The sequence below is a fragment of the Nomia melanderi genome, chromosome 4 (genome assembly GCF_051020985.1).
Source record: "Nomia melanderi isolate GNS246 chromosome 4, iyNomMela1, whole genome shotgun sequence".
In the NCBI taxonomy this organism is placed as follows: Eukaryota; Metazoa; Arthropoda; class Insecta; order Hymenoptera; family Halictidae; genus Nomia; species Nomia melanderi.
In genome coordinates, this window is record NC_135002.1 from 11,705,310 (window position 1) to 12,750,709 (window position 1,045,400).

The 1,045,400-nt window shown below is 35.1% G+C and overlaps 35 protein-coding genes, 5 long non-coding RNA genes and 1 other non-coding gene across 122 annotated transcripts in view; 23 read left to right on the top strand and 18 right to left on the bottom strand.

The window, feature by feature from the left end:
* Positions 1 to 34,662, top strand: part of pot (zona pellucida domain protein papillote) — a 42,701-nt gene extending 8,039 nt beyond the window's left edge. The window contains exons 2-6 of the mRNA XM_031973029.2: positions 12,739 to 12,818; positions 21,951 to 22,287; positions 25,670 to 25,826; positions 28,094 to 28,451; positions 28,948 to 34,662. Coding sequence (XP_031828889.1) covers positions 21,951 to 22,287; positions 25,670 to 25,826; positions 28,094 to 28,451; positions 28,948 to 31,098 — 3,003 coding nt within the window. The 5' untranslated portion in view covers positions 12,739 to 12,818 and the 3' untranslated portion in view covers positions 31,099 to 34,662. The remainder of the gene's footprint in view (positions 1 to 12,738; positions 12,819 to 21,950; positions 22,288 to 25,669; positions 25,827 to 28,093; positions 28,452 to 28,947) is intronic.
* Positions 20,742 to 21,955, bottom strand: LOC143174413 (uncharacterized). Its single transcript, XR_012998315.1, has 3 exons — positions 21,576 to 21,955; positions 21,047 to 21,188; positions 20,742 to 20,962 (listed from the first exon to the last, which is right to left on the bottom strand). It is a non-coding gene; the product is annotated as an uncharacterized LOC143174413 (long non-coding RNA).
* Positions 34,663 to 37,866: 3,204 nt separating the features above from the next.
* Positions 37,867 to 96,951, top strand: LOC116425506 (GTPase-activating Rap/Ran-GAP domain-like protein 3). Of its 15 annotated transcripts, none has more exons than XM_031973342.2 (18): positions 37,867 to 38,461; positions 45,427 to 45,632; positions 71,664 to 71,730; positions 79,235 to 79,318; positions 80,134 to 80,215; positions 80,878 to 80,996; positions 81,078 to 81,142; positions 82,766 to 82,832; positions 82,908 to 83,010; positions 83,087 to 83,185; positions 84,580 to 84,792; positions 84,856 to 85,127; positions 87,964 to 88,249; positions 91,127 to 91,572; positions 91,960 to 92,296; positions 92,364 to 92,450; positions 93,012 to 93,281; positions 94,777 to 96,949. In XM_031973342.2, exons 1-18 carry the CDS (start codon positions 38,399 to 38,401, stop codon positions 95,028 to 95,030), a joined length of 3,120 nt encoding a protein of 1,039 aa, XP_031829202.1. In that variant the 5' UTR covers positions 37,867 to 38,398; the 3' UTR covers positions 95,031 to 96,949. The 15 variants fall into 15 exon arrangements, with proteins under 15 accessions (XP_031829202.1, XP_031829203.1, XP_076223513.1 ...); XM_031973343.2 differs by having other exon boundaries at positions 44,737 to 45,632; positions 94,777 to 96,948; XM_076367398.1 differs by lacking the exons at positions 37,867 to 38,461; positions 45,427 to 45,632 and adding exons at positions 60,846 to 61,356; positions 67,234 to 67,574 and having other exon boundaries at positions 88,003 to 88,249; positions 94,777 to 96,951.
* Positions 96,952 to 97,586: 635 nt separating this feature from the next.
* On the top strand, positions 97,587 to 129,588 carry Hr39 (nuclear hormone receptor FTZ-F1 beta). Its single transcript, XM_031973344.2, has 8 exons — positions 97,587 to 98,027; positions 120,094 to 120,616; positions 120,966 to 121,393; positions 121,477 to 121,839; positions 122,052 to 122,733; positions 122,974 to 123,851; positions 124,063 to 124,356; positions 124,525 to 129,588. Exons 2-7 carry the CDS (start codon positions 120,277 to 120,279, stop codon positions 124,327 to 124,329), a joined length of 2,958 nt encoding a protein of 985 aa, XP_031829204.2. The 5' UTR covers positions 97,587 to 98,027; positions 120,094 to 120,276; the 3' UTR covers positions 124,330 to 124,356; positions 124,525 to 129,588.
* A 1,473-nt stretch (positions 129,589 to 131,061) lies between these two features.
* On the bottom strand, positions 131,062 to 140,660 carry LOC116425492 (uncharacterized). Its single transcript, XM_031973292.2, has 9 exons — positions 140,249 to 140,660; positions 138,954 to 139,308; positions 137,807 to 138,124; positions 135,236 to 135,880; positions 133,596 to 134,686; positions 133,423 to 133,496; positions 132,787 to 132,994; positions 132,476 to 132,718; positions 131,062 to 132,081 (listed from the first exon to the last, which is right to left on the bottom strand). The coding sequence occupies exons 2-9, from the start codon at positions 139,084 to 139,086 to the stop codon at positions 131,062 to 131,064; spliced, it is 3,732 nt and encodes a 1,243-aa protein (XP_031829152.2). The 5' UTR covers positions 139,087 to 139,308; positions 140,249 to 140,660.
* A 22-nt stretch (positions 140,661 to 140,682) lies between these two features.
* Positions 140,683 to 143,343, top strand: LOC143174424 (uncharacterized). The gene is made up of 3 exons (XR_012998365.1): positions 140,683 to 141,091; positions 141,568 to 141,738; positions 143,102 to 143,343. It is a non-coding gene; the product is annotated as an uncharacterized LOC143174424 (long non-coding RNA).
* Positions 143,344 to 144,628: 1,285 nt separating this feature from the next.
* On the top strand, positions 144,629 to 147,307 carry LOC116425491 (cilia- and flagella-associated protein 45). The gene is made up of 6 exons (XM_031973291.2): positions 144,629 to 144,963; positions 145,616 to 146,020; positions 146,100 to 146,485; positions 146,543 to 146,675; positions 146,742 to 147,035; positions 147,110 to 147,307. The coding sequence occupies exons 1-6, from the start codon at positions 144,784 to 144,786 to the stop codon at positions 147,305 to 147,307; spliced, it is 1,596 nt and encodes a 531-aa protein (XP_031829151.2). The 5' UTR covers positions 144,629 to 144,783.
* On the bottom strand, positions 146,004 to 149,786 carry Nprl2 (Nitrogen permease regulator-like 2). Of its 3 annotated transcripts, none has more exons than XM_031973071.2 (9): positions 149,696 to 149,786; positions 149,180 to 149,326; positions 149,011 to 149,102; positions 148,786 to 148,942; positions 148,403 to 148,520; positions 148,099 to 148,333; positions 147,898 to 148,028; positions 147,656 to 147,825; positions 146,004 to 147,576 (listed from the first exon to the last, which is right to left on the bottom strand). In XM_031973071.2, exons 1-9 carry the CDS (start codon positions 149,696 to 149,698, stop codon positions 147,400 to 147,402), a joined length of 1,230 nt encoding a protein of 409 aa, XP_031828931.1. In that variant the 5' UTR covers positions 149,699 to 149,786; the 3' UTR covers positions 146,004 to 147,399. The 3 variants fall into 3 exon arrangements, with proteins under 3 accessions (XP_031828931.1, XP_031828933.1, XP_031828932.1); XM_031973073.2 differs by lacking the exon at positions 149,696 to 149,786 and adding an exon at positions 149,398 to 149,459; XM_031973072.2 differs by lacking the exon at positions 149,696 to 149,786 and adding an exon at positions 149,510 to 149,689 and having other exon boundaries at positions 147,087 to 147,576.
* Positions 149,787 to 150,101: 315 nt separating this feature from the next.
* Ir68a (Ionotropic receptor 68a) lies at positions 150,102 to 154,572 on the bottom strand. Of its 4 annotated transcripts, none has more exons than XM_031973058.2 (10): positions 153,319 to 154,572; positions 152,758 to 152,935; positions 152,550 to 152,698; positions 152,089 to 152,397; positions 151,911 to 152,013; positions 151,698 to 151,851; positions 151,565 to 151,598; positions 151,166 to 151,504; positions 150,709 to 151,090; positions 150,102 to 150,640 (listed from the first exon to the last, which is right to left on the bottom strand). In XM_031973058.2, the coding sequence occupies exons 1-10, from the start codon at positions 153,363 to 153,365 to the stop codon at positions 150,356 to 150,358; spliced, it is 1,980 nt and encodes a 659-aa protein (XP_031828918.2). In that variant the 5' UTR covers positions 153,366 to 154,572; the 3' UTR covers positions 150,102 to 150,355. The 4 variants fall into 4 exon arrangements, 3 of the variants coding, with proteins under 3 accessions (XP_031828918.2, XP_031828916.2, XP_031828920.1); XR_004234680.2 differs by having other exon boundaries at positions 150,498 to 150,640; positions 150,709 to 150,838; positions 150,975 to 151,090; positions 151,565 to 151,851; XM_031973056.2 differs by having other exon boundaries at positions 151,565 to 151,851.
* Positions 154,573 to 156,814: 2,242 nt separating this feature from the next.
* On the top strand, positions 156,815 to 160,852 carry LOC116425411 (Acyl-CoA oxidase 3). The gene is made up of 11 exons (XM_031973061.2): positions 156,815 to 156,955; positions 157,173 to 157,295; positions 157,382 to 157,540; positions 158,272 to 158,419; positions 158,488 to 158,778; positions 158,838 to 159,001; positions 159,095 to 159,338; positions 159,413 to 159,646; positions 159,719 to 159,873; positions 159,941 to 160,234; positions 160,303 to 160,852. Exons 1-11 carry the CDS (start codon positions 156,821 to 156,823, stop codon positions 160,393 to 160,395), a joined length of 2,040 nt encoding a protein of 679 aa, XP_031828921.2. The 5' UTR covers positions 156,815 to 156,820; the 3' UTR covers positions 160,396 to 160,852.
* LOC116425412 (beta-1,3-glucosyltransferase) lies at positions 159,183 to 170,234 on the bottom strand. Of its 3 annotated transcripts, XM_031973067.2 has the most exons (12): positions 170,022 to 170,234; positions 169,876 to 169,939; positions 163,135 to 163,208; positions 162,956 to 163,065; positions 162,702 to 162,875; positions 162,497 to 162,627; positions 162,222 to 162,402; positions 161,996 to 162,131; positions 161,461 to 161,608; positions 161,114 to 161,390; positions 160,850 to 161,010; positions 159,183 to 159,331 (listed from the first exon to the last, which is right to left on the bottom strand). In XM_031973067.2, coding segments are annotated over exons 2-11 (1,389 nt in total). In that variant the 5' UTR covers positions 169,878 to 169,939; positions 170,022 to 170,234; the 3' UTR covers positions 159,183 to 159,331; positions 160,850 to 160,854. The 3 variants fall into 3 exon arrangements, with proteins under 3 accessions (XP_031828927.1, XP_076222725.1, XP_031828929.1); XM_076366610.1 differs by lacking the exons at positions 169,876 to 169,939; positions 170,022 to 170,234 and adding an exon at positions 163,569 to 163,587; XM_031973069.2 differs by lacking the exons at positions 169,876 to 169,939; positions 170,022 to 170,234 and adding an exon at positions 163,340 to 163,542.
* Positions 163,781 to 169,561, top strand: Klp3A (kinesin-like protein 3A). Of its 3 annotated transcripts, none has more exons than XM_076366608.1 (12): positions 163,781 to 164,195; positions 164,413 to 164,638; positions 164,974 to 166,119; positions 166,253 to 166,649; positions 166,721 to 167,087; positions 167,150 to 167,447; positions 167,515 to 167,651; positions 167,733 to 167,921; positions 167,995 to 168,186; positions 168,937 to 169,119; positions 169,186 to 169,250; positions 169,328 to 169,561. In XM_076366608.1, the coding sequence occupies exons 2-12, from the start codon at positions 164,413 to 164,415 to the stop codon at positions 169,350 to 169,352; spliced, it is 3,225 nt and encodes a 1,074-aa protein (XP_076222723.1). In that variant the 5' UTR covers positions 163,781 to 164,195; the 3' UTR covers positions 169,353 to 169,561. The 3 variants fall into 3 exon arrangements, with proteins under 3 accessions (XP_076222723.1, XP_031828912.1, XP_031828913.1); XM_031973052.2 differs by lacking the exon at positions 163,781 to 164,195 and having other exon boundaries at positions 164,417 to 164,526; positions 164,582 to 164,638; XM_031973053.2 differs by lacking the exon at positions 163,781 to 164,195 and having other exon boundaries at positions 164,451 to 164,526; positions 165,187 to 166,119.
* An 11-nt stretch (positions 170,235 to 170,245) lies between the features above and the next one.
* Positions 170,246 to 171,307, top strand: RpS23 (ribosomal protein S23). The gene is made up of 3 exons (XM_031973091.2): positions 170,246 to 170,407; positions 170,752 to 170,911; positions 170,991 to 171,307. Exons 1-3 carry the CDS (start codon positions 170,404 to 170,406, stop codon positions 171,256 to 171,258), a joined length of 432 nt encoding a protein of 143 aa, XP_031828951.1. The 5' UTR covers positions 170,246 to 170,403; the 3' UTR covers positions 171,259 to 171,307.
* Positions 171,308 to 171,420: 113 nt separating this feature from the next.
* LOC116425417 (uncharacterized) lies at positions 171,421 to 173,209 on the bottom strand. 2 transcript variants are annotated; one of them, XM_031973089.2, is made up of 7 exons: positions 173,025 to 173,209; positions 172,507 to 172,602; positions 172,367 to 172,425; positions 172,169 to 172,297; positions 171,923 to 172,096; positions 171,668 to 171,853; positions 171,421 to 171,589 (listed from the first exon to the last, which is right to left on the bottom strand). In XM_031973089.2, exons 1-7 carry the CDS (start codon positions 173,044 to 173,046, stop codon positions 171,449 to 171,451), a joined length of 807 nt encoding a protein of 268 aa, XP_031828949.1. In that variant the 5' UTR covers positions 173,047 to 173,209; the 3' UTR covers positions 171,421 to 171,448. The 2 variants fall into 2 exon arrangements, with proteins under 2 accessions (XP_031828949.1, XP_031828948.1); XM_031973088.2 differs by lacking the exon at positions 173,025 to 173,209 and having other exon boundaries at positions 172,507 to 172,965.
* On the top strand, positions 172,969 to 179,045 carry rho-7 (rhomboid family intramembrane serine protease rho-7). Of its 12 annotated transcripts, none has more exons than XM_031973078.2 (10): positions 176,032 to 176,267; positions 176,479 to 176,611; positions 176,735 to 176,894; positions 176,980 to 177,163; positions 177,292 to 177,390; positions 177,460 to 177,625; positions 178,213 to 178,433; positions 178,504 to 178,605; positions 178,691 to 178,788; positions 178,853 to 179,045. In XM_031973078.2, the coding sequence occupies exons 3-10, from the start codon at positions 176,851 to 176,853 to the stop codon at positions 178,947 to 178,949; spliced, it is 1,011 nt and encodes a 336-aa protein (XP_031828938.1). In that variant the 5' UTR covers positions 176,032 to 176,267; positions 176,479 to 176,611; positions 176,735 to 176,850; the 3' UTR covers positions 178,950 to 179,045. The 12 variants fall into 12 exon arrangements, with proteins under 12 accessions (XP_031828945.1, XP_031828943.1, XP_031828941.1 ...); XM_031973079.2 differs by having other exon boundaries at positions 176,479 to 176,559; XM_031973085.2 differs by lacking the exons at positions 176,032 to 176,267; positions 176,479 to 176,611 and adding an exon at positions 172,969 to 173,087.
* LOC143174423 (S-formylglutathione hydrolase-like) lies at positions 179,042 to 180,712 on the bottom strand. Of its 2 annotated transcripts, none has more exons than XM_076366612.1 (5): positions 180,517 to 180,712; positions 180,164 to 180,234; positions 179,725 to 180,102; positions 179,424 to 179,649; positions 179,042 to 179,359 (listed from the first exon to the last, which is right to left on the bottom strand). In XM_076366612.1, the coding sequence occupies exons 2-5, from the start codon at positions 180,232 to 180,234 to the stop codon at positions 179,177 to 179,179; spliced, it is 858 nt and encodes a 285-aa protein (XP_076222727.1). In that variant the 5' UTR covers positions 180,517 to 180,712; the 3' UTR covers positions 179,042 to 179,176. The 2 variants fall into 2 exon arrangements, with proteins under 2 accessions (XP_076222727.1, XP_076222728.1); XM_076366613.1 differs by lacking the exon at positions 180,517 to 180,712 and adding an exon at positions 180,343 to 180,510.
* A 155-nt stretch (positions 180,713 to 180,867) lies between these two features.
* Positions 180,868 to 185,530, bottom strand: LOC116425408 (coiled-coil domain-containing protein 39-like). Of its 2 annotated transcripts, XM_076366609.1 has the most exons (12): positions 184,821 to 185,530; positions 183,936 to 184,361; positions 183,630 to 183,851; positions 183,360 to 183,551; positions 183,073 to 183,288; positions 182,615 to 182,998; positions 182,296 to 182,550; positions 181,966 to 182,215; positions 181,733 to 181,851; positions 181,443 to 181,655; positions 181,074 to 181,365; positions 180,868 to 181,005 (listed from the first exon to the last, which is right to left on the bottom strand). In XM_076366609.1, the coding sequence occupies exons 1-12, from the start codon at positions 185,052 to 185,054 to the stop codon at positions 180,911 to 180,913; spliced, it is 2,898 nt and encodes a 965-aa protein (XP_076222724.1). In that variant the 5' UTR covers positions 185,055 to 185,530; the 3' UTR covers positions 180,868 to 180,910. The 2 variants fall into 2 exon arrangements, with proteins under 2 accessions (XP_076222724.1, XP_031828914.1); XM_031973054.2 differs by having other exon boundaries at positions 181,733 to 182,215.
* Positions 185,494 to 187,930, top strand: LOC116425418 (putative peptidyl-prolyl cis-trans isomerase dodo). Its single transcript, XM_031973090.2, has 3 exons — positions 185,494 to 185,650; positions 185,980 to 186,192; positions 186,297 to 187,930. The coding sequence occupies exons 1-3, from the start codon at positions 185,596 to 185,598 to the stop codon at positions 186,515 to 186,517; spliced, it is 489 nt and encodes a 162-aa protein (XP_031828950.1). The 5' UTR covers positions 185,494 to 185,595; the 3' UTR covers positions 186,518 to 187,930.
* A 9,469-nt stretch (positions 187,931 to 197,399) lies between these two features.
* On the top strand, positions 197,400 to 236,346 carry Gs2 (glutamine synthetase 2). 5 transcript variants are annotated; one of them, XM_031973376.2, is made up of 4 exons: positions 197,462 to 197,613; positions 199,407 to 199,424; positions 229,367 to 229,557; positions 233,115 to 236,346. In XM_031973376.2, exons 3-4 carry the CDS (start codon positions 229,374 to 229,376, stop codon positions 234,038 to 234,040), a joined length of 1,110 nt encoding a protein of 369 aa, XP_031829236.1. In that variant the 5' UTR covers positions 197,462 to 197,613; positions 199,407 to 199,424; positions 229,367 to 229,373; the 3' UTR covers positions 234,041 to 236,346. The 5 variants fall into 5 exon arrangements, with proteins under 5 accessions (XP_031829237.1, XP_031829235.1, XP_031829236.1 ...); XM_031973375.2 differs by lacking the exon at positions 199,407 to 199,424 and having other exon boundaries at positions 197,406 to 197,613; XM_031973374.2 differs by lacking the exons at positions 197,462 to 197,613; positions 199,407 to 199,424 and adding an exon at positions 222,146 to 222,576.
* On the bottom strand, positions 235,665 to 243,664 carry IntS2 (integrator complex subunit 2). The gene is made up of 5 exons (XM_031973182.2): positions 242,940 to 243,664; positions 240,784 to 242,870; positions 240,370 to 240,574; positions 239,994 to 240,300; positions 235,665 to 239,607 (listed from the first exon to the last, which is right to left on the bottom strand). The coding sequence occupies exons 1-5, from the start codon at positions 243,221 to 243,223 to the stop codon at positions 239,155 to 239,157; spliced, it is 3,336 nt and encodes a 1,111-aa protein (XP_031829042.1). The 5' UTR covers positions 243,224 to 243,664; the 3' UTR covers positions 235,665 to 239,154.
* Positions 243,665 to 244,537: 873 nt separating this feature from the next.
* TRNAR-UCU (transfer RNA arginine (anticodon UCU)) lies at positions 244,538 to 244,610 on the bottom strand. Its single transcript has one exon. It is a non-coding gene; the product is annotated as a tRNA-Arg (tRNA).
* Positions 244,611 to 245,156: 546 nt separating this feature from the next.
* On the top strand, positions 245,157 to 260,467 carry LOC116425362 (calpain-D). Of its 2 annotated transcripts, none has more exons than XM_076367180.1 (11): positions 245,157 to 246,021; positions 247,376 to 247,743; positions 247,824 to 249,187; positions 249,333 to 249,566; positions 250,098 to 250,490; positions 250,580 to 250,881; positions 250,957 to 250,993; positions 251,376 to 251,701; positions 251,801 to 252,143; positions 252,223 to 252,401; positions 252,480 to 260,467. In XM_076367180.1, the coding sequence occupies exons 1-11, from the start codon at positions 245,699 to 245,701 to the stop codon at positions 252,658 to 252,660; spliced, it is 4,050 nt and encodes a 1,349-aa protein (XP_076223295.1). In that variant the 5' UTR covers positions 245,157 to 245,698; the 3' UTR covers positions 252,661 to 260,467. The 2 variants fall into 2 exon arrangements, with proteins under 2 accessions (XP_076223295.1, XP_076223296.1); XM_076367181.1 differs by having other exon boundaries at positions 247,376 to 247,737.
* Positions 260,468 to 261,188: 721 nt separating this feature from the next.
* On the top strand, positions 261,189 to 272,794 carry LOC116425513 (uncharacterized). Of its 5 annotated transcripts, XM_076367177.1 has the most exons (37): positions 261,190 to 261,690; positions 261,788 to 261,970; positions 262,041 to 262,237; positions 262,307 to 262,322; positions 262,680 to 262,759; positions 262,868 to 263,051; positions 264,394 to 264,444; positions 264,521 to 264,643; positions 265,088 to 265,186; positions 265,275 to 265,325; positions 265,395 to 265,532; positions 265,603 to 265,698; positions 265,765 to 265,896; positions 265,975 to 266,085; positions 266,164 to 266,259; positions 266,374 to 266,508; positions 266,611 to 266,652; positions 266,725 to 266,808; positions 266,878 to 266,967; positions 267,040 to 267,198; positions 267,269 to 267,364; positions 267,441 to 267,509; positions 267,587 to 267,676; positions 267,762 to 267,908; positions 268,007 to 268,102; positions 268,888 to 268,950; positions 269,054 to 269,149; positions 269,862 to 269,945; positions 270,024 to 270,167; positions 270,349 to 270,396; positions 270,482 to 270,579; positions 270,654 to 271,146; positions 271,219 to 271,464; positions 271,547 to 271,627; positions 271,697 to 271,834; positions 271,903 to 272,091; positions 272,172 to 272,794. In XM_076367177.1, the coding sequence occupies exons 1-37, from the start codon at positions 261,481 to 261,483 to the stop codon at positions 272,652 to 272,654; spliced, it is 4,938 nt and encodes a 1,645-aa protein (XP_076223292.1). In that variant the 5' UTR covers positions 261,190 to 261,480; the 3' UTR covers positions 272,655 to 272,794. The 5 variants fall into 5 exon arrangements, with proteins under 5 accessions (XP_076223290.1, XP_076223291.1, XP_076223294.1 ...); XM_076367175.1 differs by having other exon boundaries at positions 261,189 to 261,690; positions 269,862 to 270,167; XM_076367176.1 differs by having other exon boundaries at positions 261,189 to 261,690; positions 269,862 to 270,167; positions 271,547 to 271,624.
* On the top strand, positions 272,664 to 276,583 carry LOC143174477 (uncharacterized; the record flags this gene model as incomplete). Its single annotated transcript, XM_076367186.1, has 2 exons — positions 272,664 to 272,861; positions 272,922 to 276,583. Coding segments are annotated over 2 exons (396 nt in total), but the record flags the coding sequence as incomplete, so codon positions are not given.
* Rab5 (RAS oncogene family member Rab5) lies at positions 273,404 to 281,989 on the bottom strand. Of its 14 annotated transcripts, none has more exons than XM_031973370.2 (6): positions 281,899 to 281,989; positions 279,182 to 279,350; positions 278,386 to 278,537; positions 277,917 to 278,133; positions 277,549 to 277,673; positions 273,404 to 275,358 (listed from the first exon to the last, which is right to left on the bottom strand). In XM_031973370.2, exons 2-5 carry the CDS (start codon positions 279,342 to 279,344, stop codon positions 277,561 to 277,563), a joined length of 645 nt encoding a protein of 214 aa, XP_031829230.1. In that variant the 5' UTR covers positions 279,345 to 279,350; positions 281,899 to 281,989; the 3' UTR covers positions 273,404 to 275,358; positions 277,549 to 277,560. The 14 variants fall into 14 exon arrangements, with proteins under 14 accessions (XP_031829230.1, XP_031829225.1, XP_031829223.1 ...); XM_031973365.2 differs by having other exon boundaries at positions 281,829 to 281,967; XM_031973363.2 differs by having other exon boundaries at positions 281,796 to 281,944.
* Positions 281,990 to 282,077: 88 nt separating this feature from the next.
* Positions 282,078 to 286,569, top strand: LOC116425514 (uncharacterized). Of its 2 annotated transcripts, XM_031973357.2 has the most exons (11): positions 282,078 to 282,427; positions 282,509 to 282,714; positions 282,923 to 283,144; positions 283,217 to 283,713; positions 283,784 to 283,958; positions 284,032 to 284,367; positions 284,436 to 284,641; positions 284,934 to 285,180; positions 285,262 to 285,492; positions 285,561 to 285,812; positions 285,885 to 286,569. In XM_031973357.2, the coding sequence occupies exons 2-11, from the start codon at positions 282,613 to 282,615 to the stop codon at positions 286,110 to 286,112; spliced, it is 2,496 nt and encodes an 831-aa protein (XP_031829217.1). In that variant the 5' UTR covers positions 282,078 to 282,427; positions 282,509 to 282,612; the 3' UTR covers positions 286,113 to 286,569. The 2 variants fall into 2 exon arrangements, with proteins under 2 accessions (XP_031829217.1, XP_031829218.1); XM_031973358.2 differs by having other exon boundaries at positions 282,078 to 282,714; positions 282,970 to 283,144.
* Positions 286,570 to 286,582: 13 nt separating this feature from the next.
* Positions 286,583 to 290,696, bottom strand: MFS10 (major facilitator superfamily transporter 10). Its single transcript, XM_031972970.2, has 7 exons — positions 290,374 to 290,696; positions 289,363 to 289,586; positions 288,703 to 288,939; positions 288,547 to 288,634; positions 288,258 to 288,475; positions 287,646 to 288,176; positions 286,583 to 287,568 (listed from the first exon to the last, which is right to left on the bottom strand). Exons 1-7 carry the CDS (start codon positions 290,441 to 290,443, stop codon positions 287,446 to 287,448), a joined length of 1,491 nt encoding a protein of 496 aa, XP_031828830.1. The 5' UTR covers positions 290,444 to 290,696; the 3' UTR covers positions 286,583 to 287,445.
* Positions 290,697 to 290,944: 248 nt separating this feature from the next.
* Positions 290,945 to 295,027, bottom strand: rogdi (rogdi atypical leucine zipper). Of its 2 annotated transcripts, none has more exons than XM_031973142.2 (6): positions 294,800 to 294,949; positions 294,496 to 294,567; positions 294,275 to 294,409; positions 293,933 to 294,211; positions 293,647 to 293,856; positions 290,945 to 293,590 (listed from the first exon to the last, which is right to left on the bottom strand). In XM_031973142.2, the coding sequence occupies exons 1-6, from the start codon at positions 294,809 to 294,811 to the stop codon at positions 293,525 to 293,527; spliced, it is 774 nt and encodes a 257-aa protein (XP_031829002.1). In that variant the 5' UTR covers positions 294,812 to 294,949; the 3' UTR covers positions 290,945 to 293,524. The 2 variants fall into 2 exon arrangements, with proteins under 2 accessions (XP_031829002.1, XP_031829001.1); XM_031973141.2 differs by lacking the exon at positions 294,800 to 294,949 and adding an exon at positions 294,956 to 295,027 and having other exon boundaries at positions 290,949 to 293,590.
* Positions 295,028 to 295,772: 745 nt separating this feature from the next.
* Positions 295,773 to 297,356, top strand: LOC116425444 (glutathione S-transferase theta-1). The gene is made up of 4 exons (XM_031973145.2): positions 295,773 to 295,987; positions 296,053 to 296,203; positions 296,300 to 296,480; positions 296,825 to 297,356. Exons 1-4 carry the CDS (start codon positions 295,788 to 295,790, stop codon positions 296,980 to 296,982), a joined length of 690 nt encoding a protein of 229 aa, XP_031829005.2. The 5' UTR covers positions 295,773 to 295,787; the 3' UTR covers positions 296,983 to 297,356.
* Positions 296,906 to 301,026, bottom strand: LOC116425445 (RAB6A-GEF complex partner protein 2). Of its 5 annotated transcripts, XM_076367149.1 has the most exons (8): positions 299,917 to 300,363; positions 299,709 to 299,793; positions 299,131 to 299,348; positions 298,942 to 299,063; positions 298,741 to 298,848; positions 298,279 to 298,428; positions 298,094 to 298,206; positions 296,906 to 298,016 (listed from the first exon to the last, which is right to left on the bottom strand). In XM_076367149.1, exons 3-8 carry the CDS (start codon positions 299,250 to 299,252, stop codon positions 297,486 to 297,488), a joined length of 1,146 nt encoding a protein of 381 aa, XP_076223264.1. In that variant the 5' UTR covers positions 299,253 to 299,348; positions 299,709 to 299,793; positions 299,917 to 300,363; the 3' UTR covers positions 296,906 to 297,485. The 5 variants fall into 5 exon arrangements, with proteins under 5 accessions (XP_076223264.1, XP_076223265.1, XP_076223266.1 ...); XM_076367150.1 differs by lacking the exons at positions 299,709 to 299,793; positions 299,917 to 300,363 and adding an exon at positions 300,919 to 301,026; XM_076367151.1 differs by lacking the exon at positions 299,709 to 299,793 and having other exon boundaries at positions 298,282 to 298,428; positions 299,917 to 300,357.
* Positions 301,027 to 301,723: 697 nt separating this feature from the next.
* LOC116425437 (thioester-containing protein 1 allele R1) lies at positions 301,724 to 311,315 on the top strand. 4 transcript variants are annotated; one of them, XM_031973131.2, is made up of 29 exons: positions 301,724 to 301,976; positions 302,465 to 302,732; positions 302,855 to 302,927; positions 303,059 to 303,251; positions 303,326 to 303,550; positions 303,632 to 303,882; positions 304,063 to 304,221; positions 304,300 to 304,471; positions 304,544 to 304,735; positions 304,819 to 304,920; positions 304,991 to 305,124; positions 305,215 to 305,335; positions 305,416 to 305,559; positions 305,634 to 305,753; positions 305,837 to 305,891; positions 306,719 to 306,941; positions 307,321 to 307,438; positions 307,519 to 307,705; positions 307,794 to 307,954; positions 308,035 to 308,173; positions 308,272 to 308,390; positions 308,722 to 308,861; positions 308,945 to 309,164; positions 309,238 to 309,615; positions 309,698 to 309,850; positions 309,913 to 310,088; positions 310,161 to 310,332; positions 310,396 to 310,498; positions 310,822 to 311,315. In XM_031973131.2, exons 2-29 carry the CDS (start codon positions 302,723 to 302,725, stop codon positions 311,022 to 311,024), a joined length of 4,443 nt encoding a protein of 1,480 aa, XP_031828991.1. In that variant the 5' UTR covers positions 301,724 to 301,976; positions 302,465 to 302,722; the 3' UTR covers positions 311,025 to 311,315. The 4 variants fall into 4 exon arrangements, with proteins under 4 accessions (XP_031828991.1, XP_031828993.1, XP_031828990.1 ...); XM_031973133.2 differs by having other exon boundaries at positions 301,725 to 301,976; positions 302,465 to 302,736; XM_031973130.2 differs by lacking the exon at positions 302,465 to 302,732 and having other exon boundaries at positions 301,726 to 301,976.
* A 142-nt stretch (positions 311,316 to 311,457) lies between these two features.
* On the top strand, positions 311,458 to 312,856 carry LOC116425442 (NFU1 iron-sulfur cluster scaffold homolog, mitochondrial). The gene is made up of 4 exons (XM_031973139.2): positions 311,458 to 311,788; positions 311,870 to 312,297; positions 312,377 to 312,480; positions 312,564 to 312,856. Exons 1-4 carry the CDS (start codon positions 311,709 to 311,711, stop codon positions 312,786 to 312,788), a joined length of 837 nt encoding a protein of 278 aa, XP_031828999.2. The 5' UTR covers positions 311,458 to 311,708; the 3' UTR covers positions 312,789 to 312,856.
* On the bottom strand, positions 312,846 to 315,351 carry Rack1 (Receptor of activated protein kinase C 1). Its single transcript, XM_031973137.2, has 5 exons — positions 315,104 to 315,351; positions 314,096 to 314,304; positions 313,609 to 313,815; positions 313,281 to 313,391; positions 312,846 to 313,216 (listed from the first exon to the last, which is right to left on the bottom strand). Exons 1-5 carry the CDS (start codon positions 315,210 to 315,212, stop codon positions 312,899 to 312,901), a joined length of 954 nt encoding a protein of 317 aa, XP_031828997.1. The 5' UTR covers positions 315,213 to 315,351; the 3' UTR covers positions 312,846 to 312,898.
* Positions 315,334 to 318,020, top strand: mRpL15 (mitochondrial ribosomal protein L15). The gene is made up of 5 exons (XM_031973138.2): positions 315,334 to 315,861; positions 315,932 to 316,086; positions 316,413 to 316,578; positions 316,670 to 316,829; positions 316,913 to 318,020. The coding sequence occupies exons 1-5, from the start codon at positions 315,760 to 315,762 to the stop codon at positions 317,212 to 317,214; spliced, it is 885 nt and encodes a 294-aa protein (XP_031828998.1). The 5' UTR covers positions 315,334 to 315,759; the 3' UTR covers positions 317,215 to 318,020.
* A 189-nt stretch (positions 318,021 to 318,209) lies between these two features.
* tank (EI24 domain-containing protein tank) lies at positions 318,210 to 320,514 on the top strand. Of its 2 annotated transcripts, XM_031973136.2 has the most exons (8): positions 318,210 to 318,372; positions 318,461 to 318,704; positions 318,797 to 318,872; positions 319,118 to 319,296; positions 319,379 to 319,634; positions 319,725 to 320,068; positions 320,135 to 320,209; positions 320,288 to 320,514. In XM_031973136.2, the coding sequence occupies exons 3-8, from the start codon at positions 318,858 to 318,860 to the stop codon at positions 320,373 to 320,375; spliced, it is 957 nt and encodes a 318-aa protein (XP_031828996.1). In that variant the 5' UTR covers positions 318,210 to 318,372; positions 318,461 to 318,704; positions 318,797 to 318,857; the 3' UTR covers positions 320,376 to 320,514. The 2 variants fall into 2 exon arrangements, with proteins under 2 accessions (XP_031828996.1, XP_076223268.1); XM_076367153.1 differs by lacking the exons at positions 318,210 to 318,372; positions 318,461 to 318,704 and having other exon boundaries at positions 318,711 to 318,872.
* A 210-nt stretch (positions 320,515 to 320,724) lies between these two features.
* Positions 320,725 to 322,860, bottom strand: LOC116425438 (transforming growth factor beta regulator 1). Its single transcript, XM_031973135.2, has 5 exons — positions 322,650 to 322,860; positions 322,336 to 322,564; positions 321,987 to 322,263; positions 321,697 to 321,916; positions 320,725 to 321,627 (listed from the first exon to the last, which is right to left on the bottom strand). Exons 1-5 carry the CDS (start codon positions 322,767 to 322,769, stop codon positions 321,454 to 321,456), a joined length of 1,020 nt encoding a protein of 339 aa, XP_031828995.1. The 5' UTR covers positions 322,770 to 322,860; the 3' UTR covers positions 320,725 to 321,453.
* A 6,459-nt stretch (positions 322,861 to 329,319) lies between these two features.
* Positions 329,320 to 824,685, bottom strand: LOC116425485 (CUGBP Elav-like family member 1-A). Of its 12 annotated transcripts, none has more exons than XM_076367228.1 (16): positions 824,235 to 824,685; positions 754,431 to 755,118; positions 749,998 to 750,608; positions 529,204 to 529,373; positions 457,785 to 457,867; positions 425,761 to 425,809; positions 350,184 to 350,389; positions 347,309 to 347,437; positions 346,025 to 346,298; positions 343,820 to 343,912; positions 342,425 to 342,466; positions 341,236 to 341,265; positions 340,241 to 340,363; positions 338,797 to 339,027; positions 337,973 to 338,123; positions 329,320 to 335,321 (listed from the first exon to the last, which is right to left on the bottom strand). In XM_076367228.1, exons 3-15 carry the CDS (start codon positions 750,201 to 750,203, stop codon positions 337,996 to 337,998), a joined length of 1,764 nt encoding a protein of 587 aa, XP_076223343.1. In that variant the 5' UTR covers positions 750,204 to 750,608; positions 754,431 to 755,118; positions 824,235 to 824,685; the 3' UTR covers positions 329,320 to 335,321; positions 337,973 to 337,995. The 12 variants fall into 12 exon arrangements, with proteins under 12 accessions (XP_076223343.1, XP_076223344.1, XP_031829132.1 ...); XM_076367229.1 differs by having other exon boundaries at positions 346,034 to 346,298; positions 824,189 to 824,685; XM_031973272.2 differs by having other exon boundaries at positions 329,320 to 335,318; positions 824,189 to 824,685.
* Positions 344,745 to 347,707, top strand: LOC143174481 (uncharacterized). Its single transcript, XR_012998475.1, has 4 exons — positions 344,745 to 345,108; positions 345,892 to 346,323; positions 346,408 to 346,618; positions 347,485 to 347,707. It is a non-coding gene; the product is annotated as an uncharacterized LOC143174481 (long non-coding RNA).
* Positions 395,670 to 400,544, bottom strand: LOC143174480 (uncharacterized). Its single transcript, XR_012998474.1, has 2 exons — positions 397,748 to 400,544; positions 395,670 to 396,236 (listed from the first exon to the last, which is right to left on the bottom strand). It is a non-coding gene; the product is annotated as an uncharacterized LOC143174480 (long non-coding RNA).
* On the top strand, positions 725,120 to 727,418 carry LOC116425486 (uncharacterized). 2 transcript variants are annotated; one of them, XR_004234690.2, is made up of 3 exons: positions 725,120 to 725,389; positions 726,213 to 726,407; positions 726,607 to 727,418. It is a non-coding gene; the product is annotated as an uncharacterized LOC116425486 (long non-coding RNA). The 2 variants fall into 2 exon arrangements; XR_012998473.1 differs by having other exon boundaries at positions 726,213 to 726,321.
* Positions 824,686 to 1,025,023: 200,338 nt separating the features above from the next.
* On the top strand, positions 1,025,024 to 1,027,654 carry LOC143174456 (uncharacterized). Its single transcript, XM_076366914.1, has 2 exons — positions 1,025,024 to 1,026,535; positions 1,026,806 to 1,027,654. Exons 1-2 carry the CDS (start codon positions 1,025,024 to 1,025,026, stop codon positions 1,027,652 to 1,027,654), a joined length of 2,361 nt encoding a protein of 786 aa, XP_076223029.1.
* Positions 1,027,655 to 1,045,400: the final 17,746 nt, after the last annotated feature.

The following is a 1,045,400-nucleotide window of genomic DNA, read 5'->3' on the forward strand; positions in this document are numbered from 1 at the left end:
CATCTGATGGTTAAATAATTGATCGTTGAAAGAAGTAGTATTATTTTGATTTTAAGATGGCGCGCTTACTCGCCAAATACAGTTAACTGGTTAAATAACACTATTTAAGCGGTACTGTTCTCACGCGATCTAAATTTAGTGACACCGAATATAATTTATTTTTGTTCTCTGAAATATTATTCCTTTTTTTTGATAAACTATATGAAATTAATACGTATTTCTAATGTGTATTTCTTATGTCAGCTTTGTTTCCAATATTCTTCTTCTGCACTTATAGACCCTATTTACGCGATTCTCGTTCGCCTAAAACGAATCACGTAGAGCGGTCACTCCGCGCAAATGGAAGGATGGGTGTATTTTAAAAATACGAAATGGACCTTAAGAAAATAATTTCGAATCTTCTTTTTAACGTTTGTTGGCAATTTTCTGCAAACGGGGGCCTCAATTTTGGAAAATTTTGAATGTGTTGTAGGAAGAAATATTCTGAGTAATGTGCACTTTTTTATGGCAAAGAAAAAGTTGCATTTCTTGTATTAGATTTATTCGAATATAAGAATTTGGAAACGAAATTGTATATCGTTTTTGCACGGATGGGAAATTGTTCTACCAGTGCATTTTATATTTTATGTATAAATAATTATTATCAATAAATCTACTAAGAGATAGTGAACAGTTATTGGACAAGTGAGCAACGAGTGGTTCAATGAACTTTAATCTGATGAAGTAAATTTATTCATAAGTTTCCCTAGAACTAAGTATGACAAGATTTTTTGTCTAACTTGTATGTCCTTAATTAGAAGGTGATTATGTGTTAACTTTTTTGAAGTGACTGCGGTGTAACTTCTGTTTTGGAAAAAAGATTGGCAATAATGGTACATCGTCCTGTTTTTATGAATTGTTAAATCCTCTTCAAGTGCTGGGTATTTCATTTATTCGTTACACTTTGTTTTCACGCTTTCTGCATTTGGTACGGGGATTTCAGTGAGTTGTGTAGGCCTTTTTTAGATAAGGTTGTGATATCTAAATAATTAAATATTATTACTTTACCTGTAATTATATCCCAGTTCCAACATAATTTCGTACTCATCTTCTAGGATGTTTAACTAGTTTACACATTCATTAGTGTACACATTCATTGTATTAAACATAAAATCTGAATAATGTTTCTGCTATTTTGAATTATTGAAATTCATCGAGTAAATTTCAAAATTCAGTGCACCTAGTCTGAAATATACAGAAAAAAATAAAAAAGAATAATAAAAAAGTCCATGAATTATTACTGATTTTAGACATATTTATGTTTTATTTGTATTACTTGAGAAATCAAAATATGATATCCTTCATCACAAGATGCAAGAATTAAAATGATATATTTTTTGTATTTGTGAAGAAATTATTATTATCTTTGTTCTGTACTTCATATAAAATGATACAGGTAATTACGTTTTATAATATTCTATGATGTGTATAATATTATGTACGTTATATTTTAGTGCGTCATTTAAATTTTTATTAATATACTTTTGTAGAATTTTTAATCATTAAACTTAAACGTTTACAATGGATTAATGTCATTTAACTTTTTATAATACACTTTCATAAATTTCATTATTTGATGTTACATTTTGGAATAATTAAAGTTTAAATACTAATTCATTATGAATCACCTTTTTCACGAATTATTATATTTAGAAATAATAAAGATTTAGAAAGATTACAAATTGAAATGTTGCTACTCTTAGTTCAATATTAAAAAAAATGCAAAATGAAAATAATAAGAATACAAGTGTCTATGATCTGAAACAGATTGAATAACCTTATTAACATAAGGAAACATGTTTGAAAAAGAAGACAATGCAAAATATTCAGAATCCTGGAACAAGAGAAAGTAGACTCATATCACTTTCAAATAACACGGCTCATATGATCCTGCAACGAGTGTAACAGTGTTATATGGAGGAAGAGATTCTTTACTCACGAGATTGGAGCTATAATAATGCGCAACACTATGGAGAAATGCATCAAGAAATTTTGCAACATAGTGATTAAAGGCGTCTAAGTTGATAATGCTACAAATCAAAATACGAAAGGAATAATAAACAAAAAAAATGAGGAAGTAAACTAAGAAAAATAGAAATGCCAGTGTTAATTCATATTTGTAAACATTTTTCTGTTTTGTAAATACATATTTACTAAGGGGGTCGTTTAAAAAAACGAAGCGGGTAAAACAAATGGAAAGTTACCGCAAACGAACTTTGAACATACTCGTCGAGATTATTTGTTTTAAATTTTGACCGAACAATTTAAAAATAAACTACCATAAGTTTATTTTTAATTGTTCAGCTAACCGATTAAATTCTCCAGTTGATAGCCATTGATCCGGAACGTGAACAGGGGATACTTTAAAAGTGAACCAACATGCGATACCTGACAGTATCGGTATGTTATTTGTGCGACCCTCTCGTGAAGTTAGCTTCAATGTTAGCAAAATGTTGGGACACAATGCATTAGGAATATTTTATTTAATATCTTCAACGTACTTTTACGATTTGTCCAGAATGGACATTGGATAAATTTTTAGGAGCATCGATATTGCAATTAGTCCTGAGTATTTATTGAACGACAGAATAAGTTTTCGAACATATTTCTGTAAAAATGATTTGCAAACAATGTTAGAACGTAGTGGTTATTTTCAAAGAATAACTTTAATATTCCTTTTGAAATGTATTTTCCTTTTTATATTACACGAACTAATTGAGCAGTTAACTCTTAAAAATTTGAGTACGCGAATGAGTACTAACGCTTCCTCTGTTACGTCACTCATTTACGTACCTCGAAGAGAGTTTATACTTCTCGTAAGTTTATACTTGGTAAACGTCGTTTGTAAATATTTGTGTATTGTTAAAAACACACATAATAGCGTTCAAAACTAAGTTGCTTTAGATAAGCAATCACATCAAATTAAATGATTTTTTTCTTAACAAAAGAAAATAGTACATTATTTATCATACTGTTTGTTTACAATAATTAAATTAACAGTAAATATTTGATTATTTTCGACGGAAAACATTCAAAAGTGAAGTCTAAACATGATATATTTGTAAATATATTTTAAATTTGATATAATTATTGCAATTGCAAGAGTATAAAACATAAAGTATTTATTTTGATGAAAATTAACAAAACTTCTCTTCCAGTGTTAATGCGACAGGAGTTTTATTAAATGAAAGTTAACGAAAAACATCTACTAAATAAAAGTTTTATCAACTTATGTTATAAGGCCATAATTACACACTGACGCGCGAATGAGACTGTTTTAAATTATTTCCCACATAAAAAAACAAAACACCGTATATTCCAAAAATAACCCCCAAAACAACAACAGCTCAAGAAATTGATCGTACACTAAAATTCTTGATCAATACAATTTTCATTTATTATATCGAATGAATCAGATTATTAGGTATTTCATTAATTCTATATCAAATGCGGAGTCCTCAATTCATCTGACCATTAGATAATACTGACACACTTGATGAGCATCATGGCCATACAACGTCCTACATTCATATGCAGCGAAAAGAAAACGAAAAACGAACAAAGGGACATTTTGAATTCTGCTTGTATTGCCATCACATCGAAGGCAAGTAGAATGCAAAATCACGGATGCAAAATCGCGCAAAAAGATGTAAATACCATTATAAAGTCTTATATAGGGATTATATTCATCCAGCAATTTGCACGTTTAAAAGGAGGCAAAAAGAGTATATGAACACAAAATCATAAAGAATTTTGAGAATCCCGGTTAAATTTATTATCGCGTCAGAGATCGAAAATTGTTAAGCATATTTTAAAGCGTTCCCCGTGCAAGGGCATTGGCGCATACACAGGCCGGGTCTGGCGTGTGCGTGCCCAGTGAAAGTCGGGGGTTTGCGCAATGAGACGACGACGTTGTCTCCTTCGAATACTGGTTCGACTTTAAAGGCTCGATGCCTGTCTCTTAGACTTTCAAGCAGGCCGGGTGTTAACGTCACTCTTGTTACGCTCGCCACATTCGTTTTTCCATCGATTCGATATTTCCCCGAGATTCATTTTCTCTCTTATCGATTACCTCGCGATTAGTGTACCTATTTATGACGTTGTACACCCGATCGTATCACTGAAAAATACTGGTCACATTAACAACGATTTACGTATTTTTGATGAAACGAATATCATTTTTTATAACAGCCTTTTACAACATAGGAGTGAATATGTTAATTCCGGGAAGATGATCGCATGGGGGATGGCCAGTTCAATTATTTTGCATAAACAATTGCTATAATTACAGTTATAATCGATTGTTTTATGTGTAATTCTGATTCTTTTTGTTATGTTAATATTCTATTACATAATTTTTTGGAATTTTGATTAGTTTGTAAAGTAATTTAAAGTTTATATGGAAGTCAAGTAAACTTTGCTTTAGCTAATAAAATATTTATTAAAACTGGTGTTCTAATTTCTTTTAGTCTTCATGTGAATGCGTTGAAAATATGGTTATCGCCTCTGGAATTAGCCTTACATAAATGTGCCATGGATGAATTATTCTACGCTGAAAACGATGAAATGAATCTTATTTTAGTATTGAAACTGATTTATCAGTTTTCGATGAAATGAATTTTTCGAGTTGGTCAGAAAGTCTTGTTCTATTTATCAGTTTAGCATTTATGTTGATCATCTATAAATAAATATCTAGAAATACTTACGAATAAATAATTTACAAATCACAATATTAATTATCCGATTGCAAATAGTAATTTATGATTACCAATTAAAGCTCATTTTAATTATCGCGATTTCCATTTAAGTCGATAATAATTAACGATTGTAAAAGATGGTTTGTAGTCGAATCAATTATTACATTTGAATTGTCAATCGAATATATCGAATAATCGAAAGGTACTTCAATTATTAATTACATATTCTTAAAGGAACTTATTAGTATAACAGTACCATTTTAAAATAATCTTCAAAATTACTAAAATTGTAAATTGCTAATTTAAAAAAAATACAAGATTAAAGGGTTATGAAAAATTAGAAATTACAGCATGCGAATCTACCTACGCAATAACGCAAGGATATCAACTTATATTTAAAAGCAAATGATACTCCATACGTCTGCACACCATACATCACAGTCGAAACTGTGACAGTGCCATTCATAAACACAAAATCATCCTATGCAACAGAGCGAATATAACAGAGATGACACAAAGGATACGTGAAATGTCAAATTGCATTTTCATAGAACAAAGGACTAATTTTATTGTACACAGCTATAACTTACAAACAATGAAACATAAATACAAAGCACAAAATTAAATTCTTATGGCATAACCATAGGACTTGTCCTTTTCTACGAGATTGAACAGAAACAGATTTCCTCATATTTTAATACATAGAAATAGAAAAAATAATTCCTATACGCAAAGTTAAAAAGATAAAGCTAACTTAACATCACAAGCTTGCGTTTAAGACTATTTTCAATGAAGATTAAATTTATCAACGAAAATATATTTTCGTATTTCAGCAATCATATTTTATACTACAATATCAAGTAAAAAATAACATTTTCCCATGTTTAGAAACAGACAATTCTACAACTAACTATTTCTATATTAACTTCTATATTAATTTCTATATTACTATAACTATTTCTTCGAAACACAGAAATTAATTTTCATGGTAATACCTTGAGCGAAGCAAATTAGTTTAAAATTCGTGGTATACAAGAATATTTGTAAAGTAGGTAGTCCTTATGATAATTGCCAGTTTTAATACAAAACCAGATTATATTTTGCGAACTCTGAAATTGTATACAAGATAATGACAATCGGAAAAGAAATTTATTATTAAATTAATATGAATGTATTATTAAATTATTCTATATATAGAACGAAGTAGAGAATATAAAATAACATTTTTTCGTATAATGCTTCGTGTTTGAGATAATCACGTTTGAAGATTCGTCGCGTGTGTATAATATTGAACAGGAATAAATGTGTCTGTTCATAACTTGCAACTTCCACTTCCTGTCAATAGCAATTCATGCGTGTCAAACATTCAGAGTCAATTATCTTAGGAATGAGGTCTCTCGTAAGAAAATTTTATTCTCTTTTTTCGACTTATTTTTCCATGTTAATCGACTTTCTTCTTGATTATGCACTGCTTCACGAAAATACTTGTACATGTCATCTTAACACTCAGTCAACCGATTGGAGAGATCTTCCACTTTTCCTTTATCAGTGAATTACCATTTATTTTGTTCATTTTTTTGTTATTTTATTATTTAGTAAGTCTCGAGCTGGGAACAATTGTAATTCAATAAATATCTTCCTTACCTTCGTAAAATACAATTCATTCTCGGATTACTGGGAATAGGAGTAATTCATTCGGGCCGCAAAAGATTAACACCCCGTTCGATTCGTCTGCTACAATTTGCCACAGCTCGTCATTGTATAATTGAAATGGTTTCGATGAGACGGTTAAAACACTTTATCTATTTCTTTTTCCACGTCACTTTATTTGATGAGGTCCGATTAGAATCGTGATATCCATCGACGGCATTCGTACCAAGGCCAAGATGCACCGACCTCCTCGGGTACCAAGAAGGAACAATCGTGTGGGAGCCAACTCGCAACGCAACATTCCTCGGTGAATCGCAAATTACAGACACGTACACGGCACCTACACGAAATGTACGTGTACGATCGACGGATTAGGCTGGTTTGGCGACTTAGAACGTGATTGACAAGACAATTCAACTGGACTGCTTTCTTCTGAACCGTTTATCGACGAGTCGTCGCGTCGCCGTATTGCCAGCGATGGGGCAAAGTTAAGCTCGTGCTAAACTGTTCGAGTTGATAGGAGTTGCTGTAGTATTTTTACTACTTCCTATGTTTCGTTTTTTCAGATAGTTGAAAAGTTCCGACAAGTGGTAGTAATTTTTATTTGACTGAGAATACGAGTGCACTGCTTTAGTTAATGGCTTTGTTTCATTAGAGCTGCGATATTAACTGAAAGCACTGGCCCTAATTTTCCCATTTCGCAATTATTGATATAAACTTATTGAGTATACTCAACTATCTCAATAATTAATAGTTTCATTTGCATAATGTAATAAATGTTAGCAGAAACTTGATATAACCTTTTCGGTACAATATATTTTTGATAATATATTTCTGCGTTGTAATTTTTATAAGAAATACTTGTCTATCGTATTAAATAATCGATATTTCTTATTAAGAAAATATAAGTTTGCCATTTTATCCTCACTTTGCATAAGAAATCGGGTTTCTTTTAAACTGTTTTTCACTTTTAGGAGAAATAAAAAAGTTTAAATGTGTTTACTGTACTCGACTCTTTATCCTTTAATTTGAGGATATCATTTCTTAAATGATTACACTTTTTTAATACACTCAGTGCCACAATCATCGTACATGAATAATAAAATACATTGATGAGACTTAATTTTTTGTGTATTGTATTTAATGAATCAAATTTTGTTGACATCTTAAATGTAAGAAGTTGCTATGCTGAATTTTAATTTTCCAGTTTTTCTTTCGTGCAATAAATTTCTCTGATTTTGTGGAGTTATTATGGATACCTAGTGGTTCGACAGTCAACGTGTTATATAATAAACTGCATTCGTTACACGAATCCGGTTATTTCACCAGAATGGTACATGTTTATGGACTGACTTATAGAAAGGAAAATTTAATAGAATCTCATTTCTTCCATTGACACGTCGAACATCAAACGATTACACAGGAAATTAACCGTATACTTTGTAGAAAGTGAAAATTGTCGGCAATATGTAGCTGTCTATAATAAACACAAACATAAATATCTGGGAATAAAAACGCAACGTGCATTTCAGTTATGTTTTCTAATAAATCATGGAGTTCCAAACTAAAAAATGATACAGAGTATTTACTTAAATATGTAAATAAATGAAAATGTAAAAGAATAACCATTTCACTCACATAAAATGTACCATATGTGTACATAGTAATGCTTTAAGAAAAGTAAAAAAATGGAACGACACTATTATGATTAAGAAGAGTTCGATTAAATATGTGTCACTGTAGAGTTGCAGAAAAATTAAAAACAAAACATTGGGCTGTTCGTAAACTAAGTTTTAATAACGAATTGGACGATAAATGCAAACAAATATTTCAACGTGAAAACTAAATGTTACAAAACAGTTTTCGGAAAGTAAATCTTTCTACACAGTAAAAAAAATGGTGAGTCAAATAGATTTTACAATAGAAGAATTAATAGGAATTTATAAAAGCTAATATTAAAAACTTTTTCATGACTGAACGAGTTTGTCTATAATTATATAAAAATCAGAAGAAGCCTCACATATCAAAATTAAATAGTCAGAAACGTCTAGAATCGATTAAAACACATAAATTATGCCAGGACAAATTCAATGACATCATTTTATGTATGACTTTATAGAAAGTTTTTTCAAATAAGATAACAAAATTTCCTCCAATTTCCAAATTTTCATGCAGCTGGCGTTAAGTCAAGTATCAGACATCGTTGACTTTTGAAACAACGGATACGATAAATATATTATTATTTTCGGGATTAAATAAAATTTTAGGTTAACAATATCAAAAGTCTGATTGGATCATCTTTTATACATTCACATTTACCGTAAGCTGCATAATACGTGTCGTCTAATTAGTGCAGACTAATTTGTAATTAGCTTCCTTATGTACCTTTCACTAAATCCGGTAACAAAGAACCGGGAAAGAAATGTTTTGTACCTTGATTTTTTCTTAAGACACAGCTGTTCTTCACAATTACATAATTATCACTTGTCATTTTACGTACTCAGGCAGTATGTCAAAATATTTGATTTAAAACGAAAGAATTGGAAAGTATTAATTGGAGAAATAAATTTCTGATTATCACCTTTACAAATGAATATGTAAACATGTGAATCTGCCTAAATATTCGTGAACCAGTTGGCACATTAAATATACAGTTTCATTGGTATTTATTTTCAGGCCAGAGAACCAAACAACCTTATTAAAAATGCGTTCTCTTGTTACGTAAGTAATAATTCGAAAGTAAACAGAAAAAAGAGGGCGCGGAAGAGTGGGAGGGATTCGATACCTTCGCTCATTTTATTCGAAAGTATGTCTACTGTTCCGTTGAAACCTTGGAAGCTCCAAAAACGGAACATCCGCTGACATTTTAAGAACCATAAAAGTATGGAGGTTCCTCGAAAACTTTTATTCTTAGTTTCAACATGAATTTCACTTTAAACCTTTCCTACTCCATTTTAGCAAAACCCTTCCAGCAACTTTCGTTGCTTAATGCGTTCAATTTCTCTACGTTTCCTTCGCAAAAGGTCTCTTCAAAGTGCATTAGCATATATTGAATAATACAATTGCATCACGATTATTATATAATAATAAGCAGACAATTTAATACAATGGTAATAATTAATCCTTTGTACTCGAGAAACGACTCTCAGTTATCACTTAGATTCGTGCAACAAAATTATGTTTAATATTCAATATTAAGTTTCATATAATGTATTAATACGAGAAATATTAAATCAAAGTAGGTACATGGTTCTGTTCCTTAATTTATGTTCGATCGGCGTTATGGTAGTTGTAAACAATTTCATCGATATTTCATCAGAAAATGATAAATATTTCTAATGAAAAAATTTTGGAACACGGAGTTATAGATCACCAAACGACGAATGATTTCTATTAAAATTCATTAATGATGTTTCCTGATTGAGAAACACTTTTTCGGAATAATCTTAGTAATTTTTATAATAAAATTAATGAACGTACACGTTTATCATTTTTATGGACGCTTTTATGTAACTTCAGTGTAAGAAAACTATTTCTATAATGGAATTCGTTGTTGTCTATTATAACAGTCGCGAAGTTTCTCACTGTTTGAAATGTGTTGGAAACTTGTTCCAGACTTTATGACTCTTCTATTCACTAAAAATCAATGAATCAATATTCTGTTTATTCCCTATAAATGTGTCTGTGGTAGATCCCAGAACCATTTTTTCATTTTACTATTTTTGTCGTATGGAAATTAATGTCCTAGTTTTAGCCTCTCTATAGTCAGACGTACTTTCAACAATAGTTACAAATGGATAAATCAGACTAAATAAAATATTGCACGCCGTTTTAGTTGACTTCTGTAAAACAAATAGCGATTTCACTTTGTTTAAATTCGTTTAAATTAAATGGATCATCTTTTGTGGTATATGACATTTGCAATAGGAACTTTACACTTACTGAGAGAGCAAAGCAGACCCTATTTTATAAAAATGTGAATTATTAATATTTTATTTAATATTAGAAATATCGTATAAATAAGAAATAACTGATTTTAATATTCTCATTTTATAAAGACTAATATCATGAAAATGTTAATTAGTCATCATTATATTAAAAATTAATACTTTTATTTACATAACGCAATGAATATTAGCAAAAATTTAAACAAATTTATAGTACCTTATAATTGTGTTAAAAAGTACACGTCACATCTTATTAAATACTCGATAATTCTATTATTAATCGCACAATACTTATTGAACTGAATAACATGTACTTAAAATATTTTTTCATTCTATAAACTGAAAAATTGAGTTTATTTTTTATTATTTACAAAGATGAGTATACATATAAAACTATTTTAAATCTGTAAAAGATTCGAATTCATCGCAGTAGTGTCCTGACGCACTTTACGTAGGATATTAGGAATGAAATGAAAAAAAAATGCATTAAGCGTAATGGCACCGTTTTGTGGCCACCTTGATCATGATGTGCAACCTAGATTTCTTTTATGGTATTACATAAAATGTGAAGTGATAGCTGCTATTCGTACAACGAAGGTTTTGAACATAAGAATACGCATTATTTGTACATAAATTCTTTTCTAATTTGAGTTTTCTCATTTTTCATTTTTCATTTTTCATTTTTCATTTTTCATTTTTCATTAAGTGTTGCTAATAATACTCGGAAAGTATTATAAAAACAATAGTTAAATAATATATTAAGCTAATTCACTATTCCAAAGGACTCCTCTGTTTATGTATACTTGATAAAAAAACTGCATGTACTAAACCCTATTCTTTGTACATAAGAATTCCATTGAACATCATTTTTTGACGACTACAAGCAAACAAACCTAATAGCAACTTTCCTCACGTGTGATCGCATTTGTCAATAAACATTTCGATCTACGATTTTTTACAAAATTTTAGAATATAGTAAACCTTGGATAATTGCAATTTATTGTCCACAACTAGCAGAATTACTTTATTTTTTTATGTAACCGACTAAATAAAATAAAGTTATCTGTGAATTTTTAAAATACACACATGAAGTACAAGACGTAAATGAGAAAAAAGTAATTATCGTTAGATATAACCGTAGAAAATGCAAGTTTACTGCAACTGACGTTAAATGTAAGTGTTAAATTTTAGGTGAAAACGTCTTTCCGTTTCTGCATATTGAGCTTTTAACCTTTTAGCTACTAATACATGGTATCACTTTATTAAGTATAAATATGCACTCTTATAACGTCGGAGTAAAGTACATACTGTACTGTGCAAAACGAGCAGAAGTAAAGTATGGCATGTTTAGTTGAGTCATCTAATGATTGCCACATTTCTTGCATTTACATATTCTGTAACTAGACTGCGAACTATTATGAATCCACAACTTGGAATAAGCTTTAGAAAAATAAAAATAATATAACATAGAATTAAGTTCTGTACAATCTTTTATTTCATATCTTCCAATCTTTCATTTCACATTCAAATAAATTAAAAATAAAATCAAATATAGTGAAATTTTATACAATCTTCTGTTTCAATTTATTAGAATTATCAATATAGGAAATAATATTCTTAACTACGAAAATATGAAGCTAGATGGAAATTCGTCTAATTATAACAGTTTCGATTTATAATAAGTACAATGTATTTCATGCAAATGCTTCAATTAATATCCCATAATATTTAAAGTGGTAACATGCGATCGCTAAAGGTACCAGGAAACTTCCTTTTACTCTCAAACGCTTCGTTGTCATCATCGAACCGAAAGAATCGGTCGAGGTCTCCGCAAGAAGAGAGCGTGCGCGCGCGCGAGACCGGAAACGACCGAGGTCGATGCAACGTCATTCTTCATCTCGCTAAATCATCGTCCGATTCGTTTATATCCCCTGTATAATAATTAGAGAGGCCAAAATAAAGCTTCGTAGTACACACCTCACAATGACACTAACCTAATCGTTTTTTATTAAGCATTATTGATTTATCTCCAAGGTTGATCGCATTATGTAAAGAAAGATAATGAGCCTCGTGTGCGAATCAACATGAATGAAAACACATAAAGAGGAATGAAGTACAAATTGTTCGAACATGTACCACAAAAATTGATTAAAGAAGAAAAATCCATTAATTGAGAATAATCTGTTGATTACCATTTTAATCTGCAATTTTTATTTAATCAATAAATGGAATAAAGTGTTGATGATGGTATTATGTTTGCTACGTAATGTACAATATAGTTGATTGTTACATTAAGAATTCCAGTAAATTATGTCAAATACTTTGAAAGAATATTTTAAATCATAAAATTACGAATTATATTATATGGAAACATAAAATTCAGAAACATAACTTATTGTTTACAGATCACCGGCATGCGATTGTTATAGCGAGGATCGAGGGACAAGGGGAAGATTCGAATCATCTGTGCGGCTAAACGATAAAGGTAAGTGAAATAACCATTTTTATGAGACTTTCAGAAAGTTACATCATTTTTTACTTGTATTTTAACATTATAACTACCGAGCATTTAATACGATTGATATGTAATCTATTTAAAAATTATAAGAATAGATTATTTTCAGTTTCTTCAGACACTATAGTATTTAAGTGAAACTTTTAAAGCATCAATAATTGCAGAATAAGTAAACTAAAACCCGTGATTTTGTCGGGTACCGTAGTTCTAGTGTTAATGATAACTCACCGTTTTACTAGTTGAATTCTTTTCGTTCATTAACTGGTTCCTGAATTGCATCTATAAAGATGTTCACGTAAACTATAGATCAGCAGACCGATAAAATAAAATATGTACCTAAGTAATTATAAGATTTTAAATCCTATTGTTACAGATCATTTTCATTAAAATTCCTCACTTCCGCCATAAGAGTCAGTAGCTTATTTCATATATCTTTATTTTCATTAGAACTCATCTTTCTTATCGCTTTCATTTATCATTGTTATTATAAGAGCCCAAAGCGTATTTCCACAGGTTCTCATTTTTATTAAAAATCCACTTCGACGGTTTCGTTTATAAAACATCCGTGGTCAAATCGAATCGTGCCCGAGCAATGACATCTTCGAAGCGAAGCCCATCCGAGTGGAATCGCAAGTGGAGAAGGGAGGAGCGAACAGGCGAAACGCGCATACTGGCTCGTTACTGGTTCTGTATAAAGGGAACATTACCTTCTAGCGGCGTCTAACGGTGCAAGTGCATCGAAGCGTGCCACAACTTTCCTTCGGGGTCCTGGATCGCGCTGTACGCAAACAGCACAGGGTTTCGGATAGGCCAGGAAGTATCCAGATACCGTATATTGCGCAACTATTTCATCACAAGGCACGATGTCGCCTGACCTCTGCTGGAACGCGACGCGGAACAAGACATTCGATCCCTCGACGATCCTTTAACCCCCTGTCCGTTGATTTCTTTCGCAACTGTGCTCGATCAAACTATTTTATCGTGAATTATTTATTAGAAAAAGAACAAAATCTCATGCTTCTTTTTATATCTACGCTATGATATGATCTAACGGTTAACGACTGATAATAGGAAAACAATTTTTAACTCTTTACGGTTGAATGTCGTAATGACAACTTCGAGCAGTCGTATCTAAAATCGAAAGCTGTGAATGAGTGATTTAATTATTCTAATGATAATGAGAAATTGATAGGAGGTTTTCTTTTCTTCTAATATTTAAGATTTCGAAGTATCTTTCAATCTTTTATGGAAACAGTTTTTACGAGTTTAAAATATTCTCGTCCGCGAAGGGTTAATCTATATTCAAAAAAGGCAAATAACGTGCAGCCCCTAATGAAAAATTAGGACCACTGTTGATGTTACCTTTGAGAAGATTGACGATGAATCAACAATCTGATTATTTTATGGTCAAGTTACTGGTATTACATTTTTGTAATTCACGCTTAATTTCTTTGTTTAACTTTCGTTCTTAGCCCTCTTCTCTGCAGTGGAGCATCTCAGTAGCCAACTGATTTGACGTAACCCTTCTTATGTTATTAAAGCTTTGTCTTATAATATCAGTGCAGACTAATTCTGAAAATTTTTAATTAACATGAAGGAATATTTATATTGTTTGTTTCTTTTAAGTCGAAAATAATACTTCTTTTCTGTTACCAATATTAATTTAATCTTTATAGTAAAACTAGACTTATAATTAGCGTAGAATTTCCTTTCCTCTAAACTAATCACGCTAAAATAGCTGTTGTGAACGTAATTGGCAAAGAAATCCCACGAAAGAAACGGTTACTTTGCACGTGCATATGCAAATTCATATACAGTAAGTTATAAATTGATTTTAGAAGTTAAAGGTGATTTCAAGGTGCATTTCACTATGCATGTTTTAATGCACGTTGATGTTAAGTACAGTCTGAATAAAAGAACGCACACTTTTATATGTAAGAAAATATCGATGACCTTGAAAATTATTTATACTAAAATATTTTTTACACTGTATTTTGGAAAGTATGGTTAAATAGCTCATCTCAAATAAAACACTTTTATCAAGAAACTAAAAATTATTTTAAATTAATACATCTTTCTAGTATTGTGCTTAATAAATGTAACGTATGATATTGAAAAATGATGCAGATAATTCAGAAACCATTAATATTTTATTTGCTTAACAAGAAATATTGAATGTTTGAATAATTAATAAATTGCATATTGATATGTCCCCTATTGATAATAATTAAAATTTACTTTGAAATCATTCGAAGTCGATCAAAAAACATATTCCAATGTTCTTCTGTATTTAATAAACATATCTCGTTAAATTATTTTAATTATCCAAATTTGGAGTGCTTATACAAATTTGTATTATTGTACACAAACTCTGTTGAAGGGGAAGCATCTGTTGAAGCTTTAATTGATTTACAATTCAGTTTGCGTATTGCTAAATCAATTTCTTTAACCGTTTCTCAGAAAAACATCTGTTATCTTTTTAATCATTTCAAAGAGAGGAAATCAGCACGAGTCATTTTGACTGGTTTGATAGTTTGGTGTTAAAGTTCTGTTTAACTTTGGTAAAGTTTCCATTTTACTATTGTTTTCCTTCGCGGGAATCTGTTTAAACCGTAAAAGCATAAAAATCCTCAGCTTGCACATAAGAATCCCGTCAACAGGATGATCCCGTCGCACACAGGAAGCGGTGACTGCATGTGTTCAAGCGAATTTAGATTGAATGACGACGACGCTGAATCACGCAGCTACGCACTCGCCAGGAAGATCGGTTAATTAATACAGCGACTATTTCTGTTAGCCATTACCGTATCCTTAAATCCTTTTTCCGTAAGTGGAAACGATTTACGACGAGAGAAAAAAGTATCGGTGTACGCAATCGATACAATTGCAAGCATTTACTTATACCAACTAACGATTAACCTATTAACTGTGGAATTTAGTTGAAAAAATCTCTTGTTTTGCACGCAATAAAATGAAATCTGTGCTCGTCAAACGCAGAACGAATGCACCTAGCGTATATTTCAATAAAAAGCCAAGACAAAGCAAAGAAGAATTACATGTTTATCTGAAAAAGTAAAGAATTTGTCGTTGATGGAATTAGTATCATTCACAGCTTTAAGATGACGTGTTTACCCGTCAAACGCAATTAACTGGTTAATACGAATTCGACGAACAATGATGTGTCACGCTTAAATCCTGCACTAAAGAACAAAGGAACAGAAATTCTTTTTCAAAAGCACTTTCAATAATATTTGTTTGATTTATTTTTATTAAATACGATATTCACAGTTTCCACAAATGTTAAGTTAATAAACATATTCATTTTTCTCTATTTATTCCGAATTGTTTGCATTACATGAGAAGTGGAAATCGATATTTTGATTAATTTCCTTCTCTTACAAATATTATACTTACGTATTATACGAACCACCTTTGTTTCCTAACTGAAGGTCGCGCTGATCAGTCATTTGAATTATCATTATATCAGTTATTCGTGGGCAATACCTTTCCTCTTACAAATATTAACACGCATGGGTAAGATTCAATTGTATCAACAGTTTTTTTCATTATCTCGGAAACTAAAAAAGTCGAACATTTTTATAAAAATGTAGCTCAAAATATTGATTTGATATTTAAAAATCACGAAAATCACTGAAGAATCTGTTATTCTACAAATTGAGCAAACAATTTAATAAAATCTGATTCGTGATGAGTCAGTAACAAAGAATTCGTATACAAAAGTTGAGACTGCGGAATCTTGAAAGTGAAAACCTGTAACTTGCGCCGTTCCGCCTTGTAACCTCACAGACAATCAAATATATACTGTCGATCAAAAGTTTGGGACCATTCCATATGTAACATACATATGTCCATGTTCCTTTATCACACGCAAAAATTCTATAATAAAAGTTGTTTACAATAAATGGAATCTTTTCTTTTAACCAGTTAACTGTGTTTCATGAGTATACACGCCATCTTAAAGCTTGAAATGGTACTAATTCTTTCAACGATGAATTCTTTATTTTTTCACATAAACATGTAATTGGTCTTTATCTTGCTTTGGTTTTCCATTAAAATATACCCTAGCTGCATTCGCCCTGCGTTTGACGCGTACACATTTTTTAACTTTATTGCGCATAAAACGAGAAATTTCTTAAATTAAATTCTACAGTTAAAAGGTTAACTGATGTATCGGTCCCAAAACTTTTGACCGACAGTGTATCTACAAAGCGAACAGAAGCTGATTCTAGCGTGGTCTTGTGCAAATTGCATTTCGACTAATTGACTCGTCGACACTACTCAAAGACAATGCTCCAGGATCAGCATTTCAAAATGAGATCCCGCAAAAACGATTGTCCTTCCGCTGGAATCGCGTAAATTCGTTGTTACAACACTGATTTTGCAATTGAACGCCATTCGTTGTTTCGACTGGACCGAGTCTACTGGTTCAATGATACCATTTGTTTTTTCGCCGAACGCTGTGCCGGTGTAGCAGCGGCAGTAACAAAAATTCTTGGTAGCGAGCTGGGCTGGGTGTAGCTCGGAGCCCTGAACGGTGAATGTCGACTTAGAATTCCACCCGCGAACGTAACAATCCGAGCCGACATTGGAGTTTGCAATTCGCAGCGGCTGCTTACGTCGCGAAGGGAGATATCACGTCGGAGAATGGTCCCCGTCGTTCCAGTTATTGCTCTAGGTCCGGTTGCGTTCTTATCTTGTACGTCAATTTCGATCTGGCAATGAAAAAAACGACGCACAGTGGGGAATTTTCACGATCTAGGCGGCCAAAGGTTAATTTTACCAATTTCATCCAAAACCATACATTTTCTTCTTCTTTTTTATTTTGGTTTATTTTAACACATTGTTGACAAAATGATGAAAATTTTTCACTAAGAAATTATTAAAGAAATCGATTTAGCAATACGCAAACTCAATTATAAATCAATTAAAGTCCTGATAGACGCACTCTTGAAGTTTCTATACAGGAATTTCAAACAGACAATTTAACTGCTCGATAGGTTTAATGTTAATACTGTGAAACAAATTCCTTCAGTGTGAAAATCGTTCAGATAACTATATTCTATGTTTTGTAAAGTTCATCACCTATTTACCGCGTATTTTCATAAAGCTATTTATAGTTGAACATAATTAATGCTTTATCGATATTTCATACAGTTGTACAACTTCACCAATGATTTTGTCATAGATCCAAATGCGTCCCGGCTTTTTTCCAAGCACAGTTGTATTCTGTAAGGTTTTGAGATTGTTATCAAACAATAAAATTATCCGCCTACGTCCGCGTTTTTGTTCTAGAGCAGTCTGTTTACCGCGATGCGCCGCGAGTCAGGCCTCCGCGGGCCGTACGTCGCGATCTGCAGCGTTTCGTACAGCCACTTTTTGAAGTCATTAAGATTAATACCTCCAAACAAATTTTTGTCTTATAAAGTCATATCATTTTCAACTTCAACAATTTTACAACGAAAATTTCGTGACCCTTCAATTTTTCTCACTAGTATAGAAAGTTTACCGAAAATCAACAAGTTAAACAATTATGAGTTATATTATTGTATATTATATCATGTAATATGTCATATATAAATATATAATTTATATTAATAAATTTATTCCTATATGCCATATAATTGCATATTGTTGTGTTATTTATCCATATTTTGTTGTAAAAATTCGTTATATTTATTCGTTATATATGAGGAGAATTATTTTTACACGAAGAATCACCACGTGACTGTTCAAGAACAATAAAAACATACATATGTGCATTTAATTTCTTTGACATTAGGAAAGATAAAAGTACATTTTAATTATGTATACCTACTGTTGTTGGTTAGAAAATAGAAATAAAATAAAATAAAAGGGATCGGAAAATCGCTCATTTATCATCTGCAGAAATGTATCGCTTCTAACAGACATCGTTCCGCGCATTTATTACAGTAAAGCTTTTCCGTTCTTATTCCGATTGTAAATACATCATCTATTGAGCTCGTTGTCATACATTCAAAGCAATCTGAAGATCAGCATATCATACATAATTCAAAGCATGTTTCATTCAGCAATAACAGTATGGTAACAAAAATACATTGTCCCGTTTGGAAGAGACTGAGAGTTCGAGGTCTAAATATGATCCTCGAGAAATTATTTCTTCGTAATTATATTCTTCTATTCACGAGGAACAATACACTCTTCTAATATTTTGTTAAACAATTTTGATTAAAATGAATAAAAAGTATCAAATTGACTCAAACTATAACTATGGAATATGGAAAACCGAACAAGGCATTTTACACAAATGTCATATATGTATGACGTTTTAATATAGCCAAAACGACAATAAGGTATACGTTACATATATGTTAATATCATAATAGCAACGATACTCAACAGCATTACACGTACGTAACGTTAGTGTAAAGAAATCTAAGCGATGGGAAATTCGAATGCGATCATTTGCATTTCGTCAATCGGCGTCTTCTTAAGGGAAAACGTTCTCCAGTCTCGGGGTGCAATAAATAGAGAGAGAGCCACGCTAACAAGGGTAATCATCCGACTAAGCAGTGCCCTTCTCAGGTCATTCGTTCTGTAGCCTTCGTCGTGACAACGTCGAAATAAAAAGTTCTACCTACACAATTTCCCAACATTATTTAAGCCCACAAATGCCTATCCTACACTAGGTTCTCTGAACGAATCGCCAGATATATGTGACACGTGGTCACAGACGCGTTCAAATTTCTTAATCTTTTTATGCATCATACAATCAACTAGCATAAATGTTTGATGTTAAAACTTTCTTTCGCGTACTTTAAGACGGAAACGTCACGGTGGTCGTCTGGAAGTTATAATAATTATTTCAATAAGATTCACTTTCCACATCGACAAAGTATACTCTCGATGACTACAGGCTTTTCCACTTGCCTAGCTACTCTTTTATAGGAATGGTCAACAGCGGGAGGCCTTTTCGTAGTTAACAACCGAACTTGAAATTTACGATTGCTTCCATTATTGGCCAGTCTTGCATATGGACACATGGATGATTGATCGAGCTGCCTGGCCATAATCGCGTAATGCTCGCACTCATAACCTGACAATTACTTTCAATGCTTCCCAGTCCTACAAGGAAACACACCGAAATGACGTCAATCGAGTTTTATGCAACTTTGATGGAAAGTAATTAGTAGACTGTTGATGTTCATGCAAATTTATAAATTTAACACTTATAACTTTACAGTTATAACTTCAAAGTTGAAAAATAAATAGTTTCACTTCAATACTGTAACTAGTATACGAAAACACTGAAAAAAGATCTGTTATTATAATTTTTATAAGGATTATATATTAATCTACTTTAACACTATTTATTTTTCAAGCTATGTTATATAATAGTGAAACTATTTATTTTTCAAATCATTTCGAATAGTTAACGTTTTTACGATATCAAGAATTACGAAATAAGAAAACTGAAATTCGTCATTCTGCCGGGTGCGGTTGTTTTAATATTAAATAATATCTATTGAATTAATTTGATTTTCTTTATGTAATGTGACAGTTACAAATATATGACTTTGGTAGCTAACATGTTACGAATAAAATTAGGAAAATGGAATTGAGATAGAAAATGATCCTTTCTAACGAATATCATTCTGTTCAATTGTACATTTCCAAGTTTTCCATAAATGTTTAAAAACAGAATTTAAATATAGATACTTCAATTTACAGAAGTATCTTTTGTGAATATATTTCATACATGTTCTGATCTTGATAATTATTTGTATTGAACGCATGATGATACTTTAATTAAAAGGACATATAAAAGTAATAACAAACAATTATAAAAAACAATTTAAATACATTTATTATCGTATAAAATGTTGAAATGTTACAACGATATAATTTACCTATAACGTAGAAAATACGAATTAAAATTGTTTCAGTTAATTTATCGGATATAATTAAAAATATGTTGAAATTACAACTTGACCACGTCAAGATTGCGGTTTTCTTCGAACGGTCAAAGTTTATGACAGTATTGTTCCGAGAGTTAGCAATAAAAACCAGCGGGACCTCGAGTTTTCCTCGCACATTGGCTGCGGACCGATATTCTAGAATACCGTTAACCATTATCAAACATTGACAGGTGTCGACAAATATTGAGGGCAAGAAAGTTTGAGATGATAGAAACGCACCAGATAAAGGAATATTTTTCAGACGAAACGATAGTATTTTAGTGGTAATAAAATGGATGATGATTCTACAACAAAACACACGCGTTCAACTTAAAAGACTTTGACCATAGGCTTCTCTGCATCAGACAATCACTTTTTTCATCTGAAATAAAAGAATCTCGTGTCAACACTAGAAGTCTAATAAAAATTTATATTTAATTTACATCTGATACAAGTTAGTACACTTATAAAGCATTCGAAAATCAGCGACTCACTGAAATTCTATTGTTCTTAATTATTTTCGTGATTTGATCTCTCAACGTATAATAGAAGTCCTATGCAGGGTGAGTTATTTAATCCTATCACCTGAATCTAATTGCAAACCATTTATCACATAAAAAAATTGTTTTAAACAAAAGTTACTTGGAATCAATCATACCAATCGTATTTTCGTCAACCCTGGTTGCAATTCTTGATGCCAAACAACTTTTGCGTCGAACATATTTTTTAAATAACAAATCAATTTTAATAGTACGATCAAACGACTCACCCTGTATGATGAGTTTTACTGCACGGTTAAAACATTCAAATATTTGGGAGTTGGTATCATTTCGTAACGAGAGATAACAAAATTCTCTATAGCTCCGTCTCACTTCGTCGGATTCGGTCTCGCTTCCGCCCTATATGATTACTGTGCACTAATGATGACGCGTTGAAAATCAAGGCAGTCCGAGCATCGTGAGTGGAAGAGTTTCCCTGCCTTCGTGCACTTTTAAACCTAAGGTCGCCTTGGCTATCGTGAGAGCAGGACTATACCAACCGCGAGAATATTGTAACTGAAAAACGTGTCAACTCGCCCCGAATCCCTCACACACACAGTATCCCAATAAATACTCGAATCTCAAACTCCCCTTTTGCTTTTCAGATGCTGCCAAGGTTATTGGCGGTGCTCTGCACAGCACTTCCCGTGGTGCTGTCGCAGAGCAACTACGCCTCGCAGGGTAACAGCATCGAGTACCAGCCCGGCCTGCCACCGAGCACGGTCCTGAACGGCAAGGTAACCAAACTGGACGACATCTCGTCGATGATATTTCTGAATCGCACCAAGGCGTACCTGAATTGCAGCCAGGGTAGCATGCAAGTCGAGCTGAAGTTCGAGGAACCGTTTTACGGGGTCGCCTACGCCGACTTCGATCGTAATAGCGCGTGCATATTCAAAGGCCGTGGATCGACCAGCGCCAAGTTGGAGCTACCTTTAAAAGGTGCGCGATCTCTTCTATGTTGACAGCGTACCCATCATCCTCGACTCCCGCTTTTACGATCTTAAACCGTGCCGAGTTGTCCACGCGGCGAATAACGCCGAGCGTGGGCTACGCGACATTTTTACGCGATTTAGAAAGAAGATCCCTTTCTTCTTCTCCTGCTACGGTGCGGCGTGCACCGCGCGCAAGCAACGACGACGCGAATACAGCTGGCTGCAAAAATAGCTGGCTCGTTCGACATGTAACTAAAATGGAAATGAAACTGTTGTTGATCTTGTAATATGCTTCTTATTGGTACTTGGACAGGTCTGTTGACGCGTTATGCAAATGCTTCAGGAAGATTTTCTTAGAGTTCTTTTGTGTTTCGATACTGATCGCCTTGTTTTGAACACTTTCATTGGTTGGGTATAAATGGAGGAGTAATGGCTTTTATGCCAGCTTTTTTTGAATACATATATATGAGAAATTTAAATAGGTTCACAGATTAAAGGTATCTTTGATACTGTTCTTTTTTAACATTTAAAACTTGAGTGATGAAATAAGATCGGTAAAGTGATTTAGAGAAAAATCGTCACTTGACATTTTTTAATTATTTCTGTACTACTTATTAATGAATATAAGTTTAACCCACGACAAGAGCAGAGTAAAAAGAAGTTGTTAGATTTCTGAAATGTTGTCGTCGAAAATTCATTTGGTAAATATTTAAAAATATTTATTAATTAACAATTAGAATGTGTCTTCATTGTTATACACTGTTTGTACACGCATGTGTCGATTCCCCTTGCCCCTGTGCATTTTTTGCTCGGTCAAGACGTGAGAGCTACACTGTACCATAAAACCTTTCCTCGTGCAAAGGATATCTGTACCTCTTCTGTTATGGGTGCAAAGTTAAAAAAAAATGACACTAAATGTCAGAACCACGCGGAAGACATATTCGAAGGAATTACGGCTGAAGACACATTCCTTGAGAAGAGAAAAATCTTTTTATGAGGCGCGTTTAGAGGCACTCCCTATTAAAAGAGTTAATAGTGTTTATAGTGATTTGAATGACCAAAAAGTTACTCAGTTAACAGGCTAAAAGAAATTAAGTTATTGGAAAAATTCTAAAAGTGCCATGACTCTAATCACCAGCTTACAAATCTTGTGACTATTCTTTTTCATAAGATTTTTAAATGTTAGAATTTTTTCCTGGGTAAGAAGTTTTATTTCAACTAGGATAATGTTTTTCGAATTAAATGTGTTTGATATCTTTCCTTAGTTCACGGAGTTTCTTAAGACAATAGATGATAGTTCGATGCTTTCTGGTTTACTCAAAAATGTAATTCGAGCTAAGAGAATGATAGTCATTAATTTCTAAAGTAAATGAGACCTTTGTAGATTGGAAATAAGATGTATGAATTAGTTCCTCTTCACTACATGTCACATGCAGACATGCAACACACATCATTGATTTAAGGTTTGAGACTAAAGAGGCCAATTTTCGTTTCTAGAAAGTCAGTTGTGTAACCGTCGCAGATGACAACTCCATCAGGTTCATTAAGGAAACGTTTATACAATGGAGATTGTATTTTATTATGTTGGAGACGTTGTATGTGACAAATATTGTGCTAGTAGGAAACGCAGAAATTAAATAAAGACCTCCATCAGTGATCAAATCTAATTGACGTTATAATCGTTGTATCCTGTACAATATTTGTATCAATATTAACAACAAAATAATCATTTTCTTCCAAACACAAGAAGAAATATGTGCATCAAAGTTACTCATTAGAATAAAAGGTTCTGATATAATCTTGTTATCAACTAAGAGTATTTCTACAAGAACTTCTCAAAGCAAGAAGATCCTTTTCACGAAGATTGCTTCATCTTCTCTTCAATCGTAGTCTTTCCTAATTGCTTTGGATCCTAGAAAGTAGAAAAGTTCATCCTTATTATAAGACAGGAGATTTTTCAACTGCTATTGTCATTGGAAAACAAAATTTATTTACAAAATATCAATTAGAGTTAAAGTGTAATTAGTTATTACTAATTACTAATGTTTTGAAAGTATTCAATATCTTAAATCATTTTGGAAATAAATAGTTTCATTTGGATACTGTAACAAATGTCTGAAGAAATCGAAGAAATATGTATTCTTACCATTTTTATAAACATTGCGTATCACCCCCAATAAATGCTTGGCATATAAATATATGTTAATTTTAATATATTATATTTTATTATATTATATTATGTTAATTTTAATATATATTGTCATGGAGGAAATACCACAGGACGCGTAAATCTCGCGTTAATTCCTTGCCCTATGATTTATTTTCCAACCGTGATCAACACAACTTTGTTAGTAATAATTTATCGAAAAAAGAAAAAAATTCAATGTATATTCTATGTCTGCATTTGCTCTACAATATAATAATTGATGACAGAAGAATAATATTTAATCTGGAGTCGAAGGAATTGAGTAAAGTTTGTGTTTGTTAAATTTTATTTGAAATACTCATTATGAGTCTTACACATAATTATAAGACAAAGGATTAAATGCAACTAATGAAACACGCACTGTATTTAGTTATAGCTTGAACTTGACTCTTTCAACCCTGATACGACTATTCCGATCTTTCTAGCCAACTTCACAATTTTTTTAAATCCATTCCTTCCAAATATCAACTTTATCACACGTCCTTTTGTTAATCGACATAGTATCTAAATATCAACAAATTCGCCCTCGGCACGCACTCTCGCACCCCACTTCCTTCTCGAAAAGCCCCAACGCTTCCTTGGGCCTTGTGTAACTCAACGAACTTTCTCGAAGTCTCGCACCTTCCTCCAACTTTCTCTTTTATGACCCTCGCAATGAGAAATATCTTAACGTAAATTTAAAACTGCTCTTGAAAACCATGCGATACTATATGATACAGGCAGTAGGCACTAATTCAACGCTGTTCCGACCATTAGAGTGTAACGTATAAATTCTTACACAGCGAGAGGTGCTACAGTTTCGATGAAGTTTTCAATTCCTTGTCGATTCTAACACGTTCAGCTTTTCTGCGGAACTCAGAATAAATTTGTTGACAGTGGATTTAATTTTAAAAGTGTAAAGTTGATTTTAGTCGAGACTATGATGCATGCTTTGTATTTGGTCCTCCGTGGAAACGATCAGGAGGAAATCATTTGGTCTCGCCTTTAACCCCGTGTTTTATAAAGTATAATTATTGATGGCAGACAAATAATATTTTATTTAAATTTAGAAGTGTTAATTCTTCGTAAAACACTCTATATAGTTCAGCTTCCTCTGCTGAAGTTTTCGAATACTTCAAAAAATCCTCGTCCGCCGAAGGTTAAAAATTATGGCATGGAAATTGAAAATATTGAATGCTCGCAGGATGCGGCACAAGGCAGGATCCACAACGTGTGTTCACCAACAACGTCGTAGTTCGTTTTCATCCCGGCCTCGAAATGGACGGCGACGAAGTTATTACAATAGTCTGCAGATATCCTCCGCCTGTGGCGCCTGCACCACCCAAGCCACCTGAAAGCATGTAAGTAATTTACTTAAAGCTCTATTCCTGAAGTACGTAAAAAGAATGAATCACCTTATTGTAATAGAATTAGAAATGTTTTGTTGTAATAACATAAAAAATGTAAGGTGGTCTATAGTATGACTATTATAGGACTGGGATAGGTACAAGGTCAATTAACCTATCAACTGCGAAATCTTATTTAAAAAATCTCTGATAACGCTCGCGATGAAATCGAATAATAATGTGTATACTCGTCAAACGCAGACAAAATGCACCTATAACATATTCTAATGAGAAATTAAAGCGAAACGAAGAAGAATTACACGTTTATCTGAAACAATAAGTAATTGATCGTTGAAGGAATTAGTATCGTTTTGTCTTTAAGGTGACGTGTATAATATATAGAAGATATTTTCAATAATTAGAATAAAATTCTTGAAATAAAAAAATCTTCAGAAAGCATGGGTGAAATAATTTGGGGCATAAAATAAAGACAATGAGTTAGATAAAGTGTTGTTGCAGTAAAGTAAATGGTTTTCAGTCTATACATAAATTAGTTTAAAAAATCTAATCGATTGTTAACACATTGTATGCGAGAGACACTATTTCATATACCTTCGAGTAGTAGTAAATGAATATTAAATAGTAGTTAATTTATTAATACATTATAAATTAATATATTATAATATTAAATAGTAATCAAATTATTAAATAGCAGTAATGAATAAATCTGTGTTTATTTCATTAACAGTTTATGTTAAATACAAAAGTTTGATTTATTTTACTGTATGATTGAAAGTATTGAGTTAATGCAAAAGATTTTACTTTTTTCAGAAGAAATAAAAATAAGAGTTCTCAATTTTTTTCTGAGTGAAAAATTTTAAAATCTAAGTAAAAACGAAGAAAGAACTGTCCCTTATACACGCTGTAATGGTTTAAAAATAGATGTTATTTGTTTTGTAGAAAAAGAGGTTTTCGTTAACCACGTACAAAAAATGTCAACACTTCTGCATCAATCAGATATTTCTGTTTTCAATGAACGCTCACAAAAACGTATTGAATAATAAATAAATGTGTTGAATGGAATTGATGTAATGTGTTAAAGCTTAATTCATTATCTAAGAATGACGATTACACTCGCCGTTTGCGTTCAATGTTGTCTTCACCTAGTTTCTAATCTTCTTATTCATTCACTTTGAGAAGGTTACATTACAATATATTTTAATATTGAAAGTAGAGATACAAATTAAATTATAATTATATTCATTATCCAATTAATCGTTTCAGTCCATTATCATTTCGTTTCATGTCACTATTCCATCCACTATGTAGTTCATATCACTATTCGTGGCCGAGATATTATCCGGTTAACAGGTTGATGATTCAACGAAACTTGCTCATTGTTTACAAATTTTTTCCACCAAAGTAACGGTACACACATAATATACAGGCTGCTTGGAAACGGATGAGAAAAAATTGAAAACGTGACAATACAAAATTGTTAGTAATTAAAAATCTATATACGCTGTTTCGGTGCACCTAATAATGGTGTGCATGGGCAGGTATTAACGTACCGTACGAGAGATAAAGACAATGATGTGGTTCGTGCATCGTTGTTGGCTTAATTCTTAGAATTTAGAGATAGAACTATAATTTTAGTTTTTTCCTTTCGTAATTATTGGAAATTATTTACTATTATTAGAAATATTTGATGTTTCCAGCGTTAATAACTTGAAAGCGGAACAAATTATTGTAATTTAATTACTCTTGATTTTGGTCTCAGGTTAATGTAAAGAATTGTCGTTTCAAAATTTACTCCCACTTGTTGCTAAATATCCTCCATATTAGAACTTTTTGAAACAGTATAAATATATCTTCTTAAAAGTTTATTCATTTTATTATTTTTCTCAAATAATACCGTCGCAATCAGATTTCTGTATTATTTCTATCTAATATAGTGAATAGTCAGTGTTTCATTATAAAGTGATGAATATATGTAACAAACAAACTTTCGAGTACAAACTATCATATTGATCAGATTTTTGTACAAAATTATGTTCATATTCAATGCACCATCAGTAACGAGATTATTTCGAATAAAAGTATACTACTTTTCTGATAGAAACAGACTCAAAGTAAAAATGCATTATAATTGTCTGTCACAGTTTTAACGTTTTACCAGATATTGAAGTAGTAAAACAGTCTACATTATAATGCGCGCCGGATTTGAAGGGATTAACTAGATACTTGAATAATTGGAAAACTCGTTTCTCGTTTGCCGACAGTATGGCCACCGCGACTGCATCTCCGTTGCCCGAGCCTCCACTGAAAGGATTCCAAATTCTGTTAATCATCTGCGCGATCCTGTTCCTCTCGTTGCTCCTGTTGGGCCTAGGCTGTTCGTACATGTGTCTGAAGCGCAGAAATGTTCGCGTGATCCACCGTCATCCATTCGGAAGTGGCTCAGGCTCCGAGATAACGAAACTTTCCACGTCTTCGCTGAGCAACATCACGATGTTCGAGGGTCTGAAGATTCCTCGGGCTCACGCGCTTCTACACGCACCTCCATCTACTACCGGAAGCGACGCAAATCTTATGATCGATCACTCGTTGCCCAGCGATTACCCAAGTGAAAGCTCCGAGGTAAGTCTACCGATAAAGTTCACTACTATTTTTATTTGTTTAGCGAAGGGTAAACATTACAGAGCAGCTTCAGTTCACATCCTTCAGCAAACCCCTTAGCGAAATTTTCTGTACACTGGAACTTCGATTACTTGATATAATTGCACGATTATCAGTTGTATATCGTAAATGGAGATTTAAAAAGAAATCTTTGAAAATAGTTCGTATTCAGCAAAATTATAATATAGAACTTATATGTTTTGTGCAAATAATATACTTCTTGTATAGTATAATAATATTGACAAATATGATAAATAATCATCTAAATAAGTTACTTAAAATATCAGTGTTACCAGTTGTTATAATTACTTTTAACAACAAAATTCATAATCCGATCATAATTGAAATGAAATTATTCATATATCTGTAACTCAGTTTCAAACGTTGAGATTTCAGTTATAAGAATACCCTAATTTTCACGATTCCCTTGCTGACCATATTGAATCTTCGTTTGCAGGTTGACGAAGAACCTTCGTTACCAGTTTCCTCTGCAGGCTCCTACGACAACAAGGCATTCGTCCATCACGAAACTCACCAGCGACAAGAAATGCGCACCACTAGTTCTCTATATTCAGAAACCGTTGCTGCCGAGATGGAATCATCTTCCATGATGGCAGCGAATGCTTCGAGGACCAGCATACCTCGTCATATGGTCGCAGTGCCGATAGAACCGAAGTTCGATGTGCAAATGAGAGTGAAGAGAGCCCCGCCACCTCCGCCAAGCCCTCTGCCCTCTGAATCGGACGTAGCGAGCGTCGCTCTAGAAAGAAACCTCACCACGATCTTAGAAAAAGAAGAGTCCAGCCTGACGCGAAGCCTCGAAAGTCCTCCAGCCAGAATGACCACCTTCTCCTACGTTCCCGAACTACACGGGCCTCCAGGAGGAGCATCGTCTCCATCAACGATCTCCCGCCAGCAAACGCCTCCAGTGTACTCCAGGATCCTCAGAAAACAAGCTGAAAGAGAGACAACCACTAGCACCAGTCTAATTCAGGAACGAATCCCGTCGCCATCGCCCGTGGAACAACCTCCCCTTCAGCACCACGAGATCCGCAGACCAAGGTCCCTGACTTCGTTAAATACGGAACTAACCGAGACTCGTTCCCTCACGGAAGTGACCGATCACACCCACGCCAAGTACCGAGTGGCCAGCATTCTGGCGCCAACTCCGCCACCTCCTCCGCCCATTGTTCCAACTGCCACTGCTACTCACACGGCGATACAGCACCGCGAGCACCGTCTGTTCCGCGAAGAAGTAACGGAACCTCTAGTGGAGCCACAAGTGGTTGCCCCAAGACGCCCAGAGATTACCACCCACGAAGTGGACGACGTGTTCCTAAAGACGGTTACAGAGAAGAAGACGATCGAGGACGTAGAGCGACACCGCCGCCAAGTGACCGAGTACATGTCCAGACCTCAGCCCCCACCTGACCCCAAGTGGGACGTGACTATCAGGAACTATCCAACAGAAAACCTGCCACCCCCTCCACCTGAATGGGAGAACTTCTCCGATGTCAGTTCCACGTCGAACCTAACCATCACCAACGAACCAACTGGCATCCAATGCGACGCACCAATAGACGAGGAGCCGGACATCCATATTGAACCAACTTACACGGCCAGAGCCGAGATACCCTGCAGACCACCGTTGTCAGCTCGCCGATCCATGGACGAGACAGATGCAGACTGGTTCGGCAGACTGTCCCGCGTCCTAGATCCCAGATACGCCTCCGAGTTCACTGAGGAAGAACGCATCAGATGGCGGGAGATCATCACCACGGACAGCACCCTGAGGACTCTGCTGACGGAAGCCGTGGTTAAAGAGGACTATGAGTTGATCCGCAAGGACACCAGATATACCAACCTCTTCCCTCCAGCCAAATGGGACGTGATCATCCGAATCCTAGGTCCCCCCTCTAACCACGCAGGATCCACATCCTCGTCTAACCTAGGAAAAAATCACCGGTATAAGAGGTCCAAATCATCCGAGTGGGACACAAGATCCAGAAGGTCGTCGCTGCCGACGTTGTATGAGTACGAAAGCGACGGAGGTAGCTCGGCTAGAACCCAGGGCCACCGCATCCAAGTGTCTCATTCAGCCTCGACGATGGGACAGCCCAACCGGCTCCGCAGATTAGGGTCTAGCCACAGGGGTGCTGGTGGTAGCAGCGAAGCGGACGTCAGGTCGATGTCCGAGATGACGGTCCGAGACTTCGCCAGGGTGGATCGCGACGATCTGACGAGTCTGAGCTCGTTCGAGGGCGCGGACTCGTTGGTCCGGTCCCTCAGTCAGCCTAGCTTAGCTAGAAGCGGTTCCGAGTTCACCGAACACTGGGGCATACCCTCGGGGATGATGGATCTCCCTCCGTGGGCAGCTGAAGACGCGGAAGAGGGGACCAGCTCCGTCGAAACGACGCCTCGTGTCGTCAGAAGGAACGACCGTTTGGAGGTTCTTGCCTCGTTGGACGACCACAGACAAGGTCTGGTTGCTTCCGCTGGTAGATCGAGTCGGTATATAGAAAGGGAACTGAGCAGCGTGCGCGTCACCGAAAGCCAGAGGACCTCAAACTGGTTCCACGACGACTCTGAACCCGAGATGCAGATCTGAGCGAATCTTACTCGATTTTCGAATTTCTATTGATTGTGTCCTACCACTGCTCTTGTTTCGTCAAAGAGTAGCGTAGATTCTGATCGAGCATTTTTTTCTACGGCAATGTTCATGGTCCAGTTTTCAACGACCGATTTATTACGATTTCTATGGAGTCCACGGGTGGGACGCTTGGATAGTTTATTCCCTGCACTGCTCATCGCTCAGAAGGGATTAGGATAATAGCGGACAATAATCCTAAGACGCGGACAATTAACGCTGAACTACCAAGCAAATCGACTGTTTCGTATTTTTTTAAAGAAATTATAGATATACGTTTATTGAAAACTCCGTTCAGATGTATTTTTGTTTGCCTACTGTTAAATTGATTCAGTGATTCTTCAGAAAAGCGTTTGTACCTTTTCACTGACTGCGAAAGAAGAATTTTGACCTGTTTGGTGGTTTCGGTATTAACACAACGTCTTTCATGTTCTTTCTCTTTTTAACGATGAAGACAGAGTAGGGGAAGTCCAGTTCGCTCTGGAACATGGTATTGTCCGGGAAAATCCGGTCGCCTGTACCGTTCACTGCCTATTCTTTCGCCAGATCGGAAAGCCAATATTTTTGACTAATCGCTCGCGCACGACTCGACGTGTCGACTGTCACGGGAGATCAATTGGAGACCCGTACACTTTAAACTGACTAACAAATGATATTAATGAGACAGTCCACACGTCGAAGGACAATGGCCATTCTCTCCACTTGCCACTCGAATGAAACTAGAAAAAAGTCAAACGAAGTACGAGGGATCTCGACCGCGGACCATCGAGTGGGACTGTAGATTTTGGCGAATTCGAATTAACCATTAACGAAAGACATTAACTCGAGGCAAGTAAGGGTAAGTTTTCTAATTAACCACGCAATGAAATTTTGCTTTTCTAACGATCGATCAGACGACGCGTTCCAAAGATCTCCGTGATCGTTAGAAGCCACCGGGACGTTATTACATTCCTTTCTTTTTTGTTTTTTTTTTGGTATCTTTTTGTTTTTCGAAACGATGTTTAACGCGTTCGCTATGAGCCTTCGAGGTGTATAGAATCCTCGAGCGTTGTACGTAATAGAAGTTTAATTCGCCTTTGCGTGTGACGCGGAAGCTCTCTTGCCGTTCCGACCGGAAGACAATGGGAGTAACGGGGATCGAGTTAGCGAAAGTGTTAAATATTCGGTCGGTGGTACCGCTGCGATAGTAGTCTGTTTAAGTAGGTAACGAAACATACGGTGCTGGGTTATACGCTTCAAACAATAGCTAGGACTTCCTTCTTCAAGACGTACTTAATCCTCTCAGTGTTAAATGTATCCCACACGTGCGGTGTGCGTTGGTTCGGAGTAGATATCGACCGCCAGCAACACGTACACTACCATTCATAAATCGCCGGCCGTGTGTACTGCGTATTTCTCGATTCTGAATTGTTGATGATTATTGAAAATGGTTATTAACCTTTTGCCTCGTGATAATGATTTATTTGTATTTTATTCGATGAATATAGCTATTATTCGGCTCGTACGCATTGGAAGAAAACGTTGTGTCTCGGTTATGAAGATTTAACGTTTATATTAAATTTTCTTTTACGGTGAATATGTAATGAATAATAATGAAATAATTTCTTATTCTTCACAATAGTTTATCTTAATGGATAATATGATTTTAATGTCAAGCAATTGATAATAAAATGAGTTTTCTGAGTCTAATCAAAGAAACGATCATGAGGTAAAGAGTTAATGGAACTCACGAAAAGAAAAGAAGTTCTCTATCTTTTTTGAATCGTTGAAATGATCGTCTTAAGGATATTACATCTTGTTTCTCCTTGAACTTCATTATTTTCATACGTGTAAACTCAAGGCATCATTTTCAAAAACCTTAAAGTTATGATCTCACGATGCTTAATGATTGTTTGCAGGCTTTTATGTAAATTTGAATTTTTATGAACTAATTTATTAAAATTGAAAACAATAAAATATTTCTTGACTCTATTAACGGTTTTAAGATATAGGTAAGATGGAAATCTTATTGATTCTTATAAAATTTTGTGCTATTCTGCTACGAATGCATCATATTCACAGTTTACTTTAGGATACGTACATATAAATTAAAAATATATATTACAAACAAATGCATATCTCGAAAGCGATATCCTTTTTCCATCGAATTCTGTCTTTTAATTAAGTATATTATATGCGAGTATAAATCATATTGTATTTTGTGAATAATATCAGTCCTCTGCGTTCATCGACAAGCTTATTTTTTTCAAAAGTAATTATATGATCCACAAGTAACGATAAATCACGACATTTATAAATCACTTGATTCTCACGTAGTCCCTACCATAATTTCCGTTCTAATTCACGAGACATCTGCCTTTTATGTAAGTATTAGAAAGGTTTCTACTTCTGCAATGGAACTAATATAGACACACTACGAGAAATGTTGTGTAATTTATAGCCGATTATTGCTTTCTTAGTCTTTTACATAGTTTTTAAAAGAGTTCGTTCCTTATATGCATATATAATGTAACGATCTTACGTAAAAACAGGTAACACAACAACTTAAGTCTTTGCTTACTGGCTGGAGTATATTTAGCAAGCACTCCGATGTCAATGTGTATTAATTAAAAATTTGGTACTGTAGAACGTTCATTACCCGAATATCAATCATCCGACTTTCAATTATTCTGAATCACTTAATGTAAAAGTATAACCCAACCGGTTAAGACTATAAAAACAGCATACTTATATTATAAATATTAAATATTAAATATCAAATATCAAATATCAAATATCAAATATCAATTATGTAACCTTAATTGGTTAATGATCGCAATTGACATGGATTTGTTCAGAAAATACAGGTGCTACACACCCCCAAACATTTCTTTATGAACCGCAGCGTACATATTAGGAAAAATATCAGATAAGCAAAAAGATAAGGCTTCGTATCAAATTTCTAGCATCAGAAAACAATTAAACTGTGGAATTCATGCATCTATAGCAGAAACATACACATATATAAAATCCAATAGAAGGAAATATGAAAGAAAATATGAATTATTTATTTAACACCTGCCCTTCCGAGAAAACCTGAAAAAATACAACTTTCCTTTTTATACCCACAATACAAACATAATCTAAAAAGCATCTACAATTGTCGCGAAAATCTGCCGTTTACCGGTGACTTACGAACGGCAGTGTACACGTAAATAGCTAGTTTATTTGCAACTATATTATACATCTACACAGGGTATCTCGCGAGGTGTGCTCGTCAGTAGTTCCTGAGGTACAAGTGAGGCAACTTCAGAAAAGGATGCGCGCGAAAGGGCCTGGGTCTCTTGGCGATCGTGTTTCAAGTGGAATGACGGAAACCACACGGAACTCATTTAATTTTGATTCAGGACTTGTCAAGCAGAGGATATTCTATTTCAAACTTTCAACACAGTGTCATTCGTGCGAATTAATCTTGATCTCGAACCTTTTCCTTCGCCGTCTTTTTTCTTCCATTTTTTTATCTTGGAACAACCGAGAAATTGTTACTCAATCGCGCTGAAAGTTTTAAATTAGAGATCCCATGTATTTATTCGGTCGATGCAAACATTTTTAAAGTAAAAATATGACTCGATTTATTTTCCTTTTCGAAATTACAACAGTTTTACAATGATTGTATAAATAAGCTTATAACAAATTGGAAAGGCTAATAGCTATCAAAGGAAATTGTATAATAAAAAACTCTCCCGTTTTCTTTTATAAAAAAATGTTGAGACTGTTGCATCAACTTAATACATACGTGCCGTGTACCTAATTATTAGGTCTACCAGATAGTTCTGTCCATATTTGAATGAAAAGAAAGTAATACGTTTCCAATACATTTGTTAACACTAAGTTTACGGACTGAGTAAAAAAGTGATGTTCGTTATATCTTGGAAATTAGGGATTTAAAGATAAATTACTAGAATACATATGCATCAATGAAAACCGACATAAATGTTTATCAAGTAATATTTATAAAATTCAATATGCGTAAAATCGACGCGTTTTGTAAACGTAGTGTTAATAATTTATTGAACAATATAATTTCCATCGTTATTAACACTAACACTACCGCACCCGTCAAAATGGCGGACTTCAGTTTTCTTATTTCACAATCATTGACATCTCAAAAGTGTTAAATATCTGAAATGATTAAAAAAATAAATAGTTTCACTCCAACACTATAATCAATATATGAAGAAACTGACAAAAATCTATTGTTACAATTCTTATAAAGATTACGTATTAATCATGTTAAATGATCAGTAGATTTGCTGTTAATGAGGCATTTTCAGCATAGTGGTAATTTATGGATTCTGTTTCTGTAGAATGGTTGATTTTTGAAAACTTGAGATGACATCGGAAAGAACTTCCCGGTAAACTTAATACATATGTGCGTTAACACAATGTAATCGATCCCACGAAATGCTTTTTCCGTCCGAACAACGTTCCCGTGCCAAGAACTCTTTGTATGCTTTTCCCTTGTAACAGAGACAGAGGAAAGTGGTTACATTTGAACATTTCGGCGAGGTCTTTCGAACGATGTACAGAATTTCTCAGCAGAAAGCGACTGTTCTCAAAAGCTGTATCGATGTATTAAATTTGTCAAACCAACGACCAACGTGTTTATTTTTCTCTCCTTTAATCGTAAAAAGTTTAATAAATTTATATCTAATGGTAAAATTACAATGTAGTGAAAACTAAATGATAAAATGAAGATTCAAAATCGTTAATCTTCGAATTTGAAAAAGCATTCTATTGGTCTAGATGCATTTCCGGTAATGGTGTCAGTATTTCATAGTTTATGCAGGAAAATATAGACGAAGGGAGTCACTAAAATATTACATATTAAAAAATGATATCACACAACGTATGGAAAGAATGGAATTTTTTAACAATGTCAAATTGTATTGAAGATAACCCAAGTTGTACTTTCTGTGTAGCAAAGAGTGGGGGAAGTAGGGTAAAACCGAACGGTCAGTTAAAACGGGACAGTAACGTTTTTCATAGATAAAGTGCCCGTATCGAGTTGATATCGCATGACATGGTTCTAATGAGTCCTCGGTGTAGTTTGAGATCGACTGCAGATCACTACACGATTTATTTTTCTATTGAAAGCATTGGAAAGACATTCAGTGGCAAAGTTTTGATGTTACATAGATGTTTAAAGCATTTCTTTTTATCATTCGATTGCAAAATTGAACAAGATAACTACAGTATTGGATTCTACATTCCTTTAGCTGTGTCTCTGACGCGTAAGTTTTTCTTTATCTCATGTCAAACTGTAAATTTTACATGCTTTTCTAACTTATGATGTGCGGAGCTAAATAGAACATTTTAGCATGGGGTAAAATGGAACGCTGTACGTACAGTTGGGAGATAAACTTGATGTCTAACGGAATGGTACAGGGGCAAGGCGTCTTCTTCTAATTTACCCCTATAGAACCGCTGGTCACGTGCTTTTGTTTACAAGTACTAATTCGACTCTTTGAATAGACTATGCATATTGTGAGGGTAAGATTTGAATGGTTAGAATGACCAAAACACACATTTTAGGCCATTAAATTTGTCTCCAAATTATACTTTGTTTTATGAAAGAAGAGCCCTTGAGGAGATAGTAGGCTACCTGCGAACGATCAGGACCGAGAGGCAAGATGACCCTTCCATTCACAATATTTAGGCCGCTTCGGTCTTCTATTAGTTATGTCAAAATGTGAATATTTACATAAAAATTCATGGTAAAAAGGTAATGAACTATTAACACGTTGACCGCCACGGTGGTCATATGTGACCGCAAATTGTTTCTTCTGTAGCGCCATGGTGGTCATCGGTGATCGGAGCTTCAAAATTACGAAAAAAGAATTATAGCTTGTAAGACAACTGATGTCAAATACAAACGTTCAGTACCATGTATAACTAGATACTTGTGTAACGTAAGAATTGTGATATTAAATAATTAATAATGCTTCCTTTTTATCTTTGACGCGGAAAGAATAAGTGATATATAAAACGTTGATGTTTTGAGCGACGTCCTGAGCAAAACATGTGATTTCGGCGTGACAGTCAATGTGTTAAAGACAGAATATATACTTATCTGAAATTCTCCAATGCAAAACATATGGAAAATGTTGCGAAAAATTTCAAGAGTAAAACGCGTAATCGAATCGAAAAATGTCTAACTTTCGGGATATCTCGGTACTTTACAAGCGCTCCAAGGAAAACAAAATTTGTAGGACATTGTTCCTTACATATTCAGCTATCTCAAGCGGCACAAATTTTTCGGTTTAGGTAAACTTTTTAAAATTGACTTCTGGTCGCCCAGATCAGGCGAATACCCCACTGTCCGACGTATTTGTCAAATCATATCACGGTAAATTCGAATTAAATTCTTAATAGTATTTATTAAATTTTGTTCCTTTACGAGTTCCCCGGCATATTATAACGCAAGGGGTTAACAGCGAATGGATCCGCAGCTTCCGGGATCACCGCGAGAAACAGTAGACCGTCGATCACCTCGCAGCGCGAGTAGTTTCTATGATCGATCCCTCGCTGAAAAAGGACACGCCTCCCCCGAGGACGGACCGTGTTGTTTTTCGAAAAACAAGTCCTCTCGATATGCCGCGTTTCCGTCGACGAGGCGACGCATGCGTTTTTCCACGCGGCGCTTTCACCCTTCGCGGAATAATCTTGGCCCTGAATCGAGCAGTCTTCAACGAACGACACGGTGCTCGTTCGCGTCGCGACCATCGTCTCGACCGATTCACCGTTTCCGCACAGCGCCCGACAGAAAAATCACTCGGAAACAATCCACGCCGACGATACCGCTGACCAAAACACAAAGTTCGAACAAACGATAACATTCGATTATAAACAAGTGCCGATAATTAAATGTACACTATAACTTGAAAATTCGAATTCGTAATTTCAATCGAACACGAAACTTTTGTAGATGCCGGAAATTAATGGAACACGAAACTAACCGACCGGTATTAAATTCACAGTGATCGTTAAACGATAATAAATAAGTTACCAAATAATAAAATCGCAAAATAGAGATCAAAGTTGTTGTTGACAATTCGTACGTTACATGTTGTCGAATTGTTGACGAGCGTCGGGAACAAGCAGCGCAACGGAAGAGGCACGTCGTCGTTAAAGAGGAGAACGATAAAACTGCAACGAGCCTCCGATGAATTAACGAGCTTGCGCGACGTGTAGAACGCACGTGGTCAATGGAATTCGTTCGATGGGAAGGCTCTTTGACGGCGCCGTTAACTGGCGATCTCGAAGTGGCGGACTATGTAACGAGGTACGCGTTACGAATACACGATCTTCGCGTCCAACATGCACGCCGCGCGTTTATTTCTCTCGGATGATTAACAATTGGAAAAAAGACGCTGAAAAAAAGACAGACGCCACGTTTAAATTAACTTACGCGGAAGAAGCTTTTCGTCAAATTAAATTACTCGACGAGGAACGCGAAACGTTTCCCCCTTCCGCGTTATGAAGCTCTTTTTCACTTGGAATAGTTTATTTCGGTCTCGACTCTCTCCCTTCGTTCTTTCAACAGAAAAAATTACGCTTAGGGGACTTCAAAACTGTCTGGGTTAGGTGGTTGAAATTATGTCCTCGGAAACGTGAAAATTATTAAACTCGTCACAATCATTTGGAATTAAAAATGTTATTTCTGTTTAGGAATTCGTAATTTTTTCATTGTTGCATGTTTTATTAGTGTTACTCGTTAACCCTTTGCACTAGAGAGCTGACTCTGAGTCACCAATTTATTTGATATAGCAAAATTAGAAGGTTTGTTTGTAATATTGAAATAAAATTATTTTGTTTTTTAATTCATGAATGTTTTCTTATTAGGTAGTTTCAAGAAATGTCGTCTATATCTCAAGTTAGAATGTTGACTATTTCTGGTGAAAATCTGCATTTGAGTGCAAAGGTTTAATATTAATCGTTGAAATATGTTTGTTAAAGATATGATAAAACTATTCTGAGTATGAATGCAATCGAAAACTTTCGAGCCATCGTTGAAAAATACTAATAAAAATATGAATATTAAGACGGAAATTTACTTTATAGACTATGCAATTCGTCACGCAAAAGCATTACGCGTTATGATATATTTCCAAGGAGAAAGTAGATAATTTCTAATCTTCTCCCTTGCTGTAGAAGCTCTCCTGATTTTATTTACAAACCAATATTCTTTTTTTCTTCTAATTTGAAGTTAGTTTCTTCATGTAATTGGAAAGAATGTGCAAATAATCTACTGGAAAAGTTTATTTGCAATAGAGAAATTACTATACGTGAAAAATAAATACAAAAAACTCCTCTTCTTTTCCTAAATTAGTATATATTCTTTGAATGAAGTATAAAATATGTGATTCGTAAACCTATTGCTTTTTCAAATGAGATTTCAACGTTCTAATTTAAGAAATTAAAATGCAAAAATTATATTTCCACCCTATCATAAAAGAACACTGAAGTATATAATGGGATTTGTAAATCAAGTTTTTATTTCCGACAATAATCCTTGTATAAATCAATATAATGTAGGAAATAAAGCATAAAACATCTTAAATGGTACATATCCATCGATTTCATATAAACACAAAATTCTTTCATTATCTTGACGTCATCGGTCCTAAAAAAATGTCCCACATTTCTGCATCATTTATATATCACTTCGATAATTCCTGTCTATTCTTTTATTAATAATTTATTAATAATTTTATAAAGTATTAAATATGTATCATCAATTACGTACGTTTGGTATCAAACAAGTTTGGGTAGCTTCGTAAACTACTAAACAAGTAGTAATTCGATATGTCAATTATTGTAGAACCTCCTACACAGCAAATATTTAGCTTGGTACACAATTGTTTAAATAGGTATCGGTAATACTGATATCGATTCGAAATATTAAACAGCAATAAAAAATTATATATTTACAAACAAATAGATATGACTATTATCAAATAATTTTGTTATAAATGATTATCTATTTTGTTCCGTATTTACAAAATTATTTTATAATGATTTATCCTGTTTTCACTGAAGTTACTATTAAGTGCAGTTCTTGTTATTATTAAAAAACAAAAAATTAAATATTAAAGCATGAACATACATTGAAAATATTGTAAATGTAGATAATTAGTATTTGATTAAAATTCGGAATAATGAATATTTCACTTTTCATATTAAGAATATGGATAGATAAATTAACTGAATTACCGATAACGAAATAATTTACATATTAATGAGTCCACTTAATAATTAATACGTTATATCGCAATATTAATCTTCGTTTTTACAATCAATATACCACTACAACTATTAAATATCTGAATTGATGTAATAAAACTAAGCAATTAAAACGGTACAATTTAATGATACCTGTATTCAAAATATGTTTCACTCGTATATAGGGTGTTCGGCAACAGGTGGGAGAAAATATGAAAGGTTATTTTCCTTAGCAAAATATATAAAATGAAAAACATTAATAAAAAATGGAGATACCAATTTTATTTTCAAGTTATTAATAGCTAAGGATGTCTCAGAATTATGATAATTTGTCCATAGTAATAAACTTAAGGCAAGCGATACTTGCGAAAGGCAAGAACAAAATATTTAACTCATGCATATTAACAATAGTTAATGAATTTGAATCGTTGATAACTTAAAAACGAAGACATTATCGCATTGTTTTCATTCTTGACTGTCGAATCATCAAAGTGCGATATCTAGGAAACAATTTTCTTAATGAAACAGAAACTGGAACAACAAAATTCGCCATTGCCTAATCTTTTTGAAATTCATAGATTCAAAAAAATTCGATTTGTTCAACATATTACTGATAAAACTAATTTTTAAATGTATAGGATGTTCAAAATTCATAGGTACTCCTATGTCAGATGTCACTCGATATTGTTAAATCGCCAATTATATTAAAAGTGTCACTTCCTCCAATAAAAAATATTTAGAAATACTACAAATATAACATCTCAGCCAAGTTGCAATGCTATTGTCATTATAGCATACAAATTTTACAACCCTTTATTCGAATACTCTGTATGCAATCAATTACATGGTTCGAATTCAAGTGAGATGGCAAAGTTATTAATCATCGTCAGTGTAATGTGTCAGATGTGAATATCAAAATCCTTTATTTGAGTACCCTGTATGCAGAGAATCACATGATTCGAATGTAGGTGACATGACGTTCAAAATGATAAATTTTTCTTATCTGTTGCCGAATACGCTGTATGTACGCCATTATATATACGCGTTTTCCCCATTCAGAGCAGTGTTGGAGATAATATTCTCTCGAGACGTTCAGCAAAGCCACTGTATTTTTCTTCAGCTCCAATAGAAACCGAGAATGGGCTTTCTTCGACGTGTTTCTCACTTCTGGGAACAGGAGAAAGTTCCAAACAGCCCTTTGTTCACTAAATTTCGCATTCTGTGATTGTTTCGTTTGTCTAAAAGTAAAGAAAGATTTTCATAGAAAACTGGTTTCAGGAGTGCTTTGGAAAATGAAAATATATATACGGTAGCACAATTAAATTGGTATACCGTTTTAATAAACCACCTTTATTGCACCATTCGAATTATTCAATTAACTAAGGCAATATACTGTTTTAGCATGTGGTTAAACTTTGATATTAATCATTTGAATTCTAATTATCAAGTGGTGATACGTTAATGTAGAAATGTACAAAATTAATTACTTTATTTTTATCAATTAAATTGGTATCAAAATTTGATGCTGCAATAATATTCGGAGACCTACAATAAGAGATGAAGGCAGATGAAACCTCGCCTTATATAATAGTATTGAGTAAGACTCATATATGACGAATATTTCGCATTGAATTTAAAATATGAACATTATTCGATTCACAGCAATTAACGAAAAGAATATATATCGATTTCAATTTTCATCCAGAAAAATTGAGAAACAAAATATTTCAATGAAAATTATATAAACGTATTTTCTTTTATCATTCGTGTAAGAACTTGTTCAAATAAAATTTAAGACATGCATACTATTTACTATGCAAAGCTAGATAGAAAAACGCAAAATCAATTGGCATTAACTATGGGCAAGTATCAGCAATAAATATATTGTTTGTTAAAATTGTTTTGTTTTTTAACTTCTATTTATAAAAAAATTCATACACTTGAAAAGCATACAGGTTGATAAAGAAAAGGAATTTAAAAATTTTGGAAGTACACTAGTACTCATCAAATAGAGGGAATAAAGGAAATTGATAAACATTGTTCGAAATTCTAATATTTTCAAGATTATTAGTAATTTTTCCTTTCAATTGAAGCGTGTGGCCTGTTCACTTCTGATGCTGTAGCATAATAGAATAGCGAAGGATTATCTGCCCTCTTCACATTTTATACACACATATCGCAATACGGTATTAAATAGTACAAAATAATGCAAAATATATTAGTATTTTGTTTTAAACAATGGATTGAATCAAGTAAACTGGTATCATAGTTCCCACTAGACATATGTCTATATGTATAAAATATATATATATATATATAATTATAAAATATAAAAAATAAATAAAATTATAAAATAAAATATTATTACCATATATTTATTCACATTGAAGAATATGTAAAAGTTTTCTTACGTCTTATTTATATATTATAAGATAGATTTTAGTATTTATATAAAACCTTCAATAGTCTTACATAAACAATTTATACAATTACAATTACAATTGATGTTTTTTCATTTATAATTTTAATTCTTATTCATTATTTTTTAGGAAAGTAATCAAAGTTCACTTAGAAATCGAATTTGAATCAAATGTAAAATTTACAATACAAATTTCAATTTTCAATTTGTATTACAAATGTTTATATTGTCTGTCATCGATGATTGTACTTAACGCATTAATAAAGTACTTAGAGTATAACGTGTTAATGAAGGTATTTATTATAAATATACTGTGAACTAACCATTTCTGTGATCATATTGTACAATCACTAAAATTTATTATTTACTACATTATATTTGCATATTCACTTATCCCCACTTTGCATTAATACTTTCCACACAAAATTGTTGCCAAAACTTCATCTACGTACAAAAATATACATTTTCAATGAAAAAAATAATTTAATCGTTACACACGCATATAAAGCATACTCCAAATAATTTACCTTTCCCTTCTAACACTATTTTCTAATTACTCCAGAAAAAGAGCCATAATTCACAACACTCGCGCGAACAATCCCGCACAGCGAAAAAACATGTGTCGTCACATATCTTTCACGTCCTCAAAATTAGGTCTAATTTCACGTGTGGTTTGCCACGTCCACAGCAAACAAAAGGAAACAGAAAGCGAAAAAAAGGAGACTAAAGCGACCAACGAATTTCACATTTTCCTAAACCAGAATATACACCTTAACCTGTCGGAAAATGGAACGGCGAATTCGATAATCGCGTTACGTACAAGTTATTTGCCTTTTTATAGTACCAAGTCTAATCATTTTCACACCTCCGTAAGTATCGCGAGACGCGCAAAAGAACGTGTTCTCTGTCTCGCTTAATTGGACGAACCTGCGTGGTGTATATATACATACACGTATATACAGTCAGCAACGAAAGTATTCGAACAGCATAGTTAGAAGTAAATTATCATTAAAAAATTATTCATGGTATACCGTATGTTCTGTTACCAAATATACAATATATTGTCACAAACCTCAACTCATATACTTTCGGTTAGAATGCATTCAAATAAAAAATTAAGTACTACAGTTTAGTCACAGACAACATTTAATTTAATTTGGTAAAACATATTATTCATTTGGATGATCACTTTTGTGAATAACTGTACGTTCTATTTTACCTTGTTTCAAAGTTACAGTCACGTTTGTGTTTCAACAATTTGTAACAATTGTTTACGAACATAGGAAAAGCTAAAAATGGTTAATTTAAGATTTAAAAGTATTTAGGAATACTTTACCTTATAACGCGGTTAAAAAAAATTCAAGATTACACGGATTTCACGTTTACAAATTTTTCTTTAAATTCTATCGATGTCAGATTTTGGATACTGGTTCATTTTTGTTCCTGTGCTTGTATTATTTCTTCACGTTCATAATTATTTTTCAATAGCTGTTTAACCGTGTTATAGGGGAGCCTACTAAAATTTATTTGTATATTGATCAATATTTTAAAATTTTAAATTGACCATTTTAAGCATTTTCTGTGATAGTGAATACTTGCTACAAATTATTGCAACACAAAAGTGACGGCAACTTCGAAACAAGGTAACACAGAACATACAGTTACTCACAAAAGCGTCCCACCAAATGAATGATACGTTCCATCAAATTAAATTAAACGTTTTATCTCAATAAACTGTAGTACTTAATTTCCAAATTGTTTCCATTCTAATTTAAAGTATACAAATCAAGGTGTGTGACGATATAATTTATATTTGGTTAGCAACACATACAGTTTTGCTAAATACTTTTCAATTTTATTGCGCGTATGCGCCATAAATGCAACTCATTTCAATAACATTCGAACACTTTTGCTAGTGACTGTACATACTTCGACATACACGTACACGTTGACGTCGTTGGATCGCGCGCGGATCGATCCCCGAATCATCGAAGCACGTAGTTGAAAAGGGGGTATCGGCCGGGGAGAAAGTCCGATGATCAGAGGATGGATCGGCGGCACAGAGGATGGTGGGGTTGCCGTTGCGACGCTCGCTCGCTCGCCCGCGTTGTGGTGGCGAACAACGCTGGATGGTGGGGTTGAAAGGTGGCGCAGTCATTTATGGTTGCCGGTTCATCCGACGGGTTCAGTTCTCTGTCCGACCAACAACGACAAAAACCTCGGGAACCGAACGAGGCGGCTTGGCTACACGCCGGCACGGCACACGCCATCGATCGTCACGACTTGGATTCAGAAATGGCGGAAGAGATTATTCGAGGATCCTCCACGGGGAGAGTGGCTCGATCGATGAGTAACGCGGCCGGGTCCGATGTTCGCGCGATCTTCGACACCAGACCACTCTTAGTTTGAGCAATAAACGAAACAAGTAACTCTTTGAAATTTCTCGTGATCCCGGTGATCTTCGAAACGACACTTGTTCTGTGCGGAATGTTTTCACGGTCGATAATATTAGTGGCGTCGAGCTTAACATATTCGAGAGACTGAATCGTTAAAAAGGATGTAATTGTTGCTAGTCGAGGAAGAAAGTCTTTTTTTTGCGTTCCAAGATGACTTCGCTGAGGAGATCGGCGAACCAGTCGACCAGGGAGGGCACTTCCGGCAGACGCCACGCGCTAGCCGGAATCAGCTCGAAGAGCATGAGGAGCGTTCTCCACGCACCCACCGCGCCAGGCTCACCGCTTCGGCACAGGTCCAAGTACGAACTGAGGAGCATCAGCTTGGAAGGAACCAAAGTCCTGCCGTGGACTGCACGGTGAGTCCAAGCATCGATTTCTACTTAATGTTGTTCATGAGAAGAGCCTGGAAAGAACGCGGATCTATACAATTGGTTATCTTTCCTCATCTCAGTTTCGAAGTTAACCGTTTGCACTCAAGAAGCACTGTTAACACATTGTTGACCGGTAATTTGACGCGGAAGCTATCACATTTCACCGGTTGTTATTCCATAATTAAATATAAAAGTGAAACAATTTAAACAAATTCCAATATACTTTATTTATACATAAGGAATTGAAATGAAACTTTGGACGTATCTTTTATAGAACTTTGAATATTTTGCAATATTCTATATTGCCCTGCGTTTGAAGAGTTTCAATGGCTAATACAAATGCAAACACGAGTTAATTCGTGACCGGTCAACAATGTACTAAGACACGAGAGCAGGATATCATTTTATTGCTAGAGACCTCAGGTCAACTGGTTGCCAAACATTCAGATAACAGGGGTAATCGAATCGACAATACGTTGAGGGCCGTTGTCGCAGATAGCTATGGGGAGTGTGTCGACTGCCCCACTACCAGCATTTTCTTAACACTAAAACTACCGAGCTATTAGAATGACTTATTTCCAATTAGCGACAGTTTTAAAATTACGTGGGGCTACATTGCCTGTACTCATCTAAAGACTCAAATACGACATATAAATGCATCTCCCGTCACGGAAGTGTCAATTTGTTATTCGTAAATGCGGTTATATGCAACCAATCAAATAAACGATGGACAAAACATATAACGAGAAACTCTCTTGCCACTGTGCTCTTCTCGTGAGTAACACAGAGTACCCGCAACAGGTAACGCTTTGCGTGACGTTCGATTCATGTGTCGTCCGTCCACGACTTGATGGCTAAATTGAGAAATGTGGGTTTAACTAGTTAACTGCGTTAGACAAGTATACACGTGATCTTAAAAGAGAAAGTGGTACTAATATTTCCAACGATAAATTATTTTTTTTTTTTAGATAAATGTGTAATTCTTCGTTTTTCTTTAGTTTTTCGTTAGAATATATTACAGATGCATTTGCTCTGCGTTTGAAGAGCATTTCAATTTCACTTTATTATTCGATTTTACCCTAACTTGCTACTCATCGATGTAGTTACAGGTAATCAATGAAAATTATATACAAATATCGTAGTGAGAGAACTCTCTTGCCCCTGTGCTGTCCCGCAACCAATTAACCAGTTAACTGTGTTTTATTATATTTATATTTATATTTCTTATATTTATTTTTAGAATTTTCTCTAATTTTCAATAAATTATTAATAACAATGTAGTTAGATCGATCGTTGTTGAGAAAGAAATCATAAGGCAAGGGGTTAAAAAAGTTTTGAAATATTATAACGAGACGTAATAAATATGTATTTATACAATTTGTATTCATTTTATGCCTTAAGATAATAATGGGGATTTCCTCGCATAATTAAAGCGAGTTTACAAATTGAAATCACATTGTAAATACGAGAAATAGTAGAAAATTGATGTGTTTGCACGCTACAAATACTTCGTCAAAAAGGGTTAAGTCGTGGATGGACAATAATTGATTTGGGATTTGCCTTTGCGTGTTGCAACGACTGTTTGATCTTTCTGTGAACCACAAAATGATCAGCCAGTTAGTGAAGCTGACGAAAATGAGAAGTTTAAGTAGATGCTGACAGTAGATGAACTCCGACACGCGATTTTGTCGTTTAGGTGAAATCTTGCGGGATCCTGTAGAATGGACAAGAAAAAATCTTTTCAACGAAAATTTATAGAATATATATTTAGAAAATAAATTTTTCGTTTTCTACTTAATATAACCGTTTTTCATTTTTATCGTGTTTCGAACTTAACTTTCGAATTTTATAATATATTTGGGATTGGAAAAGATTTAACTGTTTTTTTTTCTTTCGGATAAATAAATAGAACGAAAGAAAATGTAAATTAAATTTCATGTAATGTTTTCTGTAAATTATGTACCATTGATGATTCAAACTTGTTGAGATTATATCACTGATAGACTGCTTATATTTTAGACTAATTTCTATGTTTTACTATTTGTACACGGTTAAGTATAACAAGCGAGGATTTAAAAATGTATTATTCGTAACGTTTTAGTATAAAGTTGAGAAGCGAACTTAACAATAAACATATCAAGAGGCATTTGCTGTGTTTGCAGATAGGTTTTGCAAATGGACAACGAAAAACCAGGTCAAACCATTTGAATGAAACGGCCGTCTGTAATCAGAGATAACAAATTGCGAGGATACATATCATTGGGTATACAGAGTGTATCGTGACATGTTGAATCCATCTGGGAAAAAAAGTATAAATAAACATATTTACAGATAAAAGTGTCCGCCTCTCTATTTACATAATAGATTCATTTTGTATATGTAACGAAAGCTGCAGTTACTGGTTACTAGTATTTTTTAATTCAAAAATTGAATTCTACGGTTTATCAAGAAAAAAACATTTTTCTGTATCATCTATTTTACCTTGTTTCAAAGTTACAGTCATTTTTGTGTTTCAATAACTTATAGTCACCCTAGATCTGTATGCAAAATTGCAGTCGTATCAAAGAATTTTGCAAACGCGGTTTCTTGGAATTCTTTATTTTTTATTGATTCAATTTAACGCGGTTTTGCAAACCATTATGCTCGCATAATACATATTATAAAATAAAATAAATACTTTCCTTATTCACTGTAGAAACAAATAAAATAATATTTTTTTATTCACTATCCTGTTTCATCTATTCCTATTATTTACGCGTTAAGATGATTTCGTTTAATTTAATTTAATTTTTTCTTTTATATCTCAATAAAATTTAAATTTAGACTTTATCGAGTCATTTCGATACGAACGATTTCAAACGATTTTCGCTAATTACTTTGGAACGTTATTAGCTTGATAAACCGATTATAACATCATTTTTCTTACGGTAAATAATAAAGAAATATTTTAAGCAATGTTCAAAAAAAGAAAACGATCCATTGTTCCCTGAACACAATGACTGAAATCAATATTATTAATACTCGTACAACTCCAAATAATCATCAGTTCACTACCCTTCGTTTGCAGCTAGTTTAATGCATTTTGTATTATATTCTCATCGACATACATATTCTGTCAACCAATCCAGAAAGACATTGTTGGTAAATATAACTTTACAACAGTGTTTTTCGATCCTGTTAAAATGGTCTTCCGCAAGTTGAAATTTAGTAAATTGATTCTCTTGAAATATTAGCAGCTTGGATGGTGTAATTCCATCTATTAACACGTTGAATGCTATGGCAGTCACTAATGACAACCAAATCGAATTACTTTAATTCACTTAATTAAACAATGTTCATTTCAAAACATATTTTTTTATTACTTCCTCTGTTAGTTACATTTCGTCCCTAGACAAAAATATTATAAAGACATTTCTATATTACAAGTAATGCTACCTAATGCAGTGACATTCAGCAAGATAAATGTACAATAATAATAACGCGATGCAATGAAATAGTTTGGTATTATGTTTTCTTCGTTTTGTGTATTTTGCTCCGTAAAATCGTACAGCATGCAACGTATTAAATTATATTTTTAAAATGATGTTGAACAGTTTCGGTGGAAGTGGCTGCGGTCAAAAATAAAAATAAAACTTAAAATTTAATTATTATAACCACTAATTTGATTTTTTTCAAGAATTAACTGAAGTTACTTTCAAAATAAACAGCTTATATTTTGGTAGGAATATAACCGCTATTATAAATTATAATCTACTTAAAAGAAATGCTGATGCAGCTTCACGATACAAATGCAACTCCGCAATAAGAAAACAACTTTATTTGTCCGGTTCTCGTAAGAAGTCAAATAAATGAGTACATTACAACATCGTTTGACGGAGGAGAATAAACACACGACCCACGGTCTATAGTTGCTTTGCTCACATGTCGAAGAAGTAAAGGACATGGAGTAAAATGTTTGACTATATCTTTGTTGTTCTGGGAATCTGATCTGAAATAAATTTTAATATCAAGGGATTTTAAAAGTTTGTGCATAGAATGTTGGGAAAGAATTATAGAAATAAATAAAGATTAAGTACCAATTAAGTAGATTAAGTACATTTTAAGTACAAATATTAAGTAAAATGTTTTTAATACTCCAAAATATCCTCATCCAGGAATAGCCAAATTCAAACAATTCTAAAGAGGTTTATCCTTTCAAAACGAATGATTCAATATGACAAAAGCTTTCAAAGTTACTACTAATAAATTTATATATGTAGGGTAATTCCGGGTGAGACCTGATCATATTTAAATCGTCAAATATCTATTGGGTTGATGCATATATTTCGATGTTTTGTGTATGTGTAACGTGGTTAACAAAAAATGTTTTTTCCTGAAACAAATAACATCCGTTTTCAAACTATTATAACATGCATGCAAAAATTAAAAAACTGATAGTCAAGCAATATAGGAATTCGTATAAAGTTAAATGAATGAAAGAAAACACAGAATTACTGACCCTTTCACTACAATGCACAAGACATCTCGGTTCCATGATGTCGAAGAAATGATGCTATGAATGAAGATATCTCGTCAGCATGATATCGTACATACGATGCAATAGACGAGATATCTTGTGTATCTTTATTATTGATACGAAATATTTTATTTGAATGCGACCAAGGGAAAGGAAATAATACATAACAGCTATAATAATAGTTACCAACGAATGTATTCGGACAGCATTGCAAGAAGTACATAAATTATCGTTCAAAAATCGTACACCGTATATTACTATTTATTGAAACAATTCCCATTAATAGCATACACACGCAATAAAATTTAAAAAATATTTAACAATACCCAAACAAATTATAGAATATTTATTGTGTATAATCTTGTATAACATTCGAATACTTTCGTTGCCGACTGCACGTCATATTTACCGATCCACGTGAAACGGGCCGAAGATCGAACAGATTCAGTCGAAGATAGGAAAAGCCCGTCTACCACTTGAGAATGAAAATAATTCTGCCGAAGTACTCGGGACAGCATCGATTCGCGATATAATGCGCGGGGCAATGAGAACGGACCGACTAGATCGGTTTCTATTTTAATAGGAAATCCTCGCATCTGTCCGGGCACTCCGGTCGGTCGGTCGGTCGATCGGCCGGTTCGATCTTTCTCGCTCGATAATCGGTGACTATTCGCGATCCAGCGAACGCATAAGGCTTCGCTGACTCGCCATCGCGCCGTTACCCGTCGACGATGAGACGACGACGACGACGTATCGGATTTTGACGCTCGCCTCGTTATAATTAACTCTTTTGCTATCGGTCCGTGTTGGTAGTCTCGGCCGGCGGCTCCCTTTTGTACCGCGTGGATCAATTTCGATCACGCTCGACCAAGTGGAAGTCGACCGTGCCGCATCTCGGCCTGAGGATAGAGAAACCGAGGCGAACGGGACACGGCGCGCGCGCCCGCGCCCCGAAGAAACGGGGAGAAAAGGGGCACGAGAGAGGAATAACAATAAGCTCCGGATTAGGTATATATCGTGGAAAATCGCCATGTCGGCTTGGCCCAGGGGATGGACGGTGTTTAGAACGAATTGACAATCTAGCTGCACAAATGTTACGTATGAGAACAATATGAATCGAGCGGAAATGTACTTAGCTGGCGTTACTGCTTACTTCACTGTAATAACTATTTTTGTATTGATACAGACAATTCATTTTATTCTTCATCCTCTTTCCTAATTTTTTTCATCTGCTTCGTCTTCTTCTTCCCCTTTTTCTTCTTCTCACATCTTTTCTTCTTCTCGTCATATCCTCTGGATGGACGGTTTATTCCCTATGAAACAGGTTAAACCAAATCGAGTGAAAATGTGGCTGATGTTACAGCCTATCCCAGTACAATAACTATTTGCATATTATCATAGACAATTCATCTTCGTGTTCATCTTATTATTATTTCACTGTTTTGTCACATCCTTTCGATAAAGGGTTTATTTTATTCCTTCTGAAACAGGTTAAACCAAACTTCAGTGTACTCTCTTTTATTGTTATTATTATTTTGTGACTCTTAGATACTCTCTAGTTATCTTTCCCTTCAACCTTTGAGAGGGCTGGGTCCATTCCATGAAATTTATAATATGTCAAAAGAAAAGATCAAACGAACAAGAATGTTTCCCAATAATGAAACGAATTTAAAGTATCCGTTAAAGAACCCCTTTTTTCGAGAAATCGCTTAAATCTTGGCGCCCTCCTCTTTATTTAGTGTATGTATACGCTAAAAATTAGATATTTGAATATATTAAATTACAAGTAAAATTAATCTAATATGAAATCAATGAAAGGAGAGAATTTAAGTCGCCAGTTTCTACTTCTACAATATTTTGTACAGAGAACTGCCGAAGTTTCGAATACGCGTGTGAACAAACGATATCAGCAAGATGCACTTTACACTGTAAACGGCAACATTGGATAATATCCCGACGATAACCGTAATGGGATATTTTGCTTAGTCAACGTGCCATGTGTGTTTATATGAACAAGCATCAGGTGTGTCCAGTAATTTTTATCCTTATTAAAATAGGCAATTTTAATTTGTATAAAGTTCTGTGACAAATTAGAGAAAACCTTTATAGAAACATTTAAGATGTTGGAAACAGCAAAGTAAAATTAACACGTTTGCTACCAATATCACGTTGCCATTTGAAATTATAAGACAGGATTCAATGATTCTTTTTAATCACTTTTTTCAATACTTTGTTCTCAAAATATATGTTTAATTTAATAAAATATTATTCCTGAAATTCAGTTAATATTCTAATAAACAACGTACAGCGATGATCTTCATTTTAACCCGTTAATAAAAAATTTAGTTCTAATCATTGTTTCACTGTTTACTAGATAGTTGAAGAGTTAAACACTATAAATGCTATTCATCAAATAACCTTACATAAGTGTTTAAAGTATCAATTAATATTAATGTATCTTAATAAGCTTCATATTAACACACAATAGATCTTTCTTGTATCTCGAATTCCAAATAATATTAACCCCTTACCTTACGATTTATTTCATTTCGAACGTTTCTGTTTATGCTATTTAACTCTGTCGTAATACTGTACACGCAACTGTTCCAGAAAAACTCTGGAACACTGAAGCTTCATTTAAATTTATTTATGAAATTAAGCAAATTATTTAGGCTACGATACGACAGATTTATAAAATAATTTACTCGTCTACAGAAACTCGTCATTTTCACGCAAAGGGGTTAAAATTTACTCGATTAAAGGAAATTAATTAGCAGAACTAAGTATCCGTTATTATGTATGTACTTTGTTTTATAAATATATATGCATTACAACTTCGTGGGAAAACGATTGAAGATATTTCCGATAATCAAGACGAGTCATGACGATAAGTGTAAAAGATCGAACAGATTTAAGAAGAAAAGGGTTGAGCGTACACGTGTACTGTGTGCACACGCGTGAACACATACCTAAATAAACGTGGTGTGAAGCGTTGGAAAGAAAGGAGATTCCAAACTTAGAAGCTCGATAGTATTCAATAAACTGAATAAGAGACCTAACCAAGACCCTTAGTAAAGATAAAAGATCAACCCTTCGAAATTAGAAACAGTTTTTCATTTTTATAATGGGTGAGCGTTCGTAATGTCTTTCATTCTTTGCACAACTGTAATCGTTCGTTTCACATACTGATCAAATTTGGTGACATTAGAAAAACGAAGATGAAAATTACGTACAAATCAAATTTTCGTACATTCGTAAGATATCGTATTATATTATAACATGTTTTAATATTTTGTAACAGTTATCACTTTACGTTCTTGCAACACATTAAATTGTATAGACAACATAAAACTATCGATATGCACGGAATTGTGTAATAATTGTTTCATTAAGTTTTATTAAATAAATTTTGAATACTTATTTAATACAATGGTAATGGTTGGCCGTGTTTAAAAATGTTTGACGTTTGTCATTGGTTTTTGTTAATGATTGTAGTAGTATGCTATTTGGAAAATACAATGACTTTATCCTTAGTTTTTGAGAAAATTAATTTTGAAAATAAATAAAAATTTGCAAATGAAGAACATTTTTTTCTGTTTTAATTATATAAGTTAGTCAGTCTTTTTTTGCAAAATATTATTTGATGGACTTTTCTAAACATAATGATGAACATTCTTTTTTTAGTATGGTTTTTAGATTTCTACGCCTAATTGTAGATTCTTAGAAAAATGTATTTAAACGTCAGCAGTTTCACGTTCATTAATTTTCGTGACATAGGCACAAAGCTCTCTTTAACATAACATGTATTAGGTAGATCAGAAAGTTACGTTCTTAAACTTTACCCGTACTTTTATAGCCTTACTAGGGGATTTCCTTCTTCAAACACCCATACAGATATACTCGACAATTATGCTTAATACCACTGGCTATTTTTTATGAAGGTACTGAAAGAACAAAATGTATTCCCACCTTTTTTAAATTTGTAGACTGTACAATCGCGCAATTTGTTCGAAACATTATAAATTATACTATTATAAACTATACTAATAATTATATTAATTTTTACTATGAAACAGTGATCACTGTGGAATGAAGGATCATTAAAATGATGAAATGAAGAGCATTTGCGATAGAATAAATATTCAATAGTATTTGTTGTTACATAGAACTAATAAATTAAATATAAAAAAGATGCAAGTTAAAAGACACTGTTACATACTACTTATTATTATTATTATTATTATTATTATTATCGGTATCACGATTATTCCTACTACTATCACTTTCGTTCATTCTATCTTCAACGTTTCCATCATGATAGCATACCATGCCTGCGCCCATCTGAAAACGTGTTCATCATCACCGCTATCTAAAAACAACATTATGCATACCGACATGCCCCGTTAGCATTATAACTGCGTCTACTTGTAAACCTAACCACTCTGTGAACACCTTGTACATCTGACGAAGTGTAAACGTAACTAGCAGTCCGACGTCCAGATTTTTAGTCATTCCAACCCCCAACGTGAATCATTAAGTCCCAAATGTTTCCCCCTCTCTACTACCAAATTCTCCCTTTCCCGAGTTTTCTTAAATTCCATCAACTGAGATGCAGAGCACAATTATCCTAACCACGCAACCGTCAACATCAAATTACAATAAAACCTCTACCACATTTTTCCAACTCACTGTGACTTAATAAAACACAAAACCTAAGCAACTTTGGTTTTCCTCTGGATCCGAACAAGATCCCACCCCCTCATTTTCGAGAATATTCTCCTCGCGTGTTGTGGCAACATAACGGACACATTTATTAGAATACTGGATACTACATTAAAAAGCGATTAATAAACTATTGCTCATTTTATATTAACAATAGGAGTTATAGAATTGTGTAATGTTTTAAATTTACTTTTAATCAAAGATAGAAAGTCTAAATAGGTTTTGTTATATACTTACAGTTTAAGTGTTAAGCATAAAATTCGACAAACTTAAATTGTTTATAGAAGAAAGCTTATATTAACCATATACCTCGATAAAATACACTAAATATAAATCAGGCATGTTTATAATCGCTATATCAACATTCTAACTTTACCATACAAATATCGCATAAAAATATAAAACTTCACGGAGTAATAATCAAAGAAGAAACGCTGCCAAGGCAAAAATTACTGTCACTCGTATGTAGGAGTGACACTATACCTATCTACAGAAATATTTACTTATATATTTTCAACAATTATATACATCAACAATTTTTTACCTGGTTCAGTGAATACTGTTATCAGATTCTCATTTTCTTTTCCTTTTTGTTTTTTTGACTGCACTGTATAATCTACATTCGCGAAGGAAAAACAAAACGGAAGAGAACTAGACCGTTTCCGATTACTTTGTCCTACGAACATATCGAGAATTGCGTCATCTTGATGGCCCGCATCCTACAGCCACGTTACAACACGAGTATCGACCTTGCCGATGCATAACGAAACTTTTGTAGGCACGTGGTTAAATAACGACTCAGTATTTCTGCGACCCTATTGCTGTTTGCGAATTTCCTGAAACGAACAATTTTGAGGATTCGTTTATAAATTTTATAGTGCTGAATGCTGCACGATTTTATAGAACAAAATACAGAAAACAAAAAATATAATATTAAATCATTTAATCGAATTGCATTATTATTATTGCACGTTCATCTAGCTGAACGTCACCGCATCAGGTAACATTATTTATGATATAGTAATGTTTTCAAATAATCGTCGTTTCATTAAATGGACTATAGTAATTCGATTTGGTTGGAGGTCACCAGTGACCCCCGTGGCATTCAACGTATTAATAACAATGTATAATAATTTTAGTTTTTGTTATATATTTTAATATATAATTTCTTGTGTACATACTAAATACGAATCTGCAAATCGCTTTCCTTCATTACTGTGAATTTTTAAAAGAAAAGACACTTTTTCAATTCAGATACTTCTTGTGCGTTGATTATTGATACTATGCAATCGTTCAGGTTTTCGTCTGGACGGAAAAAGTAAATTAATTTTAATTAAAAAACGTTTATATAGTTTTTATAGTTAACGTGCAAATAATTTTTTAAAGTGAAGATTTGATTTTATTTTCAAGATTAGATTTCTCGAAAATTGAAGATGACGAAAATAAACTGCCAGATTCGTATTCAGAGCACGACAATCTACAAGGATAACATGTTATTATTGAAATATAAGAAATGGGTTAAACTGTGCCATACTTCATACTTCGCGTGTATGTATGTAGATAAAGTAGCTGAATATATCTGACGCGTACTTTTTCATTGGAGAAAACTCATATGCAGAAGATAAAGTCGCTGTTTAAAACCGAGGTACAGAAGACTGTTACATGACTCGGTCAAAAATAAGGACAACGTACAATTTTTTAAAATAAACATTCCTTTTGTTTATTAATTTTATTTAGTTTTACATTGTATTTAATTTTATTTATTATTATATTAATTAGTGAAATCTGTAGGAAGATCATCCCATGTTATACATATCTAACAGTAAGTAAATACATGTTTATTTATAATATTATACATCTATTATGTTATTTATTATTAACTATTACACTAAAGTCAGTAGTACAATCGTGAAATATTAATATAAAAATTAAATTAACAATGAAGACTAGAAAACAGTATAAAATCTAAATTAATGCAGCATATTCTACTCTTCTCGATAAAATCCAGCAGCCCATAAAATTATGAAACTGTTCTTTGTACACTCTTCATAAAGATCTTAGTTATTTTTAAAAATTCCATAAACCTTAGATGCTAATAGTAATTTCTCAATAGAGGAAAAATTATATTGTACATACAAAAATTGTTGAAAAGAATATTCTTTTAATATATATAGTTTAATTATAATATATATATTTGGTTTAATATATATAGAATAACATTACTGCCTCTTATTTTAATGCGCACGTTAAATAGTTTTGAATGCTTAATGGCAAACCTGTTTTCGAGAATTTTGGCATTACATCATTTCCATTTGGTTACAACAATTACCTTCACTAGTGAGTTATTAATATCATCTATCAGAATTTTTAAGCTCCCCGAATTGTATTGTATAAGAGGTAAAATCTACAATAGCGTTCTGAAAATGTTTCTGAAAAAATATTGTCTTAATAGAATCAGGTTTGGGCTTATTATGTTCAGTAAGCAAATTTTCTATATTTACTAATAATATTCTCATAATGTTGCATTGGAACAGTAACAATGCACTTTATTATTTGGAAATATTATTTTTAATAGCTGACAATCAACAATTCTACCATGAGCTCCGATACATATGCTACGTGCATGTATGCGTCTTTTTAACTCGCAATGCAATTTTTAAACTTACCACTTTTGATCGTAGAAGACATGTCAAAACGCCTGTTCTATTTACACAATCGGTATTTCAGACTACCGGACACGAAATCTCATAAGATGTCTAGCCCATCCCGTTTCTCGTCGGTAGTTTAATAGCTCCCTTTATCAACTGAGAAGAGCAGTTAAGGGTCGGTAACTCCTGTCTGACTTACCGACTATAGGTTCATAAATGATCTCCGAGTTGCTTTATTGATCAACAGCAAGTATTCAAAGTTTTCCAAATTTATTATAGAGTAGTTTACAAACAAGAAACCAATGTACCAACATATTTAAACACCAAGTATTATGAATCCTTTTGTATAATTTAAAGAAGAAAATGAAGTTACAATTATGAACAAAGTAAAGAAAAATGTTGCACTAATACAAAGGGCGGCTAAACTAGGATCAAACCAGCAGGAAATAGAACAACCGAGTGACCAGGAATGAACAATCAATACGGTAAACAAAATGAGGACATCGAACTGGCGGATTTGAAAAGCGCCAACGGTTGGGTCGCATCGCCTAAAAACGCGGTTTAATCTTCTCGGTCAGAAACAGAAGAAGACATGGAGCCTTGATGGCGGAAGTTAGCTTCGATTCGAAGGGAACGGGGATCTCGGTAGGGGTCTCGGTGTTCACGAGGGAACAAATTAAGAGAATCAAGTGGAAGAGACACGGCAAAGAAAGAAGCGGCGTAGATAGAGAGAAGGAACAACAGTGCCTAAAACGCAGAATCCGAAAAGAATTGGACAGAGAAGACGAACCGTCTGGTCCGTGGCCTGGTTAGAGAGGGATAGCGATCGAGTCTAAGTTAAGCTGCGTACACACTAAAATTCATATTGCAGGACTTATCGTGCAACTTGTTTTGCAATTATCTCACAAGTCCCTCTCGCATGTTCCACGACAAATCCTTATCCTTGTTTGCTATAAATCGATAGCGTTATCTATTTCTTTTCGGCAAAGCTAATATAGCTCTGTCTATAAGCATACCCGGCAAAACAGACCTATACCGGTCACGTTTATAGACAGAGTATACTGTACTGCAAAGAATGTACTGATTTATACAGTTTTATCATCTTTTGAGCTGCTAATTAAGTGATTTCTTCATCACAAGTAAAGAAAAATTTTAGAGATCTGAAGCAATTTATAAAAAAATTAATAAAAAATATAATTTAATTTATATTTTTACACACATTGTGATATGGTTTAATATTTGCATCTGTTGATAATTAAACAAAAAAAATAGAAATCAATTAAAGATGAATAGTCTTCGTTGGCAGATTGAACATCGTAATTCATCTATTAAATCACTGACAATATGATAATACTGATGTTTTATTTATACAAAAAAATGCAGTAAGATGTATTACAAAGTTTTATTGAACAGACCAATTACGATGTTTTAAGCGACGAGTATGTGTGTGGATGAATTTGGATTTACATTTTCAGGGGCTTCGTTTAATTTCAATTAGCTATCAATTTAAGTGGACTCTGTCAGTAATTATTACATAAACATTAAAAATCTCAATTTTTCCAGAATTAAAAATAAACTATAAAATTATATAAACTAGACAATTTATTGTGTTATTAAAAAAATTGTAATTACAAACATAGAAGCTTAGCAAGTAGTATAAGTAAAGATTAAATACACAAAGCAAAAGCTTAATTTTAATGAGAAAAAAAGTATGTCTATTGAAATTTGCAACTGCTATACCAGGCTGCGTTATTTTGAGAGGCTGCAACGATTTTCGAAATGGAAAGCTTTCATTATAATGTATCGTGTGGTACCATTTCTAATTAAAAATATGAAACTTTGAACCATTTCCGTACGCAATCTCATTTTGATAGAAAACGTACAAATCGAAAATGTTGAATAAATGAATACATTGTATATACTTAAGTTATAAATTTGCTCTTGATAAACTATTAATAAGGTATAATATTATTCCTGGGCATTCAAAAGCAAATCATCCCCATTTCAAGTAGCTTATTATTAATTTCTCATTATTGTTTCCTCCTCTTCTCTTCTGTTTCCGTTTATTAATTATTCCCTTTTATGGATTATATTTGTTCTACATTCGTCTGTTTCACCCAACTCGAATTATCTTCTAACTTTACACTTCTGTAACACTAACACGTTTCCCGTTATACAGATAAATAAAAAATAGATAAATTAAGCTATCTGTTACGTGGTACCGGTCAATTCCAGAAGTAGTGCAAATGTAACCACATTGTAAAGAACGAGTTCCTATAGGCACAGTATATAAAAATCGTCTGACACTCTTAAGGCCAAGAGTGAGAACTTTCATCTATCGCTAAATCGCGTTCAGTAATTAATATTTCATATATTTATACTGCGCTTAATTATCAAATATTCCAAATATTAATTAAAGATTAATTTATCTCGTTTGAAATTTGATTATTGCTTTAAACCGATTTACTTTTCGATCAATCACAATCTCATGAACACCTGAAATCAATTTATCATGAAGCCCATTAATTGGTCAAAGTGGCTAACACCAGGAAATGAACAATAGAATAGTTTGAATTAAAAGAGCAATTAGATGTTGTAGTATTAAAATTTGATAATATTGAAAAAGTGCATTTAGTCCTCTTGATCTGTCGACATCTCGTATGCAAAGGAACAATCAGGTGTTTCGTAGTTAAAATTAAACAACATTGAAAAAGTGAAATTAATCACTTTGACCCACGATCGGTTCATACATCAAAAACCAATTAATCAGTTTGTTATTAAAATACGATAACATTGAAAAACTGCAGTTAGTCCTCTTGACCTGTCTCATATGCAAAGAATGAGTCAGGTGTTCCCGAGTTAAAACCGAGTAACATCAAAAACTGAAGTTAATCAGTTCGACCACTGAACTCCTCGCACTCGCACTCGAAACTAGTTCACTAGAAATATCCCACATTTTCTAATGAAACATAGACAACAATTTCTAAAGCCAACTTACCAAGAAATCAAACACGAAATAAGAGACACCACTACTTTATCTAAACATTTCTTACATCGACGCACCACATAAAGCTCTATATTAAACAACAAGCTCTCCAATTTTGACATATCGAGTCATGTGGAAACTCTCGGTCGCCTTCCTCGGGCAAAGGGCTAATATACACCCCGGACTTGTTGCGAGACTATCGCTAAACAAGTCAAAGCGGGCGGGATGGTCCGATGTGCAGGTACCTTTAGAGAGGCGAAGTTGCGGTAAGACAGAAAGCTAGAGAGAAACGCGAGCCATCGGGGGCGAGAGGGGTGGGAAAGAGAGCCAATGAGCTCGACGACGCGGCGCCAGTCGTCGAGTCGCCGTGTTACTACGAGTACTTGCTCTCTCACCGTGACTCGCTGCGTCCTCGTTCGGAAAGGGTCGTGTCCTGCCTCTGTCAGTAGGGGTTGCAGACCCGAGGCGAACCCGTCGTGTTCCGTTCTTTGCTCGTCGTTCTTTCCCCTCGTTAATCGATCGGCTTATACTCTCGATCCTCGTCATCGAACACGTGTAACACCGAGCCCTGTGCTTCCCCAGTCTCTTCCCTGTATTTTTCGTTCCTGTTTTTCTCTTTTTTTTTGTCAGTTACTTCGTCGTCGTTTCGAATAAAATGTTTGATCGTCGGTTACGATCGGGGTCGTGAACTCGTCCGAAACCAAGGTGGCAGAAGTTCTGTGTCCACACGAATTGGGAACTTGGAGGCTTGGATCAGGTTGTTGATCGACGATGGACACTTGATTCCTGTCCGTAAGAACGAACGTTCTCCCTCGCATTCGAACCTCATGCGGAATGGTAAATCGTTTACGGTGGATCCCGGTGGCTGTAAGAGGGTTCCTTTTTCTGTTTTTTAAATTTGACGTTTGGAATTGTTTGAATTCCGGCCTGGTTAATTTTAAAGTTTGTTTTTCTCGTTGTTTTCGAACGGTTTTCGTGGAAAGTTTTCGCGCCAACTCGGCGACTTAATTAAGAAATGCGTTGTTCGCGCGTCGACGAAAACAGCTCGATATCGATGTTCTCCGTTTCTCGTGGCATTATGGGCTTGTATTTTATGAATTGAAGTCTTTACTCCCTTTGGACGGTTTATGATTAAGGGCGATTGAAGTATGAATAGGAAAATTGTTTCAACGTCAATTTTAATTGAATGAGATTATTTTAAACGACAATTGAGTTATTGAATATTCGCAGAAAGAGTTTCTATTTGGTGATACGGGTATTGTAATTGTGTTTTAATTGTCTTTTAATTGCGTTTCACGTTTTGGAAAATCTTTGACGAAAATATTTGCAAAATGTGAATGTTTAATATTAGAAAGAAGCATCATTATTCAGTAAGTAGTTTCTACAAAAAAGAAACTTCTTCGTGTAAGTCTTGATAAGACTAAAATTAACTTGTTTTATTAAAAAAAATTTCTAACATGGTTACATGTATAATAGCTCGAAAATTCTGATGAAACTGGTGATTTTGTCAAGTAAAAAGCCCTTGTTCAATATAATAAGAATATTAAACAAAATATTTTTACTGTATTCATTTAGTATTCGAATAACAACAAAGCCTTTCAATCAAATTTTATTATTAAAAATATAAAAATTTCATTTCCTTTTATCGATCATTAATAAGGTGATATCGATTATCAAGTGAAATAAAATCACCTAACTTTTTTCGTTGTTAATATTATTACCTTTTTACTATTAAGTGTCATTGATTCAGAGAATATTAGAGTAAAAGGCTGCGTATTCGTCTGCGTTTTAGTGAATTTTCGCTTTTGTGCGCAATCGCGGCAAACAAAGGGTATTGTATTTTACCTTCTTTTTTTTAACTTGTTCTGCAAAAGACAAAAAGCAGTATTGAGAACGTCGTTGAAAGGAAAGCCACGAGTGGTTTGCGGGAGTAAGGAGATACAAAGAAATCGGAGGGCAGCGGTGGCAGTTCAAACAGGGAGATTCGCGTTCTTTTATGCCTCGCGTACCTTCTTATCTTCGAAATAACAGCGGAAATTATACGATGGGTGGGAGAGACTCATTCTTTTATTCAAAATTTCTCTTCGATCATCAATGTGTACACTGAAATAAAGGTTTTCTGTATTGCGAGATCGTGCAGAAAAGGTAACTCTCGGAAATAATATGTCCAGCAGCCGTGTACATCTTATGGAAAGTCGAAAATCAATTTTTTAATATGAAAAAAATGTATTGATTCGAATAGCATTCTCAGAATAGTACGGACCTTCGCGCGAATGAAAATTAAAAACAAAGCAATTATACTGGAACGTAGCAATATACTTCCATTTACCATTTTTTTATGTATTTCAATAAAACTCGGCAAATTTATTAACGTATGCATTGTCAATTATTACGACATTGATGGACGGTTGTATATAGGGAAATCATTCTTTCCTCATTTTTGTTAATAACTATAGTAGACTGGTATGGAAATTTCTTTTATGCGGGTACTTTTAAGATATCGATGACCCAAAAGTTTCGAAACGTTCTCAAAGAATACTAGAAACAAAATTGTAATATAGAAATGGGCTGATCTATTTTCTTGTTTGTAATTCGTGATTTTTTTTTAATTCCCTAAATTTCTGTTAGAAATTCAAAATCTTGTATCATAGTAATAATATATCATTACTCATTTATTACTCACAAGTGAAGTCAATACAAAAATGATTGTCTTTTAAACACCATACTATAAATCATACTATAATAATATAATATTTTACAATAAATGTAGTTGTAATGTAAACTATATTATTCATATTGCAATTATTAATGAAGCTGTTGATGTTCTGCGCCCGCAACGATCTTGATGATTTTTACATATGTAGTCGAAGGCATGTTCGCTCACGGAGTGCTTTAGTTTCCCAGATAATCGCGGAAAAACATATCAATACAAATAAGTTAAATGTATTTATTATGGAATTCACGTGAACATAGTTTAATTTAATTTATTATTAATATTTGTATAAAATTTGTTTTTAAAATTTTTGAGAAAATCAGGAAAATCTTAAATTATCAAAAAATACAAATCACTACGAATAACAAACTCTAGCTTCTACATACAATATGGAACAGATTAAATGTTATTATTTATTTATGGACCGAAATTATATCATATAGCGCACATATATTGCATGGTTATTGTCCGTACATGAAACACAGTATAATATAAAAAGTTAACGTGAACATATTTTTATCTGATCCTTTATTCGGTCAAATTGTAACCCTTTTATGCTCCAATAGTATGCAGTTGCTTGCCGCCATTGGAATTGCTCCAACTGACCACCCATTTCAAAATGGCTACCACTCAGAAACAAAGTCAAGTACCTCGCAATACACTTAACTTTGATCTAAAAAAGAATTTCTTTTCTTGGTTTTATAGTCGCTAAAAAGTAATACCTAAAACTTCGAAGCAATGTTCGGTAACTTGAAAAATCTCTTTTTTTAAATTATACAAAAATTTTAAAGGAAACCACATATAGATATACCAGGCAATTATTTTTTACTATTTTTTAATTCTTTACACTACTTACAAGTTAATGTGTGTCTCTCTCTTTCCTATATATCTACGAAACTGTAATAAACATAATAAAATTATTAGGATATAAAAAGTTATATGAAAAGCTGCTAATATATTATATATACCTGCTAAAGAGCAGCTATAGACATTTTTAGGGTCAAATTATTAAAAGTTTGTTAAAGTGGGCAATTCTTCCCAGTACTTTTGTATCAAAAATTGTTTAGATATATACTGTATATATACTCTATATATATGGAGTAATAAAAAGCATTATGATAGTGTCATTGTAATCATTATTATCATCAATGTCGAAACACAAAACAAACCGAAAAATGCACATTGATCTCTAAGTAGTGTTTTGATCTCGGAGAACCAATACCAGCAAAGAAATAATTGCTTGATACTACCATTGATGTACCCCACAGAGTATTCGCAATTTGTAAAAGTGTAAAATTTTGTATTTTTCGAGTTATTAAGATTCTAAATAATCAAACATCTGTTGTTTATAAAGTACAGGTTCCAAAGTCGGTAAATAAATAAACAAATATGTTCTATCGTTAATAAATTGAAAATTCAGTAAATTTAAAGCTGTGAAATGTAAGTAATAATCAAATATCGAACGATCAATGATTACTGAACGTTGCTCACAATAGTAGTTTCAAATCAAAAGATTTATTATATAATTATAAAAGATTGTAATAAAAATGTATATAGGAATATAATGAATGAATAATGAAATCCGTATTGAAAAAAAAGAAATGAAATGATTGTGATCTTTACGAATTACTTTTGAACAGTATGAATTTATATGGAAATCGATAATATAGGGATCAAAATTGGCAAGTGGTTCAAAATTTGTTATTGGCTTAAGGGTACTTACAGTTCTCCTTACAATTTTCGAAAATGGAAGGAAAAGAAGGGATTCCCTAGTTAATCAACACTAGGATAATTAAGACGACTGCTCTGAAATCTACCCACCGGCCGAGTGATGCGATGTCAAGAAATAGTATCCTCGAGGATCATTAAATTGCACGAGCAAACATCCACGACTCTTCATTTCAAGTGGCCGGTCGCGATGTCAGTAGCGTTCCATATTCATCCGAAAGAAACTTCCTCGCGTGTTTAACCCTTTCGCTTTTACATACGCATACAATGTCGCCTGTAGTCGCCCCTCGTTGAACAAACTGTGACTGATTACGGTTGTTGTGCGGTAATTAGGTTTTAGTAGAGTTGACAATAGCCCGAACAAATAAGCGAAAAATCTATATAAAACTTACATTAGAAAATTACTGACAATATACGTTTAACCCTTTGCACTCGTGTGCCATGCTGGAGATGACAATAGAAATTTGTTATAGAACGCGTATGTCATGCTACAGCTAACAACACTAACTTACTCCAAAACACGTACCTCGCGTTGGAAATTGTTTGAAAAAGTACCATACTTGAAAAGATTATAAAAATTGAATCTTATTATTTGAAAAGAGTGTAAGTTCTGAATATAAATTTAACATGTATATTTTTATTGTTCAATGTTTCAATGACGGATATATAAATATTTTCGTCATCCAGTGTATGTTTTTAATAAATGATTGTTAGTTACATAAAGACCTAAAATTCACTTTCAAAGGATAAAATTAAAAGAATAAAACTGAAAGAATTTTCCTCACAAAAGATCGAATAAAAAGACAAAGAAGTGTGTTCAGGATCAGAATGCTACATGCAGCAGTTAAAACTCTTGTTATTGTTCTGCGTATTGGATCACTCGTATCTCTATAATAGATCAGTCGATGTCAAATCGAAATAAATCGGTTTCAGAATCGATTCGTGTTTCCGTCTGTCAACCTTGACAATGCATAATAGAAATATATTTAAAGGGAGGCAGTAGCAGTCGAATTCTATTTTGTAAGGTAACCTGCTCCTCCCACATTTAAAGAATTGTAATAAGCAAAATATTTTTCATTTCACTAATAAAATTTAAGTGTTCCTTCTTAAAGCTTCATACTTTTGAAACGTTGAAGAAGAAATCAAATTCTTTTGAACCATTTGGTCAGAATGATTTTTTAAATGAAAATCTGGCTGAAAAGAAATTAGTACGTTTTTTTTTTAAAAGTGAGATTAAATAGAAGGATTAAGTATCTTCATGAAAGACTGTATGAAATTTACCAGTGCATTTCAGTCCAATATATCTTCCTAAGCTATGAAATTTATGAAGATCTCCCAAGAGAGAGAAAACAAGCAAAAACGACGGATTTCGTGAAAACAAACAGAGCATAGGAATAAAGAGGCTGTAGAATAAAGCTGAAAAAAGCTTTACTAGTAAGAAAACAGGTTCATTATTCTGGACTCAACAATGATGAAGAAGAGAAAGAAATAAGCGTGCACTTTAATGGGCTTAAATACGTTTCGGCAATTATTGCTTGGTTTTCATATATATTTTTATCAAATATAAACTTTGAAACATAAACATATTTTCCAAATTTTTGAAAGCAATCAAAATTAATTTTAGTAGACTTTCAGATCGAGCTGTGTTATTTGTGCTAGCTGTTAATGTATAAAAACATACAGTAGAACCCCCAATGACACGGTTAAAAATGTATTGAGATTTCATAAGAAAGTAATAGAAACAGAGAAAGAAGTTGGATCAGTATCCGAAAAGGGAAGTTAACACGGTGGTCAACTGCTAACTAACATATGGTCAATTACTAGTTTCCTCGTTTTAAAGAATATTCAAAAATGTCTATACAATTTAGATAATACAACTATTTCAAAAACGTTCATTTTGTTACATAATGTAAGAAGTTCAAACAGCATTTCCACGTATAGAGTCTCCCTATTTAATAAAGGAGCAAATGTTTACTTTTCACGCAGAACATTTTTCTTAACTGGTTAACTATTGGTGCTTTTACCTTACACACTTCATTTTTTGATTTTATTGCGTGCAAAATGCAAGATTTTTCAATCTTAATTCCACAGTTAACAGATTAATCGCGTTATAGGAGGTCCTACTGTATTTCCGAAAGCGTTTGCATCCTTGTCGCCAAGCCTCCTATAAACATTCACACCACTCTGTAGCCTTACGCCATTTGAAGTCGATCATTTCTCGGTCAGTCCGGGTCGAGTGAAGGGGTTAATGTGTTAATGAGCGACGGGGGCAGCGAAAACACCCTTGCGACAGTGACACCGGGAAGATGTTGTGCTTGGACATAAAGCTGGTCTCCCGGTTGCGAGGAGTGTCGTTGACGAGCGGCTCGTCTGCAAGCGCGTCACCGGTTTCCTCGTCGGTGACCTCGACCTCATCGACGGCGGCCTCCCTGGAGAAGTGCAAACGAAGCAAGGGTAGAAGGCAGAACGGCTCCGTGACGGAAAGCGATAGCGAAGAAGAAACGTTGCCGGTCGCGCACGAGATGATCCGCAGAAACAGATCCAGATCGGTTTGCGTATCCGCGCTGCCATCCACGCAGCTCAGGCATTTGCATCGACGGGCCAGTCACCATGTGTATGTTGCTCAACTTTAGATTACATCAGAGGTCGTCAAACCTTTTTTGATCATCTATCCCCTAAACCTTTTCGAAACCTTTTATCGACTCCAACAAAATTAATTTTGGTATATGTGCTATAAACAAAAGAAGCTTTTATTATTTTTATGTCCGTGTTTTGTAATTCTTAATTTTCCATTTATTCATATCATACTATACGTGATAACAATTTTGTAACAATCGTTTTAATAATTTTTCTGACTGGCAAGCAGTGATGGTGGGATTGATGATCCTTAACAAGATTAGCAATATTTAAATCTCATAGGTACTAACCAAGACCTTAGGTACCTATCTAACCTACCTAACCTACCTAACCTACCTACTAAACCTACCTATTACACCTACCTACTAAACCTACCTAACCTACCTAACCTACCTAACCTACCTAACCTACCTAACCTACATTTTGTTATTTAACCTACGTTACATTTGGTAAGCTATGTTTGGAATTTTCATCGTGAATCTGACACGATATTATCTCCTAACGGTCGATAATTCTCTATTAGGTCTTTGCCGACAAGACGGTCTTAAATTTCTAACATTTCTTTTCACAAAAAGACTGAATTATGCGTCGAAGTCTTAAATACTAAAAGAAATACATATCAGTCTCTCGTTAGTAGAATAATAATTAAATGATTTACTTGCAGTTTTCGATTTTAGATGGCAAAGCTCGATGTCGCCCTTATGGCGACATTCTACCGCAAAGGGTTATAAGACAGGAAATTAAAGGAATTTGAAAACAATTATGACATCGATTCCGATTGTTAAAATAGTTATGGGGAACTGGAGTAGAGTCGTAACTGCTATTAGATTCTGTTTGTCGATTCTGAGCTGTATTGACTTCGATCTTAGTTTTTCCGGTGTACTATCGGTTCTGTAACTGTTATTTTTCGGTTTTGCATTTCTTTCGATACAATGTTCTAAAATACTGACGAGATTCTAGAAATTCCTTATAATTTCTTAAACTTCTACAATTTCTTGATATCTGTTACAATTCCTTGCAATTTCTATAATTTCTTGATATAGAAAATCGAAATGCAGAACCAATGTACCTAATAACAGTTATAACTGTATTTCGATTCTCGATAATTGTTTCAATCAGATCCCATATTACAGTTTCAAACAGTTACTTTCAGAACATTTTTAATCCCTGGCTTTAACTCCCGAAATTCAAATTGTTCAGCAATCCTGCTGAATCCCGTGACGAATCATGTTTGACCGTATACCCATCCTTCTATCATTATCTTGTCATATATGTGATCCATTTGCTCATAATAATTTACATTTTAAATTCTAACATGTTTTTGAAAGAACATAAAAGAGCAAAGGGATACGAGCAAATTAAATAAAATATTAATGAAAAGCATTTATTTTAAGTACTGCATGCATGATATAGTAAAAGTCGATATAATATGTAATTTATGTATAATTTGAAAATTGATAATTGTTACATTTGAATTTACGTTCATTGGAAAACGGAATTCTCGAAAGTATGAATCTAAAATGATCTGACAGGGTCTTGAGGGTTAATTAGCAAAATTTCGAAGCCAGCAGTAACATTCTCGCAAGCAGGGTTGCGTTCTTCTTTCAGGAACTCGAGCACCGTTTGACAAAGTAAGAGAATAGATGCGCGAGCGGAAATGAGATAGAAGTAGTACGTCGAATATCGACGGTAGACAGTCGACACTTTAACACTTCCGGGACGGATGGAAAATGTAATTCTGAAGAGAGAATTCCCGCTTCGGGAGTACAGTGTCGCCTTAAGGCTATAGTCTCTACCTGAAAATTGTAGCATTTATTTGGGAATTACAGTATTTACTCGAGAATAGTAGTATTTCATTAGGAATTATAGTAATTATTTGGGAACCATAGTATTTATTCAGAAACTGTAGCATCTATTTGAGAACTATAGCACTTAATTGAGAATTATAGTAATCACTTGGGAATTAAAGTGTTTAGGTACTTAGTGACTATACTATCTACTTAAAAAATATAGCGTTTAGTTGGAAACTACAAGATTTTAGAAACTATGGTATCTGCTTAGAAAATGGGGCATTTAGTTGAAAACTATAATATTTATTTGGAAACTACAACATCATTTTAGAAACTGTAGTATCTACTTCATAACTGCAGTTGAAAACGACAAAGAAACTTAGAATTCTACGCTGGATCGATTGATAAGTTTAATATGGAATGGTGACATACGTGTGAAGTCAACTTGGTGCGTCTGCAAGAAAACAGTACGTCGATTATATTGTTGTCTAACCAAAAAGAAGAATAATTCGACCAGAAATTGGTTAACACATAATGCTTCCACAGTACAAGCAACAGGAAGACAATTCCACATAAAAAAATTAATGGAAAGAAACGAATAAATTTTGTCACGTAAGACTTCGTTTTCGTATACTATTTATTATACTCGAATGTTGCTATTTCTGGACTGGACAAGGTTGAAAATGAAAAGTGACGTTTTGTCGTAGGTGGCATTATTTCCGAATATATGAATATTGCTTATATTGACGCCTACACATTGTTTTAATTATTATTGTTATTTTTATTATAAACATATAATTTATTTTTTCATATTACACCCTTCCCATGTATACTACCAAATCGGAAATACTTCGTACGTTTCACTTCTTTACAATCATATGTGTACAACTCGAGGGTTATTACAATAAGAAAAAGCAGAAAAAATGTCACAACCTATCGTGACCACAATGCTAAGTAAATTGTTATACCTAACGATAACAATTAGTTTTGCTATTCACCAACAAATTATTTGTTATACGAATTCGAGAGCTGCGCCCTTCTCAGTTGTCTGATTTCCTCTTATTGGCCTTGTTATTGGAAAAAGTGCTAGTTAGTAAGTTCGAGTGGTTCTTCGATCTATATTTCTGCGGCTATAATGCTAGGTACTGTAAGCCGGACTTCTGCAGACTTTTAATCTGGGTCTTGATATGGTACTACACGACGACCAGTACGTTACAGGATAAAGATATAAAAATTTAGAGAATTTATCTGGGAAGAAAAAAGCTGCATATTTGCAACTCAAAGGGAATTTTCTAAATTCGCAATTACACTGTAACTGTTTTCAGCTGACCTCATATACCGTGGTTTAGTTCCTCGTTTTGTATCTCCAACTGCTCCGTACTCTCCAAACTTGGCAGTCGACTTACGAATTGCTGAGGTGTATTTTTTAAATGAAACATTTTAAAAGATTGTCCTTTCAAACTGCAAATTACTTTCCGGCTAATAACCATGTAAATTGTCGTAGTTTATACGTGCTGATCAAGGGTGTGATGTTATACTAAATTCTCCAGGGAGAATTCTATTATTTTCAACCACATGTCACACCAGATTTGGGGAACATACTATCTGATTAATCAACAGTCCAAATTATGGCAATTACAGTTTTACAGAATGAAAGGTTCTGTCGAATGAAACGTAGCCCCATTTTATTTTCATTTTACTGAAACCATTCACGAAGGAAATAGAATTTCATTTAATTGCAATTTGTTTGAATTTTTAGTGTCCATTAACCGGATTACAATTTTCCCAATAAATTGTATCAAATTATTGTATTATAAATTCTATTATACCAATTTTTCTTAGCAAACGGAAAAAAAATCTTCAACTCTTGTAAGTTAAACCTGACGCGGTTATCTGTGGATTATACATTATACTTCTCAGTAGAATATGGTACGACGAAATTGACACAGTCTTCTATCAAATTATCTGAAGTAATTTGATACAAGAATAGAATGCTCGAAGACTGAGATTTTTATCAAAGTTTCGATAGAGCATCTCTTGAATTTAGCTAAGCAACGGGTTAATTGATGCGATCCAGGGTCATACTCGGGGCAGACTGGTCTCATTAACCTAGATACCCGGTAGCGAAAGGGGCAAGAAATATTCGGGGATACCGGAACGAAGGGCTGTGTGCTTTTCTCTTTTTCTTCAACGTGGTTGCCTTTGTCAGTATGAAACGCGGCGTGAAATTCAAGAGTAGCTCGGTAACCAATCCACGGACTTCTGCCATGTTACAGGTCCACCACAGACGCGATCTCCAGGCGGGGTGTCCTCTCCAGGCGGTACTATGGCAGCGTGGAAATGGTGAGGCCTTTGGTAACTACCTTGGAAAATTCGGAGTAGCTCCAAAGAAAAATCCGTATCACGAAATGTAAAGGTGCCTGTACACTTTGAAACTTGCGTCGATGGATGTATCGCTATTAGAACCTACGCACACAAGCGACGCGATTCCGCTGCGGTACCGCAGCGATCGTTTTCAAGTAACAGAGAAACAAAGTTCTTCTGTCTCACAAAAAAAGGGATAAGAGAACTTTATGTCTTTGTTCTTCTTAAATCGCACAGCGTCACCACTGCAGCACAACAGAAGGATCGCGCCGGTCGTGTGCATAGACCCTTAATGGTTGAATCTCTTCATTCTTCGATGGTGTTGAACATGTATCATGAAATCTCAGAAGACTCAAATCTATCACGGTACTTTGTTTCGTAACTGATGGTCGAGCTGGTCAGTAATTTCGGTTAGATCTGGGTTAGTATTTATTTAAACTTGTGATATATTATTAATATTTTATTATTATTATTATCATTATCACTATTGTCACTGTTATTTTTAACACTGAAACCACTGTGCGATTAAGATGACTTATTTTCAGTTTTCTTATACAAATTAGGGCAATACGTTTTTTAAGATTCGATAGGTATCTTAGTTCTGTATCTGTATAAATACACAAATCTGACCTGTCGAACAATTTTAGTATTAACACTATTTTTACCAAGGGTGACAATAGGCACCTTTTTGAAATTTTAATTTAAAAGTATTTTTTCGGTTTAATCATTTTTCCTCAATTGAATTTTGAAGATCAATCGAAAAGTCATTTCAGAATTTTCAACTAAGCTTGCAAAATAATTTTAAGTTAAAATTACAAAAATATATAAGTTTGCAAACAAAGTATACGTGACAAAGGAAAATAATATCCAGCAGTTTATGTACAACAGAAACGTTGATAAAATTCTGTAATCCAATTCATGCATTCTTTAGCCTTTTTCATTCGATGAAATATGAATATTCTCCGACAAAGTACTTGATTTATGCTTATCTTTTTGTATGAAATAAATTTGTTTAATAATTGTTTTAACGCCGCGAAACGACAGAAACATTTTTGAGTGCGGAATGATGCCAAATTTATTTGAAAAGCTCCATAACTTAACGCGATGAGCATAAGCCGAGGGGAAACAGTGCCCCGTTGTTTTTATCGATTATGTCGTATTATTGTTTATGATCATGCTACAATTTATCCAACGATTCGAATCAAAGGTTGAGGAGACGAAGACATATGATTTACTTCACTAGTTTATCTGCTTCCTTTTTCACAGGCTTAATCGATTTGTACATAAACGGCTGAAATGCTGACGTTCACAGCACGTTTAATCCGTTTTTGATCAATTTAACACGTTCGCGACCAAGCGTCACATGTGTGACGTGTGACGTGTGATTACCGTTTACTATGATGATATTAATATATATTTGGTATATCGTATACCCCATTGTCTCTTTGGAAACATCAAAATATCACAAATTCGACTGTGGTCGTGAACGTATTAAGTTTGAAAGAGAACTACAATTTTCAAATTTAAGTATTTACCTTCGCTATAAAAGTTGTACGAACATTTCGTACAAAAATTTGTTTTTAAGCTTTCCCAAATAAAATGATGTGTATTTTTATAATATTATAAACACTGAAATATATTTCACTCGTCAATTTTTTCGGATATTTAACAGATTTTTTGGAAAAATAAGAATTTGAGATGAAATCTAACTACATCACACGTTACAATAGACCGTTTCCCTACAGAATCCGTCAAAGAAAACTGTACGTGTATTTACTTTGTTTTCCGTAGAGAAAATAAATTGGTTCTGCAAAATCAGAAGTATTGCCAGTGTTCCTCAACGATTGCTTAACGTTTCCTTCTTGCATTTATCGTTTTCAAATTATTTTTCCACAAAAATATAAATTAAAAAATAATAATGCGTTATTGTCATTTTAAAAAGTAAGCTGTCACTGATATCTACATACGTTTCATTCATTGCAAGACAATTTAATTTTTATTGAGATATTAAAGTTATGGACAAATGTTATTTTGGTATAAACTGTATTACTTGTAAACTGTACTAAGTAGCATTCAATAATTCAATTTGGTTGAGGGTCACCGCTGGTCCCTATGGAATTCAACGTATTGTGATCAATCGGTAAAGTATTAACTACAATACATGCATGAAACAACTACTATTATTATTTAGGTAAAGGAAACGTAACACAGTCTCTGACTCGAGTTGAGAACCACTGGCTATACCTCGTGTTCCTTGAAACTGTTTTCCTTTCTTGATCGAAAACAAAATCTAAAACGTGCTTTAGTGTGCTTTGATGGTTTCCATACAGAACGCTCTACTGTATTGCATGGTGAACTCAGATTTTATCTCAGACGCCTCATTTTCAATATACACGAAAAATATGCAGAAAATCGGAATATAATGGATATCTCAGTCATTTTACAGACTTTTTGAATATATTTCAATGTTTATAGTGTTATACAAATATATATAAGTTCGTGGTATATAATAAACTTTTTAGTAATTAAATAAATTACGATAAAGTAATATCTTCGAAAACAAAACATTGAAAGTTCTAAACATAATTAAATACCTATGTCACAATTCTTCAGTAAACAATTTAGGTACATTTGAACACAAGGTAAAAAATGTAGATAAAAGCATAACAATAAAGTTGCAGGGAAATAAAAAAGCACATAAAAGCTTGAAGAAACTGTTACTTGTAAGAATGCAGCTACGATATTTTATTATTCTTTTGTTCGCTAAGAATATCGCGCGAAACGTACTTGAAAAGTTAGTCGGTTCCATTCAGAAACATTCTGTTCCACTTAATATTCATACAAATTTTACTCTGACACACATTGTTGCGCAGGAATCTGCCATTTTTTATGATGTTAATCGTTTTAAAAAACATTTTATATCCATTCCATAAGAATACTCGGAATTTTTTGGTTAAAGTTCGACAGGAAAAATAAATATTGATAAATGTTATATCTGCAATGAAATTACTACGCATATCTCAAAACAAATAATTATTGAAAACATGTATATTATTAATACATATATATATATTTTTAGATGTCCGTAGTAATTTCATTGCAGATATAACATTTGTCAATAATTTCTTTTTCCTCTTTCTTTAACACATTCTGTTTCACGGCAATCGTGCCAATTAAAACTTCACTTCCTCTATTTTTTCATTGCCAATATTTTCCTGCATTTCTCCATCCAGCTGTTCATTCACACTACATAGATGAATATGAGTTGGCTGTTTAAAGTTTAATATATTCGGTGGAAGTTAACGTTACTTTTGAGCCTTCATGTAAACTAACTTTTTCCGTGGTATATGTTTCATTTAATTTAACTTTGACAATACGGTCCTGCCATTAATATTTGTCCACGAACGTTCCTAGGTAAATTCTGACACACTTTAAGCAACAAAGTTACTTTATATGTTCTGGTAGCATCGAAACATATTTGACACATATTTGTTCAACTTGGTTCAATGCATGCAATACAATGTAAACATTAAAATTCAAAATATAGAGAGAAAAGAAGAAAGTTTTGTACGTTTTTTAAATATTTCTATTTCGTTTTATGCGTATTCGTTGCCTCAAATGTTTAATTAATAAATTAAAGACTCAGAAAACCGTAATCTATAAACTGGTAAAAAGCCAAATGGAATATCTAAAAATTGGTATTGTTCTTCTTACATGACAAATGGAGTACACCTTTTATTGTTATTTTCGCTTCTCTCGCGGAGAAGGCTATTCTTTAAATACACGAAATTAAAGACAAGAACTTTGTAATATATATAATAATTTTTCAGTTGATGACAATGAATATCTTTGATGACAAAGAATTATCTTTCAATGCATGGTAATTTGTGCAAACTCAAGGACTTTCGTCATGTTTCTTACTAACGAAAGATATTTTATACTCAGATGCACGTTATTCTACAATTCCATCCTTCAGCCGTACTTTTAGTGCTATACGAATAATTTCTCCCTGTGGAGCTAGTGTGTACACGGATTCTGACTAATTGATTTTTTATTTTTAACTATTGTATACATTTCTGTATTAGTTGACTTACATTTATCCGATACATACGATTGAAGCATATTCATTTTAATAGCTTCTATTGTAGCTTTTTTTCTGATTAATCTCGCAAGAGCTACTTTAGCATTATTAATCTCTTAGAAGAAACAAGAATTTATTGTAGATATAAATTTACCATAAGAATTAAATATTTATGAACGAAAAATAAATTTAGTAATGTAAAAATTAAGTAATTAACAATTAAAGTGAAATGAATAAAAGTCATATTAATCAGAGTTGAACACTTTACTCAAACTGAAAATCGAAATTTGAAAATATGAACACACACGAATAGTTTTTAAAATTTTATTCTATTATGAATAAAATGAATTTTTTCCATCTAAAAAAAATAATTTATTTGATAAACATTAAATTATTTCAAATACTAATAAAATAGAAATTAACATGCATAAAGTTTTGTAAATTGCTCCTTTATAATTGTTATATCATTTCGGGTGTCTATTAGAGCTTTATGGCATTAAATGACATACCATCAGAAACTAGTAGATACCCAAAATGATATTACAATTATTGAACATGTTTTGTACCTTTTCCGGTTAAAGAGTTCTGACATACAAGTAATGTTCGGATGTATTTGAACAGCTGAGGACTTATCGTCTGCTTCCCCATTACATTCTATTGCGACATGCTTGAATTTACGATGCTTGAAATATTTCTTTCTAAATTCTTTTGGTAAGACATACGAGTAGATACATCCGCTGTAAGCGTAACGTAAATCATTAGGATTCTGTTTTTATTAGTTTCATATTCGTCTTTTTTAACGAATCTTTCTTAAATTTCTTCTTTCCATATTTTCTATTTTTCTCATTTCTATCCTTTCCTTGATTTTGTTTGTAATCTTTTAATCGTTATTTTAAATCTCCTTTAAAATTGTATAGTACTAAATAATGTAAACTTAATATTAATATCATCTTCTGCATGTTCAATTATATATTGTATTTCATGAATACATTATCTTTAGTTTTTCACTTTTAAGCTAATTCGTCCACATTTATTTGTGAAACACAAAAACAATCCTTTAAGTATATATTTTTATAAATAAAATGAATACTAGTTATGGTTGACTTAAAAAAATATCGTGTCTTTAATGTCTAAAAAATCTACTACGGATCAAAAACAGTACCATAAGAATACTAAATAAATATAACATTCATAGGCAGTAAATTAATTCATTAATCGAATAATTAGTGAATACTTTTTCGAGATAAACGTGTTCAAAGGTTTATATAAAATTAATATTTTTTTGTAAAATCGGTTCTTTGGCTGGCTACCTATGTAGGTATATATAATCTCTTAAATTCCATTCTTAAAAATAAATAAGTAAAATAAAATTATATTTAACGCTTAAGATAGTTATGTCAGTTGTTGCCTCGATGTTATGCTGAATATTTCAATTTGGAATAGATACAACTATAGTTTCTCACTTTTATAACGCCAGGAAGGAAAACTCTTTGTTTTTTACATCTTCAGCGCTACGTTCTTCACATCTTCTCTGCCTTCCCTACATTCCCTACGTTTTCTACATAACTCTTCATGACCCTTTCGTTAAACTACTTCAGAAACTGACACGAGCCTGAAAAGTCATAAGAATTCAACGAGAAACTATCAATTAACAAATATCAGAATACAATAAAGCAATTACACAGACCTTAAAACATGTTTCGTATCAGTTTAACCTATCGATCAGATGTTCCAGCTCACGAACTTCAGTTCTCCAACTTTTTTTTACAAACAAATACTTCCCATTAGAAAAAAAAACAAAAGACATTTCATTACCAACAGCAAATTCGTATAACTTTCGTTTCAACTTTTTTCATTAAAAAGTTCGACTTTATTTTTGGCGTGATAAGAGGTCCAAAGCTTTCGAGCGGAAAGGGGAAATTTGTACAGGGTAGAAAGTAATGTTTGGTCTTCAATATTATACGACGTGATTCTACACACTTGGTTTCAGGATTGAGATAAAGAAGTTATTATAAAATTTCCTTTCACCTTAAAAAGAGGGATTAAAATTTCTGATTGCGCCATCGTATTCAGTCAACAATCGATATCGCGTTCCTTTACACTCCTAAGCGAAATTTAGCAGCAATTTACAAGAAAACTATTAATTTCCGACCCATGGTTCCTTTGAGAAATTTGTCTCTACGACTAATAGAATAGAATGTTGCAATAACAAACTGTAACCCATTTTTCAAGGTCAGAGGGAAATTTGCAAACTTTATGAGATTGCAACTAAGAAACCCATTAAGTGAAACTTGCAGTGATACAAGCATTGCTACGAGTGATGGGTTTGAGTCTTCCAAAGTTTCATGATACATGTCGCACTCAAATAAAAACTGAAAAAGACAAATCCATCGCTTGCCGCGATGCCTCTATCGCCGCATATTTCAGCGTATATGCGGGCCTTTAGAATCTGGACGTCGGACTGCCAGTTATGTTTAGACTTCGTCAGATGTACAAGATGTTTACAGAGTGGTTAGGTTTACAAGTACACGCAGTTAGAATACTAACGGAGCATTTCGGTATACGTAATTGTTGTTTTTATACAGGGCTGACGATGAACATGTTTTCAAATAGACACAAGCATGATACAATGTCATGATGAATGTGATATCAATAATAATAGTAATGATAATAGTAATAGTAATAATAATACAAATAATAGTTATTATGAATGTATAGGGTCTTTAGTGGCGTAGGATGTAGCAACATATTGTTCGCCTCTCACGTTAGTTTTATCAACCACCAAACTAAAAGTGCACAGTGCACTTTTAACTTTTTAGCTACGGCGGGATTGGCTGCAAAGCTATACTTCTGTACGGCAACGTTTGACACGGTCTGCATATCATAAATGTAGCACTACGATTTGAGACTGATAGAAGTTTCCACTGTGCAATTACGTTCGGTTAGACTATAATGTGCACAGCTATTGATGGCAAAGAAAGAATTGTGCCGCTATAGTAGCGTACCATTCAAAAAGATGATATACACGACAGCCACTATAGTGGCGCATAGTAGCTAAAAGGTTAAGTCTACAGCCGATAGAACTAACGTGAAAAGCGAATAATAGAACGTTCAACAACTGCTTTTAGCGGGGGTAACAGCGCGACAGCGCGAGGTGCTCGATTGTTTCCGTTCGCAAGAAACCAAGTTCGAACAAATTGTAACGTGCACGCGGATAAAGAGGGAGACAGGCTGCGGCACAATAAAAGTTAATTACAGAAGAGCGAGGAAAACGGGTCGCAGCGCGCTGTCCGTTTTTCCGGCTCTCGACGCGTAACGGAGCCACTCCGAAACTGGAACACGATCTCTTGTTAGACGCGCTTCGCACAGTTTCTAATGTGGCCCTTTGATATCGCCTTTTAGCTGCCGCAGATCGAGCAAGACGGCTCCGACAATGGCAGAAGATTTCGGGTCGAGAACGGCGATTCTCCCGGCGAAAAGGAAGAAGTAAGAACAGCGTAGTAATTACGTCTCTTTGCGGGTCGCCCGTCTGTCCGTCGGCCATCTTCCCCACGGACTTCTCGGAGAAACACGGTTCACGGCTATAGAGATCATGTAAAATTTCCTAACGTCGCTTCACTGAAAGTTCGAGACCGACACCCTTGGTTCTCGCGTAATTCCATTAGCGGTTTTCGACGATTTGAATATAATTATTGCTACGAGAAGTTCTTTCGTAACCGGACTGCGGATCTTTAGACGGTTTTACAGTTTACTGTATCAGTTTAATTGGGAAATATCGGAGGGAAGCTTTTTCTCGTAAAGGATTGGATGTGTTGAAAGTAATACGGAAGTTTTATTATTTTTGTTCTATTACGTTTTTTGAAGTCGCTATAAACGTACGTGAAATCTGTTTTTGATTCTTTGTTACTTTAGACTATTTTTGTTAGCGTATACCCTTATGTTGTGTTATTTGATATGCTTCCAACAACTTTTGTGTCTGTTTTATTTATTTAACATTCCCAACAGTTAGATATTACGTTAGCATACGACCATTAACATTTATAGTTACACCTATCTTGTTTCTGACAGGACAGATCGCGTTGGATCGCTTCTATTTGCTCTGAATTCTGTTTAAGATTAATAAAAACATACAAACATTTCTGTAATTAATATTGGAAATATTAAAAATATCTGAATGAAAAGCTTGACACATATCACAAGAGCCAATCAATCAAAAGTATTTTTCATTTGCTTTAAACTAGTTTTCTTTTTTCTTTCTCTGCATTTCGTTATTGATAAAGCCAGATTATATGATTATGCAGATGTTCGGCTCACCCAGTACGCCGATATTGGAAAATCCTGAATACCAAACGCGCTGGTATTTCAAGTACTTCCTCGGAAAATGTAAGTAAAGTGTCTCTCTGTGATTTAAAAAATTTTAGATAAGTATCACATTAGATAGCGAGACTGATGAGTCAGCTGTTCCTCTTTTTATTCAATATCTCCCCTTCGAATCGGGTATACGTATAGAGCGCATCGTAGTAAGCGATGCGAGGAGAAGATGACTTCACGTACAGAAACAAGTTGAAAAGCTTAAAACTGAATAATCCTTTTTTGGAACTCCATGTGTGGTAACGATAATATGATATTATTAAATTAATATAATGATTTGACATTCTATCAAATATAAACTGTAAATATTTGTTGCAAATTTCAGTACTCAAAAACATAGTAAGATGAAAACAGCAGCATAATAGTTTTATTGTAAATATAACAGTAACATACTAATATTAAATAGTTTTCACGTTGAAATCGAGTAAACTTCCTACTATAAAAAATAATTTTGTTTTCTCTTTACTAGAGAAGATACTATTTACTAGAAAGAGATATGATCAGAAATATATACATTTTTATTATATACTTTTCAATTTGTTTTTACACGTCGAGTCGCGTTCACTTGAATAATTTCACTTATTACGGCATACGTTTGTATAATTTTGCAACAACAGAAAATATCCTTGGTCAGAAAAACTATCGTTACTAATCACTTTGTTATGTATTCTCAGTGCATCAGAATTACATTGCTGTCGATCAAGAAAGGAATCCTTTGTTTCTGTCGGTTGTAACGAGCGAAGTCAGCGATCAAAGCGTCCCACATTACAGAGTCATTTTATGGAGAAAAACCGTAAGCAAAATATTAAAAACTAAAAAAATATTACTATCAAGCTTCATAGAATTTAATAATGGATGAAATAATAAATTTTAGGGCGCTCAGAAAATATCGCTACCATACTCTGCGAACAAAACGATGACGATTAGACAAATACTCAGGTAAATATTAATATCATTATCATAATAATCCAATAATCTAACGTCGATGCAATATTATGCTTTATAACAAATTAATTTAAATACAATAGAAAATAAAAATATGTGTATATGAATAAGATGTCGTATACTGTCAATAGGAAAAAAGGAGATTTTAAGATCACTTTTATTGTTTTCAACAAAAGATTGTCAGAAATCTTAAGATCAATTTACTTTTTCAAGAATTCTCACTTTCATCTCTTATAAAGTGTAGAATATTGGACTTTCAGATGATTTCAACAATCTATCTTACAAGATCGTTCGACATTAAATACAAGAGTAAAACATTAATTTCGATGCCATAAGAACTGCTTGAAGTGGTGTCCGCTTCCATTGACGCAATACTGCAATCGTTGAACTACTGAAGCCCTCTTGTGATGTAAGAACCGTTGTTTTACTCCTTTATTTAACTACAGATGACCTTGCATTAGAAGTTATTGAAATCATTGAAACATCCGTTATTCTACCAGGAACAAAATAGAATAACATACTACTTGGAGAAATAGAGATATACTATACTTTACAGAGATTTACAAAGATAATTTAGTTAATTTTTTGTTATTAATAAGTCAATATTTTAAAAAGTATCAAAATATTAATATTAAAACTTTTTTTTAATTTAAACATTTCTAATTATAACTTTCAATTGTTATTAAAACATTTTCCATTATAACGTTTGTTTCTACATTGAAAGAATAATAAAATTTCATTAACAAAGAAAGTGTTCTTGGTCACGAAGAGTTAATAACATTTCAAATGTATAGATAAATTGAGGACCCAGCAGAGATAATTAAGGTAATCAAAGGTACTTCATCCTATTCATATACAAGAAGAAAGGTATATGTCGATAAGAAACAGCTTGTAACACAGATTTATTAAGCACAATAGAATCTCAATTATTTAAAGACGATTTAATCTCGCAAATAGTTATCTAAACAATGTCATCTAACGAGGATACATTTCGAAATGATAATCAGCGATTTCATTAAAATATTTCATACAACTAGAACATTAAAAAATGTTTGACACTGAGCCCTTTCGTCAACGTGCATACACGAAAATAACTTCACTGTCGGAACTTTCGAAAGTCACAATATAATTAATTCTTTTAAAAACCTGAAATACTTACGATTAAAACTGTATATTTATCTTACATTTTAAATTATACTTGACTAAAACCTGTTCATTAATGTGAACAATTCACTTTTTAACCAAATTGTTATTCTGTACGGCGAAAGATCATAATATAGAAACATTGATTGTCTTTAAATCGATCAAGAAATCTATACCACGAGTCTATGTCGTCATTATATGGCAAGGGATTAATTTCTCGATATTTTATATCTCCTTTTCTTTCTACTATTATTTAAGTGTTTCTGTAAAAGATTTTCAATTAAATTTGTATATTTGCACAGATTCAAGACTAGGAAACCCTTCGAATCTCAAGAAACCTATTGTTCTAATTTTTATAAAAAATTGGATTTAAGTCACTCTAATTGCTTGATAGTTTTAGTGTTAAAGTTAATGGAAAAGGTTATAGTTACAATCTTTATTAGGCGGTTGCCTAAGTGTTAATTCAAATTTCAGCAACTTCTTTGGACTGGACAAGCTCGATAAAGTGCCGCGCGAAATATTCTCACCAGAGATACAAAAGGTGAGTTCCCTTGCTCTCCTTAGTCAACGTAAAAATCCGACTGGATGAGTATATAAACTAAGTTTCGCGTCACAGGACCTGCTCCTGTTGGAAGAGCAAGAGGGCTCGGTGAACTTCAAGTTCGGCGTGATATACGCGAAAAAAGGGCAAACTACCGACGATGAGATGCTGTCTAATGGTAAATTGATTAGAAGCGTAACTTTAACGACTAAATAGGTCAGCTATTGGCTCCCTACACATCGTCTCGTTTATAGAGGAGGGCAGCCCGGAGTTCGAGAACTTCCTGGAGATTCTGGGCGAGAGAATATGGTTGAAGAACTGGGACAAATACAGAGGTGGCCTGGACGTGAAAGGTGTCGTGTATTTTCTATGATACAGTATTCCTTTCCCCTTCGTGCGAAACTATCCACCCCCTTGTTTTGGAGTTTTTATACCCGACATAGTCAAATGCTCCTCGGAACGAGAGATCTATCAACCATGACAGAAGCAACAGAAAAGATTTCATGCTATGAAATAGTCCAATATTTTGCTTTACTTTTATAAAAGTATTCTCTACATGTTGTTGCACACCAGGATTATTCGGAGATAATTAAGACCAAGTATGTCTTTGTCTAGGCAATTCTTAATAATGTTTTAATCAGAATTATTTTCAATGTAACCGTTTTTTATCTGTTTTGGAGAATAATTTGAAATTCAATTTAAGCAATGAGAATGATCGTATTAATAGTTGGCATGTGGATAGTATTCCAAACTGTCGTCAAAACAGAAGAGGCATCCGATAGATACAGACAAATTTCTGTAACTTTCCCAAGTTCAACAATTCTTAAGAATCGCGAATATCTTAAAATAATTTATTAAATCTTTTTTATTTTAAAGTTTTCTTTTCTTATACTGTTTAATCTTCCTTAAATTGTAATATATAATTCTATGAACTTTTGCAAATAAATACTTGAAAATTAAATACATAATTGAACACCAATTAACAATGAACATACAATTGAAAGAAATTAGTAGCGATGATAAATGGTTAAAACCATTCTTAAATTGGTAATTAATATATTAAAAATTTGTTCTGGTCGATTTTGTAATTAGGAACTAAAATTAAAGTCAAAATCTTCAACTGATCGGTAATCGTTTAGAACTTTAATAACCCATTATTAACCCACTACTTGACTAGTCAAATAAAATCGTAAACTCTACTTTTACAAATATTTATTTACTTTTTTATTCTAAGGAAAAGTAGAATTTGCTTTCTACAATTTAACTGTCAGAACTTTATAAAGATTTGGAAAGAATCAATTCAAAAAATTAAATTTCGTATTTAAAATAACGATTTAATGAACATAACAAGTCAATTGTTTTATTAAATGCATTAGATCAGTTAAAAATGATGAACGAGATCAGTTAAAAATAAACGAGCACCGCTCGCTCAACTGCCAACTAGCTCATGATAGAAAAAGAACGTCTTTCTATCGTTTTTATTTTAAGAAATATTAAAAAAGAAACTAATTCGTATTTTAAATTATACTGATCATCGGTGACATTATTGTCATGAATGATTATAATCTTAATTTCCTTAACCAATTATTAATCTGTCATTTCATCCAGTCTAACCCGTAGCCATAAACATGAATGTTAATATTCAAATGTACGTCAAACATGGTTCCAGCCGAAGATAGATAGCACAGCGGTCAGAGTGTTGCATCAATCTTGCTCGTCTTTCATAACACACAGCAAAAACTTCCAGGTGACATGACTGGCAAAGAAAGTTACTACACGGTGTACGCGGGCCACGAAGTGATGTATCACGTGAGCACGATGCTCCCTTACTCAAAGGACAACCCACAGCAGCTGGAGCGGAAGCGGCACATCGGCAACGATATCGTTAATATTGTTTACACAGACGACCCCGACGCCATAGACACGTTCAACCCAAACTGCATCAGGAGCCAATTTACGCGTAAGTCGTCTATCCTTGCGGAACTCAAGGCCAACGAAGGTTGAGCTCTATCTTTTGACGCAGACGTGTTTGCGGTCGTGTCCGCCGAGGAGAACGGCAAAGGCTGGCGCGTGGCTATCTATTGCGACGAGAGCGTCCCTTTGTTTGGACCCAGCCTGCCCTGTCCTCCTGTTTTCGAGGACCCTTTCACCCTGAGAGAATTCTTGCTCGTGAAGCTGATCAACGGCGAGAAGGCCACCTTCAACACACCCACGTTCTCGCGGAAGAGAGAGAGAACGCTGGACGCATTGCTGAGAGACATGTACCAAGAACACACGCAAGAGAGCAAGAGCAACGTAAGTTTGAACGGATAAAGCCTGCCACCAGGGGTTGAACACGTTCACGCCGGCATGTGGCACCTGTGGCGCACAGCTAATTTATAATATTAACCTGTTAATCGTGGAATTTATTTTCAAAAATCTCTCGTTTTGCGTGATAAAATCAAATAATGAAGTGGGTACTCTTGTATATGTATGAAACTTTCTAATAGTTACTTTCGGAATCTCTTCAATTCCTGGCTGTTAGCCACTTTAATAGCACCACGCATGAACGGCCACAGACAAATGTCAATGCGTTGCATCAGTATATGTATATGTAGTTCAAATGTGATGATATTACTACCTATTCCTTGGCGTAGGATTTTCTTCGCGATTATGCTTAGATATATTTTACTATTAACTCTCTGCAAGAACGCAAAGAAGTTTTGTTCTCGTTGAAAGTATACTTTCAGTTTAAAAGTAAAGCATTCATGACAATGAAACAATCTTTCATTTCGGTCCATATATAATAAGGAACATTGATATTCATTAAATTGATCGAGAAATCTGTACTACGAGTCTCTCTCGTCATTATACGATAAGGGGCTAATTTCCTAATATTTTATATCTTTTCTTTCTGTTATTATTTTCATCTTCGTGAAACAGTAGTATTATTACAGCCAACTCTTCAATATTAACACTGAACCTACCGGACGTGTCAAATTAACTCAGTTGAGAATTTTTATTTTGCAAGTACTTAAATTATGAAGGTGTTTTTACAGAATATTTTTAATTAAATTTGTGAATCTATACAGATACAAAACTAGGAGATCTTCGAATCTCAAGAAACCTATTGTTCTAATTTTTATAAAAAATTGAAAATAAATTACTCTAACTACTGAGTAGTTTTAGTGTTAACACTCCGATTTATCTGCTATTTTTTATGGACAATGCCATGAATCTGTGCTAAACAAATATAGTGCTGGTGTGGCACTCATATTCTATTGATGTCAATACATAAAGTATTAAACTGTAATAAATGGTGAACTGTACCAATGGGAGGATACCTGAACACGTAATTGGTCTGATGGTGTTGTGATAAGTATGCGACAGCCTTTAAGATCGTCGTCATTCTAACAGTATAACGCCGATTCGACGTCAAACCAAGATTGACGTATATTCACATTATTTACATGTATTTTAATAGATGTGCTTTCATCTAATGACATCAGCACAGTATTGCTACTCTTCTTTGTCGATTCGATAACAACTGGAATGTATTACCTGTGATTAATTTAACATATTCGAAATGGATGAGAACTGTTGTTCCTAAGATGAGAGAATCCTAATTTTTATTATAATTCTCATGTGTAGTTCTTAAGACAATCCTAAGACAGTACTGCAGTTTTTCAAGATGATTCTCCAATTTCTAAGTAATGCCGTAGTTTCCGAGATGATATTAAAGTTTCCAAGTGATACTGTACTTTTCAAAGCGGCACTATATACTTTACCATAGTTTTTCAAGGTAGTACTGCAGTTTCCAAGGTGATAATGCAGTTTCTGAGATGATGCTCTACTTTTCAAAATGATACTATATATTTCACCATACTTTTTCAAAGTTATGCTGCACTTTCCAAGATAATACTGCAATTTGTGAGATGATAATGTACCTTCAAAAACGATACTATATACTTTTTAAGATGACACTGTAGTTTCCAAACCGACACTTATTTCCCATCCATCTCGAATGTGTTAATTTCAAACTTCTATGTACAGAATACATTTTTAACTTTTTTTATTATCTTCCTCTTTATCTGCTACTACAGATAATTTCTTTAATAGTGGATTTCAACCAAATTTGTATAAAATAGCTGATACTTGAGTAGTCTCATATGTACTCAACGCGTTAACAGCTGAATGTTGTTGCGCTACTATATACTGTACTATTGAATAGACGATTGTGTATATGTCGATGATGGTTCGATACCCGATTGGTGTTATGCTGTTAATTGAGCAACGACCTTGAATCGAACTGCCCTGATATACAGAATATTAAGAAGAAATAGTTTCATGATATCAAGAGTAAATAATATTTGCCAAATACATGAAAAAATTGTAATAATCATGAGTAGAAAATGAATATTTTGAAAATTATAAAGAATTTTTTGTTTCGATTGAAGCGACTGATTATCTCATCTAGGAAGATGACACACCTTTAGATACTTACAGTTGGGAGATGATTTGTCTTGTGAAATGGCATAGGGGCACGAGATGTCTCTCTAGTTTCATCATTTTAATTGGTTACACATAGCCGTATTACCGACTAGCAAATTAGTAATCGGAAGTATCAGAAATTGGGAAATAAAACCAACAAAAAATTAGTTGAGAAAAAATGAAGACTGATTAATTTAATTGAATTCCTCGGCTTAGTCTTTTAGCTATAATTATTTATATTTACTGGCTTTAGTATATATCAACTTTTCGAATAGTATGTCACTTTAACAGTACAATTCTTTCTCTGTCATCGATACCTGTGCACATTATAGTGTAATCGAACGTAATTGCCCAATGGAATATTCTATCAGTCTCAAATCGCAGTGCTACATTTATAATACGCAGATCGCGTCAAATCTTGCCGTACACAGGTACAGCTTCGCGGCTAATCTCACCATGACTAAAAGGTTAAACGTCAAGTCATCTACTAACTGTATATACTTATGCACAGTAGTGTAGGTTTTTCCGTTTGAAAATGCATCCACCTGCGTTGCGAACTGCGAGAACAGAAGCGAACTGATAGCGAGAAGCAAAGGTTCGTCCGTGTATTGGCTGTAGCCCCTCTCCCTCCTAGAAAAGAAAACCGAACGAATTTTCGCAGAGCATGTTAAACCGACGAGCTTTGTCGGATGTGGTGGAGGCTCCAGGTCGACGTCGCGAGGAGACGCGCGCTGTCGAGATGGTACGCGTCGGCCAGGCCTTGAAATTGGAGGCCATCGTGCGAGGACTGGCGCCCACTTCATTGGCCACGGCTGGTCCCTTGAAGCCCAGACCATGGGAGCCGAGGTGTATTTACCCGGACTTCCCTCACGAGGTCATATGCGGAGACGTTTGGCTGGACAGTAAAGTGGTTCTCGCTACGGAGAATGGTACCTTTTTAATAGAAGGTAATGCCTGCATTTTTTTCGTTATCCTTACTGCCACCCCTTCTCCTACAATATACAGTGATGCTCGCTTAAATTCCACAGGAATCTGCTCGGTTTAATTTCACTGCACCATTCCTACTCTTCTCTGTCTCTTATGTCTCGATCTCAGTGTAACGTGACCCCAATAGACAGAAACAGAAAATGAATACAATGAACGGAAGGGAAACAGACACACTTCAATAAAGGGACGCAAACATAAACAGTAATCGTGCAGTGATGAAAATTTCAGTTTCAGTAATATCAGTCTTACCTTTTCAAATGTCGTACCACTGGTTTATTGAGATTCTTCTGATTAAAATGAATTCAAACATGACGTAAATCGGTTTTATGGATTTGGAGGAAATGAATTTTTAATTTTGTTAATTAGATTAAGTCGATGAAACCAGTCTGATTTACGCCGTGTTGGAACTCATTTTAATCAGAAAAATGTCAACAACCTATTGATGCTATATTTGAAGGTAAGGTTAAAATTACTGCAATTGAAATTTTCTTCATTGCATGTTTACATTTGACGCATGCGGTATTGTTTTGAAGTACTGTATCCCGACCCTGGATTTTCGGCGGAATGTTTCTATCCCGTTCTGCTCACTATATCGATTATCTGCCTTTGTCAGGCTGTGCTTGAGTCAATTTCTAGAAGCAGATAGCTTCCTCCTGTTTTTTCTGCTTAAGTTAGCATTCCAAAAATGTAAGCATAAATAATTTTACTTGCAACCCTAAAATACAAACTCACCGTAAAAGGTCCTCAATCTTTTTTTCTATATCTTTCTTCTTCTTATACTTAATCATTAAGGAAAAAGTGTAAGATATTTATACCACTGTATTGTTACGTGGAAGAATATTGCAAAATGTTTCTCATAGGATAGTAATGATTAGGGTCAATTCACACTATCGGTCCGCTTGCGCTCCATTCAATTTTCATGCATTGTTTATTGTTTTCGATGAACGAAGATGAACCGAGATAGGACCGAGATTCTTAGTGCGAACACATACATTATAAATAATTTGATCGAACCGAGAGCGGACGGAGAACAGCTTGAAATATGACTGATAGTGTGGATCGAACTTTATGTGTCGGGTGTCAATGATTCTAACATCTATCAGTGTTCTTTAAAAATGAAAAATTCATACATATCATTCAAAAGCACCGTCCAAAGAAAAAATATATTACTGCCATTTATCCGAAAAAATGTGAAAAATTAATTCATATATGAAAACGTGATCGATATATATATATTCGATTACTAATATATACTAATATATACATATTCTTAATTTTGAAATTAATTATATACAATTAAATATATATAATATTAGAAACTCTTTGGTAACTTTCAAACCGAAACAGATGAACAGCAAATCGTTTACCTGTTGGAATCCATGTATGTGTGCAATAATAGCTTGAAATCGTATTTTACAATTGTCCATTAGCTCACATAAGATTCTTTGAAGTGTTTCGGTACAGAAAATGTAATTTCATTTGAAATAAAATGCTATTGTTTGCATTCATTTCAATCTAATTTAATAACCAATAGAACGTTATACCATTACAATTGAAATTTACAATCCCCATTTTCAATGCTATGATCTGTATAATACCTAAGTGACTGCTTCTTATGTCCGCGCACATACACACAGAGAAGTTTTCATCGCTTAGCTTTTGAAAAAATTTCAATTACACAATTTCTATTCGTTCTAATTGTACCCCTTTTATACTTGGGTTTTTGTCTCCTGCCAGTTGAGATAGGTGATTAACTTGATTTAAATACTGCAGCATCCTGTCTGTAATAAGCTGATTGAGATGAGATGTAAACAGTGACTTAAATATTGCATTTAATGCGGCACAAGCTATTTCGAAATACCTGCACTGCTTGACGGTACGATTGAAACTAACGCAGCATGCCTATTTCTATGCTTCATTTAATCGACGTTCGAAAAAAAAGGAATCCTCATCTTTCCATACAGACTGTAACGTAAGATTCGTAACATAAACACTCGCCACGCTGTAGAGAAAGTGGACTTATTTTATAATAAAAATAATTATACCTTTCGAGTAATGATATTTTTCTTTGCTATTATTTTTTTTAAAATTTATTATAGCTAATCAAACGATTACTAAACTCAGCATATATGAATAAAATCACGGAGATTATGTTAATAATTATTCTTCTCATATGACAAAAATCTTAACATTAGAACCATCGCACCTGTCGAACTGGCGGGTTTCAATTTTCTTATTTCACAATTATCAATATTTTGAAAATGTTACATATCCGGGATGATTTTAGAATAGCTATTTTAGTATATATATAAAGCTATTTTAAACTGTTTTATTTACGTGCGTAAATATTGTGAAATATATGAAGTGATATTTCAAATTTCAAATTGCCCCCCTTAAAAATCAAATTGCCTCCCTGTGAGGCGACGGCGCCACATTGGAAGACACTGCTATAGAGAGACCAATTAGCTGATTCCCCTATTAGATTTACTATTACGTTTCATTTTGCATTAAAGCATACAAGAATTGATACTAAATAAAGTGTGTCATAGAAATCTGACAAAAACAGACTGTTAGGCTGATAGAGTCAAACAGCTACGTGGAGGGTTGTTTTTCTACTTCCCGGTAAAATAAGGAAATAGAGAAAGAAGGAAGACATGTGATCTTTACATAACTCCACGCTTTCTTCAGCCGAAACAAGTATTACAATCCTGCTTGCAGGAAGCGTATATCTTCGATTTACTTATAAGTAACCGTTTAATTAGTTATAACACAGCGTATTACTCATCGGCATTGGCGGTATAGGCGAATGGAAGATAACCATCAATTCGATATTTCAGACTGCCTGTCCCACAGAATGATCTTCGACGAATCTGTGCAAATTAAACAGCTGGACGTAGTGGAACAGCACGGTATACTGTTATTCCGCACCGGGGACAAAGGGAAAGAGAGCAACGTTTACGTGTTTCGTCTGAGAGAGTTCGACAGCGCCACTGCCAGCAGATCGACAGAGGTGTTGAACGAACGCGAGGACGAACACGACTGCGAGGACAACGGTGACGAAGATGACATTGACGACGACGCCGATGAAAGCGAAGATAATGACTTAGAAAACTTCGCGCGAGCCACCGCGAAATTCAAACCCGTGATCCGTACTCGTGGACGCGTTCGGGTGCGACCTTTGGCGGTCAGAGGACGAGCTCATATAAAAGATAGAAGGCTACCAAGGACGAGAGGCTGCCATTTGTACACCACCACCATGCCCGGTGGTTCTCATCTGCGCATGGTATTCTTCCTACTCGTCGCAAGCCTTTTTTCTTCCATTTTTCCATTGAATAACTGAACAGGAAGTTTTGAGTCACATTTCAGCAATCATAAGAAACACAGACATCTCGATCAAATTTGATCGTTTCCCCTTTGACAATAGAGGAACGAAAGTACTGAAATATTATTAATAAAATGTGAAAAAAATGTTTAGATCTTCCTTTTGTATAATCTGCGATGTAAAAAATGTGGACTAGATTCTTATTTCGATCCTATTAATCCTCTGATCCGAATCGCCTCGGTCTACCCTACCTCTACACTCGCACAACCCGTCACACACTTTCTAAAATTTGATTGTTTCATTCGCATATGCATCCAAAATAACCACACCCTAATCCGATCATTTCAGTGTGTAGCGGTTGGCAAACGTCTCACGGTGCTTCAATGGAAGCACAGTGCAGCGTGGACTGCGTGGTGCTCCACAGCGGACACAGACACCGTGGATGGTTTCATGGTGCTGAAAGAGTTCAACGCAAGCGAAACACCGTCCCTGGTGACGATGATCGAGAACACAGACTCGACCAACGAGTGGACGCTCTGCTGTGGTATTCGACACCACTTCGAACTGATCTCCGCGAATGGAAGTACGAGGATTCTTCACATTGACGGTGCGTCGAAGCCGCATCTAGTCGCGGCTTTGGATCTCTGCGAGGACGAGGAGCCAGAATTGTTACTCTGTTACAATAGTACGTAAACGCAGCACAAAAACTTCCACTTATAGTATGGTTTTTAATAAGAGTTTCGTATTTTCAGACACATGCCATTTCCAGAAACTCGTGGAGGAGAACACTGCACAATCCGAGTTCGATTTCAGCTGGAATTCCGTGCCAGCAGCTATAGGTAAAGCAACCATTTGATTTTCTTACGGTATTTTCTAACCCCTTACACTATCATTTAGCCGAGTAACATCCGGGCTATGATTATACTGACTGACATCTCTCTAGTGTTATGCACTCGAGTCTCAGTAGTGACATTCATGTCTGAAATTGTTTGGTCTGAAATTGTGATCATCACAGAGACCTGTCAGAGTAGCGCAAGGGATTAACTCTTTGCACTCGCAGAATTTAATCTTTTAGTTACGGCGGGACTAGCATCAAAAATCTTTGTACAGCAAGGTTTAACGCGGTCTACGTATCACAAATGTAACACTGCGATTTGAGACTAATAAAAGTTTCCACTGTGCAATTACGTTTGATTAGGCCATAATGTACACAGCTTTCGATGGTAAAGAAAGAATTGAGTCGCTATAGTGGCGTACCGTTCAAAAAGATGACATATATAAAAGCCACTATAGTGGCAAATAGTAGCTAAAAATTGCGTTCAGAATGTCCCATCAGAAGGGACTTCCAAGTGCCAAGGGTTCATCTTCGAAAACACTTTTCAACGAAGAACTATTTGCAGCTTGTGCCTTTCCCTACGTGATCGCGTTCACCAAAGACACCATGGAAATTCGGCTGATCATCAACGGAAATCTGGTGCACACAATGGCGATGCCCAACTTGAATTTGATCACATCGAAGCAGGACATCTTCTTCGCGACGACGGCCCCGGAGTTTCTGCCGGGGAAGTGCGAAAGAATTCGGCTGGACGCGAAGCCTTCGGACAAAGAAGAACCGGTTTCTAGTCCGCCTCCTTTCGCACAGTCTTCGTCCTCCCGATCTAACTCGCAAAGTATGTACGCTCGTCCGAGAGAAATCATAATTTTCCTTCTATTTCTGTAACTCGCACGGTTTCGCAATTCACGCAACGTTCAGGATGAAACGCAACGGAATTCTTCAAAGCTATCAGCTCGTTTCATAAGCATCCGCGGGTTTCGTAAACGCAGTCACACCTTTTTTCGACCGGCGGCCGACGTCGATCGTTCTTTGTTGGATTGGCGCGCAAAAACTGCTGTTTCGAATAAGAAATTTGGAAGAGACATGCTGAACCATAAACTTTGACCAATTGTATGAAAACATTTATCGCTCACTTGTTTCATATGATTCTCAACGAGAATTTAGCGATTTAAATGTAAATATTAATGTTATATGGTTTTATGTGTTGCATTTTTTAGAAACTACTGATTTTCGAAGAATTATTTAAGTTTTAAAGCAGCAGAAAATTTCAAGCACTTAACCGTGACAGTCGAAACAAATCTCCAAGTATCCGTTTAAATTGTTTCCGCTAAGTCATTTGCTCGACGCAAGATCTAGCATGATCAAGCAAAAGAACCTCTCATTTCCGCTTTATTAACAATGATACCATGTTTTTCTACATTGGTCATTTTTTGTCCTATTCAAGACTCATAAACTTTTACCTCTTGACACCTTTGAATGTTCATTTCAATTTTTTATCTATATGACTGTCAAGAATGATGCGTATTTGAAATCAATTGTGTGATACATTCATTCGATAATCAAAACATACATAAGAATTAATCGCGTGATATTACATTACTAGTTTAAAAAGGACACACTTCGTAAATACGTAACGTTCCAACAAACAGGACAACACGAAAGAAGAAACTAATCAACTGACTTTTACTAAACGAAATACTGATAGAACTTCATGATAAAAATTCACTCATAGCGTAAGTTGGGTAGAAATGGCCCACTTTTTTTAAAAGAACTATTACATCATAAATATCATTGGTACCTAACAAAAAAGCAATATATTTATAAAAATAAATACATGTAAGAACAGTGAAGAAAATAATGCAATGTTCAATTAAACCTCACTTCATTTTTAAATGCGAGAAATTCCTTCATTTTATTACATATCGCGTTGTGTGAGGAATCTCGTTATATGAAAACAGTAGTCGCAAAATCTTCAACGCGTTGTAAGAGTTCGCATTGTGAGAACTCGCGTTATACTATTGTATACAGTAGAATCCCCTATAACGCGATTTAATTATTCCGTGTTAGAGCGTTTCACGTTTACAAATTTTGCATGAAATTCTCCTTTTGGATACCGGTCCAAGTTGTATTAAGTTGGTTCTCTGCTTGTATCAGTTTCTTATAGAAAATATCACTTTCAGAGTTATTTTTCAACGATTTTTTAATCGTGTTATAAGGAGTCCTGCTGTATATATTCGATAATCTAGATAAAATCGGGTCATCTTAGCCAGCGCTACCCTATCAGAAAGTAAGCTCCGCGAAAAATGCTGATCGTTACTTTTTTTTCACAGACAGCCAAAACGATTGGAAGCCGATAAGGATCTATCAGATACCATTGCAAACGTTATCCAGAAGCACCCTGTCGACCTGCAACCAAAGGCGATGTCCCAGCCCTATAGAACCAGAGATCACTTCTGCACCCCCAACCACCGATAGAACGTTCCTGACCGTGGAGCCCCACAGGGCATTAAGCCGATCTTGCAGCAGCAGTCCGACCCCGACGCCGACGAACCTGATGCCACCGCATTCCCCGTTAAGAAAATAGACCAAGTCGCGAACGTTTCAAACACATTTGAAAGCGGTTCAACGTATATTGCGACAGATTTGCAGGTACCTGATGCTTGTGCCTCGGTAGGATCGACGAAAGAGACGGGACGGCGGCGGCCAACCGCGCACGGTACATCGGCCGCGCGCGGCGATACTATGCGTTTATTGTAGTTAGATTTACTGCCGTTGCGACGCGTTCTGCTATAGGTGTAACACCGTACGCGCAAGAAGTGCCCTTGTCGCTAATGTGGAAAGACTGTCGGGTTAATACCCGTCGACGACGTTAATATAAAGATTAACAATGTTTGGGAAGCCGGAACATTGGTACGGCGAGATTAATGAAATTGATGAGATTTATGAAATTTTTGGATGTATTGTTGAGGCGACTCGAACGTTCAACGGCAAGCGACGAAAAAGAGGAAATCAATTCAGTTTTTCGAAATTTCGTCCAGCCCCGCTGGTGTCGCGCATGTTATTTTTAAAAGGATTCCGACTGTAGTGGTTTCGTCTATTTACATTACTCGCATAACCGCCTTACGTGCATATACACAATATGTCCACATGTACATACAAGGATAATTAATAAAATGTACGCCAATGAATTTACCATATTCTTGCTGTTAAAAGCGTCGTTCGACTGCTCGCAGAGTTACCCTCGTTGATTACAAATTGTTCGGTTTCTACGTTTGTGTACTTACTGGAAATAAAGGATGAACACTCCAAACGGAAGTACTCGTTAATCGTCGCAAAACGAGAAAGTCGAAATGCGAAAATGATACCCCTGTTCGTTTGAACCTTGCGTAACGCACCGGAACCATGTGCGATGTCTGTACTCTTGCTTTTTATGCGACTCGCAACTTTCAGCGATTCCCTGACTTAAAAATTCGACGATACTTCGAGCATAATGGAATGTTAATGTCGACGATTTTTTCGTCGATTTCCCACGGCATCCGTTTGAAAAAAATACAATCGCAATGGTTTGAATCACTCAGCAAGAACAATCTAATCGATATGATCGTCACGGTGGAAAGGACTAACTCACGTTTCCTGAAACGCGTTCAAACAGGTTCGAATCAAACGCATTCCGCGACTTTTTTGCTACATTGCCGAGAATTATAGATGCCAATCGCTGTCAAGCGGAGCTAAAGTAAAATGCTTTAGCGACCCCGGTCAGTCTCGAGCATTGAACCATGATGATTTACGTGTACCCGACTTATGCCATTATCAGCAAAACGTTGTAACACGATTGTTTTACCGTAGTTTCCCTGTCTATTCCACGGAAAAGCTCATTACTATCTGCTTGTCCGTGCGAAAACGAATTACCATAGAATTCGGTATCAGTACACTTAATTATCTATAATTTAAAATATCATCCTCCCACGTCTTTGAATAATCTTTTCCTACTACGAATACATTTTAAAAGCGAATAATGTTTCAGCGCGTAAAATAACATGTTTACATAACATTTGATCCAGGAACAATGAAATATTCACTTATTTTATAGTGATGTAACGCTTAATTTCAAATCAATTTCGTTCAATTTTTTAGTATCGGATAAACTGTTGCTCAGTAGCTTAAATCAATCTTAATCTTTTTACAAAAATTAAATTTTTGTTAAATGCGTCACATGCTGAGAAGAAAGTACAGCGTCACGAAAAAGTATCGGGCTATTTACCATATCTATGATTTATCAGAGAAAGTAATAGTTAAAGTTATGTAAATTAGCGTTGCGTATCTTTAATTTGCCATTTTTCCTATCAATGACAATTTCAAATAGTAGAAATATTGCCTACTCATTTATATTTTTTCTGTTAGGAATTTCAAATTCATGAACAGTGATATTCTTGGCAACAATTTTAACACATTCAGCAGGAACTTTACCGATATTCTAAATATTTTCTGGAAAAAAATATCTTTTGTGTCTGTTCAGAAAAGATTTATAACGTGTACGATTCATAAAGCGTACTAATATAAAATTTAATATAATCGTAATTTCCTGCCTGTTATTACCATTTCCCTTAGACCCAGTCGTCGGTTTAAAATGTAAATAAAACTTATTGTCAGACTCTTTTATTTTATCCGTTAAAAAAATGTAAGGTTCAAAGCACTGGTGTATTTGAATAACCGTTTAACCATTACTGAAATGTCGTAAATATTCTTCAGGCCGGAAGTCTTTTGAACCTGTTCAAAAATTAGAATTCATTCATAGTATGCAGGATTTACGAGAGGACTAACGATCACATGATACGAAATGTCTCATGCCTACATTATTTAGCTTCTTCCTCTATGATCACTCGAGCCCTTTGGAACCTTTAAAAATAATTTTCAGCGTGCTTATTAATAAAAGAAAATTCGATCCCCCGAACACTGGTGTTCACGAGTACCGGCGCAACATGAAAATTCTGTACGTTCTCTAGAAAGGAGGCTTTTTAAAGAGCGAAGGGTGCGCGAAACTTTTGAGTGGCAATGTATATAGACGGTGGAGCCGCGACAGAACAGACCATCTGGTGGCGATGCACTGTACTATCGGCAGTGGCTCCGTGCACGAGCGTAGAAAGAGAAAAAGAGAGAAAGAGAGACACAGGTACGAGACGAGGTTGTGGTGTGAGGTAGCCACCAGTCAACAGCGGAGACGGAGACGGAGACGGAGACAGAAAGTCCGAGGTAGCCCGTGCCTGTAGCTGCTCGTGGCTTGTTGTAACTCGTTGTAACGTGACGCGAAGGTGTGCCATGCTCTTTCGGGTGCCTGTTACTTCGTCCGAAGACGCCCGATCACGAGTCTGCCCAAGTGTCGCGTATTGAGTGTCGATAGTGTTGTGATCTATCGGCCAATCTGGCTAGCTTCGGTGTGCCAATGAAAAAACTATCGCCGACGTACATCATCGTGGAAAACTGTCAAGAGTGTCGTCGTGTCTCGGACGCTGCGTTCCAACGCGAAACGATTGGATAAGTGTTGGCCGTGAACCGTCCACAATCCTCGGACAGGGAACATAAGGTAAGGATCGAGCCGCACGCGGAAGTATAGTCGCGGAAACGAAGCGAACGGCGAAAACTCCTTGGCTAGAGTATAGTCGAACGTCGAGCATTCAGAGGTTATGTTTCCCGATGACCCCTCGACGCGCTCGCTCCTCCTTTTCCTCGTTGTCCCCTTTCCTTTCCTCTCCTCTCCTCTCCTCTCCTCTCCTCTCCTCTCCTCTCCTCTCCTCTCCTCTCCTCTCCTCTCCTCTCCTCTCCTCTCCTTTCCTCTCCTCTCCTCTCCTCTCCTCTCCTCTCCTCTCCTCTCCTCTCCTCTCCTTTCCTCTCCTTTCCTTTCCCCGTTCCGTTCCATTCCTATCCTTTCCTTTCCTTTCCTTTCCTTTCCTTTCCTTTCCTTTCCTTTCCTTTCCTTTCCATTCCATTCCGTCCCTATCCTTTCCTTTCCTTTCCTTTCCTTTCCTTTCCTTTCCTTTCCTTTCCTTTCCTTTCCTTTCCTTTCCTTTCCTTTCCATTCCATTCCGTCCCTATCCTTTCCTTTCCTTTCCTTTCCTTTCCTTTCCATTCCATTTCATTCCATCCCTATCCTTTCCTTTCCTTTCCTTTCCTTTCCTTTCCTTTCCTTTCCTTTCCTTTCCTTTCTTTTCCATTCCATTTCATTCCATCCCTATCCTTTCCTTTCCTTTCCTTTCCTTTTCTTTCCTTTCCTTTCCTTTCCTTTCCTTTCCTTTCCTTTCCTTTCCTTTCCATTCCTTTCCTTTCCTTTCATTTCATCCTTTCACCCTTCTCTTCCTCTCTCTCCTCTTCTTCCTCCACTTCTCCCTCGCGATCCCTTCTCCATCATATATTTTTTTCCACAAACAAATTTCTCGTCCGTGGAGAACCGTTTTCCGTTTTATCAACCTTCCACAGTTCCCGACGCCGCGATAACTAGATCCGTCCGAGAATTTTGCGGCGTTCGGTGAACTCGGCCGATCCAACGATCGGCCGAATCTTTCTCCGCTTTCGGCGTCTCACCCTTTTGTCTCTCCGTGTCCTTCTTCCTCTCTTTCTCTTTCTCCTTCTCGGCCTCGAGCCGCGGAGGCACTCGCACACGCACGTTCTCTCGCACACCGACGACGAGTATTCCGCTCCTTTCCTGCAAGACCGTGTCGTAGCCTTTCTCGCGGTAACGAGTTTCGTAACCTCCCTCGATAGCCAGAGTCGCCGACTATCAGCTGTCACCCTCTACTAGTTCTACCACCTGTCCGAAACTTTACCATCTTCTCTCCGCTCTGTCTTCATCTCCCCTCCCCTAACCTCAGCTTCAATCCCTATCGTGCGTTTTCCTTTTCGAATTCTTTTACGACCCCGAGACCACTTCGTTGTTGTCTACGAATGAAGAATGTTGCTCTGGTGTTTCTCGTGGTTTTACGAATTTCAACGTGGATGCGAAACAAACGGACGGATAGACAGACAGGAGATAGACGCGTACGTCGAAGAACGTGGAGAGGTAATCGGAGCAGCAAGCAGAGGCTAACCGAGTTGGACAGTCATGTTGATATTTCGGCGCGCAGGCTTTCTGGCTTGACAGCGTGACCGGCCTTGAGCCCCTCCGCGTCTCCCTCTTACACCCTTTACCACCATCCCCACCATCGCGGCTAATACACGATATACACTGCAGATCAGTGCTCCTCAACACGAGAGATTCTTGCGTCCGGGAATTTTCTTCGATCCAGTGCGCACCTCGCGACTTCTTTCTCTCCTAACAAGCTGCATATGGACGTTTCGCGTTCTAAGTGAACCGTTAAGTCGCGGGCCGAGTTATCTTCTTGTTCAAATAACCACCGCCTTCGTCTACCTTCTACCTTTACTCGGTAATCGTCTACCGTTCGATCTGTGCTATCATGTTTGGGTTTACGAGGATTTGAAAATTCGCTGCAATTAAACGCACAGGGACGCATGTAATTTTCCCGTGCAACGTTCCGAGTAGAAGTCATTTTAAGGTTAGGCGATTGGGAATTATTCCGATACTGTAGATCGACGATGTCTAGTTTTCCCGATGGCCGTGCGAAATTTCAGCCGACTCAGTTTAATCGCCGCCGCGATAAATGCATTCCCGTCCGGAACGTTATCCTAACGTTATCAAATCGAAGGTCGAACGCGGAATATATCTAGCGCGTAGACTTGTTATCTTCGATCAAGGAACTTCAAACCGACGAACGAAAGTCTGGCGTATTTTACCTAGGAAACGTGTCGGTTAAATCCGTTGAAAGTCGCGACACCGACGCTTCCAGCGTAACCGTTTTATAATCGAGGAAAGAAAGCGCGAAAACTGCTCGCAACAGTGAGAGGGAGAAAGAGAGATAGACAGACGCAGGGGCAAGGAGAGAAAAGGAGAGCGGGATAGATAGATAGACAGAAAGAAAGAGAGGACGGTTGCTCGAGAAAAAGAAATAAAAAGCACGCGTAACGGAGAGAGAGAAAAATAGAGTGAAGAGGTGGAGGGGCACGAGAAAATCGCTCGCTCGAGGCTGACTGTTACAGAAAAAAGGAAACGGGATCGAATGGATGGGGCGTTAGCCTATAGCGGTATATACGTGTGCACAACGAGTAATGACGTAATTAACGCGACATTGAGGCCTGACACTCTTTGCGATATGCACCCGCGGTGAAGTAATTAACGAAAACGTGGCCCGGTGCTTCCGACATGCTAAAATTCGTTACCTTCGGTTGATACGAGCGGCCATTATCGCCGATAGTTTTTCTACTTTATTGGTCGATACTCCGGTAAATTCACTTATTCAGTTAATAAACCATCAGTACTAAAAATATTTGAACGTGAAATGATAAGTGTATGTGGTGTGTTTTTATTCTAACGGGGATTTATGAAGAGAGTATTAAAGTAGGGTAATCACTTTTGTCGTGATACTGATACATGTGATCGTAATGGATCAAAATAGACCTTCGTTTTTGAGAAATTTGTGGTTAAACTTTTACGTGCATCCAATAATTTGATTAGAAAACATGTTACATGGTAAAGTCAGATTACTATTCCGTAGGTTTCAGGTTCGAAATCCTATTCCATTCGACATACTCTTTTTTTTGGTTTTAATGCATTAAAAATTTGCTCCCAATTAGACATCTCCAAGACACAACTATTCTGTCATGAATACAGAAAAGAATGTTAATAAAATGCTAATTGTTGATAATATTCATTTTCGTGTACCATTGCGACAAAAAAAAAATAAATGATTTCACAAGAATACGTATTCGGAGAGGAAAACGAAGAAGTTATTTCCACTAGAATTAATTGGACTCGAATTCCAACGTCCAGCATCTTGCTGAGACACTTTGCCACCGAGGTTACAATCACTTTCTGTTGTCATTCGTCTTGCTGGCGAGTTACTAAAAACGTGTCAGAGTTCGAACTGAAATTCCTCGAAAACGAAGTCCCATTCTGACGAGCTTGACGATGGTTTTGCAACGCTAGATATACGCTACAACTTGTACCTACTGTCATTCCAAAAGCGATCTCCACACCTTGGCACTCCCCTTGTTAGTTGCACTCGGAGCAACACGTAGGTAAAAGCCGTCGGCAGTGGCGGCGACGGGTCTGTCCGTCTGTTCGCGACACTGCCTCTCGTGGTAATCGCTACTCGAGATTGCGCAAGCTTCTTCTCGATCTTATCACGACCGCAGAATGTATACATTACACGTGCATGCACGAGCCCGATCGCGCGTACATGCAATGCAAACGCGTTCTTCGTCCCTGGCTACGTAGACGAATGAATAAACGTTGTTTAACCTATACAGGGTGTATACAGAAATTGGCGCGAAGTTTGAAAGAGCGATGGCGTACTGCCTGTTCATCGTAAAACGTTTCCAAATTATTCTAAGCGTTTTCCGCGTAATCTGCGGGTTTTATGTATTACGTTACCAACAAATGTGCAATACTGAATAAAGTAAAAAATATAACTGAATATAATGAAACTTCTAACTGATTTGTAATGGAAACTCATGTTTTATTCCTACATATGTAATTGCCTTATGAAAAATACAATTTATAGAACTATGCACAGTTTATTCTAAGGTTATCATGGAACTAAATTTTGCTTTTGATAGAAAATTCCTGGAGTCGTAAATATAGAGAATGAATTTACGAGGTTCTTCTGAAAGAAATTTGTAATTTCATTAATTGTTTCTCCATCAAATTTGTTTGTATTCTTAATTCGTCGATTGCAGTTGTAACCACGTGACGTAGTAAGGGCTACATTCATAGGCTACTGCTATCATTCACGTGACTTCTCGCGCATGCACGTTGAGGCAACCGTTTCGCTCGGTCAAACATTGTTTAGAGATAGAATATGAAAGCTATCCAATCAATAAAACAAATAAAAATAATTAATACCGTTTGTTAGTTCCTTCTTGCTCCGATACACAGTATAATTTTCCCATCGAGTACATAGGATTGAATATATTAACACTAGAACCGGTGAGCAGTTAAATTAACCTTTCTTAATTATTTTATAGAAACTATAAGACTGGATTTGTTAAGGTTTCAATTGGCTTGTCTCCTACTTTACGAATTACCTAATCAATTGTTTTAACTACTGGTCGTTTAATACGATTAATAATCTAATCCTTATAAAAATGGTAATAACAGACTTTTTCGGTTTCTTCGTGTACTTATTACAATATTCAACCAATTATTTTTCAAATTGTTTCGGTTATTTCACTCTTTCAAGATTTCAATAACCAGCAAATAAGAGACGTGACATCCATTATACGGACAGGTGTGTTAATAGTCAATAATTCCTCAAACAGGCATTTGCGTATTTTTAATAATTATAAAAGAAGAAATCTAGAATTTCGATCAATCCGGTACTCCTAATATCAACACGTTAACCATCACGAAAAGCATCACCATTTTAAATATCACCCATTCTTTTCCCAGCAAAGATAAAAGGAAAGAATAATACATTATTTAGTGTTACAAATCTCACGTTACACTATTATCTAGTTATTCACGCTACCAAACATTTACTTTCGACACCAGACATCCTACAAGTTACAATTATTTCCTTATAATATGAAAGATACGGTCATCGGTGACCCCCGTGGTAGTCGAAACGTGTTAACAGGAAAAAGCTCTCAGCGGATTTGACCGTTGCTCCGATAGAGTCGAGACCCAAGCTACATTGTCTATGTGCCGCCTGCAATGTTTCACGGGTGTGTCGGGCTCGACAGAACAAGTTGCAACGAATACAGTCGAACCTAATGTTGCATCGGTGCACCGCGCGTCGAATACTCAGTAAGAGGAAAACAGTAATGCGATATGACAATGTGCACGTAGAATGCAACGTAAATAACTAGGCGAGCACATGTGCACATTACGCGAGGAATTGCATGTCGCGCGAATGCCTCTGACCGTGTATATGCAATCCCACACCCTGCACGTAAAAACAGAAAAAAGAAAGCTAGGGAGCGGGACGTGGAAGAGGGGAGAGGGAATAAGGCGGGGAGAAGGAGCGCGCACTGGAAACTCTTTGAATCCTTGAGACGCGGATAGGTCTAGTGCGACTTATGAATATTGATGAACCTTTCTCGACGCACTGGCCCGGCCGTGCCTCGATCCTTCATTACTACTCAACGCCGATCTTCCTCTTGTCCTCCCCCACCTTTCCTTCGACCTCGCTAAACTTGACTTTTACACAAATTCGTCCATTATTGCGACGAATTCTTTGGTCCACAGGATTGTTAACCTTTCGAAGATCGGTGAAATCGATTTTTTTCATTCTACGCGTATGTGCATTGCATGTACAGGGTGACCCAAGTTTTAACGATCAAACGTTGTTGGGGTATAATGTCGGTTTAAATAAGAGAAAATGTTGCGAGCATAGGTCGTTTAAAGGTTGATTGAAAAGTTATGATGAAAATGTGAAACTGAAGTGGTATGGGTTCGTGGTTATTGGAATTTAATTTTTTATGATTTGACTGTTAGATTTCCTGGAAATGGGTCTTATTTACTCTAATAGACACCATTTCTGTATACTTTTCTTATATAAGTTCATTTTTTATGTATACAATCCACTGTTGTTATAAAAAATACTTGTGTTCGAATGAATTGTGAAGATTCTTTTTTATTATATAATATTTATAAGCACGATTAAATATTTTTTCGCGCGATGAATGCAAAAACAATGTTGTTTATATTAGAATGACATGATGCAACAAAATACAAGAACATTAGTCTTTTTCCTTGGTTCACGAATTAAATCTGCTTAACCCCTTGCCGTACAATGACGAGTCAGACTCCTGATGAAGATTTCGGGATTAGTTCAATAAACATCAATATTGTTCAGTGCGCATGAATCGAAGCAAAAAACTATTTTGTTATTACCAATATATTATCTTGGAAGTAAATTTGTATATAAAGTGCAGTGGACAACTTCTTTGCGTCTTTTCTAAACTGCTGATAGAAACATTTTGCACGAGCTTAGTAGCAAAAGTAAATAATACGGAAAGGGGTTAAACTTGACCAGTACTGTACAGTTGTTCACGCAAATATATATTTTTATTAGTTAAAACATGGAAACTGGAAGCAAATCGAGATTTCTCAGCGCTACTAAAAGTTTTATTCCAACATAGAAATCTCATTGCACGCTATTAAACGTTTAATTACATCGACGTTTATGTCGTAAACATAGGGAATTCGCAATGGACTGATTAGTGTAACCATAGATTTTTACGCGAACAACACGGTTCCATTACTTAATTGTAATTGCATAAAATCGGTGGTATCACTTATAAGAATATGAATTACGCCGAAGTGAACTCATCCACGTTCAATTTAATACAGTTGCATAAGTAATATTGTGATACTTGTTGTAATGTAATTAAAAGAATTGTTCGGAAACGGTTGTTTCTATACCAACGGTCTATTTGAAGCAAAAGAACCAACTGGGCCTCTCATGCGGAATTCAAGGTATCGTTAAGTCCCTAGAATATTGTCAGTGGTCGCGTAAGAAAATCCATGCACGTTCATATTGGCTCCCCGCGCTTGTATGGAACTCTGTACTCGCTTCAAAAGAAAAATCTCGCGGACGCATTCTAACGTATCGTTGGAAAACGGTTTAATTCAAGGCTACGCCAATTCAGAATATGTGAACGAGGCGTGCTAAATATTGTCGTGTGGAAACGGTTCAAGATAAATTGGAAGACAAATGATATCAACCAGAGTTAGACAGTTTTCACTTCAAATGAAAATAATTCTTTCGCATTTAGATTAAAAAATCCCTTTTGCGCGCAATAAAATAAAAAAATTAAGTGTATACTTGTCAAACGCAGGGCGAAAGTATCTAGGATACATTTGAATGAAAACCCAAAGCAAAACAAAGAAGAATTACATGCTTATCTGACAGAATCGAGAATTCATCGTTGAAAGAATTAGTATTATTTCAAGCTGTAAGATGACGTGTATACTCGTCAAACGCAGTTAACTGGTTAAATGAATGATTACAAAAATGACATATCTACAAACGAAAGATAAAAACCACAAACTCTGCGAGACACAGACTTATAAGATACCTTTTTTACGAAATACTAACAATCTCAACAACCAGCAGAATATATAAACATTTTATGTTTAAGCTATTGCTTAACATGATCAACGACGAACAAGATGAATGTGAAAGACACGCAAGGACAAATAATAATAGACGCAGAATAATGCATCAGGAACGAGTAAAAAAAATTTCACACACATTGCTCATAAGAACGACATAGAAAATAGACAATAAAATAGTCACCTTCCAACGATATATCATGAACAAATGCAACATACCGCACAACATAAAAATGTCACAAACCATACAATAAACAGCAGGCGTAAGTATACATTAAAAGAAAAATCTTTGAAAGAGACTCGCTAAGTATATTATAGTTTTGCATGGCCATCAACTCGCTATCACAAACGTTTTACAGCGCACAATAGGGGCACAGTTTAACAACGCGAAAAAACAAGTACAGAATAAATCATCTATTATACGTGGGCGATCGGAAAATATACACAACAATAGCATCAGAACAATCTGGCACAAGGATAGAGCAAATATTGAAAAGTGAATTGTTCGTGAAAAATAAAGAAAACGAATGGTACTTACGTATTATACGCACTACCTTTGTTTTTAAAAAATAAAATATTAGTAATAATAATGATGATAATAATAAAATATTAATGATGTGTTACGATATTAAATAAATATTAATCCAGCTCTAACCCAAATGACTGATCAGCGAAACCTTTGGTTAGGAAACAAAGGTGATCCCTATAATTCGTAAGTATCAAAAGTATTATTAAAAAATAATGCGTATTATTAAAAATAATAATAATTCATATATACTATTTAAAAAATTTGAAATTTGCTTCTATTGATGTTTACATTATATTTCTATTTTTATCGTGTAAAACAGCATATTTGTAATTCAATGTATATATAATATAAGGAAACAGATGCATACTCCAAAATGAATGTATTTATGATATCAATACACATCGAAACAATAGACTCGAAAAGACATCAAAAATAAAATTGAACAATAAATAAATGATACAAATGTTATTTACCTATGATAAATATAAAATATATAACATAATAATAGGTGCCATAAACGCTGAAAAAGCCATAAGCTTTGTAATAAGAGGATGCCTGGTAAAGGTATAAACAAGTTGCATAATACGGTCAAATACAATAACATACCTAAATAGACACATCTGCATCTTGAATTTATACATACACTAATTAAGACGCATAAATAAATGTCCTGGAACATAATAAAAGAGAGACATACGAAATTATACTGGAACCGGAATATAATGAAGGTCAAACCTGGTACCACGTAATCGTGTAGATATTATAATAATTCATAAAAAAAACTATACATAACTGTGTAGTAGAAATATCCGGAATAAATAGTGAGAATATAGAAACAGAATATAATAGAAGATTCAAAAATACATATCATTCGCAAGAGAATAAACATTATAAATTCACGTAAATAATAAACCATAAAACTTCATTAAAATTTATACATGTTAGTCTGAAACACAATTATGAACTCGTTCAATGACAAACAAATCAAAAGTGAAATTCGGCATGAAATAAAATTGTAATATATTATTTTCATATGTGAAATACCTCTTTAATCTCTTGTCTGATAATAACATGTCACGGCTCATGGCGAAGGTTTCGAATAAAATTTAATAAATACAGATACTATTCAATTCTTTGAATTTGAATTAAGTATTATTCTTCTGTTATCAATTATTATACTTTAGAGCAAATGTAGATATAGAATACACTTAGAATTTTTCTTTTTTTTTTCAATAAATTATTAATGACAAAGTAATTGTATCGATTATGACTGAGAAAGAAATCATATTTTATTTTATTTTATTTTATTTTATTTTATTTTATTTTATTTTACTTTATTTTATTTTATTTTATTTTATATTTATCCTTTGAAGATATCGAAAAGATACACACTGTGGCTGAAAACTTGCAATGCGGTTTCTTTAGTATAATATAATGGGCGGTGTCATGTCCACCTATTTTCCCTCTCTCGCGTACGCATGCCTTCGACAGGCCCAAAGTTCATTCGGTCCTGTTACAGCAAATAGTGACAAACTTCGAATTGATTAAATTAAACAAATGCGTCCGTTTCTCTTTTCATTAATTATCAAAATCTTTAAATTAATATAGAAAGGCTAGAGTAATTCTTTTCTCACACATTCCACTGGCTTAACTCATAAGAACCCAATAGTGTCTGACAAATTTTCAAATTGATTTATTTGTCTGAGCAGATAACAGTGTTTATGCACTGTACAACATAACGACACTATATTATTTACTCTATATTAATATAATATGGAGAAATTTCATTAGCACACCGCATGACCGGCTAATTTTTAGAAAACTGAATTGTGCGGATGGCGATTTTCAGTTTTAATATAATGTTTGTAATCAAATTTAATATTTTTTTAAATGCTGTGGTAATTAGCAAAGTTGCATAGCTAAGTGTCTTTATACAAAAACGAGATCTCTCGTTACCAGTATACAATGTGTACAGGCATCTACAAGATACTACAGTTACGGCACAAAAGCATACTAATTCGTTGAACCATAAAGAAGAAGAAATAATTCGTTAAGTGTAATTAAAATGCAAATAACCTTTCTTATCTATAAAAAAAATGGACATCGAGATCTACAATAAATTCAGCAAATCTATCAGCGCCAACTATTTTTCTCGACGATAGTCCAAAGGATATTTAACCGTTTTTCGACTGATCGAAAGCCACGAGGACGAATGGTATGCGATATCGATCGGATTTCGCTCCATTCATCTCGAAGATTGCGCGAGGCATTCGGGATTCGTGGATCGAAGCCGAATAGCAGCAGACTGCTGGCCGATTGACTGTTTTCTATCGTGAATGTTACTTTTATCCGAGCGGCGAGCCAATCCAACGTGATCGCGTTGGGGCAGGCGAAAACAAAATGCGGCAGTGTGTATACGAGACGGTAGCTGGCTATTGCAGCCGGTCCAGAACCGAACCGGTTCTCGATGCTGCTCAAAAATGCCCCTCGACCGGCTATAATAATTTTAATTGACACCCAGACCAGACCGCTGAGTATCCAAGATCAGCGCGTACGTAGCCGGGACTGCCTCCTGTACGCTGTCCGTATCCAACCAATGAAAAATGGACATTCCTGAACATTTTTACGTAATCATTAATAAATGCATGCCCGGTCGCCTACTTCGTCTAGATGTCGTTCCCATTCTTCGAATCGCTGGATCGTGTACTAACCGCATGAGAAAACATTTTCATGGCGAGATGGAAATCGGTCGGGAAGAATCAGATGGAAGGAAGCTTTATCGAGCGATATCGGGTAGCTCGAAGCGGTTTAGAAGGAGCATCTTTCGAGGTTGCATTACGCGCGTCCGGAGAGGTATTAAACGAACTCGCCGTTTCGGTCCGCTCGAGCCTGCCTGGCTCGGGTGAAAGGAAAACCCGCGCCTCTACTTTCCAGGTGGAACAGAGATGGAAAGATTCCACGTCGAACCCGGTACTTTTCGCGTGTGCACACGCGACGTCGAAACTAGAAGAGCAGCAGACATGCCATTATGCACCGTCATCGGTTGTGGAAATTACTGGATACGGGTTTCTGTTTTTCGTTTATTCGTGTCTTCTTCTTTTCCTGTTTCTGGTTTTTTGTGAAAGCATTATCATGGTTGCTTGAGCTAGTTACTTAGCAATTGGTTCTTCTGTCAAATGATTTTTAAGTGGTAGTATGTTGTTGAATAGTTATTTTTTAAGGATTATAACCTGCAGATATTACTTTAAGAATGTAATTAGGAACTTGAAAAAGCATTTTGAATTGTGTTGTGTTGTGTTGTTTTGTTTTGTTTTGAGGTTTTATGTTGTTTTATTTTTTGTAAACCAATACAGTTTTCAGTAATACCGTGAAATATAATTTTGAGTGGCTTTTCTTTTTGTTTTTAGAATTTCCATAAGACGAGCCTGTTTGTCATGAATACTTTTCAAGTATTCAAGTGTTCAAAGAATGGTATTAATACTTAAATAAATTAATATTACAGAAATATTATCAAACGGTCGCATTATTTGGCATTGTCCACCTTCGTGCTTTAACTAATAAAAGATGTAATTGTTATTACATTAAGATAACTTTAGTTTCAAGTATTTCGTGTATCTTAAAGAAGTCATTTCTTTTTTTGTGAAGAATTTGAAGATATACATCAGGTATTTACGACGTTTGTCCTAATTCGTTACATCAGGAATAAAGAGGATCTTTTTCGTAAAATAAATCACAAATATTTTTGTCTTATTTATAGGAAATTTTTGCCTTTTCACAGTGCCATGTCATTGATGTTCAGAATGGTTAAAACACTCGTAATCTATATAGTAGGAAATTTCTTTACATCATGTTCCAATCTTTCTTCCACCAAATGCAGTAGTTTAATTATTAAAGTAAACCTTTCCATAAATATTGGTACTACTAAATACATTACAATACCATGAATTTGTTTTCATGAATGTTTCGAAGAAAATGTCCATGTTAATAAATTGCAATTTGCCTCATAATACTATTAGTCTTATAAAAACATTTCGTGCGAAATTTGATAAATTTGAATATCACGTAATTCCTTCAAATTTAAATTAAATATTATTTTCTATTTCTAATTGTTATCCTTCGGAATAAACAGAAACATAATAAGAGCATGAAATTCCGTCTTTTTACAGTAAATTATTAACGATAGAATAGTTGTAATGAGTATAGTTATGAAAGAAGTCAGAGGGCAACAGGTTAAGGATTCATTTTCATTTTATGCGAATGTACCAAGTCATTATTTCAATAATTTGTCGGATATCAGCTCTTCGTAAATTGGTTTAATGACTTGTATCACCTTGCCATTTACCTGGGATTTTCTATGCGCGAAGATGGTATCGATATATAGTATCTACTACATACCGATTACCTTAAAGGTTCGTTTTGTAACTTCTCTTGCATGTGTATACATTTCTATGCCACTTGAATACATGATTTCTCACACAATTTAAAAATATTCGTGACGGTTTGATACAAATAAACGTTAATACATAATTTAATAAATAAACGACCTATTAACGTTGATTAATTTTAATATTATAAATTAGCTGTGTACCACCGGTGGTACATATCGGCGTGAACCTGGTAAAATCGACAAATTCCGAATAGGAATACCCATTTAAAGCCTGAAATGTTCTGATACTCTAGTTTCAACCTCAGAATCTCCCGAGGCACGTGACTCGACAATTTCTTGCCGACCAAGGGGGAAAAAAGAATTCTATAGTAACGAGGCTATTCGTGGCTGATAAGAGAATAATCAGTGCAATAAAAAAAGAGCGAATCGCGCGACTACTGACAACTCCATTCATCTGATCGGAATTTTCATAAGTACACAATTGAATGAACTATGGTTGAGCTGTTATTATTCGAGCATCATTCCACTTATATGAACATTTTATATATTACACTATAAACACATAGATTCATTCACCAGACTTTGCTGAATCAGTGTTCTCGCAAGTCATTTTCGAATTCGTAATATTTAACATGTTAACTGTGGAATTTAGTTTAAAAAATCTCTTGCTCTGTGCACAATAAAACTAAAAAATGGAGTGTATGATCGTCAAACGCAGGACAAATTCAACTATGGTATATTTTAATGAAAAACCAAAGCAAAACAATGAGGAATTACATGCTTATCTGAAAAACAATAATTTATTGTTGAAACAATAATTATCATTTCAAGCTTTAAGATGATGTACATACTCGTCAAACACAGTTAACTAGTTAACACTAGAACAACCGAACGTTTAACACGATTAATTTGTAATTTCAATAAACATTGTAACAATGGATTTTTTTCAGTTTCTTCCTATACTGATCATAGCACTGAAGTGAAATTATTTATTTTTCAAATCATTTCGAATATTTAACGCTTTTAAGATATCAATAGTTGCGAAATGAGAAAGCTGAAACCCGCCATTTTTACGGGTGCGGTTGTTCTAGTATTAAAATCGCTGTAATCCGAAGAATGAGTTAAACGTGAACTCCGGTTATTTGAATGAAAAGTCATAAACAGTGGGGGAAATTAGTGAACTCCCGTTATATGAACAGCTCGGTTGTATGAAAATTTTGTCTGTCAATGAATTCATGCAAACGAAGTTTTACCGTAGTAAAGTCAAACGCCGGTCTATGCATTTTATCCTTCGATAATATAGCTTTAGAAAGTGTACAACCGTCGCCGATCAAAAGAACCTTTCCTAGTTCCCGATACGTGACTCTACGTGAAATGCATTTCATTTGATAATTAAAAAGCAACTAGCTCCGCTGATCAACGTTGACTCGTGAAAACGGAGATAGTTCACGATCAACCAAGTCGCATCGACGTTCCTCGTTTTACGTCATCGAATTGTTAAGGAAAAAGTAATTTTGTTAAAAGTAATTTACAAAATAAAATTCAGCATTTTATCAGCTAATAAAGTGTGGTATGTAACATTTTTTTGTGACACTCTGTATTACTCATTTACTGTACTAATTTTTGTACATGGTTGTATACTAATAGTCATTTGCAAATATTCGTTATAACAGGAAAACAATTTATATATAACGGTCGTCCTGAATTTTCGTTCTTACTTTCAATAATATGTTAGGGTTGCTACCAAGTATTCATTGAGAACTTCTTTGCCTCCACTTTAAAATACTTTATACTAATTAATTACTGGCTGTCGATTCATCATTTTATCCCTGCTCAAATATCAATTTTTTGTGAGTTTCAAATCGGATATAATTTTTTGTTCATAAATATTATGTAACAGCGCACATTTCAAATTTGGACACACTTTTTTGCAATGTTTCATAATTGCCGTAATGTAGAATATGAATGACTAGCACAAATGACTTGGAACTTAATATTCATTAATAGTAATCTGACGTAAGTGTTACTGCCAATGGCAATTAAAAATTTCGTTTGAGACAGCAATTAATAGGGAATATAGATAATTTACTTATTGACCAATCCTTGTACATATAAAAGAAGTCATACATTATACTATTATACCTTCCAGTATAGTGTAATGAAATCGTTAGGAATTAATTGGCAAAGCTTACTTGAAGAATCTCATTTAGATTATTTTCAACCTTTTGTTAACTTTTCTAAAAAAAATCGTTCAATTTCCTATAAATAGAAAGGTAGTTTTGCTTTCAAGTGATTAAGTCTGTGAGGTCCTGTAGAGGCAGAGTCGATATTTGACTTTATTCCAATTATTACGTATTTTACAAAATTTCGTTATATTTATTCATAAAATTATAATCATTTCATATGTAAACATAATTTTGCGGATTCTCAAATATTTTCAAACAAATTAAAAAAGCATCTTTTAAAACTATCATTGTATTCAACGTTAATAGTTACTTTTAATTTAAGGTTTGAATATCCAAATATCGAAGATTTTTTAAATTAAATTTCACAGTTAACAGGCTAAACAAGTTTACTATTAATTCCAAAATTTAATTGAGTATTAAGAAATTGCACATTCGTTTTTCTATGTTTCGGTCTACAGAGCGCGGAACACATTGCACATACGCTATCATTAAGTGAAAATTGCAACTAATTGAACTAAAAAAACTTGCAACTAAAACTAAAATTAAAAGTACAACCATTGTAAAAATTCAAACTTCAACTATATTAGAAAGCTAGCACTGTTTCTAATGAAACAAATATTTTCTTCTAAGTAGTAGTAGTTGTTTCTTACATTTGCTTCTTTCTTTTCAATTCCATTTATTTGAAAAACAAATAAATAACAACAACAGGAGTGCAAACATTTACGAGTAAGAAAAATCCAACATTTCATATGCGCCAACTTAATGTACATCGAAGTATATATCAGAGATGTGTGCCTTTGTTCAGACTTGTTTAATTTGCATTCTCGGCAAGGTAATGCTGCCATGCAGATGGCATATAAGGTTCGAAAATGGACCGTACAGAATACAGCATAGGTTTTCAAGACACTTCTCTAATGCCTGCATTTTGATCCAATTGAGATTACATGATATCAATTGGAAAAAATCATTATAAAACATCATATCTCAAGTAAATTGCAACTGAAACGAGCACGTAAAATGGACTGAAATCAGTAGTAAATAACAAGTTGTTTCATTTAATAACAAATAGTTTGTAAGATGATAAATTATAAATATAATGTAAATATGATATAGAACACTTATGAAATAAAATATAGAATATTTAATATTAGTAATACTGTTAAATGTTCGAAGGGTCATCAACATCGTACTAATCGTGTCACATATTGTTATGCTTATTCTCAAAAAATCAAAATACATTGTTAAAACCAAAAATCTTTCGGAATAATGATTGAATTAGTTTTTATGCGATATGTAAGAATCTGTTCAGTGTGATTTTAAATTAATAAAATAGTAAATGATTTTAATGGAGCGAAATTTACTAATTGCATGTGTGTTACTTGGATTTGCTTTTATGTAATATTATGTAATAGTCTTGTGAGATAATATAATAATTCACGTAACTGACATGATAGCTTAAAAGCTACATAATATCAACCGTGTATTTTATAGTTGCTGTATTTATATTTAAACGTTTTAATAAATTAAAGAACAAAATATGTATAAGTACTTAAACACTTACCCTTTAAAAGACGATATTGACAATAATACTTTTTAAATTAAAAAATTAAATTAGATTACTCCTTTTTTCTTTTAAATTAATATTGTAAGAAAAAACTTAATATTATAAGAAACTATGTCTTCTTGTATTGTGAAACTTTCATGTAAATATTGTTTTAATGGCCAAAATACTTCAAGAAATGATTCATTACTTTTATACGCAGACGTATTATATATGTCTTTCATAATTAAAGAATTAAAAATTGGACTTAAGATTTTTAAGATTTTAAGATTTTTAAAGTAGGATCTTTAAAATGAATTTAACAATTAATCTTTTTCCCATAACATTTCTCTTTAATTGCAATCAGAAAAGGAATATGATCTGTCCCCGTTGTATAAATCACCCTATAATGAATTCTGTGCGAAATAGAAGGGTGGTCAATTCTCAGCTACTTTCACGGAAATAGATTTTAACATTAGAAATACCAGAACGGTCAAACTGATTAAACTCAGGTATCTCACTTTACGTTTACTAAAATCGTAAAGATACTTCTAGGCAGTACTTAATTTAAAATCAATATATTCATGAGCCACACGATGCGCTGTTATAATCCTCATGAAAAATCCTAGATTAGTTAATTTATATGGTTGATAGTTTTAATGTTGCGTCAATTTTCCTCCCCTTTTCTCCAATTTTTCCAGTTATTAATTGTTTAGAATTTCTTTCTTCCCGTTGTAATCGACAAACTTAAATGAATTTCGTTTGAAAAAGAAACATTGTGCATATTCTTGTCAGCGTCTACATTATTACATACTTTGCATTGCTTGCGCATAGATTAACAAACGATTGCGTGCATAAAAATGGAACACAATTTATATTCTGATATTTTATAATCAATAATTGAATCAAATAATTTCACTTTTGACTATATGACTTTTTTCTTCAAAATTATCTATAAAATGTAATGTATTTGAATCTCAAAGATCTAAAAGGTGCTTTAAACAAAATCTTTTTATTTGAAATATTAGAATTGTAAAATTTTTAGTTTTAACGAAATGCTGCATTACGAATCATTATGCGCGCGTCGCAAGGAGAATACACAAAAATATCTTGATTTCTCATTCTGTTTCACAACAATGCATAAAATACAGCGAACAAATTTTCTAGCGTTTGTTTATAATATTAACTTGTACAGTTTGTATAGAGTTTCATTGAAAATGTTCTCATCTTAATTGCTGTATTCCCTTTTTAATGAATTCATATTATACATTTTATTGTTTCCCCGTGTCTCCTTTAGTCTATCAAAGACTCTTGTTTCCAAAATATTAACGTTCATATATTTAAATGGGTCACTCCATATGACGTTCATAATCTGCTTGTTCCTTTATGTTTCCTTTTTTCTTTTATATTTTGCAAGAAAAAGAAGATCAAATTATCAAATTTATATACTATACTATATTATTTATTACTATCCTGTCTAAATAAGCTCTGCGCATACAACCACTTAATTGCTGCTATTTAGTCAGAATGGACTGTAAATTAACCGTTATTATTTACATTTATGATCTTCGGTATATCTACTACTCTTAGCAAAGTACCATTCAATCGAATAATTTAATTCGATTGTCTTCCTTCTCTAAATGACAGTATGATATAAGTCTTCTTTCTACAAAATGTTAACAAAAGAATCTGGTAATTTCAAAATAGTTTTAGTAAAACTAATTTACCTGAAAATGAATCAATGTGTAGTTAATAAGATAATTATTAATTTCGAATACTGTACTTAAACTTTGCATATGTTTATAATATACCTTTATTAAATTGTATGAACTTTTTCAGTTGGTTTTATTTAGAAATACAATTTCTACAGCCTATAGATCAAAATACTACTAAAGCTAAATTCTCCCCTCTGTAATGTATGAGAAAAATTCATAAAAGTACATAACATTTAATATAGCCTATTAAAATTTATAAAAATTACCAGGAAGGCTATACTACTTTTATGCAATTTTGATGTTTCGATTTTATAAAATCTTTCTAGAACAAACTCTTCCTTCTCTGTAACTATGAAGCTGGTTTTATATGCTATTGAAGGAATTAAACAGAGGATATGAGGTATTTAAAGAAAGTACATAAAAATATTATAAAAACCATTCGATATTGATGTGGCTGCTTTCAAAGTAATAGTTGCATGGATTTTCCATTTTTGAAAGGTCTTTTTGAGGTATTTTTAGAAAGCTACTGTATTACAATATTTCTGACGTAAATATAATTGGCGGAGGAATTATTTGTATACGTATTAAAAATAGAACACAATTTTTTGGTATTACATATTTGAACAAAATATAGTATTAAAAAAATTGACGATATTTGAATTGAATAGTGACAAAATAATACTCTTACCTTTGCAATAATTAAAAAATAATATAATCTTCATTTGTATGGGAGAATGATGAAAATATTAAATGGCATAAGAAAATGTCGAAACACTTTTAATATAGTAAACGAAGAAGATGATGACGGAGATTGCCGAGTCTCATAATGTCGAGTTAGGCTCACGATGAAGATTTCAAACTAAATTTAGTAAATGTAAATATTATTCATTTCGCAACATTGATTGAAGGCAAATAATATTTCACAGTTATGAATGATTAAATACTATATTAAATGTACATTTGCAATGAAAATAGAAATTGTTTTCCAGCCGAAAAACGATTAAAAGTAGAGTAATTCTTGCAACCGTAATTAACAAATACATCGGAAAGAAAAGAGTTAAACATTTAAATTGCTTCATTTTTAGGGATATTTGAATTCTTTAATTTTCATATTCTGCCTTCTGTAACAAAAAACATGGATATTAACTTTTATATCAATATTTCATTCATACATGATAACAATTATTGGTGTATTTGCATTGTATTTACATTCTACAGTTAATACAAATATTTTTTACAACTAGAAAGAGAATAAGTGTTATTGTTCAAGATTTTATTTTTGATTAAATGTTGATTAATCCTTCAGTTAGTTTGATCTAAAAGATTAATGCTTTAAAAGTAATAGATACACAGCGAACCCTACCATTCTTTGAAAAAAATTATCTATACATAGCTGTAAATTGAAATTGTCAATTGTGAACATAAGAGCATGTTATTGCTATTTCTTCCGTGACTTACTAAACACTCAAATGTGTTTGCAATACGTTTTTGAAACATCATTTCAATGAAATAATAATAGTAATGTTGTGTTTATTGCATGCTACATGATACAGCTCATATTAACATAAAGTAAGAGACGATGTGGGTAATGAAGCAAAAACGAGGTAAAAATAAAATGAACTGGAGGTAACAGTATTCTATAAAATGGATTAACCTAAAAAACAATAAAATAAAATACGACTAGCTACAGTGGAACATACACGAATGCAGTTATTAAACCAAAACTTAAATAACGGATGTCTATATCTAAATACTATATCTCAGTTTACCAAATATAGACTAACGTTCAGTAAAATGTGAAAATTTTGGTTAATTGTAAATGTAACAGTGGATCAAAATATTTTTAATTTGTTGTGCAAATAAAATGACAATAGGGACTGCTAAAAATTTTCATTAACCTTTAGTAGACCCTGAACATTTACTATATAGAACATCTTCAAAATGATCCAATTCAAACAAAACTCGACATCATTTCAACACGTTGTTGCCAAGGGAATCTTAAGCTTTTACATATACCCATATCACTCCTTTTTCCATAACAAAAATGAATAATATGAAACAACGATTTCTAATTATTTGCTATTATATTTATTACGTTATTATTTAATTATTCACGTTATGAAACATTTTTATTCAACCTCAATCGTTTCATTATAATAGTTCCAAGCAATTTTAAAATTCCGATCATCAGTGGTGTAGCAGCTAACGTATCAACACCATCAAAACCAACATCACATATTACTGACTCTCGGTATTTGTATCTTGTGTAAAAAAATCAAGTACTGTCACGTGTGTTTTTATGTACAACCATAACTCATGGTGGAATGTGTAAGAAATTAACGAGACTTTTTCATGACTTTCATGTCTATTATATAAAGACGATTCGTTGCATTTAACAAAATATTATAACTATGAAGATTGCTACTGAAACAAACACGTGGTAACCCTTTATGCCACATAATTATCTATTCAAAAGTGTTTAAAGAAACTTTGAAATATCGCAGTAAAATACAAATTCAAGGTACAATAGAAACATTAGGTATTTGCAAATCGCAAACGCTTCGTTGAAAAGGGTTAATCGAAACTCTTCTCCGTTTGGCGCACATTTCTTTCCGATATTGAAAATCGTTCGCACGGCCGTAGTCAGTCCGTGGTCCCTGGGTCACCCTGTATACGACCCGCTGAAAATAGAGCCGGCGTGTACTCTAAGGTCATCGATCCCTCTTCCGCGTCACCTGCCATGCCTACACCTTCTATCAAGGCGCGAGCGTGTAGCATCGCGCGACAGACCGCTAGAAAATCCGTCCTAACGGTCGTAGAATCGGTAACTCTCGTCGACAATGGCCGGCCGTTCGGGACCAATTCGAAAAAGAGTGCTCGGTGGAGCGCGCGCGCGCGCGCCTCGCTGAATTCCGATCGGGTGGTGGAGACGAGCGAAAGACTCCGCGAGGGAACCGATGATTCGGCCGACTTTACGGTGCCTATCTCTGCCGGCAGAGGTTCACACGTCGCGTAATGAGAGCGGAATGTCTACCGAGATATCGATACGCTTCCCACGCTATTGGCGAGCGAAGCGGTAGCGTATCACGGACTTCTTTTCCCTCGATTCAAGAAATCTTTCGAGAAACAATTTCGATCATCCTCATTGGGCTTGTCTTTAAAGGTCCGGCCGCTCTGGGTGTCATTGACCCGGGACTATTCGCCGCGTGCGTGATTCATTCCGATCTACCCGATGCCCGGCAATGAATCATACGTGAGAAATTTGTACGCGAAAATGCGTATCAGGAAGTCTTCGGGATGAGAGTGGACTAACCGTCCGTTGCCTCACCTCGTGCGTACGCGAAAAAGACCGATATCCGCGTGCACGAGACTGCGGAACGCTCGACGAGACGACGTGCATGGCGTGGTGTGGCCGCGTCGTGGCGTGGCGTGGTCGCTCGGTCAGGGTAGGGAGAAAAGACCTTGAGCCGCGTCACGTGACCGCGAAGGTACACCGTAGTTGGGTAGGGCGGTTGCAGAGGGCCTTGACCTTACCGTCGGCGTCGCTGCCATAGTTATAGCCAGCATCGTCGTGGCCTCTGCGAACCTCAACAAGAGGAGAGCCAATATACAGTCTCGCGACGCTCGATCTTCCTATAATTATGGTCATCCGTGACAGTCCTAGCTGTCGCGACTCCTCGACCGATTTGCTCGAATAAAGGTTTCCAGTGATTTCTAATGTGGCTCCGACTGAACACTGTTCCCGTTAGGAGAACCCATTGCCTCTCCTATAGAGCCTCGGCTGGGGCTGCGTCTGCCTTTGGACGCGATTAATGCCATTAACGTGTCCAGTCGGTATGACAGAAACACTGCCCGCCGTCATTCGGCGATGTTCCCGTTTTGCTCTCGTTTTTCCCGGTTGTAAACGCGGAATACGGAAACTTCCGTCTTTCCACGGGAAGATCGTTTGGTTCCAGGGGGCCGGAAGTGGACCGGCCTTGCTGAACAACCGTTGACAGACGCGTTTACGTAGTTCCTCCATTCACGATAACGATCTTGTTTCCAGTCCTTTATGTTTTCGATTATCACCGTTTCGTTGTCGTTCTGATCGTTGAGTGATCATCCCCTTTGATTCTCTGATTGCAGACGCGGCCGTGTTCTTCCATGTTCGAAGGGGAGCGAGAGTAAACCGAGCCAGGAGTTGACGTCAAAGTCGCTGGGACCGAGTGCCGCAACTAGATAGATTCCGCCCAGGATGCCGCAGGGTTTCGCGACCATCCAGAGGGTCCGAGTCGCGTCACGAGCGTGCTGCAGCGTAACCAGCTGAGGATGTCGGAGCAAAACGGGCCCAACGAGGGCCCCAGGCCAGGTCCAGGACCGGGTCCTGGATGGTGGCCTACCTCACAGTCTTGGAAGACGAGCTCCGTCGCGTCCGCTTCCTCGTCCACTGGATCCACTGCTCCAGACAGCTCCGCCTCCGTCTCTGCGTCCTGCACCGCCTCTACCTCCTCCCTGGCAACTACCACTTCGGTTACTCCCTCATCCAGCTGTTGTTCCTCGACTCCCGGCGGACATTCGTGCACCATCACCCCGGCCCGCACCTCCGAGACGGGCAAAAACGTTTCCGTCACAACGATCAACGTGCCGCCCAATCAAAACTTACACGATGGTAATTGCCTTTGTAGGTCTCAGCCGACGATTAACCCCTTGTGCCCTGAATCGTTCTTATTTTTCGCTGAGTTCTTGCGACGGCTTAAGTAACACGTGCCCACTCGTTGTGTACGCACGGTGATACTTGGTAGGAAATTAAACTTTTTTCATTTGACCTTACTCGGTTTGTAGTTTCATTTCAGTAAGAATACCTTAAAGCACCTTCAAGGCATAAAGGGATATAAAACGATAAGCAATGAAAAAAGTATAACTATTTGTAAAGCTGTCTAATATATATATTAGATAGATAGATAGATAGATAGATAGATATATGTTCTAGCCACTTACAGAAATCATTGTTATTTTAGGAAAAGGTATTTGCAAGTACCTTACCGGCCAAAATGGCGTGACAGTGTCGGTAGTTTCGAGCTGCGGATCCGTTCTTGGATGCGGGAACACGAACGTGGTGTCCACATCAGGTATCGGGACTAGCACAGGCACCCATAGCATTGGCATTGGGATTGGGGTCGGCGTATTGGGCCAGAACGCCGCAGAGAATGACGCCGAAGATAGCGACGGCGAAATAAGCAAGATTGATTTTCGAGGAGTCAATTTACGGACGAAGAAGAAACGAGATGTATCTGGAAGTGGCGAGAAAATTGGCGATGGGGACGTCGAGGATGGAAACGGCTGCTACGACGGGAACGATGTCTCCCAGCAGCAACCGGAGAGGCCCATGTCCTGGGAAGGAGAACTGTCCGATCAAGAAATGTCTTCCAACACGATTACAAACCAGGTGAAGATCGTATGCATGATTGTTGATCAGTAGTAAAATGTGCAAGTTCTGTATCTTGAACTAAATTAATTTTTCCTTTGCAGGACACCCACGAGGAAACATCGATGGAAGGTGTTCAGGTTTGCGGCTCGAGCCCAGGGCCTATGGAACAAAAGTTTCCTATAAAACCGGAACCAGATTTCCGATCCAGCCCGGGATTTACGTTAAGTTCCTTCCACGATGCAGGAGTATCTTTGACCCATGGTCAACAGATGCAACAGCAGCAGCAACAGCAACAACAACAGCAACAACAGCGGAACATAGAGAATATTGAACAGTCACAACAAAGTGATTTACCTCTTCTCGTAGGGAAACTGCTCGGCGGTTACAATAGCTCCACCCCTAATCACAGTCCCGTGTTGAATCCGAGACATCACTTGACTAAGCACAGTCACACGAGATCTCAGGTACAGCAAGTGAACTTACAGACAACTGCTGATATCAATAAAGCGTCGATCTTCTTAATAAATCTCACATAGTTGACTGATAATTTAAATGGATTGTAAGAAAATGTCAAATTAAATGAAATTTTCAAAACTTTGGGCTAGAATAGACATAGGCACTGCTGTCGAAATATTAAAATTCATTGTACAAATTCTTCTATTACGGTGTTATACAGGTGCCGTCTCCGGATTCCGCGATCCACTCCGCGTACAGTGTGTTCAGCTCTCCAACACAAAGTCCCCATGCAGCTCGGCACTCCGCTTTAGGATCGGGCAGTCCAGTTCCATCTTCATCGTTGTCACTCTCCAGGCATAGCTTCAACAACTCAACTTCCTCGTTGTCATTATCACTGTCGCATTCGCTCTCGAGAAACAACTCGGACGCCTCCAGCAGTTGCTACAGCTACGGCTCTCTCAGTCCGCCCACGCATTCTCCCGTCCAACAACCGAGGCATCCGCAGCATCACCAACATCAGGTAGCCCAAGGAAGTCCGCTTCATCTACCGGCTACGGCCTCATCCAGCGTTCCCCATCATTACTCCTCCTCCGTGCCCGGCTCCGAACTTTCTCCCGAAGCACATCCCACCGGAGACGACCAGGAAGATTGTCGAATACCGTCGGCTCCTTCTGGTATTTCTACCAGACAGCAGTTAATCAATAGTCCCTGTCCAATCTGCGGAGACAAGATCAGTGGATTCCATTACGGAATCTTTTCTTGCGAGTCGTGCAAAGGATTCTTTAAACGCACCGTCCAGAACCGGAAAAATTATGTGTGCCTTAGAGGCGCCGGTTGTCCGGTCACCGTCGCCACCAGAAAAAAGTGTCCAGCATGTCGGTTTGACAAATGTCTAAACATGGGTACGTTATAATTTGTATTGTTCAGAACACAATAAGAACCCATTCCATGTTCGTAAAATGCATTTTATGTAAACTATTCCCGGTAATAATACTGAATAATTGGTTTGCTACCGTTTCTTCTTGCTATACAAGACTATAAATTATTGTAGCATCCAAAGATTAGTATCTCGCGAGCAAATGATAGGTTCTTAGTTCTAACAAATGTATCACGAACATAGTTCAATTTATCATCTTCTACAGGTATGAAACTCGAGGCTATCAGAGAGGATCGAACTAGAGGTGGAAGAAGCACTTATCAGTGTACCTACACTCTTCCAGCGAGTCTGGTCGGTAGTCCTGCCAGTGGTATGGCCGGCGACAAACTAGGAGCTGGTGGAAATTGTAGTCCAGCTCCAGCTGGTAGCGAGCATCATTACTCCGTTAGGCATCACTCAAATCATTCGCACAAGATGCAAGTAGTGCCGCAACTTTTGCAGGATATCATGGATGTGGAACACTTGTGGCACTACAATGATAACGATCGAATGTCTGGTGTACAACCAGGAGGGGGGAACGTTTCCAGAAACAACGAAGCTATGTTGTTAGGAGGAGTAGGATCTGGAACAGGAAATGAAGCTGGGTCAGGGGTCGAATGTTCTTCCCGTGGAACTGCGGCGAATGGGAATTTAAATAACAGAAGAGATGACAGGTCGTGTTCCAATGTATCTGGTGTTAATAATGACCAACGAGCTGCGCCTATCAACAGCAATTCTCAAATAGGGAATAACGCAAATGGCAATCCTACACAACATCCCGATTTCCTTTCAAATCTCTGCAACATCGCAGACCACCGACTCTACAAGATAGTGAAATGGTGTAAAAGTCTACCATTATTCAAAAATATCTCCATCGATGATCAAATTTGCCTCTTAATCAATTCCTGGTGCGAGCTGCTGCTCTTCTCATGCTGCTTTCGGAGCATGAGCACTCCCGGTGAAATCAGAGTGTCTCTCGGCAAGTCGATTACTTTGGAACAAGCTAGACAGCTTGGTTTGGCGACCTGTATTGAGAGGATGCTCGCGTTTACCAATAACCTGAGAAGACTCAGAGTGGATCAATACGAATACGTTGCGATGAAGGTAGCTGTCTTAGTAAATACAGTAATGGATGGTGAAAAGATTAAATTATGAGGAAAAAGCAACACATCTTTTAAATAATACTTTGAATGCTGATCTTAATAATTAATGATTAATAATGTCACAAATCATTGAAAATCTTTTTAACTTCCATAAAAAAATATATAAATAATTTCTTTAACTGAGTAATTAATGTATAATTGTATTTAAATAGGTAATTGTACTGTTAACCTCTGACACAAGTGAACTAAAAGAACCAGAAAAAGTAAGAGCATCTCAGGAGAAAGCTCTCCAGGCATTGCAGCAATATACCATAGCAAGGTACCCTGAGATGCCTGCCAAATTTGGCGAATTATTACTGAGAATTCCAGACTTACAAAGGACGTGTCAGGCAGGGAAAGAATTGTTAAGCGCCAAACGTGCGGAAGGAGAAGGCAGCTCGTTCAACTTGTTAATGGAATTGTTAAGAGGAGATCATTGAATCTTCGCCACAAAAAAGAACATAGCCGTAAGTTCAGACATTGCTAAAAGTATTAATCTGTGAATAATTATGACGCAATCGGCAAATTCTATGTCATTTATCCGCCGTTGTGCTTTAAAAAGTGATCAGACATTCGTTGGATACAGGTTAGGCAATATTAATTAACAGAATTTAGAATTTGTTTTCTCTTTGCAGATTCCACGCTTATAGGGTCCATAAGCTTAGGGAATCGGATACGTTAGATAACCAAGAAGCGGACAGAATTAGAAAAAAAAATTCATAAACATTACGGTCCAAGATACATTAGTGGTGGGTGAAGGGACTACATTCATATAGGACTAATTAGAAGGCAAACTGCTTGACGCGTCAAGCAAAAACGAAAAACGACGTTTTTCTTTCTTATTTTGTTTTTTATTATTATTATATATATATTTTTTTTTTATTAAAATGCTTCCATGCGGGTGTCGCATGACGCGAGCCTGCTCAACAAACACACGAATTTCGAAGCGGCCTATGGTATGCTCGAAATGTCCAGCATGCATATATTTCTATGCGAAAGAGACTGAAAGTATAATCGACGGAGAGATGCAGAGCATTTTACTTTACGATAATAGCAATGTACAGAGATCGACGGATTGACAGAAAGGGAGGAAGGGAATGAAAGGAATAGAGAGAGCGAGAGAGAGAGAGTGAGGGAAAAAGACAGAATGAATGTGAGAGAGTGAAAGTGAGAGAAAAAGAGAGAGAAAAAGTCGATATCATGTAGCATAAAAATGCTAAATTTTATTAGATAGGTTTGGTCTGTTTGACCAATGAACGACGAATAACAGAGTTTTACCCTTAATGATTATTCTAATGATAAAACAACCAGTATTTTGTATCGTTCTGCGCTTACTTAAGAATGAGACACAGAATGATGTCTTGTATCCCGGTAATGAAGTGTACTTAAAAACATGAGTCGACCAATTGTTTACTTATAGTGCAGTTAATCATGTAATAATTAGTAGTTATTAACGTCTAGCTACCATAGTGTTCACGGAACATTATGGGTTTTTATCTGTCACGTAAATACATCTCTTTTTTTTTTATTTTCCGTATGTTTTAACGCCGCGCCAACGACGGATGGAAGATTTTTCTACGTCGACGACAACGTATGTTGTCTGTTGTTTTAATCGCATGAGGAACATTCGCTTACGGATTTCCTTATTTTGTAAATAAATTTTATCTTGAAACATTCGTTTTTCGTATCGAGCGCCGATCGGGGAGACACTTTCGGATAATTTCTATCGAGGCGATAATTGTTTGTTGTAAAATTGTACAATTATTCTGTCGTTTAGAGACTAAGATCGTTTATTCTTTGACATGTTAAAATTACAATGTTTTAACCAGTGATGTATGAATTTTTTCTTTTTTTTTTTATTTTGTTAAATGCTTAAGGGGCAAGGTGTAAACACCTGCTGCCTCGGCAATGGTGCAATTTCAGAATTTAATTGAATGTAAAACCTGTTCGAGGATCATTGGTTTGTAGAAAGGAGCTGGAGTCTCCCACTTAGAAATAAGAATACTCACTTTTGTGTCATTGGTATTTTAATGAAACTCATATTGACTCATTATCCTTGTTAAGGCAATAATCAAATTTGTTTCGACTCGTTGAAAGAAACGTTACAACATACAACATCAATAGTGTAACCCTAAAGAATTGTCTTCCCGTTTGTACTAGGTTCATTTTAACATCGAAATTTGTCCATCATTTTATCATTGTGTGCTGGGTGTTTATTGCAAACAATGAGAAAAGGGTCATGTCAAATTTGTTTTAAACATCTCAAAATTCAAATAGAATTCTTTGCAAGCTCAAATAAATTCTACACCCATTGTTATTTGCTAATAAGAAAGCTCTCTTGTTAACTGTGTTTAACAGAACACTTTGTGCAAGGGTACATACTGTATGCATAGCGAAGCATATTAACCCTTTGCATTCGAAAGTTTTTCACACGAAATATTCAATATTTTCTAACGAGATATAAACAACATTTTATGAAACTAACTAATGAGAAAGCATACATAAATTAAGAAACAAAGACATTTTATTCCAATATTTCACATATGCAATGTTGCATTATACAAAGCTTAATATTATATATAAGGCTTTATAATTTTGCTACATGAAACGAGGTGGAAACTGAGAGACACCTCTCGAGTGTAAAGGGTTGAAATATAGGATTCTATTTGGTAAATCCAGTTTCTCTGTTAGCAATCAAGCTACTACTCTATTCTTGAACAAGAGACAGGTTAACAGATTGAAATGAAGCAACTATTCTTAAAGAATGAACAGGATCTATGTGAAATGTCCAGTTATGGAGGTAGCTTTGATAATTGAGCTTATTTCAACTTAAAACTGTTTAATATTCTTGTAAAATAGCCTGCAAATATCCCCGAAACAAGTTTTTTTTCGATACTGCCATTGTAATCATCATCAAACACAAAACGAAAAATATGTTATATCGAACAAGAGAACAGTCGAGGCGAAAGAGAAATTTTGTATGAGCGATCTGTGGTGAAATTCTTCTATTGATAGAAGTATTACTAGTACGGTAATTAGCCGAGTATTAGAGAAATGCAAGAAAACTGAAACATTTGTGCCTTCAATAAAATTTAGTATTTTAAACCTTTCACAAGAAAAACAAAACCCCTTTATAAAATTTGTGATGGGACGTAGTGAAGCAAAAAGGTCTAAATAAAGTGGATAAGAAACGATAGAAATATTGTAAATATTTTATATAGAGTTAACGATCGACAGTCTGATTAAGATTAATTATCGACGAGGACCTTTACGAACAGTTGTCGAGTCTTCGATAAGCTTCGAGTATTCTTAACGCTGTTATCCTGCGGCGAAGAAACAAAGTTTCTCTATTTAAATTGAATCTTATCAAAAACTCGGAGAAAACTGACAAAATTTGGTTAATCAACAGCAAACCTCGCAAATCTGATCACAGACAATATTTCAAACACTTCTATAACAATTAAGTTCAAGTAACCCATTCAGAACTTCTTTTTCTTATTTTTTTTACTTTAGAGAGGAAGCAATATTTAACACATTCGCTACTACGTATTGTATATTCATGACAATCATGTTAAATTTTAACACATGAGAAACAATGATAACACATTGACACTACAGTGGAGCATCAATTATTCAAACTAATTGAGATCAACGTCATTTGAAAAACTGAATTGTTCGCATAATTAAATTTACTTATATTTGCACCTTACATCTTATGTAATTTATATTACGCAAAATATTAAATTAATTTTTGAAGAAATTTTTTGCAGTAACAATACACATTTGTTATATGCACTGAAATTAGAAGGACTTATTTCAAAGATTTGGTAGTTTGGATAACTGACCCTTTACTGTACAGTACAATCTGTGAAAACAGTTTTCAAAATAATCAGTGGCGGTGAACGTGTTAATTTAATATTAAGTATACTAGATCAAAAGTTGCACATATCAATGTATTTATTAAATTCGTGACGTGCAAAATCATTTTTCTTATTATCATTAATATTATGAAGTTGAATGGGTTAAATGAAAATTGAACTACAACGACTCATAACTTAAATAGCGACAGAGACCAGATCTAGCCAGTATTTACAACAAAAAAGGATTCTGCGGGCGAGCTTCGATCTTTCTTTTTAATTCGTGCCGTGTTATTTGTGTTTGATCGAGTTTCAATGCTTATCTGCATAATTATGACGACGAGTTGAACAATAAATTGAAACGGCACCGATTAAAATTAAGAGATTCGCGAAGTAAATAATACTGTAAATAAACGAGAAATACAGAATAATATTTTGTTGCGACGAGTGTATAAGAAACGAGGGAAAAAGAGTTATAGGTGGGACGATCGTCAGATCGAAAGTGCTAGACTGTGAATTCGTAGTACCGACTTAAACGGAAGATCATCAAATAAATATATAAAACTATTAATTATACATCTTGTTAAAACGTAATTAATTTACAATTCGATTAAGAAGACAAATAATATTTATAAAGTATTTGAAACTTAATCAACGCACGCTGTCTTCCGTTTGCTAGAATAAGGTAATCGATCGTAAAACAGAGGAAATGATTTATTAATATTTGTTTGAAAATCATGGCAATATTTGAACAATACTATAGAAAGGGGGAGAAGGAGGTAGCATTGCAATGATAGAATTCAGGATACAATAACAAAAACTCAAGTAAACAATTATATCCATCCCATATGATTTCACGTTAGAGTTCTAGCTCATTGATATTGATTTATTGTTTATTTAACACTAAACGTATCGGCACTTTATAATAACCTATTTCTACCGTAATTAGTCAAATAATTGATTACAAAATAAGGGTAAACGAGTTAGGCGATAAATTTTTCTTATTGAAAACATACACAAAAGGAGAAACAAAAATTGAAAAACCGATTAATTGGGCAATTCGGTCGCTGCACGTTTAGTGTTAAAGAATTCGGGAATTATGAAATTCTACTGATTCGTGAATACCATTATGCGCTGCGTGTATTTCAAACGATGTCGCTGAATTAATTGTAAAGACATATTTTATTTCTGATTGCGTAATATATCATATTTTTGCCTGAATACGTCATTGCGATATTTACTTCCAATATATTGGAAAACAGTTTGTACATCAATTAAAGAGCTCAAACGGGATAGAACTATTGGTTTTGACTCATAAATAACTTTGGCTAATAAAAATTTAAAATTAACTGATTACTAATTAAATGCCAATAATGATAAGGAAAATCCTTTTCAATTGGAATACCGAATCATATAATGATAATAAATGTGTAACGCATTAGTCAATTGCGAAATATTTTGAACCGATTTAAATTGAAGAACCAAACCAGAAGATATTTATGACTCAACTTAATAATTAATTATAAATTGTCGAACAGAAAATTTTTAACGAATAGATCCAGGCGGAATAGGTTAATTTATCTCACCGAAAATATTGTTCTGTATGTGTCTGTAGCATTCTTACTTTAGATTGTTGTTTTTTAAGAGACAGGCGATCTACGAAATTGTTATTTTTATAAGTATTCAATCGTAGAGCCGATTGATCGATAGAAAGACAAGTTGCGCGACTGTAATCACAAGGACATTTCATATTCCCGATACAGACAGATGGCTATTTAAACGCTATTAGAGGGTAGTTTTATACGTACATGATCATTCAGAAATAAACAAATTTTTACAAAACACTGTGTTCTTTCCTCCAATTCTTTGCAGTTTCCATTATGAGAATTGAAACATGGACCAACGTACAAATTTTGACTATAAAAGTATTATGACCCTCTTTATTTTTAATTACAGGAAAAAATGTTTAACATATAAGTTGTTTAATTTCAAAGTAGAAGTACGATTTAGTACATTCGCTTCCTAATATCATATCTTCGATTTCTTTAATGTTATATTTTTACTTTTAAAATGGTACGAATGTTTTTGATTTATGTTTTTTACAAAAAGAATTAAAAACGTAGTGAATATATCCCATAATTTCGTGTTAATATTTTAAATTATTCACGCTAATAGTTTTTCTGTGCAAAATATGTAAACACAATTTTCTTTACTTTCTAGTGAAAATTTCTTCTAAAGGCATTACATAATGTCTGAAAAATGGTTCTAGATATTTACAAGTTTGTAATTTGATAAATGAAAATCAGTTAGGGGCACCTGATAGATCGCAGGAAAATATTAGAGAACAGAGATCTGAGAACTATATTTCCGTATTTTGAAATGAAAAAACCGAATTATTTTTCTCCCAAATGATAAACAGTGATACCATCAAAAGTACACAAATAAACGCAAGTTCACCTTTGTGCTTTATTGACTAATATTTAACATCGTTACATTTTATGAATGATATACAACAGTATATAAAACGTACAATATATCACTTGTTCAAGTCTTACAAAAATATATACAGCAGTCTTTCAATGAACATTGAAAAATAATAAGACTACAATAAATAAAATAAGGCACAGGTTATCACATCATCGTAGTTTAGTGCGTTTCAACTGAATCAACGAACAAACAGGCATTTGAGAAATATTGTTTGCGGCATGTTTTCAGTTACAATAAGCAGAACAATATGTTCCTTCATCATAGAACCAAATACTTTTTCAGAATTGGTCATGATACAAAAGTACAGATTGCATTCAAGTTTGTATATACGTTTAAATTACACGGACATCGATAAGTACACATATAAAAAACACCAACATTTGTATTGTCTTTTGCATTGAAATATGTTTACTCTTAAAGTCGGTATTATATAAAAATCGTTTACACTTTACTGGCACTGTGAATTCAAAATACGACAGTATCAAAATATTTGTATCTTAACTATCTAAACAAACTGCAAAGTAAGACAGTATGCACTGTCGATCGCAAAATGATCAACCAAATTTTGACCTGCCAGAAAGTCATTTTACTTTTATTCGTTTAGTCTGCCAGAAAGTTGTCTATCGCGTAAACGCTTGCATTTGATTCGATAAACTGTGTCATTGCAATCACCGTTAACTCGATGGTCGCAGCGACCAAGTGCGCAAGAGTTCGTATATTGTCGCGAACTCTGAATCTAGTGATCGCTGGCGACCCAGTGTTCAGCATAACGGCTCATAAGTAGAATAACAATCGTCAATACGAATCGTGTATATACAATAAACAATTTCAAGTAACCTTCTTCAATTTTGGCATTTTTTTCGGACACCATTGGACATGGAGATTCCAGTGTTTCTCTTGGCACCGTACGTCACAATAGAAAACCAATTCGCAACCGAGACACTTGAATTTCGGCGCGATAAGTCCGCAATTTGAGCAAGTCAAATTATGCAAACTGTTAGGACTATGACTTAGTTTGCCCAAGTGCGGTGTATCACAGTTTCGAACTTCATTTTCAGGATTGCTCTTAGTAATTTGTGGAACTAAAAGCTTATGCTGTGGCGAAGGGACAGCAGTAGCCATTTGTAATTGACTGTCGCTCGTAGTGTTTGACTGAATGAAATTGTTGGACGTTGAAATGAGTCCGAGTTGATCGAACAGGAAATTCTGCATCTGCCGATACTTAGTGCTATTCTTATGGACGTTTCCAGAGAATCCAGAGTCTCGCGATTGACTTGTTGAGCGAGGAATATCTGATTTGCTAGAGCTCGCCACGTTAGGTGTCTCTGGATCCATAATGTTTGGTATAGCCGTGTTTGATTCATCATTATTGCACGGCAACGGGTCGCGTTGCCTATCCAAGGAGGCTGCTGCGACAACCGCAGCCGCTGCTGCAGCAGCTACTACATTGGGAATCATTCTGTTTCGAGAAAATTGATTTTTCTTCGAGTATCCAGGCAAAGGAAGTCTGGATAAAGCTTGCTGCGACGAGGACAAAGATGAAGGTGGCAAAAAGAGGGATGGCAAGCTAGCTACACCAACGTTGCTGCCACTAATACTCCCTCGAAGGCGATCAGGAGGTAGAGCGGTCGAGTGTTGCAGATTGTTCATTATAGGTGAAGAATACTTCATTACAGATTCTTCTGGAGGAAGGAAACATTTATCTACATGTTGCAACGGTCGAAGGCCTTCTTGCATGGGAAAATGGTACCCTGACAGTGCTGCTGGATGTAGCCGAGAATGGTATGAGTAAGGACTGTAGGGACAAATTGTTGGATAATTGAAGGCTGCACTGTTGTAGGAGTCAATCTAAAAATTAAGGATTATTATATTCTAGCATATTGTATCATATAAAAAAGATATAATAATTATACTACGAGTATTCACATTACATTGAATATCATAAACATTAACCACTTTCCTATTTTAGGACAATGTACATTTAATATCAGTTCCTTATGAATTTTCTGTTCTTATTTATAAATATTTGTTAATAGATTTAAAGTTTGTGACAAAGGCATTTTTGGTAAAACACATTTTCTCTGGTGTAAGAGGATGTTATTTAAGTTGCAACTTAATATTTTAGTAAAATTTTATGGAATTCTTATTTTAAAAATTATTTAGTTATAATTTTTAGTAAAATCATCAATAGAGAAAATGAATTTCACTGTTCAATAACTGTATGTAGATTTTCTCTACTTACAGCATAGTTGTTTCGATAATATTGATTCGTTGGAATAGGTGGATAGATGCCAGGTCGGAAAGGAGGAACCATTGGAACTGGTTGCGGAAGTGTTACAGATGCAACATGTTGCAACAACTGTTGTTGTCGCTGTTGCTGGTGATGATAGAACTGCCATCCCTCAGGACTATATTCAAGTTTTGTATCCATAATATCATTAGATGCATTGGGGGCAATTATTTTCTGTCTTTCAGTCTCGGGTACCTGTTAAATTTTTCGATTATTCAATATGTATGACACACAAATGCGGCTTCGTAAAATATTTAAATTACTCTTTCTTGGATACGATTTTCAGTTGTTCCATTAACTGAAACAGTTCCCATATTCTGTAACTTGGACTTGGATTTCGAAGATTGTTTCTTAGACATTCGAGCTACCCAGTTACCCAAAGTTGGGAATTGTTCAGTAATGGTATAGCTACTGGTGTTCTCCTGAGCAGCATCAATAGCTGGCTTTTCTGCTTTGTAATGTTGTTGTACTCTGTTAATCAAACATAAATATTAATAATATGATTATTCAATTACAATATTATATGAATGAAGTTCTAAGAGAATTAGCATTTCACATCGCTTTTAATATAGCTATTAAGACCTAGGTTAGACCTAGGTTATTCATGTATATTCAATGTTATTTAAAGATTCAGTGAACTTATAATTACCTAACCCGGATCTAACCTTTATGAAAAGAACGGATTCGCTCCTACAGTTACCATGTATCAAATTCAAAGCACATTACATATATTCATTAAAGACCTTAATAAACGATTTTAGAGTTTTTAACCATATTATTCAATATCTTTTTACCCTGATCACTAGATTCTAAAACACATATATTTAGAACTTTGTGTAAAATTATTTGAGTGTATAGAAAAATCTCATTTAGAACATATTAACAATTTTGTCTCTTACGTAATGGATTCCTGTCTTGAAGGAACTTCTTTCATAAATTGAATTTGAATGGATTGACTAGAACTCGAAGTGACCTATTGAAAAAATAATCCATTACTATACTTTTTTTTTTGTGCTGGAAAGAAATGTTTTTAGTTTTCTACATTGTATGATCTTCAATCGATCCCACTAACTTTTGTAAATGGTTCCTTCTGACTATATTCATAAGAATCGGATTTCAAAACTTGTTTGCCACTGGTAGAATCAAATACTTTATCGCCGGAAACATTAGCTGCTGCTTCCTGACCACTTATTACTGAGCTGATAATTGGCCCAGAATCAGGGAATTTAATGTTATTAATCTTCTCTTCTTCGTGGATCACTAATCGACCCGGCGAAAGCTCCTCCTCCATTTCATGTTTCTCTTTCTCCTTTTTTTCTTCCAAATGATTATTATCAAGAAGTTGTACGACATTGTTTGAAAAATTCAAATACCTTTTGTCAACATTAAAATCATCCACTAGTACGTTCAGACTATTATTTGTCGTTTGTCTAGATTCTTCTAAACTAATTGAAGTTTTTGCTAGAGAACTATTTCTAACGGGATCAGTGGAAACATCGTTCATAGGCCAGATTTTACTTTCAGAAACTTGGAACTCTTCATCCTGACCGGACAAAAGGTTCAGGCAAACGCGGGGTAAGAGAGGAGGACTGTCCCTAATCTCTTCGGGTGGTATATCTTCGTAGCTTACCGAAGATCGGGGAGACAATTTCGGTGGTTCAGGAGAAGGAACTAGAGATACATTTTTCATAGATACATTATCAGTTTCATTTAATCCAGCAGAAAGATATTCGACTTCCGACGGACATCCAAGATCGCTGTTAGCATTAATATTAACCCCTTTTTCAGGGGTTGAAAGTGTCGCAGACAGTTTGCTGTGCAATTTCGATAGATTTTCAATCTGTTTCTGATACCGGTTCATTATCTGCCTCAATCTAGTATTTTGCTGGGAGCTGGTGTCATTCGCCATTTGTTTAGCTAAATCGGACGCTTTACCCCTTAGTTCTCGGAGCTTCTGTTTCAATCTATTGCGCCGATATTTCACTTTGTAGTTATCGTTTTTTAGGGAATTCAGGTTTGCCTCTTTTTCATGAAGTGAGCTGATACAAAAAGTCGTAGAATTTGGATTTGACCGCGAATGAGACGTCTTGTCTCTGATGACCTTGTAATTTGATTCGTGTTTGGTTCTTGTCGTGATCTGAGAATTATTGTACCTTTCTGTTTCTGCAAAATATAGAAAAACGAGTTATGATTATAACAAAAAATTAATATTTTGTACTGGTAATTAGATTTTCAGCAATATTCCATCATGTAAATATTCTTTAATGAAATTTATTCCGATTAAAAATATGTTCTTTTCGGACACAGTTTATTAATTTATTACCACCCCAGTTATAAATACGTATTAATTATGTAATGTTTATTTAAAAGAAACTTCATTTTACCACACATTAATGTTACAAATTGTGGCATTGGAAGTTTATGATAATTATTACATCTTTTGAAATTGTTATATCAGAGAAACTTTATTGTTTCTTAAAAAAACACCTAAGTATCTCCGTTATGTAAAGCGTTATAAAAAACCTTCTAAACAACAAAGTTACACTATTCAAGAGGGTAAATTTAATGGTAGAGAAAAACGTTTTTTCCAAGGTCAATATCAAGTTCAAATTCTCAACCCCTTTAAATTTTTTAATTCAGAACGTCTGATTGAAATCAGATTGAAACCTCTTATCGCGATTTTGACATAAAGTTAATTCCGTTTATTCTTACCCATACGTATAATTTTTTTCAACCTCAACGGAGGCACCACCTTCCCACAGCTTTCCTTCCTAGTAGTCGAAACTGCTTTGGTACATTTATCGCCGCACCGATTACGGGTCTCGTTGCTATCGGTCGAGCTGCCGAATGTCTTTATGAATTTTTTAACTGAACTCTTCAAGCCATCCTCTTTGGCCTGGTTCGAATTCGTCCCCTGCGACTTTTTCTTTCTCTTGTTCTCCTTGCTACCGGCTTTTCCCTGATCGCCATCGTCGTTGATCTTCCTCTTCGTTCCGCCGAAACTTGCCACGTTCGTAATCCGCGGAGCTACGTAGTCCTTGGTACACAAGGAAGTCCTTAACGATGACTCCACCGTGTCTTCATTCACGTTGTTTCGATTGTGAATTGTCTTATTCGCGATCGGTTCCCCCGACTCCAGCTCGACCACGTCCAGGTTGGCTGACTTCGATAGAAACACTAGCGATGGACCATTCTTGCGGAACGATCGCGAGGGCAACGGAGCAGGGAGAATGGGCAAGGAACGATTCGGTTGCACTGGAATTAAGTATGGCCCACGATCCCGCAGTGCTGTCGCCAGACTTCCGGTCCTCGCGTTCTGCGATTTGCTCGAGCTGTCTGCTATCATGATCCGGGGCTCTGAAATCATTTGTTAATCCTTAACCACTTTAACACTTCGATTGTCGTGTCATCCGACATTCTTTGTGATACCATCTTTTACATCAACTTAAACATTGATTTTCTTGGTAACATATCGAACGAATTAAATTTTGTTGAATATATGAAGTATAAGAAAGATAATAGAGTAATTGTTATGAAGAATCTTGACTTCTTAGCTTCTGCTTTATTAAGAAATCTGTTTCAACTGCGTAAGAGTTTTGACGAGTGTACATTTAGCAGTCAAAATGTTCATGGGTGCCATTTTCTCCTAGTGGTACCTGTTTCCCACCTGGTGAAGGTTTTTGATCCGACGATAGAAATGGTTGATTCTTGGTAGAATATCATGTAATTGACGTGCAAGTTAAATTTTTAAAAGAGAAACATTTTAATTTACACCCGAAATTATTTAAACAACCTCTTTTTAGCGACAATAAGCTAATTTCATACCTTTTTTCACGATTACTTTCTTAAAAAATGGTCAAGAAAAATTCAAATTACAAACGAGAAAACATCAATTGTAATAATAATTGTATTCATTATTTATACAAGATAATCGAAGTGGCCATTTTTCTTTTAATCAACCTACTACGCTTCCATCCATATTTAACCGATTAATAGGTTGACGATAGATAAAGTGTTAAGTATACGAGCTGGTCATTACATGTATCTAATGTAATCGTAGCCTAAGTGTTAAGAGTAGATAGCCCCATATCGATTTTTCGAAGGGAAAATATGGCATACAGTTATTCCTGAGAAGTTCGATTATAGTTGCGAAACTTTGCAGACTTCATAATAGTGACTCATGTATACGTTGTACCTTAAATAGACGGTCTGTAAGATAAATTAACTAAAGAAGCTGTTAACACTGACGTTTTATATAAATTAGGAACAGGCAAAGAAGCGAATATTTCAAGTCCAATAAAATGCAATCAAACTTTTATTTTAATAGAAAATTATGAATAATGGAAAATGTATTTCAATAGAAAATTATGAATAATATATAGCGAGAAGACCTCGGAGTGCAAAGGGATAATTTTAACGGCAGGAAATGGGGGTCGGTGAAACAATGCGGTCATGAAAATATAATAACTATAACTATTATGAAAATGCTCAGAAAGAAAAGTAATTTTCTAAAAAACGAAACAAGAAAGATTCTCAAGTAATGAATTAGAAAATTCGATTACATCAAAAAATTGTATCGAAAAAAGCGTAAATGAAAAGAGCACACGTAGTGAAAAGTGTAGTGTAAAATACGCACAGTCCATAACCCATGCATATACGTGTTGTAGAATTATGAAGCAAAGGTGTGGGTGGCTGCATCCCCTCACTGTAAAAATGCTAACCCCACTTATACCAATCTTTATCATATAAGTAAGTAAAATTCTTCTGTATACGGTAGCAGCAGCCTTCAATACTTGTTATATTATATTATTATATTATTATTATATTACATTATCATTACTAGATAAACTGTTATATTTAACCCCCTGTCATATTATTTCCTTTGCTATTAAACTCATGTATGTAACTTTATACTATCAATAATTTGGAAAAAGCGCAAAACAAAGTTCCATTCCGCTATTAGTATAAATCTACTTTGAAGAAAATAAATTAGTAACAGCAAAATAGTTTTTTGCTTTGATCTGTGGACAATGGACAACATTGATTTTTATTAAATTAATCTAGAAATCTACAATCACGAGTCTCACTCGTCGTACGGCATTGAGGTTAAGAAAAATTTAAATTCGCAGAAAATAATTTGTTTAACAATAAGTATTCTTCTACAATAATTCAATAAATATTTTGCATTTCTTGTATCTACGGGTTATGCACTTTGCATATTTTATATTGCGCACTTTTTTCCTGTCCCCTTTGTTCTGGCTATGAAAAAATTCATTTTCTTACCTATCACAACGCTGGTGGAGCGATTATCGATTCCCTTTTCTTCTTCGTTGATTTCAACCAAAGGTTTTACATCACAGAAACGCTTCGGGATGGTTTGCTTCCGTATAATCTTCTCGTCGGTCGTTAAATCAACGAAAATAGGTTTTTCACCATCAGCCGATTTGGAAATCGTATTTTCCACCACCGATCGGTCATCTTTCCTTTTTATCAGTTCATCGATCTTTTTCAACCCGTTTTTCTTCACGCCCGTAGCTTTCCTGATTCCTGGATCCCCCTGGATCTCGCTAGAACTGGTGATCAGGCAGACTCCTTGCTCCTCTTCAAAATTTAATTTTGATAAAGTAAACACTACATAAATGGATACTAATTAATACGCTGACTAGGATGGTGGTCATCGGTGACCGGCCCTTCAGAATTGTTTGAAAACAATCACAATATATGTTCATATAAGATGATTAATTAATTTTGAAGAGAAGTGTTTAACCCCTTGCCCTATGCTTTATTTGTTAACTATGATAGATACAACTACTTTATCGTTAATAATTTCTCAGAAAAAGAAGAAACTTTGTTAGGTAGCTAACAAGTTTTATTAGGAGTTTTCAATTGATGGAAATGCAAATACTTTGCCAAATACGTGGAAACAAAAGAAAATGTACTTACATTACTTTTAAGCAACCGCCTAAAACTGACTTTTATTGAACTCACTTGACTGATTTTGTTAAAAAACGTTGTTTTATAAAAGCAAGGGAAGCATTCGATGAATTGCAAGTAACCCTACTTCAAGACTTACTAAATAAGAAAAGAAAGAACATACAAAATAAAAAACAACGTGTTGCTAAGGCAAAAGTGGGAGTCTTTTAACCAAGTGTTAACCCTTTGCGATTATATCAATTTTATATACAAATGAACGTCATCATTTGTCTAGAAATTTTAGACAAATTTAATACAATAATAGATCTCCATTTCACATAGATCTTTTTAAAAATAAGTATTATAATTCTGTAATTTGTATTTATAATTTATACTTTCATACTCAAATTATTTTCATTTTATACGACCAGAACGATGAAAGTGTTCTGTCAGAGATAGTTCACGTTACGACCACAAAAGGTTGATACGAACAGTCCAATTATATAACAATTTCTACCGTTTTCTCTGCAGCACAGGTGTTCCACGTCACAATCACCTTCTTCGCCCTTCTCTTCGTCTTTCGTTTGTTGTCCACTCGACGATCCTCTTTGATAAAACGACGGTGTAGTAATTTCTGTGAATACTTCCATCTTCTTGCCGATTATATCGTCATCGAATGTCGATCCCGAATAATTCGAAACGTGGTTCACACTTCCTCTAACTTCTTTTATCCTTCTTCGAAGGGTCACTCAACTGACAAACACGAGATTCTTTCATTTTCTTTTTCCTTCAACGAATCCAGGTATTTATTCCAAGGTGAATTCGAATGGAATTTAGCGTCGGATCAGATAACCGCGTCGTCAGTCCGCGGTCTGTCCATGTTGAAATAAATATTTTCAGGAAATTGTAGATATTACAGTACAGTTACTGCGCGGGACAAACTTGCGACTACAGTTAGAAACATCGGAGCACAATAAAGTATAGAGAAAACGCTCAGAGAGGAAAACCGAAGGGGAAAGCCGCAGATCGATGGAAAATTGTCCCTGTCGCGGAACCCATTCGCGTTTCCAATGTACAATTTGTTCTTCGAAGATTCGTTAACATTTTCGTTTACCGGCTCGGGCTCTTTGTATGAACACATACACGTTGAGACATGTTTCTAAATGTTTATCATAGATCGTAATAATAACGACATCTGTAAAAGTGATGCTGGAGTGCATTCTTTCGTTACGTGTCTACTTTTCTGACTTCGGTCGCCAATCATCGGTAAACATTAATAAACAATTTAACCCTTAACGATCCGGAAATATTTTAAGTTCGCCGACCACTTTTCGTAGAATAAACAGATAACGAAAATAAATGAACTACAAGGAATCGATATGGCACTTAACCAGTTAACTGCGTTTGACGAGTATACACGTCGTATTAAAGATTGAAATAATACTAATTCTTTCAACGATGAATTATCTATTTTTCCAGATAAACAGGTAATTCTTCTTTGTTCCGCTTTGGTTTCTCAATAAAATATACTCTAGATACATTTGTCCCGCGTTTAACGTATACACATTTCATTTTTTTTATTTTACTGCGCGCAAAACGAGAGATTTTTCCAACTGAATTCCACAGGGAACAGGTTAACGTGTTAAATGAGAATATACTTGTTAGCAATATTAACGATGGAAATAATCAATTGACTTTTTGTCACAATATACACGTCGTTTGACTTAATAAGTACATTAATTTAAATAGAATAACTTAAATTAAAATAAAAAATAACGGCATTAGACCGTTAAAGGTTAACAAATAATTTACTTATGAACGTTGATTTATTTTGGTGCTATAAATCAGCTGCGTACCACCGGTGGTACACACCGGTGTAAACGTGTTTTAAACAAGTTTCTCCGGGAACGTAACTCGTGTTTGCTACACAGTTGTCACTTCGTTCGAGCGCATAAATACACTTCAAGAAACATCCCTTTGTTTTTCAGAGGTACTTATCGAAAATCACGAGAACAATTTGTACGAAAATTGAAGTAGAGACACTCGATGAGGAATGAGGCGAGAGGATGAAAACATTTTATAACTGTGGAAATTCATGGGAATCGAATTGTCGCGGCGAACACATGACATAAAGTGTATCGAGACGCTATCGTGCGAAAAGTGAAGCCAGATAGCAAGGAATCTCGCACGCCGTGTATGTACAGTTGCGTTTGTTCCCTCTTCTAGAAAAGTTCTTATTAGAGAAACCCCTCGCAATTGGCCGACTAGAACGCACTCGTTTGGCGCAGACCGTGGGTACAATATTTACCAGCTAGACAACCAGGGAAACGAATAATTTTTTTCTTTCTTGGTATCGTTTTTACTTCAGTTGCTTTTGGATTGCAACCCCTCTTGTTCTTAACCGGTATTCACTAGTATGGTAAGAATGTGAACGGTTAACGAATTCGTGACCGGCAAATTTTTCGCTTTTCAACTCCTCATTGCTGATGGAAATGAAGAAAAACTTAAGTTAATTAGAAGTCTAATTATAGTTCTGACCTTGACACAGAGACAACATTTAGAAAATTTGTTTTGAAATATCAGCCTCGTAACGATCTGTTGTTCGAAAGGGAGAACTTTTCATTAAAGAAGTCGCAAATGGAAAAGAGCAAAAGAGTAAGATATTTTGCATAAAAATGTTTGGAAGGACGTGAATTCACGTCAACAGTTGTGAATGTGTTAAAATCTTACTTCGCAGGATAACAACTAAGAATACCTTTCTATAAGCAGCTCATTCGTCAAATTGGTTAACTCTACTTTAGAAATTTTTCAAAATTTTATCGTCGAAGCTAAACTAAAGATTCTAAAGAGTCTAAACTAGACTCTTAACTGAAAAGTTATCTCATGTTATTAAATATAAATATAATTTATACTATAGAATATACAGATATTTAATACAGAGATAATTATATATATTGTTTTTTGGCCATGAAAAAAAATAGTTTCTCATCACTTGCTATGAAAATATATTTGTTTATGTACCAATGAAGTGATATTTTTATACATTAGTCTTGCATGTATAATCAAAATTACAATAAGAATTACTTACTCTTAAAAATGTTTTTTCTTACAAATGTCCTACCCAAATGAAGATTAAAATGATTGCGTGAGAGATATATTCAATCAGTCAGCTACTTACGAATGATTTAACCTGTTCACCCTATACCTGCATTCAACTATACCAACAAAGCTATAGAAAACTGTCTTATTAAGCAGAATTACCCACAGATGCGTTATATTGAATAATCTATCATTTTGAAGAGGTAAGTTTATATGACAAAAAATAATTAATTAACTGTAACTTCTAACAGGTTTAAAGTAAAATGAATACTTCATTAATATTTTCAATATCCAATCATTTAAACTTATATTTACTAAGAAACCATGAGTTTGTTATAAACAATATAAAGTCACGTATGTTTAATGTACTATGTTTAATTTACTTTGTTTAAAATCATTCTGATCCACAAAAGGATTACAGTGAATATATTTTTAGCTTAATAAGATATTTAGATAATAATTAATAATATTAAAATAATAATAGTCCAACAATCCTTATAATAAAAGATTTAATAATCTTAATATATTAATTATTACCTAAATATTTAATGTCGTTTTTATTACGTTTACATTTTTCTTCATTAAATGATACTTGGCATTGAAAGCAAAGTCAAGAGAGAAGTTATTTTCACTATCACAACATAAATAATTAATAAAAGCACAATAAATACAAGTTAGGGTTAGTTGTCGTGATAATAAAAACTCAATTTAATCTTCAAAGATTTAGATATATAGATATATTCTTATATATAAAAAGATAGATATATTTTTTCCAAAAGAAATATTTATTTTTTAGTAATTCTATTTATTGCATAAGTTTTCAAATCAAATTTACACTGCAATATACTTACAAACTAATTTTTGATTGAATTATTACGTGCTACATGAACAAAACATGATATAAAAATTAGTAAGTAATTTTACAGTACTATATTTAATTAATTAATTATCTAAAATGTCAATATATAAAATTAATAAATTAATAGAATCAAAGTAATATTAAAATTTCTTATGTTCGTTAAAATCCTGATTATAATTATTATATACCCATTTGTTTAGAAGTTGTTCATGTCAATGTAGTAGCCAAGTTAAGTAAATATAACTCTGCCATATAAAATATATATGCAATATTGATCGACTTTTATATACTTCGATCGCTATTCATTGGTTAAATGCAAAAGTTCTCCCTCATATTCTCCCAAGTAATTGCTACCTTCTGTGTCCGATCACTCGTTACATAACAATTATTACCCGATGCTTCGATTTGATCATTTCCACCCTTCTTACAATTCCTTTGAAACAAATTTATAATCTGATAATTTCTTATTTATATAGATTGTCTTAGTTAAATAAATAATAGCTTTTAAACGAAAATATAACTGAAGGTCAAAACTAAATGTAATTACTGGACAATCAAAAATATTTATCGAAAAGATTTAATCTCGACGTTACCTTTATAAACTTTTACAAGATGCATGAAAGGAAATACTCAAAAAGACTTCTACTTAAACATCGTTATTTTACAATAAACATAATAAACTCTTTTAACCAATGAAATTATTTAAGGTAGATCCGTTTAAGAAGAACGATGCTTGACAATAATTGTTTCTACGACAACATGTGACCTGCATGTCACGCAAGTAATGTACCAACATCTTGTTAATTTATTTAATATTTTACTACAAGGTGTCAGATGAAATTAAGTAATTAATTAATTTCAGCTTTTATACACATATAAGTGTAAACGTATATACGCTATCATAACTCCAAAATATAAAAAAAGATCAATACTATAGCATTGCTACTTTGCTACTTTATACTTAGAAGTCGATATTTATTAATTTTACATACATTTTCTAATGCCACAAAAAAGATTCGGATTATATATTATTAAAGCGGAGTTCGATTTTTCATTTTGCTTCGACTGTCGGATCCAAGAATCAGGTATTCTGCAACACTCGGTCATTTATATTTTGCTTGAAACATAAATATTTAGTAAAGAGATGACGTGCAGCCACATGTGCATTTTCCCACCTGAGGAAAGCTAACGTGGCAGGGAAACTTGGCGACGATACGTATCCACGGACAGAAGGGGTGAATCACCCCATCAATGCGTTGCACGGTTATTCGTTGTCCGTCGAATGAAATAAAATGTTTCGGGCATCAGCTTTACCTGCGCCAAAACGCGCTGGAAGTAATAAAAACCGTTATATAAATATCTATGGAAAATAAATGAAACATAATAAATAGATATAAATATAATAAATAAAGAAATAGCGACAATTTTGTGGTCATTTCACCATTTTCATTTCCCGACAGCCTTTGTCCACGAAAGTTAGTCTAATAATGGTAAACTGCAATTTATTTTCAAAAAAATATAAACAATTTTATGTATAAATTTATTTAACTCCTTAATTATTGAAATTATATTTTTTTATGAATAACTAATATTATCTACTCTTCTTGCTGAATACGATTTTATTACATTCTTTAATTTTACAGTAACTCTCACATTTGTTCATATACTTTTTACACAACAGTTACGTTCAATACTTGATTATCTAACGCACATTTATTTATCTTCGTTATTTTTTTCCTTTCGTGTCCTTCTGTAATATATTTCCCTTAATTTCAATGGAAAATTTGAAACTTTGTACGCAATTGTGAAAAATAAATATAATATTCTTCCGTGAACAAATTTGTGAGTCACTGTATATGAAAGTAATACTAACTGAATATTAGTATTAAATATAAAATAACCTTTAGGTATTCATGTTAAATATTCAAATGATGAAATAAATATATTTTGATGTATTAACAAATTAATACTACAGATATAGATGCGTCTTTTACAGTAAAGGATACGTTTACACGTACGAAGTGATCGGAACGTATCTCAGTTTATTATCGAACAAACAAACGAAACGATTGCTGTTTACCGTTTCGAAACAATTAGCGAACCTCTCAGTCGTTGACATCACTTTCTGCTGGCGGATACAACTATTCAGTTTTTTTATCCAATATTTTACAGACGTTCATATTGAAATATAATTTAATATATAAATCTACAGAACGTAAATTCGAATATAAATTCATTAATTCTATGAATATTTTTATTAAGTACAAAATGAAATAAAAACTTCACTAAACTTTATTAAACTCTTTACCCAGTTATAGAGAATTAATGATGACTATCCTTATTCTTTGTTTACAGATTTATCGTGTAACGAAACAGTGCTTTTTAAATAATGGTGCATAAAGTGAGCAAAGATGTCTCGAAAACGACTGCCGTGTGCAACGCATCCCTTGCGAGGAATCAAAAGAATTTAAAATTCAAAGAACAGGTTTGCACGAATCAGTCAAAAAAAGCCTGCAATCATGAATCGAGAGACTTGAATTATTGTTGCGTCCGTTGTAATGGGAAGGAGGTAGGATATACTGTTCGTTCGTTTTATTATTGCGAACATTTTTACTTATTCGTATATTTAGAGTAATGCATAATATTACGCTGCAGTTACAGAAAAACATGTAAAAGATAAGAATATTTTCTATAAGTAATGTTTTATTTAATATATCTGCATTTTATATAAATTTAACTTTGATCTTATATTTCTTTGCATTTATTCAAGACATGAAAATCATTACTTGTATTTATAATTGAAGCATAAATATAATATCATGTACAAATTAAGCTTTTAGAATAGGTATCATAGTACAAACATTTTATAAAATTAAAATTAATTTACAGAAACCACAAATTTCTGAAATTAATAGTTTCTCTAAATGCTTCTCAAAAAAAGAAGAAATAATATTTGTTATACTTTTTTGCTACCGTCATCCATCTTAACATTTTCGTAAGAAACTAAAAAATGGAAGAAGGATTCTGTAATGTTTAATAATTTCCGTGTATCTATATAGATCGATAAAAAATAAAATAAATATTCAACTAATAAGTTTTATTTTAGTACTGTAATATCAGTAGTAGATGACCAGTAGCTCTATAATTCAGACATTATTGTATCTGCGAAACCTGATGAAAGAAAATAATATTTTACTGTGTTACTCTTTTTATGCGCCCAGTTAAACAAAGAAAGAGTTAAAAACAAAAGAGTAAGCATGAAAACAACTCCAAAGAAAAAACCTCTTTCCACAAAAGTCTTGACAAAAGAAGAATATGAACAATTTCGGAAATGTAGTGGTTCCACAACAAAAGAGGACCACGTAACAGACCTCAAAGCAGAAGCAGAAGAGAGAGAAAGGCTTATAAAAGAGAGTATGGAGAGGAAAGAGGAATTTCGTAAATTAGACAAGAACAGGCCTCGTGAGAAAAGTGCAGAATTAATCGAAATCGAGGAAGAGGTCAGAAAAAGAACTCAACACGTGCTCGACAGAGCGCAGAACATGAAACTGGAACAAGAGGAAGAAATACAGAAATGTAATAGGATTATTTTGGAAACTAAATGCCGTGCCATTCGTGATGCGCAGGTGATTCAACAACTTAAGATAAAAACTTAAGATATAAACGTAAAACGTATTTAACGCGTTGCTCCTGTCCATCACGCAGTTAGCAGAGAAAAAACTCATTGAGATTGAGTTGGAAGAAGAGGACAAGCGTTTAAATGATATGATGGAAAATGAAAGAAGGTGGGCGATCAAAGAGGAACTTAAGAAAGAGCAAACGGAGGCAGCCAGAAAGCTAGAATTTGCTAACAGTTTGAAAGGTCAAATACGCGAAAATGAAGAACAAAGACTGTTGGAGTTTGCAAGGAAGCAGGAAGAAAGTCGACTGATTAACTTAAGCAATATTGCTTGGCAACAAACAGAAATTGCCAAGATGCGCGATAAGGAGGCTGAATTCGCTCGAATTCGACAGGAAATTGCTGAAGGAAATGAGCAATTAAAACACCTGAAAGCCATGGAAGAACAGGAAAATAAAATCATTGATCTTAGGTATAAATTTAATAATTTTTTTAAGAGCGATCCACAAGTTAATGCATTGATTCGTAGGATTCGACAATATCAAAGAGAAAAGCAGAACAGAGAAGAAAAACTAGCTGAAGAAAGAAGACAAGAAAAATTGAGAAAAGAGCAAGAGAAAGCGAAAGTGGCATCTCAGACGTTACGGCACCAGGACGCACAAGTATACTATTGTTTACATGAAATCATTTTATTCAAATCTAAAATTTAATTGTTTTTTATTTCTTAGGCACGAATAGATGAATTGAACGCTGTCCGGATTCAAGAAGAAGTAGAACGTGAATGGAGGCAAAAAGAAAAAGAAGAAGCTCTTAGACGAACGATAGCTCAGAAATTGCTGAAAGAGGAACGAGAGAAACAAATAAACAATAAACGAATAATGCAGGCGATTGAGATTGAACGAGAGCGAAGAGAATTTGAGAAAATTGTACGCGTTCAGAAAGAAGCTTTCTGTCGAGAGCAGAAAGAACTTGAGAAGAAACAGCGACAAGCTTTAAATCATAGAAGTGAAATACTAAAACAGGTTCTTTGTCTTCTAAATTAAAATTATTATAAAAGTTAAATTACAAAATAATATGATCGAATCTTTTTCATCAGGTGAACGAGAAGGAAAGAGAACGCATAGAGACTAGACAAAAAATGTTCGAGGAAGGCTTGGCACTTCGCACGGAGGCTGAAATACGCAAAAAAAAATTAAGAGAAGCAATGGAAAATAAATGCAATGAAATGAGGAATAATAAAGTACCTGACGTGTACATAAACGAAGTGAAACGAATGATGGAGAACATCTATTGAAAATAAGAAATTTACAGTTGCGATTAATTCGCTTATCATACACGTATATTTATAATTATCATATAAAAGTTGTAGACTACTATTTTCTTATATTACTTCCATAACATGACAACGTTCGGATCACGTTCAACAATATCTTCAATCTGTGCTGCCGATTGACCTGTACTGCAACAAATTTCGTCGAGACTATATGTTCCCGTGAAGTATTTGTACACCGGATTGCTTTTCATTTCGTCGTTACAAGGAGATCCTGGCAGACATATTGGATACTGTAAAAGATGAAAGTGGATGAATTTATATGAAAATAAAATTATAATAATCTTTTTATTAAAAAATTAACAAATATACCTTATACACTCTACGAATAAGACCTTCAATGAGACCAAATTGTACCAGTCGTCTTTCATTGATTCTCAAATTCTGAGGATTAAGTCTTTGGCATAAGTCCCTCATACTACTACCATGTGTCATACTTGCATACATTCTATATATGTCCCTAAGATACGCGGGTTGTCTAGCTGTAAGGAAAATAATCTTATAAAATGTATTCTTGCTTTTGTAGATCTTTACACTGGAAATATAAAGCTTACGAAATTTTGAAGCATATGCTATACATCGTTCCTGTAATTTAACATTTTCTGCTAATTCTTTTAATTTGGAGGTCGCTGCATAAACATTGCTATATTGGAATATTGGAATTAATGTTACCACACCATAATACCTGAATAAGAAAAAATATTGTTTAAATTAAGTAAATTATTTGGATGAAATTGTTATGTTTAAATATTTACACAAGGTTCTGCACACAGCTTTTAACCAGATTGTTCTCTACGTCTGCTTCTGCTGCAATTCGTGCTACATGATTAAATCCATCAATATAAGGCAACACTTGCTGTGTAGTTAAATCCCACTGATCGCTCTGAAATGCTTCACGGCCTTCCAAGAATATTGGTACCTGATGATCAAGAACTGGTTTCGGCTCAGGTGCTAACTTTATGACTTTCAAGTGGGACGTCATTGTCCCCTCTATTAAAATATTCTATTTCATGTCTTTGACATATTTGAAGAAAGATACTAATTTCAAGTTTGCCTTACCTGTTAATGTACACATCTTGTGCATATTTAAATCTTGTATCACCTGTTGAAGCATTTCTGCTAATCTTGTCTTGTCATCAGAAGATGATAAGAAACAATTTTCATCTTCAAGAGCCATCTGAAAAATTAAATTAAAAGTTTCCATCATATTCTCTATGAAAAATGTTACTCTGTACTCTTAAAATATAAGTAAACAAGTATACAAAATTCTGAATTTCTAACTTTATTATTTTTTAATTTAATCATGATTTAAAAGCTGTTGAAAAACAACCTCTTCAAATGAGAACACCCCCTTAAATAAAGAGATATAAATACAGTATCTTTTGGGGCTGCCTAATATGAAACAATAGAATTTTTGCATAGATCTAATTACAGATGCTTACCAAAAAGTCAGACATTTTCTTAACAACGGGTTCGTAATGCACAGTACGAGCCCCTGCATCACACACAAAACATAAATTAAAATAAAATGCATTTCTAGCATATTTCTTATCATCAATTTTTACAGGGAACCCTAAAATTTTATAGTCCTTCAGTGTTCTAGAAAGAAATAAAAATTTTGATTAATTTGATTAATCTCAATAGTCTAAATCAAAAACAATATTTACACTGTTATAGTGCTACGTTGTAATTGTGCCTTTGGTATAATATACACACTGACATTATCAAAAATGTCCTTTGAAATAAAATTATCTGGTACCTAAAGAAAATTCGGTAACATTAATATTCTATTACTTACAATATCACTGAAATCAATAATATTTGAAAGTTACTAACTTGACAAGTAATTTTTGGACCTACAATATGATGAAATTCGGAAAAAAATATACATCTAATAGGATCTTCTTGACTCTTATCATCTATGTCATTTATTATTGTGATTGATGTCATTTTCTTCTTTATATTTTTATCTAATCTCATAATCTGTAATTAGGAAAATGGATTAAACAATGTTAAAATGTAAGTACTTACATTTTCGTATACGAGTCACAAACTATTATTTAAATACAAATTTAAGCTGTTCTTGTTTCCATTCTCAACAATTTTAGTCTACGTTTTATATTGAATGATAAAATTCATAAAATTTTAATTCCAACCTCAACATACATTTAAATAAAAAAATTTTTGTTGAAGTAATTTAAAAAATTACAACTGTTACATCTGTTTACAAACATTGAAAGCATTTCATTGGCACTATTATGAAATATATATGTAAATCGTAGATTTATTATATGTGTACATATCATATATATCCATATACGTCTGGTCTGTATGAGAATATACAATACTTACCATGCGCGTGAAAATTCTAAGAGAGGGAACATTACATGACAAAAAAAAACAAAAACCAATGAATGAGTGTAAGAGAGAGAAAGAGAGAGAGTGTTGCGCGTGCGCGCGCGCGCGTGTGTAAATTATGCTAAAGTAAGAGACATAAAGTATGAATAGGCATAAAAAAATAGATTAATGATGTTAAAGAACAAGAAAAAACTATTGCTAAAATCGCTGTATGTAAACGGACATGAATGAAAAATAGATAAATATTTAATGAGGAAATAGAAATAGATGCCGAGTATGAATCCAGAATAATATTGAAAGAAAGAGAGAGAAAGTGATTAAATGAATAGGAACTAGTGACTGACCGATTGAGTGTGAAAAACAGAGAAAGAATATACTTGATCTTACTCACTGTATTTACGGTATGTAATTTTTTTTATTATATTCTATACAATTTATTAATTCTTACATACTTATATACATATTCGTAATGTATTAACTATATTATATTAACTACTGGATACACACATTATATTTACAACCTGTAACCAAACGTCATTTAAACATGCATGTGTTACAGAGGTACGTACATGTAACAGATGCGCGGTAAATAATAAGTTATTACTTCTTTCTTTTACATTTTAATGCAATAATTTACATAATAAAATCGTTAACTTATATTTTAGTAATATTAGATATATTATAAAAAGTATCTAAGTGGTACTTGTCAAATTTTGGATCCTTCAACACGATATATCTCCAATGTAAAATTTCTCCTACTAATATCAGGAAAGCTAACAAATAACCAGTCACAATAGCAATAAAAGCACCTTGTAATTTGTGAAGATTAACCAATGCCTTTTCAGATTCAGTTTCTTGTCGTATCTCCATAATTTTCGACCATTCCATAACATCGCTCAACCACTTTTCAACTAATCCTATTTCTATTATACGTCTTATCTACAAATATTACTGTTAATATTTTTTATAAAATACTATGGATATTTCATGTTAAAAATAAAATGTACCAAAGCATCAACATGTGGTTTTAATGGTGAATTCTTCTCCATACCAAGTGCTATGGGCATATTTACAACACATTCTTCCATAATATGCAAATTATGCTTTAATAACTCATTTCTTGTGGTTCCATTATCTCTTTGTTGTTTTTCATGTATTTGTTTTTTGACGCGTGCATTGCGAAGAAAGTAATAATTTTCATAGTAACAGAAAGATCCGTTTGCTACCTTTTCAATAGCTTCTTTTTCATTTACAATTAATTGAAATTTCTTACCAATCTTTTGACTATTAAAGTCTGATGATATTAAAAAAAAATCTTTATCTTCTTTATTCCACCCACCAGCTTGTATAGAACTTTTAGCCAATTGTCCTAATGTATCAATAGTAACTCTGTGTTCAAGTTGCGATATCAATTATATAATATCTATCAAGTATATTAAATTTTGAAAAAACATTAATATTTACCTGGCAACTGGATTTGCAAGAGTTGCAGTCATGCTACCTCGATAAGCAACTGCAACTAGTATGCTATAAACCCACCACCATCCAATAAATACTCGCACAGCCCATGGATTTGGCAAGTTAGGTAATGAAACTTGAAGCAACATGCCATATGTATATAATATACTGTTTTGTATTTCAGTAAACAAATACAAACTCTTTATTTCCTTCTCCATAAATGTAGTCTGAATATGCATTTTATTCTTGTACAAACTTATATATTTCTTGTAGGACAATGATAAGAAATGAAATGCAATACCTCCCAAGACTAAAGTAAAAAGTAATGCAATCCAAGTGTAAAGCCTAAAATTTGAAACGAAAATATTTTCTATATCCTGTTTATCTTTTTCTATTTGCACTTACTTAAATGGAAGTATTAAAAGCATCCATGAATTTTCTGTCAAAGATTCTGGCGTTAGAAAAGTGAGGCACTCTGTATTATATGGAATAGTTAAATCAAAATATTTTAAATGATGCAATGTATAATGTAAATCACCCAAATAAAATGCAGCTTTTCCTTGCATGGCTTCATTTGTAAGACCTGTGTATGTTTGATTACCTCCTCTTGTTCCCCACCTCTCAAATGCTATATTCTTTGGCATATAATACTTTGGTTTGAAATTCATAGCTTTCGATATAATCTGTATTAACTGAAATATAACATTCATATAATTATAAATCAGCAAATCATTTTTCTAATACTACATACTTCAAATTCTATTCCCAAAGCCTCTGAATTATTATTTGATGTCTTGTTGTAATAAGCTCTTGATTTTTCTGTTACTGATGGAATATGTTCGAAAACAGCAACTCTAAAATTCAAATGAAGACAGCATTATTTGATCTTACAACATAATAAAATTATGCCTGTTCTCATCTATACTAACCTTAGATGTTTCTTTCGTAGATTCGAAGTCTTTTTTATGAAATGATTTATGCTATAACGCAATTTATTATGATACCAAGTATCTATATATTTAGTAAAAGTAATTCTTTTGCCTTGAGAAGGAAAGTAAACAGAGTAGAGATCAATTCTTTTCTTGAATACTTTTTCTCCAGACCGGTGTCTGTATGCATTGTATTGACGTATGAAAAGTACATTGATTATTCTATTCCAAAGGTAGTGTAAGTTTGGTTGAAATAAACGATGATCATATAAAAGCAAAAATAGTCCCCGAGTGTTAATTAGACGTTCACTAAAAAGGAGAAAAGCAGAATAAATTCAACATGAAAAGTGTTATTATTGGAACTTCTTAATAAAACAAACCAATGTTTTTAATTAATTATCTTATAATATTATTAACGTTTTTATGAAATGTTGGATTCAATATCAACATTATTTACTCACTTTTCTGCATATTGTAGAAATTTAGATGTTAAAAGACCGTTAGCGATCAGGATTACGTATACATTGCAACCAATTGCCTTACTATCGACTAACATCCTTTGAATTTGTTTCCTTGGTCGGGAAAACTGTTCCTTATCACGTAACGCAATCTGTGGTATTAGATTTATAAATATAAAATTTCACTAAAAATAAATAAATATTATTTTACCTCATATTTTGAAGTTGGTGAACTCTGAACGTGCACGATATCCGCAAATGTCCGATAGACAGAATCAGTAACAAATACAATACAATTCTCTTGCTCGATAATTTCGCCAACAATCTTCTTAACAAGCAATTTCAGATTCTCATCACTTTTCTCACATTCGTAGTCTTTATAAAATCCACTACAGAATTTTTTGGAAAATTTGATTGTATATAGAAAAAAATTATAAAGAAACAAGTTGCTTGGTTCAAAAAAGTTTCAACTCTTTGTTGAACTTTTTTGTGATCAGAACTTCTACAGAAAGTACAATGATGATTCTAAACTATATTTTCTTTGTTAATAAAATTTATATACCTTCTTACATAATGAAATTTTTCTAATATTTTTATAACAAGTTTTTTAATACAAATAAAAAATTTTATTAATAACATCTTCTAACTAATCAATTCGAATTTGTTTATATTTCCATGCATTTGTAATATTATTGGCAATTGTATTTTGGAAATGCATCATTGCACGATTGGTACATAATATTGATGTATACAAAATGTATACAATTATTACTTTCTGCCAACTGCAAGGGTGATTTGGAGGAGCAAAATGAAGAACATGGCTCTTAGATTCTAACAAGTTTTCAATTAAAGTAACCAGCATGCCAATTCCGAATCGATTGAACAGCGTTGGAATTGAATATTTAGAGATCTCATTTGCAAGGAAAATTAAGTTAAATGAGTAATGTGTTCAATAATGGAAATATCAATTAACGATAATGAGTTAAGGGCATAGATCAGCCTGAGATGTGTAAAAATAGGTAAACTTTGGAAATTTTTTTGTTGATAACTATTAAAAGAAAAAATCTAATATTTTCTAGATACAAATGTGATCTTCAGCTTTATATTTATATATTTTTTTTAACTAAAATGTTACAAAATGGCGGAATTATTTGCTAGCTTCGAGATCTCGTTTCAAAATACATCTATTGATGGACATGAGAACAAACAACTGAAACATCCGACGACAAAAATTTGTATGAATTTATAAATAGAAATAGCAAGACTTATAAGTGTCAAAACATATGTTTATTTCAAAATGTTTATAAAAAATTGAATAGATATCATATAGAAAATAGCATATCCTGCGTTGTAAAGTATTGTATATAGAATAGTTTCTGCAAACTGGAAGACAGTCGGACCTAAAGTTTCGAAAATCTCACATCCGTCGGTACGAAAAACATGGTTTCGAAAAAATCGCGAAAAATTCGAAGTATTAACAGCTCTTGTGGCTCAAGAAAATTATCTGTAGCTATTTTGTATTTTTTTTTATAATAATTTTTGAATCTTTTTCCGATTTTTATCAGATTTTGTTGCAGGGCTCTTTAGTCGTCGCTCGTTCATATAGATTGCTGTAACTTCTCTAGATATTTAAATTTTGAAAAATCCTTTTACCAAAATGTTCTACATACTACTTGATACTGCAAGAAAATTAAAACCAAAAAATCAACTTTTTTTATCTATCGGAGTAGTCTTCCCCCATAAATTAAGAATACGTTTTGTTGATAATATTACAGAATTCTCGCTATAACCCTAATTTTCATATAATTGATAATTCTAGAAATGCACATTTTGAACAACTTTTTCGGTAATTATTTAGTGTAGCGTTTTCCTCGCCAATTTCAATGATTTTTGGATATGTTGCAAAGGACGTGATTTTAAGCAATTTTTTCTTATACACGTAACTTCCGCTCGGTCTTAGTTTCCGAAATAATCCACTACCACTACATTAAATTCTATATACATCAGCGTGTTTTTTTTTAGACTGCCACAAGCATGGGGGCGTATCTGTAAAACGACACAAGCAGAACCAGCAATTTTCTCGGGTTTCACGTACTCCCCTCGACAAAAGTTCCACTAATTTCAGTCAATCGTAGTAGTTTCGCACCTTGTTTCGTACATACAGAAACGAGTTTCACTTACGTAATAAAAATTAGAATTGTAGTACGGTATGGCTCAACTGACATAAAGCAACGAAATTTGGAATAATTGTAGGAAAGGGAAAGATACTAAATTTCAAATTTCAACATCCTAGAAAATCCTTTAAAAAAATTAAAAGAGTTTAAGACCTTTGTAAGTTATTTTGGTAATTATTTAGTTTGGGGTGTTCCCCGTCGATTTCGATGATTTTTAGATATGTTGTCGGGAATATAATTCTAAACAATATTTTTCTATATATATTATTATATTCCTATATTAATGTATATTTTCTTTTTTAAATGCCGCTGTTTCTTAGATTCTGAGATGATCGCAAAAAATGTTTTGGTACTATTACATTAAACTGTATTTATACGTGTACTGTAGAGGTCCCACGTTAGCCAAATCGGCCTATGGCATAAAAGTGAAGAGGGGCAAGGGGAGACATCCACTCACAGCGCTCGGCTTGATCGTCATGGGGGCTCGGTTTCGACACGTCCTAGTTATTGGATGAGCCGCGAACTCAGGTGGAGCGTGCGGTCGAATCCCCTTGCCCCTCTTGACTTTTGACAGGTCGACCTGGCTAACGTGGGACACTTACAGTACCTCTGAACTAGCGTGACCATTGGCATAAAGTGACTGCTTATCTGCCGCTTCTATGAACACATTGTAGTAAACGAGAATTCCTAGATATAAAAGATAAACTGATTGAAACAGAAACCATGACGATAAGGCCAATTTTCGCAAAATCGGTGTATATTGTAAAAATCGATATTTTCATCAACTTTTTCCTGTGATAAGAATAATAGCAATTGGTATTGATTTTGGTTTGGGTAGTTTAAAAGGACTGTTAACAATTATAAAGTAAAAGAGTACCTCCCTAAAAAAACTACCCCAACTAATACCAATACCAATACCGATTACTATTATTTTTGTCAAAAAAGAAAGTTATCCAAAGCAACCATTTTTACAAGATACGTTAGTTTTATGAACTTATAAATAATCAGACGGTAATAAACATTTTGGTGTTGGTATAGTGTTTAAAATAACGACACTTCTTTATATAGGAAAAAGTTGCTTAGAATTACGTTCCCGACAATATACCTAAAAATCATCGAAATCGATGGGGAACACCCCAAACTAAATAATTACCGTTATTTTTTACAATTTAAGATTAAATGGGCTTTATGAGTTGATATAAGATTTTTAGGAATTATAAAGTAAAACGTAAGTGAGGAATGACAGAGTTCCTGCATCCCTACCCTGTGAAAAACAAGGCCCATTTATACGAATCTTTACTACATTAGTAAAATTAATTTCTATATGTATGAAATAACGTACGAAGCCAAGACAATTAATTGAAACTTTGATAGAGGAGAGTACCTGTGTGAAATCCGAGAAAATCAAGGGGTACTCGATGTAAGTTATCATTAAACCGATAAACGTGTGACTAATCATGCAACCGTTGCATAGCATGCTCATGTACATAAATAGAATTCAATGTAGTAATAGCGAATATTTTTATCTCTGAAACTAAAACAGCGCAGACATTTTTTGTCGAAGAAAAAAGTCATTCGTAACACCAATTTCTACATCATATATTAACGTTATGAAAATCGGCGACGGCGTCCACACAGTATATCTAACGTTATCTAAAAAATTAATAAAGAAATTTTATTAACGTAATTAAATTAATAACATTAATTTCTACTGCACATTAATTTCAATAGCTTACAATAAAGGAGTACTGATATCATACTGAATTAATATTTTTCAAATGTGACTACATTGTTCACACATCGAAATAGCAAGTCACGGTACCAACATTGTTGCATTAGGCGTTCATTGTCAGAACTGATTAAAATGTAATAAATGTAGAACGTTCTTATAATGAATCTTTAATGAATTACTTGTCATTCATGTTAACAAAGTCCAGTCGTCACCCGACAAGGTGAACCATCTTATCTAAAATCTATTCTATTAATACTCGTATAAAGTAATAATAAATAAAGGCTCAACGGTAGTGTTATCAATCGTGCAGCGCAGTTTAGCTTGCATCACTTAGGAATCATTTATTGAACGCATAGGTACCCAGACTCATGAAATTGACAAAAATAAAGAAAATGATTGCTGATCTACCGAAAGGACCATTGGACTCTTACAGAAAACGTGCAACATTCGACTGGAAACTATTAAAATTAAATTTGGAAGGAGAGGATTATATAAACTTTCAGGTAAAAAAAAGCCAATCTGATTATTTTATAATTTGATACTTAATCCTTAAGTGCGACAATCTGTCTATCAGACCGCTTACGATCTTAATTTATATACATTTTTTGGTGTATAATTTACTACCTATACATTAATATTAATGTATGACACGTCAGTCGTGTAAAAAACCGGCTGTATCACTTAAGAATTAAGTAAAACATAATTTATATTATCTTTTAGAATACCGTATGGAACTTCATACGAAAAACGCCTGTGTTTCAAAGACTTATCTCTCCAACATTGGATGAGGAACGAAGAATTTGTAACGCTCGTATTAAAGCATTAATCGATAATGATATTGCGGTAAATATTGTATTGCTTGCGTCTGTTAATAATACAGAAAGGAGAGAAAGCAACAACTACATAATTAATATTCCATTTTTCTACAGAATCCAGTGAACCATAGAGACTGGTTCAATGTGATCTTTCAGTATGATGCCTCAATTCCCATAAAAATGGGTGTAATGCAGGGCATGGTACCTGTTGCAATTCTTACTTTAGGTACAAAAGATCATTCTGAAATTGCAGAAAAGCTTCAAGAAGGTCAAGTAAGCATATAATAGATATAACTTTAGTAAGAAGTGTTTTACATTTTACTTAACCTAGGAATTACATTCTGGAGCCTTTGTAATCACATAAAAAGTAAATTTCATAGAAAACATTTTGCTTGGAATTTATAAGCAAATGCATTTCAATGTATTTTGAGGTAGATATACATTATTTTATCATACTTCCTTCTTGCATTTCTTCTATACATCCTTATCAACATCAGTAACTGTACATATTGTTGAATTTATAATAAGAATTCTTGTTACACTGTGATTCACCAGATTCCAGATTATCAAATAGGTAAAAAAAAACGGTAGGTAATTATTCGGAATCATGTTCATCTCAGCGATTTTAATGGCCTTGAAATATGTTGTCAAGATTGCCATTCTAAACAACTTTTCCTTGTACATGTTACCATCACTCGGCCTTAATTTTTTAGATATTCACAAAAAAACTTTAACAATTATTTAGAAGTTTCACCTCCTCGCAAATTTAAACGATTTTAAAATATATTGTCGAGAATATCACTTTGAACAATTTGTATGTAACATATATATGGAGAAGCTGTTCAAAATCATGCCCCAACACGTTTCAAGTTCATTGAAATTAATGAGATGACCATAATTCCGAATAATTATTAAATGATGTGTCTGTTTAAGAATATATTTGATATATACATATATTTCATAAGTGGTAGTTGAATTCGTATTAAAAATATCATTTTTAACAGTATGCAAGCTGTTTTGCACTAACAGAAATATCTCATGGGACAAATGCAAAGGGAATTAGAACTACAGCAACATATGATGTGCAATCAAAAAGCTTCATCATACATACTCCTGACTTTGAGGCTGCAAAGTGTTGGGCTGGTGGTTTAGGTGAACAGCAGAAAGAAACCAGATAATGCTTTCTAGCAAATCATGAATAAAAAAACGTGTACTTTTAGGAAAGACTGCGACACATGCTATTATATTTGCTCAGTTAATTACACCTGATAGATCGAATCATGGTCTCCATACATTTATTGTACCTATAAGGGACCCAAATACTCATCTTCCTCTACCGGGTGTGATTGTTGGTGACATGGGTGAAAAGATTGCACTAAATGGACTGGACAATGGGTTTGTGATGTTCGATAATTACCGAGTTGCTCGGCAGTGTTTGTTGAATCGAACAGCAAGCGTTACAGAGGATGGAACATACAAAACGAAAGTAAAAAATGAGAGCAAAAGATTTGGTAAGCGGTTCGCTCACATTACAGTTTTAGAGAGAAAGTCTTCATCAGAATATACACAGGTGCGTCGTTGGGTGCATTGTCATCGGGTCGTGCCACGATCACATCTATAACTGTAAACATAGCATCCTTAGCAATGGTGATTGCGGTTCGATATTGTGCTGTAAGGAAACAATTTGGACCGTCGGAATCAGAGGAATGGCCAGTTATAGAATATCAAGCACAGGTATTTAGATTGACGGAATAAAAATTCGTTAAAGAAATATAATAATATTTCGCAATATATATAGTGTAATTAAAACTTATCGTAAATGCGTAGCAATGGCGACTGTTCCCCCACTTGGCATCAATATACGCAATAAAAGTCTTTTCCTCTGCATTTGTGACTCAGATGTCTGAATTTCAACTTAAACTATCAAATGCAAAAAATGACGATAATATTGATCACGAAGGTATGGAGATTCACGCATTATCCTCTGCAGCCAAACCACTCTGTTCATGGACTAGCCGAGATATCATTCAAGACTGCAGAGAATCCTGTGGAGGACATGGGTACCTAAAAAGTATGTAAATCGTGAACCAGGTCTATGTAAAAAATATATTTTGTTTGTTTTACTTAAGTTTTATTTATTAATAGTGTCACGTTTGGGCGACTTAAGAGCCGAAAATGACGCGAATTGTACCTATGAAGGGGAGAATAATGTATTAATTCAACAAGCTAGTAATTGGTTATTGAACCAATGGTCGAATATGCTTAATGGAAAGTCCATTAATTCTCCTCTTGGAACAGCACATTTCATAAAAGATGCCAACAATATTTTAATGCAAAAGTTTTGTCATTCGACAATTGAGGATACAATAAAAATAGAAAGTATAAAAATAATTTTATGGAATATTTGTAGAGGTGTCTCTGTTTAGATAACTTATGGTTTACCACTTGCAGACTTACTCTTATCTTTTCAATGGTTAATTTGTTACTACTTGAAAAGAACTTATGAGAAAACAAAATATTTAAAAAACAATGGCTATGATGATTTCGAAACTAGAAATAATATACAAGTATTTTTTGCACAGACATTGTCGCTGTTATATGGACAGGTAATAATTTATGTTTGATGTTAAAAGTATTTCCTTATATTAATATTAATTATATGTTTTTCTGTAGCATGCCTTAATGAAATACTTTATAGAACGCATACAGAATCCTATATGGAGACCTGAAGAACGTAATGTATTAACAAAGTTGTGTTCACTTTATGGAGCTGTTACTCTAGAAAAAAAATTGGGAGATTTTTATGCTGGTGGTTACGCAACGCCTATGAGTAATATGGAAAACTTTTTACGAAGTGGCATCATAATGTTATGTAAAGAATTAGTTAATGATGCTGTAGCTCTAGTCGATGTTCTAGCACCACCAGATTTTATTATAAATTCACCATTAGGAATGGCAGATGGCGAGGTATTAGAAGATACCTATCTTTTTCTTTCGTAATTTGCTTCTTTTTTATAATGTTGTTTTAATCACAGGTATACAAACATATTAAAGAATGGATGTTTGAGAAGAAAGAAAATTTTGATCGACCTACATGGTGGAAAGAAATAACACGATCTAAATTGTGATATATATATATACATAACTAACTTCGTTTATTATATTTTTTTATATTATTATACATACACAAAGATATATATATATATATATATAGGACAATAAAGACGTTTTACGTGATATTCATACAAAATATGAAATCTATATAGAGCTATACAAAGTCCTATTTATTTAAAAACGTGAAACATGAAATTTTTATAATATTAATATAAAACATATAACAATTTTTTTTCGAAGTTTGTATGATTTTCCTTTACTTCTATAGCTAATACACTTCCATAGTATATTGTGAACAAACGTGTAAAAAAGTATTGAGAAACAGAACAAAAAAGAGTAACGAAGTAGAATATATAGATTATTAGGGGCGAGGAAGAAAAGAAAGAATGTATCGAGTAAAAATAAGAGAAAGTATAAAAAAGATGTAATACACTACTATTAGATGGTAATAAAATATTTTATACATACTGATATTATAGTTCGGTGTGTCTCTTCATTGTAATTAAAGACTTATCTGCTTCGGCAAACCATTCATTATAAACTACTTGTGGTTCAATCATCCAAAACTTGTGAAAAGATACAGGTTCCTGAGACGCAAGATAGGAAGTTGCGTAATCGGATGGACGTGCCTGAAATAAATGTATTCCTTAATTAATGTATGAAGCTGTAAACACAAATGGATAACAATGAAAATTACAATGATTGTGTTATTTACTAATACATATTGCATACTTGATGAAACAGTTGTGAATGAACAGGTTGTACTCCAATTCGTGTTAAACATATACCAAACAGGTACATGTCATCTGGAGTTGTGGCGGATGGACAATCACATCTGCCTGCCTGTACCATTTCATGAACTAAGGGTTTAGATAAAACAAGTCCAGCACCGCCTGTTAAATACTCATATCCATGAGAACGGTCCCATACACGGAAACCATATCTTTCTCCAATTGCAAGAGGAGTATTGGGGTTATAGCATGTTAACAAACGCATCAAACGCGCTATGCTAATGTAACATAAGTTATGTTATGTTAATATTAACAGAAATATGTGTACGCACAAAAGAAGTAGCTTACCTAAACATTGTATCATCATCACAGATTATTAACCAATTTAAATTATTTTTCTGTAGTATCTTGTTTGCTTGTACTAAAATATTATAAGTCTTAGCACAGTGTCCATGTGTAGTATTTGGCACAATAAAAGCCTCTGGTAAATTTTTATCTACACTGAAGAAAGGTATATTACTTAAACAATAATCGATATACACATAGTATTGTTTAACCTTTTTGTTACTAGCAGTGACTACAGTTACCCGGTGCCTGAGGCTCACTATGTACTAACAGTGATTTTAATTACCCAACGCCTGACGCCTTCTTTCATGTATTAAATATTATTGTATTATATTTTATAATTATATGTATCACAACTAGAATAAGGGATTAATAAATTACAATAAGCCAATAGTTATTAAAATTATGTTCGTAAAGTTAGTTAGGTCGCGGTAAAACAAGTGTCTCCATATTAAGATTGCCTCGTACCGTGATAGCATATTCGCGAGTAAAGCTGTAACGAAAAGGTTAATTACATATATTGTGTAATTGATCATACCAGCTCCATCGCTATAGTAACCAATATTTTTAACATGTTTTGCCCATGTCCTCTTGACTACAGGAATTCTATCAATGTGATACTTGGTGCATGTTTTTACAGCAAAATATGCGTTCTCAGTAGATACAGATGAATCCTTTATTTAAAATATCAATGTATCATAAAGTGTCATAACTAATATAAATATACATTAACTACATTAATGGATAAAAAAATATTAACTTACACATGGATGAAAAAATCTTGGATAAGTGGCACAGTCAGGACTAGATACAATACATATTTCAGATGCATGTGTTAATCGTATTCCTTTATCAACATTTAAAACAAATAATGCAAATTCGTATGATACATCAATTGAAAAGTCATCTTTAGGTTTATCTCCTGTAATGATTTTTTGTACTAAACTAAAAAAGAGAAATGTATTTCATGTACATTATTGCAGCAAATGTATGTAATTAGAAACTTGCAAACTATGGAAACTAATTTTGTAAGGAGTACCTATTCATCAAAGCTGATGTTATAGCAAAACCTGAAGCTATATGCGGATATTTAAATTTTATATTATGCTCTGCAAAATGATGTATGATTGTTGGTTCGTGATCATATAATGCATGACCGATCCATAATTTCTAAAATGAAAAATTAATAAAATAATATTAATTTTTCACGCAAATAGCATATTTCTTTTTATAGAGAAACATACCTTATTCTCTTTATACTTAGACAAAGTATTTAATAGTTTAATTAATCTGATTACTGTATTTTCCAAACAAAAGAAAAACCACTTCGAAGTTGGATGGGTATGTTCCAATAGTGGTATTATTGTCCACGATCCATTAATGTTCAACTCATGGGACAAAATTATTTGAGGAGGATCCTAATTAAATAAAGAAATCATAATTCTCAATAAACTAATTGTATAAATTGCTGTATATACATAAAGGTACAAATACATACCTTATCAAGAGTGTTAGCCTGTTCAATAATACTTTTCTTTAAAACATCGGCATGTGCTGCATGATAACCCTCTTTTTGACTCAACACAATAAATGTTACGTCACTAGGATCTACAGAAAAAAATAAAATGTTTATATTGTATTTACGCAATAATTAAAAAATAATGTAATAAAGCTTACTTAAAATGCTTGTATCAATTGTCCCAATGCAAAGAAAAAAGAGTAATATATACACAGCACAAACAGAAGACATCCTTAAATTAAAAACAAACTAATAATTCCACAATATTCAATAATAATTTTAAGTACAAAGAAATAATATTAAAACACTTTTATATGTTTGTATATGACAGAAATTTTTTTTAATTCCACATGTTCTACTAACAATTTTTTACTAAAATATAAGAAAATTTAAATAATATTAGAAATATACAGTTGTAAATTAGAATAAACTTTTTGTAACAAGATTGTTATACACAAATAACTGATAAATATTTCATTTGAATATGATCAACTAAGCTTCAATCATAAAGCTTGAATTATAAGAAGAGCAAGCTGGTTTCAAGTCTATACTACATAACAGAGGTGTCTAACTTATCTAGGTAGTTATTTACCAGTTATCTGCTCTCCTCACGCTAGTAACTTTATTCCCCCTCTACCTCTACTTTAGTAGCTGCCCGAGACTGGTATGTAGCAATTCTATGAGTGTTCAATTCACTGGTAAAAATAAGTATGGTGGAATAACTTTTCGTGAGGGGAGTGTCACTAGAGTACTCGTGGCACCGATTTAACACCTTTGGCATAAGGGCAAGAGGGGTATTTGTTGCGTATTTTGCTTATAGTTTTGATTGGTTACACATAACTATATCGATAAATAATAAATTAACATTGTAAATGAAATGAGAACTGATCAATCAACCCCCATTCCTCAGCCTAGTCACCAAGTGATCTCTTAATAGTAAATATGTTATGAAAATTAATTCTTGAAAATCAGTGGAGTTTCATTTCTATAGTTATCTCTGCTGTGGCAATGTCAGGAAGGAAATCGTATTCACTTTGAGGTGGGGGAAACATGTACATGTGTCCCACACATCAAGCAGTTTTAAATGCATTTCAAACCGTTATTACAAGTTTACTCTGTTATATCAGGAAATAGTTTTAAAAGTTATTTATTCTTGTTTTAATTTTCCATAGGAAAGCACTAGTAGTGTAAATATTATTTTATACTAAACAAATCAAATGTAAGTAATACCATTACTTTCATAATATATAGTTTACTATGTATATAAATATAATAGTTTTATCATTTATGAATTAATAACTTCATCCTTTTTTTTAAGATATCGATAATAAATTTCAATTATATATAAAAAATTATTTCTTTGCTCATAATGATTATATAGTTCATTTTACATATACACAAATTTATGAATTTTAAGTGAAACGTAATGTTTATAGATGACTGATGATACAGTTCGTGTTGCTGTACGTATCCGTCCATTAGTAAAAACTGAAATAGAAAAAGGCTGTCAAACATGCTTAGAAGTTGTTCCTGGTGAACCACAAATAATTGTACGTAATACAGATAAAGCATTCACATTTAATTATGTCTTTCCCCCTGATATAGCTCAAGAAGAATTTTATGAGACAGCTATCAAAGGGATGGTAGGAAATATTTTTGAAGGTAAAAGTATAAACATGTACTAATGCATTGTATGTAGGAATATATTGTATGAATAGTAGGTTTTTCTTATAAGATCAAATAGTATTAAATATATGTTTGTGTTTATTTCATTAACATTTTATGATAAAAGTAAAAGTTGATTCCTTTTATATATGGTTGAAAGTATTTTCACTTGTAATCAAAGCTGTTAAAAATATTTTGAATAAGAAATAAATGAGGTGAATGTAATTAATATAAGCTGTAATGAGCAAAGTAGTCCACATACAATGTGTTAATAATTATAAATATACACAAACATATAAAATTATGTAAAATAATTTTATGTTGTATTATAGGGTATAACGTAACTATATTAGCTTACGGCCAAACAGGAAGTGGTAAAACCCATTCAATGGGCACAAATTATGTTGAAACAGGAGATACAGGTGTAATACCAAGAGCATTGCATGATATATTTAATATAATTCATTTGAAAAAGGATTGGAGTTTTAAAGTTGCAGTCTCATTTATGGAACTTTACCAAGAACAATTATATGATCTTTTGGCAGATAAACAACGTAATCAATCTATCGTTGATATTAGAGATGATGGTAAAAATATTAAAGTGTCTGGAGTTGTTGAAAAAGAAGTTGTAAATGCAGCAGAAGCATTACAGTGCTTAACTCAGGGATCAATAGGTCGTGTAACTGGTGCCACAGCTATGAATGCCCAAAGTAGCCGTAGTCATGCTATATTTACGATATGTGTACATCAACAAAAACAAGATGATCCTCATACAGCAACAACAGCTAAATTTCATCTAGTAGATCTAGCTGGATCTGAACGAAGTAAAAAAACACAAGCAACAGGAGAAAGATTCAAAGAAGGTGTTAACATAAATAAGGGCTTGTTAGCATTAGGAAATGTTATATCTCAATTAGGAGAAGGAGGTTCTTCTGCTTCCTATGTTGGTTATCGGGATAGCAAGCTCACAAGATTGTTGCAAGATTCCTTAGGTGGTAATTCAATGACACTCATGATAGCATGTGTGAGTCCAGCAGATTATAATCTGGATGAAACTCTCAGTACATTAAGATATGCAGATAGAGCACGTAAAATAAAGAACAAACCTGTAATAAATCAAGATCCACAACTTTTAGAAATAAACAGATTAAATAAAATAATACAAGAGTTAAAGCTTGCTTTAGTTGATCAAGAAATTAGAATTTCTGATCCACTAGAACATACAGAACTCAAAGAGAAGAATCAGTTCTTACAACAGAAGATCAGAGACTTAACTGAAAAACTAAATGAAAATTTAATTGAGATTGTAGTTATGCATGAAAGAGCAGAATTGGCTGAACAAAGTAGGGAAAAGATTCAAGCTGACATGTTGAAGATATTAGAAGACTGTAAAGAGATTTTGGATAACTTTGATAAAAATCCCGATTCACACATTGAACATCGTGCAAAAATAGAAGCTTTATACTTAAAAATTCTTGGTAAGTAACTCTTTTCATCAATTTATCATTATCATCATCACTGTCGTCGTCGTCATCATTGACACCATTATTATAATAATTATTATTATTATTTAAATAATTGTAATTAGTAAAAAGTATTTTTCTTAAACAGATATAGAGAAAGATCAGAAAAAGACATCAGAAAAGCTTATAAACTGTGAAATAACACCTTTTTATTCAAATACATTTACAATGAATGTGGATGATGAGGAACAGACGTCTATAGATAAAATAAACTCTGAAAATCACGATAGTTTTGACGATATCGATGAAAAACAAGAAGAGCATACTTTACTTCAAGTAAAAAGGAATGACAAAGTACAAGATATTAATAAAGAACTCGCCATTAAGGAAGGTCTTATGTGTCAACTCTTAAAGAATTCTTCTCAATTAATTGATTATTCTAAAGAAATACATGATATGGAACAAGAGATAAAAACGCTTCAAACAGAAAAGGAAGAACTTGTGCAAGCACTACAAAATGTTCAGACAAACAACGCTAGTTCAAAGTAAGAAATTGAATTATTTTACGATTTTCAGTTATCCAATCATTATATTAATTTATCCTTAATGCTTGTAGATTAGCAAAATCTCGACGTATAAAAGTCCAAGAATTAGAGAAAAAAATATCAGAATTAAAGCGCAAGGTCACAGAGCAAGATAGAATAGTCAAAATGAAAGAAAAGCAGGATCAACAAATAAAACAGCTGTCGAATGAAATGAAATCATTGAAACAGACTAGAGTAAAGTTAATTAGACAAATGCGTAACGAATCCGAGAGGTTTTCAAAGTGGAAGGAATGTAAGGAGAAAGAACTGAACAGATTGAAAAGTCAGAATAAAAAACAAGTCAATGAAGTGACACGTTTGAAAATGTGGCACAGTAAACAAGAGACAGTATTCAAAAGAAAAATGGAAGAAGCTTTTGCCGTTAATAAGAGATTAAAGGTACGCGTTTAAACGAAAAATTTACGTAATCCTTTGAATGAATGATTTATTCCCTCTTTTAGGACGCACTCGATCTGCAAAAGAAAGCAGCAGCAATGAAGAAGGAAAAGCTAAATAACAATGTAGAGAAAATAAAAAATTGGCTAACTCAAGAAATACAAATATTGGTGAGCACTGTAGATGCAGAATATTCTCTTGAAAGATTAATGCAAGATAGAGCATCGCTGGCAGCTACATTGAAACAGTTTCGCAATAGTAGTGATCCAGACGAACAGAAGATGTCTGAGCTTACTGAATTCCTAGACTTACGTAATACACAAATTACTGATCTTCAACAAAAAATTGTTGAATCAGATCAAGGTGAATGTTTTTTACATAAAATGTTCAATTTAAATTTAACAAGTTCACTAAAAATAAATTTGTATAGAGAATAGAACAAATACAAGGTTGCAAAAAATCCACACAATGGAGGAAGCAAAACTTGCACTTAAAATGTTATTTAAGCAAACTGCAGAGAGTAGAAAAGAACATTGTGCAAAGGAGTCTGAGTACAATAATCTTCTGGTTTGTTATATGATACTATATATGACATTTTTTTGTATATGATACTATATATAATATTATATGATATTTCTATGAACGTAGGAAAAGTATGAAACGTTGCAAACAAAGATGGAAGAATACAAACAAAAAGAGAAGGAAAGACGTGTTTCAAGGCAGCTTGAATTAAATAAAGCTATAAACCACATTTCGGAATCTGAAGAGAAAGAGAATTTAAAATTGAAACAAGAATTACAGCTTTATAAAGAAAAGTGCCAACACCTAGAACAATCAGTTAATACAGATTTTTAATTTCATTGATGATACATGTAATACACATTTTATAAATTTCTGTTTGATTTTGCAGGTTTTAACTGAGGTGAAAAATAGAAATGAAATAAACAAAACAAAACAAAAAAATAAAAGACAAACGACAATTACAGAAGAAATTGATGAAAATATATATCCTGAGTCAGATGATAGTAACATTGAAGATGATGTTGAAAGAGATCCAGATTGGACACAAACACCACTGTACAATCGGATACAAAAACTTTTGGTATTTCATTTGTGTTATCGAACGCTATTAAATATGGTATTCCCTTTGTATAATCGCGACTTGTACCAACAACTTTGTTTAGTACGTTTTATCCACAAATATAGTTTCCGCTTTTAATAGGTTGTTTATAGATAGAAATATGGTAAATTTTATTAGTTAATAGTTCGCTTCAATAACATCGATGGAAAGAAAATCATGAAAAATTGATGAGAATAAATAGATAAGTAGGACTTGAATCTGGATATGTCGTTAGCACATCATATTCTTATGATATGCGATTAATTGAGAATTATTATTGTTTTGTTGAACAACTCGTATCTATAGCCCCCAAATAAAATACAAAGTTATTAGCCTCTACTTTTACATGTTAAGATATAATTCAATACATCATCTAGTTAATTAATTCTCGTAGAAGGAACAGAATTTTAAAGAGTGAAAACTTGACTTCTTTAGTTTCAAGAAATTTTGCTTTTGGACATTTCTTAACTCATTTGCATTATATAATTGTGATATGTGAATGAATGGATAACTAGCGGGCTTTGTTTTTACTTGATCAATGACAAGAAAGCGAAATAATGATAGCAAGTAAAAAATGAATAAAATTGAGCTGTCATAAAAAAACTATCTCGTAATCTTCTTATTTGTCTCTAAATCATCATGTAGTTCTAAGTGGCGCGGCTATAGAAGGGGAGTACTAAATATTGTTTATCATTGGGAATGTTATTTTAAATTTACTTGATCCATTTTTAGAACACAACAAAAAATACATCCTCTGAGCAATTATCTAATTTCAAACGATCATCAGACGGAGAAATAAAATGTCGCTGTAAAACAAAGTGTGCAACTCGAGTTTGTTCATGTCGCAAGAATAAAGAATTATGTGTTAACTGCAGTTGTAACCCAGAACTTTGTCAAAATAGAGATCTGAAGAATGTAAGTTATCTTAATTACTAAAAATGTTATGCATTGCCATCTTATTATATAATTATATTTTTTTAGCTGCGTAAAACTTTATTTGACTTTAAAGACACCCAAGACGAAGAAGAACTAATAAAAAAACAACGGTATATTTCAAGAATATTTTCAACGTTTTCTATTATCTTTTGTGATAAATACTAACTACTCTCTTATTCTCTTTTAGACTAGTGGACGAAGAACATGAGTAATGTAGCAATACAAGTACAATTAATTAAAACAAACTTAGTGCCTGCTAAGTAATGTTTAAATATTTTACTCGTTTAACTTTAACTGCTTTCTTTTTGCATTATTTTATTAAACTGAAGAATTTCTCATCTGTAATCACGGATTATAATTGTACATCAGTACAGATATTAAGATTAAAATGGAATATTAAATAAATTTTTATAGTAACTTATATTACTATTTTATTTCATTGCATTCCCAAGTGTAACTCTGATAAGATCTATATATACTGCATCTCAAACGTGTTTTCTTTACGTGGAGAAAATCTAACAAAGATATCCCTGATTCTTAGAGGCGCTGCATATTATCAAAAAGAGGATATTTCATATTCGGACATTTAATATTTTATTTAACTATGTTTTTTTCATCGACATATAATTTGTATTATTTATACATAAAGTAAACAATTAGTATTTAATTATCTAGTACACAAATGTTAAGCGAATAAAACATTTGGTATTGCATTTTGTACTTACATATACTTACATTGCATTTGTTTATATATCACTTTTGGTTGTGTTTATTACATGTTTACTACACGTTTGTGTTCCTATATGCGGAGAAAAGATAAATATAGTAGACTTTTTATACAAGAATACTGAATAATTTTTTTAAATTAAAAAATTCCGTACATTATAATTCTAATATTATAGTATATTACATATATTATTATATAAAACATTTTAATTATAGTAAGATCACGCTTAACACTGCTCCGTTTAACATTGTTTTATTTAGCGTTTTATTTCTTTTAAACGTATCTTCTACGATAAACAGAATCTTACTCTATTAAGTAAAATAAATGTATATATAATATAATGTAGAATCGACAAGTAATTATGACTAAACAAATTCCATTTCATCAACGTTACCATAGAACATTAAAAAAAAATATAGTAACTTATTACGTATTTAATGTATTTCTATTTTAAATCAAGCGCCAAAACTTGAGTGAATTTAGATTTCCGTTTATGGTGGTCAGATCTCTTCCGGTCGTATAGTACACCGAGCAAGATGGGTATGTAATCAATCTCAAAATTATATTATTTTTACAGTTATTAAATATAAATTTTAAAACATGTGAAGTTCATGCAATTGTCTGTAATGTATTCTACCATAATTTTCTTAAAAAACAGTAACAAACATATTTGTGATGTATTTTAAATTGCATTGAAAATAACGTGGTTGCTTGTGGACAATGAATTTATTCTTAATATCTTATTTACCATTTCACAGTTATCAATATCTTTAAGATATAATACAACCTTTAAATATATACAATATATTAGGATTAAGTAAAAACTTAAGGAAATAATTAGACAAAATTCAAATATAATCTAACCATTTAAAAACTTATTGCAGGTAAACCTCGTGGTCTTCGTACAGCACGTAAACACGTTAACCATAGGCGTGATCAACGGTGGAATGACAAAGATTACAAGAAAGCTCACTTGGGAACTAGATGGAAGGCTAATCCGTTTGGTGGTGCTTCTCATGCCAAAGGCATTGTTTTAGAAAAAGTGTATGTTTACTATTTTTTTTTATTGTATATATTCTTCAATGATACATAAATACTAATTCCAACTGATTTTATCTCATAGCGGTGTAGAGGCCAAGCAGCCAAACTCTGCCATTCGCAAATGTGTTAGGGTACAACTTATCAAAAATGGTAAAAAAATCACAGCTTTCGTACCCAGAGATGGTTGTCTGAACAATATTGAAGAGAACGATGAAGTTTTGGTGGCAGGATTTGGTCGTAAAGGTCATGCAGTTGGTGACATTCCAGGAGTTAGATTTAAAGTTGTAAAAGTTGCTAATGTTTCTTTACTCGCACTTTACAAAGAAAAGAAAGAACGACCCAGATCTTAAAACTACTGTCATGTATTTCTAATTACATCTATAAAGACTTTTAAAGAAATATTAAGAATTTATTAATACCTTTACCAACAATCCAAGAAAAATAAAGTTCCTTTTAATTAGTCAAATAAAAATCAGTATAATTTACAAAGGTATAAAAAATACAAATATAAATTCAATATACAATATTTTATAATTAATATCAAAAACTATCTACATGTACATCCATAATTATTTCTGTTGAAATAAGAGTATTTTCAATAATTTCATTCAATGGTGTAACTACTTTTTCTATTCCTTCTGGTATGACGGTATTAGAAATTTCATCCACAGTTCCTAAAAACTAAAAGTAAAACTAATTTAATACAAAAAAATATATCAAAGAATTTATACTAAATATACAAAAACATAAATATCAAACCTGTGTCAAAGACGAGAAGTTTGAATATATGTCTTTAATCTCTGAATCCATACAATAAAGAGTATTTATACTTTTCTCTTTCGATATTGGCCAAGAGTTAATAGTTGAAAAAGCCTCCAAAAATTTTTCATATTCTGAATTAAACAATGAATCTTTATCATTCTCAGAATTCATTTTTTTCTTTTCCTGTAGTTATATAAAAATCGATATTCCATTTCATTATCTAAATTAGTGAAAATAATATAATACCAATACCTCTGATTTATTTTCTTTCACATTGTCTTCTTTCTCGCATTCAGAATTTAAACTCAGACTTTCAAATTCTTTCACAAATTTTTGTATGTTATTCAAGTACTCCAGAGATTCAAAATAATTTAGTTTTGGTTGAATAATAGACATCACTGAATCTGAACTTCCATTATTAAAGACCTAATATGTATTCAAAATAATGTTGTTTTTCTAAATATATAAAAATCAAGTCTTATAAATTGACTTATATACCTGTACTATGTCAGTAGTGGATTTTGTTGTTTTAATATGTTCATCATTGGCTGATTCAATATACATAAGCTTCATGAAATCTAATAATAACTTCAAAGTAGGAAGCTGTTCTTGAAATGTACAATGTCCCTATAGAAAAATATGTATCAATATTTTTCAATCTTAAAAATATAAAAGAATATAAACATATATACATACCAATAAAATATTCTTATTACCGCAAATCCCAATCTTAGAATAATATTCTAATAATTTTTCTACAAAAAAGAAATATCATTTTTAATATTTAAAATACTACAAACATGCTTTGTTTATTTAGTGATATCATAATTAAAAACCTTCTAAATCAGATCCCTTTAATTTTTGCAACACTGTTGCTATTTCTTGACTTTTTTCAATTAAAAGCCAAGATAATAAAGAGACACGATTTCCTCCTTCAAGAATTGTTATTTCAATATTTTCAACTGCTGCTGTTGTAATATTGGGATATCTTATTTGTACTAAAGTGTTATATATATCGCATAAAATTTCTTTCTTATCATTCATCATTAATATTGAAAGATTATTTAAAAATCACAATTTCTAATATTCTGTCAAATTTACCACAATTGATCACAGTTAAATTTTCAAATACCGACGCTAACTATGTAATTACAAGATACCACAAACGAAGTATAGGATAGACATTACAAGCTTATAGAACTTGGTGTTACATGTTCTGAATTATCGACTTTGTAAAAAATTAGAGGTTTTGTTCTGCCCTTTACACTTAGAAAACGATCAATAGGAAACCTACATCAAGCAAAATGATCAAAGTTGACTAAGTAGTAAATATGGTAAACCAGTATTTACATACGTATCCGTTGCAATGTTGTCATGTTTTCAAACTCTCAACGTTAGTACAACGAAGGTACTTCCTGTAAGTAGTTCAGTAGTTAACCGTGAGTCATTTTTGAGGGTGTCGATATTTCAGAACAGTAGACAGAAAAATACATTATATGCACAGTCTGTACGTATTTTAAGTCTGTGTTCAATATTTTTTTATTGTAATTCCTATCGCTTATAACTTTACCATGCAAAACTAGTCGAAGTCAATATGACAAGGCGTGACGCGAAAATGGTAAGAGGGTTCTAGGACGCCCGAGAGCATGTAACAAAATTTTAGATTGTATATTTTGTACATTAATCAGAAATGTCGAACTTCTCCTTAAGCTAGTGATTATCGATCAACAGTTCCCCTAGTAGGTATAAAAAGGGTAACTTTTCGTGAGGGGAGTTACTAGAAGCTCACAAGCATCGATTTAGACACCTTTGAATTAGAAACCACTGTTTTAGATAAATAAAGAGATAGTGCCGGGCAAATAAAAAAATACTACTTACAACATAAAAACAAAAATATAGAACTGCTTATACGCCTATATGCAATACATATTAGTAATTTATTTTTACAGTTTTCGTATGAAAGATGTGATCATATATTATCATCAATACTTTGTTGTAAGATTATAAGGTATATCGAAATATTTTTCAATTTTTATTTAAAAAAACTATACAAGATTCAGTTGTTATCATCTTTTTGTCAGTGTCAATGTAAAAATTACTATATGATCATAATTTTGTAAGATTATGATTACAAATTTTATTTGTAATATATATTTAGAAGTGTATGATAGGAAATGATACAAAATTGTGTAGTTATAAATAATAACTTACATTATATAAATTAAATTAATTTATATTTTAAGTTATTATTTATAACTACATAATTCAAATAAAATGTACAAACTTATTAGAATAATTATGTTTTTGTTCAACAATGCAATTAGATCCATAGACTGTCTTTATATTCTTTGATTTCATTTGCACATTCTCGGTAATAAATTACTTCATTACTTAATAATGGTTCAAGTAATTCATTATAGATTACATATCTTTACAATCAGTATTTACAATTTGTAATGGCTTTCTTAACATTGGTTATAACAGACTTACTTGAATTCTTATAAAAATATCTTGATAATTAAGTTTTTCCATTGGAGGTTTCAAGTTTCCATCTTGACCTTAACATAAATAGCTTCTGCAACAAAGAGTAAATGTATAAACTCAATGGAGAATTATTAACTGAGACTGACAAACATTAGTAAATAAATAAATTCAAAACAATAACTTGGACCTTTTTCAATATTGTTTTCAGCCATCTATGGTTTCATTGAAAACACCTGAATTACCCAATTTCCTCTGTAAATTGTACTTATGAAAAATATTAATTATTATAAAATAATAATTAGAAAAAAAACTTACCTGATACATTCTATATAGAGGTATCTGAATTATTTGCCTAGGTGTCTTTACTCATAAATACCTCTCTCAGTCCCAACAACAATGTTCTTACATAAGGTGGTTTGGTTTCTGCACGTCTATTTAAAATTTCAAAAGCTTCAAAAGCTTCTCTTTTTTGTTGTTCTTCTTCCTCTTCTTCTTTTATTTGTTTTGATTCTTCAATGTACAGATATAGATCCTCTTCTTCTTCTTCAATTTTTTTATCTATACATTCTTTTTCATCCAAAGCATCTAGCAGAGATATATTATGCCGATTTTTAAATTTCCATAACCAACCACGACTCGCTTTAAATGTGGATGAACTTCCAGCATTCTGACTTATTTCAAGTGCTTTTTCTTGCAACAGAAGATTTGTAATCGGTATTCCCAGGGTTTTTGCTTCATAAATACAATTTTGTGTCTAAATCGTCGTATAGCGGCTTTCGAATCCTCTTCCGCTTTTGCATATCAATTTCTTGGCATACGGGGAGTCCCCTTTTTCGAATTTTTCGGACGGTACTGGGATGAATATTATACTCCCTAGCCAAATTACTTACAGAAACGCTACACTCTAGCTTTTCCAGAACCTCTACTCTCTGTTGTATCGAAAGTTGTGTTGACATAGTATTCTTCAAATTTTACACCGCGCTCAATTAACGAAACGTTCCCTATCGAAATTACCAGTTCACTACTAAAAATTCTCTCGGCATCATTTGTATTTCGTTTTATAAATGCGTGCAACACTTCAGTGATAAACATTTCTGCGGGAACGATTAGTACCGACAATGGTACAGCACACGCAATTCTATGAAATTAGTATTACATATGCACAATGCTTAAAAGAAAAGATCCTCGATGTGTCTGCTACTGATTTCTTGATTGACGGGCAAGACTCCCGCGAAACTTGTAATTGATTAGCACGATTCATAACATAGGACTTACAGGACAAAAAATTTTTACAAAAGCGAAATTTCAACACTTTTCCAAAACTATAGTTTCCAGTGCATTATAGAAATAAGCTTCGGTGTTTTTCAAGAACAAATTTCCAATACGCATGCGTATGGAAATTGTATTCTACAAATGTAAAGGTACACTTACATGTGACAGTAAATCATGACATTTGTTATCAGAATACTAGATACCATGACTTTTGCTATCATGAAAATTAAATTTCACATTGTCATTAAATTAGATCAGAAGTAACTGACTCCCCTCACGCTAGTAACTTGCAAACAATGTCCTCCCACTACCTCTACACTAGGAGCTGCCCGAGACTGCGTACGTATGCAGTTCTTTGCAGTTTCAATATGAACAGGTAGATACTTAGGTATGGAGAAGGTAACAATTTTCTATGAGGGGAAAAGCCCTAGAAAGCTCTAAAGCACCCAATTCGACACTCCTGTTATAGAAGGTTCATTTATTTCTGTCCTTGTCGTCTAATAACGTATTTACTGTCCGTTGTGCAATAAATTTTGGAAGGGAATACAAATCTAATTGGTCAGTTTTCATCTTTTATTTATCTCATTTTCAATACTACTTTGCAATTCGTCAATAGTTATTTACACGTAATCAATCAAAATTACAAACAGAACACATAATAAGAAACCCCTCTTGTCACTGTGTCATCACGGAATTCTTTTCATGTACAATGTACCGTAACTTAAAACTATTTAGTATTTACTTACTTGGTAATCTTAAAAGAAAGAATAGCGATGAGTGTTAACCAATGAGGACGAAGAATAAATAGCCTCCACGATTTCGTAGTTACCGGAGCAAAAGTGTATATTTTATTTATTTTATTTTGTACATTAAATAACATTTACATGAGTATACAGTATTACATGTTTACGTAAATGGAAATGTATTTTATATTTTTAATAATTAATTGTTAATAAGAAAACAATGTATTTTAATTATCTGTAATTAATTTACGATGTAAGTAGGTATTTATTAAATTGAAAGTATATACAGTATTTCTTTTATAAATATAGTTGAAAGGAGTTGTATTAAAAATATTGCCAAATAATTTCGTGTATTGAATGCATATTGGAATAAAAATTCAAGATTGGATTGTATGTGACTTGAGGAATAAATTACCAGTTCATAATAATTAACAAGGAATGAGTTAATGTTTTAATTTTTTTGATTATATGCAAATATTCGTAAAAAAAATTGACATGTTATTTATGTTCTCCATTTAAAAATTCATTCTTTAATAATGTATTACTATCTGTTTGTATATATTAGGATTTCTATTTCATCAGTATCAATTCCACTTATAATATAAAGTAATTTTGTGAAATCAACGATCGTCTTTTTTTGTGGTTTTCATCATCAAATGATATCATCAAATTATCAGTGATATGGCTGTCAAACCGTTATTACATTTAGGTGATGCATGTAAATGGTAGGCATGTTTTTGTGCTACAAAATAAAATCTCATAAAACAATGTATCAGATTAAATAATTACAATTCTGTTAAATATTTCTAGCATTTTCACGACAGTGCAACTTAAACCTAAGTTGCATGCAACAACAATTTATAAACAAATTAGACATTTTAGACGATTTAGAGACAAAGAGGAAGGATTAGAAATATCTTTATTAAATAAACATGTCAAAAAGAACAATGTCCCTCTTTCAAAAATGTGGAAACCCTTTGTCTTTACAATTATGGTGAGTAGTGAAGAAGTTAATTTCATTATGTAAAAATAAATAGAAGTATTAATTTCACGAATATTGAAATAATATGAATGTATGTTATTTTTCTTGTGTTGTAAGTTTTACCGTTTTCATCATGTCAGTTTAGTGGAACAACGTTCATTGCTGCTACTATTTGGAACCATGAGAATCAAAGAAAAACCTACAGTATACAGGAATATTATACACAACTCAGACAGCAAGTTTGTATAATAAAAGATATACACATGATAATATTTATTATGCATTATTAAAGTATTAGTTATGTTTAGAAAACAAGATGGAGGCGTGATATGGAAGATTGGTGGAAAGACTTAACAGAAGGCGAGAGAATATTTGCTCCTATATGTTTTTTAAACGGCATAGTATTTCTTGCATGGCGCATCCCAAAATTTCAGAAAACAATGATGCAATATTTTTCTTCCAATCCTACATCTGGTAAGTGGCTCATGTACTTGTAGGGTAATGGCACCTAATATGAAACACCTGATTTGCAAAGCTTGTCAAAACAAGAGATATGCATTTTTTTCAATGAAATCTGCATCAGAACACAAAGGAATTAATAAACATTCATACACTATTTGCTAACAATGCAAAAATTTATATGCCTTCAAACCATGGTGAGAAATCTAAGCCAAGTTAAAAACAGCGATCTAAAAACATGGATCCTAATATGGAACACCTACATAATTTGTAAACAAAACTCATTTTCATCATGAGAAATGAAAAAGGATAAATAAAGAATTTAGAATTAGAGGAAGAAGAATTTAGAATCTAGAATAGAGAAGAAGTATTACCAAATACAATAACGTTTTGCATTCAATGACAAATTCTTAATTGATATCCAGCTACTAATATGATTGTTTTCCATTACTGATGAAGTATTTCCCATGGTAACTGACACATCAAGCTATTTATTTTCCAAAATATTATGGTGTTCCATATTAGGTGCCTTTATCCTATATTACAAACATGGTGTACAACATAGTTAAAGAAATATATTAAATTTCCACATTTTGATAAAGGTGCAATATGTTGGTCGATGTTGCTGTCTTCATTTTCCCATCACTCTTTTTTGCATTTAGCTGTTAATATGTATGTATTACATAGCTTTATTTCTTTGGCTGTATCATCATTGGGTAAAGAACAGTTTACAGCACTTTATTTAACTAGTGCAGTTGTGTCCAGTTTTATGAGTAACTTGTGCAAAACAGCATTTGGTGTATGTAGTCCTTCCTTGGGAGCTGTGAGTATATGTTTTATAGTTAACATAAATCAACATTTCTTTTTATAATGTTTTCTTATTTATAATACAGTCTGGAGCAATAATGGGTATTCTTGGATTTACATGTACAGAGTTTCCAAATATTTATATCTCTATTATATTTCTTCCAATGTACACATTTGCAGCTGGCACGGTATGATAATATTTTTAATTTTATGGCATAAAATTGAATGTATTATTAATTATTATCCTTTTCAAATGCAAATATCTTTAAATAGGCAATTAAATTTTTAATGGGAGTGGATCTCTTGGGAATTCTGTGTCGTTGGCAAATTTTCGACCATGCAGCTCATTTGGGTGGAGTGTTATTTGGCATGTAAGTGTATTTGTAAAAGAATTTTGTTTATTTTTATTTACATATATTTCTACATTTATTATAGATTCTGGCAAGCATGGGGTTATGAAAATATATGGCAAAAACGTGAGCCAATATTTAAAATTTGGCATGAGATTCGTGATTCATTTAAGTCACGTTGATATCTTTTTGTAAAAAAAATATATATATATATATATATAGTGTGTTATTAAGAAGAACTGCACAGAGGGAAAAAATAAAATTGGAGAAATAATGTTTTTATATCTAAATTTTCTTATACTATTGTGAAAGATAAATTAGGAAATCTTGCATCCTTATTACCACACTTTTTTTTTGTAATTATGTAAAAATACAGTAATAAAAAATTACACGCGCATGGTTAATAAAATTAAGCTTTAAGAAACTTTACATGATGCTTAATATGATCTTCAATAAATGTTGTTATAAAAAAGTAACTATGATCATAACCTTCATGAAACCTAAGAACTAATGATATGGCAACATCTTTCACATCTGCTAGTAAATTGTTCGGCAGTAATTGTCCATTCTTTAAAAATGCATCTTCCTTTCCCTGAAATTACAAGGTATTATATTATATTTATTGTAATATTTACATCATTATCACTCAATAGTACCTGATCAATTAAAATCTCCAAAGGAGGTCCATTATACTTTTTGGCCAATTCTGTAGCATCCCAATCTTTCCATACAGGATTGTTTTCTGGTCCACCAAAATATCCGGAGAAAGCTTTTTTACCCCATGGACATAAAATTGGATTACTTATGGGTGCGAAAGCAGAAACTGCTTTGTATAACCCAGGATTTTTTAAAGCACATATTAAAGCTCCATGTCCTCCCATACTATCAACAAAACAGTTGAATTTCCAATTTCTTCCAATAAAAAGATTCTACATAAATAGTTTTATTGTTTGTTACCTGTGGCCCATTATTGATTGCTTATTTGGTAAAACTGGGAATTTTTCATTAATTAATGCTGGTAATTCCTTTGTAATGTAGCTATACATTCTATAATTTTTATTCCAAGGTTCTTTAGTTGCATCAACATAGAAACCAGCACCAGTTCCAAAATCCCAATCATCATTCTCACCTGGTATATTAAGCTCACGGGGACTTGTATCAGGGGCAACCAAAATAACTCCATGTTCAGAAGCATATTTTTGTGCACCAGCTTTTTGTATAAAATTGCTTTCGGTACAAGTTAAACCAGATAACCAATAGATAACTGATACAGGTCCCTCCTCAGTTTGAGGAGGAAGAAAAATTCCAAAATTCATTTTACATCCCAGTTCGGAACTGTATTATAAAAACTTACTTTAATAATCTTTCCTTTTTTTTAATAACTGTATAAATATACCTTTCATGACAGTAGACTTTTTGGTATCCTCCAAATATCTTATTACTTGTAATTTCAGTTATGTCAGGCATCTAAAAAAAAATGTTTTGTACATTTGATAATTTACACAATAATTATTTGTATAAATCATTTTAGCGACTATTACAGTATTGATTTTGTTAGATAGTAAGGTTAATTACCGGTATCAAGGGTAAAATCGTGGTTAATACTAGATTATCTTGACAATAAGCAACGAAGTAAAATAAAAAATATTTAGAAGAATTTTATAGTTTCTATTAATTACCGTTTTGCTTTAAAATTAATTTAGTAATACATTAAAAAGTTAAATGAAAAAGTTGTTTTTAATAACATACCGTGTATCGAATAGAATTATGTATCCGAATCGTAACACGTATTGTAGATACAGATTACTAAGGATTGATAGTGCGTTACACAACAAAATGAAAATAGTTGCTATGTGTTATCAATTAAATTGATAACAGTTATAAGAAAAAAATTGTTATTTATGCAAGTTCTGTATTAGTAAATTACTCATTGAGACCTTTGATCAGAGGAGTGATTCATAACCTTAAAACAAATAAAAAAAATTGTAATAAGAATTGAATTAGTATTGTTTGAATTGATTAAATAATAAAAGTAATTCTGTTAAATTCTAAATGATTTTCTTGATACAGGTTTTCTGTCCTCTTTTATATTTTTGATAAAGATATAACAGTAAAAACATATAAATACATAATGGTATGAAAATTATGTTGATTTTTTTGTAAAATCTATGTGTGAAGATTTCATAGGTTGTTGCTTATGCTTTGTATTCCTTTTAGATGATGTCTTTGTTGAAATTGCTGAAATAATTTTCTTATTAATAAATCATGTAATTAAATAATGATAAATTGTTTATTTTTTAACATACTTTGAAATTCAGGCACAATATTGACAATTGTTCCGATACTTTCTCTAGATGATGAAATAATGCTTCCACGATTTGTATTCTTCTGTACATATTCTACTGAATTTGTAGAATTATGTGAGTGACTAGACATTGGCGATTGTATAGTTAATGGAACAGATGGTAATTCTATATTTTTAGCAGCCAGAAGTTTTTTAATATATGCTTCAGCTTCTACATGATGAATTGTAAATTCTGCAATATCTTGCAAAATAATAGAATTTTGTTCTTGTAGCTCACGTAGTTCCACTTCTTTCTGTATGAAAAGAAAGGCATTATTTTTAAATAAACTTATTGATAATGAATACCTGTTATAATTTTTATAGTATGTACCTCTTGTATAAGCACTGTTTTATCCCCAGTAATAATACTCTTTTGTAGAATAGCTTTTTGTGCATTCCTTAAACTTTTGTCAGCTCTTAATATTTTTTCTTCTTGGTCATGAATCTGTTGTCTTAATTCGATCAAATATTGATTTTTATTTTCTTTCTGTTCTTGAATTTCATCGATATGTTTTAAGTCTTGAACATACTCATTTTGCATTTTCTGTTGAAATCATTTTAGTGTAAAAATTTAGTTAATTTGTTATTTAGAATAGTATAGTATATAATACTATAAGATACCTGTAAATTGTCAGTTAAGCATTGTAGTTCCATTTTTTTTTGCTTTAAGTTTTGTTCTGTAGTTTGCAATTCTGCATCTAATTTTCTATGCTCCTCTAGTTCACGTGTATTTCTTTCATCTGTCAAAGTTGTCAATTTATACTTATCATTACAAACATTTATTACTCGTAATGTATTTTCCATGGCCTGTATTTCAAGTTCAGTTTTTGTTATAGTTTCATCTAATTGATCACCTTGCTCTTGTAAAAGATATTTTTCTTGTGCATTCTGAATTTTCAATTGAGTAGTATTTACTGGAGTACCATCAGGATTAGTTCCTAACATAGCTATGCCATTATCGTACCTTGATTGTAATTGTTTTATTCGTATTTTTCGTTCAGCTATAGCATTTCTTAGTTCTGAACATTCACCAGTAACAACCCTCTTTTGAATAATAAGTGATTCTTTTTGTACAGCTATTTCTGCCTTGCGTTCTTTTACTGCCTAAATAATTACAATTACTTTTATAGTAGATTGTCTGTTATTTATGTAAGTATTATTATTACATTATACTAAAAACTTACTGCTTCTAATTCTAGCTGATATCTTTCCAAGTCATAAACATTATTTCCAATAGTAGATATCATCTTTTCCACTTGTGATACTTTAAGTTGTAAAACACTTTCTTCTACTTGTTTCTCTTCATAAGAATTTTGAGCAGCTTTCAATCGTTTTTCTCCTGCATCCATCAGAAGAATTAGATCTTGCCGTTTATTTCGCAAATAATCTAATTCTTTATTGTCACTTGTGAGACTATTGGACATTTTTCTCATATCATGCTACATAATGAAACATCATTTAAGTTTACCGCATTACTGAATAAATTACTTAAAATCAATATACCTCCAAGCTTGAGATTTGACTTTGTAATAGTTTTGATATTTTTATCTTTTCATTTAATGTGCTCTGCAATTCCTCAATTTTCTTTTGTTTCCTTTCTGCTTCAGACTTATCCAATTCATGGCCCCTTAGTCTATCTAACTTCATTTCAGACTTTTGCAATTCAAATTCTACTTGATATAATGTTTCCTTCTGTTCTTCCAAAATTTTTTCATCTTTAGTATATAATTTATTCAAATATTCAAACTTCTTACATTCATTCTGATATTGCATACTAGTGATTTTATTTTCATCTTCTAGTTTTTTGATTTGATTTGTAACACGCAAATTGGCGTTTTGTAGGCGATTCACTTCTTTAATCATTGTAACTTTCTTTTTTTCTTGTTCCTATATCATTTTAATTTATTATGTACATGTATTAATTTCTTAGTATAAACTTTTAACTTCACTCGAATAAATACCTGAATCATATTTTCTAGTTCTTTTGCTTTTTCTTTAATATTTAATTGTTCATTGTCAATATTTTGCAGCTTTGTAGACAATTCAACAACTTGTTCATTTAATTTCTCTATTTTGGCATATTTATTTTGAATCTCTGCTTCTTTGCGTTTTATATTAGCCTGCACTTGTTCTACACGGTGGGTGCATTCTTTTATAATATTCTTTTCTATAATAAGCTAAAATTTAAAAGAAAAAAGCTTCAAAGATTTTGCTGCAAAGATAATATTCTTTCCATTTACTCCCTTACTTGGTTGTCGTATGTATTGAGCATTTCCTTTGCTCTTTGTTGTTCTTCCCTTATATTGCAAAGATTTTTCTCCAGTTTTTTAATTGACTCTTCAACCTGTCTATTATTCTCACTTTGTTCTTTCAAAAATTTTTCTGATTCCATAAGTGTATTTCTCTTATTCTCCATGATCTCGTGGAACGTTTCAGTGTCCTGTTTAAAATAACATGCAATTATTTAAATATTGTTTAACTGAATACATATTTTTCAAAATTATTTATTTAATTGTACTTTAAGAACACGTTGAATATCGTTGTTTCGTTGTTGTAACATGATTACACTTTCTTTCCATTGATTGAACATTTGTCGATAGTCTGTTAACGCTTGGTTGTATAATTTGCTTGTTCGATCAAGAACAATTTCGGTCTCTTGTTCTTCATTAGTTATTTTAATAATTGCCTCGTGATACGATTGCAAATCTTTACTCAGTTTTTGCCTTTTCAATTCCAATTCCTGTTCAATAAGAAATGAAGCATTAAATATTTTACAGAGTATGGAATTTGATTATTCTACATTGTTATTCATATAGATAGGTACCTTGTATTCTTTTAAATCTTCTTTTAGGTATTGTTCTATCAATTGATTATTATCCTCGTTCTGATTTAACGCATCTTCCCATTCTCTCAGACTTTCCTCATCGTATTTTACCGTGTTCTTCGACGTTTCAATTTTCTTCGTCATTTTTTCAACTTCCCTTTTAAGGTTTCCTACTGTTCCATTTATTTTGTTCCATTCCTTTTCAAAATTTCGCGCTTCTTGTCGCAAACTTGATTCGGTGCTACAGCTCAATCGGTAATGGTGATTTTCGGTTTCAAGTTGTACTGAGTGTGTATTCAAAAGCTTCTGATTCATATCTTGCTCTACTTTTAAATTGCTTAGGCGATTTTTCATCATTTTAAGTTTTTCCTCAGCAGATTCAAGTTTCACATTTAAATTCTCTTTCAATTTCATTTTTTTTTCGATCTTCCCGCATAAACAAATTTAATAAATTAATTTGCGTAATCATTTTTTTAAAGAGTAATACTACTGAGCATTTAATTGAACAGAGCATATTATATAATTTTAATACAATTTTTTTATTACTTTACGCGTACTACTGTGTAACAATCAAATTGTAAGAATCTAAAAATTTCCATTTTAATAAATTATGTAACAAAAATAAAAATGAATGTTATATTTATTTTATGCATTGAAAGATTTAATTATATTAAATACAAAACAGAATTTTCGTTCAAGTGTATGAAAATATTTGTTTTGTATAAATTTCATACTTTTATGTATATTGGGAGTACATATGAGCCACAGTCTAATAATAATGCGTAACAAGAAGAAAGAAACAAAAGCGTGCGAACAAATTGTGAAGGAACAAAACTAATCTACACTAAATAAATGGAAGCGATATAATGTAATCAAACCGCATACTTCTTCTTCTAATTGTTTGTTCTCCGCGTTTGCAACTGGAATTCGAAATCCATCTTTCCAACCTAAAATGCTCAGAACTGAATCTATATTATTATTTATCGCCATCTCCATCTCTTGTTTATCTGTTAAACAACTTTGAGAGATAAAATCGGCATGTAGAGCCAAAGATTTAACATTTAGAGGAAACGTTTGTAATTCGCCGTCATAGCAACCATACGCATCGACATCAAGCATGTATAACGCTTCAACCTTTTTTTATTTTATTTTTCTTTCGTTTAATTTTATTTTTATTCACTTTTTGAGCCATTTTTTTCATTCGATTTATGCATGGGGTAGTTCATGAAATAACATTTATTACTAAGATATTAATTATTATAAATAAATTTATAAATAAACTCGTTCTTGTAAGTTCTTTTGAAGCATTTTATAGGGGAAACACTTTTAGGGTAAAAGAAGTTATTCGTTCAAATGTGTACTCCAAAATAGATATTTGTAAGCTTAATTTTGTCCAAGGAATTGTTTGATCTTATTTGAATCATAAACATGACAAAAATTCTTTTTTTCCTATTTCTCTATATTAAATATTTTTTAAGATATTTAGTATTTATTTTATATTAATTGTTTTATATATTTTCTGTTGAAACAGAGCAGTGATTTTATTAACATTGATAACGTTGCTTAAACTGAATGCACTGAGTTAGTAGATAACTAGATGCAGTGAAAACGTGTTCGTTATGTTTGACGTGAGACAAGAGTAGAAAAATATTGGATAACAATGGCGGACGAGAAACTACCAGCGGGTTGGGAAAAACGCTTGAGTAGATCTACCGGTAAGTCAATTTATTAGTAATAATCGATAAAGTATACATAAATGTATTTTCTGTAAAATATTTATCTTATTTGTAATTAATTTGTTCAATAAGTTATATCTTTCCACTTTAAAGACGGTAGTGGGAAGTATACAGCCGGCATTTTTTTGCACAATAGTGTATTTGTTAAATTGAGAATAAAGTTCTAAAGAAATCACAGTTTTAAAATTATTGTATTCTGAGCTACGTTAACGTTTCACAAATTCTTATACAGCGTTTTATTACTAGATATTTCATATAGGTTTGGCCCTGTACATTATCTACTTTAACATAAAATATTTCATTCACAGGGCAACATTATTATTTAAATATTTATACTAAAGAAAGTCAGTGGGACAGGCCAGATAAACCTGCTGATCCATCTGGAAGTAATAAAGGAGATGGCCCAGAAGAAGTTCAATGTTCTCATTTGTTAGTAAAACATTCAGGTTCCCGAAGACCGTCTTCTTGGCGAGAAGAAAATATCACACGATCAAAAGAAGAAGCTTTGGAGCTTATTAAATGTAAGTTGCTAACACAGTTAGGTTCGTATTATAATTTATATTTTAAATTTTAGTAAATTTTACTTGTATTTTACAAATTAATATAATTGAATTTGTAAACTTAGCTTACAGAGAACAAATAGTGTCCGGGAAAGCAACATTTGTGGAACTAGCTTCAAATTATAGTGATTGTAGTTCTGCTAAGCGAGGTGGGGATTTGGGACCATTTAGTCGAGGGACTATGCAAAAGCCATTTGAACAAGCAGCATTTGCCCTTAAAGTTGGCGAACTGTCATCTCCTGTTCATACAGACAGTGGTATTCATATTATCCAGCGAACAGCATAAAGAAGATTAATTTCTAATAAAGTATTCAATCTCTTAAACCAATTGCCTCAGTTTTGCTGATAATATATGTTTGACTAAAGGGTCAAATTTGGATACCTCTATTAAGAATCAAGTACATTTACTCGTACAATGAAAGAACTTTTTCTGTGTGAACGATACATATGCAAACAACATTCTGATACTTCAGCGTTGAGTTATGTATTTGTGTCTTCCAGTCATCCAAGCAGACATGACTTATTACAGATTATGAATTAATTAATATTTCCTTCAAGATGAAAAAGAAACCAAGTAAAAGCAGTGTCCAAAAAGTTAAGTCAGATAAAATAGACAAGATATGCATGCTTCATCAGAATTCTCTATTTTTATCTGCTGCCCTTACATTCCTTAAGTATTAGATTAATTTAATTGACTTAACATGTCAATTCAGCTGTCTCTAGAAAAGAATTCATATAATCCCTGTATTAGAAGGAAAAATAAATCATTGAATTAAGATTATCAAATGCAAAACCATTTAATTAATAAAATATATACATATGTACAAATATTTACTATTATGAAGTTGTTGCTCAACTACTGGCAGATATTTGTGTTATTTTACCATTACGTTCATGACTTGTTTTACAGCCGAAAATATTACTTTATAGACTTGATGAAGGAGATATTATGTGATTTTTACTTATACTTTGCTATTGTTAGTTCGTATATAAACATGCATGAAATGAGACCCATTTCTATTATGCATCTTTCATCCTGTTTTAAGCCTCCCTTAAATTTAAATGAGATTTTGTTTCAAACAAAATACAATACAAAACCCAATGATTATAATTGACTGAAACAATTTCCATTTTTCTAGTCTATTACCTGTATTCAACAATTATTGATTGTGTTTCTAGAGACTGTGAACATTTGTGCAACACATTCTACTTACTATACTTACTTATGTGTTATAATTGTATTAAATATTTCTTATGATCTAGCTTGTGATGAATACAATTTAATCAGTGTATATGTACTGGTGAAGTAATTTGTTCCTCAAAAAAAAAGGAGAAATATGACACTACGCATTTATCCGGGTTAGAAAATTGATATGTTTGAATATCATTAATATACCTATATATATATATATACCTATATATATATGTATGTATGTATGTATGTATGTATGTAAGTATGTATGTATATATATTGTTAAGTTAACATTGCCGTTCTCTCGACAATGGTAGCCGTGATAAATGCATTATTATTCTAGAAAAAAAATGCTGTATTCAAATAACATGCAATGAGCAATGAAATATATGCAAAAATCAAATTGCAATGTAGTTTCTTTGTCTTTTGTTTAGTGCATTATTAAGTAATCCACAATTTGTTGCTAAGGTATCTATAATTATAAATAACCTTTTGATCACTTGTTGTTAAAATACTGTAAGTTTTTGTTTCTTTTATAAATAATTGTTAGTATGAAGAAAAATAATTTATTATTTATTAATGTTCTCGAAAAACATTAATTAATTGTGTGATTACATATTAATAAAACTACTGAAATGTTTTTAATGGAAATAATTTAATACTCAAATACTTATTACTACAAAAATTCTATATACTTTGGGTAGTCTATAATTTATGTAATATGGTTCCTTTATTCTTTGTTAAGTATACCATTCATTTTAAAATTTGTAATTTATTTTACAATAATCCTTAATTATCAACGTTGTTCGTAGTGAAAATACTTTTTCAGTTTTTCTGCTTTCTACAAAAGATGCTAAAAACAGCTGTAAATATTAAAATATACGTCTTTAATTTCGGTTAACATAAATACTAATTTACCGTAATCATACGATAATGTAATGAATTAATATATTTGTGTAAAAACACCTTGTACCAATAATTGTTCATTGTACACGGTTTTTCTAATTCTTATTAATTAAACCAGTAATCCACGACATCTTTAATCGGTCAATTTGTGTTTTTGACAATGCCATTTAGATATGATCAGTTTCTAATTCTCTCGAAAAAAGCGTCAGTTTGATGGAAATATGGATCTACTTGTTAAGTACATATTAACATAACCAATGAAAAGGTCCCCATGGAAATGATTCAATGCCAAAGTAGTTGTTAATGCAGAGGCTGTGTGCACCCTGGACCATTCATTATTTATGTATAGCGTCCTACAACCGAAGGAAATCCGTCATTCAATCACTTCCCTCTCAGCTGGGAACCCTACAACGAAACTTGTTTTATATCATTATATAATCATAGGTACGAGACGTATATTCGCTTATGCGAGGGGTCAGACTATGATTAGCACAATATACCAGAGGACGTTGCATATCTACAACGTTCTGCTTGTGTTAAATATGAACGATTTATCGCGTGTGCATCGCTGCAACTCGTTATCTAAACGAGCTTGCATTTCGTGCAATCATTTTTATAAATTGATTGTGATGTCTAGACTCAGCCAATTCCACGACACGTAATTTTCGAACGATCTCACGGATTAAAGTAAGGAAGTAGATCGCTAGTTTTCATCTTGGATTGCGCAGAAAAATGGAAGGTAATAGAAATTGAAAATATACAGTTTAGAGTATTCTGAAGGAATCAGTCATATTTTATTGTACGTATTTTTTAGGTTGTTTGTTTGCACAAGTCATGGAAAAAGGATTGCACTTAATTTAATAAGCACTACTCCATAAGTAATAATTATTCGCATACAAGATTAACTGTTTCAATATTGTATTTGAATGTTTACAATAGAATATAACATTAAAATTAAGTCTTTAACACATTTAACATGTTCTAAATAGCATCTAAAATCTTATTTACAACGTAAGGGTACAATTTAGAATTTCGAAATACATAATAAATACAAACAGCGAACGGTTGAACAGTTTTACAGACTTTTCAAACGAAAATCAATATGCGGATTAAGCTTACGCGGTTCAAAGGTGACTTTATTAAATTGCCGAGAAACTTTCCGCTAGACGTGATAATTTGTTATAATCTTCAACAGGAAATTTTGTCGAACCTTTTTATATCGTTCACGTGCGACTAGCTTTATAGTCGTGGTGGTAAAAAAACCACAGAAAGGAAATTTAGAAACGCGATAGGTTTCGTGACGTACGAATTTAATAAAAGCGGACATCATTAACAGGGTAGACGGTGATGCGTGTGTGACACAATTGTTCGCTTCACAAACGTTTCTCGCGACGTCTCCGTAAAAAAAACCTTCAATTTAAAAAGAACGTAAACACGGATAACGCGAATAAGCAATTGGCTCAAATGACGTAAAACGTTTTATCGTGTTCATCCCAAACCGTTGATTTCAATTAATCTCCCGAATAAAGGGGGGAAAGAAAGAAAAAGCAATCGGACAGTTTCACTTTGCAATCACAGCAAACAGTTTACGTAATGTTTCGTTAAAAAATTAATAGGCATAAAAATGGTATCCAGTAAACATCCAATAATTCACAGAGTGTAGATTAGAGATGGCCCGCTTTTTAAAAAAGAACTATAACATTGTAAACATTATTGATAACTAATGCAAAATAAAATATATTTATAAAAACAAGTATACCTATATGAGAAGAATAATTAAATACGTTTTTGTATAAGATTCAGTATACCAATCAAGAAAATTGAAAGTATTTTTTTCACTCGGAATTGCCCTATTTCTGATTCACACGTGTCTCGATGCAGAATTAAAAAAGAAAATATGTTTTCTTTGATCACGACGCGTTATCTGCGCAAAGATACGTGTAACGGGAATCGATAAAAATTAATTCACTAAGAGCTCCTCGTTTATCGTTTCGACACACGGAATTATTTAGCGAATGTCTCGCCGAACAATGGGTCTTATTGTTCCCAGACTTCTCCTCGTTTGTCTTTGGCTTTTTAACACTAGAATTACCAAATGGGTCAAAATGACCCATTCCTAAATTCTTCTTTTACAATTATCGAAAACGAAAAAAAGTAAATTCAGTTACTCGGTAGTCCTACAGTAAAACCTCGTATAACGCGATTAAAAAATTCTATGTTAACCAGTTTACCGCGTTTGACGAGTACACACGCCATCTAAAAGCTTGAAATGATACTATATAATTCTTTCAATGATGAATTCTTTACTGTTTTAGATAAACATGTAATTCTTGTTTCTTTTGCATTGGTTTTTTATAAAAATATACTGTAGGTGTATTCGTTCTGCGTTTGACAAGTACATTTTTTGATTTTTGAAACTAAATCCCACAGTTAACAGGTTAAAACGATTTCACGTTAACGAATCTCGCGTTAAGTTCGCTTTTTGGATACTGATCCAACTTCTTCTTCTGCTTGTATTATTTTCTTATGAAGAATCTTACTTTTACACTTATTTTTCAAGAATCTTTTAATAGCGTTATAAGGAGTCCTACTGCGTTAATTACATTTCACGTTAAATAGCAAATATGAATTTTCCTTAACACGCGAGAGATAAGGACCACGATGGATAAGGCTTCCATCGGATTTAGAGAAACGCCAGCCACGTTCGGATGTCGATGATTCATTAACGGCTAATCTTACCGCTGACAAGCTATTCAAATATCCTCTGCTTTGTACATATTGTAGATACTCCTGTAAACTGTCTCGTTTCACGTTTTATTTATAGCTCGATTGGCATTATTGTGTTTTATCGAGCATTGCGCGTGTTTGTTGCTCCCAGCTGTGGAATAAACAAACATCTGACAATAACTGGCCAAACACGAAGATGAAACAATTAGGAAGATTGAACGTAAAACGAAGCAATGGTCATTAAGGTACCATCGCGATGTAAATAATTGGACCGATTATACGATTACGATGCGCGCGTGGATATTGTTATGTAAGGATCGCTCACGTGAAATGATAGTTGTTTTGCCGCTAAAACGTGACATAGAAAATGCTAAACTATAGTGCGCGGACTGATAAAGTTTTATCGTTCGAGCAATTGAGCTTTCGGAGCATCGTTGTTCGTAGTTCTGTTTCTTTTCGTTGTTTACTCGATCATTGCTCGACCTATTGGAAAAAAATAATTTTCTGCGGCCCGATTTCCTTCATACACAGTGGGTTAGTCATGATGTATTAGACATAGATATACACATACAGTCAGCAACAAAAGTATTCGAATGTTGTACATGCTTGGACGTGATAAATGTCCCAAAGTTCATTGCTACATGCAGTTCAATTACATTGCTAAATATTTTTAGCATCTTATTGCGTGCATATGACACGGTAAATTCAATTAATCCCGAAATTATACATAACCTGGTAATTATACATAATCGCCAATAACATCGGAGAATAATTATACATAATCACCGGGGTATTATGTATTGTGTAATCCCATAAATAATGCGGTTTTTTATATTTCTTTTATTTTTAGGAATAAAGATAAACAAATCTGCTTTTAATCTAAAACATAATTACTTTGAAAAAAGGTTTGTTTATCTTTATTTTTAGAAACACTAGAAATATAAAAAAATCGCATTATTTATGGGATGACTTATTATTTTGCCCCTAATATATATACCATGAATGCAACTTGTTTCAATAAATAGCAATATACCGAGAACAATTTTTTTAACATTCAAAATGATCTGTTCCTGCTTATTTCTTTTTCAAATAATAAAATGATAAAAAATTATTCTCTGAGGAATTATTGAGGAAATTGTTTTCGTAATATGTGAACGAAATTATAAATTAGTTGAAATCTCGTTAGATGCACTTTTAGCGTTTCTATAAAAAAATTAGTGAAAGGCAATTCGATCGTTCAGTAGTTTTAGTGTTAATGATAATTCATTTCTCGCCATGCTGTTTGAATACTTTCGTTGTTGACTGTATATATGTATTGTGTAGCAGCGATTGGAACAAAGGAAAGGAGGCAGTTCGCATAATCTGAAATATTTTCGAGCCAGTGAACTCGAGTGTGCTTCCTCGCCTCGTGCCACGAGAGTACTGAACTCATTGGAAATGTTCGATCAATGACAACTGCGGTTTTATAATCTTTGTTATTATTCTTCGGCTAGAAAACTTCTTTGTGCAACATGATACGTGCAGTACGGCTCACGTTTTAACACATTCGGTGCCGATCTGATTTTGAGCAAGTGTCATTACCTGGTTACGTGTCCCGTTTTTGGGACACGGGACACGGAACGTGTTAAGTTGTAACATGGTAAATTATAAAATTTTAAACCTCCAATCAAATTTTATTAGTAATAGAACGAAGTGGTAAAACGATTACATCTGTCCCTCTACTTATGTGAGTCTGTTTTTTAAGCGGTAAATTATAATGTATACTTTGTAACACCTCATAATTAGATTAGCATGTATAATATCTCGGATGTCTATTGGAAATTTTTGAAATTGATGAGATTGGTAAATACCTGTATTATAGTATACAGATACCAGTAAACCGTAAAGGCAGAACTATAAAAGTTTACAAGGTGATAAACCATCTTTACACTAGATTTATGGAATGAGTTAATTTGGCTTACATTGAATTTTATTAATATTATTTGGTAAATGTTTTGGACGATTTTAATTGATGCAGTTACTCAAATATGTATCTTAATTGTCTACTGTTAAATCTCTAATTTCAAAGATCTAAATGAACAAATATCAGTTTTTCTACGAACGATAGAAGAAACTGTACAGCAAATGTCTACAAATCTAGTGTTGAATAAAAAAGCAAATAAAATACATTTCTTTTTCCTCGTGTCACTTATCGCATACAACGATAAGAGTAATCATAAGATTTTCAACAATAAAAGGTTATCCTATTTTTGATGTTTCCCATTATCCTATTATCGATGCTTTAGTCAACTACTATTGATACCACTATTGATAACTGTTTAGAAAACTATGTAGTACTATTGGTAGTAAGCCATAAGTGATTGCATCACATTTCTACTTTACGGGAACATATTGTCAAGGTGAGATCTTGTTCGTTCACGTTACCATACACGACATGTTTACTCTACTTATTTGAATTGACAAAACACGTTATGCGATATGTAGGGAACTAAATGAAGTGTGTGTGTTTTTTTCATTGTTGTCGGTGTGCGCTCGCACGCGTGTATGTCGTTAAAACTCATTCCACGAAAATATTTGTGTCGCGGCTTATACAATGGCGAATCATTGAAAAATTGATCGGAAGATCTATCTGGTCACGATAGGATGTAGCAAAATTGTTTTAAATTGCATCGATGCAACGGAAACGTATCAACAATGAATAATAAAAATAAATGACGAAGGTAATCCTAATGTTATATCTGGAACTTTCAATAGTTTTAGACGTTTGCGTTTCGTGTATCAATAATAAATTTATTCGTAGATCACATCATTATTCTATATCTTTTATTATTTTAATTGTTTAATAATAGAATATTTAATGTGAAATTGTAAACACTGGAAAGATTATTTTGCTGAGTATCTTTAGTTATTTTTATGTACAAATAAAACTCATTACGAAAATAGTGCAAATAAGCATGGCGAAAGTTATCAATATATCAACTACTTTGTTAAAAACGTTCATTATTAACATTTTGCTATATACCCAGGAAATTTAACATATTCTAAATATTTATCTGCATTTATAGTGCATACTGCTCGATAAGACAGAAAATTCAAAGTCTTTATAACGAAGATGGTGAAGAATCTGTTATTTAAACAAAAAATATCGATTAATGTAATATTTTCGTGTTATAAAGTATAAAAAATATTCTATTTTTATTTAAAATATCTCTTATATATATTACAATTTTAAAGATATGCAGGAATGTTCCTATATGCAAGTAATGTCATACTTCACTTTTTTATTTGATAAAAAATCATTTCTATTACGTTACCATACACAAAAATCATACATCTTAGCATTTAAAATATATTGTCATCTCTAATAGTTTATAAGATATAATAGGTGTAACACATTTAACAGGTTGATCGTAAGTGTAACAATGTTAAACTCGAATTTCTGTATGCTCAGAAATATATGTGCTTTTTATTTTTTTTAAATACATTTTTTTTTACTCTCTATTAAAGTCGAGAATAAAGGACTGCGAAATATCTATCAAAAACTAAGAGAATTATTAAAACAAAATAAAAAATATAACCATGCATTATTCGTATATATTCAGAATTGTAATGCGATTAGAAAAATAGTGCATACTATTTTATAGTTATTTCGTGAGCGATTAGTAAAAGTAAAGCATGACCTCATATACTAAGTACTGCTAATTTAACTAACGGCGGAAATGGTGATGCAATTATAGAGCGCTTATCGAAGCAAAATTATAGTAGTAAACTGACCTGTGAAAGGAGGAAATCCTTATGACTAAACTGTAAATGTTTACGCAAATTTAGAAAGGTGAAAAATATTTTAAACGAGTTAAAATGCAGTTGAAAATTGTTTCACTCGTTAAGAGATTTATAAGTTTAGAGTAAAAATAGAAACTTTATTAATCGTGGTCAATGTTTCCTTTCTTTCAACCTAACTTGTATGTTCATACTTTTTGTAAATGAAATAAATGACAATTACAAAGCAATAGAATATATGGACCTCCATACTTTTTACTTTTAAAAAATATCTTTATTACTGATGAAAAGATCTTTATCGAAGCACTAACGAAAGACTGATGAAAATATTTTTATTACTGAACATTTTAACATTTCGATTCTTTTAAGAAAATTTCATCGTTAATTCGTTAATTCGTTTCCTCTTAAAATGCGCACTGTCCTTTTTCCTTAAATATATCAAGATCCAGTGCCCGTCAACACGTTGCCAAACGTTTCCCACATCTCAACTCGTTTAGAATTACAAAGTAGTAGCCGGTATGAATGAAAGATGGAAAATGTGTAAAATTCTTCTTAAGGAATCATTCGTGGCATACTGAACACCTCACGTATGATTTCGGGTTAACATTTATGGTGGACGATTACACTTTCCGTGGTATAGTCCGTTTACCATTTGATGTCTAGACTGAAGAATACGTTTTTATCTTTTTTCATCTCATTTTAGATATTAACCGCTTCAGGACCGAATTCTTTTTGAAAACAGACAAAGATGATTTTAGTTTCCGTTTGACTGCAGTTTATTTTCCTCAAATTAACAAGAATCGAACGATACGAAAACGGACTAGGCAGTTAACACTTGCGTCTCGAATGGCACACTCAGGTAAATACCGCGAATATTTTATATTACCGGAAAGGTATAAAATGGCTAGATAAAGGAAAATTGTACTACCTGAGGATCTATGCTTAAGGCTAACAGCTTCAGTGCTAATCAGTACATGTGTTTCAATTGATTAGTGTGCAGCCGTAAGTTGTTTTTCACAAAATTTATATTAAAAAAGAATACATATTAAGGGACGAAAGACTTAAGGCCTTAACGCGCAGACACAATTGTAATTTCGTCACTTCGGGAACATATGCCTGTGACTTTGCTTAAAACTCTGCCCGTGGGTAATCGAGGCTGTCCTTGCTCGCGAAAAGATCTGTTGGATAGGCCTAATCTGATGTAAACCGGTGAGTATCTATGTAAATTATACCAAGTACAGTGAATATTGGATAATTGCAACATCGTCATCTTCACCACATCTCCAACAGGTTCCTTTTAACATATCATAACGTTCGACGGTCGGTCGCGGTTGAATGGTGTAACATGATCCAACTATTGTCGAATTCGACGATTTCAACGTCCTTTTCTATATCCGAAACTTCAATCGCTTATTATACAAGCAATTACGATGGTAAATCTATCGTGTTTGATGTCATTTTAATCAGAAAGACATAACAAACACGACGATGAAAGTTTGATATCATTTTAATCAGAAAGATATAACAAACATGACGATGAAAATTTCACTCATCAAAAGTAAAAAATAAAAAATGTTGATTTTCGAGTTAAAGGTCTCAAACTTATCACGAGCATTTAATGTCTTTTAATGTCTCAGCAAAGAATTAGCCTTTAACTAGTTAATTACGTCTAACGAGTCTACACGTCTTCTTAAAGCTTGAAATTATACTAATTCTTTCAACGATGAGTTCTTTATTTTTTCACATAAACATGTAATTCTTCTTCGTTTTGTTTTAGTTTCTCATTCAAATATACCCTACATGCATTCATCCTGCGTTTGACAAGTAAACACTTCATTTTTTTCATTTCATTGCGCGTAAAACGGGAGAGTTTTGGAACTAAATTCCACAGTTAACAGGTTAACATTGCCAAACACTCCGAGCCTCAGTCTTCCTTTTTTCCTTTATTCGTGTTTTCTACGTCCGAAATGCTAAAATCTTTGTTTCTCAGGATCGATTCGATTCTACCTTCATAATTGCAATCGTCCGGTCCTGTTGGGTTTTGCAATTATCTGATATTCACAGTTATTAACAACATCGACGAATTGATGTAACATGAAAAATGAAATTTAAAAAAAGCATACAAATAATGGAACAACAGAGTCACCGGTTGAATCACGAATTAAGGACGTCAATCCAGGAAAGGGACTAGCTATAGTGTCCAGGCAGAAAAAATAAAAAGAAAAAGCGACAATGAACCAAACCGCCTTGAAATTTCCATCGGATTCCGCAGCGATGTTCTCTCACGGCCTTCAATAAGTTCATAAGTTACGTCACCGGGGACGGGGAACCGCGAATAATTTCCGTCGTGGTTTCGTGACTGGCAAGCGTGTTGCGTGGCCGGCCACAGCGATGCGTGCACGGAGAGACAGAGAAGAGGGAACACGAATTTTCCACCGTCTAACGATCGAATGGACCCAACAACGATCGCATCGGATAATCGGCCGTACCGCGTTGTCGCGGGGTGGGGGACCGCGACAGCGTGGCGGGGTGAGCGACGCGTGCGCTGAAACGCTTCTCCACATAAATATCGCGGTCGCGCTCCGATGGTAGTAACACGGGCCGCGCTATCAGCTGCTCTGTTGCCTTTATGACCAGTGCCTTTTAACTCTTCGCGAAGAGACGCGAACAGGACGGGAGGCCTGCTACCGCTCGATTACCTTCGCTAATCGTAGATCGTTGCGCATCGTGTACCGTCGTCCACACGTATCTCTTCCGTTCGATCGTCGTTAACACCGGTGAGTACAACGTTGTTTCCATTATTTTCCGCGTGAATCGATCTTCGATCATCGCTGTCAACCAGGGACTGAAAAGGTGTTGAAAATAACTGTTTGAAACTGTTGTGCGTCGGTTCCGAATGAAAGTGATGGAGAAATAAAGTCACTGTTATTAGGTACATCGGTTCTGAGCTGCATTGAAAAAGAACGATGTTATATTGGTTCTATATAGGTTCTATAATTGGTATTTTTCGGTTTTGCATTTATTTTGAAACTATAACTGTTATTCTTCGGTTTTGAACGAAACGCAGAATCGAAAAATAACAGTTACGAAACCGATATAATATCTGATATATTTCAGGACTCTAATATATTTGATAACAGTTGTGACTTTATTTCGGTTCTTCATAACTGTTCAAAGAACCGGAACTGATCTCATAACTGTTTTCAACCTCTGCTATCAAGCCATTAGAAATTCGATCGGGTGAAAAGGTTCTTCAACTTTTCCCACGAAACACTGTTCTCCACTACTACCTTGCGCTGTTTACGATCAGAGCTGCTCTTATTTGAATCTCGCGGGTATATTCTGGTCGCGCGTAACAATGGCCGATGAACGTGCTTATCGTATTTGTACATACGAGGATATCGACTTTAAAGGATGTTAACTTTTTTTTCATTTTTTCTTGATTATAAAGACGGTCAATGTATGATATGATGAAACGTTGATAGAAATTTTGTTGGTTGATGAAATAACGGTAAAGATTAATATATGCGTGTCTCGTGAATTTTGTTTCGAAACTGTTGAAGTTTATCTTGCGGTCTTCTGTAATATCCTGTTGATCGTTCTTATGTGACTCAATCGCATGGAAGTTTGTGAATTTGATCATTGACACTTTAGGTTCAATTACTGGGACCAATTCAAACGCGCCACGAATGTTTCTTGGACGAGTAACGTTTGTTTGTACCGGTGCAACGTGACTGATCGGAAATAGTCTTTGTCATATTATAAAATTAATTATACTACAACAGCTGAATTCGAACTTCGTATAAGTATAGGAAGAGCTGAAGTGTTTTATAAACAATCACGTTTCCATTTGTTAGAGACGTGATTTATTGAAGGAGTTATGTTGGATTATTTTATTTAATGATATCAAGGAAAGATGCATACATATTTGCTCGTACAAACGTGATTGTGATCCATTGAATGCATTCTTACATTTATTATGAATTTTTCTGCACTTTTAAAATGTATTTGGTTTTATTATTTTAACGCAGTTTTATACTATTTGTTTAACAGTATGTTAATCGCTAAAAGTAATTTATTAGTATGGGTAAATTTGTAATATTCGTGTATAAACATTCAATATAATATATAAATAATTAGACTAATTGTCAGAAAAAGAATTCAATTTTTGATCATTAAATTCATGTCCATTTTATGATGTATTTATCCAAAATTAAATCTAACTGTTTTACTATAATTTATTTAGTTTTTTATACTATAATTTATAGTACAAGAAAGTAAACAGAAATGTAGTTTTTTTTATTAATGGGTTTAATAGCTTAATGATAACGTAACAATTTGACGATGCTTTATCGAAGTTTTTGCTATATTGATTTATATTCTTTTACAAATGCTAGTTTTTGATTTTGTAATCAGTTGATAAGTTAAGAGGAATCGTTTTTTTTATACACATGTACATTTCCCAATATGCTGATAAGTTAAGAAAGATTTACAATTGACAGAAACGTATAACAATCCAATTTAATTATCGCATACTGTTCATATGTTGAAACAGATATTTCACTTTCAGACTGAGGGCCTTGTACACGTATGTATATATTCTATAATACGTTACAGGAAATATTTATCGTTTTAACAATTCTGCTTTTTGCCAGTGTTAACATTTTTCTGAAGTACTAAATTATTACAATAATGAATAAGCTAACAAAAAGAAATTTATAATACTAAAATACAGTTCAAATAATTCATAAATAGTAGGACAAACATTTTTCTAAAAATACACATCATTTATTTAAATACAAATTTAAAAGTAGAGATAATTATTTGTTATATACAGTCATGAAATACATACAGAGCGAATAGAAATAAATTGCAATTTTATAGTGACATTTTATTGTTAAATATTATTATTTTATTTCTTTTCATGCTACAGTATAATTTCAGACAATAGGATTTCTTTATTTCGTTTTCTATGTGGAAAGAATTTTACTGAAATATTATGAATTAGCTGCTACATGAATAGAACTCGAAGGTTGACGAGTGCGGTGTCGAGACTCGATGTAACCCGAATTTCTAGGGTCGTTGAAACGGAAGGTGATCTAGCGCAGACCTGTCGTGCCAAGAATCTCTCTTAATTTGTGTTTATACCACCACCAACAGAAAGAATTTAAAAGCAAAAAGAAGTGCAAATGTTCTGTCGAATTTCGACAGTTTGTACAAAGACATTATGCATTAAAATGCAAAATTAAGAAAAGTTAAAGAAAAACACTACAATAACACTAAAAGTAATGCAGTTGTGGCATGATTTTAGCCAAAAAGTATCTTTCAGGGACTGCTTTACGGTACTTCCAACTGTTTACAGTTCTCGCTCGCCTATCGGCCTCGGTACAATCGGTAAAATCTAAATGTCGGAGATGGCCTTTACAGGTATTTTTCTATATCCTAGATTTAGCCGGGATAATGCATGGATTTTATATAAAGAATTTACGGGAGAAGAAATTTCGAGGCAGGAATTTTTATTTCAATTGGCAGAAGAACTTGCTATTGAATATCAATAAGAATTAGAGTTAAGCAAAGAAAATCAAGCAACACCCGTCACAAATACAAGTACAGATTCACGTGAACGGAAACCATGCCAAATAAAATATTGCACAAACAATAAGATTAACAAAATCTGTCTAAAATGTAAAAAGTACCTGCGTGGGAAATGTACAATCGACAAACCTATTTGTAAAAAATGCGGCGAAAAGGAATAAAATGTAAATTATATACTTCTAAATAAAAGAAACTATATTTGTATATTGTCAAATTGGCTATTATCTTCATTCTATATTAAAAGATATAAGTTGTACTAAAGAGCAGTCATTTGACTGGTCGCGGTAGGAATAGGTATACGTGGAGTGTCGGTAGGAACAGTGTTAATTCGTTTAAATAAGCGTTAATTTCGAATTCAAAGCGATACGTTAATAACGTAATGACCGAGCTATTATCTTCTGTTATTATGGTTTGCTGCGTGGATGCGAGAGCATTTTTCTAGCTTACCATGTTTTAAATGCTAATGAGCGATGTTCCAGGCGAGCAACACACGACCACGTTTACTATACAGGGTGTTCGAAAAAAGTAATGCAGTATTTATATGGTAAATAGGACACACTACACGAAGTAAAAAAATATTAGTAAACATGCAACGAAATCTCAACCGTTTTCGAGAAATATATATATGTATATATACACAAAGTCAGAATAATTTTGTTGTTAGCTTTACGTGTAACTGGTTTAAAATATTCGCCAGTTTTTAAAAACAATGCAAATTTGTTATTTCCGTATAAACCGTTATCGAGATACAGGCATTTAAAGGAGTGCCACCGACATTAACACTTTCATAGCCGTACACTTCTCTCGTCGACTTTAACCTAGAACTGCCGAGCAATTAAATTGACTGAAGACTTTTTTATAGAAATTATAGAACAGTGAGTATTGATACTAGTTATTGATGTAACCGAGCGTTTAATATGATTATACGTGATTATAGTACCGATAGATTTTTTTCAATTTCTTTACATATTCGTTATAGTATTCAAGTGAACTCATCTGTTCTTAAAATCATATCGGATATTTATCACTCTGAAGATATTAATATATACGAAATAAGAAAACTGAAACCCGTTATTTTGATGGTTGCGATAGTTCTGGCGTTAAGATGTCAATTGACTTGGATTTTAATTTTCATATTGCTAAATCAGCTACTTTAATCATTTTTCACAGAAGCATTTGTATGCTTTCAATAACTGTGAAAGAAGAAATAAGGGATGGGTCATTTTGATTTATCTAATAGTTTTAGTGCTAAATTATCGTCAGTGTACTGTTGTAAAAAAAATTGAATCTTGACGAATATTCTACATTTATTTCATAAAATAATACAGACATACTTATAAATGATATATTTATATTGATTAAATTTTTCGCGCCTCTTTTTACACAAGTCTGCGCCTCCTAGTTTGGAAATCGCTGCTTTCCGCAGTCTATTGTGTTATAATCAAAATTAATACTTATTGATATAATTGAAACACGTAGGCAATGAAAGCAGTAGTTTTTGACTAAAGTAAATAATATATATTAACACCTTATCGACTGGATCATAACGCAATTTAACGTCAGATGACGTCACCCTTAGATAAGATGATCCTACACAAACATCAAATATACGACTTAAAATCATTTTTACACGCAATTTGAGAATAGTGGTGCGCAGTTACGCCTATGTAACACTGTCTGATAACTGTTAACAGCGATTGTGCAGCGACCATCAAAGTGTTAACCCTTTGCACTCGAAAGATTTTTCACTATAAATAATCAGCACTTTCCGATGAAAGTGGTCATTTTTAAGCGATCCCAATTTACGCGATCTGAATTTAGTAACAGCGAATAAAATATACTTTTGTTTTCTAAAATGTCATTATTATTATTATTTCTTTTGTTAATTTATGTGAAATAAATATGTATTTCTAAAACGTCTACCAGCTTTTCCCTTCAATATTTTGTTTTCTCTTGTACTGGCAAGCTCTATTTACGCGATTTCACGAAACGAATAAAAACGAAGTAAAACGAATCCACGTGGAACGGATTTTCGCATAAATCGAGGATCAGGTGTGATATAACCAGAAATCACACATAAATACAAAAATTTATAAAACAGGGATCGGAAATATTTTATTTTTATATTTCATGAAGCGAAACGTTATTGTTAAAGTTATTACATTATTATGACATAATTTAATAGTCAGTATTAAATTTTATAGTTTCGTTACATTGAACCAAGTGGCGACTGGGAGTCGTTTAATAAGTCCGACTGAATAACCTCGCCGCGGTATACTATATTAGGTAATGCCTCTGCTAACAACACGTCAATTTTCTGGGTAACAATTTATGCGAAAATAACAAGTTTACAATGTTTTGAAAACGTCTGAATGTAAGCTACAGAAGCATGCAACAAAGAATGTAGAGATCCATTGAAAAATTTTAACTTGACTTTTGTAGCACGTTTCAAGGTCACCTCACGGTCAAACAAATGACAACTTGATATTTATATAATACTTTGTAATTTTTGTGTTAAATATATCTTTGCATTACACGTACTTTTTGAGAAAATGAGGCATTCTCAATTAACAGAAATACGTAGGAATTGTTGTATTGTAGAAACAGGTGAAATTTCTACTTATGTTCACTAAAATATTTTTACTCGACACAGCGTGTCCGATTCCTTATATAAATATTGCGACACTTTTTTTTTAACACACTGTGTACTATAATTATCTTTGTTTTTTTTCATGGTGTAACAAATGTTACGGCCTATGTAGTGCTCCATTGACTGACCTACTTGTGCTGAGTACGGTGTTTTGAGACTATCAAGGGAATACACGGAAGTGACATACATTAAGGGAAGTCTCTGACACATATTTTTGTTATCTACCTTCGCTGAAGGTCTCAAATAGCTGGTGAAGAATCTGGGAAACTGATGTCGCTAAGAAAATTCGAAATATGATAGAATTATTGGAAATGTAGCAAAATTAATTAATTTTTTTATAAAGCGAAAATCATAATTAACATCTAAACTTACAAAGAAAAATGGTTCAATGAATTTGGCAGAAAAATTAATAGAACAGTGTTTCTTTTAGTACGATGTAAAAAATGAAATTGCCTAAAATTTACTTGCATAGCTAGAATTTTTATTATAAAAATGCATAATGTTGCCAATTACAACGCTTTTCTAGAATATTCGATTAAGTATGCTTCTCATTTTTTTAAGGATTGCTCTAAATCTCTTAAAACAAATAATATATTCGTTTTATATTATTATAACTTAATAATAATAACGGTATTCTATATAAAAATATGTATCAATTCTGCTTTACTGTGATGCTCATTAGCCAAATCGGTTAACTCTACTTTAATATTTTTTGAAGACTTTATTATAAAAGCGGTTCATTGGCTCTTAATATTTCATGTTTAAAATAAATTTCCTTGTTATCGAGTGTAGTACTATGAAATAATAAATATTCCTTTAGCCATGCGAAACTTGCGATAATAATAAAAATTACTTCGAAGTTATGCTATTTTATACATTTTACATATTCTTTAGGCTAAAACTACAACTGTAATAATGAAGTAAAGTACGTTCTACAATGATTATTTGATTTTCTGTTTAAAGGGGAGTTTTCAAAATCTATGTATACTTATCGCATAACTTTTCTCTAGTTATTGTATTGTAGTGACTCATATGTAGGTTGCATCATTCAAAACTGGGAAGGATGGACAATGCTCGTGATCTCGGGACAAAGACGGGATGACTGCTTGATAATTTTACGGACGAAACGGAGTAGATTGTTCGCGCATCGCTACGAGCTCTGATAGCACTGTCTTAGGCGGGAAACTGGTACGCCACGAGTATCAGGATTTTCGATTCAACGGAGGATATTATCTTCTCGCTAATACGAAGAGAGGACCGAGAAAACAATCTTGTATTTTATTCTGTGTAGAGGATGCTCACGGTTCTTAGCGCTCGGTCGTCTATTGTGTCGATTGCATGAATATTTCATTTCATCGCGGTACAGATAAAACTGAATCACTTTGAAACCGTGCAATTCAACGCGGACCAACTATTTTATGACATCTGCCTTTGAAAAGAATCTTGTGGATATTAACTGGTGGGTTCTCTTCACTTTGCTTCTCAATGAACGGTAAAATGAAAGAAGGCTTGATCACTGTCCGCGTTTCTCAGCGATACGGTGCTTTGCCTATCTTTAAATTAATTTATCAATACTGCTTTCATAGGAATCAGTCAGTTGTTTTAATATTCTGATGGTACATCGAATAGTTACCTACTGTTGATTCTTGGTTTCCAGTACAGATTCTTACTGTATTTATTTATTTTGTTTTGTTTTATTCATTTGAATGTATTTTAATGAGTCTGTAATGCATGTTGGTCTACATAAGCAAGTTTCTCTGTGAAAATCGTTCTAAAATAGAGATTCAGTTATTCAAGTTGCATTAATGCTTTTGTGACAATAAAGTTAATTGAAAACAAAATTTTGCTTTCACGTCAAATTGATTTGAATAGCCAATGTTATTTCTCTTATATTGGAGAAACATTTCTTTCTAACGTTTCTCGATTGTATTTTTGAATGAAATAAAATCGAACGTTTTTAAGTACTTATTCCCTTTCTTAAAAAAATAGAAACACAAACTCGAGAATCATTAAACGGCGATGATCATCGTACGATCTTAAGGAACGTGAACATTAAAGAAAGATTTACAACCTTTTTCGACGTATATAGATTATATGATCGATGAGTAGGTTAAGTTATAATAAATTCCGCTAATTCCGTGTTCAAAAATCATTCGTCACGTTCGTGGCACGTTCCAATTATATTGATTTTTATATAAACGGCTAAGGAAGGACCAAGCAACCTTCGAAAGTGACCTACATAATGAAAATAGCAGGTACACCCGATTGTGTATGAAATTTTCATTTGCTGAAACGGCCGCCGCGAACTTGCGTTCCAATCAATTATTGAAAGATGCTTTTAGAGGAACGGAGTACGCACTCGAATAAGATCAAACGGGGGGCACATAGATACTGACTACGATGCCGATTATTCCGCGATCAGTTCCAAGAACCGCGTTTATTCGAGTAATACGAGATATGGGATTAGCGGTTTCGCGTCCGATTATTGGAGTAAACTGGATATTCTGATACTTTAAACGATCTGATGTTTTAAACGTTTTATACATGATTTGTTCCTTCGAAGCTAAGCTAAATAGAAACAATTATTAATTATTTGACATCAGAATTCTTACATTCCACTATTATTAACTTATTTGTGTTCTTAAATATTTTTAGTTCATAGCAGTCATCTTGCATATTGTAATTTTTTTCAAGTAATTTAGAAGCGTCGGTCATCGGTGACTGACACGGCATTTAACGTGTTAAAGATCAGTCCTGAGAGTCATTTGGATGCTATTATTATATTATTATATTGTTACATTATTATTGAATCGGTCGCGATTAAACACGAATTGAACTCGAGAACAACTAATTTTTTATGAGAAAAAGATATTACATGTTATCATATAATATTCGGGTATGCGATAAAATAAAACACAATATAAATTCCAGTAGCATTGTTTTAATGTTTCATTTCAGATGAAATATGTTTGCTTAAAAATTTATATGCAAATTGAGTCTTAAGGGGCTAAGACTCCTTTAGGCTTTAAATCTCATTCTAAACTACTAAATTGTAACGTAGAGGATTTTACGGTGATACTCGGTATCATATCGAAATTTAAATTTATATTTAAATATTATATATTTATATTTTGTACATCTTAAGTTTATAAAACGAAGTGCATTAGTGAGAGTAAAATTGTGTATATAGTTAATAAAATATGAATAGGTTCCTATCGCTATTACTACAAAAATCGATTTCTTAAAGTAAATTTTTCTTGTAAGCATTTCGTAAGACGTAATTAGAATTACCGTTTAGTTTCTGAGTGTTGAATTTTATTCAAGAATAATTTAGGACAAAAGTTATCGAAATAAATTTTAGATATAATAAATACTTTACTGTATGTGTAATACATTACTAAAGTAGCTAATAGCTTTTCAGCATCAACTCTTTGTAGCTAATAACGATTTGTAATCTCGCTTGAGACTTGATCTAAATCATACAGGAAATGAGAAAAGATACAAAGTAATATTTTTCTCGGTGAGAACTCTGTTACGACGGATAGCTGTTGCGATTCGATCAGAATCTTGTAATCCACCGATAAGTATAATAGAAAAAAAGTTGTGTTGATGATATTAAATTACACAGCGTATATATCAGATACCTGCGATTTATTTATCCATCGTAGGAGTCCGTGACATTGATAACGCGGTGCAACTTCCGTAAACACTACGGTGCTAACCGGTTTATACGCTCCGTTAATTGCCTGTATTTCGTTGGCAAGCTTGATTGTTTTTTAACTTATCAGATCCAAGTAAAGGGGAATACCTGCGCAATTAATCTTCCGCAATCAGTACGCTTTTCTGAATTCCTTTGAAGCGTAATAACACCATGAAAATATTTTATTCCTTTTTTTACTACAGTGACTGTAATCTCACGAGCTATTAAATTAACAAGCTCGAATGAATCGTTCATAAAAAAATTATCTGTATTTTTATGGTTTTGTAATGTCGGCCGGTTACAAGGGGAATCAGAAAACGATTGTGGACTGTACAATCCAATTTCTTTCTTCTACTCATGTTAATAGTTTTACTTTTACTAGTAATTTGCAGTAACTTAATACTAGAAATAATATACAATAATTAACAAAAAATAAATATAAAAATTTTGAAGAATAAGAAGGTGGCAGGATATCAAAGAAAAAATTACGTTTATTGAATTGGAAATTTATTTGTCTTGAACTTTATAACGTTTTAAATAATAAATTGAATGTAACAAAACTCACATTGATGACTCACAAACATCACATTCAAAATTTTAGAAATAATAGCAAAGTTAGGTGTTTGCAGATTGAAATCACATTGGAAATTCGAGAAATAACAGAAAAATTAGGTGTTGGCAAGCTGCATAACACTTGGTCACAAAGGGTTAATCGGTGTGGAGCGAGCCGGAGCCCACGAGCGAAGCAAGCGACTTGTTTTTTTCTGGCCGACACACTGAACTCTCCGCGTGTTGCCGATGGGTCATCGGGTCTCGAGAATCGCGTGGATATGTTTTCGCGAGTCTCCATGGCGATAGAATGTATATCCGTGTACTGCGAATCGATCCGATGTTCTTTCGTATTAACGAGAGTGGAAGTAAGAGCGCTGATAGCGGCCGCAGCAACACGTGTAATCGGCCGGATGACGCGCGCGCCGAAACTCTCGCGACGAATGTGTGTCGCGAGACTACTCTCTGATGGTCTCGAACACGCGATCCTGTTTAGACGACAACCCGTGAATTCTGCATCGAGTTTCATTATTCACATTGAAGGATCGTATCGGCTCTTGTAATGACTACTTATATATTGTACATACATGTGGTCGATCTTCTCATCGTGTCACACCGTACATTGTGTATCCTCTAACACTAGACTTACGAAACGAATCAATTTGACTCATATTGAATTTTATAAACGATATTTTGTAAATTTTCGGGCAATTTGGATTGATGCAGTTCCACGAATATGTATCCTAATTGTTCACTTTTAAAACTCTAATTTATAAAATATAAATGAACAAATATCAATTTTTCTAAGAATGATAGAACAAACTGTACAGTAAATGTCTGTAAATCTAGAGCTATGTAAGTAGCAGTCTCTGGTAGCTAGGAGATCACGTAACACGTTGTTGACCAATCACGAGTTAACTCGTGTTTGCACTTGCATCAACTATTTCAATTTTTGAAACGCAGGGCAATAGAGAATATTGTAAAAGCAAAATATTTAAAGTTATGTAGAAAACATGCACAAAAGTTTCATTTCAATTCATTATGTGGGAATAAAGTATATTGAACTTTATTTGGATAGCTTCTGCGTGTAATTATCAGTGAACAATGTGTTAACACTCGAACAACCGTACTCATAAAAATGATGAGATTCAGCTTTCTTATTTCGCAACTATTGATATCTTAAAAGGTTTAAATATTTGAAATGACTTGATAAATAAACAGTTTCAATACTATAATCACTATATGAAAAAACCAAAAAATATATTGTTATAGTTTTTATAAGGATTACATATTAAGTATGTTAATCGTTTGGTTGTTCTAGTGTTAACGGCTAGGCTGAGGATGGCAAAGGCTCAGCTTTCATTTTTTCTCACCCAATTTTCTAGTAGTTTTATATTCTAATTTCTGATACTTTCGATCATTGATTTGTTATTCGTTAGTACGGTTACACGTAATGCATTGCTAGCTACTAGCTTTTCTGTATTATGTACCTCACTTGATTCTTTAGACCTGATTTTTGTACGAAGTTATGTTTGTCTAACAACAGGATTACTATTCAATGCGCCATTAGTAATGACGTGTATTTCGAATAAAATAATGGTAGGATACTACTTTTCTGATAGAAATAGGCTGAAAACAAGAATATATGTACGATACGTATAATTTTATAGAAAGTCGAATTCAATTATGTCTCTTGTTTCATAACATTTTAACTACCTTATTGCTTACAAATTGCTAATGCAACGTTTAGTCTACATTCGGTGAACAATACTTATACTGAAATTTTTAGTTATACAAAAAGTTAATACAGCAATAGCGTGTCTGTATTAGTGGTTACGTCAACTGGGTATAATACTAAACGCTGTTTGTGTTGAGCACCACATTTCCATAAAAACTTTATCAGTGCATTCTAAAACTAAAAATAAATGTAAAATGTCATACGACAAATTATATATGGACGGTTTATTTCAAACTTCGTCCTTTAAAATGTCATCAGCATTTACCGACGCAATATACTCGTATATTATGCTTAGAAGTATGTAAAATGTAATATAAAAATGAGATATAATTAAATAAATAAATAAAAAATTAGTTATATATATAACTAATAACATACAATATAATTAATACAATTGATAACAATGCATAATAAATATATATACATATTTATATATGTTAACTATTTTAAATAAGAAAATAACAAGGTTTGCTATATCGCTGTTTTAGTTTGGTTTCCAGAAGATGATATGTACTATACAGCATTATGCACGGTTTCAAAGGATAAGAGAACAATGAAAATGACATTTTCTATCAATGGAGTAACTGAATAATAGAAATAACGGATATCGAGTTTCACTGGATACAGAATCGCGTTTGTACTGCGATAAATATTGATAACGGTAAATTCAATTGTGTGGAAAGGTGTTGAGTTCTATTTAAGAGTACTATAAAAATCGTACTTATGTTTTCTCAAAATTTGTATATTTGCAGTTATGTTGTATATTACTTTTATAAATGAGCTAGATCCATAATTATATTTTATATTGCAATTATAAGCGAGCTATCACATATTATCCTTGCAAGTCAGAAATATACAATATTTGGTAAACGACTAACATTAGAATTACCAAACGATTTCATTGACTGATTTGTATTTTCTTATAGAAATCGTAAAGAATACATTTATTGAGATTTTAATTGATTTATATTTTTATTTACTTACTACTAAATCAATTTATTCAATAACTTCTTGATAAGTCGCACGTAATTCCTCCAATTTTGACCCACCTAGTAATTCGAATGTTAATTATCATTACCACGTTCAAAATACAGATTACTGAAAAGTAATCGGAGTTCGAGGTACGAAGATACCATGTGATAGGAACGATTATTTTTTGATGTGTGTGATAACGAATGCTTATCGCAAATCTTAAGTAACCCAACTTAATCTTTTATCTGTCAAATAAATATTCCACTATTCGATGGATAAAATATTAGCTCGAAGTTTCCGACATTATATAAATTTTCGTACATTCATAATATAGAATATAACATCAAACAGAAACGAAATACAATGCAAAACATACTATAGAATATTTTACATGGTACAATCTCGTAAAATTCCCTCCTACATTTTTAATACTGCTTTCATTAACATTAAAACTATTGAGCAATTAGAACAATACGTTTCTTGATATTCGACCTTTCGTAACAACACCTTCATAATTTAAATACTTGCGAAATAAAAATGCTAAAGTGAGTCTATTTGACCCGTTCGGTAGTTTTAGTATTAAATAAAGAAAGATGCGAAATGTGTGTTTCTCTGGAGTTTCTATTTTATCAATTCTATTTTCCCATATCGTTTGTAGAGTTCCTATTTTACCAATTTTTAGCATAAAAATTTGTAAGATACTATTATCTTCGATACCTGATTGCGAACAATCGGCAGGTAGATAATTGGAGCTTTACGTTCGGATCGAACCGACGCGATCGATCGTTTTGCGGGAAGATGTAGAACGTTCTCATTAAACGTCCTCGAAAATAGGAGCAGCGTATCGACTGTTGTAGACACGATAACTGTTCCATTAGTATTTATTTGCCTAAAACGTAATGCACGCTAGATGGACGACGCTTAGTGCTCAATTAATGCTGACTGATGGAGCATTTAGTTGTTCGGTTTGCGTACGTCGTTGTCGCGCGTCTGTTAATTCGATAGACGAACCGTTAACCCGTTCGCTGTCAGCTAGGAGATATCTCGCAGTTTGCGTTATAAGATTGAATTGACTGCTACTTTCGAGGAACGATAATTTTAGGGAAAAAAGTAATAGTAAATAAAGCATACTAAATAATAATATATAAATAATCATAAATAATCATAAATAAATAGATAATAATGAATATTAGCGAATATTAATGAATAATAATGGATAATAATTGACCATACTGGATGATAATAAATAAATAATGATAAATAATAATAAATAATACTTGATTATTTCTAATAAATACAGAAATAATTTTGTTTTCTTTGAAATCAATTTTTGGCGTCCATGGCAAAACGTTCTTAATTTCCTCGGCAGCGGACCCGTTAAACGTGGAAATACACATTGGGAATGGAAAGTTTGATTACACGTTCAGTTTGGCAGGCTACCGTGTCTCGCGAACGATGCATCATGGAACAGCAAAGCAAAGATAACCGTGACTAGTCAAGAACGAGGATAGTTTACTGCACCAACAGATGGAAAATCGTGTTGCCTTCGAGACAAGCTATTTTCAAGGACACGGAACCCTTATCAATGAACAAACATTGTTTACCATTCCGGAAACTCCTCGACGTGAATAAATTCCTATGCGTAACAAACAACGATGACGAAGAGTACGCGAGGCGACGAGTAGACCGTTTATGCTACACGTTCACGCGAAAATGAAACTTGCGAATTACTTGCGTTCTGTTTGTACAGAATTGAAGCATAAAGATGCATTTAACGCTGTAATTAGCAGACAAGTTGGAATGACTTAATTTGGAATTTTTTATCTTACGATTACCGAAGCCGTAAAGTTGAATTTATGAGGGATTGTTGAATAAATTGATTTATTTGCGTGAAACAAATCTGAAGGAACGTATACTTATGACTTGTATGAAATATTAAAAATGAGTCATTTTAAATGCTCGGTGATCCTATTAAAAGTATGGAGACATGATTTTATCAAAAATCTATGATACAGTAACATCCGTATATTATTGATACAGTAAATATATGATACAGCGTTTCTATGTACAAAAGATTTATAAATATCATCGAATCAGAAGTATTAAAATAATATTAAGTAATGTGACTGTTAAATATTATTAATTAATGGTTAATGGAATATTTATTTTTTTGATATATCCTTAATGGCAATGTATTGTTTGTTAATATGTTATGTTAATATGTTTATTCAGTAGAGAATAATCTCTAATTCTTATTATTCTCTATTAAATAAAAATATTACAAATAAAAACTTGTTTGATCGTGAAATACTTAAATGTTTGAACTAATAGTTTAATCGTTTAAGTGTAAACGTAGTTAAGTATGTAATTAAATTATCGAACAATTTTAATTCCAGCTTTAATAACAATCAAAATAATTTTCTGATTTTAATTTTTACACTTTTAAGTGTTTCCTTAACAGTTACGATCTGATACTCTATAAGTACACGAAGTGTCCGGATACTTATGAGCGGGATTGTGTCTATACGGCTCCCTTGCCGCTTCTACCCGGAAGTATAGTTTACTCTCACACTCTAGTGCACTTTAGACTCGGAACTATTTTGGCTGGTGTGTTATCTATACCGACAGCGTTGTTTCCGAACGTGAAATGCCGTTTGCGTTCCACTCCTGCCAATTGCGTTTAGCATTCTTTAACACCCACAACCTCTAATGATCAAGTATTTACTCATTTAATGTTTCTATAATGTCCATTATTTAATATCAATATATAATAATGATATATAATGTATATATAATAATATAAATATAATTAAGGTTATCGTCAAACTCTTAAAATTCTTCATTGAATACATTTTCTAACATATTAAACTATATATAAGATTATTTTTCAACTATACGTAGCCACCAGAGATATTCAATTATTTTTCAATTATTTTTTCTAAGAAGAATTCATAAATACTTATTTTCTTTATTATTTGTTACCTTTTATATTTTCATTAATGTTACGTTGATATTATTAGGTATTCTGTGGGTCTCCGTCTTCAGTTTTGTTAAATACGTTCAACGTATCTCTACATTTTATAGTACAATAGTGAAGAACACATTACTATGTATAGTAACGTAATATTTCTTCAATGAAGAACCAATAAAACTCGAATTTGAAATTCTTTTTGGGACTTCGTTCAGTCAGAGATAGCGTAGAGTGTCAGAGTAACAACTTCTGAGATATAAATTTCGTAGATTGTTAGATATCATAGAAACAGTACTTAGAGATGATTTCTTCAATTGATTGAACCGGATAGAAAAGGTCAAACACGTGCCAAAAATCCGTGTACCTAAACGATTAGTTAAGCGATCGACATGTAGGATATAAATTTAGAATATGATTTGATTAGCACACAAGTATTGACTTCAAAATAAATTGAATTACCTAACTGATTTTATAATCCATTATTGATCGAGATATATTCACTGCCGGTGAAAAGAATTCGTTATCTCGACTGAATACGAGGGATAAAAACGTGTGAAAATAAATTCAGAATTTAATCCCATACATACTTATACAGATCATTTATAAATGATAATAAATGAAGAAGAAACATAAACATATGCTGTTTATATAACTGAAACAACATAAGAATTACAAACTGTAGTTCTCATTATTAGAATAAAACATTTCTACTAATAGAAAATTTTAGTGATGATGAATATTACCATATCTTGTACGTAGGGTTTTGTTTTTTTATAATCACTTTTTTATAACTATTGTCTATATGAACCAAAATTTTTGGAAATATATGTTGCGTGGAATTTCCCACATCTAGAGAATTTTAATTGACATTCACGTACTAATGTATAGATTATCTATTTTATTTTAATAAATTTGTTCATAGTTGAAACAAAATTTTCTTTTAGTCTGGTTTCCCTAAAAATCATTTTAAATATGTGAAATTGTGTGAATAATTGCATAGATGAAATAGTAAAATGTAAATAAGAAAGAAATTCAACAGTCTATCTGGCTGGTAATTAGTATCTACTGTTAATTGCTTTCATGGCTTCCCTTCAATTTGATTCGAAGAGCGCTTCGCTCAGCGTGAGGTAATCATTGAAATGTATTGTTTCGAAACCTACTCACGGAAAATTACTCTCGAGTAAGATTGAATATATTTGAAATGTATTCACTTTCATTTGAATAGTCATTTGAGGACAATGATAAAATAACTGGTAAAGTCATGGTATGGTTTCAAGTTTCCAGCTTTATTCGCATTTGCAATCGGAAACCTTTGAATCCATACTTCGTTTATTATTTATAATAATGTAGTAACGTCTCTCGTGTCCAAATTAATAAAGAGCGATAAAAGTATAAGAGACTAAAGAATTCTATAGATACTAAAACGATCACTTTCCTAGTGCTAAATGTCGTTTACTCGAATAGAAATCATCAGAATTGGCAGTTTCTGTATGTCTACGAAGATTTATAAGTCCAATGTCTTTCTAACTACTATATTATATAAAATTATCAATACACAAAAGCACGTGGAATTTTGTATTAAATTAACTAAAATTTGAAGTAATAAATAATATTACCAGTTTGATAGAATTATCTATTGCTCATTATTATTTCATTTTTATACGGTCATTGCCGTTATGTTTATAGGAGACAATTTGTTTAAGTTTTTAAATTTATCATAATATTTATTATTAGATTATTATATTTCATTTCTATTTATCGTTAATCATTACAATTTACTTGTGAAAATTTTGAAAAATTATTTACAAAAACTACTTCCATTTTTATTGAATTTATTTAATGTTTATAATAAAGTAATTACTTAAGGAGTTTGCATGTTAATCGTTATTTCCGATGAAAAGTATCGGATGCTGGGCTTAAGATCACCGGGAAGGTCGCGGAGAATTATTCGATGATCATAACCAATAGTTGTAAATTTTAGACCAAGGCTAGGTTGTAGGAAGGCACTGTTTAATGTTGGTGTAAAATGTGTTTCAAAATTCTGGCATTGCATTGCGCATCGTTTCCTGTATTACGTAATGATAGAGATTTGGAATGTGAATATTTATTCGACGTGTTATTCACCGCACCGATAGATACAACGTCTATTTACAATATTGTCTAGAGCCAACATTTGTTTTAGTGAGAAACTATTAGTGAGTTCTCCAAAATATTCCAAAAGTTCAATCATTTTAGTTTCTTATTAACACTCAGAAATGTGTCAACTTGGGCATAATTACAAGTTTAAATATTAAAATAACTTCATATTTCTGCTTATGTAAATCAAATATTGTTTCGTTTGATTAACATCTGTTCATTTGAATATCTTTTTTATAAACAGTCGAGTGATAATTAAGTTTAACTTGAATAGCTTCAGAAAATGTTCAATTTCACAATTTTCCCAATAAGTTTCCATTGAAACGCATAAAAGGTTAAAAATCTCACTATTACTATTTATCTGTGATTTCAACATTAATAGTTACTTTGTATTTCATCCAAGAGTTCAATTACATAGTTAATGTATAAAGTAATTCTTTGTAAAGTAATTATTTGACATCTATATTTATTTCATAAAGTAACTTATTAGATTGAGCCAGGAACATAATTATTACAATACTACATTTTATTTGACATCACGACCTAAAAACAAATGTTCAATCCCTGGACTGTACCTTTCGACGGTCATATGTGGATGACGCGAGTTAATGTCACAGAGAGGAGAGGATTCGAAGCAGGTTAAGTTTTATAATGAAGGCCGTGCAACAGCAAGAACCATTTCTATCGATAAGATTAGGTCAGTGGAACACTTTAGCATAATATCTGGCGAACTTATAATTTATAAGCTCACGTGTCGCATGCAACGAAACACTGGTTCGATCTGTCGCCATTTCTTCCGAGTTCGAAATTTCTGCTGTTCCCAACTGAGCATACCGTGTTGAACCGCGAATGACCTCCGACTCACTTTTTTTTGCAGACATGTAACCTAAAACACGTAGCAACTGAGTTTGATAAATTAGATATTCGATACTATGATTACGGTCAATCATGACAGCTACAAATTCGCTCACTCAAGATAGAGAAAATTCGTATAGATGCAAGTGAAACCACAGATCAAATACAAAGAAGAAATCAGGGCAAGGGAAAGTAGACATATAGCTGAGCAATGCTTAAGAGAAAATGGGAAAAGCGTTGTTATGCACGGAAGTACGGTAACACCTCGATTAACGTTCAAGATATGTTTCTACAAGAAAAAGGGTTGAATGAAACAGCATTGAATGAAATTACTTTAATATTTTGACTGCTACGTCACCCGAATTCGGGTAACAACATTCTTAACATAAACTTAATCCTTTAGGTCCCAAATAAAAACTTTTAGCAAAAATACATTTAATTTTACAACATACGTTAACTACCTTATCATTTTCAATAAAAATTAATATTTTTATAAAAAATGCTATTCTGGCTGACAAACAATAGGTGATTATTATTATATTGAATTTATACTGATGGCTTGCCTAATTTATGGAAGATTTTTCGGAAAAGGATTAATAGCCAGCTTTCGATAACGAGAACAGCGTTCTAGACTTGTAAAACAATATTATTTTCTATCTCACTGAGATGATATTCTTATTGCTTTTACTAATTGATGTATGCTGTTAGACTTGTATCAATGAAGATTCTTAACAGTAGTTAGTAGGTACTTACGTGTCTTAACACTTGAAGTCAGATTTGATCTCTTAGCAAGCTTTAAGAATACGTTTGGACAATCGAACCATTTGATGATTACAACTATATTGAGTTAAAGTACATAGGTACGTGAACTGAAAAGACTGAGTATAAATTTATATTTGAAAATTTTATTTCAAGCTCAAAGTTTACTTTGGTTCATTTTTATAGGAAACTATTTTTAAATTAAAAGGACCAATGCAAATTTTAAATTATTAAAATTATTGAAGCAAATATTTCAATAAGATATCAAGAGTTTCTAAAAGGTTTGATGCTTCTTGTACAACATCGTAATACATGTAAAACCTATAACGTGTTCCATTATACGTGACACATTTTTGTAGAGTGCACAGATTAATAAAAAATGTTGCTGCAGCTTAGCTTTTTAGTTTCGAGCTGCTTTTGCATCGCGAACGAGCTATCAGGAGCGTCTGCGGAACCCTACTACCCTACTATCCTACTTTAATATGCTATCTCGCTACTATTTTGTTACGTTTACATAGAAAAATGTATTCTGTTGAAACACAAACACTTATTTGAAAGACCTATTCTTCCTGCTACGATATTATCGTTATCATTCACTACATTAAGCAACAGAACATACTGAATAATGGTTAACTGTATAAAAATCAACAAAAACACGAGAATTTATTATAGAAGAAGATGAGCCAAGTAATTGATCAGATAACAATTTGTGTATCAAATGAACGTATAATTTTTATCATCAGTTTAATTTGTACAATTGACTCCCGAAAAATAAAATATAACGGAAATATCCATAGAATTTAACGATAGAATTTTTTATATTGTAATGTTTAATCGATTTACGGAGATATGTGATTATATTCGCGTGATTCATTATCAGAAAACATCATAAATTATTAAAAGAATGCATGATAACGTTCGAATAAATTATAATAAAATTTCTCTTCCTATTACAGAAAAATTGGAATACGTATAATCCAAATAATAATATAATATAAACATGAACTAATCATCATTAGGATATATAAATTTTAATTGTCATTAAATTCATCCAAAGCTTCTTTATTTCGTTATATTTTACCGTTAGATTTCAACCTTACACAGTATTTAAATAAAGTACAAAATACAGATAGCATAAAGAAAAAGAAATGCAGCTGATAACAAAATATTTGTATTTTAGAATGCATGTTCTTCTTTTTCATCTTCTCTATCTTTTCTCAATATTTTTCTAAACAAATTCTATTTTGTACTCCACTATGTATAATTTTGATTACTATACAGAATTTTTGCGTTTATGTTTATCACGATGCTGACTTCTCAATTTTAATTGCATATGTTTACATTTGCGGTTATCAAGTTCTTCAGTTTAATAAACGATCCCAAACAAACGTATTCGCGAAACTCAAAGGAGAAAGAGATCGAAACTAATATTATACACTTACGATCCCGTTAGATCAGGGATATCGATGCTATGAAACGGTATTAATTAGTGATAAACGGTCGAGTTGTTTACTACTTTTTCTTTATCTCTAACAATATATTTGTTAGAAACATATGAAAACAGATAATCGTTACGGTGGATGAGAGGACAAGCAGAAGAGTATTTCTTTTAATGAATCTTATCAGCAAAACTGTGTATATATTTAGAAGATAACCGCGACACTTCACAGATATTTAAAACAATGTGAAGGAAAATGGGAAAGTAGTAAGCAGACGATCACTGACACGCAGTAATTGAAGTCAAGGCTGGAACGTTCGTAGACGACGATGCGTGTACCGTAGATACATGGAAAGACAAAACAAGCCATTTGATTTCGACATGATCGACCAATAGATGAAACATGAATAGGCGTTTGGTAATTAAAATCAACTGATTACATTCGAAATGATACGGACACGTTTCGAAATCGTGCCAAGAATCTGTTATTCGAAAAATAGATCATTGAGAGAGATAAAAGTTATCGGCGCGTTATCGTGCATTTCTGAAAGAATGTACAAAGAGTAACATCGTAAACAAATTAAATTTTTCTTTTCAGAATTTTGCAAAGACGTTGCAAAATCGTGAAATCTAGGATTTAAATGGTTTATTTATTGGGTTGTTAAGTTTTATATTGAAGATATAATTAAAACATTTTTAATATTTGTTAGACACATTCTCCTTCTTTAGAAATAGTCATTTAGTGCTGACCATTTGTTGTTAATTTCTCTTTTAAAGCATGTGAGGGAATCGATGTACATTTTTAAAGTATAACCAACACCAATTCTTTTTGTTGAAAATTAAATATCAATTGTATTCCAATCCTCTTTTTACATATTCTTCTTTTCATATTCTTTCTTTGTTAGGTAATGATGTCAATTTCATGGATAGAATAATTGCATAGTAAAATCAGAATGGTTCGAATTTAAAATTGTTATTTTTAATTACATAAATATAGAGTTAAAATACTTTAAAGAATCCCAAAGAATAATTTAAAATTACCTACATCTAGATATGTGTCAAACGTTAGAGAGTTATTTTTCAAACTTTGAGAAACAAAGCATTTGTTTTAAACTCATTACCATTAAATGTTACAAAAATTATTCATACGCGATAAACTATTAATCATTAATAGTTCTTTGTATTAATTGGTAGTCTGCTGATTTTTACAGAAACTCAAATTTTTGAGAATAGAATTAGACAAATGTAATTGATATCGAAAACGGTTTTCTATGACAAATATTCTAAAAAGCATTATACTTTGAGTACCTTATATATTTTTTCATATTGCATGCATTCTGTGCAAGTCTACACTCCCAAATTTTCCATAAACGCATAAAAATTCGCAGTCTATTGATAAGTGTCATGAATTTTATCAGTATCTTATACTAATTTTATTTATGTTAATATTACACTTATAATATAGTCATATTAATTTTATTATATCACAATTTTTAACATTCTTAAATAACATTAGTAAACATTACGTCTTCGGATTATAATATCAGGGAACACACATAAACAAGGTATTAATCTGTTATCATAAAATAGAGATCCTTGTCTTTACGTGTTTATTACGTAAAGCATGTTGTTTATTAAATAAACTTGCCACGGCTACTTTACCTTCGTCGCAAGTTATATTTTCCTCAAAACAACCACTGGTTATCTGGTGAATGACAAACGACTGCGTCCGTTAAACTATATAGTAGATTACTCCGTGTACGCGCTCAGTTAGAATAGTCTCACGGCAATCGCCGTCAGCTTCCGTCCACGCTTATGGATTAAACTAGTTCCAAGATCTGATTAGCGTATCAATTAACTAATCCGTCCACGCGGTGAAACATCTTAGAGTCTAGGAAGGTCGGCCTGTGGTTAAATACCTATATTCGATTACGTAAACAGCCAATAAACTCGTTCGTGTTTACGTCTAATTTACATTTGACCCAGTAGTCGTCATCCTGATTTACGCAGAGTGAACCGTGAACTATGATCGCTATAGAACGACACTGTTCCGTTGTTAGTTCGCAGATCGAAATTATTTAATAATTGTTTAATGATATAAATTAATTCTGTAATTAGTTTACAGCCATATGATATAGCTAAACATGACCGGGATCATCGTGATTTATATAAGATGACCTGGGAAATGTGATCGCTATAAAACGACACTGTTCTGTTGTTAGTTTGCAGATAGAAATCAATTAACAACAATAATTAATAATTGTGTGATGATATTCATTAATATCGATAATAAATAATTATTCAATAAAATTAATTACTTCTGTTGTTAATTCTTCAGCTGCGTAATATAGCCAAAAATGACCGCTGAAATAATTGTAATTTCATTTCTTGATTAGCTTTTTAAGCTTCCGAATTGTCACCTTTGGTTTGTTACAGATAAATTTCTAGTCTTTTACGATACAATTTTTCTTCGTTTGAACTGAGAAAGTAATAAAAGGAACATCTTGATTGAAAAGATTCGTATTATTAGATTAATAATATAAGAATTATTATTTTGTACGTTAAACTATGAATATTATTATTTTCATATTATCAACGAAAAATATTTTGTATGCTCCGTTGCCGCACACTTTCCGATATCGTTGATGGATTAGCATTATCCGTTATTGACATTTGATCTTTCGCATTACATTCACAAACATTTGTTCCGTACCTTGGATACTTACTTAACGATGCATGCAGAGAGAAACGAGTTATCTGCAATCTTATTGCACGTATTTACTTTCCAAATTGTATTCGTTGACTACAAAAAGATGCAGATGATCTAAATTTACAATGAGTCTAATTTAAAAATTAAATTTACAATGAGTCTAACTTAGTTATTGCAAGAGTAATTGTACGTCGGTTTAATCGTGAAGAAAAAATTAAATTTTCAATAATAATTAATGTATGTAATATATAAATTTTTTAAACAGCTATAAAAAACAGGTTTCACAGAAAATAATTCCATGGAATCTCCTAAATCACGTGATGCATATTTTTGTAACATTATAATCGTTTAAACACGCTTAAGCTTTAAACTGAACGAGATTCTGTCGCGTATCAATTTTGTCAGATATTTGTCAGTTTATTTTGTAAATTGGTGTCTGAGACAGAATCTATCCATACGACGCGATAAAGCAGGGGAAAGAAATTTACAACTCAGATGTTATTTTCGATTGTGAAAAGAAAATATTTCTCCAAGATCAGTGATTCTGAATGCTTTCTGGTTAACTTACCATTCAATGTAACGCAGTTGTTTTATGCATTTATAATTATTGTTTATTCTTTAGAGATCATGTATGATAATAATGAACTACCAAAAGTGTATCGGCTTAGACGAAATATTAAAACTAATTGCAATAATTGCAGCGGAGACAACAAAAACTTTAATGTATTGGATTAATTCTAAACAAATTAATCTAGAACAATAATCATTTATTTGAATATTCACAGTCCAGTTTCTAAAATGACAGAAATAACTTACTTTCTCACAGAAAAATTTATTCTACAAGTTAGAATACCACCGAAAAGGTAAATAAAACAATTTCCACGTTAAAAAGTTTTTCATCAGACAGATTTTTAATAAACATCATGCAATTGAAAATTAGTGCATGATCTTTTCAATATTATTGCATATATTATCCTCTATTCCACGAACCCGCCGTGTGAAAAGATTTCATTTTCCGACTTTCCATTTTGATTCGAACTTTCGAATGTTTAAAGTGGTTGTAATAATCACTATTGGTATTGTGTACGATACGCCCTGTCAGGGAAGAAAGCAACGCGGAGACGAACAAGAGTTCCAGCCGGGGAAAGCAAACCGGCCACAAATTTGGACGAAATATGCGATGGAACCGGTGCTCCCATTGGAATTCGATGGAAGGGATACCTGTATAAATGGTATCCCCGCCGCTTTGTGTTATGGTGAACCAGTAGAGAGTGCGTTGATCCATCGTGTGATCCTTCTCAAGTCTCGTGTCCGACGATTTAATAGAATTCAATGAACGTCTAACGTCGCGAGAAATTGTCACGTAAATCAAAATTTCTGAGAAACAACGTTGGACCCTAATTAACTTTTCAATTCGTTACTATTGCGTATTTCCAATCGGGTTCTATCGCGAATTACTTCTTTGAGAAGCTGATATTCCCTTTAATTAAATTGAGCGAGTCGCTCGTATATTGCTTGCGGGGTTAACAATTTCGATATAATTAATCAATTCGACAAATATTGGAAATGTGTTCGAGCATTTTGGTGAAGTTCTGCGGGACTACGATCCTGAAAAATATGGCCGCCAATCGTGCTCCAAAATGGGAGGCCGTCAGCAGATGTTTTAGGTTAGTTGATTTATTACTCTCGTTCGTTGATGAATTGTGTGTTAATTACACATTATGATGAAATTACTCGAGAAATAGAGAATGGAAAATATATTTTCCAGTGAAGAAGAAGAACGTCGAGATTAATGTAAAAATTAATTTAAACGATCATTTACATAGTAAACAAGAACTAATAAAGACTTTAGAAAAAAAGAAATAAAGAGAGTAATTATTTAGTTCGTGTGATGAATAAACTGCAGATCTTTATACATTTACAGCTTATGTAAATGTCTGGAGAATAATGAAATATAAACTTCATTCAAATTTAAATTGAATATTATTCTAGTATTAGTTTCTTCAAGCACGTATCAGGAAGTGTAAATTTGCATGAAGATTAACAGACTAGTGGCAAATGACTAATATGAATGATTAATGATAATAATGATAACAAGAGGGTCACTAGACTTCAATTAAAAGATATGTTGTAAGCAAAGTCGTGCGATGTTATGTATTGTATAAAGCATGTACATATAAACAACTAATTTGTTCAATGATTTTTAGATATTCAGACGTTGAAGCTTGTACCATGGGAAGATTAAATGTTGCATATTTTCACTACAAGTTTTGTAAATTTATAACATTTACAATGATAAAAAGTTGCATTTGTATGGTATCTAACAGAACTTATTACTAAATTTAATAGATCCTTGAATAATTTGAATGCTATTAAATTTACGCATACAAATCTATATTTCTGTGAACGTGAATAATTTATTTGTAACTTATATTAAACTGCAAATATTTTTTACACTGTACAATCAAGTGAACATGTATGCCTTTCACTGATAGAAATTGAGGTATATGCGTTAATTAAAGTCTGAAAGGTAGTATTTGCATGTTTTTAACAAAATAAAATGCTCTAAATAAAATCAAATCAAAAGAACAGTGAAGCACGCAATCAGAAATAATTGGTGTTTTCTTAAATCACACCATCTTTGAAACATTTGCCGATCTGAAAGACTTTTTTTCAGAATTAGATTATCTTAACCGGTGCTTTTCAACGATCACGAAAATAGAAGTACAGAGAGTGATATTCTACGCGCTTGAATGTAGGTCAAGCCTTTGTTTTTCCGAATATTATTTTGGCTGTTTGTTAAAAGAATATTAATCGCAATAAGGATCTATCGAAAACAGTACTCAACAAATTATAATTTTTTTTTACATTTTTGACAAGTAACACGCTTTTCTTGTATTTTCTAGTGTTACAAATATGAGCTTTCTTGCATAATTCTTTCTTTTTCTTATACTTGTGATTTTTTAAAAAATCAATTCCAAGAAGATGCAAATTTTCAATTTTATATTATATTGTACTTTAAATGTGTATAAATAATGAAAGGTATAATATTGTTATGCTGAACCGCATTATTGATGACAGTGGCTCTCACATTGAGTATCACTGTTGGCGCCACACATTCTGATAAATTATTTCGTTTTCTGTATTGAAAACAATATGTAGTTTGTAACTTTTTCCAACATTTCTCGTACAAAAAATTTCACTTTATCGTAAAGATGTTAAGAACAAATTAAGAATAAATATTTCCAAAAATTGGTGCAATTTGGTTGTCTTCTTTACTTTATTATTCATACTATATTAACAATAAGCTATTGAAAATTAAAAGTGTTAGAAAAAGCAAATGTTTATTGAATACTTTAACAATTTTAATCACTCGAATTTAAGCAATGCTGTATTATACACTGAGCCAACTTTCGGACATAGCCCAAAATTCTATTTACATCTTTCATAATATTCATAAAATTATACGTTTTAAATGAAATAATGCTTAATTGTAACGTGCGAATTTCAAACATTTAAAACATTTGATTGTACGAGTACACGGTGACTTTCCTTTTCGATCATCGGTTACATGAGATCTGTGAATGAAAGCGAAACCGGGAAATTGTAAGATGTACCTCGTGAAATTTTCGGAAACAGTATTTTTATCGATTTCGTTCAATTTTCTGAGCGTTATTGAGAATGTTTTTCGCATCGGTTCATAATATACGTAATTTATAGTCACAATTTGTCATAACATTCAGTATAAAAACGCTCGTTTGACCACAGCCTTAATTGCAGCGTGTTGCAACAGAGAACCATTTGCTGATGTTCGAAAGCGATGTTCGCTTTGATCGTGAACCTTTATAATTATCATTAATCTTATATTCTTCGTTCACTACTTGTTATGAAACACTATGCGTGCTCCTTTCTCCCTTATTCATGGAAATACGAGGTCATGTGCATACGTTTCGATAAGCCTAAGGGTTAATGGAAATTCAATCGAAATTAGAACGCTCGATTTAAAGTCGATCTTCTCAGTGGTTTATTCATGAGGAAGCCTTAAAACTATTTTCCAAATATTCGATGCTGTGAGATACATTATAGCGAATAATTAAATTACAATCGTAAAATAAAATTTTTGTCCATTATAGAAAACCTATTAATGTAATGAATATCACAGTGATAATAGTTGGAATCGTTGGATATTGTTTGTTCTTGAATTTTGTACCAGAAAAAATTTTAATGTTTTTTAATCTCATGATTTGGGAATGTTCTAGTAATAAGTAAATTCAAGTTTCTAATAAAAATATTGTATAATATTTATAGAATGTTTTGTTCTGCTCAGAAAAAGTAAAATTGGTAGAAATAAAATGACTGTCACAAAAACTATAACTGGTGAGGAGAAAATAACGTAATGCTAAATGTAATACCAATATCCACCATTTAGAATTTTTGATACGGACGTTATCTTCTTTAAAGTCTACTTTAACGAGAAAAATGATTAATTCGTCTTTTGTAGTACCCTCCAGTGCAAGTGCTATTAACGAAACTATTAGTGTTATCTACATCTTGAGCCTTCGATAAGGCCATCATTTTTCCTTGTGTAAAACTCAATATTCCAAAAATAAGTATCGACGCTGCATTGCATCACGAAAACGGAAAATAATAAAACAGCAATACATCTCGCGATGTGAAAATAAACTTTGAAATATCCACGTAAAACTCGTCAGAATGTAGTTAACGTTACTGTAAATAATAATTAGATGTTAATATAATGCCTGTTTCGAACATTGTTGAGATAGGATATTTTCTATTTCGTTTTATCTTATCTACTTAATGCATTTAATTATTCATGATATAGATTTTCAAAATGTATGTGTAAGGAAATATATTTTTGCATCGTTTCTTTCTCCAAGACTGAAATTTAGAACGCTTCAATCGTCAGTAGTTAGTTAATTTCATTTCATATAATATTATTTTAATATGATAATTTCTCATATGATACTATACAATTATTCATTTAAATAATAAATCACTTTAAATCACCTAATATGTAGATTACAATACATAGGTACAATTTTATTCCAATAATCTGTACAAAAGGCAAATGTTATAACAGTGTTTTGTTCATTACTAATTTATTTACACGTAAAAACAACGATTCGTTGTATAATTGGAATTCTCGTATATTACTGTAACAAAAATAATCAGTAAATTTCCTATCATTCATTTGAAACTCTGTATGTAAATAGAACATTTACCGACCACTGTGAATAGTGACCTATAACGACCACTTTCACTCACGAAGAATACACTATACTATAATAATTATTATCATCGTAAACAAATAAATTACAAAACCATATCTAGCAATATCGAAAAAATCACATCTTTAAAATATATGTACAACAATCTATTTCAACGGTTCCACTGTATTTATACTTCTAACTTGGCCACCAAATCATTTTTCAACCTCGATTCATACTCAACGACTATATCACTTTGAAAACTCACACATCCGAAAATACAGTATATAAAATACTATAATACAATAAAATCAGAACAAACAAATTTTTCAAAAAGTATCCGTTCTTTAGTCTACACTAGGAAATTTATCAATTTCGAATATCTACATAATCACAATCGGGAATGAACAAACACGACCCGAACTTGCTTTGTTCCTACAAAACCACCATGTATCTGGGCAAATGAAATAATGATAAATCACAAAAAATTATCGCGTCGGAACTGATCGAGCACAAGTATCGTGTTAACTGGTCTTCCCCCGGTCAGCTGGTCGGAACAGAAACAAAAACGCTAAAAATATTCGTGGATGACCTCTGTAAGTATTTGAAACATTCGCACGCGTGCGTTAGAGTTTCGGTATCGGTTAAAGGCCTTAAGAGAATATTGTTCGAGCGTGTGGTGTTGCTCGTGGGCGACTGGCAGGGTGGCATACACGATCGGAGTGCACGCGGGGACCGCGTGCGTGCCGCGTGATGCTCAATGCGAGCTGCGTGATACGTGGGTGCACCTATCTTTCTGATGTACCGAGAATAAATCGGGAGAATCTCTTTTATGCTCGTGTGCTCGCTACATCTGTTTCACTGCATACGTGTCCGCCGCGAGAGCACTCTCGGTTGAGACTGATCCGATCACATCAAATGAAAAAGGATGGATTGAAACGATTATTCGTGTAAAATAGGAGGATAAAGTGTATTAAATAGATTGGAAAATTCTATCGATAAACTTCATTCGTACAAACCAAATGTGATTGTATCAGAAAGAATTGGAAGCGATTGCTGATATAAAATTAAGGGTGAAGTACATTAAATTAACCGAATAGTTTTGAAGATAAACTTTACTTGTACATTTGCAATTTTATTTGGAGATTTCCACTGAATAACAAAAATCCACAAAATACTTATTATTGAAAATGTCGTCAGTAAATGTTTCTTGTGATAAAGTACAATTTAAGTATTAAATTTCAAGCGAGTTTATAGCTAGGGCAGTTATTATTACAAATTTTTGTTACGTTTTCGAACAAAATACTGCGCGAAGATGATTCGGAAAGTTTCAGTAAAATGATTTTGCCTTCTACAATGAAGCACACAAAGAAAAATATACATTACATTAAAAATTAACTAATAAATAGCTCAGCTACAAACATTGATTCCTTTTCTTACAAAAGAATATGACAGAATTTCCCAGTTACAAAACAAAAGATTTCTAAGTTGACAGATCTCTTTCTCTGCAATAAAACTGTATAAAAGTATATTCACCGCTGTATAAACATACATAGATACATTCACAAGTTACATAATATTTTCGTGTTTAATGTTGACGCAAGTAGAAGCAATTAACAATAAGACGGATATGATTTTTGAACGAAATTCCATTCTTGCTCCAATTTTTTCACGCGATTCAAAGTGTAACCCGAGGTCCCTCTATACCCTATATTTCTGCCGATGTCTTTTGTCCCGGCACGCGAAACATAATGCTTTATATCTCGGACGATTTCACGTCCACACAGTACTACATCTTTTTCATCGAAGAGTAACTCTTAAGAGTAGCTTTCACGCTTGTAGTCCACTTGAGAATAAACTCCTGCAAGTCATTCTTAACACATTGACTGCTGTGATTGTCACTAATGACCGACGCTTCTAAATTCCTTGAAAACCATTATAATATATAAGATAATTGATGTTGATCGATACAGCTACTTTGCCATTAATAATTTATTGGAAAAACAGAAAAATTCTAAGCATATGTTATGTCTATATTTCCTTTTAAGTATAATAGTTGATATTGAATTTGAATGAACTGAGTAATATATACATATATACCCTCCGATTAAATAAAATTGCATTCATATGCCTACCCCTAAATTATTTCGACTTTAATTACCTAACGAAACAATTTACAAACAAGAATCTTGCGATTCTAGGTGACGTGCGCTGTACACAATACTCCCTATACAATAGTACAAAAGAACAAGGTTGCATTCAACAAACAAAAATAAGATTACATAAAAAAATAAAATGTATTCACTTAGAGTTTCATTTTTAAGAAAATCGAATTTGATTTTTCTTGTATTATTGAAAGTAGCTAATTCCGAATAGGGTTGGTTAATCGAAAGAAAGTTATAACACATAAAAAAAATTAATCAAGAATGTAACATTATATTTTATCATATTTCCGTGTATCAATACAATTTCCAATTTTGAATTCGAAAACAAAATCCCAAATGATAAAATTGTATTCTTTCTTTTCCGCTTATTATTTCATGTAACGTTGCCACTTTTTCGCTGGTATCGGCGGAACGGAAACGTCCTATATAACTTCGGTAATGTCAATTAAAGATAAATGCACATTGGAAATTCGGATCAGAGAAATGTCTTACTTTCACCTCTGAATGAATACTCTTTGATAATACGGTTAGCTGCACAAACGAAGACATGTACTAGGTACTCTCAAAAAACCGCAGCACAATGTGCATCGAATAGTTGTTAGGCTGTAATTTAATTAACAATACGACATTCGAATACGATTTTAAAATTGAACGCGATCGGAATTAGAATTCTATGCATTCACAGTCAGGAGCAGAAAAAATAGAACACGCTGTTTACTTTGTCAATTTTTATTTAACACCTAACAAAAATAAAATTTATTATGTATATTAGATATATCGCTTTACATTATATTCATTCATATAATCCAATCGATTAAACTAAAATACTAGTCCACAATATAAATTTATCCGAAAAAATGTAAATATTTAAGAATGTTTAAGGAACGAAATGATAGGGCATGCGTTAGAAATTGTGTCTAAAAATTCGGATTAACCAAAAATTTACTATTTTCAACGTTTCGTTTAATATTCTGTGTTTCGTAGAGATTCTTTTAATTTTATTACGGAAATCCGTGAATTGTATCATATGTAATTACTTATCAACTATTACATTTGTGTTACAGCGTCACAATGTCGCGTACTATACTTAGGGACTCGCCAAATGCCGCCTTAGACAAGAGCTTGTTGAACAAGTACCTGTCTCTGCCGCAACCAGATGACAAAATTCAAGCAACGTATATTTGGATTGACGGTACCGGCGAAGGGCTGAGAAACAAGACCAGGACAGTCGAATTCATACCGAAACACCCATCAGGTTAGTCAATTTCTCAAAGTAAACGATCATTGTCCCAAAATCTCGATCGATCAACATTCGATCGTAACAGGGAAATATGGAGAATTATGGAAAATTTGGAAATGCATAATTGCACAACATGTACACGATACGAAAAATATATAAGGTAATTCTAGGGAAGACAAATATTTCGTTTATATTAAAAATAAATAAATAACATTTAGGTTTGTCAAATTCTGCTGACAATGTGTAGTGGCAGGTAATAATTTGTTTTGTTTGCTTGGCATTTGTTGTATCCTTGATTATGAAAGGATGTTTTATGGCTCCTTTTTATGTCCCTTTATGACCCTGTAATTCCAGATTAACGATAAATATCCGATACATAGTATCTCAGTCTGTAAAACCATTTATTCTATACGTAGATGGTACAAAAACGTTAAACGCGTTGTTCTGGAAACCATATTTTCTGGCGTGGATCACATAATATCTCAAGATCCACTTGTCTAAATATCTTGAAATCTGGAAAGTTAAAGAAAATCTTTAATATGCTAAAAACAGATGAAAAGCCTAAAATATTAAAACTTGTATAAATTAAATAAGTATAGTAATAATAAAATATAGTAATAGAATATAGTATAATAATAACAATAATAATAATAATAATACTAAAATATAATAATAGTATATAGTATGATAATAATAATAAAGAGAGAAAGAGGAGTGTGCAAAAGAGGAATGTGTACTGAAGAGAAAGAAGGGTGTGCAAGATCGAGCAGGATGATCAAGACACGACTAAGAATGCTCCAATTACCCACTGTAGAAACTCAACCCAGTTAATAAGGTGCTCATTCAATACTGCAGTCTTGTACCGCGCTACTGTACCGTAAATGATTGTGTTTATAAAGCTGCGTCCTCACTAAACCACCAACGAGCAACTTTTTATTATCGTTGTTACACGCAACTTGAAAAAGATACCTCTTGAAAAATAGGGAACACGGTGATATGTAGCGGTAGAAACAAATGCTCCTTTAACGCTAGATTGTACCGAGCACTTAACGCTAGAACAGCCAAGCGTTTAACATGATTAACGTGTAGTCCTTACAAAAATCGTGACAATAGATTTTTTTTGGTTTCTTCATATACTGATTATAGTATTGAAGTGGAACTATTTAATTTTTAAATTATTCTAGATATTTAATGCTTGCAAGATATCAATATATATAAAGCAAGAAAACTGAAAACCGTCATTTTGACATGTGCGGCAGCGCTAGTGTTACGTCGATTTCTTCAAATTTTTTTATCTATAAAAACTAACTTTGAAGTTAGAACTGTGCATTTATTAAAATCTCGATTGGCTTATATTTCAGTTTAGGCATTACTAAATCAGCTTCTTTTCTCAAACATCTCCATTACGATACTCATACACACGTATGTCCATATATCCGCTCATGCACACTGAAAACCACCAAACGATTAATTGAGATATGTTTTACAACGTAGGTACATAGCTATGAAAGCGACAGACTACTACTTCGGCTGACGTGCAAACCGAATATACATTATATAATACATATTAATTTACATTGCAACGTGATTAAAAACAGAAATCGTAGACTCGGTTTTTTGATTACCTTGCGTTTCTTTCCCGTCTTGGATCGATGGTCCGTCGGTTGTAATATGTATTCTTTTCTTACCTCTCAAACAAGCAAACCTTGACTCACGAATGCAATTCGAGCGACGGCTAAATAAGTTGCCCGATGAATGTTAATCAAATCTAAGGCTATGGATCCGCTAAAGAAGCGAACGGAAAAGTTTTTAGACGACAGCCTTTCTTAGTGCCGTTATGGGCAGAAGCAAAACATTTACACCGCCAATATTCAAAATCTGAAGAGTATAAAAAGAAAACGATAACATTGTCTTATCGTTTTATGATTGTTCCATCATTTTCCCTCAGTCGCGTCTGTTAAATATTGATACAGAGGCAAGTTGACACAAAGAAATTTTGTCGGTACTGAATTTGCGTAAGATGCACTTGTAAATATTGTTTTTAAAAACAGTCTGGATATATTATGTGAACTATTCGTTAGCTAGGAGGACTAAGTTCACGAAACTATAATTGAGAAAATCGATAAAATTGATTACAATATATGAAAATAAAATATTATTAAAATAGTAATAAAACGGTCTAACATTCAAAATTAAAATAATTGGAGGAAAAATGAATTCGTCACTTTGGCTTATGAACGATTTATATAAGCCTATATATTCTTATTTGATTTGACTTCACGTCGTATTGTTTGGAGGTACAATAACATTACAGTATCTCTGTAGAATTATTCTGGTACAATGTCAGCATGTGAGCCAAATTGATTCTTTGTGGCATGTTGACGCAGTATATTAACTAACTGTGACTTTGTAAACCAAATGAAATCAACAACTCTTCAAGCTATGAAGACACGGATTGCTGGTGTGTACGCAAAAATGCCATAAGGAATAAATGTTCTTACAGTAAAATGATAATTTCCAAATAGAATACAGCAATGTTCATGACCTAAAAGGTGTCACTTTGAAAACATTCTGTAAATAATACAAACAGAAACAAAAACTTTTATCATCTTCTCTACTGCGACTTTGAATCGACTCAAGAATACTCGAAAAAAGCATATTAGACTTTTCTTTGAATCTGCATTGAATGAAAAAAAAATATTATCTCATTTAAGGAATACAAAATGATCTACAAATAATCTTGAAAATTAAGCAAGAAACAAATTTTACTCGTATCATTAGAAAGTACATAAAAAATTATTGAAGAATGTTTCAAGTGTTCCTTATGCATATAAGAACTAGAACGTTGTTCATCAGATAAGTAATCAACTATTTTTTAAGAATACCACGAAATTTATAATCTAATCGTAACATTAAATTTCTAAATATAACATGAAACGTTCCAATTTATAACGTTTCGTCGCCCAAATGAAAACTGATATAATTGCTCTAAAACCGCATGAAATGTATGGTATGTAAATACATAACGTGTCAACTTCTTTGATCCAACGAAGTAGACACTTTCTTATAACAACAAAGCGCCGTTCAGCTGAAAGTCTAAGCCAAACCTAAAATATTCTTCAAAACAAAGTATTCCAGCGAAGACTATTAAGATTATTCCAGTATCAGAATAATCATTACCAACAAATGTTACCCGATGTTCCTTGGGTGGACGCATAATTTAAGGTCGAGCGGCGATGCCTTTCCATGCTCGGCTCGCGTACGCGCGTCCGTCACTGTCAAGAGGTTTCGTCTGTATTCATGAAATTCCGCATGCGAACGCTAGACCATTAACATTTGCAAAGCGTCGATTGCATAGAAATGTCCCTGAATATCACCGATTAAGAGTACACACAAGCCGGACGTAATTCGTACTTTATTATCGCGTCGTATCGCAAAACAAATGTGACTCGAGTCTAGCCGCACCAATTTCCGCGAACGTTTTGTAATTATGCTAAAACCGGAGGCGACGTGAATCACTGGGAGACACGCTATTGCAACCCGTTAGCTACAAGAGACTTCTTTGTTTCCAGAGCTACCGATTTGGACGTACGACGGAAGCTCAACGTACCAGGCGGACGGAGTGAACAGCGACATTTACCTATGCCCGGTGGCAATCTACAACGACCCGTTCCGCAGGGGGAACAACAAGCTGGTGCTATGCGACACCTATCACAGCGACAAGACCCCGACCAAATCCAACAAGCGGTACAAGTGTAACGAGGCTATGGAAGCTGCCAAAGATCATGATCCGTGGTTCGGCATCGAGCAGGAGTACACTTTCCTGGACTTCGACCTTCGGCCTTTAGGATGGCCGAAGAACGGTTACCCAGGACCCCAGGGACCATACTACTGCGGTGTAGGCGCGGACAAAGTGATCGGCCGGGAGATCGTCGAGGCCCACTATCGGGCTTGCATTTTCGCAGGCGTGAAGATTGCCGGGACGAACGCCGAAGTGATGCCGTCCCAGTGGGAGTTCCAAGTCGGGCCGTGCAGTGGCATATCAGCCGGCGACGACCTCTGGGTTGCTAGGTTCATTCTGCACCAGGTAGCGGAGGAGTACGGTGTGAACGTGACGCTGGACCCGAAACCCATGGAGGGCTCGTGGAACGGGGCCGGCGCGCACACCAACTTCTCGACTAAGGCGATGCGCATGGACAATGGAATCGCAGAGATCGAGAAAGCCATTGATAAGCTGAGCAAGCAACACCTTAGACACATCCAGGCATACGACCCGCGGGGAGGGAAGGATAACGAACGCAGGCTGACCGGCAAATGCGAGACCAGCAGCATACACGATTTCAGCGCTGGCGTGGCGCATCGCGGAGCCAGCATCCGTATACCGCGCGGCGTTGCTGAGGATAAAAAAGGGTACCTGGAGGACAGGAGACCCAGCAGCAACTGCGACCCATACTCAGTTTGCGAGGCCTTGGTCCGCACCTGCGTTCTGAACGAGTAAACGCGACATCGCTCGCTTCGATGTTACGGCGATCGAGGGAGAGCGGGTAACTCGTGGCTGATACAGCGTAACGGTAACCGTGCATCTTCGCCGAACGTGTTCTTTGCAAGTCGAAGGCCTGCTTGGTACAATTTAAATGGAATTTTAATAGATGAATTTGAGAGATCTGAAGGGAAACACCGTCGGACCTGTTCGTGGACCGATTACCTTCAAGGAAATGCCTTCTAGGAGGAGTTCATGTTTAGGAAAAATTGCGTCGCTGATCAACGGTATAGGTGATCAGTGTAGATGAACTATTCATAGGTAGTCTTGTGAAATAGGTAACGGATAAGGTTGGGGGAAAATAACGCGAAAATTTTTCATGGGAATTACTGTTCCAAGGGATAGATCGTTGTAGCAATTTATTCTGAAATATTGAAGTCTTTAATTCCTGAATTGCATCCTTAGAGATACCAGCGAAGTTATTTTTATTATTAAATTATAAATTTTACGTATTTATAGTATACGCATTCTTCACTCTTTAAAATAAACTATCGTTGGAGACAATAAGTTGTTCATTTCTGTCCCTTTAAATGTATATATAAAAACATGAATCTGTATGAATAACCACAGTTTCATTATTTGCATATGTATTAGTTTTCTCGATGCTTTCGGTTCTAGCTCGATTCGCATTGAATAACTATTTCTTACTTTTCCGAGATACATGTTTTCGGTCAATGGAAAATTCAATACTTCAGGCATGATTTGTTCACCGATCTCCATTCATTCGGTCGATCCAGTTTTTATCTATTGTTCTGAAATACTGTCGACGCATGGCGAGTTGGGCAACCTGTAATTCGTATTTTCTACTTTTAAACAGAATCCTAGTTGTTAAGTATCTATGTATCCGAAGATGTAGAAGGGAGGATTCAGTTGTAGAGTGTATATTATGCACGAAGTAGCGTCAACGCTTGTTACGCCTCTCCGTTTCATTTAACAACGTTACAGAAACCGTGACAATAAAGGTGAACATATGTCATTGCGAAGGCAAAATTAACAAATTGTGTTACTTTCTCGATTATCCTTGTGCTTGTTGAGGGGAAGAAAAAAGAGGCAGCACATGCATAATATAAACCCGCCAGATTTCGACCAGCTGTATTCCTCGAAGTGATCAACCCGAAAATATAATGAGCTCTAGTTTCAGCCTCTGGTTTTAGCTAATTGTAAGTTATCAGGCTGACAGAAAACGGACATCATTTGCGAAAGTTGCAACTTATTAGGATAAATGAATTCTTTTAGCGGAAAATGTATATCACTCGAATTGAGCTGCTTTAGATATTCAATTTATAACGCTACGAAGTCTGTTTCCAACCCATGGCATTGTTCGGACGTGTGTTTAAAAAGACATAGACATACAGAAATACAGCTGTTTGTACGATAAATATTTCTAATCTTAATCTGTATGATTAATGTTGCTGTCGATCACTGATATTGCAAAAAGAAATTGTTACTGGAAGTGACGACATTGCGCTTTGTGAAATTGCGAAGGAACTCGAGATAGATTATGCCACAGGTTTAAATAATGTGTACGAGTTTAGAATGGTCCCAGAACTGAATGTACGAGTGCCACACGCTGTCGAAAAAATTATACCACGTTCCCATGAACCCAATAAGATTATAAGACACGATAATGCCCGGGTATGTAAATACACGCCTTCTGCGAAACTTTGCTTCATTGAAGAAAACGTGCAGGATATAATAATAGATCGTAAAAAGGTTGTCGGAATTTCGAAAGCAAAGCAAAGGCGTCCCCCTTTGCCGCAATTATCATTTGTGTAATTGCTTGCGGACACTAATCCGTGAATGTTACGAGGCGATCCTGTGGTCGCACTCCGATCAGTCGTGTTAAAATGGTATATACACGGTGTAAAAAAAAAATTAAACGAAAGAAAAGTCGATGTAGCATGTACATGGTGTATTTTCATATTTGTATGGTATATTTTCATATTTGTATTTTCTACGCTGACTTCTGTAATTGTAATTATATATCATGACCATTGTTGACGATTTGTTGGTAGTGGTTATTGTTGTTGTTATAATGATAATACTATAATAATAATAGAAATAATAGTATAATAATAAAAAGAATAATAGTAATAATAATAATAGTAATACTGATAATAATAATAATGATAATAACAACAGTAATAATAATTATAATAATAATAATAAAAAGCGATGCTTTTGATGAAGGAAATACTATTCTCTTATTAGTACGAAACATTCATTTTGTTATATTCTAAAATAAAGACTTCTACAAACACTGACTCATTTTTTTATTATTTATTTATTACCTAGCGTTGTATCAACCACATGTACTTATTGTACTCAGTTTTTTGTTGATTCTGTGTCCTCTATGTTTTCATTATCTTTAATCGCTATCTTTAAGTTTCCCTTCTGCAATAGATGGTAATATACTCTACTGTTAGGTGGATTTTATATATTTCGCAGGTTCGAGATCTTCTTTGTTGAACTGATATCAGTAGGTAAATTCTGTATGGCTTGTTATGACTCTCGAGTTTTATTTTTTATTTGTTGTAGTTTATTATTCATATTTACAATGCATAGTTTACTTACAGTGAAACCAAATCCAATTTATAAGTCTTCGAGCTAAAATACTGGGTGTGTGCAACAATTTTGATGGGTTTTTCTATGAATAAAATGCATTGTAAACATTGTTTTACCAAGAATAATTTATTTAATCGACTATTATTAAAATTAATTTTATTATGAATTGGGTAATTTACACTTTTAGTAAAAATCATTGTATTTAAATTTGGGAAACCATGTTTCGCGGGTTGGGATCGACTTACAGATTACAAACACGCTATAATAAACCATACATACACATATACATATATACACTCACATATCCTAAGCACACATGAGACAAGGTGTACTTAACAATGATCATTTTTAATTATTTTTTGAAAGGCAATCTTTGTATCAAATCAACTATCCCTTAAAATAGTGTAACTTTATCGTAAGAAATGTTTTCATAAAAAATAAAAATAACATATGTATGTATTGTTTGTACATAATAATTATGATTTTATAATCAAACATAACACTGTGGAACAAATTTTGACCTATGTCAGTTTTTGCAATAGCCACTATGTAATTCTTATAGAGTTCCTTACCCTAAATACGAATCCGAAAACCAAATTGCTGGGTCAGGTCCAGTTTTCGAAAAAACTGGGATTTTGTAAAAACGGTCGAATTTTTCAGAAAACCAAGTGTTACGTGAAAACTAAAAACGATAGGCAGTTAAAATTTGTCGCAAAAAATAAAGAAGATTTGCCCGATCACGTAGCTATAAAAATGTTGAATTTTGCATATCATTAAATGTTTGAAAACGGTGATCAAAGTTTAAAAAAAGATACTTTTTATACACTTCTGTTACATTTCTACGAAAAGTGGGTTGGCCAGCACGAATTTGCTGTGCACCATTGGATTCTGCAGACATTTCTGAAGAGGAACCCCCCGTGGGAAGCGTGATATCGGGTTTTCTTTGGTACAGGGTAGAAAAATGTCCGCGAACGGAACTTTCGCGCCACACGGCCATCGCTCGCCGGCCACAGCTATGCAGGGCCGTGACTACGCGCTGTATGTAAAAAGTACCTTTTTTTAAACTTTGATCACCGTTTTCAAACATTTAATGATATGCAAAATTCAACATTTTTATAGCTACGTGATCGGACAAATCTTCTTTATTTTTTGCGACAAATTTTAACTGCCTATCGTTTTTAGTTTTCACGTAGCACTTGGTTTTCTGAAAAATTCGACCGTTTTTACAAAATCCCAGTTTTTTCGAAAACTGGACCTGACCCAGCAATTTGGTTTTCGGATTCGTATTTAGGGTAAGGAACTCTATAAGAATTACATAGTGGCTATTGCAAAAACTGACATAGGTCAAAATTTGTTCCACAGTGTAATTACGCATTGTTTCTACATCATAATTACGATTTCATCATCGAGAATCCATCAGAACTTTTGCACTCACCTAATAAATAAATGAAAAGAAAATGCAAAAAAGCTGTGCGCTTCTTGAATTATCTATAGTTCGATACTTAAAAAATCAGTGTAGGGTTTTTAAATTTGATTTGTAAGAGACCTGTCTAATTTTTTCCCCTCGAAAAACCAAAAAGGTGTAAACCTCGATCAGTCGTTTCTTCTTCTTCTTCCTTAATTTCAGGATCTGCACGAGTCAGGGCATAAATAGGGTCATTATCCTATAACTTTGTAAGTGGTTAGATAACGAGAAGAAGGAGCCACAGTTAACTCACGGACCACTAATTCGACACTCCTATCTACAAAGTCGACAAAGGTGACGAAATTCGGATTTATACGAATAAATCCTAAAACTAAACACCAATCGTCTGTTTGTGTTTTTCAAATAACCCAAACTAACAGAAGTTATCCGATCTCTATGTTTTCAAAAAGAAAAAACTGATGAATTTTTTTCTTTGGTTTTATTCGTAGTCTTGCTAATGTGGCTTTAAAAATCAAAAAGAGAGTTAATTCTGGTTAGTACAGAACCAAAAGTTATTAGTGAAATTCGGAAAAACAAAGTGAAAAAATGGATAATTCTGCATCGTGATAATGCACACCCTTACATAGTAACTCGAATGATCAATTACTTGAGGCATCGAAACATCAAATTATTGTCTCATTGTTCTTATAACCCTGATACTTGTTCCTTGTTAATTAGTTGAAGAATATAATGCATGATCAGCATTTTACTATTGAAGAAATTGTTAAAACACATAAATCGCCTGTTTTGGCTATATCTCCTACTGAATGGAAAATGTATAAATGTTAAGGGAAAATATTCTGAAAAACAATAAAACCATCTGTTCCAATTTTTCTGTGTTTTTTCTCATACTGTTATCAAAATTTTGTAGCAAGACTTGTATATATTTTTTTCCAAATTTTAGATATAATTTGTACTACCCTTAATGTAAGTAAATCTAAACAATTTGTACTTTCAACTGTTTAGATAATCATTGTTTCAATTTAATTAAATTTAATGAAACGATTAGATTATAGTCAATGCGAAAAATAAAAATAATTTGTTAATACACTTGTGACTGTAGTATAGCTTTTTGTAATAACATACAAAAAGTTTCAGTAACTTCACGACATAAAATATCGGCAGACTTATCTCCTAATGCTGCTTGAGCAGAATTAACTCTACCAAGTTGTAACAATAAACCTGTAGTATCTTCGGCTAATGGTGGAAAAGCTAAACATATTCGTATTAAAGCTGGTAGTACGGGCATAAATAAAATTACACGATCTTTTGCAGATAATACTCCTAAAAGTGTTACCAAAGTATTAATTGCTAAACGAGAAACACTCAAAGCCTTTGGTAAAGCGTATTGAATTGCAAGATGTGATGCCAAATCTACGGCAAATATTTGCTTCTCTGGTTCTGGTTGTGATAACAATTCAGGAATCCAATCAAGACATATATGCATGGATGGAATACCAGTAACTGTGATAGGTAACAATTCTCTTGGATAACCCTGTAATATAAAGACAATATTAATTTTACCAATAAGATAGCAATAGTATAAAAATTAATTTTTACTTTCCAAAACTAATTATAAATAATAACTATACTTTGAAGTTTCCGCATATATAAAAAGTCATGATTATCTTTCTCCGAACAAAATAAAGAATTGAAAGTTAATATAAAATATTTTTTTTTATAAACTATTGGGTACTTTAATATTATTTTAATTCAGCTGGAAAGTATTTTTGATTTCTTCACTTGCCTACAACCTCTTAGATTATGTTTAACTTTCTTAGATTGGAAATTTATAAAAATACCAAATTTATGAAATTTACATGAGTATTCATATTAATAACATAAATCTAATTATACGACATTTCTGTTTAATTAACATACTTGAAAGTGAACCAATTTGGCCAGTGATGGGTCTGCTATAAACACTTGATGCAAATATGAACAAATGATACTCTGAACTTCTCTTAAGGACCACATTTGTCCAGGAGTTTCTCTGTCTTCTTTTGTTTCTAAACATGCCTCTAATAATATTTGAACAGCTGCACTCTCTTGACCTGCGACTAACGCTGTTCTTAAATCTTCTCTTTCAGTATCATTTGATAACTGACCAATTTTTTCAGTTAATGGTTTGTCTTGTATATGTCTAGATAATTGAGATCGAGACGCTGCTAATGCAGCTTGCAAAATTCTGAAAAGGAATTTATTATAAAGTAATATTTTTTAATTTTAAATAAACCTGAAATTTATAAAAATTTACCTTATAATAATAGATAAAATTGGTGCACATCTAAACACTCTTGTGTCACATCTCAGTACTTGTAGGGGATCTAAGACAATATTTTCTTGTGTTAAGAATACATTCTTTATAATAGAATTTTCTATCAATAGAGCATTTATTGATAACACCCATAAACATCTTGGAAGAACTGTATTTAATCTGAGCCACACTTGTTTGTATAGTTCTAAAAAGTTAAATTAATTTGAACAGTAATTTAAACAGTATTTCATAATAATCATTACAATTGATGAAAAAAATATATGCAATATCCTAACATTAGCATTTGGTATAGTTATTTGATTACTATTTATATACTAATAAACAATACAGATATATACATATTATCATGATAATAAAGGTATTAAAATAATTGGTAAGTAAATAAAGTCTTACCTTGAATATACCTAGGAACTCCCTGATTTAAAATAGCCTTAAAATAATAAATTATAACTTCAGCATGAGGCCAGATATCAATTGGTTTTGTTGACATTAACTGTCTTAACAATCTTCCTGTTCTTGAAGGACATGTTTGAATATGTGAAAATGTTTCAATAATCATGATATCGGTAATTTTTACATTCTCATAATTTGTAACTGTAGAATCTATATTAATCATCTCATTGTCGAGCCAATCATCTACTAATGAAAGATGAGGAAAATGAGTAGCCAGTAGTCTAAGGAGAGGAGAAAATAGACCAGCATAATTCATTTGATCTCTTTGAACCAATTGAAGTAGGTATTTTATTGGTAACTCAGATAGAAATTCAGTTGAGTATGATTTAACTTTTCTATCTTGTGATACAAATGTATGCATATTAGATAATCTGACATCTTCATATAGTAATAAGTAATACAACAGTAATAACTGTGATGTGAGAGAAGGTTTTGAAACATCGATATCTGCATTATCTACCTCGCATTGAGGAGCATTAATTCCTTTTTTAAAATCAAAATTTGCACCAAAAACACTATTTTGGAATACCTTTGTAATTTCATCCTCAGTAATTGGTTTGTTCGTGTGTTCCGATGTTTTATTGTTTGTTAGTACAATGGAATTTACATATACTTCAACTAAAGCAGGAAGAACTGGATGCAGTGGAGGCACACTATTACAAATCTGTTTATAAATCCAATTTTTTATTGGTACTCTGTGTTTTGCAAATGCTCGTGATTTCAACAGTTGATGAATACAGTGTACAGGTAAAAATCCTGGAATGTTTGCATTTAAATTTGCTGTTACAGGCACCTTAACTGCATGAGCTGTAACAACTTGCTCGGTAAATATTTCTTGCATAAAAATTTGCTTCATTCTAGTCAAATTATTTGGTCTAATTGGTATTTTCATCCCTAAAGTTGCACACACAAGTTCACAAATAGCTGATAACTGATTGCTATGAAAATGTATAGCCATTAACAGTAACATTTCTCCAAAACTTGCTGTTACACCACTAGCACTTTCAAAATAAGCTTCTTCACGGACAAGCCACTGCACCCATTCTATACTACGCTTCTCAAGATTGTGATGTCCTATTAATGATGAACATGCAATAAGCATACAAAGACCTAAAGAAACGAATCTTACACCAGCAGGAGATGGAGGAGGATGAGATGTTAACAATTGAACGATCATTGCTACCTCATCATCTTGAAATTTAATACCTCCAATACCTCTTAACGCACAATAAAGGCGCAATAATGCGCTAGCTTGAACAACTTGACTTTCTGCTAATTGACCTGCATTTTGTGATGTAATCACTTGTAAACGTTTTAGTAGTTCCTCTCTTAAAGATTGCAATGCTGTATGTGATTCCCATTTACGTTTTTGGCCATTTCTAATAAACATTGCAATCCATGTTCTTACTTGTTGATCGCTACCAAGTAATAATCCTGATACAAATGCAACTATATCACTTTCTGATCCATCGTTATTTGTATTGTCATGATCCAGACTTAATGTAATTGCTAAGGCAGGCATTCTACATAGTTCTACACACTTTGCTCTTATTGCCAAGGCTTGACTAGGGTTCATTTGACACAACATTGATAAAGCCATTGTTCTAATCCGACCTAACGTTGATTCTTCTTGTCTTTCTCCATTGGCAATTAAATGCGCACATACTTCAGTGAAACTATCAGGAATATTAGCAACTATCCAGCAAATTATTTCTGGACCATGTTTAACATGTAATAATGTTTCTGCGATATCTAAAATAGATAATAATGTTGGCAACTCTGCAAGTGCAATGCAAATCACATAACTAATCTCTTCCATGTACACTGCATTATCAAATAAATCAGATTGCTTGATTTGAAATTCTTGATTCTTTTGTAATTCCTGTACTTGAGATGCTATATATAACAATTCGCTTAGAACTAGTCTTATTCGTCTTGTAGACTCACTACGTTCAAATTCCAAAGCAAGCCCGCTTTGTAATGATTGAGCGAGTACACTATCTCTTTGCAAGCTACCTAATTTTTGCCTGAAAATATAATTTATTTAATTTATAATAAATGAACAACAATTGTAAACATATAACAGTAAAACTAACCTCAATTGCTGTTCTTTCCGAACGTCAGTTTCCAATGCATGAAAATCTATTGAAAGCAATGCAATTATTGAGTTTACCGACTCAATACCAGATAAAATTGTTAAAACTTGCTTTCTTTCTTCAACACAGTCTCTTGTTATGTCTAAAGGAGAAATAAGACTCATACGAACCAAACATGGTAAAATTGGTCGAATTTCTTTATGAGAACATATTGATAATTCCTGTATATCCACATTTTGTATAGCAGTAAAAATTCGTGGTGTTACACACGTGTTAACTTGCATGATTGTCAATTACTTTTTGTTATTTCTTCAAATCACATGTATATATCCAACGTAAACTCAAACATTTCTTTATATAAAATTTAAAACATTCTTAATTACACTGTCTTTACATAAACGAAAAATTCCATGACTTGTAAAGAAAATATTTTTAAACATTTTCTATGGTATTACTAATAAAACGTTACATCATCGCAACCTTCTGTAAATACACCATCAACCACAATACTTGTCATTAAACTCTTACTCTCTGAAGATAGTTGCGTAAAACAGAAATCACATTTGTGACACGAAATGTTATAGTGCAAATCAAGAGTATCGAATTGCCTTCCCTGAAACTAGTGACTGTCGATCAACGATTCCACTAATTTACTCTAAATATGCAGAGGGTAACTCTCTCTATGAGGTAAAGACCCTAGAGAGCTTGCAAACTCCTAATTCAACATCCCTGGTTTAGGCAAAAGGAATTAAAAAAAATCATTTTATTATTTTTTATAAAAATTATTTATGTAAAGTTGTTTGAATTTATTTATAAATATGAAACTCAATTTAAAAAAAAATATACAAAAAATTATTGTTTTGAATTTAATATTTTTTGTGATATAATTTGTTCTCACCGTACGCGACAAATAATCTTTTCCTCTACTGCTAAGTTGTACAATACTAAAGCATATCGAAGCTTATATTTTTTGTGTCATATTCAATTTTTTCTCAGTTAAAATTTTTCCACGAAGTTTTAGTTGTTTTACTAAACGCTAATATCCGGTGTTGGGTACCCTTCGGCATTAGAGGGATTCCCCTAATATGCTAGAATTTTCTATTCGGATTAGCCGCAATAAATAAAAACTTTTAAGTCATTTTTCATAAACTTCTATAGATTTAACAGTTTAAAATAATTTGTATTAATACAGCACGTTCTAAAAACTATTAATTCTACGAAAATACAATAATAAAAATCTTTTATTTAATATTTAGACAAAAGTATCCTTACCATAAAAAAAGCATTCTAAATGGTTTCTTGGCAGTACCAATGTACCAGTACACTTTTATATAAAAACTATTTTCATCTTTTATTTATTGTAATTTATTTTATATACAATTAATTTTTAAAAAAATATTAATGTAACTAATTTTAATTGTAGTTTTTCATGCATCATTATTAGAAAGAAAAATTTTGTTAAAGAATACATAAAATTTGATTAAATGAAAAGTGTAGGAGAATTAAAAAAATATTTTTTACAAATAAAATAATTTAAAAAATGTAGTAATGGCTTCCCCACCAATAAAGTCGTGGAGGTAACCCTTTACTTTAAATATCATCCCTGGTGGGGATCGAACCCACGACCTTTGGATTAGAAGTCCAACGCGCTATCCTCTGCGCCACAGGGACTTGTTATACTAATGTATCTTATAGTCAATATATAAATAGAAATATATATTTTTCCAATGTCGTTTATCTATATAATAGTTTAGACAAACTATAGCGTATTACAAAAAAAAAATTTTTTAAACGCAGAGATTGAAATTTGAAAAATATATCAATCTATAATCAAATTATAACATTAAATAAAATATTTCTAAACTAAGTATTATGTAAATAGTAATTTTTATCATGATTAAATTTTGCTTTGTTTCACATACATTTATTATAAAACTATCTATACATTATATAAAAAAAGGAACATATTTAAACGTGTGCGTATTAAAAAAATTGTATATTAAAAATATATTTCATTATTGTAAATATGCAAATATTGAATTTTTGAAAGAGTGATAATTCAACTTAATTTTTACTAATTACGTTAGTTTAATATAATAAACATCAATAATCTTCTTACAGAATGTAGGATGTGAATATAAAGTTAATTTTTAAATTCACAAACATGAATTATTATGTCCAACATAACAATCGTATAGCTCTGTGTTGCGACTAACGTAGTCAACATAATCAACTCAGAGTGGAGTCGTCTATACATATGATGCCTATCCTGTTTGCGATTAACGTTTTCGTCTAACTAAACATTTGTTGCAAATAATACACAATGGAGTAAACTGCTGTAGGAAGTATCCAGTCTAAAATTACGGTTCAAATGAAATAATGGACTGCGAACGAAATTCGATAAAATAAAGGGGTACATATTAAATGCAAAAAAAAACAGAGTGAAAATTAAGAAGTGTTCAATTTCTGTTTTTATTGTGTAATGTAACGTGACGGAGACAGAAGGGGGTGGAAAAAGATAGAAGATAGAATTGAAAAAAAAAATTGAATAAACGAGAAGGGGTTAAAAAAGATGGCCGTCTTGGAACATATGACAATGTACGGCGGGCAACTGTCACAGCAGAACAGAAATTTGACGGAAGGTGTTTCACGCTATCGTTGATTTTCGAGTTCACAGTGTTGTGATATCTTGAATAGGGGATCGTGGCTATAAAAGTCAGTGATCCTGTGAGCAAAGGAGCCATGACTACGTGTAGAGAATGGGCTCGATTGCATCGGTGCTGCAGTGGCATTGCTCGGAGTGCGCTCTGATAAATCCAACAGAAAACACGCGATGCGCCAGATGTGGCCTAACTCGACTTAGAAGTGATGAGAAGGCAAACTTCAGCCTCAACCTGAACTTTGAGTCTAGAGAAAATCCAGGACAAGAAGAAGTCGGAACGAAAAGAAAGGAAAGAGAAGCTGATTCATTCTCTGTATTCGTCCCGCCAACACCTCCATCAAGGCTTCGTCTGGATAATCCAGCAGCGGACAACACACGTCCGACAACTCATCAGCACATCGAAACGGATCTCATACATTGGTGAGAAAATTTCAATTTTACCCTCACCATGACATTTTGCCCCTTCAATATATCTTTGATTGTTCATATGTTTGTATACAATGTACCAAACTCACATAGTCAAAATTTCCTGTAACATTTAATCTCCCTTATTTTATAAGTGTCATGATATAATGTACTATTTGATTTTTTAAATAGAACACTTTACAATATACATTTTATCTTCTTTCTATTCTCTTGCTTCTCCTTATAATTATGTATCTATTAGGTGTTAATGTTGCGTTTTGTATAATATAAAAATTAATGTATGTGTATATGTACACCTCTTTTTTTGTTTATATAGAGTACTTTCCATGTATGTTGAAATAGTTATAAAATGATGTAAAATTCAAATGGAACATATCTTAATTCTTAGCATACAAAGAGATCGTTCAGAAACACTTCTAGCGTTGAAAATAAAGATAAATTAATATTTTTAATAAATAAAACGATTGTAGCTAGTATATTCACTAACTTCAATGAAACTATGAAAATAAAAAAAATAATATGAAATAAACTATTAATGAAAAAACTTTGAGGTCTTTTGGGACCTTGTTTAATAAATCATTTCGATTTTGTATGCAAAGGATTAAATCACCATACCTAATCTGCTTTTGGTTTATAATAGTAATATAATTAAAACTTTAAATATATTTATTCTCTAGTAGTAATCAGAGGAACTTATTATATATATTTTTTATATTTATTGAAAAGGAATAATGAAACAAACAAATTAAACTAATTTAATTTTTATGAAATGAGACAAAGTTAGTTATTTCAGAATTATAGAAAACATTATTGGTGATACATGTAGATGAAATATAGTTTTCTATATTAATCAGCTGTTTAATGCAATTAGATATATCATTAAATTTACATATACATATAATGTCTCTGTATGAAACTGTATTTTATACAAATTTCAATTTTTTTCTCTATGTAGTTGTTTCTCTTTGATATATTTGCTACTATAGTTTTTAAAAAAACGTTTGCCATAGTCCATGCTTTAATTTTTGTAATTTTACACAATAATTAAAAATTTTTATAAAAAATATGTATTAAACAAAAATAATAAATGTATTTTCTATCATATGAGATATGTATAACAATGTATTGAACATTTGAAACTATTGAAAAAGTTTTGTAAATACAAGCTATTCAAAAATTTATGTTGTTGATGTTAACAATTTTATAATAACATAATTGATCCATAGATTATTATCACTCATGTGAACAGTTCAACATATATTAGAAGCTGACTCTATTATTATATAGTATTTATTTATCATTACTGTTCTTGTATTAGTTATTATTTTCATTTTCTCTTAATTTCTAGCTTTGAAGAGAATTTAATTGCTCACAATAATTATTCAAAGAAGTTACAACATGATTCTTGGAATGGAAGACCATATAAGAAAGAGCCATTTAAACGATCTTCTTCTTTACCTTCCTTAGTAACACAATGGACTTGTGTTCGTTGTTTATTGAAAAATAATTGCAGTTTTGCATTAACATGTGCAGCTTGCGATGCTAACTTTTCATCATTTAAAACTGGCAAAAGGCAAATCGGAGCACGTAAAGGAAAAAAATTAAATTTGCATAAAATAAGTTGTGTTAAAGATGCATCCGAGTTTCTAACAAATATTTCAAATGGTTCTAATGCTACAAGTACTTCTACGAGTGATGCAAGGATTATTAGTAAGGGTATATACTATTTATGTTTGGAAACATTATAAATACTACCTACAGTCCTCGAGATATAACATTTAATCTATACTCCACAGATATGGCACAATTAACAAGTATAAGTCGTAATGAAAGAAGACAAATTGATAGAGAAAATTGGACGTTACCACCAATAGAGACTATGGATTCAACTACATTTTCTTACTCAAACACTAATGATAGCTCTGAACGTTCACCAAAAAGACATAGTCCCTCGATATATGAGCGTGTTAAATCTAAAGTTAGTCGCTCCTTATCTAATGGTTCTGTTGTGCATAAATTATCTGAACATGCTATACAAAGGCCAACAAGTCTAGTAGTCTCAGAAGCGAGACAAAATGATGCACTTTGGAGTTGCGATAACTGCACTCTTGATAATGCTCCTGGCTTAGAACAGTGTGAAGCATGTGAAGCTCCTAGAAGTCCAGCTCCTTGTAGCGGAGTAGTTATCAGTGTACCTGCTTGGGAACCTCGAGCTTTATCTTCAGCAGGTCCACTTTCTTATAGACGATCTTTTTCGGACATTGAATCTGTTACAAATGTATCTCAAAAAAAAGTTGCCAATAGAAGAAGTCTTAACGAAAATGAACCACCTGCAGTACCACCGCACTCCGTTGGTTTTAATATAAGACCAAAATATTCTTATATTGGAATTACTGATCCAGATATACCACCACCATTGCCAAAGAAACAAAACAATAAACTAGGTCTAGTGCCTATAAAAGCCCATAGCGAGGCAACAAGTCCTGTTGGAGATGTGTCAGATGTAAGTTCCTTGAAACGTATGTGGACTTGTCAAAAGTGTTCTTTCGCATGTAATCCACTCTGGTCAACTGGATGTGATATATGTGGATCTTTTCGATCACCTCCTTCATTAACACAACCTAATTTAATAACTGTTACAAAAGATGGAACAAGCTGTTCGATGCATACTCAATCCCCAATTGTAGTATCTAGAGATAGCGTCAGATATATCCCACAAAAAACTGCTACATTGGCTATAGCAGAGTCTGATTTAGATGACCAAGTTGATCCACCCTCTCCAGTATGGACCTGTAAAAAATGCACATTATTAAATGCTGCTTCAAGAACTACTTGTGAAGCGTGTGGTGGTTCGAAACTAAAAAGTATTATGCATTTAGAAGATGCTACATTACGGAAAGGAGAAAGCTGGGTGTGTCCGTCGTGTACATTAAGAAATCCATTGTCAGTGCAAACTTGTAATGCTTGTAAGACATTAGCAGATTTTCTAGACGTACCAAAAGATAGAGGTTTTGGATCAAGAAGTCCAAGTCCAAGACTCTGCCATTCTGCTATAAATTCAAAAGTTATTACACCAAGGCACAGAAATTCTGTAAGAAGGAATGGTTCTTCAGTTGGCGATAAAAGGCATACAAGATTAAAAGATACTGCTCATGGTCAAGTATGCTTCAGTCACAGCCACTTTACATATACCTTCATATTATTATTATTATTAATTACAGAATAAATGCATTCGCACATAGTACTGTCTAGTTTGTGTCTATTTTGTTTAATTCAACAAAAATAACATATGTCAATTATTTTAGTGGCAGTGTAAACTATGCACATATGAAAATAAAAGTACAAATGGAATATGTGAAATGTGCCAAATTTCAAAGACCTTATCCCAATTATCAGGTGATAAGCCTAGAATTATTGAATCTGGCACAAATACACTTACAATACAAAGACAGGAAAGTGTGGTAATGGAAAATTTAAGACAAATTGAAGAAAGAGAAGCATTAGAGAAGTGGGAGCGAATTGTCCGTTATTGTAAAGAGGTAATATCATTTAACTAATAATTGTATGCATGAGTTTTATAATTAGGATGTACATTATATACTTTTTGGAAGGAATAAAACAGTACAGAAAATTATTGTACATTATAATATGTAATGCTGTATACAAAACACGTAGCTGGATAATTGTATAAAAAATACTATTAAACTAAGTTGAACTGGTGTTGGACATTTAATATATCTTACCAGAAAGTAACATATTGAACTAAATTTCAACACTCTATTGTAACGAAAAAAGTAACAATAGGCGCGTCTAATTATTAAATTTTGTTGTATTTCTTCTTTTAAACACATATGAAAATTTTAAGAAGGATCTGGCACTTTGCATTTATTATTTATTATAATTCAATAGAATATATGTTAAATTATATATAAATGTAAAATAAAAATGTAAAACATGTTAAATATTTTATGAATATTTTAATCGACTTAAATATCATATTAACCAATTTACAGTTCATTGTATGTAAATACAAATTTTCTGTTACTAAACTGCTGATTTATATTTTATAGACAAATGAACCTTTCGTCGACGATTCATTTCCACCAGCTCCAAAATCTTTATATTATAATCCAGCTGAAACAAAGGATAATCATGTTGTTCAGTGGAGAAGGCCTCATCAAATCAATGTAGATTCTACCGTTGATTCGAAACTCCCTTGGGCTGTTTTTAGAACACCTTTACCTTCTGATATTTCACAAGGTGTATTAGGAAATTGTTGGTTACTTTCAGCTTTAGCTGTTTTAGCTGAAAGCGACGAACTTGTAAAGAGAGTTTTAGTAATGAGGGAAACTTGTCCTGAAGGAGCTTATCAAGTACGATTATGTAAAGATGGAAGATGGACCACTGTACTTGTCGATGATTTGCTTCCCTGTGATAAAAGAGGCCACTTAGTATATTCTCAGGTTTAAAGTTTTCTTTTATAGCTCTCGATACTTATTTAGGACCACAGATTTAATATTTTTATATGCAAATCAAATTAAATACATTGTAGGCAAAGAGAAAGCAATTGTGGGTGCCATTAATTGAAAAAGCAGTAGCAAAAATTCATGGTTGCTATGAAGCTTTAGTTTCTGGACGTGCTATAGAAGGTTTAGCGACACTTACAGGTGCCCCTTGTGAGAGTGTGCCTTTGCAACCATCTGCTTTGCCAAGTGAAGACGAACTTGATAAGGATTTAATATGGGCGCAACTTTTATCTTCTAGACAAGCTATGTTTTTAATGGGTGCTAGTTGCGGAGGTGGCAATATGAAAGTTGATGAAGAAGAATATCAACGTAAAGGCTTAAGACCAAGGTAAACTTAATGTGTTTTAGAAATTTAAATTAGATATATCTAATACTTTTAGATATGTAACACAGTATTTTTTAGGCATGCATATTCTGTTCTTGATGTGCGAGATGTGCAGGTAATAATGAAGAATGAGTATTTATCAAATTTGACAGCTATTGTTATAGTTATAAAGTTTTAATTGCGATAAATCCATTTATAATTCAGATAGCTTAATTTGTTTAAATTAATCTTTTATTAAGACAATCTGGATTAAAATTGATTTATATTTTATCTAAAATGAATTGAGTTAAGGGGAATGCATAATGCAGTCAAAAAGAATATGATATATAAATTAACACTTTATTAACTGATATGGGTGTGATATTCACAATCAGTAAAGATGCGTTCTTACTTTCATCGTCTTTATCCAGCTTGTACTTATTACACATTTCCTCTTTTAAATCAATTGATGATGAAAGACCTATAAATACATATTTTGCATAGACTGTAACTTATAGGGAATACGATTGCTGAGGCTCCGAAATCCTTGGGGCCATTATAGTTGGAAAGGTGATTGGTCTGATGATAGTCCTATATGGACACCTCAGTTACGTGAAATGTTGATGCCACATGGTGCATCAGATGGCGTGTTTTGGATTTCATTCGATGATGTTTTAAAATATTTTGATTGCATTGATATTTGTAAAACTAGAGTTGGATGGAGTGAAGTTAGATTACGTGGTACCCTCCCTCCTTTGTCTTCTCTCAGACATTTATCTTGTGTACTTCTAACAGTGCTCGAACCTACCGAAACAGAATTCACTTTATTCCAAGAAGGTCAGAGGTATGCTTTATTTTATTATTTTAATGAATTGTTTATTAATTTATTGATATTTTATAGTATAACATAGTATGATGCAATGCCTGTATTTATATTATTCAGGAATTCTGAAAAATCACAACGTTCTCAGCTGGATTTATGTGTAGTTGTGTTTCGTACACATTCTCCAGCAGCACCAGAAGTCGGAAGGCTAGTAGAACATAGTAAACGACAAGTACGTGGATTTGTTGGATGTCACAAAATGCTAGAAAGAGATCTGTACATTGTTGTGTGTTTGGCTTTTAATCACTGGCACACTGGAATGGAAGATACTTCCAGTTATCCTGAATATGTTCTTGCCATTCATAGCTCAAAGAGACTTCTAGTTGAACAAATTTCTCCACCAGCATTTGTTTTAGCTGATGCTATCATTAGTTTAACTCTAGCAAAAGGACAGCGACATGAAGTGAGAGTTTTAAGACCTGCTTTAAATAATTGTTGTTTTCTTTTTATAATTGTATAATTTAATGCATTTTTATATGCAGGGAAGAGAGGGAATGACTGCTTATTATTTAACTAAAGGTTGGGCTGGACTTGTAGTAATGGTAGAAAATCGTCATGTAAATAAGTGGATTCATGTAAAATGTGACTGCCATGAAAGCTATAATGTTGTGTCCACTAGAGGACAACTCAGAACTGCCGATAGTGTCCCCCCACTTCACAGGTGAAATATTATTTTTTTTCTATATCATATTATTTCTGAAAATTGCAAAATTATAAATTGTTAATGCAATAATTATAGACAAGTCATCATAGTCTTAACACAGTTGGAAGGTAGTGGAGGATTCTCAATAGCACATCGACTTACGCACAGGCTAGCTAACAGTGGAAATTTACATGATTGGGGTCCACCAGATACTCAGCATTGTCCTCAAATCGACACTCAAGTTGAAGGTTTACATAGTCCTCGTTTAATTACGTGAACAAACAAGTTTTACGTGTAGTTGAAAACAAATTGAACATTGTGCAAAAATAGTGTTTGTTAAGTAAGAGCGTTTATTGTATACTCGTGGTATTCAGAAATTTGCTAAAACCAAAGGAAGCTAGAAAGATTAGTACAACAGAAATCATATTGAAATCATAACACTCATGGTGCTTTCTAGCTGTTCATATTGTATGAAAACTTTGGCGTTATGACATGCTCACCAATGAACACAATACAATAATTAACAATTAATGTCTAATGATTCTAAGATCAATGGTTAAAAATATTTTTTTTTTTTAATTAGGTAGTGATTATTCATTATACCAATAAAAATGGATATACTTTAAAAGTTATGTGCAAATTAAGAATCTCCATGGGAACCATTGATCTATAAAGAAGACTTAAGGAAAATTAAATATTTATGAACAAAAATTAAACACATTGCTTGTTATATAAAAAAAAATTATTTTCTCAACTTAATATATAAGCCTCATAAGAAATGACAAAGCGTAAAAATTATACAGTAATGATAAAATGAAATAAGTATATATGACATAACAGCCATTAATAATATACGAAAAACACATATACCCTTTTCGGAATTGCATAGAATATGATAAAATTATGGATCAAAATGTTTTCAATTTTTTAGACTTAAATCGATCCTATTTTCAAAAACATGAGGCCACATTTGGAAATACTTTAAAAAAAAAACAGGTGCAAGGTGTTTGATATCATTCTTGTTTGAATCCTTAATGATTATGCATACCAAAATAAAATAAATATCAAGTGATTAATAATTAAAAATCAATAACGTTCCAACAATAATGGCATGTATACGCCGAATCATTACGAACTCGAATAATAACTACCATGTGAAAGACTAACGTTTACTTCGAATTTGCAATATAGGACTGTGTAACATTTTTTCAACTTATGTCAAAATCATTACACGATATTAATTTTGTTTATTCGTTGAAATCCATGACAGTGCGAGTCTATTGAATTTTCGAGTAGAAAAGATGAATGCGCAATTTAATATTCAAATTTGTTGAAAAAAATTATTTATCTATTTATACGCACGTATCAACGCATATTAAAAATGTTAAAATATGTTACGCATTGTAATCATCCTATTACGATACGTATAGCACTATTACACGATCGATATAGAGTAAAGTTTGCAGTATATGGAAACAATACATAAGATATACTCAGTTATTCATATTCCCGATTAGAATAGTTGAAGTACATCAACATTTGGCTGTATGTCGTGTGTGTGTTTGTATATTTCGATGAGTCAATAAGTTCGTCGTCTGTAATATACGGTTATTCATGAGGTTTTTAACGTTTTTGGAACGGGGGTCGTTTACTATGTTGATGAAACAACATGATTGAAAAAGATTACAAAAGGTTGAAATAAAAATTATAAAATTACTTTATTGTTAGTAGACGTACTTCAACTCTTCAGATGAAAATTAGCTTCGACTTCCAAAACATGACCGTACAATAGGTCAATGATACACTTGTCAACTGTTTACTACAATCGTATTAAAGAAGTTAAAAGATAACATAAAATTTCGTACATGTCCAAAATATAAAGTAAAATTCAAGATAAGCGTTTTGTCTTTCCTACGATATATTATTGTTTCGCGTGCGAAGTAACGTCCCGTTATTGACAGATTTTTAATTATTAATAATTTGAAAATAATTTCTATAGCAATTCCATAACTCTCGATTTTTGTTTTATTTTGACAAGTAAAATCACTGTTTAAAAGGATAATCACGTGTAATCGAACACCCTGTATATGTTCATTATGTATAAAAACAAATTATGTATGAAAATATTCTTCAGATCACTTAAATGAGTATTTTGGATACTGATTACATTATGAAACATTTACTCACCTTAGCTTTTATTCTTTCCACTTTGTAACTAGACGAAATGCTTATGATATAAGTTGACCTAGCGTATAGCTGCAAAACCAAAGATCTCTATTGAAGGTTTTATGATAAATTAACTCGTTCACTGCCAATATTTATGTAATATTCATTTGACACAACTACTGTTGTATATTTTTGTAGTAAATTATTCACAAAGTTATAGTCTACAATTGTTATAATACTTTATATTGAATTAATTTATGATTAGACTATGAACTTTATGCATTTAGGATATATACATATAAATGTGTAAAATGCAATAAAGTAAACACTTTATTATATGTTAAGTTTTTTTATATTTCAATCCTATTAAAACCCCTTATGAAAGAAAATGAACTCGTATTTCACTTTAGATTTTGTAAATTAGTCTATAAAAATGTGAATTTATACTTACATTTTATAAATGTACAAGTATGGCAGTTAACGGGTTATTCAGTTTTATAAACCCTTTGTTCATTTTATAATTATAATATTGATACAGCCACATATTGCAGTAATTATTTATGAGTAGAATTTAACTTTATTTTTATATATTTACATGTACATTTTAACTGTAAAATAAGAAATGGGCAGGTAATGAGATATGTTAATAAATTTTCATCATTATACAGGATCTCACCTAATTTGGCCTTAATTATTCTCTTATCTGTCAAGATATAAAAAAGATATTTCAAAAGAAAGTTATTATATTTCAGAGGGAAATGAAGCTATGAAAATGAAAGTTATCTGAGGGTCTTATCTCCTAAGATTTTATTAATCATGATATTTTTTTTATGAGATGACTTGTTTTATGTTTATCATTAAAAAAGTGAGATTAAAACGCATTCAAAGATTTCCTTTTATATTATGACCATCAAATGACCTTTGATAACAAATTTTGCAACTAAATAATTAAGGCAGAAGCTTACAAAAAATAAATTGCAGGTGCTATGTAAATACTACAGTTACATTATTTATTACTTTAACACATCTTTCAAGTGTTGCCTTTCAATCTCGACACATTTATTTATACGTAAAACGAATGTACGTTTAGCTCTCTATATTACATCGGAAGGTATGTTGGTATAAGCATCTGAAATGGCCTAATTTTCTCTCTAAGTACTATAACTTTCTGCCAAAATACCTTTTTGTATTTTAACAAATAAAGGAATATATAAAGATAACAGAGTTAGGCAGAACACCTTATATATACATTAATTACTTTTCATAACACAAGAAATCTTAATATGATTATGAAAATTACAATTCAATTTTACATTCCTATTTTTATACAAGAAAATAAATGAATACTAATGATACAGTCACATTACACTTATAGCCTGTTTTATTATATAGTTATTTTAATAGTATTTTTAAAGTTAATATATTAATTTTTTGCTTCTTTAAATAACATCAAATATACACTCTATATATAGAGTACAATGTATACCAGTTTGTGTAACATTTTGTTTATATATTACACAGATCATTAATAAAAATTAGAGAATTTTTAAAAAATTGTGCTGAAGTTTCAAAGTATTAAAAAAGGCTGTTCAAAGTGTTCACTAAACTTTTACGTTTTTACATTTTTTATTCTACGTATGTAAATGAATGCACAATAGTAACGTATCATGTCTGAATAAGAGTTATATGTTTAAAACATGTTAATTAAACTTAATTTAATTTTGTTCAAAATTATTTACCAAAACATATGTAATATTTATTAAGACTGCTTACACATTATTATAAAAAGACTTTTTTGAGAAAAATTGTAGTTAGAGTTTGTGCAACATTTTCTCAACTTGATTTTTGTAAATCTCAAATTATTGATATATTGTACATTATATAAATCACTTCTGTGTATATAATGCTCAACGCTTTGGTTTTAATGTTAAACTGCCATACTTATTGCCCACCAAAAATAATATAAAAGATATGAGAATATTCTTTTATAGGCATTTAAATTGGAAATATATTTTGGACTTGCAGTATACGGTGGTTAAAAAATTTGTTATATACAGAAAGAAAATTTGAAGTTTTGCATTTAATTTTATATGATTAAATGTTAATAATTATATTTTAAACAAAATTTCAAAACGATAATGGTATATAACAAAATACCTTAACATATGAGCAACATATTAATAACTAATATGTTAGTGTAAAATCTCTTACAATTAATTAAGTCGCAATTACTTGATTCAGAAACAAAAAACAAGGAAAAATATTTAACATATAAAATTTTATAAGGCTTCTTGTAATTGTATATTTTAATTAGATCACCTACATATATATTGCATATATTTTATGTACATATTACTTGTGTTCTTCTAATTTGGTGAAAACAATGAACAGTAATATTAGTGCGTGCACTTTTAAACTCTATGTTTTCTGATTTTAATATATTATTATTTCATTCTAGTTTTGAAACTTAGATTTAATATATTTAAGAACATAGTACATTAGTTCGTTAAATTTTGAAAGTTGATTATTATGAAAGCAACTTCAATTTAAATATTTGCTTTTTGTATAAAGCAACAGAAAATGTATTATCTTTATTTATTAATTCCAAAGAAGCGAATTTAATTATCTAAATGTGGCCTAATGAATAAGAATTAACATTAGTCTACTTATGCTACATTAGCTAGAACCATAAAATATAATCGTAAAATATCATTGTATGCATCTTATTGTTTAAAAAATTGATTTTTTCAATGGACTATTTAAAATTACATAACTGCATTTTTATTCAAAAGAATCATTTAATTCAAGTTTGTAATGACTTGCAATGCATTAATCGCGACAACTATTTTATATTTGCACTACAGAATTAATGTGGAAGTGTTTGTTATTATTATGTATTGGCAGTAGAAAAAAGAAGGAGGCAATACATATTTATTTCGTAACTTGTATTAGTTAAATTTTTAAGACATCAATATACAGTTATTTTATTAAAAAGAAAATAAAATGATAAAAATATCTTATTACTCAATAAAAATTTAATGAAATATGTTTTGCATGATTAAGACAGTGTTATTGTAGTTATTTTAGCACTACATGGTTTTTTAAAATTTATTAATATACAACAATTGTAAGAAATTATTTTTTTTTAATTTCTACAATGAATTTTATGTTTGTTGACCATCATTTATAGAAAAGAAACATTTAAAATGAATTAAAAATTACCTGACATCGTACATTTTACTGCAAAATATAATGAATATTTAATTAACAAATTTAATTCTTACATAATCATACATAAGTACCATTAGTGCATATGCACAAACTTGAATCTATTATTTTAAAGAAGAGAAATATGATCAAATACAACAGATTATCTGGTTTTTTCTTTTTGTATTAAATGTAACATGTGTTTACACAAAGTTAAAAAACTAAGTTAAGAAAACTAATCTTTTGTGCCATGTCAAAGCATAACAAAAACTATAAATGAATAATTAGTTAATAAAAATTTGGTATAGATTCATTCAATTCTATAATTGGATACAAAGATTCTACAAGAAAATCCAAAATCTTCTATTTTAAATATAAGATTGTATAAGAATTAATACTTTGAAAAAATGTTTCCATTGTAAAGAATTGAATTTATGGTTTTAATAGTAGTATTACAATAATGAATGTAATATGAATATATAATATTTACTCTGCAGTTAAAGTTTCAAAATGTTTTGAAAATATGAAATATCATTTTCAAAGAAACAATTGTGCTTCGCTATGTACAATATTAGAAAAAAAGTATGATTTAGTGCTTTAAAGTATTCTTTGTAAATTTCAAGGTTTTAAAGAAGAATTCAATTTGTATATAAAATGCATTATTTCATATTGAAGAATGAGTAAAATCAATCGATTTATATACTGTTTACAATACATATAAGTTGTTTTTTTGCATGTGCTTATATACTTCTGTTGAAACTAATTAAATTATAAAATATAGCGAATTAAATGTAGTGAAATCAGTTATATGTTAAGAATATTGGTGATGTTTAATGAAGCGTAAATACTCATTTCGATTGCAATGGCAGTAAATGTATTGAAATTTTAAGCAGTTTAATAAACAAATAAATCTATAGAAATTGCAAGCAATTTAATAAATAAATGATTATAAAGTTATATTGAATGTAATATTTTAAACTAAGTAATAAGTTTTCAATTCTTGTAAATTGAAATTTTTTGTTCATATCAAAATAAATTAAACAGAATTTATTCTGTTCTATTTATTTCAGATTAAATTAAAGAAGGTATTTAAAATAATTGCATGCCATTGCAAAATACGTACAAATATATCTATCATATGTAAGCAAAAATATTAAAAATATGATATCTCATTGTATTTGTAATTTTAAGCTATAATACTGCGATATCATATTGTTGTAAGTGATTCGTATTCTGTAAATAATATTATGTACCGGGTGTATTCTAAACTGTATACAAAAATTAAATAGTACTTTTGTTTTTTTATATTTTATTACATGAGACTGAAACATTTATATGTTCAAGAAAAATGTTAAAATAACAATATTTGAAATTATAAAACAATTAAATGAAGAAATAAGATATTCTCGAAGATGGTAAACATTAGGGGATATAAAGCAAAGTAATATTAAGTCTTCCAGGGCATTTTTTACTTAAGAGCGTGCAATAACTTTTGTATGTTCATCAGAATGTTTTGTTTTTACAAATGAAAGAATATTATGTTGCAATTTAAATTTGTAAAGATTTAGCTTCAAAAGTAAATTTAAAATTAGTAATTTCAAGAAAGCTGACAGAGGCACTATTGAAATTTCTATTAAAAATATTTTTAATATTTCAATAGAATCAAAGAAGAAAATGATAGCCTTAAAAATACAAATCGTAGTATACGTTTTTTTTAGTTATTGTTAGTCATAAAATTTATTTGTTTGGCTTAAAAAATCATGATTATTCTAATATACAAATTTAATCATAAGTTTAATTAAATATAAGTATAATTATAATTTTATTTTAATTAAAAAAATCATATTAAGTGACTGTTTAAAATTTCGTACGTTACTTATTACGCATGCGTGTTCTAATTTCGATCTCGATCAATCAGACTAATAACAATTCACGCTCTTAAATCGAAAATATCCTATGAAACTTAATATTTGTTTTTTTTATGAATTCAAGGAAAATAATTTATATATTCCGTTATTGCTTAAACTGTGATTATTTTAGAAACGCCCATGTACAAACTCGAACCAGCAATCAATTTTGTGATAGTCTATGTACCAATTTGGCAAATTTTGTTGAATTGATTCCACTTCTCATAGTTGGAGTATAATTATTAAAACACTGTCATATATATATAGAAGAAAGATATTTACTACTTTATAAAGCGATAAAGACAATGTATTATCCTCTGATTTATATCATATAGGGATGTAGGAATATTTAATAAATCGAAATATTACTTGGCGTTTTTATTTAATTTCGAATTATACTAATTATACCAATAAATAGTTTTCAAATTTTTTTTATTGAAATTTGCAACATCAATAAATATAGTGGTTAATATTTGGTTAATGTTAATAATACAAATCGATAATAAATTTGACAAAGAAATTGCTCCATAGACCATATTAACATCTAACAAATTTTTAAATTCACTCAAACAGAAGTTAATTTAAGAGCTCAGTAATGTATCAGTTCTTTACAGTTACGGTATTCATTGTTATCTATTGAATTCTTTAAAAACATCTCCTTTTATGGTTCTAAATTGAGATTAGAACAGATGATGTCTTTATAATATATATTCAAATAAATGGTACAAGAATATAAAGTCTATTAGCATGTTTACATTTCTGTTAAATAGAAAGACATATCTTATAATATTTTTGTGCAATTTTCCTTGAAAACAGATATATCTTTTAACTATAATTTAACTATATTTTTAATTATAAGAAACAGTAACAATTAAATTTTATTATAAGGAATTATGTTGTGATTAGTTATTGTTACTTGCTATAAAACTAAATTGTATTAGAGATTTGTAAAACAAAATATTAGTTTTGCACATCACTTGGGTAAATATGCTCCAATAAAAAACATATTCATGTGTTAAAAATTACATGTATCAAAATATGAATTTGTCATTGTCATGCATATTTGATACACATTCATTGATATAAAGTACATAATAAATGCACCTCTTATTATGCTTAATACATTTATTTAATGGGTATTGAAAACATTTGGTGTGTATATAATATATATATATATATATACATAAAAATATTAAGAAAGACCTAACCAAGACTATTAATAACATTGCAGATAATAGAAAAAAATAATGATCCCTGATTTGAATTAGTTAAAAATTATAATCAACATTGTATAGAACTAAAGACGAAGGATGGGACATTATGTCTGATGGTCTGAAATACTTCATTGTGTAAGAAGCGTTAACATTTTGTTACAACTTTACATCAAGGGTATCAAACTGGGAGCCTAGGAGCTCGTGATCATTCTAGGGTCTTCCCCTCATGGAAAATTACCCTCCTGTACCTAAGTAAATACCTAGGTAAGTACCTACTTACTAGGTACTTCGGTAATAGGGGAACACTAATCAAAAGTTACTAGTTTGAGGAGAGTCAGTTCGACACTTCAGCTATAAGAGTCCTCCGTGGCAATAATCATAATCTTTCCCCTAAATAAATTTTAAAAAACAACGTACTAGACTTTCACATAAGTAATTATCGTTCGTGGAATTAAATTATCAAATGCAGTGATAAAATGGCGAGCTAGTGTGTTGACGTTCATTTTATGATTGTTTTTAGAGTGAGTGTAGGAAGATTTTATAATTTAATTAATATTGAACAAGATTTAATCTGTACATTAAGTAGTTTTTTGTTCATGTGCCATGAATTCACTTGATTCAATGATTGAATCAACCCAAAATGTTTCTACATTCAGTGATGAAGAGCACAATTGTACTGCTATTGATAAAACTACCGGGCAACCTTGTGGTGAACCAGAAAGTCTAAAAATTATCGATGAGTTTCAAAAATTGTACGAAAACCGTATTCAGAATGTTGACCAAGAAATCGACAATGAATTTGATAGAGTTTTTGTGCGTATATATAAACTTAAGTTATTTTCATTTATACAATGAATTCGTTGTGTTATTTCAAACAAACTTTATATAACACTAATTCTAATATTTTCAGATGAAATTGGAAATCTCAAGAGAATGGATCAAGGACTTAAGAGAGCAAAATGTTATGTTGGTGCAGGTTGTGGAAGATTTGGAACAAACTACTTGTAATAGAATGAAGTTACTAGAACAAAAATTGAAACAATCATCTATGATTGTATCTGAAAATTTAACAAAACCAGGTCATACAGAAAAGGTAGAATAAAAAAATTTTTATGAAATTAAAAGGCATGAGAAATATAATTTGAATGTATTCTCTGGTACAGGCCATAAATTTACTTTCAAATCGTGTTAGTAATTTACAAAAAGATGAAGAATATATGCGACAAAGGATAGAGTTTCTTCAAAGTGATATTAGAGGATTATTAGAATTAATAAGACGTGCATCACAAGAAAACCATTGGAATTTAGATGGGATAAAGTTCATAGAAATACAACCTAATGATATACCTGCTCCTATCGAGTAAGTTTTCATTTTTAAGTTGTTTCATCATTAAAAAATCAAAGTAATTCTCTTTTTCTACCTTTATAGCTATTCTTGTGGCAAGGTAAATATACATTTAGATGCTGATAAAAGATACAAACTTATAATAACAGTTAGTCATGGTCTTATGAATAACTCAAATTAATAATTAGATAAGAACATTTCCTGATACCTCTGCATTGAACACCTTAAGCTTGGACTTTTATTGTTCATACAATTGATGCATATATATTATTTATCTCACGTTTTGATTTCCTACACTCCTCTTAAAAATTTTTTGTCAATATTTCTATATATAATAAATGGTGGGTATATAAAATTTTACAAACAGAAGTTGTGTTTCTTCGATTTACTCTTGCAATGTCTACTTTAATGTTTAATAAGTGATAATTAAAAGGTAATTGTAAAATTCTAAAATTAGGAAGAAACAAACCAGAAAAGGATACAGTCTTTAAAATTGCAAATTGAACAATTTCAAGAAAATGAAAGAAAAATGATTACGTAAGTGTGAAAAAAATGAAGTAATTAGGAAATAATAACATACTATGCTAATCTACTGAATATATCAAATATCATTTAATTTTTTAAGTGGTCTTGTGTATCTCCTAGGTATCAGAGAGAGTTGGAAGATAAGTTGGCTGATCTCACAGCAAAATTAGAAATCAAGGAAGATACTATAAAAAAATATTTGATTCAAAATCAAAATGTTACTGAGAATCTGAAAACACTTACGCAATTTGGAAATCAAACTACATGTAATTCATTCTCAATGAATGATAAACAAACTTCTGATGTAAGTTAATATATAAATATGAAATTTAATTAAAAAATCAAATGAAATCAAATAATTTTATATGAAAAATATTAAATGATAGATAAAAAGGCAATCATGTTAAACTCTTATTTGTGACATGCATACAATCACAATTTGTTTTTAAATCTTCTGTTGCTGTTCAGATTGTGTTAGTAGCTGATATTGTGGAAAAAATGTTCATCGAGAAAGATCTCGAGATAAGAAATTTACAGCAGCGTTTGCATAATGCTGAGTCTACTTTGGCAGTATTAACTCGTGATAACAATACAAATATAAATAATTTAAAAGTACAACTGAATGAAAAATGCAGAGTAATACAAGAAGTAGAACAGAAGATGTCTAATATTCAAAAAGTTTGTGTTACTCGCATGTATCTTCTTTTTGTGTGTAATGATTTGAATATAATTCTACTTGTATCAACTAATAGGAGTTGCTAAAGAAACAAGATACTTTAACAGAAGAAGTAACAGAAAAAGTTAAAATGATAACATCCTTACAAAAACAAATAGTTATGCTACAAGAGCAATATGAGTGCACAAATATGCAAATTCAGTTTAAAGAGGATATCATTAAAGAAATGCGAAAAAAGTGGAAACTTACAATGGACAAGGTATAATAAATGTACCAAATTACTTTTTTTTATTTTTATACAGGTAAAAGTAATATTTTTTGTTTCCAGTGTTTATATTCCACTATATCATCTTGTATCTATAATTATCATAATACATTTGATACTGACGTTCAAAAAGTGGAATCTATTTATAAATTTTATGAAAAATTTTATGCACCAACATCTCTCTGTACACCTGTGAATCACAGTGATTACATTTCTGTTTTGAAAAATTGTGTTAAGAATAGTTTAAATAGAAAAAGAGAAACGGAAAGTTTGCCTACGATGAAAAGTAACAATTTAAAAAATTTAGTGACTAAAGCAATGAGTTCTTCTCAAAGTAAAATTAACGCCCATAACAATTTCCGTAATATTGACAGGAAGATTTTAAAATATATGAAAAGATTATGTCCACTTAGCAAACAGAAGTAAATTCTTAAAATGTAAAGGTATCGCTATCTTAAAATAATTAACAGTGGTAACTATATACACTAAATCTATATTAAATACTTTTTGATTGTGTTAAATTATGGAACGTATGAAATGAAATAAATATTGGCAGTAGAAGAACTGTATGCAGAGTTATAATTTAAAAAATTTTAATGGTAACCTATATCAACATGATTGCCTTTCTCTACAACTTTGCACTACGTTATTACTAGAATTTTAAATCTTAGCAGGTATAAATCATATGTTTTAACATAATTTCAGGAGGCACATACTACACAAAATGCTTACATTGATACAGTTGCTTGTCAAGAGGTTGGTAAAAATAAAATGGTTGTAAATTTAATACATTTGTATAAATATTTTATTTAATATATATTTAACTTTTTAGAATCATGTAATATCATATTTAACTAAAGTAAAATCGTTAATGGAACAAGACAATGATAATATCTTTAAATTAAAAGTAGAATTGGAAAAAACTATCGGAAAATTGTATTGTGGAAACAACGAAGTTTGTACCTTTACTCTAATTTACATAATAACATTGAGTTTTTATGAATTTTTAATTTTCTGTCCAAGAAATGGAACTAATGTTTATTTATTAACATATTCCTTTGCTATTTATTTTACTTTCGCGTCGTATCTTTTCATCTCAGCACTTAAATAAAGTTTCACAAAAGAAATGTATTATTATTAATAAACATTTTTCAGTTCTCTATAGTAACACAAAGAAATCGCAAGAAGAATAAATGAATTTAATAAGGAACTCCTGCTTTTATAATAAAGAAACTTTAATCAATTCCAACATCGTTATATATTAATACATTTTTTTGATGTAACTAAATATACAGAAATAAAGATTTTGTATTGTTAGTGTATATGAAAAATGTTTATTGATATTACATCAAACTAAGAAAAATACCCATTATACATATTCATATTTTTAATTATGCAGGATATAAATATACAATATGAACTAAGTCAAAATATTGACTATATAAATAAAATATCTCCAAAAAAGAAGGAATTGGTTGCTATTATTAATTCTATTATAGTATGTATAATTTTTAAAGATTCTAAAAAATATGTGAATGTTTTTCAGTCATACAATACTTATATAAGCCTTTTTTACATTGATGTAGTTAAGATTGGAGAACAATAATTCCCTTTATGTAGATAATGAAAATTTACCTGTGAGTATAGTTACCTCTTGTTATATAATACAAGTATTCAATGGTACAAAAATGTTAATTATATTCTAGATGTGTGTAGACTTTAATCAACAATTTAAGTTAATGGACATAATCAGAGCATGTGCTATTGAAGCACAAGTTACGACAGAAGATATTAAAGATGGAATGGCGTTAATTGCTTGTACTTTCAAGTCTAGACATGAAAAAGTAAGAATTTATTTTAATTAATATTAACATTAAACATATACTGCTTACTTTAATTATAAAATATTTACAGTACATTGATTTAAACGAAGAAGTTGTTAATGTACAAAAACAGTTAATAAGAAACCGAGAGAAAATAACAGAAGCACTAAGTAGATTACAATTACAAGTAAGATTTGTTAATCTGTAATACATATAATATAGCATTTAACGCATTAATATCTGTTTTGTATAGGAAGAAGAAAGAATAAAACACAGTGAAAGAATTACTTCAGGAAACCTTAAATTAAAAGATATTAAAAATGAAATAAATCTTGCTCAGGGTAGATTATCAATGCATCTTACAGAAATGCAAAGTAATATGCAGGTAAAAGTGTTTTTGATACATTTCATTCGCGATATTATTGTAATTTCATCATTATTTTATTGACATTTTATATTTTAGGAGAGTATTTTGCCTAGTTATTCAGAAATGTCTTTATGTAATGACTTGGTATGTTCAGTTATAGAAGAAGTGGAACAAACATCAAAGAGTCTACAAGTATTTCATACTCAAGTAAACTTTTTATACTTTTGATTTAATAATATTATATTGTAAGTAAGGAAATAATTTTAATTATCTACATGTTTCAAGGAATGCTGCACCACTTCAGATATGGAAGAAATAGTAACTCAACTTTGTGCAATAGAATCATGCATAATGAAATTACAACAAAAAATAAATGAAGCAGTTAGTATACCTACTCTTATTGAGCTACTTTTTTGTTATATAGATTTCCTTTAAAACTTTTTTCACATATTTACAGTTATTTCTTTTTTACATCTACGAAATGTTTAATTATAGCTTTCAGGACACGAAACAGTGGAAACAACCCTCTGCCAAAAGGAAGACAAATTAAAAAAACTAGAAGAAGAATTAGATGTAGTTCATTCAAAAATACAACATGTATCAAAAATATTTTTTAACTCAAAGGATCAGGTAATTATTTGATATTTATATAATATTAAATGTGTAATAATAGTTGTTTGATTGTATTAAATACATATTAATAAATTTACTTTTATGTTAATGAAAATATAGACATGTGACAATAATGGTACGGAATCTCAACTTTACACTCAGGTATTTACCGATTATTTTGTATGCTTCATAATTATAAAATATATTAGATTTATAATTTCCATGTTATTTCAGACTTGGAATGAAATATTGCAAACCAAACAAGATTTACATAAATTAAGGAAAGAACACGATGACTTAAAACTCAAAATGTCACAAGTAAGATATTATTTTTTACTGTTCGTTGTATAAGTAGTATTGTATACTTACTATAACAAACTATTGAAGGAAACATTTCAAACACAATGCAAAGATAAATGTTTATGGAAGTGTAAAGTGACTGATTTACAAAAACAGGTTAAGATATTGCAACACGAGGTATTTAAAGAGAAAATAAATTTCTAACAAGATTAAAATATTTTATTGTCATATTATATGTGTAACTTGTAGGTACAGTGTAAACAAGAAGCAAATGAGTTTTTAAGAAGCAATATTAAATCTATGGAGGAGGAACTTCGTTCCATGCAAACAAGAGCAGAAAATTATAGACGATCTCATTCCATGGATAGCATAGAATTAAAAAAAAAGATCATACAATTGGAAAATGCAGTAATTATTAGTTAAAACTAAAAATATTTATTATAAAACATAAAAATATTGATATACTTTTAAATTTCAGCTTAAATCACATGAAGAAAGGGAGTGTATACTTCAGCAACAATTGAATGAAAGTGAAGTAGAACTTAATAAATCTAAAGAACTTCTAAATTCTTTTGTAAGTTCATCTTAAAATTACAATGTAAATTTATTTGATATATGAAATATTAATATTTTTCTTGTTTAATACCAAGCCTAATGAAGTTGGTATTGAAGAAATACTATTGCGATATGAATGTCACCAGCTTAGACATGATACAATGGTAAGTGACCTATAATGTTGGATATATAATGCGCATTTTAAGACATTTGTCGTAAAAAATTAATTTATATTTTACAGTCAGTATCTCAATTATTCAAAACTCTGGAGAACACCATGAGATCTACAAAATGTGATATACAGGACTTTAAGACAGAATTTAAAAAATTAGTTCGTATCAAATTTTTAAAAAAAGATTTATGGCATTTAAAGTTGTATATATTGTTTATCACATTTAAAAATAATATATTTGCAGATTTACGAAGATCAATTTGACTTTTGTTCATCTGCAAGATCACTTATGAATTTAGTAGACAAATTACAAAAATGTGAAGACGAAATAGATAATTGTTCTGAAGAAATAGAAAAACTTAAAAATGCTCTGTATTCCAAAAATAAACTTGTAAGTATACATTATTTATGCGTATAAATTTGTTAAGATCTTTTTTTCGTAATATAATCGCGAATAGAATATGTAATAAAATTATATTATCCTTGCAGATAGAAGATAGAGATAAAATGATTAGAATTCAAAAGGAAGCTATTAAAATGACACAGTCTGAAATAAAGGAGCTTCACCAGAAACTACAAGAAAAGGTATAATTAAAAAATTTAGTACAATTTAGACTACATAATTTGCAAAAATGTTTAAATTTTTATGATAATTTGTTGTATTGGCTTGTATAATGTGAAATGTCGGATTTTACGGAAAAAGAACACCTTATTTAATGTTCTAAAAGACGCCTATTCAATCAAAATATGTTCTATTCAATACATTTCTGCCAACGTGTTTTTAATGAATATATTCTTTTTCTTTTTAATTTTGAATGTTTAAAATTAATAAATTCTAAAGGCATCGTTATAAACTACTGTTTTGAATTTACCACGAAACTCATTTTGCAAAGAAACATCACCGAAACGAAATTTTGCAAATCAACATTGCACTGTTCTTTTATTCACAGTATTGTTCTCAAATGCTTTGTTTTTATTTTGAGCGGTTTTTGCAGCATTATTTCCAAGTTTGAATTTATATAAAAAAAAGTTATTCCAATAATCGACAATAAAACTGTTTAAGAAGTTATATGAAAAACAAAAGAATAATAACAACAGGAGTACAAACATTTATGAATAAGAAAAATCCGACATTTCATATTACACGACCTAATAATATGAGAAACAAGTAAGTTGTTTTTGTTTCGTATATTATACTTGTACACTAAGTCGTCAATAGAATTTTGACATGATACAAGTTTCGTATATTGTGCAATCAAGAATTCGTAATAACTGATCTACAAGAATCTGAAAATATTAACAAGATATAGAAGGTGTGTATATCTTATAAATGAAATTTGTAACATATCATTTTAAATGTTTCTTCCTAGATCGATAATCAGGATCAAATACTTTCCAAATTCGAAAAAGAGAAGAAACAATTGTTAAGACAGGTATGCATATAACGTACTTATTTTTTAAATAAAATATACTGTCCGTGTAAATTTTGTAGTATTCTCCTTCTATAGATTACTTAACACGTGTTTTAAATTTTAGAATGAACTTCAAAATCAGACTATAGGACACTTGCAAAATGCTGTAGTAGAAGCCAAAAGATGTATAGATCAAATGGGACATAGAACTATGAGTGACGTGAGTGAACAGTGGTCCACAATTTCATCTTCCATGTACAGTCATGGGAATGTGCATGATGTTTAAAGGTTTGATTTGTAAATATTGAGCGTATGTAAATAATGTCCAAACTAATTTATCTTGAATGCAATTCTTTTTCCAAACTACGTAATAGAATCATCACTGGAAATTTAGAGCTTTAAATGTATAATTGTACTTATTTTATTAAGCAATTGTTTCTCAATACGAGCGGTAAGTTCGCATTATAATCGAATTTGAAAAATCAAATCAAATGTTATGTAGTATAGAATTTTATATGCAATATATTTATATAGTATATTTATAATATAAATATTCTTCTACTTAACTCTGCATATATAGTTAATAATTGTTGAAAGTAATTAGAATAGTACTTGTCCATTAAAAGTAGAAATATGTAAATTTATATTTCTGGATTCAAGAAATTGTAAGCTTTAATAGTAGCTATGTATAATTTATTAACAAACATTGTTAATATTTCTGGTTTAATAAATAATTAAATACATAACATGCATGTATTGTGTGCTGTTTTGGAATTAACACCTTGTCTCTCCCGTGTTCCACGTACAGTGTGTATTTTTAAATCGATCGTTGGTGAGAAATGATGAACTAAACTAAAGTTCATATTTCAAATGTTCGTATAAAGTAATTGAAGAATTGTTTAGCAGAAACACAATCAAATTATACTTTACAGCTTCAAGAAAAATGTGAAACTATTCGTTTATTAACAATATGTGTAGAAGAAACTCAAAGTCAATATAATGAATGTTTCTTAGAGGTATGTAAAATGTCTTTTCAACATCTAATTAATTTTGCTATTACAAATACTAATAAAAATCTTTATGCTTATATCAAGGCTGTGAAACAGGAAAAATTATTGGAACTGCGAAGAGATGCGATCAATCAACTCCAACAAAAAATTTGTTACATGGAATATGATAATTATTTAACTATTACTTCTATCCATATTACGCATTACTCTATGTTAAAATCAATACAGGTAGAAAAACCTGAAAATTATTATAAAACTGCATGCCTTCCATTAATAAAGATATATATTTTTCTATGATCAGTGTTTTACTGCATTTTTATCTTTAATTATAATTATTAAAATAAACATAAGATACTATAATTTGTGTAATTTCAAAAAATATTGACAATGACTAATTTTTGCTATTTAGGAACAATTGGAAGCCAGCATGAATGATATTCAAGCTTTAAAACACAAGGTATGACGAAGTATTACTATAAATTAAAAATAAATATTTTTTATAAACCTTTCTTATTAAATGACATTTATTTTACTTTGTATAGATAGACACTTTGGTGCAGTCAAAGTGTTATTCAGAAAATAAATACCTACACATGAGAAAGTTGTGGCGGAAGGCAGAAGAAAAATTACAGGAAACGAGGTAATGGATTAACTAAACTTTGGTAGCATAATTTTGAAACTATTAAAATATTATTTTCTGAATAATTTTTTCAGGAAATCAGCTTTAAAATGTAAACAAGAAACAAAAATGAATGAAGACAAAGAATGTCAGAGTAAAATAGAAGTTATGGATAGAGGTTGCACCACACAGGATATATTTGACTTTAATGATAAAATATGTAATAACGCAGTACAGCTTAAAAACTATTTATACGAACACCAGTTACAGTCAGAAATAGACACATTAACTAGAGAAAATGAAGATATGAAGAAACAATTAGAAAAATGTAAATTGGATTTTGATATAATTGACAAAGAATTGAAAATAGAAAGAGAAAACGAAACTTACGCTCAGCAAATATCATTTGAATTACAAAAGATGAGAGACACAGAATGTTGTCTACGTTATGAGAATGAGCAACTGAAATCTGATTTGGAAAAGAGAACAAAAGAAATAGAAAGTTTAATGGAAGAGCTAAGGTTCATTAAAGAAAATGATATAAAGTTTGAAAAACTCCTTAAAAAGTTAGAAGATAAACAAATACAGGTATACATAATTTTATACGTTATTGGAATTATAAAATATAAACAATCTGACATACGAATTTCAATTTTTTAGATTAACAATTTTTACAAACAAATTAAAAATAACGAAAGCATTATAAAGGGACAAACTGAAACAATCGAGGAACTTGAGAAAAACTTAGTTAGCAGTAATATGCAGATCAAAGGGTATTTAGCCGAATTAAATGATGCGGAAGAGGAAATGACAAACCTGCATGATAGAATAAAGTCCTTGAAAAATATGCTGATAGAGAAATCAAATGATATGACTAAGTTACAAGCAGATTATGAAGTATTAAAGGTGTGCAAAAATATTATTCAAAAACATTTTGTCTAAAAATATTATTAAATCACATATTATAGTTTGACAAATTTTATTGCAGAATGATAATTCTATATTGAAAATGGAAAATAATGCATTTGAAAATAAATCAAAAGAAGATGTGTGCCTATTGAAAAATGTGGTATAAATTTTTCAATGTACATAAAATTTCATACTTCTTAAGTAATATAAATAAATATATTTGTTTTAGTTAAAAGAAATTCAGATGCAATTACGCTGTACTGAAGTAAATTATCACAGAGCCACAGAAGATTATCATAAAGCGCAAGGACAATTGTTGAAAATGACAAAACGTGAAGCAGACTTACAAAAATATATAACAAACATGGTAACTGTCTTTATACGATCATATTAATATCCAAGTGAAATCTATATTGCTCTATTCATTTATTTTAGGAAAAGGAGTATTGTTCGAAAATATCGAGTATAGAAAATGAAAAAGCTAATCTGACAGACTGTTTAGATAAAGTCAATGAAGAATTAGAAAATATTCAGGGAAATTATATATCCAAGAACGGCGATCATTGTAAACTACAAGATATTTGTAAATCCTATGCAGAACAACTAGAAATTTTACAACAACAAGTTAAATAAATCAATTTATTTTTCGAACACAATAATGTTAATATATAAAATAATAATTCATTCTTTTGTTATACTTCTAGGTTGAAACAGAACGAGAAAAAGTTAAGAAAATAGAAGAATCAAACTGCTGTATGATGTTACAATTGAAAGAATGCACGGAACAAAATTGCCTTCTTATTAAGGAAAAGACTATGGTGGAACAAACTAATTGTGAAATTATATCTGAATTACAAGATACTCATAAATCTTTATTAGAACTGAGAAAGGAATGCCAACTGAAGAATAAGTCTCTCGCTTGTATATCAGCTGAATTAACAGAAACTGCCATAAGCAGATCAGAGCTTTGCAATCAATCCCAATACATTGTTTCCTGTATTCGTATTTGGATGATGGAACAACGAGACTATGTAAATAAACTTAGTGCCAAATTGAAACATCAGCAACAACAATTAAGAGAACTTGAATTTGCAAAAAAGCAAGTGCTTCTATTATTTAATTACGAATTTCATCTATACGTTAAGCCTGACAAATTTCGAAACACAGAATCTTTTAAAAACAGTTGAACATTTTATTATAGAGCTCTCTTAGAAGAAACAAGGAAGTTGAAACGTTCTAATCATTTACTAACTCAAAGATTGAAAAGGGGATACCGATGTAGCGGAAAGAATGTTGGAAATGTTTGCGCAGGATGCCATGTATTACCATCGATTGCCGTACAAAATTCTGTCACATCAATTTCTACAAATTCAAAACATTTATCCGCACAAAAAGTTAGTAAATCTGTAAAAATTAATCTTTATAAATATTAATTTTTAAAATTCCTTCTTTAGAAATCGAATCTTACAAAAGCAACACGGCGCATATCAACATGTGGTAACACTTGGTGGTTTCCTAAAATGAAATACTTGACAAATGAGCTTCGCAAAAGGAATTTGGAATATCAAGATAATTTCTGTAGCAGAAGAAATATTGATTCAGTTTTAGAAGAAAGTCGTGATTGTGGTTACCAGTCTTCAGCCAGCAAATGATAACATTGCATAACGTTTTTGTCTCACAATGAATATAATCATCTTTATATTATTACCAAGTGTTCATGCTCTACTGTTATACTTTCTGTATTTCCTTTATACTTTTAATCATATGGATAAATCTTAAAGCCCATAATTTTTTTTTATTAATTTTTCTACATTAAATCGAATGGATTATTTAAGTTTATAGTAAAGCGATAAATTTCATGACACAAGATATGTAGTAATACAAGATTTTCTAAAAATATTTTATGGAATATTCTGAACAGCAACTTGCATTCCGCCATGGATAATATTTCTATACTGTTTGGAGGATTCTAAAATGAAACATCAACACGTATATAGAATAATATCGCTATCAATAAACATAATCTTCTAAAAACTCAATATTAGAAAATTGAATATTATAAAAATACGAACTAGCACAGTATGCAACAAAATACTTTCGTAAAAAAACTGAAGAATTTCTTCAGCTGACCACCATGGATTAGAAGAGAAAAATAAGAATGTTAAAAAGGTAACTTCCAAAACTACGGAGGTGCCTTTCTCTGTGAAAGAATGAAATCTAAAATACAAATAATATATATTCATTTCGATATCTATTGAGCAAATAGAATTAATTATGTATTCATATGCTGACAAACTCATACCTTACAAATTTAAAAAATTCCCACAATAATTTAACAAGAATGTTACTGCATTTTTCTTTATACTTACTCAAAAATATTTTTTCTGTAAACGATCATCAATTTCTTTTACAATTTGATTAATACTTATAGAAAATTAGATCATATTTGGAGTAATTTACCAAAGACAATTATTTCTTCTTCCTTCTGGCATTTCTTTAAGCAAATCATGTCTTCCATTGTAAAATATTTCCAAACACAAAGTTTTGAAATCGGCGGATCAATATATCGAGCACAAACAGGACTTTTCTGATAAATCCATGGTCCACACAAATCATCATAATCTAAATTTGATTTAATAGAATTTACTGAACGAATTTTTCGAGAGATTGACATTCGAATAGTCGGTATTACACGTTCCGATAAATTTAACGATTTAGTATTAATTATTAATTTTGAATAATTATTTTGGTCTTCTGCTATATCATCATCTTTTGTCATCAATTTATCCGACATTATTGGAAATCAATATTTTTTAATGTAAACATAAATAATTACTATAAATAATGGAATGAACATTACGTATGGACATGAAGACAGTAGACTTTCGAATTCGAATTTGCGACGAAACTCTAATAAATTAATGCCAACACTATCAAATTTTATAAAATACCATGCATTGGCAAGACTGGGTCTTTTTAGCTTTGAAAACATGCGAAATAATTGAAAAACACTTTTTTACGAAATTGCTAAGAACTGTAATACTAATTAATTTTTCTTGTATTTAAATAATAACAGACTTATTTGCGAAGCAATAATAATAATAATTTTAGATAGAAGTAAACGACGCATGTGATAAGGCCGATAATAATATTCACAAGTTTATTCTTCTTCTTGTGTATCATTTATAATTTATCATGAATTATTGAATAAAATTAATATACAATATATTTCGGAGCAAAAATTTGTTATACATGTTTACAAACTAAGAAAGTAAATACATAGGTAATTAGCAGCAGAAATGGCCTACTATCTTACAAGATGTTTTGCGTGCCAAAAATTCATCATACATTGTATATTTTAAATGTATATTATTACTAATATTAATATTACTGTTAATAATCAATTTACCATTAATATTATCATTATTACTTATTACCATTAACATTACTTATTATATAAATCATATTAATTATATATGATTTATAGTATAATCGTATTTATATATTTATATATATATTTATATTTATAACGAACACCGCCCATTACTACTAGAATTACAAATGGGAGTTTCACCACATCTCTCTCTTTTTCTCTCTCGCTTTCTCTCCCTCTCACGCTCTCCCTCTCTTTCTCTCGTTCTGTCTTTCTTTCTTTCTTTCTCTCTGTCTTCCTTTTTTTTCGATAGATCTGATACTCAAAATAGATGATATATCTTCGAATGAAACGTGATACACGCATTTTTCTAAATTAATCACTCAGGCAAAATGTTCGTCCTGCATAGTTCACCTCCCATTCCATAACAGTGGCATTTTCCCATCGATTTATGTTCCATTCAAATTCAATGCGGACACATTCATGGTGTACTTATATTTTTGGATTATGGTACATATCTGTAAGCAAAAAGTAGTGTGCTCCTACAGTGATTCGTTTGAAAAAAATCATGTGTGCGAAAACAACAGAATTTTTAATTAATTTACATCGGTAATTACCACATGAGAGAATACAAAATATTTGATAAATTTATAAAATAATATACGTCCGTTGTTCAAGACATGGGGATAGATCCTATAGGTATCATTGAAATTTTAAATGCTTAATAATTCAGCGAGTGGTATGAAATGCAATGGGTTACACCGAGATCACCAACGTTGCTTCGACCGACAAGAATTTTGCCGAAACCAAGATTGACCGTCAGCAGTCAGTATTATCCGGCAACAATGTTTTTTCAGTGATTGCACTTTTGTCATTAAGGGGTCACAGTATTTATATACTTCTTATCATTACGATGTCTTGTAAAGTTAATGTCGATCAATGTTGTCGATTAATACTCGTGTATGTGAATTCTTGTCAGGCAAACAGTGTCGGTGAAATTTGTATTTGCGATTCCTATGCAACCGAAATACAATACTGTATGAACAAATCATTTAAATGCAATTAATTGTAATCATAAGTAATTACGCTATATTAACTTACCTAGAAAGGGTGTTTCAACTATATCTAATATGCAGTTATAAAACAGAACATTTCTTTATACCTCCATTATCCTATAATAACTAATTGTACTCTTAAAATGCTATTAAAAACAGTAATTTTTTCACTTTTAGCACTTAATTTATATAAGAAGAAAATTATACATAAAATGTATTTATGAAAGATACACGTATAACAAACATACAAAAACTATACAATTTAACTGAAAGTATATAAATAATTAATGAAGATAATAAATAGCAATAGTTCGAATTTTAATGACAACTGCGAAACTGATGACATTAAAATACTAAAATAAAGGTGTTTATCAAAGAACTTAAGAATTGCATTAGTTAAATTAACAGACTCAATATTTGAGTAAGAAATTAACATTTTCTTTAATGTCATTTTAAGATTTACAATAACAGGGTGGTGAATATTTTACAAGGATTATTTACTTTCTTGCATCTAATAGTCCACTATATAATTCGTATTGTAAAAATAAGTGCTATGTAAGTATTAATCAAATAAAAGCTACGATAAATAAATGTAATAAGGAAAGTATATAATATTTATAAGCATACTACAAGCATCGCTATTATGTGGGAAAATCTTGCAAAATTCAAAATATAAAGTATAAAATAATTATTTTAACTCAAGTGTAAATACTTATACATTTACTCACAATATAGTGTAAATAATATGTATGACTGAAGTTTTTGCAACAATATCATAAGCAATAACATGAAAGTATAAAACCACATTGAAGGTTTACAAATAAAAAAAGAAGTATCAAAAATTTAGACTGTGCATTAGTATTCACTGCAATAATTAGTCTAAGCTACATGAAATACAATGATTGTATAAGAAGAAAATTCACGTATAAATAATTCTTTTGTTCAAAAGAAAGCTGTTTGTTAAATGCCGAAATATTTGGAATTCATAAGTTTTCACCTCGATATTAGAAAAATTATATTCAAAACAAATAAATTTGTTTATAATACTATAATATATGATACATTTTTTATAACTGATTTCTCCATTAATGGAAAAGTACTATTTTCCATCATACATAATTAGACACACTTTTCTTCATCGAGATTTAAGAATTATATAAATTTTTGTGTGAAAGTATTATGTTTAAGAAAAGTTCGTTTTTACATTACCAATATAACGCAATAAAAGTTTAAGAAAAAAAACTGTGATTTGACTACTTAATAAATAAAAAGATCAAAGTAAATCAGGAATTCATTGAATAAAAGTATTAAATATAACAAAAATATACTACAGTAATATCTACTTAGATATTCCACAATGCTAATACAAAATTTTTCCTGAAGAATTTACAAATTGCAGGCTTTAACCTAATTAATATCAAATCTTTTATCATTGCAAGACCATCAGTCCTTTTTCCTTATACATTTTTACATTATAAAAATATGTAGACATAATGTGTTATTATACTGAACATTAAACTTGTAACATATCTGACGTATATATCAATTGGTTTGTGACTCCTTAATAGATACTATTTCCACTATTGTTGATCACCAAAGTGATAAATTTTAACTAATATAAAAATATATACCAACACAGTATTTAACACGTACAGATTTGGATAATCACTTGCAACAATTGCCAGTTGCTGCCTTTTGTCCTTCTGTCTCGACCAATCGACGACCTTGACCGCTCGTGCTTGCACTTCCTGATTGTTCGTTTTTTGGAAGTTTCTTAGCTGCAACAATTTATTCATAAATTACTAAATCAAAATTAAAATGTGATAAGAAATATGTCTTTCAATGGTACAGCTAACATAACAGATACTATTTCAAAAGCAGGTGCCCTTCTTATATTACACAGATAATATAATCATGATTATGATTAGAAATGTCACCAGACCTTGCCAGCATTGGTATGATTTCTGAATATAATACTTCATTTGATTTATGCAATAAAAACAAGTTACAAATTATCTTACCTATCGCCAGAAATATGTCATTAACGTTCATTGCTGTTTTGGCTGAAGTTTCCATGAAAAGAAGGCCATTTTCATCTGCATATGTTTGAGCTTCATCAAATTCTACAACTCTCTTATTTGCAAGGTCTGCTTTATTTCCAGCTAATGCTATAACTATGCTTGGACTGGCTTGTCGTTGCAATTCCTTCACCCATGTTTGGGCACGTACAAATGTGTCCTATATGTTCAATTAAAAAATTAATTTATCTAAGCAGTGAAAAATACCTTATTAAATGTATTTAAGATCAAAGTATACATATAATTATATTTGAAAGAAATTCTATAAAAGAGAGATACTTTGAGCTAAATAATTATTCTTTTGCTATTATCTTGGAATATTATTTACCTTGATTATATTATAATCTTTTGCATGTATAGAAATATCATTTATAATTAAATTAAATATTTCATTTGAATACTTTTTACTTGCCTGATTTGTTATGTCATATACAACAATGGCTGCTTGTGCACCTCGATAATACATTGGTGCAAGACTATGATAACGTTCTTGACCTGCTGTATCCCAAATCTCAAATTTTACAGTCGTATCATCCAGACATACTGTTTGTGTTAAAAATGCAGCTAAAAAGGTTAACATAATAATATAATGGTTTTAAGTAAAAGAAAATATAGATACCATTTAATAGAGCATTTAACATTTTAGAGAGCGATTCTAACAATTAAATCAGATCATAGCTGTATTCTAAGCAAGGAAAAACCAAAAATTATAGATGAAAATTTTGCACTATTCATAAATTCCATTATACTAGACATGATTTTCTGATAACTGGCAAAATTTTATTATACTTTTTATTGAATTAAAATCATATAAATTTTGCATACAAATTGATTTTGTTAATCATTCTGAATGTAAAAGATATATGATAAAATATCAAAATTTCAATATTTTACAAAATACTTTCACTTTTTTTTTTAAACTTACAGCAAGCATTCAGACGTTTCATTATTGAATTCTAAACACTTTGTTCATATATTTCTTGATATTTTCTGTTACATTGCTTGCATTTCGTTATATTGCATTGAAACAAAATATATAATTGCACTTTGTTAATGAATCAATACACTCATACTAAAATCATACTATAGGATAAGAGTTAACAATGAAAATTTGTCATTTATAGTTTTGATAATTCGCTTAGAAGAGAGCCATGGTCAGATCCAATTGATAAAATTATTTCGTGTATGTATATAAAAGAAATTCTTACCTCCAATAGTACTTTCTTGAAACTCATGGAATTGTCCTTTAACAAACCTCAATACAAGGCTTGATTTTCCAACTGCGGATTCTCCAAGTAGCACCAATTTAAACTGACAAATTTTTCCTTGTGTTGAACCATTTGGCCTCTGGGCTGTACCCCGATTAGCCATGATTACCTAAATATAAAAGAAATTGTTAATTTTAATAAAGTATTATATTTTCAAAATATAGCATAATACATAGTCAACGTTAAAGATGTCTTATCTAGAGCATATATAAATGGTAGATAAATATTTATTTATATAAAAGTTTCATTTGCTAGATAAAGATCTTATACAGTGCCATAGAAATTAACTAAAGTAATTCAAATTTCAGCGCAAACAATTAACAAATTTTTTTGGAAGATTATGAATTCTTCTTGTGAACTGAAACACAATTTGAAATTAAAATGAGTAGAAGTTATTAATAAATTGAATAAACAACAAATATACTTTACAATCTATACAGAATATAAACTGTACGATCAAGTGAAACGTTTCTGAACAGTAAGACTCTGAAAGGTTTACGTTCTATCAAACTGCATGAATTGAATGCCATAATTAAATGAAAAAACCGAGATTCCGTATCGTTATTCATATCATTAGCTCTTTAAACGCGCAAAAGCTCGGCGTGCCTCGGATACGTAAAAACAGATACCAATTACTATAAACAAGAATGCGAAATTTCGTTATCTATTCTGTTGTGATTAGTTCCTACGAAACACTCACAAGTAAGAAGTACAATGGGTAAAACTAGAGGAAAATAATAACGTATGCTATGTAACCCATTAAAGCGGAGCTCCTGTTAATTACATTATCCAATTAGCCCGTGGAGCGAGTCTCGAGAAATTGAGCAGTCCGTAGTTGATTCGCAAATAACGTTACGGTTGATAAAACTCCAATTCTACAAATGATAATGCAAAGCCCGTTCTAACGAAGACTGAACAACGAGTAAGGATCGGTAAGACAGAGTGGCTAAATGCAGCAAAGTTCACGGCGATCACGGGATTCGTACAGCACGGTGACTAGAAGGAAACAGGTCCGCATCGTGCGAGCCCATCCGAGTCCGGGTACGGACTCATAAGAAAGAAAAAAAAAGCGTCCATAAGAGTGAGAACGAACCAAGTGGAAAACACGAATACATACAAACGTACTATCGGATGCACATCGACGAGTATACTGAGTTACGTGCAACTATCGTACCCATAAAAAAGACTCACCCGAAAGTTATCTACGTAACCAATATCTCATAACCTTCGACGAAATGGTATTATCGAAAAATCACGAGAAACCGTTAAAGCGGTGCATAGGGACTGCGAAAGAAAGAAACCGATAAGGACGCATAGAGTTCTATGTACGCGCGCGCGAATTCTCTTTCTCGCTTCGCCCTGACACAGCTCATGCCGTTTCTCTCTTGTGCATGCTTAGTAAACTCTGTCTTCTTTCCTCCCGCCCCGTTATTCGCTTAAAGCACGGCCCTCTCTCTCCCGCACTCGGTTACTCATTCGCAGCAGGATCTTTCCTTCTTTCACCGCTACGCTCATTCTGCTTTTCTCTCTCGCACTCACTCATTCACGTTCTCGCCTTCTCTGTTCCTCTCGGGAGATTGTAGGAGAGAGACGAAGAGAGACGAATAAAGGGAGTAAGTGATGCGCCACGATAGTTACGGCTTCGAGTACTTGTCACCGCCCGTGTAACGTCAGCAAGATCTGAAATATCGAATCTTTCGGAAAATCGAGAACCCTTATTACTCAAGGGACAGGGAGAAAAAAAATGAAGCACAGATTGAAGGAATTGCGGTGTCGACGGGTACACAGGATCTTATCAACATCCGTATGATAATAATACACGCCAAAAGACGAATAATGTAGGCACATCGCCGAACACATTTTACGCCTCTAATGTAGATGACACTGTTCATAAACAACCGATTCTCTATCACGCACGTCAATTCTTAAGAGAAAAAAAAATTTTTTTTAATAAAAAATAGAAAAAACATTGAAAATGTAGTTTGCTAGTAGCATGAATAGGGACACCTAACAAGATGGAAAAGTCGAATTTTCAGTGCTTAACCTGCTGCGTGAGGAAACTCGCCGTTGGATAGAAATGCGGCACTAGCTCTTTAGACGTTTAGGTCGATGGGTGCACAACACCGCGCGACGATGATTAATGTCAATTCACTGCCGCGCGTCAGACACGATCACTTGTCTCCAGTAAATCGGCCCACTAACAGAGCATAGATTGTGCAATCTATATAGAATGTGTACATTTATGACAGCTCCGCTTGGTACACACACCAGACACACGACTCCGTGAAGATCGCTGTTTTTTTTTCACACTTCCTTTTTTCTGCTCGAGGAGAAGACTTTACCACTTTTCTCGAAACAATCGTTCCATATGGCACTTTCCCGATCAACGGTACATTAATATACTTCTAATCCAACGTGATCAAGTTTCAAATTGGAGAATTTAAATCACACTGAATGGTATCAAGACCCGAGTCTCAATCACGCACACGATACACACGATGCTGTGACACTTTCGTTCACAACAACAAACCCCGTAGATCACGTACACACAAACCTTTTTCCGATGACTAACGGATTAGTCAATTACCAGAAATTGTCCGTGAAACCGTGAAGAAACGACGAATTGATTTCAATCGAGGAAGATCTTTCGGGGGTACCTTTCTTCAATGTCGTTTTCTTTTTCCTCAAGTCGGAAATGGTGCATTTCGATGAGAGCGACTAAAAATACAGCGCCTCTCTCGACTGATAACATACTTACGCACAGTGGATGTGTGTATTTACATGTCCATTCTACAGTAGAGATTTAGGAATTTAGGATTTACTAGGGACTTTCTTTTGGTCACAATGAGAATCATTAGGAGTCATTGCCCTTTCTAAAAATCCTTAGTTTGCAAAACTCTAATTTTCTAATGACGCAACAAATCACTTCATTAAATGTAACATTAATTATAATAATTTAAAAGTACAAGAATTATTTTCTTACGAATTGGATTAATATATACTGTTTATCTATCCTTTCCAATTCTGCCCTGATTGGTTTATTTTGAAATTCAATTTTAGAAATGGCCGCCAAATACCGTTTTCTCGTAAAACAATATTTCTTATTTTCAATCTTGTGAATATATATATATATATGTATATATATGCGACAAAAAAATACACATGTTTAATTCTCGAGATGTACCTGTAAGAACATATACGCCATATAAACGTATTTTTACTTTCTATGGATGCTTTTCTTGAAAACATAATGTGTTCCCATTGTAGAAATTACACTTTCTGAAGAAGGTTTACGAGATCAGTTTTAATGTTATTCTCATTTCTAAGAAGACGAAATTTCAGAATTATTCAAGATACACAGGCTAAACAAAATGGAAAAATATCAACCTATGAGAACATTTATATTTGCAGTTGTAGAATATATTAAACATCCGAGTGAAACAACTGCTGCGGTTTTACAACGAAATCTTGGTGTAAGTTATGACTAATTTCTGTTTATTTTAAATAATAAAATTCTATTAATTTATACAAATAATGATATTGAAATGTTCTAAATACAATAATAGTATAATGTATTACAAAAACAACTTGTAATGATATAATAATTATAATATTATATGAGAAGATAAGATTGTTAGAAATATAAATTGTCTTTTTACAATAAAAATCTATGTTTGAAAGGTAATAAGCGTATCATTGGATTTAAGTATATTTGATCCTGGTACCAGTGTAGCTGCAGAGTTCTATGTTAGTCTACACGAGCTTATGAATTCTTTGGCATCTAGGACTACCTTAATTTGGAGCACAGTTGATGTTTTACAAAATGCTTGTCGTAATGCGGCTGCTAGACAAGCCCTTATACATACTTATAAATTTGCACCCATATTGGCGAGACTATTGGAGGTATTGTACATTTAATGATACGATAAAAATTATATTTATTTAAGTATACAGTTTTATTTAAAAATCTTTTAGGCTAATTTGACAACTGAGAAAAGAATACGAGTATTAAAATTACTTCAAGAATTAACATATGGTATAAAAATTTCTTGGCAAGAAGCTCATTTGCCTTACTTAATTTCTATATTAACACAGTGGGTAACCCAATCCAAAGAAGAAGATATTATTGCTCTTTCTCTTGGCGTATTAGTGAATCTTTGTTACAAAAATCTTCCAGCAGTCTATACTTTAATGAGAACTATTGACACGAAAGCTTTTATAAGGACATTGCTAAAACTGCAACATTGTAATGTTAATACCAGCGTGCAATGTTGCAAACTTTTAATTATCTTAGAGCACACAAATACAAACATCTCGGAAAAATACATCTTAGATTTTGCTGCTGTTACATTTAGTAGTCTTATTGTTGCAATGAAACAAAGGGATGTTTTATTACTCAGACATATTATAGACTTTTTCAATGATGTTGGGCAAAACGAACACTCTCACTCTGTGTTACTTACATATGCACAGTAAGTTATTAATACACCTATGCTCTAAAAATGTGTTTTAAACATTCATTCAATTTCTTTTATTAATTAGTTACGGCAGAGATGTAGAAAATGTATTGGCTACATTAGAAGATAATGCGGATCCAGAATGTGTTGCACTTATGATGGAATTTTTGGCATCGTTAGTAAAATTAAAATTATCAGCCTTAATACCATTGTATCCTTTATGTGTAAAAACAGCTATGACATGGGTCCCTGTGGAACAGGTGTGTTGTAATTTTAAGCATTATTTCTTTCGTGCATCTTTCTGTTAGTACAAATAAATATTTTTCAAACTAGGTATGTTCCAAAGCATTGACTTTAATAAGAGTCACTGTAATTGATTCGCGACGTATTAAGACATCCGCTGAAGTCTTAGCAGAATTAGATGCTTCTGTTTTGATGCTTATCATAAATTCGGAAAACAATAGACACCAAAGTGTACAGGAATTAAGCTTGGAAACAGAAACAAGACTAGCAGAATTAATGCAGCTGTTTCAAGAAATGGTTAAAATCCCTTCGCTTAGACCCAAGGTTATGCAGTCTCTGAGTGAACAGACATTATATAAATTACTGAGTCCAATGTTGGATTCTGAAACGTGTACAGCTGATGATTTTCCTGGAAAATATATTCAAGTAATGTTTTCTTAATATGTAATAATAATGATTGTTGATAAATATTAATTCGCTCTTAAACTTTTCAGAATCCAACTACAAATCTATGCATTCATGCATTAGCTTTAACAGCTGATTTAGCAGCTCATAATTCCAACTGGCTAACTCTATATTCTGAACTACTTCGAAAAAAACAAATACAAATGACAATGGCTTATGCAGTGTTTATTGGTGATACTGATGTCAAACAGAAAGTTTTACAATTAACATCTACTGTAGGATTTCCTCAAGAATGGTAATTTTATATTTATCCATTTTAATTACACTTTGAAATACATAAACTTTTAACAAGAATTACCATTTGAGAAAACTTATCATATTTTTGCTGTTAATAAGAATAGGTCACAGTAATCATTTTTATTCAAGATTTTTAAAGATTGGAGATTCATGTTGACAATTATAGTGTTGTGACCTCTTCCTTAAAATCAAATCATTTTTACAGAAAATCATTTTAATTTTTATCAATGATAATTCTATTCAAATTTGTTATCACATGCAAATTTTATTTTACATTTTTCTATGGTAAGTGTTTCTGCGGTGGCGCTTTGTATGAAGCAGTTGGAACCTCTGATATTAGTACAAAGTACTTCCAGTATGGTTACGAGTATTGGAAACAAAATGCCCATAAATTCAAATAGCGAAATGGCTCCGCTTTTCTCTTTTGCGCAAGAAGAACGACTTGATGCCTTTTTAGCAAAATTAAAAAGAGCTTATGAGTCAAACCAAATGAGTGACATTACCACTTCAGCAGTCATGGAATTGTATGAATACAAGGTATAGAATTCTTACAGTCTTTTTCTTTCGTGAGGAACACGAAATATGATATATGTTTTAAACTGTTTTTTCTTTTTAAAGTTAGCAGCTATGAGACATGCAGAACGTGCGATGCAATCCAGTTTAGAAGCAGCGAACAATCATGGCATTAGTTTACAGCATAGACTTGCACAAATAGTGGCTGAATCGAGTCGTCTACATCAAATGTTATTTGATACTCAGCAATGTTTAGAAGGTGTTAAATCTACATTGACAGTAAAACTTGCTGAAGCAGAAGAGCAAAGTAAAAAAGCAGTAGCTATTAAAAAACAGGTTGATAAACTTGATAGTAAATTAATAATTGTACAAATACAAAATTTACTTAGAAATTTTATTCGTAGGAAATTGAAGGATTGAAAAAAATAGTCACTGAAAAGTCTGCTAATATCGAGCATCAAAATATATTAATATCACAGTATAAACACGAGTTGGAAAGTAGTATTAACAGAACTGAAGCATTAACTAAAAAAATAAAAGAAGTAGAAGCGGAATGCGCGAATGCGGATGCGAGAACTACAGAAATGGTCAATAAGAATCATGAGTTGAGTAAAGTCCTTCACAAAATGCAAGATCAGCTTAATAAGAAAGAACAGGTATTTTTAAAAAGAATATTATAAATTTTAGAATATAAAAATAGTTTTATTAATGTGTTTGATTTTCAATAGGTGATAGAATTAAAAGACGCAGAAATACAATCGAATCAAAAAGATATTTCTGCGCTTAAGCAAGAAACACAACAATTATCGCAATTAGTACATACGTACGAACAAACTATTGCAGAAAGAGAGGAAAGTCTCCAGAAGCTGAGAGCAGAATTAATAGATTTAAGCCGCATGAGAGACATGATTTTTGAGCTTACCGCCAAAAAGAAAGAAGACATGAATACAAGCTAACATCAACTGCATCTTTTTAAAATGCAACTAACCCTTGAAACTATCAAACAACTTTGATAGCAATATTCTTAATAATGTACCACATTTTTCATATATATATATATATTTTGAACAAAATTTATTAAAAATTACATTGCATTATATGTACCTGTATGTATATAAAAAAAACCAGCAATTGAGTTATATGGTTCGTTTTGTAAATACAGTTTTTTAATGTTTACATCAATTGCATATTACTTCCACATGCAATTATGATTTTATACTTTGAAACAGAAAAAGATTTTCGTTGTATATTAAATAGATATTGTAATAATTTTTCTCTTTTAATGAAAAAATTATTCTAGCAATTGAAATGTAATTATTCTACTGATTGAAAATAAGCAACGAACGTTTGCATATCTAATATTTTATTTTTTCTTATTCTTTTAAATAAAAAATACTGACACTGTTTAAATTAAATCACATTTAGATTATTGCTCTATACAAAGAATAAAGATTTTATTGATATCTGAAGATAGACATTATAAAAGTATTCACTGTGATAATATAGTAATATCTTACTATAATATATTGTACGTCAGTTTTATTGATATTTTTATACTTAGAGAAATTTGTATAACTAGCTTAAAATTTACATACCACCATACTACCGATTATTACAGCGAAAAATTTAAGGGTAAAATTTTTATTCTGCATAAAAGATGACAATCACAGAAAAGTTATTTATCATCTTTCATTGTTAAAAAAAAAAAATATAATTTTTCTACAAGTGGTATCTCTGAGTTGTGTCATTTATTTTTAGACAACTGTGTGTGTTTTTAGTTATATATAAAATTCCTACACATAAACAAGAATATAGATCTTTCAATGTTTCTTGTACATAAATATAAAAAATACTTGCAATGATTTGCACTTTGTCGCTCAATTAATGTAAATTAAATTATTTCTACTTAAGGTAACGTTAATTTTATTCCAATCTAGTGAAAAGATTAAATTAAATAAAAAAAAAAGAGTTAACAGTTATATTGTTATATGAATCATTTTTCTGGAATGTCAAATGCAAAGTGTATTCAATACTTTGTTAAAATAATAGAAAATATTAATGCATTAAAATTTTAATTAACTATTAGTCGAATATATATTAATGAAATGAAACAATTATTTTTTCAATCCAAAGTTTCCTTTTTGCAAGCAAATTGAAACGAAAACTTTGTGCTCAACCAACTAAAGGTATTAACATTTCATTAATGAATTAAAATGAGCTATGCGCGACTCTATCTAACGCTAAGTTATTTTCCATATTAAATATTTGACGTCTAATAAAGCTTTGTCATCAACTGCTACCTTTACTCCACGGTTGTTCCGTAGCAGATGCAAAAATCACGTAAAAGAAGTTGGTTATTACGTTTATTCCTGCTGCCAGCCAGAATACTGTGTGCCAACGTGCTAGTGTTTCCTAAAAGTTTGTTCATAAAGTTTATTTTATAAATTATTAATAAGTAAAAATATCAACTTAATTGTTATTATACTAACGTGTCCTTGAACTAATCTTCCAATTATGTATGGTGCTAAGAATCCACAAGCATTTGCTGCAGCATTTGTAAGTCCATAAAGAGTCCCTGCATATCGTGGTGCTAGAGCAATGTGATTCATTTGATTCCCAGCGTATACTGCGCCTTGCAGAGATCCTAAACCAGCGAGCATCATCATTACAGTCATACGGTCACATTCAGCCCAAATAGCACCAATAAAACTGAGACTAGGTCCTAAAGAAGCCACTGTATTCCATAGTCTAAATGATGTTAAAGGAGATAAAAGCTGCTGGGCGAGAAGAGCATCTGCGAAACTTGATATACCAAGCCCGACTATCCAAGAACTTAAATAAGGTAGTGCTGAAAGAAATGCATCCTGTTGTACATCGAAATGCAAAATTTTATCCATATATGTTGGTAATTCAGTTAAAAGAGTATAAAATGCCCATGACTGTCCACATTGTGTTATCGTTATAGCCCAGATAGGTAATGATGTGAATACTGACAACCAAGGAACTCCTGCATCATTTTCCTATTTTTATATAAATTAAATTAGATTATTATTGATAGAAAAATGATCATAAATTTTATAAAGTTACAGTAAAAAATGAACCTCTTTTTTTTCCACACTAGCTTCAATATACATTCTTTCTTGAGGGTCAATTCTTGTATGCTCCGCTGGTGTATCAAAGATGAAAATAAGCCAAAATGCATACCATATAATGCCAAGTCCACCGAACAAATAAAATGCAAATGGCCATCCACCCCAAAGTTCTAGAGAACATAACCATCCACTCACTGGTAATGATATAACAGTTCCAAAGTTTGATCCTATAACAACACAACGAATATTGTAAGTTGAATAATGTGATATAACAAATTTTGAATTCAGAAAGTAATACCTGCATATACGACAGCAGCAAATTTGCTTCTCTCTAAAGGAGGTACCCATTGTGCTAACATACTGTGCATTGCAGGGAATGTTACACCCTATATAGAAAAAAAAAATTAAATAGTATCATTTTAAAATATTTCTTTTCTATGCATAAAAGATTTACCTCTGTAAATCCCTCTGCTACTCGTACAGCTAAAAATGGTACTAATCCTGCATAGGCTGCAAAAGGACTGATTACAGTCAATACTGCAGTCAGAAATATTCCTAATCCATAAATTAATTTTCCTCCAAATTTCTCAGCCATTCTGCCGCCTGGGACGTTTGTAATTACATAGCCAAGAAAGAATGCACCCAATATAATACCTTGAGTTCTTTCATCCCAGTCAAACTCTCCTGCACTCTATCATTTCAAATAAAATTTGAAAAGGCATATTATTTTCATAGACTAAGAATAACCGTTAGAATCTGTTATGGTTTTGCTCAATTAGAAATTTAATAATTATAAAAAAAGTAGCCAGATAAAAGATGTAGGCTTGCAATATGCGTTACATCAATTCGCTTAGGTCATATCAACAATGATAAAACTATATGAGTAACATGTATGATAACAAAGTCACAACTAATACTGACATTTGATCCATATCAATGTTACACTTACAGAATATATATTATAGTTTTGAAGTTTTAGTTTTAGTTTTGAATATTTTCTAAAAAATTACATATCTCAACAACATCTATTATTGGATACAAGAAAATAAAAATAAATAAAAATAAATAAAATAAAATAAAATAAAATGAAAAAGATAAAATTTGTGTAACTCACTGGAATAAATGTTCCATTAATGGGCCTTTTGTTAGGACAAACATCAGTAGTATCATTGTCATCGCTATGTGGCACAGCTGTTTGATTGACCATTGATACAATAGCAACAGATAAATTTACTCTCATAGCATATACCAAAGCAAACCCTAGAAATCCTAAAAAACCCAGTGTATACCTTGCTTTTATGCATGATTTTGTATCTGATGGTACTTCTGGTAAAATAGCTGAAAAGGAAATGATACTATTTATTATGAATCATCCTTTATATAACAATGCTTGTTGCAAATTACCAATTGTGTTACCATAATGTGGCAATTATAATTATTCTCAACATATGTTGATACATACATTCTATAATTAACGATAGACGTGATATAAAATATCGTTGAAACTTTACAAATAATAATAAATGAAAAATATGTTCTATGTTTTCAAATAGATCATGTAGTAAAAACAAAAAACTAAAAATTGTAACAAACTCTTTGTGTACTTGACATTATCACTTTCAACAGTGGGCATGAATTATGTTTTTCTGCCTTATAAACAATCAAACAAATAAGTTCTTAAAATATATAATTATTTTTATTAACCTGGCGTGTACCCCGATAATACATTGTAAGATCTTTTGTTCTTTTTCATGTTTCATATCGCGAATATAATAATATTATCTATAGAAAAAACTTTCTACCCGTATGTTGCAATATACACTAAATACTTCCAACTTAATTATAACATATGCTGTCAAAAACAAAACAATCATGAAAAGTTAAAAAAAGTCGAAGAATTTTCAACAAATTGAATTCAGACGAAGCAACACATCCGGAAACTCTGACAAGTGACAATGCTGTAGACAGCTCACGCATCCTTCTGTCAAACTTTTGTTTCCAAACAATATCTTTAAACAATCTACTAGTAGTGACATCAAAAACGACAAACAAGCAAAAAGACATACTTACGCGTGAAAAAATTACGTGCAAAAATAAATGAAACATTAAAAGGTAAAAGACAGACCTTTTTCTAAAGAATCGTTAATGCATAAAGGCTGGTCATCTCTTGAGACACTAGGATCCAGCACTTCCATGTTGCTTATGCGTTATTTCACAGAAATTGAATGCTTTTACGATATTTCAAATATTGTTTAGACATCGAAATTATATTTTTGTTTCGTATGACAGCAACATTAATGCCTTGCGACATTAATGCAATTATAAAGATTAATTAATTTTTCCAAAATAAATGTAATTTAAATTTTAAGAATGACAGAACACCACGGACTCAATGTCGTCTGCTGTCTGACTGGCGCGAATTACTGCGCACTCACGTCATTCGAAACTAACACGAATTAAAAATCCATTGTGTACACACAGATAATGGCGCAGGCGCATTACTTTCCCTTGATTTTCTATAATTGCAGACTACGTAACACGAAACAGCTATAAAATTGTAGAACGTTGACAGTTACTAATTTTTTCATAATACAAAATATTAGGGAACACTATTTTTTTTGTAACTTTAAACATTTGGATTTGGAGTAAAACACTATTTTTTAAAACGTTTGTAGGAACATAAAAAATTATAAAAATTTGTTGGCATTATAAAGCATTTATTTATTCATATCATAATAATTTAACAACAATGTAGATGTACTTATATCCCCTCATTGCCTATCATAATAACTCTGTCTCTTAACAACATTTCTTAATTGTATTGTTCTACTGAAATACTTAATAATAATTTTTGGTTTGTAAGAATGCTTATGAACATTATAAATTACATAAATATTATTAATTCTCTGAATAGCTAATGAGAGTAGTATACAATAATTTCTCTGTTATAAATTTTTATTGTTTCTAAATACAAGGCATTTAAGATCACCTATAAGCATACCATTACTTTTTTAATACAATGTATACATGAATAAACTACTACAGATGTTATTCAACTATTTGTTTAATTATCATAAATATAATTAAATAGGATATAAATTATCTTTTGTATAATTTTAACAAAATAAATGGTATTAACCATTTAAGTACCAGCTTGTGTGTTGCATTCAAGATATTTAAAATAACAACTATAAATAATATTTAATTTGTAAAATGATATCAATAAAATATGATGTATAAGTACACAATACAGTATACAGAACTCAAGGAAAAATACACTGCACAAAATGGAATAATGAACATTTAATAATCTAAACCACTGTGCTCGAGAATTTTAACATTTAAAACACATGAGTAATTAAAACAATATAAATATATTTGGATCTTGGTTTGACTTTTTCAAGTCTATAAGACTTTTATGAAAATTTTCTATTATTTAATACTACAAGAATGCCTTTTTAATTTCTTGTCATGTCATAAGGAAAGTTGTTTTTTTCTTATAATTAAAATTGTCTCACTTATGTTGCAGTTAAACTGTGTTTAAATATGTATACTTTATGCAATTGATACATGATAAAGTTAATTGAAATTCTATATTCATAAAAAATGTTTAAAAAGATTTGTAATTTAAGAAAAATTATAAATTATTACTAGACTATGCGTTACATAAAATCTTTTAAAAATTTATTAAGTTGAATGGTAAGTTCGTTTTCGGCCTTGTACATACTTCAATATATATACATAACGATTTAAAATTTATTAAGAATTCATTCACATTATCAGGTTTGTTTTTCAGTTTTCTATAAACAAAGATCTTTTACATAAGTATGTAAATTGGTGAGTAATATCCGTTTTATGCTATCTATATGATTATATATAATTATATATAATAGTAATAAGTATATGGTTAAAACATGAATACAACATTTTAAAAATAAAAATTTCGCATTGGATAAATAGAATGAAGTACAATGGAAAAATTAACGAGGATTAATGTTGATGTACCAAAATAGTGTATATATCATTGATTAAAGAAGTTTCATACAAAGTTAATAGCATTTAAAATTCTTAGAAAGAAACACGAACAAACTTACTATTTAACCCAACATATTATAGAATTCCATAATTTAAAAAAATAAATATATTTCCATAAATATATTACCAAAAAACAAAATGAAAATTAAATGTTATGTTGGAACACTTCTACTTTCACTACAAAAACGTACATACCTTCCACTCAATATAATATGAAAAATAATTTGAATACAATTTTAAAACTGCATACATAATCAGCATTATTATTTTGAGATAATTACACACATTTAACACAGTTATATTTAATTTGATCTATGTTTGAATTCATAAACAATGATTGCACCACTGTCCAGTTTATAGATGACAAAATATCAAATAACAACATAAGTGAGACGTCTACGTATAAAGGATCCTCCAAACTAGAACAAAATATTCGCATTTCTCTATTCTTAGCAGAAATTTGTTTGCGTTAGTACGAATAAATACTTAAACCACCATATATGTTACACTAATATAAATTTATCGCTGCGAAATATTTGCTGCTACTGTGAATACTTGACATTAGTTTGGGACATCTTTCAATATAGATACAGTATGATGAAAGGAACGTCATACCATAACAATAAAGGTAAATGTGTACTGAATATTCTTTGGTGATAAAAATAAATAATTGTCGAAGATGATTGAAGTAATAAATCAATTATGAAAAACATTTAAAAATAAAGATTTGAAATATCCTAATCTAAAAATACATTGTTAAATTTCAATAAGAAAATGATTACTATAACATTCCAAATGATCACAGAAAGTATAGTATATATACTACTTAATTATTCTATTAATCAATTCAATAACAATTGACAGTTACCCTTAATTATTGTAGTGAAGATCTTCAAACAGAACAAAAGTAGTGTCTAATAAACAAAATAATTTCATAATTGCAGATGCAACTATTAACAAAATATTTCTAAAATCATTGTGTAAGTAATAAATTGGGAAAAAGTAGTAGAACTTGTACAAATATACAAGAGTTCCCAATTCATTGAAATTGTAATATATACATAGTTCAAAGAATCCTATACACATTCTATAAACACCTTATTTAGGAAGATTAAATTCCATTATAGAAGTAAAATCCACTAAAAATGCTACCGGAGCATTAACTGTGGTATGCTGTGTTACAAGTATATAGACATTTCTTCAACTGACAATCATCTAAAGAATTAGATATATTTTGATTATCAGGTTGTGGTAGAGGCAACGCAAGAACCCACTGTAAAATCTTTATACTGAGAGAAAACACAAATCTGAAAAGTATTTAAAATGAGACAAGGGAATTCAGAACAAAAGTATTCAAACTAACCTTATCCTTTAATCGTTGACAAAGCTGCAGTGCTATGGTGAGCAATACTAGAGCATCATTTAACCAAGGTACACTGCATTCTGCTTGTTGAGTTTCATGCTTGACACTACCATGCGAATTCTCTAATTGATATACTGCCAGAACCAGCTTGTAGCTTTGTATATAGAAACTTATAGCCAAATTTTCAGGAAGATTTGGGTTTAAAGATTTCTGTGAATGTGTATAATGTTTAAAATTGATTCTTTTACTTTTATGTTCATTGAAGATCCAAGATATATCTTTTTACCATATTTCGACTTTTAATGAGATCATCAATTGTTTTTTTCCTAGGAACAATTAAACTTGTTCGGCTACGTTGAAGGCAACCCAATATATTTCCTAATACATGCATAACTTCATCTGACGTTTTGAAAGGATAATGACGATCAATATTGTCTATATGTGCAATAGCTTGCTGCAAGTGATTGGCAGCATCTTGTATTTGTTGCAACTTCCATGGATGCTCATTTTGTATGCTTGTTCTCATATTAACATTCTGTTGACGTTGAACTTTAAAGTTAACTTCCTGCAAAGATTTTTCTCTTAATCAATTGTGTAACTATAGACTAAGAATGTTGTCAATACTTACTGCATGTGTTATACTGTCACCAGTTAGAACAGCTACGCATTTTACTTGATCATGAGGAGCAGCAAATATAAATCTGTCGGTTTTATTATGTTGATCATTGCCAAATAAGGTCAATGGAAATCTTTGTGCACATTCCTATAATATAATACAAAAGGCAATAATATTTTTAACTTATTGTTAATATATTATTAATAAAAAGTATATATTCTTTTAATATATACCATTAAAATGTTCCTTAACTGTGACAATGAAGAATGAACTTCTTCATGAAGTACCCATTCAAACTCCATTTGCTGAAATAAATTTCACAATTAAATTTGTATTACTTCAGACTTTAATAGCATTTCTCACTCAATACATTTAAATATTTAACATTGTAAAAACATTTTTAACCGAAAGTTAATTTCATCTCACTGTTACGAAGTACATATAAGAAACATTCAAAATTTGTTTAAATCGAAACACCGGTACATAAAACTTATGACATAAGTGAAAAGATAATAAACAAAGTATGTAATAATGTACCGAAAATAACATAACCAACAAGAAACAGTTCGTCAAAACGAGCGGATGCAAGTTGAATAGTTAAACGATAGATAAGGTAGACTATCATCGTGTACCGCGAAATGACGAGGTCGCCTAAGTGATTAGATAAACGGTACGCAAAGACAAATAGCTTACGAGATTGTGAGCCTCCTCCTTCTCGCTGTCGGCCATTTTTTCCCCTCCGGCTACTGACTCCTCTTGCTTCGTTACTTGTATCTCCGTGTTCTATTTTAAATAACTTCTTTCCCCCAATTCTCGTGTTTTTTCTTAAACGTCACATTTGTTACTAGTTTCACACGCGAACTTGGTTATCATTCGGAGTCAAAAGATAAAATTCGTCATCTTTTTCGGTACAAATTTCTTCGATCTCGAATAGATAAATCGTTATCATTATAAGATCTTTTAATTACAATCTAAGATCTGTGCGGGTTAGTAATTTAATTCAGAGAACATAGACAAAATTGATCAAAGGTAAGGTAAATACCTTTACTTTTTACAAAGTTTAATAATTTTAGATTAAAAAAGAAAATAAATTAAAGACACGATACTTAGATTTCCAGTAAGAAAATCATTTGATTCATACAATTATCCTAAAATCGAATTACACATTATCATTTTACGTAATATATACCTAATATTAAATTAAACCAGGTCGCTTTCAGAGACAGGTATTAGATTTACCTATTGTGAGCACATTGCAATTTTCAAATTCATGTTGATATTGAATATTGTCTTCTTATAACTAAGGCGTAAATAATATTAATCAAATCAATTTACGGAATAATTAAATAAATGAGAACTTCGATTACTTCAAGGATACACAGAATTGCTATAGTCATACTATAGAGAGAGGGAAGACTGCCCCTGAAAGCAAGCAACCTTTTCATTTACGACAAGAAAGCTTAGCTGTTGCGGATAATTAAGAAAACGTTAATTTCACAATTAAGTATTTAATACTTTACTGAAAATGACTTTGAAATTGTATTATGATTTATTGTCGCAACCAAGTAGAGCTGTGTATATATTTTTAAAAGTATGCAATATACCGTTCGAGAAGAAATTAATAAATCTTGGAAAAATAGAACATCATACTCCAGAGTTTAAGAAAATTAGTCCATTTCAAAAAGTTCCTAGCATTCAACATAATGATTTTAACATGATCGAAAGGTATAATTTACGTGTAAAATATGTATATGAAACTAAAAAGAAATTGAAAAGGAATATTTTTATAGCATTGCAATTTTGAGATATCTCTGTAGAGAATTTACTGTGCCAGACCATTGGTATCCCAAAGATTCAAAAGCTCAGGCAAAAGTTGATGAATATCTTGAATGGCAACACATGAATACCAGATTGAATTGCGCCTTATATTTTCGGCAAAAGGTACAAAAATCTATTTTAGTTCATTTATGTAAAGCTTTATGAAACTTTTATTTATAAATTATTTATACATTATTTATACAATCTCTTTTCCTGTAGTACTTAATGCCAATTATAACAGGTAAACCAACAGTACCTGAACAAATAGCAAAGTATGAAAAACAGATGGTCAATTGTCTTGATCTATTAGAAAATGTGTGGTTAAAACAAAATCTTTTCTTGATTGGTTCCGAAATTAGTATAGCTGATCTTCTTGGAACATGCGAAGTAGAGCAAGTTCGTGAGTAATTGTGTAATCTTAATAGTCACTGTTAAATATCATAAGACTTATCAATGACTTATATAATCATTCATAAATTTTTTAATATTACTAATAATGAAACATAAAACAGTTACATTTGGTAAGATAAGTGCACAAAGATCTATAACGTAATTTATATAAATAATTTTATAAATATTTATATATTATACATATATTTATAATAATAAATGTTTTCATCTCCAATGAATACTCGTGTGTCATGAACAAAATATACAGAGATGTCCTGCATATAACATGTTAAACGCTTTTCTTACTAAGGTATGTAAACTAACATTTAATGAAAAATTTATTTTTAAATGTAGGAATTGCTGGATATGATCCTCGTAATGGAAGACCTCGCTTAGCTAGCTGGATGACAAAGGTTGCAGAAATTACACACCCCCACTATGAAGAAGCTCATATTTTTTTGAATAAGCTTGCAAACAAGGCAAAAGAAAACTCATTAAAGAGCAAGATTTAAAAGTTTTCTAAACTTTCTATTTCGTATCGCATTAGTGATACAAATTTTAAGTAATAGTATAAACAGTTTTAACACTTCAACAGCTGCTGTCACATATCCGTAATAATACCCCTTATAATGAGAAGAAAAAGTTGTTACACAATTTAAATGATGGTTTCAACATTTACTTTAATGAATGTCTTAGTTAATCTATGAACGATTACGAAAAGCATCAATGACAAATAGTAAGATTTACACATTTGTTGAGCCAACAAATAAAAATACTTACATTAAATGGGTGATGATTAAAATGTTAATTTGTCAAGAAAGCATAAAACATGATATACTTAAGACACAACTGAATCTAAGGTGATATAAAACTTTATTTTTACAGACATATTTACTTAATACTTTGTAATATCTTTATTATAAAATTTATACTTTTTACTGTATAAATATATTTGTCTTGTAAAGAATAATTAAATTCTGATTATTTGTTTCCTTTAATAATAATTTTTAATTTGCTATATCACTATATTATACTTTGTTTGTTGTGCAGTATTGGGTGGTGTGGTTGTTGGATGAATATGAACAGGCAAGTCCCAAATCATAGTTTCAACATCTAAAGTTAATGGTCCTTGCCAATTAATTGTATTGTCATTGGGTGTATCTATTAGTTTAGAAGTTGTAACAAACTCAAAATGTAATCTCCATTTCAGTGTCATTAAATCAGTGGTAAAATCAGGGGTTACATGTAAAGGTATAGGTAACACTAAATGGGAATATTTTAGACCCATGCACATTTCGTGATGTTTGTTATAACTAACTAATGTTGGAACTGCAGTTTTCCCTCGTCTGTACTCTTCTGAAATATGTTCCTCTGATTGTAATGCAACTGAGACTTGAGCACATGAAACTGTAGCATTTGAAAAATCAAATGTTCCAACTATATCCTCTCCAAGTTTGTAAGAGTTTTTGAAGAGACAGAATCTTACAACTCGTCCACGACCATTTGTAATGTTGTAAAAATTTGGGCTACGTCTAGCAGTCAAATTCTGTATACATGCATAGAAAGAAACATTATTAATCTTATACTTGTGATATACTGTCTAATTCCTTATCTAAAACAAACCTGCAATGTTTGTAATGCAACATCTAATGGAGTTTCCCTGTGTTGTGTTTCCATGAATGGATTATTTGGACTTAAGTCAACACTATCATTGCAGGCAGTTACTTCAGGTAGTTCTGTTAAAATTATAATATTAACTTTATACTAAGAATATACAATATTAATTATAAAAGTCACAGAAATATTACCACTTAATGAGAGTACTCTGAATGGAATTCGAAGTAATTTTATAGCTGTATTAACTCGTTGTGTTCCAACGGTAATTTTATATGAATATTTTACTGCATGTCCTCTGTAAGAGGGAGGTGCATCACTTGGAATTATTTCTCGATATATATCTGTAAAACTGAAATCTATCATTTCTGTATCCTATATAAGGTATTTCACAAGTAAATAACTACTTATATGATGACCAATACAAAAAAATTATGTCAAAATAATCCAAGATGATTTTACAGTTCAAACAAAGTGAAAAAAATTTGCTCTATCATTGTAAGTTTCTAAAGTTAATATTACAGTCAGTAGTGAATATTAAATTACTTCATGTTTAACTTATGACTTAAAAAAAAAAAGTTTTATCAAAAATTGTTTATATTATATTTTTCTTTACTTGAAAACAAGAAAAAAAAAACAAAAAATTTAAAACTTACAAGTTTTATTTTCACCTGGTGATAATCTTAAATCACAAAACAAAATTTTTGGCTTGGTATTAAGCACCACATGACCATTATCTTGTTGCCATGGTGCAAATGTTGTATCTGTAAAATACTTGCAGTTGAAGACAAACCAAATACTTAAAATATAACATTATTGTTAACAAAGTATTATTCATAAAACTCTTTTTATCTTACTTGCATTAATAGCTCCTAACCGAGCTGTAGTATTTAATTTTTCAGAAAACACAATTTTGCTATTTGTTGAACATTGACAATGAACTTGTGCACTGGCCCATGCAAGACTTTCAAAAATGTCACTAAAATCATTGTGTATTTTATGTAAATCAGTTTAACTATTTTATAAAAAATAGATTATTTATATACCTATGACTTTGAGATATTTGATGACTTGGATTTGGTGGATTACTGAACGTGACTAAACATTCTATGATTTCCCCAGAAAAATATACAGGACCCCTAATTAATTTTGCTGTTATCTCAATCATAATTTTTATTATAATTATTTCTTTATAATCTTACTAATTTCAATTAATATTCTTTTCTTCATTACATTTCACAAATAATGTTTTTGGTTGTTTCAACTGTTAAAATAAAATAGTAAATTATTCATCTGTTTAGTTGTATGCAAGTACTTATAATATTAATGAATAATATTTATATAATTATAAATACTTTATATTTGTTAATAATTCTGAATAATTAAGACTAATTGTATTATATATGTGTATATAGAAGAACTCGTTTAATAAGCATCACATATTATATATTTATAATATTCATTTAATTCAAAATTAGAGTAAACCATATTAGTAATGGTAACACACGAAAAGATGCAATGGATTCTTATTTTATAAATTTATAACTATATTGTAATAAGTTTAATTAAAAATTCCAAATGGTTCTTTTATTCTTATAAGTAAAATGATTTGCTAAATACTTACATTTTCAAATAAATTGAAAATGTTCTTCAAAATAACAGTTGTCTCTTTTATTATTAAATCGATTATATATTGATTAGGCAATACACTACACAACACAATACATTTTATAGTCTATTTGCAGGATGTAAATAGAAGTGTAGGTGGTAAAATTTAAATATCGCGTAGAATATTTCTGGATTTATTATTAAGATTTAAAATTGAAACTAACCTAACAGAAACACCTGCTTCAAACATATCCTCTATTAGTTTATTAATTTCTTGTTTATTATTTATTTAAAGGAGTCAACTGTTAAAAAAGTTGATTAGATTTTCAATCCTTCGAATTCCATGTAAAAGGTACAGTCACATTACACTACTTTAATGGAAACAATATATTTTCGTAAACATAACTTTCTACTTTCGTGAATGCATCACAGTAAATATGTTAGTACACAATATATAAACTGCTTGTGCGCACTCAACGACGATTTTGTTTTTATTTTGCATTTTTCTTTCTTTTTCATTTATCTGTATTTTTATTATATTTTTTACTTTTAAAAATTTTCTCTCGTTATTAAATATTCTATATGTGACGGTAGTATCGTACGGCTATCATTTCTTAAAACATCATTGCTGGTCCGCGACCGAGACTTTAAACCTGTTCCCAATATGTTATACACTTTATTTTTTTCTTAAATTTAAAAAATTATTTTATATTTTCATACTTCATTTTTTAGAGGAAGTTTAGTAGAATATTTAAAGAGTTTTCAACCTAATTAAAAATTGGGAAAAATGATATATGTATTTAAAATTAAATATTTATCTTCAGATATGACATGTATTTATAATAGTAGCTTATTTAATGAATTTTTAATTTCTATTTTGTATAATAGTGATAACATACATCAATCAGATTTATAAATAAATTTTATAGTAAATTTTAAATTCATGAAATTTTTGCCTTGGAAATACATTAAAAATTAAATAAAAGTTTTTTTTAATTTTGACGATTATTTAAAATAAATAAAAATAAGACAACATTATTGGTACAGCTACTTGTTTTGGAAATGTGAATACTCTGTTTATGAATAAAGTATTGAGTGGGACATTGAGCGAGGGGGCGTGATAATTGAGGACAGTATACTATTGGGATACCAATAAACGTAACAAACAAACCAATGGATAATGTTAAAACGCATACATAATTATAACATTCCATATTATTACGAACTTGTTTAAAAAGGAAAAGTCTTGTATGCATTTTTAGCTGACCAACTGCTTACTCAATAAGGAAACCAGTACCTACTATAACGCGACTCCAGAATAAACGCGTTCTATTATGCAGCCGTCGAAATCACCGCAAATGAGCTAAATATAATCGTTTGTCTCATACATTGTTGAATGACATGACATGTTGAAAACAGTACTAACATCCGATACTTTTATTACATTAAACAAAATTTAACGTTATTAAATTGATAAACAATTTAGATCATATTAAATATTTATTAAAACTATAGTGATATATAATGTACAAAACAAAATATGAATTTTTTCATGTAAAAATTGAATATTTATTCATTTATTATAAATTAAGTAACACACTTGTTATACTCGTGACATTATCTGAAATTGATAATGACATATTTAAACTGATTATGAAATTTTATGAAGGTTATTTTTGCTGATAAAAATACAAAATGTTGACTTGGCATCTCTTACATAATTGATAGATTATTATTTGTTAATTGCATAAAAATTAAATCTTCAACAATTTTTAATAAAAAGAATGATTAAATGGAATAACCCATAAATGCCTTTTTCCAAACTAGGATAAGAGAACATAATTTTTAATAAGACACACAGCTTGCAAGAATGTTCTATGAATGATGCACTATAATTTTAATAGAATTTTAGTCCAAGGATGATGATGTCTGCTATGAACTAGTATAGGCAATGTATGCATTGAAATGTACTTGTAAAATGAAATTCATACAGACAAACTGGCAGTGTATGCTTATGGTACCCCACTGGCTTGTTACTTCTATAACGGTAAAAGCGTGACAGATATAGTAGAAGCAAAACGGACTGGAGGAAGGGAAACCTACACTATTCAATTTCTTGAAGCCATGATCGGTAGTGCTTGTTAGTATTCTCTGAATTGTTAGTTTGGAAGCGTTGCAATTCCGTTGTTACATTTCTTCGTGAAGTTTTCTTAAGAAATACATACTCGCGGTTGCATGCAACCTGCGAGGTTGATATTTGACATCTTTAAACAGATTCGATCAGGTGAGTCATCTTTTCATGAATTTCTTCTTTATGAAATAACGCGATCTCGTACAGTGGACAAAATTTAAGTTACAAATTTATTAATTTATTATTTATATTAAACGAAAGTTTGATAATAACAAAATTGAACATAGCAAAAATACATTTTCTATAATAAATTGATTATGAATAATTAATACCGTATGAGTTTACAGTTAAAATACGAAAGTCGGTACGAGTGATGATAGTAAATCGGGTTTCGAGGACTTGCAGGATGTAAGATTCTGTCGTACTACTTTCTAATTAACGAGAAAATTCCGCTGATCAAACGATTTAAGAAGATATCATTTAATGTTTCCATTTATTACATAAATAACATTTAGATTTATGTGCCATAAAAGGAAATGTTTCTTTTATCAAAGAATAAAAAATTTTCTTCCGTGTTATTGGACTTTCTAATTTGTTACGGTGAACACTGACAAAATCTAAATACAATAATTTTATGACAGTTATGTATTGTGATCATTGATTATCAAATATGACGAGACATCTAAATTTGGAATTTCCCACGTTTCTATCGCGTCATCATAAAAACACATGACACATGTTACTGGAAGATACATACATGTTGATGGAAAAACCAGTTTTATAATTTAAGATTATACAGTAATTTCGTTCGATGATACGCGCTAAGCTTATATCATAAATTCTGTATTGCTATAATGTTATTTTAAACGTCTAGTGAATAATAATTCTTCACCGGATAAATGTTAATCAGTAGGTAATGATTGTTTATTAGTAATTTGATTAATAATTCTTTATTAAAAATAAATATTTTTATGTGCGAATGTCAGTGTATATTTTCAATCTAAATTAATTAAATTAATATAATTTTACAGAACGAATAAAAATGAGTTTCCTTTGGTTCTTTTTTTTCCTGTGCTACATATCTGCAAATATACAAGCTGAACCGTATGTACACATAGTATATATACATATACATAATTAATTAATGTTTATTAATTAATATTTAAATTCACAAATATTATAGTGTAATATTCAAGATTATTAAAAAAAAACAACTTTTTTAATGATTACAACAGGTATTATAGTATAATTGCGCCAAAAGTGGTTCGACCTGATTCAGAATACCATGTAGCAGTAAGCACAACTGGTATCTCAACAACATCAGTAATATATATCGAATTAAATGGCCAGCTGGATAATGGACATACATACAATGTATCCCAAATTATAGAAGTACAACCTTATTCTACAAGAATTTTAAAGCTTGAGGTACATTTAATTGAATAATTTTCCTTTGCAAACAACACAATTCCTATTCTCTAGTTGTTTTTATAATATTTCAGATTGGAGATATTGTACCTGGAAAATATAAAATACTTGCACGTGGTCTATCAGGAATTGATTTTTCAAATGAAAAACCAATCACATACATTCATAAGAGTTACACAGTTCTTATTCAGACTGATAGAGCAATTTACAAACCAGGGAATAAAGTTATGTTTAGATGCATTTTATTGAATTCAAGACTTAGACCTACTCTTGCTAGATTAATAGATATTTACATTACGGTAAATATTTTTGGATTAATGTTACATAATACATTAAATAAATCACAAAATTATTATATACAATGTATAAAATTTATATAGGATGGAAAAGGAAACAGAATTAAACAATGGGTTCGCCCTCCTGTAACGCATGGAATATTTAATGGAGAAATTGAATTATCAGAATCACCTGTGTTAGGTACTTGGAAAATTACTGCTAATATTGGTGATCAAATATTCGACAAAGAGTTCGAAGTTGCTGAGTATGTTCTTCCTAATTTTGAAGTTAACATAGTTGCTCCCAAACATTTTACATTTAAAGACTCAAAAATTACTGCAACAGTATATGCAAAGTAAGTGAATCCTAACATTATATTAAAACTATATATATTGCATATTTATTTCTGTGCCATTTGGAGAATTTCTCCACTTCACAATCGTAACTAGTAATTTAATGTTATCTAATATTCATTTGTATTACTTTCATAAAAAATTTAACAAAAATTATTCATTTTAAAATCCAAATTATTTAGGTATACTTATGGCAAGCCAGTGAAGGGTGAGGCAACGATTACCGTTTATCCTGATATCTTTTCGGGCGTTATTCAACCAATTTATCAACAGCCTGTGCGGAAAGTGATACCTATTGATGGAAAAGCAGTAATTAGTTTTGATATTGAATCTGAACTTAAGTATGTGAAAAGAAAAATATATTTCCAACAGTTTCCTGAAAATTGAGTTATCTAGTACACAACGTATATTTTTCATAGACTATCTGGTGATTATGAAAGACCAGTTATAATTGACGTTGCAGTGGAAGAATCTTTAACTGGTAGACGACAAAATACTTCTATGCAAGTAACGCTACACAGGCATAAATACACAATGGATTTAATAAAAACATCAGAGTATTATAAACCTGGTTTAAAGTATACAGCCTTTGTATGTACATGAAGTTATAGTCATTATATAATTTTATATTTATTATTGTATTATAACAGACAACTTTTACAGATAAAACTGGCATACCATGATGGATCACCAGTTCAAGATAACAAAAATCCTGTTACAATAATGTATGGATACACTTATAATCAGTCTGCATATACTATTATTAGTAAAATCCTAGACAAAAATGGTATGGTGCAACTGGATTTTTATCCATCAAAAAATAATGATAATATGTCATTTCCATTAAATATTGAGGTAAAATATTATGACATATTCAATGTTGCAGCGAATAAATGATAATAATTGTTGAACATTTAAAACAAATTTTTATTTAACAGGCACAATACCTGAGTCTCCATGAATGGTTTCCATCGACAAATCAAGCTATGTCCAAAAACAATGAATATATACAAGCCATTCTGAAAACTGAAAATCCTACTGTCTGTATAATTGTGTATTACATGAAAACCATTAATATTCAATCAGTATTAATTATGATATTTTTTTCAGGTTAATCAAGAGATTGAAATTGAAGTGAACTCTACGATTCCGTTAAAATACATTAATTATGAAATATTCGGACGTGGCGATATATTAGACGCTGGTTCTATATATGTACAAAACAAATACACAACAACTTTTAAGTGAGTATTTATTAATTTCTAATTTAATCTGTTCGTTAGTCATTTTAAATATGTGAAATAATTTGTATTAAATACTTAATAATCTTTCAGATTTCTGGCAACATATGTTATGGCTCCTACTGTGCATGTAATTGTATACTATGTAGGAAGTGATGGAGAAGTAATTGCTGATGCTTTGGATATAGAATTAGAAGGAGTGCTTCAAAACTTTGTAAATTGATTTTATAAGTTAAACTATAATAAAAATGTTAATTAGGGATTCACGTGAATCTTCTTTATCTTTTATTTAAGGTGGATATTAAAGTGGCACCCGAAGAAGTTGGACCAGGAGAAAATGTTAATTTAATCATTACTTCAAAACCAAATTCATTTGTTGGATTATTAGGTGTGGATCAAAGATCTATTTTACTTAAATCTGGCAATGATATTTCACATGTACGTATTTTTTTGTTACTTTAAATCTTGTTATAGTTTCAATAGTAATAGTAATATACTTCAATAATTTATAGGAACAAGTATATAAAGAGTTAAAATCATATGACATGATAGAAGATTCGCCATATGTGGATTCAGTTTTCGATCGATACCTTTGGAGTCGTGGATCAGCTTCAGCAAGTGATGTTTTCAGCGTATGCAGAACTCATTTTATGTGCATTATTATATATTTATGTACATGCATTACGAATATTAATTTAAGCATTTTGTTTCTTAGGAAAGTGGTGCTATTATTATGACAAATGGATATATTCACGAAAATTTCCCAATTCGTAAGTAAACTTTAGAAAATTCCTACATGGTTTATCAAATTAGTAACTAATATTACTTTACCCGTCCTATTATACGTGATCCTAAATATTTTTCTAATTTGGTAATAAATTGGTTAAAAATTTTTTTACTTCTTTGTAATGTAGCATGAGAGTAATATCCTTCAGTTCAGCATTTCATATAATACTTACAATTAAATCTTTAGCTGATCCGAAAACGTATGTATCATTTAACAAGGCTTATGTCTGTATAGTATACTACAGGTCTGGTTTAGAGCTCTCCTTTCCAGCCGCTGCTGGAAGTCCAATTGCATTCAAATCATCAGAGAAGATGAAAGTACGCAAGAATTTTCCTGAAACTTGGCTTTGGCAAATGCTTGATGTTGGGTAAAGCCATTGAAATTTTTACCTGCTGATAATACTTATTAATTTGTAATTTGTTAAGTAAATTATAAAATTCTATTAACATTACGTTATTAACTAACTGAAATCACTCAAACATATATTTCACTTAATTAAAATTAACTATAGATATAGATGGGGAATATGTATTTAATAAGACATTTCATATAACTGAATCTACAAGGTGATGGTTTAAATTAAAACTCATTTTTTCATTCTGCAATTTACTCTGCCAATAACACTTTGCTAGTATTTCCATGTTCTGATACTTCAGATTACATATACTATATAGAAATCACAAAATAAGTTCCTCTTGTAAATGTGTGTTTGAACAGAATTTAATGAAACATTTATTTTTGTAGTAGCGTTATACTTTTATTTTCTTTTGGCTCCGCTGATATAATACAATATATAGAATTGGATTCCAGGACAACCGGGAATATTGGAAGGTAGAATAACAGGCTCGCCTCATGGTGCATCTACACTCCGGCCAGACATTGGTCCACCTGTTACGCACAAACTAGCAACAAGACCACCATTGGCAGGTCCTTATGCCTTCTCTCGCATCCCAACTCCTGTCTGGAATAAGCCCCGTGTATTCCTAATGCATGACATCTTAAACACCTGGCTTTTTACAAACTTCTCTTCAGGGTATTTATGTTATATACTGTCAGTTTACAAAGCTTCATATATATGCTTTGTATACATATATACTTTAGAGAAACAACATTCGTGTAATGTCGCTTTGTGTTGTATAAAACATTTCTTTGTAAATCAAAGCTATGGGATGTTCTCGGTGTTCGTATATGACTGCTATACATTTACTTGTTTAATATTATACTTTCAATCATTCATTCATTTCATATTATATAAAGTGAATTGTCCAGTTCTAATAAGGTGATTGAGTCTTTGTAAAATACGACTATTATAAAGCATCGATCAAACTATATATTTGTCACAAATTGTAATGCTTCTATATATACATAAAAAAAATGGTTAAACAAAGAGTAATTATATGATTTAAAATTAGGTATGATGGAAAGAATGAACTGAAAAGAAGTGTACCTGATTCTATTACATCATGGGTATTGACAGCATTTTCTGTGAATGATGTTCATGGATTGGGACTAATAAAAGAACCAAGGAAGGTAAATGTGGATTAGTAGTCCAACTAATATAAAATTTTATATACCATAGAAAATAATAAAAGAAGTTGATTTCTTTTCAGCTAAAAGTTTTCAGACCATTTTTCATTGTTATGGATCTTCCTTATTCTGTGATTCGAGGAGAAATTGTTGCGATACAAATTGTAGTTTTCAATTACATGAATAAGGCTGTAGAAGCAGAAGTATTATTGACGCATGAAGGTCAATTTGATTTTGCGGAAATTTCTAATGATGTGCACGATGTACCAAGTAAGATATAACAAAAAAATGTTACAATTTATGATATTTTATATAATATATATTACAGAATGAACATAATATTGATTACATATTTCAGAATTGGAATTGTACCGTAAAAAGAAAGTCGAGGTAAAGGCTAATTCTGGTTCCAGTGTTTCATTTATGATCATTCCAAGAGATTTGGGTTACATTACAATTAAAGCAACTGCAAATAGCATATTAGCTGGTGACAGTGTTGAACATAAACTACTTGTAAAAGTAATATTTCTTCTGTATCTTCTTTGCTTATAACTTATTGAATATGTAATCTAATATTTTATTGTAATACATATGTACAGGCAGAAGGAGAAACACAATTCATTAACAAAGCTGCTTTCTTAGACCTTAGAAGTTCATCTAGTGCAATGACCAATTTCACAATAGATATACCTAAAAACGCTGTACAAGGTTCTGAACATATTGAAATATCTGCAGTAGGTAATGTTCTGCGAATACAATTTTCTACTTTACTTAATTTAATGTAATCAATATGTTTTTGTTATAAACTCTTGACTATTAACATACATTTTTATTAGGTGATATTTTGGGCCCTAGCATTCTAAATCTAGCAAACTTAATTAGAATGCCTTCTGGTTGTGGAGAACAGAATATGTTAAATTTTGTTCCAAATATAATGATATTAAATTATCTAAAAGTAAGTACACAGTATATCGTTTTTAATATAGTGCATTGGAACAATGTAAAAACATTTATAAAAATAGTTTAGAAAATTGTTTATCTACCTACAACAAGTGTTTGAAATGTTGACTTTAGAAAAAATTGACTAACTTTCAGATATATAAGAATAGTTTGTAATTTTTTACCAATTAATTTTGTCATTTTTGTGAGAAAAAAATGTGTCCAAACATTTCATTACTCATTTCATTACTGCGAATAAAGCACACATGTCTCATATATTCTTAAAAACAAAATAAGTTAGCGTGAAATAGACAAAATCAATTAAACATATAAATATACATTTACAGAATACAAATCAGTTAACACAAGCAGTACAAGGTAAAGCTTTAAGATATATGGAAATAGGTTACCAAAGAGAGTTGACTTACAGACATGATGATGGATCATTTAGTGCATTTGGCTCGTCTGATACTAGTGGAAGTACATGGTATGTAGTATAAAAATGTTAAGTTATTAAACTCATAAATATTGTAATACCAGAAATTTCATTAGAATTTTATATTCTGTTAGGCTCACTGCTTTTGTAGCCAAAGCGTTCAAGCAAGCTATGGAACATATTTTAATTGAAGGTAGGATAATAGATGAAGCTTTGCAATGGTTATCAAATAATCAAGCTCCAAATGGAAGCTTTCCGGAAGTAGGAAAAGTTAGTCATCGTGATATGCAAGGTGGAGCTGCAAAAGGTCTTGCACTCACAGCATTCACTCTTATTGCTTTTCTGGAAAATGATGTAAGTTTATTAACTCTATCTGTGCTATAAAACTTATCAACCAAATATTTATCTTATTTTAATGGAACATTAGGATTCTAATGGAAAACATAGAAACACAATAAACAAAGGAATTGATTACATTGTCCGTAATGTGAATGATCTAAATGATATCTATGCTTTGAGTATTTGCACATATGTTTTAAATTTGGCAAAGCATCCATATGAGAATGCTGCATTTAATTTACTAGAATCCAAAGCTATGATGAAAGGAGACCTTAAATGGTGGAATAAACCTGTACCTAAAGACGATAAAAATCCATGGTATTCTCTACCACGGTCTGTTGACGTAGAAATGACATCCTATGCTTTATTAACTTATCTCAGACGTAATCTAGTCTCTGATTCGATACCTCTAATGAAATGGCTTGTAAAACAAAGAAACGCTGAAGGTGGTTTTTCATCCACACAGGTAAATATTATAAAAGCATTCAGTGTACAATGTAAGTACAATGTAATTGTATTCAAGTAATGTTTTTGTAACAAATCTGTAGGACACTGTGATTGGAATACAAGCATTGGCAAAATTAGGTGAGAAACTAGCATCAAAGAATAATGCTATTTCAATAACATTTATGTACGAGGGAGGTGGACAAAGTCAAATGAATATAAATTCTGATAATTCTATGATACTCCAAAAGCATATAGTAAGTTTAAATCACAAATATCATAATTTAAATTTACTTTAAATACTTGACACTTTCTTTAGCTTCCTAGGAAAACGCGACTCGTTAACGTCACAGGTACTGGAAGTGGATTTGCCTTAGTTCAAATTTCATTCCAATATAATTTAAATGTAACTGGAGCTTGGCCACTTTTTACTTTGGATCCCCAGGTCGACAAAAATTCCAATGCCAATCATTTACAGCTTTCAATTTGTTCTGGGTATATAATAAAACATTCTATATTTTATGAATATTGCACAAAACAGACTTAATGTAATGCGTGCTTAAACAGGTTTGTACCAACGAAAGAAGCGAACCAAAGTAATATGGTTGTGATGGAAGTTAGTCTACCATCTGGTTTCACTGCTGATAGAGATTCGCTGCCAAGTCTTGAAGTTTCGCAAAATGTAAAACGCGTAGAAACTAAAGACGGAGATACAGTAGTAATATTATATTTTGACGAGGTATGGAAAGTGTATTACCTTGTTAAATTTAAAACCACATTTAAAATAAACAATGCTTTTCAGATGGACAGGCAAGAATATTGTCCCACAGTATCTGCATTTAGAACACACAAAGTAGCTAAACAAAAACCTGTACCAGTTACTATATATGATTATTATGATTCCTGTAAGTTACTAAATAAGTTTAATTTACAATACAGTAGGATCCCCTATAACGTGATAATAAAATCGGTCAAAAAATAACTATGAAAGTGAGATTTTCCCATAAGAAACTATTACAATCAAAGGACCAACTTAATACAAGTTGTACCGATATCCAAAAAAGAAATTTCACGCAAAATTCGTAAATACGAAACCTTGTAACACGGAATGTTCTAATTGCGTTATACGGAGTTCTAGTGTGTATACAACAATGTTAAATATTATAGAAAGATTTAAAGAAAATAATTGTTTCTCTAATTCTTAAATGTAATTTTTTCTTATGTTTAGCAAGAAAAGCAAGAGCATTTTATGAACCAAGGAAAGCAACACTTTGTGACTTATGCAAAGAAGAAGACTGTGAAGATTTATGTGTATCACAACTTGGTAAACAAGAGGATTCATCTCAGTCTGCTACATCACACCTATCTGCCTGTGTATACTTACAGTCATTACTTATGCTGTTCTCCGTTGTATATTTTAAATATTTGTAGCTATCATGTAGCAGAAACAGTTTATAGTTCTGTTAAAAAGTACAATGATAAGGCTTTGAGTATACATGCAACCAAAGTACATCACATATGAAAGTTAATGTACTCCAATTGTAAAGTAATAACATGGTTATATGTGAGCTTTAAACTACTACTTTGAACTGGATATTTAAAATTTCGTATTGAATACTACTTACATGTAGGTGAAAATACCTTACATAACAAATTAAATGAACAAATTTTTGTTATTGATACTTTATGTTATAGTAAATACATTGCATTGTTACTGAGTAAGTCATTATTTGTTTAGTTATAATTAATATTATAAAAAAACTAATAGACATGAAAGATTAGCCTCAAACAAATAAAAGACTAGTTTCATATACCATAACCCATTAATTCGGAAAAAGTAAGTACATCTTTACCGTGAAACTTATATAACCTTATCGAGTCAACGAAATCGTCACTCTTAACAGTGTGCATATACTCATGAGTACTATATTTATTAACATTACTTCTATTGACACCTATGGAATAACATCTACCAACTACGTAAAGTATAAAAATACATTAAATACTATAAAGTGAAGGCAAGTGCATAAACGGCGTAATAGAATTGTAAGATACAGTATAACCTTGAAATCTAAATAATGATTTTTAATTATATACGTAACTGATAAAAAAATAATGGATAAAGTTTTAATGCAAACCTTACAAATTAGTCGGCGTTTAGTACACAAATCCTTATTAACATATCAATGTTCAAAGTAAGTTGACAATAAGGTCTAAAATGGTTATAACACATATAAATATGTTATTTAATACTAATAATATTTTCATAATTATAGAATTTTAGAAAAATCTAAACTAAATATGCATACTCTTGGCAATACTCACATTCTACAGCCACGTCTACTTTCTGTCACAAAACAATTTGATGTCAATAATATGCAAAGACGTAAAATGTTTATTCAAACACAAGACACTCCAAACCCTAATAGTTTAAAATTCTTACCTGGAATTAAAGTGCTTGAACAGGGTCAAACAAAAGATTTTCCTAATGCTACTGCAGCATACAATTCACCACTTGCAAAATTGTTATTTCGCATTGAAGGTGTAAAATCTGTTTTCTTTGGACCTGATTTTATTACAATTACAAAAACGGATGAGGATGTTGAATGGAAGTTATTAAAACCAGAAATATTTGCTGTCATTATGGATTTTTTTGCATCTAATTTACCTGTGTTAAATGATGATCAATCAGCACCAGATACTCGTAATTTCTTTTACTTTTCATTTATAGTATACTATCATGTTACTATTGTCTTTTTTATATATTAAAATTTTATGTTCAGAAATCACAGATGACGATGATGAAATAGTGCAAATGATAAAAGAATTATTAGATACTCGAATACGGCCAACAGTTCAAGAAGATGGTGGTGATATTGTCTTCATGGTTTGTATTTATATACGAAAATTATATATTACTTACCAGTCTCTATTTTCTTTAAATTATATTTATTATGTTCCTAATCATAGGGATTTGAGGAAGGAATAGTGAAATTAAAAATGCAAGGTTCTTGCACAAGTTGTCCAAGTTCTGTGGTCACACTGAGAAATGGAGTTCAAAATATGATGCAGTTCTACATCCCGGAAGTTCTTGGAGTAATTCAAGTAGAAGATGAAACTGATAAAATTGCGAATAAAGAATTTGAGAAGTTCGAAGAAAAAATTAAAAAATCTGAACAGAATGAAGAAAAATAGAATAGAAGTTGTAGTTCGGTAATCATCAAAAAATTTGTATGTGAATAAAATCGAATATTCACATTTAATATCTTTTTCCTTTTTTATTGTTTTACTTTTGTAAAAAGACCTTAACGGCTAGATACAGAAACTTGCCATACACGTATAGTGTTGTCGGAATATCCAGCGAATAGTGTTTGCCCGTCAGTAGACCACGCTAAAGAAAGGCAGTGAGGTGGTTCTGCTTTACTTGTTGCAGACACAACTTCCGGTTTCAATTCTTCAACCATTTCTTTGGTTTCCAAATCCCAGATTTTAATCCATGGCCCGAACGCAGCGCAAAGCCAATATCGATTAGGGCTAAAGCACAGAGCCGTTATAATGTCATTATGATCTAACGTGTGAAGATGTTTTCCATCATTCAAGTCCCATAACATAGCTTTACAGTCCTATAATTTTGAAATAAAAAATTTTATTACATCAAATATTATAAGATTTCCTTTTAATACATACCTTGCCACCAGAAGCGCAAAGTGAACCATCAGGGGACACGGTAACAGTGTTAAGATATGCAGTGTGTCCACTATGATTAATCTTCAACCTGCAGTTTGTCAAGTTCCAGACCTAAAAAAACATGTTAGCTTGAAATATGATTACTTAATAGTAATTTTATTAAATGATTTACAATTAATTAAATCAGTCCCATATCCGCATACACTCATGAACATCATGATTATTAAAAGTATACATCATGTTAAAATACTTCAATTAATGTGTAACAATTATTTATCAAATTTTCCAATAAGTTATATTTTATATTAACAAAACGAAAATAACATACCTTTACCAATTTATCCCAACCTGCCGAAACGATAATTGGATTTGAATGGTTTGGTGAAAAACGTACACAACTGACCCAATCTGTGTGTCCATCATCTTGAATAGTGTATTTACACTCTGCCAAAGTGTTCCATAGCTTAATAGTCTTATCACGAGAACCAGAAACAATTTGACGATTGTCCACAGAGAAGGCCACGCTTAAAACATCCTGTTAACATATATTTATTTACGAGAATGAATTAAATTAATTCAATTTTCATCTGTGAATATATTAGACAAGGTAAATACTTACAATACCACAGATTTAATCACCCACCTCTTCTACTTTTAAATATAAAAAAAAAAATATAAAAAAAAGCTTCAGTATTGTTTCCATCACTCACGTAGTTTTATCTTCTGCCAGTGGCATTTAATAAAAAAAAATTCAAAAAAAAAAGCTTCCGTTTTTATCACGATGAATGACAATTGTAGACCAGAAAAAGTCACACCTTGGTATGGTCTTCGAACCTTCGTGTAGTACGACCTGCAGCCAAGTCCCAGAGACGCAATGTTTTGTCCCATGAACCAGATAGAGCATAGTTACCATCAGAAGATAGTACTACGTCACTAATAAAATGAGAGTGACCATACAAGCGTTTTTGTGGAATACCGTAATTGGCTTCATCGCGTGTCAATTTCCATACAATTAGAGTTTTATCTATAAATAACATACACAAAATCGTGATATTAAAACCTTTGTAATTAATACAAGTAGTAATGAAAATTTTACAATTATCTTACAGGGAAAGAAACTCAACTGTGTATTTCCAATTTCTGGGAGTTTTACAAAATACAAAAGGTGAAAGAAAAGGAATTTTTTTAAAATTATTTAAATTCAAATAAAATATTTAGTTGAAACTTTTACATTCGTTCTTATAATTAAATTTCAGTGTTATATTAGTATTTTTAAAATTATTAAATATTGAATAAGAAATACTTATTATTTTTATCATGCGTACAACAATTATTATCCGGCATTGTGTTGTTATAACTATAATAAAATTGTAAAGAAAAAAATATTTCGGTTAATGAAAATCGAACTTAGAGCTCGCACTTTACTATATAACCATCTCATATTTTGTTACTGCAACTTTGATTATACTTTCATTTATACTTTTATATCTTAAAGATGCATAACTTTCTATTTATATTCTATAAATTATCAAGTAATTACACTTAATATTTTATACATATCTTTAAGAACATGTACATTATTATTTCAAAAAAACCTGTATCGAAATTGAACAACTGCAGTCCTTCCTTTATCGGTCAAGAATACCCAAACATAACGAAAGTAATGTAAATTTATACATGTATAACTATAAATTTAATTAAAAATATATTCCAAGATTAAATGTTTCTTACAAAATCAAAACAAACAGTACTACAGTAAATAATGAATGCATATATTCGAGAAAAAAGAATTTTGGAAAGTAAATGTATGTTACTGAACTTACCACGTGAAGAAGACAATATCATGTCCGGATATTTTGGATTTGTTGCAATTTGCGTGACCCATCCATTATGGCCCCGAAGTGTACCCCTTAGTTGAAGAGTTTCAGTCATCTTGGAAATATTTTACGATACTTTACGTTGCAGATTACAACGGATTCTAACAACCGATCCGCTCTCAACAACGCATTGAACGAAAAGGGTAACCAAACGTCTTTTCACAGACGTGTGCGCGGTCATTGATCACGTATTTCTAGATGGTGTACCATACAAGATACAAATACAAATTGATAGAGTTTATGGTACACATGTAATAATATTTTAAAACACAAATATATAATACCATTTAATATTAACTTTTATATTTTTCAATACTGACAACATGAAATAAATATTGTAATTCATATTAAAACTTAGGTAAATGCTGACATATATGTTCAAAAATATTCAAGCTACGTTGCAATTTTATCGTGTTCCTAAAGGGCAATTTAAGAAAGTAACGAATACATAACACATGAGAACCAACCTATAATATCAAGGAGTTTAGTATTAAGGTTATATTCTTCAAAATACTACTGAAGTAGTGGTAAATAAACAAATAAAATTATTGTTACAAAGAAGTATATGAAAATTTAAACGGAGTAGTTATATTACTAAAATAATGAATGGAAAACATGGAAGAGATTTGGCGTTATCATTAATGCGAGTATTACCAAGACTTACTTTAAATAATATTCGAGACAATCCAGGTGCAAGAAAACCAGTATGTATTTTTTTATATTAATTATTATACGTTAATATCATGAACATGATACTGGATATTTTTTTAACAGCCACAGCGTGGTCGAGGACAACACGGTGGAGATAAACATGGAGCAGGTAATAAAGGTTCTGGTCAAAGGCAGAATTATATGCGTCTTGGATATGAGACTGGAAACACCCCATTTTATCTTAGATTTGGTTGGGAACCATACTACAAGGGGCATCAGTAAGTTATTCATTTATTTTGTGATTAAATCTTTCTTAATATTTAAATCTTATATTTAATACCAGTTAATTCATTTAAATCATTGTTCTAATTGTATAACTTGTCCTATATCATAAAGATCAGAATATGTGTGACAGATTACATGTAAATACTTATTTTATTAAGTTAATTATAATTTATTGTGGTTTAAATATTTATTATTCTCCTATATTACTAATTAATTATAGAATTTCAAAACAATGCAAATGGGTTAAGCTACTTCTAATTTAGAAATAATTCTTATTCTTTTAACATTTAATAATGTAATATTTTGGTATCTATTATAGCTTAAGAAGGGAATACCCACCTTTATCTTTAAATCAACTGCAGTTATATATTGACACAAATAGGATAGATAGATCTAAACCTATAGATCTTGTATCTTTAATTAATACAGGATTATATAATTTTAAGTTAGAACATAAACATGCAGGCGTTCATCTTACAGATGAGGTATTTGATTTTGCTCCATTTTATTAATATATTATTAATAATTATTTTTATATGAAAAACAATTATTGATTTAACCAAAATTACTTTTGAGGGAGCTGATGAATTTAAAGCTAAAGTAAACATAGAAGTTCAATGGGCTAGTGAACCAGTAATTGCTGCAATTGAAAGAAATGGTGGTACTATAGTTACAGCATATTATGATCCCTTTTCCATATGTGCATTACACGATGTAGATAAGTTTTTTACAAAGGGTAAATTTTTTATTGTATTTTTAGATCAGTGTTTGGATGATTTTGTTTTGAACAGTATTATAATTAAAGCTTTATTAATTTAGGAGTACCTATACCTCGTAGATTCTTACCACCAACAGACTGTTTGGAGTACTATTCAAGTGCAGCAACGAGAGGGTATTTAGCAAATCCTGAGGAAATTTCTAAGGAACGACTGGTTTTATCTCAAAAATATGGTTATGTACTTCCAAAAATTGAAGATGATCCAGACTATGAAATGCTTACACAGCGTAAAGATCCAAGACAGATATTCTATGGCCTTGAACCTGGTTGGGTTGTTAGTCTTAAAGATGAAGCAATTCTTAAGCCAACATCTCAACATCTCAAAGAATATTACTTGAGTTAATTAGTTTCTTTTATAATATATTATTTAAATATAAATAAATAACTTGTTAACTGAAAATAATACATTTGTATTTTACTTAATAATATAATTTTTGAAAAATTTATTTTAGCAAAATCTTATTGTTACCTTTGTACATGAGATTTGTTTTATGTTGGTAACTATATTAAATCTTTCAATTATTATATATCTCAGAAAAATTAAAATTTGAAAATACAAAATATTTCAAGAGTTAAAAATTTAAACATTAATAATGTGTGGGGCGCATAATGCTGCGCTTATAGATTTACACACACTAACTATCGTCCAGCGTGGACCCGTCCTTTTATACATTTTTTGGTATCCATGCTGGAGACAACTGACGATCGACGGACGACCGACTCTCTCCACGGTCCGCGCTGCTGCGCTACACTCGTGGCTGTCCGCGTCGACCGCCACAAATGCTACAATAAATGAATGTTTTTAGACATGATGCATATTGGAAATTATTTACAAGTTATTTATGTTTATCAGAAGAAGACACTATGAATTTTAATTTTCTCGATCGATAAGATTGTTAACTTAGGTCGCGAGAGTTCACACTGACTCAAAATATGTATTAGTAAAATGTGAAGGAAAGAAAATAATAATTATATATAGAAAATGTATAAATTTGTTATAGATTCTGTAAACATCATTTATTTATTATACAATCAAGTCATATCATCATTGATACATAAAACTTGTGTAATATTAAATATATATTAAATAAATGAAAGAAAATTATTTACATTTCAACTACTTAATATTTGAGTATTTTTTTACGTTATGTTATTATTATTTCCTCAGAGAAATTGTAACTGCGTTGTATCAGTTGTTGTATTATGTTTAATATTTAGATTCTATATTACTATTCTTCGTAGTTACTTAGTAAATTAAAGAAAATATAAATTATTTCTTTTATGAAAATAGTAATAAGATAAGGTTACAAATTACGTTAAATTAACCGTGACTCGACTTAGTATCGTTCATTCTTTATTAGTACTATTCTGATATTTTTGCCGTATTTGTTTCGTAAAACGGATGAAGAATATCATTCAATGTATAGTGTATACATATTAAAATATATATGTACCTTGAATGGGATATTATTGAAGTACTTCATTTGACGCTAATTATTTTGTAAGAAACAAATTTTTCTATTGTGCCTTTTTGTACAACTTGGTCAACAACGAATTATGCATTAAATGATATTATTTCTCATTCTTAGTGACCTTTACACCTATTAACACACTATTGACCTTTGCCTACAACGAATACCAATCAGCTGATGCGATTTCGTAAAAAGAGTTCATTCGATGAATGTTATATTAAGAATTGCATTAAATTTGCTGGTTGCTAGTACTTGTATGTTTTATGGGAAAAGATTTACATTTACTAAATATTATTAAAATATTGAATGACAATATGTACATGTTCGAGGTGTCGAAAAACTTCGTATCCGCATCATCCTCGTAAATATTTTTTTCTTACTCACTTACTCGATGTACTTTAGCATTGTTTCGATGGTGACAGTTATGTTACTCCGAATATGTTTTTTTGGCAGATCGCTCAGCATATTTGGAGTATAGATTAATTGTATCCTGTTGTGGATGTTGTTGTAAAATATGGATAACGTGACAGTAAGTAACAAGTTTCACCCCTAATAAAAACATCATGGGTTTCCAACCTAACAATCATTTTAATTGTTGATGTATTTTTTTATATTAAAGATTATTGAAGTATGTATTGTATACAAACGTTTCAATTATATTTCTTGAACTGTTCTCTTTAAGATAAATATTTGTAATTTAACGATTTAAATAATTATTTATTAGGTTGGTATAATGAAGGCAATAACAATGATAAATTCGCTTTTTTATTTTAGGGAATAATACGTGCCATGTATAAGGGGTTGGTTGACAGCTTAAGGGGTGCAGTTGTCCTATTTTATATGGATAGACGTATTAATGAAAAACTGTATAAGCAATCCCCATCTAGAGCGGAGATTCATGGAAAAGACATTACACTTATGCATAATTCTGTAAAACATTATAATCAGTTAAGGTATGTTGTACTTGATAAGTTTCTAAAAGTTGATCGCATAAATTATAAATTATAAATTGTAAATTTTTTATTACATTCTTAGAAAATCAAAAGTGTTAAAAAGAACAATTCAGTGTTGTGCATTAAATGGTGGTGTATTTTGGGCGAGCATATTAATCTTTGAATGCGGCCTACTTCCTTTATTCAAGTACTTATTGACCATAATATTTGGCCATTCGCCGGGTATGGGTATGACTGTATGGTCATGGACAAAACCATTTTTATCGCTAACATTTGGCACTGTATGGGTACTGCCACTATTTCTACTCAGTAGGATAGTCAACAGTTTATGGTTTCAGGTATGAATTATTTGCTCTCAGAGTGAACGAATTTGGGTGTAACCATTCAAGAAGTTATTAAGAAATACTATATATTTGTAAACCATGTAGGACATAGCAGATAGTGCTTATAGATATAGGCAAGGAAGACCATTACTTCTGTCCAGTGTCAGTAAGTTGGTAGCAGACACACTTTTCAATATACTAGTTCAAGCACTGTTTTTGGGCCAAGGAATGTTAGTATCCAGAATTCCATTGCCTCTTGTGGGTGACATTCTTGCCCTAATACACATGTGCCTTTTGTATGCTCTGTACACTTTTGAATATAAATGGTTCAATATGGGATGGGAGTTACATAGACGTTTAAGTTTCATTGAAAGTAACTGGCCATATTTTGTGGGTTTTGGTCTGCCATTAGCAGTACTTACCCAATTGCCCAATTCCTATGTAATAAGGTAATTGATTATTTAACATTTTAATTTAGAAGATTATTTTTAGCACTAAAATTATTGTTTTTTTAGTGGCTGTGTCTTTTCTATATTATTTCCATTATTTATTGTTAGTGGAAACGAAGCGGAACCTGTGACTGGAGTATGGTACTTATTTTCAACTTATATATAAATAATTCATAGCTTCAATAATTTAATTTTATAACACTGAATTTATTCTTTCAGTGATTGTCCTCTGAAACTGTTTTCACCAGTTATTGCAATTGCAAACACACTTTTCAATAAAACAATTAGACCAGCAACTAGACGGTGACAACAAAGATTATAATCTGCATATTAATTTGGAAAAATATGTAGCAATAAACTATTTTTCAGGTTTTTACATATTTTCATTATTTTTCATTAGGCATATACTTGATCAGTTTTTGTGTTAATAAAATAATTGAAAACAAGACTATCATTTGATTAAAAATATTGTTCAAGGCACATAGAAAAGACGGAAATTCTATTCAAAATTTTATATATTTTTATCAATTATTAAAATAGAAAGGAATATTAGATTTAAATGAATAACATAAAACTGTATATAACTTTGCAGAATTGAAAGTAATTTTTATTTTTCAATACAATATTTAATAAAGTATTGCAACTATGTGTGTATGTACTATACATCCATACACATAAGGATTTTCCGTTTCATTTAATCTTTACAAACTTATAGCCAAATATTTTTGCTTTGTACTATATAATACTTATAGTTTATCAGCTATTAAAAAGATATAAACAAGAGTGAAAAAAAAATTAACATATGAATATATATACAAAATCACAGATATATTGATTTAATACATATATTTTTTATGTATTTATTAAGCTTGAACATTGCACTTCGGTTATGAAAGGAATTTTATAATTTTGGTGTGCCGAATTTTACTTTACCGTGACTAGTCATTTCTGAGACTCTAATATTGTAACTTGTGATGACAATATTTACTATAACAGCTATATGATCAGACAAGTTAGTTTATTTAATTACATTATTCATAGAGTACTGAAATGGTACTAAATAAAATATTAAGTATAACAACTCTGATTATACACTAATTTTAAAGCAAATTTTGTTTAAAGTATGTCGTTCTGTATACTACTATAATTAAATGTTATATCAATTATAAAGTGTAAAATTACACTCTCCAAGTAACTATATTAATACTAATTAGTATAATTATATTTGTACATTGGTTTAATGGAACAATGCAAAATTACATTGATGGAAAATAAAATCGTTTTATACACTGCATTCTATTAAGTATGTATTGTAAAATCGTTCAATATATACATATTGATGTTTAACACCTTTTACCGTCAGTATTATAATTATAATCCAAAAATTATGCAAGTAGTTCCTGAAGAGTTAGGAGATCATGATCTGAAGGCTCTTCTTTAATTCTATAAGAATTTGCTAAAGGATAATGCCTGTGTAAAGCTGCAAATCCTAGTCCTGGATCTGTTTCATCATCCATTATTGGACTTGAGCCTCTGTCCATTATTTGACTCTTGCTTACCTAAGTGAAATTAAACAGATTGAATTTTGAAATTTCAATTACACATAAGTAGAATTAAAAATTACATACTTCAAATCGTTGTTGTTTATAGATAGCCAGTTTACGTGTGCCTGGTGTACTTTGTATAAGATTTTGAATAGTAGGATGTGAAATACCAAAAAAGTCAGCACCCTTTGGTGGTATTGATCGAAGCGTCTGAGAAATTGCTAATAATAATTTTGCATGGCATTCATCGGGAGAGGATCCTACTAATGGTTGATCCAAGTCATTATCAGACACTATCTCAAACCTGAAAGCAATTTAAATTAATTTTTATATTTATAAGAAAGTACATATTATTTACTTATATAATCTTATACCTTGGTCTTGTTCCACCATCTAATATTTTACATGTGTACAAACTTTTTGTTTTTACATCTCTTAAATTAGCATATACTCTTGTACTGCAATAACCTACTGGATAAATGAGATCTTCTGTATGATAAGAAATTCTATCGGATACTACTTCCCCAAGAGAATAAACGGTCAGATCACCTAAGGAGATAGGAAATATGGGTCTTCCATGCATATCCAGTGGTATCAATTGAACCACCTTACGCATAGTTTTATTGTACCGCTTAGTTTTATTCTTTGTTTCTGAAAAAAATAGTTTAGGAATAACATTTTACCCACATTAATGGAATCTTAATCAAAATGGTAATTAAGTACCTGACCCATCAGTTGAAACTCTTTTTTTTGTGGTTTTCTTAGGTGTAGAAGATTCAGGATTAAACGAAGTGGAATTAATATTAGTTGATTGAGATCTAGCTATCATAGTAGAGGGATCAATGTCCCCTTGTTGTTGACATAATTTACGTAATAGAAAAAGTCTTTCTTCTTTGACAAGCGTGAGATTCTCTTGCATTTGCGCTACTTGATCGCACAGTGCAGCATTTTCCTAAGGTTGTGAGCTTAATTATTGTAAATGGTTGTCATAAAAGAAAGGAAAAAACATTGCCTGTCATCGATAATCACAAACTTACAAAAACTGTATTTTTTATAATCCTTTTTAATCGTCGATATTTTTGTTTGTACTTCAAATTCTGCTGCAATTCTACGTTTTTTTGAAACTCGTTATAATAATTATCATAAGCTTGAGTCATTTTATAAGCATTATAGAACTGTTACGATTAAGTTTGGTTAGAAACAAAATCACGAATATATAAACAATAGTGACAGATAAAGTTTTTAGATGTCGCTGCTTCCGTGTTTCTGGCGCTATATACTTCCGGTTACTTAAAGCCCAGCAATTTGATAATTTAATATACTGGTTTAAAAATATTTTATTAGAACAATACATAGAACAATTTGTCCTTGTAAATAAATATTAACCAAGAATTAATTAGTTTAACTTAAAAATATAGCAGTTTTATTGCAAACTATATTTCCACACAATATGTATTTTTAAATTGTAAATCACAATTACAAAAGTATATATTTATCTTACATAGTTTAACAAAAATAAAATAATGACGACATTTCAGAAAACAGGAGTAAATTTTATTCAATGTCACTGACAAGGGAAATTATCAAATTCGGAAATTCAAGAAATGATAAAACTTTGTAGGTAGAGTACGTCAAGTCTAATACATTGCAATTTTTTTCGTACCGAATTTTACTTTGAAGGGGTGAAATTACCCTTTGAAAAAATGCAAATTTTTCTTTCCCGTGGATTATCTTGAGAACGGTAAGAGAAAACGAAAAATAAAATTTTTCAGAAATGGTTGGTGGTGGGGGTATTTTGAAAACTTTCATTTTCACCGTTTAACGTACCGCGTAAATAAGAAACTCGCGTAAAGAAAGTGCCGCGTATATGGAGGGAAGGGTGTAAGTTTCAAATTACAAAGGGAAAAAGAAGTAGCCAGTTTATTTCGAAAATACGATTTATTAACCTGTCGAACATAAATTCTGATAACGCGCGTTCGCACGCACTGTCCTCTGTCATGCTCATTTCTACATTCTCACGCACGCAGTATACAAAATCTATATTGTTACTATACTTAAACATCATGACGCGTAGCTTACCCGATAAACGTACACTATCCTAGAGATCGTGTTAATAACTATACCGATTCGAGTAATCCAGATCGTCCGAGAACCAGTACCTCCTACATTATTTATACACAAGTCTCGAGGGACACATGATTAGGTACATTGAAGTTATCTCTCTCACCCTCGACTCCAGAATTTTTAATCTCATACGCTCGTGTCAATTTCAATAAGAGATTCAATTATCTCGAAAATGTGTGAAGGTACAGTTTTACCGATTTTCATAGTTTAAACTCTTCCACTGTGTCATCTGGTTAAACCCATTACCTCAGATTTTCAATTTTAGCACTTTATTTTTCGCTGTTCGTTAGCAATGCAATTTTTATGTCCAGGCAATTAAACAAAAATAAGATTCACGTTTTCTGGTTGCGAAACGCATTAAAGCTCGGGTTAAAAGTATTCGAATGGTTAATGTACTTTAAAAGAAATTCTATGTATAGTTTTTTTAGTTTTTGCAAATTCGGTCGTTGTATTTTATTTTTTCCAAAATTTCGTTATTTCTTGTATTAATCTCTTGCGTATATATAAATTATCCATGTGACCGATTTATTAACCCTTTGCGCTCCCTACAACACCATTTATAGTACTAAATATTTTAATGAACAAAATTGAAAAAACTACCCTAAGATTATTACGTTTGATGTATATGCAAAGTTTATCTTAAGAAGGAAAATGAAACATCTAAGAAATGTTATAATATAACATTTTTAAATTTTCATCAGGGATACAATATAAATGACTTGAAGCTGCTGGTCGGTTACAAAATCGGCTGGAGCGCTAAGAGTTACTACAGGTGTATATTCGGGAAATTTTTAGTTTACTCTTTCGATACCAAGATAATTTTAAATATTTCCAAATAATGTGTATTACAGTCTTCCTGAGTTCTAAGAATTCAATTTCTTTTTAATTTTGACGAAAGGAATCTCCGATATTCAGAAAGTTATTTCGCAAGGAAATAGTCTCAATTCAGCTCAAACTCCGTTTGCCAAAGGATCAATACAAAATTATTGAACATTTTCTGTAGTGTAAGGTTAAAAAAATTCGAATAGGCTGCAGGACAGTTTAAAATAATTTTTACATACATTCTCCGGTTTCGATGAATCTTGTCCGAACATCAGTGATCGATATCCGTGAACGATATTGTTTTCGATGAAACTAATTTTTAGTCACATTTGTTTCCTAATTATAGGTTTGAACGCCTAAATTATTGGTGCGCTATGTAATTGTTCCGAGTATAACAGTTGCAGTTAGCAATTGCTCGTTGATTAACGTATGTAAGAAAGTAGGAGAGCGAGAGAGAAAGTGGAAAGAGCGGAGGATAAGGAGAAAGAAGGAGAAAAAGGAGATGGAGAGTGAGAGCATAATATCGTATTCAATGTCACCCAGGACATGCAAAAATGATACATTGATTATTTTCGGCAATGCACGCATCCAAAATCGATATGAATCCGAATTTCGTCGACTTGAAGGGGAGAATTTCGTCGTTATCAAATCTTCTCTGAAGAACTCCATTTCCGGGTCATGCATGATTTCTCGTAGGTACAACGGAGGTGATCGTGGAACGAATTAGTCAGATATACACGTTTGTGTATATATATAGAGAAATGTTCTTTTTTTTCCGCTTTTTTTACTTCGAAATTTAGCTACGTACAAAAAATATTCTTATCGGTTACGCACGGTTCATAGTTTGTACAGCGTACCTACGTGTTTGTCGACTGATTGTGGCGAGTGCGTGTGCGTTCTGTACAAACCGGTAGCCTAACATTCAAAGGAGAAAGATCACAATTTTATAGAGACGCGATGCGCATTAGTTTTTTTTTGTTAAGTACAATTTAACACACGCTCTCTACAAGGGGCCGCGAAAGCATTCGAACGCTTGTGGAACATTTAAATTTCTATCACCTCGGTGTACACGCAGTAATAATCTTAGAACGTCGGTGTGATTAACAACGATCGTTCGTTAAAATGATCGGTCCCAAGTGCTCGAATCGTTTCACGATCCGCTGTACGAATAAACTTATGATAGGTTCACTTTATAGATTACACTTTCTTCCTTTCTGTTCAATTGCCCTCGATTTACAACAACGAACGGTGTCACCTCAATAATTCCTTTTAATGAGAACGATATGAAAGTTTCGCCCTGTCGCCCTTCCTACTTTAATATCTTTCACTTGAAAATATTACATCTCTTCTCTGTTTTACCGTTTCGTTCGTTTTGTTATTCGTTTTTTGTACATTTTCGCTAAGTCTTTTTATTCTCTGTAAATTGTTCGGGCCGGTAACACTCGCATCCTAAAAAGGGCGGATCTCCTCTTAGCAAAGGGCAAATTAGGCCGAACACAATGAACATCCATAGAGATAGTTATCAAAGTCCTTTTTTTCCTCCCTTTCGAAGAGTCGGATTAATACTCCTCTATATACAAAATCTACACAATATATAAAAATCGTAGGTTCGTGGTTAAAAAACCAGTATTTTCGTTTTATGTTAGCACATCTCTTTTCATCTGTTAATCCCTCTAGTCCGGAAGAATATTCGTATTGGCAAGGATCGATGCGAACGCGTGTAAAGAATTCAGTTTCATAATCGAGGATTACAAAGATTGTATGGTTTCGCGTGTGAATGCTTAACGAAACACCATTAATCAACCTTATTAAAACAATACAAAATGGAGTTACTTACACATTACGCGTGAAGTATATAGAACAATGCCTGCGTTCAATTAGGCAAAACGAACACTTTTAAGAAACGAATAATGCACAAATTTTCATTTAACACTTTGAGTGCTGTTGACGCATATTTACGTCCAGCGAATGTTATCGGTGTGGACTATGGGCGCCTAAATGTGTCTTTTGGTCTTTTTGATCTCATGCGTACGGTGATGACAATTATAAGTGTATGCCATTATTATACACGTTTCTTAGCATTATTAAATTTAACGGAACCGAAGAATTACAGTTACAATTTAATTACGCGTTGTATGAATTAATATAGTTTATTGATCTTCGGATGACAAGCTAAGAAAAAGAATATTCCGTCCACACGGAACGTTTTCGGCTGGGAGTGTTCAGCACTCGAAGAGTTAAAACTCGAAGAATTTCATAACGCAATATTTCAATAAAATATCACGTAAACGTACACCATTTCGTTCGAACGATGTGCAACGAACAGCAACAGCAATTTTTAACACGATTACCTCGACGTACGTTTATTCCATCAAAACGAAACGTCGCTTATAAAGATGATTCTTTGTCCATCCTCTTAGGAGATACTCGACGCGCTATCGTTTAGTCGACGAATACTTCAATTCCTACCTCGAGCGGCCGCCTTTTCAAGTCGTTGTTGACTGACCTGTTTTTTCTTATTTTCTTGTTTTCTTTTTAACACTTTTCGCACGCTTTTAGGACGCAGTACTTACACTCCAACATTTATGCCGTAGAACGAAAAAGGAATGATCGTGAAACTCCACGGGGAAATGTTCAACTGAACAGTCGCCGTTCATTGCATTGATCAACGCATCGGGGGTATCGAAAAGTGAAACCGAAAGATCGTCGCCATTGTCAATGAATACAAAACGACCGTTGAATCGCTGCTGTTCCAATTGTCGATGAACCGATTTCCGACGAGGAATCCTTCGTGAATGAAAATTACTTCGTAGAGAAGTGACCGGGAGTTGAAGACTGTTATGATGTCGGTTCCGGTTCTTGAAATAATTATGCAAAACTGAAATAGAATTACAACTGTTGTTAGGTACATCGGTTCTGAGCTGTATTGCTTTCGATTCTGGTTCTGTGGAACCAATATTATATCTGTATTGATTCTGCAGTTTGCTTCTGTATTTCATGAGATTGTAGATGTTGTAGAAATTGTAAGAAATTTCAAGAAATTCTTTGGCATTGGTTCTAGAATTTTTGTTTTTTTTTTCGGTTTTGCATTTCCTTCAGAACCGAAATGAAGAATCAGAAAATAATAGTTGTAGAATCAATATAGAACCAATATAATATCGAAGAATCGAAACTGATACACCTCAGAACCGATATATGTACCTACTTAATAACAGTTACGACTAGCCCGTAGATTTTGATGTATTTGGAAATTTAACACGACTACCACGGTGGTTATCGATAATCGATGCTTCTAAATTGATCGAAAGACATTACAACAAGAAATTGATATTGAATCCAAATATTTAGTAACGTTAGTAACTAGACAATTGTGTAACGTATAAACTATGATGCCAAATCGTTAATAATTGTTTGCAATATCATTTGTTAATTCCTAAGTAGCAAAATTGTATAGAATACGCAGACTGCATAAAACATTCAAAGTGCTCTTTATAATATTTCCTAGGAAAGCGATTTTCTATCGTAATTCTATTTTACCACTTATATTCTTAAACATTCGAATTTGCGTGAAAATCCACAGTCTAGTTACGACTTTATTTCGATTCTTCATAACTGTTTCAATCGGAACCGATATATTGTATAACTGTTTCAAAGAGTTATATATCTTTGGAACCTTTTCAATCCCTGGAAGTGACTCGTGCCAAATAAGAAAACTTGCAATGTATGTATTTGGACCATCTGGATGCAAATAGCCTCTCGAGAATCGCAATCGTACGTAACAAAAGACATGCACGTACCCCGATACAATGAGTGGTACAGAATGTGTTCTACGCAACGAATCACGCTACAGCAGCTAATTAATATCAGGTTGTTGCGTAAGTTTTATTTACCTCCTCGTTCGACTAAACAATCTGCTCTCTTATCGCTTCTATGAGCTTTTAACCCATTCAGACTAATTTCCCATAAGCCATTCTGATTTTCATTAACAAATAATAACAAATTGATTGAATTGCTATTCATATGACATATTGTGAATAAAAAATGGTGGTACACTACTTCTCTGATAGAAATTGATTTAAATATTGGGTGTACATGCGGTTGCATATATATTTTTTAACAATAAATCTGGAGACTTTTATACAAAAAGAATAGTTTACCGCAGAGACGGGAAATCGTTATAAATAGCGATGGAAAATATTAAATATCAGAAACAGTACGTGCGGTTGCTTTGTTAGCAATAAATTGACGTTCGATTTCAATCAGTATTTCACTAATTTAACGAATGCAATTGGCATTAACAGAAATTTTTAAATAAAACTTAATTTATCGATGAGGTTTGGTTCGATTTAATTAAATTAATAAATTTATTAAAATAATTTGAATTTATATCAAAAAGCAATTTGAGGGGACTCAATTTAAATTTATAGGTAAGGTAGTTATGCCTATGCCCTTGTTATTAGATAAGACAGAATTATTCTACAAAAACGTTCCCTGTGTTTAAATTTTAATTTAACAACTCGCACGAACTTTTTTCAGTGCCTAATACATAGTCCGAGGTAAGCAGAAAATATCTCGAAATATCGAATTTGTAGGCGATGCACCGAAACGGACAGAACTTACGCAGCAACCTAACAATAAGTTGGAACGAAATTCGACGGGATCAACGGAAAGAAGAGGAGGAGGTGAGGAGGAGGTGAGGAGAAGGTGAGGAGGAGGTTAGGAGAGGCGATGGGCAGGCGATAAAAAAAGCAAAGAAGAAAATTAAACCAACAAAATAAATACAATGTATTGTTACTTCAACATACGCCACATGCTGACCTTGCGGTATACGACATCGGAGGAAACGAAAAAAAAAATTCATTAGAAGTCGACAATCCTTTCTTTTTCTTTTCTTTTAATTCCGTTTCGCTGACCGTTTTCGACGATCGGTCGTAGAGTGCGCTAAGAGATACAGCGTAATACAGGGGAACAGGATTGGGGTTTGGGGAGGAGGTAGGGTGGTGAAATAAAAAGTAAACGAAAAAAATCTTTCCTTCACGCGGTCATTTTCAAACGTAACGTTGGTGCGGGGGACGCAGATAAGTCAATGTTCAACAACGATAGCGCACGTAAAATATACATTGATTATTTTGTACATGTATCTGCATACGCACATACACAAACAAACACACGTAATGCCCAGACGTGATGTACGTGTGTATATATATATGTATATGTGCGTGTGTGTGTGCGTGTGTATATATATAAATCTTTTCTCCATATTCCCTATATAATACACGCATATACACACGTAAACATGTACACGCGCATGTAAACTTTCTATAAGTGCGCATGGGAGAGGGTGGTGGGGTTGGTAGGGGGATGATACTACTTTGCGTTTTGGCGGTGAAATTTGGTTTCCGTTTGATTTGATTTACGATCGTCACTCGTGGTTCCGTCGATCATTCGTCTTGATTCTCGATGCGATAAAAGAAAAAGCATTATTGTTCGTTCGTAAATTAGACAAATTTATCGATTTTAACGCATTTCATGCGGGTGTTCTCGGAGGTTCCCCGATTGAACGGTGAACAGGACAAAATTAGACGATATACTCGATTCCCTATAAATTCTCTAATGATCACTGTCTCGAGTCATCGAACAATCGTGTTACGCGCATTCGAATGATCGGCACGTTCGAGAGCACCAAGGAAAACGAACGCGGTGGACGCGCAAATCTAAAATTAGAAAAAAAATAAAGAATAAAGAATAAAGTAAACAAAAAACAAGTTCTACGAGAGAAGAAAACAGCAAAATAAAGTATTCGTAATCTGTTAACATTGCAGGGCGACATATATATCCGAAGAGCGATTGATATCGCCGTACGGATTGTGTATCTCTTGCACTTAGAACAAAAAAAAAATAGTATACGTACTATCTAGTGGTAATGATAAATTACGTTGGTACTGATAGTAATGGTAGTTACGATGACGCGGGACGAACAGGATCACGCCACTCATTGTTACGTACAAAATCATGATAATCATCGATAATCGGTTTTTGCCAACATACCGACCGGTTTTACATATTTTGTTCACTCGAAAATTTGCATGCACAATTGAAACGTTTCTGTCGCTGAGAAAATACATTCACGGTTACAATGAATTGTAGTTCGAACATATATCGGGGGTAGAACGATCGATTTAAGTACACATCTCGACACGTGTGATCCGTGTTCGCTCGGCTCCTCTAAAGGGTTTTGTAAAAATCGATACAAAAATTTCTTGTGATCGCGATCACAAAACGGAATCGCGTGGCATTATAACAACTGTTTAACATTGAACGATCAATAATATCAACAAAAAAAAATAATACATGGATAATCGTAATCACCATTGCTACAAATCGTGGATAATAATAATAATTAATAATAATAATAATAATAATAATAATAATAATAATAATAATAATCGTAGTAGTAATAGTAATAATAATAATAATAATAATAATAATAATAATAATAATAATAATAATAGATACAAAAGTAATATTAATGATAGTAATAAAGTTTCATAGTAACGATACCACCAAGAATCATAGCAATAATAATAATAATTACGTCATAATATAATATTAATAATCTATCAACAGTTGATAGCAATAAATTGTAATAATAATAATAATAATAATTATAATAATATTAATAATAATAATAATAATAACAATAATAGGGGTAAAGATAATCGCCAGTAAAGGTGGACGTAGCGATAATAATAATAATAATAATAATAATAATAATAATAATAATAATAATAATAATAATAATGGTGATAGTGATAATAATAGCAGCATCAAACAATGATGTTAACGTACGTGCCAGAAAAGAATGCGGTGAAAAGATGATACGAACATAAAGGGGTGATAATATTAATCGTAAATGTTACTTTTGACTAGGCTCCACTTGTACTTACGCGTAAGACTTAAGGACGTGATTGATTTTTGCGTAAGTTAATATTTATCGGCTGAACATGTGTTTCAGGAAATTAGTCGTTAACGGTGCATAAGTACATTGATTTAATTAAAGACATGTCTTTGGTAATTCGTATGGAGGGCGATGCAACCAAATTTCACTGACGTACATAATGATCCATTAAAAACTTACACCTGTGAACTGTATAATCGTAAAACGAACATACATAAGTACAGAAAAATGTTCAAAATACAAATTAAATGGACTTGTATAGCAAAATCGTCTAATACAATACAATATCTTATCAAAAAGTGATTGCAGTTGCAGTAAATCCTTCTATTTCCAATAAATTTTTTAAAAACAAGTATTCTGTCGGAGAATAATTTGTAATGATATTTTCATGATTGTCAAACGATCGATTAAGTGAAGTTTTCATTAAAAAGTCATTAAGGTAAGTAAAGATAGCGGTGCTAAAGAGATTTCAATGCACGAAGAAGACGTTAATGGCGCACGTTAAACGTCCGGTCAGAAGAAAATCAATTTACATTTTACGAAACCATTTAAACTTTTTCTTGAACACTTTGTTTATACCTCAACGTACACGGAGACCTGTTTTTAGTGGAGCACAGTGTACGTTTCGTTATTCCTTCATGGAAATTCTAAGTATCTGGTTAGCGTTTGCCGCTCCGTTCATTTGGTTTGACCCGTGCGCGTGAATTGTGTTATTGTATTTGAAAAATAACTTGTTTCGAGCATGTATTTAGCGAAATTCAAAGAAATAAGCACTATGCGAAGCAAACTGTAGCTGGTGTTTAAAATTGAAAGAAACCCTTTAATAACGAAGAGGAAAGAAGAAAAAGGCGATGAGAAAAAGACGATTCATGGTAATGATTGGAAAGAGAGTCGATTCGTATTTATCAGCTGCTTTTGTTTCTTTGCTTGTCCCTTTTTTTTATATTAATATAATCCCCTTAATCGTATTACCAAGACAAATTTGCCTAAAAAATGCTGTCGTCTATCATTTCCACTCTACTTCGTGATTCTCGTATCCCAGAATTTTCAGACTTGATATAAAAAATAATTTCACTACATTTTCCAAAGAAACCTGTCCCGGTGACGCGATTAAGCGTGTACGCTTAAAGTAAAATAAACGATCAGTCCAATTACCGCGAGGCGATCGATTTAAAACTGAAATACTTTCAACTTCATATATCTCTTTTAGAGTGTCCTTTATCAATTTCCTTTTATTTTAGTCTTCCGTCCTTCCATTCTTTGAATTGTCATTCCTTCCCAGCCAATGAAAGTAAAACAAATGCGCACATTCGAATTCCCGGACTCTCCGATTTCTTCTTTTCTCCTACACAGAAATCGCAAACCTTTCTCGACCGAAGGTTAGAAAAAGAAATATATATATATATATTATATATATATATTAAGTACTTGAACGGAGTTAATCTTGCATCAGTAACGGCGATCGCGTGCGTCCTCGATTCCGTGCAATAATTCCCCCAATCGTTCGAGGGTAGATTAAAACAAAAGACAATCTTGGTCGTATCTGTACTCCTTTTTTCTAAAAACTTAATGCTACGCAGACGAAACAAAAGTTAGTAAAGATGGTCATCGATGCGTTACCTACCTACACATAATCCGTAAAATCGTTTCCACGTTTGTCGTCGGGTACCGTAACGTTAAGAATTGTTACTGACTCAAGATTAATTCGTCGGACTGGATATCCGCGTGACTCGCCGAACGGAATTTCCCGGCGAAAGTAAAAATGTATTCTCTGGCATGTATTCGCTTTTCCGTTTTCTTTTTCTTTTCATTGTACGCACTAAAAAAAATGTACACAGGGCACGACGTATCGTTCCTTTCGATGGGCTGGTACATCCGTCTAGGCGTGAGACCCAACACAGAGATCATGAGACACGAATAAACGATAAAACGTCCCGGTCGGTACCGTCGAATGAGAAAAGAAAAACAAAACTAGGAAAGAGAGAGAGAGAGAGAGAGAGAAAGAGAGAGAAAGAGAGAGAAAGAGAGAGAAAGAGAGAGAAAGAGAGAGAGAGAGAAAGAGAGAGAAAGAGAGAGAACGATCGCGTGCGCGTTCAGTGAATCCTTTGATGACGAGAAACACGGTCGTGTCGCCGAGCGAGCCTCTCGTCGTTAAAAAGTGTACATCTCACGTTTTCACGCTTCTATCACACAGACTCCGAAAAAAGCGACCCTAGTCCAATCCTATATACGGTACAACGTTTCTTTTTTTCATTTTTTTTTTATCACAAAGTCATTAAAAAATGCTACTTATGTATTCGTTTCTCCTACACGTCATCATTCTTTTTTCATCTTTTTATTTTTTTTAAATATTCCTTGTTCCGACCGTCGTTTGTCTTTTTCTGTTTTTGGTTCTTTTTTTTGGTAATCTTTACACCATTTAAATTTACAACGATGAACCGGCGCATGACCGTTTCGTTCGTCTCCGCTTCGCGTTCGCGTCGCGGTCCCGTTCCTCGCGTCCCCTTATCCCTCATCATTGTCCTACGCTTTTCATCGCTAATTACTTCGGTTCTGCTTAGCCCGGCAGGTCGTAGTGCGTGTATGTACATTATGAAACAGGCGTTTCTCGTGACGCTGACGGCGATCCCGAATGGTGCGAGTCGATCGAATGGATCGATTCCCTGAATCGCTAATCTTAATTACAGCCGTGCTCTACGCGTTACTCGGTATGGTACAAGGTACCTTCAACAGCTTCCAGGTTTAGTGATTGTACGCGAAACATATCCCTTACGCTAAAGGTCCACGAACAGCTTGATCTGAGAATCGATTTCGCCTCCTCCCCGTTCGACGGGGGATCCGAGTCGTCGATCAGCCAGGGACCGCACGAATACGCGCGCCCGCGTCCGCTCGCGTGTCCACGCACATACACACTCACAGAGATATCATGGGTATGCACACGTGTTCGTATATGCTACGTAATATGTACACATACAAAGAAACAAAGAGATAAAGGTAGCGTGTCACAGTTCAGCCCGAGGAACATAAAACACAGTGCTTGTGCGCCGATGTCTCCGACTTCCGCTTCGCTAGGTTGTCATTCCGGTTTCTCTCTGTTTTTTTTCGTCTATTTTTTCTAAATCCCCGACTCTGATAATGATCGGCCGGTCCGGTCCCCTGGTCGCTAGACACCCTGCACGCCGCGGGTTTCAATCATTTGTCCCACGACGATTTGCCCCGGATTCGTTCCGATCCTGCGCCTTGACTCAAAGTTTCGCGGCTGGCTTGGTCCGCTCTAGCTCCGGCTCGACGATGATATCTCGGGGGATCCCCTTCTCTCTACTTGGCTCTATTACATAGCGGCGGTTAGAGGGTGCCGTAAGCGCGCCGCGATCGACAATCGGTGCCATTCGTGTTCCGGTTAAGTTTGGATCGGGACCGAACAACGGCGACCGTGGATGTCGCACGGTGTACACGGAACGAAACACGTTGGAGGTAGCTCGTAGGTGGATGGATTCGGTTGTTGCATCTGTTCGTCTTTCGGGATTCTTTCATCGGATTTTCGTGGGTCTTGTCGGGAGAAGGATGAAAAGGGGTTGTCGGGGGTTCGAGGATTGGAGGGTTTCAGCGGGCAGCCGCTTCTTGCGAGAGGATCGAGACAGCGGGCAGATGTGCACAGGCACCGACAGACACAGAATGACTGATCAAGAGGCTGACCAAGGAGTCGTGACTGATCGATCGAACGATTGACCGATTTGACTGACTGAGACTGACATGGCACGGCGACTCCGATCGAGAACACGGTCACAACGTCACAGGCCACCTGCTGGCACACAAACAAACACACGGACAGGTTAGTCACCACCACACACCAGATATATAGGATTCCCTGGGTATACGTGCACGGTGACTACATTTACGCGTCGTTTATTGTTATCGATTAATTTGATCTTCCCGGTGATTCGAAAGTATAATATCTATGATATCGAATTGCTTGCTGAAGTAGTGAAGTTAGACGGTACACGTCGAGTTTCGGCGATGATAGCTACAACACAAGCGGAAAGTATACGGCACCGTGCAACGTGTACGCAGGTAGTTTGCCAATACGTCGTCGTCGAACGGAAGCAACCAATGATATTCGAATTTAATGTTGTTCCACGTTTTCGAACAAGTATGAGTAATATTCGTTTTCGTTGCTTCGTCCTCGCCACTTTACGATTCATCGAAAAGTTTTCTTTCATTCAGGTTACACTACGCCGAGGAGTGGTTGAGCTTGTTGCTCGAAAGAATAAAGAAACGAATGAAAAGGAAAGGGTCGACGAATCGCTGCGCGTACGACGATCGGCGATATCCCAAAGAAAAAAAATACACACGGCAATGTTAGTACTAACAACTAATAAAGCGTCATAGCGTAATTAACCATCAAACTTCGTGATATTACTGTCACAGTGGAACGTGTTCCGAAATTCTGTGCCCTGTACAACGAACGAGAGGAACTGACTCGCGGTGATTGCATAATAAAATAGTGGCGTAATCATGACAAAATTAGTGAGGTAGACCACTTGCGGCTCGATCGCTACCTGCCAGTGAGGAGAATGCATGGCATTCGTGGGTGGTTACGAAAATATGTGTGTGTGTTTGTGTGTGTGTGTGTGTGTGTGTAAATACGTAGATGTGTATATGTATATATAAATATGTAGATGTGTATAAAATTAACAAAGACAACAGCTTGTGTGTATTAAACGGGAACAAAGAAAATCATAGAGAAGCAAAAAGTCTCGGGACGGTCGTCGGTTAAACGTAAATCAACAACTCGCGTTTTGTGCGTGTGAAAAACAGAAAACTCAAAGCGAACTACCATTCTGTTTCTTTTTTTTACTCTTTCTTCTGGATCCTTCTTTCTTTTTGTTTCGTTTCGATTCTCCTGAGGAAAGCTCGTAACAACGGAGAATGTTAGTGAAACTTCACGTACGTAATTCCACTTTGTGCACAAAAGTTAGCACAGTAAGCTTGATTGGCAGCCGTTTGCAACGAAATGAAGTTTGATTACACCACTGGCGCGAGAAAAAGAGGGGGGCAGGGGCGGAGAGAGGGGTTCGGTAGAAGGGCCAAGTGCGGGCTTGCATCTTTAGAGAAAATTGAAGGACGAGCACTGGCAAGCGAGCGTATGTCTTATTACAATGTGATGCTGTAACGTTATGTACAGAAATATTTCGTTGGCTGAAGCCCTACGTCGATGGATATGATTCTTTTTTTTTGTACTTGAAACACAAAAGTAAAGTCCTCGTCTTGGAATACTGTACACAAAAAAAATACATTTCACTAGGCGCGGTATACAAGATTTTTTCCTCAGATATTAATTGTTCTCGTGTATTTTTTCCTTTTATTTATTTACTTAATTTTAAAGCTGTAAAGTACGTGGACTGAAGAATTTTATCTTTATACGTATACGTTAAAAAACAGATATTTATAATTCGAATAAATTCGAGAATACAGTAAGTTACTTTTTTCTATCAGTTTATGATAATTGAGTTATCATTGAAAGACAGTGATTGCACTGTAGCTCGTCACGAATCATATCATTACGTATTTGTTTCGTGCACAGAATCAGTGACGATGTTCCTTAAATACAACGACTGTTTAAACGTTAAGAAGTATCCTTATTCGTCTACATATTAATTGAACACATATTGGCAACATTTTCACTAGCGCTTAGTCAAACCGACCTCGGAAAGCATTAGAATGATTCCTCCACGAATGAAAAACAAAAGAAAAAACAAAAATAAATAAATAAATAAATAAAACAAGGAACTGAAATGCCTCGAGTCACCGCTGTATTCAAGAAAAGGGAGCAGAGAGTGTTTGCTTCATCGAGATTCCGTTGTCGAAGAGCGACACATCCATAAAACACGTATTTAACCACGAGATACAAGTATAGAAGGAGACACGAAGAATAATAAGGTAGACTTCATTTTCGTTTTTCTCGTAGGTACTGAGAATACCAGAGAAATAATGGACGGACTGACAAAACAGAAGAAAATATGTATAAACGTCGCAAAAAATGTCGAGATGTATAATACTCGGAAAACAAAAAAATAAGGTTCGATGACACGTTCAAGTCTTCAAGATTATCACAGCCTCGTTTCGAAGGATGATTGCACGCTGGCTCTTAAAAAGGAAATGTGCAACACGAGTTACCGGGTGTCCCCTTCAGAAAGGAAACACGCTCTCTCGAATTTCTGTAGTGTTTGTACCGCCATCGAGAAATACTGTTTGACTAGAAACGGTTAACTGGCGGACCGCCATCTGACTACACCGTGTTCCTGCCTGTCTATCTTCCTCCGATCGGATCGAGGAACGTCCCGATCAGCGATCGACGCCCGCGACTTATCAAATGCGTGAACATTGGCTTTTCGGTAATGGACACCAGGGTCGTTGGATCCGAGCCGTGGTACCCGAGAAGCCCTTGGTATCTACCTACGAACGGTGGGCAACGCCGGCTAATAGGGTTTCGATGCATCCTTGGATCGTTTTAGCTGGACCTTCAGCCGTTTCATGCCAACCTGGAAACCGTTCATCGCCTGAATCGCTGTTTGCGCGCTCGTTGCGTTGTCGTACGACACAAAGCCTGAAAACAATTCGTGACAGCGATACCATTACATGCTTGATTTTCATTCTTTTAACCCCTTGTGCTATGATTTCTTTCAGAACTATGATTAATGTGCGTACTTTATCGTTAATAATTATTAGAAAAAGGAAAGAATTTGATCATTGAAGCTTTGAATTTCAAAACAACACAAGTCGGCCGATCAACAGTTTGAGAAAATCAATTTTTCTTTTTACCTTCGTTCACTTAGTACCTATTTTCTTGATTCTTGCTGCAAGCATTGGTTATACATACATCTTCATTGCGTGTTATTTTTAATTTTTAATATTATTCAATTTTTAATATTATTAAATAGGTCTGAGTAAGCTGAAAATGGTCATATTAATAACTCATATGGATTTAGAAATTGGACTTGTACTGTTTTGGAATTCACGACTTCAATTATTTTAAGTCAACGTCTACTCCAGAGCTGAATGATTGAGAATAGGGAAGTAATATTTAATATATATACGAAATAAGCAAACAACGTTTCGATTTGTCAAGTTTCGTTTATTATTTTCATCACGAGTTTGAAACGATATCATACGGCAAGAGGTTAAGGGAACTGATTATACGAAACGCGTTTCAAGAGGGTCTACTATATTATCTATTACCTATCGTTGACTGAAAAATAAATTGGCTTCACACTACTTACCGAAACATTTGCTGAGCTGCGTTTGCTTATCAATGAAGACCTTGGCAGAGATCACGTTGCCAAACGGCAGAAACGTAGTAACAAGGTCAGTGTCGCTGAACTGCTGCGGTAAATGGTATATGAAGAGGTTGCAGCCCTCGGGACCCTCGATCTGTTTGTCCGTGGTGACGAATTTCGCTTTCTGAGCCGCCGCCGCAGCTGCAGCTGCTGCTGCAGTGAACGCTGGGAACCCTGAAAAAATGGACACCTCACTTACAAGTTCATTAAACAGGTTTCTTGAAAAAAGCCGATCATTCAATTCTTCGCATCTCACTAGATTCGCATTTTCCAAAGTGTCTCAGCTCTTAATAACTTAGACTAAGATACTATAAAAGAATTGAATTTTTAACAGTATCAATAATTAATTCGCGACGAATGAATCCCAAGAAAACAGTAGAAAGGTTTCCACGAACCTTAAACAAATTTATAATCACCCAACAGATTTTAATTCCAATTAATTGGAATCAATTTTGAGACTGGTAGGTAACTACGTATCTTGTGAGTTAGGATTTTCGCAATGCGTGGATTGTTCAATAAACAAAAGCATAATCGGCGGTAACTTAAAAGTACATTCGTTTGAAATATGCATTCCATGCCATAGAACAGTTTGCATTATCAACGAAAGGGAACGTATAAGCTAATGACGCCTCGAACTCGTTAGAACACGCGTTCAAATCAAGATCCTAACAAATGAACCTTTTCAACCAGTACACGCCGATTTCGATGAAATTTATGCAAGGCATAGTTTTCAAGAAAATATTTGACACTTTCTTGTTCTTATCGGCCAACATCCGTTTTGAAGGTGTGAAAACACCCCTCAAAGATGAGGATTGAAAGTATATTCTTCACAATATTTGTGAAACTACGGTATATTTTCTTTCTACACCCCTAGTTTCAGAGACAACATGAAAAATACGCTTTCAACCTTGAACTTTGAGAGGAACATTGGGGGATTTCAAATATGTTTCACACGAGTTTCATCAAAATCGACGTGTACTGGTTGAAAAGGTTCCCTTGTAAACAAAGAACAAAGATCCTCTCTCATCGCATACACGTTTCCGCGTATCGAACAAAACACGTAAACTCATCGAAAATACTCGTTCGATCACGTGCAAACAACTATACGGAACATAATCGAATCTATGTATATGTATAAAAAGAATCATCCCGGCGTTATTGTACAGAACTGAATTCAGGCATTCCACTCTTGTTACTCACTATGCAATTCTTTCTTTTCCATGGTCACCGACGTCTTTCCAATGAGAGCTTTAAGGCGCACAGTTACTCGTTAGAACAACACATTCACGGACCAATGTCCATAGTAGAACAATAGATTTTTGCATTTTTTCATTGATCAAATCGACCGGTTGCGCGAACAAGCTTAGCCACACTTCTGGACGCTTACCTGCGTACTGCTGTAGGCTGGAGTAGGCGTTGCTCAACGAGTCTTGCAAACCGTTCAACGGTGTCCCCGTCAAAGAGTTCAGCGCTAGAGACGTCACAGGACTGAGGCTGCCACCGGTGGACCCTTCAAAATCGAAAAGAAACCGTCAGTGACGTTCATCCGTCGACCCACTATTTTTCTACAGCTTTATCCAAGACTAACAAGTTTAACTTCCGAGTATAATTCCCCAATTGGCATGCCTCATGCTACCACAAAGAACAAAAATAGAAAAAAATGTACTAAAGATAAACCTTCTCCTCCATCTACGGATACTTCGGCGTTTGTTAATTGTTCTTTCACTTGTTATTTCATGAATATAAATATATATATATGTATATAATATATACAGAAAGCATTTTGCGCAGGTATCGCGTGAACTATAAATACACTGGCGGCATGGTACAGATGCGAGACGGGTTCCGTTTCGGATCGACGTGTATCGTCGAAATAATTATTTCGGTTTTAGTCTTTGCAAGCACGTACGCACGCAACGCACACGCGCGCGCGCGCGCACGTAAGCACGGAGCTCACCGAAATGGACATTTCCAATTCCGATCGCGGAAGAAACGGTCTTTGCGGCGTTTCCGGTATGACGAAACGTCCGCGCGGAGGTATTCAAGCCTCATTAATACGCGGGCACCCGGGGTGAGCTCCGTTCTATCGATTAAACGGCCAACAGTAATTACAAATCAAATTAGTGATGAAACGTATGTACATAGATGTGTGAGCGCGCGTGCGGAGCGGGGACAATATAAGGACGATGGCAGAGTTACGATGAAGATATATGATAGATAGATAAATAGATAGATAGATAGATAGATAGATAGATAGATAGATAGATAGGTAGATAGATTTATATATATAGAGGAGAGAGATAGACAAGGAAGATAGAAGTACAGAGCGAAGAGAAAAGAAACGAACGAACTGAGCGACAGCTTTCAGTGGTTTCTTCTCACCTGTGTTTCCGGTTTTTCCAAGAAGGACAGCTACGCACGAAAAAAAATGTGCATATTAAAAAAAACGCTGACGTGCGACGAAACGAACAAAAGAAACAGTGCGCGCAGGTCTCGGAGAGCAGGGGTTCGTCGTCTTTGCGATAGCTTCCGGTCAAAGTATGGCGGACGATGATCGAGACGCAGGTGATCAATTTAATTGAAAACATTAATGGGCAAATTATACGCGTTTTTCATTGTACAGAGTTCATGAAGTTTCATGGATTTCATTTAACGGTGCATTGATCAGCCTCAATGGAATTGTAACGGTCGTTTTAATACCTCCGACCGAAGCGACCGTTTGTTGCCGGATGTTTGACGATATTAAAATTAATATGCGAAGTGAAACAGATGCTGCGAAGCAGAAAGACGTGATAAAATGTACGGCTTTATGTATAACTGAATTGCTGATCGGATAGTTGACAATGATGGATTTAATCCGCGTCGGTCAATGGTTTGTGACGTTTTTAATGCGTTCCCCGGTTTCCAGTGACTTTTGATGCACTCGAAGAGTACCGAGCATTTGAGAAACTGGATGCAATATGCCGGATAAAGGAAAATTTGTAATTGAAAATTCTGTGTAATAAACGAACTATCACTTTAAGAATAGACAAGGAAAGGAAATATTTTTAATAATTTCCTTTTTTGCTGTTGTAGGTACCTTTTAGAATTATTTTTAGTTCTCGGTAAACTGAAAAGTTATTTACCCCAAAAATGGTTTAAAGTATACATGTTTAAAATACACAGTATGAAATTGAAAACCCAAAATTTGATGTAAAAACACTGAAAACATACAAATTAGGTTTTAAATGAATGCGAAAACCATCAGACGTCGTGAAATCCAATTTAGTAGACATCTAAAAGTACAGATGGACCAGGTAACGCGTTAATGTGCACAATTTCTGATCGATGACGTATGAAATGGAAGTGATATTAAAGTAACGTAATCTTGAAGGGTGTAGAATGAGCAGTATTGATGGGTATGTAACGAGTACTGGAACACAGGACCGTGGATTCATGGACGCGTCCATTCCACGCGCGTTCCCGTCGTCTTTAAGCGAATATCGAGCAGCGAACGAGATTAGAATCCGTCTAAACGATCGAAATTAATTTAGTAACTGGTTAATACTATACCAGGCAATGCGACACGTACATAGCGACATACCTGCTGTCGAATTCGCCAGTCCGCTTAACGCTGAAACACAGAACACGTTCACGATATTAACAAGCGGAGTTAGTAACGTGTTTACATATTCAGCACGTAAACTTCGGTGAAATTTACTTAGCTGTTACTTGTTACGATATAAGGTATTCGTCGTGCAATGCGGGCAATTGCTAGAACAGAATTATTGCCTTGCCATTTGTCAGGCACGAAAGTCATCTCACGTAACAAAAAGACATATCGATGCAGAAGACAATATTTATTTGTTATATTTCGAAGGAAACTCGGATTAAAAATGTTTTCGACACGTTCGCTACCGTCATTTGTGTATGGCAATGTCCATAAGGACGATGTTTGATAAATCCAAAGTACCCTGTTTATGAAATATTTAACACTAGAACTACTGCATCCGTAAGAATGGAGGGTTACAATTTTCTTATTTCGCAATTATCGATATCTTAAAGGTGTCAACTATCTGAAACGATTTTCCAAATAGTTTCACTTGAATATTATAACGTATATACGAGGAAACCAGAAAAAATCTATTGTTACCATTTTTAGGAGGATTACATATTAATCGTATTAAACACTCGGTAGTTCTAGTGTTAAAGGATCTACGAAAGAAGGTACAGATATTCCAAGAGTAATCTCTGAAAGTTACGATTTTTAACAAACATCCATAATACATTAATTTATCTTTTCATTGCATAAAATATGAAATTACAATATAAAACGTCGCTAGCGAACGTGTCAACCGTGCTGCGTACCTTGGTTTATTTCTAACACCAATGTGTTTTCATAACCGTACTCTCATTTTTGTTCAATACTTCTAAATTTGAAACCGAGTATAATCAAACAATTGCTAGTGCATTTCTACTTATCACGATGATATTTGAAACATGTAAATAAGTTGAGGACCGGAGCAAGGTTAATGATATTAAGGAAGATCTTTCGCGAATGTTGAATTGAAAATCACCGAAAGTCTTATGGTTTGAACTGAACAGAATGATCCTTCTAATGCGACTAGAACAATGAGCGTTTCACGTTTCTCAGTACGATCCACAAACATATATATATATATACACACAATGCAGACAGTTTCTGAATGAAACTCCTCGGTTATTTGGTAATGACACGCGTTAACGTCGCGTTTTAATCACGTGGAAATTCTGTTACAATCAGCTACACAGTTCTTGCCGAGACGGGCCTGGTGTATGTACTAGCATGCTGTTATTCAAGATTTGTCACGTTTAAGCGAGACCTCTCCGAAAGCGCGCCGTTTTTCGGCAATTCTGTTTACACAGGCGGAGAGGTGGACAACAATGCACGATCGTTTCGTGTTACTGCCTTCTACAATTCCGGTGCCGTGCAAGTTTCGCTACTCACTGTTTGGCGATACTTGAAGGTTGCTATTCCCACCAGTCATCGCAGCCAGGGTGACGAGGTTCTGCATACTCATCGGCGAGACTCCGGCGTTCGCTGAAACGTTTTCGACGGGAATTCATGAGAAGATTAGACAATAACACGTCCAACGGGGAAGGAGATTGAAGGGGAGTTGATACGGCTCGAAACTTGAAACGATCTTGTAAAGAACCTTGACACCTTGACGGCCGCACTCTGCTTATTGCGACATTTATCACATGCCGTCTCTGCGTTCTCTGAACACTGTTGTAGATGGTATTTTATAGATATAAATGTAATTGTTTCTTGGAAAGTAATAGGATCGTCGTTGTTTTGACCGCAGAATGCTCTATTTCTTTGGTTTTGTTATTAGGAAACATTTTTAGGAAAATGTACAGTATTAGAAATGAGTATTTTAAAGTGTTTCTTTTGAGGACTTTAAGAGTTTCGAGATAGACTATTTCGAGAGTTCTGTTCGTCTGGTAAGTTTGGAAAGAATGAAATTATTAACTAGAGATGATTAAGTTGCGCGATCTAGCCATCAAAGTGTTAAATCTTAATTTGTAAGTTTGAAAGTTTGAAGTTTGAAATTTATAGTTAGAAAACTTGAAATCTGATAGCTTGAGATTCGAAAATTTGAATTTTGAGAACATGAAGTTTGAAAACTTGAAACTTGAAACTTGAAACTTGCAACTGGGAAATTTGAAATTTTATAGTCTGCAGACACTGTTGTCTACACAGATTTTTTACACCGAAGAAAGAAGTAACAGTTTCGCCGGCTAAAAACACCGTAACTCCATACCGGATCGAACAGTGTAAACAGATGCGACAGAGCGATAGCAGTAAAAATGTGATTTGTCAGGTGACTTGTCAAAGATGACAAACATTCTGCAAACAAGTGTATCGGTTCGCAAGTGACCTGGACGGACGGTTGCATAAGATCTGGTGCGTCATCGAGTAACCATACATTTCTCGGCAATCAGCAATAAACACACGTTTTAATATGAACGCTAATGGCGGGCATCTACATCGATTTCTCATAGCATTGGCGTGTTTCCCGTGCCCATTAAACGTAGAATTTTATTATCGCGTAGACAACTGGCGGAAAATATACGGGATGGTTAAACATGGCCGCGAATGAATGTTACGAAACGAAAGGCGACACGATCAACGCGCGACGATTTAGTACCCGCGGCAGGCGAAAGTATTAAGTGATAACGCGAAACTTTCAGCGGGACAATGGAGTTTAAATGTTCAGTGTTGTGTATCCGTTAGTAAGCATGAATCATGAATTCCATAAATTTCTTCGAAGACAATATATGTTCTAAAATTTATGGACGATAGTGTGTTTGGTAACTGTCGATCGCTTTAAGTCAACTTTGGATTCACAATTGCAAGAATTAAGTTATTTTGTCGCTCATGGTTTGTCATCGAATAACATTTATGTCTACTAAAATTAGATTAAAATTTTATTATTATGTGCTTGATTTACAATACTAAAAGACGCAACTTAATGATCAATGAGTCGACTCAAATAAATGAGTCATTCATTTGCCAAAGTGATTGAGTTGAGCAAAAGTTGAAGGAATCGATTAATTCATAGTTATAACTAGAATATAAATAGTCCTGGGATTCAGATATGAAATAATTAATATGTTGATCATGCAATCATCACTCGTCAAATTACTTATAAGATTACAACTTTTCTAACGTAACAAAAACTAAACATACAAGATTTCTCAAACGAATTGATTTCTTAACCATCTTGGGTCTCATTATTCAAGAAAATCTGATTTGTCTTCTATGTTATGTAGAAAATTAATTATCATATCTACATAAAAATTCAAGTGACACAGTTGAACAGTGACCAACACGTTGAAAAGAATACAGTTAACCCCTTGTCCTATGATTTCTTTCACAATAGAGCTAGGATAACGTTGTCACTAGTAATTGATCAAAAACGAACAAAAAATTCCCAATTCATTTATATCTTTCAATTCAAAACATGAAAATTAGTAATACAAAAATAGTATTACATTTAATATGAATTGTTTCAGGACTTCCTCAAGAGTCTAACTCGATATTGTATGGTAAGGGGGTTAATCACTTTGGTCTGTGAACAGTTCAAATAAAGAAGGAATAATGGAAGAATGAGTGAACGTAAAAGATAAAAAATAAAAGGACACTAACCATACTCACCGGCGGTGTTGCTCAGCGATGCCAGGGTGGCCAATCCTTGAAGGTTCGCAGGGTTGATTTCAGGTGGACTGGGTACCGCAGGTGCGGCAGCGTGCGCAGGGGTCGCTGCACCGAGGCCGAGGTGTTGTTGCAACAATAATTGATGTTGAACATTCGACAGAGCGCTCGCGCCAGCACCTGCTGCAACCGGAGTCGCCGCGCTGGTCGTCGCCTGAAGTTGTTGCAATAATTGCAACGAGGTGGGAGCCAGAGTAGGCGTATCATTCTGTAAATAAATATACCGGGCCTGCGTAAGTATACTACCCTGTTTTTCTTCATTTGCACGAAATTAACACATTGATTGCTACGAGAATTTCAAGCGTTTTTTATTACAGGGTAAGTCAGGGAGAGATGGCCCACTTTGGTAAAAAGAACTGTTACATCGTGAATATCATTAACCTGTTAACTGTGGAATTTAGTTTGAGAAATCTCTTGTTTTGCGCACAATAAAATAAAAAAATGAAGCGTGCATTCGTCAAACGCAGGACGAATATACCTAGGATATTTTAATGAAAAACCAAAGCAAAACAAGGAAGAATTACATGTGTATGTTTATCGACATTAATTTTTTTATTGTAATCGTTTTCAAGGAATTTGGAAGCTCCGTTTAGCGGTGATCGTCAAACATGATTCATAATTCACGAAAGCGAATTTCTAATTTACAGAATATTCATATAATCTAACTTTCGGCGATAGATTGACTCTGAAATTTTCATTCAGATTATAATATAATGTTTACCAACGTTACCCGATACGCGATACCGTGCCGGTCAATATCGCGTAATTCAAGACATTAATTATGTTCCTGATAGACAGTAAGCGCGAGCGAAATTATACAATTTAATTGCGGAATTAGAAGCGAGTTCTCGTGCGTATTTGAATCTGTCCACCGCAGACAATTTACCAAAGGATAGTAAGATTATACGTTTCCGTGATGCGCCGACGATCTAGCGTTTTAATTGCACGGGATTTCGCCGGAAATCCAGCGAGAAGATAAAAATTCCCGACGGAAGGAAGAAAATTTTTACACGAGATGGGAAGTGGGACCTCGGAAGACGCGTTTCGAACAGTGGATCTCGATCTTTCCTTTTTCCGTGCACGTGTGCAGTATATATACGTGAGCAATATTTAGAGCAGCAGGAAAATAAATTTATGAGAAAGTATTTCATTCGTGATGCAAATGGGCTCTTTGATATCGGGTAAAAAGGTCGGTTGTAAAATATTAAAGGTACAGACGGTCAGGTAATGCGGCGCCATGTTGACTCCAGCTATATTCCAAAGACTCGTCTGGAGTTGTTGCATCCTCTTCTGATCTTTTTCCTTCTGCGTGTCTGCAAATTTGACTACCAACGGCGACGAGCATCCCTGGAATAAGGAAATATTAAAGTGTACGATATTTATGTCTGTTTTAGAGCGGGTGTGCGATTCGCGGACGTTCTCGGAATAAGAATTCCTACGTAAATGCAAAGAGAATCGGCAGGCGTTGCGTTCGGAACGTTCGCTCCTCTTAAAAAATATTCGAGGACACTAATTATTTATTGGCTCTTATATCAGCAATGATTAAATTCTATAAATTCTTGAAAAATGGAGTACATTAAAACTGAACGCCGTTAAATTAGAAACAAAAAATACTATTTCGAGTGTTTTTGTATTTATATACTTTTGTATTTTTTAGTATACATTTACTCCTATTCCATTATATTTTTTAGTATATATTTACTCCCATTTCAAAGGAGTAGCATAGAATACACTGAAAAGTCCGAAAATCGTCGTGAAGTCCTCCAAATTGACTCGTTAACGTACAAAATAAATCAGTGTCTTCTATGTTCCAAACATCAAAGAGACGCTCCTTGAAGTTTGCCAGAATGTAGATTTCTTCAGTGACTTAAACTGTTTCGGTTTTCAGCAACTTACAACATCCAATGTTACTTTTCCGTCAAACGATACGAGACCGTCGGGGATTTTCGAGCGAACTCGTCGCAATAATTATGCAATCGGAAATTCGGAGTTTTCTACAATCTCGTAGCCATAAAGGAAGAGCATGGGACGCGAGGCTGTTTACGCGGGAGATCGGAAGCACGAAATCGTGCCAGTTAAGTGAACCATGACGAGCAAGTTCGAGGAACCTGCGACAGGAAATATTCATGATATCAAAATGGAATTGCCGTCGGTACCCGCATGCCTTGGCACGATTTGCTTTCACTGTTCGAAATAGTGCATCGCATAGGCGTACCGCGTTGGAACGGGGAGAAACAATTCCGCAGAGTGTGTGGAATTCAGCTCGGAAGCGTTCTCCCTCTCCTCTGTCTACCCTCCCACTCCATTATAGTTACATTAAATTACCCAGCACATCCGTTGAAACTTTTATCGGGATACTTCCAAAATCGAAATCGAAACAGCACCAGCCTTTTTGCGTCACGGATTACCAACTCGTGATTCACGATATCGCTGTTTGCTTAAGGAACAAGTTTAACCCTTTGCGGTTCGAAGTGTTCCACTGCTAAACTTGTATTGATGCTACTGAATTCTATTGTTGTTTAATGCTTTAGCAGTTTATTTAAGAACATTCGACGAGCACTAAGATTGGACCATATGTTTACGATATTGTAAGTGATTTTAATGAAAATTTTTATTTTATTATTATGGTATTGATATTACGAGCAATTATAAAGAAATTGTAATTATACGTAGGTTGCCGCAATAGGTTCGGGAATCCTCTGTCATTCGGTTGTCTGTTATTTCTGTAAAGCTGCAAATTTTCAAGTTTGGAAAATGCTGATACAATACAATGGAGAATGTATTAATATTGAAGGAGAATATTTTGAAAAACATTAGTCTAGGCTTTGTCACCTTTTTCATTCTTTACCGAAACTTTCACAGCAACACACGTATTACTTAATTAGAGTATGCAGTTATTGGAATGAAATTAAATCACCGCGAGATCACCTCACTGAATCGCGAAGAGTTAACAAATCCCTGTTTCCTTGAACAATTTTGGTCCCATCAAACATCTAGAATCGTAGGTTCCTTCTTTACCGGTTGGCAATTAAGCAGAAGCAATGGCGAAGAAGAGAAGGAGAAAACGAGGAAGAAAAGGAGGATCGTGTTAACGCGACGAGAAAAGAAGTGTTCGAAAAGTCGTGCGTCCCGAATTATCGAGGCGTCGGTCCGTTCGATAGCTTTTCTTTGCTCGGTTTCGGTTAGCCGAAGTTAAATTGGTATATCATCGAGCAGAGAGGCGAGTGTACAGCCAGGGTTGTGGATGCACGGACGTTTCCTCGAGTGATAGTGGCATCGAGCCAATGTCCGACGACCTCATTGAACCGCTATGAAAAGAAACGAGCCGCGCACTCTTAACGACTCACCTCTTTCTCTCGTCCTCTCCTACTCCTAGTAACGTGTTCGCGCGTTTCGATCTATCTTTCGCCGTCTAATTTTATTTTCGTTTCCCTGGGAATGCGGCGATAATTAATCATTTTTCATTATTCTCGATCATTGGTTCCTCTGTTTAACCTTTTTTCTGTTACGTTCGGATATATTCTAATCCGTATTTTTTAGTAAATTTAAATTTAAAGGTGAATCTGTTACTATACAACCAAGTTTACAAGAAAAATTACGTAATTTATATGACACAGTTATATGCATTAATATGAAAGACATAACATAGAAGAAATATCAATTTTTTATTTCCTTTTGAATTTATAACACGTTTTGAAAACAAAACTTGTAATCTATTAGCGCAGTGAAAGGATTAAATCAATAGCGTTATGGTTATTATTAACATTAGGTTTACGAAACATGTGAGTTTGATGCATGTTAAATTTTATAAACATTTAGTAAACGTTTACATTGATTTTAATTGATGCACTTACAATATTTAAACGAACCAACATCTATTTTCATATAAACAATAGAATAAACGGTGCAATAAACGTCCATAAACCTAGTGTAATATAAAGAATCCATTCGACGCTTGAATATATTCTTAATTATTAATTCGTTCATTTAAATCAATAACGCTGCAATGACCATTGGATCGACGATTTGTGTAATGGCTAACTATACTATATTCTTAAGAAATTCGTAACTTTACAAGTGCAACGCTACTAACCTCCATCGTTTGCGAATGGTGAAGAGCCTTAATGGCATTGATGGCGTACTGTTTACTAGCGAAAGTAACGAAGGCACAGGCTTTACTTTTTCCGGTGCTATCCCTGAGTACCGAGCACTCTTCGATAGTCCCGTAGACACTAAACATGTTCCTAACGTCGTTTTCGGTGAACTTCTTCGACAGCATGCCGACGAACAGCTTGCGTTCTGAAACAAAAATGAAATTGCAACAACGTTAGCGCCTTTACTCTTGCACAGACATTCAAAGTAGAACATCAAAGTCATTAGTAATATTTAAAGTATCTTTTTTCCTATTCCTCTTATCCCCTTTTATCACGTAACTCCTGAATCATGAAAATCTTCGAAAATGTTTAAAAAAGATTTGAAATATTGTAATATAAGACATAATAAATATGTATTTTTCTTTTTTTTTAAATTCAATTCAAAAACAGAAAAATTAGACGTTCGCAAGTGGCAAACGCTTCGTCGCAAAGTTACACTAACACATAATTCGTTGACAAAACCATTCGACAAACGATCGAAACAGTTCGAAACAATGAACTTCCAAGTACGTTCCCAGCTGTTCACGACATAGGACCAGTTAATATTTAAAGTGAACCGCAGCGTTTAGTTAAACGCTACGGCGTTCGACTTCGCCGCTACATGTTGAAATTTCCTAATTAATTCGGTCCTTCATAAAGGTCTCGGGGTCCCGAGGAATACCGTAACGTTTAATAAGCGTTCGTGTATAATGCGCCTGGTCAGCTATGGACCATTTGAAGATGACGGCCGAGCGAGAAGAGGCGAAGGTGGCCCGGTCAATATTTGTTTAGGACCAAGAGAAAAGCTTCGCCTGGAGAAAAGCCGCTTATGTAAATTCAGCTTCGCATAGGATCTCCTATAGTGACGCAAAGTAGCCGGAGCTGCATCTCTGAATATCTCTATCCGCGTGGTGCTCTCGGTCTTCCGGTCGCGCGCTGCGTTGTCGTCCCTTCGCCATCTCCGGAACCGGAATCACCCTTCGATCTACTCTCGCGAGCGCCTTTTTCTATCGGCCAATCGATGCACCTTTCGAACACGATCCCGCATTAATACATTCAGCTCCTTTTTACTGGAAAAACACCCTCGCGGATGAAGTCACCGGAGGATAGAAGAGACGAGGCTGCGTTGCGGTTAAATCGGTCAACGACCTTCCGCGGACCACGCGCCATCCGACCGCGTTTAATTGATACGATGCGAACGGATACGAAGTGCGGGCTCTTTGCATAGTTCTTCATTATTCATGTGTCGGTCCGTGGGTAGGGAGGGATTCAGGGCCGCTAATGCGCGGCGGAGTTGGGTAAAATGCAGTCTGAGCATGTACGGGTCAAGACGAATGATTAACTCTTAAAAGGAAGGCACGTTGGACTCGTTCCGACATTTACAACCTTTCGACTGTTTTTTAGTGGTTACTAACATCCTCGTTTACTGATATGCGCAGAACGTACAAAATTCTGTATATTATGTGTGTAGAAACATGATTGAACAAAAAGGTAGTAGCGGAAGAATATGTAAATACATTCTTTCCTAATCATTTTTCGTATTTTTCGACAATTTAAAACTTAATCTAAGTTTTCGTATTTGTACAGGTACAAGACTAGGAAACCCTTCGAATCTCAAGAAACGTATTGTTTGAATTTTGATAAACAATTGGAAATAAGTCGTTCTAATTGCTCGGTAGTTTTAGTGTTAAAGAATGTTGTCTACATATCTTTGAAAAATGTTAAACATTTCTAGTGAGAAACTATCGACTGCAAAGTGTTAATAAACATTTATAATATTTCTACTTTATTTTTAGCACAGAAAATCTTCTAATCAGCAAAATAAATTATTTCACCATTCCAGTGTTCATAAAACAATCCACGAAAACCAGAATCTCCATAAAGATTCGCATTCTAACGATTACTAATCTCCATATTCGAATCTCCAAACTTCAATCGCACCGAAAACATTTCTCCGTCGGCAACGTCATTTCCTAACTATCCCGATCGACTGTTAACCCTAGAACTATCGTGAAAGTTAAAATGACCGGTTTTCTTGTTCCGCAATTATATCTTCGAAACATTGAATATTCGAAAATAAAAAGCTTCGAAAAGATTAGATATCAATCGTGTTAAGTACTCGGTACTTTTGGAGTTAACCAGATTTTCCATCTCGATAAACTCTGAAAGAAATCAGATACAATGCGCGATCGCATAGTTTGTAGTCGCCAACGCTCGCTCAAAGAACGCGACAATTAACTACTTTCCAAAATTGTCGATCATACTGTCGTCCCCGCGAGCACGGTCAAAGGGTCCACGGGACGTGCAGCGCGGCGTCGCGTCTTTCTTGCAAGAACAATTGGTAATCGCATGTGGCGAATTAATCAGCGGCAAATTGAACGAGCAATGATTGGCCACGAACGATCGTAGTCAAAGGATCCTCGAAAAAAGGGAGACCTGGAATAAAATTGAAAATCAGCCGGGAGGAGGTGGGGAGGAAATGGAGGGAAACCGAGAGACGGGAAGAGAAAAAGAGAGGGCGGAGGCGAAGCAGAGAAGAGGATGTGGGGTGGAGAGACCGTGGAAACCCCGCACGTATTCGTCGATTGCGCCGCAAACTCGTCCCCTGTTAACGATTTAATTACTTTCGTAACCTAACCGGATACTCGGTTTCTCCGGCCGAATCAGATTTTCCACGAAGCACCATGGAGATTGAATGAAAGCCCCGACCGACGACCCACTCCAACCTCGTACAATTATTTTCGATGGAAAAATTTCAAGCCCTCCGGCCATCGCCTGTGATACTTCCTCCTGCTCCTCTTCTGCCGCCCACGGGTCGCCTCTCCTTTCGGGATACAGCTATCCCTTTGTCCACCGCGGTATCGGACCGCAGCAAAACTGCGGGCTTCGTGGAATGTTTATTAAATACCGAAGACGCTGGACTGGGATCTTCCTTTCGGCGCGGACCGAAATTGTCCGACCATGGACCCGACGTCTGGCTTCATCTGTGCTTAAAGGCGAGGGGAAAGAATGCGCCGGGCATCTAGGTACGAATCGATCAGACATCGCCGCGGAGACGGAACGGGCCTCGGAGGTATATTGTGTACCTGATGCAATTTTATTATCAGATGAAGTATCAATGTAGGATTAAAAGAGTGGAGGTACTGTATATTATGAAGATATTTGGGAATTTTGTTCGTGTCGAGGAACAAGTTAAGGGGTTGGAAAGGGTTGGTCATGATTGGAAGGACGATGAATGTAATAGTGTTTGATGGAGGTAATAAAAGCAATCCTTTGTCTTGTGAGTCTTATTTCCGATTGGTTCGATGAGAGCTGTGTTTAACAGTTTTGTAATAGAAAAGGATATTTTTAAAAGGATATTTCTTGTAGGAAAGAGATGTGAAGTTGAAATTTGGATAATACGACGTGAATGACATTGGTAGTAATTCAATTCAATGTAAAGTTTGAAACTGGTCGAGTGGCTGTAAAAAGATCAGTGATCTCCAACCGAATCAAATTAGTATAGTTCACTCAATTGAACGGTGATTATTTGAAAACATTTCTATATTATAAATAATGCTACCTAATATGAATTTACTTTCAACTTGAAATTTCCGAATGCCAATAGGCAAATGAATTTTCTCCCGGTTTCGTTTTAATCCGTCACATACGTTGTGATTAATTTGAAGCCGCCTTCAAATGATTCCGCCATTAAACAAAATAGCTCGTCGCAAAAACTACAGTAGAAATTCCAATTTAACGTACACGCGTCTGTTAGCAATCTGCATTCATGAAATTGTAATCAAGCGCGCCAATCGATGAAACCGTCATTTTATACGCGGTAGCCAAATATTACAAAACAATGCGACAGAAAGGTATTAAAAGATTTCGATGGAATCTAAAAGAACGGCGGGTACTAAGGGATTAAAGCTCCCGAAATGAATTGAAAATTCGCAACATTGTAATTAGCGTGGCCAGCTGCTGCATCGTTACCAGACCAATTATTTCTTTCCGCGCATTTGCTCCGTCGGACGCGAACGAAGGAAAGAATCCGGACGATACACATAAGTACACACTCGGCAACGAAAGTATTTACACAACATGATAGAAAACAAATTATCATTAACACTGGAACTACCGAATATTTACCATTGGGTTTACAGAGTATGTTAATTGACGCCTATGTTTCTGGGAATAATGGAATAAACTGTATAATAAATAATAAATATTGTATGTATAATAAATGTCCTAGTGTTAATACGATTGGTATGTAATTCTTATAACAATTAGAACAATAGACTTTTTTAAGTTTTTAGAAACATTCGTTGTAGTATGCAGGTGCAGCTATTGATTTGTAAAATAATTTTAGATATTCAACAATTTTATGATATAAAAAATTGTAAAGTAAGGAAACAAAAATCTGTGAGTTTTAGTGGTTTGGTAGTTATAGGGTTAAACAATATTTAGCGATGAGCAGACAAATTATGGAACATTTTTGTATCTAAACATGCATAATGTTCGAATACTTTTGTTATTGACTATATATATATAAATATATATATACATACATACATCCCATACATACATACATACATACATACATACATACATACATACATACATACATACATACATACATACATACATACATACATACATATGTACATACATATATACATACACGGGCATACATAATCGCTCAGCTGGCGCAAACCGAGTGTACAGATATATTACACATAAGCCGAGAGGCACTCTACTTAGCAACGCGGTAGTTTAGACGGGCACGGGGCTGAAATTCAGTTAGTTTGAACGTGGCCGGGCCGGGAATTGAATTAACAAAGTTAATTCTCATTCTGGCAAAGGACCGCGACGTCCAGGAAGCGAGACGGTAAGAGACCAAGAATATTCCCGCCAGACCGCCTCCTGGCTTAGCGAATACGAAACAAGGAGTAACGTAAATCTAATCTTTCGTAACGTTCGCTGGAAAGCCACAGTTCAGCCCCGGGTACGCTTTAATCGTCCCCTTGATCGTTGCTAATCCATTGCGTCTCAAGACTAACCGCACTGTTTATCACATTTTATATCGGTTCTTCGTTGCTTGCTATCGAGAAGTCAAGAAGTTTTCAATTCCGTTCGAACGATTATTTTTTTCTTTGCATTTTATTCGAGAAGAATACCTCTTTGAGGCTGTTTTGAAAGAAACATATAGGTGGGTACAGAGTACGGATATATAAAGGAGAAACGTAAGTATTGGGTTGAACAAAATTGGAAGAACATGTTGGCAAAACACATGTTTCGTCGACAAAATTCTTATGGATTTGCGAAGTTTTATCAAGGACTTCAGCCTTTTTCAGGTAGAAATGGAAAACAGTTATATCTAACCGTAGAACATGTATTTTAGATTGCGAAATCAATTTTTTTTTAAATAATAGTATCGAATACAATACTGAATATATCTATTACGTGATATACATTAGAACACTTTCAAAATTAATCCTTTGCAATCGAAAGGCGATTTTCAATCATTATTCAATTCAATGTAGCAAAATTGTAAAATTAGATATTCAATATAAAAAGATTTGTGTTACGAGTTAACACATAAAACGTTGAAATAGAATAATTCTATTGCTTGATTTCTGTATAATTTTTCTTTTTGTTAGCTTTGGAAAACATCATTCATATTTCCTTAGAAAGTGATGTGTACTTATAGAGAGAAAATGTGTAACACATATTTTCATCTTCCATATTTGAGTAACGAAATTGAGCTTACAAGAATTGGAAACTTGAGTAATTTTTATACCTACTACCTATTTTCATACAATAACTAAATTTACAACGTACCTTTTAAAAAATTTTATTGTACTGGAACAGATCGAAAGAATAATCGGCTAGATACTTCTCTAAATAATTTTGATACAAATTATTGCACTAATTTAATTAAGACAACAAGCATAATCGACACGTAGAACGCGACAATAATTTACAGACGTTGATTTGGTGTTTTACGCTTACAGAGCGCGCGCCGCGAGATCTAGCATGATTGTAACACAAGAAAATATCCAGACGTGTCGAAGTATTTCGTTTACAAACAGGCCGCGCCACTGGATTGCGAATTAATTGGAAAATGAACGGAACGTGAGGGCGAGCACTGAAGCATTAGTAAACAATGGTGGGAAAATTGAATCGATAGTTGATGCGATACGCGCGTGTGTTTGGTCTGCGTGCCCTTGAAAAAATCAACTTACATACAGAATTTCTTTTCCATTTGATTTTCCTAATAATTTACTAATTTAATTTAATTAACGCATCCTAAATTCACTTGTATGTATATCTAAATGGAACACGAAAGTATTAAATGTTTGACTAACAACAGATTGTATATTATATAAATGCTTGGAATTAATATGAAAGTTACATTTAACGTAAAGTTACGTAATATGATAATTACCATAGATTTAATATAATCATTTTTTAAAACAATATTTAAAATTATTTAAATAAACTAGAAAATAAATCGAATTGGAAATTATCCGCGTTTGAAAAATTACATGTTCCAGTTATAAGATCATAGTCAAAAATGTTCTTGATCGAAATTAAACTGACGATGGATCGCTCAATAGTTTACTAAAAAGAAACATTTTGCGCCAAGTTTCAACCCTCTAACTTGATAGAAAAGGTAATCATAGGAAAAAAATCAGATTATAAGATTTCGTCTTATTTTACCTATTTCGTCTCATATAAAAATTCTGACGCATTTATAATTAATGAGATAGAAATTAGGGATTTTTTCTCGATTTTACATTGAACAATTTAGTTATGAAAAATTAATTAGGGAAAACACAACGAGGCCGGATAATCCGAGTTTTCCATATATGTACCTGTCTTTTCGGTTAAAAAGCGAAGGGTTGAAACTTTCGTACGGATAAAATATTTTTCTTGGTAAGCCAACGTACGCTCCATCGTTGGTTTAATTTGGTTTACGAACACTTTTGATCGCCTTATGCGACTATGCCTTTAATATCGTGTAACAAGAATGACTTATTGCTGTAATTATCAATCAGTTTAAGGAGCATTATTCTAACTATGCCGTGACATAAGCTTCAGTACAAGCTGCGAGATTAGATTATAATTGAGCCTTTATCCGTGCATCGGACTTTAATAGATGCAAAAAACGAAACATTGTGTTTTGTTCTTTTCAAGATTTTTCTAAAAAAAAAAAGACTAACCACTTACGATGTTCAAGATAAAAGTAGAATAAAGCTATAATTACATATACTAACAAAAATTTCTAGAAGCTATACTTTTTACTCTAAAACAGTTGTAACTTCTAATAAATAAATACTGATAATAAACAAATTTCTGGTATTTTTACGTTTAATACATTAGAAATGTTCAACTATTTTATTTGTTACATGTAACCATATAATTTATGTACAATAATTATATGTAACAATCCAATAATTCATATGTAATCTATAAATATAGTTTTTATTATGTAAATATAAAAAACAATACTATCACGGTACTACCATTTGTGGAAATGCTTCCATTTAAATGAAATTAATAGAGAGTTTACAACACTAAAATTTTCGGTAAAGACCATCCCCCATTTATCATGTATAAGAAGAGACCGGACCTTTACCTCAGGATACCAGAGGATCTCGTTTTCATGAGGCGGTAAATCGTTGAATATCTGTTACACGAGCTTAAACGAGCTTACGCGTTTCCGTACAAGCGCACGGGTCGAGGGAAGTTATGCTCGTAAACTCTCGCCTCTCTCATAATTTATTCTTTCGCGGCACGAGAGAACACGGGTCAGCGGCGAAAGAAGTCCACGTCGAAAGGAACACCTGCCAAGCGCGAAGGTGAAACCAGCCATTAACGCGACGATTGTGTAATAATCTCGCTCCACTATTTTTAGTACCGCTACGATTTACGACCGCCAATCTTTCCTTCGTTTACCTGTCAGTCAATCTGGTTCCTGTCCCTTCCTTTCTCTATATACTGCATTTCCCCTTTCTGCCTCGTGTGTCGTCTCTTTAAATGATTTCTTACGACGTTTTAACGCACCGACTGTTATCACTAGGCGGCAGATCTTTGTGCGAATTCCAATTTTTGGGAATGCAAGGCATTGTACGGATATTTTATGCATTTTTTTCGTATATTTATTTTGCGTATTTTATACTTTCAGGTTTTCTGTAAATGTATAAAGATTCGTACTCTGATTATCACAATGATACTAATTCCGAGTTTGAGAACAATATGGTGCTTTTAGTTTGTAAAACGTACGAAATATGAAAGAATTGTAAATTTTAATGAACCTTGCATTATCTTTAGTTTTAAAATATCATTTATTTTTGGATGAAAAAATTATTCGATAGTTAAAAAGTTTGAAAATGACAGAGTCTGTATTTCATCGTTTTTAACTATTTTAAATATTTAGTATTAATACTGAGATGTTCATATTACAATACAATGTATTCGCAAATTTTAACTACTAACCCCAGAAACTTTAATTTTCATTTAAAACTCAAAGAATCACAATATTGCAGCAATACGAATGAGTAAAATTGTTAGGAGATGTAAAACGGTCAAATTATGGAATTTAAATATTATTCTCGAACGAAATGAATGTTGATTACTTTTTTTCGAGGAGCATGAGACGAATTTGTTGAATTATGCTATATACAAATTACGTAGAAAATTATGATATATTATGTAAAATGGTGTGTCTCGAAATAGCAGAGTAATTTTTCTTCAGTGGAGTTTCATTTTTAAGGAAAACTACGCGGAGTATTTATTATACACATATATCGCCCGCCAAACGAACCTGAATTAATGACTGGTGCCGGTACGAAAAACGCAAAAACTTTTTTACTATAATAAAATTAATTATATAATATATGTATATATATAATTAATCGTTTCGTACTTCCTCAAACGATATTAATGCAGAACGCGTCGCATAATGACTTGTGAAACTTCACGACATTCATTAAATCTATGTTGTACGGTATATTAAACTTTCCACATTAAACCCGAACGTGCTCGATTGAATTTTAAATTTGTTCCCTGGGAAAATCGATTACTTAACAAAGATAAATATAATTTCAAAATGTTCAATTACAATTAATTCAGCAACGAACATAAATTTCTGTATATACCTGTGATAAAAGCACTAGTACAGTTTCATATAAACACGTCTCAATAAGATTTTCCAGAAATTAATTAATATATTCTAAATGATACGTACTTTTTAGACATTCGAGAAGCCTATAAATAAACGAATGTTTAATGCAATTTTACAGAAGGTTAAATTCAAACATTTGCAAGTTGAATCTCGTTCTTCGTGCAGATGTCAGCAATGCATAATAGCAACAACAATAATATGCTATTCAATGAACCCTTTGCACCCGATTTATTTTCAATGTTGTTGGGTGTAAACTTGTATTTATTGTTAGGGAAATGAATTAAAGTAATTTGCTGCGGCAGAATTCAACGTTTTACATTTATTTTATTTATTATTATTACAGTAAGATGTAATTTTTATAAATCTTTTAAGGTGTTGTATTTTTTAAAGTATCACAAATAAAGTATAACAAATTTCTATTGTCATCTCCAGCATGACATACGAGTGCAAAGAGTCTTGCAAACAATATTTAAATATATATTTATATAAACAATAATTAAACACTAAACAGAAACTAAAAAATACAAAGATAGTTCAATTGTGCACAGTATAGTTCATATACACGTAAAACAATGAAACAGAAACTTGAACGGCGTTTAACCAAGTTGCCCTTTTATTCATGATTAGCCAAAGTGTTGTCTTACCAAAATGAATTCTGTCTTTCATAGTAATTCTTTTTTTACCCGTCATTTTCACAGGTACGGTAGTTTTAATGTCAGTGAAAAAAAGAACGAAAAAGGAACTCTGTTCACAAAATCCTTAAAACAATTCAAGAAACACGATATTCGAGCTGAATGTTATACAATTTCCGTTACCCGGGGCGAATGCACCAACTGCAACGCGAGAGCGGTGCATCGCAGGCGTGGAGGTTTGTTTCCAGAAAAATTGCGAGGTTGTTGTTGAAGGGGAGGCTCGAGAGCAAGGTAGGCAACGCGTTTGGGCACAGGTATGCGGCTCGTCATTAGTATGTCGCCGGCAGAACGTGCAGGAAGTGACGTCAAGGAGAGGCAGCGATTTATAGAGAGCCACGAATTCCGATTAGTGAAACGTTTCAGCTGCACGGCAAAGCGTGACTGTAAATTTTCGTTTCATAAAGCTGAACGTGCGCGGAATTCTTTTCCACTACACCCCCCCAGTCACCCACCCGATGTACTTTTGTCGGTTTCCCTTTTCACAAATTCAACGGCCAGGGAATTGTATTTCTTCCCGTTGATACTCGAAATGACCTGGAAATGTGTGTCGCGCCGCAAAAACGTAAATACGCGACCGCCTTTTCGCGTGCGCCGAGAAAAAGATTCGAAAACATTCAACCGCTCGAATGATTTCGTCGCCCGACAACGCGCGCCGGGTTCAATCTGTTTCGGTTGTACTTCGCGCGACAGATAGGAAGACGATTTCTAGTGGAATCGCTCGAAGTGTTACAGCGATTCTACTGTTTATGTGGGAAATTATGGGATGCGCACGGAACATATGCAACGGTTGCTTTGCTTGTTTGAATTATTTTCTGTTTTATTTGTTTTATTGACTGTTTTGTAAAATACCAGTATCACGCATTTTTAACGATCAAAACGTTCTGTATTTTATATGAAAAAATTAAATTAGTTTTGCATACATGTTTCTAGCTAACGTTGTATACACTAAAGTAGTAACTCATGGTTAATATTAGATTTTATTAATTTATTTATTGATTTATTATTAGAATTAATTGAACTTACCACTTAATTCGATGCAACAAAATTCTAAAGTTTGATATTTAATATAAAGCTTTGTAAAATGCTTTGAAACCAATGAATATTTTTCTATATTTAAACCTTACTTGAAACACTCAGCATAGATAATAAAACTGCAGTTGAAATTGACATATAGTATAACACTGATCTTCATACAAAACGCTATGGAATACAATAAATGAAGCATACAACATCATACTTTTAGCTTATACATTTTTTCCAAAATCGCAATGAATATTTTTACAGAAAAACTTTCGAGTGCAAAAGCTTAACACCCATCACTCCAAAGCACAGTATTTCCCAGATTAAATAGATTTTCCGTATCTCAAAGTTTTTTACAGAGTCTAGAATATTTTATCCACCCCCATTTCATAGGGGAGACAGTTTCGCGAAATGTGTTTTAAAGGCGGCACAGGTGAACCCGAATTCCCTCTCGGTGGCCCGTATATTTCGCGAAAGCCCTCGTCGTCGCCTCGATTTCCGAATATCTTTCCCACGACAACGATTGCGCTCGAGGGTGGCAGGAACGAGGGCTATAAATTACGGATCGCGACGGCGCGAGTATCGGCTAAGCGTTTTGAAACGCCGCGCGCGCCGGGAAATTTGCGTCTCGCTCGAGCCACGGAGAGGGCAAGCGACAAGATGGCGGAGGGAGGAAACGCTGTTTCGATCGAGGATTTTGGTGCCCTTCTCGCGGAAACACGAACGACCGTAAGCGGCGTCCGTTAATTGGATATTTGTATGAGATCCGGTACTTCAGCTTCTATCCGGTAGACTTTGCCAACCCGCGTTTCCTTTGTCCTTCTATCCTCTTCCCGACTTTTCCTCCCTTCTCCCTTGTACCGCGGCCCCTTCTCCTTTTATAGCTTTCTTCGGAGTACGCCGCTTGAATCTTTACGAGACCTGCACGTGGACGTATTTTTTTTGGACGCCTGCCGCGCTGTCGTTTGGAATTTACTGACTATTAACTGAATATTAGGTACGATATTGAAGTTAAGATAATGAAATGAAATGTCTTTTCAGCAATATTTAGATTCCAGATCACAGAAAAATTTTAAATATTTTATATAGGTAATTTTAAAACTTTATTTGACGTCAGAGGAGGTTGAGAATTTGTTTTGTCCGAGATTTAGATTGTAGATCACAGAAAAATTTGAAATTTGTTGAAATGGGTAATTTCAAAATACTACTTTGACTCGAAATAAGTTAGAAATTTGTTTCGTTGGAAATCTAGTTGTCAAGTCGCAGAAAAATCTAAACTTTTTCAAAGTAAGCAACTTCAAACCGTTATTTAGCCTCACAAGACATTGGAAATCTTCTTTAACAACACTCTAATAATCCAAATTTAGTATTAAATAATAACCAAAATGAATATATTCATTTCGCTTACGTTCCCAACACTCTTGACCAGTTCAACAAACTCGCTTGGAAGATCACGGTAACAGCAATATTCCATCGTTCCACTGAGTCGATGGAAGAAAACGAGCCGGTCTACGGAAGATTTGCGTCGCGTTCCTCTTATATTTTAAGCAGATAAAATTGAGGAGCGGGAGGAACCGCGACCGGTTCTCGGCCACGCTTGCCAATCTCCGTTGCATCACGTGTTCATCCGTCCGCTGAAGTCGGTTTCACCTCGACAAAGCGAGAAACGCGAGGAGGAAGACCGGTCACACGGGGAGAGGCTTTTCACTCGGCTGCGACAACATACTTGGACAAGCAGGTGTGTCGCGTCAAGTCACGGAACGCGAAGACATCTTGGTGACCGGGGGGTTCCCGCTATTCTACAAGCTTCGATGCTGCCTCCTCGTCATATTTCACAACCGAGCTACCGTGGCTCGGTCATTAGGCACCGCGGCCATCGCAGCATTTCGGCTTTTGTTTGCTTTTGTTGCGACTCGCACTTGACACGCACTAAACTTCTCTGAATGAAGTTGCCGAATGAAGTTTTCTGGAATACGACGCACGTGGCTTCGTGTTTTTTGGGGGGGTTTTTTGGGGTCTAAATATAGAAACAGTGTTTTGTATTTAGCAGGAAGACCTGATGAATTTGCATACTGGTAATTGATTGGAATCTTGAAATATGAGCAATGTTAAATTTGGATAGTAGAAATTTACTGGAGTTTTGAAATATAAGCAATGTTAGATTTGAATAGTAGAAATTTAGTGGAGTTTTGAAATATGAGCAATGTTAGACTTGGAGGTTAAACATTGAATGGCATCTTGAAATATAAAACAGATCATGGTTGTATGGGTTTAAATGTATTAGGAGAGTTGCAGTATTAGATTGTGGGACGTAAAATAATTATGTCGTGGAACATGTGCGCAATTTTGAATGTTTTGCGCTTTGAAACTTTTGCTTGGCAATGTAGATATGCAAAGGCTATATGATATATGTAAGTATATAGATAGGGATATGGTAGGAAATTAGCTTAAATGCAAATGTCAGTTGTTGTTAGAAACTGAATTATCTCTCCTTCATGGTTAAATAAACAGAGTCTTACTCAAACAGCAGATACGGAGTAACAAATATATATAAATAAAACATAAACTAGAAGTTTTATTTGAATAAAATTTTATTTCGATAATACCTAATTTTATGAAATGCATTTAGGAATATAAATGAATTTCACCCATATACCAGAAACAAAATTAATTGGGAAAAAGGATCTTCGTGTAAGATTAGCGAAATGCATTATCGGAGGAAGATCGATATTGGAATAAGTGCAGTAATTAAAAGAAGTCGCTGCAAAATAATTATAATTCGAGTAGTCAGAACTGTGACAATTAAAAATTTAATTAAAACTGTCGTAGTCATACTTGTCATGCTTTCTTGTTATCGCTAACGGGAAACTTCTTCGAACGAGTGGGAAACCTATTTGACGCTATCAGTAATGACTCTTTTTATCAGAGTAAGAACTTAAATGATAAAAAAACACTGTTAAGCAATATTCATTGTATACTGTGCAATCACTTGATAAAACCGGAAATTAGCTTTTGCATTGTTTAAGCCCCTTAATACCCAAAAGCTAAAAAATCAGCTACGAGATCTTTGCCATAAACAATTTGAGCCAATATTTCAGTTTTCGATATGCAATTGTTTATTCTTTTTCTTATATAAGAAGAATTTTAAAGTAAATAAAATAAAATTTTTAAATTTCTTTTTTTATATGAAACAAAATGCACTTCTATACATAGAAAATCGTTAAGGTACTAAACAAGTTAAACAACTTTTTTCTTGACCCAGTTAGCACTATTAATCCCTTGCACTCGAGCGGCTCACAGTCACATTAGATTCAACACAACAAAATTATAAAATTCGATATTCAATATCAAATTAAACGTAATATAATTACACACGAAACGTTAAAATAAAGTAATTCTATCCTCCGATTCCTGTATTATTCCCATTTAATACAGACAAAACTGTAATTTAAAAAATTATGAATATACTGCTAATCTCTATACACATTCCCATTACTAAAACCACAATTAGAAAAACAGAATTCCAATTGAAAGTATTTTTCCTTAAAGAATATTAACAAAAGCACCACACTTCAGACATGTTAAATATTTTGTCGCATTGTGTGCGTTCCGGAAATTCCAGAGCTTCAAATTTCCCGTAGATACGCATGAATGTAATTATGAGTATAGGTAGCGAAAAAACTTTCGAGTGCAAAGGGTTAATAGTATTTTCGACAGAAAAAAACAATGGACAATGGAGGCCGAAGTCAGCTCGTATTCGTCCGTGCAACAGGACGCACAATACTACTGTTGGAAAATAACGAGGCGACAGTAGGTGCAGCTTACCGAGCCGGTAAGTAGGTTGCCACAGCTAACTCGTCTGTGGTATGTGCACCTATCCGAGCAGCGCAACACAATCGTGCCAGTGGAAGACACAGAAGGCATAGAGAATTATGGAATCACGGTGGGCACCCGGTGCCTCGATAATTCGAGGCGAGCTGACCGCGATTTGCTAGCTGTTCGTTCAATTCACCAGTGATTCGCAGCTATGTGCAATTACTGCGATCTCTTATTCTCAGCGCGATGTCATTCGCATCAACGTTTCAATTATTAGACCTGGTAAAAACTGTAACCTCAGCTGCTCGGACAGCGAACGATTTAACCTGTTAACTGTGGAATTTAGTTTAAAAAATCTCTCGTTTTGCCCGGAATAAAATCAGAAAGTGAAGTGTGCATACTGTTGTATTAATTGAATGACGAAATACATTTTAATTTAAATATTTTAAATAATCGAATGTTATAAATTTTCAAATAATAATAATCAATAAATAAATATTTATACTTGTTAAACGCAGGACGAATGCATCTATGGTGTACTTTAATGAAAAACCGAAACAAAACAAACAAAAATATACATGTTTATCCAAAAAAAAAAATTCGTCGTTGAAAGAATTAGTATCATTTCAAGCTTTAAGATGACGTATATAATTACGAGCAGTTAAATGGACTTTTTGAACTTCCTCTACAGGAACTTCAAGAGTGTATCGTCTATCGAGACTTTAAATGATTTATAATTCAGTTTGCGTATTGCTAAATCAATTTCCTTAATAATTTCGTAGAGAAACATTTGTTATCTTTTTAATAGTTGTAAAATGAAGAAATCAGGATCGTTTTGATCCGTCTGATAGTTTTACTGTTAATCCTTCGTGATCGAATGCCACCATAATGGAGACTTCGAGCTTCGATACCTAAATTCGAAAGGTGCAATTCCTCTTTTCTGGTATTTAAGACTTTAATGCATAACTCGATTTTTTTAATGAAAAAGGTTTACAATAGTTTCAAAAATTCTTGTCCGCGAAAGGTTAACAGTAGAATTACCGTATTTGTTAAAATGATGGGTTAGAGATTCCTTATTTCGCAATTATTGACATTTTAGAAGTGTTAAATATCCTAGGTGATTTTTTAAATAGTTTCGCTTAAATACTGTAATGGATATATGAAGTAACCGAAAAAATATGTTGGGTAGTTCGGTGGTATAACGTTCGATAGTTCCAGTATTTATGTTGTTTTTCTTGTGTGGTCGTGCGAAAGCGCAAACAAATTGACTGAGCGTTCATAATATTTGCAGATGTACAATAAAATAACAGGTTTTGCTGAAAGGTTAAATTGTTTTTTGATAAATATCTGGATAATGATGTTTACAGTAGAAAAGTGTACAGAAAGCGAAATAATAATAAGTAACGCAAAGTTAGATTTTGAAACAATTCAGGTCGTTCCGCTTATAATTTGAATTCCATCTCGCAGATCATTAGTCAACAAACACGAATAAATGTAAAGAAATACACGTTTCCTATTCTGATCTCACGTTCTGTTTCTATTCTATGTTTGCTTCATAAGTCGAAGTTTGAATCTCGTACATTATAATAACTACTTCTCGAATATTCTATGGTAATACGTTTTTCTGTCGGAAGTTTAGAAGAAACGGTACGGTAGAAAAGTTACATAATTAGAAGAAACGAGAGAATTACATAAATGCGTTTTAAGTAATTATTATGCGCACATGAGCATAGGAAATTGATCTAAAACTTGAATTCAATAAACACTAGATTTTCTGAACGAGCTAATATTACTCATATTGATTTTTATAAACATTATTTGGTAAATGTTTGGGTTGATTTTTATTGATATAGATACAATAATGTGTCCTAACGAAAAAATAAATCTAAAATCTCTTATATTTATTAAAAACTAAATAGAAAATGTCCGTAAATCCAGTGTTAAACTTGTTGTTTTAAATATTATACGCAAATATTTCAGATTAAATTGATCCTAAGAAATAGACATGAATTAAAATAGAAATTATTCTACAAGAGAGACGAATTCATTTTCTATCACAATTCATGCTTTATACAATAAATGCATTTAACGGATTTCATAGCAGTGATTGCGGAACCTTAAACAGTAATCTGAATTTTCTTTGATTTTATGCGGAATTATGCGCTCAACTTTGCAATCCGAGGGCCACTTACGTGTCGCAAAATTCCATAGGGTTCCGTGTAACGTACCCATTACGTTAACGTCGCAACGATTGCTTCTAATTGTAAGCGTGCCGGGCTATTGCACGATTATCGATATTGTTCTCGGGTGTCCGGCCATTCGGACCGTAGAAATGGCGGCCGTGATTTACAATTCACCAGTCAAGAGTATCGTGGACGGAAGTTCGAAAACTGTTTGATTTCAGGGACAAAGTCAGTACAGTACTAACTAATATCGTACCCGGTGCAATTTGTTTATTTATTATTTAAGATCTTGACTGTATTATCTGTGATACATATGGCCATGATGGATTTACGAAAGGCAATATTATATTAATTTTTTAAAATTCAGGTTAAAGTTTAGTTTTTTTATATAAACAAAAAAATTTTGTTAATAGGAACTGAATGGTACTTTCTTGTTTATAAGAAAATGGAAACGAGACTAATAGATATTTGAAGTTTCTGAATAACATTGTTTACTAAGACAATATGACGGTCAAAAGGTTATCTTAGTTTAGATTAGTTTTAGATTATAGTAATATCTATTAAAATTATCTATTAAAAATTCTAAATCATTAATAAATCATAATAATACGTATTAACGATATTTATCAAAAAATCTAATAGTATCAACAAATTAAAATAATATCTGTAACAGAGGTAGTAGAATCTGAAAGTATTGAAAGAAATCGGATATCGAATGTCGTCCCTGAAGGCTTAAAGGTTAGTGAATCGTAAGCGAAAAGTTACAGTTCGGATCGTGACTTCTTTTTTTTTTAAGTTTTTCGTTTCGTTTCTCGACAAGCCTGTGGTATTTGCATTTTTATCGTGGTCACGCGACAAAGATATGCAAAGTTCGCGCTGGGGACTTCGGGAGAGTGTTATTGCCTCCACAAAGCGGGCTTTAATGAATCTTCTGGAAATAACCGAGCAACACCATACCCATTACGAATTTTTAATCGTACGTTCCCACCATTTTATAGACCTTTAACCTTACAGGGTGTTACGAGGGAATTGTTCGACTTCGCTGCTTAATACGCTGGCTAAACTTGTACAAACAAAACTGTTTAACTCGCTATAATCCAATTTCTTTTTGTGTAACGGAATTGTGTAACACTGAGAAATATCGACTTCCAAAGGAATACAAATGAATTAAATTAATTAACATTGATTAATTGATATAAGTTAGTTATTACAAGTTTATAATTTTTTAATGTGAGAGTAAGGGTATGTAACGTTGATGTTACGACAAGCGATATTTGAATGTATTAGAATAGAAATTAATTTAGTGCCTTATTATGATAAATTTATCACCTGTTTAAAAAAGATTCATATATCGTATAAAAAAACGAAATATTTTCCATTAAAGCAACAAATTAATGAGTTACATATTCCAATACAAAACTGCTTTAGAATTGTTTACGATGGATTAAAGCAGACAATGGCTTCCGATCGATTTCAATCAATTTGTATGTGGGTACTTAGAATTGTAAATTTTAAATTGAATTTGTAATTAAGCCACAAAATGGTCGATTTAATCTCATGATAATTATTGTAATTTAGTAATGGAAACCTTGCAGGAAGGTTGTTATGAAGAACTAAAAAAATTTATTTTAATTTAAAGGTACTATAAGGTATCAGTGAGATAATGTTATTCTTATGTCAAGAATATTGTTGAAAGTTTATTCTAATGAAGAACTAAAACTAACTCCTTCAAAACTCTTCAACTATGAAGAAATTAGTTTTAATTCGAAGTTATTTCGTTTAATTATAACTGTAAACATTTTGAGATAAAATAAGATAATTATTTTTTCGTCAGAATAATCTCATGTAACATTAGGGACACCAGACGGTTTACGATAACTAAAGTTATACAACCGTTTTGTGGTAAATTATTAATTAGATTTATTTATTCACGACGTACACTCCAATAAGCTTGACAAAATCTTAATAAACACGCGCCAATTACTTTTATGGAATATTAAAAATCACTAAACTTTGAAGAATGATTCGATGTCGATAATATAGCTAAAAAATGTTTTATAGAAAATTGCATCGCAGATATTACATTTTGTGCGAGTACAAATGAATAAATAGAGAAATCTGCAATACCGAAATTATATCATATTTTTTGATCGAATACTATATCCACATACGTGGTGCAAGAATGTTTTCAAAACTTCAAAAGGATTCGAAGGAATTGAAAAGATTTTCATCTCGATGATGACCCGCAAAACCATAGATCACGTTGTCCTATTAATACCGAATACCGTTATTTACTACATAAAAGCGGATAAATTATTAATACAAGATTAATAGTGATTATTTTATCCAATTTAATTGTACATAAATCAACAAAATAATGCATTTAACGAAAACTCATATTTTCTCTTTCAAAGGAAGAGAAGTAGGACAAAATATTCCAATCGATCAAATATGTTTCATAAAATAACACGATCCCTGTTCCTGACTGGTTAATGCACATGACGTGTTTGCGTTTACGTTGCGTAACCGCGTACCGAGTGTTCTTTGCACGTTGAAATCAAGCTCCTTGGACGGATGTTCAAGGATACCTCGTCATTTTATGTCGACTGGACTACGTGAAACGCATACTTGCTAATTTCCAACGTTTTCATGCTATAAAATAACAGTTACGTAACGCTGGGACAGAGTGGAATTCGTGTGAACCAACATAGCGAATGGGGAGTAAGAAAATATTGTTCTTCCCTCGACGTATTTGATCTTTCGTGAAACTTTTTGATAAAGGTCTGTCGAATGGAATTAAATATGTTGTCCGCATGATTTCACAGAACCGAACACTCGTAAGTAAGAAATGATAGAAAAAGAAAAACAGGAAGCACAAAAACATTTAATCATTAATGGATTTATTTTATTTAATCAAACTCGAAGTTTTCTTAATCATCGAACGTGATTTAGTTACAAACATTGTATTCAGTGTGCAAATTTTGCAACTATAACAGTATACTTACAAAATTTACATACTTTTTAGTATACTTATTAGTATACTTTAACGCTTTGAATGCCATGTCAGCTAATCTTAAATAATCGGATCCTCTAAATAAATTGAAAAATTAATTATCTCCACGATATACCGAACAAATCAACTTTTATTGAATTTGCGAGGTTCAAGAAAATTAAAACAGCAACAGCAGTGAAAAATCTTGACTTTCCAATGTTTAAACCTTAAGAAAATAGTGTTAACTATATAGGATTTTAATTAGTGCTGATTTGGGAATCAACGCGTGAAAAAAAGTGTTACTAGTGTTTTTTATTTTTCACTTACGCAATGGCTCAGATACAATATCTCAACTTGACAGAAAATACTATCGCGTTTCACATCAAAATTCGAGTTAACGAATGTTGCCAACGTAAAATATACACTTTGCGAAACTTTTTCGTCTTCGTTTAAAGTTCGATTTTCATTGATTGCTTAAGGGGAAAGGAAGAACGGCTCGAAGTAGGACGAATACAGTAGTCATTGTCTGAGAATCGCGAGTAGACGGGGAACAGAAGGACGATCGAGCGGGAGTTCGCCTCGTTACAGTTGAGTTGAGCCACAACTTCATTCAGTTTTGTCGTCTCTGGACGCCTGTTCCTCGCAATAACGGTCTCCATTGATGAAATTCCGAGGTTAGTTAATGCCGCGTACCGTAAAACAACCATCGTCGCTCGCGTCGTCGTGAATTTATGGCATCCACGAGGCTGGGGGTTTGTTCAGCAACTACTTTTTTCGTGCTGTTGGACAGCTGTTGCGTCTGGCGATCGAGAGAGATCCTTTCTTCGTTCGCGTATCATCTATCTTAACTTTCAATGTTTTTCAGGTTTTAATCGCTTAATAAACAGTGTATGCACAACGTCGTTTTAGAAATCTAGTGTGATATTCGTTTTACTGAATTGTTAATTGGTATTATAGCAAACTGAAGTCATATTTTAATACTTTTCAAAGGCAGAAGAAGGCAAAATGAAAGTGTTTAAACGCCTATATGTAAGAATGTATTTGAAATTTCCATTACTATCACAAACACTGAATTATAATTGATTATATATAATTGGAATATAATGTTTATATATCTAATATACATAAATAATATATAATCCTTATAATATTATAATATTGTTATGTATATAATAATAATAATAATTACATATCATTGAACAATAAATAGATACTGTTAGTAATTCTAAATTGTAATTATATAGGTGGTAACTGTTTTTCATAGATTTATATTTTTATAGATTAATTTATTTACTAATTTACTAATTTAGCACTAAATTAAAACATATAATTTTCATAAACGATATCTTTCTGAGTAGCTTTATTTTTAGTAAGTTAACAAATATTTTTCAGCAGTGAGAATACCATCCGACAAAATGAGTCGAAAATACGCAATAAAAAATGTTCGTTCGAGACCTAGTTTTCAACGAAATCGAACGAGCAATTTCGCCGGGCACACGCACGCTTGGCCAACTCCTAATTAAATAAGTATATCGATTATTCAACGTATTTAAGAAAGTAAAAACTGGAGAATGAAATTGTTGCATTGAAAGCATCATTATCCAAAGAAACTGAATTCAAACGTGTTCCGTTGGCAATTATGGACTCGACCGCAATTTAGCTCAACTGTTCTACAAACTTGATTCTCTCCAAAATAGTATATCGAAGAAGAAAATTATACTCAATATTTTTATCAATGTTTTCACGTGGAAGAACTTCCCGTTGTTAGATTACGTTTATAAATAACCGAGTCAACCTAGTAAACATCGTACATATTCAATGTTTTCCCCAAAAATGAGATTATCCTTTCACACAGAATCACATTTTCGATATTTCGATTTAAATAAATCTACATGTATTACATTCGCAAATATCTTTCATTTCACCTATCGATTTCTCGACTTATCTTACTCCACTTGGCACGCTTATTCTTTCGTCCGTCGTATGATACGGATGGTTTTGGTAGCAGTCGAAACCTAATATTATCGAATTTGAATTTTTGAATTGGAATCATTTTGATTTTTAAATTTTGAAAAATAAATATTTAATATCAATGTAAATAAAATTCATTTCCAGCACTCAATGCTTTATAAGCTCCTACTTGGGCATAACACCGCAGAAATTCATAAAAGTTTATGCTCTGTTTTTGAACCATTTAACCAGTTAACTGCGTTTGACTAGTATACACTGTATCTTAAAACGCTAAATGGTGGTAGCTTTTTCAACAATAAGTAGTTCTTCTTCGTTTCGCTTTAGTTTTTCGTTAGAATATATTATAAGTGCATTTCGCCTGCATTTGATGAGTATACACTTTATTATCTGATTTTATTGTGTGCACACTAAGAGATTTTTGAAACTAAATTCCGCACTCAATGGGTTCAAGTTGAAATGTGTGCGGTCCAAAGATGGTTCTAATTATTTTTCTTTTTCTTTATGGTCAAAGGATAGGGTTATTTTTACATCGGATATAAATAACCAATATATCATTATTTATTTGTATTTTTGTCATTACCCGGAACTGGAAAAATGGACTGATCCCACTATTTAACCTGTTAACTAGGGAATTTAGTTTGAAAAATCTCTCGTTTTGCGTGTAATAAAATTAAAAAATGAAGTGTGTACTTATAAAACGCAGGACGAATGCACCTAGAGTATATTTTAATAAAAAATCAAAGCAACCAGGTTTTTGCAAAAACATGGTCCAAAAACATGACTAATACATTTAGTCCTCGATTTACACGGCATTCGAATTGCACGATTTGAGTTTAATACGGTTAAAGAAGTGTAGAACAACTTCCATTTACACGGGAAATACTAGCATTTCACTTTAACACAGTCAGATCGATGCAAAAATTATATTAATTTTTTTCGTTTTGTGAATTATATACGCAATATTGTTAGATCAATGAATATTTATTTAAAAATATGCATATAATTTTCTACTTTACAGAAAAATAAATAATACTGTTTCATATGGATTTGTTAAATTTGTTACATGTGTATTTCTTTTCAATGTAAATTATGGACTCCAATTACGTGATTTCAATTAACACTTTCGCTGCCATAGTGGTCCCATGGAACCAGAACGTCGAAATAACTCGAAAACAATTATAATAAGACAACTGACGTCGAATGAAAATGTCCAGTAGCGTAAATAACTACATAACAGTCTCACATAAGAAATGTGGTACCAAATAATTGATAATTGTTCCTTTTTATCTTCGCTACAAATGAATAAGTGATACGTAAAACGCTGATGTTTTTCGTAGTAGTGAACGTGTTAACATGGCACTTTCGGGGAACCAATCTACCGTGTAAACCGAGGGTTAGGTGTACAATGTTTCCTCAAATTTCATTTGCTCTCGTTCTCGGTTGGCTTCTAGGTGCCGCGCTTTTGGGCGAACCTATACAGTTTGCGGTTACGAAACCGGTCCCCGATACGTTGCGCACAGATACTTACATGCTTACGGGCCGCGTAAATATCCCGTCATTACCAGCGAGGACGACTCGAGTGTAACTAAGTAACGATTTCCCGCGACGCGCTGCCAACTGTAGAGGTAGCACCACGGACACGTGGGAAACAGCGAATTATTTGAAAAGGAACAGAAATGACAGTGACAGGTGGAAGGCACCTCCGTCTTGGCTCCCGATTTGCATGTGACCCAGTCCCGGCTAATCGTGAATGGTCGTGCTCTCGGCCTCCGGACTCTCTATAGCCGGCCCGTACACAAATGATAGCGGCGTTTTACGCAAACGTAATTTCAGCCCACCAACCGTCCATCCCCGGAGCGATGCGACGCCTCTGCGAGAGGAACTCGTCGTCGCTACGCCTCGTCGAGCACCGAGCCGAACAATGGAAAATAACGTTAACGCAATCGACGGTTTCATTTCTCTCGCCTACCGTGGTCGCTGAAACGGGCACGAGTACCAGAAACAACCGATGAATAATATTGAAGGATCGTGACGTAAGAATGTACAGTAAGACCCCGAGTTACGTCCTCGCGATTTACATCGTTCCGCAGTTACGTCGTCTCTACGTAATGCGGCAATCAATTGTTTTTAACCAATATTTCTCGCTTTACGCGTTTAGTTTTAAATTAAACGTACCGGCACTTCAGCTACCGATCATATTTTTGCGAAAAAAATATAACTGATTATTGTTATAATAATACAGAGACAACGCACAAAATATTTACAATACATAATATCTAAGATTATATATTTTTATCTGTTTTTATCGAGAACGGAAAACTATAGATGCATTTCCTTATTTGGAAGTACCGGTCATTTGATCGTAGTACATTTAGTGTTAACTGAATCAGTTTGAAACTTGAGTACAGAATTCGTCGTGCAATAGATTACTTTTATAAGGTTCTTATGAATGAATAACTTTCGAAATAATTTTAACTGAATTAGAAATAATACAATCTTTTCATAGTGGAATACAAGGTTTTGAGATTAAGTGAGAAATAAATTTGACAAAAACTGTGAGGACGTTTCTTAAAGATAAAGAACGTATTTTAATGACAGTAAAAGAAGACCATCCAGGACGTTTTAGTATTATTCGTGAACAGCGTGATCTCTTCGGTTATTCGTAAACATTTGTTCAATGTAATCTCTTCTAGCATTTTTATACATTTCAAAGAAAAGGTATCCCCTAATCTCATAAATACCTGAACAAATATATAAGTTTACATTCATGTATATGCGTCTACCATCTGTAGTCCCCGACTTCTGTCTTTTTCGACTTACATCGCCCACTCCGGAACCAATTAAGACGTAAGAAGTCCGAGGTCTTACTGTATACAAGTATCATCCGTTGCAGCGAACCTGGCACTCGTGACGTCATGATTTTAAAGCGTGAAGCTTCTATTTTTATAGAAGAGTCCCGAAGTTGTGTGCTTGGAAAATATATTTACATTATACAGTGAACAGAAAAGCGAAAGTACTTTTTTTCTTAAAAATAAATTGTGCAAATGTCCCCAGGAATGCTAACAAATTTATTGCATTATTAAATCTGCAGTGGCTTTGAAGATTAAAGTCTTCTTTTTACGATGATCTCTTAAAAACTTATACGATTTTTGTGCGTGCATCGTTGGTTCAGCTGTGACGAACCGACATAGGCCAGACGTATGTCGGGAAGAAATAACGTGGCCATTAATGGTGACGTAATTCGTTGAACTTGGCTCGGTATCCGCGCGTCAGGGATCAGTCAAAAATGTGGTTGAGTGATTTGTGTTGCATCTAATTGTAGAAACACAGGATTTCAACACTTAAATGGTTGTACGATATTTCTAGTAGCTTATCTTAGTAATTATTTTCTCGCTTGAAGATGGAAAATAAGTGAAAGTAATAAAAGATCCATCATTTTATAGAAATTAATTAGTAATTCTCATAACAAATATTTTGATAAATAAATTTCGCCATTTTTTTTCTAACATTTTAAAATATTCAATAACAACTGTGATAATTAGAATTGGTTTCGGAAAACAATCTACTTTAAGTTTCTCGGTGTTTAATTGTAGATTTACATTTAATTGTACAACATTATTTCGCATAAAATTATTAAAATCTACAGTACTTTTTTCATAAATAGCTCAGTTTCGTTTATACATTAAAGGACGAAAAAATTGAAGAGAAAGTCATAATATGACTTTAAATTTCAAATTTATCTCATACCTCAAAGCATTATATTAAAAAGTAGCATTTTACAAACATAACTGCAGTGATATCAATACACAGAACTTTTAATAAACAATTACAGTTTACGACTAAAAATATTATTATATATGATATATTAAAAGATGTTTAAAGACATATGTTACTCTTCATGCGAAAGATAGTTATATGAAAATATAAGGACAGCTGCAGGCTTATGTATTTGTTTTCACGATCTTCTCTCCCACTAAAGCAGAATTCATCTACAGCTAGTTAATGACTTATAAAACTTATCAAGACGCGATAGCGATTGTAACGCAATTACCAGGCTATTAAGAAGTGCGATTACACGGTGAGAACTCTACTGTCTGTTAAATTATTAAAGAAGTATCCCCCGCCTCTGATTGTACACCTTGTGTAACCCGTTAGCCTACTAGCATCTTGATGATAAACACCTATGTAGACGTGATAGAAGATAAATAAAAATTCTGTAACATACGTGCGTGTATTGCAAGCACGAACAGGCTGTACTGCATATTCAAACGGATATTATGATGCAATGAAATGCAATTGGAAAGAACTATTAGAATTATTACAAGGCAGATCTATGTAGACAGAACTCGTTTCCACCTGTTAATAGGTTAAACCGTACTGATTGAATAATCTAATCTCTGAATGAAATCCTTAACATGTTCGCTACCAGCATTCTATTCAATATCTTAATATTCTATTCAATCCAACGAATCTTCCAAACAAAATACTGAACAATCACGCTAAAACAAGTCATTTAATTCCTAAACATAATGCCTTATATTATTATTAATGATATCTTATAACCCTAACTAACGATATCTATAGAATTAACTTAATTTTCTTTATATAAAACATAGGATTACAGTCGTTAGAAATCTGTAGCATTAATAGCGAACCTGTTAAGAATATTTCACTCAACTATCACGTTAACCATTGCATCAGTCACACGTAGGCTGTTCGTCCAATCATAAGAATAACTTCTTACACTAACATCTTAAATAAACTAAATATTTCGCTAGAACGTTTAAGACTTAGTACAGTTAAAAGAATGATCCAAACGAATAAATTCGCGTAGCTTCTATTTCACGAAATAAAATGCTCCAATTCGTAGGATTTCTATGGATATTAATTCAGCACTTAAAGCGTTGAAATTCGAGCGGCCCAGTTTCCACTCTGAAAATAATAAGCCCGACACGGTACTATATTCATAAGAATAGAGTAATTCATTAGGAGATGCACCTAGGCGCATACGTGATTCGAAGCACAAACGCGCTCAGGCAAGTTTTCTAGGGCAAGTGCTCGCACGCCAATGATACAGAAGTTCCTCGTCGCCGTTCATCGAATTACACCGCGCGGGAACGCGCGATAACGAGACCTCGGGCTCTTCTTCGTCGCCTCCGTCGATCTTGCCGCCAATCCAAAAGAGATTACGAGCTGCTCGTCGCTCGGATGCCGGTCTAATAATGTCGCGATCCGCATGTTTTTCGAGAGAAATTATTCATAACCCATCCCAGGTGTGTGTCCTACTCGTCAGGACGCTCATCAACGCGACACTGTTCCCGAACTGAATAGTCGCCGTTAATTTATACTTTGATCACGCACACGACCGTTCTGCTTTCTCTTCTCTCGTCGACCCGTATACAGGTCGTTTTCGAAAAGTCGGGTAACCAGTTACGGTCGACGGGGATCTACATATGCCCCACAAACTGGAATAAATCGCTGTAAAGTCGAGCGATACGCTGCAACGAGCTCTCATTTGCGATTTCGCGTCAGGATGCCTACCGTTATTGACGTTTAATGCATTTTGCCGGTGGTTAGTCGATATTGCTTTAACAGTTCGGGATTAGCCAGTTAACTGTATTCGACGAGTATACGCATCGTCTTAAAACTCGAAACGATACTAATCTACTTCATGATGAATTAGTTATTCTTTCAGATACACGTGTAATTCGTCTTCGTTTTGCTTTAGTTTTTCGTTTGAGTATATTATAGGTGCATTTCTGATGCACCTGATGAGTATATACTTCTTCGTTAGATTTCATTGTGCACAGAAAATTCCACAATTAACAGATTAAGCAGCAAGGCGACTTTATTAATTTTTTGGTAACAATGAAAATTGCAGTAGTGAGGCGTTGGGTCTTCTTGTATTGTGTAACGAATTTATAATGGATTTGTTGAACCTGTAAATTTGGGGGATATCGAATTTTATAAATATTATTCGCTAGAAGATTGTGTCTAATTTTTTAATATTCTATCTTTGAAGCTATAATTTTCTAATTCTCTATTTTTAAAGCTCTAGTTCTCAACTTCTCAAGTTCTAATTCGAATTTCTTTATTTTTAAAGCTCCAATTTCCAAGATTCACATGAAAGAACGCCTACGAATTTTTCTATAAATACTAATACAGAATATACCATAAATCTCTGTCAATCTGGTGTTAAAAGAAAACTGTCAAGCCTGTTTTCACCAGCACAAATATTGAGGAATTAACATACCGCCGAATTAGCACTCATAAAGATCACATACGGACAAAACAATTTTCTTAATAAAACAATAACTGAAAAATCAAAATTTTTCCTTTTATCACAATTATTCTCTTAACTTTCTTGCATCTCGTGCCTTTAAAAAAATTTAGTTCACTCGACACATCAGGAGAAAATTAATTTCTAAGTCTACATGAAAAACGGCACTCCATTTATAGTGACATGGCAGAATTAAACTCTAAATAATAGAATATTGGCGAAAGAATCAGCGCCATTCAAAAACTGTAAGTCAATGAAAAGGATTTCAACTTTCGATGTATCTGGTTGCATGTTTTACCACGAACTGGTCGCGGGAATTGGGTTCGAACGACCCTGGGGACCGTTATCCGGTGTCTTCATCGTTCACTTGTCCCTCTTCCTTCGTTAACAAGAGAAAAAAAAGGTAAAAAGAATCGGCGACCCTGTACGCACAGGCCTCCGCGGTAGAAACATCTGCAGTTTCGTTTAGAGGCCAACGACCAGTTACGATCAGCTGAGACTGGGTCAGACGCAAATTAGAAAACAAAGGCCGCGCATTCTCCGCGTCTGCCTGTCGATTTTATTCGCTCCGAGACTGATTCGCATGGCAATCCGATGGATGCAGATGCCGAGATAAAAATATCCCGTTGTATTTGCCAGTGAGAGGATAATAGTCTGTCTCGTTACCGAGAGTAACTACGTGTGATTCGATTAACATAAGTGAACGTTTCTCACGTTCGAATATGGATCATTGAAAATCTCGTCTTCAAGGGCGTTGCAGTGTTCTTGGAAATTCTTTTTTCCTCTTCCCAATTAATATCCGAGTGTATGACAATTCATTTAGAATATACGATCAATTTTTGTAACATCAATAAGACTCCGTTATTGACGTTTTCGTAACCATTTCCGCTATAATATAATATCAGACTTGTGACAAAAATTTTCAATCGCACGCGACAAATTGAAATATCATTTATCTATTTTTAATATGAATGAAATATTAATTAATATTATTACTCACATATTGTCAATCTTTAATGTATAGAATAAACATAGACAAAGACTAATTACGAAATTTATTTCTTTTCCTATTGAATTATTAACGATAAAATAGCCTTATCAAGCACAGTTGTAAAATAAATCACAAGATAAAGTGTTAAAACAAGTAACTAACACTTAAATGTATCAAATTTAATCGAAAATTTTCATCATGAGTCTGACACGATAATATACGGCAAGTATTTAAGACTTCGTTCCATTCTACTCCCGTCATCTTCTACATACAATACTTTCAGTATATTTTTATATTAGCAGTAAACAAAAATCTCCTGTCAACAAACACCCAAAACACACAAGAAACGTAAGACACATCATCAGTAATCAGAGAAACTCCACCCAAGAACGTCAACACTGTTTGAAAACGGTTAGCACTCATCGAGACAACGATACGAACGAGCAGAAACGCCAAGGGATTGACGCGGACGGAAAGATCGAGCCGCGCGGGCGTGCCTTTTATTTGCGTAGCGGCCTGTGCACGGCAACACGAGCGAGTTTTAACGACACCGCCCCCGCGCTGTGGCGTTACGAAGTGATTTCACAAGAAGAGCGCCGGCTGGTGTCCGGCGGTGGCTAATAACGCCGGCAATGAGCGCGTTTTAAAGTCGACGGATACGATGACCCGTACAGTGCAGTGGATCGTCGACATCGAGAGTGTGCAGCCTCGAATGCCAAGGACCGAGGTCAATGCTGTAACGCCGGTTTCAACGACCGACTTTTGCCGGCGAGCTCCGCGCGATACAAGGCCGAAGGAAGGAAATTGGCGGTGCCTCTCTCCGAATCTTGATTTACGTGGAACGTGGAACGCGACACACGACACTAATCCCCGCTGAACGTTCACCTTTCGGGGAAGTGTCTTCTGAACACTGGTTCAACAGTTTGGCCGAGAAACCGAGATCCTTTTTAGATTAGATTCACTAAATAGGCTGTTCCTTTGCCTCGTGATGGCTTTGGCAACTACACTGGCTGGCTAGGGCTGTTTTATTGCCGTTAATTCGATGCGGGAAGAAGGAATTTTAGGACCGTTGTACGTTGAGCTTTGCTTTACAATTGAAATATCGGTGACAGAGAAATGGCACTTTGTTTAAATTTCAAAGGAATGTCCGCTGCTCGATATGTTCGATTTAATTTGAAATGTTTACTGCAAGTTTGATTCGATATTGTGATATGGTGTAAGCTGATCTTTGCTTTACGATTGGAATATCGTTGACAGAGAAATGGTACTTTGTTTAAACTTCACAGGAATGTGCGGATGTGTTGGATTTAGTTTGAAATCTTTGCTATAAGTTTAAGTCCGTATTGTAAAGAAAGGAGATGAATGGATTAAGCTTTTGTTGAACGATTTACTAGCTATGATGTATCTCAGCGTAGAATAATTTTGGAAAGATGATTTTACTTTATTGACTTTTATTTACTCTATAAACGGAGATTCTGTAGACATGTTGTTTTAGTATTTATAAATACTAATGTGGATACTGTAACTCATAGCACCGAATGAGTTAAAGACAGAAATTATGTTGATTTTGATCGATGTAACAATATAATTACAATTAATATATAATTTCGAACATCTGTATTTAATATACTTATTTTCTAGACACAGTATAGTATACAATCAATGTTCGTAAATTTAGTTAACCCTTTGTACTTGGAAGTTTTTCACTAGAAATATTTGAACATTTTCTGATGAGATAAACTAACTCGTAGAACTAACTCGCAGAGAAATCATACGTACATTGAGGAACAAAGTTATTGTATTTCAATATTTCTCAAATTGATGCGTTATATAAAATAAAATATTAAATATCAGATTTTATAGTTTTACAGTGTGAAATTAGGTGGTGAGTGAGTCACCTCTCGAGTGCAAAGGGTTAATTAATTAGTTAACTGTAAGTTACTTAGTAGACGAGTTTTCCTTTTTAAATTCGTATAACTCGCACGTAAATACAAAATGGCTGCCATTGCGCTCTTAGGTACTCCGTCCACGAAACACACGTCAGAAAAGCGTACGCGATGAAACATCGCTTGCCGTAGGCTTCCATACTGCGACCACAGTGAAGCAATCGGCGTCCGTCCACAAGGATCATGCTATCGTTACGACCTGCATTCGTCATAACGGTCAGCGCACGACATTGTAAATCGCGAAGCGTAGCGTGCAATTGTAGCCTGTGGCTAGCGTTCCTTCCGATGTCAACACTTACTCGGTTTAAAAATACATAGTAGAACCTCGATTGGTTACGGTACTATTCAAAGTATAAGTAAAAGTACATATATGTACAAAAGTACATATTTCACTTTTATAAATATTTCACTAGAAATATTCAACACTTTTTGACGATATACAAACGACATGTCTTGAAGGCAACTTAACCAAGAATGCATAGATTAAGGAGCAACATTTCTCTCTTGTTTTAATAGTTCACATATTGATGCATTATACAAAGTTTAACAGTAAATTAAATTTTATAACTTGTACGTATTAACACTAAAACTACCAGACCTGTTAAAAAGTTAACTGATGTTTCTCTGAGAAATTATTAAAGAAATTGATTTAGCAATACTGAATTGTAAAGTCTCAATAGATGCACTCTTAGAGTTTCTATAAAGGAATTTTAAAAAGTTAATTTAACTACTCGGTAGTTTTAGTGTTAAATCAATTAAAGTGTTGTTGATTTTCAATTAATGTGTTGTACACAATACGAAAAAAATGAAACAATAATTTGTTTAAATATATCTATTCATTGTTAGTACATACTGTGAGAAGTATAGTTATAAAAACCAAAAGGGAATTTAATACTTGTTTCCAATCTCTGATTCCTTCTAAATGGAATCACGAAATTGTTGATGAAATAATTATTATGTATCACAGCAAAACAACGATTATTATTTGTCACAATTTGAATAGTACATATATTTTTAATAATAAGTAACTACCGTTCGCTCTGGATAGAAACAAAGTTCTCTTACTCAAACGTACTCAATAATATTAAATAATCCATTTTGTTTGGAAAATGGCTGTGTCCTTTCCATCAGTTGAAACTTTTGTGACTAACGCAAAACTTCTTGACCACTTTGCACGCCCAAACAAAAGCGTATGGATCTGATCGCTTCGGTATACGTTACACGTATGCATTTCTGACGCGACGCTTCGTGGACAGAATCGAAACGCACGTGTCTTCGACTCGAAGCATTGTAGACGGAGAGTCCACCGTTTATAGCTCGTTGATGGTCTGACGAACGTGGCTATCTTTGGACACTTACATAAATTGTAATTTCAAATAACGAATGTAGACGTCATTAACCTTATTGTTATATCTAATTATTCTGAAAGTATTTAAAGAAAACAGAATTTGCTGATCGAGTAAGATCAAAAGTCGGACTTGGGTCCCCCGATTTACGGACTACTGCTTCGAACAACAATTCCGTTATCCCTGCCGTCAACGATTCTTCCACTCCAAATCCACATAACCCGTACGTAAACACGTGTTGGATGACGCTACGTTTACACTGACTCAGATTGTTTGTCTCAGCGTATCTATCGCACGTCTTCAAATGTTAGTCAATGGAATAAGTAGTAGTAATCTCAAAATATTTTCCTTCCGCCTAAGAATTTTATTGCTGTCAATATAAAATACTACAATATAAGGCAATTATAAATAACATATAATTATATAATTAAGATTTGCAGTCAAAGTAATAAAAAGTTTCCCCAAAAAGATAAAAATTCACAAATTTTTAAAGTAAGATTGTAACCAAAGTAAAACTCGGTACATAAAATCTTATTTTGAAAGATAACGTCTATAGCGTGAGCTAAAATAAAGCTTCTTCCTCTCAAATTGTTCCTTTTCATTTTCTCCAGTAACCCCTATAATCACAATTAATTATTCAAACTTGAAGGTTCACTTTATTCAAGTTACTTATTGCCAAGTCAACAATACAAGTTACACAGAAGCCACGCAAAGGAACTCAACTTAAGCCGTATCCCATTACCATTAGATCGAAAATGCACGGCGGAACCTAATCTCCTTTGGTCTTTCAATCAATTCAGTGGCCGTGATCAAAACAGGGACTTCGATCCCCCACTCGATCGCGTCGAAATAATGGTCAAAGTGTCGGAGCCACGCTCGTGCATCGTCAATATTTTGTCTAATTACTTTGGCCGAAGGCTGATATTTCCTGATGATGACTCACTCGACGCGGCCGAGAGCCGATTAGCTGCAATAAATCATCTCACGTTGCACCGTAACTCGACACTGCTTGCTTGCCCCGCGTATACACTACACAGGGAGGAAACGCCGTGCTGGTCGATGCTGCTGCGTATATTCGCGGGCACCGTCGAATAAGCGAACGCAGAAAATTTTTGTCTTCTCTGGGCCTCATTGAAAGAAGATCAGCTGTTATGGGTCACACGTAAATTAACCCTTTAAATTTAACCCTCAACGGTCGACGATTTTCTATTAATTTTTTGCGGATGAGACTATCTTAAACTTTTAACATTTCTTTTCATGAAGAACTGCATTATATCATTTTTGTTATCTATCTCTTAATTATTACAATTCCATTTAAATCATTAACAATTTCATAATTATTGTATATTAAACATAGTTCCTTAAGAAAAAGCTTTTTTTCTGTTGTTTGATGAGTTATATAATAATTGGGACTTTTGTCTAACTGGATTGCCGAAACAGACCACTGCGCGCTGGTTGGACAAGCCTGAGATAAGTTATCCGCGATATTCGCTTTATCGGCAACGTCCACGGCAGCTGGACGCAGTACCGACAACCTACGTATACATCACACAGTTTTTCGCCCAAGGGGAAAATCTATTCCTAGTGAAGAGCACCGCGCAGGGATCCTGCTCGATAGATAAAGCCGTAGACTCGGGGAAAAAAACACGCTACCGAGACTTTGTGCGATCGGTCTCAAAGAAACTGGGACGTACTGGGTGTCTCATGTAAATGGGATTGAAGTGAAAAGTGTCTTTGAAGGAATTGAAGCTGAAGAAATTGATCATGCGAGGAAGAAATTAACATTTATTAATCAGTGATAACAGGAGCTTCTACATTGCTTGAAATTAAGAAAATCGTCGAATAGAAATGTTTAGTAACAAAAGTAGGTAGATAATAGTGTAATATGAGTAATAATTATTTCTAATATCGTAATTAAGTGTAACTGGTGTTTCATTTTAAACGTAATTCCATAGTTTTGTAAATGCTCCGTATAGTTGGATGCAAATGTAAGTGAAGAGATAGTGGAAATAACAATTTTGTAACTGCAGTATTGAAGTATATTTTTATAAATTATTGGAATGAATTTTTTAAATATTTCGTATTGAACATTTGAAGATATTAGTAGAAATTATATTCAAACATTAATGAATAGCATATCACAACGTCTGTAAATAATAGTACTAGCTGAAGGCTATAATATTACATATTAATAATAATTCATGATAGTAGCCGAGTATTATGCAACGTGTTCACTTAATTTCATTCCCTTGCAATTATTCATTATTATTGCAGTTGCTTTATTCATTAAACAGAATCTATTAATAGAGAAATGAAATATTTATTTCACTTATTAACTAAACAGGTTATGCTCCATAAGGATACATGTGTAATACATCAAATTGAAGCTAGTCACTGCCAATCACGAATATACTCGTAGTTAGAGAAGAGTTTAATATTATCAACACGGATATCTTCATTGTATGTTAAATGTATCGTAATATAACGTCAAATGAATTGAAAATACAAACGAAATCATATAATGCGTTAAAATAATATTTGTCATTTTATATTTCAGGAAAACAAATTACAAAATTTTTAAATTCATCGTGAATTAAATCAGATGTAATACACTCCATCCAGATATAATTTCTAGACAAATTCTTCGAGATTAAAAGGAAATTTAAAAGTCTGTATCTACATTTTATGTTTAACGAACAAAAAGTTTCTTCAAAATTATTTGAAACTCGTTTGCATAAATATTTAAAAATCTATACTGTTGACCATATAATTAACACTAGCCTACACTAAATTGATGAATATAATTCTGCTGTTAACCATAGTACGTACACTGCCGATTAAAAGTTTGGAACCACTGGATATATAACGTCGCAAATGAAAACTTATGTATCTTATAAATATACAAAATAAAACAACAAAAATTATATATCTTCATATTTGACTAGTACACATATATCCATGTTTCTTTATCATGCACAAAAATTCTCCAATAAAAGTTGTTTCCAAAAAATGGAAGCTTTTCTTTTAACCGATATATTGGCCCCAAACTTTTGACCGATAGTGTGTATATGCAAAATGAAAAATGGAACATTTCAATAACTATATTTTTACTGAAGTCGATAATCAGCGGTTCCTCCCGTGCCGCTAAAAATCTGTTAATTATGCAGAAAGTTAGAGTCGCGGTGCGATAATTCACGCGACCTGGTTACGCTCGCTCCACGAGGCTACCGAGCAATACGATTTACGGGAACTCTGTTCACGATGTCAGTCGTAAAGTCTCCAAGGCGGTGCATTGTGTAAAACATTTGTCGGCGACAAAAAAGGAAAAAAAAACAGAAACAGTAGTCGGCTGCCCTTTGCGCGTAAAAAACGTAGGAGAAAAAAAAAGAGTCGTTTTTTTCTGACCCCGAGATCTTTGCCCGCTACGGAACACCGGTTGCGCGCGGTGGCCGCCATTTTTCTGAAAAATGCGACTTTACGAGCGCGAGAAAGTTAAGGCGTCTCGGGAGAAGAGGTAGCTCGGCGTCAATGTGTCAGTGGACCGACTCGAGAACAAGTTTTATAACTGACATTTATTGGTAACGAAAAGTCTGGCGCTGCCCTCTGCTGGAATTCTACACGTCTCGTTGTGGAAATTCTATATATCGCATCGCGGGAAAGTCATTTGCCGGAGAAATCTAATTCAATTTTCGAGAAATTCCTCGCGAGCCTTTGATACACAGAATCCCACCGAATTTTTGTACCCCTTTCACATTTAAAACTGGATTCTGATTGATTTCTCTTGGAGGCACTTTCTTCTAAATACATGGACGAGTTCGTTGCCGAAGATTTTATGGAAACTAGGGGAAGGTGTCAATAAACGTGGGTTATTGAACTGAGTCGTATTTAGGATGTGTTTTTTTAGTTCGATATTTGGGATTGATCTATTTGTGACGGATTTATAGAAACTAGAGGGAGGACATAATAAATATGGATTATTAAAACAATAAAAATTTGAATTTACGTCTGTTTTTAGTTTGATATGTTTTGTGATAAGCAGAATGCAGATATTTATGTAAATTAAACATTTCTTTAAACTGATTAATGGAAAGGACAGTTGAATTCGGATTCGTTCACTTGGTTAGAATAATTTTACCAATCTATTGGAATATCACGTTTATTGGGCGAATGTTATTCAGATTACAGTGGTTTGCATTTCAATTATTGTATTATATGATAATGTAGTGATTAATTAAATGCACAATATAATTATAACAAATGATGTGTGAAACAAGTCGTAATCCCAATTAGTAGATATGCGTTGCAACGCGTGCACGCGTTGTCAATTTGTTAGAGACGTCAAATGTTATAATACATGGGGAATGAGTTAAAGGTCTTATCCGTCTTGTCGCGACTGTTATCGATAAAGGTAAGTATTCTGAGAATTTTCTACTTTTCTTTGAGTTATTTGTTCAGCTGAATTGGAAAGGAAAGTGAGGAATATCGAGTGTGAACGAAATAAAAAGAAAGCTTGCTCTATGAAAGTAGTTCGAAGATCGTTTCGTCAATTAAGCGGGAGAAAATATGTTTATTAAGCGAGGAAAACTGCGTCCATTAAGTGGAAATTACTAATTATGGAACATTTCACACTGAATTTCAGTTTTACTATTTTTCTTAAGCGGTTCATAAAAGCCGTACCAGGTTGCATAAAATAAATATGTGCCATAATTACGAACATATTTTTAAAGTTTATTTAATTTATTTCATGAAAAGGTACATGTTATATCACATTAATATTCAGGGTTTTATCTAAACAATGGTGTATATTTCAAACTTTTAAAAGCAACGTCAAGGAATTTACAATCTCTCAGGATAATTAAATTCTAATATTCAAATTCCAGCGATTTTCGCAAACAATAAAGTTATAGAAAATAACATCTCCAAAATTCATTAAATTAATTCAAAATCACAAGGGTTAAGTAGAAACCGATTTTCTCCCAGTAATTAACACGTCGAAAACAATATACCATCACTTTTAAATTCCTATAAATAATTCTCAACTGTCAATTGTCAACAATGCAACGTTCAAGGCTCTACCGCGCGACGATCGAGGAACGACATTGTTCGAAAGGACGACGAGATGAAGAATACCCCGTGTCTCACGAGGGAAGAATGTCCAGGACACACCTTCGGGAAAAAGAAAGAAGCGGTTTAAAACAATTGATGACGAAACACGGTGGACAACGGGGATAAAATCACAAAGAATGCCAAGGGAAGAGTATACTGTAACGACTATACACTTTCAAACATCCTTGACTTCCTTATAAGTTGGCACGCGGGAAGTTACATAATGAGCCTTTGAGTCTATGTGGCTGAGCGGATAGGCGGGTAACAACGGCACGGCGAGAAAAACGAGAGTACACGGTGATCCACGGACACCGGTGGGGGAGGATTTAAAACGTCCGTTTCTCGAGCGCGCCTCGCCGGGAAAGAGAAGATGTGCCTACAGTGCCGTTTTTCAGGGGACTTCTTTCGAATTGTGGCGCGATCATTTTACAGTGGATTTAAACACTAGAAAGTTGCAGAAGAATGCTCCGTTTACATCGACGTGCAAAAATTTCACGCTAATTTATTCTTCAATTATATTCTCCGGGGAGAAATGTCTGTAAAAGATACGGTTAATGGCCTCTTCCGTGTACTCAACTTTGCTTTTTACTTGTTACATCGAATTTGTTCGAATCGCTGTTCTGTGAGATGAAAGTAGTGAAGTTTCTGGGAAATATATAGTGTTTGGAAGATATTTATTACATGTTCACAGTTTTACACCGAAATTAGGAGTTTGTGAATATGTATTATATCGTGAATTTTCAAGTTTTTTAGTTTGTTGTGGTTCGCGATGATATTTGAAAACAAAAATTCGAGAAATTTTTTGGGAAAATTGAATCGAAGAAGTAGTAGTAGAGTTGTTAATTTATTGGTAGATGATGATTGGTTATTCTGTATCAGTGTATTTTATGTTCCAGAATATTTTTTGATAAATTGAGCCGAATTCAAAGTTCAGTTGTAAATTTCCGACAGAAATTTGCAATGACGTTATCAGATCAGCGAAATCTTTTGCGATCTGTTCATTGAATGTTAACAAGTTAAAAAATAATGCTAACATTTGCAATGATAAATTACTTTTTTAAATGAACGTAGAATCATTTTTCATTTTGCTTTAATTTAGCATTAATAATTTATTGAAAAAAAATCAAATTTTGGGTGTGTTCTACATCCATGCTTGCTTGAAAGTATAATTATTGATAAGGGAAGAAGAATATTTAACTTGAATTCTAAAGAATCGAGCAATATTTATCGTTGTTAGATTCTCCTTAAAATCTTCACCACGAGTCTGACATGTTGTTGTAAGGCAAGGGGTGCACACTAAAATTACCAAGCAGTTAAATTGACTGTTTGAAATTTCTCTATAGAAACTCCAAGAGTGCATCTGTTGAGACTTTAATTGATTTACAATTCAGTCTGCATGATTTTTTTTTTAATAATAATTTCTTTAATAATTTCTCAGAGAAATATTTGTTATTTTTTTAATCATTGCAAACAGAAGACATCAGAAATGGGTCATTTTACTCGTCTGGTAGTTCTAGCTTACAGAAATTTCTTTTCCTATTAATGATGCTGCGCGCGGGACACGAATCTGCGGAACAGTAGAGTATGCGGGGAACGGGTCAGGTGACGCGTGTTAATGGATTGCGCAAGTAGCCGTAACCATTGCGCGTCGATACTGGACAAACTGCATGCTCCTAATGCGCTCGACCATGGGTTGTAAACGATCGCGGAATACTTCTTCTAACTTGACCTCGTTAACAGACCGCAGTCCCCCGTGGGATACCTGTACTCCCGTGACGCTGTCAGCAAATCGCGGGAAATTCCCGGAAATATTCGGTTACTGCGGTAGATTTCAAATATTTAAGCCCTTAAGCGGAAAGGCTGGCAGACGTCACGTTAGAAAGAAACGAATTATCACGTTCCGGGAATCAATTTATAGAAGTTCTACGGCTGCCACGAACGAAACTTTTTCATCGTGTTCATTGATGACACCTGGTCAGGTGCGGTGATCATAAAAATTACACTATTTCGGTTCTACTTGGTTTGCAAGACTGAATTAGATTCGTAGTGAAGATTTTTCTAATAGAAACTGACAAATGTTTCATTTAGTTAAATTTGTTAATACTTAATGTTTAGAGGTAGATTTGTGATAAAATTATCCCTTTTATTTGGTAATCGATTGATGATGAAGTAGCTTTAATTAATGTAATTGTAAAAGACATTATAAGGCAAGGGATTAGAGATATCATAGTTTAAATAATAGTTTTAATCTCAGAAGAACGGATTCACATTAAATAAAATGTAATTTATTATGATATAACTTAGGACGTGGTTTAAGTTGAATGCACGGTTACTATATTTGTAAATAGTACCAGCTTTGACACATTCAGATTGCGTATACTTGCAGTGGTGCAATTTTATTGGCCACTACTTACATATAAGGGGATTACGAAGGTTTAGTATCCGGCGAATGCCTGTAATAGACATAGTTGGCGGCTAGTGTCATAACCTTTGTATCCTAATTCAACTTATTCTTCACACGGGAATAGTAAATCGTTTTAATCTATCGTAGAACCTTTGACCATAGTTTATAGAAGTTTTTAAACGAGCAATGAATTACTTATTTTCGAAGTCCAGGGAAATTTTTGGTCTAGGAGTTTAAAAAGTCACTTTTTTGTGTGTCTTCAATAGGTGATTAAAGATATTTTTAAAAAATTAGAAAACAGTAGGATTTTACCAATAAAATTTTATAATGATTATTTTCCAGAAACCCGAAATCATGGTGAATTGACAGTTAAAACAATAATAAAATTCTTACAAAACGTGTAAGAATCGTCGTCCCAAGGTGTAGTAACGCTCGCTTAAATTCCAGAATTTCGGGTCCCTGCAGTGGAATTTATGCGAGCAGAAAAAACAGGAGGAAGTTACTTCCTCCTAGAAACTGACTTGAGCACAGCTTGATAAAGGCAGAGAATCGATATAGTGAGTGGAAGTGGGATAGACAGAGTCCACCAGAAAATCGAGGCTTAAAATGTGGGACTTCAAAGCGATGCCGCACGCACCAAACATAAACATGGAACGTAAAACATTTCAATTGCACTAATTTTAACCTTACTTTCTCAAACGTAGTGCCAGTGAATTTCTGAGATTGTTGTAATTAAAATGTGTCCAAACACGATGTGAATTGGACTAGTTTTACCGACTTAATGTAATTAACAAAATTAAAGGTTCATTTCCCCGAAATCGATAAAACTAGAGCGATTCACATCGTGTTTGAACTCATTTTAATAAGAAAAATTTCAGTAATCCATCGGTACTACATTTGAGAAGGTAAGGTTAAAATTATTGCAATTGAAATTTTCTCCGTTGCATGTGTATATTTGTCGCGTGCGGCGTCGCTTTGAAGTCCCGCGTCTCGACTCTCGATGCTCAACAGATTACGTCTATCTCGTTACATTGTGCTGGAGACAGTGAGTAGTGGGGGAACAGTAGGGCTGGGTTGTAGAATTTAGCCGAGCAGATTTCTATGGAATTGAAGCGAGCCTCACTGTATTTATATTGTACAGCTAAAACAGTGGAAACACCAGTAGATTTGCATACTCGTTCAACGATAATTGTGTTCCGTTGCTGTAAATTACGAACGTGCAAGGAATAATTGTAGGTTCATAGGGAAAACTGTTTCCGGAAAGTTCAAACCATGTGCGTATAAGTACTACCCATCATTGAGTATCAGTATTATTCAAAATAGCAAACAAGACACTGCAGAATTTTTTCGAAGACATGGAATAACTAAAATATCACATTAACAGAAAATTAAAAGAATTTTAATATTTCCTACACGTAGATCTCCGAACATGTTTTTCTCGACAAGACATTTTAAAACCAATGGAAAACGTTTAAAAAAAAATTTCCTACAAGTTCCTTTCCTAATAATTCCAGAAAATTGACACACTTTCCTCTCGAAATTTTCCAGTAACATTGCGAAAGCGGCTTCAGGACGACAATAAGATTCAACTACCCGCGTTTTTACACGCGTGCACTGTCAGTTTCTACAACCTTGGCAGATAAACGTCCCCGGTACAACAGTTCGCTTGAAAATACGCGACGTTTGCAATATATATACCTACGTGACGTATCGCTAGTTCGGTTGACGACGCGAACACGCCGCGAGGAATTCAAACAAAGTGCAAAAAGAGAGACAGATCCAAGGACTGGTTTCTTTTGCATATTCCGCGGGGCGAACTTCGCGCCGCGCTGGTCGGCTATGAATATTAAGACACGGCCGGATTGCGTAACAGTTTATTACATTGACCGTTAAAGTAATTACTCACGAGCGGCGTCTGGTATTCGAGATAACTAGGAGAAATGTTGTTAGCAGTCTCGGGTGAGGCTATTCCGGCGCAACAGAGAAATTGCCCGGGGCATTCTTAATTTCTCTCTAATGCCTTGGCCGCACGGAAAAAATGGATCGCTAATGATCTTTGAATCGCGTACGCTACCCGCGGCGTACCGTTACCAACGGCACGCGTCCCGTCTCTGAAATATCACGCAATAAATCAACGGAACAATGAGCGTGTATAGGAGCGAGGCGAATCGATGCTCGATCATCGATGTTGATCGTTGATACGACATCGTTGACACGGCTAGGATAATACAAGGTATTTCCGAAAGATACAAGCTAGAATGGAATTACAGTAGAATCTCCTAGATAGTAGAATCTTAGATCTTTTAGAATAATATTGGTAGAATAGCACTTTTTCATGTAATGCTTTATTTCTGAAATAATTACGTTTGAAAATTCATCGAGTGCGTATGCTGATGAATAGGAATAGGTTTATTGATAATTTGTAATTGCCAGTTCTTGTAAATATTAATGCGTGCTTGTTACATGCATATACAAAGTCATTTATTTCGGGAATGGAATTTTTTTGCAATATAAATTTTGCGTATAAATTCACTTTCTTCGTAGTTGTACCATGATTTAAGAAATGTCTTATATATTTTTTGGAAAGAAAAAAAGGACAGAGAAAAAATATATTTAGTATCAGTCGGTGTTATCGAACGCAAAAACTCGTTCTGCTAGCGTGTTAACAGTAGAACCAATCAACGAGCCATTAATTTGCTACAGTGATTAACTCTAGAAACTGAAAAGCAGAAAATTTTGATGAGGTTACATGCGTAAAGAACCAATAAATGTTTTTGCATTGAAACTTAGAAGTATTGTCATAGTAAAGTTAAAATTCTACTTTGATTTGCTAATGACTCAAATAATCGAATTGTTTAGTTTGTCTCTTTTTACACAAATTACGAGAGTGCGTTCACTGAGATTTTGATTGGTTTACATTATAACTTGCGTGCTATTAAATCAATTGAATCGATAAATTCTTACAACATATACGATATTTATACAAATGTTATTTATATCCTTTCAATAACTGTAACAAATTCTACATTTTGTTATAAAACTTATAAAAATAAATCTATATTGTAGTTGTATATATTGAATCTATATTGTAATAGTAACTAAATTGATCTATTTTTATTATTCGCTGGAAAAAAGGATCTGTATATTTTTAATCGTTACAAAATAAGGAGCTCAAAATGGACCATTTCGACCAATCTGATAATTCTAACGCAAAAATCATCCGCGCACTGTTTGATGCGTAAAGCTCATCTTATTTGGTATCCGCTGGCAGATTATTCAGTCGATAAATTACAAAATGTGTTAAACGGCCACGGTTTAATTAACTTTAATTAAGTGGGTTATAATTAAAAGAGAATACACGCTCGCTCTTTTTTCATCGTTTTTCATTCGAAGCAAGCGCGCGAGAAGGAAACGAGAATGCCCGGCGATTCCGGAAACTTTTAATACTGTTCGCGAAGAAGTTGGCCGCGAGTATTTGGAAGATGATAACGGTTATTGTGATTAAGAACCCGAGTGGGATTAAAAGCAGTTAGTATTAGGATTTCTTTGGGGATGGGAAGATTCATATTTCTTTAAAACACGGATGTACCTATTAATCTTTAAGTATGGATGGCGATTTCACAGACCTCTATATGAAATACCGTGAATTTTCAAGTGAAATTTTTGTTATATAATTGATACTATTGCCATGTAGAGATATTTAAATTAATAAAAATAAATAAATACAGTAAAGTTTACCAATTGCCACAAACGAGAATATATTGTAAGGTGTCAGGAAAAATTCGGCAGACTTAGGCCAGTATTCAAACGAGTCTTAATATTTCAGTTAGCTTTAATGAATAGAAAAATAGTCGGCTCGCAACTGCACGAAAAATGAATACATAAAAAACGTAATAAAACGAAAATACGTTCTCCGATGTCCCATAACGTCTCAAGCATTTGTTTTTTCTCCCCCAAAATTACCGATGCACATTTCGGCGCAATTCAAACGGACGTCGGCGCTTCTTACACTTTCTCGAAATTACCGATGCGCATTTCGGCACAATTCAAACGGGCGTCGGCACCTCTTACAATCTAATATTAATCGATAATTACCAGACTCCCATACTTAACCCTTTGCCCTATGATTTGTTTTTAAATTGTACTAGATAAAACAACTTTACCGTTAATAATTTAGTAGAAAAAGAAAAGAATTGTATACTTATTCTGTGTCTACGATTATTATAAATGTTAAAGATTGATAATAGACAAGTAATATTTCATTTTCGTTAAAAATAATTAAAGGACATTTAAGGGTTAAAGGTTAAAGGTTAAATCCATGTCCATATTTAACCCTTTCGTCCCTGAATATATCTTTTCTTTTAAATAAAAGAGAGGGCCAAGAACAGCTGCTTTCAAATGAAATTGAAGCTTCTCAGTGAAACAGATAAGATAAGCACTAATAATAACAATAATTGGCACTTAGGCTGTTTATCTTAAGCGAAGATCCCCGCGTGGTACAATTTTCCTTTATCTCTAACAGACCTGTAAGGCGTTTTCTAGCTTCCTGGTAATTTCAAATGTTCGTAGTATGTAGCTATGTGTATGTACCAATCGGGACGAAAGGGTTAAAGGTTAATAAAGATTCTTGTTTCGAGGTAGAATAAATTTGATGCAATGATTTGGAACGGGAATGTTATGTCTGTGAAGATAACAATTACGAGAATCATATATTTAAAATATAAACGGAAAAAAGTTGCACTGCTGGCAATGTTACTGTATCGCTGCACTTGCTCGGCGAAGCACTGGAGTTTGTTACTAGAGTACTTAAATTAAAATATGTGTATGGAAATTAACGACACCGGTCGGCAAACCAGTTACACGCTTATAATTTTTCAATTCGTTCGTCTCCGAAAATTGTGAGCGGTACACAATGCGATAAATATTTCGAAGAACAATGAGACATATTTCAGCGTATTATTTGTCGAACGAAGCTGCTTCGTTCTGCAACGAACGTTAGTATTTATGCAAGTCTTTCCTAAGCGACCGTTTGCGACGACTATTACTAGGCTCACCCGATGTCATTCTTGCGAATCGTACCTAAACGTTGTAAAACGGCAATCAGACTGAGCATGGCGTCGAACGAAAATACGAATAGCAGGTGAAATGACATACACATCGACATCGATCGAGATGCCTTTATTTATTAACAGTGACGGATCAGGTGGCACTCGCGACGTATATTTATGCAGATCCGCGTGGAGCATTATTGAAGGAAAATTTTATTTAAATGATTATTTAAATAATGTTTTTCTTTTATTTCTTATTCGCTTTGTTGTTTTAGCTTTAATGTTATTTGTGTAATAACGTATCGAATAAGTGATTCATTTCAATATTTGATATTTTACTAGGGATTTATGTATGTGTTCATTTGTTATCGATAAAAAATGAAGCAAACTTGATTAATATTATGAATTAATATTTGACATTATTATTGAAAGTAATGAAATATTAGAAAAGGAAAAGAAGTATTGAAATTTGTTTCAATATATTTTCGTTTATTGTCAAATAAATTTATTTGTCATTTTTGCTGCAGTGAATAATTGTCTGCTTTATTTATTATTTCTATCTCAAACACGCAAGGCTCAATTGCGATGTAAATAAGTACATATTTAGTCCATCAAATACACAGACTATTTTTAACAAGTTTTATACAAAATAATTTTGAATCAACTTTTCAAATGATGCAAACATTTTATTCTCGATTCTACCGTTTTCAATTTGTTTAGCTGATTTTGAAAGATGATTGACACTGACCTAACTAGTCATTCAGTTACGCAGCGACGCGGCGTATCATAAAACAACGTTGCCTCTCATATGAGTGGCATTGCGGAGAATGTGTTAACTATTGATGCCGGTCACAATCTTCGACGAGTTCGTGCCACCTTGCAGCAGCGACCGCGCGGTACCTGCCCGATTGATTTATAGATTTCTTTGACCGATATCCGTCGATACGAAGGTAAGATAGGAAAGGATCGGAACAAGATAGCTTGTCATGTCAGGCGAATCGTTCTATCGATTGCTACCTGGTAAATTAATTAACCGACCCTGTTTCCACCTGAAAGATTAAAATATTTATTGTTCATGTTTCAGCGTTTACGTAAGTGCTTTTGATAAAGGACGATGCTTAATTGCGCATTTCATTACACATGATTACATTCAGTTGCATAACATTGTAATGCCTTCTTTCAAAACTACTATTGTCTATCGATTCAGTTACTCTAAAAGGACTTCTGAATTAATCACGCTTTATAGCCTTCATAAAAATTCTTTAGTCAATAAGCATTGAAGGCTGTCATATACAAGGATAAATTTAAATTAAACAGACATTCATTTATTGGATTGTATTTGTGTATGTAGTCAATGTACAATAAGTGATTCACTGTTTCTTAAAACGAGTATTCATTTATAAGAAAATGAATCTTTCATATTCCTTCATTAATATTTCAAATTATTCCTTAGTATTCTTCGTTGTTCCAATCAAAAAAGGATAGAGAATACAATTTTCAGTTGTATCGTATTCTGAGGTAATTAAAAAGAATGATGGAATACTTGTTAGGATTTTTAATGAGATTTACTCATCGAATCGTTACATGGAGAAGTTAAATGCCCGATATGCGGCTAAAGAATTATTAAATTTTAAGATTCAATTCCTTTTGTCTATGTGAATGTTACGATAAATTGTTAGTACGATGACGTGTTTTACGAAGCGCACGTGCATCATTATTCAGGCGATACGATCATGGACGCGATGGACGGCCGCAAAAAGCGTCCAGGTAAATTGAAATTATAATTTCCTACAGGCGATAAAGATGACAAGTACAATGCTCGAATATACAAACGCAGCTTGGACAGTCGCAGCGCGAAGCGATTATTCATCGGCGCGACGCGGGTTCCGAGCTGCTCGTATGACTAAACCTTCAGAACGTTTCGCAACTTCATTCCTGTTTGTAAAAAGAATCGAACCCATTCTCCTTTCCGGGTTACAATTTAAAAAAAATAAAGAGTATACATACGATCAATGGGTTCTTTATGATTGAATCGCATTTTAATTGGTATAATGAAAGATTTCATTAAACGCGATAGAAATTTTCATTTAATTTAGAATACTCTAAAATTTAGCTCTTTTCGTCCTAGATTAAACGTCCACTTACCCATATCACCACCCAGAAAAATTACAAAAAGTACACCATTAAATAATTGAAAGTTCTGTTAAATAAATTTCATTATCTTCAATGCGGGAACAAATAATTTTCTTTTTATTCTGAGCAATAAATCCTAATAATACTTATACAGTTTATAGTCTACTAAAACGTGTATCTTCTCACCCTAGATTAAATAAATCTCTAGTTGCTTCAATTTATAAAAAAGAATGATTAAAATGGAACTATTGGATATTAATAAAAAATTTCATCCAAAAAATTTTACTATTTTCAATACTAGAACAAATAATTTTCTCTTCGCTTGGAACAATTGATCCAGCTCGGGTACACGTGCCGGGCAAAGCTCGGATCAACCGTAAATCCTCGAATTATCGGAACGACAGTTTAATTGCAATAATTACGATACCTGGGACGGAATAAGGTACATTTTGTGGCTGCGGCGCCCAGTAGGCCTGGCTGATCGCTGGATAATGACTCTTTGATCCGAATCCGGGCCCGGTGTACTGTTTCCGACCCTTCATCGCCATCGCTCCTCGGTGTTCAGCACGTGCCACCGTCGCGCGGGAAATTCGAACCGGCGGGGCGGTCGTCGAGCCGCACCGCGTCGTTATCGATCCGCGTTAATCGGCAGCGGCGTCGTCTTGCGTCGACGGTACACCACAAAACAACAAATCACCAACCGGGAACCATCGACTAGCTTTTAATCCTCGAGCAAGCAATCAGCAGCGTTCCCGCTGGTCAGTTCGATTCCCCGCACTTCTTCCGCGTTCTCATGCCGAGAGGCGTCGCCAGAAGAAAAAAGAACCCAGAAATCACTCGAACGAAAACAGATCACCAACCGAAATAAAAGGCGTGCCCTGTCCCCGCGTGCCACGAGGTCCGCGAAGATCAGCCGGCGTGCCTTCGTCCGATTTCACGATCCTCCCTTGTGAACCGACACAGACCGACCGACCAGTCAACTGACGAGTCAGCCGATCAGTCCCGCCTTACGTAATCAAGCTGTTGCTCATGCAACGCGTGCGCGGAACAAACGCGAAAACAACAATCGCTGCCGGGTACCAGGAGTCCCGAATGTAGTCACGTGTCCCGCGGTCCGGTGTCCGGCCCGGTGTTCTCCGGAAGTGAGGCGAGCCGCGTCGTCTAGCGAACTCGAGGACCTTCCTTTCCATGGATCCAGTCGATCACTGCCCCCACCGATCGACCATCTTCTTCTGTTTACCAAACAACAAGCAAAGGGAGTCAACCGATAGACGACCACTAGCTGCGATCTAGACTGTCGCTAGTGGTTGGACTTGGTGGACGGGCTCTCACCGTGACTCGAGCACTCGAAAATAGACGCTATTCCCCGCGGTTCCAGGAACTTTTGCCCACGGTAAGCCGCGTGAGAACAATAATAATAAAACTGCCGGGAGTGACAACTGACTTCGCCACTCGGACGCGAAACCGGAACACACCTCGAGGAGAGCCACGCGGAACTGTCAGCGATCCGGAGCGCCGGCACCAACGATCGATCGATCGTAACGCACCAGTCCGTATGTCCGTCCGTCCCACCGCGTACACACACTTCACCGAAGCGATCGTTCGATCGTCGAACGGAATCTATCCTGCGAAGCGCAAGCGCGTCGCGGTGCCGCACGCTCACTCGCGTGTTGCGCGGTCGCGCGGCTCGGACCGTCCCGGTTCCGTCTCGCACGCAGGGAAACACGCGACCGTCCGTCGTGTCTCTACCGGTCGCCGTTGAACGAACGAACGGTAGGACCCAGTTCGTCGCTCGACACTCAACAAGTGAGAGAACCGGCGTCCGCGACGAGCTTCCACCGCGCCGCTCGTCACTTCGTGCTTCTTCGTGCACTCACGGCTATTCTCTCCTACCCTTTCCCTCGCTCCTCCTCTCGTCCATGCCACCCCCTCTTCTGTTTTCCTTCGACTTGGCTCTCTCTGTCTCTTTTTCCTTCTCTCCGTCACTGTCTCTTCTTCTTCTTACCTTTGTTCCTTCTGCTTCTTCTTCTAGTTCTTCCTCCCTTTTCCTCTTTCTTCCTCTTCTTTGCTTCTACGTCTCTTTATGTCAATCTTTTCTTTTCGGATTGTACATCGTTGTTCAATTTTTTACTTCTTTCTGTCGCTGTCTCTTCTTTCCTCTTCTTACCTTTGTTCCTTCTTCTGCTTTTTCTTCTACTTCTTCCACCTTTTTCCTCTTCCTTCCTCGCCTTTGCTTCTACCTCTCTTTATGTCAATTTTTTTCTTTCATGCATCGTTGTTCAATTTCTTCCCCTCTCTTTTTATTTCTGTCTGTCACTCTCTTCCTTTTTCTTCTTACTTTTGTTCTTTCTTCCTCTGCTTTTTCTCCTACTTCTTCCATTCTCTTCCTCTTTCTTCCTCGTCTTTGCTTCTATGCCTCTTTATGTCAATCTTTTTCTTTCGGATCGTACCTCGCTGTTCAATTTTTTGTGCATGTGAGTTCCGGAATTTTTTCTTTACTTCCGCTGTGATACGGTCATAGTTTTAAAGAATGGATTTCTTCAGGAGTTGCTGTCCTTATTGCCAGTACATGTGTAGTGGGTCTTGATTGATCTGGAGCTTCTGTTGCATTTGGTTTGATATATTAATGTTGTTTGTTATTTATTCTAAGGTAGTCTGCGTTTTTGTTTGTGTTTGCGTTCAAAATGGACACGGCAAGTTTTTGGGACAAGTGAATAGGGGAAACATTTAAGATTTTAAAACTTTGAGTTTGAATAGTGCAAATGTGAACGCATGAGATTTACTTTATGCGAATTTTGTATGCTTAAGATTTAACTTTTCTGTTTTGGAATGCAGTTTTCAACGATAAATAATGATAGTTAATGCATATTAGATGAAATGTAATATACAAATTTGAGTTTTGCTCTGAATAAACATTCTCTTCTGAAGTATAACATTTTGAACTTAATAGAATCAATGTGTAAACACAAACCGAGATTAACTGAGAAACTTAAATTTGATTTTCTAATAGAATCATAAGTACGCTTGCAGTTCCTATAAAATCTCGTTCCACTTCTTTAGCATAAATAACGGCGCCTCCTCAATGTATACAATCGTTTTAGTTCATCGTCAACTGCATGGAACTGCGGTATTAATGAAACTCACGAACCACGACGATTGCGGCGGCGTAAATGTAAACAGGATTGCGCAATCCGTGAAATTCAACGCGATCGGGGGCTAACGGATGATCGACGCGGCCACCCACACGCGTGCACGTGACTCGGCGGGAACGTCGGGCGCGGAATAAGTCTTTCATTACGCGAGATGTCGAGAAAAAGGCCCCTTTGATTGTTCGCGTGCTGTGTGCACGGGAATAAATTTTCGGCGCGGACATTGTCTGGTATATACCACGCCACGAAAGCGCCCCTTCGCTTCGGGCCGAGGTGAAAAAGGAAAATAGCAGCACTTGACAGAAATACAGCTCGCAAATAGATTTATTTCGGTGTTAACTAATCCGACTGCCGCGCACTTGCTAATCGCGCGAACGGTTAATTTATTCGGTGAAACAAGCATCGGTTGCGATAGCAGGAGAATACGAAACGTTTACGTAAGAGTTGGAAAAACGCGAGAAAAAAGGAGGAAAACAAGAAAAGAAAGGATCACCTTTTTTCCTTCAACCAGCCAACGCGTTAACTTTCCTAAAAGTCACCGTTTATTTTCGTGTTGTTTGTCAGCTTTACGGGGAGATAAGTAATTCTATTTTGACAATTGTAATTGAATTAAAATGATACGTTTCAACGTTGATAGACGGTAATTAATATTTTCGATGTCGGGTATGGAAAATGTGCTCGTACACGCGGCCAGAAATATAATTGCGCTTGTTTACGAGGAAGGTTCGTGTGCCAACAGAGACACACCGAGCCGATGAGTCATGAGCACCGTTGATTATCAACCCGCAGACATTTACTTGGTCCGTGGTTCTCGACTGTAACAATGACGAGATCTATTCTTTTTGCGTTTATTGTTCCGGGATTCGAAACGCGGACATGGAAATTTATATAACGTTTTTTTTCTTGATAGTTCGTTTCGACACGGCATGCGGATATACAAATGTTTTGCCATGGAGTGATTGAACGTGGGATTTTTCAATGATGATGTTATGTACCTTCATTCAATTTGTAAATTTGTATAAATAAAATTAAATACGGTTTCAATCATTCAAATATTTTAATTTGTCGAGAAATGAAAAGAATCTCGTGGAAAAATAAAGTTTGTAAATATATAAAGTTTACTTGGTGACAATAATTAAGTGTACATATTAGATCGTAATAAAAGAAATTAATGTTTTAGCAGGACAACATAAAAATGATTTTTGTTAGGAAGAAATGGTCCTTTTTATCAAAATTAATTGTTCTTGATTCAATAAATTCTTATTGTTTTCTATATGTAAGATTAGAAGATATTTTTCGCAAAAATTATTCGTGATGGAAGATGGATACCTACTAATTAGACATTAATGGAACTTTCAATTGTACGCATTGCGATTGAAAAAGGTTCTTGGGGTCTTATAATGGCCTCAGAAAGGCACAATTCATTATTCCATTTTAAATTCAGGGGAAAGAATAACTGTACCACATTGTGACACGGAACGAATAGACCAAAAATTAATTCAGGAACAACCCTTATTATTTAATGGTCACAGACTCACAGATTTGCATCATAAAGCCCAACAATATTTTCGAAGAATTACATTCACGCATATTCTAACAAAATAAAATAATTATCTTTCCAAAGATGTGTTTCATTTCAACCTGCAAAGAAACAAGTCGTTAATACTGTTTTCAATAAAAGACTTCATAGAAGTAAGCTATTGTCTGTATTTTTCTTCATGTTTCGATTGATAGGAATCGTTTCAACTTCAAATCAATTTCATTGTCATCAATATTTTTGGCTAACATAACTAATTCTTAATTCGTCACAGGTCTCTAGCAATGTTGAACTCGATCAAACCATGAGCAACCGGCGGGCAACATTTGTGAAACTCCGCCGACGTGTGCAAATAGTATCGGGTCCTGTGCACGAAATAGTTAGTGCGCCATCCAACTATTTCGCAATATGCTCACCCGATATTGTAATTTAAGCAGGCGAGCTTCAGGTCCCACTTCCACGTAACAATCTGTCGCAGTTTTACACGAAAACATCGATAAATCGATTTCGCGATTCTCTTTTAGCCTGCCTACCCCGGACACCGGTTACTTTCCACGCGAATTCTCTTCGATGAAAAATTCCCCTCGTTCGAGTGCCGATGTGCGCAAGCTGTTCGCTAAATTGACGTTCATTAACAAATTACTGCACCGTGACTAACTGTCGTCGCGGTGAGTCCCGACGCGGAAAAAATAAAACGCCGAATTTCCGGTGAAAAATCTATTTTTCCAATAGTTCACGGGGAAACGTTACTAAAGCTAGCTATATACGTATTGACTGATCGAATGATTTTTTCTTGGTAGTATATTCGTGACAGAATCGCGAAAAGTCTGTTATATATTCAGATAACTAACCCTCTATCATACAATAAAGATTAATATATTTATTAGACACCTAAAATTCATTTTATGCTTATATCGTTTAGTTACATGTGAATACGTTTTTTCTATTGAAATTGCTCTGAGTTGCTGGTAATATGAGTGAATAAATGCTTCGACTGCAAAGGGTTATATTACACTAAAACTAGCCTGCAGTTAAACTTTTCAAAATTTCTCTATAGAAGCTGCAAGAGTGCATCTATCGAGACTTCAATTGGTTGACAATTTAGTTTGCGTATTGGTAAATCAATGTTTTTAATCATTTCTTAAAGAAACATCTGTTATCCTTTTTAATAGTTGTAAAAAGCAGACATCAAGAATGGGTCGTTTTGACCCGTCTGGTAGTTTAATGCTAAAAATAAAGAAATAACGTTTAGGTTTGTTGAATTCAGTTGATAATTTTCATCGCGAGTCTGACACGATATTACAGGAGAAGGGGTGAGAATCTTAAAGACTTTGTTTGCTAACAAGACGCAGGGTGACAAGTACCTGTCCTTCGTAAATCATAGAAACATGGATAATTAATCCGACTCTGAAACATTCTGTCGATGCGAGTATTAGTTGAAAATGTAGACAATGACCGTTCCACTAACCGAGCGTATTGTTAGTACCGTGTTTACCAAGGCTGCCGTTCTAGATTCGAACGTCAGGTATAACAGGACAGAAGGAGTCGGCGTCGGGTATAAGCGACTGAGGTCGATTCATGGAGACCACCGAGGGTCATCGTTGCCATCGAAGTTTCATGGATATTTGTGGCCTGTTCCTCTCGAACGGCGCCGATGATGCATTATTTATACACGATCGCGCGTATCGTGCACATCGTCATGAGCCGAGTGACGCATTATCGATGTAGATTCAGGCGTCGAGGCTTTTGAGCCGTTCGCTCCTTCCGGATACTGCGCCATAGAAATTTTTATTTGTATTCCGGACGACGTATATATGAATTGTCGTATAGACCGAATAAATTCGACTGTTCCTGTGACCGATAACGGAAGTAGCTCGAACACCGACTTTCTTGGCGGCTTCCCGTGGAAGGTACAATTTACAATAGGCTCATTTATAACGCGGTTAACATTGAAACTATTGCATTCGTCGGAACGAGATTCAGCTTTCTTGTTCTGCAATTATTGATGTCTTAATAGTGGTGAATATCCAAAATGATTTTAAGAATAAATAATTTCACTTGGATACTATAATAAATATATGAAGGAACCAGAAGAATTTGTTGTTGCAGTTTTTATAAAGATTGCATATTAATCTATTAACTGTGGAGTTTAGTTTGAAAAATCTCTCGATTCGTCAAATTCTCATCAAAATATTGCAATCTGTTAGTCCTTGCTCTATTATTTATTTTTCAACTATGATTGATACAACTACTCTGACATTAACAATTTATTGAAAGAAACCAAGAAACTTCAGGTGTATTCTTTGTCTATGAATGAGTTAACAGTAAGTATAATAAGTAATAACAGAAAAAGAATATTTAATTTGAATCCACAAGAATCTTGTTAAATTTTGTTTGCAATCTTCACCACAAATCTGACATGTCATTACAAGACAAGGGGTTAAAATGAAAATTTTAAAACTGAATTCGACAAATTGAAATATTATTTACTTTTTCTCAATAAAAATTAAATATTACTTTCCTATTAGCAACCTTCAATCCTTAAAGTAAATGTAGACAAAATAGGCGTGAAGTTCTTTTCTTTTTCTACTAAACTATTGAGTACTATTAATTAAGTATTATTAATGATTCAGCATTTTTATCAAGCGCAGTGATGGAGGATGTAGTAAAGCAAAGTGTTAATATTTTCATCGGTTGCTTGTCTTATGCCGAGCCCGCACGGAGGGTCCTAATTTCAACACCCGGGTCCATGCTTGATTCGAATGTGACACCGGCGTTGGCTCCATTTGAAACGTCCACACATGTAATTCCATGGTCAACATTTGGTTTTGGACCTTGTTAACTGTTCACACAGTGTCGGATTCGCAGGTGGAACGTCGCGGGCAGCGTCGTCGAGGCCGACTTAGGATTTAACCATAAGCTCGACTCGGATAGATTCGGCACAGTATTGAACAACTACGGTTCAATATCGATTCGATCATAAAAATAGAAAATAGATCCTTCTGTTTATTTTATGAACGCTATCGATTGCTGATAGCTGGCAATTCCGCGGATGAGAAGAGGAATAGACACACTTGGCAGCAGATACATAAAGACTGGAATAAATACATTTATTAAAGGCTCTATAAACTGAATCGGTTTCGTTCATATTTATGAAGGAGGCCAAAGATCACGATAAAAATATTGCTGAGGTTTAATTAATTTTATTCTTCTTGAACAAAAAAGAGGGTAATAGAAGATACTTAAATAAAGCTTGTAAATTGACAAAACGAAGCTTATAACTTGACATTAGAATTATGATATACATAATCAGATCGATTATCTGTCTTTTTTACGAAAGTCACGAGAGTACGTTTATTGAGATATCGATTGACTTTTATCGCGTGTGTACGAATAAATCAATTTGTTTAAGGCATTGTGTGTTGAGGAAAGTTCATAAACGTTCTGTTCAATGTGCAATTTGTTTTCAAATAGCCTTTTCTGCTATACAAATTAAAATTGTATGGTACGTCCTTCATGAGAATATATTATATATTGTATATTCACACACATACGTGAATAACGTGATTCTGAAGGAAACGTTGATGTTATTCATAAAGTTTTACCTACGTTTTACAAGAACCTTAATAATTTTATCTTAGAAATTACTTGTTGGCAACACTGCCTGATTAACAAGTCTTCTGAATACGAAAGATAATGAAATACATTATTTTTTGCTCCATTCTCTATAACAGATCGTAAATACTAAAAATAATCACAGAGCTTCGAACGGTAATATATTTCTAGAATAAAAATGGTAATTTTAATCGTTACAGAAAAATTTATTAATAAATTCTCATCGATTAATCATTGATTTCCAAACGATTTAAATAACCACTGGTAATAAACATATTAAGAATTTATAATAACAATCTTAAAACAGCAAAATTGAAATTCAGTTTGAATGCATTTGTTACTTTTACTGACAATACTATGAAATTCGCTCCAATAATGCACCTTACAAAGTCAAATGCAAATGTACGGCTTCGAGCTCTGGCGAGAAGCAATTTCGAGAAGAAATATTTTTTTATCCCCAGCTATACTGATACTTATTATACGCTTTATTCCATACTTCCTAGAAGATTAGATGTTCATATAGAAATTAGGAAACAGGAAAGAAAAACCGGAAATTAAGTATTACGTATTCATATAATCTCATCAATCAACACCCTTTATAGATAACAAATTAACTTTTACTAAGAAAACGTTTATAAAATCCAATATTCGTGAAACTGGCGTATTCCATGAATCTGGTCTAGCTCAATCCTAGCTTATCGCGTAGCTCTATTATTCCGTGAATCGATCAGTGTTATGTAGAGCATCGATTAGCCGTGGCAAGACAAAAAACCAGTGACCAACGGTATTCGTGAATCGGATAGGATGGGTATATGTGAAATGCATAGATTCCAGCCACCGATTATTGACGCAATGATGAATCACCGATAAGCAATGACTCAAGGCATGGATGTCCGGGCGGAAGGAAGACAACGGGCCGGGCGGCGGGGAACGTTACATTATTCATGGGGCATTTGCTTTCAAAGGAGGATCTTTTCAGGGGACTTTTTACCATTGAAATTGCACGGCGTTCGTCGAGTAGAAACGGTAATAACCTTTTAGGAAGATCTTATCAAGCGTTGCATCTGCCCGGTAGAAGAACTCTTAGAAATTCTTGGCATGGACTATCTTCTTGCCGCGAATGAATTCATTTGAAAACACGGTATGCACACTGTTGTTCGTTATTTATGTGTACCACGCGTCTTTTTCTATTTTCGTTTCTTCTCGCACAGGATGATCTCACTATTGCATCACCCGCGGACAGTTTCATTGCCTCGCGTGAAGACGCGTTGATCGACAATGTTTAAGAATTGCATTCGTTGACACTAGAACTACGGAGCGTTTAATGTGATTAACCTGTTAACTGTGGAATTTAGTTTGAAAAATCTCTCGATTTGCGCTCAATAAAATGAATTAATGAAGTGTATATTCGTCAAACACAGGACGAATACAACTAGGGTATATTTGAATGAAAAACCAAAGCAAAATGAAGAAGAATTATATATTTATCTCACAAAATAAAGAATTCATCGTTGAAAGAGTTAATATCATGTCAAGCTTTAAGATGACGTGTACACTTGTCAAACGCAGTTCACTGGTTAATCCTTAACGGTGCAGAAGTATTTTAAGTTTGCCTGCCGCTTTGTATAGAATACATAGATAATGGAAATAAATGGACTATCAGGTATCGGAAAAAGTTCACGGGGCTTCTTGAACCAAAATTTAAACATAGAGTAGGTTTTTGTAAAATCATTTTATTTTATCTGATACGAGGAAACTGATAAAGGAAACGGATATTCGTCGTTTTGACGATTGCGATAGTTCTTCTGTTAAAGAGATATTGGCTCATTTTGATATGGAAACTGACTTGATTACAATGAACGTGTAAACAAGTTATATTCGTACATAGCAAAAGAGAATGATTGGGAGTGTGTGCCTAATCGTAGAGTATGTACTACCTGTATCACGCAAGTTTATAGCGACATCAAATTGTGAATTATTGCACGATAAGATTTTGTATCTGTTAGTTGAAAGGTAATTGCCTAATCTAGAAATGAATGTTATAGTCCTTTAATTCAATAAAATAATTCCAACCTGGAAAATTCTATATTATGAATTAGATTAAAAAAAGGTTTGAAACAATACTATTTTCTGAAGTAATGAACAAATAAGATGTTACAATAAAAAAGTTTTGAATACACCTATTGTGTACAAAGAATAATAGACTAGATTATTCTTTACTTCATATTTCTTTGTACATCGTAAATATTGAAAATAATTCTATAGATTTAATACTTATAGAGCACAAAATAACGAATTTCAGTTTCCTCGTTTCGCAGTTATTGCTATCTTAGAACTGTTAAATGTTCAAAATGATTTTAGAAACAAATCGTTTCACTTGAATGCTATAATAAATTTATGAAGGAACCAAAGAAACTCTATTATCACAATTTTCGTAAGGATCACTACGTAGGTACTAATCACATTAAACGATCGGTATTTCTAGTTTTAAGCGAAAGTGTACTTTCAAACAAATAGTACATTAACATGAAGACTTCGAGAAACAAAGAGAGAGAGTTACGTTAATGTTTACAATATTGTCCCTCATAAGCTTTAAATATACAAAATACTTCCAACCATTTGATAAGTGATATCTGCTCACAAAAGAAAAATGGTACAATCATCAGCTCTCATAAAATCAGTGTCTTAAAATCAAAGTTTGACTGTTTCGGTCTCGAGGAACATTTGGACAAATTTAACCATATTATTATATATGAGAAAGCAATTAGCAAAGCTATGTCAGGAGGGAATCGGAATGTGAACAGAACGGCCTGTATCGCGCCAAAAGATGGTCGACAACCTCCGCGATCTTCACACTGTTCCTTGATGCGATAAATTCGTCTCCCGTCTTCGTTGCCGCTTTTCAACTAATTGCCGTAATTAATGGGCCCGGCCGAGTGATTCGATTTGATCGTTTAATGCGCCCGATCGCAGTAGTCTGCGCGCCGGTCATTGTATCTGCCAGAATTCCTCGGGCTACGTAAACCGATCTGTCGGCGGATGCTACGTTACCTTAATTCCGTGGCGTCCTATTGCCTCCTTCCTTCTGGCCGACTTTTCTCTTATTAAATCTTTACTGATATTGTTGCACGACAGAATTCCTGGATGAAGATCGCGGATCCCGTGCCAACTGTTACATTAATCCTCGCCCACGCGCGAAGGTTATTTAGAAACTGAAACCGTTCGTCATTAGGTCTCATCGGAACGATGTACAGTTTTCATTGATCAAAGGTAAATACCCCGTCGAACCTTACGTCGCTAGGATTCCTGAATGAAAGGTATTTCATGATGATTAATGTAGAACAGTGATTCTCCATCTGCTGTGATCCTGTTACATTTTGGAGGATGCGTGTGAAAATGGTACTCTTAATGCGAGGGAAGTTATGGATTTTCGATTTAGATGAGTTATCACTTTTTGTAAGTAATGCATCGATTCATACACCCATTGAAATACTACACATTTATCTAGAGATAATTTATGTGTACGAAATTACTGGACTTTAAAACAGAGGAAATTGCATTTGAGACATTTTTTATATAATAGTTGTGGAGATAAGTGTATAACAATTTAGTGTATTTAAATGTATATTACCATATTACTTATTGGCTGTGATAACATATGTAGATTAGTCAGTTTGTTTGAATTCTTCGGGAATACTGAAGGTTTTGACTATTGCTTAGAAATGGGTATAACAAAATAACAATTGAAAATATCATTTTCAAAATATTAAATATGTGTGATTTAGGAAGTTGATTTATAGGCTACTAGTCGACAAACGTTGGCGGAATAAGGCCTAATCAGTTATCGGTATTATATAAAGTTATACACATTTTAGTACAAGTGACGTGTGAGATAGTTGCAGTTTACATTTACACGATTCATCAATGTTTGGAATTATTGATGGCTTTCGGTAGTAGACACGAACTGTCACTGTGTTCCGTCATTTAACTTTCAGAAATCAATCAATAGTTATACACTCAATCCTGGTTTTACACGAATTTTGTTTACAAATGTACATTTTTAAATTTTGATGTATGCTATTCTGCTGATTTCGTAGGTCTAGAACCAATCTGTATTTTCCTATAGGTATAGTATAATTTTACATACAAATTATTTGACACATATCTATCGTGTACAAACAGAATTTAGTGTATTATTAACACTGTGTTTACGGAATGCATCGACTTGACGCATATTAAATTTTATAAATAATATCTGATAACGTCGGTTCACGCCGATTTTGATTGATGCAATTAAACGAATATGTATCTCAATTGTCTACTTTTAAACTTCTAATTTCCAAGATCAAAATCAACGAAAATCAATGTTTCTAGGAACAATGTTATAAAATGTAAAACAAGTGTCCGTAAACCTGCTATTAAATTTCACAATGCACCCCCGAAACCTTTTCGACTACCCCAGATTGAGAATCGCTGATCTAAAAGAACGTGTCAGATTCCTAAATAACGGAAACAAATTGCGCGGGACTGTGTTCCATTCGATCCGTAATGGCATAATTTATTTTAGCGTCGGCGTCAAGTGCAATCAATTTCAAAAAGGTTGACGTTACATGACGTTCCCAATTTGTCGGTCCGGTTCGAAGGGGACTTAATTGGAATGATTAACACTTTACATTCGAACAAAATGGATACTGATTATTATGAATAAACCTTGTCGGTTATCGTTGTATTTATAATTAGCCGTCCTTCCGTCTGTGCCGCGCGAAACAGATTTTCTGTGTACGAAATAATTGATCGGGTTTAATAGGCCTTGCCGGTGATTGAGCATTATCGAGAATAATGTATTTCGATTTAGTTGTTGTTGTGTGTCTATACAATTATATAAAATTGAGCCTGGTTATATCTAAAAGTTAATCGGAGATAAAAAAAATTAAACGACTCAGTAAGAGTTAAAAAATGCACATCTTTTAACGTAAATCGGTTTTTTTTAATGTTTTGAGAGACTATTGGAGCATGGTGCATAACAAGTGAATATTTTAGGAAAATTTCTAATTTTTTTTAATGTAGTACATTTTTTGAAAGAAGAATAGTGTTTATAAGTGTGTATAAGATAGAACACGTATTATCGTTTGCATTTACAATTCTCGTTTAAGGATGATAGTAATTCAGTATTTAAAAGTAAGGTAAAGATGTTGAGAATCTCGTGTACTTAAATGTAGGTATATACTTACATTGATTCACAGAATTCAGAACCATTTTATTAAGAATGTTATAAAAAAAGTTAACAAGAAATCCATCTGCAAGTGCTGTAGGTTTTCTTCTTATAGTGCATTAGTATCTTAAGATAATGTTAGTGTGAAACAGTAACAAATACATTATTCCTTATCAATGTATGTAATAGAATGATCAAGGCAAACAACATTTATTAACGATAAGGATAAAAACTGATTGAAACATGTAAAATCATGAAAAGCAAATTTACATAAACTTTTATAAAAACGTACCGTCGGAGAACAACATATTTTTCATAGTTTTACATTAACATTCCTTTAATGCAACTTTAAAGACTAAACTTAGCGTTTAGATAAACATGGCATTTAAAAACGAACTGTTCTTTACTTTCCTTATAAGATGTTAATAATGAATATAAAATTACTACACTCAATACTTTTTCCACCTTAATATTTTTCTTATTTATGCAATACTTTTATTATATGCATTATCTTTGTGTACAATAAAATGTTGCAAAATCTGGATTAAATTAATATTAATCTAAAGTACAAAGTTATTGCGAATTGTCACATATAAGTGTTCACTTTGAGAAACTTGATTTAACGTTACGCAAGGGGTTTTGTGATATAAATTATGGCCGATATAACTATTCAAACGACAGAAAGGATTACAAAATATCTAAAGGAAGTATCTATGCATAAAAGTAACAGTAAAGATTTATTCGAATTTCAAAAATTGGCAAAGATACAGAACTTAGAACAGCCGCGTAGGTATAAATCTAAACGCTTGACGCATGGAGAACAGGCCTGATTATTAGCCTACGTAAAATTTGCATACTGCATTAGAGTCTGTTTATAAATTACTGATGAGTTTGCTCTGTACGAAGAAGAAAAAGAATTTTTCGTTTAAATTTGTAGAAGATAATTTTCACTATATCCGGAGATTGATTTCAAAAAATGCTAATTAACGATATTAATTAGAAAATTTGCGAATGATGTGAGTGAGTAAATTATAAAATGAAATTATAATAGAATATGTGAAGTCTAAAGAAAACATTGCATATTAACAATTATCAAATTGTGATTGAAAACTAGATAAAAAATCTGATTAAACGGATAAATAATCCTTTTACTTTTGTAGTCTAGCATAAATATAGCTGCTGTCATTACGTCAATCATTATCAATAATTTTTACAGGACACTCTTATAGAACTACTATTACTTAAAACGCAGTTTACTTTACAAGAAACACTATATCTTTTCCCAATACATATTAATCAATCCACCAATTTTGTAATTTACATTTTCAATACTTACCTCTGAAGAAAATCACAAAAATCGCTTTCAATCATTTTACCTCGTTTCCCCACGATTTTTTCACAACTATGCTCGATAAAGCTTCTTCATCGATAAAAATTAATTAAAAACCATAAAGAATTTAATACTTATTCTACATTTTACTCTAGAAATTAACGATAGGTAACAGAAAAGTAATATACAGTTTTCATTGAAAACAGGTAAACCACATCCAGGTCTGTCAGATTCGGATTCAAGTGTTGATCACGAGTTTGACACGATATTATAGGGCAAGGGGTTAAGTTGACGCGCCGCGCCGTGCGTTCCAAATACATACATGAATCGCTGTTGAGCCAGGTTACAACAGGGTTTGGCAACGCGCAGCTCTCGTGACAATGGATTTCACGGCGATCGTAGAACACTTTTCGTAGATATTTAGTGGTTCGACGAACGGTGATTTTATTATACGGGTGGCGTTAAATACCGACTATAACATAATGCGGGTGCACGGTGGAGCAACAGTGTACGCAGCGTCGGGCTCGGTGTGTATAAATATTTGGCCCAGATCCAATCTGCCGTACCATTCCGCCTTAGCAGCGAGACTTCTGCTCGCACATCTGCTTTTCCAACGCCAAAGCCACTTGTAAAGATCGCAATGACGCGTCTCATTTCTGAATACGATCTCTTCTCGTCCTCCGCGACGGCACAAAACCCCTAAAGAAATGGACGCGGCCAAAGAAATCATGCGCGTTACCTTTCTACGGTCAAACGCGATACCAAGTTCTCGATAGAAACGGTGGTACTCTTTCGGAAGACACGGAAAGGAAGTATTCTTAACGCAATGCGGAGCAGATATTTCATCGCAGACCGTTTACAGTAGTTACCTGTTTCCATGTATTGAGCAGCTTTTGATGTCACATTTAGTATATAGAAATATGTAGAAATTGAACTTTTTATGTATAGAAAGGAATTCATTGTGATATTACTATATTGTAATATAATATAATAATAATAATAGTATTATTATAATTATAATAGTACTATAATAATCATAATAATAATATGAATAATAATATTAATATTGTAATTATATTACAACAATTAACTATTAAATACTTGATTTTCAAGAAATATTTTCCAAATATATATTAATTAAATATGAGATATTTCATCAGCTGTTCATAACATTTAATGCTAGATTTGCGGACATTGATTGTGTAACTACTTTTACTAGTCTACTAATAGTTTCTTTACTAGTTCCACTATTTCGACAAACACAAATTTTTACGCATTAATCTACCAAAATTAAAGTTAGGTGAAAATTTAATCCTTCCATTAAGCGTTTTATTCGGATTTAACTGAAATGATAATCTCATTAAACTATATTAAATCTTTTATTATACACAGTTCTAGACTCTGGAAATTGTAATAAATGCACGAAAAACAGAGTGTAATTATAACGTTATTAAAATGACGTAGTCATTTTTGACTTTAAAGTCTGAGAGAACACTCATACTTTTACTGCGGTGTATAATATATACGTGTATAATATGAATATTTTCATCCTTATTATCCGAAAGTTCTATTTTGTTGTTTTCATCAGTGCTCCAAAGCTGAACTGCATTCTCGCTCTTGCATAGCTCGATTTCATTTGCATTAGAATTGGTGTCAGTGGAGCCTTCGTTTATTCTGCTTATTTTTTGCGGTAATTAGCATCTATCCAAGACTTGTCCACAATAACCCCATTGAATCACAGCGAAAAAATAAATCTCCGAAAATAGGTATTTATCATGAATAACCTACATCTTTTGAATTGTTGCGAGCAATTTTAGAAGTTGTACTATTCAGGTATCGAGAACGCGAAGTGTCTCTATACCGGTTTGACAAATGCATCAAGTATAAGCGATTTGGAGCGTTCTATTCGTATACTGCTCCGAATTGCATTCGACAAACTCATGTCTCGGTAGATTTTGTAGCAATCGCGAACACTTGTCATTTGCGATTTTTAGAGTGAAACCTGTTTATTATGATTTGCTATGAAACTAGTTAACGCGTCAGTTTGATGGATTACCGGAAAAATGGATGTTCTGTGCGCAGGTGTTCGAGATGTGCGGACCAAGATAAATTAAAATATCTATCCACATTGTCGCGTCAATTAAAGTCAACTGAATTAAATATTATGTACAAGTTCTATAACTTTTATTATAATTACTTTATTACATTGAAAAATATATTCTTTTTGTTAGTTATGGTTCGGTTTTCTGGTCTTTTGGTCTTCTGTACATGTGATCCAGAATTAGATATTATTATAAATGAATAAAATAAAATTTTACTCAGGTATTAATTTAAACAGCTATATAGATATTAGACTGTAGATCTTTATGCAAATTCAAACTTTTGAAAATTTAGTTAAAAACATAAAATTACAATGGAAAATGATTTTTCCTACGAAACACTATAAAAAGCACTATACTTTAGATATTTTATAAATTGTTTCTTAACACTAGGTTTACGGAACGCGTCAATTTGACGCAGATTGAATTTTATAAACATTATTTGGTAAATGTTTCAATCGGTTTTCGTTGATCCAATTACACGAATATGAATCCTGATTGTCTATTTCTACATCTACAATTTCCAAAATCTAAATGAACGAATATCAACTTCCCCAGGAACAATAGAATGAACTGTACAATAAATGCCCGTAAACCTAGTGTTAACATATATATTCTGTATTATTTTGATCTTCCAAATTTCCCATAAATGCATAAAAATTTACAATGTAACAAGAACACTTACTTTCTCATTGTACTGATTATTTTCTATTATTATCTAATTATTTTTAAACTCTATTACTTTATTATTATCTAATTACTTCCTGTACAGGTAAAGTAAATCCGAATAAAACAGTGCAAATTCGGTATTGTATTAACATATACATAAGTTATAGAAGATTGTTTCAGCACACAGTTGCTAGGTTAAAAAATTCATTGCTTATTGGGATCGTGAGCGAGCGTTATCTTGGTCCGAGAATTCTTTCAATCGTATAACGACCTGTTTCTAATTTTGGTTCAGGCCTCGTTTTGCACCTACCATTTATCAAAGACAGCAAACAAAACAACCCAGAGCGAAAATGATTATTTGCGACGTACTCGTTGTACCATTTCCGGTACTTCGAACGGATAGTCAGATCGCGGATTTTTATGTAAATATGAATGTAACGTTCTGTAGAAACAAGAATTCCACAGAAGCTCGTTCTTTTTTTGAAAGAAGCATTTTCTTTTTTGTTGTCGAGGAAAACTGTTTACCGGTTAGGATATAGAATTAACAATTTACTGGTTCTTTCTTAGGCCTTTCTTTATTTCGTACTAGTTTGCATAATCGCGTATCCCACGTTTGCATAAATCCCACGGTTTAGTAATTGTGAACGACATACAACTGTGTGCTAATATAACGGACAAATGTTTTTATTCTTTATTACGTTTTTATGAAACTACTTTTATGTGCGGATAGCAGAGGACTACATTGTGACTACGTTGATACACGTGAGGACGAGACACGTGTGACATCTATTGAGGAACTAAAAATTCGAGTGCTTAATGCATACTTAAATAGATAATTTTTTATAATTACAAATTTCTAACTGTATTCATAAATTTGAAATAATTACACATTTGTAATTGTATTTATAAATTGTAAATTGTAAAGATAAGTGTCGTGTATAACGCTGATCGATATTGTTGCTATAAGTACTAAATCTACTAGCATTTGTTGATCACAAAGCAATTAATTTAGATTACAATTTAAGTGATTAATGTAACCTTCGATGAACCCATGTTTACTAAACTAATGAAATTTTCACTTGACTGTTAACATAAAAAATTAACGATTTGACGCCTATTAAATACGTGTTGATAAAATATTATTATCAATGTGAAATTAACTTTTTATATTATTTTATAAGTATGCAACGAAGGATTTTCTATGAAAAAATGAGAAAATAAAATATTTTGTTTCAAGTTTGATCGTTCGAAGTCAAACAATACTGCGAGTGTATGACGTGGAGCATCAGAAATCTAGTTAAATTTCCGTAATTAGGCCAAGTAATTAAAGCTGTTTCTCGCGTGGAGCATTGTGACACATTACAAATCGACAATTCGTGTTGTGGCATTTATTATTCGAGCCCGTTCTGTCATTGGTTGCTCGATGTAAAAACATTTCCACATTACCGTAAATGCTTAACGCGATTTGATACGGTGCCACAATCATATTATGCATATTTATAGTTATATATATTGTATTTGCATAAAACATGTATCAATAAAGGTCACTGAGGATTCTTTGTTTATTGTGTACCGCTAATTAGTAACAGCAATATTATATACAGATTAAATAAAATGATAATGAACATGTTAAAAGGGGAGTAACAATGGGACGTGGATGGTTCAAATGATTAAATTGTTCCCTGAAGTACATGGTAATATACTTAATAATATACATTTAGTGATTATTAAATTGAAGGTTTTAATTGTTTTTTAATTTTGAAATCTTGGGTAGTATCTTATAGTTTCTGCTGTTTTATAATTTTTATGAATAAGAAAGTATCTTTTGTCTCATAGGACTAAATAATACTAATTTTAATTTATTCGCTCCTACATACTGAAAGGGTTAACCCCTTGTCTTATGATTTATTTCTTAATTATGACCGATACAATTACTTTATCGTTAATGATTTAGTAATAAAAAAAATTCTAATGCTCATTTCATCCCTACGTTTATCCCAAAGGTTAACGGTTGGTAATAGAGCAATAATATTGAATTTATACTTAAAAACAAGAAATGACACAGCTTTCTCAAACTCGGTTGAAAATTTTCGTCACAAGTCTGACACGATATTGTAGGTCAAGGGGTTAAGCATAAAGAAACGTGTCTTAACACTAAATGTACCGATACTTTGTATATAGCTACACCTACTGTAAGTAGTCAAATTATAGTTACAAAATGAAGGTAAACAAGTTAAAGGATAAACATGTCTTACTGGAAACAAAAATAGAAGGAAAGGCAAAACTGACTTGGCAAACTGATTAATCGGATATAAGGAATGACTTAATGTTAAAGAAATGAAAGAAAACGGAGAATTTTCAATCAAATTTTAAAACTGATCATTGGACTGTTCGCGGTACGCTTAGTGTTAACTCTCTATGAGCTGAATTTTCGTTCATGATTATAACAAAACCTATGCAATACGAAATTAATGAATATCCACATATGAATACGAATTTACAATGCATTCAATAGTTTCAATACTTTCAAGTTACAATGACGTTGACCTGTTATGCCCGAAATACGTATAAAAGTTCAAGTTAACTGATTACTTAATTTTATTCACCACTTCACCGTGCAAAATGAAATAAATTAGCAAGCTGCCAATAAATTGATATGTGACTTCAAAGTTACATGGGCCTACAGAGGGTTAAACGAACGATGTTCCATTCTTCTAAAGATATGTAAATAGTAAGTATAAACGATGCCAGAACTTTTGATACAGTAATTTATACATATGCTTATCTCGCAGCGTTCGAGATCAATCAGTAGCCAGTCCTCGTACTCCGCCGTGTGGAAGTATCTACGCGGCGGTTTCTCGGTATTCCGTCTCGAACGAATGCCAAACGCATTCGAATCGGATCCGCGGGACCGTGAGCCTCCGTTCGCGCGTACACTCGCCGGAAATGGTAGAAATGCGCAGCTATATCGCTGTTAATGCTGTCTATAATTGTCATGCGAATCGGAAACGCGAATTACATACTTCCGTTACACGTTGCTAAGCACCTGATCACTCGCGGACCACGGGAAAAAGGAATTCAGCGCGAACGAAATTAATTACTCGGATAACTGTCCTTGCGGTATGTTCTCCGATCGATCCTCGAGACGAATTCTGAATGCATTCGTTTCGTATTTTATAATTATACGTATTTTCAATGAGATGGGTAATTATTAATAAATGTACGTATTGGAGCGAGATGAATAATTACTAGAAATAGTTTGTTGAAGGAAAATGGCTATTCTAAGGAAGATTAGAGTGAGAAGCTCTTTTCTGGAATAGAATGGTTTTATGAGAACCATTATCGCAAGAGATAAGACGTGTGGGTTTTCATACAATCCACAAACCCAAGTTATTATTGTATCTTTGTTAGTAAATGAAGATTAGACGCGGAAGTTGGAAGGAGAGAACAAAAATTATTTCACTTTCATTAATGCATAATGAAAGTATTCAGGGATACTGAGACATGGCCCTGAAACAAGCACGCACGTTCCACCCAGCGTAGATCTGTCGTTAACGAGACTTTATTCGGGTTCTCGTCCGCTTGAATATGCATCGAGTAAGCACGGATTGTGGAAAAGTGGATCACAAGGATCAGCGAGTAAATAGAACTAACTTTTGCAAGCTTGCCGTTATTCCAAATTGTTCCTGCGAAGAAATGGACGCTGCCATCGGACAAAAGTTTGCCCGTGGAATATGGGACTTGGAAATTAACTTCATGCCATCCTCGGCTATTACTTATTCGCATACAGTAAAGGGGAGTTTTACATTTTATTCTCCTGGCCCATCTAATTAGCTGTATTACTTTAACTATATTAAGTTTCTTTCCAACCTAAACGGCCGAGATATTGGCTTCTATCAGGTAAGGTATGTCGGATCCTTGAAAACAGAAATACTCGGTAATGAAATAAATAACGATACTTAGAGAAATGTCTGATCTTATATCCTTCTTTTTAATCCTATTTCTAGTGATATTAAGGAAAATATTGAGGCTATACTAATGAGGCTTTGAAAAATGAACGAACAAAATAACATATTATATTCTGACCTAATAATTTCATACACTATCACTACATTCATATAATACAAAAGTCATTCATCGATAAACAAGTTCAACACGTACAAATAATCTACAGAGCAATCAAGCCGAATTTTTAGAAGATTATAATCCGACGTGACCAACTGAAAATCAGATATTACGTAGATAATGTGTCTGCCGTTTATCGATCACCGGCTACGTGATCGTGATGTCGTAAAATATTATTCATGCTCATTGACGTAGAAATTATGCCGCGAATAAATTGCAGGAACATCGATAGTCGCGCGAGCATACTCGATGTGCTTCTGTATCGCTGAATGTCTGGGACTGGATCAGGAAACGCGAAGGAGAACCGTCTGGTTCGTGGTCAGACCAGGCTGCAAACCAGATAAGGCTTATCTTATCGAAAAGCCAGGGGATTCTGAGCCAATTGTCCGTTTCGAACACGTGCTTGTCAGAAAACCAGACTCGTTCTCCGTTTAGACACTTCGAATCGTTCGCTGTCGAGGTAGAAACGATTTCTAAAAAGAACTTAAAGTTGATGGTGTTTGAATTTTTAAAGTACTCCCGGTTTTTCTATGTATTCGTTCCACATGGATTCATTTTCAAAGAAATAAAATATTGGGAAGAAAAGTTAGTATAAGTGTTAGAAATACATACTTATTTCACATAGTTCAATAAGAAAATTATAATAATGAAATTTCAGAAAACGATAGCAAATTTTATTCGGTGCCACTAAATTTACGAAGCAGCTCGAGCTTTGGACTTGTTAGAATGTTTCGAACCCTTCGAGTATGCCAGGTAATCTATCTGTGTCCTGTATTCTCGACAGTTCGTTATATCATAAGCGAGCGATGGTTGATCCAAGAATTGCATACTGTTTTGTAGATATTAAAAAAAAAATGTATTTTATAAAATCTTTGAAATACGTACCAAACTTTAGAGTTTTTATTGATAATGTATATTATAATGGTCAAATAAGAGAAGTAATATTTTAATATTCCTTCTTTCTGGTAGAATTGTCCTAACTTTTTCTCATAATAACCTATTAATCTATATACTTCCTTCGACTAATTACATTTATTCAGAATTATAGTATATTAAAAAAACGATATGAAAATAATCATATACGATAAGGATGTATATCATACACGAGTAACACGATTATCTGTTCGGATATAAAAATGTATTTTTTATTTGATGCATGGGTAAACGAAGTTTGGTTTGGAAATAAAAAAATTCGGAAGAATGTAGAAGAAATGTAGAAGAGTTAGACGATTCATCATTGCCAAGCACATATCTTATATTTACGGTTTCCATATCGCTGAATGAATCACTCGACTTTTGTGAGATTTTTATAGGTGTTGACGTAGCAGCGAGCATGTCAAAGACTGTGAAAAGGAGGAATAATAAATTATAAATGGATGTGCCCATAATACAAAAGTGATAATGTGGAAAACACGCTGATTTTTCACCTCGGCGTCGTCGTCAAGTGTCCTTGAAGACCTCTGAACCCCATCAATGAAACATGACTTGGCAAACACTTCGCTTAAAGTGAACATGCACTGACTTAAGGCAATTCCCTAACTCCCCGCCCTTTTCAAACGATTCCATTTCCTTTTCACCGGCTTTCCATGCAACGTGAAAATGGAAGCTCCTGGCGGAAATGGTGGCGGGGACGCTGCCAAGCACGAATTATATTCTTAAGAACGCTCGCGATGAATATAGAAGGCGTTCCTGGCGTGTTGTGTTTGGCAACACGAAAGAGTTCACCGCGAAACAGTTGTTTAACTCAATAAGATGAATGTCGTAATCAACCACGTTACCACGAAGAGCGGTTTTTTACAAAATTCGAGATTCTTCAACGACAATTTCGAATATCTTTCTTTTCATGTAATTGTAGTTGAAAAGAAGACAAATTAAAGAAGTGCTGCTACTGTGAACAATATTCGCTATCTTGGAAATTTGGAAAAGTAATCTTTATCGATACAATAAGATTTTAAAATGAAAATAATGGGAAAATTTGAAGTTGGAAAAAAATAAATGAAACATACTCGAGGATGAAATTAAAAAAAATATACGAAGTTAGAAACGAATGAATGTATTATGAAATATCCAGCTTTGTCCAGACATTGTTTAATTATTTAATGTAATTACAATCAATTATTTTAAACATTTCTGCAGTTGTGCAAATAAATTTAATTAAAACAATTAATGTTCCTGTAGTTCTTTTGTTATACCGTTATTCTGCATTACGATGATCATTGCAAATGCTGCACTACCTTGCTTCGAGGAATAATTCCTCAAGAGGGACTTAAGAAATCATTTGTTAAAGGTATTAATTAAAACTAGTAATATACTCTGCTGTTATTAACGCAGCTAAAACCACATCTTGGTAAGAGAGTTGTATTAAGAATATTTTCATAATACTTAACCTCCGTGAATTGTGAATAATGCTATCCTTGACGTTGCGCAGGAATGACGTAATTATGATTACGTCGGTGAAACGGGTTAGACTGCAATTTATGGTAGTGCTCATCTTTGTTCGTGTACTCGAGATACATTTGCTGCACGTTGCATTGTTCATATCTTCTAAATTGATATCGCCCTCAATTAATATGTGGATAACCAATTAATTTCATGCATGATACTTCAAAATTTCCACATGAAATTTAAAAACATATTCGATGATATCCTTTTTTTCAAAAAAGTCTTTTAATTCTGCTATTTTTTTTATGCTTTAATTTCTTGAATCTTATTCAATCTTGTCGCATCTTCATCTTTACAAGAAGAAAAACAGAAATGTACAAATAAAATGTTAAATAAAAACCTATCGTAAAATTGTCAGAAATACTCATTTTTCAACATTGCTTCAAATATATATCTAATGTGAGAATCGTAGTAGGTTAAAGTTCATTATTAGATTCTGAATGTTTTTACATTTATATAAAATACAGTCCGAGAAACGTAATAAAGTAAAAAATTCAATTAAACTGAACATTTTCTTTAAATCATTATTAACATATTGAAATAATTGGCATTGAAAGTACACTTCTGTTTAACTGTTTTTATAAAGTACACAAAAAACATTTTAGGTTGCACAAAGATCTATTATCACATTCACTGCCATAGCGGTTACCGATGACAGAAGCTTCTAAATTACTTGTAAACAATTATACTTTCTCAAGTAACCGATTTCGAATGAAAATTTTCAATAGCATAAATAACTGGGCAACACTAACATAAGAATCGTAATACCAAATAATAAGTAATCGGTCCCTTTCATCTTCACCACAAAAGAATAAGCGATACTAAAGTCTAAATTACTAAAATATTTATTTCTCACTTGAAATATTATCATTATAATATTACTAAAGTATGAAGTATATATTTAACATACTATTACTATAATATTACCAAAATATTAGGTATTTACTTAATATACCATTACTACAATATTACTAAAATATTCAGATACTAAAACAACAAGTGATACATAAAACACTTAAGTTTTTCGCCGCCGCGTTAATTAAAATAATAATCGAAGTTTCCAGGAACCCGGCCACGTATCACCGACAAATAATCACCGAACGTGGTCGTTCATCTAGTTCTAAATTACGTCTGGAAGCCAGGTTGATCGATAATCCGAGGTTTATCGTGTGCCGGAGTTCATCGGAATGACGTAACCGGCGCGCAGCGATCTTGAGAATGGATGGAACGTGGATGAAGCGTAACACGTGACCGAGTATGTCGTTACTTACGGGGGAGGGGCGGTGTCAGTCAAAATAAACAGAATGTCACGGGTATAAATAAAGCTTTCACTTTCTTCGCGGGCGCCTGGCTCTTTTTTTAACGGCGATCCGACGCGCCCGGTTCACGCGGCAGAGGCTCTCTCTTGATCGACGTGCTTCCTGTCGGGGAACCACCGCCGCTAAAAGCGTCTGCTAGCGTCATTAACGAACGGAGTAATTATAGGCAAATGAACCGGGGAATTCGTCAGGTTTCCGAATGCCTGCCGGTTGTCCTTAGAATTCGATCCAGACGACGCGATTCAATCCCCCTCTTTATGAGCATGCCGATTTAACATTGGAACTATATATCAAGCAATTAGAGTGATTCACTTGTAATTCCTTGGGAAAATTGAAAAGGTACATTTCTTGTTTATTAATGCAATTTACTGTTGCATTCGTAAAAATACGCGAATCTATTTTACAATTTCTTACAAAGACACAATTTCTTAATTTGGACTTAATACAAATTTATTACTTTTTGATTATATTACAATATTATGAGATATTTTAGTACACAAATTTGATGAGGTTAGATAAATGTTGATTTTAAATTTTATAAGTGAATAACTCGTGGAGTAAAGAAATTGCTTTTCTCGCGTTTCGAAATCACAATTCCGCACCTCTTAATTTTTGGTATATTTTGGTCCGCGAAATCACCCCTCAAAATGTTTACCGCGCGCAGCCGAATACTATAGAGACTTTCGACTCCAATTTGCACGTATTAGTAGTTCCATAGCGGAATCTCCTCTAACTCAAGTAATTCGGGCGGAACAGTGGAAAATTTCTGTGGACTTCTGTCGTGAAGTTTCGAAGCCGCGTTGTGGTAACTCGAAGCGTTCTAGCGCAAATATGGTTTCGTTAAATATTTAGCGTAGCGGGTGTATGGTACGACAAATCAAATTATAACTAAATCAATGGGGTAAAACACGATACTCTTGAATTAACGGGACGCGAGTAGGGGGTGGGGATGCGTTTTCTCCCGTCCTTAAACGATTTCTTTCTTTTCGAAATATTCTATTTTTTTTTCAAAAAAATACACCTAGTATTCTAGCATGTTTCGTAGTTTTTAAAAGTTTTGTTCTTTCCAAAAAATACGTCTACTATCCTAGTATTTTTCGCGTCTTTCAACGTTTCTTTCTTTTCGAAAAATACGCCTAGAAGCCCAGTATTTTTTGCGTCTTTTAACATTTCTTTCATTTTGAAAAATGTGCCCAATATTTTTCGCGTTTTCTCAACGGTTCCTTTTTTTCGAAAAATAAGCCTAGAAGTCCGACGCTTGTCCACAGACACGCGTCGTACACCGTTTTCACCCTCTGGCGTCACGTGTACCTATTATAACCCCGTGCTTTCGGATCCGAGGTAGAAAAAGCCGTGGCGAGATAAAAAAAGAATGAGCGCAAACCCTGGTCCAGCTGGACGGTTAGCACGTGACGGGTGTCGTTAATATTTCATTAGCATTCGTTTTTTGTCGTCGACGCCGATGCGGTCATTTTATTCCTGCCCGGCCGTGCCACCTTTCCCAAAATGGCAGACAGATTTTCATTGTCGTTCGAAAGGTTTCGCGAGCTCTGGCAGTTTCGCGTATTGATCACATTTACCCTGATGTATCGAAGGTTCAAGCGAGAAAATTTCATGAAACATAAAATATTTGGGGCTTTTAAAATCCGATACTCTGGGATATTTCGTCGAGATTTAATTAATTTTATAATCATCTTTTAATGTATCGATTGAATGAAATGTTAATTAATTTAATGTTAACTGTTCGACATTTCGGAAATGTACGGTCAGGTTTTAGTATGTTTTATATCGTAGAAATTTAATCACTTTCAGATTGGCCAGAAAGTATTTCCCTTTTGAAAGTGGTGTTGGTACGCACGAGTAAGTACTATACATCGATGAATAAACATACTGAAATATTGGAATAAGTTGAAAAAATTGACAGTGTAAAATTTAATATATTTTATTTTTCAAAAATTTACTTGTTCTTATATCTATATATTATCTTCTGTTTCAATGTTTATAAATTTTCAACTTTCCATAACTGTATTATATATTCATTTTATTATTATTTAATTATATAGTCATTTTAAAACGGTCAACTATTCTGTAGTATTTAAATAATATTTACATTGAATTATTTTGCTATAAACTTGTAGAATAAAAGACAATAAAAGAATATAAATTGCGACGTTATTAATTTGTAGTTATTTCAATTTAAGTACGTCTATCGACTAGGGGTTTCCTTCTCCCTAAATACTTGATCGCTACATTCATTCCCTCACCCACTCGTTGGTTCGCGACTTGATTGTATCTTTTTTCCCTACATAATCCGAGAAACCCTTCAATTCAGCCAATTAATTAGCACTTAATAAACAAGCTTTGAGCTGCATTCTCCGTTGTCGCAGCGACGCAGAGGTTGGGAAGCTAAGAGTAGAACGTGGGGACGAGTTGCCATGAAACGAGGGTTCGTCTGATATCCCAGAACATTTTGTCAACGTGAACGTCGTGGAATTTCGAACTATTCGATTCGTATTTTCATTAAAATCAACGATCAGTATATTCCACTTAATTACACGTAAGAGCATCATAAACTCATTTCCTCAAATATAAAAATATTTAAAACTAGAACTATTAGTCAATCACCATTTTCAGAAATCATAGGTGTAAATTTATCGAGGCCTCGATTTACTTCTATTTTAAATCTTATATTATTAAAGAAATTTATTTAACAATATATAAATAATAGTATATAATAATACCTCAAAAAGTAATCTATATATTTTCAATAATTATAAAAAAGCAACCTAAACTAGTTTATTTTAATCTATCTGATAGTTCTGGTGTGAACTTAAAATTTTTATAAATTCACTAAAATCGATTGTTAGCTCCAAACTCGAAAACAAAGTTGATAAAACGAAATGTATTTCGAGTGTCCTTAAATTTTTAAAAATTGTTACTCACCACTTCTGTTCTCGCTGTCCGCCGGCTTCATTTGTATCGGGTGTCGCATCTGAAAGCAAAAAGAAAGAATCGGTTTCATTATCGATTCATATAATTTAACATATTCGTTACGATTCTGTAATATGTGTTGGGAAATGTTTAATTTCATGGGAGAAGGTGGGTAGAATAGGTTATTATTAAGAATGTCATGGAAGGGCCACGTTAAAGTCGTCCCGGAACGAGCATATAAAATTCGTTCGGAGCGCCATCGGGACTTCCTGAAATATGTAAGAACCAGTTTCTACATGCTGTAGTTACTGCTCGTTTTCGGGTTACTTGAGCGGAAACCTCGCCTAGTTTTATTCTGGAGATTTCTTCCATTCGATTCGATATCGCCTTCGTTCCACGTTAGAGAATTGTATCTTCCACTGCGTAACGATTATGACGATGCACATACCTTTAGCTAGTGCGCTAGTTTCTTCATCAAATAAGAATGCCGTTTTTGTTATGTTTATAAATTATTTGTATTTTTCGAGAGGAGAAGTATCTAAGCAATATCACATTTCACTGCAATATTCGTGAGAATTGAGATATACTGATACTTGTTTGTTTGTTGAACGATACAAATTAAGTCGAAATATGTAGAGTGCTTCACTACAGTTATTCAATTTAGAAAATGATTCTGTGTGCCAAAATAAATTGGGACTATTAACACATTCGGAATCGGTAACGTAGTTCTACGTCATTTTAAATTTCTCACATGAATATCGGTAATGTAGCTGAACGTAATTTTAAATTCTTCTGCTACACGTGTAGTCTTACGTTATTTTAAACTTTTTGGGTGATTGTTGGTTACATACTCCTATGTGACTTTACAGTTTTTAAATAAATGTCGGTAACGGTTATATTTAAATACTGCAGTATTCAGCTATAGATTTCTGGAAATAATATGCGGCATTCAGTTCTTCAGCGTTACTCGAAAACTGGCCACGAGTGTATTAACAGTGATGCGTTCCAACTTTTCTTGGGCGGACGTCTATGATGACTTCATAGACGACGATGCCTACAACCATTCAAATTCTTACTTATCATCTTTTCTAAATATATTTTCAAACACATTTTTAAAATACGCGCTTCTTTCAATAAATCTAATGCAACCAATTGATAACTTAATACAAATTTAAAGATTCTCGAGATTAGCTATAAGAAACAAAAAGGAAAAGTCAAAATGAAAGCCAATAGTTATCAAAAATGTGGGTCAAAATAGACCCAGTTATCGCCATTCAAGGGTTAAAATAACTAACGACTAAAAGTCTGCCAATATTGGCGCGTGAATCAGATATGAAGATGTTTGAACAATGATGCACCACACGAGAGACAGATCTTTACCTTGAAGTCACAATTCAGGCTCGTCCGAGCCAGTTTCGACCAGCCAAGTTTCAAAACTTACGTTCTAACGAAGACGTACTTCAAAAGAGCTAGAGTCTAGTGACGGGGTAACCTGAGAGTGTGGCTCTGTTACCAATACTGCTGCCGAACAGTCCCTAGACGACTAGATCTATACTACTAGCCGCACTCACACATTATTATACAGTATGTTATGGATTTGGCCATTGGCCTGACTCATGAGCTTGGAACAGGACTCTTGTTTACGAAAGCCTTAGTGGGACTGATACTGTCTATAAACTATGGAATTCAAGTGGCGAGTAATAAAAAGGTGGGAAGGGCGTTTAGGATGTTGAGGTTTGAATAGTGGAGTACTGACAGGATTCTAGAATCTAGGTTTCCTTGGACTGAGACTTCTAGCTATGTAATCAGCGGAAATGTGAAGCTACTGATGGTGATATATTGGTTCCAACTATGAAATTGAAGAATCTAGTAGGGAAGAGGTTGAGTATTGAGATTAGATAGTCACTGGCATCTGGGTGTCTAGATGGTCTAACAGTGGTAGAGTTCTTGAGCCAAGGTCTCTTTAAGACAAACTGTCCAGTTAGCTAACTAATGGGAATGATGAAGTATTAATGATTATAATGGCAATAGAAATGGTCTAGACTATGTAATCCAGGTATTCTATGAGATAGAAGGAGAACTAAAGCTAGAATATCAATGGGATTTAGGTGTTCTAGTGGTTTACCAGTAGAGTTTTAAAACAAAAGTCTAGTGTATCGTTCTTGTTCCGAGATTCTTATATTTCTATTTGGAGATTTTTTTAATTCAGTTAAATAATACATTTTTATAATATATAAAATGTTTTTAAGTATTTTATAAAAATATTGTGTACTTTATAGAAACTATCCTTTCGCCTTTTTATTCATTACTATAGTTATCGATTTGAAGTGTTCTTCATAGAACATTGTTGCGTGTGTGCAAGTGCGCGCTAATGCAACGACGTAATTTCATGTAATCTTCTACTGAATAGAACAAACGACTTCCAATGGCAATCACTGGAATTGAGTGACAGGTGCTTCGTATAGACGAGAGAACGCTATTACCATGTGCTTCTACATTTTGTCTAAGTATCGCTCACACGATCAGTGTCACTAGAAGACCATGAACAATTGTATTTGATTACTCAATGTATTGATCAATAACGTTTATAAGACTGGGAATGAAAGATGAAACGTGTGGAAAATGTTTGTGAGGTGTGAAAATGACCGTGAACGATGAGATCATCCGGAGAATAATAGATACAGTAATAAGTACTATGTAACACAAAGTAGCGGATAAAAGAAGATTTAATATTGGCATTTCAGTATGTAAGTACTAATAAATATTACATTGAACGTTCTTTATTTTAACAGTAGTATCTTTCTATTTTCTTATAAAGATAGTTTTGAAAAGGCAATAGAAGTGTTGATAAAATACGCTTCTTTATTAAGTATATTACAAAATTTAATTGATAGCATACGAGAAAAACTACAAGCTATAATAGATAGCAAAAAAGAACGCAATAAATAATAATATTAATAACAAATCTTAGGATATCTAAAAATATAGCGACATTAATCACAGAAATATATAATTCGTATTTTTCTAACCTATACGTTTCCTTTTCAATATTTCCTTCATTCCATTACTATATGTAATGCATATAATTATGAAAAATTCAATATCCTTGCAAACATTGTAAAGCTCATAATACAACTGTTTAGTTTAACATAAAGTACTGTATTCTTTTCGCATCGTTCGCCTCTCAAATGTTTTGCTTCAGGTATTATAACTTCCACACAATTTTCGCTACACAACGCGCTTACTATGAATGTTAGTCAACAGATTATTCCTGTTCGAACGTTATTGCGATAAAAAATACAATATTGTCCTCTTTAAAGTCAAGTATATTCTTTTGAACTACATAGAAAATGCGAGCTCGCCATAAGTTCTTTGTAAAGGAAATTCCAGAGCACGCATAGTTTCGAGGACAAACGCGTATCGTTCGGATTCTCTGTCGAAGAAAGAGGGTGTGCCGTTGTTTCGTATCCGTGCGCTTCTGTAAAATACCTGAGGGCCGCACGAGAAATTTTTCGCGGTGCGCACAACGGAAGAAAAGGGAATGCACGTGAGAAATTAAATTTTTTTTGTTCATTTTGGAACGCACGTATCATCCCCGACGTCGTTCCTGTTCTTTTTTTCTTGATTTTTTGTTTTTGCCGCGTGTCACAATAAAAGTTCCGCTACAGGCCATTTTCAACGTTAATATCCAGCCGAGGCATGATTGAATATAGCGTCATGAAGGGACACGTCATCTGGCGTGGAGGGATCGATTTTCATTGGGTTCGTTCCGTCATTCCCCTTCGAGCCGTGATTAATTGTTTTGTCATGCGTTTATTTCTTCCGTCATTACTTCCATCAGAACCTCATCGAAATTGTTTTCTAAGATTTTTCTTTTAATATGATCTAGTTTAACCATAGATATAGCTAAACATTTATTTAAATAGTCTAACAACTTCTGGTGTTTTTGCGAATTTGAACTCGTGAGCATACTTTTAATATATATATTTCCGTTTCTTAATTAAACTAACTAACAATATATATATTTCGAGTTGTGCTATTTTATTTGAAATAAATAGAAGAAATATAAAAATATGTATATTATTATATTATATATTATTATTTACAATTACAAAATTTAACATGACATTTAGAAATTCAAAAATTCTTTTCAGTTTCTTTTTTTCAATTGATTCGTATTATTTTTCTCGAATTAAGTTTGATGATGATAGCTACAGAGCATGTTAAATCATTTATCTATATTCTACTTCTTCTCTATAGCATTGTCAAATTCGTGTCACATTCATATTTCTAGTTGTTTCTGTTGTTACTAATATTATTTTTATCCTTCTCATATCGAAATGTTGGTATCATTAAGTGGCCTTGCATCCAAGAATTCTTTCGTGACCAATTCTGAATTGCATAATCAATGTTGCCTTTTCTGAGCATACGTGGCACGTTCTTCCATCGTACATGGCATAAGAAATACAACAACATTAAAGTAATTTTGTTATTAAATAAGTTTCGTTTTACGTTTACCCTGAATCGATGTTTACTCCGTATACTTGCTGCATATACTTTGTCACTAGGCACCAAGGATAACTACTAACGATTCTAAGTCATCCTTGCCTGAGTCACCAATACCTTCTCGTTTGTATATGAAGTTTACATAAGACAATTGAAACCAGTCTATCGAGAGAACATAGGACAGACGGAAGTAACATATACCATTTACAATTTTCAAGGTGAAACTCGAGTACTTAAGACTAGACAATTGTGGCAACAATATTAGACACATAATTTATCGTTAGTCTGCAAAATTATCCACGACAAATTCATTAAAACTGTGTGTAATCAATTACAAATTCATTTAAACCTTTTGTAATCCATTACAAATTCATTTAAAATTTTAGCTCCTCCGCATCATTTTGAGATTTTTTATTTCTCCCCACAAAGTAGAATAAAATCATGAAAAATTAAAAATTATACTTTCGAATAATCTTTGAAAATGTATCTATCAAAATGTCGGATTTCAGTTCTCTTATTTCCCAATTATTAATATCTCGAAAGCATTAAATATCCGAAACGATGTAAAAAATAAATTGTTTCACTTGATACTATAATGAATATCTGCGGACAATGAAAAAAATCTATTATTACAATCTTCATAGGGCTTATATATCAATGATATTAATCACTCGGTAGTCCTAGTGTTAATGGTATATACAACACAGCCGACCTCTATATCGTCACTTGCAACTAACTCACGTATGACTTGCCGACTTTTTAATTGAACCCGCCACATCGAATGTTTGCGAAAAAATCGATATTTATGAACCTATCCGCGGAAATTGGAATTGAATCGGTTTATCCCCGTTGATTGTCGAGTAGTACAATCAACATATGAAACCAAAAAATTGTTACAATTGTTATAAGGATTACATATTAATCCTGTTAAATTGCTCGGTTATTCTAGTGACAAATAAACGGCATGTTTGTCACAAAGCTGTATCGAATTAATATCAATAAAAATACACCTAAATAACACAGGTTCCAAATTTATAGTATTATTACATAAAAGTTCGAAATTATCGTGGATCGCCATAATCGCGTAAAGATTGAACATGTATCCGAGTTAGAGAAACTTGAAACGCGTAGGAGTTTGTTTCTCAGGTAAATCGATATCGGCGAATTCGGAACTCCCGGGGACCAGTGTGTACAAAATCATGGAATCGGGCGCAATATAAAGGTACCATGCAGAAACCACTAAACCCAAACGCAGGGGTCGCGTTTAGCATAGATATGAATTTCATACTGGCTCGCACCACGATACGAGAAATTCCTTTGCGTCTGGAAGATCGAGAAGATTCGCAAATAGAATATCTTCAACTTCCGCTTCTGAATATTATACGCTCTTAAGCGAGCGTATCGCCTTCTCCTTCTTCTCCTCACTCCGCCGCGTCGCTACAACGGAAAGCTACTTTGCCAGGAAATGAGAAACAAAAAAAAAGAGAAGTAAGAAAAATATCAAACTGAATTTTTCAAATTGTTCACGGTGGATCTCTTTCGTTGCCCTTTTTGCAACGGAGCTTCTTTGCTGTGTAACCTGCCAACGGAGCAACAGGATGCACAGTGTTTTATTGAAAGGGTTTTTTTTTAGATTGTAGTTGTTAAGAAATGTTCATTATTGCTTACTCGTACATCAGTATTACTATGTTGTTAATAGACTGTGGATCTTTAATGAAGTAAAATTTTCTTGGTGTAATTTACCAAAATTACAATTAAACAGAACCTTATTATCCCTGTTAATGAATTTAACGCGTTGAGATAAAGGTATTATTAAATTTAATTGTATTATACATTTTACTGTACTTCTCATATTTATACTTGATGTAAATACTTAACAATCTGCAGTTTCCTATTTAGACTAAAGATAATGGATTATTTTTGGTCCTCCTAATATTGTTATGTTTAAAATGGCTTAAGAAATAATTGGTTTTTATATAAATTCGAGTTAAAATCGGCATCGTTCCGTTTACAAGCGTATATAACGCGACGCCCGGCGCGTGACGAACGTTATTCGACGTGGGCGCGTCGCGTCGCGGTGATAGTTTAAAATTTCAACAATAGGTCCGGGCAGGTGTAGTGACGTAATGAAAAAAACACGGACATCATGCCGGCTATATAAATGTATAAGCCGCGAGATAGCTTGTCTGTGATTAATTTCCTCGAGGATATTAACGCGACGGATTTTCACCGCGAGGGATTGAGTCGGTGATTTAGAGGGCAAGCTGAATTCAGGCTATCAGGCAGCTATCCAAGCAACACAGCCGCTTGCACTATTTATTACCTCGGAAAAAAAGTCTTCATGGTGAATTTACGTTCGATGAAACACGCACTCTTCGGCGAACATTTTTATTATATCTCCATTCGCAGTGACTTGAGCTTACAATTTGTTTGAATTTTGTGCCCAGTGCACACTGCGAGTTTTCCAGTGACATTATTGCCTCTATAACGTTGTGACGGAATCAGTGAAAGCGTTTATTATTCGTCGCAGTATTTCAATAACAATATACACAGTGTTCCATTTATTTTAATCAACCCAAATATTGCCACTGCTTCTCATCGTGGAAGGTAAACATTATCGCTTTTCTTTTAAATGCCACTATAGGTATAATATTATATACACCATGTGACAGTTAGCATCGAGACAAATTTCTTCTCATTTACAGTGCAATTCTCACGTCTTGGCAAATAAAAAATTCACATCCATGTCCATTCTCTATCTTTATATCTCATTTTGTAGTATTCTGCTTCACTTGGGCTCTTCATTTACAACACAGAATAACAAAAACAAGTTGGAACCGAGGCGTAAACGTTGCTGTACCCACGGAACCTATTTAACTTTAACCATACAGCTACCCAAATAGTTTCTTCAAAGTCCCACAACTTTCTCAATCTTCCAGATGTCACTATTAAAGTAGCTCGACACACATAAACCATCAATCAACAAAGACAACGAGAAACGTAGTCGAATTTTCGAAACGTTCAAAGGTTACTGCGCCCAAAAAGCGAAAGATCAACCGAGTAAGGCAATCGCGTACACGTTCCGCAACAATAACCGCGACAGTGGCTCGCGGAGGCGAGTTTTAAAGTAGCACAACCGGGACTGTCGTGTTCGCGCCGCTTTAAACAGACACACTGCGAGATATCCTATCCCCCGTACCAGCCGGTTATCCTTCTTTCTTCCTTTTCTCTTCTCCCCCCCTTTTTTTATTCTTTCTTTACCCTCGTCGCGAAACTCTTCAATTTCACCCCCCCTCCCCGCCCGCCGCTTCTGCTTCAGGGAACTACAAAAGTGCTACTTCTCACTTTCACCGTCTGCTGACTCTGACTTTTAATCTCCGCGACTCGCCTTCCGTCCGCGAGATACGCGCACTTTTATAATATTCGAGACCTGGGCACGAAAGGGCGCGAATAAAGGGCACGGATAAAGGACGAGCCGGCGCGGCGCGGCGCGGCTGACGGATTTAAAAGTTACACCACTGACTATGGTAATCATCTGAGCGAACGGGACGCGATCCCCGGGCTAGAGGGACGACGGCTGAGTGCAGGGGACGCGGACGGGCCAGACTGTCAGTCCGGTATTGAAGGCGGTTCGAAAACTTTCGAGAGACTTAGCCGCTTGTTCATCTCGAATTTTCAAGGACTATTCTTTCTAATTGCGAAACAGGCGCCTAACGGTCCAGAACGAATTCACTTTACTCCGATTGAATCCCAATGATCGACTGCTTTTCGTTAGGGGAACTGATACTCGACAGAGGATCAGGGGAACGAGGTTCACGCGAATCCATTAACTTCGGTGAAACGTGTTAATCCAATCACATCATACGACAAGCTGTACTGTCCACAGACAACGTTTGTTTACATGCCCTATGAACTGAAGGGGCAAGTGCGGCAAGAGGACACAGCCACTTGCGATGAACGTTGACGCCTCGGTTTCGATCTTTTTTTTTTCGTGGCAATACGTTGAATACGGTAAAATGAGATGCAATTATAGAGAATGACTGTGGGATAGAAATGTTTACGATTGATCTTATATGATTGTTTAAAGATTTAATGAAGTTGCTAACTACGCTACTCCATTACTAGGCTATTTAAATGATTCCACTGACGTTTGCACGGGTATTTAAACTTGATGCGAATGGGTTAAGCAAGCGGTTACGTGAGTGATTCCTTGAACAAGAGTGCACGCGCGGATACAAAGAATGATAATGATCTTAAGTGATTTATCCTGTAATTAATGCAATTATAATTTGACTCGCGTTTTTATGGGTGTAATTTGATGCGGGAGTTTCTGGGTAAATGGACGGAGAGAATGGAAATTAGTTGAAGACGAAGGTGAATACTAATAAGAAGTATAGTTATTCTTGGATAATGGGACAGAGATTGATAAGATATTTGCGAAATGACGCAAAGCTTGTCATAAGAACTTAGCAATTTAAGTATACTTATCGGATCTATTTATTATTAATAATTTATTAGGATAAACAAGAATTTTATGTTCATTGTAAATATACATTTACTCTAAGGCAACCAAATAAATCATTCATTTCTCAAAGTAAATAAATCAACGCAAAGTTAAAGAAGTCGATAAAATCATCACCAAAATCTAAAATAACCAAGAGTTAGTATATCCTATAAATATCTCGGATATTACCAAAAACCCAATATTCACTTGCAATTCAATACTACCTATATCGATTAACACATTTGCATCATTAGCACTTATATACGCGGATTTTTCTTGGTCTGTATCACCCTACCTTTTGTGTCATGTCCATCATTATCATAAAGATTTACTAATCAACATTTTCCAATGTTCATTAAAGCAAGTTCATCGAAGAAAACCCGCAAACGTTGTGTAGTTTGTATATCACAGAAAAAACGAAAAGATACATTTTATTTGTTACATTTCTTTGTTTACGTCGCTCTGTTGTTAATTTTCTATACGTTTCGAATCGTTTTTATTTTGATGCAATAAAAAACATTTTTTGCGATAAGGAGTAATTCTCCACTTTTCCGTAAGGCAAATGGGTTAAGATTCACTGGAAAATCTTCATCACGAGCTAGACGTTACAAGACAAGGGATTAAACAGACAAGGCATCAGCGGTTAAACAATCAGGAGCAGCAGCTTGCGATATGCCAGGGGGATAAGAAGTTTTTTGCAGCTATTACTTGGTCCCCCGGGTCGCAACATCCATTCTTCCTCCTTTCGCGGAGATCATAAAAATAACCGTCTTCCAGTGGTCTCGAAATGGGGTCGAGATTAAAAGTCACGACGCGGCGTCGTAGTCGGGGACGGGGGCGCGGCCCTCGAAGGGGAGCAGCCCGCGGAATTGCTACTTTAGCAGTCTGGATGCGGGCTAAGGAGGATAAAGAAGCCTCGCCGCGGAAACGAGCGGAAAACGAGAATACGTAAGCAGCGGTGTAACTTTAAATCGAGTTTCGCGGCATCGGCCCGCTTCCCCGTTACCGAGATAAACGAAAGGGGAACGGTGACCGGACGCGGCCATCCCGGTTTCCGGTCAACACGGACCTCGTGGAATTGCAATCTTTCGGTGTTCAGTGGAAATTAGATCTAGGATGGAATTAGACCGAGCGCAACGAATTTCGCGACACCTTCGCGCTGTTAAAGTTGAACGAGATTAAGAATTATGGAACTAGTTAAAGCTTCGGGGTCTTGCTGCGGTTCTATGGGAAGAGGGACCTGTTGATCGCGCGCCGCCCGTTATTTTATTCTGCGCGGAACGGTGTTTTGAGAAAACTACTGTTTGAGGAACGGTGTGTTTGTTTTGCGATGTGCTGAGACAGGATTTTGGTGTAGGGATCTCCGTTCTGCAGGTTATTTTTGTAGAATTTGGGAGCAGTGGGAAATTTGATAAGAGCTTTTGTATTCTATTAAGGATGTCTTAATCTTGAGGTACATAGTTTATTTATATGTTGATCATATTGTTGGAAAATTAAGATATATAGTGGTAAGGATTCCTTTTGTGTTTTCCGGGAATTTTTTGGAAATTGTCTTCGATGAAATAGGAATGCGATTAAATTAGAAGAGATTGATTAAACGCTGTAGGGATAATAAAATAAGAGCATGATTGATCAAAAGATTGACAGTACACAGCAAGATTGAAGAAATGTATATTTTTGTTTAATTTTATATTATAAATGGTACTAAAGAGTCTGTTGACGCTCGGTGTCACAAACTGAAACACCGTTACGTCAACGTTCCTCTAAATCTTTCAAGGGATCGTAGCTCAAAAAACTGTATGAAGGGCCTTAACCCTAATAAAACATACAAAGAGTAAATATCTAAAATGTAAAAATGCTAATCCTCGAACAGCTGAGGGTGGTTGTTGAAGGTAATGGTCGATGGCTTCATAAAGTTATTTGAGCTACGATCCCTTGAAAGATTTAGAGGAACGTTGACGTAACGGTGTTTCAGTTTGTGACACCGAGCGTCAACAGAGTCTAAATAATTAAAGTAAAACTTATAAAATTGTCAAACCGAAATTCGTTACTACAAATTCATGCTCTAAAAATAATATTTCAAAAATTACTATTATCATCATCCACAGATGAGTATCAACGAAATACAAAAAGTATTATTAAAAACACTTCTCAAGATGTGTTGCCAAGTAAATATTCGTATCCACAAAATACCCGCAAAATTAATAATAATGTTCACCAGCAAAGCGTTAAGGTCCCTCATCCACGCTATTATAATTTTATTACGGGTCATAGGGGACCTGGAACAGAACGTCTTCGCTAACGAACCAACTCGATCTCCTCCGGGCATATTAAATTCTTTTATGTTTCCGTAGAAGCACGCACCCTCGAGTGTCACAATATCGCGGCGTACCATAAATTCCGGCGTATTTCATCGTAAAAGGCGATCTCGCAGGCTGGAGTCGATGGGTCGAGGGTTCACCTTGTGGGTCCTTGGTTGGGGTGCATGAAAAAGGGGAACCGATGGTGCCGAGCGCCGAGGGTGGGGGGGCGAATATTAAAATTGACGAATTTGGCTCAACGTCTCTGCCGCGATTGCCGTATCGCTGGTTATAAATTCGTTTCGCGTTCCATCGCGTCAGCAAGCAACGATGCCGCGAAAAAAAGCGAGGGCAGAGAGTGCGATGGTCGGTGAGAAATCTGCATAACTCGGGGGAAGGGACAGGGAAAAATTAGGAACGTCGTTCACGGTACTGCGAATCAATGGAAGTTGACGCTCGTAATCTGCTTGTTTTGCATCTTTGATAGTTCAGTGATTAACACTAAAACTACCAGACGGGTCAAAAATACCATTATTTTATTTCTTCTTTTTGCAATTATTAAAAAGGTAACAGGCGTTTCTCTGAGACATTACCGAAGACATTGATTTAGTAATGCGTAAACTGAATTTTAAATCAACTAATGTCTCGATAGACGCATTCTTGGTATTTCTATAGAGGAATTTCAAAAAGTCAACTTAACTGTTCGATAGTTTTAGTGTTAAATGCCTGCTACACTGGGATTTGAAATTGATGAAAGGGTATAATAGTGTATTAATGGTAATTGGGGTGAAATATATGAGTGTGAAAAGAGATAGTAGATATGAGAGTAGAATAATAATAGTAGCACAAGATACATATTATAGTTTTACATTTATAGCAAGAAAGAAATGAGTAAGGGTACAGTTATGTGCTGAATTTTTAAAAATATCTCTTCCAGTAAAATAACATTTAATTGATACAAATTCTGTGCTTCAGGCAAGCTGTTTATAAAAGGCTATATATAGCAACGGATTATCGATTTAAAAGTTAACATTTCTAAGAATCCTCGCTACCTTGAAAACTAAATTCGAAAATTGCATTGTACCATACGGAACGGAGGAGAATTCGATTTCGATATTCACCTTGACGCAGTATGTTTGTTCGAAAGATGCATAATCGAAGTTGTTCGGACACAGCTATTAACCGTGGAATAATATTTCCTACTGTCGAATCGGTGTTTCGCTTGTAACGAAAATTTCTTGGGACGAGCCAGCCGGATCACATAAATTTTTATCGCGTAGCGATCACTGTCACAGTTATCGTGGCCGGAGTTGCTCGTGAACGTCCCCCGGTTTCCGGCGAAATCAGTAAACGCGACGACGTTATTCAATTTCCGCGGGGCTCCTTCCGAAAAAAAGTTCCTTTTCAGTTATTGATGTTGCGCCGAGTTCTCGAGGGTTTTTGCCGGCTTATCCAACGTACGATCTCGTCTTCATTTCCGCCACGTCGACGTTCTTCCACCCTCTCGTACGTATCCCCCGCCGCAAACTTTGAACGCCCGTCCGCTTACGTTGGCGAAATACGCGAGCCCTGTACACACTGCCGACACGGTATCAACGAATCGACGTTATTGCGTCCCAAGTGTTGCCGAGCATACTTTTCGCGAGTTCTCCAACTGTGTGCGTAACTCTTTTCCAGTAGTTTAAGTCAATCATAAGTCCTCACACTTCACTAGTCCTTTTATCTATACTAATTGCATTCAAATTCGTGGCATAATTGATGAGAGTCTGATTTCAAATGGTAATTTGATTTAGGTTGTTCTTATAGACTTTCTTTTTTGCAGTTGGGGGCATGGTGGAAATGGATATTGATGGAGTATAATTGCATAATTACTGTTTTATTATAGATCTTTATGGTACACGTATTAGGTACATAAGAAATGAGATCGATATTTGTATTTCTGTTTGAGTAAATTAGGTTTAATGTGTAAGATGATGAGAGATAAACAATGATAAATGGACAAATTGTAAGATACTAAACTATTATCGCATTTAGTTAGAATTACTTTTTCTACACGTTGTAATATGCCATTTATTAAGGTTTAGTTACTATTTTTACTAATACTTTCAAACATTTAGTGTAAAATTGGGAAGGATCATTTTAGTAGGTCACTTAATCGAACAGAAATTGCATTTTTTAAATTATATTTAACTTCTCAACAGAAGACTATATTGGATACTTATATTAGAAGCATATCGTTGTTGTTTAACGTTTATTAGATCAAATAGAATGCATTACCAACGGTAATCCCCTTTCTAATGGCATCCCCTTTCAAAGTCAGTGAAAAACTAAACCGTTTCTCTGACAACCAAAATGTAAAACAATACTTTAATCTACATACATTTAAAACATTAAATATTTGCAAATAATATAACTTCAATTTCATCATTATTATAGTTAATTGCTCAATATTTTCTTCTTTCCTCTTTGAACATATCAACCAGTATCTCTTCATACAATAAACTGCGAAGAGACCTACAATCCGGATTCTCCATTATTCTATTGTTATATTTTCTGTTCCAAGAATACTATAGTAACCATTTCTATCCAGTACATTCTTTTAAACATGCATATACACCGTGCAACATTTTATTTCACACAACAGGAGAACAATTCCAAGGGATCTATATACACAGAATTTTCAATTATGCGACCATCTTGGTCAAGACAGGCGAGAATCGATTCGGTAATGACAGTTGCCCTCCCCGGCGCGACGGTTCCATCGGAAACGGGACCGGAGTAAATCTGTAGGAAATGAACAGACGTCAGTCACGCACAAATGATCGTAGCGTGCGCTGCGTTCGGTCAGATGAGCGAACTCGCGCTAACTCGTCCGCGCTCTTCCGCGCTCGCGTATCAATCACCGGCTAGTTTACCGAGTGCCGGCTTGCCAAGTAATTTAATCACTTTTAGTGCCCCATTGGTATTCCGGAAAATCCGGCCAATCGACTGTAACCGATCGGATCACATTTTCCAGTCGTTGCGCGTTAAATTATTACTCATAGGGCTGCGTAGAAGGGTGAAGAGGGGCGAAGAGGCAGCTCGAAAATTTCCACGGTAATATCAGAAACCGTCGGGTCCCTCGTTTTTCTTTTTTTTCTCTCAGGATTTTTTTTCAATTTCACCCCGGTCAGCGACGACGCACGATTTTTTGGGAGATCGTATGCAAAACAACGGTGGGGAAAACTGAGAGAGGGAAAAAAAGAGAGAGGACAAAAGTCACGATCGCCAACGATTACATCGACGACGATTTCGTTATCGGCGCGATGGAATTGTTTCCCTTTCTCTCTCCGTATCGGTAAATTCGAGGGAACTCGATTAATCGATCGCCAATAGCCATCCCCCGCGCGACCCGCGTTCGCCAATCGCTGTACGCGAAATTATAGCTCATAACTATTCGCATAGATATTGGTGTTTTTCGCGGCATCATCGCCATCACAGTTCTACTTTTTTGCATGTTTACGCCCGGCCGCCATTGAATTTTAATTACTCTGTAACGAACGGGCTTAAAACTGGCAGAGAGGCACAATAAAGGGCGGCGCCGGTGGGTAATGTTTTTTTAGGAAATATGGTAAAAGGCGGGCCCGAGTTTTCTTCGTCGCCGAACGAAGGCCGCTTGTCGCGTTGTCATTCGTATCTCCGGAAATTTAAAACCTATGAGAGAAAAGGCGAAGCCAGTGAGTTACACGAACGTATTCATAGCTGTGTGCAGTTTAAAATATGTACGCGGGATATTCCCGAAGGAAAATATACTTCCTTGCTTCGGGCGTCCAAAATCTAACCCCCGTATTTTCTTGAGTTTCGTCGTCGACTTTCATAAATTGCTGTTCACCCGACGTCTGAATGTAAGAGGTATCTTTGTTTGGAAATAGATAAATGTGAGTGTTTCATAGAGGATTAGAAGAAAGATTTTTCTAATAGATTTTGTGAAGATTTTGGAAATTGATGAAGATTCATTGCTTGTTAAAATAGCTGTGGCTTTCATGTTGTTCGTTTGAAGTTACATGAATATTTCGATATATATAACTGTATCGCGTTTTGTGTTAAATCATTTCAATTAAAATATGTCGGTTGTTTCGATTATTAAAGCCTCGAAGAGGAAAATGCCAGTAATATGCATCTGATATTTTGAAATATCTTCTTAATGGTTTTGAAACACTTATTTCCTTAAAAGTTCATTCTGAGTGGGAACAGCTTCGTTGTATTTTTAATACAACGTTCTATTCTTAATGCTCGATATGAGAAGCTATGAAAAATAAATAAAAGAGAATCACAATTATAAACTGGACGAGCAATAGCTAAAAGTAAGGGGTAAAAAATAAATCGATTTATGGTAGTGACTAAGTTTGCATGCGAAAACTCTTTAATTTCCTCAGTCAATTTTACAACGTATTGTGCACGTGCACTTCAATTCCACACTCGCTTGGCCAAATAATGATTTTCGTGATAATTTATTAGCGATTACCCAGCGGTAGGATCCATCAACAATGTTGATTGTCTCGCAGCGCGCGGGATCCATCCCATTCCGCGTTTCTACGCGAACATGGCGGCCGGTCTCTCCGGCGTGCCACATTTCTCAGGGAAATGGGAATCGATTTGAAGAATGCCGATACGAAACTGCAGTTGGCAACACGCCCTCTGCCTGTTCCTCCCCGAACGCTATCGTCTCATCCCTCTGATGTCCCACTTCTCTGGGTCACGCTTATCCTTTTTCCGCTTCCGGTTTTCCATCGACGCTTTACACTCACTTTTTGTCTTTTTCCCTCTCCTTGTTCATTCGACACGAAATATTTTCGACAATACGAGTCGCGTGCGTATTTTTTCCTTGTCTGACTGTGGGAGAATTGAATACTTCTGAGTTATCCTTCGTGGCTACGTCGAATGCTAATTCTTGCAGGTTGAGCTGTAGAATGTGTATTATAGGCATGTGGGGTTCGTATATTTGTGTATTTGTATTTATATTTGAAAATAAAACTAAAAATGTTTATACCGTTGAATTTAATTTTTCATAGTACCGTGTTTGCAAAAATACTGTGTTGCAGATGCACGAGGGACTATAAGAATTCTTTTCTATACAAGTCAACTCGATTCCTTAACGATTAGATTCGAGTAACATCTGGACGTTCAGTTCGTAAGACGGATGAAACCTATATCAACAATGGGTAGTCTTTATAGCAATAAAATGTAGAATATAGTGGTTTTAGTATTATTTTTAGTCCTCTAAAATATAGATATGAAACCAGGTACGAAGAGTTTATATACGTGTAAATCTTCCATGAAACAAAGATTGATCACGAGAGTGATTCTAGAAGCACAGAACGCGTTGAATAATGATCATTCTTGAGCGATTACACTGGATAACGTAGTAGCCTAATAATTCCCGTATCCTTTTAAACTTTCCATTTTTCTCTTTCAATCCCGAGATCCTACGTTAAGGAAGGTACGCGTTCATCGGCAGGATTCATGTCACACCGCCATTGTTGTCTCGCTGTCGCGTGCTTTGTTCGCAGCGGGAGGTGTTTCCAAGAAAAATTTATCGGAGAGATTCCATCGGTCTTGTCGCACTTCAGTTACGAGATTACGCGACGAAAAGAGCACGGCTAATGGCGTTTCCCTCTTCTGTTTAATGAAAAGAAATCTGCTGGCTGTAGACCAACGAGAATCGGGAACGCGAAAATAGAGGATGAATCCTTTTCCGTGAAGGGAATAATGAGCGTTTCGACGGGCCATCCTTCAGAAGTTTCAACATTTCGCATGAAAAATTTATTGCCATTCTTTGGAAGAGCATACTTTTTGTTATTGCGCTGCGAGAGTTTATCTATCTCACACCTGACATTTTTTTTCCTAAGTTTTACTACACCATACAACCATTTTTATTTGTTTCTCTATGTTTATACTAATTTTATATTTTTCGTAATGTGCGAGGTAAATTTTTAAAATATTGTTTATTAGTTTTATAATTAACTAAATTGAAGACTAATGCGAATATCAAGAAGAGGTTTCAATAAAATTACATCCGATTCCCACTTATTAACTTTTCTGTGGTTCATATCGACCACTTTATTTCCCCATTATCGTACAGTAGTTTCAGCCATTACACCACAGACGAGATATTGATTTCATATTGCATAAGAACCTCTCTATTTCATTATTAATTTCAAATTTCTAAATGGACTGTACTCATTATCAAATATCTTAATAACGAAACAACACAAGTAATAAGTAAAATACTGTTTATCTTAAAATTTCAACAAATACCTAGTTTCCAATATAATACAGTTAAAAAAGTATTCCTCGATGGCAACATAGCTTACGTATCATATTGCTAGCGAAACGTTATTAAATTCTTCTACGAAGTAGTACGTTCCGATAGCAGAATAATACGTAATAAATTACAAAGCCGTCTGGAAATCGATTTTATCCTCGGAGCGTCGCGTTGCAGTGGGCCGCGAAAGTCTCGGGATACCGAGTGTATGGTCTGGGAACACGGGTCGTCACTCGGCGGCAGGAAAAGTCATTTTGGCCGGTAATTAGTTGGCTGAGTCGCGACAAATTGAAAAAGTTAGTGAGAAATGGAACGCAATTTAGTCAACGGGCATCGCTACCGGCCGCACTGTGTTCCGTGGCCGCAATAATCAAGAGCGGCGGAATCGAATGTCTCTTTTGCTTGCTGTGTTTCGTTGTTCTCCGCCGATCAAACTTCGGAATGCCAGTTGTCCTTCGTCGTTTCTGCCTGGTTTCTAGTTCGCTCGCAATTCATAAGAACGTGCGTAATTGGAAAAGTTGCCGGAGTGCGTGTAATTTCCTGTCTGTAGCACGTATTCGGGTTTACTGTTGGTCCTGCTTCGCTGCTATTGTTACGTTATGCGGTTATTTCAAATTGTTCGGCGTAAAAAAGTATATTATATTTATACAGTTTTCTATAAGTAAGTAATATTAACAGCTTTTTAATTATTTGAATTATATAATTTTAATTAATGAAATTTTTTTAACATTTTTTTTCTATTTTTTTGAGGACATATTCGAAATGGTTAGTGATTAGAAAATTGTACTGAATGTATAAAAATTAAATCACATTGTATATATTAGTGGATAATTCCATATTTTTGATCATATTTAATATTGATTGATGCCTTTCGGAATTGTAATTGTAATTTGATTTATGTTAAAGTTTCATTCAAAGAATAATGCATGTTTTAATTCTAGGCTGCTTCGTAAAGTCAGTAACAAAGGGAGCTTCATTCCAGAAGCTAAAAGGTTTATTAGAACAGAGATATGTAACGAATTTGATTTCTCTTTGTTATAGTCATATAACAAATTTGCAGTTCGTCTCTTTTCTATGAAATAACTAAAAATTCCCCAACAGTTATATATTCCGTATATTTAGTAAGTTTCACTTTCCAGTATTCATTATTAGCTGTACTGAATAGGTCTGTCGTTTTCATATTCCAATTTTCCCGAGTTTTAAAAGTATTTCATCACAATTAACTTTCATCAAATATTTTCAGTTGAGAAGATGGGACATTCACATAAAAAATGAAACTGGTAAGTAATTTAATATGTTTTACATATTACAAATTTTTGCAAAATTTTATTTATATTATAGAACAGAGTAATTAAAATAATGAAACAATATCGTTTATAATGGCATAATAACAGTAGCTGTTGTATGTTTTTCGGAGTCATCTTGTTAACTGTTGTCTAGTCATTTCTTGTTAACTTAAAACATTTCGTAGCTATTAACGAAGGAGAAGTTCATTTTGTTGGACGCACTGACCAAACAGACAGTAAAATATTCAGGTTATCAGCCTGATCAGTCGATTCCGTGTGAACCATTACCGTTGATGGTCTATCTATCCATCTACTGAATTTTAACACACGTCTGCCGGCTTGAAGGGAGAAAAGGTTTCGTAATGTGCTCCGCTCGCACACGATTAAACCTCACCCCTTCGATTGTGCTCACAGATAAAACGTATCGCGTGCACAACGGTGAAGCGATGAGGTCACATCGTGACACTTTTCAGGATAACAAAAATCGATACTTTTGTGTTTGGTCGAACTTAGCTGGAATTCAAATAGTTTCTCAAGGAAATACAATAAAAACATTCAATAATTATACATTCGATAATAAGAGCAATTCATATATACGTAAAGCTAAAAATAAATAACCTCGGTTAGCAGTTAATTATTTTAGTGTATAAAGGAAACTTGTTTGCGCATTTAACGAAAAATGAACAGCCATATTGCTTCTTATTGTAGGTTAAAAAGTTGAATATTTAGATAAGTCTTTATAAATCACTGTTCAGTAATTTGCAAGTTATAACTTCACGCTATCAACCCCTTGAACGTCACATACTCCATTATCTTGATCATGTTAAAGTGTTACGGATAATTAAGTAAGTGAAGCATAATTGATTAGCTTTGTTCACACGTGCCATGAGTAAGAAATTGAAGGAACAACAAATTTTCTAATGCTAAAGCTATCATGTCTGTACATTAATTTCTATCAGAGACTTTAAAATAATATCTATGATTTCTAAATGAATAGGTCAATTCAGAAAAATAATTGCATTTGTATACATGTAGTTTTATGTAATTTAAAGACAAAGTTTTAATATAATTCTGTATGAAATATTATTTTCTGAGAAAGATACAGCTTTATATGAATGTTAGCAAATACCTATTGCAAAAGTAACGATCTCTTCAGCAGTACACTTATTATTTCCTTTTGTTAATTATGCAATTATTGATATTCACAAATTCATCTATGTCATATGTAAATGTTCAGAGAAAATACTAGAAAAAACAAATAAAGATAACAAATGTACAAAATCAGACATTCGAGTATTGGAAAACGAGTCTCAAGAAATTTTAGATAACAATAGTCTCTTGGTTTACGTTACTTATAACGCATTCATTTTGTCGTTAGCAAAGACAGGATGAAGCAATTAGACAATATATCACAGACTTGTGTACGTTGCTTTCTATAATTACGTTGCTAGCTCGGAGCAATGTAACCATAGGGTTAGATCAATGTATACCATGCTTGATCGCAGCCTATCGGGACTACATACGTACATAAGAAGTCACGTGGCCTATGGAGACTGTTCATGGATTTCCTCTAAGCTACGTAACACGATATTATTAAATAGTAAGCGAGTAACAGTTAGCGACGAACATTATTCAATAATCGCTACATAATTATAGACTTAACACGATATAATTTATCTCTGCTTCCATTTCTTTTAGCTGATGTTTACTCGACGTTTTAACAAGTTTCAGATTCAGTCAATTAGATGATAATAATTATAATTAATAATTATATTGCTATATATTAATTTCCAGATCTAATCTCTGAGATTCTTATAATTAAACCACCGATCTTTATGTAAATTCAAATTAGATACAAATATAACCAAAGAAATTCAAATAAGTAAGTAAACTGCGAGCAATTAAATTTAATTGCATACAGATGATTAGATTAAACACAATTCCAAGAATTGAATAAACTTACGAATAATTAAAATCAATATTATTAGAAGAATTAAACAACATTACAAATACAGCCGACTCTCCATTTACGCGAAGTATCCATTCCACGTAAACAGTTAGTACGAAATAAAACAAAACACTGGCAAAGCTGATATCAGTTTTAAAAATCGATGTTTATTTCGCATATCTTAAGAAATATAATAATAATGCCATCTCAGAAAACCAAAGTACATTTTCTTCGGTGTAACTGAATTCAGATCGCGTGTAAACAGTACCACATAAATAATGTCATAATTCCCCGCGTAAATGAATCGTGTAATATAAATGCCACCTAATTGGCGGATCGGGTGCAATCAAATTAGATACAGTTAGAAAAATATAATGATAACATACAATGGTTTCTGTTAACAAATATAAGAACCACTACACCTAGACATTTCCCCTAACCCCCCGTATCGATCATTGCACAATGGTACATTCGAATTTCCTATAAATGCGAGAAATATCCGCAGTCCGCTTGTAACGTCGCGTTCGAGCCAAACGGACAGAGAGGACACCACCCGTTTCGCCTCCTTAGAAATCCTCATATTTCAATATTCTCATTTAGCCGCGGACGCAACGAAACTCGGCACGTCTGGAAGGATGTCGCTTCTCCAGAATTTGCCGCGGTTGTTCGGCGCCGGGCTCTATAGAAATCCGAGTAGAAGGGAGCAGAAGTTGCGGAGGAAGACAATAAACCGTAAGGGGTAAAAGAACGGGGACCGGCTCGTTAATTTTATTCGCGCGAGCCGGGGCCACCGCTCGCCTCCGCCATTCAGCGAAACAAAACGCTGGCGAAACAACGAAGATTACTCAGCTTCCGTACCGGGGGCATTCGAAGAAACGACCTATATTATACGACTTTCTATACTGACGCTTGGAAAAGGGGTAAGGTCGAACGAATGAACGAACGAACGAACGAACGGCTGGTTGGTTGGTCGGTCGGTGCGATGGGGGGGACGCGGAGGGTGGATGGAAGAAAAATAAAACGATACGGCCGGCGAAAGGGATACAATGAACACCCCTTAAAATACTACGAAGCGCGATATAATGACCCTAGCTCGTCACGATCGCGATTTCGTGACGCTCGGTTTGATAAATTAAAGGGTTACGCGCGTTTAAGCAGGCGTGACGGATCGATTTTCGGAAGATGCGTTTGTGTAAGGATTACTTGGTGTGTGATGTTTATAGTAGCTTGTTATAAGGGGAATATGTACGTGACAATTGTTTCTGGGGTATTAAACAATGAATGCATTTCGTTGTGTACTGTAACTTGGAACTTTGAATGTGATTTTTGTAAATGAGTGTATTGAAAATTATTGGTAAGAATGTTTTAGGGAGCTGTATGTTGATTTCATTGAAATTTGTTATTAGTTGAATTAAAAAGTTCATTTAAATGAATATAATTATTTTGTATATATTATAGAATTTCTGTAGTTTTTCGAAGGAAAAATGAATAATTTTCAACTGCAACTATAGCTTAAATTATGATTTAAACACATCTACGAATTTATTGAACTTTTTGTGTCATTTAAATAAATAATAACATTGTATTTGATATTAGATTTCGTTTCCAATTACCTCTGAATTTTCTCCATTTCCTTAAAATAATTCGTTGCAGGTTTACTATCATTTATTGTGCAATTATGTATATTGGGAGAAAATGAGATTAAGAGAACTTTAAACGAACCTGGCCTTTCCTGTTCCACCTCGGTAGACATTGCAATACTAGAAACGGTTGAGTAGACGTGTAATTACCTTTTACGAATTCGATGTCTTATCAGTGGGCAGATTTTCAGTGAAATCAATTGCAATTGGTGCACATGTACCAGTGGATATTTCACCATACCGCTATGCTATTTTTTTAATTGGAAAGCAGTTGCATCCGCCTCGGATACGATCGATAACTGTAACGTTCTGTTCACCACAATTCTGAAATGCCTTTCGTGGTGTCGTAAATACGATCTACATCCCGTTAATATTGTTGTATTTTATCAATGGTAAGTTCAATTTCGAAGGCAGGTAGCGATTTTCACAAATACTTTTAACGCTGTATAAACAAGAATAAAAAATAAAAAGAAAATATAAAATATGTAATAATATAATTTAAATAATATAATTTAAATAACAAGTAATACAATTTATTTCTTATTTTATGCTGAAAGTAAAAGCTTAATTCTTTTTACGTATAATTGAAATTATTTCTATTTGCAATTAAAGATCCCGAAAATATACCGAATAATAAATAAACGAGTTGACTGTAATTGGTATAAGTTCTAACGAGCAAAATGTCTGGCAACGTGTTAACTAAAATAAAGTAACAATGCAAATAACAGAACTAAAATAGGAACTATATTCGAATAATTCTTGGAGTAACATTTTTTATTATGTAAAGCTTAATTGAAACTCTCAGAAGAGAGTTATAAAGCAATACATGAAATTTACATAAAGTATTACAATTACTTTTCTGTAGATTACTATAGAATACAATAAATTAAGTGATACAACAGATTAAGCAAGACTTTATACAAGAGTATACCTGCCTCCTTTCTAAATGTACGATTAAATTAATAAATATAAAAAGATTCTTGTCCAATAGGAACATTCTGTATTGATTAAAAGTCATATGAAATCCTACTTGTAGAGACGTCTTTTTACTGTATGTCGTTAATACAAAATTAAAACTGGCAAAATCCTCGTCCACATAACATTATACGACAAGCTTGAACATTCGGTCCCCAGGGCAACGATCTAATATTTAAGTAGTTAACGTTTGACGCATATATACATCATCTTAAAGCTTGATACGATACTAATTATTTCACCAATAAATTCTTTATTTTTTAGATAAATATGTAATCCTCCTTTGCCTAGCTTTGGTTTTTCATTAAAATATATCCTAGGTGCATTCGTCCTGTGTTTGACAAGAACACACCTTATTTTTTCATATAATTGCACGCAAAATGGACGATTTTTTAAACTAAATTCCACAGTTCACAGGTTAATGGTGCACCTATCAGGAATGCTCAATTTCGTCTGATACCATAAATAATAGAAACACGCGGTCCTTTTTGGCATCCCCTATTAGGCTATTCGTGCCCGAGTCGTTGCATCCGTGCATCGTGCGTGTGCGGGTTTCGCAGAACTTTTCTGCACGGTCGAAGAGCAACGACACTCGTTCACCTTTCGAGCACCTACAAGACCAAGTTAAGTACGGGAGAATTTTCAGCCGTCAGGCCGAAAATAAATCACGGCTCATCGCCGCGGACGTGGATCATTCTACAGTTCCCGTCTCCTTTTCTTGCCCGTGCTCGCGCGAACAGAAACCCGTCCCGTTGTGTCTCCGTTTTTCTCGCGCGTCGCGGAAGAGAGGTGGAACCGAAACGGGGGTGGAGGAGGTGGACAGATGCGCAGACACGGGACGTCTGACCCACATTTCCGTTTTAAATAACGCCCAGCGGCCGCTCGTTTGTTCCTCGCCTAGATTTCGCGCGATCATTCCTTCTTTCGTCACGGAGACGCTTTTCGCGTTCGACGCCGCTCTTTAGGATCCGTTCGCCTATTGTTTCCGCTCGGCTAAGCTACTCGCTGCTCACAATCGGTCGAAGATGCTTAAAAGTTAACGATCTTGGTGCGAATTACTCGGTACTCGTGGTTCTCGTGAAGCAAGACGTGTTTGACGTAGTTTCGATTGTGTTTCTTGAACGTTTATAGCCGTAAATTAACTGGTTAATCGGTTGACTGCTTTTATTGAGCCGGACTGGTCATGCATTTCCTTTATCGGTGCGCTGATTGGCATGTCCGATGTGTATTAAACTGTTGCGCGATTACTACCGTATGGGTTTAGCTTGTTTGTAGGCTGAGATACTGTTTTATGGGTACTGCATGTTTACCTTTTTGTGTTCATGCCAGGCGAAATGGGACTAGAAGAAGTTGAGAATATTGAGTATTTAATGGAAATTTCAGTATATGTCGCAGTTCTTCCGTTTGGTTCAAAATTTCTAGTGTGAAGTTTTAGGAACTGTAATACAATATTGAGAACTATAATAATTGAGATTTAATTAAATGGGTTAGTTGGGTTAGTTTACAGTAAAATTTAACTAATCAAATTTAAATGGAGAATTAAAATCTACCTGACACATGATCTACCTGACATTTTGGTTAAAGTAAAAGATTTACATTGATCCACGTTTTTAAAAGGTATTGCAATGAAAATGTTTATAATTGCACAATGCGTTCTAGAAAATTTGGTATATGTAAGTTTATTTCGTGCAAAATAAAACGATAAGCGTCCGGTTTATTATTATTTTGTTATTTAAAGTGACTTTGTTGCTACTGTTTCATTGGATATAACATACTAGATTGGGGGTCATTATGCCTGTATAAATTGCAACTAACTGGAACGATGTTCCTTAATGTCAAAATGGGAAGCTTCCTCCGTTCCAACCTTCCACCTATCATTACGGTACACCGCACGTTAACAAAAAATAATGATCATCGTTATCGCTGACGGATAATGACTACAGATGAAGAAGTATAAAGGTTAAACCGTGATCAGCGAAATGGTTCGTTGAACAGTTTTGAGAATCGCCCATTAACGATCTCCATTCTGCAACCAGCATTGTGCTAGAGAATAATAACTCAACTGCTTTCTTCGAAAACCGAAAATTTCTAGGGTTATAAGATTTTAATTCGATAATTAAACGAAAACTGAAACATTCGGGACTTACAAAAAGAATGAATTAGGTTTTTCTTAATATCTCCTACAAATTATTGAAATGAGCCTTATTAAAATTCAAAGAAGATAATGTTTTCCCTTTTTTATTTTTCCGGTTTCTATTATTAGTTATGAGACACAAATCTTTACTAGAAACTTGTTCCCTTCGTAAAGTATTGTCAAAACTTCGAAGTAACAACAATTTTTCACTATTTTATTATAACAATTATGTTACTGTGCTTCTCATATTCGAGTATGATACACGATCATACACACATGTACAATAAAATCTCACAAATACCTTAATCTACTCATATACCCTTTCAAAACTAGTATTCAATTTTAAATAGAACCACTTATGTTCGTGAACCAATTAATATTCCAAAGTAAAAGTTAATACACCAAAGTAAAAATTCACAGAATCTTCATCAGAAACTCGCTACCTGCAACAATGAAGGTACCCAAAGAAAAAGTTGACTTCTCCAGTGGCAATGGGTTTCCTCAGGAAAACCCGAAAACCTTCAAATCAAAGTTTGTAGTCGCTTTTCCCGTGAAATATATCTACTTTGGAGCACCTAGAAAACAGGGCTTGGGGGGAGGAAGAAGGGAGGAGGTTCGTAGAGTCACGGAGGGTGGAGGTCGAGAGTGGTGGTAGGGGGTAACAAGGGTTCCCTGGAGTACTCGACTCATTTCTCCGAGCCAACACAGACCCCTCGACTCGACGCCACTCGTGGAAACGAAATCTGATACGAGAAAAGCTAAACTCCTTCAAATGCACAAGCCGCCCCTATTTCGCCCCTCCTTGTCTCCTTATTCTCCCCCACTTCAGTCTCTCCAGCCCCTCTCTCATTCTCTTTTTCTCTTTCTTCCTTCGTTTTTCTGTTTTACTCGCTCCCTCTTCGTTTCATCCCTCCTGTTCTCGACCCTTGCTCCTATCAGCCACCCACTTATGCTCAGTCAACCCTTTTCATCGCGAAAACGTCGTTCTGCAATTCACTCTTTCTTTTCTTTCCCTTTTTTTCTCTACCTTTCTTCCTTTCTCCCTTGCTCCCTCTTGTTCGCTCTCTTTTACTCTGTCTTCAAGCTCCCTTGCCAAGAGTGTTTCAACTCTCTCTTTCATTCGTTTCTCTCGATCTCCGTCTCGCTCACCGATGTACTCTCTCGCTTTCACTCTCTTCCTCAACCGACTGCATTCGTGTTTCTTCGTCGGTGAATTCTTCTTCGGCCCCTCTACTTCTGATCGGATCGTTCTCCTCTCCCCTCCTGCGCTCCACTGGCAAACCGTACAGACTGATGAGAGCAGGACCTCGACTTCCGACTGTTTAACTCCCTTAATTAACCTCGTAGAGTCACTTGAAACGAGGAGGATTCCGGCTGCTGCTTTTTTTTCGCGGCACGCGACCTCCTTCGAACCTGCTGAAAGGGTGCAAGTATTCGGGCTTCCTCCCGTGTCTCCGGGTTCTCCGAGTTCGTCGCGGGCACGGGTATCGATAGGGGAAGGGGTGACTTTGGTGGAGTCACTGTTCGTTGCGTTCATTGTTCGGCATGAAATCGTTAATCAGTTTTCTTTGTATCGTGCCTTTGACCTTGTTATATGGAATTATACTCTAAGCGAGAATCATAAGATTTGCTGAACGCGAATATTATTTGGCTTGTGTGAAGCAAAGCATTGGCTGATTGTAACGTCTGCTGCGTAATTGAAGACTGAGAATATTTTGAAAAATATGACAGCAATATGTTATGTGAAAAACTTGTGGAAAGATTTTTTTATATTTTATTAGAGAATAATTTATTGATGTGTAAGTTACGATATTATATGTTTAATTTATATTCATTTATAGCTAAAAATTAGTGGATTACAAAATTAATATACCATTTTGTAATGTTAGTTTTCAATATTTTTAGGCGATCAATGGTGAAATATTAATACCGTTTCTCTATTTTTGTTGTTCACGTCCAGTGTTAAATGATTCTAAAACCATTTTCACCTGTCATATTATGATTTTCAAGTATTTTCTCACATTTGACTCATTCTGAGTTTAACATTAAATATACGTGAGGTTTATCAATTTTTTTCCTAGAAAACTATTTCGTCATAAATGATGTTTTCTAAAAAGAGTAATTTCGCACTAAGAATGGTTTAAAGGTAAATAATGAAGTGTGCATCAGTCGTTTTCCATTTCATCAGCCGAGTAATAAGAAATTTCGCGGTAATTGACTCGTCGTGGCTCGGAAAGAAAACGCTTATAACTTGTAACGCCGGTCAGAAGTTACTTCAAAGCTTTATAATGCTAAGTGAAAGGAGGAAATTCATTTTCTTTCAAGAGAACTTGATTATTTTAGACAATGGTAAAGTCGGTTGGGGCGGGAGACGAGTGATCACGAAAAAACGGTAACAATTCTAACGTCATGAATTCTAGATTTAGCACGGGTTCCGTTGAAATGAAATTGCAGATGTAATTGACATGAATCAGTAGATGTTTCCCGTTTAATAAATTCCTGTTAACAGTTCCGTGTTAGTGGCAAAAAGCAAGGAGATCGGCGTCACTTTTACAACGCGAGTTTGTTTCTTTCACATTTCTCATTTCTCATTATTACGTTTCTTTGAAGTGTTTTATTAAAAATGTACGATTTTCATTACTTTAACCTTTCTTCTTGTGATTCTGTTATGTACTTTCTTACAGTATTATTAACATTCTGAAGATTCTCTAAAATTTTAAAAAATTTTAACGTGCCAAAGAAAACAAATGTAATGCAAATATTTTAGATTCATTATTACATTAAGACTTTAAATTAGACCATCTGCATAAATGTTAGAAATTATTCAATGAAACCATTCAGTTTTTATAGAAAATGGACGCATATTGAATAATCGATCTTTTTGAACTTCCAGATAACATTCTATACATAATACAGGTATCATTTATAATTGAACCATTGTAATTATTGTTGATTATTTTTCTATTCTCCTTTAACGACCCCCACAATCGTATTTATTAAACTCTCCTCCATTTCTCTATTCCTCAAAAAAAAAATAATCCTCTTCTAACAACAAAAACTTTCATCAAGTCCAAAGATACATAACAATTCTTATATAATCCAGAATTCCAAAGTTAATGACCATTACCGTTTAGCGACACATAAGCGGTTACAATGGCAGTTTCCCCAGGATCCAATGTACCTTGAATTTTGCTTTTCAATTAATGTCCCGCGACTGGTATTTATCTACGAATTCAACCTTGTAATTCCGTGCCGAAGCAAACAAAATCTAGTTATAGGCGGAGGTAGGACCATTTGCATGAAATACAACGCGGTGATTTTCCTCCGGTTGAAACCGAACGGGCCCCAACTATAGAGAGCTTTATTCCCACGAAACGTGATATATCGTCCCGTGTAGCCAGTCGATTGCGTGGCGTATTCAATTTACGAAGCCTAATTCCAGCAAGTTACAGATGCAGCACGGGGCGAGATCGACGCAGGGACGAGGGGGGGGAAACCGCACGTGTCGTTCGTCTCCAATATGCGAGCCGAGCAACCCATACGATGCCGTAAAATCCCCGGAGTGTAATTTGTACGACGATAAATATCCGAGGTTTAGGCGAGTACGGTTAGTGTCGCCGCCGAGCGGTGATCAAGAAAAGCTCGTCGCCTGCCGCGCTTGTCCTCGCGACTCTCACTCGACGGATCACTGACACGCGTGCACTTTTCAAGCGAAACAAATTCATCCTTTGCGAACGTACTAACACTAGAACTATCGAGCATTTATTGGAGTTGATATGTAATTCTTCTAAAGACTGCAAGAATGTATTTTTTTCGATTTTTTCAAATATTCGTTATAATTAGACAGCGGATCTTTATGCAAATTCAAATTTTTAAGAATATAATTAGAAAAATCGAACTACTGTGGAAGATGATTATTCTTAAGAAATATTATAGAAACTACTGTACTTGAGATATTTTATAAATTTTTTCGCTTTACACGCATTCTGTGCAACTTTATATTTCCAGATTTTCGATAAATACATAAACATCCGCAGTATAGTCGTAATGTTTAAGTGAAATTATTTATTTGCGAAATTATTTTGGATATTGAATACTTTCAAAATGTCAATAACTGGGAAATAAGAAAACTGAAATCTGTCATTTTGATGGGTACAATAGTAAATACTAGTGATAATTCTATGGACGAATGAAGTTTACGAGTGCCAACGTGCAGGACGTAACAATTGGTGTGACATTTCATTCTTTATTTTCTTGGTCAAAATGATTACTATTAAACCTATTACTTTTAAATTACACGTTGATTAATATCATCATCACTATTTAAGTACATACGTCACAATGTTTTCTATTTTGCAATTTTTTTTTTTGGAGGTAAAGCATTGAATATTAACTTTGAATCTCTAAAAAAGTTGTGCGTGTATAAACTTAAGAAAGAACTGATTGACGTAGTAATATTAAACAAATTATATTTAAAAAAAATATGGATCATAATTTTAAGAAACTTAAAATCTTTAATTAGAAATGCGATATTACAAAAATATTCGTAGTTCAAGTGTCAAGTAAGGAACATAAAGTAAAATATTGATAAAAAGATTATAGGTTGCATGTACTTATAATACAAATTATATAAAACACAAAATAACAGCTTCAGTAAGTGCAGAGTAAACTTTGCATTTCATTCGTCCTCTATTAAAATCCACACTGAAAAAAAAAAGGAAATTTTATTCTTTAAAGACTGTTTGCAATAATGTTCATTTACACAAAGGTCCGCAGTGTATTTATATGTTAACCTTCTACAGCTAGGAGTCCAGTGTTTGCAAATAGTGAATTTTTAATCAGAAGATTTTTAATCTTGAATAAAACTCCTTTTGACTGGAGTAAGACGGATGCACTATTGAAATGGAAACAAGGAAAGAAATTATACCGTTCGTTCGTCGATCGGAAGTTCGTCTGGCCTTTGTTTGCGTCTTTACATCGAGCAGGGTGAGGGGGAAGGGACTAAGTTACTCCTGGCTCTTGGTCGATGATAATTATTCTCGTAAATTCAAGCATAAATGCGCGTCGACCGGGATGGGAAGGGGGCGAGGGGAATTGGTAGGTTAAATGCTCGTAATGACATCTCGTAATTGCATCGAAAGTTCACGAGGAAACTGTAATTATCGCACGGGTGCAGTTTCAACGATACAACTGGCGGGCTATCAATTTTGACGAGAAAAATATCTGCACGGCTCACTACTTTTTTATTTTATAGATAAACAATTAAACGGTTGGCTCACGTGGAAGAAGGTCCATATCTATATAAAACTGTTTAAAGGTTTATTCTGTTCGCGTCGAATTAATAATTACTTGAAAATACACTACTACGAAAGAAACCTTGTTAACACCAACGAATGAATTTATTTACGTAAATAAAAACTAGGTAAAATTAACACGTAAATCGGAAAATACTTTAAGTTCAAAGTGAAAATGGAGAATTAAAATATTTAGAACTTCTACTGTTTTTTTTCTATGTTTCTAAAACATCAGCAAAATTGATATATTTAGAAAATAATTATACATTGAATTTATAATCGGTTATTGTATTATAGTAATGTGTACAGTTTATATAGGATTGTAATTATATATTAATTGCAGAATTTATGTGGAACTTATGTGTCCCTGTTTCTCCTTTTTCCTCTGTTTTGCTACATTAGCTTCGCATTGCGTAATAAAGGCCAATTACCGTTACTGCTATCGTAAATACAGTATCAACCTTCTTCCTCCTCTTTTATGCCGTATGCATAATACCTGGTAACGACATGGAAAGGACCCACTTTGGCATTCCTTATGGTGGATGATTATTTTATAATTATAAGCAGGGTAACTTATTACACAGGCATAACACGAAAGAATAATTAAAATATTCTCTGTTAAACTGCTACTGGTGAATCATAATCGTTTTAAATTACTTATTAGGAAACACGTTAATATTTTAACATCACCTTATAATGTTACTCTACTAGTCAAGATTGTCAAGATTGGTGGATTTCGATCATTTATTTGAACAATCATTCGTATTAATATTCATTATTCGGACAATACCTCGATTATCTAAGTTATCGGCACTGGGATAATTATCTGCGTAAGCGTTTATTATTCAGCCGACCGGATGTACCCGTTGATTGATCACGATTCAGTGCTCCTAATATTTTCGCGCATTTCGACGATTAACAGATGTTTCAAGGTTATTGGACAATCATACATTATTGATGGCTTGTTTTTTTATTCGATACGAGATAATTTCAAATCTGTGCTTGTTAATTGACAAACTGTTAAATAATAAACTATTTCTTTTATTTGAATGTTTAATTGTTTTCTGTTTTTTGAGAAAACGAAGTTTAATGTTATGAGAGTCAGGAAAAATACGTATCTACGTAAAGAAATGTGATTTACATACCCCGCTGAAGGTCTTGACATTATGCAAAGCATTTTGCGCGTCCAGTGCAGCTTTTCTCGTGTAAAACGTCACAAAGCAACATCCTGCAATGAAAAAAAAGAAGTCGATTAAGCGTCAGGAAGGTAAAGAATGAGAATCTTGGAAACGGAAATTAAATATTGGTTTTCGTGGACGAGATTGTAAATGTAACTAATATGTATACAGTAAAATATTGTCGTTTGTGTGTACATTTGGAATATAAAATTATTACCATTTTTGATTCATGTTAGTAGTAGGTATTATAGCAAACGTACTTATGACTAGATTGTAGGCACAAATAATATTACTAATATAAGTAATCCCTACTGTGACAGTTCGATAGTTCAGTAATTTCAAGAATTACTTTAATAATTTACATTACTTTACATTAAAGAACGTAGATACGATATATTCTTCAAAAATGATGTTTAATGTTATAAGCTGCCTGATTTCCTCAACAACTGAAGAACAATAAATCGTCATAACAATCACTTTTAATTAAACCACTAAACTCAAAATAAAACACCTCTATCCTCCATTTCTTCCACACTAATGTCTGTCCATCAATGTACTTAACTCCTTGTCTTATGATTCCTTTTATAACTGCACTCGTTATAATAACTTCGTCATTAATAATTTACCCAAAAGTAGAGAATTTTCAAGTAAAATTTATTCAATTAAAAAAGCATTAAATCCCATATCTACGATTACTTTACAGCATAACGATTGATAATAGAAAAACAGTATTAACGCTAGACCTACCAAGCGTTTAATATGAGTACTCAGCAATCTTTATAAAAATGGTAACAATAGATTTCCGGTTTCTTCATACATTCCTTACAGCATCCAAGCAAAACTATTTATTCTTGAAATCATTTTAGATATTAATACTCTAATATCAATAATCGCGAAATAAGAAAACTGAAATCAGTCATTTTGACCTGCCCGGCAGCTTTAATATCAATCTAAACTCAAAACAACTTAGTGGCAAATAACGTATTTAACTTCCACTTAAAAACTTCTTCAAGAGTCTGACTCGATATTCCATGGCAAGAGTTAGAAAAAAGGAATTACTCAATGAATGGAACAGTCAGTGACACATCTCATAGAGAAAACATATATGTCATAGTCGATCAAGTTGCCCGCTCTTGGGAAGCTCATCAAGAGGTTTTCTTGTTCCTTCGCTGTCGCAGCTGGACACCACCCAAGCCAGAAACGAACGGATTGGATCGGTCGATAGTTTCGAGTTGCCGAAAGTTCGATACGCCGTTGTATTACTACCGGCTCCACCGTCCCTCCAACCCCTTTGCACCCGTGCTACCTCCGCACCGGTGTTACCTACGCGAGCTAGTGGAAGGGGTTGCACCCTTCCGGCGTTCAGTTTACGAATAAGGCAGAGCTGCATAGGTACTCGGTATCTCAGCCTCCTTTCGTTCGTTCACGTAGACCGACGCAGCTCCCGAGGAAGCGTTCCGGGCCCGGCAAACTTTCGAATTCCGGCAGGAACTTACATTACGCGAATGGTCGGAGCCAAATTGCTTCTACTTTGCCGGCCAGGAAAAAAGCTGGATAGACCTGACCGTTTTCGGTGAATCAATCGGGCCGTTGATATTTACGTGTACATTAGCTTCTCGATAATCTTTTAATACTTTTGGTGACGCGTTTTCTAAGAATGGTCGACGCATGATTTGATATAAGGATAAAATGGCACTTTGTAAATGATCTATTAGGATGGGATATGTAAAATAGGTGGGAGAGAGGAAAGTAATTCGTCTGGGATCTACCAGTGGATTTATCAGTGAGGTTAAAACATTGTTTGATTCAATATGTGGTAGGCTCTGCGATTTAGACTAGAATTGTCTACTCAAATATCGTTCAATCCAACATTTGTTAGTCTTTGAAATTATAGCTCAATACTGTCTATTCCAGTACTATTTAACCCAATATTTGATAAGCTTGGTCATTTTAATTTAAACGTATTAGAAATATGTTTGAAATATACTTGAAATCGAAAACTTCTTCGAAATTGTTACATTTATGAAGGTATTAAAGTACTCGAAGATGAAACTAGTAAAGTAATAAAGGTACAGTGTTGATAATATACAGTTCCTGGAAATTTGGACTGTTATGGAAGAATGAGGGAACGCTGGAGAAATAAAACTGCGATTTCCGTAGGATAGTCAGCTTATTGAAGTGAAGTTCGAATTGCCAAGAACTTCGTAAGGACGAAAATAATCGAGTTTTGTGGGGTAAAACTTCACGATGTAACTCGTGGTAGTACATACTATGGTTCTTTTTGCTAGCCAAAAGTAAGAAACTCGCGGAACATTGAATTCGTAGCGTTCAAATGTCTATTAAATTGTTTCGAATTAATATTACTGTTATTTGCCACATTTTTAAATTAAATTCTTAATTGGAAACAAATGCATTCATTGCAAATTTTTGTAATAATATTCGAGACATATAAGATAGGCGAGCTAGGTCCGGGTACAGAGAATTTGAAATAGTATCGAAATAACGCGAAATAACGAGATATTCGATCCGTCTATCACGGTGGATGCGTAATTGAAAAATGCGTAACACGATATTACTACTACTAAGACGGTGGCAAACTTGAAATCTTGTTTCGGCGGAGTTTTCGCTTCGGCTTCGTCGAGGGCTGATCGTGAAAAGTAACAGAATTCCCCGTAACCAAGAAAATTAGAAATCTGATATTATCTAGGAACGTCTAATTGACGTGCCAGACAGGTGTTCGAATCGAATCAGGTTTCACTTACCAAAGGTATCGTAAAACCGCTCTTTTCGCTAACAGTTCGCTAAAAGATAAAATTTATTATAGTCATGAAGTAATTAGAATTATTTAGTAAAATAATATAAAAATTGTATACACAATTACTAATCCAACATTTTATTGCGTACTTAAAATGATACGTCCATTTCAAAGTTATCTTTTATATTTAACTTCAACTACATAATAAATATTTATATTTATATTTGATAAATACATAATTATAAATATTATAAATATTATAATTATAGATATTAATATTTATATTTATTAACGATAAATTTAAATATTCTACGAACATTAACATGTTAAATACGTACACATATTTTAATATTATACACAATATCGTTTCAAAGGGCTTTACAGTATTTCATAGTTGCCATATTGTAATTGATGAATCATGTACTACAATGTTATAGTCATCGAAAACTGTTCGATGAATGTATACTCTTCGCATGATCATTTACACGAAGTTCAATTTCTTGTACATTTAAAAATGTATTACACCTAGACATTACCATCCAGAAACTCATAATTCAGATAAAGGACTTTCAACACGCAAAGAAGAATTCACGGAAGTCATTTTTCACGCACAAAAAACAGTTCCCCCGGTGCAAAGAGTAAAACGCCTAGATATTCGTGATACGTCGTCAGGTGAGTTTCGATAAATTATGATAGGAGGACTAAGCAGGTGTTGGGAAATTATGTTCCGGCGGGTAACTAATCTTTAGGCATCATCGCTCGATAAACCTTTAAATCACATCCTGCAAACAACCCCCGCGCCGCACCTAGCTACTGGCTGGCCAGCTTGTAATACTCGTGTCTACAAATGACCCTATTCGTCGAGCTGCCAACGCAACCTTCTTCTTTCTCCGCTAACCCTCTATGCTGTCTTGTGGATCGTTTTTACCGATAAACAACGCGATCATTTAAAGCTATTGCACGTCCAAATTGTAAAATAAGCGAATTTCAAAATTAAACAGCAGAATGAAATTTTAACGACAATTTCAATTTTATTAGAAAATTTTTTTATATGATATAGGATTAGAAGTATTATAATTCATATGATAATAAAATTCAAATAAAGAAATGATTAATTTACTGGTTACGATTGCTTTCTTCAAAATATTCCCACTGTGCCAATTTTATTGACAGCTCACTGTTGAGGACATTTTTTTAAAGATGATGTCTTACTGCAAATATTTTCATTTTTGTTTATGGTTGATTTAGGGAAGCTGAATTATGTTTATCCGATGTAATTAATTGCAAACGAAGCAATGAAGTTCGAATGTCGGTTATTGAAGATATATAATTAAGAAAAAAAAAATAAGACAAATTTAAGATTACATTAAAAAAAATATATTATCTATTTCTTAGGAAACTACGAAGAGAATTGTATGAGAAAATGAAAATCGATAACGATAAATGAAAATGCCATTTTGTAGAACATTTGGTTTGGTGTTATTACAAATATTCTTATATTAGTATAATATTAGCTGCATAATTAGAAGAAAATGTAACATTTAAAGTAGAGAGTTGATTCAAATAACGAAGTTCATTTTAATCCGAGTATCTGAGAGTTTCTTAAAACTCATTATACTTAACGCTACACTGGCGGGGATAGACCAATTATGTTGTTTCTGCGCGTTTCCGCGATTTAAATTTAATTTGTAAACATTTAATTAATAAAACCGTTTTCACGGGTACATCTCGAAACTCTCGTTTACAATACAATTATTTCTGCAGCGAAAATTCCAGGAAATTATATTGACGCTTTATGCGGCACAATTTGGAATACTCCAGAAATTTGTTCGACAATTTACGACTCGGTGATGCGAGATGCGTATAACTACGAAAGGAAATAATTCTCAGCGGTATTTTTTAATAAAAATTTATGTAAACGAAAAGTGTTTAAATCTCGATAAAAATGCGACATTGTTGATATAACATTTCCGCAACCACGAAATTAATTTTACTGTATTCAATATATTTCTCAGCAGTAATTACAATTTTAATTTTATAGGAGTTTATATTCGCGCCTTTTACGTTGTTTATTTTAAAACAAATGCATCTCGTGATTCCAGGCGACGATAAAAGTACAAAAAAATTGGAAAAAGCTCTCGAACGGGAAACATCGGGTTGAATCGCTGTTCCAAATTTAAGGAATTTTTGAAATTGTTAATTCTTTGTTTTTTGAAATTTGTTCAGACACACTGTTAAGTCAGTAAGTTTTTAGCGTTTTACGCGAATGCTCGAGGTGTAGAGGTTTTTTTATGTAGTCTCTGTAATTTATAATTATTTAAATATATATATATTTGATTATTTACGCCTATTACAATTAAACCTTATAATTTTCAGTAGTGTTAGAGTTTCACGGTGACTATACAAACTTTATAATTAATGAATGTTAATTTAACCATTGTAATTCTCAGTACTGTTAGAATTTCACGGCGGCTATATAAACTTTATAATTATTGAAAGTAATTTAAAAACTGTGCAAACGTACACGTAGTAAATAATTAAAAAAGAAAAACATTTCAATTATCGTAATGTTGAGATAGTAAAGTAGAATAGTTCTTTTACTTTTTTTTCATTACTATTTCAACAGAACTATTATTTGATTCTCTGATCAAAGCTCAACGTTTTTAGGGTTCATCGACTACACGGTATTAAATTGACGAATGGCAAGCAAGCACTGCTTTGAGCATTGACGAATCACAGTGAACTGTCGTGCGAGCAGCCGAGGGTGTAGCGCGGGGTGTTAGAGCGAAAGCCAGGGTAAACCGGAACGTGAAGGGTGGCGGTCAGAGCAACTCTGATTTATTCGCAGGTTTGTCGAGTGGTAGGTCGTTCGTGTTACGTCGTAGACAGGTACAAATTCGTCGGGGGATTTCGGAATTTTTTTTTTTTTAATTGTACCTCACTTATCCAAGGGTTTGTAATAACGAGGTTTAGAGTGCCCAAAGATCAATACAGTCACGAGTACATTTTGTTCCTTTATTTCGAAAGTGAAAAGATTCTTAACACTTTGGCAACCGCCAGAGAAGACATTATAACTACTAATTAGAAAGTAATTAGAGTTGAAATGAAGAAAGAGAGGAACGATGAGAAATCAAGATAGAATTTCCTTGAAACTATAAATTTTCAATGTGTAACAATAAAAAGAATTTTGTAAATAATTTTCTTGATTATATATTTAGAAAAACTGTGTGAAATTAATTTTGCTATAGGTATTGTAACAAGGGAAAAAAGTCAGATGACTAAAAATAATGGTTTCGAAAATAGTTTAAAAAGGATGTTATTGTTAATAGAAAAGTCACTTACGATTTATTGAAGCAGATATTATATTATGGTATTAAATATTAAAATTAAACATGAGACCGCGTTTTCGTGCATAGATTCGTGGAAAGACTTAACGCGTAATTTATTAATCTCCTACGTGCTGCATTCATGCAGTTCGGAGCATAACCGAATAACATTCTATGGGTATAATCAGTGATTCAGACAGTTGTTCCGAATCATAATGACGTAAACTCTCTAGTTAGAAATTCTGAACAGAATAGACGCCGAGCGAAGAAAGCAACGCAATTACATATTAATTTCAGCAGACCGTGCGACTGTTACGAACGCTGGAATGAAATATTCGCGACATCGAAATCAATTTTCGTATTAACTCGATACTGCGATAATAACACGATTACTAAAACAGCAGTTAATCATTTTATATTGATGAGAATAATTGCTCTCATGTTATTGCCATGATTCGTTCATTACAACATTGTAAATTTCGAGGCTGAATGATGACAGTGAAAACGTACCATGTATGCTACAGTACTGCCAATTAACGATTATATGAACATTTCACAGTTTCATTTTCTTGACGAACTTTTGTTCTTTACATTCGATAAGAATGTAATGAATTTGATATAAAGACATGTATTAAGTTCGAATACAGGGTAAATTAGTAGAAGGTGCGCACTTATGATATTAGGATCATTAATTGTCAATGAAAAGTATTATGACATTACGAACTGATCCGATGAATTATTTCCTTATTATCTTTCTTTGTAATTAATACTACCAGGGAGACGGAGAAATAGAAAAAAATGTATTTATAATTTTTAAGAAAATGCACAATTTCAACTGAACTAAATTTGATAAAAAATTTTAATGAAACGTTTAATTTTAAAATATATCATTTATCACCGATATTATTTGAGAATTATGTATGTTGTACCTTCAGAAGCAAAAGTGTATGTTATTCGAAGATTAAAGACATTATTGTTTCAATTACAACGTATCCTGTCTACATATAAATATATATTATTCCCTTTTATTATTAAAAACTATATTTCAATAGAGAGACAGCGTTAAAAATTACTATTTGATTTTGGTGTCATAAATCTAGTTCAGCGAATTCGTGTTCGCGTGATGCCGATTGATAACTCGCGGCTGACAGAAGTCACGCCTGCGCGACACGGGGTGTTAATATGTTAAATGACCCATCTCAGAATTTGCAGTTAAATTTGTCTTCAAATATTACAAAGTAATATATTTTTTAAGGAAATAAAATAAATATTTCTTTTATTCGAAATCATATCCGAATGTCATACAGATAAATCTTTTATTCAAAATTACTTAACATCCAAATACTACAAAGATAAAATCTTTTTTTATTTAAAATTACTGAACATTCGAATATTACAAAGATAGAATTTTTCATGTAAAATTATTTCATCTTCGAATATTATAAAGTCACATTTTTTGTAGAAACAAGAGAAAATAATACCTGGAAGAATAGGATATTTACAACATGCGTTCATCCACTTGAATGTAATGAGCCGCATCAAAGTATCCGGCGTTTATCCGGAATCGAGCGTCGTTAGACGCTGAGGAATGAGTTTAATTTGCGCATCGAATTACTTCGTCTGCAAAAATCACGTCGAACGAGTAGAACACGCGCGGGCTGGCTACCTGCAGGAACACGGTCACCATTAGGAATTCCCAATTGACGTCGTAATTATCGCTAATTGGACTCCGGATTATACTCGCGCGACACGCCGCGCGTGAAACGCTCGTCGTTCGAGCTGCGAATTATGCATTGCCCTTTCTCTATGTACAGTCAACCCATCGGAAACGTCGAGTCGGGAATGAAGAAAGCCTACCTTCAGGGAAGATCGTATTCCCACAATGACAGCTGTGCTTCTGTCAATTAGAACGTGGATGCCCCGATCTGTGTGTACGTTCTATTATGCATGCGCCATGATGCTTTATACGCTTATGGCACCGGGAATTTCATTCGATATTCCCTTAACCTAACGGAGATCTCAATTTTCACATATTTATGAGTCCTTAAATCTGGAAGCTGTAATTTGAATTCAAGATGAAAAATTAACAGGTTCGTCATGAGCGTTTGTTTTAGTGGCAATCTTCATAATTACAATATTTTATTAACACTAGAGCTATCATACAAAATGACTGATTTCGGTTTCCCTATTCCGCACTTATTGATATCTTAAAAGCACTGAATATTCGAAATGACTTCGAAAATAAATAGTTTCATTTGAATATTTTAACGAATATCCGAAGAAACTAAAAATAATCTATTGTTACAATTTTTACAGGGATTACATGTCTCTTGGATTAAATGCTCGGTGGTTCTAGTATTAAACCCAGCAAAGCGTCTTTATAGAATGCGAATAAAATTCTCGAAAATGAGTTACAATTTTACACACGGACATACGTGGAAGTAATTTAATTTTCTTTACGCAAGGTGCAAACTGTTGGGCGTTACACAGATGTATGACGTTGGTCGCAAACGTGTTAATGAATGATGAATCCTGAGATTTTTTTTCAATGCATTTTTGAATAACGAATATTGTACAGGATGAAAGAATATTTATTGTGAATTTATATTTTTTCAAATGGTAAACTTATAATAATAATGAATAATTTTTAAATGTGAAGTTATTTATGATAAAAACTGTGTATATCTGAACTAGAATGAAACAATGGAGATTGATATTTATTAAATATAATTTAAAATCTGCATCGAGGTCGACTCGATATTGCAAGGCAAGAGTTTAACGTTTGCACTTTGGAGTAATCTTCGTGGCAGAGAATGTTCAATTGTACAAGGTAATACGATCACTGCAGAACTTGCACAATTATTTAAATAATGCAACTGGAAATATCGTTGTACGTAAGGTCTTCATGCAATTAGTAGTCAGCGTTTTTCTCATAAATGCTAAGTACACGGGAGAAATGAAAGAGAAAGCGGTTTCGCCTTTTTTTTCATAACGAACTTCATGACGTATACGAACTTTTGAAGCTTGCGTTATTGTGGAGAAACGAATACAGTCATTAATTTTATAAATAGAACGCTATGTACCTTTTTAAATTACATGAGAACATATCAAATTAATAACAATATAACACAGTAAAATAATAATTCTAATATACATAATTAAACATACAAACATTAATCAATATATTTCAACATATTACTCAAATTCCTCTCATATTTCATCATTAACACTAGAACTACCGAGCATTTAATATCATTACTATGTAATCCGTATAAAAATTCCAAGAATAGATTATTTTCAGTTTCTTCAGACATTCGTTATAGTATTTAAGTGAAACTATTTATGTTAAAAATTATATCTTATATTCAATGTTTTGAAGATATCGATAATTGCGAAACAAGAAAACCGAAACCAGCCATTTTCTACGGCAGTTCTAGTGTTAAGAACTTCAAATAACCTTCACATGAAAAATTAAAAACCGACCTCGATTCCACCAATCACAAGAAACTCGGCATTTTAATTCTAATGCCGCTATTTTATTTTGATAAATAAAATAAAATTACGAATCTTTCATCTCGAAACTCGGAAATAAAGAAGTTTCATAGGAAGCAGGTCGACGAAGACCAAGATAAGGGTGTTAGAAAGGAGGGAAATAAAATCGAGAGAAATATAAGGTACGATAGAGAATCTACGTCACTCGGGAGACGGTTGCACGTACCAGTTGGACACGGAATTTATGAACACGATCGATGGTTCGCTTTGATGATATCTCTATCGATGTCTCGGTGGACTTTGCTGGTCCTCCTCGAGCTCTCTTATCGGCCGTAGGCGAACGGCTGTGGGTGGTTCAGCGGGGAAGAGGGAGATAGAGGCGACAGATGACAGGAGAAAGGTGCAACGGTGGAACCAGAACACACGGTCTCCTAGATATGCGAGGAATGATACCAATTTACGACCCAGGACGAGTTTATGTTTTCTCTTCTCGACCTGCATTCCTGTGTTCTCCCCTCGAACGTACGCGAAATACTTGACAGCGCCACTGAATCCGTGCCCGTTACTCCCGCGCTATAAAAATCTGCTCGTTCTTGGATTATGATTATTCTCCGTGTCCAGGTCACTACGGCGGCATTATGTTCTAGATGATTATTGAATTCCACGAGTTCCTTTGTCCTCTCCATTCACGGTTCCATTGACTTTTTATAGATCGGTGGAATAAGTTTTGGAATTTTAGTTGTTAACAGTTCTGCGAAGAAAGGACGTTGCGTTGTTTGTGCGACTCGGGAAGGAAAGTGATCAGTTTAAAATGATACAAAATATCTTATAGAAGGATATTTATATTGAAAGATAGTTTTATGGAAGAAGTTGGTCTTCTGTTTGTTAGAAGAAAGAGGTAGTTAAAACTGTGTTGGTATAACTGTTTCGATGTCCTATCTTCTGAGAGCAAACAGGATAGTAGCAAATATGTACCCTTAGGTTAACAAGCATTATATTGTATTTAATAGAATTTTATGTAATTTTTGTAAGTTGGAGTCCAAGTAATTTTCTTAATTGCTTGAGAGCAATTTCAATATGTAAAACAACTGGAATTGAATAAAAATGTCCAATAATGTAAATAAATCGATAATAATGTAATGCAAGGATTAATACCAAAGAAAGAATAAGTGACATCTAAAACGCTGAGGATTTTCGTGGTAGAACTTAATAACAAAGTCACCTTCACAATCTCAGCCACAAACAAACCAAAAGACAATCATAAACATACACATAAAACACGAGATCGTACACCAGGACCGATGTAAACTAAATTACATCTACCAAGCCTAAAACAAAAATAATCCAATAAAACCGTCAAAACAGTCGAATGAAAAATGTTCTAATTCAAGTATCCTGATCTCAAACGTCAATTTCGCGCAAGAACGCAGCAATAAAAATGTCCGTCGGCGAACGTGTCAAGCCATCGATTATTAATTCAAACCGAGGTCGTAAAACCGCGGCGAGCCCTTCTGCCCCGCCACGTCGTTCTCGAAAATGATCGCTAATTAGATTCATCCGAATTGTCGATCGCGTATTATCGTTCATGTGGTCCATGCCAAAATTATCAGTTGCGTGGTCGGTCGAGTGGACCGGCGGGCGAGTAGGGCGCGCGATCGGAGGGTGCAGCGAGGAACCGAGCTAAACCGAAACGAACCGAGCTGGGGTAGGGGGACAGTACCGGAAGTGCGGAAAGGTATGCCGGGGGCTCTGCGAGATGCGAGCATTACCTCCGTTGCATGTCGCTACTAGATTTCCCTGTGGGCTCTAATCACGCATCGGCATCGAAGCAGGAGCCCCCGCACACCTGGGATCGGCAGGACGAGTGTCGTATAGGCACTGTATCTGGGTATCAGCAATCGTTTATACGCGGGGAAGTTGCTACTTTCCGGGAACCGTCTATCCTGTTCACTGTGTAAAACGATTGAAAAAAGTTCGTTTTTTTGACACGTTCCCTGCTACGGTAGTCATAGATGGCTGAAGCTTGTAAAGTGCTTGGAAATAATTGTAATACAAAGATTGGTGTTGAATAAAGATACTTATGTAAGTAATTAGACAATGGTAAAGTTTGAGAAGACGCTAAATTGTTGATGATTTATTCGAATACCGTTTGTTTTTAGTAGGACAGAGTACGTAGTATTGTTGAACAGTGTGAGGCGATGGTGTGAAACTTGACAACGAATTGTATAGAACGAATTGTATAGAAACACGTTTCAGTAGAAAACTATTGTTTGTACAAGAACCAAAAGATGTTTACTTTAATTTGTTCAACAAGTTAATAGTCAGTTATCGATCGATAAGCGAGAACTTTCCTATCCCTGTGTTCATTTATCAATCTTTAACAGCTTTTCTGCCGCCGCTTATAAATTCTTCTATGGAATAAAGGTCAATAATTAAAGACTTTTTGTAGCATTTTATGGAACGTTTTGGTGAAAGAAATTTTGTTCCTAGCACAGAAATTAATAATAATTTTTTTCTTCGAGCAAATAAAACAGGCAAACAAAAAATTGCGATTATTTGTAAATCTGTAACTGTAATATTACAAATTAATTATTATTAATTATTATTAATAAAATTTCAAGCGCATCTTCCGGAATGAAAAAGTTTGGATATTTTCTCCATATAGTACTGCAACAACGACTTTTCGTCCGTGCAACATCATATGTTTATGAGTTGAAATTAGTTTACCATACGATGTGGCTTCTTCCCCACTTTCGAGAGTCACCATAAAATACTTCGTAATATGTTTTTCTAGTAGGATTTTCAGTTTATTGGTTTATGGATAGCAAAATTTCGCAGTTCATTCGGCTCTAGTACTACTCGGAGTTTTTTACTGCCTCTCAGTAACGATTGATGTATCATAAACTCAAACTGGCGAGTAGGGTTCATAGGTCTTGCGGGTTTTAGATCTTGTAAAAGTATCGTCTCGAACAAACTTTCTGCAGTGAATATCCATATTACGTCTTGGGATGAAATCATAAGAATAAAATTCTAGAAAAGTTTACAATGTATAATCTTTGTTAATAATTACTAGTATAACAATATTCCTCTAAATTTTAGAAGATTATTATCCTTCTTCTTTCTGCGTATTTCCTTCCTTTCCTGTTTCAAAGTCTTTTTCTTTTTCTTATGGAAAAGAATTACATAGACGAAAGAAAAGTAAAGTTTGATTTAAAAAATTATGAGACACTACATATTAGACGTAGAATAACTCAGGACTGATAGTTTATAAAACAAGACGGGAAAGTTACAAAAAAGTGGCGAGAAATTTAAAATGTGTCCGATAAAACTCAATGCATTAACATATTACATTTTCACATTCTAAGAGTGAAAATCTATCTGTGTAATCAATGTTGTAATTTTTACCATCTTTCTTTATTTCTGTTTAATTAGAAGTTTGGATAATTCTCTAATCTCTGCGTCGGTTAATACATGCATGAATGTTGTACCATCATGAGCCGGATAGGTTTTCGCCATTTGACTTCCGACACAGAGCCACATTGTAGTCAATAGATAGGAGTGAAATCGGTATTCCATAGAGCTTAGGTGTTTACGTGTTTATGTATACATGCGCATGAGCGCGATCTGGCCGGAGATGCCTTTGACCGATCAAGCAACGTAAATTCTCTGATTAGGTCGAGAACAAAGGCGAGTCTCTAAGGAACCTTCCCTCGATCGTGATCAGCTGCTTCGTTGGTAGATCGATATCCGGTATCGAATTTCACAATGTCCAAGCACTGGCATCGTTGAACTGAAACCACGAACGCTCCTGAAATTAATAACTTACCGTAGTATCAGTTTTCAATATTCAGAAACCAAGTAAAGTTTCTTCAATATGTTACTCCTTGATGTTACGATTCGACAATGAAACTTGGTACGTTGGATTTTGGAAAGCAAAACGTACATTATGTTTTAATATTTTATGTTGTTATCTTACTTCGTAAAGAGAATCGTGTAACATCCTAACTTTTGAATATAACTATCATGTCATGTACAACATTACAAATATTATTTACATTACATATTACTTAGTGATCATTTTAGAAATGATTAGTTTCATGTAGTGAAGTTAGAGAACATGAACTGTGCATTGAATTTCACATTTCATTTTTAACCTTTAAAAACTATCAGGAAAAGTATATATTAATTAATAGTTCAAATGAATGCTACAAAAATAACTCTTACGTTTCTTTTTTGTTTGAATATTAAAATAAAAATTGGAAAATCTACAAATCTCGTGACAGCCCACAAAACTTTACTTAGCAACTCGCATCAAACAAAAAGTTTGCAAACACATTTATTTTTCATCAATCAAAATGCAAAGGTGTAAATCAGCATATCTTACAAGCTAATAAAAACAAATTCATAAATCAACTAAATTATACACTTTTCTCAAAGGTAACTTTCCAACTCCCATAAGCATCCCATCATTCCCTAAACCCAGTCTATCTACATAGAGAGAGAGAGAGGAATCGATGTACACTTGTTTATGCAAGAGTATTTCCTCGGTCACCGAAGAATCTTCCGGTCCTTCCAATTCGATCGTTCGCATAAGTAAGTCCTGGTGGAAGAAGGGGCGAGAATGGTCCACTCGTTTCGGTTTCGAGTTTCCGGTGTTCTGTACGCGTCCACTGTACATACGTGGTGTCGAGAAAATAGGTGGCAAAACTTTGGATCGCATACTATAAAGAGAAGCATGCTGCAATGTTTCTCTCGACAACAAACATGTATCAAATGCGCTACGAAAACAAGTATTCAGTGTACTTTATATTCTTTGTTAAAGACTTTTATCCCATTTCCTTTCATCATACCAATAAAATCTTAAAAAGTTTATCAAACATGACGTTTTTAGCGACTAAAAGCTAATCTCATTACTTTTCATAACAAAACATGAAAACGTATCGACTCTTGTCCCAAAAGCCCAAAACAAGCTATCACTCAGAAGAAACTAAAAACATTCCAATTTTCCAGAAGGATGTCTGTATTAATCATAAAACTGTAGAATCTAGTTTGAAAAATCTTTCATTGGCACGTAATAAAATCAAATAATAAAGCGTCTACTCGTCAAACGTAGAGCAAATGCATCTATAATATATTACAACGAAAGGCTAAAGCAAAACGAAGAAACATTACACATTTATCTGAAAAAATAAATAAAAAATAGTTAATCGTTGAGAAAATTACTACCATTTTGGGTTTTAAGATAACGTGTATAGTCGTCGAACGCAGATAACTGGGTAATCTTCATAATGAAAATAGAACGTGGTACAATTTCCAGGGCAGATATTCGAGTAACCATATCTCGGAAAGGAATAGTTTTCGGACGTACGTTTATTCGACCGTTTTTCTTCCTTAGGTACAGTGGAACAAGACACCAATCTTAGGGCAGCTATTTCCCCAACACCCTGTATATGTAGGCAGCACGCCTCGAAAGCGCTTGATCCAGCGTGCGGTACGATACCAAAGGCGGTCTGCGGCCCGGTAGTTTCGTTCATTCCCACGGAGGTATCCTTAGGATTGGCAAGGGATCGCAATCTTGGTTTTATCACGGAAATCTCGGTCCCCCCTGTGTCGTCTGTTCGTGCAGCTTGCTGGCTGCGATCTTCGTGCCCGAAGACGGTCTTCTTAGCCTGCAGCTTTCATGGACGAGCGGTCCGGGAGTCAATATAAGACGGGTTGGAAGTCGAGACGATCGTATCGGGGGTGGTCGTCCATCGATTGACGATTCGACTTCCTGTTTCCTTCTCCACTGTCTGCTTTGTGATATGTCCGCGACGGCATTCCCGATGCCTGTCGCGGCTGATTGCGGTAAACTCCCGGCGACATTCGTCTAGGAACGTACGCCAAACTAGCTCGCGGAATGCTCGACCGATGGGAAGAAAACGATTCCTGCTGACGCGACTGATCCTGAATTTTCGGTGAGTGGGAACTTTGTTTTCTGCCAAGACTACTTGTATTAACTGTTTCCACGCGAGAAGCGACTGACAGCCGCCATTCGGTTTGTCGTAGTAAAATTGTAAAAGTCGATATTAAATATAACATTTGATGTAACGTAATTATATGTAACTATGGATTTTCGGTGACAAGGAACTTCGTCTTCTGTCAGGACTATACGTATTAACTCTTTCCACTCGAGATGTGAAATTTTGAAAATACATCAATTTCTTTTTTATTGGAGCCTTGTATTTAAATGATCTTCGTGTTTTGTTAATAAAGATATATTTAAATTTATAAAGAGAAACACGTTACTAATAAGTATCACGAAAAGAGACGCAATGGTATTATGTTATAGTACTTTTCGGGAATTAAATGTTCATTTAAATGAAAATCTGTGCAACACAAAAAGTCGCGAAACTCGTAAAGTATATCATAATACAAAATTGAAACTTGATAAGTCGAAGACAAAAGAGATTTCAAAGCTGTCAACGCAGTATTTTAGAACTCATGTCTAAAAAGAAATTGTTATTGTACGTAAAGTTACTTACTTCTTTAATAATTATTCATCTACTAAATTATTTCATTTAAATTTTCTTGTTTATCTCTTCACGAGTGCATAAAACGTTGTTCGCGTGCAAACTATATGTATGCATCTATTACGAGAGATTCCCATTTGTTTTGCCGTGGGGCGTCGAGAAATTTCTATTCCGATGAGAGAAGACGACGGAAAGATTTTTCGAGGCAGTGCATAGATATCTGTTTGTCTGTGTCCTAGAGAAAGGGTAAGGCGAGAGATGCAGGAACGACGGGAGATTCAAATACAGCACTTTGCGACATGGCATCTTTACAGCAGCCGAGAAACTGTTATCGCGGGGCATTCCGGGATATGTAAAATTTTCATTTTCACTCGGAAAAAGGGGCGACCCGGAAACGAATGTATCCACCTTACACGCGAAGTAACTTCTTATACGACCCTCAGCAATCGAAACCTGGAAATCACTTTCCATCACGGTGGAGCGATCTCTGTCTACTATATCACATTTCGGTCGTCGTTCATGTTTGGAGTCAACCGAGGAATAAACAGACTTCGAATACACATGCAAGTGTACATTTTTATATTTGAAATTGAAGTTTGTTTATTCTTTCAATGGTATTATTAGAAGACTTATATCACAACTTATACTATAACATGTAAAATAGAAAAAGGCATATTCAAATCAATGAATTGCCCAAAATAGTAAAGTCAATTATTAATATTAGATACACGCGTTATAAAAGTTCTTTTTACACATTTGCTTTGTTAGTATCGATTAATTATTGGGACGTATTCAAAACCCTTTCACACAGAGAAAACTATGCAGGGCGTTTCAGTAATTACAATACAACCGGAAAGGAGATGAATTAGTACTTTATAGTATAATTGTTTTTAATCGCATAATTTTAACATTAATTTTAATGTGACACCGAATAAAAAAATATAGTGATTCTTCGAAAAATATAAGATTACATAGCCACAAAAATATTTTAGAAACAGTTGCAAAAGTTTCAAGCATTATATAAAGTTGCACCAATCTTACGAGTACTCCGTATTCTCACGTTTCTCTAGCGGTATCGGTTTGTTGTTCCGACGGATCAACAAATACACGTTTATTCGCTCGCATAACATCATTGGTATTCCAAGCGCGTAAAAGATGGCTTCCTCCCATGAGATAATATTCTTTAGAAGTAGTTCGGCTGCTTATCTTGTTTTCCTTTTACCTTGTATTCTCTTTTTCTCATTCTCACCTCCTGTCTTAGACACCGATTATTCAACGTGCCCATGGAACGAGATGTCGCGGTTTTTACGCTAATTTCTGCGATCAGAGTCGCGAGTTGTTGGCACACGTTTTATTAAACATTAACACCCATTCTCCCGTGAAATACATTTTTACGGTATTTGTATTCCATAATGACAAGAAACTTCTGCATTGAAGACATGCAGTTTTATGTCTCGTCAATCCATAGTACGCCTAGTACAACACTGAAGTGATTCAATGATGGTTACCGTCACTGATTCAAACATACGCGATTAATTCAATTTTTTGAACATCATTCGAACGTAGAAGTCATTGTACACTATTTTAACACTTATTTACGCTTCATAGAATGCAGTTTAAATCAAACATCCAAGATGAATAATTATAAATTATTAATTGTATTATTATACGTAAGAGAAAAAATCTTTTTTACTTATTTCCTTTAAGGGTACACTATATTTGTATTAACAATTTTTTAACTTCAGTTAGAAGCCATTTCTTAATTATTTTTCTGAATCAATCCTCAAGTACTAATTTAGTAAAAGCTTCTTTAATCATCATTCAAAAGATATTCATTAAACTCTTCTTCAATGCAACACAGATATTGCAAAATCATACAAAATATCCTTAAATTCAACTTTAAAAATCCATTCAAATTAGTTCAAACGTTCAATCCTCTATCACGATGAAAATTTTATTTAGCCACAGAAGGCTTAAACAATATTCTTTTGTGCCACACACTCGATCCATTTTCGCGAAATAACGCGAGTATCCGCAGATCCTAAACACATTCACAACAATACTGCTAAAAGTAGAGAATCGAATCCGAGCGGCGAGCACAGCAGATTAAATCTCAACACGTGCATACAGGAGTATAAATTTCACGCGGGCTTCTCTCTTTCTCTCTCACTCGGTGTTTCTATAGAAGCGAGCTGCTCTTGGGGAGCAACTTCAATTTCCCGGACGCCGAAGAAAAGCACAGGCAAAACCCAATAACCGGAAGGTCTCTAACAAGAACTAGACCTCGGCTCTAGGTGATCGGATCCGTGACGAATAAACCCGGTAATCTGTACGATATTAAACGCGTGGTTCTTCGCGGAACCCGTTATTCGCGAAATTGCGTTCCTCGGATCTAAGAAAATCATCCAGGGGATCCCCGTCTACTCCTTTTAACCCTTTGACTACGAAAGGTTTGGGTATACAGTATATACTTGAACGCTATCGTAGGTCTATCAATATATGGAGGACTCAGACGTCGAACACTATTAGTGACATTTTCATTTTAAACATTTAAAGAAGAAGAGAAACGAAAAAGAAAGAAAATAAAGAAAACATTTAAGAATTCCTTTAAAAAGAAAATAAAGAAAATAAAGAAAATAAAGAAAATAAAGAAAACATTTAAAAATTTCTATTATTAACCTGTGAAAGGCGGACATTGTTATGACTTCGTGAAGATGGCTTGAATCATTTAAATTGTTATTCACTGCTGTTTTCAGACATTTTTTAAAGACACTTGTATGGTATGTATTCATTTTGTTATTAAATATGATATAATTCACTAAAAAACGCAAATTAGGTATGAATGAACGAGTTATGTAATGTCTTCGGCCACAGTCTGTTAAGGCTTGAAACTTCTAATAACGCAATTATGTACATTAGTACCTCCGTATTTCAAACGAATTTTGTAGGAAGTGCCACAATTCGCCAGCTCCAAGCTTTAACCTTAAAAATTCTTTCAAACTGAAGAGGCAATTTGAATATTTTAGGCGTAACTATGGAAAAAGATTAATAATTCGTTGTTTCCGTCGAAAATTCACATTTATCGACAGTAAATTAATAGTGCTGCGTTTACAAATCGAAACGACCAACTCCATTTTTCGAACGTTCTACAAGCTTACTATAAAAAGATCAGTCCTTCGCGTACCCAATTTCATCGAACCTGTCTATCTGTCGTTCCCTGGAGTTAGTCAGTTCTGCAGATGAACAGCTTACACATTAATATTTTCATTGGACAGTGCAAAGTGAAAAGGTTAATCACGCATGATCGAGGGAGGAGGAGGGAGAGGTTTCAATTTCTGCTAGGAGTCCTAAGGAGATTAATCGAGAGAGACTCCACTCGATGCTGATCTGGTATCCAACTGTCCAGTCCCGGCGCAGCAACCGAAATTGCCAACAGGCAGTTAGTTAGTCACTGCTTCCACTAATCTCGCCGATATTAATTTGGATGCATGGAACGCGTGTGCGCGCACACACGCGTCAGAGAGCGCGACGGCCAAGTGGTCGTGTGCGGCTAAGTACACCAAGTAGGCCGCTAAGGCGGCCAGCTGGCTGCTGCCGGGGCCGGGCCGTGATCAACTGTGCGCGGCATAATAAACGGAACTGTCGACGTCAACGCCAGAAGGGGCCAGGAAACAGGTGTCCTGTCTGCGAAGTCGTAGACAAGCAAACGAGCCGTCCCGTTAAGATTCTCCCCTGGATTTGAGTAATCACGCGTTAATAGCGGATCATTCGTCGGGGGCGAGTGGCACCGGCTGAACCCGCAGCACGATGGACTTCTTTGATTATGCGTAGAGTATCTTATTAGATCTTGCTCTCTGGTAATTAGAGTAGAACTCCAAATAACGTGATTTAAAAATTCCGTATTACAGCGACTACACGTTTACGAATCTCACGATCTACCGTGTCAGACTCGCGACGAAAAGTTTCAACTGACTTTGAGGAATCTACGTGTTATTTATTTTTTTTTTTAAATATAATTTAAATATTACCTACTTATTATTAATTATTTACCTTTGGAGTAAACGGAGACGTAGAATACGCATCAAAAATACAAAGAATGTTCCTAGATAATTGTGGGAATTAGGAATTCAGCTACAGACAGCATCTCAACAAAGTTCCCATAAAAATATCGTTCATAAATGATTAGAGACAGCAAGTGTCACCACGACGTACGCACAACAGTGTCTTGTAGACTGTCTCCGCGAAGATAACGTACGACCGTCTGCCGTATAATAAACGGATCGATCACCGTCCACAGCAGGAAGGACTGAGAAATAATCCGCAGGTGTACGCGGGAGATTCGCTGACTAATAATATTTGCATAAACAGTCCTAGGCCACGAAGGACAAGTTTAATTACGTCTAGTTTCGTAGACGACATGGGCCGCTTTGAAAGCAATAAACGGTCCAGTAATAATCGGTTCACGATCATAGAGGCGGAAGGAAGGTTTAGACGCGTACCGGATGTCTCTATGCGGACATCTGTTATTCCGGCTGTCACTTCACTCGTATCGTAGTTCCTACCTGGCTCGTTTATCATCAGGATAGATATCTCGATTATGCTGGGTGAATATTGCGTCTATGTATGCGGGCGGGTTTATCAGCGGGCTGAATTTCAGCGGGATCGTCACTTGATGGATCCATTCTGTTCCGAAACCGCATCACCGCGAAAAATCCCTATCGAAAAGGCGCATAATTCAAGTGGAAAATCGTTATCTGCCAGGAAATTGCAGTCTCTCCCACCATGACGATCGAATGACTGGAATTCGCCATCGCGTTTAACTGGCCGGGAGGTTGCCACGCTCCCAAATAAATCTCCGTATTTTTTTGGAGGTACACGTCCCTATGACATGGGGATAAGAATCTAGATGCACCTACAGGGGTTGGACTGAATAATGGGGTCGTTGATTATAAGTTGTTCATTGTGTAGATGAGATTCGTAGATATGATGTTTTAGGTAGTTTGAGAGTTTGTGTACAAGGAATGGTATAGTATTCCTTTAACACTTGTATAATGAATGCAGGATCGTTTGAACGTGGCAGTAGCAATGTTTATATGTTTTATTTTATTATTATGTTATTATATAGGTACATGTTAACAGTATACATAGAATTAATGTAGAATTCCTTTTTAGAACTAGTGTGCAATGGAAATTCTATAATAAAATAAAATGTTTATCTATCATCCAAAGGTTGAATATTATTCAGGATTCGTACGATTTTATTTTTAGGAGAGGAGTGTATCAAATTTTAATGATGATTGTAAACGGTATTAATAAAAAATTTTTCAATGTATAAAAGATAATTGACTTGGAGCCGCAAATGACGTACTGAAGGTCCTCATCTAGATTTTTGTTGAATGGAATGAATAATAAAACTCCTAAGTCACAGAAAGAGAGCTTCAACCCATTCCCTTAAGATTTATTTAGAAGCATAATCAAAAAAATTTGTGGGCGTTCCTTGAACAATCAGAGAATTCGTCATGAGTATATCATTTTTAATGTGAAAACTTGCTAGAAAATTATTTTTGCAAGAAAATCCAAGACTACTTACAGCAAAAACTGTGTGGGAGTAGAAGTAAAACTATTAAAAACTTGGTTGGAAAATTTTAATTTATCCCGAGGTGATTAAAATATGTTGCCAACTAGATCTGATTTTTTATTAATATATATGGAAATGAAATGTGGAAAAACATGTATAGTGGAAAAACTCATTAAAAATAATGATGAATATTTTAACGTTGCAATAAAACAATAAAAGAAAAGGAGATCAGAAAATCGTGTAAAATTATTGGATTATCTGATAAAGTGTACCTGACTTCTAACAACGTAAATAAATCTGATAACATGTTCTAAAAGTGGAGGATGAAATTGAGAAACATTTTGATTTCTCTGATTAAAAATTGCGCAGTATATTCTTTGTTTGTTCCACGTTTGTTGGCAACTTGAGTTCCATGAACTGAAAAGGAACGGCGATAGGAAATCGATGGTCAATTGGTTGGTCCACGAAGGCCGCCTAGACGACGGATAAGTACCAATTATTACAGTTACCGGCACGTGTATAGTTCGTTACCCGATTAAGGTGGCTGAAAAGGAATCCGATAGGAATCCGATGAGTCTCGCCGACCGGAGGAAAAGCCATTACCTCTGCGGCAGTGGCAAGTTACGGCTACACCGTACCAGAACCGCCGTACAAATGTGCAAGTACACGGTTACTTCAGTGCAATACTATTTGATAGTGACTACCGTCTACCCACGGATAAGAAATTTATATATTAGATTTTTATATTTTATTTTTTTATATGTTAGGTTATATATTAAAATTATACATTAGAATTTAAATTACAAATTATACAATATATATTAGATCTGTACTATAAAATGTTGGACTTCTAATTATTTACAAATTCTCTGATGAAGTAAATTATCAAATGTTGGAAAAATTTTATACTTTTTACATTGAATTCAATACAATACGGTTTTATGAGATACAATTGCTTTTTTATTAATTTTGGAGTGATTAGAATTTCTTTTTATGAATTAGAAAGGAAAATCGAAGTTATCTCTTGTATTAGCTCAAATTGAACTAAATGTTTGTTACTTGCAATGTTAATGCATTTGATGATGGTACTAGTAGTGAAAGGACTATAGCAGTTAGTATATAGAATTGAATTCTAGAGAACAGGATTGAAATTAAAATTAAAATGTCCATTAGAGTTCAATTGTGTATTTAATATTTGCTAAACCTGTGTATAGTAAATAAGAGTAAACAATCTCCAACTGACAAATAAATAAATAAAAAAAGAAAGTTTCCGAATAAGAGCTTCATGCTCAAGACCATATAATTTCTAACCAAAAGCTAAGAAAATAAAAAAAGAAAGTTTTCCAATAAGAGCTTCATTCTGGAGATCAAATAATTTCCAACCAAAAACTAAACAAATAAAAAAAGAAAGTTTCCGAATCAGAGTTCCATTCTCAAGATTAAAGAATTTCCAACCAAAAACTAAGCAAATTCAGAAAGAAAGTTTCCAAATGGGAGCTTCATTCTGAACACCAAACAATTTCCATCCAAAAACTAAACAAGTAAATAAAGAAAACTTCCGAATAAGAGCTCCACTCTAAAGCTCAAACAATTTCCAACCAACAAATAAAGAAATAAAAGAAGACAGTTTCCGAATAAGTGCTCTATTTGATATTCGTGGCGCGAGTGTTCCTTTCATCAAAGGGGTCGCAGGATTGTAAAACCGTACGAAGACACGGGCTTCAATTGCTCCTTATTCCGCGCAGAAACACGACACCATTCTACTTTAAAATTAGGAACGAAGTAGGAATAAAAGCAGTGCCAATGAAATAAACACGAGATCCTCGCGAGCCGCCCGAGGCGTTCTCGAATTGTATCGCTCCCCGCAAAGCCCGGGGATGTAATTTCTTCCCAAACTCGCTGGTATTCGGGCAGTTCCGGTAAAACGACACTCCGCGCAACATTCCCGGTCGAGGAAATTCGTTCACCGTTCTCCCTCTGTCCCTTCGTTTCCATTTCACCTTTCCGCAATACAGTTTTCGCTTTCCCTCGGACCCTTAACCCGCGTTTTAGGGGTGCAGAAATGCACCGGGCTGGATGGGAGACGGTTCGACGAGATAATTTGAACGCGCAGCCGACGGTGATCCTTATTTATCGACGAAACGACGACGAGCGTTCCGTCCAAAGACGTCGAATGTCCCGACTTCAGACGTTCGTTAGGCACGGTTCGCTTCCAGCGACCTCTGCGAATTGAATTTAAAGCGAACACCGGAGGATCACGGATAATCCTTTCTTTATTTTCGAGTGTTCCGAGTTTTAAATATTTAACACTGCATTCGTAAATTTTTGCGGATACTAAATTTTACAAATATTAATTCGTAAATGTTTCAATCGATGCTGATTGATTATACTATGCGAATACGTATCCTAATTCTGTTTTCAGTCGACCGGAAGTTCTTCTACATGAAAATATACATGAAAAATGTAGAGTCAATACTTCTCTGTATTCGAAATCCTGTTTGACAACTTGTCGAATGCATTTGTGTTTGAGTAATTCCCGAAGGAGTGTGTTCAAATTCTATTTTTTCAAAAAGAATTTTGTTATGCGTCTTCTAGAGTAATACACAAATATAATGAAAACATTACACATAGATTCATATTATAGAAACTTTAAGTTCAATAGAAACGGATCTTCAAATAACAATTTTTATGTATAATTAGCATATGTTACAACTGATCCTTAAAAATAATGCGTACAATGAATCAATTCTATTTCAAACTTTCAACGTTTTAACATGCGATAATATGTCCTAGTCAAATGGATTCACAATGTTTTCAACTCTCCGTCTCTGAAGATGAATTTTTTCCCTTAAATAGAGGAGGGGACCGATAACAACTGCCTTCAAATGAAACTAAAGTTTTTCAGTGAAAAATATAAGATAAGAACTAATACTGATAATAATTATCACTTAAGCTGTCAACATTAATACATTTTCTAGCTTTCCGGTAATTTAAAGTGTTCGTGGTATCTACGTGTACCATTCAGTACAAAAGGGTTACAGGTTATAAGTCTAACGAATCAAACGTTCTTAAATAATCCACTTCCGAACAATCAAGGACCCGTTCGAAGTATTCGCGTCATTAATTGGTCTCCCAACGGACATCTGAGACACGGGTTTCTTTCGATGCCGAGAATGGTTTTTGACGATGCCGTTACGAGAGACTCGCGATCAACAGTGAACGAAACACAAGAAGAAGAGTTAAACGAGCACGTTTGAATGAAAGCTCGGAAAAGGCCACGAAGAAGGAGGGATAATGCCGCGTTCTTTTCCCACGTGGACAGTGAAAAAAGCGAAGAGTACCGGCGAAAGACAAAATGGCGCGGGAAAAGGGGTAGGAAGACGGAGAACGGTGGGTTAGAGTGGTTGTTTTATTATTGTCTTTAAACAGGGGAAAACGGGAAACGGGAGGAGGGAGGGAAAGGAGGGTAGTTATAAATCGTAACCCCGCATGAATAGCTGAGGAGAGCGCCGGTTCTTCGCGCTTTTCTGTTAAATTCGCTTCCAATGCTTCTTTCCCAATTCCATCTTCTTTCTTTCGCTGTTTCTCAGTCATGTGGCATGTCGATCCGTGAATCCGTAAAGGTGCCAAAGCGATATCATCCGGCCGGAAGATCGACCAAGCTTTTTCTCCTCGCACCTTCCTGGCTATCGCGAATGACCTGGTTTGCGATCCGACTCCCATCTATCCAGGATATTTTCGAACCGACCAATATTTGCGCCCCATGGATTTCTACGTTTATACGTGACGATTCAACGCTTTCTTTGTTGACGTGCCCTGGTGGATGAGTTTCACCTTAAGGTGGAATCGTTTCGAAATTCGCCCCAAAGTGATTCTACTGGGAAGAATTGAGAGAGTTAATTGTATTATTAGACTTGAATGTGTGGATCTTGTGGTATATCTTGGAGAAGTGCTATTTGTAAATTCTCAGTGACGAAATTAGGGTGATTTAAAGGTTTGCAGTCCGCAGATCAAGAAGCTAGTGAAGTCTTTAAACTAAATTTAGTGTAGTGCAACAGTGTTCCTCAAGTACTCAACGCTTATAATAAATATAGGTTTGCGTTAACGACGCAACGTTAAAGTATAACATGCAACGACTCCCCAAGATCTAACGTTTCACGTACAATACGTTCCAAGCTTTAGCGGACTCACGATTCTCAGCGATACGATTACCGTGTTTTCCCAAGGGTAGGCAAAATCACTCGAGACGTGCGCACACGCGGAACCATGAACGTTAATCTCGTCGATGATCGGCTATCAAAGAAACAGGGTTTCTGTTCCCTGTAACGAGGCCCCGGGGAAGAAGATGCACGATAATGCCGGGATGAGCGACCGGCCGGTGGTGATTTCAAGGGGAAAAAGGGCTGAGGAAAAAGGGAAATTTCCAGGAAAGGTAGATGAGGACGCCACCATCGCCGCCGCTGTCGCGAGAATAAGAAAGGAACAGCAAAAGGAGAAAACTGGGCCAACTGTTCAAAGGAAAGAGCAATCGCTTGCTGCGGTTGACGAACGTGACTTTGCTTTCCCCGCCGGAGCGGAAGAGGAAACGACCTTCTTCTAACGAGTCACGAGTTGCGCGGACCAGTTACAAGGACCTCTGATGATCCAGAAGGATGATCGTTTACCACGGACAAAAAAGGGGCCGGGCATGGCCTCTTCTCTCTTAATTTAAGTTGTTCCCTGTCCGTGTTGAAGTGTACGCCAGCCGGGAAAACCCACTCCCGAAAAGCCGTCGTCAATTTCATTACCGTCATTCCAACCCTGCCTCCTTAACACTGCCGTTCTCGTTTTTCGTTGATGGCCCTTTTCCGCTTTCACCCTTCGTCTTCCTCCCTCTCCCCCATTTCCTTCTACTCGACCGAAATTCGCTGATCCGGCCGCCCGTCTCAAATCATAATCGTCCCCGCCTTTCTTGCTCACGCGATCGTCGAGATCTTTGGAGTATAATCGACGTTCTTAGCGGCAACTATTCCGCGTATTCGCGAGAATTGTGGTATTCCTTGTGTGTGAAGGGTTGAAGTTTATAGTTACAGTGTGGCTGCTGTTTCGTTGAATTTCAGTTGAACGGGAAAGGCTTTAGGGTCGATGAGGGAATGAACAGGGAATGAAGAATTCTGAAGCTGTGTCTTAAATTGTTTCGTCATGGAAAACGGATATCTACGAATATTATTATCTACGCAATTAAAACGATAGTAAGAAAGATGAATCCAGATGAAAACGACTGAAGATTTTTTTTATTTGACTTTTAATTGGTTCTATATACATATGCTACCACTTGCTTCATTGCATTTAATTATTTGTCCAATAGCAATACATAAAAATGACTGAATACCTGAGAAATTATTCGCATCTTTTCAGTCCTTTGAATCTTTCAGCGAAACGCTTAGAGTCGTCAAACAGTGTACTACCAAAGATTAAAAAAAGGTAAATGTGCATTAGGTTAATTAGCAAGGTGTACGATAAAGTTTTCTCGTTGCGACTGGGTAAGAATGTAATTATTCCCGGCGGAATTGTCTCCGACGGTTTCGTTTCACGCAGAGTCTTCGAACGCCGTAAGAAATAGTCACGTTCTTATTGCCCGGCAGCGTTGTTCAATAATGAACCGACTCCTCTTATTTCATTAAACAAAGGGTATCGATCCGTTTGAAGAGGTCGGGTTACTTGGCGGAAAGCAAGAATCATTCGTATCTTTTAGCCTCGACGTCCATTTCCCTCTCTTTTCGTTGGCCTTTCGCGCGTTTCGCTATCTCGATGGGCGTCTGCTAGTCAATTTAATTACGGCCGATCTATCTATCTCTCCTAAAATGCACCAGGCAAATTTATTTATACCGAACATCATTCTGACATTGCGCGAATTTACGCTAAGTCCGAATATTCTGCTATTATTTGAATTATTCGATTCATGAAAACATATTTATGCCAGATATTTCTTCCTACAACTCTTTTCTCAGCGCTTTAATCAAAGTTCCATGCAACGCAGGCGGCGCTCGTAAGAACAATAGATCCATTTGGTGTTAAAAAATCTTTTTAATTAAAAATTTTTAATCGTAACTACCTGCAAGCACCGTCGGCACGTTGTGAATGAATGTTTGAATTTCAAATTACACAAACAGGATCATACTGTGTTTAATATTACAGTACTGTTCACGTATTTATGGTTGTTATTATTGTTACATCGACACGGTGTAAAATATTGTTCCAAAGATATAGAAAAACAGTTTTCACCGCTTTCTGATTGACAATAGATTAATTAAATACTCCGTAGTAAAACTGCTTTAGACGTTTTTATAATCCTAGCTAAATTCAATAAAAGTTCCAACATAAAAGCAAGTAAAATAAATTTCTAAATAAAGATATCTTGAACAAACTCAAGCCTCTTTAACACTAGAACTACCAAGTATTTAATATAATTAACACGTAATCCTTATAAAAATTGTAACAATAGATTCATTTCGGTTTCTTGATATATTGATTATAGTAGTCAGGTGAATATATTTATTTTCAAAATAATTTCAAATATTCGACACTCTTAACATACGAATAATCACGAAATAAAAATAATTAATAAATCATTTTGACAGGTTTAATGTTTTACTATTAACACAACCAACATCTACCAATTTCCTTACAGCAACATTACAAAGCATCAAATGCTTCCACGGATATCAACGATTAACAAAGAAAAGGACGCAATCCTTTGACAGCGTCACGAGTAGGGGACAGAGAAGATTGAGAAGTATTCGTTTCCGGTTCGCAGTTGGAAGTTGAAAAAAGTTTGATGGCGTCGAAGAAAGTCAGCGTGGAATGGTAGGAGGAACTACATTCGCAGAATTTTTCGAAATTTCTCGCTCAATCTCGTTAAAAAAGAGAGCGAGTATGTGTGCCTGTGCACGAGTGAGACAGAAAGAGAGAGAGAGAGAAAAGTAAAGGAGAAGCGTTCTTGTCGCGTATGCTCGAAAGAAATTCGAGCAGCAAGGAAAGTTTCTGAACTCGGATCCTTGAGTGGCTGTAGACTTGCGAAACTTGTTCCGCGGAATTACCTCGTAAGTCGCGGCTATTCGTGTACGGTGTGGGGGTGGTTGGCCGGGGCGAGCGGGGGTTGGTAGCGTCGCTGTCGGGAAATTTTCACGTCGACCGACCAATATGCACGTGCGCGGCCCCGGAATTTCGTGCGCTCCGCGACGAATTCCCGATCGAGCGGGCACGATCAGACGATTCCCGAGATTACGGGGCAGATCCGAGGATGCAGACGAACCGTAAAGTTGCTTCCCCCGGCCTCGCCCGGGCGGCGCGAATCTCTGAACTCTAATGTTGCTGAATCCCAAAAGGCAGAAGTTCCTATAATTCCGGCAACGGATTACCGTTGAAAATCTATAACCAGGGCCTCGAATGAAACACCCATTCCGCGAGGGAACTTCGGAAGCCGGGATCGCTGGATTTCTCGTTCTTTATTTCAATTTCTGCCGCGAACGAGTGCTTCAGTAACCGGCTCGTCGGAGCCAGCCAGATGAGATATCGAAACAACTGTTCTGCGCCCGGTAATTCGCTCAAGAGTTGTTTCGTAATAGTAATTTGGTCTGCTGAGTGCGTGGGATTTATTATATGGAGATGCTTGTGGAAAATGTTTTAACCGTGGAATTATTGTATAGCAGCAGTGCTCGCTTTTAGTTTGCTTACATTGAAATTATTGATGAGATAAGAGTATTAGATATTTGAGATTATTTTAAATCGATGAAACCTTAAATACTACGAAAAAACTACGTATCAATCTCGCGCTATTTGAATAATTATTCATTTGCAGCTTTCGAATTTGGATACCGAAGCTGGAAGTTTCCGTTATGGCGGCATTCGAACGCAAGGGTTAATAGTTTCGCTTGCACAGTGTAATGAATGTGTGAAGTAACTCAGGAAAATTTGATGTTACTATTTTCATAAGAATTATATATTAATAGTGATAAGTGCTTGATAAGTACTACAGTAGGACTGGGGAAAATTTGTTTGAAACTATGGTATGTGGTGTTTGAAGTTATAATTCTTCGTTTTTGGTAAAGTTACGTTGGCATATTGAAATAATTGATTTATTTGGAATAATGTCGATTTATAATAATTAATGAATTTATGTCTGTATTTTATCATTTCTGAAAGTACTAATTGACAAGATAATTCGACTGGAATATTTTTTTCTGGAAGAGTTTTTTAAAATTATTCGAGTTGAATGAAACTTTTTCATGGGGAGTTTTAAGTGTAACACTAAACATTAAAAAATACATTATTTAAGCTGTACTAGACAAACATTCCGATTGCGATTGCACTCAAATTATGGAAATTGCAGTGTTTCAGTACTATATAAAATCGTCGGTGGATTCTTTTGTTAGCAAACAATTCTTTGTATTTTTGCATTCTCTTATATTTTTCCTGCTCTCTTTATTTTTTAACTAAAACGACGTCACCGGAGAACACGTCGCAGCCCTGTGCTTCTTCGCTCCACGACTCAGCAGTACTTTTGTGTAACTTGGTTAAGTCGTCTGGAGGAGAACCGAGAAAGTTTAATTACGCGTCTGCGTCCTTTTTTTCAGCCGAACAATTACATCTACTCTGGTAATCATTATTCTCCTGTTTGGCGTTTGGGGTCATCGCAAAATCGATATTCCGCGTTGGATCTTTCTCGTGTCTCTCAAAGGAAATCTCTAGTTTCCGTTTATTTTTCGAATCGTCTGGGTGGAGCTTTCAGCGGTGAGAAAGAGTATGCAAATCATGTTTGCTAATTTAGATTTCCAATACATTTATCAATCAAATTGGGTGTTATATGTGTACTTTTTATTATTAATTAATATGTATGCATTAATATGTCTGTATTTGTAATTAATAAATATATTAAAGTACGGTGTTTTAAATGTTTATAATATAAGAACAAAAAGCGTTTCTTATTTAAAATGTGTAATATTGTTTATGTTAAGGATTAATGGCGAGGAAAGGATTTTATAATTATATAGGGCTCTATAAAATAGGGATATATTCAATCTATAGCGACATTTTATTGATTAACTTCGTGTTTTTCTACTTTATGCAATAACTGAAATCAAATAATTTTTTTTCTTCGCATATACGGTACAGAAAACATCCTGGCATTCTGTATTATTGATTTTGTTAAATAAATCATAACTAGTTCCAACGTTTTATACGTTCAACTAAAGATATCATCCAACGATTTTTATTATCGATAATACTAATCAATTGTTTGGTTTCCATGCTACGTATTTTAAATTGCGTAACGTAACGTTGGTATCATAACATATTTTTCCCGTTTTCACGAGCATGTAATAATTTCTCATAGCATTGCGTAGACGATAAATGATTCAGGAATGGAGAGAATAAATTTTTCTGCTATCGCTTTCATTATTTGTATGAAAGTTGAAATAAATTATTATAATAGATTTGAATTTTTTTAGTTGCAATTATATTCCTATTGATCGTTACGTTCATCTTCGAAATTTTTTTCCTAACGACGTTTGTAAAAGATTCAATTCTCAATGAAATTACGCTGACGAGCAGATAGCCATCGATATTTCAAGCGTTAAGTGGTAATAAATAGTCCGTTTAATGGATATGCGAGATTTTACCGAGCAATGGAATCGTAACGGGTGTGCTATCAATTGTTACACTGTAACGTTACGAATTGTTGATTCATGCTCGTACATTGCACGCTTTGGCTGACAAGTAATTATCATTCATAGTACCAATCGCAGTGCGAAATTGAAGTGGTTTTAATCTAGAGATTTGTGTAACACGTCGATCGTACAATTTGCTGCTGTTAAGCGTTTCAGAGTCGCGTTTACATTGAATGCAGAACCGTTTCTGTAAGTTGAATGCAATTTCCTGATTTCTTCAATGTTCCATTTATCAAATCGTTGTACAAAAACAGCTATTTGCAATATTAATGTCTTAACAGGAGAATTAATACACATTAGTCGCTGTGGCTTCACCATTTTCTTGTATATTGGGTATCTTGAGAAATATATAAAAAATAAAATCGACTATATATGTAATTGCGTGAATGCAATACTAGAATAATATACAAGAAAACAACTCGCGATAAATAGACATCCGATTCCAAGCAATAATCTTGAAATCCTCTTCCTTCTACTTTAGTAACGTTTGCTTGGACGAAGATGTGCATCGAGACCTTCTTTTATATTTCTTATTTATTCAGATTACATTAATTCTTATTAAAATTTTGCTTAGCATCAATTTTCTCTTATATTTCAATTTGCATTACTATCTTTTTGAAGTAATAATATACTTCCATACGAAAATATGTTCTATTTGGCAAAGTAAATTACTAAAGTTTTAATCGTAATAATAGTAGAATCATTTTGCTGAAGAATTGGAATAATTTTTCGATGAATCGAAGAATTTTAGCCCGTTAGCTCGAAATTAATGAGAATTCTTAGAATTCTCCATAGAATTGGAATTAAAATGGAGGAAATAAATCAAAGAGTTTGGTGAATATTAAATTCAATTCATGTTAAAATAAAACTTCAATGGAGGTTCAATAAATTATAATAGAATATCAATTTCAGTTGATATTCAATTAAAATTGAATGAGTATTAAATAAATCGTAAGTAATAGAGACTATCAATTTCGGTGAATATTAAACTTAATGTAGATTATATTACAATTTTGAAGAAGGTTAAATAAATGATAATAGAATATAAATTCCATTGACTAAACCGACCACTAATGATCACTGACCAAACTAATTCCGCCATTACTATCGGGTCGAGCGCCGCGAGTGGATGTCTCTCCTTGCCCCCCTTCACTTTTGAGCCGCAGGTCGACTTGGCTCACGTGAATGACGCACTATACCTCCAAGGGCTCTTCTTTCATAAATCAGAGTATAGTTTATATCTTTTTGTTTAAATTATATTAAGAGTGTATTTATTGGAATTTGAATTCACCTACATTTTACTTTGCATATTATGAAATCGATTTACATAATAATTTCATAAAAATTCAATAGTTGTGGAAAAAAAAATTCATAATGAATTACTTTGACGTATTCGGTAGTTTTAATGTTAATGTCTATACAGAAATACAAAAATATATAATACATATATTTGTCCATAAAACTTCCATCATAAGAAAATCAACTGATCTAAATGTATAAAATAAGATTTTAATGTCTTGTCCTAAACTAATAATTGTAAACCAAACGAATAATAAAAATTTGAATTTGAATTTCAGAAATATGTTATTCATTTCTTTTAAGTTGAAATCATATCTTTTTCTTTTGATGGTAATACTTAAGCTTTGGAGTTAGTTTTGATTTGCAATGAATAGAGAAACCCTTTCTCTTTTAGCAAATTATTTAAAATAAGCTAGTGATTAATATCGTCAATCAATATTACTTGTATTCATTATATATTTTTTGTTTTCTTGGTTAAATTTAGTACCTTTTTCCGATTTCTTTAAATACCAATTCATTTTCTCTGTATCTAATTATTAATTTTTAAACATCTACAGATTTTATATTATTCTTAATTGCCTATGTAAATAAAAACATAGATGATTATTAAAATGAAAGGATATGTTGAATCAAAGAGGACGGTGGGAATATATCAATAATTTTTCTACATTATTATTAAATCACATATGTTTATCTAAATTTCCATTTTCATAAGTTCATTCCTAAAAATAGCAATAAGCGATGTCTCGAAACAGGAAACATCTAAGTTCCGTATTGCAACCACAGGTGTACAAAATGTACGCTTCGAACTCATTGAAACAGTACTACCATCATTAACTATAATTCTCCTTTACACGCAATCCTTCCGTAGTTGAAAGTTAATCTCCTCATAGTTAGCGAGCTAGATCTAATCCGCAGGGGGAAGTCGGCGAACTCTCGCGGTAGAATAAACACGGCAACACTATACCACGTTATAGTTCACCCTTTCGAGGTCATCGTCTATGGAAAAAGGTAACAATAGAGTGAGGTATAATATTCTTATTTATTTATATACAAAAGATAAAAAGTAGAAAAGTCATCAATGTCCGTATATCGAATTTGACGATTTCGCACATATTTGGCGTCCTACATCTAATTATCATCTTAATGACTTTTGGGCCACTGTCGTGAAATTGAAGGAAGACTAACAAGAACTGATGCTTCACTATCCACAAATACCAATGAATGTCTACGATAAAAGATAAAATTCAAAGTCATGGATTCGACTATCATTGGACATTTCCACTTGCACGCGATAAAACTGGCATACTCGAAACATCCATCAACGCACCGGCAGTCGTTGACGTACATCCATGTCATTTCAGTTGAAAATTAATCTCCGCGTAGTTAGCGAGCGACATTTAATCCATGGCAGAATAAACACAGACTACGCTATGCGGGTTTATAGTTCACCCTTTCGAGGTCGCTGTCTACGCGGAAAAGGTTGAGCAACCCATGAAAAAAATGGCGCGAGGGGTAGAAAAACGCGAGACTAGGAGAATTTTCAAGCACGACGTCGCTATTACATCGGATCAGAGAGGAATATTTCATCCAGCGCCGTTCATTCGACGAAAACGAGAGGGCGGAAGGGGAGGGGGTGTTGGGAGGGTGAACGCGCAAGCCACCCTTTCTCCAACCCTCGCCTCCTCGTCCACCGTTCATCCTCCTTCGCCCTGGTACGGATTATTAACGGGCAATTTGCCGCGTCTGCTGCTGACTGTATTGTCTCTCTATTCTCCGGCCCTCCACCGGTTTGATGGTAAGCTGTCTACTCTCTCTATCCGCCTCAGCCTCCCTACTTCTCGCCCATCCCTCTATCACACTCCCTCTATCCAACCCGTATTCCAATCGTCCCGTTTCCTTCTCTATCGGAACCATGTCTTCGCCACCCTCACTTTCTCTTCCCCGTCACTTTCCTCAAATCTATCCCCTTCGTTTGGCCTGTCCCCCCCTCCTTCCAGCCGGACCCTTTTGCCCCCGCTTTCCTTCGTCCCGTGTCGAATCCTTCGAAGTTCGTTAAGGAAAGCACAAGTGGGCTTGTTCCGTTACTTAAAACCTCGCTCTGTCCGTGGACCCTCTCTTCCTCCTTCTCAAGACTGTCTTTTTGTTCCGCAACCGTCTATTGAACGATTATACTGGTTGTGTGATATAACTACTGATTGAAAAATTAGAACTGTTGGCAATACTCTATGTTTTTCGGTATTTTTGTTTATTTTCTATATATTAGGCTTACAGATGATCAATGTTACGCAGTTTTCCGGAGTTCGAATCAGATTTATGTTAATATTTAGTAATAAAGCCGATAATAATTACAATTTATTCTCAAATTTATTATTACCAGGATCAACATGACTAACTCAAGCCTAATCTAAAAACCTATAACATTCTCTCGTTTATCTTTGATATTAAGCTTGATCAGCCATCGTGAATAAAGGTAAAAAGATGCTCGGAACGACGTGCTCGACAGCATATTCGAAAATCACTGAAACCGACGAATCCTCTTTCTCTACGCAATTACCAAAGAAAAGGTACCGAAGAAAAAGAACCGGGAGACTTATAGAGTAAATTGAGGAAAAAACACTCGGTAAACAGAAAGAACCTGACGGAAAAATAGGGATCCTTCGGGTCTACTCTAATCACGATTCTGTTTTCATTCCGACCGACTGCAATCAACGTTCCATCGCCAGCGTCCGTGTGGGATCGGGGGAGACCCCGAGACCTCGGGACGAGCGGGCAAGCGGGAAGCTTTTATTCCGTGAACCGGCGCGTTAATTGTCCCCCGGGGAATGGTAAAATTCCTGAAGTGTCGGTAGGCCCGTGACGCCCGCTCCCGTTCGTATTTACGACATATTTGCCCGGCAATATCGGGGGTCTAAAGACCTTCGGGTGATACACGCGTACAGCAGCGTAAGCCTGAGAAAGGCGAAGCGCCAGAGCAGCGCGCGCGGCCCGGGACTGCCCTGTGCTTCCAGCTGCACCGAGAGTAAGCCAGTTAGGCGGGGTATTTAGGAGGGAATTTGGTGGTCCTGAAGTTGTACATTATACCGTCTACCCCCGGAGCCCGCGGTTATACAGGTCGGCCGTGAACCCCAAATCCAGCGTCTCCCCTGGGCTGGAATTTGTGGCTCGGTAAATTTAATAAGTCGACAACCACCGCTGTCCTGCAATTCCCACGGGGACGGTATATCTTTAATAATTTTCTTCTGTCGGGAATTTGTTGCGGTTAGTGTGCCTCTGTCTACGCCCATCCCTCCCACCCAAATTTCTGCGACCCCTTTAGAGTAAATGGACATTTTTAATCGTCGCTGGGATCGAGTACGGAAGGATTAGGATTTGTGGAAGTAGGGTAAGGATAATGGATATGAAATCTGTGGAATGATCAGCTGTGAATGATGTGCTGACAGGTTCTCTGTGTAACTTTTTGAAGCTTTAAGTTTGACTTTTGAATGAATTGTTGATTACCAATCATTGGAATATTAATCTTTTATGATTTCTTTTACAAGATAGAACTACTTTAACGTTAATAATTTAGTAGAAAAAGAAAAGAATTTGATGCTTAATCGGTGTCAACATTTGGCTTTGTTGAATTCGGTTGATAATTATCATCGGGAATTTGACTCGATGTAATAAGAGAAGAGGTTAAGTAAGTTGAAGTAGCTTCCATGGTAGTCAATTCTGATAATGGTTCATTAGCATAATGTCCACCGTATATCGGTCTCTTCTGCATACATTTTGTTGATTTTAAGGCTAATTTTCATGTTCATGATATTTTATTGTAATAATATACGTGTATCTAAAAAGAATTATGTACCTACAAATCTTTCGTACCCATTGTTCAACATTACTGTACCAATAAAAACGGCTTATTGAACTAAATCTGCACCATTAAAGCAACTTTCCAAAATAGCACATTCAAACTTTCGTTGGTATTTCGGGTGAGCTCGTTCAGACATCATTTTAGTAAATCGTCGCTACTTAATTCTTCACGGATGGGGCGTATTGATTCAGCAACTTTGCCCATTAAAGCAGGTTTACGTTTGTACGTATTTTATCGTCTTTCGGCTCTCATCTTCTGCCATAAACACCACGAGTCCGTTCTTGCAAAGCAATTTGAACGTTACAGCTTATCATTCAATAACATGTTATGAAAACCAGTTGTCCAATTCCTATTTGTTTAACAAAACTATAATTCCTAATAACTGTTTTTCCACAATAAACCGCGAGTCCATTCATTAATTTTTAATATTAATATATAACCTACTTTCTTATTTCAAAGGAACTACAAACGTACGCAAATTCTAAAGGCGATCCTTGGCGCAAGATGTTTAAAAATACTTGTGTTCTCGCGTTTGAAATGATATCGTTTCATCAATTAATTAAATCTGTATCTCAAACCTGCTTTATAACGTTTTAAATCGTTAATGTACGAAAATACGCAACGAAAACGCATGCTTTTTGAAATTCCTAAACGGTCATGTCCCAGCGAAAGCATTATTACGCGTGATTGTCGTTTCCTAGAGAAATTAGAATTTAAAGAAACTTTTCCAAACGTGTTCGTATCAGTGGACAACGAAGCTAAAGCGACCGTTTCATTTCTTCAAAAGCGCCCGCCCATTTTCCCGCGGCAGTAATCTTGCATTTCCTGCACTTTCCTCGGCCCGTGCCCACCGTTTTCACCTAGCGCACATTCTTCTATATATTTCATCATACCATCTGCAAGGCCAGCGGCGGAATAAAGGCAATGACGGCGTGACGAGGGGTCAAACGTTTGCAGTGTTCGCAGAAGGGTGGCCCCGCGGAGAGCCAAATACCAGCGGACCATTCTACAAAGTAAACAAGATGGAGCCTGGCCACGGCTTATCCTCGTCTGAATGCAACAAGCTATTTCCAGTCGTCTAACACTTCTCCCTTCTGTCCACCCGGTGCCGGTGTCATCCTTCGCCTGTTTCCCTTCCAGCGAGCCTGTGTACTGTTCCAGACAGTGCGACCGAGCCGTTGTACGCGATTCTTACCCGCGTCTTCGTCTTCGAAACTGACACTGTGAAAGCAATTTTCTGAACGAAACACGCGTTCCGCGGGAGAATATTTCGTCTGTGACGATTAGACTGAAGAGTTTCGTGCATTTATGAAAAATTTGGAAGTGCTACATTGTATGAAATGTATACGTTACCAGAAGATGTATAAAATGTCCAAAGTGTAATGCTTTTTGTAATATTTTTTTGAGATGTACTATGTTCTAACGTAATTCTGTTATTCCGATTATGTTTCCTAACATTTGAATTTTAATAAGGATGCATAGTCTAATAATGATAGTGCAATAATAACGTTGGAACGAAGTTAATCTTCGAATAAGAGAGTAAGAAGATGAAGACAAACCGTGAAAGCAGGGTTAATTTCGAATCCACAAATTATATACGAGAAGAGCTTATGCTCATATCTCGAATAGAATTGGCGGCCGGGCCAACATGGCAGCATACTTCCGTCTAGTCTCCTTGATAACGTATAGCCCGACCGTTTTAATTTCTCGGATAAGCTATGGCGGATTATGTTGCTCTTCTTCCCTCCATTCTATCGTGTAAGCCGGAAACGAAAATAACCGCGGAGAATGAAGAAATAGAACGTTTTCGGGGAAGAAGAATACGGACGCAGGCGAGGGAGAGGCGGCGAAAGGTATTTCACGACTCGAAACGCTCGCGTTGGAAAATTCCATGCATACGCGAGTATCGTGAAAACAACTGGCGCTGTAATAATGCGAACCGGTTTCGCTCCTCTGTAAAATTCCGTTTAATATCTACCGATTTCGGTAATCCGCCCCTCTCAGATTCGTCAACGAGCAGCAGTCAAAGGGGATTAGTCGATGCGGACCATTGTTTTCGATGATAATGATTCGAAATATCTGCATGCTCCTTCACCAGCTTCATATTACGAAATTTATCCTGCTTATTATTAATGAAGTACATTTCAGACTATTTCGCGACGGACTTTTAATTCGCTTGAAATAGCTCACTTGAAATCCGAAGCTGGTTCGACAAATTAACGGTAGGTTTATGAACGTTTAGGATTTATTCTATCGTTCTTAGAAAAATTGATGTTCGTTTGTTTAAAATAGTAGTGTATTAGGATATATATTATATATAGATAACAGTTAGAAAATGATATTTATAACATTCAATATGGGTATAATTGACGCGTTCCGTAAACCTAGTGTTAACCTACTGTTAATGTCGTCAATACGTTATGTGGTGGATCAATCCGTTTTTCGCGTGTGAAGTAGCACGAGCGTCGAGCGAGAAATGGTCGCCGATTGTTTTTTAAGAGAGTCGCTTTACGTCGCTTTACGTAAACGTTCGATCGAGGTTCTTTCTTTATGTGTTCTTTGTGACTTGTTAAATCTATTAATATTTTATTTTACCTTGCATTTCAATTTTACGCCTACTACAGTTAGCGTTAATGTGTGGAGCGTGTTCGAAGGAATGTTAAAGAAAGAAGATACAGCGACGAACTATGTTTATTTGAATGGTCACTTGACTGATTGAAGAAGTTGATTTTATAAATATGGAAAACGTTCCCGGTTAGGGAGTTACAATGTTTCTACTGGGGTTGTTTGAGTAGGGAATCTTCTGAGTGGTGTGTTTGACAGACGTGGAAACTTCCCGGCAAACTGTTTTAGAAATTTTGCCGTTTCCCAGCATCTACATTTTCATGGAGGTCTTGGTTAGGTCTCTTCACAGTAATCTTGACCTAGCTCAGGTCAAGATATAATTACAAGGTATATTTATTAAGTCTACCGGAAAGTTCTGTCCGTTTTTGATTTAAGAAAATAATACATTTTCGATACGTTTATTAATACTTACTGAATAGTATAATTTCCACTGTCGCTAATGATCTCTTTCCAGCGTGAGGGTAATTTGTGGATTCTATTTCTGTAGAATGAGTTGAGATGATATTGTCGGACAGAACTTTCAAGTAGGCATAATATTTATTCTCCCGGTGTGGAATGATAACGATTTTTCGGTCTGCAAGGAGGAAATATCAAGGAAAATGTGAGGAATTAATAAAGCGGAGGCGTGTGATTCTTTTCTACGGCCACTGCAGGGTTCGCATTGCATAAATGACTTCGTGGAAACCATGCAGATGGGTATATTAAATTTTTCCTCGTCCACGGTATTCAACACACCCTTTTGTAACGGATTTTTATTAAATCTGGAGCGTGTAACTATTCCAGGGGTGAATAGTTTCGAAATAATGCAGCCGTAAAACTTGCGTCACGCGAGTTTGTTTCGTCAAAAGGTATTTCAACTTTGCTGCAAACGTATCGGTGATTTACAATTCATAATTAGCAGCATCGATGGTGGGTTTTTCCGTTTAAATTGCATGAATCCGTGGATTCGAGTGCGCCGGTGCAATATTCAATGCCCAGAATATAGTGAAAAATTAATTTCGTGAAATAAAAAATTTGTGAATTTAAAAATCGTAAATCGTCGAACGTAAAAAATACAAATTTACCTTTGAATTCGAATTAGCGCTTAAAACATTCTTCCGCAGATCTTTTAGGGGAGATTCGATAAATAAAGGGAAGTAATAAAAATGCAGAGAGTGTCCGTGGATGAATCAAATAATTCGGATCCGAAGCATTTACGATTACTGTTGTAATTCTGGAGGATTGTACACGGCGGGGCTAAAATCAAAGCGGTGCGGCGGTCAGTTGCGCCTGTTAACGTGGATCCGAACTTCGGGTTAACGTAATACCTCGTAACGATCACTGGCATCAGATGTATCCAACGACGGTAAATGAAACACGAAACGATAAATCATACGTGCCGCATACTGCGGTTATGTTTTTCGATCTCCATGCAGATGGGTTGTAAACGTTCCATTAATCGCGATCGCACGGTTCTAATAACGATAACGTGTACGCTTCTGTACCGTGAACATGGTATTGCTTTATTGGGCGCAATTAGTGCACTACATTCGAATTAAAAGTTCGAATTTATGGACTAGAACATTTAAAAGGTTTCTTAATTTCGAATTGATGTGAAACGTGTTTGAAGATCACACTACGTGTCGAATGTGTATTACTAAAATATGAAATATTTTTTATACATATTCAATTGGAGTAAATTGCAAGAATATTTTAATCAATTATAATGAAGTTAAGAAATTTCTTAAATATATTAAAGGTTAATAAATGTTTCTGAAAGATTTGTGTGTATCTTTCTTTAAAGCTTTCTTTATCTATGTATCCTTTTTTTTCTTGAAAATGTCTATATCTGACATGTTTCTTTTTTATAATACTTTTATAATTATTCTAATGGTCATATGTAATTTTCTGGATAGAAAATATCATTTACACTTTTTGCCCGTGCTTTAACAATTCAATAGAACTTTTACTTTTTATATATTTCTCGAGAATCAATTTGGACATCTATACATAAAAAAACTATTAAAATACTGACTCATTTTTCTTTTTTAAAAAGTAAATGTTATTCTTAAACATTCCCCTAAATTTTGAGTACAGCAAAACATATTTATCTTCCAAACATTGCGCACTTGTCGCAAAGCTCACATTCGTAATATTTCAATTAAAATTAACCTAACCCCACAGTAGTAGCCCACCGCCAAGAAAAACATGTAATTCCGTTCTCGGTTATTTCCCGCGAAACTTCATTGACGTCTTTCGGGCCGAAACTCAGAAACAAGTGAATTAGCATGCAGTTACGATTTCTACGAATCCGGTAATTGAATGAGCACGCTACTTGAAGAAGTTGCGTAGTCCGTGGCAAGCCTCAAGGGTTTTCACCCTTTTGCTTCGTAAAGGAACGAGTAGAGGGACGACGGAGAGGGGTTCGTGAAGAATGGATTTAAGGGCTGGTGAAAATGGGGTGGAGGATGTTCGTCTGGTTTTTCAAAGTGTACTTCTTGGTCTCCTGCTGCCCTTCCACTTGTTTGTTCTCGCTTCGAACCTACAATCCTGCAGCGTTTTTGAATGCATTCTTCATTCTTCGATTCCCAAACTAGAACAACAATACAACGGTCCTCTGTTGCGAAATTCCTAGTTCGAGTTTCTTCCTGAAAATATTTCAACGCCGCTAACAACGATTCTACCGGGTTACCTGAAGTATTCGCGCAACGGAAACGCGTGACAGTTCTCTCGAGGTGTCCGTGTGCCGAGCGTCCGTATGCAATAATTTCGAAACTTTTACAATCGTGTTGCTTGGGCGCGATGTTGCCGCGAATATTAAAGACTCACTAAAATTGTGTCCCCTTCTTTCGAAAGAAACTCGATGAATACTAAAAGCTTATTCCTCCTGGCAATAACTGTCTTTGCTGCGGGAGTGCGCTTAACACTTTGGAACCCTGGCTTGCGACATGGCGTAAGCTTCTGGGTTTGCAGTGTGGAACTATATCTGTGAAGTCTATTGAACATGATTTTTGCAGTTTATTGCATTAATATCGGTGACTTTTTGTTATCCTGTTTTGTTGAATTTTAATCTTTGTCCTTTCTTTCTAGGTTTATTTCCTGTTGCTGCATATTTTATTTGCTTAACATCTCTTCTTGCACGATTTTATTTTTTTTTTCCATTTTTTCCCAATTCTCGTTCTTCTCATTTTCCTTCTCTGTATTTCATAGTATACGATCGTATAGCGAAAAGCATAAAGAATTATATTACGAAGCATTGTAAATCTCTAAAATAATAGTACAATTTGTATTATACACTAAACGGGGTTGTTTGTGCGTTGCAGCGTCGTCAATTGTTCTAGCGACGATTAAACGACGCGGATGAACTTCGTTGGGTGAAGTCCTGTGGTGTATGTATTGAGTGGACTGTATCTTCGGTGACTATTACACTAAGTGGTGAAAGCTGACTGGCCCACTGGATTGTGGAAAGTTGACTGTACCAGTGGTTAGTGAGAAGTGTCTAAGTGTCTTCTCGTCTCCGACGTCGACACCTCGTGTTGGATTGTATGAGAGGTTTCCTTTGTTTTTTACGCCAATCGGCGCATCCTTGTTATTTTCTAACTAACGCCCTTTAGCCACACCCTTTACGAACGGGGTGGGAGCAATGTGCGTGTGGGAGGTTTCTCTTCGCTGGCTTGCAGAGATTTCCTGCAGGTTGAAACTTGTCTGTAAGGACCGGTGTACACATGTTTGGCCGACCCTTCGGAAATCCCAAGTTTATGACCTGGTCGGTTATTAAGACGAAAGAGACAAAATTCTATGACCATCATATACTATCCGAGTTGACTAAAATAAATGTTTGCTGTCGCGACGGTAAGCATGCCGATTGTAGTAAAACTCAAAAGTATTAAATAAGAATAAACGCGAAACTTAACTGTGTTCTTTAAACTTACGGTGTTCAGTATAGGACGGAACAGGGGTAATGTATTAATTCCAGCTTACAAGCGGATCTTATCAACCGGTACACGCCGATTTCAATGAAACTTATGTAGGGTATAGTTCTTAAGAAAATATTTGACGTGTGTTGTTTCTTATCGGCTAATATCCATTTTGAAGGGGAACACAAACAAAAGGAAAGATGCAAATGAAAAAAATGATTACACGAACAATAGAGAAACTGTTATAAAGTTAAATGGAGAAAAGGAAATATAGAATTTTTAATAAAATTTAAAAACTGCTCAATTGACCAATCAATTTAGTGTTATTTTACGACAGTGTCTCATGAAATCAGCATAATACAAAAGGCAAACCGAAAAGTAGTCAGCTAGCGCGTCGAGCTGTTATCAAGCGCGTGCCTTGTTCGGTGGGAATAACGTCGCCATAAAAGAACGAACGGAACCCACGGGAGCGCAGTTTATTCAGCTGATATTCCGGTGTCTGTGAGTGTCGTTTTTCCGTGGAACCGCGACACAACAGTCGTCGTCGTGCCCGGCGGAATGGTTTATTTTCGGCGCAGCTGGCGAATCCACCGTGTCACGGGACGCACCGGAGGGAACGCGCGAGCGCGCCGCGGTCTACACGAAAGGGTAATTCGACGAGATTTTACTAGCACGTGGCAAGTTAACGAGGGAGCAGTTGACCCGTCTGACGGCATAAAGACGCGCGGGGGCGCCACGCGCGGCAAATTACAGGAAGGCATAAACCGACGCACGCAAAACTTCCGCGAAACTTGCAGCCACGGCGACGGCGGCGGCGGCGTACGTGACAAATCTTACGTCACTCTACGCAAGTGTGTACAACACCACTGCAAGGCTACTGGCCCCGGGTGGATGCTCACTCGGAAACGTTTCACGCAAACGAGGGAGGTTAATGAGTAGAATGAAGCCATCTTGCGGAGTAACCGCTGGTAATATCAGACCGACGCTGAAATGGATCTTCGCCGCGGCGAATCGCGGTATCGCGTAACTTCACGCAGAAAAATAATCAGAGGTAACCGGGCGCAATTGTATACTTCTGATTAAAATATTTCGTTTGCGCCCGGGAGAAGTTTCCGAGACTCGGGAAACTTGATTTTCAGTTGGGTATTTTAGTGAGAGGAATTGTGTAGCTCTGAATATTTCAGCTTTTATACTCTAATGGATGCTGTGAGTGGCTATTCGATGGTAATATATATGAAATTATAATATTTAATATTTGATATTGAGATTGGTGTAAGGTGCTGATATTTGGAATACTGAAACAAAAAGAACATTGCTCTGCAATCTGTGTATGACTTCTTGTTAAGCTGCTTTCAGAAAACATTGGCTGTATCTTATCAGAAAATGTTGAATATTTTTAGTGAAATACTTTTGGAGTGCAAAAAGTTACAATTCAATGATGATATTCTAGAAGCTGAATTTCTCGAGGAACTAATTTTATGCAGCACAGATGTGAAGAAGAGAATGGGTTTTTATCGTACTGTTGTGTTCTTTGTGTGAATAAAATGAATCATGCTGAAAAACTTGGATATGATCCCGTACGAGCTTAGCGAAACTCGTATATTTGGAAAATGTATTATTCTTCGTTGGTTGCGTGACATAATTATCAGTATTTCTTGAACTTATCTTTCGACATGACAACGGTCGACAACATATCTTATCTTAAACTAGGTGATAGCTAGATAAATTGGGAAATCAACGGTTATGTTGATTACCTAACCCTCTTGTCACAATAGCATACAACTGTCATGTATTCTTATCATATATCAAAAATATTTCAATTTCATGCTCTACTTACTAAACAATAATTTCTTAAATAAAATAAAAACTCAAATTAACATTTAAGTTAACCTAATCAGAAAATACCATATTACCGTACTTTTTACCTCATTTACCCCCATAAATTGTAATTACTTTAAATACTCAAATGACCATTTATTTTGAAAATACCTTATCTCCACAAAAAAGGAAAAAACATTTGAAAACAAAAAGATACCATAAAACTGTAACTACCCTAACAATTAAATATGTTTAAAGTTGGATTTAACGTCTAAAAACAACCGTCTCGATTCTCCATTTTATCTTATGAAATGAAACAATTTTCTTTTCCGAATGGACCAACACACGAGAAGCCCAAAACTGTGTCACACAGACACGTCGCGTAGGTCAGGGTTCGTAAGCGCCGTGCTTATCAAAGGCAGCCCCGAAACAGTAGAATTAATACCCGGAACGAGGCTCGTTCGCCGCATGTGACGCAGTTTTACAGCGGTCGGTGGATATGTCGTTTCTTCGACTCGTGGCTCATCGGGAACGCGCGACGGCCGTGCCAAGATCTGCCGTTACGCGATCCTGCGAGTCCAAATATTCCGTCCGGTGGGAACGGCGGAAGGATAATGCGGTAACATTTTGCGGCGATGAGCGTGGGGGTTAACGAGTAGTCGCGCGAGGGAGGCTCGTAGCGAAACTGGGGGGTTGCAACAGCGGCGAAAGGCGGAGGGAAGAACACGCTGCCAGTTAGCGGCACTCCGTGCGATGATAGTCCGCGTTAACGACCGGCGAGAGTTACAAGGCTGCGAACTGTATGGAAGAGACGAGATCAGACGAAACGAGACCCGTAGGCTGGCTAGCCTTAATTGCCGGCCAGGGATTTACGAGAGCTAGGTGCCAAGAATATAAATATTCTTGCAGAATAGCCACCGCCGCTAGGAATTCCCGAGCACCGTTTAGCGTTCCATTCTTCCTCTCCGTGCTCTTTAACCCCTTCTTTCGTCGTTCTAACCAGTTTCGGAAAGAATTCGCGACACGAAAGATTTCCTTGTACTCCTGATGCATTGATATGTCGCGTTCTATACTGATTCCTTATAGGAATTGGTTGTCTGTTATTTTTGCCCTTTTTCGAAGGGGTACTAGTATTTTTTTATGGAGAATGTTTAACACTTTACGTCAGTTTGACGCTTATTGAATTTTATAAATGTTATTTGCTAAGCGTTTGTGTTGGTTTTCATTGGTGCATTTACGCGGATATTTATCTTAATGGCTTGTAAATTTCTTATTTCCAAGAGTTAAACGAACGGACATAAATTTTTCTAGGAACAATGGAATGCAACGTACGATAAATGCCCGTAAACCTAGTGTTAATACAGGGTAGATGTTTCGAGTGTCGTCGTTGTATTGGTTTTAGAAATCTTCGCGATTACTGCATTTTTTTTGTCATTTTAAGTGAATTTTAATAGAGTGGCGTTAAGAGAACGGTATCAGTTTCGATGCGTGCAAATGTATGTTTAAAATTAATTGCTATATATGATTAAACTGGCAATACAGATTATACTGTTCGTAAATAATTAGAATAATATTGGTAGAAAATAAATCCTCATATTGTCCACATTTACGAAAAATATAAAATGAACAGGAACAGGTTATAAAAAGATGTTATTCTTGAACTTTAATTTCCTTCTTTATAAGATATTAGTTTTTAAGTTGCGTGAAGATTATTGAGGCACCCTGTATGCTGAAATATTATTACAGTTAAGTCAAGCTTCGATTCGTACAATATAATTACTGAGCGTCATTTTCTTGTAAACTAATGCTTACTGAAAACAGTAGTTACGACCATTTACGGTCAGAATAACGCCGCGATGAAAAAGTAGTTTAAGTAATTTCTAGTCGAAGCAGACAATTGCAACGAGCACGGTAGCAGTTTAACTGAGTCACGCGACGAGTTCTAGATGCACGTGTATTGTCGTGCACCTTCGAAAGGCTTCCACGTATGAATAGAAGCAGTTAACGTCGGTTATGAGTCAGTCGCTATTTTAAATGGAAAACTGGGTTAAATTGCAAACATATCATTCGATTACCTTACCCAAGAAAAATATAATTACACGGTAAAATTATCTGTCTTTCCATGCTTATAATCTATGCGTACTTACAGGTTCATCTATCATCGTACATATACTTGCGTTAATTTTCAACATTTGCTTACCTGTAACAAAAAGAACGAGAGAAAAATTAATTCAGTCGCTTAAAATTTATTTACTTATTTATTGAAGATTATCTGAATGAGTGTTTAGAAGAACAGCGTGTGTTATAAATATTTCAAAAATTGCTATTTGTAGAAAAATAACAGAATATGGTTAAAAAGAATGTTTCTGTAATGTTTTGTTCCTTAATTATTATTCTAATTGTCAAAAGTTATGCAGAAAAGAGAAGTGTTACAAATTTTTTATCGAAATCTTACAAATTTCAGTCGATATACCAAAATTTCATAGTATTCCAATTTTGCACAGGAATTGATTACCTATTAACAGAAGAAAAGGACTTGTTTCAGTGTTATGTTTCAAAACACTAATTACTTTTTAATTATTGAATCATTTTTGTTTTTCAATTCAGAAGGAAAATAAATGTTACACCAGCCACATGTCCAGTCGCTGCAGTGAACACTAACTTATCTTATCTCTCTGTCTTCTAAAATTCATGTAATCTATGCTTTCCTTCTAGACACCCAATTCATTAAACTGTATCGTTCAATTCTCTCTAAACTAATTCCGGCTATAAAAGTTTGCATTCACAGGAATATTCTCTAGCCTCTCAGTTAGCATGAAACGAACTAATATTCAGGAATACGCGGGCAGTAATTATAAAGCAAAAAGTAAGAACGTCCCGGCAGTGTTTTTGCACTGGCGCGTTCGATAACCACTCTAAACGGAAGGGACCACGGAGTAAGTACGTGTAAGTTCTGCACGCGACAAATTGGCAAAGTGTTTTAGCACTGCGAGCCGCCTTTACTGTCAGTGTTGTTAAGAGAGAATCCCTATTAGCCTCACTTGAACATAAAGCGCTTAACTTTGAACGCCGCATCAACGCTTTGACATTGCCGCGGACGTTTATAAACGGAATATATTCCGGTCTAAACGAGTTCGAATAAATATGCGACGAATCGTCGCTGAATTGCATGCAAATATGGATATTCGGTGTCACAAAGCAATCCTTGTTGCTGTCCGTTTCTATTGTCTATATATAGACAATATAACGATTTAATATACATTCTGATATATGATATGCAAATCTTGAATATATAAATATCCTTAGCAAATTACAATATTGATTAAAACTTCACAAATAGATTGCGAAGATATGCGATGACAAATATTCTCGCCTGTCAAGTGTTACCACCGGAGTTATTTTAATCTGTTAACTTCTTATCCTGTGATTTCTTTCTCGATTACGTTCAACAGAGATATTTTGTTGTCCATACTTCATTACAAAAAGAGGAAAATTCGACACTTATTCTAGTCTATGTTTATTCAGAAGCATTACAATTAATAATAGAAAAATAACATTTAATTCGAACTTCGAAGAATTAAGTGATATTTATATTTGGTAAATTCTATTTGAAATCTTCACCAAGAGTCTGACATGATATTGTAGGGCAAGGGGTTAACGGTGGAATATAATTGAAAAAATCTCTGATAATATGCGCAATGAAATCAAATAATGAAGTGTATACTAGTCAAACGCAGGCCAAGTGCATCTATGATATATTCTAACGGAAAACTAAAGCAAAATGAAGGAGAATTACATGTTCATCTGAAAAATAAATAACTTATCGTTGAAAGAATTAGTGTCATTTTGATTTTAAGATGACGTGTATACTCGTCGAATGCAGTTAACTGGTTAAGGCAACGAATGTTAACGCGTTCCTTAGCAGCGTTTATTTCGTTGATGATCTTCTTGATTGTAGTATTCTACTTAATCCAACAACAAATCCGAATAAAATATTGAAAAAAATGAAACTAATTTGAAATAACAAATTTATAGAATTAATTTCATTTTCTTTATGTATAGTATAGGATTGCGGCTATTACAAATATGTGACGTTGGTAGCGAATGTGTTAACAGAGTAATCTGTATTAACAGGGTAACTTGTATTAACAAACTATTATATACAGCATCAGTTAAAATTTTTCGATAACTAGTTTGACGAGAGAAAAACTTGAATTTTTTAATGAAAGAAATACGAACGAGCTGTAGAGAAATATTAAAAGTAGAATTCTTTAATTTAGTTAAAAACATTGCTTGAGATTATTCTCCGTTTCTTCCATTGAAATATTTTCTTTCTCCTTAATTAGGATTCCATCGTGAAAAATTAATTACTTAAGAAGACAATGAAGTATAAGGAGTCTTTCATCTGCGATTAAACATTTTTCAACAAGAACGTCATATTACCCGTAAAATCCGTAGAAATGAAAGAAGAAATGCATTTCTGTTCGTCGAAACAAAGGATTAACAAAGCAATAAACCAGAGACAAATATCAAATAAATAAACTGAAAACAAGAAAAATCGAGATACACTTTTATTTATTTTATTTCCATTCATAAGTTTCATTTCAAACTCTCGAGCAACAGGGTACACACAATTCCAGGACAATTCCGACAGAGATGCAGCTTACATTTCACAATTCCATCACAGCGGTATCAAGCGAGCAACCAAGCGAATAAAATCCAAGTAATTGACCATAATAAATGCACGCGTGCGTGTGTATGTACATATCCACTATTTGTTTGATAAAATTTGTAGAACCGAAATGAATTCCAGCTTCAATCAAACCCCGCGACTCTTTGAAAAGGCAGCGAGCTATTTGCGATCCCCGGGAACGGAAGATGAAAATCGAAGTATAAAATAACGAAATCGTAATTCATTAGTACGACCCGATAATTGAAAGAGCTTGCCGCTGCAAGAAATACAAGAATCGTATTTCAATACGAGCGATCGCTGGACGCCGAAAGAGGGCGAAGGGAACGGGGCGTTTGGTTCGGTTATATCTTTTAATTTCATCGGAATAATTTACGCGGTCATGGGCCGATTCTAATCTCGCAGTCCGAACAGCATTAATTGAAATGTCTATTTCATAAGCCTCGTCCTCAGACCGGGCAAGATAACTTCCTTCGGTCACTTTTGTTCGCCAGTTCGCGCGTCTAACACGGCAAGAGGGGAAAAGATACGAATTAATTACTTCGATGTCTTCCATCCCACCCGCTATGCCACCTCCCCCACGGCCAGCTGCAAGTTCAAATTCTCCCGGGACAGTAGTTTATCTTGATTACCTTTACTCCTTTAGACTTTAGTCCCGGATTAAGAGGGATGATTGAGTAGTCCGCAAGGGCCGCGCGTCCCGTTCACCAGACCCCGGGCTTTTGATATTATATGAAAACATTCTGTCATAGTGATTTGTGCCGGAGCGCGGAGCCTGCCTCAGACAGCCGGTAAGAAAATTAAATTTCTTTCGGCACCGGCGATTTGGTGAGCGTAGAATTTCAATGGAATGCGGTCGAGTAACTCGGCATTTTTCTTCGGAACAGAGGATTTCTGTGTGAAGATGGTAGTGGCAGAATTTGTGTTTGAGAGTTCGAATGAGCATAATTGGAGAAATTAGAATATCATAGAGTATTTTATGGAAACTTGTTACTGGGACCTGAAGAACGAAGTGATTAACTCTGGAGATGAATGTGTAAAAATTGTTTGATTTGAATTGGGTGAAAGCAGAAGATGTTTAGCGAAGAACGTTTTACCGTGTTGGTAAATTGATTCGATATTTAATCTGAATTAACCTGTTAACTGCGTTCGCCGAGTATACACGTCATCTTAAAATCAAAATGGTACTAAATCCTTCAACGATAAACTATTTACTTTTTCACTTAAACGTGTAATTCTTTTTCATTTTGCTTGAGCTTTTCATTCGAATATATTATAGTTGCATTCGGCCTGCGTTTGAAGAGTACGCACATCATTATTTGATTTCATTACGAGCATTATCAGCGATTTTTTAAATTAAGTTCCACAGTTAACGGAATTTATTAACGAATAAAAAGAAACACTTTATAAGTTAATATACAACAATCTTTCCTCTGGAGAATTATCTTGGTTGTACTGTCTTGTAAAGTCTGTTATCTTCTAAAGTGATGATTTATCTTGCACAAAAGCGAGGCTTTCGGTACTAGAATTTTCAGGTTAGCCCGTACTCAGAGTTAACTTCCGAGCTGCGGCGACAAAAATCCAACAAACTATCCCAGCAAAGCTGCAACTTTACATCTTTAAGGTATTATCCGGCTGCCAGGTTGTCTTCCCTGATCCTAGAGCCAAGAAGATTTCAACCGTCTTGCCTCCGCCCGATGTATAAGAACTACAAAAGCCGGTTCACCTTAGGATCACCCAAGTTTTTACTCGAATCACCCGATTTGTTTCTTATGGAGGCGCCTCGTTCGATTGCAATTTATCAGCGTGTCTCTGACGTCGATGGATCTGCTATATCTATCAAGAAAGTATGATATCCATCAGATCGTACCGTGGATCGAAGGTTGCTCGTAAAGGAACATTCGAACTTTACGATAATTACATAGTTAAACATTCAATGTATAAATTATCGGCAACACCAAATTAAATCTATAATTTATTAATAACAGCTTATACATATTCATCTTTATTTGCGTGTCATAAATTTTATACATTTTCATTTCATTTTATAATTTCGCGTTACATAGGAAGGTTGATTCACTCTTTATTATATAATCCGTGCAAATTGGCACGTACACACTTCCCATAAGTGCATAAAAATCCGCAGTTTGGTTATAATACATGATATTCGATTATCTAAAATGACCCGCCGCATTTCTAAACGAAGTTTGTCTGTTGTTTACGAACAAATTACACTGCGTGAAATTAAACTTCACTGAACTATGCGTATTTTATTCGAGGACTTTCTGTTGTCTTTTAGTTTACCTGGCCGCAATATTTATTACTGTAATATAAACGCCACACTGAAAAGTAGAACGACAAGATCTTTTGGCCAACCTAGCACAATGATTTACCGCGGGCTTCGTGGTTCAATGAAAAATTTCTGAGACCGCGTAAGAAGAGAACGAACGAAAGAGACATTTTTGTATCGTTGGGTTCATTCAACTGAGAGAAACGGAATTTCCCGTCGCGATGCTCTCGCAAAGTTAGGCACCGGCGGAAGCCGCAGACTTCTGTATAAGAATCTTCGACGCGGTCGCGTAAAGGTTGTTGACAAATTGCATTCTGAAAGTGGCACACGGCCGGGTTTCCGTGTAAGCGACGAACGTCAGAAGCAAGCTACGTCAAAGGGCTAAAACTAACCCCGAACGTCGGGAAAAAGGAGCGTATATAGGGTGCTCCATTTTACATGATCATCTGAAATATTTTTCTTCTTCTCGGTGAACATGTTCCAAGAAATCGAAAGGAAACTGGAAAATGTATCACTCGCGTTGCCGAAGTAAGGAAGTATAATGTATTAACGGAATTTATTTTTGAACAAACGTGCCGGTAACAATATTTATTTATTGCTATAAATATTACTTTTCATACACTTCGAAATTTTTTGTACGATATCGTAAATCATCTAAAATTGAACGTCTTTACTGCCTTTCCTCAGTTTTTAATTTTCAAGTAACGATTTTAATAGATATAAAAAATAAAAATTGGTCGTATTTAACTTCAGATATATTTTTCCAACACGGAACAGAATTCTTCTGGATTATAATGTGGGCATTTTTCTTCGAGTGTATAACATTCTACTTGCTGTTTGAACCAATACGAATGGAATCTCTTATTATTTTATACATTAAAAAATTCCTACAATAAAAAATATCTTACGATTTCAACGATCTACGACAGAACTGTACATGTCCAATTAATCCCTTGCTATACAATAATCAGTGAGACTCGCGATGAAGATTTCTAAATTAATTAAACAAAAGTCACGATTATTCATTGCGCATAGATCGAAGTGAAAAAAACCATTTTGCTATGACCAATTTATTATCATCAAAATAAATTTGCATTTACAGTGGAACGAAAAATTTCATTGCTTTCAAATTGCCGATAATAAAGTGTTATCCGAGCTCAGGGGCAAAAGTAAACAACACATCAATGGATTAATCAAACCACGCCACAGAGCACCTGAAAGCTATTCAACACCAGAACCCGTCACAAAATCAAGCAAATATTTGAATCAACCTTACGTCACGGATACTTCACACGTCCGCAGATCACGGAAGGAACACGGTAAGGGCTGCACAGCGAAATTCGCGCGGAGAGATTTAACCAAGATTGAGTGGTCGGCAAAAAGTTCGTTTTGCAGAAGCTACCGGCTTAATGCTCGGTATTATGCCGGTTGATGGATGCCGGTCGTTAATTTTATAATTTCTGCAACGAGCCCCGGTTACGTGTGAGCCAGTCGATTTTACGGTGGCACACCGACTCGGAGACCTCGCGACCAACCGAAGGAAAGTGGAGACGGAACTAGAAAGGACGGAACGTAGATAGAGGGGGGCTCGCAGCGAAGCTGGGTGACGGAAAAGGAACAGAGAAAGGAAGGTGCGGAAAGTCTGAGGATGATTGGCCAGCAGAGCCACCCCTAGCGTTGGGTACTAATATAAGAGGCTAGGTGGGATATACTCTTACAAATTGTCTGCTGCCGGTGGTTGGTTCCTCGCAGGAGACCGCCACGCAGAGGGGGATTTGTCTCCATTAAAGGGATTGAGGTTTTGTCGTATTTTACTCCAGCTCTTTCCTACTGTTTTTCCTTTTTCCACTGCGCGCGCACTGTTCTTTCACCCCTTTGAAGTTTTTTCCCATCGCTTGTTCATTCATTAAATCTGCTGCGGCGTGTGCAGCCGGACCTCGGCTGTTTCAGAAGGTGAGCCGGAGGTTTTTTCGCGGTCGCCCCAGGAGGACTTTCCCTTGGAAATTTCGAGTCCCGCAATGTTCTTATTTCCAGCGAGTTGGCAAGAAACGAGGCGTTCGTTATTGCACGGGTCATCGTTTGGCGGATTCAGTCGCGGGAATGGGAATTATTTGGTTTTATCGTGGAAGAGGTGTTCTTGGGGTGGATGAGTCGGGAAGAAATAGTTTTGTTTTTTTGAAAAGAATTAGTATGTTATTAGTATTGTAATACCTAATAAGGAATAAAATAGATTTATGAAAATAAAGGCGGGGTGAATCACGACTCGTGATCAGCAGAGATTACTCTGTTATTAGCAGTCCGATCGAAAATGTTTTTATCAGCTTTTGCATGATTTCAAGAGAGCTTTAATGTGATTATAAGCAATTATTTGGCAACTCTTTTTTCTTTTTTTTTCGAGGTCACCTTGAATTTTTTGCAAATAAATATAATTTTTTTACGCCTATCTGTTAGAGGATTTCAAGACGAATTCGGTAAATATCGGAACATAACTCTTTTTTCATCTGGGTCGATAAAAAATGAAAAAAACTTTGTTTCCTCCTATTTCTCTTCATTTGTATTAAGTATCGGTTGATATCTAGAATATTGAAAACGTTTTATCCGTAACCTCGTTTCTTTCTTGAATTGATTTTTGCTTTAGTTATGTTAGATTCTTCTCAAAGTTTAATGTTGTTAATATGATTGAAAAGTTGAAGAAAAAGTAAGAAAGTGATTAAACATATGTAAAGTTGTCATAATTCTATATATATTAAATAATTCACCGTAAATGTTTAATTTATTAATGCGCACAATTTATAAATATAACAATAAAATTGATTATTATTATCACACCGTTAACGTCATAAGGTAATTTATGAGCCACCGTGAGTAATTTTAAAGAACCTGGAGCAGAGAATAGCTCAATGAACGGTCTTTGTCTCGATATTGTTTTATCGGACAGTTTTCACTAGAAACTGTGAGAAAAGAGTGTTATAGGTAAAAGCAAGTGGTCGAGTTGATCTACTGTTTTCACTTTGGAATAGAGACAACCGAGTTTGCACAAGAGAATACCTTTCCTTGAGAAAACTATTTACAAGAACGGTCCCGCCTTTGTCCTTCCTACCGCGACAATATCGATTCCAGCAAATCTGAGTAGCTCTTAAGCTACTGAAACAATATCTTGCCAACAAACGAATAATAATTATCACTATCGAAAAATAATAAATAATATCAACGCAAAATCTGGTAGCAATATTGGATTACAATATTTTTGAAAACGTAAAATATAATGTTTAGTATGTTCTGAAAAATGTATTGTAATTACTTGGTTTAATTAAAACAATATGAACAGAATGAATAAACAGATAATAAAAATAACAAAGAAACAAAATAGTGATTTCTACGTTATTTGTTCATTTAGCTTGAAACCGTCTATTCAGCACAAGTCAGTCAAAGCAATAAGTAATTTGTGCTATGTACTTTTTATAAAAATTTTCTTTACGTTCGAAACTGATTGAATTAAGAAAGTGAAAACAATGAAACTGACGATTAATATCAGATGAAAATATTGATGTATTTGAACAAATGATCCTTATTATAAGAGACTCGTATTCTTGCATGTTTAGTAAAAAGATCATTAACCATAAAATACGGAGAACGATACAGAGATCGAAGTATTTAATCGCTGAATATTACCATGACCCGGGAAGATATTTCAGAAAGCACATTTTCGCGGCTAAATATTTATGGGAAGGTATTTCCCGCCTATGGAAATTTATTCTTCAAATATCCTTCTATCACAACGGCTACGTGGTTTCGTAAGTTTTGTGCAAATTTGTCTGAGTTACTTCGGATATCTACCGAAATACAGTATCCTCCTTTCCTCGACGTCTTTTTTCCCTCCTTCGTCACTCGAGAGCTCAAATATTTGCACGATCGATGACGGTCTTGTCATCGTATAATGGCAGGAGGAGCGACATATTTGCATTCTTCTCCGTGTTCGGCGAGAGGAAGGAAAAGGAAAAGGAGAAATGAAATTACAGATACAAGCGAGAAAAGCGAACCTACTGAAACGGAGTAATTGAGCATCAAGTATTAAAGTTATGTGAAGTTTTGGATATTCTAATTAATTTAAGTAATATTATTCATGCACGACTTTGTGTATAGTCGATAATTAAATGTCGCGAAAGTTCTGTAATCAAATGAACTTTCGAATAGTTATTGGTATAACAAAATTATTATTTCACCTTTACAAAAATATACGAATCCTCCGAAAATGATTCCTCTCAAAAATAGTTCTTATATTCCATCCAGAAGGTAGACACACAGAATATATCAAAGTATTTTGTTTTCCGTTTTAAATTTGCGTACAAGAAAGTGACTCCGAAAACACATACTGAAAGTCTGCCATTTTCCCGCCGCTCTAAAGAACGAATATCACAAACATCTCATAGTTATAATACATAATTGCCATTCACGCTGCACCTTTTCTAAAACGAAATTGTTTCGAACAATTCGCGATAAAAAATTTTAATATGCGACGAACAATATTGCCGTCTATTTCAGTTCCGGAACATTGGAAAGAAAATTTCATAGAGAACTGCAGTTATAATTTCGATATAAAATTGTATGAAGTGTAACGGAGACGATTTTTGCAAATGCACTACAGCGCCGTTATTTGCAGCCGTTTCTGCGTGGTTTCAACCCCCGATGGCCCGCTAAACGGCGCAGACATTTATCAATGAAATTATGAAACTACTACAAGACGGTGTCTTCAGTTCCACGAGATTACGAGGATCAAGGCCCGTTAGTCGCAACTCCGGGACCAGACTTTAACTGGTTTTAGTCAAAGTGCCGTAATTCCCTGCGACGAAAATGTAACGAGTTCCGAGAGAAACGGGGACAATCTATCCCGCCATTCCCGGCCTAAACCCCCCGCCCCCCGCTCACTCCCCTCATCCTTTTCCATTGCGGAAACTCCGAAAGTAAAAGTCCGAAATCCTGTACGCAAGTTTAAATTAATGCAGTTCGTTTTACCCGCGTTCCGCGTTCTTACTTTCATGACACTTGCTGTATGCGAACCGCGGTTAGGCTAATATAAAGCCGCGTCCAGATTGGTTATTTCGTCCTGTTTCCACAACTCGTGATTGTACCTTGTTTAAGAGGGTAGTCAACGGAAAAATTCTGATTAGAATGCTTTCTCCTATTTGGACTATTTCATCGCATACGGGAGTTATGAAATCAATTTTGCACGGTGCAGTTGGGGGTTCCAGTACATACCAGTGAATTTATTTAAATTTAATTTGTTCGTTGTGAAATGTTCTGATTAAAATTTATTTATTACATTCTATACCGAGACCAATTTTTTCTATTAAATGATTAATCCAGAATCTCAATAATTCTTATCAAATAAGGATAGTATTATGGAGCAAAATGACCATTCGTTCTCTAAGGATTAACTCTTCAGAGGTTCGTCCCCACAATGTGTATTTTGTTTCCTAAATCAAAAAGAGAGCCAAGAACAGCTGTTTCCAAGTGAAATTGAAGCTTTTCAGTGAAAGAAACAAGATAAACATTAATAATAATTATAGTGATTCCGGCTGAGCCCCCAATTTTATAGTGGGGCTACTATTATTATTAGATACTGAAAATGTGGATCTTCAGTAAAAAGAGAATTAGGAAACAATATATATATGTATTTAATGAGATAAAGAAACAATATGGACAACACGTAAAAATACAACTTAATACCACGAAGGCCAACACACGACTCTCTATCACGCACCAAAACTCGCTTTTAACACACACCCCCATTCGCTCTGTCTTTCTCACCCTTGCACCCTTCTTACTCGCATCATTCGTCCATAGTCAAAATTCACGCAGTCACGTACACGCTTTTCTCACGGTCCAGTCGCTCAGTTCCAGACACTCTTCCTCGTATTCTTTCAGCCACTCGAGATTTTCTAAACGCAGTCACACTATTTTCCAAACATCCCGGCGCCGGTCCGTCGCAATACGACCTGGTCGCCCTTACGGACGCACAACAAACCATTCATCCTACAATAAATATTCTAGATACTACATAATTATTATCACCTAAGTTGTCAGCCATAAGCTAAGATTTCCGTGTGGTACAATTTTCCTTTATTTTTAAGACGTTTTCTAATTTTCCGTTAATATAGAATGTTCATGGCACCTATGTGTACCATTCGGGACGAAAGGGTTGAAAGTTATACGTCTAACGAACCAAATGTTCTTAAATAATTTAAATTTGTGTACCACGATCTATCGCCTAAGTAACAGGTCGTGGTAACAAGTCTCCACGCGGTCTAAGAGTGAGTGAGGGGGTCGGTGGAGAAAGAGACAAAGCGGAGGTGGTTCAAGATACGCGTGAAAAAGTGGCCGTCCGAAGGACCATAGCTACGCCCATTCTTTCTTACCGCTTTTCCCTCGCAAATGAAAAATACTTTTCCCGGGATAATTCTCACCGGATGAAAGCCCGACAATTAATTTACACGAGATTCAAGCCCGGCCTTCTTGTATTTACACACGCGCATAATGCGAGCTGCGACCTCCGGTGATGTCCGTCGGCTTTTACAAATGATAATCAGCGAATTTGATCTTCTGGATCCATGGACTGGACGTAAAAAGATAAACTTGAATTTTGTCTGGTATTTAAATGTAAAAGGTTTAGTGGTAACGACGATACGTGGTAAAAGTACGTAATGATGATTCTTGGATAAAAATATGGCACGTGCGAAACTAGATCATTGGACACTACTAAATAGTTTTATTACTTTTATCTGAATTCAAATACTTTCTAGCACTAAACGTACCACGAGTGGTCAAATAACCGGGTTTAAAATTTAGCTAAAAGTTTTGCATTTTTTGTTCACCCACCGAACTTTAATATCAGTTCTTCTATTGTTCGATTAATTAGTTTTTTAACTTTTGTTTTTCTTTTTGTTCCTGCTTTTAACTAAGACAAACGTATTGCTTAATTTGTTTACCTTTATTTTATACTTAATTATTTGACCGGTCACGGTAAGAGTAGGTTTATATAAAGTGCCGGTATGTTTAATGTTAAATTGAAACTAAGTTGAGTTGAGGTAAATAAAAACATTCTAGAAATTCATCTTGGTGATGCAGTTTAAAACATTAAAATCACGGAGGTGAAACTTGTTTTAAATTATCATCTACAAACATGTATGTTAATACACGAAAATATAGAATAAGATAAATATAAATATATTTAAAGTATTTCTTTCTTATGACAATAACGATTTCACCTGAAATTTAATTTTTAACAAAATCAAATTTGAAAATCCCACTTCTATATTTACGGTAATATCGTGCATATGATACGCTTAACTATTATCAATTATTTCTATTCCCATTCAAGTTTATAGACAATAATACCCCACGAGGCCATTTCATTTCAAAGTACATAGTTAAGCATCAGTTTACTGCAGGTTGAAATAACGCGCAGGAGGCAGTCGCATTAACCGGTCTATTTTCACATTCTATTTTCTTCAAAACGAAACATTACGTATGAAAGTTTATTGGGTAATTCCAACTTATCATTGTACTAGAAATCAGTTTATATGATAATCCGTTATCGTTAGTATTTCACCCTATATAATTGTTTGAGCGAGAAAATTCAGTTTGCTCGTATAAGACACTGTAATCAAATTGTAACAATGACTTCTAAATCAGCATAAGTCGATTAATCAACATTTGGAGAAAATTAATCTTTATTTTATTGTTTCTTGTTGTAACCATTAGCTACACGTACATCTTCATTACATGTAGATGTTTAATATTATTAACACTCGATTAACGGTCATTTACTGTACAGTTTGTTCTATCGTTTCTTGAGAAATTGATATTCGTTCATTTAGATCTTGGAAATTAGAAGTTTAAACGTAGACAATTAGGATACACATTAGCGTAATTACATCAATCAAGATCGACCCAGACGTTTACCAAACAATGTTTATAAAATTCAATATGAGTCAAAATGACTCGTTCCGTAAATCCATTGTTAACACTAGAACTACCGTATCAGTAAAAATGACTGATACCGGTTTGTTTGTTTCACAATTATTGATATCTTAAAAGCATTAAATATTCAGAATGGTCTAGAAAATAAGTAGTTTCACTTGAATACTATAATAAATATCTGAAGAAATTGAAAATAATCTATTATTACAATTTTTATAGGTGTTACATATCGACCATATTAAATGGTCGGTAGTTCTAGTGTTAAATAGGTCTGAGTGAGCGGAAAACATTTACATCATTAACTCATATAGATAACGTTAAAAACTAGATTGTACTGTTTTCGAGTTCAATCACTCGAGTGATTGAAGTTTTCACTATTTCAATTGATTATATCATCGATGAGAAATTGAAGAAGGCCAGTAGCTTCTTACTATAATTAATATAAATCAGTGATACGGTCCTGTTTCTGAAACAGCACGCAAAACGCGTACACTAGAATGAAGGTTTTGCACTTCAAAGGTAACAGCTCACTCGCTATCGGCGACGACTTATCACTTGAACTGTATTTACCGTAACTTCGACTATACATCCAGCAGCCCGATTTTACCGTACAGCCATTGCAAGAAATACCATTTGAATCCCTGTAGTAGCTTGCTGCTTGCTCCTAATAAGAACAACAGGATTAACGCTCCCTTGGGTAAAGCAGAACCGGGCTTATGTACCGTGTAAACTTCGTGCTTACCTTCGAGTGCAACTGTAAATGACGGTACTTAATATGTACTCCAGCGTCTCCATGTTTTCTAATACGAACCATTTTGATACAATGCTGGTTCGAAGGAATTGATCCCGAAAAATCGTGTACTCGACAGTAGCACATGTACAAGGTGTATTTGTAGTACTTTGACTGAGCAACGAATAACTTTATGTCAGTGGTTCAGAACAATAGTGGTTTGACTCTTATTTCTGAGAGAAGAAGGAGGTTCTGTGAAATTTTCTCGGACAAACTAAATATTAATGATATAATTACTAATGGTAAAGATTAATACCATTGTAATGTTAGCGTTTAATTAATTCAAGGATATTTTACAAAAACTTTTCTTCTCGAGAAATCATAGTCGTTAGATTAGTATCTGAACTCTTAATAATTTAGTAAAGTAATACGACAAAAAACTATTTTGTAATTATCTACAACGACAGCTCGATAATTTACCACTTTCTTCAAATATTAATATGATATTCAAAGTATTACATACCTACTAAATTGTTTATTCACTTATTATCTATTCATATATTTATTCACAAATAAATAAATTTATATATTTATAAATATGTCTTATTAACATAGATATAAAAAAATCTTTTTTTAAAATTTCTCATGGACACTACATAGTTTGAATTCTGTTCTGATCAGAGGGTTTTAATATAACCAAAATTTGAAATGATACAAATTTGAATTTATAACTGAAGTGATCATTAATTAATAAATCAACAACTGTCCTCGGTTTAGTAAATTCCAACGAACTATTTAACAACAACTAATTAAGAAGTAATTAATTCTCAATGGAAATAATTTGAATTACAATTATCTGAAGTGATTATTCATCGAAGTCTTTTATTGATCTATTATGTTACTATGCATAAGTGAATGCTGGAATGGAACGTACATATAGAACTAACGCTTTCCGTGCTATTCCCATCCAAATTTCATTTATAATTCTATGACTTTCCGGTCTCATGCGGATTTGAAATATCCTTCATAAGGAAAGGAAGTTTTCTGCACGGTAGCGGAATAAAATTTATTCTTACTACTAGCAGGTATTCCATCGGATACGGTGGCGTGGATGCAACGCCAGGCTCGGATGCAGTTTTCCAATCGTTTCACGTGGCAGTTTCGTTTAAACTTTTCCGTCTAATCCGTCGAAGTGCGCGGTTTGAAAAGACACTCAAGTTTTGCTTAAACTCGGCGAACCTCGAGTGGCACGAATCCCGAAGGAAGCGAAGTGAAATTTTGGACGAACGTGTCAAAAATTGGGCTGAAACAACGATTCTGTTCAGACCTCTCGGCGAACGAAATGTATGCGCATTTCTAAACGTTTAATTAACTTGAAACGTTTGAGCGGGGTATTTGCATATTATTCACGGGAACTGCTCTGTCAATGAAGTGTTAAATTAGAAAAATTCGGGGAAATATCAGGGTATAATAAGAAATTTTCATATAACAATTTAAAAGTGTTGATTTATATTTTCCTACGAAAAGGGAATTTCAAATAAGTTCGAAATATGAAAATAAGGAAAAGAGTAGTTTGAAAATATATTTAAGAAATATTGGGATCAAATTTAGAAAGTAAGGACGTTGTAGTTTCTTTCGGGAAGTACGTCAGAATTTGAGATAGGAAGAGGTCTAACGTAAGTTTAAGACGGTCTATTGTTGTGCTCAGGGCGGCTATGAAAGAGTTAGAGTTACTTTAAAGTTCCGAAGTAACTGACTTCTCAGATAGATTGTTTAATTTAGGTGTTATCAATATTCAATGAAGATTTTGAACAGTTTTTCTCAAAACAACATTCATAAAATGAATATACAAACTCATTTGAAAACTATGGAAATAAGGTATTTTATATAAAATTTACTGTACTCATAAAATATATTGGTTGTGTTGGAAGTCAAAATATAACGCAAGAACTGTAGAAATCCAAATCCTACGAAGCACCACCAAGACTCACCAAATTTCAGTAAGATCATATAAACAAATTTCATTTCACTTCTTCGAACGAATTTCGCTCGAGAAATCGCTTCCGGTTCGTTCGTATAACGCGATATCCAGTACTCCCAGCAACTATAGAAGAAATCATCAATCGTTCGATTCGACTCTGAGACAGGTGTCAAGACATAGAAACGACAAATAAGAGGCGAAAGCGATTTCTATACATTTCTGTGGGAGATGCCAGGACAGGTTGGCTGTCGAAGCTCGCTTTTGCCTCTGATTGAAAGAGGCAAGACGGGTGGTGCCCCGAAACGTCGTTCTACTTAAGGGACGATTAATAGCGGTTCGTGATTAATGGCGGAGCGTACTTCCGCGCAACGAGTGCTATAAGATCGATCAGTGAAACAGGGGGTTTGGGGAAGCAAACGGATCCTACGAGCAATTTCCATACAACAAGGTACACGATCTGGGGGAAATTCGAGGAAGACCTTCGACGGCGCTACGCCTTCAACGAATTTCTACGAAGACGCGTTACCATAATGAAGACGTTCCAGTGTTTAATGTTTAAGCAACGGTTAGTTTACTGAAATATCGTCTGTTGATCTTCTTCTCAACTACCTAAGATACTGGAAGAGAGTTGCCCCAGTGTAATTATGCCAATCGCTTTCCTTCGGCCGAAGAGCACGGATTTAACAATTTCCAAGGACTTTCATTGTGCATTAATTCTCTTTTCTATTTGTTAAATATAAGATAACGAAATGGTCGGTGAAATTTAAAAGAAATTGATGGTTACATATGCAGTATTATAAAGTTGCAATAGATTTTTGTTTAGTTGTGTAGTTGCTTAGTAGTGTTGAGCAACTTTTGTTATAAGATATTAAAGGTGCCACCTGTGTTTCGTTAATTTAGATACTTAAATGATAGTTATTAGGTGTGTAGTTATTGTAATAAGATAATAAATATTAAATTTGTTATATATAATTTATACGGTTAATACGTCTGATTAAAATTCGCCCATAGTTTCGTATGAATTAGATTTATGTCAAATCTTGTTACTCTTAATTTTCATCTTATTCTGGCTTGTGCTAATGAAATATAGCTAACGAGTCGCAAATTAAGTTCTCCATCGTGGAAAGTTAGTTTATAAATCAGTTGTTCCCGCTTACCATATTGCGTGGGGGTGAAATCTGCTGTGGGGTGGCTCGCAGAAGTCTTAGACCACGCGTTGAGTTGACACGTATAGTGCTACGTCGCATCTTGAGATTTATGACACGTCTGCCGCTAATGAGTTTGAAACGAGAATGTTAAAGGCGCACGTGTTGGCCGAAATATGTAGCGATAAATTAAATTTTAAGCTCCAAATTCTATTGTTGATTTGTCGACACCTGAAAATGCTGTCTGCCTGTGTTTTTCTAGAAAAATGCAGCCCGATTCACTGTCATTTAAATTTGATCATTCAGAGAATTCCCACAAATTAGTTTTTATGTTCCTAATCATTCAAAATACGTATAGTTTCAAAATTCATCTTCATCGAATGTTTTCCATCAACTTTAACAATTTTTATACCATATCATCTAAATTTGAACAATACAACGTTTCATATAGGTATAAAAATTAATTTCCATAATAACAAAATAGAACGAACCGAATTTTGTCAGATTTATCAGATTCACGAAAGGAATCACTTAGAAAAGTCGTTTAGTGTCTGTTTCATTAAGAAACTTACACTGTATGCAATTTTCATAACTGCTGATACAACAATTAACCTATTAATCCATTCGAGACCAATTACCAGGCGTATAACATAATATTTAGCCAGAAATACCAATTGCATAAGAAAAAGTAAAAATTAAAGGCCTGTGTGAAGAATGAATCTTGTATTGGTTTCAAGCTAAGATCACAAAGTGACTTCTGATAAGATAACAAATATTTTTCTTAAATATCCAATATAAATCGAAAGAAATCTTTGGGGCAAAGGTTGAGAATTATCTTCTAAAAAACATCCTAGGATCGAATGAATTAAAGCATGGAATTTATAACAACGTCTATTTAAAGATCATAGAGTCGTTCCGTGTATACTGTCAACTGGACGCAGTTCAAAGAACGTGAAAGGCGAAGCATGAAATCGTGCTGCGTGGAATAATTCGAATTTGATTACAGACGGGTACAAAATATGGCACAGGAAAGTGACACGCCGCGGTTTAATACAATTTCGAGTTCCATCGTGGAGCCCATTTAAAACTGTCAAGTATGAAATTCAGGGACGATGGTCTGGTAAACGTCACAATTTTCGAACAGCCGGGACGCAAAATGCGATTTAAACCAGGCGAGAGATCGAAACTTTTTGAAGCTATCTCTGTTCACCACTTGCATAAATAACGCGACGCGGAACACTGTTTATTTTGGGGGGAGGTTGCCGGTACCGACGGGGCTGAGTAAGGAGGGCAAACTTCCGGTTTCTCGGGCAGAGTGCTCGGGGAAGCAATAAAACCTCTATTTAGCCGCATGCCCACGTATTTTCACACTAATGTCACTTCGTATAGCTTTTCCTTACAAATCCGACAGTAAGTTATGAATGTCAAGTGTAAACCTATTTTTTTTAGAATGCTACTGTAATATTGTTACATTCATGAATTAATGTTAACGTGATTATGGGAAAAGTAAGATGATATTTTATCTGTCGTAGGTGAAGCAAGCGCGTTGTGTACAGAATGCTCTTGTCATTGGTAGAACAATTGAGAAGATGATTTTATATGAAAACGTTGAAACTATGTAATAAATTATAGAACTTATTCATGCCTGTAGAATTAGAGAACTCTGGCGTTTGAAATTGCTTTATTGCATTGGCATTGTTTTCTTGAAAGTAGTTTCTCTATTTGTTCCACTTCTATTTTATCTAAGAGTTACAAGAAACAGATTCCATTTCTATATCTATTTTACATCGATCGATTGCACGCTAACAAGTATCATTTAATATCTTGACACGAGTTCGAGGATCTATAGTAGGCGTCACGAATCGCATTTTTCTCTTCCGCTCGAAATCCATCATAGTGGGAATAGAAAAAGGTTTTGGTGGATACGCATGGATGAACGCGGAAGTCCAACTATGCCGTTCCTGCGAGCTAGGCAGAGCGGGAAATGCTGAAATTCTGAGAACTTTCGGAACGATTAATCTAGACGAATTGTAAACGTCACGCACAGCTGCAAAATTGATGGTAGCGCCGAGTACCGGTTCGGACGAAATTCGTTTGCCATTGTGAAAATTTAACTTGATTACCCTGGCGTAATGGTAAATTAATGTTCCGCCACTGGAACCGTCTCATCAGATTGCATTTTTGATTGCTATATACAAGGTAGCACGCGTAGTCATGAGTCAACAACGTTGGGCAAGAACAAAGTACAATCAAACTCGTTTGCTAAACGTAAACGTTATTAAGAAATTGTTTGTAACTCAGAAGTAGATTTTAATTTAATAACTCTTAATAACTAACCCTTTGTATTCCGGGCGATTTTGTAATGTGACTTACCATCAGCTCGAAACTATTTTTGGGGTACCACTAATGAAACATTTCAAAATCTTCACGATAATTTTCTTTCTTTTCATTTCTGTAACGGTCAGTAACTTCGAAATCACAAAATTACACACTCACCATTGTTCTTTCACACTCCACAAAGTCTTAAAGTCTTAAAGTCTTAAAGTGAACTGAATAGACAAGAGAAAAGGCTAGGAACAGTTAATAATATATCCGTCGCTGCAGTGGCGCCTGTGGAGTTGTAAAATAAAATATGCGGGTTGCTGTAGCGGTGTTTATGGAGTGCAGAGAGTTAAATAATTTTAATTTACCGAACGACGTGTAATAATTAAACAATATTTTCGTGTTGAAGATAAGGTACTTATCTCTGTAATGCACTAGATTCAAAATTCAGTTCACGGTTGAAATTAAATAAGACTGGTCCCTGCGTCGTCACACGTACAGGGAACTTCAGCTACTTCGCTTACATAAAGAGAACTCGCGGCAGCGTCGAATCAAAAAGTCTCGAAATGCCAAATGCATCAAACTTATTGGAGTCTTAAAAAGTATTCGGTTCTGTTCGATTGGTTCGCGTAAGCTACTGGAATTCGATACTCCGTTACTTTGTGACGCAACGACAAGAGGGGAAGAATCTCGATCAAACGAACCAGTTCCTCCTTTCCCAGATTCCCTGGCTGGTATTCGCTTATCCTTGCGACTGGTAAAATATTCCTTGACGCGATTGAGTGCCCAAGAATTTCCTAATTTGAGTCTTGCCCGGCTAGTAGATCTCTATGCGAAAGGGTTGGAGTGTTTTGAAGCTACGAATTGCAAGGTACTTTGTTTACAGTCATGTGGAACCCTATTGTAATTGTAAAAGTAACCAGGCAATATCAAGTAATTCTCTAGGGTAATCGAAATTTGAAATTGTGAATATATTTTCTGGAAACCAATTTCTTGGAATGCTGTTTTTGAAATAAACTTAAGAATAAGAATAATAATTCTAATAAAAACAAAAAGAATTCTGAGCAACTTATAAATGTATTCATATATATACAATGTGAAAGTGACTTTCGTTTTGAATCTAATGTCTTGATTTTTCGTTTTGAAACGAACAATTTTAATCACGCATTGCAATCTCTCTAATGAAAACGACGAAGAAATGTTGAAATATTAGAGTTAAATAAGATTCCAGCAGCGTCGACTGTTTTGTAAGTAGAAGAAGTCGATAAATGGCCAGGCAATTTGAAAGAAGCAATTTTCATTTAGAGGAATGAGAATTTTTAATTTTTATATCATTTGTAAGGATACAATTACTCTATTACATTCAAGCATGATATGCATTGTTCAATTGTATAAGGGAAATATGCAAAATAGATAATTGTTTACGGAAGCAGAAACTATTATTGTGTTGCAAATAATTGAAATATGCTTTCATACGATGAATACAGTTTTAATCGCTCCTTGGTAGGTTATAATTTATTCGATGGTTTCTGGAATACAGATACCGAGCTTTATTCAGGAAACGGAACATAACCGCTGTCGCGCTCATAAATCAATTATTGGTTACTATTTAGGGCATAGAAAATTGCTTACGGTCCGCTCTGTATTATCCGAATGCCTCATTAATTATCCACGTTCCGATTCTATCTGCATCGGTAAATGGGAATTGAATTACGTGCTGATTTCAAGAATTTCATTTTTCATTTCATGTTCTCGGACTCTGACATTCTTCGTTAATTCGGTAGAAGATACACTTGTTTCAAATAGTTTCCATATTCTTCATTTGTATAATCACACAGAAGATTTTTCATTCAAAATGAGTTCCATGCAGTCATTTTTAAAAATCAAAATAATTTGTAAACATAAAAAATATATTCTTATTCATAAATGTTATACTGATCATGCTATACATAAAATTAACTGTCCTCCTGTTTACCAAATTCTTCTCTTATTGATGAAATTAATGTTAAGTCTTATAATGTTAAAACTATTAACAACTTTTTTTTAACAATTAATAAATTCTATTAAACTTTGTTAAAATATGGAAGAACTTTCTTTTGATGCTTAAGGTTTGTTGTCGGACTGATATCGATATTATCGATGACATTTAAACAATTTAATATCCAAACATTCTACAGGAGGCTTCGAAAGTCATTGAAATTATCGGTGCTTGATATTAATTAACGAAACCAATACTTCTTCAAGTAACATTAAAGCAACACAGATACCGTTCTGAAGTCATATCAGATTGATATTTCACTGAACCATCGATAATTGTTTCATACCTAATGAAATTGTCAATATCCATTTAATATTTTACGAAAATATCGATATTCCATTGATACCTTATTTTCGAATTAAATTTTTGTTTGTAATAAACAAAATATAATTATATATTTCTTCGTTGAGCGCATTGATTTTGTTTTGTATAAGTTAAACTAGATTTATTTTTCAATTTACAATAAATTTTCTCAAAAATTATCGTATTATTCCAGTAAAAAAAACTCTAGAATGCAGGTAGCAGAAAAATAGTTTTTATGCGTGCAATAATAAATATAATCAATGAATACAACGAGAACAGGAATTTATTTTTCTTAAATAAAGAAGAGAAGGTATCAAGCTTGAAAATCAATACATAATCAGAATAAATTCTACTAGTGGAAATCATTTTCACATCTCATTTACTTTAAAAATGAAATTCTTATTCTTAACATTTCAACGGCCAGTATCACAATATTTGCAATGATTGTAATACAAATTTGTATACATTTATGGGAAAATAGAAAGTAGAAAACTGCATAGAATTATCACGATACGAAAAAATAGATAATGCTATTTTTATGATTATGTTCTTAAACATTTGAGTTTACATAAAGATCTCCAGCCTAGTAATTATCGAGAAGTAAATATTCTATTTCATTAATCTCTGTCTTTAATCGATTGCATATGAATAGAGGTTGGAGAAGCGTCGCAAGAGGCTAAGGACAGTAGGTGGGTTCTTTCTTAGATCAATAGCTCGAGAAAGGACCGTGTAAATGCGAGCACCGCTGTCTGGGCATCGATCCTCGCGTGTTCCACGTATATGGGCACTTATTTCCTCTCCGGTCGCTTCGATTATACTCTCTTCACTTTCTATGAGCAATTTAAACGAAGATTTACGAACTACGATTCCCGGTGAACTGTATACTGTAACCTAAAAATTCGTAGTACCCTTCGTATTCTAATTTTTCTTTTGTGGTTTATTTATACTACTATACAAGTTACTCCATTATCTTCATATGTTTCTTTATTATCCACACCAAATTACTTAATATCAAACGTTACAAACATATTAACAAAAGAATTAGTCAATATTTTATATAACTCTTTCTCATTTAGTTCTGAATCACTTTCGGTAATAAATTACTCAAACAGAATAAAGAAATATAAGTTAATATGAAAATTGTACTACTCTAATATATATCACTTTTCAGCATTTCTTTCTCCGAAGAAATTGTGCTGCATTGCAACAGTTAAATGGAAATTAAGTTCTGTTGAATCACGACTAATCGTCTTTTTTCTCAAGGAGGAAACACTCTGCGTTGAAAGGTGTGAATGAAATATCCTCGTTCAACGTCCTTCTCGCGATTCATCATCCAGCCAGGACGTTCCTGAAATCGTTCAATCTACTTGCAGCCGGGCGCGAGAATTATTTTATTCTCAAATTATGTCCGCGTGGCATGGGCGAACAGAGACTGGTTTAATCTCGGTCTACGATCGTGTCGCAACGTTTTATCGTCCTTCCTGCCATCGTAAATGGTGTCCATTCTCTCTCCTCTTTCTCCTTTTCTACGTCCATTCGCGCTTGTCATACGAACGAACGTTCCATTGCCAAACCCGGTGATCACATGCAAGTGGGGCCTCAAAACATCTCTGTTATTTCTTTTCTTTGTTCACTTTTATTTCCCAAGTAATTTATTCGCCGCAATGAATCCTGTGTTTTGGTAAGATTGCCCGCTTAGGCAGATTAATTCCGTTGAGCTCATCCTTAGGTCTGTTTCTTCGCAATTTTAAAATATTCCGACACTAAGTTTTGAAACAATTGTTATCTGTGATACGTTTAAATTGTTCTTTCGCGATGTTATTTTAGTGTTCTTTCCTATTCTCTATTTCCTGTTAATCTTGAATGGCAAAAGATAAGTAGTATATACTGAAAGATTTTCTTATATTTCAATGAAATATGAAGTCTTAAAATAAAATAATTAGAAATATAAACGTAAAACATAAAAATTACTTTCTATTCAAATAGTTATTTTATTGCTGCATTAATGATGTAATTTTGAATTTGTTGCTTTTAAATTACTAATGTGAGAAGAATGGCTTTTGTTTTAGTGAAATGCGTTATTACAACAATTTGTCCCTTCAGTATGACATTTTTCGAAAATTGTAATAATTTATAAACAGTTAATCGGTAATCGTTCTTCCATTAATTGTATTTTTAATAACTAAAAGCGAAGAGAAATCGTTGCGCACATTGGTCTTGTAAATAAATCTTTTTTTTTTTTAATGAAATGGTAAATACGCGAATAAAAGTTACTCGGAGTTTGACTCCACGTTCGAGCAACGATTTCGTGATTGATTAAAATGAAAACGATCGACAAAGCGAGCCGGAAGCGAAATTCCGTGAGTAACGCTCGCCAGCGGCGCGATTAAAAATAAACGCCGCGGGACAATTGAATTCTGTTCGATTATCAGGAGCGGCGTAGTTAATAGAATTGCCACAAGATTAAAGTATCTCTTGCTATGCGGCAGACTAATGAAAAATCAGTTCGTTATCGAATATTGCGATACGGAGGATTATCGAGCGGCAGAGAAAAGTTCCAATAATTAAATTAACGTGGCTTTACCTCAACGTGCTCGTAATTCGATCGAATTCCGAACGATTGCGGTTGTGACAATTTATTTTCAATATCAAACCGAGGCTAGATTCAAACTTTTCATACAATGAAAAGTAAACGAATGGAATATGTAATTTCGTTTTATCTATAATACAGAATTCGCAAGTACTTTTCAAACTGAAACGAAACATTCAAGTGTTATTGAACTGCCGATACTTCTTTCAAATTCCATAGCATCATTATATTACAAAATTAATTTTCATACTGTCTGGGACATTTCACGAGCTGAACTTTGTTTTTTTTTTATATTAATTAAAATTCACTACCGTAAAAACCATTGATGATTTCCGAAGAATGATAAGTATAAAAATACGCAATTATGAAAACTATTGTTATAAAATAATCATTTTGAAGAAAGTTGGACTAGTAATAAAATGTCTACAAGGTATTCATTGATCCAACACTTACCTCTATGACTTCCGGTGATTTTGTCCCGCAGGATATTTATCTGATGTACTCGACCGAATTCCTCGAACAGCGTCCTTAAATCATTTTCGTCCATGTCGTGCGGAACCTGACCCACGAACATTTTTATATTGTCAGGATCTGGCTGCTCGACACTGTTGTTGTTCATTATACTGCAAGGAACAAAATTATTTTTATAAAATTTCTGTTTTGCTCGTATGTTATTAGTTGAAGCTAATAATAAAAATTAAACTTATTATAAATAAATTTACTCAAAGGTATAAACATGTGATTAACACTTGAACATTAGTGCTTGAGTTTATTTTACTGTATATTTTTAGATTTCAACTAACTACGTATTTTCTTAAAATAAAGTTTTCTCTTCTTTAAAGATACCAAGTAATTATATTAGATTTGACAAGGAAATCAACACATCTCTTAGTATTAAATTAAAAATAAGCATAATACTATAACTAATAAATAATAGTAAGTAAAAACTTGAATGATCACAAGCATTGTCTATGAAATCACTTTGTCTACCTTTTTGTTAACAAGCAACCACTTGTAGAGTGTTTAAACCCAGTGTTCATGCACTGTTCACATCACTGTTAATAAATAGATATGTGTATTGACTATAACTGCTGAACTTATTTATGTTACAACCCAAAAATTAATGATATTATAAAACATTCATCTAGTTGTCATCGACGTCTAGACGCTTACATAAGGTGTGCACAAAAGACTGACAAGCATAGTTGAATCGTTGCACAATGGTAATATTCCATCGGTTTCATAGTAAACAAACTATTTTAGTCGGCTGACAGTGGCGTACCAGATTTATTGCATATGGCTGTCCAACGGCATACTTCATTCTGTTTGTTTCACTATTAACAGATCATATTTTACTCATGTGGCTAGAAACTGTGTTGCCAGGGAGTAGTCCTCGTTTTATTTTGTCAAATCAGTTCACTCGGTAGATGTATTCGACTAGAGGATATTTTCTTTCTTATCTAATCTAGCACAGGCCATAGTTCTTCAACCAGACGAAGATCATAATTTGCATATCTAACTGCTGAACATCTCAGTGTACACTTATAAATAACAACGATTTATGTTCTAGTAGAGAGATGTAATCAGTAAGGAACAACTTTCTACTTTTCTGACAGATGAGCCTCATTCTACTTGTTTTTAGATCTATAATTTCTTTTGCATTTGTATGATTGAGGTCAGATTAGTTTTTACTTTAAAGGTATGCTCCATTTTCTGTTATATAATTTGTAATATATTTGTGATATAATAGAATATAAGTTGAATAATAACTTATACAATAAGTTATTTTCTATATATTTTTATGTATGTACAATTCTATAAGTTGTATATATATGTAATCAGTTATTATATTATTATGCAATATATTATTACATCATCATACATAGTCATTGTATTTTATATTGCTTCATATTCACAACCTTATACGTGTCTGACCATGCGTAACTGTTACTACTTTAGATACAATTAGGAACCACAAATAAAATTCACTGAAAGAATATCAAGTTTCATCGTATTAAGCATTGGTCGTAATAATTATAATTTAATTATTAATTCAATTCAATTATTTAACAATTACTAAATAATAATATGACAGGAATACGTATTACGACCATTTATGTTTAATACGAATTATGATAATAAGTATAGTGTAGATTGATGATGCTGAATACATAAATGTTAATTTGTAACATGTTTCGGATCGACATATATTTCACAAGCAGGAACCGTAATCGCTTTTCATCCGACCTGAAATATTAACGGGATCCATTTATATTCTAATATTTCGCGGTTCTCAGGAAAAGTGCACGTTAATGCAGATGAAAGATTGGATTCGTTTATTCTACTAATTTCTGTTAAATGCTTCCCGTCTTTCCACAAATCGGAAACATTATTTTACAAATAAAATCTCTCCCTCTCGTAATTACCCACTCCATAGTTCTTTCGTACTACACGTGCGTGAGCGTGCTCTCGAAAACATGATACTCATAAAGTCGTCGGCTTAATAAACATTTTCATTTGGCAAAGTACACTTGAAATCGATCTCCACCATATTCGGTTCAAAAGCTTACAGGCGGCCGCATACGGAACTTCATTGCAGCAGCGATAAAAATGTTTAAGCGTTTGCATTCGTGCGTATCAACCGAGAAATAGAGGAGGTGACGATGTTACACGATTCGCGCCAAGTTTCAAGATCTTTTCACTCGATTCGGCGAATTGTATCGATTTCGAATTCCGTTATTATTAATTCCTTCTATTAGTTTTAATAAAATTAGTTATTTTCCGTTACTGTCTGATAATTTCATGTGACATTTAATATTTACTTTTGTCATTTCTAAATTAACTTAAAAATCAATTTCTAATTTTTATTCGAATGCATTGAAGATATTTGCGAATTTTTAAGTATGAAAATTTATTAATTTTACATTAGACAAGATTGTATTCATAAATTCTTAAATATTTGTAGTTTACAAATGTAATGAACACAAGATAGGGTAAAAACAAAATTGTTTTACTTCGTTACATATTCATTTTACCAAATCTATTAATAAGTGATACAATATTTCAGAAAATTTCATTTTTTTTTGTTTATTAATTAAAATATAGATTCGCGAAAAAACTCGCCGACTAATAGTAACTTCCTATTAATCGAGCTATGCTATTAATATTCCTCCAAACGAATCCTTCTTTTCGGTCGCGACTAAATCGACTTCACCCTCTAAGTTACGTCAGCAGATATATTTGGCCACTTCAGTCGAGGGTCATCCCCGAATTTTAAACATGGTGGCCACATTCCGGAATATGTTAGCTTGCGTCAGTCGCCAAAAGACTGAGCTACGTTTAATTAAGCTTGTGCACGTGTTTAATCGGAGTGGGGGATTTCTCATATGTATTTTATATATAGATATGTACATATACATGTACATACTTATATATAAAGGGTGACTCGTAAAAACATATTCATACTTTAATTAGTACATAAAAAAGTTTTATGAATTTCTGTCCTACGTATTTTATTATAAATTTTCGAGTTATAAGTTTAAAAAAAATATTCGAAATTAACAACTTATTTACCACTCATAATCAAGCCAAACATTTACTGACTATATTTATAATTTTCACCATAGCGTGTTAGTGTATGTTTCTACTTTTAAAGCTCTACAACTTTAAAATCAAAATACAAGGGAATCTCGTTATATAGTTCCGATTTATTTTGTTTTAAACCAACGTCATTTTATAGGTTATCTTCCGTTAAGCATTCGCAATCGGATAGCCGATTAATAAACATTCGGTAGATAAAGTGTTAATATCGAGTCCCTTAAAAATACCAGATATTCCATAAATAAATACAAATTTCGATAAATTCAAATTGATAAATATTATTAATAAACATTAATGAATTAATAAACATTAAACTTGTCGTAAACGTACTATACTATATGATAACGTGTGCATACATAAAAGACGAAATATCAAAGATCTTGTTTAATTATTTACAACTCGATAATGAAAGAGTATAGGGCATATTCACTTGACATGTTTTATTTACTTTATGCGTAGGTTCGCTTAAAGCCTGGACATGCATTTATGAGTCACCCTGTATGCACATATATCCAGACGCTTTTAAAACTTCTGGGGTACTATTGCCGACGGTTGGTATCCTCGATCGGATTACACGCATTTGGAACCGTCCTTGTCGATGTACGGTTCAGGGGAACTGCCCTCAATCTCATCCAAACGGATTATCTTGTGTGTTTCATAATTTTCTAACCGCCGTATCATCTGAACCGTTTCATCCGCGTGTACAAATATCCACGTGGACGATCTTCTGGTGACTATCATTTTGACGACAGATTTACGTATCTAAATATAAATTGTGCATTTTGGTTTATCGCTTTTATCAATGTTTTCATCTTATTTATTTATTGCAGTTATTGATTATTAATAACGGTAACATATTTCAGAAATAAATTTAGTAATTTACTTTTAATATTTATTCGTCATTACTCGTGAGATAATAATAAAATTTTGCAGCGGTTTTTGAAGAGTTTTTAATTAGGTAATAGGAAAATGGAGATAATAAAATTATATAATTTATGTTAAAAAATGATTGTAATTAATGTAATATAAGAAAATATTAGAATATTGAGAAATGTTATGTTTTATTGAGATTCGAGTTTGCGTTAAAACATTAACTGTCACGTCGTTAACTAAACATGAAACGAGTTCTCTAACACTGTTTTCCCAAAGTGAGGTGTATTCAGCAACATAACAGGTGTGGTCTAACTTTAATTGTTAATAATCCGAAAACTAGTGTTTACTGACTTTATAGGCTCCAAAACGGTGGTACCGAGAAACCTTAGAAACCTTTGACAAGTTATGTGAAACTTACATTTATATTCAAATTCACTTATATTTCTTGCTGTTAAGCTTAGTTTAAGTTAGATTATGATTGGACTAATATTTCTGAAAAAGATTACAACTTCTGACTAAAAACAATCAAGGAGCATGAAATAAATTAACGATCAAATCGTTACAATTAATTCAAGCTTCCAAAATAGCGTTTCAAATCATACTCCTCATAGAATAATAATTTTCCATACGACATCTGTTGAATACCAAACTACAAGCGTTCCCATTTATGAAACTCTGGAATTCAAGCGATCGACTTATGGACACGAACGCTCCGCCGCGTAAAAACGATCATTCCATGAAAAGGAGTATTTTGCAACTGTATTGAAACGAGAAATAAACGAAAGAGGAGCATCAGGCGTCTGACAAATTGTTAATAAAGCGTATCGATCGGCCGGTAGTGGCGGCGAGTACCAGGGTCGGTGATAAACCGCGAAAAACATAAAATTAGTGACGCTTCGATGTCGCGGTATTGCGGCTATTACACCGGACGATGGCAGATAATGGGCGCAAGTATGAAACAAAATTATCAACGCGGCGGTTGCCGTTCCAACTTTATCTCATTAATTATTATGCACTTTACGTTGCGCCCACGGTTGCTCATGCCGAACAACTTTTCCCTTTACCGTTGCGGCACCGACGACGACGACGACTTTTAAAGTTCGGAGATTTATAGTTGGGCCCGGCCAGCGGGACAAGAAAGTCTGACCGAGACGCTCGACAACCTCGAAAGAGTTCGCGAGTGTCAAACCGGTGCGCCGGCACACTATTTCAACACGGAACTTTATGCAAGCACGATTTTACGCCGCAACAAACTGTCGCTGGTGCCCGTCGCGTAAAACGCTAATGCCTTCCGCTCGGGTGGAAGTAGTCATACTCGACGAAGAGCGAAACATCGCCACGACCGACCGAGCCCGCACACGAACCGGTTCGACAACGAGGAACATTCAAGTGACGGCCAACAGTTTTCATGAAAGCTTTAAGGAAAGTAGTGGCTACTTATGAAACTGGTTCAAGAATATTCCTTTTACATTTGTTGTTATTTATATTGAAAGGATGGGAATGGATCTTGAAGTTCGGGTTTGGAGATTTCAGATCTTTTGAGAATTGTTGGAGTTAGACGAATGGTTTACAGGGGGAGCTTGAGTGTTTTAGAGAGTACTTACGAAACTGGTTCAGGGTTATATATTTATTTGTTGTTATTTGTATTGAAAGGGTGGAAATGGGTCTTGAATTTGGGGGTAGGGGATTTTTAAGGATGTTTCGAGGATTACTGAAGCTAGATAAATGTTTTTTTTAGTTGTATAAATAGATTTCCTAGAACTGTTTCCTTTTTAAATAATATATTATTTCATTAAAACGTAACACATTTTTGTCAATTCCTATGGAGAAATGTTAATTTGTTTCTCTGAATATGTGTCTATGCAATTGTATTCGAAGATTTGAGAATATAAAGAAACGTTCATGTTATTAAATTGTAACGACCTTTAGATTTTATTTTTATTATAGAGAGTCCTTTAATTGATGGAATCAATATATTGTTTATTCTGATTTCTATGAAATAGTTTATAGAAATCAAGTTTATAGAAAATATAAATGAAACTCCATAACCTTATGAACGTACGTAACTTACTTATATTAAGTTGTACTATATTATTTGAAAATAGTTGTTTCATGTTCATACATCCTTCAGGAAATAAAAAGAAAAATTAAAAACTTCACAATAGCACACATGCACCGTATTCTTGTTCAATGGTAGCACGCCAACTGTTTTCCCATCTCCACAGTTCCCAAAGGAAAAGTAACAACTTCCTTAATTACTCATTTTTCCATCGTTAATCGTTCATATCGCGCCACGAAATCAGCCACATTCACCGGCCGAAATTAATTGCTCCCGGCGCGGGGGGAGAGAAAGTTAAGGCGAGCTTTTCATCGAGAAAGAAATTTCCCAGCAATTAATCCTGAGCCGGGTGAATCAGGAAGGCCTAGCAAAAGGGATAGCTTTTCCCGTCCGACCCAGTATGCGAGGGAAAAAAAAGAGTACGGGAATTTCGCGAAACGATAAGAGAAAGTTAATATTAGCCAGGGAGGAGGTTTAAAGCGATTTTCCAGCCGGCCGGCTCTTCTCATCTTGATCTATAGAGCGTGCCAGGGAGGACGGAGTCGAGGAGGAAAGAGCAGCCGTTACAATACTACGTAGCTCCTCCCCAGGGAGGAGGACTTTTCCCCCATCGACTTGGTTATCCTCTTTTCAAATCAAAGGGATGGGAGTAGGTTAACTAATCAGGGATTCTAGTAGGTTAGGTAAACAAAGTGGCTAATGCTGGCGGATTCAGTGTTTAATGCACCGAGGAATCGCTTCTTTATGATTATTCGGGTATCCAGAATCTTGCTCAAGTTCCTATGTAAATATTCATTTGTGTACAATCTGATGTTCTAAAACTCGATGTTGTGGGAAAAGAAACGAAAGATTGGAATGGAATATCTTTGAATGGGACAAATTTCATTGACTTAAAGAATTTCTTTGAATGCAAGAAAATATAGTTTTCGTTTCTTTTTATAATTTGCTAGAAATATTATAATAATAAAAATAAATATGCCATAAATATACTATCCTTACTGCAGTGTAAGAAATTTGTATTTCTTTCGTATCAGTTTGTATACAAATGTTAATCTTTGAATTTATTATTATTGTAAACACATTCACCGCATTGGCTTACATAAACTGTGTATGTTACATAGTCTTTTTACCTTTAGCTTTAGTTTCCTAACTTCAATTTATGTGCAAGTGTTACGTTTGGAGATATATTATTAAGTCAAAATAACGAATATTCACGAAATGGTTTTCAAATTTCATATTTTAGGTATAATTATTCAACATACTGTTTTATGTGCATGTAATGTTTTGTTTTTATTGATTTTGTCACAACATACTGGGAAAGTTTCATGTTAGAGGTATATTCTACACATGCTACATTTCATTTAACAGTACCCAGAACCAAGCTATTCTCATGGGAAAATTCCGAACTTCGTAACCCATTATCTCGCAAACCACTGAGCCAGTTTCTATCAAATTTTGACCGAGTACTCTATTATTAGTGTCAATTATAACAAACATACAGTTCCTTTACTAATCTTGTAGAAAACAAGTTATATGGTGGAGTTGTGTAGTAAACTAATAAATAATAACTTCCTACCAATGATCGTAAATATAATTAGTCGAATTTATTCGTAATTAAAAATTGGATTAAATTCATTTATTTCGAAGTTGAAAGGATAGTTGAACGTGGGAAAAAGTACTAATGTGCCAGACAACTGTTTTTTCGAGGAATAATGGCAATTTGTTAATAAAATTCACTTCAATATTAAAAAAAGGATGATCCTATTTACACTGCAAGCATTCAGTATTAATTCCTTCCCTCTTTAGAAAACTAATAATCAGTAATCAGTGCTTACTATTAATGACTGCTGATAAAGATAATCGGATATAAATAATTATCAATATCTATTAATTACTAGTAATAAACAGATTTGTTAATTATTATTATTAATTAATTCCGTTAGTATTGAATTATACAATTAAAAATTGAATAAATAAAAGAGTGAGTTCAAAGTATTCTTCATTAATGTTTAGAATATTAACATGATTGATTCTTTCAAAAGTGCATTTATTCTAGTGTAATCTTGGTAAAATTTTATTTTTATTAAATAAAAAGTAATTACTGGAACTCAAATCTTCTTCTATATTAATACTTCATTCATTGGATTTTCCACTGTAATAATCTCTCTTTCATTTGTTGGTCCGACTCACCGACCACTAATTCTGCTACTTTTTGCGCATATTATGTTCTGCAATAACATTCAATTGTTTACGTAACGTCAAAGTGTAATAAATGAGCTCTCGTTCGATTCGATTCATCCCATAAACGTTTAATTCAACGGAGGTATAACCTTGTCCTAGTATGTTCAGGATTCACGGTGAATTTGACAGAACCTGGAATCATATTACTTCCTGGCGGAAATGAAATTCATTACTATGCACATATTAAATTCCTTTTCCACTCAGTTAATTAAGACAAATTATGCACTCTGTAATGCGAAGGCATAGTTAACGTAATATTAATTTGCTACGTATAAAGTAGAAACTAATTATATTAGTGTTCGACGGTAACGTTAACAGTACAGCTGTAGGAAAATTCATGAAAATGTTCGACTGCCACGATATAAGTTTGACAAACTAATAATTATTCTGACTTTTACAATAGAGAAGTATCTGTCCTGGGGAATAAAGTTGAATGAAACAGAACATTGTATAATTATTAGGTTGGTACATATGAAATGTCGGTTTTTCTTTAGTTGTGAACGTTTATCTCCCTGGGAACTTGCTGCCAGAATGAAAGTTGACCATACAACGATATTGCGAAACCTTTCTAAAATTGACAAGGTGAAAAAAAATATAATATTTCCATTGTAGATACAGTTGGATTCGTTTCCACCAATGCTTTCAGAGCATCATTTTTCACAGACGTTCTGAGTCTTCCATGCGGTTCATTTTGTAGGGAAAAATCACCAGACCGAAAATTTTCAAACCAACGCTGAACTTTTCGATCGTTAACAGTATTCTCCCCAAACGTCTGGTTTATATTGTGTGCAGCTTTTGCAGCATTATTACCAAGTTAATACTCACATAAAAAAATTTCCGAATATCGGTTGAATTCATATCGGTATAAAATTCAAAACAAATAACAAAAGGGAACACTTTTGAGAAAATTTTCTTTGTTGAAATGTGACTCTGGCAATGGACAGCACGACTATAAACGAGGTTATGCCAAAAACAAAAGCATAACGAAAACAGGAAGACAAACGTTCACATGTAAAGAAAAACCGACATTTCATATGCACCAACCTAATACATTATTTCTTTATCTTCGCAGTTCATTAGTCCCAAAATTATTAAGCAATATTTCATGAATCTACCGTTTCTGTAACTTAAAATGGGGACAGTATATTTTTAGAACAATTTTTGTTTCAACGAAATATGTATAATTTGTATTCATGGATTGTTTCGATAGTATATGACATAATGCATTGCACTTTGACAATTTTTAATAGTTTTTCTAAGAAAAATGAAAAATGCGTAATATATCTATCTTGTTCTATAAGGGTTATCACTTTTGAATTCAGTGTATACCGATATTATCCGTTTGCACTCGAAAGATTTACATTGGAAATATTCTGTCTGTCTGAAACTGATTTAACGATAATTCACAGATAAATTAAGCAACGCAGCTATTTTATTTAAATATTTCATATAGTAATACAAAGTTTAATTTAAAATATTAAATATTCAACTTCATGGTTTTGTTGTATTAAATCAAGCGGTGACTGAGAGTCACCTCTCGAGTGCAAAGGATTAAATCAGATATATCGATTATTATAGACGATGAATTAGGTAAAACTGAAATCTAAAATATTTCAGCTATTTTTAACGACCCCAAATAATTTTTAAAACAAAAAATATTTTCCTTTTAACGGGCCCAATGCAATGATGAGAGGAAGTTTTTTCAGAGAATTTTCCAGAATTCAGGTCCCTAAAAACTCTTAATGGAAAACACGATCAAAGTTTGACCATGTCGAATTTTCAAGTGTCTCCCGACCTGCCAATGCCATTAACTCTTTACAACTATGTGCAGGTATTAAAAAGACATGAAAGAAATTTAATTTGATGGGTCACAAACGCGTCAAGCTGTGGAGCAGCTGTACAGAAAGTAAAAGCTATACAGAAAATAGAAGTTACATAGAAAGTATAAATTACATAGAAAGTATAAGCTACATAAAAAGTACAAATTATCCAGAAAGTAAAAATTATACTTATAGAAAGTACAAGATATGAATTATAAAGATAGTATAAGCTATGCAGAAAATAGAAGATATATACGAACATTTCTAACTACAGCTGCGAAACGTTTAACCATAATAAAATTAATGGAAGTCTCCGGAACAACGAATGATGGTTCCATAAACGGAACACATGGCATTAAACCGGTTAAATTCCAGCGTGGAGCTCTCATCAATGCTCAATATGTGATAGATCACCATCAGCCGCGTAATGGGAAACATGCTAAATCTCGTAACTCATTGAAGACGCATAGCGTCAACAAATTACGGGGCCGCGCCGATACCGTCTCGACAATAATGGCTCGTATACGTTCCCGCCGTGGCCAAACGCTCAATTATCAGGCCACAACTAGGATTACCGCTCGAGTGAATATACATGCGTCCTGATCCTTATCTTATCGGTAACAGAGAACGTTGCTCTCCTTCCGCTTGCCGAGGGTGGCGAGGTCGAACGTGGAGACGCCAAGGGTAGGATCCGGCTGCGGAACACAAGGCGAGGCGGAAGAGAAATAAAAAGGAACGGCGGGTTGGCCCAATAGGGCGAACTACATCAAAGGAGCGCATTTACGTCTCTATCCGGCGTCTTCCTTTTCTATCTGCCAGCTACTTCCTCTTCCATTCGTCCCTTTCCACCAGCCGGTCTTAGATCGAGCCTCGTTTCATGTTTGCAGTGTAAACCGTTTGCGCAAAACTGGAATACCGAGGTAACGGGAAATAAAGCGGTTGTCACAATTATACATTTAGTTTGCGCAACGACCGCGCTGGTGTGTTTAGGATAATGTCTAGACTGACTGTTTTCATTCCGTTTTATATGTATTAGGGAACGGGAGAAGCTCGTATGGGTTCTTAAAACGAAATTTAAGTTCAAATTAAGATTGTTTTATTTTATTTGGTATCAATGGTATAAATATAACTTGCTGTCAATGTCATTTTCATTTATTAAACTAGTGAATCACCGATTGAAATCGAACCTCAGTTTATTACTAACAAGAAGACCGACTGGTCTTTCTGGTACCTAATATAAAATGCGATTTTTTGGTTATATAATTGGCTTGGCGTAATAGTGGTTTGATTTGTATTTTTGAGTTGTTGAGAAAAAAGCTCTTGTGAAACGTGCTTGAATTAATTAGACGCTAATATTGCAATGTTATTAATAATGTTGATATTATTGATTATTGATATTAGTAATTATAATATTATTTTGAATCACTCATAGACAAAATTATCATTTTCTTCTTTTAACACATAAGAGATAGTTCAATCCTTGTTGACACTTTTTCCAAATTAACTTTTAAACGAGGCAACTTTAATTGTTTCAATTTCATTTCATTTGTACGTACGATTCTTTTTGTACGTTTATGAGTTGCTTTGTTTACTTAAAAAGTTCACAGCGTTATAGATAGAATAATACTTCTCTGAAAATTACATTTGAGGTAGTTTATTCTTCGCAATGTTTCTAATTCTATAAAATGTTATATTTTAATCAACAGATAATTGTATTCCAGTTACCCAACTATAAATATATTTGTTTTACTTTTACGATTATACATCAATGTTAATAATTGGATTGGTAGCTGTCCTATGGATGATATTCAACGAATTCGATATCAAACTACTCCAAGCGAGGTGTTGATATTTCAGGTACTTGGCATCTATTTTCGATACCGATACTTCTTGCAGCGGCATCAAGTCAATATCGGTACCAATCGTTGAATACTTCAGAGAGCTAGAAATACCTACTTGATATTTAATGAAATTTTCAATATTCATCGGTCACGTTACAAGTCGTTAATATGAAATATAAAACTCTATTTCTTACTGCTGAGTCTTTCGATTCTTTTCATCTCAAGTATACAGAACTGTAACATAGACGGCGAACACTTTTTCTTATACAAAGCAGATTTATTGTTAAATTGTCAAAGCATCTTAAATCATCGAAAGATTCATTCACTAATTATTCGTGAATTATTATTATTATTAAACTGTATTAAATTATCAAAACATAAAGTCGTTAACACGAAACGGTTACTAACAATAATTTTGGTCAATCATCATAAGTTTACAATAAAAAAGGGGGCTACATACAAGTACCAAAGTTCTGCTCATGACTTATTCAAATTTAGAATTATGTATAGACATAAGAAATGAATATGTCGCAGGGAGAAACTTATTGTTCCTATGATCCAGAAATATCGTCAAACATGGTACTATTGAAATCATGCTTATCATACGAGACAAAATGGCCCATTTTTAATTTTTTCTTCTACAATTACTAAAATCACATAAGCACTTCTACAAGAAACCACGAAACAAATTCATTTCCCTATTCCCATCCGAACTTATTCATATCACAACTCAGTAATCCTACAACCAAGAATAGGTGCCATTTTTTCTGCTCCCCGAAGACACCCCAAATTCCAATCACTAGTCAAACTACGCTCGCACCACATTCGCGTAGAATACGCGACATTTGATTCGTGACTAGCTCGTCCTCATTCTAACCGTTGCATCGGGAGCGTACGCGGTCGTTCTACCAAGCCCGTGCGGCAACCCGGTCCGCGGCGAGCGCAGAATGGCACAATTTCCGGGCAGACGAGCGGCCAATACGTTCGCTTTCGCGCGACCGCACCGCTTCGTGCTCACAATTCATGCCGTGGCCACGTCATCTTAAGAGTAATTGCGCTTCGATTACCACTAATTAGTATCGGCGCGTCGTCATCGATCAATCAGCCGGAGAAAACTCGGCCGGCCGGACGGTCGGCGTCGAATTCTCCTGGCGGACGGCTGGGGGGTTGATCTTCGACGATGCCGGCGATCATGTATATGTATGGATTAGTTAGGAACAAACGGCATGTCGCGCAATCTTGTCACTTGTGGGAGACAATACTGTTTTCGCCAGTCAGTAGACAGGTAGAGAGCGAGAGAGAGGGATGTAGAGGAGGACAGTGGGAGGGTTAGAAACATGAAGTTAGGGAGAGAGAGAGAAGTGGCATGAGAGAGTCTGAGAGTAGAAGAGACAGAGAGAGAAATAGTATGAAAATTAGAGAGGGGGAGTGTTAGAGACAGAGAGGAAAAAGGTAAAGAAGTGGAGAAAGAGAGCAAGAGAAGGAGAAAGAGAAAAACAAGTAGAGAAGAGAAGAAAGTGAGTAAGAGAAAGAGAGAAGTAGAGGAGAGAAGAGAAAGAGAGAAGAGTAGAGAAAGGAAGAGAGGAAGAAAGTAGAGAAGAAAAGAGGGAGCAGAAGAGAAAGGAAAAAGCAAAAAATGGAAGAGAGACAACTAGAGAAAAGAATAAAAGGAAAGAAGAAGGGGAGAGAGAAGTAAAGAAGAGATAGAATAGAGAGAGCAACAGAGTTATAGACAACTAGAGGATGTGAGGGGCACGGACAGAAAGAGAGAGAGGGGGGGAGAGAGACAGCAAGTGGGATTCCTCGGACCCGTAAGAGATAATGCGTAATTTAGGGCGATCCCGATGGCTGACTCGACTCTAAATAATACGTTCAGGCTCGGGACAATAGAACAACGATAGGCCGGCGTCGCGCGCGTGACCGTTCAGGATTTATCTTCGGGTTCATCTAACGTGAAAGATTGATGCAATTTTGCTTCGGGGGGATTGTCCGCGGTGAATCCCAATGAACGGAACAAGTGTAATTGAGCGCGGGCCAATACACCCTCTCTCGCGCCGCCGCGAGACAGGCGTTTAATGAAAACCGGAGGAAATCGGGAGAGTCCTCGAAGAACGACGTCAACGTAAATGAATATCGAATACACGGGGAGAGGATTGCCGAGCTCTTCCCATCCCCTTCTTCTGTCTCCGTCCCTTTCTCTTTTATTAATTGAAAGAACTGGAAGAGACCGGGAACGGGGTTTCGTTCTGAATTTCGAATATTCACGAGCAGATTTGAGCGTACGAGAGCGAAACGTTCGGATGTTTGAAATGACCGAGTTGATTTTGAAAGAATATTGGAAGCAACGAGAAAAGATTGGAGGAAATCTTTTTCTGATAGTTAGATGCTTCGATTATAAATGGATAGAAGCGTACCAAAGTAAAATATTGTATGTTTGAAGTGATTGGACCGATTTTAACGGAATATTGGAAATAATGGAAAGAGATTGATTAAAAGTTTAATTCTTAGATAATGAAATGATTCGATTATGAGTGCGTTTAAGTGGACTGGGGTAAAATATTAAATATTTGAATCGATGGAGCCGATTTTTAAAGAATATTGGGAATATCGGAAGGGAACTGGTTAAGAATTTTATCTCCGACTCGTTGCATAGTTTGGTTGCAAAAATGGAAAAACTGTATTAGGATATTTCTGTTTAGACAGTTCGACAGCTCGACAGCTCGAATATCAGTTGAAATTTCTCCCGCCTTGGGATCCCATTTGGATAATAGCGTCCCGTAAAACTATTCGAAGAACATTCTTATTTCGCAGAAAATTTTAATGAAGTTAAGCTCAAGTTCCGCCGCTTCCGCGCAACGTTAGGGCTAACAAGGGACATCCGTAGAACGTTCGACACCACTTTTGATGAAACCCGGCGCACCAGTGGAATAGGCAAAGTTAAGAAACACGTAGTTCCTTTCGCAGGCGAAGTTTAAAGGCTCGAAGAGATAAAACTTGTCCCGGACGCCTTCATCCTTTCGAAACGATACCTTTTACGAATTGTGGGAAAACGTACGGGTTGACTTTCGCCTGAGACACTTCCTGCATTTTCTTTTATTAGCGACTAGAGAAATTACCAGACGGCCTTTCCTGTGCACAATAGCTTGGAATCCGTTTTTCGTGGACAACATTATTTTGACGTCATTTAAAGGCTCAAGTTAATAGTATAACAGGTCGTTAAATTTAATTTAACGTCTGCTGCAACATTACGAAGTCAAAAATATATGGTCACACATAAATATCGAGGTGACCTTAAAGTTTCTAAAAAGATTCTTCTGACATTTTTTATATTCATCATCGGCTGATCTACTTTTGTTCAGTTGTTTGATAGAAGGAAATGTATAAAAATCGTGGTAACAAGGTTAGCGCTACGCGGAAAGATTCGCTTCTAGTATTCATTGAAAATCAAGTAATATTAAAGTGATAAACAAACTACTAATGTTTATACGTTTATGGGAAATTTGAAGGTTTAAAATTGCACAGAAAGCAATTTGAAAAAGTACATAAAATATCCAAAATGTACTGTTTCTATAGTGTCCATTAGGAAAAACAATATTCTATCATAATTCCGTTTCTCTAATTATATTCTTAATAACTTGAGTTTCCATGAAGGTCCGCAGACCAAACTAAACTTGGTTATAACATTATGAAAGCACCGATAAGGTGATCTTTTCTGATTTTCTGTGATGAGGGTCGCATAACTAAATTCGTTTCTTTCGCATCGCCCTCACAGCTATGGATCGACGACGACAACCGACTCGCGCAGATCGTTACTCGTGGATAATAACGAATCGCAGAGCAGAAATTGAAGTAACGGACGCGTAACCGATTACGCGGACATGGAATATTCGTGCCAATTAGGACTCTGTAAGGACGAGAACGTCGAGGCGTAGGCGATCTCTGCCCTTCAGTATCTCCCTCGGGCTCTATTCCCCGTATCCTCGCTCTCTAATTAGTCTGCCCGATAAACTCGATTACGGTGTCTCCAGTTGCCCCCTCCTCCGCCCCTTGCCCTCTGGAAACCCTTTCCCCTCGTTCTCTCCTAGTGTCCATTCAACCTGATGTTCAGCTATGCAAGCGCGACGTTTTTCCCATCGCAAACAAACATTCTTGCATCTGCTCGTGTCTTTGCTAGATTTGAATCTGCACTGTTGCCGAAATAAAAAGTCTTACAGTTGACGACGTAATTACTGTGAGGATGTTTCTATGTGAAACAATAAAGTAGGAAGTGCAAAACAAATTTTTGATGTGAGGTTTTAACGTGATTTCAGTTTTGTCATTTTCGTTGGTTACTTCTAGCTATTAAAGTACTGAGGTGGAATAAGGCTTGTGAATTTTTTTAAAGGATAAAGTGATGTGAAACATTTTTGAAAATTCCCTTTGAACTGCTTTTGAAACTAGTACCTTTTAATTAATAGTCTTTGATGAAACTGTGTTAATCTACATATTCTGTTCACTTTCTAACAGACTATGTTGCTCAGCTATAGAATTACTTTTTTACGAAATGAATTGTTAATAATAAAATAGTTTCAACAGCAATTGCGGAAGAAAAGGCAAGACAAGGAGTTCATGAGTAGAAAAGTTAAACATAATTATTTTATTTTACAGTGTTACACTTGCTTCGATAGAAACAAGTTAGATTATAAGGATTTTTGTGTCTACGACAGAATTTTATATATTCCTGAGTTCCCGAAATGGATCAAGTAGTATGAAATTGCGCTAAACTCGAGAAGACTCATGGGCCAAGCGTCTGAGACGGTCTTGATGTACTCGATCCCCCGGCCAGGTGAATTGTTCGCAGGCAAAAGGCACTACAGAACCGTTCTAGGAAACTAGTGAGACAATTCACCCTACGACCCCTTAAAATATTGGTAAAGTTTCAAAAGTGGCGGGCCTCGAGACCCATGAAACGAAACTCCGCGGGGGCCATTGTTCGCTGAAACAGGTAACTTTACGAAATCACCACATACATTACCCGAGGCGGTAGCAAAGGGAAGCACTAGATACGTTTAACTTTACGCCATTCTGCAATCCTTTTAGCTGGCTGTATTGCTACAACGAGTCTTTGCTGTTTCTTAGTCTCATTTCAATTGTCTGGGCTGGGTAATGCGCATAGTTTACTTGACCAAATAGGTATGTTGCAAATCCTACTTGTGCGGACAAGAACGAGTCATTAATTGAGTCTTTGAAGAAAAATGCGTTTTACGTCACAGAGTTAGTAAAATTATCTCACCAGTAAATTATCTCTTATCCTTTCACATAAAATCTGCATTTTGATTGTATTAAACTTTACGATCAACCTTCTGTAATTATTCTAATTTTACATCGACATTATTTAAAATAATATTTTGGGACTTATTACTGGTTTGTTTTTGACTTATTACTTGGTTTGCTTGATTACTGGTTTCAAAAGACTCGATTAATGAAAACTTTTCACTTTTTTGATTTCCTTCACTTGTATTATTTATGCATTATATATATTTTTTTATATATATTTCCTATATTTTCTATATTTTCCATGTTCTCCATATTCTCCATATTCTCCATATTCTCTATACTCTCTATATTCTCCATATTCTCTATATTCTTTACATTCTTCACATTCTTTACATTCTTTACATTCTTTACATTCTTTACATTCTCTACATTCTGTACATTCTCTATATTCTCTATATTCTCTATATTCTCTATATTCTCTATATTCTCTATATTCTCTATATTCTTTGTACGTTCCACATTTTTCGATCTCAGTGTGGACAAAAAGTCTCTCGATAAGGTTTCTTTTCGAACAACTTCAACAGTCCTCTATCTACTTTTCAAATTTTCTATTCGGAAACGCAGAAGAGACATTTCCGAAAAGCACTGACTCTTATTCAATTTCCTTTCGGTCTAATGAAGGTGACAGTTCAAATCCCGAAGCACCGATTGCCTTGCAGCCGAAGAAAAAAGTTGGTAATGATTGCTGTATGCGCTTATGGGGAACTACGAAACGCCGCGGTGTCTAATGAGAACTGGTACGAGACGAATTGCGCCGAGACTTAGGCAGCTCTTCTATGGCTTCTTTGACCTACCCAGAGGGAACCTTGCCTTTATCCCTTTGTTGGGAATTATCGAGCAAGTCTTGTTACTCTCCAGATTAAATCTCACTCCGTTCGGTGGGTCTGCGTGGCGGGAACGACGTCGGAGAATTAAGTGAAACCGAATTGTTTCCGTGACAAGATTCTGGGATACGTGTTCTCCTTTTTCTCCCAACAGGCAACTTTTAATTAATTGATCCACGCAACGAATTAATCGTGAACGAAACTTGATCACTTACAAGCAACGCTTTCAGTTATCGTTTATTGTCATTAATTCTATTTTCAAGAGACATAGATTCAGTTATGAATGTTTAAATTTGAATCATTATTTAGTAATAGAAGAGTAATATACTAATTATCCTAACTGAATTGAAAATATATATTTTTAAACAAACAAATAGCTAAGTAATCGGTATAATAAAGAATTTAAGTATTTCTGTTAGTTTCTTTTAGACAATGGAAATATACATTACTCATCTCCAAATTTCATCAATTTTATTCATCCCGCGTTTTCATTTTATTATGATTCCTCGTACTGAATGTTCTCGCACAAATAAATTACAATCATAGTTTCACTTCTTTCACATGGAACAATAAAGGTAACACGAAAAAACTCCTCGAAACAAATAGTTCCCGACATAACCAAATATTTTAATAACTTTCAAAGGAACATTTATGAAGACACGAAACCGCATTCATCATCCTTTTGGCGCGCGTCCAAATATCTCTCTTTCCCCAAGCCGAAGAACGCGATCTCCAAAAATAAGATAGAAAAGAGCGGAAGATGGAGGCGCGCGGAAAGCAAAATATCCGTTGCTTTCGGAATTTAACAAGGGACAAAGGTATCGCTCGACCTTCAACCTTCCGGTGGCTAGTACTGGAGGCTCGAGCACCCTCAACCGGGTCCGTCAATTTCCGCGCTCGTTAGGTGGGTATTTATTCTTGCTTCTCCTGCTCGTCATACACCTTACGCTATACCCTTTTACCTTGCCTCGCCGATGGATTTTAATTATTTTTTCACCCCCGTCGCCTATGGCCTTCCATGGCGCAGTCGACGCATCCGCTGGCTCGATTAAATTTAAAAGCCAAAACAGCCAGACGAACATTCAAGATTCTGTCCTCGCAGTCGTCGGGGAATCTCGTTATACCTTTATCGGGTGATTGCACGCTTAGACCTGGTGTGTTTATTCACCGCGAACACGGCGATGGGAATGCTTTTCCCTGGCAGTGGTAAATCAAGACTCATGAATGATTTCTTTGGAAATAATTATCGTTATCTGATCGTGAATTTGTATTATGTATTCCTTAGCTGCAACGTTGATTTATATGAAACGAATTGTTTGAGTTTCGTGGGAAATAATAAGTTGTCAAATTCAATAATACAGACAAAGGATGATTCTACTTTCAAAAGTGAGATCAAAATGTAGAATGACATTTTCTTATTTAAATTTCAAATTTCATTCAAATGTGAATAATCAATGTCAAGCATGAGTTGATGAGAAATGGGCTATTTATACAGAGTATGCTGTATAATGTAGTATATCCAAGGGATGGTTCTACTTACAGAAATCGAGAATCTAGAATAAACTTTCTATTTAAGTCTCAAGTTTAATTTCGGTTTGTGCCAAAATGTAGACGAAAAGAATTGATTGTTACAGATGGCTATGTTTATGTTTCTATGTCACGGATTTTCGTTTCTGAAAAAATGAAAAGTAATCCAGACCTGTTGAAAATTTCTAGATTTTTTCCCGAAAGTTAACAGAATGTTTATCGATGTTTACAGACTAGAGTGTGTACGTACAATACGTTGTCGTTGAATGTACCAAATAGCTAACGAATTGTCCGCGTAACTGATCACAACTCTGCCCGCTAAACAAACATTCGTTTGTTTCTGTACCATGCGGAAACGACCAATCGATCGTTTCGTTATACTTTTCCATCTACGTCCATGCCTCGTAGCCAGTCGCATGTATCAAAAATTCGATCATAAAATCATTGTTCCTCTTGTTTACAGTTGTTATTTTATCTGGTCGAAATCCCATCGTTGCTATTGGAAGAACCTGGATCTGGTTTCGATATCACGTTCGTATTTTCATGTAAAGAAACGGTGATGAACCTTTTGCTCTCAAATATAAATTCCGACTCGTATAGAAAAGATTAATACGAATTTGGTAAATGTGGAAATTGTTTGTCTTTTGTTAAACGATATGTAATATTATCTTCCTTTTATTAATATTCACAAAGAACACAGAATTGCTTTTTTCTTAGAAGACTGAAGTTCTAATATCCCCGCAAATTTTTCCGTTTAATCTAATAGCAAGTATTCTTCAAAAATACTACAAATTTTTTTTTTACCAATTCAGTCCTCTCGAAATACGCTTTTATTGTTTTTACACCACAATTAACCTAAAACTTTTTATCGTATAACGTAAAAACATATACTGCTGCATAAAAGCATTTAAAGCCAGTATATTAATAATAGAAATGGACATCTCAGACATGTATTATTCGATTTCAATGAAACGTGCACACATTATTCTTGCATGTACCTCAAGTATCATACAAACGGAAATTTAAAAATATCTACTATCTGGCGAGTACAATATTTCCATTATAAACACATCAATTTTAAATACCTTTGTAAACCAGTGTATAATCTAACGTTCAAATGTCTAGGATATCGTATTTAAGATGGATGTCAATGTACACCGAGAAATGCAAAGAATCCAATAAAAATCATATTAAAACGTTGTCAAGCTACAATTTCTATCGAAGAGAATTATGCATACTATTTCTTAAAAACGTTTTAGTTTTTTAAACGTACCTCGATCAATATAAAACTTTTTGCCAAAAGAATTTATTTTCCCAGAGAATTTATTTCGCGCCCCTGATCTCGCGCTGCAGACTACACTTTAAACGTCCGAGTCTTTTTCTACGACGGACCGTAGCCTGACATTTTTTGTCCCGCGTGTAACGGTTGTAGAATCGCGTGGATTCACAAACTCGACCCAATTCTATCGTTGGTAAAACAGCAAACTCGCAGGCCCGTCGAGTTTGCCGATGGTAAACCGTTCCCTTTCCTACTTCAATTTGTCCGTTTCCTGCGGTCATCCTTCTCGTTCCTGCCGCCTTCCTGTGTTTGCTCTTTGTCGATCCCGTTTCTTCGTTCCCCTCCTGCGGAAGCGGCCGTCCTTGCTTCGACGATTAACTCGAGTTTTGAGTGTTTGGAATGCTCGAATGGTAAACCGTATCTGATCACGCGTGGGAATCGACGAGTGGACCATAGAGTGACTGCTCTCTACGTTGGCTCCAGTTACAGAGTTTTTAGGAATACGCGGAATCTTTCGGTCTACGGGTTTGGTAAATTCATGTAAATGAATTAGCTGTTCGCGTTGGAATGTTTTTTCGGCAAATATGTTTAGAGTTCTCTGATGAAACGCCGATGGAAGTTTTGGATGTACTTAGATAGAAATAACGGACGAATCGAGAGAACTGTTTTAATATGTCATGTATAATTATCTGCACTATAACGTATTTGATATTGAATATTGAATTTTATAATTCCACTGTCAAAGCAAACGGCGACTGTGCGAAGAATTAAATGGATTGTGAAGATAGATGTTTTGTGATTGTTTTAAATATTCATATTTATACTTGAATTAGTGTTCATAATATTCTTCTTAATTGATTGATTAGGTAGAGAATCTATTTCAATTTGTTCTTCTAATGAAAAAGGAAATCTTTTTGTTCTTAATAATTTGGTATTTTAGTATATTAATTAAAATAAAATGTGTGGGTTCCGAGGAATGTATATGTAACATTTCACGCTAAGAGTAATATGTATTTGTTTGCGTTGAAAGAGTTTATTTTGTTACTTTAGTAACGTTCTACAGTGCTCTGAAAATTTAAACGAAATGAATTATGCGATTGCATAAAAGAAACTTAAATTATCTGATTTTCTGTGTGAGACAGTAGAAGATGTTTATTTCTGAACGTATAACATGTATCCTACTCGTCTGGCCATGTACAGATGAATACTACTTAATGCTTAAACCATCGAATATTTAAAACAATTTGTACGTAGTTTCTTTCAAAAATGATAAAAAGTAAACATTCATAAATTACTGTGCAATATTCAATGTACTATGTGAATGAAAACATTAATTTTTCAAGTGATTTCAGAAATAAACAGTTTTATGTTTTCTGTCATTCAATTGTTTTACATCCACTTTATCCCAGAGTTTCACGCAATCTAGAAAATTTTCCAGTATAAAATCTATTGTCTCAGCCAGACGTTGTAATTGTGAATGTTGACGAAAGCACAATTTAATTATCTATCTGAAAATAATCTAGAAAGAGCACACTGTAAACATGGGAATATAAGACAAAGTACTTGGAAAAGTTAGTCAAGTTAATCGAGAGTCACAAGAGTTTTAATAAGAATCTTCTGTCAGATTTTCGTCCTAACGAACACACATGGGCCACACATACACTCGCGTTTCTCTGTGTTTAAAAGACGACCCAGGGAAAAAAAGGAAAGGTTTGAAAATCGTCCTCGTGATATTTCCATGACTATAACCAAGCTTCCGAGTCGTTCATAGACCCCTTTCAAGGTGAGCTTCGTTTGCATTCGGTGAAAAGGGTCCATAATTTTGGCTTACGAGCAAGGACAAATTCAAATTTAACGTTATTATATGGAAGTAATGTTATTACGAGGACAGAGTATCCACAAATGAGACGAGGACTTCGCCACAAAGCCTTCAAACTACGCGGTTGGAATATTTAAAATGCGATAATAATAGGATGATAAAGAATCGTTGTTACCAACCGCCATTCAAATCTTTTTTTATCATAATTACTGTGCAGCTAGCTTGTGAAAACAATGGGTAATTTTTCGTCAAAGCGACTAACTGATTTAATATTATAAGATAATAATCAGATTCAGATTAAATAAAATCTTTAGAATAAGCAGCCTCATTGAATTTCGATGTAAAAGGGAGTTATTTTAGTCAAACAAGAATTATTTGAATAATTGAATTTAAAAAAGTGAAATTACTCTTTGAAACTGGAAGTATTGAAAAGAAAAGAATGCACATTTTATTATAATACTTTGACGTTTGTTTTAACTTTGACATGCTCTTAAATACTATTAATTCTACCACTACTACAACATCGATATTCTATTTATAGTAATATTTAATTCGTTTCATTATTAGAAAATATTTTTAGACACAGATATCATATCGAAAATAACTGTTTTAGTTAGGTATGATTGTTATGAGATATAAAACGGTAAAGAAATCTACGGAAACAAATTAATAAAAATCTCAAGCAATTTTATTATATGAAGTGACAATCAGCAGGATTAAATAATTCATTTCGTAGAATTCAATTAATTATAATATTTTCGTGGAATTAATTTCAATAGTTCCATCGTCATGCTCGCAGCGCAACGAAAGACAATATCGTGCTAATGAAATCGTACAGAAGCGATCGATAAAAATCTTGGAATAATTTTATTTCGACGGGGTATAACAAAGTGCCAGTGTGGCTGGGGTCAGAGGGTAACGTGACCATCCGTGGCACGCAAGTACAGCAGAAGACGCGTGTCGGGAGCGAAAATCAAACTGTGGGCGGGTGAGGGAGGGCGACAGAGGAGGGTGACGAAGGAAGGAGAATGGCAGGTAGAGGGATCACAGGATCATGAGGCATGATTTCACGGGACGGTGGTTGGGTGAGTGTCATGCCATCGGATGCTCGAGCTATGTGCTTCATGTATCATGTATGGAGGGTGGCGTGCACGCCGGGAAGAGTGGCGCTGGGGAAAGGGAACGGAAACCGGGAAAAGCGTTTCCCTACGGTGTGACGGAGAACACTTGATTCGAAGGCAGATGTCACTTCCGGAACATGCTTCGGACCGCGTGTCCTGCATATTTATTGCGCGAAAGAATTCACTGGTGTGCGGTTAAATCGCGAAAAGGGTGAATCTGATACACCGTTTAGTCTTTAATTTACTACCATTGCGCCGGTGCGGTGTATAATATCGCTAATGAACCTCCGCGTGATTCGAGATCGCGATAAAGACATACTCTGCCCGTACTTGCATGGCTGTAATTAAAATTAAAGTAATAGGTTCTGCGGAATTGGAACGAGTTCCAGGCGAAATTTGCAAGGGTTTTGTAAGAAATTGTGAAGCAATGTTTGAGGAAAGTGATAATTGTGAATTGGGAGGTTTTATTAATTTTTGTTTTAGATATTTTCATAAATTGACATATTTAGTATTTTTTTAGCTTTTGAAGTATTGGGTTAAATGATTGTAGAATAGTGATTGTAGTAGATTATAGATCATATATAGAATAAGTGTTATATTCGCTCATTCCATAAATAATGCGGTTTTTATGTTATCTATATTTTCATTAACAGTTTTAAACAAAACTGTTTTTAATCTAAAACAGTTATTAATATATCAGTAATACAGTCACTCTCCAAGCATAGCAGTTTTATCGTTGACGCAAGGAAAAATGAACAATCTGAAGAATTTATACGAATGTATTGTGTTGTTAAGGGTCTTAAAAAGTGTACTCATATACCCAAACGTTACTGCTGTATTAACGTCAAAGCACGACGGTCTCCAAAAACTTAAATCAAAATTGCATCCACGATATTTTCCTCATCAACAGCAGAATGATCGCGTTCTTCCATTTAACACAGGAAATATTTTACCTGTCTGGTCCGCTGCGTATTATTTTACTTATCTGATTATGGGCGTTATATCATGCGCTTGCTCGACCCATGGCGGTATACATTCTATCCCTTTGTTTACCTCTCCACCCACGCACCAAATGCATTCTACTCGCGTACATGCAATAAATAGCTCATGATTTTTGTCCTTCTCTCTCTCTCTCTCTCTTTCTCTCTCTCTCTCTCTCTCTCTCTCTCCCTTAGGCGAAACAATCCGACGATTAAAACCGACTTATACAATTAGCCGTGCCTTTAATTAAACGGACTTCATATTGCTCGGGAATGCATGAAATATTTTTCTTCCGGCCGTGACTGCGCGCCCAGTGAAATACGAGCACGCGGTTAAATACATTTTTTTTCGTCAGAGCAGAATTTCCAGTGCAAGAATTTAATTTCGTTAATACACTCTTTACACGCGGTATGGAAACAGTGTACCCGCGGTGGGAGAAAATTTCCACGATTCTTCCATTCCGCCCCGCTTTCTGCTGTTTTTAATGTTAGATTCCCGGCGAACCCGTTCGCCGTTGATTCCATTTGTTTAACCATGAAATTGTTTATACCCCTTAGCTTGTTCAGCGCGCAATAATCGAGCGTTAAAGGCCGAGACGCGGCTGAGATACGTTGAAAACGGAGTGAAATTCCTGAAATTATAGCAAGCCAAGAACCGTAATCGCGACGGAACAAGGAGTTTATTTTTACGGAATCCTTTGCGCGCGCAACGAAGAGTGGTTCGTTAGCTGGTACCGTGGATGAGACTATCTTCTGTTCTTCCTTTTTCCGCGGTGTGCATACTCTATTTTTCCGTATTGCGATAGCGATGGTTTTTAATGCGTTAACAGTGGAACTGCCCAGACGGGTCAGGATGGGAAGCATTTTGGTCTTCTACTTTGATGGTTATTGAAAAGATATACACGTTTTTCTAAGAAATTATTAAGTAGATTTCATTCAATGTCATTAATTATGAATTTGATTTTTCACACCGATGATATGAAATTTAATGTTTAATGTTATTATATGTTTATGATTATATAAGTTAGTAACTAGTAAATGATATAAACCAAGAATTAGTAAAGAAATTATTGTTATTCAATTATTATAATGTATTTCGAATGTTTCTTTTAATTAAGATCTCGATAAATGCACTTTTGTCATTTGTCGGTATAGAGAGATGCTAATTAGTTAATTAGAGTGGTTGGTAATGTTAGTACCAATCGAAGGGATACTTTTTTAAGGAAAAAGTGGGATTCCAGATTCGATGAGCATCTGACAGCGCGCGGAATGCAAACGCGTGGACACACGCACTCATCCGTGGGAAATGCAGACGTGACTAATCAACGCAGAGAAATGCATTGCGTGCTGAGCGCCCTTGGAATAGTTCTAGGGAATTTAGGGCAACTCCCATACGCACATACGGTGTCTGGGACTGACATGAACGTGTTTCGCGAAGCGTGAGTGATACGGCAGAGGGTCGAGCACGAGGCTTTGTCACCCATTCACCGAGGAGGCCATCCATCTGACTCGAAAGCTTGTCCAAGTGGCCAACAGGTTATTACAATTTATCTTATTCCTGAGATGTTCCATTGTGAGTGGATTAAGTAAATAGAAAAGTGAAGTAGAAGTAAAGAGAGCGTGTTCTTTTGTGTGAAACATTGAATGATCGAGGAAAAGAAAACTGACTTTCATCGTTAACAAGTGGTGAAATAAGTGGATGACTGTAATGTCCACGTTGTGACTTGAATAAATCAGTCAAAATAATATTAATGTTAATGTTAATGTTTCACTAAGGGATTGAAGGCACAGCAGATAAAAATGCCCTATTTGTGAACATGAGAACAAAAAATAGTATATTTCAGAAATTCGTAAAATAAAATGTAAGTAAGTATAAAATCCAAATTACAAATCCATTATAAATTTAAATATTTCCCTTGATTTCTATCAAAGTTTCTAAAAAACAATGTTAAGTATTTGAAAGATTAAAAAATGTATGATTTTTCGTGGATGAAATAAATGTATTTCTAAAGGACAGTGAATTAATTCATTCTACATCTAGAAATTCTACATGTGTTGTGCTGGTAAGGGCAGAAAATCACAAAAAAATGATTACATTTACGAAATTACTTTTAACTAATACTACCATTAGCATTAAACACGAAAAACGAGTATTACGCCAGTTAATGGATTAATCCATTCATCTGGTAAACTTCTTTGGACGCGGGCGTACATTCGATTAACTTTTCAACGCCGATGCGCAAGGAAAGTAAGAGGTGGAAAAGGATCCCCATCAAGAATTTGAAATATTAATGGCCCCGAGCTAAGGAATCTCCCCCGGTTTCTGATTTCGTTTTTCATGAAAGCCCTGATTCCCTTGTTCCCCGCACGTTGCAGCCGCGTTAAGGCGATGGGAAAAGGGAGGAGGCACCGGGACGAAATTCCACGAAGGAATCGCGGGCGTTCCTACAGCGTGACATCTTGAAAAGTCATGTGCAATTTTACGGATGAGCACGAAACGATAAAGGAACAAGGGGCCACCGGAGACGGAGACAGCGAAACCCGGCAGCACGGTATGAGATTTCATTGGATTACCAAGTCTTGCTCGCTCCTCCTCATTGCTTCTCCTCGAATACACGGTTTCTTGGTTACGATAGGATGGGTGCATCATTTGCAGCCATTTTAAGTATATATTTTCCTCAATTTCGATGCGTTTATAAGGAAATTATCGGTTTCTACCTCTTGTCCTGTGATTTCTTTCACAACTGTGCTTGATAAGACTACTTTATCATTAATAATTTATGTCATTAATAATTTAGTAGATTATAGTTATTCTACGTTTACTCTAAAGGTTAAAAATCGATAATAAATAAGTAATATTTTATGTATGAAAAATAAGAGAATAACTTTTATATTTGTCGAATTCAATTGAAAATTTTCATCAAAAACCTGAAAAAATCGCAAAACATTTCTATATTATAAATAATACCGCCTAATGCGGTGACATTCAGTCGTGCAATAATAACAATGCAATTCAATCAAATGATTTAATATTATATTTTTTCATTTTGTGTATTTTGCTTTATGAAATCGTGCGACATTCAACGTGTTAATAAACGGAAAAACCGTCTCACAGTACAGAATAGTTAAACACAAATGTCATTAAGCGGTTGAATCTTTCGACAACTCAAACAAACTACTCATTTCAAACCAAGCATTGCAAACAAACAGAAGCTAGAAGCATCAGTATCTATCAGTTAGCAACAACCTCGAAAGCAAACTCCCGAGCCAAGACATCTAGCTTAACGTCTCGACGTCGGGTAAGGATGCCGCGAAGGATGACGAGACAACCGAGGAGCGTGGTCAATTGTCTCCTTTGATCAGGAATGCCTTTCGTCCGCGGAAGAGTCCGGTGATTAAGGCAAGACGTGGCGGTGAATTGAAAGACAACAACAAAGAGGTCGGCCGGCTGCGGAACGGCTTGCTGGAAAGATTGTCTTCGATCGATCGTGTTTAGATTCGCGGACAATGCCACCGGGGGCGAGAGAGTGGGCTGTATGGGTGGTCTTAATTAAAAAACTTCAGGCCAAGTGAATGGATATTCCTATCGACACGGTTTAATGGAAAAACACAGAGACACGGGGCGGCCGCTAGGACATACTCTTGGCTATCGGTCGTGGGTTGAATCATTGAAAGCGATGTCGAATTGGCGGGAGATGGCGGACAGCGTCCGCCCGCTTGGCTGGATAACCGAGACACATCAAAAGCATCGGGTCTCCATTCAAATCTTTGATGGCCGGTGGTCGCAAATAGCGTGTCCCTGCAGACGTTCATAATCAAAGATGTCAGCGGAAATCGGAGTTGAACGCCAAACGGCAGAGATCGGAAGAGAGGCACCGAAAAGGGAAAGCGAAAGACGGTAAACTTGGACGTGCGCGAGGAGGCTGAACGGGATAGAGGATGGGACCTACTTTAAAAGAGGAAGCGTTGGATAATCATGCAACTGTCAGCCGGACGGCGAACCAGCAAAAATTCCAGCGAAAAAACTTGAACGACTGGAACTCCCTTTCGATTTGTTCCCTTTCGATTTGTTCCCTTTCTAACGGAGAGAACGCAGAAAAGCAGAAAGGAGAGAACGGGGAAGGTATGTTTTGAGTTTCGTTTGTGTTTCCGGGTACTTTGAATTTGCATATTATAATGGAGTTTGTAAGGTGAAAACAGTTGAAAATAGGTGTTTGTATTATTCTTTGAGTCTTTCCTCTATGATCCTTTTCACAATTATGGTGGAGGTTTTACTGCCGAATAGATTCTAAGATGCACGAAAATTCGCGCGTAGACAAGAAAAATGTTATAGTTTTATTATTTAGTTAAATATATATGAGTTTTATTCAACGAAGAAAAAGTACAATTTCCTTATTTCCGCCCAAGACAACTTCTTTAATAAATAACCGTTGGTACTGGTTTAGTGGAACACAGAGAAGAATTTCTGATTTGTTCTACGTTTGCGTTTGATTTGAAACGTAGTAGAGAAAAATGGTACTTAATTTAAATTCAAAAAAATCGAATGATATTTATGTTGGTTGATTTTTGTTTAGAATCTTTATTTCGATAAGTCTGACACAATATTATAAGGCGTGTGGTTAAACATTGGAACGAATAATCACGACTTTTGTGATATAATAAATAAAAAATATATAAGAAACTTGGCAAAGATGCAGAAGAATCGGGAAAGGTCTCGACAACTGCTTAGAGTAAGTCGGAAAGAGACTGTCAACAGTTTTTCTAAGGGACCAGGATCGTTATGTGAGTAACTGGATTACACAGTGACGATAAATTGAAAAGAACTTGTGTTGTTACAGAAAAATGACATCGTAAAACTTCGTTTATGTTTTTCTTGTCTTGAGTCTGGCCAAGAAATATCTGAAACTATATATACGATTTTGTTCAAATTTGAAGAAAGCACTCTTAGAAAAATAATCTACGATGTAGTGTGGATTTATTGATATTTCGATTACTAGATTATTTATAATCCTTCGAAGGTGATTATTTCTCTGAAAATAGGTTTTTCCTCTTTAAAGTGGAACCGGTTTTATAAAAAAAGTAATGTATTGTGTGAAATTATATTGTACATTATGAGTATTCGTGCAAACATCTAATAAAGAATCTGAAGTTAAAGCTCTTTTTAAATATTGAAACATTGGTCGTTTCATTTTTGCTATCGCGTTCCACGTTCAATATTTCCTTTTTATTTTTCTTCTGAACACTTGCTGTCTCTACGTTTATTCTAATTTAACCCGCGAAACTGCAGTATACAACGGCGTGACAAAAATGTTAAAGTTATACGGTGCAAGAGGATATATTTTCTACGTAGATGAGTCTTTTTCCGTTTTATTAATTTAAGAGATACGATGGTCAAGATTTTATTTTAAATGGCATTACACATACATTGCTCGATGGTTCGATCTGTCGGTATACAAATTTAATAACCCATAAAATATCAACTTCATTGTGAATGGTTTTCGAGATATCACGCGTAACAATTTACGGAGAGCACGGTACAAAACCAGCTTGTATAGTAAGTATTCATGAACGACCGAACCGAGAACTTATGAGGGATTCTAGTGAAAAATTGAAAATATTTCTTAGCTGAAATTCAGTATTTCAATAATACAGGAGGGTAAGTAAAATGAAACATTAAATGATATTATTAATAGTGTAGTAAAAAAACTGTTAAAAGCTACAAAGAATAAGAGAAAGATTCCAAATATTAAATGAATAGACGGTAAAAATAGTAAAAAATGTATACATTTTCACAGGTTTAAATACTAGTTTCACAACAGAACATTTCATTTTCTTTTATCTACTTTTCGACAATATTTACAAACTTCATTCCACAACACAAATAAAAATCCACGAACCTTTTTTCAAACAAATGAATTGAATTTCTGAAAACTACAATGCTTTTCAATCCAATATCATTCACAGCCCTACATAAAGTTAATCCGCCGAAAAATCGCTTTTAAAATCGACGTTCGTCACCAAGATCAACCATCGAAGGCAGCACCCCGTTTGTCGCGGAACACAAAGCGGCGTATGCCAGATATTTTCAGTTTTCGGCCCCATGGTGTTCACGAAATTCGGAACAAAAACGCGGTCCGCCAGTTCCCGCGGAAAAAAGGCAGCTGAGAAATAAAAACAAAAAAGGAAGACGAACTGGGAGGAGGAAAAATGATCAGCGTGTCCCCTTTCACGTTTCTCGATCAGTCGAGCGAGCAATCGTCAAAGGAGAACCCGTTCCGAATCCAGCCAGAAAGAGTTTCAAAAAAGGTTTAGAGATGGATATATATATATATATATATATATATATATATATATACCAATACATACATATGCACACACACACACACACACACACACACACACACACACACACACACACACAAAATCATATGCATAAATATATGCATATACACATACATATGTACATACATATACATATACATATACGTACAAGCATATGTGCACACATATCCGAACTTTGTCAGCTTGTAATCGAACATTGGTCGGGAACGGAGGAAGAAAAAAAGAAGGAATCGAAGGTCCCACTGGGCAGTAGTCACTTCTATAATATTCAATACGCTTCCTGGTGGTACAGGTGGCTATTCATCAATTCAAATCCGCAAGTTCTCCCCATTCATACAAATTCCGTGCACACCGTGCACACTCGCGCGGGCACCTAGTCCCGTTCGTCCGTACATTAATGGATGCAGCCTCCCTTAGGGGAACAGCAAGAGGAGCCCGGTCTGGAAAAGGGAACGCGGCTAGTCGCGGGACCCGGAAAGCAGGGGGATGATTCGAAACGTACGGCCCGATAGGGAAATCCAGCATACGTCCAACGGACGGTCCGCCCGATGTCTCTTCGTTCCCCTACTGAGCGCGATCTTCGCCCCCCTTCTTTGTATTCTCGAGGCGATAACGTTTCCGATTGCTTTGTCTCCGTCTATCTCTAGCTGTTGCCTCCTCTAGGCTTCCGTCTGCGACGGTTATCGGAAAGCTTTCCTCGGTCGATGTTTCTTCTCTTTTTTGTGTTGATGGTTCATCCGATTTAATATGCTGCTCAAGAACGATATGGGTTGAAATGATCTATGTCTGAATTCTTCTTATGGAATTATTGGAAATATGTAATACAATAAAACTCCGTAAACGCAATTAAAAAATTCTATGTTATAGCAAGTTCGTGTTTTTGAATCTGACGTTGAATTTCCTTTTTTGATACTGGTCCAACTTCTTTCTCTGCTTGTAGTACTTTCTTATGAAGAATCTTAGATTTATAGTCATTTTTTAATCACGCTAGTGGGGGTTCTACCGTGGATGTTTCTTCCGAGAAATTAGTGAAGGAATTGATTTAGTAACAGGTAAAGTGAATTATAAATCAACTGAAATTACGGTGGATGTATTCTTAGTGTTTCTATTAAAAGGTTTGGAAAACTTTTAAATAAATTTAAGAATTAATTATCTTGGCAACATATTGAACAACTCGAATTCTGTTCAATGAATGATGCGAGAAGATTAAGAGAGCAGTTATGTCACAAATCTTCATTTGTGACTGTTTCATTAATCCTTTGCAAACTGAAGTATTCTTGGATTTCCATTGTAAAGCTTGCATTAACAGTATTTAATTAAAATATAGTTTAATGTTGCACTTTAATTATTTTGATACTTTTAGGTTTTAAACAGAAGAATCGTGGTTATTGGTACAGATTTAAACAGATGTAAGACATAATTTTGTTACCATTATACTCTAAAGGAGTTAAATTAAATTGCTGTTAAATACAGAATAATACTTTACAATATGAATCTTTTTTCCTCGACAAAAGTGGACTTGACAATTCACCGAATACGTTTTCAAATCCAACTGCCTATCTGACCATTTTCATTAATCGGAAACTATAGTGTACAGTATTATCTGCTTTCCACTGACTCTAGCAACAATTTATGAAACTATTATTGCCCACAGATAACACCGAACCACTATGGCTATTTATACACTTGTATTAGTACAAATACACATCATTAGATATCATTACCAACTACAAAGCAAAACAACTGAACATCATTGAAATAAACATTCATTAAAATAAATGTGCAAATTATTTTACAAATTCTACAAATAGATCAATAAACTCAAACACACAGTCGGATAATGAACCAATTGCAATCGTTTTAAATGCACGCCGAACTCGTTCGATTAGATAAAAAGCGACACGAGTTAACACACTGAGCTTCCGAACAGCTTGTAAACAATTACAGTAAGAAAACTGACGTTGAATAAAAATATTCAACAATGTAATGAATTATATAAGATTATACCGTAAAATGTATGATGCCTAATAATTAATTCTAATACATTTGCCTGTGCTATAAAAAGTAAATAATATTGGTCAAAACATTATTTAGTCATCCCATAAGTAATATTGTTTTTTATATTCAGTTTCTTCAGACATTCATTATAGTACTGAAATGAAACTATTTATTTTCAAAATCATTTCGAATATTCAATGCTTCGAAGATATCAATAATTGCTAAACAAAAAAATTGAAACCAGTCATTCTGACTGGTACGGTAGTTCTAGTGTTAAATTAACTCCTACTGTAAAAAATTAATACTTAATGTTTTTCGTAATCATCGATGTATTGATCAACATTATATATGATCTTTCCCCATTTTTCGGAGAATTTGATATTCAAATTTTATATTAATTTTACATAAATTTTATATTAATATAATATTAGTTAATTACAAACATTAAATAATACATAATAATTCAAGAAACGTTACTTACGGGATAACCTGATACCAGAAAACCGTCTTTTCAGAAACAACCGGATCGATGTCATATCGAACGTCGAACAGAAAACTACCGCCGAGAACTGTAACTCTGGATTAAAGTTTCCATCCAGCAATCTCGCGATGGGTTCGACGTCTAAGGACGAGAAGCGTCGGAGACGAAGCGGGACAATGTCATTATCGAAGGTGCTTTCAAATTAAGCGGCCCTTCGTAGCTTGCCCTCGTGGCTTTGCAGCCACAACGACACGTAATTGTCCGCAACGGAGTGCCTCGAACATTAAACTGATTGACGTCGCCGTCGTAATATTCGAGCGTACGCGCGCGCGCTATGCATCTCGTTCAGATTGTTCGTCCCGGTTGCTTGCCCTGCCATTTTCCGGACGAGACGAACTTTCCCGTTCTTGTTACCACCAGCCACGTCAGTCAAGTCCGGACAACTTACGCTTTTCGAAGACGCGAGCTGTCGCAGCATTATTCAATGTTTTACGATAGTCGTCTTGTCGGATTCGATATAACACCAGACTTACCTTTAATGCTCTTCTCCTGATCTTACGGATAACACCTTCCGCGTCGCTTCATTTAACGAAGAATTGGATAAAACGATGCAAGTAATAATACTTTAAACGATGTTTGTAAAAGCTAAAATACCTTTTTCTTTATTCGCTTATTCGTCTGCAATGAAGGTTCTTTTGAAACGATCCAATTTGAATCATATTTTTTGATGTCATTAATAATTTTAAAGATATTATCGATGAACTGTGTATAAATTTCGTTTCATTTGTTTCTTGTTTTATATACTTTGTTTATTATTTTTCTGGCTTTTATTATTTTGTATATTTTGTTGTCGATGGAGAACCAAAGAAGCACTTAAATACAGGAAACCGGTAAAAATGATATAAATAAAAACTGTTTCGTCTACGATTGGTATTGATTTATACTGCACAAAAAAACAAATACTTTTCCGTAGAAACCGAAATCGCGTATAGAAAATACCACGTAAATCGAGAAGCGTGTCTGACGAGTTGCCTCACGGATTTTCAGTTAAATCCTTCTCGAGTTGTAAGGTTCGAGATCCGTTGCAAGACGTGTTTTCTCTGAGTGCAACCCGTCAAATTGATTTTAAATGACTCCTTTACATTGGATGGCAAGCAGTGTTTGATGGCTTGGCTTATAAAACTTCACGTCTGGAATGTTTGACACAGTGAAAACCCAAGACCATTCGAATGTTTGTCGGAGATTACGCGATGAAGTTTCTATCCCCCAAAGTAGAACGGAAAAGTTACTTTCTAATTAAATTTATTCTTGGCACTTCTCAGTAAAATGACACATTCAAGTTTTCAGACGTGGGAAAACGTGTTTCGTTGTTAATATTTTTTCACTGACAATAATGCAATTTTTGTAGAACGAAAATTCGAAAATGTTTTCTACCACATTAGAATTGATCGAGCATCCACATAAGACAAAAGAGAATAGTGGCGATCGAAAGAATAACTAAAACGAATGAAACTATATTTGCTCCGTGAAATGACGGCTTTTCAAGTATACTTACAAGTAGTAAAAGCAAAGATTAGCAAAATGACATTAAAAATGTGTGAATCACGCGTCAAATAAGACAAAATGAAAAAGTCCGCGTTGATCAGAAGAATAACCAACATAAACGTCTTTTTTTCACTAAAATACCACCTTCATCTACTAATCAAAGTAAACGCTACTAATAAAATCTCTCTAATGTAAAATCAAAAACATTTTAATCACAAAGAGTCTAAACGTCTCTAAATAAATGAAATAAAGAAATCCGCGTTGATCAGAAGGATAACCGAAATAAACGCCGCCATATTTACAGACGTATCGCTGGGCGCGGAGAGCGTCGACGCGCAACTTAACGCACAGACTCCGCCGTGAAAAGTTTTCGAGCAGGAAATGCGAACGTCAGCCGGAATTGAGCGGGAAAATCTTTAGTTGTCGTTGATGGGCTCGACGTTGCCGTAACAGCCCATTACGGACTCGCTACGTTATCGGGCGGCTGGAGTCGGAGACGAAGAGGAGGCGGTTCTTTTGGCCCGGCGGGGGGCCAGCAATTTGCGATACAATTTAAAGAAGACGGCCTCCGTATCCTTCCGCACCGTTCCCCTTTCGACGTGTTCTCGCCAGGCGTGCTTTACATTTCGTGCTTGTAATGGCGAAACTTTTCCTTAACGATCCCGCGTCTGCCTGAATTATGCACGACGAGTACTGACAATTGTCTTTCCTTTCTGCCTCTCGCATCTACGTGACCGTGCCTGATTGGCCGCGCCTTCCGTCCCCATCCCCCCACTACCCTTCTGTTGTCTTTATCGGGCGAAGGGACCGGGAACGTTGAAATTTCCTTACATGCCACTAACCGAGGGGTGCGAGATTTAAGAGTAATCCGTGACGAATGAGTCTTCGGGAAGACACCAGTGGGGAGCCAACTTGTTCACAATTAAGCCCATTTGGCGATAATTTATTGGACAAGTTTAATTGTGAACGATCTCAGTTGTCGCGCCGCGACACCCCCTGTTGAATGAACGTGGCAGGCAGGTTTGTTTGGTTTTGCGCCAGAAAGTGGCGATAATTGCTGCTGAAAAGGGAGATTCGTGTCAGGCTTAGGTGAAAGGCTGCGGCGTTTTCACGAGGAATGTTCGGTGTAAGTTTCGTTTCATCGAATACAATTTGTTGCAGTATGTGCTGGTTGTTTATTATACTTGATAAGTACTTTATTTTCCGGCTGTTGATCATATTCGAGATGTGTATCATTTATCGGTTGTTTATCATGTTCGAGAAGGGTATCATTTTTCAGTTGTTTGTTTATTCAGTGAATTTATTTGAGCATCGAACGACACGACTTTTAAGGTCGATCCAATATTTACGGAATTATGTAGGGCGAATTACTTCGGGATATATGAACGTTTGAAACTTTGAAAAATCTATAATTTTAACATACTTTAAGAGTTTGATATTTTAGGAACGTTATAAAGCACGTACGATATCGAAATTTGAAGACTTCATGGAGTTGTATTTCCAAGTCGAGAAACATGAAAACTTAGGAAATTTTAAAAATTGATTTTCTTTTACAGAAATTTTACGTTGGTACTTTAAAAAAGTTTGCAAACTGGTCTAATTGTAGAAGAATTTTGGAAAACATCATTTTTCCTTTAACAAGCTGCCGTCTCTTTATTTTTCAACGCTTCCGGGGAAAAACTGCGATTACTGGGAAATTTCAATCAATTTAACCGTGGAAAATTGGCCAGTAAAAGTCAATTTGGGATATCCAACGAGTATTTTGAGACGTGAAATATGAAAATGATCGCAAGAGCTTCAGGGAAATGTTACTCGATCGAATCAGTATACTCGACCTGCGCGTAATTAGAGATGCAAAACATTGCTTGGTATTTATAAGCTTTCTCGGAATATTGAATTAACGGACAAATTCATGAGATGGAATGAAGTTGTAATTGCTCATTTCTGCTAACTTTCCGGTGAATTCAGATGCAAATTAAACACAGAGAAGCAATATTTAGCACTCGTTTTCCGCGAACTTCGTTCCTGTGATCGCGTCGCAGAATAAACTTGATGATCATATACCGAGGTGCTGTTAAAAACATTAATAAATCCGGCAATTGCGGAAATCAGATCGCCTCGTTGTTACGGGAAGTGGACAGTAACGCGTGGGGAGACAAAGACAAAATGGCGTTGGGTAATAACCTGTAAGTTCTTCATATTATTTTTCTATTCAGTTTCAGAACAATAGTATTTAATTAGACTGTTAAAGAATATTAATCAAGTACTTTATGACTCGTTTTCCAGACCACTTAATGTAATGATATCAAATTAAATATGCATATTTGGGGAGATCAAATTTTACGTTGTTTTGTTAACACTGGTTTATGGTTTCTGATATTTTTACCAAGGGGAACATCTAAAAAATAATTTGTTCTTCTTTTCTTGTACAAATATAATGCTACATCAATTGTATAGAGTTATTAGCAACAACTGAAAGTTATATGTTATACTTTCTAATTTTATAAATAAAATATATAACGAACAAGATTATATTTTGTTAAAGGATATTAAGGTAAACAATACCTTCCTTAATGATTAGAAAATTTAAACTATAGCAACAAAATACATATTAATTTACATTGAATGCATATCCCAAAGAAGCTTTCCACTGAGTTCAGAACATATAAAACATTCGAATTTTCCACACAGTAAATCCACATTACTGTAACTCTGTTCCTGCAATACTTCGAAAAAGTTGTGCAAACGTTCTTGTAAATTGTTGGCAATATTTTTTAGATGGTTGATTCTCTGGCTGCGCATCCGCGTATTTATCTCCACCAACTCTTATGGGATATTTTTATTCACGCCGTAAAGCAGTAAACCTCTTAGTCCATAAACGAATTCACAACAAATTTCCTTTACATATACGCAATTTTGTTATGGCTGTTACTACTTTTCGGATTCGTCAGTGGAAAGCATCTTTCACTGGCATCCATAAATTCCGCGGACACTTTTTTTTATCCCCCCGTGTAACGTGTATGAAAACTATCCGCAACGAAGTGTCAGAAGGGTAAATATTTCTGTTATACGCGGCGGGCGCGCCGAATGACCCGCTAAAACTGACTGCAATGGATTAATGGCTGCAATTCATTGCAGTCCCTCAACAAACAGCGGCAAAAATAGAAGAAAACGGCCCGGTTTTCACCGGACAACTGTCCCCGAGAAATATTCATCGCTTTGGAATGGACCCAAAATTACACACACAATGCCGGTGCACGCGCATCGCCGCACGCGCCGGTGAATAACCGACCGAATCAAGTTATGACAGACATTTTCAACGGGTGTTCATAGCCGTTTAACTTCCCTGCAACGCGATATCACGAGGGCACAGAATAAGAAAATCATCGATCGCTGACACAAACACGGAAAGAGCGACGTTCGCTTGTAACATGGTAGACACACGAGGAATTTCGCGTGTTAAGACGTTGACCGCCACGAAAAACAACGATTTACGTATCACTTATTCTTTTCCTATCAAAAATAAAAAGGAAGAATCATTAATTATTATTGGATTTCTAAAGAAATTGAGCACGGCCAACGAATCAGCTCTCATCAAATATCGTATAATTAAAATAAATGTAACACTATTTTTATTTTAACGGTAATGTTTTCTTGATTTAACACTAAACGTAGCGATACTTTGTATATACCTATTTCTAACGTAACCAGTCATATAACTGGTTATACAACAAAGGTAAACAAGTTAGACGATAAAGTTTTCTTATTGGAAACAGAAACAGAAGGAAAGACAGAAGTTGAAAAGCTGATTAATCGAACAATATGGGAGTTGATATAAAGTTAAACGAAAAGAAAAACGCAGAATTTTAAATCAAATTTTAAAATCGCTCATTTGACCGACCGTTGGTACGTTTAGTATTAATTCAACTGAAATTTCAATTTAACGAAATGAAGACTGAGAAGTCAAGAATTTTCATGGCATCTTTTAAATTTAAGAGAACCCAATATTCTCTATACCCCATCGTGAAATTCAGTTTTGTAAATTTCCACAAGCAAATTGCGTCACTTCGATTCAAATAACATGGTGATCAACATATTAAAAGTACAGTTGCTGATGAGAACTCTTCAGTTTCCGTTCGATGGAAAAATGTCGATCCAACCGCGCGAGATTTTGATGAGTGTTGATTCGAAGATCAGCGCATTAAGTCACGCGAACGTACATCGTCGGTTGTACATTTTCAGCGACATTCATTTTTTAAAATCTTGGTCGATACGTATGCGCCGGGCTGCCAGCACGATTTGCAAAGGGATGAATATGCATAGAGAAAATAAGTCGAAAATGTAGGATAAAAATTTGCCGTGGCACGGCTCCCGTTCGGAAAAATTGAGTTCGAATGCCGGCCGGAGTACATGCGTTATTCAATAGGGCTCGGCGAACGGTCCGTTCATTATTTACCGTTTCTACTTATTGTAAGGGGAAATGCATATGCAACAGATACATCTTTGACAACGATTTATTCACAAATGGAGCTTACCTGCTTGCATTTTTTATGGCTGGACATATTGGTGTTTACGGGGCGAAAATGACCCCCGGACTTCCAAATGAAAAACGTGTTTTATGGAATAGCTTGAAAGCAAATGGGAATGAACGATAATGAGGAGCGCAAAAATTGTTCGTTTTTTATGAGGAATTAAGTAAATGAATGTTTCAGGGACTTATGTGTTGCAGTAATGAAGCTGTGAAAACATTTGTAAATAATTTGGTAAACGTTGGGGTGAAAAGTATGTTCGTTACTGTAGAGTGTAAAATAATTTAACAAATTTTCAGCATAAATATTAATTGGTTTAAGTAATATTAGCAAAAACATACGAATCTGTAAAAATTTTATCTACATCACTAGATTTTTTAAGAAAATATGAATAATATTTATATTTAATATTCTTCTTTAGCTCCAATAGTTTGAATAATACTTTATACAACAGATTTATCATCCCAACTATGGGAGCTGGCTATTTTCTTCTCAGGAATAATATAATCACCTGTAAGACCAAAGTATTCAACGCTAAATAAAAAACTATTAATGTAGATTAGATTAAAAATCTGTTATACTATAAGATATCCATCTATAAATGATTTTTAAACTCATAAACCTGTATTTACTCACTCGTGAACTTTAATTTCTATTCAAACACACTCTATCCCCATAAAATTCACCGTCGAATAAAAACAATTTTACATAATTCATTCTCTCCCTACATTTTCCAATTGCAATCTTCGCTAATCCTTAACGCTTAATCTATTTTTCCCCTTTCCCTGAAGTACGGAGGATAATAACATCAAAGCAAAGAGGTCTCGCCGATGACAGGATTAACGAGAACGAATAAACGCGATTGGTCAGCTTTGATTAGGACGGGAAAGCGCGTATTAAACGCGGTGGGAAAACGGCCGGCGCAAAATTCGACGAACGATGCGCATTTGTTCGCTGGAGCGACGTATGGTTGCGCGGAACGCGGTTGTGTACTGCGTTATTGCCTTGGCTGGGGGCGAGGTTCTTGCGAGATTGAACGCATAAAGCTAATTAACCGACTATACAACAACAACGAGTAATCCGGCCGGTTCTCGTGCTGGAGATACTTTAGCGGATGCGTGGACGTGGAGCGAGCGAAATAAAATGAAAGCGTAGCGAGCGAAACGGTGAAGCGGCGGAAGTGGAAGTAGATACGCAGCACAATAGGAAGAAGAAGATGAACCTGCGGTTTTGCATTCGCGAGCGCATTCATCTTCACGGTTCAGCCCTCTAGCTGTGTAATAGTTTTCGTATTGAATCGTGAGTAACTTGTGTTCACTTTCCTACGTTGATTCGGCCATTTTCTTGTCTATCCTTTTTATTTATCATGGCTTTTGTTCCACTTTTTTACGCGATTAGCACGTTCACCAACAACATTATTTTTATTTGTGAGAGTTGTAGACTTATACTTTGTATAAAGGAAATTAAATGAATGGTATTGTTGTTTAAGGTTATAAGATATAGCGTTATATTTAGTTGTTAAGTTCAATTATTAAATTTCATTGTTAATGTTGTGTTTATTCAATGTATTCATTTGTTCAATGTATTGTTTGGAAGATTTGTTTAATTTAATAGATTATTGTTATTGAGAAGATTGTTATTGAAACGAATGGTTTTAACTTGTTCATTGCGGGGCATTTTTGTATGTCTTATATATAGCTATGGTGAATCGAAGTATATATAATAGGAATGTGTGTAAAATGTAATATTAAATTGTTTAATTGAGATGTGTTATTGTTCTCTGGTTGCATGAAGTTTTATATCGCATTGTTAATTGTATTTAGAAGTTTGTGAACGCTTATTAATTCAAGATCGATCTTCTTGTGAAATACATGTTTTCCTCTGTAAGAATCCATTTTTTGGGTTTAATGGAATTCAATAATTTTTGAATGGTTATCTTCAAGTGTCAGCTATTCCTTAATACTAATTTATCGCAATGGCCTGTAATAAAATGCGCTACTATTTTTGTTTAATGAATTACACGTAATTTAATTGGAACGACATTAAGTATTTGAAGTTAATATTTACCGCCTTCATTATGAATACTGCTGAGCATTAAATGAAATGAAGATTTTTATCAATGATACTGACATTTTTATGGATACGTAAAATTTACAAACCATCGACTGTACGTATTTAAAAGAATAAATGATTCTCAGTGACACGGAATTTAAAATTATGTATTAAATCTTTCTTCAATAATATTACATTACGATATTACGTCTACAGGGAGAGAGATGAGATTCTGTAATTTAATTTTGAAATTAGGACTGGCGAACATATAAAATACATGACAAAAGAACAGGTTGGATGTAGCTTACATTAATTTTCAGTATAATTTTAGCACCAAGAATCCCTTAATTTAAATAACAAGTTTCTCTTTGATCCTGATTGCATTAAGTCTTCCATTTATTACATATTTTGTTACATTTCCTGGCGGCAGAGATTAATCGTGTAAGTTTTGACGTGTGACCATTTTCAAAGAATTTCACCCGTGAAGAATGAAGATTTCAGCTTCCATCCAGACTGGTAGAATGTTTATCGGGAAGTTACTGAACCGTGGTGCGAGATAAACGCGTGCACGAACTTAATTAATTGATGACTTGGCGCGAGAACTGCTGGCGTGCTACCTAGATGCATAATGCTAGTTAACTTTGAAAGAAAGAAGAAAATGGCGAGCTTAATGAAAATATTATTCTTCTGCGTAGCGAGTTTTAATGCTTATTTGAAAAACTTAATCTCACGATAAAAAATATTTTGCACCTTACACCTTTAACATGAATTAGATTGTGTGCATTATTCTATATTTTTTTTACTCAAATCGCTCACTCTTTAATAAAGTATTATATCAACTCTTCAATTTAAAGTTTTAACATGTTCTTTTACGTGTCACTGGATATCGCGTAAGCCACTATAATAATTCCGAGTTAGAAAGTTCCATGTTTTAACCATTAAAATACTATTAAAGAAATAATATAACTTCGACATTTCGTACTTAAGTACGTACCATTTTACCTATTCTATATATATGTCCTTCTGAAAGTGACAGATGGTATAATCTAAAATTACTAGCCAATGAAGTGCCATTTTTCATTATTTCTTTAACACAAAACATTTCATTGAAAATATACGTTAGAACCTTTTCAAAAAAGAGGAAAAATAGTAAAATTATATTTAATTTTTTTTGATCGAAATAAAAATTATATATTTGTCCAACTTTCATGTCAACCAAAATGTCCCTCGGCGAAAAGAACAAATCGAAAATGAACCGTGGAACAGAGTGAAGTTCCCCAGCGAACGGGTACACAGGGTCGTTCAACTATAACCGGAAGTGGAGGTTAAACTTGAAGGTTAAATTCAGCCCGTGCAAATCAGAGTGATGGATCCGACGTTTTCTGTGCGACGACCCGGAATATTTTCACGACAAATATCGGTTGGTTATCAGCGTCGTGGTCCTTTCCCTGTTTACTGACGAATATATCCCCGAAACCGAACCATCCGAGCAGCGAACACGGATGAGTCACGGTTAGCACACAGCCAGGGCCTCGCTCGTGTTCTCCATTAGATGAAACAGTGTTGTTTTAGGCGCGAGCCGAATTAAGGGTAACACTGGCCCGCGTGAGTCACGCTGCGAATAGGTAACCCGACAGTTTACTTCAATGGCAAATATATTATCGTTCGCTTCAAGGACCACTGAGCGTCGCGAGCAGAAGGCAACTCTCCATGTTTCTCCATTTACCAGCTGGAAACATACTGGACATAGGCGCACCACCGTTCATCGGGGGATATATTCGGACAACAGAGGCTGTGCGAAAATACTCGGGTATTTTGTAAACGATGATTCTGTGGCTTGGATATTGTGTGTAACGTGCTACCGAAGGATAAAGTAACGTTTTCGCAATAGATATGAAGTAGTATGAGATATAACAAATTTGTTGAAAAATAATTATATGAGTCTTGTTAAGAAAATAATATAAGCAGAGGAAGATGTTGCATTAATATAAAATAGGTAATGTAAATGTGGGTCCTATAGTATGCGGTCCTTGCTTTTCTACATAAGTACCAAATTAAACAATGTTCTTAAAGAAGCAATAAAAAATTGATTTATTTACTACCGCAGTATATTACAATGGCGATTTGTTGTCATTGTTACCGAGTTCTATCGAAAAACACGAAGTTCAACATCCGGTTGATCCGTATCCGTCCCACGGTCGAGAACAACGAGCCGGATCGAAACAATCCGCGACACGGTGACTGGTATACGGGGTCGCGAGATATGATTATTTCGTGGTAGGAACTGCGTGTAAATTTCAGTAGCATTATAACCGATTGTACGTGTCTGGCGGTGTCCATGAAAATGGGGTTGCAGGTGCGGGACACCGGAATGCCACGCCTCGATGCACCCTGCTGATGTAATTCTGAACAGCCGAGAACCGGTGAGTACACTCGGGGAAGCCTTGCAAAACAAGGAAATCGAGGAAACTCGACGGTGAAACCCTCGTGACCTGTGGGTGGCACGACATTGTTCGCCTACCGGTTCCCGAACGGCTGTGGAACTACGGCAATGCCTAGCGCTTTGAATTCAATATGCATTGTTATCGAAGACGCGATGGGGGCACGACTTTGTATTGTCTGTCGGGATTAGATACAGTCGCGACATAATTAATTGTCCTTGGGGGACTCCAGCGTTTTGGTTCCTAGGAACACTTTTCGTTTCTTAAATGTGGAATATTAAAAACTGTTGTGATAAGAGGTGGATCATTTTTCGGTGCTGTTAGGTAAGTAAAAGTATTGGAGGATTTGAAAGATATCCATTATGTTTGGTCTGAAGAGAAAGCTTTATTGTTTCATATAAATTTTTAAATATTACTTTAATATAAATTTGTAAACATTTATTCAAACTGTAATTCCTTTTTCCTTTTAGAAGAGTTTCCCATGTAGTGATCCACTCTTAAATTCACTTGTTGGATTAATATTTGAAAATTTATATGAAATAGTAAAACTGTCTGCTAAGATTAAGAGTAATGGATTTCTTCCGGTACTAGTTATTACTAGGAATTAAACTATGAATATTTTTAAAATATTAAATTAGGAATTAACGAATGATGCAAGATATTGGATGGAAGTGCTGAGAGTCTCAATTTTTAATGCATTTGGTAATACGATACTAGATTTCCGGTATTATCTATTTATTGGGGAAGAGGTTATATCAATAATAAAAGAAATATGAAGATTGATAAATTGATAACTGAAGTAATATAAAATACATTGATAATACGCAATGAATTACTTACAACATAAGTGACTTGTAGTAAAAATACTGGTTGACATCAACTTACCTGTAACAGAAAGAAACGAGATCATTAATTGTAAATTCATTACTGCAATTATTTAACGAAAATAATGTATAGTTAATAAGCATAATTGGTTCACTGTACAGTTGAGAGCTTTTATAATGCCAAAGAACTGAAGAAACTACATTGGACAAATAATTGGTAGCCATCTTCAAAGTTGAAAACTTCCACGTTCTTTAAACCGATTTCTCCAAACATTACACACGGAAGATAAAGAAAATATGGAGATTCGTATTCAGCGCATAAAAACTATATGGCACGCCTATTGAAAGTTAGAAATGCAAATATTCATGAACAGCGTTATCAGAAAGTGCAAGAGGATGAAAACAAGGGAATACGTTCGGTTGTGCATGCTCCTAGCAGAATGCTAAGCAGCAACTATGCAAAATTTTATCCAAATTGATCAACGGATTTAAGGTTATGTAAGAAACATTCATACATAAACATTACTACAAATAGTATGATATTTCTAAATTTTTTTATTAGATTTTATTAATCTGCAGTGACAAGTTAATGTAATATAAAAAAAATTGTTTGAAAAATTTTGAACATATACATGAGAGTAAGATAATTATATTGCGGTTCTTAATGCATTCATGGAACTCGGAAATTCGCAGAACTATAAGAAGACAGTTTCATTAGAAAATCTTAATAATATTATCATTTTCCTTTCGCCGTAGAAAACCACATAATTAACAAACTTAATTCTTCTTTATCTCAGCTTTCTTAAAATAATTTACAAAAATGAAAATTCTCATAAAAATCTGCAGTCTATTAACGATCTTCCAGAACATTAAATTTTATGCTACTAACCAAGCAAGCAGATACCCATTCTTCTATTTTCTTCTCGATAATTCGTTATACTTTCGTGAAAATCTGAATTTTTTTGAGTCATTATTTTCTTGACGCTTTTACGTGAATTAGTGCTTAAAAAATAAAAAGTTGCCCCAAAAATCTAATACTAAGATTTAAACAAACATTACAGTAGCCAATACAAGGTTGGCGAAAAATTCTTCTCACGTTTCTAAATGAACTTTAAACAAAAGTCGTGCTCCATCGAATTAAACTCTATTTAACAATGTACTCTGTAGTGTATTCGGTAGCTTCCTATTGTTTTGTAAACCTCTATGTGTCGAATGTTTTTTCACAATGATAACAAAATTTACGCAGTATGAAATAAATAAATATCAACTTATGAATACAAATTAACAATGTATCCAATAGTCTTAATAAGTTTATTAAAACGAATATATTTTGCAACTTTAAAGTTTCAATGAAGTAAAATATTTACCCCCGCATCTATAAAAGTATAAGTTGATTAATTATATAATTTCATTCGTCATTTTGCGGTAAAAGATTCAATAAATCAATTTAACTGAGTATATTGATACGTGACTTCAAAGTCACACGGGTCTATAGATAACAATAGAACCTATAGTTAGTTTATTTAGTAAGAAACTATTTAATATTTATCTGTGCGTTATAACATAAACGCTTTAACTACTTAAGATAAAGTGCATTATAATATGATAATAAACATAATACAAGCATTATAATATAACGAATAAAACGACAAGAATTTTTGTCCAACCTAACACTAGCCATCGTTTCCTCAAATACAAACACGCGCCACTGCCCCATCGCTCATCCCCAAAGACTCAGCATAAAGACTACCGTCGTGAGTTCCTCGAGCTGCACAACGGACAAACGGCTCGCGCTGGAAGCAGTCGAAAAGATAAAAGAGCCGTCGGCGAAGACCGATCGGTGGTCAATATTTCACCGTGAAAATAATACGCGGGGACGCTTGTAAACCTCCTGATACGAAAGGTTACGTCCTAACGGATCGTTTGCTGCGGCCGACACCTCAATTTCCGTCGGCCGATATGTCAATAATCTCCGAAAGGAGAGACAGAGAGAGAGTGATTTTATAGGTGAGCCGCGAGCGAAAAGCTGGCCGAGAATAGACCGTAGGGTCTAATGAAAACAGAAGAGGGGAGGGAGAAGTACGGCAAACGCGCGGATAGGAAGGATCCTTCTTCCATCCTCCCTTTCCCTGGCCAGCAACTTTCTTATTCCTCGGAGAAGTAAGGTTCCTCTTCGTAGCCCGGTGCACTACGACGAGCAGTCGTGGGCCTCTGAGCATCGAGGAACGAGCGGAAATAGAGGAAAAGGAAGAAAAGGGTGAAACGAAGGGGGGAGAGAGGCCGAAACGGGATTGCCGGCGGGTGGAAAGGGGATCAAAGGGAAGGGAAAGGGCATCGATGTCGAGGGAGAGTAGAGTAAACAGCTACAAATCGAATTAACGATTACACGGGCCACGTGATTGGAATTTATCGGCGATATATAGGTGTATGGATTTTTGCACCGCGAAAGACAAATATTTCTTATCTCGAATCGAACGTTGTTTCTCGTTGCGTTTGGTTTGTTACCGAGAAGGCATTAGCGTTGAGGATTTATTGTTATTACAACGATGTTGTTGGATGGTATGTCGGATGATAATAATGAGCATATGAGGTAGATGGATATGATCATGACGAAGTATTGTCATTTTGGTAAGCCTTGCTGGATTGACTTATGATTTCTTATTGAACTGTGATCGATCTAAATGCTTTGTTGTTTATAATTTATTGAAAATAAGAGAAAATTCCAATCTTATTCTATGCCAACGTGCGCTTTAAGGTATAATCATTGATAGCAGGGGATAATATGTAATTTACATTCAAACAAATTGAATAATATTTACTTTTGTTAAATTCTATTTGAAATATTCACTACAAATTTGGCACGATATTGTAGGCCAAGGGATTAATGTATATTTGAGTGATGGTGTTGCAATATGAAGTGAAGAAATTTTTGTTTGAAATCGTGTGCAGGAGTTATTGAACAAAATTACTTTATGTTAAAATCTATTGTAGAAATCATAAATTTGATAAGAAGAAAGGAACTCAGTGAACAATCCTCTATTTCATTGTCGGGAAAGGATAACTTTTTCGTATAACTGCATTAAATTTGATTTCTTGTGTATAAATTTATAATGCTTCTTAATTGAATCCATTTCACTTGGATGCAGTTTCATTGTTTCATTTATTAAGTATCTCGTCCTGTCGCTTCATGTTCCTGTAACCCTTCCTGCCCTTCTTCGTAGCTTTCTATTTTCTTCTCTTTCGCTGCTAATTAAATTTTCTTAGTTACTTCCTCTTTCGCAGTATATTCATTTCCCTTTTTCTTTGATTTCCCTTGAAATTGCGTTAACATTGAAGACTGAAAAATATTGTATTATAACGCACTGAGAATTGTTAAAATAATTATACAGCTTGCATTACCAATTAAATAAAAAATTAATCACAGTTCCTTTGTAACGTGTACTTTACACAAAGTATCAAAATACTGCATCGTTATGATTAATTCCGACCAGAAATATAATTGTAACCAGAAATAAAAAACTAAAACAAAATAATTGTACCACTTTCATCCAACCGCAAGTCATACGGTTCCACGGGTTACATTCTTCATTCATAACTTCACAAATCAACCTCATACAATAACAAAATAATTTTATTAAACACTAATATCCTTCCCTGCAAAAAAAATTCCATTCCATTTCAATAATCCCAAATACCACTCAAGAAAATACAAAACTGTACACATTTTCATCAAAACACACGAAAAACGTATGATCTCAATGCGCCAAACATCCGACGCGCGTTCTACTTTCAAGACGCGGATACTTAGACCCGGCACCGGTCCGCGAGATCACAGTTCAATTATTTTACCGGGCTGCTTAACAAATCGCGGCGGTATTGTTCTTGTATATTCCCCGCGCTGATTTCAGAGAGCGACGAACAAGCGGAGACTCGGTTCACTGAGCATCCCGGTCGTCGGCGCGATAATTCTTCCGTGCTGATCAGCAATTAAAATCTCTTGCTTCCAAGGAGCCGTATCCCTATTTTTCATTCGAACGGTCTGATTACAGGTTCCCGGGGTAGCGGGAAATCAAGGGAAGGGAGTGTAGTCGGTGTGGTCGAAAGGCGGCAGAGAGGATCCTGAGGGTTGCAATCGCTCGGCAGAGAGAATGGCGGTCGGAAGGAGCGCAAGAGGGAACCAGCCAAATAGGTAGAAATAGAATTAGCGATAGCATGCGAGACGCGCTCCATCGAATGCCTGATTTCCCAAGGGGGGCAAAACTGCCATTTAGGTACGGAACGAATGTCCGTTCTTCAGCGGGCACGGGCTCACAGGCGGCCGCGCTAAAACGCGCGCGGGGTCGTAGAAAAGTTCCTGTTAACCCTCACGAAACCAATCGGGGCCACGTCTCGTTACTAATCCATAGCCCCTCGTCCGCCTCTTTCGTTACGGCTCTAAGCCGATTGCGGGACGCGAGTTACATTTAAATCGTCCGCTCATGTAAGCAGCTTTCTGCCGATCGGCTCTTTACAATTAACGGGCGGTCTACTGATAAATGAGGACGCGCGTCCGTTTCGTTAACTCATTTGCACCATTAACGCGAGCGAACTCTTTTGCATTGCTTGTCGAAGGATGGTATTAGTGTAATATTATATGGCTATTAGTGTTGTTTAGTATATTATTATCGGTGTATTTATTTTGGTACGCATTAGCAATTTCAATATAATACCAGAATTGATTTAGCGATAATATGTTTCATTTTGGTCAGGATGAATATTTCTTGTTAAGATATTTATTGTGATTGGTAGAATTTTTGATTGGGAGAGGAAAAGATATTGTATAAATAAAATTGAATGGGAAAGTTGATAATATTGAATATTTAATAAACATTTTACTTTTACCAAATATCGAATAATAGCGTTCAATAAATACTGGTAAATTAAATGTATTTTTGAAAATTCTAAATCTGCCACTAAAGTTATTTTTGAATAATTTGAAATAATTCTTTGAGCATCTCATTTGTTCGATACTATATAAATGAAACAAATTTATGAGTCTAGTTTTTCGCATAACTTCCGCAATATTTCGGAGATTATTGTGCATCGGTCAGCAGAAAACGCAGAAATCTACGGCGACGGAGTTAAAAAAAGGCCTCTGTTCTGGGGGAGGACATCCTTAGAGCCCCGAAACGCGGGAAGGTACACCAGGTGATCGAGGTCAGAAGGAATAACCTGCGCGAGTCGTACGTCTCATTAATAAATCATAGAAACGGGCGTAGAACACGGATCGAGCGGTTCAAAACTCTAAATTACCACCTTCCATTTGCCGTTATTGGAAATTCAAATTGGCGAGATTGCCGGCCGCGCGTAAATCTCCGGCCCTGTCAAAAATATTGCGCCCACCCCTATCAATTCCCTCGTTAAATATTTCCCGCGGGAGGAGGGCGCGTCGCCTTTATGCTCTGTCGTAGCAGCCCCCGGCTCCCTAGTTCCTATCCAATAGCTGGACGAACAAAATTTGCTCCTTCCATTTTTTTCGTTGGAATGTCTTTCGATCTGTCATACACAGGTTAACGAGAATATACACATATGGCTTTAGTTCAGCCATTTATATAAAGTGAAAAGTACAGGAAAGACTAACTTGATTAAGAATGGGACACACTAACTTAACACGTTTCTTTCTCCTCGCTAGATAGCGGACCTGTATGAAAAATACAAATTTTCCAAATAATGTAAAGACATGTGGGTTAAAAACTAGATTGTTCTCTTAAGAATTTTAATAAGATTAGAATATAGTAAATTCTTAAATTAAAAAGTGGTTTTCTGTTCCTTTTATCAACTTCTTCACATTGGCGCTTATTGACTTGGCCAATTTATCGATCTTCATGGAGGCAATACCAAATTAGTATGGCCTAGATCAAATTTAGATAAAAATCAACTATATGACTTAAAGGTTTACAGAAGGCAACGAATTTTCACAGAAAATTTCAGTCTGAGGAAATACTTTATAACAACTGAATTTTAGTATGAGGATTACACCATCCCCACAAATATATAGAACTGTACTATCAAAAGTTATTTATACTTATCACCGTTTCAATGAAATGTAGCTATTAACATGTTGCTGTTTACCAGAATAATTTTCGTGAGACACTATAAATATTACCTTGTAATAAAACGTGTTTACATCTGTAACAGTCATTCCTTACACATACATATACACCAAATTACGTGTTCCACATTTCTGACGAATCAGAAGAGAACTAGTCCGCACTAAAACAATTAATATAAACCGATAAGGTGCATTCAATTAAAAACAAAAAAAATCCGCCATTCTCGTGAGAATGAAGGAAAAATACGCGTAGGGTTGCGCGGCGCGGGAATTTATTCGAGCGGCAGCTCATAGGCCGTTTATTCCCCCGGCGACGTCCAGGATTCCTGTTTCACGCCGCCCTTTGCATCCTGCCGTGACCCGAGCAAAAACCATAAACATGGTGCGCCATGACACTGCATAAATATCGTACCCGTGGACAGTCGGTACGGAGCAATGGCGTCGAGAGCGTTTTACGCGGACGGCCGTGCCAGTCGAGTGTATCGGCTACCCTTTCCGCCCGTGCGTTTCGTTACAACCATCGCCTTTCGAGAGCCTCCAATTTTTTTTCATTTACTACCCTGCCCCCACCCTTCTGGCTAACAGCGCTGACCACTATTTTATTGTATCACCGGATATCCATCTCGTTTCTCGCTTTTTTCCTGTTTTATTTATGGAGTGGGTGAGGAGGGTGAACTTTACTGGAGACGTTTTATTTGTATTTTTAACGGAATATGCTTAACATGGATCATTAAGGAACGGTTTTTAATTGGGAGTAATGCGAAGGTTATATGAATCATTATCAACGTCTTCATTAGGGAAAAGCTTTTTAATTTATTTTGTAATTTGAAAGATATCATATTTCTTGTTTAAGCGAGGGATCATTTTGTAAATTGTAGAGGGAAACATGGAGTAAATATAATTTATTGCCGTTTTCGCTAATTCAAGTGAAAAATCTACTTTCATCTACGATTCTCGTAAATTTTTTATTATAACAAATTAGAACGGAGTTCTTTTAAACTGCGCGATAAATGTTAGATAAATAGTATTTTAGAGACTGAATAGCTGGAGTATGTTTAAAATAATTAAAATTCGTTTCGAAATTTTTAAAAGATAAATGTGGTCATTTTGATGATGAAAACATTTTAGTACAACTTAATTTCGTATGATTTCGTGTACCGATTTCCAAAGTTTCCATAGATAGAGTTCATACATACATTTGATTATATAACACCATTATAATGCACTTGTGAAGGCCATCTATCTATTTTTGACTTCGATTTTATTACATTTTTCATTGGCTCAGTCATAATTCCTTAAATCCATTTTCTCTCAACTGCAGTATTTTCCTCGATTTATTATCAGACTCGAACTTACATAAATTGCAAATATGACGTAGGTATTGTTCCACATTTCTGCCGCATATATATAACCAGCACATTGCGGGCTATTTCTGTGATATTTTCCAACGAAAAACAATTCGATCAGGTTTAAAAGTCTTTCACGGAAATACATTTAATAATAGTCACAGGACAAAATTATTAATTACAAAAGTTACTTACATACGATTAACATGTTGAATTCAACAATAACATTCAATTAAATTTTATTTACAAAGTGCATCGATTTCTTTGAATTAAATATTATGTTGCATTCCATTATATTTATATTTATATTTACATTTATATTCATATTTATATTTATATTCATATCTATATTTATACAACATTAATTGATTACTTATTTATCTTATTATGATTCGAATTTCGGTACATACTAATTCAGTTTTTATAAATACAGTCTATAAAAGCTTAGGAAATTCTCGTTCACGAAATAAGATCTCATCTAGTAACCACATACTTTTGATATAGTTCCCTTATTTTGCTGTTTTCGTAACATGTGTCATTCCTCGTCACGTGTCTCACAAAAGAAATATTCGTACGAAAATTAACGGGTAAATATCATCGATGGTGCATGTAGCACTCAATGCGTTAATTTGTTTCTGCCAAAGTAAATGAGTCGCGAAATCGGTCGCAAATCGTTTATTATGAGTCGCGCGTGTCGGCTACGCGCGTCGGCTGTGTTCTTTAACAGAGCAGTTACCCCGCGGCGTGTAAAATACCTCTCGTCTCTCGTTAGGAGGTAACTTTAAAGTGCCACAGTTTGTAACGGGGCCATTGTCGCATCGGATTCTAGTACTTAACAAGGATTCAGTAATCCGGTGAAATGAACTTCCGCTTTGTCCCCTATTACGAGCTCATTGTTTCGAATCAAAGCATCTCGTGGATTTAACCCTTTCTGGTATTATAACCGGACTACAATGAACTCATATTAATAGAAATATAAGGCGAAGTATTTGGGCGTTTATAATTAATATAATTTTCGCCTCGGATGAGAGAAGACAATATTTAACTCGTGCGAATGTAATTAAGAAGTGATGACTGGTTTTTTCTTAAACGCGGAAGAGTGAATTATGAAAATGAAAATGCAGCTTGCGGTGGATATGTAAATGAAGTATTTGCATTATGACTTGTGTCGCGACCAGACACACGAGAACCACTGTATCATTTGAATTATTCTTGAAAGAAAGAAGAATTATGTGTTCATTATATGATTACGTTTATTATAAGAATTGTACAGCTGTAAGTGTAAAATAAAAATAAATGTCTGAAACCGGAACTTTCAGAAGTAATATAACAGTTGTTAATCTACAAATTTTCTCACTTCGAATCACTGAGTTTAGCTCACCTATTTTACAGTTACTAAATTCACAAAAGTATTCATACTTGAAATGTATAAGAAATTAATGTTTTCATTTATAGTTTTACTACATTATTGCATTTACATACTAAATTTATATTACACAATTATATTTATATAATGAAATAGATATCGTGCAGAAGCTCGATAATTATTTAAATTATTTTAAATATTCTGTAGATATAACGTTAACACTATTGTAAAACAACCGCACCCGTCGAAATAACGGATTTCAGTTTTCTTATTTCGCAATTATTGATATCTTAAAAGTATTAAATACTCGGAACCATTTGAGAACTAAATTTTTCTACTTCAGTACTATAATGAATATACAAAGAAATCGAAAAAAAACTCTATTATTACAGTTTTTATAGCGATTGCATATTGATCACGTTAAACGCTTGGTTGTTCTAGTATTAAATGTTATGAAATATTTCGAAACAATTTTCGTTGGAAAAATACATAATTCCGTTAAAAACCGTAAAAAAGTGGCTCTGAAAAATCAGTTTAAGGGATGTAATGGCCTGTTTGGAAGTGATTCCACGCTTCGTCGCCGGATATCCACTTATAAACGTCGTATCCGAGCTGGATCAGCCGTAATAATCGTTAGCGTGGTAATTGCTGCTAGATGGAGACGGTAATGACGGTAAACTCGGGCGATTGTATTAAACGAATTCTGGTGAAAGGCTTCCTATGGGGTGTGTGATTCTCATGTGCTTCGCGTCGGCCATGGATCCTGCCACTGGCGCAACATTTACATACAAATAAGTTGGCCCGTAGATATCCCAGGCGGAGGATCTTTATCTAGTGGTTCGCTGCTACCGCTAAACCGAGTGGCAACGTTTAATCGGTAACCAACGGGTTGCTGAAAACACATTTTCCTCCCCATTAACAGTACCCTTCGTTTTTCCTTATCGCCGAGCGTTTTCCACCTGTTTGGCATCCAATGTTTAACCCTTTGCGCCCGAGAAGCGACTTTCAATGGCCACTTTGTTTTAGTTAAATTAGGAAACTTGACGCTTAGAATTAAATTTTTTATAGTTTATTAATACGTGGAACATTCGAATGAAATAGTTTTATTCCGTAATTTAAGGATCATTTTTATTTGTGTTAGTATCTTATATTATACCAATAAAATGATGAATATTTGTAGTGGAAAACCTGCGGGTGCATATGGTCAAGTTCTTGTTTTATAATATTGTCAGATTTGTGACGAAGATTTTAAACAGAATTTAACATACGTAAATATCACTCAATTCTTTTCCGTTTGAATTAAATATTATTGTTTTGTTATCCATTATTGTGATAATAATATATGAATAATAAATTTTAATGTCATATGTAAATTATTAATCACAACGTAGTTGTGTCCATTATGGTTGAAAAAGAAATAATAGGGTGAGGGTTTAAGGTTTCAACGCATCTATGTAATTTTTAGGAATTAGTTAGAAATATAATCTGTTTAGATTCCTTTTGAACGATTAATAATATAGGTATTACTATCATTAATAGTTTTTTTGTTCAGAAAAGCTCTTTAACTGTCGTTTAGAATTTTTTTTTTATATGTTTTACGTATCCTGGTCCTTATTATTACTTTAAAAAGATACTACCTTAAGAGGACCAGGCAAATGAGACATTAACGTCCGCGTAAACTATGAGGCAGATTGAAAAATTGTTTCGAGAGAAACGTGTTTTGAAATTTCGCGAACTATTTTAAGGAAAATAGTAAAAAATGTATAGCCCTTATTCTAATGAACTATACGATGATCATAACGAAGATCTTCATATACTACATTATTAAGTATCCTTTCTTCCTGTTTAACAAATTTTGATAAATTGTAAAGCTAATTCTTCTGTATCAGTTCCCATCTTTACTTTCATTACTTAGAGTTCTTTCAACAATGAAATAAATCCTTCATCAAATACTAACACTACCAAACACCAAATATAACAATTTTTCCGTAAAACTCGGATACTCTGTGTTCCGGCACGGTTTATTTGATTAAGATACATATCATAAAAAAAAAAATGGCAGCTCAACGACCTAAACCCTGAGCGCACAGTCACCGGTACCTTCGCAGGTCAGAAGGGACAACGTACCCCCTACCTCCACTACTAGTAATGTGGGCGTAGGTTAAAAAACTATAACTAGCAACACCCCGAGCGTTTTAGCCTTCTGATTTGTCACTAAGGACACCGCCCTATCTCAGTATTTTTATATATATAGAGAGACATTGAGAGACATGACAGACAGACAGACATACATCACAAATTCATAACAATCACGCTGTACTCACTGGACAACACACACACTTTAACTTTGTAAACATATACACATTCCTTTCACTCAATATTAAACAAAATACAGTCCACTTTTGAACGAGAAAAGGAGAACCCTTTTTTCATCACATCTATTTCACACAAGGTTAATTCGGCGTGTGAAAGTGTTATGCCACGTCCACTAATACTGCCTTGACAGCGTGCACGAACACTCCGAATAAAAGATCCGCACTGATGCATCCGAAACGTTCATCGAAACTTGTTACGCTCACACTAGAGTTCCTCCTTTAAGCCCGTAGTCGATTCAATACTCAGGCAAACGTTCCCAAAATCTCTAAAAAAAAAAGACACTTGACTCTGTCCATCAACCAAAGGGAACTGGATCCGCTTCTCCGCGGAATCATTAAGCGATTCGAGCCGTCGCAAATAGGCCAATAAACCTATCTCTCCCGTCAACTCTTTTTACCCAGGATCATTAAAGACGGATGCCGATGGCAAGATAATAGAAGGAGAGATACAAAATCCTTTCAATTTTACGTAATTTCCTCGAGGATTAAAGCTTTTGACCCGATTTAATGAGCGCTTCACCGATCAAACGAGCAACAGAACCGGTCCCACCCTCAACCATTCACTTTCCGCTTCCTCTCCGTCGCCGTCCACGATCGACTAATTCTTTTTGACCCTCGTCGCGATGCTCTCGAGTTGAGATCAAGGGAGAGAAGCGAAGAGTTTCGAGCGGGGCGTACCACCGAAGTAGTGTCTACACATTTTTTCCCCTTTCTTTTTCTGATCAGCCTACACCTGGCCCCGATATCTTTCACGAAATTGAAAAGCGACAAGGGTGGAACAGGGGCAGACAGAGATAGATAGAAAATTGATATCAAACAGACGTTCGACGGTTTACAGTGCTCAGCAAGTTTGTCCGTAAATCACGATACATCCGCCGCCTTCTTCCCTTCTCTCCTCTCTCGCCCCGAGGAAGATCCACTTTCGTCTCCCTTCTACTTTGTCCCTGCTCCTTTCACTTCTTTTCACATCCCGCATCTTATCCGTAACTCTCCCCGCACTCTTGGGGGGGGGGGGGGGCGTGGAGTTAGGAGGTGTCGGTCAAAAACGCGGCGGGAGCTTAAGCTGTCCCGGATCCAGCCAACTTTCGTTTTAGCCGTGAATTTTAATGGTCGCGGACCAGTCACGACGCCCATAAAGTGTGTTATCTCGTTGCTTCTTTCGTGCGATGTTGAGAGATAGGCCGGTTTCAAGGCGAGATTATCGCCCACCACTCGCGATAAGAGCGTCGTCGACACGTCGCTTGGTCATTGCGTGCTTAATTTGTTTAACTTTGCGTTCCTTTTATGACGGCTATCCTTGCGAATTGTTTTGTTGGCGAATGCTTCTGTGCCTCGAAATGCGTTGAACGTGTCTTATCGAATGTGGCAACTTGATCTTGTGACGGATTTAATTCTGCGGGACAAATTATTTTCTTTGGATCCTTGGGTAATAGAATATTAATCGTTGAAAGCTGAGAGAGATTATATTCAATGTGAATTTTGTTTTAACGTTGCTGAGAAAATGGAACAACTGGAGACTAATTTTGATAGAGTTTATTCGAACAACTCTGATTGAGGTTATAACGTGGCTGTGCATATGAAACGACTAATTTTAATGTATTTGATCGATATGAGTTATAATATAGGATTGAATAGACAAGAATTTATTATGTTATATTTGATATGAAAATAAGAGATAAATTAGACAAATAATTTTAAGAAAATAGTAGAAACATTCACTCGAGGTCTACAAATACGTCCCGAAATCTTATTTCAAATTTACTGTAAATAAGTAACAGATTGTTAAGTCACAGATCCGGCTCGAAGGACCGAAAAATGTGACGTCGCAGTGTGGCAACCTCGATAGTTGCACGCCCGTACTAACTAACGCGGATTTAATTCCTCGGCTGGGGTTGTAAATCCCAGCTTTAACTTTAGGTCTCGTTAATACTCGCGACGCTTCGATTTCCAAATTTCTTCAGAAATCGACTGATTCGATTCTGATCTTAGGGTGAAATTGCCCCTTGTAACTAAAATAAATAAACTGAGTTCGAAAAAAGCTAATCCTAAACGAACCTTCGAGGATTTTCGCCGTTTTGTTCCGCCTCGGACGGAACATGGATAAAATAAAAATTCTGCTTGGACAACCGTCCGAGTGAAACTTTCAATAATCTTCATCCCTTCATACAGTTCTTCAAAATATACTTATAAATATACCTTCAACGACAATTGGTTTTCCCTCCAGTTTCAAGAGAATCGGATCAAGGCTTTCTGCAGTGGCCCAATAAGAAGGCGAATAAAAAATGTTGACGAGTAAGAGAAAAGGAGGAAGATAGGGAGAACGAGGAGGATTCACGAGGAAAATTCAAAAGCCCCGTTATCGAAATAATCCTTGTATCGATTGAGAAGGTCGTCGGGGGAACAAGCTAGCCGCACGAGACAAGTTACTAAACCTCTTGAAAGCTCGATCACGTGGACAAGTTCCAGAGGTAATCACGAAGAGGAGTGACCGAGCATCGTCTGGGGCAGGGATAGCGAGCAGCGAGTGGCTCGTAAATCGACGGGAGACGGTCCTGCTCTGCACGGCTCCTTCGGAGCTCTTACGGATATTATAGGTCGCGTACGAGCTCCCGTGGAAAGTTTCGCACATAAAAATATCGTCGATTTATGAGGAAACTTCCCGGATTCTCCTCGTTGCCACGGTAATTGTCGGAGATGTATTGCCTCCTCCTGGCGAATTCTATCTGTTCGCCGGGTATGGGGGTGATGCTTACTGCCCACTATCGCTTCTCTCCCCCACCCACTCCCCCGTCATACGAATTTTGACCCAGAAACGAAATTCGTCGACGATCTTCGATCCTTGGAATGGTATACTCGAGCATAGTATAGTGATTTCTGGGTGATAGGAAAATACTCTTTACTCAATCTGTAACTTATTTAAGCACTTGCCTTATGAATTATTTGGCAATTAGTTTCGTTGGTGAAAATTATAGATTTATAATAAATTTTTATTTAACACTAAACCTATCGAGCAGTTAAATTGATGTTTTGAAATTCCTCTATAGCAACTTCAGGGGTGCATCTGTTGAGACTTTAATTGATTTACAATTCAGTTTGAGTGCTGCTGAATCTATTTCTTGAATAATTTCTCAGACAAACATTTATTATCTTTTTAATAACGGAAAAGGGAGACACTAGGTATAGTATCATTTTGACCCATCTGATAGGTTTAGCGTTAAGAATTTTACTGTTGTTACGCATTGTTGGTTGAATTTTTTCATTCTTCTATGAGTTTGTGAAGGCTTTTTGTATTAATAAATATTCTGCAGTAAATGTTCATGTGTTTATTATTACAATTAGTCAACTGAGAATAACTTAATTTCTCATTATTTGTGTAATATTTAATCTGGACCAACATTGCTTCTAATAATATGTAATACTGTAGCATGGTTTAGGATCTATCTTATATTTTAATCTTCAATTTATCTCTTTCATGAGGATTTATACTAATTTGTAGGTGAAACAGTATGATTTTGCTTCGACGTTTTACAAGCTTCTTTTATGGCTCAATCTTCATCTTGCTTGGTCAAACGTTCAATGTATCCAAGTTGAACTCGATTAATATACAGAATTACGAACCCTTATCTACTGTTTGAGTCCAGCACGACCAGAATTCAAATATAATTCGACGGCGGTGGACCATATTTCCGATTTTGTACTCTGTACCTACCATAACAGGAAATTGCCTACACGGTATCATCGCGTATCTTTTTATTCCGTACCGATCAGCCTCCAAGCTCGGGTTAACTAACGCTAAACTAAGGTAATTCCGTGATAACTTGAACGTAGGAGAAGTTTCCAACGTCGGAGGAAGTTCAGGCCGCGGTGGCTCGGGCCCTCGTGACTTTAAATCGGACCACGCTTATCTCTATACTCAAAGATAGTGCACGGATAGCACGGCATAATGTAAATTGAGCGTCGTTAAAACAGCTTTTGTTTAAAACAAGTTACCAGCTTCGCGGATCTCGCGAAATTACCTACCGGGACTCGTCCGCATCAGAATAATAATATGTGACATCGGAATCGCTGGACGCGAGATGAGATTTACTACACTTACGGCTAATGATTCATCCTTTACTTTAAACAAGTATCTCAGAAATAGATCTGAGTGGTAGTTAAGACTTAAATGATCGTATTTTATTTTTGATAGCTTTTGGTAATTCAATGTAAACGATTCTTTGCACGGAATAAATGTATATTAAAATCTATCGGTAATTGAAATTTGTAATATTTAAAAAAATGTGACTTATTAAGGAGAACTGAGAAGTTTGAATAAATAGGGTTCGAAAAATGACACTAAAATCACCAAAGAAGTCAAATGAACTAACTTAAAATTTCTTATTTTAGAATTATTTAAACTGAGTAGACGAGAACCTTGCAAAACCTTAAACAAACCACTTTGTAGTGGTTAAAATCCAAGATTTTACACAAAATTTTAAACTAATCATTATTCCTTTAATTATAGGACATCTAAAGTTAATCCCTTACCATACTCGTCGATTCTTGACCTTTTCAGTAAACACAAATACAGCGTACAGAAGAAATATTTTTAATGTAATAAATTACTACCGATAAAATAGTTCCAATCAACACTATTACAAACAGATTCATAGAGCAAGAAGTTAAACACGAAATAATCTCAAGCTCTAAAATTACAGACCATTACCGCTGCACGAACAAACTACCCGCATTAATTATTGTTCCATTTTCATTCCATATAAAAACGTGCAACTTTCCGCCACGCGAGTCGAACAGCGTAAAAGAAATACGGAAATGGAAGGAGAGAAAAAAAGAGTCTTGTTCCCGGGCCACGATGAAATTTCGTACAAATGAAACAGTGTGAGGGGGCGGCGGAGCAACGGAATCATCGTGGAACCGATTTCTCCCTGTTTCTTCCCGCGGATTCTCTCGCGGTCGGTTATTAAATTCATTCCTCGAGTTGATTAACGTGTGCGCCGGCAAAAACGGCTGAAATATTGGAAGGTTATATAAAAACGGAACTTCTCTCCTGCCTTCGCGAGCCGTACTTAATCCTCTTACCCCGTTGGGCAGTTAGGAAAAGGGGGAAGGGGGACGGATAGGGGGCGCGAGAGGGGGCGGGCGGCCGGTGGGTGGCTGGAATCCAGCTCGGTTCTGGACTTGTGCTATATTACGGACTTACACTGTTAAATTGATGGCCACAGTACCTACCACCACTACCATTAGCCGAAAACCCCGTGTGTTCGGAATTTACATTGACCGAAGCTGTTGGAGGGTTAGCTACCAACACCCTGAAATTCCGCCGGTCCCGAGAGACTTGGCCGGCTGTTACGCGCTGCCTACCCAATTGCGTATTTTATTACTGCTGTGATCTATATTTTATTAAAGATTTTAAATTCCGGATATACCGCGGCCGAACGACCGGCCGTTCGACGGTTCTCGGGCGGTCTGTCTGCGAACCATTTTCCATATTTCGGGGGAAACTGGAAATCTAGTTTCGCGTGATCATTTTCTTCGAGATGTGTGAATCGAAATTTTGATTGGTGATCTAGTTTTTTATTATCGGATGGTATGATTTAATTGTTCTTCTTTTTATGTTCGGGTAATAAGTACTTGAAAACGTGATATCTAGGATGATTGGACAAGGAAGTTGCGAGGGGATTGAAATTTTTATGGAATGTTGGGAATATGATCTTTTTTATGCAACGTGTGAATGTAAGGAATTCTAAATAGTTGTTTAATAGCTGTAATAGAAAATCTGAGAGTATGTAATAGTTTGTATTTCGTAAATTGTATACAAATGCGAAAGTGTATTATTAATGACAAAATCGGATTTTATCCATTTCTGGGGTTAATTCTTTTAAACTCCATCAATGTGTAGTTGATTGCATCATCTCTCGAAATACTTCACGTTTTTACAATAAAACATTGAATCGAACCGACTACCGCGGTGAAAATATTACAAAGTATCGTTTACAAATTAACAAACACATATTCAGTCTGTACAAAAATATTTTCCATGAGTTGAATACACTCGCTCGGAATTTTCAGTCCATTTTTTATGCTTTATATGAAGGGAAATATTCTCGAAATATACAAAATTACAGTGAAAACTCCGCACATGGCTTTAATAGGTTGGCTTTCAGAGTAAAAAGAATTTTAAGATTAAGATAGGGCGTTTTCCAACTTTCTAGTAGATTATGGTCGAATCTTCATTCTTTTTCCCGGGCAATTAAAACGTTGTAAAAAGCTTTTGTGACGGAAAGTCGAACGTAGAAGGAAATTCCGTGTGTTTTATTTTCTGATTACCGGAGATTTGCGAACGACGTGGAACTTTTTTACGAAAGCAGGAAGATTACCGGCGAAAGTCAACGAAACCACCTTTCCGAGTAGCCGCTAATAACCAGTGATGTTTTATCTGCACCGCCTGTCTCCATTAGCTTAAACCGTCGCACTTTCCTCGACCAGTGTATTTAAAGCTAAAAGCGGATAATACTTTGGCCCCGAACTCGTTCCGCTCCGCGCATCTCGGGCAACAACGTATTTTTTCACGTGTAGACACGCGGGGAATGTAATTAATGCAGCTTGCGACGGAATTACTATTTTGCGTAGGAAAAATCAGTGCTGTCCGCGGACACGTCGCGTCTCCATATTAGCATACGTTCATAGCGGAGCAGAGACAAAAGCGAAAAGAGCGTCGATTTACAATGTTCGTATTTTTTATTAACTCGTTCGCTGCAAGCCACGAGATATTTCGTAGTTTGTGCTATAACTGTGGATCAATTGCTGCTCTCCACGAATGACAATTTGAAGAAAATAGTAACATATAGTAATTAATAATTTGTAATTAATAAAGATAATATATACTTTAAGTTACAATTTAAGCTTTCACTTTGACTGTCATCTTTTACATAAACTTAAACATTCATTTTCTCGGTGACTTATCGAACAAACCGAATTTTATTGGATATATGAGTAATATTAAAATTACAGTAGATCAATCACTATGAACAATCTTGATTTTCTAGTTTCTGTTTTATCAACACTTTATCTACAGGAAAGCCTATTAATCAGCTTTTTGATTTTTACTGCTTAACGATCGGTAATCTATTAAAATGACACTGATTTCAAATAAAAACAATCAGAACTACATTACGAGATTCCTCTACACTTTAACAAAGATTTGCAAATGGAAACATATACTCCTACGCGATGACGAAACCCGTGTTAGTACATAGTTACACAGTTAACTGGTTGCCTTGATCAGGAGTCGTAAACTTCATAGAAGATTTTGATGAGTGTTTATTTGGCAGCTAACGTGTTCTTAGAAGTTCAACTGTATGTATTTGCTCGCTTCACTCTCATAAACGTGCCCTTAACGCTTCGTTCTTCTTTCGAAAATACAACGAACTACATAATTTGTTCCTTCGGTTAACTGGATTGTGGACGTTACGGTGGATTGTAGCGGTCGCGACCATTGCAGCGGTTTTAGCCGCGGAAACTTATGTCATGATGGTCTCCATGCGACTGCGAGAGCATGCGTCGCAGAATTACATGGCATGTAAAGAGACTTTTGAGCTCAGAAATATTTAAATTTTCAAATAAAAGAGGAAAATTATGTTGATTGTTTTTTTTATTGTAAGTTTAAGTAATTCACAAAGTCTTCTGATATTTCCATAAAGAATTAAGGTAAATATCCAAGCACTATTCTTATGCTTTCTTCAATTTCAACTTAATTTCGGTGCATAATAATTAATTTCTTTAAACAGTTTCATTGATATCACGATTAATTTAATTAAATTCATTTCTTATGCATTTATCTATGGTACTTGTAATTTTTATATTTCTTAATAAAAACAACCGGAAACTGATCAAATTCCTATATTGTCCAATTAATCAGTTTTGTAGTTTTGTCTTTCGTTGTTTCTGTTTGTACTAAAAATAATGGATCCTCTAACTTATTTACTTTGATTTCATAGGAAATTCTTTGACTGGTGACAATACGAAAATTGCTGGCACGATTAGTATTAAAGAAAACAGTGTTCAAAAAGGTAGCCAGTATCCTTAGAAGAGTTCTCTTTCATTCGATTCTTCCTACCTACGCAAGATCGCTCAGCTCCGTGCCACCATTAGGTCCCAATGAAATGTTTACAGTTCAAGCGGATCAGGCTTCATAAATGTACGCCACGCAACAATTATTTCCAGTCTCCCGGGCATCGACCGGCGAAAAGTGGCAGGGCCGCGGTAAATAAATAAACGAATAAACCGAGGAAGAATGCAGGGCATCAAACAACGAGCGTTATTCGTGATCGTAACCAGCGGGACTGCATTATTTGTTCGATCACGTATACGGTCGTAACGCGAGTATCGAATTTCGATTAATCGATCGGTGGACCATTAAACGGTCCCGCGGCCTGGGCCATTAATAAGGGAGCTTAATATTGCACAGAGAGAAGCGCGGATGACGATCCCCGTCGACACTTTCAAGATGGATGACGGGCGACAGCTCGAATAAAGAACGAAAGCTAAGAAAGCTCTCGTTTCTCTTTTTTTTTCCACCGAATATCTCTTCCTTTTCTTATCTTTCTCACATTTCGCATGTCGGTTTTCGCACCTACGTACACCCCTAGCATGGCCCTTTATTCTTTTATCTATCTCCCCACGCTCTCGTTCTTGCTCGTCGAGCCATTTTCCCTTTGACTCGAGGCCGTATTAGACTCGAGAGGAGTCTTGCCTTGTAATTTTTTAGGGGGACCGTGGCGCGAGCAGGACGCGCTCGGGCGCGCCCTTTGTCGACGATTTTTTCATTTTCCAAACTCCTACGAGGCTACCCTTTTATATTCGTTGTCGCGAAGTGACGACCCCGCGAAGGAGCGACCCGTAACCGCGATTTCGACTCGCGATTGGGAATTAGTTCACTTGGCAACGCGTGATTCGATCGAAATTAACATGTATTGTTTTGAAAAGGTCTCTTGATGATTGTCCTGTTGCCTTGAATTGGTAATCGGAAATCAATAAATGAATATTTGTATTTAACATTTAGTATACGATGTGACTTTGAGGTTATATATTTGATTTCTGATTTCTTTTAATCTTATGTTAATATAATTTATTTAAAAAGCTTATTCGCATTTAAATATTGCAATTAAAACTGGAATTGATATTACACTGACAAGGTTTACAAAATTAAAATTAAGCGATTGATGAACAAATGAAGTATTAAAATTCATTTACTGTTCAGAATTTCTTAGCACTCACTTTTTACGAGTGTAATTACTATAAATACACAAAAATCGTCACTCAGTTATTAATAATACGATATCTGTAACATTAATAATTATATAAGCATATCTAACATAATGTCCTTATTTCGAATGACCTTCGAGCCCATAACGTTCTTACCAGTGGGAATAGATTTCACTTTTCGTGGTTAAAGAAACCTACGGACAATGAAAAGTGGAACAATTTGCATATCTGGGATGTAATTGGGTTTGAGGACGTTGTCATTACTGTCAGCCGGGCCATTGACTCTGACCATGGAGTAGCGGAGAAGCTATGGAGGCCATTCTGGATTCTCGCAGACTGAGAAACCTGGCTTCGCCTGGAATCCCCGATCCCCCTGACAACCCATTTACACACAGTTTAAATGCTCCGGCTGCATGAGCTGGATACGTAATGGACTATCGCTATGGAGGATTATTAGCCACCTCAAGAAACTATTCGACGAGTATTCCTCTCTACGCGTACCGTGAGATCTCTGCTCCCAAATTTAATGGCTACTAAACTCGTGTTCACGTTGCCAATTAGAAAACGAATGTGTCCCGGAAACTAAATTCATCGTGAGTTCAATGTTCAGCGCGGTCTCGAAATCCCGCTATTATCTTAGGCGATGCTTGTATCAATTTTGTTTACGAATATTCGAATTGAAGATTTGATGAATGCATCGAAATAAATTGTGATTTTCAGTAGAATTTCGTTATCTATTATATTTAGAAGAGAGGATCATTTTTAAGGATATTCGATGGGTAGTTGAATTGAAGTCGAGTACTTTTTCCTTGTGAACAGAGTTCAATGTTTACAGTAAATGGGGATTTATGAGGATCGGATGTTTCCTTGTAAAAATTTAATAACAATGAAGTAACTCTTGTGAATACAGTTAGCACAGAAATTATAAGACTAGGGATTAGCATTGTTCATTTACATGCCTTACATTAATCGAGTTTTCCAAGTAATAAAGGGGGTACTCAGTAAAATAACAAGAGGGGTTGATTGTAAGTAAGAATAATATTTCAATAAACGCTGCATAATTAAAGGAAGAAGGTTTCTAAATGAGGCTAAGAAATACAGAATGAAACAGTGCAACCAGTGTCCTCATTCTTTTGTCACAGCATGCGTCACAGAATCATCATTAACCATATGCTATACAATGACGAGCGGAGCTCGTTATGAGGATTTCTAGCTCAATTTAACAAACAACAATGTTACTCATTGTACATTAATATAGAACAAAGTGAAATACTACTACTACCAATTTTTCACGATTAAAACGAATATGCACTTCTTGCATTTTCGCAAATTATTATTAATACTAGGTAGACGGACGTTTATTGTGCGGTTTATTTTATCGTTCTCAGAAAAATTACTGTTCACTTCTTTAAATCTTGGAAATTAAAGATTTAAAAATAGACTATTACGATACACGTTCGTGTAATTGTATCAACCTGACATAAAAATTGACCAAGTAATGTTTATAAAATTCAATATGCGTCAAATTGTTCGTCCCGCAAAACCTAGTGCTAACCAGTTAACTATGGAATTTAGATTGAAAAATCTCTCATCGTGCGCGCAATAAAATCACATACTACAGTATATACTCGTAAACGTAGGGCAAATGTATCTGCAATATATTCTCACAAAAAAAGAAGCAAAACGATGAAGAATTACAGGTTTATCTGAGAACATAAATAATTGATCGTTGAAAAAATTAGTATCATTTTGCATTTTAAGATGACGTATATACTCGTCGAAAGTAGTTACCTGGTTAATAAAATGAAGAACAATCACGAAGAAAATTGCATAATCGGTTAATTCTCCGCCAAATTATAGGAAAATTAATTTTTCCTTCACGGCCAGTAACGAAAAGTTAGCAAGCAACGTTATCAATATTACCAAGTAATAATGTATGTTCACGGCGAGTTAGCGACGCGATTATTCGACCGTTTCTTCGCTATCAAAATCGAAGATTCGATTAGCGCTCGAAAGCCTGGTTTCTCCGGGCTGTCCACCGGGACATGTTTACCCTGAAACTTTGATTTCAACTTGGCAATAGCCATTCCAACTGTCATCCCAAGTTTCCATCGATCGGTGTATAATCAAACAATGGAATAGCCGTGGTATTATACACCCCGAGCTTTCGTTGCTGATTCGAGTTCCTCAAGTATGTCGGTCGCTTCTTGGCCGGTGGCGAAACGTTTCCCAGGAAATTTTCGTGCGCGATTAAAGGTACATTGTTGCGGCGCTTCAGGACTTGGCGAAGTCTGTTCAGCGAGAATAATTAAGAATAGCATTCCCGACGGACGATAGCTCCAGCTCTCGGTTTTGCACGTTTATTTGCGTAGACAATAATATCGTGGACGAAACATTCGCTGTTTGGTTAGTTTCAAGGAATTGACCTTCTTTGACTTTAATGCATCGTTGATTGGTCACAAATATACTGCATTTGTTTGTGTATCAACTTAAATAATTATTGAAATAGAAAATTGTATTAAAGCTATGCCGTTGATTATTGTACTGGATGGCGTTTATTTAGTTTCTGCATTGGTAGCATTTTGTACTTTATATTTTATTTATTTGTGATTTAGTAATTTTAATTTAAACATTCTTTAGTTCGACGAAACATTATTTATCTTAGAAAATATCTTAGTATTCTAAAAATAGTAAAATATTTCCAAATAATACGTGAAGTGTTAACTAATTTAAAAATGTCCAATAAATTAAATCAGAGAATACATTGCCAAAAGGTGTCAACAAGTCCAATTCCATTCATGAACGATATTCAAACACTTCTAGTGTTCCATAGAAAGTGTGCACGCCAGTTACGTTCCCCTGTTATCGTAGCCTTACATCCAATGTCGAAAGAAGGGTTGACAGCGCAGCGGGTGGGGTTCTGCAGGTGCGTGTATTGTCGGGGGACACGTATGGGCTTTCATTAGCCACAGGAAATTAAGCGAGAACCGCTGGAGCCACCTTTCACCACCCTTGCAACCGTTCCCAAAACCATCGAGATAGAGGGGTGTCGAACATCGCACCCCCGGGGGGAACGAATCCCAAAAATGGACTCACTTCAATGACACGAAGATGTTTTTGGCAGGAACTGTTCTTGGTATTTACGTTCATATTTTCGCACCCCTTTCACCATTGTTTCATTGCATTTCTCTTGCCCTTTTTTCCTTTGCGCTCGAGGGTTCTTTAAAAGAGAAACTAATCTTATTCTCCTTTTCACTAGCACCTTATTATTTTGCCATGAATACTTCTCTTTATTAAAAGCTTATATAAAAGAAAGAGAGAAACACGTTCAAGTATTATTTGCATTATTTTGAGCGTTAATGTATCAATAAAGAATATTTCTATTTTTTTATGTGACTATTGATAATTCACAGAATTTATCACGCAAAATACTATTAATCATAATACACTTATTATATCTATGTCTTGAGTATTATTTTTACAAACAGCTTTCAGAGATTAATAATAGTTCGGTATCATTGTAGAATGTAATATTAAAGTTAGAAGACATTAAACTTCAACAAATTTGTTATAATAAAATATAAATCACTCTTATGACAAATATTTTATTCTTCTCTCACTGGAAAATCACTACGAACAAAATATTTCTCCCCATCCTAATCGGAATCAATCACAAAATTGGAGTTTAACTTAACCAGTTAACTGTGGAATTTAGTTGGGAAAACCTCTCGTTCTGCGCGCAGTAAAATAAAAAAATGGTGTACTCATCGAACGCAGGGTGAATGCACGTAGAGTATATTTTAATGAAAGATCAAAGAGAAACAAAGGAGAATTACATATTTGTTGGGTGTTCACAGCAGCGTCCTTACTTGGAGCTGATTAAAGAGACCGCTTGCTTCTTCGTTAGTGGACTGTATTTTTCGTGTGTACAATTATGTCTGAACACTAAGACGTGCTTGTATGATGTGTATCGTTCGAAAGTTTTGAATTGTCTGTTTCGCTGGCGATCTGCGAGTCAGAACGTCAGCTCCGAAATTTAAGAAAACACCCTGATTGGTTATCGCCAAAATTGACAAGTCCCAATCAGGGGCCTTCGAAACGAATTGTCTCCGCCGTCGCTACGCCCTTGGCGCGCCTAGTCTAACAAGGGTGGAGTGCTACCTAAGACATGCAGAGACTATGTTTTTAGCTTGGATACAAATTTCTTCCAGGCAAACCCCAGGTACCGAGTGTCTTTAAGATACCATTTGGTCGCCCTTCAGAAATATGCATTTACAACCCGTCACTGGCTGCTACATGCGGGTGAAAGGAAAGTTTTGGAATTTGATTTCAAAAGGCCAATGAATATTGCCGCGATGTGCCGTTAAAATACTAAACAATAAGAGCCGTTTTTTGCCCCGTGCTGTAAAGAGCTGAAGTCTCTGCATGTGTCGACTCTATTAAGCCGTGACGGCTCAACAATATTTATGTGAAAAAATAAAGAATTCATCGCTGAAAGAATTAGTATCTTGTCAAGCTTTACGATGACGTGTATACTCGTCAAACACAGTTAACTGGTTAACTGAAGAAACCAAATCAAAGTTGCTATATTCAATATACTTCCCAATACCTGTTTCCCGTTCAGTCACCAAAAATTACGCCAATTTCGCATCCTTGACCCCAATACATTATCACTACCCCCAAACAACCCACCAATAGACAACATTACTATACTCAATACATTTCCCTGTACCCGTTTCTCAATCATTTCTCAATTGCCAAAAATTACGCCAATTCCACGGTCCCACCCCCGAAACATCATCATCGTCCAAACCCAAACAACGCGACACAATTAACCGCCACCGATCCAAACTCGCTCAGCTAAGAACGCTTAGAAATTCTAAGGTCGTTTACAGCGACACGACTGCCAAGAAAGAAGACAATAATTCAGGTGGCCCCGTACTTTTAGCTGGCCGTAGTATAGATGTAGAGTAGCGCGGACATGATGGAAACGTGCGGAAACCGGAGAACGAGAAACGTCCGAGCGAACGAGGCAAGATGAGAGTGACAGAGGGAGATAGAAGGTCGGTGCGGGGGTGGTCACCCGAGAAAGGGGTGAAAAACTTTTGTATGCGGCTTTCGTATCACTGGACACTACACGTGACCAGCGTAACCGGTCGAGGGTTTAAAACGTGGTTCAAGAGAGGGATGAAAACGGGGTGGAACGCGCGGCGGGCGGTCGAGCTGTACCATGTAGGTATACAGAGACGCAAAATCGATGGACATTTTCGATTTTGCACGTCCACGGTGCCTGCGGTGGCAATCCGGCTCCCGGTTTGCCCCAAAGATTAGTCTCCTCGTGGTGTCTGCTCGAAATTACCAATCGCCCTTTTGCACACAGAACCTTGGGTCCTGTCCGCACCCTCCTGCGATTTCCTTCGGACGAAAGGAGGAATCGTAATGGCGAGCAATTTTCTCTCTTCTCGCGCAAACATCTCCCCTCATCCCCCTTCGCCTCCATACCACGCTGCTCTTCGCCGTTCCTACGGATCGGCCAGAAAGTGAATTAAAAGTGACGTATTTCTGGAAGGAAAATTTCCGTCACGGAGATAAGCTGAGCAATTATGTCCCGTCCCTTGCCTCGTTTATTGAAATTTAGAGGTTTCCACGGCGTAATTGTTAGAGGGAGGAAAAGTTTTTCGTGTATAATGGTGGGACCGGTGTGTTTGTACGGCGAGCGGAGAGTTCGGTGGAAATGGTTGTGATGGATGAGTAGTTTTCTTGTAATAAGCGTTTGGTAATGTTCACCGTAATGCTTGGTACAATGAATTATGTCGAAATAATGTTTGTATTACGTGATGTGCGTGTTCTGCGATTTAAATGCGAATTTGTGTAACGGTTTAATATTTCTTAAAGATTTTTAGGAATAGTTGTGTGCATATTGTTGTAATTGTGATTTTTCGAAATTTTCTATTTTTAATAAATATTTTAGTTTTTATAGTAAATTCCTGTGTGAATTCTGTAAATTTCTTTGTTAATGATTACCAATTACGTGAGATCTCGATTTTCTTGTGTAATTAGAATTATTTTACCGACAGTAATATTCTTGAAAGGGAAGGAATTCTATATTCTATGTTTAATGCACGTTTAATTTATATTTGAATTATAAAAAATAAACAAAACTCAGAATTGTATATAAATAACACTTTTTAATAATAGCTTTGAAGAAAAAATGTTAATGTACAATTCAAGAAAATATTCGTCAAGATAAAGAGCAGTAAAATTTTGTCATCCTTTTTAAAGAAGTCCAGCGTCCTCAACACTGCCATCTGCAATAACATCTCTAAAATATAAACTGGAACAAATAAACTCAAATAAAGTGGAAAAGTTCTTCCACAGTCTTTCTCTTTTTACCACCGACAGATAAAGAAATCTGCTTGAATCGTAATAAGTCCACATTTATGAAGTTTCAAGGCGCATCTTTCAAAACTTAGAAACAAGTTAATGACTTCGACTGAAAAGAAAATCTTCATTAAAAACTTGCTTTATAATACAAAATTCAAAATTTTTCATTTCTTTGAAAATGTAACTTCCCTAACAATGACACAAGAGCATACTTATTATTCTTATTTCATCTTACTCGAAGAACCTACCTCGGTACTTTCTTAATAAACCCTTCAAATCATCTCCCACAAATCGTCTGAAGTCAATAACAGTATAAACAAGTAACCGAATCGAAACTACACCAACAGTTTAATGGCGTACACCATAAATTCCACGAAATAAGTACACACTACTCCAGAATAATTCCTCTTCGTCATACAATAAACCATCAACGTCTACGTATCAAACATCAAAGCGACATCTCCTGAACATCGAAAACTAAATTCCCGCGCGGAGAACTCGATTCCACCATTATCGCGGTGAGGCAACGCCGTGATTCGTGTTATTCTGATTTCCAACAACTCACTTAATCCTCATCTCTCATCTTTCAAATACATTTCAGCCTCTTATTATCAGAAATACCGCCCCGGCGCGGCGTAAAGCGGTCGAACGAAGAATAATCACGATTGAAAGGCAACATAAATATCTCGCCGAGAATAAAAGCGACTCGAGTCCGAAACCGTGGAGGCGGTTAGTAGGTGACATTGTGCGACGATCGGTCTTCTTAAATCCCCGGAAATATCGAACGGATAACGAAAAGTTTTTAATAGTCTCACCGCTTCAAATGGGCTCCGAATGGCGGCTGAGGGGCCGGGGGAGAAATGTCCCCTAATGGACTCTCGAAAGAAATTATTCGTGATCAGCGGAATACGTTCGTTACGAGGACGTGAAACAAGCGTGAACGAAGATTGAAGGAGACAGACCAAAAAAGCGACATCGAAAATGAAGAGGGAGCCGTAGAGAGGGACGGTGGGAAGGGCACGTCGAGGGAGGGAGCGAGGAAGAGGGGGAGAAAAGGGAAAGAAGAAAAAAACGCTTGGGAAGCAGCACGTTCAGCAGCCGATAGTGCTACGAAATTACTGAAAATCCTCGTTGACTTCGAGCAACCTGATTTGTCCGTGTTGGTTCTACTCGTTCGTCAGCTTGCTCGTTTATTCATGCGTTTCTCTTTCTCTTCTCCCTTCTCCGCCCACTCCTTTACCCCTGCCACTCTGTCCCTTTATTCTCGCGTTCCCCGTAATTCATTATATTTCTCACGGTCCGTTATTCTGTTTCTGTCGATTTCCCTCTCTAGGTCTATCAGGCTTTACTTCATTAGAATCATCCGTGCGGCCTCTCATTCCTTTTGCCATCTAGCTCTTCTTCCCCCCGAGTCCTTCATTAAACGCAGACTCTATCGAACAGCTTTTGCGAACCTTTTAGTTGTAGGGAAACGTTTGAGACTTTGATTGAAAAATTTCTTTTGTCGGGAGGATGCTTCGAACAAAAATCCTTGTGTGTTGTTTTTGTTGATGTTTGGTGTGACGGTCTGGGCGTGTCTACGAGTTTAATGGGTTTCGACAGTATTTGTTCATAAGTGCTTACTTCAAAGAAAAATTTTGCAGAGTTTTAGATTTTGGTTAAAGAAATACGGAAGATATAAAGCACGTGTCTTAATTTGATCAAAAATTGGATATATCGCGTATTGCAATTTAGTAATAAAATCGTATATACATTATTATTACTTTATTGTGAGATTAGTAAAAAAATTATTTTGTTGTCAACAGAGTCTCTTAATACATACCATAGAATACCTACTAAAGCACATAATTTTCCAAGTAATATGAATTCTATTTGAAATTCTATTTTTAGCAATTAAAATATCAAAATATTGCGTAATGGTATCTGATCATTTAACCGTTATTTTTTCTTTTCCTAGAATATCCAGAAAACTCGGACAGCTCGATCAAAAAATTACATCGATCCGCTTTAACCTCGAGTACAATGCATCATTTATCATTGGAATCTATTATTTGCTCCGTGCCAGCACCTTTGCCCTTTTCTCATATTCCACCTCTTCATCTGCGTCCACCCCCAACTACATCGTGATTTCTGGAGAACGATCTTTTTCCAGCAAATCAACCCAACAAATTGGAGCTTGCAAATGATCCGCCTTAAAGATTCCACTAATTGTGCGGGGGAAAGGAGCAAACTGGGGTGAGTCTCAGATGAGATGAGAAGGGTAGGTGAATGGAAAGGGAGAAACATTGATGTTCTTTATAGAAAAATTAAGAGACGACTCCCCGTTCTTACATTTTCGATTTAAAGGCAATTTTTTGTACGAGATTCGATACAAACTGACATTTCCTTTTTGTTTAAATAATTTCATTTAAAGACCAGTTGCTCTGTGGCGATTACTTTTACAATTTAAATGTCTTCACTAATAACAGGCTTTATATTACATTTAATTGGCGTTTAATAGACGTTTATTATTAAAAGAACATTCTCTAGTGTTTTATTAAAATTTGAAAATTAAGATTTAAGGCAGAACATAACAAACTCTATTTTTATAACATTTATATATTAAATTACCTGTGTCTTAAGTAAAAATAATGTTTTTGTAATTATTAATTTTAGTAAATAATGTAATGCGCCTAATGAACTCGATGAAAATAGTCTAAGTTTCCTGAATTAACTCGAGTCTTATCAAATCAATAAAATGACAAATTCTTCGTAGAAAAGAAGATCGATACAAATTTCCAATAACATTCGTCGCGATTCGAGGGACACGAATTGAAACTTCCCGATCTATGCTAGTATTCTCAGAATGTAATTAAACCCGTCCACCTCGACACGAAAACTGTTTTACAATCGGATTAACCTCTCCGCCGCCGCATTGTAACAAGGCTTCCCAGGAATTCCGAAAGTTTCGGTTTGGGGAAAAAATTCGAGTCCGTGGGAGCTTTGAAAATATTTCAGTGTTTGTAGCGAGGGCGAAATATTTCATCAATGAACTATGCTGCAATTTAAATATTTCGCCAACTACAAAAAGACAATTCACTTTATCCACAAAGCACTTTGGAAAAGGTTTTTACTCGCAATGTTCAGTTCAACTATATTTTAAAACATTAGTTTTTCTTTATTTATTTATGAAATTTTTAAAGTATCAAATCGTACTACTATAAGATCTAATAGTAATATTTTAAATAAGTACAAATTAAACCACTGAAATACTGAATAATTATTAATTTCACTTGATGATGGTTTGAAAGGGGTTAAGCAGTTCTATTAGAGACAATATGCAAAGTGCTCGTTCTATTACTATACAGTGCTTTCCACGCAGATAACGAATATATCTGGAAAAAATAGACAAAGAAAAGGTTTCATAGTGTTCTATAATCAACGCACACAATGTTACTTAGGTGTGCAATAATTAGATTACAGTAGATGAAGTGTAATTAGAAATTTCCTTCACGAACCTCTCTCGACATTATAAAATACAGAACTAACAGCACCAAAAATGGATTTTTGCACTTACTGAAAAATAAAATAATCTATCCCATTCCATTTCCAAACTTTTAAAACAATGTATCAACCAAAGGAAATCGCATTACTATTACCTTGTTATCATAAGATACGAAGTTAACATGATCAAAAAATATACTTTCACGCACACCTGTGAAGAAAGGAAACAGTTCGTTCAACCCATTCTATTTTCAATCGTGGAAAATAGTGGATCAAGAAATAAAATGACATTACCATTTCTTCGAAGTTATATAGTAAGAAGTAAACGCGACGAGAAAATGCATTTTTACATTCAACTGCCAAGAACTGTAATAGTTCGTTCAACCCGTTCCGTTTAAAAACTTCCGACATAGTGGGTCGAGAGATAAATTGCGTTGCCACTGCCTCGATGTTATAAAATAAGAAGGTAATACGATCAAGAGTTCATACGCGCGCTTGGCAAAGAATGAAATAAGTCCGTTCAACCCGGCCCGATTCTAAATTCGCAAGACACTGGGTCAAAAATGAAATTATATTATCACGTGTAAAATCCTTCAAGGCCCAAGGTAAGCGGATTCGTAATTAGGGATCGCTAGGTGCGAGAAGGAAAAAGAGGAAGAAGATCGGGAGTTGCGCGTGGTAAAAAGGGGAAGATCTCATCTTCGGAATCGCGGGGCTTAATCGGTTTAATTAACGAAGAGCAGCGAGGCGGTGTTGGCGAGTGACCGAGGGGGCCGGACAGCCGCGCGGCGCGCAAATTTAAGCTCAGCAGAAATTCTGCCCCAATTACCGATCGGTAATTGGACGCCACCAGGCGTATCGCTCCCGCGAACGAGCTCCCTGCGATTATCGAATCTTCGATCGCCGCGCGCGCGTTTCGACTGTCCATTGGGCCTTTTCGTTTCGATCCCCCCCCCCCCCCCCCCCCCCCCCCCCCCCGCACGAATCGACTCTTTTGTTTTCGCACAACGAACGACGCCGACCGACTTTCGTCTCGACCTTCGAGTGGATTCGTGTGCGAGATCGTGCTTGACCGACGCGTAAATTGAAAACCTGTCCGCGAATCGTTGGCAGCAGCTACGAAAATCGGCGCGATTGTAGGACACTGATGGAATGTAAGAAATCTTTATTGGAAAATTAGAAGCTTTTCTTGTTAAAATTTTTTTTTATTTTTTGTTAGTACGCAGTAGAAGGGACAAGACAAGTTTACGGTTTTTGAAAGAAAACGGTAACTGTAAAGTAGTTTGTTATTCTGTTTAGAAACGGCTAAATAGTTGTATGTATCTGCAGATAAACCGATAGAGAACGTGTTTAAAGTGTAAACAGTTATAGTAATTGTAATACAATCGAGAATCGAGAATTCTTTGTCAAAGATAAATCTAATATACAGAATAAAATTTTTCGAAACTCAGTTTCTGGAAGTAAGCTATGGAAATTTGCGAAGTTCTATATTCAAGCATTTGCGAATTTTGCAATATTACCGACAATCGGTAATAATTTAATGCCCACGTATCAGAAGAACATTCAAATACGCTTCTCCCTGTTCTCTAAATTCAATCATCTCGTTTTAAATATATAGTACCCAAATGCAATCCATTAAGTCTGACATCAGAAATTCAAATTTCCAGACGATCTAATTTAATTGTTTCAAGATATAGTCTCGCTCCTTCTCCTCCTATTTTTAATTATTTGCGATTAAATTCAACTATAACAGTGTCTTCGAACTTTAATGTTTAAAATCGAATTTTTAATAGATCAGAAATCCTCGTTCACGAAGGGTTAACTGTTTCTTTTTTTAAATTCAGTTCCGCTTGAAGTTCATGCGGTTGCAGGATTCCACTTGCCTCGAGACGGCGATCGCGATAAAAGAAAAATACGAAAGAAAATAGGAGTATATTCGCCAATTAAAAAGCACGTGTGCGACCAAGCGGCGTGGCAGTTTGAGATAGTTGGAGATTATTCCCGAATCAGCCGTTTAGTGCGCCCCACGGCTTTGCACCCTCGACCTCGCCCGCCCATCCTAACGCCGACCGTGTACAGTGCTCCGAGCGTTTCACCACGAAATCGCAGTTTTAGGGTCTGCCACTACGATCTCACGAAATGTGCCACGCTAAGAATATATCAGGAGAGAAAGAGAGCAAGGGGAGGCAGAGGAAAAGAGAGGAACAGAGACAGAGGGTGAAACAGAGACAGAGACAAAGACAGAGACGGAGACAGAGAGAGGAAACCAGTTTAACCCCCGAGGTATTATCGCTTGAGCCCGGCTTGAAAACTTTATCTCCCGGAGATTATTTTTGCCATTGTGTCGTTACTTCTCTGTTCCAGCCGCTCTTCCAGCGAATGCTAATTGCTTCCTGTCTATTGCTTTATTACTCATTTCGCTAATTCGCTTTATGCTGTCCGGTAGATAGAGATTCGGTTTGTGTTTCCGTTGATTTTATTTATTTATCCGTTTTCCTTTCACGCTAATTATTCGTTCATTGTCATTCCTATTTAACTTATTCTTCTTACAGAGATTTCAGAATTGACGTCAGTATTAACTAGATGTTTTAGACTTTTTGATCAATCAAAGGGAAGATGGTGGTTGCGTAACGTAATTTTAAGCGATTTTAACGGAATTGAAAATTATGAAAGAACCTACAAATGTCAATTATTTAATCGGTGGACAGTGCGTTAACATTTATTGTCAGTTTTAGTAAATGGATTGAATATAGGTCAATATTGTGCAATTACTTTGTACTTCCCAATATTGATTATTTATGTTTAACATCTTGTCCTACGATTTCTTTCCCAATTGAACTAAACAGACATTTTATTGTTCACAATTCATCAGAAAAGGAAAAACAATCTATATTTATTCTATGTCTACGTTTACTCAAGCATTACAATTAATAATAGAAAAATAATATTCAAACATAATACTATATTCATTAAATTCTATTTGAAATCTTCACCACGAGGATGACACCATACTGGAGAGCAAGCGGGTTAAACACGTTTAGAGAATAGACGATACTTCATTAAAATTATCGATGGACATAACATTATAATGAGATGAATATAGATAAAATCAATTCTTCGTTTAAAGATATTCAAGCATAAATCCTTTACTGTATCAATAGCGAGTTTATAATTTCTTAAATAAATTAAAGCAGTTCAGAGATTGAATAACAAATGAGAATATACCAGAATTATCTATTTCTCGTGAAATGTGGGAGTGGGGAGATAGGTGATGCACGAGTTCGATGGTAAATCGTGCCATTTAATTGGTTAATTAACGATTCGCTAGGACGCGGATCAGTCCCGCGTTATCGAACTCGTCTGTATGAAGTCAAGAGTGGTGGTATGATATCAGCTTGGTTATCTCTTATTTAACACCATTGTGTCTGGCCGGGTCGAAGGGCGATAACGAATCAGTTCCTATCCCGGCTACGACCCAGGAAGGGAACGAACAAAATTGAACAATGGTGCTCCAGGCACCGTGAAGATCCAGTAATTGAATTACACCCCGATAACCGCTTATCGCGAGCCGCCCTTCCGCGACCTCGCTCCCAGAAAATAACTTTCACTTATAGTTTTCACAATGTTCTGTCTGATTGCGCGTTCCACCGACGTCCCTAGGAAATTAATCGACTCGCTTAAGCCGGTTTCTTACCGCCCACTGACGAATAGATCCTGCATTCATTGAGGAACGACTGGATCTTCGGGGATTTGTTGGTCATGAATGGAACGCTGATCTTTGTACTAATTCAAATTTTCAAAAATGTTATTAGACAAGTAGAATTATGGTGGAACAATGACTATGGATTTTCAAGGTTTTGTTGGCTATGAATAGAATATAGATATTTATGTAAATTCTGGTTTTCAAAAATGTTATTAGAAGTTTTATACAAATTCAAGTTTTCGAAAATATTATTGAAAAAATAGAATTATGACAGAAAAATGACCATGGATTTTTAAGGTTTTGATGGCTATGAATGGAATGGAAATCTTTGTACAAATACAAATTTTTTAAAGTGTAATTAAAAGAGTAGAATTACGATAGAAAAACGACTGTGGATTTTTAAGGTTCTGTTAGTCATAAATGGATTGGGGACCTCTATGCGAATTCAAAATTTTAAGAATATAGAAAAAAAAAGTAGAATTGCGATAGAAAATCGTTCATTCTAATAAATGTTATAAAAAAAGCACTACACTTTAGATATTCCGAACATTTTTTCGTATTGTGTACCTTTCTGTACAATTCTACAGTTTCAAATTTTTCATAAAAGCATAAGGAACATAAATGTTTGTAATTCATTGAAACTATTAACGTTGGAAATGGAATAATATTTTAGTTCAGTTGAACTTTCTGTTAATGTAAATTTCCGTTAATATAGATTTGTTAAGTATCGAAAATTTAAATAAATTATGTTAATCTTCATTTCAGACTTGTTTTTATAACATCGAGTCAGATTCGTTATAAAAGTATTAAACAAAAAGTCTAAATTATATAAACAAATTTTCGTAGCAGTTTAAATTGAATCTTTTGATAAAAAATAAAATTCGAATTTTAAAAGGTTAAGCTTTTAGTTACTTCCAATCTATCAATTGACAGCTTTAATTGATAATTAACCAACATCGTTTAAGATTCCGATTGTGACTTGGAAATTATCGAGGCATATTTGAAACAGAAAAATCGTTAATCGCGATAGAAGACCGAGACACTTTATACGAGGCACTAATTGGCCGCAAAGACACTGCTTTGAGGGGCAACCAATTAAAAAGAGCTGAGTACAGAGAAAAAAAGCTGAGCGGGAAAGACGGTCGTATAATCGATTCTCAAATCGAGTCGAGCTGAGGAGGAAGTTCGTCGAAATCATAAATCGGCCTCATTATCTACAATGCATTTATCTCACTATGCGTCTTATAGTAAACTTTTATAATTGTTTATTCTAGTGTGTTAAGAGCTAGCTTATTTCGCAGTAAATTAACAGCAAGATGTCGTTATAATTTAAAGAATTTAATACAATGCTTACGTGGATGAAAATTATATAAGTCTTTATGTTTAAATCAAATTAATAATATTAAGAATATATATCCGAATATAGTGAACTATTAATCTGAATATTAACCCCTTGCCGTACTTTAACGAGTTTGACTCGTGATAAAAATTCTGGACGAAACATAAATATCACGAGTCTGACTCGAAGTGACAACACAAGTGAGATATCGGTCGCCATAATTATGGCCCGGATTTTGCCCGGTTAACTGATAAGCAAGGGGTTAACTTGATAAAACCACTAATTAAGAAAATTAAATTTTGTTAAATTAGTCACGATAAAAATTAATGTACAAATACTTGTGTTTGCATAAATATTTACAGTCTAGTTATTATTATCACGTGTTATTATTTTCATTCGTAAATGCTGTATAATAAATACTGTAGAAGGTTAATCCTGAAGTAAAAAGGAATAAATCCTGGGAATTAACAGCACGGAGCATTAATAAGTTTGTGCGATTTTCGATCGTCGTAACTAACAGCAGCAAATTTTAATACAAATAAATATTGTTTTTAAGAGTTACATTACAATCTCTGCTTCTCTTGTCAACCAAACAAACTAATTATGAAAAGAGAGAGTTCATTTTACAATGTTCAGTAATGTTGCAAGTCTGTCACAAAATTAATTACACTTATGTAAACATTTACAATTAAGGATTCTGTCATTTAATAAATTGAGTTTTCATCAGCAATATGGACCATGAAAATCTCGTTTCTTCATAACTTTACCACGATTTTTAATTTCTATTTGGCTGAAGTGTTAATGCTAAATTAAATTATAATTGAATAACTCTAATAAGTACCTTACAATTTTTTTAGATTTTTACAGAACACGCAACAATGAAACTTAACCATAAAAGGTCCATGTTACCAACCACATTGGTAGAAATATATAACCGGTGAAGGGCTAACCTTTTACACTCGAAAGTTTTTTTATTAAAAATATGCAACATTTTCCTATGAGATATAGACGAGATTCCTTGAAGCTGACTAATGAGAAAATGTGCTTAAAGTAAGAAACACAGCTATTTTATTTAAATTTTTCACAATTTAATCCATTGAATAAATTATAATATTATATACAAAAGTTTATAATTCTGCCATGTCGAATCAAGCGGTAACTGAGCATGAAAAGCACGAGTTAACTCATGACCGGTCAACAATGTGTCAATAAATATTATCTCTTATACTATTCCGTCTACATTCACACGTGACTAATCCACGAAACAGGAGGAATGCGACGATAAGTATCAACAGACATTCTTTTTCACTCTACTCACCAGTCCGCCTGTTGCACATTGTTGTTATTCTTATCGAGCTGAAGCACGGGACTGTTGAACAACTTATAGTCGAGTAACAATTTCTGCTGCTGCATCATGCACGATCTGGCCGTTGTTTCACACAAACACTCGCGCGCGGAATCACACGAAAATGGGGATCGCTTCGGGGGAAGCTCGCCGCGAAAACGAAAGCTTGGCTGTCGGGAGGGACCAGGAAACGAGAGCTCGCTAAGCAAGTCGCGAAACGAGTGGCTCGCCGAGCGAATAAAACCGAGGAACTGTCGAATTCAGACGAGCAGGCGACACGAATGGAACGCTAAAACAGAGGATACTTCGTTCCCAGGTGGAAATTAAGGAGACCTGGAGTCACCTGAATTCTAAACTCACGGCTGAGGTTGCCCGACGCTCGAAACGATACTGATGCGAGACACGTGTCCGCCTAAGAGAAACAAGCACGTCCTTGGTTATCCATTGACATTAACCGAAACATAATAATCGCGTCCTTCTCGAAAGTACCAGCATGTAAACAAGGGACCGGGCGGAATGTGAGCAAAAAGTCCGGACCTCGATATACTTTCTTGATTAACGCGAAACGTGTATTTTTCGTGTTTTTACCGAAACAGTCGATCCATTCTGCTCGCTTAGACTTCTGTACAGAGAACTGTATAAACGACTTCTTTAAAGAAATTATCGAAATTATTTAAGCAATAACAACACGCTAGGGAATTGCAAGAACTTCATGGACCGGGAATTTCGCGAGATTTCTGGGATTATAATATTACTGGGAATTTATTATTCGATGTTCCTAGTTTTCCTAGTTTTGTGCTGTAGTTAGTTTGAAATTGATTGTACTTTTGACGAAAAAATTTAATTTTGTTAGATTTCTAATTGTATGTTATACTTTTACGCAGAGTTTTATGTTCGTGCGTTGATTTGCAAGGATGAGTTTTACTTGTGCAGGTATTTACTTTTTATTCTTTCACGCAGGTATTACAGATCTTAAGATCAACCTTTAGATTTATAATATTCAATAAATCTACAATACCTTTGCATTTATTATTTAACATTGCAATATAGCTGGAAACAATTGTTCACCTATTTTCGTACTACTGCAATAGAAATCTCGACCCTCCGACGAAACACTTCTTTTCCACTCGGAATGTCCAAATAGAATTCAATCTCTGATCTGAATAAAATGCAAACAATTTTCCACTGGTATACAATATTTCAAATAAAGCCACGGTAAATACAGGAAAGCTCTTAATTAATCCGGAAAATAAATTGCACACCGAATTTCAAGCAACAAAATACATTCGAAATCCCCACAAAATAAAATCCTACATATTTATTCAACATTTTCCCTCGATAAATCTTTACTCGCCGCGAATGAAAAAATGAAGAAGAGTGACAGACCCGCCGGAACAGCGACATTGTGGCGTAATTAGAGGAATACGGCGGCGAAGGTAAAGCGATCGTTAACAATTGTGCCATTCGTTAGGGTAATAGTGTTTCCGCCCTCCCACTCCCGCCTTTTTCCCTCTCGAATACTCGGAAATGTTAAAAGTTTTTTAAAGCTTGTAAAAGCTGCAGGGACGGACGGATGAGAGTGACTGCGCGCAGTAATGTTACCGGCGTCCACGGCTCCTCTAAAATAAATGAAGTATTAAATTCATTCCCCGTGTCCGTTGTCCGACTGCATATTAAAATTTTCGCCCTCCGCCGAGGGCAAAAACGAAGAAACGAACCGGAAATTCGTACGTTCTTCGGGACCGCTTATTTTTTTCGTCGAAATAATTAAACACTAACAAGCCGGTACCTCTCGCGTAACGCTAGTAATAGGTAAACCGAAACTGCGTGCCGGCCGGCTGTGTAAAATACAAGCGGGACTTTCGTTAAATGGAACAAGGTTAATAAAAAGACACGCTTTAGAATCTCTTTTACTCGAATACTTCAACATTCTTAACATTCTTAACGTTCTATTCTTCAGTATCCCCTAACAAAAGGTACGTTCTCAATGCAAATGAATTCTTTTTGTAAAAAGAATTTACCTTATACGGATCGGAAGCACTTTGAAATGGACGATTGTGTAAAATATAAGTGGAATTTTCGTTAAATGGAAGAACGTTAATAGAAGAAATGTTGTAAAATCTTTCTTGACCGAATAGTTTATTATTCTTAACATTCCTAAACGTTCTATTGTTCAGAGTGTTTCCTAACAATAGGTGCGTTTTTAACAGAATACAGAAATAAATGAGAATAATATAAGAATGTAGAAAAAATGAGAAATAAATGAATAAAACAAAGAACATAGAGATAAAGTCTTTTTGCAGAAAGCTTTGTACAGATCAACAGTACTTCGAAAAAACTAATACGCTTTTACCCAATAATGGATACTATCTCCTCCATTAGCGATTATAGCTTGGCAACGTCTTGGCATGTTTTCAGCCAATTTTTCGAAACATAAAACCGGTAGCGACGTTCCTATGTTCCGAATACGGTGTAGTGGAATTTTTCATGTTGGAGTACGTTTTTGTTAATGTTTCTGCTTCGTGATAGGATAAATATTTCCCATTAAGATAATATAGTAGTAAAGAAGGTGTAAGAGTCATGACTACATAAACAAATTTTAATTTTTCTTTATTTGTAATCAAGTATTATTAGAACATCATTTGTATATTTCATTTTAATTACTCGGTTTTTGATCTGTTACTACTTATTTCATTCAAAGAAATTATACAAGTTTTAGATTTTTGTAACCTAACTGTAAACATTACTTTTAATTTGTTGAAGAATATTTAATTTGTATGAATGTTTACATATAAACAATAATTTTAATATTTATCAGATAATGTAAACTAGTTATGTGTCATAATCAATTGTGTACAGAATTCTTAAGATTTATATGTTTTAACATAAGTGTGAATAATGTACAATTTGTGTGTACATAGAAACTAAATTTGAGCTATTTTATTCGGTCCTAATACTGCTACAATTATATTTTTCAATAGAATAATTTAAAAATATCTGTTTTACACTATCTAAAATGTGAAATTTCGTTCCCGAAAAAATCGAATTTGGAATTTCATCAAATACGGTTTTTCGTATCCCTCGACGCAAATTGTATTACTGTTCACGTTCCTGTATTCTTTTGTCAGGTTTTGGCATCCTTCTCGCCTCCGCCAAGTGAAATAGAAGGCAAAAGTAAAATTATATTTGTATCCAGACGACAGAAAGTTGAAACCCGCAGTTGCGAACTGTCAGAAAGAGGAACAGAAATGTGTCTAAGTTAGTCCAACGTAAGAGCGGCTAAAAGTATCGTTCTCTCTTCTTCCTCGGCGAATTTCGCGTATATTCTTTCTTTAACAATTTAAGAAGTCACGTGGAAATGTCTTCAAATGAAGCCTGGCTGTAACTCATTAATATCGTTCGAAATAATACGTAGAAACCAATTGAAAATACTTGACATTCCCACTAAAATAAATGAACAAAAAATTAATTACACCAAACATACGTAGATTAATTAATTTCTTTGGCAGCTATATTAACGATAAATGAAAGTACGCTGGAATGTTCATAGATATTTATATCTTTTATTAACGAGTGGAAACTCTGTTACAACAATGGATTAATGCTGTTTCAACGAATATTGAAAATAATGATTCGTGTTTATGATAAATTCACTTGGAAATACTAATGCAAAAACTCGCAGTATTAAATATTTTTCAGGAATTTATTCATCAGAAGTTTTTATATAGCAACGAATATTGTATTCGTTAATATTGCTTCCCAATCCACGGTTTAATTAAATTTTAATTCTCCATTTTTGTGTCAGGCAATACAAATCTTTTTCACAAGTAACAAACCCGAGATATAATTAATAAAATGTATTTCTTGAATGTTTTATTTATATCTCTTTATATTTTTTATTTTTAACCTTTTGCATTTGAGAAGCAACTCTCAGTCGCTTGATTTGATATATCAAAATTATAATTAATAATTAACAAAATTAACCTTTCTATAATTTAACAATATATGAAAAATTGAAATAGAATAGTTTTATTCCATAATTTATTTATGCTTGCTCTTTAACCATTTGCCCTATGATTTATTTCTCAGCTCAACTCTTTCTCAACGATTACTTTGTCATTAATCATTTATTGGAAAAGAAGAAAAATTCTAGGCATTTTCTATGTATATGTTTGCTTTTAAGTATAATAATCGATTACAGAAGAATAATATTTACTTTGACTTCGGATGAATCGAGTAATATTTATGTTTGTTAAATCAGATTGAAAATCTTCCTCGCGAGTCTAACACGTCATTATAAGGCAAGAAGTTAGATTAATTCCAAAAAATACGACCTATATTTCATTAGAAAACAATGAATGTTTCCAGTGAAACACTTTCAACTGCAGTAGGTGAACATGAAATAAACTGAATCCAAAACTTGATTTACCACTAGTCGACGGCGCGCAAAAACGTACTTCCACGTTACCAGTATGTAATGTGTTAATACTGATATTTGGATTCATTGTGGTCAGAACATGTTACTCACGGCTATCCTAATAATTCCGAATTCGTGCACGATTCTCTTGCACGACGGTCCCGGTAGGAAACGATGGGTACAAGTAATAATGAACACAACACGCGGAATGTGGCGTTTCGGTTGCGCAAATACGAGTAACCCGTGCACTCGGCGTTTACCAATTAATTTGTCAGGTATGTAAACGCGGCGCGCATGAAACTGCTTGTCATCAGTGATCATCGATCAAGTCGCGGGCACGAGAATAGAACGATCGTATTATTCGCCACGGGCTGCCAGAGCTGAGGGGTTGCGTTTCCAAATTCTCCGCGAAAGCAATAACTAACGGGCACCGTTGCATTTCGGTGATTAACGCTGTTGCTGTTGCTGCCGCTAGATTGAGACTTTTAATAACGTTTCATTTCGATCGAACTAATGGCTGCTATCTTAATGGATTGCGTTGTAACGACTGAAATCGTGAGGAAATTAACGTTCTTGAGAAATTTCCATGGTGATTTACTTTTGTTAATAATTGCATTTACTGTATTAATCAGCTAACTGTGGAATTTAGGTTGAAAAGCTCTCTCGTAGCGCGCGCGATAAAATCAAGTAATAAAGTGTATACTCGTCGAACGCAGAGCAATTGCATCTATGATACATTCGAATAAAAAATTAAAGCGAAACGAAGAAGAATTGCGCATTTATCTGAAAAAATAAACAATTAATCGTTGAAAAAATTAGTACCATTTTGCGTTTTAAGATAACGTGTATGCCCGTCGAACGCAGTTAACTGGTTAATTTGTAACGTAAATAACAAGTGAAAAGTATGTGGTAAAATAAAATCATAAATATCATTCATAGATTAAACGACTGACAGTTAAATAAGATTTGGAGCTAAATTATTACCAAAGAACTTTAAAGCTTATTAACTGTTAAATATTCGATGTATTTCGTCGTATTTTATTTGGTTAGCTGTGTTTTGCAACCACTTTATTTGATTAAAAAATAATATTTATGAATAAATAACGTTGAACAAAGTAAAATGATTAATTAAAACAGTCATATCAAATAAACAAGAACTGTTATATACATTTTACCACGCAATCAATATTGCAACACGTACTTTATCGAAAAGTAACATTCATTCCGAAAAATGTGTAAATAATTTTAATTCTCAATGAAATATATTTACTCGTGAAACAAATCAAATGTTGACGGTAAATGTATTGAATTGGTAACAAAACAAAATATTCATCACTCCTTATTACGAGGGTAGTGTATTGATTGCATATCATTTGCAATCTACTTGTCATGTTTGAAAGGACTTTGAAGATGACAGAAATGAAGTACGAAAATTACAGACAACGTGTGTATCAAAACTCCGTTGTAATTAATCGTATCGGTAGCCTTAGTTTATACCGTTTCCCGTCGATATAAAATCCACTTAATGGCGCATTATTTGGCGTGGCGGTGAAAAACAGTTCTGCATTTCATTATCCACCAATTATGCCTTATCAATCTGTATCATCGACAATTATACGGACGCGCTCGCTTAAACCACGCGTCATTTCGTGCATTAAGTAAATAGAATTACCGCCTAACGCCACGATATTCTATTCGAGGCTCGCCACAATGTTGGGACATTAACGAATGGTCGTATCAGGCCGCATTCTACAACGAACATGCATTTAAAAGAGATTCATTAATTTCCTTATAAGCCAAATTGCATCTGTACACAGCTATTCTCCGACAAACTCAAAGCGACAGTGTATCAAAACGAACAGCAAGTAATTTTGTTCGTATATTCCTTTAAATTTCAATACAGAATATTAGTACTTACATTTTGTTGTAAACATCGATATAATTATCAAGACTGGCAGATTTTTAAGCATTTATGGAGAATTTGAAAGTGCAAAATTGCAAAAATGCACACGGTACGGAAAATATATAAAATATCCAAAGCGTAGTACTTTCTGTAATATTCTTTGGGGAGAAGTATTTTCTATCGAAATTATATTTTTCTAATTATGTTGTTTTTGAATTTCCATAAAGATCCGCAACGTAGTCACCACTATTTTATTTAATCATTTCTTATTTCTTAGATAACTATATTTCTTCCGAAAAATATTCTAAGTGGCTAGAATTGAAAGGCTTGTTTAACATTAAGTTCAAGTGTTCATTATCATGACATTTTCCAATTAGAAAACGTTGTAATGATTTAATAGTGATACTGAACTCTGGACGTGTTTTCAAAGATAAAAGAAATGAAAAATTAAAAATGCAATTACGTAGAATGAAAGGGTACCTAGTGTCCACAAAAACCTCAATGCAACCATGAAGTTGGTTTACAACGACAATGTCCTAAGTCTTGGCGAAAACAGGGATAGTGAAACTTTGGGGGACGGTAACCTTATCCAACCACAGTGTCGTTCATCAGTATCACCGAGAGTCGCGGATGCCTTGCAGATGCTGCAGCGTGTAGTTGCAACACAGGTCAGACGCTTCAGGCGAGGATACTGTCCCTGATCGATCTACCCAAGGAAAGGCAACGATCTTGCAAGGATGAGGTCGATAAAGGAAGGATTTATTTGAGAAAGACCCAAGAAAGTTGAGGTTAAACGGCTAAAGAGATAAAATATCTTTTTACGCAGAGTATCTATATAGACTCTATTTACCATTTTATTTCTAATGAATAGTAATCAGATAAGAAAACTAACTGAAATAAAAATTTGGCTGTCTTTTATGATTAATATTACACTTCGTGTGAAGATATTTCACTTGCAAAATTTCCCGTGGAAAAAGGACATCTTAATTTATTATTAAAGATAAATACTTCATACAAACAGAAACCTTCGAATCTAATTGCTGACATTATTAGCACTAAACCAACCGAGCAGTTAAATTGACATTCTGAAATTTGTCTATAGAAACTCTAAAAGTGCATTTATTGAAACTTTAATTGATTTACAATTCAATTTGCGCATTGCTAAAGCAGTTTCTTTAATAATTTCTCAGAGTAACATCTATTATCGTTTTAATAACTGCAAAAAGAACGTATCGGGATTAGATCGTGTTGACCTGTCTAGTAGTTTTAGTGGTAATAACCCAGACTCAAAGAACATACCCATAGTCCAAACGACAATTACGAAGTTACAGTATTCCGATCATACACTAACAAGAGAATAACACGCGAACGTAAAACTCCAATAAACGTAGCGCACCTGTGAAATACGATAACATTGTCATCGTGCATCGACAACGAAGCAACGCGCGACAATAAAACTTAAAGAAACGCCGTAAAACTGATACTAATTTACAACGAAACAAACCTGTCGGCTAAGAGGTCCAAGAATTCCCGGGACCATTCCGAACAGCCGTACTGCATATTTCATTCCCCTTTCTCCAACGTCCCCCTTTTTCTTCGAGGATTTCGCGTGGCACCTTCGCGACAAACAGAACGAAGAAAAAGGCGGAAGAACCAGAAGAGGAGGGGTCACTAAAAAAAAACCAAGGGAGAGAAGGATCTTATTTGCAAAAGCTTAACGATAGATCGCAGTTCCGTGAGCACGAGCTAAAGGTAGTTTACATTCAATTCGGGAAATCCCGGATGCCTATTGGCTAAGGGGTCGGCTTCGTGAAGAATACACGGCTATCCCCGGTTTTTACATCGGATATCCGGAATCTGCATAATTCTGGTTTCATTCTGATTACGTACTGGCTCTATTGTCCACCTCTAACCCCGTCGAATCCGCTCGAGGACCCCATCGAATCCTTTATTTCCATCTATGCCGTCTTCCACTTTCTTTCGCGCTCCTTAGGCGACCCTATCGATTCAGACCAACGCAACGGCGCTAACCGTTCAGTTGATTCGACCCCAACGCGCGGGATAAGCAAAAGAGAAAAGGCTGTAGACTGCGGGGGTGGGCGCGGCCGGGACAGGGTCAAGTTGCATGCAATTAAACTTCCAATCCTTTCTGACTAAATTTATTTCGCGACGGTATCGACGAATCCTACGGAGAAACGGTGGACGGCTCCGTTGAGATGTTTTCATTTTCTCGTTACTTTTTCCTCTTTCCGTTCTTCCTTTTTTCTTTCGTTTCGTCTTGAATAATATTCTCCGTTCGTTCTCGTGCTAATTCCTTCGATTACTTATAGCGTGCTTGGACTTTGTCCAACTTTGATAATGAGGAATCGCAGCAGTTTCATTGTCGTTCACAAGTTTGGGAGATGAATTTGGGTTTTTAACTGTGTTGGAACGTTAACAGTATACGCGTGTACGTAAATAATATCGGGATGGTTTAAAGAAATATTAAGCGAATTGTTTTGTAAGTCTGTTGTAGTTAAATGATTTTATGTCATTTTATAATTTTCTATTAATTGTTACTTTGACACTATTTTAAGTGATTATAAGAAAGTATTGAGTGTGTTGTTACTATTATCATCTAAGGTAAGAGTTGAAGAACTTAATAAAAAATCTTCATTAGGAATTAAACTCAATTGCACACCTCAAAAAACCAAGTATCCCAATCTATAAACAAACTTGAGCGTTGTAAAAGGAAAATTCTATTGAAATGATCATTCAAACAAAATTGTTACTGTACTCAGTTGCTCTGTTCAAAGTTTACATTACACCAATACCATTATACACCCGTCCGTTCATATTACACGCAAAAGTTCATTCAATAAATAAAATACTCCAAATCGATTCACTAATCTTCACTACCTTTCAACCATTCACCCCTTCCTCCACTCAATTAGTAATTCATCGTATTTATCCATTATTCTCATTTCGAATAAAGAGCTACCCAAATTTAATTAGTAAAAGCCGTGTACTCGCGAATAATCGATTTTAAACGCATTCTTTGGCAAACTGTTCCATTACAAAGTCAGTAATCGACTCAAGCGTAATTTCGATGACTCGACAAAGTAGGGCGTTCCTTACTTCAAGGTGGATTGGTCGGTTCATTGACCAAGTCTCGGTTACATGGAAAAGGGAATTATCCTTTCCCATCCTCTCCGCTTCCGCCCGTCCCTTTTTTCGAGGACAAAAGCATCGCGCCAGCGCATCTAATTAAAGGACCAGCCATTATACCGATGCAGATACGTAATAAAAGGCACCGTGTAAAATTCTTGCATGTTGCCCCCCTCCCAACCCTTTCCCACAATCTCCATCCACCCCGAACGAAGCGTAAATCGCTCAGCCCGACCTCTTCTTACCTAAACGCGGAAAGCCTCCGTGCGCGACCTACTTTCTTAATTGTTCCTCTATTAAAATACACTCTAATTACTATCCATTGTACTCCATATTTATTGCTCCCGGAATCATTACACATTGAAGCCGACCGGGCGCTATATTTTAAGGCCAGCTCACCTTTGTCCGCGGCCGAGGGCCTACACCCATAATGAAAAAGAAGATTTATACCCGCCCCCGGTGTAAATTGTACTTTCATCAGCGTGGAGATTAATACTACGGAAGATTCGTTCTCTTTCAATTAGAGGGAAAACAAGGGAGCCGCGTGTTTAATGCTTTTTCGCGACCGATGCGATGCCGGTGAAGTTTCGTGAGATCTTCCGAGTCAACACTTTAATTGTAGCGCGGTGTCAGAAATGGTTCGTTTCGGTCGGTTTTACGCTTGGCTAGAGATGTATTGTGACTTTTTGACATTTAAAATTCTAAAATTTAAAATCTGGTTGGTCGCTTTAACATATTAAATATTATTTTTATGTTATTTAAAGGCTCAAATTTATTTTAACGTCAACTACAACATTACGAAGTCAAAAATATATGGTCACGCATAAATATCAAGATGACTGTGATAATGTACTTTTACTGCTCTCTTTGAAGATTATTCTTACCCTTTCATTGTGTTTTATATTTTTACCCAGCGAAAACGTAAATGTATTCTGTATTTTCACTCTTTACAAAAATGTAAATGCAGTTTGCTTATAAACGTAATTGTTTACAAGTTGTGAACCTAATTTTGACAGGTAAAGAGGTAGTCTAAAAGAAAAAATGATATAAAGATAGATTTATCACTATAAACGAATTGAATGCTTATAGGGATAAACATAATAAATATTTTTGTAGCCATACGAAAATCATAATACACGTTTTAAAAATATCTAATATGTACTGTAATATGCATCATCTTGAAGATCCACTTGACAAAAATGTAAAATCAATTGAATTTAGTGCAGTACTGAACATGTGAACCCTCATCACTTTTACTTATCAAGTTTAATACCGCGTCTAATATTGCAGCGAAAAATCAATTTATTATTACCATCGTTGTTATTTTTATTACATTCTCATTTAACATGTCAAATGCTACTTCAATTCTTTGCAGTTAATTTATTTCTGTTTATTATCTATATATTGTGTGCAAACTTAAAATACTTCTTGAACATTAACACTAAATTTACGAACATTTATTGTACAATATATTCTATTGTTCTTAGAAATATTGATATGCCTACATTTAAATGAAAAATTAAAGATTTAAAAATAGATAATTAAAATACGTATTCATATAATCGCAATCAAAGTCAACCTAAACAATTACCAAATACTATTTATCACGTTAAATATGCATCAAATTGACGTGTTTTCCTAAACCTAATATTAATATAGACAAATACGATAAACACACAAAAAGTATTAGAATGAGTAAACATCTCATGTTACAACATTTAAGTTAAAGGTTAACTCTGCTTAGAACTTCACTCATATAAAACCACTAGAAAAGCATCGAGGCAAATGAACTGGAGCACCCAAGGTAGAAACTCTTGATCGAGTTTGCAGTCAAAGATCTTCGGACTGAGGAAGAATCCACAATATTAAGCATCGCGTAACAGGGTGTGGGTCTCCGTAGGTCGAAGCTTTCGACGGCAGATTAGAAGATTCCGGTTAGAACGACTGAAAATCGGTTTGCGGATTCGTCGAGCTTCCACTCGGTTCTGCGGCATGTGGCAGACGGCGGTCTGAAACCTATGCAAACCCGTTCGAAACTATGTAAAGCAATGCTAATCCGCCGATAAAACCCTCACCGACGAACGAACCACCCTCACGTATCCGGCGTTGCATCGTTCGTACACGCGCGGATCATAGATGCCCACGTGTGTGGTGGAGTACACCGCAATGCAGCGTCGACCGTAGCCAGTCTGACGTATTTTCCAGTAATCCTCGGACCCCGACGGTAACTCTATTAGATTCCTGCGAAAGGTTTACCCCCTTCGAGTTTCCCACGGATCACTGCTTTCGCTAATACGTTGCCCGCTTGTACACGCGCCAGCGTAATCGCCTATGCTGCTCGCCTGGAAATCGTCATTTTTTCGCTGGAAATCGAACCTCACCTCGCGTAGCCTACATTAACCCGTTGAATGCCGTGAGGGTCACCGGTGACCCCCAACAAAATTGAATTACTGTGGGTCATTCAATTAAAGGACGATTATTTTAAAACATTTCTATATTATAAGCAGTAATGATATACGTAACGAAATAATGATTTCGTAAACAGAAAGAATTGAAATTCTTTTTGAAACCTTTGTTCATATATATCTTACTTAATCGAACTATAATTTAGAAAAATTACATCGTCATTCCATCAAAACGCAAAAAAAATATCAACATTTCAATAAATCTTTCTCACAAGCAATTATAGCTTATGTATATTTCCTGTTCTCAAAAAAGGAGGATCGAGGAATTAACCAATTTCCCATGCATAATACAATTAGTGAAAACACGAAAAATCTTCAAAGTGTCTTTTAATAGTTCCTTTTCCAAATACTTAGCATATTTCACATCCACTGAGCAAATTACAGTATTTACGAATACCGGTGCTGCCGTGGACCCCTTAACTAGCAATTAAACTTAGCGCGCTCGGAGAGTCGGGAAATATGTCGCAGTTAGCCGACAAAACGGAGACAGATAAAAAAGAAGTTGAACAGTCAGCCCGACTCGATATATTTTTTTCCCAGTTTGTACCCCCGTTACGAAACGCGAACCGGGAACGTCGCAATCAAGAGTAAACTAGCGCTCAAAGCGCGGATAACCACTTTTGCTCGTTGGAGAGGAGGCAACGGGTGCCACTTAGCCGGTTGGTTTTAATGTTTACGCGTAAGAAGTTCGGCCGAGACTCAAGTTTTAAATGCTTCCTTCGTTAATGTTTCAACTAAAACGGCCGCAACTTCTCTCTATGTACGCGTCACGGTATTCCACGCTTCCTTCCACGAGATAAAGTCTCTAGGAAACATTCTCGTTCGTTAAACTGTCCGCCCTAAATCTTGACGGCGTCGTTGCGCGACAAGAGGAATCCCTGTCGAAGAAACTTTTTTAACTATTTAATTAAAAGGAATTGAAATTGAAATTCAAGGACTTTCCAGTCGGGAAAAGTTCCCGGTGTAATGAAAAAGTTCGGAGGTCGGTTTCCGTTTCACCTTTACAGTCTCGATGAACAGCCGGAACGAAATAACACCGACGGATCGACGATGATTATTGTCGAAACACAAAACGCCGGAATTCGGGACCCCGTATTACCATTTTACTGGCGCATCGTTCGAGAATTTACATATTACGGATCTCACCTTGCCTCTCCCTTTCCCATCTCGCTTCTCGTCGATTTGACCCCGTTCTCTCCGCTCTACCGTTCTCCTATTCTATTCTCGTTCGCGGTTACGATGAAATTACCGTTGCGACATAAGAAGCTGCGAACGAGCATTTAAACGCTCGGCTTTTATATTTGCAATTGAAAAAACTTAACGGAAGAGTTCCCAGTTTCACCCTTGTTTTCTGGGTAATTACTGAAACGCGGATGTTTATGCGTTTGTGTTGTCTGTGAATATGAGGATAAGAGACGCAGTGAAAATAAGAGCAATTGAAAATATTAGATCACCCCATAAATAATGCGGTTTTTTATGTTTCTTTGATTTTGAAAATAAAGATAAACAAAACTGTTTTTAATCTAAAACATATTCTCCTTCGTTATCTATAAGTTGTGTACCTACATATTATAATTAGTTTTAACAAGGCTTTGTTTATTTTTATTTTTTAAATCAAAGAAATAGAAACCGCATAAAAGAATAAAAAAACGTGTTTCGTAGAATTTATTTGAAGATAAAATTTAAAAATTAAAGAATGAAAGTCGTGTTCATTTGAGATGATAATATAGCAGTTTTATGTTATCATTTGAAAGTACTGTTACATTTAAATTTCTTGCTGCATTTTTTTATTGGCACTAACATCTGCGTTCAAAGCAATTCCTTTACAGCTTCAGAGGTATTCGCCTATTTTATTTTTATGACCGTTGCGAATCAATCATTCAGGACGCAAACGGTACAAAGGTTTTTCTCTCATTCCATGTCAAACCATCGGAATTTAATAAAACTCACCGACGCTGTATATGCGCACACGGGCGACAGACAAAAATCGTTTGTCGTAAGAGCACGTCCGACCGCGCGTTAAAGCAATTCGAACGATCGAAGGGCTAGTTGAAATTCAATTGATTAATCAACGAATCGATACACGAAATGTCAAGGGCGTGTTTACGAGTCGCCGGCATTTCGTAATTTACATACTATGCAAGCTTGTCCGATTGATCTGACGGAACCACAGAAATAGAACGTAAAAATTGCTCCTTCGAAAAATCTTCCACTTCCAAAGAAATTAGTTAATCTCACTTGGGTGACAAAGAAAAGAATGATCTTTGTACAGGGATACTGGCATTAAAGGAATAAATAGAGAAAATCAATGACCAAATTACGAATATTCTTGCAAATTCTTCTATGATCTCCAAAATTGAAATTTTCTATTTCCGCCTCGAAGATGCAACGAAACTAAGAATAAGTGAAGTACTGGCGAACATTTCTAAAATTGAAGTACCCATGATTTTTTAAAAATAAATGATACATATGTTAAAAAATCGTTGCACCGATTTCTACAACAAATCATTGAAGAATCAATGGAAATTTAAGAAGTGAATTGAAGTATATTCCAAATGAAATGATTCTTTGAATTTAAATGATACTTCGGAATAAAGGGAGCCTTACTTTACAGTAGAACACTGAAAGATTCCACGAAGCCTACTGCTCGATAAAGAAAATGAAGAATGGTGATGGGACATCACGGACTGGAATCCCCTTCGCGAATCTTCGCCCGATGATCATCCGATCACGAGTTTTTACATTCGGGCCAGGAAATTCGCAGGAAACTGTCGCTCTAATCGGCTCTTAACCGCAGCCCTCGACATGGGAGATAAGCCGGAAATCTAAACGCGCGTAAAATCGGTCGTCCAACGAGTTAAAGACGTGCCAGTTTAATGGATGGTTAAAACGTGTTTCAGTTTACGTCGCAAGGATACGGTAACGCCGTTATGTTCACCATCAACCTTCCAAGGATTATACCTCCTAGGTTTAAAGCCGGGCCAGTCGTAACGCGCACGTAACACGTGTGTACCGGACGATTCAGACTTAGGGTCGCTGAATTCGCTGGTTTTAGGGTTGTGAATAATACTCTGAGAAGCTTCAACGTGAAACAACTTGCAACATTTCATGGCAATTCGTAAAAAGGATGTGGGAATATTTGAACTCTTATTGGTGCATAGTGACACGATGATATAATTCAATGAAGTAGACAGAAGTCTATTGAAACTTAAATAATAGAGGTTGGTAATAGTGAGGCTATATTTTGTGGGGTGAGGGTGCCTTACCCACGCTTTTATTTTATAATTATCAAATTAGATATTAAAAAGTTAAAATACTGCCAACACATTTACACTAACGATGTTTCAATTATTCTTATGTTGTTTATTTTTATCAGAAAGCATGATTTTTGGTGTCGACGACCTAAAGTACTCCAAATGAGAAATTTGAATAAATTTGAAAAATGTTGGTGCTCGGATACTATAATACATTCAAAATAATTGTCATAATTATAATCACGATATGTATTTTATTATTGTTATTCATAATTATACTATAGATCTTTATAAAACTTCAAATGTTTGAGAATATAATAATAAAAATAGAAATTTAACAGAAAACAGTCTTCTTCACAAAAAGATTCTCAAAAGTACTATATCTTGGATATTTTACAAATCTTTTCGTACCATATGCACTCTGTGCACTTTTAAATTACAATACAAATTACGATACAAATGCGTAAATACCCGTAGTTTATTTATAACAATAACCACTTTCCTTTGAACCACTTTTCCAATTTTTACGACCGAACAAAAAGCACGACTACTAAACCACGATTCCCACCTTTTATACTTGCAAAATGCATTTCAATTCTATCGGTAATAATAGTTTTCACCAACTAATATTTTGATATCGAAAATATACGTGGAAACATAGAGACATCGTTTATGGATTACTCTATTCAGGGTCGAATGACGACCAAATCTATTTTCCAGCGCGGGTGAATATAATACTGGGTGCAAAGTGAAGCCCGTAAAATGTTCGCGACGAGAGGGCGAACCGTTCGCCCCTTGGAACAATGAGCGTCAAGTAAAAAATTCGAAATTAATGCTGTCTCCTCTTTTTCAATTGGTCGCGGATTTCACGGAATCGGCGAGCGTCTGTGAATCGTTACTCGGATTTGGAAAACTCGGGGCCCTAGCCAACTGTCAAACGATAGAGCACAGAGGATAGTTGACTACTTACTATTCTTGATCAAAACATTAGGGCCACCTATAGTTTTTAACATTCTCCGCGGTAATCACAACATTAAAAATCAAAAAGGTAATTTAATAAGCACTTTTTTGCTAATTGATATTTCGATTAATTGGTAGAATTGGTTCTGAAGCTTGTTTATTGGGCAATCTATTAAAACTTCATCAACGTTTAACCGACTCTTTTCATAAATAGTCAATTTGTCCTAATTATAAAACTAGTTGACTAACGTGGAAGGTATGAAAATACTAAAGTAACTTAACCCCTTGCCTTATAACAACATGTAAGACACGCGATGAAGATTTTCAACAGAATTTAATAAGCATAAGTATTACTGAACTCTTTTGAATTGGAATTAAATACTATTTCTCTGTTACCAATAATTATACTTTACAGCAAACATTTAGAGCAAAGTAGTTGTATCGACCATAGTTGAGAAGTAAATCGTAAATCAAGGGGTTAATTATCGTCATTTTAAGTCAATTTCATTGATTTAATTATATACTCAAACGGATAGTTTACGAAACATAACAATACTGTCTGTACTAATACGAGCTATGCAATATTGAAAGGAATCATTGTACAGTGTTTACTATATTACTTTAATTCTTCTCGAATTGCGGTTTTACGAATGCTCACGTTCGAAAAGTACAGTTAGGATATTAAAAATCAAAAACTGAAAGATTAGTTTATTAGCACACTTTCCCCTAACCGCACGCGTGGTGAATACCCGGATCTTCATCTGGGACGCCGGCGTCGTCTTTAGACACGAATTTGGCACTTACTTGCCGGATAGTTCGCCAAGTTTACAAGCTCGCAGCATCGAGATCGGTGTGGGTTACTTACCTGAAACAAAGGAAACAGAATTTAATCAGTATACGCGTCTCGTCGCAATTAAAACGCTTCCGGTAATCCTAACTAAGAGTGTTATCGTAGATTGCTAGTTCGCCACCCCGGAAGGTAGACCGTGCATTTTATGCATTTATAATGCATGGAGGATTGAATATGAAATGGTAAATTAAATTCTCCCGTAAAAATAATTTTTATATTAATATATTATTTTTAATAGAGAAATTCGATTTTATAATTAATTCTTTTGTGTTCATTGATTGTTGTTAAAGATACAGGAATAATAGAGAACAAGGAATTTATAAACATTTGGATTGTTATTACAGGAACATTTTTATTGTTATTACAATTTTGTAATTACAATTTTGTAATAACAATAAAAAAGGACAGCAATAGTGGCACATATTTTTATATTTCGAAGTGTTTTACGACATTTATGCAATACTGAATTAATTATAAACTGAATTTCGCAGTGACTGTTAATTGAAAATTATTAATATATAATTTGTAAGTTAATTTTAATAGAAAAAATTTATCGGAAATAGTAAGACTTTCTTATCACGAAGTATACATTTTAAATTCAAATAGATATCATAATAACTGTTAACAACAACAATTCAATTGATATAAAATATATCGATTGATGTAGGTACATAATCTTGTACACCACAGTAAATAATTGATTTCCCTAATTGGTATACTTGATTGTATATTCATTACATTTTACTAATTGATGTACCATTGTGACTATTTGCATGTTAAATTTAAACTGTTTATAAGGCAGTATCTGTTCGAACCATCAGCTAGATTACAGACCGTGTATTTGAAATTTGACTAATTTTATTGTACGTATTTATGCTGGGAAATCGTAAACGAGTCTCGTAACCTAATTCACTCGAATTTCGGCTATGCTTTCGATAATAAATGTAAATTACAAAAGCAAAACGATGAAATTAAAATACAAGAAATGTTTCAGAGGTAAAGTATATATAGAACTGAATGAACTATTTTCAAAAGCATAGTTATCTTTCTTAAAAGAAATATTATTTACCGAATTCTATACTTGAAACGTAACCAACAGAATTTATTGGAGTTCGTTCCAACCGAGAAGATTTCATTATATGCAAGATAAAATAAATTGCAAAGTAAATTCCGTGCAACTTCGAGGAAGCAAGTTTAAGTATTTATTTTATGTTTCAAAGAAATAATATCGGAGCGAGGTGGGTTTGCTTCGCGTAAGCCAAGACTTTGGGTATAATCCTGTCACGCTGGTAGCATCTGCAACAATAACAACAACAACAACAGTAACAACGCGAGTCGGCTCAACTACTACGATGACATCGAGGGACGACGTGGTAGTTTGTTGGTTGTTTCGCCAGTAACAGAAGACGAGTTCAAATTGAACTGGCCAACTAAATCGATACATCTGGCGGTCTTGATGTCTGCAGAGTTTCCTAGGTTCCAACGCGTCAGCTCAATTTGATAAATGCGTGGGAAATTAATTAATTAAGACTTAAGTGTAGGAGTTGCTACTTGGATGCGGAGAATGAAACTTAGATGAAGCGAGAGTGACAGAAGACTAGACATCATCTGCTCGTTGAAATTTTGAATTGAAATAACTTCGATATTGATAATTAATAAATTATAAAGAAATCTTTGCAATAGAAAAATCGGCGAGGCTGTAAAGTCGTTATACTTTTTAAAGTGAACAAGTTGAAAGAAAAATTAATATTATAATCGTTTGTGTATGGTTATTAATTTTTTTATTTGTGAATTCTAATATATTTTTTTTTAATTTAGTTACTCATAAATTTTATACTTTTATATATAATCATTATTATATTAGTTGTATATTTAGTAGTTAGTAGATGAGATGTGGAGAAGGTTATTTCCCGACAGGATCATTACCTCACACACACTTCAGAAGTTGAATCCGCATTTTTAGCCGGATAAAGGATTGGAGTGGCTGGGACGGCTTTAGCTAAATTACAAACCAATTGAGGAACTTGCAATATTTGAAATAATTACGTATTTTGAAATGTCTATATCAATAAAGAGAGACTTTATGAAGTCATTTAAGAATGATGGTGTATTTTTTCAAAAAAATTTAGTTAGTAATAAACAGTCAAATGTCAAAAATATAATCGAAGAAACGTAATCGAATTCATCCCCTACTTTCACCTAGCGAATTTTTTTCTTTGCTCTATAATTTCAAATGATACACACACTTCCTCAGTTTCTCATATAATTCCCGACATTTCGTACTTTATGAAACACACAGTAAGAAAAACTCAATATTCCTATAATATATACTTTCTTTATGTAAAATCACTGCACTCCTCACACAAAACTTTCCTACACTCCATTTCATCTATAACCATACATCATTCAAAACTATTTCAGCCGTATCTAATTTCATTTAGTCCCGTATTATTTCCTTCGCAAATCCCATCGCAGTGTTCAAAATCTAACAAATGAATACTCAGAAATCCAGATAATTAAAAAAAAGTACAACGTCATTTTCTTTTATAAATCCACGAGCGTGACGTTATGAAAGTTTAACGATCTCCGTTAAACTTGCACACAATGCAGGGGGCCAATAAAACGCTGATTTCACGTTGCACACGTTGTCAGCCTCTATTACATGTTGGAATATGATTCGACCGGATAATTACTCTATGTTAATTTCTCGATGAGGCTGAACCGGGGTGTCGAGGATGGGATAAGGGTGGTTGGACGGTGGTGGGGCGGTCGGCGCGGGTGAGTGGGTGGGAACGGGCAGACACCACGTTCGTAGCTTTTTGCGAAACGTTCCGCGGGGAACGGTTTGCCCGGCTAATAGCCTTTCACGAAGCGTAACTTTATTCGGCCGTTTTTGCACGGGGTAGCGGCAGTTCGTTAATTAAAATTTCGTACACGTGAATGCGGCCACTCGAATTACATCGATGAATGAGCGTCCGCGAAATTGACCGATGATCGAGCGACCCGTATACACGTGACCCGTCAGATATTTGACAAGGCGATTCACGTCCTACCGTGAAATTTTCCGTTGATTTATCGTAACGTTTCCTGTAATGAAATATCCGAAATAATTAGAGTTAACGCGGCCAGTCTTGACATAATAACGGGGGCCGGTGTTAATTAACTTTGCACCCGCGCAACTCGATCCTATAGCGATGCGCCGGAAGTGAACCGTGATTGTGCCGCAAGAGACGGTTCTTTGTGTTTTTAAGTGTTGTGCGATGAGAAGACAACGATATCCGTGATTTTGTGGTGAAATAAGTGCTGGTTTGGTGTAAGGTTACATTATTTGGAGAATTTCGAGTCGTCGATCTGAAAGGAGGATTGAAACTGTAATTAATGCAATTTTTATAGTAATATTGAAAACTTTGACTACCTTTCTATTTTTATCGATTGGCTTTTTAATATTTACTAATTGGAGTAGTTCAATGTTTTCGACTTTTCAATTTCAATTTCTTTTCAATTTCTTTTCGACTTCAATTATTTCCTTTATTGCATATTAACTCGTAATTAAAATTGAATTTATACATTTTAATGCAATGAAATTGGAAGTACTGAAAATAATGGTGAAGAGAATATTTGGTGTTGAAGAAGTGTTAGCAGAGAAAAGAAACAGCGAAGAGAATTTCGTTTAGATAACGACTAACCCAGACGAAACATATACCATAGGTAATAAGTGTGCAGGAAACATGATAAATATTATAAAATTAAAAGTTTTTCTTGGAGGACTTAGGATGGTTTCGAAACTAATTTCACACTTTTATCTCGGAAAGCGACAGAAACTTTCCGAACAACATAATCATAGTAGGTTTCATACTTTCCTGACTCTGCAGTGTAGATTCAAGTGCGGACTTTAGAATTACATCATCTGAAGTTTTAGAAAAAGGAATGTTTATAGTAGTTCAATGTACACTTTCTAATGAAGACAATACAACTTTGATTAGAATTAGTGTAGCTGGTTTAATCACTGTTGTAATTGCTTTGAATAAATATTTATCTGAAATAACAACAGGAATAATTGAATACCTAACTTAAAAAGCAACGAATAATTTCTCCAAATTTCTTGGTATAGAACAAATATCTCTAATTAAAATGTTTTATTTTTAAATTTCCAACCTTAAAAGCTTCACTGCTTATATTAAGTATTGGTCTTCACTGATGTTCAGTTTCTTATATTAATTTTCATAATGCTTTCTCAAGCTTATTATATCAACAACAACTCCGAAAGAAATTATTATGCACCAAACCAGTTCTACTTCTGAACACTCAACGAAGAATTGATTCCTTCGAAGATAAGTATCTTATTTCCAAGAATACCGGAATAAATGCTTCTTCCATTTCGTCCCACTATACCTTCATCGCGTGTGTCATCCCAATAAAATTTTTTATTCCTTCGACGCGCGTGTCATTCGAGTGAACTCATTCCTTTAAGATTCCCCGGTAAAACGCATATTGTTCGATTAGTTTGACGTTTCCAATTATCGCGAAGCGTCGGACGCCGACGGAATTTGCGAATTAACGAGCTGTCACGAAAGAGTTTTCGAAGTATTCTCGACGAGATAAGCGAACCCTTTCAAGCGTGGACGCGTGGCGTCGCGTGAACAGAGGAGCAGAAATGCGTGTCGCTCATCGTTGAATTGATTGAAATCCGACCAGACAGGTAAATTAAGACTCGAATGGGAAACACTTTCATACCTGGCCTAACAAACACTTTCCATCCCAGTGAAAAAAATAATTCCAAGCGTTTCAATTCTTTCCTTTTTCAGTTGACTCTTCTTTTTACATTCATTTCTTCGTCCATTTTTCACACTTCAACAACTTGCCCTGTAATGTCTAAATAAACTTGTAGCGAAGCGATCAAATTCAATTCGATAAATGTTGATTACCACTGTTAAAATAAACTATGAATGAACTTCTAAATTACAGTATCTTGCGATTAGAATATTTAAAATTCGTGATGTATGTATAATTCGCAATGAATATAGAATATATTTTTCTGCTTGAGTATTGATCGTAATAAAGTAATATTATAGTAACATTATTTTATTATATTAATATTATATTAAGTAACATTTTTATACTAATATTAATATTATCTTAAGTAACATTATTATGTTAATATTAAACAAAAATAGTGGTACAATTTCTGGATCAAAGGAAATGTTACGAAGAGCAAAAATAATAATCTTGGTCCTTGAAATAATAATTCTATATCAATTTCTCCTTTTAATAATACTAATTTAGTTTCTCACAATTTAAATAGGAAAACATCATTGCAAGCACAATCAAAAAGTGCCGTGACAATACTTCCTTGTCCGCATGCAATTACAGCTATCTCCGATCTCAACAACGTTTATTCGTGTGTAAAATACGTTCACCAGGTTTTCTGGGATGTATAACTGAGTGAAAAACTGCACGGATTAAGCTGGCGAATCGTTTCAAAGTGCACGTACTGTGTAGAAAATGCTTTGCAACATATAAAGCTTCGACAAAATACAAACGCGCCAAGAAAGATTACACGAACTACAGAGTTGCAAAGTGAATGAACCTTCGAGGAAAAAGAAAGTCCGTCATATAAAGCAGATAGTTTTTATTCCCTATGCCAAAATGGAAAACTTTATAACTCTGACAAGAATGAAGTTTTCCAGCGGAAACCTTTCCAACAGTTCAAAAACGCAAGCGAAAAATTTTGTCCGAAACGAAGGAAAAAGGTAGCTACCAAACAAATTCTGATACAACTCAAGTCACTATAAACAACAATATAAAAGTACTTCAAAAATTGAAAATTTTTAATGATTTTAATTAAGTTTCATTCCATTTGAAATATATCAACCTCACAATCAAATTTCCAAATGTTCAATGAGATTCGCAAACCAACATCCCAAAAAGTATAACCAGAACATTTCCAATCCTACATTTTATTACCACATTCGAAAAATAACAAAAAAATGTATTCATCATTCGGCGCCGAGAAACTTTTTCCAAAATTCAAATTAATTCAGCAACTCGCCCCCGAAGACCAAACAGTCGCTTGAAAATTCGCAGCGCAGCGAAAAAACAAACTGATCGGAACCAGAACCGATTCACTAACGGAAATCATTGTCGAGAGAGACAGAGAGGGACAGAGGGGAAGAGAGAGAGAGAACTCATCACGTCCCGCAGGAAGCGGGTAGATCAGAGCAGCGAAAATCGTAGGACAGTCGCTGGGAAATTGCCAAACTGCGAGGCAATATCAGTTGTTCGCCTTTGTCCTATAGATATTGGCTTCGCGAAAGTCGGGGTAGATCGCCGAATGGAAAACGATTATTATATACATTCCCTGAGTCTGGCAACAATAACGGAAGCCAAAAGGATTCGATTAATGAATAAAATCGTAGAATTCCCCGTGTCTACGGAGAGGAAACTAAAGCCCCTAGAAACAGTTCTTCGTGGCGGAACGAGTCTCCCGATCCGTATAGTTCTACTGCGTCGAAAGTCGATCCCCCAGTCCGTGGTAAAGTAAAATGTCGTCTCCGATCGCGCGGAAATGGAAAATTAGACTGCGAAAGGACCACCCGTGGAAAACGAGGAGGGCCCAACCGTTCATAGACACGAATTAACGGGATCGCCGGTGGAATTCATTAAACGCGGACGGCCGGCGGAGTGAAACCTTAATTTCCTCCGAGAATCAGCCGGCCACACATCGGAGGAACTCCGAGGAAGCGGATGTTCAGGTGTCAAAGGAACAATCGGCCCTTTGTTCGCCCTCAATACGGGTGGGGATTGCATGTAGGAATGAAAAGAGACGTCTTTTTCCCCCGAACCCCTATATCCCCTTTTCCTCGGCGTCTATCGCCGGGGAATTTCGATCGACCGACCTCTCTCGTCTATTGCCGCGAATCGCCGAGGTGGATCGAATAGATCATTCAGCGCGTGATCTTTCTTTCTCTCTCACCCTCTCTTTCTGTTCCTTTTTTTCGTGGGGAATTTTAGGACCGGGAGCTTTCCCGGTGGGAAAACTCGTGCACCGAGGAATCTGATATGACCCGCGTACCTCGGACAATGGAACGGTTTGTCGGGTTGGTATTGCTGGCCGGCCGCCAGCTACATTGTCCACGGGTACGGTTCGTACAACCAGGAACTTCTTCCGCGTCGTACGCGTACACGGCGAACGCGCGCATATTTTATATCCGAGGTAATGATGGAAGAGCCACTTGGCAAGTGCCGCTCGCTCGCTTGCTTGCTCGCGCGCGCACGCGGTACCTACTCGTAATGGAGAGGTGAAATTGTTTTCGCGACTCCTGCCCCACGTCCCGCCGCGCCGCTTGTCGGTGGAGACAACGCACGGTGACTGGCGTTAATGCGGGGACACCGTGACGCTTTCCGAGTTACTGCTTGGCGTCTCGGTTACGTTTATGGGTTTCGTGAATTCCTTGATTTTTTTCGCAGTTGGGACTCTTATTTTAGACGTTGGAAGTTGAATTGTTTGGGTTTCGGGTATCTTGTTTGGTAATGGACCATGGATTTTAGGTAGAATTTGGTAATAGATGATGATTAATAATTTGGAATTTTCCTTTTTCGTTTGGGTAATTATCGTGAAATTTGGTCTGTAATGGCGATCTGAGGATACTCGGATTTGTAAAAAAATAGTACACTTACTTAAAATACACATATGTTTAAATAAAATTTGGTTTTAAACAAAATGGTTTCTATTCTTACCGTTTATCTACCAGACGGTAGATTTTTATTGACTTATGTATTAGAATAATTTGAGGAAATGAATCAAATACAAGAGATAATGGAATTTTATATAGTTTGTCATTATGAATTTATTACGACTATTAATTAAAGAAAATTAACCTTCTGGCAACTTCGCTTTCTATAAATTTATTATTACCACAATGTAAATTTTTATAAGCATTTATAATCTCATTATAAGAATTATGAATGAAAAAGTTTCTAGGGCATCACGGCATTCTACAGTCCACCAAAATATATCGGTCTTGCATGAGTTGAGTATTAATATGAAACCAATAATGCATATATATTCGTTAATTAATTTCGAACTTTGCTATCGCTCGTCCTGTGTAACAACTTCATTATAATTTAAATGAATAATTATTATACCATCGAGTACCGAGTAAATTTAGTTTTAAACGATGTAGAGGGTAAATAAAGTTCAGTTCTGAAAGTAATTATTAAACACTCACCTACGTAGGTAAGGCAGCTGAGGTTTGCGCTAGTTTTTGCAATCCAAAGCAGTTCAAGGTTAATTTTAGATATTACATTTATTTAGTTGCAATTTTGTAATAAATAAGTTTGGTTATATTCAATATGTTCCTTGTATTATTAGTTTCACAAAACAGTGAAGCAGTAGCACTAAGTTTAAATTGGCTGCAAGTAGCTCATTGTTACAGACATGCGGATTTCCAATGAGTCATAACTAAATTCCTAGAATTAGAACATATTTATACTTGCAACCAAACCTGTTTATGTTGCTACCTAATATTAACTCACAGCGAATTGCAAAATATCTACTACGGATGTCATGAAAGATACACATTAATAAGGCAATATACAAATGATCAAACCTAGTGTTTCTTATTAACATCAAACAAGCATTCCTAGAATTTCTCTCGTAAATCTCCTATTTTTAACCCCTTGCCGTATGATTTCTTTCTGAACTGTGATCGATCTAACTACTTTGCTATTAATAATTGATTGAACATAAACATAAGAGTCTTATTCTATACCTACGTTTGCTCTAAGGTATAATCATTGATAACAGAGGAATAATATGTAATTTCCATTCAAACAAATTGAATAATATTTATGCTTATTAAATTCTATTTGAAATCTTCACCACGAATCTGACACGATATTATAGGACAAGGGGTTAAGTACCAAGTTAAGGGAACCGATAACTTCTTCCCTTAATATAAACAATTAATCATTTATTTTTCATAAAACGATTAAACAAAATTATTTGATACACGAATGATCATATTTAATAATCCCTATGAACACAACATGTCAATCTTCCTCATAAATCCTATTTACAACTACAAACTTAAAAAAGAAACGATACAATTCTTCCACGAACGCTTAATCATTCACTTTGTAAAAAATTATCAAACAGAATGATAAGTGAAACGTCCAAAGATTATTTGTCCTCGGCGAGCAAACCGCAGGACACGGCCAGCGAGTACAATAACCCCGAGGTGAATCGGCCCATAAGTTTCGCACCGGGCAAAACCTAAAGGCGTCTTTCACTCTGGCCATCATTGCGCTGTTTAGAATTCGCATCTCCGCCGCTGTTCGGAACACGCGTCCGTTTACAACTAAACAGAGGCTAATTTATGCGGTAATCAAGGGCCGGCCGTCGACCCTCGTTTTCGTCCTTTGTATGTATACACGATGTAATGCCAAGTGTATTTCCTGGCTCATACAGCCGTTGCCGACCCTTTCCCACCCAATGATCCCCCGTTCTTCTCTATCACTCACTCTCTCTCTCTCTCTCTCTCTCTCTCTCTCTCTCTCTCTTTCTCTCTTTCTCTCTCTGTTTCCCGACGGCTTTGTTTTACGCCGTTCCTTGTTTCTCTTCCATTGGTCCGCTGCAACACGACCCGTTGTCTACCGTGGACGTCGGTTCCATCGCGAGTCCCGTGGCACATTTCTGTGAGCCCACACGCCCGCCGTGAGATCAGAGACACCTGTCCCTGCAGTTCTTGCAGTTACAGGCGGCCCTTCAAACATACTTATGAATACAATAACTGCTCGCGTTCGTGAGTACAATGTTTGCCAGGGCAACGTGTTCGGGCTCTACGATTGGTCTAAACGGTGCTGTGACGAACAATTGACGTTTTATTAAATTTTATATGTGTATGTTTGAAGAGTTTTGGTGTGATTCAGTTATGTCGAGCTGGTAGATATTTTTCGTTGTTCTTTATGGAGGTTAATTGTGGTATAATTAGCAGAGCAGTTTTCAAAATATAATTGGGAAAATAGAATTACGATAGTAATTACTGTGTCTATTGTGAGTACTTGCACTACTATGTATTTTCGAATTTTTCAAAAATATAATATAATATACATATAAATTTTTAATGTAAATTTAGAATGTAATAATTAATCTGATTTTTTTAGTAGAGATACTGCCAACATTTTATTTAAATATCACGCGTAGTTTAAGTTTAATGGTTCTTGGAATTAATTAATTCAAGTGAATTAAGCTTCAGACTAAGTATAAAGGAATAAAAATTTGAATTTCTGCTGTTTTGCAGTTTCCAAAATCGAAACAAAACAAACGTCGAAGAGGTATATGTATTTGTATATGGTGGTACATATTTCAGTGCAATACGAGATAGTAAAACAAACAATTGTGCCTTTAATTTTAAAGGTGAACTAATTTCAATTTGAACCATTTCAAGTATAAAACCCATATTTCCTTATAAGTTACACACAACATTACACAATCATAATAAATTCTTATTTTCCAAGACTAAACATCTTATAAAATATTTCGTTACATAGTGTAAACACATTTTTTAATTTATTCGGAAACCTTTAAATATCGCGAAACTAAAAACATATGGACCGTTTATTTTGAAAGTGGTGTAAGTCCATTTTCTCTTGTTTCGAGAAAATGAAAGGTTAACATATCTGTTAATTAAAACATTTAGGCTAATTATACGAAGTCTGACAATGTTTCTACTGTTTTATCAATATGTAATTTGTTTATATAAATTTGTTTTAGGCGTATTTTACTAAACTGATGTATACTTACGGGCTGCAAATGGACTTACACCACTTTCAAAATTAGACAACTGTAAAAATCGTTTAATTTCAATTTTGAAAAATCAAATATAACTTAAAATATACTATTCATAATCAAAGTGTATTAAATTGTTAAATGACTGCATAAAACAATATCTAAAAAATGGTACCTAATACTAAAAGTACCATTTTTCGAAAATATATTTATAATAAAAATGTGTCAAATTGTTAAATAACTTACGTTATACAATAATATCTAAAAATTGGTACCTGGAGGTTCCTCCAGAGGTTATATTGTTAAAGAACAAAGTTCACACTACAAGCAACATAGAATTATCTAAACAATATAATGCGTAAAGTAAAACACACGTTAATTCGATGTGTGAAATGTACGAAAAATCAAATGTAACTTAAAATATACTTCATATTAATCTAATTTTGTTTACAAATAATGACAGGACATAAAATAGAAGTAGTATTTTTAATTTTGGACGCTAATTACATTGTTAAAATTACAAGATATCGATAGTATTTACTTATGCTCTGCATGTGGCAGTGTTTCGAAATATGCACGGTGCACCAGAGGTATATAAGGTAATAACTGCTTGATGTCTTTATATTTTTCATAAGTAATAGGCCTGGCATCTTGGTACAAAGGCGCCAGGGCGATTTTTTCAAATTTCAGCGGTCTTCCAGGACGTGTAGGTAATAAATTTATAGTTTTAAATTCTTTGTCCTTCACCGATGTTTTATATAAAATAGTGTATGGTGCACTTTTGAGAAACCTCATCCAACATATTTGCAACCAATTTACCAGTTCTCCATTAGTGTTTTTTCTTATCTGTTTTTTAATCGCATTTTGAAGATGTTTTATTGAAACGAAATTCTCTCGTTTCGTTTCATGTAAAATGAATTTATCATGTTTTCTACATTGTGTTATTACATCATAATAATTATAATAATCTGCTGAGCCACCTACCTCTGTCAATTGGACTTACACCACTTTCATAATCGACGATTATGCAATTTCATTTACCGACCAATTTTAAATTGTACAAAACATGGGAACTACCTTCAATTTCTACTGACAATAGACAGGAATTTTCGAACGGATGAAATATACAGTAAGTCTGGAGTATTGAGATTTGCAAGTAACATTGTTATACAAAATAGAGAGCGTGAAACAGTTCTACAGAACACGGGAACAGAAACTTCAATCGTAATAAACAGAAAGGTCTGGCAAGCGCGGGAGTTCTACGCTATCTTCGGAGATTTAATCCCTAGGTACACTCACCGCATACTGCGATTAACTAACCGGCAAAGTAGTCGTTAATTGCGAGACTCCTTAATAATTCGTGGCGCGTGGCCGCCACCTTGGGGAGTTCCATGCTCGTCGTGGGACCTACGACGCTAGAAGAGGGAAAGGTGAAGGAGCAAAGATGAAAATGTCGTTGAACAGATGAATGAAATGTCTGAGGTGAAACGCATCCTTTGAAAAAGTAATTATCCGAATTCAAAGACTAATTAAAAATAACGTGTGACCTTTCGGGTTCACTGAATTCATTTCTCGTCTCCTGTTGATTTTCTCGTAATATTTAATAAATACAGCTCTGCTTTTCATGTTTAGAAAACGCGCCTTATAATCCTTTCATTTACTTAATCAGAATCTGTGTAATTTTCTGTCCTAAAGTATGAGATATATCTTACTGATCACCATCTTAGAATCATGAAGAATATTTAGTAAGACGTGATAGACTGACTAAAAGCAGTTACAGATGAAAGCTTGTAACAGTGCATTCAAGATGTAGCTTCTTAAGAGAACTATTTCGAGAGAAGTAATTTTGATTTCAAGATGAATTGTTAATAAATAGTGCATTATTTTTAAATAATTAAAACCTATCTTCAAATAACTAATACTGCATAAACAATTCTAATATTTTGTAGATCTTGTTTATAACCAAAATTATCAAGTGGAACAATTAATCAAGTATTAATTGACAACACATTTTCTCAAGTGATGATTTTCATATAACGACATAGCTCATACTTGTATAAAAAATTTAAATATAATCGCTCTGTCTTCTCGGCGATACGTCTTAGTGACGCATCTTAGTGATACATCGAACAAATAGAAATTCGTTAGATCTATGAGATGCAAGAAGCAGAGAGGAATCACTGTAACAGATCTTCACCTTTCAATTTCCATTTTATTAAGAGAATTGTTTTCACCGTATAGTATTTTGTCGATAGCTGATTTAACAGTCAACCATAATTTTTAACCTTATGAATGCACCAACCACTCGAAGAGCACACTATTAGAATATGATTCTCCAGATAAAAGCTGACAGATCATTCGAAACGCTGTACAAACCATCGGCATACCGTAGCAACACTTCGTTGACCGTTTGTGCCACCTGATCGCATACCAGTGCTCGTCGACGGGCCCGGCAGCCGGACATACCGGAAGGTCGGATCTCGGATCTCCAGACATCCAGACAATGTCTATCTTTCCGGCAGACGAACCTCTGACAGACAATGTGCCGAAACTCACTCAATGGAATTCTGTAGTCACTCATCGGTAGACACCTAGCTGCTTCGCGCGAACGTGACTTCTAATTCAGCGTTGTACCGTTCGCGTCATAGATAATCGTTATTAAGAAACAAACTGTGCATTGGAACTGATGGACACTGGAAATGCTACCAACTGATAGAATGTGCAAACAACAGTGTGGAAATTGTAAGACTGAAATGTTTTTAGAAAGTAAATTTGTATTTTTGTGAATATAATGTACTGTTAATAGAAATATTATATATAATAAGGTTCTTTTTCGAATAAAATGTCTGATTTGTAGGCTTTAATATGAATTAATAAGTAATCATTAATCAATGTTGCGCTTCCCTCTGTAGCGTCTATTTTTTAACATACTGACAATGGTGCATTAAAGGAAAATATTTTATGGTCTTCGTTAGGTAGGTAGGTTAGGTAGGTTAGGTAGGTTAGGTAGGTTAGGCAGGTCAGGTAGGTTAGGTAGGTTAGGTAGGTTAGGTAGGTTAGGTGGGTTAGGTAGGCTAGGTAGGTTAGTTAGGTTAGGTAGGTTAGGTAGGTTGGGTAGGTTAAGTTAGGTAGGTTAGGTAGGTAGGTAGGTAGGTTACCTCGGCCCAGACTTTGCAACGAAATTGAAAAGTCCGAATCTCCGGATTTCGCGAAACATGGCAGAGTTGTCGTCAAACCCGTTATCAACGAATGGCACGCATTCGACTGAGCTTGACTCGTCAAAAGGGATTCTCTACCCCACGTCGCGTATATCCCATGATCCGTGCAAATCTATCTTGAATTATCTTGAAATGCTGCCAGTGAAGTTATATACGCAGGTGTATACTGTGCTCCTGCCACCACGTGGACTTTCCGACGCTGAAAATATAATCAATCGAACCGATGCCAATGGAATTCCTCATTCATCACTTCCTATATTACAGAATCCCTCGCTGTATGACAGAAATGGAAATATCTTAATACAGAACCATCTGTGATCGATATTTTCAATAAAAAAAATTCTGCTTAACCCTTGCCTTGTGATTTCTTTCACAAGTGTGCTCGTTGAAGCTACTTTATCATTAATAATTTATTATAAAACGAAAAGAATGTAATACTCATTCTATGCCTACGTTTAATTCAGAGGTTAATCATTGATAACAGGAAAGTAATATTTAATTTATATTCAGAGGAAGTAAATAATATTTAGATTTGTCAAATTCGGTTCAAAATTTTCGTCATGGGTCTGACAAAAATATCATAAGTCAAGGTGTTAACAAAGGGAAATGTCAGGTAATTAATTAAATGCAGACTGTAATGGTATTAATTTAACATGTTGGTTGTCGAATAAGGATTTATAAAAGTCACGTCGTTAATGAATTTTCTTGTGTCTTAAAGATCCTAGTATAATTTGGTTCATTTAAAATACTTTTGCTAACATAAATGTTTGAATTTGAATAGAAGCTGATCAGAAAGTTATATCACTCGTGCATGATTAATGGAAGGATAAAGTGTTAAAAGGAACAATGAAATTGCATTTTGAAGCATCATTATATGTAAATTAGCCTGTGACGTCCCATGTACAATGTTATAAAATTGAATGAGAGATGCATTATATGTAACTTGAAATCTGACGGTACGGAAATAACGTTCAAAATGTGACAATCGAGTTCCCTATCTAGAACACGCTTTTTCTATGTTTTTAAAGAAAATTTGTGTGTTAGTATAACTTTGCACATCTGTGTCAGTGTCATGAAAAGATACTTTCATTCCGCTGTTCATGTAGCAAAGGTAACAGCGACTTTCATAAGATAACGTTTATTCAGCAGTCACGGTTGCAAAGCGGAACAAAGGGTAGATATCCAGTCGTGTATCAAATTTGCAACTTATGAGTCACGACGCTTTCCATATAGCCCCGATATAAAGCGTCAAAAAATGCAATTACACAGAAGATTTTTCAAAATGGAAAAAATATTCAACGAGTGTGATAAAATTCCAAATTAATTTCAGCAGAAATCAGTCAAAAGAACTTGATTCGGTAAACAATTCTCTTGATTATAAAGTTGAGCAAACTATATCAAGTTTATTTCTAAGATATAATAAGACATAAATATATTAAAATAAAATTCCATATCACTATTATATTAATCTTTTAGCTACCATACGCCACTAGTAGCTTTCGTGTATATTATCTTTATAAATGGTACGCCACTATAGTGTCTTTTGTGTTTACCATCTTTTTGAACAATACACCACTACAGCGGCACAATTCTTTCTCTCTCATCCGTAGCTGTGCACATTATAGTCTAATCTAACGTAATTGCACAGTAGAAAATTCTATGAGCCTCAAATCGCAGTGCTAGATTTATGATACGCAAATCGCGTCAATCCTTACCGTACAGAGGTATAGCTTCGCGGTTAGTCTCGTCGTAGGTAAAAGGTTAACAATTATCTCTATAATAATACTAAACAAACTAAAATGCATGAACTCAGTCGACAAAGCACTACGAAAAATGAATACACACATTCAAAGCAGTCAGTTTCTCGTTTAAAACTCCGAGTTCACTGGTAAGAGCCCGTTTTCATTATGAAAACTAAAATCGTCGTAGTAGAGAAGGAGGTTTCACAGGTGTCGGTGCGTTTTAGGGTCGAATGGAGGCATGTACGCTAGGATCAATTTTTAATCCAATGTCGGATTCGCGGTATCAGGTTATGGGAAACAAAGGACGAAAGTATGTGGCGGTTTCTGGTGGTGCACCGGTTCCCGTGGCTCGGTGACAGCGCAGAGACAGAGGAGGCAAAAGAAAAGGAAAATAGGGAATTTTATCGGGCTAGGTGGATGGAAGCAGCGGCAGCGGCAAAAAGCACGCGAAGTACGCCGTAAATAACCGCGTGTTCCAGCCACGGTGACCCTGTACCCAGACGAGCTTGCAATCGAATTTTCATTGCGTGCGCACCTGTACTTTCGCCGGTACGCACATTCATGCGATTGACGCCCCGCGAACGCTGTAAAATGGACAAATAAATCACCGTGAAGCCTGCTTGCCTCGCGACAATTTTCAGAAATTTCGTCGGACGGAGATGTAGCTTTATTGTGAACGTTTCTGATAGCGATGAACACTCACCGCGGCGAGCGAAAATAACTCCGAAATTCTTGATACATTTTCATTGGGAATATTGGAGAACGACAATAAAATTCTTGGCTGACCCGTTCAACTGTGCGCGTATCGTTGAATTCGAATATTTATATCGGATATTAGGAATTCAAATTATGTTCCGATCATTCGTAGAGGTAATCAAATTTCTGTTGAATTTCGCTCAGGATGGACAGGGAATGGTTCGCTTTCGCGAATTCTTTTTAAAAATAAATTGGGAATATACTGTATTGCGTGGAATGGCGAATTCCTTATTTAATTGTTAGATTTGATGATTACAGTGAATTTGGTATACTTCTTTTTAGAAAAGTTAAGTACAGTTTCAATGGCGCAATATATCGGTTCAACTTGAAATGAAAAATATTAGTACACTCATAAGTTCCTTGGTTCAATTACTTAAAGTAATCCTGTCAAATCCTGAACAAATTCTGCAAATTCTTCCACTGACTGGCACTTGAAAAATTTTTTTAAATTATATACTTTCAAACATACATACGTTTTTTTAATTTAAAAATCTCAAGTAACTCAACGAAGATTCTATAATACAGCCAATTTATTCTTTGCCCAACTGACAGTGATCTTTGTTAGCAATTCTAATTTCTATTTCACTTTTATTTGAGCTGATATTAGTTAATGGATTCACTTAATGGAAGATTGGGGGAAAAACGGGATGTCGTAATATCGACAACGAAGAAGAGCGTTTTAAAACCCGGAAAATTTTCGACCGACGCGCATCGGAAGCGGATTAGCCGATACGAAAATTCTCTATAAAAATGCGCATCCGAAGAAGAATACCGTCCACACGGGGAAAAAGTGGCGGATCGAACAATAAATGCTCGATCATAGTGTCAGCATCAAGAGCGTCTGGCGTCCGCGATTATTTACGACGTGCTTGGCAGTTTTCGCAGATTTTCCGGCGCGAGCGATAAAGTTCGTTCGATGTCCTGCTTCGAAAATCCACGCCGGAACGGAAATCGTCGCCATTTCGCGCAACCGTTCTTGATAACCTGTCGAATAACCCGACGAATGCGTCGCCCCTTAGATTAAAGCGTCCACGATCGCGTTTTGCTCTCTGCTCGTTCCCCGAGTTTCCCTCCGCATTTCCACATCCCCTTATTTTTAGCCCTCGCACCGCAGATTAAAACGCGAAAGGGAAAGGGCAAGATGAGACTTGGGTTGCCGATAATTCCAAAATAACGAATTGCTTTTTTTTAGGCGGATGAAGGAAATTTATGCAGTGTTATTCAAATGTTTTGGATCATCTTTAATATTCGCGACTTATGGAAATAAATAAATAGACAAATAATTTAGTTGAATGTTTCTTAACCCTTTGAACTGAAATGATGAGTCTCGCTCGTACGTGCTTTCAGTGCGGATTTCACAAATTATTTTACAAATATGCTGAATTGTAACTAAAATAATTTTCTTGCTTATATAAATAAATTTAATTGAAACTGTAATACCACAATTTCCTTTGAGATAGTCGTATAGATTCGGAATAAATCGCCAGACATGGAGTTAATATCTGCAAGTACGTCAAAAGTTTTTTTTATTTTTTTTATAATCTGACATTTTTATGAAATTTATTTTTGGTTGAGTGTTCGAGGGTTCAAAAATTGAACTGCTTTAAATACGTGCTTCCAAATTCAGGTTTTCTTAAACTTTGCAGCATTGGAATACAACTAAATTTATTTCGACTTTCAATGATTATTTTTCGATATTATTTTTGGAACGATTGTGTCAGTTATCTATACGATTGTAGGTCGATGACAACTAATTCGTGTACTATAATTATATTATTCTTAACCTTAACATCGAGAAAAGAATATTTTACACAGCTGTTGATACATATATATTACTGACAATCTGTTTCGTTTACAGATCCACCATATGTTACGATTTGCCGTTAGGTATAATCGACTCCATAAAGTTTGTGAGAGCCTGCACGTGTGCAGAGTTTGCACCATACATTTGTAAAGACGCTATAGGCGCAGCAATTGACATCTATCCTCAGCTAAGCGTCAGCCTCGTTCAAAATAACGTCGCTTGATAATGTACATATCTCTCCAGGCGAAACTAACACACTATCGACAATTTAGAATATCACACGACAATTGAATAATTGTCATCACACTGTCATATAATAACTACATCTTATATAAATTAAAATTTTATCTTATAAAAATTTAGTTTAGTTTCTATGTATACAGAGACAAGATTTTTTATTTTATTAGGGAGAATAGTGATTAATAATGAATGTATAAAAGAAGTAATGCCATTTTAATATAGGAATTATAACTTTTGTATAAAAAAATGTTATTTCATTTGTTTTAATCCTCCTGATTCTATAGTTATTTTTACAAGAGCTCTTTTAGTGATACATCATCAACATGAAACAATATAAACTATACCAACGTTATCATTAGAAATTAACAATAATAGACAATCTCTTTGAAAAAAATACTTCTAAATTGAATCAATTACTATGGCCCGTAAAGACCCCAGATAAACAACCAAGTGAATGAATATTCCCCATTTCGTTTATAAACTTTTTACTGTAAGAACGCATTAATTTATTATCTGTTTCGGAAACAGTCCATTTAGCAAATTGAGTGAAGTTCATTTACAACTGTCAACCATGTTATTCTTAGTATAAGTCTTTTTTGGCACAAAGCATTATTAGAAAACCGAGAAGTTGAATGAATACTAAATGGCCAACGTTCGAGGTATAATTGATAAGAAATTTGAATGTAGTTCATAAATGGTCAACTAAAATTAGTACCGCAAAGTCTAAAATTAGTACCGCAAAAAGCTAAATATACTGTAAACTCATTAGTTTCTGAAAGTATTACCTTAAAATATATTTTAACCTTTTGCGTTTGTATGTCACTCTGGAGATGACAATAAAAATTTGTTAGATAACGTTGGATATTGTTTGAAAAAGTACCACGCTTTGAAAGATTATAAAAATTATATCTTATTATAATAATAATAAATAAAATAAATACAAAACGTTGAATTCTACCGCTGTAAATTACTTTAATTAATTTCCCTAAAAATAAATACAAGTTTACGTTCAACAACACTGAAAATAAATCGAATGCAAACGGCTAAAAACATAACAATTTAGTCTTTTTTAATTAAAATAGATTTCTAATATATAATAATGATGCGTTTTCGATAGGTACAAAAAAAATACCAGTTCCGAAACTCGGTGACAATTGACATGTGATAAGCTCGAAGACAAAACGCGGCGTCGACAAATTTGTACACGATTTTGCGATTTGTCACCCACGACGACGACCATTTAAAGTTTTTTTTCATATTAATCTTCATGCCAATGTGTAATATTTTTTACAGTGTTCAAACGTTTCTGACGGATAAATCAAACACGCAGCAACGATTTCTCTTCCACAGTTCCCCTACATTTATGTTTTGCCCTTTTCGCAAAGCGCTAGGCCGTAGCACGTGAGAGTCGAATAATATTCAGAAACGCCATATGTTCGCGAGCTAAAGCTATATAGTCTATTATACGGACTCTTCTTTCAACAGCTAGTATGAATAATTCGAATAAAGACTATACATTGGACACGTGGAATACAAGTTTGTAAGCTCGGCATAGACCAACCAGGCGTGTGAATCGATTCTAGAATATTGTATTTATTTGGTTCGACGATACAAATATACGAGCACGGCGAATAGAAAGTGACAAAGCAGGTTCTATATGTGGCGCACAGACTATGCTAAAACCAATTTAATGAAATTGTATGAACCCTCTATGAATCACACAATTGATGAACATGTCTCTTTCTATAGGAATGAAATAGAATTCGGACAATATGCAATACCAAAACTTATTATTCAATTATCTGATTGAATTTTTACTTGAAGAAATTTATTTGTGCCAGATAACAATTTCATACAGAAATTCATAATATTATTCTATCTTATTATTGAAAACATATTTTCAATCATGAAAGTTAATAACTGTAAATACTATAAAGTAAAATAAAAAGTATAGAACCAATGAATATAACATATGAAAAATTTTCCATGCTAATTGGTTTTTGTTGAAATTTAATACTATGTTGTAATATGTTGGCAAATAATAAAGCTGTTGCGGTAATTTTCATACTGTATAGCGATCTAAGAATTAAAAAGAAAATCAAATATTATCAAAGAAAAAGTTTATAAGCTTCAAAGACTGGGGATACAAATCGATTTTGCAATTTTTCACTAGACGATATAAGGTTCTTCGACTTTTAACATTTCCCTAAGTTTGACGAGGATAATCGGGTACCCTGTTACTAACATAAGACTTAACAGAAAGCAGCATGAAAGAAGCAGACAAGAAAAGACGAAATATACACAGAAGATAAATTCGAAGTTTAATAAAGTATGGTGAAGCAACCTCTTTGGTGGTGATTTACAGACTTTGGTCGACCTAGTTGAAGAGGATTAACCCTCTGACGGATCGATTAACCCTCAATTGTGGCCACATTGTACAGGGTGTCTCAAGCTCTCCGTCAAAGCGGTTTCACCACATTTTATGAATAATAGTAAGGAAAAAACATTATAATATCGTGGGTTCGTAAATGTTACATTATAAAGTTAAAATAAAAAAATGCGAAATAACAAGGGACCATTCGTTTTCGTGCAATACAAAGTATAAATAGATTGCTAATACACACGCAAGCTTCACATAAAAATGTCCTTCATATTTAAAACAATAATTTCTTCTCGATATCATTCAATCTCACTGCATTACGATTTCTCTACAATAAATCCTGACACGATTCCATTCTCATACAAAGAACTCTTATTCTCATAAACTGTTTCACAAGAACCAAAATAGAAAAAAATTGATTGTACTAATTAAAAAATGCTAATGCCTCTTACAAGAAATATTTTTTTATATTTGCAAATTCATACATACTATAATGATTACTAAAAGACTATGATAATAATACAAGTATGCATAGAGATTTGCAATCTAGTCATTCACTTGTTTCTTTCTTATCCTCACTTATACAGTATGTTAGCATATTTTTAATACTTAATCGTACCGGAATTTTATAAATACTTATATTTATCGTAATCACTCAAATAACTAGCTGCAAAAGAAAGGTAACCAAGTTAAATAATAAATTTTCCCTAACGGAAGCAAGAACAGGCGGAAAGACAGGAATTGAAAAACCGGTTAACACTAGATTTACGGAACGAGTCAATTTGAGAGTCAAGTTTACAAGTCAAATCCGTAAATTTAACGTTTATCGGACAATATAGGAATTGACTTAAAGTCAAATGAACCAAGGAAGTCGCAGAATTGTTAAGGAAATTCTAAAACAGGTCTTCTGCTCGGTTCGCAATACGGTTAATATTAGAACTACCGAGCATTTAATAAAATTCATATGTAATCCTTATAAAAATTGTAACAATAGATTATTTTCGATTTCTCCAGACAATGGTTATACTATTCACCTGAAACTATTTATTTTCAAACTCATTTCGAATATTCAATGCTTTCAGGGTATCAACAACTACAAAACAAAAAAATCGAAATCAGTCATTTTGACAGTTACGGTAGTTCTAGTGTTGGTGTTAAGAGAAAAACGTATGATACCCGTTACACCCCGTCGAATTCTACGAGGGGCAACGCGTGCACGGATGTTCGCTTTCAATAAATAAGTACAATAGAACCTCAATACTTGTTGACGTGGCTGGCTAGTTAGATTTCATCGCGAAACGGTGGACTTAATTACCTAGCGACCGTTATAAAAACACTAATGTAAAGGGGGAGGGTGGCGGAGTAACCGTGGCGCGGAGCAACGAAACTGAGTGTCGGTGTCTGAATGCGATCGATTATTTCGACGGGTTCCGCACACATCTCCGGATCTATTTTCCCCGGCGAACGATCAGCACTGTACTGTAAATGAAACGCTGTATTCCCCGGTTGGCATCCGACCACGGTGAAATTCATTTCTGCGAAGGCCGGGCTCGCCCGCCAGTATTTTCGTGAGTTAGACAGGAAGAGCAAGTTATTCTCGCGGAAGCAACAGACGCAGCGGCGTCGCGTGCAGCTATATTAATCGCGACTCCAATTAACCGGCGCTCTTGTAATACATGCGCGTGTTTAATGTGGGACACCTATAAATCAACGAGAACCCGTCGAGGAGACACCGACTCCGAACTTGCGTCTGTTCCCCGTTTCAACCACCAATTCTGTATCGAGCTGATATTCGTGACGCGCGAAGCTTCAGGCATCCTTTAACACTAAACGTACAATGACCGGTTTTAAAATTTGATAGAAACCACTGCGTTTTTGTTTTCGGTCATTTAACTTCATATCGATTCCTTTATTATCCGATCATTCAGTGTTCCCATTGTTGTCTCTCCTTTTATTTGTGTTTCGGTACATTTGGTGTTAATTCTTTAAGAAATACATGTTTCTGTTTCTTTATTAAATATAGCTGTAAGTAGCAGATAAATTTTGGTGCAAAGAGTGTACTTTCGGTCGTAGTCTCTTGTGACAATTTTTACTGTTTTTATATTATATTAATAAGTGATTAGTAATTTTCTGAAAATGTTTCGGAGCATATTTGTGATAAGTAATTTTTTAGATAGTAACCTGCGAAGAGATGTCAATTAGAAGTGTAAGCACAAAGTTTTTAACACGTGGACTGCCATCGTTACCGATAACCTGTGCTTTCGAGTTGTTTGTAGGTAATTACAATATGCAAGATGACTGATGTAGAATAAAAATATTTAATATTCTAAGGAACTAAATAATAGTGTAATGTGAGCATTGAAATACCAAATAATGAATAATCATTTTTATACACCTCTGCTAAGAACAAATAAGTCACATACAAAATGCTCAAAGAGGCTATAGGAAAACTTGATTGTGATGAAGACGAAATGTATGTAACCTAAATTTGACAGGTGAATAACGAATGATGGAGCAAAATGTAATTCGCCGTGCTGGCCTGAGAAATACACCGTTGAGTTACGCACTGGCCCCCAATTAGTCGGTCAGCTTCGTAATGCGTACGCGATTCTGGGATAAGTAATGGCGTCGCGAGGGGCATAACTCGCATATGCGTTCCAAATAGCGTAGCTGCAAATCATCGCCGCGGCATTACCCCCAGAATACACGAACGATCGCGAACGCCGCGGCTTTTATGCCGATCAGGTGCCGTTCTGGATTCTGATACGAGATCGGAACGCTAAATCGCAATCCCGTCGTTACATTTTGCTAGCTCAATTTCGCCCTCGTTTCATCCGGTTTAATCACTTTCTTAAAGGGAATATTATAACTAGTGAGGAACGTGAGCCGCTGACACGAGGTTCCTTTGGAAATTTTCAATGATTTTTGGAAAAGAGTGCAGTAACACGCTGCTTAACACTACGACTAGCGAGCATTTAATATCACTGATACATAATCCCTATAAAAATTGTAACAATAAATTTTTTTCGGTCTCTTCGGACATTTGTTATAGTATTCAAATAAAACTACTTATTTTCAAAATCATTTAGAATATTCGATGCCATTAAGGTATTAATAATTGCAAAACAAGAATTTGACTAGAATTTCAGTTCTAGCGTTAATGCTACGCAGTTTCAGTATAATGCAGTTTTTTTCAACAGTTTATACAGTTTACACGGATGTAATACATGTTATGTATAATCTAATAATAATACGCGTTAAACGAGGTCTTACTGTATCTACTCTGGGACAATTATAAGTTTTTTTTAACAAAGTTATCAGAAGATTTCAGTAGATGCAAGAGACATTTTGTTAAACGACAATATTGACTGTAAACTGTCTTGAAAATGTCTACATCGACTAATATATAACTTTCATTTGAATTTGAATTCATTATTTACTCTTCATCTCTATCGTATTATCAACTATAATTTCGTTCAAATAATTCTTTTAATTTGAATATTTAATTATACTTACTTCAACAATTACGAAAGATTTTTCCGGGTTCGCCTCAATAAAATTTATGAAATTGAACGAACCATGAAACTCAGTAGAAACGCGGAAAGTGCTTCCACATCAAAACTTGGTTTATGCTCCCACTTCCCTTTTTTTTATATCTATATACACTATGGAACTGAATTTAATACGGGCACTCACACATGCCGACCATGAATTTCGTGTCATCCGATAATTTACGTAAAACCAGGTTTCCTTCTAGTTTTCCGCTGTTAAATTCCAAAATTTAAATAACTGCATATAATTGCATTCACGAAAAAAAATAAAGGACGAAAAGCTTCAGTGTTCGTCGGTAGTCAGTGCATTTCGCAGATTTATGCACTCATCCAAGCGTAAGAATTCCAACGAAATATTGGAATTTGACATTTATATAAATACCTCACTATATTATGCTCCTCTTAATGAAATCTTTTGCGAAGCCCACACATCTCTCCTGAATACCCGTATTCTTTTATACGCATAAATTAATCGAGACTAGCCCCGATCCGCATAAATAATTAATTTCAAACAGGAACTGACAAGTAAGAGCAAACTTTAATCGGAGCATGACTAATAAATCGACCAGTAAGGAAATCCGATAGCAGAAAATCAAAATCAATCGTTGTTATTGCACAAATTTCGTCCTTGTTTCCCGATAAATTGGCGCCATTGCGACGTCATAACAGTAAACCCACAGCGCAATAAGGGCCAATGCCAATCTATTAGCGACTCAACAACCGACAGATACAATCTGTCATTAATGCGACTCTACCATCTCGTGGTTCGATTCGGTTTAACGTCAGTCAGGTATCAGCAATGTTTGTAATTCACTCGGCGCGCTAAAATACACGGCGCCGACGATAAACGGTGTGTAATCGGTGGGGCTACCAAGCATCTTCGTTGACCGGCAATTCGGCGGTGACATTAATTTTCCTACAAATTCCAAATTATTCCGAAAGAGCGAATAACAATAACCGTTTGATTCACGTTGACCTAGATACCGACGATTTGTGGTTGTACACGTGTGTGCCACGCTGTGTTCCTCGATAACTACCGGCGCGCCCATCCCCGGACCGAAAATGTGCGCCACTATCCTCTTTTATCTTCACCGTTCGAAGAATGAAAATTTGACAACGTCCGTTTCCGTTCCGGGGAAAAAATCTCTGATTTCTCTGTTCGGTATTGTGCTATCGGGACATCTGAATTTCATAGTTTCGGTGCACGAAAAAATATTCATTGTGTCTTGAAACAAAATTTAACGTTGTCAGATTGTTCGATTGAGGAATACGAACTTGAATAAATTTTATATTCTAACAGTAGATTTATGGATATTAACTGTACAGTTTATTCTATCGTCCTTTGGAAAATTGATATTCGTTCATTTATATTTTGGAAATTAGATGTTTAACAGTAGACTATTAGGATATATATTTGCGTATCTGCATCAATCAATATAGCCAGAATATTTAATAAATAATGTTTATAAAATTCAATGTGAGTCAAATTGAATTTTATGAAGATATTTTGTAAATGTTTACGTTGATTTCGATTGGTGAAATTAGACGACATATATCTTAATTATCTATTTTTTAAGTCTCATTTTAAAGATTTAAAGGAACGAGTATCAATTTTCTAGGAGTAATAGAATAAACTACACAATAACTGTACTTAAATCTAGTGTTAAACAGTACAGATTAGAAATATGATTTGTAAGATGCCAGATGGCTTCGCCATATTAAAAACATAAAATATCCAGAAATCAATAGCTTATTATAGTAAGTAAAACCAAATTCACACTGACAATACACAGATTGTTTAAAGATTTTTATAAAATAATTTTTCCTTCATTTATTATCAAGTCTATCAACTTCGAATAAACGATTTAGCAAATGACAATGAAATAAACAGTAAACAGAAATTTTCATAAAAGCGCAAGAATTTACTATTTTGCATTCGAGACCTAAAATGACATTTATTTCACTCGTATAAAATCCATGAAAAACAAATAATGATAGCAATATACGAACAAAATTATAAAATGTACATATGTAAGCACTGCATATTTGTATTTCGCAAAAGTAAACTTTATCTAAAATTTTCTACGTTAAACAGAAAGAAAATTCAATTATATTTAACATTACAAAAATATAATTTATATAAAAGATCGGAACGAGTAACGCAGAGAGGCAGAAAGCAGTTTCAAAAGCACAGACAATTTGAACAAATAGAATGAACATTTTTTCATTTAAAGTGTACTGTTAGAGAAAATCGAGTTTGAAAATTCGCCGGGCACGTGTGCTATTGAACAGGGTTCGGATAACGTGTCCCTATACGACTTACCGTTTCTACATCTTCTACATACTAATGCACGCCCACCTATTCGACGAATTTCAAAATTCAATTTTCTTGAGAACGAGGCCTCGCACGAAAGAATTTTATTTCTCTCCTTCGATTTATTTTTACACGTTCAGCCTCCTGCTTGATTATATCAATTCTCATGATACTCCGAACGAGTCTGTGTTCTTCCGTTCTTTTATCATCGACGAGACTCATTGTCAGTGCCGACCAACGTAAGCTCCATGGCTTAAAGAGCTTCTCTTTTTCTATCGGCGACGAACTCCCTACTGCTTCACCGATGCCTTAACCTCTGCCTGCAGACACAATATTGCGTTTGCGTGTTCTGTATAAACTGAGAATAGAAGAATATAGAAAACAGAGGAAGAACTGGTTGAAAGCACATAAGGTATTTCAGTCGTGGACATCAACGTGAAGAGTACAAATTGCTACAGGGTTAGCCTATTATCAGCTATCTTTGGCATGTCCAAGACGATAGGTTCCCGAGAAAGGCAACGAAACGTGATCGTAGAGAAGAAATACTGCAATTTGTTCTCGACAAGATTTTCTGTAGCATAAATGGCTAGTGGATCAAACTATAAATATCTGTTTCTGATATTGTCGAAGAGAAAAATGTATGGCGATGATTGGATTAATAATTCGATAAAATTTAACAATATGTTGCATCTTAGACTTAATGAAATTTGTAAAAGCTATGAAGTATTCATTATAAAATGAATTAAAAAATCGTAATTTTAATAATAATTCAATTAAGTAAATGTAATAATAGGTAAAACATTTTTATCTCGTCACTATTTCTTTAAGTGAGTTTTAAAAAACTGTGGTTTTATGGAAATTAAATTAAAGATTGAAAATGTTCACTTTAAATTTAATATATTCTTCGATAAAGTAAATGAAATTTGGAATTTACTGGTTTGTGAATTAGATCGAATACACGCTTCTTCTTTCATCAAATTTCATTTATCTTCATCCATTCATTGATTCTATAATTGTGTTAACAATTTCGAAGTGTAATAATAATAGACGGCAATCAAGATTCCATTGCTTTTTCTCGAATCCCTTAACCGTATCAAAAGGTCATCCTCAGCTTCAGCAACGGCTTTATCTTTTCCTCCCTTCTTGATCGTTCTTGCTCCATTAACCTGTATTATATTTCCCGATACTTCATCTTCGTATTGCACATTTTTTAAAAGTAACACCGTTCTTACTGCCCGAGAATTCTTATTTCTCGTGAACTGAACAAATATTGTGCTCGTTCATTTTATCGATATTGCGAATTTTTTGGCGTGAAAAGAAAAACAACAGCGATTCAGTAATATTCCGCATGGATGTCCGAATAAAGTTTCGTCTTCATAGAAACAGTCGTCGCGTACTTGTAACGCTTTTCGTATACAGAGCAAATCGGAAGTGGCGTCGTATTGGCTTCGGAACCGGCCGCCATCCTATTGTCGCGCGACAGATTTCAATACAAAGCATTTTAAACAAACTTCCATCTCGTACTTGTAAACTTCCCTCGGTACGCGCGACAGATATTAAACTTTGCGGGACACGTGAGCAACGGCGACGCAAGTTTTCCGTTGAGCATTCGAATGCCGCGAGCGAAACTTACTTTCTATCATTTTCTCTGCTTCGATTTTTCATTGAAATTCGTTCATCGTAATCCTATAATACAATTACCTACCGAGTACTCTGCATGATTGATATGTATAATACTTATAAAAATTCTAACAATAGAGTATTTTAAGTTTCTTCTGAAGTTCATTGTAATACGAAAATGAAAGTATGCGTTTTCAACATTTTTCTCGATATTTAAACACTTTTATGATACTATTAATTGCAAAATAATAGAACTAAACATTTTGATTGGTATAGTAGCATTAAATAACTGTTATATCGAATTAACACGTTGAACGCTGCACGATTTCATATACCAAAATACACAAAATGGAAAAAATATAATATTAAATCATTTGATTGAATTGCGTTATTATTATCGTACATTCATCTAGCTGAACATCACCACATTAGGTAGCATTATTTATAATATAGAAATATTTCTAAACAATTGTTGTTCAATTGATTGAATTACAGTAATTCGATTTGATTGAGAATCACCGATGGCCCCCGTGGTATACAACGTGTTAATAGGTTGGCCGTCATACAAATTTTCAAAATCATTTACAGGTATTTGGAAAATCTGTGTAATTTAATGAACAACACTTTACGATTACTATTCACCGTTATTAATTGAACATATTGTGCATTCTCGAAACTTACATTGTTAAGTAATAACCTATTCACTAGTATTCCTTTAGATTTTAATAACAAAGATAAATGTTGCCAATAACGATGATCAATTATTCGATAGCGCATTCTGTATCCATTACAAAAAAGATTCTCTTTTAAGTAACTTACGATTATTCAAAATTGAAACAAATACAATAATTTCGTCGATACGATTTCTCAAATGTCTAAGTTCAAATCGAACCCAAGTAACACAGCCGAGCGAAGTAAATTTCAAACAATGCGGTACAGTTGCGCATTGTGTAAAGAGCTTTCGTTTAAATCCGGATTCGTTGAGACCGCACGCCAACCGGAAAGCAAATATTTTTCGACGCGTGGATTTCGTTATGTCCGATGGCCATGCAGCAGGCTTCCATTTCTACGATGAGAATTCGCCCTGCATACGTTTTAGCCTCCGGGAGACCAAACCTCTTGTTGTAAAACATTCTTTTAAATTCTTTTTTTGCAAATAAATCTGTTCGGAGGCCATAGCATTGGATTTCTGTTTACCAGTAAATTTATGGAGATTTAGTATTCGCCAACTTCTACAAACACTCTCGTCGCATTGAAGAGTACATTAAAGAATGAATTTTTCTTTTGAATAATTTATAGTAACTTTCATGTTGTTTTCGATTTCAGAGGTTGAACGCGTACGCTTCCTTTCTTGCAACGACGTACAAAGATTTGCATCTTCATTATATAAAAGTTCCATTTAGCTGTTTTCGCATAAAAAAATATTTTTAGAAAAATAAAAATATGATAATACATAGAAATATGCTGTAAAAGGGTAGCGGTATAAAAACAAAAACGTGATATTAAAAACATTGAATTCAATTGGTACGAAATCTGAAATTTAGTATTGAAATTTAGTATTTTTAAGATTTGAAGAAAATATGGAAGCTGAATTCTGAAAGCTGGAAAATTGAGAGGAACATCCATTCTAAAATCTTTAATGGTCTTTCTACGTCGTTATCAATTTTTTCGATATCAATTACTGATTCTAAGTGATCAATATCAATTATTCATTAGAAATCAATTCTAAAGATGTTCCAGTAGTTCACCACAGTTAAACGGACATTCTGAGGTCCACACAGTGATCCCTAGCGATCAGAGAAGACCCTCAGGATATCCCAGTGGTCTTCAATGATTAAAGGAAACTCTGAGAACTTCCCAGTGGTCGTCGAGGAGTGAAGAAAACCCAGAGAAGTTTTCGCTGGTCCTTAAAGATCAAAGGATGCCCTCAGAAATTTCCAGTGTCCCCAAAAAAATATCAGACCCTATAATATCGTATCATTGGTCACCAAATATTATAGACACGCTCAGAGGATCTATCAACGACATGCAACTTTTCAGCGACCTGCAAAGGACAAACGACAAAATTCTACCACAGTTTCTAGAGAATATCGTAGTCCTTTGTAATCCACAAGAAGACCCCAAGGACCTTCCAATAATCCCGCAGGATCTTCATCGACTCTTGCTTAGAAGTACAGTGTTTTTAACGGGTGTTGATATCACTGAAACTCTCTACAACACGATTAAAAACTGTTCAATTAATGAAAGTAGAAGGAAATAAATGTTTACGCGAATTCGAGGACTTAAAAATGAATTTAAGTAATCTTTTGTTGACCATCAAATGTCTTTTACTAAACTACTAAACAAGTAAAATTATTAAGGTTTCGTATATAAATAAATGCTACATAAATTCGTAGTAAAAATCTCGAAATCAATTTCATATTGAATTAGAACACATTTAATTTCGGTTACATTCAATATTTACTTTTCTTTTATCGTTATTTTCACGCAGCAATGAAATAATAGTGCTAAACTGATATTAACTAAATTCTTAGAAGAACTAAAATTTTCATCATCAAAATCAAAGAATATTTACATTTGTTATTAAACTTATTTATACTGTTATCCTATGAATTTATTATAAATAAAAGAATATTTCTCTGTTATCAGTTTGAAAGTTTCAAAGTAGATATTCACTTACAGTGAATGTAAAACTTTTCATAAATGATTAAAGACGAAGTAACTTTGGCACCTAGGATCACGAGAAAAATCGTAAGACAGAATGTTAATATTTACGATTTAATAATGATCGTTACGGCGGAGCAACAGGAAATTGATTCCGTTCGAGATACCCAGTTACGTGAAAGAGACAGTTCGAAGCCAGTACAATTTCACGCGCCATCAATGCACGCCGACCGGGAGCAAGTTGGCAACGCTTTATAAGCTGGAATTACGACTTAATAAAAGTTTCGAAACTGGTCCCGGCCGGTGTTGCCCGTGATCGATAACCGCAAAACACGTCGCCCGTATAATTTTCAGCTTCTCGCGGCCGAACGACATCGTTGCTGCTACGACTAAACTTCTGCGAAGGTGCTTTAATCGTTTCCTCGTAAAAATTACGTTCGACCGGATGGGAAAGGGCTGCGTGACAACGGTGTTTATCCGTAACTTTGATCGCGTCCGGTGTGCCACGCTGTCGGAAAGGGCGGAAAAGTCTAACGCCACTTGCGCGCGTAAGGGTGACTGGTGAACGTCGTTCACTCTTTCTGCTTACTTAACACTAGATTTATGGAACCTGTCAATTTAACGAATATTAAAATTCATAAATATTATTTGGTAAAAATATATATTAATTATGACTCATGAAATTGTGGTAGTATATATTTATAAACTGTGTGTTTTGAAAGCTCCAATTTCCAAGAACTATATGAGTGTACTCCTATTATTTCAAACTATTATAAACTGTACAATAAATTTCCATAAATTTAGTATTAAGAAAAATAAATTGTAAATTATTCAATCGGAAATTGTAGTATACGCGGTGTAAAGATAATTCTATACGAAATCTCTATATTAGTTCTATATTAAGTGAAAAGTTTAATATGGAACCGTTTTAGTTAAAGAAATTTTAATAAATATATAAATATATAAGTATTCTTCTTTCGTTGTAATAATCGCAGTTATACGATTTCTTTTTAAACAATCGTCTGCAAATTTGATATAAACTTAAATTCAGATTATTTTTTAAATATAGAATAAATTGTATAAGATTCACATGTAAATAATATTATTGTAAGATTAAATGGTACTACTGATCACAGTTGCCTCAATGTAATACATAGATCAATAAATTAACAAATACAAAATTCCTTCTGCTACAATAGCAACGTTTATTTCGATTCATCGGGATGGAAGTTACAAACACTGCAAATATATATAAAGCCCGACGAGACGGTTGCATCAAAAGTTTTCTTTTTATAAATCACATTGTGTTTTCACATTCCATTTCCGGGGAAAACTTCCCGAATATCTGACGTTAACGAGAATGCAAGCTTGATGGTTCATTTACCGGCAAAAACAGAGATCCGAGTAAATTCCGTGGCATTTCACGGCAATATAACAGTGATCGAATGAGGGGGGCAATGTAAAACGAATAACGGAATCCTATTTTGACGAATGGGATTCTTGATTCCTTTGAAAAATTAACTATTCCATACAATGGACCGCTACAGAGTGTAATCTGGCTTCATATCGACACAATATTTGAAAAATAAATGAAAATTATCAGTTAAATTTGATTCCATTTTTGTTTGCATCGTCGTTTCCACTTTCCAACTCTGTTAAAAGTGATTATATAGTACAAACTATTCACTCACCAATCTCGATCATTGATTTGATGAATTGAAGATGATTTAGGTGGTCTTGGATTACTTACCTGAAACAACAAAATAAAATGATTATTAATTAATATTAAATATAATATTATCGATAGATTATTATTAACATTTAAAGCAGCTTGCATTGAATAACTTCAATGAAGTATTGATATAATAAATATAATCAACTTTTTTAATATTCTTACAAATATGATTGTAATTCTTTTAATTCATTTGAACTGTATGTTACATATTGTAAAGTATAATGATCCTGTTTTAGACAATTACAATGTACATATATATTAGTAATCAGTCACATAGCAGAAGTACAGGGCACACAAAAAAGATTCATAACATCAAACTATCCAGTGTGAAGAGATTCTTTTCCTCCCGATGAAAGGTATGAAGTATTCTCGTTAATTATTACCGCTGCAGCCTCCTCAAGTAGAAGCAACCAGAAGCAAATTAATTTACAACGAGCGTATCACACTTCAATGATACGATTCATGACTGCATTATCCGATGACGAAAAGTCGGTCAAACGGTATACTTGCAAGTGATTTACGATCGGAGAAATGAAAATCTATGCCTTTCAATCAGGGAATATTAAGGTTCAAATACGAAGAACAATATACAATCTATATATTTGAAGAACAGGATAGAATATAAATAATTTTTATCAAACTTATTGTTTCGTGAAAATATAATAATGAATACAATAATGAATATATAAATATAATAATGAATATTAGGCTTGTGATGATAATATCTACTAAGAACGAGTCCAATTGGCCTTCCGCCGACTGGTTCCGAAAAGAGGCTTCTACCAATCAGGTAATTTTACAACTACCCTCCTACTGTTTGCGCCCTCGGGGTGTTTCTTTGGAGCGGGAGTAGTTGTTTAAAACGCTTTCCTAAATTATTGGCGATGATGCAGCGAGTTATCTTCCGGGCTCAGCTTAAGTGCGGCGCACAGTCTTGAGTCCGCGTAACCGGATTCCGACTTTCGTCGGTTGTCGAAGCCCAGGCGCACGCTTTACTCGAGCACTTCGAGCTGCAGCCCTTTCGACGACCCAAAATTTATAGCGTCTACTTGCGCTATTCAGACTGTCGTGGGAAAGCTACGTGGACCTATCTGCCCTCCAAATGTTTAAAAACGTTAAGGGCACTTTCTCAAAAACAGGGTCTTACACTGCGCATACCATAAATCTCGCTGAACTCTCGTACGCCGAAAGTTTCTTTTCCGGCGCATTGTTAGCCGCTATAAGCTACATGTATTTTAATAGGTACCTAGAAACTAGATTAAATCTTACAAGCATTACATAATTAAAATACAGAGCCCATATTCCACACACTTTACTTATCACTTTCTTTACAGCAAATAATTTCTTATCTTTTCACTCGTACCATTTTCACTTTCTTGCTTGTCACTTTTATTTCAAACAAAAACTTAATTATTTTTTTCTAATCACCCTACACTTCTCAATCTTTACTAATTCAAAAGTCGATCTATAAGTGCAGAAATCACAAAATTCATACAAATCAATTTTTCTCAAAGCAAATTATAAATGATACTGACGAATATTGCTTCCACCGATCGAAGGAACGTCGTAGCCAAATTTCGAATGAAATAGTGAAGGTGGTGTCGATAAAGATAGGTATCGATAGCGACAAGTTGTTCCAGGTCGATTCGAAAATGTCGTGTCTAGGGAAGAGAGGCGCACATGTTCGAAGAAGGTCGAGGTGGCTGGGACCAAGTAATATCTTTCCGGTGGACCAAACAGCCTGGAACGTTGCGGCAACTCGTTAGTTAGCACTTGGATAGCGCATAGCGAATCCTCGATAAGAATGGAAGGGTCGGCAACCGGGGTTATCTCCGGGCAATAAACTTGAATGGAACAACATTGGTTGAGCGAGAGAGGCTGCCGGAGCAGACGAAGAGACAGCGGAGCTAAGGAAGAGTCATGGAAGATCTTCGGTGGCTCGCCAGCGGGGCACGATTGTTTGCGGCGCTAAAGTCACTGGGCCGTGTTTCTGCCCTCCGAACTGAACATCCCGCAAAATCGATTTACCGAAATCGACGTTATCGATAGTATCCGATAGTAATTTCGGAGGAGACTTCTGCCGCCACCTTCGTAGTTTGCTTTGCTGGCTGCTTGATCGGAGGCGTCCGGTACTTGTTTCGTTTATAAGATTTATTTGAAACTGTTACTGTCTTCTTATTGGAATTCTTTAACATGGTGAATACCATGGGGGTCACCGGTGACCCCCAGCCAAATGGAATTACTATAGTTTACTGAATTAAGCGATGATTATTTGAAAAAAAATTTCTATATTATGCAGCGAAATTTAGCTAGATCAACGTGCAATGATAATAATAATACAATTTAATCAAATGATTTAATATTATATTTTTTTGATTTTATGAATTTTGATCTATGAAATCGTGTGGCATTCAACGTTAACGCGTTGACCATTGCTGAATGAATGCTGGTCGAAATTCTGATACTGTTAAAACAGTTTTCTTCATAGCGATTACTCTACTGTTTACTAAGTTCTATAAAGTTCTGTCTTCAATAGAAAATTAATTTTTATGTATAAAACTGTGTCAGATAAATTTGGGTGAGGGAGTCAGAGTGTTAAGTAAATTTAACTTCTCATTTGTGAGATTGGACACGCGATGAAGGTATTAAATTTTAGAAATGTATATATTGTATATTGCAGATTTAGTAAATATGTATTTAGAATAAATATATGGTTTTTCTTATCTTAAATATTACTGAGAATTATTCAGAATAAAATAACTCTTGCGAACTTAGCGGTCCTAATGTAGTTAGACTTCACAAATTTTGAATTTCAAGTCTTCGTTAATACCAGAAAATACTATATTTATTATACTACTATGACTGGTTAAGTCAATGTTTATCTGCGTCCCAGCAATGTCTTCCTAAAATGAAATCCCGTGTATCGAGGGAAGATCAGAAATTTGTTTCTCGAGTACGCAGCCTTCAATGACATGTGTTTTAGGCGTTGTCACCAAGTTATCTTTGCAGCCGACAAAATAGGTCAGATTTGAATCTAGCCATCACGCAAATTAATAGCCCACTAAGTGGCTCGAAGCTGCTCTAACATTCGATCCATTAAATCTCAGTAAGAAGCAACCTCTGCTATTTGCATCTGCAATTTAGTTAGTCTCTCACTTGGTTGCAGCCCTCTGATGCAAAGTGGCATTATCGGCACGAATTTGCGTTACTCTCGGCCCGATGTCGTATACGCGACTGTTCCGGTTAAACCCAAACCCGGAGGAAGTACCTAGCAGTTTGAACTATCAACATACATGAATATTAATGTATATCTAATAGCCTACGAAAGATCGATATACTCCGTATGTCTGATTAATTTCCTTTCGAACGTCGATTGTCGCCACGAGTTTTATCAGCCTGATGAGATTCAAAAGGAACACTCGTGACACAAACTCTGAGAAACTACGATGACAGGGCATTGTCGTGATAAGAAAGTATCTGCAAATATTACTATGTTATCGTTTTATATAAATAAAGCATTTTCATTTAAGAGCGATTGTTTCAGCTGAAGTAATAAACATTTTGTCATTCATAAAATAATTAATAATCACGTAATTATCGAGAGAAACATTGAATTGATTATTATTATAGTAAATCCATTATTCAAAGACATATAATTTATCTTCTGGTGTAACAGAGAATACGTGGATACTAAAATATAATCAGTGATATTGGAAACGAATATAATTTGAATATAATTTGACATTTCTACAATTTGATTAAAATTGGTAAATATTGGGGGAAATAGGTATCTTGGTTCGATAGTTTTCAGCTGGCTTCTAACCCTTTAAGTGCCGAGTACTCTCAACCGAAACGTTCCGTGTGGAATATTCTTTTGTTTAGCTTGCTATCTGACGATCGATGGACTATGTTAATTCATACAAGACGTAATTCATTTGTAATCGTAATTCCTCGGTTTCGCTGAATTTCATAATGCTAAGAAATGTGTACATTAATATCATACATTTATAATTGTCACCGTGGCACGTGTCAGATCAAAAAGATCGTAAATCGCATATATGCGTCCATAGTCCACAACATTAACTAAGAATAATTGCAAGCTGTCTTTATGAGATTTCGCAACATATACATGAGAATTGCACCTCCGCTGTAAGGTACATAATGCTTACGTGTTTTGTATACGAAAACCAGAATACCCTTTTAAGCCGGGTTTACATCTGTGCAACAGCGCGCAGGGTCAACTACCACCCTTGCAAAGCTAACACGCGCTAAAAGCTTGAAATCCTCAAAGAAACACAAGTTTTTTAACCACTCCGCGCGCACCGGAAACCCAAAAATCCCCGTCAATAGAAGATTCAACATCGAACATGTGTATACAGAGTGTCTGTATACACAACACGTTTAAGTCTGTTACAACGTGATACGCATACTTACTTCTATTACTTTTTACCAACGTTATTTACCAACGTTATCATTATTGCAAAATATGATCTTAACACTAAAACTATCAGACGTGTCAAAATGACTCATTTCTGATGTATTCTTTTTGCAATGATTAAAACCGTAACAGATGTTTTTCCGAGAAAATATTAAAAATATAGATTTAACAATATTCAAACAGTCAATTGCTCGGCAGTTTTAATGCTAAGGAAAAATTATTGATACCGCAGCATGTGACTTCTTGAACTATACGGTCAGCGGTTCTAACATTTTGCTTAGCAGCAAAAATGACGAAGACATCGTACTGTAACGGAGTTAGTGAGATGTCCTGTACTTCAATTTATAATAAAAAGTAGATAATGTGGATATCTATGATAAATGTATAGATTGTTTTATAATATTATAAATTCATGTCCAATAGAAGAATTAAACAAATCTCGTAAAATTAAATAAACTTGGAAATCGGATTAACATGTAAGTAGTATTTTCAATTTGTAATAAAGTGTTATACATAAGCATCTATCCTTTAAAATCCCGACCTTAAATCCCTAAACAAACAGTGGGAAATCCTTTATAAAAACTGAACGTCATTAACTACGCATCAACGACTTCTCAAATCAATTACGTTTTTTATTCCTTCACTGCCATTCTCATACTTCAGTAGACTACGTGTTTAATCCACAGAGCGTGAGCTACGTAACGTTGGAAGCGTCGGAACTGGAAAAAAATGCCGTGAAAGAAATGTGTGCGAAAAAACAGGGCTCTATAAAAAAAAGATGGAGAGAGAGACAGCGGGAGGGCGGTTGTGAATGCCGTTCGGGCCGACTCACATTCAAATTCACTGTGACAAGAACAATATAGAGGAGGATTGGAAAGAACAGCTACCGGGACAACAAAGAATGTTTTTCTCTCTATTTCAAACGAAATTGGGCGAAATTCACACAGCCGAGACCAGAACTAATGATAGGGCCAACTGCGTTGGACGGTAAAGGTATCGTAAACCTGTTAGTGTAAATTCGAATCTTCTATGAATATTTCAAACAATAAAAATAGTATTTACGAGTTGACTAGAATTTAATAAATTTATATTAAAAATGTAAGAATAGGATCTCTTTAATGTTATCAAAGATTTCGTTGAATTCAAAACGAGGTAGATATTTTATTGAACTTTTACATAATTTTCATTGAATAATATCTATATTGAACGAGATTCGTATTTATACAGTGTAATGAAATATTAACAATATTAAGATGCTTAATCATTTAATCGCACAATAATATAATATTAATCGAATACATTATTAATGAATATAATACTTGTGAAATGACATGTGTGTAAAATACTATATTTATTATATTTTCCATGAATAATAGAAAATATGGAAGAACATTTTATAAATGGTATTTCGTTTTCGAGATAATTGTGTTTGAAAGTCTGTCCGGCGCGCGGCGCTACGCAATAGGAATGGATTAATGCGTCTGTTCAAAACTCGCCATTTCCACTTATCCTAAACACCAATACGCGCTTGTGAAACTTTCGTAGTTTATTATCTCGAAAATGATGTTCCCTATGAAAAAAAGGTTATTATATATTTTCAATTTATTTTCTTCGCGTAAATTCACTCTCTTCTCGGCTGTGCAATTTCAGAAGCACACTGCATATACCTGCGAATGCAAAGAGAATGGAAGTGTGCAAATACAATGAAAGCAAACGAAACAGGACACTGTAATATAACTACTACGAGAACATATATGTTCTCTTGTTCGCCACGATGTCATCGCAAAATAGAATTATAATTAATTAATAAAATGTAATGTCGTTCAAATGGCATTTAGTAACGGACAGCTTCCCATTAACGTAGAGAAATTTGAATTATTTGCAAATTACATAGAAGTAGCCAGTATTAACCAGTGTTTGGAATGAATTTTACGAAGGGAAAGTTTCGCGAAAGTATAATGAGAAATAATGAGAAAATTTTATGGCGCATTAGTAACTGACATATTGACACAATTCGTGGCGCGCTTTAATATACCGAGCGCGGCGTGTGACGAGTCTCTTGTGCGCGGTCTCTCTTGCTCGTTCTCATTATATTTGTTCGCTCTTCCCTACGTTCACGCTTCGCTGAACTGGATCTGATAATTACAAAATAGTTACCCTCCGCGGTTATTAGATTTCAGACGAAACCTGAATTTAACATGCTTAACCAGAGACGAGTCTACATACGTACGTAATGTACACGCATCGCCATGCTTTGTTACATGCATGTCATATGCATACGTTGGTAAATAACATAAGTACACGGTGGTTCCTAGCACGTGTAATCACCATCAAGGAAAGCTGAAAGATGATATCTTTCTCGAAAATACACGAATGAAACGAAATATTTGTTCCTGCAAATAACTGTTCAATCCACCGAAAATGACTTAAGTATGTCGCATCAAAACGTTTTGGTTTTCCATGTAAAAATATCGAAATTTTACTTTTGCATTTTTCAGACTCTGTGACAAATATATACGTGTTGTAATTTTTAGAATCTGGATGAATTGGTACGCGGAAGGATTAAATAATTCAAGATCATATCCAATCTAGAAAAAAAATCGTATTTTACAAAGCTTTCCTATGGCTACCTTGGAAAATATTGCATGAATGGTTTTTAATTCTATACTAATGAAGCTTGTCATAAACAGATATGTATTTAGAATTGTCATTTCGCAAAGTAAATTCATTTTCATTTTACATGTAACTTCAATACCCTTCATCTTTTACAATCCGAATTCAGAAACAGAAGCTCCAACGATTACGCTTATATTTTCATTCAGTAGTTCGTATAAACCAGTACGATTCAATTATCGCAAGACACTGCCGACCGTAAACCTGACAAGTGTCTTCGTTGCGGTGAGACGAAATGAAAAACGTTGTAACGCTCACTCCTACTAATTGGATCCAAAAATTGGCGGGTTATGCCGCTCGGTACTTAATTAATTAAACGAAGTGCTTGCTTTCATCGTGGGCAGAGTGGTACGGACGAAAATCTCATTTTCAGAATGAGCAACTTAAGAGAATTTTACATTAGGAGGTGGTAATCGTAATATTAGAATTGGGGGAAAGAATATGTGGGATCCTATAACTCCGCGGACTAATTAAACTTTATTTTTGTGCCCGGAATTATACTCGGGCAGAATGAAATAATTTCTGTAATGCGTGTGCCCTCTGCTTCTCTCGGAACACAGAATTATCACTTTACTTTATTTATATTTCCAGTCCCGTGCATTAATTCGCTAAATCTAATACTGAAATTCAATCTACACCAATCTAAGAATTTATTGAATTGATAATAAAATAAAGCATGTACTTAATTTAATTTTGGAAAAATTCATAAGATCTGCTTATTTAAATTGAATTGTATTATAATACACTTTAACTTTAATATTCAATTAGATCTCACAAAATTCCATTTTTCTGTTATACACGCTGCGAAATTTTATATGAGGTTTATTTTCATGATATTAATTAAATATCAACATGTTATTTCAATTTAATCTAGATAGATTAATATTTAACCTAATGCAACAAATATTATAAGAAAAATAGAAGATATTAATAATCAAATATTACAAATATTACATATTCAATTATTATAATGTGTATTACAGCTGCTACATATATAAAATCATATCGTTCACAGATATACTTAAAAATTATAAATAGTGCAACAAAGATATTTTCATAATGTAATAAAACTTTACGTACTCCTACGACATGTTTCTAAAATCGGGTAAGCAATATTATTTTTATCGCACATATTATACAGCTAGAGAACTGTAAAAGGAAATATGTTACCGAACGTTCGATACTAAACGTTGCCGAAAAAATACTGGTTACATTTTGTAAGAACTATTTCGGGAAATAAAAGGGGATTTCCCAGGGCACGTACATTATCGTTTATAAACCGCCACACTAGCACGGGGTGGACACGGACAATGGTGGAATTTCTACTCGGCGCCAATAGAATTCGGAGGGTCGCAAAGTTGGGCTCGATCGTCAGATTATGGTTCAACGAAGAGAGAATAACGGGCCGATTATTGGAGGCAGTTTCGGAAACGAAATATCCCTTCCGAGAAGAGGGGTGAATAAAAGCTGTAGCAAAGGGGCTGAATGGCTGAGGAGAATCGAAATGATCTAATAAACAAAACAGATTCCTCGATATTTCCTACGGAGTGGCTTGCTGAAGAAATAAAGAAATATTTTCTACAAATATTAGGCACATCGGCGAGACTCAATAAAACTATACTATTAAAACTACAAACAAAGAACCTAAAATCCAAAATTACGAAAAAGAAGATCCAAACTATCAATAAAATTACTCTTGAGTAACTCAAAGTGTTTTGTTCTCAAGGGAGCAATATAAAATAGAAATATTAAAATTCAAACTAGTACTAATAAAAAATATAAACACCTAATTCTTCAATACCTAACTAACAAATCAGTCTAAAAAATATTAAACGCCTCAAATATATTCACTCCATCATTAACAACACATACTCAAACCACTGATAGAAAATTAAAAAAAGCAATAATAGCCTCACTTAGAAAAAAATAAGAACGCAGTAAACCGCTATACCTTCAAAATTTACAAATCAGAACCAGTAAACTCCAAACAATTACTCACAGAAAACTACAGAACGAACAAATCTATATTTAATAAACCAATCCAAAAACTTTTAAGCACTCCCAAAAGTTAACGCTGCGTTAACAGCATGCACTCAAGCTACCGATAGAAAAGAGAAAAAAAGAACGATTGCGGTGACCACGCGAGAGTGAACGAGGGGAGAGATGAAACACAGGGATCGGGATCGCTCGTAAATATTACCGGCAAGATCTACGACATATCCGGTACGATTATCAGTGGATGACTGCACCCCTGAATTCGCGTGGGGTGGGATAGGAATAACCGGTAATATTTCGTAGCTGAGGCTACCCCGACAATGCTATCGGGCCAACCTTTCCTCGTGACCCAACCCACTATCAACCCCAACCCCTGCACGATCCGATTCACTCTCCATTTCTTCTGCTTCGTCTTGAACCTGCCGCAGGACCACGATTCTCCACCACCTTTCCACCCCCTTACCTCCTTCTTCTCTCTTTTTCCCTTTCTTTCTCTCTTTGTCTCGCCTTCCTCTCTCATCCCTCGCAATTTCTCCCCTCTGCTCCTGCCGTTCGTCCCCCACCCTTCCCCGCAGCCGTCCAAGGAAAGAATAATGGTTTTTCGTTCGATCGCTCGTCGGCGAGGCGAAGGCAGATTGAATTGGAAATATGTGATTCGGCAGTGTGTAAAGTCGTCAGACTTTTCTTTTCTTCCGAAGTTCTCCGGCTCCTCCTATTTCCTCCCGCCTTTCTTTCTTTATTTTCTAGGGAAATCCCGTCGCTTCTGACGTCCGGCCTAAAAACTGCTTCGCGAGCCTTTGGACGGTTGGCATTCATGTGGCGCAGCGTTTATTAAATTCCGAATTTCAAGGGTGATCGGAGCACTGTTTTGATGATGAGTATTGTGCGTGAAACGAAGTTCGGTGAATTGTAATCTATTTATGAATACGTGTATTAAAATCGAGGGTTTAAATGCACACGTTGACTCGATTTCCAGTTATTTTCTGTATTTTTGAATGGGAGCTATTGTAATGTGTCGAAATTTCAATGGTGTGCTAGCTTCGATTTGAAATCCCAATAAACGATTTGTAATTGAATTAACTAATTGCGTTCTAGTGGTCGTCAGTAATGTGTGCCGCCGGTTTAATTAAATTATATGTTATTCTTATAAAAAGTAAATGGCGTTAATGATGTTTATTATGTAAAGAAAAATTTTGTTTCCCGATTGTATACTTCTGATCTTATCGTTTCCTTTAAGCTGAGAATGCATTTATTTGCATATTCAACGAAATTTATATTTCCGACATTAATGGACTCCGAGAATTTTGCGCATTAATTTCTTGACACTTTTATTGCTGATCGTATAAAACACGATTTCACGCTGCATGAAGTCTCGTTTGATGCTAATTATAATGGTGCTAAAATTGTGCTTTGCCGACCTCCTTTATAATCGCGATGTTATCCTCATAAAATCAAACACCGACGGTAGAGGTTCTTGCTTCCGCCTTGTTAAGGGAGCTTCCGAATCAGAATGGTCAAAAGCAGGTTACATTTAAGTATAAAAAAGGCGAAAGGTACAAATAATTTAACGGAAAAAATCTGTACATTGTATTCGCGACGTTTTAATCGATAGAATAAAATATTATCTTTTTACTTAATTTCCCGTTGGATGTATTGAACGGATTCGATAACATTTTCTATCCACAATTGTTTCTGGGGATACTAACAAAGAATGGTTCGTAATGTGACGTACGGCCATTTCGCTAACAGCAATTCCATAGAAATTGCAACGGTGAAACAGATGACGTTAATTAAGCAATCGAGCTATACATGAAACGATGCAGCACAATTATTTGTTCGATCGGTGAACGTGCCGTATGTGAATGGGATGAATGAATAACAAATATGATTGGTTATTCCTGTTGCGTAATGCAATAGCATAGTTCTATTAGGTTTTGCAATTAGACAGTTATCAAAATTAGAATGTTGTACAAATTATTCGGAAAATCAAGAGCGATGATTGAAACGTATCCAAGTTATTTCTGGGGAATTAATTTCTCGTTTAGTCCGTTGATCCATACAATGTATAGGTAAATGTATTGTAATAATATCCACCAGTACACATTTCCGACATTAGCAATATTTTCCAAGGAACAAAGGTAATCTCCAACTGTGTCTACCAAACGAAAGTCAGATAATTCAAATTTTAATTAAAACTATCATTTAGCTAAAAAATCCACATACGCATTGCGCTTTCATTCTCCTCCCGTTCCTACAATGAACGAAAAAAACAATGGCTGGAATTCGCGTAAACAACCCCTACATTTGCAGAAAAATAATCTATAATCCCGTACAATTAAATCACAAAATTCCCCTCCACTCTAAAATGAAATCTGTTTGATTTTCAAATCTCCCTGTAGGAACATTGCCAACGATAAACAATTACCAAGCAACTGTACAAGACCAGCTCAAATCAATATTCCCCGAAACTTGACCACCGCCGTCACCGCTACATCACGTTACCAATTCCGAGCAATCTGACTGCGCCGGGAGAGTACCGCGTCAGCTTCCTAACTGGCGCGAATTTATGGGACGATCGAATTATTAATAACGATTACATCCGGTTAGCATCGTCCGGCGTTTACGTCCGCAGCGAGCAAATTCGCCAAGGCTCGCATTAACGAAAGGACAATTCCAATTATCGATCACTCGACGAGAGCCGTTAACCCGGTCCGGTCGGCGAAGTTACCGCGTACATTTCGAAGCCTGCAAACGCGTGTAAGCATCGCATCGGCGTAGGAAGTCGATGAACTAACTGCGCGTGACAGTCGCCCGAGGCGGTTCGAATCCGTGGCGATTCAATTCTGATGCTCGGTGACTTTTGCACGACTACCTCGGATTATATCCCTTCTACCCTTCGGCCATAGCCGCTGCTTCTTCCTCCCGTTTTCCTCGAGAAGCAATCCCTTCTATCCACTTCGATACCTGGACATCCTTGCCTACGGCTGTCCAGAGTGCTCTCGATAAATATTCACGGACTGCTCCAATCTCATCATCCATTACAGAATCGACCTTTTTTTTTACTGTTTCCTTCTTTTTTCGCCTTTTTATCGGATTTAGTGAGCACTTCGATCGTGCAGGTTGTTTGCCGTACTGAATCATGGAGGATCGAGCAAGTTACATGGAACGGAAAGTAAAAGGATAAGGAATCAATTTGATTTGTTCTGTGATAACGAGTGACGATGAATTTGATACAGATACCTTTCGCTCGTTTCTGTAATTATTCGTGGGTCGTGAAGACTTAGGGATTCGTTGGGATGGTGCTGTGGATAATTGATATGTGTTTCTTTTTGTATGTTTCTATTCGTTTTTAGGTTTCGAGTGAGAAAGTTAAGTTGGTTCATTGTATCAATGCTAGTTTGGTGTTATCGTTAATGGGAAAATGAAGGTGAAAGGTTAATATTAATAGAGTGAGCTAATAACGAATCAAGTCTCATATACTATTTTTAACTGAAATGATCTTTAATATCGGGTTGTTTACAAATTCGTAAATTGTTCTATTGTGATAATATAATATTCGAGTATATATATTTTAATTCAGACTTTTGTAAGAGATTCACTCAATTTAATTGTTATGCATTTACTGAATCAAAATGGTATTTTTTCATTATCGTATGTTGACAAAGAAAAGCAGAAACTCTTCTTTTATATGGTAGATGTATTTCGTGTTAATAGAAGGTTACATAGGAAGATATCGCAAACGAAATACTGCTACTTGGAAAAAGTTTTCTTTCCATGTAATTTTTTTTCAGTCTGTGTACATAACTTTATCCTGCTGTACTTTCACTGTCACTTGTACTGTTCACTATATGTAGTTCGTAACTGAACAGGACAGTAAGACATTTGAAACAATTACGAAGAACTTTACTAATATGGTTTGAATATGTATCACGTAGCAAGTGTTTTTTGTTTTTCAAAATTAAAAGTAGATTTTGTACATTTGTAAAAAAGTTTACGAAACCCCTTCTAATAACTACAAAGAAAGAAAGCTGAGTGCATCTTTTTGATTTAGAAGAAATGATTAAGTAGTTAAGATTAAGTCGATTAAGAAGTATGAAAAAGGTGATAGTGATCAGGAAAATTGAGTTTATATATAGACTAATTACGCAAATGGGTTAAGTTCTTTAAGCCTAAAAGTTCTTTAAAATTTCTTTAAGTCTACATAACTCTCTTCGTAATTCTATAACAAAAGGTTTCACAGCAAGTATAATCAATAACAAAAAAAGTAATGAAAATATTAATAAAATCCATAAAAATTGTTTACTTCGCATAGCCCCTTCCTTTAAAAACTTTCTACAGATTAATATTCTTTATCAGTTTAGCCGGAGTATACTGTTAAGTGTGTACATTTCATAATAAGAATTTCTAATTGAGCCATTCATTTGCTAAACAGATTAATTCTTGGAAACAGAGAGATTTAATGAAATTACATAAAAATATGAATACATTCAAAGATTGGAATTAGTCAGTTTGAACTATGAACGAGACAACTGATAATCGTACTAACACTATTATGAATTAATTACAAGAACAATTAAACGTTAACTATTCTGTTCTATTATTTTTATCAGGGAGATTGTATCGTCCCCATCAAATTATTCAGAATGTCACGTACAGCGAAGGATGTACGCACGTCCCAGGCTCCCAGCGAATGTTTTATCCGAGAATTTGTCAGAACGCCGCCGGAAAGGGGCAAGGAAGTTTCAGTTAGGGGATGAAAAGAGAGGGGCAGAGAGAGAGAAAGAGAGAGAAAATTTACACGACGTGCTCGCATGCAGAAAACGACGGCGGCTAGGACACGCGTGTGTTCCCGCTATCTGTATGAAAGTTCCGTCATCGACTGTCTCCTTCGTCACTATTCATATAGAAATCTACCAAATCAGAACTTCTCGACAGCGACGTTACCTTACTTTCATCATGAATAAACGATTCTGTGCTGAGAAATGTAACAAAGGAAACTGTAGCATTCCGTGAATGAATATGTTACAATACAGTCACCAATGGGAACAACTAAAGTTATATTAAAAACCGATGATAAAAATATACTATTATAGTTATAGATATTTATATTTAAATGAATTACAAACAATTAAAATTGGATTGAAAAGTGAAAATAAAAGAACACTGTTATAGTTATTGATTATTCTGTTTAACTTAATTGTTTAACCCTTCACCATACGATTTTTTCATGACTATGCTCATTTTACTATTAATAAATGATAAAAGGTTAAAGAAATTTTCTGCTCACTGGATATGTCATATAGAATCAACTGATAGCATCATTGAATTATATACCGTTAACTGAAGGATTTTTTAATAAAACTCTGGATCTCTTCCAAAAATGAATGAATTATACGATTCACTAAAAAATGTAGAGTGAACATTTCTCCTTTGTTTCCTTCTTGTTTGCAACAAAATGTTTTTAAACCTTCTTTCATCTTTTATTATTAATATTTATAATAAATGGGTACTCATTAAGTATTTCTAAAGAATTAACTTTCTAAATTTCCCACAGTCCACCCTATCAATAATACTAATATAATCTGTCATTATAACCTATGTCCACTAAATTAAACTAAAAACCAGCAGAATCCCATCACGACACATCATGAAATTAAATAAAAAAAGAAAATACTACAGATTTATAATACATCAATCTCTTTCAACTTCATTCGAAAAGAAACCTAAACAACACTCCTGAAATAATAACCCCGTCAATCTCGTCACTTTTCCAACAGACGTCCCCCGAGCCGGCAACACGATATCCCTTTTATTCAACGGACCGACGTCCATCTTCGTCAAGAAATCAATTTCCAAATCTGAAGATTAACTTGTCCCGACGCGGGGACCGCGGGTCCGAGACGGTGGATCCCCGTACCCCACATCGCGTCCACCCCAAAAAAACCGTACCCTATCAGTTCCACGGGTACGTAGTTATGAACACGAATAAGAAGGGTCGATCGTCTTATCGAGGGCTTCGATAGGGCGTCTTTCATCCCCTTTTGTATTACATGCCTATTGCATTACGATTTTCATCAAAATACCCAGGCCCGGGTTACTTCCTCCTCTCGGAGTGATAATATAGACCCGGACCGACTGGGAGGGATGAGGGAGAACAGCAGAGAAAGAGAGAAATAATCAGGGGAAAGAGAAAGTCCGTTGTGTGACGGTGTGTTGGTTAATCGAGTAGGTGCGTAGGGGTAAGTGGAGGTGGAACGGAGGGGAAAGAAGCATTCTCTTCTAATTGGCGTCGCGGGGAACGCCGGTGCATCATATTTTCTCATTAAAAGCGTTTACCCGAATGGAAAGTTCTTTTATCCCTTCGAAACGATTCGAAAGTTCCTGGCTCGAGAGTTTCTAAGCATTCGACTCTCTCCCTCAGACACTGATGAAACTTCGCCGGTTTAAGTTAGCGTAAACTCGGCTACCGGTGGAACTTAACGGTGGCTGGTTATAAATAGCTCTGTCTTACACGGTATTGCTCGCGAGCAATGCCAACGAAAATTTATCGTATAGAATCGTTCCCGTGAAAGGTCAAGAAAATGGCTCCGGCCGAACACCGCGGACGCAAGGCGGCTATGCGCGATCTGATTTACGAGACGGGCCGCCCCCCGACGACGCGACACGCATTACAGAGAGCTTTGAGGTTTTGTTTGACTAATCTCTTCGTGACATCGAGACGGAACCTTGGCTCTCGCTGGTTTAATTGAACCTTTGCTTGGGGATTTCTTTTGTGGTCGTGTTTGCTGAGACTGTTTTGTTTTTAATAGTTTTGTACGAAGGGGCCGGTTTTGTTTTGGTAATCTATGTTCGCTGGTAATGAATGTGGGTAGTAGTACTGAATACATAGTTAAATAGTATAAGAGTGAAAATTTTATACCTTTCTGTTTTGTTTTAAGTATATAATTATTTGATATCTATTTTCGTACTGTTACGCCATTACGAAGTTTTAAAGAATCCAAACAAGTGAGGAAACAATGATTTATTTTTATAGTATAATTTCCAAAGATTGAGTTGAAGTAATACGTACTATAATAAATATAAATAAAGGCTACATAAAGGAATAATTAATCATTTTTCTTTGAGTGTAAATTCCATATACATTGCTTTTACACTTTCATTCAGCAGGGAATTGAAATAGCTCAATTTACTCAGATGTGCACCTAGTTCAACTTTGATTGGAACTGAGGTTACAATTGTTTGATATTCTCTATCACCCTCTACATCTGTTTCCATCAAGACTGATCCCCCTATAACATTTATCAGAAAATCGGTCAAATAAATTTCGAGCCGTTTTAAAGAAATAAATGAGAATTCTTAGAACTCAAACAATTATTTATATATTGTACAAGTTGTAAATATAAAAATATCCATAAAAATGGTGTATCTCGAGTAACTCGAGAATTATTCCTGAATATTTGCTTGAAAGGGCACTTTCATGTGAAGTTTTCGATGTATTTCAAAGGCTGGCATCATTAATGATCAATTCCCGGCAAACGACAGAGCATCCCTATATTTATATTGAAACGCGATGCTTCCGACATGCGAATATGTCACGTCAGTCGACAGCGCACGGTGAACCAGTTAAATTTAACGCTAACCACGCGGTCATACGGCACGAAAACATCAATAACCTGGGCATCCGGCCGGCCCGCCGCTTCAAAAGTCCTTCTCCTTGGAATTTAAATCGAAAGCTTTACGAGCTGCGAAATTTGAGAATCGTAAAACGCGAGCTAACCCATTCCCGGCTTTACGATTATCGTGCCCAATGTTTTGTAGAAACGTATAACCGCGTCTGCAGTTCTCCCGAATAAGTGGAAAACCCGACGATATTCTAGTCGTCGCTTAAACTGCAGTAATTTTATTTTCGGGCGAAATAGAATCGTAGGGAAAATTGCTTGTTATATCGAACAGATTTAGAGCTTCGCCGGAAATTTTAGTGGGATATTTCACGCGGCGAAAGTGAATGGAGAAAAAAAGATATCGATTATGGCGGTAATGATACAATTTTTACGCTCAATGTAATACAATCATACACTTGGAATACCAACTACAGCACAAAATGATGCACGATTTTAAGAATCCTCTCATAATTTCTAAATATAAATGTAACATCATATTTATTTGCTCGATTGCTTAAAAATTAGGATAACTCATTCGATGAAAATGAAATTTTCATTGCTTAATCAAAGAAGTCATGAATAGTTGAATTTTCACATACATAGTTCAAAACCGTCACTGAGAAATGTTAAAGTTGTAATGATTGATCTATATTCTTTATAATGTTCTATCAGAACAGATAACCTTCCTTTCAGATGGATTTCGCTAAACAATTTCACACTCCTTTCGTTGAGAAAAAAAAGTATTTTCGTCCTTGAAATCCAATAATCTAATTCCAAACAGGGCCATCGATCTTTAAAACCACTTGAAGCGTACAAACTCATAAAACAATATTCTTTACTAAAACAAACGTCACACAAAAGCAACAGGAAGTATGAAAATAGCGCAACACAGAATATCTACCGAATCAACCGAAGGCAAGAAATAATATTCGAAACATACGAGCGACACCGTAAATCTGCGTGTTCACTAAAAACAGCTTCAAAGATCCAAATTTCCAATCAATTCCGCGAAATAAATACCGCGTCGACTGATTCCTGGCAGAATCAGTGAACACTAATGCTTAGCAGAACTCGAGCGACACTACGTCTTCGTAATGCGTGGGCGTAGCTGGTACACAATCAGCCAGCGCCGACTGCATAAGTTACGCGCGCGACCTAAGAACGAAGCGGGAACGAACAAGAATGCCCCGACGTTTGCCAACCTGGTATGTCGCGGAATTCAATGTACGTATCAGCATTCTTGGCGGAAACTGGTCCGGATCGAAGTAATACCGTGGATCCCGAGCTTTAAAGAAATTCCAGCGGCGCCCGGTGGCTGTTTCGCAATGGTCACAAACGCGGCCGAACGTTCGCGTAGCCGTGGCACCTGTCTTGGCCGGCTAATCTTGAACACGTGTTCCCTTCTGTCGGCTGGCCCGCCGCCAACGCGCAGAGAATGGCCATTGTACCGTATCCGCGCGCTACACCGTCATTTTTCTTGATTCGCGGAACCCGACCCGGCTCCCTAAAACCGTTCATTTTCAATCTTCCGCCTTCGAAGTCTTCGCGGAAACCTTTTCTCCGCCAGAGTGACTCAATGTATTCTTGATGTCCCTAGCAATTTTAAGCTAGGGTCATACGAGCGTTGAACCGAAATAGGTTACAACGGACATCAATTTTGACGGACGTTAAACGTTTGTGGGTAAGGATTTTTTTAAATTTTATGATCTGTTTTTATGGGTAGGTAAAGTTTGTATGGAAATCTTAAATACTAGAGAAGAAAAGCACGAATGGTTAAATTATTTATTGCTAACTTATGGGTTTATATATCGAAGCTTGATGTTACCATTATGGTGACAGTAGACAGTACAGTAAACTGTTGTCACATGACTGTTGGTTGCACTGTAATTGCTTTACAATACTTATTTATTATCATAAGCATTATAATTATATAAACGTTTACTATTATTTACGCAGAAAATTTTTCTTAACTGGTTAACTGCTGGCGCTTTTACCTTATTATACAAAATTACTATATTATCACATCAAGAAAACTTTTAATCTTCATCCACTCCTTAAAAAGTCACAGCAAAAATTAATCTGATCAAGGATGACTTACCGAAACTAAGCCAGTGAATGAGTTAAATACCTATTAGATACATATTATCTTCGACAATTGCGATTAACGCTCCATATTGGTACAATAACGAACATTAATTTATTGCTCCTATGACTAGTTCCATAAAACGAACAAAGAATCAAACACCATTTCCGCCGAATGTTGAACAAAATCGTAGCAATCGTCAACGTCTTCTAAGACGATAAGACCTGACATCGTCGTATTCGACGGGCGTTTCGTGTAACTGATTCTAAAATAATGTCACGCCGCGACGGACGTTGCAACGTCGGCCATAACGTTCGTCATTTCAACGCTCGTATGGCTCCGGTCTTATCAGTCCCAGCGAGAAATCTCTCCCCCTCTCGAGGAACTCTCTCGTGTTCGTTTATTAGCGCGTCGCGACCTTCCCGTCGAGACGGAGGGATCAAACTTACGGCGTTAGAGCTTCAGCGAGACGCAAACGTGAAACGACTGACAGGCGGCGAACGCGAAGCCCCCCGAAATGGCAAACGAACTGTACGACCAGCACGACTCGTAATCGTAACTCCGCGTAATGGGGCCCTTACGCGCATCACCTAAGACGTAGTGGCAAGTTGTAACTTACGACAGACACCGGAGCAGGTTTTAGCCCCTGTGGTTCCTATCTATTCGTCGGAAACATCTTACATTCATTGCTCTCCGAGTTTACGAACCTTCCACTTAATATAATTCTGTCGTTCTAATTTGTAGTCCCCCTCCTCCCGAGTGCTACCAATCCCATAGTCTCGAACCGAGCGAAATTTACGATCTGAGAGGAGCCGGATACATGTCCTCGGATACGTTTCGAATACAGTTCAGGATCGTCGAGGAGAACTCTGGGTGGATCTGAATACTTCGAATAGCAAACTAATGGCGGCCGTGGAGATGTTTATATGTTGGGCGAAATGTTTCGGTACTTACGTATTATACGGACTACCTTTGTTTTTAAGAAATAATGTATTAATAATGATAGCGATAATCATGGTAATAATAGTAGTGAAATATAAATAATGTGTTATAATAATTAAATAAGTACTAATTTAGACTTAACCTAAATGTATCACGAAGTATCGATGTTTCATTTAGAATGAAGATTTGAATTACTTTTTATGCTTATGGGAGTAAGAACAATGTTAAGAAAATCGATTTGTATCTAGGGACGAATAAGAAACCTGTTTTTAATTGCATTTTATTCGTTTGTTTATCGTGTGCATAAATGTGTCATTGTGAGTGGTTAGTATTTTTTAATATTAAGTGAAATTAATTGATACATTATTTTTATTTTTATATTTCTGTATTTTCATATCTTAAATTCATTTTTTAACTGAATCCCATTTTAAAGTGTTAACATCATAAACTGTAGAGTGTATTTTTATTTTTATTATAACGTTTAATTATCACAAAGATAAATGTGGAAAGAGGAAATAATATTCAAAATGAATTTTTTAGCACTGTCACATGCATGTACCCAAATTTCATAAGTTATACTAAGTAATTGTTTTCGTATTCTCAATATGAACAGAAATCCTGAAAATGTTTAACTTGAATAAGCCGTCGTGTATGTTACACATAAGTAGAACGTGGAGTACACATGATTGATCATAAAAATCTGAATACATCAAACTTTGTGTACCCAATTTATTGAAACAAACAGAAGAGCATGCTGCAATGACAATCACCGATTTTGATGAGATTTTGCAGAAAGATGCAATGCTGAAAAATATTCGACACGTATTTTTTTAGAGGCAATCTACTGTGGCGAAGAGATGGAACCAATCCCCAAAGGTACGAATGAAAACAATATTTTGTTGAACATCCTGGAAACTATTAGCGCTACACGAAAAATGAAAACTTCAAAATGATGTATTTTTCAGTAAATCCATACAAGTATTAATTAGAAAAATTAATTTCTTTAAAAACTGATACGTTGTTCTTTATAAATCTTATATTTTCTGATATAAACAAATTCTTCTCATTCATGTTCGACATACCCAGCCGACAATACGTCTCAGTCACGCATAGATTTAAAATAAAAGAACTGATTATACGATTCAACAGTTCACTGGTATAACGATACCACTATAAAATTGTTAAAACTAATTGTTGGAAGTACTCAAAAACCATAGAACCTATATATTTTCGTATGAAATTAATCATCAAGTTAAAAGATAATCAGAAATTTTTACGATCACGTACGTTGTATTACGAGGTTCAATCTCCCGAATATTTAAACATTTCCAGGCTATAAAAATAACCCGTTGGTAAAAAAGCAATTCTAATTTTCTCGCGTTTCTTTGCGCGCGTTGATATCGTCCCATCTGTACCGCAGAATACATATACGGGGACACTTTTCTGTTTTAAGAGAAAGATACGAGGAGATTGTTAACAAGCCCCTCAGGGGATGATTCTACGCGAACTGGTTCATTAAGGAATGCAATTCTGTGTCGCATAACGATTCGAGTTTGCAATTCACCGGGCGGCGACTGTGTTGTGCTTGGTCGACAACGTAGTAGGATGATCGTGGCCGCGGACTGCACCGAGTAATTTCCGGAAGAAAAATATTCGTGTAGGAAGTGTACATGAAATCGAATCAATTTTGCCGGCAGGTTCGCCGCAACCGACGGGAAATGAAATCCAAGGGGTTCTTGTTACCAGAATGATTTGTTTCATCGTTGGAATTAACTTTGATCGAGCTGAATGTCTTGTCAGTTTACCTTTTCAATGGAACGATCTTATTCTTAAATTGCTTGCCGCTTTCAAATGAATATCTCTTAAAATAATTACGTATTAACGCATTAACTGTATTTTTATTATAAATTGATTTATCATTTACTGGATGTTATTTTATTTAGTTGCAGTTGCAGCTGTTTAATATAAAATATTTATATCAAATTATAGTAAGAGATTATTCAGAAAATGGTGGCAGATATTTATTAATTAATTATTTAAATTATTAGTTTTAATTAGTTAATACTACAATTGCATAAGTTAACATACTTGTTACTTGAAGTACAAAATGCAATATTTACGTCGTTTTATTATTGACAAGGAGTATGATTAAATTATTTTAGGACTAAGTATTTTAATTTAATATGGTATGTTTAAAATTGGTAAAACCTCGTATGTGTGACAAAGGCTGATAACCAATGGTTGAACGAAGTTACATTTGCGTCTCACTGCCTGTCAGCGTTAACTACGTGCCTGTCTCTTCATTTTAAATAATTTCCTACGTTTAGTGTGCACAACTCGGAAAATGTTAACCAATTAAAGCGATAGCGCAACTGCATAATAACTAAATATTCACTACACTGGATATTACTAGCTTTTCCGTTTTAACCATGTGCGCTTTAGCCTGTGAAAGATTACACTAGCTGCCAGTTCCTTCCAATTACGTGCAGGCAAAAAGTGAGGTATATTGAAAGCGATCCACGTTGGTGAATTGCAAAGATATTTTCGAAAATGCCACGACCGGCGACATGTTCTAATTGTAAGAAATATATAGAGAATATGCTGAACGAAATTAGAACATTATTTTATTGAATAATTTCTGTAGATTTTTCAGTTAATTCTGGCAGAAATATAAATCACTTAAATTTACGTACAATCCACTACTTGATTTTATGCAGTGAAACTATAAAATTTGATATTCAATATCGTACTTCGCATAACGCATCAATATGTGAAACATCTTTATTCTTCAATTGACGTGTAATTTCTCTTTCAGTTAGTTTCAAAAAATATCGTGTTTGTCCCGTCAGAAAATGTCAAATATTTCTAACGAAATAGCAGACTTCCAAGTGGAAAGGATTAACAAACTAACAATTAAAGACATCACCATCGCAAGAACCAAAACACGAATAACAGCGTCACCAAACACCGAAAAATGCAAATTATACAGCCAGCGTGAACGTGTTAAACGCGCAAAATAGTTGGCACACAAGGCGCTGAAAAACCCAGACAGCATCTTCGATCGATCCCCTCAAGCGTCCCCTAAGTTATGTGCGGCAGACGTACCTCCGCGTCTTAGGTAGGCACGTATTACGTAACAGTGAAGGGATATCATTCGTAAAAGGAGGTGGTAGGGCTAGAGGGCTGGAAGACGGATACGGCAGTGTCTTGCTGCAAACTGGTCGTGTTAATTACATCCCTAGCTCCCTCCACCACCGGTCCCCCGACCCCCAGGCCTGTCCTTCCTTCACGCCGCCATACACCACGCAGCTTACGGGGATAGCCCGCCTTAGAGGTCACTGAAACGTCGCCCGGCATACTGTAATTGGAAACCGCAAGGCGCAAGCCACCGCCGCGGCGAACTGGTCGCACGAGAATTCAAATCATACGGCCGTTTATTAGCACCTGGCGTCAACGGAGTCAAGCCACTGTTGATCGCTTGATTATCATCGACGTACGGTGTCCCCGTTCCGAGGGCAATTGCGATTCGATTACGATCATTTCCGTCGGCGGTTCTGTCCTCGCCGCGCCTCACCGGGACGTTTAAACGCCGCGGTAAACCGTCGGAACGACCGAGGAACCCGTCTAATACGGCAAAAACGGTCTTCATTTCAAGCTTTTGAAACGCTTCTATGGCACGGAGATGACGAGCACCCGGGCAACCCCGTTTCCTCGGTCTGCTACCACCTTTGACGCTATCCTAGTACTTCGTCGATTTCTAGGTGTAACGGAATGTACGTCCAGAAGGAGATCGGGATAAGACGTTGACACTCATATTAGGAATAACGTTTGTGTTTGTTCATTCTTTAATGTTAGAATATTTGTTCATAATTTTGTTATTTTTGCAGTGTTAGTAGATGAGTGAGTGTTTAGATGATGGAGGTCCAAAGGGATTTTGTCAGATTTTTTAAAGAATGTAACGATTGTGTAGAGGAATGGATAGAAATAGGTATCGGGGTACCCGGTTGCTGTTATAAGGGTTGAATAGTGACGAGACAATGACACCAATCAGACCCGCATTCTTCTGCCTGTCATCTTTTTTGAATCGTCTATTTACTTAACATATTGGAAATGGATGGGACATGTAATTCCCAAAGACCGTACCATAATTTTTTATTCTAGCTTGCAACCACAGTTTTTAATGATCTACTGTAGCTTCTAAAGCAACCGTCGCATTTGCTCTTGGTAACCACAGTCTCCATCTACTTTGAATACATTAATACCTTATAAAATAGAACAGACCAGCGATTCTTAAACTATGATCTACAGACCCCTGAGAGTCTTCGAATATGTAGTCAGGGGTCCACATTAATAACGTTTTTTGGTTTGGCAAACTTTGTAACATAAGCTAAATTTGAGATAGCAACCGTTTGTTCACTGACAAAACAAACCATATACATGAACATATTTTCTTAGAAATGGTTAGGGGTCCAACAAAATGTACACCGTGCATTTCAAATGTCAAAGGCGTCCTCAAAATCACAAATTCCAAAAACCACTAAAATAAACAATAAATATCCAAAACCCTATAAAAACTAACGAATCCAGATCATCTCCATTTAACACCCTACACTTCACGAGCTATGCATCAGTTTAGCTATCCGCAAAGACAGTTGCCCGGCCCAACATTGGCCACCGCAGTCGAATAACGGCTGCGCGCTATTTCTTTCCACTCGGCCCCCGGAGTACAACCATTCAGCGTTTTACATCGGATCACTCGTGGACGCAGGTGGCCAGAAAGAATGGGTATTCCCTGCCGCGCACGGTCCGGCGCGGCTGGCAGCCCGTTTCTTCACCGGTTGACCGAGCTCGTCGATCGTTTCCCGCCAGTAGCACAGCGCGGCGCCCTACACCCGCGTACTCCAGGTACAAATAGCATTTCTACGGTGAAGCCGTTTCCGTGGAGCCGTTGCCGAGTAATAAAGGAAGGGTCGGGGACGCAGTAATGACGCTTGGCTCGTGTAATTACCAGTTATGCATCGATGGTATATGACCCCGGCGTTAGTAGCTGGGCCAGAAGAGAGAGGGGGGAGGGGGGAGAGCGGGAGGGAGAGAGAGAGAGAGAGAGAGAGAGAGTGCGCAGGGTTAGGGCCACCGGTAATGTGTCATTGTCGTCGGACCACGGTATCCGAATGGATATCACGGCCCGGGAACCGGGTACCTCGACCCAGGAAGGGTATTCCGACCGAGAATGGCTGCTCGGACTGCTGACTGATCTACGGCAGAATTCCGCGATTCTGATTTGTCTCGCGGATTTCAGGTGGCCCAGTATCGTTTCGTTGTGGTCGAGGTATCAATCAAGGTACCGTGTCTTAACGTTAGGTACACGGAACGAACCAGTTCGACTCGTACTGAATTTTATATATCGATAACAAGGAAATTTATTACAAATATGAGAAGTTAAGAGTAATGAACCGCTTTAACAATAGAGTCTGAAAACAATTTTTAAGTGAAGTTAATCGATTTGACGAATGTTTGTAAATCTTTGATGAATATATAGGAAAATAAAAGATGATTATGTGTATTGGCGTTAAAAAAGATTTCTTTCAATTATATGTATTATATATTTTTTAAACATAACCTCGATTGATTAAATTAATGTTACCTCTTAAATTTGTGTGAAGCTTCCTGTACACTGAAAATTTAGTTTCTTCGCAGAAAAAAGATCAAAAGATTGCATATGATGGAATGAACATCAACATAGAATAGCAATATCATAGACCATTTTACACGTAACGCACATTATAATATATATTGTTTTACTGCATCAATGTCTAACAAAATATTAAAACTATCAGAGGCAACCGAATATATACCCTTACTTTGAGCCTATTTTTATTAGAAAAGTAGAATACTGTCACATTTTACTCAAAATACATATCATTACTGATGATGCATTGAATGGTAGCTTTTTTGCTGGGTTGAACATAATTTTACACGACATCCAGTTTATCGAAAAAGACCCACGATTGGAGTCATGATTAAAATTACGTTAATAATTTTACGAACACGAAAATCAATTAATATACTACAAAGTTTTATCGATACGAAAGTCCGGCCCAGTTTTTCCTATAATCGCAACGATTCGAACATCTCCGCGGGATCCGCGAGCTGTGAACATCGTTGCTTAGGTAACAAGTTCAACCGGGCGTATTAATGGGAGGAACGTATGGTAACGAATTCAACGCACGTGTTTAATTAATCCGATGAACAAAGCCACTTGCCAGCGCCAAAACCGACCCATGATACGTCGAAAACTTTTTCACCAGTTCATTTGTATCGACTGGCATCGCCGAAACTGCTGCTATTCAAATTATGAATCGAGCCATTGTGCTAGTGCACGCGAAATTGCCAAACACGCTGTCCGGCTTTTGTTATTCGCTCCAAATTTGCTGCATGCTAGAACGATTGCACGGCCGGCTCCCGTTGTTTGCATGCTGAACCTTTATTACACCACGCTTCATGAAAACGGTGAATCTTTCAGGCATCATTCTTTGGAGATTCCCGAAAGGAAATAGCCTTTCAGCGCTACATAATTCAGTTATCGTTGGTATTTCGCTGTCTGGCAAACAGACGCTAATTAAAATTCTTTTTTAATCAAACACATCAGTTCCCATTACTTCTAGTAATGTTATCAAATATAAAATACTAATTTCGCAGCGGAACTCTGCGCATGGGCAATCTGGCCATATTTCATCACTGCGAAAGTAGATTTCTGGAACTGTGATTGCAGAAAACACTATTTTCTAAATATTAATTCTACATCGAAAAAGCACAATATCTAAAGCGATGTATTATTAATAAATATATAATTTTTTAACTCTTAATAATTGCATTCTGATAGCAACCTTTTTCAAAATATTATAGAACCATATTTGATATTTTTATTATCAAATACCCCCAATTATCTTTTATCAAATCCTACATATTCCTAAAAAACATATTCAGATTTCGTTTACACATTTCCTCCGCAATTTACACACACAAATTCTAATTTATATAATTCGAACATAAATCTAATATTAACCAGCATTATTGCTGACTATTACCAGCAACCCTTTTTAATATTAATAAACGAAAGAAAGTATGGGACCGGTGATCTATTTCTCCGTGCAAGAAAGTATTAAAGCGTAGTGACAGCGGAGCTAACGTTTACAGGATTCTACAACATTGTTTCCTCGAAGTGCATCGCATGATCGAGACGTCCGTCGCGGCAATTACGGCGCGCGCCACGACGGGAAACGTTAAGCATTCCTTTTGTAAATTTAATGTCGAAGGGAGGCTAGAATCCTCGCGAACGGAGGAATGCTCCGGTTGAAGTTCAGTTTTCTCCTCTATCCACTGGTCGATACTTCCCTGGAAGCGTGCTCCTGGAAGGAGTTTGTCCTGATAGAGGCAGGAAGAACGGCGAGCTTCGCGTGTCCTTCCTGATTTATAGTCGTCGATCGAGCCAACCCTCTCTTTCACCCCCCGACGAACCGTTCCGCCACCACGATCTGCTGGCCAGTGGTTCTCACTCTGCCTCCGGTAAAAATTCTGGCGAACTTTAAATTAGCTAGTTACGAAGACAAATTGCGAGTGCCGCCTGACAATCCGATTATTTGGCGTTTCTGCGGCGCAATGGAGAATTTTTTCGCTCGGGAAGCAAAATAATTTATTAGCATGTGGATCTTTTACGAGTATTATGTGGACGAGAGACATTAAAATGTAGAAGTATTTTATGGATGTTTATTATTGCTGTTAAGTCGTGATATTAACGATGTTGTAATATCACTTATTTTAGTAATTGTTGAATTTTATAATTCTTTAACTCTGAATAATTGAATTTTGATAGCAATATTTTTAATGGTAAGGTCAGTATAAGTTGATATTTGTTGAAGTAACAAAATCTGTAAAGTGTCTTTTACAAAACATCTCCATTCCCTTTTCAATGTTAAACAGAACAATAATTAAAGTATTAATAGAAACATAGGAATAATAATTCCTTGTTATTATGTGGGTCGGTTCAACGAGAATACGACGATAAGTGGAATTAAGGAACTACGATACCGGTTCCTACTGAATCCGAGTCCTTGAGAATTCAATTATTACAGGCTGCGAGATGGAAATTAATTCATAAAGACACATCCACGTTTGCGCACCTCGGTTGGGTGATTCTTCCGCGATTCGTCAACGAACTTCTAGCGTCGTATTAGAAATTCTGGAAATGTAATTCAACCAACAACAAGAATACCTCTTCGTGGATGCACGTTCCGCGCTGCATATGGAGAGTATGCAGAACTTGTCGCTCCTCACGTTCCCGCCTCGCAAACTGTTCCACGCGAAATTGCCGATGAATGCGCATTCAGCAGCCACCAAAGCAGCCCGTCGAAAGATGCAACTTTGCAAATACGTGTCGATACGCTCTTTGTCCGCCAAACCGCCGTCGCGCTTCTTCAACTTACAGTATTAGTTGCTATTGCCTATTAAAAATATCTCCAAGCGTTCTTCTTAATATATTGGGCCATCCCATAAGTAATGTCATTTTTTACTTTACCTTCTAATATATGTTTTGAAAATATTTATTTAAAACATTGATAAAAAAATTAATCGTAGAATGTATAAAAGTCATACAACGACAGTCATTACATGAACGATTAAAAAAGAAAACATAAGAATTTTCACGCGGAACACTTTTTACAAGTAATTATAAATAACTACATTACATACGCGATGTTCTATTATATTAAAATTGGAACTGAACACGACAATCATGAAATCCATCGAATTCATTAATTGAGAATAAATTATCATAAAAATAAAATAACGGTAGCGTGAAAACGTTTTAGAACTTTTTACAATTTTGCATTAACTTATTAAGTGGGGAAGCATTAACCTATTAACTTGCTAGTTGAACTCGTCAGGATCTTTGATTAAGTTTTCCTTTTTCGCTCATTTTCTGGAGGACGTAGAACTTAATGGTGCCATTATCTCGCTATTATCTGCAGTAGCGTTAATTACATCGTGTTTACGTTTATTATGATACAATTCTTCTCGGACTGTTAGTTTTCATGGCGGAAAAGTCGTCTAGTTAATAGGTTAACCACGATCAATAGTGGAGAATTTCTTTGTAGGAATTTTGTACAAATCGTTCCGTGCAAAATGTAATATTTTTCTATTGTAATTAACAGAAATGGAACACCTCAATTAAATATAAAAAATGAAAATAATACGATTCACCTTTAAATATTCCTTTTTCCCTACCTCGGAAGCAACCAATTAATTTACAAATGATGTAAAACGGCTCCAAGAAAAGAAAAACACAATAAAAAGGAAACAGAAAATCAATACGTTGCCTCTGTACAATATTCTAAAAATGAAACTTCATTTTCGAGAATATTAAAAGCGATCCCGTAACAGTACACTGTCAGCATCATTACAACTGCGCTGCCGTTCTCACAACACTGCAAGCCTACGTCTTAACAAACTGACCTTTGTTCATTATCGCTATCGGTAAAAAGGGGATTAGCGATAAGCAAATAGGAGGGAATAACACTAAGAGCCAACGGCGGTTGAAACAACCGTAGAATTGTATCTATTACTCCTTATGGTGACATTCTCGGTATCGAATGGTCCAATCATAATAAAAAAACACTTTATTTCGTATCGGTTTCACCACCGAGACGCACATTTCATTAACGCGCGGGCATTAATAATGAAGTGAGCATGTAACCTGATCGTTCTAGTAAAAATAATAATCGGAGTAACCGATCGGGACAATTTGTCAGCGGTGGGTGCAGCAGCGAAATTTTAATGAATCCATTTCAAAGGAACAACGTTCTATAGATCCGACGTTGACAAGTGGCAGGCTGTATCAATTTCTAATTAATTTCCCAGCGATACGTCATTAACGTAAATTAAACGTTTCGTTTGCCGTGCCGCTGACTCACTCTTTATCGAAAGATCGTTAAACGCCCGATGAATTATAATTCCGGAAATTTTGTCCGACGAGTGGGGTCTGTGCCGACGAAAGTGCCGCCCTAAATCATTAATGGAATATTCGGTGACCACTGGCCGGTACGAGTAAATGGCAATTACTGCTTTACGCTTCGCGGCCTGGCTTCGAGTAATTTTACTCCCTGGAAATTGGACGTGATACTATCCAACTATGCGTACAACCAGCCTCGTTCCACTCGCGCATTTACAAAAATTGCTCGCCAGCATCCAGTTCCCCCCCCCCCCCTCCCACTTTTTTTATCTTCTTTTATATTTTAAGTAATTTCGAAAATTAAGCCGGAACACCGTACCGAGCGTAACCCGATTGGCATTTTGTTTGGTACCGGCCCTTTGTTCGTGCACAGACCAGTTTAAAGCTGCCCAGGAAATTGTATAAAAACCTAAAATGTGAATTTAAAAATATGGGGATTAACGAATACGAAATAGAATTTGCAAATAATTCTTTGTGCACGCGTTATTCGTATTTTTCGCTGTGTACAGTGCGCTAAGGGCTTCATCTAATTTTGAGTTATTGGGCTGTAACGTAAATAAGATTGATTATATTCAGTATTTCTGGTTTATTATTAGTTTCGCGAAGTAGTTGGGTAATAGAATTTGATTTAACATTTTGTCTGCTAAATCAGCAACAAAATTCCATAGTTGAAACAGGTTTCTTAACGAAATAGAAACTGAAAAATCAAGATTTTCCGTAGTGATTCTTCCTTTAATCTTTTCATACCTTATTGATACAAATGAATTTGTCGGATCGCAACGTTTAGATAAATTGAAGTTTTGGACAGATAACATTATGAGATTTCTGGTGAAATGAGAAAGACGATAGACCAGAACGGACTGCAAATAATTCACTAACATAAAATACATCATAAAATATTATGCATTCGTTAGATACTAATAAAAAAAATAAATGTTTAATACAAGCTAATATATTTAAGAAAATTCAGTTTTTAATCTCTAATAAAACGTACCATCCCAATTCGCGAAGTGTTCAATCAACTATGACTGACTTTCATTTAATTCCCCTCATGCGTATTTGCAATGATTCACCACAAAATTGTTAGAATCAAAATATGCATGTTCACATATGTTTACATCAGACTTTATTCATGTTGCAACCTTAATGCATGACACTTTACATTAAACATTTATTCAGTGAACCATAAACGTACCGACACTTAGTATGTGCCTATTCCTATCGTAACCAGTCAAATAACTGGTTGTAAAATATGTAGTCTATTATAACTACTTATAAAATAAAGGTAAACAAATTAAACGATAAATTTTTCTTAATATATATAGAAACAAGAGGAAAGACAGAAACCGAGAAACAGTTTGACCGAGTAATATAGGAATGATATACACTACTCAAAAGTTTGCCAGCAATACATCAATTAAAAAAAAAAAACTTCCATTTCTTGTAAACAATATTTACTGAAGAATTTTTGTATATCATTAAGGAACATGGTCATAAGTGTATTAGTCAAATATAAAGATACCGGTATATAAAGGTATAATTTGACCGGTCGCAGAGCGTTCAGTGTTCATTAACCAATAAAAAGCATGGCAACGTTCACAGATGTCTCCTAGCTTTCTCGAGGATAAGTTCTCGAGTTCTTCCCTTGTTTCCTTGAAGGGACCGGTTTACAACCAATTTTTATCTATCGCCTATGTCGATTGGATGGTTCGCGTCTACATAAAACCAGCATTTATGACCGAAGACAATTTATACGCGTCACTTCGGTCGGCCGATGATCGACGACGCCGTGCGTCGTCGGCTTTTATCAGTATTTGATCATTGATAACTCGGGCTTCGGAAAATTCCACTCAAACAAGCGGAGCTGGTACTTCGATAAGCGCTATCGTAATATAACATAATACGAGCAGGCGTCATTCGGAACACGGGGCGACGACGATTTTCCAGGTTGCATTCTTATTCGAAATGCACCTCGAGTTTCCTTCCAGCGCGCCCCGCTCTTCCCTCTCCAGCTGATCGTTAATACTGGTGGAGGTAAACGAGAAACTAACAAGTTCCGCCATGGATACAGCGATTATTAAAAAGCACGGTGGGAATGGAAGTCGAACGGAATTATAACCGCGTTTACGCGCGAGACGCTTTTGCAAGTCGTAATAATGCAAACGAAATTCAATTCGCCAGGAATAGAGAATTCGCCGTCGACGCGAGAACCGTCGACAACGGCAAATTGCAACGGTATCGGCGATCACGCGTTAAATGAGCGTGGAAAAGTAATGAGAAATGTCACGGCACGAGTTTCGGAAATATCATTTAGTTCGACCGCGTCGTGGACTTTTGATCGTTTCCGAAAATGAATTTCGTGTTATGTTTGAATTTGTGTAATATAATGAGATATTGACTACTGGCTGGATATATTTGTTTGTAATTTCTGTGAAGATTTTAGTTACCGTAAAGTCTATGAATTTTTAAATAGTTGATATTAATATCTAGGAAATATTGATTGGAAGGATTATTGAGTTAAAGGTATTAAAGGCCACATAAGCAAGACAAGAAATATCTTGTTATTTGTAGAAGTTATTAGCTACTAAACATATTATTTCTAGTAGTATTCCTTTAAAACATTTTTCATTTTTAGTATAGTTATAGTATTTGTTTCTTGGTATTCATTGTTTTTATTTAACAGTCCACAACGTAAATTAAAAACTATGTAAATTTATCGTTGCCCTCAAAGTGTTAAATGACGAGGAACAGTGAGACTTTAATTTAGACAAAGTACAACACGAATATGTATAATTAAAATACACTTACATCGGACTATTGTTTAATAATTCAGCTGTGAATTAAGGTGCATTCTGACGTAAATAATTTTCAATTTACAATTTACAAGGTATTCATTCGTTTCATCAGACACTTCTTGTTGGGAATTTACATTTAATTATTTACATTTCGTGTAGATAGTCCTGTGTCAAACGCGGTTGGCTCTTTTATTACTCCAGCAAGAGAAAAATTACATTAAATTTCATGACATTAAATATAAATAATTTAAACGTGTAATATCGTTAGTAAACGTGTATATAATTGTCATTTCATTAACAGCAACAACAATCCTTTGCAGGCATTGACAATTTACGAAGCAAACCATGCATTACACGCATACAAAACACAAGTCAAATTAATCTTTCCGTTGAGTTAGCTCGATTAATCGGTATAATCGACTTATTTCCGCATGTTCAATGGAAATCAGGAACTACAGAGGAATCCACTGACCGGCAACAATAGTTGAAACTGAAGCGGTCACATACGCAAACCGTCTAAGTGGAAAGTAACGACCACTAGTAACTTCAACAGTAACATCAGTAAGAGCAGGAGCAGCAGCAGCAGCAGGAGCATCCAACCACCAGTACGCCGACATGCTTTTGAATGCGTAATCATTCAAGTGCATGTGATCCCACGTTCTGCGAGATCCCAGGCTCCCTGATAGATGATTAAATTTAAATTTGTCTTGGTCGAGCAAACCTCGATCTATCATGTTGGCATCTCGAGTGGGGATAAGTCATGAAAAATGAGTTTGTCATTCGAGATAGGGCCGTATTAAGTTCGACTTGATTCCATTTTACCGCGACAGAGCCTACTTTCTTGCCCCCCCCCCCCTTCTCAACTCCTGTCCCGTACCAGGGATGATGTTCAATCTTCCCCGTTGCACTGGAAACGAGTGACTGATCGGCCGTTCCTTTGAATATTCGACGTTTAATATTTAATATTTCGAATGTTTAACGCGAACGAGATGTTTTATTCATATTAAACCGGGAGATCTTGGGATCGGATTAAAGAGGAGTCCGATAAAACCATATAAAATTTTACCTTTGCCCCCTTCCGGCTAAGATACGGTTGTTTGATTAGGGCTCAACGCGATCCGAGTATCTTATCCCTGGGGCAGATAAAACGAGATAAGTATTCTTGATAACGAGTGTAATAATGGGAAAAATTATCTAATCGAAGGACACCGTACTCCTGCAATGAATGTTCCACGAAAGTAGATAACCTGTTAAAATGAAATGTTGCCAGTTATTGATCCTTTCAGCATTTCTCTACTTCGAGAAGAATTAACTGGAATATTAAATCTTTTATGTAGTTGTTAATTACTTTTTTCTGTTCGTTAATTTTACCATTACTTCAACGTAGAAACGATTTTTGGTTTTACAGATCTTCGAGCATATTCTTAAGATTTTGGTAACTGAAAATTATAGAGATAGGGATTAATAGAATAGTGGATGGAATTAATATAAGTGTCAAACTGTTAATAAAATTAACAACCTGAAGTAATTTACTTGAATACTATATAATCAATTATCTTTATAAAATTCGGAGTTCCCTCGATTTGAAGAAATAGTATCGTACAAATTAACGTTTGGTACAATGTAGTTTTCTAATTTATTCATCAATTCTTACAACTGCACACAGTATTAAATATAGAAATTATAATTACTGTATGTTTTTAGTGGTTTTGCCACAGCACGGTTAATGTTCATTACTTTCGGAAAACTTTCCTCGTTGCATAAGAAAGAAACTTGACGCAACTGGCATAATCGTACGATCGACAAAATTATTTACATAACGAAGCTCTCTTGATTGCTCAGTATTGCAATGATAAAATCGATCCCAGCATCATTGTGCAATTCAAATCTCGAATACTATACGGAATACTTCCTATAAAAGGAGACACTCGCTTTTCCATTTTTATTGCGAGCTAAAATACAGATAGGTCATAACCGTGTCGCGACTTGATGATTAATCGATTGGCGGGAAAGCCAAGATCTTAAATATGAAAATAGCGCGCCGACGAGCTGTGCCAGAAATGTCGGCGTTCGATTGATACATCGATACTCAGAATTTCAATCAGCGACGAAATAAGGATAGACCGCAGCCTGGTATTTGCGCATTGTCTATTTCAACGTCTCTTTCATTTCCTCAACTGAGATTAGGTTTTTCGATCCATCACATTTAAACGACTCAACACATTTTAGATATTAAAACATCATTTTTATTTTTTACGAAAACAACGAATTTCGAAATAATTTTCAAAACTTTTTTTTATACGTAACAGAATGTTGTTAGAATAAAACGATTTTATAACGAATTCTTAGGAAACTTCAAATGTTAAGTTTTTTTTATTTAAAGTTTAAAGTTTGTCTACGAAGCTGTAGAAAAATTAAATAAATTCATAGGTTGAAATCAATTTGGAATTTAAAAATTGTTGAAAACACGTTTGCATATTAAGCAAATGTTAGGTCAATGATCTTAATGTTACGAATAGAAGATAACTTCTCGCTGGAAATAGCGTGAACGAAAAGAAGACGGATTCATTATTCTCGTTGAAAGCGGGCAGAATGACAGAAAACCTGATACTGGTGAATTAAAAAAAAAGTATATATCAGTACAAGGCGATGTAGTCATCTCCGATAAGACTGAATGCATGGCCGTTATCTTATCATGTCAGGGAGCATTTTGTATACCATATGGCATCCTGGGTTTAATTATATCACGGCTTTCTGGGTAGAGCTATGGAATGACTGCGCCAAATTATCGATACATCAGCGTTGATAATTTGAAACACTTCTCCGGTAATTGTTCATATATTAATAATTCACCATTCTCTTCATTCGAGTATTAAAGACGAGAAATATTTATGTAAATGTAGAGTAGCAAAACGTTTATTTTTTGTTACTGTTCAAAAATAAGGACGCCATCTTGTCGTAAACCTCCGTCGTATTACAAAATTATAAAATCTCGTCAAAGATAATTTTTCTAATTTAAAACGAATGTTTATGCAAATTCGATTTTTTAAAGCCCAACATGTAAGAATAACAGTCGAACGAGTGTTTATTTAAATTATCATTAGCTTCATGATATTATACATAATTAAGATAGGTTGCCCTCGATAATGGCTCGTCAGTGAGGACGCAACTTAACGAACAATGGCGCGGCCGTTCAAAATACCCCCGTTTCGCGCACAATTCATCTGTAATAGAAATATATAAAATTCGCAGTTAGGTAAAAGTGTAATTATTCTAATTATTGCATTAGTAATTCTCTTTATGATTGTACAATGATTTTCGAAACACCCTGTATATTACAATAAAATTGATTTGTAATCAACTGAGAAATTAGAAATTGTACAGAAAATGGGACCATTGGGCGAAATCTTCTCTCACAACGACGTCATGCTATGCGGTGAGAACAACAATGGCGCAGCTACCAGACACGATGACACTGTCCAGACATGAGTGTCCTTCGTCAGTATCGCCAACGCTTGCGGAGAGTTTACAGACGTCGCAGTTGCAACGAGAAACGAACATTAAACTGGACCTGCCCGATTTTCTCAGGGAAGATCATTAATCTTGCAAAAATGGAGGTTGCCATGCGGAAAATCATAGGACACACCTCAGAATGGATTCTAAGACGTTCTTAGGTTAGGCTATTCGAAGAGATAAGATACTGCTTAGATACTATTTCAATTTCTATAAACACCTATCAGAAGTATACTTCAGCAAATATAGAATTTTACATTGGAAAATCGAGCAATTTTTTTAGAAATATAAAAATAGAAAAGAATTTATTGTTAGGACTATAGAAATGACAGGAGAGATTACGAAATTTCAATAATTGAATCTTAAATGCACGCTACATGGTGAACTTTTACTTTATTCTTTTTAAAGCGTATAAGCTGAAATTATAATCGTCAAGGAGATGTAACTCTTTAAACGTTGTTTATTTAATATAAAATAATTCGTGAAAAATATACGCTTTCCAAAAATTATTTCTTTTTCTATAGAAATTACAAACCATTTCTTTTATCAGATTAACGTTTATTAATATTTTTATATTGATTCAAACACAAATCCTTAAATATCTGAGTGTCTGAAAAAAATAGACTTACACTACTTTAAAAAACGGTTCTATCGAATTCTTTAGGATTTTAAAGTCGAAGAATGAAAAGGGCATGATTATTCGGACTGTCATCGGCCAAATGAATGTTTCGCGATTGATTTGAATGAAGAGTAAGGATATCTGATTATTTATTTTGCACGATTTATGACGCAAGAATGTTTGACTCAGCAAAATAAATGCTGGTGGAGAATCGTCCAAGAACTCGTTCCGTGTTTGCGTTTGAAACTATCTGAATGTTTACTCGTTTGCGGTGAACTTACCAAGTGTTTTCATGTTTCCGAGAAACTGATTCCTTGTTTGCAGCGAAACGAACGCTTCAAATTTTTCCAAAGTTTCCATTACGAGATCCTCGATTGAAAAAGTAAAATTATACGTGTCAACTAACATGATATGATTTTCTTAGATGACAAATATTTTATAAATATATTTTTGAAAGTATATTGAATAGAAAGCAGCAAATGGATTGAATTTTTCACATTTGAATAAAAAATATAGAATAAAAAATATAGAATAAAGAATTTTGAATAAAGAATATTTTGGTAACGATACATGTAAGGTTTCCTAACAGTTTAAATTGGTACAATATGTTAATATACACTGTATTCAATTACTGTTGGTTATCTATTCAAACGTCAAATTAAAGATAAAATCAAGAATGATATATAAGTGACTTCAATTTCGCTTTCAACTCACTAACAATTAAGAATCAGCTGCAAGGGTCTCGTGAGTCAGAACAGTAAGCATGTGAATGTCAGTCTAAGTTGTCTAATAAGTTGCTCGTACGAGCCAGTTTCGGCGTGCCAAGTGCCAAGAGTCGCACGCTAGTGAAGCAACGCCCCAAAACAGCCAGTCTTGTGATGGAGAAATCTATGAGTAAAGCCCTGTCACAAATACCATTGCCGCGTCAGTACTAGAACTACCAGACAAGTCAAAGTAACCTACTTACTTCAGACCTATGCCTCTAAAACTATTAAAAATATAAAGATATTAATTTACAACATTATGTTAAGTAAAATCTACACAGATGCACTATTATAATATTTAAACAAAAAATACAAGCTTCTATTTCTCGCCAAGCTGAGATCATTTGACAGTTTGTTAATTTCAATGTCAAAAATATGAGTTTATTACCTGATCCTTCAGTGAAACATTACAAAAATTATTATAATTTATTAACAATTTGAGCTTTCTATTTCCCATAGTTATCTTTAAGTCCAGAGAACAAAAAATATAATAATTAGATAATAAAAATAAAAGTAACTTCAAATAAATCTTAAACAATAAACTTCATCGCTGAATAATCAGTACCCTGCACAGACAACTCAAAAAATAGTTGAACGTATTGGTACATGGCATTATCGAAAAGTAGCTAAGATTTGGAGAGCCTGATAATGTAGCAATGGTCGATCTTTGTATAAAGTCTTCAACGAAACAACTCCTCCAACCAGCCATCAAAAAAAGTAAAAAGAATAAAAGTACCTTTAATTAAAACTATAATAAAATTCAGTCACTGAAAGTATTATAGAAAGTATAAACCTAGGTACAGGTACACTGCATTATTGAAAACTCTGAGATTTAGAGATCCTTAGGTACAGCCCTCATCGAAACAAACCCCCCAACAAATCACCGAATGGTAATCGGAAAGAATCGGCGATGGAATGCTGTCCTAGACTACGGAAGCCAAGTATTCGATAATGAGAAGGCTCATAGAATGAATGATGGGCATGCCACGAAACACGTCAGCGCGAGTTCCCGGTTTATTTGGCGGGTTCCCGATATATCCAGGGTAAACGTGAAAATATTTCTCGATAACATTGTCGCCGCGGAATTTCTCGGTCGATTGCAGGTCTCCGGGCCGCGATTCCGCAGCTCGTCGGGCTCCTACGCGACGAACGGGAATACCATTACCGACGAATAAAGAACTGAAGGTAGACGTTATAACAGCGCCGGCGGAACTGCGCCTCCTCTCGTTTCTTCGAGGACTCTCGGGGGAACCTTAACGATGTTGCGGCGCGAAGAAATTCGAGCGGTTCCGGCGGGTTCGCGTACACATGCACGCGTGTAAGTACACAGAACCGCGGCAAAAATACGGAGCCAAATATGCTTTTATGAACGCAGATGGCCTAGCCGTGGGTAGGGTATTCTTAATGCCTTTGTAAAGGCGTGTCTCTCCGGGATCCTTACTCCTTTTCTCCTTCGGTTGACTCTTGTTTTTTCTCCCCTTCGATACTGTGTCGCGATGTCGCTAGATGTGAATCAAATCGATCAACCGATTTTCTTGCATGATTCAGATCTTTCTTCCGCGATGGCTGTCGTTGATAGGGAATATTTTTGGTCGAATATTTTGGATAATCGCTGTGAGCATTTTATGCGCGTAAATTGAGAGAAAGTAGTGCTGTGGTTTAAAGAATTTGAATTAAAAATGGATGCTTGTGGAATATGAAGAAATATAGGGGAAAAAGAGGAAAAAGATTGATATTCAATGGAAATGATATCAGTAATAATCTTATCTTTATCTTTTTGTTCTATTGTTTTCGTCGTGTTTGTTATGATCAGATACAAGTGAGATGTATACCGTAGTCTGAATTTTATGAAAATTTTTTATTTATAGTGGTCAATTACGAGTAAAAATATTCTTAATCAAATGACATTGGAAAAGGGATATGTCTTATAATATTATTTTCTTTTCAATTTTGTCAAAATTGTATTTAAAAAAAAAACACTTTGTCTTTCTTGGTTGTATCAATAATTGCTATAAGATACACGGTGTAAAATATGCCTATTTCGCAAACATTCCATAAAATATCAAAATTTTCAATCAGTTTTTTGCAGTAATTACACAAACTCTCATACGTGCATATTGTTCAGTTTTCTGCCCACTGTGAGATCCATGATAAGCGTGACGAAAAGAAATCAGCCAAGGAACTAATAGCGAATCATTCTTGCGCTTTCTAACACGTCCTGTGGCTCATTAATCAACCTTATGCTAGGAAAAAATGTTCCTAATTAATCTAAAAGGGGAAGCGATCAAACAGCTAGAGAAGGAAGCCATTGATATAGTTGATTCCACCACGTGTGCGCGCGTGTGTGGGCGTATTGTGACGAAGAGAGGGATAGAAATGCAGAAAATATGCGGAAAGCGGGGGCGAACTTCGTGATCGTTCGTAATAAAATGTCTCTGGCCACGATTGCCATCTAAATGAATGCAGAAACACACGAGGAGACGCAGACGTATCGCTTGTAACAGGAATAAGCACCGGCGGGCAGGAAATACGCTTCGGTCACGAGGAATCGACGAGTTCGAGGTGATGAGGGTGCGATGTAGGGGAGTAGAATTAATCATCAACTCGAGGAAAATGCAACGCGGCCATCTCTGACGTGCGCTTAATCGCCCCGCGTACTTTTTTATTAGACACTGATGAGCTGATCCCTATAACGTGATTAATAAGACCATGGTTCGCGGAGTAAGAAAATTTTCTTTTCCGTCCACTTCTCGTATGATTTTCTAAACAGTGTCTTTACTGTTATCATTGTTTCTATTACTTCTGTTATTGGTATTGTTGTTATTATTATTATTATTATTATTATCGTTCTTATAACAATATGTTAGTTTTATTATACAATAATTCAATATCGTTTTAGAAAATAACGTTCTTTTATATCCTTTCAAAGATATTACAAAAACATTTTCCAATGGTATAGTAAAAAAAAGCATTTGATAAAATAAAAATAGTGTAGGTAATAGAAACAAATTATATAACAATGAAGAAATTATAACTCGAAGGTAACTGATAATATAGTAGCTTAATGCTTCAAAAGAATATTTTTCGATTTTAGAAAATACAAACTACAACATAAAACTACTACAGGATACAAATCAAAATTCTACAGTTAATCTCCATTTACAAGAAAGCAAGCCTACAAACCACTTAAATATAAACCATCAATTTCCTGCTTCGATATTAATGGTCTCCGTCGCCATGAATAAATATCCGTAATAAACACTGAACCTGGATTCCAATTTTCGCAAAAAATACAACCAAACAAGAAAATGAAAAGTATGATCATCTGGAAGCAAATTCCCCGTTCCAAAATTTCCGAGAGAACTGTTCGCCGGTAGCAAAGCAAGGAGACCACCGTCGCTGGCCCGGGAACTAATTTCGTCCATTGGCTATCCAGTTGGCCGACATTTTCGGTACGTAAACGCGAGCAGGCCGTTTAAAATTTCTGTCACAGAGGTCGTTGTCGGGCGATCGCAATTTCGCGCTCGTTAGCATTCGATTCGCATAGACACGACTGTCTCGAACCTGGTACTTTTGACCGGCACGTGTATATGCATGCGCGCTTGTCGGTCTGCTGGCCGCATGGGGGGACAGACGGAGGTGTACCCCTACGGTGGAAGTTGAACCGAAAGCACTGGGGGAATTGCCCCCTAATTTCAGAACCTCCTCGCTCTCGCAGGTTTCGCTTATACCACAAAGCTCTTCTAACGACTGTACCTCACGCCACGTGATTACTATGGGACTTTTCGGTGGGGTGCACGAGATGTCGACGGTCTTATCGATTTTCTTCAATCCGCGGACGACTGACTCGTTGCGGATATTCCGCCGATTGTGCGGATACGTAGGAACTTGGAATACATTCGATGAAATTTAATATGTCATCTCGTACTCGCGATTAAGGACGAGCATGACAATGGTCACGGCATCTGGAGCTTCGTAGGTATCGTGGATCGACTAAATCGACCACCTAGAATTAGAATTGTTAGCCAGGGATGGTAGAGACTGTATTTAACACTTTAAGTGCCACGAACATCTCGAGCGTTCTACGTGACACTTATTCCTTTGTACCAAAGATAAGTACGAGCACTCATTAATTATTTGGCATTACAATCGTTGCATTACACTATTGTCAATTGTTTTTAAGAAATTCAGAAGCATCGGTCATCAGTGACTGACATGGCGCTTAACGTATTAGGTGTTAGTTTTATTGTTTAGTAGTTAATATGAATATGAAATCTGACATCAGTATAGGTTTTATGGAAATAATTTTATGATATGAAATATATTGGGTTGGTTAGACAAATATTATATTCATTTCTTAATGTTAATCTTATTAAGATACGCGGATAAGTATTGTTAATTAGTAGATAATGTACATATAAAATCGGTTTAAGTAATCCACTATGGCACGTGAACAGGTAAAACTGAAATAAAATGCATGAACAAAGTTTATGTAATTTTCAAACTGACAAGTCATATTCAATCCTCTAAAACCGAATTTTATTATATATATGTAGTATCTAGAATTATTTAGCGTAGGTTAAAGTATTGTAGGATGAATGGTTTGTTGTGCGTGCGTAAGGGCGACCAGGTCGTATTGCGACGGACCGGCGCTGGGATGTTTGGAAAATAGTGTGACTGCGTTTAGAAAATCTCGAGTGGCTGAAAGAATACGAGGAAGAGTGTCTGGAACTGAGCGACTGGACCGTGAGAAAAGCGTGTACGTGACTGCGTGAATTTTGACTACGGACGAAAGATGCGAGTGATATTTTGGTGAGAGACAGCGGAGAAGAACATTTTGTGTTGTCCATATTGTTTCCTAATTCTCTTTTTACTGAAGATCCACCTTTTCAATATCTATAATAATAGTAGCCCCACTATAAACTTGGGGGCTCATCCGGGATTACTATATATATTATAACTTTCAAATCTATAATTCAAAGCCACAAACAGATAATTTAATTATTCAAATCAGAAAAGATCGATACTTATAAAGTTTCCTTATTCTCCAGTTCTTAAGATTTCAGCACATACTTTAGCTTCACCTGCTAAAATTTTAAAGTACTTTAAAACAATGTCGTCGGCAAATGATTAACACTAGAACTATCGAACTCGGAAAAATCGCGGGTTCCAGTTTTTTTATTCTTGAATTGATATTTTAAAATTTCTCAATATCCGAACTAAGTTTGAAAATAAACAGTGCCACTTAAATACTACTAGGAGTATCCAAACAAAAAAAAAAATGTATTGTCGCAGCCTTTATAACGGTTATATATCAACCCCAATAAATGCTAAGTGGTTCTAGTGTTAACCTGTTAACTGCGAAATTTAGTTTGAAAAATCTCTCGTTTTGCGTGCAATAAAATCAAAAAATGAAGTGTGCACTTGCTAAACGTAGGACGAATGCACCCAGGGTATATTTTAATGAAGAACCAAAGCAAAATGAAGAAGAAATAGATGTTTAATTGAAAAAAATAAATAATTCATCATTGAAAGAATTAGTATCATTTTAAGCTTCACGATGACGTGTATACTCGTGAAACATGGTTAACTGGTTGAAGAAGCAAATGACTCGATCAGGGCGAGAACTGGAGGCGTGGAAAAGCGTCGCAACCTTGTCGAAGTCTCGTCATTGTCTATCTATCGAGCGAGGCTAACTTTAGTCGTTGTCCGCTGGGTCATCCGTCACTCGAAATTGGCAGATCGCAGTTGCACTCGCGTTCCCTACGGCCAATTACGTAACCGGGCCCGTCGCAGTCCACAGTGGCGTCGCGACGGAAATACTTGGCCAGCAATAACGCGGCATGCTTTCTCGCCGGCCACTCGCGTTTTCGGTTCGCATCGGCCGGTACAGCGATAACTTTTGCAATTACACGAATATGCACTGGAAGGATGCCGGGCGTGCCTCGCGCTCTTGATATCCGTCCAAACCTTTCCTGTGGGATTGAAATAAAGCCACGCGAATCATGATTCTGTCAAGTGTTCGTTTAACGTAAAGGATACCTCAAGTAACCCGCTATTTTTCACCAAGTTCAATGGCGATTTTAATTCTACTGAAGGTTGCGAATTTATCTGTGAAACGCGTATAATTGGATAAAATGAAACCTGGAGTGATATACACGAATGAAGTTTGACACTAGAGCTACCGAGCACTCAAATTGATTTTTCGAAATTTCTGTATAGAAACTCCAACGGTGTGTCTATTGAGACTAGAATTGATTTATCATCCAGTTTGCGCATTGCTAAATCAATTTGTTCAATATTTTTCTTCTCAATAGTTGCAAAAAGAAATCAAGAATGAGTCATTTAGACCCGTTGGTAGTTCTAGTGTTAGTAAGACTTTATTACCGTTCGTAGAATGTCGCCGAAGATACAATAAAAGGAATATTTAATTATAATATGTATTCGATCAATGTTCTTGCATTCGTGCTTGATATCGATACATAAAAATGTTTGCAAAGTTCAAGTATTATAATTAGTATAAAATTTATTTTTATTATTACAAACTTGTAGATTGTAAAACTGAATATTGTATATTGTATTACGTATTTAATTTAATTCAAATAATTGTAAAAATTCACTGTCAATATTTATACAGAAACATCTACAATACTGGAGCAACCAAATGCAGTTCCTTAACCTCTTCTGCTTAATCTTAGAAAACTCGCCAGCGAAACAAATTAATTCCCAAAGTGACTTGTTGCGATTCGAAATACACTTGATAATGTGTGCAAATACGTATCGTATCGAAAGTATCATAGTTAACTGCGAAAAAATGATTAAAAAAATCGACGACGCGTGTTGAAATAAGACTGGCAAACACCACAAGCCCGTTCAAAGCTATTTTCACTGGCGTGTAACATCGGTAAACGGACGTACACGGCCGACGATCGTTTATGCACCGGGTATATTCGAGGGATGATAATTTCTAGTAGTCTGGCAAACGATCAACATCGTACGCACATTCGACGTGTACTGAGCAAACTCGTCTGATTCCCAGCGGGATGGAGGGCGACAGAGACGCGAAGGTTTAGGTTGATACAGGTCGTCAAATAACAGTTTCATCGTCTGCCGCATATACGTGACAGGTCACTTAACGTCCTGGAGTGCAAAATCGAAAAGGGCGATTTCCCTTTTCTTTCCTCAATTTCGTTAAAAAGTATTACGAAGAATGTTAAACCGTTTACCCTTTCACTGACGGTGGAACCATATCATGAACGCGATTTATACTGTCTAGAAGAAAGGAAAGTTTGTTTGAACAAGATATTACTTTTATAAAAAAAAATTGTTTTTTGGATATGGAACGATTTTTATAGAAAAGGAAACATTTGTTTGAAGAAATGATTTTTATGGAAAAAGAAAAATTTATATGAAGAAGAAATAATTTTTGTGGAAAAAAATGTTTGTTTGAGGAAGAAATGATTTTTATGGAAAAAATAGTTTTAAACAAATAATAAATTTTATAGAAAAAGAAAAATTTGTTTAAGAAAGATATGAGTTTTAATCATGGAAGGATAGTTATGACAATATAGTCACACATAGTCTAATTTTTTTTAAATTAGACGAAGCAAGAATGACAGTAACTGAAAACAATAGTGACTTATATAATTTTCACTATCTATAGAAGGATCAATATCCTTATAACACGTGTGAAAGTGCCTGAAATTTTTATTTTAATAAAATTTTAATGCAATGGATATCTATGATCGTGTCTTTTAAAAATATAATTGAACTTTTGTAGTTCTAGTGAATAGAATAGAAATTCCCTTTTTATAGTCCCAGCGATTGAAACCAGTGATATGATCATAGAAAGTGGAATGTACGGTTCTACGGCTTAGATCACGACTCGCTTCCGTTATCTTCCCACTCCGTTATTGTTCTTGTTCCCCTTGCAGTCAGCAAAATCGAAGCACAACTCGTGTTTTGCCAGATTTTATTATATTTTATTCTAATTATTACATTTCGAATATTTATGCAAGAAAAATATGTCAGCGCATACAACACATGTGCAAACTAAATATGCACAAAATATGCAAAATATGCCGGAAATACGCAATACACGCATCACCTATGCAAAGTATGCATGAAATATGCAAGTAACATTCGAAATACAATATGATTTTTATTCTTCTTCTTGTTTGTTGTAATTTAAATAATAGTAAAATCCAATATTTCCTTAAGATTGTCAATTTTTTTTAATAATCTGTGACTTTCTTATTGGCAACTGAGGGTTAAGTAAAAATTATATTAAGCCAAAAGTTTGTGTAATAGTACTGTACTTTTGTTTGGCATACCTGCTCAATAATGAATTGGAATAGAAGAACGAATAAAAAAGAAATGTGAATTTTTCAACAACAAAATTATCGTTTCAAGTTTTATAATAGAACGCCAGAAAGAACGAAGACAATTGATTGAATGCTGTTGTTTACGTTACACTCGAATTTTTAGCCGACATTCAGTAAGCATTACCGATCAATTGAATCACGGTTACTTAAAGCACCATGGAAACGCGAAACGTGTAGAAAGTAGAAGCGTGATAAATATAGTACAACATTCTACTAACGGCTAGACCATGAAGTGTGAGCCTTTAACTGACTACCGTGATTTACGAACACATGTCCACCACCGGAGAGCAAGCCTGAACTCGTTCTCATATCCTTTTATGATCTTCTTTCTTAGAAACGTACGACACATACGCGTATTTTATTTCTTCATCACTGTACCCATGAATTCGGGCAAGACCGATGTCGCACGAATTCCTAGAAAACTGAAAATTCTACTAATTCTATTATTATATTATTATAGTTGCATAATTATTGGTATACTGGTATATGTATCTATAATCCTATAAATAATGAGGTCCTTTCTCTGTATTTATTTTAGTTCTAGAAATTAAGATAAATAAAACTTGTTTCAATCTAATTGTAATGCACAGATAGATAATTTATAAATAATGAAAATATATTTTAAATTAAAGAAAGGTTTGTTATCTCAATGTTAAGAAATAAAAGTATCATAAAAATACCATATTATCTATAGGAGGATCCGACAATGAATAAATAAAAAAAATTATTTAATTAGAAAACGATTAAGGAGAAGTGAAATACTAACTCTAATGAAATTATTTTAACGGAATACAAATACCGCGTTCAGCAATGTTGAAGAACGTGGAACAAATAAATGTTAACTGCGTCCCGCACCGACGTAAACTTCAAAGAAGAAAACGGAAGTTATTTATGACATGTGAATGAAATTTATGAAGAACAGACAGCAATAAACCGTCTTGGGGCAGAAATAGTAAATATTAGGCAGCGAGTAATAGTTAACCACTAGTCAACATAAAAACGAGTGAAGTAAAGAAATAATTTAGTGTTATTAGAACCCATAAAAATACATTTGAAAATAGTATTCTACAAATAAATTATTCTTGTTTTTCATATGGCGATGAATATTGAAGTGCGAAAAAAAATAAACTCATAAATTACAAGATAAAGTACAAAATAAAGAAAATAAAGATAATAATATACACTAACTATTGTCAGTTACTCGTGATTTCAAAATAAATCTCATATAATATGAACGTGTTTACACTTCTCTCAAAAAACCAACTCATAAATACTTCAATCCAAAAATAATACATTTTCTAACAAAAATATAATAATACAACAGTAAGTTCACATGTCTGAATGAACCTAGAATATGTTCTGCACAAGTAAACAGCTGGAATAAAGTTTGTCTCCAATAATTCCGACTCACATATAAGTTTCACACAAAGTTTTCCAAAAATAAAATTCCCCAAAATCTCCGTAAATATATTTAATTCCCCATTTCTCTTTCACGGCCTACCAAACGAACTAAAAACCAAAGCCGAACGAAAATTCTCTGAACAAAAGTTTATTTTCGTGTCTACTCCTGGTCAGCACGGCGTAGTTGCGCGAGCTTTCAGAATTGATTTCCTGAAAAATGAAGGTTCTAACAAAAGAATTCCTGTTCCACCTTCTCCCCCGTGCTCCCTTCGGCGAAATAATCTCACGGTGGTGACGTGTTCGCAAGACACGCGGCGCGTGTATGAAAAAATGACAGTGGAGGTGAGACAGCGAGGGACACGGACTAAGTGAAACAAGAACGAATCGCGCGATCGACCAGACGCGAAGTGGTCGGACAGCGTGGCCGAGGATCCGCGGGGGAAAGTGATTGATACGTGATTCGAGAAACACGAGCCCCCTGACGAGACGCATAAAGTTCGCACGTGGTAAATGTGCCGCAACATTTTCGCGGCTCCGGTGAAGTACGAGCGTGCAACTAATTGTTCTGATTTATACGCGTCGCGCGTGTCGCGGCCGGCCCGATGGGAGACACTGGAGCAAGCCTGGGGGAACGCGATGCTCAATTATATGGCCAGCTGGCCACCGTCCAATCATACTTTGGTTGCTTTGATTCCGTTCAGTCGATCATCGCACGACTACTCTCAACGCCGCATCACTGATGCCGACAGAGGGTGACCACCCCTGCAACAACCTAGCAGAGGCGGGTATAGCTTCCGCCTCCTCCTTCCTCTGTCACTTCGCTAGTGAAATGTTCGATTCTTTTGGATTTGGTTGTGTGATGAAGGAATTTGAGTTTGATATTTTTGGTATTGTTGGATTGTAATTTAAATGTATTTGGCTATATTGAGTACTCTTCTGTGATTAGTTTCATGAAGCAGTTAGTAATGCTTAGTTCAATTTGATTAGTAGTGGCTTTTTGTTAATTAGAATTATGTATTCGCAATGAGTTATAATTAAGTATCTATTTTCCTAATTTCATAGTAAAATTTATTTTCATAAATAATTAACGTGAAATTGAAATAAACAATTTTATTATGAAATAAATACTAAGAATTTTTTATACTTAAAACACTTTACTTCTTATTTAGAAATATTTCTTATTAATTTCTTTAAATAATAACATTTTCATTATGAAAACAAAACTTTATAATACCTAGGACTATCGAGGCTGATATAAATCTACATGACTGGTACACCACGTGCACCAGATGATTAAACGAAGTTAAGCGAGTGTGTACTAGAAATAATTTATTATTAGAAATACACTGTTGCTGCTCCGTATCTTGAAGGCTCAAGACCAAATCGTGGCAACTTTGTTGGGAACCAGATATAGAAGGTGATAGATTAAATGGAGCGCTTTGAAGAAATGGAAGGGATAACCGCGTGACATCTAAGGAGACAAAATTCCGAGTACCGATGTCAGACCGGCGTTTTGTCTTATCCCCGTGACGCCGGTGGAAACGTATACTAAATTTCGTGCTCGGCGAACGCTCGCCGAGCGGCTATATATAATCGTAAATCGATTCCACTGGAAAATAGTTTAATGATCGTGCCATATCTTGGGAGGAGCTTATGTCTCTGCCTTGCGGTTCAAGCTGGCAGTTCTATCATTGTCACCTAGAAACCGCTGTGGGTGGGTTCGGGATTAATGTCATTGCGCGTCTATTTATCATAGGAAATGCCCTATCTTTCTACTCGGCGTCAAAAGTACCGGAGGATTCTTCAATTTCCATCGTATAATTTCGAAATTACACGGAAAGAAATCCGTGAATTACGTTGGTCGTTTGTTCGCGCGTAAAAAAAACACAGCCGTTGGTTCAGCTGAAATATGAACGACGATAAATAAAAATCGCATTGAAGACGATTAAACGCGACTATGATTTGTTACTCGAAGGATAATCGGATTACGCGGGAGCATCCAAAACACAGACGATTCTCGCAACACACGCGATTTGAAGAACAATTCTGAGCGACAGCCTGAAATCGTATGATCGATCCGTGATAGTTTAAATATTTACCAGAGCACGAATTACGGTGAAAAATGTTTCATGCTATCGAATCTGGGCCAACGATTTCCACTAGTCGACAAGCGGCGTGCGCGCGCGTGCGGATTGACGTCCAATTTTCTTACTTTGACTTCATTTGGTTCTTCCGTGATGCGAACAGAAGAAGCTCGCAGAGGAACGTGCATATAATTGATGACAAGCGAGATACGGGGAGAGGGTCAAGGAACTAATAACACGAGAGGGAAATTGACAGGGGAAGATTGAAATTCCTACGGTTAAAAAGTTGCTGGCGGATGATATCCATCACAGGTGGCAGAGAAATAACGATCGAGCGTGTGCGATGAGAATCTTCCGTCGATGGAGATTCTCATATATAATTTTTCGTTGGAATTCGAAACGACAGCAGTCAAAGTTTCTCTTCAATTTTCTTTACATTTATTTCAATCGAGAATTAAATAATGGGTGATACGTATAGAAGAGAAAGAATAAAACGCGAGAAATTATTATTTCATTGCAAACACATTACAGTCGATTCCATGTGATTTATAATGTGAACAAAAGAGAGTTTCAATAGCAAAAGACCTGGAAACATTATAATTGTCTAATACGGAACAAAATTGTACTTGAAACTTGCACACTTGAGTCCTTTTACAATAAGTACATGAACTAAAACACATACAAGAATAAAGAAAGTGATATAAAAAGAAAATAATAGAAGAAGTTTGAAAAAGGAGTGATAAATAAGAAAAATAAGAAAACCACGTGCCAGTTTTGAAATATTTGAGGTTATTGTGTCCCAGATGTTTGGAAGTATACTATACCCATCGATTTCTTGCATTCCCAACGATCCCAATTCGTGTTTTCAGCAAATCGATTGAAAGTATCGAGGATTAACGTTGGGGATTTTGCAGAAAATTTCACGAACGATCGAAATAGCGAAATTTTCATCCTCTCAGTAGCTTTCGGCAAGATTAAGCTTCGGCCACCTTTGCGAGTGTAAGGAAGTTTGGCTGGCCACCGATCCGAAGCAAGAGCTTCCTCGGCCCAGAATTCCGTGGAAAAGTAATGGCTGTAGGCGATCGAGGTGGGCGAACAGTCGCGAAGTTCGCTGTGGAAAAGAAAAGATTCCGAAAAAAAAACTTAGTCTATGAAGTCTCGTTTTACGTACGCGGAACGCCGCCGTGAAACCCTTATCGATCGTCACGCGTCTACCTTCGAGTCTTCCTCGATCTACTTATAACAGAATTTCCTGTTCCATGGTCGAAGTTACCCGCCAGACAATTTCGAAATCAACTGAAACGCTTTTATGATACGGTCAATCGATCGAAGACACTTCGACAACCTTTGCGGAGTTCCAGTTTGTAGGATTTTTACTTTAAAAACTGATAATGATGTGATTTTTTCTTTTCTGAATAGAATATATGTATTTGGTATATTCTACGTATATTTGATGTTTTATTTATTGTATATGTTTATTTTTATTGTGTAAACTACATTTCCACGTAGAAAATGGATTTCCATACGCAAAATTTCGTGTTTTTTTGCATATCTTTAATAATAATGCCGAGACCAAATTTTGCAATTGTTGAAATAAAACATCATTAATTTGTTTAGTAGATACCATAGAATACAACGTAACAATACATTCAAATAAAGTACGGATTTTCATGTCACTGTTTCTGGAGTCTATAAAAAATAATAATGTTTGGAATTTTGTAGATGTACGGAACGAAAATGTGTGCAAAAATTCAGAAAAATCTGTTGGGTAGCTTCCGAGAAATCTTGCAGGCCCGTTCTGTAAAAGTAGTTTCAGAAAAAAAACGTTTAAAGCACGCAGAAGGATTATTCTTAACACGTCCTCCACCAGACCGTTTTAAGCGAAAGCGGTCCAGTAGAAAACTTTCCGTCCGACCCATGCACTTTTCCCGTTTTTTGGAATTTTTTTGTCATTCCATGTGACAATTTTCATCTTTTTCAGTTTATTTATCACATTCTGAAAGGTGAGTGACGTGAGTTTAACGCATATGAATGACATTTTCATTATGAATACGCAACTTTTATTTCTCTATTTCCTTTTCACCTATCTGTTTGTATGTCAACCTTTCTGTAATATTTTATCTGCGATGCTGTTATTTAATGTAAAAATCAAGCAACTGACACTTTACATAAATTACCACTTTGTTTTTTGCTTGATGAGAGAAATTCTTTAATTAGAAAAATCAATTCTTCACTTTTATGAATGTGTTCCTCTTTCTACATTTTTGTAATTAAAATTACAAGGAACGCCTTCAAAGTAATGATGCCCGCGACAAAAAATTACCTACAGCCCAAAAAGTATGAACGGCGTGTATATGAACAATGCCGGTAAAAAAATGTCATTGTCACTTATATATGGGTCACTATACGTGTCAAAAGAAAAATGTAGTAAAAAGTATACTAATTCTTTGAATGAACGCTCACAACATCAGTTTCCCAAATCTGAAAAATCATTGCATTTTTTAAACAAAAAGCCTTAAACACAATGAACAATTGAAATTACTCTAAAACCCAGCAAAAAATGATTTCCCACAACTTCTCTGAAAAAAAAAATCGATTTTGTAAAGCCTCCGCGCATGCTCCCACACGACCAACAACCGTCGGTCATCATTACAATTCTGAAAGCTGTATAATTCCGCATTTCTAAAAAAAGGAATATACAAGTATCCACTCAATTCAAAATAATGACACAATTCTCGAAGGGATCGAAGCGCTGTAAAATAAATTCGTTCCGCGGACCATCATTTCCAGGGACACTCTGCGCAAAGTAATTACAGGGGGTTAGCGGAGTCCATCGTGAGCGCGGGACAAAAATCGAAAGAACACTCGAATCCACCGGTCGAACGACAGGTGAATCAGAGAATGGCAGCGAGTTCCAGGCCATTACAACCCCTGAATATTTCAACAGAGAGATGGTTGTTGAGGGGTGACCGAGAAACTGAGGACCCCGCCTCTATTATTTATTGCGTTACCCTCGCGGCAGAGGCTAAAGTTCTCTCCCCGGCAGTCGCGTAGCTCGATCTTCCATTCCTCGACCCTTGCCAACCCTCCGACCCCCTCGCACCCGACCCCGGCTGCATCATTGCACATTATTCATACCACGAAATTTGAATTATACATTCAATAGAACGACGCGATGGCGCGGGCGCCGCTGCTGCGACCGCGACATCGTCCAAGACGCGACCCGGTACATATCCCACGGTGTCCGGATCGAACGATCATCGGAAAAATGGAAATTCTCGGATGACGGGGACACGAAATTATAACATCTGACTTGCAGATCGAACGCGGCTCTTCGCGATTATTCGCGAAATACTTGGACCGTTGTTTCGCCCGATAATGGCGGCTTTTAACGGTGATCCTCGGGGCGCTGTTAATTGGAGAATACACGTGTGCGAGGATCGAATAACAGGATTTTCCGTTTAACTGATAATGTTATTGATTGAGGGTGATCGTTAAGAAGTGGATTTTGTGTTATTCGATTGTTGGTTATTTAATGAGCGGTAACGGGTATTTGAGGATAGTTTATTAATTAAGGTTAGTGTGGTTCGGTATATTGATGGTGTTAATGATAAAATAACTTTATGGATAATTTAATGATTTTTTAATATGTGTATATCTGGGTGAAGCAATTAATTTGAAATCAAAGCAATAGGAGGAGAATACAAAATATGACACTAATGAAAATAATGAACAAGTGGATTTGAAAATGTATTATTTGCCAGATATATATATTTACTTCATTTCATTTTGTTTATATTTGCGTGTAAACACTTTCAATGGCAAATAACCTCGAAATAGGAGTCCCACAAACATTTTCACTTTTATGGAAAAATCAGACAGCAAATGTCCCGATTGCGAATAAAAAACAAATGGTAAAGCAATTTGTTTCTGTTCTCGCAAAAACTAGAATAGAAATTAAAACAAGAATTAAATTTCGATAATGATGTTAACCCCTTGCTGTATGATTTTTTTCCCAAACCCATAATCAACACAGTGACTTCATCATAAATAATTTATTGAAAGAACAGAAAGGAATTCTAAATATATCCTACATCTATGTTTAGTGTAAAGTATAGTAATTACTAACAGAAAAATAGTATTTGAACTTAGAAGAATTGCGCAACATTCACATTCGTCAAATTCCATTTGAAATATTCGCGAGCTTGACACGATACTATAAAGGGTTAATCAAACTACTAACATTCAATGAAGCAAAACTACAAAACCTACCATTCAAGGAACAAAACCCATAGTCCCGGAACAAAAGCATAATCCCAACCGCTACGAGTCATTTGCCGCAGCTCAAAACCAAAGGGACAGCGACGAGAAGGGTGAACACCGTTCCGCGGAACGCTACATCATTCCCCATCGCGCGGGGGTGGTTCCACAATTCTCGCGGAGCTTGCGCATCACAAACAATCCTGAGTGACGCACGCGAACGCGTACACCTCGCGCGAACAGAAAAAAAAGAATCGTGAAAAGGGGCGACGCGGGGAAAGGGAAGAAAAAAGAAATTATTTTCACAGGTAGTTTATTGGTAGATCCAATTTCCGGATCACCGGTGGATGGCCGGCGTTGTTTGCGCGACGATTGAATCACGTTTTTCGCGGACCACGTGTCTACGGAGATTCGTTTTACGACGGATATGAGAAGCGAACGTGGCCGCACGCGACTGTTCGTTCTCCTCTATGAATTTTTCAACCGCTCCTTTCCCCATAAATAATCCCCGGAGCCGGCCGGAGAGCTCGGCTTTCCGAGGTTTGCATTTGCTCTTTCTGAAAAGCTAATAAACGCCCGGTCCCGAGAATTGCGTATGCCCGTTGTTTATCAGTGAGGCCAATTTCCGGATCGCAGGTGGACATCACGGGAACGGGCCACCTTTCATCGTGAAATACGCACGGTCTGCTATTTATGATAACAAATGCCACGCGCGCCGCCGCCGCCGCGCGTCCCGTGCCATGTGGCCGATACTGAATTCTGTCACTCTTAAACTACGGAGAAATTTTCCTAGTGTCGAACGGGGAAATATACGGCTCAGATTGGACGGTACCGCGGTCGCCGAAGGGCGAACGTTATTTTAAGATATTTATTGTGTAATAAGTTCGCCTCGCGGAGACTTCTATTTTCAGTCTGGATTTTTTGTTTTTGTTGACACTTTCGCAATCGTAGTGTAGTTTTACGCCATTCTGAATCCTTCCGCTGAATATTGGTACGTAATTTCTAATTCTTTTAGAAGAATTTTGGTAATGCGATGTTACATTGTTTTGCATTTACCAGAAGAATGCTGATCGATTAATACTACGTCGTTTCAAAATCTGAAAGGTAGTTTAATTATATATTTTTTGTATTCATACATATTTGAATATTATCCTTGTGGAGTTTAGTTATCGATCTTGAAGAATTCTGTACGGTCGCGAATGTGTGAATTGGAGTATAATGGAAATGCATTGTTTTCTGTGGAATTGATAGTTATGTGTATGGCAGATTTGTTTGTTGATGTTAAATTTTAAATCAATATTGTACAATTTTGATTTTAGTCACCCTAACTCCTCATATTTTATTGCTTGTTAAGCACCTTAAAATAGGGTTGACGAGATTAATCAACACTAAAATTTTATATTACGTGCGCTGAGCATAATAACGTATCAAATAAAAAAATTGAAAAGTCTAACTATCAAAATTAAAAAGAAAGTATTACAAAAATTTCGAATACAGCATATGCAAATAAAGTAGTGAAGTTACGGGAATGAAACGAAGTATTAAATTCGCCAAAAAATCTTGGTTCATTTTTAATAAGCTGTCTTTATTATGGTGCAAAAGCAAAAGTTGCAAACAAATAATCAAACGCTGTCAGAAAATTATCAAAAAAGATTCCAAGTGAACCTCGTATTTAAACTTTCTTAATATGGTTGAGATTTCGACATATATTTGTTGTTGGTTGTTTTAGCCAGTATTGTTTGTCTTACTCGGCACACAAACATTGTAACACTTTTTTTGAATAGCCTGTATACACTGGGCGGATAGCATTGTAAATAGTACTTCAAGATCCTCCAATCTAGGGACTGCGACATCAAAGCTTTTGACAGAAGTTTTGTCTCTGTAAGAACACTCTGTGACCAGAGTCGCGCTATTTGTTGCCCGTTGGGGAAAATCTCAATGCGCTCGGGGCGGTAACTATCTGTGAGCACAAGGCTGTGCTTCGCGCAATCAGGGCAATAGTTTCACAGTAAGATACCATATAGAACTGTGTGCGTACATGTTTCAGCGCGTTCTGTGATATTCCCAATACCATAGACACTTCCCACCTATCTCAGATTCTTGTGAAAGTTCTTCAGCCAGGGGCTACGTTGGCTCACCCTGCCCAAAAGCATCAAGTTTGCAGTTAATACAGCAAACTTGACTATCGCGTGTCTTGGATGCTTCGTGGTAGTAATTAATTGATGAAACATTCTATTTCCGTGGTTCCTCATACATTTTATATAGGAAATATTTTTACCATTTTATATGATAAATCCATTTTATGATATCCATCAGGCCTTCAAACTCAATATGATCCTTTATACAAGAATCAAGGTGAAAGATTATTTTACTATTGGCAATGTTTCTTTATAAAATTTCGTAAGTAAATATAGAGTGATTTCGATATAATTACAATCTTTGTCATATTTATTTACTCATGCGATTTCATAATACACAATTTACAAAATACAAACAAAATCTTCCTCAAAATTGTTCACAAAGAACCCAAGCATAACAACAATCCCCACAATTAAACAGACCACGCATTCGTCCGACAAGTTCCTTCCACACCGTCCGACTTCCATAGGATTAAAACAACAAACGAACCCGACGCATTAACCAACAGCTCCGAACATTAAGTAAAGCTGCTTATAAAACCATCTAAACTAAGGTCCGCGCAGCGCGAGGATATTCAAGTGGTCGAAGTACGGTCAAGCGCTCTACCAGCGAATTTAATATCCGAATAGAAGCGATTCTCTGGGTGAGAGTCAGTCGAAAATTTCGTTTCAGAGCGGATATGAGAACCGCGGCGTGGCGCAGCGCTCCGAAACACAGCTCGCCGGGCTCTTTAATTTCGGTTCCTCTCGACCGCTCCGCGGTCTTGAACCTACAAATCTCTATTTTCTGTCAGCCGAGACGGAACGAATTTAAACTCGCGGAACGCGCCGGCGCGCGGCGGGGACGCGGAGAAGTCATCGCGCCGCGTTAACTCTCCTTATCAAAATGCACGACGCGGTGGAACCCGGACTTTCTAAAGCATTCACGAGCGACGCCCGCGTCCCCTTCGCGCTCCCGGGGTAAAAATGAGAATACTTCAAATTAATGCGAACCACCCTTCCCCTCCACGCAACCTCCTCTACACCCCCGGCCGCCCTATGTCACCATGGACTGCTAAACAGTGGCCAGATTAACGTTTTCCCGTGCCGCGGCTGAAACCTTTGCAGTCTCTATTATTTTAACTGGCAAGCAATTACGGTAAGCGCAATTTTTAATGCGGCCGCGACACAACTTTATTTTTGCTAATGTATTTGTCCTCCATCGCTGGCGGTAGCCAGGTCGAGCGCCATCGCCGCCGCCGCCGCCTGCCTATTATTCGGGAAACAATGAGGATTTTTGCTTGATAAATGCCCGCCTTCGAACTTGCTTCGTCTCTCGCGAACGGCAGTTTCCGAGTTCACGCGGCCCTGCTCGATTATTGGAGCTTACGAAAATGAAGTACGTGTACTTTTGTTTGTTCTTTTAGCAGAGTTGCGTTTTTAGATTGTTCTTCGAGGTTTACGATGATATTTCTATAATAGTGTACTAAGAGAGTTAATTTTATGACTTGTGGGTATATCCTTTATAAATTTTTGTTAATTTTTCACTTGTTTTTGTATTTTCTTTTTTCACTCTTTGTACTTTATTCCATTGTCCTGTTCGACAGATTTTTGTCATTTTATCTTATTATCTTAATTTTCTAGTGATAAGGAAAGAGTACCAGGTATCATAACCGATTCAATATTGAATAAACTGACAATAACTTTTAATTTTCTTCTTTCAAACGAGATTCCGCTACAATTCATCATTAACAAGGAAATTTTCTATTCACTCGATTAAAGGAGAAAGTTAATAGAGCATTCCAGTGGAGAGCATTGGAAACGACATACATAAATCGAGTCTCCCCGCGCAATACGCAAGCATTTAATGCAATCGCGGAAGCACGAGGCGAGAACGGAATGGAATAATGACAGGCAAATAGCGTTCAATAGAAGAATAGGTAGAGAATATTAATATTCGCGAGAAAAAATACTGCGACAACAATGTCATGCTTTTCATCATGCGCCCCATCCCCCCTTGGAACGTATCTTCTGTATTCACGTCAAACAAGCCCCGTAATCCCATAATTGCGTATAAACATCTACAGCTTGAATTACTATACACGTTTCGACGTTGAAATTAATTTCATATTGATCCCGGGCCGGCTCAAAAGAATAATCTATCGTGTATCTGGCTGAAACGTTGGGAAAAGCATTCCCGCGAAATTCGCCGGGTCGCCCGCCACCACTGAAACCGCTATTTCAGCCGCTTATAAATCATCAATTTTATTTACAGCGATATTTCATCTATCCTCAATTCAGTTTTGCGTATGGAGATGCGGGAGCCCACGAACGGGCCCGAGAGAGGGAGAGAGAGGGTGGAAGAAGGGTGAGAGAGACGGATTTGTTTCAGAGATCGCAGCGCATTAATGTTCCCCTAGCAGCGGAGAAGGAGTTTTGGGGTTATTCAGCGAGGGTCGGATTAAACGTTTGAAAAGATGGCGGCGGGACGGCAGGGTGAGGGCGGAATTAAGCATTCTGCTTGAAGAACGAGGGTTGTTGCGGGCAGAGGTCGCTCGCGAATTGAATTCGAATGAAAATTTTTGTTCGCGGTGTTCGGCTCGGCGAACGGATTCATCTCTCGCCGCGGAGGGATGAAAAATCGTGTAGGAATAAACATCGAAACGCTCTCAAGGAATCGAGTTTATCGAGGCCGGAGCGGCTGCGCGGCGAAGCTCATCGGAATCGCTTGAAAGCTTCGTCGCTAATATAAGCTCGGAAGCTTCGGGAGAGATTTTACAGCGGGCGGCCGCGGAGACGGAACCAGGGTGGGCGATGCGATAATTTACGAGGAAACAGGTTAGGGGGAAACGATTGCGGTCGCCGGATGCGTCGCTTTTGAAACATTGATGTGTCAATTTACGCTCGAATGAAGCGGGACCGTTTTGAAATATTGAGGATACCTATCGAAAACAGCGATCTCTCTGTGCTGTGTTTCATTAAATAAACACGTATACCCGTGGGTTTCGTGAGCTTCTGGGATGGAGTCGTTAACGCGAGGAAAGGAAGGAAATATTAGCGCATTACTAATGGAGTGGGAGGATCCCCTATTTCTCTTGACAAAGCGTTGTCTTTCTTTAGTTTCTTTTCTGTCCTACCCTTATTTCTTTCCGAGTTACAGAAAATAAATCATTGCCGTTGAATCATTATTTATTCGTTTAAAACGTCTTCTGTGATTTATGAGGGTTTTAATTTTAAAAGACTGCTACACGCTTCAGAAACATATGCGGTCGGTAATTTCAAAACCTTGAACGATAAAATGTAACGCTTTTCTATTTTAACGAAACATGCTGTTAATATTGTATTCATTATTTTATCGTTTCAGTATAAAAGGAAAAATAATTGCGTGACTTATATGTGGTAGTATGTCTCTTTTTCTTTTACTGTATTTATTGTTACTTTTATTATATAGAATGACGAGTAATATGTAAAGTGTTAGAAAGTTATGAATACAGTTTTTTCTTTAAAAAAGAATATCTCTTTCCCCATTTTCTTTACGCTTTCACTTAAATCAAAGGATAACGTTTCCATTCTGTTCAGGGTCTAGCCCACAATAAGGGATAATGAGGATCGTTGCGGATACTACATCACCGCTTACGACACACCTTTTGTAAGACAAACAATAGCTATCGCGAAACATAACAGGTATCAAAGAATACATTTTATCAATGGCCCGTTACAAAAAATCCTATTGTATATTTCTACGACTTTCTTTCGTGTCGTCCCTTTGTTACGTAACCTGCAATTCTTTGCCTATCAGTTCCATGTGCTATTTGAAAAGTTTTTATTCCAACATCATTAAAACCTTTTGATAGGACAAATATGAAGATAAGGTGTTTTTAAAGGCATTACAAAAAATCGTCAAATTGAAATTGAAGTATATTTGTATGACAGTGTAGTGAAATTATCATTTTATAATTCTTTGAAAAATTGTATACACTTTAAATGCATAAAGATACACAGTGTAATAATTATGATTAACGGTAAGACTTTTAGAAACATAATAGAAGAAAACTATTAGATGCACAATAAATTGGAACAGCAAAAAATAAAAGCGAAAGGTATGAAAAGGAGCAAATTGAGGAAAGTGCTCATAATAGAAGTGCTAAGTGGAGTAATAAATTGCAGTAGACTTCATAAATGCTAATAAATATTCTATAATAGACACGAATGAAATTGATTTTGAAAATTACGTAGCAAGTAATGATCTAGTTAGATGAAGTAATTAAAAGGACATCGACAATTGGTAACCTTCTGTTTTAATGAAACTTTCTTCGTAATATATTTTAACATAATTTTTAATAGATATATATTTTTGTTTGGAAACATATCTTAATTATTAAGTTTTATAACTAAAAATATATTTAATAAGGAATACTCATACAAAAAATATTTAACTGTAAATAATATATTTCTTTCTCTTAAAGTGGGAGTTCAATATGTTAACATTAATTTGTAACAATTATTTTGCCCCAATAACCGTATAAAAACTGCAATGATTAAAACATCAAATATTATTTCATCTTCTTTATTCGCTGGTTTTGTCTCCAACAGATTTCCATGGATTTAAGTACTTATTTTATAACAGACAAGATGAAAATTGAAGGGAATTTAAAAAGTGCAGTACAGAAATTCTTTTCACTGGCGGAAATTAACTTCTATTATTAACGGATAAACGGCTTAGCTCATTGTTGAAAAGAATGTATAAGATAAATACAATGACAGAACCTGCAATGAAAAATTTTACTTCAAATTTAAAATACATTCTTTCTATTTATTGTAAGGTCTTCATAGTAATAACCACCATAGTATTAATTTCAAATCGAATGGATCGACTTTTCTTAAGTCAAGGTTAAATGAAGGTTATCATAAATATATGACGCTGATAACGTCACATATATATATATATATACACGTTAATAGGTTAATATAATATTCTTAATTTTTTCTAATTTTCCACAATATAATACATACAATAAAGTTCTATAATAACAATGTATAGTAGAATTGGAAAACAAAAAATCCAAACATTCTCCCCATTCTAACAAAACCATACGAGGAACCAGTAACTTCCAACCAAAAAATTACTGTACTTCGATCCTCTAAACAATGTTCTTAATTCTTCTATTGCAAAAAATTAATAAATAAAAGTTTGCCTGTATCAAACACAAATAATGTCAATGTTATTTCAACATGTCACTCCAATTATATTGCACCGAAATCGAATATTGAATTTTATAATTTTCCTATACCAAGTTGAATGGCGACTGTGAATCGCCCCTCAAGTCCAAAGGGGTTAATAACACGATACGTCTATAATGAAGCCCCGTTAATCGCAAACGACGAACGATAAATTCTCCAAAACGGTCTCGGATGTTCGCTGGAGTCGAATAGAATCGAATCTTCGTCTGGAACGGCACGATCGGTTTTACGGGTAAGGTTCTATTTGGCGCGCGACTCGTGTACGAGTCAAAATAACTTTACGAGCATGCGAGGCGTAAAGGCATCAAAGCGGAACGAGACGCAGCCGGCCAAGATTGCTTCCCGTTTCGCTTCGCCCGGGAGGATTTGAAGATTCGCCGTGTCGCCACGGCTGCCACGAATTACCTTTCATAAAGCAAAACCGCCTCCCCCTTGTTTTTCTCCACCTTTTTGGTTATTCATTCACCAAGGGGGCGGCGAGCCAGCGTTTTCCGCGACGCGTTTCCGCCAATAGGAAAGGAGTGTCGCGCGGGTGTAACGGCCGGCCTCGCACAGAACGACGAGGAAAGGGAGAAACAGTTTCCCCGGGGTTTCTTTTTTTTCACTTTAAATGGCGCCAGTGAAGATTGAGCCTTTAATGCGTCACGCCTGGGACGAATTGCCTCTTATAAAGAGGCGTTCTCCTCCACCACTTGTTCTCCCTCCTTGATTAATCATCCCCCCGGAAGAGCCATGCTGTCTCCTTACTGCGAGGATTGTTTCAACTAGAACTCGGGGACTAGCGGAACGCGTTTCAAAGGGGAAAAAATGTACAGTGTGTTTCGATTTTTCATCCTTTGACTCTTCAAGGACTGGAAGGGTCCATTGGACTCATTTTTACGTTTACGTTTGTTCAAGAGTCTTTCACTGGTCATTAGAGTTCTCAACTGGCACGTATAAGGAATTCAAAATATCTATACTATTTATTCAATTTTGTAAAATCAAAGAATTAAAGAAAAAGATGATAATGTAACGTATATAAACACCTTTTTGTAACCATTTTTTGTATATGGATCTGTTGGACAGTACTTCTACGTTAACTTTCTTTGTGCTCCTTTTAGAATCAACACTTTGAGTGCCCGAAACAATATTTCTTTTAAGATTTGAAAGTGAATTTTCTAGGTGACACATCGAATTTACTAGAAAGAGTTACTATAAAAGGTCTTGACTTCTCAGGTATCGTTTGGTTAAGAAAATTGTTTCCATTGTATGAAATTTTGATGAACGTCGATTCAACAGTCGACGTGCCAATCTCTTCATGGATACTGTCACATATATATATATATATTTGTATATGTGAATATTTTCTTTCTTTTCGTATATTTTTCATAATTATCCTCGTCCGTTTTTTATACAATTCAACTTGTATCTATCTGAATAATATAAATTGCAATTAAGTAGAGACTGAAAACATCTCTGTCTATTTCAGAACGAAAATCATGTTCTGGAGAAGCTAAGGTACTACACGAAATAATGGGGCGTTTTTCGCCTTTCGCTTCAACGCAGAATATACACACCTCCAATCGCATTTTGTCTAGGTGCAAGCGTTATACTAAATTCTAGCACTTTTCGGTTTTTCTGAATAAACTACTCGGATCCGTCGAATATTTTATTCGTCAAGACTACACGCCGTTCGTGTTCCGTGTTTACTTTCGTGCGAAACGGAACAGTATTTACGAGCACGCTGTGAATGCCGCGCATTTATAGCAGATGCGAATGGAATAGAGCGTTCTGATACGGTATAATTCTTTGCGAGAGCATTCTGTTTGGAAGTGGAAGATTTAGTTCATTTTGAGAAGAAGTATACATAACGTAGGATAGAAGAAATCTAACTGATAACGTGATAAAAGAGGCAAAAGTGCACTTAAACCGATATAATCACGGAACGAACAGTTAAATTGCTTAAGTAGGAAAGACACTTTTTGTTCAATTTCAACCACTTATTTTGACTGAGAGAATAGTTCTATTTTCCATATTTAATTGTAGGACAAAAATTGAAAAAAGATTTATTATAACTATTTCCTAAAAAATAATTACTCGAAAGATATTGCACGATACTAATGTGCTCGACCGTTCCTCGGTTTATTCAGTTTTCGTTAATCATACGTAGAGTTTGAATATTCATTGAAATATTTAATTTTCACAAATATTTTATTATCCGAATATTCGGGAAAAATCCATGTAATACTTTTTTTCCAATTCCAACCCCTGTTTGTTCACGCACGAAGTTAATATCGATTATTAGAATCATTTGAATATCGGGCTGCGGATTACAAGGCCGTAAGCAGATTCATTTTAAAAGAAAAGAGTACAGCTGCACTTCGCAGACTCTTCGTTGCACCTGCGACAGGAACAACGTTGCGAAAGTTGGACCGCATGGCGACACTCACCTTTTTCCTCTATCGCGTTGTTTTATTTTCATCGGACAAAGAAACTCCCTTATCTAATTTTGCGCAACAGACATTTGTGTACAGAAGTTTTTCCTTCGCTATCATTTGTTGGAAGATGGAAAACAAATTGAGCAGTCGTGTTAGAATTTATTAAGCTAAACAATTTTTTTTTGTCTGATTATTTGCGAGTTTTGTTTTCTCATTGCTTTCTTAAATATGCAATATTTCTGCCAGAAGGTTTAGCACGTCAATCTCTTTAATTTCCAATGTAATGGAAATTTTATCCACGATTCGAGATATGAAAATGATCCATTTTCAAATATATAGAGATACCTGATGTACGTCTTACACAAAAACAAATTTATAAAATAGAAAAATTTCAAAAAATGTCATATATTAATAGTAAGTCATCATTACAAAGAAATAATATCAAAGAATTAAATTTTTGCTCCATTATAGATTATAGTTACTTTTAATTTTGATCAAAAAGGAGATTTCTGACAGAATACCATGCCCTACACTTCTAATTAGAAATTGTACAAAACACAATTATTGTATAATTAGCATACAAAACATCGCTTTCAAATTTATTATACACCGATACACGTCCATTCTCTGTCAAATTTCATTGAACATTGATACACAGAGAACGTCGCAGGAGAAAAATCAAATTAAGCAGAATATTCGAATAGAAACGCGAAGAATGATCCTCCCGCGAAAAACAACGTCCACGTCGGTGTACGAAACTCCTATGCAGATGCACGCTAATTTGTTTTGGTAGAACGAACTATTAATTCTTAATTAAGCCGGCGCACAACTCCCGCCCTTTTGGCAGCTCGTACTGGCTGGCTTCACCTCATTGAGGGGCCTCGTGATATATCGAAACTTGGCCGAGCTTCAACTACAAATGATTGGGAGGAGGATGGAGGAGGTGGACGAGAGTGAACAGCGTTATAATAGCAATGGTTGCGTCCTCTCGACCCATTTCGGATCGAAGCGCGTCCGTGCGACGGAGATGACACGCCGGGACCATTTTGTGGACGATAAAAAAGCCCAATGAAATAATAAAAAAAAAGAGAGAAAACGGAAGAAAAAAAAGAGGGCTGGAGAAGCTGAAAAATAGAGCCGCGCAACTCGCGGGACAGGTTATGTACATAGGCGTAGCACATAGAGCGATGAACAGAAATCGAATGTTCTGTGAAAAAATCGGGTTCACGGTATGTACGTTCATATGTACGGGTCTCGAGGAACGTTTGTATTTCGTATTTTATGGTGATGAGTTCCGAAAACGCGAAAATTTTCGCCTACCTGCGTGACGTATCCTGTTTCGAAGGATTTTTATATATTTTTCAGCCGGCCAAAATGGAAATCCATCAAAACGCGTTAACGTTACACATGCGTTATAATTGAATATCCATCGAAAGATCCGACGCCGAAGAACTCCTGTCGTCGGTTTTATTGTTAACAATAAAACTATCGAGCAATTAGAATGACTTATATCCAATTTTTTATACAAATTAGAACAATATGTTTCTTGAGATTCGATGGGTTTCGTAGTTTTGTATATGTACAAATACAAAAGTTTACTTAAAAATCTTTCGGAAAATCGCCTTTATCATTGAAATACTTGCAAAATAAATATTCTGAAGTGGGTCAATTTGACCCGTCTGGTAGTTTTAATGTTAACACGTTCGCTACCAGCGTTGTCTGTTTGCGGTGATCAATGTCGCATATTTTATACAAAGGAGAGTAAATTAGATTTACACGCGTTTTTATCTAAATTTGTATGGTACAATACGGAGTCGCGGAAATACTTTTTTTGATTATTATTTGTATTTTGTAAGAACGACGTGTTTTATTTAATAAAATATTGTTACCGCGGACGCTGTCATTACAAGAAATGCTGATAGCAAATGGGTTATCTATTGTTATTTCGGTAGAAAATTCGGTGAAAATAAGCTAAATTATTATTTTGGTGGACGCGAGACGGAGTCGCGGTTTAACTCGCTGCATAAATTATGCTGATGTTTTATTGGACAGAATGGAAAGATGTTGTATACTCTGGGAAATTGTCTCCATAAAATCTATGCGGAGGAAGACACTACAGATATCACGCTAAGTAGACAGCTGTCTTCAATCAAATTCATGGGTGAGATAATCCTTTTGGGTGCATTTGATGCGCATTTCTTATGACTTATGACTGTTCATACTTGGAGTACGAAAATGCATACGAAAGTGAGTGGCCTCTGAAATAGTTACTTTAGAGGAAAATGTTTTTGGAGAAAGATGTTTATTAAAGGCTACAAAAAGATAAAGAAATTACATACAAAAATTGTAGTATAATTTCAGGAAATAAATAATTCAATAAGTCAATAAATTAGTTATAATTATATGCTACATCAAATAAGATATATTGTATTATTTTTACTTAAAGAACAAGCACAATTGAAAAAATACAGCAAGAGTGCAGAGTCTCATTGATTCCAAGCGGTGTCCTGCTTCGTTCCAAAATTTCGGACAAAGCGACAGAAGTTTGACAAGATACATACCGCCGATACATCTTCGTTGCCTCCCTGATGTCAATTGCAAGAGGAGATTAAAGTAAACGAAAGAAACTGGAGTTAAAACAAAAACAGTAGCAACTAGGTCATACCGAAGTCGAGGGAGAATATTGTATTCCCATAGTGTCTCGATCTCATCTAAAATTGGATTGTAATGATAAAACTTGATCAAAGAACAGAACAGAACAGAAGGGATGAAGATGTTCTAGATTAACTATATTTGAACATTCTGATTTCATGATGGGACAAGAAGTAAGCCTGTCTCAGGTTGGCTTTTACGAGCTAGTCTGTCGCTCACCGTGACAGACCAACTGATCTTCAGATTGACTTTTCCTATTTATACGCTCCTAATTGCGTACACTCGCGTCAGGGTTAGCCAACTTGTTAAGATTCTATCTTACATATGACTTAAGGCTGCGTCTTCTATTTTTTATCATTCTGCGTAGGTCGATCTGTAAATGTGCAATCGCTGAAAAATACTTCATTTTGCGTCTGGCACAAAAAGAATTCGTGTTTCCCTATTGACAAAAAGTGTATCGCGTGTAGTGGTTGAGATTAGTGCTGTCGATCGTTTTTTAATAACATCGAAACGAAGCTAGCTTCACTTATTAATTTCGCTTTTAAGCGTCGACAAAGACACAGCGATAAATATTTACAGAAAATGTGTATGGACAAAACAAATAAATGAAAATTGACTGAAAACGCAGTCTATCATTTTATCCTTTATCATCGGTTTTATATTTTACGATAAATATACCTTCAAACACCATCATCATTTATTCAAGCCTTTTTAATTAAAGATTGGAAAATCCATTATAAGTGGAACAAATGATATAATATTATCCAGACAGACGAAATATTACGTTCATTGTGTTATACACGCTCGTAATAAGTAACCACGAACATTTCACTCGGAAAGGAACAAATATTCGTTCAATATACCTTTGATTTCGTTCTAAAAATAAAAATATTATACATATTCTTCGCAAATGCATTACATATTACATTCTTGAAAATATAAACCACATATCGTGCATTAAATATTCAGGAGCCAACAACCAAATTAACATTTCTAATTAAACGGACGTTACACCGTACTGACATTAGAACTTTCATTCCATTTTTCATTCCGGCTGCCCGAAATGCATTCTCTCGCCAGGTAAATATAAAAACGTGTCAGTTCCCGTTGCCTCAGCGAAATCTAGTATCGACGGTGGCCACGACACCCGTGGTCCGTTTATTCGTTTTGCTTACGCGGAGGCAGAATAGGATCACGTTCGGTATTACGTAGCGATAACATCGAGATAGCGAACATTTCCAATCAAAGGAACGAAGGCAAAGTTTCCTCCAAATCTCTCCCCCCCCCCCTCTCTATCTATCTATCTATCTATCTCTCTCCCCCTCCCCTCTGTCAAACAGCTACCTGTAATAACCTGTTCGCAATGGTTTCTCATTTACGAACATCTTGGACAAAATTATCAACGATATTTCCTGCGCGATAACAAAATATATCCATCGATTACGTGTTCGCGACTGAAACCCCATAAATTCAATCCGATCGAATTTGTCACGTGATAAAACACGGGGCGGCGATGATCGCTAAACGCATTATTGCCACATTAATTTTCCGCGGGACAGCTTGGCCTCGCGATTCCTCGTCCAACGAGAGGTCGATATTATTTGCCCCTCGAAAAATCATCTCGTAAACCGTTGGACAACAACCGCTATTTTCGTAGCCCGGGCCCCGTGACTCACTCGAAACACGAGACACGCGTCGTTGCATCGAACTTTCTCCCGTTTCCTCTCTCGCTCCTTCTCTCTGCACCTCTCGCGCGTCGTCGACGATCCTCTCCGCGAGGGTATGTTTAGATTCCGGAATTCGCGTCTCATCCCTACCACCCACACGTGAAACTTAGTCCCGCTGTCTCCCGGTAAGTGTCGAATTACCCGTTTCTCTGAGTTTCCATGCGGGAATTGAATCTGCGTGGATCGAGACCTCGCCCCGCAAATGTTCAATCGAGGGTTTTTTCTTCGGACGCGGGTTGTGTCATTGATGACTGTTGGGGAATTGATTAATCCCTTCTCTTCTAATGTCAAGTAAGAGCCACGATGAATGTTTTCAGTCGCATTCGACTAATCTCAATGTTATTTATTTGTTTTTATAGTAAATCAAGTTGTTTATTATTCATATTTAATCTTCAGAGTAAACGTAGACAAGATAAGCATCAAATTCCTTGTTTTTTACTACATTATTAATGATAAAATGGTTTTGTCGAACCCAGTTACGAAAGAAATCTTATTAAGGCAAAAGGTTAAGACAATTGCTTTCTTAAAATTACTCTTTACCATTGGACTTTACTTCCTATACTTTTGCATTGTTAAATTTGCAGCATTGTATTTTTTAGATGTATTATGGAATTGATGATACGTTTGATGAAACAGGAAATAATATATTTTATTCATTTTTGTTCATTTTGATTGGTGTAATGATATGAATGGGTAGATTAATTCATCCTCCCATAGTAGAGTCTACATATTACATCGACATCCCGAAGAATTATTGTCTTAACAAATATAATAGTAATACGTCAAACGTATAGCAATACTATTTAACATTTAGTTCATATTTGCACTTGCATTTACATCTAATACATGTATTTCACTATTCAATGTCATAAAATCTATTCACAATTTACTACAAAGTATCTCATACTGTTAATAAGTCAAAAAATAAGATCACTAATACTATGATTTTCACTTCACTGTAAAAACAAACTCTAAGAAAAGGTATTTCTTAATAGAGAACCCTGTATTTATATAACAAAAATATTGAAAGACTAGATACAGTAGAATATTCGATTATAAGAGATCCTATTATAAAAAGACTAAGTAGAAGTACTTGTATTCACTGTAAACTTCACGTAGCATCGAGCATGTCACCTCGATCGAAGTTTAACTTCACCGACACGCATAGATGGTCTTGAATCGTCTACAATTCGCCATCCCTCTTCCCTGCAAGCCCTGTAACCTATAAAACCTAGATCCATTTGACACCAGTATCCTGACCCGAGCGCATATATTCTACCCGTTACCCGGCGCATTTGTATGCACATACAAGTGTGTGCATTCAGGTTATTCGTCCGCAAGCTGGGCTCTCGAGAATCCTAACCCCTATTTTGGACCCAGCTCCGTTTATACGCCGCTTCCGATTCGGCTAGTCGTTCCAGCGTTTCAAAGACAACCCTCCCTGACCCGTTCTCATCCCTGGAACTGGGCCACGCTGATGTATCTGATATTTAAATGTAATACATACAATATAACTATACTTTTCGGTCAGAAAAATTCCGGTCTTTGAGTAGAGGCTTTTTTATACTTCTCTGTAATTATTTCTAATCAAACTTAATTATTGTTAATACGATTTTATCTTGATTAATGGTCTTTTCCTTATCGGTAAAGATTTATTTGGTCATTCCATAAATAATGTGGTTTTTTATGTTTCATTTATTTTTTAAAATAAAGATAAACAAAAGCTTTTATAAATTAATTATAATGCAGAGGAAACCGAAAAACAAAAGTGTTTTAGATTACAAAGAGTTTTGTTTACCTTTATTTTTAAAAATAACAGAAATATAAAAGACCGATTATTTACGGGGTGAGCCAATACTTTTATAAGATTGTGGCTCGTATTACTTGTTTATGAACTTTCAAACTGATTTATAATAAATCAGTTTATAAATAATACGTAACGATATTTAAAATGTAACTAAATAATAAATAATAAATAATAAATAATAAATAATAAATAGTAAATAATAAATAGTAAATAATAAATAGTAAATAATAAATAATAAACATTTGCTTTATTGTTACTACATATAAAAGAAAAAGTAATGTTTAGTTCTTTAAGTATCAACACTTTTTAACTGCTTGATACAGTTAACAAGACAGACAACCAGAAATTACTGGCTATCCTGAAAGTCGAAATACGATCAACCAATTCACTGTAATTGGCGTTGGTCCCAGTTTTACACTGCACAGAATTTACCCCGCTTCCAATATGATCAGACGTTTCGGCATTTTAGAAATACATAACTCGCTAGAACTGGGCCATACTAACGAATTTTTAATTGTGTACGCGAATAGTGGTGGGATGCTGTTATCCAGGCTGGTTTCGCGAAACTCCTCGAGTGAGTTTCGTTCAATCTCCCGCTCTTCCTTCTGCTCCGCAAAACCCTCGCAGTCCCCTTCGCCCCGCAACCACTTTAAGATACGCTCGCGGTATGAAACGCAAAACGGTTCCAGACTGAAATTCCGTTGTAACGAGTCTTTCAATAAAGCGAATGCTTTATCCCTTAAAACTTTTAACGACCCTGCGAACGTAAACTTTGCTTAGATTTAACTTTTACCAAACTCGAGCCACCACCAACCGTCCCCACCCCCCACCCCATCACTTTCCGTTGCCGACTCTTCCACCCACGCTCTCTTTTCGCTTCCCAAACTGTTCGGTTTCCTTCCCGCCGCTGCCTAACCGTAAGACAATCACCGTGCGTAGCGGTTCGTTGATTCCACGTTTATTTCTGATTCGCATTTAGCAAGCACTTCCAAGTTTACCGGTAAATTACCGCGGCCTTCCAGGGGAAAACTTGAAATCGTACCTAATTTATTGAATCGCCTATGAAATTCTGAGTGGCTCCGCTCCCTTTCCGCTTGTTAGCGCAAACGAACGGAATGTTTAATTGCGATTTAACGATTGTTTGCGCCGGACCTCGTGCCGACCTTTCGGGAAATTTCAGTTCGCGGGCAAATTAAATAATTCGTTGACGCACGTGAACGGATATCGACATCCTTTCAGCCCGGAAATATCTTCCGGGACGTTGCTGTTTTTAACACTTGTTCTTTTTTGTGCACGGTGATGTGACAATGCTGGATTGACAGTCGAATATTGTAATGAAAATATTGGTTATTTTTAGTGTTATTCATAGCGATGGTAAGGTGATTAATGATTAGTTGATAGCATATTGTAAAGGTGAAGTTTGAACATGACGTAAAAGATAGAAACGTGTGTTGTCTCTTATGTAAATATTTATATCAATAGTATTACAGTTAATGTAATTAAACTGACCATATAGAGTGAGGTTTTGTTTGTGGAAAAGATGAAAGTAATATTTGTAAACAGACTTGATATTTAATTGAATCGGAAGAAGATTTATAATTTAAACATATGATTTTATTGGAAATTGGTTGGTCGCATGAAAATTGTTTATTAGCAGAACGTTTGATAAAGGTGTTTGATTTTATTATATAAAGTTATCATTTACCTTCTGCTATCTTTGACTTTAAAAATTATGTGTTCTAGATGATTGAACTATACGAGAATAAAATGTGACTGTAAAAAACAGAGGAGATTTTAAGGTTATTTTCATTGATCAAAATTTATGTTTATATCTATGAAAATAAACTTTGGAAACTATTGATTTTAGAATAAAGCGAATCATTGGTATTCTTCAGTGTTGAAAATTGGCTACATGAGAAAACACTTTGAAAAGATATCCGACAAATTTTATGAAATTTTGAAGAAAGTGATTCTTAGAAGAATATTAGATACTTATTGTTTGATGTTGGCTATTATATTGAAAAGATAAGAAAATTTACCAAAGCAGAAAGTAAAAATATAATGAAATTTCACTACTAAAAGCAAGATCAAAGAACCGCAGTCAAAAAGCAATGTAACTCATAATTGCCGGGATGTTCGAGCACTGGCCAAGCGTTTCCGAACATCGAGGAAAGAGGATTTGCCCGATCACTCGATGTTTTCCACTGCATTTTAAACAAAGGGTTGACTGACTAGCACCTCCGGAAAGAAGGTTACGTACGCGTGAACACTCCGACAATTAGTGCATTTACTGCACAATGCGGAAACGTACCGTTCATCTGAGTACATTGTTGCACACGATTTGAAACTGGTCTATGTTTCAACTGTTAAATTCGATTGGCTACGAGCGATTTACTGAAAAAGGCTGATATATCGCTTCATTGGTTTCGGGAAACAAGCCAACTACACACACTGTTGATTCATCTTTAATCATTTTTCATTTTTCTTAATGTAAAGTATAAAGTTACTATCATCCGTTTCTAAACACAACAAATTATATATTGCGATTACTTTTGTTTTACAAGGAAAAGCATTAATTCTGTGTAATTTTACGATTAGAAGAATTCCTTGTGGCATAAAGAAAGATTCTTTCCGATACTGTATTTATGATTTTCGAACAAATATTTCTTCTCAAAATTTACAAATTTTCTGGTACTATTGCGAATAACAGAGATAGCTTATTGGTTCGAGTCTTAATTAGATGATTACTCTATTACACTGGAATGTAACTGACAACATACTCAGTGTATTTTAATTTTAAATTAATATTGACAATATTCAAACTGTCCTCCTTGAAATTTTTCCACGCTATCAACAAACATCGACAAGCCAACAGAGCACTTAGAACAACGCACAACGTTGACCGTCATTTTCTCGTTAAATCGATCGACATCTGCAGTCGAGTTAGCCGTCCATATATCGGCAGCCATTGTTACGGAGCTATTTTCGACGGGAAAACAACACAACCAACGAAACAGACCCTAACACCGAGGTAGCCATTGTTTTGAACATTTTTTTGTTGGCTTTTTCGCCGAACTGCCGGTTATCTCAATAGATAAAGCGGCGGTACGAACTGGATGAGCCTGATAAAACTAATGATTTACGCACAACACGCCAAATCGACCAACCTTCCCTCTATTTTCACGAGTGGGTAAAGCTACTCCATTCAAGAATGAAATTTATCAAGCTGTGAATATTAAAAGCCATTATTCACTAAGGTTTATTAGAACATCGATTTTCAGATCAATGTTCAAGACTTTTGTAGAATCTATAACTACATACTTAATGCCCTCGATTAATTAAGGATTTTCCAAAAAAAGGGAATTTTCATACCAGCTTTTTTTTACCACACAATAGCAGAATAATCCATTTTTAAACCGAATATTGCTAATTCTTGTATCAGAAGGGAGAAAGAGTGTAAGATAACTTACCGCTACGATGGAAGTTTCAAATATTCGAAAGCGGTCTTAATGCATGCACGTTTGTTGTACTTACCTGAAATAAAAATATTTAGTCAGTTAGATCCTTAATTTGAAAGAAATTTAATGTTACTGATGATATAACCATAAATAAGTACATATACAAGTAAATTTTATTATAATTCAAATCAATTTCTTTCTAACTTCTGTTTTACAAACAAACCCAAAAATAATTTCCATAGAAATCAAGAATCGAAGTATAATACACAAGAGCATGACGAGTTTCATATTTTCCCAAATATAAATAAAAATAAATCTATCTTAAATGTTTCAAATTACTCAAAGCATTCGTACACGAACGCTACAATATATTCCTAAGCTCAAACGAATACATTCATAAAAATATAGATTCCGCAGAAATCGAAACCAGAAGAATGTTATTTAATAAAAAAAATTCTTGTTCCACTTAAACTCGTGTCACGAGCGAACTTTGAACTTCGATTCCTCGAAAGCCGCATTGTTTCCTCGTCCGTATAGCGTGCGAGGAGACGACGAAGGTAACAATAAGAGTGAGCAAATGACAACGGTGGGGGGCGTCACGCTTCTAGAAGGCAAAAGGATAAGCCAGAGAGCCAGTGGGAGGGGAATCCCGGCATAGAATATACGAATGTATATTTGCAGAGCAATGCTGTGAAAGAGGAGCGCGAAACTGTCCCGTTCCCCGGCGTGCCGGCTCCGAGTCTCCCTTTACACTCCTCGCAGAGGCTTTGTTACGTTATTTATTCGTTTAATTAACTCTCCATCCTTCCAATAAACTCCCGGACAGCGTTGCCCTTTAGTTCTACAGATTTTAACACTGCCGAGACACGCGACTCTGCCATCTGGAATTAAAACTGACCGCTCCGCTATCCGGCACGTAACAACCCTCGCCCGTGTTCATTAAGCCTCCCCGCGACACTTTTAAGACGACATACCACGGAAGAACTTTATTCTTTTCTTGTTCCTGTGATATTATTCTTCGCCTGTGCTCTTGTTTTCTGCGTTCGTTCTTTTGAAGGATCATTTGAAACTTTTTAATTAGAAGATGTTAACTGTGTGATGAAAAGTAAAATTGGGTTAGCGAACATGATTTTTTAGGAAAATTGGGTAGTGATTGAACAGTGTCATCGAGTATAGAATGAACAGTACAACTGAATTAGTAAAAATGGTTTTCTAGAAAGTTTACTTGCTATTAAAAGGTACCATTAGATGTAAGATGAAGAGCGAAATTGAAGAGTAAAGGTTTTGTAGATTTTTTTGTAGATTTTCTGTTGCATTTACTGAGTCAGCTGTCTAGTTTTTTTCCTTGGTTCTCAGTTGATATGTCACCGCGAATGGTAGTAGTACGAGTATAACAATTTGGAATAAGTTTAATATTTTATTTATAAGTTGTTGCCAGTTATTACTATCACGATTCGTTGTGGCATAGTTTGATCTCAACTTGTGCACAATTCTTCAAATGCTGTAGCGAACTCTTTTGTAATTGGTCGAAAATAAGTAGTAGTAATCCATTGAGTTCACATTGAATTTTATGCTGATTCGTTTAGAACTCGAAATTGTTGCGGTTATAAAGTTCTCGTAATGTATTCGGATCCTCTATTATATGGGAATATTATGTTATCTCTTTTAAAAAATAATATTCTCTATACTTTTCCATAAATTCAAATTTCAAATTTTCTTCAATTTCAAAGATCTTCAACTAACTTCTTTTATCTGGGATAGTTTGCACATACAAATGATGATCTCAATATATTATAAAACTTATAATATTAAACTAATGTAAAGAACATTCTTCTCATAATTAAGTATTCTAAAACCAGTGAAGTAATTTCTTAGCTAGTACAATAACTTTACTTTCCCACTATACAACTTTTTAAACATTTTAAGCAGATAAAAAGAATTTTATTTACATATAGAAAAGTAGAGATTGCTTTCAAGCCTAAGGAATTAGTCAAATAATACAATAAACTACACAAAAACTCATATTATAATTTAAGTAATTCTATTAAATTAAATTGAATCATTAAAAAAAAAATACATTTTTTTATAATTTGTGTTAAATCAAATACATCGTATAATAAGAGAAAAACAATTTGTATTAACCTCTTTCACTATGTTTTCCTTCAGAACTGCATGCAACAGAGCTACTTTATTTTTCATAATTTATAAAAAAACACAAATTCCATGTTCATTCAATGACTACTTTTGAAATGCCCCAATTGATAATAGAAAAGTAATATTTAATTTAAACATGCGACAATTAAGTGGTATTCATATTTATTAACCCTTAGGAGAACGCAATTTTAAAGAACCAAAAAGTCGACTTACACGGTAATAATGTAAGAATATAAATAATTTCAATTTTATTACAAGAAGTAGGACAATTTTAAACCCAACTAACTCCAAAGTGTTAAAGTCTATTCGAAATCTTCGCCACGAGTCTAATACGATATTGTAGGCCAAGGAGTTAAATTAAATTCGTTTAAAAATATAATTGAATGTATCTTCTTATTTCCTGCTGTCACTGTCATTTATCTTTGCAAATCCAAAACGTGTGGGATGCAACATGCTTTCCTGATTGCACGCGTTGGATCGCGTGAACTATCGCGAGTTTCATTTTTTCCCGTCAAATCGATTCAGTGATGGGGTATACCTGCCGGGTAAATCGGGTCGCCCGACCGTTCCATGCACCTCGTGCTGTTCCTCGAGCTGTCGGCAAATCGTTGACGGCGGGGTGATGATTAACCCGAAGTAAACAACCGCCCAATAACATGCTAATGCGAATGGATAGCGGGGTCAACCAGTGGCGGAGGTAGAGCGGACCGAAAGGCGCAGAATCAAAGATGAAATTTGATGCAGATCGCGCAGGAACGCTGCCTGTCGCGATCTATCGATTGGAGAATCGTATTTCTACGGTTGCAAACAAATTCAATAAGCCTCGAGGCGGAATTCATTTTTAATCTCTCCACGCCTTCGACAGAAAAATTATTCGCCGGAATAAACCGAACGTAACAATCGGCGAATCGTCGGTGTTGATTGAAGGCTGATTGAACGGATCAGTGAAACGCCAGTCGGAAACTGTAATGGCTCGATTACTCATGATTACTGCCGTAGAAACGATATGCTGTTACGCGACGATAGGACGAAGCTGGAAAACTTTTCGAGTGATGCATCATGTATGAAACGTCGACGTTCTCGTTAATCATGACGCATTAGACAGTGGTAACGATGATTTCTCGTGTCATTGCCCTTTGTTGAGCTTAGCTGTGGGATCCGGAGGGCGAAGTGGACGTATTTTCTGGGTAAGTAAGACAGGGCAGGTAATGATCTAGAGGTTTTGGGTAATCATTAATGAAAATGAAGTTGAAAAAGTAATATGGAACAGAAATATTTGTGATAAATATTAAAATACCTAGTTCACTGAATTACGCTTCTGACAAGTAACGTTCAGTAACCTTCAAATAAATCGGAGAGGAGATTGTTAATGCTTCTAAAATGTAATATACTTGGTACTTAATTAATATTTTGACCATTTCAACAAAAACATGTTTTACATAGAGGCGTGGCGTAGTAAAAATGAAATGATTTTATAAATTTATCAAGAAATTTTAACAATCCGTATTATAAAGTACAAAACGTCATTTTATATGAATTCATATGAGCTTATTTTCATAACCTGCCATTGTATTTTAATTCCTCCCGTCACTCGAAGAGGATAATCGTATTTTATAATTTCATTTCCCACATTTGCAACATTGAAGTTATAAAAGGAAAATGTCAAGTGTCTAATTAATTGTTGCATTCGAAGGTGAAGAAATTGGCAGCGAGGCAGGTGGCGAAATAATTTATAAATGGCAAGACGGAAGGGGATGCGGCAAGTTAAACGAGATCGATAGCAAGAGTCGGTACGTGTTTGCAGAACGTTAGACCACGTACGTATTTCCTCTAGGTCAAGTTGTATGCACTTCTTATCATTTATTCCTATAGCATGTGGTATAGCACGTTCGAATTGGTTAAACTAACCGGCGAACCGGATAGAAAAGTTTTCGGTAAACTCGACTATTCCTTATTTATGACATTATAAAATACTTTGTTAAAACAAGATTTCATATTTCATATTTCATATTTCATATTTCATATTAATAATTTCAATAAGTGAAATATAGTAAACGATTGTACAATAATTGAAACGGAGTTAAATTCTATAAACAGCTTTTAATTTATTATTCGTTGAAAATTGTTATAAGCTATAAATGCATAAAAATCCGTCATCTACTAGTCAGAACAAAATTGAGTTTCGCATTCTCTCTAGCCATTAAATAGAAAATTATATAAAATTCTGTTTTAATTAACAGAAAAATAAACAACTGTTATTTTAAATGATAATTTAGTAATATTTTCTTGTTTTAGTAAAATGTCTCAAAATTTGGGATTATTATCAGTTACCAAAGTGAAAAGTGAATTGAAAGGCTTTAAATGATTTCTGTAAAGTACTTTAAAATGCTGCATAAGTGCTTCTCGTTTGATATCTACTATACTTTCTCAAGCAATTCCATTCCATTCATTTATTAAATCAAATACAACTACTATGCTGAATTCACCAATTAAATACACAACTGCTGAGGAAGCAGCACAAAAGTTCCACAAGAACTCAAACGATCACTACCTTTCTTCCATACGTCTTAATTTCCTTGTATTCTTCCTAGTTCGCTAGAAAACCGCAGAACACCGAGCGTCCTTGAACGTTAACCAATAATTCATCCAAGCAACATCTCTCCTCGTCTCCTATACCCGGGCAAAAGTAAAACGAAGCGTCCCGAACGAAATCGATCGCTTTTCACCGAGACCCAGATGCTGAAGGCAAATTACACGGTAACTACCTCGGGCAGACACAAAGGGAGGCAAAGCAAAAATAATTGCCGTGTACTTATTTATACGGGGATGACGGCCGATAGTTTTAAATCCCCCTCGAGCTCCGGCTCGAGAGTTAATAATTCCAAGACCCAGTGCTCGGAGCCCGGAATATCTTGCAACGACGAAATTGTTTTCATTTTAAGTACACTCAATGCAGCGCGGGATTAATTGTGTTTACCGGCCGACACTATTTCCGCGTCGCGAGAGACAGAAAGGTGAGGGCTGCGCGCGGGTCGGGATCGATCGAACCCAAGAAAAGCTTCGAGAGGATAGTCACCGCGCGCTCGCTCGATTATAATCGCTACCCTTGCAACAAAGACCTTACCAGTCGTTCGCAAAAGGGCATCGCCGATAAACAACGCCCACGAACACCGCGAGGCCAGAGCCGTCGACCGACAAAACATGACGGACGCGGTAACTAGGTCGCTCGGGGGGAGAGAAACTTTTCCTTTCGTCTTTAACCACCGCCGACACCCTTTCGTCTTGCCAGCTGACAGAAAGAGCGAGAGAGAGAGCGAGAGAGAGAGAGAGAGAGAGAGAGAGAGAGAGAAAGAGAGAGAGAGAGAGAGCTTTAGTGTATGACTTGCCGCGGCACAACGAGGGAGAAACTCGTTCGTACTCAATTCTGAAGCTGGAACATCGGAAAATGGACGGCAACAATGCCGTCGCGCGGTCCCCCTTTTGTCAGGAGAGAACTTCTCTCGTCTTTGATAGACTGCCGGTCGAGTGCTACGAAAGCGCATGAATTTCTGGCTGCTTTCCTCGTTACGTCACGTTAAAACAGTACAAGGTTCGTTCCCCCTCTCTTTTTCTACGTTTAATTGCGTCCTCGTTCGGGGTGGCTTTTTTCAGGCGACGGATTTTTAAGGGATTCTTGGGGAATCAACGCGGACAGGATTGTTTGATGAGGGCTGGTTCGGTTTGGCTTGATTGCGATTCGTTCCGTTTGAAAGTGAAATTTATCGTGGTATTACATTTTTCCCGGAAATTATATTTTTTTATACGTCTGTTATATAATACACTGATTAGTTGAGAAGGAAATTGTTAGTTATAGTTTCGTATGTGGTAGAGATTATGTTGAACGACGAACAATACGATGACTGGTGAACTTAGATCATTTAAATCTACGATTACTGCATGAAGTGAATTCATATTTACATAGCTAAACTAACCGTGTATGTAAAATCTTATGCGAACAACAAATATTTAGATTATATCAGTTACTATAAAATAAGGGCTAATTAAACTATTATAATTTTATTAATTATACAAGACTTAAACAGAATTCAATCCTGTTCCACTTCATTTATAATTTACGAAAAACCAATAAATGAAAAGAAATCTCATTCCACCGAGTCTTCTTCAAACTTGTCGATAAAAACGTATATCCGCATAAACAAAACATTTTATACCACGTTGTAAAGTAACTTAAGTGTAAAACTAACTATACTAAATAAATAAACATTCATTCATTCGATTGAATATCAAAATCTTTCGTTCTTCCATAGTATCCAACAAATTCTGTTTTCCCAATTACGTTCTCTAAAATTTACATCTGTGCGAAGATTTGCAATCTAAGTGTTACTAATTAATAGTTACACACCGCGTGTAAATTACATCGTCGCAGATGAGTCCGAAAGAAAGCAGTCGGCGCGGAAATGGGAAAATCAATTTCTCCATTCTGAAATGAAGCATCTAACGCGTTCTACAACGGGGGCTCGGCGAGCTAGATATCACTGGTTTCGCGGCGCGATATCGATCCGTTTCTCGTTTCCGTTTAATATCATTCGCACATACGCGGACGTAAGCATACCATATACCGCGCAGCCCCGTCAGTTATTCGACTTTACGTTGTCGCGATGACGATGACAATGGCGATGGCGATGGCGATGGCGATGGCGATGGTGCCGGGAACGCGTTACGAGTCATATTACCGCGTTCCCAAGTCGAGCATCCATCAGTGGCTCTACCTACTTCGAGGTCGCTTTATAGATCTGACAAATTGCACTACTATTCCGACGTTGCCTACCCGCCATCGCGCGTTTCGTTCCGTCTCGCGATACCGTATTCCGCACCCCCGACGGGCTCAAAGGATTATCGTCAACATATTACCAGACGTGAAAATCGTTTTCATCGGCCGGCTAACCGCACGAAATCGACAGAATTAACGGGCCAATCGGCGAACCTTTCATAAACCGCCCGAATGGAGTCGTTTCCGCGATGCTTCTAGTTGTTGCGCAACAAATCTTGGCAACGATCCTTTTTAATAGATTCGTGAACCTATTTTCTTTTATTGCAACTCCAATCATTTGATTAGCAGAATTTTTTGTATGACTCTTTGTGCTTCTTTTTCTTGTGGAATGAACATATTTGTTGCTTGGAAGGTAATAAAATGTATCATGTTGAATTTGACAATTTCCTTTTTACGCCAAAGAAAATTCGACATTCAGTTGTACACTACTCTTATGTATTTTACTAATTTAAGTGCAATCCTGCTCCAAAATGGTAATTGTCTAGTAACAATTTGTTCGGGTCGTATTTACAACTATTAGAAACGAGAGTTGATATATGACTGTTTCGATAAGAAAGAAATAATGTATAAACCTTCGAAATTTAATTCCTATACGATTCATCCATTTTATCCATTAAAAAGTAGTTCTAATAACTAGCAAATAAAATGTGCAACCACTAAACGAGCATTACTGTTTGCGTCACAAAGAAAAGGAGAATAAGAATATACTAGAGCCGAAGAACGAGGTGCCAATAAAGTCTCCTTTCCATTCCCATATCCCGCAATGAAATCTTCGATTACGGAGTAACAGTTTGGTGACCTCGGCGCATCCTCATTTCACGAGGGCCAGACGTGACGTCTCGATCGCGTAACGCGCTTATGGCTGCGCGGAGACATCGCGTCAGCTACGGGGGACGAAAAGAATCGTTCGGGCGTGTCGAGATATTATTGTCGGTTCCCGGTATAAGTGGTCGAGGAAATACGTGGGGAAAATGAGGAAAACGAGGAAAAAGCGCGGCGCACGGAACACGCGACGACGATACAATTTGGAGCTTTCTGCCGGAGCCATGTGACGATATCACAGTTACGCGGTACGTGCCTCGTGTCTGCCGGCAACGAAGGACAAGCACCCGCTGCCTACCAACACGTGGCTCCGCTGCTGGCAGGGATCTCCACAAGAGAATTGGGAAAGAAGGTGGTCCCGGGCTCTGTAAATAGCTCTGAGTTACGTAGGATTCGCCGTATTTGTCAGATTTGTCGGATTTCTTGGACGATACTCTCCCCTCCATACTTGATCTCTCTCATTTCTAGAGTATCACTGGCTGTCCGATGTCCGCAAACAGAATCCGGGGGAGCGATGACAGCGGACAAATTGCGTAAGGTAGGATTTATGATAAAAACTTGTGGATAGACTGTGGATCTTCGCGCAAGGTACAGTTCTGAGAATATTATTGGAAAATGGAACTACGTTGAGAAAGAGATTTTTCTAGGAAACGTTTTAAACAGCGCAACACTCTGGGTATTTTATGTTTCTTTTTCGTATCGTGAGCATTTTGTGCAATTTTTGACTGTCGCGGTTGTGAATATATTAAAGTACAAAATATATGTGTGAGTAAATGTATGAAAGATAGGTTACGTGTGTGTTCGATAGTGAATTTTAATTTAAATGGAATTAGTGAGCATTTTTAAGTTTGGGAGATTTGTTAGTTTCATGAAAATCTAGGTGTTAGTAGATTAATTTAAGGAATGGCTAATTTATAGTCGAGGAATGAAAGTATTAAAAATGCTATGTTTTTAAATTATGTCTATTTGCGTAACGAAGTAACTTGAAATATCTGCAAAGTGAAATATAAAACAATATACGAAAACAAACAACGAATTAAATTTATAAATAGTAAGTATAAAAAAATAAGTTTGTGGACACTAAATTTATGTTTTCAAATTTTGTTCTAATGTTTCGTCCATTCTCTTCTACAATAATTAGTTGAACTGCACTTCAAAAGAAAAGTTCACAACCCTGTCTGCCATCTTCTATAGTCACGTTTTCAGCCCCAACTGATTTTGCTATAAGAAAGTAGTTCCGAAGCCCGTAAGTACTTCCGTAAAACTTCTTACGAATTTAATAAATAACATTTCCAACTCGGTTTGGCGATTACCGTCTACAGTACAAGTATTAAACCCTTTCCTCAAACAGATTTTCAAGTTTCCGCGAAGTTTCTTCATCGTTCACTTTTTCGCTTCGTCTATGATTTATTCAAGTTCCCGAAGTCGATTCTACAGTTTCGGCAGTTTCGATTTGTCGGTGACTTCGGAGCCAAACTTCTTTGACGGAATTAGTTTTCTAATGGCGGTTCTAATCCAGCAAGTTTCCGGATGATCAGCGAACGAGAGTTAGGGATCAGGGGAAGTTTTGAAAGGATAGAGATCGCACCAAGTCGGACATTGTTACCCGGGGTCTCCTCTAGACATCTCCATTCTTGCGAATAGCTTCTCTAAATCTTTCGGGGAGTGCCGACGGAATCGCGCCGCTGCGAGTTCACGCGGATTTTAACAGCTTTTCGCATCTGCTTTTGACAGCGACAACAATGGTTGCGGGATTCCGCGCTCGAGGCTCAAGTTCGCCGAAGAAAAGAAGCTCAGACTCTGTTACTCAATGATCGCGGATTCCATTTTTCTCAGTAGCCCGCAAATCGTTCCTAATACAGAAATCAAAGACATATTCACTTGCGAAAAATTAACCCTTCGTCTTCTGAATTATTATTTTTAGATCTGTTTGAGATATTCCATTTAATCGAAGTGATGGAATCAAATGAGATACCTTGTAATATAGGAAGATAACACAAGAAAGTTATCGAACAAGTAATATATAATCTGTAAATAAGATTTTGACAATGAAGCAGCACATTAGAATTCGTTGCATAATACACAGTAACGTAGGCGACATTTTCTACAACTTCAACAGTCTTCGTAATACAATAAAAAATAAGATTCTACAAAAACTTGTGTTATTTTCATCAATTTACTGTTAATATCCATAACCAGTGATGCAGATAGAAATATCCAGCAACAAAATGACACCCAAAAACGAAACGTCAAACAAAAATATTTCATACCAAACACTTTGCTTAATTATTTACACAGAACCGCCTCTACTCCAGCTATACTATAATTAACCCACTCCATCTATCTCGCAGAAAAACTCCGTTTACACGAGGTTCTCAAAAACAGTAATTCTCTATCATCCACATTACAAAACCGTAATCACTATTCAAACTAAAAATCCTGAACCCCTTAACCTATGATTTATTTCATAACTGTGTTCACAATAATTACGTTCACATTAATTATTTACCAGAAACAAAGAAGAATTCCACATGCATCTATACATAGTATTATTTCGAAGCGTAACAATTGATAACAGAAATATAATATTTCATTTAAATCCAAGAGAATCGAGATTCAATTACTTTTATTAATTTCAGTTTGAGATCTTCATCATGAATCTGACACGACATTATATAGTAACGAATTAATACCATAAAATATCCACCTGACTCGACGAATATCATAACCTTGCACTCCATTGTGCAAGAAGGCTCCAGCTTACCGTTCCAGGCTCGCACGTACCGCCGCTCTCCGAGAATCCTTATCAACCTCGAATCTGGATCCGTCACGACACCGCGATAAGCCCGGCAGGTAAGACATCGTTCGCGTAGGAACAAGAACAAGTAAATATTTGCGTAATTCGTGACGCGGCAAACATGGCGGTCGGGACGATGTAGCGGCCGGTTTAGATGTAGAAGGCCGGTCGGCTCTCGTCGACAGGCAGAAATTAATTTCGATGTAGTTTCCCGAGGAAGTGAGGCATTCGAATCTAGATAAGAAGACCCTCGGCACGACCTTTAGGGTCCGCGGTGACCCTTTTGTCGAGCGTATTCCGACCCTTCGCCGGCTGTACGTATCACTTAACCCTGCCGGTTGGCCTATCGGATGCCCTACACGCGTTTAAGCGGCTCTTCGCGAACTTACGCGAGGAGCAGCCTCGCTGATCGCGCCGACACTTCCCGTAATTAACTACTCATCGCGGCAGTATCTTATTATTCTGTGAGCTGGCTGCGTGGCTTTCCGTGGTATTAGCTATTAAGGAGAATTTACGAGGCAACTTGATACACTGTTCGGGTCCCGTTCATCGAACGTAAACGCGCGTGTTTAGCCGCGCGAAAGTGTACATTTATTAACCCCCGGCGCGGCTAAATGGAAACATATCGGCGCCCGCGGAGAACTCAGAAGTATTCGGAACAGATTTACCGGAGATCGGTTGCTGGTTGAGGCTGCTTCGTGAACAGAGCGAGGGAAAATCTTTTTACGGATTGAACGGTAAAGTGTAAATATGATCTGAGGGGCCGCGTAGTTTTGTCATTAGATTCTTTTTGAAATTGTAAGTGTTGGAAGTAGTAAGCGTGAATGAATAGTTAAATTAGTGGATGTGTAGTAAATATTAAGGTTTATGAAACTAGAAAGTGGGTAGTAAATATTAAAATTAATAGAATTAGTAAATGGGTAGTAAGCATTGAAATTAATAGAATTAGTAAATGTGTAGTAAGTATTAAAATTAATGAAATTATTAAATGTGTAGTAAATATTAAAATTAATAGAATTAGTAAATGTGAATAATATACAACTCGTAAATGAAGAAGCCAGCCCACAATTACAATCATTACCCTACACAACTTCTTGATGCAACTAACAACTAGGAGATTACTTTCGAAATTATTTTCAAATTATTTTTATTGTAGATCGAAAATATTCTACCGATACTGTGATTGACAAAAATGTGCCAGGCTGTGGGAAACTGATTATGAATATTAATGCGATAGAGGAGATCCTTCGTTTGCATATAAATGAATGTTAATTTAAAAATAATGGATTTTTTATTCGCGCGCGTAATTTGGATCAGGATATTGCTAAGTTTCATACAGGATTTTAATTAAATACTTAAAAATTCATAGATCACTGTGAAATTGAAATTTTTCGTATTAAATGTGTCGAAGAAACTGTTTCTTTGTTACTTCTAGTTTTGATACTGGTATTGTCGAACAGGTGAGAATTACCCACTTCAGAGTTTTTATTTTACAATTACTGAAACTATGAAGATGCTTTAGCGAGAATAATAAATTCATTTATTCATGCGTATACTGCGAGGGAACTTGCACGAAATTTTCACAAATGCGCTCTTGTAACTTCCAGAAGAAGTTGCAAACCAGTCACTTTGTACGCTCGGTGTTCCTAAGGTTGAACTTTTGTCCTTTATCCGCGGTTACAAAGCAGGACAGTAAACTTTGTCATCATACTTTAACGAAAAAAAATGTACTCATACCATAATTACAATCTGGAAAAGAAGTTAGTCTATCAAAAGGAAATAAATTAAACACATTACTTTTTTAAAGTCAGCGTGTAACAAAATTAAAATTAGAAATTGGAAATGGAATCACATGTCTCCTTTTAATTAAGATTTTGATACGAATAAAACCTGATAACGGATAGATATCACGTAATCATGTTAAGGTGATGGGAAAGATATCCTATATTATGATATGAAAGATACTAATATGTAACTATCATTTGTAACAGTTAATTCTAACAAACTTATCAATAGCTTGATATGATTCGAGACCATAAAAGGTCTAAGATAAAATTTTAGGTGCGTCGTAAGATGTATGAATGCTTTTATCGGAATGAATATGGCATTAACATTCGAATAAAGCTTAAATTCTCAATATATGCACGTCTGGCAGTGTTAAGTACTTTTTATTTTTATTTTACTTTTTATGTTTACTTTTTACTTTGAATATCTCTCTCAAAATACCACACACAAACTGATTCAAATCCACATAAAATTTCACCGCCATCCACCTCTCATCCGAATCTAAACTGCCACTCTAAAACGGCACAGTTCATAATCAAATCTTTGCGAATCCAAATGAAATTTCAAGAAAAATAGAAGATAGTCACCCTTCTTCCGAGCACGTTCCACCCTGCGAAGCGAGGAAACATCCAGACGTCATTTTGTCACGGTTGTTTCTCCGCTTCGCGAGGGAATCGCGAAATACGAGCGGGATAGGATGTTCCTTTCCGTCTCGTCTAGAGAGAGAGTAAAGAACGCGATACGTCGGCATGCCCTTCTTCATTATTTCGTTACGTCGCGTAAACGCGACCCATACGATGGTCTCCGTGGAACAGGATGGTAGGGAAAGCCTAAAATAACTTGGCGACATTCCTCGATGCGGGAGAAGACCTAACCCAGACCACCCCTCTGGTTCTTCCGTGCAACATTGCTCTCTCCAACTATCATTCCTCCCTCTCCCTCACTCTCCTTCACGATTCGTCCCCAGCCCTCGCTCCTTCTCTCCCTATTCTCACCTTTTCTCCACAATCTCCTTCATCTACCCCCCGCGGAGCGGATCTCTCTAAAATATGCACCCGCCTAACGTAAAACGCGATATTCGAAGGGCGGAATTCCTCGAGCGTGGACCGGCAACCGAGAATTCTGCAGGCGTAACGGCGTTCCGTTACGGAACATAAGGATCCGCGTTTCGGTGTACGTCTAAATTAATTTCTCACACCCGGCCGACTACGCCCCGTCACACCTTCCTTCCCGATCGTATTTTTTCTTGGCGATATTGAATTCCATGGTCGGGGGATAGTCTGGATTGGACCAGCAGCTTCTTCCAGACCGGAGGTTTTAGTTTAACCCCTGTGTTCTCTGTATAATCGTTACACCCGGCATATTTTTGTGGGACTTGTCGGAAATGAACCATATGCGGACAAGAATTTTTCGAACTTCTGAATTCTCCTTTTATACAGTATCGAATTATACATCGAAACTTTAAATAGGAAAGAAGAAAGGTACGTACTGATCTATTGTTACTTGAATAATTAATCCTTTAGGTGTCAAATAAAAATGTTGAGGAAAATACATTTATTTTTAAAATATGCGTTGAATAACTTATCATTTTTAAGAGAAATAAATATTTTTATGATAAATGCTATTCTAACTGTTAAAGAAATTGGTGGTGATTACTACAATATATCGATTTTATACTGGTGACTTTGCAACTAATACACTGATTTGTATTTTACTGATATTGAAATACGTGGTTTTAAAGTGATGCCACCGGGAACTAGGGGGTTAAGTGTACTCTTTATGTTCATGAATGCGATAAATTAAAATTCTAGTAAAAATTATTTTATTTTAATTTTGTGTAATGTTTTACTGTTTTTTTGGATTTTTATTGAACATTAGTGTAGAAAGATGTATAATCTAGTGATTTCTGTGCTGCAAATTGTTTTATGAATACGGGAACTCTATAGAAGTAATTAGTGAGATGAATTACTAATTAAATTTCCATTGATATATCTATTTATTACATTGTGTAAATTCATAAAAATTATAAATGCATAAAGATCCATAGACTAGCACAATGTTATAATTTAACTGGCAACTTGTGTAATGTATTTTTTTTGTATTAATTATTGATTGTCTGTGACAGATTAATACGAAAAACACAATATAAAATATAGATTTCACTCGTTCCCGGTTCTGGCTATATACATAACAATTTATTCACACCGTGCTGCCGAATTTTATCGACGATCCATGGTAGATCATAATGTAAATGTTTACCTTATATACGATAAAATATCATAAAAATGCAAACATCCAAAGTGCAACGTCCAAAGTGTACCACATGACAAAATCAACAATTTGATTGAATAATTAAAATTAATCGGCATTGCAGTGTACATACAATAAACAAATAATCAATATGAAAAATTTTTCTAGATTCATCGGTGTATAATTCGATGTAATACGTGTAAAGTACCTTATATCTCATTTCCAAACAAATATGTTTTTATTTCATTATTTTTACGCATTGATCTGTGAAATTGTAAATTTGATGAAATATTCTTGTATTACTCGCAACAGATACATGTAAAAGAACTCTGTTTTTTTGAAAACGATTATAAAAGTATTCGATGTAAGAGAATTATATCTATTAAATCACATACTTCTGCAAACATTAATAGCTTGTAATATTTCAATGGAATTGAAGACTGGATATTCGTTCGATTCAAAAATTTTCCTCAAGGTTCTATTGGTACAAATATTTTTCTTCGCTCAATTTTCCTTTCAAGAAGAAAAGAGCTCACTTCGCATATTCCCATGGGTCAGTCTTCTTATTAAGCGAAGCTTATTCTAAGCTTTTGCAAGTAACAAGATAATGGAAAGAAACAGTCACTAAAGGAGAAGCAGTTGCAATAAGCATTAAATTCCATTTACATTATTATCATAATACATTGTTTCATAATGCAACCATTAAACCGTCCCAACTTCATAAATTTATTTCAGTAAAACAGTTTTTAATCCAAGATCGTCTAAGAACCTCTATTATTCTCCTCTATTCATATTGTTACAAATATTTCACTATTTTATCACGCCACTTAATAATTTTCCCTAATTCCCACGATTTTTCTGACATTTTCTGCCAGGTGCAGCAATTATGCTGCGCAACGAATTTATAGGAGCGAAATTAAAATGCAGCTGATATAAAAGAAAGAAAAAGTTTCTTTTTTATATTTTTTATATTTAACAAAGAAATTAAAGGAATACTTTCAACGATACACCATCAATGATGCCTAAAACGAAGCATTTAATAAAAATCAAAATTTCTTATAACACATTGTCTGCCACGAGAATTAGAGCGTTCTGTATAGTAATATTTATTCTTTCATAACAAAGATAAATAGTATTAGAAATTATTATTAATAATTTGACACCATTATACTCGTATTACACTACTATCTAGCTACCTATGTTACTAAATATTTTTATTCGATATAAATTTCTTATTCCCTCTCGAAAAATGGAAGAAGTGAAATAATCGCATTATTTAAAATGTTTTAATGTAAAAATAGAAAGGCTTAATTTAGTTTCTGAGCTGAAACGAAAGAAGCACGATCGCGCCGCCTAACTTTTCAACTTCTTCTGATCCACTTTTCGACCGAATTTTTGCAAAGACCGGTTGCATTGAAACGGTTAATTAACCGCCAGTGAAACAATTTTATCTTGTCCATAATATCCTAAGCACTATAAATCACATTTCACGAATCATACACACAATTCACCAAAATAAAAAAAGAAAATAAAATGATCAATATCGGTACTCACGTGTTTTCCTTCTGGTCCCCGTTGCTAGACTGCGACGACGGCGACGGTTGCTGCGGCTGCTGCTTTGCGTACGGATGATGGTGGTGCACCACGTTGTTGTTGTTGTTGTTGTTGTTATGCATGTGTACCTTGTTCGCGTTGCTGTCAGTCGGCGAGCCTGGCGAGATCTTTCCCGCCAAAGCGTTCAACGATTGCAACATTTTCATTGGAGTCCTCCTGGCGACCGGTTCTCGGTGCCTCCTTCCCTCGGCCTCGCTTATCCTTGAGGAAGACAGGATTATTTCGTCGTCTCCGGTTTGAAGGCGTCAACCCTCAAACTCTACCTTTTACGCGTACGAACAATTTCACCCGTAGAATTTTTTAATAAAACGGAAACGCACTACTTTTTCCTCCTCGATGATTTATCCGTCACACTTTTCCCCGGAGAGGATTTATTCACGAATCACTGTCGAAGGTACCAGGGAGCACTGTTCATGCGACGACACGTATTACGCGTGAATACGAGCACTGGATACTTGTTTTTAGCGGACCGATTACCACGGTAGATTTCGAATAAGCCGACCAACGTTCGGGCAGATGTTGAGTCCCAGTTATCGTAGTTCCTTGAATCGCTAAAAAAAGAAGAAAGAAAGATAAGTAAATACGTTATCGCAGGATCTGTTTTGTTTGGTGGGATATCAACTGATTAACGCGTCGTTGGAGAAAAAAATCTATGCTAAAACGATTATCTATAGGCGTACTGAATAAGTAGAGAGAAATGTATTGAGCAAATCGCACGTAGTAATCGTTGATCATTTTCAATATAATTATGTGATTTTGAAGGGACTATTATACATAGTATTTGCAATTCTTTTTTAGGTTAGAGTGTGTTAGGTATGTGAACCTTTGATTAGCACGTTTCGTACCGCGTATGCTCCCCACGCTCAATTTTCCGTTCAAGCCATTGGGTACTGTCATTGTAAAATGAAGAATTTATTAAAAATGTATTATGCAGTCAATAATGGGCATCTTAATACTATTGTCGCGGCGTTTATTTGATCGTGGGGCGGATACGCCCCACACGGCGTGGTAGCAATTTCTTTTTACTGCGATTTATTTTAACGTTAAAAATGCGATTCCCAATCGGCAGGAAACTGTACTGTAAAAGTTGCAACATTCTGTAATAGTTGTGTGGATAAACCACGTGTATGTTTGCCATGTCTTAACAAAGTTCACCGTAATATCCCTTCCTGATTATATACAAACTTGTCACATAAATATAATATTAAATATATTTCAACTAAAATGTTTTATTTTAAACTAATATAGACATCATAAAAAAATATTATGTGCGAGGATGCGACTCGCTCGATAGAATAATGTTCAGCCACGTATTTGTTAAACTAATTCTTCAAAAAATAAATTTATTGCTTTCTTGTGTTATGCGTCTTAAACCCTTTTCTTGACAGTTATAAGTTTTGCATTATTTTAATCATTGTAAGGCATACTCCAGAAACAAAACAATACAACTGTAAAATGTGGGGTGTATACGCCCCACGCGACCTGAACGGAATGTCTTCAAAAAACGGTCTGGCACGGAACGTGTTAGTATTTTTTCTTTTGGTATTGTAGCTTATGAAGATATTCTTTTATCAGTCTTAAACTTAATAGTTAATAAGATATACTGATTTGTCGATGAACACTGGTAAGTAACGATTACTGTGTTGAAATGATTAACAATATGGGAGCCATCTTGATGGAAAAAATATAATTTACTTAAAGTGACCAAATTAGGTTACCCTCTATAACAGTACAACATAAGTTCTGCTACTTTTCCTTATCTAAATTGAAGTTTGCCAATTACTTTTCCCTTGTCGCGCAATAGAGTTAAATTACTATTATAAATTTCTTCAGGTAGACACCATTTCTCAAACATTTTCTCATAAAACCAAAAACTCTACCAAAAAGAAAAAAGCAACTCGTACCATACGAGTTTGATTTGCCAAATTCAAATTTCGCGTAAGACCTCAAACGTTCATTCATACAAAAATTTGAGTTTTAGGAAGCAATTCCAAAACCTTTGGGCTCTGGTACACTTTTCCACGGTAATATCGCACGAATACGATCGGATTCTCTGTGTCTAATTAGTCCGCAACGAAGTGGTCATAAAGAAAGTCCTCCTTGGACCTTGGCCTGGCAAAGTATCTCGGAAAAGGCGAACTTCCGAAGACAGAAGAGCCGGTATAAGCGGAGTGAAATCGGAGGAACGTAGATAGCTGGAACGCGTACGTGGAACACCTCCAGCGCGAAACGGCTTCGCAACGAGTCAATTAAAAGTTTCAGTTTAATTAGAAACTCGTCTCGTATAGGCGAACCAGCTGATCTCCCTTGGCGTTACTCTTCCTTCACCCTTTATTCTGGCTTCTTCAACCCCCCGCCGCTCCATTGCAGCCCTTTCCTGTCCGCCGTTTTCTTAGCGGAGTTCGGCTCTTTCGCGCAGTTTCGTTGACTAGCTCCTCTTTGTTCCGCGCTGAAAGATCGAATTCCTCTATATTTACATAAACTAGCTCGGGAAAATGAGACTGACACGCGGAAGGAGACGCATGACGTTTTGTCAATGGTAACTCGAAATTTTTCGCATTTAGTATGTTGCATATTAGTATGTAAGTAGATGGCAAGCATTTTGTTTCATAGTAAGTAATTCCTTGCTGGGATTGTTTGAAATTTTCGGTGACACAGCGGAGAAACCTATAGGAGTGCTATGACTCTGGATTGTTGGCGAAAGTGAGCACCAAATTTGAATAAGAATAGTAGAATTTACCAAGACCCGTTTCCAGGCCAGGCAAAGTATTTAGATTCGAATACAAAAGTATAAACAGAAACTCTAGTATACAACTAATATGATCAATTAAACCAATTTACGAAAAACAATGTGGTAGAAACCATTACAAACCAACAACGAAAACCTGACGAGACTTAATTATTCTCAATAAAAAACATAACAATTTTGCTGAACAACCGAAGAACCGAGCGAGGAACAGCAACATTGCACGGCGCAGACTGGGTAAAAATGATGGAAGAGTGGGCGAAGACGCAAGAAAGTCAAACTCGAGTCTGGAGGACGAAGATAGACGTAAAATTACCGGAACTGTCACCACTGTCAAGTGTCAAAGAGGTCACGAATAATTTAGCACGCGAGCTAGCAGTAGTCTCCCGGAGCGAGAGGCTGAAAGAAAGCGAAGCTGAAAAAGAGAAAGAGAGAAAGAGAACGGAAAAGAAATGGCGAGGGCGAAAGCTCGTAGGAAAGAGAGCCTTGGCTCTTTCAGATTACCCTCTAACACTTTTGTCCTTCGCACTCGCTTTCTCCTTTTTCCTTACTCCCTTTCCCCTCGATCTTTCTTCTTCTATCTTTCTCTGTCTCTTCCTCTCTTTTCATCGTGTAACCGGCTCCTTGCTCGGAGCGGCTTCTGGGTGCTCTCTTCTTCATCTTCTCGACTTCTCTTTACCGTTGACCACTTCGCGCGTTAAAACGTCAAATTAAAATCTCGAGTCGCTTTGAGAACAAGGCGATTAGAAAGGGGGCGCGAAACTCGGAGCGTAGCGTGGCGACAAGGTGATAGAGGCACAAGAGGAGAGGGGGGCTGGTTCCATTTCCGTGACATAGCAATCGTTACACCCTTTCTTTGCTCTGATACACGCTATCGATCCTATCAAATGTTTAATTATAACGCACGTATTCAGTTACTGATAACGCTTTTGGCTCGAACGTAACCGAGCAAACGATTGTGAAGCCGATACTGTGAACAAATAGAAACTATGGAAACATTTTACACTTTTATTTTCTTCTTCTTTAATCTTTCTGTTAAAAGAGATTTGAAATGACAAACTGATTTATGAAGAGTTCGAGAAATTCTTGTGCTGAGACACGATGGCGTCGGAAATAAAGTATGACCAAACGGTTCGATAATGCGATCGATAATGTATATCGATCCTTATCCTTCTCACCTACAGACTGTGATCGCACGAAGAACAGTGATTCGTGAAGCTTAAAATAAGTAAAACTTCTAAATCTACATGAATTCTGTATATATATATATATATTATACTTCTATGTTCTTACATATTTCAATATCAAACAAAATCAACACCAATATCAATACTCCATATTAATCCATTCACTAACAAATAATTTCAACTCTAACACATTGTTCACCGGCAATTTTACGCAGAAGGTATCCCGTATCATCGGTTACTATTCCCTAATTAAATATGAAAGTGAGACATTCATTTATGCGTAACGAACTAAAATGAAACTTTAGACATATGTACATTAAAACTAAAAAATATTCGAAATCGTTCACAAAACGAAGTTAATCGTTTCGTAAGATCTATCTCTAGCTCTATCGTGCACCGTTCTTCACGCGATCCGCAACCCAAGCAATCCCCGTTCGAACCTGTTTCACTCTGTCTCGGCGCGGCTCAAACGGCCTCCTCTTCCTCCAGGTCCTCCCGTATCTCCGCGGCAGCGGCAGTCGTTAATTCGGCGCCGATCAGTCGGACTCGATCGACGGCGTGCGATCGTGGCGCTCGAGCGTGGAAGAGACGCGAACCCGCGGCGGTATCAGCGTGAGTTAAACCGAACGGCGATCCCGTCGACGCCACCTGAGCACTACGACTGACGACAACAGCCGAGCAGTCGGCCATCGTATCTTCGGATAAGCCTTATCGGTGCCCAAAGACCCCACCCTACGCCCATGGGCCGCATCCCTCGCGATCGTAGCAGCGCGTCTCTCCGCGCTCCCAACGGCTGCTCACTGAACGGCTGTTCGCTTGTAAACCCGGTTCACCGTGCCCTCGACCATTTACGCTCACCAGGACTCTTCGACGGCAACCACTTGTCCTCCTTCCTCTGTCCTGTCCACCTCCCCCCCCCGTTTATTTTCACCGGATCACTGCACTATTTGAATTTTTTTAGTTGTTTTCCGCGGTAGGAGCAAGAAATTCCTTTTTCCCTACTGATGAATCCGTGACAGCGATGATTCGCTAAGCGGCACGTACGACGCTGATCTTGGACATTTTGGACAGGTCCTACCGGGGAGAACGACTGCGTCGATTCTACGACGGCGGCATGCCGACTGTCATCTGCAAGCAAAGACTATTGTTTAGGTTCTTCCGTTTTGTTGGTTGGTTTTAGAGGTTTAAGGGGTTACAGTCGTTTGAGGATCGTCACTGTTTTGCAGCGTCTTCATACTTTTTTGGAAACTTTTTTGGGAACTTGATTGTTGGTTTGTTTGTGGAATAGGTGATATGCTTCTGTTAGTGTTTGTGGGAGAGCTTTAGGAATTGCGATTGTTTTAGTAGCAATGAGTTGCTGGTATCCTTTCTTGTTGTTGTTTCTTGGAATTTTTTGTGTCGGTCTCTGAGACATATAAGTTTCTTTAGGTCACATATGGCGATCTTTAGGTCACATATGACGATAGTAGTCGTGTCTCTACGACGATAATGGCCTTCGTAAATTATTAATGTTGTTCTTTTTGTGCAATGGAGAATCGTTTATCATGTTATAAATTTATACGCTCTAATTTGTTATCGGAAAATGTTCAAGCTGGAAAATTGGAAATAATGAGATTGAAGGCGGAATTATATGGGACATCTTACGTGTCACGAATGTTCTCTTAATTGTCAAAGATTGAAAGAGATTGTTGTAACATTATAATGCACTGATATTCTATCAGTAAATTATTTAATTCAAGTGAAATTATCAGTGTCAATTTATACTTGTCCATAATTTAAAAGAATGCAGCAAAAGGTGCAATCCAAAAGTCCAAAGAAAATTTATATTGAACGCATTAGCTATATTAGATTAAAGGATAGTCCCATTGGAATTTTCACGGTTTTCTCGTCGAAGAGCACGCCAATTAGCAAAGCTCCAAGGAACATTTTCTAAAGAAATGTAGCACGAAAGGTATTTGGAACGACAGGACGCAACGAATTCGGCTAAAAGCCGGATACACGAGGAAGGTAAGGTATGTTTTGTGTAAATATTTCTTCGCAAGCAACATACCGACCGAGGAGGCAAAGACACGGGGCGACTCTCCGAGATTAGATAACAGTTGGAACGTTTTGTACCATCGTCTTACACAACCGTCGGGCGTCCTCGAGACGAGATGCTAGATCGACGACGACGACGATGACGACGACGACGATGACGACGACGACGACGACGACGACGACGACGACGCGCGAGCGCGAACCGGATGAAACGGTATGAAAGGTATTTGACGTTTATTGCATAAGCAAATACACGACAATACGCCCGATAGATGCTAAACCAGCACTAGAAGACGTTAAATAGTGTCGCGGACACGCTACGCGTGAATTGCGGTTTCCGTGTCCGCAGCGTGAGCAAATGAAGAGTGTTTCTTCCCACTATACAAATTACACTCGATATTATGATAACGCTGATAACGGAAAATAAAAACGGCGAATTATGTCTTGTGTTCTGCTTTCATTTCCCTTTTTCTCCTTTTTTGTTAATAAAGGTAGGTTATCATGATTACTCCATGGAACAGCTAACGTTTAAACAAACGCGAAGAGAATCCTCTTTTGCATATTTTCATTGGTTCAAGCAGTGTACACTCAGTTTGCTGTAGCGTTAACATAAGCAGTTATTGTTGAGATGCAAATGTGCGTAAATAAAGTATTGGACAACTTTGAAGTAAAACTACTTAGTATTGGGAAAATTAGTTGTTTTGCTTGTTTTAATATTTGATATCTTTACTTAATTGGATATCCTTATTCCCTGAGTTCTAATTAAACTTATGACGTGGCTACTGACTATATTGATCAGAGGAACCTCTTCAGTACAAGGATTTAAAAAATTGGATCTTTTTTGTATCTTCGTGCAGTACGATATATCAAAGTTAGAATCCTGTGTAACTTAAATGAATTCGTAAAATTAACATAGAAATAATAGAGTGTTAATGAGAATAACAATTTTTAGGAAATTTCTTCACTGGTTCAAAACGATTGTACATTTTTCAAAATTATTATTTTAGTTAGCTATGTGCACGTTGCTCACTTTATGCAATTATTATAATCTCTGCATTCAATAGATAATACTCTTTTAAATATATAAATAACCCTGTTAAATAATTCTCTATACTATACTTTAATGTGTGACAAAATGTAGAAGACAATAAAAAATGGATACGCAAGATCAATTTAATTATCGATATGATTATAAATTATGCTGCGTTGCAGTTCGGGAGCAAAGAGTTTGCAAGATCCCTTGGCCATCCCATAAATCCCATTTTACAGCGTTCCGTGATCGATTCGATCCCGCCGGAAGCTGGTAACCACATATATCAGAGAAAGTTGCGTCAGGTGCAAGCAAGTGTCAAATATAAGCCTCGATGCGATAAGGGCGAAAAAACCAAGTACAGCTTTTCGTGAGAATACTGATGTACACAGTGCTTCTTAATTCTTTGCACTTGATAATATTTTTCATTATAAATATTCACTGTTTTCTGATGAAACATCGATAATAATATTTGCAACTAACGTAAAGAAAAATCTTGCATAAATTACGAGACAGAACTATTTCCTTTCAATGTTTCCTATGCTACACATTATGCAAAATTTAATAATGAATTTTAAATGTAATCATTTGGTTGTGTTGAATCAAATGGATATCAAGGTGTCAGAGTAAAATCGACCACTGTAGACCAGATGTTTCATTGTTTCAACATAACATCAATTGTCACTAATTTTGAACTGACCGATTCAACTGCTGCTCAAGAATGATAAACTATAATTAACTGCAGACCAAGAACATACTACATGTATTTTATTATTTCATAACTTAATTAATCTATTTACGGCACAATTTGGTGCAACCAGTTATCATAAACTGATAAAGAATACATGTCAAATTTTTCTAAAATTGTGTCAGATACATGTGACACTGATAGCGAGAGTGTTAAAGCCGAATGTTTGTTAAGCATACACCATTTAAATCATGTTACATAATTTTTTTAACACTATCTGACTTAACCCTTTGCGGACAAAGAATTTTTATTTGAAGCGGTTCTGTATTAAACAAAATGTTAAGAACCACTGGTGTAGACTTTAGATTGGGTTGGCGCTACGTAGTTAAGCAACAGCAGCTGTTTACCAGTGCGGAACAACCATTTGCAATTCGACAAAGATGTATTGTTCAGCCGAGGAATCCATTTAACTTAGCTGGAGGCTCCTATTTACACGGTATAACTCAACATTATGTTGCAAACTTCTTGCGGCACCTGCGACGTTGAATTTCACTTCCGAAAATTGTAATCGCTACGGTGGCTTCTACTTTTGACACGCGCTAAGTGACTACCTACTTCTTAATAGTCAGTGGTTACACACAATTTGAGCGTAATTCCTGGACTCAGGAATTTTAAGTAACTTTCAGCGTGTAATAATCTTTAACGAATCGTGAAATGAAAGACTGAATGGTATTAAATACTGTATAATTTTATTCTCAATTCGCCGAATTTATTTACGAAGGAAATGGAGTTTTATTTAATTCTAGTTTATTGGTATTTATCTGTAAATTCAATTTGCATAGTTTTATACTTGTGGTAACTATAAATGGAAATGTACCATTTTCAATATGCTATGCAAAAATAACTTATTTACTTGTAAAAAGTATTTAGAATAGTATCAGTCGAATAATATTATGAAGTTTATATAATTAATATAAACTATTATTCCCAAAATAAGCAAACATAATAATGAAATATTTTAATAATATAAAAAATTAATTCAATGACAAAAGAATTAATTAAAACTAATTCGTATGTTTAATTTACGAAATTTCATGAAATTAATTCATCCTTATTTTAAATCATTTGCAATTTGGAATCATGATTCCTTGTGCCTGTATTCCTAGTTATAAACACACTTATTATCAGATGCATATTTCTTGTCTGACAATAATACTTCAATTATATGCTCATAGAAGATTATTCGAGAGTAAAATTTCCTCTGCTTGCAATATATTCAAAGGTTATATACTTAAGGTTACATACTCTTCTTGTGGAATATTTTAGCCAAGTTTCATTCGGAAATTCCCATTAATAACGAAGTTACGGCCGTTTAAAGCCGGCAGGTCAGGGTCAGTTGGCGTGCCGCTGATGAAGTGGATTATATGGATCTTCCAAAACATGCACTTGTTGCAATAAAAGTAATTTATGAAGATATCAGGGAGGTTAGGGTATTATAACGCAGTGTTAGCAGGTTAGATCACGTAGAGAAACAATGAAAGAATAAATATTGTTATTTGGAGAATTGCCCCAAACGTGTCTCACGATAGCGCCACTATCACGGATATCGCTGTGTACGCAGCAACATGTGCATTCAATGAGGAATCAACAGCATCAGTGAAGATAATGAACGCATTAAACTTATTAACTGGTCCTAAAGCGTATCATTATGCAACCGTTGTCATTGCTCAACTATTGCGTGCTTCTACTCGTGCACTGGAGGAAAACTTAAAAAGTAGTAAAAATTGATAAAAATAAAATATGAACAAAAGATTGCTACATGGCCTCTAAATATTGTGTATTCTATCATTTTACTATTCACTTGAACTTTGAAATTGAAATGCGTTCTTGAAACAATGTTGTCAAATTAACACTGAATAGATCTCGGAATTTACTGTGCCGATTTAGAGAAAACTGTAAAGAATTTTCCGCATAAAGTTATCTACTCTTTGTTCAACCATGTTTTCCTATTCATCCTGATTATTTATTAGAATGCAGAAAGTGGAAGTTTTCGACTAAAAGTTCAGTTAAGTCAGTAACTGAAATGTCGATAACCTTATGAAAAAATAAAACTCTTTAATTTGAATCTATAGAATGTAATGTAAATGAAATATTTTGATTATATTTTCAAACGACGATTTTTCGCCATATAACAATGGCGAAGATTAGAACAATTAACAATCAACATCTAAACATTTTGAATTTCATATTTCCGTTTAATCGTGCGTCAAATTACCCGTTTCATAATATTAACCTGTTAACCGTGGAATTTAATTTCAATGATCTCTGATAATGCTCGCAATGAAATGAAATAATGAAGCGCATATTCGTCAAATGCACCTGTAATATATTCTAATGAAAAGCAAAAGCAAGACAAAAAAAGAATGACAAGTTTATTTGAAAAAATAAATAATTTATGGTTGAATGAATCAGCATCAGTTTGATTTTAATATGACGTGTATACTCGTCGAACGCAGTTAACTGGTTAATACCCTACCTTGTACAATGAAAATTCATTATCGATATCATCGCGCTACATTAAATTAGTACGTATTTTCAAATAAAAACGCAGATCCACATACAACCCATCGATTGAAATCGACGACCGCTTCAAGTATCATTGTTTAGACGCAAAACGCGATAAGCCTGATTAGCGTATCCGCGAAAGGTGGCAAGTTTGTCGATAGAATACTAATTACGGCGCGGAGCCATAATCGAAACGCCACACGGCCGGCAGCATCGTTGCTCGTTGAATACCCCTTTAGCGTGGCTGCAGGTGCGTCGTGTCATTCATCCGCTCGATATTCGCGGTCGTTATTAGCAAAATTGCCTGAGCTAATTGGCTAATTAGTGATTAGCGATGTAGGTAGACTACCGGCGATTCGTTCGGATGCGTTGATGAATTACTGTTTTCGGTTTACTGTGCCTCGTACAATTATACTCGGCTCGTCTCTCCCCAGTTCACAGTCATCGACTGAAAGATTCACCCTTCGAAGCATATCATTTCACGCGTGGAGCACTGTTGCAACCAATAGCGATATTTAACCGTCACGAACCTTTTCTAGTCTAAAGAAAAGAGGAAAGAACAGGGAAAACACACAACGAACCGCGATAAGGAACAAACATAATGTAAAGACAACATAAAATTCGAAAAGGAATAAAAAGAAATCTTATCATTTAGGAAAATGAAGAATCTTATCATTTAAAGAAATGATATTTTGAACAAAAATTAATAAGAAAGCGAACAAATTCGTATTCCATACTATACGACCTAGTATGGGTTAATTATAAATTTAACGAAACATTCATAAAATAAAAGGAGAAATTTTGAAAAATCGGTGTAAAATAATAAATTCACGGATAAATTTTGTTAAGGACAGGATATTCGTAAGTATTACAGAACCAAATAAACGTGATGCACGCGGTCATGCGAACGCACGTTCTGCGCCGCGACTCGGCCGTGTATTACCGCCGCATCCCAATGATACCCGTTGATCATTCGAACAGCCGCCGCCGCTGGGGTGTAATAGGTGAATACGGTACGCGATATCGTGGTCGGCCGAGCTCGTTGCTAATTCCGCGGTAAACGGTTCTATGTATTTTTCGAATAGACCGGCTGCCCGGTGAGTAAGCTTACATCGAAAAACGTTCGATAATGGATAGGCCAGGACTAATTAATTACTGATTAACGCTAGAATTACCAGATGGATCAAAATGATCCATTCCCGATTTCTTCTTTTAGTATTATTGAAAAGGCCCAGATACTTGTCTCAGAAATGATTGCGAAATCTAATTTAGTAATACCTAAATTGATATGTAAGCCAATTATTAATAACTACATACTTGTGGCTCTCACGAAGAAATGTTCAAAAGTCAGTTTGAGTACTCAGTAGTTCTAGTGTTAACATCGAAGGGAATCAACGCAGATGAATCGTTATTCAGGTCCAATTTCAGTCGCGTATTATATATATATAATTATATATATATAATTAGAAATATTTAACATATTAATAAACGTATCTCTCATTATGAAATACTCGTTTCTTTTTCAGTTTATATAATTACAACAGGGAACAATAAATCGGTTTCAAGTTTTTCTGTAACATGCGTTCATTTAACTCTTTACTACCGTGGCGAATTTCAAGACAACTGAATTTTTGTTCCATAGATAGTAAAATTTTGACATTTCTCACGTAACCAAGTATTGGAGTCTGCTTAATATATAGGCATGTTAAAATGTTAAAATTTGATTTCTACAGAATGCAATATTATCATTTGATGACAAAATTAATAATCTCTGAGACTCTAATTCGGTAGTTCATAATTCGACAGATGTCTAAGGAATGTTAAGTTAGATTTATTAAGTATAATTTATATGGTCATAAACCTTGATTCGTGTACTTTAACTTGGGATACTGTCAATTAAGAAATTGTATATAATTTATTACAGAAAAAAGAACATTACTTTATTGGCTAAAACATTCCGTTCATACAGATGGGCGGACACTTTTTTGAGTAACTATATCCGGTTGCATTTCAATCACGCCCACATTCGTCGACTGGCATTCGGACGAAGTGGTGCTTTGGACCATGTTAACGAGAGCTGAAGAAAAACTGTCGATAACGTTAATGCCATTCAATGGGTTGGCCCCTGTGTAATGGGAGTAGCTTGATAAATCCGCGATGTAAAGCGAACACTTTCACGTATTTACCAATTTTCAACCGATAAGAACCGGATACGCGTTATTGTTACTCAGATTACTGCGCACTGAAAAGGGACCGACCAACGTGAAAGTGTGAAAGTTTATATTCAATATTTTACATTACATATTTATATTAAATATTACGTAATTGTATGTATTTAACCTTAATTTTAACCTGAACTAGTTGGTTATTGGTACATTTACCTGAACTGACTAGGAATATTAAATGTATCTTTTTATTATATTAATTAAGGGTGGGACTAGCTATTAATATGGGGATGAGAAACGTATTTGAGTAAGTGTCTTGAAATCTACTGGAGCTAGAAGAATGACGTGAAACTTATTTTTGATAATGAAATATTGAGTTCGTAAGAAAATCTTATACTATTTTCTTTTCAATGTAGCATTTCTACTGAGAAATACGAATAAATGTTGCACACTGAAACATGGTAAATAGTTAACGAAGAAAGTTTAATAAAGTTTAATGAAATGAAATTTGTCTTCGAACTTCCTTAATAACTGGGATAAGATACGTTGAATAATCTGATACTATTACGTTTATACTAAAATGAAGTACAGAGAGTTCCCTGTACTTATCTAAATGTAACGACACCTACGTGTCAAACAGATTTCCAACAAAATAATCATACTCTTATTATAATCCAAATACTTGTTAGTTTCAACAAAAGCATAAAAGTCTTCGAAAGTTAAACCACAAGCGAAACAATTTCTAATGAGTACAACAAACTTAGCACAAACTCGAAAGGCGTGCTCGGATTGGTCGTGCATGATCCACAAACCCCTTCAGTGTGTTCCACAAACCGCTGGGAGTAAACACTGAGACAATTAGATGCCCTGCTCCTCTAGTTACACATCAACGAACCTGAAACATGAACTATAGAGGCAACTTCTATACTCCCAGTGATTGCAACTATCAAACTACACTAGTAAACCACGAAGTAGGAGGTCAGCAACTGCCGGGTCGAAGTTTCAAATCGAATTCTCCGAAACGGTAAGAATTGATAGTCGATAATAATTAATCGCCGGTAGATTTCAACTCTCACGCCGCCTGTTGTTGGCTATTACAAAATTCCACTATAAACCGTAGAAAGATTGAGGTATATACAGTGGCTTTTAATTCTCAGAGGGTAACCATTTTTGACAAGTTCTTGAGGAACAATGTCTTGGAATACTTAAATCGTTGCTTAATAATAATTCTAGATACTTTCTGAAATGTACTTTTACATCGATCTTATTACTAAGTTTGATATAATCAATTGACAACTTAGCCATTAACAATCTAGTACCTATACTGACGTACCATAACTAATAAGTAGTGTCCAACAGACAAAACACTGAAAATTCTTAACATTACACTACCATAAACTGAATAATTTATTATTATCATATTACAAGAGTCACAAATATTACTATCTATTTAAAAGAACAATTTGTACAAATCAATCAATTAAGAATTAAGGAATCAATCAATTTAAGTTAGGTTAACTCAATAAGTGTAAAACTGAACTATTCAGAAAATCGTCAATACGGACAATATAGACCCAAGCATCGCCACTCGTGGGTTAAGACATTATCGACAGATGTCGAATCTTCCCGGATAGATTTAGTTCTGCAGCGCGATGTAAAGCTAAACGTTAATCAATATAGTGGCCGGAGTTTTCAAAGGGAGCAAGCGGGAGCAAGGCGAAGTGGTCCCGGTCGTCGAGGAAACAGAACCGACTTGGTCGTTCGCAAAATCAAAGAAAACTCAGTGAATAAACAGCGAATGGTGCTCCTCGGAGGATTGGACGGATTTATCTGTGAGGACAGCGAGCAACCATCGCACGGTCAGGGAGACCTCTTGCAGCCTCTCTCATGGAAGGTCTCCAATCATGAGATTGCTCAATTGTAGCTACGTTTTTATCCCGCCCCCTTGCCCGAATCCCTGTTGCTTCCTTGTCGTCGTCCGACTTTTCCATTACTCGACTGGCCGGAAAAACGAAGCGACATTAAAAAGCGCGACTATACGGCTTCCGGCTCAGTCCCGGTTAATAAGACATTAGTTTACGGACGGCACGTGACAGATCTTTTGGCGATTCTGAGACAGCGATACGAAGAATATGTTGCATTTCGAGAAGAAACACACCGGAACTTCGGAAGAAGTTGGAAATTTGGAGGTTATAGTTTGAATTGTAGTATAAAATGAAAGGAGAATAGGAATTTTAAGAAATCTTTTTGGGAGAGGAGACTTACCTTTTTTTGGTAATCTTTGGAATTTTATTGAAAATACATGGATTCATTATTTTTTATTTATATAAGTTACTATGTTTGTACTGAGACAAATGAGAATCAGCTTTTAGTACGATGTTACTTTAATGTTGTGACGATGAACTCGTCTTAATACTAATTACTATATTATATTGTGAAAAGCAGATATTATTGCCAATAAAAATAATGATGATTTTGAAATCACATTCGAAATAATTTTAGGATGATTTCTTTGTTATACATAGACTTCTTTTAGTAATTTTCTTTTTTATTCAATAGAAACAAAAATAATTTAAATATAAAATTCATATGGGATATCTAAATATAATAATACAGGCGTTTAAAAGGACGAATCGATCAAGCGAGAAATGTTCGAGAAAAATGTGGGACAAGGTTGAAAAACTAAGTTCCCAGGAAAACTCGTTTAAAGTTCTGCAAGCGATTTTAAGACAGACAGTTAGGAATTTATGGCACTTACTCTAATTTGCTATCCCAAGGGACCTTTCCTCTTCATGAAAGAACCAAGAAAAAAAGACTAAGGACGCTATAACTATATTCTTTGTTTACGAGAATTTCATCACCCTTATTCTCAGCTTTTTTCCTCACACGATAGTAAAACTAGTATCAGCTTCTGCCGTATACCGATTACCCTTAAAAGTTCGTTTCTCAGCTTCTCGTGTATGCGCGCATTTTTCTTCGCTACCTTTACAGGTACGATGCATAAACCATAACGTATATTCTGTTAGGATGTTGCACAAGGATTCTTTGGTTCCAGAAAACCCAGTCACTTTCAGGCATAAACATTGTATACCGTCTTAACCCATTTATATTATTTTATTTTGTAAATGAATAAAAATGTTATGAATTTTAAGAATTTTAAAAATATTATAAGTTTTAGAAATGCATAAAAATATTAGGAATTTTAGAAATCCATAAAAATATTATGAATTTTAGAAATTGATAAATATAAAATTTATAACATCTTTATAAATTTATAAAAGTATATCTGTGATTAATTAAATTATATAAAAATGTACAATAAAATGCAATAAGAATATACATCTAATAAAAATTTGCCTTTCTAACAAATTGCGTTCTATTAACCGAGAAATTCTCCAATGGATCCCTTTAACGTAAATTATCATATGAACTAAGCATTCTGTAACACGGCCAAAGTCACCGAGTTCGATAATGAGATACACACACATATCTGACGTTCAGTTGTATTATAGCAAACGTTGTTACGCAAACACGTATTCCCCAGATGCATACAGAGTGCGTCAATGAGAACTGCCATTTAAAATAACCTGTTGCGTATTGATTTGATAAAAAAAAACTGTTTTACATTATAATACAACATACATCGGGACTAAAGTTAATAAATGATTCCATTTAAAAAACTCAAGATCGCTTTGATGTCTCAGAAAATGTGAAACATGAAATGAAATAAGCTTTCTTGAATCTAATATATCTTTTACGAAATAATATTTAATAATTTAAAACACAATTATTGTAACACCAAATATTACATTAATTGACAGCACAATCTACTTCTACCTTTCTTTTTGAAAGAGAAGTTGGAAGCACTAATTTAAAGTTTATTCCACTTTAAATGTGATCCTTTGCATCTCATACACGGGCGGTTGACATTTTTAAACGTCCTCGGCACAGGTTGGAAGTCGCTATCTCGTGAATTCCTGAAAAACAATGCCCATTCGTTCTTTCGCTTGTCCTTTCCTTCGCTTGCGGAGGAATTACACAGTACTTACTTCCCCTTTGAAAGAAACAAGACGAAAGAATTAGCAGACATGGGCACTGAGAACTGAAAGGACTCTTTGGTAGCGTCCTGACACCGTCGACGCAGTATAGCCGGCTGTTTCTGAAGAGGAAACATTTTGAAGCTAAACGACTATTCATATCGCTTAACCGACCGTTCAAGCAGCGTGAAATAATTAACCCCGCAGTAAAAGAATAAACAAGAATGTTAGTTTACATCTTGCGGTTAATTATTCCCCCGTGCAGTGGCGTCTTTGACAAATGCTGGGCGTAGATGAAATTGTACGACTCGATTTATTTCGTTTACCACTTCGTTCATTCACCATTCATATTTCTCATGTCTTTCGTTCGTTATGCAAATTCGCGGAACCCGCAATCCAGTTATGAATTTATAATTCTAAAAAGTACGCGCGCTTCAGGATTTAATTACTGAACAACTCTTGTTTGGGAAACTTGTGCTTAGAAATGTAATTATTTGCACGCGTAATCTCGCTAACAATGTACTGGGGAAACTTGTGCTCTAATCACGAGGAATATGTTAAGGTGGAATGGGTGAAAATGTTTGCTTATTAACATTTTTATCAACTAGGTACTGAATGTACCGTCTATATTATTAACTGTAGATAATTTAGATATGAACACACTTTATAAGTATACAGAGAAATACAAAATTTACTCATCAACTACATTGACTACCTACCAAATCTATAAAAAAGCACTACCCATATTCCCTTATCCCTATCACCGCTAACAAATTAACCTTCGGTTCATATAAAAATAACACAAACATCAACATTAAATATAGAATAAATCATCTACTAAAAAGAATGAAAAAAATATTCTCTAAAATAACGTTAACTATTAAAACCTCATTCAAAGCTACAAAAAGAAACTAACTAACAAAACGATCCAAAAACCCTACAATGCAGTCCTTCAGCCATTAGACAACTCACTAAAGATTCCCCAAGAATCTCCCATGTCCAACAAGAAAAACAAGTTCCTCAATCCGTCCCGATTCCCCGACTCACTCCATGCATCATCATTCTGAGGGATGTTTTGCAAGAATATCGAGGAGTCTGCGAAGACATCGTGGCAGGGTATTCCGGCGTACTCGAAAAATTGTCTCGGCTGTCCCGGCACGTCGCAGGTTAGACACATTCGCCGGTCGAATTTGAAAAGTTTCAAACAAATCCAATAACACGGGAGCCGCGCGGGCACGCCGGGGAAAGGGAGACCGTCCGACGACGGCGTATCCGCATTGTGAATTCGCCCGGAGTTCGCGTATATAGTCACGCTTCTGCTGCAAGCCTCGCCGCGCCTCGCCGAGGGAAAGACTATGAGTGGTACGTGAACACTTGGACATAAACGGTGGTGTATGCGAAACGACACGTACGGAAGGGACAACGTGTTCCGAAAAGGGTGCAGGCTAAGGGGATGGCTGGTCTCTACAGAGTGTTGCGTTCCGCGATACATCTCCGCGCAAACACGAGGCGCTTGCATACTTTTCAATGTTCAGACCTGGCAGTCTCTCTCCTCCGCCTATATCGTTCTCCTCCCTCCGGCTCTCCGGCCGCGGCCGCCTAGATATCGTCGTGTCCTACAACGGTACCAGATGTAAATACTCGTCTCAGCGCGCGTAACCGACGTGTACCGCAAACTTGTCGCGAGCGTGTTCGACAATACCATGGGGTGATCGGGGAACGACGGCTAACCCGCGCCACCGGTCTTGCTACGAAGAAATTGTATCGATCACGGGGAATCTATGTTAGACACCGGCCCAGTTAAGCGCGATGAGCTGGGTGGATCTAGTCAGCGCGCGTGCCGGATCAATTGGTATTGGGGCCTGGCTGGTTTCTTCGCTTATGGATAGGTGAGATGCAGTTGGGGTTACTTCGGAAATTGATTTTGTGGGATACCGGTGAGTTGAGAGAAATTGAGGCGGGTATGATGCTGTTTGAATGTCGGAATGTTCTGTGAGGATTATTGGTTGATGTGTTTTTATTGTGTGTAAATAGTTCTTTTAATTGAGCAGAAAATTAATAAAGTTTTAATGGAGGAAGTTTTAAATTTGTAGGAGTAGTATATATTTTAAATTTTTCTTTTGGAGTGGAATCGATGTAATTATGATATTGATATTACGGTTGTGGTTGTAGAATAGAAACAAATAAAATTGAGGAAATACCAGTAAACTGTGTTAAATTAAAAAAAATATAATATTGATGATCATATGTCAAAGTTCTTTTCTTATAAAAAAAAAAAACGATGAACTGCTTGCCCTCGAATTTATTTCTCAATTATGATCGATACAACTACTTTACCATTAGTAAATTATTGAAAAAAGAGAAAAACTTTAGGTATATTCTACATCCATGTTTGCTCTAAAGTATTATTATTGATAATAGAAGAATAATGATTCACATGTATTCAAAATATTTATCTTTGGTGTATTCTTAGATTCTTCACCACGAGTCTGGCACGTTTTTATAAAGCAAGAGGTTAATTATATTCCATGTTTATTTAACACTAGGTTCACGGATATTTGTTGTACGTTTGATTCTACTGCTTCTATAAAAAATCATATTCGTTCAATCGGATTTTGTCAACGTAAACATTTAAATTTAATGTAAACATTTATGAAATAGTGTCTACAAAATTCAATATGTGTCAAATTGACGCGTTCCGTAAACCTAGTGTTAAGTCAGTGTAAAGTCTTCGCCACAAGCGTCACAAGGTACTGCAAGAAAGACGATTAGTAGTCATTCGCTAATGAGTCTTAACATCATTCTTTAGTTGATATTATTGTAGAGTTCCGAGTCTTTTCGTTTTCAAAAAGAATGCTCGCACACGTAGAAAGTTCATGCGCCAGTGGCGAACTTTGAAAGTCAACCCGCGTACGTATGTATGTGTATCTACGTTCACCGGTATATTCACTAGCTGCACTGGTCGAATCGTTCCTATCTGCGTACACGCGTCGCAGCATCGGCACAATGGGGAGATTACAAGTCCACCCTGTCCGCTACATCAAGCACGAAGATGGCGGAAACGTTGCGTGCTCGATTGGACCGCGATGAAAAACCGGCTTGCGGATTTTTAGTCTCATAATTCTTGCCCGACGATTTTTGTCCCTTGAGAGGAGCCCTGCGGGAACCGACAGCCAGCATCCAGCTAGCAACTTCATTCTGTGGATTCTAAACGACTGTTTCAATATTAAACATTCGTTGAATGGATATGTTGTTATTTGTTTGGAGATGAAGTTCGGATATCTTGATTTATTTGACTTCTTTCCGATAATATTAAGTACAAAATAATTCCATCAGATGTGATACATTCATAAAAGATTGCACGCTAATGTATTATTAATTACTTAATTACAGCGCGTATTGTAATTAAAAGGGTACAGATAATTTATGCAATTTCGGATTATAATGTTCCCCAAATAATAAAATTTATATTTCCGTGGGATTTAACACTAGAACAACCGAGTGACTAACGCGACTAATATGTAATCCTCATAAAAATTGTAATAGATTTTTTTTCAATTTCATTGAAGTGAAACTATTTACTTCTCGTATCATTTCGGATATTTAACGTTTTTAAGATACCAATAATTGTACAATAAGAAAACTGAAACCATTCATTTTGAGGGTTGCTGTTGTTCTAATCTTAATAGATTTTTAGTTTAGTTTATAGATATCAGAACAGTCACCACTCGAAACAGAATTCCATTTAATTTCACGATTGCGTTTACTTATAAAAGTGAAAATTTGCATGAATACTAGGTACCCAGTAATTAATAATCCGTATTTATATTCGGATTATAGCCGCCATACCACAATCGGGTATTAACATTTTTAAATATTCATAAATATGGTGGTTAATAACCCGAAGGAGTACAAACTTTATAAATAAGTTGAATCTAAATAAAAGTCCTCGTATCGAATAAACTTGAAGTTTCAAACTAAGCCGTCGTAAATTCATTTTTCTCCGAAATTCAGCACAGTTCCCATGCGGAACTCTCTAAGCGATGATAATAACAGGAGATCATGCCGATTCTCCGATGATGAGGTTGTTTCACGGACGCTCTTCAAACAAAGTTTTAACGAGACGATAAGACATTTTTTAGCGTTGCAGAGGGATGGGGACAAAAAGACGCACGAATCAGAGGAAACTGTCGCTTCTTCAGCGCTGGGGGCACTCGCTAACGATCCCATCGAAAAGAGTCATATGATTCGAAACTTATTGTTCTTGACATTTTTTAAATTCCAATGGCACGTCCTCTCCGAATAGGAGATAAATCGACGCCGGTTATTTCGACGAATTCCGAATCACTTTCGGCCCCGGTTTCATATTTGTCATCCAGGTCAACCGAATCACCGTAAGAGGATAGAGAAATTTCCAATTTTCATGCCGAAGCCGCCTTGCCGCTCGATTGGCTCCAAGAAACACGAGCCTGAACCGCTCATTTTTTTTTCGTCCTTTTTTTCGCTTCGGATAACCCAATTTCCCGACTGATTTCACCGTCGTCCAGCTCACAAAAAAAAAACAATTTCGTCGCGGCGGCACACGGTATTGCGTGAGCAATGGAAACACGTTCGATGCACATCGCCGTGACTGGCGTCACTCGGTAAAATTATTTGACGCGTTTTACGCGCGGCGCGCGCGCCGCGTATCGCGCGGACAGCTGTTCGCCCGATGGACGAGACACGGCGCAAAGTGATTACGAAAACGACAAGTGGTAACAATGAACGCGCGGTGGAAAACTCTTACGTAAAGCCGAGAATGGGAATCGAAAACAATACACGTCGTTTGCAATCCCATTTCGATCTGCTCACGCTTCTACGACTACACGGGGAATGAAGTTTCGCAGGCAATAATGAAAACGTTTGGTCAGATATTATCCCTTTCGTCGCTGATCGTGATTACAGTCGCCAGGCGTTGACAATTTCTTGCGGGTTGGCTGTAGTTGGCGTTTCAAATTTTACAGTAGTTAACATTAAAACTACCGAGCAGTTAAATTGGTTTTTTGAAATTTCTCTACAGAGATTCTAACAGTGCATCTCTCGAGACTTCAATTGATTTAGAATTTAGTTTGCATATTGCTAAATCAATTTCTTTAATAATTTCTAAGAGAAACGTCTGTCATCTTTTTAATAATTGCAAAAAGAATACATTAGTAATGGGTCATTTTAACCAGTCTAATAACTTTAGTGTTAACACCAGTGTTAACACAGCTTGAGTGGTACGGTAGTTCTAGTGTTAATACTGATATCATGTGCGTGTAAGTTTGGCTAGTCATGATTATAGTTGCTGGTTGTTGACAGCTTTTTGTATTTTGAAAACTGTAGTCATCGTTTCAAATGTTACAGTAGCTCATACTGGCAGTTGCTACACGCATGTTATTTTGTTGGCTGGTGACTATTAGCTGGCATCTCATAAATGAGAGATATCATCATAAATCATTTACTAACGATTATTTGTTGGCGTTAGCAGGATATTTATTAGTCTGTCAGAAAGTGTATAATAATGTTTTAATGATACATTTAATATTTATCAAGCAAACGTTAAGCAAGTTAGTTTGAGCAAAATTATTTAATTAGTTTGACTGATTTTAGTAAAAATGATTATTTATTACTAAAATTCCATCTTTCGATCGTGCATCAAAGATAATTTCAATTCAATTTCTAAAAACAAAGCTGCTTTATCAAGCAGGCTCATTAAATTACATTTTATTCAAATTTTATTCGTATTCATTTATTATTTAGCTTTAGAATGCTTTCATTTTTTATTAAAGTCAAGCAACATGTTTTTAATCAACCACTGCGAAACCCATAGTAACACTCCTAACAAATTTTCAACTGTATTCATAACCAATTTACTCAAATATATCAATTAATTATTTTTAATATTTTACACCTATTTTAACGATACTATAAAATTGGTTTAAATTCCAAATATATCAATTACAATACTGTAATACTTATATTAATAATGAGTACAGACATATTTCGTCAAATCATTTCCAAAGATATATAAAAAAAATTTAGAACTAAAATTGAAAATACTTCAAAACCATTTCTATACCACCGTCAAGTATCTATTAAATATTTCAATGAATCCTGACATATTCCTCGATATTTGCGGAGAGAACGATATTCCAGCGTTTGTAATTAATTTATTAAATTCCCAGGGATTGCGAATCGTTCCATGGTCTCGTTTAAACGCTCCAGTCGAATCCTTGAAGATCTTGAATTATTAATTGTCCTGGGTAGTCCGTACATAGGAAAGGCAACCCGTTTATTAGCGTATACCTACGAAAAGACCGCGGTAGGGAGGATGGAGGAGGGAGGAGGGAGGAGGGGGAGGTACGCGTGCCGTGCTGGCACATTACCTTGATTGCAACGCCAGGAAACGCTAATTCACTAATGCGTCGCTTCCATACTCGTATACTACCACTTTGGTTTCGTACAGCGCAAGTATGGCTCGCTTACTGAAGATAATACAGGATTATACGATGACGATTCTGTGGCGGGATAATATTACGCAGGTACCTCCGATCAGGCTGTCCCGTTCGGTGTCTCACGAAATCTAAATTTGTTACCAGCTTTTAACACTTGATTTAAAAATATCGATAGTGCAATTTATTATGCTGTTTCAGAGGAATGGTGTAATTGTATGTAGATGTTTGTAAATTGCTGAAAATAATGATTACTGTAGGTATTATTGAATAGAGAATTTAGTACTAGTCATTTGTTATTAAATTGGTACACTACGTTAATAAGTACTTTTCGATACTGGTTATAATGATATACATTTCGAACTATAATTATTCTATCGTTAAAAGTGAAGAAAATATTTAGATGCTCTTCTTTAGCTGGGCCACCCTGTATATGGTTCACAAACTTGAGATCAAGTAACCACACTTATTCCTATTTATTTGTCAAGATAAGTTTAATATCGTTTGATTCTCCATAGTTAAATCACCTTATGAATTTATAAGAAATAAAACATACGTATTTCTAAATTGAAATAAATTAAGCTCTTCTGAAGGAATAAAATACTAAATTTATTTTTTATTAGTGTTGATTATGATTTTTATTAATTGACAATAGCACTGAAGCAAGATTCATTAGGATACTAGGTAGTGCCAGAAGTCAAAATATGGATCAGCAATATGGCTACCAATTCCTCGGGAGTATATTGCACACGTACCCTATAATTGGCTTCCCAGTCACCTACATTTGCGCCGTTATCGAATCCTCGGATTAATTATTCTCTATTTGTTTTCTAAGTAATCTACCGAATTACGTATTTCATACTAGATTTACGGACATTAATTACATAAGTACCTGTTACTACTGATAACTGACATATTGATCGTGACATTAAAATGTGCACAGTTATATTATAACTTTAACACGTTTCACTTTAAATCCATTATATAAATTAAGAACGATCGTGTATCTGTCGAAATAATTATTATTTTACTACTCTATGTTTTATAGAGATTGTCAATATTGTTACTTACAAATTTACACATAAAATCTGTTTACTATGTTAACTATAAAATTGGTTAACATGTCACTTATACAATAATATTATCACTACGTTTACGGTCATTTATTGTACAGTTTATTCTATTGTTCCTGGGGAAGTTGATATTCGTTCATTTAGATTTTGGAAATTGTAGATGTAGAAATAGACAATCAGGATTCATATTCGTGTAATTGGATCAACGAAAACTGATTGAAACATTTACCAAATAATGTTTATAAAATTCAATCTGCGTCAAATTGACGCGTTCCGTAAACCTAGTGTTATACAACACTATCATATAATTTTATTCACTACAAAAGTAGAAATATTTCTTTCCTCAAAAATTCTTCGGAAATGTTTCAATTCAAAATAAATGTTTAATTGATTAATATTTGAAAAGGTACTCAATTAATTTTTGAATCGAATACTTTAATATAAATTCTTTACAAAGTCAATAAAAACCTAGGTCACTTAAAAAAATAGAAGTAAGAAATATTTCAGTACGTATCGATTCATTTTCATTTTAATTTGTGCAGAATTGTAGTCACAACATTTCCTTTAAACATAATTTTTACCTCCGCGGTACTAACGTTTAATTAATCATTTATATTTCACGCCGTGAAAGCAGCGCGGGAAACTAGCAGCAGAAACATTGCCTCCCTTGGATCTATATTACCGAGATGATCTTCACCGCAAAATTATTCCGCCGAGTCCAGTCAGGTGCGCAATGGTGATTACGTATCTCAAGCACGCCGTTCGCCAATAACTATTCCAGCACACCCTTGCCAGCCAGTGTTTTGTGAAACATCGAAAACGCACGGTTGTTCGATACGTTAATTTTAACATCCGACAAACCGGATTTATTTACATACTCCAATTTCCAATTTCAATACAATTCCGCGTATATTACGTACACCTGCGAAATATGGACTTTGATTTTTCACTGGGATATTATTATTCAATAATGCAATTAATAAACGGAGAAATGTACCCGTATTAATAAGCCTATTCAACGGAATTCTTTATCGTCTTTCAAATAAATAGTGAAAAGAGCATTTATATGTAATACGAGACGATTCGGTAATTATAAAAAATATATTTTTTCTATAGAGTATACATCATCAGAAACGACATTTAATTATTTGAACACATTGAAGACATTTTTCTCTTTTAATCACATAATTCTAAATCATTTCTCAACCCTAAATATTTTTTCAACCCCATATATATATTTGAATCAGTGTTAAACATCGGAATTTAGAAAATGAAAGAAAGAAAATAACGTGGGCCGTTACTTGTGTATTTATCTTTAAAATAATCAAATACGGTATAAAATGAACACACAGTGATCAATGTGTTCCAATGCAAAATAAGATGTATAACATAAAATTATATTGTATTTTGTTACTTATTCTTTAATGTGTATCTCACTCAGCCCTCATTTTCTTTTCATTGCAAGTATACATTTAGTTTAACGATAAAACATTGATAATTGCAAAAAAATATTCCTTTTTGATCCATATACATGAAATAACATTGATTTGTATTAACATGATCAATAAATTTCATATATCTTGCCACGAGTCTTGTTCGTCATCGTATGACAAAGGGTTGACTCACATTAGTATAGAATAGAGACACCCAGTACATTGTTTCCAGTTCTCGCAAATGAGTTTGTAAAGCTATGAACTTGCGCAAAAATCCATACTGTGCTCATTAGGTACCACCTCGGAGTATACAGAGGGGGTGTACATCGTTTCTAGAAAAATTAAAGGGGATGGCGTGTTTCACTCGAAGCAATGCAATCCCTCAAACGCATCCAGCGTTGTACCGATGAACTTCTGTCGCAGGGAAATCCTTCGAGCTAAATCTTCGGATCGATACGCGACCGTGAAACCGTTCGGATGAAACATAAATACCGGAACATTTTAATTGACCGTCCGACAATGCATGCAAATCTGTCGGAAGCGTAACCGGGGATAGGTATTATGTTAATACGAAATATACGGATGCCCGACGACATTAAACCGATTTACATAAATCGAGCGATCGTGTCACAAACTAATTCTCTGGTTGACCACTTTATTGCCCGTACGTCCCGTTACCAACGACGCGGAAAAATTCACCCCATTATCAGTCGAATCCGGTGCGCGATCGGGATCGGTCCGAAACACCGATAAAATCTTAATGCGTCACGGCAGGCTACGCGAACCATATTTCTACGAGAGCAAATAAATACATATCGCGTATTCGCGCGCGCACACACGGATACGCTGAATTAGTTGTTATTTACAATTCCGGCAATTTTAAACTTCTACGATTTCGTTTAAATTCTGGATATAAATTTCGAGTTAAACTCTCGACCGTTCGTATTAATTGTAAGCCCCTGAATGCAGGGAAATTTTCAATATCCATTTTACGTGTATTTCGAGTTTTTTGAAAGATGTAATTTATGTTATTATTTTCTTGAATATACAGCAATGGACGGAAAAAGATTTTTAATTAATGTTTGTATACATAAATGTTATTAACATTGTTAAAAATAAATAGCACAAAGAATGGATTGATGTTTAAAAATTGGAAACAAATAAATGCCAATAACCCCTTGTTGTTTGCATAGATACTTTACTTGTTTCACAGTTTCATTTCATTCTAATATTTTACTTTTACTTCATTAATGTACGTGATCAATATGAACTGTACCTCCAAGCTACACAATTATATCCTTCATATCCTGTACTCCTTACACCCTACTCACAAAGATCCCAGTGCAACGATCCTCCTCTACCCATTTCCCCCGGAACGCAGCGACAACATTCCTCGCTCAAACCTACGGGTGTCCATAAAACGAACCCAACAACGCTGTAAAGCACTTGTAAACTCGTCTCTCTACAAAATGTCCATTTATGACAATTTTCTCGCAGACATGCCAGCCAGAAACCCTTATGAACAGGGAGGAAAGCCACTCACGGTCACTGAAAGTAGGACAGAGCACAGAACTCAACGGTAACTTAGATTGCGCGACAGTCTGTCGTCATCAGTCATCATCAGCAACGCGTTTAAGCCTCGTGCTTCTAGAGAACTTCGCGGGCAACCGATGAAATATGTAACGGTCCGTCTGGGGACAACATCCGCGAAGCTTCGGCTTCATCTTCAGCCGAGTTCATCGACAGGTCCGAGTCGACAATGGAGCCGCACTAGGAATCAGAATTCGACTTCGTTGGATGCGCAGCCGTAAAGTAAGACAGCCCTTCGTTTTACTTCGGTAACGAAGCAAGTTTCGGCTAGGACGACGCTCGCGTTTTCACGCTTCAGCCCCTTTAGTAGATGCACATCTATCTATCTATCTATATATATGCGTGGGGGGGGGGGGTGCGTGTATGTATGTATATATACATATAATGGTGAGACCGCAAATGCTTCAATTATGAAACAATGAAATAGTTAGAATCCCCGGCTCCGGGTTCTGGCCCAACCCCCTCAAACCCACCCCCGCGCGTAACCTTCTCAGCTGCAACGCTGGTGCCAACTGACGCCAACTCCTCGCGTTAACTTGCTACCGTTGTTTCGTCGAGTTAACCAGCTAACTTCATAGCAATCTACTCTGCCCTCCTCCGCCCATTTCTCGCACCCTATATCCCTCCCTAGACGTCCCTCTGTTTCCGTCCGACCTAACCCCCGATCGCCGCGTCGACTCTTACGCGGCCGCGTCTGCGGTTCAACCCCGCGAGTCCTTGCCCACCCCCGAGTTCCGCCGACTTACAAACCGTGCCGCGGTGCGTGAAAGATTCAGGAAACCGTCGACTTATCGCCAGCCCGTGCAATTTTGTGGGCGCAGATGGGGTTACTAATGTTTCGACTCCGAGGGATGGGATTCGGTGTTAAGGGGATTGGTATTGATGAATTTTGATGATATTGAAATGGGGCGGGTGATTCAGTATATCGATAGTATTGTTATAATGTTTATAAGGTGAATTTTATTTCAATTTTTGGTAGTTTGGATGTGGGAAACGTAAAATGGGATTGAATATTTATTTGATTATTCGGTTAATTGAGATTTGGCGATTTCGTGGAGCTTGTGAGAGATCTGTATAATTTCAATGTACGAGCAAAGTATCTGTCTTAAATTCTAATGAGAATAAATGCATTCGAATGATTAAATTTCATGTTATATCGTACTTTAGACGCTTTCGTTGGTCTTAATGGTATTATAGTTCTCCACAATTTAATGTTTTCTTTGAATGTAAAAAAGATTATATGATATGAAATATTAATAGAAATTAATATTCGCGTTAAGGTACATTGTATAATTGATGTAAAGCCATGAAAATGATTATTGGAGAGAGGAAGAGCTAACATACGATACACATTATAAAACGAATATAACTAGATACTTTTATTTAGAAAATGAGTATATCATTTTTTAGATATGTAGCGTTTCTTCTTAAAGCCAATTATAAAAATAACATGAACAGAGTCAATTGTAGTAATCAAAATTCATCAAACACCTATTAGAAATAGCCAAATTTTCAAAACCAGAACGTATGGCAATCAAAATTATGTCTCCATTTCGATATGTTATTCCCAACAGTTTGATATTTCCCATTAGAGTACCGTCTACATCTAGATTACATTTCTAAGTCTTATAAATTTATGGAGTGTTTACCATCAGCAAACTAAACTGTTTAATACTGGCCAAAGGATCGGCACATAGCTATTGAGACTTTTGTGCACTCTAGATAAAAACCTGTCACTGGTATCGTATGATGCAGGCCTGGCACCATTAGCCAGAAATCGATGCTTTATCACGGACGAAGAGAAAGAGCATCGAACGGCCAGATGGAAAGAGAGAAGCTCTGGCTCCGGGATAGTGTTGAATGGTGCGGTTTCAATGATAATCTACGAAGCACAATCCGCCCATATAGTCGAGATAAGGCTCCCCCATGTGATGCATGGTGTGTGGCCCGCGAACGCCCACCTTTCAACGGTAAACACCTTTTACGACTCGCTACTGGTTTGTTCTACTCCCGACAGCCGTGCTATTTATTGCTCTACTGGGTGCTCGAGCAAGGATTTCTAAGAACCATGAACATTCTCCGATCGACCAATACTTCATTATTAACGCATTGTTAACCAATGACGAGCGTACTCGTGTTTGCGTCAGCACAAGCACCTACTGAACAATAAAATTGTGTACATATTGATTACAGTACTGCTCCCGATATTGAATAGCAGATGTTTAATTTGTTTATGCAGTTGAGCATTTCAATTGCTATTCGGAAAGTGAAATTTTTAAATAAAACGTTTGAAAAATAAGAGTTTGTTTGCAAGCTTCTATATTAAAAAATTAGATTTTAAATTCAAATAAATATTGCTACAATAGGCTGAACCTACTGAATCAAAATGAAGAAAGGATTAACATAAAGAACGATCTGTTTCTATTTCTATTTTAATTTCATTCGATTTCATTTCTGGGTAAGCTTGTTGAATTTGTTAAACCTTTCCTGATTTTTATTTAATGGAAAGTTTTAGCGTCAGTTTCAGAGATCAATTATTTGGAAATTCGTTCCACTAATTAAAGGGTACGCTGTCATGTTCACTGATTCTACGTTTTACTGTGTACGTCAATTAAGTCGCTTCCTCTTCAAACAATTCAGATTTCATTGATAAATAAACTTTTTACATTTGAATTAAATTCTATTAATAACTCACTTTGAATTATTCTAAAACAATCAAAATATAACTGAATTGTACTCGTTGCCTCAAGTAGCTTTATCACAGCCACCGATTCAATCCACTGTCGGGATATTGTTCTATTCATTGAAATACGTATTACCATTCATACTGTAGTTATCTGGTGATATTCTCAATATTTTAATACTAAAAGCTTTCAAAATATATGGATTTATAAGTTATAATACACTTATCAAATATACTTTCCCTTACATTGTTGTTTACAGTTTTCTATCTAGAAATATTATAAATAATACCGAGAAAGTTTAAAATAATCAAATCGAAAAACTAAAAAAATTGTAAATGAATTCATATTCATTTTATTCCAATATTTTTATAGTTCCCATACTGTAAATGGGATTATTCATTTTATAAGTAGAAAAGCGACACTACAATTCAAAAGTATCGATATTTATTATTTCAGTTGAAACTCTTACCTTACAAATAACTATTTTAATATTCTTAAGGATGGAATCTTATTAATCTCAATGAAAAATATGGATTCTAGATTCTGAAGAAATATGAATCGAAAAGAACTATCAAACGAGTAGCATTTTGATCTGCAAAAATAGTATTTATGGATCAATCAGTCCGAAAAAATTCATGAAACTTAATGAAAGTGTAGGAAAAACATACTCAAAGGTTTCGCCTAAAAAACACTCATATTGTTTTCTACAAAAAATTCATATTTTTCATCGAAAGAAATAAGATCGCGCCTTTAATCCGTTCGCTATCAGAGTTTCTGAAGAAAACCGACTGCAAACAAACTGTTTTCTGTTCCAACATAATATAAATTGTCATTGATATTCAATTGACCAATCTATTCGCCGTTCAACAATTAAAACCTATAATTGTTTACAAACCAAGAACGTACTACATCGAATTTATTATATCATAACTTAATCGATCTGTTTATGACAATCACTTACCATAGACTAATAAATACATGTCACATCTTTCTGACTCCAGACTCAGACAATAAAATGATGGCGTCACACATATGTAACTCCGGTAGCGAAGGGATTAAATAATTCCATGTACGAAATCAATTACCGCGAACGAAATCAGAATTAATTACAAGCCACCGCAGGAAGCCACGGAACGTAATTCAAGAGGCCCCGATTCGATTTCGTAGTGGTAACTCATTTTTACTATTACGGGGGTCGTCGCGTGCGTAATTTGTTCGTCCCTCGCGCCCAGCGATATGTATCCTAAGGGAGGACTACCCGAAACCGAACACCGAGGACTCCGCTTCCTGGGGGTGTCCAATTTTACGGCTGATCTAAGTCGTAAGCGAGTATTCGGCTTCCGTGCCGTCCCCAGTTCCGCTACGTCCCACAAAATATCTACTTCGAGGCCGTTCTCGCGAAAAAGAGCAAATAATGCAAACGCAATACTCGGCGCCCGGTTCGCGCTCGTGCGATAAAAGATAAAAATATAGAAGCTTCACGGATGGAAGCTATTGTTAATTCAAGGATTAATCTTGCCGCATCGGGTAAATGCGAGTAAATTTTTTAGTGGCATTAAAGGTGGTAAATTATTCTGCAGATATAGCAGATTTGCTGGTATTTATAATTTTATACCCGCAGAATCGAGTACGCGTAAAAATAACGGTTTGCCCGTAAATAGTGACATGGTTTTTAAAGGTGAGGCATTTCGATCTCGAATTTTCGTTCTACCCGGCATTAAGTTTCAAGAATTTTTCTCTATACAAGGTAGTATAACCTCCTTTCTCCAATTTTGTAGATCCCCGATTATAAGTATTTCTTCTGTATAGTTATTAATAATTAACGTAGTTTAATGATTGCTATATTATTCGTCTAATATACATTACAAAAATAAAGTTAAAGTAAACGCGACATTATTTTTGCAACAAAATGTAACCTGAAAATACATTCTCTTACCTTACAGTATCCAGCGAAACTCGCGGCGAAGATTTTATTTCGAGAATATAGTTTTATGCTTCACCATAGAAAATAATAATTCTCGCCACAGAAAATAAATAACAGATCTCACGGCACTGTTCGTAAACCCATACAGATATTTCAAACCCCACACTAACACACTTTCTTTTATTTTCTTTTTATCGCAGGATAGATCTTTCAAAGACGCTTCGTTCTTAGAGGGAACCGGGGGCCACTAAAAACCCCATGGTTGCCCTACTTTCCGCTGCTAGCGGGGATGACGCTGGGAACTTCGCAGAGACACTGCACAGCGCCACGAACCACGCGCTAACCTAACTCACACTTAACTCAGAGTAATATTAAAACGAAGATGACAAGCACGCGACATCAATCACGGCAGAAACTCGCATAACTTCATCCCAACGATGACAGATTCTTATACTTCCCCTTAAGCACAGACAGACACGTGTAACGAAGATTTACACCAAAGCCCCGCGTTAAGTGTTAATTACAGGGATCGGAAAACGGTCCCGGGTGCAAGGTGTAAATCATTTCTATTCTGGCGCATCGATCGGCCAAACGGTGAACTGGTGGACTGACATAATTACCGCGAATACACCCGGTGCGGATGAAGATGTCCGGGGAGAGTTATGGCTGAAGCTGTCTGCACGCAGGTCATCGTTTCAATTTACATTTTCGCGATTCGGCCACGTGCCTCCCGCCGCTCGTATATCTCCGTCCTTCCGTTAAGATTCGAGGCTGCGCTGTAGGTCGGCCGGCCCCCTCGATCCGAGACGCCGGAAGAATGGAAAAATTATTGCCTTTCCGATAGTGCGATAACAACACGACGAAGGTTATTACTGCGACAGAAAAGGGCGGAACGAATGGAGCCAGCCGCGTTCCGGCCGGCCGCGCGGGTACCGAATAGTCGATACACTCCGTGTGCCGGCTCCGACTACAACTCCGTATGCATGCAGGTACGTGTAATGCATTCCCGAAACGGAAGGCATACTTCTGTAATTGGGCCATGCGCCGCTGTTGCTCGAATTATGTAACGTTAGTATACTTTCGCGGCGGAAACGGCGTCCATCCACCTGAAAGTTTCGCCTTCTCTGGTGGTCTGCGGGTATAGTTACGGGCTTGGGTTAACCTTTAACTCCTTGCTGTACGATTTTCTTCGTGACTATGCCTGGTAACCCCTTGCCTTATAATATCGTGACAGACTTGCGGTGAAGGTCTCAAACGGAATTTAATAAATATTACTAGATTCCTTTGAATGAAATATTATTCTTGTATTATCGATTATTACATTGTTGGGTAAAGATAGGCGTAGAATATACCTAGAATTTTACTCTTTTTTTAATAAATTAATATGGATAATGTAGTTGGATCGATCATAATTGAAAAAGAAGTCATTTATTTTTAATAATCTTGTCGATGTGAGAAATGTGATATTGTGGATTTTGTGTACAGTACTCCAAAGTTTACGTTTACTTCTTGAAAAGTTTCCACGTTAAAAGTTTTGTATTTTTTTTATAAGTTTCTTCTATTTTTGTAATATTATTTTTATATTATTTAGTTTTTGGAGTATAAAGTAGATTTTGCACAGAATTCTATTGCAAAGCTTGGAGAATGTTTTACTTGTTGGAAACCTCTTACGAGCAATGTTCAAAGCACAGAAGTATTTTCAGTCAATTTTTTTACAAACCGGAACCCTTTGTCACTTAAAAAGAGCAAATGAAATACATTGACTGCGAGTTAGATGGAAGCCTAGGCTTTCGGTACTTCAAAATGATACAAGATAAAAGTTTCCTTACTTCTCATTTCACCTTGATAAAACTTTTACCACCAGCTCGGCAAGATTTTCTTACCTGACCTTTCTTGAAGATCGTAAAACCTATATCTCTTCCAGATAAGTATAGAATCAAGAACAATGCATTTTATTTCTGTAAATGTCAACCGTCATAAAAATACTCACGAAACTTTCTCCAACTCTGAATCACTTCTGAATAAAGACTCTTCCAACCCTCTTTTAACAATTCCACAACCATTACCTCACACTAACGCACGGTATTTTTCTACAAAACAAAACGCGAAATTCAATATGTAAGTAAATATTTCTTTTTCCCGCGTCCTGTTATCCCGTGCCCGTTATTTAATGCTTAAATAACCTACCAGAAAGCTGCTCCGAAGAAATATCGAACCATTACGAAATCTCGAGAAGGATCCATATTTCCCGGCGGAAGGTATTCAAAATCACGAGGTCGGTGATCGTGGATTGAGGGAAAATACGGTTATCGATGCATTCGGGAGAAAAGAAAGTCAATAGTTTTACCCCGACTGTATTCCTTAAAGCTACAATGTGCTCCTGAAGCCTCGAGTCGGGTCTCGCAGTGGAAATTCTTATACGTAATATCGGCGGCGGCGGTCTGTTGATTCGGCCTCTCAACAAGTAGTGCGCTGGACCGAGTACAAATGCTGGTCCGAGTTCCCTCGGTATTTCGGTAGCCGGTTCGTTTCCTTCCTGCATCTCGTCTTACATTTATCCCCCGTTCCCATTCCGGAATCCATTTCCTGTAGAGTTTTACTAGCCACGGCTGGAAAAACCTTAAGAAGGGATTCGTCGAGAAAGCCCGCGAATAGAGCCCGTCCGCGTAACCGGCTGACCTCCCCCGCCAATGCTTAGACTACGACCGCTCTACGAACGGTCGTTCGAAAGAAATGCCATCCGCCAGACGTTTATCGTACGGCCAACAACTAATTTTCCGACTGAACGCCAAATATTTGTGCCCGATGCAGAATTTATGCGACGAGCATTGCCAAGTGTAGTGTGAAAGTGCTTTGATTCGAATGCGGCGTAAGTTTTCTTGACTCCTTATTCCTGCGATTTCTTTCGTGATTGTACGGTGGAGTTAATTTACCGCTAGTAATGCGATGGAAGGAAGAAGAATGCAGTGGAAATTTACATATTTAATGGATTAATTGGTAATAACGGAAACATATTGTCTTGTTAAGACAGTTTCAGAAAGTAAATGATGTTTGTGTTATTCAATTTAGTTTAAAAGTTTCAATTGAATTTGGTTTAATGTTGTAATATTTATAATGGGTTAATTCATTGGTTAAGTAATACGTGTCTCTGAATATTTCCTATTTTAATTATAAAATGCTGACATTTCATTTACTAACTAATATGTTAACATGTGCATAGTAATAAGTTTGTTATCAATTGAAAACTAAAGTGTATTCATCAATTGTTATAAGTATTAAACAAATTACTCCATAATGTACAGATATGCTTATATAATAATTTCAGTGGTGCTTCATGAACACATAAATAATCAAAAAGGTTTACATAAACGTTGTCCAAATCTTCTAGATTACCATTTACTCAAGCACTGCGATGAATATAGCGTTCCGCGCATACCGAGGACGCGCAGAGTACAAGCGTTTCAGTTGTTATAATTCAACGGGCGCCGTAATTTTCCTCTTGCTCGATAATTCGTCGTGGCATATATTACGAATTATTTCGTCGAATTTAAGGGGAGGAAACATTCGGTACACGCGGTTACGGTCCAACAAACTACTCGTTCGGACAGCAATTCCACGAGCATCGCCAATATTACGTACTACCAGCCCTCTCACCAACGGCGTTCACTATTTGCAATTCATATCGTGTCTCATGCATTCACGATGGAGTGACTACTGTGACCGCGCTATGTCATCGGCCATGTTCCGTGTAAGTGGTCACGATACGTACATGGTGAGCGATCCTCTTTCGAAGAAACGTGCCTATCACCTGAATCCTATCCCGTTTCTTAACAACGCGGTACTTTCATTCCTCTCACATTTGGTGCTGTCCAGGTTCACATTATGGCATTCAGATCTTGCAGATGGAAAAGTTGAAGTCGTTTAGCCTGTATGGCTAGGAGAAAAGAAGGGATCATGGCCTAGCACTGATGAGATTCCTGGTTTAAAGTCTGAACGAATGAAGACATTATATTCAATTTGTTCATCTGTCAGGCTTCATTTGCTCAAGAAAAGTATTATTAACTCAGAGCTATACTGTCATTCTTGTGAACATTCAGTAATCATATTTCTCTGTTAAAGATTAGTTCAACCTCTTGAAGAGGGTTGTTAAAGCTTTTGGTTCATCCAGAGTTGAGAAACAATTGAGAAACTACATTATCTCCTTGTATTTCGAGAATTAATTTTTTAAATTTGTTATTTAAAGAGAAAATTCACTTAGTTCGAAGCCATTATTTTACCATTATAAAAACACATTTTCCAATTAAAATTTTTATACAAAACAACGTTCGTTTCAAATATTTCTTCTGATTATGAATATTATAAGTCATTCAAGTGTTTTAAACAACTCACCTTGCATATTTCCCCACAATAATTACCATTTTTGAGTCATAATCCTGCAATTTATATTCAATAAAGTTAAATTCTTGCCGAACGAAGTACTATAAAACCATATCCTTGATCCGCAAATGTCGAGGCTAACAGAAACGAAACACCATAGGAAAATTGAATTCTATATTTCCACTGTATGCAAATGAAACGACTTTCCATTCGGTCGCGTTCCCTGTCCCGGGACGCCGAGTACATCGCGTCGAAAGGTTTAATCGCCGCGGTTTTCGCCGCGGTTGAATGGCCGCAAATTTCATCGTATCCAGACATAGGAAATTTCACGGTGCCCACGGAGTCCCCGTGACACGTCGGAACACCGTGTACACCGCCACGGAAAGAAATTAACGGAAATTCGGTCGGCGTAGTAACTCGATAGGATCGAAAGCTTTCTGTCGAATTTTATTCCCGTCGATTCGGCCGAGATTCACGCGTCTCAGTGTTACAGCCTCCCGAGTCCTGGGCTTTGTTCGAACCGATTGAACGAAAAAAGCAAAAAAAACAGAAAGAAATAGATAGATAGATAGATAGATAGAGAGAGAGAGAGAAAGAGAGAGAGAGAGAGAGAGAGAGAGAGAAAGAGAAGGAAAAAAAATCGATGGGCCGACGTATTAAAAAGTCGTGCGCCTATCGATAGCTCGTTACAAAAGCGGGCCATTGAAACCGGATACCGGTGCTATAAAAGCCCTGATATACCCCCGCCGTTCGGCGGTGCATTCAGAATCGTGCCAGAAAAATCTTTGTGCGCCGATGATAAAGTAAATGTCGAAAAATATCGTCCCCAGCGCCATAGATGAAATATCATCGCCACCTCGGAACGAGACAGGCCGAGAGAAAATTCATTCCCGACGAACGGTGTTCCCGGTCGATCGGTCACCGGCCGATTGCTCGCGTTAAATATTTCGCGCGATTCACCCCTGATAAATTTCAATCGAAGACAGCGAATTACCCTGATACTGGTTTTACAATAATTCCTGCGTTTTTATATTTCTGACAGTGGTATATGACGTGGCGCGCTCCTCGGCGCGACCCTGCGGCGCTGATTTCGGGAGTTTTCAACGGAACCACGGATTTTACGCTGTTTCTTACGAAAGGGAACGAGTTGGGCAATTGAATTAATAATATAGTAATAATTTATATAACGTTCGCTAAAAATATTGAGAAAAGGAACGAGAAATTTGAATTGAAACAGAAAGGGAGAGAATTTTGATTTTAAGGAAAACGGAGTTACAGTTTAAGACAAAAATAACTTGTGGTTGAAGTTGTTAAAATTGAGATTCTATTTCTGGAAATATCATTTCATGCGTAGAAACCTGTTAGTGTTATGAGTGTGCAAAGGAACTCAAATCGTTGTACGATTAAATTATGTTGCTATTATTATGTTGTTATCAGTGTTACATTATTTTAATGGTTATCTGAATATTCATCTGAACATTGTAATAGTCATAGTTACAGTAACATTGAGGAATTGAGTGGATTAAAAAATAGCATTGAAACTGGAGCAATTAATGAATGTACCTTCCAGCTATAAAAGTTTCATGATATTTTTAAGTAGACCAGAAGTCACCTTCGAGTCTGTATAACGTCTCCACTTAGTTTAATCCACTTTATGGACCTCTTGGAACGAAATGAAATGAATTTTTCATTTCACCCATTTTTATCCGAGGATAATAAATTATTCAATTACATTACGTATTTCGCCCTCTGTATTGCTACTATTACTATTATGATTATAATTATCCTCTTCCTCTTATATTCTGTTAAAACGTTCAATTTGTACCTATGCAAAAAGAGCTGCACAAACAAGTAATTTTCAAACTTTACAGTACTTAACATGTTCACTGGTTCAGAAATGCGTTGCCCCCTGTATCTAAACATAAACAGTTATAAATAATTGTTTGTAAATTTATTCGGAGAACAACGTAATAACAGTATATTATGTACATTATTCATATTTTCATTATACGGACCATTTACTATGAAAACAAATAATGGAATTTCATCGAGGTTTTGTCGTGCAATTTCGAGTTCCCTACTTAATTCGCTTCATTCATTCCTTTAAATTATTACTTCACAAGACAACGAAACTAAAATTAACTTCGTACTACAGCGTGCAATTAATATGTACGTTACTTATCTCCTTTTGCGCTGTACTGAACTAATTGTAAGAGTAAGAGTTTGACCGTATTTTGTAAGCGTATTTTCGTCGTAACGTTACCATAAAATATTTATGAATTTTCTGTTACATAACAGAATAAAGTTTACACATAAACTTACGAGATACCTTGAATTTTTAATCGAGCTGCAAACTTCGGTGTGTTCACACATTTTAGTGAATTTCAATAACATTAAAAGCATAATAGAAATAGAATAGAAATAATATAAAAGAAAAGAAATAAACATAATAATGCTGAAGAAAACTGAAAATTGGACTGCAAAACTGAATTTACAGAAATACAGTTCGTAAGTTTATTTCTTAATCTTTCAAAACACAGATACCTTCAGACGTGCCTTTCAAGTTCAGCGGACAGCTTGATTAGTTCCAAAAATACATTCAATCAGTTTCCATGTTTTGTGGTGCTTCCCGTTTCTTTAAAATTTGTCACTGTTAATTTAAGTAAGTTGTTTCGTATAATTCACAATCCGCAACGTAACTACATGCGACTCTGAGTTCCAAAGCGTAGAAGTTCGCCGGCGCAGGGGGAAGTTGTTTAGCAACGGAATCACGAAGTACAAACAATTTCGTTAACGAGTTCCAGCTATTAGGCCCGATTGAAGGCCGATTCTTGGGACAGATGCCCCTACGTGGGCGAAATCGTCCGTGCATGGGGTGTACCGTGTGTTAGGCTGCGTGTCACGTGCGGCCACCTCTGTTCGTGCGTGTGCACTTCCCTCCTCACACGCTCCGATAGAAATGCATTCCTCTCCTTCGAGACGAGTGACGCGACTCGGCGCTCGCCGCGTTTGTTTGACGAACAACTTCTTTGTGCGCCGCAATAGAAGAAAAATCTTTTGAAGACTCCGGTAGACAACTTAAGGAGCATTCAACAATGATTCTTCCGTAAATTCAATAAGATAATGTTATCAACGATGAAGAATGGGTAAAAGTATTTTGACCTTTAAGCTGGTCAATTTGTAATTTGAGGGTTGTAATAATTTAGTAGTTTTACTTTTACTATTTTCTCTACACTTTTGTGGTTTAATTGTTGAGTTTCAAATGGGCAAATAGGTACGATTAGATACTGTAATCAGAAATGACAATGAGTATGTTATCATTTATTACTATCTAATTGATTTTAGGGTAGTTAAAATAGAACAATTAATTTGTTATGTCCACGCCTTATCCTAAAATGCAAATTAAAAGATGCAGGTATAGGAACTATCCACTTTCAAACCTGTCAACAGTATTAAAGTGTATGTTAATAGCATCAAAGGAGGCGTAGTATACTTTACATGTATACATATTGAAATATAAAATATTAAAGTATACGTTAAATATAAGTTTTCAATTAGATTACAACGAAGATGATGAATATTAATCATTGTGAATCTGTGGATGACTGTTTCGATAAAATAAAAATGAATACGTACTACACAGATACGAGTACACAGCATTCGTATAACACGTTTTAGTGAATCAGTAGCCTTTATGAATGTGTATAATTCATTTATATAATACATATTCGTTTGTTTACATGTGTATGCATTCAATGAATCATAGTGATGATGTTTCGAAATCTAGTGAACTGATGTTACAAAGTTGCACGCGTATTTATATGAAATCATACATCCTTTAATTAATTTCAATTTTTATATCATATTATAATCAAAAGCTGTTCAATTGACTTTGATTCATTAAAAGCTGTCCAGTCACGAACGATTGTTGATTATTTCATTATTTCAAATGTATTATAATTATTTTGGTTCGTTCGTTGATCAATATTTTTATGATACGTTAAGTAAAATTTATTATTTATAAACATGATAAAACTATTTCCTGAAGAAAGCTCTCAATTATTTGTTTGGATTAATTTGTTACCTTGCATTCTAATAGCACATTGTATAAAAGTTTATTTGCGTTACGTACCCACGAAATTCATACAGACATCTCCATATAAATAGTTACACGCGTTTCGCTGTCTATGAAACAGAAACAAAATTCTAATTCACAGCGAATCTCATATATATAAACATTTTTATTCCAGCCTAATTGCACAAATTAAAACGCGGATATTTCAATTACATGCATGTTCCTACATTCCAATCAAATAAAAACAAATTCCTAATTCGTACTACACTCTACATTCAAAAACGTTTTTATTCCAATATATCATACCAACTAAAATAGAAACAAAATTCTAATTTATAATTAGTACGGCGTACAAAAATATTTCCATTCCAGTCTAATTATAAGAATATCCCACTATCCACAAAAAAAAACAAAATTCTAATTTGCAACCAGTTGCACGTACAAAAACATTTTCATTCCAGCCTAATTACTAGAATATTCTGCTACCTATAAAACGAAAATAAAATTCTAATTCATACGAAATCCCACGGACAAAAACGCTTCCCCTTGAAACGCTCGAAATTAATTTCATTTCCCCGACGAACAATCGACCCACTCATAGTCCAAGGAGCTAGAATTTGACCGACATTCAATTACAAACGGGCAAATCTCGAATTTGCACGAGGAAGGAGTCCGCAAAGAGCGGAGACAAGTAACAGGGGTGAAAGAGAGACGCGGGTGGCGAGGCGAAGGGAAGAGTACGGGGAAGAACACACGAACAATCTGCACAGTGGCTATGTGAGCGCCTCTATAGCTTGTTGCGGATTATGTAGACTTGCTCTGGAACATGTGTTCGTTATATCGCTCCGACGGAGTTAGCAACTCTTGGCTAAGGCTTCCCTTTCGCCCAGCCTGCCCCGCGCGCCGCCTGTGGAGGTTGCTTACGTTCATCTATACAGCCGGTGCATCTGTACACGCGCATCCTATTGGCGCGTCGTAAATATTTCACGTTGATGTGACGTGAATTAAGCGGCTTAAGTGGATTAAGGGATAAATATCTGCTATTGGTGGTTGTATTCTTAACCAGACCGGCATCCCATGTCTCGCCGTGCTCCTCGGCGAATCGATGTCGGGGACACTGGCTCCAATCGATTCTACCCTTCAACTGGAACTTCGATCATTACTTTCTTTCCAACGAATATTAAAAATTCGTTTGTCTATTTATAGGGAAGTTTTTGGGTGAAGGTTTCATTAACGATTATCATTGAGGCTAATTTTAGTTCGTTTTTTAATATTTCTTTGGAGTTAAGTAATAACGAGACATTAACAATTTATATATGTATAACAATTTCTGAATTGCTAATTGTAAATTATTTGTGTTTTGTAAGTTGTTATAATCAAAGAGAATTCGCAGGTAGTTTGGAAATTTATGAAAACTTTAAATAATATTTGCCAGTGAAGCTTAGTTTGATTGATCATTTTCAAATATTCGTGTAGAATGTTAAAAATGAGAAATGCGATTTTTTTAACGGTTCGTATGTTGTACAATTCGATACGATTTAGTTAAGTAAAAGGTTGTGTTATAGAAATCAGTGTGGTGTTGTGAATAGGACACAATGGTTGGCGTTATTTGTGACACAGACGATTATTGACATTTCATATACATCGACATTCCATATCAAAGTAGAATAAATGTATAATGGAAGAACTGTCCACTTCATTTAAAATTTTATAAATGAATTTACAATAAAATGTCTTTTCATAGAAATCTACGGTCTAAGCATTTCACGTTGGACATTTTGTTCTTGTGTTCTTGTTTTTAATTAATTTTAAATACAATTCCACCACTTTCGTACTTTAAACCATATATCGTAGCAAGGAATGTTCGATACTCCGTCGCAAAGTTAAAGGATCACGCTGTTTAATAGTATATGCGCCGGTGGCTCAGTAATAATTTTATTTCCACGGGCGGAAACTCCGAAATTCAATTTCAGTAATTATCGTAAGTGGATCGGAGCTAATACACAGTGTCCAGAATGGACTCAATTCGAACTTGGCCGATCGAAGCTTCGACTGGTGGCTAGCACGAATTCGTCCAACATTTCTCCCATGGAATTGGACCGAAGTGATATTGAACGAGGGAGAAAGAAAGCTCTCCTATTCATTATATCAAGCGTCCTCCGTTCTCTATGCTGCGTACCCACGTTACATTGTCATTTGGAAGTACCATTTAGGTGGACATCTAGCATTATATAGCGTGAGTCACTCCTAAAGCTGCCACCTTAAAATTACTAGTAAACTATTTGTTGCATGAACAAATATTTGAAACCGAAGTTGCATGAAATTAGAGGACGGGCGTAATATTTAATAATTATTCTGTTGTTCCCTTGAATTTCTTTTATTATTCAAATATGAATATTATTTTGAATTCCTGCGAATGTGTAACATTGGACGTTCCAGTTTAAAATATTGAATGTCAAATCTAAAAATATTGAAGTAATCAGTAATTTCTGAGGTATTTCTCAATGTTTCGATTTTTCATATAAGCAATGCTCAGAATGTTATTTATTGTAGTCGCGTAATTGTGATAAAACGAATTTGTTATTTAATTATAATTCTTTATATTTTCATTCAAGAGTGTCGAAGTTCATATCTGGATAAGAAAATAAAATAACAGAAAAGGAATTATTGTATACCTCTTTTGGTACAAGATAAGTTTTATTTAGAATTTGTTATACTATATTATATGATATATTTTATATATCATAAATGAAAGTAAGTTCCTCGTGTGACTTCCCATTTCTGTAAAATAAAATTCTGTTTAATGTTCAGAACTTATCTTTTCTATGTAGAATCACCCATTCGTTAGTTATACCACCTGTTACTAGACATATTATATGACTTGGCTAGCTTCAGAACCCAGTAATCAGTGCACAGAGCACATGCAATGAGACAGAAAAATTACACAGAATAGTAAGCACATATCTGCAATTTACAACATTACACAGAAGTATTTAAAATCGATATACTTGTAAATTCCAAATAACTTGAATTATTTATTAAAATTAAAGTGGACTACATAGTTAGCTGTTGCTTGGAGTTTGATTACATGGCGACCTTAATCGCTAAAATTAATGTGCAGAAAATGTATGAACGTTAATTAGAAATGCTCTTGTGTCTATAGAGTCCCGTTGCTGACTATTATGTTTTTGAATCTTTAACAATGCTTGCAACAGAAATAGGCATACCAGGTATATGTTATTCAATTTCAATCAAATATAGGTACGTTATTCTCATATGTATCCCAAACTCAACACATACAATGATTTCAAAATATCTATTATCCGATGAATGCAACATTTCCATTATAAATATATTAATTTTAAATTCTTTCGTGAACCAGTGTACGTACACCAGCGAGTCTCACTCACAAGCAGAGATTGAAAAGGTTTCGAAAATAACTGTTTGAAATTGTTATAGTTTAACTGAAGCAGTTCCGGAGAACAAAAATGGTGTTATAAGTATTATTAACACGTTCGTGAATAGTAAAAATTTTAATGAGCTGTTAAAATAGAAAAAACACAAATTCAGTTCTCCAAGAATTAAAGTGCGTGACAATTTTAAAAAATTAAGGCAATATAGAATTAAATGCGTAATAATGTGGCTTATAAATTTGAATGTTACAGCATCTAAGTCATTTGGCATTCACGTCCGCGAATGTGATAAGTATATCGATTCTGAGGTGTATCGCTTTCAGTTTTAAAGAACCGGTAAACCCAATAACAATTACGATTCTATTTTGTTTCTCCATAACTATTTCAAGAATCGGAATCAATGTCAATACCGTTTTTAGCCCTTGATCACAAGTGACAAGTCGTCAAGTGAGCACGTAACATTAGTCTCGTTCAAAGTTCATCGAGGTCGCGAAAAAGGACACGAAGCATCCTTTAACGAACCCGCGGCGAGTTTTCCTGTGTTTTCTCTGAAAACGGAAACGTCGAAAAACTCTCCTCCAGTGTCCTAGAAATCAGAGATCGACGACCACTAAGGTAAACTCGCCGGATGAGAGACTCGGGGAAAGGTTTACGAAAACGAGCTCCAGACATGGACTCTCGCTATCTCTCCGCCGGAAATCACGGCGGCTGGAGAGAGCGTGTCCACATCTTCCAAAAACTTTCCGTTACTTATCCTCCAGGTTGCTGTCGCCCCATTTTCTCAGACGTGGTAAACCCCCGCGCGACTTGAAAAAATACAGCGAAAATCCTCTCGGGGCTGGGGATCGATAAGCCATCGCACAACACGATGCTCGCCAACTCGCAGAGGTAGATTGGTACACGTATTTGTCAATACTCCGAGTTCGATGCACCCTAATCCGACAATTTATTAGGGAAGTGTATGAACTGAGTTTGCTCTGTGCCATTGTGTTGACCTTTTTTTAATTCTATGATATGTAGTCTGGTTTAAAATTGTTTTGGTATACATTCACAGATATAAAACTAAATATGAAGAAAACCAAACAGAAGTTTGTTTCGCAAAAGAATATTGTTAATTTCTCTCTTAATTCACTAAGGAAAGTCTGCAGTCTTCTCTTTTGTCATATTCTTCGATCATAGTTTCGAAAATATTTTGATCTTTCATGTATACCATAATTCTCAAACTACATAAGTGAACATTCAACAAGAAATAAAAAATAAGAACCAAGAATATTCATTATTTCAATAACATTCCTTTCATGTATCCAATTCTCACATTATTAACTTCTCTATCTTACTTCTTTAATCCACCTCATTTTCCAACTTTCATTCACCGTTCTCTAACAATCATTCTCATAAATTTAATCAAACACCCATTAGACTTTCCTTCCATCTCAAAGCATCAGTTTTCACTACACGCAAATATTCAAAAACCCATCTACATCGGCCAAAAGCATCAAACACGAAATAAAAGAGCCTCCTTCCGCAATGTCATCTCGAATTATCCTTCAGTTGCGCGCACGTTCATACAAGCCACACTCCGATAATTAAACGAATAGCTTTAACAACGCGTGTCCCGTATTGAAACGCAGGCACATGCGAATCAAAGGTATCGCCGGCAAGGAAACAGAATTGAAAAAACGTCTACCGTAGAAAATTCTGGAATTAACACAGAATCTCATTTCCGGTTTACGATACTGCACGTCAAAACGAAACGGTAGAGGGGCGCGGGAGAAAAGAGAGCACCGTGGGAGGAAGGAAAAACCACGAAGAGGGGGGGGAGGGAGAACCGGCCGCCGTATCGTTCTTGTTGTTTGCGCGTGCATACTCGTTCGTAATGGCATATTGAGCGGCGCACAATCGGTGGCACGGTGGTCATCCACCACACACTCGCATAATAACGCACACCGCGCGCGCCGGTCGAAGTAGAGCGCATTCAGCATTATCTGGCCGGCTGGTAATAAAATACCCTTCACCCATTTCCACCGTGGCGGTGTTCTCCGCTCGCGGGATGCAATCTGCGTTACAACCCCTCCGCGGGCCGTCCAACACGCCTCAGATGCAAGGTGCGTTCGAAAGTTCAGGGACTTCTGGTACCAAAGGCGTTAGGAACAACGAGAAAAAATAAAACTCGCAGCAAATGATCTTCGATTGTTTTCCTATATGCGTGCCAAGTGGGATAGCGATCGGTTGCAGAGTTGTCTAGTAATTGTTTGTTGCCGTGAACTGTGGAGTTGTAGCTTCGGCGACTCTTTAACACTGAAACTACCACACGGATCAAAATGACCCATTCCTGATGTCTTCTTTTTGTAATTATTAAAAGGTAATAAATGTTTCTCTGGGAAATTATTAATGAAATTGATTTTGCACTATGCAAACTGAACCGTAAATCAATTGAAGTCTCGATAGATGCATTCGTGGAGTTTCTATAGAGAAATTTCGAAAAGTTAATTTAACTGCTCGGTAGTTTTAGTGTTAAGATGAGTGATTTTGGCGAGCAGAAAGCGCACATGAAGTTTTGCTTTAATCTTAAGAAAATAGCAACTCAAGTAGTGGAGATACTTCAAATTGTTTTCGGTGATGCTTGTATGGGTCCTTCGAAGATTTATGATTGGTATAACAGATTTCAAAGTGGTCCAGCTTCCATTGGAAGCCACCAGAACAAATAAGCATATCAATAGTATATGATTTGTGTCGCGGGTCTTCACGCAGCTCGGCGTGTCGTATCTCTTCACTTGAACCCTTTGTCGCATAATTTTCTTCGTAACAATGCTTGTGTGATTTATTTTGCTATTGATCCTTCGTGGACAAATTTTCTGAACCTTTAAGACCTATGCACACGAATGACACGATTCCGTTGCGGTGTCGCACCAATTGTTTTGGAATAATAGTGAAATTTCTCTCATAAAAAAAGGATAAGAAAACTCTGCGTTTTTGATTTTCCGAAGTGACAAAGCGGTATTGCAGCGCGATCACGCTGCATATGTGCATAGAATTTAATTTTTTATTGAAGTCTTAACCCCTTGTACTGGGACATTTTTGAGAAATGCAATTGTTGAATTATTTTGTCATTAATAATTTATTGAATATTCTGAAATAGAATATATATATATATATATATATATATATATATATATATATATAAGATAGATTATTTTAATGTTACGTTTTACTATATTTTGTTAAAATAATTTCGATGCAATTTCAAAATAAAGAACCGAGAAATCTGTGAACCGCAAAGGGTTGACCTTTGTGGTCGATGCAGAGTCGACAATTGGACTACAATAAATGGTCTTATTATCCTTTTTAAACATTAAATATTAAATATTAACAACACAGTCTAGAAAGTGCTATTGAGTTCATAAACATAAAATCTTGTTTTGCAACTTTAAATAATAAAATTTATAGCATTAATTCCATTTACTTTATGTAATGTGTATAATTGTGGTCGTCACAAACATGTAACGTCGGCAACAAACATGTTAATATATTATGATCTGCGTAATCTATACAAAATAACCTGATCATCGATGATTTAACGAGATATACTCGAAAAACTTGTCATCGGTGACCGTCATAGAAGAGAAATTATTAAGGAGTTTATTTGGTGAATTCCCATGAGAGCCAACTTCTCGCTTTGTCTCCCACTTTCCCCCGTACCCTCCCAAAATACCAACCGTCACTCCTTCCAAACCCATCCCCACCCCATTTTCCATTGAAATTAACTTTTGACTTCCGTATTTCACAGATAGAAGCTCCCTTTGATCGTCCTCTGAATTTAAATTCCATTTCAACCGAATTTTGCTTATGCCAACCGTTCGCATCCATCCCCCACCCCTGACCAGCTCTTTCAACGCTTTCTCGCGACTCTGTTTCAACCGGGAAAGCTGGCCGGACTAATTACAGCCCCCGAATTTTCCGGGATTTTCGGGTTATGGTATAGAATTTAAGTTAGAAGTTTTGAACGAGTTGTTTTGGGGGACGATGCGGAACCGGGAATTTTGTTCGACATGGAACACATCGGATTGATGAAATTGTCTGCGAACGTGGAATTGTATAATTTGAAAGCTTCCGATCAATGTTCGTTTTGGTATATATGCGCGTGCAGCGAAAGAAATGGGGTTTGAATTTCGGGTGTCCGTTTGAACACGAAATTTCTGATTCGATGTATGTTGAATATTGTACTTCGGTATAACAATGACTGTATTAAATTAATAATAAACCGTTGAATCTTAACGTTGGTTTCAGTAAGGCGAAGATGTGAATCTGTAAATGTCTTTAGAATGAAAAACAATAAATTTGAAGTTAGTAAGTATATGATCTCAATCAAAATTCCTTAAATTTGTTCAACTTGAATCCTGTAAATTTTATTTGAGATATTTTCTGTGTCAGCAAGAAATGACAGAAATGTTTGGCGTAATCTTAATAAATAGGACACGGTGTATATAAATGTACTTTTACGACATATTTAAGAGGGAACATCATACTTCTTTCAACAGAGTTTGCTTTACTGACATTTTAATGGCAATAATTCAAAACTAGAAATATACCGAGAGATATTTCAGTCTCAAACCCGATAGTTACTGACACTTTCCAATAACAATGGACTTGGCATGCATAGAAGAGCCACGTGATTAAACGAGGACGTCATCTATTGACCAGGGACTTCAACATCTCCGATATACGTCACTGTAGCTTGATTAGCCTAGTTTTGAACCAATAAAAATACGAGTACAATACGGGACAAAAGTAGAAAATGGTAATAAAATATTTCAATATTTTTGTGAAAATATTATACTAAATATTTATTATTGTCTTACTAAAATTTACGTCATTTCTAAACTTCAATGAGCACAGTTTTCATAACAATAGCTCGATAAAACAAATTTGTGTTCAATTTACTTCTACCAAAATATTGAACTACAAAATTTTATAATAAGTATCTACTGTAATTAATGTTTCAATACCAGTGATATAAGAGATGTAAATGATAAATTGTTTAATAATCGAGCGATACTATGAATGTCTCCAAAACTAGGATTCCTTGGACACGGCATAGTGGTACTGATCTCGGTCAACCAAACTAAACGCTATTTCCTCCCCATATCCACAACCCTCGGAACTGGCAACGGGATTATAGAGAGTAGTGGTCACGACTTGGCGATCATTTAATTGGCTGACGGCTCGATTCTATCCAACCACTTATGCTGCGGTGGGGGTCAATGTACCCGCCCACTTTCCCCCCTCTCTACATACGTTCGCGGCATGTAAACTTCAATTCTACTTCACGAAGTTGTAACTCTTCCCTAATTCATGTCCAAAACAAGAATGGTATAATTTCACACAAAAGAAACAAGTAAAACAACTATGGTTTCAGATTCATTTTGAAATAACTAACGATTCCATCATCCTAACCTACGAACAGTTACACGCTTTTCAATAACTCGAAGATTTATTCCAAACTCCAGGTGTTTGTTTTACATTATTATAAATTTTTCCAAATACCCGGTTCAAAATCTAGATTCAAATCCTATCTAAACCTAACATGTCCATTCCCGCAATTCCTGGACGCAATAAATTCTCAAATCCGAAATTCGCAGCACCAAAGTTTATTCAAGTGTGCCAGGTGAGGTGAACGCTCGAATTTTAATTATAATTTCAAGATCATGTTTACAGGGAAGATAGAAAGGGCCGTAGCACGGCGCCGCGCACCTTTGACGTCCACGGCGCAGTCTATAATTACTGACAAGTCAGTGAAGCCGAAGTCCGTCCGCGAAAGTTCGTTATACGACGAGCATGTCCTACCCGTAGGCACTTCCTGTGCACACAAATATACGTGCCCGGAGACGAGGCATCGCGCGCGGACGTTAATTATTATCGACAGTTTCGCAAAACGAACTCTCGCCTGTCGCCCTATCGGTCGTACACACGCACCGCCGAACGCTTTACCGGCGGCCGCCTCGCCTACGACGGTTAATTGCATCCAGCCCTGCGCTACCTGACGTACGAATATATAGGCGCCAACCGAAGGTGACACGCCGATCGATTCGAATCGCTCTTCGACTTCGACTCATTGACTTTCGTACCCCGGCTTGTCCGTGTCCCCGATAATTACACGGACCATGCGGAATTCCGACGGACCCATCGCTTTATTTCACTGAAATTCATTTGGTGCTCCTTTGATTTCTCATTAACGGGAATGACCCAATTATCGGGTGCCTAAGAATGCGACTGTTGGAAAACGGATATTATTTTTTAGTAACTTTTCTGGGAAGTTGGCTGTACACGGTATTGATCATTGAGATTGTTGGCCTTTTTAGTTTTCTAATTAGGTCGGTTTTTATGTTTCATTTGTACGTATGGGAGAAAATTATAGTGAAATTATATTTGGTCTAATGTTTCCTTGATGTGTATTACGATGATTCTTTTATATCTTCTTACTGTACTGTAGTTTTAAGTATTGCACTAGAGACTACATATTAATTCTCAGCTTTCGCGGGACCTATTTGTTTTTATGCTAAGAGTAATTTTGGATTTTGGTATTAAATATATTCATCAATTTTGATAATGAGGAAATATATGAAGTAACGAGTAATATACTATTAATGTTTTAGCGTTTCGACGAGTACACGTAGATTTTTCTGTATTAGGTACAATGTAATCACTGTATTAACTACGTAAATCTGTATTTCAACAAATAATTATTCCGTATTATATTAATAATCGTTTATGCGCGGCATTAATAAATATTGGATATAATCATTTGCCGATAACAACTCTGGATCTAATTTCGTTACCAATAAAGAAATATTTAGGTTCGATATGCAAGATAGGTGATATAACATGAAAATTTTATGAATACTTATATCTTTATTTTTTAACAAATACCAACTCTGATGAGTAGTAAATAAGGACATATAAAATGTTAACACCAATATATACAAACGTATAAAAAAATGTAATCATACAAATACGTGATTAAACTTCATTTTGTTTTTTGCATTTGTAGCGTTTAATCATTGTATTTGTATTCTCATTCCTCCAAATCCTTTTCCAGGTCAAATTATTCATTTAAAATCTTTGACTTACTCGAATAATTCTTCCAAATCTACGAAACCAGGTGTAACTTATAACGAGGACACACACACAGCAAGAAACTGCAGCATACGGAATAAAATACTGAAAGTTCAACACGTTCAGGAATTCAACTAAGCAAACGCGATAAATGGATCAAGTTACCGGGACGTCTGTGTGTTACTCGAATCAGTTAAACGAAACGACGAAACTTTTATATCGACCCAAAAACACGCTAATAATGGGAACCGTGTGACCATCCACGACGTGAAGAACACTCGACTCCTGTTTATTTGTGTAAACTGGGTAAAAGCGGATATATGGCGCAATAAATTGGGAATCGCAAACAATACTGCGAACCTCAAACACCGACGGATGCGTTTTTTACATACAGAATTGATTTTCGTTATTTGCTCGCTTGTAATTCATGATTTCTTCGCATGCGGAATATCGGGAGCCTCTCTTCATACAAAATCTCTCGCTGGAAAACCGACAAATTTCACCGGTATGTTTGTCAGGTCGTTCTAAACAAAAAATTGTATGCGACTAACGGATCAATGCAGCTCTGTTATCGATATATGGACCGAGAATACTGATACGTTCAGTTATCACGTTAGGGGATTAGATTCCCGTTCTGATTGAGATGAATTGTTTCTCTCTGCAGTGTTTGCGCTTTGTAGTGATAACGGTAATAGATTGATATAGCCATTCTTGATGCACCCATCCAAGTTACTGCATGGTGTAACGAACCACCTGAGATATTCCTATGTACAAGAATTCATAAAGGGAAATATTTAAGGAATGATATTTTGTGATAATATAAAGTGAAAATCAAGAGTAAAACATTGCGATTCTGAATTTCTTCAAAAGTTATTATTCAAATGGCAGATTTCAAAGCGTGAAGATTCGCGAAGACGAACATTTAATGGATAATTCTTTATGATAATATAAAACGAAAATCAAGGATGTAAAATTAGAATACTAGATTTTTTTTTAAGCTACTGAAAATTAAAATTTTCCTGTAACAGTATTAGTCAGTAAGTACTGACTTATCTGATGTGCATAATTATTAATAGATTAATGCAATTGTGATTCCTAATTATTAAGAGCACAAAATCGTCATATTTTTACTGCTTATATTAGATTATTCTATTTCTTTTGTTATTATAAAAGGTTTATGAAAATAAAGATACTTTCAAAACGAGTCGCAACAGTAATAAAGATGAAAGTATTGATGTATTGTATCACCATATCACATAAAATTGTACGAAAAATTTTATTAAAATAATTATTACTACGTAGAACGTAGATAGCATCATAATTATTCATTAAAAATGATATGCAAAATACAGTTTTATACAACAACCACAAATAACGTTCCGAACACATTAGCAAAGTTTCTCGTTGATTTCGTTGCGGAACACCGTATATATTCCCGCAACTTGAAATCTATTTTTGTATGTCGCAGGAAACTGTTTTAACTCTCGTTTATTTTTATGTGTTCACGACACAACAGATTCAGCTGTTACAATTCGATCACGTGCCATCATAAACAGATTCTGTGTATCGGGGAGTGAGTCGGCCCAACAAAATATGATAATACTTGAATCCCGAACGAATTTCACTTTTCCGCGGCCTGTCACTGGCATGTGGAAACGTTTGTCCCTGAAAAAGCGCAGCTCGAAACGAAATGTGACCTGGTGTCGTTATCCCTTGTTAGTTATAACGAGCGGCAGTGACGCATGTTCGTTACGCGCTTACAAATTAGCCACGTCGGAAGGAAAACGAGCGATGCGTGGATGCGTTTCCGGTGTACAGATGCTTTTGTATATTTCCGCGTGTCGTGAAGCCACATTCAAAACAGGAGTGGTTGTCAAAAGAATTTCGCGGCTATGGACCGACTATTTCTCTGATCAAATCTACTTTTAACAACACTTCGGGATCATTTCTTCGTGCTGCAGAAAATTAGCTGACGACTGTTTTGATACTTGAAAAGGAACTGTACTAATATTATTGAGATCTTAATTTTAAGATCCTTCTTCGCTGTACCTATTGCATGTACTTTAATGTTAGATACTGAAGTAATGATAAAATATTTCAGTTTGAATAATTTGCATAGCTTTTGCAGATTCGTAAGTTTACCGAATACGACATTTTGCAATTTTCTTATTATCCATTGTCGTTTTCATGTGCGTTTATTGATATAAAATGCATAATCCTTAATTTGTCAATAAGTTACAATTTGTTAGTTTAGAATTTAAATATGGAGACGAAACCTACAAGTGTCTTCGCGAATCATAACAATAATTAAATTTCATTCGCTCGACTAACCGGTCCGATAATTTATATAAAAACTAGAACACGATACTGCAGTCGTACCATTTATTTAAAAAATAACTGTTATGGCATACATGGTAAACTCAGTTCATTTATTCAGATGATTCTCCAGAAAGGGAATATTTAAAAAGCAATCGAATATGCAGTTCCTTTATAATATTTCCTAACGTTTTATAAATAACGAATATCTGAGCAGGAATATTAACCCAGCGATCCTGCAGGTAGACTAAAGCGAGCCGAGCGAACCGAGCGGCTAGAAAACTTCTAGAATCAACTGAACGGCATCGTGCAGCATTTACAGGATGGAATCTCGCGGGGCGACCGCCTTTGCGCATACTAAATGCGACCCGTCGAATGAAAACGCAATATTCCTTTCAAATTTGAGCTGCCGCAAGGAGGAATTCCTTTTTTTCAGCGGCCGAATGGAAATGTTATTACAGCTGCCGCAGGCTTTGAGCATTTTCCGTGCACAGGGCGCATTTAGCGCGCAGCCAATGGTCCGTGGAAAATGCGACGCTACACCCTGTCAGCTGCACGTGCGCCAGTGATTAGATTAACACGAATACGACTCTCTTTCTACCCGTCCCCGACACCGTTTCTTCTACTTTCGCGTTTTCTGCCCATCTTCCTCCTTCTACTTTAGCCCAGTTCCCGCTACGCTATTTCTTCCTGACTAACAGTCGAGACAGGAAGGACCGAGTTAACTTTCAGAGGGCATGTCGGACTTAAAAGCACCCTGTATATATCTTTAAATATATACTTGTGTCGCTAATCAGTCGGAATTATCTTAGAAAACAGTTAAGAGGTAAATATACGAGGTTTATGGAGTTTTTTTTCGTACAAGGAAGTAGCTCATTTTTAAAATAATTATATATGATTATGAATAGTACAAGGAAACGAGAGTTTTCGTGTTTATTGAAATAACGAAAGGAAGAAAAACGAAGTAAGAAGGAAATATGAAGTAAGCTTTATAATATGATGGTGTGTGAATATGTAATTTTCGTGGTGTCGTGGAGGATTAATTACAATGCATTATGCCTGATATTATCGATCAATAATGTGTTGATTTATTTATCATGTATTAAAATTTATAAACATACTTTTGAAGTTTGCCAAACTAATTCCGTATTGAACGATTAAAATCGAGACCACGTCAATAATCATTACAACAGAGTTTTATAACGGCATCAATTAGCTGAGCATTTTTAAATGTAATATGGGTTTTAATAAAGTTACCATAGCCTTCACAAAAATTCCAGAAACAACGGCTCACGTATTCGTTGGACATTCACGAGGAATACACGACCACAACGCTACATTGAATTGAATGGCTGCAGTTTCAAAACAATTTAATATCGTGAAACGTTACAAGGATTGGATACAATGATTCCTAAACACTCCGTAATAATAATTACAAAGAATTTTTGTATAAACTCAACGTGTCCTGGGAGCATAAGTACTGATAAACAAATTAACTTTACTGAAAGTATCTAAGGGGAACGTGGAATTAGTTATATACGCCACTCAACAAGAAAGTTTATCGCAAAGGAAAATGTGTATTTTTTATAAATATTTAAATATCTAATTCTGTCGTAAATAACATGCTTTGAAATCTTGTTTTTTTTTAACGGGTGATGTGTAATAAGTACTATTTATTTTTGGATAAAGTTATACGGCGCGAAAGCAAAGAATTAACAACCCAAACGAATAGCATTTCATCGTCGAAGATTTTTTAAAATACACCATTACGTTGGCGGATGCACGATATTCAACAAGACAGGAAACAGAGAACAGAATTTGCAACGGTAGTCGCGGTTCGCGTGTCGCTTCGTAAGCACTTCTGCGTGAGAATCAGATGTGTTCGCGTGCGTAACGAAATGTCTGGCGGAGTTGTTCGTTTCAAAGCGTTATTCGAAAGTTTCTGCCGATAATGTTACGTCTACGGCGTCGTAAGTGAGGGGGTGAAATGAAAAATTTCATTCGAAACGAAACGATTTATAAATCGAAACTTCAGGAGAACAGATTTTTTTACACCGCGTTTTCAAAGATAAAGATTCTAACTTAATGGAAGTCTTATTAACACATATTTCTAAAAGAATTGTTCAACTTGCATCGTAAAAATAATTGGAATAAATTCTGAATTTCATGTGATCGCAATATCACAAAAGAATTTTTGTTACACATTTAATTTTTCACGATTTACTTTGTCAAGTAAAGAAAACGACGAATTTCTCGTAAATTATTTCATAGACCATAGAAAAAACGTCATAGATTAATAAAAGAAGTTAATTACACGAAGAAATCCTTAAGAATGTCTGAATTACTTGCATCTCCTACATATATACAGCTGCTTAAAAATGTTCTCCAAAAATACCCACGAAAGCACGAACATTCGCCCGAATTTCTTTGCTGAAGGTTGCTCCTTTTATTCCTTGGAAGGCCCCATATAATTACTGACCGGTGAGAATTGAAATCGAAAGAGGCGGAACGAAATTAGGAACAATAACGTTTTCCCGTGGTACGGAACGCTATAACGAGCGCTTTCACGTGGGAAATAAAGGAGCACCGGCGAGTTTCGATTTCGTTCTCGGTTTTTACCAGGAAAAGAATGAGGAAGAGGAGGAAAGAACAAAATGCGCAAAGAAGAAAGAGGGAAAGAGGGACAAAAAGAGAAAAAAAGAAAGAAAGAAAGAAAGGGAGGAAAGGTGGACGATAACAAAAGTGAAAAAAGAGATGTGGAAAGGGGAACAAAAAGATTCGGTGAGAAGACTCAAAAACTCGCTACTCCGCAATCCCTGCCTGAACATTCTCCATCGGAGCAACGTAAGCACTTTCGTGTGGGAAACCAAGTGGTTCGACCGCGTTTGTAGTCAGACATCGAGAGCAGGATTTGCGCGGAGCTACACCGCAAGCTACCGCGTTGCTTGTCGCAATAGACACCCGTGCATTTTTCAGCACCTTCAGCGATTCGAGCGTTCCGCTCTGATATCCACTGAAACTTCCACTTTCCCTCCTACGTCCTACGCCATTCTTTGCCGTCGAACCTCGTCGAATTTCTCACGACGAACGCTCGTGTCACGTTCCTGCCAAGTGATTCCTCTCGGAAATGCCGCTGAACTATTTTTGTAAGTTACACCCGATGGTAGACGGGTCCTTTGTTCCACTGTTTCTGCAGTTTCGTTGTAGGAAACTGTGCGTTTGAGGATGTTTGTGATATCTGGGGATGTGCAACTATGATTTTTATTAAGAAAATTCGTCGGACAAGTGAGAAACATTTAATTAATTTGTTAATGTCGTTAGTATTGGCAGTCGTGGTCAAAAGGAAGTTTTGAATAATGTGATTTGATTATTTCGTTTGGAATGTTTATTTAACAGTAGAATAACTTTCAGTTTTCTTATTTCACAACTATTGATGTTTTCTAGCGTTGAATATGTAAACTGACTTGAAAAATAAATATTGTCACTTCAATATTATAATTAATATGTGAACAAACACACTTTTACAAGTTACAATTTTTAAAAGTATTATATATTAATCTTGTTATACGCTTGGTTGAAAGAAAAGTGTTGAAGTAGAGCTGCACCGTACAAAAATATTATATTAAATTATATAGAAAGAAAAATGCGAAGATGTTTAAATGATACAATTAAAAGACGAATAAAAGGATATAGAATACATGCTAAACTGTATGGAACAACAACTTTTTACAAATGTTTCGGGTTATATTTGAATGATAATTCTATCATTGTTCACATGGCTAATGTGCTAAAACGTTCCGAAAAATGTTGCATAATTTTTAATTGCTTTTATTCAATTAATGGTTTTGCATAGGGCGGAAACAAAACTGCTTGCACAGTGTCTGCAGGGGATCGTAAATCTCAGCGAAATATAGTTTGGCGAGCAGAATTATTTTTCCTGTTAAATACGGAATTTATTCAAGTAATAATGAGTCCAATTTGTCATTTCGGAGATATTTTTAATCGCTGAAGCCGAGAAATAAAATCATTCTTTCACGGAAATTAACGGTTTTAAAAATAAATAGGTACATTTATTCCAGCCAGTAGGTATGTAAATCTTCAATAACTTCGAATTTTCACACTCGTAACATTCAAAGATGAATACAACATCTACTGTAAAGTAACCATAATTAACAACGACATTTATCTTAATAATCTTAGCACGTAACGTAAGAACCTGAAGATTTGCGTATCGACCTGTATTCCATCTGTGAACGAAGCATTGTTAAGCAATTTAATAAAATCACCTCCCATGCAAACACCAATAAAACACAATAAATTGAAATCTGCTTTGAGCAGTTGTCGGCCGAATGAAATGAAATACAAGACCGCTAAACGACAAATTACAAATAGGGCACAATGTTTATCTTTTCACATAAAATTTTATCGCCGGCCAGGTTAAAATGTCCGAAACACAATTTACTCGGCGAGAAAAAACGATCGAAAACGTTGTGCTATCAAAATAACATTCGCGTGTTGTTAAAAAAAATTATAAAATCTTTTACGAGTGCGCCGCGCAGTTTGAACGTCATGCGGAAAATATACGAAGCGGCCTGGACCGTGTTTGAATATTAAACAAAATCCTTGTCGGCCGATTAATTAATAAGTTCCACCGTTGATTTGTTACACGTAATTTATGACTCCGGATAGGAGGGAATCGCGAAAAGGGGGCGCATAGCGAGAGGGGATGATTACTACATTACTCAAACGTGATGCAAAAGACCGGCGGCGATCGATAAATCATTACGCGTGTACCGAAGTGACAAGATCCAGCTTAATGCATATTCACGAAAGCAATTCGGGCTACAAAAGTACAAAATTTATAAGCCCAATAATTAAAATCATGACGGGGATATTGAAAATGATCCGATAACAAATTTTTAAATTTCGATTTCTCGCTTATTTCGCGTTCGACTAATTTATTCAGCGCAATTATAATAATAATTTACAAGTATGATCAGTTTCGTTTCATGAAAGTACCAGTCATTTAAAAATCAAATGAAAGGTGGCTTAAATACTAATTTAAATTCAAATTGTAAATAGAAGCAAACTTTTAAGAGTTAAATGAATGAAGGATATTGGGCGGGGTCAACACTAATTATAGCAGATATAAAAATGACAAAAGCAACGATAATAACTATAATAACAACAGCAGCGACAACAATAACAACAATAATAATAGTAAAAGTATACTATAAAGTTAATAATAAAATGTTTGCCATAACAAGCAATTCTTCTTATATTACCTTCACTAAAACGGTCATTACGTTTCTAGAATGTTCCGAGTGCTACTTTTAGTCTACCTTACAACACAACCACCCCATCACGAACATAACCGCACTAACATCCACGCTGTAACACGACCATCTATCCATCGAGCCGAGGAAAACTAATTAACTAATTTTCTACAGTCTTCCTCCACCCACTGTCGTCCCCTTCGCACCCCTTCTGCACGCACCGGTTTCCGTGTTGCTCTAAACAAGGTTCGAAATCAGTTTTTGCCAGTTAGCAATAACCAACGACGCAGTTTGCGCTCTCCGGACCGGAAGGCACCATTAAACTTTCCGTTGCTGCGGAAGCAGCACCGCGTGCGGGTTCGGCGCGTAATTTTCTGATTTATCGGTCAAACGATTATCCCGGCGAATAATCTCCGATGAAAATATTCGATCGCTGACCAGAATTACTTGTCACCGCCGATTTCTCATGCACAGTAGGACCTCCATTAACCAAGCCACTGTTTTTGGCGAATTATATCGCTCAGTCTTGCTTATTTGTAAATTTAATAATAGAGATACTTAACCCTTTACATTCGAGAGCGAACTTTCACTGCATTTAATATTAATTTCCTTTTGAACTTTTGAAGTGTGGACATTTTGAATCTTTCGAAGTTTGAATTAATAATAGGGTAAAAAGATTTCTACAACATACTGAAACCTTTAATAGAGAAAACAAGCTTCCATCCAATTCTTCTTTTTATAAACTAACATCTGTTTAAAATTCTGAATTTATATACACATCTGCAGCTTAGTGATTATATAATATTGAAATACAATACGTATACATGTAAGCTTATTAAGAAATATATATGGTAATTTCTCTTAATCAGGTCAGAGACCGGGTAATAGATCAGATAATGATTTAATTATTTCGACATGATGTGACAAACATAATTATTAAAACAAGAATATACAATTCTATAATTGTTTATTATTGTATTAATTATATACAGTTTATTAGTATGTTTATTATCAATCCTTTGATGAAAGCTAACGAAAGTAAAATGCACGTGGACTCGATGGAAATTAATATGTTAATTAAGATATGAATATATAATAATTACAAAGATCACTCAATTAAAACGAACGTAAAATGTAAATGATATTTACACTACGTTATATCGGCACAGGAACATTATAATTAAATAGTTGCATATAACTGTATCTGTCATGAACATAAGCGACATAAAACAACGTGGAATCCAAGCGGAGATACGGAGTCTGGAGTCAACGGGTTACGAATTATTTATCTGAAAAATTCTTTCTTCACACACGAGTTACGCGATAACTGACTGGTATATCACTCTATTTACTTTTGTTTGGAACGTTTTATTTTCCCGATTCGCTATTCATTTATCTATAATTAACATTTAAAAGCTAAAACTCAATCTTCGTTTAGAACACAAATAAAATAGTTATGGCATGCAAGGCAAATTATATTAATTATTTACAACAATTTCAAATAAGTAAATTGCAAAATGCACAAAATCATTCGAAACGTATGAATTAGAGGAGAAGAGAATAAAATATTTTTGCTTGTATAGAAATACAAGAGACATAAAACAATGAAACAGAAACGAATTTCAAACTAACTTGGCGAGGAAACTGTGAACTACAATATTATTTACTTTATTTTCTTTCGCAAACTGTGAATATTATAATAAAAGTGATTCCAAACTTTCGAGGGAGTCGTACATCGATGTGGTGGGTAGTTCAAATGGAAAACTTTCTTCCTGAAGAACATTTGCAACATGATTACGATAAGTAGGTTACATTGAAAAGATTCGTTCGTGTTTTAAATATACGCTATAATAGTTAACTAACGATAATTTTAAAACATTTAAATAACAAAACTTCAGTCAATTAAAGCCTGAAAGTAACCAACCTAAAATAACACTCACAGTTATTCCAGAGACAGATGCTTTTCATTCAAACTCACTTTTGAAATGTGATTCTAGAAATCTGTTCTTGCTAGCATAGGTAAATTCGCCTTAAAACAACTAATATATATGTATTCTCATAATTGGAATAATATTAAATCGCAGTTCGAAATTTTATGAAATGATTTCGATAGTAAAACAAAATTTATACTCCCAACAAGTCAAGGGGACACTTGATGAAACTTCAAAGAAAATACCTGGAGGAACATTATTTAATTTGCGTACCAATAATCACTAATTTTTAATGAGAACAGATAAATGAAATTTCAACTAACGGGACATTCTCGTTTTATTTACGATTGAATTGAAAAGTAATGAAGTTAGAAATTTTGCACGCATATCTACTTACATTCTAAGATTATATAGTAAGATTTTCGTGCAATTCTTATATATATTAACAAAGTTATTAAATATTAAGTATAACATTTACAACTTGTACTTTCCATCTGCATTATTTCTCAGTCTAATCGTAATTTAAATATCACCAAGAAATAATCCCTTCAAACGAAAATGCCCCCTCAATTACCGCAGCAGAAAAATTGGTACCATAAGCTTGTACATAGAACAATTGTACGAACTTCAAAGTCGCCCGAAGAATTACAAGTGGTTGTGTACGCCAAGCGAAATATCAGTGTAAAGATTAATGTGAAAGGGCGAGCAAAGTATTTCAGTGAGCAAGGTACGAGAAAAGGTCACTCCAATGAACGAGGCCGCGGTTAAATCGTTCTCTGGGCGCCCATATCTGTGACCAATTTTAGTATCGATGCAATTGCACCAGTATATACACGAGGCATGACACATTATTGGCTTCTATTCAGAGTTTGCTTTTAAATAGCGCCATTGTGTTTTTTTCAAGTGCGCCTCTAATTGTCTAAATAGAGGCCGCGCGAAAACACCGCTGCGCCGGTCCAATAACAATGGTGCCGTTTTACATCTGCATACCGTGAAACGTTAACGACCCGCCTTAACGACCCCTTTTTTTTATAATCGCACCACGCAACGATTAAATATCAGTATTACAAGTTTGATTACAAGCTGGCCGACGGTGTCTTGTAAAGCATCGATTTTATCGCGGGTCCGTCTTCGAATTGGACCAGAGCCAGGCCTACCAACGCGTGCTGTCCCACTCGTAAGCTCCTCCTTTATCAACCATGAATCATTTACCGTTTCTTCGTACGCTTCTTGGTGCTCCCTTTATCGGGCAATTGCTCGTCAATCGTTTATTTCTCGCTTGTAGGTGGTCCCGAGCCGGGTAATTCGTTGCAACACGCTGTTCATGTATTTCATTGTTTGGACAGTTTTTGAGAACTTGGAATGAGTATTTAATTTTGCTGTGCAGGCATTGTTTAGCCTTTACGCATAGAAGATAAAAATCTCTATCCGCAGAGAATTTGTTTTATGTTAATCTGCTAACTGTGGAATTTTATTTCAAAAATCTCTGAAAATGTTGACAATGAAATCAAATAATAATGTGTATACTCGTCGAACGCAGGTAACTGGTTAATAGAGATCTTGAATGAATATGTAGTTTGAAATAAGTTGAATTTTTCATTCGCATAAGCATTTCTGTTTGATCATTAGCCCAAGTTGAGTTTAATTTGTGATGAAGATTTTAAATTGAATTAATACGTAGGAATATTATTAATCTTATTGAGGTAAATTTAACACTAATTTTGTTAAAATTGAGTCTTTAGAATAAATATAAGCTTCCCACAAACACGTGTTTCCTTTTTCTTCTAATCACTGTTTTATCGCGAAATAGCTCTAATAAAGACAGCGGTAAAAGAAATCGATAAAAAAAAAATTGTTGATAACACATCAAACAGATTCTGATAAAGTTAGATCGAGGGACAAATATCTTCGAAGTCGTTTATTTTCTGATGGAAGTTTATGGAGCCATAAACCTACTTATTGATCAATAGGAAAGATTCGGTTAACGATTAAGTAGGAAAAAGGCAAAGTTCAGAATAAAAGTGTCACAGTCAGCACAACTAGGTTAATGAAATAGCCACTAGGTCAAATATATTTTTTGTTATGAATTTGTAGTTATATATGAAAGAAAGTGGAAACGTCCAAGACAATAATTAACACGTAACAAAAACATTCTATTATAATATTTCAATAAAGAGTACTTAATACAATCCATTTATATTTTTCCATTGAATTAGAATGTAAAACGACTAACATTATAAATCTACACCAGTGAACATTATTGTGCAAATGACCTCTTTTGTTAAACGCGTTGGAGGAAGGAACCATTTCGATTTGTTTTGCTCGTTTCACAACGGATGCAAGCTTAGCGCCATTTACGTAATTTCGCTTTCGATCGTTAATAATAGTCACCTCTCATTTCCATTCTTTTTACCTGTTTTTTTTTGCTCTTCTATTATCCAAATAACCAGTGGGTAATTTTATCTGGTAATAAGTAGTACATTTTTAAAATAATAAATATCTTTAATATTCCCATCAAACTTGCAAGTCGTTAAATCATCTGACAGAATAATTACACGTCAGGATCGATTACACGCCAGTCACATTAGCATGCTCATATAATCTACTTCGCTTAAAAATGCTCAACAGCAAAATTCTTTGCGGCTAGAGGAGTCAAGTCTTTGATCCCGGAAGCTGTATTTTTTACGGGAAGCTGATGGATCCGAGTGTGGACGATGTGTTGGATCGCACCCTCATATCTGAAGGTAAACAGGGTGTATTTCGCGCAGTTACTAGACACCGCTATTTCTCGTAAATGCTGAATATACAGGCGAAATGAAACAGAAGAAAGGTTTTACTGTTTTATATAACCAATGAAACGGGATGTATACATTTTTTATGTTATGCAATATTTCTGGGAAAGGAAGCTAGCTCTAAAGTTTTCGTTTATAGGATATATACATGTATATGAAGACATATATACTATGTACGATAGAATGGTATTAACAATTATTTCGAAACATTTTGTTTATTGGTGTAATTATTTTTACTTAAATAGATTTTTTAAATATTTAAAAAATTAATGGCTCCGTTTGTTTCTCTAGAAATAGGCTAAATATAAATAAAGAAGATAATAATATTATAAGTACAGGTTTTCGAGGATATAAGAATAAAGAAATATTGTAAGTATGGGAAATTGATATATGCTATTATATTGTTTATGACGTATCGTACAGTTTTTTTTATTTCTTTTCTACATATTTACCATTTACGTGAAAACATCTGACTATTAATTATATAAACACCCTGTACATCTGGAAGCTTCGGTATTCCAACGAGCGACTATAGGCCCGATTTCTTTATCTAATGAAAGAGACTAAGGTCAGCACTGATTATAGGTTCGTCCCGGTTAAGGCGTCGCCCTGGTTATAGAATGACCCCCTTAGAGACACATTTCAATCACAAAATCGCCTTAGTTATAGAATTATCCTGATAAAATTCTTCCGTTTCACAATAATACTTAATTTATTTAACACTGCATTTACGAAACTTGCCAATGCAACGAATTTTATAAGTTTTACAATTAAAGTTGCAAAGGTTGTAAACATTATATGTTAACAAATTCGAAGAGTTCATCAACAGTTCGAATATAAAACAGAAAAGAGACACGTCTGATTATCATAATCACGAGAAGCTCGTACATTTTCATGCGTCCGATTAAAGCCGTCGCAGTAAAATTAAGAAAAACGGGAACAAAAGCGCCGTTCTTATAATTCCGTGACTATTATCTTCAATTAGTTTCTACTTATGTTATCATACGACGAATAACAACTGCAAAATCTACTCAAAATATCATATTCGTTTTATCAATAATCCATTCTTCCCCACTTTATTCGTATTTTAATTATTTACTCATCACATTGTCGAAAATTGTCTATCAACAACTCCTCATCAACCCCTACAATATCGTGTCATACTCGTGGTGAAGATTTCAAATAGAATTTAACAAATATAAATATCTATTAATTCTTCCACGTCCGAATTGAATATTATTTTGCTATTATTAATTGTGATGCTTCTGAGTAAACACAAACATAGAATAAGCGTAGAATTTTCCTCTTCTTTTAATGAATTATGAAAAATAAAATATCTCTGTTGAGTACACTTGAGAAAGAGGTCATAGGGTCGGGGGTTAAACTTTATCATAAAATTCTAATTAAAAGAATAAAAAAACAATACCATATTTTTACCAATAATTCCCTGTTTTATTTTCTTCATACCTCAACCACACTTATCGACTCCTAACGTTATCAGAAACTATCGACCTCTCTATCAAACTCCATTACAGTCATTTAATCAAAAAAGAGAACAAAACAAATTAGGAAACAACTCTCTTTATCTTTCACTCATCGCGACACACAGCGACGAATGAACGAGAACTTGTTTCGTCAAACTAATCCGAATGATGCAAATGCCTCTGTGGATCACTAACGTTAGGTCCTATTGTCGAACACGTGTGCAAATAGAAGCGAACGGAGAAGCGTTTCTCCGAACGGGTCTAGAAAAACAGACGCACTTGTAACAGATCCCCCCCACCGTTCCCCGTTTATGTCAATAATAATTAAAACGTAGCTTTGTCCATTACTCTCTTCCACTTTGCCACTCCCCCCCCCCCCCTTTCTCTCACTTCTCTTTCTAACTGACTATCTTTCTGTGTATATCGCTTCTATTCGTGCACAGCTCTCCCTCCATTTTCAAGCCCCTTTTCCAACGAACTATCCCTCTCCACTTTTCTCTCAGGAACGTGCCACGCAGGCCAGACATCTGAACACACTTTTCCGAAAGCACGTGCCGTGCCGGCCAGCCGTGGCAACGACGCGCTCTGGCGCGCCACGGCTACGTGAATTCTACATCCGCCTCGAATTATAAATACGTTCACCGCAGCGCCGCGGAAATTTTCGGGAATTTCTGACAAATTGGTAATATCACTCCGGCAAAAATAATTCGATCGAACCCGGGCGAGCGCGATCACAGCGTGAATCAGTTTCCCAGTGCGCCCTGGAATGGGAAGCACACCCGTCCTGTGTATTAAAAGAGTAAAATGAAGTTATTTAACGGAATGGTCGGTGGTATTTTTTGGCCGTTTATTTAACGCGTTGTAACGTAACTTCGTTAGAATGCCACAGGTAAATTTGTAATTAATATCGTATGAATCACGTATTAATAGGTTTTTTAATTTCGCTTCCGTTTTACCTTACGCTTTTATAGAGTAGTAAATGTATTTGGTTTTCGTATCGATATTCTGCTACAGCGAAGGTAATCGAATTTAGCGAACTTTATTTCGCATTTTTCTCTTATGTTGTTTTCATAACGGGTTTCTAGGTAGATTGATTGAATATTTTCTGCCATAATGCTCGTAAGTGATTTACAAGTGTACAAGGTGACAGTGTTCTTTTGATTCAATGCAGAAGGATAAGAAACGTTATTATAGAAACTTTTATATTACGAATACACAGAGTAATATAACTATAATGTTATTCCTAAAATGAAATCAAAGTGTCGTTCATTATTTTTTCACTGATTAACTACAAAATGTAATTTTGAAGTCAAACGTATCATTTTTAAGGAATTTAATTACTAATATGATTTAATTTTATTTAGGAATCCAGTCTTCCTTAACCGTCTCATATTAATTCTGAATTGTCACTAAATATGAATTAAAAACATTTTTCTTTCAGAATTAGAAACGTGATTGTACGACATAATGCGAAATAAATTCTACAGCATTTATGCTATTCCTGTATCACTGTGTAGCCTTGAACTGATCGAGGCTACAGAAACGTGTTTTTCTTAAGTTTATTACGAAAACGATGACAGTATAGGATCATTAGCATCTGATTACGTTCTGCGTTCTATAATTATGGAATACCGTTGCCAAGAATGCAAAATCCCTGTCGATAACGCTATGCACTGGCTCACATGAAACATTTCGGTATAAATTCTTTCTATCCGTATCAAGCCGCTCGTACATTCTCGTGACATCAGTGAAAGAATAATCATTATCGTAAAAAGTGTCCCACATATCGCGAACTATTTCCACGCGACGAAAAACTGCCTTTCAAATTTTACTCCAATAATAGCGCCATTAGAATAATAATGATCGTTATGCACGAAAGAAAACACTATCAATTCCTGTTTTTCTTTGCTACGCGTGAATAAATAATCGCTAAGTAAGGCAGTACGAACACATTCATTTTTCACTATACGATTAGCTTCTGCGAACTGGTTATTGCTGAACATCGATTATCATTGATCGTTCCCGTAATATTTACGCTTCAATGCCGAGAACGTGGAGTATGTTAACAGAAAAGTATGCAAAGAAACTTTTATTTTCAATGGTGTAAATTCTACAAAAAAGGTTTCTCAAATTTATTTTTGTTCCATGAGTAAATATTTTTTCAATGTTTCAAAATATTATAAAAATTCCTATTATTTATAAATATTATCACCTCTTTGTAATATAATAATTTAATGACACATTTAACGAAGTAATTAATTTTTAATTGTCTTAATCTACATTTTATATTTAAATGAGAAAATTACGTCGTGGAGAAATACTCCCAGAAATGGTATACAGTTATTCAAGTGTCAAGTTATCACCGAGCATTTGGCTATCGTGAGTAAGGGACCCATCACGCAAGCATTCTGATCACGAGCTGTGCCATAACAAGGTTCTTGCAGATTATACTTAGACAACCACTAACAAAGATACTTTATAGAATGAACGTGGACATAGTTTACATCATATTTCTTGTTAATCCAGAGAACGAAATAACAAGTACGATTAAATTTAATAAAGTATATTTAACTAAATGTATTAAAATTCTTTTGAAAAATAATTATATTCCCCCTTTAACTTCCTTTGATAATTGATACCATTAAGTTTGAAACTAATACAAAAATATAATTTCGCATACCGACCATAATTTTTTGAATAAAATTTAACAAGTAACAAATATTTCGCTTCTTTTCCGAGAGAAATTCTCAGAATTATCCGAAGATGCTTCATGTAACGTTGACCGAGATACATATGTATTTCCAGATAGATGGGAATCCTGCATATGATGCTGACATAGTGAGTGAACACCTCGATTTCACGTTTGGAAACCATTGGATAGTCACATATGGTCCATGTTCTTGGTCAGCTCGAGTTATCTCGTACGAATTTTTTTCTTTAAGAATACCTTCAGCCTGTCAGTTCAGTAATATCTTCCACGATATCTTTCAACGATAGCAATAGGAAAGAAAGGAACCTCATAAATATACTCTACACAGATTCATTCTTACATTTTGAGTAGTACTTTAACAATTCTATAACATTTCTATAGAAGTAATCCTAAAGCAGCTATATAATTTTCAAATAATAGAAAATAATTCGAAACGAAAGAAAATATAAAATATGAACGGACAGTAGATATCTCCATATATCTGTGGTTACAAGACAGGGCACTAATAATGAGTCACCTGTTTCCTAATTCAAAATATCATACTTCATCCATTGACAACTGATATTAAAATTCAACATTCTTGCATTCCTTTTTTTTCAGAAAATATAGATCTCGTTTTGTAGCATCTCAACTAAGACTCAAAAACATAACTCATATTGTTCTTCTGTGTAACAAACAAAATCAACAACGTATAATCTTATTTGTCAACAGAAAAACTGAAAACATTCTATCAGCAGAGTATATTAAGCTTTCTCCACACACAATAACGTTAATCTTAACCCTCTAGTCCCTGAATATATACTTTTTAATATAAATTTTGTGAAGAAAAACTTACGGCTGCATACTAATCAACCAAAACACATGTACTAACAGCTGATTAGCACTTAAGCTGTCAGCCATAAACAAAGATTCCCGTGTGGTGCAATTTTCCTTTATTTAGTCGTTTTCTGGCTTTCGTATAATTTAAAATGTTCGTAGAATATTATCCATGTGTACCATTCGGGACGAAAGGGTTAAAGCAGTAAAAACGCATAAACATCGAACTCGCTCTATTTCAACCCTAAAACACCCCAAACGTCAATACTCATAAAATCAAGCCAAATCCCCGAAATCTTTCCACTGAAACAATCTCTCAGCTCGTCCGTCTTAAATATCGAAAAGAGGAAAGGAAGAAACAAAAAGAAAGAGAAAGAGGAAGAAGGAAAAAAGTAAAAAAATACCGTCGAGGAAAATCGTCAGCGAATCCGGTCGAATGAAAAGAGATAGGTTGCTCATCGAATCGCAGGCCGCGTCTTTGTCCCGAGCGGCACGTTGGTGTATCGAAGCACGTGAGGCTCGTGCCAAAATCAGAATGAACGGCGGATGCTACAAATCGGTATCGCGGATTTATCTGCGCGTAGTCGATGTTCCCGATCTGATAGCAGGGAACGATACCGGCAGCAAAGTGGAACCGAATTGTCTTTCGCGAGGGCTTTTGACCGAGCACGAGGTGAGTCCGGAGGGCCAGGGAGAAAAGCTACGACGTGCTTCCTTCCGATGGTACTGCTGTTTCTCGAAAATACCGTTTCCCTGCTTTGCAGTGCCGGGCACGAACCCCGGACGAGGTTTTTGTATTAGCGAAACAACGCGAGAAACAAGTGCCCGCCCGTGCCTTCTCCTCCGGCGACTTTCTTCTCCCTTTCATTCGGGCGCGAGCTTTCTTTTGAGTTCGCCCGTGCTCGTTATCCCCCTGGCGAGCTGCACGTCATCGACTCGACCAATAGTTCTATCGCTTTTCGACTATTTTCGATCGAAACAATATCCCCGCGCGGTCTTTAACCCATTTGCGTTGTTCGAGTATACATATGTACGCTTTTAAAACGAATTGTAACCTAATAGTTTATGGATATTATTATGTTATTTTAGTATTATTATTTATTGTATTATATTTATTGTTATGTTGTTTACTGGATTATTGTTTAGTATATTATTGTGATGGTCTATTGTAATTTATGCTTTTATTTGTATACTTTAATCATTCAAATGTAATAGAGAATTTGGATAATGATCAACTGTGTTTTTCATTGTCATATGGTGCAAATAGAGTAACCTTTGGAGTATAGTGCAAGGTTAATTTACATAGAACCGCGTTTTCCAGAATTTCATGTAATTAATGTAATTTCAAAAGTAATGATTGTCGATTAACAAAAATATACGTACGTGTAGTACATTCTATATTGAGCATTACTGCATTATGTATGCAATGCATAAAATAAACATTTTCTGTCTGTATTACATTGGATTTACTAATATTACTTTATTCATTTTACTTTGAAACAAAATTTTACAGTATACAATGTTAAATATTGTGAGTAAGAGATCCACATAATTAATAAAATAATTAAAGAAAGATCTATGAGAAATTTGCGAGATTGTTGAACCGAGAATTAACGGCTTCCTCTTGCTGCAAACAAATTTTTATCACATTGAAGAGAACAGGAATCGTTCGAGTTATTCATACATGACTCTATTTGTATCTCAAATAGAACACAGGTGTACGATTTTAATTGTTTGAATACATAATTTTTTGTCCTTTTCCATAGAAATGTTATATGCGAAGCTGTAGGATTTTAATTCGCTTGAGCAACTTTAGTCGACTACCGAGGCCGGTGTTTCGTAATTCTTATCTGGCACTCGTTACTCGCATGCCAGTTTCGGTTACCGAAATTTAAAGTCGGCTACAGGAAGTGCAAGAGATGTAAATAATATTTCTTTTATAAACTGTCTTCTGTTTATTTAACAATTCGTGTTACACTTTGAGCTTCGTATCTTACGTTTTGAGTTTGAGTATTTATGTAGTCGCAATTTGAGATAAACGAGATCGAATTTCGCTTGACTAGAATGAAATGTAAACACGACCTAATTTGTATTGATATAAATATTACGATATTTTTGGATTCGAGTTTCCACGTAAATGAATATTGAGACGAGAGGAGATAAGATTTAGTTCAAACGATGAGTGAAATTATCTTCCGTGATGAAGTTACGACTATAACCAGTTGAGTTGTTTTGCATATCTTAATTACTGTAACGATTATGAACAAGACACGGTCGGAAAAAATTGTTAAGTGGTTATTGAAACTCCAATGTTTCTCTTTTAAACAGTGAATTGAAAAATAAAGAGTTTATAAATGTAATTACAAATTTAAATATTAGTAGTTCCTTTTCCTTTTTTCTCTGATAAACTACAGAAGCACAATGTTCAAGCAAGAATAAAAAACAAATTAATACTGTATAATTATTTGTTGTAAATGCTTTACCATAAAGTATTGTTACAAATCATTGATTACACAATAATGTAAACAAATCTTGAACACAGTGTAAAATATGCAATGCATGTTTCATATATCAGTTACATAAATAATTTTACTTCGACGAGTTGTATATGAATGTGAAGAGTAAGAATTAATTTATACCTTTTGATTTAATTAAGTTGAATCGAAAGGTATAAGAACATAATTATACGAACGGCTTTTACACGATATGTTAAAAAAAATCATTTGCCTGGCGGCGGTAAACATGAGAGTCCATAGTTTAACCTTGCATGACGTATTTATCAACAAACCTGATTGTGTATGAATACTTTAGTTCATTCAGAGTATATCACTTGTTTGAATTTTTATTCAAAACATTCACTATGTATATTATGGAATATTAACTTTATTTTTACATGCTTGGTTATGTAAAATATTATTGTAACTATTACAGAATATTTATTAAAATGAACTTTATTTGATTTATTTTCATGAAATTTAATTTAATATTTATTGGTAGATTTTTCTTACAACACAGATACTTTTATAACTTTCTAGTAAAATATTTTCAACATGACTACGTATAAAAATTTTTCCTTATTTTCGCTTGAAGATGAAACGTCTACAGCTTATCAGGAAAACAAGGAATAGCAGAAACGTATATTTTTCATTATACAAAATTACTGCTTTTATTGATTCTGTTATGGACTTTTTTAAACTATATTTGGATCGGAATTATACAACGATGCAGACGCAACAGATATTTTTAGCAAAATATTTTTGTATACAACAACTGAATGAAGTGATTATGTAAATAATATATATCTACAAATTTATATTTTTACTATACAATATTAAAACTTCAGCAAGAATTTATTACATCGACTAAATATCATCTTTTTTTAATGAAATTATCAAGGACTTAACGCTGCCATAAATTTCACATATTTACCAACGCTTTTAATTAACCTTTGTCTTTTAATATCGAGTCGGACGCATTACAAAAACTTTAAATGGAATTTAATAAATGCGAATATTCCGCAGTTTTTATGAAAAGAATAAAAGTATCATTTCGCGTTTATGATTGTTAATCTCTTTCAGTAAGCGTGTACTTACAATTTCTTTCATTCTACTTTCCTTTCTTGATAAAATGTTATTAACTCTCGCGTGCTTAGCCGTGAAATGAATCACAGAGCAAAGGTTAAGTTGACGCAAATGGTTATGTACTTTTCTAATGTTTGATTTCTCGATTACGTATACACCTTTTGTTTTATGCTAGTAAAATATATCACTTCTTATAATTTCTATGGTATGTATATTATAAAACTATAAAAATAATTCAACAATTATGGTTAGTTAATAATTATGGTTAACAATAAACTCTTGTTAGTACTTCATTTTTTCAGCGTTAATACGTCTACTTTGTTTCAATTTAGCCACGTTCACATTTGACCAAAAACATTTGCGAATTCGATAAAAATCGAAAAAAGTCATTGTCAGTTAAAGTTCCAACTATCTTAATAATATTTTACATACATAAATAAATCTAACACTCGAAGCTACAATAACAATAACGTTCTAATTACAATCCATTAATTTAAATTTCAATCTTTTACAAATAAACAAATGAAAGAAAAACGAGTAAACATCCGAAAGCATCCGATAAAATCGCCTCAAAAGTAACTAAGAATATTTTCCATCAAAGATAAGGCTGTAGAACCAGTAAAACTGTTATTTCCGCCATCTCCGGGCGCGAAAGCCACGTGGTATGGAACGTGCTAAGAAGCTTCGCCTAGCTTCGCGCGCATAATCATCGCGAGCGGAACAGTTGACACAAATGGTGGCCGCGTGTATTTTCAATTCTTTATCGTTCAGGCGACGTCGTATATGTATCGGAACGATCGTTTTCTCGAATTCTTTGCATCGAACGATAATGTACGCTACTCAGTCGCTCAATATTGTGCAAGAATAAGGTTAACGAGGCGAACCCATTGCGCTGCCAAACGAAACAAACGACGGAACGACGAAGTTTGACGAGATGCAAACCTTGATAAATTTTAGCGACGCGACTACTGTGTGCATGCACGGTGGTTTCTAATGTGTATGCAGTGACACGCGCGCGCGCCTGTGTCGGGATCGTCTGAATCGACCGCCGCGAACGCGATCTAATAATATCGATACTGGTAACGAGCGGTATATCGCGACGCGACGCGAGCAACTGTGCCGTTCGATCGTGCTTCAAGGCCGTCGAAATCATTTACACCCGCCTGCCGTTCGATACCAAATCGATAATTACCATTGTGCCAGCGAATCGATATCGAAAAGCTAGAGCACACACACGCGTACGATGCATACACGATTGACATGCGACAAATTGCGAAAGCGCGCGACGTCACCAAGGCAAGGAGGGCACCAACGATGTCAATGTAAACAATCGGCATCGGAGATCATTACGAGTTATTGGTGAGATCGATCGTACGTACTTCGTTTTAGAATATTTTGAAACGTGTTAATAGCTGCGTAACGTTTCAGTTATACCCGAAATTTTGCTGATTCGATGTGTATGTGTGATACGTTATTAATTGGTAGTGCTGTTCAAGTGTGAGCTGTACGTAAAAGTAACTTCTGTTTAGTTGTATAGCTATAGAGAAGGAAATTTTTTAAATAGATTATCAGAGATGGTTTACTTGAATATTACTATTTCGTGAATGTTGAAAGGACTGGGCGGTATGTGTATAATTTGGAATTCTACAATCTTGCAGAATGGGCTATATGAATTTGATAAATTAAACGAAAAGAACTGTTTGGTATAGGGTAAACGTGGCTTTTTAATTTGTCCTTAGTTTGAAATACGTAATTGCTAAGTCTGCGATGCAGTGAAGGCAACATCGTCGAGTGACAATTAATATCACCAATACAAGAACACTTATTCAAGCACGCCAGACCGAAATACCGTCGTTTTGCACACTGTTCTCCGAATCCTTGGAGCACTTTTTGTTATTCAGATGAATGAATCTTATTCGTATAGAGGTGCTTATTCTATTAAAACTAAGAGAAATTTCTTAGAATAGAAATTCGAAACATTAACCTCAGATTATAGCAAATATAAATCTTAAATATTCCGCAGAGACACTCTGAAGGTCTGAAGATCTGTATTCCAAATATAAAAATTCATTCTAATTCAAAACGTGTTCTTTAATTCCCGGAAAAGACTACAATCGACAGAATTCACTAAAAATTCATCAAACCCTTTACCAACCAATTAAAGAAAATTCCACTAATCAGAAACTTCTAGTTCAACACCAACTACGTGTCAAACAAAAAAGGATCGAATCATCAAATCCATGGTCCCCATCAATCGCGACATCACCTAAACGTTAACCGACAAACGGAAGCTCCGATAATCCCCAGAGCAAGGTTTCAAAACATTTGGCAATCGCTCCAAGAATTCGAGTGTCATTGTATCACAACGAACTTCTGTTTACCCGCGCTTCACCGTGTCAAACCGTGTCCTTACTCCAAACCCAATTCTAAATTCAACGATCACCAGTATCCTTCAGACCCGGAAGGCCCCAAGAACATCCAGTGTCTTGCCACGCAAGACGATTCTACTTCGCCGCCGTCATTTCGGATAACGCGAAACGACTGTAACCCCTGTGGCTCCTCGAGCCAAGATGACATTCCCCAAAAAAAAAACAATGTTCAAACAGGATACCTACCCGACGGTCATAATCCAAGGAGTGTGTGTATCGCACTGATAATCACCTAGATAATAGTCCCGCGGTGTTTCCAACACGGGCACAGATCGTTCACACCGCGGCAGAGAACAGACGTGTGGTTTCACAGACTTCTCCGTTTCTAGCCTTGGGGCAAACAAAAGCACGTTGTATCACGACAGATATCGTCCTGGAACGGCACGGCACAACGACGTCTACCCGGCGAGATGAATCGCGGCCGTAATCACGCGCAAATTCGCGAGACGCTGGTCGGCTGCGTTGTCCTCCAGTGGCTGCCACGGGGGATGACGATCCACGTTCGCCTCTCTCGCGGCCGATCCCTCTGTCGCGACTTCCTGGAGCGAACAGGTGGCCGAACCAGCCTCGGTACCGAGCCACGCTGTGCTGCGGGACACGCGAGTCTCGTGAGCTTCGCGAAACCGGCGAAAGATATTACGCACGCGTCGCGACGGCTTGACGTCGACTGAGGAGAGACGGATCCTCGCCGCGGCGCGTCGCGTCGCGTCCGTCCGCCCCCTGGTCCAACGATATCCCCACCAGACGGGTGAGCTTGGAGGCGCCACTGACGCCGCTCTCGACCACCCCCTCTGGCTTCACTCTTTCTCTCTCTCCCTCCCGTGCTTATTTCTTCTTGGTCCCACTCTCGCGTCGCTTCGGTGTCTTCGTCTCGGCACCGACTCTTCGTCGACGCTCGTTTTCTCTTTCCTTTACCCTATCGCGGCCCGCAGACGCCACCGGGGTTGCGCTCTCCAGGGTCACCGAACGTCATCTGATATACCGACGATGACTCGTAACTGACTCGTAATTGCCAATTTTCCGTGTCCGTTTCTTTTTGCTTCGCGGAAATTGTTTTTGTTCGTATAGTGTATATCTGGGGAAATAATGGTTTTTTCAGGATTGCGGAGCTTGATTAGCGAACGGTGAGCTGGGAGTGAGTTTTGTCGAAATGTTTGTAGGTCAGAGTGAGTAATTGTACTTCTTGAATGTTTTTGAAATTTTTGAGTTGAATGCGTGAAATTGATTAGTGAGGTGTTTATTGGGGTTTGAGGATATTGTATTTTTGGGGTGTATAATGGTGTTTGTTTTGAGGTATAATATAAATGAATGTAACAAGGAGTACGTATAGTAATGATTTGCTTTTGTCTCCCTCTATTGAGGCAGACTATCTATTAATTGATTTAAAGTACCTGCAATTTTTTCATTCTATCTGTTTACTAACAACGTATTGAATGTAATTTATAAAATATAAAAATATCTGTCAATCGGAGTACATGTTTTACAACGAATATGTGAATATCAGCGACTATAAAAGAGTAGGTGTCAAATAGTTTACAAAAAGCTATCTCATGCGTAAACTTCATCAGTACATGTTACACTTGAGTGATGTCTCTTGGTGAATTAAAAGGTTAAACTCTTTCAGTGGTGCGACACCGAATATAGTCTACCTTTGCACTTTATTGATGAAGAGAAACAACGAGTCTTTCACAAGATCTAGAGATATAGGTGCGAATATGCCAGGATCAATAAAAATTCGGGGCGGTTTACTCGTTGCGTAACACACATGTTACACGGGTTAGATACCTGACACAATCAAGTCTTCAAATGGAACATTGCACAAATGATTTACTGCCCAAGGAAATCATCATGAAATATCCATAATGACTCGAGATCGATACTACTGATTGCGAGATATTTTCCAACCAGCAAACGAATAACAATTTCAAATAAAAGTTAAAGTTCAATTGCAATTTCATTCAAATTCAGTACTTTCAGTTCAAAGTTATTCACTCAATTAAGGTAGTTAATTATTCGGTATATAAGGAATAAATGAAGCATTTAACTAAATATTTTCCATGCGTTTCAAGATTGTAACTCAATAAACCCTCACACGCATCGAAACTGAAAAAATTGAATTGAGTGTGTGGTGTTTTTCGGAATTTATTTTTCACATATATTCCGAACATTTTTACAAACTTTGCATTGTGCAGCACATAGAAAGCATCAAGAGCATATGATAAATAGAACACCAAAAGATTTAAGGTGTATCAACAAATTGTATAAATGTTACTTTAGCCTGAAGAAAATTTTTATTTGCGTTATGTCTACACAAATTTGTTTAAAAATATAATAAACTATGCCACAGAAATATAAATAATCCATTAGAAGATTTAAAACACAGAAACCGGTGGTTCAAACATTTTCGTCATTCGCGTAGCGTTCCCACAATTCAACAATGCCGCATCAATGGCGCAAATTAAACAAAAGAACAATTCATTGAGGAAGAAAGGACATTTTGCGATTCACACGCGTAAGTATAACACACCGCATATTTCGGGTCCGACTAACCAATTTGAATTGGACAAATGGGTTTCCCATTCGTTCAGTAATTGTCTCCGTCTTATTGAGCAATATGGATTAGCGGAAAACTATCCAGGGCAGGAGGTGCAGGGATGACACGCGTGATACGTGCAAAACCGTTTTGTCCATTGGACAACGGCATTGTCGCTCGAAAATTGCACCAAAGGCGATGCCGGTAGGAACCGGAGCCATGGATGCATTAAACTGGCGAACTTGCGACAGTCGTGACAAATGGCTCTCGAGGCCATTCGCCTGAGTATACTAACATCATAATGAAACTCACTCTGCCGAAAACCTCGCGGCGCATAATTAGAGTTCTTTGTGCCGTCCCGGCTTACGATCATTCTTTACACCGCCTAGGTAAATATCTATATAGGGTAGACTGAGGCGAAACGGATTGTTTTCTGTGTGGTAGTAAAGAAATAAAACTACTTAACCATTGATAATAAATAGCGGGAAAGGATGTTTAAGTCCTTCCTTTGCAAATAAGAAACGGGAAATGAGAAATATAGTCTGAGAGGTAATAAATCTGGCCTGGATCTTTATTTTAATCCAATTCACCTTGCGATTTTATTTATTTCGATTTATCTGTACATACCAGCTGCAATTGATAGAAGAAAGGAGCTGGAATTGGTAAAAGATATTTTTAAAGTTCACTGATTTATAATCGATAATAATTGACACTTATATATTCAAGGGTTGTATGATTCTATTAACTACTTGATTTACCATTTTTCTAAGCAAAATTGGTCTTGGACAATATTTCATAAATTGTTACGGTACAATTGAGTAGAACTGGCATATTTGACTTTAAATGGACTGTAAAGCAAGGGGTTAATTCCAAGTGTTTAATAAAATGCAAAAGAGAACAGAAAGAAAGTTCTTTTTTTCTTAAGAAAGTGATATTTTATTGTTGTTACAAACAATGTGAATAATTCTGATATTTAATAGTTTCGGTTTGAAATGTTTATTACATTGACATTTTGACATTTGAACATTGATGCATACTGTTTTAGGAGAGTTGAATCAGTAGTATGGTGATAATGTGCGAAAATCAATGTTAATGATAGTATACAGAAACCTAATTACAGAATAACTGCATCTTACGCAACAGTAATTTTTATTCCCCCGAAATGAATTAGTTAGCTCTTATAGAGACCATTAAAAACTTTGTAGTGTGGCATTCCCCCATAATTAAATCTCTCCGGTCATATTACAATTGCATCGTTAGTTTCTATTTCCACTGACCAGTTCAACAAAATAGAAACTTCAACATGATTAAAAACTTAAGCTTAATACACACTGTTATATTGATTTAAAAAATCAGTCAAACTCTTTACTTTCTCATTTCTTCCATATATTCACCATTCGCAACGCAAGCTCTGACTCATAATTACGTAAACGCCCTGTATAATCGTAAACGTCTGAGAAAGAACGAAACAGAAGTCACGAAGGAACGGTTATATAATGGCATTTCTTGTTCATTGCCAGTATAACCGCATTACTATTTCCAATCGTGATCATAAACCGATAAAACCGTTCGTCGTTGCACAATGTCAACAATTATCTATAAAAATTCCTCATCGTCTTCAAGGACAATAATAATGAAAAAAACAAAATAAAACTGAATACTAATGAAGTTTCCAGTGACTCTAAAAAACCAGCACACAGTCAAGTTCTCTCAGTTCAATGAAATCTTCTTAGCGAGGATGCAAAGTGCCACAGGTAATTGGCTGTCAATAATTATAACCGTTTCTATTATTACGCCTGGCGAGATCCTGACAAAGGAGCCTGAACACGTGAGATTCATCCGTGAAATTCGATGAAGCATCCCGAAATTTCATTCTCCCACCACCCTCCACGAGGTATCTTGATCGCCCTAATTATTTCCTTCGCGTCGCTCGTAAAAGTAATTAGTCGGCAGCCATCGAGGAAAATTTGTCGCAGGATCGAGATATTAATAACCCGAACGTCCTGGAATCGGAGCAGTCTAATTGCTGACAGTTCCAGCTCAACGGTGACACATTATCGCGTCTAGTAAATAAAATTACGATCAGACAGTTGCGCAAATCACGTTAACTCTTTGAACTCCAAATTGTTTTCATATTTCCTTTTCTGTGACTCTGTACTATTTTAAGTGTTTTATTTAAAGCGTAGTTCATAGGGCACTTAAATGATAGAAAGCGATAAAAGCGACGTTATTCCTTAACTAATAGACTGTGGATTGTTAAACCTGTAGATTTTAAACTTGTACGAAGTGCATACAATACGGAAAAAATTGTAGTGCCTTTTAGAATACTTATCATAAAAACCATTTTTGATGTCAATTTTATTGGTCTAATTTTGTCCTTAACACATTCCGTGCCACCGGAAATTTCGGTTATATCTTGCTTATGAGTGCACTGATTTTTTTAATGAAATATTAAGTTACGTTCAAGTTTTTGGTGACTTTTATGTATATTTTGATATTATTTCTTCGCGCTTTCGCTGTTTCGCAACATGTACTGCTATTCTTTGCCACATGTTTCACAAAAAATATTTCCTCAGAAAAATTGGGCGTGTACCACAAATGGTACACGTGGCTCGGAACGTGTTAAAAAGTTGAATTTTTAATCTGTTGATTAAATTGGAAACAATTTAACGTAATTTAACAGTATCGAGTGTCACTCAATGAAGAAATACCCTTGAATAAAATTGATATCAAGTGGTAGATTTACAAAACTAATAGACAAAACAGAGCACGAAATTAATTTCTTCTAAATCAAACACCAGAGGCTCCACAGAATAATACAAACTACGTTAGTCTTATAACGGAACTTTATGCAAATTCAAATTTTTAAGAATATAGTATGAAACATAAAGTTACAATAGGAAATGGTTTTCCCCAATAAATGTTATACAAACGCTGTACTATAGATTCTTCGTATGTTTTCTCGTCTTGTGTACATTTTATGCTATTTTGCGCTTCCAAATTTCTCATACATGAATGAAGATCTACTAATAACATTGTAGGACCACAGTGGAATAAAGGTACAATCCGCTGCAAAAGAACATTTCGAAGGGGAACGGCTCGAAATTATGTGCATCATCGTGGACAGGATGATTAAAGTGATACACGGTGCTAGGATATAAACGATATGCGAGTACAAGCGTCGCTAGCGTTCTTTGAGCATGTCCGACGAGCATTCGAACTATTAAGCAGCAGGGAATTTATTAGAGCGACACTTGGAATAAATGAGCGACCAGCGCCGGCAATTCCTCCGCGTTTTGTAAACGTAAAACGCGCGCCGTCAAAGAGAAACGCGATACAGCCGGCCCCGATATTGGTTACTCTGTCGAACTGCCTTTTGTGATCATCACGTGCTCGCGGGTCCATGTACACGTACCCTTAAGGTACTCCGTTGTCTATCCTATCACTGATCCGTTGTCGGTATTAATCACAGAGCTTTGAGAGAGTTAGCGGTCGTTAGATAATTTGCGGACGCGTATACTTGTGACAGAGACGTGCGAACGGTTCTGATCGGTGGACAACGGCTGCTTGCGTGAATGCGTATTTATAGGAAAAACAGGTAAAACAATCATGTATTTAATATTTTGATTCCTAAAACACTTGAATTCAGATAATATCATGCTTTACATAAAAACATTAAACGTATCGCAACCGGTTGAACGACCGGTTTTGAAACTTGATTTAAAATCCTACGTTTTCTTTCGTTCATTTAACTTTATATCAATTCTTGTATTGTCCGATTAATCAGTTTTTCCTTTTGCTCCTGTTTTCACTAAGAAAAATTTATCGTCCATCGTGTTTAACTTTAGTTTGTAATCAGTTGTCTGAATGATTACAGTAGGAATAAGTATATTCAAAGTGCCGGTACGTTTAGTGTTAGAAATTAATTTTCTATTGACGAATGAACTGAATTCCGTTGGATGTATGAGATAGGATAGTTCAAGACGAATCGGATAATTTTCTGACCGATAGGAAAGAAATAAAGATACTCGAACAGTAAGAATGAAAAAGAATTTTTAAATCTTTCTTTTGTAGAAAAAAGATGAAAAGCGAGAAATATAATTTGAAATATGGCAAAGAATGGATTCTTATTTCGATTTGGTTCACCTAAATCTATGCTATAAAAAGGACAGTAGAGCAGTCATTATAAAGAGTCTTGACTTTTTAGTTTCTGTTTCGTTAAGAAAACTGTTTCGAGTACATGGGACTTTCGATGGATTTTTGTTTGGCAGTCAACGTGTTAATGGGGAATGTAATGACTAAATAATTCACAAGCAATGGCAAATATCATTCTAGAATGAAGATGGGATCATGGATCGGTATTTTTAGCGCAAAGTTAATTCTAGTGTCTTACGTGTCATAGACAACTTAATGAAGTATTATTATTCCCACAAACACAGTGGATGATAACAATTGATTTGTAACGTAATTGATCGCAATGATTCATGATTTTTTCGTTGACGTGTCACATCTGTGGATTATTTTTCTAATAAAATGTTTATACAATAATGTTTGTAATATTTGTATAATAATGTTATTTTATAAGTTTTAAACTATGTTTTAAGATATAATTCTGAAAGTTAAATTAATAGATTCAAATAAAAAAAGAGAACTGATTTTTTAAATGGAGATATTTGCTTTTCTTGTAATAGAATCGTAGTAAACATATTTTTTAATACGGCAACTGTATTGGTCAAGTTCTGGTTTCCTAATATTAGCTTAACAGTGGTGGCTATATTAAACAGTATTGGGCAATGTAAACCGTTGAGAACTACACAACCACTCACCTAATGAATACGTATAGTACATGTTAAACATTTATCCGCGACATTTGGTGAATCCACGTTACTGGTCAATAGTTAATATGAAGGAGCGTGTCATCATTGACAGTGGAGTAACGTAACACTGAATACACAATACAGTAAACTCGTCACTTAAAAATTTGAAAAAATGTTGTCATGTAACATTTATAAAACCATTATTATAAAACCAACATCGACTTCTAAAATGAACCTTCAGAATCCTTAATTTTTCAATCATTATATAGAACATTCTCTATAAACAAAATCAACATCAACTAATGAAATAAACCTTTAATAGCATCCAGTCTAAATAAAACTATATATAAATGAGTAAATTAGTCTAAATAAAATTGTAGAATCCCTAATTTTCCCATTATACAGCGCGGTGACAACAAATAAAACCAAGATCGAGGAAATAACCACATGCTCCATAATTTCCATGCATGTCGCGCAGAAACGATAAATTTAAATAGACCCGTTCACCATTTCCATAATTACACACAACAATGAATTATGTAAATACAGGTGAAAGAGTGACGATTAAATTACCAAGTTGGCGATCGGTGGGTCGTGAATGGAAGGAGCGGATAAATAGGGAATGTCGACGAACGCCGCGAAGCCAAAGTAAAAATAGAACTAGAAACTTGGAACGGTGCATCGGACGAAGTAATATTTTTCCAAGTATCGATTCGACGACCGCGGCTACAAGTTTCCAGCGGAATTCTGTCGATCGCACGTCATCCCTCGCGCGAGTCTTTTTAACCCCCAGGAGCGTGCCGTTGACGGGAAAGTTACCGCTTCAAGTGGAACTTTTTAGAAGTTCTGCCCCGAGGAGTGGCGCGGAGATTAGCCCTAGGGAATTAGAGTTTCCGGTGTACAATGAGTAGAATTCAGAAGCGTTTAACCCGTAAAAAATCGACCCGCGCATCGATTTCCGTGGCTCGCCGTAAAAACGCCCACCAACGCGAAATTCTTCGCTTAAAACGATACCGCCGAGTATCGGGCGTGAGGCGGTCGTTCGATTAAAATTTATATCCGCGGGAATGACTCCTCGAGTTTGAAATTATTTCCCATAGCTGTCTCTTCGCTCAATGATTTCTTAACCAAAGAACAATTTTCCACCGGGAACTTTTCCGGTGCTTGATCAACTTTGCTCGGCCAAAAGTTTCGAAGTTTGAATACACGCAGCAAAACTCGTCCAATTTGATTCCATCGATTCGAACAGTTTCGAGTTACCCGGTTTTTCGAATAATCAATGTTCCTCTGTTAACGGATTGTACGCTTTAATTCTCGTTTATTAAATCAAGCACTTTGAGTTTCAATGTTTTCATTCACTTTTTGGGTGACTGGTTAATTAGATCTTTGTTCGAGTAATGAAATATTGTAATAAACATTTATGGGATAATTTATTGCTTTCCTCGAACTTTTCGTATTACCTTTTAGTAGTCAATTTCCTATATAATTCTGATGTAGAGTTTTATACTCTTTTTGAAATCTACAATTTTCGATAGTCGCTACTTAAGCGGGCACCCTTAAAAAATGGAGGTAATAATTTCTGTAACAAAGCGTTCCGAAGTGTAATTTACTCGCGAAAATTTGTTTGCGAACCTCATATCGGAATAAAATCAGTTCCAAGCATTCGCTGAGCGAACGCGGGACAAGGGAAAAGTATTAACCTTTAATTGCATTGCCATGTAGGTACACTACTTCTCTGGTTATGACGTCTACCAGAACTTGTAGAATAGCCCGCAGCGGAGCGTTTAGCGTTCTAATTGGATCCTGGCGAACGCTTACGAATTTCCGTTTAATATTCCCCCACACCTGATAAATAAAATTCTATTCGTTATTCGCAATATTCCACGATCCTAACCGAGACACTCAAAATTTATAAGAGTCACAGTTTCTTCATTTCTTCTATTATACGAAGCATTCGTTTGCCAAAGTGATTCACTTCGCGCAACGAAGAACAGAAAAATCTGATGAAATTATACAAAGAATCAATGTAATTAGTCAATGTAAAATTTGAACAAATCATATAAGTATAAATGCATACGGTTTCAGCATAATGCACAAAGGTTTCAACATTGAAATCTGAAAACATTTAAAAACAAAAGGCAATCACATTGAAAAAGACTCATTTAAATGCAAGAAGTAAATATAAGTACATAAATCTCGATCTCCCGTTCCTATTTAGTCCCGCAAAATCCTTAATTTCCGAGAGTTTAGTTATCGCCGCTAATTTTTTATCCGAATCGAAATTATCGATCCAAGCATACCGTGACCAATTCTCATCGAGACGGCGTACCCTCTCTTGGGTGAAAGGGTTGCACCGACTCGTATTTCTCCAAATAACCCCTTGTCGTTGGTGCACCCCTCCACCACCCCCTTCTTTCCGGGAAAAATAATCCCTGCGCGCGGCACGCGGACGGACAAGGATCGATATTTATCGGCGTACGCCGTACAGGAACCTCGATTCGACGATGGTTGATACCCGTTTGTGGCGTGGCCGCGTGTGACGAATCGCTTTGATCGAACGGCACTTCTCGTCTTTCGTAATCAGGACTTAATACTTTGTCCAGCCCCTGTCCCCCTTTTACACGAGAATCCTTTCACCGGCCGGCTCGTTTTTTAACCGTTTCATTAGAACAATTTTGAAAGGGGAGCCGCGACTCCCGCCGTTGACAGCTTTTTGACCGGGCGCCGCAGTTGAATGCGCTGAAACGGCGCTGCGGGAATTATAAACGCGCGAGAAATCCATCATTAAATTAATTGAATGACTTTTCGACAGGCAATGTGTTCGTTGAAATAATATTAATTATTTTTCAGTGTGATTTGTTTCACAACTGTGTAAAGTTTTTGCTTTGTAATACCGAGGGAGACTAGTAGCAAAGGTTTCAACTTTTATTTAACCTCTGGTTCTGCGATTAATTCCGTAATTATGATTGTTTGATTTATTTTGAGAACTGAATACAACTTTTTATTTATATCAAATTGAGATAGAAGTTGTCAGTATGAGTTTTTTTCGGCATTACACGGTACCAGGTTAATGAATAAATATTATTCATTTTTGAAGAGTTACATTTCATGCTGTTATTTTATTATTAATACTTAATGTTCAGGTTAAATGCAGACTTAATAAGAGTATAATTATTTTTTGTTCTAGTAAACTATTATTATCGAAACAATAATGTTGGTAATTACAATTATTTCCATTTTTGCACGAGTTTATTAAAAGTTAACTTCGTTAGCTGTTAAAGCGTTAGGTCTCCTGTTAATTGGTACATAACTGTCAATGACCGTGCTTTATATTATTATAGATTAATCAAAGAATATTATGGTAAAACAGAAAAATAATTAAAATCTTTATAGATATAAAGCACAGTAAAAAAGTTAATAATGCTTTATTGGAGACTGGCAAATTATTAACGATAAAATAAATTTAACGAGCGTAATTACTACAGAAATTGTAACGCAAAGGATTCATTTTCAAAATTAATTTAGATTTATGATGAACAGAAAATTCCTCTTTCCTTTTAGTAAATTAATAAGATTTTGTAATAGAAATGATCAAAGAAATTAATCTCGCCATGAATTAAATTAATGTTTTGACATGATTGGGGATTTCATTTATATATTTTATGAATTCATTATTTCGTCTCGTTCAATATTCCTATTATTTTATCCACTAATTCTTGATTTTTAACACGAGGTTTACGGAACGTATCAACTTGACTCGTACTGAATTTTATAAACATTATTTGGAAAATGTTTAGGTTGATTTTGATTGATGTAGTTAGGTAAATATGTATCCTGATTGTCAACTTTTAAACGTTTAATTTTCAAAATCTAAATCAACGAATATCAATTTTTCTAAAAACGATAGAACAAACAGTATAGTAAATATTCGTACATCTAGTGTTGATTCAATTTCATTCTGAATATTCTGCATGTGACACTGCGCTATGTATACACTGTCTAGATCTTAGAGACTTTCGTTCACCGTATGACTTTTGATTCTTTTAACCCTTTCCAATCAGAAGTTTCTCACTAGAAAAATTTAACATTTTTTAACAATACAAAGACCATATTGTAAAAAAAGAGAATTTCATTTAAAACAGTATAATTATATCATGACAACTCACAATAAAACAATCAACAAATCAAACAACGCACACACTATTTATACACTTAGATGCTCTTGCCTCACTCGCACACTTTCTAGAACATTCTTTCATTGCCATGCATTAACTTCACGTATATTTGGAATATTCGAGATTCTAAACAAACGAACATTATTAACATAAAAATCAATATAGGGAAAATCAATTTAGTCTAGAATATTCCAATGCTTTGAACATTCATTCAAAACGCGCTCACACACACAGTCACGTCATTCATCTATTGCACACACATTCATCACTCATCAATGTATCCATTCTCACACTCAAATACATCCATTCCCACAATATTCTTTGGAACTAATTCGAAAGGAAATCACAAGTACAATGAAGAACAAAGCTATTTTATTTCCATATTTCACGCACCGAAACATTATACAAAGTTCAACGTTAAATATCAGACTTTATAGTTTTACTGCATCAAATTAAGTGGTGACTGAGAGTCACCTCCCGAGTGCAAAGGGTTAGTATAACTCCATTACTACCCCTTCTCTGTTTCTGTAGATACAGTTAGGTATATGTTTAATTAGCTCACACGCGATTACGCGCATATTTGCACAAACAAAATGCGATGTTGAGGAAAAGGCTGAAGTATAAGATAATCCACTAGCAACATCTCTGGAAGAAGCTTACATATAGGGTGACCTGCAACTAGCCATACAATCAAGAATAAAATAATTGTACATCAAAAATAGGTATTATTAGTCATACATTTAGGCAATAAAATTTTGATATTTAAAATTTAAAGAAAAAGACAGATTAACTTGGTAAATTCGTTTAAGTATGGGAGGTATAATTGGCAAAAAGTTATTTTATACAAGAAGATGAACAAAGAAAGTAGAATTTAAGAGAGAGAGATTATCCTACATTTTTCACTCATTTCTAGTGTAAAATAACTCCGTTAATAGCAGCGTTTAATCAAAAGTAAATAAAGTACGTGTATGCTCGACAAATGCAAGTTTGATTTTCTCAAACACATGCTTCCAAATGCCAGGATTGTGTATTACAATGTTGACTTATTTTTTCGCATACAATTTTCATAGTTGAATCACGAATTAAGGAACATAAACATTCATATAAACAACTTCAATATTATTAAATTATTATCTCGTATTACAATCAGCAGAAACAAAACAGAAAGAAAAGCTTCGGCAACATTCTCAATTACTATGCTGTATAAATATGGAAATTATAAAGAGATAATGAGACTGTTAACAACCTTTCAAGCCGGATCGAAAAATCCTCGTTTTTATCGAAGCGTTGCATCGTTTCTGCCGCAATGTTACGAACCATCGTGGAAATTGTGAATAAGCAATACTTCTACCGTCAAGAAGATTCGGTATTATTTCAAGCAGAACAGTGAAAAGCAAGCGAAACTGTGCCCCAGTCCCGCTGCGAGCCGAGCAACGACATTTTCGCAGACAATGGCGGAGGAAGGTCGCGAGGGAAACCAAATCTGTTCCGCATCTCGGCATCATATCGGAAGAGAATAATGTAACGTCATTGGTGCCGGCACGAAGAGAGATGAGAAATTAAGTGAACCGTGGAGGATCGCATCGTCGAGGAAAACGTATACCGCAGTCGCTTAAGCCTCTCCTTGTGCACCCAGTCGAGTGCATCCACGATGGAAAATAATATTTGTCCGCTGGGATACTAACGGAAAGACGTGCTTTATCGTCTTCCTCCAACCTCCGCCCCCTCCATTTCTGCTTCCACCGATTGTCCCTGTCCGACTGACTCCGCCAAATCGTTTCTTCGCGGGACTGTCATCCTTTTCCGCAACCCCATCTCCAACTTTCATCTAATGAAAGTATCGATTCCAGTCTCGAAATATTATATATAGTAAAATACAGAGTAAAGTAAAATACATAATACATGTTCCTCTAGATTACTTTACTCAAGTAATGATTTTTAGAGTCCGCAGATTTCTAGATTCTTGTAGAATCGATTTCAACGTTCCTATTGTCTAAAAAATGTAGCGATTTAAGTATTGACATAATATAGTATGATTTATGTTGTACTGTATCATTTTTGTGGATTATAGCGAGTATATTTTTGCCTTTCTTTGTTTTTTGGAATAGTTGTGTTAGGGGACTTTTTAATTTCAGTGTAGAATATTGCGTGCATTTGTTTTATCAGTGGTTAAAATTTAAAATGAATGTTAATTTAATCCATGGAAAGTTTCATTTTCCCAGTTACTGAAGTATGTAGCCTTTGCTTAAAAGACCCGTATATTTAGATATAGTTTTCCTCGTCCAATAATACTCGCAGCTTGAGTTTCATTGTACAATAGTATAATTTTGTCTGCATAAATATTTCAAACGAAGATATTCTCGAGACCGAATATTTTCGGTATAACGTTCGATCCAAACTGAATAATCCCATCTGAAATCGTTATTAATACATCATTCGCTTCCATTTAATTAATTTTGACCTATCGAATATATCAGACGTCACTTACAATTACGCACAAACAGATCCATCTACTTACTTATTTATATTACATAATTTATATTGCGAAATCTTATTTCGTACATTTTAAGGTAAAATTTATACTCGAGCTCTTACAATTAAACTTACAATGAAAGATTGAAAAGGAAGTTGACAGACGTACATAATTGTTATTGTATTATTTTAAGTTAAACTTAAAAAACTACTATTTTCCTGTTAGCAATAGATAATCTACCAAATAAATATAGACATCTTTGGAATTTTTTCTTCTGCAATAAACTATTAACGATAAAATAGTTTTAGTTGAATACAATTTTAATAGAAACCGTAGAGGAAGGGGTTAATTAGACGAAATATATTGTACACGTAAACAAACAAATACTTCTTTTAATAATTACACAATGTGTTTCCTAAATCATAGTACAACCAAGGCGAAGGTGTGTTTATATTAAAAGAAATTAAAATTATAGATTAAAATTTGTTCGCAACAGACTCCATTCTAGATATAATCATATTCTAATATGTGTCTGACACGAAATTGCAAGTTACGAACAGACATATTACCTGATTTCTATACAATACCACATACAATCGACAAATCTATAAATACCTTATATCTACCTCAAAAACAAAGATTATCCTGTCAAACATTACTCCACATTTCCTGTTCACTTTCTCGCACAAAGAAATTCTTTCCGCGCATGCACCTCGATTTCAAAACCACCCTATCCTCGGTTAATCATCACCGTTTTCATCGAATCAAAACCGCCAACCCCCACACAGAAAAGGAACGATCTTAGAAAGACGGAAATTTAACGGGGACCATTTTCAGTGTACAAGAGGAGAGCGATCTTTCTCCGGCATCGAAAAATGTGTCAGCAGAAAAACACCCTGGAGCTTTCAACCGTTTTCGATTTTTCCCGCGGCGAGACTTTGCGAAACTTCGATGCTTCATGGCCGAGTTTCGTGAACACGAACCAACGGCAGGAAGAGGTCGGCGAGGGGGTAAAGGGAGGGGGTGGGTGGTAGCGGCGGTGGCGAGGTTGTCGATGGTTGAAAGCGTAGGAGAGAGTTGAAAGGGCCAGCAATATATTCCATCGTAAAGAGACGGCTGAAGAGCGGAGGGGGGGTTGAGTTTCCCATTCTCCTCTTTCTTCGGCCGCCTATTCTTTTTCCGTCCATTCTCGCAGTTATTCTTTCCTTTTCATCGTCCTCCTTCGCCGCTGTTTGTTCTAGCTCTCTCCTTCGGGCCCGGCGTGTCCCTTTGTCGTGACTCTCCTGCTTTCTCGCCGTTTTCTCCCGTCCGCCGATACCGACTGTCCTTTTCCATCTCCATTCTTAACCTGACCAAAGCGTTCCGGACGCCCCGCGGAAGCTTTTGAAGCGCGCCGAAACAGCGCCGTAAAAAATGTTATTAAAATGTGTTTAGAGTTGCCACGGGGGAAAGACGTTATGAATATTAAGCCGCTGTCGCCTCCTCCCTGCGCTGCCAGCGCGCCCGTGCGCGTACGTGTCCGTAAACAACGGCGACCGTGCGTGGTATCGGAGGGCTGATTTCACCCGAAAAAAAGGAACGGAGGGAAAAAAAGCCGGAAAATCGTTGCGGAGGCATCGGGGCAACGTCCTCCACTTTGTGGAAGGGTATTATGGGAAATATTTTCCCGGATTGCATATTCTGCCCGGAAGACAACGGGGGATGCGATTCTCCTTTAGATCGGTGGATATTGGGAATTTGTTCGGTGTGTGTTTGGTAGCAACGTAAATAAGTTAGGTTGCGACTATGGACATGTTTTAACCGCTTGCTTTAGAATAATGTGCGGACTCGTGAAGATTTTAAATAGAATTTAACAAGCATAAATATTACTCGATTCTCGTGAATTTTAATTAAATATTATTCGTCTGTTATCAATTATAATATTATACTTAAGAGTAAACATGGGCATGTAATATGCGTGGAATTCTTCTCTTTTGTTTTAACAAAATTATTGATGACAAAGTTGTATCGGTCATAGCTGGGAAATAAATCGTAGGGCAACAGGTTAATTCTAAGAATTTAATGATGATATATTGATGTATAAGAAGTTACTCTTGATTGATTTTAATCTAGCCTTGTTATTTTATTAATAGATGAAAGTAATAACACAAAAAGTGTTCAGTATACACGAACGTATTTGCGTTCTGATTTAATAGTTGTCTTTTTAGGTTTTAGAAATTATTGGTTGTTTGAATTTGAATAGATAAATATCGGATGCAATGAATTGGAAGTGTTAATGGAATGTAATAAATCTTCGATTTATTTCAAATCTGGGGAACTCTGAAATTGAGAAGATAAAGGGAATGACCTGGGAATGGGGTCAAAGTTGCTCTTGAACGAAAATAGACTGACTATTGACCAATGGATAGTGAGAAGAAACGTTTTATGGAAAGTTCTGATTGTAAACCTCGATTAAAACAATAATTGTAGAAGTAACTACATTCTAAAATCAAATAAATAGTTCACTTTTAATTTCATTTGTTTAATCGCGTGCAATAATTGTTATGCACTGATTGTATAAATTAGAGATATTTTTAAGTATTGCAGGTAAAAATTCTATTCTTTAAAATTAATATCGCCGAAATGTCCGAAAAAGTGAACATAATTTCGAAAAATCGATATTTAAGGAAAACTCCACGCTCTAGTGATAACACAACGAAACAAAATTTTCAACAAAAACAAAGAGAAGGTCCTCTAGTTTCATCGTGACGTAGTTTCAAGTATATTAATTGACATCACAGGAGAAGAATTTCAAAGTTCAGTGTTCAAACCGTCACCTCTGTCAAATGCATTTTGTGAAACAAAGATTTCAGAGTAGCGTTGGACTTAGCACGTGTCGCTGAAACTGGTCGTTTAAAAATTACAGCTAACCCCAACATGTAACAGGTGCACGGGGTGTAAAAAGAGTAATAGCTTGGACTCTCGAGGGTGAATGTTCTCGAGTACGTCTCAGTCTGCTTCTTTGTCACTCCTACTATTTCAAAAATTTACCCGTTCAACATCGTCACGTTAAAAACAAGTTCATGAAGATACAGTGATAAACAAAAACGTCTATTTTAATTATTAATCCAATATTTATAATCCTCAAGATCTACGCCACAATTCTAAATATCTACATTACACCGATTCCTTTGGTAACATAAAACAGAAGATAAATCGTACGATATTATCGATAGATTTAGAAAACAATTTTTAAAAAAACGTTTCCAGTCACATTCAATAAACCGTCAAAGAGATACCGATCTTGCCGACGATTTTCATCCCTTTTCATCCCTTTTCATTCGTTCGCGGATTTCAATATACCGTCCACGTTTTTCTGGCGTTATCAAAATGAAATCTCGGGAAGGACTGAAGTTAATTAGCGCGCGATCGGATCATTCTGACGGAATTTCAGTTTGAAACGGGCAGCTTGGCAGAAATGGTCGGTTCTTGTTTAGGGTTAATTCGTTTCGGGAGATATTCGCGAGCCGAGCGCCGCGCCGGTCCGGCCTCGGCTCTCCCAGCGAAGTCGAAACGAAAGATAGCTTTTCCCGGTGAACGAAACTTTCACTATTAAATACTAATTCGGCTGGCAATCTCTTGGGGTATTGCCCAGTTACTTTTCGAAAATGGAAGACGTGGAAGTTCGTTCGCGGCTCCGCCTTCGAGCCCCCTATGTATTCCTCCGTGTACATACTCGAGGGATCTCATTGATCTTAGATACGTGTACAGACGTCGGCAATTACTCGCATTGTTACCAATTTGCTGATAGATCAATGGCTGGGGTGGATTCTATTTCGGTACAGCACGGAGACGTAATGTTTATGTCAGCAGAATTGTCCTGTAGCTTCATTTTAGTGACTCCAAATCAGTGTGTTATTAATTTTATACAGATTATTAATGCCACAATTCTATAATTGTATTCTTATTTTTAACATTATTAGTATTACGGGAATTATTAATTTCATAAAATATTCTATAATTGTATACTTACATAAATATGCAATTGAATTCCTTGTCATTTTTTAAACGTTTGTCTTTTAATGTCACATAAGCCTCGCGACGTAAGTTTTAATATTAATTAAGTACACATAACCACTTCGATAATAAACAACTCAGTTATATCCATGAACTCCAATATAAAATTCATATAAATTTATATCTCATGCTTTATTTATACTCCATAATTCGGTTTAATCAATTTGATTTGTAAATGCTTCTTCAATAAAAATATAAACCAATTTATCTCATTGACAATGAATATTTATGTGATAATTGAAACATCGATTAAATCATAAACCATTATCATTACTTCGTAATAACATATCGCATACTCTCACATACGAACGCAATTATGCAAACAATTCAAACTCCAAACAGGCAAACAAAATAACCATAGTACTCCAGCACTCTCGCCAGTCCACGCCTCCGCGTCAGACGCAACACCTATATTCCACTTCCGCCGACACCCACGACCGCTATTTTTTCCCCGAAACATCCAGTACCCCAGGCGTTTGTCAGTCCGCCTATAGCCGTCAGTGGCAAAAGAAGCAAAGTGACTTTAAGGGACATCCGGCGCCGGATAGAGCAGAGACAGACGGAAAGACGATAAAGTATGGTCTCATCAGTTTCGGCCGATTTCCCTGCGGAGTTCCCCTTCCGTTCGCGATTTCATATTTGTCAGGAACCGTGTAGGAACGGAGTACTGCTTGCACGACGCGCCTGGTTGCGACGGCGAATTAACACGCTGAATGTCGTAGGAGTCACCAAATCGAATTATTATAGTTCATTCAATGAAATCGACGGTTATTTGAAAACATTTTTATATTATAGACAATGTTACCTAATGCGGTGGCGTTCAGCTAGTTGATCGTGCAATAATAATAATGAGATTACAACAGTACAAAAATAATTAATAAAATATCTATATTTAATACAATTGGAATACTATATGTATAGTTTGATACAGAGAAGTCTTACAAGTATTTTTACGGACGCATCTAAATCTCAGTCGATCTTACGTGCCAGTGGTCAAATTTCACCTAAACTTTCTTAACTCTTTCGATACAGCTATGTCTTTCACGCATATGCTTCCACTGAACGGCCAGTTAAAACGCGAACATACATTTTATCGAGGAATAGGTAAAGGATGAGATGTAGTAATGTAATGCATTATAAATATTTATATTTAAAAAATTGTTTAATAGTTCAATTCTGTGTGATAAATTTGAAAACATAGATACACGCACAAACCTACATTACATGATTTACAACAATAGTGGGTTATTTACAAAAACATCAGTGGATGACTACAGTCACCGGTAGGATACAGTAAGCGTGCAACGATAGGTGACTATAATTACAGCTAGAAGCGAAAGGGTTTAACTAAATTCTAAGCGACACCGGTACATGTTTTTCAGCGGTATTGATGCATGAAAGAAAAAATATTATTTGTTTATAGCACTGCCTAGTGCCATTACTCATCGGCGTCGCTATATTCCTGACCTATGATGCTACGGCCGAAGTACTAGCAGATCATGCCTAATTACCTCTATGATGCGTCAATATACGAAAATCGCCTCCGCAGGTGTAAGGCTGGGTTTCGCTCCGGCATAAATAACAATAAAAGGAAAAGTCTATAATATTATATTTCTTCCGTTTTGTATATTTTCCCCTATGAAATCACGCGGCATTCAACGTGTTAACTCTTTGAGACGCACGATTTTAAATAAGAAAACAACCCAGGCTGCACAGAATTCACCACATCACACAATTCGCCAACCTTAACCCAACAGTCTTGACAACTCACTAATGTATTTTGACGTGTATACATTTTTGCTTTCACTTATTTACGCGTTTATTTAATTCATAGCATTGCCAATTGGATGAAAAACCTTAAATAAAATATTAAGCTGTATGACCATCAGTAATTACAACTTTGTGATGTGAGTTAAAATATATCTCACCATGCATAAAAGGCTAAGCAAAGGGCGAAACAGTTTCTAACCCACCTAACCCCAAACAGTTAAACGGAGGAGGAGGAGGAAGACGGGATACGACGCAACACGACGCACGAGTTCGATCGCAGGAATTCGACGGCGGGGGCGGTTTCTATAAGAGCGTGCCGCCGGTTCGGCGAAAGAAAGAGAAATTCCACGGTTGGCTCGCCTTCGGTAATACGCACACCTGTTCGGCCCGGGTAATGGATGAGGCGTGGGTGGGGAAAACGTCGTCGGGACGCTGCCAAGATTCGTGTCACGCTTATATTTACTCGGGCCGGCTCGGCGCGGCGCGGCGGTAACGCCGGGAATTTCGCAGCGCCCGGGACGGATCCGCTTTCTCGCCTCCCATCGGTTGTTCGGCAAGACACTTTCGGTATCGTTTATCCGTGGCTCGTTACCGGGGCCTGTTGACTCAGAGGCAATAATTGCGTGAAAACATTCGCGCGCTAGGAAGCCGTTACCCAGTGAATCCCGAGCCACGGATGTGACAGTGGTACGGAAGAGGTTTTGCTCCAGATATCTCTGTCCTCTTTTCTTGCTCGCGCGCGAGCTACTCCGCTGCCGAGACAAATTGCTGTTTTGCCTCTCTGGACGCGTGTCCTTACGGAAGACTGTCTTTCCAGGTGATTCTATTAATTATTTAGACACCGATGGAAATGCAATTTCGGGCTGCTCGGCGAGTGACTGCGTGTTTCGTTGTTATGAATCTATTATAGTGTCGGAGTCCTCCACGTGTGGACGCATTGGCGCGAATTGTTTCGGCAAGTATTTTTGTGTGCGCTACATTGTTGGGAGAAGCCGTGCACGAGTGTCAGGGTTGGCTGAGATGGATTTATGTATCGTGGATGACAAATTTTGATTTCTATGTGTTTGTTTTGACTGCTTTGTGTTTGCTCTGATCGAATTCTATTTCTGGATTTGTTGAATCTGCGCTTTAAATTTAACGTTTAAATGTTTAGATACGTTTGATATTCATTTTAATTGTTCGGTGAATTTAGTAGCTACTAAAGTAAACGCTGTTTTGTTGAGTAACATTAGTAAAATATGCAACATGTCCTTTCCGTTTACTCAAAATTCGATTAATCGGTTTTCGATTGTAATGATATCGTGTTTCGTGATATTCTAATGTGACTTAAACACTTCACTACATTTCTTTGGATAAATGTATTGAGGGTATTTACAACGCATTGTAGAATTGTTGGGGATCTCGTTAACCAATTATTCTTAAATGACACAATGCATAATTCAATTACTGGCTACAAGAAAGAAACAACGTTACCCTGGTAATTCGTGTTGACGTTTCTGAGGCGGAGGCAGAAACGATTAGGCCCGTCTTGTGGCGAGGCGAATTAAATTCATTAGCAGACGAAGACACTAACGCGATTCTCATAAACTGCGGATTGCTTGGTTGACCATGGCAGTGTTAATGATACAATAAATCCTCGAAACAGGCCGAGTCATCGTATAACGGAGCAAATATTACGACGACGTAAGTATATAAAAATTATGGTATTTTAATAAGATCAATAAATCTCGGTGACACTTCAGCTATCATAAGCATGAAAATGCTTCTAACAATTTTATTCTTGATTACGTTGAGGAATATTTATTTACAGAAATACTTTTACTATTTATGTACTCTATGATCATTGAAATTTCAATTAAAATTTAAAAAATGTTACTCTTAAATGTAAGAAACCAATTTATTAATGCTTCACTTAAATTCTCTTATTGAAAGACAATATTTTTGTCAGCGAAAGCAAATACTGAACTTGTGTTCCATGCAAGAAACACAAATATTATCATTGAAAGATGTTTCAATACATTGCTTCTTTAAATTGTGTATGTTACGACAGATCAAATATTTGTAAGGTACAGTTTATTTTCGTACCGCTGTTTTGTTCTATTTTTAATTATAAATATGCGAGTTTCATAAAACAGTTTAGCTTTCTTTTTCTAAAACTTTGTTGAATGCTAATTTTATTTTACTCTGTACCTATTTTAGTTAAAACGATCTTTGTATGCAACATTTTAAAGCTTAAACTTTTCACAATTCGAGAACTTGGAAACAATTCCAGTGTTCACGTTGCAGTTATATTTTATTTCATTTCATAAAAGGGAACGTGGGAAATTGGAGTTTCGAAAGAAAAATTTAAAAACTTGTCATCGTTTCATTCGTTTTAGAAAAATAATAAATTTTATGTAGCATCAATTTTTTAAAATATATTTCTCTTCGGAGTTTTTGCAAGATTTGACTATGATAAAGGCATTTAATTTCGTTGATGATAGAAGTACTGAATATTTTATTAATCATGATATTAATTCACGGAATATGATTCCATTCATAAATAATGAGGAAATATTGAGGCTTGAAGATATAATCACACTTCATACAAGAAATGGCTTTTAAATTCATCAGACTATAACCGTAAAGACTTACAGACGACAACTTGATTGATTGCGTAGATATAGTATCAATAAAAGAGTTATCATCGTGAGAAAATCGATAAAAAAGTCTGCGAGCATCTCTCGTGGACAGAATTTATGTAACTGGGAAATATTTAAATATTTACGAAAGCAAAATGTTGCGCTAACTCACTAATTAACTAACAGGTCAAAATTTACGGCATATAATTTCTTGACAAAGGAACTGTGTTACACTAAAAAGCGTTTCAAATAGTTAACTACATGGTTAATTGAATTCTATATTTCAGTTGTATTATATTTCTTTAATATCTTTAATATTTATTTTTAATATTTCAATGTTACTTCATATTTCGTGAAAATTGAACACATCTTACTCTATATTCACATAAGTAACAATATTTATAAAATATGTAAAACCATCGTGAAATATTTTGAAATGTAATTCAAAAGCATGTAGGAAAATATTATTGAATGATCGAAAATATAAAATTTCAATGGATATTTGAAATAAATTGTATTAAAAAAAATACGCCGAAAATATATCATAAAACCCTTTCGCTGGTGGCCATCTTTTTGAGAAAATCAAGATTGAATATGTGAAGTCATGTGCACTTGGCTGGCCCGATCGAATGCGAGTGATACAACCAACGGGAAGTTATTCTATACAAATACATTTTTTTCGTTCGAAACCTAGTTTTAGAACAAATTCGGTTTAAAAATATATGGAAACATTGTTAGTTAACTGCCGACGGAATATGTTCAATCTGGATCTTTTTCAAAATTGTACATTAGACAAAACAATTTTGTTCCGTATTTTTTACTTATTTTTACTTATAGAATAACCTCCAATAGATTCCACCAGTTTTTTCGAACAGAAACAACGTACCAGCAATACTCATTCACGAATCGATGTTTCCAAATTTTCGGCTTTTTCATGTTGCTAACTGTAAGATATTTTACAAAATGCAACAAGTAAAACTATCACTAACTTATTTATTAACTAACACTAACGCTTTGCATATATGTAATTAATTTGATGCTCAAGTTCAACTCTCAAATACATGTAGATATTCTTAATATGCTTATAATCATCATCCTTTAATCAGCTTTTTCAGCTGCGATCCATTTATTCTATATAAAACAACCGATGCAGATTCGAAATCATCTCAGTTTCTAAACAGTTTATCCCTGAAAGCGACAGGTTTCGCCGGCATTTGTAAACGGTTTCCAAAAGGGTTGGGAATAACTTCGTTTACAGCGTTTCGGTCTCGTTGCCGACACAGTTGGAGGAATGTAATCATCGGGTGCTGAATCTAGGCTGACGCGCGGAAGAGAACAGTGGAAGCCCAGAATATGTCATTCGAGCATCGTATGATGTTTGCTCGGCAGCCACGCCGATAGCCATGCACATGCGTACGTGTAATGGGAACGATACGTTTCCTCGACACGTAACACGAGAACCATGCTCCGTTACATTATTTATCACTTCGCGGTCATTTGTACCGGCTTCGGGCATCCCCCGACGGTGCTTTCTCCGTTCGCATCGTCGAGCTGATTTAAACTTCATTCAAATACCGCTGCCGCGACGCGAAACCGACTAAACTTATTCGATCGCCCTGCTTATTCGGATGCATCATCGACGATCGCGTGATTATACAAGATCTACATTTCCGAGTTGTCTGTTCGATCTACTAGTTTCAGGATCGTCTACACATACTTCAGCTGCGGGATATTTAACAAATGAAACTTATTTAAAGTGAATACGTAAGTTTCAAAAATTGAAACAAGTATATTTTTATTTTATTGTGTACCAATGTTATGAACAACAGGAAAGAGATTAGATGTACGTTTGATAATGTAGAATCGTTAGGAACAGTGTAGAAACAATAGCTAAATACTTATGTGGGTCACAAAATGAAGAATTTGTTTTGTTACTAAGCAAATGTGCTACAAATGCATTAATATTTATCCTTGAGTATTAAATACCTGCAAACTTTCTCTGTGATTCTATATAAAACAACAAACAAAAACCGAACATTTCTCTTCAGACTTACAAATACAAAAATTGTTAACGCGCAGAGCAGAACTTTTTAATTTTCCCGTTATCATATTCGATCATTGAGTGCCGACTCATTGAACGCTGGTCGCGCTAATTCCGCCGTCTGTAATGGCGGACAACGGCGCCGAAACAATAGCCGCGCGGCCACAAAGCGTTCGCTGTTACGCTCGCCCCCGAAACTCCCCTCAAAACAATACTTTTACTTTCATTCCGCCGATTGGTATCGATCGGTCGTCATTCGAGCGTTAGTTTCGAGCGAATCGATGTATCGGGAAACTATACGAAACAGGGAAAAAGAAAAGAGAAAGGGAGGAAGACGAAGATAAGACGGCCGTTACCCGATCCCGTGCCCCGTTCCCGGGTCTATTCGGGAAATCTATCGCGAGACCGTCCCTCCCTATTACCCATCCTCCCTTCTTTCCTCCCATACTTCCGACAGGCCGTTATCGATTTCAGCCGGTATACAAATCCACCTTCAGGTAACATTAGTCACTGACGCTTCCACTGACACACGCCGCTGTTCCGAACGGCGCGGACCTTAGGCCGCGTCCAGACTTGTTACAGCACCTTGCTGCATTACAACCTGTTCCTTAACACATTGAACTCCACACGATTTCATAGAGAAAAATACACAAAATGGAAAAAATATAATATTTAATCATCTGATTTGATTGAATTGAATTATTATTATTGTACGTTCGTGTAGCTGAATGTCACCGCATTAGGCAGCATTATTTATAATATAGAAATGTTTTCTAATAATCGTCCTTCAATTGAATGAACCTGAGTAATTCAATTTGGTTGGTCACCGGTAACCCCCATGGCATTCAACGTGTTCACACTAAAACTACCAGACGGGTAAAAAGGATCCATTCCTGATTTTTCCTTTTTGCAAGTATTAAAAAGATAATAGATGTTCCTTGAAGAAATGATTGAAGAAATTGATTTAACAGTACGCAAACTGAATTATAAATCAATTAAAGTCTCAGTAGATGCGCTCTTGGAGTTTCTATAGAGAAATTTCGAAAAGTCGATTTAACTTCTCGGTAGTTTTAGTGTTAATCAGTTAACTGGCAATGATGTATATACTCGTCAAACGAAGTGGAAATGTAGTTGTAATATATTCTTACAAAAAACTAGGGCGAAACGAAGAAGAATTACATGTCTAACTAAAAAAAAACTAGTCCGTCGTTGAAGAGATTAATATCATTTCGAGTTTTAAGATGACATGTATAGTCGTTAAACTCAGTTCACTGGTTAACCTTTTCGTCCCGAATGGTACACATCGGTACCACAAAAATCTGAAACCACTGGAAAGCTAGAAAACGCCTAGATAACGGAAAATTGTGCCACACGGGGCTCTTTGTCTATGGCTGACAGTCTAAGCGCTAATCAGCTGTCACTATACACGTTTTGGTTGATTAATGCGCAGTCGTAAGTTTTTTTCAATAAAATTCATATTGAAATAAAATATACATTCAAGGTCGAAAAGTTAAGCGGTAGGCCATAGTACAAGTGTGTATAAACTTTTATTGGCACTCGTTATTTTAAAATTTTAACGGTTGAATAGAATAAAATTATGATCAATGGAAATACGTATTTTTTTACTGATGACAAATCTAATGCATGGCAGTTAAGAAAACAGTTGTTTTATATTTATATTATGTGGCAATTATGTATTAATGCACTCATAAGTGATTTATTAATTTCATTAATATGTACCCTTAAAGAATCTAAATGAATGCCCCTCTTGGTATTTCTTGAACATCAAGTTTAATCAAGTGGAAACATCGTATATTATACAGAGATGAAAAGTTGGCCGACTATCCACTAGCTAAAACGGTACAAAGGCAAAGAGAATCTACTTGCTGCACCTAATCCCTAAGAAGGTTCGTAATACATAGTAGTAATATCTCCACATCCGAGGAATATTAAAGTAATTGCTACAAATTCAATAAATAGACGAAACGAAGTATAAGTCTTACGCCAATGTCATTCCCTATTGCATCTCGCTTTGTTGCATTTCGTTTCGCTTTCATTACGCAACTCGGCCAAATAAAAAGAATGTATCAAAACAGAAGTATTACTCAATCAAGCGTCGCAACTAGACAATTCTCCTTTATGTCATTCTACTTTATCAATTTTACTTTACAGGTAGTCGACCATCTTCTGATGTCCCTATAATACTTAAATAATAGATCATAGTACCCAAATGCATGCAAATTTTCGCTATCACTCGCTACTTTGATCATGGAAACATCGTCCATACTTGCGTACCATAATCGATCGCCTAAGTAACAGGTCGTGGCAATGGATCGAGCTGCGGTAGCAAGTCTGGACGCGGCCTTAGGTATCGTAACTGTTAGATGCAAGGAGCTGTAGGAGCCACGGATGAAGTCGGGGTGGCGTGTGTATGCGAATCCTCGTTCCCCACTATTCTCCGCCGCCCCCAGCCCCCACTGCTCCTACGAGTTTTATACCCGCTACTCTATGTACGAGTTTTTGCCAGCCCTCTTTTTCTCGTTCAGAAAGTCACCGTGGGTCTAGCTCCTTCTAGACGCCGCCGGCTTCCGGCAGGCTTACGTGTACGTGTGTACTTACGTACAGGTCGTCTCTCTACCACGCCGGTGACAGTTACAAACGACGCGTTATCTATAAGGATTGTACGTCGAGAGGGCGAAAATGGCGAGCACCTGCTCGCTCTATGTATATTCCGGCGCTACGCCTTTGCCAACCACCCATCGTCCTACTGGCTCCTCCAGGCCGACTTTCTCCCTTTAACTCTTGCAACGTGCGTCTTCGGACACTCTATAAACTCGCGTCAATGGGAACGCAATCACCTTCGACCCGTTTTCAAGCAGCTATCCCCTACCCCGTTGCATGCTCAGATAGAGAAGGGTGGAACCGAGAGACCGGAACGACTCCTGTATACAAATGGGTTGAACGTCTACCCGTCCGAGATTAAGTCGAAACGCTGGCCCAGGTCGCGAGCAAATTTTATCTGATTCTTTGGGAAACCGTTCATCCTGAGACTGTCGATCCCTTTAAAGAATTTCACGCTTCCTTATACTCGGTAATTCGATGATGTGATCACGTGGTCTTAACCGTTTGTTGGAAATAAATGTTTTAATACTTCTTCGTTGGTTTTGGAGTTGAATAATTGGGAGGGCGAGTTTTGGATTTATTGCTTGGTTAAATACGGAATGTTAGATTTGGTTACTTGCAGGTTAATTTATTGATGTAAATTTTACATGGAATATTTGATATATTGATTGATACGTAGTTTTTATCATAAATGAACGTTTTGGTGAATTTATTGTGTTTTTACTGGATTGGTGGAAATGTGTATATCTTGTTTATACAGTTTATTTCCTAGTAATATCAATTTCATTATTTTCTGTGGTTACGGCTTTTCCAGAATTCTTTCGTCACGATGAACTTAATCTCACTTTTTTATTTAGTTGCACCTACATTGTCTTATTTCTATTCTTTTCAATATGAAGACTCATAAACCACGACGATTTAAAAACAAACCACGAAATCACCCTTTCGTGATAACGGCAGAATCGATTTGTTCTAATTTCAGGCAAACTTTAAAAATACTCTCTTCGATGTTTTGCGCATAGATGTCGCCAGTTTTAAATTTCCCATTTTAGATTTTCCTAACGAACTTCAATCTTACATTCTCATCGCACGAAATAGTCAATAGAGGCTCATAGATTATGAGACTCTTGTAATATTTACTCATATCTCAGAAACTCGCTAAGTTTAGCCACATCAACTTCATTTTAGTTCACTGTATTATTAACTACCTGAAAATTATTTTGTGATATTAATTAAGTTTCACCCTTACAAGCGTTTTTGTTGTTTCTAGATCATTGTACCGCCATTGAGCACGTCGATGTCAGGATTGATTTGCTCCGAAGCGTATCGGCGCTTCCACGGAAGAACTTTCGTGACAATCGTCTCGTGTCGTTGTACTTTGTCGGGCGCAGAAAATAATGTGGCATGACTAGAAGAGCCTTCCTTGATTCGTTGCCAGATATGTAATTTATGGCCGCGACGTGCAGACCGCTGGGAATTTCTTGTCTGCGTGTTGTGCAGAAACCGCGTGTCGGCTGACAACTAAATTTTGATGCAACCGCTGTAGACAATGGCGTTGTTGTACTTTACACGGACATTGATGGCTGTCAATTTATTAGACAATGGAATTAAAATAACGTCTCGGTGGTTGTTGCTTCAAACTATTCACCTTGTCATCGGTTCATGTGGTGCTGTTAGATGTAAATTTGCGATTTTTAGAACAACTTTAATGATTCATGACTAGGCTGAACTGAACGGTTAAAGTGTAATGTACTTCTGTTTCATAATACAATTATAGACATTTAAACTAGCCATTAGGTCCTTTAGGAGAATTCCCAGCCAACCCTGAAAGAAATAAGCTATGTATATGTTCTTATAGATGCTTGCCAATGTATTTTCAAAACTTCGTCTAGCGACCACGAAGTACTGTCATTCTTATGTAACGCTCAGTTCATTAAGAAATTGAATTTCTCTTAATTTGGAATATAGCCTACAGAAAGAAGAATACTATTATGACTGTCTCAAAAAAAGAAATTTTTATGTTTTTAAATATATAAGGTCATCAATGAGACATATAGAAAGTTACACAATGGACTGAATTACATTTGGAATTATACTCACAAAGAATAGGATAATCTATCTTTGAAGTATAAAGAGATTTTTTTCTTTTGTATCTATAAATACAATTATTATGTCATAAATAATTGTAATACAAATTGGTAAAATATAATACGTGGCTATTGAAAGAAAATTAAATATCGAATTTTTCTCGATATGTGATCGCAAGGAATTATTAAATTTCCCACTGGGAAACTTATCAATTTTTTTAACATTTATAAACGAAGTTGAAGGTTATATTTATGTTTTTTTTAAGAGCTTCTTCTTTATTTATATATAATTGAGCTGTATCGGTTTGTTTACGAAAAAAAGTTCCGCTCTGTAAGTATTTTTAGACGCCTCAGAGTGGCGTATCTCCTGAAGTCGAATTTCCATTGGAATACCTTTAAGCAAAGAAGTATGAAGCTCAACGCAGCTTGCCGGAAACAGATGTATCAAAAGCGCATTAACCGTCCAGCTACATAGAAACCGATGTCAATACAAACTGGAACAGGATCGTGAAGTGAAAACGAATTTACCGTAGAGGCCAGTCATCCAGGATGTCGTTGATATCGTTTGCCATAAAGCTACTCATCTTAAGTCCTACACATTTCCGAGTTTCTGCTATTGCACGGATTTGAAAGCAATACGCTGCCACTCGATCACTTCCATACGAAAAAACTTCCTTACCTTACTTGTTTGTTTTATCACTATCATTATCAATTTCTAATAACAAACTTTTTAAAGTACCTTATTAATCGTATTTCAATTTACTTTATAATTCTTGTAAAATACAGCATTTATTTAATTATTTCTATTTCTTAATTACTTATTTAGTGTATCCAAGTTATTTCAATTTAATTTTTAATATGATTTCAAGAATAATACATACACTTTCATTTATCCATACTCTTCTTTGAATGGTACCTTACTATTTTAAATGACAATTTTCATTTTCTCCAATTTATTTAAAGGACTCTGAATGATTAGTCAATATTCATTACTAGTTATTCAAGAATACATAAACCTGTTGATTATACCCATATTATTAGATACTAGATCGAATTTTCTTGTTAATGCCTTCGGTGTCCAAAAATTCTGAAATTATTCGAGTGGACTATACATTTTATTAAAATATGCAGAATCACGGTTACCGTTAGGTGACCAATAGCCAACGCATTCAGAGCGTTCACGGATTTGTTTTATGGTCGAACTGAACGATCTCGAAGTTTCTCGAGCTGCTTTCACGATCGGAAAATTCGATGCGGCTCAAGAGTTAGGGATTTCAGACGGCTGAACTGCTAGTAACCGGAATAATGCGACGGAGAGAACTCTAGCCAAGTTATGTCTGTTCACGATAAGAAACGACAAGCAATTCATTCCAGCCAAGTATCCTATCTTATCTACCGTGCACTAACGATATCATACGAGATTCGGATTGCTTTTTGCTTGCAACCGTGGCTCAGTGCGACAGAGCGGCGCGTGATGCCTGTACAAATGATTACTATAAAATTATTTCGTCACTAATAAGAACAGAAGCCATGGTGAAGTTATAATTCAATTTTCTACACTTTAATTATTTTTCTGAAAATCATGTACGATGATAAGAGGAAGATTATAAATTAAGCCTTTCAGCAAGAATAGAAATGAAAATTGTACTTTTATATCCATAAATATAGTGGTTTGTATAGATTTTAAGAAGAACAAATATTGGTATGTGTAGCATTGAATATTACTATGGAACAGTAGATTTAATTGATTTATATTTTCTTATAGAACTTGTATTGGATCTATTTTCTTAATAAAAGAAATCAATTGTTTTCACTCATCCAAAATGGAGAAATATTAAACCATGAGTTCCTTTTATAGTTGAATACGAACGATGACTTAATCTTGTGTCTTACAAACTGATCAAAATTCTTTAACCGCTTGCCTTATGAATTAATTTCCAAAATATAACCAAAAATGTGACAATTATTTTTATAAATATTTTTTAGTATTTGAATGCATTACGGAAAATATATTCATGAAAGTGTCTGATCAACCACAATATGGAAAAAATACAGCCAACATAAACGACATAAAGCCAAATTATTATCCTAAGTTAACTGGGGTTAATCTTTAAGTGTGGACGTGAATTTAACCTTTAACTACGGAAGTCTGAAAATTAATGTTAAATATTCTCGTTTGTAGCAACTAATAAAGAAATTTATTGTATTTATTTGTTTTTACTAATTTAAATATCTTTACTTAGCAACAGTATCAACTATGTAACGAAAATGGTTTCGGAATTCACGATACTTTATATAGAGGTCTGTAATACCGTACGGCCATAATTAAAGGTTAATCATCATGAGCACAAAAAGAAATTCCGATTACATTCGGGATAAAGAAGCAAACAGTTAAAGTGTCGTAACGTTTAGTTGATGGAAAAATATAAAAAATTCGTCTGGATTTATCGTAATTGCAGATTCCGAACGTTTGTACCACAATAAAATATCACCGACGACATCAATTCTGTTTCCTCAGGGTTCATTCATGGGGCAGCCAGACGCATAAACCATAAAAACACGTGCTACCTATGGAATTCCCCGGCAAATCTACGACCCCGTAGAATCCACGAGGGAGAAGCGGCCACGTTTTCTTCCGTAGAAACCCGGCCCGCACAAGATTCTATCAGCTCCTTCCTCTTACCATGTACATCCGTTGGATCCGGATATCGGAAAGAGACTGTGACATGAAAACGATATCGGGAGGCATATGGTAATGGTGCAATTCGATTGAGAAACGACAGGAATTCGCCTGTAGCGCCGGCCATTTTTTTTCCTTTTCCGCGCGATAATCGATGACGCGTGCGCGAATCATAAAAGAACATTGGCTAAGAACGGTTTCCATGTTGATCGTACGACCATAGAGCAGAGTCAATTTCGATCCCATACACTTTTATGCCGAAATATGGGTACTTTTGAGTTTCTTCTAAAGGTTTACCATATAAATATTTTTATTTATAATTTTGGGTTAAACTTGTGGAGATTTTATATTAATTTTAATAAATGTAAATGTTTGTTAGATCACATTCATTCAAAGAGAATAGTGTTTTTCTTTTGTAAAGATGTTTCTTTCGTTTCTCTGGAGGTGAACTAATATATTAACAACGTATACATAAATATTGAATTCATATGCATTTATATATCGGAATAAATAATATAGAATTGAGGAGATTATTCAAAGGACATAACCGTATGTGAACTAACGAATTTCCATCCATTGACCAACATTTTTTAATATTTATAAAACACCGAAATTTTGTTGAAAGTATCGAATGAATGAATTATGATTGGTTAATAATGAGAATTTTGTGTCAAATCAGGTGGGTATATCGTATACGGTTTCATGAAAATATTTCCAAGATAAATAAACTCCAATAATTATCGTGTATCGCAGTACAGGCCAATTTCAAATTCTGTATACTCGATGGCATGTATCGATCACGCGAAACATGTATTTTTGGTAAAAGTAAACAAAACCAACATGTGCATACTAAATCTATGTTTCGGTTTACGAGTAAAATTAATGTTTTTCTTACTTTTAATTAAGGGAGAGCATGTATCATCAAAGCCTTTGACTTCTTACATAATGTTTCCATTGAAGCTCGATCTTGTGCGCGTGTAGATGTCAAAGAAAATTAAATAAATACTTACCTGAAACAGAAGAAAATATTTAATTAATACATGGAAAAATTTAAGTTAAAAAAAAGATATGTACTTAATTGTAGACAACTAGAGTTATAGAAACGAAAGTATTTACAGTTTCAATGTTTAATATCAACAATATCAATAATATCAACTACATAACTCACTAACTATGGTATCACTTATTAAAATGTTTTGAATTATTTGCCGCTTCTTAATATATAATTACATTATATAATACATGTTTCTCTAATTATAAATTGGTACTCTTAATACTCAAACGAAATTGGTAAATATAATTACAATATTTAATAAATTTATAGTTAAATACCTCAAAAACAAGTATAGTGGCAACATGGTAATGCTTCGTACTTTAAGAACGAATTTATCGCGATCAGTAGAAAAAACGTGCTTAACAAAGTTCTAGCAACAAGATAGCGATCTCAAGCACACTTTAAAAGTTGCATCTTCATTTTTTGCCAAAGGAAAACTAGAAAAAATCAAGTGGATCATCAAGAACCTCCAGAGTATCTCAGATAACTATAACACTTTAAATTCATAGTAAACACACTACAAAATTCAATTACTATTTAATTAATACAAAACTACCTAACAAACAATTACAAGAAACATTACTTTTATCTACCTCATTTTTCACCTTCTTCATTCATTTAAATAGACCACAAAACTTTAAAGTCTCCATTACTTCACATACTACACACACTATCAAAAAATTCACTCGTAAACAATATATACATCACAAAATGACATTATTCCTTTCATATCGTATGCCACATTGTTAAATATAATAAGTAACTCAGCAACTTAATAATAAAGAATCTTATTTCATATAACTTCCGTCTATCCATCGCTACACATTTCCAGTCTACCAAAGAAAAATAACATTCCTCGTCAATAAGAAAGCAAAACTGTTGAAGGTCTTCCACGCTGGGAGGACGAAATCAAAGGTCCGCGGCCGCGCGCCAATTAATTCGGGGCGATGCCGTTGCAGAGTCGACCGCGGTAGAAGTTGTAATTAAATTCAGTTGCGGATGGATGCGACCTGTCAGTCATCGGTTAGAACCGAATAGCCATTGAAATGATTGTTGAGCTTCGAGCCGCGAGTAGCGCACTTCGATGTAACTTTATCGTTTGTAAGGGGGGGGGGGGGTCGAGGAGGTGGCGCAGGAATAGAGCCAGGACGCTTTGCCGCAGATTGACAGTCCCTGGGAAACACATTACCGATATTAAAAAAACACGCATCTCCTGGCCGGGTATGGTGCCCGGGACACCGGCAGGCAGGACGGCAGCAACGTATTTTGTTGGAATTACATTCGCAGTGAATTTACCAACTTCCCCGGTTGTTGTTTATTTTTTCGCAGGTCAGAATAACAGAAGGACAAACAAACCCTGGCTGGAATCTCGACGGCAATGCTGACTGCTCTATTTAACGACAGAGACACCCAAGCATCGATTCCGGAAACAATCCTTTGTTTTTTTTATACTTGCCTTGTGCGAACGCTACTTGCTTTGTGTGTTCTAGACGTGTTGTTGCTTACAATGGAATCGTATGTAATTGAGATTTTATTTTAAATCCGAATGTCTTTTAGGTTATCGAGTGTTTCTAAGTGTTCAGTAAATAATAAGTATATATGAACATGAGTATTTCTTTTGCACTTTCTCAATAGTTTTGTATAACTCAACAATTCTTGTTTACGACTTGATTAAGAACCTGGAGTATGAAATCTTGTTTTCATAGTAACTTAAAAATCCCTATAAGAGTTTAATCAGTCGTTTTATTACGGTTTCAATGCATAAAGCAAAGTGCATTAGAATAATCCAATAATTCGTGTTAATATACCCAAAATAGTACATTCTCGGTCCCCAAACCTTCCTCTAATTCCAAACAATACTCTACATACCGTTCTCAGTTGTATATTCCATTTCCTTCTAACCGCGAACGATCACCAAAAACCATAGATTCCATTAAAAGTATCATTAGACGAACAGTTCAAGCATTCAACACATCATTGCTACATCCTCCCGTAACTAATGACTCGCACTAATCCATGCATCAGGCGTATACATTTTCGTAGGCCGGTTTCCTCTCGTTAAGTTCGACTTGAAATAATTAGGGGTAGCCGATGATACGTACGAGTGCATGGGAATAGGATCGTTTCATCATGCGTCGGTGTACGAGCTCGTGGATTTGACGCCCCGCGCGAAACCTTGCTGGCTTGGCGGAAGGGGGATCGGCGAGGGAGCCGGAGGGCGGAGGGTGTCTGAATTTGGGGTGCGGAGCATAACAAGCGTAGCTAACGAGGTACGGCAGATTTTATGGGCAGATGGAGATGATGCGATATCCGCGATTGATGCCATACACGGCCAGTACTCGAAGTAGGGTTTCCTCCGCAATGAGATAGATTTGCGCGGCGCTCTCATTATGACCGTCGCGCGCTCCCCGCAGAAAGCACCGCAACGTGTCGGAAGAGGCTATAAAGACATTACGCTCGAATTATCACAAGCCGCGGAGCAATAATTATTTTCCGAGCGAGAAAATGAAGCGGGACGTATCGAGGAGGCGGAAACTAGACCGGGATCATGAACTATCGGCGATGTCTAATGATAACCGTTGGTCGAGAGGGATATTTCGGCTATAAGTCGACGCCTTTGATTGATTCGACGTTGTTCAGTCGTTTGGTAGGGTTCTGCTGCCTGCTAACGTATGGAGTGGATGCACTTCGGTATCCTTTTTCATTGGAACGAGCGCCTTTTAAGTTTCGAATCTATTCAACGGATTTTGATGGGATAGGATTTAGAGTTAATGACGGGTTAAGGAATTTGTTGATTTGGTGGAATTTGGGTGTCGTGTTTGAGGTTATGTATATCTTAAATATTTCTCGTTATTATTGAGCTAGTGTAAATTGATTACACTTGCATTTGTCAGATTGCGATTGAGATATTTTATATTTTTGATATTTGAGTGATATATCTTTTGAAACAGCAAGTCTACTACTTTTTGTGGTAGAATGTATAACATAGAGGAAATAGTATGTAATAGCTGGTTTTAGAGCAGATATTATAGTGTAATATTTAAGATAGTTTATAGCAATACTATGGCACGTATCTGACATCATAATCAAAATACAAGTAAATAATTCTAGCACATTATTAATGGTATAAGTTAAATTAACATTAAAACTCAATTAAAAGGAAAAGTTAAATTACGTGTTTCATATTCTACGAAGACTGATTTAAGTCTATTGCGAATGCACGGTACTAATTGAGGGTCAATGTAATCCGTACTCGTACAGCTCGCGGAAGCAACTGTTTCGCAAGAAGATGGGTGATTAATATTTTTTGCAGAATTTGCATTGAGAACAGACGAGGGGATCAGAACGAACGTTACTCGGCTAACGAACCCTCGACGGCATAGCCTGCATTTTTACGTCGCGCGTCGATGTACTCATCCTAAATGACCGATTGTACCGCGGCACTCCGACAAACAGAACGTGCGGCGCATTTACTTAAAACGTATCGCGAGAATTACCCAATGCCATACCAGCTGCTGCACCATTATAATAATTATTGCAGCGACGATTTATTCCGTCGGATGCGCCGCTTTACCGCCACATATTAATTATACCGAAGTGTTCGTCGAAATTGTATAAACAGCGGAACGCAAAATTCTTAATGATATGAAAATAGAACGAAATATCTGATCAAAGAAATATCATCCGTGATAAATAGGCAATTTTAGTATTATTTCTTTGGAAGCTGTGTCATGCGGGTACAAACAATGTATTTTTCATTAACAGATATTCTTTTACTACGACTCGTAACTTGTAATTTTTCAATGTGTAAACAAGATGATATTCATTTCATGAAATTGATCATCGAAGTTATCAATGAAAGTTCGTATGTGGTGGATAAATTTGTTACCGTTTCTTTAAAAACTATAATACAGAAAGAAATAGTATACTTTTATATTAATAAATATTCCACTGTTGAAGAAAATTGATTGGAAGGTGAAAGCAAATAAGAATATCTTGTTAAAGAAACATACAGAAAACAAATTTTATTAAAATTAATATTAAAGTATCAATACACGGTTCTATATATAAGCCAACATTACAATAATCTCACAAGTATTATTTAAATATTCTAAAAATTCAACTAGACATTATAGAATGCAGCTTACCTCACGATTACAAGTGCAGCTCCAATCTAACAAATATGAAAAATGCAATACTATATCAAAAAAGTGACCTACATTATTATTGCAATTTTCAGCCAAAAGAATTTTTCTTATTTCACAGCACTAAACTCAGTAATAAAAAAACTTGTTATAAATATAAACAATTAAGATCGAATCAAACGCATTGATAAAATTTTGTAAGAAATCCGAAAACTGGACTTAACCGATTTGTGTAACGAACGACTCAAATACCTGTTCCACGATACGTTAATTAACTTTGAAGTAATAACCGACGATTACCGTGGAAAAGGAATCAATAATCACGACAAGCGACTCCTTGCGAGCAGGATTTTACTGTCGGTCGGAAATGAAGGCGTGCTCGCAAAAAAATATCCATGGAACAAAGGAGGGCGTAATGAAAAGTGTCCGGTTCCAGGGTCGACGATGCACTAGCAACAGGGGCTGAAGGATACTATCTACTCTTTGAGAGCGTCCACTCTTGGAATTCAGCCTAGCTTCCTCTGCGCTTTGTTTCCGTACATCTGATAACCGCTGCTCCTCTACCCCTGTGAACGGTGCCTCTCGTTCCTCGCGAAAAGCCTGTCAGGATCGAGGAGCAAAGGAAAGAGGGTCGAATGAATAGCGACGACGAAAGGAACGAATGAGTTTGCCTCTTGAAAAACGCGATCGACGATTCACACGGACAAAAAAGTACTGGACCTCTCTTTCTTCCGCCCTAGTCCCTTCTTTATCACCCTTCGCGCTCGTCTCTCGATTTTTCGACCCGGACGAAAGGCTCGCAGGACATCCGCACTTGAAATATTAAATACATCCTCGCCGGTCGCCGGGTTTGGAATATCAAGGAATACTCGGGTCGAAATATTTCGTAAAAAATTAGTGGTAGTATAATGGTGCGAGGGGTTTCTTGCGAAACTTCTTGATTCAATGGTGGATAATGTTGTGAGATAAGAATTCATGTTTAATTGACGATGTATTTATTTATAGTAGATTTTTCCGAAGATCTTGCTGTATGAAAAGGGGAAAAAAATGTAGGTCATGGCAAATTCATAATTTTAATATTGTATATAATAATTCGAAATAATTAGTTTGGTAGTTTTTCTCTGATATGTTCAAATATTTATCAACCATCTGTGGAACATAGGTAGAAACCAGACATATTCTTTGTATATTTTTAGTATAATAGTAACTTTTTCAAATAACTGAAAGAGAATGATGATTTATTTTTTTCAATTTATTTATCATTGTAACACTATTTCGTATCGATAATGGTATTGTTATATACTCAGGGAAAGGTATCAAAAAACGTTAATAAATAAAAAGTAAATTATAAAAGAAACACGATGAGAATAGATGTGTTGAATGAGAATGATGGGTGGGAACTGAAGAAATAATTAGAAACGTAAAATTTGGAGAAAGTGATATAGAAATAAATTGAAGTGTGAAGATTCGTGAGACCATGATCGTTGAATATGCGTGAAGATTAGACAAGTTTGAACAAAACCTTGAAAGACAAGTTAAAAAATAAAAACAGCTGCGAAAGAAAATATACGTAGGAAAAAATATCGGCTCACGTTTCTGTTAGTGAAATATGTATGGAATTTCAGATCGGAAAAACAGAAATACATATACACAAAAATGAAATTTCAATTATCAATATTAATTAAGTAAATCCTCATTAGCTACAGTTTCAGTTATTACTAATTAAAAAACCCTGTAATATTTGGGAATATTAGTATTGATCATTTCATGAATGAAGTCTGTATATTATAATTAATCATGAAATTAATTAACCGATCAAATGGGGGATTTCTGGAAATATATGTATATCATGTTCGAAATTAACAGATAACGTAACAATAAATTTCGAACGAAAATACTTCATATAATTTTATTATAGATGTGTGAAAATAACAATATTTTCTAGAACGAAACCATGCGAAATAGCAACTAATTGCGCATTGATGACAGATGCACTAATAGACGTAGAAGAGGTAGATAATAGTACGTTACTAACGGTCGACGAAGCTCTCGGTCAAACCTCCACGTTTGTGCGTAGCAATCAGTAAAGCGAAATTCAGGCCTCGGTTTGTCACAAATCTTGAACCAGCGAAACAGGAATTGTCAAACTGAATATGCATCTCTCGAACGTTTCTATTGTTCATTTTAAAATTATTATATGGTAGTAACTAACATATTTCTGGAATTATTTTGCCTGTGAAAAATGAAATAGAGGTAAAGGAAAAATGGTACTTATCCTTTCCATTAAATGGAAATCATTTTCTAACATCATAATTATAAATTGTATTTTATAGTTGTCATAGAATAAAAAACTTCATCTTTATTAGCTATGGATTAATTTCTTGTTTGCTATTATCATAAAATAAGATACAGAACAGTTATTAATCGAATGAATTATTTTCCTTGAGCATTTTGCAATAATACAGGATATGCAATAATGAAGTATTAAAGGTATAATCAATTTGCATTCGGATAACAAGTATAAATAGAAAAAAAACATGAAAATAGATAATATAACAAATTTAAGAACACTTTTATAATTAATAATTTTACAAAATTATTCACCTTTATTTCTCTTCTACGAGAAATATAATTTGAAGGCAATTACTGTTTTTAATAAAAAAAAAAAAGTAATGAAACTACCAATATTTATTCATTTTCGAATGAGAAAACGTATCAGTAATAATACTCAGTCATTTACGTGTTCGAAATTGATGAACGGATAGGCGAATATTTCAATTTTTAAATCTGGTTACTTGGATTACTGATTTTAATCAGTGGATTTTGTTACCGGTACATTTAATATTTTACCTGTCCACTAACCGTATGACCAGCGTATTGCAAATAGCATAAATAAATTCACCTTTCAATTAATAGTTCAACCTGTTTGGAATTTTCCAGGTTATTCAAGGGTTAAGTTAAGTATACATTAATGGTATCCACATTATTGAAGATCTCCGGGCAGCTTCGCGTTAAATCAATAACCGTGTTCATTTGTTAGGGCTCCATGCGCGTCCACCCCTCAACCCCCGATATCTCTTTCGGATTTCGAACAATATGTAAGTTCCGGCAAGGGAACGGACTCACGTTTTCGTCCTCGTTGATGTACATATCGCACGCCACCAGAATCGGCTTCCATAATAGGGTACACCGATTTACTCTTCGCCCGACCACCATACCGTGCGATTTCACGCGTATTCGTCGATCTTCGTCGCGAACTATTGAATGTAAAATAACATCCAGCGTAAACATTTCAATTTTGTTGACTTAGCTTTATTTATGATTGATTTTCTAAGTTTACGAAAGATGTTTCAGTGTCATTCAACGAAATTTATTTTATATGTGACAATTGAAATAGCAGAATACTCGAAAACATTTATTACACGCTATTCCTTACGTTGTAATCGTTTAGTTATTTGTTAATATATATATTTAGAATTAGCAACTAGAAATAAGAGATGATTATTGATGCATACGAAATGGTTTTTCTATTATTATTATTATACTTTAATAACTAAATTTGATTAGAAAATTTTGAACATTCTGTTAGAAATATCTCATAGCTATGTTGAAATTTTAATTATAGTTTTATCGCTAAGATTCCTGATGACGTAGTTTATGTTAATAAATAACATTACATTTTCACTTTTTGATGCTGATCCAGCTTAAAAATAATGCGACAGAAATTTTCCACAGGCAAAGGAAATGAAGGAGAACATAATGAACTGTAACAAAGAAAATTTAAAAATAAATGTCGGGATACCAAGTTAAAATCTTTTGTTTATCTTAATTTTTTTAAATAAAGGAAGTATAAAAGAATCGCATTATTTACGAAATGGCTCTATACAAAGAAACCTTAAATGCACATGACCCTCTCCTTACGCGAAAATCCGTTCCATGTGTATTCGTTTGTTAACCAAACAAAGAAAGTAATAGTAATGACATTTTAGGAAACAACGGTACATTTTATTCGATGTTACTTTTAAATTTTAATGAGCTGCAAAAAAAGACAGGCGATTTATTTTTTAAATTAATTGTGACATTGTAGGCGTTTAGATATAAAAAACCCTTTTGCGAGCCTATCCTATCAGCAATAAAGCCCAGGGACCCATTGCTTGTCGTTTTTAGTTAATCCGTGGATTGAGCCCAAGGTAGGCAATAGCTACAAATTTTATACCTGCATGTAATTTAAAGTCGAGGCGATCATTGGGGCTATTGCTGCTATGGGCGTTAGAAATTTCCGGGCCTCCGGCTAACGGAACCAACCGACAGACCGCTGGCGGGGAAGTAGGGTTTTCCCAATTTTTGGGAATCCTACCCACGCGTCCGTCACTCCCCCGCCACCAGCGGAGAGATATATATTGTACACCGACCAACCGGCATATTCATTGTACATTTAGAAATTGAAAAGATTAGATTGAGAAACCGTAGACTGTGTCAACTTCTTTCGCGCTCCCCAGAATACATCCTCCGAATCCCCAACGCCCCTGAATTCGGTTTTTCTTTCTTACAACACATAAATTTTGATTACACATAGAAGAGGCTATACAAAATTAAATGCATGGTAATGTAGCTTATAAATTTGAATGTTATAGCATTCATGTCATTTTGCATCACATTAAAAATGAATGCTATACCATTCATGTCCGTGAACGTGTTAAGATTTTGCATAAAAACTGTCGTATAAATACCACGTAAAAAAGAGACTCGCGTAAAAGAAGTGCCGCGTAAATTGAGGGACGAGTATAGTTACACGGAATTTCGTCGAAGGCAAAAGGTCAGGTAGATAGGTGACGTCACATCGGGATGATTTTCTCGCGCGTTACGAAGCCCGATTTGGATATAGCGGCTTGGAAATTCGACATCCCGTTGCGGATTTCTCCCGCACGGAACTTTTGAGCGGAAAATGCGAGTCGGATTGACATAAAAGGGATGGTGGAACGCGAAACGTCGATCTACCAACGCGAACTTACCGCGCTTACCCTCCTTCTTTTCTTTCCGCCGGTCTTCCCTTCCATTTTTTTTTCTGTCGATGCATCGTCGTAATACCCGATATCGGTGAATTTCATTATCAAGAAAGGAATCGCGCGCACGGTGTTTCCGATGCAAGTTACGTACTACGTATCCCTTTTGGTGTCACACTTTACGGAAACTATCGCGGGTTGACGAGCTATAATTCGCGATAGATGAACGGAAATTCCATTATTGCTGTTGCCACTTTATTCGCAATTTATCGATAGTACTGCTAGTGGTTCAGGTTTGTGGTTTCGAGGACAATACGTTCGACGCGCTTCATCGAATATAGATGTGTGCCAGATGAAAATGAAACGGAAGAATGGAAATGTGTTTTTATTTAGAATAGGGATATAGATGAAAATGGTTAATAGGTGTAGAAATTAATTTGATAAATTTTTGAAACGTATATATTTATCAATTACGAAACAATGACACGATCTTCAATTCTTGATACATCTGCCATTGCTTTCGATGATTTCCTTCTCTCTTTGTAGCAAAAATAAATTCGAATATAGTGTATAAATGTGCAAATTTAAAATACGTTTGCAATTAATTGCTCGATAAAATTCCGAAATAATTTATAAACATAATAGATACTACTAAAATCAAATCATTAAATATATATGCAGTTCGTTTCGTAAATAATAGTTATTTGATAAACTTTTAAACTCCCTGTACAACGATTATCATTAAATTGTTTATATCTTTAGCTCGATAAAATAAGAAAGTGTACGAAATTAGCACAATGATAAAAGGAAACGTGCTTTTTTCCTTTCGCGTCGCTCTATTGCTTCGCAGAATGCTCCGACGCGGTCAGCAGTAAATTTCTAAGCGTCGAGTGCAAAGCTTCAGGGCGAAATCAACGCAAACGATCGCGATAAAGGATGACTTGATTTTTACGAGAAACGTACAAGAAGGCACTCGACAACGGAGGGTGCCACCCCCGAGATACGAAGGGTGAAGTGTCCGCGTCGATGCTCGCCGAAAATTGCATGGTCACGCGACCGAACTTCGGGTATGAGGAATGATTGCAATCACGATAAAAGCTGTCCAACTCTCTTTTCATTTGACAGATTACATCGACTGTGTGGAATAGACATCAATGCAGAGGACGAATTTATTACTTGGAATGAAACCTATTCGTAAACTATTCGCCGAATAATACATTTAAATGTGAAAATACTAAAATTCAGCGAAGAAAATAATACTATTCAGATTAAACAAGATATTCAGATGCTTTCTTTTAAACAAGAGATACTGTACGTTACTTCTACAACATACAATGAAACTGTAACTTCGAGAACCGATGAATATAATATTCAAATTATTTTCAACTTTTTGAAAGCATTGAATTTTAGTTTTCTGTAATTATGCAAAACGTACATTCTAATAATATCAAATTTTAGGAAACAACAGTTATTATTAAACTAAATTAAAGAAAGTTTGATTGTTTCCTTCTTGTGCACAGCAAAAGTATAACTATATAATTTACAGATTGTCTTTGTAAGAATAAAAAAAATACTAGGCAATTTAATAAAACACGTTGAAGGTTCGAAATGGTAAGCATCTGATCTAAGAATTCAGTTTCTACTTAAACTGGACGTATGATTGTGTAGAATCCTATGAAAGATGAAAAGTACGAAGACCTACTTTAAGGTCCCGGAATAGAACACTAACTTCTCAGATCGGTTTTTTAACAGTAAGTACTTTGAAACTTAATCAAAAAAGTTCAAGCGTGCTCTTCATGAAACGCGTTTCTTTTTAAATTGGCATAGAAAATAACTCGAAAACCAGCGGATTAATCAACTTCATATTAAATTCATTCTTTCCAACGATTTATATCTAAAGTTTTTATTTTAGTTTTTATTTTAAACATTTCCATTGTTTAATATAATTCCATTTTTCTTATGAAAGCATAAATTTTATTTATTAATAGCTGAAAGGTTTTAAACTTTCCTATAATTTTTTTAGAAATAGATATATTAACCTTATACACTATCTAACTTGAGGAAAATTAATCAATTTTTTCGTTAAATGATTGTCAGAATTGATAGTTCATATGGTATCGATTGCTACATCGCTGAAAAGGTTGATGTAACTGCGCACTGCCCCATGAGAAACAACAGAAATTAATTTTTGTAACTTAAGAATGTCTCGTTGTATCCGAAGGAAGTTTATTCCGATAACATCAATACTTTTCTTGGGAAGAAATCATAAAAATAACTGGTTCCAAAAACAGTTACAGAAGAGTTTTCCTCTGTGTCTCAATAATATTTCTTTCCAAAACAATTATTTTCTTCTTTAGAAGAACACTGAACAGAAATCTTAAATTTTTGAACATTATTACAATTTTTATATCATTATCCATTAATAATATAATCCACTAATACTATACTAGTACTGAAACTAGCTATTGATTCATATTAAGGATTTTAAATTACCATAAATTTAGTAAGCACGAAAATAATTAATTTCTTTGAAATCAAAATAAAATATTATTATTCTGTAATCAATATTCATTTTTTATTATAAATATTGATAAGCCTAGACCAAAAATAAAAATTTCTTTTTCTTATAAAAACAAGCATTGATATTAAAATTTGGAAGGAATAGTAAAACAAGACATTAAATTCACATTATAACAGTACCTAATAAATTCACAGTTAAGTAATTTCATCGATCAATTTATCTTCCCCAATCATTCGTTTCTTTGAAGTCGAAATAAAATACTATTTTTCTGACATTGACCTTTACTCTTTACTGTAAACATAACCCATAAATAATACTAAACATACAAATTTCTCTCACGATAGATCATTAACAATACAATTTCGAAGGTAAAACAATATGTCGAATCCAAGTTCTAACAGTACCTAATAAATTCATAATTTTAAGTAATTACATCAATCAATTTAGTCTCACTAATCAAACTCCTATTACAAACCCATAGATGGAACGTTGGGTAAAGTACAAGCGGGAAGATCTGTTTGACAGTGCGCTGGTCGGGCAGAAAACGAGAGAAAACAGGGGTAGCAAGGAGCGGTTGAAAGAGCCCTTAATGTACTTATTTTAAAGTAATGGAAGAAAGAGTTTGTCCGTCAAACATGTTGTACGAGCACGTAAAAACAAGCTGCACGCTTGACAAACCACAAACCGTGAGTGCGTCCGGTCTATTTGCTCGCCTTATTGTACGGGCTTTTTAATGCATCCGTTGTCCGGCACGGGGGTGAATTCGACGGGTTATGTGTACAGTGTATTCTACTTCGTTCGGGGGCTCCCGTTTAATCATCTTTTTTAGAAGACTCCGTTCAGAATGGACTGAAATGATGCTGGTCACGTGTCCGAGGAACGAAACGAGCAGCGGTTGTCAGTTACGATGTTCTTTTTTGTTCCATGAATAGACCTAGCTTCGATAATTCACTGTGCGACATTGGAATCGCAAAATTTAGACTACCGATTTTTCTGTAAATGTACGTTTGTCCGAAAAAATGTAAGAAATTCAAATTAAATATATTATTAGTCAAATTGAAAAAAGTAACAGTTTCAACGATTCTCTTTTCATGAATAATAGGAACGTGGATGGAATGAACAAACAAGTTATAAAGTCTTTTATAACTATCATGTTAGTGTATGTAAATTTTTCATGTTTATAATATACTTTGAGAAAAGAAGGTGACTACTTTTTCAATGAAGTCGTCTCTTTGTATTTAAGGTGTAATTAGAACACGCATTGAAACTTAAACAAATTCACTTAAACAAATGAACTTTAATATCAGAAAAGTGATTATCTCATTACCCAAAAGTTCCGTTCCCATATTCCTTAATTCGCATTAATTATCCCAAGGTGTACCTATTAATTTAGAATCTTGACCAATCCTGGTAAGCGTGCAAACTCTCCCCGAATATCTTCTATTAAATCATCATTTTCGTTCCGCGGTCCCAGCGGTCCCCACATAACCAACTTCAGAAATTGCTCTACCGATCCCTCGGCCGCGGTGTAACAATAATAATGAATAACTCGATTGAAAGTAGCCCGAGTGTATCGACAAACTTGATCGAGTGCGGCCACTCGAGCACCGTACTCATCGTTACGTCCATCTTTCGTGGGACCGTGGCAGAATGACTATTGATTCAACGAAAGGGTTCGTCCCTAACTATTCATGGTTTTCAATGTCACGTGTCCTTTCATTCGACGTATTTGCCCGTGCACGAGCCCCCGATGGGGTGAGCCGATGACGGAAAGGGGTCGCTAGAGTAACCAGTTGGTCTAATCTACGCGCGGCACGTTTCGACGTTTCAATTTGTTTTTGCACGGGGGATTACTTCTTGGCGACTCACCTTTCCATCATCATGGATCCCGTCGACGTTCGTAATACCTTGAGAAATGAGTCACGAGTCTCTCACGTGTGGACCGAAGCGATCGCACCGGAGATCATATAATGTAGATATATATAGATATTACGTAACAGAGAAATTGTACGAATTGTGGCGAAGAAGCAGTATATGAAGTTTGAAATGTTATACTTTTAGATTAAAAAAATATAAATATTCAGAATGCAGGTATTAAAACAGATTATTGTTAGACGTAATAAGGAGAGCCTTGTTTCAATGATAATAAAAATTGCACGATTAAAAGACTTGAATTTATTGGAAATTTTTCTAGCTTTTTGTTGGTTATAAAAAGTGTATCTATGAAGGGTAACAGCGAAATTTGTCATATCGTACTGTGAACATTTATATTCATTCATTTTGACATTTGTCCTATAATATATATGCAGCGGCGATAAAAACTTTAGAAAACAATGGATTGGTAAGATAATGTAGAAAGTTATCGACACATTTTGAATTATATAAAATGTTAAAAGATAAAAAATATTTTTTCATGCAAGGGAATTTTTATTTGCTGATGAGAATAGATTGCTGAACTGAAATCTGCTTGTCGTCTGAAGCTACAAAACCACTTGTACGAGATAATAAAATCTTTATTTATCCTTAATAACGATAAATGAACTATTTAGAAATTGAATACGTCTGCTATAGGATATTGAAAGTCTATAGAATTTCCAATAATGAACTCGTCAGGCGCGTCAAATGGAAATCTAATAGAGCAGATCAATGACTGTTTCACGCAGAACGCTTACCTGATGATTACGTTGATAACGTTAATGCAATTATCCAAAGAATTCTCCATTGCAGGATTAACGAGTAGTGCTAATTAATGCGCGTTTTTGTTCCACTTTTATACCATTTATGACGTATATTTAATTCAGTTGTTAAAACTCATATCATTTACACCAGAAATGTATAAAGGGTAAAATGTCTCACACTACATACACAACAATTCACATGAAGCTTCGATTTAACTTATTACTTATCTTACACCAATTGCAATTTTATTCTAAATATACTTGATTGACATGCTACATGAATTACCATTTTATCCCAAATACATTTAGCCGATATCCTATATGAATTGCCACTTTACTCAAAATGCATTTGATTGCACATCTAGAATACATCTTTTACTTTATACAAAAAGTAGAAGTCAGTCAATGAAATAAAAAATGAAAAATAAAAATATTCAAAATACTGAAGATGTCTTAAATGGCAATCTTACTGATATTTCAATACGCGGAATACATTTCAAAGCCACCCTCTATCGTTAATTACTAAAGTTTAATTTTAATTCAGTTAAAAGAACATTAATTTTTTTCTTCTATTACGACTACTATCTCCTCTAAAATTACACGTCATCCTCCAGAATTTTACAAAATATCCTTCAAAATATTCTGTACACTACTCGCAGGGGGTGGACCGTAATTTTTTTCGAAAATTCATGCAAATAGAAGCACGAACGTTGGACAGACTGTCGAGAGGTTATCGCCGCGGTTGATCTGCGAAGCGACGTCCCCAATTTATGCGCTCCGTGCCCGTAGCTCGCCGATGTGTTTATGGTGAGAAGATTTACAAGCACCCTGGGGTGAAAACGATCCCGAAGCGTTTGTCGGGCGGTGGGCAAGACGATCCGTTCACGAGTTCGCGAGTCGCCTCCCCCATATGCCATCGTTCTGCAGTTGAGCTGCCAAACACAATAGATGACACATGTTGCAGCAATGATTTAATCCTTCTTCGTCTCTGCGCCCCGAAGATACGGAAAATTTTTCACCCTCCAGCTTCTGATCGTATCTCCTAATACAGTTTTTATCGCTTTTTTATCAGTTTCATAGCCGTTTACACGTCATTGCGAATGTTTCTTCTGTGTCACTTGTGAAATGATATAACTCTGAAGGTAAAACTTGACAAATATGATCTAATCGGAGGGAAACAGGTTTGTAACGTTTCAAAGACCTTCCACTAAGCGAATAATTATTTATAAAATTTTGAATGGATGCGAGTTGACACTATTGCTCAATATTTTATGGCCTGAATTAGTTTCTAAGGATTGTGTTCAAATATCTTCGATTAATACAAATTTAATCTTTTTTTAAGAACTACAGAAATAATAAATTTGTAGAATGTACGTATTTATAAAAATCAAAGGATCTTGATATTTTATCAATATTTTTCCGGTACATCGATTTAATATTTTTTTTCTATAATTCCAAAATAATTTATACCAGAAACATACTGTCTTCAACTATTTTCAAACAATTGTAAGTACTTTCATACGTTCGATTAATTATTACGAGAATTTTATCAAAAGTTTCAATCCTTTCTCGTCTTCATTCTCTCTTCCCATACTTTATATCGATTAAACTTGTTACAATATAGAAGTGAGGCGTAAACCGTAATGTTCGGTTAATAAATCACCGATGCTTTTAACTTACCGACTGTTGCCATTAAAAAAATAATGACCTGGAAATATTAACACTCCGCTAAGTACGTCGAAGATCAAGAATCCATATATTCGAAGCTTTCGAACGCGAATTTTTTTTATTCTTCAAAACTTCAATGCAAGCCACTTTATACGACATTATCAATATTTCAGGCAGCTGTAAAGTATTAGCTAGCATTTCAGGCAGCAGTACGAGTATTTTAGACATGTTACGATACGATATAAAATGTCGTTTCGTTTACCAATAAAATTTCGTTGAAGGGAACGTTCATTTGAAAAATAAATCATTGTTTCACAATCTATTCATTTTATTTGACAACAACTTAATTGTAACTGATTTATAACATTAAATAGTTGTCAAGTATTTATATCGGAATGGACATTAGAAAAATTACTTTTAACTTTACCAAAATTATCTATTACCACGTTATGAAATTAAAAAAGAAATGTAACATTCTCTTCATTACAATGTCGAAACTCATAATTACACACTTCTCAGACTATTTTAAAAATACAATATGATTAAACTTAATAGAAAAGCACTAAATCTCCATTTTAAAATGAAGAAATATTACAAATAATAAAATAAAATTTGTTTCTACTTTCTTCGAGTAAGCAATTCAGTTTACTCCAAATAATACGTGTGATTTCTACGAAAAGAGGTTATCAGACGAAACAAGAAAACAACTACGATATGTCTAATCATTTAGTTGAAATATTTCCTCATATTCTATTCAAACACAATAAACTGCTGAAAGTCGACATTTTACAGTAGTAAAGCAAATATTTCGATCCTTCCGTGCTCCAATAAATTGTCCTCAATTGGTAGATATCCTATACGAAAATGGTCCGCCTTTTATCATCGGATTAAGCGTAGTTTAGGAAGAACGAAGGGAGAATACGATAGATATGGATGTTGCTTGACTTTTTCAGTTACCCGTCCCCCCGGTGCCGCGTCTAGCCTGCCAGTACGAAAGCAAACCCTCTGTTTTCATTACGACATTAAGAACTTTCTCAACAAACCCTCGAGTTAATCCATCCGGTAAACTGTCCCGGGCGATGTGTTAAGCTGCAGTCAACGAGCCGGGTTTATGCCATTTGTGACCAATCGTGCTGCAGCAAATTGACAAATGAAAGTTGTTTGAATAGGACCGAGCAAAGTCCCTGTCAGCCCAGCAGACCGGGTAAGTTTTACGAAAACTTTTCCGTTCAGCTTCGAAACTGTCCTTTGAACAGATTATATTGTTAAAATATTGGGCATGGGGAATAATTCAGCTTTGAATGGTCTACTATTAATTAATATTGGTAGTTTATAATTGAAGAAGGGGAATAGGCGTCGAAAAGCTATCATTGAAATCTAAATTAATTGCTAAATCCCTTCGAGTGAGGTATTTGAAAATCGAGGAGTGGTATTTATTATTATAATTAATGATACTTAATACTAATTACTATAAGAAGTAAATTATATTGTAGATTTTATACCGCAACTTTGATGTTTCCACCAATAAATACATTATAATTAATCCATGAGTTTGGGGAAAGTACGGACAACGAATTAGAAGGTTAAGGAATAATTTGGTAAGTTACTTGAAAAGAAATCTTAATTGATATAATGACAAAACTCTTTTCGATTTATATTTATATATAGAATATTCATGTTCCATATTATATTCTGTTTTTTAAACGTTCTGTGTGTAACAAATTGTGTAAAATAAAATTATACAGTTTTCGTTGGATTGAAAAATTAAATCACTCATTGGATAACTGATAGTATAATATTCTTTTGAATTATTAACGTGAGTATTTATACAATTACATTGCCACCTTATCATAAAGATAGTTTATTTATTTGTTTACAGAATATGATCAATCTGCGAAATTTCATTAATAAAATTTCATACCTAGGAACCTACGTTGACCAAACTTATTCCAGACTTAGTTAACGATCCTATCCGAAACTTTGTTAACCTCTTTCAACGTTATTTGGAGAAGCAGTAAAACTAGATTTAGCGACAGGAGGGAAGAACTCGGGTAAAAATTCGAACGAGTTTGAAGAGCTTGTTAGAGAAAAAGCGATAAAATTGAACGAAGAAATTTGATCACATTCTACCCTGGATCATTCTCAAGAGTGAGACAAATTTTCAATTATTAACTTTGAGCAGTCCGCTGATCAGAAACTTTTGATACTATAATTACTGTTCATATAATTATTATTCATGCTTTGTGTCCACATGCTTCGGACATTTTTAAATTTAAACCTAGAACTGGTTAGACACGAGCAATGAATCAATTAGAACCTGCTTGTTGACGAATGTGATCAAAAGTAGAACTTTTACGAGTCGAAGTTTAACAAAGGGAACACTGAACGTCATATTCCAAATCTCACTTTTATAATTTCGTGACTAAGCCATCAGACTTTTGGCCGATATTACCTTTGATGAAAGATATTCCATCGAACAAACCAAGTTTACATTATAACAATTATTCACTTATTAAGCGTAAAATATATTTTCTTTAATGGCAAAACTAAATATAATGATAAGCATGATTGCAAATAATAATTTCATAGTGACTTCTAAATATTTCTTTTATTAAGCAATTTTGCATATTTTGCAAAAATATTTGCAAAAAACATTACGTATTTGGAACCAAAAGGTTATTTACAAATCTGACATTAGTTTCAAATAACTTACAACAGTGAAAAGAATCTTCAATAATAATTACTCGCAAAATAATATATTCCCAAACAAACTCTCTGATACACCGCTTAAACTCGAATTCCACATCTCTCCCTCGATTTTATCCCTATATTAAATCCCGTGTAATATTATATAAATAAATACATTTAATAAGCTCCGGTACGAGATGAGATTCATGTTCGTAGAACGTTCAGAATTCCTTACGAAAATTCCGCAGCATGGCATAAATTCCAATAATACTCGATTATCTTCGATGGGCACCGCGGGTCCGCCTTCTTCTCACGGTTTTGCCAACGGAATAAGGAATTCCTGGCAAGAATTTCTTGCAAGAATTTATACTTGAAATGGCCGCGAATGGTAACTCGATCAGCCACAATGGTGGCTCGTTTACGTCGATAGATGTGTACTCGTTTCTACGTAGCTACGGAAGGACCCAATCAGCCGAACGGAGATAAGTCTTCCGATAATGGAACCGAACGAACATCTTGCGTCTCCTGTTACCGGTGTTCCGATATTACCGAGCTACCAATGGTGAGCCATTTTAGGATCAGTTCGGCCAACCAACCTCGCGAATTTCCGGTAAACTAAAAGATAAAGAATACGCTGTCATTTCATTGTGAATGCCGCGTTTCGTATTTATTAAGAATCTTTGGGTAGCCGAGTTAACAATAAAAACACTTGTAATGTGTTTAACACTAATCGTACCAGTACTATTTCTACCGTGATGAATCAAATAACAGGTTAAAAAGTCAAGATAAATAAGTTAGGTAATACATCTTTTAATGGTAACAGAAACAGAAGAATAGACAAAAATTGAAAAACTGGTTAATCGGACAAAATACAAATTGACATATACTTAAATGAACGAAAGAAAACACAGAATTTTAAATCCGCTCAGTTAATCGGCGCCCCGCATATTTTTATTTAAATATTTTCTTTATTGTTAAACTATTTTGGGAGCGTTAATATGCTAACTTCCGTGGTAGTGACCGATGACCGGAATTTCTAAATTCCTTGAGAACGAACACAATCAGAAAATTGATGTCATATAAAAATATTTGGTAACATGGTGTAACATGAGTACTGCGACACCAAATCATTAATCATTATTTCTAATATCACTTTCCTTTGTTATGAATGAGTGAGTATTACGATACAAATCGCTGGAAATTCTCGTGACAGTTAACGTATTAACTAAGGTACCTTGTAATTAATAACAAGTGTTAAATTTCATAATTTTAGGTATAGAACATCACATCCCTAGTATTCCTTAATACTATGCAAGAAGAAAAAAGAATATCTTCTTATGTGGTATATATCAGAATTTCGTAAGTACTGCCACACAGTACAATTTTGTTCTTCAAATTTTTTTAAATTGATTATAGAATACATCAGTAAAAGAAACTTCTGGTACATGGAGTGTAATAACTTTTAATTGAAAAAACTTTTTCTTCAGATATTTTCCACCAAAGTTTCTATTCAGCCCAAAGTCTTCGAATAATATTATTAGCAATATTATTAACAATATATATATATATATATATTAAAATTATAGTAAAGGTAAAATAATAATAAATATTTTAAAATATAAATTAATATAAAATTAATTAAGATTTCTCATATTAATATAAGAAAATATATATATATATATATATACATGAAGAAAGAAATTGTTAAAAAAGGTGACATCATCTATATTTACTACATCAAAAACCTAAACTGTAATCAAAACAAGCGACGCAACAGCAATTACACCTTTCAGTGAACTAGACCCCATAGAAGGTCAGACCTCCACTTTCCTCCTATTTCCATCTCGTGAAGGAATTTCGTAGCAGCTTGGATTTACTAGCTTGGAGGAGACAGTTCCGTTCGCATCTCTATCTCCTTCTCCAAAACTTCCGAACCTTTCAGAGGGAGAATTCATATCCAGCTCGGACCATCCAGCTCGGCGAAAACTTCCTCGCTTTCCATCAACTTCTGACTCGGAGCTACGATGCTTGTGCGTCGACGGATATCGTGTCCACGTACCTGCGGCTAAATCCTGACCGCCGTTTCTTTACCCGAGGATTTCGGACTATCCGGAGGAAGAGAGTCAAACGAAATACATTTGCAATTTTTATTCAACCTATGCCGTAAGATTTTCTTGCGATCAAGTCCAACTAATTGATTGTACCATCAGTGATAGTGAGAAATGCACAGAAATTTTTTTATTCGTTGTAAACACAATTTTATTATGACGGTAGGATATTCGACTAATTAATTTTACTATCAGTAATTTCAAGAAACATAAAAAAATTGTGTATTCATTGTAAGAACTGACTCTTGTGCGTAGCGCGACGTTCTTTGTCGGAAGCCGACGCACAACGCACAAAAATTGGGACACACGTACGGAGATGGTTTCGCGGAATTGTTGACGCGTCCCTCAACGCAAGGGCGCTGAAAAAGGGAGGCGATCTTCGATCGCCACGCATTCCGGAGTCGATCGTCAGTCGCATTCCGTCGAAGACCAGCCTAGTCATTTTAATAAACTAAATAATCATCACGTAGTGTATTCTTGTTCGAGAAAAACCATCCTGACCCTTCCGAACTTCCGCTTACATAACCATAAATTTATTATGCAAATAGACGATTGATAATAGCGAAATAGTCTTTTACTTATTCCTTTGTATAATAAATAACATTAATTCTTTTCTGGGTTAGATTGAGTATATTTTTCAAATTGTTAGTAGTGTAATGGAACTGTATGTTGTGATAGATTATATAGTAGGATCAGTAGTTTTGAAATATTTGATAACTAGTGTCTGTATCTATTACTTTTCGTTCTACGTTATTACATTTCCTATCTTATCAGCTGAATGGATTTAGATTTTCTATCATCAGTTCTGACTATTTTAAGTGTTTTTCTGAGTTACCATTATATTTTCTATCAAAATCACGTGTTCTCATAATTTCTAGGCATCTAGAATGATTGAAAAATGAAACAAAGAGAAGATAATTATAAATAAACATGTAGTCCATTTCGACTAATTGATTTTTGTTCTCACTGCTCGTAATCCGATTGGCAACGGTCCACTAGATATCTCTGACACGAATCTAACGGCAGCGTGGTCTTAATAATAATATGGTACCGCTTTCTACGATAACATGAGAGATTTTATGTGATAATTATCTATTAATTAGAAATATGGGTACTATTTGACTGATAGATGGCATGAGGATTCTTCTAAATTAGCGTCACATATGATTCAGAAATTATGTCCAGAAATGTGTGCAGAGTTATAATTTCTAGTCAAATTTTTAATGTGATACTTTAATATCTTCCTCAGAAATAAATATAATTATATAATACTGTATAATTAATGAAATATAGTTGAATTTCTCTTGTACAAAAATCTGCACCCTTCGGTTTAATAATCTGTTATTGATATCGACAAGGACAAAATATTAATTCAATAATAATGTTTTATTTCAATTTAATAATAAATACAAAATTGAAACAAGATTTTAATATCACGCAACATTGTTACGAAGAAAACACATATACGGATTATTCTGTAACGGAAAAATCAGTTTGAATTATATTATTCCGCAAGCTAAAACAATGTGCCGCGGTAAGAGCAATCGATATTTGGAATATTTACGCGTTGTATTTCTAACAAGACAATATGTTTGTCAAACGCGTCGCTTTAATTACGCCTTTCCCATTAATCCACTCGTCGCGAAGTATTTGCATTAAAATATTTACACACAAACACAGCCGCTTCGACGTGGATTTTATTATATACGCCGCGAGTGACGCAGTCTATCTTGTCCGATTGTCTATACGCTCGTATCTGACGAATTTCGCGTTAAATTTAAAATCTCTCGTCGGTGACACACGTGAATCGAACAACGTTAAATTCCCCTCGACGATAATCGATGAAAAAATATCGTCGCTTTGATCCTCCGATAAATCGACCCTCCGCCATGTTACTTGGTAAGTTGTGGAGCTTTAAAGGAAACAAACCAGAACTCTATTATGTTCCTGCATTCTTGAGGGGTCCCGTAGTTGCTCTCGAATTTATTAAATTGTTTTATATTAAACTGTGGTTTCCGTTATGGAAAGTGCCTTTTACTTTGCGATAGAAACCGAAGTGTATTGATTTTGTATAATATTTGTAGTATCTAGAATATTTAGGGTAGATTAAAGTATTGTAGGAGGAATGGTTTGTTGTGCGTGTGTAAGGGCGACTAGGTCGTATTGCGACGGACTGGCGCCATAATGTTTAGAAAATAGTGTGACTGCGGTTTAGAAAATCTCGAGTGGCTGAAAAAATGCGAGGAAGAGTGTCTGGAACTGAGCGACTGAACCGTGAGAAAAGCGTGTACGTGACTGCGTGAATTTTGACTATGGACGAAAGATGCGAGTGAGAAGGGTGCAAGGGTGAGAAAGACAGAGCGAATGGGGGTGTGTGTTAAAAGCGAGTGGGAATGCGTGCGCGGGGAACATTTTGGTGAGAGACAGCGGAAAAGAACATTTTTATGCGTGATAGAGAGTCGTGTGTTGGCCTTCGTGGTATTAAGTTGTATTGTTACGTGTTGTCCATATTGTTTCTTTATCTCATTAAATACATATATTTATTCCTAATTCTCTTTTTACTGAAGATCCACTTTTTAATATCTATAATAATAGTAAACACTATATATTAAACATTAAACATTTTGTATAACATTAAACATTGAACATTTTGTACAACTCAGCAGAGGATTATAAAGCTGTACTTCAAATTTACATAAAATATAAAAATTACCTCTTTATAGAATACAGTAGAATACAGTGAATTGAGCGTATAACATTATGCTTTTAGACTAAATTTTTTTAAAAATTGATGTTTAAGTTGACATGAATGAATATACGGCTTATAGAGCAGTGAACTAATATTTGCCGGTGGATACAGTTTGTATTTGCTCAATTTATCCAATAATTCAACTCTCTGAGTGTATACCAAGAGACACTGTCAAACTACTTGATTAACGCTAGAACTACCCGACAAGTCAAAATCACCCATTCTTGATTTCTTCTTTTTGCCATTATTCAAGAGATAACAGATGATTTTTTCAGAAATAACTAAAAAATTGATTTAGCAACACGGAAACTAGATTGTAGACCAATTGAAGTCTCAATTGATCTACTCTTGAAGTTTCTATAGAAAAATACCAAAAAATCGATTTCATTGTTCGACAGTTCTAGTGTTAAGATCTTCTATATCATAGCCATTAGATTTGGGAGTATTAATAATACGTAAACGTGCAAGACGCTCAGAAATACGTTTATTTTCCAGCACTCGTGATAAATCTTTTCTTTCCACCCCGTACATGCCTGTTGCACAAAGCTATCGATCGCGCGTCGAACTTGACTCGCCAGAAAACGCCTAATCTGATTCGCGTCGCGGCGTCGCCGGAAGGAAAGAGGAAGATAAACTTGGCGTAGGAAGAAAGACAAAATTGAGGAGAGTTAGAAAAATTGCGGAAATTGCTAGAGCCTCGCTAGACTTAAATTAATTCGCTCGGACGGACGGAGCAGTCTACCTGGGGTTTATATTGGCACAATCTCCACCGCCCTTTTTCTTCTACCTTATCCCCGTCGCTGCCCCTTTTTCTCTTTCCCTTTCCCCTCTTCTCTTCCTCCTCCCTCGCTCTCTCTCTCTCTCTCTCTCTCTCTCTCTCTCTCTCTCTCTCTCTCTCTCTCTCTCTCTCTCTCTCTTTTTCTCTCTCTTTCTCTCTCTACCTTTTCATTCCTTTTTCTCGCTTTCTCGTTCCACGAAGTGTTTCTGCGAGTGCTGACTGACAAGGTTTCGCCATTTCCGTGACGCATCCGGTAACGAACTTCGACCTCCATAACTGGCGAAACACTTTACGCCATTCCCGTAAGGGACTCGACCGTTTCTCTTTTTATTATTTTATATTTTTCATTCGTTTTCACGCTGAACGAATGCCTTTCTAGTTCCTCGAACTTCGATACCTCGCAATTCTACACTTCCTTCCCGCCGTATCCCTCTTCTTCTGAATTCTTAACGCGTTCGCGGCACTTCTTATCTTCACAGAGAGTAAACAACAGGAGGTTCGAATTTTTTCGAAGTTTTATTTGTGATATAATTGAAAATGAGGAAGGTTAATTATTATTTTCTTTCTTCTCTTATTGCAATTGGATTTGAAGTATATTGGAAGAAGAAAAAGAAGAGAAGGAGGAGAGAGAGGAGGAGGAATATTCGATAACCAATTAATAGAAAACACTATTTAGTTCATATAGCAGAGAAACATTCATTTTAAATTAAAACAATATTTGAATATAAGATTGTAAGAAGAAAAGTTAAAACGTATTATAAACTGTAAGCGGAAGTTCGAAAGAGTCAGGATGATTTTTCTCGAACAAAAATACATTGCGTGATGAATATTTAGTTTATTAAAATGACTGAGCTGGTCTTCGACGGAACGCGACTGACGATTGACTCCGGAATGCGTGGCGATCGCAGATCGCCTCCCTTTTTCAGCGCCTTGCATTGAGGGACGCATCAGCAATTCCACGAAGCCGTTTCTGCACGTATGTTCCAATTTTTCGATATTCTCGTAAGAGTCGGCTCTTACAAAATATTCACAAAAATGATATTGAAAACTTTTTGGTTAGCCTCAGAAATCAGAGGAAAACGTGTATTCCTTTTTTAGTGATTTATTGACAAACTAATAGCATAGTTGATAAAACAATAGAGATACACCTGCATGTAAAACAATTAATCGAAGTCCCTCAACGACTTCGTTGTAGTTTTAATAGTGAAATTTAGCTTCTGCTGATAATAATCGTTATATGAATCTTGCATTTCACGATGCGGATGATCTTCTCATACAACACGTCACAGTCGAAGGGTTAATACACAAGAATAGTCTAAAAGGTTGACAACATAAATGGCTGGCGAGTCGCAACTCAAGTCGACTGTTTGGGAAGTCACTTTACAAATTCCTCGCTACCGCCCACTGTGCTGTTTATACGAATGAAAATGGGGTGGCTTTACAAGGGTTTCCAAGAGGGTCGCGTGCTCAACCGACCTGTTGACTGCTGAATTTCAAAATGAAAATCCTATAAGCGCATACGTTAACAAAAACTCTGTCGTAATGAATGGATTTCTAAGGTTCCAATTGCAATGGCAATTCTTCGTTCGGTGAAAATACTACTTGTCCATGTAACCTCAGAAATAAAACTTAACCATGCAGCGTTCTTCGAGTCTCTTTCGACCTAATAATATTCTCACCTTTTTAATACCATTACATTCGTTTAGACTTTTTTGTTTAATCATAAGATTTTCGTTTAATTCGATTTTAATATAAAGCATAAGACTCAATGTTCCAAAAATACTTTATAGTAAAATTGAACGTCTATATAAACTAGAAACTGTAGCAATATTAATAAACAATACTGTTTTAGGATTTTAATACGTTGACTATCATGGTGGTTACAGAATTTCAATTGCTTGAAAACAATTACAGTAAGAAGATTCTTTTCTAATAAAAATATTTGGTAACGTAAATCACTAGGTATATACTAGTGTAAGAACTGTCACATCGATTCGTTACTAACTATTTCTAATATCATATATCATTATTAGGAAAAAATAATAATAAGGATATTTATATTAATCCATTATGGACCGATAGTTTTATTGTTAACTTTACCCAGTGGCCAAGTCTGTTTCTAAAGGCACGAGAGCTCTCGTGATTGGCCACACACTCTAGAACAGAAAACATGAGAATTCCCATAATCCGTCCGCAATGTGTTAAGTATTTAGAATTCCAATAGCAGTCAACGTGTTAACAGCGCATATCTTCATTTCTGGACAATAACGTACCACCAAGTGCAATAAATTAGAGGAACATTTGCCGATTCTCGAATTCGTGATAATAAATCCACCAGAAACGCTCGCAAAGGATTATAAACTGAAATTATTAAAAACGACCCGGTTGAATTATACCTACGGAGTATTATTCCGAACGCTGAGAATCGATCACAAGGCGGCCGACATTGGGAAAAATTGTGAACGGACGCCTGGATCAGTAATTAAAGTTACATTCAGCCGTGTGGAACTCGCTCGCGCAAACGCGGCTCCAACGAGGTAGTAATTCAATTAACACAGTCCGTCGGCGGTAAAACATATTTTCTTGTTCCGAAAGACGCCGGAGAGAAAGAATGAGAGAGGAAAAGCTAACGAGGAGGATTCGACAGAGAGAACGAGATGGCGCTGGGCAAAGAACGCCAGAGAAAGAGAAAGAAAGGAAAAGCTAAAGGTAAAATGGAAAGAGAGAGGACTAGAAGGAGTAAGATAAAGAACGTTAGAAAAAAAAGAGGAAAAGAAAGTGTTAGAAAAGAGAGAACGCGACAGAACGCTAGACAGAGAACATTTCAAAAATTTAAATAGCTAATGCAAGTGCAAACACGAGTTAACTCGTGTCAATAATGTGTCAACACTAAATTTACGGGCGTTTATTATGCAGCTTGCTTTATTGTTCCCAGAAAAATTGATGCCCGTTCACTTACATCTTGAAAATTAGAGATTTAAAGATAAACAATTAAGATATATACTCGTGTAATTGCATCAATAAAAATCTACTTAATCATTTGCCACATAACGCTTATAAAATTCAATATGTCAACTTGATGCGTTCCGTAAGCCTAGTGTTAAAAAGACAGAACACGACAGAGCGTTAGAAAGGCAATATTTGAGAAAACGAAAAAAACGCCGGAGATAAAGTGTTTGATACAAAGCGAGACAGAGAGCATCGCAGAGAAATTATTTAAAAAAAAAACAGACAAAAAGAGAACGCTATAGGAGAAACGTTACAGAAAGACAGAGAAACAAAGAGAACATAAGGAGACGGCAGAAAGAGGCAGAATTGTAATCGTGTACAGGGGGATTCGAATCGGGTCACGAGGGTGTGTCGGTAAGTTTCGCTGGAGTGCGATAATTTGGTCATAAATCATTTAATTGTGAACTCCATCGGCGGCGTGCGCGGGTCACACCGCCGAGCTTATTGGTACCGCGTTTCCTGTGGCCCGCGCCTTCGGCTACCTTCTCAGAGCCGCACGCTCTGGTAAGATAACAGAGCCGAGGTTAATTGTTTGAAACTTAGCGCTTTGCCCCGCGGGGCGCACTCACTATTTACTGTACATAATTAATTTATACTCGTGCGCGGGCTGCGTGTTGTAATTGCGTGATATTACGCCAGCCATAGCTAAGCACAGTTCGGTCGTGAGGGAGGTGAGGGTGAAGGGAGGACGAGGTGGTGGTGGTAGGAAGGAGAAAGAGCGCGGAACGGGCGGCACACGTCGGGTTAAGAATTGAATCATTGCTGTTAATGAACCGAATCATGTCGGCTGGCTGAAATTCTCTTTCTTTCCGTGAATCGGGATTCCGAGTTAGCGTACACGAATAGCTGGCTTCGAGTGAAATCAAGGAACTCGTGGAATGTTATTCAAGAAACATGGAATACGTGTATTTCTATTGAAAAATAATGGAATATTTAGTAAAAGTTTTGTTTTTATTCGAAAGAAATGATTGGAAGGTTAAAATATTCTGGAGATGCTGTCCTTTAATGTTTTGCCAATTTGGCTGTATATAGGATATAATAATATATTCAAATTAGTTCTGCATTTTGGCAGTTAGTTTATATGTAATATCTACAGTAATATTTTCTGATTGTTCTTACAGAATGTTCTTCAGTTTTAATTGTAACTTTTTGTATATTTGTCTGAATTCCTTTGTTAATTTAACTCTTAATCTTTTTATCAATGTTTCATTTTGCGTTTGTGCATTTTATTAGTTTTATTTTTATAGTACCTTCTATTTCTTCGAAATAATCTCAACAAATTTTAGCCGTGTGTTTTGTTTTCACGTTGTTATTATGTTCACTAAAATGTACAAACATGGTTAATTGTTCTTTTAGATGTAATGGAAACACGAGAAATAAGGTAGCCTTTGTCAAATGGTTCTCAACACGTGAATTTATAAGAACCGTTTATCAAAGTATTGCAATATCAGGCCCCTGCAAGATGCTGTTTATGTAATTATGATTGTTGATTTAATTAGTACATTAATGCTTTATCAAGTTGTTTACGAGCGTTGTATCAAAAGAGGTACGCGTATATCAAGAAAGGCCATTATGGACTCAGAGGTGTAGACTATGTGTGTGTATTGTAGGCTTGTTAAAGCCCGAGCAGTGGAATTAGCAAGTATCGAGTCAGGCATTGAGACTAGAACTCTGATGATGCCGGAACAGTAGAATCTGTTGGCATTGAGTCCGACGAGTAAAGTAACCCTCTGTCGAACTAGAAATGACGTGGTCAATATCTGATCAGATAAGTAGAACAGGTCAGAGACGAGGCAGACAAGTAGAATAACCATTGTGTTAGTGACATAGCATAAAGTGGGTGATGTCATTATCCACGGGAACAATTAAATTGAATTTACGCTGACAAGTAAGTAGCAGTTACGTTGACTAGTTACATTAATCAGAACATCTGAACAAACATAATTCCTAAAAACAATCAACTTTCACGTAATATTATCGTTTATCCAATCCTTTACTTCTTCTTCATTTTGAAATCTTCAAAAAATAGCGACTGCGATGTGAAAGTAATTTTTTTAAATTACAGCAGAGTATCTCTTAATGGAATCTGAGACGAGTATAATAGTGAACAACAGACGGATAATATTTAATTTAAACTCAAAAGTATTGAGTTATATATACAGTTATTTGTTTCGAAAGCTTCAAACTTCTTTTCGAAGAAAACACTTCGAAATGAAGATTTCAAGGAAGAAGTTTAAAGATTTCGAAATAAATAATTGTAAATACAATTCAGTTCTTTCGAGTTTGAATTAAATATTATCCGTCCGTCGTTCATTGTACTCGTCTCAGGTACTTTAAGAGATACTCCACTGTGATTTAAAACAAATTACTTTCACATCGCAATCGTTCCTATCGAATACATGTTTAGTTCTAAAAAAAATCAAAGTGTAAAGTGATAAATATAGTTTTTAGCATGGACACCACAGCAGCGAGCCACGTTCCACCGGAAAATTCGGTATCTTATTTCGCTTCTCACACGACCAATATTACAGATCGTTTTTTCTTAGTCGAGAACGTCTGGCACCTCTTCGGCATCTTCCATATCCGAAATTTTCGAAGTTTTTTTCCGCCGAGAAGTGCGACGCCCTTTTTCGGCTGAAGGAGGTAAACTTCCGACATAAGTTTCCTTAACCGAGTGACGGTAGTTTCGTCGGCAGATAAGACGCTCCTCATAACCGCACCGAGATTTCACAAGCTGAAACTTTTTCCTCGAGAGCAAATCCGTTGACGTACTCGACTCGCGTCCCTCCTCGCGAAGAACCCGAAGTTTCGGGGACAGCCGGTTCGATTGAATGGATTATTCGAGCGACCAGCGGGGCTAGCTTTTGTACGGGCGGCAGCTGCACACGTTTCTCGATTATCGAACCGTGTCGCCGCGAATCGAAAACAATCAGAACGGCCGGCGGAGCGTTCCGACACTTCGCTGGTCATAAAACAAATATATTTTTCGATCTGTAAACCGGTCTCTCGCGAAATTACGAAATTTCAGTGGAGCCGAACGAAGAAAAACGTGGGTTCGCGCGAATGGATTGAAAAGGGACGTACAGTGTGAGCCATCCACGTATCGGATCAAAAATATTTGTTGTACCTTCGATAATACGACGAAATTTCTAAAGAAAATGAATGTTCATTTCGAAGTTATTTCTCTAAAGTTAAAATTAAATTGAAGTATTTCGAAAATTAAAAATATACGTGGACTCCTGGATTGTCATTTTAAATTTTGACTATGATGCAATGAGTTTCTTCTGTTGATTTCGTGAATGGTATGGTGTTATTATAAATAATTGTTTAGGAATATTATCATTTTTGACAATTGCTAAGAAAAATAATGAATATTTTCGTATATGTACCAATATGAGTTAAATAATTGGTAAAAGAGGGACATATAAAGTTAAGTATAGGAAATGTAGAGAATTGCTGATAAATAATTTTATATTTGTGCTTCATAGTAAAGAAATAGTTAGTAACTCATTGATATATTGCAATTAAGTGTATTCATCATCTATTGCGTGATATGATAAAGTATTCGATACGAAATTGTCGAGTTTTTCCTCCTGCCGTGTTCGGATTCACCGGGAGTACTGCGCATCAATTTCACTTTCGTTGAGCAACGCTTTTGAACCAAATTCTGCTGGCTTTAATACCGACGCCAGGCATATTTACTGTGAGAATAACTTCGCAAAGTGACTGTATAGTTATGGCAGGCAGTTAAAAAGTTTTTCTTCCAGGAATAAATCCGGGAAGTTCTTCGCACCGTAGTTCTCGAGAATATCTCCTTTTCTTTGGACGTTTTTTCACGGAAATTTAGTGACGTCTGGACGAGTGGTTTTCTTTTTATTAAAAACACTCACTCTTCTTTGTCACTTTGCTCTTCAATCCCCTACAACTCGACTTGAAATGAAAAAAGAAATAATAAGTTTACAACATGGAAGAAAATTTGTTCGTAAACTGCTTCGGTCCTCACAATAAGGTAGCTACTATGAATAACTATTTCCGTGAAAGTTTATAAATAATAATATCGAATAAATAGGAACTGGATTATATCATAGGACAATTAATAGTACCGTAACTGGAAACAATGAATGACATTATAAGAAGACATTATAATAATTAAAAATTGCATATTTAAAATGAAACTACCTTGTATTGAACTATAACATAAAAAGTATAATTTAACATGTTCAATTTTATTTTTCTTCGCGTAAATAGACATATTACTTTCTATGACAGTAGGTACTTCTCCACTTATGTAAACGTCTGATTTAAATATCCTCCTTTGAGTTCATTCTCGTAATTTATTGCGCCTCAGCACAAATAGCCGGTGTCGCGACTACCACCAACACTTTGGGCCCACCCAAAGAATGATAAAGCGACGTTCTTAGACGCCCGCACTTCAAAGCCGAAATTCCATTATCTTCATTAGCTGTCGACACAAAGACGTTGTTATACATCTATCGTCGCTCACCCATTGTAACGCCCAGAGAACAAATAATGCTATTTTCCTAAAATATTATTTTGACTAATTTCAAATTTCATTTCCTTATTGTATAGTTTATATATAAGTAAGATATAAATGCATTAATTGTATAATTAATATAGGAGATTGATAAACGCTTATTATCAATCGAGGAGCACTTCGTTATCTGTTAATTATGAAACCGATAATAACTGATAATATTTGAACCGAGCAATTGGTTGAACTTTATACTCCGGAAAATTCTAAAGCTTGCTTCATTAACGAGTCTCGCCTATTAAATACATGATTTCCTTCATATCTTCTTAGGTAGTATTTAGTTACGGATAAAGAAACGTTCTCGATTTTTGAAGTGTCATCGGGAGTTAATCCGTTTAAGGTTCACAGAAAATCGATGGCTCGTTAGGAAGCTTTCCAGCAGGAGAAATAATCGGGAATTTGAAAATAATGCGGTTTAATGCGGCATTGGAAGATTCAATTTTTGAGTCGCTTCGTTGTTGTATATTAGCCTTTAATGAAGCTGTAACGGCGCAGACGAGCTGGAAGTTGCGCGCAAATAGGATTGGAAAAGTTTGAATAACAGGCGTACCGTGAAACTTAATATTTTGAATAACAAGCAGGGATTGTGTTTCCGCCGGCAATTTGAGAAAAAGATTCTATGCTCTTTGTCAGGAGGGTATTCATTATCGTTTCAGCTTTCTTCGGAATTAATGATTTTATACTTGAATCTGTCTCCTTTGTGGACTGAAATTAATAATTAAATAATTAAGCAATCTTTAAGAATTGACAATCTTATTTATTTCATATGTTATTTCTATTTATTTCCAAATTAATTCATTGATTATCTTTTTATATATGTCAATTGATTTAAATTTTAATCAGTCTTGAAAATTTATAAACATGGAGAATTACATATTCTATGATATTTGAAACGTAAATTATTACACTAAAGGGTATATTAAGATTAAAAGAAGATTGAAACCAGTAAAATTTTCGTTATATAGCCGATACTATTCTTATGTAGAGATATTCAAATGAATAAAAACAAATAAATACAATAGATTTTTTTATTAGTTGCTACAAACAAGAATGTTTAACATTGAAAGATTAAATTCACATCCATACATAACGGTTAAGAGTTTATTTCATTAACCATTGATAATTACCAACAATGGGAAGTAATCTTCATTGGTTACGATATAATTTGAAATCGAACGCAGTTCCTGCATCGTATTACATACAGTGAAAGTACCGACAGGTTTCTCCATTTATCGAGCGTGAAGGTTGCATTAAATTACGCGCTCTTACGTAATAATGATTTAGTAACGCGCGTTCTTGAAAAGTCGAAGGCATCATCCTATCCCAGTGAAAAGAAACGAGTCGACTTCCCGCGAGGAAAATGTACTTAAAAAATTTCCGCGTCTCGTTTATTAAAAATGAATTAACCCCGACCTCCTACGGGGATGAATTTGTTCAAACTTCTTTCGAAAGCACCTCCAGCCGACTTTTAATTACCTCGATACCATGATGAAGCGAGCCTCGTCGATGGTTCATTTTAATAAACTGAAGAATAAATTTTATACAAGATTTCTGTCCCTTATACTGGTTGCGTCATTGAACTTAAAGATCTCATACCAGGTAGAACTGCTAAGAACTTTTCAAGGTTACTGTTAATTTTCTTGGACAAAAGAATATACGTATTATTTATATATCTTAATTAGAAGTATCTGAGACGTTCAGAAACAGATTTAATACTTTCACATCCTAAACGTTGTAGATATTATAGAAGATTTATGATTTATATGTTCTATATCATATTTTTTCTTAAGGGAAATTAATAAAATTGTTTATTTAATGAATAATCCTTTTAGATAGAACAGGCTCATCATATAAAGTAGTGACCGTATCAGGTTCTCAGTAACATTGTAACAGTCTAGTCTCTTCGTAAACATGAAAATTGGACTTCAAATTTAAATGGAAACAATTTTTGTCAGTAAATATTTACAATAAACATAAACCTACAATGAACACAACATTCTGTTTCTTTCTGCACTAAAACAATTATATTACATCCATAGGTGATCGATTTAAGTGTGTCAGAGATTTTTAACGCCCAAACTACCAGGCAGGTCAAAATGATCCATCCCTAATTTCTCTTTTCTACTATTACTGAAAAGATAGCAGATGATTCCCGAAGAAGTTACCAAAGAAACTAATTTACCAATACTCAAACCGAATTGCGGATCAATCGAAATTCCACTGCATGCACTTAGAAGTTCCTCTAAAGCAATTTCAAAAAGTCTGTTTGACTGCTCGGTGTAGGTCTAGCGTTAAATTACTAATGATCCGCTATGCGTCTGTTTTCTAATTTTACGTATTTCTTATTCGTATAAGTTTCATTAAATATGATTATAGAATCCCCGAAAGAGGGTCGAATCAAAGTTGAAATCCCACTTGAACACGCGGACGTGAACGGGGACAGCTTAATGAGAGAAGCTGGCAGAGGGCATGAGTGCAATTCTTCCCGCGATGAGCCGATCGAGCAAGGAAACGAGCAGGCCGAAAGTCGTCCATTTAACTAATTCTGAGGGGGGGGGGAGGTAGTAGATAGAAGGAGTGGGGAAGTTTCCCAATGCATCGCAAAGGACACTTTATTATTCCGTAGGAAGGAAGGAAGGACCCTTTTCGAACAGTTGACTCCGTCGGCTTTCTACCTCTCTTTTCATCGAGCCCGGGTTTCCTCGTCGATTTCAAGCTCTGGTTCGTCCCGACTAACGAGATACATCGATTCAATTCAAGAATGAACTTTCTTCGGAGAAGGATTCGTCAGGCGTGATTAAAGCAGAGAATTACAGGGTGCACGCGATAAGAAAATTTAATTCTTCATTAAGCGCCGCTGTTTCTTCTCCGGACAGTTAATTATCGTCCGTTCGGAATAATTGGGTGTGCACGGGCGCTGCTGTGTAAGTTATAACGAGACGCATTCGATGAGATCCGGTATAACTCAACGGAGTTATAAAACCAATAGCCTGCGAACAAAACTTACAATTACCATCACGAATAATTATCGTTGTACCGGGTGTCCGTGGGGTCTCCGGGCTTCCTATTAGCGGCAACTGTGCGTATGAATGAAACAGAAAGGTTTATTGTTTTCTTTTATGTAAGAATATAACAGTGTAGCTTTTTACGTTTGAAATATTTGTTGAGAATCTAAGGTGATCTGTAACTTCCTGAATGAAATGATAAGTATTTCTTTATATCGCGTGGAAATGCGTGTCAAGAATAATTCAAGCATGAACGGTACAATAGCTATCGAGGTAATATAAGGTCCGGAATGGAAAAAATGATTCGAATGCGTGTTATTGGATTTACAAGTATTTCTTACTTAAGAAACTATATGGCACTTTCATTGTAGAATTCAATAGACTTTTTAATGTTCATGAAAAATACAGTTGTCATTTATCAGTTAATTTAGTGCGAAGCTGGCATAATAGCATTAAAACCTGGAAAGTTCAGAATCGAATTAAAAAGAATTAAACAACAAATTATATGTATAATAAATAAATTTTATTATCATTTCGTTAACGTCGCAGTCATATTTGTTGGTAGGATTTGCGATTCACCGTTAAGTACATGTTTTGAATCAATTTTTTAAAAAGTTAAAAGTAATAACAGAAATAGGAATATTAACCGCTTATTTTAATGATTATTGAAAGTAACCGTCAGAGTCCGTAAATACTTCTGTTAAAAAAATATTAGGGAATTTTATTTTTCTTCGTGTAAGAAGTATGAGCTTCTATCTAATCAATGATTCTTCTTGTATGCGATACAAAATACAATTTAAATGTAAATTTTTGCTGAGTCCTCAGTAAAGTCTACAATCTTGAGGAGCACACTTCCTGACTGTAAGGAAGTTTTAATCGAACACCGTGGAGCGCCTGGTAACGCTTCTGGATATTAACCGTGTTTCTGTGCGTTAAATTCTGAGACTTGCACCCCTTAAATTTCCGATTCCCGTTTTTGTCAGGAATGCCAACATGTATTTGCAATAAATCTGGGCATTATACGTGCAAACAATGCAATACATGTTACATAAAACTGAACACGCAAACTACACGCGTGAAACCAACGTTCAGGCTACGCAATGCTAAAAGAGGCTTTATGAAAAATGTGACTATTAAAATAAAGTTTGATAAAAAATTACAAGTGTCATGTGTGTAATACGTAATGCACGAAGATTAATTATCAAGCATATTAAAATAAATGTACGAAATTTGAATTGCAATAATAATAAAAAATTCCCTTTGACAAAAATAAAATGAAAATACAATCATTTTTACTAATATACACTTTTTATTCTATGAAAATAGATATTTTAGAGCAAAATTGCAAATGACAAATTTGTACTCAATCCCACAAATCCATTCCTTCATACATAATCACATCTTGGCAGTTGAATCATTAGCTAACTAGACACCCTGTATATAGAACAACGTGGAATAAGCAACACTATAAGAGGCTAATCATATTATCATAAAGAGTGTAAATTAAACAAACAGCAACAACACAGAACTTAATAGTACCATTATACAATTTACAGTTGACTACTATTTTCTGATTAAACCTCGCTCAACGCTAGATTTACGAAACGAGCCAATTTAACACATATTAACTTTTATGAAACATTATTTGGTAAATATTTGAGTCGATTTTAATTGATACAGATACGCCAATATGCACCCCAATTGTCTACTTCTCAAAATCTAAATTAACGAAAATCGTTTTCCTAAAAACAATAGAATAAGCTGTACAGTAAATGTCCGCAAATCTAGTATCAACACAAAAACTACCAAGCAGTTAAATTAACTTTTTGAAATTCCTCTGTAGAAACTCCAAATGTGCATCTATTGATATCTTAATCGGTCTACAATTCGGTTTGCGTATTGCTAAATCAATTTTGTTAATAATTTCAGGGAGGAACGTCTATTATCTTTTTAATAATTGTAAAAAGAAGAAATCAAGAACGGGTCATTCTGAACCGTGTGGTAGTCTCGGTGTTACACAATCCTTAGTTCGTATTAGTAACGCGTTACGTACTCGCCGTTAAACGTAATAACGACTTTCCGGGTGTAGAAATAATTTGGCCTAAGCACGTAGAAAGTTAAACGTTTCTTTGCGCGGCTGTTTTAAATTCACATCGACGCCCGCGCCGTGCGCAAAAAGAAGCACGGAAGCCATAGGTAGAACGATTGAAGATTGCAGTCAGAGTGTCGGCGGTGCTAATCGCGTTTCCCGCACAATTTACATTTAATCAAAGGGAAAGCCCATTGGCCGCGCTTCGTGCTATTTGCTTGCCATTGAAATCTCGCTCTCAGCCTCCGTTTCTTCAATCCAACTGGCTATCTCTCCTCCCGCCTGTCCCTGCCTCTTCTCTTCGCTCCTCTTCCAATGAGCCGCACGTGACGCGGACAGAATACATAAACCGGTACGTTAGTAAATTTCCTTCGGTCAAAGGATCAAATCGCTGAGTCGCTGAGAATGCATTTGATACGGTGCCTTCTACGATATTTGTTTATTTCATCAATCTTCGAATTACATAATTAGACTTCCGTTTCAGTTCATTAAATGTTCTTGAAGATAACAAAAGTTATATGATGAGAATATCATTGATTTTTATTAAAAATAGAATTGACAATGAAAGCCATCCATGGATGCGACTGGATAAAACCATAATCAATTAAAAAGAAAAACGGATCTCAATCTCCATGACAGTATTTATAAAACAAGTTAGTGTACACAGTTGTTCATGATTTATTATTTATAAAACCAACAATTTTCATAAATTTTCCTGTTTTCTATCTGTGATAGGTCGTGTTGCAAATGAGAAAGATGCGATTTGTATCGTCTCCCATTTTTTATAGAATCGTTTATGTACAAATTTGTGGAATTGAATGTACAGTAGTAACATAAGGAAGAGAATAAAAGTCTTTATAAATAATAGCTGCTATGAAAATAGATTAAGGTAAATTTATATGCCACTAAATTATAATTCAGAATTTGGTAAGTGCACCAGGCAAAGAAGTTTTAAAAACAATTTTCAACCATTCTTCGCATCTACCAAAAGTTTTTTCTTTTGACGACTATCGAGGGTAGCTTTCATCAACTTCATTACACTACAATAATGAACATCAACGAAACTGCAGAAAAACAAGTGTAACGAACAAGATACAAAAAAATACACATCTAAACGATCGAATTTCCCAGAAGAAGTATTATCGAAAGCTGTACCGAAAGAAAAGACGCAGGAAAGAAACGAAAAATCATGAAAAAGATGAGAGTAGGCGCGAAGGGAAGAAGGTAGAGCAAAGGGTCCGTCGTAGGGGGTTTTGGTGGCTCTGGATTTTCCGTTCGTTCCATGTCCTTTCACAGGACGTTTCACGTCCTTCAGCCCTGGAGCGGTGCGAATCTGTCCGATAAAACAGCGGATGGACCATTAGCTAATCCTCTGGGGGGTAAAACAGTGCCGCAAGGGAGGGAACGGGGGCGCGGGGCGGAGATAAAGGAAGAGTAGACGGAATGAGAGCACGAAGGGCGATGGAGGGTGCCACTAGGGATATTTCAGGGTGTGCAATTGATTGGCGCGCCGGCGACGCCACCGATGCTTGCCGATGCCGGCGTCGGTTGATTAGAATGGAGCAACACGGAATCCCTCTCTAACCAGCTAATGGCGCGCCGCAACCTGTGTTTACCGTGATCTCGGACTTCACTGTATGCTGCTCGCGATTTGTCATCTGCAATGCCAATGAAACAATAGCCCTGAGGAGATGGGTATGCACACGATCGCCTCAATTTTCCAGCCGTCTTTCGACCCCGTTCGCGATCCGTTTCGCGATACTTATGTACAAACACAAGGATTGTTTTGGAGCTGCCGATGAATCAAATGTTACTTTGGTTTCCTGCGTAAATTCTGAGGGTTTTTAGTTGAATAAACGAAACATGTCGTTAATAATTTAGTGTAGATCCAATATTTCTCGTGAGATAGTTTGTTAGTATTCGAAGTAGTTTTCTTCTGATGCGTACTGTTTTGTAGTAACTATAAACAGTTTGGAAGCAGAGTATATATGTGTATTAGGTAGAGGGAAAAGTTCGTGCGGGTTCATAAATCAATCTCAAGGAACGTTTCTCTGGAATAATTTTATTGTATTCTCTAATACTGATTTCATTCATTTAACTAGTGAAACAATTATTGAAATCGGATCTCAATTCATTGCTAAGATGGAGATTGAAAGATTTAATTTAATTAATTTAACGTTTGATTTTGTCTTTGCTAGTTTTTGGACTATCCAATTAAAGTGGACTTCATAGGATTAGCAAAAATATAGGCCAACAAAGAATTAGATTTCAGATAGTTTTGAAAATATTACTAAAGGTTTTATAAAAGAATGTCAAAAAATAATAAGAGATGAAAATAAAACATATGGTTTGTTAATTGTTATGTAGATTGAAAACCGAGGTTCACATTAAGAATACTCTGATCGCACATTTTCAATCGATAAATATTCTTGTGCTAGAAGTTATTGAACTTTTATCTCATTTCTCGTTGTCGTTTTAAATCCAGCTGGTTAAGAATAAGCATCCGTTAATTAAAAATAAAGTATTTCAACGTATCCTAGTAGTAATCCATCGACGTGGTTTACATTCGGCCCCGTCTTCCGCTTAGCTTCTCCGCTGAACACTGAATGCTTAATGAAGTCACGCCATCGTAAGAGGATTATTATGTTTCGCGGTTCGCATAAATGCGTACGAAGATTTAAGCCGGGAGAGCCAGGTCGAAATGAATAACTAAAAAGAAAGCGTTGTTACCGAGAAAATTTACCTCCAGCCACCGTTCACTCCAAATTCCTCGTTTGATCTTAGGAATTATAAAAGCATTTGATAAACAATGTTATTTTCATTCTATGTTCTATAAACAACAGAAACATGAGATTTTGCAATGACATAATTTTGCAACAATAGTCATTTGAAAATGAATTATAACCATAGAATTATATTTCTACAATTTCACATTTTTAATAAGTTCATTTATTGACGAAAGAAACACAACTACTGCGAATATTACTCACATTTAGAAAGATTTAATTTTTTAAATTTTCAATTCATTTTGTATGTAATTTTTTATATTTTGTATGAAAGTATTTTCTACTAAGATAGTTGAAATCCAAGTAACAATACTTTTAAAAAATACAACGAGTCTGTGAAATTTCGATAAGAACAACGCTGAGTAATTAGTTTCTTTGTCTTCTGCTCCATTTTCCTTCCTTTTTCATAATTTTTCTATTTTCCCTTGGTTTCACTCGATAGGAAACCACGCGCATTCGTGCGAGAAGCTCGTGTAGAAGGACTCGCGGCCTATATAGCTATCGTAGTCTTGATAAACAGCCGACCCTAGCTACTGCTCGAGCCATTATTGGAGAAATTAAGAGGACCATTCATCCAGTGGTCAGCCCTTCGTGGTAGACCCGAAGCTTTTCGTTTTCTTTTCCATCGGTTTGCCGAACCACGTAGTAATTGCAACATGATCGGGGCAATATATCTGCTACGCCATTTTGAAAAATCGAGGGAACATTTTTCGAATTTCAGAAGCTTCCTTTAGATATCAATGTTTCACAACGAACACATTCGTTTCCGTTATGAAATTATGTTCATTAACGGTTCGTCAGTGCTTCGGAATGATTGATCCCCCGAAACAAAATGTAGGATTCGAGATTGTTAATCAAATTCATTCCGTTTTTCAATACAAAAAATTTGCCCACTATCCGCGAGACAAGCCAAACGGAACAGTTATTCGTATTTAATGCGTTACATTATGTTTAATATATGAGCGAAAATAATATAATATGGGTGTCGTGCGTTCCATATTATTTATTAAATTGTAGCCAACGGAAAATTGAATCGATTAAATATTAATTTCAATGAAATTCGTTATCAGCTTCGTTACGTATTCGGATTTTAATGTTTAATTCCAGTGTTACACCTGATTTTTTAATCTGGTTACTGATTTTCATTAAAAAACATGTTAAAAAATAGGGTCTAACATTCATCCACATTTTTAAATGAAAAAGTTTTCGACTTTAAAAGGTTTTAATTCTCACAATTCTACGTAGGTTGCTGCAAAAGTTTCAACAATCTTTCAACCCCGGAATTCATGTAATTTTCGTAAAATTTTACATTTTGAAGATTAGAAAATACTGACATTGCACAATTGAAAATGCATTAATGTTGAAGGAGTATGTTTCGAAAAACAATAGAATCATTAGCTCGAACTTATTCGTGTCTTTTCTTCTACATTTCTGAAACTTTCGCAGCAACCCACATATAAACTACAAACAACGTAGCTTAAAATTATAGTCATTTTGTAAAAATAAAGAGAGGAGTGCACATAGGACAGGTCACAAAGTATGACCTGCGTAGACCCGAGCCAATTTTCCTCGATTCGAGAAACCGCAAGATTGCCGCCTTCACAAACAAACGTTTTTCGAAATAGCCATTTCCGCGTCTCCGAACTTCGATAAGTAGAATATATCCAGTTAATCTGTTAACTATGAAACTTAGTTTAAAAAATCTCTCGTTTTGTACGCAATAAAACTATAAAATGAAGTGTGAACTCGTCAAACGCAGGGCGAATGTACCTAGGATATATTTTAATGAAAAACCAAAGCAACACAAAGAAGAATTACATGTTTATCTGAAAAAGTAAATAATTCATCGTTTAAAGAATTAGTATCATTTCAAGCTTTAACCCCTCGCCTTATAATAAATATAAATATTATTCTTCTGTTATTAATTATTATGCTTTAGAGGAGAGATGAATGTATAATGTGCCTAGGTTGTTTCTTTTTCTCAATAAATTATTAATAACAAAGTATGTCTGTCGATTATAGTTAAGATTATATATATACTTGTCAAACGCAATTAACTGGTTAATATAATCCGTAACTTTTGGAATCATTTAATTCGCCACTAAACACGCTCCTCCATCCTTCCACCTTCTACAAAATGACATTTCAAATAAAAAAAAAAACATAACTCGTGACACGGTATACGATTGTGAGACGAGCATTTCCCTGTTTATATCGTCTTGTTTGTAAGTGTTCAGGGATTACGAGCACATTTTCCTCTTCTCTTATAGCAGGCCGTCCTCCGTCGTTATTCGACCCCGTAACACGAGTCTAAGAAAATCGAAGAATATTCGAGGCACAAAGAGTACCCGGCGCTTGCGACTAATGGGATCGAAGGGTGTACCACGATTTACACAAGACGACAATCTGTCCCGGCACGGCAAACAAACCTGCAACCAACATAGTTTTCTCTTTCGCCGGGTAATGCAGAAATAACAAACCCGTGGCACTGAGACAGTTTATTTTATATCTCGGCCCCCCTTTGAACTATCGCAAGCTCGTTTGTGCTTTTTAAGGAAGTAAGAGGGACTCAAAGGTGACGGCCGCGGAGGGAAAGAGACTTTCCCGTTTCGGAGGCGGGCTGTTCTAAACGCAACCCTCGTTATGTCAATGTAAATTTGACCAGCTCGAATTGACAGCGGCACCCGATGGAGTTTAAATTGAATCGAGTAAGTTTCTTCGAACAATCAACTCTGGTTATTCTTTTGATCTTTCCTTATGAAAGTATTGATTCCCCGACGATCTGTCCAAACAACAGACTTATTTCGCAGATAAATAAGAATGCTTCGAGTTTATCGGGGCGATTATTTTAGATGTCTGAATAAATACGATCGATTATGATATCAAGCTGCTTTATTGTATTCGAATTTTTTGCATCGCGGCCGCTTCCGTCTATTGCCCTGTAATGCAAAGTAGATGTTCCTTTCGAAAAGGATTTCTTTGTATTAAGTGGATTATTTAATATCGATGAGAATTATTTTAGTATCGTATTCTGTGAAGTCTTCCAAGATTTGGAAATTGGAAAACCATATAATAATCCCATGAACAACAAGAAACATTCTCATATTATCATAGATGCCATATTCTTCCATAAACTACCAACATTCAAGATAATACCAGATATTCAACCAATTCGCAAGGAAAATAATATATCTACAACGAATATTTCGATAATTACCAGACATTAAACAATCGAAACCAAACAAAACTTTGAATTTCCATAACATCACAATGAACTGACATCTAATCCCTCTCTTGAAAAGGAACAGTGTTCCAAACGTGCCTGGAGTACCGACCGCACGAAATTCCTTCAAAAGTAGGGGGCGGCGAGGGTCTCATTAATATGTCTTAATTGCTCGCAACAAACACGATAATAGAAATGGATGCCTTAATGTGCAAGACAGGACGGCTCGCGTCGAAGACAAGAACACAGCAGGCACTAAATGAAATTATCGAGGTCTATGTCTTCCCGCCATTCACCCTCGGATCATTCCTTCCTCCGCCATTGGTCCGCCGTTCATGGACCAGTAGAACTGAATATCATCCTCCGAGGCTCAATCTCAATAACAATTATTTCCATTATTAGAAATTTAATAAAGGGGTTGGGCAGCGAGGGACGGGGCACGGACGGGGTGAGCTGTGGGTCCGTCGGTTGTCCTTTGAAGGACGATTCGTATTGATAGATCAGTCAGGTTTTCCGTAATACCTCCGGGAAGTTCTAAAGAGCGCAGCGAAGGGTTCATTAATAATGGAGATCGGAGGAACGGGAACGATATTGTCACGGATTTATGACTTCGACGCGACGGGGCCAACCAGGACATGTTTCTTCGGACCGGCAAGAAATTTAAGAAATCATAACGGCGCGCGCTCGCGTGCACGGCACCGAGGAAAATTCAAAGTTCAGGGGAGCTGCCGGGCGAAGCCGTTGAACAGCCGCGCGTGAGATAGAATGTAAGAAAATACGCTGACAGATTCATCTGTATTCAGCAAGGTGAAAATCTTGCGATTATGTGCGCGCTGCGTGCTGAGACGGAAGGACGTGACCCACGTTCATCAAAGATTTATCTCGAATATTCCGTCGATTTACCTTTGCAAATGTTGGAAAATAAAGCGACCACGATCCACCGCCTCCGCGCGTGTTTTCGATATTCCGCGCGGGTACGGGCTTCTCTGTGACATAATTGAAAGAAGTTTTTGGAAGCGGAAACGGTACCTCGTCGTGATACCAAGCGAAACAGATAAATGGAGGGTGTATTTTTGTTAAAGGCAAACCAAACACGTTACCTCGTTTATGCTTGTTCTTCCGTAGACGCGAGAATAACTTCAGCTTTTATTCGCGTTGATATAAGCCCTTCGATGATATAACAATGTACATTTTTAAATAAATTTTACGTGGAATAATAGAGAAATACGGGGGAAATTTGTTTTAACGCGACCAATAAAATACTGCCGAGTGGAAGTAAAAGGAAACATTCTTTTAATAACTGCGGTATTTGACAAATAGAAAATATGGTATAAAAGCGTTTTTGCGAATGGCGGAACATGGACTGTTTTGCTATTCTTTAGCTTATTAATCAATGAATTTTTCTCAAAAGCAACTTTTGTATTAAAACGTATAGTTTTCTCGTGCTACGAACTGTTTAAAAAAAAACGTGTTTGAAGCCCAAAAGTCGAACGATAATTTCTACGTGTTTTCTGATTTTTGTACTCTTTTCAGAAGAATGTCAATCACTTAATTCTACGTCGTTTCAAAATCTGTATTATTCTACAGTAACTTAGAAGCTCCGATCATCGGTGACCACAGTTGCAGTCAACGTGTTAAACCGTCGACGAATGAGAAAAAAAAATCTATAAATCAGAAATGCAACGTTACGGGTGTAGTTTTCACGGCAATCGCGTCCCATTTATTTAACAAAGTCGACGTTGATGAGCGGTTTGATTTTGGTAATAGCGCCGCGATAATATCGTATCATTGGAGGCAGGACGTCCGCAATACGTTTCCGGAATAAGCAAACGGGCGAAAACTGGCAGCGGCTCGGTGGTTACGCTCACTAAGAATTCAATTAAATATTCAATTAAATATTGTATCAGCGGTTTTGGATTACGTTCATGTTTGCCCCGGCAATTTCATTAACGCGGTTTCCTCTCTGGCTTCCGTATAAGCGTGGCTCGTTTCTGCGGCCGAGCTTTTGCCAGAATGTCTTTCCACACGGCCGAATCTTTCGACTGCTCCAGCCTCCGACGCCACGGAAACGCTCCAATTTTGTCCGAACCTGCGTTTAGTTTCAAGAACACTTCGAACGTCCTAAAAACCCAGCCGAGAAAATAACGTAATCGCCGGCCGATGTCCCTGGATACGCGACCGTCTTCAAATTTCCTTCAGTTGTAAAATACAGATTGTTTTTCTAATGATGAACAAAGGATTGAATAGAAATTTCATTGGTTACAATGGTATTTGTGTAGCGACTTCATAGAACTAGTGCTGATAGTTTAGTGAAGAAATTAGGTAAAACAAGATTGGTTTGTAGTCTGATAAATATAGATTTCCTTTTTGTAATCCGTTTATGACATTGAAAGCGATCTCTATATCAATACCGTATACGTGTATGTAAAATTTATATGATGAAATTGAACATTTTATTCTGCGCACTTGTTTGCACTCTAACGAAGTGGTAATAAGAATAATGTATAATTCCAAGAATTGTCGCATAATTGAAATTCAAAACACTCGAGAAACTAAGAAATGTATTTTCGAATAACGGTAATCTTAATTACCATTTAATTCCTCTCTAAAGCAAGAAATCTATATATGCTGAATCCATGTTGAACAAAGCGTTTCCTAAGATAATTAGAAATTAATATTTCACAAAACAGTTTACGTATTACACTAAAAGCACGCGACCAAGTAATTTAAGTTGAGCCAGCGAAGAAAGGGAACTTCGGTCGAGTAATTTCAAGTTACCAAAAGATTTTTACGAAAGCCTCAGCGGCTCTGTGCTATCGGGAATCGTGAAATTATCGTTCTCCTTTCCTTTGTGTTAGCTGGAACGGCAGGAACGTTCTGTTTCTGCGGCGAAAGAAAAATAGATCTCGCTGGATACGTTCTCGTAAGAGATAACTTCTGCATTTCTGCGAAAGGAGCAACTAAGTGTGTCCCCGCGTGCTGCCCCGGTGTATTTCCTTTGAAAGCACGTTAGAGAGTCGACAAATATTGGAAACGTCTGTGTCAGAACGATGATATCGCCGTGTTGCGTATCGAGTGACTCATTCACCACGGAATGTTTAAATATCGTCGCGAATTCACAGCGATCGGACCCGGCGTGTCGACAAGTGACGCGCGTTTGTTTACTTTCGCGCTCGAACGGCCGAGCAGTCGAATCGATTAACTATTACTTTTTTATGGAACCACAAAAAATTATTTATTCGAATTATTTATCCGAACGCGATGTACTCGCGTTTTAGCTTTTGTATTCTATCAATTCCTTTAACCCTTCAGGGCTGGCACTCGATTTTCAGTTTCTTTCAATGCTTTCAGAATCTTATTTCTGTGCGACAGATATTACCATCATTTATTGATAATTTAGATTTTCCAATAGATTTTATACTTATTTTTAATTCTAGAAAATAGCATGAATGATGATTAAATAATAAAAAGAAGAATAAAGGCGGACGGTATCAGAGTTTTCGAGAAGTTAAGAGTGTCTTGGAGAAGCAATTATATCTGTTCAGTAATTATAAAAGAAATCCAAAGAAAGCTTCTGTCCGAATGAGAAGAACACGTTTGAACGAGTTTGCGCGCAGTATTAGCTGACTATTTAATGCTACACGATTAAAAAGGGGTGGATGATGAGGGAAAAGAGAAGAAGGACGCGGGTGACGGAAGAAAAGACTCGATTATTCGGTCTCACGATCTCTTTACGGACCTTCACGGTACATCATCGTTCGCTCTCGATTTTTCTCTCGAACGCCTGCAGAATGCAGCAGCGAGCCGTAAACAACGCCGGCCCGGCCATTTACATATTTGCATTAACAAAACGGATAGTCTGATTTGCATATTGAGTGCTTTCATCTTTTTTATTTAAACGAACCTGGCATACATTATCCATTAGAAAACATTTCCCTCAGCACGGGCGTGGGTTTCTTCGATGGTACGGCGGGAAATGTTGCACGCTGTTACTCTGTTCGATCTTACGTTTTTCTTTGTGATTATTTAATATTGGTGAAAATGTGCTGGAATATTATGTAAATTGAATTTAAATCTTGAATTATGAAACTTCATAGGTTGTATAACGAATTATACGATTTTTTGTTTGTTTGACATGACTGTATGAAAAATCTTTGATATTGTTTTAAAGTACACACGAAATAGAATATTTTTTTATAATTAATAATTAGTCATAAAAATTAAACCGATTCTATAGGAATAAGAATGATTAAGGTCGTGGGTTGAGAAGAAAAGCATTCAACTCCTAGTGACACAAGTAACAGCTCAGGAATTTACATCTCCTCATTCGAATTTCTAATTTGAGTGTTCAAAATATTGGCTTTCAGCAGCTGTGTCTTCTGCGAACTAAATCAACCTTAATATCAAACATTCTTTTCCATTTGTATAGGTAGAAGAAGAATTCCTGCAACGTTGCCAGTATACAGGGATTCCATGGAATATTTTTCAATTATTTGTGCAAAGAAATTATTATCTACTGTTTAATCATTAGTTATTTAATCCAAGCCTTCTTCTTCAAAACGACATGATGTAAAATTTTACTACTACTGCATAGGAAGAAATACATAAATTTACGTTTATCTGCCCACATCTTATAATATCGTTTCAGACTCGCGACGAAGATATGAAGCACAATTTAACAAACTAATTTATTAATTAGAATTCAAGTTAACTATTCCTCTGTTATCAATTATTATACTTGAACACAAACATAACCACAGAAAATGCCCGGAATTATTCTCTTTTCCAACAAATTATTAATAATGCAAAATAGCTGTATCTACCACAGTTAAAAAAGAAATCATAGCACGAGGGGTTAAACACCCTATCCTACTCTAACATTTTCCATCCCTTTTTTCAGGATTTATTCAGCTGCATTAAATCGTTTAAAAAGAACTAAGAAATGTCACGGATTCAGATCAAAATATACCTCGAAGAAGGAACTGATTCCTACACGGTTATTCTTTTCGAATGCATTCCTCGTCAACAACTCGCGTCGAGTAAATAAGGTGAAATGCATGCGTGCATGCAGCCTCGTAAATCTGTCCATCGTGCATTCGTTGCAGACGTTATGTATCTCAAAACTTTTCGTAGCAGTCTGGGGCGCGAGCTGAATGCACGCATCGATCACGTATTTGAAATGTGCCTCCTCCCGTCCTTCTCCGCTGCCGCGTCCTCTCTTCCGCGACTCTTCTCGGCGTATACTTTTCCGTGGCGATCGATCACGGCCCGATCCATCAAGGTTCCACGAGTCACGAATAACGAAGGCAAGGATATTCCAATGGCCTGGCCATTGGCTCGTCTGCCAACGAAATAGACTGTCACCCTATATATATATATACGGTCACGTGTATTACTCCCTGGAAAACTGGTACAGAATAAACAGGGTTAAAGTTTATTAAGAACTAAATGAAGCGAGGATTCGCATGGCTCGCTTGTTTCCGGTTCGTATTATTTCTTCATTAAATTGTCCACGTCTACATCATAAATCTTCCTTGTTACCGAGTACTTGCAGACTTGCAAAAATGATATCGAATATTTAGTTTCATCAAAGGGTTACTTAAATATTGTATTATCTTATAGTATTAATATGAATTGATTGGATATTAATGTGAAATTATTTTAGTATCCATATTTAGTACCTATGGTTTGAATTATTTTGTGATAGATAGTACGAATTGATTGATTCTTTTTTATTGAAAATTGATTCTATCCGTGTTTGTATTATAACAATGTTTTTGAAGTATCATTAAGATACACTTGGAAAGCTCGAAAATGTTTCTGGATAACTTGAAAAATACTGAAAGTACTCCGAGAGTTTCCACGTTCCAAAACAGATTTTTGGCACAGAACAACGATAACCAGTAAGAAGAATTCCTTAAGATTTTCCAAATTTACCGAGAACTCTTTAGAAGTCCATATACAGCCTTCATGGGTAAACAGGACTTCCTCGTAGCTTCCATGTTTTCTTGAAGGGGCCCGGAAGTCTTTTAACGGATTTTTAGAACCTTCTGAGGTTTTCTGGAATGAATAGCTCCTACAGTTCCTTGAAAGTTTCTATATTCACTGAAGGATTTTAGGTTACTCATTGTTAGATAAAGCTCTAAAATATCAAAGGTACGAAAGGATATAATACGATTGTTTAATTGTTCCAAATCACGACTCCAATTGGATAATATTAATACGAATATTGTATTAGGTTGTGAGAATAACTCTCACAAGGTTCTTAGTTTGTCATTGCGATCTTCAGAACTAACCGACACCTAATAATTAATTTTGTTCTACATTCATAAAAAGTGAACCTGGCAATGCTAGACAAATAGAAGTTAATATTTCAAAATTTTTTGAATATTAAATTGAACATAAAGAATTAGTATTAAAGGATTTTATTAAAATATTAAATAATTCTTCTAACAAGTTTCCTTATAACAGCGTAAAACTTTTGAATTTTTGAGGGTATAAGGTATTAAAATTAAAATTTTAAAGAGATTTAAATAAAGATTGAAAAATTGGAAAAGTTTATGCTATTAACTGTGTGGTGAAGGTAAAAATGCTGCAAAGAAGTAGTGGCTGGCCGCGTAGACCGCCACAACTGTTTGTCTAATAATATTGAATACAACACTGAATGTAATAAATTCAAATATTATTCAGCCTTATAACACACAGTGAAATAATAATTTATATTCGTCAATATTTATAATCAGTACATACCAAGGAACGTATACAATCAGTCGTGGAAATCTACATACACATCTCTACATTTTAAATACAGAAATTTGACGAATATTTATAACTACACAAGCTTACGTCGACTTTCATGATTGACTGTAATTTCTTTTTATTATAAGAAGTTATGAACAATAAAGTAACTACTGGCACGAGAAATAGTCAAAGGAATCGCAAGGCGAGAGGTTAAGAAGAACAGCGTACAGACAGAAATCGGAATTTCCAGAAAAAAAGAAGAAAATTATTCCACTGTATGAAATTTGCACTTTGCATCGGAATTTGTTTATAAATTACTTAGTCATTTTGCTGTAAACGAAAAAAAAATTACTTCCCAAGAGGAAGGATTAAACCCTATTTGAAGATGAATATTAAAGAAAAGGCAAATATTCCTCGTTATTAAAAAATAATGTAATTAATTCAATCATTAAATCAAGACACTACATATGAAATGTGCAAATTATAAGAAAACGAACATTACATTATTACGAAGTTTTACAAGTAATAGATTTTGCATTAATATTAAGTTTACTTTAATAGATTTTTTAACGTTTCCTTTGAAGAAATTTATATCGTCACACTAAAACGAGTGAAGAACATCAGCCTCAAAATATTAATTACGACGTTTCCCTTTCCCCTCTGATTGCATACTATGTACACTGAAATCGAAAGTAAACGAAACATCCGCAAGCAAGAGAAAATAAAGACAGAGAAGTAAAAAAAGTAACTAAATGTATCGAACTCATCCGCACTACTTCGTTCGAATTCAAATTAAAAGATACCCACATCAAAGTCCACTTTCTACCAAACGAAGTATCCACTAAACAACCGCAGCCGCAAATAACAAACCCTGAAATAACCAAACCGTCCACAGCTTCAAAAACCAACGCACTAGAAAGCGAAATCGAACACTCCTCAATCCTCGTCTCAATAATCCCGAATCCATTACACAATACAACATTTCCAGGCTAATTCGTCTCAAAGGAACTCATCCGCTCAAGCCCACTCGACGTCAAGATGGCGAGGAGCAAAGCTCCCCTTGCAAAACAACAAAAAAAAACATAAGAAAAACGGAAAAAAGGGAAGGGAAAACCCATCGGGAAAAGAAAAAAAATTAAATGCACCGAAGTGTACGGTAATTCCTTTAATAGAATTTCAGCTCTTTGAAGCCGGAAGAAAAGAAACGGGCAAACCGTCCGTCCGTCGGTATGCGAGCCGTTCCGCGCAAAGGGCTTCATTATAAATTCAATCATCGTTGGGAGCGTAAACGATCCTTCGATCGAGTAGCCACTTAATCAGAGTTTTTCTCTCCCCTCCGCCGGATGCGAGTCGTTCGTCCAAAGGAGAAAAAAGAAAAAAAGAAAACGAAGTGGCTCCGTGGCGAACTGGCACAAGAGGAGGAAGCATTGCGGTTAAATCGAGAAGAATAGAGTGTCGAAACGGCGGCGGCGGCGGCGCGCAACGCGGCCGAGCGGTAGTGGGGGTGGGGGTGGATGAACACGGAAGCTCGTGGTCCTCGAAATTTCAAACGTTACTGCGTCTCCTTACGGCCGCTTAACCCGCGAAGTGCGGGTTTACCTTGCACCTTCCGGTTCTCGAGCGAACTACCGGGGCGTTAGTTTTCCAGGCGGAGGCCGCTAGTAAATAAAGAGAAAAAGAAAGATCAATGAAAGTCAGTCCGGCGGACGGAAGGGAACGGGGCCGCGCGAAGAACGGAAATGAAAAATGCTTCTTACGCCGCCCGCGCAACGTTACTTCGCGTCCACCCGTTCCGCCAACCCCTCGTCGGATCCCATTTAAATGTTTCTCCGTAAATACCCGGGCGAAATTATATTTTAAAGATTTTTCAACGTCACCGCGGCCTTTGTCATTTTCCGTGAAAAGGTATAACGTTCTTTTATCGGTCAGAAAGCTCCGTGGTGGTTCCCTCCCCGCCCGTCTTCCTCGTACCAACCGCCGCGCCCTCCGCCCCCGGTAATGTCATAAATTCACGTTCGCGGTGCGCGCTCAATGGCGCTGCAGAATCCTTGCCGGCGAGGTAGAAATTGTTACGCTTTTCCTCCTTCGTTTCTTTGTACACTTTGTAAAGCTTAAATGTAATTTTATAATTGTAGAAATTCGAGAGCCACAAGACAAAGCTGAAAACAACGACAGGGCAACGAACGCGCGGCGGAGGAAAGGCAGCCGATAGAAATTTTTAATTTGTATAAGTGGTCGCGTGAAATTTTTCATTCGCCGTTGTTGCAGGCAAAAATAAACGATCAACTGAGATTATACATGGTAGTTTCGCGTGTGCCGGCTTGTCGCGTTTTGCGAAACGAGCGATTTCGTTCTTACACGAATTAACCAAGCGTACGACGTTGTTAATGAAATGGAACGAGAGTTTGTTTTTAAGTCCGCCCGCGGGAGATGCGCGCAACCCGACGCGAAAAGGGGACATGCATAATCTGTCGGAAGCTTTTATTGAATTCGCAATGAAAACCCTCGGCCGGGACTATCTCTAAATCTCGTCTATATGCGCATCGCCCCGCGGTGCTTTTCGTCGGGGTTCTCGTGTTTTCCTACCACCCCGTACCAGACTCTGCAACGCTTTCCTTTTTTCCTTGCCTTTCCGCATTACATCATCCTGTGTTATTTCTTGATTATGTCGAGCAAATAGAATAATTGTTTCGTGAATCACATCTCACGGCACTCGCTTTCCTTACGCGCGGCTGATCCCGCGCGCGCGAATGCTATGGAAAATCGTTTCGCCTTGTCTACGTAACGGGTTGTTAAAGTGATACTATCGATGGAAGAATGAAGTTCAATTTGTTTTCGACATTTGAAAATTTTGTTATTCAATTGCAAACTATTTAACGATTTTTCGGTTAACAGTGTTCGCTTATATTGATATTACTTCCGATAAGGAGTGTCGAATTTATTTAACATTAGATTTATGTATCTTTATCGTGTACTATTATTTGAATATATCTAGGAAAATAGCTATAGTATATAGAGGACCCAAGAATTAGAAAGATAGTGGAAACTAAATGAATTAATATCGTAAGAGCTCATGTTAATACGTAAATCAAAATCAGAATAACTATTTATGTGTACAAAATAAAAGATAAAGTCTAAAATCTGTGAAAGTGAAGGATTCCAGGAATCTAACGTTAAAACTTCATATCTCGGCTAGCGATTCGTTAATTGAATGGACAGTTGTTATCCTCCGACGAAAAATTAGGATGATATTGGTCGCTAGAACCGAAACGAAGAGGGAGTATCAGTGACGGTAACGTTGTTATTAGGATTTAAATAACATTTCGCAGCAGTTAACTGAGCAGCCAGCATTCGAATGGCCGTATATTTCAACGGTAATAGGATGGAAGCGCGACCGAGCCAAACAAGTTACAGCGCGGGTTACGAATTTCGTAGATGTCGGAAACCAACATGGTGCCAGGACGCGCCGCAATCGCAAAGTAGTTTAATTGGATTTTCGACGAGATTAAAGTGCGCACGTTCACGTCCCCTTGCTTGATCGTGATAATCACTACACCACCTCCACGGAACACCGGGAATAAACTTCGCTAGTTCCGCACTTACGTTGCCCTGTTTTATTTATTACGTATTGGATCGTTCTTCTGCCTGACGAAATTCTATCCTCATCGGCAGGGAGCGCGGGCTTGAAATTAGGCAAGCGAAATTGGGCCGGTTCTCAGTCAAGCACTTAGCAATGCGCCATCCTATATACAGGGCATTCAATTACGTGCAGCAGATATTTTAGGAGATCATTGTGCAAGACGAAACTAGAGGCAAATCGAAAGTGACGAAATTGAAGTTTCTGCTTTACTTTTAAATTATTGACGATTTAACTGATATTCTTTTTCTCTTTATTTGTCACGTAAAGAGGTATTATTTGAGTTTTATTATAACTCAATGTAATTTAATGTCGTTACTATTAATCATTGTCATAGTCTGACTTCTAGAAGTAATTATAAGAAAAATGTGATAATGGTAATTAATAAGTAGAATATTAAATAGAATAGTAGTGACTGAAATTGTAGGTACTAGGTATAAATTTTGAATGGCAAAACAGTTTAAAGCAATACTCACAGTACTAAAATAGATGGATATTTGTTTAACACTTAATGAAGTTATTGATATCCATTTGAACCTAAAGAGATTATTAATTTCTGTTTGACGCTTCACGATGTTGTTCGTGCTCATGCAATATTTCACCAAAATGTTAGTATCTATTTGATAGTGCTCCGAATACATTGAGGTACGAATGCTATAAAAAATGTGATATATCTGGTATATCTTTATACCACATTTTATGTCATTTTTTATGTCAAAATTTGATACATGGTTGACATTACTTTAAAAGTACCGATATGCAGGAGCTATAAAAAGAATGTGAGACATTTGTTTCGGTTTGATTGAATACGTCAAAATAATAGAAGTACGCGTGCATAAAAGAAATAGCACAATTTTGAAGCATCAAACCACTATCCATTACTTGCAGAAATATGAAATGAATAGGCTACAAATTTTTATATATTCATGTTGATAAAGAGCGAGGAACAAAATATTATATACAATTAAACGTAATATTGTCCCTCTTTCAATGCTAATATAATAAAATCACTGACAGTGACAGTTAACCTTCGCTAAATCTGTCTTCTTAAATTACACCTAAGAAATTGTACTTATACTAAAATTTACGGTTTATAAATGGCTATAAACAAATTAGTAAAATGTCAAATAACTATTCATATTTTGACACAAGAGCCAATTGTTCAGTAGAAATAATTAATCATCAAATACACATACCTAATCTCTGAAAAACATCGATTAAGTAGAACAGGTCGATCTATTAGTCAGCCAAGTGAAGTGATTACTTTCTCGTACCCATTAACTAATCATAAAATTGATACTATCAGTTATTTAAAATATTAGTTTTTCATATCCTATCTAGATATTATTAGAAAAAAATGGTGACCAATGATATTAATATTATCCAAAGAAAATAATTATGAAACATGGAGAAGGAAAGTCAAAAACGCCTTCTACGAATTACAAATTTCACAATTCTACTTTCTTTCAATAAATTCCATTGACTACAAAAACTCATAATACAGGAGCACTTTCATAATACGAAGAACAATTTATAAACACATATCAATGAAATACTAATAACATTCATAATCGAGTTCCTCGAATAATATATAAACCATACGAACCACGTACAATTATTAACACTGAATTGAATTCGCCTGCAGCAACAGTCATGAATAATCACCGGAATGGCGGAAAACACGCCGTTGTTCTCACAGACCAACCACACAAAACAATTTCTAACTGAAATAGTAACCAATCAATTTTGATAACGTCATCACAAACGTAACTTCAACATTTTCTGGATTCGAGATTGTTAACACGATGGCTGGCAGTGACACAACGATGTGTCACACTGTCACGTATTCTATGCTTTGATTTTTCCATCAACAAAGTATCATAAATTGTCGCAGAATAAATATCAATGAAATTGTGTGGTCTGATCCTGTAGTATAACGTTTAATTATGCGATAAATATTTGATAAGATATTCTATTATCTATTACTAACTGCCAAATAGATCAAGGTAACACATTCTAAAGTTCTCTCAAAATTCTTGAAAAGGCAATACTCTTCTGGAAAGCTATTAAATAAATTTGTTCACTCTAAACCAACCGAAATCTTAAGAAGTACACTGTTCTAATTCTGAGTAAGAAAACCCGTACCAAATGATTTGTCTAATTGGTACTTTAGAGCTAACTCTTATAAGAAGTTCTACGGAAAAAAGTAGGGCATCATTAAATCCTAAGAAAGGATCTAGCAGAGACGAAAGGAGGTAGACCCGCTTACGAGTCAGGACATTTGAAAAATTTCCCCGAATCTGAAATCGGGTATCGATCTCCTCAAGAGCACGTCGTTGAAACTGTTCTTGAAAGTGCTCGAAGTCTTAAGCCGTCCCCCGCCGCTCGTTACTCATCTTGAGTTTGTCCACTTCTCTTTGTGCATTCATTTACGTACGCAACATTTCGTTCGCGTTTGAAAGTTCCGCGGACTCTTTCCGATACAGAGAGTCTGCCCCCTCTGCCCCGGCCCGTCGATCTCGCAGACGCTAATTGGAACCAAAGGACTCATTCTGCACGTTAAGAGGCTTACGTCGAAAAACCCGATCGATTAAGTGCCGCCGATATAAATGCAGAAAAACAGCTTTCTCTCCACACTCGAGCACTCCAGACGTCGAAGAGCTCGTGAAAAAGTCAGGGGGTCGTTTGTTACGTAAAAGCTCAGGATCCCGGGCCAGGTACTACTTAGCAACTATATTCGTCGTTTACGTGGGACAGTGCAAGTTTGTTTTGTTATCGATCAATTTTCTCGCGGCTGGAGCGCTTCGTTGTACAGTGTAACTTCGTTTTACGAAAGTGATATTGATGCTTCAGAGACCTAACTCCGATTTAACCTAGGATTTTGGGTATTTATGAACTACGCGGACTACGTTTGCTTTTAATAAATGAAATATTCATAATAATAGGAATGTTAATGGTAATAATAGTAATAAAATATTAATAATGTGTTACAATATTAATTGAATAGTAATCCAGACCTAACCAAAATGACTGACCAACGCGATCTTTAATTAGGAAATAAAGGTAATCAGTATAATACGTAAGTACCGAATTTTGAATTGTATATCATAAATATCAGTGGTACTTAACAAAAAGAAATATTAGATCTACCGAAAAGTTCTGTACGTTTTTAAGTTAAAAGAAAATAATACATTTGCCATACATTTATTAATATTTACTGTCAAGACAACAAGGGGAGAATTTTACGACACGGGAATTATTCTTAGAGACGTTCGTGACCATCAGCTTTCCGTCCGGTACTTTAGCAGGCCGGCCTGCAGCCAATATGCGGCACATAAGGGTTCAGCTTAGAAATTAACCATTGTCTAGTTTTTTCACTTCAGTCCAGGTATCGTAAAGTCGTATTCCAGAGGGTCTGTCAGAATTTTAGAAAAAGTGTCCTCAAGGATTTTGACCTAATGGAATTTCCCCAGCGTTGCCAAACATTCGTTCAGCATAGCGACCAACTCCGTCACCCCCGCTCCAGGAAACCCGCGCTACAGGCGGACTGGAAGGGGATGAGACAGGGGTAGGTACCTTGCGTAGGAAAGGATAGAAAAACCGCCCCTGAGGCCCACCTTCGTATATCGAGAGAGAGGGAGTAGGCCCAGGATCAGTATAAAAACCCTTCAAGACATCAGTTTGACAATCAGTATCAGTTCAGTTCAGAGTCAGAAGCAGTTGAGAATCAGCTCAGCTTCAATCAGACTCAGTTGAGAATCAGCTTAGCTATCAGTCAACCATCATTCAATCCCAACATTGGGTGGTCCTTCGAATACTTCAGCATATACTCAAAAGTGCTCGTGAAAATCGGAGTACTTTACATTTACAGAGCAATATAATTTCCATTGTTGCTAACCTCTTTCTAGCGTGATTGTAATTTGTAGATTCCATTTCTGTAGGATAACTCATCTTTGGAAACTTTAGGTGGCATTGTCGAGAAGAGAAATAGTTAAATAGGCCTCTGAGCAAGATTCAGGATACCACTAAAAATAATTTAAAACATAAAGATTTGACAACTTAAATTAGATCAGACCATCTCATCAGGAATTGCCCTAAACAAAACCCTCAGGGAAAGAATCCTCTTGTTCCTGTACAAGTCATCTTTCAACGATACCTACGTTGATTCATCGAAAGTATGGTACAATAAATACATTACAATTTGACGCTTGGATTTTCTTAGTATTTGCTGATAATACTCTCAAGGGACGAGTGCTATGCGCAACGTGTTACTCGGCAAGCGTGCCTCCGCCGACATTTTATCGTATGTGAAATGATAGGGGACGGATTTTCATGGATTTTGGGCCGCTTTAAGTTGTCTTATAAACGACACCTCGGAGGCCAGTAACGCAAACCGATTCTCCTCCGACCTCTTTCCCGACACCCTAAAGTGGCTTAAGTTACAGCGTTCCAGTGAAAGCGACAATCCCTAAGCGACCTGTTCGCCAACTATATTCCTAACGATGATTGCAACCTTGTTTGAGTGCTGCACTGTAAAACTAAATAAACCGGAAATATAAAATATTTCGGGCGCTTTTCGGTTTCTGTGAAAAAATCTTCGATGTAATTTACCATACACTATCATTTATAGGACTTTGCAATATGATAAACTTCGTCTTGAAATAAAATTATGAAGCAACAATTTTCATATAAACCACCAATTGTTAAGTTATCGTTGTTTTCAAGTCGTTTCATTTTTAATTTATTGTTTTATTCTATCGAAAGCATTATTAAGAATAAATGTAGAAGAATCAATTTAAAAAAAGAGAACAAAGAAAATATAGTTCAAGCACGAATGTACTTTACTGTTTTTCAACTATGTTTCATCTTGACATGTATTTATATATAATTTGTTTTTGTCTCTAACGAAATAGGTTCATTTATTTTGATCAGAAATCATGTCAGTTAGTTTATAAAGTTAACTTCTATTTAGATTTCATCACATTTACATAATGATGGGAGTGCCAAATTGAATTAATAAAGGTATTTCGAAATTTCGGAGGTAATTACTCGTCGCGTATATTCATTTCAAATTCATATAATTCTGTCTCGACGAAGTTCTCTAATCTTTACGATTTTGTTCTGCCAACTATAAACTCTAACTAATTACTTAAAGCAAGACATAACTTGTCTCGATCAGCGTAGCAAAGTAGAGCTCGTGCGTCAGATAGTGTTAGCGAAGTCTAGTTGAATATAAAATACGGACTGGAATTTTGCGTATATCCAGAATAAGAACTGCAATATGATTGATCTTGGAAATAAAAGAAACGTATTTGACAATACAATTCTAAAATACAATATTCATTTAATTTTATTATTATAAAACACTCTGAGTCAATTTTAATGTGTTAGAAAGAAATTACTGAATTCGAGGATTATATAAGTTGTAATTACAATATTGTCTACGTATTATAATGTATATTTAATTTGCATTGGTAGCTTTTTAATTGCGATTTAATAATACAAATTTCAATATTTTATAATTATACTATAAAACTAAACAGAAACATCCATTGATCAAATAGTAACCAGCATCCTAAATTGAGCATAGTAATACAGTTTCAAAAACCGTAGAATCACATTTGCATAACAGTTGTCTAACAAAACTTAACAAACCTACGTACAACAACCAAAACTATTAAAACAAATTGAAATCAACATATTATTACCCAAACTACTTTCCCAATTCTTCAATAAACACGTACAAACCTCTGTACCCTTCGCTAAACATACTTTCAACAAACCCAAATACCCAGTAATGAACGCAGTGATAAATTAAACCAAACTTTATATTCCAAAATAACAGGGCAAGTCTCCCTCGCCGCAGATCCGAACTATTTAAAGAGTTCAATGTTTATATGCTCAAATTACTCGCTGCGAGGAAATCGCCGCATCACGTCAATCCAGCCATGACAATGATGCTAACAGGACACAGAACTCCCCGGGAACTTAGTGATTTTACCGCGGGACGCTTATTCTTATCATTTCATGGTGGGCGAGGCAGTAGTGTACAAATTAATCTTCTAAAAGCATCAAGAACCCTTTTAAGGGAGGTCCGCGCGCAAAGCGTATACCGTACTTAAGAAACTTGTTTGCCGGAAATATCTTGAAAGGACCGTTTTCGTCTTCGCGGAGCAGCTGCGAACCAACTTTGACGTCGCGAGAGATTGCCGTCGCGAGAACGTGGCACGGAACGCCGCCGGGATAGGGTCGAAGAGGGCGCCGGGAAGGAAGGGAGAATGGAAGAAGAGGTAAGGAAGGAACAGCACGGTGGCCCCCGAATTATTCGCCGGAGCGTCTACGGATGTCAGCGGAATCATTGGATAACGGAGTCTGCGGCAGATGCGCGCACCAGCCGACCCTCGCGAGCCGCCGGGTCCCCTCGCCGCTTTAAGCAACCGTGGAAAACTTCGTTACCGGCTTTCCATTCGCCGCCATCCTGACCATATTACGCGAAAAGTGCGTTACTTATCGCATTCGCTGGGTCTAAATGATACAATTATCGGGGCCGGTGGCAGTGGCGGCAATGGCGGCGGCGTCATTCAATTGTCTATCGACGGTACAACGATTGCTGGAAACGTAAATATATGGATGTACATACTTCTGCGAAGGGGCCCGTTAACGAAGTGAGAGGAGAAACGTGTTCGTGTGTTGAGGAAGGTTGCTATAGGAACTCGGGAAGAATATTCGGCTTCTTGGTTCAATGGATGCTTGTTAGCTTGTCGGGGATAGACGAGGGTGCTTGTATGTTGTACTTGTATTTGTACGGAATTTTTGGTTAATGCTCGAGTGGACGATTAATGTTTTGATTGTTGTGCTGGTTCTATGTGGATGGATTTTTAACCTGAATTTTAATCGTGCATAGCTTTTTCCGTGGAAAATTAAATTATTTATTTCATTTTTAGATATTATAGATGAAGAAAACTGTGCGTTGATATTTTGTTGTTTAAATAATTAAAGTATTTGCTTGTAACCTTTGATTTTGAATATATAAGCCAATGTTTATAATATTAAGATATTCTACGTAACTCAAAGGGTTAACTTCTACAGTAATAAAATGAATGATCTGTGTTCTTTATAGAACAAATAAAGATGTTGTTTCTAGCTAAAGCGTTATTGGCATACTTTTCAATTTTTTATAATAATTCAGTTAATTTCGACGGGGTATGTATAGTGGCCGTGTTTCCGGCACCCAGCGGAATGAATTTAACATCCCAAACATTACTCTTTGATATGTGAGGAACTGATCCCTCGTTCCAGTCCAAGAAACTAGCTACATAATCACAGATTCATGTAGGAACTGACCAGAAAGGTGCCCGCACAGTATGATATTGAATAATGTAATAATTTGTAAAGATTATAATAGAATTCTAGGATGTATGTGGAAGTTTACAGTTTGCCCCGCAGAAGGCGTCGGAGAGTCAAGTTTCCATCATTTCCGATTCGTCGGTGAGCGACTTGTCCGTGTTTGCGGCTGCTTTTGCAGATGGCTCGCAAGAATTACGACCCAGTTTCGGTCAAACTTTCGCCTCCATTTCAAACGACAAACTTCTCCGCCCTTACCGCAAACTCTTTCTCCTTCATCCATAGCCTCATTCTACTTTTATCGTTCGTTCGTTTGAACTGTTAAGGAAAACGGAATTAATCCAAACCGGTTAATCAAACGGCGATGTCGTGTTCAATCGCCCTGAAACGTCTTTCAAAATCAATCAATACACTGTAAGAAATACGATAAATAAGTCGAAGCCTGGTCGTTCACGAACATTATTTATTATTAACAAATATTTTTCATTTTGAGAAATTCTATTTTGCATTGCAAAGCTTCAATATAATTTGAATAAAATTCTTTTATATTTTTAGAATTTAGCTTTCTTTTATACTTAACACTTGATATTCTTTCATATTTCATTTTCTATGAGAGTATTAGGTTGTATAAATACTTCTGCAAATTAAAACATAATTTAATTAGAAATCTCTTTTCTTCTTCTATTCTTTCTCCTCCTTCGCAGTTTAAATTTTTTCTTAACTCCTATAGCTCTTGCAACTTTTGTCTACACTCTTCTCAATACCCGTTGCTAATATCACTTCAACTCATAGCAGACTGATGAGTCAGCCATAATCAGCGGGCCCTGCAACCTTACTTACGAAAAAAACAAGAAAACCGACCTCAAAACGACAACCAATCGGTAGCGACTTCGCTTAAAAACAAAAGGAACAATATTCCTAACACTTAATAATACCCCAGTTACATTCAAACGGCTGCCTGGATAAACAGCTGGTTCCTCGTAGCAAAAAACGAACCGCCGCAGAAGCCGCCTGCGAAATGCACCGCGACCGGACAATCAGGCCGGATGTTCGCGTTCCCGGCGTCGGGGTGGCGATAAATAACCCGAGGTATTGATAATGTTATTGAGATTCAGTTGTATATATCACGCCTGCGAGGAGGGAAAATGAACAGCTCCGACCGCGGGACTCCGACACGTTAGAGGATGGAGTGTTCTTTCGGTTCCGATTGCAGGAGTTTGGTAGCAGTAACCAGCGAGAGAAGAGACAAAAGGGAGAAAGAGGGACAGCAAGAGCACACATAGAAGATGTGGAGGAGGAAATGGGTAAAAGAGGATCGCGTCGGTCGCTGGAACACAGAGAGGTGTCGGCGGAGTTTGGGGTGAGCCCAGGGTGTCGGCAGCAGCTGTGAAATGTTTATGAAGGCTCCGCTAATTTATGACACTCACACAGCATTGGCGCCCACCACGCGTGCCGAGTTTATCACACTTGCTGGTCTCTGCCGCGAAAAGTGGAGAGCAGCCGACGCTAGCGCGCCTCGTTCGGTCAATCGATACACAACCGTCAAACGGAAACAATGGACACCGAGAAGAACAGCAGTGGGAGGAAGAAAGAGAGAGAGCGAGAGAGAAACAGAAGGAGAGAGAGAGAAGGAGAGAGAAGGAGAGAGAAGGAGAGAGAAGGAGAGAGAAGGAGAGAGAAGGAGAGAGAAGGAGAGAAGGAGAGAAGGAGAGAAGGAGAGAAGGAGAGAAGGAGAGAAGGAGAGAAGGAGAGAAGGAGAGAAGGAGAGAAGGAGAGAAGGAGAGAAGGAGAGAAGGAGAGAAGGAGAGAAGCAGAGAAGGAGAGAAGGAGAGAAGGAGAGAAGGAGAGAAGGAGAGAAAGAGAGAAGCAGAGAAGGAGAGAAAGAAAGAAAGTGGATCAAGGCCTATCCGCGAGAAAAGAGAAGATGATGCTCGTTGTGTTTCTGGAACGAGCCGGGACTAACTGCGCGAGGGTCAATATTGTTTGCAATAAATGATGCCTTTGGCGAGCCACTTCCGGCTTATTGCGAACTGGCTAGTCAATACGGATAAGCTTTATTGAACGGTTGGATAGTCGAGGCGGATCGTAATGTCGTATTAAATTATGAATCGGATGTCGGTGACCATTGTAGATGGTAACTATTGCCCGGTGTTGAGTTATAGGAGACGCCGGGGGACGGAAGTGGACGAACCAGGAGAACGGATGTAAGCCATTTGGATCCTGAAAATTGAGCTCATCCTTTCGAAATAAATTTGAAGGATTGCAGCCAGATGCGGCTTTTTTCATGACAATTGTAATTATGGGGTGATCTGTTGTGGATTCTGTGCAACGGGGTGACCTGGGTCGGGTGAATGCATTAGTGTTGCCGGAGAACGGGTAAGTGGAATATGCTGAGAATTATGACTATAATACTATTTCATTGTAGAAGAGTTTCGATGAATTATGTAGATGTGTACGTGTTAACGATGCTACGTGCAACAGCGTTATAAATAATTATATTTAATGGAAAAGCGAATGAATAATGCAAATGAAAGTTTGGTGGTTTGTTTTGACGATAAAGTGAAGAGGCGCCTGACTATTAACTGTTGAAAGTTTTTCTTTGAAAGAAAGAAATTTTGTAAGGGAACATACTTTTCGATAGTATTAACATTAAGTTTTACATTATAATTTAGATTTTCGATATTAAAGATTTAAAAATAGTCTATTTAAAATATTTAGAAACGTTTACCAAGGAATGTTTATAAAATTCAATATGCGCCAATGGACGCGTTCCGTAAACCTTGTGTTAATATAGAAATCATTTTCAACTGAAATAGCGTTCAAAAATAATGTTCAAAATTTTCTATTTGGTGGACGATGAAGTCTCGTGTTTTGTTCGTACTGAGTTACTGCGTGTGACCTGAAAATGAGGAGTTTTGAGACCGTACTCAGGTAATATATGGCCCGGGTTATGCCAGCCATTTTTTTCAGCCGGCAGGGTGAAAGATTGTCGCGATTTACCGTAAAACGGTTGCAACCCCCAAGGACGATAGAGTGGACAGGCAAGTATCGAGCAAACGAGCGAGCTGGACGAGCGTCGCTTTAAAAACACGCTGGTCTTGTGACAATACATAAGTTAACTGAAATGAATGCACATTTTTTGTCAATTTAGAACTATTACCGTACTAACGTTTGATATTTTTATTTGTTAAATTTCTAATTTATTTGCAAAATTAATATCAGTTTGAACGAATGCTTCTTATAAAGAGCAATACATTTTTAATTCATTTTTATATGATTCAACAGATATTTTAAATCTATATAAAATCGAACTAATATAATTATTGATTAAAATGTATTGTTATTAGTAAGTAAAAGAGATTTCTAACTGAATTCAGCTTTCATCAATTATTTTACGAGAACCAGAATCGTGTATCGAGTTTTGTATCCATTATGTAACGCCACTAATGTATAATTAATTATATTTATAGAATTATAAATGGTATTTTATACAAAATTAATACGATCAATACACTCGACATCGTTAATCATGACTAAAAATAACAAATGAACAACATAAATCATATCTATCTAATTCTATTAAAATAAAATTTCTTATAAAATTAATTACATTCCGAATTCTTTCTACTTAATTGAAAATTTTAATTACAATATTACGAGTATAATGATGAGTATAAAGTTAAGCAGCGTGTGTTAAAGAATTCGAAGCAACATTTTCGTTGGACATCAAACGGGAAAAAAGTGGTTTCCCAGGTTTTACTTCTATCGACAAAAGGGAGAGATGGGAGAAGTTTCGTATCTCTTTGTATGATTTAAAAGCGGCCACTCGGTCGGACAGTATTCCTTAAATGCATCGTGTACGAAGCAGAGAGAGGACATAGACCGTCGGTTCGTGTGTGGATGATATGGCTTCCATTGTCCTGGCCCCTTGTCATTCCGTGGAATATCTCTTGATACCAGTGGGAAACGAACAAATGTTCTCGAAGAACGGCTCAATGTACTATAGCAACGGATACTTCGTCCTTTTACAGCTCGTATGGACGACATAAACGACGTCCATCAATCATCCTATGGTTAACTTACGATTCTCCGCGAATGTTTCCCGCGTTAGCGTAAGGAAATCGATACCCAGCCTCGCGTCAAGAGTTTCTTATTCCTGCGAGAAACCCTCATAATTCGTTGAATACTATATGGTGAACTTCGTCGACACTCCATGCAGCTACATTGATTCGTATTGAATAGATTGTAAATTGTTGATTGAGAATAATCATAAGTTCGCTGAGTAGCGAATTATGTATGTATTACGTCGGTTAAAAAGACTCGTAATTTTTAAATGATATTGGAAGGAAAATATCACTGCGTTACATTATACTTTACTGAACTATGTGTTGCGTATTTTATTTGGAAGCGGTTTACTGTTTAAGTTTATTTATTTGTAATATTTATTCATGCATTATGGTATGAACGCCATATTGGAAAATACAATGATCAGAATCTTTGGCCAACGTAATGTATCATTCCAGTGATTGGTACTAATAAAAACTAGTGTAACATAAACACTTATGATATGCTCAACGTTTATTTATCTATTATTGGTTTTATAAATAACAATTCTGAATTTACATTGATTTCTTGTTCGTTACTATTGTTTTTCATTCTTACTTCTTCACTATATGTTATAACGTCCTTAATTAATTTCTTGTTTTCTACATTTTCCGAGTGAATATCTATTCATACACACATAAGTTTTTCGTTTCTAATTTATAAAATAACCAGACATCCTATAGAATAGCAGACTACTTTAGGTACAATTTATTTTATATTTTACATAGCCATCTCGTGTAACATAAAAATATTATATACGAACATAGTATTCTCAAGTAAACTATAAAAGTAAACTAAGTAAACAATAAGCTATTAAAACGAACTAAATTGAGTTATAAAACTTATATTGTTAACTATAAATCAGTTAACAAAAAATCGAAAATAAAATTCACGCGAAATGTCGGTGCAGTAAATGTCAAATGAAAGTTGCCAAGGCTGTAAAACTCGGCAATAAGTACTTTAGTACACGAATGAATTCATGTACCATTAAGTTTATATATTTCAAATACCTCACGTATTTATATAAATATTATATATTTTACTGAAACCTTTGCTGCCACTTAATACATCACCAAGTTAATACATTAATTTAACATTAATTTTACATTTATCTGAAACAACCTATTACATCACAGAATATCTGATAACTAACGAAATTGAACACATTAATAACAACAAAATACTGAATCGGCTACTGCCATTAACGTATCAAATTATTCATTCTCGTCCAAATAATCAATAAAGAAAGCTAATAAAACAAATACTTCTAACAATAAGTTTAAATTTAATAATAGAAATCTATTAAAATTGATTAATATTTATAGTTTATATTTATAAACAGTTGTTTCGTATGAAAAGTCATACATTCACTTTCCGAATTTTACACCAAATTTTTAAGCAGATAATCCTGTCGGGAACAAAATCGACAAACAATTTCCAGCGTAACGTGTTGTATATCTCCATCAGTTGTCACTCCACGTGACTCTCTTAAAACATTCAAGTTGTTAAGCGCATTTTGCCCACCACTCAATAATGCAGCTTGATTACGTTAAATAATGCACCATTATCATTCGATCTGTCGAGTAATTATCCGATTAATCAATTATTAAATGTCAGCCGATAGTAAATGTTGCGGCTGGCCAGCGCTCGCCGGGATCGTTACCGGCATTCAACGTCCCCGTAAAACGTTTATCTACTTCTGCAATTCGTCATTCAACGTGCCATTTCGATGCCCGGCGCTATGGTTTTCACGAAATGAGTATGATATATCGCCCGTGAACGATATATGAATACTTCAGTATCATTAACTCCTACCTGTTCCCAAGCCACGGCAAAAACACACGAAACGCATCGCACCGGGCGCATCCTGATTAAACCTACTTTATTAATGTATCTGCCTTCAATTAGAGATACCGAGGGCTGCTTGATTTACTGTTTGATCGAGACGAGATGATGCCTGCATTGATTAAAACAGGAAGCGATTCTGCTCATTAAAATATTTAATCATTAAGACAAAATCGTTGCATTCAGAGTAATGTAAAATACTTACAATAAATACATTTGTAGGGATAAATTGTTCGGCAGATGTTAAAGTGAACCTCAAAGCTTTCTTCAACCCCTTGCTCTATGGTTTATTTTGTAACTATGATCGATACAATTTACAGCTTTGATAACGATATATTTAGTAATGATATTTAATCTACTTCATGTTTGTCTATATTTGTTTCTTTTATTAATATAAATGGGTCCTTTAACCCCTTGCCCTATGATTTATTTCATAACTGATCGATACATCTACGTCATTGTTAATCATTTATTAGGAAAAGAAAAAATTTGTATGCTTATTCTATGTCTACGTTTACTCTAAAGGTTGATAATAGAAAAGTAATATTTAATTAATATTTAAAAACAATAAATAAGATTTCTCAAATTCAGTTTAAATGTTTCACCACGAGTCTCGTACAATATTGTAGGTCAAGAGGTTAATTTCTGTCAGTAAAAAGGTTATCTGAAAATTACTTTATGATGCGCGCAGGATGGATCAAGTGTGTTTTCCCTTTAATAACGTTCGCTAACCATGTACTGCTACCGGACTATGGTCCCAAAAATTACGCAAAGCACCCCCGTGCCCAAAAAACCAGCGATAAGGGAGTTTCCTCCTGCCAAAACAACACAGGTTGAAAAAGGAAACTCAACCTTTGTGTCTTTGTAAAAGGCAACGCAAATTCCGTCAGATGCCCTCCTTCTGGTATTTATATACTGCACGTGAACAAGCACTCCTTTTTGCTGCATTTTTCCTGTGTGAATCGATGTGTGCCGGTTCACGACTTTAATAAAAACATAATGAAAACTGACATTGTCAAGTTTAGTGACCCGTAGCATTACGGATTGTTTATTATGAAAGCTGTGTAAGTCCATTTTTGTGTACAATTGAGACGGCGAATAATTTAAATGTAATTTAAAGTGAAATTTGTGTCTATAAATAATTTACGATTTATATTTTGAAATAAATCTTTTAGTTAATCATTTATTAGCAAATGGTAATATGAATATTAAATAGAAATAATGTTAATAATAAAATATTTAAAAACATCTGGTATGAAGTACTCCTTCGTACATAGAAATCATTAGACTTTTACTTCAGTTATCGTGAATAGATGTAGCATGGGTAAACTTTAAATTATTAGGCGTTCCAGTGTTAACGAACAACGCTGGAAGCATCTCGAATATCGATAGAAACTTTCCTACCGCGAAGGTAGAAAGAAAAATATTATCGACAACAGAAGATAATAATAAAGCTGAAAGTGCCTGACGACAGAAGGGGAAAAGATGTCCGCTCCCGAGGCAACGGATGATCTTAAACCACGGAAATTGAAAAATGGTCGGAAAGTTTGTCGATGAATATGCAAATGATGTATTAAGATCGAAAATGCAAACCGCCTTGGGGGAGAAATACGAAACGCCTGAAAACACTTTCCATTAGAAAATAAATGGACATCGTGTATCTTACCGAAACAACGTTTTACATTTACGTTTCGGATCTAAAACGAATTACGATTCACCAAAAACAAAGTAGTTTATCGCGTGCAGATAACTCATTTGAACACTTAGAGTTCCGGAAAAACTTTTCAGCGTCAGGAAATTACTTTTATTGTTGTTTCAATGTAGAAACAACATTTCTTCAAATGCTCATCGATCCTATCGAAAATGAACGACAAAAAGGCAACTAAATTATTTTTATGAATCTCATAATGCGACTGATATACTTCCAATGAAATAAAATTCTAAACGTTATAACATCAATAACACAGGTTTATTCAGGAATAAAAAAGAACAAAATAATAAAGATTTTGAATCATTCATAAGTTTATCCAAGAAAAAAGTAAAATAATACAATGAAGGTTTTAAATCATTCACAGACGAAAAAGAAATCAAACAATAGAATTATTTTATTTACATTTAGTACCTGAAAGATTCCAAAGATACTATCATTTCAAGTTGGACTCCCATCAAAATCATAATCAAAACGAAACAGTGTATTCTCTACTTAAAGAGAACTACATATAAGTAGGTCCAGAGCTTAAAATGGTAAAACAAGGGAAAGGCGTCGATGAAAAATAACTCCGTGAAAATATTATTAAAAGAACGGTACGATAATTCGCGTGCGGCAAGTTAATATAAATTTATCTAGTTAATGAAGAGCGATAAAACGGGGCCCGGACAAGCCTGAATCGCGCATCAAAGCTCTCGTTTAACGGCGGCGCCTGTAGGGAAGGGCTCGATCAAAAACCCGGCACGCTCGTTTTTGTGTAAACGTTTACGTCAGCTTGCTCGCGGTAGCTTGTTACACGTTAATCTTTCCGTGGTGAATACGGGCCTCTTTGTTTTCTTTCCTTTTCACACGGTCGATCCCGCGTTTGCTTCTCTCATCCCGGCGGGTCTCTTTCCTCCCCCGCGATGTTAGCTACGCAGCTCGGTCGCATGGAAAAATGCTAATTTTCGTTGCAAATCTCCGGCCGACCCCATGCCCGTCCACCGCTCCCGCCGCCCCCACCAGCAAAACTGCTATGACTAGGTTCACGTGCCGGTATTACGCTGCCTCTTTACGGTCGAATATCTAATACCGGCACAGCCGCTTGTTTTCCGTCACAAAAGCAAAACTACGGCACTGGCTAATGCCTGCTATGGAGGCGGCCTCCGTTTATAAATAATACGGGGCGGCTTAATATCGAAGACGGCTGTGGGCGATCAGGGAAACCAATGACATCTATATATATAGAAAGTTTCCGAGCGGACCATTGGAATGATACTTGTTTTTGGTGTACATGAGTACAGTTGTTGGCAATATAATTGCAGTCTGTGTGTGTGTGTGTGTGTGTGTGTGTGTGTGTGTGTGTGTGTGTGTGTGTGTGTGTGTGTGTTCTGTTTTATTTTGACCCTTTTTTAGTATTTGTTTTACTTTATGTTTTAAGGAATATTTGTTTCGAAGTATTTAGCGATTAACATGTTGATCGGCGCGGTGGTCACCGATGACCGAAGCGTTCAAATTACTAGAAAATTACAAGAAGAAAATTGATACTGAATTTAAATGTTTAGTAACATGGGTAACTAAATAATAGTATAACTTAAGAACTATGGTATCACAGCATTAATAAGTAATTGTAATGCCATTTGCCTTTGTTATAATACGATAAATAATGTTATACGAAACGCTCTAAATTCTCGTGGCGGTCAATGTGTTACGTGATTTCTGACTGTAATAAAATGTTGCATTTGATATATGTTGAACTTTTAAGTAATAAAGTAAAATTTTTTATGTGGTGTTATTCCTGTAGCTGTTAATGTATATGATCAAAAAGAATTAAAATTGATTACATCAATAAATTAAATCAAATAGCTTCTGCGTGGTCAGAAAAATGCAGTATGATCTGTCTAGAGTCAATATAGAATTTACAGTTCCATTTAAAGAATGAACCCTGTTTGCACTATTCCTTAAATTAATAATATTGAATATTCAGAATTAAATTAAGAAATTGAATATTTACCACTGCCTTTGTTTTGCAGTTATGAGTTACAGTATAACATTTAGACATACATCAGAAAGAAATATTAAAGGGCAATGGATGACATTTACGTGCAGGTTCTGTGTGCATAGTAAGTCACGTAAAACGCAGATACATCGAACTGTTTAGACACTAAATCACGCGAACTGGAAATACTTTTAGGACAACGATAAGGCACGTTCTCACCTATGCAATGTTTCGTTTGACATGTAACTCATTCCATGTCGAATAAATCGTAAAAATGAATTATACGACCCCGTTCTTGAAGTTACAAATGCAATGAAATATCTTGGAATAGCTACGAAGTTTTCGTTTACATTCAATATCATTACCACAGTTTCCTTAACCCCGTGCCCTGTAATTTCTTCTGTAGCTACTTTCCATAGAATTATTTCGTCATTAATAATTTAAATAAAAAGAAGAAAAAATCATTGTTGATCCATATATACGCTTATTTTAAATCATAACAATTAGTAATAAAAAATAACAATTGATAATAAAAAAATAACAATTGATAATAGAAAAATAAAGTATTATATAACTGAAAAGAATTAAGTAATATTTATGTTTATTAACTTCCGTTTGAGATTTTCTTCACAAGTCTAACACGATATCGTATAGAAAGAGATTAAGTTCTCATTGTAAAACTGATCTTGAGATCGATTAATTTGCGATTAATGAGATTTTACTTCGGAAGTGTTTCTGCACACTTACCTGTTCAGGTGCCGAGGCAAACTTCAGCCGAGATCTACAACGCCTTGCACCTGCTTCACACTTTCACCGGTGTTTCACTTTAGTCAGCAGAAGTAACAATACAATTTAAAAACAAAATAACGGAATCACTTTTACACGCGGTCGATATACTTTCGTTCACGAGAATTTTAATGGCACACGAGTACGATTGGGGTGGATCAGCAAACACGGCATTAACGATGAAACTGGAACAGAAAGTAATAGAAAGAAATGTTAGCGAAATACTTTCCAGCAGTTAAATAAAATCTATTAAAATAATGTCTAGAAGCAGTATCATCCTATACTACATTTTTTTACAGTACATATTACTAAATAATTATTATACATACTAAAAATTGTAGTATTAAAATTGTCAATTTAAGAAAATTTATTTATGTCGTAATTACAATATAAGAAGTTCCGTATGCAGCTGCATTCATGCATAATATTAAACGTTAGCTACAAATTAAAATATGTCTTGTAGAATTTGATACTTCATACTAAAAAATAAGTTTAGTTACTACTATACTATCACGTTCTATTTGATAAAAATTGTAACTGTACTCAATTTGATAAAAATTGTAACTATATTTAGTTTGATAAAAATTGTAACTGTACTGTAATCACTGTACTTTAATGCTCAAAATATTTCTTATAATCAAGAACAATTCCATTGCAATATTTCGAAAACAAGAGATCATATAAGTCCAAAGGATCACGTTGCCGACAAAAGGGGACAGCCTAATGCTTTGTTCTTTATGCCATTCGACAAAGGACAGCTTCTTCGCCTTAGAGCTTTCTACCTGGGAAAGTGATAACGACAAATTTCATAAAATCATTTCGAAAATGGACATGTTAGGCTTTGTAATATGAAATGCTTGTAAGAGAGACCGGATGAAAAGGAAGTCTGTGCTTCAACGAAAATTCTTGCTCGTATAGATACTAACAAAATCTCGTTGAAAGAATGTAAGCTTCACATGTGTATAAAATAAACACCTACGAAATATTAACCGCAGCGTTATATCAAAATTCTTTTAACAAATGATGGGTGGTGATTTTATACATTACGTCGAATATCTCTCTACTTTTTTCTATTTTTTAAGAAATTCTACAAAACCACAACTACCAACGATGAAACAGAAGAGCGAACAATTCAATTATTAGATTAAATAGAATAAGATTTATTTTCAAGTAAATATATTATAAAATATCAACTATTCCGATTCAACAGCCGTCAATGGCAGCATTAGTACCACTTAACAGATAAGTGAACTAAGGTAAGCTTTCAGGTGAATACATAGAATGACCTTGTTCCTAATTCGGCAAATAGATTGACCATGTTCATAACCAGGAACACGATGAGTGGCGTCTGTCTTTGGTCAGGCGTATAAAATGATATCTAGTTTCTGTCAGACGTGTAGTCCGCAGTCTGATCCTCAGCCAGACAACTGGAATGAGAACTGTCCTTCGTAAGGCCAGTAGAGTAGGGTTTGTTCCTAATCAGACAAGTGAAATGGGATCTGTTGCTTGGCGAAAAAAGAGCGTGATAGTAGAAAATCACAACTTGAAAATAAACTCGTGGTTAATTGGCACCAACGATATTAATATTAATCAACAATAAAATTTTAGTAATTTTAACAATGTGATCTTCATTACATCATTTCTAAATGATTATAAACATAGTTCACTATAAATAATTAAAAATTATCCGTATCCTTCATTCGTATAAAATATAAAACATTTTATCGGAATTCAGAGGGAGGTTTCTAATGAAACATATTCTGAAAATTTATCTTAAAGGCGAATCAATATTTTTAAAACATATACGATCGAATTTTGTAAAAATACTTCAAAAAATTTCTTCCTGAGTCTCTATTTAAACCGTTATTTCCCTAAATAAATTGCATAATCAGGGTTCTACTATGTTAACCCTTGAACTGCAGTAACCGAGTCCATTTTGATCCAATGTGACCTTTGGAGGGTTAACACTAAAACTACTGAGCTGTTAAATAGACTTTTTGAAATTCCTCTATCAAAATTCCAAGAGTGCACCTATTGAGACTTTAATGGATGTATAATTCAGTTTAGGTATTGTTAAATCAATCTTTTTAATATTTTCTCAGCGAGACATCTGTTATCTTTTTAATAATTGTGAAAAGAAAATATTAGTAATCGGTCATTTTGATACGTCTGGTAGTTTTAGTATTAATAACAAGTTTCCTGGGGAAACCGTTTCCTATTGATCGACGTAACATAAGTCTGGCAGGCGGGTGTAAACAACCGAGAACACATTAAGATGAGGCTAATTAAATTTCTGCATTATTATGGGTGGAAACTCATTCGAGTTTTAATCTGGCGGAGTAATATCTTAGGCTATACCAAGTCTTACCCCCGACTGTAACGAGTGGATCGCGAATAGGGGTGATAGAGGGATGGCAGGGGCGAGTATAAGCCGTCTGCCTGCCGGCTAATCAATGATTCAACTCGCCAATTACGGAGGCGCCTCGAAAAATATCCAACTTCCTTGCCCTTCCCTCTCCGATTCCTACACTCCTGCTATGCTTGAAATATTCACGAGCCACACCTCGCCTCGGTTCTATCCTTTCGCCTTTGCCGTTCCGTTCGTTCTTCGCTACCGTCTCTTCTTTTAAATATCTCGCCCCCGCGAGCTTTTCTCGCTTTCATACGCGCTCCATACGCGCTCGCGAGATTTAAATAGCTCGCAAACCTGTCCGAATGTTAGATAGACCGTTCGGGGATAGTTGGGAAGGGTGTGAACGTTGAAAAGGGTTTTCTAAAAGCGATGAATGATGCGTTAGTTACGCCCGAGGTTGATTAAATCGTGTGTATTGCAGGAGCGAGGTAAATTTGAGATGCCTTTCCTTCATTCTCTTTCCAACGGTGTCTTTCGAAATGAGAGTACGATGTCTCGAGTTCTTTTTAATTGAATGAAGGAAATGTAAGGTAGGTCGAGGTAGATTTGCGTTGAATGTAATTTAAATTTGAATAAATAGCTCGAATCGTAGCAATATTTTTCTTGTGTATCGAATGTAGAAATAATTCTAAGAGAATGCTAGAACTAATTACTATCCATTAAAAATGATTACAAAACAACGATTTACTCAAATGGGAAACTTGAGTTATGCGTTTCCAAAGACTTCTGACAAATCAATTTTCAAGAAACAACGAAAGGAATCAGTCACTTTATACACTTGTTGCTGATAAAGTATATTCCACAAATAAAAATGTCACTTTCTTCGAAGAAATCGACGACTCTGGAAGTCGAGCAAGATGATTATTACTGCGAATAGATTCCACGAACACAGGCAAAACTCTCTTAGGCGTCCTCTAGACGACCATGGTCCCAGGAAAGTCTGAATAATTCTATCGATCGAATTTCCAATTCGCGCTATCAGACGACAATATTACAAAAGAACAAAAGGTGAAACGAGGTTACGCGAGACGCGTGTCGTTTTTCCTTTTCCCACCCGCTTTCCCTCGATTTTTTTCCTTCATCTCCGACGCGATCCGGCCACGAAAATATTATGTTACACCTCCGAGGAGGAATCGGGGAAAGTTTCTCGCGAGCTGCTGCACCGGGGAAAAATAAGGGGGCAGAAGAAAGTGGAGGTGCTTGGTCGTGGCGTTCAAACGAGTTGTCGAGAACTTTTGTCGAAGAATGGAAACTCTTCCTCCCCTCCCGTCATCCCACCTTTCCCCTTTCCTGTTCGTGGACCGCCATCCTTCGCTCGCCCTCCAACACTGTGGAACGGCCGACGTACCCCTATCGACTTGAAATGCCACGAAATAAAACTTATTTTCGACGGAGTCGGAATTTCATTTGCGTCCGGCGTGCGTGTCCCCGCAAACGCACCAAGCGCACGTCCAAGTTACGATTCGATCAGCCCGATCGTTCGTTCCTAATCGCAACAAAGAGGAAAACCTAGTGGGAAATTGCGGGAGAGATTAAGTTATAATTGAAAATATTAGAGTGAGCAATGGTTATTGAAACTAAAGGTTTGATCGGTAGCCGATTTTATTGTAGAATTTCAACCCTTTGAGTGCTGATTATTCCTAACTGAAACGTTCCGAGTGGACGGAATATTTTCTTGCTGATCTGAAGACCGACGAATTATATTAATTCATGTAATTAAGTAGATTGTAATTGAACTGTAATTGTAATTTCTCAATTTCGTCAAATTAAATAATGCTGAGAAACGCGTATATTAATCGGCGTTTTGTTATTATATAATTTTAATATTTCAGAGACTTATAATTTTATGAATTTAAAATTTCGTAGGCTTATGATTTGCTAATTTTATATAATTTAAGTATCATTGAATTAACCAATTTGGAAGTCTTCAATATCGTGCATTAATCATTAGAAAACTAGAAGTGTTTTTTAATCTCTGATAATTGTATTGTTTAATTACACAAGCAACGCTGAAATGGATCTGCGGATATTTCACTGGAATTTCTTACTTTTGTTGCTTCTAAGATGTCCTTACCTCGGCTATTTTTCATTAACCCTTGTCAAACACGGCGTAATGCACACCGACCAAAATGAAACGATACGATTTATTGCTCTATATGACTTCTGCTTCCACGTTTGTTCAGGAAATGTATCGCTTGGATGATTCTTTATTTTCAGTCAAATGGAACGATAAGAGTGGTCGTTGCTGAACCGTGAATCTATAACGTATCACCGAACTAGTTTATAAATTCTAAGCTAAATTATGAATATAAATTATTCGACGTATAAGAAAACATTAAAAAATCAAAATTCACGCAATGCCTTGATTTTCAAGTAAATGCATCATTTAATGAAAGAGAGCGTGACATGATCCCATATCGACAGGATGAAGATGTAAAAAAAAATGTTTACTATACACTTCATTTAACTATTTCAATCTCACCTTTTGTAATATTAAGCGACCTTAGCAAATCAATTTTATATGTACCCATCAACCATTATCAATCTCTTCAATTTCTGCTAATAATTCGCTGCCATTTTATACGATAATGAAACATCTTGGTAAGATAACTATGTAGGGTACGATTTCAGAAATTGAAAGTTTAACGAGAGTGTTTCGGATTGACGTTCGTTTAGTGGAGGGAGTGGGGGAGGGGTTGAAACGCAGATGCCGGAGAACACAGGAACGCATAATAACAGAGACTAAATATCTCAGTCGTCAAGTGCCAAATTAACGAGCCGTTTCTGTCAAATTGTGTAGTGTATTACTGATAGCGTAGTATTATTGGATGAATTATTCAAAGGTCCTGCTAATTATCGGATATCGACTATACTGCAGGTGGAATTTGGAAATGATGATGATCGTCTCCGGAGTATTCGTGATTGCTGGTGCATCCTGTCGATATGCGAAGAAGCTATCATTCCAGTTTGCATTGTAATGTCTAGGTTAGATTTAGGCTAAGATTAGACTCCGTATAGATTGCTTCGCTGGATCTTATCAATACGTGTCAATCTGCTTTCAATGTCGTTCCACAAAATAGTACTGCTACGTAATATTGTTACTATTGTTAATGAATGGTTAACGTTATTATAATATACAACTCGACGAGGAAAAATATCCATCTAAACAAAGATAACATCTAATATATCATATCCCAGGATAACGTAATTTCACTTGACGAGGAAACCTGGACGATTAAGCAAAGTTGGATGCACCCGCAATTATACATGGATAGAGTGAAACATAATAGATGCCGTTTGTAAATTAACCTATTACCAATTTCAATTAGTAAAGTAATGAAACCAGTGTATTATCATATGCAAAGTGGAAATCCAATTATATTTAAAATTATACTTTGAAGAATATAAATTTTAGCAAAAAATTACTGCTTATATAATAAATTATAGTTCAAAGGTTTAAGACGATAGAAATTGTATGTTTTCCAATAACAATGTTTCAAGTGAGCTGAATATTTTATTGTCAAAATATGTCCATTTAAATCTGTTGCAATAAAAGAATTGTCCATATGTCTCTACCAGTTTGCGTATAACTATGAGTAAATCTTGAATAATCGTATAACTTGCTTGAAACAGTAACTGTATTATATTTAATTAAACTCTCTAATTCACTATGATTTTTTAAATCCAATATTTCTTCTTTAAATTTCCGCTTATTCATTCGTTCGCTTTGAGCCCCTTCCTCCTTACATTACACGTCCATATTTTAATCTCCAGTTAATAAATTTGCCCTTAAAAGGTTGAAAGCGGGAATAGAATAAAAATGATTGTCATTTACGTCCCCAAAGAGCTGTACTTTTTGCTCGTATAACGTCGGACACAGGAATTTCGCGAACAAATACCAGCCATCAGGTATTAACTTCGTCTTCCCTTTTTCCATACGAAGTTCGGCAAAGAAACATTCATAATTTCAGACAAACAACGAAACACGCGGCGCAGAAGGTAGCATCGCGGTGAAAGGATTAATTGCTCGGCGAAAACATCGTTTCCGCACGACGGACTCGCCAAGCGATTAAATTTGTCGTCTGACATCGATCGATTCACTGAATCTGTTCCAACTGACATTGCCTTAAAAGCTCGGGATGGGCATTGCCGAACCAGACTAAAATGCGCTAATTGGACTAACAAACAGTCGAAGTGTCAACGGCTAATTGTCACGGTGCAATAACGCCGAAGCATTCGGCTATTCTTGGGAACTGTTGCGTGAAACATCATTATTCTTGTTTGCTTTCCCGTGAACTGCGATCTTGCGTTCAGTTTAACTGTCGCGCGGCTGTAATTTCGTCACTTGTTACCCATCTTTGTATTTAAAGTGAGGCGACAATATCATGCAACCTCGATCCGCTGACTTCACTGTGACACATGCTGTTCTCATAGTCGACTAATTCCGTTTTCGCGTGAAATTATTTCATGAACATTAGCGTTGAACGAAAGTAAAAACTTTTCAATAAGAATTTTCTTTAATCTCTTACTTTTGGTTTTTAATATTTATTAATAGCTCAGCAATTTCTTCTAATATTAGGTATTGTTAATTCTGAATATATTCGAGTAATGAAATGTTTACGAGCTTATACTTTTTATTACACTCTCTATATTAAAAATACAACATTTTATTTAAAAGAGTATCTACAGTCAATTTTAAAATTTCCTTTGCTCGTGTTACTATAAAAAATTATTAATAATAAAACATCCTTTCAGATATTATTTTAATTAAATTCACGTACAAGAAGAACGCCTCGTCAAATATAGATGTTAAATGTATTATGTAATAGTATATTATAAAACTAGTCCAGAATCCTGAGTCATGTATTCGTTTGAAGGAGGACTTTTACTAGTTGTGCTCTTGAAAGTATCAGAAACACCTATCACGGTACGTGTTCGGTTGAGAGTTCCACTCTCACGAATAACTCTAATGCTTCGCTCTCGTGAATAAATGCAGCGGCTGTTTGATAGTTAGCTGTCGGAAAGTTACTTTCAGGTTTATGTATCTAGAAAATTCTACATTCGAAAACAAGAGGATAGAAGTCTCAAGTGGACATGCACACTAATATCTCTCACTTCGATCGTAGAAGGCGAAGCTCGTGAGAGTCACTTGAAATTCGAGGATCCTCTAAAAAAGTGCTATATGTCCTCCGGAAAGCTTTATAATATTAGAAGTGTCTGTTGCATCGTGAAAGTGGAGACAGCATTTTCAATATATCATCGAGAAGTTAAATGAAATAAATGAAAAAACAGACCGACGTTGCACGACGAGAAACGTGAGATTGTCTTTAAACGTCTGTTTACAAGCAAATCCGAGGTTTGGAACAAACGACGAACTTGAACTTGCAATCAGAGGTTCAACAATATAATTGCTAACAAACATTTCTCGCCAGTAAAATTAACTAGTACATTAAACACTTCTTCATAAAAATATTCAAGTTTTAAAAAATAAAATCTTAATATTCACTAAACGTTTTTACTTTTGATAATACAAAAATAATATTCTTTGATTCATGATTCATTTTCTTCATTTATTTATTTTCTCTCATAAATGGCACCGATACCTCTCAAGCAATAACGATATACTATTAATATAACTTCTACGACAAGCGTTCATATGTCAATATCTAGTTTCCATCTATAAATCACTCATTATTATATTAACATTTCAATTAACTATTTTAATAAACGCCAGACTATCTCAATTTTTCCAATAGTTTCTCAAGAAACCACTTATCCTATCAATAATCGCAGTAAAACGTATTCAAAATAAACAACACTAATTTTGACCTATTTAATAGTTCCAGCATGAAGAATCCCTTTCTTCAATCAAAAAGAAGCGAATTCCGAAGCAAGGGGTGAATAGAGCGCTAACGAAATCACCATTGAAGCGGTAATTAGTTCCAGCAAATTCGACCCTCGATTGGCTCAGCGAACGCCATCGATTCATAAAATTATTCGAATCAAACCGATTAACGTCGATGAACTGGGGGAACCGAGGCTATTATAGCCGTAACCGATGCAATTACGGGAAACCGGGCCGAAACCGTCCCGAAACCTGCGCTCGAACCTCTCGCGGGGACTGCTAGCGCTGGCCTCGTAGCGCGAGAAAGATCGAGGGCGAAATCGAGGGGGATGGAACGGATCTGCGCCGCCTCTGGGTCGGATATAAAACGTTTAACGCCGAGATTTCCGCGGCATTCGGAGCGCCTGTCGCGGATTCTTTTTCGATTACGAATGACTCGGTGTTTCTCCCGGGGCGCAAAGACGAAGACAAATGATCCCGGTCGAGGTTAACCAGGAATTTCAATTGGACTCGCGTCCCCATTTCCTGGGTCGAAGCTTACCTTGTCCTGAACAGGCAGCCCCGCTTTTTATTTTCTCCCTGTTTTATTTTGCTCGCCGTGCGTGTCTTCTGCTCGCGGACCGACGCGGCTTCTCCCCTCACTCATAAGGAATTTTGAAATCACACACAGGGACTAAAGGAAATGGAAAGGCAACCGAAAGGCCGGGGGAAATGCGCGAATTGACTAAAACATACGGGGAAAAGGAACACAAAATATATATAAATGTATCACTTGAATCGATTTTGTCACATGATAGTCCCCATTGACGTGCCAACCGTTATTTACTGGGCTGAATGTGCCCATGGTAACCAGGCTGTTCGCGACGTATTGGATGCGTGCGTGTGTCGATTGTGAACGTTGCCGAGGATTCGTGTGTAGGAAACTACTTCTCAGGGAATTGAGATATTCATTAAACCGGGTACACACTTGGGTGTAAATATTGATTAATATTATATATAATAATACATATAATAATACTACAGTTATCAAGTGACATTGTAACGGTTTGTTAGTATGTCGTCTTTCCAAACGATCCGCCATTTTGTCGCTTTACGTTAACACGTTGACTGCTACGGTGGTCATCGATCACTAGTGCTTCTAAATTGCTTGGAAATAATTACAAGACGACTGATGTCGAATCGAAATATGTATTAATATAAGTAATTAAATAATAGCGTAACTTGAGGACTATGGTGCCAAAATATAATAGCTAATTCTACCGTTTTCGCCTTTCCTATGAAAGAGTACGTAATACTATACGAAATGATTTAAATTCTCGTGGTAGTCAACGTATTAAGCCAAGTTGTAGATTAATAAATCATTGTAAAGCTTCCCTTGTTTCTAAGCTTATCAATGGAAAATTTAAATGAAAATATTGTAATTTATCTGATTCTTACTTTATACTAACATAGATATGGTGAAATGTAATATTATTTATAGTAGATTACAATACTATAAAGGCTGTTCATGTGGCTCCATAGTTTTATAGCTGTCTTAGCCATAGCTATGAAGTTAAATGTTAAACTGATCAGTCAAACGAATCTTACCTTCATACAAACAGTCTGATACCTGATTGATTCTTAGAATTGATCACTCTGCGCTCATCATAACAACATAAATGCCACAAACGAGCTGCAAGATAGAACGGCCACCTTGAGCACTTTCATGACGCAAGACGACTGTGTTACCGACCTGGATATTCAAGAGTGACTATGGCGTCCTCTTTTCATCGACGACAGTCTGTCGAAGAACTAATTACACTGTCGAACTAATTTAAACCTTATCTCCGATCTGCAATATCTACTGGGAGATTCTCTTTTTAACGTTTTCCATTCTGCATTTAAATTTGAAAGAAGAATTCACCTCTAATCCCGGTACTTTTTGGTATGATTCTGGGCAAAATTCTTACCACATATATTTTAAACCGCATTAATCGAACTAATCAACTAGTTCCAATGACTATAACACACTCGATTAAACAATGATTATTTGAAAACGTGGTCAGATTAAAAACAATGCAACTTAAAGCAGTGACGTTTAGCAAGATAACCGTGCAGCAATGGTAACACAATTCAATCAAAGACGTAGATATCATATTTCTTTCCGTCTTGTGTATTTTGCTCTGTGAAATCATTTGACATTCAACATGTTAATAATATAGCTTATAATTTTTGTTACAAGGGCATCGTATGAGAAGTTCCTTCATAATATGCGAACAAAATCCCTAAATCTACGTCAGACGTGACAAATTTTTTTAAATAAAGTATAAAAAAACTGATTATAGGTGCACCTTTCATGTTCATTTTTTCATACGCGAAATACATTGCAAATAAGTATGCGTAACGCAAAGAAGTAGGAAAAAAGGGATTTACAAATAAATTGAAAACGATTCCGACACGCATTATGAAATAAAGAGGTTCGGTAGATGGAAATCTGAAAGTTCAGAAAACGCAAAACAGCGGACACGAAGCTTCATTCTACGGTGCTTTAAGTTGCCAGAGACTCGCCCGCAGCAAGCGTTTTACTAAGCATAAGCGTTTGCATAACCCAAGATTGACTTTAAGTTCCCTAACCACCCTCGCCGGCGGATAAGCGAACTTCTAGCTTACGCGACGGTGGAACCAATGAAAGCGTATGTTAAGTCGCTGCTAAGCAAGCCCACTTGCGCAACTTCCCGTGTTCCACTTACAAAATACCAGACTCTTCAATTACCGGATGGGTTTGTGAAAAAATTTGTCCATTCAGCTTTCCGTTGTCGATTTAATTGACTGAAAATTAATTCGTTCTCCGGATTATAATAATCATAATTGTCACGACATCATAATAATAACGAAGGGAAATAGTAGTTTATGAATCCTTATGTTCACATTCGAAATATAGCGTACATTCCTGTGGCAATACCTATTTCCTTGTTATTGTAACGGACTTTATATTTCTTTTTTATGTATAATGATAAAAGAAATTGGTACTGATTTACTTTTTACATACTTGTACACTATAACAGATATGTTTTGCACCACTGAGTATTACTTTAACAGAAAAATATCAAGAGAATTTTTTTTTTATTTGTAACAAAAAAAAGCGGAATTAATTTCTGTTTAATTTTAAATTGTTTTATCATAATTTAGCAGAATACAATTTCGCCAAAATTTGATTTCGAAACATAGATTACGATGTGCGAGTGCATTAATTCCCAACTAGAGTGATCTTCTCTAGCTAGCTGAGGGGTACCCTATTTTCCTTCTGCCAAAACATCCCCTCAGGACATTTAAATCTTCGCGCGTTGGTGCAAAGGGGTACGCACGAATCCGTGTAATAAAATTACTGTCCTTATGGCTGGCTCGAATTTGAACATGAATCGAGTCTAAATTAATTTTCTGGACTTGTGAATTCTATTGTCTAGAATAATCGTTCTTAACATAGTTAAAGACCTTTTCTAGAATAATTGTAGTTAATTAATTTTCGTTATTGCTAACATACAAATTCTAACAAACAACTAATCAGGGAAAAGAATATAAACGTATTCCACTATTATTCGATTAATAAATCCAAGAACATACCAAAACCATGGAACTATTATTTTAACTATTCAAAATGTTCGTTTATTGTCGATAAACTTACTTTAATTGTTTTATAAGAAGAAACCTAGTTATACATCAATTATAAAGTATTCATAATTTAGAAAATCGTGTTGGTGAATTAGTTTATAACTCTATAAACTTACATTAATATTCACAGAATAATTGCAAAATATAAATGAAAAATTTCATGAAGCTGTCACTGCGATCATGAATTTTCTAGCGAGCTTGTCCTACATGTTGCCAAAGTATCCCGACATTGTCAGTGGACACTGCATAAACGATGGATTTTAGAGGCTCCTACAGGTAATAATCCAGTGGATTTAGAGCCCCGGTGCTGGTTAAGCAATAGAAGCTGCAGGACATCCATTTACCAGAAAACCGTTCACCCATACCGTGTCTCGGTTCTCAACTGTAGCTAGGTAGAGTCATGCATGAACCACATACGACGATCTTACTAATACGATCTATCTTACTTTCGCTAAACCAACTGGGAAGGAACTGTTTACAGATTAACAAGACCTAGCTTGAGACTTTGAGTCAACAGATAAACACCAAATGGATATCCAACTCCGCCATACCTGCTGCTGGAAAATTAATTTTCACTACATTGGAATGCAGAAACAGGTATATCGTAACTGGTACCAATAAGAACGTCGAAAATAGGGAATATGTTAAAAGCATTCTTCCCGTAACCATTTAACCAGCTCTTGCACGTCATATAAAATTCTTGATTAATTCAATTTTATTAACAGTGAAAGAGAAAATGAGTGATGAGTATGTAAAACCAATGAGTACTAAAGTGAATTTACCAATGAAATGTTCATTTTCCATATCAATGGAAATAGTACTATGCTTAAATATTTACTTCATTATTAATTATACACAGAGGTCTGTAACTACGGATATAAGCTAGAAGAGCATGACGCTACATAGAAAAATGAGTTTTAAGTATATAATATAGTTTGTGGGAAAAAAGCAAGCCAATACTAACTACATATTTTTCATTTATAACAACATTTTCAAATAAATTCTCCGAGGCATAATCCTATGGATGTGTGTGTAACAAATATTTGAAATGTAACAAATTCACGTGAAAAAATCGCATTTTATGCTTGCAACTTATTTTTTAAGTGATATATGATTTAACAGAAAATTTCTTGAAAGTTAGAAGACCGTCTTATACCCTTATAAACTTAACAATTTAAAACAGGATAATTTCAATAATTTAAATAGTATAACAGTACAATACGTTTTTTTTTTGTAATAATGGACTTTGAAAGTTCTACTATAACTGTAAAATGCCGTTACGTGCCTTTTTCCGCGTACTTTCTATTCTACTCTCTATGTATCATTCTCTTGGTTCTCCATTTAATTTTCTCTACATTATTTCCTCTGTCTAACGTCTTTTCTAAGGTTCTGTGTGAGTCTCGCTAACATCACGAACTCCTGCACTTTCCTTCTTTATTGCTTTACCGCTTTCCCCGAATTTTTCCGCGCTCTCTTAGTTTCGTTTCCTTCATCAGCCATTTCGTTTCATTCTATTTCCTTTTTCCTCTTTTTCTTCACCTTTAAAGGGTAGTTGTTAAGTGTTATATTGTATATGAGTATTTATTCTCCCATAGAAAGAAGTAATAGTAAAATAGTAAACATCTGTCATAATGACAGAGATTATGTCCTGTATCCGAGAATATTTCCTAATACGTTTAATTTCTTGGTGTACAATATAATCATGTCAACATCTGAATAATTTGTTAATTTTTGCATGCGATCGTCGAACCAAAATCCGATTGCAATGCAGCACCAATAATTCCGGAAGCTGAACACAGGGACGCAATGGCAATCCTAGTGCACTCCGTGCAGCCACGAACCGATTGATACCAGATGTAATTCGATATGACGTCATTAAGCCATTATTCAGTGAATTTATAGCATCAGTACACCGGAGAGTTTGCGGAGACATTGTAGCTTCGTAACGGGGATTAATCAATTACAGGAATAAGGCATGTTACCTATGATAACAGTAACACTATGTACAGGGTGTAACGAAAGTCGCGGCATAATGGTAACTACAGAAGATTCTAAAATGTCCATAAGAAATTATTACATTGTCTAAAATTTGCAACTTGAAATTAATATATTTTTCAAACTAATTGTTCCATAATATATAAATATACATAATATACAAATAAAATAAAAACACGATAGAATAATATTTTTTTGAGATAAATTTCTATATACAATGGCATAAAATTCATTTAAAATTTAACTTTATACCGAACAGTTTAATTTTTTAATAAGAAATTGAACTTCTAGTGAAGAAACAATTTTTTATTGAATTCCACTTCGAATAATTTATACACATATTCATTTGCGCAGAAAGAAGAAAAGAACTTGCATTCCAATTAAGGCGTCCAAATCATTCAATTTATGAATTCAATGTCAATATAAACACAATTAGTGATTCAATTGTATGAAATGCTCGTTTCATAGTTATATCGATTCCAGTTTAGCAGTAATTTGATAAATATTTCATTACACCGGCCGCGGAATTTGAGTAAATCATGAATAGACAATGAATCCTTAATTAAAGTGCAGCTATAGTACAAGTGTTGCAACACAATAGTTAAAGAGAATTTCTATCGAAACAGATATTGTATTTTAAGAACTTCGAAGAATGAATAAAGGCTAACATCAACTTTAACTTACTTGGATTATTTATTACTACACAAATTCATAATATAGTTTTACAAATATATAATAACATAAGAATATTTGTTAAATATTTTAATGAAATAACATTTCTAGTAGAAATAATTCATTTCTTAACTATTGTGATGTTACCAAATAAATTTGTAAAAATGTAAAATTACATAAATATACACATGTACACTATACTGATCATCATGTTAGATCTCGTAAGTGTAGAACATCGATCGTGAAATTTCGTGAAAACGCAAGCGTGAATTTCATTTTGCAAGATCGTCTCTTTTAGTCGGCGTCATCTTGGAAATCCGTTATCCGATAGTTGCACACGTGTACCCGTTAAACCGCTTTAAACGTTGGTAAGCTAACCCGTCATGGGCATTCATCCATTAACTATTCTACCCATAAATATTTTACGAGTTGTCTGTATTGACTAAAACGTTTATTATCCGATGAAATTGCGAACAACGTTAATTAACGGCTATGAAACCAACCCAGCCTCAAGGCAGTCTTTGAACATGAAACATCAATGATTTTATATTTCACAATAATGTGTAAATTATTCACGTAACATTTACAGAACCATTTCTCCCAAAATATACCTCGTTACTGTCAAAATTTATTTTCAAAAATCGAAACGAATTATTCCCATATATTCGATTCGGTTACACCAGATATACAAGTATTCAAGTACCTGGGAACACTCCGTGATACAGCTCGTTATCTGACTCAATGAGGTAAATTTAAACATACACGTTACTGAAATATACTCATTAATAATATACTCGTATTGTTCACTCGCATAAATGATTAATATAAATTTCCGGAGTAATATTTCATCAACGTAACTCCTTATTACTGTTCAACGTTGGTTTATTAATGTATAAGTAATATTTGCTTTTATTTGTTTTCACGCAAAACTAACGAAACCAAAATAAGAACAATTATTACGTGAAACTTGATATTTCATACATACATATAAATTCTGTAACAAATTTTGAATGCTTGCATATTAACGAATAGGTTGGGTAGATGCAACACAGTTCTTTTTATTTGAAAAAATGCATGGTGAAGTCATTTTCAGAGACTTGGATAATCAATTTTTGTGGATAATAGAATTAAATTGAACCGAACGAACCAAGAAATATATTTCTCAGGATAAATAGATGATAATAACACGTGGAATATGTGAATGAGGAGATGTTATAAGAAGAGGAAAGATCGACTGCAATGATCCTTCAACTACCCTCCCTTCAGACTTTGACAGGCACCCTCCATTACTGAAACGAACGCGCGAAGAGAACGTCAAAGATAGCTGGTAAGTAAGGCGATGCTGGTACGTTGATCTTCGTCTATGAACCTCGACAGAACGGAACAGAAGGAACTTACAAGGCTTCATATTTAGTTCTAACATTTTGCGAAAGAAGATAAAGTACTGTGATTTCACTGAAACGAAAAGAAATTAAAACATTAAAATGTGAGAATTATTATTTTACAGTTAACAGAAAATATATATTCAAAATTTGTAAAACGAAAATTGAATATTACGAAAGATAACGAAAATTCACGAATTAAAATCATTGGGTAATGCTTTTCCATCAGAACGTAAAGGCAAAGGGTAGAATACGTGACACTCTTGCCAAAAAATGAGGTTTTATGTTTGTTCCTTTTTAGATTTTCATTTTACATGCACCAAACGTTTCATAAAACGTGCCAAACTTAATTTTTAGGCTTTGAGCAGTATTTTATAACTTTTCTGTACAACCGCTCGTAAAGCAACTGTACAATTCACAGGTAAATTGAAGAGGCTTCAAAGCAAAAGGAAGTTCCATATAAAGGAAATGGACAATGAATATGTTGTTTCCATACATCCTTTTCCTACTTCAAATTGCATTTCGAAAACGAGGAAAAAGCGTTCGTCAGACAGGCAAACAGAACTTATTTAAAACATAAAAAAATATCTAGTTGTTGCGTAGAGTCAACAAAAAATTATTAAAAATTTTTGTTACAAACGTTCCTAAAACCACTCACTTTTATAAACATTTCTAAATTTTTCGTTGAAAGAGTTAACAATACGAATTCTTTCATTTCTCAAGTGCATCCTTTTAACAACGGGAGAATTATTCATTTGCGATCCAAAGTTATCTTAATTTCTCGCTCCAGAACAAGTACAACATTGTTTAAAATAAAACTTTCCTAATCTATTTGAAAGTATCCGACAAACATTAAACCTGTACTTAGACAAGTCACGACTATATCACAAATAAATAAAAGAAAAATTTAACAAAATGCAGTCAGAGCAAAATCTAATATTCAACCTTCCTCGACACAAAACCATGCACAATCGACTAAATCTTCAATCTGTTGAAACTCCAAATAATCGGCAATCCGTCGATCTCTTTATCCCAGCCGTGTAATCCGCCGACAAACGAGCGGTTTTGTTAAAGCGGGACAAAGATGAAGAAAAGCGTGGAACGGCGTAATGAACGGAATTCATTGCTTTCGCGACAACGAGATCCGCCGCTCCCGCAATGCAGCTATACGCGCCGGTATTTACCGGCGTGGCACGCATAAAAAGCTACACTTTATACGTTTTATTCGCACGCAGGCGCCGACTCGGCCAAACAGCTCTCGCCTACGGACGGTGACCACAGAGCGAAGGGACGCGGAATTCACAATTTGATTGACGGCGTTCTATACAAGCCCGCACACCCGGCCACGTTTTACAGTTCCAGAACGCCGCCTCTTTCTTCCACGCTACCCGCTATTCCCGCACAAAATTGCTTAGCTTCCATTAACTTTACAACTTGACTACTTTCCTTGCGGGATTAAAGTTTAACCCTTTCGGCAAACAATAACGCACAGGTACGCTAACGCGGAGGCACGTATGCGACGCTACAACGTCGCTCTTAAGGGTGTACTGCACGTATCTCACGTTAGTTACATCGACCACCAAACTAAAAGTGCAGGGAGCAAGGGGACTCTTCCATTCACGATGCTTGGACGGTCACGGGTTTCAACGCATGGTCATTATTCGCATATGGCAATAACAAAGGACGGAATAAACAGCAAATTATTTAAAACGGAACGATCGTGAAAAGCTTTCTCATAACTATGATGAAAATTTGTAAAACAATTAAACATTATATATACATATAAAAAGTGACCGTGGTCCAGGTCTATACAGCGCGTAGTCACGGCCCTGCATAGCTGTGGCCGGCGAGCGATGGCCGTGTGGCGCGAAAGTTCCGTTTACGGACATTTTCTTACCCTGTCCCAAAGAAAAACCGATGTCACGCTTCCCACGGGGGGTTCCTCTTCAGAAATGTCTGCAGAATCCAATGGTGCACACCAAATTCGTACTGGCCAACCCACTTTTCGTAGAAATGTAACAGAAGTGCATACAAAGTACGCGCATCTACCTTTTTTTCAACTTTGATCACCGTTTACAAACATTTAATGATACGTAAAATTCAAAACCTTTATAACCACGTGATCGGGCAAGTCTCCTTTATTTCTTGCGACAAATTTTAACTGCCTTTCATTTTTAGTTTTCACGTAACACTTGGTTTTCTGAAAAATTCGATCGTTTTTACAAAATCCCAGTTTTTTCAAAAACTGGACCTGACCCAGGAATTTGGTTTTCGGATTCGTAGTTAGAGTAAGGAACTCTATAAGAATTAAATAGTGGCTATTGCAAAAACTAACTTAGGTCAAAATTTGTTCCACAGTGTAATTACTATGCGTTGAAAGTAGAGGCGGCTCGAGTATCCTGAGTGGAAGAGTCCCCTTGCCTCCCTACACTTTTAGCTTGGTGGTCGATGGAGCTAACGTGAGAGGCGTACAGTAACTCTCGCGAGTCAATTTTCAAGTGAATGTACAGGGTGAATTCTACGTTCGGAAATTGCTTTTAGGTAGATCGTAACGTGGATACGTAGCTTTGCGCTGAAAACGAATCTAAAAATGTTATTCCTGACGGTAATACGCACTAGTGGACAGCAGTTCGAAGGCAATAGTCTAATACAGACACGTACGAGTAGGGCTCTCACGAACAAGAGCCCTCATCGCGGCACGCGAGCCATGTTGCGAACCGAACTGAAGCCGTAAAAGGCCGGGGACTGTGGAGCTGTGGGAGCGAGGCCTGTGAAATGGTTCTAGACTCGCGTGGTAGTGGTATTAATGACAGCCTCACTCATAGATTATTCTACTCTGTGATTTTGCATGTTTTCGGTCAGTGAGTTCTTCTGTTAGCGAATCTTGGATTTTGGGTCTTTAATACTGATTTGTACTCCTGCAGAGTATTCATGAAAATTAAAGGTTAATTTTGGAAGTATACGGTATTTGTTAAAATAAGCAAAAGTCTTAATAAGTATAGGTTTTTACAATGAAATTATTTAACGAATCAGTGCCTCCTTTTTTGTCTGCAATGTTTACTAGATAATTCTTCTCCTGTTATCCATCAGTTTCTGAATAATGAATTGTCACGTGAGTATTAGAACTACTAAAAAATTCAAGTTAGTCTTACAAGATGAAGAAGAATTTTTAAAATCTATTATTGTATATAGTTACCATACTTTGTAAGTACAAACAGCTGCAAATAATTGTCAAAGTTGAAATTTAAAATTATATACGTACTTTCAAAGTACTACTTTTACATTTTCAAAAAGAAATATATGAAACACGATTATTAACGTTGGAATAGACCTTCAAGATTGAATACCAAAGGTCAATCTTAAATGTTCAATACTAAAGTCAGTCAAGTTTCGGAGAAAGTTATTCGGACAGAAACGAGACATATTGTTTCACACCTGAACCATCGATTCGAAGCTTCATTGTCGGACAACTATTTTGGGGTCGAACTCTAGCGCCGGATTATCCGAACATTGATTTCTTCCCTCATATTCGTATCGCAGCGGAAAGAAGAGGCGAAGAAGAAAGCGGGGTAGAAGCATAACGCATTCTTCCGACACGAGAGACATAACTCGGTCTGACAGGTGAGCTCCATTATCTGCCAGGAGAAGGAACAATACGTCTTCCCTCTGCGCTCGACATTCTCCATCTCGAATCCTACGCTATTTCCAGTTATCCATCGTACTTCGGAGATCGATATGTGAGAGCGTTTCTTATTTCATTATTTACTCCCTATTTTTGCCAGGGACAATCCTATTAATCGAATCCCCGCCATTTTTAACTGTATGACCTCTTTAAACTGATGTCTCACGATTTTAGCAATTGAATGTGACTAAATTGTTTTATCTTTTGCAGTAATCCTCTTAATAGACGGATTTTCAACTTTTCAAGTGAGAAATCCGCTAAATTGTATCTGACAGGATAAATGATAATTAAGCACCGTAAAGAATTCATATGGGTTTTTAAACCAAAATTTAAACACAGAGAATGTTTCTGTAAAACAATTTTATTTTATTTGATACCTCCGGCATAAACATAACTTGCTGCTAATATCAATTTCATTCACTAAAGTAGGGAAGTATTGATTGAAATTATCAGTTTATTGATACCAGTTTATTGCTAAGAAAAAACTCCTCAAATTTTTTCCGGTATCTAATAATAACAATATGTGAAAGTACAGTTTCAATTATTCATATGGTTCTTTCTAAATTTTTGCCGGATGAAATGATGGTATACACTTTCGAGAGTTACGGAGGATATAAAAAAGGGATGCATTTTTTATTTGAATACAAAGGAATATCGAATAAAGATTATTCATTCTTCTGTTTAAATATATGATGCTCAATCGTAATATTAAATTAATAATAAAATTTGTAATGCTTAATCGTATTACCAGTTTAATGTTAATTAAAACATGTTATACTGATTACAGTTTATAATGTTTATTTTTATTATCAGAATTCTGTTTATTGTGTGGCATTGTTGAATAAACTTCATTCGTGGATATTTCAATGGAAAAGAGAATATTTGTTTTCAAATATTGTGCACAACTCATCAAACGGTTGTGCAATCTCGATTCAGTTAAAAATCCCATTTACCAAGTGTACCAACCTTACGGATATCGATAAGGAATTGCATGATATAATCCTGTGTCTGAAAGGACTATCATGTTTGGTAAATTCTTTATTTGTTGGAAGTCAATATGATAGATATGAGAAGTGGTTTCATATGTTCCGAGCAAGGTTCGCCTTTATTCGCGGACGGAACAAGAAACGGTCAGACTATCGTGAGCTGTACCTCCAAAGGAAACACATTATTATGAAATAAATACACGATTTTTATATTGTTGGCAGTCTACGTCGACGGTCCAGATTTATTGTCAGATTTCAGATTCTATTGGCTCCGAAGAACGATAGTTGATTCAACATATTAACGAAAACTGTAATCGATATTATTCGATGCGAGCACACTCCCTTGATGTCGGTATAAATCAAGATTAAAAAGGGATAGATGTCATTCGTTCGACTTCGATTCCATCGGATTTCGTCAGATGACATAAATTCATCATTGTACGTGTAAAATTTTAAGTGTAAACATTCGATAGTTATAAAATTATGGAGAATTAAAATTGCGTATCTTCAAAATGCAGCGTCAATGTATGTTCGATATATTAAAGTGATGTTCGCAGAATAAAATATTGTAATCGTACGAAGTGGAGTATACATTCTAGATTCAATTTCAGTGTATTTGTGACATTTTTTAAAAATTTAACTTTAATTATTTTCATATATATTTCTAATACTGCACTTTTGTTATGATATTTACAGAGTAGGTATTGATGAAGAATTTTCTTCAATCAATTTGTTAACATTATAACAATTTATTTCTACATTTTATAAATTTTTTTCATTTATGATTCTAACAAAATTTATAAGTGAATTATCAAACAATCATTCATAGATGTCTAGCGTATTCCAGCTGAATATGAAATAAATAATTCTAGGAGTGACGTTGACGTATTTTAAAGTGGCTACGAAATACCAAATTTTATTTTTTGTTTTCATTAAATTTCGGCTGCAGATCTCGCTTGATTGAGTAATAAATGTGAAATGTCCATTTATAAGATATACATTTCATACGGTCCCATAAATAACATAAAAACCTGTCATTCAATGTATTGTAGCTGTGAACAGGTATTCATCATGGAATGCTTCTCCATACCCGATATGAGAATTAATTAGCCACTGTACCAGTCAACAGTACATTCATGCTTGATTGAACCATTGAAAATTATTCTTTAACTCTAAGCACCTTTATCAGCAAAGAACAATAGTAAGGAAAATAATACAATTTAATTACGTAAATGTTCACGTTGCTTTGAATAACGTCGCAATTCTAATAATATTATATCAATTAGAAAGTTCTGTCTTCAAACTTTCCCAATACTTTCCCAATTATCTGCATTATCAAGCAATAATTATAAAATCCCTCATTAACATGAAATATTCTGTTAACCGATATGAAACGATATCTGTTGCTTCGATACCTTTGCATTTACAAGCTGGAAATGATAATAAGATCACGAGAAGGTAAACAAAACGTAATCGTAGCATAAAAATTATGTAAAACGTTAAGGTACGTATTCCAATGAGGATCTGAGTTTCCCACAGGTATGTAAGATCCCGGTGCACTCATATTTGTTTTTCTTAGTATGCACGCTCCTGCTGACACGACTGCGATGTCCCCGAGGATATAACCTTGTTGCCTAGCAGTCCCTTTGAAGTATTCGCCCCAACTTCATTTTATCAGAAAACGCGCGGTAAGGGATCTAATATTGCCGAAGCAATAAGTATACCCATGGTTCCTGTGTGTGTCCGTTGGCGGAGCCCTGCTCCGATCAACGGACGCGCGGCAACTATACTACAGCCACGTTTCTGTTCTCCGAGAATCTTTTCGCGCTGGGAATATCCTTTGATTTTCATATTCATTGTAACGCGGACCGTTGGGAAGTACCAGTCAACCTTCGACGTGAATTTTCTCTCGCATCAATTTTATACCAATCTATCTAGCATTCAGTATAGAGCAATAACCGTGAATAAAATATTGAGTTATTCGAACAGTCTGTGACGATTCTTAGCTGAAAGGAACTTTATATTGCATTAGAATTTGTTCTTGATATTTCTAGTGCTTCGGATAATTATGGATTATTAAATTGAGTAAATGACATAAATTATATAAATTATGAAATTATGGAGTAATTTAAGGATAAGATTAAATAATTAAATGGTTATGGAAATAGTTCAAAAATAAAATTAAATATGTCTGAAGAAAAATATTTGTTCAGAAGAATTAATTTAAGAATCATTAAAGCATTATTTCATTTTGTAAGTCAACTTTGTAGATAGTTGAGCTTTCCTATCTTTTTTACTTTAAGGTTAAAGTGACTTTAACACAATACTTTATTCAAATACAATAATAACATTCTAACTTTTTCAGTACAATATTTTCACTCTATATTCACCAAATAAATTTTTCTCAATTGAAAACATTTACTATTTTATTAAACTAACATGGCATTGCGATGGTAATATAGTAATACAACTCCTTTTTCTGCGTCTAACAATACACTTTACTTCCCAACAATGAGCATAGCAATGCCCCGCGCCTGGCTTTACAATAAAATATTGCGCTGCACAAATCCTATGGTTTTCCACTAAAGCGTTCCATGGTCAAACAGTAAAGCAATTTAACAACATAAGCGCACATTAAGAATATTGTTCTCTCAACCCATCCCTGTACCTTTGAACAATAACATACTTTTGAAATTTTAAAAAGGACGAAGAAAAAAATCGAACGTCTCGCATACTCATTAAAAAAGAGCTATTGACCAACGATATATATATATACATTGTTCCAACCACCCGCTTTAGCTTCGAATAAAATCAAAAAACAAATAAACGCCTGTTGTTTTTATTAAAAAAAGTTCCAGACGTAAAATTATGCTAAACAATATCTGTGCCTGAACTCTTAAGTGGTGAAGTGGCATTTATCAAACCAACTGCTCCACATTCAAACATTAATCGAAAAAAAACGAACACTTGCCACATTTACTAAAAGAAGTTCCAAATAAAAGAATAATTCAAACAATACGACTCTTACCTTGTTCTACGTCTTACGATAATCTAGTAGGAACGGAATGACTGTGGCGAATTGATCAGGCAAAGAGCCATTCGTTGTTCAGTGAGGGGCCAGCGTAGAAACGTTACCGGTATAAAACGATAATAACAGCGAGCCTGTCGTAAAAAAATCTCAACGAAACCGGCATCGTTTACTCGGTACTCCACGGTCGGAGCGAAAAGGCCAGCGAAATGTTTACGACAGCCCAGCAACGGAGGACCAAAGGATAGGACAACGAGGGTTGCAAACTCAACCCCCTGTTTACTTTTCCTTTCGAGAATAGTTGGGAACAGGGAGAAAGGACGGGTGAATCTTACCTTCTTCCGTAGTAACGAGAAATTTTCATCGCGAAGCCAAGTGATAGAAATAAAAGTGGTTATTGAAATTCTTCGAGGCCAACGAGAGCTACCCTTGAGTCTTTCGGTCAACCTCATCCCGCCTCTGAAACCTATTCTTCTGTCCGTGCAGCGCTTCTTCGACCAGGATTGAGTTGCTAAGGTATTCCTGTGTGAGTGACGTGAGAATGTCTCTCGTCCCCGCCCCCCCCCTCAATGTCCCTTTCTTCCAACCACCCCTTTCTGTCCTTTGTCCGCGACTTCTTTTGCTCTCTTTTCTGTTTTCAACACGATTACGAGAGAGCGACGGTTAAATGTATTGCGACGAACACGGTGGAATTCTGTGCAGCGAGTTTTACAAGTCGGGAATTGTAACCAATTTCGTTTAAAAGAGGGCCTTCGCGATCGAGCTTCCATCGAATTGTTTTCTTTATTGTGGACTTTGAATTGAGTAGTTTAATTTATGCGATGGTTTTATCTGACGACTAGGTAGATTAATTTGAAACACTTCTGTAAATGGTATAATAATTATTATTATTAATCTGAGTGTTTCAATAAGATAGAAATTGGATTACGTAAATTTTACTTTTAAGATAGATATCCTTTTAGGGTAGTTATGTATTCTCTTGTAAGGTTACATTCTTGCAATAAAAATTTTTAAAACTCCATTAATTTGTCATAGTTTTTAAATACATGAATATTTTTGAGAATCACTTACATGAATGAATTTATTGTTCGAACGCATGCAGTTTAATACTTCCTGAAATGTTTGTGTGAACAGGGTTTTCATTCTCTCCCTCTGAGGCCTACTTTCACCCCTTCACCATGAACGATCGCCGATAAAAAGGGAATACGTTTCAAATATTCTACAGCTTCCGTCTGGAATTTTAGCTGTGTGTAAAATATCAAAATCAATGATTGTCGTGTTGAAATGATCCTTTATAAATAAATGAATAAATAATAGAAATGTCAATGATCCATGAGAAACACGCAATAATGTCTTATTCACATCTCACTTGAATATTTGATTTCAAGATTTATGATATGTTTGACTTTAGATCGACATATCCTTCTTGATATTCCAAGAAATATTTAGTAGCTTATTTTATTCATGAAACGAAATATGAGTTTTCATACAGAACACGAATCGATTATAATTTCGCATAAAAATTTTACGTAAGCAGTTTATATAGATATTTTACCAATGCCACTTGGAAGAATTAAAATAGTATATTTATTAATGATCATTAATTAACAACACTTAGGAATGACATATTTCGAGTGTAAGATTCTTTATTACCTTATAAAATAAAATTTTTTCAAGAAATCTTTCAGTACAATAGAACACAAAACTTCACTAATTCCGCATTTCTAATTAAATCAGTACTAACAAAACAGATAAATCTATCAACAAATCTATATATTACTCCATAAGCATTAACATAAGGTTTCAGTTAATGCCAAGTACATTCACAAAACGGTAAACGATGATATATTAAATCATCGAAAGCGTGAACGACCAGTTTCAAACTTTCAGTGACACCGTGAAATATCAAGGGGGTGTTCAGAATTAAAATATCGAAACGCTCGGTGTGTCAGGGAAAGGCGATGTTACACAGAGAATCGGGAATTATCTTGCTACAGCTTTTTGGGGAGATTTATGGTAAAGATTCGCGTGTACACAACAACAGAATATTTCGAGCACAGAAATCATCTGTAACGATCGATTGACGCACAGTGTGCCGGGACTGCACAAACGGCGCCGCCTGTAACGAGATTTTGGCAGTCGGATATGCGCTGATTTCATTCACAGATTCGAGTTTCCTTTGTTAGCGGGTAACACACTGGATGCCGACTGTTTCGTCGATAGCCCGGAGCAACAGAGGGAACAAGCAAGACCGAAGGTGACAGGTCGTAAAGCACATTGCGCCGCGGAACGTCTAGCGAATTTCCTTTGACAACCTGGTCGATGGAGCGTTAAGGGCATGATCTGAAAATATACGAATTATATAATTGCCTTTTAGTGCGAATACCGACCAATTCGTCTTTGAATTTTGTTACCGATTGGGAAAACACGCGCACGCGCTCGGAATATATACCCTTGATCAGAGTCCACAAATAATAGTGCTAACATTTTTGTGGAAGTAGTAACTGAAACTGATTTATTACTGAAGTAGAAGTTATTAGTAGTAAGATCTAGGGAAAATTTTATTTACGTGATTAGCACTAGAACTACCGTACCAGTCAAAATGATTGGTTTCCATTTTTTCGTTTCGCAATTATCCATATTTTAAAAGCATTGAGTGATATTTGAAATGATCTTGGAAATAAATAATTTCACTTAAAAACTACAATGAATACATGAAGAAATTGAAAATAAGCTACTGTTACAATTTTTATAGGGATTACATATTAATCGTATTAAATGCTAGGTATTCCTAATGTTAATGAATTGATAAAAATTAAACTGAAATTTATTTCGATCGCACCTAATAATGATCAATGAGAGATATTGCGTTCTGGTATCTTTTAATAGTATAAAGTGTTATTTTGTATTCAATCAAAACAATAAAATTCTTCGACAGTGTTTTCGCTGCTCTAACGAGTATTTTAGATCCGTATTTACACATTCTGTTGCATAATAACTGAACTAAAATATAATTTCTCTCATCTGTAACTGTTATGTGTGACGAAAACAAATTTTTCTCGTCAATAATTCGCATCACTTATACACATCATTTCTAATTAAAAATGTTTTACTTGAAAAAATAATTGTTGTTCTATGAATCTTTTTCATTTTAGTTATGGAAATCTTGATTCCTGCTTGTAACATCAAGTAAACGTGGAACTCGATAATTGTTCAGTTATTAGTATTGCGAAATTATTCCGTTTCCCTTATTATCGGTACACATCCCTGTGAAACTCTATTCGCTAATTGTAAATATCGTCTGTCTGACGTTTTTAATCGTAGAAACGCTCTGTGAAATATAACTCGTGTTTTCCGTTTCCTCGTGTAGTACCTGCTACGCAAACAAATGAGGACTTTGTTTACGCAAACTGCATGGACTTTTTCTCCTGCAAAATTTTAATTATGCTGGATAATTAATGAAGTCGACTGATCGGACAGAATATAAATGTAATGGATGAAACTGGAAACAATTGTTTAATATCATCGCCATCTTCAAATTATTTAATTCGTATAAATTAATGCAGGGTTTATTAATAATAGATTATCCTATCTTTTTCTGATTAAGAAAATAAAAATAAGAACATAATTAAGTTGAAAACTGGGGGAATATAGCAGGACTAAAGAGAATGCAGTATTAACATGATAAAAGTATAAAAAATATTAATCTTCTAGTTATTAAACGAAATTTAATATAAGTCTAAGAATAAATATTTATTATTCATAAAATACAGGGAAACTGAAAAGTTTGAAGAAACTTTTACAATTGAAGTGTAAGTGTACTTTTACAGTTTACAATTGAAGATTTGAAGATCATGATAGAATTAAAGGGAATGTTATTTCTAATATACAAAATAAGTTGGAACTGTGGAATAATAATTCTTCTTTTATATTTCATGAAAAAGAGAATTAAAAGAAAATAAAAAAATAAAAATAATAAGAATGGTAGTAGTAAAATCTTTAGGATACGTTCCTCATAAGGATTAATTCGGATAATAAGAAGTGAGAAATATGGGTACACACAATGAATGAATGCACAAAAGACAAGATATAAACGTATCTGATACTACCTTATAAGTTGAAACGATAAGTTATGATCAGATGTGTATGCAACGAATATTCAAACCCGATTTTTCTGGAAACAGAATCTCGTACAACAAAATTCCAATCTACATTTCCAATTTACATTTGTATGGAAAGTCGTGTCCTTTTTCTATACTCTACGAAAGTCATAGAAACTTCCAATATATCGAGAGATCGAGTCACGAGATTATTATTTGTAACTTTTGAACAAAATTAATCCCTTTCTTTATGATTTCTATCAAAACTGCACTCATTAAATAATTTATTGCCAACAATTAGCTAAAAATGGAAGAACTTCCAATTATATCTTCTATCTATATTTACTCTGGTAACTGGTAACAGAAAAATATAATATTCAATTGAAATTTCATGAAATTAAAGGACATATCGATTTGTCAAATTCTATTTAAAATCTTCGTCACGAGTCTAACGCTACATTGCAAAGCAAAAGGTTAATAATTATATCTTTTTAAACCCCTTGTCCTATGATTAGTTTCTCAACTATAATCAATGCAACTACTTTGTCATTGATAATTTCTTGAAGAAAAAAGAAAAATTCTAAGAATATTCGATGTCTAGGTTTGCTCTAAAATATAATAATCGATAACAGGAAAATAATATATAATCTGAATACACACGCATTGAGAGAATATTTATGTTTGTCAAATCCCATTTAAAATCTTCACCGCGAGTCTAGCACGTTATTATAAGGCAAGGAGTTAATAGAATTTTTGACCTGAACTTTTGCGTACCCATTCGGGATTCAATTACCACGTACCAAACTTACGAAGGGCGGTCATCACGGATGAAGCACTTGTCGATATACGGTAGGTAGCAGCAGCGTCGATAACAGACGACGACGACGGCGGTCCTCTCTTAGCGATCAGTCACGCGTCATCATTTGATTTATCCCTGTATATTGAGTGCATAGGCCTTGTACCATGTCGGTCATTCTGTCCCGCGAGTGACCCCGTGAAGGCTCGAGTGCTTTGAAATCGTCAAAGGAAGGTCGATACTCGTCGATACTCGTCGATTTGTTCCCGGAAAACTAGACGCAACCGAATTGATCGCGACACCACTTGATAGGCGGGTTCGTTGACCTTGTTTATGATAACCCCGGCTGGTATTGTAAGCGCGGCATTAACGCTTTATAAATCCCCCTTACGATTGTGCAATTTTATTGTACGTAATATCAGTTTATTGAGAATTTTATGAAGACTCGATAAGCACGGTAATCCGTAATTAGTGATGAAATACGATGAACAACGATACTTTAATATTATATTATAGATTCGAATGAAACATTTATATATATGACGATGATATGATATATGGACGATGAAGGTAAGATAGAAACTGTTGGATATTTTAAAATGGAAAAGGCATTATGAAGTTCGGAAAGTGATAGTATTTTACTTGAAAAAACTAGAACGGAGAATATATATATCGGCTGACCATGAGTCGCGGGACACCCTGTATACATATTGGACATTACAAAATAGAAGTGAGGCTATTCTAAAGTAAATTATAGACAGTTTACGAGTACCATATAGTAATGTTGTGGCAACTCTTGTATTGGCCACTAGAGGACTATTAACAGAACCCATTTCCCGCAACTACACGATCTATCACCTATTTGTACTATCTTTAACAAAGAAGACTTTGATGAATACACGCGTCTGTTACAATAATTATTATTCATTCATTGGATGTTGAAAGTACTTTCATTGACTCTTATCTCATTCATTACAACTGCACTTGCAAAAGTTTATACGTAATTTCGTTATTCTTCATTTCCTGGAAGAACAGGAGATGTTATGCTCATTATAATTTATACTAAGACTTATATACTAGATTGTATATAAGTATATTTTTATATAAGACTTACTAAGACATTTATACTCAGGCTTAAATTTTGGTAACAGAATAAAAATATAATAATATTTGTTTGCTAATTAAAAAAAATTCTCATACTCACTCAATTTAAATTAAAACCTTGAAATCTCCAAAACAAAGTAAATACAATGATAAGTGCAATTCAAATCTATTTGATTTAGACATACTTTTTAGGGCTGATTCTACATGTCAAAATAAAATAATTAAAAGCGATGAAACCTTAGAGTCTGCTTCATTTTCAAGTGAATATACATCCCAATAATTTAGGTTGAGCTCCAGTAGGAGCACGAACAGTGACATATTGTGCGAAGCACAGACACTTGCTTCAAATTTGATGCTTTGGGACTCCATGCCATTTTCTACGAAGTGTATGTTTTTTCATCGTCGCAGGCCATAAAACTTTTTCACTCATCGAAATCTATACAGTTATCAAATATTAATGTTTGTTCTGATCGGCAGTACCAATTATTGAATATTCCTATTATTTCTGTACACAGGACTTTTTACACGCTGAACGCGTATCATCATCGTGATCTCTGCATAACTGAAAATTCTAATGAGAATTAAAATCGAAACCAAAATTTCTACTAAAATTACAACCACAATTAAATCTTAAAGTTCTTTAAAACTTCTTTTTTTTACAGGTCACATTATTGAAGATTGCTTTTGGCATAACTACTTATCATATTCTTGCCAATTTACCAGAAACATGATTTGAATGTCCAATCCAAAATGTTTTTCAATAATGATATTAAATAAATATGATAGACATTTGCAAATGATGTAATAACAGTTTTATCAAAATTTATGTAGCAGGAGTTCAAATAGTTTTTAAAAAATACTGGGATAGTAGATTAATTTAACAATAAAGAATTCAGTTTTAATTGAAATATTTACTCACAAACGTCGTTATTGGTCATTCACCAAAGTTGTTGCGTGGCTTCAACTGCTAATAATTTAAAAGTAAAATCGATACCACAATTTATAACCCCCGGTCCGCATCTTATCTTGACATATGTATAAGTTCGCCTCTCCAAATTCACCTCACCTGTTGCCGAAGACCCCGTATTTCCACGATAATTAATACAAACAGAAATTAAATATTAATTTTGACGTCCCTAAAACGCACATACATTATCAAATTACGTTTTAGTTTTAATTTACACATTTTCTACGTTACAAAATATGTACAATATATTCATTAGCGTACACACTGATTGTTTGAACAAACATTAACAAAGTTCCAAACCTTTGAAGTTTAATAATTTCCTCTATTTCATTGTTCTCCGTTAATTTCTCTCGTTTCGCGTTACATGCCGCAAAACGAACGAACAGAAACGAAATTCAGTTCGCGTTCGTACGCGGCTGAAACATAAGGTTTCCCCGGGAAACGGTTCATTAAACCGAGACGATTGAATTTTTAACGAATTGATTGATCATCCGTTTATCCTGCTGGACAAATATCTGTCGGTCGCAATAAAGTTCCATCTGCTTCTGGGATGGGTCGTCTCGATAAGAGGCGGTGATAGCTCGTGAGTTTACACGGCAGAGGGTCCAAAGGTCAATATTGCCAGCCCGTCGAACTTATCTCCGTGTCACAGGTCTTCACTTCCGATGCGCGTATGTATACGCCATCATGAGGAAAATTCCCCAGGGAGCTGTCGGTGCGTGCAGTCTTTCGCGCCTCGTTATCATCTTATCCGCGCGTTCACGCATGACCACAAGTCGACCGAGCCTTATGAAGCTCGGAATATACGCAATAAGCTATCGAGCACGATGATCGATATTTTTCTTTACGTTTATATACGTTACCACAATTAAAATCGTTTTTACCAAGACGCTTATCTTTATAAATTCCGTAGACGATGTTATACAATGTCTTCATTACGGTTAATATTGCTTGAGCGAATAAATAAAGTTTGTAGCGTTCGATGTACCTATACACTGTTCACTAAGAACTGGGTAAAGTGGGTTAAACAAAGTATTACCAGCAGGTTTTCTAGAAACTATAGATAATACAATAGATATTGGCTTGATATAATCTGATTAACGGATTAAGGGATTTGTTCATTTGAAATTGTTTTGCAACACCCAAAGCCTCGGTAAAAAGAAGTTACTTCAACAAAAGTTAAGGAAATCTGAAATAATATTGTAATTGTTAATGTATTGTAATCATTATCATTTTATGAATATTATATAAAATCTTAAACATTCTGTTCTTTAAATTAATATTTATTCGAAACATCTTTCCTTCCTCGAAAAATTCCGTATTTCCTTCTTATCAAGCAAATGGACTTTTCAGAAATGTTCTACAACAATCGAGATCGTTAATATTATCTTACTCGTGCGCGTCCGAAAAATTCGCGGGCATATCTCGGCGCGCATACTCATTTCTCCCGTCGAATCCACATTCCCACCCGCGAGGAATCATTGACACGCGAACGACCACACACTCCTACAATATTTCCCCCGATACGGGGGCGCGCGGCTCCGTCGAAGCACACTTTTAAAAGTCACGGGACCAGAAACCGTAACAAATAAAACAGAGATACACCGCGTTTACGGTGTACTGATAAATTTTTTATGAAAGTTATTTCGTCCGTTCTGCCACGCGGAAGATGCAGCGGCAACAATGCCGCGGCCACCAGCACCGCGCGGACCACTCTTTCCCCCGGCCGCCCCCAACTTTATTTCGAAAGTCCCGTTCGACGTGCCGTGTAATGAACACGAACCGACCCTCCGGTCGCTAAACAGAGCCAGCACGAGGAAAAAAAAGAGTCTCTCCCCCTCGAATTTTATTTATGCGAGCCAGATAAGCAGGATACCACGAATCCCACTCTAAAAGTTAGAGGCGACACCGGAACCGGGTTACGAGAAGAAAGGAACGCCGATCGACGTATTCGATCGATCAATCGGAGGGAGTGACGGGAAGTTGACTCGTTGTCCGATGATTTCTTTTGCAACTGTGCTTGATAGAATTACTTTAACGTTAATAATTTAGTGGAAAAAGGATAGGATTAATGCTTATTCTGAATATACGTGTTCCCCACAGATTAAAGATTGATAATAGATAAGTAATATTTCATTTATATGAAAACTAAATAGATCACATTTAGATTTGTCGAATTCGATTGAAAATTTTTTGAAGCCTGTACAATTTTTTATTATCAACAATTTGGAAGAAACGCAAGAAAATATTTAATTTTATTCTAAGCGTAAATTTATCTCGATGATAATTAGTTGGTAATAGCAAAATAGCTTTTACTGTCATCCACGTACAATAAACACAATGAATTTAGTAACAATCAATTGAATAATATTAAGAGAGACGAAAGCATTTATAAATAACATGCGAAAAAACAAGTGTTTGTTCGATAGAATTTATCTCCTTGTCGTATAGCGACGAGTACAATTCTTGATGATTTCTAAATGAATTTAGTAACATAGCTAAAATATATGGACTTAAAAAGACACAAAATAACATGTTATATAGCGATAAATATCACACATCTTTATAAACATCTTACTATTTAGACTACTCAATAAGATATATTTTTTACGTAGGTTTTTTTCCACGAGTGAAAATTACAACTATTGAATTTTATGTAAAACAAGTACCGATTTAGGTTAGGTTGATGAAGTCAACGTTCATACCACGTTGTAAAATACCAGTAGGTAGGTTAGGTCGGTTAGGTAGGTTAGGTAGGTAGGTTAGGTAGGTTAGGTAGGTTTAGTAAGTAGGTTAGGTAGGTTAGGTAGGTTTAGTAAGTAGGTTAGGTAGGTTAGGTAGGTTTAGTACGTAGGTTAGGTAGGTTAGGTAGGTAGTTGGGTAGGTTTAGTCCCGGAACTTGTTTTACATAAAATTCAATAGTTGTAATTTTCATTCGTGGGAAAAACCTACCTAAAAAGTATATCTTATTGAGTAGTCTAAATAGTAAGATTTTTATAAAGATGTGTGATATTTATCGTTATATAACATGTTATTTTGTGTATTTTTAAGTCTAGATATTTTAGCTATGTTACTAAATTCATTTAGAAATCTTCATCAAGAATTGTACTCGTCGTTATACGACAAGGAGATAAATTCTATCGAACAAACACTTGTTTTTTCACATGTTATTTATAAATGCCTTCGTCTCTCTTCATATTATTCAATTTTTACCAATTTAAACAAAATAAACTACACCCAAACAATCATCTTTGTCCGTTCTAAACAAAAGTTCAACCCTAAAGAGGTTCCATTCGTTGACTATTACGATGATTATCGTTGACTGGAGCTCCCAAATTGCTTCAGGACAATTACAATAAGAAAATTGATGTTGAATGAAAATATTTAGTACCATAAGCAGCCATATAATATTGCAATACAAGTACCATCATACCAAGTCATTAATAATTCTTTCTAATACCAGTTAACTTCATTACAAAGAAACAAGTATTATCATACAAAACGCTCGAAATTCTCGTAGCACTCAACACGCGAAACACAGAATTTTTCCCTAAGGATCTCCACAGAAAGACGCGACGAGATACGGGAATAACAGATTGGTGGGTCGGGCTGTTTCGATCTAAGGATTTTTGAATTTCATATTCCGCGGAGCGCGCGCGCTCGGCCGCGAATCCCGGCGTCCTTTTCTCTCGCGCCGTATGCAATTCAGGATAACGGGGACCGGTGCTATATTATGCGTAGTTCATACCGCGACGTAGCGTATCATTGTTCCGGGAAACAGAGGAATTCCATTACCGGTTGGCAACTGAACTCTCTGTCGAGGCTGCGTTTTAGTTGCGGTCGACGAAGCGAGTCCTCCATGCCCTCGCCAGCCCGGCCGCCCGGCCGCCCGCGCGGCTGCACCCTCTCGATCCCTCCTACTCTCCTTCGCACACCGCCTCGCCTCACCTCCACCCTTTCATCTCCGCTGTCTGTCTGTCGGTGCGCCATTCTGAAGGGTTGGAGGGCCGGCAATCTCCGTCAAATGTTTCTGTGTGTTAAATGCGACCGTCGCGGCGGTACGGCCCTGAGCGTGACAAACTGTGCCCCGTGTTTTGCGCAATTGCGCCGCCGAAAATAATTGCTGCCCGGAGAACGCTGGACGAGGGGAATTTGATGAAAAATTTGTCCCTTCCCTGTCGCCGCCGACCGAGGCTCTCGGTGGTATATACCGATTGTTGATGAAAGGGAAGAGTTTCTTGATGTTGGATTGATCGAACGTTCATTGGAAATTGAACTTTAGGTATATATTAACACTAAAACTACTGAGCAGTTAAATGAACTTTTCACGATTCCTTTATGGAAACTCCAAAAGTACATCTATTGAAACTTTTATTCATTTCATACTGGAAAAAGACAACGGGATTATGAAACTTTGAGGCTTAGGTAATTCTTTGTACTAATGCTAGTTGTTTAAATACTCAATATTTTAGTATTATATTATACTAGATTAACAATTTTAAGTTTTGTAAACCTGTATAATATAACGAGTTTTCAAAATTCTTCTGTAATCATTAGGTATATCAGAAATTTCAGAAAAACACTTTAGAGCTGATCAGCAACTCAGGTACACCACAATTGTAGCTGGGAAGGTTAATATTAGGGATTTTCCTAGATTCCGAGGATTCCTCCTATCATTCCTACACGGTCGCTTCATAATTCATTCCGAAAAGAATTTCTACCGGAAGCATAATTCATTTCCCGAAGCATTTTTGCTCCGAAACTGCGAGAAATAGCCGGATTTCTTCTCCCCCCGATATTTTTCTTCGTTCCTTTATATCGTCTTTTCTTTCCGTCCCCGTGATTCGGTTCTTCTCGCCTCGAATAACATCGTGCCCCAGCCAGCTTCGTCCTCGATGCGCTCGCTCGCAGCCGCCGTAGAATGCAAATGAACCGGGCTATCCCACGTCCTCTATATTCTACTTGTAACCGCCTTCCGTACCCGCCAACAGTCACCGAGCTTTCCTAGCGTGACACAGCGAACCGCAAGCCGGAACGCCACTATGAACTTTTCCCCCGGAGCCAGGTTACGTTAACGTAAAATAATAGAACATCACCTTCACGGCAGCCATAGCCGCGTTCCTATCTAACTTATGCCGGGCCATAGCTCACCGCAGGTATAAATTTAGGAAGCCACAGTTTTGCGTTACCAAAGGAATTCTTACCTACTAGACTTCGGAAGACGTACACGACCTGTTGCTCGCGCGGCAAGTCAGTTACCGGGTAGCGAGGAGAAATTGTCGGATGAATTTAACCCTTTCCAGACGAGAATGTTTTGAAATGCGTAGCAACTTTTTTTGGACAAAGATAAATTGTCGAGTTCATGAATATTGGGAATGTGGAAATTATGTTTTGGTGTTGTTCGAATGAGAAAATTATTTACCGGTCATTTTTGGTTATGTGATGGTGAAGGTTGATGTTAAGAATATAGCATTCGTGTTTAAAGGGTTACAATCTGGATAAGATTTGTGAACATGGTTGCTTCGATATTATATTATTATTGAATATTACTATGGTTTTACTGTGTAATATGAGCTTGTAAGTTGGCTGATAAACTAATAAAATATTATATGTGGATAGAGTAAATTTGTAATATTCGACGATAATCGATGAAAGATTCGGTGAAAGTAGTCCTGTGATAAGAATATAAACTTATTTAATATCTTTGATGACCTTTCATGAGTATAAAGTGAAAGTTACGTTGAAAATATTACAATTCCGTTGAACTTCTTTGTTACAATCGTTTTAAATTGTGATGGTTGGTAAAAATTATTAAAACTTGTACTCTGTTTTGAAATTTATTGTTGAAATATGCATGGCGAAAAATGTTGATGGGGACACTTACATAGAATTTGTAAATTGTTCAAACTCCAAATATCTCTGCAAATAAGTAGTTTGTACTGAAAGAAATGCAAAAAGATAATTAACTTAAACAAGATGTGACAAGTCAGATATAAGTTCGAATACCCGTGAAAATTAATTAAAAGCAGCGACAACACCGAATCCATTCATCCTTTATGTAATTCCGGATGCACGTTCATTTCGGTGATATACGATAGCTTAACGACCTAGCCCGATTCTTACCGCTGAATTCGCGACCTGTTGCATCGTTAAAAGATATGGCATTTATGGAGCCTTAAAATCCTCATAACAGTATTAAATCAGTAAGTCGTCAGACCAGCCACCTTTTTCCCGTCTCATTCTTCCTATCTGCCTCGACTTTTCAACTTAATCGGAAACAGATTGCACTGTAAATACGTACAGTTTGAGTACATGATTTCATGAAGTTTTCATTTCATAAAAAATTTCCACGTTTTTCATCAAACGTAAGTATTTTTCCTTTGAAACAAATTAATTTAATCAGTAGTTTCCCCTTTTACAACCTAATCACTGTAAACTTGATGACTTGAATATAATGAATTACTATTATAAACTATTGATTTCTTTCACTTTAATTTACTTTCTCCATTTACATCATTACGAAAACAATAAAACCCCTAATAAGTAAAATTCAAATTTGAAGTCAACAGAGAATTTTCCAAGAAAATTACGTTAACTTCAACCGTAAAAAAACGAAGAAAAAATACTACTAATTATTATTTCTAAATTATATGGTTTTAGCAATACACTTTACAATGAAAATATTATATTGCAATTAATATTTTACGTGTGTAGTGCGGATTGCATGCGTATCGACGCGACACCTGGAAAACACACGACATTTAAACGAGAAGTTCGTTCGTTGCGTGAACTTCAATTAGCGACTCTTCGACGGTAAAATGTACAATAAAAGCGATTGGAGATTTTATCTCCATGTAGTTTTACATTCGACCGAATACGATTGCATGCTCTATTCAGCCGTTTCATTCATTTATAAAGCCTGACGGGAGTTTTTGTTCCTGATAATGAAACTATCGTTGCGGAATTTCGGGAATAAACGCCAGAAGTGAAAGGTGTACAGTATGTTACGAGTTCGTGCATTGCAATCGTAAAAAAAGAACACGGTTCTATCATCGCGATAAAATCATTGTCAACTATAACTCTCCGGATCTCAATCGTTCTATTCATTAAACGTTATATGGTTAAGAGAACCGTGTAACTTGAAACATGAAGTGCCCACGGAATATTTAAATAACTTCGAAAATGATTTATAACGCTAACTTGATCATTATTTAAAATATTTGGTTTGTCTTGAACATTTCAATATTTTTTCTATTTTTGGCAATAAAAACAAGTATTGCATTAAAAGTGTATTTATTTCAGAATGACAAATATGATATATAATAGTTTTCTTTATGTTTATTTTTTCCAGTTTAAAAGATGACCGATATTTCTTTAATAGTTAATTAATGAATTTCATTTCTAATAGTCATCTATTTAACAAATAATTATTAAAAATCTAATAACAGTTTTAGTTCTTTTATACACGTATCCCATAATAACTTCCATCTAACATTCACGTCTATCCAGAATCAGACAAATAAACTCTTTCCCAACATTTAAATGGCATGCATCCACATGAGTTGTATCAGAACGATGTTGGGAAACCAGTATCAATTCGATAATTTCGATAATTAATACACCAAGGATATTGCCGCAAGTTTAAATTCGAAACCATCATTTGCATGCGCACGATTTGCATCACATACAGTAGTTTGCTTAAGCAGAAATGTTTTACACCAATGCAAATGTAGGCTACGAGCACGCTTAATTACAGAAAAATTCTAAATCGATTACTTCGATGGTCAAACTGTAATCTTTATATTTTCTAACTGTTCCCTTTATATCAGTTTACAGTTAAATAAAGGCAATTCATTGCAGATATTATCGCTCGTTAAATTGCGGAAAGCGTAGTAAAACTCGACAAAGCATAGAATACAATTTGACAGAATTTTCAAAGATGGCCGGCGACGCTCTATCATTGTACATCGCTTCATGAAAAACTTCGAAACAACATTTTATGTGTTCATTATTTACCTCCAGCGCGCAATCTGTATGTTTAATAGAATAAACTACAATTTTCATTCTTCAACGGCCGACCCATTGTTCGAAGTGAATAAATTGACGGGAGTTTCATGGCGCAATCATTTTTCATAGTCGGAAGGCTCTGTATAGAAGCCGAATGAATTCATAAAGCCGACATTGTTCATTATACGCATGCCCGAGGACTGCGAAAAATGTGCAATTAACCAAAAATTTGATTTACCATTCCTTTCTCCATTCGGCTACGCCGAAATAAACCTTGTTCCCATGTCCGATACAATTTCCAATGATGGCGGAAAAACCGCGGTGCCGCGTGTAATATCGACGACAACGCGCTGCGCGGAATATAATTTAATGTGCTCATAAAATATTATAAATCGCTTTGAAAAAGTGTCGAATACATTGCGAAACGACACCGTGCTCCGATTGCACTCGGTCGTATGTACAACGATACGCTTTATTGTAATTATTCGTAGCGCGACGCATGTCTCGGAAAACTCGAAATTGTGTAACCGGTGGGGTTCAATAACAGCAGTTGCCATCAAAGGGAATTCGGATCAGCCTAACAACGGTCGTGTGTGAAATTGCTGGTAACGATAATGAATGCTCGCCGGGGAAACATATATTCGTTTCTTCGAAAGTATTGCTTCCCTTGGAAATATGAATTGAACCATTACCTTCTACAGGGATTGTAAAGATCCTGAAAATCACTGTTTCAAACTGTTATACAAGGTGGACCATGAAGCGTGATCGGCTCAGATTATTCTGCTGCTAGGAAGTTCAATCGGAAATTTTGTTAGCTAAAATAGCACAGTTCAAGGAGAGCTTTAAGATGATTCTACCAAGTTTTTGTCAATCCTTTTCTTCCAGAGTTATCAAAGTCGCCTTCAGTTTTTTTACAAGTAAACCTACAATTTTGTTGCACCCATATTTTGGGGGATACTAAAACGAATTCGACAAACAGCATAACAAATATTTTTTTCTGAATCTGGAAAGACTGAAGAAAACTCTTAATTGGAAAAGTTTTGCATGATTCTTAAACATTATTTAAAGAGAAATAGCAAGCCACAATGTTGTACACTTTCTAGTGCTGTTGGTAAATTAATATTAGTTATCATTGACTTGATCTGTCACGTACTGTTTGTAAACATTTCGTTCTGCACCTAGGGACATATTTAATGATATCAATCGTAAAGTGTTCGTGATTTGCGTATACTGAAGGTAACTTTGATAACTCTGGAAAAAAGAGTTGACAACAAATTTGGTACAGTCATCTTAAAGCATTCCTTGAACCATGTTATTTTAGTTAAAAAAATTTCCGATAGAACCGCTAATAGCAGAGTCATCTAAGCTGATTACGCTCCGTGATCCACTCTGTCGGTTTCGACTGAAACAATTATGAAAACCGAAATAAGTCATAATTATTATTTAGTATATCGATTCTGAGCTATATCAGTTTCGATTCTTCATTATCGATATCATGACTGTTCTATAACTGTTACTTTTCGGTTCTTCATTTTGGTTGTTCGTAACAGTTTCAAGAAATGAAAAGTAACAGTTCTATTCTGGCACGGTTTATTTGGACGCGACACAGCCGTCGGTGCGAGTAGATTTATGGTATGGACAATTATGCTCGCCCATTTCTAACACAATATAATTAACGTTTGAAAACATTTTATTGATAGTTGCATTTTTCCATCTGGTGTCACAACTGACCATCTGTTGATATACCATAAAAAAACGGCAGCTAAACCACTTGAACCCCGAGCGCGCAGTCACCGGCACCTTTGCAGGCCAGAAGGGACGACGTATCCCCTACCTCCATCACAACTAATGTGAGCATAGGCAAAAACACTGTCATCGGCAACACCCCGATCTTTCGGCTTTCCGATTTAATACTAAGGACACCGCCTTACACCACTATTTTTATATATATAGAGTTACAGATTCAGGATACGGGCAGATAGACATGTAGTTAACATAAGTAAATTACAAATCACGCTGTACTCACTGGACAAACACACACATCAATTTTGTACACACATACACACTCCTTTCACTCATTATCAATCAACAAATACAATCCACTTTCAACCGAGAAAAGGAGGAGGCCTTTTTTCATCCCAACTATTTCACACAAAGTTAATTCGGCACGTGAAAGTGTTACGCAACGTCCACTAACATTGCCTGGATAGCGTGTACGAACAAGTTCTATAACTGTTCCAGAATCGATGTAATATCGTCTCTGAAAAACAGAAACCGAAGTGGATGTAGCTTAGAACTGATATACCGAATAAGAGTTATCATTTATTTTGTTTCTCCATAACTGTTTCAAGAACCGAAACCGATATCATAACTATTTTTAATCCCTGGTCTTCTACGCCATGAATTAATCTCGATCGAAATGTATCATTAGAGTAGAATAATAAAATCGGTTCATTATTAGAAAAAGTAGAATGGAATATAATTCAGGTATAGAAGAAATGAATAGAGTTATAATGAAAATTATTGTTTATTGTTCAGGTTTAAAATTCAAGAGATTGAACCTTTTAAATAAGAAATAATACCCAACACGAATTACCTATACAGTCACCAAAAATAACGCTGTGCAAAGTATACTTTGTTGTTAAAACAGATTTAATCTATTGCATACATTTAATTTGTTTCCATGAGTCATAAATCACAGATCGATAAAATGAATATTTCCCCAAACGAACGTAATTATCTTACCGTACAAATAATCCTTAATAACAGCCAAAGTATTAATCGCAACATGAAACAGTTTCAAGGCACCATTTTCATTATTAAATGGTCGTGATGTCAGCGTTGATCAAGTATTCGATAATTGAATTTTCAATCCTTCGTGGCTTATTGGTGCAATACCATTATAGATTATTGCATGCGTTGGCCACACATTTATCCAGAATTAAACGCGCGAATCTAACGCGACGGCTAAGCCAGGTTCACAAACAGACACGTTCCATAATTAATAATGAAAATGGTTGGTTTCAAACGACAAATCAGAGATTACCGTTGTCATCTGCTTTGAGGTCTTGTCTATTTTTCATCAGCGGATCCAGTTCAGAAACTCGCAGATAGGTGACTAGAATTATTGATAGATGGAAGGGACAACTAAAACCAGCTATCCATCGCATCGTTTTAACCTTTACACTCTCAAAATATTTTTAGAAGCATGAAATACCTGATCCGCCTGTAAAACGAAGCATTCAAATTACTCTGACACAAACTGTGCGTTGAAGAACATATTAACACATTACCATTACTTTATTTTAGCTCTATATAATTTATTTCTTATTCTTTATATTAATTAAGAAGCATTAATATACTCTTATTATTTATTTTACTTTTATATCATGTATTTTTTAATAAATTTTCCAATACCAATAGTAATTGCAAACTTGAAACAATAAAGCATCTTGAATAACGTAACCTACTTATTTTTTTTTTAAATAATTGTTCAAAGAAAACTATTAAGAGACACTTATAATAAAATAGTAATTGAAAAACTTATTTATAGTTGTACGAGTGATAAAGAGTTAATGAGCAAAATATTCTTTTACAAATAACACGTAACAATATATATATATATAAAAGCAAAGTTATCAGTGTGGTGTCCCTTAAAGTAAATATTTACCATACCTTTTTCCAAAATTTTACCTGAACTATTTAGTCAGAAATAAAATTATGGAATATATGACATTCTGAGTACAAAATCTCTGCCTCGGTAGTAGAAAGATTAATGCGAGACAACTGTACCGTTCTCCTCCGTTTGGTAATGCTGTACAGATTGTCGAATTGGTTGAACCACGGTTATAGATAAAAGTAAACGGAGCTAACCAGAGAACCTGGACAATATTCCAGCGGACTAAAATTTTAATGGGGAAATCAAGTATTCGGTCGCAGCTGGCCGGCTTTCGTGCAAGCTGAAAAAACCCGAAAAGTATGCCATACATTTCAATACAGACACGGTTTGCCGGGAGATCGCCGGAGTATCGATACAGTGTATCTCATGCGACGCACAGAAAAATCTATAATTCAGTGAATTTTTACAGGCGAACTCAATACCAAATAGACCAATCGATTTCACGCAGGAGCAGCGTAATAATTCACCGGATTGCTTCCCCGAATACGCTCCGCGGAATTCGAATTCTTCCTTTTTTTTTATTCCTCGTGTATCCCGCGATTGAAAAACCTCCTTTACAGCAACGTCGAACCACATTTTTCGCATACAGAATGCTTCTAAAATAATGGTCGAAAGTTTAGGAGCGCCGCGTTTTTTACGTGGAACGCCGACAGCGAAACGGAACGTGAGTTTGTATCGTGATGGATGATGCTGCTCTTAGCGAAATTTGTTTAATCAAAGGAACTAAGCGATTGCGTTAAATATTTTCCATATATTCTACATATTATAAACAGTTCAAGTTGTTTAGATAATGTATTAAGTGAAATTGAGTTAATTAAAACGACCATAAAATATACGCATATTTGAAATATGAAATCTTTAAGAAAATAATGTTAAATTTATAATAATCAATACGAATTTTCCAACAAAAATTTCCAAAATAATATTCAACTACTTCAGCCATGTGCAATTTGATATTATTTTAAAAAAAATTGTAACACCTTAGAAGCATTATCAAGATAAATTCGACACCATCAAAATGATTATTCCAAACAGTATTAGCATTCAACTATTCCAATCACGTTAAGTACAAGTTGACGTTACAGAACAGACACTGTAACACCTCCAAGAAGTCCATATGTTTGCGGGAGGACAAGACAGCAGCAGGGTCGATTACAACATTTGTCATTCGACAGTTGGATGTGCAGGTAGGTTGTGGTGGGGGGAGAAAAAGCAATGATATTGGCAGTTTCTTGGTATATTGGCTCGCGCCGGAGGGCACTCGAAGAGCAGCCAGTATCGTTGGCATGGGTATCCTTCCATTCCCCCCGAGATGGCTACGAACTGCGACGTAACTCTTGTTTCGCCGCGGCAAATATTTAATTCCGCAGTCCTGGAAAAACAGGATATTGCCAATGTTGCCTGTGACCTGACGGCCCCTTCCCCGGCCATCTTTCCCCCGGCAACGCCGTGCGACCGCCGCCATTGGCCCTCCAGGCGACCACGATGGTCGTTCCGCCGCTGGGAAATCTTATTTCGACGAAGAGCTAATTTGATGTATTTCATTGATATGCTTCGGGCTATGGAAAAAGACGGAAACAGCGTCCTAAACGATGCTTCTAAGTATCTTAAATATCTCGCGTTTTCAGCCAGTCCCATGAAACCTAACCCCTTACCGTGCGGTTTTCTTCGGCGCTAGAGTCGTTTGATTTGTTTTACTGTTAACGCTTTACTTACTAGAAATTGATTAGTAAATTTATTTATGTTCGTGTTATACTGAGAGATAATTTAATAATTCTTCGCGAAATGGTAATTTCAAAAGAAATTGTAATGTTATCTTGTCTGGTTTCTAAAGGCATCGCAGGTGAAATTTCATTTTATACCATTTTTATTTTAATATTGTTGAAATTTCTGACGATAGATAACATTGATTTTTAATATTTTTTCGGACAATTAGGTATGATGACGTTATCATAAAGGTTAGCAATTCTCCGATGCATTTTACTGTGAAGGTAATAATAGTAACATTAACATGGTTTCCTTTGACGTTAACTTTTAAGAGTTAGTAGATCTTGACGGATCATTATTGTAATCAATACTATCATCGAAAATCTGACTAAGAAATCATTAGTTATTAAATTATTAAATAACTGCTGGCACATAAAGTTTTAACAATTTATGACAACGTAAAAAATATTTTCATTCATTGTAAATACACATTTACTTTAAAGATAGTACATTGATAACAGGAAATCGAGCCATTTAGAACGAATAACATCTTTATTCAATTAACATATGAACTTTGGCCACGAATCTTGTCATTGTACCGAAGGGATTCAGCGAGAACGAATTTTTCATCTGCTTCTTTGATTTTCGTTTGATGAACAGAGGAACGCGGGTGCGATCAGAGAATTTCCTTGAACGCGCGTGTCCATGATAGCAGAAATCAACGATGCAAATATCGAAGCATGACAAAGAGCTAATGGCTCGCCACATCACACGCGACACACCCACTCCAGGCGCGCGTAACGTCCGCCCGATATTGCGCGGTTTCGGGTGTTTAGCAATAAAGAGCCACGGTGTGCTTCCTACATACTCCATCGACGCTGTCGGTACAAGTTTCCAATGACTGTGATCGATGGCTGTTATGAGAGAAGAGAAACTACGTAGTAACTAGCTGAGCGATAAATAATATTATTAGTCTTAGAATCACGAAGCCAAATTCGTTTGAAAGTTCAGAAATGGTTTGATAACACAGCTATATTTAATTTTATATGCTTCTTTTTAATTTATAAGTATTCTTTTTTACTTGTGAGTTGAAAAATTTTAAATTGGCAACAGTTACTGTCTTTTTGTGCAGACAGCTTCTTAAAAAGCTACTTCTTGTCGTATAAATCTTTTGAACGTTTGACGATTGAAAATTACCATTACTTTATTGAAAATATTCTATATAAGAATGGCAATTGACACTTTATTCCTAGTGGACACGAAATACGTTTTTTGTTTCGAAAATGTAAACAATTAACTAGGAAATGAATAAACAAAAAGTTTGTAGGAAATGTTCAACAAACTAAAATAAGAGAAAAATAAAAGACTGTCGCAATTGTGGTTTTAACTTCGTTTTCAAACTTTCTATGATTAAATTTAACCCATAACAGCGCGCAAGTCAGATCTCAATCTCTGTCTCTCACACGATACGTCACTGCCTACTCTTGCACTGACCTGCCTCACGCGCGCCGATATTGCCTGTGTGCAGTTCTGGGAGATTTTAAAACGTTAATAACCTGAAAATGAAGCTGAATCCGAGACTTCTTTGCTCCGCATATTTCTTGGATTTGTAAAATCTTCCCTTGAAAAATCGTGTGAATTGAATTTTATTGAGTTTGACAAAATCTAAACACGAATATAAATATTATTACAGTAATCTTAAATTATTAGAATTGTAGAGTAATTTTTACTATTCAGATATGTCGCATACCGTTCTACAATATTTCTAAATTTATAAATCCTTCATAACCAAATAAAATGTTTAATACAGATGACAAGGATGACGCATTTCTAAGTCATCCAGAACGTACGTTCAGAACAATTGACTTCTATTTACATCGTATACTTATTTGCCTTATATGCAATATTACGCAGTTTGGTAGTTACGAGAACGTGAAAACAAATAAGGCGAAAGGACAAAATCAGACAAAGGGGAATCAAAATTGCGTCTCAAATTCTTCGTCCCAGCTGCGAGCGCACATTTCCAATTCTTGTATAGCGTTCCAAACAAGCGTTGTTCTTTCTGCTCTTTTTTTATCGGGAGCTTTGAAATACTAGCAAGCGTAAAGCGATTCCGAAACGACAGAGGTACAAGAGATCTCGAAAAAGTTCTGGTGTACTTCGCGAATGCGGGACAGAACACCGAGCAACAAATATCTAACAGATGGAGAGGATTTCTGGAATGAACCGTGACGCGAAATACAGCATCCAGTGCAGGGAACACCGTCTGCATTTTATGGTCGACTGTAAAACATGGGGTATTGACCACGCAAGTTCAGCAATTGCGAACTCGCAAAAATGAAATTGCTCTTGTCGAATACAGACTTTTGAATTTTTTAAATGCCCGGCGTGTTGCAGATAATTGGCGAAGATATTGGTTCTCACGAATTCGACACAATTTCGATTTTAGTCTTCGAATGTTGTCTCGTGTACGACCATCTTCGTGATTCCTATTGATCCTCTAGATTTTTGTATTCTTAAATGTCGACTTCGAACTGAAACTCGAAGTAACATGTGAGAATTTTATAGAGAATCTTCGCTTCATCTTCTAGAATTTCATTTAACCCTTTGAGGACGAACGTCGAGATACTGGCGAGATCGAGTTTTCATGTTTGGAACACTAAAATGCAAAAAAATGATTTAATTAATACTTTAAGAAATCGTCGTCAGCGAAGGGTTATTGAAGACATATTTTAATATTAATTAATTATATTGAGATATTTTAATAGTAATTTACAGAATGTTACAATGTAACCTATAACAATAATAAACGCAGATAAACATTCATTTGGGCTCGCTGTTTTTCTGAAAATTAGTCAAATCCACAGATTCTAAATATTTGTTTAAAGAAATTATTATTTAATCATCTCTCTTTTCTCAATTTCACAAGAGCTCCGTCATACTTCACTTTCATAAAAATCCCTGACATCGCAGTTCAAACATTGATCGGTTTAGCAGAGAATGGTCTGCATATAATGAAACTGTAATGCCTTTAATATTCGCACTCACTTCACGTTGAACTTACGTGTAATATTTTCGCCATAACGCATTAATATAACATCGCCAGATGCATATTAGCAAAGCGTGTTCTATAACTAGTGACACAATCAGAATGCAACCGACTGCACATGAAAAAATCAGTTGTTAACATATATAACAATTTTTTACATATACAATAAATATTTTCATACGGAAGTTTATTGCCAGAACAAACATAATGAATAAATATAAAGGATTTCTATAAAAAAATAAAATTGATGAAAAGAAGAGGAAAGAGAAGAGTGTTTTGTTCAAGATCTGCTAGTGGACTCGCCACTAAGGCTTCCTAGTAGATCCCTGCTTTAAACTCAAGAATGGTATGTTGACTTTTTATCAAGCGAGTGCCCGAGAGGATAACCCAGCTAATTTATGCAACAGTTCTCTAGGGTTAAAAGCTATCCCTTAACACTCTGAAACAGATTTTAGGAAGATAGTAGTCAACTTAAATTTTTACAATAAGGTTAGTCCATGCATGGCAGACAGAGGTAGGAGAATTTTCAAGCAATTTGCAAAGTAACAAAATGTATTAGAAACGCAGTATAAAGTAAACAAGAATTGTGTGTGAAAGAGTTACGGATTGAATTTATAGTAATCAGTAGACATCGAATTTTATGTGTTTATTTATTACGAAATTTGAAAGTGCAAAATTATACAGAATGCACACAATACCAAAAAATATATAAAATATTAAAAACATAATGCTTATTCAATATTTCTTCAGAAAAATCATTTTCCATGATTCTACTATTCTAATTATACCTTTAAACATTTGAATTCTCATAAAGATCCACAGTTTAGTAATCAGGAATGGAATGATTGTGAGTAGTAGCGAGACAGGAGAGTAAGCTGTCATAGCCCTCTAGTGGCGAGTGTAAGAAGTGCAACCACGTATTCAATAGAACGCCTAAAACTTTCAAGAATTTAAAAAATAATCAAATTCATGGATATTCACTTACATTGTGCATTTCCAATGTCTCGACAGAATGAACTCAAACGAAATTAGCAGTACTAGTCATGGAACACGTTTATATTACATTACTCAAATTTTATTCATAGCACAAAATATTCGCGCAACTGTATCGTTGTATTTGGAAACACCCTTTTCAACTTCCCGAATTTCCCACGGCATAAAATCAATTTCCGGCTTCCTGTTTCACCTTCCGCGTGCGCGACGTTCCAAACATGCTCACGCATAGGTAAAGAGCAAACTTGTTCGCAATATTTGCGTGGGCAACGAATGCAAAGTTTATGATACGTGCCTGGTATGAACACCGGCAAGGATTTAATCCTACACGGCACTACGTAATGACATTAGTTGGATTATGTGGCGCTTGTATGTTCGTGTGCTCGGACGGTAAACGCTAACGTTCATCATAACTGTTATGAGTAAGACTGCTGCATCAGTGAGATTAACTAAGGTTACGTAGCTTCGCTGTTTTCATAAGAACGCCGTTTCGCGGTCGCGATCGTCGTAAACAATGAAAAAAGGAGGAACTGAAACGATGCCGCGTTATATGGAAGGGGATTTGCAAGATGAAAGGAATTCTGCGCTCGTCGACCAGATTATTTGATTCTAAGATAATTGCCTCGACAAAGTTTCCGGGGTTGAAAGTTGTAAGGTCGTAACTTTTTTCAACGATATAAGTAAATTCTTATAAACAATTGCCGCAACGTCGACAACTCATAGATAGAAAGTGGAGGGGTATTAATTTTTCTTTCCCTCGGAAGTTTTTTGATTCGATACCGAGCAACTTTCGCGAGCATGATTCAAGAACTCCTGTGGAACCTAATTTTATTTTAAATTTCTTCTGGAAATATTAGGATAGGGACATAAATCTGTTTTTATGAATAATCGTTATGGAAAATATTATATGTAGGTTTCAAAAAGAAAGTTTCGATTGTGATTTAAATTATAGTAATGATTGTTATTAAAAGTTATTTATGTTTGCTTTATAAACTAGATTTAAAGAAATCATGAGCAAATTGCAACAATAGCTATGCTATTGGAATACTACAGCACCATAGTACTTAGATAAAGAATTTACATTATTGATAAGAGACTAATTAGAAATCGAATACACAAAGTTAGTCACTTATTCTATGATATCGTCAGATTCATGGCAAAAGTTTTCAATTGAATTTGATAAATCTAAATGTTATTTACTTTTTTTTAATATAAATTAAACATTACTTTTCTATTATCAGTGACTAACCTCTAGTGCAAACGTAGACATAAAATAACCGTTAAATTCTTTTCCATTTCTAAGAAATGATTAATGATAAGGTATCTTTATCAAGCACAGTGGTAAAATAAATCATACGGCAAGGAGTTAAAGGAACCATAGATTAATAAAAAAATACAAATATATACAAACATGAAGTAGATTACATACCGTTATCAAACATACCCTTATCATATCAGTAAACTCCATACAACAAACGCCAATCTTCACTGCTAACTGTGAACTAACAACTGAAATGTGCGGAATACATACCTTCATACATACAGATATACCTTCCCTAGATCGCGAACCTCGGATCCATTGCGATTATCTGCAATAAACAATATAAACGCGCATATCTAAACGAATACAGTAATTATCAACGTTCGAAGCGGGAATCTCAGTTGCTATTCAGCAACAGTTCCGGACGAACGTGTTCCCGCAATTTCAAAAACAACCGCGGCGTGTAATCATATGCATCCTTCGTGCAGCGCGCCACGAGAACGCATAGAAACCGAGCATGCACGTAAACAGAGCACACTGAGGAGCCAATTAGGGGAATTAACTTCGAATTGTCGACGTAGAAAGGGAAGGTAACCCGGCTCGGCTGCGTAGACATATTCACGTATCGCCCGACGCAATGGAGACGTACTGCCGGCTGGTGAGGAGCCCAGCCGGAGTAACGAAAGGGGGTGAAACAAAGAGAGGACAAGGGGAGGATGTTGCCAGCAGTATATCGTGCCACGGTGCAGTATGTTGCGTGTCTCGGGAAACACGTCGTGAATGTGACACACGGGGCTTTCAAGCCACCTAAGGCAACAAGCTCGCTTGCATACTAATAAGCTTGTGGATGGCTGAATACCCAGCTTTAGTTTGGCCATAATGGCAAGTCCATTTCGGGGTACACCCCTCTGCATCTTCTGGAACCATCCCTCGCGATTCCCTTTCTCTTAAACCGCCGTCTGCCTTAGCCAGACTCGTTTTCCTGATGCCTTTGCCCGCAAAACGTTTTAACGATACGCTGCACATCGTCAATCCTCTTAGTGTCGGCCTTGGCCCCTGCCGCGAACCGTACGCGGATACTTCGACGTTTCCCCGATTGCCTCTGCATTTTTCTGGGGATAGTTAACTCTTAACAGTCGATAATTTTTTTAGCGGTGCTCACTTCAAATATGGAACAACTGGGTGTTTGGTGAATATGTAGAAAACATTGGCAGGATTCTTAAGATAATGAAACAGAAAGTATAAATGGAGCTAAAGCGAGTATAATGAATAGAAATGAATGAGAACTTTTAATTTTTAAGGGTTAATATATGAGGGATGAGTTGATAATTGGATAGTGATTTTAAAATTCATTATATTTTTTGAGATTATATGGGTAGCGTAATTACAGTTTAAAAGTAGACATTAGTTTTGGAAGTCTTTTAACCAATATTTATGCGGAGTCTTTTAATCGAAAAAGAACGTCAGTTTTAATTCAGTATACTTCGAAATTAAATTTTGAATATTATTTTAAAGATCAATACAAATAAATACAAATTTGTTCAATAGTTCAATATTCGATTTCTTCGTGCAAGAATAGAGAACAAGGTGATCTACGTCCTTAATTTTCAGCGTGCAACATAATAAAAAACAATTATCAATCAGTATAACAATAAAAAGGGGCAATTTATGGTAATTGGTGCACTAAGATATCATGATGTCAAATTATTTTACAATCGTATTGAAGATAATAGTGTGGAAATTGAAAAAGTATAAAGAAATCAATTTTGTGACGCTATGAAAGAAACTGTTTTAATATGTATTTTATTAAACCATTGTTAGACCTATACATGACAAAATGGCAAAGATTTGGAATTTCTCCCTAAGAATATCTCCATACGTTACCATTCGTTTCTCGATCGGCGATCACGCGTGCAATCCTGCCATGGTTTAACTCCAAAAATCGCGACAGTAAGTCCCCTGGAAGATTACGATCTTTTATTTATCGGTACTTACGGTGTCTACGTTAACAATACCTTCTCGTTCGACTGCATCGATTTCGCAGTTCCTCGGCTATCGCTGGAAGCCTCTCTTATAAATTCAACCGGAGATCTTCGAGAGTCCGGTATTTGAACGGATTCCTCGGAATAGGACGATAACTTCTTTCGTGTCCAACTACGAGGAAATGATCGCCTCAATAACGAGACCAACAACGCGGCTGAAGAAATGGCAAAAACTATAGTATCAAGAAGATATTATTGCTTTTTATTACGATATTAAACCACTTTGCCTAGTTGAAAAAGTAATGTCTTTAATTAATTGATGTTGAAACAACGGAAATGTTTCTTTGAAAAATATTCTATCGATAATAAAAGAATAGGTGGAAAATTTTCATAAATATTTATTTTTTTCTTACGAAGATATACAAAAATTTTCTAAAACAAAAATTGAATTATTAAAATTTTTATTTTCATTTGCACTCTCCCTTACACACGATTGTCAAGTTAATTCTTGTTAAATTATTAGTTGTTACCTGAAATTGTCGGTGTTAAGCGGCTAATAAATGAAACAGAAACTTGTTCATTCAGTTGGATTCTATACTTAGAGTGTCACAGATTGAAAACATGTTATAGAAATTAAAATGACATTTAATTGACAACAATAATTGGGTAAAATTGATTACGTATAAAGAGAAAAATTTTACTAATGCTTTTAATACTTTTGCATGTTCCTACGGTTCATTGAGAACGATGTGAATGCGAATAAAGAAAATAAAATATATAGATACAGTATTACATAATACAATACGTATTTCGTTTATGAACCTTTTTAATTCATATTATATTTATTTCATATGTTTATTATATATTTTATGTTTTACATTTATATTATATGTTTCACCATTTTTAAAAAGTGTAAATGAATTCTGTTTATTTGTCCATTAATTGAAGAAAAATTTATTTATAATAGGGAATGTAAATAGAGTTAAACTATAAGATGGAGGGACTCTTACTGAATGCTTATATCCAGCGTGTAATAATATTTTTTTTCTGTTATTATACCATCTAAATTTATGATAAGGTTTGCTAATTTTTAGTTTAATCACCACGATATAAAAGGCAACCACCCCCACCCTGATGCACGAACAAGAAAGGAAGAAACTAATGATTGTTGAACGAGGAATACTCTGTAAAGTGTTGTACTCAACGAAACCGTGGTCCCCATTAACCTCAAAGCCAAAGAAATAAAGCGGAGGACGGAATAAGCTTTGAGTGGTGGGCAAAAAGAACGGAACGAATTTATCCTGCAGCGTAAATAGAAAATATAAAACTGTGAGAGGAGATAAAGGGGAAACAGCACGGCCTCTTGTCAAAAGACATTAAGCAACCAGATGTAGCAATTTTCCATAATAAGTATTAATTAAACGCTCATTAAGAAAATACTCTAACATTTAAAACTGTTTACCGAAAGTATATACTACGATAGATTTTATTTTTGATTCGATCTTTGTTTTTTTATTTACTTTTTAATCTTTATGATTAAAATCAGGAATTGGAGGTATTATATAAGTAAACAAATACTGTTGCAATTTTGGTACTCTACTTACACCTATCATTTATTATATGTCTACTTTTTGGCGAAGAAATTATGAAGTCTGCAATTATTATTCAACTGTATGTAACTGACCAAACATTAGAAGTTATTTCTTAATTTTTAATATAAATATATTGCTGGATAAATTTTGTTCTAAATCAAAAATAATATTTTCAAAATTAACTATTGAAACCCTTAGTTTTCACTTACTAAAAATGAGTGCAATTATTTTCAGTTATTCCAACAAGCATCAGAAAACACGTCAAGCATATTTTCAATTTCATCGATTTATAAAAGAAACTTGAGTAATCTATAATTGAACCAACTATAATGTACAGTTTAGTACACTGCAACTTTTCCGTGGACACTTCTCCTTATTCCTAAGAATAACAAAAGTTTTTAAAGATCCTACTTTTGATAGCTCGCTCCACAAACTTTTATGTCTAAAGCGATTAACTAACAAGAAATTATAATGTCGAAATTATGTACGTGGAGTACTTGGCTACGACTCGTTCGTCTACAACAATTAAATCACGGTAGTTAGCGGAGTCTGCTGGATAATCGAATTGGCAGCCACGCGACGCCATTTTTCCCTGGAACGACAGGTTCAAGCGTCGTTTTGGCCTTTGCTCTAATAGTTTTTCGATGGGGCGGATCGTTACGTGGCCACGTGGAATATCGAGTTAGTTTGAAACTGTGGCGAATCGGGGCGTCGATCAAGTCACGCGCATATATCGTGACTACTTTTCTTCCGACTTTCTTTGTTGTTTCCCTGCTTCTATGCGCGGTATACCCTGAGACAATAAGATGGCACGTTTTATATTGCTTCACGTGTTGTGCTATATATTGAAGAAAATATTAGGTTCGTCGATAAGTTTGTCCAATTTTTATTACATATTTAATGACACTTTTACATGTACGTATTACTAAAGAGATCCAGACAACTATAAGAAGAAGAAGAATTGTGGATATCCATAAAGACAGAAATTTTAAAAATAACCTCAAGACAAATTGCTGAATGTATCTGAAAAACACAAATATAAGAAAGGCACGAAGAGTATGAACTTCATCGTTTAGATTGCACAGAAAAATGTATCCACTTGTGAAACAAGTAAATAGTCACATTTATGGATGAAACGATATTTAACTTATTCTAAATAGTGAATGAACAAACATTTCTTTATATAATTTAAATATGTAATTGTTTAAAAAACTTTTCCCGTAAACTGTTCACATGCAAAATACAAAATTCTCACACAAATGATTATTTCATTCATTGAAATTTCAATATACTTATACTTTAAAACACACCTTAGCAGATCAAGATATCCACCAATTTCTAAAAAAATATCTTCAACCTTTCTGTAATTAAAATACAAGACATCCGACTAATTTTAACCCATCCGACAGTTCCTAATACAGACACGAGACTAATTACGGAACTTCCACGAATAAGTAGAATGAGCCATACACGGCTGGACACGGAGAATAAAGATCGCCGCAGTAGATAAACCCCGCCGACAATAGGAGTTATCGGCAACAGCGTGGCCAGACTCTATCGTCAAAACTTTTTAAATAACTTCGGCCATAAATAATCGCGGTAAATGGTCCCGCTTGTAGTTTTCCGCAGCTCCGTATATCAAAAACCGGACAATATTCCCCGCGTGAGTTTTCCCAGTGGCCATAAAAAATTAACGGGCCGGTGTTAGGAGCTCGCCGGCACACGTGAGCAGGCGCTGCGCGGCACGCCGCGTCGTTCGTCAGAAGCAATTAAACGTTACGCAGAGACGTTGCTGGCCAGCAACGTACTAGCAAGCATCGTTTTGAACGGGCACGCACTGAATACTTTATAGGGCGTCGTTAGCGAAATCAAACGATCCGTAACGGATGGTTCCGTTCGCGTAATGAATTTGCGGCGATGTTCGCATGTCCGTCCGTGGAACACGTGTCGGCCACGCGATGGAAACCCGCGAATATCGGACCGGCCTTTCACTCCGATAAATCCGGAAACTGAATTCAACGATCGCTCTGACGAAATCCATTCGTTAGGATCTCTGGCCTAGGCTGCCCGACACGAAGGCACTTCTGTTAACGAAGGGACTTAAACGTCGCGATAGACACGACGGGATCGATTTTAACCGTGTGTCCCACAGACGGACGTACCTGGAATCGTCGCAACGGATTGGCCGTTGCAGCTGTCCCGGAAAAATACAGGACAGGTTTCATCGATATTTCTCGGCGTATCCTGCCTCTGTTTCTGGCCACGCTCCCCATGATGCTCCGACAATTACATCATTCCGACGGTGCTTTTTCAAACTTGCCAATTGTTCCGTCTTACTGTGCAAGTTTTTTGTATTCTTCTTCTACAAGACATTTTTGTTTTTGGTACGGAGTATTCCGTTCGAACGGAAATTCTGGAATTTCCGCAATTATTCTGTTTCGGCGAGGAACTCTTGTTCAAGGACTCAAGGACCAAGAATGTGTTTCGTGATCGAAGGAAATACGAAATTATTAAACTTGCGAATAGTTTCTCGGGATTTTTTAATACTAATACCAGGAGACAGGTCAAAATTACTCATTTCTAATTTCTTCCTTTTGCAACGCTTAAATAGGTAACAGATGTTTTTCCGAGAAAGTATTAAAGAAATTGATTTAGTAATACAAAAACTGAAATTTGAGTTAGTGCTAACTCTTCTGAAATCGCATGTTTCGGGTTTGATACGTTATAAATTAGGTGATTGTCTTAAGTGTAGTAGAACATATGTTAGATATAAGACGTATGAATGTTTGTATCAGAGTTTGATATTGATTAGAAAACTGATTTCAATTTTTTTACTTTATTCACGAATGTTTTACAAATTACGGCCTGCCATTGTTATCTACAGAGCTTTTATAGTACTATTCATTAACTAATATTTATCGATAGAATTCATTTGATTGGTCATCGTTTTTACTGTTGATTATGTGTTCGATTGCTGGCATGCAATAAAAGCGTAGTATTTCGAATTCGATTCTAATTCGAAGGAAAGTCTTCCTAGGAGAAAAGAGGAGGAAATAGTGTGTAACATATGAAAGAAAATACTGTAGAACTAACGGGTCAACGTGTCCTTTCTACCGTTCTTTCCTTAGCAACACTCTTCAGAGGCTGTATGGTATCTTATAAATTTACAGGCCGGTCACGAACGCTGGAACGTTATAAGGGGTACGCCGGCTGCGCTGTAATTGACACGTTGGATATATTCAGGCGAGGGTTTAAACGGGACCGCGTTTAGAGAACGTGCTCGAAGCGCGGAGACATTGATTCTCTTGTTAAAACGCGCCGCAAGACGGTCTCCGAACGAAAGGAAACGTACGAGCTCGAAACAGCCCATTTCTTTCGACCGCCTGCTTAAATGGACCCAGCGTACGATGTTTCTTCTTCAAATTCACGTGAAACCTCAGGTCTATCATGATTTTTCAGAGGAAATATTAAATCATGCGCTAATTAACAATTGCTGTGATGATATAAAAAATAAAGAAATAGTAATTGTGGTTTCTTATGGTTTTTACGATTTTGCAGTTTTTTTAACAGTAAAATTATCATATTTGATAATGCGAGCGGATTTAGCTTCCTTATTTTAGCATAATTAGTAAAATCATAGAACGGTGAGAATTTGATATTATTTTAAAAATGAATACTTTTATGTGTACAGAGTATAAGATGATTATTAGTGCAACCAATAATTAATAATCATTATTTATAACCTAGTAATTTGAATTCTCTTTCATTTTATAGAAGAACTAACTGTTTTTGATTAGTGAGGCGCTAAACCATTATTACATCAATATAAAAATTTCAAGTTATTTGTTAATTGGAACCGTAATTGATGAAACAATTATTTCGTTGACATTCGGTATCAATCAATTTGATCAAAAACACACTTCGTTTCTTGGAAATTAATTTGATCTGTAACTTATTTATAAGACGCTTTAAACACTACAGTATAGACGAAACGTCAATTACTTTATACGTATGTCACAAAAAATATTAACATTCCACGAAATTAAACTTCTCACAACTCTGCGTCAAGTACATCTACATCCCGAGTTCGAATATAATTAATTTTGATCAGGGCCATATGATTACCCGTCCAATATACAAACCCACCTGCCTTCTTTAAGAACATATTTTCGATTCATAAATCGACATCAAAGGCCGTATAAAAGAATTTCATTTACAAGGAATTAAGGAATTGTAATGAGACAGAGGATCAAAGGCAACGAAGTAAATCGACGATTCCGTTAAACGGCTGGCGAAATAATAAGATAATGGAAGAAGTCCTCGAGTAGCGTCAAGAATGTAATTAAAAATGAGATGCCATGCAAATAGCTACAATTAAAGTAGCAACGATAGCTGAAAGAGAATTCGATGAATGCAATAAAATAGAAGCAAACGCTAACAGGATAAGGCTAGTAAAAGACCGGCCGAGTTGGAAGAGGTTCGCTTTACGTTGGTGATCAGCTTCCCGTTCGCAGGTGGCAAGAAGTAAAACAGATGAAAACGGTGACGAACAACTACAAAATAAACCGGACCTGATAAATCGAAATATTAAGAGGCAGAGATGGAAAAGCAGCCATTGAACAAACTCGCGGACAAAGTGTCGTAAGAAAGGGGGAGAAGTTCGAAGAAAGTTAAGGTCAACAAATTCAATAGTGCAATGGCGATTCGAGTTGATCAAACGAACGGAGAATCCTAAGTAAAGAATTTGATTAAAACTTTCAAAGTCCTGCGTCATACTGAACCAATATACAGTAGTGTTCCTAATGAAATATGTTTCGTCGACTAAATTGAAAATGCAGAGGAATTTGTGCACGGTGTCTCGAGTGCATACGAAAATATTTTATAATGAACAAAAAGTGTTCTTTGATATTTCATACAATTTCCGTCTACTTTAAAGTAGCAACGTCTTAAAGTTACAGCACAATTTCGGAATGGACGGTAGTTTATAGCATGTCCCTGGGACAAACACATTTAAGTGGGTCAGCGGTCTAGACGTTTAGCTGTTCCAGAGAGTGGTGTGCGTTTTAGAACGCTGAGGTTTATTTGGAATAGTTGAATGCGACACAGTTCATTAGCTTATACTAACAGTCGGTGTATGCGTAAGATAAGATTATTCGTCCGAATATCTAAAATTTGTTAAATTAAAATGTAGTTATGCAATGTAAAGTGTACTATAGAAAGAAATTATTTCGTTTAACACCTTGTTCCCGAGAAAGCATAGTTATAGCATACTATAACTGCTATGCATACAGTTATAGCATAGCATACTTAATTTTGTATCTCTAACTAAAAGTAACAAAATTTGATTACTATATAAAAATGTAAGCAAAGTATAACCTTGATAATACAAAATCCCCAAATATCAGCCAAACATAATCGAATTTCAATGCACGCTCTATACTTTACATAATTAAACTTCTTCTCACGCAATGAGTCGTTCTTAACTAGATAATACAAAGGAGCCCCGTTGTTTCAAGCCTCTTTAATTGGCTTTACACAAATATTTTATTTACGCGACTTTTACTTAATTCTTCCGTAATCTCTTTCCGCAGGAGGGTAGGTACAATATTGTCAAAGCGGAGCCGAGAGAGTTTGTCAGGTTCACAGTCGAAGCGAGGAACAGAAAGGAGAAAGATTGCAAAGAGTAAACACGTTGACATCATTAAAGGGATCAAAGGGGCGTGAAATAACGCGAACAGTCTAATAAAGAGAAAAATGGACGGGAAAAGTCAGCAAAGAAGTCACTTTGTGCTGAGGGGTTACTTTGTATTTTATCACTGGCTGCAGTATAACTGTAATACCGACCAGGTTAGAAGTGGGAGGCGGTGGTAGAAGAGGTGTAAAGTGCTTTTAACGTAATCACTTCGTCTAGGACCAAACTGTCGACTGGAACTTTCGAAAGTGAGAGGTTATAGCGCGTGTCTGAACGGGCGCAGACCCTTACTACTCGCGCAACCTTGACTAACCATTTCGGCAGTTCCTCCGCTTTATCCCCCTTTGTGTGCCTTTTCTCGTTTTTTTTCGGCCCCTGCTCGCAGCCGACCGTGTTTACAAATGGTCTGTGGCTGACTTATTGTTAGGGAGACCCATGCTTCGCCCATTAGTGGTATTACGCTATTTTAAGGGAATCGAGAGGGTTTAGAACCCTCCTCGGTTATAGTAGGACGCGTTAACCTTCGGATGCTGTGATCGGAATTTCATTATTCACTCACCTTTTACCGGTAGATTAAAATGTTTACATTCTTTGTGACAAATTGTTTCATACTAACCGTATACTTATTCCTATCGTAATCAGTCAAATAACTGGCTACGAAAGAAAGGTAAACGAATTAGATGACACATTTTTTTAGTGCTGACAGAAACAGAAGGAAAAACAAAAAGTGTGGAACTTATTAATGGAACAATATTTAATTATATAATTCGTATAAAGTTAAATAAACGAAAGGAAGCCCAGAATTTTCAATCAAATTTTAAAACCTGACATTCGACCGGTCCACGGCGCGGTTGAATTTGATTGGCGGAAAAGTAAATACTACAGTTTAAAAGTGAAGAATTCTAGTAAGTAGATTGTTCGATATATTCGTGTGAATTATAAAAGTAATACTATCTGTTAATCTTTTAAACAGCTTTCATCTATCAAGAAATATTGAACAGTTTGAAATTATTATTAATTAACTTATTTTATTCGCAATACAAACTTATAAAGTAGTTTACGAATCTATTACACGTAAAGCAGAACAATGTTCGAAAAATCACGACGATACAAATTTGTAGGGTGCGAAATTGATATTAGCATTTAAAATGCTTATAAGAACTAGAAATGTGAATTTTTTCGCTTTATCGTACGCCCCATGGAAAATCTTTAAAGCGAGGGAAAACGTGAAGCGGTCACGAATCTCCGGCGAGCATCCCCGAGAGACCAGTGGCTGGCTGGATTCCGCCACGTGCCGCAGGAGGCGGATAACGATGAATTTTTGACTTCCCCATAGAAATCTCGAATCCTTGTCACGGCCACCTAACAGATGACGGAGCTTCCGAGCGGTTCGTCGATCGTTTACCTTCGATCATCAATGTTCGACGGTTCTGTGTAGAAATGAAATAGACGACGAAAAAGAAGGGACCCTAAATTGAAAAGAAAAAGAAAAGTTTGTTGAACTAATATATTACTAATTATGTAAGGAATAATTTTTCCTTAACATGTGTTATATCCATGAACAATAGAACATCAATAATACATTTCATAATAGTTTCACTTCAAAACAATTGCAAGATTATATCTATAGGTATGGTAGAAAATAATTCATACTATCTCGCCATCACAGTTAGGTATTATTGTATACATTTGACTTGAAATTTACGAATAAAAATTATCAATAGCACTGAATTCAAATACATTTTCCGAGATATAAAGCACTTTACCTTGAAGCTTCTAACTATAATTATAATATTATATAGTGCAATTCAAAAAAGTATTGAACGCTTACTAGAAAATTTAAAGTATATTAAAACAAGTTCATTGTATTCCTACCCCGTTGCCAATTTTTATTTAGAACACCTATTACTACACAACAAATATTTCCCAACTGACTCGATGCATTAAATCTATCCGACTCGCCCCGTCCATTTCCCAAATTCGATGCTTCGTCCCAAAAATCAATTCAACAATCACACCAATACATTCATCCTCCTCTTTCCCTATTGGGTCCTCGGGAGACCGACGACCGACCGGTCAAGCGCCGCGGGAGGCGTATAAACGATAAATTTTTGACTTCCCCATAGAAATCTCGGATCCCCGTCACGACGGCCTAACAGGAGGCTATCGCGTTTTCTCCGGGACTCGTCGATCGTTTACGTTCAGTCCGCCGGTGCTCGACGCTATTAGGAACGGGAGTAGAAAGAAGTGGACGAGAAGAAAAAGAAAAGGGGGCGTGTTGCGTCGGCGAATGGATCAAAAAGGAGAACGAAGGATAAAGGGGCAACGGGCACGAGGGGATATGGAACGGTTCAAGGGTGGGTTCGGCAACCGGCTGGAAGGAGGTGGGGATGGGGGTAGGCGGGGGTTAGCGGCAAATTGAATCTCGCGCAAGACGTGACTGCCCCGGGGAACACCGACGCGACTGTATGGTGAAAATCACGACACGACTCCGGCCACAATACGTATTACCTACGCTTTGTGAAAGTCGTGGCATTAGCCAACGACGTATTCCACGACGCCTCGTAGACGTCGACGTTCCCCGTTCCCGTCACCGCGACGCCTCCCGCTCGACTACTTGAATTTTCATCTCCGTGAAAAACCCATGGCATCCGGCCTCGAGTGGAAAATCTTCCTCCGCGTCTCTTCTACGTGGCACGTTAGCAGATTTTGAAAAATGAACATCCACGATGTGTCCTCGCCCCACTCTCGACACCCTTCGCCTCTGCGCCCGCCACGCACGACTGAATTCTTCAATCGCCCACCTCGCGTCTAGCGACAGGACCAGGTGCATTGTGCATTCGCGTCAATATTCAAAACGTGACTTCGAGATCCACGGGGAATGTTAATTGGATTTTTATCGTGGATTAGGGATCCAAGAATTATCAAGAATTTCAGTGGTTATGAGGATTTTCGGAACTTTTTTATTTTAACTGAATGACAGTGATTACTGTTTTGGATAGATAGTGGGATATTTGGTGACGAGTATGATCGTCAAGTGTGACTGGCTTAACCCTTTCGTCCCTGAATATGTATTTTTCCCCTAAATCAAAGGAAGGGTCGAGAACAGCTGTTTTCAAGTAGAATTGAAGGTTTTCAATGGAAGAAACAAGATAAGCACTAATAATAATTTTAATTAGCATTTAAGCTGTTTGCCGTAAGCAAAGATACCCGTGTGGTAAAATTTTCTTTCATCTTTAAGGCGTTTTATAGCTTTCCTTGTTGGTTGGTTTCCCTGGTTTGAAAGAAGAATATAACTTGAAAGAAATTTGAATAAAATGTAATTAAAGCGAAAACAAAATACTTGTTTATTTACTGGATATCAATTGAAGTAGAATTAAGTATCATTCCGTTGTCAAACTTTTAATTAGTAACAACTGATATTTTCATTTATTGTTCACGAATCACATGTAAATCAAATTTATTGATCACACAAAATGTTTATTTATTCCTTTGAGGATCCGAACCTGCCGAAACAAAGCGTAGTTCATCAAATTGTTTGATATTCACGAATGCGTGTGGACGTCTCTCCATCGGTAGCCGCGCGATGACGGTCGAATTGATTCAACGTTTTTCTAGTAAATATTTCGAGCACCTACCGGTTTAGGATCAAAATGGTCCGAATATGCCCTTTGAAACGGCTTCCATTTCCTGTTTTCCTCTTTTTGTCGCTGGCTTTTGCGGGCGCGTTGTAGAAATACAAACTGCGCTGCGTTTGGAAGCAACTTGCCCCGAACGATCTAGAACATTCTATATTATATTTGTGCATATGATCCAGAAAGACAATTTTAATAAATATGAATGAGTATTCGAATTTTTCTACTAACTTTATAGATAGGTTGTCTTTGTTGCGCACGTGGGTATATTAAACGACCCCAAATTCGAATATAACTGAAACAAAGATAAAAATCACATTGTGTAGGAATGAAAACGTACAACGCTCAAAAAGCGAAATTAATCGAAGATTTACTTAAAACTCATTAATTTTAGTTAAAAGTAAAAGGTTCACCGAACTAATTCTTAAAGGAACATAATTTATGAATTTATAGACTTAACGTGTCAGACTCTTGATGAAGATTTCAAAGAGAATTTAACAAGCATAAACATTACTCAACTCTTTTGAATTCAAATTAAACATTGCTCTTCTGTTATCAATAAGTATGCTTTAAAGTAAACATGGACATAGAAAATGCCTAGAATTTTTCTTTTTTTTCAATAAATTATTAACGGCAAAGTAGTCGTATCGATCATAATTGAGAAGTAAATCGTAGGGCGAAAGATTAAGATACAATAAATTAACGAACGATGAAGATTATAGTGAGATTTAAATTTCCATTTATTCATACATGTACATATATATATACTTTCATTGAGGTTTCTAAAACGGAAAAAGAAAGACTTTCGGAAAACAATGGCTGACGTTTTAGGGAATGAGGGAGGTAGACGGGGCACTCAAGATTTTTTTACAGATTTTATTAAGCGGTCGAGTTACCTGGTACGATGGCAAGTCAGGATTGTACGTCAAACGTCGGGCCGGGCCGCGGGCTTGACTACATCCGGATGAATGGAAAATTAAAAGCGCCAATCAAAAGGTGGAATCCAGCCCGGGGCGCAGCCTCTGGAAGTGTTATTCAAAAGGTACGAAAATAAATTTTCTCTCTTTTCCGTTCTCGCTGCTTTTACGAGTGACGACAATGACGTAACTGTTACTCTCGTCGGGCGTGCCGCTCAAGTCGCCAGGAAATTCCTGGCGAATTTCGAAAGCTCCTACAGTGACGCGCGCTGAATAAAAAGCCTAGCGATTTATTAAAATTTATGAACGCCTGGGAAAATACGACCCTTTTGGAAAAGTTATGGCGCGAGTCTTTGTTCAAGTTCTTTGTAACTAGTGTGCGCGCGCGGAATGAACATGAAATATTAGTGTCTTTTGTTTAGAATAATATCTTTATTTAGAACGTTTATTATATATGAAACCGGTGTAAGCCCAGGTTTACTCGCGTCGTCGCATTCGAGGGTTTACGTTTCATTTATTTAAAAAGTACTGGTGATGTCTGTTACGTTTGCTAACATTTTCATAAATTCAAATATATATAAAGTTGTACAAATATTTTCTTATGAGCATTCACTAAAACACATAGTTTTATGAAGAATTAACCAACGTTATTGTTATGATTATCAAATAGTGAAGGTTATTGAATTTGAGTTATTTTTCATTTTTTAAGGTAATCTGTGACAATGAAAATACACACAGCTCAAAATTGTTGGTTGATCTGAAAATATCATTAACAGTAGATATCGATTGGTGACAAACCTAATCCTTTCATCCCATTCCTTTTCATGCGATCAATATAAATAAATTTCTTTTATTTAAAAATCGTAGTTTTTGTCAGTATTATCTAAACAACGATTAAGTTATGTAATGTAATAAATATTGCAAATAGAGCACTAGATCTTTCCAAATCTTCTCTCGCTACAAACTTTTGACGTAAACATTGTTAAAAAAATTAAAACATTGGTGAAACATTTATCAATAGCAAATATAAATATATCGCCATGAAGACAGGGTAATTATTCCATCTCTAATAAACTTACATATACAATTTACACCAGTATCTAATGATTGACTATCAAACATATGTTCGATAGTATAATTTAAGACATACTTTTTCAGAAATATTTTTAAAATCTTCTCTTTACCGCCAAATTTAATTTTAAATACATTGAGAAAAATTTGTGGAATAGTTTGTAAAAAACTCAAATTCCATAAACTCTAGGAAATTCTATCTGTTTTAAACCGTGGAAGACTTATATCAAAATTCCGAGGCAGACTTGTATTTTTCTGAATTTGAGACCCTAAGTATTTCACACCAGTGAGTCTCCCAGTTCCAATTATCGTACCTTTTACTCATTTCCAGCCCCACTCGCTTATCAAAACTCGCCTAAATGCTGGTGCCACCTTCCCCATTAAAACGAGCAAGTAGTCGGTCACGCGATCACCAAGCAACACTCTCTTTTAACCTAATTAGAAAACAGGTCGTGATTATTTGTACAGTGACGCCTATTAGAAATTAGTAGAAGATAAATAAGTCACTGATAAATTTGAAAAATATGGTACACTTCTGCGAAGCTTGACCAGATAGCAGATGTTTATAGGAATTAGATTTCTGTGGTTAAGTTGCGAACATGGAGAGTAAAATGAAATTTCCTTATCAGAGCTAATTCATAATTAATAGTTTACTTAAAAAAATGACAATTCCACAATCGTCAAAAAGTTACATTTAGTCACTAAAGATCAAGAATATTATAGAAAAGTATTTATTTTATTTTAACATAAAAGAATTGAATACTGGCTTGCACACTTTTTCGATGCGAATTACTATTTGAACTAAAAATACAATGAGATGAAGATATTTTAAACTAAGTTTAACTAAATAATATTTTTTTTTAAATTCTGTTCACATTCAAACAACCTTTTTCAAAATTTATGTTTTCATAAGTATGTACTGATTATTTATGTAAATTCACATGATCATACACCATTTTTCACATAATAGAAGAAAAAAGAGTAATTTCATTTTTCCAAAGATTTATTGAATCGCACACCAAATGAATTGAAATAAAAATCATGCTAATTGTGCCTGAAATTAATAGCTCAATGTATCTTGTATATGAACACAATTTATGATTTTATTGGAAGCCGTAAATTTAGTGTAAATAATAATCTGCATTAATATGAACAACATAAATATAAAAATCAATTAAATTAGAGTATAATTGAAATATATCGAAGCATTTCAAACTGTAAATCATTCATAAAATAAATATTACATAACTATAGTTACCACAATTCTTCAAGATGTCAGTGGTATGTAATATTTTGGTATAATACGGTGAAATTATTTACAACACAAGTCAAACCGAAAGGTTAATAATACCAGCAGTAAGTTTACTAATTAATAGGGTATAATGCACATATCGATAACATTCGTCGAATTGGCAATGTATGTCAGTCTCGGTGCATAGCATATGCACATCGATTGAGCCAGATCGATGCGGCTTCCGTTCCAATTCCATCAAAATTAATACAAATGTATCGTGTTTCCGCGGATATTCCTACCTAAGCCTTTTTATCTGATCTCGAACTGCGTGAAAAGTGAATTGAAAACGTCAATTTAACAATTTACGGCATGAAATGGAAGATTTTTTATGAGAGGAAAAAAATTAAAAGAAGTATCTGCAACATGTAAACTCGTGTCGGACATACTGGACGAATCATCTTTTTTTCAAAGTTGACAGAGAAATTCTACGATATCGTTACATTAATCTGCCCCCCCCCCCCCCCGCCCGTGTTGTGGCCATTACGATGTTAGTTAAAACTTCCCTAGACGTAGCTTTTAAAAAACTAAGTAAAAAGTTTACTCTGCCGGAAAGTTCGTTACGTCACTGCAGAGCATAAAAACTAGCAACTTTTAAATACTGAATGATTAACAAACAATATCCGCGGCATGGGAAGTTTATTACACGATCTCGGTCATTAAGGAGAATCAGGATGAAAGCTTTCTCACGTCTACGCGCGAAAAGGAAGAAAGTATTTCATACAATTTAATATAAAAATCTTGCAAATAAGGAGGATGTCCTCGAATTTTTGTAATCGCGAAATTATGATCCCCTATAACAAAAAACAAGTCGAAAATATTAGTAAAATATTCATGTTTGAAATTCAGCTTAATATTTTTATAAAACATACGTGAAGTTCTAACTAAATACATGTGACACAATTGAAATGATATTACTTTGAATACAGAAATAAATAAAAAATATAAAATACTATTTTTCTATCTGACACTTTATTGCTGAGGAAGTTGAGTTTAAACGCACTTCGTTGATATTTAATCAAATGAAAATATGCTCGACGATTTTTCTAACCAACTTCTTTTACAATTGATATTTCAATGGTAGAAAATTTTACTATATATTTCTTAATTATTTTTTAATACAGAATCATTTTTTGTCATACGTGTCATCTGTATTATCAATTGTTATTGATGATATGAATAAAATAGAGTACATTCCACAAACTTTTAATCCTGAGTGTCCAAAAGGTAAGGATCACAAATAAAAATATTTTACTTGATGCTTTCGATTTATTATTTTATATAAAACTTTTTTACTGTGCCAATAAATACAGAGCTCCTCATACATTTTAAAAAGGAATAAATTCGGAAGGGAACATAAATTTCTTCCAATTTTCAAAGGAAACTAATGAAAACACTTGGGCGAAATCTACGCGCTGTTACTCGAAGACGCCATTTTCGAATATTGCAATTCAATATGGTGGGCATCCGTGCAGTTACCGTTACTACAAATCATGATATCGTCGAGGCAGTGCATTGGCCAACATCTCTGGCTTCTCGTAAGCATTCAATGCTATGACGTCGTACAAACTAACGCGACCGTTAATCCGCTTCATTTTTATCATGTATTTGCTCGATCATAGAGGCTTATCGCTTGAATCCACTATTCGCCGTGCGGTTCGATCTGGCCCTGCGCCGATATGAAATTATGGAGCTATTGCATTGCTCTTCGTAAGAAAGTATTTGACCACAGTAATTAAACTATAATAAAAATTACATAATAAATTTGTGACATTCACAGATCTTCATAAAAAAAAGTAAAAAGGTTTGACTAGAATTTCATGTGTTTTTACGATATCTTTATCCTACTGATGTTATTAATATAAGAAAATCATTGCAATTTATATTTGATTTTCAATACTTTTACTATGAATATATAAAGTAAAGAATATTCGAAATGTAATAATACTTTTAAAGAAATACACTTTCATTAATCTGTGATCGTAGAAAATAACTGAAAAAGCGATGATTTAATTCTTTAAATTCCATACAACAATTAGAAATTAATTCTGCAAATACCTCACTAATAAATCTCTTCAACCATCTTATTTTCATGTTATTATAAGCCAAATAATCAAAGTATTTGATCTTCACAAAAAAATCATACGTTTTCATTAAAAACAAATACTCTAATTATAACCAATAACATTTTTATATTCTCGGGAGAAAACAACTCGAAACTGGAACTGGTACCTCATGTGCAGAAGAAAACAATATAAATGAAACTAGTAACATGCCCTTACTTTAATCAGTCAATAATTTTCAAGCATCAATCACGTAACTAACATCGTAATTACGAAGCGAAATATTTCCAAATAGCACTCTAAATAATTTTATAATTTCCAGTTAATGATAAAGGGCGAGCACACACGATAACGGTGTAACGAGCGTCGGGTAAACTTCTCACGACTGCCCGTTAAATTTCAACGAAAAACAAAGGGGGATGCAGTGAGCGGCACGAATGCATCTATAAATTACAAGGTTCGGTCGATTAGACAGTCGCCGGTAATTAGGAAAGCAAAGGAAACGAGATGGTGTGCGGAACGTATGGGTTTCCTTGGCGCCGATATACGTGCCTTACGTATCGAATCCTTCTCACGTGTCTTCATGGTTCACCGGGTATAGCGAACCAAGCCCCGGAATCGATTCGTATCTACTGAATTAATTACGCGCTCATTTTCTTTCTCGTATTGAAACCTTGGCACCAACCGCTACGCTATTTCCACGCTCATCGATCCTGGGAATCAAGCGCGCGGAAATAAGGCAGACCGACATCTTTCCCCGGTCGAAAGATTACATGGAAACTAGAAGGGCGCGTCACGGCAGGATCTAGAAACGCTATTGTCAATTTACGGAGATATTGGTTCGCGCGATGCAGAGCCAGCCAATGGAAAAATCAGTCGGAATGAGATTTTTGCTCGCGCCGACGATCACGTTGTGCGATTCGCGCATTCTGCATTGTGCATACGGAATGCAAAAAGCTTTTATTCGTCGTGAACGGGGGAAGAAATAAAATATGATCATGCGTATTCAGTTGCTCGCCAGTCGAAGCTAACAACGGTCGTTAAATACTTCGTCGAGTGTAATGTGGACAATAAAATAGTTACGAAGAAAATGTTGGGTATGATAGCGATAATGTAATGAAATAGAGATTGATAGTAATTTCTTCTTGTTAAAGATTGAAAGTTGCTCGAGATATTCTAACCATTAGTTATAATTATATTTCTTAATATATAAGGTAAACTAAAAAAGATAGGATGCGCTAGAAACATAAAGATGAAATCAATTTTTTATTTCAAAAATATACTTTTAATTATTAAATAGAATATAAATGAATTATTGCTATTGGTTGTTGCTGATTTGATGCAAAAATTATATTTAAATAAAGAATAACTGTATTAAAAGTAGAAAGTGATTACTTAATCTGTTTTACCTTATGATCAACAGTACTTAACACGAAAAAGAACTTACAATTGCATTAAGAGTAACGTCCTACAAAGGATTTTAGTAAAACTCGAGGTAATGACACCGGACCCTCGCAACACTGTGGGTCGTATCGCCGTGGGTTTACGATACGTCAATTGCCAATGAGAAACAGGAACGGTACATCGAATCCTACCGTTTTCTCGTTTAAACTTCGGAATTTCGCTAGCAATAAATGGAAATTAACGAGATGAGCTGCAGAACGTGTATTGAAAACCTAAATCTCAAGAGTAGCGAAGACATCACGTCCCTATCGTGAACTTCAACTAAACTTATTTATATCTGACAATTCGGGACTGGAACGAGCGACCGTCGGTAGAGGGCCTTTATCGTTTCGTGTCTAGCCTGATGCATCCTTAAAATTACTCAACGAAGAAGACAGTCATTGGACATCTCTGACGTAGAAAGCGCACGAGGCGTTCAAGTTTTAGAGTGTTCGTACAACATATTACATTTCCAAGATGACAATAATGTGCTTAGCGTTGATTATTAATTTTTCTAAGCAATTATTCTTTATAAAACGCAGAAACCTGGTCTAGCTAGATGCATTCATCAGATAATTTGATGAAGACAGTCATCGAATGCCACAGATAAAGAAGGCACACGAAGCAATCAAGTTTTAGAATATTGGTACAACATAATTAATTTCGAAGTTGATAAAGCACTCCCCAGGGTTAGTTACTAATTCTTCAAGAAAAATAGTACTTCATAAAATGAAACTACTTCGTCCAGCTGGATGCATCGTTGGAATTCCTCGATGAAGGAGGACTGAACACCGTTGACGCAGGAAGCGTATGAAGCAATCGAGTTTCAGCACGTTGATGCAACATAATACATTTCGTAATTGATAAAGCAAGTTCCAGCGTCAATTACTAATTTTCCGATGCGAGTATACTTCGTAAAATGAAGAGATTTCGGCGAAGAGCAGCATCAATGCAAGCAGGAATGCGCGGCAGGTTGCCAACGAAAACGACACTTCCGTCGCTTCATAATGCACCACGACGATCTAAGTTATTGTCGAGAATGCGGCGACGCGCGCACGAGAAAGCAAACGACACGAGCAATACGATATCACCGCGCCAGCCATATTATGTTATTTATGATCTTAAATACATCTTAAATATGCAGCTTATATTACACAGAACGTTAGTACAACTATCACGACGGTCTGACGGCATTACTAATTTCGTATAGACGAAATTAATTATTACCGTAAACTTTTGCCACTACTACCCCGCTAAATTGAATACACGTGACTGAAAAATTGATATTTTCATGGACAGTATCCTTTACCCCATAAAATAGTCAACATTTTTAATATCGTCCTTTATAGAATGTTTTAACCAGTTAACTGCGTTTGAGGAGTATACACGTCATCTTAAAGTTTGAAATGATACTAATTCAAAAATTCCTAAATGATACTTCTTTTTCAAATACACATGTAATCCTTCTTCGTTTTGCTTTGCTTTTCATTAAAATATACCCTCGGTGCATTCGTCCTGCGTCTGACGAGTGCACGCTTCATTTTTTTATTATATTGAACGCAAAACGTGAGATTTGTCAAATTAAATTCTTCAGTTAACAGGTTAAGTGTTAATCGTCGGTATTTTATGTCTTTCTGTGAGTAACCATTGGAAAGTTTAAATAATGGAAAAAAGTGTATCGTGTTTGATTATAAAGAATGCAAGAAACTACCGAAGTTTTTAACTAATTTGGAAGGCCAACTTAATTTAACATAGTAATAGGAGAGTGTATAGTGGTAACTAACAATATAAGGGATGCGCGACTTGATACGTTTCAATCCTCCTACACGCAAGAAATATATTAGACACGCAGCAATCCTTATATTCGCGTCGTGACAAAGAACTTAATAATAGAACGCGTATGAGGACGTTAGACGTCCCTTTTCTTGTTCGTATATCTTCTACACCGGGCCTCGTATATACTTGTCAGAAAATCAGAAACCGTCCTCTTTGATAACTTTCTGTCTAATTAAACAGAAACAAGACGTTTCAAGCAAGAATTGATGCCGAAGTTTAAGATTAAAGCAGCATCGAATAATTCTTATAATTTATAATATCTATAAAAGCAAATAAAAGTAACAAAATCAAGATCTTAAAGGGAAAGTTTTATTCTTGGGAGAACCATAATATTTGAAAATTCGCCAAGCCCACATATTTGTAGATAGACGGATGTTTATAAACATTAACGAAAATATAAAAATTAGTAACATTCGATAAATCGGATTTTAATGGAAATATAATTTATATGACGTCCAATCTAGACTTGAATTATTTAACTTATTCGACTTTAAAATGTCAGAAATCCACCTATTTATGGTAAGAAATCTTGAAAATGTTCATTCGAACACGAAACAAAAGGTTTTTATATCCGTTGGCCTCGTAACTGCCGGCGAAAGAGAAGAAATAACGCGATGTCGATGACGAAAAGTATAACGTCGACCCGAGTCCATTTATAAACTTCACTCGCAGATTCGATTACTTTTTCTCACGTCTCACCCGCGACCGTAGCGAGCGCGCGCAACAAGTCATAACCGTTCCGCTTTCTTATAAACTCTCAAAGCCATCGTGTTTTTTTTATCCGGCTACAAAGAAACTTACTCCGACCCGAATAAAATAGGTGTCATTCCCGGCACTCGGTTTACTGCCGGCTCTGAAGAGCACCGTAAATGGAACATTTCCATGGATTCATTTGCTTTCACATTTACGGCGCCACGACCAGGGTACTTCTATTATTAAATTTCGCGGTTGACAAGCCTCGGTACATAAACGAACGAGCATCCGGCTCATCCGTCATGATTAAAGAGAACAAATGATACATTTGCTAACTGGTAATGTCAGTGACTTAATAAATTGCATAATGCATCAGTCAGGTATCGTAAACGTGTTACGGTTTGGGGCAATGAAGAATGCAAGGAACTCGGGAAACGTGTAATTTTATCCGGCAATCTCGACGCCAATAAAATTCTTCTTCTAGGGGAAATATTGAAATTGCATCTTGGAATTTACAATGATGCACCTTTGATCAGTATTATGCTCAGTATGAATATATTTATTATGAATGAGAAAGAAACGGAGCATTCAAACGATCAAGTAAACGCACATTATTTTAACTGTTATGATATTTTACTATTTTTATACAATCGTAATAGTAACGCAGTGACTAGGTAACAAATTGTTTTAATGAATTAACTTATTAAATGATAATATTATATATTGCGTAGTAGATACTCAAAACTACTGAATAAATTATTGAAGTCTATATTCTTAATAAAAGAAATGTATTGTATATTTTTAAATGAATTTTTACTTAATAAATCACTCTCTGATCACTTGTATCGTTTATTTTTTCAGTCCATATAATTACATAGAAAGTTACTACATCTACTGGTAAGTTATTTATTCTTATTTCAAATACCATGAGCAATACCTAATTAATAATATAAAACACAACAAATATTAGTGACGTAACACGTTCCGATTCTACAGCAAATCTTTGCAGATTGTCACGCGTATCAGGATTCTACTCCAGACACTGTTCACGACAAGGTTACGTGACGAAGTTACGTCACCTGCGTGTAGGTGTTGCCTAATACCTGGATTAGTGCAGAATGTACTAAACAGACATCCAACTCAAGCAATGTATTTATTGAAATGATAGTAGACTGTTCATTTCAATGTTTATTCTTCTTGTTCAGATAATCCTGCATCTTATTCTCCTTTTCAATCGTTGTAATATCGATAGGCAAGGGGTTAATTTTCAATTTTCATTAATGGAGTTCAAGGTCAGGGTATGCACTGCCATGAAAATTTGAGATATTGGTTATTGTTGGATTACCATTTGAGATCAAATCCACCGACTTTGCTTGAAAGTTACGACTCGAACTATTGATTGTGCAGTTACAACAGCGGGCAAGAACGAGGGATCAGGTTGGAAGGAGAAACAGCTGGTTAAGGGAAAGAGATGGATCGCGTTGATTTCCCGTACAACCACATTGGTTCACCACGCTTCTAGGCAAGCAATAGTCATTCCCTGTCAAGGGGTTTGTTGTCAACCATGGTCCTGTAAACAGAAGTATAGAAAATACGAACTATGCCATAGTTTGCAACGTTATCGTATCGACTCTGCTGCTGCGGTAGACGGAGTGAATCGCTTAAGATTACAACCTACATTGTCTTTCCTGTTTTTGATAAGATAAAGTAATGTTTCAGAAAAGAATACTGACTTTAAAGGGTCAAATATATTAATAAAAAAGGTTTTTCTTTTATCTTGAAGAAGAAATCATGTGTAAAAAGTATTAGATTGTATACTGCCGATTTATTTTTACAAGTAGAATCAGACATTGGTTATACAACCAAGGTGGAGTCACAAAAAATTATACTATACATTATAGGTACTATGTATAAATGTATAATTTGGTTTATTCTGCCTCAATGGCTAAAAATAGAGATTCGGTTTACAATACCCTCTACACATCTCTATCTTAATCATTCACACTTTTCTTTCACACACACCCATACCGCTTACTGTACTTTACCTATTGCAACATTTAAACTCCTAATAATAATTCTAATAATAATTCTAATAGTAATATCTCCCTTTATCAGTAGTTTATCTTCGGTTTCTCTAGGTCTACATCTATTTCTATTCCTTATTTCTACTGCTACTCTCTATCTCCTTCCTTCTCTGTTTTAACCTTTCCAGCAATTCTTCAACTTTCCCTATAGGTACTATAAAATTATAATAGTATGACAGTATACATTGAAAATTATTCACAGTAATTTGTTTTCCTGGAAATACACATTTTCTTTATGATATCAGAGAAAAATTGATAATAGGAATGGTTAAAATTTAATTCGAAAAAAATAAGCTTACTAAGTGTCTTTAATTTCCTAAGTAACAGAAAAGGATGAATTTTTGCGTAATTTGAGCATTGAAATTTGACAATGCGGCGAAAACATTCGATTCAACCATTCGCGCGCAACGCAATGCAAAAGAGCGCATTGTACGTGCACATGAATTGCGACGTCCGTTTATTGTTCGTTAAACTACTCAAAGGGATCAATAGCTTTCTTCGTGGAATCGCGATTGTGAATGTAAAGTTAATATAGTGCCACAGAAGTATTGAACATAAAATATAATTAAAAGCAGCAGAATGTAAAATAATATTTATAAAACTAATGGTTTTGTCAAAATTTCTTTTTCGATATCTTGAGAACATATTTCACTATCTATGTGGATAACTTTATTAGTTGCAGGAAACAAACATTGTAAGCATCAAAATTACGTATCGTTTCTGCCAAAGAAAATAACGAAAACACCTTGTGAATATATATTAACAGTAACTATATCAATAAATTATAACTTACTAAAATTTGTTTGAGGACAAAACTCGACAAGGAAAAGCAACTGAAGCTGAAAGTATGATCAAGAAATTATTACAAATTTGGAGAATTATCGAATAAATCATCTTCGAATAAATTGTATACATTCATTTCGAACGGAAGGAGTTTTCAAGCAAATAGGAAGTGAAAATATTTTGGATATTCATATATTCGGATGTATAATTTCGTGAAGCTAAACGTGGCTTCGCCAGTTGATGCGTTTCGCTTTACTCGTTTGAGTGCCCGCCAAATTAATTTTGGGCATCTGGATCCGGTGGTGGAGCAGTGGTGCGAATATCTTGCGAATAGCTCGACCGATGGAGCACGACGATGTTCGAATGTCAGACGCTCTTGAAGGTGTTAGCGAGTGTTCGTTGCGAATGTTCTTGTGTGACTTGCGACTGTGGTAAATGAACTGAACTTCGTCGAATGCGTGAAGTGAACTATACTTGTCGAATGCGTATAGTGAACTCTCCTTCGTCGGAGCTCTTGCACCCACAAATCAACTTTTTTACCCCTCCTTCGGATGTTTGGAAGGGGATGCTGACGGAGTGGGAACAAGAGATCGACGAAGTTTTGGATAAAAAATACATTTGGCAACAGCGAGAAAATCCCGCTACTTGACGAACGTGCAAGGGTGTACTCCGATGCGAGTACGCACACTTGTCCGCAGGTAGTCCTCGCTGTTGCGCGTACATTCGGTGAGTCTGCGAAGGAAAACCCGTTACGTGGGCCCATGTGTACGTGCCTACCTAAGTACGGGCACGAACCCATGGCCGCGGGTAATTCTCGCCGCTGCGCGAGAATTCATCTGGTTTATGAAAGGGGCGATTTTTGTACGGGACAGAAAATGCGAGGCTGACCTGCACAAAGGCCGAAGCCGGACCCCGGATCAACTGTCCCGAACGCTCGATCGTGTTTGCGCCTGTGTCATAAACCAGAGCCGTGTATCGACGTGCCGCGGTCCTTGATATCCGTAAGGGTCCCTTGTTCCGCGACGGAACATCGGATGTATCGTGCAAATATAGCTCGCACCAGGCACGTTTGTCGGAATTGAAGACGACGGATCTGAGGCAGCTCGCGATCACCAAGCAAAAGATCACGTTTGCTTTTCATAAAGCCGGCGTCAGGTCGCGACGCATTCGTTAATTGCCAGCAACAGGTGACGCCGACCGTATCTGACACTGACACTTTAGCCGACCACACACGGAATATCGAATTAACGTACACGCGCGCGCGCGCACACGGCTCAGGTTAACATCGTTAAAAACACTGTAGATTACGCGACACACTCGACAACTAACAGACCGACGCGATTTTTCACCGATAGATCACTTCACTTTCTACGAAAAAACTATTGAAATGCTCCATCAACTGTACTGCTACCGTTTGTCGGTTCGAATTTCAGGGTGTTGATTCATGGTAGCACCTGACGGAGTTAACGCTAGATTTACGGGACGAGTTAATATGACTCATATTGAATTTCATAAACATTATTTTGTCAACGTTTTGGTCGAGTTTGATTGATGCTGTTATTCCCGTATATATCCTAATTGTTTACTTTTAAACCTCTAATTTTCAAGATCTAAATGAACGAATGTCAATGTTTCTAAGAACGATAGAAGAAACTGTATAGTAAATGTCCTTAAATCTAATGTTAAACAATCATATTTTGATACAACATTCCCAGCTGTTATTTCAATAATGCATTTCTGAGAATATTAGTACATTATTAATTTTTTTAATTTATGACTATAAATGTTCAATATGTACTTTTATGATTGGTATAAAAGATGGAAGATTTTAGGTAATATTTCTAATTGTATTAGCTACGAAATTAACTGTTAGCTCTAGGCAACACCTTTATTTTGTGTTTGCAGTTCGGTGAATCGTATGAAATTGAATAACTAATATTTCATCGTATTCCACCTCACAGCGAAATTGTGTATATATGTACTAATTTTTACACCATATTTGATTTGTCGAATATCTTGTTGAAATCTACATCATCCATATTCACTTTTTCTAGAGGTTTTCATGTATGCGTGTAGAAACTTGGATAACCTTATTCTTAGATTCTAAAAAGATAAGGAATATATTTAAAATAATAACAAGGTTATGTAGTAACATAATAAAAATTATTATGTGTATGATTAACAAGTGACATTCAAGAAACTAAAAATTTTTTCTCTTAAACTTTTTTATGTGAAACAACAATTTCATCTGCACAAATTAATATCACCTGATCGTGGACTATGCGATGATTTCGTATCTATACCCCAGCATCAAAATAAAAGACAGATCACTTGTATATTACATACACAATATATGAGTATAAATTCAGTTATTTGAGTGAAAAGAAGAATTAATGAATTCTTATTCGAGTAGTCCAGTTAGTTCTCAAATAGGCATAAATGAACAATTTTCGTGTAATTTTTACTGTAGTTACTTACCTCTGACAAATGAAGGACTAGATAAACAAAACCTAACGAACTATCGAAAAAATAAGTGACTTGCTTTTCAATATCTACATTAATACCTAAGTATTGATTTATACTACAGAATAACTGGCTCAGTGACACTGAAGATTCTACAATAAGTCGAAAATGGAAAAGCCATTGCTTTATATAGATGTCCACTTTTCAACGGCAAAATGTTCCAAAGAAAATCATTTTACCAACACTTTACGAGAAAAATGTCCGTCTGTAACATAGGACAATCTGGCACATAGAGATTCGTCGAACATTGGCGAAGAATTCATGACCACGTTCACAAGGGACGTGTACGATGAAAGATAGGAAACGCCAGCAAGAAGAGAGGAAGAATCACAATCACAGAATATGGACGAGAGGAGAAAGCACTCGAAACGAAGAATCGACGCATACTGTCGATATGACGCGGTCTGCGCGACACCGAGAGCTTGCTAACATTATCACAATTTTACTTGCGCGCACACACCCTCGCTCAATGGTCCCCTTTACTTTTCAGTTAGTTTATCTACACTCGTGCGTTCTATCCTTTGCTATTCACTGATTGAACATTTTTTTCCTGTCATTCAGAGCTATAGAAAGATTTATTTTAGCGATAACAATTTGCACATGTAAAAAATGGTTGAATACCTCCAGTTTATATCGTTATATAAGTTATTGATCAACAGTAGCAGACGAAATTAAATTCTAGAATTACTGCAATAGTATCTGTATTTCATTTGTTGTAGAATATAAGAATATCTCGGGATGTTAGTGAAAATGTTTGTGAATCGACTTTGCAAGTTAAATTAAATGAAGTTAGTGACAAAAGTTGTATATTTCATTAATCCTAAAATAAATCGTAATTTATATATACTATCTTTAACATCATAGATATTATTATAATTTATTGTGATCAGAATAATTATCGTTATTTGGTAAATATGATGTTATATGATATAGAACAGAAAACGTCAGAGACAAGTAAGAAACTAGATAAGTTATAAAAATAAATAGCAGTATGTAACTAAATGGCGATGTAACCATAATTGATATATTGGTTGGCGTATTGCAATAAAAGTTGAGCAAACTTTTGGTGAATAGCTTCATAAACTTTGACTGCTTCAGCGGTCCTAGTATTAAAAGTTTGGTGACGCCTCACAGTTTATCAATGCAGCCATTGTCAAATTAAAGTCAGCACACTCCAGGGCAGAAGCGAAATTTAAGCGTGTGCTGCTAGCGCGACGCAAGTTTTCTCGGAAGGAGTTCGTTAAAGATAAAGAGTTTTCTTGCAAATAAGTTTTTACCGCTCCGCCCAGGTGAATTTTTCTCAGGATTATGTAGATGTCACGCGGAAGAATAATATTTATGGAAGGAACTTCCCATCTAATTATGGTGAAAATAATGTACTTGTAATTTCCTTTATGCCAGATTATTTATTCAGGGAGATCGTGGAACACGGAAAGCACAAAGGAAGGGCAGAATAAATTTCGCTAAGCATTTTTAAAGCCATTTTTAAGTTATTATCGTAAGATGTTAATCGTAGGAAAATGTAATCCGGTTTTTTGTAATAAATGATAAAGTGACATTATGTCGAACGCTTAGGAAAATGTAAGACATTTTGAAGACAAAAAAAGCTAATAAATATAACGTGTTCTTTGAGATTTAATTTCTTAGTTTGTGACAATAATATTGATCAATATTTCAATCCACTAATTTAATAATTGTTTATGATATTTTTAAATCTTATTAAAATAAAATAATATATTTTCGATGTTATTCTGCTTTTAATCTTATAAAATCTTCGATTGAGAGAGTTAATTTCCATTTAAATTTCATTTTCGAAATATAATCCATAAAAATTTGAATTTCTATCAACATCGGCAGTTTAATTATTTTGAATATTCATTTGATACATCTAGATCAAAGGGTTTCTGACAGTCCACGAGACTAACCGCGTATGAAATTATGCTTTCAGTATCTAAAACTAAATCACTAATGAATAAGCAATTGTGAGCGTACCTACCATAATAACGTAAAATATTGCATCAAACTGATATGTTCAATATATTGATATTATATATTGATAGTATTATATACCAATAATTTCACCATATTAAACGCGAATAAAATCATACATTTAACATTTAAAACTATTTATCTATTAAACAGCTATTAGTTCACCTGCAATCATAACAAAATATTTCCCGAGATTAATTAATATATTCAACATAGGTCTTAAAAATAAACACTACTAATATTATAGTTTATATATAATGTAAACTATTTACATATAACAAAAACCAATATTTTCGCTAGACCAATTCCTATGTAAAATTCGTATGGAATGTTAAATGTTTAAAACTAAATCTCCACTTAACAACCAACCACAATCTTATCCCTTCTAACAACAAAAGGTATCAAAGCCCTTCGCGCATTTAACACTATATTTCTACCGAAATTCTAAAATTTTAAAAAGGCAACTTAAAATCATTCATCATTAAAAATTTTAAAAAGTATCTTTCGACAAATTCGGTAAAAAGTGTATTAACAAAACCGTGTGGGCGAATATTTACTAACGAAGAAACCTCCACGTAAATATGAGAAACCTTCTAATAAATTTCCCTACTTCCTCCTCTGAAAGAAATAACTGTAACATTAAATCTGATACGAAGGCGAACCTAAATGATCCCAACATATCCATATTGTGCTTAAGTTTTTCAGTTAAATTAACCTACTAAATTCATTAAAATTAAGATATGTCTATTCCATAAATCTTGTATTATTAGTCATACAACTAGTATATTATTATTCCACAAGTCATTATGCAATAAGTATGTGGTGAAGGTAAAAATGCAACAAAAAAGTAGTACGTAGAAAAATGTTTTATTTGTGAGTTGTGCGACGTTTAAATTTACACTGAGTCGTCCAGCGTGGACCCGTCCTTTAATGCGCTTTTTAGGTTCCACGCTGGAGACAATTGACGATCGATGAACGGTCGATTTTCGTCATGGTCCGCGCTGCTACGCTACGCTCGTGGCTGGCCGCGCAGACCGCCACAAGTATTATTAAGTGATAAGTAATTTATCCAAGTATTGGTGGCCTCTAATGATTTTACTGTCAACGTGACTACTTTAACGCTAAAACTATCGATCACTTAAACCGTCTTTTTAAAATTTCTTTATAAAAAGCTATAACCGTGAATTTATTCAGATTTCAATGAACTTATATTTCAGTGTTGGTATTATTAAATCAGCTTCATTAATCATTTCTTAAAGAAGTATCTGTACCTTTGCAGCAATTGCAAAAGAAGAAATTAAGAATTGTTCAGTTTGATCCACCTGGTAGTTCCAATGTCAAAATAAACTCAATTAAAAAACAAACCGGGTGGAGGAATGGAAAGAGTATGGGTATCTTTCGGTAAAAATCTCCTCGGTGTACGCGTATCGCGATCGGTCGGCCAATAATAATTGTTAATCCTGTATTTCCTACTCATGGCCCGGCCGATAGAGATATCCGGCGGAGCTATTTCGCGGCAATAAATTTTCGAGTATGCGATAAAGCACGCCATTTCGACGGTCGGATTCCATTCACCTCCCACGAATGAATCTAATTTTTTCTCTGTTCCTCTCGTCGCGCCGGGAACGCCCGCGGCATAACGTAATGTACAAATGCAAAATCGTGCCCACACCCCTCCAAACCCCCATCCCCCGTCCGCGAACCGGCCAGGTTTAACGATACTGTGCCGACGGCGAATTATGTTACCTCGCTGAACTCCCGTGCAAGAGAATTGTTACGCTAGATTCGAGATTTGATTATGACGAAACTCATTTAAACGAAAAAATTATATACCATATTTTACCGGCGTTTTCGAAGCCCGCCTACGCGACAAAACATTTCGGCTCTTCCGGCGTGAATAGTTAACTTTTAGGGATAATTTAATTAGCCGGAAACAATAAAATTAGGAACGATAATGAGACTTTGTTTGGGAAGTCAGATGTGGAATGTAATTCGTAGGGTTGAGAAATATTCGTTGAAGACAGTTGAACATTATATGTGTGTATGTAGGGATATGTATCAGGGTGGTACTGTGTACGGAAGTTTTAACACTAAAACTACCGGACAGATGAAATTGATTCACTTCAGAATTTTTATTTTGCAAGTATTCAAATTATGAATGCGCGTTTGCGAATGATTTTTAATTAAAGTCATGTATTTGCACACATACAAGTGTTAAGGGATAGAACGTATATTTTTAGAATAAAAACTGTATTAAGGTGATTTCTGTTTTTTAGAAAAGGAATAGAAGAATATTATGATAATTTCGACTGTGATATCGTGAAATAGGAAACTGCTTAATAATATGAAAGTGAAATGAAATTAACAGAATTTAATTTTGCCTCGTATTTAATACCTAAACTCTTCAGTTATAAAAATTACTTAGAAATAATCAAATAACATAGATGGAATCAAGAAATTCATTATCAAATTTCGTGCATTTATTCTTAGAAGTTGAATTGATCTCCAAATTATAAATTATAGGTACGGAATAATAATATTGAAATGACGAGTGTCCCGACGTTCAAGAGTCAAATATTAAATCAATGAAATGTATCAGATTTATACAATTAAAATAATATTTATTAAATATGTTAATATTTACACGCGATGTGTACACGAATTTCGAGAGTTGTTCTGTGTGCAGAAGTCTGAGTGCTAGTATCGTATGACTTATGTAATCAGCTACAAACATGAATTAAACGATACAGTTCCAAAGACAGCTTGACGCAGATTGTACAATTTAAATTCGAATCTTCTCGAATTCCGTTCCTACAAGACTCTCGTGATTGATTGTACCAAGACTGCACCAAATCCTTAATAAGAAATTAAATAAAAGGTAACATTGAATCTAAAACAAAATTATCAATTTATTAATTATGAATTATTTAATTATTTAATCATGAAATTATCAAATTACAGTCAAATGAACGAATTGTGCAAATTACTCAAGCATTTGTAATAAAAGATTGTTACGAGTTATAAATGATTTGCTTCACTGGAAATAATTTAGTGTGTAATCTTAACAGCTCAAACACTTTAAAATTCTTTCTTTTTGGAAACAAACCGTAATACTGAAACAACAGAGACATACGAGTGAAGCAAAGCTTTGTTGGTACCATTAGTCTCGATTCATGATACAACCCATTAAATATTATTAAAATGGTTTCACAAAATGAAACTACATAAATTAATTAATAAAGCCATTCACATGGCATCTTCATGACATGTTTCATTAAGATCATAATTAGCGTTCACGTAGGAATACTCTCACTGTTACTGTAATCTTGAGTTACCGTGATCCATAGAAATAGTTTAATTAGATACCGATTGATTCGAAAATTCTAGAGAAAGAACTATATCACGTATGTCAAATTGAACTGTTATTTTTGTAATGCTTAAATAGATGCATATGAAATATTATTCTTTGTCATTTAATTATAAAGAAGTTCCTTTGCCCTATTAAATCGGTTGGTCTCTTACAAATGTCTGTATGTTTGTAAAATCAAACCTGTTATATAGTTTCTACATAACAGATGTTTATGTGAAACGAAATTTGAGCATTCGGCAATTTTATGTATAACGCACCAGCTTGCACTTCAATGAATGTTGGCAACTTTTTGGTCAAGGGTTCAACTAACCTCGTTCCACAGGCACCGCGCGACTTTTTCCCCTAACCCAAACTGAAACTTTCACTGCAGAGGTGCCGTTTTTTAGTTGATTGAAGCGATAAAACAAAATTTGTTCAAACACATCCCAGAAATTGGATACTAATATTAGAAAGATGAGAAAAACAATTTGCACGACTGTATTGTGGGTAATGTGTATCATTTTGAAAACTACTAAATACGTGAAATGATTAATTTGTACTTTATTTTAGATATCTTGAAACTTTTTAAACAAAATTATACATAATAATAATATTTATATAACATATATAACATAAAAAGTTATTGTAAAATTCTGTAAATAGTTGAGAAGTTCTTTATCATTTTGCTTCGTTCCCATCAATTTCGGTTATTAGTTAACACATTCTGTGCCAGACCGTTTTTTGAAGACATTCCGCTCAGGTCGCGTGGGGTGTATACACCCCACGTTTTACAATTGTATTGTTTTGTTTCTGGCGTATGCCTTACAATGATTAAAATAATGCAAAACTCATAACTGTCAAGAAAAAAGTGTATAGTTTAAGACGCATAACACAACAAAGCAATAAATTTATTTTTTTAGGAATTATTTTAACAAATACCTGGCTCAACATTACTCTACCGAGCGAGTCGCATCCTCGCACATAATATTTCTTTATGATGTCTATATTAGTTTAAAATAAAACATTTTAGTTAAAATATATTTAATATTATATTTATGTGACAAGGTTGTATATAATCAGGAAGGGATATTACGGTGAACTTTGTTAAAACATGGCAAACATGAACGTGATTTATTCACACAACTATTACAGTATGCTGCAACTTTTACAGTACAGTTTCTTGCCGATTGGAAATCGCATTTTACGTTAAAACAAATCGCAGTAAAAAAAAAATTACTACCACGCCGCGTGGGGCGTATACGCCCCACGATCAAATAAACGCCGCGACAATAGTATTAAGATGCCCACAATTGACTGCATAATACAGTTTTAATAAATTCTTCATTTTACAATGACAATACCCAATGGCTTGAACGGAAAGTTCAGCGTGGGGCGCATACGCCCCACGCGGCACGGAACGTTTTAATAATTGAAAGTTCAAGTCTCGAGGCGCCTTATTTAACACGTTGACTGCCAAATAAACACTCACCAAAACCCCCACACAATCAAAACAATTTTTATAATAAAACTGAAATTAAAATGTCAAAATTCTATTATTCTTTAGAGCAAGAAGGCCGCAATTTCAAAAACAAGAGTTCAATGCACGGAAACGTTGCATCAATTCCGATGAACTCTTCACGGCCTTGTTGGCGTCTTACGTTGACAAAATATGATCCCATCTTCGAACGTTTAATTGCTGAAAGATTACGTTCCACAAACGGTGAACTTTCTCGTATGAAGACATCCACGCAGGATATACGCAGAGTAATCCCTTCATCGGCGCAAAACGGAAGCGTGTACCGGCAGTAATCCGGCAGACTGGTTGCATAATCGACCATGGAATTGAATTCTCTGTCGGTCCCTTTCCCTCGGTTACTCTCGTCGTCCTCCGGTCGTCTCTCTTTCTCCTCTCCTCTCTCTCTCTCTCTCTCTCTCTCTCTCTCTCTCTCTCTCTCTCTCTCTCTCTCTCTTCCTCACTTTTCACCGAGCCTCTCCCGGTCGGCTCTCTCTTTCGGGATACGTTTCCTCCCTCGTTGCTCCGGCACACGTCCCATTACGTCAACTGGATATGAATGCAACGAGATTGCTATTAATGCATCGCGATATATGCATCCCGCGAATTCGTTGCATAAAACTCTCCTACGCCGAGATGATATTTCATCGTTAAAGAAGAGATTTGTTATCCCTCTCAGTGACGTTCCGCGCACTAGCCACTCAACAGAGGTTTGCTGAAAAGGAAACAAGCATCGGTAACGGTCTATATTGCATAGTTAGTGGCAGATAAAATTGTATGAACTTGGGAAATGTTACAATTCCTTCGTAAGAATCTTTTGAGTCTCGATAGTTCGGGACTTGAATTGTAATTATTACGGAAGTATGCGGAACATGGTGGAACTTACTTTCACAGGTGAAACGTAGGATATTTCTTGGGAAAATAAGCTGAATTTTTAACACCAAAACTACCAAGCAGTTAAATCAACTGTTTCACATTCCTTTATAAAAATTTGTGTATTGCTAAATCAATTTCATTAATCTTGTCTCAGAGAAACATCTGTTGTCTTTTTAATAACTGCAAAAAAAAGAAATCAGAAACAAATCATTTTGATCCGTCTGGTAGTTTTTGTGTTAAATATTGTGGAATTACAGAAATTGGAGAGAGAACGAGGATGATTCGTTGTAGAATGAATTTTTGATATATATTCGAATTTTGAATTCTTTTCTATTTATACTTTCACTTTTGTCATTGACTTCTCTACAGATTTAGTCTATGTTTTAAAATTCATAAAATTCATATATATATATAGTATCGTAGTTTTAAAGCAGTGGAACAGTATTCTAAAAGACAGGAAGAGGACCGTAAAGGAGAAAGGGACTGATGAAGACCAGGCCCAAGAGTTGGTGAGTTTCCCGAGCGACGCGTAAGCGAGGATGATGAGTGCGTGATAGTGAGAGTAGGGTGTGGTTGAGAGTTTGTTGGAAGTGCAAGTGAGAAGAATGCTTGTAGGGGAGAGAATGATTTTTAAGTGCAGATGGCGGGAGTTTTTGGGAGAGAGTCGCGTTGGCTTTGGAAGAGAGAACTATACACTGCGAGCTATATTGTTTTTATTTATTTGTATCTTATTCTATTAACTATTCCTATGTTTTTTTAAAAATAAAACATAATTATATCTATTAATACCACATATATACGAAGTTTCATTCTCCGAAACAATGAGCTTGAAAAATAAATAATCAAGATCAAATAATACATTTTTCACTTTTACTATGTCCCTAAAAATAATTTGTTTTTCAGTATCCTGAAATTCTTAGAAAATAAAATAATAATTTTACGCAATTCCCTTTCTTGGCACGTATTAGCTCAAGTTCGAATTCAACTGAACTCTAAAACTCCATTCCCTAATCTTCATGAGGAGTACATTATCCAAAATCGACCCGTCATCGCTAGCTGAACAATTGAATGCTCCACGGAGAGGAGAGTTAACGGATGTGACATCAGCAGGCACAATTTCCCGCGCAAATAGCAGAAACCACTAAACCTGAAATTGTTCCAAATTGCGCGTAACTCGACTTACTTGGTATAGAACATTCACGGATCAGAGTAGTCCTCCTTTTCGATGAAAACTTGAACATTGTTCCTCTAAATACGCATAAGCTGGCATGACAGGCGCGTGTGAAACTTTGCAACACCTTGTACAACTTCAGACATGCGTCTGTATGCAACTGCAAAAATCAAAATTCAATTTCTATTTTAAAAGCATGTAGAGATACTCTGAATTTAAACGAAAGTATTACTTAATTATTCATTTCGATTATTAATTCCATTTTTCCTATTGTACACATATACAATTTTTATTATTAAAATAATTATATCAAGTTCTCTATTATTTGTCTTTTATCGTATATATACACAAGTTTTACTGTTTAAATAATTATATTTACAACTGGTTATTTAGTATTTGAGTAATAGATTCTGGTGTGATGGATCACTGGGAACAGTACCAGAACTTCCTTTGATAATATCGCTGAATGTCGAATTTCATACATTCACGTTATGTCTTGATATTACGAGAAGGAGGAAGACGTTTGATAATAATCGAACCGACGTGCCACGAGCAACAGAATCGGAGGACGGAATCAATATAGAAATTCCTATGATCCAGTAAAGAGCCTGCCTTTTGATGTAAGAGGGTTCGGAAGGGTAACTGATTGTGAGCCACTTCACTTTGGTTTACTAAATTACGCAACAAGAATTTCCGGGAAAATTAGTTGCTATTCATCACTAATGAGTTTTCAGAAGTAATGGTGCTTCGAGCGGGGCCTCAGTATCAGCCTCTTGGCGATACTGTATATTACGTTTATAATCATCGCAACAACGTTACAGTAAACACGGACCAAATAGTTCCCATGATTAAAGGGAATCAAAATATGTATATATATTGATCATGAATTTACTGTTTGTTGCAACGATGAGAAAGACTGCTCGATTAATATTTGTCATTCGTCTCAAGCAGTCAAGGATATTTTAAATAAATATTTAAATAATTATGTTACCACGTTATTATCAAAATTTTCTAATACCTTATTGCAATAAATTACATATTATTACACTATTTAAATGAACAAATGATGAGGAAAAGACGAGTAAAATAATTCGAAACCTTCTTATCGAAGTACTTTTATCATTATTATTAAGTTTTCATCTATACCATACCATATGTACCATATTCCGCATACAATTCACAACTCACCACATTAACACAATGAATATTTCCCAAATCATTTCTCATACAATTCCAAAACTATATTTCAACACTGAAGTAAGCATAAAATAAAATCGCAAGCTAATTCAAATTGCGTTTCAACAAACGTCACTCATCAAAATCCTTCAACATTAATTCTCCGCATATCGTTTACTACCATTTATTACATTAATTACAACACTAATTCAAAACATTATTTCAATCAAGGCCAGATCTGCTTACCATCAACCTCCCAGTATAATGGTCCCTTCAACAATGGTTTCCGTGCAAGACCCAATTATTGAAGGATCCGTCTACCAATCGAAGGCACAAAGGGCAAAGCAGCAAAGGGTGGAAAAGCGGGGTTGTTCTGCAAAAAACATTTTTACTGTTCAATTATTTTTCACGCGTCCTCTTCTCCCCCTCGCCCTATCCGTCACAACGGAATCGTACGCACGCCATTTGCGCCGCGCCGCCCCTGTAAAATTGGAACCGCGTAAAAGTGTCCTTCCATTCCGTCCGTCACCATAATACGCTTGCACGCCGGTGTTCCGCCTCTCAATGGATTAAACATTGACGAGAGAACTTTTCAAAATGGATTTCGGACAGGGTGCGGCCAGCAGGTATAAAATATGTAGCCGAGCTAGGCGGCGACTGCCTCGAAAATGAATAAAACGTCATGACAGGAGCCAACGCAACGCAGCGGAGGACCACTGGAAAATCGTCACCAGCACGCCGCTTAATGACTGATAATGCAGGTATTATACGGGACGAACAATGTTCACCATTGATCGAAATACGAGCATCGTGACGCGTGATTGCATTAATCGGCTTAACGACCGCGCCATACACCGTCGAAACAAATTGGCCGGGACCGACCGCCTCCGATGTAATCCAGCCTCCGTCCAATCAACCATTCTTGTCACTTTTGTAAATGTTGATTTACCATTAACTCCTTCGCGGACGCTGCGCGTCGAATACGTGGGAACGAAGTTGTTTGGTAGATACTGATTGTCGCGACGACTTTGGACATTTTGAACGTTTTTCTCACTTTTGAGGATGCGAAGTGAAAATTTGTTTATGGAAGTTGTGTAGGGAAGTGGTTGTGAGATTTTGAGATTCATCTTGATTTTTTCTTATGGAACGAATATAAGGACATGTAAAATGGAAATTAATAGAACTTGAAAATGAGAATAAAGGAATCTTATAGATAGTACGGTTATGACGAGTATCATAGAACAAAGGTGCCTACACTACATAGAACAGTTTACATACACAGTCTCGGGCAACTACTAACGTATATGTAGTGAGGGGACACTGTTTTCGAGGTACTAGTGTGAAGGGAGTAAGTTAGACACGTCTGTCAGAGTATTGTCTTGAGAATGAAATTCTTGAATATCTCGATTTCTATGACAAATTGCATAAAATTAAGGTAAGTTTAGATGAAATAGGAATTGTCATACTTTTATTATTTAAAATATTTTTACATTTGGAAAAGTATGTAATATTTGAAAATATCACAAGTACGTACTAATGATTCATGTTCGTACGAAAGCTCTTCTAAGATAGAGTATATTCATGGACAATAAATGACGGTGGAAGGAAATATGATTATCGACCTCGACCTAAGCAGAAGTCCCCCATTGGTTGTGCACTAGTAAAGACGGCATCGAATGTTTCCTGTTAGTGCCTATGAAAACCTAGTTCGGTGACGATAAAGCTCCGTAGTGACGTGTTACTGTCACCAAACTCCAATTTCCCAGTCTATATAATGGTTTTAGAAACGTGACAGCTAACACAGGAATCATATGATGTCAGAATTAGATTAAATTTATAATTATAACACATCCAAGCTGTTAATTACTTCACATTATTCTATACAATTAGAAGTAACGTGATTGCAATTGTTCGATTAACACAATCATCATAAAAGTGACAGCTGTAAAATTGTTATAACATTAAAAGGATTCCTCCAACATAGCGAGTAATATTTAAATCAAGTTTTATTACTGCAATTCGTTTTCATGCTCCTATTCACGAGAAGACGCTGATAAAACGTTGAATTGTTATTACTCCTATTACTGTGACGATAGAATATTATTACTACAATAGTCATCGATTAGTTTCCAATGATAAATCAATAAAATTACAAAACGCCTATTTAGAATGTTCTGTTTCCTAAAACTGACAAGCGAAACTTCAATTAATGTATTAAAAAAAGGATAAAAAGTAAAAAGTAGGATATTATTTTATTTAACAAACACGAAGTTCAACTTCTCGATAGCATACACGTTACGCTATACAATTAACAAACTTCTGAACGTGAGCAGTCCTTAATAAGTTAAAAAATGTATTCTTTGCTTAACTATAATACATGAATAAAGAGTAATATCGCGACTAGGATGGGTGATTCGATTTTAATCCCAAAAAGCAAAGCATACGAAACGCGTCATATTATATTCTCATTTGTGCTGACGACGGAGCGGAGTATGACGGACTTAATTAACAGCGAAAAGCCTCTTATACTTAATAATCTACACACACGCGCGTACACGGGAGGCACAGAAGGCAACGTAGATTACGTTGCGGAGGGACGTTCAGTTTCGCGTGAAACCGGCTAGGTAAATTGACTCCGGCGAGTTCTGGGGATCCAATTCCGGGATTTCGCTGCTGGTCGATTGGGTTTCACTTCCGCCGCGATTCCCTTTGCGTGTAATTTCCCTTCGAGCGGCCGACATTCGTAAATATAAATTCCCTCCTGGCTGGTTTGCGGATTTTTAGTGGATCGCCGCCAAAGCCGCATTTTAATGCTAGCTTCTATTCCTTAAAATCTGATAATTTCCGGACTTTGCATACGACGTTCACACTGTAATCGAGACGGACATAACTGGCTATAAAACATTTTTTATCGGATTTAATGGATTTTATTACTTTAAATAAGGTTACATAGTATTTTAGGGGAAGATTAATATTTATGAAGCAATAGTTGCAAAATTGATTTAAAAAATCATATTTCAGGAAGATTTATACTATTGTAAAATGAATTTTGGTACATTAATATATTCGATGGTATTTAAAATTTGATAAGCAATAGAAGAAACGTGTGAAGCTTTTACAAATATATTTTTGTGCCTTTTCAAATTATGCTTAAGTGAAAATTCAACGTCCATCTCTTTTGTCTACGGTCTCATGTTTATGATTAAAGTAATTTAGGGAATAGATCAGAAGAAAATTTTGTATGATCTCTTCTATCAACGATGTAGCAAAAGTATTAATTGGAATGAAGTATATAGTACATAGTGAAGCAATTAACATAGAAGGAACTTGATACAGCAAATGGTATTGTGAGAGATATACTTTTTTAAGCATTGATACGAGTGTTTGCTAAATTACATAGTTAATTGCCAGGAAATCATAACAACACTGAATAATCGTAATTTGATACAAGTTAAGTAATTAACACACCGGAATAGGAAAGAAATCCTTATTAGCACAAAACTGTTTGGCTTTCGTATCAACTGATCGGAATAAAATCTTAAATACCACCCCTGAACTATCCTCTGATGTAACACTGATGTTATATTACACCCATTATTACCAATTAGAAATCTAGTTATATATCAATATTAATTACAAAATGTATATTTCCTTTAATTTGAATTTGATAGTTTATCTCGTCAAATTCTCCACGACAAATATTTCCTTCACTAATATGAAAGATTTGCAAGTACGTTTATGTCCACATTTTACTTTGTTACAAACAACTTTCTTGTCCCACTGTACGCATCGTTAATAAAAACACTTCTACATGCCATATGCAAGTAATTTTTTTCTAAAAACATTTATTCTATTCATTCAAATACCTTCCCGCCAAAGCACTAAATAACACTAAATCTATTAAAAAACCAATTACATTTAATGAAATCAGAACTAAAAGAATTTTAAGTTTTAATACCACTTTTCAACAATTCGGATAACATTTTAATTGAAACGAATAATAACATATTTGTTTCTACAATAACAATATTATTATTAACTATCATACCAGAAGCATCAAAATAAAGTAAGCAAAAGTAAAACGATAAATACAGAATATTAATTTTTATATTATTTATAGTAACTACACTTAATATAATTCTCAAAGGAAGTGAGTATTCTGTTTCACTGTACCCTCTTCCTTTAATGGCCACTGGAAGTGTTAATTGAAAAGTGGCCGAAAGGAAGGAATTATCTCACTAAATCATTAGAACAACGAGCGTCTGTGGTCACTGCGAAGTGCGTATAAAGAGCAAGACGTGTAACAACGTGCTGCAATGTACAAAAGCGTCCAGGCTAAAAAGAAGACCACTGTGGATGCCGATGTTGGTGTCCACGGTTGGTTGTCTGCCTCTTGTTTCTGCAGGTGACATAAATAGTGACCCAGTTACCGGCACTTGCGACGGCCGAAGAGAAATACGAGAACACTCTGGCTCATGGGTAGCGTTGCTCTGCCCGAATGCTAGGAAGAAAGGTATGTCCAGTCATTGACTTTCTTCTGAATTATATCTTCTTCCAGGTTTCGTAAAAAATTTCTACGGTTACTCATTTTCCGAGCAGCTCGAGTGACCGTTTGCACGGTTTCGAAAGTGTTTGGTGGAGTTCAAGTTTCTGTTTGAGCTGGTGAGCATTGGATTCATTATTTTGAAATTGTTACAGGCTGGTTTCTTCTTTTTCAGAGAAATATGAATGAAATGTACAATGCCGGGATAAATGTGTGCATTGTTCTTTTATCTTTGAAGTAATGAAAGATTATTTTCTTTGGATTGTGTTTTGATAAAAAAAGAGGATTTTCTGTGGAATATTCTGAATATAAATGTTATATTAGTTCCTAAATTTTAAATTTTGTATGGATTTTATCTTCTTAACACTAATATATCATATTTGGAGGATGTTTCGTGTTACTATTATACTGGTTACAGTATTATTAACTGAAAGCAGTAATCAGCCAAGTACGAACGCGATGTTCATTACTTTCGAGGATTTATACGTTAAAAGCAGTCAAGATGACATGAAGATATTCAAGCAAAAGTAATAATTCAAGTGTACTTAATAATGCGTAGAGTCCTACTTCTTGACAAATTCTATATTCATTGAAATGTAGTTAAGTTTGGTTCTGACGTCATTCACTATTCTGGTTGAACCAGAATTTGGAATAGTATTTGAAATTCAATATTTATTGCAGGAGTATTAAGTATGTGTGGCAGTAGTAATTTTTACTGCCAACCTTGAGAATCTCCAGTAGGTGGAATACTCATCATATTTTATTTTATATAAATGTGTTATTATTAAAATGATAATGATTACTTCTTAACGATTCCAATAATACCGTTCCAAATACTTTTCACAGAGATCCTCCCTTTGATTATTTTAACCGCAGAAACAGAATCTTTTCAAGTAGTTCAACAACAAAACAGTAATACATTTCAAGCTCCTAATTTCAAAAAAATGAAACTAAGAATATTCTTCGAAACGAGAAACAGTAAAACTTTCAACCCCAATCAACAATCTCCACAGGCCAAATAAAAACAGCTCCAGTCTAATACCAACAAATCCAAAGAAACCGTACACACTTCCGAAGCGATCCTTTCAAACGTTCACCCAGAGATTCTGACAGCCATGAACAATAATGAATCTCGATCGTCGAAGTTCCCCGCGTGAACGATAAACGATAAAAGTTCTCAAAGCGTTTCGTCTTCATTCCGACTAGCCGTGGTACGTTAAAGGAGGCGAAGAAAGGGAGAAGGACGGTCACGTATAAGAACAGCGTTGCTCGTTTGCGAAACTGAAAGCCCAGTTATCGAAGTCATTAACCAGCCGGTGGGGTAAGTTTTATTGCGGCCGATAATTCTTTGCGGCGCGTCCCGTAGCGCAGAATTAAGGGCGCGTTGCGGTTTATGGTGTTGAGTATGCGGCTCCTTTCTCTATGCTCTTCTGCCTCCGGCTCTCCTTTTCGAACTTTAAGCTTCCACCGGTGTGCCGGCCGCGATAAATCGTGGCTGTTCTTAGCCGCTGATATCACGGAAGCTGCATCAGAAATTTATAGTGACCTTAATTGAGAAATTTGTTAATCCGATTTCTCCCTTCAGTCCTCGTCCTTCTTTTACAGCCCTCTGCTATTCCTGCGTTTTCATTACTTCCCTTCCCACCCACCGTTGCTGTATCCATCTGTCCTTCGTTAGAATCGTTCCTGAATGCTGCCTCTGTTTTAACGGGTAAGAAATGGACTTACTAAAGTTAGGTATCCTCGAAATGATTATAAAATTATTGGATTGTTCTACAAATAGTATCGTTCTTTCATGTCACATTACACCAACTTTCAGAATAGTATTATTCTAATTGGATTCGAGTAAGGAAAATATAACTATTTCCGGTGAAACCTATATTTTGGAATAGACAGACCAGGTACGAAAGTTAAAGTAATTTTAATAATGAATGGAGAAATTATGAAGAATTATTTTAAGGATTCTGGTATTTCAAAAGTAATGTTATTCCTTCACCCGAATTTCCACATTTATATTCATTTTAATCATCGATTTTATCATTATTTTCATTCCAACCTCGCAGGAACAATACGTTTGCAAAACAGCAATTTCAGTAACATTCTCTCCCTAATCGGGGACGTAAATATTCCCATTTCGCCGTAGCGCGCACCGTCAGATTTAACAACGCGCAGGGAAACAAACAACACCATGGATTTCTCTACCAGCTACGCTTTGTACCAGTCGACTAGCCACTTTCCGTCTACAACCGAGACATTTTCCAGCTTCGAGTAATCCCATTGCATGAGTTCCTTTCCCGATAGAGGTGCTACGAACTGACGTGCACACTTCTTTCTGCAGGTTCCGCGTCGAGGGTTGCAAACATAAATATATCCCACTACCACTGTCACCTTTCGAAAAGAACACTATCTTGAGCACAATACCATATACATGTACACACACACACACACACGCACACACATGGAATATATAAGTTTCGAACAGAAGTCGACCACCTTAGGCGAACACCACAAACAATACACTCATTCTCCGGTATCGCTTCGCGCAATCCCTAGAGAGCTGGTTAGCGGCAAAAGCGGAAATAAATCGCACACTGCGATGTCATTTCTTGTTTCTTCCTGTTTCTAGCTACATCCACTCCACTTATAATAATACCGACGATCACGGGAACGATTATGGCCCGCACCCAGCCATTCGTTTCTTTTATGCTTCTGATTTCGAGCGACTATAGACGATTAATGGTTACCAGAAGAAAGTTTGACATTGATTCTCTTATGCAGAATCTTTGAGAAGAGAGTTGGGTTGCTTAAAATTGAACAATTTGTGTGATATTTATTCGGACCAGGAAATATGGTATTGTATTTTTGTGAACGCACAAACTTCTTGTTCGCCACTAAAAATACAAAACTTTTTATTTTAGACATTTTTTATTATTTTGAATAATTCTCTTTTTGACTGGTTTTGGTGAGTTTTGAAAATATTGCAGGGAAACTTGTAGAATCCAGCTTTTTATAAAGAAATCATTCACTTGGAAGAATTATCGTTAACATTGAAATTCACTAAGTATTCGTTTGGAAATGAAAGCTTTATTATTAAGTCTTACATGAAAATATGTTATAAAGCTTAAGAAAGTTGACGATCTTCCTCTGACGACTCAAACTTACTAAAATCAACAGATTAATAGCGCGTATACATTTTTCTATTGTTTCTCAATACTTTTTGCACAGAAATCGTTTACTCTGACGTTGAAAGAAGGATTACAACTACAGAATCCTTCGAATAGAGTTCCAAATACTTGTAAAATTATGAACCCTGTTTTGGAGGGAGCGTTTTTAGAAAATTTCCGCGGATTACTACTCTACTCACTTCCCGTAGAGTCCTAGATGATTAGGTATAAGCGTGACGATGTCGCTAATGACGTTCGCCGTGTCATCCCGAAAATGCAATATAATATACCGATGAGTGGCCACGTGTCTGTCAACGTTGGCGACAATCCCGAGGTATTATAATGCTGCATAACCTTAACGAGGACGCGTCCTTTGAAAACTCCTCCTTCCCATCGCCAACCCCTTCTGCTGTCCGTCAACTCTCGAGAAGGGCTGTGAATTTAACGAAGCGTCCTTTAAATCGCAACATGCCGTATCGAATCGCATATTACTCCAAATTTCTGTCTAACCGTACTAATACTTTCGTCCCCCTTCCTTTGTATCAATCGAATCTCTTATTAGTAAATAAAAAATTTCAATGTGAAAAGGGATACAGTAATTGATTTTTGTTATGAATCGTGACAGTGTTCGTAGGATGTGGTATATGAAAAATAAACTAATATTTTGGTAATTAATAATATCCCAATGTATGTTATTATGCAGAAAAAAATATAAAACTGAGTATTAATGAATCTAAATGTAATCAATTAAAGATCGAACAAATGACAAATTAGAAGTATTCTTTTTTAACGCAGTAGAAACTATACTATGACGATGAACATTTGAAATAATTTCATTTTTCTGCGTTACCTATGTCATAAAAGAGATATAAATTATTGAACTAAGCATTTCCGAGATTTTCAAGATATTGTAATATTCTGTTTTATCATGTTCTACAGTGTAAGTAAATTTATAATTAATGGCATGATTAGAAATTGTTAGATTAAATTTTGATGAAAACAAAGGCTTTGTTAAAATCAAACCATCTGTTAGAACAACAAGGGGACAATTTTACGACACGGGAATTATTCTTAGAGACGCTCGTGACAATCGGAGTACTTAACATTTAATCCTTCGAGCCGGATCATCGGTCAGCGAAGTAGAAGCCACAGTCAACGAAATCAGCATTGTCGAAACCGTTCGTATCATCAAGCAGTTCAGCCACTGGTGATTTAGAAGAAGAAGCTGGTAGTACCTTCAATCAGGAAGGACATCAGACCAGAAACCTGACACCAGGACACCAGCGCATCAAGGGAATCAGCATCCGTGGAAGACGCCTACGAGGAATCAGTAAAGGGCAGTACCTCATCCAATAGTAAGTCCGTCATTCATTATTTGCGTCAGCAGTTCAAAATGGAAGGTGACTTGCGATCATTAATCAGCGAACGTGGTACAGTTAAAGCCGCGCTCACGCGTTTTAGAAATTTCTTCAGAGATTTTGCAAATACGACTGCAATAGGGTCGTTAAAAAAACGATTAGAAGTAAACACGCAATTATTTGACAACTTCAATAAGATACAGACAAGAATAGAAATGATGGTGATAGGGACAGACGCCGAAACCGCGCATACCTCAGAACGGGAAGCGTTCGAAACCGCATATTTTGACCTTATCGACGAAGTAGAAACACACATAGAAAAATTTAACGTACGTAATCGTCGCGAAACGCCTGTTAGTCCGGCCACCACCAGCAATGGCATAATTAATGTTAGACTACCAACCATGCAGTTACCGTTGTTTAATGGCAATTATAGTGACTGGATAAAATTCAGAGACACATTCACAGCACTAATTCATGAGAATGAATCGTTATCAGACGTTCAGCGATTTCATTATTTGAATTCATCACTTAAGGTCCGCGTTGTGTTCGATGGTTCGGCAAGATCTGCTTCAGGATTATCATTAAATGATACGCAATTAGTCGGACCCACAGTTCAAAACTATTTAATATCGACTCTAATTAGATTTAGGTATTATAAATACGTAATTTCAGCAGATATCGAAAAAATGTATCGTCAAGTTCTAATAGAGCCGCGTCAACGGAAATTTCAAAGAATCTTATAGCGCTCAGATCCACACTCTCCGATTACTGAATTTGAATTGAACACAATAACGTACGGCACCGCCTCCGCTCCGTTCTTAGCTACACGAGTTCTACGCGAGGTTTACAGTGTACGGAGACAGCCCCAGACATTAGTAAAATAATAATGAACGATTTTTACGTGGACGACTTGTTGGCGGGCGCTCAAACCTCGATAGAAATCAGTACTATAAAATCTAAACTCACAACTATTCTTTCACAAGCTGGAATGCACCTCCGTAAATGGGCAACAAACTGTCCAGATGTTATTACAACGCCAGGTAGCAACAACAATAGTCAAGAAACCATAATAGAAAGGGACCCGAAAACATTAGGTCTATCGTGGTCACCAAGGACAGACGAATTAAATTTCATGATTCAACTCGACAACAATAGACGAACTACGGCACGCACTATACTATCAGAAATCGCACGGCTCTTTGACCCGTTAGGTTTGTTAGGTCCTTTTATTGTCATAGCCAAGTTAATCCTACAACGGTTATGGCAGATTCAGGCAGGGTGGGACGAATCAGTGTCACAAGACCTTTCTACTCAGTGGTTAGAATATGGTGAAGACATCCAACAAATTCAAACACTCAAGATTCCACGTTGCACGATTGCAACTAATTTAGATATTGACACGCGATTAGAATTACACGGGTTCTCAGACGCGTCGGAGAAGGCATATGGGGCGTGCATTTACCTGCGTTCTCGGGACACGGCAGGTCAATGGACGGCTGCCTTATTATGTGCAAAGTCAAGAGTGACACCTCTTAAAGCCATTTCGTTGCCACGGTTAGAACTTTGCGGCGCGGTATTATTAGCAAATTTAATTCAGAAGGTTAGAATAGCATTGCATTCGGTCAATCCAGTTGAACACTTATGGACAGACTCGACCATAACCCTCGCATGGCTCCGCAGTATGCCCTCCAGATGGAAAACCTTCGTAGCAAACCGAGTTTCAGAGATTCAAACACTCACATCAGTTGATAGTTGGAAACACGTAACGTCAGAAGATAATCCCGCTGACATGATTTCGCGAGGGGTTAGGTTGTCAGTATTAGCGCAAGCAAAAAATTGGTGGTCAGGTCCTGCATGGCTATGTGACGATGCAGAATCATGGCCCACTCCAGCGGACATTCAATTAGCTCCGGTTCTGGAGAAAAGGGTAACGCGTACCGTGTTGACTGCATTTACCCATCAAGAATGCAGTATTTTCGAGAAATTTTCTAAGTATACGCGTTTACTCCGAGTTACTACGTATTGCATTAGATTCATTAGAAATATACAAGCTAAGATTACGAAGGGAGAATCTCTTGAATTTCCCAATATAGGTCCTTTAACAACAACAGAGTTAGATGATACGCGAACACGTTTAGAACGTTTAGTACAAAAGGATGCATTTGAGACTGAAATTACAGCCTTACGAGCAAACCAGTCACTCCCAAGGTCAAGTCCATTACAATCACTAAATCCATTTCTAGATAATCATGGAATACTCAGGGTGGGTGGTAGATTAAGAAACGCTCCCTTTAGTTATGACATAAGGCACCCAGTTATATTGCCATCAAAACACCCATTTGATGAGCTCATAATTAGATATGAGCACAATAGATTACTACATGCAGGGTGTCAAGCGGTAATCGCATCGTTACACGAGCGGTACTGGCCTTTATTATGTAAAAACACTGTAAAACGAATCCTCCGAAGATGTGTAAGGTGCTTCCGGGTCAAACCAATAAGCGAAGGATATCAAATGGGTTCCTTACCTGCTCCTAGAGTTACCCCAGCGCGGCCCTTTAATATCTGCGGTACCAATTACGCAAGTCCATTTTTTAGCAAAGAAAGGACTTGAGGTAAGGTAACAGTAAAGGCATACATATGCATCTTCGTATGTTTCGCTACGAAGGCTGTACACATAGAATTAGCCACCAACCTAAGCACCGACGCATTTATTAATTGCTTTCGAAGATTTATTGCCCGGCGAGGACGTTGTCAATATATTGCATCAGATAACGGCACAAATTTCATCGGTGCTCGCAATGAGTTAGCAGAATTAGGAGCGTTAATTAGAAGTGCAAGTTACAATCAAAAAATAGCAACTGAATTAAGTCAGGAAGGTATAAAATGGCGCTTAACTCCACCACACTCGCTACACTTTGGTGGTTTGTGGGAAAGGGCTGTTAAGTCCGCGAAGTATCACTTAACCCGAGTGATCGGCGATCAGAGACTCACATTTGAAGAATTATACACACTGTTGACGCAAGTAGAATCTTGTCTGAACTCCCGTCCTCTTTCCCCGCTCTCGTCAGACCCCACAGATCTCCTTCCTTTAACACCTGGCCACTTCTTAATTGGTACTGCTCTTGCTGCATTACCAACCCGTGATCTGCGAGATGTTCGAACCACCCGACTCAACAGATACGAACTAATTCAGAAAATGTTCCAGCACTTCTGGCAACGGTGGCAGAAAGAATGCATACACCACATGCAACAACGCCACAAGTGGCAACAGAATTCACAAAATAAAATTGACATCGATACATTAGTCATTATTAAGGAAGACAATCAACCCCCTCTACAGTGGAGTTTAGAACGAGTGGTGCAATTACACCCCGGCAGGGATGGCATCACCAGGGTAGCATCGCTAAGAACTCCATCTGGAATACTCAAGCGGCCAGTCCGAAAACTTTGCATCCTCCCAGTGGATGCTAATGAAGAGACTACGTCATCAAATTCGTCAATAACACACAGTTAAAACGGATTGCAAATTCACAGTATCCGAACTCGATTGTATATATTCAGAATGTATTTATTTAGTTACTACGTATAACATATGTATAGGTATTAGTATTATGGTTCATGATTTCATGTAGTATGTTAAGTTAAGATGGATTGTTGAACAGGTAAACATGTTCAAGGTGGGCGGCATATTAGGACAACAAGGGGACAATTTTACGACACGGGAATTATTCTTAGAGACGCTCGTGACAATCGGAGTAATTAACACCATCGATAGCAAACTTATTAACACATTTGTATATGATTTATTTTTACTTACGTACAGTACGCAGAATGGCATGCCTCGGAAACTATTGGTGAATTTTTTACAAAAATTCTGTTAACCAGTTATGTTACAGTAATAGTTTAAAAATGCACTGTACAAACTTTCCCGTGGCCAGCAGCGCACGCCAGAGAATGGTGTGTCTACATAAAATAGTGAATAGAAAATGTAGAATAATATTTTTTTGTCGTTCACTTCGTTATCGAAAAAATTTCATTCGTATTCCGAACGAACACGCGTCCTATTGAATAGAATCCCGCTACCGTGTATTTTAAGCATGGATTCATGTGTAACAATTGAATTTTCGAAACTGGTTTTCTCGGAAATGCAATTCTCTATAAAAATTCTATTCTATACCGTGTCACAACCTTTTTGAACAATACATTTTATTTTTACAATAATCTGAACGGTAATCAAAAACAACCGTAAGTTTCATTTTTATTTGTATCGTTATTAATCTATATTTACACTAAAATTATTGCTTCACAAAATTCCAGTTCTCTATCACCAAAAGAATTACTCAATTTTCAAATAAAAATTTTCCATGCCACCATCGTTATCTAATGAAAAAAAAACAAAATATCTTATTACGCTACAACTAATTCCTAAAACTAAAGTATACAAATTAGATAAAACTAATATCTATAAATTACTGTTCATTAAAACAAAAGTTATACAAGAAAACACAATAGACGAAACGTATAATAAACCTACTAATAAAGAAAAGATAAAACTATTATAAAGCATTTCAATTTTCTACTGTCTTCAATGAAAGATACAATGACTATCAAATCCCAAACCTTTCAGCACTAACATACCCACTACAAAAACCATATAAAGATATTACCCTTTTTATCAGCTAACCTCACAAATTAATACCTTCCATTTCCACTAATTAAAAGACCTGGTCACACACATATACTCGCCTAACGTTATCACATCAGTCCTGAACTCTTTCTCCTAAAGCGCTACATATTGTCCCATTCCTTTTACCATGAGTTCTGAAAGACATCCGTAGAGTACGGAAAAGGTGACGATAGCGAGTGTTCCGCTTTAAGTGAACTCAAGTAGCATGGATATCAGCATCGCATACTCGACCATGTATCTCTTCTTTTTCCCTTTAGCGCGGATGCCGTGAAGGGGAGAAGGCGAGAAACGAAAAAGAGACGAAGGAACCTATGGGTGGCTCTCTTCTGAAATTACTCGATTCCATCGCAGTGACCCCGAGCGCCGTGGTCCGGCCATCTCTGCAGCATACACGGCTGCTTTCACCTTTTGCCTTCGCTCTCCCCTTTCGCTTTTCTTCGAGATCCTTCCCCTTCGCAGACTTGTCTCTTCCACCACGAACAACCCTCGGAACATTTCTTAATTCCGTGACAAGCGAGGAAAAAATAGAACGAGCGTGTCTTGGCGACAGTAAAATGACTTCAATGTCGATATCACCGCGATGAAATGGATAGAGATGATCCGAAGGATTATTAATTTTTCAGTTCTCGTTAGGAAACGTTGAGACTCAAACAAAGGGGAACGTTTTGTGGAGGCGTGAAAATGATTGTTTATAGCAAGCATTGATCTGTCTTTCGTATTTTGTTGAACAGGATGTATTCGAATTGATTTTAAGTAAAATGAATTCGTTTGGAAGTGTTGCTGGTAATGTTTTGTGGAATGGGGGAGAATTTCTGTGATAAAATTGCATTATTGATTATATATATTGATACATTTTTGGAAATATATGTTTGACACATAGTTAGAGATCATCGTTATATTTATACCTTCTTTACTCGGGGTTTTATAATAATATAAAAATATACGTGACATTCTCTATATACACAATTACAAATCACTTTCATTGTTCTAAAGATATTTTGAATATACATTTAAGTACGCTATTGTATTGTAAAAAACAATGAAAATTCCTCTTTCATTTCATCTATGCTAGAAAAGATTTATTGCATTCGAATTATATTTACTGATTGCTAAAAGAAATATTAAAAAAATTTTTAACGCAATAGTCAGGTACACAAACACTTTATTGCCTTTGTCACGCAGTGAATTGAATTTCTTTTAAACTTTCACGTAACTGCACACTAATTTCTCTGAAAAAAAAGAGAAGGAAGGAAATTGTTTGAATCACGGCCTGTGCTCCCTAAATGCTTCGATGTTTTATAGAATTAACGTGGTATCGCAGGTCGTGCATCAAAGGCCCCTTTTCTGGTACACAGAAACCGGAGGACATGTAGAAGTAAAATGGCCCGGCCGGAAAATAGCGTATCCTTCCTATTTAGTGGAATAATTGGGTACCGCGTTTCCTCCGTGACAGAACCTCGCTTAGTCCTATCTCCCCCTTCACTTCCAGCCCTCTTTCGAAATACTCTCACCTTAATGCACTTATTGTTAATGCAATTCTGTCGGGTTTCCGACTAATGGTTACCTACCTTTCGTTCACGACGCGATGTCATTTACAAGGGCCACGAACGATGTGTACCGCTTTTTCCTATTTTTTTCTTTTTCGTCTGGCCTAACGGAAAATTGAATTCAACCTGAACAAAGTATACACAGTGTTTGCTGAAATATGATTCAACTATAAGAAATCTAACTATATTTTTAAACGTTTAATGAAATCGAACTAATCATGAGAATGTTTGAAAAAATTACGAATGATTATTGTAAAACACAATCGGTTTGCTGCAATGACACAGTTGGACTGAAAATGCAAGTATGAAAGGAGAAAATAATAATTATGTATCTTTTTACTTTTTTCCAGATTTATAAATATTGTAATAAAGTGATATTAATTAGGTGAAAATCTGTTTCTTTGATAAAGAGATTCTTTTAGAGCACAAGTAATACATTTGTTTCAACTCTACAGTCACTAGAAATCGGATTGAACATGCGACTATAAAAAGAGAAAATATCAATTATGTATCGCCTTATCTTTTTCCTACTTTCGTCTATATTATATCAAATTAAGAAGAATTTCATATGCATATTTTAATTGTAGAGGGTGAAAATAATAATTGTGTACTTTCTTCCTTTTTTCTATTATTTATAAATATAGTAACAAATGAATAATGGATATGTGAAAATTTATTTCCTTGACAAAGGAATTCTAGTGCACGAGTAATCCAGAGATAGTTTCTCTCCTTCGTCTTGACGCAACAGCACGGTTTGTGGCTCGAGGCGTGAGAAGAAGGAGACGGCCGCTCCCGTCTGTCGATCTTCCAGATGGACGTCCGACAACGAGATACACTTTCCGCAGCAATGGCTCTGATCCACGTGGGAGACGGCGGTGTGTTACGGAAATCGACGTATCAAGCAGGAAATCGAGGGACAGCGCGGTGTCTGGACCGTTCCTTCTTGCTTCCGTCGATCACCGATGAATCTTTAACATGATCGTCAATCGATTCTGAGGCTTATCTGTGACGGGACGATCAGACCGATGGAAAAATAATCGAATCGGGCTGCCTCGACTTCTACACAAGAGTGGCTTCTATTTTCTTAGAATTCTTCTACTGAGAATATGCTCGAGACAACGTATGCTGCAGTTGCTTTTACAGTGCTTATAGTAAGAAGCAAAAAGAATTTTAAGAAGAATAATTGACAGCATTTATTTCCTTTTTAATTCTAAGAAATAAAAATTATTTCGTATCAGTAATAGATTTAGAAAGAATTTTCTATAAGAATATTTTGTATATAAGCTTTTGTATTTCATCTTTTATCTTATGTTGATGAAAATACATTTTCAAGTTAAGCGTGCAGAATATATATCGAATATTTTTGGAACAATTGGAATTTTTCTCTTCGAAGTGTTACAAATCGTTTGTCCTTCCACAACAACGTGAAAAGAGAACATAAACATTGGTTTCTGCCAACCGGCAGTTGTTCCAGCGTAATCATATTTTTACTGGAAACAGAAACAAAAGAAAAGACAAAACTTGAGAAATTGATTAACTGGGTAATATAGGAATTGACATAAAGTTAAAATCCGGTCATTTGACCGATTCCCGCTACGGTTAGCGTTAAGTTTTACCGCTTACAGTGTTTTCTGCAAGTCCACACCCCAAACATTTTGTAACGATAACGTGAATGGATCGCCTGGTAACCGTCTCGTTTTTCCCCAGTCGTTACTCAATTCATGTTTCTTCGTGGCCCGCGGTTATCGGGTTATCCGGAAGTGAAATTGCTGGCGTCGAATCTGCCTTCTCCGTGGGTTTTGAACCCGTCAAACCGTCCCATCATTAGTGACTGCGGTCTTATCCGCCGCCAGATATAACCAGCACGAATTCGACGGGACAATCTCATTACGGGACAACCCATTATCTCCGTGTTCGTCGGATAATTCAATATAAACGTACTAATTGGAAAACTCCGTTTGGAACGCAAGTCGCCGCGGCGCAGCGCGCCGTTGCGAACGCGTTCGCGTCGAGATATAACTCGCGGATTATTTTCCGCCGGGAATTCCTGTGAAATTAAATATTTTTATTGACCGTCTAGTCTGTGTTTCTGGTGAACAGCAGTTCGCGTAAAAAAGGTGGACCCTTTTTTTCCCCGAACAGGGCAACTGTTTTCAATGGAGGAAAAACGAGTGGGAGGGAAAGGGGAAAAAGTAAAAAATGGTCACGAGTATTTTTCATATCAGCGATCCGTCGGTTCCAGTTCTTCCGTTGGTGTCTCGTACAATTCATTTTTTTCCTGCTCAATTAAAGTGTCCTCTGTAATTGTTAAATCGGAAAATCCTCCGCCGCCCACTCCCATCTCCCGACCGTGTTTCCTTTCGCGTCCATGCGCCCGGCATTTCCATGTAATAAGCATGAAAATAGTATTTAATTTCGATAACAAAATAGTATTTAATTTCCGCGGTGTGTAAATATTCGAGCACTTCGGATATTGCACACTTTACCCGTTTCATTAATTGGATCAGTCCGGTTGTTTACCCTCTGTGCAAATACAGCGTGTGCATGCATCGTACGGTCGGAAATCACATTTTGCCGTGCAATATTCATTAGCACACAGTTCGCGCCGCTAAAAATCGCGTGTAACCGGCCCGGGTATCGTGACATTTTCGATTATACGACGTCTCGGCGGGACCGCCGCACAATCGCGGGTAAAGTTGGATGTCAGCGAAGGCCTTTCCGATTCCCCCAGTCATTTTCATTAAAAATCCCGAATGAGAGCCGGCCACGGACCGCCGAGACCCGGCAAAATGAAACGTAAATATTAGCCAAGGTGCTTCAGCGGCATGCGAACTTGAAACTCGTTCCGGCGGAGACTCGTATTAATAAAGATGAGCGCATTCGGTACACCCGGTACAGTTCAAGCCGACTCTTTTGGACGCGGCGACTCGCGAGATCGTTTAAATGCAACCGAAACACCATGTCCCGTGTTTGTTCTCGTTTCGCGCTTTGGGGCTTTCTTTCCGCGTATTGTTTGACTCCCGTTGAGCTATTATGTCGCGTGACGGATTGTGTGTTAACACTTTATCTACCGGAGATCTTTTAATTGGCTTTTCAATTACTTACAGTTCTACATTAAGGAACAACCTAATAAAATAGTTCTAAGAATCTTTGGACAATTTTATTCATATCATTATTTAGGATTATAACTGTAATTTTCATTGTTACTGGAAACTTCGTTAAAAAATCCTTACGCATTTTAGAATAAAGAAACTTCAATTTATTTAAGAACATTCATTAACTTGTTAAGGACTTCTCAGGAAAGGAGAATTATACTTTTTGACGCAAAAGCATATTCGAGATATTCTTTCAGTTTCACGTCCATTTGAAGCATATTAAAGGAAGTGGTGAAAAGGGTAGTTTCTCGAGGAAATGTTCGGCGAGTGTAATTCAATTATACGATATTTTAAGTAATTACGTTACAGTATATTTCGAAAGGTGGTCTACGTCCTATTTTTATCTGCAGTAGGTTCTAAGATGATTGATGTAAAGTATGAGACTGAATTATTTTACACTGAATGAAAAAAATAGGTATGAAATAATTTTATAAGAATTACGTTCTATAAAAATTTTGTTAAAAATTCATTATTACCTTGAGCCTCCAACTAAACAAGAAAAGTACCCCATAAATTTTGTTAGCAGTGATAATTTTTGTTAATTCTGTTGCGTTTTGCTTTAAGGTAAAACACCCGTTGAAATCGTAATTATTTATCTCTAACAAACTCCTGCTCGGTAGTGTATCAGGCTATCAGGAAATTCATAATATTAGGACTCATATTGACATTCATAACGTTCATGTAATTTGAGAACATCATACGATCCCTTCGCAGGATGCCACGCTGACTCGCAGGCCGTTTCGTTTCGCAACGTTCAATTCCTTCGTAACTTCTCACCTTGGAGGAAATTAATTAACGTGCATATAAACTGTCGTAGACGGCTTCGTGCCGTAGAAGCTTAACTTACGTACTGATTTCTTGAGTACACAGTAAATAGGGGAAGGGGAGTAGTTTAGGTTAACCGCTGACTAATTGCTCCTTAACCAAGTTAAATCGTACTCCAGTTATTGCGGGAAACTTGGGATGCTGCGTGGCGCAGCTTTTGATCAAAGGACTTACAAAATCAGTTTCAAGTTACTGCAGACCGTACCGATTTCGAAATTATAGAAATTCATAAGAGCCGATAACTACACTAGACTGCGGCCAGAAATCTTGACACGGATAGTCGTATCATATAATTGGTGCTCGATATTTTTAACTGAATCCCGAACCTCAATCTGAATGATGTATATAATCTCAAGAATTCATTATTTTCTGACAGTTTCAGGATTTCTTTATAAGCAAAATTGACAATCTGTATTATTATCAAAATGTTCATCATATATTATATGTATGTAACTTATTATTACAAATTTTGCAAAGGAAAATATACCTATTTTACGCTATATTACGGATTTTAATTATTCAGTCTATTAATAAAAACATATGATCGAAGCACAACGCAGTGTGGGCACCCGTAATATCGTTGTATTTGATTCACGTTGGTATTTAATTTGTGAATTGCAGGAATACAAACACCGGCTTAAAACTGGTAACGAAATGAAAACATTCCACTGAAAAAAAATCTGACTTCTTCTTTTACAATGAACACGATATGAATTTGTAGAATCATTTTACAGGAAACGCTGTTTATGAACTTTCGTGTATATTCGAATAGTTAATTTGCCTTCAATTTGCTTTTTGAAATGATAAATACAATTCCAATCATTTCTGTACTGCTGCAACAATAACAAATAGAGATAAAAGAAAAATCTTGTTACGTGGTATCCCTTGTAAACATGCAGCTGTTTATTCGTGAGGTCCCAAAAACATGAATTGCTTAAAATTCTCTTGATGAACATAGAATAGATTTAGCTGAGCAAAAGCAAGACATCTGAAAGTGTATAATGGTCCGCAGACACTCTCAAATACGCCCGAAGCGTGTCCCGTTTGAGGAGAGGGGTGAAGCAACCCTCTGACGCGGAGATAGACTGCAGTTCGACAACCTCGCGAACTTTCCTTAATCTTCTGTTACTCCGTGAAACGACAAACATAAGAAACTCTGACTCACAACACATCTATGGTCATTTAGAATTCTTTTCGCGTCCATTACTAATATTGAGCTTGAATTAAATAGTATTTTTTGTTATCGTGAGCTGTGGTTTGAAATTGATTTGAATATACAATGAGCATAGAATTTGGTTGTTTTTACAGTAAATTTTTCAAGATTAAATGTTTCTATTGAGACCAGTTGTGAAGGAAATTATAGAGAAAAGAGTTAAAAAGGAAATGTCGATTAATTTTAGATATGTTTGTAGATTGAATCTTGAAGAATTTTTTAATGTATTTATGTCTAATTAAGTAGACAGAGAATTAGAATTAACTGCTCAATGAAGTATTAGACATAAATACATTAAAAAATTCTTCAAGATTCAATCTACAAACATATCTAAAATTAATCGACATTTCCTTTTTAACTCTTTTCTCTATAATTTCCTTCACAACTGGTCTCAATAGAAACATTTAATCTTGAAAAATTTACTGTAAAAACAACCAAATTCTATGCTCATTGTATATTCAAATCAATTTCAAACCACAGCTCACGATAACAAAAAATACTATTTAATTCAAGCTCAATGAAGTATTAATACTGTTAAATTCTGTTTGAAACCTTCGTTATAAGTTTGTCGCGGTATCGCAAAGCAAGAGGTTAACCCTTTGCACTCGAAAGCTTTTCACTATAAACATTCAATGTTTTTCACATAAATTAAGAAACAAAACTATTTTGTAAAAATATTTCACATATTGATGCAGTATACAAAGCTTAATGTTGTATATAACATTTTGTAATTTTGTTGTATCAAATGAAGTGGCAACAAAGAGTCACCTCTCGAGTGCAAAGGGTTAAGCGGTTAGACACTCAACAAGAGGCTCACCTTCGGCAACCATGTTAACGACACAAAATCCGCGATCATAATTCATTGATGAATTTTATCAGTTTCATAGACAGCTCACGGAGACACGATAAATTTTGTTACGCCCGTGAATTAATCCGGCCGCGGCAACTCCTTTATTACCCATTTTCACGTTGGGACTTTTATCGCTTGTCATTCCGGGCGATTCCGCCTCCGCAAAAACTGTACGTTTCGCTGTGTTATCATGGAGCGCAGAAGTGGCGTGAGCCCGAATAAAATGCAAATGACTATTACCCGATCTCTCGAGGAGGCGAATACGAAGCAGGCCGAAAGGTACTTTCGGAACGGTTTGCTATCTATTACTGAACGACGGGACGTCCTCGGTGCTTGCACAATTACTTGTCGACTGTTTGATGATCTACTTCAGCCAAGGAGGCAGACAGAGGAGGACGGAGATAGATTAAAATATCGTTAAGGTGGACGGTTTGTCTTTCGACTCGTTATAACGAGCTGAATTAAAATCGAAAGAACGTCGCGCTTGGCTCTATAATCGATTTGTCAACCGAGTAATGCGACGATCAAACCGTTCTATCATCGTTATTGCGGAAAAAGAACGGAATTGTTCCGATTATCAGAAGGTGAATCTTTGTTGGTGAAACATGAAAGTTCGGAAAAACTGGATGGACGTAATAAAAATAATTGTTAACTAAGAAATACGACGAACAAACTATTCTATTATTGTTATTGCAGAAAAGGAACTGAAAAAAAATGATTGTTCCGATTATTATCAGAAGGTGAATTTTTGCTGGCGGAGGATAAAACGATTAAACTACTCTATTATTGTTATTGCAGAAAAGGAACAGCAAAATATGATTTTTTCTGATTATCAAAAGATAAATCTTTGCTAATGAAACATGAAAATCCAAGTAAACTTGGAATAATAAAAGTAATCGACAATTAAATCACGCAACAATCAAACCGTTCTATTACAGCTGTTCTACAATAAAAATTCAAAAATATGGTTATCTTACTGATCAAATGTGAACTCCTGCTCGTGAAACAAAAGTTTGAGCGAGCTTCGGATATATACCGTAAGAAAGTAGTAATTTCGTGTTCAACGTGTAAATGTTTGAATAACGTACAACCGTAAAGTGACTTCTCACTGGCTGTTAAATGAATATCGCAATTAAGCCATGGAACGATAAACCGAACGCAGACCGGGGAATTTAACGCGACACCAAGCCCTGTTTCCCTTACATTTCGCTCATTCATCAACCGTGAAAAGAGCCTCGCGTGCATTGCATCCGTCGCGTGCTGTTCGGGAAACCACGTGCCCCGTTAGACGATAAAACATTTAAAGAATGACATATCTACTCCTGGCCGGTGCCGTAAAAGGATTTTCCCTCGCGTGTCAATCGTTAATTGCGCGGCCGAGAGAAACCGGAAGAACAACGGAACGTATTCTTATCGATTTCGTTTACCGTTATCGAAAATAATGGATGTTTCTGTCCGTCGATGCATTGTTCCGCTACAATTTGTTAATTATCCGCTGACTGGAAGTTTTGTGCATTCGTGATTGATCCGACCGAGCGAAATAAAATGAAACAGGAATATCGTGCAGTAAAAACATTCACGCTAACAAAGGATTTTTTATATGAATTTTATATTCATAAATTGGGAGAATATTTATGTTATGTTGGTGAAAGGAAAATACGGATTTGCGAAAATTTATAACTGAATTAAGTTTACTAGAGGAAAGGAAGAACATGGATTACGTTCGTTAACTGAATATTGAATAAGTGAAAAAGGTACTTTGCGACAAGTGAATCAACAACAGATTCTGAACAGACAACTGACATACGAGAAGCGGTAAATGTGATATAAATTCTGAAATGTAACTTTTAATTATTTTTAAATTTAGCTTCGCCATGTATATATAGCACTCAATAAACAAACCACTCATCCCACCGTATTATTTAAATAATTAAATTATTCATTTACAACATATAATTTTAAATATCGAAAATCGAAGTCGCCATTAATGCGGCACTTGACCACAAAAGACTAAATGTCGTCTTCTTTTGCACTTGAGTGAAAAATATGCATGTTTCATTAATTTTGAAGCACCCTATGTATTTTCTATTCAAGATATTACTCTCGGGGGCAATCTAAAATCACTTTTATTTTGCACAGGGATCTCCATCAATGCGGAAAATAGGAAACCGAATGCGATGGACGCGATGGAAACCATGCATGGAGGCCACGCGAGCGGCCCGAACATGTAGATGGTAATGTATTGTTCAATCTGGTGGGATATTACGAACGCTTAGGTTACCCCTTTCGTGGTCGGCGATGATCCTCTTACAGTTTCGACTTTATTAGGCCGTGGTCACACGGTACTAGGTACTGACTAAATATGAACCGCGTCGCGCCACGAATTGTAAGCCGCTTACAGTGTGGTTACGTGTACATTTTAATGCAATACGGCCAGTTGGTGTGTCATTAGTGATTACAAAGTAACTCGAACTCACGCGACCGGTCTCCATGCGTCCCTGCCCTACACCACGTGAACCCCGACCCGTCCTCAAAGGGAAAACGAAAACAAGCAAGAATATTAAAGTCGGATGCAAATGGCCGTCAACTGTAGCTTTCCGTGCGCTTTGATAATTTATCGCTCATTTATCTTTACCGTGATTGCATTCATTGTCGGTACTTTGTTGGTGAATAAGAGATCATTCCATCCGAGAATTGTTTGAATATAAAATTTATATCGCATGTCGAACTGATGAAACTTGGAACAGGTTTTGTCAATGTTCTTTTTGGTTTCTTAATTAAAAATTATTATTCGTGATCGTATGATTCCTTTCATTTATTGTAAAAACGTTTTAAGAACTATTAGGATGTATATTTTATATTGACAGTTTTGTACTCATTTATTTGTGGCTTTAGCGTCGTGCGTTGTGTTTAAAATATCAATTTGGATGAGAGATGTGCTGAATGTATTTAGATTTCAACATTTTGTGACAGGAGATTAACGCGAGGTTATTTGCTAAGGATTTTGAATTGATTTAACCTTTATCCTCGGATTAAGGGAAATTTCAAATCATATACAAAGCTTTTAACTGCTGTAGGATTAAAATAAAAAGACTATGAGAAGGATGAATAGAAGCTACAGTAATATAAGAAAAATGTTTTCGATATTTGAATCAATATTTTATACCAAATAGTACGTAAATTCAAAGCCGTGGCATCATAAAACACCAACGGCGTGTAAATGATATGGCCCCTGTTCTAAAAGGTAGATGAAAAGGAGGAAACTGATGCTGCAGTTTTTCACGGGAAATTTGCTTGGAACAACGTGATCTCCGTGTCGATGAATTCCAACGATGCGTTTACCCCCTGGTTTCAGAACCATTGACCACTTTTCCCGTTCAGGCACTTTACACAGCAACTCGGTTAACTAGGGGCCCACTTTGCCGCATATTGCACTACGTGCTGCAAGCTTGCAGCTTGGAATTTGAGACGGGGCCGGTCTTAAAATCCTACACCGATGTTTACAAGAAAAACACTCTAACTGAGTAAAATATGATTAGAGGTAAAATGCAAAGGAAATAATGACTATAGTTATACACGAGAACATTACTTAAAGATCTAAGGGATTGTTTTTAATATGTTCTTCCAAATAAATTCCTATTTAATGATTTCTTAATTGCATACCAAGTTGTAGACTAATGAGAATATTTCGTTTCATAGACTAAATAAACTTATAGTCAGTATTGTAAAAATATTTTGAATTCGGAGATTTTAATCATTTCCACTTTTGTACTTTCAATATATAATCTTTTCATATGCTGATTTTCCTATTGAAAAATCTATTTCTATTAAACGTTAATTGGATAAACTTCTAAATATTAACGAAGTTATAAAAGCAATAATAATATTGAAGTACTTTTGAAACTTTCAATTCAAATTACAACAAATAATTGATTCAATAGTAACGTAATTTCACAGCGAACAAATATTCTTACATTTTCATCTTTCTGCCAATCTTTCATACGTATCATAATCAATTAATATTTCATTGATCGCTGCCAAATCCTGTCTGTAAAATCCTGCGGAAAATTTGTCAGCAAACGTAACCACGTAAGAGAGCAACCGTTGAAAATTTTAGTGCACAGAAAATTGTGGTACCTAGATGCCACGTCAGCAGCTATACCGTCGCTCAAGTATTTCCTTCGAGACGGGAAGATGTCTCGAGTGCACGACAAACTTCGACAAATATTTGAGCAGCTTTTCTGCACGTGTGCGCTACGCTTATTATTACACTACCTCCGCAATAGTAAATCGTCGGGTCATTTTCTATTAACAAAACTGCACCTTCGACGACCAGCATTTTTCTAAATAACTTTAATCCTTCTTCGTCAAACCTTCCGGATTAAATCAGGCCAGCGATGCTTAATTCACGAAGACTGAAGTGCCTTTTGAAATTTTGAAAAGAGCATTCTCGAGAAAACTGTGAGGTAAACTGGTTAGGATACATATCGACACTGTCATTGAAAGCATGAGCATCTAAATATGTTTCTCATGCACATACTGACTAAGTAGTTCAGACGTCTATAACTGTTAGGTCTATTTAAAATTCAGTTCAATGTTTAGAGTGCTAAAATACAAAATTATATAAAGTAAAAACACCAGTAGTTCACTAGTTAAGAAACATTTTCTGCGCGAGTAATAGTAAAGGCTTACTCCTTTATTAAATAGAGAAACTGTATGTGTGAAAATGCTGTTTTGTCTTCTTAAATTATGTAATAAAGCGAACTCTTTTGAAATAGCTGTATTATCCAAATTTTATAGACATTTTTGAAAATTCAATATTTCCATCAGAAGTAGACCATCCTTGAAATGAGAAAACTAGTAACTGATCATATGTTACTTAGTAGTTGACCACTAGTGAAACGAAGAACACTAAAGGCGATTACATTAATATCGTTTATTTGCAACAATTATGACACACTACAAGTAAAAGGACAAATACAAATGAAAAGAAGTTAATTCCATATAAAATCTAATTCAGGCACAGAGTAAATGTTTCGAGTTTTGCTTGATCTGGTAGACTCATTGATAGGAGAAACCACATTTTTAATATTTTTCTCGAAAAATATTCACCTTTATATACAAATATTACAGTCAACAATTGAAACAATCTCAATAATTAAACTACAAAAGTAACTTAAAAACTATATTACTCGGCTAATCAACGGCGTGTTAATTACTCAGGAACGCAATTAGGAGAATAAATGGTTCTCGGTTCGCACACGGTGTCAAATTCAACAAAGTACGTATTATTCGCGGTACATGCTTTATTTCCCGACAAACAGAGTGAAATTTGACGTCGATATATTTGCTGCGGTCGAGCTTATTGGCGGAGCTTACCTTCGTGAAAAGCACGCCGAAAACCGGAGGAGATAAGCCGTGGGCAGGGATCGGTTTGTCCCCATTGTTCCCGCCGCGCTACGACCTTTTTACGTCGAAACAATGGTTCGTAGATACTGCTATTCCCGATATTTCAGGAGGGATCCTTCCATCCTATATGGAATCGAAGGGTTTTACCCCCCGCTTCCCGTCCTATATCGAACGGGTTTACCCGCGGTTCGTGGCACAACGAAATTGAGTCGTTTCGAAGGATTAAGCGTGCCCCGTTATAAGCAAAAAGTGTACGCGTGCAGACCGGAGGAGCGCTGGTTCGAATAGATAATAAAGAAGGGGAAAAATTACGCTGCAACAAGATCCGATTAAAAATTTCGGTTTTCATCCGTCCATCCTTTTAGAGCCTAGAATCCGTACGCTGTTTAATCCTATCGTAAATATCAACGTTTTATCCTTCAAAGTAAATTTCTGTTAGATTACGAACATTCCTGCGAATTTCCGTCCTCAAATAGTATTTCGCGGAAGTGGGAATCGATGGGAAACTAATTCGTCGGTTTAAGTGTTTGTTTGATGAAATTTATGGTTAGGATTTTGTTAATCTGATTCAAATGTTCTGTTTTTATTGTATCAACTTATCCTCGGCTGCTATATATGCATGACATTTACGATTTATGCAGTAGTATGAAGTTGTTATTTGTTTTGTTCAATCTGAATCGCACCGAGCAGCGAATAATTTTAGTATAAAAGGTGTTTGGAAAGTCAGGTGAAGAACTGTTATATTTAGAGACATGAAATTTTTAATGGGTATAGTTTCGAAAGCAGAATTATTTTATTTATTAATTATTTATTGCCAATTATTAAAGTAATTAAAATATTATATGTATGCAACTTTCGAAATATTTGCTATTACTTTCAATGATTTTATCCCATCTTTGAACGAATATTCCCAAAATTGCGAGAGAATGTTTCAAAATAAATGTCTGATTCGATTTTAGAACAATTGTTATACAAACACAGCTACTAAAGGGATTTGAATGAAGAATTTCTCGTTGTTAAACGTTATCATTGGATTATTATTGATAAGGGAAGAAATATGACAAGCCCGTAATTCTTAACATTATTCCCATCGAACGTGTGCATACAGCAGAACGACATGTCATAACCTTTTACACAGGGCTCACACGAAGGATTCTGTTTCAATTTTCGTCGGATCACGGAAATCGAATTTCCTATTACAGAGTTGTCGCGTAAATCCCTGCCAGTTATTCGAGAATACTTATATCAATTCCAAAAACGATAAGCTTGTGTGTACTACAAAAATCCTACGGGATCAAATGAGATAATACGGAGACTAAGAATAAAACGTACCATTTTAGATATAGCCGGCGCCGCATATGCAGCTGAGATACGATTTATGTACAATAATATTGAAAAGTTTAAAATCGTACATTCCATCACAACTGCTGACGAACTTTTACATGGGAAGCATAATGGAAACTTAAAATTCTTCTCTGCAGAATCCTTTTCATTCTTTATTCTTGTTTTGAACACTAATAATGTTTCGATACAATATTTTTTGACAAATTATATTACCAAATATAATTTGGGATCATAAAAGTCTACTTTCCCAAAATTAATAATCTAAACATTTAAGTATTTTCGACAATTAAATAAAGTTAAATTAAATCATTTCCTGTACTAAACTGTAGCATAATACAAATTACATTATTAATATTTATATTAATACAAACTTATGTTACGAAAAACCATATATCAAATCTTACAAAATTTCTTTTCTCAAACACAAATCCAAAAACCGAACCCACTCCGCGATCCTCAATTTTTCAAAACTATTTTCCCGAAACCAAAAAAAAAGAGGCAAAACCGCTCAAAAGCGTGCTTGTACCTTCAACCACAAAAATCATAAAAAGCTTGTTATGTTGCCCGACGGAGCCGAGGAACCGTGAAAGAGAAACTGTGAAAACCGCGTCGTGTGCTCTCCCTGAATATCAAAAGTCACACAAATAGGCCATTTTTCATGGAGGGGTGTCCGGTCTGAACGGCGCGTTCCCGCACAAAAGCTCGTAGCGTATCGCCTGCTTGAACACCGGGCCATTATACGAGCCGAGAAATATGTTCAACGATTTTACCTTGTTACATTAATGAAGTTGCGTCGTAGTTTTTTGGTAAAAACCGTGATCCGCGTTTCGGGATACGCGACCGAGCTCTGCCGGTGGCCAGCGAGGGTCACGGTGAACGGGGTGGATGTAGGGGCCGGAGAAAGGGTTGCATGTGTGTACTGAAAGTTTCACGACCCTCGGGCATGGGGAACGGAAAAACGAAGCAGAAAAATTGTTCTCGTTCCGCTCGCAACAGCCTGATAATTCGATTGTTCGCGCGCGCGCACGCCGCGGTTCTTGGTTTCTTGCGCTCCGCCGGCCCCGATCTGCGTGCATGTTTCCCGATTCCCTTTGCTCGCGGAACCACATTAATGATTCCCGTGGTACTATAACGTATGTACGCACTGGGAAACGTCTTGCTCGTTAGCGTGTTATATCGCCTGGCGAAGAACCTCCGCAGCGGACTGCCCTTTTCCTGCTCGTCTAATTTACCATTAATATCTCGGACAACTTTGTGTCCAAAAAATGGTTAGCTTGCTCTCCCGACTACGTTTTCTTTTGTTAGATGGGATTGTGTTGGCAGCAACAAGCGAGATATGAAAATTACTTTGCTGGAATTTTCTTGATTCGTGATGTTATTGATATTGTGCTATTTGTTGTGTGGGTAGTTTATTTGGATTCTTATAGATCACTGTTCCATTAACACATCGTTGACCGGTCACGAGTTAACTCGTGTTTGCACTTGCATTAGTTATTTCAATTTTTGAAATGAATATAATTATTCATTATATACAAATATACTATATTGAAGTTTATTTAGATTGTTTCACTTTCATATTTAATTATGAAATAATAATTCTACGAAAAAAATTTCAGGTCAACAAATTGTTAATGGAGTTTTGGAAAATGAATGATACAGGATTTTTGGAAAGTGATTAGTTATATTTGAGAATATAAAATAATAAATAAAGTTAGCAGATACAAATATTTTAGAAATTATTCCTGTATTTTTTAAATAAAATATTAATATATTTTCTATGATTGTAAAAGATTAGGCTCCTTGTATTTGCATTTTAGTAGATGACATAATGTTTCACATAGGTAATATATAGCTCATTAATTGGGGAATGTGTCGGGCATCTTGAGTTTGTTAAGAAACTATGCAACAGCTTCCTAAATTAGAAAATCAAAGGGAGACATTGCTTTGTACTCTACATCAACAGTGTTTCCCAATTCATCGACATAATAATAATAAAACGTTATTCAGAATTTTTTAACTATTTTCATCTGACACGATTACTCAGAAAATAAATTTGAAATTTTGTGTTAGATTTTAAGTTTCTTTTTATTTGAAGTTTAAACACGCAAAACAATGATGAATAATGTTAACTGTTCTAACTTTTTCAGATTTTTTTCCCTGTAAATGCATAAATTTTCGTAATCTACTAATGACTAGCACATTTACAATTTCTCTATACATTTGATATGTA

Excerpts from the sequence above, each read along its gene's own strand:
- LOC116425513 (XM_076367175.1), top strand. The coding sequence starts at position 261,481 with ATGAATTCACTTGATTCAATGATTGAATCAACCCAAAATGTTTCTACA. Across the intron at positions 266,809-266,877 it reads TAAAACTCAAAATGTCACAA|GAAACATTTCAAACACAATG; the intron begins GTAAGATATTAT and ends AAACTATTGAAG. Across the intron at positions 270,580-270,653 it reads GAAAAATTACAGGAAACGAG|GAAATCAGCTTTAAAATGTA; the intron begins GTAATGGATTAA and ends TAATTTTTTCAG.
- LOC116425438 (XM_031973135.2), bottom strand. The coding sequence starts at position 322,769 with ATGACTCAAGCTTATGATAATTATTATAACGAGTTTCAAAAAAACGTA. Across the intron at positions 322,565-322,649 it reads TTATAAAAAATACAGTTTTT|GAAAATGCTGCACTGTGCGA; the intron begins GTAAGTTTGTGA and ends TCACAACCTTAG. Across the intron at positions 321,628-321,696 it reads ATAAACAACAACGATTTGAA|GTAAGCAAGAGTCAAATAAT; the intron begins GTATGTAATTTT and ends AATTTCACTTAG.
- LOC116425491 (XM_031973291.2), top strand. The coding sequence starts at position 144,784 with ATGGTGCATAAAGTGAGCAAAGATGTCTCGAAAACGACTGCCGTGTGC. Across the intron at positions 144,964-145,615 it reads TCCGTTGTAATGGGAAGGAG|TTAAACAAAGAAAGAGTTAA; the intron begins GTAGGATATACT and ends TTATGCGCCCAG. Across the intron at positions 146,676-146,741 it reads TACGGCACCAGGACGCACAA|GCACGAATAGATGAATTGAA; the intron begins GTATACTATTGT and ends TTTATTTCTTAG.
- Klp3A (XM_076366608.1), top strand. The coding sequence starts at position 164,413 with ATGACTGATGATACAGTTCGTGTTGCTGTACGTATCCGTCCATTAGTA. Across the intron at positions 166,120-166,252 it reads TTTATACTTAAAAATTCTTG|ATATAGAGAAAGATCAGAAA; the intron begins GTAAGTAACTCT and ends TTTCTTAAACAG. Across the intron at positions 167,088-167,149 it reads CCGTTAATAAGAGATTAAAG|GACGCACTCGATCTGCAAAA; the intron begins GTACGCGTTTAA and ends TCCCTCTTTTAG.
- LOC116425485 (XM_076367228.1), bottom strand. The coding sequence starts at position 750,203 with ATGAAAATGTTGCAATCGTTGAACGCTTTGGCGGGAAAGATCTCGCCA. Across the intron at positions 457,868-529,203 it reads AATCACCGGAAGTCATAGAG|GATGTTGCTTTGTGACGTTT; the intron begins GTAAGTGTTGGA and ends TTTTCATTGCAG. Across the intron at positions 343,913-346,024 it reads CAACACCGCCGGTGAGTATG|CGAACGCCGGAGTCTCGCCG; the intron begins GTTAGTGTCCTT and ends AAAACGTTTCAG.
- LOC116425492 (XM_031973292.2), bottom strand. The coding sequence starts at position 139,086 with ATGGAAGTATTCACAGAAATTACTACACCGTCGTTTTATCAAAGAGGA. Across the intron at positions 134,687-135,235 it reads GAAAAAAATTATACGTATGG|AAACAGAAAGGTACAATAAT; the intron begins GTAAGAATAAAC and ends TATATTTTGCAG. Across the intron at positions 133,497-133,595 it reads AGAAGGAACCATTTACAAAA|GTCACTTCGAGTTCTAGTCA; the intron begins GTTAGTGGGATC and ends TTTTTTCAATAG.
- LOC116425417 (XM_031973088.2), bottom strand. The coding sequence starts at position 172,717 with ATGATGAATGATAAGAAAGAAATTTTATGCGATATATATAACACTTTA. Across the intron at positions 172,097-172,168 it reads CCACTACTGACATAGTACAG|GTCTTTAATAATGGAAGTTC; the intron begins GTATATAAGTCA and ends AATACATATTAG. Across the intron at positions 171,854-171,922 it reads TGAAAGAAAATAAATCAGAG|GAAAAGAAAAAAATGAATTC; the intron begins GTATTGGTATTA and ends ATATAACTACAG.
- LOC116425506 (XM_076367389.1), top strand. Across the intron at positions 80,997-81,077 it reads TCATTTTATGGAGAAAAACC|GGCGCTCAGAAAATATCGCT; the intron begins GTAAGCAAAATA and ends AATAAATTTTAG. Across the intron at positions 83,186-84,579 it reads AGGTGGCCTGGACGTGAAAG|GTGACATGACTGGCAAAGAA; the intron begins GTGTCGTGTATT and ends AAAAACTTCCAG.
- Ir68a (XM_031973056.2), bottom strand. The coding sequence starts at position 153,365 with ATGTTCTTCATTTTGCTCCTCCAAATCACCCTTGCAGTTGGCAGAAA. Across the intron at positions 152,699-152,757 it reads CACCAACTTCAAAATATGAG|ATTGCGTTACGTGATAAGGA; the intron begins GTAAAATAATAT and ends CTAATACCACAG. Across the intron at positions 152,398-152,549 it reads TTTCTACAATATGCAGAAAA|TGAACGTCTAATTAACACTC; the intron begins GTGAGTAAATAA and ends TCTCCTTTTTAG.
- LOC116425408 (XM_031973054.2), bottom strand. The coding sequence starts at position 185,054 with ATGCTTGATGTCGATGCGTATGGTTGCTATGACGGCGAATTACAAACG. Across the intron at positions 182,216-182,295 it reads ATCAGCTAGAATTAGAAGCA|GCAGTAAAAGAACGCAAGGC; the intron begins GTAAGTTTTTAG and ends GTAATTATTTAG. Across the intron at positions 181,366-181,442 it reads AAACAGTGCTTATACAAGAG|AAAGAAGTGGAACTACGTGA; the intron begins GTACATACTATA and ends CTTTTCATACAG.
- tank (XM_031973136.2), top strand. Across the intron at positions 319,297-319,378 it reads AAACATTATAATCAGTTAAG|AAAATCAAAAGTGTTAAAAA; the intron begins GTATGTTGTACT and ends TTACATTCTTAG. Across the intron at positions 320,069-320,134 it reads CCCAATTCCTATGTAATAAG|TGGCTGTGTCTTTTCTATAT; the intron begins GTAATTGATTAT and ends TTGTTTTTTTAG.
- RpS23 (XM_031973091.2), top strand. Across the intron at positions 170,912-170,990 it reads GGCATTGTTTTAGAAAAAGT|CGGTGTAGAGGCCAAGCAGC; the intron begins GTATGTTTACTA and ends TTTATCTCATAG.
- LOC116425362 (XM_076367180.1), top strand. The coding sequence starts at position 245,699 with ATGGGCTCGATTGCATCGGTGCTGCAGTGGCATTGCTCGGAGTGCGCT. Across the intron at positions 247,744-247,823 it reads TGCAAGGATTATTAGTAAGG|ATATGGCACAATTAACAAGT; the intron begins GTATATACTATT and ends TATACTCCACAG. Across the intron at positions 249,188-249,332 it reads AAGATACTGCTCATGGTCAA|TGGCAGTGTAAACTATGCAC; the intron begins GTATGCTTCAGT and ends CAATTATTTTAG.
- LOC116425445 (XM_076367150.1), bottom strand. The coding sequence starts at position 299,252 with ATGATTGAGATAACAGCAAAATTAATTAGGGGTCCTGTATATTTTTCT. Across the intron at positions 298,849-298,941 it reads GTTAGGAGCTATTAATGCAA|ATACAACATTTGCACCATGG; the intron begins GTAAGATAAAAA and ends AGTATTTTACAG. Across the intron at positions 298,207-298,278 it reads CAGAGTACTCTCATTAAGTG|AACTACCTGAAGTAACTGCC; the intron begins GTAATATTTCTG and ends TAATTTTAACAG.
- Gs2 (XM_031973374.2), top strand. The coding sequence starts at position 222,476 with ATGTGTTCGAGCATTTTGGTGAAGTTCTGCGGGACTACGATCCTGAAA. Across the intron at positions 222,577-229,366 it reads GCCGTCAGCAGATGTTTTAG|CGTCACAATGTCGCGTACTA; the intron begins GTTAGTTGATTT and ends TTTGTGTTACAG. Across the intron at positions 229,558-233,114 it reads CATACCGAAACACCCATCAG|AGCTACCGATTTGGACGTAC; the intron begins GTTAGTCAATTT and ends CTTTGTTTCCAG.
- mRpL15 (XM_031973138.2), top strand. The coding sequence starts at position 315,760 with ATGAATGGAAAACATGGAAGAGATTTGGCGTTATCATTAATGCGAGTA. Across the intron at positions 315,862-315,931 it reads ATCCAGGTGCAAGAAAACCA|CCACAGCGTGGTCGAGGACA; the intron begins GTATGTATTTTT and ends TTTTTTTAACAG. Across the intron at positions 316,579-316,669 it reads GCGTTCATCTTACAGATGAG|GGAGCTGATGAATTTAAAGC; the intron begins GTATTTGATTTT and ends ATTACTTTTGAG.
- LOC116425437 (XM_031973130.2), top strand. The coding sequence starts at position 301,928 with ATGCAACCTGCGAGGTTGATATTTGACATCTTTAAACAGATTCGATCA. Across the intron at positions 304,222-304,299 it reads GATATTGAATCTGAACTTAA|ACTATCTGGTGATTATGAAA; the intron begins GTATGTGAAAAG and ends TATTTTTCATAG. Across the intron at positions 310,089-310,160 it reads CAGCTTTCAATTTGTTCTGG|GTTTGTACCAACGAAAGAAG; the intron begins GTATATAATAAA and ends GTGCTTAAACAG.
- Hr39 (XM_031973344.2), top strand. The coding sequence starts at position 120,277 with ATGTCGGAGCAAAACGGGCCCAACGAGGGCCCCAGGCCAGGTCCAGGA. Across the intron at positions 121,394-121,476 it reads CCAACACGATTACAAACCAG|GACACCCACGAGGAAACATC; the intron begins GTGAAGATCGTA and ends TTTCCTTTGCAG. Across the intron at positions 122,734-122,973 it reads TGACAAATGTCTAAACATGG|GTATGAAACTCGAGGCTATC; the intron begins GTACGTTATAAT and ends CATCTTCTACAG.
- LOC116425418 (XM_031973090.2), top strand. The coding sequence starts at position 185,596 with ATGGCGGACGAGAAACTACCAGCGGGTTGGGAAAAACGCTTGAGTAGA. Across the intron at positions 185,651-185,979 it reads ACGCTTGAGTAGATCTACCG|GGCAACATTATTATTTAAAT; the intron begins GTAAGTCAATTT and ends TTTCATTCACAG. Across the intron at positions 186,193-186,296 it reads AGCTTTGGAGCTTATTAAAT|CTTACAGAGAACAAATAGTG; the intron begins GTAAGTTGCTAA and ends TTGTAAACTTAG.
- LOC143174456 (XM_076366914.1), top strand. The coding sequence starts at position 1,025,024 with ATGAACGATTTTTACGTGGACGACTTGTTGGCGGGCGCTCAAACCTCG. Across the intron at positions 1,026,536-1,026,805 it reads TACATGCAGGGTGTCAAGCG|GCTGTACACATAGAATTAGC; the intron begins GTAATCGCATCG and ends TTCGCTACGAAG.
- LOC116425412 (XM_031973067.2), bottom strand. Across the intron at positions 162,628-162,701 it reads CTAAGTATAAAGAGAATAAG|AAATTATGGATCGGTCATGC; the intron begins GTATGTTTCTCT and ends TTTTCATTTTAG. Across the intron at positions 162,403-162,496 it reads ACATCAGCTTTGATGAATAG|TTTAGTACAAAAAATCATTA; the intron begins GTACTCCTTACA and ends TCTCTTTTTTAG.
- MFS10 (XM_031972970.2), bottom strand. The coding sequence starts at position 290,443 with ATGGAAGTGCTGGATCCTAGTGTCTCAAGAGATGACCAGCCTTTATGC. Across the intron at positions 289,587-290,373 it reads TAACGATTCTTTAGAAAAAG|CTATTTTACCAGAAGTACCA; the intron begins GTCTGTCTTTTA and ends TTTCCTTTTCAG. Across the intron at positions 288,635-288,702 it reads TAGCAGAGGGATTTACAGAG|GGTGTAACATTCCCTGCAAT; the intron begins GTAAATCTTTTA and ends TTTTCTATATAG.
- LOC116425444 (XM_031973145.2), top strand. The coding sequence starts at position 295,788 with ATGACTTTGAAATTGTATTATGATTTATTGTCGCAACCAAGTAGAGCT. Across the intron at positions 295,988-296,052 it reads GATTTTAACATGATCGAAAG|CATTGCAATTTTGAGATATC; the intron begins GTATAATTTACG and ends ATATTTTTATAG. Across the intron at positions 296,481-296,824 it reads ATGCGAAGTAGAGCAAGTTC|GAATTGCTGGATATGATCCT; the intron begins GTGAGTAATTGT and ends TTTTAAATGTAG.
- rho-7 (XM_031973085.2), top strand. The coding sequence starts at position 176,851 with ATGGCTGTCAAACCGTTATTACATTTAGGTGATGCATGTAAATG. Across the intron at positions 176,895-176,979 it reads TTAGGTGATGCATGTAAATG|CATTTTCACGACAGTGCAAC; the intron begins GTAGGCATGTTT and ends AAATATTTCTAG. Across the intron at positions 177,391-177,459 it reads ATACACAACTCAGACAGCAA|AAAACAAGATGGAGGCGTGA; the intron begins GTTTGTATAATA and ends AGTTATGTTTAG.
- LOC116425411 (XM_031973061.2), top strand. The coding sequence starts at position 156,821 with ATGAAATTGACAAAAATAAAGAAAATGATTGCTGATCTACCGAAAGGA. Across the intron at positions 157,541-158,271 it reads AAAAGCTTCAAGAAGGTCAA|TATGCAAGCTGTTTTGCACT; the intron begins GTAAGCATATAA and ends CATTTTTAACAG. Across the intron at positions 159,874-159,940 it reads TGTCGCTGTTATATGGACAG|CATGCCTTAATGAAATACTT; the intron begins GTAATAATTTAT and ends GTTTTTCTGTAG.
- Rack1 (XM_031973137.2), bottom strand. The coding sequence starts at position 315,212 with ATGACTGAAACTCTTCAACTAAGGGGTACACTTCGGGGCCATAATGGA. Across the intron at positions 313,816-314,095 it reads GGTTCGAAGACCATACCAAG|GATGTTTTAAGCGTGGCCTT; the intron begins GTGTGACTTTTT and ends ATATGTTAACAG. Across the intron at positions 313,392-313,608 it reads GTTGGGATAAATTGGTAAAG|GTCTGGAACTTGACAAACTG; the intron begins GTATGTTATTTT and ends ATGTTTTTTTAG.
- LOC116425442 (XM_031973139.2), top strand. The coding sequence starts at position 311,709 with ATGGATAAAGTTTTAATGCAAACCTTACAAATTAGTCGGCGTTTAGTA. Across the intron at positions 311,789-311,869 it reads TTAACATATCAATGTTCAAA|AATTTTAGAAAAATCTAAAC; the intron begins GTAAGTTGACAA and ends TCATAATTATAG. Across the intron at positions 312,298-312,376 it reads TCAATCAGCACCAGATACTC|AAATCACAGATGACGATGAT; the intron begins GTAATTTCTTTT and ends TTTTATGTTCAG.
- IntS2 (XM_031973182.2), bottom strand. The coding sequence starts at position 243,223 with ATGCAAGTTAACACGTGTGTAACACCACGAATTTTTACTGCTATACAA. Across the intron at positions 240,575-240,783 it reads AGTTCCTAGGTATATTCAAG|AACTATACAAACAAGTGTGG; the intron begins GTAAGACTTTAT and ends TTAACTTTTTAG. Across the intron at positions 239,608-239,993 it reads CCAAATTGGTTCACTTTCAA|GGTTATCCAAGAGAATTGTT; the intron begins GTATGTTAATTA and ends TTTATATTACAG.
- Rab5 (XM_076367183.1), bottom strand. The coding sequence starts at position 280,272 with ATGGGCTCGCACGATGCGGACCTGTTTCCTTCTAGTCACCGTGCT. Across the intron at positions 278,538-279,181 it reads TCAAGAAAGTACTATTGGAG|CTGCATTTTTAACACAAACA; the intron begins GTAAGAATTTCT and ends TAACCTTTTTAG. Across the intron at positions 278,134-278,385 it reads TATATGACATAACAAATCAG|GACACATTTGTACGTGCCCA; the intron begins GCAAGTAAAAAG and ends TTGAACATATAG.
- Nprl2 (XM_031973071.2), bottom strand. Across the intron at positions 149,103-149,179 it reads GTCCAAAAATTACTTGTCAA|GTACCAGATAATTTTATTTC; the intron begins GTTAGTAACTTT and ends AATTTTCTTTAG. Across the intron at positions 148,943-149,010 it reads CAACGTAGCACTATAACAGT|AACACTGAAGGACTATAAAA; the intron begins GTAAATATTGTT and ends ATTTCTTTCTAG.
- LOC143174423 (XM_076366612.1), bottom strand. The coding sequence starts at position 180,234 with ATGCCTGACATAACTGAAATTACAAGTAATAAGATATTTGGAGGATAC. Across the intron at positions 179,650-179,724 it reads CAATCAATAATGGGCCACAG|TATGGGAGGACATGGAGCTT; the intron begins GTAACAAACAAT and ends TTTTGTTGATAG. Across the intron at positions 179,360-179,423 it reads TGGAGATTTTAATTGATCAG|GGAAAGGAAGATGCATTTTT; the intron begins GTACTATTGAGT and ends TTGTAATTTCAG.
- rogdi (XM_031973141.2), bottom strand. The coding sequence starts at position 294,991 with ATGGCCGACAGCGAGAAGGAGGAGGCTCACAATCTC. Across the intron at positions 294,212-294,274 it reads GTGACAGTATAACACATGCA|GAAGTTAACTTTAAAGTTCA; the intron begins GTAAGTATTGAC and ends AAATCTTTGCAG. Across the intron at positions 293,591-293,646 it reads GTCAACGATTAAAGGATAAG|ATTTGTGTTTTCTCTCAGTA; the intron begins GTTAGTTTGAAT and ends AATACTTTTCAG.
- LOC116425514 (XM_031973357.2), top strand. The coding sequence starts at position 282,613 with ATGGAAAAATATCAACCTATGAGAACATTTATATTTGCAGTTGTAGAA. Across the intron at positions 283,714-283,783 it reads GTGTTACTTACATATGCACA|TTACGGCAGAGATGTAGAAA; the intron begins GTAAGTTATTAA and ends TTTATTAATTAG. Across the intron at positions 284,642-284,933 it reads GTAGGATTTCCTCAAGAATG|TGTTTCTGCGGTGGCGCTTT; the intron begins GTAATTTTATAT and ends TTCTATGGTAAG.